We start from the raw sequence: 1,139,554 nt of genomic DNA, 5'->3' as shown, positions 1-1,139,554 counted from the left end.
GGTGATATTCTCCTTCTTTCCTGGCATGGCAGCAGGTTGGCTGTTCTCCAGACTTAGGCTGGATGAAGAAGGAACGCTGGTGGGCTGGCAGTCACACACATTTCAGAGTGAAAGGGAACAGAACCATGGAAGAAAGGAGCAGACTCTGCTCTCATTGTCCACGCTGTTATTTGTCAACTCTTTGCATACACACAAAAGAATCTCAGATGGTTTGCTGTAATTGTAATATGTGGCAAAGACCCCAGAAGCAAAAAAAACTGCTATTTCTTTAACCTGGAGACTAAGGCCTGACTTTTCTAATGCATCACTGATTTTCCTGTGTTGTCTGTCTACACAGCCATCTCTAAAATGATGGATTAGGTATGACAAACACAGGACTGATGTAGAACCATCCATTATAAACAGAGGCTCATGAGTTAAGTGTTCATTTAGTCTCCTAAACCAGATATGGGGATGAGAATGGTTAAAATGTTCTACTAGAATGGCAGAGGCCAGAGGCATATGTGTTTTCAACTGAGAACACTATAAAATCAGAGGCTATGTTGTGGTACCATAGAATAGAAAGATAGAAAGGGTTCATGTGTGTAATGGCAGCATTTGCAGGATGCAGCCCAATTTATAATGTGCTTTCATACACAGTGAAGTTTGAGATGGCAGAAGGGGGTCTGGGAGCATAAGACCTGAATCTAAGCTGCCAGCTGAAGAAGGGAGCTGTTGGGAGCAAAGGGGTGGGGGGAAGACCAGGAACAGAGTGGACAGACCCTGATTAAACAGAGTCCAACCAAGTCAAGCAGACAGAAAGGAGACTAGACCTGCTGTCTTTTGAAGCCTCAGGATTTGGATCAGGTGAGGTGATGTGTGATGAAAAGGCACATGAGAAATCCCATAAACTGGTAGGAGAGTGCATCCCGAGTCTGCCAGTTAGGCAGGACCAAGTGGTGGCTGATAACTAGAGCAATGATGGAGGATTGTGGGAATGTGAGACGCTCCGGCACTGTAGTAGCTTTAGGCAGGGAAGGGTGATGTGGCTCAGATGGGAGCTTGGGGTAATGAGGGGGGTTTTAGAGAGGATGGTGAGAACATACGAAGGTGCACTGGATGGTAGGCTGGAGAAGAAGGGAGCTAGGTGATCAAAAGCTTGGGGAACGGGTTCTGGTATCACTGCCTTCACGATGAGACAGGGAGCTCTCCATTCAGTCCTGGTGGAGGAGACGTCAGGATGGGCCTTTGAACTATGAGTAGGGCAAACACATTGGGCCCTTAATGTGACCATGTGTTTTCTTAAACCCTTACAGGTTTTGTGGAGTTATTCTATAAAATAGCTATGCAAAGGTTCAATGACTAAAATCTATGCTCTTCAACATTTTATTGCAATTTGGGATCTGCAAATGGTTCCTCTTACTCTGTTTTATTTTCTATAGGTAATAATGTTTTTATAGACCAGGGATGCAGAGATAGATACCTCTCGCTAGATTTCTTATCATAACAGTGCTACTTGATATCATGACACTTCTTTCTTTGGTAGCAAAAACTCTTTAATGGCTAAATATGTATTCGAAACCTCATTTAGTTGTCTCTCTCTTTTTCTCCTCAACCATAATAAACTCCCTTGCCATACTATTAATCTGTTTTTATTTCTTGCTTGGAACTATAACTGGAGACAGTTCTCCAGTGTCTCCTTCCGGCGATATTTTGCCCCGTACCCAACCCAGGATTCTTCTCCCAACCAGGAACGCTATTTATATCTCAGTTCTCAGAATCACTTGCTACTATGGGAATAGTAAAACTCCAACATAGTTCCAAAGTTCTAAAAGAAGGCGATGACTTGAGTAGAAAGCATCAAGGTCATTTGTCCACCTTGGGCTCGACAAAGAGCAAAGTGGATGGGACACATCTCCAAGCAACCTGTAACCACTGTTTTCACTTAGCTGCATCTCAAAACATTTCTCTATTACATTAATATTTCAATTTCCTGTCACATAAATAACATATCATTTTCAAGTGTGTCCAGTCATGTCTCTATTTTCAGTTCATGTCTCTATTTTCTGTGCAGTCACGTCTTTGCATTTTCCAACATCCTTGGTAAGGTCTTCCTGGATAGCCTCGCCATCACTGATTGCTCTGGTTTGGAACTTGTCATTGTCTTTAGTGGCCCTTAGTTTTCCCCTCAGGTTTTATGTGCTCCTCAGTGATTCTGTCGAGCTTTCATAGCTCCTTGATGGTCTTTCATTGTGTTGGGTACTTCTTGGGCATTTCTCCCAGGGCTAACATAACAAGGACCTGTGGGAGGTTGTTAGAAAACAATTGTTGAATTGGGTATTGATATCAATTTTTCTCTAAAAAGCTTCAGCAGCCTAGTTCCTTCTATATATTTCAAAAAGTTCTTTGCAAATGTGATTCCTCGGCACCATATAATAAGCATAGAACAACATGGCAGAATATAAGCCTCTTTTGCAAGATATTTCTGCAAATAAGTTCTATAGGTTTAACAGTTCTCATAATATGTACTGAAATTTTCAACTCAATATATTCTGAAATGTCAAAACTACCAGAATTTTCCCACAGGGAGACAAAAGGCATAGCTCGTGCTCTTTTCAAACTCCTTCAGTCCCACAATAGAACTCATCCGCTGTCCGTGCCAAGGGTTTGGGAGAGAACATAATGGAATGATTTTTCTCTCTGAATAACACAATTTAGAATATGATCTTATAGTATTTATAGGCAGCGTGCTTAGTCGCAGAGCATTAACTACAAACTCCCATGGGAATATTGAAGAGACGTGGTCTCTGTTAGCACAATTAGAGGAGTTCCATAGCTATGAAAGAGTCAAATATATGGCAGGATTTTTTTAGCCAGAACCACTATAGGCATCAAGGAATTCATCAATAATGTAATACTGACATGTGTTCAGAATCAAATGTGAGCATTTGTTATGAATAAAAAACAAAGCTTTGGTAAAGTTTAAGGGTGCTGAGTGGAGCCCCTTAGGGGGTCAGAAACGCAGAACAATGGAGAGTACGTGAGCTGCAGGAGCAGGTGGAGGATGGTGAGACACATGCCAGGTGATGACTGCAATCTCAAGCAGAAAGGCAAGCAGGATTTAGGTGGGGATAGGAAGTTAGCCTGATCAATACTGTGGGGTTTAAGTGGAATTCTGCACCTGTGAGCTTGGATTAAAGTGAATGAAATTTATGAGGAAATATGAGTGAAAGGGACAAATGAAAAAAGTAGAAAATGATCTAGCAGATTAAACTCATTGTCTGGATGGAAAAAAAATGTTCAAACTTGAAGGACTCTGTGGAAAGACTGAGATTTTCTGAATGGGTTCAGAAGTGAACTAAAGTATTCTTAGGAGGCTAATCTAAAAGGGGACACTTTTTCCTCTTTTCAGTAGTAGTCATATTGGAATTGAGTAACTGAAAAAAGAAAAAGAGAGGTAGAAATCCAAACCAATAAAATGACTAGGTGCATCGATTCACCACTGCTGACACTTGTAGTAACCCCCAAAGGTGTCTGGAAAGGTGAGCATGTGTGCATTTTTTAATTGAAATAACCACAGAAGGTGGGACAGAACCTACAGTTTGAACATAACCTGGTTGATTGCCTTCTAAAACAGAAATAACATCAATATTCTTCGGAGGCTTGTTAACAGGACCCAGAGTTTGCAATACACAACATTCACAACGTCATACCCTAGGACACACTCCAAAATCTCTCAACATGCAAATAAGCCGGAGAATGGGATCAAGTCTCAAGGGAAAAGACAACTGACAGATACCAATCTCAAAATGGCCCAGATGCTGGAATTATCAAAGACTTTAAAGCAGCTGATATAACTTCACAGTATCAGGTTACTTGAAATGAATGATATTATGGGGATTATGAGCAGAGAAATGAAAAATAGAAAAAGGAACAAAATGAAATTATTGAATTGAAAAAGAAAACATCTAAAATGGAAAAAAAAAATCACTGAATGGCCTCAATAGCAGAAAAGAAATGATGGAGGAAAGGGTCAGTAAACTTGTAAAGCAACAAAATTTAATTTACAAAATAGATAAAAGACTGGGAAAGGCTCTCTGCTTCTCCCCATGCAACAGACAGCTGCATCTCTTCATGCAGTGCCAGCTGCATCCCTGAGATATGATAGTGAAGATCAAAACAATGGAGTCGACCGTATTGGGTGCCTGCCCAGCAGAACTGCTGTAAACTCCAGCAAAGAGCAGGTTGTTGCCATCAGTGACCCCTTCATCGACCTCAAGTATATGGGCTACATGTTCCAGTATGATTCCACCTATGGCAAGTTCAAAGCCACCATCAAGACTGAGAATGGGAAGTTTGTCATCAGTGGGAATCCATCACTAGCTTCCAGGAGCAAGATCCTGCCAACATGAAACAGGGCAATGCTGGTGCTCAATATGTTGTGGGGTCCACTGGTGTCTTCATGACCCTGGAGGAGGCAGAGGTCACTTAAAGGGTGGAGCTAAGAGGGTCATCATTTCTGCCCCTTTGACCAATGCCCCCATGTTTGTGATGGGTGTGAACCATAAAAAGTATGACAACTCCCTGAAGATCGTCAGCAATGCTTCTGGCACCACCAACCAACCTTCTGGCCCCCCATGACAACTTCGGCATTGTGGAGAAACTCATGACCACCATCCACGCCATCACTGCCATCCAGAAGACTGTGGATGGCGCCTCTGGGAAAATGTGGCGTGAGAGCACTGGGGCCACCCAGACCATCATCCCTGCATCTAATAGCAAGGTCAAGGTGGTAGGGAAGATCATCCCTGAGCTGAAAGGGAAGCTCACTGGCACGGCCTCCCACGCCCCACCCCCACTGTGTCTGTCATGGATCTGACCTGCTGTCTGGAGAAATGGTCTAAAACAATGAAACAGGAGTCAGAGGTGGGCACCTAAAAGCCACCCTGGGTTACACTGAGGACCAGGTTGTCTCCTGTGACTTTTTGTTGTTCTTCTTTATTTAATCAAGTTGACATAAAAGTTTGAAAGTAAAAAGAGGAGTTAACATGATTTTAAAAAGACAATTTTTTTTAAGTGAGGAGGCACTGTCTCAAACAATAAGGAGATGGTCAACATACATATCAATAAGTATATTGGTCTGATAAGACAGAATCTTTGTCATCTAGGCAGATTACTCAGAGCGTTAAAAACCTTTTATAGCTTTTCACTAAGAGCAAACAAATAATCCAAGAAAGCACTGCCATTGTAACAGAATGAAAACCAAATTCTTGTTGTGCAGTAAGATACATCTGATAAAAAAAAACTACTAAAAACTATAAAATCTTAGCCAATCTTAACTGCAAGCAATAGGATCCACTTCCAACAAGACTTCTACAACGTACTATATCCATCCATTTTGTCCTATGCGTTCCTCTTTCTCATCCTGCAACAATCAGAATTATTTTACTTCAGGGGAAAAAGTACTCTCCTTCTCCTTAAGAAAAACATTTCCTGCTCACTTTACATATGTAAACTACAAAAAAAGATGTTGAAATCAATCTTCAAGTCAACATCCTACAAGGCACAATTCTTTTTTCGTGTGTGAAAAATATAATACATACGAAAAAGCAATACATCTTAAAGCACATCACAACAATTCGTTGTAGAACAGATTTCAGAGTTTGGTTTGGGTTACAATGCCACAATTTTAGGTTTTACTTGTAGCTACTCTAAGGTACTGGAGATAAAAGAAATTTCAATACAATGATTCAGCAAGCATACTCATTTGTTAAACCCTGTGTTTCCTGTGACTTTGACAGCGACACCCACTCTTCACTTTTGATGCTGGGGCTGATGTCACTTTGTCGGTTCCTTTCCTGGCCTGGCAGTGAGTTTGGCTGCAGCACCAGGGTGGCGCCCGTATGGTCTACATGGCCCCCAAGGAGTAAGAAGCCCTGGACCATCAGTCCCAGCAACAGCAAGAGAGGAAGAGAGAGACAGTCAGCTGCTGGAGAGTCCTTGCCCCAACTCGGTCCCTCAACTCTGAGAATCACCCATTCTCCAGAGCTTCCATCCCAGACCACCTGAAGAAGGGAAGGGGCTCAGAGAGCCCTACCTTGTCACATACCATCAATAAAGCTCACTTAGTCAGATTTTTTAAAAAGGCTGGGAAAAAATCTCAAGGCACTTGTGAGATAACATCTAAAGATCTAACATAATGTAGGTGGGGTCTCAGAAAAAGAGGAAAAAAGATTAGAATAGAAAAAAATATTTGCAGCAATGATGGCCAAAAAAACACCCCCAAATTTAGTGAAAGACACAAATTTATAGATTCAAGACATTTAGCAAACTCTGAACAAAACATACAAAGAAAACAGTGTTTAGACATGTAATAACCAAACTTTTAAAATCCAGAAATAATTTAAAATGTCTTAAGAGTAGCTAGAGAAAAAAATCATATGCAGGAGAACTATTATTTAAATATCAATTAATTTTTCAGCAGAAACTATGGAGGCCAGAAGACAGAACGACATCCTTGAAGTAGCAAAAGAAAAGAGCCTATCAACCCAGAATTCTATATTCAATGAAAAGCATGAAATAAAAATGTTCTCAGATGAAAGAAAACTAAAAGGATTCATTACCAGCAGTCCTGCCCTTATACTCAGAACATTACAAGATCTCATAATTTAACAATAAAAAGACAATCCAAAATAAGCAAAGATTTAAATAGCCATTTCATAAACGGCCAATAGCCAATGAAAAGATGCTCGACATCATTAGTCATTAGGGAAATGCAAATTAAAACTACAATGAGTTCCAACAACGTAACATACTCTTTCAAATGGTTCAAGTTAAAAAGACCACACGTTGATAAGGAGGTAGAATAACTGGAGCTCTTGTACATTACTGTGTATAGTACACATCACTATATATATGGGAATGTGAAATAGTACAATCACTTTGGAAAACAGGTAATTTCTTAAAACATTAAACACACATCTACAATACATCCCAGCTAGTCTACTCTTGAGTATTTATGGAAGAGAAATAAAAAGGTATGTCCACATAAGGACTTGAGATAAATGTTCTTAGGAGCTTTATTTGTAATAAACCAAAACTGGAAGCATTCCAGATTTCCATCAATAGATAAACTGTAGTATACCCATACAGTGGAAGAAGTATTTTAGCAGTAAAAAGGAATAAACCACTGCTACCTGCAAAAACATGGATGAATATCAGAAATCATATGCTAAATGAAAGAAGCTTTAACAAAAAAGAAATACTGTATCATTTCACTTATATAATATTCTAGAAATTGCCTGGAATCAGGGTGGAGGGAGAAACTTTTTATTATCTTGATTGTAGTAATGTTTTTTTATGTGTGTGCACATATATCAAAACCAATCATTTTGAACATCTGCTGTGTATTGTACTTCAATTACACCTCAAAAAGTTGTAAAAAAGAAAAAAATCAATTAAAAAATTTGCCTACCCCAAATCCTCTTTTTAGCCATTAAGAACAGGCCCAAATTAAATCCCCATGGGCTTCTGAAACTTAATGCCTCAAAGCTTGCCGATTATACTGCACGGTAAGTGTGGACATCCTGTCTTGGCTCTGAAGTGACATAATTAATTGACCAGGTGACATAATTGACCAGGGACCTGGGAGCTTCAGAGTTCTGTGGAACATACTGTGATCTGTGCTGCTAGAGTAGACGAAATTTCTGTGTTGGTCAGTATTAACTAGAAATTTCCATTTGATTCCGATGTCTGCAATTAACTTCCTGTCTACAAGGTGATGAGAAATTAATTTTTAATTGAATGAGGATCTGTCTAAGCCTCAGAGTAGGCATTTTAAACTGGTACAAATGGCAGGTAAGGTCAGCTCTTTCTTTTTTAAGAAAGCCTATGTGATTTGACTTAAAACATACTCGGAGGTGCACAGGTGGTTCAGCGGTACAACACTCCCCTTTGATGCGGGAGACCTGGGTTCGATTCCCGGACCACCCCCCCACCCCACCCCCAGGCCAATAAAACATACTCAGAAGGAAATTTTTAAAAAGAAGTACACTGTTTCCTAGACCTGCCTAAATATGCCCTAGCAGAAACCTGGAGACAATGCCATGGATCCTGAGTGTTTTGAATGGGGTGGGTCAAAGGCTGCCCAAGAGAGTATTTATTGTTCTGTGGACACTTTCCCATGGGAAAATAAAACACAGCTCAAAATTTTAGCTAGATTTTTTTCCCTCCTACTATCCTGATTGTAAATCATTTAAGAACTCTGATTATTTCAGTACAACACTACTACTACTCTTAATAAAAATTTTTTTTTCATCACGTTTAGAATACTTTAAATCTTAAAATTCCAGTTTTGCTCCAAATTAACACTCTGGAGACGTTCAGGCTCTATTTTTCTCTGACAAGTTTTAGTCTAAGCCTAAATATGGATGCTCCTATAATTTTTTATATTGACCTTGTTTTCTTTGCCTCTAACTTCAATCCCATGTACTTCCAGGCACAGATGATTCCCCAAAATTTTCAATATCCACAGCCCCCACTTCTCTTTCAAAATCCCATTCCTATTGTCTGTTAGGCATTCCCACTTCAGTAGGTCACCCCTCACCTCAAGTTCACCTTGTCTGAACATGCAACACTGTCCTGACCCGCAGGACAGTCAACGGGGTCCGCCACCTGCTGAGGGAAGAATGGCTATGGGACAGAGAGACGCAAGAAGGACAGCAAGACAGGATTCTGATCAAGCTGCAAATTTTATTAACCAAGCCAGGTGTATATATACTGGCTTGGGGAGGGAAGTAGGGTATGTGGGGCATTATGATAGGAGGGAGTTCGCGCCGGCGGGGAGGACTGGTTAGATAATTGGTGGGGAATTCGCGCCGGCGGGAAGGTCCCGGCGGGAACCTATTTCCGTGAAGAACCTTGTTGTACTATATAGATGCCATTGCATTAGCCGGGGTGGCCATGTTGGCTCAATCGCTATCTTAGGTTAGCCTCTGGTCCCCAACACAACACATCTGATCCCAAAACTGGCTTCATTCTGGATCTCTCTATGCTTTATTGGTGCCACTCCCTCTTGGTTAGAAATGCTAGGATGATAGTGATATTCACATCCAATAGTCATGCAGTTATACTCATTTTTCCTTCAATGTGTTTTTAGCAGTCCTGTTTCCATTTGCAGATGTATGGCTCTTTTTTTGTCTACTTGTTTAACAGAAAAGATGTGAAGCACCAGCTAGATGAGAAGCACCGTTCTTGGCCCTTGTGGGTAGAACAGTGGAGCAAAGCAGACCAAGTCCCTGAACTCTTGACTCCCTAATACTGCCAAAATACACCTTTGGTCCTATCGCTACCCCTCCTCCAACCTCTCGGGGGGTTGTAAGATCAATTCCACCATCCTGGAGCTCCAGCTCTCTAAAGCCTGGAGTGGGGTCTCTGGAACTCCTCACTTCCCTGGCCCCTCTGTCACAGTCAACTGGACTTTTTGCTGACCATAAATATGGCTTGGCCCATTTCCACTTTATTACTCTTGCCAATTTTATTTTTCCTTCTATAATTTCCTCCTGTCATTTCTCTGGCTTTACAATTCCGATTTACCCTTTACTAAAACTCAAAACTTCCCCACCCCAACTCTGTGAATTCTTCCAAGACCACTCCTACCCAAAGGCATCTCTCCTACTTCTGAAGTATTTCAATACCTACCCCTGGCAATTACTTCTGGACCTTAAGACATCCCTGGCATTTCTAAAAGCTCTCTATAATTGCATTATTGACCTTTACAAGTTTGTCTTTTTCCCCAACCCTAATAGTTGCAATATATCTGATTGCAAGAATTTGAATTGACTCCTGTTTTAAGGAATCATTTAGTTCTGGCACAACACTCTTCTGTTCTTTGTGTTTCTACTTTTCCTTTATCCAACTACATGGATAGGCAATCTGCTACAGCTTGGTAAACAGGAAACTGTTAGGATTGCCAAGTGACTTCCATACTCTATTATCTACCTCAAAGAAATAGCATCATTTGGATCACACTGGATTTATTATACATCAAGAATTCTTTTTTAGATTTTTTACTCCATTTGTAATTTGCACCCCGATGAGAGTTATTTTCTCACTACAAGATGTCTGAAGCATTGGCTTGTATATATTCAGGTTGTCGTGCCACATATTCTATCAGCTTTACAAAATATTGCTTTCTCTTTCATATGTTTCATAATCGTTTCATTATGTAATTCCAGAACACAAACACTCTGCCCCTCCACTGCTATAGTACAGCTCTTACAGCAGATTTGCCTTTCCTCACCATGGATACATGCTATGTTTGAAAAATAGCTATCAACATAAACATGTGGCAATTTACTGATTTTAAAATGCCACGTTAAAGACAGTCATTAGCACAAGGGTTAAGAAATTAATAATAGATTGGGATGAATATATAACTGCTTCTCTATGGTATACGTGGTTCCTTAGGAGTTTCACTTACTAGAAAATATGGGGAAATGGGAGAAATTTAGCACAATCTGCTACTTATTTTAATAGCCAAAACTTGTCAGCTATATAAAAAGATAAACAAAACACCCAAGGTGAAAATCTCCCTGGTGGCATGGGAGATGACTCCCAGTCTGACCTTGGCACTGTAGGATCAACAATGCCATCCTGACCAAAAAGGGGAAAAATGTAAAAAATAAGATATCAGTGGGTCAGAGAGTTCAAATAGAGTCAAGAGGCTACTCTGGAGGTTGCTCTTACTTAAATTTCAGTTAGACATTGCTACTTATCATAACTTCCCAAACTCCAATCAAAACCATTCCAGCCAATCCTAAAGAACACCTAGGGCAATATGTAAGATTTTACAAAGGTTCCATGCACTAGGGTAACTTTCAAGAAACCTGCAACCTCCAGATGGGTCCCTGGACCAAATAAAGCCTGAAACCTAGAAGGGCCAGCCTTTCCAGAACATCAGCTAGTTCCATTGCTTGACCCCTTATTATTGGCAGCCCTTCCAACATGAAAAAGGTGGAATGGGCATAGCCCAAATACCCCTAAACAGTCAGAGAAAGTTCAAAGGTGATGGTGGAGTTATACAGAGAATGTAGGGTTTAACAAACGAGTATGATTGCTGAATCATTGTCTTGATATTCCCTTTAGTCTCCAGTATCTTAGAGCAGCTAGAAGTAAAAACCTAAAATTGCGGAGCTGTAACCCATTTGAAATTCTGACATCTGTTCTATAGCTAATTGTTGTTCTGTGCTTTGAAATGTATTGCTTTATTGCATATGTCATTTTTCACAGAAAAAGAAAAAAGTGATGTTAAAAAATACATATTCCTTCTAGCCTCCAATGTTCTGAAACAGCTAGAAGAAAAAGTCTGAGATGGTGGAATGATAGCCGATGACAAACTCTGGAATCTCTTCTGTAACTACTTGTTGAAGAGTGCTTTGAAAACTATTGCTTTTTTTTTTCTTTGCTATGCATGTGTGTTATATGCAATAATAAAAAAAAAGGTAAAAAAAAGTCTTCAGAATTGTTCTTTAAGGTGATAGCAACAAGTTTAGTCTTGGCAAAGCTTACCCACACTCCATTCCACAAACTGGCTGCTGGAAAACTAAAAGGTTAGTGTGCAGACGTCGGACTTTAGAAACATGTAAGTAGAAATACAAGTTACATTTCCATTCTACAGCCAAAGGGACATGATAAAGACTACCTTCGTGTTACAACAGAAATTCTGGGTTGTTTAACATGCCCACATCGTAGAGCTTTGAGAAATTATATTCAAAACCAAGTCTTTCTTATGAACAGTCCGAGAGGCATGCCTTGCACTTTATTGAAACTGACCGTCCCTCTCAGACCTTCCCCTTCCAGCCACCCACATTAGACCTGCAAATGAAAACATGTTGAAGCTTTTAGCTTATTTAGGTGCCCACGGGCTCTTGGCCCACTAATAAAATGTTGTATTATTACAAACCTTAAGGATCTCTAAGAAGATGTTCTACTTTGCTACCTGCTGGAATGCAAAACACCAGAAATGGAATGGTTTTTAAAAGGGGGAGTTTATTAAGTTGCAAGTTTACAGTTCTGAGCTTGTGAAATGTCCAAATTAAAGCAAGGCTGTAGAAATGTCTAAATTAAGGCACCATCAAGAGGTTACCTTCACTCAAGAAAGGCCAATGAAGTTCAGTTTCTCTCCCAACTGGAAAGGCACATGGTGAACATGGCAACATTTGCTAGCTTTCTCTCCAGGCTTCTAGTTTCATGAAGCAATCCCAGGGGTGATTTCCTTCTTCATCTCCAAAGGTCTCTGGCTGCATAGGCTCTTATTGTTTTCTACCCTCTTGTGGCTCTGCTCTCTCCAAAATGCTTCCTCTTTTAAAGTATTTCAATAAATCAAGACCCTCCTAATCCAAGGCTAATACCCACAATTGGGTGAGTCACACCTCCGGAGAGAAAACCTAATCAAGTTTTCCACCTACATCATTGAACAGGGATTAAAAGAAATGGTTGCTCCCACAAGATTGGATCAGGATTAAAACATGATTTTTCTGGGGCACATATCCTTTCAAACCAGCACAGAAGGTAAAAAAAAAAAAAAGGGGGGGGGGGAGGTATCACAGCTCTAACCTGGAGTTCTGGGCAAGCAGTAAACTTTAAGGAAGCATTCTAAGTGCTGAGACCTGAAAGGTGAGTATGAAGTATAGCCCTGGAGTTGGGTGTATGAGGGATAGAGGACAGGGTTGCTAAGCGCAAACACAGATTGTGCAAAGCTTCTGAAATAGGGGAGTGGTTCTGAAGCACAGCACAACCTAAAAAACGTGCAAGTTGCTTCTGGTTGCAGTCTCCACTTCCTCTCCCTTTCTTTGTTCAAACTACTTGAATTGAGTCTCTATCTCTACCCCCCCTGAAACTGCTAAGGCTACCAGCTATGGCCACGCTGTCCATCTAATGGTCCCTTCCTTGTGACAATTCTGCCACGCTGGGGCACAAGTTGTCCGGCAAGCCCCCGGGGCTCTCCCACCGCCCTCTTCCTCGGTACCTGCGCTGGAAGGGACCCTCGGCCCCAGACAGACTCCCAACCTCGCCCGGAAACTCCAGGGCCGGGTGTCTGGTCTGTCTGTCGGGACCAGGGCCCCGCTGGGGTCTCTCCACACGACTCCCGCTCACGTGCAGGGGGGACAGGACAGTAAAGGCGCACAGTGCAGTGGGGCGGGCCTCGTGGCAGGGGTGGCGGCCTACGTCCCGGGAAGTGAACTCCCTCTCCCGCCCCATCTGTCCCCTGCCGCCCACCCCCCAACCCCGTGCCCACACCGGACAGATCAGCGCCCTCATTGTGACGCATCCGCCTGGTGATTCGGTGAACGGGTCTCGGGGTCACACAGCGGGGCTCATTTCTGCCATTTCCGTGCAAATGCGGGAACGACGAGGCGCGCCTTCGTCTGCCCCTGGCGCCGGCCCTGCCCGAGCTTCCCGGCGTCTTTAAGGACCTCCGCCCGCAGCTGCGCTCGGCAAGTGCCGCCTCCTCTTGGCGTGTTCCCTCTCCCCGGACAGGGCAAGAAGACGACGGCAAAGGCCGTCAGAGCCATGACATCCGGGCCAACGCGGCAGACCCGGACGCCGCGCCGGAGCAGGGAGAGGGGAAGAGGTGCCCGGGACCCCGCGAAGAACGCAGACCCCCGCCCAGGCCAGGGAGGGGAGGGCTGCGCACGCGCAGAGGCAGGGCTGGGGGTCGCGGGGGGGGGGGGTGAACGGGGGCAGGGCGGCCAGGGCAGGGGCGGGGTCGGCGGAGCGGGGCGGGGCGGGAGGAGGCGGGGCCTGCCTGGCGGCTGCCGAGGCTGTCGGGGGACGGTTGGGAGGACCGTTGGAGGGGCCGTAGGGTGCGGAAGCCGTCCGGTGGCCGTCGGGCGTCTGTTGAAGGGCGTCGTCGGGGCCGCGGGGAGCCGTCGGGGAGGTTGGGGGCCGTTGAGGAGGGCCGTCGAGGGTCTGTAGAGGGGGGGTCATCGCGGGGCCGTCAGGGCGGTTGGGGTCCGTTGAGGGGGCCCGTGGGGGAGGGGGGTCGTCGCGGGGCCGTCGGGGCGGTTGGGGTCCGTTGAGGGGGCCCGTGGGGGAGGGGGGTCGTCGCGGGGCCGTCGGGGCGGTTGGGGTCCGTTGAGGGGGCCCGTGGGGGAGGGAGGTCGTCGCGGGGCCGTCGGGGGTGTTGGGGTCCATTGAGGGGGGCCGTTGGGAGCCGTTGTCTGGGCCGCGGGTGGGCGGCCTCGGGCAGGGCTGGGTGAGATCCAGCCAGTGCCGGGCACGCCGGGCAGAAGCCCGCGGCCCCTCCGGCGGAGGTGAGCACCTGCTCGGTGGTGGTGGTGGTGGGGCCGGGCGAGAGGCCGGGGTCGGGGCTGCAGGGAGCCTGGCAGGCTGGCCGGGGAGCCGGGGCCTCCGTGCGGTTTCTCTCTGCGCGTCGACGGGGCGGGTCCGGTGTGGTTCGCGCGGTTACAGGGCGAGGGGGCGCGACCGGAAAGTGGGGTCCCGCCCGTGGGTGTGGGGACAGGCGAGCGCCGCTGGGGTCTACGGGCTCAGGCACCTCGGCCTCAGCGAGCTCTGCACGTGAGAAGTTTCTGGGCTTATTGGTCCTGGGCCGGTCATTTAAAGTCTCTAAGTCTGAATTTCTTCATTTCCAAAACAGTGAAAAGATTATCCTCCCTCCCACCTCAAAATTGTGGCGACAGCTGAATCTGATAGTGGCATTTCGAAAAGTGCTTGGCACACAAATGACAATATTAGAGCTAATAAGTATTGTTTACTCTCATCCTCGCACTGTTAAGGGGCTTTCCATATGCCATCTCGTTTCATCCTCCCAACTCGTTGAGGTGGGTGTTAGTGTTATTATTCTCATTTTTCAAATGAAGACACTGTGCCTCAGAGAAATTAAGTAACTTGCCCAAGGTCCTACAGCTGTGCAGTGGCGGAAGCAAGAACTAAACTCATGCAAGTCTCACTCTAGAGCCCATCAGTTCACACTGCCCTATAGAACCTAAATCCAATGCTTCTTTAGTTTTTTGTATAATTATAGAGCCAGTTGCCTAATTTTGACAAGATATTGAACTGTAATTCTTCTGAATTCAGCAGTGAGATTTGCTGAACCCTAATAATCATCACCACCATTATAGCTTAATTTCATTGAGCCTTAAATAACCTTTTTATCTCTGAGAGAATCCCAGCAACAGGTGTATGTAACCCTGGAGGTGGTCAAAGCTGGGGTAAGCGAGTAGTAACAAGCACAGAGAAGAAAACTTGACCCAGTAAAAGGAATGGAGAAGAGAGTTGTGTGAAAAGGCTAGATTACAGAAATTGCTTCTCAGATTGCTTAAGGACCAGTTTTAAATTTTCTACTCATTGTGTATTGATATTTTTGTAAAATATGATAAGGTGATTCTAGAAGAATGAAATGAAAAAACTAGACATATAATACTACAAACCCAAATTTTTATTATTAAATACAACACATTGAAACCACATCTTAATAACTAGCTAAAGTTTAATAACATTAAAATATACATGAAAAAGGAAAATAGTTTTAAAATTGGTGCGCATTTGTTGAGAGTATTAAGTGATTAATATGGAGAATCCCTGTTATACTTGTAATATTTTGTTACATTCCACAAGTCAACTCACTTGTTAACTTATCTAATATGGTTTGGGTTGATGACAGTGCTGCTCATGGAAGAGAACAGGTATTTTAAAACCTATGTTTTCTTTTAAAAAGCTAAAGAAATTAGTCTCAGAGAGGTATGTTGATTGTAATGTAAGAAGAGATTTTCAAGGTAGTTAAAGCAAGTTTAAGGTACTCGTTTTTAACTTTATTCCAAAATGAAACAAGTGATGCTATATTTTCAAAATTTATTTTCAATCCATCAATAGCCAGTTCTAACAATTTATCCTGTGAAGTTATAATTCAGTTATCTTTTTATCAAAATTATCTGTCAATGAAAGACAATAGTCATGATTTTCCTACATGTGACTCTTCTATTACTATTAATGGAAAATAAAATTCAAAACACTCTATCATATTCATGTTTATAACTTTTCATATGTCCAATATGAATAGCCTCATTTCAATGATGGCCATTGTTAAAAGTATGGAACATGTCAAAAATCCATAGGAACACCATTATTCCAAGCTTCTAACTTTTTTCACCCTTTGATTGTATTTTCTTTTGCAACAGATATTGCCCTGCTTCCATGCATGGCGCTTAAAAAAATCATTAAAAATATTGAAGATAGCAGGCAAGCCAGACTGAATATCCAATTCACACTTTTTAAATGGCTGGGACCAAACTAGTTTCTTATTTTATAGAAACACTAAGAATTTGTTCTGGAGTTTAGACATTTTTGATACCACGTTTTTGCTTCTAACTCAGCCTGCAGTAACAGCTGTTTATGATCACCTTCCATGTTATAAAAAGGAATCATCTCAAATTTGCTCCTTTAGGCTTTGTTGCATTACTCAGCACATTTTGTAGTTCAGTTGACATATTTCACAGCAAGGCTTTTCTCAAAGCAGGAAGTTGTGCCCTGATTACACTCAATTGCAGGCTTCTCAAGCTGGGTAACTCTTCCTAAATGTTTTTCTCTCACTGCAGTTGTACCATCTGGACACACCTACATAAAATTTAAACTCATAGTTTTGATGGTATAATCAATCATAGTTTTATTTAGTTCAGAGCTAGTTGTGTTTGCCAGCAATAAAACTAGGGGGAAATTTTCTATTTCCTCTCCATCATATTGAAGTTATATAATACTAAAATAATTATCATTTTAGCAATATATGTGCATTTGTCAAGTTGCAGTGAAAACATCCTTAGCTGGCTTTATTATGTGAGTTGATCTTATATCTCATCAGCCAGCTTCTGAATATGTCAGGTTGAAATGTGGCACTTGAGTCCTATTTTTTCTATCAATTTACACAATATTTCTAAGCAAGCATCTCTGATGACATTTTTTCTATCTCTCAGCAACTATAAATTTTTCTTTTAGATTTAGCAACCTGAAAAGCAATTCTATAAAAGCCTCCCAAAGCTTTAACATTTATATGTGAAATACTGAGCATCTATTTCTGCCAACCTTTTAACTCAATGCTCTCTTTCTCAAAGACTTTTGTTTTGTATTTGTTTGGAAAATAATGATCAGTTAAACTTTGATGCAATAATGGCTTCGTTAGTCAGCACTTTTTGATAAATTACATTGTGGTTTTAGTACTTTGCCATGTAGATTGACTTGCCTAATGTAGCTCTGTTTCCCCACCAAAAAAGAAATTTAAGATCTTAATTCTCACCCTGTCTGCACCAGAACTGCTCTCTATTCTGTTCAGTGAGACGAGTTCATGGATTATGTGCTTGCACTTCAGGGAAATGTCAGATCATTTATGTATAAATGCTCCCTCCTGTTCTTTCTGCTTATCTTGTATTAGACCAATAGCACTTGGCTAACGGGCACCAGCCCACAGACAGCGCTTTGAATAACATCGTTAATAGAACTCTAATAACTGGTACCTGTTCAGTATGCAAATACACACAGGGTGTTAATGCTTACCTGGTAGCGGATGAAATGATGTGCCAGTTCTTGCTCGCTTCTGACCTGTCCCAGCCGCTGCCTGTGTCTCTCTTAAAAACTCCGCTAGGTCTAAGCGCTGCGGGAGCCCAGGCTCGCAGGGTGAAATGCGTGCAGGTGGTGGGGGCGCTGCATCCCGAGGGAGAGCTGCTCCAGACAGTCGGCACCTGGGCCGGGAGCCGCCCGGCGCAGCCGCCACCCTGCCCGCAGCCGCCCCGGGAGCCGGACCCCTGATCGGCTCTGTCCTTTTGTTTTTTAGTGAGAGAAGGCTACAAAGTCCGATCAGATGTGAACATCACGCTCGCTCGAGTTTCGAACCTCTTCCTTGATCTCCTCCTGGGGATCAGCAGCGCCAAAGTGGACGCCATTGGATAAGAGATTGTAGGTGCTTAATATCTGTTTTTTTCCTCTACAGTGACAGCAACAGTGTAGTTAAGAAACACTAAAAATACCTAACATCACCTCCCGATTATCAGCTTTAATGGAGTGGGGGAGGAGGGAGATATTATTAAGGAACTGATAAGTAAACACCTTTTAGTTACTTTGACTTAAGGTTTAAGGGCACCATCCTTCCCCTGCTCTTGTCTTGGCAGCCCAGACCCTGGCTGGGGGGAGGTGGAAGGAGAATCCCAAGTTACCTGCCCTGGCAGAGCGGGCCTCCTAGAGTTCACGTTAGTGAATGTCCTTTCAATGAGTCAACATTCCACAAAGGAGAGGGACGCAGGCACACTAGACTAGACATGCCAGGCTCCCACAGGGGAGGGAGTAAGTTTCTCTAACTTGCTTTATACAGTGCCCTGCAAGACAATCATTAAATCTGTGAGGTCTCCAGACACAGAAGTGACCATTAAAAAAGTTTTCTAAAGCATCTTCATCTCCTTTTGACTTTCACCTGCTGATCTGTTAGGCTTGCCCTTCATCTAATATCATTTGCAGCTTTCACAGTTAAAGCACCTCACCTGTCCTCTCATGGAAAATCCTTTGCAAATGAAAATCCAGTTCTGTCCCTTGTAGCCTTTATGAAACTGAGGGCAGAATGGCCAGAGTTTAGATTTATCAGCCTAATGGTGGGAGGCCTGAACTCAGACCTAAGTTTCTTTTCTTTGGTTTTTGTTTCTTTGTTGCAAAGAGTATTTCTTCTTTTTAAAAAAAATACAGCATGCATGCAAAATAACAAAGGAAAGTAATTTATAGGATTGTTCTTTTCTGAAATCAGACAGAACATAAATGGAACATTGTAGTACCAGACAGATAAAATATTCACAGAAGGGGCGATATATTTAGTTCAGTGGTTCTCAGCCAGGGGAAATTTCCCTGCTCCCACTCTACCCCAAGGAACATTTGGCAGTGTGGAGAGACCTTTTTTGGTTGTCACAGTAGGCCGTACGGGGCCACGGAGGGTGGACTACTGCTGACACCTAGCAGGTACAGGCATCTTACAATGCACAGAAAACCCCTCACAACAAATAATTTTCTAGCCCCCAAAATCAATAGTGTTAAGGCCAAGAAACCCTTATTTAGTTGCATCTTTAAGTTTTCTTCTAAGGGAAAAAAATGTGAATTTATAGAAGTTGACCATCCCTGATATTTATTTACCCTTTGGGAGTCAGCTTTTCTATGGATGAAGACTTACCAAAATCAATAAAATTTTTTTCCCATTTCCTGTATAAAGTATATTTGTAAACTATGCATTTAAAAAACTAAATGATTACAGTAGAATTACCAATTTGAGTATGTTAATATTCTCACCTTTACTCATTTTTAAAGAAGTAGATTATAATGTTTGCCCTGCAATTTTTCAGGAGACCCATCTGCTAAAGAAGACTGCTTGGGGGGCAGATAATCCCTCTTCTTGTCAATTGGCAAGTCTTTGGATGCGGTGGCTGGCTGTATGGCTGGCCCTAGCTTCAGTCTCGTGTACTTCGTCCTCATATCACTCCTCAGTCAATTTCATGTTATCCTGAAGAGCTGCGCAGGGAGCACCAAACCCTAAGGAGCCACTTCTTTCACAAATCCTATTACCTCATCGCCAGACCAGCTTTAGGTCCTTTCACGGAGCCTTGTTTTCAGTGCACTGAGGTCAGGTCCAGTTGTTGAACTCAGAGCTTCAGTCCTCCTTGGCATTGGGATTTTCCTGACTTCCTACATTTGTCATTGGTAAAGACCACTGACAGTTTATTCAGAACTGGTGATGAGCTTGATGTAGCTGACACAAGCTGAAAAGAATTCCTGTAGTTGAGGTAAGAGTGAATGGAATTTCTGCAGCAAGGGCTCCAAGCGTGAGTTTGTGGAAAATAGTAGGGAGACCTTGGGTCTTTCGGAAAGCCTTTGCTCTCAGGCATGTCATTTCCTCATAAGGCCCTGTTTCTGCTCTGGCACTATGTACCTCCGCTCTGGAATGCTTAGTGGGGGAAGAGCAGCCATAAGGCAGAGGCTCCTGAGAACACTGGTTTAGTACTTGTTTTTTGATATGTCTTCTTTTGCCAATTTATTTTTGTCATTTTATCTTGAGAAGGTGACATTCCCTGCAGAGAGGTGGGTGCCATGTTTTTCCCCTTCAGAGGAGGCAGCGACCACGTCTTCTCTATGGAGGAATCCAAAAATGATCCATTTCGAAGGCGACGATCCTCACAGGTCTGCATGGCCTGCCAGAGCACCTCCTCCCCATGGCCAAGCCAACGAGCTTGGGCAGCTGCAGAGCTCTTTTCTGGCCCAGGTGAGTACCGGAGTTTCCCTGCAGTAGTTGGCCCAGAAATGCTGTTATCCTCCTTTCCAAATGGATGGCCAGGGTCTCTGTCCAGCAACTTCACACAAGTTACACATGTAGGAAAACACGAAACAGACTTCTTTCTTGATTTGGGGCCTTTTTTCTTACCTTAGGCTATAGTATGGATGCTGATTTTTGTCAGGGAAGCACTTTTTAGAAGCCTTTCCTACTGGGGGGCTGAAGTCTGTCCTTAAACCCAACCTGATTGTACCCGTGGTACTGCACTGAATATTTGAGTCACTTTGGAAGCAGAAGATGGTATTTTTGCTGTGCTATTTGTAATGGGAGCATTATTTCCTGGTGTTCGTAAGATGTTGATCAGTCAAGTTATCCTTCCCACTGCCAAAACACCTCAAGATTTATTCTTGAAGGAGTTAAATCTCTTCTCTGGCCATTGGCTATCATATAAACTATCTTTTTAGCATTCCCAATAGTTGCAGGCCAGATAAAGTTTCTTTTTGTCTGTTTCTTCATGTTTCATTTCTCCTTTACAATTGTTGCTTAAGGCTGGCTTTGATGGTTTCCTCTTAAAGAATGCCACAGATGCAATTTCGGATTGATTTAGAGTTCATATAGAGGAACAAACATTGGCCAAGATGACACATTCATCTGGAACCCCAGTGAAGCTGAAAGTAAAGAACTCTTTCCCTGTGTCCCAAAAGGCTGTGTGTCCAGGGAATCTACAAGCCTCCTAAAATCATTTCTGTTGTCACTGTCGTCCAGTTGTAACTGTAATCTGGCAACTGTAATCCCAACACCTGTAGTCATACGCCCTGAAGAAATACTGTGAAGGTAGTGTGGATTCTTTTCATACCAATTCTTAAGTTCTTAGTTGGAGCAATTTTAACTGAAACACTGAGTTACACTTACCAGTAATTGTCCCAATGGAAATTGTCATTTACATAGGAGATATATTTAATAAGACTGTCCTTATTAATATTCTCCAAATCTTAATGGTTTTTCCCATAGTAAACCTTTCTGGTGTTTCTTTCCTCTGGTCATGGCAATGGACTAAACAGGGTTCTCTCTCCAGGATCCAGTCAGCCCTGGGATTCAGGGCACCACTACTACATCTTAGAGGCAAAGCACAGAGCCTGGACCTTTCTGGCTTTTTTAAATTTCAACTTTATTGAAGCATAATTGACATACAATAAACTTCATATATTTAAAGTACAATTTGATGAGTTTTGTCGTACATATGTACCCCTGCAGCTGTCACCAAATGCAATGAATGCATCCACCACCCCAAAACTTTCCCCATGCCTCAGTATTCCCTTTCTTCCACTCCTCAGACACTTAACACACTGTTTCAAAGAAAACACAGAAGGAAGACAGCTACCCTACCAATTTAGCAAATCTGGTATAATCTTGATTCCAAAACAAGGAAATTATAGATGAGTTTTGCATATGCTTTTTATATAGCATGTGAAAAGTTTCAATAAAATACCAGTAAATTGAATTCATCTGTTATGGAAAAAATATATATGACCAATTACTATTGTACTCCATTGACTTAACTCTCCACTCCCCCCTCTCCCATTTTTCAAATGTGTTATATTTTTCACTAAATCTTTGCTCATCTTTCCAGTTTTTCTTCCAGTTTCCCTGCAGATTTAACTTTAGTTAATGTTCTCATTTTCTCCTTGCAATACAAGCAGGCTGCCTGTTTTCTAGAAAACTCCTGGAGGGAAATGTGTCCTGGGTGAAAAAAGAATGTTGATGGGTAAAAATCACCCACATTTTAAAATGAAAAAGGGGAGAGCAATGAAAGAAAGAAGCCCTATTAGTTTTCTTGGAGCCCTCTGTATTTCAACCCCTTGAATGGGCTGGAGAAATACTACAGGTATAACTTCATTTTTGTGTCAAATCTCCTGAAAACACAGCCTGTTTCTTTGGCCTGAAGGATAAGAGACCAATAAATAGCTGTTATATAGCATTGATTTTCCCATTTGATGTGCTTATGCAGTTCGCTCTATAATCAGTCATGATATTTAGAAACGATGCACACACGACTGAATGTTAAACATCTATTGATAAACACATGCTTACCAATTAGGTAACTCAGTGTAGATAGAGGTGGAGAAAATGCTCTGATTAAAATTGCTAGTATCGGGGGTATGTGTATTTTCAGCTTAAAACACTGAAGGGCTAAATTGTGCTCCAATGGAATAGAGAAGTCTGGGAAGGCTTTGAAAGTTCAGTAAGCTTTGCAGAATGTGTAATGGCAGCATAGGCGGGACACAGCTCAGTTTGTAAAGTGCTTTCTCACACACTGTGGTGATGGGACAGATGGGGGCGGGGTGATATGGGCATGACAGATGGGTCTAAGCTGCTTACCTGACGCAGAAGGACTGTGGTGTGGAACCACAGAGGGGAAATCATATAAAGTGGGTAGCCCAGCAAAATTACATTGTACTCATTTCATGGGAGCCCAGCGAAATTACATTGTGCTTATTTCAGGCCATCCTTTCTGGAAGAGGCAGCCACTTCCCTGGTCTATCACCATAGATCAATTTTGGCTATTGAATTTCATACAAATGCAATCACATGGTACGTATTTTTTGCATCTATTTTTTCTCACTCAACATTTAAAAAAATTATTTTGGTTACATAAACATAAAATTTGCCATTTTGACCATTTTTAAGTATACAGTCCAGTGATACTACTTTTAAAATGTTGTATCGCCATCTTCACCATCCACAGCCCTGTCTTTTCCATCAAGCTAAACAGAAACTCTGTACCCATTGAGCAATGACTCTCCATTTCCCCTCCCCACAGGTCCCTGGTAACCTCTTACTTTCTGTCTCTACGAATCTGTCTATCCTAGCTATTTCATGTAAGTGAAATCATACAATGTTTGTCTTTTCACTTAGCATTATGGTTGAAGGTTCAGCCATGTTGTAAAATGGATCAGAACTTCATTTTTACGGCTGAATCAACATGTTTTTGAAATATCATGGCATGCATTTGCAATTTGTTCCTTTTTATCTCTGAGCAATAGTCCATTGTATGAATAAACCGTATTTATCCTTTCTTCCGGTTTTGTCAATGGTGAATTAAATGGCTATGAACATTCTTAGCTACACTTTAACTAATTAGCTGTATTTTAACTTCTCTTGGGTAAAAATCTAGTAGTTGAGTTTCTAGGTTGTACAATAGGTGTACGATTCACTTTATATACTATCAACCAGTTTTCCAAAGTGTTATGCCAAGTTACACTCCCACAGGCAATGGATGAGAATGCCAGCTGCTCAACCTCTTTGCCAACACTTGGTATTGCAATTCTTTTTAATTTTGACTATTTTAAATATAGAGCATTCTTGTATTCAAGTAATGTTATCTTATAGTGGTTTAATTAGTATTTCCCTGTTGACTAGTGATGCTGAGGCCTCTATTCACGCACATTGAACATTTTCATGTTCTTCTGTGAGTTATCAGTTCAAGTCTTTTGCCCATTTAAAAAAAAAGTTCATATTATTGAGTTTATAGTTCTTTACATTTATGCATATGATATGCAAATAAATGCACATGCACAGTGTATAAACACACATATATATATCAAATATTTTCTCCTATTCTGTGGTTTGCTGCTCATTTTCTTAAAATATTTGCTGAGCAGAAGCTTTTAATTTAAGGAATGCAATTTCTAATTATTTCCTTTCATGGGTTAGGGTTTCTGATGTCTTGTTGTAGTGTGATCTAGAGAGGAAGGCCATGTGATAGCGAAGCTTCTTTCCAATCTGTCGTCTAAGGACATGGAGCTATTCTGCAGCAAGGTTCACAGCTGTGCAGTGACAAAAATGTTCTAAGACCGCAGAGTAACTGCTGAGAGTGAATTAGTACATAAAAGTTCCTAAGACTACAATTTGTAAGAGTATGCCCTGTGATCGCCTGCTGGTGGAATGCAGAGGAAACTTCAAGGACTTCCTTCCCAATTTCTGTCCAGAGACACTCAGGGAAGGAATACTTTAATGCTGGGAAGATAAGAGAAATGGTTCTTATGGGAAAACCCCAGCATCCATGAAACACCTGATTCTTTTCAATCTGCTTGAGTTTCTTTCCCTCATTGGGTTGCTTTGGCACCTTTCTTGAAAAATCAAATGACCACATAAATGAGTGCCTATTTCTGTGCTCTACCTTCTATTTCACTAGTGTACTTTTATTGATTCTTCTACATCATACTGTCTCAAAATGTGCAGTATTTTAGCAAGTCTTGATATCATGCAAGTCCTCCAACTGTATTCTAGTTCCTTTGCAATCCCATATAAATTTTAAAATTAGTTTGCCAATTTATAATAAAAAAAAAGAAACCCAATTGAGATTACATTGAATCTATAGATATATTTTGGAAAATTGATATCTTGCCGATATTGAGTTCAGAAACAGGGTATTTCTATGAATTTATTCAGGTATTCCTTTAAAACTACTCATAATATTTTCTAGTTTGCAGCATACATACCTTGCATGTTTTTTGTTGACTTTTTTCATAAGCATTTCATGTTTTTGATGTCATAGCAAATAAACTTTTTAAAAATTTATTTTCTAATAATTTGCTGTTGGTATATAACAATATAATTGATTTTTACATAATAAACGTGTATGCCATGACCTTGCTAAATTCTTTTTTACATTCTAACAATGGAAGATTCCTTAGGTGTTTTATATAAAAAATCTTGCCATTTGCACAGAGACAGTTTTATTACTTCCTTTCTAATTTGTGTGCTTTTTATTTCTTTGAAAATTGCCTTTTGCACAGGACATACAGTAAAAAGTTGAAAAAAAGTGATGAGAGTGGTGAGACCTGTTTCCTGGATAGAAGGGGGAAAACATTCCACATTTTATTGTCAAGTCTGAGTTTAGGTGTAGGTTTTTCATAGCTGCCCTTTATCAGATTAAAGAAACTACTTTCTGGTTTGCTGAGAGATTTCTTTTTTTAAAATCATGAATGTGCACTGAGTTCTGTCAAATGTTTTTTCTGTATCTACGGGAATTAGCTTTCCTTTTTATTTTTATTTTTTAGACGCACCTACCAAACCCCCACCCAGAAAAAAGCATGAACTCAAACAAACTTAAGAAATAATTTTTGCTTCTTACCATCCTCTACCCACAACTGTCCACAATTACCAGAGTGCCCAGCGGCTTTTGCACACAAACACTCTCTGGCTAATAAGTGCCGAGACTGGATTCGTACCCACAACTTCTCACTTCAAACCTCCTGCTTTTGTCTCCAGCACTGTGGTACCCTTAGACTAGAATCTAAGAATTTTCTTGACAATGGTTTTAGGGATTTTTTTTTCCTTTTTATTTTTACTGATAAAATGCAACATACACATTCTACTTAGCAATGGAAGCTGAAGGGATGAAAGAATCAACATTGATTTTTGACACAGGGAAGAAAACATACCAACATGGCTTTATCTAGAAGTATCATTTGATTTTTCAATCACATTACCCATTTTTACATAGTTTGAAAATGCCTGAAGGAGAAGACGTTATTTTAAAACCGTGTGTACACGCACAAAACTGTTAAAATGCGTGAAACATTTTAATCCCATGTCATGTTATTTTTTAAGTGACATATTTATGGGAAACAGTTGAAAAATGCCTGCCAGAAAGTAGGAACATTTAATTCCATTATTTATTCTTTTCAGTCATGTAGTACACTTGCGAAAAATAGTTGAAATATGTTGAAAAGAAAAGACATTTTTAATCTCATATCATTTTCAGTCAAGTACAGTATGTGGAAAACAACAGAAAAATGCCTGAAAGAAAAGATGACTGTTAATTCCCGCACTGGAAAACCTGTATCTGAACACGGTTAAAAACGCAAAACAGTGATTAAGGGACACAGATTCTCTCTGAGTACATCAAAGATCACAGTCACAGAGCATTTCGGTTTGAAATCTTTGGCTGAAACTATTTTACATCATTAAACGTGTATCATTAAATGTACATTGAAAGCTAAGTGAAGTGACAATAAGACTCAGGGACAGTTTGTAACAAAAATTGTTAAAGTCCATTAATTTTTTTCCCCAAAAAGGCAAGTGAGGTAGTTTTTACTGTATATACATTTTAAGGAACTTAGAATTCCAGTTTGTACAAAGATCACTGAGTCCAAAGATCATACCCCCAGGTGAGATGCTTAGCAAAAGGATCTATTTTTTTCCCCCAGAATGGAAGGAAAGAAAAAAAAATCCAGCGCCAAGATTTTTCTTTCTGAAAAAGTGTACCTAAAATGTTAACTTCCTTTAATACTTTCCTGGTTAGTACTGTTTTTCCTAACTTGTATTTAAGAGTACTTGGGTGGGAAGCTATTAAGAACAGAATTCAGAAACCCAGTATCTGGCCCCTCTGTTGTTTGCAAATATGCTACTCATTTTTACAGATTACTTAATGAACTATCTGTAGAACAACTATAGATGAGGCTAAGATAGTTCCTTCAATACTTAGATGACAGGCATTTTAAAGTTTTAACTGCAGGGGTTTGTTCATTCTTTGAGAGTAAAATTAGTCATATGATCTCTTTAATGATGCAAATATTAGTCTTTGTGTCTAGTAAAAAGTCCTCTCTAATCTGCTAGTTAACACAATGACTAAGAATGAAACTTAGATCCAACAATACTGGTATTGACAGGTTGTCTTCCATATAAGACATGGAAGACATGTCTTTATTTATTTGAATAAACTGAAGTGTTTAATTTAAAGTCATTGACTCAACTGAGTCTTTGACATAACTACACGAAGAAATAATTCAACAACATTGTAGTTGGCATGTCATTAAGTGCTCATTCATTTAAAACTGATGAGAACCTGGAGTAAATCTAAAAACTTTAGAACTTATGTATGGGCTCTAATGTGTTTCCGGCCAAAAAAAAGATTCCCAAATTAAAAAAAAAAAATAGAACAGATCTGTGAATTTTCTCTATAAAAACAACAGAATTTAATTATTCTAATGAGAGGAAAGGTAATGAGAACACTCGATCATTGTTTCTGAATATACATAGAAGTGTAAGGAAGTTATTTGAAGATTTTCTTCTATGTATGAACATAAATGAGCATATTATGTCCTGAATCTTAGACACTACATAAAATAAAACATTTTCTGCATTTGTGCCTGAAAACCACAAAAAAAAATAAAAGCATTTTTTCAGACTCTCCAAATTCATTATTTAAACTTCCACTCATCAGTTAGCCACACATTGAAAACTGATGAAATAGTAAGTATAAAACCAACAGAAAGTCTGTTCACCTTCCAATGGGTTTTCAGGCAAAGGAAATAAAAATTCTCACATAATCAAACCCAATGAACAGATCTTTGAGTTTTCTGTGCAAAGATAACAAAATCCTAATGGCCAATAATGTAATTATCTCCATGTTGAATATAAGTAATGTTTGCATAAACATTAAAGCATAATGTAGCATGGTAAAGATTTCTAGAATATATGGGCTTAAATTACTGAGACCTGATGTATCATTTGTTACATACATAAAAAAGCATTTTCTGCATTAGGACCAACTTTTTTCTCTGTTCTTTCAGTTGCAAGGGAGAGGGTCATTTGGGCCTTAAAGCTCAATAAAATTGATCAAAATCCATCAAAACCAGAATCTTTGCATTCCAATCCAAAGTACACATCTGCGATAAATGAGAATTCTGACTCCATTTCTAGATAACTCTAGAAAGACTATGCCTGCAGTCTCAGGACAAAGGGCAGAGTTGTCCAGTCCCCCAGCACATTTTAGATTTGCACTAGATTAGAATTGAGGATTTGTGTGTCCTGGCTAACTAAAGGTCTAGAAAATGGTTCCTCAGGATTTTGACAATGAGACAGTTTCCAGTTTACCAAATATGCATCTCTTTTTACAGTCTGATGCTAATCCATAGTGCTGGTTCACATCTGTGATTAATGAACAACACAAAATCTGCCTTTCATCAGACGTACTTTCCAGCATTCTTGGATAAGTGCATTCTTAAAATCGTGGCTGTAGAAGTGATTACCTACAGTCGTGAATTACAGAAAATGATATGTTTGATCAGAAATAGAAATCTGTGCCTGGTATATGGAAAAACAGTCGCTGAGCACCATAATAATGATAAGAAAATGGAGGGTGAGTGGCTGTTGACTGCAAAAAGTCACGAAAGTCTAAGATGATCCTTTGATGAACCTCACCATGGGGACCTGTGCTTACAAGAGAAGAAGCTTTAAACATATCAATGTTCAATAGTCAATGAAACAGAAATGTTCATTTGCACCAGGATGTGGCTAGTCATAATACAGTGCAACATAACCCAAACAACACAGTTTTCTTTAAACAGAAGTTCTTCCCCCTCCAAGGCAGGAGTAAGTCAGAGCATAAACATTGCATGTTTAACTTAGAAATAGATTCCTTTTGGACAGGAGATCTGGACTATTTTGGCGAGCAAAATTGGTATCTGGCTTCTTGCTCAAAAAGGTCAATATATCTATATAACACAAGTATACAAAGGGTCTGTTTACCTGTTGTGTTTGGTAGCACTAGCTACCTAAAAAAAAAGTATTCCTTATCCCTTGGAACAGGACCAAGTTCGTTTGTGCTATGAAGTCAAAATACTAAGAAATGATGAAAGTTCCAATTTTAGATTGGCCTTTCTTTCAGAAGGATCATGTCCTCTTTCCTTTACTTTTAAGGAACAACATGGGAAAGCTTCTGTCCTTGTTGACAATGCCAGGAGAAGCCACACTTTGGTGCGACAAACATCAAGAAGATTATAAGAACAAACATGTCAGAAGTCGTCATTTTATCTCCCCTACAAAATGTAGGATCTTCTTGGCAGATATGCATGATAGCAGTCATTTTGGGGTTTATATTTCAACAACTTGGTTGGGGTTTAATCACCCACTCAGCTTGAGGATTTACACGATATACATCCAGGATATAAGCATCTGGATCCAAGCAATGCTGCCCTAAAAGAAAAGAGAAAATCAGAAGATGTTTTCAACAGCGCATACTTTGAGAAAGGCAAATATTTTTCTCTCAGCCAAAAGCCTTATTTGGATATAAGGAGATATATGTTAAGATTTCTAAGCAAAGCCATCTGTTTTTGTGTATGTATGTATTTTAAGATTTACTTTAAGCAAATCTCATGAAATTGCGGGAAAACCAGACACATGAACCACAGGCAATTTTTTCTCTAGCTTTACCATATCAATAGACAGTTATGCAAGAATCTGATTCAGGAATAAACTAATCATTTATATGATAATACATGTTCTCTAATGATTTTATAGACAGTAACTTAGACCAGGACTAGAAAAGATTCAAGTCTAATCCGTATCAGGAATACCGATTTCTTTTCTTTACCATGGATGTAGGTACATAGGCAGGAGATCTTGAAATGATAACAAAAAGGTCATTCCACAGGGCAAGTACATTTGAAAAACTTTACGTATAGTGCATCTGAAATGCATACTCTAGTCTCACTGAAAACTGCCAAGATTTGCTTGCTTGCCTGATTAATTCATTCATCAACTATTTATTGAGAGTTTTTATGTACCAGGCACTATTCTATAGCAACGTATCAGATAGTCAAACGGGCTTGCCTTCATGGAGTTTGCATTCTTAAAGGGGCAAAAAACAATGAGCAAGTATACACGTACAACATAAGTCAGATGGGGGATAAGAGCATAAGAGAAAATCAAAACAGTGAAGACACATAGGGAGGGGACTTAAGAGTTCAAGTTCAAAGAGTGTTCGAGGAAGTTATCAGCAAATCTGAAAGATGCAGGCAACTGAAGACTTTCCAGGCAAAAATAAGAGCCAAAGAGCAAAGTCCCTGAGACAAACATGTGCCTGGGGACTGGATATACAAATTTGGTGTTCAAGGGTAGGTAAGAGATATAAATCTGAGAGTCATTAGCATACAGGTATATTTAAAGACCCAAGATTGGCTGAGTTCACCAAAGAAGTTAAGCGTAGATAGAAAGAGATCCAAAGACCGAGTTCTACAGCCCTCCAATGTTAAGAGGTTAAGAAGATAAGAAGGAGCCAGCAATAGAGTTGCAGCAGGAGGAATCAGTGCCACAGCCTGAAAGCCAGAAGCTCAGGCTGTCCTTAAAACCCAGTGAGGACAGAGTTTCATAAAGAAGGCAGAGATTCACCCAGTCAGTTAAGGAATATGAAACTGAGAATGACCCATTGGATCTCCAAATGTACAAGTTCTCTAGTGACCTCAACAGAGTGTAGAGCGTGTGTGGGTGTGTGTGTGTTAAAGGATTTGGAGAGGCTTCAGGAGAGAATGGAGGAAGTTTGGGGTGTAGAAAATCTTATATAAGGAGTGTCTCCTGGAAAGTGGAACAGCAAAACAGATTAGACTTGAAGGGGGTTGAGTTTTAACAGGATGAGAGACATTTCCAGAAGTTCTTAGGCAGAAGGTTATGATCCAACTGAGGGGGGAAAGCTGATTGATGCAGGATAAAGAAGGGGAACCCCTAGGGCAAGGCTCTGAGCAGGGAAGGCACACCATGGACATAGGTGAAAGGAGAGGGAGAGCACAAGAATTTCCTTTTCCTTTTGATCTCATTTTTTTTCTCAGACAGGGAAAATGAGCTTTGGCCAAAACTGAAAGTAGGGATGTTAAACAAAAAGAGGGTGGTATTTCTGAAATTCTCTCCTTTCCTTGTTTAGCATGAGTCTTTACAACTTTGAGTCACATTTAAAAGATCTAAAAGTCTAATTCATATGGACACTATTACATTCTCATTAAATTATAAAAAATATTCTTGAAAATTCATGCCACTTTTCTTACAAGCAATCAAAAAATCAGAAACTTACTGACTTTGAATTTTTATCTAAGAAGCCCATAAAATGTACTTTTACAATGATAGCAACCTATTTCTTTCATAGTAATAAGAGAATTTAAGAGTAAACCTTATTAAACAATGCTTACCTATATTTCCTCCAATTTCATATAACCTTTGGTTCTGGACCTTAATGCATTCTGATGAACCATGACTGAAAAAGAAGAAATCAATATAATTGTTAATGCCCTTTCATAATTAGAGTGGATTAAACTGGTGGATTAAATATCCATGGTGACAAAACAATTTTGTTTCCAGATATATATATCCCACAAACCTTTGTTGTGACTGTTATGATAAAAAAAATTCTGTTTGATACAGACAAGAAGCTGAGGTCCAGAGAAGGTAGGATTAGTCCAAGGCTCTACTGCAACAAGGCGTCCATTCTACTCACAACTCCCCGCTCCATTTTGGAGAATTGTGTTGCTGACACATAAGGCAGGCCAAGAAGCAGCTGGGATACTAATGTGACCTTGGCATTGGTCACATTACTCTCAGTTGAAAATGAAATCAGTTTTCATTTCTGAATTTTCCTAAAATTGAATGAAATTCTCCCCTCAGCCCATTTCACATTTCTGAGATTGCCTAATGTTCTGCAAGTGGTCTGAGTTTAACTTCATTGCATGTCTCTGTCCTATAATAAAAGCAAGTCAAAGAAATGAATTTCTCAATTTAATGTTTTCTCCCCAGATTAGAGTGCTGGGTAGGAGATTCTGAACTATACTGCTGATATCCATCCTGCTGCAAGAATATTTTTCAGCCTCAAAAAGAATGTCCTCAGCTCTCTATAATGCAAAAGAAGAATGTACCCCCCAATTTAAAATTTTGAAATCATTGTAGATTCACATGTAATTGTATGAAATAATAGAGATCCCCATTCCCTATAAGAAGTTTCCTTCTATAGTAACATCTTGCAAAACTGTAGTCTAAGAACTCAACCAGGATATGGACACGGAGTTCGTCAAGATAAAGAACATTTGTATCACCCTAAGAATCCCTCCTATTTCTCTGTTATAGCCACTCTCACCTCACCTTCCCCCAGCCCCACCCAACCCTTGTCCCCGGCAACCACTACTGCATTCCATATTTCTACAAATTTGGAATTTCAAAAATATTGTATAAATGTAGAATCTTTTGTATTGCCTCCCCCCACACACACTCTGCATCATTCCTTGGAGATTCCTCCAAGTTGTTGCATATAAGGATAGTTCATTTATTTTTACTGTTGAGTAGCATCCCATGTTATGGGCGGACCAAGTCTGTTCAACCATTCACTTGCTGAAGGACATCTGGGTTGTTTCCAGTTTTGGGCTATTAGAAATAAGGTTGTTATAAGCATTTGTATATAAGCTTTTTGTGAACATATTTGCTGGGCCACAGGGTAGTTGCATATTTAGTATTCAAGAAACTGTCAAACTGCTTTACAGAATTACTGTATGATTTTTATATTCTCACCAGCAATGTATGAGAGGCCTAATTTCACCATACCTTCGCCAGAATTTGGTGATGTCACTATTTTTTACTTTAACCATTCTGATAAGTGTGTAGTGCTAGCACATCATGGTCTTAATTTGCATTTTCCTAACGGCTAATGATATTACTCTTCACCTGCTTATTTGTCATCTGTACACTCCCCTCAGTGCAAAGTCTATTCATGCCAAATATTCATTCTCAATTGGATTTTTTTGTTTCTTTTACAGCTGAATTCCAAGCATTCTGTATATCTTCTAGATACTAGTCATTTGACAGATATGTGGTTTGCAAAGACTTTTTTTCCCAGTCTGTAGTTTATCTTTTTATTTTCTCCACAGGGTCTTTCAGAGTAAAACTTTTCAATTTTGATGAAAACTTTATCAGTTTTCCCCCTTTATGAATCATGTTTCTGGCATCAATTAAAAAAAATCTCCCCTAGCAGAAGATCATGATAATTTTTCTCATATTTTTTAAATAAAAGTTTTATAGTTTTATGTTTTTAAAACTGCGATATACTTCTAGTTATTTTTTTATATAAGGTGTGAGGTTGAGGTTGAGGCTCATTCATCTAATTGCTCCAACACAATCTGTTGGAAAGGCTTTCCTTTCTCCATTAAATTGCTTTTACACTTTTGTCAAAAATCATTTGGGCATATTTGTGTGAATCTATTTATGGGTTCTCTGTTCTGTTCTATTGATCTCTGTCTGTCCTTTCACCAATATCACAAAGTTTAAATTACTCTAGCTATAAAGTAGATAAAACTGTCCTTATTAGCAGATCAAGTAGAGTTGAGATCAAGTAGAGTTGAGTCCTCCCACTTCATTTTTCTTCTTTTTTCAAGATTGTTTTAGATATTCTGGGACCATGTTTTTCCATATAAAATTTTGCAGTAAGCTTGTATGTGTCTACCAAAAAATCTTTTGGGGATTTTGTTTGGAATTGCATTAAAGCTATAGAGTAATTTGGGGAAAACTGACAACTTTAGTAAGTTGAGCCTTCTAGTCTGTAAACACAGTATGTCTCTCTATTTATTTAGGTGTCCCTTGATTTCTTTTATCTGCATTTCAAAATTTCAGTATACAGATCCTGTACCTGCTTTCTCAAGTTGATACCAAAATATTTAATTTGGGGGGATGATTGTAAATGGTATTGTATTTTTACTTTTGATTTCCAAATGTTCATTGTTAATATATAGACATGCAATGGGTTCTTGTATATTGATCTAACAACCTGTGACCTTGCTGAAATCACTAGGTCTAGGCATTTTTTTAAGGTCCCTTGGGGTTTTGTATGTACACCTTCATGTCATCTGCTAATAAGGACAGTTTCATTTCTTCCTTTACAAGCTGTACACCATTTCTTCTCCTTGCCTTATTGCAGCAGCTTGAACTTCCAGTACTATGTTGAATAAAACTGATGAAAATGGATATTCTTGTTCTCAGTCTTGGAGGGAAAGCATTCATTCATTTACTGTTAAGTATGATATTAGCTGAAGATTTTTTGTAGATGCTCCTTATCAAATTGAAGAGGTTCTCTTCTATTCCTAATTTGCAGAGTTTTTATCACAAATATTTGGATTTTGTCAAACGTTTCTTCTGCATCAATCGATATGATCCTATGACTTTTCTCCTGCCGACATGGTGGATTACAATGATTTTTAAATAATGAATCAACCTTGTATACAAGGAATGAATAGCACTTGGTCATCACAGTGGGTTAAATTGTGTCCCATACCCTCCCCTCCCCACCCTCCCACATGTGTTCAAGTCCTGATACCTGTGAATGTGACCTTCTCTTACCTGGAAACAAGGTCTTTGCAGTGTAATCAAGGTAAGTGAGGTGATGCTGGATTAGGGTGGGTCCTAAACCCAATGACTGAGGTCTTTGTAAGAGAATGGAAAGGGAGATTGAGACACAGAGGCACACAGGAGACACAGAAGGAAGAAGGTCATGTGAAAATGGAGGCAGAAATTGGAGTGATGTAGCTACAAGCCAAAGAATGCTGGTAACCACCAGATGCTAAGAAGGCACAAAGAAGGATTCTTCCCTGGAGCCTTCAGAGGAAGAATGATCCTGCTTACACTTTGATTTCAGACTTCTAGCCCACAGAACTGAGAGAGAATAAATTTAGGCTGTTTTAAGCCATCCAACTTATGGTACTTTGTTATAGCAGATCCAGGAAACTAACACAATCATGGTGCAATATTTTTTTAATGCAGGTTTTGATTTGCCAATATTTTGTTGAGGAATTTTATGTCTGAGTTTATGTGTGATATTGGTCCGTAATTTTTCTCTTTTATATTGCCTTTATCTAGTTTTAGCATCAAGGTAATACTAGCTTCGTAAAATGAGTTGGGTGTATACCCTCCTCTTCTACTTTCTGAAAGAGATTATGTTAAACTGGCGTTAATTCTTTGTCAAATGTTTGCTGAAATTCTCTAGTGAAACCATCTGGGCTCAGAGATTTCTTTTTCAGAAACATTTACATTTCAAAATTTAGGGGCAGTAGTGCAGTTTTTTCTACTGTTATTTGGCTGGAATAAGGCAAGTACTGACAAAAAGATTTTCCATTTATAGGCCACCCTTTTCCCGGTCCTTTGGGGTGCAAGGTTGGAACTGGGATGCAGGGTTTCCTAAATGCCCCTTTTGGTCTGTCCTTTTGATGGTTCTGAGCTGGGGGCTTCCTCAGCACCCTGTCTGGGATACATGAGAGGTCACAAGGAAACCCAGGAACTCATGTCTGTTCTTGAGGCCCAAGGTCCCTCCATGGTCAGCCTCATCTCTCATCTTTTCAGAGCCTTTTGTGCTGCTTGCTGTGTTTGTCCAGGGTTTATTCATTGGAAGAAGGAGGACCTGGGAGAACGTGACTCTCTGCCACTCTGCCCCCCCCCCACCAGGTTTTATGTGGACAGGAGGGAGGTGAGTAGGCAGTCGGAAAAGAAGCTTCTGGTGAAATAGGCAAAAGTGGGGACAATTTACAACTCTAAAACTGAAATAGGCCCGAGTTCTAACTAGTTATGAGAATAGACAGGGCAAGAGCTTTTGAAGAAGTTAGCTCAAAGCATTTCAGTCTATCTGCAGTCATTGATTCTAATTTGTTTTAAGTAGAAACATTTTTCTTCCACAAAAATTCTACACAATAGTACCAAGTCAGTTTGTAATGCTTGTAACTAGGAATCTGTTAGATGTCCCAAGGAACTTTAAGTCTCTATGTTAATGCCTGGTTGCACTATTTACAGTATTTTAGGTGATCAGTCCTGTAAGAGAGATCAGTAAATGCATGGGGCATCTGTTGGCCTCTGTCTACTATTTTTTCTTTATTATTTAAGCTTTAGATAAAGGAAATATATATATATATATATATATGTATATATATATATATATATATATTTCATGATTAAGTGCATAAGTCCTAAGTATGTAATTATGAATTTTCACAAAGTGAATATTCCATGTAATCAATTTCTAATAGAAGTAAAACCCACTGGGTAAAGGAAGCCTTTACACAAATGGCATCTGATGAGAATCTCACTTGTAGAAATTCCTTTAAAAAAAAACAACCTCTGTTACAGACAAGTTTATTGTTAACTAATATATTCTCTGCTTTTGCATTTACTCCAATGGTACAATCTCCAAAGTAACAAGTTATAATTTTCAAAAAGGCCAAATTTGGAAATCTGAAAATTTACTCACTGGATAAGAAGTCATCTTTCTTGTGCAAAGACCTTCATTCACTTTGACTCACCTGTTCTCATACTGAAACTTAGCCAGTATGTCCTTGACTTTGGTTTGACTATTAAGTTGAATGGCCATGGACACCTTGGAAAGCAGTGGGGCATGGACCCGTATAACTCCTTCAGGTACGTCAGACTGCCAAGGAAGAACATTTCAGTATATTCTGTGAAACTAGGATGACAGTTCAATGGTTGAATTTTGAAATACCATGAAAATCAGTGGCATATGTATTAGGTAAACATGTAAACAAGCCAACATTTCACCAAAACGAGACACTGCTTTCTTTTACCCTGGGAGATTCATGAATGATTAAATAACCTGGATTTTACATTTGCTGTGTTGTAGGACGAACTGTGTCCCCTAAAATGATATGTTAGAGTCCTAACTCCTGGTACCTGTGAACATAACCTCATTAGAAAATTGAGTCTTTGAAGATGTAACCAGAGTTAGGATGAGGAGCACTGGATTATGGTGAGCCCTAATCCAATATGATTGGTGTCCTTAGAAGAAGAGACAGGGAGGTTAAACACATACACAGGGGGGAGAAGGCCACTTGAAGGTGGAGACAAAGAGTGAAGCTATGTAACCACAAATAAAGGAATGCCAGGTTTGCCAGTAACCACCAGAAGTCAAGTAGAGACAATGGAAGACCCTCCTTCCAAGTCTTTGAAGGGCTCATGGCCTTGATGTCAGCTTGATTTCAGGCTTCTAGCCTCAGAACTGTAAGAGAATGAATTTCTTCTGTTTTAAGCCACCAAGTTGGTTTGTTGGGGCGCTCCCAGGAAACTGCACATGCTTAGGTCTTGCTATGATGCCTTAAAACCAGGATGGAAGTAAATCTTGTTTATGAAAAAAATCTAACATTCCTATCAGTAAATTTCCTTGAACAATGTCCCAAACAAGCTTACTTTAAGTAGAATTCCATATTTCAATATATTTTAAGAAGACCTGCTGAAAATTTCAAGGATTAAACAGAAAACATGGCTTCTCAAATCTCCTCTCTCTGCGGTTAGCAAGCATCAGTGGTTGGCCCGAATGGATCTGCACACGGCCACTTGAAACGTGATGCCTGACAGTGTGCTGATGACACTGGGCAGGACAGATGTGGACAAGCTGTCCAGGAAGAAGGTGTCTCTCCTCTCTGATCCATGACTGACCGGGGCCTAAGGACCTCAGAGCTCTCATCCAAATACAATATTCCAAGAATGGTGCCATCTAATTAATAGAAACTTCTCTGGTGTCAGGATTAACTGGGAAATTCCTCTTGTTTCAAAATTTGAATGTTCTAAAACTTAATTTTCCATTTAGGAGATGACAGGAATAAATTGTTTGAGGACCTGGTTGGTCCTCAAGTAATTGTTTCAAACCTGTGCATTCTCAGAGGATGGTATTGTTGATGTAGGCTTATGTGAACTGACATAACGCATACCTGGAAGGACTACTTTAACAATAAGGTCAATTCTTCAGGTACTTTCCTAATATTACCAGTGAGAGTCAGGAGGGCATGCCAGGGAAAGGAGGCTGAGGGTTGCTAGACTTGGGAGTGGGCAGTCCTTGGCTCACTGCAGACAAGACTGCATGGCTAAAGCACTTCAAACTCCCCAGAAGCACTGTGAGACACCTTCCACACTCCTAACATTGTTGCACATGTTTCCCTAAACATCCTACAGCATTTACACTGTGGACCAGCTGCCTAACCACACATTTTGAATAAATGTTAATAGATGCCCTATGTCATTCCTTCAGGTCACACTGAAAATATCAAGTTTAAGGATGTGTCATGACCAAAATTATACATGCATATGGAGGATGTCACCAGGAAATACCATGTAAGTAGTCAATAGTTAGGGGAGAAGGAAAATATTTTTCTTACCATTCTCCTTGAAGAAGGTGTTTTTTGTAGTGCTTTTGAAGCTTTGGGGTTTATAGTCTACAAAGAAAAAGCATTTAGTCTTTAAGATTAATGTTGAGAAAAGAAGCGTATACCGTTTTTAGAAGTGTAAACTAGTACAATTTTTATGGAAAACAATTTGACAATATTCATCAAAGTGTAAAATGTACATGAACCCAAGCATTCCACTTGTGAATTCATCCTACAAACATGCTTTGTGACACAAATTTATTCACCCAGGCACAAACTGCAATGCAAAAGTTCAGATGCAATTTAATTGTTCACTAATATGACATGCTGGAATAAATAATGGCCTGTCTGGGGAATACCATGCAGTGATAAAGGAATAGGATTTTGCGGCTGGAATATAGACTACTCTCCATGATTTCTTAAACCAGTAAAGCAGATGCAGGAAAGTGTTCCTTACATCTCCCTATATGTGTAAAAACGAGAGGAGAACATGTGTTCAATGGATTCATATTTGCTTGCATGCGTGTCGAGCATCTCAGGAACTGGGTATACGACGTGTGGCTGGGCACACATGCCCCGCCTTCAGTAGCATCATTTGTTCCAGAGTGAGAAGTCAGAAGGTCCAGTTTTCATTCTACAGGTTTTTTTACGGCTTAAATTTTGCAGCCTGTTAGTGAGTTTTCAATTCAAATCAAAATGAAGAATTAAAGAAAAAAGATGTAGTCCAACAGAATTAAAGACTATTTCTTCATCTGTAAGTACCTGTTTTCATGGTACCTTTAAATTCCATCTTGGTTTTATTTACAATGACAGCTTTAAAATGACATTCATATAGTCTTAAATAGTTTACAAAGTGCTTTTTTTGCACACACATTATGAGAGTTGATCATACTGACAATTCTGTGATGTAGCTACTATTACTTTTTCCCAGTTCATAAGATAAGACATTGAGGCTCAGAGAGGGAGGGGATTTAACCTGCCTAGGCTCATATGGCCAGTACGTGGGAAACCCTGACCTAACTTCAGTTTTTTCAGCTTCAGCTCTACACATGCTATACTTACTCCATTTGAGTTCCAAAATAAAAGTGACAGTTCTACTTAATTAGGCTGTAATCAATAAGGGAGCACAGCCATTCATTAGGATTATGAGAAATCAATTAGCAGCACTTTCCGTCTCATTGCCTTGGCATCTACTATTTTCTGTAAATTCCTGGATGGACTTTCCCTCCTTCCTCCCTTCAGAATGCTATCCATCCTTCAAGGGTAGCTCAAGTGCTCCTTAACCATGAAGCACTCAGTTTCCCACACTGGAGCACACATCTTTCCCTTCTGTGTGGCTCCAGCACACGCTTTGCACAATGAGCTGTGCATTTATTGCATGCTGTTGGCATGCAATATATACAAGACTCCCACAATGGCTGTAAACTTCTGCAAAGGCACACAAACCTAATGCAATGCCTGACACTCAAGATCATTCCTCAAATTAAATGAATGCAACGAAGATAATTCTTCTAGAATTGGTTTCCGTTATGTGCTAAAGCAGAACTTCTTCAGAATTTAATGAACTTACACAAAACTATTTGAGAATTAGATGTTCTCTTATGACTTAATTGCTACAGAAATCTCTTTCTCAACTTATTAAAGCGGATACTGATACTTTTCATAAGTTCTAGTTCACATAGATTAAACTGTCCCTTTCGGTTTTGTATGAACCAGAAAGGTGATATAAACTATTTTAAGCTTTTTGATAAGTACTTACCAGAAAATTAAATAATCTTTATAATACTGCAATTTCAAGAACTTTAACCTAAAAGTACATAATTCATCAAAATAGAAAGTCTCCAGTACTTACTGTGGACATAGTAGTTACAATTTTGATATTTTCAAGCCTGTCCGCCACTTTATGAAAAAAAAAACATTTTGGGTTCTAAAATCGCAAGCTACGTTACGTTTCTCTTGGGAAATAAAAATCTAGGTACTAAACAACACTTGTGTGTTTATTTATTGTCATCACCTCTCGTTCTATGGTCTTCCGCCTCAGCAGCTTTTTTACGCTCGGGAGCTGCTTCTTTAACAGCATACTGGCTTCATTCATTCTTCTGACTTGAGTGATTAGGAAAGATGGAACCTGGAGAAGAAAAACGAAATGGGTAGGCAGAAAGCACTTGCATTAAACCTTGCAAATGAATCCTGTCTCCAGTGATAGGGACTCCTCCTGCCCACTCAGTGTCCTGGAACCAGGAACTGCGGCATCTGTCCTAGTAATGTTAAGAGAAAACCAGGAGGAATCCTGTTTAGAAGGAAGGTGTGAAAGAACAGCCTGAAACAAGCAATCTGGACTGATCTCCTCATGTCACCTCCCGATGTCTAAGGGGACTGCTGTGAACAAAACCTGCACGCTTCCTGGTAGGCTTGTTACGGACCTTCCACAGAATCTTCTGGTACTTAAGCATGAGGCGGATGATGTGGGCGGCAGTGTTTGTTAACACTAGTTCCTCATAATCAGAATGTTTGCTTCTACTGAAGAAAAGATTTGGCGCCATCACAGTAGAAATGTTCCATATACTCATCCGGTTTTTGGACTCATTGGCAATCACTTTATTGAAGAATGACATGAGGGCCTAATAAGAAACAGGATTGTGTCACACTCATAAAGTATCAAAAGGCACCATTCATAGCAATCACATCCATTTCCACACTACCTCCTGCGACTTTGTGGAGAGTAGTCAGAAGATAGAATAATGGCCACGTTTCTCCTTTAATTGCTTAAAGGTGCTCAAAATAAATGTGGGCAGTTTGTTCAATTGTCTGCTACACACAAAAGTGGCTCCATTTTTATGGACTTTAGTATATTGGAGTCTTTATAAATAATAGCTTGCAATTTCATAATTTGTTTTATCCTAAAAGAGTTTGACAAAGATTAAAATTAAACAGTCTATCAAGAGAAAACACTAAAGCTCAGATAAACATTGAAATGCAGCTCTGTTGTGAAGGAAGGAAAGTCATTCTAAAAAATATACCTTATTTAAAACATCACGACTGAAAAGCATTCACTTTGTCCTTGGGAAACCCCATTGAAACAACTCAAGTATCTCATTCCTCATCCAAATATAAACTCAATTGGAAAATTAAAAAGTGTTTATTTTTGGGGTGCCATTTTGCTTTTTGCTTTTCAATTTTGGAGTCTTCACCTGACCAAGAGGAGACGCTTACATGCAGCTTTTCTCAACATTTACAAAAAGATCTGAGAAAGCTTTGAAAACGTTCAGTGGAGTCACTAAAGTACAAATGCTTCTGAGACCCTCCTGAGATTCGCCAAGCAGACTGAAACCCCAAAGGGATGATGCTCTTTGGCTTACAATGTCTCTGATGAGGAAAGGTATAACAGATATTGATAACAGTTAACATTTATAGATATGGCGGGGGCAGGGCAGGAGGCACCGCATACCTGGGCCGTGTCTCTGTTCGCATCAGGCAAAGCCATGATCATGAGATGCAAAGCCTGAAACTGCACTTTGATGTGAGGACCTCCTAAAAAGAAAACAGGGACAGCGTCACACATTTTAAGCCACTGATGTACTCTGAAGTATTTCTCAGTAGCACCTGGTGGCACAGGAGGGTGGCTGACAGATTTCAGGGTGAGGACTCGGATTTTGTATCCAATCATGTGAATATTCCTACTCTGGACAAGAGCCTGACGTTGCCAATGTAGGGGAAAAGGTGGCCAGTGGGACAATACACTTGGAGCTGTAGGACATTTCCATTTTGAGAGTACTTTCACATACCTTGCCTTACTTTTATACTAAAAACAGAAGGCTTGAAGCTCAATTTAAGGAAAAATAAAACTTGCTTCTCAAATAGTAATCCAGGGAAGCGGGACTACAGTGGAGTCTTGGGAGATTTCTAAGCATTTCATTTCTTAGCACAAGATGGCACCAGAGGGCAGCCCTCTGCACTTGTGTCCTTCCTGTGGGCATCTTTCCCAGGACTCCTGGCCCCCTCCACGACGATATAATCCACAACCAGCTGTGTTGACAATTTAGAGTCCATCAGAGAATCCAGGCTTTCGTTTGTCTCCCTGTATTCTCCTCAAAATGATCTCTTAGTGAGGAGTTTCTGCAGGGAAGCTTCAAATTCTAGAATCCCTGAGGAGTTCTCAAGTTAAAGGAAAATCAATCTATTTATACTCACTGGCTGAAAGGCAGTCAGCTGCCCGTAAAGTCACTTTGTTTTCGAGCAATGGAAACCTTCTTGTGAAAGTTACTAGGTTACAGAAGGCTGTATGCACCAGAGTTAAGGAGCAGACGAACAGCACCAGCTTATAGAATCATGTAAAAAAAGAACAGATAAGAGAAGTATTTCTAGGCTCATATCACATTGTTTCAGCACAATCTTCAGATGGGTTATTAGGTGCTTATGTCAAATTTTTGCAAAAAAAAATGATGCAGGTGTGGGATGATACTGAAAATGTCTGAGGTATATTGACATGACCTTGCCTGTATAACAGGAACTATCAAGAACACATCTCGATGAAAAGCATTTATGGACAGATAAAGCATTATTTTAATGCATGAACTGAAAGCTAAGGGCTATGCATAATCTTCCAATGTGATGAAAAAACCACACATCTGGTTAAAAAATGAGAAGCACACAATAGACACAAATGAAAGCCTGGGATCTCTGCATTTCCTTCCACCAATTTCAGAGAAATTATTACATCCCCTTTAAAATTAAAAGTCTACATTGTAAATAATCCATTTTCATTTTACTCAGGAAACATGCCTTACATTGTTTCGTAGTGAATGGTTTTAGTTAATTCATTTATTGCGTCCTACTTGAGAGTCTTCTTTTTTTCCTGAGGTCATTATTTCCCTAGAAAGTTTTATTAAAGTTTACATGAGAGTCCCTAATATTGATGAACAATCAATCCTTTAATTTTACGGACAATTTTTGCACCATGTTTGAAAAAAAAAAGTAATTACGCTAGTGGAAAAGGCTCTCTACTCTGAATCCCATTTTACAGTATAAAGAGAGACAGCTTAAAACACACAATCCACATGCTCACAATTCTCCACTACAGAAAACCTTGTTCTATCTAGAGCATACTTTAGGTGGCAAAAAGGCCTTTTTTTTTTTAAACTGCTGGCAGCAGGCCAGAATTTTTGAGTTCCTGCAGTGTTGGCTAGTATCAAATCAATCACCCTGCAATTCAGTATTTTTCACTTTCAAAGTCATACAAAGAAATGTGAACTCCTTTGTCAACCTGTTCAGGATATTTTTCAGACTCTCTCTTCAATGAAACATGTTAGCTGCCATCAGATACGGAATGATGTTGTTAAGGAAAATTGATTCATTTTCTATCTCTCTTAAATATAATTCTATGAATAGGTCCGGTATGAGAGGTTTGAACCTTCCTTGAATATTCCATAATAATAAAAACAAAACAAACTCTGTGGCTACAGATTATCTGTGGAAATTTTTAACATATAAACTCCAGATCAAGGGTAAGTTAATAATCTTAGTCTGTCTTCCAGAAAAGCACATTTTACAGAAAAGCCCAGACTTTATGACTTTTAAAAATAAGGTTGGAGGGGAGGTCCGAGGATTAGTTCAGTGGTAGAATTCTCACCTGCCCGGTTTGATTCCTGGCCCATGCACTTCCCCAAACAAACAAAAGAAATCAACAGAAACTAGCAGGGACAAATTTTGAAGCAGTTATCATTACTATGTTCAATGACGCAAAGGAAAATATGCTTGAAATGAATGCAAATGGAGGCTATCTCAGCAAATAGAAAATATTTTTAAAGCACCAACTAGAAATACTAGAACTGAAAAATACAGCATCCGAAATAAAAAGAAGGAAAGGAACCAGCTTTTTCTTTCTCTGCAAGTTTCTCTCATAAAAGAAAAATGCTGATCTTACAAAGAAGAGATACTGGCCACAGATGGCATGTGAATTAAGGGTTAGGAAAGGCTTGCCTTGCCTATCATATTCTCTTCTTTGAAAACACAAAGGACTGTTTTCTGAACCTGGTATTGTTGAAAATTTTAAAGATTTGGGACCTACTAATTTTTAGGACAAATTATGTTATACAACTTAAGATCTGACTATTATTTTCTTTGCATTGAGGTTTTGATGGTTTTTATAGTTCTGATAAACCTACAGAAGGTTGTAAACTGGCAGATACAGATATTTGTCAGGCAAACACATGCAAAAAAAAAATGTGGCTGGCATTTTCAAATGAAGGGTTTTACCACAAAAGCCTGGATCTTGGCTCAGTCTTGCATGCCAACCATTTTCTACAGCTGGGCAGTTGCTGACTTCTTCAGATGGGGCAGGCCCTCTCTAGTGCACTTACCATGCTTGTACAAATTTAGGCTTGTGACCCCTGGACTCCTCATATGAGAAGTCCAAACCATACTATCTAGCCCCCTTTACTTCTCTTAATTTTTCTCTTTATCACACCCTCTACAGTATACATCTCTTATGCTCAAACCATGCCAAATTATTCTCTGACTGCTAAACACAACACACATTTTCCAGTTTCTACGGATTTACCCAAGAGCCTCACTTAAAGCTTGGTCTATGTGGCTTTGTAAATTTCGGAAACACAGTGATATTCTAATTTTCAGAGACAAAATATCTTCTTCATAGTATTCATTGCACATTGCATCATCATGTCAGATTCAAGGAAGGGAGGGATCTCATGTTTTTTGAAAGACTGTGATATACTAGGCATGGTTCTAGATGACTTCATTTATTTCAACACCCCTGACAAGTAATTATATTTGAAGCTCAGAGAGATTTGACTACATGGCTAATAGATAGGTGAGCCAGAATTCAAATCTCCAGAGCTTGGTCTTTCTGCAACCCCCCGCTGCCTTAAAATGATTATAAAGCCCTCTTAATCATATCTTCCAACTTAGATAATACAGAGGTGAGTGTTTATCATCAAACCCAGTACTTCACCAAGCACTGCCAAGAAACAGCAAATCTGTGCCATTATGATCACATTCGATTAGGCATCCCTCTTCTGCTCTGTGTCACTTTAGTGACATTTTATCTTAGTGCATTCGCACTTAATTTCTTCCACCTACTTTCCATTAGACTGATGAAGGCTGGTATATATTCCACAGGGAAGAGAGAGGTGGGTAGTTCTCTGAAAAACGCTTTCAACATTACTGCGGCTTCTCTATGGCACATTTTGTCCCATTTAAATTTGTCGGCATTAAACTTGGCATCCAGTTCCTCGCGGTATTGCTGAAAATCAAGGAAAAAATGTCAATATTCAGTAAGATTTTACCACATGGCCCCCCTTTCCTACTTTGAAATCTGTTATTACATAAACTATTTTTGTAAATGGACTGAATCCCTGAAAAAACAGTATCTAAAAAGCTTAACCTGTTTCAATATGATTCAGAATTAAAATAACTATTTCTATCTGAATTTTATAAAACTATTCTCTAAAATGATTCTAGAATAGTACTAAACTTGAAATCATTTGTTAATTCTACATAAATATATAGTTTCATTTCTGTGGTTTTGGCAGAAAACCATCTATTCCCACAAGATAAAAGTGCTGCTAGATTTTGATGAAGCCTCTATTTTCTTTTTTCCATGCACTATTCCTCCATCCCTCATCTATTTCCAAGTCAGATCAATAATGTATGCCTCTCAGCTTGTTCACATACAGAATGAAGAATACCCTAGAAAAAGGAACTCTGAACTCGCTGCAAAATGTAGACCAATGATATCTTCCTGGAGCAGCTACAGCAAAGCTTTATGTCAAGACCTACATGTCTTCCACATGGTGCAAGCCTTCCTAAAGTTCGCATCACTGCACGAATATTTAAGGAAAAAGTCACTATACCGCCACAGCTCTGCTCAGCTTACCAATTCTTCCCTGCTAATTCATCTAATTATCAATGCCACCCATTCCCCACAATTCTTTTTCAAAGTTGAACTCACTTTCTGCCGCTCTCTTGAATTACAAGATTTACCTATAGCTGGCAGTGTAGTTAGCTCCCTGAATGATACTAGCTGCCCTGAAAAGGGTACTTGGAGACGTAATTCTGAAAAGACTGTCTTTTTAAGGCCTCTGCTTTATTCTCATGAGAATCCTAATCCTTCCAGCCTTGAACATGCACAGCAAGTTCATTTTTACACCTGATCTTTTCTTTCCAAGGTTCAGCTCATTAACCAACCCACACATACATATTCCCATTGCTACCAGGACCTGCTGAACGGGGCAATGCCTGGCCAGTCACTTACACAAGCTTCTAAACACTCCTACCAGTCCCTACTGATGACATGGAAAGAAAATTTTCTTCTTGACCTGGCGAAGCTTTCAATCTAACAGGAATAATACAGTTGATGAATCTAACAGGAATAATACAGTTGATGAAGCAAACATGATACTGATAAACACACTTTAGAAAGCATGTAAAGTACACGTATAAAGCCCTTTGCAGAATAAGAGTTAGACAGAGGACAAGCTGGGCCTTGGTAACAGAAAACTGCATGCCTTTAGGTTCTTGCAGTGCAGTGGCAGGACTATTTCATGAACTAAGAAAGGTCATGGATGGGGCCTTAGGAGGCCATGAAAGAAGGGACTCAAGCTCTGCTGGGGCCAAGTCTCAGGAAACAGAAGAGTGTTCTGGGCAGAAGAAACTGCTCGAACAATGACACCAAAGCAGGAAACCTGTGCATCTGGGGAACTCCAATGAACTCAGCTGCCAGAGCACTGAAGGTCAGAAAGAGCAGAAAGAGGGATGAGGCACAGGAAACAGATCAGAGCCAGCCCTGAGGACTGCCTGCATTCTGCAGGCAATGAGGCAACACAGAAAGTTTCTAAGCCAAGAGACGACAAAGTCAGATTTATCTTTTCTGACAGCCAGATGGAAACAAGATTTGGGGGAGTGTGGGGCTTGGCGCTGATTGGGGAACAAGCAAGCGGCAAGGAAACCAGTTATAGCTGACGCCAGCACTCCTGGTGATGGATGATGAAGGACTGCCCGGGCTAAGTGGCTGTGGGATAGAAAGGAGACGAGGGATTTGAGAAATGCCTAGGAGGTAAAATTCTTAAGCATCTGTGATGTATTGAATGTAAGACTCAGAGGGAGAAATAATAGTTGAAGATGATTCTCAGATTTTTAGCTGGGGTACCAGGCAGGGGGAGGCATTGTTAACACAGACTAGGGACTATGGAAGGAGGGCAAACTTTTTCCATCCCCTGCATGGCATCCCTGCCATAAAGCCAAAGGGACACTGCTTTCAAGTGGGCAGGAGGTACTAGTGAGATCAGAATAATTCAAATTAATTTTCCACACACCTCAGCCAAAGGAATCCATCTGAAACCCTGATGGGCCATCCTTTACACCCGACACAGACACAGATTCCCTGCATCTGGGAGGTAAATGGCACCAAGGTCAAGGGCAGGCACTGCAGCCAGATTCTATGGAGTTTACTAAACCCCATAATGGCTGGTTGCATGGCCCGCACCTCACACGTCTCAGCTATGTGACGTGGCACTGAAGCTCCCTCACAGAGATTAGATCGGACACTACATGGAAGGCTCGTGAGCAGAACCTCCTTGCACAGTCAGTCCTCAGCAGAGGCCGGAGGGCTCCTGGCTCTGCAGCAGCTGTGATGAGTGAGTCCCAGGCCCAGCAAACACAAGCTCTTCATCAAAAATCTGCATCCCTGAGGGTGTGAACCCACTGTAAAGGATGTTTTGGAGATTTTTATTTTTAGTTAAGGAGTGACTCCTACTGAACTAGAGTGGGTCTTAATCCATATTGTCAGAGGTCTGATGAGGAGAAACTGGATGCAAGGGTTGAAGACAGCTATGGGGAGAAACTGGAAATCAGCAGAAACTGGAAGAGCAGGAGGAAGGAACAAACAGCACCATGTGACGGGAGGCAGAAATACAAGCCAAAGAACCCTGAGCATTGTAGCAAGGCAGCACTAGATGCCACACACTTCTGGGGGAAGCTCAGCCTCATGGATGCCTTGACTTTGGCCTTCTAGCCTCTGAAACCATGAGACCATAAATGCTTGTTCTTTAAGCCAGAAGCAGTTGTGGTATTTGTTACAGGAGCTCTGGGCACCTAAGATAGCAACCTTTAATTTTATCACTATGAGAAACCCTTACATATATAGGATGTTAATATTTGGGTCGTGCTCTCACTTCATTTTGTTTGGATGGCCAATGACAGACAAAACAGAAAAGAACATCATCTGTTTTGATCAGAACAGACTGTGGAGCAAATGTGCAGACCAGACATTTCTCTGGTGGCCCCAAACATGGAGCTGGGTATGCCAGGGTTGAAGTGACGTTGCCAAACAAAGGAATATTTAGAGGTGAAGGAAATCATGTTTTCTGTCTAGGGTTAATAAGAACTCTAGGCAAAGGTTGGAAGTCACAGACTTAAATATCTTCTCAGCAAAATTACAATCTGCTTCCCTTTCTAAGACAGTTTTATAAAAATGCAAATGGCCAGACTTTGGCTTCAAAAGTCAGCCCTGGAAAGGAAATTAACAAACCAGGTGATGCAACTATAAGACATTTAGACCAGCCTTAGAAGAATTGAAGCCAGTCAGAAAAAAAAAAAAAAAGCAAGCCTGCCTATCTCACAGTCCATCACCTTCTATAAAAAGTAATCTCTACTGCCTGGCTCAAGGGTCAAACATTTTTTTTTTTTTTTTAAGAAACTCAATGGAAATAATAAAGGATTAAATTAGTGCCAAACGATCAGAGGTACGATCTGGCTCTGCAGTTGTTCATGTCCTGTTTGGCTAAAACTAGAAGCTTCTCTCATGCTGCCTCCCTGCTGTTCTTAGCCCACTTTTGAAGCTCAAGCCCAGGTTGGGTTGTTTGCTAGGGCTCATTGGCAGGGCGATAGTGATCAGAACATCTACTTGGCACACTCTGAGTAAATTATCATGACTTTTTAACTGTCTTTCCCCAAGTGCATTACTAGAAAAAAATAGTTTAGCGGATGAAATATCACCAAAAAAAAAAAGTTAGTGTAAAGTATGAGCTAAGGAAAGAAAGGCCTTTTTAATGCGTCAAGTTACAACTCCTTTCTAAGGGCGACATATTCCTGTTTCTGTTAGCTGTATAAGATGTCTTTCACATTTGCTTTCCTGGAGCGCAAATAATGAAAACATCTGGACTGCATTTTTCTGACTAACAAGTGATGGAATACACACAGGCTGAAGCTACATAAAACTGATTAGGAAAGAAGAGGGACTTTTACTTAAACACGGGTCAGGAATGTGTGTGTGTAAGAACAGTATCTAACACTTGGAAGGAATTAGAGCCCTTGGCAAGCATTTTTCAGTCAAAGAATAGCCAAAGAAAAGCAGCTTCTGCTATGATGTTAAACTTTATGCATGCATGAAATATGTAATGTTTTCTCCTTGGGATTATTTAGAAAAAGAGAGTTTTAAATCACCTCCATCAGGCTTTTCTCACGCACACACATGCACATATGTCCTGGAACCAGTAAGAATGTGCTCAAATACAGCCTCTCAATTATGGAGGTAGGTTTAGAGGAATGGAGTCCGGTTCTGTTTAAGAACTTAGTTTCTTTAACTTCATTTTGGTTCTCTAATTCTACAGACACACCAAGAACTTAACCAAGAGTAAGGATAGCTTTCTTCCTCAAATTTAGAACACATTTGGTCAAAAGAATATCTAAGAGCCATACATATGTAGAACAAACAAAATGCAGATTTAATTTAGAAACTAGAAACCTTCAGATCTGTCAGGAATTTGCCTGCCTTCCAAACTTTTTTGTTGCAGGGGTTAGCAATTTCCAACTCTCAGGAAATTCACCGCCCCAACCTACTCTGGTCCCTTTATGTGGTGGGAAAGCCTTGGAACACTGCTCAGATCTTCAAAAAGTACCTTGCCATTCAGCAGTAAAAGCTGCAGAGCCAATGCTACCTGCTGCCAGCGCCTTCAGATGTGCCTCTGCTTGTGAGCCAGGCCATGACCTCCAGGTCCAAACCCCAGTGACCAGCATGATGGGCCTGCTGGGGCCCCTCTGCCCATTACAGGCTCCTCCGGGGGTGGGGAGTCACTCTGAGGCTCTCAGAGCCCAGCTCTGCCTCTCCCCTTTTTGTCTTCCACAAGCCCTATCCCCTAAGAATCCTGATCTACTCCTGATTCTGCCTCAGAATCTGCTTTCTAAAGGATCCACAGGACATAGTAATGAAACACCACGTCCTTCTAGGTAAAACGCTGAGAATTCTGATATAAATAGAATTTCCCAAAATATGTACCAATATGAATTAATAAGGAAATGCCTTTTTTTTTTATTTTATGCATTTCCTTTCAATAGTTCTCAAGGCAAACAGGTCCACATCTACCGTACCATGAGATCTTTTTCTCTGGTATTCACCATTTAAAACTCTACAAGACAGGGCCTTATCTGAGGGGAAGGGCAAGTTACTTGCTTTGTGTGCCTACAGGTAAAACACGGCGGGTATCTGAATTGGAGTTCAGGAGAAAAGCATTTCTTTTCTAATGATTCTTTTATTGAACTGCAGAGTGCCACCTTCTAGAAGTAAGAAAGCAAAGAAAAAAGGATTTTCATTGCACTGGTGGTTTCAGGTGTGGAACTTGACATTGCCTTAAAAAGAGTTGGGTTTTGGCACTGCTGAGTAAGTATTCTAGTGGCTATGGCCACTGCTACAAATTCTTACAAGGACTTTCATTAAGAGGAGACCCAGAGGATGTTTCCAAGGTTACTGCAATTGATAACAGAAATAAGGTCTCATACCATCACCTTAGTGCATTACATGACTGAGAAGAAAACTACAAACTAAAGCGTTTAACCCACAATGCAGTGATGGGACATTTTAACTTTTCTAAACTAAGGACAAGCAACAGCTTTTGAAGGTGACTGGATGTGTTGTCTCATTGCTGGTGGTTTCATTGAAAAGGATGCACACTTGGGATCATGCAACAACTGTTCAATCAGGTACAGAAGAATCCCAGGTGGGGACAAATGACAGTGGCAAATGAACAATGATGACAGTGATATCATTGTTCTTAGACACTTGACACCCATGTGCATGGGTTTGGTTGACTCTGGACTTTTAACTCGGAAGAGAGAAAATGTTTAGTACCTTGACTTTGGCAGTACACCCTGAGAGTCGAAAAATTCCTTCAGATTCCAGACCCGATTCTTCAACTTTCTCAAAAAACTAGAAAGCAATGATAGATTGAAAATATAAATACCTCATGGTGATAAAAAAAAACACATGGAATGATGATGATGATGATCAATAAATTACCACATGTCTATTCTGGTCCCAGAACACCTTAATAGATTCTCACAACCACCCAAGGGCGACAACACTTTGCATTGGAGGAAACAGAGGCATAGAACTATTTCAGGGCTTATGTAGTAGCTGCCCCTCATCACTTTAGGATCTGACTACTCCCTGTGCTGACTGCCCCAAAAGAAAAGACTCTAAACTTATTATCGTTAGTCGCACCTCCAACTAAAAGCTGAGGAAGGAGTTAGAAATTATAAATAAAGGTTAGCAACTCTCATGACCTGTCATGGTGACGGTGGTGAAAATAATCATAAATGTTAGCATTTATTATACACTTACTTGTGTCTCAGGTACTATTCTCAGTGCATTACATACATTAACTCATTTAATCTTTGGAACAATCCTATGATGGAGGTACCAATATTATCCCCATTCTACAGCTAAGGAGACTGAGGCACAAGAGGATAAGTAACTGCCCAAAGGTCACACACAGTAAGCTGGGGATCCAGAAGTGATGCTATTTTCCCTTCCTTCAAGAAGTGATGGTAAGCTGTAACTAAGGCAGTCCTTTTAGGAATGGAGAGAAATAGATATTTAGGAGGAAGAATCACATCCACAGAAAAGACTATTCCATAAAAATGGAACAGTAGCACCTCAAGTTATCTTAAATGAGGAACAACTAAAATTAGTTGTAATGAGAGTGAACATGTCTTACGTTGCTAATGTGAGATAAATCCAGATTTGATTTAAATAGCATTTACAGAACTTATATTTGTTAGGAGCACTAGATTTTTTTGCACCTACACAGAAAATATTAATTCTTCTATCAAAAATTCTCAACCTCAGATTTCATGGATTTTCACCAAACACTGTCCTTTACCTAAATAAGGAAGGGCATAATTCTGGTTTTAATTCAAGGTAGGAAAAAGATTCTTGGCATCTCCATGGGCTTTGGATCCACTGCCTACCAAGTTTCCAGCTAAGTTACTGGACCCTCCTGTGCCTCTGTGGCCTCATCAGTAAAAGAGAGATAACACCAACCTCCTGAGGCTGCTCAGTGCCGCCACTTGTGATATTACATGGACGGCACAGGTCCAGCCCTGTGCCAAGGAGGTGCTCCATGGAAGGCACCTGGGCACAAGGCATGGCACCAGCATCTCTGGCTCCTGGTTGTCACCCTCCCAGCTCCCACTGCCAGCCATCAGTCATCTGACTTGAGGAGTTGTTCAAGGGTACACAAAATAGGAAGGTAGAAGAGAGATATAGGGTTGTTAGTGTGAATGAGGTGCATGCTTCCTCAGGCAATATTTTCATACATTACTTAAAAACTCATTCTAAAATTCAACAAGATTGGTGTTTAGAGCTTGACATTTTAATTGTGCCATGCACTCTGATGTAATAAACCAGTGTAAACCGCTGGCTGTGAAAAAAAAACACGTGACTTGAAAGCAAATCAGTAACGATGACCAGGTAGATATGCACCTATCTTACTTTAGACAGTGTCGTTTTCCCAACTCCCTTCCAGCAGAATGTTTCCCTTATCTAAATGTGCCCTGCTTTCCCAGTCATGCCTGAAAAAACATTAAAATAAGCTGATTTTTAGACTTTATGAAGCTTTGTTTGGAAAATTCATAAATGATTACAAGTACACATTTTAAAGTCACCTAACCTATACTATATCTCAGTAGATATTTCTGTAAACAGTGAACCTATTGCCAATAACATAAGGTGATCTTTTATCCTCGTAAGTAATCAAATATACTCACACATACTTGCACACAAGTAAGACTTACTAAAATACTAAAAAATAAAAACAGCCAAAGGAAGCCATGTAACAGAGCTTTTACACCTATCACCCGATGCTTTTGTGGCCAATGTAAGAAGTTCTAAAAGGGCCTATGAGGGCCAACTGGTCCCAGTGCTTGTGGGGTCTATGGGATGCCTAAACAGGAGGCCTAAGTCTAACAGGGCTTTAGCATCTTTTTAACTAAAGAACATTCATTAGTGGGTTTACAAAGCACCAAATCACCAGCAGAGACTCTACTGAGTCTTCATTCATTTGCGCTCTACTCACTTTTTGCAATACAAGGGGAACTTTGGCTCCAGGGTCCTTCTTTCGATCATTCTCCAACAGGACTGTAAGTGGAACACCAAAAATGCCACTGTCTTCATTGTAAAATAGCAAAGGGAGAAAGAAGGAGAATCAGAACAAAGTGGCAGTATATCCCAATTTGTTTTGTGCTAAAATCAAAAGAAAGTGGTCTTTTTCATTACCTCTTCCTTTTACTTTTTCTGTTTTGTTTCTTTTCAGTTGAATTCCAAAGGCATCAAAAAAGGCAGTCAATTCAATCAGAGAGAGATGCCGGATCTTTTTCATGTCCTCAACAGACAGATCTCCTGCTTCGGTTAAGCCAAATCTGGTTTTCTGAACAATAAATTTCTAAAATACATATTTAAGATATTTATTTATTATAACAAAGGGAAAATTTCTAGACCTTTATTCAAGGGCCACTGGACATTCTAAATTTGTACAGCAAAAAAAAAAATTATTTGCAAAAAATATCTGAAGAGCATGCTGTAACACAGAAAGCTATCAAAATAAATATTTAAAACACTTGCAGATCGATAATGTAAGTACACTGAATGAAGCTGAATGTAAGAATGGTAGAGGGAGAAGGGCTGGGAGCACATATGAAACCAGAAGGAAAGATAGATGATAAAGACTGAGATGGTATAATCTAAGAATGCCTAGAGTGTCCAATGATAGTGACTAAATGTACAAATTAAAAAAATGTTCTTGCATGAGGAAGAACAAAGGAATGTCAATATTGCAGGGTGTTGAAAATAGATAGTAATTCATATTTCAAAATTTTAACTTATGCATGAAACTAAAGCAAAAAAATGTTTATTTGGTACAACATTTATATATTTGACTAGTGAATTTCTTAATGCACCTTATACGGACAGTTTAATTGAACACCATAAGTACATGGAACCTTTAATAGGGCATAAGATTTTGTAGGTTTGTCCAGAGTGATGCCCTGATAAATCCCAGAGTGATCTGAACAGTGAATAAAGAAATATTTGCAAAGTCCCCTTGGGGGAATGGCGAGAACAGGGAAAAATTCAACTTCCCCATTTGGAGAATTCCTGACATTCTCACAAGCAGTAGGGATAACCAAGTTAATAGGCCTAGCCCTTGATCTTGGGGTTTGCACATCTGAAACATATCCCTGCAAAGGATAGGCTAAGCTTACTTAAAATTAGACCTAAGAGTTGGCTGAGAGAGAGAGGTCACATCTGAGCAACAAAAGAGGTTCTGAGTGTACTTAAAATTAGACCTATGATACACCCAAAGAACCTCTTTTGTTGCTCAGATGTGACCTCTCTCTCTCAGCCAACATGGCAAGCAAACTCACTGCCCTCCCCCACTCTACATGGGACATGACTTCCAGGGGTGTAACTCTCCCTGGTAACATGGGACAGAAATCCTAAAATGAGCTGGGACTCGGCATTAAGGGATTGAGAAAACATTCTCAACCAAAAAGGAGAAGAGAGAAATGAGATAAAATGAAGTGTCAGAGGCTGAGAGAGTTCAGAGTTGAGAGTTTATCCAGCAGGTTATTCTTACACATTACATAGATATCTCTTTTTTTTTTTTTTAGTTTAAGGTATGTTAGAGAGGCTAGATGAAAGTGCCTGAAACTGTAGAGCTGTGTTCCAGTAGTCATGCTTCTTGACGAGATTTTGTATAATGATATAGCTTTCACAATGTGACTGTGTGATTGCAAAAACCTTATGTCTGGTTTTATCTACGGTATCTACAGTATAGACAGATGAGTAAAACATGTGGATTAAAAACAAATAAATAATGGGGGAACAAATCTTAAAATAAGTCAGATTGAAATACTAATGATCAATGAAAGGGAGTGGTAAGGGGGTATAGAAAAAAATTAGGGGGAATAAAGATAAAAATATATTGGGTAGACAGAAATACTAGTGGTCAATGAGAGGGAGGTAAGGAGTATGGAATGTATGAGTTTTTTTCTTTTATCTTTTTATTTCTTTTTCTGGAGTGATGCAAATGTTCTAAGAAATGATCATGGTGATGAATATACAACTATGTGATGATATCATGGGTCATTGATAATATACCCAAAATGGAATGTTCATATGTTAAGAAAGTTCAGGTTTAAAAAAAAAAAAGTAAAACAAAACCAAACCAAAAGACACTTGCAGATCAACACTGTGCTAAAATGGAAACAAGAGTGGCCTGAGACATATACTGTACCACTGCACATCACAACTGTGAAAACAGCCATCTCGGAAGGTCACTTCTGTGCTGCCATTGTGCTGCCTGACCAGGAACTACATGGAATGCACCTGCCTGGCACTTACTGCCTGGATTTCATATGATACACTCAGTCAGGGAAACAGCATGTCCATTAAAGCTTTAGAAATATGTTTGGTGTGTGTGTTTTTTTTTCAGGGGCGGGGGGAGGCAGGGAGCATCAGTCAAACCTTAACAGGCACCACCTATTCTGCATTGCATACTTTTAAAAGACTCTTGGTAACCTCCTAACTGAAACTGATCACTGAGTTATTCTACCCTTGGATTTAGGACATGGTAATTGCTCAAGAAATCACTGTGGTTCTTGTTTATATTGTTGTTAGGTATCATTGTGTCCTTGTTTTCCAGGCTGCCGAGATAAGTAACTCACAATGGGTTGAGTTAATGAGAGAAATCTATTGGTTCATAGTTTCAGAGGCGAGAAGCAGATGATGCAAAATATCCTTAAAAAAGCAAAAGCCACTGAAAGTTTCAAATAATGCTACTAGCATTTTGAAGACAATGATATCATTATATTCTCCATTTCCACACTTGGAAGAAAAAAAACCTTCAAGAACAGTAGCAACCACAAAAAAAATCTTAATAATTTAGAAATATTGTGAAGAATCTAATCAGCAAGACATTTTAAAAGCCAGATATTGTTCCTGTATAATATCCAGATATATTTTGCTATCATCAACCTGGTATTAAAAAATTCTTATACAGAATTTAAATCACAAAGCTTTAAATAAATATTATCTACTGAGTTTCTCTAAATTAGAGCCTCCTTGGAGTTTTTCAACTACTCATTCATTCAACAATTGTTGAATGTTGTTAAATACTTAGAGCCCTAAGTATTTAAAAGTAAATGTAAGATATAGTCTGTGGCATACGTGTGCTATTAAATTTTTAGCTATTTTATCTTTTTTCTAAGAGCAAGTAACAATGTGTAGCAGACTGACTGAGCTATGTATCCCAGGAAAACGCAAGCTTGTAATCTTAATCACATTACTGTGGGTGTGAACCCACTGGAAATAGGAACCTTTGAGTATGCTATTTTTAGTTAGGGAGCAGCTACCTGAATTGGGTCTTAATCCTGTTACTGGAGACCTCATAAAAAAAAAGCTATGAGGAGCTGGGAGCCAGAGGTCAGCAGGAACCCAAGAAGAAAGGGGTGAGGGCATTGACATGTGATGGGAAAGCCAAGGAACCCAAGGATTTGCAGCAAGTCAGCTATTACAGACAGGAGAGAAAGAATGCTTCTGGCCTCTGAAACTATGAGCCAATAAATTTCTCTCATTAACTCAACCCATTGTGAGTTACTTGTCTCACAAGTGGAAAACGAGGACACAATGATACCTAACAATGACAATATAAACAAGAACCACAATGACTTCTTGAGCAATTACCATGTCCTAAATCGAATGCAGAGTTTCTTGTGTGAGGCTGGCCTGCAACCCAACTGAGCCAAAGCCCAGGAGGAGATGATTCGGAGGAGCAGACCTGGGATTCACTGCCCACTTTTGAATGATTCTTCTCTAACGATTCAGAGGGACTTCCCCTGAATTCAGAACTCTCTCTCCGCCCTTCAGCACAGAGACTGTCTGCTTAAACACCAGCAGACAAAACCCGTAGGTTTGGAGTTTGCACACTTTCTGCCACCTGTTTCTTAGCCACTCTGGGCTTCAGTTTCCTCGGCTATAAAACAGTAGTCCTATGGATCCACTTCCCACTGGAACACCCAGTGCCTTTCAGGTAGGTGAGTCTTACAGGTCGCTCCTGCTCCCACCTCCTCTCCAACAAGCTGTGGGTGTGGGGTTCTCTGGAAATGACCCAGGCTGCCTGGTGCAAAAGCTCTCCCTGTATTTGGCAACTGATTCCTTTAACTGTGAGACAACCCAAGCCCATTGTGCCTCCAGCTCTGATCAACACAGAAAATTCAGGACTCCACATTACGAACACTTCAAAACTGCATTTACTGAGTAGCAAATAAATCAAAGCAACGTAAACGCTATGTTGAGTGTTCAAGACATAATTTCCTAGAAACACATAATGAGTCTTTCAGGACAATGAAATCTATAGCTCTACATGCCCCTCCAAGTACACTTCAACGAGTAGTTACAGAACAGATCCCAGCTTGTCATGGGCTACCATTCCATTATCTCAGTTATTTCTGTCTAATTGCTCCATAACACTGGCGACTAGAAGGAATATTAATATAGTGATTCAGCAGTCATATTCATCTGCTAAATCCCATCTTCTCTCTTATAACTCCTCCTCCTCCTTTAGTCCTTCTCCCACTCCACTGGGATCTTTGGGGAATGCCTGCTTTGTGACATCTTTAATGTTGAGAAAGGGTGTCCACACAGAAGGAGCTCTAGGCCTCAGGACCCATCTGACCCGGGAACCCTCTTGGAATTATATGTTCCAGGAAAGCAAACCTAGTGGATGAAACTTTTACAGCATTTCAGTTTGAGCCCTAGGTGTTCTTAAGAGAAGGAATGATGCTGATTGGGGTTTAGCAAGCCATGGCAATTAGCACCATCTAACTGAAGCTTGCATCAGAGCAGCAGCCAGAATAGCCTCTCACTCTATCTGATCTCTCTTGGCCACTGATGCCTTATTTTATTACACTTCTTTACCCTTTTCATCAGGAAGGCATAGTAGATACCACAGTGCCAGGGCCAGACTCATGCCCAGGAGTCATGCTCCAGGTTGTCAGGGAGATTTTCACCCCTGAATGGCTTGTACCACGTAAGGCGGAGGGCAACATTTTTTTTGCAGGGTTGGGCTTAGAGAGAGAGAGAGGCCACATCTGAGCATCAAAGAGGCTACTCAGAAGCATTTGTTTTTATGAAACTTATTACTATAAGGGAGAAGCTAACCACAAAGTCACACTGTAAATGTTTTATCTTTATACAATCTTCTTCAAGAATCAAGGTTACTGGAGCCATGTTTCTTAAAGCTGATTGTATAATGATACAGCTTTCACAAAGTGACTGTGTGGTTGTGAAAACCTTATTCTGGTGCTCGTTTTAATTATGGTATGGGCAGATGAGTAAAAAATATGGATTACAAATAAATAAATATTAGGGGAACAAATGTTAAAATAAATTGGGTAGAGGGAAATATTAGTGGTTAATGAGAGGGAGGGGTAAGGGGTATGGTATGTAGGAGTTTTTTCTTTTTTCTTTTTATTTCTTTTTCCAGAATGATGTAAATGTCCTGAGAAATGATCACAGTGATGAATATACAACTATGCGATGATATTGTGAGCCACTGATTGCACACCAAGTATGGAATGTTTGTATGTTAAGAATGTTTGCATTGTATGTTGATTGCTTTTACTAATAAAAAAAAAACCACAAAACAAAAAAATAATCAAAAAGAATCAAGGCTACTGGAGCACAGCTCAACGGTTTCAGGTACTTCCCTCCACCCACTACAATACACCATAAACTAAAAAGGGATATCTGTATAATGCACAAGAGTAACCTCCAGCATAACCTCTTAACTCTGTTTGAAATCTCTCAGCCACTGAAACTTTATTTTGTCTCATTTTCTCTTCCCCCTTGTGTAAAACCTGCTTTTGTCTTGTGGAGAAGTCACAGGAAACTAATGGAACAATATGAAAGATTTTACTTACGGTTAAAGAATAGTCTTCTTTCTTAAGATCTGACTTCTTAAATTTACTTATTTTGGGAGCCTCTGTAACCATTTCTGAATAAGATACATCAAAGGACAGTTCTTCAGCCTGCGGTGAAACACTCTTTTCCAGATAACCATCTGAAAAAAACACAAGATGTAGAGCATTTACTATGCCATTTAGTCAATCAATACTAGTACCTAGAAAATAAGCACAAAATATCCACAAATTAAGCTATAAGCACATTAGGAAGTTTAAATCCAAGGAAAAGCATCAGATTTCCCCAGTGGATTTCAGATAACAACAATACATTATGATCAGGCTTCATTTGATTGAATTTCTATCACATTATCCAAGCAAACTTTCTTTTAATCTCATTTTTTAATTTTAGATCTCTGTCATAAAAGTCAATGAGGATTAGTCTCATGATATTAAAATTAAGTCCATTTAGACCCAAATCTGCCTCTCTTAGGGAACAGAGGAGGAGAGGGGTTCCCACAAAAATTTCTCCCAAATTTAATTCCTCTTATCTTTTTTTCCGAACTGCAAAATATTTGCCTCTTAAGATTTGTTCAGATTCGATCTGGTTTTCCTACTAGATATGTTCAGGTGAATTAACCTGAATTCCTATAATTTGATATTGCTTACATGATCTTGTATGATATACATTAAAAATGAGCTCAGGTTAAGATGGCAAATTCTATGTTAAATATATGTTACTGCAATAAAAGAAAAAGAAAAAAAAAGAATGAGCTGAATAAATTACAAGGAATATCTATATAAATATTTTTCTTCATGGTAATTTGAAAGTTAAGACAATAGATTCTTTGACCAAAAACAAGTAAACTCAGAAGGCATTTGAGCAATCCAAATCTCTGCTTTCTGACAAAGATTTTGGTATATCATCTTGTTTCGTTGCCTGAAAAAATTGTTAATACTTAATGTACAGAATTATTTGATTAAATAAACAGAAGTCATTCTCTTTACCCCTCTCCTATAGACAATGATGAGAGGACAATCAAATACAACAAAAAAGGTTAAAAAGCAGAAATAATCAAAGACCTACTTAATCATGCACTAAAAGTTAAATGAAGATATTCATAAATCAGCAGATTAAAACAATTTAAAAATACCAATCAAGAACATAATAAATAGATATAGTAAGAGCTATAAAATGACAATGGGAGAGGAGGGACCCTGGTGGCTCAGTGGCAAAGTTCTCGCCTACCATGCCAGAGACCTGGGTTCCTTTCCTGGTGCTTGCCCATGCGAAAAAAAAAAAAGACAGTGGGAGAATTATGATTTTCGCCCTTTAAATCAAGTTGTCATCAAGGCAATGCTTTCAAAACAGAGGAAAATAGACTTTTAGGCAATCTCCTGACTTCCTAGGGATCTATGAACAGATTCTTTGGAGAGCATTTCCAGCAGCCTGATTTGAACAAAAATAGTAGGGGAGTATAGACCCCAGGGCTCACCCCCAGCCCTCCACCTTCATATTGAGAATGAGTTACTGCACACACCATCTACAATCACCAGAACTGAAGTTAAAGCTCTTTAGATCTCCCTGGGGGAGAGGGGGTGGCTGGTAGGAGAGGGAAGAATGTACAGATAGTATCATAAACAATGCCAGAGAATGCACAGATAGTATAATCAAATCATTAAAATTCCCTTGCCTTGATCACAGTTGATAACAAACCACAGATCCCTGTGTCACAAGACCCACCGGAAACTTTGTTCTCACACCTTGGGGAATGTGTTTATCCTAAACACTTGTAAGCCATAACCTTTGCACTCCCCGCCCTTTGCAGAATGCTGGCTTCCACTTTCCACGTGGCTGCCACCAGGAAAGATCTTCTCCTGTTGATAAGTCCCAATAAAATCCAGGCCTAACTCTCTGCCTAGTGTGTTGTTTGGTCTTAGGACTGCAACCAACCCAAGAGCTTCACAAAGTGGGCTGGAACAGGCAGTAAATAGAATGTCAAGGAATAATTCCTAGCAAATCCCTTCTCTTCTATACTTTTTAAATAACAGCTTTATTTAGATATAATTATATACCATATAATTAACCTATTTAAAGTAAACAATGCAAGAGTTTTTAGTTTATTCACAAAGTTGTATAACCAACATCACAAGCAATTCTGGAATATTTTCAACAGCTTAAATTCTTTGATTTTTAAAGCTCATGCTGAAAGCACAGGCTCTGTTGTTTAAGAGAAAGGTGTACATATTTAGGGAAAATCTCCAGAAATCACAAAGATATGGCCTGAAGAGGCCGATTTCCTATGACGACCTGAAATTCCACACAGAGCCCACCTAGACAGCCAGCAGTCTTGAGGAAGAGGCTCAGTTAAAAATCGAACCCTGCAAAGCTAGAGGGAGCAGCCATATGCTGAGAGTCAATGGAATCCAGAAGAGGAGGGAGAGGCAAGGAGAGGTCTCCACGTGCACTGTCAAGAGGCAGAGGAGCCCAGGACCGAGGTGTTCAGGTCTGAAAGTATTATGTCCCCCAGAAAAACTGTGTTTTAATCCTAATTCAATCTTGTGGGGGCAGCTGTTTATTTTAACCCTGATCCAATAATGTAAGGCAGAAACCTTTGATTAGATTATCTCCATGGAGCTATGACATGTTCAACTGTGGGTATGATCTTTTGATTAAATGGAGATGTGACTCCACCCATTCCAGCTGGTCTTAATTAGTTTACTGGGTTCCTTTAAAAGAGGAAACATTTTGGAGAAGAAGCCTCAGAGCCAATACAGCCCAGAGCTGACACAGATGCTGACACTTGGAGAATAGAGACACAGATGTTTGGAGATGCTTGAAGGCCAGCAGATGTCATCATGAGATGTTAAGCAAGCCAGAAACTAGAGAAAGCCAAGAGAAGCCGAGAGATGAAAGCCAGCCCTGGAGAAGCAAAGTGAGGAATCCCCACAGGAACAGAGGCTGAAAACAACAGAACCCAGGAGCAAGGGACCAGCAGGTGCCAGTCATGTGATTTCCCAGCTGACAGAGGTGTTCTAGACCTATTGGTCTTCCCTGAATTAAGGTATCTTTCCTGGACATTTGTTTGGACATTTTTATAGGCTTAGAACTGGAAACTTGTAACTTATCAAATTCCCTTTATAGAAATGATTCCCATTCTGGTATTTTGAAATCCAGCAGCTTATGGGCTAAAACACAAGAATGCTACAGGGAAGAAAGCATTGCCTTGATGACAACTTGATTTGGACTTTCCTTAGCTTCAAAATCATTAAAGATAGAAGCTCTTCAAAGTAACAGCGATTTTATGCAAGAGGCAAAGGCAACAATATTTATCTCAGAAAGATGGGAGCTAAAAAGAGCAGACAAAATACCAAGGTCAGAGAAAAAGCAAAGACAAGAAATGTGTCTTTGCTGGGGGGGATTAAGTACTAGCAAAATATAAGATCAAGTCCAGTGCAAGGCAATAGTTTTCTAGATGAATTTCCAACAGTTAAAAGAGGCAATTCAGTGGTTCTCAGGCAGAGTAGTAAACAAAGAAGTAATAGAGGACTGATAATATAAAGAGGTACAATGGAATCTGGACACCCACTTTTATAGGAAGCTAACAAGGCAGGAGATAGTAAGAGTTGGTTCTGGTGAGGCCAGCACTTACAGAAGAGCCATGAAGCTACATGAGGATAGCAACAGTTAGATTTGATTCAGTTGAACTTTAGCTTAACAGTATGTCCAGATTCCTGGGAAGCTATACAAATTGGACCTGATTTTTGAGGTAGAGTTAATTCCTGAAGTTCACAAAAGTGCAAAAACTGCCAAGATGCATTCTACTGTTTTTAACAATTATATTCCAAATTCGATTAAGATGCACAGAGCTAAAAATATATGATGGATGATATATTTGTATGCATGGGTAAAGGAGGACAAGGGCTGAAGAACAGTGAAGGATACTAAGAATTTCTGGACCTTTCCTAAGTCAAATGAATATAGGCATAAGCCAGTATGAGACTTAGGCATATTCAAGATAAAATTGATAGCATTTGTTTTCATCTTAATCTTTTAAAATAATTTCAGTATTCCTCTGAAAGAGAATATTTCCTTCAAATTCATAAAATTTCTATTGCACAGAGGTTTTCTGTTTTCCTTCTGCTTTTTGATTCATATTGACCAATCCTATTTTGTATTTCAAAGAAAGAATTGTGCTAAGAAAAAATAATACAAAAGAAGCCTCCTGCTAAGGTGCTATCACTGACAAAATGTGGCTTTAATAGCCTGCATGCTTGGCATTGTATTTTTAAAGGAACCTATAGACAAACAAGAAATAAATCTTTAAATACAGAAGTAAAACACCTTTCTTCTTTGAGTACGCTTCACATTATCAGTCTGTTAAACAGTATATGATCATTTGTTACCAGTCTTCAACAAGCTCTGTATTAAAAAGGTTAGAGGGGTGGAAAATAAACACATTTCACTGAAAAAAAAACAAACCAAATGCTATAAACTTGTATGCATGCCCCAAATTGCTTCAGTGCTGCACAAATCTGAGTAGTAATGAGGGATTCTTGGAGATGGCCTACTGCCTAGTTTTTAACTCTTAAGTAGATCCAGATTGCTTGTGAAAAAGGCCCCAGAGAAATCAAGGACACTACCCAAGTGAATGGTTTCTAAATGATATGGTGGTAGTGATGGAGGAAAATATTCTGCTTCCAATTTGGTACAATTAATCTTGTTTGTCTGTGACAGAATGGGGCATCTGGAGGTAGGTGGGAGGAAATGAGTGTTGGAAATGATAGAATCCTAACAGGGAGGAAAACACAACTACCTTATTGCTTTTAGAAATTCACTGCTAAGTGAACCGAGTGCCAAAGTCAAAAGAGAGAAGACACAACTTAAGTTCAATAGGAGGTCATCTCACTCACCTCTCACAGCATTCTGACCTGGCTTCTGTCTGGGGTCTGGTGATCCATTGGAATGAACTGGTATATCTGGAAGAGTCTCGAGTATGGACTGTGGGGCAAGGGAAGATGAGCAGAAAAATTTATCGTAAATACAAGCTACCCCACGTTTCAGTCTTACTTCTTTCCTGCAGTATACAAGTTCTTTTCACAAAAAGAAACTCGTGATTTAATAAAAGGCCTGTTTCTGGTTTCCTTTCTTTTCTTAGTCTGCATTCATTTCAGACCTGTACAGCTCACACATATTTCTCAAAAGGTAACTATGTTAAGGTCAAAATAACTGGACGCCTTGGGTCTTATGTATTTGTTGCCAGTACCTTTCCCTAAGGTAGAAATTTCAGTGCTTGATTGTCACATAATTTGATGATTATTATATTATCATTCATTATTCTGGTTACTGTATTATCATTCATTATTCTGGATGCAGTTGGTCACACATTTTGTTCTTAAACTCTGAGTGATGGCATAGCTAGACGAAGCTGGGCTGCTTGGGTTCTGATGCTGGCTCTACCACTGATTGAGCAAGTAAATGGAGTTCTCAGTTGCTTAGTGTCTTCCTCTGTAGACTGGAGATGATAACAGAACACATTTCAAGGGGCTGTTATGAAGACTGAATCATTTATTCTTTAAAAATCACATAGAACACTTACTGGCACACTGTAAATACTACATAAGAGTAAGACACCATTAATAATATTATTATAACATATTAACTTTATCACTGCCAAATACAGAATAATAATAACCACCAAAATATTAAGTATCTTTTCTAGTTCATTTTCCCCTTTCAATTAATTTGATATTTCCTTCATTGAGATCCTGTCAAAACAATGAACTGTCCTGTGATATTATCCAAATTGAGTGATCTATTTTTATAGAGCCCCGCACAGTAATTTACTACACAAGTTTGGATAAATACTAGTAAGAAGTTTATACACAAATCCTGCCATACCCACAAATGTAAATTTTAATGTGGGAGTTATTATCTGTGAAAATGTGTGAGGGTGAAACCTGCTATTCCATAAAAAACGTTTCACATGCTTTCACACTGAAATCTGGTTTGAGGCTAGAGATCTTTTCTCCCCATAGTCCACTGCTGTTTCTTTCTTTATTTGCATATTTATTTAGCAGTAACTGGATACCTGTTTTGTGAAAGATCCTTTATGTTTACCTAAATTGCACAAGGGAGTCTCAGATTCTGAGCCATATGCTTTCTTTCTACCTACTGGTTTTAAAGGACATGACATACTTCTAACAGTGTAAACAAGATGTGAATATACTGTCAATTCTGAAAACACCCAATTCTTATAATTGTTAAGAAAAAGAAAAAACAAAGGTGGTCTAGGACCATGTTGCTTATTGTCAGACAAATTTTTAGTGGCTCCAAATACTGCTACAGAGTAAAGGTTAACGGTGCACACAATTCCTAAATAGCTATTGATAACTTCTCAGTGGTTTCCTTAAGTTTTTCAACAGAGAAATGATTTGTCAATCCGTGAAATAAAACAACTATAGGAGAGAACATTTCTGAAAATTGGGATATTTTGCTTGCTCAGGGCTTGAAGCTGATGGTTTGGATACTAAGCTTACCGAATTTCACTTATTTTAATCTGCAAAATGGAGAAGTGTCCATGCGATGAGTTAACTGACCCACAGCCAGCCTATTGTACTTAATGAGTGCCTGGCTCTCTGTAATGTGAATTATTCTGGGACTTTTCAGAGTGAAGTTGAGGTTTGAGTTGTCCTCTGGTTACTTAGAATATAACAGAGAACACACAATGGAGCATTGTTAAAAGGCAATCATAGTTAAGAGTTAATTTCTCTAATGCAAATTTTAAGTGTTACAGGAAGAGCATTGGAGAGGACGGATATCACCAAGAAGGTTTCCACTGAAGAGGTGGGTGAACCTGAGCTGGAATCAGGAATGACGGAAGGACTTAGAAAGGTGGAAGAGATAGGCAAAAGTATTCAAACAAGAAATGAAAGTAGAAATTTTAGTTATGGAAATATCCGAAACATTTCAGCTCCAGCAGACCGTGGAGAGACTGGTTTGCCAGGAGAAGAACCAAGGTGTTAGAAAAATATGAGAAATAAATTAGTCAGGAGGGCTGGCTAAAATTATAGAAGGCTGTGGAAAACCAGACAGAGGAGCTGAAACACAGCACAAAAGGGGATGAAAAACAAAACAAAGCAAAACTGAAACCCAAACCAAAAGAACACTCATTTGTTAAAGCATGGGGGTGACAAAGCGAAAGTAGTCTGTAAATTGTCTCTTAGTTCGGAAGTACAGCATTTGAGAGAAAAGGCTAGATATTTGGCGTATGTGGTTTTAAAACATCTATTCACCCACTACAAAGCATATTAAGACTAGTGTCATTTTTTAAATTATTGGCTACTTTATTTCAAACATAAAGACCACCCTCATTTAAAACAATCTTTCCTGGCTTATCACAGCATTGTGCTGTTTCTCTGTATGTGCTAGACCCCAAGAGTTTCTCCCACTAGTGGCACAGAAAAGGCAGTGGTTTCCTTCCCCCAAAGCTTGCTCTACTACCCAAGTTACATCAAACTTAATTAGAAAGTAGAGTATGGGTAGCAAGGGATAAGATTTTAAAATCTAAACTGCAAAATTTTAGTCTATGTGCTTTAGTTTTTTCTTAAAACTAGACTTTGACTAGCGTTTGCTGGTATTTCTTTCATATCATGGACCACACTAAACACTTCCCAAGTTCTGTTCATTCCTTGCAGGAGATTTCATTGACACAGATGAGGTTTCTGATCTCTCTGACAGGCTGCTTGGTTTGTTCTCTGGCTTGATTGAGTCCATGTTATAATTCTGTGTCCTAAAGCTGTCTGGGCTAGAACTAATAGAAGGAATAAGGTCCCTGTCTTTCTCTCCTGCTCCTGAAATCTGAATCTTACAAGCACTCTGCTTCAAATTCCCCAAAATTGAACTTAAATAAGCCACATTCACTCACAAAAATAAAATACACTTTGGAATGAAAAAGACAATAATCATTAACATTTATTCAAATATAATATGCAATGAAATCTTGGGTTAAAAAATAAATCCCATATGAAATCATAAATTAAAAGTTAAAAGACAACAAGAGCATTAAATACCAAACATCCAAGAAAGTAGCTAAAGTAATATTCAGAGATGAACTCTTAACCTTAAATGACAGAATAAAATAAATGAAATGTTTATAATCCCGGACACTAGAAAGAATTATCCAAGTAGATCCAAGAAAGAACAAAAAATTTAAGACACTAGAGAAGAGTAGGCTTAATTAATAAAAGTTAGTTACTCTTCCAAACTTAAAACTGATGTAAGGAACTTTATAATTCTGATTACATTAAAATACACAAAGTGAGGGATAAACAGAATTAAAAAATTATACACATAAATAAGTGGATGTACATAAATGTCTCTCTCTATATATACACTTATTTATATAAATTTATAATAACATATTTTCAAATTCTAAATGAGCTGGATGTCTTACTGGAACAAATATACACTACCAAAATTCACACAAGCTAGAACAGAAAAGGATATAAGTCCTAAATTGTATCCACTGAAAAATTAACCAAAGCTTTATGCCTATGTAGATACCAGCCTTGAAGATTTCACAAATTATACCACAAATTTATACATTATACATTTTATATACTGTATTTACTCCACACCGCAATTTAATAAATAACTCCAGAATACTGAGTTCTCAATACATTTGCAGAAAGATGAGCATAACCCTACAAAAACAACTATACATATATATATATATACATGCACATGCAAAAAGAGCTATACACAAATGCGCACACACACATATGCCAATCCCAATCATTAGAATATTAGATTAGAGGTTAAAAAAACAAAAATGGCAATGAATCAAATTCTGCAGTGTAGTAAAAATAAAAAATGTAAAAAATTTTTTAAAAAAGTAGGATTTATTCAAGCAATGAGATTGTAGTTCAATGCTAGAAAAACCAATCAATTTAATTTCCTAAATTAACCTATTAGAGAAAATATTTCCATTTTCTGGCTGCAGAACAATCTTTTAATATAATTCAACCTCCATTCCTGGTAAAAAATAAAACAATTAAAAAGCTGAGAAACCTAAAATAAATATCATTCTTAATGATTTATCAAAAGATGTCCATAATTATTTAACATTACAAATGATTGTGGTCAGTCTCCTAAGACAAGGAAAATGAATAAGATGAATAATTATTTAAGTTACAGTATTTGCAGATGACATCTGCAAAAATTATAAAATCAAAAACTTCTTAGAAATAAAAAAGAAGTTTCAATAAGGAAACTATATGAGACACTGCTGCAACAAAAATACAAATTAATCTTCTTATATACAAGCTAGAAAATATCATAAAAAAACCTGCCATCTAAATACCAATCAAACCTATTAAGATTCTATGAATTAACTAATGAAAAATGTGTAAGACAAAGAAACTTGAAATTTTACTGAAGGATACAAGATATAAATAAATAAGACACAACCATTGTTTCTTAATGGCAAGATCCATTATTTAAGATGTCAATTTCTTCTCCTACATTAATCTTTAAATTCAATGAAATTATTAAAGTCCTAATAAGATTTTTTTATGGATGGCCATAGACTTATTTGAAGTTCATCCATAAGAAAAAAATTCTGAGAAAACAAAATTTTGATACAGAACAATGAGGAAGCGCTTACCCGGAAAGATTTCAAAAACAGTATAAAGACAAATTCTTGTTTGGGGATTTCAGTTCTACTAAAGACGGCATTTTAAATGTGTAGACAAGACAAAAGATTTAAAAAAATGAAAAATATTGGTCAAGCCAAAGTTACCTTTTGGAAAAGATGAAGTGATGGCCGAATAGAGTAGATTGAGATGAGCCCTGCTCCAAGGAAAAGTTAGAGAAGGGACGGGGGAGCGACTGAGGTGGCAATTCGGGAGTGCGGCTGACCTGGGAGAACCTTCTGCACCACAGATGGCAGCCATGGTTGCAGAGGCCGAGGAACTGAGAGGCAGAAAGCTGGAGCCTGGTGCAGAGGTGCTGAAGCGCAGAGACTCCAGGAGTACACGGACAGGAACACAGGACTAGGAAGTAAGCCAGTCCACATTCTTTGGGTGTGCTACCATCACCAGCACAGCCCCATGAGCAGCAACTCACCCCACACCCCATGCACCTGAACCCGGTCACCCACTCCATTCCCTGCGTTCCAGGCACCCCACCCCCACCCCAAGCACAGCTCAACCTCTCCTGCACACCTCCCGAGTACTACCTCCCCATCCCTCTTCTCTACGGACTGTTGCAAGCACATAAAGTTTGCAGGCACTAACCTCCATACCTCGGCTACCCCTGCCCCCCACCCACAGGGTCACACAACCTCACCCCACCCTCCCTGAGCTCAGCACATCTGTTTATGGTACTCCCAGGCCCACGCATGCGCATGGGCCCGCAATCACCATCATTCAACTCTGGGAACCGCACTTTACATCAGTCCTAGAACCCTGCATGTGCACAGTTCTCAGCCTCACTTCCAGGCCTTGAGAAAGTGCTAACCTGTGCAGCCGGGTCACATCTGCCCCCAGTCCATGAAGGCATAACGCTGACATGCTGCCACAGCTCCACGCATGCAAACAAAGGGCCCTGTGCCTTAGACCAGTGCACACGAGGGTTACGACACCCAGATCACTGCACCTGCACAGCTACATCCTCCCTGGCCGCTGGGCATCCACACTCACAAACATCAGCGTAACATCCCCAACCTGCACCCATACCTGCCCTGAAACAAATCACTGTACTGACTGCTCCACTCCATGCCCTGCTCCCTGCTGTACAACCACTCTGCAAACACAAGGCCTTAGACTACTAAAAGAAATCAACTCCCAAATTAAATCAATCAAGATACTTACATGCAACGAAGACAGAAAGTCATTAAGCATATCCCAATGCAGACAGCTATAGCCCTGCTTAATGAGATAAAGATGTTCATACAACTCTACTTAATAAAATAAGTGAGAGAGTAAATGACATAAAGGAGATCAAGAAGACAGTAGAAGCACACAAGGAGGAATTTTAAAGAATAAATAGAAAAATAGCAGAGATCATGGAGATTAAAGACTTTGTTGACCAAATAAAAAAACATACTAGAGGCGCCCAACAGCAGATTTGAAGAGACAGACGAAAGAATAAGTAATATAGAGGACAAGATAATTGACTTTGAAGACTCAAAACAACAGATGGCAAAAAATGATGGAAAAAGTTGAATGGGGATTCAGGGAAATGATAGGTAAAACAAAGTGCACAAATTTAAGAATCATTGGTATCCCAGAAGGAAAAGAGAGGAGTAAAGGGCTGGGAAACATAGTTGAGGATATAATGGGGGAAACATCCCAATCCTCATAAAGGACATAAATATACAAGTCTAAGTAGCCCAAAGAACTACAGACAGAATAAATCCAAATAGGCCTTCCCAAGGTACATACTAATCAATTTGTCAAATGCAGAAGAGAAGCAGAAAATCCTGAAAACAGCAAGAGAAAAACAATCTACTGTATACAAAGGAAATCAAATAAGACTGACTTCAGACTACTAAACTAGCACCTTGGAGGTAAGAAGGCAGTGGTATGATATATTCAAGGTCCTGAAAAACAAAGATTTCCTGCCAAGAATTCTGTACCCAGCCAAACTGACCTTCAAAATTGAGGGAAAGGTTAAAGTTTTCACTGAAAGAATTTGTCAACAAGAGACTGGCCCTACAAGAAATACTAAAAGGAGTTTTGCCAGCTGAAAAAAAAAGACAGGAGAGGGAGGTTTGGAAGAGGGCACAGAACTGAAGAGTACCACTAAGGGTACCTTAAAGAATACAAAAAGAAAGAGGGAAAAAAATACATAGATCTGGGAAATAAAATAAAAAAGATAAGATGGTGGAATCAAGAATGCCTTCTCAGTAATAACTTTGAATGTTAACAGACTAAATTTACCAATTAAAAGATATAGAATGGCACAATGGATTAAGAAACATAATCCAGCTATATGCTGTTTACGAGAGACTCATCTTAGACACAAGGATGCAAATACATTGAAAATGAAAGAATGGAAAAAGTTCTTCCACACAAGTTGTAACCAAAAGAAAGCAAGAGTAGCTATACTAATATCGGACAAAATAGACTTTAGATGTGAAGCCATCATAAGAGACAAAGAAGGACTCTATATACTAATTAAAAGGTCAATTCACCAAAAAGATATAACAATCATAAATGTTTATGCTCCCAGTAAAGGAGCTCCAAAGAACATGAGACGGACATTGGCAAAACTGAAGGGAGTGATAGATGTTTCAACAATAATAGTAGGAGAATTCAATGCACCACTCTCATCTATAGATAGAGCAAGCAGACAGAAGATCAACAAGGAAATAGAGAAGTTAAATAACTTGATAAATGAATTAGACCTAACAGACATGTATAGGTCATTGCACCCCAAAAACACAAGGTTATATATTCTTCTCTAGTGCTCGTAGAACATTCTCCAGGATACACAATATGCTGGAGCACAAAACAGGTCTTTACAAATTTAAAAATACTGAAATTATTCAAAGCACTTTCTCTGATCACAATGGGATGAAGCTGGATCTCAATAACCACCAAAAAAAGAGAACATTCACCAATATATGGAGATTAAATAACACACTCTTCAACAACCAGTGGGTCAAAGAAGAAACTGCTAGAGAAATCAGTAGCTATCTGGAGATGAAAGAAGATGAGAATACAACTTATCAGAACTTATGGGATGCGATAAAGAATGTGCTGAGAGGGAAATTTATTGCCTTAAATGTCTATGCTAAAAAACAAGAAAGAGCAAAAATCGAAGACTTAATAGCAAACCTGGAGAAATTTGAGAAAGAACAGCAAATCAACCCCAAAGTAAAAGGAGAAGAGAAATAACAAATATTAAAGCAGATATAAATGAATGGGAGAACAAAAGAACAATGGAAAGAATTAAAAAAACAAAAGTTGGGTCTTTGAGAAAATCAATAAAATTAATGGGCCATTAGCAAGACTGACAAAGAAAAAAAGAGAGAGGAAGCAAATAAACAAAATCAGAAATGAGAAGGGGTGCATTACCATAGACCCTGAAGAAATAAAAGAAATTATAAGAGTATACTATGAACAACTCTATGCGAACAGATTATACAACTTAGATGAAATGGACAAATTCCTGGAGACACACAAACAAGCTACACCGACTCAGGAAGAAATAGATCTCAACAAACCAATCACAAGTAAAGAGACTCAATCAGTCATCAAAAATCTTTCCACAAAGAAAAGCCCAGGACCAGATGGCATCACAGGGGAATTTTATCAAACATTCCAGAAAGAACTAACAATAATCCTACTCAAACTTTTCCAAAAAATTGAGGAAAAAGGAACTCTAACTCATTTTATGAAGCTATTATCATTTTAATACCAAAACTGGGTAAAGATGCTGTAAGAAAAAAACTACAGGCCAATCTCCCTAATGAACATAGATGCAAAAATTCCCAATAAAATATTAGCAAATCGAATCCAATAGCACAGTAAAAGAATTATACACCATGACCAAGTGGGGTTTATACCAGGAATGCAAGGATGTTTCAACACAAGAAGATCAATTAATGTAATACAGCACATTAACGAATTAAAAGGGGAAAATCACACCATTATCTTGATTGATGCTGAAATAGCATTCGACAAAATTCAGCATCCTTTTCTGAAAAAAAAACACTCTAAAAGATAGGAATCAAAGATAACTACCTCAATATGATAAAGGGAATATATGAAAAACCGATAATCAGCATCATACTCAATGGAGGGAGATTGAAAGCCTTCCCTCTAAGATCAGAAACAAGACAAAGATGCCCAGTGTCACCACTATATTCAACATTGTGTTAGCAGTTCTAGCTAGAGCAATCAGGCAGGACAAAGAATTAAAGGCATCCAAATTGGAAAGGGAAAAGTAAAACTCTCACTATTTGCAGATGATATGATACTATACTCGGAAGATCCTGAGAAATCTACAGCAAAGTTACTTGAGCTAATAAACAAATTCAGCAAGGTGGCAGGATATAAAATTAATGTGCAAAAATCAGTAACTTTCTATACACAAGCAATGACCTAGCTGAGGAGTCAGATAAGGAAAAAATTCCATTCGAAATAGCAACTCAAAGAATCAAATACTTAGGAATGAACTTAACTAGGCACGTAAAGGACTTGTACACAGAAAACTACATAACATTACTAAAAAAAATCAAAGGAGACCTAAATAGGTGGAAAGACATTCCCTGCTCATGGATAGGAAGGCTAAATATCCATGTCAATTCTCCCCAAATTGATCTACAGATTCAACACAGTACCAATCAAAATTCCAACAACCTACTTTGAAGATTTGGAGAAGCTAACATCGAAATTCATCTGAAAGGGAAACAGACCCCAAATAGCTCAAAGCATCCCAAAAAAGAAGAATAAAGTAGGAGGATTAATACTCCCTGACTTTAAAACCTATTATAAAACCACAGTGGTCAAGACAACATGGTACTGGCACAAAGACAGAAGCATTGACCAATGGAATTGAATCGAGGGTGTGGAAATAGACCACCAAATCTATGGTCAACTGATTTTTGACCAGGCCCCCAAATCCTCTGAACTGGGATAAAATAGTCTTTTCAATACCTGGACAAGGAAGCATTGGATATCAATAGCCAGAATGAATGAAAGAGGACCCCTATCTTACACCCTACACAAAAATTAACTCAAAGTGAATCAAACACCTAAATATAAGAACTAGTACCATGAAGCTTCCAGAAGAAAATGTAGGGAAACATCTTCAAGACCTAGTAATAGGCAGTAGTTTCCTAAACTTTACACCCAAAGTACAAGCAACAAAGTAAAAATAGATAAATAGGAATTCCTCAAAATCAAATGCTTCTGCACCTCAAAAGACTTTGTCAAATAGGTGAAGAGGTAGCCAACTCAATGGGAGAAAATATTTGGAAATCACATATCAGACAAAGGTTTGATTTCCTGTAAGTGCAAAGAAATCATACAACTCAACAACAAAAGAATAAACAATCCAATTATAAAATGGGTTAAGGATATGAATAGGCATTTTTCTGAAGAGCAAATACAGATGGCTCAAAAGCACATGAAGAGATGCTCATTTTCACTGGCTAAAAGGGAAATGCAGATCACAACTGCCATGAGATACCACCTCACATCTACAAGAATGGCTGCTATTAAACAAACTGGAAACTGTAAATGTTGGAGAGAATGTGGAGAAAATGGGACACTTATGCCCTGCTGGTAAGAATGTACAAAGGTGCAGCCACTATGGAAGACTGTCTGGTGGTTCCTTCGGAAACTAAATATCGAGTTACCTTATGACCCAGCCATAGCACTACTTAGTATATTTCCAGAAGATCTCAAAGCAATGACACGAACAGACATCTGCATACCAATGTTCATAGCGGCATTATTCACAATTGCCAAAAGTTGGAAACAAACCAAATACCCATCAACAAAATGTGGTATATACATACCAATGGAATATTATGCAGTGGTAAGACAAAATGATGTCCTGAAGCACATGACAAGATGGATGAGCCTTGAGGACATACTGTTGAGTGAAATTAGCCAGACACAAAAGGACAGTATGATTCCACTGATTATACCTTTATGACCAGCATAAAGGTATAATCAGAGGATTATAATACAGAATGTAGAGGATTTAGAGATACACAGAAGTTAGAGATGGGTGAATCGTTAGCTAATGAACTTGAACTCCAATGTAAAGGAAAAGATAGCAGCAAAGGTGGTTCTCTAGTGGGTCTATAAGTGATATTATTATACTGAAGATAAACAAGACTGAAAGAGGTTTTACAGACCTACGTGTCCCACTGACTCACACTAGATATATGAATGAGTTCTTGTAAGAATTACTTCAAAGATATGATTATTGTATAAAGAGTTTTTAAGTCCAGGGTAAATGGGGAAATCTGCTATTGCATGCTATGGCTATGTTCAAAAGGAAACCATCAGCACTACCACAGCAACAGCAGAGGTAAATAATGGGGTGAGGGACAAGAGTTAAGAGGAGGTTTAGATTTCCTATTTGGTGAGGGTGTGTTTATTGGTTTTCTGTCTCTTGGGAGGAATGAAATTATCTAAAATTGAGAATGTTGATGGACTATGGACTTTGGGCCCTCTACACGATGCCTGATGAATGCAGGTGGCTGCAGGATGCACTGATGGAGAAGTAGATTGGCGAATGGTGGTATATACTTATGAACGAAGGTTGTGCTTCTACAAAAAGAATGTCGTGAGGCATGCAATGATGTGAATGAACATGTGGGACATTTGGTGAGACAAAATAAGCCAGAAACAAAAAAACAACAATGGTATGGTCACCTTTAGAAAACGCTTATAAGAAAACAGGGGCCTAGATTGTAAGCTTTTAGAGCAGACACATTAAGTCTAGAATGGTGATTATTATTTCTGGATTTTGAGAGGCTGTTATATATATATATATATATATAACCTGATATTTAGAGACAAGAGTAAAGCCGAACAGGTTGAGGTTAAACTAATTCAGAACATGGGATGAGGAAGACATATGTCTATATTTTAGAACCACTCATACTCTTTGAGACCAATGGAAGAAAGGTTTATTTGACGTGGAACTGAAATTTTTTGTAGTGCATAATCTAATTTGACATATCTGTAGAGCTCATTTGAACAACTGAAACAGAGGAAACACAGAATAAGAAAGAGGTCCTTTAATCCTATATAGATTATTGTAATGCCTGGAAGCATCCTAGAGTATATTAAGCAGATAATCAAAAAGTATTGGCAAAGTTCCCTGAGGGAGGGGAGAAAGACTATGGAACTATTAAACCTTACCATCAGGGAATCCCCAATACTGTGTCAAACTTTAGGGACACCCAAATCAATAGGCCATGCCCTAGATCATGAGGCTTACTCTTGTGAAGCTTATGCAGGTAGTGGAGAAGCTTAGACTATCTATAGGTATGCCTAAGATTTACTTCTGGAAGAGTTCTGTTGTTGCCCAGATGTGGCCTCAGTCTCTCTAAGCCAAACTCTGCAAGTGAAATCATTGCCCTCTCCCCTATGTGGGACATGACATCCAGGGGTGAAAGTCTCCTTGGCGATGTGGGAGAGGACTCCTAGGGATGAATCCAGACCTGGCACTGTAATTAACAATTATATCCTGACAAAAAGGAGGTAAAGAAGTATAATTAATAAAGTATCAGTGGCAGAGAGAGTTCAAATAGACTTGAGGGGTTACTCTGGAGGTTACTCTTACACAACCTTCAGGTAGACATTGCTACCTATCATAACCTGCCAACTCCCAACCAGGACCATTCCAGCCAATCCTAAAGAACACCTAGGGTGATATATAAGATACCACAAGGATTCCAGGCACTAAAGCAATTTTCCAGAAACCTACAACCTCCAGATGGGCCCCTGGTCCAAATAAGTCCTGAAACCTAGCCCAGCATTTCCAGAACATGAGGTAGTTCCATCTTCCTACCCCATATTAGGGACAGACCCTTCCAATATAAAAAATTTAGAATAGCCATGCCCAAACAACCCCAAAGAGATGTATGGAAAGATCAAAGGTGATGGTGGAATTATAAATAGGAGATAGGGCTTAACAAATGAATACGAATGTTGAATCATTAAATTGGTATCTCTTCTAGTCTCTAGTATTTTAGAGCAGGTAGAAGTAAAAACCTAAAATTGTGAAGTTGTAACCCATGTCAAAGTCTGAAATATGTTCTACAACTAATTGTGATGCTGTGCTTTGAAATTTATAGCTTTTTTGTATACATGTTATTGTTCACAAAAAACGAAGGAAAAAAAAAGTTGGTTGTGATGATAAAGTATTGAAGCCCTCTAGCCTCTTATTTTAGAGCAACTAGAAGGAAAAATAAGAGAGGATTGTATGGTAACCCATGACAAACTCTGGGATCTATCCTGTAACCACTTTTTGAACAGTGCTCTGAAAACTATTGCTTTTCTATTTCTTTGCTTTGTATATATGTTATACTACGCAATAAAAAAGGTTAAAAAAAAAAAAAAGGTAAGGTTACCTACTTTACTCCACTCCACAACACTAACTCCTACAGGGCAAGTTCTTGGAGCCCTTGAAGTCTTGATGATGACAGTAGAGTGTGCCTAGACATTCACCCAGGTAGAGTAAACTTCACAGGCTTTGTGGCCAGGGTCCTTGTAGTTGAAGCCCTTGAGACCATTTTACTGAATTACTGAAAATCCTACCACCTAGAAGAGACTTGGGTAACAGACTGGGATGCCTGCGCTCCTAGTAGCCAAAGCATGGAACTCAAACTATACTGACCTCATGGCAAGAAGTTCTGGAACACTTTCAGATAATCTACAGGTGCAGTATTGGTTAAGCTGGCATCTGTGCATTATTTTAGCAAAGAACCATTCTGAGTAACGTTTCTAAGTAAAGACTTTCCGGGTAACAACTCAAATTAACTCAAGTTTGGGAGTGATGCCAATGAGATTCTTTCAGATCTAACAGTGCTAATAATCTTGTGTATGTAATTATTGGCATTTCAATCTGTTTCTCTCTCACACACACACACTACACACAAACAACTAATGAATGAAAGAGGTGGAGAGGCTAGTAGGAAAAAAAGGAAGTAATAGAAAAACATGACTAGCAGAGGTAAAATTGTGGACATAGAGCTGCTATGGAAAACTCTAGAAAACAAGGCTTTCCACCCTGCTCTTTTTCAGCAATCCAACCTTGCAACCACCGTGCTGCAAGATCTTTGTCTTACGTTCTGGGACCACACACAGCTCTCTGTGTTGGCTTGTACAGAGAGCTGAAGGTGTCAAAATCAGAGAGTAAGGCTAAAGAGGGGCCAGAGTTAAAAGTCCTTTGAGCCTGCCAGGTGCTTTCATGTTGACTAGAAGGTGCTGGGGAACCTGAAGGCTTAGGTAAAACTTTTAGATCAATAACTTACAGCTATGCAAAGGGTAGTTTTAGAGGAATAAGGATAAAATCTGGGAGGTAACTTAGGTGGCTACTTGAGCAATCCAGGAAGAGGAAGATAAGTCTCTGAATATGAAAAGAGGGGAGGAGAGATAGTCTAGAACCATCCACAGGATAAAATCCACAGGTCTTGGCGATAGGATATGAAAAGGGATAGGGTAGGTAAAGTTGAGGTTGACACTTAGAGATGAGTCTTGGGTGTATGGGTGCCACCAGCTAAAACAGAAAATAAAGGATCCTGGGCAAGCCCTTCAAGCTGGCGCCCTGAGCCACAGAGGCACAGCACAGCTATGTCAGGTCTGTTGTAGATAATTCTTGTTTGTGAATTATTTACCTCTTTTTGTTAATAAGCGGAGTGCATTTGAGAGTACCTCTAAAACAGAGACCATCTCACCCATTTGCATGCCAATACATGGTTTTCGATGGGAAAGAGCTGGATTTGCAGCCACAAGAAACTGTGTAACTTCAGTCTATCTATGCCATCATCTGTAGCTCTGTTGGTAAGTTACTCCTTGATAAAACTCACTCACATTACTTCATGCTTCTTATATAATCACTGCGCAACCAAACAAAACAAACATCTAGCCAAAAACACAATATAAAAGCTAATTTATCTGGGGCTAATAGTATTACCTCCCTGATTGATGGTGTATCTTCAGAGCACATCATGCATAGGAATGTCAGCTACCCTCTTCTTTGCAATGGACAAAGGTTGAGAAACTGCTGGTCTGGAGGGACATTTGGATGTGCCCCCTGCAACAGCCTGTCTGTTGCCTTCCATCAACTTGCCATCAGAGAATCACAACCCAATTCCCAGTGGGGAAGGGAGAGGGGAAATGACTAGAGTTTTTGAGAAGTACAAGTTCCATCACTCAAGGCCAAGTGAAGGTATTTGTCTGAATGTGAAGGGTTTGTATGGATGGACGAGTCCTGAGAGCTGAGGTTGGAAATGGTGGCAATAGTGGAGCAATTTCTATATTAGAATGAAGGTCTTTAATTTTTATTGTGCAGGTAAAAGGAAAGTTCTGGATTAAGATGGCAGAGTTAAGCCAGGTAATTAAACCCCTGGTACTTTTCTGAATAAGTTCAGCCCAAGAGGACTAAAGTTAACGAATCCCCACACACACTTGATGGAAGTAACATTCTTTGGTTTTCTGGCCTCAGCAGTTTCACTTCATGGATTTCTCTTTTAACCTGAGATTTTCTTCACTCCTGAATTGGGGTCTCCTTCTTCTTGATTGCTATATGGTTAGTGGCAGCTGTGATTTTCCTGCAACTTTAGTTAAGATAATTTTTGACTAAGTTTTATCTGTCAAGAAACAACTGCTTCCTCTCACCTTTCCACTGTCAGTTGCCCTATGATGACTTACCATGGAGCCGCTGCTGGAAACTGCAAATCTCCCTTCTTCATCCTGGGACCCATCGGACAGAGAGGTACTGTTGAGAGAAGCATCATCTGGCTAAATGGAGAAATAAAAGTACCATTCTTATTCAGGCAAGTATACTCTAAAGTGCTGTGCATTCCACGACGTGTACATAACTAGGTAGGCGTGGCAATAAACACAGTTATGACAGCCTGTGTACTCCACATTGCATTCCACCATTCAGGCATCATGGTTGTAAGCCAACTAAATGCCAGGCCCTTTAAGAGACACCCACCTCTGTGCAGACACTATCATCACCTACTGTAAACACCACTACCTTTTACAGTATCATAGCTTTGTTCCAGGGAATTAGGTGTTAAATAAAAAACCTTCATGTGCTAGGCTCATTTGCAGCCAAAAGTGACCACGCGAGAAGTTTATCTATGAGATCTAAATGTAATTTTACCAAAAGAGCTTTTCCTAATTCAAAAGCATAGAGTCAGCTGATAAATGTTCTCGATGTAGGGATGACAGCCTAGAGCTGTCCAAGCATCTCCTGAGAACAAGGATGATGCCCATGAGGAAAGGGGAGCCCAGCTGAAAGGTCAAACTTGGTTGGGTCCATGCCCAGGAGAACCCATGGTGTTCCTCGATCAGATTTGATCACTTAGCTTCAGCTTTTCCTGAGCTTAGCAATTTCTACTTTTCAGCCAAACACAATGGGTTTCAGCATGTTTTTCAGACATATTGTATGACTCTCTTTTGCACTGATTAGAATATACTTGCTACTGTACTAAAGTTTGTTTTCATTTACAAGGCTGGAACTAAATTATTTTACCCTCTGAAAATGTATCTTGCTCAGTTTTTACTTCACACCTACTCAGTGCTTAGAAACTGTTTTCACATATACAAAAATATATTTATAGATGAGGTTTCTCATCAGTATGAATTGACTTATAAACTTTGTGCATATGTGTCTAGAGACTTTTGCTTTAGTATACAATGGGTCCACTGAATTTAAGACATGAATATTCTTTTTTTTTACTGAAAGAACTTTATTGTGACATTGAATATATTGGATTACTCATGAAACCAGTGTGTCTTGTATAAAAACTGTCATTCTTCATCTTGTTTGATCATATTTTCTAAATTTTCTATAGACAGTATGCATTACTTTATAGTATGAATAAAGAATATTTAGTTTTTGAAAAGAGACAAATATAACAAAAGAACTAGTGCATGAAATTTAGGCCAAGATGGTTGACTGTGGATCATCTACCTCCCTTTCCACCCCAAATCACTCAAAATGACAGAAAACATATAAAGATTGTTTAATGGCACTGGAAACCAGCAAAGAATTCTGCAGTAGACCAAATGATAGAAACTTCTAGATTAAAAAAAAGAAACTTCTAGATAAAAAGCAAATAGGATTAGTTTGACCAGATAAAAAAACTCTACCTATAAAGCGGCTATAAAAATGTGATATAGCAGTATGTTTGCTGACATTTACAAAAAGGAAGAGAAAGACTAAATAATAAAACAATCACAACCAAGAAAAAAAATCACTAATCTGGAACATAAAGAAATTTAGAACACTGAGCAAACAGATTAATATGGGGAAAAAATAGGAGATTTTGAAGTTCAAGGAAAGCAAAGCAATAACCATCTAATACATGCTCTAGAAGATATAGAAAATAGAGTAAAAAATAATTTAAGAAATACTAGAAGAAAATATTCAGAAACTGAAGAGAAATTAATTGAAGTTCCACTGAGTGCTGACCAGAGTGAACGAGAAAAGAGCAGAACCTTGTAAAAGCTCAGAACTCCAGGGATAAAAAAATCCACAAGAGTTGCAGAGAAGTGTAAAAGAAACAAAACAAACAAAAGAACAAACAAAACCAAAGTTTACTCATACAGGAATGAGATTCAAGCAACTACAAAAAAGGAAAGAGAAGGGGAAAATAAAAACACCCCAAATCATGCTAAACGTGTAATAGTCTGTCAATGAAAAATAATTCCCCTGTGTAGGTCTTCAGTAGGGCTAAAGTTTTCTGTCAAAACTGGACAGCTGGCACATGTTCCTGTTGGGAACATCAACACGGTACCCAATGTTTACTAATCAGATTGTAAACCTAAGAATTAATTCTTCATGCTATGGATGGCAGCATGAAAAGGAAAAGTTTAGAAGACCATGTGAAGTCAGAATTGTTGCACCACCTTTGGTCTACCCACCATTAGCTTTTTGTCTTGTGATAATAGCAGGCTCTCAGTTTTAAGTCAAGATCCCTCACATTTTCTTTTTATATGAAGCCAACACAAATGTAGCTGATATAATGAAGTTTAACAGAAGACCATATTTGCAGTGAATTATGAATCAATAGCAAGATTTTAATAGCCTGGCAAACTAATCTCAAGAGTGCAATACAGGTAGCTTAAAGAGAAGTGAGTTTTATCGATACTGGTATCTATTACAACCCAGGGCAGACCCAGCATTTTCTCTCTGATGGTGTCACCCACTTATCTTTTAAGCCATTAGGGAACAAGCACCTGTAACAGGTTATAGTACCTTCGGGTGAGTGAGGCAAGTGCCGGAAAATCTGAAAACAATAAAAAAACCCACACAGTCTTGATTCAGCTTAAAGCAACAGTGCAATCCCCATTATACCCACATTTTCCAAAAACATCTTTTCCAAGGCAAGCAAAATTGCTGATGATGCATGTGGCTTTTATCACAGAGATGCATTAAGTCAGCAGGTATGTGTTGAGTACCAGAGGGCACTTCAAAAGATATCTTCATCATCTTCTACTTTTCCTCTCTTAGGTTCTGTCTGCCTTTGATGACAATGGTGGTTTTAGGCCTAAGAATGCACGACTGTGTTGCTTTCCTTTGATTAAAAAAAACCGTCATAATCTCCACAGCTTCGGTCATCTTATCTGAGGTGGCAGAGGGCTGTTCTGAGTAAGCTTCTTTCCTGGAGGATGTATTGGTACATCCATTGCCTCTGTTCTGAAACGGTGATATCCACCTCCTCAAATTCTATCTTGTTGACTTCCAGAAATCTAACCACATCCTGCTGTTTCTTCTTTATTGCCACAAAGCTAGAGGAAGAGGCAATGATCATGCAGTTGATCATCCTCTGCCCCAGGGTCTCTGGGCTGAAGTGGACACAGAGGGAGAACCCGGCTCTGAGCTGCCATCACCCAGCAGAGCTCGTGTCGGGGAAGATCTAGGGAATCTCAGTCCATTGCTTTGTATAGCTCAGTAGTATTTCATTGTATAGATTTAACAAGATGTGTTTATCAACTTACTCATAGATGGATTTAGGGGTTGTTTCCAGTTTTAAGCTATTGCCAACCAAGCTGCTATGAAAAAGTGTATGAAAGTCTTTGTATGGATCTAAATTACCTACAAGTGCAATTGGTCAGATCTAACGGTAGGAACACGCTTAACTTTTTTTAAAATTTTTCAACGTAATTTTATTAAGCTATATTCCCACACCATACAATCCATCCAAAGTATGCAATCAATGGTTCACAGTATCACACATGGGTGTGCATTCATCACCACAATTTATTTAACATTTTTAGACGCTACCAAATTATTTCTGAAGGTAGATGGACCCTTTTACATTCCCACTGGCAGTATTTAAAAGCTCTGGTCACTCCATATTCTCACAGGGTTAGTCTTTTGAATTTCAGCATCCGAGAGGGTATATAGAGATATCATATTGTGGCTTACAGTTGCATTTCTCTAATTGCAATATTGAGCTTCTTCGTGAGCTTATTTTCTGTCCATATACTCATGAAGTGTCTGTTTAAATCTTAGCACATTCTAAAAGCCAGGAAGAGACAAACAAAACTTTGACACTGAAAAGTTCCCCAGGGTATGTTCTTCCAAGGAGCAAATTTATTTGTTTTCAAAAGTAGAGGGTTTGAGTGGTGAAGTCAAGGGAAGTAAAGGTTGGAAATACCCGCAGGGAACAGATTATGAAAAATCTTGAATATTAAAATAAGAACTTTTTACATTATTTCTGTAAATAACAGGATATTCTGGGATAAAATGACCAAGCCTCTCTCATCGAAAATTAAATAAAAAGAACAAAAACATAACCAAAAAATAATCTCATGAGCATTCAAATGGGTCAGCGAGAGACAGATAATTCCAGGAGTTAAATGGATTATTTCCCAAAGTGCATCTCACTTTCCATCAAAGAAAAGAAATGAAAAAATACTAGGACTGACTACTAATAATCTCCTCCGAATTATGAAAAGAAGTGAGTGAAGGTATGAGTAGCCAAATCTGCATTTAAATATATGGTATTCCTTTCAATGCCAAAGTCTTTCACCAACACCATACCTTCTCAGCAGGGACAGAGAATCTTTTGAGATTCTCCATTTTGCATTTTCTCTCTGGGAGGAAGTTAGGAGAGGGAATACAAAGCTTGAAAATTAAAATGGTAATTAATTACAGAAAGATAGCTTAGGATATGATGCAGGTAGAAGCAGAGTTGAGAAAAAGCTTATGATAACCATAAATCAAGCTGCCTTTTCCTGCAAAATGGTTAGAGACTTTGCCTCTTTTGGGGAAAAGGGGAGTAGAAGTGGTAGCTGGGGAGAGGCAGGGGGTGGGGAAGAGGGAGAGAACTGGACACCTAGGGTTAAAAGTAAAAGTAAGGTGTCTCAGGTTCTCCCTACACGAGGAAACAGTAGAAAATCGGAGGGTGCCTGCTGTCACTCTGACAGGTAGACCCGTGACTGTGGAACTAACACTCTGTGGCCAGCCGAATCATGTACCCCAATAAAAGACATGTTCTTAATCATGCTCCTGTGGGTGTGAACCCATTTTTAAATAGGACCCCATTTGAGGATGCATTATTATTAGTTAAGGCACGGAGTCATGTGTGAATAGGATATTCTTTGATCCTGTAGAGATGTGGCTCAACTGAACAAGGGCAGGCTCCAATCCATGAGTGGAAGCCTTAAGAGAGGAAATTCAGAGGCAGCCAGAAGCCTCTGAGGAAACTAGGGGAGCAGACAGGGAGAGATAGATCGCCATGTGATGGACACAGAGATGCAAACTCACAAACCCCAAGGATTGCAGTAAGCCATCACCAGAACTACTAGACTTGGTTAGTGTTAAACATGGCCTTGTCGACACCATGATTTTGAACTTGTAGCCTCCAAAATTGTGAGATAATAATGTTGGTACGCCGACCCTATGTAATATATGTCATAGCAGCACAGGAAACTAAGACAGATTTTTATGATAATTTTTTTAAATTAGAGAAAAAACTTAAAGAAACGACATCTATCACAAAAGAAACGCCCACAGTAATTGCCTTTCTGGGTATATACCTAGTTTTATAGAGCATGTAGTTATTTTATAATACCTTTCTGGTATATAGCTAATTTTATAAAGCATGTAGTAGACCTCCTATTAAACTTGGACCCTATTTACCACTGAATAGTTTTCTTAAAAATTGATTAAAAGAAGACAGATATGTTGATGATCTTAATTATGTTGCTTTTTTTTTTTCTTTCAGGTTTTGCATAACTGCCTTGAAGAAAGGGTTTCTCTTCCATCCCTATTCCCAATTCCCTGCTATAACTCACCACAGGACCACGGGTTCTGATAACTGGAGGCAGTCCTTTCTTTTCCTGGGTGCTATCCAACTGAGCACAATGGTTGCCATCAGTGTCACCTGGCTAACGAGAGAAATGAATGTCATGTTTATTCAGACATATCTTTCCAAATGCAATTGCGTGCTCAGATACATGTGACATTACAACCCGTATATATGTGTAGCAGTGTAACAACAGCCTGTCAGTGACTATCTGTGCTTTGTTAACAGCATTTACCAATTCGTCCCCTTACATGGATCCTCACAAACGCCACTCCCTTTAATAGAAACGGGTCTCAGAGCAGACACTATGGGCTGCCTATCAAAATCCACTTTTCTTTTTATGAATATTCTGACTCTACTCCAAGACGCTGTGCATAATAATTAAAAATAATAAGTATGCTCAGGTGATTGTCACATCCAATGAGATAAAAGTAGAATTGAACTTGTTGGGGCATCCAGGAAAACTAATGCTTTCTTGTTAAAATGGATGGAATCAGCTGATTTATGCTTCTTCTCAGAATGTTGTATCTAACACCGACCCATCATAAAAGCACTCATCACTGAAGAGCAAGGTGGAAGGATGAAGAAGTTAGTGAATTTACGCTCCAGGCGTAAGCCAGCCAAGTTTGCTTACCTTCAGTGTCTTGTTTTGTAAGAAAAATAAACTCCTAATTGTATAACTCATTTAGTTTATTGATACACCATGCTGTTTTAAAATCAGACATTCTGGTTGTATTTTGTAATGACTTATAGAAATCATCAGCAAGAGGAGCCAGTTTTCATTCTATTATGAAATTGGAAATAAATTAGATTGATTACCTCATGAACACATATGCCTGCATCAAAATATTTCATTCTTTTCACTGAATACTGGGAAAGACTCTGCTTTATTTATTCGGGAAGTACATTTGGAGACCACGTTTCTGTGTGCGATGAACTGCATTGAAAAGCTTGTGGATATGATGCTGTAAGACTTAGCAGCATTTGTGACAAGTGAAAAGTAATACGCTAATAGTCTATCCTGTTACTGGAGGAACTTACTGAAAATTTTAACATACTGGATATTAATGAAATGATAAAAATGAGACCTCATAAACTATTATTTTTCACCTTGCTTTTTTCTTATTTTCTAGCTCTTCAATGAACAGTATAGGCTGTATTAATTTTAAAAATCACATTTCTTTTTCATTGGAAACTATGCTAAAGAGGTAGGACAAGAAAAACATAGGTCATCAGGAAGACTGAGCATCTATCACTGCATCTATTCCCACCTCAAATCACTTACAATAAGAGAAAATGTGTGTTTCTAAAAGAACAGATCTATAATAACACTGGAAACCAACAAAGCATTCTAATAATGGGTAAAAAAATTCTTGGAAATTCTGTAACAAATGAAATAATTTGTTAATTTGAGAGAAGTTCTTAGCCTATGAACAGAATACAACATTGCTGATAAGGAAGTAGATTCAGAAACAAACAAGTGGAGAATGAAAAGTTCAAAGGGCAGAAAGGGGTTCCACAGCAACGGCCAGGAGAATTCATTGTAAAACTTTTAGACTCAACAAAGGGGCCAGACAGAGCTCCCCCCAGAGTTCTTTACACAGAACAGCTGGCAGTGGCTGTGGGTGCATCCAAGAAAAGCAGGCTATTGCAATCATACATGAAGAACTAACTCTATCAACAAACGGGAAATTGGCAAAAAAAAAAAAAAAAAAAAGAGTTCTTATGAATTAACAAGTATGATCGCTGAATTAAAACTTGAATATGGGCAAAATTACAGCCACCTGTGGCAAAAATTAGAGTTAGGAATCTACAAAATGATGTGGACAAAATCTTCTAGAACACAAAGCAAATGGGAATAAAAAAAAAGGAAATATATGAGAGAGAAAAACATGGAGAATATATGATAATTTAAGAGACATGCGAATCTAATCTAAACAATGAAAGGAAGAATAGAGAAAATGGAGAGAAAAAAACATAATTAAAAGAAATAACGGGAAGAGAATGTCCAGAACTGAAAGAAAAGGAACAGTTTTCTGAAACGGAAAGCTGAGTGCTAACCGTGATGAGAGAAAAAAAAAAAGAAAAGAAAAGATTCGATCTATAGTGACAATTGAGGCTTCCAACAGTAAAACTACAAGGCTTCTTGAATTATACAAATGAAAGCAGCATACAAATAAAGGTATAAGCTATAGACTTTTCAATGTCAACACTGCATGAAAAAGCCAAAGGACTGAAACAAACAATAAAAGCAATAGACTGATATCTACAGATTCCAAAAGAACTGGCATTGGATGCTCACTGATTTAGGATTCAAATTTTCTGGATATGACAATTTAGTACACAGAGACATGTCTTGACAGCTTTACTCAAAGGATAAAAGGTACAATCTGCTAAGACGACGCTGTTAGCATTGTATATGTGTGATTAGGTGAATGAATATTTTTGCTCCTCCCTCTGGTCATTGTGTTCGGCTTGCCCTCATCTTGCTTTCTCATTCTGTAAACTGGTGTGGATGGAGTAAGACTTCAAAGTTCTGTTACGTCTCAAGGAAGTTTCTTCATGACGTGTTCGGTGTTCCACTTGCCCCTTGGTCGGCCTTTAAAAGGCAGTAAGATCTCCGAGGAATTGAAATGAAAGAGGACCGTGAAAACTGAGCTGGGAAAGAGAAAGGTTTGCCAGAGCCCTACCTCGATTTGGGCCCCAGCACGCCCATCCTGAGGGTGTCTTAGGAACATTGGGACTTCAGGTTTTCACTCCCTTGAATGGGACTGCACACGGAACCACTGCTCAGTCCATTATACTACAGCCAGTGGCTTAGCATGGGTTAGTCAGGTGGGGGTGGAGGGCTGCAGAAACAGACCAGTGCTGGGTGGGTTGGCATTTCCCCTGGGTTTATAAGAGACTTTTCGTAAACATTCCATTCAAAGGCCAACTGCTATCACTAACAGTGAACTACCTTGTCTTGCCTTCTAAACATTGTTGTCATTTTTGTCTGTGCATTAAATTCTCTTTCTTAAACTAATAAGTAAAAATCTTTTTGTGCAGGGCCACATCTCATTATTATGTTCCTGTCGTCTACAGGGCAAGGCTGATTTTTCATTCTGTAAAGCTGACCATGTAAAGCTGACCCTGGTCATTGGTTTTTAAGGGAAGAGGAGTAAAGGAAGGCAAATGAAGGAAATTCTACTCTCCCACACCGCAAATGAAGGAAATTCTACTCTCCCACACCCAGAAACATATTTATTAATAGGAGGAGCAGACCAGAATATATTAATATATTTAAAAGCCTAGTTTATAAATGTTTGGAGGCTAGCACTTGCCTAATCTATACATATATAAAAAATATGCCTTTTAGAATAATTTGCATTGCTGTCATCTATTTCAGAGGGTTGGATCTGAAAAAGCTAAGAACTGTATTTCCCAGACCATTTCTGGCCAGAAAGTCTACTCACAGAGGAAAAGACACACCTCGTCCCCTCTAGAGAGGAAGTCTCTCTTCAATTTGCACTGACCAAGAGAAGGAAAAACCTATAAGAATTCATCATTTTGTTTTTTCCAATGTGGAAACAGGTAGAAGGTGGAACTTGAGGACAGAAAAGACAAAGGAGCAAAAGGAATAAAATGAGGGTCTGTCTGTGGGGTGAGTGGGGATGGGGGTCAAGTAAGGTGAGAGAAAGGCTCACAGAAATCTGTTATTTGAAAATACTCCTCTGGCCTGCCCCTCCTCTGGTTGAGAGGAGAAATAGAGGCTGCTCTGAAGAGGTCTGGGGAAGGCAGAGAGGGGAAAACAGCTCGGGTCAGTGTCCTGGTCTGAAATACAATACTCTTGGGGACAACCTAAAACCTGAGGACCCCTGTTTCCCACCCAACAGAAAAGGTAAAGACTCCTGACCAGGGGCAGCTAAAACATATGCAAAATCATTTTAGAAAAAAACCTGAAGCCTAAACCTACCAAACAGAGTGGGTCACGGCCCCAGCCCCAGCTGACAGCCCTCCACCTCCAGCTTTCAGCTCTCCCTCAAGCAACAGAGAAGCAAGCAGAAGACAAACCGGTCATCAGAACCATTCAGGAGACACTGTGAAGCGGCCAAGAGCTAGCCTTCTTTAGGACAAGAGTAAGGTCCAGGTGGAGGGCCCCACCTAAAATGTGCCGGACAGAAATGAACTGTACAGAGAGTGGTCACCCTCACCATTCTCATCACCATTATCATCAACACCCTCATCAGCAGACCAAGGGTAGTACCAGGTCATCCTGGGAACAGCAAAGACTCTCTCTTCCCGACAGGGAGGAAAATGAGTATAGCTGAAGAGGAGGAAACATTGACGTATAAATGGAGGAAAGTCTCTGTAATGTGAACTGAAGCACTAGCAGAGGCCATCAAACCCACGTCCCTCCTACATCTCCTATCACAGCAGACACTGGAGGAGGAGGATCTACGCCTTCTGCCCAGCAGGAAAGATCACGGGATGAGCTTGGTCTCCTAAAAACAGTCTTCTGTAGAGACAGCTCCTGTGACAGTTAGGAACTCACGTTAGATTCTTTGAAAACATGCACTAAAATGGACAAGGTGGAATATAATGAAATAAATGCTTTTCTCACCAGCAAGATGCTGTAATTTTTCCCCACACAGCGCTACACATTTAGAATGATATAGTGCTTCTCCCCACCAGATATTTACATTTAGAAAATAACTGAAATGTCAACATTCTTCTTATGGTGAGAATTAAATTAATATTGAAAGATACCTAGATGATAGGGTAAGATTTTTCATTATGAGCTCAGTCAAGACAATAGAAGCTTAGCTGGTAACGTCTTCTGCATTTTGACTTTGGTTGTGGCTGTAACTGCAGTTATTGTCATACTTGCAGGTGCAGGTGAGACAAATAGTAATTTGTGGATTTAACTATTTATTCATTCCCGAGTTTGACTCTCCTTTTCCTTCATGGTTACAGGTAAGCATTTTTTTCAAGCTTTTCCAATTGCTCTGAAAAAAGTTACTTTTTCTAACTCCCCTACTCTCAACTCCCCTTGCTTTATCTTACCAGTTGACCATTTCTGCAAGGAATTGTTGATATTCCTTCTTCGTCCATGGTCTCATCCAAAAGAAGAGTTGGGATACAACAAAAATCATCTGGCTACTGAGAAAAATGAGAGTGTATTTTATTTATTCAAGCATAATCTCCCAAATGTAGTTGTGCATTCAGTCATAGGCTAGTGTAATATGTGTACATTTATAGAGATCTGTGAAAATATCCATAGCTATGACTGTGTGTGCACTGATAACTTGCACTTAGCCATTTATCACTCAATGTTGTGAGCCTGCCAAATGCCAAGAACTATAATAGATATTGGTCTTTGTGCCAGACACTGCCAGCTTCCTTCCAAATTCATTCTTCTTATTTTCCTTAATAATATACAGATTGTTTTTTCAGGAAGTTGTTTGCCCTATAAAAACAAATTGATTTCTCAGCCTCACTTGCAGCTAAGGACGATCGTACAACAGTTTTGGCCAATAAGAGGTGAGTGGATTTCTCCTGAGTAAGGTCAGAGGGACAATCAGTTGGTAGGAGTTCCTACCAGGAACACAAATTCAGTATCTGGAGCAGCACAGCCATTTTATGAGCAAAAGGATATTATACAAAATACGACTATACTTATATAATCAGTCATAAATTAGCCCCAACTTTAGCTGGTGGCTTATTGGTTATGAAATTAGAAATAAATTAGATTGATTATTTTGCCCATATTCACATTAAATATTTAGGCAATAGAATGCTGCAGAAGATAGATAGAACTGTATTAAGCTTTGTGTTGTGTATCCAGAGATTTAACATTTATGATTTCTTTAGAACAATACCTCTACTAAAACAAGGATTCCATAGTTTATTCCTTTATTGTAAGTTTGCCAGAAAAAATTAAATTTATTGGATATTTAATGAAATCATAAAGATTATGTATTATTTTCATAAATAGTTTTAAAAACATTTATTTTTAGGAAAGGAATAAATACTACTGAAGAATCAGCAACAAAAGAATTGGTTTAAGATAGCAAAATGTACACAGCACTCTCTTCTCTCCCTGCAAATCGCTCAAAGTGTCAAGAGAGATTTTTAGAAGAGTAGACCTAGAAACCAGTAAACATTTCCATTAGCAGACAGAAATTGCTGGGAATTCCTGGAAGATAAAAAGCAGTCAAAAATGTTTTGATAAGGGTAGAGAAAAACCTCAGCCTGGAAAAGGGCACGAGAGAAGAAATGTTTAGAAGGCCAATGAATCAGAATGAATGCTGATCCAGAAAAAATCTAGAGTGAAAATAAAAAGATAACGAACATGTCCCTGCGCCCAATTTAGAAGACAATGACCTGAGGAATTAAAGAAGGAATACTCAAAAGAAGGAATAGCAACAAACTATTTTTAATTCATTACAGTGGTAGATGTTAAATATTGGTACTATCCAATGGTAATATAGGTTTGGTGAAATATTAATCACATGCTTTTTTTGATGATGCAATTTGTATCTAATCTTTGTTGAAGATAACTTTGGCACTATCCTTCAGAATTCAAAATGTGAGTATTTCAGCATAATAATTCTACTTTAGATATTTCATTTAGCAAAATACGTGCACATATCTTAAAGAAACGTGAATTTGAATATTAATTAGTGCATTACCGTAGCATAAAGGTAGAAACATACTAAATGTCATACAATACAAATATTATTCAATAATTTATGCCACATCCATAATTTGGAATGACTTTGGAATATTATACAGCAGTTTAAAAATTGAGGTAGATTTATATTTAGCAGAAGGAAAGAATTCCAAACTATTTAAATGAATGCTACCAGATTCATAATAATGTATATATTCTCACATCTAGTAAAAAAGCAATTTATTTCTACAGGTACATAATGTGTAAAGGAAAAGAAAAGTTGCCACAAGGAGACAACAAACTGATCACTGTGCCTTCTCTAGAGAGTGGAATAGGAACTGCTGGGAATGTCAGAAAAAAGGGGCCTTTTTTGTACCATATACTTCTATAATTCACACACAGATATATATATATATATATATATATATATATATATATATACACTTGCAGTGCTAAGATATTCTAGCATTGTGAAAAATCTAGGAAAGAGCTAGGATCACCTGTCTATTGTTCAAATGGTTGAATTTCTACCCTCCCACGATAAGTGTACCAGATAGAATTCATACCTCCAAGGTTAATGCAAAATCTCCTTACAAAACTCTCTCCATAAGGAAAGTGAAAAGGAAAATGTATAGGTAATTAGTCTCTTAATTTAGGTAAATAATGTCAAAAGAAGAAAGAAAAGTGTAGGTTAAGAGAAGGAGATGGAAAGACAGGGAGAGATAGAAGAGAGAAATGGGAGAAGAAATCCACACAGAGATTCCTAGACCAAGGCAGAAAGACACACCAAGTGAGAGGACGGACAGAACAACTTATTCTTTCAAATTTGCATAGGAAACTGAAAAGTTCAGGTAAGCTTCTATGTTTCTTTACTTTACAGAAGCAAATATTCAAATTTTTAGGAAGAAATCCTGTGGAGATGTGTGTTTATATCGTATATATAAAAACATTTTACAAAGGTTAGATTTACGCAGCTTTAAAACTTCTGGACAAAGAACCATCTGAATTTTTAAGCAGGGTATACAAGTCCAGGCTTTCCTGGACTTCCAGATGCCCATTCACCAGGAAAGCACAAGACCTCTTTACTCCCTAGAATGTGTGGTCTTTCTTTAGCCTGTAACCACTGCCCCAATCTTATCCACAGCTTCAACCCACTCCAGACCTGAGTCTTCAGCAGCAAGACTGGAAAAGGCACAGGAAGGAGGAAGCAAGGTAGAAGGAAGAGCCCACAGGCCATTCCCCTCACGCCACCACAAACACTGCCTTCCTAGGCCCTCCCTGCCTTTCCTGGAATTAAACACTGAACAGTTATTGAATTTGCATGTCTCAGAAAGGTAAAAGACTGTTCAAATCTTTTAAAATTAATGACCCAGTTCATGTACGTGCCCATTTTAACTCCCCACCTTGTGATCTAAATGAAAGAATAGAGAAGGGTATAAAAAAAGACTCTCTCTCTCACTGTTTTTATGTTACAACAAGTCCAAAGTTTTGTTTCAGGAAATCTAAAGAAGCTTGAGACATATAGTCTCTTGAGTAATTGGAGGACCTGGGTGAAGCCTATAGACCCTTTTTTCTTTTTCTTTTTTGAATTTTGCTAGGGAACACAAAAAACTTGGAGTAGCTGCAATAGAAGTGGGAAACCAAGCAGGTAGGACAAGCTGTTACGACCCTCTGAAGAAGATCTTGAGGTAACTGAAAACGAGCCAGGCATTTAGACCACAGGGTAAAGGTTTTCTCTAATAGGTATCTAAGCCAGACTGCCTGTGGAGCTGGGGCTCTTGCCCCAAGCTATAGGAATCAATTTCCCTCAATTGTAGCTGTGGGAAAATCCCACCATCCAGAAGAAAACAGCTTTCAACCAGGCTGACAGTTCAAACAGCACAGAACTCAAGATGTACTTACCTTAATATGTATCATTATATACGGCAGAAGATTCTAGAACTGTGCAGGTTAGTACATCTAGCTACAAGCCACATGTGGCTATTAAGTTTACATCAATTTAAATTAAATAAAGTTAAACATTTAGTTCCTTAGTCACACTAGCCACATTTCAAGAGCTAGGGGCCATGAGCGGTTGCCACGTTAGACATCATTGTTCTAGAACATTCCCATCACTGTAGAGAGTTCCGAAGGACTATGCTCTCCTAGAAAACCACTTGCACAGATGCTTATTGGTTAAGTAGGCATCTGTTAGCTGCCCTGGCAACCATCCAATATGATCAGTATATATTAGGGAAGATAGGAGTTATGGATGACCTAAAATAACTCGAATTAGAGACCGTGCCCAAACATGTTTCCTACCCAACATCCCTGACAGTTTAATTTATGTCATTATTGACATTACAAATAAAGAGATGAAAAACCCAACTTGCCCCGGGGAACTCTGTATTATGTAACTATACCAGAATATCAGGTTTCTTTTTCTCTATATACTAATTACCCCAAAGTTCCAAGAATCCTATCTGCATATTGCCTCATGTAGTACTTCGCATAGAGGAAGTGTTCAATAAGGATTTGCTGCATGAAGGATTGGATGAATGACAAAACTGTAAGGAGGAGCTAGCAGTAAAACACAGAAATAGGAGGACATGACAATAGCCTCATTAGCAGTAAAATCAGGGCCATAAAACTGTTAAAGGTAAGCTGGGATTTCAGCCAACCATTTCTCTTGAAACATCTGATGCTTCTCTTATAATGCTGGGATCTTTCATTTCTGGCCCTTCTACTTTATATAAACATAGAGGCTACTCTCCTTACTCCACCATACTGTTCCCATTTAAAACAAATCACCAGGGCCTCTTAATAATAACATAGCCCCATGTCCCAGGAATAGTCTGCCTACTGCAGAGTTTCCCTCCATGTTTAAACTTAAGTAAAAGCTCTGTTATATCCCATCCATACAAATTTGTTCTACTGCCAAAGAAGCTACTCTCCAACTTCAACACAGGAGGGAATACATTTGAGATTGCTATATGGGAGATAAGGAATGGTCATTAAGTTCCAATTTATAGAATTTTGCACTGTCTGTCTCCCCCAGCTGTCTCTGAAAGCTAGATTGAGAATAGCCTTTTTGTACTTTTTTTCCCAGTCCCCCACTTCCCAACCCACCGCCCCACCCCCACAAACACACAAAATCAAACCAAACACCACTGAAGCCATATTCATTACTTACAGGAGATTCACTGACTCCAAAGATGTCTCTGACGTCTCTGACAGACTGCTTATTCTTTTTTCTCAATGTTTGAGTATAAGTATTATATCTCTTTTTTACTGCAGCTGCTTGGGTTCGAGTCAATGTAGAAAGCAAGGCTTTGCCATCCTCCTCTTCATCACCTGAGATCAGAGTTGATAAGCCCACATCTTGCAACCACTCTGCTTCAAGTTCTCCTTCTGAAAGATAACAGAACCAAGAGAAGGTCAGCAACTTTACTGCATGAAAATGCTTGTGTGCATCAGAAGGTCTGTGCGTATCACACGATAAGAAATATCAGTAGACAATATATTAGGTCTGTCTTTTTACCACAGTAATTACAGGAAAGACCTATTAGAATGAATGAAATGTCTTGATCGTATTTTTTTAAAACGAATCAAAATTTTGAATACTCTCTAGTAAAGTAATTTTGCTAATTTGCAGATTTGGTAAGGTAGATGAAAGATTTTCTTACTCTCAGAATTAAATATAAGCCATGTTTGAGCTATCAATTTTCATATTTAGAGTAAAACTATAATAGAAAAGGAGTGTCTGAATGGAACACAAACAGGTGTTTTAATTACTCAGGTGAGAGTTCAAATCCCACTGCCACCATTTACTAGCTGGGTGCCTTTGGTAGACTTTAAGACATCTTTAAGTCTCAGTGTCCTCTCTGCAAAGTGGAGGTAATAATAACTAAAGCATTAGGTGGCTATGAAGGTTAACTTAAAATTATATCACTTTAACAATGTATTTATGGCAAGGAAACTGGAACCAAGCAGACATCCAATTAAGTGTGAGTTCTTACTTCTCTCTTCATTTTGAACATTAGCTAATTTTTCACTTTTTCAGAAGGCAATTAAAAACCTTAAAATCCATCATATTGATAATCAATTGCTATTGTATATGAGATGTGCATAAATAATAAAGAATTCAGAATAACAATGTGCTGTAACAAGGTGCACATTTCTGGGAAGGAGGGTAAATGGGCATTAGCTGAATGAGGCTTGTTTAAAGAGCAGGCTGAACTGATTTGTAAAGTGCCCATGAAAGCATCAGCCCAGGAGTCCTGGACTCTGCATCACTGCAGCTCTCATTATAAACAGAGATTTTTAACAGTTTTCCAGATCCTACTTATTAGTTATGTAAATATTTTACTTGATATCTTGTTTTTATTGTTCCACTGACTGTTACTTTTACAGAAAATACAAAGATATACTCAAATAGCAGCCCTTGTCTAAAACAATAAACCCTTTAAATTAGTGAATTCTCCCTCCGAAGTCTTCTACTTATGCCTTAGGCAAGATTCATATTTCTGAAGGCAAAATTTACAAATACAGTTCACACATTAAATTTTGAAACCTGGATTCTTCTCCTTTACCTTTGTAAAGAGTAATTAAAAAGGAGGAAGAAAAAAGAAATTAGTCAGCCTAGATTTAAAACCCAGGTTTGCCTGACCCTGTAGCCCAGTTTCTTACTTACAATTGGGAGTTTGGATGGTCTAACTCCTTAGAGATTCAGACTGCAGAATATGCGGAATATATATTTATCATAGGAAAGAAATTCCACGATATCTATCAATGATATTCCTTTTTGCTGCATCATGGACAATACAATTCTATGCTCATTACTCCACTTGCCAAGTGTGCAACTTCAAAACAAGAACACTCCTTTGAACTTCATCTCCGTAAATCCAACCACTTACTCAATATCTACTTGGCTCAATCAATTATATGCCAAATTCAACATATTCAAGACTGAGCTCGTATTCTTCATTCTCAACTCTAATCCTCTCCCAATATTCCACATTTCAATGAATGAGATCTTTCAGTTCTGCTAAGGAAGAAATCCAGGAGTCTTCTTGACATCACCTTTTCTTGTACATGTCACCAAATAAAGTAATTTATTAACAATACCAAATTTTGGTAACAAAAGATATTACCTCTTTTTTACCTCTTAAACCTATCTACCTCTCTATCTCTCCTCCTATGATCTAAGACGCCACCATCTCTCATCCGCACTGCTGCAAGAGTCTCTCCAGAGTTCTGCCCACAGCCATTCTTGGACCCAATCTGTTTTCCATACTGTAACTTCATTAGCCCTTGAATGTGCACCATAAATCCACTACCCTTTTCTAAAATCCTGCTACTAGGTTTTTCCCTTGCTCTTAGGGTTAAGAACAAAATCCTTAATATGGCATACAAGGCAGGAAGCTGCTCACTTTCGTAGCCTCAGTTTGCACTCACTCTCTGTTATCTAGCAACATCGGTCTACGTTTGGCTCCTCAAAAGCTCCATGTTCCAGCTGATTATAAAGCCTTTGGACATCCAGATCCGTATCTTTTACAATCTCATCGGTGTTCATTCAATCTTTCAGATGTTGGTTAATACGTCCTTTCCTCAATAAAGTCATTTTTTCGTGAACCCCTAAGATCAGGTCAGATCCTACTGCTATTTCCGAATACTGCTGTGTTCCTTTTTCCTTAAGACAATTTTTCCCAAAAGATATGCTTATTTACAACATCCCTTTCTTTTCCACTAGATTATAAGCTCTATGAGGGATGGAAGCACATCTCCTTTTGCTTATAACTCTAACCTAGCGTAGTTCATGGCATATAGTAGGTACATAAAACTCATTGAATTAATCTTCAGTTGCAATACAAAGTCAGTGAAATTATACTAATAAGTCAGAACAATGATGAATAAAAAGACATACTTTTAAAACTGAGTATAGCTATTATACATACCACTGTGCACTGAAAGTCCACCAGCATAGCAGATTTGCTGGGGAAACATCAAAAAGGGAATACAAACTCCCAGTAAAGGTGGACCAAAATAACAGTCCTGTGTGTAGCAATTGTAACACATTCTGAACAAAATGTGTTAAATAACTATTTGAAGACACTAGAGAGACACAAAGCACAGGAAGGACCCAAATAAATAAATAAATAGACCTTCAAACTTTAGTAAAAGGTAACATATTGGGTAGGAGTCACATTTTATACAGCTTTCAGCTGAGGTCAATTTCCATTCCCTACAGGGCAGGGTGGCTAGACCTTTCAAACAGAAAGCCAAAGTCATACTTATTTGAGGAAGCAGAGAATAGAGCATGGGATTACCAGAATTGCAAAAAAGTGAAGGACATATTCCTGATAGGAGATAGCCATGCGGAGAGAGCCCCCAAATTATGCATTAACTCTCAATAGACCTGTGACTAAACTCTGAACTTAAAAGGTGTACAGGAGACTCCAAGCATCCCAGTGAAAAACAACAGCTGGAAGGCAAAAATAGCTGACCAAGATTAGAGATGTTCCTAAGTAGGTAAGACAGAGTTGGGATTACGAGTCCACCAAGTCAGCTCTGTGCTAGAACCAACGTTAACCCATTCAGAGGAAGGTAATGGAATACAGTATCTCAGAAACAAATCAATCATTGTAATATATACAGTTTGTGATAAAAAAAAAGGAAGCAGAGGGTGGACCACGGTGGCTCAGCAGGCAAGGATGCTTGCCTGCCATGCCAGAGGACCCGGGTTCGATTCCCGGTGCCTGCCCATGTAAAAAAAAAAAAAGAAAGCAGAAAAGAAAATGGAGCCGCTGATCAGGAGAAAAAGCAGCCAGTAGAAAATGTTTCTGAAACAACCCTGACAACCCTGACATTGGATGAGGACTTTAAAATAGCTACCATATTTGTGCTCAGCACTTAAAGTAAAAGATGCGTATTTTGAGTGAAAAGATGGAATCTCAGCAAAGAATCGAAAAGTATAAGAAATAACTAAAATGAAATTTGAGAACTGGAAAAGTATAATATCTTCAATGAAAATTTTTCTAAATAGAATTAACGGCACATTAGAATCTCCAAATAAAGGTCAGCAAACTTGAAGATAGATCCATGGAAAGTCTCCAATATGGAAAATAGAGAGAAAAACATTTTTAAATCAACAGAGCTTCAGTGACATGTAGGATGATGTTTAAATAACATAATATCTATATAACCGGAGTTCTAGAGAGAGAGAGAGAGAGAGAGAGAGAGAGAATATTGCAGAAAAAATAGTTAAAGAAATAATGTCCAAAAATTGCCAAAACTGGCTGAAAAACTAACACCATATAGGTTAAATACAAAAGGAGACCACATTTAGGCATCCTGAAGTCAACTGCTAAAAACAAAGAGAAATACATTACAAATCAGGGGAACAATGATAGGAATCACCATTGAACAATGGAAGTCAGAAGACAACAAAATGTCTTTTTTCAAATACTAGGAGAAACAAAATTAAAAAAAAAAAAACAAACAACAAACTGTCAACAAAGAATTATACATCCAGCAAAAATATCCTTCAAGAATGATGGTGAGGGCGGGCCATGGTGGCTCAGCAGGCAGAGTTCTCACCTGTGATGCCAGAGACCCGGGTTTGATTTCCGGTGCCTGCCCGTGCAAAAAAAAAAAAACAGAATGATGGTGAAATAAAGTCCTATTTTCAGATTAATGAAAACAGAAAGAACTTATCACCAGCAAACTTGCTCTGTAAGATATGATGAAGGACGCTCTTTAGGCCAAAGGAAAGGAACAGCAGATGGAGACTCAGATTTGCAAAAAAGAAGTAGAAATGTTAGTGTGGATATCATTTCTTTAAAAGACCTAAGGACACTGGCAGTTTCCCAAAAATTCAGTCTCAAAGCCAAGTGTTTAATGGGGTTGTAAACACAGGCACACCTATCATATAGTGCAGTTGGGAATGTAAAATGGTACAACCATTTTGGTAAATGCTGGCAGTTTCTCACAAAGTTAAACATACCTCATTAAGGATACACATGCCTACACATACACATACAACAAAATAAATACAAGACTGTAGCCGTATTTATAATAGCCTAGATTTTAAACAGCCCAAAATGTCATTAACGGGTAAATGGATAAACACACTCTTGTATATATATATATATATATGCAATGGAATACTACCCAGTAATACAAAGGAACAAACTACTAACACACTGGATGCATCTTAGAAACATGCTGTGTGAAAGAAACCAAACACAAAACTAATCTATGGCGTTAAAAAAAAAAAAAAATTCAAAACCATGTCTGCCTTTGGCAGGGGCGCATGTTGTGGGGAGTAATGAAATCGGATAAGGAACCTTCTGGGTTGGTTGAAATGTTTATGAGTTACAAGAGTGCATGCACATGTCAAAACTCACTGAATTGTACGCTTGAGATCCATGCACATAGTTCAGGAAAAAAAGTCTGTAAATACACATTAAACTTTAGTTAGCAGGCTTGCTTCCTGAAGCAGCATAGGCTAGCAAACTTAAAAAGGTGTGGTGGCAAGCTTGAGGAAAGGAGTAAATACACTGGGGATAATGGGAGCCAGGTTTCTAATTAATGGAAGAAGGAGTTATATATATGGAAAAATGGAAGACAACAACATACCCTGTGATGCTGGATTGGAATAAGAGGCTATCAGTATGAACTCACGGTTCTTTTTTTTCCTTTTAGAAGACCACGATTTGGTTTTTTTTTTTCATGGATGGTTACATAGCTACACAGATAAATGATGAATAAAAAATGCAGGGGGATAAGGCATACTTTCATTTATGTATCCAATTCTGTCTTTGTGGATCTGAAAAAGCAAAACGGAGGGGAGTAGGTGGAAAGAATAAGAATCCACTTCATGGACAGAGGACTGGTTCCCTTGAAATTGATTCTCATTAAATATGTTGTGGGACTGTTTTCTTTCTAATAGTATGCAAAGTATACTAACTTTTTTTTTTTTTTTACATCTGAACTATTATTTCTTTGTCTTAAGAAAGAATAGGGAATGGAAAATGAAAGGTTTTTCAAAGTTTCAGTTTATGCTGGCAGTTGATTTGAGGTTAGTCACTGGCTAAGGAAACATCTTAAGTGTATACACACTAAACTACCCTCAGTCTTTCTTGCATGTCATGGGACTCAGTCTTCTTTATTTTTTTCCTTTTACTCTGTTCAGCTTCACTGAAAACTAGTATGTTCGACATACATGTTTTTCACTCTGTGGTATATAAGACAACTGTTCTCTAAATACAATGATATCAGCAAATGCCTCAAAATTATTGTTTTCTCCCAAATTATACTGGCAAATTATTTTTCTGTCTCTCTTTTTTTGGTAATTCATATTGAAGTATACACACGTAAAAGCCATCAAAATTGGGATATTCAGTCTGTTTGATGATAATGAATCACATACACAAATAGAAATGGCATCCCTTAAGTAGCTCTTTGCAAGGGATCAATGGGTTTTGTTGGGAGTTAGAAAGGCCCAGCCCTCCTTCAGGTCATGTCACCTGAGATCAAAGCCACTCTCTGACTCAGCCCAGCAGATATAAATCAGTGGGAGCAGGTGGCCGCAGAATTCTACTGACTCATTCATGAAACTGCTAGTCGGATGACTTCAGACAGGACAGCACATTCAATGAAAGACATTCAGCTTAAGGGAAACAGACCAAGCTGCCTTACTTACCATCCAGTGGCTTGGCCTCCGTGGGTGTGTGCTCTTCCTGCCCTCCCATGCTGTCTTCTTTAATACCTTCTACTCCATGCCAGAAATCCTCCATGGAGGCGCTGTCTACGGAGGCTTGTGAGTTGGAACGGCTAAATGCAGGAGAATGGAGGGATTCATTGGAGAGCATCCTGTTAATCCTTCGGCAGCGAGGGACAGATTTTCTGAGGAAAGAGTAATAAAGTCAGGTAATTAAATTTAAATTGAAAATCACTGGAGAAATGGAGTGTGATGGACGGGGGCCTCTAAACTTCATCAGGACTCTGCTGCCACACTGCAATTGCCACGAGAAAAATTTTGTACCTTTCACACCCGCATAAAGTAGTAAGCTATTTGTATTAATCAAAATATCTGTGGTAAAAGTTTATATAGTATCTATAAAGTATCTGTGACGATAGAGAAGAGTCTGAAAAGTTGGCTGCTGAGATAGAGAGAGGAAATCATCTCTAATATTAGGTGGAAATACCTACATTAGGATGCAATAGTGGGACCGCGGCCCCACTGTGGGGGGTAGATTGTATTGCCACGAGGTTAAGGGTCCAATTGCTGAGAAGGAGAACAGAGGCTCCTATCATCCCTCCATCAATAGGACCAGAGCCAGGTCAGCTGGAGAATAACCAGAGTGAGGCACGGCCAGCTTCATGAGCACCCCCGCCCCCACCTCAGGTAGTCTCTGTGAAGACTAACTGAATTTACACATGTAAAACAATCGGAACATAAAAATATTGAGAAAGTGTTAGCTTTAAAAAGCGAGAGATGCAGTAGGGGAGCTAGATGCCAAAATACTGAAATATGAGAGATTTTTGTGATTCATATCAAAGCACTACTTCAGCCCCCCACTGTAAACAATATAACTGAGTTGTTTTATGCAGTAAAATCTGTTCCTGTTCTCATGAGATTTTTTTTTTAATTTTCAAATTCAGCATTGGCATGTATGTATGCAATGGAATACTACCCAGTAATACAAAGGAACAATAACCTTTCAAATAACCTCTTCCAAGTGTTCCTTTTTTTCCTTGAGCTCAGGTGGAATTGAGCCAAAAGGCTGAGGTGTCCTCTTAAAGTGTGGTCCTAAGCTGTTTCACACAAAACAAGAACTCCTAGATGGAGAGAGAGAGCCAGAATAAAGCATAGGAATGGCCAACTGTGGGTACTCTGGCCACTTAAGACAAATTAATTTTGATATGCAGAGAAGCAATGGGTTGTTGTCAAATTTAGCCACATTCTATAGCATATGTAAAGCATAATAATGTTTCCATTAATAAGAAAAAAATCAATATTCCTTTTGTACGCTATTCTCTAAATCATTTTTTATTTTGCATGGGCCGGCACTGGGAATCCAACCCTGGTCTCTGGCACAGCAGGCAAGAACTCTGCCACTGAGCCACTGTTGCCCGCCCTTCTCTAACTCACTTTTAGTAGAAATTTCTGGAATTTTATTGCACCGGACTCTAAGAATTTCTAGTTTTTAACATTAACTGGCAGTGAATTAATCAATTCATTTTAAAAAATAAAAGCCTTTCAAGAAAATGCAAAATATCCACTTTTTAATGTTATGCTATTTAAAAACTTTGGGGAGCTTTGTTAGATAACTGGTTCATAAAAGATTTTCAATGAATCCTTTATAATTGACTGCTGTAAAGTTTCTAGTGGTTGACACAGATACCAAGACAGTACTTTTAAATCTTCCTTTTCTGCAACAAGATCAATACTGAAACTACTAACAAATTCAGAGTACTACTATATAAACATCTACTTCTTATAAAACTATAATCAATCACCATTGCTTACTCAGTCTGCTGGATCCTCTACATACTGTGTTTAGAAAAAGTATATGGATTCCCAAACTTGCTCAATTTATAAATTTTTATCAGTTAATTTCTTCTTAAAGGAATTAGTAGGCATGACTTGCAGATTATTTGCAGTCCAAATAGCAGGAATGAACCGAGTTTTTTAAAAATTATAATGCAGTACCTTGTAAGGTATTACAGTAAATAATATCCAATTGTAAGAAGCCAAAACTAAAGATTTTCCCTTCCCATTTATGTCATAACAAGTATTTCTACAGTTTTCCTCATTTGAAAACACGTCAGAGACATTTTTCCATGTCAACCTAGAAATCCCAATTCAGTGGCTGCACGGAGCAGCATAATTTATTTTAGAAATTAAGCAAACATGCAGGTATGTACAAGCACTGAAAGTCTTTGAAGAGGTGAGAAATTTGAGAAATGATGACTGAATTTTAGAAGATAAGGAACGGATATACTTAAGGTTAATACTAATTTCAGTTAAGATATCTTGTTTTTAAGCAAAGATAGTCACAGAATCTGAGTAAAGATCTTCCTAAAATTCTGCCGGAGGACAGCATGAACAGCTGAGTGAAACATGGGTTTCCTCTGAGACTATCCACCCAAAGAATCCTTTAACTGCAAGATTCAACCTTTTTTTTTTTTTTTTTTTTTTGGCAAAGAAGGCAGATAGCAGTATTTGGGTCAGACATACTTGGAAAAGCTCTCATTTTCTTTAGTTAGGGATTCCAAATAATTCCCGGTTCACCCAGCATAGAGGATATGGACTCCACCTTGTGTCCTTGAAGCGTTACACAAGTAGGATGCGAAGGCGTGTCCTACGGTTTGAGGAACATTAGTCTGCATCTTTGGACTCTACCAGATGTGCCAGTTGGAAAGGATATATGCACCTTAGAAAAGCCATGCTTTAATTTTAATCAATCTTGTGAGAGCAACGGTTTCTTCTAATCCTTATTCAGTACCATAGGTTGGAAACTTGATTAGGTTCTCTCCACGGAGATATGACTCAATCAAGTGTGGGTATTAAACTTGATTAGATGGAGAAGTGTCTCCACCCATTCTACGTGGGTCTTGATTAGTCTACTGGAATCCTATAGAAGAAGAGACATTTCGGATGGAGCTCCTTTTGAGAACGAGGAGAGAGCCTCAGAATCATGACAGAATGATGAGAGAACCACAGAGTCCATCAGCCAGCGACCCTTGGAGATGAAGATGAAGGCTGCTGGGGAGCTTCACGAAGCAAGAGGACTGGAGAGGAAGCTAATGGCCGTCACCCTGTTCACCACATCTCCTTCCAGTGGAGAGAGAAACCCTGAACTTCATCAGCCTTTTGAACCAAGGTATCTTTCCCTGGATGCCTTAGATCAGACATTTCTATAGACTTGCTTTTGGACATCTTCTTGGCCTTAGAATTGTAAATTAGCAACTTATTAAATTCCCCTTTTTAAAAGCCATTCTGTTTTTGGTATATTGCATTCCGGCAGCTTGCAGACTAGAACACCAGATAAGGAAAACAAAGAGCTTGAGGGCTCATCAGCTGTTTGTATTTCTTTATGCCAAAAAAACAGGAGGAAAATGTTACTTGAAAAACAGAATGTAATTGTGCTACATAGCAACTCTTGTTGGGAAACACATGTTAGGTTTCTATTAGATTTTAAGTAGATAGTAATTAGTATACATTCAAAGCGACATTGAAAAGAAAGATTTTATTATTTCTTTTTTCATACTTTTTTTTTAGCTATAACTTGTATTATGTTTTAACGTTAACTTGAGATCTATAATTTATTGGAGACCACTGTGAATTAGTACTTTACGGGGTCACAACAATGTAAAAACTTTACAATAGTAAAATTCCGTTCCTCCCTTCCCTTCTACAAATATTACTGTCATAGCTGTTACTTATATACATTTTATATAACCCCATAGTAGTTGTTATTGTCGAAGCTTTAAAAGAGCCAATATTCGGTTTTACATTTCTTTTAAGTCTTTTATATGTATCCTTTCTCCGTCTCTTCATTTCTTCTTCCTGTATTTGTGTTTCCACACAGGATTGTTTTTCTTCAACCTTGGGAACTTTCTCTCTCAACAGTTTCCATCTTTGTATCTATTTGCCTATCTTTCCTTCTAATTTCTTTGCCAAATGTTTAACTGTTATTTAAAAGTTCTTGTCTGTTACTGTCAACATCTACACCATAGTGCAATTTAGCATAGCTACAATTGACTAAAAAGCAATCAACTGATTACGGGTCCATTTTACTTTTTCTTTTCATATCTCATAGTTTTTTACTGTGTTTAAAAGAACTCTAGAAAACTGTACTAAATAGTAACTCCCACCCACCCCCCCACACCCCCCAAAAGTATGCCTCTCCTCTGTCCTCTAGTGAGAGTGACAGGCATATTCAGTGAGGACTTACCTGGGTCTGCACTGGTTTCAAGGCTTCCAGGGGGTGGTATGTCCTGTATGTATTACAGATCTGTCATTATAGGTGGGCCTTGGGGGAAACACCAGGGGGTGAGAGAAAACTCTTCCTGCTTTTGAGTCCAGACCCCAGCTTTCTTTGTCACTGCACTCAGCAAAAATCCCAAGTGGGAGAATTGTCAGGTGGGAAGAACTAGCCCTGCATTTGGGATTTCCACAAAACCCAAACTATGGTGCCAGTCCACCCACCGCTAAAAATCTATTGGCATCTCGTACTCCATCAGAGCCCCTGCTTATAATGTCCCCCTCACCCCAGGTGAGCCCCTGCCCATGGTGTCTCCCTGCTGTTTTCTCATTCATCAAAAACTTGAACTTCATATTTATCTGGCTTACTTCATTTTGGCATCCGTTTCCTCACTCTATATAGAGGAGACATGCCTGTTTTATTCACAGTGTTTAATGAATAACAAGAGTTCAAAACTGTTGGTTGCGTGAATGGCTACATGGAAGTAGATCCAGGGTAGGAATTCAGACCTTCTCAGTTCTACAAGAAATGTTCTCCCTGCAGTCATCTTTCTTAATTTCAAAAGGTCTTGCCCGTATTTATGGTTCTGCATATTTTTATACTGAAGAGGGAATATTATGTAGTGGTTTAGAGAAAAACTCTGAAGCCAGCTTGCCCTGGTTTGAATGTGGGCTTTGCCGCTTTGTAGTTCTAGGACCCCGAGCAATTTCTTAGTCTGTAAATGAAGTTCTTAATCATATACACTTCATGAGTTCTTAGGATTAGATGAATCAATACATGTAAAATGCACAGTACTTAGTAAGTCCATGTGTTAATGATTACTGTAATTGAGCAAATATGTTACTCATACTCGGAGCTAGATTCAGAATCAGGCTATGACGGATGCTAGACTATCTCAGGGGCACTAAAATATAGCTGGAAATAAAATGAGATAGATAAAACTGTATTGATCAGAATTCCTCTGATCCAACCCCCATTCTCAAGTTTCATTTCCCTAACCTCCCTTAGGCTAGCAGTAAGTATCTGATACAATTCTGGCCAAAGTAACTTAAGTAAAAGTCCTCTCCCAAGTTTCTGTAAAGTTTTTGTTTTCCTTATATAAGTGCTATCTCTGTCTCTTCCACTTTCTCCCTTCCTGGAATTGGGCCAAGATGATCGGTGCTTCAGCAGCCATCTTGCAACCACTGCAATGCAGTGACCATACCTGATTTTATTGGGGCTCTGAAATAGCATTGGATGCTATCTCTGAATTCTCAGAAATGTGAGAAAATTAAATTCTTGTTTTAAAAAGAACCACTCTAGACTTTGCTGTTGTTGTCACCAGCAGTCAAAGGCATTCCTAACTGATATAATTGTAGGAATAATTTCAGAAGTCATCTGGGGTGACATATTCTCCCCATCTCCACTAAGGGGAGTATTCAAGAAACAATTGAAAATCAATAACCTATTTCCTTTAGAAGGTCTACCTTAACGATTTTCAATGATAAGGACTGTCAAATTATTAGCTTAACCACACATTTGGGTCTGGCCTTAATCAGTACACTGTGGAGTCAAACTTCATTCCTGCTAAAAACAGCCCTGCCTAAATGGACAGGGAACATATTCACTGTGCTCTCACATTGAACACATTCCAAGAGTTTCAGTAAGATTATGCTCAAATCAAAGATTTGGAAGTGGGCGGGCCGCGGTGGCTCAGCGGGCAAAGTGCTTGCCTGCTATGCCGGAGGACCTCGGTTCGATTCCCGGCCCCAGCCCATGTAACGAAAACGGAGAAACAAAATACAATAAAACAAGAAAATGTTTAAAAGATGTTTCCCTTTCTTCCTCTCTTCCTTCCTTCTATCCTTCCTTCCTTCTCTCTGTCTTTCCTTTAAAAAAAAAAAAAAAAAAAAAAAAAAAAAAAAAAAAAAAAAGATTTGGAAGAAGAGGAAACCTGAATTTCCTCAGTGGATTATCCTTGTCTTTGAATGGTGCTGGTAGCAGTAGGGAGTCTTGGACCCTGGCTGCAGTGGTCCTTTGCAGCTAGGCTCTTGCAAGAGAAAGCACTAACTCTCTGGGATAAACCATGGGCACAGGCCCATTTACTCAGCCATCTGCCCTCTTAGCTCTCTCGGGAGAACATTCAGATAAAGTAAAAGGACAGATCCTCATTTCTGATACTCTTGCTTCTCAGTAATCTTTGGACACTGAAATTTTTATGAACAAACTCAACTTGAATGTCTTACAGAAAGCATTTAAAAGGCAATGAAGATAAAAAATGAACTATACTTTCAGAGCAATGGAAGTTAAAAGCACAGAGGAGCCTCCCAATCTCTTTCTCGGGCTCCCTGATTCTCTCTTTTTCACTCTGGGATCCTCTTATTCCCGTACTGCCACCCCAGCTTTCTCTATTATTTCCATGGCCTGTCTCCCCCCTCTTAGGTGAAGAAGGAGAAAGCTGATGAAGCTATCCTGCCACAAGGTAAACAGGTCTGCCCAAACGTCTGTGCTGGCAGTAAGGGATACAGAAAAATTCGTTTGTAGATTAGTGGGAGGCTTAAAACAACAAACAAATCCTTCAGTCACTCAATAGGGAATATTTGAAATGGTCTTGAAAGCTGGTATTTTTCATTTTGCATCAGCAATTAAATTCTTAGTAAAGGTACTGTGATAGCAATGGGGAGAATGGCAATGAAAAAAGAACAAACTTTAAATCGTTATACATCGAGCCAGTGATTTACAAAGGTGCAGGCTCAAATGGGGCAACGATCACTTTCCTAAGAGAAGTGACAGCATCCTTTTCTGGGTTGGCAGCATGTTTTCCTTCATTTCTAACTATGACAGCAAAGCAACTCAATATGCTTGAATTTGAAAGTAATCCATGCTGTATTCTATCTCCCATTTTGCCGAAGATAGAAAAGGCCAGTAAACAGAATCACTGCATACACAGTGATCAGTAATTGAAATGCATAATTATATGTGTAACTATACGTAGGGCAGTGGTAAAATAAAAATATAATACTTTTCTTAAATTACCCCTACTTTAGCTAGGGTAGAGAGGGAGTGGGAAGTAGGGAGTGACTGCTAATGGGAGCAGGATTTCTTTTGGGGGTAATGAAAATGTTCTGGCATTAGATAGTGCTGGTGGTTGCACAACTTTGTGACTATACTAAAAACCAGTGAATTATACACTTTCAAAGGGTGGCTTTCATAGTACATAAACATCTCAATAAATTTTATGAGAAAAAAATTATCCCTAATTTGTGTTAGAATCTTGATACCGAACTTTCTAAAGTACAAGTAACTTTAGAAAAAGGCAAAAAAGAACCATCATTTTCAAACTGGCCATCAGTTTGAAAGACTGGGAGACATATGAAATGTTGCTGGTTGCTTTTAGCAAAAGACAGCAGTCACAGGCGAGAAACTGTCCTGCTATCAGCTCAGCTAATAACCACTTCAGTAATTAGTGACAGACTCAAGCTTCTGGTTTGCAAGCAAAATAAATTGCCAAATCTGAATATTTTATGCTCCATCTGTGTTAAAACTAATATGTAATTTATGAGCTTGATGTATATACTGATTTTGGTGAAGCTCAGTCAATCCTACAAGTGACTCAACACATGATCCTCAAAGACACATTAAAATTATAAAGCAGAAAACTATTTTGTTGACACACAATCACTGCCCAGAAGCTCTTAACTTTTTATTTAATTAGAAGGACCTAGAAAATAATCTATAAAACAGAATGTGGACCAAAAGAACCTTTCTCTTACTCTTTAACAGACTTCCAATCTTTATCCGTGATGAAGCATATGTCACTATAAGGTATGGGTAATCTATACATGTTTTCTGATTCTGTAAGTGCTCTTCATATTAGTTTAGAGATATATACTTTTTTTTAATTGGCTTTTTTTCTTTTTTTTTTTTACATGGGCAGGCACCGGGAATTGAACCCGGGTCCTCTGGCATGGCAGGCAAGCATTCTTGCCTGCTGAGCCACCGTGGCCCTTTTTTATTTAATTTTAATTGGCTTTTTATTTCAGAAGACAGTCACGTATTTTACCTATTGTTTAGTGCTAGGTTACAATGTTGTTTTTTATTGTGTGGTTTTGAAGGGCCTGCTGCAGCTGGCATAGTTATACAGTGCTTGACTTTCTAAGTGATTAAAAAGGTGAGATATCTCCCCATCTTCCTCCCAACTCTGGCCTTATCCAGGGTTTGCCTTGATTTTCCAGCCCCCTGTGCTTCTCCAGTGCTCTGATGCTTTTGCTGGAAGACAGCCACGCAACCTCTGCTTCTTCAAAACATCTGGCCTCTATTTATTACTGTTATTTCCCAGTCATTTGTGCCCAGCACACAATGTGAAAACACTGCTCTATTGTTTCCTGGCACTGTTTTTCAGTTTCTCTTGTATGTCACCCCCTTCAGCTCCAAAAAAACTTCAAGAATAGCAGGACAGAATCACAAAACAGGGATTATCAGATGGTTTTCCTGGTGTTCAATGTGGACATTCTCCTAAGGCTCACAGAACTCTTTGGTCCATTGGGAGGAAGCTGGGGAGATAGCTCATCTTTTTAATCACATTTTATACCTACTACAAGTTTCCTACGAATTCCAATGCTTTCCCGCCTGGATCCCTAGCATCAGCTCAGCTTTAAATCATTCATTATAAAACCCAAAGTGTCCAACTTAATAAATTCTGGGAAGGGCAAGTTGGTCACTTGAAATAAATAAATAAATGGTTGAAAGAATATATGTCAACTTTCCTTGATTTTTCTTTTTGTTTACAATCTATTTTTTCCAACACTCAGATTCATCATTCGATGGTTTTAAAAATTCTATAGGATCCTCTTAAGCAATAACCATCATGTATTAGCTAAATTTAACATAGTGGTTAAATAAACACCTTTGGATTGGAAAGCCGTAATTCAGATTTCCAATGAGGATTCTAGAATTGAAGAGCTGAAAAGAAATTTGAGAAGTGCCCAAATGAACCATCACATTTCATAGATAAGAAAAATGAAGCTTGGAGAGGTTAAGTAACTCCTGCAAGGTCACACAGCTAATTAATGAGAACCAGAACTACAAACCTGGTCTCCTGATACTTAATTCCAAGTGCTTTTCACATGACCACTAGTCCCTTGATCCATTTATACTTTATATTCTTCCCTCGCTCAATAAAAACAAAATTTAGCTTCATACTTCTACATTAGAGATGATTCTTTTTGCTCTTAATGTATTTCTGAAAAGCATTTAATACAATAACTGATCAAATGGATCCTATTTATATCTTGAAATGGACATATCTTGGGAGCTATGTCCCTGGTCAAAGTCATTAAAAACTTTAATGGGAGTTATATAAACTATATATAATGGGAGAGCCATATAACATTTTAATATTGCACAAGAGAAAGACACTAAAAATATGAAGTTCTCTAAAACTTTGAAAGGGAGCTAATAATACCACAAGTGTTACAGACAAATACACTGTCTGTGTAAGTTGTATATAAAATAGAGACAGATGCACTACATTAAAATACAACCAGTGCACATCTGATCTGAAAAGAAACACATTAACACACTAAATATTAATCAAATTTTAAAATTATCCTTTGGTTGGTTCCTGGAATTTATTACAGTGTCTTGAAGTCATGTCTTCTATCTTCTACTTTCCAAGGAAGTAAAAGCAAAGACTTCCCTTTTACTCATTATATTCTTGCAGCACATACAGATATTCTCAAAGTTTTCTTGGCAGTTAAAAATAAAATCCACATTTTATTATTAACGCTATCAATAATGATAACCTAATTAAAAGCATTTTAAATTTGTTCTTTGTTTCACCCTCTCCAGTTTCCTCCAAACGCTACTCATCACCAGACAAATTCCTGGAGCTAATGATAAGGGCCAGCATGACGAGCCTCACACTCTCTAAGAATGCCACAGGACAGCTGAGGGATTAACATTGTCAAAGTTCCTTCAACAGAAGGGAAAAGGTATAGACTAGTAACCTAAAGGCCACATTAAATGAAAACTTTTGAAAGAAAAGAGCTGTACATTCTGTCAAAAGAAAACCAAATAATTTCATCCTGGCTGACATCTGATGTGGCGAAGGGTCTGGTTGGCAAATATCTCTGGGGCTCCACCTCTGCAAAGTGAATGGCTTCAGTAGGGCCCTGTCTATCCCCGCAGCAGACAGGAAACTATAAATTCCTAATCAATAGCTTATGCCACGAGGATGGAGAGTGATTTCTGTTTCTGTCATCTAAAATGAGGTAAAGCATTTTCCTTTCTAAGAGGAGTAACCCCAATTCAGGAAGTTTTCTCTTCTCTGTGGCTTCCTTTTCACTCATTTTTCCAGTAACATTATCTTCTTTCTCTATAACTGGCCTGGATTAATTATGATAATCGGTAATTCCTTGAATGGACTCTGTTGTGAGCCAGTCTGTCTGACTTTCATCTATTTTTTCTACACCAATGATGCAAGGGAGTTAGGTGTTCCATTTCACTATATTTACTTTCATTTACTTAAAAAGAAAAGTGCCACTTACTACTTTGGCTTCTTTTTTTCTTTGATAAATAGGCAAGTGTCAGTTGAAGAGAGTTTCAATTTTTGCTTTCGTTTTACATGCCAAAAAGCTCCTTCTTTGAAACAAAACTTGCCAGATTCTCCTTGACAGAATGGCTCTATTTCAGTGGAGGGGTAAAGTGAAATTCTACCTGGGCTCTTACTACCCATATAACACCTTCCATAAAAGGTACTCTCTTTGGGAAATGTGGTTTTGCTCTGTGACGCAAAGCTGAATCTCAGCTTCCTGTTAACCCCTTGTCTGGGCACTCCTATTCAATAAACTTGTGCAACTAGATTCACTGATCTTATATTCTATTAGGTTTTTCATAGTTTCCATTCATTTCCCTAATAGGATAATTCTAGGAAAATGTAGCAAAACTTTTAGAATCATACACTGAAGAGGAAAATAATTGTCTTAAACTTTTGGTAAATGTGGTTTATAGTAATTCATTAAGAAAAGATGAATAATTATGGGAAAGTTTACAAATACTAGTTATGGCTATGTGAGAAACCTTTTGAGAAATGCACTCTTTCACAAAAGAGTTATTGGCTTTCATATACTAGAGAGAAAAAAACCCCCAAAAATAGAAGAATTCTTCTTTTTTCAAAAGAAGGGACAAAATGTATACCTCAGTAATAGGGAAAAAAAAATCTGTAATGTTAAAAATTCCAGGTAGAATGGGAAGTTAATCTTTCTGGGTGCCTCCTGTACACCTCTGCAATTCTGAACATAATAAAGCACTTATAGTTAAGGTCTATTGTAATCATGTTTATGCGCATTTAAGTACATGCAAATTTATGTGATGTACTATATAGTAAACCATTCAAAAAAGTTTGTTGGATGAAAATAGATTTTGCAAAGGAAGGGGGATTTGCTCCATTTCCAATTTTGAGGCATGAATGCCGGTTCAATGATGGTTTTTGTCCCCCTCTTTCTTCTATCTATCAAAGTAGTTATTGATAATATTCAGAATTTTTCATTTTTTCAGTGGATGAAAGATGAACTCATTCATTCAATGAACATTTGTATATTGTCATATCAATAAGTTTGGGATGGAAACTTAGTAAGATGTGACCCTAGTTGAGCATCAACAAGGTTCAGGATGCAGAATATTCTTTGAGAGGACAAATTCTGAAGCTATTTTTATAGTCTAATTAGACTAGGACTTTCTGCTGTATTTTGCATGCTGATGAGCCCTCTTTCTTGAAATTCTACTCCAGTGGCTCATGAAATTTATTTTGTGAAAAAATTTCCTAGAGAATTTTATTCAAAAGTCTGCTTTCGGGCCCTACTTACAAGGCTCAAGGGAAGAGACCTGTATATATGTAGTTTTACAAGCACCCCTCCTCACCATCATGCCCAACCTAATTAATTCAGTGACATTCATCTAACGGTCAGATTTTGAGAAACACAGATTTGTGTCCTAATTTTTGAGGCCACTTCTCCTGATATCAATGAACCTTTCTAACCAACACCTCTCCCTTTCCTCTCTCAATCCTTTTTTCCCCACCAATCCTCTATTGATGCCCCTCAAGGTTTCACTGTTAGCACACAGCTCTTCTTACTCCATAGACTCCCCAACAAAAGCTCTTCCAGGGTACACTTGTGTTCAGTGGTAGAGTGCTTGCCTGCCTTTCAGGAGACCCAGGTTCAATTCCTGGCCCACACACCACAATCCCCCCCAAAATTCTCCTCAAACCTCATACTTTAGCTACATGCTGATTAACTCCCAGCCTTTATCTCCATCCTTGACCATTCCCTTGGACTCATGTCCAACAGTCTTCTGGACTTGTCTATGTGGATGTTGCATTGAGACTTCAAGACAATGCCATGGAGACCCTTAATCACATATCCTACAGATCAATGGCTGGGTGGCTTTTCTCATGCTTTTCCTATACTAAGATTCTTTCCTACCCACTCTTACTTGACTAGATCCAAAACTTAATTGAAGACCCATTTTAGGTGACCTCTCCACAAGAAAAGAACTCTTCATGCCCATTCTGCACACCTCTGAACATGGACAGGTTTTTTAGCATACGTCTATCAATGCAATTACTACTATCCTCAAAAAAAAAAAAGAAAAGAAAGAAAAAGAAAATGTGTATGCAATGCCTTAGAATTCAGTCAGAGATAGAGGCCATTAAATTCAAACTCTTTCTTCTCAGTTCCAACTTTCTCAATATCAGCTGAAATTCTGGCTTGACAGCAGGAAAGAGAACACTACATGTCTGTAAAATATCTACAACTAACAATTTATTCTGATAGAGATTTACAGGTGAAGGAAACTTGTGGATAGAGGAGAATAAATGTTCATATCTGACAAAATTTACTGAATACAATAGGATGGTGATGATGAATTTAAAAAATATTTATTGAGTATCTACTAGTTATGAAGCACTAAGTTCAAGGTTCCAAGCCCTATTTTAGGTGTTGTGAATCTGGAAATGAACAAAAAGGCCCACCCTTCAATGAGCTTTCATTCCAATGATAGCAAATAGAACCAAAACAAATATTGCTCATGAGCAAGTGTGTATATTAAAAAAATATAACGGGAACTTCCACTTTCAGCCATGGCAGAGTAACAAGGCTCAGAATTATTCTCCTACTGTAATCAATGAGAAAACTGGAACACATAAGGGAGGCAACTCTTTTCCAGTTTCACAACAGGCAGAGAAAGACTGTGATGCCAGAGAGAAAGGAAACAAATGATGTGAGACCTTCAAACAAGGTGATTTTCTACTTGAAGGCAATTTCTAGACTACAGCATAGGGAAGGAGAGCCCAAACAGAGCTCACTAGTATCACTCAGGTGAAAAGGCAGAAATCAAAGCTCAGGGAAGTTGAGTTAGCTAGAATTTGCTGGTAAGAACCCCAGAGAGATGGAACTACAAAGAAACATAGCTCCAGAAATGAGTTTGAGGGTCCCCTTGACTATATGGTTGAATGCCTGGCAGGACCACATATGTGGAACCTTCATAAGAACAAGTTTAAAGAAAAAAAAACTTCTGGGAAAAGAACAGAGGACCTAAAATCTGAAAAATTCCTGGAGTTCACAAAAACCTATGTGCCTGTTTGAATCTATTGCGTACCCCAGGAAAGACACGTCCTATAGTGCACATTCAATATTGCTGGGTGGGAGCTTTTTTATTGTTCCCATGAGATGTGACCCAGTTATGCGTGGTAACTTTTGATTAGATGGTTTCCATGGTTGCGTCTCCACCCATTCAAAGTAGGGTTGCTTACTGGAGCCCTTTAAGAGGGAAACATTTTGGAAACAGATTTAGAGTGCATGCAGCCAGAGACCTTTGGAGATGAAGAAAAAAAGTAACTACCTCCCTGCCAAAATAAAATTAACACATTTTAAATAAATACAAAATACAGTACTCAGCAATAAAAAATTTGCATGTTTCATCAACCCAGGAAAATTACAAGATAATATATTAAAAAAGAGGAAAAAGTGACTAGTAATCACACAAAAAGTAAATCAATAGAAAGACACTAAGAGGTTGGCATCACCAGAAAAATAATATTCAAACAGCTATATAATAAAATACTCAAAAACACTTGAGAGAGACGAGAAACAAGCAAATTAAACCCTACAATCACCCCAGTTTAATGCTTAGACCACGTTGCAGGGACTGAGTCTCACTCTCTCTGAGTTTAGAAGATGGAGCCGGAAGTCAAGGAAGCTGTTGAGCTCTCAGGGCAGAGGACAGGAGAGAAAAGATCTGCAAAGAGAGAGCTTTCGAGATTCTCAGAGGGTCCCTCTCAAGTCTTCAGATCGGTACTGATCAGAAACACATGCATGAAAACTACCCTAAACCAAAGAAAAACCACTGGAAGGATTAGAGAAAACAGCCCCCTGTAACACACGGGACTGGGAATAGTTTGTGTTCTCACCAGTCAGGACACTGGACAGGAAACTCGATAGGGAAAAATTGTTCTTAAACAAAATGCTATTTTAGTCTCCACCTAAAAGCACAAGACACAGAGGGATCAGACTATGTTCAAGTCTTAGAATCAAGCTCAAAAATATTTATAAGAATTCAAAAATATCCAACACACAATAAACTAAAATTCACCATATGAATTCCAATAAAATAAATTACCTGGTATGCAAAGAAGCAGGAAAACATGACCTGTATTGAAGAAAAAGCTCAACATCAAGAAAAACAGATGCAAAAATGACAAAGATTATAGAATTAGCCACATGGACATTAAGACAATTATTAAAACATTATTCCGTATGCTCAAGAAGCTCACGGAAAAACTGAACGTCTTGAAATACAGGAAGATTTCAAAATGACCCAAATAGGACTTTAACTACTGAAAACTAAAAATGGCTAAAATAAAAAATAAACTGGCCCAAGATTACTGGCACATTAGACATTGCAAAAGAAAAGCTGAACAAACTTAAAGGCACAGCAAAGAACCCCAAATAAAACAGAAATCATAAAAAATAAACAGTGAGCTGCAGGACAGCTTCAAACAGCCCAATATTGTTGCATTTGAAGTCCTCAAAAGGCAGGAGTGGGGAGCAGAAAAATATTTTAAGAAATAATGGCAAGAACTTCTGGGAAGGTGGCAGAGTGGGGTAGGCTGGACTCACCCCAGCTCTAAAAACAAGATAAGGGACAAGGATAAAAGGACAGGGACTATAGTCCGGGGGGATGATGGTGGGGAGTGGAGGTGGGTGAGTGATTGAAGAGGGTCTTCGATATTTTATAGGTGGGGAGACCAGGATGGGGAGAGTAGGATGGTCTGATCAGCTGTGACCCCTACTGGGCACGGGCAGTGGCACAGTGCAGATCAGAGGGAAATTACCATGCCTCTGCTCCAACTGGCCCCACCTGCTCACTGGGGAGACATCCTCGCGCTGCTCCAAAGCTGGGGTTGTGCATGGGGAACCCACAGGCTTGCCTAGACATCTACCACAAAAAGCTATGCCCCGCATCTATGTGATGATGTTAAGAATTACTGATTGCATATGTAGAATGGAATGATTTCTAAATGTTGTGTTAATTTCTTTTTGTCTTTAATTAATTAAAAAAAAAAAAAAGCTATGCCCCCACGCAATGGAAGTAGGCCCCTGCCATGCATGCCATTTTCCTAGCCAGCTGCTGCACTCAGGGAGAACTGGCCTGAAGGGAGGAGGTAGGAGCATCGCCTGCTGGGAAGAAGCAGTAAGTGCAGTCTGGCAAACTCTCTATTGACCTAGGGTTTTGTTTTTTTAAAATAGATTTTTAAACTATTATTGTTACGATTAATTTTTATTTATATATTTATATTTTTATTCTTTTTAATTTTCTTCTATGGGCATCAGTCTGAGTTCATTCCCAATATATCTTGGAATGTCTCCTTCTGACTTTGGGGCCCACTATTGCTGGGGTCTCTATTTTTGGGTTTCTTTTATATTTTCCATTTTACTTAAATTTTATTTATTTATTTTGGGTGTGCAGGGGCAAGTATTCAGGCCCTGGTCTCCTGCGCAGCAGGTAAGCATTCTGCCACTGAACTACCTGTGCACCTCTGCCTAGCTTTTAATAGACCCTGAAGTAGAATTAAACCCCCGAAATGAGATCTGGGCCTGCGTTCGGGGGGAATTACTGACAAACCAAGTGTAAAAGGGAAGCTTGGATGCAAATTCAAGTAAATACAAAACTTTAGATGGTGAAGGAAACCCAGTTTTCAAAATTACCTTGTTGAAATAATCAAATATCACAGCAGAAAGTCACAAAGCATGGGAGCATCCAGGCAGAAATGGCCCAACCAAATGACCAAATCAAAACACTAGAGGGGACACAGAAAACAAAAGAACAATCCAAGGACGTTTATAGAGAAATAAAGGATATCAGGATGACAGGAGAAGAGCATAAAGAAGAATGCGATAGGTTAAATAGAAAAATGGGAGATTTCACAGAGATGAAAGATAGAGTGGACCAAATGAGAAATATACTAGAGACCCACGATAGCAAATTCGAAGAAGCAAAAGGTAGAAAAAGTGAGCTAGAAGACAGAACAACTGAACAAGAGCTCAAAAAAGAACAAATGGCAAGACAAACGGAATAAAACAGAACTGGATCGTAGGGAAATGATGGACACAATAAGCACACCAATATAAGAATCATTGGTGTCCAAAAAGGAGAAGATAAGAGTAAATGGCTGAGAAAGTTAGTTGACGATATAATCAGAAAAAAGCACCCAACCCTTATAAAAGACATAAGTATGCAAATCAAAGAGGCCCAATGAATGTGAAATACAGTAAGCCCAAATAGGCTCACTCCAAGATGCATGCTAATCAAAGGGTCAAATGTTGAAGAGAAGGAGAAACTCCTGAAAGCAGCTCAAGAGAAGTGATCTACTACATACTAGGGAAAATACATTAGACTGAGTTTGGACTACTAGGCACCATGGAAGCAAAAATGCAGAAGTATGATATATTTAAGATCATGAATAAGAAATGGTTTCCAGCCAAGAATTCTTTATCCAGCCAAGTTGTCCTTCAGAACTGAGGGAGAGATTAAAATCTTCAAAGATAAACAAAGACTGGAAGAACTAGTCAACAAGAGACGTGCCCTATAAGAAATACTCAAGGGAGTCCCGTCAGCTGAAAAAAAAGACAAAAGAGGGAGGTCTGGAGGAGGGCACAGAATTGAAGAGAATCAGTATGCTGGCTTGAAAATATTATGTACCCCCAGAAAAGCCACATTTTAATCCTGATTCAATCCTGTGGGGACAGCTGGTTCTTTTAATTCTAATGAGATGATCTCCATCCATTCCAGGTGGGTCTTAATTAGTTTTCCGAAGTCTTTTAAAAGATGAAACATTTTGGAGACAGCAGAGCTGACACAGATGGCAACACTTGGATAACAGACACAGATGTTTGGAAATGCTTGGAGCCCAGCAGACATCACCATGAGATGTTAAGCAAGCCAGAACCTGGAGCAAGCCATGGGAACAGCTCTGGATATACAAAGTGAGGAACCCCCACAGGAACAGAGGCTGAAAGCCACGGATCCTAGGAGTAAGATTCCAGCAGATGTCAGCCACGTGCCTTTCCAGCTGACAGAGGTGCTCTAAACCCATTCCCTAAATTAAGGTTCTTTCCCTGGATGCCTTGGTGTGGACATTTTTATAGGCTTAGAACTGTTAACTTGTAACTTATTAAATTCCCTTTTTAAAAGCTGTTCCACTGCTGGCTGTATATTGCATTCTGGCAGCTTGCAACCTAATACAAGTAAGGGTAATTTAAAGCTTAAAAAGAGAGAAAGGGAAAAGCATACATAGATCTGACAAATAAAAACTAAAGGATAAGATGGTAGATTCAAAAACTGCTTATATAATAATAACTTTGGACGTTAACAGACTAACCAATCAAGAGATATGATTAGAAGAATGGATTGAAAAATTTAATCCATCTATATGCTGTTCACAAGTGACACATCTTAGCCCCAAGGACACAAATAATTTCAAAATGAAAGGATGGAAAAAGATGTTCTATGCAAGCTGTAACCGAAAGAAAGCGGGAGTAGCTCTACTAACATCAGAAAAAAATACAGTTCAAATGCAAAGACATGTAACAGACAAAGAAGGAAACTACATATTAATAAAAGGGACAATTCACCAAGAAGAAATAACAATCATAAATGTTTATGCTCCCAATAAAGGAGCTCCAAAGTATATGAGGCAAACATTGGCAATATTGAAGGAAGACAGTTATAGATGTTTCAACAACAATACTGGGAGAATTCAATACACCACTCTGCACTATGACAGAAAAACTAGACAGGATAAACAAGGAAATAGAGAATCTAAACAATGTGATAAATGAATGAGACCTAATAGACATGTACAGATCATTACACCCCAAAACACCGGGATATATATTCTTCTCTAGTGCACATGGAATGTCCTCCAGGATAGACCATATGCTGGGACACAAAATAAGTCTTTATAAATATAAAAATATTGAAATTATCCAAAGCACTTTCTCTGACCACAATGGAACGAAGTTGGTAATTAACAATCAGCAAAGAATCAGAGTTTTCACAAGGATATGCAGATTAAACAACGTACTTTTAAATAATCAGTGGGTCAAAGAAGAAATTGCTAGAAAAACTGCTGAAGTTCTGGAGAAGAGTGATAATGAGAATACAACATATCAGAACTTAAGGGATGTGGCAAAGGCAGTGCAGTGAAATTTATTACTCTAAATACCTATATTAAAAAAATAACTAGCAAGAGATGGTTCCTTCTTCCTCCGCTGTTGCAGCCACCCCTTGACCACATGGCAGTCAGTCTCAGAAAAGTACTCACACTGAGGACCACAGGGTTGTGAGAGGGAAAAGATGGGTTCTTGAGATCGTGGGACTGTGACTGGAGATTGCCTTTTGCCTTTTCTCTGGACTTGTTATGTGAGGTAACAAATTTCCTTATTATTTAAAAATCGAGGACTCAACTGCTCACCTGGAGAAGTTAGAGAAGGAACAGCAAACAAACCCCAAAGCAAATGAAACGAGAAATAACAAAGATTAAAGCAGAAATGAACAAATTGTAGAACAACAACAACAACAACAAAAAACAACCAGAAAGAATCAACAAAACTAAAAGTTGGTTTTTGAGAAAATTAATAAAATCAGTGGACACCTAGCTAGACTGACAAAGAAAAAAAGAGGATGCAAATAAAATTAAAAATGAGAGGGGAGTGGTTATGATGGATCCTGAAAAATTTAAAAATCATAAGAAAACACCATGAACAACCATATGCCAACACATTAGGCAATGCAGATGAAATGGATAAATTCCTGGAAACAAACACACTACCTATACTGACTCCAGAAGAAACAGAATATCTTAACAAACCAATTGCAAATAGATTCAGTCATCAAAAATCTTCCAACAAAGAAAGGCCCAGGACCAGATGGCTTCATAGGGGAATTATATCAAACATTCCAAAAAGAACTAACATCATTTCCACTCAAACTCTTCCAAAAAATTGAGGAAAAAGAGAACACTACCTAACTCATTTCATGAAGCTAACATCACTCTAATAATAAAACAAGATAAAGATGCTACACAAAAGGGAAACTATAAACCAATCTTGGCACTCTAATAATAAAACAAGATAAAGATGCTACACAAAAGGGAAACTATAAACCAATCTCCTTAGTGAACATAGATGCAAAAATTCTCAATAAAATTGTAGCTAATTAATCCAATGACACATTAAAAGAATGATACATAACGACCAAGTGGGCCTTATATCAGGAATGCAAGGTGGTGAAACACACACACAAAAAAAAAATCAACAAAATACAGCATATTAGCAAAGAGTAAGAGAAAAATCATACGCTCATATCAATTGATGCTGAAAAGACATTTAAAAAAATCAGCATCCTTTCCTGATAAAAACACTTCAAACAGTCTAAAAAGAAGAACACTGAAGTTCTAAGTGTATTTCTAGATTCTGAGATGCTGAGCTATATGCATATCAGCTGGTATTTACCTGGAACCTAGAGTAACTCTATGATTCCTAAGACCCAGAAATGGAGTGCTGCAGCCCTGAAAGTTAGCATAGCTACATACAATAACAGTTAAAGTAACTGAAAAAGATAACAGGCCTCAATTAGAGAAAAAATGAAGCCAATCTGGCCAGGACTAAGGTAAATCAGAATACAGGGTAAAAGATGGTAGTGTATCTACTCTAGACCTCCACCTACTGCATGAGACTGAAGGTAGAGAGGTTTATTGTGTCTGGAGCCTAAGTTTTTGGTAACACACAATTTAAATCAACCTGTCTGGATAGCTCATTAAAATAGCCCAAACTCCTGGAGGTCAGAAAGGGAACAAGGCTGTGTAATTCTGTATAGCTTAATGTAATACTCAGCTACATCTCAGAATGTCATGGGCTGATAATTAAAAAGTATTGGTAGAGCCCCTTGAGGGTCCAAAAAATAGTAACTATTAAAATTTCCCATCTCGGAAACCCTGGGTACCCTCTCAACCATTGTGGACTCCCAGGAAAATGGGCTAAGCCCTTGATTTTGAAGCTAGTTCTATGAAACTTATTTCTGTAGTAGAGAAGCTAAGAGTACCTACAGAAACTTATTTCTGTAGTAGAGAAGTCTAAGAGTTGCTTTCAAGAAACCTCTTTTGTTGCTCAGATGTGGCCTTCCTCTCTCTAAGCCCAACTCTGCAAGGAAAATCGTTGCCCTCTCCCTTATATGGGGCATGACATTCAGGGCTGAAAACCTGAGAACACAGGACATGACTCCCAGGGATGAGTCTGGCCCTGGCACCTGGGATTGACAAAGCCTTTCTGACCAAAATGGGGGAAGGTGTAATAAAATAGGGCATCAGTGGCTAAGAGACATCAAATAGACTCCAGAGGCTACTCTGGAGGCTACTTTTATGCAGGCTTCAGTTAGATAGTGCTCATCGCCAAGGTTTACTAAACCCCAACCATTATCACTTCTGTTAACTCTTAAATCCTGAAACCCAGAGGGGCCAGTCTCTCCAAGAGTACCAACTAGTTGCATACCCTTAACCTTTAGTGTCAACACCTCTTCTCAACATGAAAAGAAAGTCAGAAGGGGCATTGCCTAACGATCCCTATAGATTGGGAGAAGAATCAAAGGAGAAAGAGGAGCTGCAACAGAGAAAATAGGGTTTAACAATGAGCTATAGAATCACTATATTGATATTTCTTTTAGCCTCCAGCATTTTGGAGCAGCTAGAAGGAAAAAATCTGAAACGGTGGAACGGTAATCCATAACAAACTCTGAAATCTGTTATTTGTTGAAGTGTACTTTGAAAATTACTGCTTTTTTTTTCTTTCCTTTGTATATATGTTGTATTTCACAATAAAAACGTTTAAAAAGAGAATTAGTGGCTGAAAAATCCCCAAATATGATGGAAACTCTGCAACTACAGATTTAATAAGTTCAATAAATTCAAAATATAAGAAACATAAAGAAAACTATATTATGGCTCATCATAAACAGTGACAAGGAGAAAAGAATTAAATCAGCAGTTAAAAAAAAACTACACACACTGTACAGAGGAACAGCCACAAAAATATCAGATTTCTTGTCAGAAACAATGCAATGTAAAAGATAGCAGAGTAACATCTTTGAAGCACTCAAAGAAAAAACTGTCAATGCAAATAAAGTTCTCTACCCCATCAAAAGTATCTTTCAAAAATGGAAGTGACCCCCAGAAAGCAAAGTATAGAAGTACCATATAACCTGACAATCCCACTTCTAGAAATGCACCCCAAAGAAATGAAAAGGCAGAGACTCAAACAGATATTTGCACATCGATGTCCAAAGAAGCATTATTCACAATTGTCAAAAGATGGAGGCAATCTAAGTGCCCATCAACTGGCTGTATGTTTTGGATAAATATGCTGTTTTTTATTTTGGATAAACATAATGCAGTATGCACATACAATGGAATATTATTCAGCAGTAAAAGAGAATGAAGTTCTGATGCATGCAAGAACACTGATGAATTTGAAGACATCATGTTGAGTGAGACAAGCCAGACACAACAGGACAAATACTGTATGATCTCACTGATTTGAAACAATTAGAATAAGCAAACTTATAGAGTAAGAAGAATCTAGAATACAGGTTTCTAGGGTCCAGGATGGGGATAAGGAATGGAAAGTTAAGGCTTACAATTAAAATGTACAGGGTTCCTGTTCGGAATGATGAAAATGTTTTGGTAATGGAAGGTGGTGACTGTAGCACAACACTGTGAATGTAATTAACAGCACCGACTGTCTATCTGCATGTGATTGAAAAGGGAAATGTTAGACTGTATATATGGTAACAGAAAAAGAAACTTTTAAAGAGAAAAAAGTAAGGTGGGCCACAGTGGCTCAGCAGGCAGATTCTTGCCTGTCATGCCAGCGACCCAGGTTTGATTCTCAGTGCCTGCCCATGGAAAAAAAAACAAAAGAAAGAAAAAAGAAAAAAAAATCCATGGAATTGTACCACATAAACAGTGAACCCTAAGTTAACCACTTTTATAGTTAATAGTACAATTATAAAAATCTGCTATCATCAATTGTAACAGATGTTCCACAACAATGCATGGGGTAGGTGGTGGAGTGGTATATGGGAATTCTATGTTTTATGCATGATTGTTCTGTAAACCCATAACTTCTCTAATTAAAAAAAAAAATTGAGTAAAGATTTTATCATACCTAAGACAATACAAGATTCATCACCACCACACCTGCCCTACAGGAAATGTTAAATGTAATCCTTTAAGCAGAAGGAAAATGATATTAGATGAAAATATGGATCTCTCCAAAGAAATGTAAAGAAAGCATCAGAAATGGTAACTACAAGTGTAAACATTAAACTTTTATTATTTAAATCTTCTTAAATATAATCGATTGTTTAGAACAAAAATCATAAAAATGTATGACAACAATAGTAGAAAGGCCTGGAGGGGAAATATGGAAGTATATTGTTGTAAGGTTCTTAAAATATTTGTGAGGTGGTATAATAATGTTTGAGGGTATAATGTAACAAATTAAATATTATGATGTGCAGCTTAAAACCATCACTAAAATAACACAACAGAGTTATCTCTATTAAGTAAAAAATACTCAATCCAAAGAAGCCCAAAAAAGGAAGAAAAAGAGAGCAACAAATAAAACCTACAGGAAAAATACAAAGCAAAAAGAGAAATAGTAGAGTTACACCCAACCATATCAGTAATCAGATAGAATATAAATGAGCCAAACCTCTCAATTAAATGGCAGAGATTGTCAGAATGGATAAAAAAGTAAGACACAACAATATGTACTGACAATAAAATCCTCTTTTAATATAAAGACAGAAATGGGTTAAAAGTAAAAGGACAGAAAAATATACATCATGCTAAAATGAATCAAAGGAAAGCTGGAGTGGTTGATTAATACAAAAAGTTTATTTCAGAGCAAAAAAATACTAGATATTAAGGAGGTAATTTTATATTAATAAAGGCAATTCATCAAGAAGAAAAAACAATCTTAAACCTTCATGCACCCATGAGCTGCTGCACAGTAATGAATTTGGCTTCCAAAGAGAAGTGTGGCATTTGTTCTGGCTCCTAAGGTGTTCCATCTACATCTCTGGAGTTTCCTGATACGAGTATCTTTTATTACTTACGGTGTGCCCCTGATCACATCTGATAGCTCATATACTAATGAGATATCAGGTGGGGCCAGGCACAGGTGGTCTTAAGGTGGGGTCTGGCTACACCAGAGAGAGCAACCATGTGATTCAAGGGTTGGGACTCTGAGCTGCTTCATGCCAACCTGTCCTCCTGATTCTGGGAGGAGCAGAGCCTGGAGACAGAGTTCATCACGTAGGTATTGATGCCGTCAATCACGCCTATCTAATTGATGCTGTCAATCATGCTTATCCAATGGAACTCCACAGACACTCTGGACACTGGAAGCTAAGGTGGGCTTCCATGATTGAGAAGATTCACTGATGTGCTAGATGGGTGACACTTTCTGACTCCATATGGAGTGGACAGGGAAGCTTCACATTTGAGGCCTCAGTCCATGCATCCCTATTCTGTTGGCTTCTTCTTATTTGCATCCTTTTCGCTATTATAAAACTGTAATTGTAAGTACATTGCTTTCCGTGCATTCTCTGTGGTTCCAGTGAATTATCTAACCCAAGGGGGTAGTGGGAAGCTCCAAATTTGTAGCCAGCTGGTCAGAAGTGTGGGAGGCAAGGAACCCCTGAACTTGAGACTGGTACCTAAAGGACCATCTGGTAGAGAATTGCCTTTACCCTGTGGAGTCTAGCCTAAATCTGGGTAGTGAGAGTCAGAATTAGATTGAAATTACTGGAGTCATTTGCAGTTGGTGTCAGAAGCTGTAGAAGTTGTTGAACTTTCTGTGTCCACAATGACTTCAAAACATATAAAGTAAGTAGAAATGCAAGGAAAAAATAGAGAAAAACACCATATCTAGGAGATTCCAACATCCACCTTTCAATAATTTATAACAAGTAGGCAGTACATGAATGAGGACATGAAAGGCAGCTTAATTGACATTTGTAGAAAGCTCCACCCATCAACAGCAGAATACTTTCTTTTCAAATGCCTTCAGAAAATACCCAGATAGATCATATTTGATGCATACAGCAAATGTCAATAAATTTTATAGGACTGAAGTCAGAGAGTATGTTTTTTTGACAACAATTAAATTAGATACCTATAAAAGAAGTATCTTAAATCCTGAAATACATTAAAACAAAATAGCATGCTTCTAAAAAAAACAATGGGTCAAAAAAATCAAACGAAATTATAAAGTTTGAAAGTATGAAAAACACAACATACAAAATCTGTGGGATATAGGGAAATTGATAGTACTAAACATCTATGTTAGAAAGAAAAAGAGCTATCAAACCAATGACTTAAGCTTCCAAGTCAAGAAACTAGAAAAAAACAAATGAAACCCACAGTGAGCAGAAGACAGGAAATAAATACCAGAACCAAAAGCGAAGAAATAGAAACTAGAAAACAAAACAACAAATCAATGAGAAACCAAAAGCTCATTCTTAGAAAAGATCAATAAAATTAAACTTCTATCCAGATGGATGAAAAAGGAGAAGAAACGCATTACCAATATTAGAAATGAGAGGGATGATATCATTACAAATTTTACAGATACAGAAAGGACATACAGGAATATTATGAACAACTTTATGCCACTAAATTCAACAACTTGGATGAAAACAACAAATTCCTTGTAAGACACAAACTACCAAACTCACTCAAGAATAAATAAATAATAAAAAAAGAAGAAATAGATGACCTGAATATTCCTGTATCTATTAAACAAATAGGATTTGTAGCTTATAACATTCCCTTGAAGAAAACTCCAGACGCAGACAGCTTCACCAGGGAATTCCATCAGACATTTAAGGAAGAAATAATACCAATTCTACAAAAACTCTATCATCAAATTGAAGAGGGAACAATTTACCAACTCATTCCATGAGGCCAACATTACCCAGAAACCAAAATGAGACAGGACATTACAAGAAAAGGAAATAATTGACCAGTGTGCCCCACCACCACTAATGAACATAGATGCAAATATTCTATATAAAATTGTAGCAAATCAAATCCAACAACATATAAAAAGGATAGCATATCATGACAAAGTGGGCTTTATCCTGGAACAGCAAAGGTTTATTATTTGAAAATTAATCAATGTAATTAATCATATTAACAGATTAAAAAATTAAAACCATATGATCATCACAATAGATGCAAAAAAATATTAAGCAAAAATGCTTAAAATATTAAGCATCCATTCTTGATATTCTCACATTCCTATAAAATACTTTTAGCAAATTAGGAATGGAGAACTACTTAACCTATAGGGACCCAAGGAAAATCCTGTAGTTAATATAGGTAATAGTGAAGGACTGAATGCTTTCCTAAGTCAGGCACAAGACTTGGAAATCTGCCGTCATCCACTCTATTTAACATTGTACCGGAGGTTCAAGCCAGTACAGTAAGGCAAGAAAAATACATAAAAGGTATCTAGATTGAAAAGAAAGAAGTAAAATGTCTTTACATGCAGATATCATGATTGTCTACCTAGAAAATTCTATGGAATGTAAAAAAACAAAAATGCTACTAAAACTAATAAGTTACGAGATAACAAGATCAATTTACTAAAATCACTTGTATTTCTATAGACTGAAAATAAGTGATTAAAATTAAAACAATATTATTTGCAATAGCATAAAATGTGAACTATTTAGGAGATAAATCTGACAAAAGATGTGCAAGACCTGTACACTAAAAACTACAAACAGTGCTGAGCAAAAGTAAATGGAGAGATGTAACTTTTTCATGGATTGGAAGAATCGATCTTTTTAAAAGGCCAATTCTCCCCAGACGGACTTGGAGATTCAACTCAGCCACCCATCAAAATACCAGCAGGCTTGTTTGTTTTGTTTTGTTTTTCTTTTCTTTGTAAAAATTGACAAGCTTTCTAAAAGTTCATCTGAAAATGCAAAGAACCAAGACTAAAACAACTGTGGAAAAAAACACCAAGCCTGGTGTGGCAGATTGAAGGTTGTCCAACAAAGACAGGTTCTGAAATCTGCATTCTAGTGGATGTGACCTTATTCTAAAGAGGACCTTTTGAAGATGCTATTTTTAGTTAAGGTGTGAACCAACTAATTGAAGGTGGGCCTAAATCTATTACTGCAGGCTTTATAAACAGAAGTAATCCAGATGCAGTCAGTTAGACAAGACCACACAGGAAGTGGTTGGCTGTCAGTGGGACCCAGAGGAACAGATACAAGGAGAGAGAGAGATCACCAGGTGATGGGAGGCAGAGATGAAAGCCAGGGGACCCCAAGCAGCACCTGATTGCTACAAACTTTGGGGAGAAAGTGTGGCCTTGCCAAAACCTTGATTTTAGACTTCTAATCTCTAAAACCATGAGCCAATAAATTCCTGTTAACCCAACCCACTGTACGGTATTTGTCATAGCAGCCTGGCCAATTTATGTTACTTGAATTAAAGACTTAAAGTGTGGAATTGCCATCAAAAGACAAATAGTCAATGTCTTACTGTCAACTAATTTTGACAAAGCTACAAAAGCAATTTATGGAGAAAAGACCATCTTTTTGAAGAATGATGCTGTACAATTTAGACATCCATTTGCAAAAACAAAGAAGAAGAAAGAAAGAAACCGAAAGCAAAGATAAAAAATGATTTCCATCCATACCCAATACCATATTAAAATATTCAAATATTAAACTAAAAATACACCATAGACTTAAATGTAAAAACCTAAAAACATTTATAAGAAAACAAAGGAGAAAATCTTTGTCTCCCTGAGTCAGGTAAAGATTTCAAAGACAGTACACCAAAAATATGATCCATAAAATAAAAGTCCATTTATAAAATGGACTTAAATCTTCTCCTCTTCAAAAGACACTTTTAAGTCATGCCGAATACTACAAAAAAGTATTTGCAAATCACAATCTAATCAAGTACTTGTACTCAGAATATGTAAAGAACTCTCATAACTCAATAATAAGAAAAAAACTGAATTTTTAAAATGGGGGTGGGAGACTCTAAAGATTTGAATAGACACTGAGAAAACTTTATATATGGTTAAGAGAAAAATAAGGAGGTGCAGTATAAACCAGGAATTAAAGTAAGTACTGCTTTCTCTAAGATATCATTCCTGATTTTACCAGATGAAAATAACCTGCCAACCTATGCCACTCACCACCATATTGTGTTTCACGGCCTTGAGGATATAATCATCTCAACTATTAGATTCTAAACTACTTGAAATTTAAAATGACACTAGATTTATTTTGACAACCCTAAGTTTGTCATGGGGTGTGGTCTTTCTATGATGCTTGCTTAATACAAGTAACATTTAAATGCATAAACATAGAAAGGAATTAGGTATTTATGGAATATATATGGAAATATATACTTATACTAAAATTATTATTAGCGGAAATGTTTTACAAATGAATTTTGTATTGAATAAATATGTTTCAGAGGAATTTTTTATAGGTTTAGTAATTTATCATTAGTTACTTTCGGTATGTGTTCTAGAAAAAGTTGTATTTTACTGAACAAAATAAATACCTAACTTCTTCCTCCTTCCAACATTAATGTTTTTCCTTTAAACTCAAGGTTTCAGTAAAAAAAAAAAAAAAAAACTTGTTTCTAAAGACCATTATCTAAAGTTAATCACTGTTCTCTAATTTCCCTTCTCCTATCAGACCCCCCCAAATAGTAGAAATCTGTTCCCAGCAGTGCCAGCTCCCAAAAGATAACAAAACTATGCTATTATGGGAGAGAAAAGGAAAGAGGGAGGGCTGGGAGGAGAAATACCACATAAACCTCATGGAAACCCAGAGTATTTAAGCTGTATGATTGCATGAGAACTAACTGCTGGAATGATTCTGGCTTCAGACAACAATCTGAAGCAAAGGCAGACACCTAAGCCAGGGAAACATCTGGGAGGCAGAGATCTTTGCATTTATGGTTACCTCTCATTTTCTAGTCTCTCAGTGACAGAGAATAAACTTGGAAAACATCAAAGTGATGTAGGTTTTTTGTTTCATTTCTGAAGTCTTGCTTCAGGTAGGGTATGCTGATCCCAAAGGAAAATAAAAGGCAGCCTGCACAAAGCAGAAGTCTGCAGTAGATCCTCCTAACCTCAGAATTACCCTTATCCAAACCTTATCCAAACCTAGATGACAATAAACAGGGAGGGAACAGAGCGGCCTTCAAAGTCTATTACGTTCAATAAATATTTATTGAGCAGATACATATAAAATGCCTTTTCCTTCTGGTGATCATTGATGTCTGCCTAGATTAAGCTCATTATTTTATAATAAGCAGTTTAGCAGTTTCCAGAACCTTCCACTGACCAACCACCCTGGCAAATGTTTCTCATTTTCCATTTGTTTGCTTATTTAGAATTGTTTTAAACTTTTTTTTTTTTTTTTTTTTTTTTTTTTTAAAGGAAAGACAGAGAGAAGGAAGGAAGGATAGAAGGAAGGAAGGAAGGAAGAAAGGGAAACATCTTTAAACATTTTCTTGTTTTATTGTATTTTGTTTTTCCGTTTTTTGTTACATGGGCTGGGGCCGGGAATCGAACCGAGGTCCTCCGGCATAGCAGGCAAGCACTTTGCCCGCTGAGCCACCGCGGCCCGCCCTGTTTTAAACTTTTAAATTATTTTTAAATGAGATACAAAACCATAGAAGTGGGCAGGCAATGGTGGCGCAGTAGCAGAGTTCTCACCTGCCATGCTGGAGACCCAGGTTCAATTCCGGTGCCTGCCCGTGCAGAAAAACAAAACAAAACAACCACAGAAGTATGAGCATGTGTGTCTGCATGTGCACAAAAGGGAAAAACTAACAGACAATTTTAGAGTGATCCGGGACTTTGCTTTCATATTGCTCCTTTTATTCAGTAACGGTCCAAAGGGACTTTGTCAAGTAACTTGTCAGTCTCATTATTTGAATGTGGGATGTTGTAATGGGTATTTCTGGAAGAAAAAAATAAAGTTGAACTTAACATAAATCAGAGAAAGTAAAGGGAAAGGGCGAGTTCAGTGAACTGACTAACACTGGATTTCTCAGTCTGCATGACAACCTACCATTTCTGAAGAAAGTAACCATCACATCATACAGAAAATGCCGCATTCCAATAAATGCATATTGATTCAGAAAGAGGAGGACCTTCACATCTCTGGAGGCAGAGGGCAGGAAGCTTCCAGAAAAGGAGAGATTACATATGTGACGGGGAAGGGGGCATGGTGAGATTGTGAGATGCAAAGGGGACAAGAAGGGATAGGTCAGGCTTACCAGAGAAAGTCTCATTTTCCTCAGTCAGGAAGAGGGAGAAGATGAAGATTTAGAATGACGAAATCCAAGTTGAAGGTCTCACATGACCTCAATAGTCTCTGAAAAAATGCATGTGTGTATTTATGTATATATGTGTATGTGTATATTTTTATATGCCCATATATACATATGTGTATGTGTGTTCCATGCTTCCATTTATTGAGAACTTTTTCAGTCAGTTGCTACCAGCACACCCTGCTGGTTCTTAGCAGCTAGGGTTTATGCCTTAGTAAGAGTTAAGAAATACACTGTGATTACCCTTGCATGTGATGTTTTGTTTGGTATGTCCATGCATCCATTCACCAGACTGCCCCTTAATGTACCAGAAGCCCATAGGCCTTAGCTATAATGGCCTTACTTTGAATTTTGGCTCTAAAGTTACCTCTGAAAGATAAGAGTATACATGTTATTTGGTTATAGGTTTAATAAGCTTTTTGGTAACATCTCAGGCTGTGGCCTGGATACTACAGCACTTAGGAAAGTCCACCCTCTCTGTATCTGGTTACTCTGTGCATGAAGAGGAACTCAGGTCCCCATTGCCTTCTTTCCCATTAAGGGTTGGGCATACTCAGCTAGCCCAGTAAGGTAGGATGCAGCTAAGAGCAGGGACAGCCAACTACATCCATGGGATGAAATCAGCCCACTGAAAATTTTTGAATACAGCTTGATTAATGCATAGCCTTCCCCATCTGTGGCTGCTTCCATGCTGCAATGGCAAAAGAAACTGAAATAGCCCACAAAGCCAAAAATATTTACTATCTGGCTTTTTACAGGAAAAGTATGCCAACTCCTGGCTTAGAGCAAAAGAATATATGCTAGGGGCCAGGCTGCTGCTGTGTGCCTGCCAAGCACACAATAGAGACCCTCTCCCTTCTCTGACCTCATATTGAGGAACTGCAGCTGTTTAAAAAACATCCTCCTAGAGAGCTGAGAAACTCTAAGACTTAATTCTCCTTTCTGGCAAAGATTCTTCCCATTTTCCTCCTCGCTGAATCTCAGGAAGGATGGGAGACTCAATCAAAACTTGTTTGTTCTTTGTTCCTACCCTGAATCTGTACTTTTGTGTGACGGTCCACTCATCTAGAGAGAAAAGAAAGCTGTACAATCCACTCTCGAATCTAGGAAATTCGTTTTTAATAAAACAAATATGCAGGAAAATAGTCTAATGGCAAACTGTGAAAATAAAAATTAAATGCTTCAGTTGATTTCTCCAGATAACCTGTTTAAATCTGCTTAATCGTTCTTCATGCGCCTAGGAAACTTGGAAGTGAAAAATTAAATTGGCTGTGTGCCTTTAGAATTCATAGTCTCAAGTTCTGTTGAGCTAGATCTGGAATAAAAGTGTGAGGTCGCTAAGCTCAACCTAAAGCATCTGTGATTAAAACTGAAAATGACTGATTTTTTAATATCACAAAGCTGAGGATAGCCAATGTACTTTAAAACCAAATTATCGAAGCATCGCTACGCTCTGTGAAAGAGGAGTAACATTCAAAATGACTTGCCAGCAGAGGCTCATGTTCCTAGTGGCAGGAACGATGGGGTCTTCCATTCAGAGCTCTAAATTTAGCTCTGTTCTTCACACTGTCTCTATCCATTCCAAATGTGTCCATTTCCCTTTGGGGCAGGAATATGGAATGAAGGAGAGAATGAAGTGGAATAGAAGGTATATATAAAAAAAGCATCTAGGGCCTTGAATAATTAAAATAACATTTCAAAGAAATATTAAAGGGGCCATTGTCCTTTGTCTTTATTTCAAGCTTAAGAGCTCATGTTGTGTGCCAAGGTCATCTCTGTTGGGATGGGTCCATAACATATGGATGGGTCCATAATATACGTACCTTATACCTGTATAACATTTCAGGTCTTATTATATGTTAATTATGAAGAAATGGAAGCTCCAGATGTTAAGTGACTTGCCTAACATCACAAGACTTAAAAAGTAAGAAGGTCTTTGAGGAAGAAATGCGGAAAGCTTTTGTTCCCAATACAGTATAAATGCCCCGGAAGAAGTAAGGTGTTTCTTTCAAAATTCTCATTTTGTTCTCCTTAATGTTTAAAATGAAAGTTGAAATCAGGTGTGTAAGCATCGGGCGGGGTGCTTCAGGAAGGAGATTTAGTGTGTAAGTGGGCCAGAAACAGGTTATATGGGAGCAGCTGCTAAGAAGAATTGCAACATCTGTGCTTCTGTTGGATTCACCTAAGAATATTTATATCAGAGAGGAAGTGGGAAGGGATAAGAGCAAAATAGGTAGAACCAGTGGAAAAACTCTACTATCAAGTAGGGAGGAAAAACAATACAACATTATGTTATTCATCCCCCATTTCCTGCTTAGCCAGTGTTCCTAAGAATTTAGGAGGGGCATTTGACATTGTGAACCCCAGCTTCTCACCTGGACAGTGTTACTCCACCAGTAGTGTTTTGAAATGCTGTGGGAGAGAGTTCTGATCATCACAATAACTAGGAACCTTCCAGCATTCAATAGGCTGAGCCCCCACATGCAGTGGACAGGAGGATGTCACACTTGCCTTTTGAAAATCCTGCTGGACTTAAACCAAAGGTAAAAAGCCTGTTTATATAATCACCTAGAGCCTCATTCAGTTTTACACACAAATGCAAAGTATTTTTTATACACTGAGTTTTCAAGCAATGCAACTAAAGTACATAGAGAGGGTAAGCTGTACTTTGTTTTGTTCAAATATTCACAATTCAGGTCATCTGCAGTCACACAGCATGCATGGTCCAGCCTCCATCTGTAGCTTTCCCACCCACGGTAATTGCACATATGAGGGCATATACCTCATATGACTGCTTCACTGTGGCGACTAGCTTATTTGGTCATTCCCCGATGCTTCTATATTGAAATACTTATTATTTTATTGCACATTCCTCTTATATTGTTGCATTATATTTCAGTTGGGGCACCATATGGATTTTTTTTAATTATACACATAGGGAGATTATGTTATCTGTAAATTTCATTTCAGGATGGTATAAGGGGACAAAGTGCTAGGGTTGAGAGCCAGGGCTGTAGACTATTTTTCCCTTTCTGGAAAATCTCTCATTCTTTGCTTCCACGACAGTGCCATCTCCTGGTTTTCCTAATCACTTTCTCTTAGTCTATTTCACTACTTCTTCTACTCAACCCTCAAAAGCAGAGGCATTCCCCAGGGTTTTATCCTCACTTCTCTATTCTTACTTTTTCAACTCTTCCACCCATTCATTGACTTTGATAAGTTAGATGACAAACTTCTCTCCAACCCAGGCCCTGAGTTTGCCACCTCTTTTGTTGAATTCCAGACTTTTTAAATCGCCAACTGTATACTACTTGAATTTTCTACCACTGCAATAGCAACAGTATGCACCAAGTCCAAAACAGAACTCATTATCTTCTCTGCAAAATCTGCTCTTCCTGTATTCTGTTTTCTTTGGTTAGTGATAATATACCATTTGTCAAGTCTGGAAATTAAAAAATTGGAAAACTGGAATCATTTTGAACTACCTCATTTCTGGCTCCCCCAAGGCAACTGTTTACCAAATCCAAAGTGTCCCATTATACTGAAGATTTCTAAAATTTAAAGCACATGCTTCTGTACTTTTTCTGAAAAACAACACACAGCATTAAAATACTTACCAACTACCTATCAAATCCAAACTATCCTACATCTTGAATACTTATAAAATCTAAGGTATATGTTTCTGTATTTTTCTGAAAAACAATATGGCAGTGTTAAAGTCTTAATGTTAAGTGTGGCTTAACTCTAATTCTACTTAAGGTATACAGCCTTTGGAAATAATTACAATTTTAGATCAAGTTTTACGTGCAAAGATGTTAAGCACAATGTTATTTATGAGAATTTGGAAGCAACCAATTAAGGCAATTGCTTCATATTGGTATCATGAATCCATACAAAGGTGATTTTGTGCCATTAAAAGTATTCTAATGGAGTGTCTTAATTATAGTAAGAAAATATTTTTCATAGAGTTAAATGAAAAACCAGGATGTAAAATTTTCTTAACTATATAAAATATACAAGGAAAAATGGAAAGAATTGTTAATGGTGGTATCTCTGATGAAAGAGTTATAGATTATTTTTATTTTCCTCTTAATATTGTTTCTGTTTTCTTCCAGATTTTCCATAATGACCATGCTCTTCCTATAAATCATCATTTTAAGTCCTTTTGAAGTCTTCTACCTTTTCATGCCGATAGTACTCGCACCACACTTGAGTCATCCATTGCAAAATCCTCTTAAAGCTCTTTCCTTGCTTCCTGGAGCTATTTTCCTTGGGTCCATCCTCCATGTGCTTCACCACTAATCTCTTCAAAGTATAGACTTGTTCTGCTGGTAGTTTCCCTTCTGCTGGCTCCCCACTGTGCAAAACTCAAGGTAAAAGTGCTTAAATCTGCCAAACGAAGGTCTTACACCCTGACTCCCAAGTCTTTTTTTTTTTTCCCAACCTCATCCCTGCAATTCCTCTTCAAAACACACAGCTTCCCCAGTTGGCTGAAGAAGTAAGGGACTGTAGCATGCTTTGCAAGGATGTTTTCCCCATTGCCAGATATTTTAGTTTCATAGGCCACTTAAGCAAATATCATTAAATGGGCCAGGTTAAATGATAGGAATTTGTTCACTCACAATTTTGAGGCCAGGGAATGTCCAAATCAAAGCATCATCAAGGTGATGCCTTCTTCCCAAAGACTGGCATTCTGAGGCAGGCCGCCACTGATCCATGGCTCCTCTCTCACATGGCATGCCACATAGCAGCTTCTCCTGGTCTCTTCCTTCTCTTCTGGGTTCCATTTCAGCTCCTTGCTCGCTGTGGTTTTCTCTCTCAGCCTGGATTTCATTCTTTTATAAAGGACTCCAGTAATAAGATTAAGACCCATCCTGATTGAGGTCAATCACAGCTTAACTGAAGTGACCTCATGTTTTCTGGGGTATGGCTCCAAACTATCACACCAGGTAACATATTTATCCCTTAAGACTCAGTTCAAATGTCATGATCTGGGTGAAGCCTTTCATGAAAGGGTTGCAGCCACTTACACTGTCCTCCAAATATTGCTGCACATACTTCATTTTCCAATTCATCTCTTGGTACAAAAGAGAAACTGACCTCAGGAATTCTTTTTCCAGGGAAAAGTCATCTTTATATCCCGAGCTCCTGAGACAAAGGCTGGCAAACCACAAGTAAGCAGAAGGTGTTCGATGAATCACCAAATTCATGTATATAATCAAATTATAAAATATCTGTAATAAATCAATAGACGCAGCAAGTAGATTGGAGGTTACCTGGAGCTGGGAGCATGGAAGAATGGGGAATTATTACTTAAGAGGTTTCTGTTTAGGGTCATGAAAACGTCTTGGTAAGGAATGGTGATTATAATATGGCTATAATTGAGTCCACACGTGAAGATGAGAAATTTTGGTACCACAATTAAAAAATAATAATAACAATAATAAGCTATAAGCTCTAGGAAGAAAATAAAGAAGAGCCTGGGATGTGCTGCTGCCCTAAGGCCTAGAAGAAACTGAAGTTAAACAACAGTTTCTGACTAGGCAAAAGGCAAGAAGAATCAGAATGTGTTGAAAGAAGCAGAACTCACAGAAGAAGAAATCACAATTGGATTGCATACCACTTAAAAAATCTTCTGGACCTATCTACTTAAAATACAAAAGTCTCTGAGCTGTGCCTAATATTTTTAATAATTAATTAAACTTTTAACAATGAATTAAAACTGCACACTTGAGTAGTAAAACAAAACACCCCAGAATGTATTGTCTTTCTACACCCAGAGGAAATGAGTCACCAGAGTTAAAATATTCAAGGCCCCACCATATGGGGTTCTCAACTTTAACTGCACAGGACAACTTTTAAAAATCTTGACATCTGGGTCAAAGAATCCCAGGGGTTGGGGCCCAGATACCTGAGGTTTTTTTAAAGCTCCCACTGTAGAGAACCACTGTGGTGTGTGATGACAGCTTTCCCCCGCTGTGGACCTGAAAGGAAACGAGTTGCATTGTTAAACTCATACCTAAAGAGTAAGAGCAAACAATATGCTCTTGGTTAAAAAGAAAGGCACGTAACAGAGATGAGGCCACAAGAACTTTCTTCACTCAGGGGACGTTGATTTTTATTTTGGTTGTCTGATTTTTTTTCCTTATTCTCAAAATACAATTTCAATACAAAATTCAAATCTGCACCAATAAGCCTATTGGAACATTTCAGAACAAAGGAAAAAGCCGGGAGAATACAAAGATTTCCAAAAGGAAAATCTGCTTTTTGGGGGGTTTTCTTTCCACAGTAAAATTTTAATAGCCGTGAATGGCAGATCTTGGTGTGGGAAGAATTTGGTTTAATACTGTTAATCAAATTTTAAAATGGCACAATCTTAGGTCATTTTAATGGGATTCATCTATCAATAACAAGGACATGAGAATAACAATTTTGAAGAATGAAGAGAACAGAACCAGTGATCTGTACACCCCAAGAAGGCGTCCTGATGGGAGTGTGGCAGGAAGGTCACAGTGGATAAGGGCAAGATGATGGGCTGAGTTCCACCTCTCCCTTTCCGAGGGTTGCTTTTCTCCTTTGCATTCTCGGATTTTTATCCTATCTTCCACTTTTCCTGATCAGATATGCACTTACAGGGCAATTTTTCCAAAATGTTCTTTACTGAAAGGTAAAGAAAGGAAGGCAGAAGAAAATGAAAGGGTAAAAAAACGGGAAATTTATAACGCATTTGACTCAATAGTGGATAATTTCTAGCTGCAGGTTAGATGGTATAAGTTAACTCTAGAAATCAGTATCTTGGGCAGGTGACCTCAAAAGTCTGTATTGTTTAACTAACTATTTTCTTCCATTTAGAGACAATAATGTTGCCTCTAACTCTTCTACCCATATAAAACTTCTCCTTAAACACCCCGTGTCTCCTAGAGGGAAGTTTTTCAACAAGTGCTTAACCTGTTGAAAAAATACCCATGTCAAAAAATACAATCTGTGTTTCTACCTAGTCCACATGTATATCATATATATAGAACAAATAAAACTTTAACAAAATGTCCTCATTATGTGAGGTGTTTCACAGATGTATTTTCTTTTCTATTTCATTTTTTAAATGCTGACAGTAATCAACTAAATTGATTTCCTGGGTAACCACCCACAGTATGAAAAGCACGAGTGATCACGTATAGAGGGAGGCTCATTTATAGATCACAGACACAATAATGCCCCTTTCTTGATTTCTCAACTCTACCCACTTCTTGGGAATTCTCAGAAGGTGCTGGTTGCTGCAGTCATTTCTCAGAAAATAAGAATGACACACCAGGGGTGGAAGAATCACAGGGCTGCAACAAGGAGAGGGCACTGTCTCCTACAAGTATACCCAGAAGTTGATCCAAGTCCCAGCTACTTACAAAAAGAAGAAGGAGAGAAATCAGCAACAAGTGCTAATCGGAGGAGTCACCAGGCCAAAGAAGGGAAAGACGGAGACAGAAATGAAGCTGGAGAAGCTGAATGTTAGAATGATCCTCTTTATTGCTCAGTATATCTCTAACCAGGTAGAGGTGGCAAAGATCTGGGTAGGGTAAGTTTTAAGTGACACCCCTAGTCCTCTTGAATGAATGAGAGGCAACATTGATGCTCAGAGACCTAAGCCAATATTTATTTTTCTTTGAGGGGGGGTTGGAGGGTGCATGGTCCAGGAATTGAACCCAGGTCTCCCGCATGGAAGGTGAGCATTCTACCACTGAACCACCCATGCACCTCAATAGTTCTTTTAAAAAGACATATATGGTATGACAATTTTTTCCCTTCCCCCATTTTGGCTGAGTAATTTGGAATCTGTGTCATTTCACATATGTGAATTATGCAGAGACTTGAAGGGGAGAGTGTTGCTTACAGGTGGCAAAGGACAGGGGCCTAATTAGGAACTCATATGAGAACCTTTCCAAAGGGGAATTGAGATTCTTTAGCAAGAGCTGAAATTCGTTCCAAAGACAGGTAGCAAGGGAATCATTTGCTTTTGTTTTTATTTTCCCCATGTACTTCCTTTTATAAAAAAAAATCAGCTCTTTAATTTCTGAGGAGCCCCAGCTGCTCAGAGGCATTTGCAGCTCAGCAGTTGCTCAAAACAGATAATTCTGATTCCCCAAATGGTTAGATATTCCCAGGAAAGATCCTGCTATTTGTCAAAAAGTGATATTTCAATAAAGTTTGAGAATAGAGGACTATTAATCAGATACCTTTACTCGAGATTTTTAAACGTGACCCCAATTAGAAAACACAAGGCTTTTCAAAGGATTCTACATAGAGTCTTCCTCACATTCATCAAACTATTTTAATTTAAATAACTATGGCATTTCTGTCCACATGATTTTATTCATATCCCTGTTACCGCATGTACCCTCCGCTGACTTGGCACTGGTTAAGAACATGTCTTCATTCTTTCAAACAAATTGATTTTGCTCATAGCAGGGCTAGGTTGCCTTATTTCTCTCTGTATTTCTAACACCTACTACGAGACCTGGAATTTACAACAGATTCAATAACAGTTTGAGTATTAACAAGGAAGGGCGTAAGAAGGATGTGAGCTCTGTAGCAGGGTAGAAGGTAGGCTGGAGACAAGGCAGAGGAAGCAAAGGAACTGTGGGCTTCCCCCAGAAATAAAAGAGGTCACATTCAGAGAGGAAGGCGACAACCCAACAGGGCTTCTGGCCACTCACTCTGAGCAGGGAGTTACTTCTAGATCAACACTTCTTCCTCTTTATTCAGAGATCACCTAGGAGTCTTTTCAAAGGACACAATCTGATTCAGGAGGTCTGGGGCAAAGCCTAGAGGTCTGAATTTCTAACAAGTTCTAGTTCAGACACACTAGAGTAGCAAGGCCTCACAGGGACCTGTGTTCTCAACTGTTTGGATTCCATGGGGGTCCTGGGAAGAAGCAGTCAGCAAACTCACACATGGCAATTGAACAGGTCTGAATAAGGAGCTGTTTCCAAAGATGTGAACAGCATTAAGTGAAGCCGAGGAAAAGCAAACGGGGGCCTTAAAGCTAGCAAACTGGGAGGAAGAGCCATCACTCACTAGAAGCCAGAGGGGTACGGGGAGGGAGTGGTTACCAGAAACAGAGAACTTTGAAGCTGGAACAGGAGCTGTAGGACACAGTCACAGAAAAAGATGTGGGCTTGGATATCTTGAGTAGAGCAACACAGTCACTTCCTGGGGAAGGGGAGGGACAAGGACAGACAATACCCCAGATTCTCACTACCTTCCCACTCTCCCTTCTTCTTCTAAGCCTCCCACTGGCCAAACCCAATTCAGAACAAGGGAGCAAAGGAGGCTTGTTGGCAGCCCCAAGAGACCTCCCAGAGCATGAGCAGGTGGAGATGAGTAGAAAATAGATCAGAGGACAAGAGGATCTACCCAGAGGGACTTTTAACCATATTAGCTATTTATTTCCCCCCTGTAGTTAACAGTAAATACCCTAAATCCCATGGTGACTGCAAAGAAAATATCAGAGGATATGCAAACTCATAGAGACAGAAACTCATAGGTGGGAGGGTACTGCGGTATTGGGAATACGATTAATCCCACCAAATGGTATGTTTAGGAGGGTTGGGAGGGGAAGATTTATGTTGTAAACATGCTTCCACAACTTAAAAAACAAACAAACTGAGGAGATAATGACAATTAAATGTAATACATCATACTGACAGAATCTAAGAATGAAGGAGAAAAGGCTCTTAAGTACATTAATGGAGCATAAAAAACAGAATATAGAGCGTAAGCTTTATATCAATGTTAAATTTCTAGAACTTCATAACTGCACATACAGTGATTACATAAGTAAATATCCTTGTTCACAGGAAATGTACATGGAAGTATTAGGTGTTCAAGGAGTATAATGTGTCCAACCTACTCTCCAATGTTCAGAAAACAGACAGAGAGACGATAGATACAGCAAAGGTGGCAAACCTAAAATTGTTGGATTTGGATATATGGTTGGGGTGAGAGTATGTGGAGTTCTCTGTATGGGTTTGTATTATTTTTGCAACTGTACTGTAAGTTTGAAATTATTTCAAAATAAAAACTAATAAATAAGTAAATACCTATAAAACAGAAAGGGTCTGATTACTAACTGGGCTACTTGAAAACAGACCACAACAAATCTCTGTTTATTTTGTGACAGGCAATCAATCTATAGAAACAAAAGATTTCCAGGGGCTTGGTAAGTAGGGACAGCCTTAAGATAAAAGAAAAACAAGCTGACTGCTTGAGGCAAAGGAATAAAGGACATTCTAGAAGTCATTAAAAGAGCAGCTCAGGGAATTAAGAAGACAATGGCATCAGTGTCCCTAGGAGAAAGAAGTCTTTAAGGTAGGAAAGGGTTGGGCAGTCAAGAAGACCTCAAGGGCTCAGTGCCTGTGGTAGTTAGATTCAGTTGTCAACTTGGCCAGGTGAAGGTGCCTAGTTCTGTTGCTGTGGCCATGAGCCAATGGTATGTGAACCTCATCCATTGCTGATTACATGATGAGGATTACATCTGCAGTCAGCAAAGAGGCGTGCCTTCTGCAATGAATGATGCTTGATTTAACTGGCTGGATGGTTAAATGAGAGAGCTCAATGTAGCACAGCCCTTGCAGCTTAGCCCAGGCCTTTGGAGATGAAGAAAGGGATCACCCCGGGGATAGCTATTGGAACCCAGAGGCCTGGAGAGAAGGCCAGCAGAGATCACCCTGTGCCTTCCCAAGTAAGAAAGAACCTCAGTTGAAAGTTAGCTGCCTTTCCTCTGAAGAACAAATGAAATAAATCCCCTTTTATTAAAAGCCAATCCGTCTCTGGTGTGTTGCATTCCAGCAGCTAGCAAACTAGAACAGTGCCTAAAACTTTCCAACTCCTTTTTTAGAATTTAGAGGCAATATCACAGGTGGATTTCTAAGTTTGGGGCAAAAAAGGAAACTGAAGGAAAATCAAAAGTGGTAAGCACCATGAGTTTCTAGAAAATCCAACCAAAATTCTGTTAGAGAAAGATAATTTTACACACACATACACACACGTCAAGGAATTTTTTACTAGAGCTCTAATCAACACTCTTAGGAATACATTTTTTAAAAAGAGCAACATCCTCAAATTTGGATTTCTAACATGTTAAACAGTGTCTTTCACCCTCTATGTCATCACAACACACCTTGGGGTTGTCACATTTTCCTCAGTCTTGGTGACTGCAGTGGCCAAGCACAGCAGTTGTTTTCAAGCATAGAGGGCAGCTAAAAAGGGCTGGAATCTTGAGAAAGTTAGCACCTGATCTGGGATTGAAGGACACTCAGATTTGAGCACTCTTTGCCAGAATAATAGGCTACAATGTTGACTAAGTGTCCCCCTCATCACCACTCTCTTCTCTAAGCCCTATATTCAAAGAGATATGGGGTGGCCTGTTCACCATGTGCCCCAGGGGGAATTACCAAAAGAAATAAAAAGAGCAAACAACAATCCCAAATTCTTGACTCTAGTTCAAGTGAGAGACAAAAATAGTTTTGCAGAGATATGAACTGGCAGAACAAGTTTTTCTACCACCTTACTCCAAACTAAGAAGGGAAAAATTTGGAGAGGAAGAGTGTTATAAGCAGTTGGAGGTTCTGTACTCAGAGTCTCATTCCCAGAATAAAAAGCCATAATGCATTGGGTATTGGCACCATCAAAGACTCCCCCCACCAAGAAGTCTTGGGGAATATGGGTGGTGACTTGCCTCTTCCTTCTCATCCTTCTTTAATTAGTAAGGGAGCAGCCTGGTGGCACCATCCAGGCCACAAGTACAGGAAGAATGCAGTGGAGATGGCAGCATGGTGGGTAGAAGTGATGGAGCCAGGAGTGCCCCGCATTGCCTAAGGGGTGCTGGGTTTAGCTAAGAGACAGAGAGAGAAGGAAACAGAGATTGCCCAATTCTGAGTCTGATGGCTGGAGATGAGGGTCCCGATAACAGAGGCTGCTGTATGCACAGATCCTACCAGAAAACAGGGGAGGACATAGGCTCAGCTCAAAGCAGAAAGCCATCAGAGAGTCATGTCTGTGCCCGCAGAACCACATTTCCATCCCAGGGAACATGATATCATTTAAGGGGCTCAGGGTGGCAGCTGAGGACCCAGAAGAGAAGTTCCAGGAAGGCTGAGTCAAGAACACCAATCCCTAAACTACCACAGGGGGAGGAGGAGGAAGGGATGAAAGGGGAAAATCCTGAATATTCCTCAATTTAACCAGATGTAACTAAGAAATCACTCTGTTGTGTAGAGCTGATAGGCCATGGCTGTGACAAGATAGAACATTCCTACTACCTGTGAGAAACGGCTGGTCAGAAGTAGAATATGAATTTCGTCATCAGAAATTTTTTAAATGTTATATTCGTGACTGTGAAATTCATGTGCATTGTAAAACTGATTGATTTTTAGCAGCTTCCGTTGCTCAAATATTATTTATGAATATTCAGAAAGGATCAAATTCCATCCACAAGCAGCAGCCTGGTCATCTAACCTGTGCATGTGATGAAAAAGTTGATTCTGTTCAGCTGTGGAGTCTTGTCATTAACTTCCACAAGCTCTGACCTAGAGCTGGGAAGGGCTTTGCAGGTCCAGCCCATTCTTAATAAGAGGCAGCCTTGACTGGACGGTCCATGCCTCTGATCATGTGCTGAGACATGAAATCTGGGGTCATGCCCTGAGCTGAATATGGCTGCCCCCTCTTCTTTCCTCTCCTTTCCAGTATCTTGGTCCAGCCTGGTATTTTCCCAGAAGTTTCCCATACTATTCCAATCCCATAAGGATCTGTCGTACTGTTGTAGCAGGATGGTTGAATTTCTACCAGAGGTTTGATGCAAAGTTAAGTGTAAACCAGGGTGATTTTGAAACAATTAAGGATTATCAGAGCCCAAACACGTCTTGATAAGTGGATGTTCATCATTATTTAGTACAGCTTTCCTTATTATGAGGGAGAGGTTTAAAATGCCCTACAAGCCATGTAGATGTTCTCTGTGAAAACTTGGCAGGCAATTGAATATAACCGCTGCCCTAGAACCACAGCATGCATTGCTCATGAAATGCCTGTTTAAGGAATCCTGGTATACCTAAATCCTGGGAGTCACATTCTGAAGCTTTTATTATAGAAACTCAATGAAAACAAAATAGAGATCTTGGAATATAAACACCTCACAAATATCCAGTTTGTGAAAGCCAACTGGGTAGACGGTAAGCCCTTTTGCAATCTTGCTTTACCCAAGAAAACAGGACAACCATATGCAATTACTGAAAATGTCTATTTTGCTAGCACTTTTGCTTTATTACTCATGTTCAAATAGTGCAAATTCCACAACCCTAATCAGCAGTCCGGTAAGGACAACACGGTTTGCCTTGAGCATTCAATATCTATCTTCATACTGAAGAGCTTGGGGAATTTCTCAGATAATGTGTTGCAGGATTGTTCAGTCCAATATCTGGACTGAAACTAAATTTGATATTTACAATGGCCTATGAAAAAGCCCAGGCTCTTATGACTGCAGGATTCTATGTCACAGACATTAAAGGAAAACCTTCTACTATAAATGTGATTTGTAATCTTAATGTTCTTAGTGACCTCGTTGGGAGAACAAAGGAAATGAACCTACCAGAATATCTGCGGATCACTTCAGATGTTCTGAGCCCTGCTAGGCTGCAGAGTTAAGCCAACGCTCTGCTTACTGATGTGAAGTGGTGACTCTGTAAGAGGAAGGGAGGGACACCCTGAACAAGGATAGTCTCCAAAATCCATTAGAATGAACTGCTGTGATAGTCCGATATCCCCGAATATCAGAGAATCGATCATTCCCAGTTCCATACTGTATTAGATTTCAGGAAAGTGGGAGGAAAGCACAATGCAGCATGCACCAAGGTATTTAAAACAGAAACAAGAGAGAAGTTGGCTCCATTCAAGGTGTATTAACACTCAGTAATTATATTTAACACTCACTAGTACCAAACACTGGATAAACTACCAGTTGAATATCCTCAACAATTCTATGGGAACTCATATAAATACACTTATAATTTCCATTTTTACAGAGGAGAAAATAAGGACTTGAGCCAGGATTCAAACTCAGGCAATCTGACCTGAGTACTCATCGCTCCCATGCCCCTGGTAGTTTCTCACAAGCTACTTGCCAGCGTGGTTGCTGCTCATGCAATGGCCATGGCTAGAGTATCCCTACGAATGTTCAACAGGACCGATTATTAGAGAAGCTTCTGCTCACTGCAGAAAATGAACACTAAAGCAGAATCAGGGAGCTTAAACATTTTAGGGCATAGGAAGTTGCCAGCAAAGTTTCCAAAACATTTAACAAGAAACACAGAGTTCAATCATTTCAAGCGGATTTCATTAAAACTAAAATAGCTGGAACATCTAATAAAATCAGCAATATAAAGGGCAAATTCTTTACCAAATGTGGAGTCAAGCCTCTGAGAGTGATACCAGTAAAAATCAGTGGCAAATAGCTTGGCCCCATCAAAGGAGCCATCTTAGAGGGTGTGACCATGTTGACAGAGACCTGGGAAACAGTCCACAGAGGAGCCAGTGATGAGAGCACTGCTAAGGAGAGGCTGCGCCTTCAGTGTTGGTGGTTTCCTGGGTTTGCCCGGAAACCACCTTCTACCATCCTCCTTCTACTTTGCATCTCCCCCAAGCTCTCCCCATGGTCTTATCCATTTCCACTGCTTCACTTACAGGTCAAGGATTTGCAAATCTTCAGGATCTCAAACTGCCTTCTGTAGGTTCTCCTTCAACTGAAATGCATCATGTCCAAAACTCACTCCTTCCCAAACTGCAATCATCCTTTTCCCCAATCTCCTCATTGGCTTCACTACACACCCTGCCATTTTTCACTCTCCCTCTTCCTTCCCTTCCCTCTTGGGCAGGTCCACAAATCTGGTGAGTCAACCTCATACACATCACTCAAATCCACCTTTTTCTATCTTGCCTTACACCACTGTCCAAATTTAACATATATTTAGGCCATTCTACAACCTGCCTGGTCTCCCAATCTCCTGTGCCCTCTCATTTTAATAACTTTATATGCCTTTGCAAGGATTATGTAACTAAACAAAAGCTTTATTACACCACTCAATTGTTTACAACCATTTGATGAGTTTTTCCCAATTGTTCGGCAGCTATTCCAAACTCATTTTGTTTGTATAAAAGTTTCTATATAACCTGCCTTAGCTTACCTTTTCAAACTCATCTCCTGCTACTCTTCTCTATCCCTAACTCCCACATTATAGGCTAAAATTCAACCAAAATGATGTAATCACAGATCCTTAAGTGAGCTGTGAATTTAGAATCCCTGCCTTTCCTCAGGCTATGACTTCTCCCTGGCTTTCTATTCCCCTGGATGAATTCATGCTTCATACAATCAACAGTGCCTTGCAAAGCAGTAAATTCAAAGACTCTCAGACTATGGGATCCCTTCCCTGAGTTCTTTCTTATCCCCTTGTCCTAGCACAATCATCCATCTACACACTTGTTTTCCAAACTCTTTAGATACTCCTTCAGTAATAGCATTTGTCTCACTGGTTAAAATGAGTTATTTGTCTTCCTGGCTAGACCACATGCTCCTGAAGGCAAAGTTTAGTTTAAGTAATTTTTTGTGGTTTTTACATTCATTCTCACCCAACAGAGCCCCCGACAATTCTAAGTGGTCAATCAATATCGATGGAATAAATATCAGCCAGACCTTACAGTAAATATAGCTAAACTATACAGACTCTTAATTACGCAGGCACTAAGGTGTGCAGTTTACATACAGTGTCCCATTTAATCCTTATAGCACTAACTGGTAGGTTAAAATATTAATGGATGAGGACACCAGGGTACAGAGAAATTAAATAACTCACCCAAGGTCTCATCACTTCTAGGGGGAGGCAGAGCTGTCAGGCATTGGAACTCAGGCTGACTAAAGGGCCTGGCTATGCTCACGCTACACTAGGATCACATCTTCTTGAAATAAATAGTCACCCTAAAGGAATGATGCAGACAGTAAGGCCCCAAAGGCAGCCGTTACAGAAAACTGAGTGAAGCTTGCTTGGCTCCCAATAGCTGGTTCCATCTATGACTAATAAAGGGACGCCCATATGGACGTTTTGCTGAGGACTGAACAAGGACCTCTCTGAGGTTCCAACGTTCCTCTATTATCTGCCTCTGCTTTGCTCTGAGACCTAGTCTTTACAAAAACAAACTAACAAACAAAAAAACCTGTGGGGCTGGAAAGAAATGAGCTCTCTGTATTAATTAATCCCTCTTCCAGATTGTCATGAGGATTAAAAAAATAGTATGTGAAAAGACCTAACAAAATATATAATCTCTGACCCAGTCATTTAGCTTTTCAGAATTTACCTTCAGAAAATACTCAAAAACATGGACAAAGGTTTATGTGTGGTTATGATCACTACAGAGTTATTTATAAAAGAGTGGGAAATTAGAAGCAATTTAAATGTCCACCATTGGGAAATAAGCGAAATAAATTGTGGTGCATTCATACAACAGTCTACCATATGGACACGAGCTAAATTTTCATGATTTGGGGTAATATGAGCAAATAATTTCAATATAGTATTAGTTGAAAAATAAGGATACAAAACTACTCTTGTAAGATGATAAGTATCATCTCTGCATGCCTTCTGACTATTGGCACATGTAAAAAAGGACTGGGACAAAATATATCAAAACTGCTAACATTATTTTTGGTTCATTTATGGTAAGATTCATGATATTTTTATGTTGTTAGTTTTATTTGGCTTTTGTTTTTTCTTCAAATTGGATTTTTCCAAAATTTCTATACCAAAATGTACTACTTTTATGGCACACTGATGTCCCAAAACCTGCACCTTGACACAGTCAGTACACTGACGCACTGCCTAAATGTAGGGGACAGAAATGGATCTGTGCAATGATGACACGGAAGGGCAAATGGACAAAAGGGGGCAGCCTCCTCCAACACCATCCGACATTGACTTTCCAGATCTGCCTCTTTACTAGCCAGCATGGCAGCCACTGAAACAGCAGAATAGGAATCAGTGGGGACAGAATATAATGGCAGTTAAGAAAGAGGGCTTAGCATTTAGTCTGATGTGAAGTGAATCACAGATCTACCACTCATCGATGAAATTAACCTATGAGACCTGTCAAACTTAATTTTCCCTTGTCTCAAAAATGAGATAGTAACCTAAGATTGTGATGGGGCTAAATGATAAGCTAGCTGTTACAATCCTCTTACAAGTCCAGCTGTGTCTACTGTTTATATAGAGACAAATTTTCAAAGAATAAATATTTTATACAAATATATTATTGCTACTTAACTAATAATGTCATCAAGTTTATATCTCTCAATCTCTAGAACTTCTTGAAGTGAAACTTTGGAAAGACAACTGAAATAGGTTTTTAGCAACTGAAGCTTTCATAGTACCTAATTTTTTATATCACTGACTTAATGAACTGAGTACAGAACCTCCTTGAAAAAAACCTTATGTTATTATTTCATTAGTCTGTGTTGTATCACCAAATAAGCTTTTGGGTACAGAAATTTCACCTTATAATTCTTAACACCGCTATACTACCTAGCCCAATACAAGATTCTTGGCAGACTTCAATGTTGAAGTCAAAGCTAGCCAACAAGCTAAAGATTGCTACTTCCCAGTGGTAAATATCAAAATTTAATTATATGAGTTTCTTATACTCCTTGATACTTTTTCAAGGGAAGCAGAATTAAGACTGCATGTTCCAAAGGTCAGTATTGCCACATACAACAACTGTCAAAGATATTGAAAAAGATATCAGGCTTCAATTAGAGATAAGCACAAAACTGATTGGGTGGAGACTAAGGTAAATCAGAATACACGGGTAAGGAAGACATTGTCCATATTTCAGAACTTCTCCTACTCTATGAGACCAAAGGAAGAGAGGTTTATTTTGTCCAGAACCTCAATTTTCTGTTGCACATAATCTAACTCAACTTGTCTGGATAGATCACTTAACCAATCAAAACACAGGGATCCCAGAATAATAATGAGGTCCTTTAATCCTGAATAGCTTAAAGTAATGCCCGGAAAAATTCCAGAGTATATTAAGCAGATAATCAAAAAGTATTGCCAAAGTCCCTTGAGGGATGGGAGAAAAAATATGGAACTATTAAACTTTACCACCAGGGAAACCCCTGACACTGTCTCAAACATTAAGGACACCCAAGTAAATAAGTCAAGCCCTTGATTTTAAGACTTGCTCTTGTGACACTTATGTAGTAGAGAAGCTTAACCTACCTATAATTATGCCTAAGAGTTACTTCCAGAGAACCTTTTTTGTTGCTCAGATGTGGCCTCTCTCTCTTTCTCTAAGGCCAGTTCTGTAAGTGAAATCATTATCCTCCCCCATACATGGGATATGATATCCAGAGGTGAAAGTCTCCCTGGCAAAGTGGGAGATGACTCCCATGGATGAGCCTGGCTCTGGCACCATGGGATAGATAATGTCTTCCTGACCAAAAGGAGGAAAAGAATCGTAACAAATAAGGTATCAGTGGCTGAGAGAGCTCAAACAGAGTTGAGAGGCAACTCTGGATGCTACTCTTATGAAAACTTCAGCTAGATATTGCTAGCTATCATGCTTTGACAAAACCATTCCTGCCAACCCTAAAGAAAACCTAGGGCTTAATCTGAGATTCTATAAAGGTTTCATGCACTAGGATTAGTTTCCAGAATAAGTTCCTAGACTAGATAAGTCCTGAAACTCAGAGGGCCAACCTCTCCAGGGCATCAGCTATTCCATCTTCCCATCCCATATTATTGACAGCCCTTTTCAACATGAAAAAGTTAGAATGGGCACAGGTCAAATACTCCTAAAGACTGGGGGAAAGATTAAAGGAAAAGGTGGAGTTATAACAGAAAAGACTGGATTTAACAAAGGAGTATGACTGCTGAATCATTATATTGATATTTATTTTAGTCTCTAGTGTCTTAGAGCAGCTAGAAGGAAAAACCTAAAATTGTAGACTTGGAACTCATACCAAACTCTGAAATCTGTTCTACAATGAATTGTTGTGGTGTGCTTTGAAATGTATTGCTTTTTTTGTATGTTATCTTTCACAATAAACCCCCCCCCCCAAAAAAAAAACAAAAAAAAGACTGCCTGAGAGGGAGGAAAAATTGTTTTGCATTTTCTTTTTTGTCATGCTGCACAAAGCAAAGCACAAATCAACATGAGCCCATAGGCACACCAGCTAAAATTAGGCTTTGAACAGTTAAGTATTCTAATTACAATGTTGATAAACACAGTTCATAACATTTCTCCTGGCTACCTGTAGTACTTGATAACAGCTGATATTCATAGTGCTTGTTAAAACATTACCCAGTATTTGACTTCCCAGCTCACTGCAGGTCAAAAAGTCGGTGAGTCTGCCCTCACGTTGGAGACCATCTCTGACAATGACTCTTTGTTCCTGTACAATATCTTATCTCTGTAAATTTGAAAATGTTTCCTCTGAAAGCCATGCTTGATGATTCAAAAAACTATGAATATGTTATTCTGAGCTTCTTCAGTTAAATTCATAATTGAGTACCTACAGAAAAAGCTAACAGTTTTCAGCAGTTACTATGTGTCAAGTGTCACTCCCAAAATGTAAACATTCGCATTTGTTTAGCCTCACATTGCCCCTGTAAGACAGGCACTACTACCTCCATTTTATAGATAGGAATAACAAAGGCTTGGAAGGAAAACGTAACTTGCCCACGGTTATTCCATTACTAAGGCGTGCAGCTGCATCTGCACACAGACATCTGCACAGACACAGAGCCTCTGCTCTCGACCACAATCCCATAATGGCTCCTGTAACGTAGAACACAGTGAGTGTGAAGCGTTTTAAACAATGCTTTGGAACTGCAGAGAGAAATTACCCCCAATGGAAAGTTCAGGAAAGACCTCAAGAGGAAGAATGGGCAAGATTCTGACTGGCAGAGCACGTGTGGCAATGATGTGCACTCTAGGAAGATCTGGATGGCGAAAGCCACCCAGCCAGGTTCAGAGAACGGGTAGAATGGATAAGGAATCTGGTTTGACTAATGGGGCAATACAAGCATGGTTGTAAAAGCTCTGCAGATGCCACAGGAAGAAAGTCTTAGATTTTAACCACAGGCTATAAAAAGCCTTTAAAGTTTTCTCAACAAGGTAACAAGATTAAAGACATTCTTTGGGAAAATTTTTCATAATATTTTTAAAGCTTAATTTGTTTTTTTAATTACAAGATTATCTTCCTTACTAGTTTAATAGGCAACTTTGGATGATAATCAGAAAATTTTAAAATTCTCATTTGGAAGTAATAATAGATCGAAACTAAAGAACAGATGAGATTTAAGAGGAACAAGAATAAAGTTCAGAAACTTCCTTTATTTGTGTGCAGGATGATTGTGTGCTGATTCACACAGGGTTCATGGGAAAAAGATGAACGGATTTTAGCCAACGGCAAGGTCAGAGCCAGCCTACAGTATTACATGAATGCCAATAAAACAAATTGGATCCCGGGAGGCATCGAAGTACATCATCAAGAAAGGGAAGAGATGGTCCTAAGTCCAGAAGAACTGGAATTCAGTTCTGGGCACCACACTTAAGAAAGAATGTTGACAGTTAAGATCGAATTCAGAGCAGGTAGTCAAAGAGAGACTTTCAGGAAAACATGCTACCTGTGAAAATGTTGAAAGCGCTGGAGAAACATAGAAAGCTCCAGGGCAGCGTGATCACTCTCTTCAAATGTTTCAAGAGCTGCCTTGGCAAAGAACGATCTGTATGCCTCACGGTACAAAATAGGGACACATGGGAGGATAGTGTATCAACGAATCAGCTAACACTGAAAACCAGCTCTACATTAGCTTTAGATGGGCGACAGGAGGGGAGGGAACTGCTGACTTAAAAGAAACTGTCAATATCCAAAGGGGGCCTATGGGCCTGCCAAGGAGACAAGCTAATGTGTGCAAAAAAAAAAGACAAAAAAACTCACCTTGCTGAGTATTTGGAGTGTATAAATAAAATGAAAAATATTGATAGCATGGCCTTCAGAAAGGAGGTCGGGTGAGACGGTGGTCAGACAGTGCTTTAAAGGGAAGAGTGGGACCTGCAACCTGAACCGGCCTTGAAAGATGAGTTACTTTGAAAACCCAAAGTGGTCAAATAACAACCCAAAAGCCAAATTTTCAGTAAACAGGATTGTAAGCAGATCACTGAAAATGCTCAACGAATCCACTTGGGGCTCAAGGAAGTACAAGAATTCTCTGTAAGGCATTTCTTCTCAAACTTTTGAAACTATTAAGGGGTAATGTGATTCCTTTCCTGTCTTTTGTCACAACAGTACAGTCCCCTCCCATACACACATGCACAGACAGACACATATGCAGCCATAAACCCAAGCGACAAGATTTACATGGTATTAGGGGAGAAGAATAGATACTGTCTATTAGAATAGATATTGTCTTCTTCAAGAAGACAGGTCTCAAAAGGAAGTAGAGAACTGTCTAGAATAGAGAACAAAGAGGCCCAGCTAATGAACAGCCTCCCAGAATTGCTCCCTACTTCCTCCCCAATCTCACAGAGCTTTTCCACTACCTTCAAACTAAAAAACACAGGCAGATAACACATTTCATCATTCATTCAGCATTGTGTGGGAACTCTGGTTCACATTCTAGCCCTGACTCTTAGTTGTATAAACATAGGTGAGATCTTTAACCTCCTTGTGCCTCAGTTTCCCTATCTGTAAACTGTGGATAACCGCTTCTGCACAGAGTTTCCGTGAAGATTAATGAAACAGAATCTATAAAGTGCCTGCACATAGAAGGGTCCTGAAGAGATAGTAGCACTCACAGTACACATCTAGAGAGACTTTATAATTATGAATTGGCCTAAAATGAGGGCCCTGCCTTGTGAGGAAGAGTTTCTTGTGAATGGATGTAAGCATGTAGAAACCAAGAGCTCAGCTCTCAGGAAGAATCACTGTTGCACAAGTGACTGCATTTGTTCAGTTGTTTGAAACTTTTTTGGATTATGCAATTCGTTCAAATAAAAATGTATATAGAAGCCCAGGATTTAAAAGAGATACAAGCAGACATGCTCTGGTTGATTCACGGAGGTTCAAAGCCCATATGGTTCTCCTTCTTCTCCCCCTCTACCACCCCTGCTTCCCACACCGCCACTCCCACCCTACAAAGCACCGTGCCTCCGATATTTGTAAAGTTACAGTAGATCTCCACAACATGCAGGAAACACTTGGTCAGCTGCTTCAGTCTCTCCTGCAGATGTTTCCCTACAGTAGACAGGGGTATCGTGTGGTTGCTGCTTCCCTGTATCTCCAGCATTCCTTTAGAAGTTTCTAGAAACACGATTTAAAATCAGCTCTGCATGTTGTGGAACAGAAGGGAAAACAGGATAAAAGTCTCTTTTATCATCTACTTATTCTGGAAGTTTTCAGATAGTTAGATCCATTTCAGAACACAAAGAACTGAAACAGAGTGCCTTTTATCTGTCCTTTGAAGCAAAACAATGGTGTTTGTGTTCCAAATAGAAGTACCAAATTGGTTTCCTGGGAAGTTACTACGTATATTCATGAGACAAAGTAGAAAAGGCTGAGTTAATTAATGACACCTGACAAGTGGAGACTTACCTTCAACAATCTTCACAGCTAACAGACAAGGCCTGTTTGTACTGTTGACAGTTTGTTTGGGATCCAAGTTTTGTGAACTTATCATTTATTCATCACTGAAGTCACCTAATGAATGTCCATCTAATCAGCATTTGCTTACACTGCTCAAACATTCCTCTCAATAGTTTTCTCCCCCCACCCTTAAGTAACCTACAGGCTTCTATATCACTAAGAAACAATTCCTTTCTTCTCAATCTTGCCTTCCTACTGTTTAAATAAGTACTTTGGGACCACTGCTGTTGCAGTCCTGTGAATGCTCTTATCTGCTGGGCAGTCACCAAGCATTGCTGCACCTTCAGAGATGGCTGCTCTTCTCTGTCTCCCAAGAGTATGGTGAATTGCTGCTCCATGCCTGTATTATAAAAATACCACGCAACTTGGCTGAACTGTTTTCACCCTCTACTTTTGGAAAGTTTCCAGGCAGTGTCCGTGTTTATGTCAGCAAGACTGATTCAAAACACCACCTCTGGGGGTTCTCACAGGCATTGAAATACATTCCTGCAGTTAGCTCAGCTGGAGTCAGTAGGAAGACGTCCAGTAAATCTGTTACTTGGCTTTCTCATTCTACTTATTATAGAGGCACTGCTTTCCTTTTAGCTCATCTCATAGTTGCTTTGTTATTTTTTTCCTGAAATTTCTGCCAGACCTTGACTAACAGAGCCTTGGATTAGCATACCCATTGTCTTCAAAACTCCTTATCTGCACAGATCCGGCTTGCTTAGGGAGGCTAAGTGTCTTTGTTCAGTTGTTCATTGGATCTTTTTTTCTTCTGCTTTAGATCATAAAAATAGAGTCCTCTGTTTACGCTTTCAAATCTCAACATAAGTCTTGTTAACCTTGCCTTTGATAGCACAACGGCTATTCCGTTAATGCCTTGGTTTAGAGCTTAACAAGGACCTTACAAAATCTGTCTGTAAAAAACAGGTCCTTGTAGAAAGGGGGAGTGATTATATTCAGAACTACAGGGCTATCAAAAAGCAATTGGAGAATGTGAAACTTAAAAATAATTTCTAAATGTAAGGCAAATTCCTTCTTACTTATGAGATTTAAAGTTAAAGAAAGTTCTCCTAACTTTGAATTTTGTGCATTATTTTTCTGTAAACTTATAACTTCTCTAAGTTAAAAAAAAACAAAACAAAACAGCCCATCTATAAACTTTCACTCACCAGTAGGCTTGTGTTATGGATTGAATCATGTTCCCCACAAATTCCTGATCAAATAATAATCCCTGGCCCCATGGACGTGAACCCATTTGTATATGAGATCATCAAAGACCCTATTAATTACAGTGAGGCCAAACTAAATCAGGCTGAGCCTTAATCCAATATGACTGGAGTCCTTAGAAGCAGAGGAAATTGGGACACAGTCAGTAGGAGACAGAAGAAAACTGGCCATGCGATAGACACAGAGATTGAGTTATGGATCGCCTGCAAGCCATCACAAGAACACTAGACTACAGAGAAAGAATGATCCTGCTGACAAACTGGTTCCAGACTTCTAGCCTCTAAACCTGTGAAACAATAAATTCCTGTTGTTTAGGAAAAAAAACTTTTTAAAGAAGGAAGGAAGGAAGGAAAGAAGGAAAGGAGGGAGGATAAGAGAAGAGAACAAAGAAAAAAACCCCACCCTATTTAGTCAAAGAACATAGTTGTTAAATTATTATTTTCACAGGCAAATGAGCATACCAAGCTAATGTCACTTTCTAGGCTTCATACTGGAAGTTTTCATCCAATCGTGGGCCTTGGTTTTGCTTACCACCATCTGAAATCAAAGATAAAACTAAAAAACGTTTTCACACACACACACACACACACACACACACACACACACACACACACACACGGCTCAATGGGATCAAAATAGACTCTACTTTTCTGTTTCAAAAAATACACTGGTAAAACAGTTTAAAAACAATAAAGAAGCTATAAACACAGTCGTGTAAACATAGGATGATCCTTAACTAACATGAACCCGAGCCGAATACTCTGAAACAGATATCTCTAATTTAATGTGATGGAAATGAAATCAACCCAAAAAACAACAAACAGCAAGAAAAAGAACATAAATGAAATAAAAGACTAAGAAGGAGACATTAACAAGGAGGGTGCATGGATAATGGTGCTCTAAAAATTAAACATGAAAAGAGGTTAATCAATAGTACGGAAACCCTCCTCAAAGAAGATGCTCTGCTTACTATACTAATCAGTCTAATTAAGTCCTTGACTTTAAGAATAAACTCACACACAGGTGTCCAAATCTCCAAGAAGGTGTATAAATAAAGAATAGAATAGGGAGAGGCCAGGCAAAGACCAGAGAAGAAATGGTGAGATGGCAGGCACACAGGCCTAGGTCCACACTGAGACTCAGCCAGGGCCAGGGGAATAGCCAATTCAGGTTTGCACTGAAAACTTATGCAAGGATGGTAGCCTATGTCAAAGACCAGAGAAATAGAATAAATCAATTAAAGAGTGAAATAGCTTGCTTGAGTTATAGAGAAGCATCAGTAGATGTTTCTAAAATAGGATTAACTATAAGGAAAAATTGTATATTTGAGAGTTAAAGCCTCCTGCATAAAAACAGGAGTTGGAATCAAAAGAAGGCCAAGCCATTCATTCGCTTTTATGTATCTGTTAAAATCCCATTTTAACTAGTCTTCTCAAATGAATACAAGGTTTATCTACTTTCCTTCTATAGTTCAGCTTTAGAGACTTACACTCATACCATAAAAACACTCTCTGGGGGTGCAAACGTGGCTCAGGGCTAGAATGCTTGCCTGCCATGTGAGAGACCCAGGTTCGATTCCCAGTCCATGCACTTCCCCAAAAACAAACAAACAAGTAAAACAAACAAAATACGAATTAACAACAAAAATGTTCAACAAATGGTGCTGCAATAACGCAATACTCACATGGAAAAATAATGAAATGCCACCCTGTCATACAACATACAAAAAAAAAAAACAATCTTCTGTGTCTTAGGAAAATATTTACTACCCACCTCTTTAAAAAGATAGAATTCCTCCTCTTTGAACGGTTAAAATATCACAGTTTACTATCACTTAACACCGTGTATCTATAAACTACTACTAATACAATCAGTCTCACCTATGCATTCACTTAAAAATGCAATTAAAGAGCCCGCAGGGTGGCTCAGCAGGCAGAGTCTCACCCTTCATGCCGGAGACCCGGGTTCGATTCTGGATGTCGGCCCATGTAAGAAAGTAAAAAATTAAAAAAAAAAAAAGCTCTCAACAAATACTTGCTCTCTTCCCTTCTCTTCTAAATATATGAATCAGTGTGCAGAAAGAAGTCTGTGGCCAAAGTTACTGATGTAGGAAGTGCTCTGAGACGTACCTTTTAGCAAGTTAAGAGTGTCACTGATGATCTTTCGGGAGAAGCTTGAAACATCTCTGCTGCCCCGTGTCCTCGTGGCCCAGAGGGTCATTGTGCAGCCGGCACTCACCGACGGCACCCGGCGGCCACGGACCCCACACTTGACAGTGTACGGACAGCGCCTGTGCTCCAGACCCGCCCGCCAGAGAGACCAAGGGAAGTGGTGCTCCTTATCCAAGCAGAAGACAAATTCCCACTGCACGGAATCTGCTTAAAGAGGTGGTGCCTGCGGGCGAACGCAGCCTCAGAGGCTTCCTGTTTGTGTCCGGGCTCAGACTTTCGTCCATTTCCTAAGGAAAGCTGAAATGTGTCATCAGCCTCAAGGGGATGGGCCCAGGCAGTGTGTGTGGATAATTCTTAGAAACCGTTTCCTCCTTCCTTAATTTCCCCCACTAAACAAATATGAGGCTTTCTTAAAAGTCCTTTAAAAAAGTCAGGAGCATAAATTGTAACTGCTTTGACGTGGTCAAAGTTTATCTATTCCTGAAAGAGTTGAACCTGAAATGTAGGAAGGAAGGCATTAGCAATGATTAATTCAATGTATGTCAACCAATAATCTACGGAAAGACCATTTGATTTGATTTGAAAAGCTTTTATTAGGTGCTTTGGGATCTTAAGAAATTTCTCTAGGCTCAGTTTCTTCATCTGAATAAATGGAACGAATACTAGTACTTTATCCGGCTATTGTTAAGAATTGCATAAAAACCAACCAACCATATTTTGCCCTACACAAATGTCAAATCATTCTATTTTTATGTCACTCTATCCTATTTCCCAGATGCTTTTAAGTAATATCAGAATCTCAATAGCTGGATAAAAGAAATTAATATATCTCCCCTCTTCTTTCCAATATTATGTTATGTATGTATCTGTTTGCTTGCACATTGTCTAACTTCCCCAGTGCACCTAGACTGCAGAAGGAACTGAGAATTTATTGGGCTGATTTAATAATTATTAAATTAATTATATTAATATATTAATGTGTAATAAATGTTTGTTAAATTAATGAACAACTTAATGAATAACAGATAAATGCATAATTTCCAACAAGCTCAAGCACAATGTTTTACACATCATAAGCCTGCAATAATTACTTAATGTATTAGTGGATGTATATACTTTTTTTCTATAGAGAGAACAATCCAGGAAAAATGCAATGGAATGTAATTTTAAGACTCATTAGAGCTCCTGAAAGCAGTTGAGATAAATATGATTGCATGCGTTGTTAGATCATGCTATTCAAACAAATTAGTAAAATGGTTCAAGGACAAACTTCTTAAGCATAGATTTTACATATGATATTAATATGAATTAAGTTTAGCTTACTTTAGAGTCTACCTAAAATCTTTCCTCAGGTCTGTTTCTGTTAAAAATGAAAACTCTTTTTCCTCCTTTGCCCTTTAAATCTGAAGCTGGTGACAAAGGGATTATCCAAGGAGTCACTGATTTTTTTTTTTAAGAGCATTATCCAGACAAGAAGAATAAAGATATGTGATCCCTTGTGGTTCTTATGATCAAACTACGAGTGTTTACTAGAACATTACATACTGGAAGATGGGATAGGCTTGGGGATTGAAACAACATATTTACTTTTTACCCTTCATAGTATTGCCTGAATCCAATTCAGGTCACTAGAAGCTAAAAACCAATGGATTGACGGTCGTTCATTAATCTGTTATGTGTAGGGAGGAAAGTAACTTTAGCGGGCATTTGTCCATTTTATAAAATTAATAAGAGAAGAAAGATCCTGCATCTTAAAAGATCATGTGAGGGTCACGGCAGCTCAGCAGGCAGGGCTCTCACTTGCCACGCTGCTGGAGACCAGGGTTCGTTCTCAGTGCCTGCCCATGTAAAAAATTCTTTTTTTCTTCCAATGAGCTCTTTTCCTTAGCTTGAGAAATAGTAACCTCCACTTCTCCCTTCTTTTCTGCTCTGCCATCTCTCTGCTACCATTTTTTGGAAGAAGAGCTATGCTATGACAGATCTTTTAAAAAACACTAATACTGGAAAATAGAGATTTAAGGTTGCTCACCCTGAAAGGAGTCATTTTAGTTCCAAACTATGGAGAAGACTTTCACAATTATTAACCTGAAAGTTCTATAGCTTTTGGTTTATGAGAAATAATCTCTGAACAGAGAGTGATGGTCAGATAAAAAAACAGAACTTAGTGCCTTTAACTATTATCTATTCTCTTCATGCTTTTCTTTACTTTTTTTTATTAGAGAAGTTGTGGGTAGACAGATCAATCATACATAATAATACAGAGTTCCCATATATAACCCTACATTTGTTACAACTGATGAAACACACTTTTATAACTGTACTAGCCAACTATAGTCCAGGGTTAATTTAGGATTCACTGTTGTTGTTGTGCAGCTCTTCATGTTTTTCCGAACGCAAACTTTCAGATTTTGTGATTTCCTTCCCAGCATCCCTCCTCCTGCCTCTTCCATGGCCTAACAATCTGAGGCGGCACAGACCTGGTGAGTCCCGCAGGAGGGTTATCAGATGTGGTTTCATAGGCCTCCCTTAACGTGTAAATCTGACCCTGGATATAGTCGAGTTTTCCCCTCATTCACTGTAAGGGAATTCTTCCCCTCTCATTCTTCCAAGTCCCCAAAACTCTTAAATACTCTCTCCAGGGGATGCTGATACACAGCCAGCTATTTCAATAAAAGCTTTACTGCCCTGGTTATTGACAGACTTAATCAAGGTATCACCATGTATTTGGTTAGCAAATAAAAAAGTTAACTTTTTCGTATGTATTTAATGTGCAGTTAACCTCCTCTAATATATATATATATATATGGCTTAATATTCAGCAACATACTCAAGGGTCTCCTATGGGGAGTTCTTGATCTTTTTGTTTGCATAGCTCCTTCCTCTGTGGTACTTTGCTTAGCACATTCCCTCTATTTAGCCTCCCTGGTCTCTGTTCTGAGTCCAGTGAGAGCCAGTATTCCAGAGTTTCCTCTAGCTATACTCTGGTCTGAAATGAGCCTCCAGGCAGAAAGCTGGGACAAGTGTCCATCCCACTCATTTGTTCCTCTTGTTTCAGAGATCTCATCTGTGCCTCCTGTTATCCGGTATTTGTAAGTAGTTGTTTCACATATTTTATCCAGTTTTCTAGTTGTTGATGATAGGCAGGGTCATTTAGTTTTTATGAATAATCTGGGTATTTTTCTCCTAGACACTAATTAGACTTTGAGACCATCCCTAGGGCTGGGAGGCAAGCAGATTTTTGATGGGAAGAGAAGAGATTCCAAGGTAATACTGTGAAAACAGACACAGGGGCTATGGTGGGACATTCCAGAAGGGAGGGAGCAGGGCAAGTGGAAGATAAGGGTACCAGAGTACCAGGTCCTCTGTCCTGAATTGTCTTTACACGATAGGGATAGAAGTCAGGAAATGCACATAGATTTGCACTTTTCCAAGAAAGCAGTTCCTTGGCTGGAAAACTCCACAGATCTTATTTTGTTTATAAACATGAATTTTCTTTCTCCTTTGAAGGTCCATGGCACATTAAGTAATTATTTTAATCTTTTTCTTCAGTATCAATGCTGGTTATTGTAGACTTCCAAAATCCAGGAACTGTGTTAAGGGATTTGCCTTCATAAATTCATTTACTTTTCACTGTAATTCTGTGAGGCAGGTACTAGTACTCTGTTTTACCCAGGAGGAAAGCGAATTTAGAGATTAAGAAATTTGCCTAAGATCTGATAGCTTGAGGTGGCAAAGCCAAGCTTTGAACCTGTATCTTTCTCTTCTCATGCTCTGCAAGACTTTTTTTTTTTTTAATTTTTATTGTAACATATATTACACAGAGTTTTCTCTCTTACCACTATCATGTGTACAATCTGTAGTCTTGATGATTAAGCTATGCTTCTTCTTTTCCTATGTACTACCTTCGTATTAGTTATTTCTGTACCTGTCTTACCAGTTTATGAGCTGATTGAGCATGGGAACCTTCCACCTTACGCATCTTGTGTTTTTATGTAAGGTAGGAAGGATAAAATCATCTTCTTTATTATTTATTTTAATAAATAATAAAAAATAGCCCTAAATTTAAGAATTAACTTACTATCAAAATCATGCCTTATCAAGGAGATTAATTTTTCAATGTAACTTTGTTTTGCTTCTTTTATTCCTGACAAATCATAGCTACTGGAGTCAGCTGGCAGGAAGTCAGCTCTTCTTTTATAAAACAACAGATGGCAGAAAAGAAAAACTCATTATTATTCTGTTTTGAAACATACATACCTAGTAATTCTGACTTTGGGATAATGTGGTCTGTGATATTTGCTCCTTTTAGTCGTGCCTGTAAATCCTATGAATTATCTCCATCTTTTTATGTTTTCTGTAGCATTAAGATAGATAAATGTTTATTAAAAGAAGATATAAGTGTAAGGTTTAGGAGGCGAAAGAGAGAAGAGGCAGACCAAAAGCGAGTTTATTCCCAGGCTCCCAGGCAGAGCTCACAGAACCCTTAGGGAGTTGTGAGCTCGCGCTGGGTCCTGGTGCGGGCAGTTTTTAAGCAAGGGGGTTAGGTGACGTCTAGAAGGGGTGGCACATTTTACACAGCTGGAGTCATAGTGACCTTCCCTGTTCCCCTGACCTAACAATAAGCGTTCAAATAATGACAAAAATAGCACAATACCTTATAATCAGTAATTAACCTTATAATCAGTAATAATCAAACCATGTAAACACTAACCGTAAGAAAGCTGGGATGGCCATATTAATTCAGACAAAGAAGACTTCTGTGTCCATTTGGGTTCTGCAGGAAGCAAATGTAAAATCTGAATCAGAGATTCTGGAGATTTGTTGCTAGACAAACCCAAGAAAGAGAAAGGTAAAAGTGAGCAAGGTTAAGCAGGGAAAAAAGCCTTCAGGCACAAATGCTGGTCTGACACCTAAGCAGGGAGAGGGGGAAGGCAAGAGATTTGGGCAGGAAGAGTCTCAGACTGAAAAAGCCTCCTGCAGACCAATGGGGAAACCCCAGCAGAGGCTGCCCGTTAGAGGTCCATTTTGAGCAGAAATGGCCCAGCACCAGGACCTCAGGTGTGCTGAGTCACTGGCTGGCAGCATCCAGGGAGAGCTTAGTCAAGGTGGGCATAATGCTGCAGATCCCAAAAGCACATGAGCTGAAGGCTGAAGGGGCAATTATACTGCAGTTTCGAAAGTAGGTCTGTGGAGCAAATGCTATGGCTACCACAACTACAGAATAAGGGATATGACCAAGGATAAAAAAGGATACTCCTTTAATGACAGAGAGCTAAATTCATAAAGAAAACCTAACAAACCTAAATAAATAGATGTGTATGGGCTTCAAAATACATGAAGCAAAAACAGACTGAAAGGAGAAACATAAAATACCACAATTATAGTTGGAGAATTCAGCACTTTTCTCTCAGTAACAGAACTAGTAGACAGAAAATCTGGAAGAAAGGTAGATAACTTGAACAACGGCATCAACCAATTCAGCTTAATTTATATTTATGGATTACTCCCATCCAAAGGAACAGAATAAACATTCATTCTTTTTAACTGCACAAGGATTGTCACCAAGACAGACCATAAACCAGACCATAAAAGTAGTCTAAATAAATGTTAAAGGACTTAACTCACAATAAGTATGTTCTCTGACCACAATGAAATGGAATTCGAAATTAATAAAACTAAGATACTTCCCAAAACCTCCAAATATTGTAAATTAAACAACACAATTTTAAATAACCCAAAGCCAAAAAAGAAATCACAAAAGAAATTAGAAAATGCTTTGAACTAAATGATAAGTAAATTACAACATATCAAAACTGGGGTGATGTAGCTAAAGGAATCCTTAGAGGGAATTTTATAGCATTAAATGAATAATGACTAAAATAGAAGTTAAAAATCAATGATCAGCCTGCCATGACAGAGACCCAGGTTTGATTCCTGGTGCCTGCCCAAGAAAAAAAGAAAAAAATCAATGATCAAAAATGAAAAATAAATAAAAACAAAAGAAATGCTCGAGCTTCTACCTTAGAATGCATTCAAAGTAAATTAGAAGCAAAGAAGCTAATGAAGGACAAAAACTGATGAAATAATAAACAGATGAATAGAGAAAATCAATTTTTAAGAATCTTGGTTCTGGAAAAGACAAACAAAATTGATAAATTTGTAGTTAGACTGACCAAGGAAGGAGGAAAAAAGACAGAAAGCACCCTTATCAGGAACGAAAAAGAGATTTGTTCCTAGAAATCCTACAAACAGGAAATAAATAATGAAATGGACTATTCCTTGAAAGCTATAAATTACTAAAACTGACACAAGAACTGGAATCTACCATATTTATTAAAGAAATTGAATTCATAATTTAAAACCCTGCCACAGATCGTCGACTGAGTTCCGAGCCTCTCATCCCTGCTGTATTATCAAGATGTCTCTTTCCAACAAGCTCACCCTGGACAAACGACGTGAAGGGGAAGCGGGTCATCATGAGAGTGGACTTCAACGTTCCTATGAAGAACAAACAGATAACAAACAACCAAAGGATCAAAGCTGCTGTCCCAAGCATCCAGTACTGCTTGGACAATGGAGCCAAGTCAGTTGTTCTTATGAGCCACCTGGGTCGGCCTGATGGTGTCCCCATGCCTGATAAGTACTCCTTGGAGCCAGTTGCTGAAGAACTCCAATCTCTGCTGGGCAAGGCTGTTCTGTTCTTGAAGAACTGTGTGGGCCCAGAAGTGGAGGAAGTTTGTGCAAACCCAGCTGCTGATTCTGTGATCCTACTGGAGAACCTCCGCTTTCATCTGGAGGAAGAAGGGAAGGGAAAGGACGCTTCTGGCAACAAGGTTAAAGCCGAACCAGCCAAAATAGAAGCTTTCCGGGCTTCACTTTCCAAGCTAGGGGATGTCTACGTCAACGATGCTTTTGGCACTGCTCACCGAGCCCACAGCTCCATGGTGGGAGTGAATCTGGCACAGAAGGTTGATGGTTTCTTGATGAAGAAGGAACTGAATTACTTTGCCAAGGCCTTAGAGAGTCCAGAGCGACCCTTCTTGGCCATCCTGGGTGGAGCTAAAGTTGCAGACAAGATTCAGCTGATCAATAATATGCTGGACAAAGTCAATGAGATGATTATTGGTGGTGGAATGGCTTTTACCTTCCTCAAGGTGCTCAACAACATGGAGATTGGCACTTCTCTGTTTGATGAAGAGGGAGCCAAGATTGTCAAAGATCTAATGTCTAAAGCTGAGAAGAATGGTGTGAAGATTACCTTGCCTGTTGACTCTGTCACTGCTGACAAATTTGATGAGAATGCCAAGACTGGCCAAGCAACTGTGGCCTCTGGCATACCTGCTGGCTGGATGGGCTTGGACTGTGGTCCTGAGAGCAGCAAGAAGTATGCTGAGGCTGTCACAAGGGCTAAGCAGATTGTGTGGAATGGACCTGTGGGGGTATTTGAATGGGAAGCTTTTGCCCGAGGAACCAAAGCCCTCATGGATGAGGTGGTGAAAGCTACTTCCAGGGGCTGCATCACCATCATAGGTGGTGGAGACACTGCCACTTGCTGTGCCAAATGGAACACAGAGGATAAAGTCAGCCATGTCAGCACTGAGGGTGGTGCCAGTCTAGAGCTCCTGGAAGGTAAAGTCCTTCCTGGGGTGGATGCTCTCAGCAGTATTTAGTGCTTTCCTGCCTTTTGCTTCCTGTGTGTTTCCCTAAAGTCAACTTAGTGTTTTCTGCTTTGCCACTTGGCATTAGCTAATATCTCCCCCCCACATCAAGGTTCAGCTTGTGGCCAAGAGATGCAACATCAGGAACCCTTAAACAGCTGCACAGCATCTCAGCTCATCTTTACTGCACCCTGGATTTGCCTACCTTCTTCACAATCCCATTTGAATTTCTTAGTGACTAAACCATTGTAGCTTTCTAGAGTGTATATATTTATATTTTGCCTGCTAAAAGAAAGTGAATTATGTTAGCTTAGTTCTCTTTTTGAAGTAGTTTATTCTGATTAGCTTTGTCACCGTTTCAGTGCTCCGCATGGAAACAAGATAAAATTCCAGTTGTAGGCAAAAAGGGGGACCAAGTTGATGATCTATAAGACAATAAAAGTATCCATTTGGATACTTTTGGATACATCCAAAAGTATCTATTGGATGCACAAAGAAGACTGCATGCCCAAATGACATCACTGATATGCTATCAACCATTTAAGAAAGAAACAATACCAAATCTACAGAAAATAGAGGTAGAGGGAAATTCCATCCCTCACCCCCAAGACTGACCCTGATAACCAGAGCAGACAAACATTACAAGAACAAAATCCTACAGACCAGTATCCTTTATGAGCACAGACACAAAAATCCTCAGCAAAACATTAGCAAATACTAGCTAGCATAGTAATAATTATTACTGTTATATTCTTCCTTGTGTCACTGTAAGCCTCCTGTCGGAGTAGAAGACAAATATTTATTGATTGTTTGGTGTCAACTAAACAGAACAAGACTTCCTGGCTAGCACATATAATACTGTCTAAGGTAAAACAATTCAATGGCCCAGCATCTGCCTACAATTTCTAGTTACCATTTTTCCAGCATATAACATGGAGGAAGCCCAATAATTGTTTGCAGGCTTTAATTGGTTAGGCATAGCTATTAGACTAGATTACATTTTTTATTTAGTACTGTTGATAATACAGAATCAACTGAGCAAATAGGATACAAACTGAATTCTAAGGCAAGGTGAAAAAGGAATCTAATGGTTTCAGCTTGTTTGCTGGCTTAAACATACAGTTCATATTCAATTGGCTGGAGCATGGATTACAGCCTCAGGGAGGCTGGCAGGCCTTTGAACTCCTAAGGATGGATTGTTAGGAAAATGCTAGGGCCCACTCAGACCTTGGCTGAATGCAGCCTTCCCAGATTCTAGATAGGAATCATCTTCCTCTGAACTCTATAGCACTTTCAGCCTCCCTTAAGACATATGGTGTATTGTCTTGAGCCATTCTTGTGATGATTAAGAATAGTCTGAAGACAAAGATTACTGCTTCTTCTTATATGAATACACAGCGGGAATTTTATTATTGTTTTCAATGTTCCCTTAACACGTTTATAAACACTGATATTGCAGTGAATTAAATTCACTTTATGACTGACAATCAACATTAACTTTACTTGTTTTCCTTTATAGCTGAAAAAGCAATGGGTGATTAAGTAATACTGACTCTCTCCTTAAGGTATATTCTGGAGATCACCCGAATCTCCAAATTTGCAAATACAAAAATGTTTTTACAGGCTGATGGCAATCTCACAATTTAGATTTCTTTCTTATCCTCACATCACAAATTAACAATCTTTTCAAGTTTTACTCAATGGTTCTTTTTAAGTGAATGGAAACGGCACTGAAACAACTGAACAGTATTACTCTGTTCATTTAAATAAAAATCAAGCATACACTGGGCTTACATCATATGTATATGTAAACCAACACAGAATTTCAATCTCTGGTTCTTTATTTATCCAAAACATATCCTGACTAAGAACAACCTCATTTCCTCTTCATTTTGATCATCAGCAGTGTCAATCATGAAAGTCTCTGCAAACTCAACACAGCAGAGGAAAATAAGCCCTGCTGAGGTTCAGATCCTGGCCAGTATTAAACGCACCCTCAGCTAAACAGTATCCCAACACACCCACGATGCGTGTACATGATGGGGTCACTGCAAAATGAAAAAATACTACACTTCGTAGAATGCTCAACAAGTAGTTGAAGCCAGAATACGTTAAAGCCCTAAGTGCCAATTTAGCTTTCTATACAATCAGGCACCATGTAATGGCAACAATTCCAGAAAGTAGCACTTTAAAGATCTACTTAAACTTTTAGATAATTGCCATATTATAGATTTTTATCTCAATATTAGGGTACTGTATTTGACATGTCTGACTTGATTTCCTTATTTTCTGGCTTTCCCTTTTTCTACTGAATGGTGATGATAGCAGCATTACTGATGACTAATGCAGTCACTCAGTAAGCTGGATGTGATGGGGGTAAGGATGGCAGTGGGGCAGAAGGAAGCATCCGGAGGACGCACTCATGCAGTATGAGTGCTCACGCAGCACTCATACTGCATGCTCCCAGCAGCTCTGCCCACGGATAATGGGATGCTTCATTCTGACTTAGGCTTGTGCTCACGTGTAATTCCTTCACTCAGTAAACGTTTTTGAGTACCTACCAGGCACCAGGCTCTGCACTGGAGGGAGAGGTGTGGGGGTGAACAAAGCAGACATGTTCTCTGCCCTTATCAAGATTACTATCTAAAGGGGCCACTAATCTTATAACTAGTTGTAATTAATAAATAGTGGCAAATGCAGTGAGGAAAAAAAGGGCAAGCTGATCTAGTCTGAAGGGGTCAGCAAAGACTTCCCTGAGGAAAATGACTGAGCTGGGTGCACCAGACGGACTAGGTGCAGAGGTGTGAAAAGAACACCAGCAGGCAGAACTGGAAGTGTCAAGGGCCCAGAGGCCCAGAGGCAAGAGGGAGAGCGCAGCTTTTGAGTGCCTCCACCAAAGTCTGCAGGGTGGGTACGCGGATGCAACTGGAGAGACAGAGCGCTCAGAAGATACTAAGCCTGGCAGCCATACTAAAGATAAATTCTTGATCCTTAAAAAATGGAAAGCCACCAAATATAGTTTGTTTCTGTTTTTGTTTTGCATAGGCAGGCACCAGGGATCGAACCCGGGTCTCTGGCATGGCAGGCGAGAACTCCACCTGCTGAGCCACCGTGGCCCGCCCTTTTCTTTTTTTTTTTTTCCAAATATAGTTTTAAGCAGAATTTTATTGTTGCCTCCTCAAAATTGTATTCGTACAAAGTATACTAAGAGAAGATATGGAAATCATAAAGAAAATAATTCCAGGTGGTTTTCCAATATGATATAGCATATAATATACTTCCTTTTACTATGCAATAGAAGTGACTTGATGTGATGCAAAGAGAAGACTTAGGCACAATTTCCATTCATTAAACTAACAATTTGAGTATTTTACTAAATGCTAGACACCATTCTAGGCACTTGAGATTCAGCAGAGAACAAGACAAAGACTGTTTATTATGTTAAGCTTAACTCTAGTGAGGATGAGATAATAAATAATAAACATAATAAATAGGTAAATTATATGGTATTTAAGAAGATAAGATGAGTCATGGAAATGAGAAATCACAAAGAGGGTTAGAGAGAGGGTGAGGGAGCTGGAAAGGCAGGCAGCAGATTACAATATTAAATAGGATGGTTAGGACCTCAGAAAGGGATTTGTACAATTGTGGCTGTTTGTAAAACTTTGGCAAGTTCTGATGAAATAAAGGAATTCTCCTAGTATCATTTCTAGACATACTTCAATTTAATGTCTGAAACAAAAAGAAGAAAAGGAAATATTAGCTGTTGCTCAACACACTGCTTCTGTCTTCCTGGAACAGTCTTTCTATTAACAAATATTTTGAATACTGATTGATGGATTTATGGTACTTCCCACGTGACCATAATTTATTCGTGAACAAAAGAAAACCAGTCTCCCAAGTGCTATAACTTTAGCTCTTTCAGCTGGAAAATACTGATCAGACAGACTTATTTTCAAAAGTCTTTATGTCACTAAAAACCTAGAAGACACCTCACAGTAACAGAGAAGAAAGGGAAAATGAACAGTGAACATATGTAACTGGAGTCACAGTACTTGCATAATTAGTACAAAATTATCATTAGTTATAAACAAGTTTTAAAACAGGTTTAACTTTAAGTATCAAGATTTGAACCCATGTTTTCCTCCACGTAAAAGAGTCTGTAAGTGAAACTACAGCATCCTTGTTGTCATGATCAGGTTCATGTGTCAACTTGGCCAAGTGGTGGTACCTGTTTGTCTAGTTGGGCAAGTGCTGGCCTGTCTGTTGCAATGAGGATATTTCATTAGAATTAAATCATGATCATGTCAGCTGCATTCACAGCTGATTCCACTTGTAATCAGCCAAAGGGGAGTGTCTTCTGCAATAAGTGATGCTTAATCTAATCACTGGAAGCCTTTTAAGGAGGATTCAGAAGAGACAGGCTCTTCCTGCTTCCGCCAGCGAGCCTCTCCTGTAGAGTTCATCCGGACCCTCCATCGGAATCGTCGGCTTCACAGCCTGCTCTCTGGAGTTTGGACTCTGCGTTCCCACGGTCACGTGAGACACTTTTATAAATTTTATATTTGCGAGTGTTCCCTGTTGATTCTGTTTCTCTAGAGAACCCTAACTAATACACTTGACAACACAAGCAGTTGCAAAATGATGGCTAGAAACAAAATTATTGTCAGGAGGAAATGTGTTCTGCATCCAGGATGGCAAATAGTTCTCATTTATAGTCAGCTGTAAATCTCTAGCTTTGACTATTAGTTGTTACATGCCAATGCTTATTAACTGACCTGCACACTGAAGGTATTAAATCACCGGGTGACTGCTGCTTTTATGCTGTCCTCCTACTAAAGTTACACACATACCCAATGAGAGAACAAATAACAAACAAAACCAGGCATGATTCTCCATGTAAAGTCAAACTGCCTTTTGTCACTCACAAAAGTAAGTGATCTGCCTTACTTAACACGTTAGGTCTTTAATTCTGATCATTAGTGATCAGAAATTAATGAAGCCATGTTTATTTTTCTCAAGTGTTTCTCTTTCTTATCTCAGGGAGCCAAACCTGCTTTGGCTTTTATGTCTTGGAGGTATATACCACCAAGACATAAAACTTAAAATAATGATGATAATAAAACACTGAGCTTTGGCTAGACACCAACTAGAGTTTTAAGTCTTTACATATACTAACTAATCTCATTGTACTATTACCATCATCATATCACAGATGAGGAAATTGAGGCACGGAGCAATTATATAATTTGCCCTGGATTACACAGCTAAACTTCTGACACCAAACAGGTTGGAGAGTAGCCCCCAAATGTGCCTGTTGCTATCTCTGCCTTCACATTGCAGGAATTTACATTTTTAGAAACCTTCTATTTCTATTGTTTTGGTTTTTTGGGTTGTTGGTTGGTTGGTTGGTTTTGTTCAGTTGGTTTGAGGAGTGTGTTTGTATGTGCATAATAAACCAAATCAAGACAAATATAACTTGAGGAAACAGTAACGTGGTCTTCTATGAGCTATTTTCAATGACAGAACAACTCATTAGGATGAAAATCCTCTGCAAGAATATAATAACGCACCCCAAGGCTGCAAGTGCATTTGCAAATAGAATAGTATAGCAAGTTAGAAGGTGTTATACTGAAAGGTACGCAGGGTAAAGCTGTGTTCAGCCTGGCCTCCACTGACCCAGAGGAAAAAGAAATCAGTTCAGCACAAAAAACAAAACTGTTAACTAACCCCCACATCATGGAATGAGAAAAAGATAATATACCTATTTACAGAAACTTGTCTTGTAAACCCTTTTCATACAAGAAAAGTTATACTTCCTCAACTATTCTATTTGAATAGAAAACTTAGAAGGGGAATGTAATCACTGGATGATGTTTCAAGTGACCTGCAGAAAGGGAAGGGGAAAAAACATATTTACTGAGTGTTTAAATGAGAAAGGCTGATGGCTTGACTTTTGGCTATAGGATGAAAGAAACCAATATACTCTGAGAAGCTAATCAGTGGGCTTGGAGATTATTTGATTGGCTGAAGGGGAAGAAGGCAGGAGAGAAGAGAATGATTCCCATCTTATGCGCAAATGGGTAGATAATGGAGAGGAAGACAAAATCTAACTTGGACCTGTTGAATTTGAGAACCCCACAGGGCTGCCAGTAGGCTACTGACTGCTGATAGGTTCCTTACTATACCCCACATAAGGTACCAAGAACATTCTACATATTATCATATGCTTTTGACAGATGAGGAGAACGAAGTTTAATGAGATTATAAAACTTGGCCAAAGGCTCACAGCTAGTAATTGGCAAAGCTAAAATGGGAACTATCTTTACAATTACAGAGTCTAAACTGAAAACTACCACTGCCTTGCTGTCGAAGTCAAGAAGGAGCTCATAAGGGCTCATTAGATCACATTAGATCTTGGGCCTAATGGCTTCACTCCCCTGCTCCCTCACCGTGCCCCCAGCCTGCATGATTCTGATCCTTGATCTCCCATTTACACCTGTTAGATGATGAGGAAGATGCTGGTTAAATTGGGGTGCAAGCCCAGAGCCTTGGAGCCCAGGTTCACACCTTGATACATAGCAACGGTGATCACTGTTCACGGATACTGCTCCCTTATTTCTGCACCCATTGGCCAGACTCCAGGATCTGGGTGGTATGTGACCCCAAGCAGCACCTCCAACTTGTAGCAGGGAGAGGATCCAAGACCCAAGCTGAGGCACCAAAGCATAATGCTTACCAAAACATATGCATATGCCTTAAAAAAAAAAGTTTTAATGTAGTATACATGTAGAAAAATGAAGATATCATAAGAAGATAGTTTGATGAAAGTTCACAGGCTGAAGAGACCTCTGGAACCACACAGAAATGTCGAAAAGAATAGTAACTCTGACTGCCAATACCATTGATTTGTTGTGCCTATTTTTGCACAGTGTATAAATAGGATTATATAATGCATGCACTGTTTGTGTTTGCCCATGTGCCTTTTTAAGTCTGCAAATTAATTTGGGAAAAAAGCAAAAGGACTTTGTAGACAGAGACGCAAGTATAATCCCATGAGCCATACTCGCACATTCTAAGCACCCCCAGATGTGGACACATGACACCTAAACATTTGTATACCTGATTACACCTAGGTAAATCAACAAAGTGAAATGAATTCAGGGGAGGACAAGGTCCATTTCAGTGTTGTATCTTTTGAAGAGATTGAGTCATTGACCCAGACTAACTGTAACAATCCCTTCTTATGAATTAAAGATTAGAATGTAAAGTAGTAGTAATGGTGACAGAGGTTTCAAAGGGAAAATACTATCATCACTACCTTAAAGTAAATGGAGATAAGCTTTAGATAATGATAAATTTGAAATCAATTCTTGTTATCGCTTTATCAAATTCATCCCTTTTTCTAGTTAGGAATCGTTCACAGTGTGAAAGAACTGAAAGTTTGTGACTTTAGGAAATGTTTTACATAAATTGTAAAAATAAAAGAATGTCCACAGAAAATAAACTTTTTTTACCAGTTTTTAAAATTATTTTCTAAACCCATTTCATGGATGCCCTGCATTGAACTTTCAGTGCTTTACTGTATTATATGTACATTTCACCATGTAATTTTACATTTTACTTGCTGAATTCTGTCTTCTCATCCTGACCAAAGAATTTCTTGGAGGAGTGGGGATTATTATTTTTAGAGCAAGAGGATCTTGACTGTAACAGTTCTTTTATGATTATGCTACTTTTGCTTTCAATCACAGCATAAGAAGCTGTAAAAAAAACAAAAAAAATTAAGTTGGAAAATGAAAACAATCATATTTGCAAATTTCCTGCCACCGATTTTTAAAGTTGCCAAAACAACTAACCCATTTACTTCAGTTTTCCAAAAAGGTTTTGTTTTGTTTTTTAACTTACCTGGGTATGCACAGTTAGTATATAATTCCACCTTGGAATTATATAAAGGTTCACTTGGTTTTGTAGCACAGCGAATTCTGTGTATAAACTCCTACTGCAATCTTTTGATCAAAGGCTTCTTTTATATCCCTAAAGTCCCTGATTATATTTTGATGTCTTTTTCCTACAAAATAGCCAACAATTAGCATAGCCTTCTTGTTGAACCAAACAAGGTTCTGATAACAATCTTAATCTTTTGAGAAATGAATCAACCACCTTGATCAAAACATTGACTGTGGGATACTTTGCCTTTAAAGTAAGTGGGTACCAGCAACTGCACGACTAAATTTAAAGTCAGGTTATTTTTCAGCAGGGGATCTCTGCCACTGGATGAGAGTCTAATTTCTCCGTTACTTATTTAATTTTCTTTCCAAATCAGAGAGAAATCTGTGAAAGTGTTCAAATTTTAGTGACTTTCTACTTTTTTTCTCTGTTCTATTTTCTGTAGATTTTCTTCCTTGACATATTTATAATTAATACTCATAAGCTTCTCTTGCTTATTTAAAATTCTCAAACTTGTTAGGTGCAGAATACAAGCTCTAAATATATATATATATATATATATATTTTGCACAGGCAGGCACCAGAAATCGAACCCAGGTCTCCAGTATGACAGGCGAGAACTCTGCCTGTTGAGCCACGGTAGCCTGCCCTAAATACATATTTTTTAACAACCATACTTTATGCAGGGTAACTCAGGGTAAAAATTAGTAACATTTTCAAAATAAACTGAAGAATCACAGAAATGAAGACGTTTTTGAAACTATATATATTTAATATAGAAAGCAAATAAAATGATTAAAACTGTAATACCCACACTGAGGCATTTGTTGATCACTATAGGATGTTCAAAATGAGAACTATAATTCCCTTATATATTTCTAAGCTTTTATTTTTGAAAAGCCCAATTCATCCCAAATTTGCCTCCCAACTTTTAAATACAACTTTCTGAAATTTGAGTAATTAGGTCTAAAAGGATTCAATATTAAGAACTAAATATCTGAATTTTTCTCCTTTCAAAGTATAGGTAAGACACCATTGGTGTAATAATGATTATAAGGATACACAACAAGCATTTAAAAGGAAAAACCCTGCATACATGCTGAGTATTACATTTAAATTTATTTTAACTATTTTATTCAAACTTACATTTTACTGTGCCTTATGTGAAATGAGTATGATTTTTTAAATCTCATTAATAAAACCTATTTAATATAGCAACAAGCTTTGGAACAAATTATTATTTTAGAATAAATCTAAAGCAGTATTTTGTCCTCACCTGACACTTACTTGCAATAAACAAGTCACAATTTCCTACTTTGCCTTTGGTCTTCCTTCACTGAAAAGTACACCTCATTTAAGTGAGATAATAAGTGGACAAATACAGAGTGACCAAAACTTCACAAATACTATAAAACCTCATTTTTAATTCTGTCTACCAACAACTTTTTTTTTAATTTAGACCAATCAACTAGGAGTAAAATTGAATAATTTGCATTTCACTTTCTTTCCCTTGCAGTTTTCTGGGGCAATGCTAAAAGATAAAACAGACGAAAGACTCTAAGAGCAGGATCTACTCCCTAAACTAGGAATCTTATTTATGCTCGGTGTATTTTAAACACCACCCCACAACAACCACCACCATCACATTTCTCAATTTCTTTGTTTTTTCTGTGTTTCCTACAGGTCCAAAGACCCTTGACATCAGCTTTTAAAGACTTCTCTACACTGCTGAAGCAGTGGATTTCCATTGACTGTTTCTGTGTCTCTGATGTCACTGGTCCAATTAATTTTGGATGATGTAAAGAAGAAAACAGGGAGGAGAGATCACTAGGTTTTGGAAAATTATTATACCTTTGACACTGCTTGATTCTAAATTCAATAGAATAGGTAGGTAGAACGCTGAGACTCCACTTAAAAGTTCTTTTACCAAATCTATACAAATTTTATTTCTCTAGGAGAGTAACATCATAATGATTGTAAAATCCAAGCTTTTTATTAATCATCGATATATCTAGAATTTCTCATTCAAATAATCCCTCCCAATATGTAATGGAATTATCAATGGCCAAGACTGAGCATATCTCTCTGTCTCTGGACAACAAAATATATAGTCTGCTTATGCACAAGCAGAGTAACTTGCAACGGTGTGGCTTACACAAGTCAAACTGAGTTAAGATTCAGGTCAGATCTTGTTATCATGTTATTTTTCAGATCATTCTCCAGGTCAACTCCACAAGCCACTGGTCTGTGCCAACAACACACAGACTCATTGATCAATGTCTGTTCACTGTTCTGAATACATCAGTTATCTTCATGTATATTTTTTCTTGTTGTGTGTTCCCATCTGCTACCTTTCTGGTTAGCAAGACTCTCAATTTTTTTCTACCTACAATATTCATTGGGACTACTGATTAACTCTAAAACTTTTAAAAGACAAAAATCAAAATAAAACAAGCATCCTCCTTCCCCACCCCTAAAAAATAAGTACTAAAAATGTTCTGTGTGCATCAACCCCTATAAACTTACCTCCATCTATGTTAGTTTATAATCATATAAACTGATAAAAGGGAGTGTTCTATTGACCTTTTCTTCTTTAAACATTTTATAGTATTTAATGCATCATCATGTGGATTTTTAAAAATATTTTTATTGAGAAATATTCACACATGTACAGTCCAACCATATTATACAATCAATGGCTCACTATTATCACGGTTGTATATTCATTACATGATCATTTTTAGAACAAACCATGTGAATTTTACATCATCTTTTACTAGTCTTCTTAGAATCACTAACTGTATAAAAATCTTCACAAGTACTGTACTTGGTTTTAATAATACTGCTCTTTTCATACCTCATCCTAAAATCAGTTGTTTTGACCAGAGTGAGTTCAGTGGTGCTTTTTTCCACTTCCCTCTTTATGCCTCTTCCTACCTTCCAGTACTTCATTTCCTGCTAGTACTTTTATCAAATCACTGCCTCTCGTCCTCCAATACTTTCTAATCTACCACCGTTAACAATCTCTATATCCTTAAGGATTCTACTGTCACCTTTTGGAAACGCTACTATTCAGTTTGTTTTTCAGTGGATCAGCAATTTTTTCAGTAATATAGATGGCATAGGGAAATGATCTGATAATCATTTGCTGTGCAATTCTGCCCATTAGTAATACTTAAGCCAAGAATTTGATATATGTTCCATTCAGTTGCATTACATGCTTCCATGTGATTTGATCAACAATAAAACATGTATACAATTTCAAGCTTTCTCCTTTCTCTCTCTCTCTCTTTTTGTTTTCAAGAGCAGCTCAGTGGTTTGGGGGTTGGTTAGTACTGTGCAGAGAACCTAAGGGGAAAAGTACAAAACGGCAATTAACACCAATGCCAGTCCTCATCTCGTATGGTTACAACTGAGGATAAATTAATTTTTGCATTACTCACTTTTCTTTAGAATGTAAACCCAAGCCACTAACGTCAACGCGAGGTAGAAACACAATACACACACCTTATGCAAAATACTTTTCATAAGTATCACTACACATTAAATACTGGAAATCTGAATTTCGGTGCCAATTTGTATTTTGACTTTATAGAACAAGAGAACATTCAACTAAGGAGGTTTATACTGATAATAAAGCTCTTGAAGTTAACAATGTCTTCCTCTGCCTTTATACTCACCACGGACTACACCCAATGTCCTGAGAGGGCTCATGACCAGAAAAATGTCAGTCCCAGCTTTGAGATCTCACTTGGGAAGGAACTCATGAGAAAGCAAATTGGAAGGGGAGACTTCATCTCTGTTTTCAAGTCAGCGATCTTAAATTTTCTTCTTATGGGAACAGTTTAATCGGCTTATTATAAATACATTTCTGTAGTTTTTAGGGAAAGTCCAACATTTGGTTTATACAGTCTAAGAGAAGAGGTCATAGAGACCATCTCATCGTAAATGGTCACATCACTCATTCAAGCCCCTGGCAGTCCCTCGCCTGTAGGGGCACAGGCCACTGCAGGTCCTCGATCGGAGTTCCATTCAAACACCGGCAGAGTCCTGCTACAGCTATCATTCTTTCATTACAGTTATCATTCTTTACCATTTCATTTCAGAGCAAAACCCAGCAATCCAGCTCTTCTTAGATGCTCGTGCATGGACATTTTACACAGTTCTCTAGTGACAGGAATCCTCTCTCTGCACCGCCCACAGCAACCAGTACAAACTCCGTGTGTACAGTCAGTGCTCCAGGAAGAACCAAGATTCCCGGCCGCCGGCATCCCACGTTAGGCAGCGTGTGTGATCCACGCCTACCTCCTATTGTAGGGGATATGGGTGCGGCCTCGTCACAGAAAACGGGTACGGACGGTGGTTTTCCCGGCGTTCCAGCCCTCCAACCATAACTGAGGGCCGCTGGTGAAGGAACCAGCCTCCACATCCCGGGGAAGACAACTCCCGTTCCCGGGCCGCCTGGTCTCCCCCGGGCGCAGGCTGAGGGGAGGAGAGACACAAGCCAGAGCTCCCGCCTTTGCCGCGGTCGCTCCCACGCCGGCCACCCCCGCGCTGGCCGCCGGCCGCTCGCCGGGAGCCCGAGGGAGTTCCGGCCGCTGCTGCCGCGGCCGCGCACTGCGAGGAGCCTCGCGGGCCACCGTCCTCCCGCTCCGGGCAGTGTCGCGCGCTCCCGTTACCCTTCCCATAATGCCCCTGGCCCGCCGTCCCCGCGCTCGGCTTCTGAGTGTTTCGTATCTCTTTATAATTCTTCTGAAAACTTTCTTTTACAACCCCCGTGACCTCTGTACTCTTGGATTAAACTCATCTAGACACGAAAATGTGGACTCTTCTCGGGATGCCCTCAGCAGAAGAAATGAAGCTTCCCAGCTGCTGAGCTTCATTTCACCACCTTGTTTATAAAGAGCCTTGGGAAGTGTGTGACCTGCGAAAGGAAGGGAGGCAACCCCCCATCCGCGTCTGTGCGAGATCAGTTTGTACGCCCTGAAGCGTTGGTTTAATTGCTTTGCCCTTCGTTTCGTCCACATAGAGACAGATATTGGAGAGTACAGTAGATGTCTAGTTGTGGGAAGCTGTTCTTGGTTAATGGTGAATTTATAAAGGAGGCAGCTGTCCATTATATCCTGTTTAGTGATTTGAAAAACGTGACAATTTCTTAGTCAACATGGATTCTTATATTCTAAGCAATTAAACTTAGCCTGATTATAATACCCAATACGGAAGTGCATTTATCTTTAATTTCCCTATCATTTACTTTCTATCACTGTGTAGCAACATGAGATGGTCTTGGTTATCCGAAGATAGGCCTAATCTCACTATAATAATGACGGATATCATTACGGGTTCTCTAGTCTACAAAAATTGCTTCGATGTGTGGCATCTTTTTGGCTGACACTGCCCTTAAGTCTGAGGATCGCATTTAATAGAAAGAGCTAGAGTTCATTAAAGATTTGAGGGAAGTAATTACAACTTCAGAGTCACATAGCCAAAAGTAAATTATATACTCCATCCTATAATAATGTTTAAAACAGTCATTTATGCCTAAGTACCTGTTACCTTCTGCCTTTCATGCAAATAGCCTTATTTGAAATAAGTCAACATCAAGAACGAAGATGATAACACATTGCAAACAGATTATCAATTGTATTATCTATTTTAGAGCCAGGAATGTGAAATTAAAAGAAGCAAAACTTTGCTAATGCCGACCAGAATTTGACCAAATCCTAATTATGAAACGTGAGCAAGGACCCTGTGTGTTAGCTTTACAATTAGACTCCTAGAAGAATTTCAGCAACCTCTTCATTTTTTACGGGGAGAGACCACATTTGCTAAGACAAATATTGGTGTGCTTGGGGTAAAACCTTTGAAGATGGAACAATCCACTGGAGAATCAGAAATAGGCAGTAGCCGTGCCTCCGAAAGACCATCAAAATCAAACTTAAAATCAGCAACAGGTGAGACACCTCAACTAATTTAATTCTATTTCTCCAAATATCTTTTCACTTGATTCAGAAAACATCCATTCTATCAATAATTTTTAAAAAGTCAAACATAAAGCATTGTTATGTTTTACAAACTGTGGCCTGCAGTTATACAATAAGCTGAAATTTTATTTTGTGATAGAGACAAATTCATAAGATTGCACTGACCCCATGAATCACAAAGACAGAGAGGGACAGAGAAGGAAAAAACATGTCTCTCAGTTTATTCTCACTGAAACACAATACTTGCTCTTATGTCCACTTTGTAATAGATAACAGGAATATCTAAAAGAACATTTTAAAAGACCAGTTTGAAGGAATTTATTATTAATTACACAACAGCAGTGACTCTCATTTGAAATTGGTTTTCTTACTTTAAATCATGAGGTCTTTTACAATAGCAATATTCTTCTGAAAGTAAGCAGAAAGATTTAGTAGTCTTTTCCAAGGCTTTTTCAAAAACTTTTTCCTTTAAAAAAACAAATCAAAACAAAAAACTTTAAAGTAAACTCCTGGTATCATCTCAAACTGGGCACCCAAATATTACACATCCCTGAGTTCTCAGTCCCCTCCCATTCAGTCAGACTTAGAATCATTTGACTAAGTGACATTTCTATAAGACACACAAGCAATTCATTTATTAGGAAACATTTAAGCTGCTCTGTTCACCTCATCTAAAACTCCCAAGTGTAGGATTTATAGCAACAACTGGGGAAAAAATATCACTATCAATCAATGGGTCAAAGACAAAAGCAAATAGCATGATTATGAGCATATCAAGAGAGAAAAAAATAAATTCATAACTTGGTGAAATGATACTGGCTTAATTTCTTAAAACTTATCTTCGACATTCCTGAATTGTGTCCAGGGATGGCCAGGAAATGGAGTGAGGAACAAGCAGCCTCATTGTTACCTAGCTAGGTTTCACAGATGAGAGGAGGCAAAGCCTGCTATGTCACCACATAGCAATTCCAGTCTAAGAACTGACCTTGCCCCAGGGGAGAAGATTCCAGAGCCCATTTCACAGCAGTCCTTTCCTTTTAGACATGGTCCTTTTTGTGGAGCTGCTGAAGCGGATCTAGCCAATGTCAGAATCAAAGATTCTGCTACTAGAATCTTTGTTGCCCTGCCTGAGTTTTGCATAAGCTGAGGAAACAAAGTCTCACATGTAGAAAGGAAAGACTGTGAGAAACCAAGGCAGAAGGAGAGGACCAAGAGAATGGCTCATAAGGAAAATTTCAAGGTAAACGCCTGACTAGGAATGCCGGTGATGCAACTGGCATAGGAAGGAAGGAAGGTCTGTTTTGCTTCGTTGTTTCAATTTGGATCTCAGGACCCAATGATTTATGATAATGCTCACATTCTTTTGAATCGACTCCAGATACTGTGGTTGTTGAAGTCAGTAGGGGACAGAATTCCATTTGGCCCCAATCATGTTCTTCCTTCAGGAGTGATAATGAGGATTAATAATGAGCATGGCTGAATAGAAATCTGATTAGAGTCTACCAGGGTTGACTGAACATCGGCCAATTTGTCAAAAGAGCTAAAATTAAATACTTAATATAATATAATGTCAATTAAATGCATATAATGAAGAATGACCACCCTGGAAAATCAATCTATCTAATAGTTAAAACATAATCAACTTGGTCTGTTCTACCAACATACCTCTCTTTCCTCTCTCATCAAACACTGTTTCATGAAGTTGCATTTTCCAGATGCTCCCTTATGAACATTATTAGGAAATTATTTAAAGTTTTGTAGGTATGCCTTCAAAATGGAAGAGACTTTATTGCTTCTTATAATAGAGAAATTGGCTTCTTGTCTTAGCAATTGCCAATTAAGCTCATCAACCTAGGAAATTTCAAGGGCAGAAAATCAAACTAAGATCAGAAAGGTAAATTATATGGCAGATGTTATGGTTTACACAATTACAGAGACACAGCCCGACTGTGTTTTAGAATGTATCCAGTGCTCTCACTGCCCTTGCTGGGACGAGTAGGGCAATGGGTCGACACCCAGTAAAGAACCAGTGTGTATGTGCCCACTAGTCTGGATGACATTTTCTTCTTGTTGACTCGTGACATAGCACACTTTGCCCTTCTATGCTCCAGTCCCAATAATCTCGGTGGCTGTGTATATCCCTTGTGGACATCATTCTCCTGTCTTTAAAATTACATTCTCTGTTCCCCTCTGATTCACCCCTAGAGTCACTGAGCCCTAAATTAGAGACTATACTTATAGAGGAGATATATTATCCCCAACAAGAGGGATAGCCTCGCCATGAGGTCATCGAAACTCCTGTTTTACAGTTTGAAAAAACACACGCATTTCCTTCTCTTTCACCTTCTGGGGAATTTTTTTTTTCTTTACACGAAATAAAATCTGAATACATTCTTCTGTGAAATTACAAGCAACTGCCATCACCGATTCTGGTCAAGTGGCCATTTCTCTGTTTCTTCAGTACATAAGTTTCTATTTCTCATTATAAGAAACTGTCTTCTGTGATCAGTTTTAACCAGGACAATTTTTTTTTTCCAACTCTGGAGTAAAAAATTCATACACTGCCTGCATCCCTCCCATCCATACACATTTATAAAGAGCATTGCTAGGTGCTGAGATCATAAAGACAGAGCATGACTCCTACTCTTAGGGAAGCTACAGCCCAGTGTAGGGACAGCTTTTAAAATCAGGGTAGAATTAAAATCACAATTAACTTTGGGAATACTAGATTTCAGGCTGCAAGAGGCCCAGGGTTCACTTCACTAGGAGCACAAAGGAGATAAATGAGTCAGACAAGAAGACAGACGGAAAAGGCACTAGGGAAGGCTTCCTAGACTATTAGCCTATGACCCAAACCCCAAGGACAAGAAGACGTCACCAGACGGAGACTAGAGCAAAAGCATGTCATCGAAGGGAGAAAATGGTAGCAAGGAATGGTTAAGAAGCATGGGTGCCAGAGCAAGTCTTCCCGGGTTCCATCCTTCGACTTGGGTAAATTACTTATCTTCTGGGTCTCACTTTCTAAACCTGCAAAAAAAGAATAAAAATAGCACCTGCCTCTTAGGAGTAGACTAGGGCAGATTAATGTGTTCATACATGTATAGTACTCAGAACTGTGCTTGCTGGAGAGCAAACTCTTAGTAAATGTCAGTGAAAAGGAACAGTCCAGTAGTCAGATGAAAGAAACCCAGAGGAAAACTGAGCTGGAAGAACCTGGAAATGAGAACTGAGCTGAAAGTGACATTTTGAAGATACTGCTTTTTCCGTCCTTGGAGCCCCACTGAACTTTAAATGTGCATTCGGGGTACATCCTGGAGGCTTTGATTACTTTGATTACTACATGAGATTAACCTGGCAGTGCAAAATAATTATGTTTTCCAGTGTTAAACACTCCTTTTCCAAGGGAAATCTGATGATACTACTCAAATGTATGAGTATGGCTTAAGAAAGAGTGAACATTCCCACAAAATCTGACTTGGGTTGCATAAAGACAAGTGAGTGGTTTAAGGAAGTCATATTGTATGCTACATGTTATTTGGGAAGGAATGACAAGAAGACAGTATGAGAAAATATGTGTTGATGAGACCTTCTCCTTTATGGTATCGAAAAGTTAGAATTGTGAAGACTTGAGTTGCCTAATGTCTTAGGCTGAAAGACAAAGAAGGGTCTCTAAGGACCCTTGAGACTCTAACGTCCTGTAAACTGATTGATGCACAGTCCATGTGCGTGATACAAACCTCTAGGAAGGGGGGAAATATCCAGCCAGGTCAACAAGTTGTCACAGTGCTACTAAAGCATTTCTGCAGGAGAGAGCAGGATTTGGCCTTTACATTTCTGAGTTCCCTATAAAGATATGCCACTAATTCGCTATTCATGACTTTAATTAACCTTTCTTGACTGTGAATTCTCATGGTACCAGGGCCTGCTGAATGTGTAAACAGATCAGATCAGTTGTTTGATCTGTCTGACTTTTAACTCACACACTTTCATCTCTTGGTATGATGATATCGATTAGAGATGGGCTAGAAGCTTTATCCTCAAGCTCAGAAATGCTTCATTTGCATAAACAAGCATTTTTCTCGAAGCCTTGGCACAAGCCCTCTTAGGGACAGGAGACTGCGTGTGCCGACAACCCATCTGCAGGGGAGAGACACCCTGCAGACACCGAGTTGGGAAACAGGCCATGGAATGTGAGCATGAGGGTCAAAAAGAAGAATTACTTTTCCTTATCTTCCCATGAGACAAATAGTGAATAATCCCCACTCCCCAGGTCTGAGCTACAAAAGGTTTTTATTTCCTCCACACCTTCCTTGAGGAATAGCTGCAACTCATTATGTTCTAGTGCCCAGACTGTGTTCAGTGGTGACTGCCAACATTTTCCACTGATGAGGATAGAAATAGCCTATTCACGTGGGTGTTATCTCTTGGACCCAGGACACTCCCAGCCTCTGCTCTGTCAGCTTTCTCACATCAGCCAGCAATGAGAAGCCACAAATTTGCACATCATGGCTCTGCTGCCCAGGGCGGGCCTGATTATGGGCAGGCAGCGCTGCACGGCAGTCTCCCAGCACCCCTATTTTAGCCATGTGCTATTTTTATATTGAACTTGCCTCACGCTTGTTCAAAGCCAGTCTCTAGGAACTCAAGAAACCATACTTAATGCTGTAAGGGCTCTCTCCAGGTATCTGATAGGTTCGTGAGACCCCAAAATGTAAAGATATCCTCAGCATGAAATATTTTCCTAGAATAGGTTTTGACCCAGTAACTGATTCATTTCATTGAAGACCAATGGCGTCTGAGAGCTAACCAACCTGGGAATGTGCAGAATTCCATCCCACAGACGGCGTCGTTCCAGGCAGGCCGAAGACCTGTAACTGAATCTCTTTCACCACTTTCCGAAAACAAATCGGGATACATTCCATGACACCGGTAGCCACGGGCTTAACAGCAGCTGGTCAAGTTTAAGATGACCTCTAAAATCTGGTCTGTTATTAGTAACATTCTTGCCTTCAGAGAGTTACTAAAATGCCTGCAGTGGTCAGGGTTTCATTATGGCTGAGGAAAGCCCTCCCCTCTGCCTGCCCTGGATCCCTTTGGTGTACAACAACAGGAAGATTCTGTCATCCACAATAACCAGCTGTGTCACCCAACCACAAGCCAAGTCAAACACAGAGAAAGCATGAGTCATTGGTGATGGGGGTGGGGGGACAGGAGCTCTGCATGTCTCCACTACATGTTATGCCTGAATACTGGGACTTGGACTCAACACCAGGGTTTCCAGCATGTGTTTATGATTACTATTGAGCTAGCTACTCCCAATGTATATATACGCCGGTTTGTATCCATCATTTGAGTTTTTATTTATTTATTTATTTATTTATTTGCCGTAAACTCTTTGAGAGTTCTAAAGAAGTGCGTTTTACTTGATTCTGATTCTTGGAAACATAATGCTTTACTTCAATGAACTCTATGCTATCAAGAATTGAAGGCACCCTCCCAAAGTGAGGCACTTTTATTACTTTACTCTGGAAAAATTGGCTTCTCTTTAATAACTCATCCACTGAGCTGACCCCATTCTGCAAATCAAATGGTAGCTACAGAATCTACTACTACCTCCCTCACCAATCCCTCAATACATATCCAAGCTGAAGTATTGGCCCCTTCTTACACCCGCTCCCTCTCCCACAATCCCTTACCACTAGCCACATATCTATCCCGTAGCATATCCAGGTATCCACTCAAATACCATTTCTCCCATGAAGCAAACCTTGTTTTCTCTCTTGAGGCTAAAAAGTTAAACAAGACATGCTTCCTGAGTCTCCTGAGCTCTACTACAAGCCCCTTACACACAGGAACTCTGTCTTCTTTAGCTTTGATCTTCAAAGTGCTTTCAAGAGAAGACACCTGATAGGTATCTATGAAAGAAAAAAAAAGAAAAAGAAAGAGAGAGAAGAAAGAGAGAGAGAAAGAAAAAAAGAAAAAAAAACAGGATGAATAAACTGAATGGCAGAATCTAGAAGTCTATCTTCTGAGTTTAAAAAATTACTTATTTTATTATTTATTCCTCTCATATACTTGTAATTTTAAATAAATTATTTGGACAGAGTGTTCAATATACTTTTTTCATCAATTTATTTCTTTGTTAAATGTATAACTCATCCTTCTTCTTCACTGTGAGAAATAACATATATACAAAAAAGCAATACATTTCAAAGCACACCACAACAATTAGTTATAGAACAGATTTCAGAGTTTTGGATTACAGTTCCACAATTTTAGATTTTTCCTTCTCACTGCTCCAAGACATTGGAGAGTAAAAGAAATATCAATATAATGATTCAGCAGTCATACTCCTTTGTTAAATCCTATCTTCTCTGCTATAACTCCAACCTTTTCCTTTGATCTTTCCCCCAATTTTTAGGGGGATGCCCATCCTAAATTTTTCATGTTGGAAAGGACTGTTGATAATAAGGGATGGGGGATGGAACTAGTTGATGCTCTGGAGAGCATCTGGGCTTAAGGACTTATCTAGCCTAGGAACCCATCTGAAGATTGTAAGTTTCTAGAAGGTAGTCACAGTGCATGGAACCGTTATAAAATTTCAGATAAAGCCGTAGGTGTTGTTAGGGGTTGGCAGGAATGGCTTTGATTAGGGTTTGGCAAACCATGATAACTAGTAATATCTAGCTAACGCTGGCCTAATAGTAGCCTCCAGAGTAGCCTCCCAACTCTATTTGAACTCTTTTGGCCACTGATACCTTATTTTGTTACATTTTCCCCCCTTTTGGTCTGTATAGCATTGTTGATCCCATGGTGCCAAGGCCAGGCTCATCCCTGGTAGTCCTTTCCCACGTCGTCAGGGAGACTTTTCCCCCTGGATGTCATGTCCCATGCAGCGGGGAGGGCAATGATTTCACTTGCAGAGTTGGGGTCACAAAGAATTCTCACCCTTTCTAAGCTGACTCTTGGTTAAATTTTCAGAATGTTGCCTTGTGAATGTCTTTTTCTGTTTCTTTCTCTTTCCCTCACTCTTATTCCTTTAAAATAAGCGATTTGAAACAGTCCATCCAAACATCAATCCAACGGTATGGTTGAGCTAACGTGGTTCATATTCACCACCAGCTGAGCAGGACAAAGGATCCTCCTCACAGACATGGGAATGCTGAAGGTCTGGGCGCTTCCACTGACTTGCTGTGACCTCGAAAGGCCACTACTGTGAAACTGAATCTCAATGACCTCTCTTCAGTTAAATTGAGAGGGTGTACCAAGTACGACCTCAGTCTCCTTCCAGCTTTAGGTTTCCGGGAGAACTAATTCTCTCTATTCTGTTCTGACAGATTTGCCATATGAGACTAACCTCATGAGTAGGCAAACAGGAAACTGTCTAAATCAGGGACAGGGAAATGATGACCCACAGGCCAAAATCAGCCCAGTGCCTGGTTTTGTAAATAAAGTTTTATTGGAACACAGTCACACTATTGTTTCAGTATTATTTATGGCTGTTTTTGCACTAACAATGGCAGAGTTGTAACAGAATTGGCCTGCAAACTCCCCAAATATCTGGCCCTTTGCTAAAAATATTTGCCAATCCCTGGTCTAAATGATGTGCGCCGAGGTGTGTGACTTCAAGCCTAAAGAATTTTCCTAAAAAGCTGGAATTTCACCATTAAAGGTTAAAAAAATGCATAGATGCTTTGCAAAGATGAAACTCCTTAAACATTAAGCTAACATGAGACCTTTTGTGGGAATCAAGTGATTGCTCTCTGGGGGCACTGAAGGGAAAGCGAGAGGTTTGGGGAAGTCAAAGCAAATTGGTCAGGTACCAAAAATAAACTTGCTTACACTCTGGCTTTGCCTGGGTTGACTTTGGACAGATGAGTTCCCAGATCTATAGTCCTGGGTTAGAATCCTAAAGTGCATTTCCTGACATCTTGATGGGTTTTAATCTATACACGTGTGATGGTCAGGCTCATGTGCCAATTTGGCCAGGTGATGGTGCCCAGCTGTCCGGTCAAGCAAGCACTGGCCTACCTGTTGCTGTGAGGACATTTCATGGGCTTAAATCATGGGCACGTTTGTCACATCCATGACTGATTACATCTGCAGTTGGCCAAGGGAAGCATCTCTGCAATGAGTGATGTTTAATCTAATCACCCGAAGGCTTTTAAGGAGAAGTTAGAAAAAAGAATCTCTTTCCGCTTCTGTCAGCCAGCCTCTCCTGGGGTGTTATAACTCATTGAGGACCTTCCTCAGAGCTGCCAGCTCACAGCCCGCCCTACAGCTTTTGGACTCCTTTTATCCCCACGACTGCATAAGACACTTTTATAAATCGCACATTTACAGGTATCTCCTGTTAGTTCTGTTTCCCTGAGAACCCTAACTAAGACAACGTGTTAATGTAAACATGCTGCCTTGCCTAGCCCCTCATATGCAACAGCCAACACACCTGTAAGATGGCTGGATGACAGGAGCAATAATAAAATAAAATCACTGAGGGTCTAGACCACTGGCTGGCAATGATAAAATGATGTGTTTGAATCTCAAAATCCATGACACTGAGAAACAGAAGCCAGACACACATGAAAACCATGCTGTATCATTCCATTTATATGAATTCCACAAACAGACAACATAATCTATGGCAATAGAAGTTAGAATAAGGCTGCTGGCAGGAAGTGGGTAACTGATCGGAAGAAGCATGAAGAAAATTTCTGGGGTGATGGAAATGTTCTATGCTTTGTTTTGAATGGCAGTTACAAGGGGCAAAATTCGTCAAAGTGAATATTTAAGAACTGTGCAGTTTACTGGATCACCTCAGCTTTTTTTTTAACTGACTGATACCACTAAATGCAGGTTTTGTTTTGTTTTTATTTGTTTGTGAGCACATCTTCTGAAATAATAAAGGTGTTTAGCATCACTACCAGAATAGAATTTTCACTCCATACTAAGAGTATATACAAGAAGGTGAATGGAAAGAAAAGGGAGAAAGGGGAGATTTCTTGGTAAGGGGAAAATGTCTATCAAGCTTTCTTCCCTCACAAGCACATTCTTGCAATATGTTATCAGCTATCTCAGTTTGGGGACCTTGTTGTTCCAGGGAAAAAAAAAACCTCAAAGGCAGAAAATGGGGAAAAAAATAAAATGGATTTTTTCTGCTTTAATTGGATTATTTTTTAAAAAAGAGAAAGTGTTTAATAACATACATGTTCCTTGAAAATCTCTACTTTGTTTAAATTGTATTCAGTTTATTCTAATTTTGTACCAAATACATCTTAAGTTCTTAAATCTGCATATATGATATTAGTAAATTTTATCTTGCAAAAACAAAAAAATTATCCCAGCAACACGGGAGAACTTTGAACACATTATGCTCAGTGAAATAAATAAGACACATAAGAACAAATATTGCATGATCAAATTGAGAGACAGAAAGTAGATTAGAGGGTACCGGGGGATGGCATGGGGGGAGGGGAGTATATGGTGGATATGAATGTTTTAAACAAACAAATTTTATTTTTCTAAAAAAGAAATCATTAATGAATGTTTTCTTTAATGTTGCACAAAAAATAAATAAAACAAAGCACTATGGCATTCTCAAACAGTTCCCAACAATCCTATAGTGTGGGCTACCAATTTCCAAGCCTCTGAAAAATAAAAATCAATTCTGCTGGATGGAAAAAAATCAACTCTTACTGTATAGGCCATATTTTTTCAAAGAAAAGTTTAAACAAGAATATCTTACATATATATTCTTCTGACCAAGGTAGCATGGTCGAAGTAAACCAAACTCTACCTAGAGGAATTGAATATACTAAAATCAGGCAACAGTTCACACTACGGCACAAGTATTCTAAGTTCCTGAAATAAATACACAGGGTGAAATGAGAGAGAGGAAAGGTGTTATTATAAAATTAGTACAGGTCAAAAACTATGTTTGAGTTATAATCTAATTACTCAATTTCCAACATAATAATAGAGAAAAATAGAATTTAAGTGGTACAGGAAGGCTTAGAGGTCAACTAATGGAACTCTTCATTGCCCAGATGGAGAAGTCAGGCAGGTAACTGACCCTAATTGTGTTAGTCTTACCCTAATCATGTTACCCAAGATGGACATTAAAGGTCTCTACCCTCCCTCTCTAATCTCACATTACATCAGCTCAGCTATTGAAACAAATGTTGCTGCAGGCTGCTGTGCCTTTTCCTCTCATCATTACTGCTAAGCACACTCTACTCACTCTCATTCCCACACCGGACTGTTCACACCTTAAGACTTCATTTAGTGATGAACTCCTCCAAGATGCTTGCCTGATCCCTTTTCTCACTGACCTGAGCCCCAAGCACAAGGTACACCTGCTTGCTCTCCCAGAGCATTCATGCATTCTTGCTAGTGGAGTCATTCATTCATTCAAATACGGAGTGCCCACTCTAGGCCAAGTTCTTGGCCAAATACCAGGGTTCTGAGATGAGAGATGCTCTGCAAGGAGCTCATGCTTTGGATGCAGATGAAATTGCTTGTTAAACTGTCCATCTATTCTTGCTCAAGGATTGATATGAACCATTCTTGTAACCCCAGTACCTGAGCGAGTGCATGTCATATGGGGGCTCGATAAATGTTTGTCCAGTTTCACTTTTTGTATGAGAATCTGAGTTTAAATTCCTCTTGTTTTTATGAGTGCAATGTTCATCAAGCAAAATGTAATCTTTAGAGCAATGGACGATATATTTACCTTCTCTTAATCATCTACCCATGCTTCTCTCAATTTTATGTCAAGGCACAATTGTTTATGACTGTTGCCAGTTTGGATTTTTATTAATTATCTTTCAGTTTATAGCTTATTATCAACAGTTTATTTTATCCTTTGGATAAATGTTAATTTATTGGGTTGGGGACACCAGGGAGTGTGGTGGATCAGAACACAGTCCACACTAAGAGAATAAATAGACCAAGATTTCTAATACTTCCAGGGTCAAAAATAATAATGAATTCTGAAAATATCATGTATTTGATGATTATTACCTTCAGTATTACTTCATGAGTTATTGTTCATTTACTCAAAACATAATATATATACCAGCATCGTATTAGATCAGGGATTCTGAGATGAACAAGACACGGTCTTGACCATCAACAAACCGGTGGTCTTTGGAGAAGTATGTTAGCTACATAAAATTCTAATAATCTGGAGTTGGATATGGTCAATATTGGAGGAATGATGGACAGTGCAATGAAGGCACAATGATGGAAGTGACCCACCCGACTTGAGTTGAGAAGCTGTCAGGGAGACTTCACAGAAGAAGTGATGCTCAGATTTTGCAAGATATTTCTCATGGCTTCCCACCCCCAAAAGAAATCCATTTCCACTTTTCCGCCTCCACTGTACACATCAGCAACCATTTGTTAAGATGCTACAAAGTACCAGATCCTCCCATGGGGGTGTGGGGAAGATAGGGAAGGAATTCAGAACTGAACAAAAGGGACAATGTTTTTGTCCTAACCATCCTGACATATTGTAATGAGGCTAAAGATAAGGTTCTATCCTACAAGCAAAAGTGTATTATCAAAGGATTTTAAGTAGGAGCTTGAATGTATTTGGATCCACATTTTAGAAATGCTAGGTTTATTTCTGGACTTTTACCAGATTTTCAGCTTTTTTCGGTAAATTTTAATTGCTACCCCTTTCAGTCCACCTTTTCTCTCTGTTGTCTTTCCCACAAGCTAAATTTTAGAAGGAATAGGTTCTACTCGCTGCCTCTTGTTTCCTTCCTCACGTTCATTCTTCAACCTGCAGAAAAATGGTTTCTGTGTCCAAAATTCCATTAAATTCTCTTTAGTCACAATCATCATTTAATCACTCAATTCAACATTAAATTCACTGGACGATTTTGAGTTTTTACCTTATTGGCTGCTCTTAAGAAGGATGGCCCTGGCTTTCAATGGTCCTATCCTTCCTGACTCTGTCACGGTCTTCCAGTTCTGTCTTTCCCTGTTTGGGAAGGCTCCCAGGTTCCCAGCTGTGTTCACTGCCCTCTCCATACTCTATCCTTTCCTGCTAGATCTCACACAGTCTCAGTGTAACTATCCCCCAAATGCTGGAATCCCCCACATATAAATAGCTGAGAACTCTTAGCCTCAATCATCCCCCCAGACTCCTAACTTGTATGGTCCACTGCCTTCTGGACACGCTCACCTTACTATCTCATAACAATGTAAAGCTCAAAAGTTTGCATGCCAAACATCCTCTCCCTACCCAATCTCCTCCAAATTCCCAGTTTCAGCTAATAACACCCCAGGCAGAAACCCAAGTCCTCTCCTCCTGGTCCTCAGTCTACATTCAACCACCAAAACACACTTACTCCATTCCTGGTTTTCCCCACAGAATCAGTTACTCCATCCCATCATCATTATTTACCTGCTGTATTTGCCTTCTGACTTATTTCTCTACTCCTGTCCTGGTCTCCTTAAAACCATCTGAAGCACCCAGGAAGAACAGATTGGAGGATCCTAGTACAGAGCAATCAAACAGCTATGAAATTACAAGTATGAGCTGTGATTTTATGGATTTTAATCCAGTAGATCTTAAATATGGATTAAAATAGTCATGAGCTGAATTCAGTATGGGCAGGGGGTAGGGTCAGGGCAGAGAAAAGACAGAAGAAAGAATGAACTGAAGAAAATACCTTTTCACAATATTAAAAGCCCTCTGTAAGAGCTGGTTTTGGGTGATGAAAAAGTTTGGGTGGTGACAATGGTAGCACAAAATTGCAAAATGCAATTAATGGCATTGAATTACACACTTAAAAAATTGTTAAAATGGGAAATATTATGGCATATACATCTGTATATATGCACGCATGTGTGTCTGTGTGTGTATATATATAGATAGATATAGTTATATATGTATGTTACCACCACCAAAAAAAAAAAGGCCTCTGAATAGCAAAGCACTTCCATGAAATGTAAAGAGCATTGATGTTAATTTTTTTAATTCCCACAATAAGGACTTTTTTAGAGTCTGTTTAAGAGAAGGATCATGTTTGTGTAGGACTGGTGTAATCAAACTAAGCTTCACTTGGGCTTCTCAGAAGCCCTGAATCACATTGTGCTGGCTGTTACTGACTCATGGCCTCACAAGGAATGACACAACTTTACGCACGCATAGCATGGCCTGCTTTTTCCAATTACATGGTCCCAGCAACTGGAGATGGTGGGAGTCCTCTAGGACACAGCTTCCTGCAACGATGCACAATTCTGATTTTTCTTTCAAAAACAGCTGCCAAATCGACCTTGTAGTCACTGAGCTTTATAAGAGAGGAGGTAGAGAACTTAGACTGTGGTATGCAAAAAATTGCTGGGGCCAGGCATCCTTCTATTTTGCAAAACAGAATCTGTGGAAACTTATAGTCAGCTTTTCCCCTCTTTAATTGCTTACTCGGTTGAGGTCAGCAAATGTTTTTCTTTAAGATGCCAATGAAAAGTCACAGCAAGTGTGTTTTCAGGATTCTCCAAGTTACACTCAGTAAGATAACCTACCTCGGTAGGTGTCATTCCGTTGGAAAGGAAGCGAAGGAAATGATATCCTCACAATGCACACCACCTTTTCTTTAGCGCTCTACCCTTGATGAGTTCCCAGTTAAAGAACCAATATTCCTCCCCTCTATATTTTCCTTGCCATGGACCTGGCTGCCCCTAAAGACCTAAGACTCTACCATGGGCCTAAGGGCATATGGTGCTGATTAGACCAGGTGGCCAGCAGCCAGCAGAACTAAATTTGGAATGGGGCTCAACAAGTTGGTTATTCCATACAAGACTCTCACAAAATACTCTTCCATACTTTGTTTTCCATTTGCACCACAGAGATCGTTCACTGCAACCCTCACTCACGACTGGTCCTTTCTGAAGCTTAATTCCTACTAGTATCACACTGTGAATTCCCTGGCTGGTTAAGGAGAGTGAGACAAGTCTCCTAAAAGCAGGGCCGTTAGCAAAGAAGCCCGGACTGCCCAATCTGCAGTTCTGGCATCCAAGAAGCAGAGTTTATCAAAGCGAATACCTAGAAAAGCAAACACAAGCACTCAGTTCCTGGAGACAAGTCTGGCTCTAATGTCTCTGGAAGAGTCAAGCCTTACCAAGAGGGGCCCGGGATTATTCGTTTTCTCCAACAAAATCCCTGGGGCCCAACCGATGTCGGCATCAGCCCCGGCTCCCAGGCCAACTGCCTACTCGGGCAAATGGGAGACAATGGATGCCTCTGAGCTTCCAGATTCCCGCAACCTCTCATACCTTATCTACATTTCTGAGTCTAGATTTAGAACAAGACCAGCCTCCCCAAAGGCATGGTCTAGGACCGGGCTGGGTTCCTGGACAGCTTCAAGTCAGGGTAAGGTGAAAACTTGGCTGAATTTTGGGGCCAACAAAGAAAGGTACCACTAATTCTCAGGAGCATTGCTTCTCAATTTGCATTAAGAATTCTTATTTTATAAATCATATTGCACTTAAATATGGGTTTAATTCCAACCACTGATGTGCTAACTTTGGCTATGTGTGAATTTTTTAATGATAGTAGGGAAAGTGAGGTGAAAAGTGAGAAGGGGAAAGATTAAGTGTCATATTAATAGTTCAAGTATAGTTTTCAGACATTTAACGTTTTTTTCTAAGCACTTGTCAGGGTTCTAGAGATGTGATTAAAGGCAAATGCATGAATGGGTGTTTTCACAATTGATTTTCATAATGAATACTGAAAAGGAAACTTCAAAGGGATTTCTCCCTATATGTTACAGATGTACAAAATACAGAATTTTTACCATAAAATGGAGGAGAAATGTAAAGATTTATCTCCGATACATAAAAGACAATCAGTACCACAATTGAGAATTACTGAAATAGGACAAAGAAATCTTAACTATTCGACAATTTAAAAAAATACTATATGCAACTTTGACTTTGGTTCCAATTTCCCCTTCCTTGTCATTTGTAATTTGTGTTTGTGTACAGTCATCCTCTATTCATCTAAGGGACCATAAATGGAATGCACTGATTTAATTAGTTTTGAAGGTAACATGAGACACCTTAGCTGGTTCTCTAAGTGAAGCTTAGTGCATGTCTCTCCCCTTGGAAATACATGGTAGTTAATGCCTTTCAAATGCATGGTTTTTCTGTAGTACTTATTATTTTCTGTAGTACTTATTTCGTTATGAAAGAGAATATAACACATCTTACACTTGAAGAATGTGTGTCATAAATGCCAGATATTTAAGAAAATGAATATATAGTAAAACAATCTACTTCTTTCTTTACTTCAAACTTCAAAGAGCAAAGCAACTTGAAGCTTTATTCTTTGTTGTATTGATTTTATGCACGTCTTCCAGTAATCGCCAAGAAATGGATATGTGAAACTTCACATGAAAAGAATAATATAATATACAAAACTCAAGAATACAAGTAACAAGAACCTGAAAGCAAGCAAACTAAAAAACTCTCAAACTGATCAAATTAAATGCTATCACAACCTTTCACAAAAAAATGACATATTTTATTCCTTTGAAGCATCTTTCTTCATATATATAGTTCTAGCATGCTTGATCACATAATCAAAAGTAAACTACCAAGCACGTTACAAGTAAAAATATTAGAAAGGAATATCGCTAGTCTGGGCTGTCTGAAAATAAGAGAAAGGATAACAATAAATAATCATTTAAATCCTTCATGAAATAAAACAATAAACCAGTATATGCTATTTACCATTAAGGCGAGCAAACTTATGCCATCTTAATAGACTCTTTTACTTTATTACAGCACAGTAAATCACACTGCACAATTGATGACAGTCATTAACAAAAGGTTAATTTCTGCTTGACTTTATAAATATTTTCATCCAAAGAGGCTTAAAACAAAACAAAATCTATTGCATAAATGGATAAAATTTATTTCCAAACTGTTCTTATGAGAAAACCTTTTATTCCCCTCTTTTGCTTTGCTATATGACATTTAACTCTTATTCTTGGCTGGAGCTGCTGTCTAGAGACCATGTGGTTGAGGAACAAGAGAACTGGAATTCAGAAATGAAGTTGTTTGGTTTGAGGAGGGAGTGAGAAGAAATTTGATTATATAGAAATCAGAAGTTCTGAGTGTGGACTTTATGGTATGTAAACTTTCTAAAGTAAGTTAAAATATACTTTCAGATATTCAAATAACATCTCAGGCACACTGGTAAGAGTGAAATGCTTTCCATCAGGTACAAAAATACTTTTAAGAAATTAGAAAGACAGGTTCAAGAATAGCCTTCAGGCAAAGCAGGCTTTAAGAAGATTTGTACATCAACTACACTCAGTGCAGAATTTCATTTAGCTATCTGCAACTTTTTGGTCATTGTTGTCTTCTTTTAAGCCTATACTAAAATTTTGCTCCCCAAAATCATAGAACTTTTAAGAGTTAGAGAATTTATCTTTATCGTTTTCATGAGCCCAGACTGGATGAAACCGAACCATTTTATTGTAGTTTGTGGTAAAACAGAGAAAAGAGCAATAGGTTAAGTGAGTTTCAATGCGTATTTATGTTTGGTGGACCTTATAAAGAAAAAGGAGATAAAAGAAATAGAATCAGTAAGAACACTGTGTGTGGATGTCAAGGGATGTAAAATAAGTCAAATATGAAAGGAATGAGAGAAATAGAATCACCATTACAGCGCCACTGTAATAAATTTTACCAGCAAAATCCATAGATGGACACTAAAACCAATATGGGAAAGTTTGAGGAGAAACATGATATCTGCATAAGATGTATCCACAACATATACCCCTTCCAGTACAGCAAGGAGGGCCCAACATCACTTCCACGTAATTCTCATCGAAAAATGCACAACCTCAAAGTAATCAAGCCAAAACCTCAGACCCAGCCATGTTGAGGGACTCTCTACAAAATAACCAGCCAGCATCCTTTAAAAGTTCCAAGGTCACGGAAGACAAAAAAGGACCGTCACAGGTCGGAAGGGACTCAGGTACCTGACATCTAAACTCAGTGCAGGATTATGGATTCAGTTCCAGCACAGAACAAGGACATTTACGGGAAAACTGGTGGAGTCAGAATGAAGTCTATAGTTTAGTGAATGGCCTTGTGCTAGATGAAGTTTTTACTTTTGATAACAGGTCCATGAAACCACGTTGGGTGAAGTTTACACAGGAATTCTTTGTCCGACTTTCACAAGTTTTCTACAAGTCTAAAATTATTTCAAAATAAAAAGTTGAACAAAAGTCTCCTTCATCCACATGGAGGTGATTTCACAACTCCCTAGGTCCCTTGAGTTTTTGTTTGTTTGTTTGTTTTGTTTTGGTTTTTATTCTAGGAAAAAATATATTTATACCCTTGAGTTTTTGTGGATACATTAGGGATTAATGGTCAGAGGGAACTGAACAGGTTAAAAATGGATGGACAACTGGCCGAACATTTAGCCAAATGGCACGTTCAAAGGAAATGGGCCAGATGTTTTCCACCAGCTCTCCACATGGAGGTATCAACGCTCAGCGGGGATCCCACTGTAAAAAGAAACCAGAGACACTAACTCTGGTTTCAGCCATAACATAAGGATGGCCTATAAATACCGTATAATCCCATAAGAATCCTATTGCCATGATGATTTTTAATTCCTCTAAAAAAATATGCCTACTTTTTCCCAGAATTTGGTATATGTGCGGATATGTACACAAGCTCACATAAGCCTACATAAAGGTTTAATTTCACAAGAGTTGATGCCTCGAAATAAAGGTGTTTTTATTTTTCAAATTAATTTCATGCCAGGAAAGAACCATAAACAGGAGTTGCTGAAGTTAATATTTTCCTCAAAATATTTACTCTCTAATCACAGCTAAATTCAATTTTAATCAAATTAGTCCCTTTAAAAGGAGTAAATACGACATTACGAAGCAATATCCTCTTTATAAAAGTTTTAATATTGCTGGAGAATTGAAATTTCTAGGATAACCTTGGTTAGCATCTATATTTGTTTTTGAGGAAGAGTTGGTTCTTTCCCTCTTCTATTTTTGTCCTCTCTCAGGAAGTTTATGGTACAATGAGAAAAACATCAGAAATACTCATGGTCATTTTATACTCCATCTTCAGAGAAAAAAGTCGACTATCAGACTTTGTATATTATTTGGCAAATCCTTGAAAAATAAGATATCGAGCTTTATCTTCTACCATCTTTTCTTTTATACATGAAATTCTTTTATATGTATGTCAACATTGTCTCTGGATTCTGAATAAGGGAATAGAAGCTTAAACTTTCTAAATATCACATGATTCTACAGACAATATCAACTATTTGTTTCAGTGGAATGGAGAATGTATCATTCTTCATTCTCTTTTATCCTTTACATAGAATGTAGATATAGGATGTTGGTGAAATACAAAATCACCTGCCCTCCTCCTAACAAATGCTTACTACTCTGAGGCTCTTTGTTGTCTGAATAAGTTCTGTCATGGTTTGAATTCCCCATGATCTTGAAATGCGTGGGCACAAGGACTCCTTCACGTTCATGGATATAAATTAGTTAAATGAAGGAGCAAACACAGAAGGAGATGTTTTGTTTTCCTAATTAGAAATATGCCCAAGCTTTCCATCAACCCAGAAATTCAAGCTGAAATTGATGTTTTTGTGCTGGCACATGAAATTAGTTAATTCAAATGAAAGATAAGTGACACTGAAATACTTAATTGTATTAGTTTCCAAGAAAACTTTAAAAGATAAAAATGTGAAAAAAAAACAGAATTAATTATGACAATTAACAATCAAGTCTATCCATCCTTGTGTCCTATTCAAATCAAGGAATATGGTGCTAGAAATTGTAGAAATTCTTAAAGGAACGCAGGCAGAGAAAAACCCCAAAGACTCAAAAGGAAATATAATAGTATTTTACATGCCAAGAGCAAATTTCCCCATGCCAATTCAAGGAGCCAAAACAGAACAACAAAGAAGCATCAACTATTCATATTTACAGGCCAACTGTAAATAGGTTCAACACAGTGAACCTCCAATAGTGTAAGAGATGGATGAAGGGTAATAAATATGTTAGAGATGAAAATATTAATTTACCAATGCTGAATACTGATTTTAAAAAGAATCAAAATCTGAGGTTGACTTACTGTCAATTTATCCCAACCAAGAAGCTTTTAGGGACACATAATTCCCTCTGAAGGTCAATGCACTTATTTGATTTGGAGTGGTTTCAATCATTACGTCCCATACATAGTTTTAACCAGTGGAATACACAGTTCTAATCCATCTATAATATGAGATTAGAACAAGTGATCGATCCCTTAAATCCTTCTGAATTCTGAGATGGGAGCTGCAATAGGAGATGTTTGAGTTTCCAATGTCCCCACTTTTCTTGAAATAGCTCCCTTTCTTTCCCTCATTTTTTAACAGTTTTGTTCCCACGGCATACAATCCAATCATAGCCTTCTTGACGCCAGTTTTGTTTTCCCCCTCTTGATAGAGATATGGGTACCAAAAAATGTTCCACTCCTTTTTACGTAAACAACAGCTGTGATTAAAAATGATAAAAGTAATATTACAGCTAACACGGATCTGGGGCTTCCTTTGTGTTGAACAATATTCTAAGCAGCTGAAGCAAGTTTACCCAATGCTACATTGTAAAAATTGGTGTAGGGAGGTTGGGTCTGGCAGTCTGACCCAGGCCTGAGTAGCTGACCATTATACTTTACTAGGCTAGTTACTTTATAAAATAAAAGGTTCAGGTCCAATAAAAAAATAGCAAGTGACATCAGCTTCAGCATTGATGAATAACAGGGAGCGGGGTAGAGTGTGGCATCCTGGAGCATCCACACCCCATCTAAATGCAACCGCATAATCCATCACCAGCCTACGGCTGGACCCTTTGAGATATATATATATATATATATATATATATATTTTTTTTTTTGCGGAAGCTGGAAATCCAGATTTCTAACTGAAACCTCCGATACAAATTTGTATCTGAGACCTTGGTTTTAAAATGTTGCAACATAATTTATCTTAAAGATAAATTAGTACAGCCTCTGTGTCACATGTATCTTTCAATCCCCAATGTCTAAAGTATTGTTGCAGATAGTAGGTGCAAATAGGCTGAGTTCTACTTTTAAAAATCCCCAGCATTGTATCTTGACCCTTGTATAAACTGGGAAGGAATTCATTAATTTATTCAACAGATACATAGTTATTAAACTACCTCAATGTGCCACACACTGCTTTAGGCATGTGGGATACAGTAGTGAAAAAAATGGGTGAAATACACAGAAAGGGAAGGAAATTATATTCCAGTGAAAGAAACAGGCCAAATAACTCAAAAAGTTTGGAAAATAAAGAAGGAGTTTGTTTTGAATTGAACCCATGTTACCCTGAGCTCTTGAATGATGATACTGAGAAAGTCATTCTTCCAATGTCAAACTGAGCATTGCAAATATGTTACAAATATGTAAGCAATTTAAAGAATAGGGTATGACTTCTAACTTGAAAGAGAGAGTGCTCTTTCAGAAGTAGCACAATAAGAGTTTGCTCCTTGGCTTGAAAGGAAGTATTGATCAGTAGTTAGCGAGTCAAAGGTTAATAACTTGGGTCTGATTATTTCTGTTATCAGACCCATGATTAATGGTGTCCTGAGGCTCCTTGGAAATACAGGACCCTCTTTTTGATTGCTGTTACTGGAAACCAAGGAAGTAAGCTACTCTCCCGTGATGCCACTGGGGGATTGGGGTAGTCTGCCTTCCACATCAGACTATGGGTGGCACAAAGATTCTTATAGAGAAGGTGCAGAGGTGTAACCAAAAATGTAAAGCTTGAGCAATAGAAATCTAGTTGGCAACCGCATGATAAAGCACTAGCTAAAACATGCAACTCTTTTGCTCTTTGGTGTTATCATTACACAAGACCACATGCTGAGTTAATGGAACTTCTCCCTTGAGTTTGCTTTAGGAACGGATGTAGTTTCTGATAGTCCAAATGGCAGAATCTGGCTATTGCTATGAGACAGCTGCTCCGAGTTGCAGACAGGACAGCTATGCCAGAACCACTTTCAAACTGCACAAATCCTGCCTCATCAAATCACTTCCATCTATCTAGTTACTCCACAATCTGGGTAATGATAGTTAATGATCATGTTTAGAGAGAAACAAATTCTAAATGAATATAAAATGTAAGTCTGCATCTTCAAGCTGCCTTTAAAGCAATATGTAGAACCTCTAAAGCTGGAAGAATATGCTATTTTCTTGCTGTCTTCATATAAAAATTAGATTCCGCTGGAGCTCCTCTTTTTGGAAGAAAGAATATTTTCTTTGTTTGCCAAGCCCAACAGAGATCTCATATTGAGACAGTCTGTTGTCTCATGGATACTAGCCCAAAACGTATTCCTTGAAATACAGTCATAATCTATCGAAACCATCACAAATCAATTAAATTAGGAAACAGAAGTAATCATTATCACATTACCAATGTAAAAAGTATGAAATAAAAGAAATGATCGCAAATAATGTGCTGAAAATAAAGCACACCACTCAAACTGCCCACTTGTAAAGAAAGAAACATATCCTTCCATGGATCCATAGCAGATAAATAGCCACTTTTAAACAAATAAAACTTCCCCTAAATATGTGCCAAATATGGAATCAACTCACCAATTATTGTAATATTTTTAATAGCCATAAAACTTAAGGGTCCAACACTTTAGTTTAATGAACTGAAGTTTCTTTGGTCTTTTTCTTGCAGTAAATAGATAAACACTGATACAGTAATTTAACAGACTAAATTTAATCTAAAATGCATAGGGAGAAAGCCATAGACCTATTTTGACCCAAAGGAAATTATGATTGCATTTACAGCATAAAGTCAACAATCGGTATTGATACCGATGTATTTTTATAACTGATACATCTAGAAATGAAATTGTTTTTGTAAAATCTACTGAGATTTACCTTTTGGAGAATCTCTCCATTTATGTCTCAGCTGAGGTGGCAAGCATTTACTAAAGAAGCTCTCAATAATATTCTGAGTATTTTAATTGATTTTTTTTTTCACTTTCTGCTTAGGATTCAGATAAAATGTCTTTTAAAAGACTTTGCAAAAGAAAAAAGACTTCGCAATGCTTTAATAGTTGAATTTAGCAGAAATGAAGTATATGTCCATTTATCAGGGTTCAGCTCTGCTGCTAACCTCCGCTAGCAAACTACTTAACCCTGAGACGAGGTCTAGTGCGTTTCCCGTTTCCAAATGAAGCCCCAAACAAAGAGCAGTAAACTCGCTCATCTAGTCCACCAAAACTTACAACAAACAACAAACAAGTGACGATATCAGGTGATACTGGCAGAACACACAGCTGCGAAGTGAAGCAAGCCAAGTGAAACTCTGCGCGCGCCTCGCACCCTCCGCGTTTACCTGCCGCCGGGCGGGCTGGCTGCGCCCTGGGGCGCGCGGCGCGGCTGCACCCCGGTGCCGGGGCTCTGGACGGGCGCGCGCGGGCGGGCCGAGTGGAAGGAGTGGTAGGCTGTCAGCACCACGCGGCCCGGGTCCCCGACCTCCATCGTCACGGGCGCATGCCTGCCCCCCGCCTAAGAACAAAGGCGGCGACCGGCATCTACGCGCGGGTCGGCTCAAGCCAGCCGGTCCCCGAAGTCGGGCATGGCAGGAGCCGGCTATAGCTGCTCTCCCCGCCGGCTGTCAGGAAGCCCGAGGGGAAAGCCGGCCCTTCCCAGCCCGACGGTTGCATTAACATATATTAGCATATAGTTTACGACACGCCCACAAACACCGCTTGAAGCGGGGAGGACTGGGGGGAGGAGTTGGGCTAGGGGGAGGATCCCTTCGTCTTGGAAACTGGAAACCGGTAGCGATCCTTCGGGTTCAGCAAAGCTGCCCTAGGAAAATTGTTCTTCCTTTGTTTCTTTTTCTTTTCCTTTTTTCCTCCCCCACCCCTGCTCTGCCCCAGTCGAACGCGAGGCTTATCCAATGGCTGGGAACATTTCCTGCCTGGCAGTAGAAGCGAGGGAAAGAAACCATTCCTCACTGAGCCGCGCTGAGAAAGAAAAGACGTCAGTTCTTTCTTTGCCCAGGTCTGGGGAAGAAAGCAAGAAAATGTGACGCTATCTCTCATTGAAAGCATGCACATCAAAAACGGAAGAACTGGATTACAAGTGCTTTTACTTGGTCAGATTGCAATAAACTTGATTTCCTTTAGGGCCAGGTAATTCCCTTTACAGCAAGCAAAACACTTCCCTGCCTCACCCTAATGCCCCAGCAACCAGACTCTTACCTCACTCCACATCCCCTTCCTCTCCCCAGTTCTGATCAAACTAACAGATACTATTTTCAACTTGTCTGAAAATTAGACTTGATTATTATGGGCTGCATGCATGTGATTTCCAGAGGTCTTTGGGAGGGATGGTAGGGAGGCAGGCTAAAAGCACTGTAATTTGAAATTTTGAGTCTGAAGTGTAAGTCTTTACCTATGTAAGACAAATAGCACAAATGGAAAAATAAGATTCTTATAATCAACCATCAGAAGTGTACTAGACAGAGGCACATGCTGAGGCTGTCTTGCCCGCAATGACATGTTTTGCCTCTTGTTTCAGACACACCAAAGAGTGTGGTGGATAGAAAGAGAAGTTAGCCCCTTACTAGCTGGGTGACCTGGGTCATCTCAGAACGTTTGTTTCTTTTTCCGTGAAATAGAGAAAATTCACTTTATGGGGTTAAAAACACAAGTACAAGCTAGTATCTTAAGGAAATAATGGTGTGCTCTACCACTTCCTGAAAGAAAAGAGAGATTATTTTCCCTGTACTTCCAGAAGATGGGAAAGCCTGTAAAGGACTGCATGCAGATTTTCCTCCAAAAATATTTGTTTTGTTGATTAAAGGGGTACAACAATGCTAACTGACATTTATTAAAATCCTTACATGACACACCCCTTGCATTAGCTCTTTAAACATGTTTATGAGATAGGTAGTACTATATTCTCAATTTTATGTGTGAAGAAACTTATCAAGAGGTAGTGTATGAAAAAGCACATATAAAGAATTCTTCAGTCTCCAAAACTTTTGGGCAAAAAGAGAGGCTAAATGCATCACAATTAAAACAATATTTTCTTAAAATGTGGTATAAATAGTAGAGGTATTGATTAGGTATCAATGAATGTCTGTAATGTCTCCAGGCCGTGAGGGCAGATATGTTTCAGAATTCATAATTTTTCCAATTTTTAAAAGGTAATTTGGTGCATGTACCACATAATATAAAACACACTCTGCGTAATACCATTTGGGGCCAGCATCCTGTATTCAGATATATTTCTAATTCTGTAGCAGAAAGAGTGAATATTGACCCTAAATGGTATAAAGTCTTTAAATAACCACATGTTTGCTCAGGTCAGGTTTTGGCAACAAAAGCTTTGGCAACAAACTTTTGAAAACTTATAGGTTTTATATCTCTTTGAATCTTGAGGTTGGCAGTAAGTATTGTAGTATTGGGATTTTTCGCAGACATGAAATTTCTTCCTGGCATTTCCTTTCTGAACCAAGAGTCACAATTGCAAACACCCGCAGGTATTTCCTTGTGGGTATTTGGCCATAACTCTGCCTTAAGTCGCCCATCCCCCATCATTGCATGTACCTCCTTGTATTTACCCCTTCAGACATTTTGGAGTCATTTTTTTTACTCCTTTTGCTCAACTTGAATAGCAATTCCTCCATCCTTTCTTCTTCCATGCATCTCTGCCAACGATTCCTTCCATCTTCGCCGTGAACTGTTTGATTCTCACCTTACCATTACCTGCCTGGATGATAGCAAATCCCTCCTCGACACGATACTGCTTTCAACCATTTGCCTCTTATAATCCCCCTTCAAGGTGTCCATAGAGCGATTTTTCCCAAAACATAGGATCTCCCCCTTTCAAGATCCTTCAGTTGTAACCCGCTCGCTACAAATAAAGTCCAAACTCCTTAGAATGGTCGCTCCTTGATCTATTTTTCTCACCTGTGAAGATCTTTGCTCCCATGACCACTGGCCACCCGCGCTGCACCCACGCTCTCTGTGCTCTTACTATACCTTTGCTCCAGCAGAACTTTACCCTCAGTGCCTTTGAGCTACCTTCACGGGTACTCATCATCCAAAGCAACCCTTCCTTCTGCCCTCTGTTGGAAATTGTTCCTACTTCTATGCTAGGAATAATTTCATCCTACCACGTAATCAAAGCTCAGGCAGCAAAAACTGGGTCCTGAGTACTTTTTCCGAAACGCTGTGGCCAGGTTGGACGTTGCTAATAGATCATCCTACTGGTGTCTTCTACTGAGCCCAGAGGTGGCCACGTATTTCTTTTCCAAAACCAACCCCTAACAGCAAGGCATCTTTGACACAAAATTCATTTGCTAGTCCAAGATTGTGTTACTGTTTTCCAACCAGTTAGAATCTCTTACTAAGCTGAAAGCCACTGGAAGGCTGGCGTCATATTTTTCTCTTTACACTCCAGAGGGCACCTGTTTTGCAGAAGAGACACTCAATAAGGAGTACCTGGCGAGTGAATGAACACACGAATCTGTGAATGTGTCAGTAAGTGAGGAAGACTGTATTCAGTGTACCAAGTCTATACTTCTTGGGATAGCTGTGGGGTAGTTATAAATAGATCAAAAAGTTATAGGAGGGTGCACGGGTGTTTCAGTGGTAGAATGCTCGCCTTCCATGCCAGAGACCAGCGTTCGATTCCCAGATCATGCACCCACCCCCTTTGCCTCCCTCTTATCTCCATCGCCTGCAAAAAAAATAATAATAATAAAAATTAAAAAAAAAACCCAAAAGGAGCTAAGAGCTAAAACCACAAACTGAGAAAAATAACCATGTTTCACATATATGTATTAACCTTTCAAATGGGTATATACGCTGTTGATATTAATAAAATGCAACTCAATCCTGAGTCTTCAGGCTTCCAAAAGATAGTCATGTGAATACTACAGAATACTCTTCGCAGACTCTTTTCTTTTCCCCTTCCAGATTTACGAGCAATCCTCCCTGGCTTTCTTGGTGGCCTGGAAAGCTGACTTTAGGGTCTGCATCTGTGAGCTCCCTTCTCACTGCCTGCAAGTGGGCGGGAGGCACCCATAGGAGAGAGAGCAGAGACTGGGCCTTGGCATATGTCCCGCTGGTTTCTTCCCTGCCTGGTTGCTACAGGCTGGTTCCCTCTTCCGAATATCTCCTCCCCTATATTGCCTGTCCGGGTTCTGGAACTACTACCTCTGTTGGCCCTTACAAACCTGCTGAAACACGGTGCATCAAAGCATTCCTTTCTCTGCCAAATAAATTCAGCTCTGAACAAGTTTTGCAGTCTAATGAGTTACAGCAAAGCCTGCAGTTTTAAGAGCTTTCTGGATTGTGAACCTTGTAGGGTCTGTTAACATTTCTGACATTCCAAAAAATGTTGGGTGCCCCTGGGCTAGGATGGAAGAGAGCACAAGGCTGGACAGCTGGTTAGCATCTGAGCTTCTGAAGCCCTGGGAAAGCTTCCCCTATCTGTAAAACAGGGTTGACAGCCTTGCTGAACACCGGACATTTAGAGTACAGAAAATAGTGTTTTCAGTTTATTCGGAGTAGGGGTAAAGGCAGAGGGAGAGTTCTGGTTTCCTATACTGCTGTGCTGCTCTGGATGTCCCTGAATGCACAGTGCTGGACTCAGAGTTGGAGACTCGGGTGCCAGCCCGAAGTTAGTCTCAGCTCAGAGAATCTGAGCAGGTGGCTGCGCTCACACCTGCTCCTTCACATCTAAAGTAAGCCAAGCTCTCCCACGTACTGAGGACACCAACTCACGAAATGCTCACAGCAGCCTTACCATTTGAGGCATGACAATCAGCATCTTCATCTTCCAGCTGAAAAAACTAATTCTAGTTATTTGCCCAAGGTTTTCCGGGCAGGCAGGGGTTGGTAGAGCTGGGGTTCAGACCCAGAGAGACTGACTCCAGACTCCAGGCTCTCAGCGATCATACCTCTCTTTCAAAAAAGGTCTGCTGAGAGTCAAATGACATTCTCCTTATATAATGAAATGGGAAAATGCGATTTGATTTATGTTTCTTTGTGGCCTATCCACATAAATCCATCTAGCATATTGGAAGATAGTTCTCACTAGCGTAAAATAGTAGTAATGAAAATAACAATAAACAAAGAAGGAATTTTATGCATTTTTAATATACAATGTTAAGGAAGTACAAAATTATTTTTCTTTCTTTATAAAAATATTTTAATTAACCTCTCTTAGGATGCGGCTAAGGGTAATTCAGTATTTGTTGGTAGGTATATATGGATAAGGCATCAGAGAACAGAAACATTAGTAACCACAAATATACAAAGATTGCACTTTCCAAATAAACGGAGGCAGAGTAATGAGGCAAAATAGCAGGGTTTAGAGAGTCAGACAAGGTTAAATTTGAGTTGAAATCATGAATTTGCTACTTACTGACTGTGCCACCTTGATGTCTCTCTGTTCCAATTTCCTAATTTGCGAAACAGGGATTAAATATACCTCCTCAAATTGTTGATGGGAAGATTAAATGAAAAAGCATCTTTAAAATATGCAACACGGGACCAAGTTCAGGTGGATACTCAAGAGATGGGTCCTGTTTTGGTTTGGTAAATGCTGCCGGAATGCAATATACTGGAAATGGAACAGCTTTTATAAAGGGAACTTATTAAGTTGCAAGTTTACACTGCTAAGGCCATAAAAATTGTCCAACTTGAGGCATCCAAAGAAAGATACCTTAATTCAAAAAAGGACCAATGATGTTCGGGGTTTCTCTGTCAGCTGGGAAGGCACATGGCATCCACTAGCTTTCTCTCCTGGCTTCTCCTTTCAAAAGGCTTCCCTGGGAGTATTTTCTTTCTGCATCTCCAAAGATTTCTTGTCTGTGCCAGCTCTGAAGCTTTTTCCAAAATGGTTCCCTCTTAAAGGATTCCAGTAAGCAACCCCACCTTGAATGGGTGGAGACGCATCTCCACGGAAACAATCTAATCAAAAGGTTGCATCTCCATGGAAGTAACTTAATCAAAAAGATCCCATCCAGCAGTATTGAATGAGGATTAAAGAACATGGCTTTCTGGGATACACAGCAGTTTCAAACCAGCATAGTTTCCCTTCTCCCTTTCCACTCTCCCTGCCATCCATTCTCTACCTCAACCTTTAAGTTCAGTCCTTAAAAACAAAGAACCTGGGTGGTGAAATTCCAAAGGTATTTCACACCTTGTAGTGAGCAACCGCTCAAGCTCGATCGTATAATAAAGTCTACTGGGAAATTTACACCTGCCCCCAGGTGATACCAGCAGTAAATATTGTGAAGTATGGGGGATATTCTAACATCTTCAACCCCACCAGGAAAGTCAAGAAAACAGCATTTATGCAAACCCTTAATGTGGATAAGAGAACGATGCCTTTTGTGGCCTTGGCTGCTTATCTGGTGCAACTGCTGCAGAAGAATCATTTAATAACCAACAGGAAAAAAGCTGCAACTGCAGTCTTTGCAGAGCTGCCCACCGTTCTCTTGTAGCAAGAAGGTTTGAAATAGCATGGTCATTGTCTCCATACTGCAGGACATGCAGGCACAGTTCTTGCTACCTGTGGGTCTGTGTTAATTCTCCCAAATCCCCACTTTACATGCACTCTCACTGCCTCAAAATCCTCAGGAAATTTTGGGTAAAATTAACAGGAATGAAAATATACAATATTACATATAATAATATATATTAGATGAAATAGTATAGAGAGGATTGGGGTATGCATCGGAAACACTTTAATTAGACAATATTAAAAAAAAAAAATAGTAGCTGATAAATCTTGATGGTGGCCCTGAAATATTTTTGTAACTTTTTGCATTACTTAAATTATGCAACTCAATTTTCTGACTGTTCTCATGATGACACAGAATTGTGAGACTTCCTTGGTTTTCTCTACTGCTTTCTTACCTCTATTTTTAAAAGAGAAATCAGGGCCTATTTTTCTCCAGGAGCCATTTTTGGATCTATGGTCAATTTGGTAATCAGGTTAAGCAGACTGTCACTGGAGCCTGGCAGCCAGGTCAAGACTTGTGTTATTTATAAGGTGGACACTGAATCACTTAAGTGCCCTTTACAAATAAACTGAATCACTATCGATTGGGCATGAATCATTACTAATGGACCCAGGAGGGAGTGAGGGAAGCAAACAGACAAGCCAAATGCATGAAGCTTGAGTCTAAAAAGACTTGAATTGTGGACTACTTTCTACCATGCCACACTTTGTGATTACACAAGGGTTTAGTTCTTTTGTTCATTTTTCCATCCATCCATCCGTCCGTCCATCCATCCATCCATTCATCCACTCCAGGAATTTACAATCATTTATTAGTTCCTAAAATGCTAAGCACTGGGGATACAAAGATGAATTCGAATTTGAAAGCACAGTCTTTGTAAGGGTGAAGGGGCTGGGGGTGAGGAGAAGGAGTCATAAGGTGACCACAGAAGGCTTCCCAGAGATGGGACTAAAAAGATGAATAATCAGTGGCTGACTCAGCTGTAGATGTGAGAAGTGGGGGAGTAGGGCATGAGAAGAAGGGCGTTCCAGAGAGATGTAATAGAGTGGAAAAAGACACAGAGGAAAGAAAGAAAATGGTAGCTACAGGGAAGTACCTTATGCTTAACTTTGCTGGAGTAGTCAGCAAAAAGAGGGGACAATGGAGATGAAACTAGAGAGACAGTTTAAGGTCATGCCCTGAGCAGATCTGAATGTCACGTGAGGAACTTACATTTTACTGGAGTTCCCATCTGGAAGGTGCTGGTGAAGGTTGCAAGCAGGGTTGTGCCAGGACCCACTTGTGCTTTTAGATCATTTTCTCTGGGTCTTCGCTCATCTCTTCTGACTTATATCTCCTAGGCCTGCTAACCTCCTGGAGCACAGGACATAAGGAAGCCAAATCCAAATGGCTACACTGCAAATAGAATCCTAAGACCAAGTCCAAAGTGGATTTTAAATAGCTGATGAAAAGAATCTCAGCAGAGTCTAGGAAGAGATGCTGGGCAAATAATCTTCTCTCTGCTGTTAGCTCCTAACTACAGCTTGGTTACCTGCTGAGCTGACACTCATCCTGGCCAGTATGGACTGGCTGATCTGGGAATAAGTGGGCTTCTATGGAGTCGATGATGGTAGAACATGGCATATGATGTTCAGGAGAGAGGCAGCCTGTGGTACTGCCAATTGAGGAGTAGGGGGAAGATGTATTAGGAAGGTTCTTGAGTTGTAAGCCAGAGAGGCACTTCTAACTAATGAAAACAAGGAAAAATATTTTAGAAAGATGAGGAACATCACAGGATTGAAGGTAAGGCAGAAGAAGAAGAGGCTTGAAGGAGGAAGCAGCACAAGATCTTGTCGGGTGCTTCCTTTCCCGTGAACAACCTGTAACTTTTCCTTCCATCCTTGCTCCATTCTTCTCAGGATACAGAGTACCCGAAAGGTGCCCCAGCTGGGCTGTGTTTAGGTATCTGCATCTCCCCTGTACCGCTGGCCCTGGGCTTGAAATGGTCTGGTCCACTTGGCCTTTAGGAACCTCTTCCCTTGAGCAGGGTAAGGCAGGACCCAAGCAGAGGGTAGATGCCTTAAATTGGCCTCTGGAGGGCTGGTAGGTGACAAGATAGATGCCCAGTGGCTGACAAACAATGTTCATGAGCACAAGATTCAATGAAGCTGCAAGAAGACAGGGAGAGCCTGAAAGTTCTGGGCCACGAGGGACATGCTATAAGGACCTCTGAACTCTGGGAAGAGAAGGGGTGTTGGCAGAGAGTGAGGAAGAACTGATGCCCAGAGGAAAGATACACTTACCCATGGAACAGCTCTGCCTAGATGTGGCCCTGAATAAGGAAAGGGTTACTTCCTGATGTCATTTACAAATCAAATGGACCTGTGATTTTGTGAAGGAAATAGGAAGATTTGAGTCCAGATTGGCTCCCACAGTCCTCAGACATGGCTCAGAGGGCATTGTCCGAACAAACTCAGATGATCTGAACTGAATTACGTGGGCCTGAAAAGGGAAAAGCATGCATTTAAAGTAAGTCTGTGCAATGGATGTTTAGCATGGTATGGCAAAAGGAAGACTGGGCTTGGAGCGGGACAGACATAAGAGTAAACCCAACTTCTCTCACCTAGAGCTGTGTCACTCTGAGCCATTACTGAATCTCCCCAGGACGTGATCATTCCTCTCTGTAAACTCAGATGATAATATCTACCGCGTAGAGTTTTTGGCCAAGATTTTTTAAAGGCTGACTTGCAGAATTGCTACGCACATGGTGCTCCAAAAATGTAGGCGTCTTTCAATATACTATGCCTTTAAGAAAGTATTGTACCTCCTATTATTAGCTGAAACCTACGTGAGGATCCAGAGGAATTTGGTAAACCCCAGCTCCAAGTCATTCGGCTGATCAAGCCATTCCCATACACACTCTGAAGACTATAAATATTTCCCAGAAAGGGTCATGCTTTGTGTTAACAGAAGCCATGCTTTGAAACTGAGCAGGAAGAGGGAGATAGCAGGAAATTGATATTTGTTTGTCAACTGAAACATTATTCAGTAATGTACCTAGTCATCACTGATTATGATCCAGCTCAAAATAAATCCTGAGAGCCTGAGCACTTCAGCATAGCTAGGCAGGATCCTACAGGGAATTCTCAGTTTGGTGCACCCCTGAATGGTGTGTGTGTGGGGGGGGTCTTAGAAATTTTTTTAAATAAATTAAAGTATAATCTCCATACAGGAAAGCACAGAAATAAGAAATGTTTAGTCCAGTGATTATTCACATAGTGAATGTATCCATGTAACCAAATAAAAACACTCACCAATCCTCCATATGACCCCCCCATTCACATCGATTGAGGTTTGCCTGTCTTTGAATTTTATGTATATAGAATCATACAGTAATGATTTTTTTTTCTTGCATGAGCAGCCACCGGGCATCAGACTCGGGTCTCTGGTATGGCAGTACAGTAATGACCTTCTGTTCATCATTATGTTTGTGTGCTTCATCCATGCTGTTGGGTGCAGCCGAGTTCATTCATTTTCACGGCTGTGGAGTATTTCATTGTACAAAAGTACATTTATCATTTCTTTTCCCAATGCCTGCCCATGCAAAAAAAGAAAGAAAAGCACACTTATCTATTCTACTATTGATTCCAATTTTTGCTTATTCTGGATGTGCTGTTCATATGTTCTGGAATGCAAGCACGCATATTTCTGTTCACTATTGTTTTAGTTTGTAAAGGCTGCCAGAATGCAATATACCAGAAACGGAACGGCTTGTAAAAAGGGAGTTTATTGAGTTGCAAGTTTACAGTTCTAAAGCCATGTGCCCTTCCAACTGAGAGAAATCTTGAGCTTCATCAGCCTTTTCTGAGTGAAGGTAACCTCTTGTTGGTACCCTAATTTGGACATTTTAATAGGCTTACCTTAATTTGGACGTTTTCACGTACTTAAAACTGTAAATTTGCAACTTAATAAACTCCCCTTTTTAGAAGCTGTTCTGTTTCTGGTATGTTGCATTCTGGCAACTTGCAAAATAAAACACCAGGTTTATACAACAACGTAGTAAGTTAAAGAACCCCTTGCACTCAACCCTCAGTTTCTATATCTGCAAATGTAAGATGTGGCTACAATTCTGTAGTTACCATAAAATGAAGCTACAATGCTAATACCTTTGTGGCTTTCTCAGAGTGAGAGAACAGTGCCGGTGGGTCTCTAACTAGACAACACAATGCCCTGTGACTTATGCCGCTGGAGTTGTGCAATGCAGCCTTCTTAGAATGGCTTTGAAGACAGGTGGGTAAGGCTAAACTAACCTGTTGGAGGAAGAGTATAATTCTGATTCCCTGCTCTGCCGTTTACAAGCCAGGAGACCATGTTGAACTTCTTTTGTCTGTTCAGGATCAATTCCTTCCTTTGGGGAATCCACTCTCAGGCACTTTTAAACCTCTGGCTGAGTAGGAGTAATGTCATATTGGGAAATATAAAAAGAAAGCACATGAATAAATTCCATGATGCTAATGCCAAAGCATTGCTGCTAGCTATGTTTCTTTCCCCCGAACCCAGAGTGGTGCCTGGCATGTGTACTACCAATGCATTTACAAATTTATAAATGTATGCATAATAAATGAATCAAAAAATAATAATAAATACATGAGTGGGTAGAACAACCAGAACTGTATATAACATTCCCCACCACCCCTGGTAATGTAGTACTATAGTTAGGGAGATGATTAGATAGTTTTTCTGTTCAATAGCTACAGCCAGTGACTCAGTGCAGGCAGAGCTGAGGGCAGGGCTGTTCACCAGGGTGGGGTTGAAGGAAAGCAAACCAGCCAAGAAGAGTGTCCTGTGTCTGCAGAGAAGAGATCCAAACAAGCATGGCACAGCTGCAAGAAAAAAAAAATCGCAAAAAGACTGCGGTTGTCTGGAGGTAAATTGCTACTAATCAAATTACTTTTAGAATTATATTTCGCTTAGATGAGATTTGTGAAGTGTAGATAACAGGAATTCATCTAATTTAGGAAATGTACTCCTTTTCCACCACTGGCAGTTAAAATGAACTCAGAACAAAGGGAGTCTAGATGATGTGAAGCACTGTGATTGAGGGTATCACAATTCTTAAGTATCTCATCATCTTTAGCCTCTTTTCAGTCTTTTTGAAAGGATTTTTAAAAAACGGCTAAGTCTCAAATGACCAATTTTCCCTCCACGTGTTAGGAACAGGGACAGACATAATCAAAGTTTCCAGGTCCAAATGTGGTTCATTCCTTCTCTGTGGAAAGGAACAAAACCGCTGCTTGTTTTTAGGGTTCAAACTCTCATGATTCTTAGAATCCAGCTTTCGTTCAGAAGCCTCAAAGCCATTTGTAATCATGAACTGGTTTATTCCAACGAAGCACCACTCATAATGGAGGAAATGGAAAGGAGTTATACGATAATTGCAATATTGCAATCACTACCAGGGTACATTGTTGTATCATTTACTCCTTACGTTGGAAGCTCCAAAGGGTTAAATCCCATGCCTGGTTCAAGGCATTGGCCTGGACTCTTCAAAGGCAGCGGGAGAAGTGATTCAGGACTCCCAGGTGGAATGCCACCTCCTCACTCCCTAGGTCTGAGACTGTGGGCAACTCAACTTTTCTGGAGCCCTATTTCCTTCTCTGCAAAGTGCAGATGACTGTAGGAAAGGCACTTCCTCCATGGGGTGTTTGTGACAATAGAGTCAAGCAATTGCGACATTGTTCGCATGGTGGCTGCTAGTAGTAAGAAAACCAATACACACTAACTTAAGCAGAAAAAGAAGAATTTATCAGCACATGTAACTGGGAAGTCTAAGGAGTGGTACTGGCTTCAGACACATCTTAAAACAGAGGTTCAGCTGATGCCAGTAGGAACTTGCCCTACCTCAGCTGGCTCTTTGGCTTCACTATCAGCCAGATTTGGGGGTAACAGGTTGACTGCTTGCAACCCCAAAGCTGCATCCTTCTTACAGAGAAAGGAAAAGTACATTTTATGAAGGGCTGGCAGAGGTCCCAGGGAAGTGGCCCAGCCTTGGTCAAATGCCCATTCCTGATCCCAGGAGATGCTGCAGGTCAGGGTCATGGGACAAGCCCTGGGGCTGTGTGTGTGTCCCATCCAAACCGCATGTCCTAACTCCATACCCAGAATGGTTCCAGGGATGATTCCCCAAAGAAGGGGATCATGAAGGAATATACACCATGTATCTATATGGTCTCACAGCTGGCAGAGGTGAGAATTACCCTCCTCTCCAAAAACAGCTTTGTTACTACAACTACCAGTTCATTTAGTCTTACCCTTCAGTCTTCAACGCTGTCCTAAGAAGGCTGCATTGCACAACTGCAGGGACAAATGTCACATGGTACCACACTCCCCAGTTTTTATAATAATTAGTATGGTCATTACATTTTGCATTTACAGATGTGGAAACTGACAGCCGCTATTAGAGCTGGGATGGAGCAATGGCTATGGCTTAATGTTCTGCTTTTGACTTCCAAGATTGGCTCTTGAAGGTCATTCTGGATACATGGGTTGAGAAATGCAGGCTTTCAATGACATGATGTTGGCACTGGAGAGTTTTCTAGATGCTAAAAACTTTCCATTAATATCTGTTGGAAGAACAGATGCAGAAGTTCTAAACCATAACTGGACAGATGCACACTGTGATAGAGGTAAGGGAAGTGTTGCTACCACACAGAGGGGACTTGAAAACTATCAAGATGCTGAGTGGAAAGTTTGGGACAGAAGGCAAAAAGTGAAGAGAATTATACTTGAGTATAATGAAGTGGGTCTTTGCTGGTTTGAAAATATGATGTACCCCAGAAAAGCCATGTTTTAATCCTGACCCAATCTGGTGGGAGCAGTCATTTCTCTTAATCCCTATTCAGCTAGGTAGGTTGAAAAACTTGATTAGATGATCTCTGGAGAGGTGTGATGCATCCAATTGTGTGTGTAATCTTTGACCCATTACAGGTGGGTCTTGAGGAAACATTTTTGAGAAATGACAGAAACAACATAAGCCTCAGAACTGACAGAAACTCCACAGTGGAACCAACGCAGATGAGGACACGTGGAGAACAGAGACATGGATGGTTGGAGATTCTTGGAGCCCAGCAGACATCGCCATGAGATGTTAAGCGAGCCAGAACCTGGAGAGAGCCAAAGGAAGCCAAGAGATGAAAGCAGGCCCTGGAGAACCAACGTGAGGAACCTCCACATGAACTGAGACTGAAAGCGACAGGGCCCAAGAGCAAGGGACCTACAGATGCCAGCCATGTGACTTCCCAGCTGACAGAGGTGTTCTAGACCAATCGGCCATCTTTGAGTGAAGGTAACCCCTTGTTGGTGCCTTAATTTGGACACTTTCACTTCCTCAGAGCAGTAAATTTGCAACTTAAAAAAATTCCCCATTTAAAAAGCCATTCTGTTTCTGGTCTATCACATTCCAGCAGTTTTACTAACTAAAACAGGGTCCTTCCGAGAGGGAGTGGGTACATCAAATCTGTGCTGTCCTGGGTTAAATCTCTGGGATGCTAGTAAGATTCTAGATGGAGAAACATCTGTGTGATCCCCTCCCAGAATTTGGAGATGAGGCCATTCTGCAGAGAACCTAACAGCCTGTACTGCCCAGAATCCCTCATGGAGGACATGGAGTGGATCCAGAATTTGTCCTGCCTCCAATGAGAACTGACCAACAAAGCCTCCTGAGCAATCACCCTGGTGAGAGATGAGATGACCTGTGGCTGAAGACCTCATCGTGATTGCCCAAAATGGGGTCAAGAAGTAGATCCAGGCTTTCAGGGGTTAGCTCTGGGGAAGGAGAGGCAGGTCCCAGGCCCAGCCACAATGAAGAAGCTCCTGAAGCAGCCCAAGAAGCAGGCTAAGGAAATGGATGAGGTTTTTAAGTAGGAACAAAAAGAAAATCAAAAGAAACTCGAGGAGCTGAAAGCATTGGCGCAGGGTAGGGCCCCTTGGCCACTAGTGTAAATAAGAAATCTGGGAAAAAGTAAGGTGTTCCTTGTCCCTGAGGCCAGCCTTGGTGACCTTTCATTCCATTCTTGTTTAAACATCTGGACTCACTGCTTTAACACCTGTTGCCACCTATAGCTAGAATGAAGTTTTGTCTTGGAGCCTATTATTGATTTAAGAATAAACTTTTGTAGAAAAAATAATCACCCAACAACTCATCTTTTCTTTGGTTCTTCTCACTCAGCTATTGCTACTTTAACTGTGAGCTCAGAGTAAGCCCAGTTCAGAATCCTTCCAGAGTCTGCTCTTTGGTGTTTGTTCTGCCCCCACTTTTTTTACCACCTGGAGTGAAACCAACTCAGTAGGGTAAAAAAAAAAACAGAAGAAGAAATGAGTCAGGTCAGACCCCCAGAATTCTACTGCCCCCTGCCTCACTTCCCCCACCACCACCAGGTCAGTGAGATCTGAGTTGGGAGCCTGATCAAGGGGGGAAGTATCAATTTTCCCTAGGACAAGGCCTTCACCAGGAGTGGGACGATGTGGACCGTGGCCACCCCCAAAGACTAACACAGGTGAGCGAAATCTGAAGGCCAGCACCATCCCATGATGTCATATGAGCTCCCTTGTGCCCAGAAACAATCTCAGGTGATCAAGCAGAAGACAAGGGAAGCCATAGGGAAGCCCAACTGTGATAAGAAGTTGGAACATCGATTGACTGGGTTTAAATCCTGAATTGAGTGATGTCCTGGAAAAGATTGCTTTACATCAGGAGATACTACATAACTTTTGAAGTTGTAGAAGCTAAGCTGAATTCAGGAACTGATTAATAGAGTTACACTTTTTATGCATCTGACTTAGGACTGTGTTAGGGATGTAAAATCCGCTGTGTGAAGATGAATCAGATAAAGTTCTTGCTTTAAAAGGTTTATCATCTCCTAGGGGTATGTTATAAAGCAAGGCATTGGAGTCTGGAGTTTCTACCTTGCAACTTTCATATGACTGGTCTTGGAATCTTATGAATAAGTACATTGCACACTTGTAAGTTGAACCTGTTAAGTCTAAAGTGAGAATAGAAAAAGCCTAGGGCCAGAAGAACTAATGTTCTAAGGCAGAAAGATGATGCCAGTTGAGAAAAACCTAATAGAGCTGGAAGATAGCCCAGGAAAGGGCAATTTAAATATCATCAAGTTGAAGAAGATGCCTTATGAAGAGAGATGTTAAGATGATAAATCACTCGAGAAATACAAATGTTGAACAGGAACAGATTAAAGTCAACCATTAAAAAATATATATTGAGGTTTTCAGAAGTCATTACTTGATCCCATTCCAAAAATTAATTGTGTTGTATGTCTCAGAAGTTTGATTCACCTGTGGCAATTCTTTTGACTCCCGTAAAGTTCACGGGATGTTAGAAGCGGCATATTCCCAGGTAATGGTGGTGCATGTGGTAGGGAAGTAGGAAAGGCTCAGATACCATATTTATTGGTGTTGCCCAGAAAGTGTCCCAGCCAGTGGAGAATCTGTTTTCAGAACAGACACCTAAGAGGAAAAGGCTTTTCTTCAAAATCCTTTGGAACCAGATACTGAGAAAAGTCAGATGCATTGATAAGAGAATGCATATTCCCCAGTGAAATCAAAGGCACAAAGACACTATAGATATGGAGCACCAAGGAAAATGGGTTACAGAGTTGCAGACTTGCAAGGTTACTCCTTGCAAGACAAGACATGGCTCAGGACTCACGGGCTGTGCTTTAGGCAGATGCACAAGAAATGTGCTGACTCTGGAACTAGGATTTTGAAGCAGGAAGCAGACATCTCAGGACAGATGAGACTTCCAGTTACGGCAGCACGGAGACGTGGCAGAAGTGGTTGGGGCCAGCAGGGGCATTCGATCACAGTAAATAAAGCATCATTGATTACTCAGCAAGGAAGAACCTGACACTTATAAAAAAAAATGCACTCTGCTTCCTTTATAATGAATTTTATGTGTAGTAAATCACATAGCGATATTATTACAGAGTATGGGCTTAGTCATTCTCTGCTAATGTTTCTGATGTTCCTATAAAAATCTAAGATAAATATCTGCCTGTGGATAGATCCTGACTGGTTATTAAAATCAAGAGTCTGCTCAAGAGTTGCAAGAAGCACTTACAATTTTTTTTTTTGAATGCGCCAGATGAGCTGGGCTTAATTATGTTTTTTTTTTTTTTTGCATGGGCAGGTACCAGGAATTGAACCTGGGTCTCTGGCATGGCAGGCGAGAATTCTGCCACTGAGCCACCGTCACAACACCCTTAATTATGCTTTTAAAGCTCCTGTCCCCTATCATCTTTCCAAGCTGCACAAAATCATGGCGGTATTGAATCTCTTGTCTAACTGGGCTGGGGTGTGATTAACTCCATGCTCTCTTTTATAAGACGGCATATAAGCTCTCTATGCTTGTGCCGTACATGTGCACTGAAGCCAGTTTGCATGTTTGCATGAAGGCTGGTTGGGAAATTTTCAGGAAATTTCAGCAGCTATTAAAAAATAACTCATATAAACTTACAATTAAATTATATTAAAAACTAAGATAGGAAATACTTCCTAATTATTTTATTATATTTAACTCTTTTTTATGTATTTCAAGTCATTGTCATCTATTGCACCTGTATGGTGGAAGTATTATAGAATGGTGGCTACTGGTGCTATGTAATAGAGCATCTCTTCCCAAATCTGCATTCAGGGATGTCAGTCTTGGTGAGAGGATTGACACCACAGCAAACACTAAAGATGAGGGCTTGCTTTATGGGTTTGTTGATTTTATAGACTTTAAAAACTGATGGGAAAAAAATCTTCATAGTGCATAAGAGACATAAAAGTGCATTGTTTCTGTAACTGCTGTGTTGTGAATAGCACAAATAAATGAGGAGATTACTCTTTCAGAATCTGAAAACTTTTTTCTGATTCAGCAAAGTGGCTCGTGTCATTTACAAAAGAGCGGTGCCCTGACACACCTTCATTGTTTCACTTTTGTCTTACTCGTCAGCGTAAGCACAGATATTAATCACCGTTTGTGCTGTAACTGCACCCCTCCATCAGCTGCTACTATAGGTTAGCTATGAATACAAGGGTTTGGAAAAAAAATCAACAAAAGCATTCTCTGAGTGTCAAATTGGCCCTGTAGAATTTACAAAACATTGCATATTTTATTATTATTTGCCATTTGTGTGGTATATGTCCTTTATATCAGAAAAATTTAGAATTGACTTATATATACATCACATAATTATTTTCCAGCAAGCCCGTTCTTAAACATTTACCAGCATACCACTGCCTGTACCTCATTGTCACACAGGCAAGGGGGAAGTTGATCCAGTTTGGGTTGTTTGTTTATTTATTTTGTTTTTATTCTTAGGGAGAACATATGCCTCTCACTATTGGAGAAATATCTACTTTCGGGTCAATAGCTATTGGCCCTTTGTTGTGGTTGACAACTGTCAAAGAGAGCTTGGTGTAAGGGTTACTACAAGGGAAGGGAAGTCAGCAATGCCCTTCTATTTTCTTCATAACTAAGACTCGTTTTTAAAGATGGGCAGGCACCCCCTGCATTACCTGTGCTGATGGAGAGAGTGTCAATCCAAGACTTATTAGCTGTGGCTTTGACATTATTTTCATATTTTTGAAAATGATTTATTTTAAATTTGTGACATGGGACAGAAAATAGCTTCATTTTTTACCCTTTCACAAAACAGAGTGATTTTTAATTTTTATTTATTTATTAATATTTATTTTAAATATTTTTATAATAAATCTTAACATACAAACACATGAACACTCTTAACATACAAATATTCCATACATGGTGTACAATCAATGGCTCACAATATCATCACATAGTCGTATGTTCATCGCCATGATCATTTTTCAGAACATTTGCATCACTCCAAAAAAAGAAATAGAAACAGAAAAGAAAAAACTCGAATATACCATACCCCTTGCCCTTCCCTCTCTGACCAGTAGTATTTCCATCTACCCAATTTATTTTAACCTTTATCCCCCTATTATTTGTTTATTTTTTAATCCATATTTTTTAATCATCTGTCCATACCCTAGATAAAAGGAGCATCAGACACAAGAAAACAGTGCAATTTAATGCATGGCCCCTAAAACCAGAGTTTTTATTCAGATTTGAAATTCAAATCTGGATCCTAGCAGCTCTGTTAGCAGTTTACTAACCTCTCTGAACTTCAGTTTCCTCATCCGTATAAGGACAGTGACAATATGGCCACTAAGTGCTAGCTAAGGTCTGACATTCTCGTTACATGCTATTGCTTATGTTCGCAATGTGGTCAATTGATTAACTTAAAGGTATCAGAAAGTAGCGTGACAAAAAGAGTTTGGACCTTAGATTCGCTCTGGTGCAGACATGACATTAAATGACCTAACAAGAGATCACACAGGGGAGATGTCACATCTAACCATCAGTCCACTACTCTCTCATGACACCTAATTTCTCAGCTGCACTTTAGCATTTATTTTAATTAGTTAATTAGTTCATCTCCAGGAACTATATGGTTCTTTTAGGGAAAAGAATGTGTTTCTCAGGAGACTACAGCTGCATCGTCCAATACAGAAATGTGTTATAAGTGTAAAACACACATTGGATTTCGAAGACTTCATAAGAAAAGATAAGAGTGATATATCTCAGTAATGTTTATATCGATCATACATTTAAGTGATAACATTTAGGATGTATAGTGTCCAACACAATATATTATTTTCATCTGTTTCCTTGTACTTATTTTAACATGGCTACTGGAAAACTGAAAATTACATGTGACTCATATATGTGGTGTGCATTGTATTTCCACGGATAGAGCTGCTTTTTTTTTTTTTTTTTTTTTTACCACTTACTTCTCTCATTCTCCCTTTCACAGTGATTTCTTCTCGTTCGTTATCCTTCTTTCACTTAGTCACAGCCTTATGCAAATTTTTGGGGTTGACTGAGCGTCTTTAATCTCTTCACTCATGCATTTAGACTCTGTTTTTCTTTTAACTGCCATGCACACTGCTAGTGCCCAAAACATACCCATAAGCTGCACACATTCAAACTACCATTTATCAGATCACAGGAAAATCTCCTTCTAATATTATCCCTTCATTCAAAATTACCTTTACTTTCCCTCCAAATCTGAAATGTTTTCTTTCTTTCAGCTTGATTATAGGAAAACAACCTGATTGTATTCCTTCACGACTTTTCACCATATTGACAATTTCAGGTTTTATTTATTTATTTATTTTTTTATTAATTAAAAAAATTAACTAACAACATTTAGAAATCATTCCATTCTACATATACAATCAGTAATTCTTAATATCATCACATAGATGCATATTCATTGTTTCTTAGTACATTTGCATCGATTTAGAAAAAGAAATAGAAAGACAACAGAAAAAGAAATAAAATGATAATAGAGAGAAAAAAATTAAAAAAAGAAAAAAGAAAAAAGAAAAAAAAACTATACCTCAGATGCAGCTTCATTCAGTGTTTTAACCTAATTACATTACAATTAGGTAGTATTGTGCTGTCCATTTCTGAGTTTTTGTATCCAGTCCTGTTGCACAGTCTGTATCCCTTCAGCTCCAATTACCCATTATCTTACCCTATTTCTATCTCCTGATGGACTCTGTTACCAGTGACATATTCCAAGTTTATTCTCTAACGTCGGTTCACATCAGTGGGACCATACAGTATTTGTCCTTTAGTTTTTGGCTAGTCTCACTCAGCATAGAGCTGCTTTTTAAGGATTAATCTTTGTGTTCAACTTTGAAAGCTGAAAAATATTGCTTTTTCAAGAAGAGTTTTGTTTTTTTTTAAACCTTGGTTAAGGGTACTATCATTCATTCGCCTGGTCATCCAAGTCAGGAAACTGAAAAGTATTGTTGACTCTTCTCTCTTCCTCAATCCCAACTCCACTAATGGGGCAGGGTTTTTCCCCTACCCCTGTCTCTGTCCCTTCCACCAGCACTTTTGTTCATGCCTCACCATCCCCAAATCATGGATGGTTCAAGTGATAATCACTTTTTTAAAAAGTATTTATCTTTATTGAAATACATTATCTATTCACAAACCATGTAATCATCCAAAGTGTGCAATCTGTGGCTCACAGTATCATCATGTAGCTGTGCATTTATCATCCCCATCAACTATTTTTTCTTTTTTTGTAAAAAATCACTGTATTAGTTAGGGTTCTCTAGCGAAACAGAATCAACAGGGAACACTTGCAAATATAAAATTTATAAAAGTGTCTCACGTGACCGCTGGAACGCAGAGTCCAAAATCCACAGGGCAGGCTGTGAAGTCGACGACTCCAATGGATGGTCTGGATGAACTCCACAGGAGAGGCTCACCAGCCAAAGCAGGAATGGGACCTGTCTCCTTTGAATCCTCCTTAAAAAGCTTTCCGTGATTAGATTAAGCATCGCTCATTGTAGAAGACACTCCCCTTTGGCTGATTACAAATGAAATCAGCTGTGGATGCAGCTGATGTGATCATGATCTAATTCTATCAAATGTCCTCATTGCAACAGACAGGCCAGCACTTGCCCAGTCAGATAAACAGGTACCACCACTTGGCCAAGTTGACACATGTCCCTGACCATGACAATAACATATGCATAAAAAAGCAATATATTTCAAAGCACATCAAAACAGTTAGTTGCAGATCAGATTTCAGAGTTTGGTATGAGTTACAATTCCACATTTTTAGATTTTTACTTCTATCTGCTCTAAGACACTAGAGACTAAAAGAAATATCAATATAGTGGTTCAGCAAGCATACTCATTTGTTAAACCCGACCTTCTCTGTATTGCTCCACCTACACCTTTGATCTTTCTCCCACTCTTTAGGGGTATTTGGGCTATGCCCATTCTAACTCGAGAAATCACTTTCAAAGTCTTTATTCCTGGTCACTAGTTTTGGCTCCTGAAATCCATCCTCCACGCCCTGCCAGAACAATATATGTAAAGCACAAGCCGGGTCATGCCCCTCCTGTCAACAGACCCTTTCCAGAATATCAGTCCCTATTACACCAAGTATGCGGGCATGGAGCACTAGTCCCTCCCAGACACTGTTTACTTGGCCAGCCTCACCTCCTTTTTCATGCTACCTCTAGAAATGACATGAAGAAATCCTCAATTATGCACATTGTGCTAAGTACTAAAGGTGGGTGTAAAAGTAGGAAAGAATGGAAAGGCAGATTTGGACAGTGGTATGACCTAGTTACTTTTTATATTTTAGACTCAATAGTAAGTATTTCTTGCATGAAAAAAAAAAAAGGTTTGGATTCCATCTGACTGAACGTCCCAGCCAATGCATTAAAGCAAAGGGAAACAACTATTTATATGGTCGTATCAGACACACCTTAGTAGGACTCTTAGGATTTCCTCCCACACCTCTGCAATGGGGACAGTTAGACCTAACTTATAAAGTTGCTTAAGAAAAAAGCTTAACTTGGTGTCTGAGATATACATACTTAATTCATCATCATAAATTTCTTTTTTTTTAATTTTTTAAATTTAAGAAAACAGACAATACACTTAGAACCACCAAAAATGGATATCTTAGTTAGCTTAACCATAGGCATATCTAAATAAAGCATCCATATAATCATTATAAAGCCTATGCATCATTGTAAATTTCTCTCCCTTTGCCTCCGTTCCCCAACCTCATCATCATGTGTTTTAAGTTGCTGCTCAGGAGGTGAAATTCAAACTTTCCAAACTAATGGATGGTTCAACTAAGGCATTGCTTTCATTCTTTAGCCAGGTCACAGGCCACTGATTTCTGAGTAGCGTAAACATGTGCTAGAGCACGGAATACCTCATTGTTGAGAAAAGTGAATAGGGAAAAGGGCAAAAGAGCCCAGAAAGCAAAGTGAGCACTAATTGCAAGAAAAGTGAAAACAAGATCAATGCTTGCTTCTTTTCTGACAAATTAAACAAACAAGGGGGGAAAAAGAACAAGAATGACCAAGTTATTTATCTCTATATTTAAAAAATCATATACCATAATGTATGGGAACATATTGGAGAATTTCATTTAGTATTAAGATGAAACTTTCCTCTTTTAAAAAAGGTAATTTGCTTTCTGGCTTGCATTCTCAATAACTCTCCTGTTAAACAACTATCTTCACCACCTCTAGTGAATTCCAAAATTAAAAAAATAAACATATACTGCCTGACTTCACCATTCACTTGAAAACTAATAATTAGGAAACATCATTATCTCCTTAGGGAAGATTTTCACTTTGCTTTAACAATTCTGACATTTATTGTCCTTTGGAGATGTAGACTAAACATTTTTCTTCCTTTAAGATTACATGATTTGTTTGAACAAACATAACCCTTACAACTGAATGAGATTTTTAGTCAGCCTGATGGATTATTTGCAATACATAATCAACGATTATTAGTACTGTTTCCAAAATGAAGGCACTCTTACACAATTGTTAGCCAGTCAAAAACAAACATTCTGAAAAACTTGGTTATTAGGTTGTTGATATTTATGAAACCAGCAAATCTGAACAACCCTCACAACACATCTAATCTAACTTTGGACCTAATTTAGGCATCCAATTGATTTAATTCATCCAGAGATTCCCTCTTTTGTTCTCAACCCCAATCCATCGACTTTAATAAAATGCTTGAATAGTTTTATATGCTTTCTGTAAACTCAATGGTCAAAATGATACTGCTGGCTGATTACCACACTAAAAGGCGAATTTCCAAAATCACAATTCCTGGTTGAAAAGTTCTGGGACAGGGTGATACTTACTTGTAATAAGATTGAAATTTCCCAGCTTTCTGGAAAATTTAGCTCTTACCGCTCCCACTTGGGCAAGGCGAAAATGAGATCATCATTCCAATGACAACAACTCATGTTTTTTTTGCATCGAAGGTTAAGAGGATTCCACTTCAAAATGTGCATATTATTTCTATAAAATTAGATAGTGGCAGTAACCACACTAGAAATCCTAGCTTGTTCAGAGTCCTAGAATAAAGAAAAAAGATGTCACTTTGCCTACACTTCCTAGTGTCTGCTTTGTGCACTCATGCCCCATATCCCTACATGCCTTCCCACCCCAACCTTTATTCCAGGGTGGTAAATCAGGCCTGTGCAGCAAATCCAGACTACCACTTGCTTTTATAAAGAAAGTTTTATGGGAACACGGCCCATGTTCATTTGTTCACGTATTGTCTGTACTGCTTTCATGCTACAAGAGCAGAACTAAATAATTTTGACTGAGACTGCATGATCTCCAAACCTAAAGTATTATAATCTGGCCCTTTATGAAAAAGTATGCTGCCCCCTGGTTTTAGTGGGATCTCTGAGCCCTCTTTCATCCCAACACATGTGCTCTGGATGTTCCAGTCGAGGGAATGCTTCCACTTTTTCCAAGAACAGGGCAAGTATTCTCAAGCTATGCAAATGCTCCCTTTGCTAAGGATACCCTCTTTCTTTCCCCATGGCTTTTTTGAACTCTTATTGATCCTTTAAAACCCAGCTCTACTGAGATGCTTTTCTTTTTTTTCTCACTATTTTTATTGACACCTTTTCACATACATACCGCCCATACATGATGTGCAATCAGTGACTCACAGTATCATCATATAATTATGTATTCATCACCATGATCATTTTTTAGAACATTTATATCACTCCAGAAAAAGAAATAAAAAGAAAAAACTCATGCATCCTATATCCCTTGCCCCTCTCTCATTGACCGCTAGTATTTTCATCTCCCCAGCTTATTTTACCCCTTATCCCCCTTATTATTTATTTATTTTTTAATCCATACTTTTTACTCCTCTGTCCATACCTGGATAAAAGGAGTATCAGACACAAGGTTTTCACAAGCACACAGTCACATTGTAAAAGGTATATCTTTAAACAATCGTCTTCAGGAATGAGATGCTTTTCTTGACTATCCCCCCAAATAACTCTTTATCATCTTAGTGTGTAACTGCATTTATCAGAATTTATCTTGTTAACTTATAATTATATATATATATGTGTGTGTGTGTGCATATATATATATATATATATAACTCCGCTTAGCTGTGTCACTTGAAAGCTTGGGGTTAATTTCATTCAATTTTGTGTCTTCCAGTAAACAGCAAAGCTGTTTGGAGGGACTGATCTTATTATCTATAGGCTCATGATATTCATTTACTCAATTCTTCTTGAGAACTCTTTTGGTTCTTCTTCTAGCAGCAACTCTTTGATGTAGAGATGGTGGTTTTTACAGTTTTGTATCTCATTGCCCCCAGGTCCTCATCCCAGCCCAATACTGCTGTTCCCTCGCCAGGCCAAATGACAGCATCTGGTGTAAGCTGTACAACAAATTTCCAAAGGATCAGAGATTTACATATGAAAAATCAAGCCGCGCACACATACACAAAATGACAATTAAAAAAATAATAAATAAATCAAGAATTCAAAAAGAAAGCCCTGGTGAATTGCTCTAAAATTTGGTAGGAGTAAAAACTTTTCCTAACTATAACTCAAAATTCAGAAGCAATAAGAAAAAACATTGATAAATTTGCTTGCAAACATTTTTTTTAATTAAAATGTTTACATAGGAAAAGCACCACGACCAAAGTACAAAGACAAATGACAAACCTAAGGAAAAATAACTGCAATTTTTATCATGGAAAAAAAAAAGAAAATATATAGAATCATAAAAAGTTTCTAAACATGGAGAAGAAGCCAACTCCCTACTGAAAAACGGGCTAAAGATCTTTTCAAAAAAATGGGCTAACAATTGCCATAACACATAAATTTTAAAAAACCTTTTGTTTGTAGACTTAAAATTGCTAAAGCTGAGTTTTTAAATCATGGGAGAATGTCATAAGTTTTTTGAATAGTTATGCGTAGAATGAAAAAGGAAATAGATGGGAGGTACATGGATAGACTCTAGACTTCTCTGAATATATCTTTTATGGTATATATAAAGATTTTGCATAATTATAGATCAAAATTAACTTTTTAAAAGCAATACCTAATCATTTAAGGTAAAATAAAACAAATTAACCTAAATGTATCCATTTGAGCACAGTAATTTAATTATATATTTGGGATAGACTACTAGGACAAAATAATGCAAAAAAAATTGTTTCAGCAATAATTTGGCTGATGGTAGTGTTGACACACCAGAAGCTCTGAATAAATAGTGGGTCTCATCAGAAAACTGACTGAGGAGCCAAATTGAATAATGCCCCACTTGCCAAAGATGAAACAGTATTATGCCAATAAGGAAACAGCTACAATGCATTGACACATATCAAATATCTTTAAATCAATTAATTCTAGAAAAACAATCATTATTTTGAGAAGTGATAAGGGAAAATAATTTCATATTCATCCTGCCTTTATTATAAGAACTGTACCTCAAGGATGGATAAGGGAAAGTTTTTCCAACAGAAGCATTCTAGCTAATAATTGAAGAATGAATAAAAGAATTAGATCTTCACCACTTTGGAATGAAGAATGAAATCACGAATCTAAGACAACGATCATCATTGACTACTGACATCAGACAAAGAGAGAAACTAAACTTCTGTATTTCCTGATGCAGATAAACAATACTACCTATGAGGCTTTCTTTAAAGACAGCAAACAAACAAGCACATATAACCTAAATCTGATCACTCTAAATCCAACCACCAATGGAAGAGACAGAGTTCCATGTTCTAGAATGAGTATATGCAATTAAGATTTGCCAAGCAAAGTGACCTGAAGTGAATTTCCATATGCAGTGGAAACTGTATTTATGGAATTGGTGCTACCTTACTGATGAGACAAGCGGATGCAATCTTCAGCCTTTATGGGCATCACAGACTCTGGAGCTGCACATCCCCAGACATCCAGCCTCCTTACTCTGTTCAGCTCAGCAGGGTAGAAGGATCTTTGCTAAAATGACACCTGATCAGAACCGCAACTTACTATAAAAATAAGCATTCATTGTTTTCTGAGTCTCTCTGGCCCCAAACCTATTGATTTCTTTATAACTAAACATGGAATGTGCTGCATCTGCTAGCTATTTTTTTTAGGAATGGTGGTTTTCCTTGTATCCAACTCCCCTGCTCCTCACATCCTCCCCCTGCCTCACACCTACCCCCCCCCCCAATTCACATACTAACAGCAGCACGTGACTTCAGAGGAAGTTTGGCTAGGCATCTCAACTCGCTCGGAGTCACAAGGTCAGAAATGCAGTGCTATCACGTTACTGCTCCTTATTCAGAGTTTTCCTAATGATACACAGAAGTTTCTCAGGCACAAAGGGTCTGTGGTGCTCAACCACTGGGGGCCTCACTGGGGATCTTACTTGGGGACCGTAAACAGCTTTGCAGACCAAACATGGTCATGACTTTTCATACTCTCCAACTGCTCAGGCCCCAGAACAAGGTCCAGGGTTTTTCTTTATAATGAGGACCCAAATAATGATGCAATTATTTAACACATATGCAAAGAAACTGGATTCAGCTGAAATCCCATTGAAAATATTTTTATTGCTAATTAAGGGAAGAGTTTTACTTAGCATTTATTTTGCATGTACCATGTACCAGGTGCTGTTCTCATTACTTTATACATATTAACAAATTCATTCTAATAAGCCTTTGAGGTGGCTTCTTTTATCACAGTTTTATTAAATGAAAATCTGAAGCGCAGGAAGCTTAAAGAACTTATCCAGTGTTACACAGCTAGCAAGTGGGGTAGCTGAAATTTTTACCCAGGCATGGGTTTAACCAAAGTTTATGTGTTATACTAGAGTCTGCTGCTTCTCTATTAATCTGCTCTGACATTTCAACTATGCTACAGCTCACGGCGTAGACTCCATTTCTGGCTGCAGCCAGATGCCATATATGAAATATATCTATCAGCATAAACATATGGCAATTTAAAAATTATCTTTGAACATGTTATTAAAAATCTACCCAAAAGACGAGAGTCTGAAGACGTACTGAAGTGGCTTAAAGGAAAGTTAAGAATAATAAATAAATTGCATTAAATACTAACTCTTACCAATAGTTCACAGACAGTCCCTTAAATATTCATTTACTAAACAAAAATATAGGGAAGAAAGGAGACACTTTTCTCAATCTAATGGCAAAAAAATTGTCAGCTAAAAAAACCCTGCAGGGTTATTGCTTTTTTACTTTGTTCAAGGTGATTGTGTTTCATTTTGTTTGGCAAAAACTCACCTATCCTCAATACAACCCAAAAACTGGCTCCTGGAAGATTAAAGGAGGATTGCTCACAGATGGAATTTTGGAAGCACATAGGTGGAAACAGAAACCACATTTCCAGGGGTTTACAGGAGACACGTGAAAGCTAACGAATATGCCACAGCAGAAATTTGGTAACGTGTGCCAAGGCTGAAGTCTACACATTTGAAGATAGATTATGTTGAAAAAGTTAGTATTGCTATATTATTCATTTTTATGTCACACCATTTTACAACTAATTTGAAAACATGGCCCAATGACAAGAGCAGTCTCTTGTACTCTCCCTTTGAACAACTAGCACCATCTAATAATAAACATCTATTGAAATTCATTTGGATATCAGAGATTAGTGATAAAATTGTTCTTGAGCTAAATGGGAGTATCCAATGGAAAAATGTCTTCCCCAAACCTGTTCAATTAGTCATTCTAAGAACAATGAAAGAGGTGAGCCAAAACTCTTAAGTCTTTAAGACAGGAACAGGATATCCCCAAGAAAAGAAGAAATGTTCTTGATCTTGGGCAATAATAATAAAGACTAATTTTAATGGTCCTATGAGAAGAGTCTTAGAACTAGGGTGGAAACTTCAAACAAAGTGGGAAAAAAATCCATCAGGGATTATAGACAACCAATAATCACGCTGAGATGTTATAAGAAAGAGAAATATAATATCAATTCAACTGCTCTTAACACAAAAACCTTATAGTAAAAATGTACTTCACTGGTCTATATAGTTAATAGTACAATTATAAAGATGCTCTTTCTTCAATTGTAACAAGTGTTTCACACCAAGACAACGTTTTACTAATAGAGTAGTATATGGGAATCTTTTATTTTATGCATGGTTATTGTGTAACTCACAACTTCTCTAATAAAATAAAAATATATGTTTAAAAGAAAAAAGTATTCAACTTCAGTATTTAGGCTTGATAAGGGGGAAAGATGACAGAAGCTAAGAGAAAGAAAAGAAAAGAGATATCCCAAGGATCTTTTCTATGACTATAGCAACCATATATGATATGTTTTCTTGGGCCATTCCAATTACAAATAGTCTGTATTATTGTTCAGATTAATTCATTTGTCTCTATCCACATGCTCTCACTTTTGGTTTGGAAAATGTCATCATGTAATGATGACATTTATTAGGCCTCAGGCACATTCCTGCTGTCCTTCCAATTCCACCTTCCTGACCAGTCGCTGGATAAAAATGACCCTTTGGCTCCTTTTTCCATCTTTTCCACTTATCTTCCACCACACCAAACACCCCCAGCCCTAACCTGCTTCAGAAGGTCACGTAACTCCTGACCTTCCTTCTCTCTGTAACAGGCAGCACTCCTAACCTGCCCAACCTTTCTACTTCCAAAGCCAAATTGCAGTCCCAAGCCTGACAAAATCAGTTTGCTTGGCCCTGTACACTGAACTTCCTAAATCTACAGGCTGCTTTTTGGATTGGCCACAAGTTCCCTTTCTACAAACCTCAACAACGAAATGATTTTGTGGGTACTTACCTTTGGCTATCCCCAATTCATTTTTGTTCCTCCCTTTCTGAAAGGGTTCTTTCACAGTGAGGTTAAGATGAGGAAACATGGATGGGAAAATAAGTTCAATTTCTCGACCTGTTACTGAGCAGTCTGTTGCATGCAAGGCACTACATCTGCATTAGTTGGTTGGGGGTGGAAAAGGCACACCCCAAATGAAGGCGATGTTTCTGGCTCTCCAAACCCTTAAAACCAAAAGGGTTGGTGTCATGGTTAGGGACAGGTGTCAACTTGGCCAAGTTGTGGTACCTGTTCATCTGATTGGGCAAGCGCTGGCCTGTCTGTTGCAATGAGGACATTTCATAGGATTAGGTCATGATCACATCAGTTACATCCACAGCTGATTCCATTTGTAATCAGCCAAGGGGGAGTGTCTTCTGCAATTAGTGATGCTAAATGCAATCATGGGAAGCCTTTTAAGGAGGACTCAGAGGAGACAGGTTCCATTCCTGCTTTGGCTGGTGAGCCTCTCCTGTGGAGTTCATCCAGGCCATCCATCGGAGTCATCGGCTTCACAGCCTGCCCTGTGGATTTTGGACTCTGCGTTCCTAAGGTCACATGAGACACTTTCATAAATTTTATATTTGCAAGTGTTCCCTGTTGATTCTGTTTCTTTAGAGAACCCTAACTAATGCATCTTGGTACCAGGAGTGGTTCTTAAGGAACAGAATCTTAAAAATGGGTTTTTATGAATGGTTTTCTACTCTGACTGGACTCAGAGACACTAAGGACTCTGATTCCCATAATCAGAATGACACTCCCAATCCATGGACTGAGTTGGCAAAGGGGATAGTCAAAATATCATCATTCGTTGTTATACTCCAAAAGAACTGTCTATATTCCAATTTATATAGACAGAAATCAGGGGAATATGTGTGGCAATGGATTTTAAGAGTGTGGGATAATGGTGGGAGGAATATAAGGCTGGATCAGGCTGAATTTATTGATATGGGCCCACTAAGCAGAGATTCTGCATTCAATGCTATAGCTCGAGCAGTTAGAAAAGGTGTTAACAGCTTGTTTGGGTGGTTGGTTGAAACATGGATCAAAAGGTGGCCAACATTACCTGAGGTTGAAATGCCAGCACTGCCCTGGTATAATGTAGATGAGGGGATCCAGAGGCTTAGAGAGATTGGGATGTTAGAGTGGATTTATCATGCAAAGCCTGCTCTTACACCCCAGGAATGTCCAGAGGATGCACCTTTTACCAGAACAGTGAGAAATAAGTTTGTGAGACTAGCACCATCATCCCTAAAGAGCTCTGTGGTTGCACTTCTCTGTAGGTCAGATATTACTGTAGGAACTGCTGTCACTGAGCTGGAATCCTTAAACACAATGGGGATGACAGGATCCCGAGTTGGCAGAAGCCAGGTGGCAGCACTTAATCACCAAAGACAGGGTAGACGCGGCTATTATAATAGACAACAAACTCAAAGGAGGCATCAAAATTGTATGACACGCAGAGATTTGTGGCATTGGCTAGTAAATCATGGGGTGCCTAGAAATACAATAGAAGGGCAGCCTACTAAATTCTTGTTGGAGCTGTATAAACAAAAGAGTTCTAGGTCAAGGGAACAGAAGTCTAACCTGAATTACAAAAACACAGAGTCACGGCCCCTTAATCAATTTCCAGACTTGAAACAGTTTACAGACCCTGAGCCCCTCGAATGAAGGGGAGGCCAGGTCCCTATGGGGGAGAAACCTCTTACACTGCCAGAAATTTATACTGTTAACCTTCCTCTAAGTCTTCCCCAAGGAGACCGACGGCCTTTTACCAGGGTAACTGTGCATTGGGGAAAAGGAAATGATCAAATATTTCAGGGATTATTAGACACTGGTTCAGAAGTGACATTAATTCCAGGGGACCCAAAACGTCACTCTGGACCACCAGTCAGAGTGGGGGCTTATGGAGGCCAGGTGATCAATGGAGTTTTAGCTCAGGTCCATCTCACAGTGGGTCCAGTGGGCCCCCGGACCCATCCTATAGTTATTTCCCCAGTTCCGGAATGTATAATTGGCATAGACATACTGAGCAACTGGCAGAATCCCCATGTTGGTTCTCTAACTCGTGCAGTGAGGGCTATTATGGTGGGAAAGGCCAAGTGGAAGCCACTAGGCTTGCCCTTACCAAGCAAAATAGTAAATCAAAAGCAATACCGTATTCCTGGAGGGATTGCAGAGATTACTGCCACTCTTAAGGACTTGAAAGATGCAGGGGTGGTGATTCCCACCACATCCCCATTCAACTCTCCTATTTGGCCTGTGCAGAAAATAGATGGGTCTTGGAGAATGACAGTGGATTATCGTAAACTCAACCAGGTGGTAACTCCAATTGCAGCTGCTGTTCCAGATGTAGTATCATTGCTTGAGCAAATCAATACATCCCCTGGTACCTGGTATGCAGCTATTGATCTGGCAAATGCTTTTTTCTCAATAGCTATTAGTAAGGACCACCAGAAACAGTTTGCTTTCAGCTGGCAAGGTCAGCAATATACTTTCACTGTCCTACCTCAGGGGTATATCAACTCTCCAGCCCTATGTCATAATCTTGTTCGCAGAGACCTTGATCGTCTCTCCCTCCTGAAAGATATCACACTCGTCCATTATATTGATGATATCATGTTGATTGGACCTAGTGAGCAAGAAGTAGCAACTACTCTAGATTTACTGGTAAGGCATTTGCGTGTCAGAGGATGGGAGATAAATCCAACAAAAATACAGGGGCCTTCCATCTCAGTAAAATTTCTAGGTGTCCAGTGGTGTGGAGCATGTCGAGATATCCCTTCTAAGGTGAAGGATAAATTGCTGCATCTGGCCCCTCCCACAACCAAAAAAGAGGCACAACGCCTAGTTGGTCTTTTTGGATTTTGGCGACAACATATTCCTCATTTGGGTGTGCTACTCAGGCCCATTTATCGAGTGACCAGAAGAGCTGCTAATTTTGAGTGGGGACCTGAACAAGAGGAGGCTCTGCGACAAGTCCAGGCTGCTGTGCAAGCTGCTCTGCCACTTGGGCCGTATGATCCAGCAGATCCAATGGTGCTGGAAGTGTCAGTGGCAAATAGAGATGCTGTCTGGAGCCTTTGGCAGGCCCCTGTAGGAGAATCACAATGCAGACCCTTAGGATTTTGGAGCAAAGCCTTACCATCTGCTGCAGATAACTACTCTCCTTTTAAGAAACAGCTTTTGGTTTGCTACTGGGCCTTAGTAGAGACTGAACACTTAACCATGGGCCACCAAGTTACCATGAGACCTGAGTTGCCTATCATGAGTTGGGTGTTGTCTGACCCACCAAGCCATAAAGTTGGGCGTGCACAGCAGCACTCTATTGTAAAGTGGAAATGGTATATACGAGATAGAGCCAGAGCAGGTCCTGAAGGCACAAGTAAGTTACATGAAGAAGTGGCACAAATGCCCATGGTTTCTACTCCTGCTGCCACATTACCTTCTCTTTCCCAGAACAGAGCTATGGCCTCTTGGGGAGTTCCTTACAGTGAATTGACTGAGGAAGAGAAAACTCGGGCCTGGTTTACAGATGGTTCAGCACGATATGCAGGTACCACCCGAAAGTGGACAGCTGCAGCATTACAACCCCTTTCTGGGGTGTCCTTGAAGGACAGTGGTGAGGGGAAATCCTCCCAGTGGGCAGAACTTCGAGCAGTGCACCTGGTTGTTCATTTTGCTTGGAAGGAAAACTGGCCAGAGGTGCGTTTGTATACTGACTCATGGGCTGTTGCTAATGGTTTGGCTGGATGGTCAGGGACTTGGAAAGACCATAATTGGAAAATTGGTGACAAAGAGGTCTGGGGAAGAAGTATGTGGATAGACCTTTCTGAGTGGGCCAAAAACATGAAGATATTTGTTTCCCATGTGAATGCACACCAGAGGGTGACTTCAGCAGAGGAAGATTTTAATAATCAAGTGGATAAGATGACCCATTCTATGGATACCAGTCAGCCTCTTTCCCCAGCAACTCCTGTTATTGCCCAATGGGCTCATGAACAAAGTGGTCATGGTGGTAGGGATGGAGGTTATGCATGGGCTCAGCAACATGGACTTCCACCCACCAAGGCTGACCTGGCTACAGCCACTGCTGAGTGCCCAATCTGCCAGCAGCAGAGATCCACACTCAGCCCCCGATATGGCACCATTCCCTGAGGTGACCAGCCAGCTACATGGTGGCAGGTTGATTACATTGGACCACTCCCTTCATGGAAGGGGCAGCGATTTGTTCTAACTGGAATAGACACATATTCTGGATATGGGTTTGCTTTCCCTGCACGCAATGCTTCTGCCAAAACTACTATCCGTGGGCTTACAGAATGCCTTATCCATCATCATGGTATTCCACATAGCATTGCTTCGGATCAAGGAACACACTTCACAGCAAATGAAGTGCGGGAATGGGCACATGCTCATGGAATTCTCTGGTCTTACCATGTTCCCCATCATCCAGAAGCAGCTGGATTGATAGAACGGTGGAATGGCCTTTTGAAAACTCAATTATGGTGCCAACTAGGCGGCAAAAACTTGAATGGCTGGGGTAATGTTCTCCAGGAAGCTGTGTATGCTCTGAATCAGCGTCTACTGTATGGTGCTGTTTCTCCCATAGCCAGGATCCATGGGTCCAGGAACCAAGAGGTGGAAATGGGTGTGGTGCCACTCACTATTACTCCTAGTGATCCACTAGGAAAATTTTTGCTTCCTGTCCCTGCTACCCTGAGTTCTGCTGGTCTACAGGTTTTAGTTCCAAAATGGGGTGTGTTTTCTCCAGGAGAAACAACAGTGATAGCACTGAACTGGAAGTTAAGATTGCCACCTGGCCACTTTGGGCTACTTATGCCTCTGGATCAACACACCAAGAAGGGGATTACATTATTGTCTAGGGTAATTGACCCTGACTATCAGAAGGAAGTAGGACTGCAACTACATAATGGAGGTAAAGAAGAGTTTTCTTGGAATATAGGAGATCCCCTGGGGCGTCTATTAGTACTACCATGCCCTGTGATTAAAATCAATGGAAAACTGCAACAACACAATCCAGGCAGGACCACTAATGGCTCTGAGACTTCAGGAATGAGGGTTTGGGTCACCCCACCAGGCAAAGAACCACGGCCAGCTGAAGTGCTTGCTGAGGGGAAAGGGAACATGGAATGGGTAGTGGAAGAAGGTAGTGATAAATATGAACTTCGACCACGTGATCAGTTACAGAAACGAGGACTGTAATGCTGTTTTGTTCGTGTTATACTATTTAAGTTGTACGATATCAAGTTTAAGAATGAATGTTGCCCAAGGATTTGCACCCTATTCTGGAGAGATTTAATGTGTTTCCAGTTGTATGCGGGACGGTTGAGTATTGTCAGGTAAAAGAAAAAATGTGTGCTTATTTGTTTTCATTTGGAGATGAGTATGGTCTAAGGTGATATATATATATATATATATATATAGGTGCCAAGTTGACAAGGGGTGGGCTGTCATGGTTAGGGACAGGTGTCAACTTGGCCAAGTTGTGGTACCTGTTCATCTGATTGGGCAAGCGCTGGCCTGTCTGTTGCAATGAGGACATTTCATAGGATTAGGTCATGATCACATCAGCTACATCCACAGCTGATTCCATTTGTAATCAGCCAAGGGGGAGTGTCTTCTGCAATTAGTGATGCTAAATGCAATCATGGGAAGCCTTTTAAGGAGAACTCAGAGGAGACAGGTTCCATTCCTGCTTTGGCTGGTGAGCCTCTCCTGTGGAGTTCATCCAGGCCATCCATCGGAGTCATCGGCTTCGCAGCCTGCCCTGTGGATTTTGGACTCTGCGTTCCTACGGTCACGTGAGACACTTTCTTTTATAAAATATAAAAATTTTATATTTGCAAGTGTTCCCTGTTGATTCTGTTTCTCTAGAGAACCCTAACTAATACAGTTGGGGACAGTGGTGAAAGATTAAGATGGCTATTAGGGTAGTTTCTAAATCAGATTAATCTATTTCAATAGCAGTATAGACTCTAAAGGAAAAGGATGAGCTTGGAAAGTCAGCTTGCCTTTCTATGTTGTGGAGCCATCACTAGAAGCTGGGGAAAGTCTGGGGGTGGTGGAAATGGTTTTTGGACTAGACTGAAGGACAAGTAGGATTTCAGTAGTAGTCAAGGAGTATGGTGAATGGTCTTGGTGTGTCTACCTGTGCTGTTTCCCCCTAAAATCTACCTGGCCATTCTCACCTGGGGAAGATGCTGAAATGTTTAACAATGTATTAATATATAGTACTAACACTAAAATACAATAATATAATTATATTTGTTCTAACTAAAATATACTTTATTAACATTTTTATAATGACACATTATATAGATATATTATATATTGATATATCTAATCATGTGTTTCACCGTGAATCATATTAATATACATACACATTTACAAATGGGTAGCTGTAAAGTAATGTAGTGGATTCTTCTCTATGGTTTGTGAATATCACTTTATGTACATTTCAGATGGATAGACTAGAAAGATTTCTGTAACACAGTTAAAGGCATTTTCATATGTGCAGCTTATTGTTGGGTGAAACAGAATTCTCTCTCCCCTTCCTCACCAGCGCCTTGAAGACACACCTCCAGTTTCACATTCTGTAGATTCTCCATTTCTGAATAGCAAGAATGGCATATTTTAAGCCTACAGATTTCAAGTCCACAACTGACTTGTTTTCTTCCCACAAGGATTAAGAGGACAAAGGGGATAGATGATGCAAGACGAGCCAGACAGGATTCAAAGAAAACATTAGAGAGTCTGGCTCCTGAGCAAATGATAAAAGATTTTGGGTCACCTATTCTAATTGTAAGCATCGTTAAGAGGATGCCAGGTTTAAAAGGGAAGGAAGCAGGGGAGGGCATTTTCCAATGCTCATTTGAGAATAGGATTTATAAACCAATCTGCAAATGTCAGGCTGGATTAACATAGCAAGGGGGAATCAATCACAATGGCTACAACACATTAGATTTTCTTAATGCTTTAGAATTTCCAACGTGCTCTCAAATATTTTATCATTGGACTGTAACAGTCTTAATCATGAGGCAATCTAAGGGTAATGGCCCCCATTGTACAGATAAGGACACTGAGGCCTGAAGAGTTCAATGTCTCCCAATGTCACACAGCTAAATAAATAAGGAGAAACACAGATCATCTCTTCAGAACAGCCCTGGAAGGCTAGCCTTTGGAAATATTGTGTGGCTCCTCAGTGTCAACACTGAATTGACCCATGTGGCTTTTTACCAATTTGTTGCAAAAGATGCAGAGTTGTTTTTCAGGCCAACATGTTTTTTAATGTTCGGATAGAGCTTTATAGTCTTTGATGGATGGCTGCCAGGTATCACAGTGAAACGACAAGCAGCGGTACAAATGAAAGAGCACAGGGCCATACCACCCCTCCAGGTTCCCACGGGATACCGTTTATGGATTCATTCATTCAACACATGAATGGACACTGAGTGTCTACTACATGCTGGACACTGGACCATATGCTAGGGAGATACTAATGAGCTAAACCGAAACCATCCCCATCTTCACGGGGCTGCCTGCCTGGGATATGTGTCTCGTGTATATGGGGAGGTGAGTTTGGGCGGATGCCTAAACTATATCATTATAAAACCCAAAGGTCTATGGAAGAAAACTGTGACAGGAAGTTCTCTGATAGATGGGGACATGGGAAAGTCCTTTCTTCCCCACTCCCCCGACCCCCACTGGAAATAACTTATTTTCTTTGGAAGTGATGCTGCCAATGTGATCCAGTTAAATTATTCATTCTACTTTGCTTTCCGTTTTTGGGGATTGATTTTAAACTTCTTATTATACTTAAATTTTTTGGATATGTAAAACATTTCTATGTTTCCAAAGTTTAAACTATATAACAAAACTCATTCAGAGAATTCACTTCTTGCTGTCCATACACTCTGTTACACCCCCTCCCTCATAGGTCACTATTTTTATCAGTTATTTTTTAAAAGCAGTTTTATTGTGAGAAATTCGCATACCAAACAATCCAGCTAAAGTGCACAATCTTTATTGTAATAAATATATTCTAATAGATTCACAGAGTTATGCACCACACTCAATTCTAGAATATTTTCACCCGAAAGATGGTTCACGACGTTATACAGTCCCATGTCTCATCCTCTGGCTTTCCTTCTAGTGATGTAAATGACTCTAAACTGGGAAACCTTTTCCAAGGAAGACATGTAAGCACTGAGGTTCAGAGGAGGAGTGGAGTGTGATGAGGGGGGAAGTAGTAAAGGGGAAAGACACACCAAGCAGAGGGCACAGTGTGCAAAGACCTGAAATTGGAATGAAGCACTGCACTCCTAAAATATACAAGTGTCTACAACAGCTCGCTCCACTTCTTTCTTTCTCTGCACTTTTCAGACAGGTTTTCATCTCCATCACCACACCAAGGACTCCATGTTGTAAATCCAACAGTCACTTCTCTGTCATCTTATTCACCCTCTCACTGTCATTTAAATAGCTGATCATTTGTCCCCCTCTCCTTGCTGGAAACAATCTCTTCTCTTGGCTCACCCCCTCAAGGTCTTCTGTGCTGGCTCTTCTTCTCTTGCTTGACATGTTAACATCGGAACCCTAAAGCTCAATCCTTGCCCCTTTAATTTTCTCTATCTGCACATCTGAGGGGTCACCCAGTCCCATGACATTAATTCCACTTATATGCTGTTGACTCTCAAATAGGTATCTCAAGGCCAGACCTTTCTACTGAGACTCAGACTCATCTGTCCAGTTGCCTTCTTGACATCACCACTTGAATGCCAAATGAGCAACTCAAAGTGAACATGCCCCAAAAGTCTCACACTTGCTCATCTTCCAACTTTATCCATCCTTAATTACATCTTCCTTTTATTCCATCCCCATGTGACGTATTACTCAGTCTCTAGCTCTAAAATACATCCCATAATCACTCATTTCTCTCCACTGCTACCATCCCAATCTAACTAACAAGGTCCAGTAAAGCTCCCACATTCTTTAACTCGTTTCCCTGCTGCCAGCCTTGTCCTCTTACAACCATTCCCACACGGCAAACAACGTGTTCCTTTCAAAATGTAATCCTGATCACTTTTACTTCCCTGCTCAAAGCCCTACCTATAATGGCCCTCCATTTCACTAGGAATAAAATGCAAACTCCCTAACCTGGCCTACAGGCCTTTCATAACTTGATTGAAGACCACCTGTCTGACTTCATCTCCTTCCACATTTTTCTATCTGGGGTGGACAAGATAATGTTTCCTCCTGTGATTATTTACCATGTCTGGCAAAGGGGAATTAATGCTGCTAATCAGTTGGCCACAAAATGGGGATATTATCTTGGATTATCCAGGTGGGCCCAATGTAATCAAAAGAGTCTTTGAAAGTAGAAAGAGGCAGAAGAGTCAGAGAAGGAGATGCAATGACAGAAGCAATGGCATCAAAGTGATGCCAAGTGACAAGGACTCAATCCACTGCTGCTGGCTTTGAGGACTTTTGTGCCGTAGCTTCTAGGAGCTGGAAAAGGTGAGGAAATGATCCTGTCCTAGATCATCCAGACCGGAGAACAGCCTGCCAACACCCACTAAGAGCTATGTCAGCTTCTGGCATCCAGAACTGTAACATAATACATTTGTGCTGTTTTAAGCCACCAAGTTTGTGAATATGTGTTGCAACAGCAATAAAAAACGAATACATTATCTCAACGCGGTCACACCACACTGTTCTGTTTCATGAACAAAGTTTCCTCTGCCTCTGAGCTTTTATCCTTGTTGTCACCACTACATTAACAAGGCTGACCTGGCACCTTCTTGTCATTCTGAGCTCAGTTTCACAGAGAGGACCTTCTTGACCACCCAGTTTAAAGCAGCTCACCATCACATTCTGTTGCATTACTCTTTATCTTCTCATAGCACTTTCACCATCTGAAATTATCTCGGACATTTATTGGCATGGCTGCTTGTAGCCCAATTTTCTGTCTAGAACATACGTTACATCAGTAGGATCCTGTTGGCCTTGGTCACCCTGTACACTGAGGGCCTGGACAGTGTCTGGCACAAGGCCATGCTCACTGCATCTGTCACCCACCAAATGAATGAAAGCCGCTGTGGGTGGGAGGTGTTCAGTCATGGGGAGGGTGGTGGGAGAAGAAAGGTAGACGGGGCCAGATCATGTGGTTTCTTAGAGCCCTGGATAAGAGCTTTGAGCTTTATTTCCACCCCATTGAGAAGCCTCAGAAAAACTATAGGAAGGGTAATGATGTATTCATGTTTCTAATTATAAAAGATTAGTTGGAAACAGAATGGAGAGGGAGCAATGGTGTAGGTGAATCTAAGGAGAATATTAGAATGCTGTTTGGGGCATAAGAGGAAGAAATTGGACCAGGGTGATAGCAATGAAAAAAACTAATTATTAGAGATATAATTTGGAACTAAAATCAACAGGACTAGGTGACAGGTTAGAATGTAAGGGATCCAGATGAGTCAATCTCATGAATGACTCCCAGATTTATAGTCTGAGCAACTTAGAAGGTGTGATGCCAATATCTGGAAGAACTGAAACAGAAATAGGTCTGAGGAGAAAGGTAGGGAGTTTAGTTTGGGCTTTGTTAAATATGATTTGTCTTTGAGACCTAAAAGAGAACACATCATGTGGACAAATTTTGAATCTAGACCTCAGGTTAGAGGCAATAGTAGCAGATACTGAGTTGCGAAGAGATAAGCAATGGAGAGCCATGGGATTGCATGAGTCATTTAAGGAGAGAGCAGAAAGAGAGAAGAGGGCACTACAGCATCACTGCAGGGATGCCGCACAGTCTCCTGCACTGAGAAGGAGTCTTCCTCCTTGCAACCGAGAAAGCTGTCCATGGTCCAGCCGAAAAGATACCTGCTTGTACTTTGAAACTTTGCTCAGCCCATCCAGACCACCTTATGCGACACTGCCTCCTTTTTCTAACCCCTCGGGACCATTTAGGTCCAGCAGAAGAACCGGCTACAAGGAGACTGGAAGAGAGCAAAGACGTGAAGGGAAGCAAGGAGGATATCATTTCACAGAATCTATAATAAGGCCACAATTAAAATGAACAGATAAGGAAATAGCAACCTGTATGGGATAAATGGCTCTTCCCATATTGCAGCATTATGAAACCAAGGACTAAATGCTAACTAGTCTCTCCCCCCATCTTAAATTCTTGCACTGAAAGAAAATCTAGGGATCATGTACTTCAAGAGGACAACATTCTTGAAACTTGTTTCCTTACAATTTTGGGGCGGGGGGATTTTTCCTTACAAAATTTGTTTCCTTACAATGAGATTATTTGTCATCGTCTGGGTAGGCTGTGATCACAAATACCACAAAATGGCTTGGACTTAAACAGCAGAAACTTACTGGCTCACGGTTTTGTGACTATGTGTTGCAACAGCAATAAAAAACTGATACTTTATCTCAATGCGGTCACGCCACACTGGTGTGTTTCATGAACAAAGTTTCCTCTGCCTCTGAGCGTTTATCCTTGTTGTCACCACTATATTAACAAGGCTGACCTGGCCCCTTCTTGTCATTCTGAGCTCAGTTTCACAGAGAGGTCCTCCTTGACCACCCAGTTTAAAGCAGGTTTGCATTCTGAGGTGGCTGGCATTCTGGGTGGTGGGCAATCCTTGGTTTCCTTGGGTTTCCTGCCACATAGGGACGTCTCCTCCTCTGTCTTCTGGTTCTGTTGACTTCTGGCTTTTGTCTCTTTCCTGTGGCCTTTTCTCTATAAAGCCTGCAGAGATAGGATTAAGACCCATCCTGGTTCAGTTGGAGAACATCTTAACCGAAAACCACCGTGTCAAGAGGTGGGTTTACGATGAGTTCACACTGCAGGGACACGGATGAAGCGTATGTGCTTGCTAGGGTACAGAACTTGACCTACCACATTTTTGAAAGGAGGGTTTCTCAGAAAACCTCTGTTTGTGTGCTACAAGCAGCCCCCAGATTCAAGAACTCTGACCTGCCCGCTGTGGAGTTGGGCTCGTATCTACCACCCTCCTAATTCAAATTCACCCAGTCTGTGAAACCAAAACTATTGTTCATAATAATACCAAGATGTCATTTGTCTCATTCCCCCTCCTTCTCTCTGAGTTGTGTGGTCAAGTTTTTCTGAGGCTATAGGACCCGCGATAATTACAATTAGCCTGAATGCCCAAAGAGATGTGAGATCCATTAAAGAGATTTGGAAAAATGTTAAGCTAGACTTCTCTTCTTCTGTTTCAGAAAGTAGCTATTTTTTCATTATAAAATATTTAATGTTAACAAGAGGTTCATTGTTGCGAGTTTTGAATAAATTATTTTATATTTTCCTGTTTAAATTTCTAAGCCGGTAAATAGTGACAGATAGAACCCATGTGAACAGAAGCATTCTGACACATTAAAATCAAAGTCCTGGGGGCAGTGCTATGGTGGTTCAGCAGGCAGAGTTCTCGCCTGCCATGCTGGAGACCTGGATTTGATTCCCGGTGCCTGCTCATGCAAAAAAAAAAAAGAAAAAAAAAAATTGGGTCCTTGATAATTTTTTAAGAGCTTCAAGAGGTGCTCAGACCAAAATTTGAGAAGCCTGTCCTAAATGGTAATGGAAAGGTTCTGAAGGCAGAGATGAAGGCCAGCAGTCACCCCTTCCTAGCAGAGGGGCCCTCCGCCCCCCACCGTGGCTGGTGAAGACTCATCTATACTGAAACTCGGGGAGCACTCTCCCATCTCGCGGTGAGACCCTCTGCTCGTCTGACTCCTGGACTCTGGAAGGGCCCAGGGTCAGCCAACTGGGTCTAGTCTAGCACCAATGAGCTTTAACTGATAAGAACTGGGAGTATATTTGTGTTTGGTTTTTATTTTTAGAGGATGGGAAAATGTTTAAAGAATTAAAGACAAATTCTCTAAGGACCAGAGTGTGTAATCTACTGTACTATAAACAGTTATTATGAAAGAGAACGCAGTCAGACCACACCCCAGTGGGCTGCCTCGGAGGAGGGTTCCCAAGCAGAGTGGCTGCCTTTGTCCCAGCTGGTGACGTGCCTGAGACTGGGTGACTGCACCTTTTTCTGTCCTAAGAAGCCACAAAGCAGCTGTGGTCTCAGCCCCTGGGCCCACCGTGACGGGAAATACCTCCTTTTTCAGGTTCCGCATGACACCAGGTGACGGGGGTGCTGCAAGGAAAACTCAAGACTTCATTTCACCCTCTCTCTACCTGCAACACAAGCCTGAAGTATGGCAAAAAAAACCCTCCATTCGATGGAAAGGAGCTTGAGCTCAGAAGGTTATGACAGATAGGACTTGATCAGAGGGCAATGAAAGTTGCTTCAATTACAAAGAGCTAGGCAGGGAGAGTTGTGGGAAGATGGCAGATCCTCTGGCCAGAACAACTGTTAAACAGGTAGGAACTATCTGAAACAGCTATTTCAAAACTCTGGAACCCAGGAGAACACTGTACAACATTCAGAGGAGAGAGGGAGGTAGAAGCTGGTAAATTCTGGTTAAGAGCAGTAAATAGCTTTGTCTGCTCAGCAGTGATAGAAGCCCATTCCCCACTTCCTCTGCAGGCCACTATGGGCTCTGGACCTTGATAGCTCACTCCTAACAGAAAGGGACACAAAAATCCCCAAACCCAAGATCAAGGGTGAACACAACCCGTCTCTGTTCATAGCTTTGAAACAGCAAATTCTGGTCACTGAGAACCAGCTCTGAGGCTGGTCATTGTTTCAACCTGTCCCCTTCAAAGATGGGGGTGGAGGAGACTTAAAGCTGGTACACTTCCTTAGGCTGAGGGGGAGCTAGTTGAAGGGCTGCATTTGCTGGGCAGATCAAGAAGGCACAGGTTTGGGGAGCTGTTGTGAGAAGCCCTGACCTCCTTCTAGGTCTCCCATGCTGGGCAGTTTGGAACTGGTCTATGCCCCCTTTCTGGGTCCCTGGCCTTGTTCTAGTAAGGAAAGGCTGATTTGGAGAATTCAGCGTGCCTTCCTTCCTCCCAGATCTGCCCTCAAGGTGAAAGCAGCTTGAGACAATGAAAGGAGTGTATGACACTGTTGAGGTGGACAGCCTGAGGCAAAGCTTACCAGCTTTATACACCTAGGAGAGAGAGGGCTGACTCCTGGGAAATAAAGGGGACATTCAAATGCCTATGAATAGGGGAACTCCAAAACAGCCAACAGGCACAAGCCAAGGACCAGACAGAGGCACAGGAAAGACAGAAGGATATTGCACTCTATATTACCTTGGGCAGACCTTCCTGAGAGGAGGCTGAAGCTCAAGAAACGCTTGTCTTTTCACCAGCTGGTTGCAAAATCAAGAAACAGACCTCTAAAAGGATAAGTCCCACTGTTAACATTTTAAAATATGAAAATGTACATTCTGCAACCAAAGAGTATGAGAGAAAAAAAGAAATAGGAAATGATGGGTCATTCAAAGGAAGAGGATAAAAATACAGAAAACAGCAAAAAGAAAAACAGAATGTGTACATATCAAACAAAGACTCAAAAGAAAAGATTTTTAAAATGCTCAGGAGGGCGGTACAATGGTGGCTCAGAGGCAGAATTCTCACCTGCCATACCTGACACTCGGGGTCGGTTCCCAGAGCCTGCAAGTGCCAAAAAAAAAAAAAATTGCTCAGGAGATGAAGGAAAATACAGAGAAAGAATTAAGGAATATCAGGAAAGCAATGAATGAGCAATATGGGAATCTTAGTAAAGAGAAAGAAATACTAAAAAAAAACCAGTTACTGGAGTTGAAGGCCACAACAACTGAAATGAAAAATTTCCAGGAGGGTTTCAACAGCAGATTGGAGCTGGCAAAAGAAAGAATACGTGAATTCAAAGACAATACATATTGAAGTGAGTCAGTCTGAGGAGCAGAAAAGAACAAGACTTATAAAAAGTAATAATAAGCCTAGGAGACCTCTGGAACTTTTGAACTAATAAATGTGCTGTGGAAGTTCCAAAAGGAGAAGAGAAAAAGAGGCAGAAGGAATATTCTGAAGAAATCGCAACAGAGAACTTCCCAAACTTAGCAAAAGTTCTGAATACACATATCCAAGAAGCCCAGAGAACACTAAATAAAATAAACATGAAGAGAAATAAACCCCATCATATACTGATCACACTGTTGAATGCAAAGGACAAGGAGAGAGTTCTGAAAGCTGTAAGAGAAAAGCAACATGAACGTACGAGGGAGTCCCAATTATACGGAGTGCTAATTTCTCATTGGAGATCAGAAAGGCAAGACAGAGGGTTGAAATATTTTAAAAGTGCTGAAAGAAAACAACTGCCAACCAAGAATTTTATAACTAGCAAGCCTGTCTTCATGACCAGCAAGACATTCCCAGATGAATGAAAGCTGAAGTGGTTCATCACCACTAGACCTGCCTTATAAGCAAAATGAAAGGGAGTTTCTCAGACTGAAAGGAAAGGTCACTAGACACTGATTCAAAGTGACATAAAGAAATAAAGACCCTTGGTAAAGGTAACCATTTAGCTAATTATAAATGCCAATATTATTGTAGTGTATTTTTTTTGGGGGGGGTATATAACTTCACCTCTTCCTACAGGTGCTAAAACACTAAGATGCAATTGTGTAAAAAGTAATGATAAATCTATGGTTCTTGGATATACAATGTACAAAGACATAATTGGTAACATGTACAAAAAAAGGTGGGGAGACAAGGATATAAGGAAAGTATACATAAATTCTATTAAAGTTAATTTGGAATCAAACCAAATATGTTTGTTATATTATACATATCAAACCAAATATGATTGTTAAATTTCCATGGTAACCACAAGGAAAATACAGGAAAAATACAGCCAGACAGAAATGAGAAGGCATTCAATATGGTACAACACAAAAAAATCAAATCAATATAAAAGGAGACCTTAAACGGAATAATTGAAGGACAAAAATGGTTTAAGCTTACAAAGACTAAATAACAAAATGGCAGAAGAAAGTCCCGCATTATCAATAATGACTTAGAATGTAAATGGATTCAACTTCCCAGTCAAAAGGCAGAGATTGGCAGAAGGGATGAAAAAAGCCTAAACCAGCTATATGCTACTTTCAAGATAGTGGCCTTCAATTCAAAGGCACAAATAGATTGAAAATGGAAGTATGGAAAAATTATATAATGTGCAATAGTGACAAAAAGAGAGTTGGGGTAGCTATACTAATATCAAATAAAATAGACTCTAAGTCAAAACCAGTTACAAGGGATAAATATGGTCATTACATACTAATAAAGGGGTCAACTCAAGAAGAAGATGTAACAATTATAAATTTATATTTATACCTAAAAGCAGAGCCCCCAAATATATGAAGCAACTACTACAGATTTGAAGGGAGAAATGAACAGTTCTACATTAATAGTAAGAGATTTTAATATGCTACTTTCAATAATGGATAGACTGTCTAGGCAAAAGATCAATAAGGTAATATAAGACTTTATATTAAACTAACTAGACCTAACAGACATAAATAGGATACTTCATCCAACAACAGCTACACATTCTTCTCAAGTACATATGGATCATTCCCCAGAATAGGACATAATTTAAGTCACAAAACGAGTCTCACTAAATTAAAGAATATTGAAATCATACAATGCGTACTATCCAACCACAATGGAATGAAGCTAGAAATCAATAACAGAGAGGGAAATGGAAAATTCACAAATATGTGGAAATTAAGCAACATACTCTTAAACAACCAGTGGTTTAAAGGGGAAACCACAAGGGAAATTAAGAACTATTAAGGGAATAAAAATGAAAACAAAATATACAAAAACTTATGGGATGCAGCAAAGGCTGTGCTGAGAAGGAAATTTATAGTTCTAACGTTTACATTAAAAAAGAAGAAAGATTTCAAGTCCGAGACTTAAACTCAAAACTGGAAGAACTGGAAAAAGAAGAGCAAGCTAAACTCAAAGTGAGCAGAAGGAAGGATATAAGAAAGATTAGAGTAGCAATAAGTCAAACAGAGAGGGAAAAAACAATGCAATTAACAAAATGAAAAGTTCTGGGTGGTGCGACATTGGTTCAGTGGCAGAATTCTCACCTGCCATGCCAGAGACCCAGATTCGATTCCTGATGCCTGCCCATGCAAAAAAAAGTTCTTTGAAAAGATCAATAAAATTGACAAACCTTTAGTTAGACTTTTGACAGACAAAAAGAGAGAGGAAACAATTAAAATCAGAAATGAAAAGGGAAACATTACTACAGACTCCACCAAAATAAAAATAAGTATAAGAAGATACTATGAAAAACTGTATGCCAATAAATACACAGCCTTGGTGAAATGGACAAATTCTTGGAAACACACAAACTACCTACACTGACTCAAGAACAAATAGAAGATCTCAACAAACCAGTTCCTAGTAAAGAGCTTGAATCAGTCTTCAAAACCCTCCTAAAAAAGAAAAGTCCAGGTCCAGGTGGCTTCACAGGGAGATTTTACCCAACATTTCAAGAAGACTTAACTCAAATTCTACTCACATTCTTCCAAAAAATTGAAGAGAAGGGAACACTCCCTAATTCATTCTATGAGGCCAACATCACCCTCCTATCAAACGAGGTAAAGATACCACAAGAAAAGAAAATTATAGATCAATATCTTTTATGACTATAGATGCAGAAGTCCCCCCCAAAATACTAGCAAACCAAATCCAAAGCACATTAAAAGAATTGCACCTTGCTCAAGAGGCATTTATCCCTGTAATGCAAGGGTGGTTCAACATAAAATCAATTCATGTAAATCACCATGTTAACACAATGAAGGAAAAAAACCTCACACGATGGTCTCAATTGATGCAGAAAGGGCATTTGACAAAACCCAGCACCCCTTCTTCATAAAAATACTTCAGACACTAGAAATAGAAGGAAACTTTCTCAACATGATTGTATTAGTCAGGGTTTTCTAGAGAAACAGAACCAATAGGAGATATCTATGAATACATGTGTCTCATGCAACCGTGGGAATGCAAGAGTCCAAAATCCAAAGGGCAGTCTGTGAAGCTGGCAACTCCAATGGAGGGTCTCAAGGAGCACCGCAAGAGAGACTTGCTGGCTGAAGAAATGAAATTTCTCTCTTTGCCTTTAGAAGTCTTCAATCAACTGGATCAGATCCAGCTGCTGGATTATATCGCTTGCGGTAGACATGCCCTTTGTTGATTGTAGAGGTAATCAGCCACAGCTGCAATAAACAGACTGATGACTTAATAAACCAGACTTTCAGTTTATCAACCAGTTACAAAATATCCTTGCAGCAATGGTTAGGCCAGTGCTTGTCTAACCAGACAACTGGGCATCACCACCTGGCTAAGTTGATACAAGAATCTACACATCACAGTCCACCCTTTGTCAATCTGGCAGCTATACGCATCACCTTGAAACATGCTTGATTTCTAAATGGAACACAATAACAGACATCTGTTTTGCCTAACAATACACAACTGCCTGTGTATAACCAGAAACACAAAAAATCTCTCCAGAATAGGATGCAAGTCCTTAGGTGACATTCACTCTTACACTTGACACCCTATAACTTAAATACTATAACATGAACAATACAACCTATGTATAAGGAGAAAACAAGATATTTGCTTTATATACAAATACAAACATACTTATAACAAAACAGGGATGAAATAGTCACATCATCACAATTCTTGTTTCTGTAACTGGTCACGTGGTCAGAGTTCATACTGATCACTACCCTCTTCCACTACTCATCCCATGTTCCCTTTACCCTCAGCAAGCACTTCAGCTGGCTGTGGTTCTTTGCCTGATGGGGTGATACAAACCTTCATTCTTGAAGTTTCTGGGCCATCAGTAGGCCTGCTTGGATTGGGTTGTTGGCAGTTTTCGTTGATTTCAATTACAGGGCATGTTAGTACTAAGAGACGCCTCAGGGGATCTCCTGTATTACAGGATAACACTTCTTTACCTCCACTGTGTAGTTTCAGTCTTATTTCCTCTTGATAGCCAGGATCAATTACACCAGCCAAAACAGTAATCCCCTTCCTTGCCTGTTGATTCGAAGGCATGAGAAGCCCAAAGTGGTCAGGTGGCAATCTTAACTTCCAGTTCAATGGTATCATTGTTGGATTTCCTTGTAGGAGCACTTGTTTTGGAGCCAAGACCTATAAACCACCAGTGCTTGAGGTTTCAGGGACAGGAAGCAAAATTTTGTTTTAGTGGATCACTAGGGGTGATAGTGAGTGGTACTACTCCCATTTCCACCCTTGAATCTTGAGCTTGTGAATCCTGGCTGTGGGAGAAAGACCAACATAGAGTGGATGCTGATTCGGAGCATACAGCCTCCTGGAAAACACTGCCCCAGTCCTGCAAGGTATTGACACCTGGTTGACACCATAATTGGGTTTTCAAAAGGCCATTCCACCATTCCATCAACCCAGATGCCTCTGAATGATGGAGAACACGGTAAGACCAGAGAATTCCATGAGTATGTGCCCATTCCCGCACTTCATTTGCTGTGAAGTGGGTTCCTTGATCAGAAGCAATGCTGTGTGGAATACCACGATGATGTATTAGGCATTCCATAAGCCCATGGATGGTAGCTTTGGCGGAAGCATTGTGTGCAGGGAAGGCATTCCCATATCCAAAGTATTTGTCCATCCCACTTAGAACAAATTGCTGCCCATTCCATGATGGAAGTGGTTCAATGTAATCAACCTGCCACCAGATAGCAGGGTGATCACATCGGGGAATGGTGCCATATCAGGGACTAAGCATGGGTTTCTGTTCCTGGCAGATTGGGCACTCAGCAGTGGCCATAGCCATGTCGGCCTTGGTGACTGGAAGTTCATGTTGCTGTGTGCATGGATAACCTCCGTCCCTACCACCATGCCCATTTTGTTCATGAGCATATTGGGAGTGCCTGGGAAAGAGGATGACTTGTATTCACAGAAGGGGTCATCTTATCCACTTGATTATTAAAACCTTCCTCTGCTGAAGTCACTCTCTGGTGAGCATTTACATGGGACACAAATATCTTCATGTTCTTTGCCCACTCAGAAAGGTCTGTCCACATATCTCTTCCCCAGACCCCTTTGTCATCAATTTTCCAATCAAGCTCCTCCCAAGTCCCTGACCATCCAGCCAAGCCATTAGCAACAACTAATGAATCAGTATACACATGTGCCTCTAGCCAGTTCTCCTTCCAAGCAAAGTGAATAACTAGGTGCACAGCTCCAAGTTCTACCCGTTGAGAGTATTTCCCCTTACACTATCCTTTAAGGATATCCTAGAAAGGGGTTGTGGTACTGCAGTTTTCTATTTTCAGGTGGTATTTGCATATTGGGAGAAGCATCTACAAACCAGTTCTGAGTTTTCTCTTCCTCAGTCAACTGACTATAAGGAACTCCCCAAGAGGCCATAGCTCTGGGCTGGGAAAGAGAAAATAATGTGGCAGGAGTGGAGGCCATGGGCACTTTGGCCACTTCCTCATGTAACTTACTTATGCTTTCAGGACCTGCTCAACCCTTATCTCTTATATGTCATTTATATTTGATGATGGAGTGCTGCTGTGCACGCCCAGCTTTATGGCCTGGTGGGTCAGACAACACCCAGACATGACAGGGAACTCAGGTCTCATGGTAACTTGGTGGCCCATGGCTAAGCGTTCAGTCTCTACTAAGGCCCAGTAGCAGGCCAAAAGCTGTTTCTCAAAAGGAGAGTAGTTATCTGCAGCAGATGGTAAGGCTTTGCTCCAAAATCCTAAGGGTCTGCATTGTGATTTGGAACCTGCCAAAGGTCCAGACAGCATCTCTATCTGCCACTGACACTTCCAGCACCATTGGAACCACTGGATCATATGGCTGAAGTGGCAGAGCAGCTTGCAAAGCAGCTTGGAACTGTCGCAGAGTCTCCTCTTGTTCTGGTCCCTATTCAAAGCTACTAGCTTTTCTGGTCACTTGGTAAATGTGTCAGAGTAGCACAGCCAAATGAGGAACATGTTTGTCTCCAAAATCCCCAGAGGCCAACTAGGCATTGCACCTCTTTTTTGGTCATAGGAGGGGTCAGATGCAACAGCTTATCCTTAACCTTAGAAAGGATATCTTGACATGCTCCACACCACTGGACACTTAGAAATCTCACTGAGGTGGATTGCCCTGTATTTTTGTTGGATTTATCTTCCATCCCCTGACATGCAAATGTCTTACCAATAAGTGTAGGGTAGTTGCTGGTTCTTGCTCACTAGGTCCAATAAACATGATATTATCAATATAATGGACCAGTGTGATGTCTTGTGGAAGGGAGATATGACAAAGTTTCCTATGGACAAGATTATAACACATAGCAGGAGAGTTGATATGCTCTGAGGTCGGACAGTAAAGGTGAACTACTTGCCTTGCCAGTTGAACGCAAACTGTTTATAGTGGTCCTTACTGACAAAAGGTGGTCTTTTCTCTTATTGAGAAAAAAGCATCTGCCAGATCAGTAGCTGCATATCAGGTACCAGAGGATGTGCTGATTTGCTCAAGCAATGATACCACATCTGGAACAGCAACTGCAATTAAGTATAAGTTTACAATAATCCTCTGTCATCCTCCAAGACCCATCTGTTTTCTGCACAGGCCAAACAGGAGAGTTGAATGGGGTTGTGGTGGGAATTACCACCCTTGCAACCTTCAAGTCCTTGAGAAGGTTGCAATCCCTCCAGGAATCCTGTATTGCTTCTGATTGACTATTTTGCTAGGTTGGGGCAGTTCTGGGGCTTCCACTTGGCCTTTCCTACCATAAGTTCCCTTACTCCATGCATGTGAGGATTCTGCCAGTTGCTGAGTATGTCAATTCCAATTATGCATTCTGGAACTAGGGAAATGATCACAGAATGCATTCTGGGACCCACTGGATGCGCTGTGAGATGGACCTCAGCTAAAACTCCATCGATCACCTGACCTCCAAAGGCACCTACTCTGACTGGTAGAAAAATAAAAGGCATCCAAATTGGAAAGAAAGAATTATGACTTTCCCTATTTCCAGATGATGTGATTCTATATACAGAAAATTCTGAAAACTCCACAACACATCTCTTAGAGTTAATAAATTAATTCAACAAAGTGGTAGAATACAAGATCAATACCCTATAATGAGTAGTGTTTCTATGCATAAGCAATGAACAAATGGAAGATAAATTCAAGAAAAAGTTCCATTTGTCATAGCAACTAAAAGAATTAAATATCTTGTAATTGATCTAATCAAGGTTGTAAAGGATTTGTATACAGAAAAGTACAAAACATTACTAAAGAAATGAAAGAAGATCTAAATAAATGGAAAGTCATTCCATAGTCATAGATTGGAAGACTAAATATTGTTAAGATTTCAGCTCTTCCCTAAGGATTTTCATATTCAATGCAATGCCAATCAAAATTCCATCGGTCTTCTTGCAGAAATGGAAAATCCAATCATCAAATTTATATGATGATTAAGGGGTCCTGAATAGCCAAAGCCATCTTGAAAAAGAAACATGAAGTTGGAGGACTGACTCTTCCCAATCTTAAAACAGATTACAAATCCACAGTACTCAAAAGAGCATGGTTCTGGGACAAGGACAGATTCTAGACCAATGGAATTTAATTCAGAGCTCAGAAATCAATCCTCACATTAATGGCCAACTGATTTTGACAAGTGAGCAAAAACAAATGGTGCTAGGAAAACTGGATCTCCTCATGCAAAAGAATGAAAGAGGACCCTTATCTCACACCTTCAACAAAAAGGACCTAATTATGAGAGTCAGAACTATCAAAATCCTAAAAGAAAATATAGGAGAGCATCTTCAGGACTTTTTTCCTAGGTAATGGTTTCCTAGACTATAACCAAAGCTCAAACAACAACAGGAAAAAATAGATAAATGGGACCTCATCAAAATAAAAAATGTTTATGCCTCAGAGGACATTATTGTGAAAATAAAACAACAACCTACACAAATGAAAGAAAATATTTTTGAACCACATATCTGCTGAAGGTTTAATATCCAGAATATATACAGAAATCCTTCAACTAAACAAAAAGACAACCCTGTCAAAAACTAGACAACTTGAATAGACATCACTCAAGAGAAGATAAACAAATGGTCAAAAAGCACACGAAAAGATGTTCAGCATCATCAGATATCAGGGAATGCAAATCAAAACTTCAAGATACCATATCAACCCACTGGAATGGCTACTATTTAAAAAAAGAAAAGACTATTACAAGTATTGGGGAGAATGCAGAGAAATAAGAACACTTATTCATTGCTTGTGGCAATGTAAAATGGTGCATCTGTTGTGGAAGACAGTTTGACAGTTCCTCAGAAGTTAAATATGGAATTACCATATGACCTGCTAATCCCACTTCTAGGTATATACTCAAAGGAATTGAAAGCAGGGACTGGAACAGATATTTTCACACTGATGTTCTAGCAGCATTATTCACAATTGCCAAAAAGATGAAAGCAATCCAAGGGCCCATCAACTGATGAGTGGGTAAACAAAATGTTGTATATACAATCAATGAAATATTATTCAGCAATAAAATGAGTGAAGTTCTGATGCATGCGACAAAACGGATTCAACTTGAAGACATCAAGTTGAGTGAAATAAGCCAGATGCAAAAGCACAAATGTTGTATGAACTCACTGCTATGAAATGATTAGAATAAGCAAACTCATAGAATAAAATGTACATTACTAGAGGGCAGAGTGGGGATAGATAATATGGAGCTAATGTTTAACATGTGCAGAGTTCCTGTTGGGAAAGATGGAGATGTTTTGGTAATGGATGGTAGTGATGGTAGCATAATATTGTGAATGTAATTAAAAGTGCTGAATTATATATCTGAGTCTGGTTAAGAGGGAAAATGTTAGGTTGCATATATGGTAATAGAATAAAACTTAAAAAAAAATCCATGGAACTGCACTACACAAACAATGAGCTCTTAGTTAAACCATGGACATTAGTTAATAGTAACAATCATAAAAATATGCTTTTATCAGTAGTAACAAATGTATTGCACCAATGAAAGGTGTTAATAATAAGGTGGTATATGGGCACCCTGTATTTTATGCATGATTGTTCTTATCCTCATACCTTCTCTAATAAAACAAACAAAAAGAAGAAAAAAAAACACAAACAATAGCTCACTGACATTAAAAAAAAAAGAAAAAGAAGAAGACGAGCTAGTCAGGCAGCATGGGCTCCAATAAGGAGTTTAAAAGGCATGAGGAACCTTCAGTGACTGACAGAGCAAAAGGCACAGCCTCCCACAAACGCCAAACAACTCTGTCAGCTTTTCTATCCTCAGCCTTGACACTTTCTCATAGACATTTCCTGTACATACTCTGGATCTTCTAAGAAATAAGTCTTTTTTCTTGCAACTTGGCTTATCTAGATTGTCTAACCATTGTCATTTTGTTTACATAACTTTTGATGTCAAATTAGGGTAGCCTCCGAAACCACGCCAAATTTGGAAGAAAAGTTAGCATTACCAAATTGCATTTCTGAACCTTCTATGTGAAGTCTAATGATTTTTTTGGTTTTTTTTTTTAAATTTTTATTAATAAAACCAATCCACATACAATATGAAGTCTTCTTTTTATCATATAGTTGTATATTCATCATCATGATCATTTCCTAGAACATTTGCATCAATTCAGAAAAGGAAATAGAAAGAAAACAGAAAAAAATTCATACATACCATAAAAATTTAGTAGATTGAAATGCTAGTGATCAGTGAAAGAGAGGGGTAAAGTCTAATGATTTTTGAGTAAGCACGGCGATTTGGCAGATACATATCCATTAAAATTCCTTCAATTTCTGGTTCCCCAGCACGACATTCAAGCTTGTGGAAATTCAAATTTTCATGTACTTGTTGCCGCTTTAATGCTCATCAATGCCTGCCATCTTGTTTACATTAAACAAAATATTAGCCATCTCGAAAAATACCCTTCACATTGAAACCACAACTCCTAGTCAGGAATTCCTGGTGTAAGTAATGAAAAGCCTTATGAATCAGCAATTCCCCAAGCATGGGTGTGTTTAAGATCAAGGTACAGTACAATGCATATAATTTTTACTGCATAGGAAATGTGAGGGAAATAGTATAAGAATTTCTAAAGCCCATTCCTAGATCTCCTAAAAGCATGTGGCAAACAGGAGGAGAACTGCATCCTGGTAACTTTTCGGTAAGTCTGGTAACTCTGAAACATTCACAAATACCCGACACTCAACACAAAAGAAATGAAATCAGCCAGTATGTTATGTTCAGTCCTGTCCTGCTTTTTCTAGCTGATTGTGTTTGAAGATGCCCCACGTGACTTGGAAAGACTCTACCACCTTAACAGAGTACAAACAATCTGAGACTTCATTGACAACGACACAGAAATAGTTGAACGTAGACAGATGACTGTGCTTTTTCTTTTTGGCACAGAAGCTCAAAGAGCAGGCAATTTATCACACACAGCTTTCCAGAGTTTGCAGGCACAAGGGGCTGACAGTGAGCCTCCAGGAGCGGGAGATCAAATAGCAATTTACACAAGGGAAATATTGTAGCCAGTCCATGATGTTACTTAGAAAAATGACAACTGTCTCTGGGTTCTGCCTCTTAGGTTAAACGTTATCCAGTGATGATTGATGCAGGAGGGAACTAAATTGAGAGGGAGTGAAACAGGTGAGTTAGAAGTCCACCAGAAGAGAAAGCAGTATTCTTATTATTTAGAGTGACAAAAGTGACAAGCTCATGGTTTCAAATGGAGACTAAAAGAAAGGGTATGATAGTTAACAATTAGGATTCAATAGTCAAACTGCCAGCTTTGTAGACCTGTCAATTGCCACCTTTATAAATTGGGCAAGTTAATTTCAACCCATTAAATAGGAATGATAATGATTGTAATAAGAGGATTAAATAAGGAGATGCCTTTTGTGCTGGTTTGAAGCTGTTATATACATAACATAAAAAATATGTTATGTACATATTCTTTTGATCCATTCTTCTAAGTGCAGACTTATTGTGGGTGGGACTTTTGGGTTAGGTTGTTTCCATGGAGATGCGACCCACTGAATTCAAGGTGGGTCTTAATCCTTTACTGGAGCCTTTATGAGAAAATAAGGCGCAGAAAAAGCTAAGAGAGCTCAGAGAGAAATACTCGGCCAGAGCTTATAGAAAAAAGCCCTGGAGAAGCTCGGAGAGGACCCACAGACACCCAGAGAGAGAACCACTGGAACCAGAAGCTGAAAGCAAGGGAACCTGAGAGCAAAGGACCATCAGATGCCAGCACATGCCTTCCCACGTGACAGAGGTGTCCCAGATGCTAGTGGCCTTTCTTCAGAGTCCAGGTATCAACCTGTTGATGCCTTAATTGGGACATTTTCACAAAGAACTGTAAATTTTAACTTAATAAATTGCCATTGTTAAAAGGTAGTTTATTGCATTCTGGCAGCTTTAGCAAACTGAAACACCTATAAAGTACTTATATAGTACCCGGGACACAGTGAAAGCTACAAAATGTATTTACATGGAGTGGTATGATGAGACCATCAGACAAGAAGTTCTAAACTTAACCCCTGCACAAGAATTAAACTATGAACATCTCTGCCCCATGATGGGCAGACATGAAAGGCATACAGTCAATATGACTGCTTCTGTCGTAGTGGAAGGAGAAAGCATCATCACAAATGGGAAGAGTATTAGAAACTAAAGGAGGATTCCTGGAAACCTGGACTCAAACACAAGTCCATGTCACAGATCATAAGAGATTATTTGAACTCTGGTTAATTTCATATGTCAACTTGGCTAGGTTATGGGTGTCCAGTTTACTGATTAAGTGCTGGCCTGCTTGTTACTGTGAGAGTATTCTATAGATGGAATTTTTCACTTTATTCAGTTGATTGCATCTATAATTGGTTGACTGCATCTACAATCAACAAAGGAACTTGCCCTTAGCAATGTGAGGGGATCTTTTTGTCCAGTCAGTGGGAGGTCTTACAAGCCAGAATTGAGAATTTCACCTCTACCTCAGCATTGCCTTTTGCTCAGTAGTGGCTCTAACCAGCCAGCTTCCCATGGTGCATTTGGACTAAAGGTTTTAGCATTTCCTTTACTGGAGTTTTCAGCTTGTGGCCTGCCTTATGGAGTTCAAACTTGCCAGACACCATGGTCATGTGAGCCAATTCCTTATAATAAATCTCTCTCTTGCTCTCTCTCTCTCTATATATATATAACTATATATATGTGTCAGGGTTGGTTATATTTCTCTTGGAAATATTGACTAATACATATGGATAGACAAGTATATATGCTTATGTCACCAGGACTACAGACTTAGAATCAGAGGCCCTGGGTTCAAATCCCAGTTCTGACACTAACCAACTTTGTGGCTTTAAACAAATACGTCAATCCTTCTTCTGAGTAGTTTTTCTCAACTGAAAACAAAGACAATAAATTCCTAATGCACAGGCTTATTTTTTTTAATCTAAGGCACATGAATGGACAGCTTATATTGTCCTCTAAAATATGCAAATGTCAGTAATTGGTGTAAGTATTGTTCTAGCTTGCTAGCTGCCAGAATGTGACGTACCAGAAACAGAATGGCTTTTGCAAAGGGGAATTTAATAAGTTACAAGTTGACAGTTCTAAGGCTGTGATATTGTCCCAGTTAAAGCAAGTCTATAGAAGTGTCCAATCTCAGGCATCCAGGGAAAGATATCTTGATTCAAGAAGGCCAATGACATTCAGGGTTTCTCTCCCTGCTGGAAGGGCATGTGGCAAACATGGCAACGTCTGCTAGCTTTCTCTTCTGGCTTCTTGTTCCATGAAGCTCCCTGGGGGCATTTCCTTCTTCATCTCCAAAGGTCTCTAGCTGCACGGATTTTCTTCCTTGCTCTTATCATTCTGTTATGGGTTCTGTGGCTCTCTCCTCATTCTTAAAAAAGGCACTCTCTCCAAAATGTCTCCTTTTTTTATAGGATTCCAGTAAACTAATCAAGACTCACAGGAGACACGTCTCCCTTTAATCAGTTTAATACCCACAATTGGTTGAGTCACATCTCCGTGGAGATAACCTAGTCACGTTTCGAACCTACTGTACTGAATAGGGATTAGAAAAAACCGTTGCCCCCATGAGATTGATTAGGATTAAAACATGGCTTTTCTAGGGTATATAAATCCTTTCAAACTGGCACAGTAATTATTAGATATTAATTTGAAGAATTTTCCTTCTTTTTTTGATGCTTGTTATTTGGTAACTCATTTTCCACCCGCTAGAGATATTTCGAGCCTCATCTACCAACTTTAATATGTTTAAATATAATTCCTTTGTCACAACGAGTCTGGCTAAATTTATTCCTTGTACATCAAATGCCTCTCTGCTTTCCTTGAGAACATCTGGTTTTCTTTTAAAAAATGAGGAGCATGACTGGAACTATAATAGCTTAATGCCATACTGATCTGACATAAAAAAACATTTCAACAGATTCAATGTGATGGATGAGAGAGTCTCAATTTAGCAGTGGAGAGAGATATTGCAATAACTTGGTCTCTGTCACTGTCTTCAAAGGACATTTTTTTACAAGAGCCACCATGCCTGTTATTATAATTGGTAATGTGGTCTAATACTAAAGTTTAATGTGCCTAAATTAGAAATCATATGTTTTATGTGATTTTTTGCAACTGCTTATTAAAGTAAAATTATCTGAACATGCATGCATGTGTAGCTTTTATAGAATACAGGATGCCATAGAAATTATTTACTGTTCTATTTCCAGAGTTTTTAAAAATATATTTATCCTATTTTCCCCCTTTGTTAGTGAAAACATTTTTATGTAGATTTCTATTTTACTGCACAGAGAAATTTTTAAAGTTGACCTTCAATCTTTCAAAACCACTTCTAAGAATTGTCTAATTTTTCATTCATTCCAAGAGAAATCACTGGCCTGAGTCAATGGTGCTTTCTCAATCTTTTAGTCAGCTGGTATGAATGTTGCAAAACATGGCATCAACCGCAGCCTGCAAGATTTCTGCCCCTGCAGAGCTCACCTTCTATGTGAGATGATAAGGTCCTCAGCTCAGAACACTTAGGGAACATTTCTCTCTGGGCTCAATCTGGTAATTGCAACAGCTTAGCTGCGCACACCCTACTGGCTACTGTATTTTGTTGTTGTTGTTTTAATATTTTTATTGAGAAAACTTCACACACGTACATTCCATACATGGTATACAATCAATGGCTCACAATATCATCACATAGTTGGGTATTCATCACCATGATCATTTTTTAGAACATTTGCATCACTCCAGAAAAAGAAATAAAAAATAAAAAGAGGGCGGGCCACGGTGGCTCAGCAGTTGGAGTTCTCGCCTGCCATGCTGGAGACCCAGGTTCAATTCCTGATTTCTGCCCATGCGAAAAAAAAAAAACAACACTCACACACACCATACACCTTACCCCTCCCTCTCATTGACCGCTAGTATTTCCATCTACCCAATTTATTTTACCCTTTACCCCTTATTATTTATTTAATTTATCCATATTTTTTACTCATCTGTCCATACCCTGGATAAAAGGAGTATCAGACACAAGATTTTCACAGTCACACAGTCACGTTGTAAAAGTTATATCTTTATACAATTGTCTTCAAGAATCAAGCCTGCTGGAAAACAGCTCAACAGTTTCAGGAACTCCCCCCTCTGCCCATTTCAATATACCATAAACTAAAAAGGGATCTCTATATAATGCATAAGAATAACCTCCAGGAGAACCCATCGACTGTTTGAAATCTCTCAGCCACTGTAACTTTATTTTGTCTCATTTCTCTCTTTCCCCTTTTGGTCGAGAAGGCTCTCTTCATTCTGTGATGCCAGGTACTGCCTCATCCCAAGATTTCTGTCTGACATTGCCAGGGTGATTTACACCCCTGAAAGTCATGCCCCACCTGGGGAGTGGGGAGAGCAGTGAGTTCACATCTAGGGGTGACTCTTAGGCCTAATTTTAAGTAGGCTTAGCCTGTCCTTTGCAGAAATAAGTTTCATAGGGGTGAACCTCAAGATCGAGGGCTCAGCCTATAGATTTGTTTGTCTGCACTGCTTGCAAGAATATCAGAAATTCTCCAAGCGGGGAAGTTGCATATTTCCTCCACTGCTTTGTTTTGAGGTCACACCTATAAAAGGCTTCTCTTTTCAAGCATGATTTATCTACTGCACCATGTTATTCCTCCAGAGAAGGCAAATACCTGTCTCAGTGGGAGAACAGCAGTGGTATTCCCCCTGAGAATCTCCCCATGGCAGAAACAATCATTGGCATCATGCTTTCAAGGAAAATTTTCCTCAACCCACCACCTTCCTGCTTCCAGAAAATGGAAGATGGCTTAGACAGCCAGCCTGGGTTATGCTCCAGGCTGTTTCATGAGGGCAGGCTTGTACCTGGCCAGTGATGCTTGTTGTAAAGGTGACACAGTTTACTTCCAAAAACCTGCTGGTGATAGCAGACACTCTGCAGGCATTTTGGACCAAATCCTGACATTGGGGTAATAACTTTTTAATGTAACTTAATTTTTGTCTGATTATCAAAGTAACACGTCCCAGGGGAAAATATCTGATATGGGGTTGAGTTATATATTTACGTACAACTTTGTCCATCACCTCATTATTTATAATATCCCCAAAGTGCAAGTAACCTTCCCATCTAACAGTGGGTGGATGTGACGTAATATCCTGCCTTCATTAAAAATGGTGTTTTTGAAACTTAAGGATGTGTACAAAAGCCCATATCATGTTCAGTGAAAAAAAAAAAAGAAAAGCAGGATACGTGACCGAATGCCAGTACCTACTTAAATTTAATATATATGCATTCATATCTGGGTGCCTAGAAACAGCGGAAATGAAATATACCAACGTGCTAACAGTCAGTTGTTTTCTCCAGGAGCTGTGGTGATCTTTCTATTTTTCCATACCCTTGTGTTTTCTAGTTTCTCTGCAACGGTCATGTGTTGCTTTCATTATCAGAAAACAAAATGCTTTTTAAAAAGCATGCCTGTTACGGAAAATTTAGAAGGTACTGAAAAGTGTAATAAAAATAAAATTTGAAAATTGCCCATATTCTCACAATCCAAACCTAAAAACCTTAGCCCCCCCCCCCCCCACACACAAAGAAAGGTGGTGTATTTTCTTTCAGTCTTTTTTCCACATAAACATCGAATTCATAGGACGCACTTTTCTGGCATGTGTATTTGAATGGAGATACAGATAGCTGACTCTGCCTGCCATTACTGAGCACATGCCCCAGTAAACGTGAGCTGGGAGCTAGGAAGGTGGCAGCTGTGATTGCTTCAGGCAGCTGTGATTCTCGGGGATCACTCAGTGCAATGCTGAATGCCACTCTAGAGTTTAAAGACAGAGTTAGGTTTGTTGTTGTTTGAATACAAAATACCCTCTAACCTGAAGCCAGCTGAATTCACTGCTATTCAACCAAGAAACATCAGTCTGTTCTACCGCAGGACTTATGGACAGATGGTGTGATTCTTACTTTATAAATGTTTTAAATAAGAAAGATTTTCAAAACTTGTTTTGCTTTTAAGCATTTTTCAATTGGGGCACTGACACTGATGTAGAAGCTCCCCGTGATGGGGCAACTTCAACGCATGCGGCAAGGTCCCTTGGCCAAGGACTAGAAAAGACAGGGATGTGGGCTTAGGCAGCATTTTCTTCCAGTGACTTCTGAGCTCTGAGCAGACATGGAATGCTCAGGGGGGCTCCTCGACCTTCGCTGTATGTTTGATACTTAAACAGTGCTGTAGTTATAACCTTTAAATTTCTCGAAGCTTAAAAACTCCATGGGAAAAAAGCCACAAAACTGAACCCCATTCAGGACTCAAGATGCCTGGTGGGCTGGACAGAATTGGTGACAGTTGGACATAAGGGAGAGACAAGAGGCAGCCTGAGAAAGCTGCACAGAAGGAAAACGGAGCAGGGTCGTCCAGACTCTTGTGGCAAGGCATTGGTACTGGAGGGAACCAGTGTTCTAGGTAAAAATAGGTTTTGCTTTTTCAATTAATTGAATCAGGACTTTTTCCTTTTTGTCAGAATGTCTTGAGGTCTGCAAAGAAGGATCTGATAAAAATGAATCATGCTACAAGGAAGAGAGAAGAGTGCTGTGGGACTCTTCTGTTGAAGAGCGAGAGTGAGAGAGGAAAGATGGTCCAGCACTGACTCGGGAGAGAGAGCACTGAAGATCCAGAGGAAGGGATCAGGGAGTCAGAGAGGCCAGGAAGTCCAGAGCAGGGGAGGCCCACCATGTGAGCACGCAGGGAGCAAGGGCTGGTGACCCTAGCACTGTGAGAGTGGTGGTAGCATCGTGGGAAGCAGTGTGGGAACCGTGGAGATTGGCCCAACAGATAAGGCAGTGCAAGGGTGAAGAGAGAAGCTGCCAGTGTTCCAGAAGGTTCGCAGAGGGCAGCTGGAGTAGGGGATTCCTGATCATTAGACAACATTTCTTTTACATGCACCACACACATTTGTGAACTCCGGAAAAGACATGGGAGAAGGGAGGTACTGAGTTTCTATACCTTGGGAGGGTGGGTAGGCAGTTACTAGTCCATTAAATGACCTTACTAGGATTAAAAAATTTAAAAAGTACATGAAATTCAGGTTATAGATTTGAATATGCCCAAGCACTCTGGAAAGTGTTAGAAGGAAAAAACTTAAAAATTTTACTGACTGTATTTGCAGATGGGGCTTATGACATCTTTGTGAGAAATCACTGTAAATATAAATATGTGTGCTTCCTCGCTGATAAAGCCAAGGGCATACTTAATGTCTCTACCCACATCTGAATCTATACACATGGATGCACATGTATACATGCATACTTATGGCAGTACATACAGTGGAGCCCTGCCTTGATCTCAGGGACCGTCAGCACTGGACCGTAGGTCTCAGCTGAGTCCCTCTATGGGCACTGCCTTTCGGCCGAAGAGAGCCACTCAGACAAGGCCACTTGCCCTTCCCAAGGCGGCCCCAATCCCTGGCTGGAGAGAGACCAGGACTTGGCATTCTTAGGATAGTACTAATGGACCACCCCAGCAGACGAGCTCTGTGACTGTCTTTTTGCTTTTGCTGTGACTGTGTCACAGTTCAGCTTCTCTTCATCCATTCCTCCTTCCTTGGCTTCCCATAATTATTAATCCCAGGGCCTCTCCCCATTATATCTTGTGCACACAAATCTCTGCTCCAAGAGTCTCTTTCTTGAAGTACCTGACCAGCAGCAGTGAGTCCCAGGAGTGATCCAGGGAAGCGGGCTCCAAAGTGGGCTTGGGGAGCTGGACCGTGTGCAGACCAGCTGGCAGCAGGGCTATCACAGATGGTTGCCACACTGGTATGGGGTAGCGGTATAATTGTTGAAGCTTTCACTGGGGGCACACTTGGATAGAATATTGGTGGAAGGGAATGCATAGCAGGTACAAGGTATTAGGCATTTGCGAGGCCTGGGGAAGTACTAATTATAAGGACTGTAGAAGTAGATGGCTGTTGTTGGGGGCAATTGAAGCTAAATTTGGAGAAAGACAATGAAAGGCCAAAGGTGATTGTATAGTTTCCTGTTGCTACTAGAACAAATGACCACAACTGTGGTAATTTGAAATAAGGCAACTTTCTTATCTTGTAGTTCTGGATATTAGCAGTGTGCAATGCGTTTCACTGGGATAAAATCAAGGTGTCAGCAAGGCCAGGTTTCTTCTGGAGGTTCTAAGGGAGAATCTGTTTTCTTGCCTTTTCTAGGTTCTAGAGGCCACCTGCATTCCTTGGTAGGAGACCCAGCCTATAGTCACATCTGCTTCCGTCATCACATCTCCTTCCTTGACTCTGACCTTCCTGCCGCCCTCCTGTGATTACTTAGGGCCCACCCAGATAATCCAAACTAATCTGCCATCTCCAAACTCCTTGGGGCAGGCTGAGAGCTGGAAACTCTGATAGAAGCAATGCTTAAGTCATTAGACCAAATTCCCCAGGCGAAGCTGGTTGGCAGAAGCCAATGTTGAAGTAGAAGCAGACATGCTCCTTCTGCCTCAGTCCTGGTTTTTAACAATCCAACTGACTGGAGGAGAAGACTCTCCACATTGCTGAAGACCATCTCCTTTGTTGGTTGGAGATGCAACCAACTGATGACAGACGCAAATCCCACCTACGGATTACCCTCACAGTCACAAGCACACCTGTGATTGACCAACCGACTGGACACCACAACTTAGCTAAGACGACACATGAAATGAATCATCACAGCCTCTTTGGGGTTTGGAGGCGTCATGTTCCACACTTGGGAATTCTGCTGTGACCCATCTAGCAGGTGACATTCTCTTTACTTCTTTGTATAGTGTCTCTTCCATGGTGGATGCTGTTGGTGGCTTTTAACAAGCGATCCAAAGACTTTCTGAGGTTATTCCCAAAGTTCATCCACATCACTCTGGATCCTTTTCACCCTGGAAGGGCAATGGTTTAAGAAAAACAAATACACAAACATAGTTAAGAAAAATTATCCTGTAACTGGTCTCCACGCTTCTTGTGAACTCTGCATCTATTCTTTCTTTAAATTTAGTAAGGAATTTATATATATATATAAATATGTATTTATATATATATATGAATTTTATGTATATAAATTTTTCTTACCTTAAATCTGTTTTTAATAAACAGTGTTTTTTTTTTTTTTGCATAGGCAGGCACTGATAATGGAACTGACCAATCAAATTATTTGCCTCAGAGGATTTCTTAGAGGAGTGAATGAACTGCTGTTTGTAAGCTCTTTGCAAAGTCTGGTTCATTGTACTTGTTCCCTAGTGGTTAGCTAGGCTTGGTGAGGCAACTCTGATGATGGCAATGACTCTTCAAAAAGAGGTTAATAGCTTCTACCCCAAATGCAGGAAATCAAACTTTTGATGGCAATAGTAAAAGCTCCATTGTTACTTTTAGATTTTCCAGGAAAATTTCACAAAGTAAAACTCCTTGTTGAAGGATTTAAAGCAGTTATGTGGGAGGAGTTCTTTGCTAAAACAAAATTGTGGTAGAAGAAACGTCAGAAGTTATTTCTCTTATGAATGATTCTATTTGGCCACCTCATAAACTTAATGCTTTAGATAAAAATGTCAGGAAAATCAATATTTTCAGCTTGGCTCCTTTCCAGTATTTATATGAGATCACTAAAGTTGTTAGGAAATGGGATTTGAGGAAGTATTGTTTAGGTCCTAAAAGAAGATAATATTTCTGTTCTTGGAGAATGAAAACATGTCTTGAGTAGATAAAACCCATCTGCCTAAAGACTGAGGGTTGGATTAGGTCATTAAAAATGTTTTCATTGTGACATATAATGTATACACAGAACAATGCATTAAATACATAAACACTGCTTAGTCACTGCCACCCAAATCGGAAGATGTAGCTATTACCAAGGAAAACTCAGGTCAGGAAGGGAACTGAACCAGCACCGGGAAGCCTCTGTATTTCCTTCCCAATCGTAGCACTTTTTCATTTTCTCCCAAAGAAAATGAATATTCAGGTTTTCATTGCTTTCAGCAGGAAAGTTGATCTGAATAATCTAGCCGGCCATTTCCAGAGATGGAAGATCTGCGTGGCTTCTAGAGATTCCTCTTCACCTTGTCACTCAGTACAGAGCTCAAAGCTGAGGTTAGTGTAAGCACGCTCTTGCACATTTTGTTTAGGTCTCGAGTGCAGTAAGAGGGGGCACTAAACTGAAGACGCAACTCAGGTGACTGGAAAAAGAGAAAAAATCTTGGAAAATGATGATACTGTGGGAGACAAATGTCACCCCTGATAAAGTTTAGTGCTTGGAGTATTGCTTATGGCTTCCTCTTTCCTTGAAGCTCTCTGATCTTAATTACAGCTCCTCCCTTCTCTCTCCTTTCCTTTGCCTCCCCAAATCTCACTCACTCACTCACTTACTCAGCAATTCTCCTGGGAGCTCTAGAGACTAACTGAATTTTACTCCTGAATTTCCAATCTCCTTATAAACAAAGACCCCTTTTCCTATTGATTGTGTCCTAGTTTTCTGGAAGTTCTAAATGATTCTTGGCTTCTCTACATCAATCTCAGAGTAAACTCTTTTCTTTTTGGATTTCTTAAAATCAACATAATTATTTTTCCCTACTCCTTGAGCATAAAGCCTTCATTCTAGTCTTAAAACCACTCAGTTGTCTTAGATAAGTTTTGCACATTTTTGGTGACTATTTTCGAAGCAAGTAAAAGCAAACAATCCAACTATTTAATTTATTTTTGTTAACAACAAGAACTCTCAAACAAAACAAAACAATCAAACAAATTCCCTTTCTTCCTGAGAGGTAAAGATGAATTCTGGCAATAGCATATTGTTTCACATCATAATTTCTTTAAAAGATAAGATTGTCCTTTTATGCTTTCTTAGGAACAAGCACAATCAAAGGCATCGTTATTCAGCTGAATTATGTCGGATGAAATGCCCCTCTTTTCCTCTCTCCAAGATCAATATAATACCATACACAAAAGGAAAAGAATATCCATTTACACCAGAAAGGATTTTTCACAGAGACGTTTGAAACATTAAATGTTCTGTTTCCTAGTTTTAAAAATATATTCTTTGCTCTGGAAAGAGGCATACAGATCTTTTCAATGCGTTGATTCAGATCACAGACAATGGTCAATTCTGTCAATTCCATTTTCAAGGAGAAAAGAAAAGTCCTTGCTTGAATATGTCCAAGGGTTCCTGGTCCATGAAAGGAACTTCCTGAGAGTTTCCTATAACAGATAAGTAACCAGATTCGCAAAAGTACAAAGGATGTTCATTACAACATGATTAAAAAACAAAAACAAACCTGGAACCAATCCTTTAGTAAATAATTGATTAAATAAACTATGGTCTATTCATATAATAGACTACTATGCAATCCTTTGACATATGATATATATCTATATTCATAGGGAAAGATCTATAAGACACATTGAGTTAAAAGCACATTATTAAATAATAGGTATAATTCTGTGGGTTTGAATTTTTTTTTGCACACTTCTCTATGCCTATATGTGCATAGAGAGATATTTAGAAGGATGTTCCCAAAATGGTCAGAATGCCTACTTCTGACTGGAATAAAGAGTAACATTTACTTTCTTTATAAATGTTTGAACTGCCACAAGGTTACAATGAGCTGATTGCTTTGTGGCATGGAGCTTACCAAAATTAAAATCCATAAAGGAATGCCTATGTCATTTGAATTTTCTCCATGAATATATATTTTAAATCAGAAAAAAAAAATAGTCACATTACCTTTATTTTGCAAAAGAGCTCTCTGTTAATTGATTTAGTTCATTTCAAACCAATAGTGCCAAATTGACTAGGCAGTATGGAACTTAGAAAAGCAAGCTAGTATGCCTCAGTTTGCTCAAGGATATTTTACAGCAATTTTGACTTTGATGTTTCTACCAAAAGTCTTTAAAGGTTATGTTAAATGTAAGGGATGAAGTGACACTGAGATAGCTGAAAGTTACTTGAAGTTTCTGTAACTTTATTGTTTTTATGTGGTAGTCTTAGCAGAAGCATAGGACAGAAAATACGAAAAACTCCTTGACGCTTTTGTCTTGATTTTTCTATGAAACCATTTTGGAAGACTGCCAAGCATATGCTCAACAAATGTTTTATGCTAGAAATACTTTGCCATAATCACAAACCAATTGACTAAGCATGATAATTTAAGCGTTCTTTTGTTCGAATGCTTCAGTGTTTTGTTCATTTGCTTAAAATACGTGCTTTGTGTTTAGCTCAAATCAGGTTCGTATGTGTTGAAAAATAAAGAACTGTGTATTTCCAGAGCCATACTCTTATAATAAGAGCTCTGTAAAAGATTATAGACATAAGTTAATAATCACTTGGCACCAAGTGAAAGGAAAGCTGTATATGGCCTATGCTTTCATAGAGAGAACATTTGATTTTGGTCAAATTCATGTCAGAGAAGAATTAGAATTAATTTTAGCCGTAGTATGCCTAAAACGTGATCCGCCAGATTATCTTCATTGGAAACATATGTTCACATTCAGAATTGCTTATGCTCAGACGCCAAGTTTCCATTTTCCATCTGACTGCAAAGTCCTCATTTATCTGGAAACTTCAACTATGCAGGTTAGGGACCAAAGCAAACCAGGGCTCCTGAGCAGGCAAACCAGCCATGGACCCTCTGCACACCAGCCCCGCTCTGCGAAGAATACAATAGATTGAGAGCGTCAAATTCAGAGGGGACTCCAAAGTCAAGCTGAAACGGTGCAAAGCGGGGACAGCTGACATCGAAGGCAGACGGAGAGGAAACAGCAATGCGATCATGCAGGAATCAGAACAAGAAAGCTGGGGTCTGGGGCTGGTTAGTGCAGACTCCTCAGGCTCTAAGGGGGGCAGTGGTGAGTACAAAGTACCCCAATGGATGTCTCAATGATACCAAGTATCTGCTCCCTAAATGCACATCGTACAACCCTGTTGCTAGGATCAGATCACCTTTGGCTCTTGGAACCATGGGCTATGACGTGCTAACTTCCCACTCCCATCCTGCTATGCAATTGGTCCTGAGCTGCAGTTTATGTGAATCACCTTTTGAGAGCCGTTCCTGGCACATTTTATGGCCAGCAGTTCTAAAGGTGTTCAGAGGAGGGAAGGATGCTCCAGTTAACTAACCTTGCCAGATATCCAGCGTCTATCCTCCTGGCTTGTATTTATATAAACTAATGGGATGGAGATATCCAGAGCATAATTTTAGTTTCCAGTGCCTTACAAGTGAAAATACAGTTTTTTCAAAAATTTATTTTGACCTGGAGCATTTTCATATTTATAGAGTGAGGCTTCCGTATGGAAAAAAAAATGGCCAAATAGAATGTAGCCAGGTTTTAAAATATAGTTCACTGTGATTTTTGCAAGTGCCTTTTCAGCCATAGTCCTCTGACCTGTTGCATTAACCACAAAAAACTAAGAAGGTGGTGGTGAAGATAACTTGAAAGTGTTAGGTAGCGTTAACAAGGGATACTCTTTCTTTGAAGGATTTTTAAGAGGCACAAGTCCTGTTTTGCAAAAATAAAAGCAAATTTTAACCTAAAAATTCAATCTGTGGGTTTTGAAATTTGATAATGGAAATGGCTTATCATTTGTAGGGGGAGGGAATGGTGACATTTTTCTTCTTAGAGCAGATGGGAGTTTATAGCCAGTGCTGATAAAAGCAATATCTTCCTCATTTTGCTTTCATGTGGATTGTGTAACCTGCATTAAGTAGAACAGCCTATATTTTTTGCTAAGAGGTGAAACATGGCCTTGACATGCCTGGGTTTTTGCATCTGGAAACATCAGACTGGAGCTCTTAACAGCCTTGACTGACATCGTTAATCACTTTATTTTGGATGAAAGTACGATATTCTGAGTATTTTTGCAGAAGGTAGTAAGCAAAGAGCAGCCTCTATTCTGCGGAGCCTGCAGGAGTGCTGAATAAGTCTTATGAACACGAGAATGTGCTGGAGAAAAACTAGAGAGTTATGCATTTTTCCAAATACAGCTTCTTGCCTCCTGCTTTCTATTACTTAAGATGTCTTTTCTCCCCAGTGGGACGTCATTAAGGCTGTTATACACACACAGAGATGACAAAGGGCTTGGTAGTCGGTGCTTTTACTTAATACGCGTGCTGTGGCGGGGGGTGGGGGCGGGGGGAAGGCAGTGGAGGGCAGGCAGGAAAGAGGCACGGGAGGAGAAAGATTAGGCAGCCACAAGAAAAGAATGAGCGAGTTAACCTTTCTGTGTGTGTTCTAACATGTAACTATTTAGATCAATAGTGCTGACTATCAGTCAGCAGTTATCCACAGCATTGTTAAAATTCTTGGTGTTTAAAATGCTAATTCTCGATTTCGTAAGCATGTATTTGTAAATACTATTTACACTATAGATGTCAAGCGCAATTTTTCCTGCTTCAACGGTCATAGATTTGCAGTAATCTCTTGAGTAGATTAAAAAATGAAAAAAACCTATGATTTCTCAGAAACAAATCACCCTTCCCTGAGCACACGCCCCAGCTCTCTAAGCCCACGGTCAACTTGTTCTTACTCCATTTTTGGGTCTTTCCACTTAGATGCCACTTCGTCCAGGAAATGCTCTCTGGGCCTCCAGATCTGGGTTTGGGACTGGGACACCCCCTGTTCATTCCCGTGACGCTGCACTCCTGCCTGAGCCCTTTACACAATTGTACTCTAACAGGCTGCTCGCTTCTCTCTGGACTCTAAGCTTCATGAGGACAGGAAAGCTATCGTTTTGAGCAAGGGCTTTGGAATAATAAAAAACAAAAATTTGGAGCCCATACAATGTGCAAAGTGCTATTACATGATGTAACACATTTAATCTTCCTAACGGCCTCAAAAGAATTCGAGGCAGAGGTAAGTCATCTTCCCCCAGCTCACACAGCTACTAAGATCCAGAATTCAAACTGTGGCCGTTGTTTCCAGAAGCTGTGCTTTTTACCATATGCGCTCTCTCTTCAATCAGACAATCCTGGGTTCTACGATGTGGTCAAACACTTACTAGCCTTATGACTTTGGGCAATTATTTACCCTCAGTGAACCTCTGTTTTCTTCTCTGAAAAATGGGAATCAATAACAGCATTGAGAGAATGCAATGAGATGATGTGGATGGGGGATGCAGGATAGTACCTGGCATAAAACAATAAAATTATGTAGTTGCTTGCTGCCATTCTACCCTTTTATCCTATTCTTTTTGTCCTTCTCTTCCTCTGTGTCCTTCTCTTTTCTTACCTTGAGAACTGTGTCAGCAGCACCTAACTGAGGATGGGCATATATTGGACATCAATGAAGAAAGGGTGAGTGAATGAACGAATGAAATAGGAGGCACACTTTCTTCCAATCTGATTTGCATTAACTTTCTGTGGGTCTTAGCCTTATATTTTCTTCGTCGGCAGACTGAGGTGGCCATGGATGGCCAGGGATGGTTCTGAAAGCCCCATGGTGGACTGTCAGGCAAGTGTGCCAATTCTTCCTCCCAGCAGCACACTCTGTCGAAGAGCGAAACTTTCTTAGACTAAGAAACTTGTATCTTAGTGGAGATAGAGAAGTGGCCAAGCTGCCCAGCTAGAAGCATGAAATTGGTGCTCAAGGTCCCTTTGTAAGGGCTTTGGAGATGCCTGTGACACCAAGAAGTACTGTTCAATGAATACTTCTAAATTTTGAAGAGTGCAAATATTTTCAAACAACCTCAAGAATTTAAAGTTGACACAACAAACATATCAAAATTTTGCTGAGTTAAGCTAACAGGATCCTGCAAAGTCATTTCGTGTTATTGAATATTCATATTAGCAATAATAATGAAAATAGTCTTTGTGACGATTGCTTGAATTCATTCCACATCTTCATTCTAGGACTTCGTAGCTCTAAAACAGTGCGGACTCTTTTTCGCTGTCAGATTTTATTGGGCTAACTGTGATTAGCAGACATTCTTCGCTTAACAAACCCAGAGGTTAAACATAAGCCAGAAACCAACCCCAAACACGGTTCAAACATTCCTGAATTGAATACCTCAGTGAAGTAAAATGATAAAATCTCAGGTCTGCTCAATCTTGGCAAGTTCTTCTACATTTTCTTTTCCAGTGTCTGTTTTTAGGGAGAATTCTCCTATAGGAGGAATTGTCTATAAAGTGGAATTTCACTACTGTATATTTTCTAGTCCTGCTATTCTATAATAGGTGGGTGAGACTCCTGTCTCATTCATACCTGTGTTTGGGTTTCCATATGTGAGCTGGAGGTAAGACTTAGTGCAGAGGAGAGCATAAGCCACATTCCCACAGGAAATACAGCACAGGGAAACCAGGTTAACTCACTTGTTTACAACTAGTGTCTTGCCAGTTTCTTCTTGTCTCTTAGTTTCTTCCTTTGGCCTTTTTTTTGTTTGTTTCTGTTCATTTACTTTACTTTATAAACAATTGATAGAAATATATATATATACCCCTATACCTAAATGATAGGCCAGAATTTAGTATTTGTATCAACCTTCTGGCTATTGCAATTACACATAAAAAAGAATTACATAGAAGACATTTATTTATGATTCATGCACATTAAATATTCAGTACAATGTTCTTTTTGAAAATTAGTTTTTGTTGTTGTAGGTTTTTTTTTTTCTTGGCATGGGCAGGCAGCGGGAATTGAACCCAGGTCTCCAGCACAACAGGTGAAAATTCTGCCACTGAGCCACTGTCACATCACCACAAATTAGTTATTTTTAAAAGCTTTAATTTTTTTAAATTTAGGTATTGCCCAGGTTCAACTTTTTAATAGTAATGTTGATTTGTTAGATTTGTCCATCTTTTCTCTAGTCACCTTAAATACCGAATGCAAACAATGAAGAATTTGAGTCTTTTAATATATTTAAGTACCTGTAGTGATACCTTGAATCACTTGGCTCTCAAAAATATTGCTTAACAAATCAAGATCAGCTTGATTGTAGGTAAGTGTAAGGCTGGAATATTTTATTCTGCCTTTGACTGCAGGTTATATTTTTTTGTGGCTGGAAAAAAAATGGTCTTCAACAGCTCTGATTAGATCATTCCGTTCGTTCTTCGCCTGCTCAGGCTCAGTATTTCCAGGTGGGGCACACAGCTCCACTAGCACTTTATTTTGGATTCTGTTCCATGGGTCCATATGGTAGCCATGCCAGTTCATGATTTCTCAAAATGAAAACCCTCCTATAAGTCAACAGCCTGTAAGATTTTGGAGGAGACACTGCTGGATGACATGTATGTGTCTGCAAGGACATCGGATATTGGTTCTTTTCTTTCCAGAGGTAAAGAGTCACCAGCCTGAAAACACTCTCCATTCACTGCTGCTTTGCTTTTTTGCTACAACAAGTCTATCAACATCTGAACCATTCACCAAAAACAATTTTAGCTTTAGTTTTGTTGACCAAACCAAGAGACAAAATTAAGACTCCTTTACCCTCTTCGGGATTTGGGTATTTCACAGTTGGAAACTCGGGATCAGGAGCTCTCTGCTCAGGAACAGCCTTGGGAAGAGCAAAGTCAGAGGCTTTGAAAGCTGACTGCACAAGGTAGTGAGCTCCACCTTGCACGCAAGTGTGCACAAACTTCGCCATGGTCTCCCTGTTGGCACTGCTTTGAAAACAATATTTCCTAAGGTTTAGAAACATTTGGGTCATGAAGAAGTGAACTGCCATCAACTAAAAAATCACCCCAAGCTTTAGGCCATGGCTCAGAGTTTTCTTCAATAGCATGAGAAACCTGTTAATCATGAGGAGAGATGATCTGAGCTCCAGTAGACCCTATCACCATTTTCCTGTTTGGGAATATGGAAGGCAGTTATCATGGTTGCAGCAGGAAGCTTCAAGTGTGATACTGTGGAGGGCACGGATGGAGCTAGGGGTTATATTACTCTTTTTTTTCTCTTTTGCATGGGCAGTGTTCTAGTTTGCTAGCTGCTAGAATGCAACACACCAGAGACAGATTAGTTTTCAATAAAAGGGGATTTATGAGGGGACAGTGCCAAGATGGTGGCTAAGCGAGGTGTAGGATTTAGTTCGTCTTCCAGAACAGCTACTAAATCGCCAGAAACAGTACAGAACAACTGCTGGGGCCATGTCAGTGACTGGACACACAGCATACCCCAGTCTGGACCAGGTGGACTGGCTGCGAGCCCCCCCAGAACCGTGAGTTCCCCAAGCTGAGGCAGCCAGTGCCCCTCCCCCACAGGCTGCTTCCCAGAGGGGAAAGGAAAGAGACTTTACCAGCAGAAGGGGCTGAGCCCAACCAAGCTCCAATCGTGGAATTAATTCACAAATTCTGACTACTAAAAACAGGCTCCCAGCTCAGCTGAACCCCAAGTCAAAGCAAAGGTTGCTGGTTTTTGCACTGGTGCTGAGGGGGCAGGGCTAACGGAAAAAGAAAAAAAAAAAAAAGAAACAGAGAGGTTTTTTGATCAGATACCAGCTAATACTTGAAAGGGTCTGGGCCTTGAAGGAAAGGAGGAGGCACATAGAATCTGAAGGCACACAACGCAACATGCTAACTTATGCTCTTGCTTGGCAAATCTGAGGAATGGGGGTCCCGCTCTGAGAAGGATTTTTCTCTTTCTTTTTTATGGCTGTGTTTCTATGGCTTGACTACCTTTGGATATAGTGGCAGGGCTTCTCAGGTTGCAATTGCCCCAGGCATAGGCAGAAACAAGCTTGTTTGAGAGTTTGTCTGGAGTCTATGCCTTCCCCAGGAGAGGGGTGGGGCCCAGCTCAGGTGGAATCCCTCCCTCAAGGAATTCAGACCCTTCGAAAATTGAAGTGATTAAAGCCAGCCTGCAACTGCTCCTCTATCTCTACCATGCCCCCGGCAGGGAGAGTCTGCCTAAGTTAAAGGTACCACATCACCTTGTGCTGGTGGGACCCAGAGGCAGAAAAGCACCACACACTGGGCAAGACAGGAAAAACACAGAGGCCAGAGGCTTCACAAGAAAGTCTTTCAACCTCCTGGGTCTCACCCTCAGGGAAAACTGATGCAGGTGACTCTTTCCTCCTGATGGGAGGCCAGTTTGGTCTGGGAAAATCTGACTGGGGTCTATAATACCTAAGTAGACCCTCCTAAGGGTCGGGGGTAGGGGGGGAAGGCACCATACAGACAGGGCAAGAAACAAGAAGACAAGAACGGAAAAATTCTGCTCTGTTAAACAAAACCTTAGCTAGTGGTCTAGAATAAGCTGAACTGAATTTCAAGAACAGATAGACAACAAAGTCATCTATCAAGAAAATCCTAGGTAAAAGAAGTGAAAACAATCTCCAGAATAAACTAATTAAGGTAACTAAATGCCTAGATGCCAGCAAAAAAATAAAGAATCTCACTAGGAAAATTGAGGATATGGCCCAGTCAAAGGAGCAAACCAATAATTCAAATGAGATACAGGAGTTGAAACAATTAATTCGGAATGTTCAAACAGACATGGAAAACCTCATCAAAAATCAAATCAATGAATTGAGGGAGGATATAAAGAAGGCAAAGAATGAACCAAGAGAAGAAATTGAAAGTCTGAAAAAACAAATCACAGAACTTATGCGAATGAAAGGTAGAGTAGAAGAAATGAAAAGAACAATGTAAACCTACAATGGTAGATTTCAAGAGGCAGAAGATAAGATTAGTGAATTGGAGGATGGAACATCTGAAATCCAACAAACAAAAGAAAATATAGGGAAAAGAATGGAAAAATATGAGTAGGGACTCAGGGAATTGAATGACAACATGAAGCCCATGAATATACATGTGTCCCAGAAGGAGAAGAGAAGGGAAAAGGAGGAGAAAAACTAATGGAGGAAGTTATCACTGAAAATTTCCCAACTCTTATGAAAGACTTAAAATTAAGGATCCAAGAAGTGCAACGTACCTCCAAGAGAATAGATCAAAATAGATGTTCTCCAAGATATTTACTAATCAGAATGTCAGATATCAAAGAGAAAGAGAAAATCTTGAAAGCAGCAAGAGAAAAGCAATCCATCACATACAAGGGAAACCCAATAACACTACGCATAGATTTCTCAGAAGAAACCATGGAGGCGAGAAGATAGTGGACGATATATTTAAATTACTAAAAAAGAAAAACTTCCAACCAAGAATTCTATATCCAGCAAAATTGTCCTTCAAAAATGAGGGAGAAATTAAAACACTTTCAGACAAAAAATCACTGAGAGAATTTGTGACCAAGAGACTGGCTCTGCAAGAAATACTAAAGGGAGCACTAGAGGCAGATACAAAAAGACAGGAGAGAGAGTTGTTGAGAAGAGTGTAGAAATGAAGACTATCAGTTAAAGGTAAAAAGAAAAAAAAATTAGATATGACATATAAAATCTAAAAGGCAAAATGGTAGAAGAAAGTACTACCCGTACAGTAATAACACTAAATGTTAATGGATTAAACTCCCTAATCAAAAGACATAGACTGGCAGAATGGATTGTAAAACAGGACCCATCTATATGCTGTCTACAGGAAACACATCTTAGACCCAAGGATAAACATTGGTTGAAAGTGAAAGATTGAGAAAAGATATTTCATGCAAATAACAATCAGAAAAGAGCAGGAGTAGCTATACTAATATCCAACAAATTAGACTTCAAATGTAAAACAGTTAAAAGAGACAAAGAAGGGCACTATATATTAATAAAAGGAACAATTCAACAATCATAAATATTTATGCACAGAGCCAGAATGCTCCAAAATACATGATGCAAACACTGAAAACACTGAAAAGAGAAATAGACACATCTACCATAATAGTTGGAGACTTCAATTCCCCACTCTCATCAATGGACAGAACATCTAGACAGAGGATCAATAAAGAAACAGAGAATTTGAATAATACAATAAATGAGCTGGACTTAACAGACATTTATAGAACCCCCCAACAACTTAGATACACCTTTTTCTCAAGTGCTCATAGATCATTCTCAAGGATAGACCATATGCTGGGTCAGAAAACAAGTCTCAATAAATTTAAAAAGATTGAAATTATATAAAACACTTTCTCAGATCTTAAAGGAATGAAGTTGGAAATCACTAATAGGCAGAGTGCCAGAAAATTCACAAATATGTGGAGGCTCAACAACACACTCTTAAACAACAAGTGGGTCAAGGAAGAAATTACAAGAGAAATCAGTAAATATCTCGAGGTAAAATTAAAACACAACATATCAAAATTTATGGGATGCAGCAAAGGTAGTGCTAAGAGGGAAATTTATTGCCCTAAATGTCTATATCAAAAAAGAACAAAGGGCAAAAATCGAGGAATTAACTGTCCACTTGGAAGAACTAGAGAAAGAACAGCAAACTAACCCCAAAGCAAGGAAAAGGAAAGAAATAATGAAGATTAGAGCAAAAATAAATGAAATTGAGAACATGAAAACAATTTAGAAAATCAACAAACCCAGAAGTTGGTTTTATGAGAAAATCAATAAGATTGATGGACCCTTAGCAAGGTTGACAAAAAGAAGAAGAGAGAGGATGCAAATAAATAAAATCAGAAATGGAAGAGAAGACATAACCACTGACCCCACAGAAATAAAGGAAGTAATGAGAGGCTACTATGACCAACTTTATGCTAAAAAACTCAACAATGTAGATGAAATGGACAACTTCCTAGAAAGGCATGAACAACAACCAACATTGATTTGAGAAGGAATAGATGACCTCAACAAACCAATCACAAGTAAAGAAATTGAATCAGTCATTAAGAAGCTCCCCCAAAAGAAAAGTCCAGGACCAGATGGCTTCTCATGTGAATTCTACCAAACATTCCAGAAAGAATTAGTACCAATCCTGCTCAAACTCTTCAAAAAAATTGAAGAGGAGGGAAAGCTACTTAACTCACTCTAAGAAGCCAACATTACCTTCATTCCAAAGCCAGACAAAGATATTACAAAAAAAGAAAACTACAGAACAATCTCTCTGATGAATATAGATGCAAAAATCCTCAACAAAATTCTAGCAAATTAATTCCAGCAGCACATTAAAAGAATTATACATCATGACCAAGAAGAATTCATCCCAGGTATGCAAGAGTGGTTCAACATAAGAAAATCAATTAATGTGATACACCATATCAACAAATCAACGCAGAAAAACCACACAATCATCTCAATTGATGCAGAAAAGGCATTTGACAAAGTTCAACATCCTTTCCTGTTGAAAACACTTCAAAGGATAAGAATAGAAGGGAACTTCCTCAAAATATTAAGGGTAATATATGAAAAACCCACAGCTAACATCATCCTCAATGGGGAAAAACTGAAAACTTTCCCCCTAAGATCAGGAACAAGACAAGGATGTCCACTATCACCATTATTAGTCAACATTGTGTTGGAAGTTCTAGCCAGAGCAATTAGACAAGAAAAAGAAATACAAGGCATCGAAATTGAAAAGGAAGAAGTAAAACTCACTGTTTGCAGATGATATGATACTGTATGTCAAAACCCCTGAAAAATCCACAGTAAAACTACTAGAGCTAATAAATGTGTACAACAAAGTGGCTGGTTACAAGATTAACACTCAAAAATTTGTAGTGTTTCTATACACTAATAATGAACAATCTGAGGGGGAAATCAAGAAAAAAATTCCATTTACAATTGCAACCAAAAGAATAAAATATTTAAGAATAAATTTAACTAAAGAGACAAAAGACCTATACAAAGAAAACTATAAGAATTTGTTAAAAGAAATCACAGAAGACCTAAATAGATGTAAGGGCACACCGTGTTCATGGATTGGAAGACTTAATATAGTTACAATGTCAATTTTACCTAAATTAATTTATAGATTCAATGCAATACCAATTAAAATCCAAAAAACTTACTTTTCAGAAGTAGAAAAACCAATAACCAAATTTGTCTGGAAGGGTAAGGTGTCCCAAATAGCTAAAAGTATCCTGAGAAAGAAAAATGAAGTCGGAGGTCTGGTACTGGCATAAAGATAGACATACTGACCAATGGAATAGAATAGAGTTTTCAGATATAGACCCTCACATCTGTGGACAGTTGATCTTTGATAAGGCAGTCAAGCCAACTCACCTGGGACAGAACAGTCTTTTCAATAAATAGTGCCGAGAGAACGGGATATCCATATGCAAAAGAATGAAAGAGGACCCATATCTCACACCCTATATAAAAATTAACTCAAAATGAGTCAAAGACCTAAACATTAGATCTAAGACCATAAAACTGTTAGAAGAAAATGCAGGAAATATCTTATAAATCTTATAATAGGAGGAGGTGGTTTCCTAGACCTTACACCCAAAGCACGAGCATTGAAGAAATAAATAAATAAATGGGAACTCCTCAAAATTAAAAACTTTCGTGCATCAAAGAACTTCATCAAGAAGGTAAAAAGACAGCCTACACAATGGGAGACAATATTTGGAAATGATACATCAGATAAAGGTCTAGTATCCAGAATATATATAAAGAGATTGTTCAACTCAACAACAAAAAGTCAGACAACCCAATTACAAACTGGGCAAAAGACTTGAATAGATACTTCTCAGAAGACAAAATACAAATGGCCAAAAGGCACATGAAAAGACGCTCAACTTCCCTGGCTATTAGGGAATGCAAATCAAAACCACAATGAGATATCGTCTCATGCCCACCAGAATGGCCATTATCAATAAAACAGAAAATGACAAGTGCTGGAGAGGATGTGGAGAAAGAGGCACACTTATCTACTGTTGATAGGAATGTCAAATGGTGCAACCACTGTGGAAGGCCGTTTGGTGGTTCCTCAGGAAGCTAAATATAGAATTGCCATATGACCCAGTGATATCATTGCTAGGTATCTACTCAGAGGACATGAGGGCAAGGAAACAAATGGACACTTGCACACCAGTGTTTATAGCAGCATTATTTACAATTGCAAAGAGATGGAAACAGCCAAAATGTCCATCAACAGACAAGTGGCTAAACAAACTGTGGTATACACACATGATGGAATATTATACAGCTGTAAGACAGAATAAAGTTATGAAGTATGTATCAGCATGGATGGACCTTAAGGACATTATGCTGAGTGAGATTATCCAGAAACAAAAGGACAAATACTTTGTGGTCTCACTGATATGAACTGACATTAGTGAATAAACTTGGAGAATTTTATTGGTAACAGAGAACATCAGGAGATAGAAATAGGGTAAGATTTTGGGTAATTGGAGCTGAAGGGATACAGACTGTGCAGCAGGACTGATTGTAAAAACTCATAAATGGATAGCGGAATACTATCTAACTGCAATACGATTATGTTAGAACATTGAATGTGAGAATGATAGAGGGAGGAGGGCTGCAGTCACAAATGAAATCAGAAAGAAAGATAGATGATAAAGACTGAGATGGTATAATCTAGGAATGCCTAGAGTGTATAATGATAGTGAATAAATGTACAAATTTAAGAATGTTTTTGCATGAGGAAGAACAAAAAAAAGTCTTTACTGCACGGTGTTGAAAATAGATGGTAACTAATATTTTAAAATTTTAACTTATGTGTGAGACTAAAGCAAAAAATGTTTATTTGGTATAAAATTTATATTTCAACTAGTGCAGTTCCTAATATAACTTGGGTGGACAGCTTAATTGAACACCATAAGTACATGGAACCTTGAGTAGGGCATAAGATTTTGTAAGTTTGTCCAGAGTGATGCCCCAATAAATCCCAGAGTGATTTGAACAGTGAGTAAAAAAGTACTTGCAATGTCCCCTTGGGGGAATGGTGAGAAAGGGGGAAAATTCAACTTCCCCAAGTGGAGAATTCTTGATATTCTCACAAGCAGTGGGGACAACCAAAGCAATAGACTAAGCCCCCAATCTTGAGGTTTGTTCATATGAAACTTAGCCCCACAAAGGATAGGTCAAGTCTACTTAAAATTAGGCCTACGAGTCGCCCCCGAGAATCTCTTTTGTTGCTCAGATGTGGCCCCTCTCTCCAGCCAACATAACAAACAAACTCACCACCCTCTCCTTTCTATGTGGGACATGGCTCCCACGGGTGTGGATCTTCCTGGCAACATGGGACAGAAATCTTAGAATGAGCTGAGACTCAGCATTAAGGGATTGAGAAAACCTCGACCAAAAGGGGAAGAGTGAAATGAGACAAAATAAAGTGTCAATGGCTGAGTGATTCCAAACAGAGTCGAGAGGTTATCCTGGAGGTTATTCTTATGCATTAAATAGATATCACTTTTTTAGTCAAGATGTAATGGAGAGAATGGAGAGAACTGCCTGAAAATGTAGAGCTGTGTTCCAGTAGTCATATTTCTTGAAGATGATTGTATAATGATATAGCTTTCACAAAGTGACTGTGTGATTGTGAAAATCTTGTGTTTGCTTCTTTTATCTACTTTATCATCAGACGAGTAAAACATATGGAATAAAAATAAATAATAGGGGAAACAAATGTTAAAACAAACATAGCAGATTGAAATGCTAATGATCAGTGAAAGGGAGAAGTAAGGAGTATGGGATGTATGATTTTTTCCCCTGTTATCTTTTTGTTTTTCTGAGTTGATGTAAATGTTCTAAGAAATGATCATAATGGTGAATATGCAAATATGTGATGATGTTGTGAATTACTGATTATATATGTAGAATGGAATGATCATATGTTAAGAATGTTTTTGTTTGTTAGTTGTTATATTTAAAAAATATTAATAAAATTTTTTTTTAAAAAAAGGGGATTTATTTAGTTAATGTATAGTTCTTCAGAGGAAAGGCAGCTAACTTTCAACTGAGGTTCTTTCTTACGTGGGAAGGCACAGGGCAATCTCGGCTGGCCTTCTCTCCAGGCCTCTGGGTTCCAACGACTTTCCCCAGGGTGATTCCTTTCTGTATCTTCAAAGGCCTGGGCTGAGCTGCAAGTGCTGAGATGAGGTATGCTGAGCTGGTGGGCTGTGCTTTGTTGAGCTCTCTCATTTAAGCACCAGCCAATTAAATCAAACCTGGCCAACTGCAGATGTAATCAGTGACAGACGAGGTTCACATGCTATTGTCTCATGTCCACAGTAACAGAACTAGGCACCTTCACCTGGCCAAGTTGACACCTGAACCTAAGTACCACAGGCAGGAACCAGGAATTGAACCCAGGTCTCTGGCAGGTGAGAATTCTGCCACTGAGCCACCATCAACTGCCCAAGACTGGGGTTATATTAGAAAAGATGTACACAGGAATATCCTGATTGGTTAACATACTTGCAGCAAGCGGGAGAACCTTCTGCTGCTACCTCCACTTGCTGAATGGAGCATAAACGTCAATGCTCATCACTGCGTTTCATTGCTTCAGGTCACTGAATTGTTTTTCCAGGTTTCTGCAAAATCCCTATGTTATCTGGATGATGATGAAGTTGTTCATGTAAGAACTTCCAAATGGCTCCAAGCTCAGCCATCCCAAACTCCATTTGGGTTCCAAAACATTCTTCTTCTTTCTTACCTTCTGTAACTTGTTGTTTTGCTGACTCTAAAGTCAGAGGATTCTTGTCCCATTGCAGGCCACCAGCCAATCTCCTGATCCAGCCAGGCATCATGCCAGGGCTGCTGCCTCTAGGAGCCACTGCCACCACCATCCCCACGCCACCACTATCAAGGCTAGGAGATTGCTGACCCTCCTTTGGTATGGATTTATTGTTGCTTTGTTGCTATTTGTAGTAGCTTGTTTTTTTGGAATATGCAATTCCTGATTTCTTTTTAATTCTAAATGACATTGAAACAGGAATCTAAATTGGATTGGGGACCACAGGTATCTAAAGAGAATCCATGCCCAAATTTTTTTGTTTGTTTTTGTCCAAGTAGGACATTTAGAACCCTAAGTGGAGACCCACCCCTGGCATAAGCTGCATTTGTTCTTGTCAATGAAGTTAATGGGTCAAGAGAAGTGAATCCTTGATTTCAACTCAATTTTGGCACTTTACATTTGTCTATTTCTTTCAAAAGAGTTCATTTGCCTTAATCAAATTTGGTCTATTACTAAAGGAATTTAAGATTTGCCTTAGAGTTTAGTTTGTCTTTAATATTTTGACTCATTGCAGTGCCTTCAAAAAATGAAGACTGTAGAAGTTTCTGGAAATAAAAGAAGGTCACTGGAACTCAGACTGAACACATCAGGTTCACGGAATTTCTGTGTTTCCTTTTTTACTGGCATTGGGTTTTAGCATAAATACGTCTGCCATTATTAGGTTCTTTTATAAAAATCAGAAAGTTCATTATCTAATAAAATTAAGTAATTTCCAAAGTCCCCACAAAGATAAAGAGATTCAAGATATTTAGACCTTTATGTACAGAACTTAAAACTTGGTTTGTTAAAATTTAAATTAATGAAATAAACCACAACTTTGACTTATATTTTAATTCTTGGTGGTTCATGCCACCATGTGCCAGGTCCATGCTAAATATCAAAGTATGGTTTCAAAAAAATGAAACATAGCTAAAAATAATAAGGTTGGAAATTGAAAATGCCAGTTTACCATCTCTAAAGACTTACCCAGGAAAGAGCCTACTTATACAGTGAACGATTTTACTGGTCTATCTTTGAATGCAGACCAAAATCACGATACACGGCAGGGAAGAATATTTACAGAATGAAACCGCTTCCCAGTAGGTAAAAAATGGGTAAAACTTCTGCTTATGATAAATGATATTTAAAAGAAAGTGAGGGGAAAAAAGAAGAATTTTAAGCAAAGTCATTCAAATAATACTGCCTCTGTTACTGAATGCTTACAGTATTCTTAGATTGGAAACCTGATCTCTAAACAATATGTAAGGATAACAGATGTGGTGTCTGAGCAAGAGGAGATATGACTGGAAAATGCACAAAGGTCAGACCTCCAGTGAAGTCTGTTAAATAGCATGAACAATCCCCCTGTGCACACACACACACACATGCACACATATACTACACACAAACGCGTTTTCTTTTCCTCTTAAGCCTTTCCAGCATTTGTTTTCCCTTCATCTCAAGTTCCTATTAATTCACATCTGTTGCTTTCCCTCTCTTAATTCATATCCTTCCTATTAAGAGTTTATTTATTTTTTTGACTGTTTTTCTGGGTCCTTTTAATTGGGGCTTTGCATTTGAAATAACTTGACCTTTTCTCCCTGCAAATTCCATCCAGGTGGTCCTGGCATCTCATCCTGTGTAACCTCCTGCTCAGGAAGGGATTCCTGACTTCTTCACCCCTAAGGACGATGATTGGGGTTGAACTCCACTGTTTAGGGAAGTGAGAACTCAGTCCCCTGCCCACCTACCTATGCTCACGGTGTGTGATCCTGAGAGCATATGCCCATAGCTCCCGTTTTCACTTCTCCTCCTATTGATCCTGTTCATGGTCCACTAAGGGGATCCCTTAGGTGATGTTTTCACTGTCCTGCTGAGCCTGTCCCTTTGTTTCTCCATCCCACTCGCCTCTCACTCTTCACCACCTCTTAAACAAAGATTTAAAAACCAAATACAAAACACTATGAAATTATGCCCTTTTACCAAATCTGTCTAAAAGTATGCCACCTTATATTGGGATTGCTTTGATGAAATCCCTATAGACAACTTCTACGGATAAGATGTATATGTGAACATATATGTGGAAATATCTACAAAATCTATCTAGTCATATCTATATCTATACCTATACCTATATTTTTATCTATACTAACCAGTTTCCTGCTGACGATTGATTTATCAAAGCTCGTTTCAGTCATTCCTTTTTTTTTTTGTCCATGAAAAAGGAACTTGGATTTTTGCAAATACATCAGGCATTTGTAACATTCTCAAAGAAGTTACAGGGGAGTTCAGCATGTAGGGTTCTGGGTCTTAACTACATTAGTGGAGACCCATGCCCAGGGCAAGGTCTATAGGCAGCAGGCTCTTCCACCTTTCCTCTGTGTGTAGGGCAGGGGTGCAATCCCTGCTTTCACTCAGGAGGGCAGAAATGCTAAGGCGGTGGCTGCAGAATGACAGTTTCCCAGCTGAGACTGGCTCTCAGAGGTGTCTTGAATAGCTTGCCAACATTTAGAAATAAGGAAATTTTATTTAAAAATCAGGATTTCTGTATCTTTTTAGTAAGTGGACACTCATCTATGCATGGTAGGGGCTGCACAGCAGCTCCCTCCTTGGGACATGACCTGTGTTCCCACTTCTATGAGAGCCTGGGCAAGTCACTCTTTCTTACAGCCATCCCACTCTATTCTGGTGCCTTCCCTACCTGACTCCAAGAGCCATGTGTGTTCTATTCTTGATGCAGATACCTGATACTTTGAGCCGGGTTGTGAATTGGTTTGAGTGGGGAAACAAACAAACAAACAAGTGCCCTAAGTGAATCTCAATGGTGGTAGGCACTGATGGGGGAGGTAGAGACTTTGGAAACACAGGTTAAATACTTCAGAGATCAAAACTGGACAGCTTACTTCTTACCCAGATAAATTCCTTAAAAGTAGCCTGTTTACCCAAAATTGTTAATATAATGAAGATGAAAATTTGGGGGCAGCAAAATATAAGGAGAGAAGGCTGCTGTGTTCTCTCTATGCTCCAATTCCTTTCTGGCTCGACATGCAGCCAGATTCCTTTTTGCAGCCTTGCTGCAGCTGGATGCGCACATATGACTGAGCTCTGGCCTAGAGAGCTTGGACAGGATGAAGGGAATCGCCTCCAGGCCCAGCCCATATAGCCTCCCACACAATCTGCTGTGCTCTGTGGTGGTCCTCCACCTCCAAACAAATGAAGAGGGCTCCTAGGACCTAGAAGAGGCTGGAACCACAAGACAGAAGGGTCAGCGAAAGAGATGAACGGCCCGGCACGAGCCTCCCCACCCCCCAAACCCCACTCCACATTGGCCTGCACTTGAGCAAGAAGTGAAAACTTGTGTGCTAGCTTGAAAAGTGTGCACACACTTTAAACGACATTAAAGCCATGTCATTGAATACTGATTCAGTATTGTAGGGTGGAAATAGTTTGATTAGATAATCTCCACAGAGTTGTGGCACTCCCAGTTTTATGTGACCTTTGAATTAGATTATCCCCATAGAAACGTGACACCTTCAGTTGTGGGGGTGACCTTTTGGTTAGATGGAGCTGTGACTCCACCCATTCAAGGTAGGTCTTGATTAGTTTACTGGAGTCCTTTAAATGGGGAAACATTTTGGAGAAAACTGAGAGTGGGCAGAGACACTTTGAGACCAGTAGCTTCAGGGCCAACACCAGACCCAGACATTTGGAGATGCAGAAAGAAAATGCCCCCAGGCAAGCTGCTTGAAACCAGAAACCAAAAACCCAGTAGATGCCAGCTGTGTAACTTCCCAGCTAACAGAGTTGCTCTGGACCCATCAACATTTCTTGAGTGAAGGTATCTTTCTCTGGATGCCTGATTTTGGACATTTGTATGGCCTTTGAACTATGTAAGTTTGCAACGTAATAAATTCCCTTTTTAAAGTCCATTCCATTACTGGTATGTTTTAGTTTTTAAGAAACTAAACCAACTCGTATCATATTGAGGTATAAGATTGAGGGTTGGTTATTCCAATAGTGAGCCTACCCCAACTAACTCAGAAGACTACAGAAAGCCAGCTAGCAAACGGATGAGGCAAAATGTTCCTGAAGATCATAATGATGGCTAATAAGCATTTCCGTGCCACAAAAGAAATAAGGATCCAAATAGGAGTACTTAGCTCTTAATGGGTAGGAAGCCTGCTGCTTCCAGCTCCCTGCTGAAGAGCAGATGGAAAGCTGCGGAGGTATTCAGGAAATCTCTTACACAAAATTGCTCAGTGCAGCTGTGTTTTTCCTGCCCAAGTAGAGGGGAACACATAAAGGGAAAACCCATCTGTTTGGGGACTGGTAATGTGCCTCTAGGGCCCTAGGTAGCACATACCTGAAGAGGGGAATGGAGAGACTATTAAGAAGAGACCCAATTCTCCTTTCTCTAGAATAGAGTCTGAAATTCATGGCTCCCTCATGGGACACACAATCACAAGTCAGAACTCTTTTTATTAGTTCTGTTAGCTGAAATGATAGGAACTTTAAAATTCTGCTTTACATTAGCCTTAGGCTAGCGATAAGTTGTTCTAACCACACGTTTTCTCTTTTCTGTAAATACTTAAAGTTTTGTTTTGCTTTGTTTTACTTTCCTGGTGATGCTAACTGGAAGTAACCAAGGTGAGGATTTCTAAGCATTTAATAATCTGTTGAAGTAATTAGGAATAAAGGAAGAAATGTCATAACAACTAGCTCACTACTTTTGACTCTTTGCTGTACTTGTTATGGGTTGTTTTTAATATAGCAATTTAATATAGATCATTTTAATGTTACTAGTCTTATTTCCTGGGGACATGCCCAGAATGAGGAAGTTGGTTCCTAAGTGGTTCTGGCTTCCATAATGAGACTTGACATGGTAGGGAATTGAGCCCTGCAAGCTTGGTGGGTTTTGGTCCTAATGAGGCTGAATGTGTCACTGGGTGTCCAGCTCTATCCCAATGAATCCATGATTTGGAGAAGTGTTGTGCATACACACCTATTCTGAAGAAGTCCCTGGAGTAAGTCATTTAAAAACGTATACTCTGGGGCAGTGCAACGTGGCTCAGTGGTAAGAATTCTCACCTGCCAACCTGTAGATCCAGGTTGGATTCCCAGAGCTGCCCATGCAAAAAAAAAAAAGTATACTCTGTCTCTCTGGGAAAAAAAATGGGACAGTTTAAAACAAATACATACATAATATAATTAATAAAAGATAAATAGATAATCAAAGCCAAAGAAATGTTTTCCGTAAAGGAGAGTGTAATGGCTTCATAATGGTTGCTATGACTGAGCCAAATCTGGCTCTGACCTTCTGGCAGTGGAAACAAAGAGGTCATGTTCCCACTCAGTGAAGACTAAGTCTTCTCTAGCCTCAACTTGTAAAAGAAATTCTGGATGTGAAACTTCACATGAACCTCACTGGGCAACATGATAATATTCTTAAAAAGTTTATTAAAAAATAAAGAAGTGCTCAATGTAAACATAATTATGACTAAGTGAAGGCCATTTGGAGAGGATATATTCTGGTGAGCCCTCAACTTAAGGCTTTTCCCAAGACAAGTCCATTCAGATATGTCAGAACCATATCCATTGTCTTCCTTTATGGTATTTGAAGCAGAGATAGGCATGTTAAAGAGCTGCTTCTTAGAATATAATAGGACAAGTAAAATTTTCAATGACCCAAGGATGCTTGAAAATGTTAATAAAGCATATGCTATGTTTAATTGTTCAGGCAGTGTCTAGAGAGAAATGAAAAGAGCCTCACTGGAAATGACATTTGAGTGAACACTGTGTCTGAAAGCATTTACCATCTAACTCATCTGGCAAAACCCCACAGGATGCATGCAGCTCCTGCCCGTGCAGGATACACAGCTGAGTCTTAATCACACAGTCTCCTGAACACTGTGAAGAAGCACTATGATCTTTTAGCCCAAAGCATCAAACGGCTGTTTTAAAGTACATATATATAGTTTTCCTGGAGATTGAGCAGCTGTTTCCCATGTATTTTTTTTCTTCTTTTCTTCCTTTTTAAAAAATTTTTGGCATGGGTAGGCACCAGGAATCGAACCCGGGTCTCTGGCATGGCAGGCGAGAACTCTGCCTGCTGAGCCACTGAGGCCCACCCATTTCCCATACTTTGAAGCATGAAAAAAAAAAGAATAATAAAAGTAGCTTCCATTTATTGGGTTCTTACTATAAACCAGGAACCAAGCACTCTGCACATAGTATTTCACAGAGTCTCTCAACAGCCCTGTGGGTTCAATATCACTAGCATGAGAATTCTGATGCTTATAGAGGTTAAGCATCTTGTTCAGAATTCACCATCGCTGACAAACAGATGTGGAAATTGAGACAGAGAGGTGCTAAGTCCAGGGTCACTCAGGTCCAGAGTAGTGGAGTGGCAGAATCAACATAAATAGTCTAATGCTCTTATTGTACTCCCATATTACACTCCATAATACTAAACTAAATACATTCCTATGGGTGTGAACCCCTTGTAAGTAGGACCTTTTGATGAGGTTACTTCATTTCAGGTGTGTCCCACCTCAGCCAGGGTGGGTCTTTATCCACTTCCTGGAATCCTTTATCAGAGAAAGAAATTCAAACAGAGAGAGAGCCAAGGAAGCAAGAAGCTACATCAACAGAACCTGGAAGAGAAGGGAGAGACCAGGAGATGCCACAGTGTGCCGTGACATGTGTCAGAAGAGTCCAGAATCACCAGCAGCCAGCCCCAGGACACTTACCTGTCTTGAGGAAGAAATCATCACCTTGTTGATGCCTTGATTTGGCCTTTCTCCCAGCCTTACTGGGAGCAAATAAATTTCTGTTTTTAGCTCAGTCCATTTTCATGGTATTGGTTTGTGCAGCCTAAGAAATTAAAACACTTCCAAAATAGTCTTAAGTTATCAGAAAATGAAATGGATTTAACTTAGAAGTCTACCTACCTTGGTTCAGAGTAGCAGTCACACTTCTGAGTAGCCAGTTGGGGAAAAGTTTAGGGGGAAAGAAGCAAGGTCCAAAAGAAATCAGAGGATAAGTAAAGGAATGAAGGAAAATACCAAAGCCTTTGTTTTCCCTTCTTGTCCTCTAAATTGAATGAGTTTCTGTTGGGCTCAGCACTGTAGCAGGGTTCGCATTCTCCTACGAATCCCACTCCTCTCTCTCCTCCTGGGAAAAGTGCCTCTTTGGCCTTAGAAAGATACTGGGAAAAACCTTTAAAGTTCCGCAGTCAGAGATGAACTTTCAAGTCACACATTTGATTATACATATGGAGCAATTAAAAAATCTGCCCATAAGCTTGTTTGATAAATGAACGCGAGTCTAAGAGATACAACATTCCTTGGTCCTCTGCAAACAAAGCTTCATTTTTTTTTAAGTAAGATTTTTTTTTTCATTTTAATTGTAGTAACTACATACAACTCAAAAATCCCCATTTTTACCACTGTTAGTTGCACAATTCAGTGGTATTAATTACATTCACAATATTGTGCTGCCATATCCAGTACTCATTACCCTAATTTTTTCATCGCCTCAAACAGAAACTCTGTATTAAGCTATAATTCCCTCTTCCCCTCTCCTGGCTGCACACCCCCATCCTACCCCCAGTCCCTAGCAGCCTATAACCCACTCTCTGTCTCTATGAAGTTTGCTTCTTCTAGGGATTTCATGTAAGCAAAAATCAAAATAGGGTTTTTATTGTCTGCAAATTCAGAATTTCTGGGAATCTCAGGTTAAAACAAATTACCTGAAAGTTGGCAGGGATGAATTGAAAATTAAAGAATGGAGTGCGCTCTAAAATTAGAAATGTTTCTTCCTGGCTTATACGTCATTAGCATATTCATTTCTTTATTCAGCAAACTCTTCTGAGAACCTACAGTGTACCCCAGATGGCCTGTGGGTGGTCTTGGGAGGGGAAGTCTCCTGGGCACAACCTCAGGTAAGGATGAGGGAAAATGTGGCAAGCTCATAAGACAATGAAACGAGAGTCATTCTAGTGAACCAAACCAGAGAACATGGTATTACCAGTTTGCCAGTCCATATTGATTCTTTGGTGGAGGGGAGGATGAAGCCCAAATATAATAAAAGATGACTGAGCTCCTAAAGACAGAACAAATGGGCATTAGCCTTGAGGAAGACACGAGGGGTGGGTTGGAGATGGGAAGATCAGAAATGCAATAAGATACCACCAAATCGAAGGGCAGGCGAAGACCAAATTCAGAGGATACCATCCACCCTCTGCCATGTCCCTCTTACTACAGAATGGTTCTTGTAGGCTCCTGAGGCTGGAGATGCACTTGCAAAGATCAAACCTGTGCCAGACAGAGAGACCGTGGTGACCAAGTGGGATGCATGGAGTGGACGAGAAGGAGGAGTCGTGGGTGATACCTTAGTTTCTGACTCAGGTCAATGCTGATGTACACGTGCAGGGTAAATGTAGGTGATGCTGATTTCTGCCTGAGGCATGTATGTCTGGGAAGTCCACGGTACATCTGGGAACACCTGTGGTGCACCAGGTAGGGTGTCCAGAGGGCACTTACAAAGGTGTATCTGGTGATCAGAAGATACAGGTACAGATCACCTTCTACAAAATGCTGTTCTAGTAGGTTCCATCTTGACAAAAGCTGCCAGTTCCATTGTAGATCCCATCTTATTTATATACATTTAGTAGGTTCCATCCTGTTTATATTCTGGTGAAACTCCAATTCAGACAAGGTCACTACATTTACATTTCTTCCAGGATTGTGATTCTGAGATGCTATGTTTCAGTTTTCCTTTAGATCTTCACATCGTAGAAAAGAGAAGTGGTGAAAACATTTCCTTTATATGCTTGGATTTCTTATCTGCTTCCAGAGAATTATGCACAGTGTTTTAGTAGAAATGCCCTCTTATGAAAGGCCTATAAAAAAATCACATAAAACAAATAAGTAGTCCACGTCGTTGCCTCAACGCATTTTCAGAATTTTGTCCAGACCCAGCCAATGTAAGTTCACATGAAGAAATCTGACTCTTCACCCCCTAGTATTACTCCTTTCGTGATTTTGGGGTCCCTATAGTCTTCTGATGAAAACAGAAATAAAACACTGACAAAAGGGAAGTTCTGCATTTTCCATAATGTATAGGAGTGCAGAAATCTGATTTACAGTTGCTGAAAAGCAACACATAGGATGTGTTTACGACTAATTTATATGTCAAACGTTCCCAGCTTTTGCTGCAAAAAAGAATAACATTTAAATCAATGAAGTGGGGAATAAAGAATTTCTGTTTGACATACCTGCTGACTTTATTTTACTTTAGTTTATTTCACTAAACCTGTGCTTTTATTCTGTGAATTTCATTCCCCTTCTGCAAGCAAGCATGTTGTAGAGAAGGACTGCTTGACACCGTCAAGATATGTCTGACAGAGAGTGGCCGAGGAAGCAGTCACTGAATAACATCTGGGCAGGTGCTCTGGCAATGGGCCCCGCTCCCTTCTGTCCCTCTCCAGACCCAGGGCTCCCACCAGCAGGGGCTGGCGAGGTCTGGAGCCCTTGGTCCCATCTCTCCACCATCCAGTTGGAGTTCCAGTGCAGCTGCTGCTCTGCTGGTGACCAGCCCCTGCTTCTGACCCAGTGCCCACAGCCTAGTCCTGAACTGAGCCTTCCCTGGCTCTCATCCTATGATCAAACCTCTACATCCAGACTCTCAGGCGGAATCAGCTCAGAAGCTGCCTCTGCATGAGCCTCCTGCTCTAGAGGTGAGCTTGGGCTCTCTAAAGAATTCTGACCTAGTAACGTTACTTCTTAATCAAAAGCTTATTGAAGAAAAATAACAGAGGTGTCCTTTACCACCACAAACCTCAATATGTAAGGTTTGAAGGATGTATGGATTCCAAAGGCCACATTTGCTATTTCTCAATAGATAAAACTGATTAGAAACATGTAGTTCGAGGCACTTTTAAATCCTGAAGTGCCATGCTGGGCACCAGAGTCCACATCAGTTTCTCTCTAAGCAATGAAGGTAGGCCCACAAATATGGGAATGCATGAGCTGTCACAAAATCTCCTTGGCAAGGTAGCATACGATTTCGCACCCTCGCCACAGCAAAATTCCATCATCCTGAAGGAATGAGTCTCAACTCTCTGCTAAGTCGCATCTTTGCCATCACAGGCTCAACAAAGAAGTTCTTAAGCTTCAGTGTGATTGGTTCCTTCTGACAGTTTCACTTGGCAATCTGCTCCCCATGTTTATACTCCTTGGTTCACCTGACCTGCCTTTGTGTACTGCATATTTCTTCTCTATTCCATCAGCAGTGAGATTCTAGAAATAACCTGCTCTAACTACTCTCCTGCTTGCTGGTCTTTGCATGGGAAAATGGCATTCTAATTCTTGGCTGCCCTGCCTTACCTGACATCTCTCAGCCTTCTTTCACCCAAGCCACTTGAAGCCAAAGACTCTCTGCTCTTGAGCTCAACTCCGGACCAACTCTGGACATCAGCTCAGAACAAAAATCCATGCAATTACCAGTTGTGTCCTCCTGTTTCAGACAGCCATTCTTCAGTATATGCTATAGAGATCTTTTCTAAGAATTTTATTTTATTTTTAAAAAGAGGGCCAAAGGAGCTAATTGAGAAATGAAAATGACTAAAATAACTATAGGGAATAAAGTACACATGGTTCAAATATTCACTTATTTCCAAACAAAAACCGCAACTGTTTTCTGATGTGGGTCTGGTGGGCCTGTTGCTGAAACATTTGGTGAGGTGTTGCAAAGGACAAGTTGCCTTGTTTTCCTTCCCAGACTTTCCCCATGTTTATGATTTTGTTCCACACGGGTTCCTATTCTCTCTGCTGATCAGTGCAGTGTAGAAGCCTCAGGCTGCAGTTTCTTATCATTCTCAGCTACTTCATCAACCTTTCGTATGGTTTTAGCTATGTAAGACCCTACATGCTGTTACACAAATCCCTGCAAATCTCAAACTTAATTGCACTCTTTGCTACCAATTTACTCTCAGCGAAACATTAGCAGGAGCTGTGCATCACCTAAGGTAATTCAAGCTTTCAGGTTGAATTCAGTTATACAAACCCTTAGGTCCTCCCACCTTCTAAATCTCACTACCGGAAATAATCCCTGGGCCAGACCACCCGAGGTTATGCTACTTATCATTTCACATCCAGAATTTTCATGTCTCCCTAAAGTTCTGTTTACTCTGCTATGCAGATCAGGAAATTTTCTCCTTGGTGCATTTTGAGATTTCCTCGTAGCCCTGCAGCAACTCACATGGTTCCCACGCTCCAAAAATCCCAGGTGCTGTGGGCATTGCCTCATCTTCTCTTCTACCTTAAAAAAAAACATTTCTAAAAGCATAACAGCGGCTTCAAAAATTGCAATGAATCAGAATGTAAATACCCAAAAGTTACATTTTCCGAAATGTAAATCATTGGAGCAGGAAACTTTTAGACCATATCTGTATCAGTCAGGGCTCTCCAGGGAGACAGAGCCAAATATACATATATAAATGGTGGGGGGTGGGGAGGGTATATATATATATAAAGAGAGAGACAGAGAGAGAAGGAGTCATTATAAAGAACTGACTCACCATATTGGGGCAAGCCTGAATCCGAGGGCAGGCTGGAGGCAGTGAAAGTGATGTTAAATTCTTGATCTGGAATTCCTTAGGCTGGAAACTCAGAAGGATTGGAGGGTGAATCTTGAGGTAGAATTCCTTGTGATCCCCGGAACCCTGAGTTCTTACTGTTAAGACCCACCCACTAGCTGCTCATCCCATCTACAAAATATCTCCACATCCTCCACATCACAGCTAGGCCACAGTGATTGACCAAGCAACTGGGCACCGTGACCCAGCCAAGTGTGACATAAATCTCACATGCCTCTATGGTGTGCTTTATCCAATTCAATTGCCACTCTAAGTAGCATGGCAAACATATGCATGTTTTGTGGTTTAAGTGCTATCATTTCATTGCAAAATATCATGATTTTTTAACACATTTTTATTGTAAAATACAACATATATACAAAACAAAAAAAAGAAAAAAGGAATAATTTTCAAAGCACACTTCAACAAAGAGAGAACAGATTCCAGACATTGTCATGGGCTATTATTCCACCATCTCAGATTTTTCTTTCTAGCTGCTGCTAAACACTGGAGACAAGATGGAATATCAATATAATGATTCAGCAGTCGTTCTTGTTTGTAAATCCTATTTACTCTCTTATATCTCCTCCTTCTCCCCTGCTTCCTCTCCCAATCTATTGGGATCCCTGGGCAACACCCACTCTGACTTTTTCATGTTGAGAAAGGATGCCAACACTAAAGGACAGGGAAGATGTAATTAATTGATGACCTTAGAGAGGCTGGTCTTTCTGTGTTTCAGGATTTATCTGACCTAGGAACCTTGTGGGAATCGTAGGTTCCGGGAAAGCAAACTTCAGTGCATAAATCTTTCATAGTTTCAGTTCAAGCCCTAGGTGTTCTTAAGAGTCAACCAGAGTGATGCTGGTTGGAGTTTAGCAAACCATGGTAATCAACACTATGTAATTGAAGCTTGCACAAGAATTGCTTCCAGAATAGCCTCTTGACTCTGCTTGATCTCTCTTGGCCATTGATACCTTATTTTTGTTATTTATTTATTTATTTTGGCATGGGTAGGCTCCAGGAATCGAACCTGGGTCTCTGGCATGGCAGGTGAGAATTCTGCCACTGGGCCACCATTGCACTGCCTGACTGATGCTTATTTTATTAGGCATCTTTTAATGTCTCTTTTCCTCCCCTTGGTCCAGAAGGCATTGTCGATCCCTCATGCCAGGACTAGTTCATCCCCGAGAGCCATGACCCATGCTGCCAGGGGGAACTTCACCCCTGAATGTCATGTCTCATGCAATGGGGGAGGGCAATGACTTTCTTTGTAGAGTTGGGCCGAGAGAGAGAGAGAGAGAGAGAGAGAGAGAGAGAGAGAGAGAGAGAGAGAGAAAGAGAGAGAGGCCACATCTGGGCAACAAAGAAGTTACCTGGGAAGAACTCCCAGGCCTCACCATGGGCTGTCTTAGCTTCTCCCTAGCAGAAACAAGTCTCATAAGGCAAGCCTCAAAATCAAAGGCTTGGCACATTTTCTTAGGAGTCCCCAATAATTGAGTGGGTACCTGGGGCATCCTAGATGGGACAGTTCAATAATTTCATATAAATATATATATACATATATATTACACGCCCCCCCCCCCCCCCCACTTTGGATTCTCAGGGGACTCCACCAACACCTCTCAATCATCAGCCCACCGCAGTCTGAAATGTGCCCTGGTGTACACCAATCTATTTAGAACTAAAAGACCTCTTTCCCACTCTGGACCCCCAGAATTCAGGTCATTCAAATGAGCTAACCAGACAGGTTGATTTAGATTGTGTGTTATAGAAAATCTAGGTTGTGGACACAATAAACCTTTCTGGCTTTGGTCTCATACCGTAGGTGAAGGTCTAGACTTACCTGTGTTCTGATTTACCTTAGCCCCAGCCAGATCGGCTTCGTTTTTAACTCTAATTGAGGCCTGACCTTCCCTTTGGTTACTTTAACTGCTATTGTACATAGCTATACCAGCCTTCAGGGCTGCAGCACTCCATCCCTGGGTCCCAGGTGTCACCGAGCTACTCAAAGTCCCAGGCAAGTACCAGCTAATACACATTTAGCTTAGCATCCCAACATCCAGAATTATATTTACAACTTCAGTTTAAGTGTAGCTGCTAAAAGGGCCTACAATCTAGGCTTCAATTTTCTTAAAGAGACCTTAGCATATTTGTTCTTTTGTTTCTGGGTTACTTTGCATGACACATGGTTCCCAAGTTTCATGATATGAAACCCACTCGGGTAGGGGTGGGGGTGGCCATTTTTACACCCGACAATACAACACATGCTAAATGATGATTTGGAGTCACAGTCATGCATCTAGTACTTGCTGAGCATTTTAAATGACTTCTGCTCCTGTTTTTTAGAATTGTTTCTTAAAACTGCTCCCTAATCTTGGCTCTCCCTGTCAGAACTGTGTACACACGGAAACCTCCTTGGTCGTGACAGTCCAGTTTTCCTAATAAGTTTGTTAGATGCTGGGAAAGAGTGGAAATGTATGTGGTGTGTATGATATTTAAGTGTGAATAAACGGGACTTAACGATGCAACGGCTTATCAGCATTGGAAGATAGTGGTACTTGATAATCTTCGTAGGGAAAATGTGCCTCCAAATTTTAAGCTGGAAAGTCACTGGAATAACTTTTGAAAAGAATTACAGCTACCTGGATTTCCAGTACATACATTGAAAATTGTGTAAAAATTGTTCGTAACGTCTGTGTGCTCATCGTCAGAACAAACAGTAAAATCTAATCTGAAAGAAAAAATGTAATTATAGATCAGTGGTTTTGGACTCATGTATAAACATGCATTTTATGACAAGAACTACAGAAGGTGGAGGTTGGAGGAATATAGGCACATGGTTTGTGTCTGCTATTGAAGTGAAGTTGGCGTCAAAGAAAACAAAATTGTTAAAGATTTAGGGTGTTAAACTTAAGCCTCATGGTAACTACAAAGAAAATATTAGAGAATCTGCACGCTCACAGACACAGGTTGCCAAGGACAAGGGTAAGGGGGAGTTAATATATAAATGGCTCCATCACAAGAGACCCAGCCAGAGAGGCTGTTTGTAGCCCCTGCGTCCCCTGGGGACAAGAAGGGCAGACATTGCCCTGGCTGGCTTTTTCCCAGTCCCATGTGAGCTTAACTCCTCTGCATGTCTGGGCTGTGTGACTCAGACCCTCCACGGGTCCCGGCAATGCAGGGCTGGGTGGTACTGGTCTCCCACTGTGGTGGATATAAGAGGGGTCGCACTTAAGCTAGGCTCCTGAGTCCCAGAGGGTCTGAAGCAGTGGCAGAGTGGCACCAGGGGTTTGGGGGCTGTGGGAACAGCATGAGATGCTGCGAGGCCATACATGGCTGGCCCAGGAGGAAAACCCAGCCCAGCAGATCCGAGAAGGGGCAGGGACCCAGTCTGATCCAGGCGCTGAGCTGGGAAAGTGAATTACTCTGGATGATGAACTTGAGCAGGTCTCCTCACCTGCTCTGTGCCTCCGTGATTGCAACTGTGAACTCTTCAGAGGAAGAGACGGAATCACCTTAATATTGTCCTTGCGTAAAAGAACAGAGCTGGAAGGATCTGGAAGAATCTGGTCCAATGCTTTCATTTTCCCTCCCCCAGAAGGCAGTCACGGAGGAGGGTTAGGTGTTTCAGTTACTCCCTGATTCATACTCAGGTTCCCAAAAAACTTCCACACTCATTCGTTTGACACTTTCAACAACCCTTCAAGTTAAACTTGTTAGATATCATTGCCTGCATTTGACAGTACTAGAAATGGAATCTTTGTGTCTTGTCTTCAGTAGCAAGAGTTTTTCTGTTATACTCTATGTCCTTTTCTCTTGAAGCTCTTTTCGGGTCAATGTGGCCAGGCTAAGCTTCCTAGCCTAGATGAAACTATATTTGTTGTTACAAGGAGCCCAGTGAGATCCTTTCTGTTAAATCACCTAGTTCTCAGGGGATAATGAATTCTAAATACTTCAGGTATTTTGGTCAATGTGTTTGATTTATATTCCTGGGCAGGGAGACAGGATGGGTTGGTCCAGATGGTGTTAATTCCATGGGCCAGAATGACATAGAAGGTGTTTTCGTTTTTCTGACTACTGAAGCAAATACCATGCCATGAGTTGGCTTAAACAACAGAAATTTACTGGCTTATAGTTTTGAGGGTAGGAGAAGTCCAAAATCAAGCTGTCATCAAGGTGAGGCTTTCTCTTAGAAGATCTGGTGTTTGTAGACTGGTTTCCAGTGATCCTTGGTCCTTGGCTTTTTTACCATGTGGCAACACACACAGTTGCCTCTCCCAGTTTCTTCTTTCTCTCTGGTTCTGTTGGTTTTCACCTTCCCTGTCAGGAAAAAGCCCATCCTGACTCAGCTGGACCACACCTTAACTGAATAACCTCATCAGAAGGTTCTACTTTTAAGAGTTTGCAACCACAGTAATGGATTGAGTTTAAGGTCATGTTTTTCTGGGGTATATAGCTCCAGGCCACCACAGTGGGAATACCTAAAATTATTGGCACACTTCATAAGATGTTTTATATCGATTGCATCCAAGGCAGAATGTCAAGTATCAGAATCAGATAATCAAATTTGAAGATCAAATGTGCCATCATCCCCAAGAAGGCCAGAGGTGGGCTGTGTTTGACTGAAGCTGTTATTTACCCCAGAAAAGGCCATGTTCTTTAATCCATTCCTGTGGGGGCAGACCTATTGTAGGTGGGATATTTTGATCAGGTTATTTTAACTGAGGTGTGACCCATCCAATATAAGGTGGATTTTAATCCCCTCACTGGAGTCCTTTATAAGAGGATAAAGAACACACAGAAAAACTTCCGAGAGCCCAGAGAAAAGCCCTAAGAAGCCAAGAAAGTATCTGTAGGACACAAAGAGGAAGCCACTGGAACCTGGAGCTGAAAGGAATGAAACCCGGGAGCAAAGGACCAACAGATGCCAGCCATGAACCTTCCCATGTGACACAGGTGTCCGAGATGCCAGCAGCCTGTCTTCAGAGTCCAGGTATCATCCTGTTGATGCCTTGAGTTGGATATTTTCATGACCTAAGAACTGGAAATTGTAACCTAATAAATCCCTATTGTAAAAACCAGTCCATTTTTGCTATACTGCATTTTGGTAGCTTTCGCAAAATAAACACAAGCCTTGGTGGCTGGAGGGCAGAAACAAGGGATCAGGGGAAGAAGCATGCAAAGAATAAGGGGTTGAAATAAGGCAGAGGGAGATGTGGGTAAATCAAGATGCGACGGTGGTGAGGTTTTTAGGTGTTCTGGGAATATACAAAATGAGCAAGCTGAGCTCTCTGAAGAACTAACCACAGAACAAAACTAATGCATTTTGTTCTGCCTGGTGGAAAATTCTTAATTCGATAATGATTTATCGAGTGTTTACTTTGGCTAAATATTTAAAGTCTCAACCTTCAACCGCTCACATTCCATGAAGAAATATAAATTGTGTGCATGCTGCTAAACCACAAGAGAGGATAAGCTGAGTATCAGAGGGTTAGTCTAAATAAGCTGTTAGTAATATTCAGAGTGAGAAGAGAGCTGAACTTTGAGTTTTGTAGCCCAGGTTTTGAAGAGGAGTGCAACATGCTTAGTGAAGTTTTACCAGGAGGTGAACACAAAACAGTCAAGACAGACTGAGACACAGACGTCACCTAGAGGATTATGGTTACTAGTCCAGGCAAGAGGAAAGAAGAGTTTGGTGTATGTTTTAGCAATGCATTTATTTTAGATATAGCCATGTAAGTTCATCTCTTTGGATGTTTTTCTTTATGGGCTAGTATCAGACATAAAGTACATTTAGCACACCAAAATCAGACCCAACTGACTATCTTTGGAACTAATTTTTTTCTATACACTGATCCAGCATTGCTCAGAAGAGCTGGAAATTGGTAGGTAGGTGCTAAATAAAAAGAACAACTATTATTAGAAGAATTTTAAAGTTCTGTCAATCACAGTTTTCTTCATTTATAATATGGGAATAATAATATCGACGTAGTGGTGTTAAGGTAGGCATTAAATGAGACGACCTAGTAACTTTCTCTCTAGGCAGCCAACACTCTAGAAAAATAGTCTATCATTATGACACAACCATTTAAAGTCGCATCTCTGTTTCTCAGATGAGTTGATAATGATACCGCAGGAAAATTCTCTGCAACCATGGAGCTTTTGGAGCTACCCTAAACAGGTCTGTGTCTTGTTCCTGTTATGCACAATTGAATTTGTTATATAAGCAAATACTGCCTTCCATGCTGTGACTATGAGTTTTAAAACATGGTATGTTCTTTGTTTTAACACTTGAAGTGAAGGCTTAAGAACTCAATTTAACTTCTATTTCAATGCAATGTTTAAATCCACATTATATTTCCTAGTAGAAAGCCTTACCACTCAAAAAAAAAGTTTTGAAAGGCTTAAATCAAAATACCAGGCAGAGGGTGGGCTACGGTGGCTCATCAGAGTTCTCGCCCGCCATGCTGGAAACCCAGGTTCGATTCCTGGTGCCTGGCCATGCAGAAAAGAAAAATACCAGGTAGAAAAGTGTACACTGGCATTAGTATCCAATTTGAGGCAATTTCTTCTACATCTGACTGTACGTGCCCATGAGAATTACATCTAAGTTGTGTTTGAAAAGAATTAGACCTCAGAGAATGTGAAAGAGGATTACCTGCTTTCCTGTGGTTTCATGTGACTAAGCCCAGTGAAGAAGATAATAACCATGAAAACACTTTAATGCAGAATTTAGGCTTTCAGATAGGACTAGGGAGAAGGGAGGGGAGGGAAAGAACATAAAGTCCCCAGGAGCAGAGGCTCTGAAATAGAGAATCACTGGTCCCTCTTGGGAGTTCTAGTCTCTCACCATCTGAAAACTGAACATCAGGGTAGCTAAGAGAGTCCACGGTCACATTTTGTGTTCCAGTTCCCTTCATCAGGGAATATTTTCTCATACTTCCTCTTTTCCCCTACCCCAAAACCTGGCTCCCAGTCAGCTCCTGTATAAATACAAAGACAAGCATCCTCAGATGATTATCAATCTGAGATTGGACTACCAAATTATTTATTTGTATCATGCAGTGTTAGAATCCAACCGGAAAACAAAAAAGAAATAACTACAAGAACCTAAGGTTTCTTAACCAATGTTGTCACACATCTCCTCTTTTACAGAACAATTGAGGAAAAACTCCAACACATAAAAGTAAGTTGGGCCAAGTCAAGAGAAACTTCAAGTAGGGTATAAAACATGTTGGTTTCCAGCACTCATCAGGCCAAGTATAATTCAGATCATTGAGCTCAACTTTTAGGGACCAGTATAGCGGACAACAAAAAAAGGGGCTAGCTGAACCACCTGGCTGATTACCCAGCTCACTGAATTCAAAGGATCAAGTTTAATGATCTGTGACTCCCCCAGGCCCAGGCCACCCAGCCAGCATCATCGAATGCCTTTGATTAGCTCCGCTGGGAGAAATAACCTACTGAACTCCGAGTAGATGTAGCAGACAGAAAGCTAAACATCACCCAAATGCAGCCCAATCACCAGGCATTGACCTTCAACAAATGTTTATTGACTATCTGGCAGCTTAGCCACTCTCATTGCAGAAAGAGCTGGCAAAGTAAAAGAGGGGGAGAGAGCGACACGCATGCAACCAAGCAGAGTTTATTTTCACAAGCAGTGTGTGGAAGAACAAAGACCTAGGAGAACACATCAAAAAAGAGCAATAGATTGGCTAGGGGCTGGAATCATCTGAAAAATCTCGTAGAGGTGAGGATATTCAAAGAGGACTTCAGGGGGTGAAGAAATTCGCCAAGCAGAAGAAGAGGGAGGACATTCCGGGGCATTGTATATGAATGTAGCAACAGCGTGAGCAAATCATGGAGGTGTCTAAAACATCACTTGTATGGATGGAATATGAGATGGGGAGGAAAGTGGCAGAAGAGATTGGAAACGGAAGTTGCAGTCATCTTCTGAAGGAGTTTGAATGCCATGTTAAGAAATTTTGACTTCATATGTAGTATGTAATCATTGTACCATTCATTCATTTAAGCAATATTTTCAGAGAACCTATTATATGCTAATACTGAGATAAGTTCTTAAGATTGAAAGAAAAAGACAGGACTGCCTTCTCTCAAAGGGGCTCACAGTCAAGTAGAGAGAAAGACAGGTAAACAATCTCAGCAGAGTAAGTTAAATGCAAGACAGAGATGGGTATAATGAGGGGAATTCAGGAGACAAGACTAGGTGTGCCTGAAAAATCAGAAACAAATAACATCAACAACTTCTACTTATGTAGGTTTCTTTTAAATGTTAGAGACTATTGAGCTACATATATATGCCTGTATGCATTTAATCTCCCAACAAGCACATGTGGGAGATTCCCTGGCATTATCATTCCTGTTTTATGGATGCTGAAATGGTACAGAATTTCAGTAAGTGGCTCAGTTCACAGGGCCACTAGGCAGCACAGATAGGATTTGAACCCGGTAGTCTGGCTTCACTATACTGTCTCCTAAGGGAAAATAAATTTGACACTTGTAAGATGAAAAAGATGAGACAGGTAGGAGGAACAGAAATGGGCCAGGCAAATAAGAGTAAGAGGCATGACATATAGAACATGGAGATAAGGGGAAGGTATGCTACAAAGCAGTTCAGCCACACTGGGGCATGGCCTTTGGGAGCTGAGCATGGGGGAGCCATGGAATACTCATAGGCAGGGGTTCTAGATTCCAAACACTAGAATCAGCATCTATCAATACATTCAAACCTATAGAACATTGTCTGGGACCCGTAACCATTATCTAACTTGATATTAATAGATGTTCATGGTACAAATTGCTATTTTGTTTGTACCCTACTGTGCTGATTTGAAGCTATTATGCACCCCAGAAAAGCCATGTCCCTTAATCCTCATTCAATATTGCTGGTGGGATTTTTTTTATTGTTTCCATGAAGAAGTGACCCACCCAATTGTGGGTGGTAACTTTTGATTAGATGGTTTCCATGGAGATGTGTCTCCACCCATTCAAGGTGGGGTTACTTACTGGAACCATTTTGGAAAAAGCTTTAGAGCCACCAGAGCCACCAGAACCAACAGCACCCATGCAGCCAGAGACCATTGGAAATGAAGAAAGAAAATGCTCCCAGGGGAGCTTCGTGAAACAAGAAGCCTGGAGAGAAAGCTAGCAGACATCACCATATGCCCTCCCAGCTGAGAGAGAAACCCCAAACTTCATCGGTCTTTTTTAAGTGAAGGTAACCTCTTGTTGGTTTCTTAATTCAGACATTTTTATGGCCTTAGAATTGTAAACTTGCAACTTAATAAATTCTTCTTTTTTGAAGCTGCTCTGTTTCTGGTGTATCATATTCTGGCAGCTTTCAAACTGAAACAGACTTTTTTTTCTCAAACTAAAACAGTTTTTGGTACCAGAGAAATGGGGTGCTACTGTGGTTTGCAACTATCAAATGTGTTGAAACAGCTTTTTAAATGGATAAGGGGAAGATTTTGGAAGAATTGTGAGGGACTTGATAGAGAAGGCCTAGAGTGCTTTGAAGAGACTGTTAGTAGAAACGTGGACTCTAGAGATACTTCTGCTAAGGCTGTAGATAGAAATGAGGAATGTGTCATTGAAAACTGGAAGGAAGACGACCCTTGTTTTCAAATGGCAAATAATTTGGTTAAACTGAGTACTGCTGTCAGATGAAGTCAGAATTTAAAGGAGACAACCAGGATACTTAGCTGAGGAAATTCCAAACTAAATGTGGAAAAGGCAGCCTGGCTTCTCCTTGCAGCTTATAGTGAAATGCAACCGAAAAGAGATAAGCTGAGAACTGAACTCTTCAGTATAAAGAAACCAGAAACTGATGGTCTGAAAAATTCTGCGCTTCCAGAAAGGGAGATCCCAGAGAATAGTGCCCCATGTGAGGATTTTTTTTTTTACATGGTACCAGTCAGCTATTTCAGAAAAAGCTGGAACTGGAGATGGCGTTATCCAGGAAGGATTTGTGGAAAGTCCTTTTGTCTGAAGGGCATGATCCCAGCCTATTGCATAGGAAGCCAACAAGAGTGTTGTGGGATCTGTATAAATGGAACAACTGCTAGTCTGGACTATAAAGGGCAGAATAGGGACACATTAGAGGAAAAATAACTTCAGAGGCAGAACTATGGAAGCTAAGGTCTGAAGTCAAGACCATGGGCCAGGAGAGTGGGCCCACCCAAGCACTTGGAGGTGAGTTTGCCCTGAAAGCAGAGGGTGGGCCTTCCACCTCCCTGCAGTGGAAGATTTGTGCCATCTCAGGCCTTGGATAAGGTGGAGCACATTTCTTGCGGATTGGGGAGAGCCTGGTTGCCACTACATTTTTCTGGAGGGGTTGAGCATTTGCCTGGAGGTGGCAGAGAGCCCAGGTGCCTCCTGATGCTTAGACAGGGTGGAGCTGAGAAAAAGTGGTCTCCTCAATGTCTCCCAAGGTTGCATTCAGAGAGAGATGGGCCACTGCATAGGCCCTTGGAATGGGTGGGCCTGCCACTTTCTAAAGCCCTGAAGATAAATGACTCTCAGACTTTGAAATCTAATGGGGTTTGCCCTGCAGGTTTTCAGAACTGTATGGGTCCAGTGACCCCTATGTTCCTTCCAATTCCTCTGTATAGAAATGGTTATATGTATCCTGTGAGTGTTCTTCCTTTGTATATTGGCAGCAGATAATGCGCTCTGAGTTTTACAGGTCCAGAGCCAGAGGAGAACTTTGCCTTAAGATAGACCATGCCGGTAGCTGACTTTGATGAGATTTTATACCATTTATGACTCTGTACTGTATTTATATTGTCACTAAAATTCTTTAAGGCTTTGTGATATTGTGATGAAATGAATGTTTTTTGCATTTGGAAAGAACATGTCTTTTCACCATCCAAAGGGTAGAATATGCTGGTTTGAAGCTATTACATATCCCAGAAAAGCCATATCCTTTAGTCCTCATTCAATATTGCTGGGTGGGATTTTTTTTATTGTTTCCATGGAGATATGATGCATTCAACTGTAGGTGGTAACTTTTGATTAGATGGTTTCCATGGAGATGTGTCTCCACCCATTCAATGTGGGGTTGGTTACCGGAGCCCTCTAAGAGGGAACAATTCTGGAAAAAGCTTTAGAGCCATGAGAGTCACAACAGAGTCCACACAGCCAGAGACCTTGGGAGATGAAGAAGGAAAACACCACTGGGGGAGCTTTGAGAAACAACAAGTTGGGAGAGAAACTTAGCAGACGTCACCACGTGCCCTCTTAGCTGAGAGCGAAACCCTGAACTTCACCGGCCTTTCTTGAGTGAAGGTAACCTCTTGCTGATGTCTTGATTTGGACATTTTTATGGCCTTAGAACTATAAACTTGCAACTTAATAAATTTCCCATTTTAAAAGCCATTCTGTTTCTAGTATATTGCATTCCCACAGCTTTCAAACTAAATTACCTACCAATTATAAAAACTTTATTAAAAAAAAAAACCTTGGCATTTTAAAAAATAAAAAGCCTGTCTGTGTTTTTCTTATGAAGGAAGGAACCAGGGAGTTAGGGTCTTGCCTGAGGCCTGGCTCTAGGTAAGGCTGTGAGGGGTTGTCCTTATCCCAGGATAAGATATTGATGCCTCAATCTGTGTCACCTCAGCTCAAAGTCAATTCCACCTGCGTTGTGGCAGATAGTTCTGGGTGCATTTCAAGCACTGGCTGCAGAACTCTCTGCTTCCTCCAAAGCCTTGGTGCTCGTACAACCTGAGCATAGGCACAAACTAAAAGTGTGTGTGTGTATGTAAGTGTGTAGAGGTTGAAGGCTCATGCCTCTGGGGTCAATTGTCAATCTGTGGAAGGAGGGCTGGGATGTATAAATACCCAGCTCTCAGTCTTGGGGTGGGATGGGGAATTTTGAGGTGCATCCTGCATGGGTCCTCAGTGGTTCCCACCAGCGCTGAGTCTCACTTGCTCACAGTAGTTCCCAGTTGTTTGTTGTTTTTTCCCTTCTTTAACATATTATTCAGGTCCCTTACTCTCATCACCTCTGAATTAACTACATGGACCCAAGTTCTTCTCATAGGAGGCCCAAACTAAGACAATTTCTTTATGTCCTTGTGGATTCCTCCTCTCAGAGTTTCCTCCATTACCCAGCCAAGGGTCACAAGGCTGGCACAGTAACAAACAAAGTGGGCTGAGTGTGTTCAAGACTTGGTATCATCCTACTTATTAAAAGAAGACAGTGGATCTGAAAAATTTTGGTGTTGCCAGAAGTCCTGGGGAAAAAAGTGCTGCTGAGTGATGGTGGCAGAGACTAAGGTACAAGTAAACAGAACTGAGAAGGAGCAGCTTCTCATGTTGACTGAGGAGTTGGCTGCCCAGAAATGTGAAAAGATTCCATGAGCTGAACCTGAAGTGGGGACATTATTAAAGGTGTTAGAATTTTAGTACCTGAGACTTTTCCTCAACCTAATCAAGATTAAGATAAGTGATCCCTGGCTGTTCAAGATGGTGGAGCTTCAGGCTTAGTCCACCCATAGAAGCATTGAACAACAATCAGGAAGTTGTAGAAATATCTTTCTCAAAGCTCCAGAAAAGTTAAAGGACTGTAGTAACAGGGCAAACACCAAACCAAGAAAAAGGCTACTTAAAAGTAGTAGGATCTCATGGCACCCTGGATGATCTGTCCTATCCCTCACCAACTCAAAATGGAGCCACTTGTGCTCCAGTGCGGCTTGGATCTCCTGGTTCTGGAGGGAACAAGAAAATCCAATTGCATGTACTGGGAGCATATGTGTCAGGCCCACAGTGTAGTACTGTGTAGTACTACACAGGCTACATTCTGTGTAGTAGTGGCCTGAGGAACTTGCCATCTTATAACTTGCCCTGTGTGTGGAAGGCAGCTCATGGGACTCTTCTGTAGAATGGCTGTCAGAGAGCCATCAACTCACGTTGCCCAGGGCAAAGGATTGCTGGCTGTAGGACATAGTGCAGTTCCCCAGGGATGTGAGAAAACTGTTTCCTAGGAAAGAAGGGAACAGTAAATGGGGAACTTCTAGAGTCACATGCACATGCCCAGAATAAACTACATGGGCAGAAAGGATCAGGGAGGCCCCGAAGCTTTGGCCTGGAGCTATTCTGTCATGGCTTGGATGAACACTTTGCATAGGTCAATTTCAAAGACTGGGAAATTGATTCTTTTTCTATTTTTTTCAGCTCCTGGCAATCAAGAAAGCTCTTTCATGGTACTAGCTGGATACAAGTTTAAGGAACAGACACTTAAAAGTCAAATTCCAATAATAACACATTAAAATATCAAAATGTCCAGGTTTAAGATTATGAAACATACAAAAAACAGGGATCAATGGCACAGGCAAAGGAAGAGATTAAAGCATTAGAAACCATCAGTGAGGAGGACCAGACCTGGGACGTACCAGAGAAAGACTTTTAAATATGGTCCTAAATATGGTGAAAGAGCTAAAGGAAAATGTGGATAAAAACTAAGGGAAAATGACAGCTAAACACAGAACTTATCAACAGAGAATGGAAACTATGAAAAGGAACCAAGCAGAGCTGAAGATCACAGTAACAGAAATAAAAAATTCCCTAGAGGGCTTCAACAGCAGATTGGAGCTGGCAAGAAAAAAGAGTCAGAGAACTTGAAGATAAGACAATATCATTCAGATGAGGAGCAGACAGAAGAAGGAGGTAAAGTGAACAGAGCCTCAGGAACCTGTGCGTCACCATCATACTTACCAATATATGCATTGCAGGAGTCCCAGAAGGAGAAGAAAAAAGAATATTCAAAGAAATAGTGGCTGAAAACTTCCTAAATTTGACAAAAAAAAAAAAAACATGAAAATACATATCTTAGATCCTCAACAAACTCCAAACAGGATAAACCCATGTGAAACTGTCAAATTCCAGAGACAAAGAGAGAATTCTGAAAATCACAAGAAAGAAGTAACAGGTCACAACCAAGGAAGCCTCAATAAGATTAAGCGTTGATTTCTCATTGGAAACCATGAAGCAAGAAGGCAGTGGGAAGACATATGTTTGCATTTCAAGAAAAAATTTTCCAACAAAGAATTCTATATCTGGTAAAACTGTCTTTCAAAAATGAAGAAGTAGATGGTGCAATGGTGGCTCAATGGCAAGAATTCTTGCCTGATGAGCTGGAGACCCAGGTTTGATTTCTGGAGGCTGCCCATGCCAAAAAAAAAAGAAGAAGCATGCACTGAACTGGGACAGAAGAATCTTTTCAATAAATAGGTGGGGGGAGGGGAGGGACTGAATATCAATAGCCAAAAGAATGAAAGAGGACCCCTACCTTACACCCTACACAAAAATTAATTCAAAATAGATTAAAGGCCTAACTATTAGAGCTAGTACCATAGAACTACTAGGAAAAAATACATGACAACATCTTCAAGACATAGTAATAGGAATAGCTTCTTAAACTTTACACCCAAGCATAAGCAACAAAATTAGAAACTGATAAATGGGAAGTCCTTAAAATAGAAAGCTTCTGTGCATCAAAGAAATGATGTCAAAAAGACAAAGAGGCAGCCAACTCAGTGGGAGAATATATTTGGAAACCACATGTCAGATAAAGGTTTGATGTCCTGTTACATAAAGCATGCTACTCAAAAACAAAAAAACGAACAATCCAATTATAAAATGGGCAAAGGATAGGATTAGACATTTTTCTGAGGAGCAAATACAAATGGCTAAAAGACACATGAAGAGATGCTCATCTTCATTAGCTATAAGGGAAAGGCAGATCAAACCTATAATGAGATATCACCTCACACCTATAAGAATGGCTGCTATTAAACAGAAAACTACAAATATTGTAGAGGATGTGGAGAAATTGGAGCACTTATTCACTGCTGTTAGGAATGTGTAATGGTACAGCCACTATGGAAGATAATTTGGTGGTTCCTCAGAAAACTAAATATCGAGTTGCCCCACAACCCCACAATACCAATACTAGGTATATATTCAGAAGAGCTGAAGGCAGTGACACGAACAGACATTTGCCCATCGATATCCATAGTGGCACTTTACACAATTGCCAAAAGATGGAAACAATCCATGTACACATCAACACACGAGTGTGGTATATACATACAATGGAATATTATGTGCCAGTAAGACAAAATGAGGTCCCGAAGCATATAACAACATGGATGAAACTTGAGGACCTAATGCTGAGTGAAGTAACTCAGACACAAAAGTCTAGGTACTGTATGATTTCTCTATTATGACTCCTATTAAAAGTAATCTCAAAGATTTGCACTGTAGAATATAGGGGACCCTAGAGGTACAGAGAAGCTAGAGTCAGGGAAAAGTTACCCACTGAGATTGAGCTTAAATGTGAGAGAACAAATAGAAGTAACGGTAGCAAATTAGTGGGGTTATAAGTAACATTGCCATATTGAAGGTGAATATGATTACAAAGGGATGTATAGTACCCTGTATCCCATTGATTAACTTTGCCGTTATAAATAAATTATTGCATGAAAAAAAAAATGAAGGCACGATTGAGACATTCTGAGATAAATGAAAGCTGACTGAGTTTGTCACAAGACCGGCCCTACCAGACATGCTAAAGAGAGTTTTTCAGGTTGAAAGTAAAGGACACTAGACAATAGAGCGAAGCCACATGAAGAGATATCTCCAGTGAGGATGAAGACACGGGTAAATATAAACGTCAGTACTATTGTATTTTTGGTTTGTAACTCTATTTCTAAATTCCTTTAGAATCTAAAAAGCAAATGCATAAAATGTAAGGATAGAGCTTTGCGAAGGCTCTCATGCCTGGTGGCTTGCAGTACCCGACAGACTCCAGGACCGCTGCCAGAATGCCCAAGAGGAAGGTCAGCTCGGTTAAAGGCGCAGGGAAGGAGGAGCCCAAGAGGAGGTCGGCGAGACTGACAGCTAAACCTGCTCCAGCGAAAGTGAAAATGAAGCCAAAAAAGGCGGCAGGGAAAGATAAGTCTTCAGACAAAAAAGTGCAACCTGAAGGGAAAAAGGGACCGAGGGGAAACAAGCTGAAGTGACTAACCAAGAAGCTAAAGATGTGCCTGCAGAAAATGGAGAAACCAAAAACGAGGAGAGTCTAGCCTCTGATGAAGCAGGAGAGAAAGAATTCAAGTCTGATTAATATCCTATACCACGTCTTATCAGTGGTCCCTGTTTCTCCCTTCTTGTACAATTCAGAGGAATATTTTTATCAACTATTTTGTAAATGCAAGCTTTTTAGTAGCTCTAGAAGAAATATTTTTAAGGATGAGATTGAAATCTCACCTCATCCCATTTTTTTTAAAGTGTAAATGCTTTTTTTTTAAGAGGAGAAATAATTTGCTGGTTGTTTATTTTTTGATACAACCAGAAAATAGTGGGATATTGTCTTACGGGAGGTTTTAACTGTCTTGGATGTCAACTTAATATTCCATAGGATGTGGGGGGGTGGCCGTTTTTATACCCTATAATACAACACGTACTAAATCATGATTTGGAGTCACAGTCACGCATCTAGTACATGCTGAGCATTTTAAATGACTTCTGTTCCTGTGGTCTTTAGAATTGTTTCTTAAAACTGCTCCCTAATCTTGGCTCTCCCTGTCAGAACTGTGTACACACAGAAACTTCCTTGGTCGTGGCAGTCCAGTTTTCCTAATAACTTTGTTAGATGCTGGGAAAGAGTGGATATGTCTGTGGCATGTATGATATTAAAGTGTGAATGCGTACTTATGATGCCACGGCTTATCAACATTGGAAGATAGTGGTACTTGATAATCTTCGTAGGGAAAACGTGCCTCCAAATTTTAAGCTGGAAAGTCACTGGAATAACTTTAGAAAAGAATTACAACTACATAGCTTTTTGGATTTTCAGTACATACTGATCCAATCTTGTGGAGGCAGCTTCTTTTAATTCCTATTCAGCATTGTAGTCTGGAAACTTGATTATTATTTCCAGGGAGATTATTTCAACTTGCCCAATTGTGGGTATTAATTAGAAGGAGATGTGACTCCACCCATTCCAGGTGCGTCTTGATTACTTTACTGGAATCATTTAAAAGAGGAAGCATTTTGGAGAGAGTCTCTCTTTTAGAGCCACAACAGAGCCACAGAGAGCGACGAGATAGCCATGAGAGCTGAGAGCCCACACAGCCAGAGACCTTTGGAGATGAAGAAGGAAAATACCCCCAGGAAAGCTTCAGGAAACAAGGAGAATGGAGAGAAAGCTAGTATGTGTCACTATGTTCGCCATGTGCCTTTCCAATTGAGAGAGAAACCCTGGACTCCATCGGCCTTTCTTGAGTGAAGGTAGCCTCTTGTTGGTGCCTTAATTTGGACATTTCTATAGATTTGTTTTAATTTGGACATTTTCTCAGCCTAGAACTGTAAACTTGCAACTGAATAAACCGCCCCCCCCCCCTTATAAAAGCTGTTCTGTTTCTGGTATATTGCATTCTGACAGCTAGCAAATTAGAACAGCTCCTTTCTTGTTTCTGTTTCAAATATGGGGAAGGAAACACGATATGAAAGGAAAAATAGTTACAAATATGCACAGGAATCCACATCGGTCAGCTGTGCCTGGATAGCAACCCTCCCCCAAACTTAGTGACTTAGAACAACAACCATTTTTTTTAGCTCGTGCCTCTGTGGGTCAGAGATTTGGACACAGTCGGGTGATTCGGCTGGGCTCACTCATGTGTCTGAGCAGTGTGTCCTGTCTGCTTCTCGGGGCTGAGTGCTTGTCGGTGGGGCTGACAAGCTTCTCATCCTGCAGCAGGACAGCCTTGGGGACACCCGTAGGAAAGGTGGGGGTTGTGGCCACTTGCGCATTTATCACAGATGCTATGCTGTACCTCTGTAGGACACAGAAGAAAAGTATTGAAGGTGAAATTAAGAAGGGAATCCTGATATTAGGACCACTACAAATTGCATGGGACATCCTCCACAACATGCTGCATAAAATGAAAAGTTGATCTAATTGCTGACTTTGAACTCCACAGCTCCCTGGTGGGTCGGTGCCACTCATATGAAATGACATGCTGAGATGTGTATGAAGTCAGTACTTCATGTCCATGACAGTGAGATAAGGATGTACAGCCAAATAAAAAAAAATCTGGATTCTACATTTAGGGCTAATTTTATACTGCACACATTCCTGATTTATTTTCATAATTTGTCCATTTGCAGATGAAAATTTGGACCCAAAATGATCGAGTAGAAAAGCAGTCTGATAACATAAGCTCCTATAGTACAGCTAGCCATCTGACATTCAATAAATGTAGTTGACTAACAAGCTGGCTTCCAAGTGGAAGCTGAAACCGTTTATTTTTGGAGGATATTTTTGTAGGCATAATTTGAAGGGCAGAAATAGGAATATTAGAAGAATATCTGAAATCTCTCAACTGGGTACCACTCTGAAATAATTTCTTAATGGCTAACATAATTTTTTTTTTTTTTTTTATCTAAGCCATTTTTAAAGCTTTTGAAAGCACAGGGCAGTGCAACAGTGGCTCAGTGGCAGAGTTCTTGCCTGTCATGCCCAAGACCCGGGTTCGATTCCTGGAAACTGCCCATGCTTGCACACACACACACACACACACACAAAGTACAAACAACACACTTCCTGTACATGGTTTATCACATAATTTTGTTTTGTTTTATTTTTTACAAAAGAATATCCGTTTTCTCCTTATTAACTTGAAAGGTAAATATTCAATCTTATCAAAAGTTACTTAAATGTAATTCCATGATTTCTTCTTATGTCAAGATCTTTAATTTTACTACCAGGGAGATCATTACTATCATAATTCACTCCTTCTAGCAGCTTTGGAAAATATGCACATACGTCATGTCCATAGAGGAACTGGGCTGGGATTACTTGAATATGAATATTTAACATAAGCTTAAGTGTAAACTTCTTAGTGTGTTTTTCTTCCTTGGATCTGGATATGTTCATATTTACATAACCAAAATAAAAATGGCTGACGTTGGCTTTTCAGAGTCACAGGCAACTGGACATGTCCCTTGGTGGCATTTGGAGTCCCAGCTGCCTGGGAAGCATCCAGTATAATCTTGTATTTGATAGAGTTTTTAAATGAATGGTTGGAAGTATCGACATCAATAAAATGGACTATTTGATCGTGAATAAGTCCAGGCAATCCCACACATTTCCCACCACTCAGCCCTGCGAGAAACAGTGTAACCAGGAAAGGGTAGACAAGACCAGTGGCAGGATTCCATTTCCCTGACTATACAACTCCCTCTTCTGTGTACAGAAATAGTGTTGCTCCTATTCAGTGCATGTGAGAATACAGAGGGATTAACTTGTGTTTGCACGAAGACATAACAGGCAGAAAAGCCATTTCAAAAATTATGGACATTTCTTCTTCATCAGAATTACTGGGAAAACCATATAATTTTAGATTCTGCCAAAGGAAGAAAAAATGCAAAGAACTGACAAATGGGACATCATGCCAGTTATAACAAGGATTTTCCAAGGGGCTGATTAATTTTTTAAAATGCTTTCAACAGTGCCCCTGATGAAATTTGCGCATCATGACTCAATATTTTGCAGTTGCAGTGGGTCTTTTAAAATGTTTTGTTAGATAAGCTGTAGGTATACAGAAAAAATCATGTTTAAAACACAGAGTTCCATACACCACCCTATTATTATGTTATTAACACCTTGCATTAGTGTAGTGGATGTATTACAATTGATGAAAGAGCATTTTCTTAATTGTACTATTAGCTATAGTCAATGGTTTTCATTAAGGTTTGTTGTGTTGTACAAGCCTACGTTTTTTCTTTTTAAAATCTTCATTCTAGTAACAAGCTAAATTTTCCTTTTAAACCACATGCAAATATACCCTGCAGTGCTGTGAATTCCATTCCCGATGCTGCATGTAATATGCTTTACTACGAACCTTATGGACCTTATTGTTGCCTAAAACAGTCATTTTCTCCCCTGAGGGCTCCTTAGAATGACCCAAGTTGCTTTTAAAGAATACTGAGGGCAACCCTAGGATAATTAAAGCAGAACCTCCAAAAGTAGGCTCAGCCCTCCCATTATGAAAGAATCCCCAGATACTGCTGGGTTTAGTGGGATATAGAACCACTGGACTGCAACTGCCAACTGCTGTAATCTCATAAATTCTAAATAATTACATACGTCTCATAAATTCTAAATAATTATATTTATGTCTATTTGAGAGACTTCTTATTAGAACAAATGAATACACATTAAAGAATAAATGGTGCGCTTGGGGTGATCACAGGGAACAATCTTAAAATATTCCAGTAATTATCTTCATCAGTTTGCACTAGATCAATTGAAAAAAAAAAAAAAAAGAAATATGTATGCTAATGTGACATAAAGCTATGTAAATTATATAGCCATATAATTAGCACCTTGAGCTTCATTTGGTAAATTTCTCCTAAACTGTAGCAAGTTCAGTTCTAAAACTGGCAGTGAAGGAGGGAGCTTTCCAATTAGGGTGCTATCTCTTAACTAAATAATTAAGTAGCTCAGTTGATTGTAAAAACCTGCAGGTTAGAAACAAGAAAAATGTTAATGTCCTCATTAGGGAATAATATGTTCATGTAGAGGAGGAATTCATAAAGCTGAAAGAAGGAGAAATGGAAATGATTCTGGAAGTGTGACAGCTATTTCGTGGAATTCTGCGGTAAACCATCACTTAAAGCTGTGCAGTTTTGGCATCTTTATGTATGTGACAGTCGTCCAAAACAGTTCATTCCAATTCAAAATTGATTGCCTCATTTAGATCTATGGAGATCTAAGAAAATATATATATGTACACACCCTACAAAGAAAGTTTTTTTTGTGTGTTAAATCAACAAGTGTTCAAACATATTTGTAGAATGAGTTTATCCAACTTTTCCTTTGAGTCTTTAAATGGCATAGAATTTTACCAAATATTGTTTATCAAACTTTGACCTTTTCTACTTTCTGGCTGCTTGTTTTCGATTGAAGATTATAAAACTTATATATCCAACTGCAGGTTTAATAAATTTGGAATGTTACTTATCTACTGAAAACACTGTAGACCCAAAACTTGACACCAAAAATCTCTTTGATTCTGTTGCAATTTCTGGGATGATTTATTCATTCACATTATTCTAGAAAAATGTAGGTTAATGAAGTAGATCATCTAGTAGAAAAATTGGTTTAGGAGACACAGTTAATGTAAGCTTCAAAGAATATAAAAAGATAAACACAAAGAAATAGAAAATAAATAAACATAAAACTATGGCGTGCTTTCTTCTGTAAACCATTCACAGTTCTCTTTAGATGTCACTTGGTGTTTTTCCATATTTAAGATGAAAAGATAAGGTGAAAGCAGAAACACTCAAGTCTTTAAAATGTAAAAGTTTCAATGATGTTTAAAAGCAGAAGGCTGATTGGATTGACTGTAAGATGTGTGAAGATATCTCAATAAACATTTAAAAGAAAAAACCGATTGCCCCACATTGCTGGCACTCTCACCTCTCACCTCTCACCTCTGTCTTTGTAACAGTGCCCACTTGTCCTCTCATATGTGTTCTCAATAATTTTTTTCTTGCTTCCTCTAAACACACACACAAAAAGTAGAAGGCTGAACTCATAGATGCTGAAGGGCCGTTTACAAAATGTTCCTCAAGACAGATGTTCAATTAAAAGTTTTCCTTTGCTGTTTTTTTTTTAATTTTCTGCTTCTTCTAGAAATCTCAGGAAAGGAGACAAGAATACTTATGAAAGGATACATATTCTTCCCAAGAATCCCTAAAGGGAATTTATTACATTAGAATATTCTTTATTAAAAGGCCCAGTAGGCAAAACTGAGGCATAAAGAATAAGAATGTTTCTCAAATTGATTGTGGTGGTGAATGCATAACTATGTGATTATACCGGGGGCCATTGACTATACACTTAGGATGGATTGCATGGTTGTTTAGGAAAAAAATGCAAGGACAAAGCAAAAATGCAAAGACAAAACAGAGAACCCTGTACCTAACTCCACCCCCCACCCCAATATCAGTTAAATCCCACCTGGGTCTATTAACTTCATTATAGAAGAGTTATGATATTAAAAAAAGAGAATATATTGATTAGAACAGAAAATTTCATGGGACGCTTCCTATTCCAGATGGTGGGGGGACCTACACCTCTGTCCACCCAAGTTACCTCTGAAATTACTGCAAAGATCTTTGGAAAAGTATGAAACCATAAATGTGTTATCAGTGGCCCAACAGAGAGGATGAAATTAATGGAGAGGAAACTGTAGCTGAAGCAATGACACATTACCAAGAAACATCAGATCTTTGAGGAAAATTGAGAGCAAGTAATAGGTGGACCAGGTGAATTGTCAGAATAACTGACCTCAGAGAAAATAGAGCTACTTCAATAATCAGAATAGGATCTTAAAAGTTGCCCTCGTATCACAGAGGGGTTCTAATCTAGAGGATATTGTGGTAAATAATTGAGAATTTATTTGTACTGGTCTGAAACTGTTGTGTACCCCAGAGAGTTCTGCTCTTTGATCTTTATACAATATTTCTGGGTGGGATCTTTTAAATTGTTTCTATGAATATGTGACACACCCAATTGTGGGTGGTAACTTTCATTTAGATGGTTTCCATGGAGATGTTTCTTCATCCATTCAAGGTGGAGTTGCTTACTGGAGCCCTTTAGAAGGAACCTTTTTGGAAAAAACTTGAGGTTTTTGGAGATGCAGAAAGAAAATGCCCCCGGGGAAACTGTTTGAAGAAGCGACAGAGTCACCATGTGCTTTCCCAGCTGAGAGAGAAACACCGAATTTCATGAGCCTTTCCTTTGGAGTTATCTTTCTCTGAATGCCTGAGTTTCTCTAAACTTGCAACTTAATAAATTCCCTTTTTAAAAGCTGTTTCATTTTTGGTATATTGCATTCCGGCAACTTTAACAAACTAAAACACTATTACTCACTCATTCATTCATATGCCAACTTGCATATATGTATTAAGTACCTACATGTGCCAGGTACTTTCCTAGGTGCTGTTGCCAGACAAAAATAACTGCCCTATTGAAGTTTATATATGGAACATAGGCAATCAACCAATTAATAAAATGTAATATTTCATAGTTAATTAAAATAATACAGAAAAAATAAAACAGAGAGTGAGGTAAAGCAGTGAAGGGTAGAGTTGGAATTTTAAATAGGGGGATCAGGAAAGATTTACTGAAATTTGAATGACTTAAGAAAGTGAGTCAAGCAGCTACTAGGAAGAGTGTCCCAGGCATTAGGATGAACAAGTCAAAGGTCCTGGGGAAATAATGTATTTGGAATAGAATGAGGGAAAGGAAATGTTATAAATGATGTGACACAAAGAGTAGAGGTATAAATGAAATAAGACTATAAATCATGGCAAAGGTGTTAATACTATTCTGGAACATTTTAAGCAGAGAAATGAAATGAGTTGACTTACATTTTAAAGAAATCACTGTGGGTCCTCTGCAGAGAATAAACTCTGGGAGAGGAAGAGCGAGGGATACAACTTAGGAGGTTATATTGGTGGGCTACTTTTGGGATGACCGTGTTGTAGGTCCTGATGTTAGGGATAAATGGGGTGAGAACTAATTGGATTCTGGTTAGGTAGAGGTTTGAATAAAATATGCTTGAAAGATTTTTTTTTAAACTTTTTTTATTAATTGAAAAAAATTAACAAACAAAACATTTAGATATCATTCCATTCTACATATACAATCAATAATTCTTAATATCATCACATAGTTGCATATTCATCATTTATTAGTACATTTGCATCGATTTAGAAAAAGAAATAAAAAGACAACAGAAAAAGAAATAAAATGATAATAGAGAAAAAAAAGACTATACATACCATACCCCTTACCCCTCGCTTTCATTTACCACTATTTCAAACTGAATTTATTTTAACATTTGTTCCCCCTATTATTTATTTTTATTCCATATGTTCTACTCTTCTGTTGATACAGTAGCTAAAGGGAGCATCAGACACAAGGTTTTTACATTCACAGAGTCACATTGTGAAAGCTATATCATTGTTCAATCATCATCAAGAAACATGGCTACTGGAACACAGTACTACATTTTCAGGCAATTCCCTCCAGCCTCTCCACTACATCTTGAACAACAAGGTGATATCTACTTAATGTGTAAGAATAACCTCCAGGATAACCTCTCGACTCTATTTGGAATCTCTCAGCCATTGACACTTTGTCTCATTTTACTCTTCCCCCTTTTGGTTGAGAAGGTTCTCTCAGTCCCTTGATGTTAATTTTCAGCTCATCCTAGGGTTTTTCTCAGTCCCTTGATGCTGAGTCTCAGCTCATTCCAGGATCTCTGTCCCACATTGCCAGGAAGGTCCACACCCCTGGGAGTCATGTCCCACGCAGAGAGGGGTAGGGTGGTGAGACTGCTCATTGAGTTGGCTGGAGAGAGAGGCCACATCTGAGCAACAAAAGAGGCTCTCTTGGGGGTGACTCTTAGGCCTAAATTTTAAGTAGACTTGACCTATCCTTTGTGGGGTTAAGTTTCATGTGAACAAACCCCAAGACTGGGGGCTCAGCCTATAGCTTTGGTTGTCCACACTGCTTGTGAGAATATCAAGAATTCAACTTGGGGAAGTTGAATTTCTCTCCACTCTCACCATTCCCCGAAGGGGGCTTGCACATATTTTTCCAGTCACTGATCAAATCATTCTGGGATTCATCAGGGGATCACAGTGGACAAACCAACAAAATCTCATGTCCTACCTGAGATTCCAAGTACTTATGATATTCAATCAAACTATCTACATGAGTTGTATTAGGAAATGCTCTAGTCAAAATCTAAATTTTGTAACAAATAAACATTTTTTGCTTTAGTCTCACACATAAGGTGACATTTTAAAGTATTAATTATCATCTATTTTCAGCACCCTGCAATAATGATATGCCTTTGTTCTTCCTCATGCCAAAACATTTTTAAAATTTGTACATTGTACATTTGAAATATTTTTAACATGATTATCTAAAATGCATATATCAGAGGATGTGCTGCATATAAAAATTGAACAAATTGAGGAGTAAATTATTAATTATGAAACTTAAGGAAATATCCCATAATATTGACCAAAAGGTAAAGAGATTTAAAAGTAAAACTAAAATGCAAAAGCCATGCAAGATACATGCATGGGGTCTAAACTCTTTCCAAAGAGTTTCAGCTAGGAAAAATAGAGAAAATGAGAGAGAAAAAAACAAAGAAACAGTAGGAAAAAATTGTTGGAAATTAAAACAGAGAGGAATCTTCAGATTGGAATCACCAAACACCAAGCAAGATTAATGAAACAACAATAAAAATATTCTTGGATAGAGATTCTAGAGGAAATATTAATTCTCTTACAAAGGAAAGAGAAAAGACTAGCATCAATCTTCTAATGAGAAACACACTAGATGTTAGACATAAATGGAGCAATTCATACAAAGTTCTGAGAAAATAATATCTTGATTCTATAATTCTTCACCCAGCCCAAATAACCACCCAATGTGAAGACCAAACAAAATATCTTCAGGTGTCAAGTTTAATATATTTGTTACACACTTGAAAAGAAAATTGCCTAGGGGTACTTATTAAGAACTGTGAATGGTATAAGATTGTATTGTACTTGCATGCTGATGAGTTAGCCTACCAATTTCATAGGGACTGGCAGAAGACATAACACTCATGGATCAGAGACAAATGATGTTATTACTCATTGCACAGCAGGCAGCACAAGCCTCCTCTTTGCAATGGTACCTTTTGTCCTCCAAGTCCCAGTGAGGTGATGCAGAGCAGCCCGGGTAGGTGCTGTACACATAGTGGGTTTGTGTCATAGCCAAGGAACCAGGAGTGTAAGTGAGGTAACCCCCAGTCTTATAAAGGGCTGTTAATAAATCTGCCCTTGCTTTTCAAGGGAGGAAAATATTATCTTTCTCATTGTGGTCAGGAAATAAATCTGTTCTACAGCCTGGAGGAAGACACTAATCTTACCGTATAATAAATGTCCTTGGAAAGATATCTGGGGTCAAAGCTATCACAAGACATGTAGAAATGCCATGGGTAATTGCTACCCAAAAGTATTCCAGAAAGATAAAGGAAAGATTTCAAAGAGGAGGACAGCATGTAATGCACTTATATAAAAATTAGCTATAGCTAAGTTTGATGGGGAGAAACATATAATACAAAAAAGAAATGAAAATATAGTCACTGTAAGGTGCTTGGAAGGTTCTACCTTGACAGACAAAGTTTAAGTTGTATGGCATTATATTTACATTTCATTTTGTATGGCCCAGAGATCGAATCATATTCTAATTCTATAGTGAATTATGTTGATACAACTTTTTAATATGATAATATTGTTGGGTATTAAATTACTTTAGATTCAACCTCAAGGCAAAGGGTGGAAGATACAACTATAATTATAATACAAAAAGAAACTTCAACGTTACGAACATATTTTAAATTTCCATAGTCTTCTGTGATGGAATAGCAAGGACCGAACTTAACCTCTTGCTGTGAACAAATGAAAAACTGGACAAAATATATGGACCAATTGTTTTCAGAACTTGGTACACAGCCAGTGTAAGACCTCTGAGAGAAAGCAAACAAAGCGTGCCCTAGAATAGCCCCATATTTCTTCCTGGAATCAATTTCCTAAGTGCAGGTGCAGACAGGGGAACTCCAAAGGGCCCAGGGGCTTCACTGAATTGAGGAGATGGAGGTCAGAGCTAGGAAAGGCCAAGGAAGCTGGAGGTTGAAGTGTGGAGCCCAGGAAGGATGGAGCTACATAGAAGTAGAGTTTCAGAAATCTGCATTGGTGGGTTCTTGGCTGAGTCCTAGCCCATGCCATATACAATGATATCTAGAAAGCTAGGGGTGCGGTGGGGGGAACTACCACCAACCAAAAAGTGGTAAGTCAGATGCCTCCTAGATCTCTCACAGGGTAGAGAGAAGTTCCAGCTCTGAATAGGCAGAGTGGAAAGCGCTCAAGACGTTCAGTCAAGATGAGTCACACCTTGGTAGTAATACTAAGGCTGAATTATCCCTAGAGTAAAGACGTCTCTAAACTCCTGTTAACCAAGCGTGAAAATAGTCCTTAAGGGATCAAATTTCTATGCAAGGAATTTAACTGCTTGCCCAAACAAGGCCTAACCCTCTTTAAAAAGATGACAAAATTATGACACTTAACAACATAGTAATCAAAATGTTCTATACACACCCAAACTTACTAGACAAGCCAAAAAGGGCAAGCATGTAAAGCATTACTAGAAGAAAAATCAGAAAATATAAATAGACCCAGTGTGCTGGTTTAAAAGGATGTATGCCCCCTAGAAAAGCCATATTTTAATCAAAATCCCATTTCATAAAGATAGAATAACCCCTAATCAATACTGTATGTTTGAAATTGTAATCAGATCATCTCCCTGGATGATGTGATTTAGTCAAGAGTGGCTGTTAAACGGATTAGGTGATGACATGTCTCCACCTATTTGGGTGGGTCTTGATTGGTTTACTGAAGTCCTATAAAAGAGGAAACACTTTGGAGAAAGAGATTCAGAGAGAGCAGCTCCACAAAGCAGAGTCCACGAGCCAGTGACCTTTGGAGATGAAGAAGGAAAATGTCTTCCGGGAAGCTTCATGAAACAGGAAGCCAGGAGAAGAAGCTAGCAGATGACGCCGTGTTCACCATGTGCCCTTCCAGCTGAGAGAGAAACTCTGACTGTGTTCGCCATGTGCCTTCTCACTTGAGAAAGAAACCGTGAACTTCATTGGCCTTCTTGAACCAAGGTATCTTTCCCTGGATGCCTTAGATTGGACATTTCTATAGTTTTAATTGGGACATTTTCTCAGCCTTAGAACTGTAAACTAGGAATTCATTAAATTCCCCCTTTTAAAAGCCATTCTGAAACCAGGTTCGATTCCTAGTGCCTGCCCATGTAAAAAAAAAAACAAAAAACAAAAAACAAATAAAAGCCATTCTGTTTCTGGTATATTGCATTCTGGCAGCTAGTAAACCAGAACACCCAGAAATGGTAAAAATGATAAAATTAACGGACACTAAGGACATTAAGACAGCTTTTATAACTATGTACAACTATTTAAGAGAAAAATATTCATATTGAGGAAAGAAATGAGAGATATAAAACAGAAAACATTGGAACTTCTAGAGATGAATATTACAATATCTGAAATGATATAATAACTAAGTAGATTAATAGCGGACAAGACACTGAAGAAGAAAAGAGCAATGAACTTGAAGAAACACCAATAGAATCTACTCAAAATGAAACCTGTGGGGAGGGAATGGGGAAGTCTGAAAGAAAATGAGCAGTACTTCAGTGATCTATGGGGCATATCATATAGTCTAACACTTGTACCTAGAGTCCCAAAAGGAGACAAAAAAGGAGAGGCAGAGAAATTTTTTGAGATAACCATAGCTGGTAACTTTCCTGATTTGATGAAAACTCTAAATGCACAGATCCAAGAAGCGCAATATGTCTCAAGCAGAATAAGCACAGAGAGCTCTCATACATATGTGTAAGTCATTTCATAAGGCTGAACACTGGCCATAAAGAGAAAAATCTTAAAAGCAGCCACATAAGAAGTGGCTAAAAGCTCTAAAAGGAAACGTGGAAGAATTTCTTAGAATCTTAGAATATAGACAGCCTTTCTAAGAGTGACACCAAACCCAGAAACCATAAAAGAAAAGGTTGGTAAATTTGAAAATGCTCAGATCAGCAAAAACAATTCTGTAAGTTCAAACGGTTTCATTTTTCTCCTGGATATGTTGCAAGACTCTATTTCCCAGATTTCCTTTGTCTTGAACCATGAAAAGTGGACTGAACTGACACCTGCCACTTCCAGGACTGGCCCATAAAAATCTCCGATTTGTCATCGTGACTCTCTTCTGCTTCAGTGACAAACCCAGAGGTTTCATGTTGAATATGGCAGTGTTGGCAGTGTCAGAAGGATGGACGGGTCTGGTTTCTGAATGACTATAAGGTTCAAAGCCTCCACCAGTGCCTTCCTCCATTCCAAGAGAACAATACTGGTTATAATGAGAGTAGACAGAAAACTTTCATTGCATTAAGCTAATGAAATATTCAGATTGTGTGTTATAGCAACTAGCGTTACTTACCCTGACTAAGACACCTAATATTTTAAAACTTTTGCATGGGAAAAAAATCCATAAGCAAAGACAAGATACAAATTTTTAAGCTAGACGGCCATGGTGGCTCAGCAGGCAAGAACGCTTGCCTGCCGTGCCTGAGGACCTGGGTTCGATTCCCGGTGCCTGCCCATGTTAAAAAAAAAAATTTTTAAGCTAGAGAGAAATATTTGCAATATATCTTAAACAAATAGCTGAAACACCAATAAGTGAAAAGCTAACAGCACAATAGAAAAATGGGTACAAGTTATAAATAGAAAGTTATGCAAATGGCATAACACCTCAAAAAATTCTCAACCTCACTCATAATAAGAGAAATGCAAATTACAATTAAAATGAGATACTATCCCTCCCTCTCATCTGCTAAACACAGAGTAGAATTTTATTGAACAGTAAATTGGCAAAAGCAGGGGTACGTGAGAATTCCCTTTCATTTCTGTTAGGAGTATAAACTGGTACAACTGTTACAGAGAATCTGGCACTATCTATCAAAAGTTTCGATGCAATATTTTAAATGCCTTTTGGTACGGAAATTCCAATTCTAGGATTTTATCTAGCTCCTTATGCATATAAAATGAAGTATGCGCTAAGTTATTTTGTGAAGCATTTTAAAAATTGAAAATGATTGGAAGCAAGAGTCCAGTCAACTCCATTATGGTTTCAGAAGAGCTGACATGGAACTATCTGAAGTTTAAGTGAAAACAAACAAGGTTTTAAACATTGTTTATAGCTGGTTACCATTGTCAAATGTGCATAGTCTGTTTCTGGAAGCTCACCAAATGGTAGTTCAATCATGGTGGTCTCTGGGCAGGGAATCTTAGTGACCAGAGTCCAGGGCTGGGGAAAAACGTATTTGTCTCCAAGCGTCCCTTAGTGTGTTTGGAATTTTGTACCATGTGCTTCTACTGCCTATTCACAGATACACAAATTGATACCTAATTTTTTTTTTGCATGGGAAGTCTTGGGCATCGAACCCGGGTCTCTAGCACAGCAGATGAGAACTCTGCCACTGAGCCAACATTGCCTGCCCAGTATCTAAATATTCATTTATTTATTTATTTTTGAGTGAGTGGTCTGGGAATTGAACCCGGGTCTCCAGCATACTAAATATTTTTAAAGCAGGGGAAATCTTAGGAATTTTTTTCTTCCATGATATTGAATACCATCTCTAGCTCTGACTGCATTTTAGAAATGGGAACTCGGTCCTCAGAAAGAAGCCAACATTCTTGCTGTGGCATAGAATTCAGCAAAACAAAGAGAAATGATGGCATTACCTACGCATCCATAATGACTTCAGATTTATTTGAACTCACTTGGAGCGAGGATAAGTCAAATGAAAGCCTAAAATTCAGCAAATTGTTATGAAGGAAGAAAATTCTGAATCTCTGGTTGTCTTATAAACTTGTATATTTAAACAAAAACAAAGAGACAAAACTCAATTCTGGAGTAAAAAAAAAAGACCTAAGTGATTATCCAAAGGGAAATGAAACGCTCATTGAATTTTAGAAATTTGAGTACCTTTGTTTGGTGAAAAGTGTCAAGGGCGGTGTATACAAATATTGTTGAAAGGAAGCAGATTTAATGAAAAGAAATGTGTATTTTGTCTGGATACTCTCTTACTGGTGGTGACTGTGTGCTTAGGATAAAATCCACACCAGATTATATGGAACACTTTATAAACTAGTAGTTCAAAGAGCTAGGTTTTTGGATAATATTTATAGTTGTATGGCCTTAAGATTTTTGACAGTTTTACCCTTTATTGAATTTGGTTAAACTGTTGAATGAACTGTCAAAAAATAATTTTAAAACAAAGTGATGATTAGAAAAGGACAAAAAACAAAACAAAACCCCAGAGTGATGATTGAATATATGAGACCAGAATGGTTAGCTGCACATAAAATTAGCCTAATGGTTTCTTTTACCCTCTATACTTCTCATTTTTCTCTGTAAAAGTTGCTTTTTGCTGTGTGATGAACATCACCCAAACATGGCATTAGATATTAACCCTGGCACCTCCTGACAGTGAATCCACCTTTGGAGAACAAAGATCTTTGAGAAAATGCTTTAACTCTGTCACAGGAAGGCCTGCTGATGAATTATTTGAAAATGAGTGTAATACATGTATATACTATTGATAGGTTATGGAAACTCATTCATGCTTTGGTTTGAAAATATGTATATATTTTAATCTACCAGGATAAATTCCTTGCTCCTTACACTGAGTTTTGTCTGTTTAGTATGGGCAGTGTTGTCATGTAAGCAAAAGGCCAAGATTTCAAATCTGGCAGATCCAAAATGCAGGACAGAAATCATCCTTCCTTCCCATGGGGTTGCTGCTAAAGTAAGCAGGAGACAGCTGGACAGGAACCAGGCTGGTGTGGATGAATTTGTCTGCCTTGCGGACTGGCCCTGCCTTCTAAACCCAAAGCTCAGGTTTAGCCAGCACCCCCTACCAGGTCAAGGTCAAGTGGGACAGCTTAAGGCCATATAGTGAAGCAACAGAATAGATGTTCTCTCCCTTCCTACAGGATGCTAATGATAAACCTGGTGTTTAAAACCATAGGCTGTTTATATTTCAAGGAAATTTTCCTTTTATGAAAGACTGATTTTTGTATCATCCTCATAATCAAAGATCCCTTGGAAAGGAGTCAAAATTTCTTGTAATAATAAGTTCCCTGTGTTTGTTTCTAAGCCACTAAAACAAATACCACACAATGGGTCAGCTTAAGCAATGGGAATTCATTGTCTCAAGATTTCAGAGGCTAGAAGGCTTGCTTCCTCCTTGAGTTGGGAGTGAGCTAGATGACGGGCAGTCCTTGGGCTCCTCAGCTTTCCTCTCCCATAGTGATGTCCTCTCCTTTCTCTTCTGGCTTCCATTCACTTCCAGCTTCCTGTTTCCCCTTATGCCTTTTTCTTTTATAAGGCCTCCAGCGATAGGGCTAGAACTCATCCTTCTTCATGTAGCCTTGGCCACACCTTAACTAAAAACAACTTCTTCTAAAGGTCTTATTGACATTGGGTTCACACCCACAGGAATGGGATTAAAATTAATAAGATATTTTTCTGGGGTGCATAATTCAGCCTAACCAGAGGAACTACTCAGGGGAATATGTAGTGATGAGAAATATAGCACCACAACAATTCAAATAACTTGATACCATTTGCCCACTTCCTTGAAAGAAAAATTTTAAGATCCTGAACTAGATGTTCTCAAAGTATTTACTTGATTTCAAAAATTTAAATCAAAATGCATTCCCTGAACACCTACGAAGTTCCAGGGACAGGAAGGACACAGTGTGTGCTGGAGGGTACCCACAATTTGAAGCCCTCAAGATATGAGCCCAGGGAAGCCTGGGAGGCCAGCAAGAGAGAAAAGCATCTTATAACTTGGGAGGGTTCCATAAGTGGTTCTTTTTTTAATTTAAGTTTTAATTGTTTTGTTGTGAAAAATAACATATACACAAAAAAAAGTAATAAATTTCAGCACATACCACAATTAGTTATAGAACAGATTTCAGAGTTTAGTATGGGTTACCATTCCACAATTTTAGGTTTTTACTTTGAGCTGCTCCAAGACAATGGAGACTAAAAGAAATATCAATATAATGTTTCAGGAGTCATAATCATTTGTTAAATCCTATCTTCTCTTTTAAAACTCCACCTTCTCCTTTGATCTTTTTTCAAAAAGTATTTATTTTATTGATATATATTATATACTCACATACCAGTAATCATCTAAAGTATACAATGAATGGTTGACAATATCATCATATAGTTGTGCATTTATCATCACAATCAACTTTTTTTTTCTTTTTTGGGAAAAAATAACATATATACAAAAAAGCAATAAATTTCAAAGCATATCACAATAATTACTTGTAGAACAGATTTCAGAGTTTGGTATGGGTTAGAATTCCACAATTTTAGGTTTTTACTTCTAGCTGCTCTAAGATACTGGAAACTAAAAGAAATATCAATTTTATGATTTGGTAATCATATTCGTTTGTTAAACCCTACTTTCTCTGTATAACTCCACCATCAACTTTGGTCTTTCTCCCACTATTTGGGGGTATTTGGGCTATGCTGATTCTAAATTTTTCATGTTAGAGGGGCTGTCAATAATATGGGATGGGGGATGGAACAAGCTGATGTTCTGGAAGGGCTGGCCCCTCCAAATTTTAGGACTTATTTGGTTCGGGGACCCATCCGAAGGTTGTAGGTTTCTGGAAAGTCACCTTCATGCATGGAAACTTTGTAGAATCTTATATATTGCCTCAGGTATCTTTTAAGATTGGCAGGAATGGTTTTGGTTGGAGTTTGGCAAGTCACGATAGTAGCAATGTCTAACTGAAGTGAGCATAAGAGTGACTTCCAGAGTAGCCTCTCAACTTTTCCCCCTCCCAAAAGGGTTCTTTAAAGTCTAGGTAGGATGCAGGAAATAAGAAACAGTTCAGAACTCAGGTCCAGTAGCAGTTAGGCTGAAGGGACAAAGTGAGGGAGAGTGACCAGAACTCAGGAAAACCTGGAGGTGTTGGGGCCCTTGACCACAGGTCATGGCAGCTTATAGCACTCCTGCAGAGAGGGTCCCAGGGGAGTAACCATCTCAACTTGACTCTTCTTCTTTCATCTCCTGCCAGGATCCCATGTCCTGCAACTGGAAGATATGCAACCTCTTAGGGGAAATGGCAGGATGGAAAGGAGGTGGAAAATGAATCTGGAGGAGCAAACAGAAGAAACCTGGCCCAGAGGCCCATGTAGGTGATCAGACATCCTGGCTCGCCCCGGCCTGTCCTGATTTACTTCTGCTGCACTAACTGGCCTGCTCAAAAACAGACCCTCCTTCACAAAAAGCTTGTCCTGGTTTAGACAATAAATCAAGGGGTCACCCTAGCTGCTAGGAAAATCACACGAGCAAAGGCAGGTGGGAGAGAATTTCTCTGGCGGCGTCCATTAGAATTCAATATGGAGAAAAACGAAACCAGATCTTCATTTCACACCTTATAACCACATGGACTCCAGATGGATTAAAAGATGATCTTGACTTGAAATAATATTTTTAAGTCTATTAGAATGAAAAATTCATGAGCTTCATGTGCCTTTAACAAGACACAAAAACACAAACCACGGAAGAAGATCTATCCTTCTCCTGAATTCATTCCAATGAGTAGTGTATCCTATCAGCAGCAAGTGTGTAAATGGGGCACAGTACTCTAGGGAAACTTGCCACCTAAAGAAAGTAAAATGTCTTTGTGAGGGCAGTACTGATAATTCAACAAGTGTAATTTAAAACCAGATATAAAATAACCCCAGGTTATTTCAATTACAATTGAAAATAAATCAAGGTGATCGCTTTAAAAGTATCTCTGCAATATCTGTGTTCTGTATGTGTGAATAAGAATCAAAGCATGATTGGGCCAAAACAGACCTTTCACTGCCAATGGAAAACGAATCACAGAAAACTGATAAATGACTTTTACATTGGGAAACACATCTGACTTTGATATGAAGCTTTACGTCTTTGACTGTTATGCCTGTTTTCCTTCCAATGTGACAAGACATATTAACTTCTTCACCATGAGGCTTTCTTGGTATTTCAAATCCACATCAGTCTTGTCATGCTCTCTCTTCTGAACCTAACTAAGTACATGCTTATTAGATCCCACGCAGTTTTTTTTTGAAACTATAGAAACATTTATTTTGCATTTGATCTCACTGGTTCTACACACAGGAGCAAGTCCATTCGCCTCTCTTCAGTGTTGTGACTCTGAAGCTGCTCGCCCAACCAGGTATGGCTCTGTCCCGCTGCCAAGCTCATTCCTCCAGGGTCTCAGAGGCTCATGCCCTCGACAGTGGCATGACACACAGGAAGCACACACACAGGAAGGGCCACAGGTACAGCTTCAGATGACACCAGACTCCCGTGGCTTACAATCCTCTCCGACAGCAGGAACGCCTTGGTCCCCAGCTGGCCTGCGATGCCAGCTCCCTCCCAGCAGCATGTGCTATAGGGCTCCCTATTTTTTTTTTTTTTTTTTTACCATTCAGATCTGGCTTCAAAGAGTCCCAGCATTGCCACATCTGGACCTAAAAGTAAGAGCTCTGATTTTTAGGAGCTAGATTTTTCTCACATTTGGGCAGAATGAATACTTGGGCTTCCATATCTTCTTTGTATTTCTTTTCACTAGTTGCTTGACCCAACATCTGTCTGTCTGCTCGATACAATGAAAATACAAACTAAATGAGAATAGAAAAAAAAATAATTAAAGCATGAAGTTGTACAAATTACCAATCTGTTCCAAAATATACTTACATTGAATAAAATACACATTTCAGTGAGAGATATACAGTGATGATCCTAAGCATTCCGGCAAGCTTCAGGGCATCTGAGTAGGGCCAACATTTCTGGAAGAAGCTAAGAGAACTTGCATCCGATGCCCATTTGCAGCAAGTTTCTCTTTGCCAATGTGTGGTTACACCCAACACATCATTAGCATCACCTGTGTGGGAAATGCACTGGTTTGGGAAAAGGGTAAGCAAGCTTCAGCCTCAGTTCTGAGTTCATTAAAACTTTCAAGAATATCATCAGCAGTCTATACAGTACAGTTTTGAAAAAAATAAACATGTCAAGTTAAGCAGACAACTCTCTAGAACCCAAAACACATTATCTGGCTGTATTTAAGATGAATTCCTCCCATCACACACTGGGCAGTTGGGCAGCGTTTCTTCTTCCAGATAACATGGCCATGAACTACTAGTGCAATCCAGGGGAACTGAGAGGGCACGTGCAGTCAGGAGGGTGGACTAACCTTGTGCTTTCAGTGAGAGAGATGCATTTATAACGCTCAATCCGTGGTCCCACGATCTTTTCCTCGTATCATCTGGCCTAACGTTTAATGTCATCTTCCACTTTATTTTGGAAGTCCACCTTGTCCTACAAATGATGTTCTGTGGCTTCAATATTCAGGAGGTCATCAGAATTCAAAAGGTCAGTAAATAAAGAGTTTAGTACCCAAACCACATCCTTTAGCATCCTGAGAGCAGTCAATCGAATGATCTCGCAGTAAACTTAGATATATCTCCCCTGCCTCCACGTTGGGGTGCCAGACTCTGCTCACGCATTTTACTTTGGGAGGCACCTTGTCGTGTGCATCAGGAGCTTTAGTTTCAGACTGAGATTTTCCACCCTGCTAGTAACCCTCATCTGGAGTTACCATGAGCTGAAAGCTATGAAGCTTGTTTGGATCAGGAAAATGCACTTGACGTGTACAAGGTCAATTGATGCAATGCAATTTTTGCAAGTCACCAGGGAGAATGACAATGAGAGTCAGTTAAATGAAGCCTTAACTCACTTCATATTTTGATTGCTTTACATTTGGACTTTTTTTGATAGAAGAACGGGAGGTTGAGCTCAAAGTTTCTACCTACCCTTCGGGAAAGTGAACCCAATGGCTCCTAGAATAGAAGCCTTGGTTTTAAAATACAGACAATCTGACGTTTGCTGTTTCTGTGGGCCTGGCATGAGCAGCACTCCAGTGGCTCCCAGACTGGAGGGCTACATGGATTTCTTTAAGCATGTACGAAAGAGGAAGAAACAGTACCACTGCAAAATAAACAAGGCCACTGAAGACACTGGGATTTCTCTCAAGAATAGCTGAAGCTTCTTGGTGTTCCTCCCCTGATTGAATTAATTGCAAATTTCCTCTTTACAAAATTTAATTCATGCAACCAGTGCTTATTGGTGTCCTGCTCTGTGGCTGGGTATGTTGTGAAGCTCTGAAGATGATACTAGAAGAGAGATGCTGGCTTCCCTTTTGGGAAAAACACAAGATGCAGGTGTTTGTCATGGCCTGGACATTTAAAGACAGAATTCCATGGCTGCAGCTGCCCGTCTGATTGGGAACAGGCTGCCCTGGGGTTTTTCCTTCTTAATTGCACCAGATGGAGAGAAAGCTGGCTTAGAGCTAGCCTGGAAAGGGGCCTGCCCCAAAGAGCTGCCTGCATGCTTCATGGGGCCCCAACAGGGACAGGGTCAGCGTGGGGTGGGGGTGGGGTGCCTGAGGCTGGGAGGACGAGCCCTGAGCAGCCAGCCTGAGGAAAGTCTTCACCCACATAAGGCATGAAGTGCTCCTTTCCTCCCCCTCTGTGCCCTATTTCTCTCCATTATCAACGTCTAACATATTTAGTTTACTCAATTTGTTTATTTTCTGTTTCTTCCAACATGAGGTTGGGGATTTTATGTTTTGTCCTGTTATTTATTTCCCAGCGCCTTGCAGGCCCTCAACAAATGCTTGTCAAATGGAGGCATGGATCAAATGACCCCAGCAGATGAGTCTTCAAGAATCCCCAAATGGGCTTTTAGAGTAGGGAGGCCACGTGTCCAGTCCAGGGTTCCCCAGTTACTCATCTCTGCTTCTTCCAGCACATTCATCTCAGGGGGAGCCAGAGCAGCACTCTACATGAGAGGGGGTCTGAGATAGGGCACTGCCAGGCACTATTTGTGCCTGCTTCTCTACAGCAGGCTTCTTACCTGAAGTGAAAAGAGATGAGCAAGGGCAGATGTTTTAGCTTAAATGCAATCTGAGGTTTTTAAGATTAAACTGGATTAGACAGGGAAACTTCCAAACTGAGACTCCTCTAGGAAAATGACAGAGAACTATTTACTGTCTGGGAGTAGTTGAAGAAGTTTCTGCCCCTGAGTTCTGACTGCCCCCTCTTCACTAGTTGGTGAGGGAAGGATGCCAGCATTTTTTGGTTTGGGGGACAGTCAGACACAGCACCAAACACTGGACAGATGAGAGGGGCAGCAGTTATCAGTCACATATATGCACATACCAGGGGAGCAGGACATCACGTGCCACGCGGTGCCCTCGGGGGCTGCACTCGGGAACACGTTAGACCAGTAGGGGCCGTGGGAGGCAGCTTTGTAGAAACAAGAGGGTACGGTGTCCCTGATTCCCACAGGAGGATGTGATTGACTTGTCAGGATAAAACCACTGGCTGGCAGAGAATTAAAACCAGCTACTCAGGGGTTAGCAGGCACACTCCCAATGCCCTTGAGAAGGATGGTTGCTTAGCTGGGGATCCTTACCCGCAGGAGCAGAGGGGGAGTACATTTTGTGGTTAGGCAACTTGAGGCCCTTTGTTGTTTCCCCCAGGCATCAAGGTACACATCATATTGGGCTTTAATTTCAGGCCTTACACGACAACCTGCTTGAGATTTCATTGAGGCCATCCAAAGGGTTAGCCCACTGGGCTGGCTTAAAGGGACAGGGTAAATAAGAATAAAGTTCTTTTCTGGTATTCCCCCTAGGAATCCTGCCTTGTCTGCACACGGGTTACAGGAGACTGGTGACAACTGAGTGTCACAAGAAAAAATCTCCTGCTGGAAATAAATAGACTACTTTGGAAAAAATGCGTCATCGGTGTTGATGCATAGAAGGGTGAAAGCAGAAGTCAGACTGCAGGAAATTAGGGGGAGAGATTGGGATACAAAACAGAGGCAGCAGGAAGTGATCCCTGATGTCCAAAGCCTTAGCCTTACTTGAATGAAACTCCAGGCCTATCAGGGCTGTGCAAGTGTGGCTCGGTTTCCAGGAAGAGAAAGCTAGACCTTTGGAGACAAGAGAAAGTGGCTGTTGGAGAGGGAGTGGGTGAGATGATGAGAAGAGAGTAGAAGAGATGAGCAATAGACCTCAGGAGGTGAGAAGAGAAGAAATCAGAGGTATAAGAGGGTTTGGCCTGGTCTGCTGAATTAAGTAAAACCTTTCTCAGTGAATGGTCTGTGATGGCCGAGCTAGGAGGAAGTGGGACCATTTAAACCCACTTCTCCCGCTCCTAACTCTGTGACCTTAGGCAGGCCTGAGACTCATCTTGGGGGCTTTATGTCTGGGACAGTGAACACTGGTATTGGGTCCTCTCATTCCAAAATGCTAGTGTTTTGATTTTTTCCTAAAGACGGAGTAAAGCTCATTTTTAAAAAGTGAAACTAAAACTTTAATATATTTAAAACAATAATATATGAAGTTTACAAAGTAAGTAAAAATGTGGCTATAAAAATGAAAATGTTAGACATGTTATTCTGCTATAGTGCATTATAGGTAAAATTAGTAGAAACAACGTACTGTAAGAAACAAATGGGGGGCAGTGTGATGGTGGTGGCTCAGCGGGCAGAGTTCTCACCTGCCATGCCACAGACCTGGGTCTGATTCCCAGTGCCTGCCCAAGCAAAAAAAAATTTAAATAAATAAATAAGTGGTACTTAACATGAAAATCAGAAACATGACATTAATGTTGAAAAATTTTAAGTGCAATAATATTATTGAGTCTTTTAAAGTACAATCTTAATAAGGTGCATCAAAGCATCATTGCAGAGTGGCAAGCGGACTATTGAGCAAATCTTTTCAGTTGTTGAAAAAGTACTTTCTGACCCTATAGCAGTCCATGGGAATGGTGAGGAGATAGTATGTCAAATATCTTCTATGAACTCCATCACCCTCAAACAATTCTATCTTATATTTGTTAACTTAGAGAAGAGATGTTTCAACATTTTTTTTTGTAGTTGAGCCTGCAGTATTTCCATCAATAGGAATGTAAACCATCACTGATTCATCTTTTTTTTTTTGTAACCAGTCATTTCTCTTTTTTTATACTTATTATTGTGAAATAATTTCAAACTTAAAGGACAGTTGCAAAAATAATAAAAACCCCATAAAGAGAACTCCAACATCCCACCCCACCCCCATCGGAAATCCAGATCCATCTTTTTAACATTTTGACACCTTAGTGTTACACTCTATCTATGTATCTCTCTGTCTGTCTGTCTGTCTGCCTGTCTATCTCATCACCTATCTATTTTCTGAACACTTGAGAGTAGTTTGAACATATCGAATGCTTTTGACACATAACAGTGCCATGTACATCTCCTTTGAACAAAGATATTCACTTATGTAATTACCTTAAGAGCAGGTGTCAAGTTCAAGAAATGCAATGTTGATTCTCTATTCCAATTTTTCTTTTGCCTCAATAATGTTCTCTTCTCCTCCATTCTTAGATCTCATCAAGTATCATATATTGCATTTAATTGTCATTATCTCTTTAGTTTCTCTTTACTTATTTTTTTAGTTGTGGGAACATATAAACATAAGTCTTCCCATCCCAATCTCTCTCGAGCATACTATTCATCAAGAAAAATCAGAGTCAGTGTTGCAGTTCTCACACCACCATCCATCAATGCAACTTTCCCTTCACCCCAAACAGATCATTTTGCATTAACTATACTCATTTTGCATTAACTCCCCATTTCCCCTGACCCCCCTCACCCTTGGTAACCTGTGCTCTACTTGATGTCTCTATGAGCTTACATGTTCTCTGATATTGTCTTTGTGATTATTACCATGGGACTTAAATTTGACACCCTGCATCTATAACAAGCTCATTTACTTTGATACCAACTTAACTTCAATAGTATACACACACTATATTCCTATACCCCTCTGTGCTCACCACAATTATATAGCTCTTGTCACAAATTATATATATATGCATTGAGTCCAAAAACTACTGGTTTCTCATTGCACTTATGCATTTGCCTTTTTGATCCTATAGGAAGTATAAAGTGGCATTACAAGCCAAAAATACAATAGCACTGGCATTCGTACTTACCCGTGCCGTTATCTTTACTGGAGATCCTTGTTTCTTCAGGTAGGTCCAGCTACTTGACTAGCGTCCATCCCCTCCTATTAACCTATAGAGCTCTCTTTAGCAATTTTTATTGGGCCAACTTATCAGTGAAGAACTTCCCCAGCTTTTGTTAGTCTGGCCAAGGTCTCAATCTTGCCCTCATTTTGGAAAGAGAATCCTCGGTTAGTAATTTTTGCTTACTGCACTTTAAAGATGTCATGCCATTGCTCTCTTGCCCCCATAGTTTCTGATGAGAAATCGGCACTTAATCTTATTGAGGGGTCCCATGTATGTTAAACACTGCTTGTCTCTTATGGCTTTCAGAATTCTCTCTTTATTTCTGGCATTAGATAGTTTGGTTATAATATGCCACAGCATGGGTCAATTTGGCTGTATCCTGTTTGGAGGTTGCTGAGCATCTTGGATTTATATATTCATGTCTTTCATTAAATTTGGGAATTTTTTAGCCCTTATTTGTTTGAATGTTCTCTCTGCCCTTTTCTCTCTTTCTTTTCCTTTTGGGACTTCCACAATGCGTGTACTGAAATGCCTGATGGTTTCCCATGGATTCCGAAGGCTCTTTTCACTTTTCTTCATTCTTTTCTGTCTGTTCCCCAGTACTGAGTGATTTGAATGGTTTTATTTTCCTGTTCACTGATTTTTTCTTCTGCCCACTCCAATCTGCTGTTGAACCCCTCTGGGAAATTTTTCATTTGTTACGGTGGTCTTCATCTCTGTTTGGTACCTTTCATATTTTCCATTGCTCTCTAGCTATTCTCTTTGCATTCATCTTTCATTATCCTGATTTCCTTTAGTTCCTTGTCCGTATTTCTCCTTAAGCTCTTTGAACATATTTAGGACCATTTTTTTTTAAGTCTTTGTCTTAAAAGAAGAAGGAGGACCAGGCCTGATCCTCCCCATTGATGGTTTCTGATGCTTTACTTTCCTCCTTTGCCTGGTCCATCACTTCCTGTTTGTCTCTTTATTCAATAGCATTTTGTAACCTTTTGTTGAAACCTGAACATTTTAATGTGTTATCACTGGAATTTAACTCTGGGGCATCTGTTCCTTAAGCTAGTATTAATCTAGGGTTATGACAGAGCTTTCCTCAAATGCCAGGAACTAACAAAATAATAACAATAGAAAGGAAAACAGAAAACACCTTTCCCAGTCTTTGCAGACTGACCTGTACAAGTGCTCTCCTTCAGAGTTTATGCATAAAATGAGTTTAGAAAACAGGTCCAGACTGCAGCATAAGGCCTCTTTGATTCCTTCTGTGTATGTGTCTTGTCTTGGGCATGTAATATCAGCCCTAGGAATTCCCCTGTTTACTTGGATACACCGATGTCCTCTCTTCTCTAGGAAATAGTTTCCTCATAGCCAACAACCTATTGCCCCAGGCATCCACTTGCCACTCTCCCACAGTATCTTGTAGGAAAACTCTGTGAGCTGCCTTCTCTATGCAGGGCAAGTTCTGGGATAATGGGTCCCTCAGGCCACCACCAGACTGACCTGGCTAGACATACGTGTTCCCAGTATGTGCACAAGGGTCATTCTGCTGTCTTTGGAACCGGGACCAGGAATCCATACTGGAACACAGACTCTTTCTGAGGGCTGGGGGAAGGGCCAGCCAGGTTGCCAAAACATCCTTCCACTTTCAAGTAGACTTTTTCTTGATTTGGCGCTTGCCCAGTTCCTGCAATCCTTTAACTGTTTTCTGGAGCTTTGTGAAAGATGTTGCCACCCATTCCTGCTGTTTGTTCAAAGTTTCTATGGGTGGATGGAGCACTGAAGCTTTTTTCTGATTTATCTTTGACTTATTTAATTTCTAAATATAGAGTTTACAATGCAGCATTACCTGTAGCATTTTCAACATCATCAGGTAGGTGATTCAATACTTTGAACTAGAAGTTCTTTGAACTAGAGTGAGGCTTGCACTTATGATGGAAGCTTTGCAACTTGCAACAGAGTGCCTTAGCGTGGCTCATACACTTGCAGGCCTATCTCAACCCACAGACCACACACCCTTCTCTGGCATTAATTGCAAAATTAACTCTTCAGTTTTTATCTCAAGACATACATGATTTTGAATTCAGAATGATTCACAAAAACCACTTTCCCCAAATACCATGTTTTACTTTTTAAAAAGCATAATATGCCAGAAAACAAGATTGCTAAAACAACTGGCATTATAACCTTTCTAATTTTCGTAGTCTATGAAACAGCAGTAATGATAACTCATAGACTTTGTGGGAAGATTACAGAGACCTTGAATATAAACTCTCTGGTGCATAAGGCACCCAGCGAATGCTAATTTGGTTTGGTTTTCTATCTTTTTTTAGTGGACATTTCTATAGAGAAAAACTGGAGATCATAGAAAAGAAAGTTGTGATTTGAATTACATGGGATGAATACTCTGTAGTGCTCAGAGGTGCCACTGGAAAGGATATTCTTTTTGCTGCTCCTTGTGGATGCCATTGTGGGGCTTTCTCCAACCATGTACGCTGTCAATACAACTGCCCCAATAGCAGAGAAAAGCCAGGCAGTAAGTGGGAACTTAGTGATACTTAAGACAGAAGGGCTGAGTTTTCATTACAACTTCATACAATCAGACTAATTTGGGTCTGGCAGTCACTGTTAAAATGACATTGAGAATTCTGCCTGTCAAATCTTTTATTTATTTTTTCTTTTGCTCTCATCTAATGACAAATGGGATAAATCTGTTGAAAGATTTTAAGAAAAATTGAGACATGCACACCGTCCTTAATATTGCATGTTTAAGGCATTATTTCCCAAAAAATAAAAAACAATTTACTGCCCAGTTCACAGCCTGGTTCAGGATAGACTGGACAAGAATTTGATGGAAAGGAGTGGCAAAACAGCAAATAGAATTTGTCCTTAAGACCAAAGTAGTTCCAACAATTGGCTGACTAGAATGACCACAGTTTAAAAGCTCGTGCTCACACAGGGATCCCCCCACCTCCTTTTTTTCATTCCACAACAGGTCAAAAAAACAGCACTCCCACCATCTGTCAGAAACCCCCACGCTGTTAGCAGAGAACATCCCAGCCCGTCAGAGTGACAACAAACACTGTGTGCTCTTCCCAACAGAGCAGGGACGGACAAGTGCTCTCAAGGTCAGTCCTCACTAATAATTCAAGATAGGAAATATTTTAAAAGAAGTTTCTTCCCACAATCTGCCAAAGAATGGTCCCAAGCAGGCTGACAACCAAGGCAGCCGTGGGACGCAGTCCAGAACTTCCAAAGGGCTCACCCGGTCACGGTGAGGTAAAATACTCAAAGCTGAAGGAGTGTTTCATTTCAAACTGTTGAACTTTGACAGGTGGAACTCGGAAGAGAGGCTGTGGACCCCTGTCCCTCTGTTATAGGGCAGGCCTCAGGACTGACTCCCCACCACCTTCCCATCTCTTTGTCCAGCTGTACTCAGCAAATCCTTTGCTGTCTTTGCCACACCCGTCTCCTGGCAGTTGAAAGCTTCTGGAAGGGAGAAGCTAAGGTCAATTGGATTATCTGCTGACAATAGGCCTCTTGTTGCTGGATTCTAAACCTCTCCATCAACCAGTCAGAGAAAGGCGTCTTAGGGCAACACCGTGATTTTCAATTCTCTCGTCAATATTTGACCTACAGTAACTCTCCACAAGTGTCTTTAGGAATTAGAAGGATTAAGAGCAGATGTATTCCCCGAAGAAGTGAGAACTGGCACCTGTTTGGAAGGGTGTATCTGTAGATCTGCTCCACTTGGGTGCAAATTTCTCTTCCCTTCCTTTTTCATTACTTTTATTGTTGTTGTTGTGTCCAAGCCTGCTGGTCTCTCTTGTGTGGGGTACAGTTATATAGAAGGTATGCTTTTCATTTTTCAAATATAAAATCATACTACTGGAACATTGGATGCAGGTTCAATGCTATAATTTTATATTATTTTTGTATAAATTCCAGAATATGTAGCACTGAATTTTTCTTGATGGATGGAAGAGATGGGTAGCAGATAGTGATTTATACATTTGTCAAAAGAAAGCATTTTTTAAAATAAGAAATGTGGGTGTTATCCAATATCTTCATTTCACTGGTGACTAATAAAGCTTGTCATCTGAGAAAGGTAGGGGTGTCCAAGGAAAAGAGCACTGGCCAGGGTTTGAGCCCCAACATAATGACACCTACTTCGCAAGGTGATAAATGAGGGTGTTGAGTACCTAGCACAGTAGGTACTCAACATACATGTCTTTCCATAGTTCTCCCTCACACGTTCTTGTTTGTTACCCAGCATGACACAAAGATAGAGAGGGGAGCATTAATTAAGACCCAGTTTAAGTTAGAAGACCAGAAGATAACTTGAACGTTCCTCAAGCCTAAAACCTGAGCTAGGGATGTTCTTCTGACTATATCTCAAATTCTTGGCCTTGGCTTTTTGCTCCATAAGCAGAAAAATGTCCAGTTATTTGAAGCTTCTCGTTACTTTGACTGTAGGTAATTTTTTAATGCATACAACTGGCAAAATGGATGTCAGGCACACTGTTGACCCATTGCGTTATTTGATGGCTCTGTGATTAGGAACATAAAAGTACGTTTATAGGCAGGGAAGGGAGGGGGTAGATTGGTGGTGTGGTCAGACACAGCCTTTCCTATCTCTTTACAAGGGTGTGGTAGTTTAAGTGGAATTCATAGAATCCCTGGAATTCGGAGACTGAATTAAAGTAATGAGCATGTCGGGATTGAAATTTAGACTGAAGATAGAGATTTGTGTGAGAAACTTGAGCATCCCATGTTATTTTCAATGGTGCCATTTGATATCATTCCCTTTTTTTTTTAATTTAATAAGAAATATAGGAAAATTCAGTCTCAAGCCAAATTTAAAAAGCAAAAACAAAGCAAAACAAACAAAAAACAATACTCCCTCAAAACTGTCCTTGAACTTTATCAGATCTGCTGGTTCCAAATATCATAGCTGAAGTTCTGTCTGACTTTCTGTTGTTCTCTTCCATTGTTAGGTTTACAGTTTTATCCTAGAAATGCTCTCTGGCCCAAACCTGACAAGCAGATTTCCACTTCTGCCTAAAGAGAAGACTCTTTACCCAGGAAACAGCCAACCACGACTTCGTACACATTTCAGGCTAAAATGGTGGGCCAGTTTGCAATGTTTCTGTGCTTCTATCTAGAAATGCTGGAATGTCGCATTTGCAACTAGGGTTCCCCACTCCCTGCCCATATTCAGAGAAACTGTAGTAAGGACTATTCTATCAGTCAGAGATTCAAGAAATTGAATATGCCTCTCAGAGCACTTTTGCTGATTTTACGTATTGGTACTACATTTTTCTCCAGCGAAACATCAGCTATACTGCAGTTCAGGAATTTGGGACAGTAATATTCTGATATGACTATTGTGTCAAATTTTCTATGTATCTTATCACTAACAGCAGTGATTCTATGATATTAAACTCTCTCATAATTCCTTTACTTGGAATTTAAAATAAGGACTTCATTTTAGAATACTTTCTGGACAAGTTATTTTCCTTCACGTTTCTCTGGCTTCTCCCTCCCGTTTTATTGAAGCCCGAAAGGAATTAGCTTGGAATGTTTATTTTTGTTTCAGCCTCTGCCCCATTTATGCAAACTTGCCCTCCCAGCTTTTTCTTTTTCTAATTTTTTCCTAAGAAAAATGAAGTGCATAGTGCCAAGAAAAATGTTTTCTTGCCAAGCATCTTACAAGAACTGAGTTTTTGCTCCAAGTTTCAAAATTATGTTTCAGACTTTTGAGAAGCCTCCATGTTTTATCTAGACCTTACATTTGGAAACCTTTATCTTTGCCAGAGCAGCAGTTTCAAAATGTCAGGTACAGTTTAAGTAAAGGATTTTAAGTGATTTTTTTTCCAAATCTTTATATCTCTTGGCCAAAACTAAATCTCTCTCTTGAATGATGCCTGTATGTGTGTCTCTTCCCGGGCTGTCATGTAATTATTGACGCAAAAGACACCTCCTTTTACTTCCATCTCCTTCCCTCTCAGTTCCTTCTTATTTGTCAGAGTTGAAATACTCTATTAACTAGAATTCCACTGGGTTGCTAACATTTTTCTATGGGTGTGTGTTTACCATATGATGATCAAATATTACTATTATTGCCAACAGAACTTCACAACCTTGGAACGATTCACAGATCTGCTGTAGCAGCATTGTTGAAATTGCCAAATGAGGCTAAATTCCTGGTTCCTTCCAAAAGAGCATGACTTTCTCTACCTCCATCTTGTTCTCTGTTTGACTAGCCTTGGCATGAACCCCCAGAGGAGACTGGGGAGAGGGGTAGGGAGAGAGTAAGGCAAGGAAGATTGAAAAACAACAACCAAAAAAAAACAGGGACAGAGGCCAAATAGGCAAGTGTCCAAGAAATGAGACAACTGCTAGAAAAAGGCAGAACTCAAACTTTCAGAACTAATAATTCCTTGTCATCTTTTATATATAATTCATTCTTTATTTGGATCCCTGGAGAGGCAAGGATAAAAAAGAGAAACAAGACAGAGAGGCAAAATCCTTCTTAGGGAATTCTGCAATTTTGATGATTTTTCCCAGCCTTTGTTCGTGGAGCCTGTACTCTACATGCTCTCTTATATTAACATTATTGGTACAAAAGGAGCACTCGTTTTCCTACACCTTTTCCTTTGACCTGAACAGGACCTGCGCGTTTATATGTGACGTCATTGCAGGCATCATATCTAAACGACACCCATTTATATTTACCCCTTTTAAAGTAAACTCGTACATTTTAAGTGAACTGCTAGACAACTGCCAAAGGATAGAATTCTCTGCTGGCTGGCATTCCTGAGTTCACTGCCTCTTGTCCTGTTTTCATTTCTTCTCATGTGTGTTTTGCAAATTTAGTTAAATGTTCCTATGGGATGTGAAGCAATGCCATGAGATAAACATGGCATCATTTTTCCTCACAAATGTGGGAGGGTGGGAAGAGAAATTGAAGTAACACAATTTTTAAATTAAAATGTTTGTGTAATAAAAACGGAATGGCTGTATGTTCAAGTGGAATGCAAAATTCCCATTTTATATAGTGAAACACAAAGCTGAGCAGATTTTAATGTTTTAGGGAGCTCACTCTGGTCTTGGGGACCCCAAAAGGGTTGGTTTTCTTCTGCTGTTTCATGGGTGACTTCAGAGACAATATTTCAGAGACACTGAATTAAATTAGAACTCCTTAATGCATACATTTGGTTACACTTACCTATGAATGATATGCAGGCTAAATAACTTAAAAAATAGGTTGTAATTCTAAAATGGGAACAATTCTAGTGAGGAATCAAACTCCCTTAAATAAGGGAAGAGAGAAAAGAAACATATTCCTAGATTCCTGCAAAAGAATGGAGATAGATCCCTACTTCACTCCATACCCAAAAAATTAACTCAAAATAGATCAAAGATCTAATTGTAAGAGCTTGAACTATCAAACTCCTAGAAAAAAGCATTAGGGAAGCTTCTTCAGGACCTTGTGTTAGGAAGTGGTTTTGTAGACTTTGCTCCAAAAGCACAAGCAACAAATGAAACAATAGATAAATGGGACTTCTGCAAAATTTAAAGTTTCAGAGCATCAAAGGACTTCATCATCTGAGTGAAAAGGTAACCTACAGCATGGGAGAACATATTTGGAAACCACATATCCAGTAAAGAAATCCTGCAACTCGATAACAAAACAGGCACACAATCCAGTTTTAAAATGGGCACAAATTTGAATAGCCATATCCTCAAAGGAGATATACAAGTGGCCCCTAAGCACTTGAAATAATGCTTAACCTCATCAGCCATTAGGGAAATGCAAATCAAAACCACAATGAGATACCATCTCACACCCTACTATCAAAATGACCACTATCAAAAGTACAAAAATCACAAGCATTGGAGAGGATGTGATGCAATAGAAACACTTGTTCATTGTTAGTGAGAATATAAAATGGTACAGCTACTGTGGAAAACAGTTTGGCAGTTCCTCAAAATTAAAGTATAGCATTACCATTGGGCCCAGAAACTCCACTTTTTGGTATATACCCCAAGGAATTGAAAGCAGGGACTCGAACAGATATTTGCACACCAATGTTCATAGTGGTGTTATTCACAATTGCCAAAAGATGGAAACAGCCCAAGAGTCCACCAACCAATGAATGGATAAACAAAATGTGGTTTATACATTAAAATGGACTGCTACCCAACCATAAAAAAGAATGAAGTTTTGATGCACATGACAACATGGATGAACCTTGAAGACATCATGTTGAGTGAAAAAAGACAGATACAAAAGGGCATATATTGGATGAGTTCACTGACGTGAAATAATTAGAATAAGCAAATTTGTAGAGGTGGAAGTTATAATATAGGTTAACAGGGGCAGGGAATGGGGAGTTTATGCTTCATTGGTACAGAGTTTCTGATTGGGGTGATGGAAAAGCTTTGGTTATTGATGGTGATGAGTTAGCATAGCATTGTGAATATAATGAACATTATTGAGTTATAAATCTGAATTTGGTTAAAAGGGGGGAAATTCTAGGTTGTACATATGTTACAATATGTACATATGCTGGTATGAAAGGATTATATACCCTAGAAAAACCATGTTTTAATCCTGATCCATCTTGGGAGACAGCCTTTCTTTTAATCCCTATTCAGCACTGTAGGTTGGAAACTTGATTAGATTATCTCCACGAAGATGTGACACACCCAATCGTGGGTATTAACCTTTGATTAGAGGGAACTGTGACTCCACCCATTCCAGGTGGGTCTTGATTAGTGTACTGGAACCTTTTAAAAGATGAAACATTTTGGAAAGTCCAGAGAGCCATGAGAACCACGAGAACCCATGCAGCCAGAGACCATTGGAGATGAGGCAGGAAAACACTCCTGGGGGAGCTTCACGAAGCAATAAGTCTGGAGAGGAAGCTAGCAGATGTTGCCATGTTTGCCATGTACTCTTCCAGTTGAGAGAGAAACCCTAACTGTCATCAGCCTTATTGAACCAAGGTATCTTTCCCTGGATGACTTACATTGGACATTTCTATAGATTTGCTTTAATTTGGACATTTTCATGGCTTTAGAACTGTAAATGTGAAACGTAATAAATTCCTCTTTTTAAAAGCCATTCGATTTCTGGTATATCACATTCCAACAGCTAGCAAAGTAGAACAGTTACTAAAGCAAAAATTTTAAAAAGCCATTAAGACTGTACAACACAAACAGCAAACTATGGACTTTAGTTAATAATATATTTATAATCCTATTGTCTCCTCAATTACAACAAAGGTACATCACTGATACAAAATGTAGATAATAGGGAAAACAATGTGTGAGTTAGGTTATATGGGAAATCTGTATTTCTGCATGTCTTTTCTGTAAACTTCCATCTTCTCTAACCAAAAAATGTCAAGGACAGTTTAGTTTCAGTCATGCTTGGATCTGGAGGATGAAACACTGTACAATAACACCATTTCCTCTCATAAACTCTCCATGTCTTTGATTTGCTTTCTTCAAATGTTAACTTCATTCACAGTTAGGGCTTTCTCGTTGGTGGCCCCTGGTAGCTTCAACCTCTTATCAAATCAACCTCTATATCAAATAACTTCTGTTCCCAGCGGCTCCACAAAAGACATCCCTGAACCCACGCTTATGTCCAGGGGCCTGGATTAAGATGGCTGACCATGTCTGGATTCTTTGTCTGTTTTTGGAGATGTGGAGGGGCCAGTCTTCTGTAAACCACAATGGGCTGTGAGTGTGAGTCTGTGGAAAAGCATAAGGAGGGCTATAGGGATGGTTGGGGTGGGATTCAGAAATTGTCAGGTAAAAACTGCACAGATGAAGTAAGATTATTTTTAAACATCATGCTTCTCCTAAGAGCCCATATGGTAAAGGTAATTCCTCAACTCCCTAACACTGGATTTGCTGGAGAATGGATCTAATATTTATCCACCATTTACTTCAATCTTCACAATCATCTTTGGTAGATATTCTCAAATTCTGTTTTATGGATGAAGAAACTGAGGGCTGTGGAGATGACAGGTGATCAAGACAATATAATCCCACAACAGCAGCCCTTCCCACTGACACGAGAACCAGGTTGTAGGATAACCTGGAGTTCGGGAATAAGCTGTGGACTCAAAAGTGAAGGAAGGAAAGAAGAGAAGAGAAAGAGTTTGAGATATTTTGGCAGTCAGAGCTGATCTCTTAGTGACTTAGCTCCTTAAGAAAAAATTTCCTCTCCCTTTCCACACCAATAAGCTCTCATGGATCAGTAATCAATCTATCTAAAAATGTTCATGGTCTTTGAAGAGTTAAGATATTGTCCTTCATTTGAACATTAGGATAAATTGAGTTAATTGACTGTTTTTCTCCTTATATCTGGATGACTCTAGTGGACCCAGAGAAATGGATCATTCAAGTAGGGTTGGGGTTGGGGTAGCCTGGCCCCCTGGGAGATAGAGCAGGGCTTGGTGAGGGCTGCTCTGCAGGACATGATGTGACCTGTAGGCTCTGGAGAACTTGAGCAAGAACAGAAGCAGGTAGAGGATACCAAAGATGAACTCCAGTTACTTTTCCATTTTGATCAGAGTTGGTCCAGATTCAGGAATTCACATGTGAATGGAGGAGAGCCCAGACTCTGCAATATTGCCTGTTGGAAATTCCTCCCTTCCATCCTTTCTTCACGGGTCAAAGAACTTGAGTTACAGATCTATTTCCTAGAAAATTAAGGTCAACTAATCTATCCAGGCCCTGACTACATGTATAGAGTAATTCATGGAAAATGGCATAAATGTTTTGAGTGCAACCTCTTTATGTGATGGCTTTTTCTGATTTTCTTAACTGTGGTCCCATTTGCAGAAAGTGTTACTGCCTCCAGCATGACCAGTGCAAAGTGGGAAACCAAAGGTTCAAAGGTGAAGTAATCAATTGAAGGTTCATGGAGAGAGGAAAGGTGGAAGAAAACATGAACCATTTCCTTTGGTCCCAGCTGATGTCCCATTAGTCTAGAACCTTGCCAAGTCCACCTTGAGTCAATCACTTCTTTCCCATTCAAACAGTTTACTAAAATAAACTTACTCCCAAGGACATGTTTTCTATAACATGGTATTTGCTAGGATTGGGCCACACACAGCATCCCAGGAGGCCAGAAAAGGGCCTTCATCTTGGAAAGACATTGTTTTTAAAGAGGCCAATAAATGAGAGAGCCACAGAGAACTATGGGGGGAAGAGGTGTTCAGAGACTAGATCTCTGAGAGTAATTTTGGGTAAAAACAATAAATATATACCTGCAAATCCCAAGAGCTGCTCCTATGAAATGGAGCTTTTCCCTCTTTGTAACACAGTTCTGGTGTTCTCTGCTCTATTTTTATCATATTATTTTACTTAATTGCATGTTTCTAAACATTACGTAATGCTTTTGGACTAACTTTATGATTGTAAATGGTTTCCTACATTCTTTTGTGGTCTCAGGACAATTTTTTTTTTCAACAATGTGTTTCATTGCTGAACTTAAATGTCAATTGGAAATACCACCCAATTTGCAAAGATTTGTACTAAAATTCTTAGGGAATCTCCTTCGTGTAAAGCAAGGTGGCCAAGAGGTGATTGGGTTTTCCTTTCTGCCCTCCCCCTCTCACAAAGGGCAGTGTGGGGAGTACCACCTCCTACCTTGGAATTAAGCAGGTGAGGCAAGGCCATACGATGTAGGGGATTCCATTCCTAAGCAGCCACAGAGGCCTTTTAGGTGGTGTGGTTCGAAAGACACTGGGATTTGGGGACAAATGTTGTGACCGTAATTCCTCCCCTATTGATATCCAACCCTTTTTTTTAGAGCTTAATGTAACCCTCTTTAACAGAAAAGAAAAGATTGTTTAAAAAGAATTAAAAATACATGTTCAGAGTATATGTGGATTTTGGTGTCTCCAGACAAGGGTGGTGTGTATCTCAGATCCAGCACTTGGTAGTAAAGATGTTGGGGGCAAGTTGCCTAATACCTGTGAGCCTCATGGGGTGAGAATATATATTTAGATTTAGATAAGACCCAAAACGTAAACATACAGAAAGTCCAGAACATATATCTGGCATTCAATAGGCTCTTGACAAATCTTGGTGCCTTTCTCTAGATATTAAAATATATCGGCTTATCAGGATCATTTTTTTTAACATTATAGACTCACATAAGGTATAGGAGCAGTGGGGGCAGAGCTGTGTGAAAGAGAAGGTAAAGTTGAAACTACTTTAAAGGCTAAAAAATGATTCAGAAAGGTGTTACTGAAAATCTTGAGCTGAAACTTCCATTAAAAGGTGGTTATAGCGGCTAATTTTCATTGGGTACTGATCATGTTAATATTATACATCGTAGTTCACAGACTCTTCACAGGACCTAAAAGATAGTTATTGTCATTATCATCCCAACCTTGCAGATGGGGAAACTGAGATTTAACAAGTTGAAGAGACATTCCAAATATCACTCAGCTGATAAGTGGTGAAGTTGTGAACTCAATCTGACCATCAGATGTCCATGTTCACCTGCACTGCCATTGGGCTGGACCACCACCAGCCACCATAAATGGCCCTGGAACCCCTCTGCAGCTGCCTGGTCACTGTGCTGGTTTGAAAGGATGTATGTCCCCTAGAAAAGCCATGTTTTAATCTAAATCCCATTTCGTAAAGGCAGAATAATCCCTATTCAATACCGTATGTTTGAAACTGTAATGAGGTCATCTCCCTAAGCATGGTTGTTAAGCTGGATTAGGTGACGACATGTCTCCACCCATTCGGGTGGGTCTTGAGAAGTTTCTGGAGTCCTATAAAAGAGGAAACATTTGGAGAATGAAAGCAATTCAGAGAGAGCAGAGCAAAACGACATAGCCACGAGAAGCAGAGAGCCCATCAGTGGCGACCTTTGGAGATGAAGAAGGAAAATACCTCCTGGGGAACTTCAAGAAACCAGAAGCCAGGAGAGAAAGCTAGCAGATGACACCATGTTCACCATGTGCCCTTCCGGATGAGAGAGAAGCCCTGACTGTGTTTGCCATGTGCCTTCTCACTTGAGAGAGAGACCCTGAACTTCATCAGCCTTCTTGAATCAGGATATCTTTCCCTGGATGCCTGTAATTGGACATTTCTATAGACTTGTTTAATTGGGACATTTTCTCAGCCTTAGAACTGTAAACTAGCAACTTATTAAATTCCCCCTTTTAAAAGTCATTCTGTTTCTGGTACATTGCTTTACGGCAGCTAGCAAACTAGAACAGTCACATTGGCAGTGTCCTGTGATGCCCAGGAATTGACCTACTGATGGTCAATGAAGAGGAGCAGAGAGGAGAGGGGAAGGGAGGGGGGAGAGGTGGAGAGGGAAGGATAGAAGAAGAAAGGGAGAAGAGTAAAGGATAAAAGAAGAGAGAAGAGGGAAAGAGAGTTTAGAAGAGGAGAGGAGAAGATGGTCGAGGAGAGGTTTAGGGAGATGGAAATTGGACAGAGGATAGAGGAGGAGAGTTGAGGAGAGGAGAGGACAGGAGAATCAAGAAGGGGAGAATTGAGGAAAGGCAAAGAGAGAAGGCAAGAACAGCAGACTTGAGAACCTGCCAAAATTTTGGGACCAGATGGTGCCTTCCCTAAGCGTAAGGGGCAAGTTCTGCCAAATGGTCTAGGTATCAGAGAAAAGAGGGCGTGAGTGAATCCGTCAGCATGTTGGCCCCTTAGTAAGGCATAACCCCAGCAGTCTTGAAAGAGGGGAAAGAGAGGAAGCTTCCATCTCTCAGGAATGCCTCCACAGTGGAAATGTAAGCAACCTCAAATTTCCTCCTGGCTTCTTCAATGTTTTCTCAGCACAGACAGCCAATTTTAGCGGTTAAGAGATATTTATTTTTTTTATGGAAGTTCCTAGATTCTTTCTAAGGGTTTTTATTCATTGTATGTGATGTTTCTGAGCACGCTTAGTCTTTTACTTCACACAATATGTCTTGCATACACATGAAATTAAAATTATTAAAATAGGTATATATGGGTACTTTGTTTTATGTGTATTATGTGTAGAAAGCATTGGGATGGTGCAATATTTTATTATACTATATAAAAGTAATCAAATGCTATAAAAGTGCTGGAAAATAAAAGAAAAACGCACTCATAATTTCGTAATCTAAGGATTGATAATCTTAATTGTTTCCTTCCAGTCTGTTTTTTCACATGCATGCCATCCAAGTATTTGCACAATTTTATGTCCCTCCTTTTTCACTTATTACTTTGAAGGTATTTTTCTACATTGACATATAATCCTTATGTCATCATTTTAAATTACTTAATATATCATTAAGTAATGGACATATTTTCTCAACTATTTTACTACTGGAAATTTAAGTGGAAAAGCAAATTTTCATTAATTAGGAGTTGTGGCATTTAAGAAAAAGACAACTTTAAGGCAGAAGACAAGAAAAACCTCTGTTAGCTATAGTATACTACTAGTACCGAAATGTTTTTGAAAATAAAACCGTGGACTATTTCTACATAATCATTGTTTCTCATTAGTGTGCCACTAGAAATGATAATGGCTCTACAGTGTGCCAGGCAGCTGTCTGAATGTTTTACAGTATTAGCATTTATTCCTGACCCTCACCCTAGGTGAAGAGGCACTATTGGTAGCCCCATTTTATGGATGGTATCATGGAACACAAAAGGAGGAAGCTATTTGTCCAAATAACAGCTAGAAAATGTCAGGATGGGGGTTCAAACCCTCCCTCTCTGACTCCGTGGTTTGTATTCTTAACACAATCTTTCAAATGAGCATAGAAATCACACACCTTGGAGGAAAGTACGTGTCTGGGTGTGTTGAGCAGATCTGAGCTCCATTTCGACTTCGCCCCTCACCAGCTGTGTGAGCTTTAGGCAGTAACTTAACCTCTCTGAATTTGAGTTTAATGAAGTACATGGCATCCATTGCTGGCTTTTTCTATTCCTTCTCAGTTGGCTTTACCTCGGCGCCCTGGGTCTTTCTGGAGACCTGACCCCTGCTTCTCAGCTCCCTTCACTGGACCTGCAGGCTCGTTCGTCATCTTGAATCCCCCGAGGCTCCGAGCGGGACTGCCCTGCCTCTTCAGGGCTTACTGCCCGGTGATTGCTGGAGGCCACCGTGACGTGGACCGTCCCCTAGAAGATCCTGAGGGTAATGAGATGAAGAAGCAGAACTATAGTTTCCCCTTCATAGCCTCTAAAAATGGACACACACATTTTGCTCCAGCAGTGAGTTTTCTTACTTTCATGCATAAAACCGTATATTTTGATGTTCAAGTTGGAGAAGACCCACCTTGCCTTTTGAGTGAGAACCACGTCAGTGCTCCTACCTCGATGAAGTCTGCTGTGTTTTAATTCACGAAGCTCTGAAGTCTGTCACCGACGATCAGACTCAAGGCTGAGACGCTCAAGGCTGAAGTGGGGCCGACCGTCTAAATCCAAGTGTGGCCCTGCTGGTCAGTAGGAGATGTCCTCACTCTTCTAGTCACGAGCCTAGGGCAGGCGTTTCATCTAAACAGCTTTTTTCTCAGATAAAAGAACCATCACGACTCATGTTGGATCATAACTACATTTTGAGGGTTGATGCACCATTGTGCTGTAATATTGCTGTCCTCTGATTTTAGGTACAAGAACTTAAATCAGCAACATCTTAAAGACCTTACTCACACTTAGGGGTGGGGGGGCATACAACGCATAGCCCCAAACTGTGCAAAGGATGCCTTTTTTTTTAGGTAAAAAAGGTGGACAAACTTTGGAAACTTATTTTGGGGTATTCGTGTTAAATGTTCGCCAGCAATGATCTACTCTTTTCCTGGTTGTGTCTACTCTTTGCACACTGAGCTTTGGTATCGTGATTCCTTTTGACCATTTAAAAGTCCTTTTCTTACAGGTAGTTGATATTTTAAAACTAGATTTAAGCCCTACCTATGCTGTGGAGGAAGAAAATTACCTTTTGATTGTTTATAGTGAATAGAATTTTGTTTTTTATGAAAAAACAGCAGATGATATATTAGATGGGGCTCGACTGATGCTAGTTTCTACCCATCTCTGCTTTCCAGACTGATAAGGAACACGAGAAGGAGCAAGGGGTCATTTCCCCATCATTTAGGTAGGAAGCAGAACTGATAACAGACACTAAACAAGCCCAAGCTTTTAATATGATGTTTCGTTTTAACCTCAATCTTCAAAAAAATATGGGGACTTCAGAACTGGCTCAGACAACAGAGACATAGGAACATGGTTGAAAGAATGGGAAACCAAAATGGTGAAAGGAAAGGCATGGCAAAAACTGATTTTGATAAATTAGAAATATTCAAAATGGCAGGTCCTCAAAATGCTGTGCGAACCACCCCTTGCTCTGCAGAGGCCGTGACTGTATGCGAAATGGCAGGTGAGCCAGGCAGTGAAGCCAAAACGAAGTTGCATCTCAGACTTGATGAGGGAAGTTTCTACTTCTTGCAGGCTGGCTGTGAAGGAGATGAAGTTTGTCTCCGCTCTGTAAAAAGTCCTTCCCGAATTCTGTTTCCTTTTTGGCTACTTGCCTTAGGTTTTTACAGCCTTCATGCCTCCCAAATGCCCCATTTTGCTGGTCTTCCTAGACCTGCCCCCCACCCACCCCCAGCACCACCCCAGGTCTATTTGAGACGTCGAAGCCTCCTTTTCCATTCCTTTTCCTTTCTTAACTCCCCTCTGTGTGTTCTCCAATCAAAATTTACCAGTCTTTAGCTCACTACCTTAATCCACCATGGTCCAAGTGGATCATTTGATTACCAGAATCAATCTACAGTGCTTATGGCTGGTAATGGCCTCATGCATCATTCCTCCTAAATGGTATTTCCATTGACAGGGAAGACATTTCTGAGGCACTACCTTTTCGATGCCTTTTCTCATCCAATTGGAAAGTCAGTCCAATGACTTACCTCTGTTGATCTGAAGCTTTCAGCAACTGTTGCTGCTCTCCATCGCTAAAGAAGTTATGGAGAACATAAAGACAGTGAAACAATTTCATGGAAGGGCATAAAAATGAGAGAAAGAGCAAACATTTAACGAGAAAGTGAGGGTGATTTTAATATGCATGTCCACACTGTTTCCACTGAGAACAGTCCAAGAGGAGGCTTGTTTGGTTCATCCATGCCTTCGTCCTTTTGCAAGTCCATCCTAACCCCTTGCCCTGTGGGAGCAAACTCATGGATAAATAAGATCTTTGAAGAACCCATGAAGATACATCCAAATGGAATCAGGATGGGCCTTAGTCCAATATGACTGGAGTGTTTAGCAGCCAAGGAAATTGGACATGAAGTAGAAGCCAGAAGAGAAGATTCCAGACTGAGCAAAGAATCCCAGGCATAGCTTTCCCAAACAATTCAAAAGAACATCTGCACACCCCTACGCTTTAACCAAGTACTGAATGGTGAGGACTTCTCATGGGGAGAGGGGACCCGGCCTTGACATAGCTCTCCAGGAAGGACTTTCACCTTGTTTGTATCCAGACCCTCCGTGCCTTTTAAGGGTAACGTTGACCTCAGAATGAACCAGACTCTTCACTTTTCTCTGGAACCTTGCACTAATCAGTGCGCATACTTCCATCAAGTCATGGACTAATTTCTATTGCCAGGGGAGAAATAAACAATGTACAAAAAATCATCATCTCTCTCTGTCACATGTAAACAAGCCTAGGAGAAAACAAGCAGCTTGCCCGAAGGTCTTCTGCACTTGCCCTCATGATTTCCCCAGTTCTTCAAATGGCTGCTTCTCAGCCCCCACGGGTTGGTTTGCTTTTTGGTCCTCAGAGAGGACATTCTGTCTTCATCATCCCTTTACTGATTTGTAATAGCACCCCATTGGTTGTCTTTTTACTACTCACTGCAACTTAAAACCAATGAAGCAACTTTCTATATGTACATGTACATTTACATGCCTTTACATTTACCCTTTGTATATATTTGTTTATGGAATGTTGATTTGCTGTACTAAAATCTAAGGTCCATAAAAGCAAGAACCACATGTATTTTGTTCTTATCCAGAGATAAGCAGTGCCTTGCACAAAGCAGGAGCCCTCCATATAGCCATCAAATGAATGGATGAGTATTCATAAACATCTCATCCTGGAATTGCCAAACCACCTTTGTCTAGACTGTCTACTGGAATAGCCACCAGCCACAGGTAGCTATTGAGCAACTGGACATGTGGCTGGTCTGAAATGAAATGTATTATGAGTGTAAAATACCCACAGATTTTGAAGACTTCCTGCAGAAAAAAAAATGCAAAAGATCTTATTAACAATTTTCTATCAATTATATCCTTAAATGATAATATCTTAGATATAATGTATTAAATATAATTATAGGGAAGTATAATATTATAATTATAGCTAATTATAATATCATAATTTATTTCACCTGTTTCTTTCACTTTCCTTAGTGTAGCTACTACAAAGTTTTAAATGATCATATTTCTATTAGGCAGTGCTGGTCTAGACCTTTGGGAGACCAATGCGAGATCAGGGTTTTAAAACTGCTTTGCTATTCCACTAGGAATGATGATTTTAGAGATAACTGTGTTTAATCAATGAAAAGAGTAACTTCTTCCTGATATTTAGGCAATTTGGTTTCCAGTCTTGGATCTGCCAATAATTTGCAAAATGATCCAAACTAAGTCACAACCGTTCCCCCGAGCCCTAGACCCCTCCGCTGTGAGAGTGAGGGTACTGAAATAGACCATGTTAAAGCATCCTTTCAGCTCCACGAGCATATAATTCTAATGGCCTGTTTGGGATTAGGACAGCAGAAGAAACTGTGCCATGGGGTTGATGTATTTATAACTGCCTGCCGCCTTTTTCTCACCTAGTCCTTCAAAATTCCCCTGCCCGCTGTGTTACAGAAACAAAGTCAACCATACATTTTTAACACTTCTGTCTTTCTGGGCTGCACATTTGCAGAGTTGGCCAGAAACAATAACTTCTTAATCAGACTCAAAGATGTGGGTTTAGCTGGATTTCCAGAGCTGCTTTCAGGAAAGCTGATGGTTTTTTAATGTGTGGTCACAGACAAAAATGTCTGGAGTTAGTAGGAAGCATTTTTTTTTTTCAATTTTTACTCATAAATCTTCACACACATATATTCCATGCATAGTGTACAATCAATGGCCCACAATATCATCACATAGTTGTGTGCTCGTCACCATGATCATTTTTCAGAACATTTGCATCACTCCAGAAAAAGAAATAAAAACAAAAAGATAAAACTCCTACACCCCCTCCCCCTTCCCGCTCCCCCCATTGACCGCTAGTGTTTCCGTCTGGTGGGAAGCGTTTGGATGGGTGAGTCTGGGGATCTCCCAGAAGGGTTCCCAGAGAGCCTGAGGTACTACAAGGATGGGTGCCAGCGTGGATGCTGCATGGATTCGAATTGGGTTAAACCGCTTAGGAAATCCAAATTGGCATGACCTTTTTGATGGATTGAGTGTTCATTTTGTAAACATGGAGACGAAGGGGGGAGGGAATACATAGCAACACATATGCACTCACAGTTTCTTTTGCCAGTGTTATATTTTTAAAATACAGGTTCTTTTATAAGTGTTTACAGACTGTTTTCATTTTTACAAACACACGCTCTCCCTACCCTCCTCCCCCACTGCCTTGGTAACCTCTAATCTACTTTCTATCTCTGTGAATCTGTTACTTCTATCATCTCTTGTAAGTGACTATCAGACAACACTAGTCATCAAGGGCCTTGCTTATTTCACTGATCATAATGTTTCCAAGGTTCTCCCATTTGGCAGCATGTCTCAGAACCTCATCCTTTCTTCAGTTTGATGATGTCTGTCTCTCAGCAGAAAATGTCTTTTCCCTATCTACTGAATAAAAAAGAAAATGTGGCATTCATTCCTTCTGTATGTGACAGATAGTGGACCTGCTCCCTCTCCCCCCCACACACTTTGCCCTTGACTTTCTTTTTGCCTGGAGGCACCTTCCTCTCCTTTTCCATTTGGTGAGCTCCTATTCAACCATCAGTGTCCAGTTCAGACATCACCTCCTCTGTGTGTGATCTTCCAGGTAAGAAATGATATACTTCCTAATCTGTGCTCTCATGAGAAAACTGAAGCACATTGACTATGCTTCAAGCACTATTATAATTTGCATGTAGTAACATGTATAATTATCTGTTAAAAATTTTCATGAGGCAAGCACCAGTGAAGAAACTGATGCACAAAGACATTAAGTCAATGTCTCTAGGTCATCTAGGTAGTAAGTGGCAGGTGCAGGGTTGGCTCCCAGAGTCTGTGCCTTTACCTACCACACTGCCTCAGGATGCCTTGTTAGGGGATAGCCCCTTCCCCTACATTATGGAACTTTTGAGGGCCTGAACATACCTTATTCATCTTTATATTTCCCATGAGCATATAATAAACTAGCCTATAACAAATGCTCACTACGTGCTTCTTAAACAAATGGCTGCATTCATTAATATTCAGCCGAGGAAAGACATAGGGTTTCAACTTTTAAACAACCACCCAAACATTAAATCTTCATCTAAAACATGCCAAACTCAGTCTACTTCACCCGCTTTCACCCCTAGTAAGCTTTGGTAAGCTTTCCCAGTTCTGTCCAGAAGAGATATCTGTAAGCCCATGTGATGTCAGGACACTTGATGAAAATATGACTGAAACTGAGACGAAGCTATCAGGAGTATTCTTTGGCGTCTTTAACAGCAGGGTCTGTGACTTGAGGGGTTTGGGGGCAGGGTTCTACTCACATCCACTTTTCCCTCAGCATTTTCATTTTGCTGTGTTGTCATACCAGGAATCAGAATAGCAAACATCTGGCAAGATATCACCAGTCTTCATCAAACTCTGTCCTGGCAGAGATCTCTAATTAACCACAGGTATTCTCTCCTTCAACGTAAGGTCAGTCAGACTCTTCAACATAGCGTTCTAGCAATCCACCAGTAATCCATTGGAGTTAACTCTCTAAATGAAGGCTATTTGCCATCCTTAGCTGGGCTTAAGCCCACAGGCTTAGGAGGAAACTGCTCACATGGAGTAAGTACCATACTGGCTGTACCAGACACTACCTGATACCCTGTCCACCTCTCCCTGTCCTTGCAATTTCAGTGCACACACGTGCTGGGCTTCCAACCCCAAGCATCTGGATTTCTTTGCCTAAGGGTTTTCTCTACTTAAAGGAACCCACTTTACTGCCTCCACACAAGAAGCTAGAAATGCTGGAGAATTAACAGCAAATAGCTTCAGGGTTGGTGTGTAAATACCCCAGCTCTCTCACCCTTCAAAAGTGATGACTCTCTAATGGGTCTCCCAGAGTCTCCCAAAGAAATAAAGTTCCAATTACTTACAATGGCAGTATACCTAGTAATTAACCTTTACTTGCTGCTTTTCTTTCCCTGCTCACTCCTCCACTCCCCTACTGGATCCCTGCCTGGGATCAGCTCCCAAATAAACTTGAATTTGAATATTTGTTTCATGGTCTACTCTTCGATGAGCCAAAACTAAGGCAATGGCTGTATCAGGAGTGTGAGGAATGAGATCACTGCCATGGCCTGAGGATGTCCCACATTTATGGAGAGTAAAAGGTGCTTCTGATGGGAATTCATGAATGGGGTAGGGTGACTTGAGACGGCTAGAACAGAGTGGGGCTGAATTAAAGGACAGGTAAAAAGGAAGGGGTTTGTTCAAAAAGCTAGTTCTGCTAGAGGTTCAGGAACATAGAAGAGCAGTTTGAGCTATAAAAGGAGAAATGCATGGGGAGAACAGGAAGCCTGCCTGTGCACCATTGCCTCCTGGGAATTCATGAAATCTGATTGAAACAGATGTCACAAGAACTCTTTTTTGTTCTATGTCCTTTCTTCTGAGGGAAGTGGCATATTCCCTGACTTAAAAGATAGATATAAAGTGTCTTGAAAAACATTAAGAAATAAACCATTGTGCAATGCCTTTAGGTTTGAATAGTAAGAATCCTGTTTTCTCATTTCTTTGGAAATCTAATTGAATATTCTTTATGAAAAACTGCTCGAGGACAAGCACTTAAAATACATTGCTGTCAGCTATACTCCTAATGTTTTCTTGCCATTATTTATTTACATGAAAAAAATATATATGCAAATCTATCATGATGATGACCCTGTAGCTGCCAAGTGAAATCGTATTAAGATTATTTTGATTCACAGCACTGAATGTGCTATCATCTTTTCTGGAAGAGAAATGATCTTGGCTCAAATAATTACCTAAAAGTCACTAAATCTTTTGACATAAAATGGTAAAATCTTTTAAAAATAGATGATAGGGTAAGACCAAGGATAAAGTAATTGAGTTCAACAAAAATCATTAGCCTTGAGATTTAGATGGTCTCATTGGAATTTCCTTGTCTTTTTGGCTAAAAAAAAAAGAGCTGGTTTTGTACTGAAACTGAGGATGGGGAAACTCTCAGAGAAGTTGTTCTTTTGTCTTCTTCATGCAAGTCTCTACTGGGATCACCTTCTGCATATATCTGAGATCAGTTTGGGGCATGGGTTACCGCACCTGTCCTTAAGGGAAGGACAACTCTGGATACATCCCAGGGGGTGGGGGGACAGGCAGCCATGGGGAGTTGAGAAGACATATATTGGTCATATCAGTTAGTGAACATGAGTGGGGAGTGGGCAAGACCAGGGTTAATAACATGGGATGATTTGTTTCAGCTTGGAATCATAAGAGAACATGCAGCTCAGCAAGAGTATGTGCCATGCTGATGGGTGGTGTGCTTCAGTTATAGTATCTTAAAGAACTAAAAGGGGATGAGTGCTGTGAGCAAAATGGCAAGGTAGGTGACTCCAAACTCCTGTCCCTCCCGGAAACATGGAAAAAATAATTATAAGTTGTCAGAAACAATTTTGTAAGAACTCTGGAAACCAGTTGAAAGTTTGCAGCAACCAAGTAAATTAAACCAAGTAAAGTAAACCAAGTAAATGCTAAATTAAGAAAAGGCAACTTAAAAAACTGTAGGGAAGGGGGTACAAGGGTAGTTCAGTGGTAGAAGTTTTGCCTACCATGTAGGAGATATGAGTTCGATTCCTAGTCCATGTACTTCTCAAAAAACAAACAAGCAAAAACAAACAAACAAAAATTCAACGAAATGCAGTAACCGGATACTCACGTGGAAAAATAATGAAATATGACTCTGCCATACAGCATACAAAAAATAAACAAACAAACAAAAACTGAGAAAGCTTTGTGGCAGTTTTACTCGTCCTTGTCCCATCCGTTCCCTGGTTTGGTGTTCTTGAAGATGGTAGCCTGCATTCCACTGTGGGTTCCTGGTCCCTGGTTCAGAGGCAGCAGAGCAGATCTTACTTGTACATCAACATGTTTTTCTGTTTTAACCTGTCTGGAGGTTACCCAAAGGTCTGACACAAGATGCTCATCTCTGGTTCACCTAAATCTGTACTCATTAGAGCAGAAAAGGAGTAGGCATTGCTTAAAACCATTGTAAGGCAATCAAAACACATGCAGCCACTAAAACGTGAAAGAAAAAATCCAGGGAGAGAATTTCTTTGGAAAATTGTAATATTCAAAAGTGCTTGTGCATATCGCCTTCCATGCAAGAGACCCGGGTTCGATTCCCAGACCATGCAACCCCCCCAAAAAAAACTGCTTATGCATAGTGAAGAATTTAGAAAGCCATGCACATGCCCAGGACAGCATGTACACTCAGAGGAATCCTGAGAAGTTTCACAGCTGTCTGACCTCTAGGCTCAAGGCAAGCAGGAAGCGAAGGCTGAAACAGAATTGTAGACTGCATGGTTAAGGGTCAAAGGAGTTGTCAAAACAGGCCGAATACAAGCTAATCCTTCACCAATCAAAAACAGCAAATCCAAGAAAGGGGAAGATTCTTGTTTTCAGATTTACCATATTATAATATTCAAATGTCCAGTTTTCAACAAGAACAACAACAAAAATCACAAAACATACAAAGAAACAGGAAAGTATGGCCCATCCAAAGAAAATAAATACATTTCAGGAACTTGTCCCTGAAGAAGCTCAGGCATTGGACTTATGAGACAAATACTTTAAAGATTGTCAAATATGCTTAATGAGCTAAAGGAAATCATGGACAGAGAACAAAGGATAACAAGAAAATGACACATGAACAAAAATGAGACTACCACTAAGAGCTCAAAGAAAAGGAACCAAGCAAAAATCCTAGAGCTGAAAAGAACAATAACAGGGATGAAAAATTCTTGAAAGAGGTTCAATAGCAGATTTGGGCAGGCAGAAGAAAGAATCAGCAACTTGAAGAAAGGACAATTAAAATTATCCAGTGTGATAAGGGGATTTGTGGAGCCTATAGAAAAATGAATGAAGAAAAGTGAACAGAGCCTAAGTAGACTAGAATCTGTGTTATAAAAGGGGATCCTGTTTAGAGGAGAAAGAAAGGGGAAGAAAATATTTGAAGAAATAATGGCTGAAACTTCCCAAATTTCCTGAAAGATATGAATCACACATCCAAGAAGTTCAACTAATTCCATGTAGGTTAAACTCAATGTGATCTAATATAAGCAAACTGTCAAAATCCAAAGACAGAATCTTGAAAGCTGCAAGAGAGAAGTGACATGTAATATACAACGGATCCTCAATAAAATTAACAGCAAATTTTTCCTTAGAATCCATGGAGGCCAGAAATGAGTGGGATAACATTTTTAGAGAGAAAAAATGTCAACCAAGAACTCTATATCCAGCAAAACTGCCCTTCAAAATAAGGGAGAAATGAAAACATTCCTAGACAAAAGTTGATGGAGTTCGTTACTACTAGACCAGCCCTATAAGAAATGCTAAAGGGGGCTCTTTCGGCTGAAATGAAAGGACACTAGTTTTTATGTGGCAACTGAGACTCTGAGTTAGAGCACTGAAGCTATGAAAATCAGCAGTTACTCCATACAGCAACTGCTGGAAAAGTTGGAAAAGTGATCAGACTTTGAATGACACTGCACTGGATAGGACTAAGGTAAATCAGAATACAGGGTAAAGGGTGATATGGTTCATATTTTAAAATCTCAACTTCTGTGTGAGACTGAAGGGAGAGATATCTATTTGGTGCAAAATTTATATCTTGGGTAGCATATTATCTAATTTAACTTGTATGGTCAGTTTAGTTGAACACCATAATTACATGGAATCGAATAGGGCATGAGATCTTGTTGGTTTGTACAAGTTAGTATGGTGCCATCATATATCGTAGAGTAATTTGGCCAGAGGATAAAAAAGTATTTGCAAAGTTCCCTTGGGGGACTGGAGAAAAAGGAGAAATTTTTCAACTTCTCCACCTGGGAAATTCCTAATATTCTCACAAGCAGTGGGGTCAACCAATTCAATAGACTGAGCCCTCGATCTTGGGTTTTGTCCCTATGAAACTCAGTCCTGCAAAAGAGAAGCTAAGCTACTTATAATTATGCTGAAGAGTTACCTCCAGAGAACCTCTTTTGTTTCTCAGATATGGCCTCTCTCTAAGCCAACTCGGCAGGTGAACTCACTGCCCTTCCTCCTACATAGGACATGATTCCCATGGGTATAAATCTCCCTGGCAATATGGGACAGCACTCCTTGGATGTGCTGGGATCCAGCATCATGAGATTGAGAAAACCGTGACCAAAAGGGGGAAGAGAGAAATGAGACAAAATAAAGTTTCAGTGACTGAGAGATTTCAAGCAGAGTGGAGAGATTATCCTGGAGGTTATTCTTATGCATTACATAGCTGTCCCTTTTTAGTTTATGGTGTATTGAAGTGGCTGGGGGAAGTACCTGAAACTGTTGAACTGTGTTCCAGTAGCCTAGATTCTTTTTTTTTTAATTTTTTTTTATTGTATAATAAAAACATATATACAAAGCAAAGAAAGAAAAAAGCAATAGTTTCCAAAGCATGCTTCGACAAGTGGTTACAGGACAGATCCCAGAGTTTGTCATGGGCTACCATACCATCGTCTCAGGTTTTTCCTTCTAGCTGCTCCAGAACATAGGAGTAGCCTAGGTTTTTGAAGATGATTGTATAACTATATAGCTTTTAAAATGTGACTGTGTGATTGTGAAAAACTTGTGTCTGATGCTCTTTTTATCTGGGGTATGGACAGATGAGTAAAAAAATATATGAATAAAAATAAATAAATAATAGGGGGCATAAGGGATAAAATAAATTGGGTAGATTGAAATTCTCATGGTCAATGAGAGGAAAGGGTAAGGAGTATAGGATGCATGATTTTTTTTTCTTTCTATTTCTTTTTTCTGGAGTGCTGCAAATGCTATAAAAATGATCATGGTGATGAATACACAACTATGTGATGATAATGTAAGCCATTGATTGTACATCGTACATGGACTTGTGTGTATGAAGTTTTCTCAATAAAAATATTTTAAAAAAGAAACCAAAATTATAAGTGTTGACAAGGATATGGAGGAATTAGAACCCTTATACATTTTTAATGGGGACATAAAATGGTGCAGCTGCTGTGGAAAAAGTTTGTTAGCTCTTTTAAAAATTAAACATAAAATTACCACAGGACTTAGCAAAAAGAATTAAAAACTGTTGCCCAAACAAATACCTGTAAGCCATTATTATAGCAGCATTATTCACATTAGCCAAAAAGTGGCAACAAACTGTCCGTCAACTGATGGATGGATAATCAAAATGTGGTGTGTATATATATATACATGTATATACATATATACATATACTTATGTGATGGTTAGATTCATGTGTCGACTAGGATAAGTGATGGTGCCCAGTTGTCTGGTTGACCAAGCACTGGCCTATCTGTTGCCGTGAGGACATTTCATGGGCTTAAATCATGAGCACGTTGTTTGTATCCAGGGCTGATTACATCTGCAGTTGACTAAGGGGAGTGTCTTCTGCAATGAGTCACACTTAATCTAATCATCGGAAGGCTTTTAAGGAGAATTCAGAAGGGAGAATCTCTTTCCACTTCAGCAGGTCTCTCCTGGGGAGTTTGTTGAAGACCTTCATTGGAGCTGCCAGCTTGCGGCCTGTCCTACAGATTTTGAACTCTTATGTCCCCATGTTTATGTGAGACACATTTATAAATCTTATATTTACATATATCTCCTGTTGGTTCTGTTTCTCTAGAGAACTCTGTCTAATACAACATATGAGGAAACATTATTCAGTTGTAAACAGAAATGAAATCTTGATACATGGTACAATATGGGTGAAACTTGAAAACATTATGCTAAGTGAAATAATCCAGGTAAAAACAACCACATAATGTATAATTCCATTTATATGAAATATCTAGAATAAAGAAATTCATGAAGACAGGAAGAATAGAAGTTACCATGGGCTGGGAGAAACAGGGAGTTATTGCTTTACGGGTGCAGAGTTTCTGCTTAGGGTGATGGAAAATTTTGAAAAAGCAGTGAAGGTTGCACCACATTGTGAAAGCTAGTCATCTCGCCGAATTGCACACTTAAAATGGTGGAAATGATAAATCCACAGTAGATGTTTTTACCACAATTGTCAACAAAAGAAGAACTTGAGGGCGACCACTGTCTGGAAAGAATGAATCACTTTGGATGGCCTCTGAGAGGGTCAAGTTGAAGGAGGGGCACCCTTAGGTCTGCCAATATTTAATGGCCCAATTTCAGTGGGAATTTTTAAGTTAAAATATGGAAAAACTAAACCAAAATCTTTACTTCCATAATGAATGGTCATCTTAGAAAAATTTGTGGCTTGAAGAGAAGTCACAAGATGCAAAGGGATGGAAATTTCAGAGTTGCCGAGTACCCTTAAGAAGCATTCTGCTCAGTCAGAATCTTAGCACCAACATTTATGGATGAAGAAATCAGTTCCTGGTCACACAACTCACAAGTGGTGGAAGAGACATTCCAACTCGGAAATTCTGGCCCAAATTTTGCCTTTTCAACTCCAGGAAGGTACCTCTTAGGAAATGATAGAAAACTATATAAAACCCACACTGTATACTTCCAGTTCAGAGTGGGCTTGGTCACAAGCATGCTTGACCCTGCAGTATTCTGTATCCTCAGAGCTGGCTACCACTTGTGCAGCTCACACCATGGATGATGAGTATCAAGGAAAGGCAAAGAGAAAAGGACATGCTCAGAAGGCGCAGTCTTTAGAAGCCTGTGGGGGACGGTTGGTTGAAGAGAGTATCCAGCTTGTACTATGTTTTCTGGTCCTTGTTTTCCACACAAATAAATTATCCAGTAATAGCATGTATATGGTAGATCAGGGCAGCCTGTTAGGGCTTCTGAATACAACTACAAGCTCTTTCTCATGACTTTCCCTGTTGATGTTCCTACTACATTCCCTGCTCTCCACCTGACATGCTCTTCCTCCAAAGCCTAACTCAGGCATCTCCTCCTTCTAGAAGCCTTCCATAAAGCCCAGCCTTGAATACCATTAAGCACTAGGGGGCTGTTATTTAAGTGTCTGTCACTTCAGCTCCTCTAGGCAAAGACAGTGTCTTATTTATGTTTTTTTACCCCAATGCTTTTATTACATAGCAAGTACTCAAAAAATGTTTGCTTTGGACTAAATCTAACTATGTTGAAATTTTCTTTATTCATTCCTTGATTAGTGGAAGAAAATCACGCTTCAAAATGCTGCTTTTCTCCATCATTTTCTTAAATAACATGGTCAACAATGATTATGATCTCCATGAGTATTGACGAAGGGGATCTCTGCAGAACACTTCAACTTAGAGACTTCTTTTGCCAGTCTCACGGACTGATCTATTGCCACAAACGTTTGCCTTGAGAAGATGTTACAGACATGATAACTTGCTAAGTGCACAGTTATAGATGGAGCTCTTTGTGGGCACATGGCAAATTGCTCAACCATCCCAGATCAACTTAATTTAGGCATCAATATTGTTTAAAGCTTCTCAGGTTATTCTAATGTGCAGACAAGGTTAAGAGTTTCTACTTAGACCTCCTCCGTTTGGTTTTCCCAATACTGTCTACCAGACGGTGCAGATGAGATTGCTTTTTCTTTACCGAAGTATTGGGACCATTTCAGAAAGGAATGACAGTCTGGTAAGAGAAAGATTAACGTTCTCATCAATTATGTTCTTTCAGCTAAGTGTCTCAGGAAAGACACAAGGGAGAAATTACCAACTCCTAACTTTACTACTGGAGCCATCATGTTCAAAGGGACATCCTTCCTGTAGATCTCCACCAAAGCTATAATTAACTCCCCAGGAGAAACCCCACCCCTATACACAAGGAGACCCCACTCCCTGCACCCATTCTGATGCCTCCACCCACCTCCTTTCCCCCTCTTTATTCTAGAGTAACTCTCCTCCTGCTTCAGCTGAAGGCAGTAGATGTGTCCCAGGGTCATGTCACATCTTAAAGCAAAAGGGAGCTTCCAAGTCCCACTATCTTTCCATCCATGAGAACTAGCAGCTGGTTCCTTTGACTGAGATCTATTAAAATCAGCTTATTGTATCCCAAATAGGAGTCAGTATTTGGAGGCAAGTGAACTTAATCTCATAATGACACAGTGATCCCAATTCTTGTGAGATTTCTTTTATCTTATTTGGCTATTTATTTATATTTTTTGCTGTATCTGGGAATGCCTGCCAGAACTTGGTTGAATTCTTACATTTCCCTGGGGTAGTGGTGGGCAGTTCTTCTAACTTCACTGGGACCTTGAGAAAGCTTAGTTTATCCCACATTTATTTTCCTCCTCTATGGAATGAGAATGAGTATTCAGACCTCAGAGGCTTATTTTGGGGGTTAAATGACATGCCCGAAGTGTCTGATGCAGAAGAGTTGCTCGATAGGTAGCAGTGATGATAATTCACTTTATGATAGAGAATGAGTCAAACTAAATCCTGCTCCTTCTGAGGCCTCATTTCACATTTCACACAGGAAAAAATGACATATGTGGAGCCACCTGTGACAGTGCCTGGTCTATGTTAGGTTTGCAGCAAATGTTTATTAGCTTTAAATTGAATTGTAGCAAAACATTATCCACGTCACGCCAGAAGTCTCACTAACTTCTCAGAGCAGTCAAAGTTGCTTAAAGCTGTTAGTGACATTGGATGTTCTTGCTCAGTTTATAAGTATGTTAGAGAATGCTATGTACAGATTTACATCTTACTCTTGACTTTCATATCATATAGTGACTGTGGTAGATTGAATTATGTATTCCAATTTAAATATGTTCTTAATCTTAATTCTCATTCCTCTGAGTGTGAACCCAGGGTAGATAGGACTCCTTGAAAATGTTATTTTAGATTAAGCTGTGGCCCAACCAAATGAGGTTGGGTCTTATCCATTTTCTGGATGTTCTAGTTTGCTAGCTGCTGGAATGCAATACACCAGAAATGGAGTGGCTTTTAAAAAGGGGAATTTAATAAGCTGTGAGTTTACAGCTCTAAGGCAATGAAAATGTCCCAATTAAAGCAAGTCAATAAAAATGTCCAAATTAAGACACCAACAAGAGGTTACTTTCACTTGAGAAAGGCCGATGAAGTTCAGGGTTTCTCTCTCAACCAGAAAGGCACATGGTGAACATGGTGACCTCTGCTGGTTTTCTCTCCAGGCTTCTTGTTTCATGAAGCTTTCTGGAGATGCATTCCTTTTTCATCTCCAGAGTTCTCTGGTGGTGTGGGCTCATGCTTTCATCATTTTCATGGCTTAAAAAGCTACCCTTTCCAAAATGTTCCCTCTTTTAAAGGACTCCAGTCAAGGCCCGCATGGATTAGGTAGAGTCCCATCTCCTTCCAATCAAAAATTAATACCCAGAGTCGAGTGAGTCACAGCTTCATGGGAACAATCAAAAAGCTCCCAGCCAGCAGTATTGAATGAAGATCGAAGGACATGGCTTTTCTGGGGTCCAACACAGATTCAAACCAGCACACTGGAGGAAGAAGAGACAGAAACTGAAAGCCAGCATTAGAGAAAGCCACAGGGAGAAGCTGGAAACTAAATCAAGAGAACAGACGAAAGAAAGAAGAGGACTTTGCCACGTGATCTGAGGAACATAGCCAAGGAACCTCAAGGATGGTGGCAAGCCATTTCCAGAACACTGTAGTCTTTGGGGAGAATGCAAGGCTTGCTGATATCTCGATTTTGGCCCTCTGGCCTCTGAAGCCTTGAGCCAATGGATGCTTGTTGTTTAAGCCAGCCCATAGGATAGTGCTTGTGAAAACAGCTAAAACACGACTAAGACAGCTACCAAGTTGGCTGTTCCAAACCCAGATGGGAAGCCAAACTGCAGTTCCATGCCTGCTCTTCTGATCCTCTTTCCTAAAAATACCATCTGCATTTTAATACTCTTCCAATCTCCTGCCTCAATATTTCTTTAGTTTCTTATATCAGCTTCTACAAAGGGAACCTAGTAGATAACTTTCTTCCTATGTCCCCACATCAGTGTTTCCAAGTGACGTTTCCCACTGGCCTGCATCTTGGCAGTGAACCACCACTATCTGGCCAGGGCTAGTTAAGGCGAACTTGGGGAAGCTGTGCAAAGTAACGGGATCAGTCTCACCCTCATCCCAGCTCTGCTACTTGGCAGCCATGACCCTGGGCAAGTCTGTTGGCCTCTCAGGTGTCTGCCTCTTCAGCTGCAAGTTGAAGATGACAGTGACAATGCCTTTCTCATAAGTTCTTTGGAGGGCTGCAGGGCATTCAGGTACGTAAAGCACTAAGAACAGTTTCTATCTTATAGCAAGACTTCAATATTGACAGAAAGGTAAGGAAAGGGCTTCTCAGTGGCACCATGACCCTTGCAGACCCATGCCCAGGCCAGCCACGCAACTGTCACTGTCATTTGTATGTACCAGATAGACCTGTTTTAAGAAAACCTAACTTTATAGCTGGTTGGGATTTGAGGATTGTCATACCCAGTGCTTCTGTGATGGAAGAGCCCAGGCTAAGCTTTTGAGTGTCCTGTCCAAAGTCCCAAGAGACATGTGGGGATGAGGACTCAGGCTGTCTGAGCATTCACAGATAGCCCAGCTGACCTAATGCCCCACCAGGAAGGCCAACGGCCACACAGCAGGCTTGCAGCCTCCGGCCTCCCCACCACAGTGTCTCAAGCCCTTGGAGTGCAGTGAACACCCTGCCTGTGATCCTAAGCATTTCCTACTTGCCTCCATTAGCACGTCACTGTATTTCATTACTGGCTTGTGGTGTCTCTTTCACCCACCAGAATCTTCTTCAGGACAAGGACCGTTTCTCATCCCTCTCTGTCACTAGCCCAGTACGGGGACTGGCATAAAGACAAGCCATAACAAACATTTGTTCAATGAATGGCGCACACATACCCCAAAGTTACTTGAAATTTGTCAGGTGTCAGTAGGGGGGTAAGACAAGAATCCATGACTCTGACAAATACCAAAAATAGCAAAGCAGAAGAGGCCACATGCCACTCCGGAGGAGCCGAGAGAGGCCACGAGTCGTCTTGGGAAGACTTTGCTTGCAGCTCTGATTCTCTCTGGGTCGTTTCTGCTTTGGTGCTGGGCCCTGGGCACTGCTGGCCTTGTCACCTCTGCGTGTAGCGGAAACACATGGTCACTGGTTAAGCCCTCAACTGTCAGGTGGCAGAGCAGCTGCAGGGCAGGAGGGCTTCCAGGAGGCCGGTGCCCGGGCAGGTGCGGGGGCAGAACGGGGGAGCGTGGCCTTCAGGAATTGGGTGTGATTGAGTGGCCTCTCATTCCCAGCCTTTCTCATTAGATACGGAAAAATATTACTGGTTCTCTTGGTGAGTATTTCTGGGGTTTCGTGACATCGCAGTCATCAACCCTGCCAGGGAGTGGAGTCTTCTAGTACGGACATTCCTCAGCTAACAGAAGAGTTGCTGGGTGCAGAAGTTCTATTCTGGCCAGGTGGCCCCTTCCCGCAGGCACAGCTGTTCTGGTTAATGTTTCAATTTTATAGTCACTTCGCTTTCCCAACCACATATCTTCAGTCTTTGGGTCAGAGGGAACCATTGCTACAATATCAAAATACTTTTAAAGACCTCATAAAAAGGCAACTTTGGTTTTCCCTTGTTGACTTTGAAGTAACAGAATCTTCTTGAGAAAACCAAGATCTTTTTTCAGTAGATGGGAAAAGAAAACAATCCTGGAAGGGGGAATAATAAAAGATTAAAAAAGAAGCAGTTGCGGTAGTTTTGGAAAACAATGGGGAAATTGTTAGCATAATGAGCAGTTAAAATGTAAATGTCAAGTTCCCTACTAATCCCTTCACCTAGCCTGGCTGAATAAACAAGATTACCAAGGTGAAATTATTTCTCCCCTTGAAATCAGAGCTTGAAAGTTAGCCTGCAGAAAACTCCAGAAATCATTGAGAAGTATCTTTTACCAACTGTATCTCTTGCCCAAAACAGAGATGGAGCCATATTTACAGTAACTTCAGAAGCTGTTTTCTTTTCTCTATGTCCAATGTACTGTGGACGAGTAGCTTTTTATGGGGCCGCCTTTTAGGTCTGGCCATTTCCCAGCTTCTGCACTGGACAAAAGTCAGGTTGTGATGGTGGAAATCCTTGAGGATATTGATTGTCTGGATGCTGCATATTTGGGCATGAGGGAGGTTACCATACTCTCATTGAAAAAAATAAATTCTCTATTATATTGTAGCAAATTTCCAATGGTCCTGTGGGTGGCCTTTGAGTATATTTGTTCTTTCAAGTTCTTGTTGCTTTGGATTCTCTACAGAACCAACAATAGTTGGCGCTACCTAAGTACTCAATAAACGGCATCCATTTTTCTATTATTTCAGATGCCTTTGGACTACGGTTGTTCCTAGTCCACAAGGAAGAAGTTCCTGGCTGTGGAAGGGGAAACTTGGTGCATCTCATGACCTCTTCAGGGACTGAGCCTCGTCTGATGCCCTAACACATATATCCACGGACCCAAAAGTATGCAGAGATGAGTCAATGTGCTACATTCTTGACTGATCGATAAGATGTAAATTCTGAGATCTAGGGCTAACATCAGGTATGTAAGTGACCTTGGGCAACTCCTGGAACCCTTCCTAGTCTGTAAATTGAAAAGAATAAAACCTACAGCCTTAGTTTGCCAGGGTTGCCACGAGAAATGCCACGCTGGTTGGCTTAAACAACAGAAATGAATCATCTCACAGCTTTGGAGGCTAGAGGTCTTGGCAGGTCATGTTTTCTCCAAAGTCTGTAGCCTTCTGGTGTGGCTTGCTGGCAATCGGTGTCCATCTCCTTCACACAGCACTGTCTCCTTGTGCCTCCTCCTCTGGTTTCCTTCCCTGTCCAATGTCCACTACTTGCAAGGATCAAGGTCCTCCCTGATTCATTTTGGCAGCATCTTCATAGGCTCTCCAAAGATCCTGTTAACAAATGAGTTCACACCCACAGGACAGAGCTGTAGACTTGAACATGTCTTTTGGACCCCACACTTAGCATATAGCGTTCCTGGGAAGGATAAGCGAGTCAACGTCCATAAAGCCCCTGGCACATAGTACGTGCTCAGTAAGTGCTCGTCCTCCCCCTTTTTATTCTGTGTTGGTGACTGCTTTCCATCCTTGATTCTATGTGCCCTCTCATGGAAATGGGGTTTTAATAACCTTAGCTTTTCTTATTAAGGCTTTAAAACTGCAGCTGCTCCAAATGTCTCTGACTCATCTACAGCTCACAGATTAATAAGGCATTGGATGATTTAAAGAGAAGTTTCTCTACTTTGCAGACAGCCAAGAGATCCAGTTACCCAGATTTTAGTGCAGCATGTTTACCCAGTGTTGTACATTTTTATGGTAGCTTGTATTTCAGAAACTTTTCTTTTTTAATCAGAAGGCAAGACTCCAGCCAACCCAAACTTCCATATTATGGTTGACACAGCCAAAATCTGTTTTCTAGACCAACTACAGTTCTGATAATTTAAAAATAAATCTTGCCTTCAGGAAATTTACAGATATTTTGTAGATTTCAGAGGACTCAATAATTCAGATGGAGTGAAGGTAAGTATTCACCTACAGCTGTTCCAGGGATGTTTCCACTGACGCATCCAGTGCCTGAGCCTGTCCTGCTGCTGCTCTGAAATGTCACGGTGACCCGTTCCAAAGGCACTTCTTTACTTTCAAACCTTTGGCTGGAAAGCATAATGAACAGTTTCTGCTGACTCTTCATTCTGTTTTATAAATTTCTCTCACCATTATTCAGTTATTTAAAAACTTCTTGGTAACTTCAACTAGTGGAATATGACCATCCAATTACTCTCCTCCTCCTCCTCTTCTCCCTCCTCATTGTTCCCCTTCCTTCTCCTTCTCCCTCTCCCTGTCCCCTTCTCTTTTCCTCTCCTCCTCATTCTCCTCTTTCTTCCCCAGAACAGAAAAGTTCATGGGTTGGAAAATAATTACTGAATCTCTTTTGCCTAAAAGAAGTGTTGACCTAGAGCTGCAAAGAGGGGAAAGCTTTGTGTCAGCCTATCCAGGGTGTCCTTTTCTAGTACCTTCTGCAGCAAGCAAACCAAGGAAATGTTTGAGTGGAGAAGAAAGCTACTAATAGGATATGCATATTAGCCGTCTCCAACTGTAGAGACTGGAAAATGTCTTGTCCTCTGAATGTGCTCCCAAGGGACATGTCATTTGTCTGTAGGTATTTCTCTATGCTATAATATATGTTTGACATATTGAAGTTTGGAATGCCATTTTGTTCAACTTTTTTTTTTCTTCAAAGAACCGTCATTACTCTTACAATATTATCTGATGATTACCAGCTCTCTAAATAAATGTAAATCCTTGTCGGATTTTTCTTCAGTGGCATTGACAAACTGACGTTTGGAAAGTTTTCAGGATTGTCCCAGTATTTCAGCTGCAAGGTATTTCATAGCCGGAGTTGGAAAAACTATTTACCTTCAGCTGTCACACAGTACATATGACAGCTATATTTTTTCTACTATATCAGATGTTGATAAAAAGATGGAGTTCTCACAGACTGTATGTCAAACTTTATGTGTCGTGTAATAGGGTGCTGCATTATCACTATGGAGGTGAATGTAAAATGTTACTCATGAGTCCAATAGACTTTGCTTTATGGGGTACTCACATATATCTTAGGTTCATTGTTCTTGAGAGCTTATCAGTACACATTGTAAAACGTTCCCTAGTGGGCACTAATGCCAGTCTAATGGTGCCTAAGATGTACCACATGGTGATGTTCATAGTTCAATATTAGCGTGAAACTCAGTGAACAGTTCTACGCTTAAAGTTCAATTAGTCAAGAAGAAACCTTTCAAGCTTTAAACGACTTAATTATTTGCTGGCTATCAGGGTAAAAACTGCTTCCCAAGAAATACCACTGTGAAGAAAGGATGAACAGGTAGTGATAATGACAACGAAAAAAGCCTGGCAGAATTTCTCACACTGAGCAATAATTCCGTGCACTCCCCCCTGCCCTAACCACTGCTCTCAAACTTTCCTCTACTGTGGCCTGCAGAAGTCAGTCCTTCTCTTTGGGGACTATTTGTAAGCCACTCCAGTTATTGCTCACTCATGCATTCACTCACATAAAAAAATGTCTCTTGAGCATCTCTCAGGTGACAACTCTTTGGCCTCAGACCTCATGGAGTTCACAAGGCAATGCTTATTCTTTCATGTCATCTGGCCTGCTCAGCTTCTCCTTCCCACATCCATCACCCAGTCTCTGGCCTACCGATTGGTATTCAGTGATCAAGTGGAGAATGGATGGCCTTGAGGTGCTGCTTCGAACCCGATTGGCCTCACTCTGCAGGTTGGGTCCCTCTCCAGCTCTCTATTTTCTGGACTCAGTGCTGAGGACCAAGTGGGATGCAAAAAAGTATGGCGCAGCCTCCAATGCCAAGGAGCTCTACTTCCATTGCGGCTCTAAACTCTACCCTGCTGTGGAGATGGAGCCCCCAGTCCAAGACTGAGTAGGCTCATTGGCCTAGCTTGGTGTTTCCTTTCTGCAGTCCTCGGTAAAACTCTTTGCCTCTCTTAGAGGAAATACTCTGAAGTGCACTGAAAGTTGTCTCTCCCAGCCTATAAGACAACTTACAACCACTTAATTAGAAGAAGCAAAAGTTTGCCCTCCAGGTGGACAATTAGAAAGACGAGTTGATTCGGGGCTTCCACAACCTCATGGATATGGAGCCAGGCCAGCGTACCCGTGTGCTGGACTTAGGCCTCCCAACTCCCCTGATGCATTTTGCACCCCCATGGTAGGGGCTTTTCTCACTTTAGGGGGACATAACTCCAGTGGACAGACTGAGTCCTTAAGTACTGAGCATCTTCAACCTCAGCCAGTCCCTCTTCCTGGGAAGTGATTTACACCCCCAGGGCCAATATCTTCAGTCTCAACTCCAGAGTTACCTCTCTGGGGACATGGGCCATTCTGGCTTCAGCTGGCCTCCTGTGGGTCCACAGAGTGTCAGAGTTTGCCTCTACGTCACCTCTCATCACAACCGATTACAACATTAGTCCATGTGTAGGTCTGTCTAATGCCTGTCATGGGATTCATTTGGTTTAACATCGGTCCTATCTGCTGGCTGTAACTCACTATCTGTTGTTTTCTATTTTAATGAAAAAGTAGAAAAGTTTAGAATTTCTGCATGTTTCCACAACCAAATCCATCTGTAGGCATGCACTTCACCTTCTCTCTTGAGATTATGAAGGAATGGTCCATGAGTTTCTCCATGGTCAGGCACTCCTATCTACTCCAGGGATCATTTCCAAAACCGTCTCAGCAACCCTTCCACACACACACACTTTATGCATTCTCAGTTTTTCTATACATACTGGATTATTTCAATCAGAACAACAGCATGCTGTAACACTTTGGCTTCTGTTGGGGATTGAATCATTCACCCACAAAAACATATTCAAGTCCATACTCCTGGTCCTGTGGGTATAGACTCATTTGTACATAGATCTTCAAAGATCCTACATAGATGAGGCCAGGGCAGGCTGGGCCTTCATCCATATGACTGAAGAGCTTATAAGCGAGGAAATCTAGACAGAGACACAGACAACGAGTAGGAGGAGCAGAAGGAACAATGGAGACAGATCACCATTTAGATGTAGGCAAAAATTGACTGTCAGCAAGCCACCACCAGGATGCTTTGGAGAAGGCATGGCTTTCTGATACCTTGATTTTGGACTTCTTGCCTCCAAAACTGCAAGACAATAAGTTCCTGTTGTTGATATCTGGCAAACTAACATGCTCTAATTAAAAAAAAAATTCTCTCCAACTACTGTCCAATTTCTCTTTACACTTTGTAGCAAATTTGTGCAAGGAATTATTTACACTCTTTCTATACTTCTCTTCCCATTCTCTCTTGAACCCACCCCTACCACTCCACTGAAACTATTTTTACCAAGATCACTAATGACTTCAAATCTCATAGTCAATTTTCAGTCCATCTTATTTGCTAGACAACAGCATTGCTTGTGGTTGAGCAGTCTCCTCCTCGAAACACTTTATGCACTTGACTTCCAAACGCCATTCTCTTTTCTTTTCCTCCCACACTGAATGCTACTTCTCAGACTCCTGCTGCTGCCTCTTCATCTCCCCAGGTTCCAAATCCTCAGTGCACCACTCCATAGTCTGCACTCACTCGCTCTGTGATCCTGCTCTTCTCCAAGGCTTTAAATAGAAACGACAAACTGATAACTCTCAGATGTGTATGTTAAGCCCAGGCCTCCCCTCTTGAATTCTGGAATTAAATTTCTCAATTCTTTCTCAATACCTTCACTGGAATTTCTAACAGGCACCTCTAACTTAACATATCCAGAATGAAACTCTTGATTGATTTGTCCTCAAGCTGGTTCTTTCCAAGGTCTCTCCATTTCCACAACTGGTGCATCTGACTTTCCAGTTTTTCAGTCCAAAAACATCATTGAATCCTCTCATACCTGATTTCCAGTTCATCAGCCATTCTGCTTCTTTCAAAGCATTTCCAGAATCCTATGTTTTCTAATTAATTCCATCAACACCTGTCCCCAGCCTCTATTCTACATTACTTAGACCCTTAGTACACAAGGTGTTGCCTTTGTACCAACAACATCAGCTCACCTGGGTGCTGGTTAGAAAGGTAAGATCTCTGGTCTCATTGCAGATTAATCAGAATTGCATTTTATCTAGATCTATTGGTGATTCATTTGCGCATTAAAGTTTGGGAAGCTCCAACCTACTGCAATAGCTTACTAGTTGTTCCTCTTCTTCTACCTTGCCCCTCTGAATTATTTTTTGCACAAATATTGTAAAAAAAAAAAAGTCAGAGGATATCACTTTTTTCCCTAAATCCCGAAATGACTTTTCATCTTATTCAGGGTAAAAGCTAATGATATCACTGTGGCCTAGAAGCTTTACTTTTTTATGATCTGAACCCCTCCCCTTCTGCTTTCATCTCCTACTATTTCCCCCCTGGATCACTTGATCACTTCAGTTACAGTGGCCTCCATGCTGTTCCACCCACATGCAAATATGCACGTGCCTCAGGGCCTTTGCACATGTTGCCTGGAACTCCTTCCCAGATGTGGGGAGCTTGTTTCTTCACTTTATCCAGACTGCTAAAATGTCACCTCATCAGAGAGACCCTCCATGGCATCCTAAATACATAGCACATCCCCAGCACCATCAGTCCTTTTCCTTGCTTTGTTTTCTTGCATATTTCCTCACAGTTATTTGTTTATTGCTTGTCTCTCCCATGACAGTGTAAGTTCTCTGAGGTCAGGGATTTTTCTATTGTATTACCTATTGTTAAAATAGTGCATGGCACATAGTAAGTGCTCTTTAAAGATGTAATGAATGCATGGGATAAAATGATATAGAACAATATAAACACTTGTACCAATGTCAGTTTTCCTGGCATCAATATTGTCCTACAATTATGTAAGATTTAACTTTCGGGGGAAACTGGGTGAAGGGTATATGAGACCTTGTGTACTAGCTTTGCAATTTCTTGTGAATCTTTAAGTATTTCAAAATTTTAAAATAGTAAAAGAAAGATAAAATTTTTAAAAATCTAAAAAAAAAAATGTAGTGAATGAATGAATGAATGAATGAATCCCAAGTTTTTTGTTGTGCATTGTGTTTGCTTTATAAGACTAATGCCATTTGGTAAGTGCCTTGGGATTCTTGGATAAGGTGCCCTAAGTAGGCTGTGTCTTGAGAAAGGACTTCAAAAAGTCAGGATTCCTTCAGAGCTTACAGTTAACTGATAAATGCTTTTAAGGCACATCTTTCCGCCATGGGCCAAGACATCTTGGAGTCAGGAAATGGAGAGTCAAAGGCTGATGGCTGGAACGTAAGCTATGTGCCCCTGGCTCAGCCTGGCTGGAGGGTTTATGCCAAGAAATGTGGTTTAAAGCCCTGCATGTATCCAGTGCTGGCTTTCTCAAGCACTGACCTGCCTTCTTTTTAATTTCAAACTTGGTGATGGTTTCAAGTTCAGCCTCCCGCTGAGCTTTTGTAAATGAAGGTGAAAAGTCTGAACACACGTTGAGAGGAAAGCCAGGCTCAAGGCATCTGGCTCTCCAGCTGGAGGTGAGGAGTAACCAGAAGAGACCCCCAGGCTTTTCCTATCCATTTTCCCTATCTCAGCTCACACCAGGTAACAATGACAAAGATGTCCTTAAAAATCTTAGCAATGACTTGTGTAACAGCAGCATCACAAACTAGATAGTTAAGGACAGGGAAAATCAAATTCTTAGGACTGCAATTTCGCCAGTCAGCGATATTTGACAGATTTACCTACATCCAAGTGGTACTGCTCTTTGGATGGAACTTGCTTTGATTCATTTTTCTTTTTCCCTCTTGTTGGTTACAAGCTGGCTTCCACTTGTACTCTCCTGTTCTCAATGACCAGCGGAGTTTCTTAGAGTAAAACACAGCTAGAGCCAGAAATGACCTCAGAAGCCCAGAACCCAGTTCCATAGATAAAGTAACGAAAGTTCAGTCACATGCAGACACTTGCCATGCAGCTTGGAAGCAGCAATGCTGGACATGGAGCTTGTTTTTTCTTTTTCTGATGCATTCTCTTTGCCATCTGCCATCCCGCGATAAAGCCACACCTAGATATGAGCTCTTTAGATCCTTGCTCAAAAGTTAAGACCAGACTCAACGTCTTCAGCACCCACCACCCTCCCCCATCAGGCTTCACCAGCCTGTCCCAGGTCCCGGGACACTGGGGATGGGCCTTGGCCAGGCCCCCACAGCCATCCTATACTGACTTCTTGTCTGAGCACAAAGACCGAGGACAATTCCTGCCTCTCCAACCTCACCCTGGGATAATTACTTAATCTCTCAGTTTCCTCCTCTGAAAAAAATGGAGGCCGAGGCCGCCAGCCTTGTAGGGTTGTTGTGAAGACTACAAGAAATGAAGTGAGAGAATTTCCTATAACCTTGTAGATAAATACCCGAGTAGCTACTGTCCTCCCCCACTGAATCCCACATCTTCATTGTCTTGCCTTCAGCCTTTATTAAGTAGGAAATGGCTCTGATAAAAGAACTCACAGCCCCCTTCTGACCTTGAGCAAGGTGCAAATAAGTGATAAAGCTTCCTGTGTTTGAATAGCCAGAGGCTGTTTGGACCCTTGAACAGGAAGAGTTGGCACTTGAAGCTTAAAGCCCTAAAACAAGAGGTCCTGAGCTATCCCTGGACCCTGCTGGCAACCTTAGGCTGGACGTCCAGGAAAACGCCAGGTCGGTGAGTCCCGTCTCCCTGAATCTCCATTCTCCCCTGACGTCATGACGACAGAATATGTGTGCTCTCCTCCCCTCCACACTGTCCTCGCAGTATCTCTACAGTCAGGAAAAATTGTAAAAGTCCTTAACGTGGACATAAAAGATTAACTTTGCCTCCTTTCAATGGGACGCCAGGCACAGGCTTTGGAGTATCTGATTCTGCGTGGGTCTCTGCCTTTCATGAACCTTGAACTCATTTCAAACTTTAAGTTGTAGGAAGCTGAGAGTAACACCAGTGATTCTTGTCCATAGAGATGATGCAAATGAGTTTTTTTCAGGTGGAGATGCAATTGATTTCCCACCTGTGGAAGAGGCCAGTTTCAGAACATTTATTTATGTTCTCTGGAGCCTCTTCTGGACCAATGGTGTTTTTTGGTTTTGGTTTTGGCTTTACATTTTAATAATGTAACCCAGAAATCAGGATTTAACGGATGGTTTTGATTGCTGAATCATTACATAGATTTTTCTTTTTGCTTTCTGGTATGTTGGAATAGACACAGGGAAATACCCGAAATCTTTCATTGTAACCCAGCTGCCTTGATCTCTGATGATGATTGTATAGCCTTTATCTTCTGCCCTGTGATTGCAGACGCCTTGCAACTAACCTTCACTTGCATCCATTTATCTAGTTTTTCAAATTTAGAGGCTTGTGACCACTTAGAGAGCCCCTAATGTTTATTAATGAAGGGTCTTGGGTCAGTCCAGAACTAACCCACCCCAACTCCAAAGTTATCTTGATAATCGAGACTGGATCATACCAAAGTGGGCCCACCTGACATGCGCAGTAGCTTAGACTTGAACCGACAAGTCACCTAGAGCTTGTTCTTCCGTTCACTTACACACGTTCTGTGACTAAGCATGTCATCAGTCCGTGCATGCTCAATCATCAGATCCCCTCTAACGACATTATCTGGGGCCACTGTGCTCCTTATCCTAACTCTTGCCCATCCTTTTCTCTAATAAACCTATCAGAATTACTGCACTTCCGGGAGACAGCTTTTGGGCTGCTAGACCACCTGCTCTCCTACTCCACCCCTGGTAATAAACTCTTTCTCTCTTTGAAATCCCGGTGTCTCAGGAATTGGTTATTGAGTGCATCGAGGAAAGGAATCCATGGCCTTTGTGCACATTAGCTGACAAATTATTCCCTCATTAATTAATGGGCAAAATAAAATCTCAGACACGTGCTCATCATATATTTGTAAGAGAGCCATGATTTTACCCTTTAAAAAAAAATGATCCTTTTAATAGGGACCTACCTCCTGCCTTGTGCACATCTCCCATGAAATCCTCCTTGGCTCCTTGCTCCCGGCGCCCTGCAGCATCTTTGGTCCCCGCATCGTGTTTGCGCCTGGCTTTCTTTCCACGTGTCTTTGTTGTCACATCATTTTCTCTGATAGACTGTGCGTTCCTTGAGAGCAGAGACCAAGTGGTGGGGTTTAACGCTCTGGTGCCCTGCACAGGGTAGAGATTTATCAGCATTTCTTGCCTCAGACATCTTGAAATCCTTCAATTAGTTCTTGATGGCTAAACCTTGACTGGGCATCCAAGCGTTACTTCAGTTGAAAGAAAATATTAACTAAAAAATTAAAAATACAACGTGGTCGTGGGATTGTAAAAACCAAGTGTCTGATGCTCCTTTCTTTCTTCTTTATCAACAGACAAGTAAAACATATGGATTAAAAATAAATAAATAATAGGGGGAACAAATGTTAAAATAAATTTAGTAGATTGAAATGCTAGTGATCAATGAAAGGAAGGGGTAAGGTATGTATGTATTTTTTCTCTGTTCTCTTTTTCTTTTTTCTGAATTCATGCAAATGTTCTAAGAAGTGATTATGATGATGAATACACACACAAAAAAATAATAACAAATACAAAGAAGTGCCATTTTCTATGCACCAGGAACTTTTCTAAGAATTTTCACGCATTTACTTAATGAAAAGCTCTTATAAGGCTGTCCTGCGCTAATTTGTCATGTTGGAAACGGGGAACTGAGGTGGAGAGAACTAAAGTCATACGTTTGTATATAAACCTAAATGCAGGCTCCCTGAGCCCCCGCCTTCAGTGGCACTGCTTGCCTTCCGGCCTCAGCCCTTCCATCATGTCTCCACACTTGGGACTACTTCGGGGGCTCGTTCCATCTCCCCATCCTGAGCATCCTCTCCCACCTGTCCCCCAGCCTCCTGAGCCCACGCACCATTGAGAGCTGTCACGGGCTGCAGCAGCCCTGTCCCTTTCGGTGAGTCCCGGGTAGTTCCTGCTGCACTCCTTAGGCCGCCCATGGATTGAGAAATTCGTAAAAACAAGCTCCATGTCCACGCGTTCATTCATTCCATCATTCACCCCACCAATACCTATTAAACATTTATTACATTTTATTTTTAAATGTTTATCATGAATCTAATATGCACCAGGATCTGATGAAGAAGTGATTGAACAGACGTACTCCCCTCTACATGAGCCCTCCCTAACTTGGGAGAGAGTCACAGACGACAGACACATCCAGGATACAAGCAAGGGGACTTCAGATGGTTCTCAGGCCCTGAGAAGAGGGGGTACGCTCCTGGATTGTTGTGGGGGGGCATGCTGGGGAATAGACAGGGAAGGCTCTCGAGGGAGGAGGCATTTGAACACAGGAGCCAGCTAGGAAGATGGCGCAAACAGGGAACATCTAGTGGAAATGATCTTGGGATGGGACAGAAAGGAGGTGAGCGACTGAGGGTGAGGAGGGGGCTGGCAGAGGCGGCTGGGGGCCAGGATTTATAGGGTCTCTCAAGCATGGGAAGGGGTTGGGATTTTTTTTTCGCTAATCCTAATAAGCAGACAGCTGAGGATTTTACGTTGGAGTTTGGAGAGATTCAGTTTTTACTCAGAGTCCCTTCCCAGTGTGCAAAAGAAGCATCCCGGGCTGGGGGAAGAGACTGAGAGGGTGGACCCAGAGCATGTCCCCCAAAGATGGAAACTTCATGGCAGCCAGGTCCAGCCTCGGAGCTGACTCTGGTGCTCAGAAGGGCCCCAAGTGAAGGGAGTGAGGCTGTATGGTCGCCACCCTGAAATTGTTATGGATTTTATTTATGAACTTGCATTTTCTAAGGAAGTCTGCATGGTGTGGGGGTGCGGTGAGTGCCTACTCATCCTCCCCCGGGACCGCCGCCCCCCACCCAGACCTGCATTTCACCAGGTGTCTACCCCGGTGGGTGTCTGCGTGCAGAGGCAGAGGGCGCCCGAGTTGGGAGCATCTAAGGAAGGACCCACTGGGAGTGTCTCAGTACACTCCACAGACCAGCTGACCTCGTGGTCTCCTAACCAGTCCACACCCACGCACAGAGGTTGCAGTCCCTCGGGGCCACCAGTTTGCTGAGGGTTGGACAAGGGACCGGTGGAAGAGGAGATAGGCTTTGGAACCCCAGAAGGGGCACAGTGCGTGTGTCCAGTGGCTAGCAGGGGCAGGGGGAGCCTTTCCAGGCAGGACCCCTGGGAATCAGGAGAATCTGCACTAGCTCTGATGTCCCCATGCCACGAAGGGATAAGAGAAGACCCAAAAGTGCAAATAAAAAGCAGCATGGTCTATCTGGAGAAACCACAGGGGAAAGCAAACATTTTGTAGTCTTTATTTAAATAACATTTTGTTCCTGCTTTTCGAACAAGTTGCCCCCTGTTTTCATTTACAAAATGGGAGCGCTGGTGCTGAAACGTAGGTTTCTTATTGGTGTTTCAGGTTCCGAAACAAATAAACTCTTGCATCCCCGTATGCACACGTGCAGTTTTCAGACATTTCTAAAATGGTGATTGATAAGTAGGTATAACTGGGGCTTGTACAGGGATTCCCCAGTTTGAATATGAAAACATTTCATAAAGTGCAAAGGGGTGTGCCACTGGCTGTTTAGTATGCTATGATGTTGGTTAGGGATATAAGCCCTGGGTTTGTATCTGAGGCTCTGCCACCTGCTATCTGGGTGATAACGGCTATTGTGTTAGGCTTTCTCTATACAATAGAAGGGAAGTAAAATAGGACTTACTTCCCCAGGCTGTGCCTGCAGCATAGCAAGCCCTGGATAAATGTTAGCCCCTTTTATTCATTTATTGAACATTTATTAAGTGTGGGGGCCAGAGAGTTAAGAGAAATGTATGAATCTGCAAGGACCGAAGTAATGGCCAGTGGGGAAGCCCTTGCCCGAATGGAGCAAAAACAACTCTTGTGCCTCCAAAACACAAATCTCGCAGGCTTTGTATGGCTTGTCCACAGGCCATCATGTAAATGCACAGGATTTTTTTTTAAAAGATAGGTATCCTAAGTTTGTTTTTCTTAGCCTATCCTACCAATATAATTAACACATGAAGGTATAGCCCCTGAATTTATCATTCTGGACAGTAGGGAAGGCAATTCGTCCACTAGCCTGCTGTGCAGTTTCTCCAGGGCTTGAAAGGAAAATGAATCTACAATGTTTTAAATCTTCAATAATGCGTAAGCATATTTTTGTATTTCAACCACGGCTACTTTTTTTTTCTGGAGGGGTGGCTGGTTGTGAAACTAGTGGTCTCTAGTGAATGATATTGTTTAGCTGACACCAGCAGGCACAAGACAGAGTAAAATAATCCACATCCAGATTTTTCTGGACTCTTCCTCTGTCTCTGTAAAATCCCATCCCCAATCCCGCTCCTGCCGGGGAAACGTTCCCGAACTGCACTTTCTTCTCTGGACAACTCCAGATTGTCTCTGTTTTTGACTCACGATCCTAATTCGGCCCTGACTTTGCAGCCACTTACGGCCACAGTTTATGGGCTGCTCTTTTCTGTCTGCTGCAAGTCAATGCCTGGTTTACAAACATTGATAATCTCCATATCAACAGTTCCTAACCCATATTTCTGACACATACACATGTCAGGGCAAAGTGGCATAATTCAGATATACACATTATTGGGGAGTTCTATTCTTCACCCTGAAACATCACAGACTCGCCAGCCATTACATTCTGGAGCTAGCCATGTAGTAATCACATACTTTAACCCTTATGAATCAGAAATCGAAGTAGGTATTATGAAAATTAGGATTTGGGGGGTTACAATTATTCAGGTGAGAGGGTATGGCAACTGATGCCAGCTGCTGAGTTCCAAACAATGCCATTCTCAATACAGAGTCCTTCCTTGATATGACATAGGCATAAAGAGCGTATAGTAGATAAGGGGATGGCACTTGCAGCAAATTATCTTTGAAGGACATTTAAATCCCCACAGGAAATAATGGAAATTCCTGAAACTTTTAGAGAAAGAGATAAAATATGTATTCTCCACTTTGATGAATAGGATGCTAATGTTTTCTCTTCCGGAACACACATTCCTTAGGAAACAGAAGCACACGGTAACACGGAATTTTTAACAAAGTTGCTGCCTTTCACTCATGGCATATACAATTCTGGAAGTTCAGATTTATTTTGGTTGCCTACTTGCGAAGGAAATCCACTTCCCTGAAGATAGGAGTTTATATGACCTTGAGAACTCTCTTTAATTGCCCCAAGATTGTATTAGCATACCCCTGTTTTTTTGTGAACACGTGCATACACACAACACACACACACACACACAGAAGTCCATGTTACCTTCAACTTTATGCCAGACGATTTGTAAAGGGCATGTAGTGCCTGGACCCAGTGCATGTTTGTGAAATAGTTGAAGGAATGCCTGGTTGAATTATGCAAACTGTTCGGCATGGAAACAACAGAAAGAAGGAAGCAAATAAAACACAAGTGTGAGCAACTGGGATTTCAAGAAGGTGGTGGTCTCCAGGCAGAAGGGAATAAAGTTAATTTGTTTTTATTTATTTATTTGTTTTGTTTAGTTGTAGGACTCCTACCAGAGTACGCAAGTCCCATCAGTGGGTAAGCCACCCATATAAACTTCTCAGCAAGGGACAAATGAGTATTCTCCATCCATTGCCTTCTTGCCCTTGGCACTCGTGGCTTCCACATTCAATGACCATGAGGGCACAGTGAGAGAAACTGGATTTTCCAGAAGTTTTCCGAGGTCACTTCTCTGTTAGGCATCCACCCCACAGTCCGTGGAGCGACCAGTTCTCAGCAGCATGCAGGACGGGGAGCTTTGCACACTGATGGCATCTAGAAAATGCAAACAAAGAGGAGCCAGGTCACTTTGTTGGCAAATGATCTGTGGGTATTAACCGCTCTCCCCACACCTCCTTCAAAATGGGGGCCGAGGGAGAGATTCCCGCAAATTTAACAGTAGAGGTTTAAAATAAAGAACAGTCACAGTAAGCATCCAATTACGTTTTGATAATATAGTCCACTTTTATACATATGTGTATATATGTATCTATAAATGCCTACAGTGTAAATAATCTTCTGTGACAAAAGAATTAGCCTACAGTATTTTATTTCAATTTGGTCTATTTGAACTCCTCAGTTTTAAAAATCAGAGCTCCATTGCATGTTAAAGAACAAAGCACAGCATACATTCTTACAACTTACATGATACATTACCAGCCAAAATGACGTGTAGAAAATGCTAGAGAATCCCTATCTATTGTTAATAGCTTCTCATGTACGTACAATTATAGCTGTTTTTCTTTTTCTTCTGGCTCATGAGAATTCCCTTTGTAAGAAACAGCAGTTTACTCTACAGAAAAAAATGTCGATAGTTCCAAAAACATTCCAGGGTTTCCATACCATAAATTCTCTTCTTTATGTTCAAGACCAAAATGGCTCTTATGAATTCACTTGCACACACCCCATCTGCGGAAAAGTGAGGGCATCTCCAGGGCACAACTATTCACAACTACTTATCCGGAGAGTGACTAGCGGACTATCAATGCTTCCTCACTTTGAGACGTATTCCTTCTGATTTTTTCACCAAATTCTCATGGGTCTCAAGGCTACTTAAATCTATGCAATAAACCTGCAATAAATAAATAAATAAATAAAAGAGAAAAAAGCTAAGAAAAGAAGGAAAAGATTGGGTGATTGAGAAGGGTAATAAAAAGAAAAAATGTTTCATGTCACTCAAAATTGTTTTTTAAGGAAAGACATTGAATGTGCATTTTCTGTAGGGAATGCAAAAAATCGAAACGCATCCTTTGACTCTAGTCAGGCAGAAAATTGGTAGCTGGAAGGGAGCAGTTCTGTGAAGGGGTGTGCACAGGTGTATGGTTCCAGAGGTCAGATTTTCGGCTCTGTCAGGTGCCAGCTTCTTGCCTTAAAGCAAACTCCTCAACTTCTCCACACCTCAGAGGTCTCTGCTGCAGGAGGGAAATATGTCATCAACCTCAAAGAGTTATCAGGAGGATTAACGAGAAGACGCAGCAGGGTGCCTCATCTGGAGCCGGCACACAGTAGGTTCCGACTCTTCTAGATCATGGTGGAAAGAAAAAAAGAAAGAAAGAAATTGAAATAAAGTACTGCAGGCTAATTCTTTTGTCACAAAAGATTATTTACACTGTAGGCATTTCCCTTGCAAGCACCTGACTGAACAGTCGACGGGAAGACAGAAGGATAGTTGGAGCTCAGTTACTCCAGAGTCCAGGGACAAACCCAAATCCCCAAATCACCAAAGACTGATTAACTTACATAACAGAAAAAAAAACTTGATTATTTAGAAAATTACTTTGCTTCCCACCATTGTTTAGCTGAGGTTATTTTCTATTCTGTTTCCGTAGGAAGACAGAGCCACTGTCTCTTGGATAATTAACATGGACAGCTGATTGCCTGGTGCCCTAACCTTTCTCCAGCATCTGCTCCAATGGCCTAAGAATATCATGAATAGCTGCAGTCTGTTCCTCTCCAATAATAGATGGGTTTTTTTTTTTCACTTCTTATTTGTCATGTTTCTCATTTTGCAGTTTCTGAGTTTTTATAGTCTCTTTCAGACCCTAATTATTTGTGTGTACCATGTAGCACACGAACAACTCAAGTTCAGTCCACCTACCCTTCTACTGTAGCTAATACTCTTCTTGTATCTTCAACTCAAGGAGTGGATAAAATATAGACCTTTGCAGTCTATTGAGGCAGTGTGGTCTAAACCCCTGTAAAGTTCCCATTCTCTGGTTGGTTGTCACTTAATCACTCCTTATATTGTCAATGAGCTACTAGAGGATTCTACCAGTAAAAAAATTTTAAAAAGATTCTAGGGTACAGATGGAAACTAGGTGGAAAGTACTACAGTAGAAGATATTAGTGTTACATGAAATTGCAATTAACTGAATCAATATGGTGTTAAGTATATTTCAGAATAAAATTATTTTAACCTAAATAGAGACAGAATAGAGCATAGACGATTAAGATGGGTTCTGATCACATTTTAAACTTTTAAATGTCCTTCAAGCTGTGTGACCTATAGCAAATTACTTAACCTCTCTGTGCCTTGGTATTATCTTCCGTAAATGGTATTATACCAACCTCACAGGGTTGTTTTGGAGAGCAGATGAGCTAATGTATATAAATTGCTATGCCCCAAGAAAATGGTGATTTACTATGAACATTATTTGTATAAGCTCAAAAGAAATTCATAATTAGTATCAGTACTCTATAACATGATAATTGATCATAAGTTCAACTGGAAGCCAATTTTGTACTTTATCTCTTTGTTAGGTCGAATAGGAGGGGTTAAAATTGGGAAATGATTATAACCGCCAAGAATGACTTTTTTATGAAAGGACATCTGTGTATTTTTGCTGAAATGCTTAAAGTACTCCCCAAAATCAAGTGAGCTGGCCAGTGATGAGACAGACCCAGCGAAAAATGAAAACTAAACAGCACACATGGCAAAAGGTTAAGCTCTACAAAGTCCCTGCAGCCGAGAGAACCAAAGAGGGTGAAGCTGGAGAAAGAGGCAAAAGGACCAAAGGATCAGCCTGATAAACAGGAACTGGGAGGTCTGCAGAAGCCAAAGGGACAAGCCACAAAGCTTGTAGTTGAGGGAAGCGCCTAAAACCCGAGGAAACATCCCCTCACCCACAACTGGGAACGAAGAAATGTTAGCTTTAGAATCCCATGCACATAGACAGATGACACTGTCAGGTACTCACTTGGGGCCAGGCGCTACGCCAGCCCTTTGCACAAAGGATGTGTTTCTGCAACAACCCCAGGAGGTTTGCATTATTACGTCTATTTCCGTTTGCAGGTGAGCGGACTGGTGCTTGGAGAGTTGAAGCGCCTTGCCCCGCTCCCGACCACAACATGCTTCTGCCAGGCTGGTCTGCAAGAAACAACATCCTCTTACCCAAAACAAACAGACAAGCAGTGCTGAGGTCCCGCAGAGGGCAGCAGGACATCTGGGGCCCTTTACCCTGCCTCTGAGAGCCCTCGATACAAAAGTCTCCCCTCCTGGTGTGGGGCTGGGGGCAGCCAGTTCACACCAGTTCCCTGTCTCCCACTGCTCAGGACTCCCCTCAACCCTGGTGGGAGAGTTTACACTTACAGAAACTGGCCAATGCCACAAATCAGGCTTTGCTTTGTTTTTACGCTGTTGCTGTTTTCTGGAGAGCTGATTGTGTAAATGTTCACCAGCAAACCACACACCGCTGCCCAGAGGCCCGGGTGTGAAGGCAACCAAGAAACAGCTTGAGAGTCTGGTCAAGAACTCACCCCTCTTCTATTCATCATTTTACTTCTACTCTGGGGAGAGCCAACATCTCAAGTGCAATTACTTCCCATGCCATCATTTGTCCTTTGTTGTTTTTTTTTTTAACTGATTGAAGATAGACTACCATTTGCCATTACAGTCTACTCACTGGGAAGTACTGTCCTATCTTTTCAGGACATAGGACATTCATTTGTTCTATTCTGCAATGCCACACTCCCCCTTAGTTATTGTGCAAGGGTGGATCTATCAAACAAAAAAAGGAACTGTATCTTTTCAAGTGGGGGTTATTACGAAAACAGCAAAGTGATTTGTCCGAGTTTTGCCTCTTTGCTTGGCGTGCTGGAACATTTCTTTACCAGGCCAGCATACACCCAACACCCCTCCATCATCAGCTGGTTATGGAAAGTTTTTGGTCTTGAATACCTCCCAGGCTGGTGGGAGAGAAAGAAAAATGCAAACCGGCATGACCACTGTGCTCGTGGCTGCAGAACCAAGGATTCTAGGACACCAGATGTGACGCACATCAACTCAGGGTCAACTCGAGTCCCCAGACAGCCTTTCTGATGAGGTAAGGTTGGAATTTCCAGAGTGGGGATCAGAAAAGAGAAAAGCATGGAGACAGGAAAAATAGAATGTGATGAAAGAACAGCTAAGCGGCAATGTGAGCTGAGAGGAGTCCTAGCTACTCCTGGAATGATAAATTGGGCTCTATTAGAGAGAAACAAGGGAACCAGAAAATAAATGACTTCCTCAGTTCTGTGCTGAGGCTGGATTGTTTTAGCAGTCGTGTGCAGGGCAGACAAAAGGGAAGAGAGGGAGCGAGTCGAGGTTGAAAGTCTGAAATCTTACAGGGGATCAATAATGAGCTACTGAAGTATAGATAGACTGGCATGGGGGAGAGAATGGATTTGAGGGAGATTTAGGACACATGGATAGGTGATCTCTGTGGCCTGCCTCAGTGGGAGGTGGGAGTGAAGTAGGAAGTGTGGGGAGAAAGAGCACAGGTTCCTCACCACGTCTCTGCTGTGTGACTAGTGACTTGGCCGTGACGGTGTCCTCCCATGGAAATGAACACATCCCCATGCCACTTGGTGGGCTTGGGGCTCCAATGAGAACACAGATGAAAATAACTGTGGACTGACTGTGCAATGCTCCTGGGTCATGTGGAATTAGGACATTTTGATTTTCTCACAGCTGGCACATTGCTTGGCACACGATAGCCTCTCAATAAATCTGTGTTTGGTGAAGGAGAAAGAGGAATCAACACTGGCTCTGAGACCTTGAACAGAAAGGTTAAGTCAAATGCACAGCTAGGTCCCTTACCTCATCAGCAGGGAGGCTGTGCTTGTGTCAAGGCTGAATGAGGTAGGAAATGGTGATCACAGCTCTTGCAATGTGGTCCCAGCTGGTGCTTTGTTCTGTTAGGCTTGCTGCACCTATGCCATCGGGATTCAGAGAGGGCCATTCCATCAGAGCACCTGCCCCTGGAACGGCATGCCTATTTACAGCTAGGAGGAGAACAAAGCACCCTTCTCTGGGCACCGCAGAGTGACTTAGCTTCTTGATGCTTCCAACCAATGACGTGGAAAGAGGCCTGGTAGTTTTAAACATGCTTTGGGGCTCTGAAATTGCCCAGGTGTTCTGAAAACAGGGTGAGTTAAAACTTGTACGGTCTCTACAGCCCTCTTCCCGCTGACAGTTCCATTTTATTCAGGTATTACATGTTGACCTCCCAATGCACAGGGCCGTTCCTGCTGGAAGCTGTTCTCATTGCCAGGGCCCTAAGCCAGTGGGTTTCTGTAGCTGTATGTCGAAAGGCGGCAGCTATTCCCCAGCACAGACTAAAAGCTTATCAGAAGGTGGGAGGAAGGATGGAAGCCTTCAGAAATGGAGACACGGAAATGGGAATTGTCTCTTGGTAAGACTCTAAAGCCTGAGGCATCTGATTTCATCATTTTAGCCAAGGCTCCGTGCAGCCTCCATGCTGCAAAGATGATCAGACCCTCCCTGCCCTCTTAAAGGCAGAATATTTCACCTGAAAGTTTAAACAGACTGTATTTGTCTCCTTCTCTTCCTGTTGTACCAAATCATGTGCATCTGGGCTTCTGTTTTTGAATTTTAATATTTCTCAAGCTTGAGAAAATAAATAGATAAAATAGAAAATTTCCCCAGCGCCTTTCAAAAGCATTCCTTGGAAACTTAGCACTAAATCTTAGTTGTTTGTTGTGCTGTTGAGTCATCATCACCCTTCCAAAGCAAAGTTTGTCTTGAGCAGAAGGTTAAATGAACCTACACAATAAATTTGTAGCCATGTTTTTTTCCATATTAACATTTTCCTCTTCTTCCATTCATAAAATGCAAACGTAATGGTTTTGGAATGCTGACAGTTTTTCCAAATTTTTCTCTGCATGATATTAGAGCAAGACTGATTTATTCATGTCCTAAACTATAATGCAATTTTCCTGGCAGTGAATCTCTAATTACGATCAGATGCCTAACCATTTCATGTTAAATGGTTTTGGTCCATAATGATCAGAAATTGTCTTCCATCTATTTTACCCCCCTTGTCTCCCTCTCCTTCATTTGGAATTTTTTCGATGAGGATCAAGTAAGTGTTTCTATGGTTTATAATACATACTATCTTAGCCCTACCCTCAGCCAAGCTATCCTGAACCCAATGCAAAACCTCTAAGACTACCTAACCTCACTCCCACTCAGGGTTAAACTGCAGATTTCCTTCCTGCTTGGAACCGGAAACTAGGTTCAAAATATCTGGCCTTGGCACACTGCACCATCCTTTATAAAAATATATCTTAAAGTAAAAGGCCAGTTTCATATAACTAGGATACTTTCACTTTGGACACCAAAAAATGTCTTCAGTTTTTCTTACTGAATGATAAAAGCTTATTTTACTGAAAAATAGAGATCAAATAAGGATCTTTATTCCGTTAATTTACTCGGGCAATTCTATTGCCTTAAGGAATAGAATTTCAGGCATGGGAAGTAACTACATCAAAGGAAGAAAAAGCACAAGTGGTCAAGAGTCTAAGACTTAGAGAAAAATAACTGATATGCCAGTTGTCCACCTGTGCTGGTTTGAAAGGATGTATGTCCCCTAGAAAAGCCATGTTTTAAGCAAAATCCCATTTCGTAGAGGCAGAATAATCCCTATTCAATACTGTATGTTTGAATCTGTAATTAGATAATCTCCCTGGAGATGTGATTTAATCAACAGTGGTTGTTATGCTGGATTAGGTGATGACATGTCTCCACCTATTTGAGTGGGTCTTGAGAAGTTTCTGGAATCCTATAAAAGAGGAAACATTTTGGAGAATGAGAGAGATTCAGAGAGAGCAGAGCAGAACAACATAGCCACAGGAGGCAGAGTCCACCAGCCGGTGTCCTTTGGAGATGAAGAAGGAAAATGTCTCCCAGGGAGCTTCATGAAACCGGAAGCCAGAAGGAGAAGCTAGCAGATGACACTGTATCCCACCATGTGCCCTTCCAGATGAGATAGAAACTCTGACTGTGTTCACCACGTGCCTTCTCAATTGAAAGAGAAACCCTGAACTTCATCGGCCTTCTTGAACCAAGGTATCTTTCCCTGGATGCTTTTGATTGGACATTTCTACAGACTTGTTGTAATTGGAACATTTTCTTGGCCTTAAAATTGTAAACTAGCAACTTATTAAGTTCCTCTTTTTAAAATCATCCCAGGTTCTCTCCCCCAACTATGCAGGTATGACTTGAGAAATGCATCTCTAGGTACATACGGTCCTCAGGCATAACCTGAAAATAACCCGTGGGCTTTTATCTCCCACGGACCTTCTTAGGAGGGGTCACCACCCCATCCTGAGAATCAGACAGAGACAAAGAGCCTCGGAATAATGATTGCAAAAGGATTTGGTTTTTCATGTCCACTACTTCCCTTCGCCCGCATGTTCTATAGTATCATGGCAATATGAGAGATTTCCTTGAAAGATTAAGTGTGGGAATTTGAGCCATTTCAGAATTTTTGCACCGAGAAAGTACTTAAAAACAGAGCTCTACTCTTTCCACAGATGACTGCAATAATTTTCCAAGGAAGCCTTTCTTTATCTTTTCAAGGAAATTAAATTAAAGAGCGTTACCTTTTGGAACGACAGAAATCCGATGGGTCGCCATTTGTCTAGCCTCGGTAATCTCCTTATTGTCAAAGCGCCTGTTCGCTAGGGCATACCCTGCTTCCGCTCCTTGCAGGATCCAATAGCTGTGACAGCCCACAGTTGCTTCCATTTGTCAGAGACTCATGCCCTGCCAGAGCCTGCGGAGAAAAAAAAATGATACACATCACATCTAGCCAATAAAAATTCTGGCTCTCTGGCTGATCACTAGCTTCTCATACATCTTTTATGGCTACAAACCAGTTTTGCTTTTTTTTTTTTAATTGGGAAGCTGAGTCATTTCCAGCATGGTGCACCCTAGCAGAAAAATGTTTTGGGTGTCTCCAGTACGTGTATATGCATTTATAACCCAGGGATGCAGCGTACTCACTGAACATATTGTGTATATTTTTAAATATACTCAAAATGGAACTTAAAAATGTATTAAAGTAAACATAAACAGATGTCCTAATATTTTCTTTCTTGCATTCCCTTTGGGATCTTTTGCAGGTCACCTCGCAGACACAGAACCAGACTGTGACTCCAGAGCTTGGAGGGGACATAGCCAAGGCAGGCATGAGCTGTGCTGCAGATAGATGCAAGCAAGCGTGCTCTCATTGAGATTGGGTTTGTGACTTGCCTGCGTCAGACTCACTCTGAGTCATTTTCTAGCACCCCAACTTCCCCATGGACCTCATGGTTTCCTTGCATTGGGATGACTAATAGTTGAACTAATAATAAATCCATCAAGTTATGCACACCCCAGAATTGTTCCAACAAAATGGAAAGAAGTTGGGAGAATATGGCAGTACTCAGCTCTGTCTGCTAGGAACATACAGTTCCCTAGGCTTTTTAAAGATATGGTATAAAATTAGACTATTAGAACCTAAAAAAGTTATTATTGGACACTGAAAATTGCATAAAACCCTTACCCTGATCCCGAACAGATGAAAATTATGAACATTTTGGAAATTTATCCATATGTATTTTAGACAAAATGTTTGAACAGATATCTTATTTTCATTAATATCATCAAAAAGCATTCATTAAAATAGCAGTTTGGTTTTTAAACCAATGAAAAACCTACAGTGCTCCACTGTAAATGTTGAGGAGTTTGTAGTTGGTGAGGGGAAAAAACCTCAATGTCATCACAGATCTCTAAATCTTTATCACCTCTAACTCACCTCGGCTCCTCACCAGATGGCAGCGGAGAAATGCTCAGATGGGAGGATGACTTCAAAGAGAAATTTGGAGGAAACCACCCACTGCACAGAAGAGAGTAAAGGGAAGGAACCGTGTCATTGATCCAGGTATTCACCTGTGCCTTACTCATCTGGTTTCTACTGAATTTCTAAACTGTGAGCATAGTCAAGGTGCAAGGGGGAGAGAGGCTGTCAAGATGCTCCATGGGCTTAGGGCTTAGGGAGAGACAGGGGAACTAGATACAGGCGAGCCTGCTCATTGGGACACTTAGGGCAACCCTGAAGAGAGGCGTGGAGCTCAGGCAATAGCATTTGGGGCTTGCTACCTGGCTTGAATTTTACCAAACATGATAAAATTATGAAAGAAGAAGATCATGAGAACTAATGAACGTTTGCTGAGCACGGACTCCGCTACAAACGTAATGCACTTACTGAAAAGAGGGCCAGCCTGGGGGCCGGCCTTCCCAGTTCATATCCCAGTGGCAGCACGGGGTGCCTTTGGATACATTAGCTAACCTCCCTGTGTCGAGATTTTCACATGTGTTAAATGGGATGACGACGGCATTCATCTCAGAGGGAATAAGCTGGAATAAACTAGCTATCTATATAAAGCAGCTAGTCCCATGCCTGGCACCACAGGCATTCGGTAGAGGTGAATTATGATTTATGTGTTCATTCTGACAACCCCCTGAACTAGGTGTTGTTGTTACTGTTATCCATTTCATAGATGAAAGAATAGGGCCTAAAGAGGTTTATTGATATGCTAATGTTCCCACTCACTGGTGGACTCCAAGGCTGTCTGGAACTTCCAAGCAGAGACAGTGGCCCAGGCAAGGGAGCTCAGGTATATATATATTAAAAAAAAGGCATGCTGACTCAAGGAAGGGGGAGAAGGCATGCTTCAAAAGGAATGGCTGCCCTAGATCATTTGACAAAGAGAGTGGACGTTATTGAGTGCCAGAAAGAAGTAGTTCAAGGGATCATTTTCATTTATGAAGATACTGATGGATGCGAGGTGCTATCCTGAAATTTAAGAAGTGTGTGTGAATTTTGGCCTTGTCCCAGAAGTCAGCTGGAGAGAGAGATAGAGAGAGAAAGGGAGGTATAGCAACTACAGTAAAAAAAATTCAGCTGTGTAATTGTGAAGGTGTGAGGAAGAGACCAAAGAAAAAGCTGAAATATGTCAGGGTTAAAAAGTTAATGCACTTTTTATATGCTGAGGTTTTATTTTGTTTTGCTTTGCCCATTGGTTCCATATTTTGCAGTTATTTGACATTTAATCGTAAAGCATGGATTACGCACCTCTTTGTTTTGTCATAACAAAACATTTTCCTTTTGCGTTTACGTAACACAGGTGCACTGTGTCCTTAGAATTTTTCTGTCCTGTCCTAAGCCTCCAGTTTACAAATCCCTGTGCCAACTCCTAAGTCACAGTTCCAACTCAGCCCTGGGAATGGTGACGAGGAAAAGAACAAAATCCTGAGAAGGCCTAGCAAAGTCCTTTCACAAGGTGCCGCTGACAAGCATGGAACCACCCAGCTGTGTCTAGCAGAGCTGCTTCCGAAATGAGTCCCACATTCTCTGTAAGGCCTCATCGCATTGCACTGCAAAGCCCCATGCTGGTGGAGACACTCCGGCTTACTCTTCCAGTCCTCTCCAGATTTCATTCTTCAAACAGAACAAGTAAAAGCAAAAGCCAAAAAGAAAAGTATCAGATGAAACACTAAATGCCAGAATGTCTTTGTTTTCCATGATCAAAATAGCAACACTGAATCATTACTTCCCTTCATGTAGGCACCAGCTCCCATTTCCTACAAAAACTCAAGAATGAGAAAACCAAGTTTTGGCTAATAATGCCTTTCTGCGTGGCTCAGGATTAATTTTTTAAAGAAGCCAGACTTTTCGACACTGGACTCCATCTACAACCCCTCTTCTTAAAATCAGTGAGCTTTTCCATGTGCCCAAGATCATCCTTTCCTCACTCAGAAACCTGAGAAAGGCTTTGAAAGCAACTGAGTGGCTTCTAAGCCCCCTCAGGCATAGCCGCAAAGTAATTTCCAATAAAGAGAAAACTTTCCCCACAATTTTTCTTATACAGGCAAAACCGAATGCGTCTTTCTTGGATTTGTAATAGCCAATGCTCAAACTTTGCAGGCAATTTCTGCCAGATTTTGGAGGCCTTCAGAGAATTGCTACTACTTGATAAGAAGCATATATATCATTTATTTCTATAAATACTATAAACAAAATCCCGAAACATAACAGTTAGTGGAACAGGAAATGCGTGTAGGTTGACTGGAAGTTAAGCTAATGGAAAACACATCTCTAGGTTTTAAGAAGATATTTATTCTTAAATATATGTTTGCGTAGATACAGATTCATTATATGCTACCTTATATAATTATTTTACATAAATATGTGTATGATGATACATTTCATAAATATCTATTTACATACTATTTACTATAAAAGTAAATAGAGGGCAAGGTCAGCTGAAGTCCTTTCTGCCTTCAGTACGAAAGACCCGAAACGGAGGCAAAGTTGTTGCTGAAAACATCTCTGGACCCTCACTGTGCTCACTGTGGTATCTTTCCCACACTTGATGTTTTAGTTTCTTGGCTGCTAAAATAAATAGCACACAATGGGTTGGTTTAACAATAGGAATTTATTGGCTCAGGCAGTCCCAGGCTAGAAGGTTTGCTTCCTGTGGGCAGTCAGTACCTTCTCTCTGCCCATAATCTTTGGGGTTCCTTGGCCCTTTTGTCACATGGCAATGTACCCGGGGGCAATCTTCTCCTTTCTCTTCCAGGTTCTGTTGACTTCCAGCTTCTGGCTGCTTCCCTTGGCTTCCCTCTGGGTCCAATTTCCTTTGCTTATAAGGACCTCAGCCATATTGCATGAAGGTCCACCATCCTTCCATTTGGGTGCACCTTAACTAATAACATCTTCAAAGGTCCTGTTTACAAAGGCGCTCACACCCACAGGCCTAGGGCTTGGGAACCTGAACATGACTTTTTTGGGTGACACGATTTAATCCCCAACACTTGCCTCTGGGGGGAACTATTTGTAGTATGTGGGGTTCTTCTACCCCATTGTATAGCAGACTGCTTTGAAGACAGGAATTGAAGGCTTTGGGAAAAATCACAGAAAGATTTTAGAATGACTGGCAAACACAGTGAATGTTGTCTCTACAATTCTTACCTGAACAAGTCTTCTGGCTGCAGGGAGTGTTTTTATCTGCCCTTTCTGTCCCCCCTTCTCTCTCTCTCTTTCACCACCCTGGCAAGGCTGCATGCTCAAGAAGTATTTGTGCTTCTTTGAACTATTCTTGGATGAAAGAAGGGAGAGAAATTAGCTTGCTGTTCTCGCTCAGCTTCTGGTCACTGTAGATATTGGTCCAGCTTCATGTGAAGTGCTGTCATTCCATGTAAGATTGCAGGGAGATTATAAAGGAGATGCTTTAAACTCTTTGTGAAGCAAGGAGAACATAAGTAAGAAAATACTCATAAGTAGTTATAGAGCGACTTCTCTGTAAGCACTCTGGACTTGTCACATTTTCTTAACCTCCCTTCCTATCTTAGGGAGCAGGGGATTGGAGCAGAGATAGGTGTTAGCCTTGACTGAATCTGGAATGGATTCTACCAAACCTTCTAGCTGGTGTCTGTTCCTGTGTGATTCATTCCTGCCTTAGTCTTATCTTTTCAGTTCTTCTACTTTTGTTGTTCAGTCGATGTTGCTTCATCCTTACCTCCACTTCAACCTTGTCCTAAGTCACAAGAATGTACATAAAAAGGGTTACCCATTGGCAAGAAATGATCAAGCAGCTACTGTTTAGGGGAGAGAGATGGTGGGATGTGTATTTATTGCCCAAGGACAATAAGTAGGGAATCCTTTTTGTACACAAAACCCAGTAGCTAAATTTACTATAGATGTTTGGGAGCTCATGTTTTTATTTTCAACGTTGTGTTGATCCGTTGACATAGTCACATCCAACAAATCAATTGTCTACCAAATCGCTGTGCTCTTTTGCCTGGGCACCTGGAAGACAGAGCCTGACCCTGAGCTTAAGGCAAGGGTTTTATTTGGCAAATGATCGCAGGGAGCTGAAGTGAAGGGCAGAGGGCATGAGAGAAAGGAAGAGGAAAGCTTGTGGTACCCAATCAGACGGGGTCTTCTGAGAAGCTCCAGGAACTCTGTGCCCAGGGGACAAAGGGACAGGTGTTTTTCCATCAGCTTCCACTCCCCATAGGGGTTCACTCCTGACACTGCTGGCAGGTTCCCTAGGCAGCCATAGAGAAACCCCAAGGGAGGAAGCGAGAGGCAGAGGGGGTGGTCCCATAGCAAGATGCTGTCAGCATCCATCTGCTGGCGGCTGGCCCTTACCCTGTTGGAGCAGATCACGGAAGCATTGACCGGAGCCGATGGAGGGCCAGGAGAGGCACATGGGAGTGTCCCATAAGGCAGGATCGTCAATGGTCACAGTGCACAAAAAGGGGTGGCGCAGGAGATGGAGAGAGCTCCTATCCTTGTTTAACACCTAAGGTTCCTGATAACTCTGTCTTGCCTGAAGTGAGTTTCTCTGAAAATCCTTCACATCATATCTATTTATAGACACACACGCACATATATAGTGGTATTTAATGTTCTTAGGTGTTGATTGAGAGGTGAGATTTTGAGTAAGATTTTGTGAGCACAGATGGAGTTCATGAGTGTCTCTCCAACACCCGCTCCTGTCCCTCTCCCTTGTGCAGGGCCTGGACTGAGGGCAGACAGACTCCACCCTCCAACTCCAGAAGTGATGACCTGACTATTTGTTTTTATTTATTTCTTTCTTTCTTCTGCATGGGCAGGCGCCGGGAGTCGAACCCGGGTCTCTGGCATGGCAGGCCGGAACTCTGCCACTGCGCCACTGTCGCACTGCCTGCCCTGACTATTAAACTCAATCAAGATCATCCAGACAACTCTTCTCAAAGATTGGTTCAAGTAATTGTGATGGAAGCCGGTCGCTCTGCGGCATTCACACTGCATGGAATCTATGGGGTACCAGAGTTTCCAGAAGCCTCCTCTCCTGGGTATTGCAGTTTGAATGAACATGAGGCCTGAGATTCCTACACCCATTTCCCCTATTTCTGCCTCCAGCCCCCTCCCCGCAATGAAGTCAGCCTAGGGGCGAGGTGACATTGCAAGGAGGACGCCTAAACAAAACACAAATATGGACACATAGCCTCCAGGTGAAGCCAACCTTGGAGCCACCCCATTTTGGACTTCCAATTGAATGAATACTTTTCCTCATTGTTGACGCCATCTAGAGTCAGGTTTGCAGCCAAAGGAATCTTTTTTTTTTTTTTCAGTGTTACAGAATTTATTCAAATAATTCTGGGAGACAGCTTGATGTTTATTTGTCTCACAATAAATAACAGTGTGAACATCTTTTTAAAAAACAGAGGAGACAGAAACTAAAAATGTTCTGTGGAGGTGTTTAAGGGGATAAGGAAAATTGTACTAGAAGTTACTTGAAAAGATAAAAAAAAACAATAATGTCTGTGCCGTTGTGTTGTACCCCAGAAAAGGCGTTTTTTAAATTTCCTAATTCAATCTTGTGGGGCAGACCTATTGTTAGGGTGGAAATTTTGATTGGATTGTTTCGTAGAGAAGTGACGCACATAATTGTGGGTGTGATTTTTTTTTTTTTTTTGCATGGGCAGGCACCAGGAATTGAACCCTGGTCTCTGGCATGGCAGGTGACACATCTGTAACCTTTTGATTAGATGGAGATGTGACTCCCAAATTCGAGGTGGGTCTTGATTAGTTTACTGGAGCCTTGTTTTTTTTTTTTACTGGAGTCTTTTAAAAGGGTAAACATTTTGAAGAAAGCTCACAGGCTTAAAGGATAGTTACTTCAGAGATGCAGACACGTGAAGAGGCTTGGAGTGCCGTCAGAGAGCACAGACACCTAAATGGACGTCTGGAGATGTAGAGTCTAGCAGATGTCACCAAGTAGCTTCCCATGAGATGCTAAGCAAGTCAGAACCCAAAGTTTTGTCTGGAGGAGTTAAGTGAAGGCCAACAGATGCATAGAGAAGAATCCACTAGCATCAGAAGCTGGAACCAGGAACAAAAGACCAGCAGATGTCAGTCATACACCTTCCCATGTGACAGACATCAGCTTTCCTGAGTCAAGGTATCTTTCTCTGGATACCTTAGTGTGGACATTTTAATGGCCTTAGAACTATAAACTTGTAACTTAGTAAAGTTCCTTATTAATCTATTTTTTAAATGATTTTTTTTAAATGAGAGATATTTATATTCACATACCATATAATCAAATGTATGGTATCATCGTATAGCTGTGACTTCATCATCACAATTGATTTTTGAACGTTTTTATTACTCCAAAAAAAAATAATAAAATAAACATAAAAGTAAAAAAGAACACCCAAAACATCTCATCCTGCCTATCCCCCATTGTTTATTTTTGTCTTTTTTTTTCCTTACTCATCTGTCTAGACACTGGATAAAGGGAGTGTCAGTCACAAGGTTTTCACAATCACATGGTCATACCTTAAAGCTTTATAGTTATTTAATCATCTTCAAGAATCAAGGCTATTGGATTACAGTTCAACAGTTTCAGGTATTTCCTGCTAGCTACTCCAGTATACCAAAACCTGAAAAAGGATCTCTCTCTCTCTATGTATATGCATAAGAATAACCTCCAAGGTAACCTCTTGATTCTGTTTGAAATCCCTCAGCCACTGAAACTTTATTTTGTTTCATTTCTCTTCCCCGTTTTGGTCAAGAAGGCTTTCTTATTTCCACAATGCCAGGGCCAGGCTCATCCCCTGGAGTCATGTCCCACATGGCCAGGGACATTTACACCCCTGGAAGTCATGTCCCACATAGGGGGACACAAAGGACTCTTAACTGATGCTTTGGATAGTTTAATTCCTCCAACTCTTAATCAATGCTTGAATCCTATAGGAAAATTTAAATCCGTAGGAGGAAAATTCACCCTTCTCTTAGGCAAGGGTAGAATTTTTACCTTAGATAGAGGATATGAACTTGCTGCATTGGTTTGCTAAGTGAGGAATAACTGTTTAAAGTTAGCCCACCCAGAACTTATTAAAATCATAATTTTTCTCTTCTGAAGCAATTTATCTATAGTGCTACAATTTGCCTTGAAGATGTGCTTCTCCTATAACCCTGTAATTAGACAGAGTAGATAGGAAAGAATTTAGGGCATTTTGCAAGGTGAGGCAGAAGGCTGGAAGGCAAAGTTATTAGTAAAAAAAAAAAAGTCTAGTTTATCTAGTACGGGAAATATTAATTTCTCTCTTAGTCCATCAAGTCCCATCACGTTTCTATCTCTAACCCCAAGGATGTAGTTTGTTGGTCTTATTCTGTAGCAGTTTCTTAAAGGTGCTGCTCTTAATTATGGAGTATTCTCTATGATGTCTGGACAGTGGAGGGAAGGTGGAGTAACAGTTAAACTGCAGGTTTCTGGGGAAACGCAGAACTTTCTCTATATCGGGGACCGTGTGGAAACCTGTTCTGTGAGCTCCTGACCCTGTGATTATGCCTGTCCACAGCCTTCGCAGAATATCCATTTCGAAGTGGAGTGAGGGATTGATTCTGTGTGGCACGTACTAGGACAATGAACCTGGTATAGGTTTAAATGTTCGTGGCAAGGTAAAATTCGTATCTGTCAAACATTTGGACAAGGCTGTTCACCGGTGTTCCTGCTGTTACTGTTTTGGTGAAATGTGACGTTTGACTTCACAGTGTTGTATAATTACCTGCCAGGTAACTCAAGGTATTTTTGCCTTCTTAAAAGGCTAATGAATCAGGAAGCATTCCTGTCAATGATGCTTCTGAAACACACGAAAGCGTGGTTATAAATAATCACTTTCCACTTTCGCTCAACTCACATCTAACGTTTCTCATCCAAATTAAAGCCAATTTATTATAAGAGCTTGAGAACTCTTTCGAAGTATGATTTCTGTATCGAATCTTCTTATGACTGTGGCATGTATGAATTTGACCATCAAAAACTCAGAGGTTCTTTTCATTTAAGAATGATACTACGTTTAAGGCAAATGTGTAAGGCTCCAAAAACCTCCCACAGCATTAAGACATAATTTTATGTTCTTTTTGGACTAAGGACAAAGGGGTAACTTACTAATGATCCAGCCATTTAGTAGAGATTTTAGGTTGTTGTTTTTTCCCCTAATGGAATCAGGACAATTATTATGCTGAAATTCCTTAAGTAATAATTCATTAAGATCTTTTAAGGTTTCCAATAAACATGCATATTTTAAAGACCATTTGATTCTCCCGGCAATCTCTGGGTCATAGGAGAACAAGGACTGGATTTGGAGGCAAACTCAGTCAGTATAATCCTGACCCTCAAATCACAGGGTCACTTGGGCCAATGAAACATCTTCTTTGAGACCATTCTTTTCCTGGGAAATGGAGATCATAACACGTTTATGCTTGTGAAGGGATTAAAATGAGATAATAGTAAACGTGGACTTCCTTTCCCTCTTTTCATTTCTTTATGACACTTCAAGAGAAAGAAAATAGAAGTTCCTTGATTTTCTTACTGTGTTTACATCATGCCTTCCTTTATGCTTCTCTGGTTGGTTGTGATACACAAACAGGATTATTGTGGGACTATAAATAAGCAGTCAGGACAGACAGATTTGAAGATGTTTCCTGACACAATCAACTGGCTCCCCATATTAGCTGTGTACAGATTGAAGTTTGTGTTTTACAAACAAGTGTGCTAGAGACAAACAGGCACGGAAGCTTAACCTCTCTCTGACTTGAATAAATTTCTTTTAAAACTTTACTATCCCAAGAATTTTAAAAGGTGTTTTGTCACTAAACAACTACATAACTTGTAAATTTAAAAGTTTTCTTGAAAAATAAAACCCTGTTTTTCGTGAAGAAGACCAAAATATGTTGCTTGAATAATGATCAGAGGTCTTACCAGAACCATCTTTTATATGTTCTCTCCTCTTTACAGACACCCAGCTCATGGTCTTGAGTTCTGTTTGAGTTTCATTTTGGATGCTTTTGTGAGTTTGTCTGGGAACTGCATGAAGCAAGCACACCAGGAGAAAGAGTCAGAGTCTTCTTTTAGGTTAAAGGAGTTAGAATACTCTTAGTTACCTATCAGGGGACTGGGACCTCAGTACAGATGACAATGTATTCAGCAGTTAAGACTGAAGGGATTGGAATCAGATTGTAAAGGTCCAAGTGATCTTTGGCACGTTTACCCAACCTCTCTAGAAAATGAGGAAAATCGTATTGCCTCATTCACCATGGTGTTATGAGATTCAACAAGGTATATACTCTGTATATGAAGTGCTTGGTAAGAGACCCAGACTATGAAAGATTTTAGTACATACCAGTCTACTGTCCATATTGCCTCTCTTTCTGGGTGCCCAGGATGGATTTACTACAATCAGGCTTTGGTTGAGGCTATGGAACATTCCAGGCAGATTCCTTTGACACCTTATATCTTCCATTGTCAATGCCCCTCAGGGATAGACCATTCAGAAGCCTGTTGGGAAAATGTTTTTTCTGGCTGACCCCAGCTTTGCTCAGGGATCATTTGGGAGTCTTAGAAGCTGAGAAGAATCTCAGTAAAACAAAAAGATTAAGAACAATATGGTGCAATGTGCTAGTTTGCAAGCTGCCAGAATGTGATATACCAGGAATGGCTTTTAAAAGGGGAATTTAATAAGTTACAGGTTTACTGTTCTAAGGAAATGAAAGTATCCAAACTAAGGCATCCAGGGAAAGGTATCTTAATTCAAGGAAGGCCAATGCGTTTGCAACACCCCTGTCAGCTCGTAAGGTACACTGGTCCGTTGCTGCTGGGCACCATTGCTTTCAGCCTCTGTTCCTGTGGGGGTTCTTCACTTTGCTTCTCCAGGGCTGCCTTTCATCTCTTAGCTTTCCTTGGCTCTCTCCAGGTCTGGCTTGCTTAACATCTCATGGCATTGTCTGCTGGGCTCCATGCATCTCCAACGACAGTCTCTGTTCTCCATGTGTCCACATCTGTGTCAGCTCTGCTGTGAATTTTCTTTCAGTCTGAGGCTTCTGTCATTTCTATAGGCTCTGTTGTTTCTCTCATTTTTCTAGAAAGGAGAGCTGTCTGCTCTGAGCTCTCTCCAAAATGTTTTCCTCTTTTAAAGGATTCCAGTCAGCTAATCAAGACCCACCTGAAATGAGTGGAGTCACATCTCCATCTAATCAAAAGTGAATACCCAGATTGGATGTGTCACATCTCCATGGGGATAATTTAATCAACAGTACCAACCTTCAGTGCTGAATAAGGATTAAAAAAACTGTTGCTCGCACAAGATTGGATCAGGATTAAAGCATGGCTTTTCTGGGGTACCTGATAATATCAAACCAGCACAGGTGATTTGGGGTGTGTGGGTGTGGGCTTCTCCAAAAATGGGCAGAGCAAGTCAGCTATGACTAATGCTGGATCTATTCATCCTGGGCTGAGAGCACAGTGTTCAGTCAAAGTTGAGTTTATAATGAAAGGGGATAAATTCGTGTAAAACATTATAAAGGAAGGTTTTATTTGTTTGTTTGTTTGCAAGGGCAGGCTCCAGGAATCGAACCCTGGTCTCTGCATGACAGTTGAGAATTCTTTCACTGAGCCACCATTGCATGGCCCAAGGAGATTTTTTTTTTTTAAAAAGGTTAACTTTTCATCTTAAATTCATTACTAGCTGTATGCCTTCAGTGAAACATGCAAAAACTTTCACCCCAACCAGTTGAAAATGTTATAAAGAGGCAATGAAAACAAATCACTTCTATCTTACCAAAGTCCTTTTCCTTGTAACCTTCATTGCCTGGATTGTAGATTTCAATAAATACAAAAGTATTCCTAAATGGAGAAATTGATCAGAATGGATGCTGGCCTTTTTAGAGTTGACAAAACTTGGAGAATTCTGCAGCTCAATGTATTCTACATTTTGATTTTGCAAATGAGGAAACTAAACCATGGAGGAAATATGAGTAGTATAAGGGATTAAAAATATTCTGTGGCCAAGATTCAATGAAATTTGGGCTCACCTGTACCCCAATTCATAGCTTTGTCATTCAGAAAACGGGCAGCTCACTAAACTTTCTCATTTTGTGAAGGGAATTTTGTCACATGAAATAGTTGCTTTTGAACAAGGGAAGTTCCTTGAATTCAGTACAAATTAATTTTCTTTGGACATAGCAAATCCTTCCAGAGATAGGTGACTTGAAAGTATTTTTCATTGTTCAGTCAGGTCTGAACTCTCTCATTAACACCTTCTGCCAAGTGGTGGTACTAAAGGTGAGCCTTTTCATTACAGACTAGAGCTCATGAGGCTCTGGCTTACTTACCCTTGGTATCACTGGTAAGAAGAAAGAAATTAGAGGTGGCACAGTGGAATGTGAAAGGAAATGAAAGGGACTTCCCCTTACTCCACAGGCAGAGTAGAGTATTGATATTTCATGGCATCATTATGGTCATATTTGGCACAAAGAAAACCAACAACTGTACCTTATTGGTCTTTCTGTTTATGAAATGAGAACCACGGAACTTGTACTTACCTGCTCCACAGAGGTTACAATAATGGCACTTTTTCAGATCTTATCATGAAGTTAGTCTTATCTTATTTGGGATCCCTATTGTTTTTGAATGAAGGAAAGGCTCCTTGGTAGTGAAAGTATGGGCCTCGTCCACACTGTTCAATGTTGAAATGTCTCATAAAAACGTCAAAATCTGGTGGATCTGAAGACTTTTGTAAAAGTCTGGTTCAAAGGAACTTTGGGCTCTTAAGTCTCATTAAGAATCCTTTGATAGCATACACACACACACACACACACACACACACAAGCAAAAGGCACTAGCCCTTGCCTCTGAGTTAGGATGCTAACTTCAAGATAACTCCTATCTGTACAATTTTAAAATGGGCAAAGCATGGTGCAGCCACTGTGGAGGACAGTTTGGTGGTTCCTCAGGAAGCTAAGTAAAGAGTTGCCTTACAACCCTGGCAATCCTGCTACTTGGGATATACCCAGAAGATCTGAAAGCAGGGATGCAAACAGCATATACACACCCATGTTCATAGCACTATTATTCACAATTGCCAAAAGATGGGAAACAACCAAGTGTCCATAACAGATGAATGGATAAACAAAATGTGGTCTATATATTCGATGAAATATTATTCAGTGGTAAGAAGGAATAAAATTCTGAAGCATGTGACAGCATGGACGAACCTTGAGGACATTATGTTAAGTACAAAATGGACAAAGCAGCAAGCCCAGTTTTAGCTATATACCCCTGTGTTAATTTGAAGCTGTTATGGACCTGAGAATAGGACATGTTTTTTAAATACATTCCTGTGGGTACAGATCTATTGTGGGTAGGATATTATGATTAGGTTATTTCAATTGAGATGTGACTCCTCCTCTCCATTCATTAATCTCCTTACTGGAGTCCTGTATAAGAGGATAAAATCCATACAGAAAAAGCCTGGAGAGCTCAGAGAAGCCCCAGGAAAGCTGAGAGACAAGGACACACCGAAAGAAACTGAGAGAGGAAGCCACTGGAAGCCAGAAGCTGAAAGCAATGAAGCCTGGGAGAGGACTAATAGCACACGTCATATGTGCCTGGCCAGGTGACAGAGGCACCCCCAAAGTCAGCTTGTCTTCAGAGTCTGGGGATCATCCTGTTGATGCCTTGAGCTGGACATTTAGAACTGTATTAACTAACAAATGTAAGTTAATAAATTCCCATTGTTAAAAGCCAAAAAAAAAAAAAATGATAACTCCTGTCTTCATTTTTCACCACCTGAATTTCAGCTGGCTCAACTTTTTCTTTGTTTCCCCTGCTAGAAAGTTGTCGAGCAATGATGATGACTTTAGGTCACAATAAAAAAGCCTGTGTATCTCTAATTTCAAACATTTTGAAGCTTTTCATTGCATCAGGGAAGATGATTCCATTCCCTAAGAATGTATTTCCAAAACGTAGCATAACCCTAAGTATCTCTGTGGGCAGGTCTCCTGTGGCTTCTCTGTGTAATCTTGCTCAATCTGCTATCTCCTTTTGGATCTAATGACTAAAATGGTAAGATACCAGGAACATGAAGCAATATATTAGTTGTTTAAAGCACAAAACAACTCTGTTTCTTGTACACAGCTACTGCTAAGCTTTGTAGCTGTTTAAACCAAAGAATCCTTTCTGCTGCATTAACATTTATTCTCTCTGGGGCTGCTTTTTCTTTTGTTAAAGGTTTTTGCCTTGTATGGAAGATAGATTATAACCAACCTAAATTGCCCAACAGACTGAAGCGTTTTGCTTGTGTTGTTTGTTTACATGACTGAATTGAATTTTGAACTTTGCATAATATTGTTGGGATCCAAAGAAAAGAGTTTAATTGGTTGCATTACCTGTCAATGTAATTTGTTGATTAATAGTGAAAAAAGCTTTTAAAAATAAATCTTTAAAACAGTTTCATTTGGCATTGCCATTTTCTTCTAACTCACATTTATGCAGTTAAGAAATAGACTCCCACTCAACATTGTTTGACAATTAAGATGCCTCCTGATTTGCTTATCAAATGGGACAAGACATTCTTCAGGGTTTGGGGAAATCTCATTTCATCTTTTACTTTTGGAATTGGACAAACAACAACCATAACTGCCAGGAAAGATATAAGCCATACGTAGTGTTTGCAGAACCTTGTGTAGGAAGAAGGGCGCTGATGACATCAGTTGGCAAGAGACTGGAATCTCTAACATGAATGAAATAACACCAGCCTGGTACTGACATCTATGACCCTCACTTTTGCTGGTTTGTTAGTCTCAATTCAGAAGTGAGGATTGCTGCAGAGTACTGTTTTCATTTTCACTTTTCCCCTCAAAATCTAAGCTTGAGAGGTCCTTCAAAGTCTTCAACCTCCCCCCCACCTCGTTTTCTGTTCCTGTAAGAATTGCCATCCTTTTGCTTACCTTTGTAGGAAAGGAGGTTAAGACATTTTCTTCCTAGACACATTAAATTCTGTGGTTTCCATATGGTCTTCACTGTTCCATTTACATAATTATGTAAATGTTGTAGCATTTGCAACCATAGGGAACACAGAAATCCAATTATACTAAAATTCCCGTCAAGGCACGATGTGATAAGCTAATGATTTTTCTATTGCTTTTTGCTTGTTAGTATAATAATTGTCAGGAAAAGCAATCAATGAACATGCTATAAAATTGTCACAACTTCAATGCCTAATAAATATAATTTCTTATCTTTTAATTTAATTATCCAAAGTTATAGTATCTTGATGAGTTTATGGGTGATATTTTAAAAGGCTTCTTTAAACCTACAGATACCAGAGATTGTGACTTTAAGCACACAAAACCTTTGGAAACTCCTTTTCTATACAGCCATGTGTCTCTCATCATGTTTTACAAAAGATCTACCTTTGCTTAATTCCTCAGGAAACATTCTCTGAGATTTGTGTAATAAGACTGTGTACTGGAAGTTTATGGGGGGAGGGGGGATCTCAGGATGACCACTGTGGAAAAGAGAAGAATTTAAATTTTGGCAGATGAAGGAGTTAAACTGTGATGCCATTACAGAAAAAGGCAGAAAACCTCAGCCTATCCCACAGGAAACTCTGGGACTAAGGTAAGAGCTGTCATCACTTGAAGAAAGTACATCATACCTTCACATCCTCTCCCCCTCTCTCCCATCCCTCTGCCTCTCCATTCCCAGCCCCCTTTGTCCCTCAGACCTAAGAAAGGTGTGTCCTTGGGCAAAAGGGTTCTGCTGATCCTTAGACAACTCCTGGAGAGGAACTCAGGCAGGCCTTCAGCTGCCAACACTTCCAGTAGCTGTGGAAATGGGTATCTTAGCACTGAAGGTGGATCTGGCTGGGGCATCCCAACTTCTCCTCTAGGGTCCAGAAGGAACCACAGGGTAGATGAGTGATTTGGGCAATAAGCCAAAATTGATCTGAATTAATCTTTTTTCTTCCTCTGCTCCAAGAGGAGATCATCTCTGTAGGCTCCATCATCTCTCTTACCCCCATTTTCAAATCTGGCCCCTTTAAGCATCATGAAATAGTGTGTAAGAGCACAGATATTATGCTCAGGCACACATGAGTTCAAATTTCTCCTCTGCTCTTTCCTGGGCTGTACATGATATTTCTGGACCTAAGTTTACTTGTCTATATGATGGAGGTAATAGACCTATTAAGCACTATCAAAAGTCTTGGATTTTACCCTACTAACAAATCAGCCTGCTATAGTTTCATGAATAATGGTAGAAAACACAAGACTCCTGGGTCAGAGACAAAAGACAGTTTGTTTTTCACAGCAATCCAGTAGCCAGAGTACCAGTATTTGCACTGGTCCCCCAAGCCCTGATTCCCACAGGGTAATGCAAAATGGGCCAGATGCCACCTGCACATACAGTCTGTATTAGTTAGGGTTCTCTAGAGAAACAGAATCAACAGAGAACAGTCGCAAATATAAAATTTATAAAAATGTCTCCCGTGACCACTGGAACGCAGAGGCCAAAATCCGCAGAGCAGGCTGTGAAGATGGAGGGTCTGGACGAACTCCAGAGGAGAGGTTCAACGCCCGAGACGGGAAGAGACTGTCCCTTCTGAATCCTCCTTAAAAGGCTTCGAGTGATTAGGTTAAGCATCACTCATTAAAGAAGACACTCCCCTTGGCTGATTATAAATGGAATCAGTTGTGGATGTAGCCAACATGATCATGATGTAATTCTATGAAATGTCCTCATAGCAAAAGACGGGCCAGCATTTGCCCAACTAGACCAACAGTTACCACCATTTGGCCAAGTTAGACAAATGAACCTGACCATGACACAGTCAATCGTGATTCAGTAGAGTAACCTTGAACTCAAGGGATTTGTCTCTTTCATGTGCAGTAAACAAGTCTGCTCTTTGTTCCATATGGAGATGCCTATATCTGCCTTCCAAGACTTTTTGCTATTTAAACTTTCCTGGAAATCTAATCTGGAATAGAGGCAGTTAGCACCTCTGTTAGCAAGATATACAGAAACATGAGAATATTATGGAGAAATGTTGCCCAGCAAGGCCCACCTTATTAGCTGATGAGTATGGAGGATAGAATGATGCAGTGGTTAAGAACGTAAGGTCTAAGTCAGACTGCTTGAGTTTAAATCCTCCTACTGCTTAAAAGAAGGTGACTTGACAGAGATCTTGGAATGAACAGAGACTCAGCATCAAGGGATTGAGAAAAACCCTAGAATGAGCTGAGACTTAGCATCGAGGGATTGAGAAAACCTTCTCCACCAAAAGGGGGAAGAGGGAAATGAGACAAAGTGTCAAAGGCTGAGAGATTCCAAACAGAGTCAAGAGGTTATCCTGGAGGTTATTCTTATGCATCGAGTAGATATCATCTTGTTATTCAAGATGTAATGGAGAGGTTGGAGGGAACTGCCTGAAAATGTAGAGCTGTGTTCCAGTAGCCATGTTTCTTGAGGATGATTGAATAATGATACATCTGTCACAATGTGACTGTGTGATTGTGAAAACTTTGTGTCTGATGCTCCTTTTACCTACCTTGTCAACAAAGGAGTAGAACATATGGAATAAAAATAAATAATAGGGGGAACAAATGCTAAAATAAATTTAGTTTGAAATGCTAGTGATCAATGAAAGCAAGGGGTAAGGGGTATGGTAGGTATAATCTTTTTTTTCTTTCCTGTGTTCGTTTTATTTCTTTTTCTATTGTCTTTTTATTTCTTTTTCTGAATTAATGCAAATGTTCTAAAAATGATGAATATGCAACTAACTGATGATATTGTGAATTACTGATTATGTATGTTGTTTTATTTTCTTTATTTTTTAAATTAATGAATAAATTAAAAAAAAAGAAAGACTCCAAAAAAAAAAAAAAAAGAAGGAGGTGACTTGAGGCAAGTTCCCCAACCTCTGCAAACTTCAGTTTACTCATCTGTGAAATAGAACTAATAATATTACCTATGTCACAGGGTTGTTGTAGGGATAACTTGAGATAAGCCACATAAAATGGCTGCCATGTGACACACAGGTGCTCAGTAAATGGCTCTGCCTTGTCTTGCTTGGTTCCAGTCCTATTCCTGTACTGTAGAGCTGTGTGTCTTTACTCAGGCTCTTACCCGAACAAAGCAGACAAACATTTGCCCTCTACAAAATGTGACTTGAGCTGTCATGCAGAAGGGTTGCTCTCAACAGCCAGCCGTTTGGTGGCCTGTCAAAGCCTTGCTCAGCATTCATTTAACTATCTAACCCTAGAAGCCAAGCCTACATAATTCTCATCTGTGGGAGTCTCAGGCTAGTCCTAACCTGGTAAAAGGAACACAAAGATCTCTGTAGTAGTTGCCCATAGACTCAGAATCACCTGTGCACCTCATCTATAAGATGGGGACTAGCAGGGTTCCAGCCAACCCAAGGTTGTGCTTCACTAAGAGACTGGTCTGAGGCAGCAGAGAGGACAGAAGTAGAAGCGTGTAAGGGGAAGCAATGCTGGTCAAAACCATTGGGCCACAGCTCCCTTTGCCTCCTAAACACCGAATGTATAAACCCACCCCATGTCTTCCTTCTCCTGTCTGGTTATAGCATCCTTCCTTCTACCCAAGGCTAGCCTTCCCATAGATGTTTGGGGACTCATCCCTTCTCAGTCTCTTGGGGTCCTCTTTCTGGGTCCTTCTCTTCTGGATCACTCCCATGCTCTTTTATGTGTGCTATAGGTCCATAGTCAAGCAACATCAGCATAGTCAGGGGCCTGATTAGAAATTCAAAACCCTGGGCTCCACTCCAGATCTACTGCACCAGAACCTGCATTTTTAAAAGCTCCTTAGATGATTTAAAAGCAAATTTAAAAAGTATGCTGGTTCTCAAACCTGCCTATACAGTGGACTTACTTGGATGGCTTATAATAAATATAGATGCTTGGGTTCCACTTGCAAAGATTCTGATTTAATTGTATTGGGTGAAGACTGAGCATCCAGATTTAAAAAATTCCCCCAGAGAATTCTAATGTGCAGCCAATGTTAGGAACCACTGCTCTAGTATGTCTTATCTTCTTACCTAAAAGAAAAAGAAGGAAAAGCTTCACTTGAAACTATATCTTCTTCGTTATTTATTTTGCTGTTCGCTATTCCTCTGCACTCGTCATTTCACAAGCAACCTTCTCAAGAGTGTTCTATAGACACTTTCTTCGCTCGCTCACCTCCAGCGCAATCTGTAACACCAGTTTGGCTTCCCCTGCAGACCAACAAAGTTAAACGGGAGCTTGCTTATTCCACAGCTCACACAGTTGACCTACTCTCTCCCAAGTTTCCACTGCTGATTTAGAGTTTTCTTCTGACTTCCCTTCCAACCGGGTCCTGATATTTCTACTGGACTATCTCATAGGCATCTCAAACTCAGCATGTCCAAAGCAAAGCTCTTGCTCTTCCTACCAAAATTGGTATCTCCTTTTTTCTTTCTCTCAGTAAATACTACCTCCTTTTTCCCCCTTATCTCAATGAATCCATTCAGTCATTCACAACAGAAGTCCAGAGACATTTTTGACTTGCCCTCTACCAATCAATAACCAAATCTAGTAGATTTGACTAAGAAATTTTGTCCTAAAACTGTCTACCCCCCCCATCTCCATTGGCATTAGTTCAGTCCAGGAACCATCTCTCACCTTGGACCACTTTCCAAATGATCTCCTTGTTTATTCTTTTGCACCTTTCAATCCATTGTAGCCGGTATAATCTTTATAAACATAGTCCAGAATGTTTCATCATCCACTGCTTAAAACCCATCAAACTTTACCACTGCACGGAAAGGAGCCCCTTGTTACCTCTCTGAAGTTACCACTCTCCCTCTTACATATGTTCCTTCCACTCCATGCTGTTGAGTACCAACTCCATCCTTTCTAAGGAAGTCATGCTGTCACAGGGATGGCTGTCATGGTCTGAATCTGCTTCTTGGTCAGTCTAATTTGAACGAGAAGGAAATGAGACCCCATCTCCTGGTCTGAGCATTTCTCAGGGAAGTTCCTTTTCTTTCAACACTGTAACTTTTTCCGAACATTGCAAAATAATACACCAAAACTAAATCTCAAGTTCAGGTTATCTGTAGCTTTGTTGTATTGTAGTAGGGTTTTTATTTATTCTCAGGGAGTTTGACAGTAAGGAATACATTATCTTTCAAAGAGAATGTAATTATACCTTTCCTATAAAGTCTGGTCTGTGGAAGTTTTGTTACAAATGATTGGTCTCTCAATGTTAAGTACGTCAGAAAACATTTAAAGCAATTTGTTTTTTTCTGCCATTATGATCTGTGGTTATTTGTAAAAAGAAAGAGGGAAAGGACAAGCCATAGGTATGAAAGAAAGGAAGAAGGGGGAAATAATCCTATGAGCCTAAAAAAAAATAGAAGCAAACTATAGAAATAGTTCTTTGCAGGGAATAGGGAGGATTTTTTGGAAAGCACAGTAGTAGCTAATTGACCATTAATTTGACAACTATTACACCATAATTTATTTGCTTTGGAATCCATCCTCTTCCCTGAATAAGGTCAGTGGATTATGTCAATGTTAATTATTTGTTTGGACTACTGTACTGTAGTTATGTAAAATGTTACCACTGGGGAAGCCAGGTGGATGGTACACTGCATGTAAATCTACAATCAATTCAAAATAAAAAGTTTAAAAATGTATCATCTACATCAATAAAGAGCTTGTTATATACATATCTGTGTATTTTGTTCATTAACCTCTTCATCCACTGCAACAGCCAACAAGATTAGTCAAACATACACTGTTGTCTTTTCATCTCAAGATGAAGCATTAACAGTTTTTTAGAGTTCTCTCTTTCTCATCCTGAGATAAATGTGCTCATGCTCTTTGTGCTGGCAAAGACCTGTATTATAGCCATTAAAGTTAATGGATTTCTCAAACCCACCATTTTTTCCAAGCAGCTATGAAAGTTTCCGTGCTACCTGGAGGCTGCCAGGGTGAATGCATTTATTCGTTTCCCAGCTGCTAAAGCAAATAGCACACAATGGGCTGACTTAACAACAGGAATTTATTGGCTCACAGTTTTAAAGGCTGGAAGACTTGCTTATTTCCAGGGTCAGTATCTTGTGTCTGTAGGGTTCCTTGGCTTTTCTGTCATATGGCAGTGCATGTGGTGGCATCTTCTCCTTTGGGATCCATTGACTTCCAGCTTCTTGTCTTCTCAGTGCCCCATTTCCCTGCTTATAAGGACCTCAGCCATATTGGATGAAGGCCCACTCTCATTCAGTTTAGCCACACCTTAGCTAATAACATCTTCAAAGGACTTATTTACAAATGGGTTCCCACCCACAGGATCGGGCTGGGACCTAGACATGACTTTTTTGGGAGACTGATTCCTCTAACATGTATCATCAATATAAATTGCACATACATAGGTAAACAATAACTTCATATTTACTATTGTAATTTTGGTTTAATCCACCTAAAATAGCCTCTGGATTTGCAAACTGAAGTGTAATGCATCTGGGTTTTTAAAAAATTTTTGGCTGCTGTGACAACAGATCAATAATTTATGAGGAATTAGCAGTAAAAGCCATTTTTTTCTTTTTAGAAATCATCCCATTCTACATATGCAATCACTAATTCTTAATATCATCACATAGATGTATGATCATCATTTCTTAGTACATTTGCATCGATTTAGGAAAAGAACTAGCAAAACAACCAAAAAAAGATATAGAATGTTAATATAGAGAAGAGAATTAAAATAATAATACTAATAAAATATATATATATAAAAAAGGAAAAAGAAAAAAAACAAAAACAAAAGATACAAACAAACAAACAAAAAACTATATTTCAGGTGCAGCTTCATTCAGTGTTCCAACATAGTTACATTACACTTAGGTATTATTGTGCTGTCCATTTTTGAGTTTTTGTATCTAGTCCTGTTGCACAGTCAGTATCCCTTCAGCGTTTTTTCTTTTAAATGCTTTTAATGAAATTATTTTCAAAATACAAATATTTATTTTCTACAAGTAAGAGATAGTTTTTTTTCTCTTGTTACTTTTCTCAATTTTTAAAAGACATTAAATTTTGTTTTATTTTGAGATCCATTCTAAATTCACATACATTTGTTAAGAAATAATACAGAGCTCCATGGACTTGTTACCTGATTTCCCCCAATGGTAACATTATGCGAAGCCTGAGAACAGTTTAGGTCCAGGAAATTGTCACAGATACAATTCAATCTTAGATTTCCCCAGTTCTACTTGGACTCAATTGTTTGTGTGCATGTTTTTAGCCTATCCACAAATGATACATTCTGTTCTTCTATTCAGTTTTCAACCAAAAGGACATTGTACTTCATTTGTGTTTCTGCTTCTGGAAATGTGAGATAGAGGGTTCAGCCACAGAAATCAGAACCCTCCCTGGAGCGAGCTGCTTCTCCACGAGAATGTTCCATTCAAAAACCGCCCCACGAGGGACAATCAGCAGCTGCAGAGACCATGAAGGGTTTGGTGGGTTTTCTGTCTGCCTTAGTCTTTTATTTCAGAATTCTACATGTCAAGGGCAGGCTGCTCTCACCTCCCGCTCTCTCTTCCTTTTTGTCATCTAGTTGTTTTTAACAGATAAACTGAAAACAGCTTCTGGGAGAGTCCATTTAATACAAGCAAATCTACTCCAGACAGTTGTAAGCAGATGATTAGCTTAAGAGAAAATGGTTTATTTAATGGCAACCACGAAATAGATCTGATCTTGCTAATAAATAAATCTAGAAAAAAATTGAGAATAGGAGGTTTTTATATTTTCCTGCAAAAGGAAAACCACAAAATTATGAAGAATTCAGGAAGTCAAAATGAGTGCAGTCTCTGTAAACAGTCGTGATGATTTCTTGCACTTCTGATCTTATTCTCACCTTAAATTGACCACATATATGCATACACCCACATACATACACATACGCATAGAACTCACATGCCAACAACCAAATCAAACACACACCCAGGTTGGGTAGTGGTTTTCCCAAATTGCACATATTGTAGCTCCTGCAATAAGAGGGAAAATTTTTTTTTAAATTTTTTTAAATAACAATATAAAAAGGATTGTTATTGGCAAAGCATGGAGGACAGTAATTGTTTTCTCAGGAAAAAAGGGTTAGATGTCAGATCACCCCCCTTCCCTGTTTTAACACAAATGAAACAGTATTTAGAAAAACAAGATGCATCAGTCTTGCTGGGATAGGTAATCTTATGTTAGCTTAACAGCATAACCCAAATTCTGTTTGCCCCAGAATTTTTTCCATACATGTCATTATCACTTGATAATTTTTTCCCACCAGGCTCATTTCTCTCTGTACTTCCTGACATAGATATGCTTGAGAGGAAAAAATTAGGAAAAATACTGAAAAAAGAAATGGTCTAGAATAAAATATTCGCATGCAGCTGGCCCACTCGAGCTTTTCAATCATCTTCGAATCATCCGGAAATTTGTGTAGCATAATCTCTGGACAGTAATCTGAGAAAACAACCCAGATGGACCTTCAAAGACCGACTGAGTTATGGAGTTTCCCAAGGAATTCATCTCCCATAGCTGCTCACGAGCTGATTTTTAGCAGTGGGGGGCACTGGATGTGGAGGTTTTAGCAGAATGAAGTATAAACTTAGACTCTGAGCTCTTGGTATCTGTGTGAAGTGAGACTGGGAGCTTTTACCCTCCCACGGCGAATGTTCTCCTAGTCAGACAAGGCTTGACCCAGGCACTCTAAACCCTGCGGAGACATTCCAAGGATGCAAGCAAACGCGTTCAGTGGACTTTTCAGTTCATACTCAGAAAAGAACACCGAGCCGGCAGCTCGGTCACAAAGGGCCAGCCGATGAATGGATCCTCTCCACATGAGAGCACGGGTGGCTGAGAAGTCCTAAAACAGCAAAGAGATTGAGTCAAAATCAGAATTTGTCAGCAGGAAGCCATTTGGCATTAATAATGCAACAGACGAAACTTGAAAAGCCGCCCGCTTCTTCTGAGTCAGAATCATATTCCAGAGACAGCAGTTTTTAAGCCCACACAGCCTTTTCCCAATGATGCAGGCACCGAGGCCTTTCCTGGGCACGGCAGAGCCACACGTGCTCTGTCATTTGCCTGCAGCGTGGGGGGAGCTGAGGCCGGGGAGACAGGCCTGTTTCCCATTAGCCCAGTTCCCTCAGCTCCAAAGAGGAGCCTGGCTCTTCTTAAATCCTGGAACGCAATTCATTCGAAACATGGACATTGGACAGCATCCCAGAGCAGCCAGGAGAAGGAAGGACTTCAACGGTGAAGGTGTCCTCAGGGGAAAACAGAAGAGCCAAAACACCCCCTTTCTGCACACAGGGCACCCCCAGACTGGGAGACACAGATGTGTGGCTCCCCTCTCAGTTAGCAAGTACCTTCGGTTTTACTCTCCTTTTCCTGACCACTAACAAATAGGTGTAAGAGCCTCTCATTTCCCGAGTCACTCCAGCTGAACACTGCTGGGCTCTGCACCGAGGGAAGCCCCGGCTAGCGGCCAGAAAAGGTCAGTGTGAGACTTATCTGGGCCCTGCAGGCTGGACACAGCCCCTGATGCCTGGCCAGGGGGCGGTGCTCCCCAATGCGCGGGATTTTTCATGTCAGCGTGGGGTGTGGAGGGCAGCACCCCGAGCCCATGGCAGGCTGAACCTCTGCTCTCTCCCGGTTTTCATAAAACCGTAAAAACAGACCTTTATCGCTGCCGGGGAGCTGGCAGTCTCTGAAGCTGCAGACCAGCCTCCTGCTGTAGGGCAGACACACAAACACACACACACACACAAAACATTACTTGTGCTTCAGAAGCCCTCTGCTAATCTGCAGGCTTCGAAGCGGATAGCGGAGCATTTTTTTGATGACAACAATTTTGTTTTTACAAAAAAGCATGGAAAAGATACATTGTCTCTTCACTGTTTGTTTATCCTTAAATAGCATTTTATTTGCAAAAAAATTTAATGATGTAAAAATTTTGTAAATGCTCTGACACACTAACAAAAATTCAGAGAGCTGCCCTGGTTAAATATTCAAGGAATATAGATTTGGTTTTCAAGCTCAAGAACCAGACTCTCTGGGCTCGAGCTTCATCCTGGCACATACTAGCCATGGAATTTTAGCCGAGTTACTTGTTACCAAGCTCCTCTGCACCTTGGTTTTCTCATTGGTCAAAAGGCACCAACATTAGTAGTACTTTCCCCCTAGGGCTGTTGTGAAGATGAAATGAGTTAACACAGGCAAATGGTTTGGCACAACACTTGCTGGACACACAGTAGGAGCCCAAGAAATGCTCTTGTTCTGACTGTTATTATTTATTGACTAGTGTCAACTGTTTAATGCTCCACAAGCAGGCTCGTGTGCAAATACTTAGGTAACAAGAGACAGGATACAATATTTCACTGCTTTCAAACTGCGGTCACTAATTCATTACCCAATTCAAATCCTCATCACAACTTCTTCGAGGAGGTGAGCTGGGCAGCTACTATTATGTCTATTTGCTGGCTGCAGAAACAAATCAGAGAAGTTAAGGTGAAGCAAGTTTCCACATCAGAATTAACCCTGGCTTTAACTGTTGAACCAGCTTTTTATCACAATACTGTTGACTTCTTCAGCCTACTAATACTTGACTGATAATGTAAATGATAGTTTTGAAATGCTTACCGTTATTGTAAGATGTCTCCCATTACATTTAAAATATATATATTTTTATTAACAAATCTTCCCACATATACAGTCCATGCATGGTGTACAATCAGTGGCTCATAATGTCATCACATAGTTGTGTATTCATCACCATGATCATTTTTTAGAGCATTTGCATCATTGCTAAGAAGGAATAAAAAGAAAAAAGGAAAAAACTCATACATCCCATTCCCCTTATCCCTCCTTTTCATTGACCACTAGTATTTCCATTTACCCAATTTATTTCACCCCTTCCCCCCCCCCCCCATTATTTATTTATCCATTCCCATTACATTTTTCATGTAAATCTTAAGGGCTCCTAGAAGAATCTTTGCATCCAAATAGAGCTGTGCTTTTCAAACAGTGGGCCATGACTCTTCAGCAGATGGTGAAACCAGCTAGTGTGTCACAATCAGCGATAAAACAAATAATGGATAGAATGGAGTAGGACAGAATAGAAACCATCCAAGTGCAATATTATTTTTGAAGCTTTTAATTCAGTTTGTTTGTGAGTGTCTATTGAGTTGCAATGTAAAATGTATTTCTCTTACAAAAAAAAACGTATTTCTTCCTATGAGTCCCAGTTAAAAAAACCAAAATAAAACGAGCATCACGTTTGGTCAGGAAACCCTCAGAGGTGCCATCCTCCTGGCTCAGAACCTGGGCCTATCCATCCGCTTTGAGCAGATGTGAGAGAAGCAGAGAACCTTCCTTCTTGAGCTTCCATGCAATCCTTCTTCTTCCTGATTAAGACAGGGAATCGGATTTTGAGGAAGAGGCTGCCACCTATCTTGGATTTTCTCTGCGGGAAGAGGAATCAAGGGCCCCCTCCACCTTCAGCAGCATGGAGGAGAGGCTTCTGTTTGGCAGAGAGAAAGGACAGCATGATTTACAGTTCTAGAGTAAAATCCCAGCTCAACCACATACTTACTCCATGATCTTGAGTAAATGATGCAGCTTCAGCTTCTTCATGTCCTCACTTTGCATTGTTGTGAGGACTGAATGAAATAATCAAGGTAAACCTTGTCGAACATGGTAGGTGCTTAATAAATAATAGCTGCTATCATTATAATCAATGTCATTCCATTATTTCATCAGTTCTAAGAGCCACGCTTTTCCATATTTTAACGTCCCCCAAATCAGGAGGTAGCTTGCAAACGAAAGCAAGTTAGAGTTTAATTGGCAGCATTTTCTTTCTTTCTTAGTGGCACCCCTGACAATAGATAACATCTTTGTTTTTTAATTAAAAAGTTACTGTTAGAAAAGTTGTAAGTTTACAGAAATATCATACATAAAATACAGAGTTCCCTTCTACCACCCTATTATTTACATGCATCAGTGTGGTAATTTGTTATAATTCATGAAAGAACATCTTCACAATTGTATTACTAATTATAGTCTAGCCTCCATCATTTACAATAGGGTTTGCTGTATTGTACTGCTCTATTTTTTTTTTTAATTTAATCTAGTACTATGTATACAACCTAAAATTCCCCATTTTAGCCACATTCAAATACATAATTCAGTGTTGTTATTTACATTCATGACGTAGTACTACCATCAGCACCATCCATTATGAAACACAGTATTATGGACCCCAGGCACCCTAGAAGAGTCAGTCTCAACCCTCTAGGACCAAATGTCCCTATACTAACCTGAAGTTAAATTGATAGTTAATGTAACTATTGTGCATGCATAATTTAAAAGCCATCAATATACTGCCCTAAAAGTCATAAGCTAACAAGTTAAAAATGAATTTATGATTACGAACATCTTTTCATATGTTTATTTGCCATCTGTAAATCTTCCTTGGTGAGGTGACTGTTCAGATACTTTTCCCATTTATTAATTGGAAACAATTTATTAATTGTCTGTTTCCTTACTATTGAGTTTTTAGAGTTCTTTGTATATTCTGGAAACAAGTGCTTTATCAAACATGTGTTTTGCAAACATTTACTCCCAGTCTGTGACTTGTCTTTGTTTTCTTCTAGCAGTTTTACAATATCATGTTTTATATTTAGGTTCATGATCCATTTTGAGTAAATTTTTGTGAAAGATGTAAAATCTGTGTTGAGATTCTTTTTTTTTCTCTAACATACAAACATCCAATTTTTCAAGCACCATTTTTTGTAAAACTATCCTTTCTCTATTGAATTGCCTTTGTCCTTTGTCAAAGGTCTGTTGACTATATTTTTGTGGATCTGATTCTGGATTTTCTACTCTGCTCCATTGATTTAATGTATCTATTATTTCTTTAATACCATTCTGTTTAGATTGCTATAGCTTTATATAAAGTCTTTTTAGCACAGGAAAGTTTTCCAACTTTGTTCTTTGGCATTTTGTACTACTCCAGGCATTTTGCTTTTCCATATATCCTTTAGAATCAGTTGTTGATAGCTATAAAATAGAAGATTTTTATTGGAATTGCTTTGAATCTATAGATCAAATTGGACAAACTGATATCTTAATATTGAGTCTTCCAATCCATGAACATGGAATATCACTCCATTTATTTAGGTCTTCTTTATATTCTTTCATCAGAGTTTTATAGCATTTTTTAATGTAGATCCTATACATATTTTGTTAGATTTATGCACATATTTCCTTTTTCAGTGCTATTGTAAATGGTATTGCATTTTTTTTTTTTAACATGGGCAGGCACCGGGAATCGAACCCGGGTCCTCTGGCATGGCAGGCGAGCACTCTGTCTGCTGAGCCACTGTGGCCCGCCCAGTATTGAATTTTTAATTTCAAATTTTGATTGTTCTTTGCTGATATATAGGAAAACACTTTAGTTTTGGATATTAACCTTGAATCTTGTGCTCTTACTATAATCACTTACTAGTTCCAGCAATTTTTTGTTGTTGATTCTTTTGAATTTTCTACATCTTTCAATCATGTTATCCATTAAAAAAACAGTTTTATTTCTTTCTTCCCAACCTGTATATTTTTTACATGCTTTTCTTGTCTTACCACACTAGCTAGGACATCCATTATGATATTGATGTGAGGGAACAAACTTGTGTTGTTTCTGATCATAGGGGAACTCTTCCAATTTTTCAAGGTTAGGTATGTTGTTAGGTATAGTTTTTGTTTTTTTTTTTTTGTAGATATTCTATATCAAGTTGAGATAGCTCCTCTCTATTCTTAGTTTGATAAGAGTTTCTTTTTTTAAGTCATGAGAAAGTGTTATATTTTGTTGAATGCTTCTTAATCTCTAAATCTATTGGAATTTCCCAGCTATCTTTCTGCTAATGTTTTCTAGTTTAATTTTGTGATAGTCTGAAAGCATACTTTGTATGATTTCTGTTCTTTTAAATTTGTTAGGGTATGTTTTATGGCCAGAATGTCATCTATTTTGTGAGTGTTCCATGTGAATCATTATACTGATATTTCTTTTAGTCTCCAGTGTCTTGCCGCAGCCAGAAGGAAAAACCTAAAATTGTGAAACTGTAACCCATATCAAACTCTGAAGTCTGTCCTATAACTAATTGTTGCAGTATGCTTTGAAAGTTACCCCTTTTTTTATATGTATTTTTCACAAATAAAAAAATTAAAATGAAAATAGTAGGTTTGTCTATTTCTCTTTGAATAGAGAATTTCTATTTGAAATATTCTATTCAAATGTTTGAAGCTTTGAATTTGTATGTTCTGTTATTAGGTGCATGCACACTAAGGATAGTTCCATCTTCTTGGAGAGTTATCCATCTATCGTTACCATTTTCTCTCTTATTTTAGCATACCAATTATATTTCTTTTTAAAAGCTATTATTGGTTGCCGTAGAATTTGTAATATGCATTTACAACTAATCTAAGTTCACAGTCAGATAACATTACATTGCTCTATAGTATAGTATAGTGTTCCTAATTCCTCCAACTCATGCCTTACAGCATTGCTTCATTTTTTATCCCTACATTATAACCAATCAATAAATTGTTACTACTATTACTTTAAACAATGCTATTGAGAATCCCTTGCTATGTGGCATGTTGCATCTCTCTCGAGGTTTTCAGAATTCTCTCTTTATCATTGCATTTGACTATAATATGATATTGTATGGATCTATTTGGTTTATCCTGTTTGGAGTCTGCTGAGGATCTTGGATGTGTATATAGACATCTTTCATTAAATTTGAGGAATTTCCAGCCATTATTTCTATGAATATTCTCTCTTCCCCTTTCTCACTTTCGCTTCTGTGACTTCCATAATGCAGATGTTGAAATGCCCAATGGCGTCTCACAGGCTCCTCAGGCTCTGTTCACTTTTCTTCATTCTCACTTCTTTCTACTCCTCAGAATATTCAATTGACGTATCTTCAAGTTTACTGATTCTTTCTTCTGCCAGATCCAATCTGCGGTTGAACCCCTTAAGGAATTTGTAATTCCTGTTACTGTGGTCTTCAGTGCTGTTTGGCTCCTTTTCATAATTTCTATCTCTCTTTTGACCTTCTCTTTGTGGTTAGCTATCATTTTCCTGATTTCCTTCAGTTCTTTGCCCATGTTTTCTTTAGCACTTTCAGTGTGTTTAGGGCGTTTGTTTGCTTGTTTTTTCAGTTTTTGTCTGGAATGCTCCAAGTCTTATCTTCCTCATTGACTCTTCAAAGCTTCAGTCTTCCCCTTTGCCTGGGCCATCATTTCCTGTTTCTTCGTATGTTTTGTAATCTTTTGTGGAATCTGTATGTTTTGATATTTTACGGTGTTATCGCTAGAGTTTTGACTCTGAAACTTCTGTTCCTTAAACTGGTATCCAGCTAATGTTTTACTTGAGCTTTCCTTGAATGCCAGGTGCTAAAAAAGAATAAAAGAGGGAAACAAAAGAGAACAACTTTCCTAGTCTTTACAAATTGACCTATGTTAGTGTTCTTCAAAGCTTATCCATCCACTGAATTTAGAGAATAGCTCCAGGCCAAAGCATAAGGACCTGCTGGGTCCTTCCTGTGCATGATTCTTCTCTTAGGACATGCACATTTGCCCCTAGGAATTGCCTTATTTAAACGGTTCTGAGTGTCCCCTCTTCCTTAGGAAACAATTTTCTCATGGTCCTGGGTACTGCAGTTTTCTTACAGCCAGCCATCCCTTATCCCAGGCATCTACTTGACAGCTCTCCCACAGTGTTCTATAGAAGAGCTCCGTGAGCTGCCTTCTACATGCAGGGAAAGTTATAGAACAGCAAGTTCTTCAGATCACTACCATACAGATTAGGACACACTTATGTGCTCCCAGTTTTTCGCTGGTACATTAGCCTCTAGCAATTCATCAAGGTTCCCATTAAGTGTGCCTACCAGTTTACAATTTCATCAACTTTACCTTTTCAGAAAATGATGTCACTAGTGTCCCTCACAATAGTTAAGCCCATGAGTCATCAATGCAATACTCCTATTCAGTCTGAATTCACACTTGTCACATTCACAGTGATTTTTTTTTCTTGGGGAGGCACCAGGAATTGAACCCGGATCTCTGGCATGGCAGGTAAGAACTCTGCCACTGAGCCACCATTGCACCACATTCATAGTGATTTTATATTTAGTTGTAACAGTCTGTATATTTCATTATATCTTCTGGTGTGACTATGCTTAACATTTTACATATTGACCAATGTAAAGTGTAATCATAATATATCATAAAACTTTAGAACCACTGGGCAGGTACAGAATGGGGAAAGTACATGAACAACAGAATAAGTTTTCTGATTTCTTTAGAGGTATTAAATTGTAACAAAAAGTTTACTTGGAAAAGGATGCTTATGGAGACATGGAAGAGGGTAAATAAGAGGTTACTTGCTGATTTTAATACTGGTTATGGTAGGGATCCAGATAGTAATAGCAAAAATAAAGAAAACACTAAAATATTAATATGAAAATTTAAAAAATGCATGACTTCCTAAATATCAAAAGATACATCAAAGACAGAGAGAACAAATAGAACATGAAGACATATATTTATATTTGACATAAAAATGAAAATATATAAATATTGTTTGCTTATATAAATAGTTTTTTTTAACTTTTTTATTGCTTAATATAACATACACAAAGCAAAGGAAGAAAAAAGCTATAGTTTTCAAAGTACTCTTCAACAAGTAGTTGTAGGACAGATCCCAGAGTATGTCATGGCCAATGATTGCTTGCTTATATTTTTAAAATATTGAAAGAATGAACAAAGAAAAAGTTAAATGGTTACCTGTAAGAATAGGGAGGGGATAAGATAGAAGGGACAGAGATAGACGCGAGACTTTGAATATGTCTTGGAACCACGCTAAGATTTTATATAGTATAAAATGAAAGTTAACTCAATAAAAGCAAAGAAAGTAAATCCTAAAAATAAAATACAATGCTAAGCAAATGAACTTAATTGAGAATTTGGTTGGTGGTATAACCATGTACAGAACTATTTCAAGTAACTGTGAGTAACTTTTGTAGGCTATACCTTAAAAAAAAGTTCATAATAATATTTAAAAAGTGTTTTTCTAGTAATCAAATTATTGGAAGAGCATTGGTATTGTTTTTCTGAGACTGTTGTGTATGTATGTGGGATAAGGGATGTGATTAATTCTATTTCTGCCTTTGAATACAGAAATTGTTGGTGTGGGAGAAAGGAGATAAAGATATAAGACTGATTAATGACTGAACTTAAAATGGAACTATTAGTGTGAACTGCTGGTATATTTCATCTTTACAAAGCAATACATATTTTTTAGTTCTGTCACTGGAAAGACCTAGAAACAATGGTCAATCTAGTAAAGAACACGTGACCACAGAATTTTGATTGTGGTCTCTTTAATACCATATCTCACTTTAAAAAGTGGGGCTTGGAATATCTTTTTAAGCCAGGTCTGAAAGGATCTATCAGTATTACTAGGATCATAACAAAAGGACTTGAGATTCAAGCTAAATAGGCTCACATTGGCTAAAGAGAGCATCATTTAAAAAAAATATATTTTTATTGATAAATAACGTACAAACACAAGCATTCTTAACATACAAACATTCCATACATGGTATACAATCAATGGCTCACAATATCATCACATAGTTGTGTATTCATCACCATGATAATTTCTTAGAACATCTGCATCACTACAGAAAGAGAAACAAAAAGAAAAAAGAAAAAAACATACCATACCCCTTACCTCTCCCTCTCATTGACTGCTAGTATTTCCATTTACCCAATTTATTTTAACATTTGTTCCTCTTATTATTTATTTATTTTTAATTCATATTTTTAACTCATCTGTCCATACCGTAGATAAAAGGAGCATCAGAAACAAGGTTTTCACAATAACACTGTCACATTGCGAAAGCTATATCAGTATACAATTATCTTCAAGAAACATGGCCACTGGAACACATCTCTACAGTTTCAGGCACTTCCCTCTAGCCTCTCTAACACACCTTAAACTAAAAAGGGGATATCTACATAATGTGTAAGAATAAACTTCCAGGATAACCTCTCGACTCTGTTTGAAATCTTTTAGCCACTGACACTTTATTTTGTCTCATTTTTCTCTTCCCCCTTTTGGTAGATAAGTTTTTTTCAGTACCTCGATGCTGAGTCCCAGCTCATTCTAGGATTTCTGTCCCACATTGCCAGGAAGGTTTACACCCCTGGGAGTCATGTCCAGGTAGAGAGGGGGAAAGTGGTGAGTTTGCTTGTCATATTGGCTGAGAGAGAGATAGGTCACATCTGAGCAACAAAAGAAGTTCTCTGGGGGTGACTCTTAGGCTTAATTTTAAGTAGGCTTAGGCTATCTAAAGAGAACATCATTTGAGTATCAATAAGAATAATGACTGTAAAGGATTGAAACTTATCAACTCTGTTTAAATCTAAAAGATTTTTTTTTAAATGCTCCTTTTGGTAATATTATGGATGTTCTAGTTTGCTAGCTGCCAGAATGCAATATACCAGAAACAGAATGGTTTTTAAAAAAGGGAATTTAAACAGATGCTAGTTTACAGTTCCAAGGCCAAGAAAATGTCCCAGTTAAAACAAGTCTATAGGAATGTCCAATCTAAGGCAACCAGGGAAAGATACCTTGGTTCAAGAAGGCCAATGAAATTCAGGGTTTCTCTCTCAAGTGAGAAGGCACATGGCGAACACAGTCAGAGTTTCTCATTTAGCTGGAAGGGCGCATGGTGAACACAGCATCATCTGCTAGCTTCTCCTGGCTTCCTGTTTCATCTGCTGGCTTTCTCATGGCTCTACAAAAGGGGCTCTCTCCAAAATGTTTCCTCTTTTAAAAGATTCCAGCAAGCAACTCCACCTTCAATGGGTGGAGACACACCTCCATGGAAATCATCTAATCAAAAGTTACCACCCACAGTTGGGTGGGTCACATCTGCATGGGAACAATCAAATGATCCCACCCAGCAATATTGAATGAGAACTAAGAGACATGGCTTTCTGGGGTCCCCCATAGATTCAAACTGACACATTGGATCACCAAATTATGTTTTTTATTATTTTGAAAGCTTGTGATTAATTATTTTGAAAACTAGCAATTAAAGAGAATTACACATTTATTTTACCTTTCCAATGTAAACTTTACCTGAAGGAATCAAATATATATAGAGAGAGAGGAAATTTCTCTTTGTAGAATAATTCCACCTGATAAATTGAGATGGAATGATAGAATATTGTCAATATTGTTATTACAAACCCTAATAACTTAATGGATCCAGGTAATGATCATCAATGTAGCGAATATTATATCAAAGAGAGTCACCCCGACATTATCTACCTCATGTTGGAAGTAAATAATATTGCCTATGAAGAGCTTTTGGATACAGTAAAAGAAGAAACTGGACTCTAATCAAACCTGTAAATATAAAAGTCATTTTACAGGAAATTGTTCTAGTTTGCTAGCTGCCAGAATGCAATATACCAGAAATGGAATGGCTTTTAAAAAGGGGAACTAAATAAGTTGCTAGTTTACAGTTCTAAGATTGAGAAAATAGTCCAATTAAAACAAGTCTATAAAAATGCCCAATCAAAGGCATCCATCCAGGGAAAGATACCTTGGTTCAAGAAGGCCGATGAAGTTCAGAGTTTCTCTCTCAAGTGAGAAAGCACATAGCGAACACAGTCAGGGTTCCTCTCTCATCTGGAAGGGCACATGGCGAACACAATGTAATTTGCTAACTTCTTCTCTCCTGGCTTCTGGTTTCACGAAGCTCCCCAGAAGGCGTTTTCCTTTATCTCCAAAGGTCGCTGGCTCGTGGACTCTTGGCTTTGTGGTGCTGCAGCATTCTCTGTTCTCTCCAAATCTCCTTCATTCTCCAAAATGTTTCCTCTTTTATAGGACTCCAATAAACCAGTCAAGACCCACCCAAATGGGTGGAGGCATGTCATCACCTAATCCAGCTTAACAACCATTCTTGACTAAATCACATCATCCAAGGAGATGATCTGATACAGTTTCAAACATACAGTATTGAATAGGGATTATTCTACCTTTATGAAACGGGATTTGGATTAAAACATGGCTTTTCTAGGGGGCATACTTCCTTTCAAACCAGCACAGAAATACAGGGGACAGAGGAACAAACACATGAAATGACAGCACAGGGATGGAATCAGCAAATCCACAATGTGAGAAAACTGCACGGGACAAATAACCCCACTGATGGCAGAAGGGATCAGGTGAGGACAGGTAAGAGAGTGAAAGTTTATAAATAAAAGGAGACTCTTCTGACTCTTAAGTCAATCACTATGTATGACCTTTGCTTGAATCCTGATTCAAACAAACTAAAACATAAAATGTAGTACAACTAGGGAACTGTCAATACTGACAGTATTTGATAATATTGTGGAATTACTCTGGGGAGTGGTTATTTATATAGTGGTATGTTGAAAAAGAGAAGCATTTGTTATTTTAAAGATGTGTAGGGAAATATTCACAGATGATATGATATCTGAAATTTGCTTCAAAATACTTCAGTGGGGGAAGAGGTCGTGGGGTGGGAAAACAGAGGAAACAAAATCGGCCATCAGCTGATAATTATCGGTTTATTCTTCTTCTCTCTACTTTTGAACAAATTTAGACTTTCCCATAATAACAAAATGTAAGTGCATAAAAAAATTGTAAAGAAAGGGTTTTGAAAACTACAGTTAAATAAAAGAGTAAATCCTGGAATAACCACAGGAAAACATTATGGATTTTCAGGATAGCAGTTTCGAGATTAGCAAACCATATGGTGAACAGAATTTATCACCTAGGAAAGACAACGCTGCCTTTGTTTATACTAACTGTGTCTGTTAGCTGAGGTTTTGAAGTCATCTAGAAAACTCCTCACAAAATAACTAAAGTATTGAATATGCCAAAAATTGAGACTAACTGCAAAGCTGGACTTTTACCAAGTTGCCTGGCCATGCTCATGCTGGAAAATTAACCAGAGTCCCTCAAACGCATGAAAAATGTGCTGTTGGGTGGTATGTCTGCACGATCAAAAAAATTTAAGAGGTGTATTTATTTGTACAGTCTCCTACCAAATTAATGTGGAAAACACAAAAGAACTTAAATACGAGCCCCTGACATAAATATGTTCTCAGAGTCAAGAGAAATTGTTCCGTTTCTGCAGATATGAGGAAGACGTTGATGCACTCATCCTAGGTCAGTCTGTCAATCTCTTGTTCTTGAAAAATGATCGTTAGAACTGCATGAAGCTTATAAAGCAAAACCCCTGAAACAGTTTCTTCCCTATTCTCACTTACAGTTAGCAAGCGAAACTTCCTTTAACTGTTCTTCCATATGCCTTAATAATTCTCCCTGGGATTTAACATCACCCAGTTAAGAAAAAGAAGAACAGACCAAATCTTGAATTCCATCCAGAGGGCCACTTAGAAAATCATTATGGGGTACCACGTGGGGGCACTGACACTTCAGATGGAAGTGGCCTTTATGCCTTTTCATTTGCAGGAGGTGGCGCTCTGGAAAGCATGCTGGATCGGCTTTTTGATACTTCATATGGAGCCAAGATTCTACTATTTATTAGCTGTGCAACCTTGAGAGCTGTCCTCTCGCTTCCTCAGTGGTAAACGAGAAGAGCAGGGCAGCAAGGGGAGAGTCTGGTTACTTCTCTTTAAATATCCACTACAGATTTTAAGCCAGTGAGTCAGACCATGCCTGACTCCACTTTTCATCAATAACAGCAAGCACTAATTAAATACCCATGAATATCCACGTGCATTCAGGGCTGGCATGCCAAGGGAAGAATGCTTCCCACAAACCCATCAGGGTCCATGAATGAGTAGATAAAAAATGCAGAACATTTCAGATCTTCCCTGTAGAATGGCAACTCAGAGAGTCTTCCGGGGATGGTGTTGACTTGCGCTGGGACTTGAAGAATGAGTAGGAGGCTACTAGGAGAGATGTGAGGAGCAGAAAGAGGTGGGGAGGAAAGAATATTCCGGAGGAAGGAAAGGCTTGGAGACATTCAAGTCTAAGAACGTCTAAGGACATTGAGCAAGCTCCCCAAAGCGTCTTATAGAAAAGGGGAGATTGAGAACAGATTGCCAAGAGCTGTGGCTGCCCTGATAAGGAAACTGTGGCTCTTGGGGGACCAGCTGAGATTTTAAACTAGGGAAGCCCAAGATCAATTTGATCTTCCATTCAACATTGTCAACTCCTCTGAGTGCGCTTCTACTCGTCTATCGGTCATAGCAACGATATGACCTTATTCTCCTTATTCAGCAACATCACAGGCAAATTTTTGCACAATGCTGTGGACATGGTTTTCCCCATGCTACTAATTAGTTTAAACTTCTTTATTGTATAATATAACATATATACAAAATGAAGAAAAAAGAAATAATTTTCAAAGCACTCTTCGACGAGTAGTTACAAGACTGATCCCAGAGTTTGTCACGGGCTACCGTTCCATCATCTCAGATTTTTCTTTCTAGCTGCTCCAGAACACTAGAGGTTAGAAGAAATAAATATTTTTTTATCCTTACAATCGATGTTTTTTTATGAAAATTAACGTATATACAAAAAAGCAACAAATTTCAAAGCACAGTGCAACAATTAATTGTAGAACAGATTTCAGAGTTTGGTATGGGTTACAATTCCACAATCTTAGGTTTTTACTTCTAGCTGCTCTAAAATACTGGAGACTAAAAGATATATCAATATAATGATTCAGCAATCATACTCATTTGTTAAACCCGAACTTCTCTCTATAACTTCACCATCATCTTTGGTCTTTCTCCTACTTTTTAGGGGCTGTGCCTATTCTAACTTTTTCACGTTGGAAGGGGCTGTTGATAATATGGGTAAGGGAATGGAACTAGCCGATATGCTGGAGAGGCTGGCCCCTCTAGGTTTGAGGACTTTTCTGTTCCAGGGACCCACCTGAAGGTTGTAGGTTTCTGGAAATTTATTCTAGTGCATGGAATCTTTGTAGAATCTTATATATTGCCCTGGATGTTCTTTAGGATTGGCTGGAATGGTTTTGGTTGGGGTTTGATAAATTAAGATAGGGAGCAAGGTCCAACTGAAGCTTGCATAAGAGAGACCTCCAGAGTAACCTCTCAATTCTATTTGAACTGGAAAAATCATGCAAAAAAATATATTTTCCCATATACCACCCTATTATTAACACCTTGCGTTAGTGTGGGACATTCATTATAACTCATGAAAGAACATTTAGATAATTGTACTATTAACTATAGTCAACTATTTATAATAGGGTTCGTTGGTTGTGTTGTACAGTCTGCTATGGTTTTAAAAATTTTTATACTAGTAACATATCTACAACCCATAATTTTCCCCTTCTAACCAAAATCTCATGTATAATTCAGTGCTGTTAATTGCATTCACAATGTTGTGCTACTATTATCACCATCCATCACCAAAACTTTATAATCAACCCAAATAGAATCAGCTTTTATTTTAGATCTTCTGTGCATAGAAATCCTCCTCCAGATTATATTTAAATGGATTTTCTCCTTGTGCAAACTCTGCCTACAGTTCTTTCAAACCATTAGCATAAATTTATTGTCCTGGGCAGTATATAATGTATTTGTTTTCTGAAAGCTTTAATGCAGCTTCCAAATTGCTCACTTTATTCCCTGAGAACATCTTAACTAGCATGGAAGATTCTTTTTTATTTAGAGCTAAGAAAGCCAGCATTTATCTAAATCTTCTTGGAACAGAATGCCATACAAGTTATAAGCTTCCTGGAGATTGCAAAGAAAGAAAAACAGCAGAAAGGCTGGTTTCTGTCCTTTGGGGTGGGCAACCTAGCAGGACAGCTTCATAAGCACAAAGAAATGATTGAAAACACTGCTAAAATACACACAGAAGAGAAATTTGAGTGTGGCATCCTTAGAATAAGCCAGTTCTCAGAAACAAGATTTCAATATCTTTTCAGTGAGATCTTTCTCTAGAACATGATATTTGATGTCTATCAATGATTTTAAAATAAAGTTGGCCAGGAAAAAAAATTTTTTAATGTAACTGCACATGGTAAATCCAACTATTCTAATTTTAAGCTCGCAATGCCTGCTCTAATATGTCTTTTTCTTTCTCAAAAGCTCTCAGGCTTGGGTACAGAAAATTATCCTTTCCTGCTTTTTATGTAGTCATTTTGTCAGGGGTAAGTTTTGGGAAAAAAAATATTTCTTTTAGAAAATACTCAGCATAATAGTTTGCTCCAGATGGTGGTGCTGGCGAGGGGGTGTGAAAGTAAAAGGGACCAGCTCAGCATCCTTGGCTGGCTTTCCCTCAGACATTTGTGCTAGCAGGGTCTGTAAGGTACGTATAAGGCTATGGAAAAATGGTTTATAAAGGACAACTCCAGCCCACACCCTCTCATCTGCAACTCCAAAACTCACAAAACTGCAAAAACCAAGAGTCCTTCTAACTCATTTGGTGACAGACTCTGATCTGGTTCAGGTATTTACTTTATGCCATTTAGAATGAATATGCTTTGCTAGAGAAATATAAATGTGTTTGATGACAAAGGGCTGCCCCAGCGCCCAAGTAGCATAATTTACGCTCTACATTACGACTAAAAATTTTGAAAAATTCTGAATTCTGTGACAAATCTGGCTCCAATGGCTTCAGATCATAAATCTGTGATAGCAACAAGTAAGCACCTACTGCGTTCACGGTAGCTCTGCACATGTCATCCCATTTGAGCTTCACCAGGCCCTGTGATAGAGGTATTACTTTTTCTGTGTTAATGATGGAGAAACTGAGGCTCAGAAAAGTTAAGTAATTCATCCATGACCACAAACTCAGCAAGTGGTGGAGCCAAGACGCAAAGTCAGGTCTGTCTGATTGCAAAACTCATTCTCATTTCATTTGCCTGGGGGACTTTCTTTTGCTCACTGTACCTGGTCACCAGCCCCCCAGAGCCACTGTTAATATCCTTTAGGCCTACAGAGGTGAGAAGGGGAAAGAAGGTCTTCAGCGTCTGTGCAAAGCTAGGTTGTGTTGTTGCCCCTTTGGACATCTGGTGGGTGTCTTCTCGCCAGACCTACATTTTTAATGCCGATTCACTGCCATCTAGTGGTTATTTTAAGGTCAATTTTGCATTAACTATTAGCATGAAATACCATCATTTATTTCTAAGAGGCGGAGAATTTGGTCCTACATGTTGTTGAAAAAATAACAGCATTTGCAGTAAAAAAGAGACTAACCTAGGCGAATATTTATAAAAGGAAATAAATTTTATGTTCACATTCTTCGAATAAAGAACTAGTGAGATGGACGGGTTTTGCAAAGGGTTTATAAAATCTCAGTAAGAACTGACCTAAATTTTCAGATTAAATCTCTATGTAGGCTGCTTAGGAAAATAAAAGCATTCACTGACGAGGTTTTCCAAGCCTTTCTCCCTTTATTGCCAGAGACTGTTTCTGCTCTAATGATAATATTTACAACGCAAATTCTCGTTTGCAATGTACATTTTCTACATGAAATTAATAATATTCATTCTTCTCCTCATTTACATAACTTTCCTCTCCAAGACAGATAACCTCTCGCTCATCTTTGGCAAGCATAATGTGATTTATAAATTTCAAGTGGGACAAAAGCAATATTCCCATTCAAATAAAAGTTTATAGGCATTATAAATACATATTCAGTCTGTTTCAATCTAATAATATTTATTGAGCTGCTGGAAAGTCCTGGAATAGGTTCAAATATAGCTCCAGCAGCTTCTTGGTCTCAAGTTGTTCAGCATGCAGAGAAGGGAGATTGGCAAATATATAATGAAGGTGAAATAGAGAATATCTACCAAATTGGAAAACTGGAATAGTAGATGGTTAAAATCCTGAAGCAGCTCATTGCCTTGCTACTTTCAAACATCAGAGCCTGGGAATTCTTAACACCGAAGTGATCTCTCGGATACTCTGGCTTTCCATTAACCTTAGGTACCTATTGGGGGACCAGTTAAAAAATTAAGGTTGTTTTGGGGTTAAAATTTTATACCCATAAAATCCTAGAGGAGAAATAACATGATGTCAGAATCATGTGATGGCCATTGCATTTAAGCAGCGAATCTTGTGTGAAGGGAACACACTAAAATGAAGCAGATACCAAAAATTCACTTTAACACTATGTAGTTGGAAAAAAAAAAAAACATGATTCCTTTTACTTGCTTTAAGTTTTACTGATATAATGAGAGGCCAATGGCCTGGGGGAACCTAAGGTATTTTCTCTGTGGAAATGTAACCATCCTTGTCACAATTTGGTAGTAGTCCTGCCCCACTCCTCTCAGCAACCCATCCCTCCACAATTTTAGGTTTTTCATTCCAGCTGTTCCAAGACAACGCAGACTAAGAGAAATATCAATATAATGATTCAGGAGTCATGCTCATTTGTTATATCTTATCTTCTCTTTTAGAACTCCATGCTCTTCTTTGATCTTTTTTTTTTTCATCTATTATATATGCATATGCCATGTCATCATCTTAGGTGTATAATCAGTGGTTCACAATATCATACAGCTGTGCATTTATCATCACAATCGAGTTTTTTTCTTTTTTTTGTGAAAAATAACAGAGAATAAAGCAATAAATTTCAAAGCACATTGCAACAATTAGTTGCATGTTCCTCTCCTTCGCGGTCACTTCTTCATTCTGAATTGTGACAGTGCCTTGCTAGGGTGGAACCGTTTGTTCATGGGGCTGCTCTCAGATTTCATCCCACCCAAACCCAAGCAAAACTGCAGTAATGTGCTGTCCCCATTTCTGCCTCTAGGTGTGTGTTGACTCAAGGGGAGCTAAGCAGCAAAAAGGGCAGGACTCTGCAACGAGCAAGAAAAAAGAGTGGTCTGCAAAACGCTAAAGGGAAGGTCCGCCCTGCCGGGAGCACGTGTGCTGCGGGAGGGGGCGCGGCTGCGTCCACAACGGTCCGCATGGGACCCAGGATGCCCTGCAGTCCGCCTCCCACCCCCACCCCCAGCCCCGCCGAGTGGAGACTGACCCCGTGCGTGATTCAGTCCTGGCACCGACCCAATGCCTCATGCGAGAAACTAGAGGTCCTCGTGTAAGATGGTCAGCGCTGAAAGCATGTCTTTGCTGAGTTGGAAAATCAAAGTAACAAAAACTGGTAAAACGATCACTTGAGTTCCTAAGATATGTATAAACTTGATCTGAGCCTTTAAAAAGACGGAGGCCTGTTTCGGGTCAATATGGCGGCTTAACAATGAGCGCGTTTTAGTTCGTCCTCCAGAACAACTACTAAATAACCAGAAACAGTACAGAACAGCTGCTGGGGCCATGTCAGTGACCAGACACACAGCGTACCCCAGTCTGGACCAGCTGGACCGGCTGCAAGCACCCCCCTGAACCGTGAGTTCCTAAAGCTGCGGCGGCCATCACCCCTCCCCCATAGGCCACTTCCCAGAGGCTAAAGGAAAGGACTTTACCAGCAGCAGGGACTGGGCACAATCAAATGCCAATTGTGGAACTAATTAACAAATTCTGACTACTAAAAATAGGCCCCCAGCTTAGGTGAACCTGATCAAGGCAGAGGTTGCTCATTTTTGCCCCGGCGCCAAGGGGGCAGGACTAACAGAAAAAGGGGGAAAAAAAAAGAAGGAAACAGAGGTTTTTGTGGCTGTGTATCTACAAAGGCTTGACTACCTCTGGATATAGCGGCAGGACTTTTCAGGCTGCAACTGCCCCAGGCATAGGCAGAAGTGAGCTCTTTTGGGGGCTTGTCTGGAGCCTGTGCCTTCCCCATGGAAGGGGTGAAGCCCAACTCAGGTGGAATCCCTCATCAAAGAATTCAGACACCAGGGCTTGGTAATTTGAAGCCATTAAAACCAGCCTATAACCTCTCCTCTGTCTCCACCATGCCCCCAGCAGGGAGAGTCTGCCAAAGTTAAAGGTACCACATCATCTTATGCTGGTGGGACCTGCAGTCAGACAAGCGCCACATACTGGACAGGATAAGAAAAACAGAGTCCAGAGACTTCACAGAAAAGTCTTTCAACCTGCTGGGTCTCACCCTCAGGGAAACCTGACGCAGGTGACTCCTCCTGATAGCAGGCCAGTTCGGTCTGGGAAAATCTGGCTGGGGTATATAATATCCAAGTAGACCCTCCTAAGTGTGGGGGGAAAAAGGCACCACACAAGCAGGGCAAGAAACAAGAAAACAAGAACGGAAAAATTCTCCTCTGTTAAACAAAACTTAAGCTAAAGGTCCAGATAAAGCTGAATGGAATGTCAAAGAACAGATAGACAACAAATTCATCCAGCAAGAAAACCCTAGATAAAAGAAGTGAAAGCAATCTCCAGAATAAACTAATTAAGGTAATTAAATGCCTAGACACCAGCAAAAAATAACAAATCACACTAGGAAAATTGAAGAGATGGCCCAGACAAAGGAACAAACCAACAATTCAAATGATATACAGGAACTGAAACAATTAATTCAGAATGTATGAACAGACATGGAAAACCTCATCAAAAACCAAATCAATGAATTGAGGGAGGATATAAAGAAGGCAAGGAAAGAACAAAAAGGAGAAACTAAAAGTCTGAAAAAACAAATCACAGAACTTATGGGAATGAAAGACACAGTAGAAGAGATGAAAAAACAATGGAAACCTATAATGGTAGATTTCGAGAGACAGAACATAGGATTTTTGAACTGGAGGACGGAACATCTGAAATCCAACAAGAAATAGTAACTATAGGAAAAAAAATGGAAAAATATGAGCAGGGACTCAGGGAATTGAAAGACAATATGAAGTGCACGAATATACGTGTTGTGGGTGTCCCAGAAGGAGAAGAGAAGGGAAAAGGAGGAGAAAAACTAATGGAGGAAATTATCACTGAAAATTTCCCAACTCTTATGAAAGACTTAAAATTACAGATCCAAGAAGTGCAGCATACCCCAAAGAGAATAGATCCAAAGAGACATACTCCAAGACATTTAATAATCAGAATGTCAGAGGTCAAAGAGAAAGAGAGGATCTTGAAAGCAGCAAGAGAAAAGCAATCCATCACATACAAGGGAAGCCCAATAAGACTATGCGCAGATCTCTCAGCAGAAACCATGGAGGTGAGAAGACAGTGGGATAATATATTTAAATTATTAAAAGAGAAAAACTGCCAACCAAGAATTTCATATCCAGCAAAATTGTCCTTCAAAAATGAGGGAGAAATTAAAACATTTTCGGACAAAAAATCACTGAGAGAATTTGTGACCAAGAGACCAGCTCTGCAAGAAATACTAAAAGGAACACTAGAGACAGATACGAAGATAGAAGAGAGAGGTGTGGAGAAGAGTGTAGAAAGGAAGACTATGAGTAAAGGTAAAAAGAAGGAAAATTAGATATGACATATAAAATCCAGAAGGCAAAATAGCAGAAGAAAGTACTACCCATGCAGTACTAACACTGAATGTTAATGGATTAAACTCTCCAATCAAAAAACACAGTCTGGCAGAATGGATTAAAAAACAGGACCCATCTATATGCTGTTTCTACTCAAAGGACATGAGGCCAAGGACACAAATGGACATTTACACACCAATGTTTATAGCAGCATTATTAACAATTACCAAGAGATGGAAACAGCCAAAATGTCCATCAATAGACAGTTGACTAAACAAACTGTAACATTTACATAAGATGGAATATTATGCAGCTGTAAGACAGAATAAAGTTATGAAGTATGTAACAACATGAATGGACCTTAAGGACATTATGCTGAGTGTGATTAGCCAGAAACAAAAGGACAAATACTGTATGGTCTCACTGATATGAACTGACATTAGTGAATAAACTTGGAATATTTCCTTGGTAACAGAGCCCATCAGGAGATAGAATTAGGGTGAGATATTGGGTAATTGGAACTGAAGGGATACAAATTGTACAACAGGACTGAATATAAAAACTCAGAAATGGACAGCACAATACTACCTAACTGTAATGTAATTATGTTAAAACACTGAATGAACCTGCATGTGAGAATGATAGAGGGAGGAGGGCTGGGGACATAAATGAAATCAGAAAGAAAGATAGATGGTAAAGATAGAGATGGTATAATCCAGGAATGCCTAGAGTGTATAATAATAGTGAAATGTACAATGTACAAATTTTAAAAATGTTTTTGCACGAGGAAGAACAAAGGAATGTCATTATTGCAGGGTGCTGAAAATAGATAATTAATACTTTAAAATGTCACCTTATGTGTGAGACTAAAGCAAAAAATGTTTATTTGTTACAAAAATTATATTTTGACTAGAGCATTTCCTAATATAACTCATGTAGATAGTTTGATTGAATGTCATAAGTACTTGGAATCTCAGGTAGGACATGAGATTTTGTTGGTTTGTCCAGAGTGATGCCCTGATGAATCCCAGAGTGATTTGATCAGTGACTAGAAAAGTATTTGCAAGCCCTCTTTGGGGAACGGTGAGAGTGGGGAAAAATTCAACTTCCCCAAGTTGAATTCTTGATATTCTCAAAAGCAGTGTGGACAACCAAAGCTATAGGCTGAACCCCCAGTCTTGGGGTTTGTTCATATGAAACTTAACCCCACAAAGGATAGGTCAAGTCTACTTAAATTTAGGCCTAAGAGTCACCCCCAGGAGAGCCTCTTTTGTTGCTCAGATGTGGCCTCTCTCTCCAGCCAACATGATGAGCAGTCTCACCACCCTCCCCCTCTCTGCGTGGGACATGACCCCCAGGGGTGTGGACCTTCCTGGCAATGTGGGACAGAGATCCTGGAATGAGCTGAGACTCAGCATCAAGGGACTGAGAAAAACCCTAGAATGAGCTGAGAATTAATATCAAGGGATTGAGAGAACCTTCTCGACCGAAGCGGGAAGAGTGAAATGAGACTAAGTGTCAATGGCTGAGAGATTCCAAACAGAGTTGAGAGGTTATCCTGGAGGTTATTCTTATGCATTAAGTAGATACCACCTTGTTGTTCAAGATGTAGCGGAGAGGCTGGAGGGAAAGCCTGAAAATGTAGAGCTGTGTTCCAGTAGCCATGTTCCATGATGATGATTGAACAATGATATAGCTTTCACAATGAGACTCTGTGAATGTGAAAACCTTGTGTCTGGTGCTCCTTTTAGCTACTATATCAACAGAAGAGTAGAACGTATGGAATAAAAATAAATAATAGGGGGAACAAATGTTAAAATAAATTTAATTTGAAATGCTAGTGGTAAATGAAAGCGAGGGGTAAGGGGTATGGTATGTATAATCTTTTTTTTTCTTGTTATCGTTTTATTTCTTTTTCTGTTGTCTTTTTATTTCTTTTTCTAAATCGACACAAATGTTCTAAGAAATGATGAATATGCAACTATGTGATGATATTAAGAATTATTGATGGTATATGTAGAATGGAATGATATCTTAATGTTTTGTTTGTTAATTTTTTTTAATTAATAAAAAAAGTTAAAAAAAAAAGACGGAGGCCTTATTATTATTGTTGTTATGAAGAATAACGTACATACAAAAAAGCAATAAGCTTCAAAGCATGCCACAGCAGTTAGTTATAGAACAGATTTCAGAGTTTCGGACGTGTTCCACAATTTTAGGTTTTCCATTCCAGCTGTTTCAAGACAACACAGACTAAGAGAAATATCAATATAATGATTCAGGAGTCATGCTCATTTGTTATATCTTCTCTTTTAGAACTCCATGCTCTTCTTTGATCTTTTTTTTTTTTTGTATCTATTATATATGCATATGCCATGTCATCATCTTAGGTGTATAATCAGTGGTTCACAATATCATATAGCTGTGCATTTATCATCACAATTGAGTTTTTTTCTTTTTTTGTGAAAAACAACAGAGAATAAAGCAATAAATTTCAAAGCACATCGCAACAATTAGTTGTAGAACAGATTTCAGAGTCTGGTATGGATTACGTTCCACAATTTTAGGAAAAAATGGAGGCTTTTGATGAGGTGTAAGCATCACAATGTGTTTATTCTTGACAAGTACAGCAAATGTAAAAGACCCTTATTAACGGCCAGGACCCTCCAAGTTCCTCAACTATTCTGTATCTGGATTCCTTTATCTGTGAAAGTGGGAGAGTAACAGACCTACCTCTGAGGGTATTACAAGGATTTAATGAGTAAATAAATGTAAGCCACTTGCACAGGCAAATCCTTCCATAAATGTTAACTTTTATTATTACTTGTTTACAATAATATTTGTTAACAATTTACTGGGCTAGCATAAACACGATGCAAATTTTCCCATTTTATCCACTATCGTGTGTATTCTTCAGTGACATTAGTTACATTCACAATATTGTGCTACCAACACACCCATCCATTACCAAAACTTTACCATCACCCCAAAGAGAAACTCTGTACTGCATAACTGTTATTTCCCCGTTTCCACCCCACCACCCTAATCCCTGTTAACCTATAATTCCCTCGCTGTTTCTATGCATGTGTATATTCTAGCTATCTCATATAAGTGAAATCATGCAATGTTTGTCCTTTTCTGTCTAACTTATTGCATTTAACACGGTGCTTTTACAAGTCATCCAGGTTGAAGCATACATCAGAACTTCTGCATTCCTTTTAACGGCTGAGTAATATATCGTATACACATACCACATTTTGTTTATTCCTCTTTTGATGGACACATGGGTTGCTTCCACTTTTTAGTTATTGTAATCATGTTGCTATGAACATTGGCTTACAGATATCTGTTTGGGTCCCTGTCTTCAATTCTTTGGGTGTATACCCAGATCATATGGTATCTCTTTTTTTTGTTTAACTTTCTTAGGAACTGCCAAATTGTTTTCCACAGCATCTGCTCCTTTTTACAACTCCATTAGTAATGCATGAAGGTTCCTATTTCTCTGCATCCTTGCCAACTTATTTTCTACTTTTTTGTTTTAATAATTGCCATTCTGGTGGACATGGTATCTCATTGTGGAGTCTGCATTTCCTTAATGTCTAACGATGTAGAACATCTTTTCGTATATGTATAAGCCATTTGTATATCTTTCGAGAAGTGTCTATTCCATTCCTTTGTCCATTTTTAAATTGTGTTTTTTTGACGTTTTGACGTTATTATACATATAAAAAGTGAACTTAGCAATAACTTGTCAGGCTCTACGTGAGATTATTTATAAATTTTAACTGATTTAATATCCCTTGGGGAGTTACTTTACCCCATTTTACAAGTAAGAAAGCAGATGCTTAGAAAAATTAAATAGCATGTCACACAATAAATAAACAGTGGAATGGCATTAAAAACCAAGCGTGTCTGATTCCAAAGCTTGGATTCTTTCTATTACATCTAAAAGTCATGTTTAATTATTAAAATACAATTGGGCTGTATTTTTCCTCTTAGATTACTGGAATCCAAGATAAAAAGAGAAACAGGATTGATAGATGTGTTTCTTTGTAGGACTCAATTGCTCCATCAAGAAAAGAGTAAAAACTGGGGGCCACAATCTAAGAGAAATTTGTAAGTATATATTGAAAATTACAAATGGGCACCATTATTAAGTGCAGTATTATGAAAATAAACAAAAAGTGTCTTCAGGTAATTGATATTTAAAAATGTCCCTTGATGAAATCCATCTCATTGAAGATATTTCCGCAGGCAGTGCTATATAATGATACAGAAATATATATTTTTCAGGTGATCTAACATGTTTCAAGGTGACAGTTTGGAAACCCTAAAGAATGTCAAATATGTCCCTTGGGAAAATGCGCCTCATGTTTCAGTTTCTTGATTGGAGTTCCTTCAGGATCAGGCCAGTGATCAATTTAGCACTGAGTTCTCAGAAGATTCCAGTCCGAGAGAACTAGGACACAACTCTATTCAGGATTCTAAGGATCACTTCTTCAATTTTTTTTATTAAAAATAAGTTTAAATGCCAGTACTCACCTACCATGAAAAAAATAAACTCTCCAACCTCCAGTAGGTACAGGAAATGAAGAGACAAAAATTCAATAGAAAAAAAATCAATAAAAAACCCATTTAAGGTTTTGGCTTCCATGGAGTTCCATACAGCACACGTATTTGAAAATCTTTTAAAATGATAAAATCAGCAGTGTGTGAGAGGTTCCTAATGATTCCCTGGCTTCTTGGAAATTTGGGCAGTGCACCCAGTAGCAGATTAATTGTCACAAATGGAGAATGGAGTGGTAGTTAATACTCTAAGTTTAGAACTTTGGCGAGCTCTAAGAAAACAATGGAAGCATTAGGGTTGTGTTGGGACTTTTTCTTTTTAACCCCTCTCCAACTTTGGAGAAAAGCACATGCACATGTGTGCGTGCACACACACACACACACACACACACACCACTCCCATGCAGGTAAGAAACCGCATTTCCTATCTGCAGCTTGCACAGCTTGTTGTATTCTGTTTTGCTTTGCTTATGTAGTGGTTGTTGAGTCAGTGTTTATTTTGTACTGAGAGTACAGCATTAAGATTCATTATTTTTCATGTCATGAAAGTTATCAGGATTGTTGTCTAATCTGGAAAAACCTTCTATTAGATTTCTTTCATGTAGCACTCTAAGAATTCAGGATATTTCAAGTTCCTTGTGCAGTGATCAATCTTAAGTACCATTTAAACAGATGACACTCAACAGTTTGTCATTTATGTCCTCATTGTGAAAGAGAATAGCTTCATGTTATCTTTATCAATGTCAGTATTTCATGAGGATGCATACAACTTTGCACCTTTACACAGTTTTCAGTATGTAGATCTGTGCCCTAGAAAAATGAAATCTAATTCCCATCAAAAGGAGAAAAAAGGGTGGGCCATGGTGGCTCAGCAGGCAGAGTTCTTGCCTGCCGTGCCTGAGACCTGGGTTCAATTCCTGGTGCCTGCCCATGTTAAAAAAAAAAGTGCCCGAGATGTTTGTGTAATTGTTTATGTTGTATTATGGGATATATTCCCGACTAAAGAGAACTGCTGTCTTGACCAAAAGTCAACAAGAGTTGGATTTTCTACCTTCTGTTTTCTGTGACTGGTGAATGAAGGGATTTTTCAAAGACTAGCTCTGGGACGTGTCTCCTCCACTGTCCACATACATACAGCATCCAGCTCTGTAGGGTCCGTTCATGGAACAGTGTGACCTGTGGCCCTACACATTCACGCCAGGATCCAGGGTGCACTGACACCGTGGTCTGGAAGGGTTCCTGCAAATCATTCTTACCCCAGGATGGTTAGCAGCAGCAAACGACATGTGGAAGCAACTGTGAACCACATACATATATCTCATGAAACCCAACTAAAGGCCACCTTGCCTCAGCTTTCCCTTAGCCAGACCCCCCCAAAATGCCTGCAACTCCTGATTGTCAGCAAACACAAAAGGAAGGGTGACAGAGAGGAAGCCAGGATGGAAAGAGGCAGTGATCTTAATTGATTACAGTGAAAATATCTCATTATTACAAATTTTACAAAAACATGTGATCAAATGAACACATTGGTAGCACCAGTCCCAAGGTTTTAAAGGGGACATGTGCAGCTGGGGAATCCTGAAGGTTAAGATTTTATTAGCTTCATAATGAATTAGCTTTTAACACTCCATGAATATTTGTTGAATAAAGTAAGGAAGGAATAAGCAATCTTCAAGGTTCAAACCCAGATCTCCAAAATCCAAGTACCAAGCTATTTCAATCACACCATTGATTACAGTACATCTTATGTGCTGGTGATATCCAGCTGAAAACCCATAGATCATTGGAAATGTTCTCAACATCTCTATATGTTAACAGGCCATGGTGTAAGTGTTGTCTGGTGATCAAGAAACAGCAGAGAAGAAAACACTGGAGAAATGGTGGGAATGGTATTTTAAAACTGAGAAGCATTCAGTTCTCATCCCTGGCAATGGCAAGGAGTGACTCTGCTGGGCAAGTGGCTTTTCCCCTTGAAACCACTGTCCTTGTATAAGAGCCTGGCCCATGAACAGTAGGCAATAAATGGCAGCCAAGCCATCATCATCGTTGTTTTGGGAAGCCTGCTCAGATACATGACTTGACAACTCACCTCAATGTCTTCTGACCCTTTGCCAGATCCTGCCATTCTCTCTTCTTTATACCAGGTTCTCAAAGCATGGGAAGGAAGCCTAGCAGTGCCTGGTGCCCTGAGCCTTGACAGTGTGACGTCAACTGTCCTTAGATGAGAAGACACGGAGAGAGAAGAAGACCATGTGAAGACAGAGGCAGAGTGTGGAGTGATCCATCTACAAGCCTGGGGCCACCAGACTGGAAGAGGCCAGGAAGGATTCTCCTTAAGAGACTTCAGAGGAAATGCAGCCCCTTCTGACATCTTGATTTTGAATATCTGACCTCTAACACTAAGAGAGAATACATTTCTGTTGTTTTAAGCCAAGTTAAACAGAACTTGTTTAACAAAACAAAGCAAAAAAAATTTGTGACATTTTTGTCATGTCTTCTGCTGTATGTTTCCAAACACAATCCTGATATGATTATACTTATCAGTTTTGCTTTTTTACATTTTTATAAACAAATGATAAAAACAAATCAGGTACTAACAAATAGACTTAGATTAATAAAATAAATAGAAGATGCAATGTAGTGTAGTATTGTTTATCATTTGGTGAAAATAGTTTATTATATATTTCTAATTATATACTTTCCAAAATTCTCTCCCTTTTCAATACCCCATCTTCTATATGCAAGCGTGTGTATGCAAATGGCTAGTCTTTAGTTAAAAATACATATAAATTCTTAAAATATATCTCATCTTTTATAGGCATAAGCACAAAAATAAAGACATTCATGAAAATTTGAAACTTTCATTTTTAAATCACAGTTAAAGAAGTCCTGCCTTTAAAATACGGGCACCATCATTAGAAAAAGAATTGCTAGCTTCCTTATATTTTCAACAGTGCAGGTATTATTAAAATGAATTTTAATTCCACCTGCATTGGTCTTAAATGACAAGGTGAAAGAGATGGTAACCTAAGGCTTTAGAGTTTTTGCCCTGTTTTAGAGAATTCTAGAAACCCGTATCACTAAGAAAAGAAGGATCATCACAACAGTGAGTAGAGTGTTTTGGATTTAGGGACAGCCATGCCGTGGGTTCAGACAATGGGCAGGACTGGGGGAGAATACCGCAAATTAATTTAGACAGTGGGTGTTTTGGTTTGCTGAAACTGATGAAATGCAATGTACCAAAATGGATTGGCTTTTGCAATGGGATTTATTAACTTACAAGTTTACAATTCTGAGGCCATAAAAACATTGAAACCAGGCTGTTGGTGATCTTTCCTTCGGGGCTCCCCACCCACACATGTCCCTTTTAAAGCCTTGGGACTGGTGCTACCTCTGTCACATGGAAAGGCACAAAGCAATGTCATCTGGTCTCTCCCTTCTCTCCTGGGTTTCATTGCCTCCAGCTTCTGGCTTCTGTGGCTTGGCCTCAGAGCTTCTCTGGGGCTTTTTTCTGTGAGCTTTTCTGAATTTTCTCTCTTTCAAAGGACTCCAATAAAAGGATTAAGACCCACCTGGGGCATGCCTTGACTGAAATAACCTAGTCAAAAGTTCCCACCCCATAGGAATAGATTAGATGATTTTTTCCAGGGTCCCCTGGAAGAGTCTCCTGGGAGATTCTCCCATATAGCCAAGGCTGAGACCACTGATCCAGATTGAGGGGTGGCAGACTCCTGACATCTTCGGTGGAAGGTGAGCTCATGAACACAGAGGTAAGCCTAACAGCCCACCATTACCACCGGAAGTGAGCCAAGTGGTGTCCTCGTGCTCCCAGGGTTCATTTGCTCTTGTGACAATCACATGAGGTGCATGCTACTTTCACTTTACATTCAGGACAACTGAGGGTTAGGCATATTAAGTTCCTTGATCAAGTCCACATTCCTAAAAATAGTAGATGTGGATAGGACTAAAGCTCCATCTTCCTCAAAAGCCCATGCATTTTCCACTATGTTTCCTTATAAGTGCTCTATGGCTGTTGCTGCAGAAAAGATGTAAAATTATAGTTCATGAGCCAATACTAACCTTCATGAAATGTGTGGAGCTGGTTGCATACTGTTTGTAGCAAATAAGTATTTCTCATTCCAAGTGTACTTCATTCTTAAAAACCAAAGTGGTTGAATGTCATAAAGGTCTGTGATGGTTCTTCTGTGGGGTCAACTCAGCTAGTCAACTATAGTCCCAATTATCCGTGAAGCCTACTCTAGGTGCTGCTGTGGAGGTATTTTGCAATTGTGATTAAAGGCCTTAATCAGTTGACCTTAATTTAGTCAAAAGGGTCTGTGATGGTTGGATTCATGTGTCATCTTGGCCAAGTGATGGTGCCCAGTTGTCTTGTCAAGCAAGCACTGGTCTAACTATTACTGCAAGGACATTTCATGGACTTAAATCATCAGTCAGTTGATTGCATCTATGGCTGATTACTTTTATGATCAACTAAGAGGAGTCCCCCTCCTCTTAATCCAATCAGTTGGAGACTTAAGGTAGTGGGGGGTTTGGCTTTAGCAGACAGAAGAAAGAACTTTTGTCTCTACTTCAGCTAGGCAGTTTCTTCTGGAGAACTCTTTGAAAACCTTCATTGGGGTTGCCAGTGTGCAACCTGACTTATGAAATTTAGACTGGTACATCCCCACAGTTGCATAAGATACTTTTATAAAATCTCATATTATGTATATAAATCTTATACATATGTATGTTTCATATATATTTACATATCTTCTTTGGTTCTGTTTCCCTAGAAAACACTGACTAATACAGCTTTAGTAATGAGAGTGGTTCCTGAGAAACAGGATCTAAAAATGGCTTTTTGCTATCGGTTTTTTATTCTGATTAGACTCAGAGGTACTAATGACTTTATTTCCAATAAGCAAAATGGCATTGACAAACCACAGAGTGAGTTAGCAATATAGGTATGCAAAATACCACTATTTGATTCTCCTAATCATACTCTTATAAGAGTCAAGGCTCTGAGTGACAGTGATTTTGACACCTTAACAGAGTTTTGTGGGGTTTAGAGGTACAATGATGTTGGCTGGTTGTTCTTAGATAATGCTAGATTCAGTTATCAAAGAAAGGGATGAACTGAAGACTTTAAATCTGCAACTTAAATGCCATTTGAAAGATAAAAAAGTTTCTATGTGTGCCCTGAAAGAAAATCTTATGTCCTTTGGTTGCAGACTTGAGATCTCTGAAAATCAGACCCAGACTCTCACTATGTAAGTAGCAGATTTACAATGTAAACTAAATTTTCAAATTTACGGGTTATCTTTTTTCAAGTAAATGCATTGATTGGTAAAGAATGGGGTCCTGAAAATTGGATTGGGGACTATTTTAGGTTGTAAGCTGCCAGAATGCAATATACCAGAAACGGAACAACTTTTAAAAAGAGAATTTATTAAGTTGCAAGTTTACTGTCCTGAGGATGTGAAAATGTCCAAGTTAAGGTATCTAGAGAAAGATACCTTAATTCCAAAGAAAGGGCCAATGGAGTTTGGGGTTTCTTTCTCAGCTGGAAGGGCACATGGTGTCTGTTAGCTTTACCTCCTCATTTCATAAGGCTTCCTGGGGGGAAGGAAGCATCTCCTTCTGCATCTCCAAAGGCTATGTAGGCTCTGGTGGCTCTAAAGCTTTTTCCAAAATGGTTCCTTCTTAAACGACTCCAGTTAAGCAACCCCACCTTGAATGGGTGGAGACACATCTCCATGGAAACCACTTAGTCAGAAGTTACCATCCATAATTGGGTGAGTCACATTTCCAAGGAAATGATAAAAAAAAAGATCTCATCTAGCAATATCAAATGAGGATTAAAAAGCATGGCTTTTCTAGGGTACAAGACAGTTTCAAACTGGCACAGGGACATATGGGTTGATAAAGGTGGCAGTGGGAACATTGAAACCCTGGATTCTGCTGAGTCTTTGCTAGATGGACCTATAATGATTTGCCGTGAGGAAACAGTCACCCCACTTCCAGCCTGCCCTGAGGGGATGGCCCGGAACTGTGAGGTGCAAAGTGTGACCCATGAGAAGATCACATGCAGTACACCATACTTCAAAAGAACTTTATGAGTTTTACAATTTATATAAATAGAAAACAGGAAAATGGGCAGGGGGATGGATATTAAGGGTGTGGGATAATGGTGGAAAGAATATAAAGTTGGATCAGGCTGAAATTATTGATATGGGCTGTGCTGGTTTGAAAGGAAGTATGCCCCCTAAGAAAAGTCATGTTTTAATATAAATCCCATTTCATAAAGGTAGAATAATCCCTATTCAATACTGTATATTTGAAACTGTAATGAGATCATCTCCCTGGTTGATGTGATTTAGTCAAGAGTGGTTGTTAACTGGATTAAGGGATGACATGTCTCCACCCATTTGAGTGGGTCTTGATTAGTTTCTGAAATCCTATAAAAGAGGAAACATTTTGGAGAATAAGAGATTCAGAGAGAGCAGAGCAGAACGACATGGCCACAAGAAGCAGAGTCCACCAGCCAGTGACCTTTGGAGATGAAGAAGGAAAATGCCTCCCGGGGAGCTTCATGAACCCGGAAGCCAGGAGAAGACGCTAGTAGATGATGCTGTGTTTGCCATGTGCCCTTCCAGCTGAGAGAGAAACCCTGAACTTCATCGGCCGTCTTGAACCAAGGTATCTTTCCCTGGATGCCTTAAATTGGACATTTCTATAGACTTGTTTTAATTGGGACATTTTCTCAGCCTTAAAACTGTAAACTTGCAATTCATTAAATTCTCCCTTTTAAAAGTCATTCCGTTTTTGGTATATTGCATTCCAGCAGCTAGCAAACTAGAACATGGGCCCACGAAGCAGAGATTCTAAATTCAATATTGTAGCTTGAGGGGTTAAAAAGGGCATTAACAGTTTGTTTGGATGGCTGGCTGAAACATGGATCAAAAGGTAAACGACATTACCTGAGGTTGAAATGCCGGAACTGCCCTGGTATAACGTAGATGAGGGGATCCAGAGGTTTAGAGAGACTTGAGAGTTAGAGTTGGATTTATCGTGGAAGACCTGCTCACACAATGGAGGAATGTTCAGAGGACATTTTTTCCTTTTACCAGAACTGTGAGAAATAAATAGTAAGACAGCTCCATCTTCCCTTAAGAGTTCTGTTGTGACCCTTTTCTAAAGGTAAGAAATTACTGTGGGAACTGCTTTTGAAGAAGATGGAGAATCCTTAAACACAATGGGGATAATCAGATCTCAAATTGGCAGAAGTCATGTGGAAACAATTAATTGTCAAAGACTAGGGGACATGGTTACCATAATGTCCAGCAGACTCAATGCATCAGTCAAAACAATCTGACTTGCAGAGATTTATGGCATTTCCTAGTAGATTATAGATACCTAGAAGTAAAATAGATAAGCAGTTTACTAAATTCTTCTTTGACCTGTATAAGCAGAAGAGTTCTAGGTCAACGGAGCAGAGATCTAACTTGAATTACAAAAACAGAGAGTCATGGTCCCTTAATCAATTCCCAGGCATGAGACAGTTTACAGACCCAGAATTCCTTGAATGAGGGGAGGGCTGTGTACCCTTGGGGAAGGACCCTGTTACACTGCCAAAAACATATGTTGATAATCTTCCTCTCAGCCTCCCCCAAGGAGACTTATGGCCTTTTACCAGGGTAACTGTGCATTGGGGAAAGGAAATGATCAGATGCTGTCAGGGATTATTAGATACTGGCTCAGAAGTGACATTAATTCCAGGTGACCCAAATTGTCACTCTGGTCCAACAGTCACAGTATACCAGAAATGGAATGACTTTTAAAAGGGGGAATTTATGAAGTTGCAAGTTTACAGTTCTAAGCCTGTGACAATGTTCAAATTAAAAAAGGCTGTAGAAATGTCCAATCTAAGGCATCAAGGGAAAGGTACCTTGATTCAAGAAGGCCAATGATGTTCAGGCATGTGGCAAACATGGCAACATCTGCTAGCTTTCTCTCCAGACTTTTTGTTTCATAGAGCTCCTCTGGGGGCGTTTTCCTTCTTCATCTGCAAAGTTCTCTGGCTGTGTGGGCTCTCATGGCTCTGAAGCTTTTTCCAAAATGCTTCCTCTTTTAAAGGATTCCAGTAAACTAATGAAGACCCACCTGGAATGGGTAGAATCACATCTCTCTCTAATCAAAGGTTAATATGCACAATTGGGCATGTCATATCTCTGTGAAGATAATCGAATCAAGTTTCCAACCTATAGTCCTGAATAGGGATAGGGATTATAGAAATAGCTGCCTCCACAGGATAGATCAGGATTTAAAAATGGCTTATCTAGGATGCATTATCCTTTCAAACTGACACACCACTGTTTGGTGCTCAATCTGCCAGCAGCAGAGACCCACACACAGTCCTCAATATGGCAGCATTCCCCAATGTGATCAGCCTGCTGCCTGGTGGCAGATTAATTGCATTGAACCTTTTCCAGTGGCAGTGATTTGTTGTAACTAGAATAGACACATATTCCAGGTATGGGTTTGCCTTCCCTGCACGCAATGCTTCCACCAAAACTACCATTTGTGGATTTATGGAACGCCTTACCCACTGTCATGGTATTCCACACAGCACTGCTTCTGATCAAGGAATCCATTTCACAGCAAAAGAATTGTGACAATGGGCATATATATATATACTCATGGGAATTTTCTGATTTTACCATGTTCCCCATAATCCAAAGACAGCTAGGTTAATAGAACAGTGGAATGGCCATTTGAAGGCTCAATTATGCCACCAATTATCTGCAGGGCTGGGGCAGTGTTTTACAGGAGGCTGTGTATTTTCTGAATCAGCATCCACTCTGTGGTGCTGTTTTTCCCATAGCCAGAATTCACGGGTCCGAGAATCAAGGGATAGAAATGGGAGTGGCACCACTCACACCCCTAGTGATCCACTAAAAACGTTTTTGCTTCTTGTCCCTGAAACCTTAAGCTCTGCTTGTCTACAGGTCTTAATTCCAAAAGGAGGAGTGCTGCCACCAGGAGACACAACAATGATTCCACTGAACTGGATATTAAGACTGCCATCTGGACACTTTGGGATTCTCATGCCTCTGAATCAACAGCAAGGATGGGGATCACTGTTCTGGCTGGGGTGATTGATCCTGACTATCAAGGAGAAATAAACCATCAGCTATACAATAGAGGTAAGGAAGTATTTCCCTGGAATATAGGAATCCCTTAGGGCATCTCTTAGTACTACCATGCCCTATGATTAAATTCAATGGAAAAGTGCAACAACCCAGTCCAGGTAGGACTACCAATGGTTCAAAAACTTCAGGAATGAAGGTTTAGGTCACCCTACCAGGCAAAGAACCAAGGCCAGCTGAGGTGCATGCTGAGGTTAAAGGAATAGGTAGTGGAAGAAAATAGTGATAAAGATGAACTATGACCATTTGACCATTTACAAAAATGAGGACTGTGATGGTATGAATACTTCTTCCTTGTTTTTCTATAGGTATGTTTGTATCTGTACATAAAACAAATATCTTTGTTTTCTTTTCTATCTTATCACCTTACCATATGACATAATTTATATTGTTCACGTCATAATATTTAAGCTGTAGGATATCAAGTTTAAGAATGAACGTTACCCAAGGACTTGCACTCTATTCTGGAGCAATTTTGTGCATTTCCAGGTGTATGCAGGATAGTTGAGGATTGTTAAGTAAAAAATATGTCTGTTGTTGTGTTCTATTTAGAGATTAAATAGTTTAAGGTGATGTGTATAGCTGCCAAGTTGACAAGGGATGGACTGTGATGGTTAGGCTCATGTGTCAACTTGGCTAGTTGATGGTGCCCAGTTGTCTGGTCAAGCAAGCACTGACCTAACCATTGCTGCGAGGGCATTTCATGGACTTAAATCATCAGTCAGTTGATTGCATCTATGGCTGATTACTTCTGCGATCAGCTAAAGGAAGTGTCTTCCACAGTGAGAGAATCCAATCAACTGGATGTAATCCAATCCATTGAAGACATTTAAAGGAGAGGTGATGATTTCAGCAGTCAGAAAAGAGAATGTTCATCTCTACTTCAGCCAGCCAGTCTCTCCTGGAGAATTCATCTAAACCCTTCATCAGAATTGCCAGTTTGAAGTTTGCCCAATGGAGTTTGGACCCATGCACCCCCACCTTTGATTGAGACAGTTTTATAAAATCTCACATTTACAGATATCTCCTTTTGGTTCTGTTTCCCTAGATAATCCTGACTAATACAGGGATATCATGCTAGGTGAGCCTGACCTAATCAAGTGGTCCCTTTAAAGAAGGTGTAGGCATGTTGGACCTCTCTGTGTGGAGTTTGTATTATTTTGCAACTTTCCTATAAGTTTTAAATTATTTCAAATAAAAAGTTAAAGAAAAAAACAGCTGCTTTTCTATTTTACATTTCTTATAGCTCTTTGCTCTAAGACAGCCTGTCAGAGAGAAATTCTCGTTTTCTCTCTCTTTAGCCCAGCGGTCCTTAAAGTATGGTCACCCTGACCCATAGCAACGTGTCAATGGGGAACAAGTTATCAATACAAATTCCTCGGTCCCTACCTTTGATTCAGAAACTCTGTGGGTGGGGTCCAGCAACTGTCTTTTTAAAATTCTGCCTTGGGCTCCTATGTCTGCTAAAGTTTGAGAACTAGTTTTGACAATGATGCAAGTTAACAGAAATTTATAAAAGTTTCTTAAATCATATAACATGTGATGTAACAAAACAAAAGAGGCCCTAAGTCTATAAAACTCTTGTTTCATTGGCTTCTTTTAGCGACTGCTGCATATTTGCCTTGAAAAGGGGTTCTCCTGGATGGAGGACATACTTTGCTTAGAAAATCGCAGCCAAGGCTGAATGATATCAACATCATGTCAGCTTTACATCACGCATCCTTGCTTACCATCCACCTCTTGGTGGTAACTGAAAAGTTGTCTCTTGGGCCCATTTAGGTAAGAGAATGGTTGTCTCCAACCAGAATCTTCCCATCCTCCTGCTTCCCATCCCTGCATTCCAATCTGCAAGGCTTGGCCTTCACCCCAGCCAACATTCCTATAGCCTTAACAAGAAATAAAATTAGCTTAGGTGATGACAGGTTAGAGCATACAAAGCTTATTTGGCTTTCCAGTTAGTTCCTTTTGTTTAACTCTGCTCCATACCCATAGACTGGCCTCCTTCCTCCAGCCAATCATGTCAGAAATACACGTATTTTGGTCCCAAGTGAAACTGGTCAAAACAGGCCATTGTAAAGGCATCATTCCTTGGAAAATTAACTCAAAGTGCACAACAATGGGTTATCGGCATCAGCCTACCTTCTCCTTAAACACAGGAAACAAGTTCAATTGGCAAGTCTTAGCATCCTGGCATTCTCACAGGGAGTGAAACATTTTGGGTGCATATTTGCAAATTTAGTTTTCTGTTCTGAAATCACATCATCTCTACGTCTCAGTATAAGGAGGAATGAGACCCAAGATGACAGTGTTGATGCAAATTTGAATAACCCAATTTACTCAAGTTTAACATCTTTGCATTTCCAAATTCAGCCCTATTGAAATAAGAATATTTCATTTCTTCTCTAAGATAGGAATTTATCTCATATTGCTCTTATCACAAACCAACCTTAATCTTCCCAGATAAGTTGTAGTGGATGGTTTAGGGGCAAGCAGATAGCATTATCATTGTAAAAATGCCTTATCCTTTTCAAAATTCATGGTAATTTTTCTAATGTATACCCACGTTACACTCCCATTGAAATTGGTAAAAAATTGTTTTCTCTAAATAGATTCAGGGGGGAAAATAAACAAAGCTGAAAAAGCTAAGTGAAACTTCATGCCTGAGAAAGTTAAGTAGGTTTCCTTCTGCAAATATATGTTGAGAGCCTCTAATATATGTGCCAAGCTTCTGTTATAAGACAATTTGTTCGGAGGGTGTGTGCAGTGTACTCCAAAAATGCTTTTAATTATTAATATATTTGTTATTTTATAGTTTCTTGTGTATAATTCTTCATCGTTTCACCATTAGGAACAATTAATTAAACATTTCCACATACAAGAGCTCAAGTAGATCTCAATCCTTTAGAAAAGAAGCTTCACCCAACAACTCATTTAAAAAATGACAGCTTAGTGTTTTAAAATGCCAAAATAAATATGAGGGAGAAAGCAAATATCCAGGCTATATAAAACAAAGTGTTATCAGATAGATGAATATTTAATCAATTCTTTTTTTTCTTCTTCTTTTAAACAATGTTGATGCCTGTTCGTGTAGCTGACTTTGGTTTAATGGAATAAATAGAGGCAATGTTTGTGCTTTAGTCAACTGAAAACTCCTACTTGAATGACCTTTAGACTCCTTGTCTTCGGTGATTGGAACAGTGAGTCTGTAAGGCAAAATGTTCTTAAGTTTTTCAGGTGTTTGCAAACTGTTCCAGCCTGACTTTTCTGAGCAAAGGCTTTTCCACAGTAAGTATTCTAAAAAAAAAAAGACAAGAGGAGGGAACTTAAATGGTAGAATACGGAGTTTTTTCCCAAGCCTTGAGTTGTTCAATCAAGTATGGCATGGCCGGCACAGAATGCAATAGAACAGAATTGATTAACTGCAAAAGAAAAGAAAATATCAGAATGCATCTCACTTCATAAAGGTAAGTATCATTGGGGGAAAACCTTTTTCTTAATATATAATCTCTTGCATTATCTATTTCCCTCTGTCTACTGAATCTTTCTCTTATTATAAACATGTAATTATTTTGTCAAAAGCTTTAAGCCCTCTAGCCACCTATATTCTGGAGCAGCTAGAAGGAAAAATCTGAGAGGATCGTATGGTAGCCCATGACAAACTCTGGGATCTTATCCTGTAACTATTTGTTGAGGGGTACTTTGGAAACTATTGCTTATTTATTTCTTTGCCTTGTATATATGTTATATTATACAATAAAAAAGTTATTAAAAATGGTTTGCACTTTGAACCCACGTGGACCTGGGTTCAAGAATAAACACTAAGTGCAATCCTGTGATTACGTTCTCTGTGCTCTGTGTAAAGAGAAAGCTTTCCCTCTGCCCCACACCTACTACATGGCAGAATGCATCTCCTTCAAAAGACAATTCATCAATAAAATATGATGTCATGAAAAATGACCTTATGGAAAAATATTTAATGCCATGGAACGACAGTCATGATACAGCATTAAATGTAGCGCCATTCTGGAAAAAAAAATAGTGCGTATATTGCTTTATGATTCTTGACGAACTCTGAATTTTCCAAATAATTGTTCTGTAAATGTACAACTACCCAATTTAATATATATACATATTTTTTTCTTGAATCCATCATCTTATCCTTTGGATTTTGTTTGTCAGATCTATATATTCTTTTCCCTCTAACTCTTTTTATCCTTTTAGTCACCTTTACTGGTACTCTTCAATTCTGTGCCCGCCTCCAGACCTCCCTTCTCCTGTCCTTTTTTTTTTCAATTGGCAGAATTCCCTTTAGTATTTCTTGTAGGGCCAGTCTCTTGTTGACAAATTCTTTTAGGATTTGATTGTGAAAATTTTAATATCTCCCTCAGTTTTGAAGGATAATTTGGCTGGGTACAGAATTTTTGGCTGGAAGTCTTTTTCTTTCAGGATCTTAAATATATCATAGCACTGCTTTCTTATCTCCATAGTGCCAGTTGAGTTGTCTGAACTCAATCTTATGTGGTTTCCCTTGTACGTAGTACATTGTTTTTCTCTTGCTGCTTTCAAGATTTTCTGCTTCTCTTCAACACTTGACAGACTGATTAGTATGTGTCTTGGGGAAGTCCTATTTGGATTTATTCTATTTGGAGTTCTTTGGGCTTCTTTGATTTGCATATTTATGCCCTTTATGAGGGTTGGGAAGTTTCCCCCGATTATATCCTCAACTACTCTTCCTATCCCTTTACTCCTCTCTTCTCCTTCTGGGAAACCAATGATTCTTATATTTGTGCAACTTTGTTTTGTTCATCATTTCCCTGAGATCCAATTCAAATTTTTCCATCTTTTTTTGCCATTTGCTGTTTTGAGTGTTCAAAACTGTTGCCATTTGCTGTTTTGAGTGTTCAAAATCACTATCCTCTAGTTTGCTTATTCTTTCTTCTGCCTCTTCAAATCTGCCATTGTGTATCTTTAGTATATTTTTATGTGGTTTACAGCATCTTTACTCTGTGATACCTGCTGTTTTCTGTTTATTCTTTCAAATTCCTCCATATGCTCTTCTAGTACCTTCTTGATCTCCTTTATGTCATTAGCCATCCCATTGCTTTTATTTTGTAGAGTTATATGAACATCTCTGATTATTTGCTCCAAAGTCTGTGTCTTCTTTGGTGTTTTAATTTGGTCATTAGGCTGGGCTTTATCTGTCTGCATCTTGATGTGCTTAGTGATCTTCTATTGTCTTCATGGCATTTAAATATCTTGACTGGTTTGCTTTGTAAGTTGATTTCCTTCAGTAGTCTAAAGCTATGCATTTGTGGGATGGAGCAGGATACAGGGCGAGGGGCACAGGGAGGGGCACAACAGTGCACTGATGCATTGCAGCACAGGTATAGGCACAAGTTGGGGATGCTATGCTGGTGCCTTTGAGCATGGGGTGTATGTCACAAGGTTGTAGAGGTGGGGTATAGAGGCCATGGGTGTGTGATGCAGCTCAGGCAGACCTTGGATTACAGGAGCACAGTACAGCATAGGGGACAGAGTAGAGTGCTCCTGTCCCAGTCTCCCCATCCGTGCACTGTTTTTTAAAAAAAAAAAAATTATTTTTTATTATCAAACCAGAACAACATAAAAACATGAACATTCTTAACATACAAACATTCTGTGCATGGTGTACAATCAATGGCTCACAATAACATCACATAGTAGTATATTCATCACCATGATCATTTTTTAGAACATCTACATAACTCCAGAAAAAGAAATAAAAAGAAAAAAGAAAAACTCACACATACCATGCCCCTTACCCCTCCCTCTCACTGACAGCTAGTATTGCCATCTACTCAATATATTTTAACCTTTGTTCCCCTCATTTTTTTTCTATACCCCTTACCACTCCCTTTCATTGTTCACTAGTATTTCAATCTATTTAATTTATTTTAACATTTGTTCCCCCATTATTTATTTATTTTTATCCATATTTTTTACTCATCTGTCAATATCATAGATAAAAGGAGCATCAGACACAAGGTTTTCACAATCACACAGTCACATTGTAAAAGCTGTATCATTATACAATCATCTTCAAGAAACATGGCAACTGGAACACAGCTCTACAGTTTCAGGCACTTCCCTCTAGATTCTCTAATATACCTTAGACTAAAAGGGGATCTCTATAAAATGCATAAGAATAACCTCCAGGACCTTTCAATTCTGTTTGTAATCTCTCAGCCACTGATACTTTAATTTGTTTCATTTCTCTCTTCCCCCTTTCAGTTGAAAAGTTTTTCTCAGTCCCTTGATGCTGAGTCCCAGCTCATTCTAGAATTCTGTCCCAAGTTGGCAGAGAGATTTACACCCCTGAGAGTCATGTCCCACGTAGAGAGGGGGAGGGCATTGAGTTTACTCGTTGTGTTAGCTGAGAGAGAGATAGGCCACATCTGAGCAACATAAGAGGTTCTCTGGGGGGGCTTTTAGGCCTAATTTTAAGTAGGCCTAGTCTATCCTTCATGAATATAAGTTTCATATGAACAAACCTCAAGATTGAGGGCTTGGCCTATTGATTTGATTGTCCCCACTGCTTGCAAGAATATCAGGAATTCTTCAAACGGGGAAGTTGAATTTTCCCCCTTTCTTGCTGTTCCCGCAAAGGGGCTTTGCAAATACCATTTTATTCACGGTTCAAATCACTCGGGGATATATAGTGGCATCACTCTGGACAAACCTCCAAAATCTCATGCCCTATTCAAGGTTCCATGTACTTATGGTGTTCAATTAAACTGTCCATATAAGTTACATTAGGAAATGCACTAGTCAAAATATAAATGTTGTACCAAATAAATATTTTTTTTTGTTTCAGTCTTATGCATAAGTTAAAGTTTTAAAATATGAATTACCATCTGTTTTCCACACCCTGCAATATTGATATTCCTTTGTTCTTCCTCAAGCAAAAACATTTTTTAATTTGTACATTTAGTCACTATCATTATACACTCTAGGCATTCCTAGATTATACCATCTCAGTCTTTATTGTCTATCTTTCTTTCTGGTTTCATTTGTGCCCCCAGCCCTGCTCCCTCTATCATTCTCACGTTCAGCTTTATTCAGTGTACTAACGTTATTGTGCTACAATTAGGTAGTATTGTACTATCCATTTCTGAATTTTTACAATCAGTCCTGTTGCACAATCTGTATCCCTTCAGCCCCAATTACCCAATATCTATGTTATTACTATCTCTCGATGGCCTCTGTTCTTAACTGAGATTCTCCAAGTTCATTCATTAATGTTAGTTAATATCAGTGAGAGACCATACAGTATTTGTCCTTTTATTTCTGGATAATCTCACTCAGCATAAAGTCCTCAAGGTCCATCCATGTCGTTACATGCTTCATGACTTTATTCTGTCTTACAGCTGCATAATATTCCATTGTATGTATTAAACATCGCTTGTTTAGCCACTTATCTATTGATGGACATTTGGGCTGTTTCCATCTCTTGGCAATTCTAAATAATGCTGCTATAAACATTGGTGTGCAAATGTCCATTTTTGTCCTTTCCCTCATGTTCTCTGAGCAGATACCTAGCAATGGTATTGCCGGATCATATGGCAATTCTATACTTAGCTTTCTGAGGAACTGCAAACTCCCTTCCACAGCAGTTGTACCATTTTATATTCCCACCAACAGTGGATAAGTGTGCCTCTTTCTCCACATCCTCTCCAGGACTTGTTGTTTTCTGTTTTATTGATAATGACCATTCTGGTGGGTGTAAGATAATATCTCATGAGGTTTTGATTTGCATTTCCGTAGTAGCCAGGGAAGTTGAGTGTCTTTCCATGTGCCATTTAGCCGTTTGTGTTTCCTCTTCTGAGAAGTGTCTATTCATGTCTTTTGCCCATTTTGTAATTGGGTTCTTTGTCTTTTTGTGGTTGAGGTGAATAATCTCTTTATATATTCTGGATACTAGACTCTTATCTGATATATTATTTTCAAATATTGTCTTCCATTGTGTAGGCTGTCTTTATTTTCTTGACAAAGTTCTTTGATGCACAAAAGTGTTTAATTTTGTGGAATTCCCATTTATCTATTTCTTTCTTCAATGCTTGTACTTTGGGTGTAAGATCTAGGAAACCACCTCCTACTATAAGTTTTATAAGATATTTTCCTACATTTTCTTCTAAAAGTTTTATGGTCTTAGATCTAATGTTTAGGTCTTTGATCCATTTTGAGTTAATTTTTGTATAAGGTGTGAGATATGGATCCTCTCTCATTCATCTGCATGTGGATATCCAGTTCTCCGGGCACCATTTATTGAATAGACTGTTCTGTCCCAAATGAGTTGTCTTGACTACTGTGGAAGTTAGATTCAGTTGTCAACTCGGCCAGTTGAAGATGCCTAGTTATATTGCTGTGTACCAGAGCCGATGGCACGTGAACCTCATCTATTCCTGATTACATCTGCAGTCAGCTAGGAGGCATGCCTGCTGCAATGAATGATGCTTGACTTAATTGGCTGGTGCTTAAATGAAAGAGCTCAACGTAGCACAGCCCAAGCAGCTCAGTATATCTCATCTCAGCACTCGCAGCTCAACCCAGGCCTTTGGAGATGCAAAAAGAAATCACCCCAGGGAAAGTTGTTGGAACCCAGAGGGCTGGAGAGAAGGGCCGCAGAGATCACCCTGTGACTTCCCACATGAGAAAGGACCTCAGTTGAAAGTTAGCTACCTTTCCTCTGAAGAACTGACGAAATAAATCCCCTCTTATTAAAAGCCAATCCATCCCTGGTGTGTTGCATTCTGGCAGCTAGAAAACTAGAACAACTGCCTTATCAAAGATCAATGGTCCATACAGAGTCTATATCTGAACACTCTATTCAATTCCATTGGTCAGTATATCTACCTTTATGCCAGTACCATGCTGTTTTGACCACTGTATCTTTATTATATGCCTTAAAGTCAGGTAGCATGAGACCTCCAACTTCATTTTTCTTTCTCAGGATATTTTTAGCTATTTGGAGCACCCTGCCCTTCCAGATAAATTTGGTTATTAGTTTTTCTATTTCTGAAAAGTAGGTTTTTGGGATATTAATTGGTATTGCATTGAATCTATAAATCAGTTTAGGTAGAATTGACATCATAACTATATTTAGTCTCCAATCCATGAACACAGTATAACCTTCCATTTATTTAGGTCTTCTGTGATTTCTTTTAGCAATTTCTTGTAGTTTAGGTCTTTTGTATCCTTAATTAAATTTATTCCTAAATATTTTATTCTTTTGGTTGCAATTGTAAATGGAATTTTTTTCTTGATTTCGCCCTCAGATTGCTCATTACTAGTATAGAAACACTGCAGATTTTTGAGTGTTGACCTTGTAACCTGCCACTTTGCTGTACTCACTTATCATCTCTAGAGTTTTGCTGTGGATTTTGGGGGGTCTTCGACATATAATATCATATCATCTGCAAACAATGAGAGTTCTACTTCTTCCTTTCCAATTTTGATGCCTCTATTTCTTTTCTTTTTTTTATAATTGCTCTGACTAGAACTTCCAACACAATGTTGAATAGCAGTGGTGATAGTGGACATCCTTGCCTTGTTCCTGATCTTAGAGGGAAAGTTTTCAGTTTTTCCCCATTGAGGATAATGTTAGCTGTAGGTTTTTCATATATTCCTTTTATCATGTTGAGGAAGTTCCCTTCTATTCCTATCCTTTGAAGTGTTTTCAACAAGAAAGGATACTGAATTTTGTCAAATGACTTTTCTGCATCAATCGAGATGATCATATTGTTTTTCTGCTTTGATTTGTTGATATGGTGTATTACATTAATTGATTTTCTTGTGTTGAACCAACTTTGCATAACTGGGATGAATCCTACTTGGTCATGGTGTATAATTCTTTTAATGTGCTGCTGTATTCAATTTTCAGGAATTTTGTTGAGGATTTTTGCATCTATATGCATTAGAGAGATTGGTCTGTAATTTTCTTTTCTTGGAGTATCTTTGTCTGACTTTGGTATGAGGTTGATGCTGGCTTCATAGAATGAGTTAGGTAGACTTCCCTCCTCTTCAATTTTTTTGAAGAGTTTGAGCAGGATTGGTACTAAGTCTTTCTTGAATGTTTGATAGAATTCACATGTGAAGCCATCTGATCCTGGACTTTCCTTTTTGGGGAGCTTCTTAATGACTAATTCAATTTCTTTATCTGTGATTGGTTTGTTGAGGTCATCTATTTCTTCTCAAGTCAATGTTGTTTGTTCATGCCTTTCTAGGAAGTTGTCCATTTCATCTACATTGTCTAGTTCATTAGCATAAAGTTGTTAATAGTATCCTCTCATTACTTCCTTTATTTCGGCGGGGTCAGTGGTTATGTCTCCTCTTCCATTTCTGATTTTATTTATTTGCATCCTCTCTCTCTCTCTCTTTTTTTTTTTTTTTGTCAATCTTGCTAAGGGTCCATTTTCTCATAGAACCAACTTCTGGTTTTGCTGATTTTCTCAATTGTTTTCATGTTCTCAATTTCACTTATTTCTGCTATAATCTTCATTATATATTTTTCCTTTTGCTTGCTTTGGGGTTAATTTGCTGCTCTTTCTCTAGTTCTTCCAAGTGAACAGTTAATTCCTCAATTTTTTTCTTCTTCTTCTTCTTCTTTTTTTTTAATGTAGATGGTAATATTGGACTTGGCATATAAGATGGTGACTGTATTAGTTAGGGTTCTCTAGAGAAACAGAATCAACAGGGAACACTTGCAAATATAAAATTTATGAAAGTGTCTCACGTGACCATAGGAATGCAGAGTCCAAAATCCATAGGGCAGGCTGCGAAGCCGATGACTCCAATGGATGGCCTGGATGAACTCCACAGGAGAGGCTCACCAGCCAAAGCAGGAATGGAACCTGTCTCCTCTGAGTCCTCCTTAAAAGGCTTCCCATGATTGGATTTAGCATCACTAATTGCAGAAGACACTCCCCTTTGGCTGATTACAAATGGAATCAGCTGTGGATGTAGCTGATGTGATCATGACCTAATCCTATGATATGTCCTCATTGCAACAGACAGGCCAGTGCTTGCCCAATCAGATGAACAGGTACCACAACTTGGCCAAGTTGACACCTGTCCCTAATCATGACATGTAGATGGTAATATTGGACTTGGAATATAAGATGGTGACTTTTTAAACTAAGAGTGGTTTTCAAGTCTAGTATAATTTGTTAGAGCAGAGCGCATTTTCCAAACAAAGTTTTGCCTGAATTGTAATATGTAACTGATAAAAGCAGAGCTGCCCTGGTTAAAGAGTAGAGGGGGTGGGAAGTCACCCCTAATCAGCTCTCCCTGCCGCCCCTGCCTTGCTCTATGATGGCAGTCTGTGAGGGGCTCTGCACAACTCTGGGCTTCACTGAGCACAGGTTTTCTTCTTTTTTATATAAGTATTTAAGGCAATAAATTTCCCTCTTAGCACTGCCTTTGCTGCATCCCATACATTTTGATATGGTGTGTTTTCATTTTCATTTGCCTTGAGATATTTACTGATTTCTCTTGCAATTTCTTCCTTGACCCACTGGTTGTTTAAGAGTGTGTTGTTGAGTCTCCATATATTTGTGAATTTTCTGGCCCTCTGCCTATTATTGATTTCTAACTTCATTCTTTTATGATCTGAGAAAACGTTTTGTATGATTTAAATCTTTTTAAATTTATTGAGACTTGCTTTGTGATCCAGCATATGAGATATCTTTGAGAATGATCCATGAGCCTTTGGAAAAAAATGTAACCTGCTGTTGTGGGGTGTAATATTCTATAAATATCTATTAGTCTTGTTTGTTTATTGTATTATTCAGATTCTCTGTTTCTTTTCTTTTCTTTTTTTTTCATGGGAATTGAACCTGGGTCTCCAGCATGGCAGGTGAGAACTCTGCCTGCAGAGCCACTGTGGCCTGCCCTCTCTGTTTCTTTATTGATCCTGTGTCTAGATGTTCTGTCCACTGATGAGAGCAAGCAATTGAAGTCTCCATCTATTATCATAGATGTGTTTATTTCTCTTTTCAGTGTTCTCATTGTTTGCCTTATGTATTTTGGAATACTCAGGTTTGTTTAAACATTCATGATTGTAATATCTTCTTGTTGGATTGTTCCTTTTATTAATACATATTGTCTTTCTTTGTGTCTTTTAATTGCTTTACATTTGAAGCCTAATTTTTTGGATATTAGTATAGCTACTCCTGCTCTTTTCTGATTGATTTGTATGAAATATGTTTTCCCAACCCTTCATTTTCAACCTATATTTACCTTTGGGTCTAAAATGCATCTCTTGTAGACAGCATATACATGGGTCCTGCTTTTTAATCCATTCTGCCAGTCTATATCTTTTGATTGGGGAATTTAATCCATTGACATTTAGTATTATTACTGTAAGGGCAGTACTTTCTTCTACCATTTTACCTTTTGGGTTTTATATGTCATATCTAATTTTTCTTCTTTTTACTTTTACTGATAGTCTTCATTTCTACACTCTTCTTCATACTTCTCTCTCCTGCCATTTCCTATCTGTCTTGAGTTCTCCCTTTAGTATTTCTGGCAGAGCCAATCTCTTGGTCACAAATTCTCTCAGTGATTTTTTGTCTGAAAATGTTTTAATTTCCTCCGATTTTTTAAGGACAATTTTACTGGATATAGCATTGTTGGTTGGCAGTTTTTTTCTTTTAGTGTCTTAAATATATCACACCACCGTCTTCTCACCTCCATGGTTTCTGCTGAGAAATCTAAACATAGTCATGTTGGGTTTCCCTTATATGTAATGGATTGCTTTTCTCTTGCTGCTTTCAAAATGCTCTCTTTCTCTTTGACATTGGACATTCTGACTAGAACTCCAAGTGTCTTGGAGTATGTCTTTTGGATCTATTCCAATAGTTTGGGGTACACTGAACTTCTTGGATGTGTAATTTTAAGTCTTTCATAAGAGTTGGGAAATTTTCAGTGATAATTTCCTCTATTAGTTTTTCTCCTCCTTTTCTGATCTCTTCTCCTTCTGGGACACCTGCAACATATATATTAGTGTTCTTCATGTTGTCATTCATTTTCCTGAGTCCCTGCTCATATTTTTCCATTCTTTTCCCTATATTTTCTTTTGCTTGTCAGATTTCAGATGTCCCACCCTCCAGTTCACTAATCCTATCTTCTGCCTCTTGAAATCTAACATGTAGGTTTCCATCTTTTTTTCATCTCTTCTGCTGTTCCTTTAATTCCTATAAGTTCTGTGATTTATTTTTTTCAGATTTTCAATTTCTTCTTTTTGTTCATTGCTTTGCCTTCTTTATATTCTCCCTCAGTTTATTGATTTGTTTTTTGATGAAGTTTTCCATGTCTGTTCAAACATCCTGAATTAACTGTTTCAACTCCTGTATCTCACTTGAATTGTTTATTTGTTTCTTTTACTGGGCCATATCTTCAATTTTCCTAGTATGATTCATTATTTTTTGCTGGCATCTAAACATTTGATTTCCTTAATTAATTTATTCTGGAGATTATTTTAACTTTTTTACCTAGGATTTTCTGGCTGGGTGACTTTGTTTTCTATCTGTTCTTTGACATTCAGTTCAGCTTTTCTAAACCTCTAGCCTAGATTTTGTTTAACTGATCAGATTTTTTCAGTTTTTGTTTTCTTGCTTCTTGCCCTGCTTGTACAGTGCTTTCTTTTTCCTTAAGAAAGTCTACTTAGGTATTATAGACCCCAGTTAGATTTTCCCAGACAAGACTGGCATCCTCTCAGGAGGAAAGAGTCACCTGCATTAGTTTTCCCTGAGGGTGAGGCCCAGCAGGTTTAAAGACTTTCCTATGAGATCTCTAGATGCTGTTTTTCTTTTCCTGCCCAGTATGTGGCACTTGTCTGCCTGTGGGTCCCACCAACACGAAGTGACGCGGTACTTTTAACTTCAGCAGACTCTCCCTGCTGGGGTTGTGGTTGAGCAGAGGAGAGGTTGTAGGCCGGCTTTAATTGCTTCAGTTTTCCAGACCCTAGTGTCTGAATTCCTTGAGAAAGGGATTCCACTTGAGCTGGGCCCTACCGCTCTCCTGGGAAAAGCAGAGCCTCCAGGGAATTACTTCCTTTCACCTGACCAGATTCTTTGCCTCTCAGACAAGCTTAATTCCACCCTTGCCTGGGGCAGGTGGAGCCTGAGAATGCTTGCAGTTGTATCCAAAGAGTAGTCAAGCCTTAGAAACACAGCCACAAAAAAGAAAAGAAAAAAACATTTTTCAGAGCAGGACCCCCATTCATTGGGTTTGCCAATCAAGAGCTTAAGTTGGTACATTGCTCTGTGTATCTCCAGTATCTGTGTGCCCCCTCCTTTCCTTCAGGGCCCAGACCCTTTCAAGTATTTTGTGCTGTCCAGTCCAAGAAAGCTCTGCATTTTTTTTTCTTTTCTGTCAGCCCTGCCCGCTCTGTGCTGGGGCAAAAACAGCAACCTCAGCTTTTACTGGAGGTTCATCTGAGCTGGGGGTCTACCTTTAGTAGTTAGGATTTGTTACTTAATTCCACAATTGGAGCTTGGTTGAGTTAATCCCCTTGCTGTTAGTAAAGTCCCTGTCCTTTCCCCTCTGGGAAGCAGCCTGTACGGTAGGGGTGCCTGATGCCAGGGTTTGGGGCACTCACAGTGCAGCTGGTCCAGCCGGTCCAGACTGGTGTATGCTGTGTGTATGGACACTGATGTGGCCCCAGCAGTTGTTCTGTCCTATTCCTGGCTATTTACTAGCTGCTCTGGAGGATGAACTAAATCCCACACACCTCATTAAGCCACCATCTTGCCCCATCCTATATATATTAGAAACATACATAATTCCTTTTTTCTGAATTAAACTATACTTAGCTCCAGGCCTCTGCTTACCAAGGGGAGGGAAAAATAGAATGCCAGTTTCATTTTTGTGACTCCCTTTCTGTTCCTTTTGTGGTCCCAGGGAAGGGATCTCACACGATCTGGGAAAATGGCAGCTGCCCAGCAGTCCTGGTCGGTATGGGAACTCCTGGTCAACCCCAGGTAGCTTATCAGGCAGGAGCTGGCAGTATTGTGGCCAGAAGCACCCAAGGACACGCTGGCTCCAGCCCCAAGTGTTCAGAATTGCCCGCCTCATGACCCCCCACCCCCGACCAGCATCCCAGCCCATCATGCATGAGTGGCCAGCACGCTGGCACTCCTGGGTCTGCAGATTCAGCCTCCCCCATCTCTTCATCCAACAACCTTCTGAGAGGAGGTCACAACCTCTGACAACAGACTTCAACCCTACCCCATCCCCAACCACAATCCAGCCCTGGAGTAAAGGGTGGCCACCCTCCCACACCCACCTATCAAAAACACAGCAAAATGATGAACTGTCCTGAGTCTACAAAGAATAGAAACCAAGAAAGACAAGACCATGCTGTCCTGCTGTGAGAAGCCCGGCGAAAACCACTCATTCAATATTTTGTTGATGCGAGTCTCTAGCAGGAAATAAAAGATACCTCCTGTCATTGTTCTGCATGTAAATAGACTATATACCTCGTCCCTTACCCAGCCAGCGATGGACTCAAATAATCATATTGTTTCTTTTCCCATCCTGCATGTGTGTATGGAACTTGTCAGGATGAGGTCAGACCTGAAGAAGAAAGGGGTACATTGAGGCAGGGAGCCCACAACGCTGAGGGGCTATCCCCTCCCTGGGTCTGTGTGTTCAGGGAGATGGACCAGCAGAGCTGCTCCTCATAGATCCTTCCAGAGTGAAGGAGGCAATGGCTTTGTTTGGAAAATTCTATGGCTGCTTAAATGCAGGGTTAAAAAGATCCCAAAGAAACTATATATGTGCAAGAAACTAACTCAGCTTTATAGTTCCTATTACTGAAGGGTGCACACGTGGCTTAGCAGTCGAATGCTTGCCTTCCGTGCAGGAGAATTGGGTTCACTTCCCAAACCATGCACCCCAAAAAGAAAAAAAGAAAACCAAGCATTGCTGAAGAGAAGCAGGTGTTCTCTGAAACAGCGATGCTTCTAATTCTAGCACATCTACTCTTGAGTGCCTTTGTGCAGTTTCTACGCCTCTTGAGGACCCATCAACTTGCACAATCCAGTTTCCCACCTCGGCCACTTTGTGTTACATGTCATGTCCTGAGAGAGTAGGCAAAGGCATCTGGTTAATTCTGACTGCTGGGTGTACACAAAGAAAATCTGAGGGGCTGTTACCTTGGAAGGACCTAGGATAACTCCGGGGTCCACCCAGTTTGCAGGGACAGTTTACACAGGACCACGGAGGACCCTGATGGTTAGGAGTCGGGTGGAGTACAATCGGTGTCTCTGCAACAGTTCCTCCAGCTTGTCAAAAGGGTGGTTGCCTACAGCCTGCTGTCACTTTTCTCCACAGTCACCTTCTCTGTAAATCTGACAGCCACTCACCAGCTCTAGAGAAGCCAATGAAAACATCAAGCCCTTTGCCAAACTCATGAAATGGACCCGTTCATTTTGATGGCTCAGCCTGTAGACTTTCACCTGCGGTGGATAGGTTTGTGTACCTGCTGTAAAGTGCTGTTTAATTCACTTTTTCTCCTCTGGGGAAAGGGATGCTTTGCCAAGAAGGCTAAATTCTGAGATTAAATTAGTTTGCACTAAAGGCAGTCAATTTCTGGGTAATTTGTTCAGGCACCAGCGTGGGCCACTCAGATTCGTTTCCCCAATTATGCAGGGCAGTCTTATTCGTCTTTAGGGGATTGCGTTTCATTATCCTTACTTCTCTAATGATACCAACCTGGCAATTATGTGCCCCTTCCAGGGGAAATGCTGCTTTAGCGGATTTTGGAATGCGCTCATGCTGGTTAGAAAGTTTTAAGTGTTGAGCAAACTCTTCCTTATTATGAAGACATATCAAACATTCCCTCTGTAGGATCTAACAACCACAGATTTGTGTGGTTTTCTGCTACTTTCAGATGATGCTTACAGAATGTTTTCACCTCGTAACTCTTTATCCCCTCTGTTCACCATTTACCTTTCCAACTCCACTAAAATACACTAAAACAAAACAAGCCGTTGATCTTGTAGTTAACTGCTGCCACTTATCAAATGACTGTAACAGTAATTGGTTTCATGAGCTGGTATATTTCAGTTGAGATGTGAATGTACATAAGACAATAATGGAACTAGTGTACGGAGGCGGGCCCTCCAGTAGAAAGTTGAAATACAGGGTCCTTTGCACTATTTTGTCTTTTTCCCGACTCATCCTCTTGGTTTTCCCCAACTCTTCTCCTAGCAAAGAAAGAAGATGTGTGAAGTGAGTGAGAGAATTGGTTAAATAACACACACACCCAGAGTGATGCCCCGATGAATCCCAGAGTGATCTGATCAGTGAGTGGAAAAGTATTTGCAAAGTCCTCTTTGGGGAATGGTGAGAACGGGGGAAAATTCAACCCGAGAATTCTTGATATTCTCACAAGCAGTGTGGACAACCAAAGCTATAGGCTGAGCCCCCAGTCTTAGGGTTTGTTCATATGAAACTTAACTCCACAAAGGATAGGTCAAGCCTACTTAAAATTAGGCCTAAGAGTCACCCCCAGGAGAGCCTCTTTTGTTGCTCAGACGTGGCTTCTCTCTCCAGCCAACACAACAAGCAAACTCACCACCCTCCTCCTGTCTATGTGGGACATGACTCCAGGGGTGTGGACCTTCCTGGCAACATGAGACAGAAATCTTAGAATGAGCTAAGACTCAGCATCAAGGGATTGAGAGAAACCCAAGAATGAGCTGAGACTCAGCATCAAGGGATTGAGAAGGTCTCGATCAAAAGGGGGAAGAGTGAAATGAGACAAAGTATCAATGGCTGAGAGATTCCAGAGTCGAGAGGTTATCCTGGAGGTTATTCTTATACATTAAGTATACATCACCTTATTAGTCAAGATGTAATGGAGAGGCTAGAGGAAATTGCCTGAAAATGTAGAGCTATGTTCCAGTAGCCATGTTTCTTGATGATGATTGTATAATGATATAGTTTTCACAATGTGACTGTGTGATTGTGAAAACCTTGTGTCTGATGCTCCTTTCATCTACCTTGTCAACAGACAAGTAGAACATATGGAATAAAAATAAATAATAGGGGGAACAAATGTTAAAATAAAAAAATAAAATAAAATAACACACACCCCCGCGCATCATAGATTGCCAGGAGTCTGCACTGCGACGGAAACATGCAAACCCAGGTTCCTGCATAGTCAGGCAGGAAGCCGAGTCAGTGAGGAACTGAGCTCATGCTCACCATGGGGAGCAGAGAATTGTGGCAGCTTAAAGCCGCCTGCCCTGCCTAAGGAGAGCCTGTGCTAACCAAACAGTTTTGGGCAAGATGTGTCTCAGGATGGCTTGTCTTCAGACCCTATGTAGTCAAGTGTCTCCATAGTATTCCCCAAGCCACCAGTATGCAGGGGACAAGACACTGAGAATGCTTCCCATTCCACTAACAGCACCCCCAGGGCAGCCTCCCCGTGCTGAATGCTGAAATCAGCATGCAGACCCCAAAGCCGACAAACACACGTCAGGTTCCAGTGCAGATCTGCACAGGATCCGAAGCACCACCTAGGAGCAGTTCTCTGGGTGCAGGTCGAATCCCCCTAGACACCTCATTACATGCCCTACACTTCGGTGTGGGCAACGCGGATCTGTCATGGCCCACGGAGCGTTACATCCTGTTATTGAACCAGGTTTCCCAAACCTTCCAGAAGCGAGGCCCAGCTTGTGCTGCCTGGGTTGCCTGCAGAGGGAGGAGTGATCAAAGCAGAAGACTTTGCCCACCCCAAGACCCAGGAGAGCTCTGAAAAATCTTTGCGGGAGCAGGTGGGCAGGGCTGAAGTGAGTCATGGAAGCATCCAGAAATCATGCATGGAAAACAAGGGAGGAATCGAAGAGCCAAAGCTCAGTTGCCTCTGCTTATGTCAATGTCAATTCTTTCATTCATTCATTTGTCCAGTAACTTGGTTTGAACCCCGAAGAGCTGAGCGTGGTCTTTGTGCTCAAGACCATGGGTTAGGTGTTAAAAATATACATATGGGGGTGGGTGGGTGAAGGGAAACTGAGGCACACAGTCTGGTCGGTGGGTCAGTGACTCACTGCATGCACACGGGAACCACATACAGCAGCGGCGGTGCTGCCTTCCTCAGCTCTGTCCCTCTGTCCAGCAGAGGCTGCTCACTGCAGGCGCCCATGGCCCTGCCCTTGGGGTCACTGGTTGCTGGGCACCCATGGGCGTTATGGATTAAACTGCATCTCTCCAAAAGATACGTTGAGGTCTTAATTCTCAGTATCTCAGACTGTGATCTCATTTGGAAATAGGGTCATTGCAGATGGAATCAGGCAAGTTAAAATGAGGTCACTCTGCAAGAGGGTGGGCCCTTAATCCAATATAACTGGGGTCTTTTAAGAAAAGGAAATTCAGACACAGACAGAGGGGAGAAGGCCATGTGATAACTGAAGCGGAGAACACCGTGCCTTGCCTCTGTTCACCATCAAGTCACTACCAGAAGCCAGGAGAGAAGCGTGGAGACAGGTCCTTCCGTGTAGACATGAGGGGAGCATGGCCTTGTGGACACTTTGATTGCGAGATAATAAATATGTATGGTTCTCAGTCACCCAATCTGTGGTGTTTTGTTATGGTAGTCCTAGGAAAATAAGACACAGGGCCAGCCAGAAGTGCTGGGAAGATAACACTAAGGGAAGCAGCCTTTAACCAGCGGTGGGTGGGGATCCGGTGGACAAATATCCCATTCCCAGGATGCTCATCTGGGACAGCTCTGAGGCCTGTTCTATGCTGCTTCCCAGAGATCCCCACGGCTGGATAACTCCATTGGCTTCCTTCCCTTCCCTTTCTTGTATTCCCACTCCCCTATCAGGGTTTCCTTGGGTCTCATCCCAAATAAACTATTTATACTTAAACCCTTGTTTCAGAGTCTGCCTCTGAGGGAACCTGAGAGTTTCAGTTTTAAAACTCCCGTCCCACCACTATATGTCACTATTCCACCAACACGTCATCTGGGTTAGAAAATTTGTTTGCCTCATTTATAGGCCACATAAGATATCCATCAAAGAATGATCTTGGTTGGTTTTAAACTCATAAAAATGCCTCTCACCCTTGCCATCCCATCTGCACTTATGGATGCAAAAGAAAGAAAATATGATAAAAAATGGAAGACTGTTTAAAATTTTCTTTTTATTAAGACCTCTTCTTTTTATTTGAATTTCTAAAAATAAAGTCTGATTTATTTTGCTTGATACCTAGGTTTGTAGGGAATTCTCCGATATGAATTTCAAGGCTCACCCCAAGCCGTGGGGAAGAGAGGTGACTTAATAAGTCCCTCAGCTCTTGTCGGTGACCTCTGTTCTCCTGGGTAGCTGTAGCCACAAGCGTCATGCCCACAGACTCTTCTGGAAGGCAAAACCAGCCTCAACCTGATTCCAGACAGCCTAGGAAAAGAGTACACATATGGGATCTAAAATAGAAAAGAAGATAAACAATGAGCTTCAGAATTCGTTTAGTGCCATGTTACCTGTCTTCCCAAACTTTTGATTTTAGCCAGACTTCCCCCAGGCCAGTTTGAAATAAGGACATTTTGAACTGTTGAATCAACCAAGATGCATGAAAAAGCTGCTGATGTGCTATTTCTGTGTTTTATGTAAAGGATAGTGAGGGAAACAAAAGCATTTTATAACAGCTCTATGCAACTGTAGTTCTAAGTCACAAAATATGAAAACTTGCTAAAAATTTTTGAGTAAGTGCCTTTTCCTGTAAGAGTTTTACATACCAAAGAATTACACCTATAATGGTACAGACATACACACTATTTCACCTTGCTTGACAATTTTTTCAGATGCATGAATCAAAATGCACATTGTGTATCCAACTCACAAAAAAAAAACAAAACCTATCTATCCCTAAATTTACTGGCATATCTAAATTGGCTTGGGCTTTCACAGGTAATCCTGAGGACCTGTCTCTCAGGGTTCCCCTGGGAAGTGGCAGAACCCAGACAGTTTTAAGAACAGTGAGCTGGTCTAGCAATCTCAGCCCCTGGGAAAAGGGAAAGGAAGAAGAGAGTACCGAGAAAAGACTAATGTCTTTTGTTTAAATACAGTTATCATCTGACAGAAGATGGAATTTGCTTAAAAATATGGAATTTCATTATCAATTATATAAAACAAAACCATTAGAGAGATACTGAAACATTAGAAATAGAGAAATTCATTAGCAGTACAGGAGTTCTAGTTCATACTCTTATGAAATCATCACGTGCCAGCCTTCAGATAAACATTGTGGAAGACACCCTGAATCGATTTCTGAAACAGCAAAAAATCAAAATAAGAATATATTTGTTATGTATGTCAAAATCAGATTAAGGCTTTAATCACTGAACCTATTTCAAATAAGCACAACACAATTCAATTTAGCAAATAGTGACCAAAATCCTACCAGGTGCTGGATACTGTATATAACCTTTCTGTGCCTCAGCTTCCTCATCTTTAAAAATGGGGTAATGATAGTGTCCACCTTATAAGGCTATTCTCAGGATTAAATGAGTTCATAAACAAGCAGTGCATGGAACAGTGCCTGGAAATAGTACTGTTAGCTGTCATCATCATCATCATCATCATCATCATCATCATCATCATCATCATCATCATCATCACTGTCAGCATGATCACCAGCATGATCACCACACATCATCACTGCCATCATCATCATCACTGCCATCATCAGTCATCACTATCATCATCATCATCCCCATCATCATCACTGCCATCATACCAGTCATCACCATCATCATCATCCCTACCATCATCACTGCCATCATCATCATCATCACCGATCATCACCGTCATCACCATCATCATCATCATCATCATCCCCACCATCATCACAGCCATCATCATCATCACCACCACCATCGTCATCTCCACTCTTAGTGTAATGAGCACTGCAGTAGATAGAAAATTGAGTTGGGAACAGTCCTGCGACATAGAACTTGACATTTGTCGGGGGAAATATGCTAAGTACACAAATAACTACAACACAAGGCGACATGTGGACAGGTCCCTTGAAAGTGACCACAGCGTGCTCAGATGCTTTCCTGGTGTGACTCTGATCATCAGAAAGTTGATTCTAATATTCAAGGAGGGTCCATCCAGTTCAGGTGTCTAACACTCAGAAATGTTCTTGATATGTGGGACTTCATGAGAATGATAAAGAAGCTGTTTAGAATAAATGAACGTGCATCTGGAATGCACTGGTGTAATACAGGGTATGCTGGTATCGTCTCCAAGCCATTATCACTCAAACTGGGGTGGGGGAGTCCTTCTCCAGGATGTCGACAGTCAGCTTGCATCTCTTCTGTGATGTTCAGACAGGTGGGCTCTCTGCATCTTACTTCAGGGCACTCATAATTGTCCACAGATGGTTTTCAGCTCTTGCTTTTTAACCCATAAATGGCTGCATAATGCATGCTGTAGCTCTGCCAATCTTTCTACCCTGAGCATAAACTAATCCATCGGGTTGCTCGTCTGTTTCATCTGTGTGATGAGCAGTCTGCCATCCTAATCACTGGGTCTTCTGCCTGCTATGACTATAGGAAAGGTATTTCAGTCCCTTGAGGGAAGGCCTGCTTCTAACTTGGAGTTAGAATGCAACATCGATCCCTCATTCGTGCCATGCCACAAAACTTCCTATGTTAAGTAATGCTTCTAAAATACCTTCCAAGCACCAGTAACTCAGGGTACTACTATCAATCATTTTAATCTGCAGTCAGGTGGGGTGTGATATGAGAGCTTTACCTAATGCTATAGGGTTTCAGAGGTGAAGGAAACCACAGTGGTTGAATCGATAGATGGAGGTAGAGGTTGGGACATAGGCCAGGAAAGCTGAGGCAGAGACATTTGATAAGATCATGAGGGTGGAGAAGGGGTGGACTGGAAAGGAGAGAAACATCCTGGGCACTTGGCTGCTTCATGACAGCAGTGACCTCTTCTCCCTGTTCCCCACCATTGACCTTGTGCCTTGTAGAGTAGCTGGCACATCACAGGTGCTCAATCATATTTAGCGAACAAACAAGTGAATGAATGAAGCCAAGGAAAGAGCAAATGCAGGGGGCAATGGCTAATAATGATAAGGCAGACTCAGAATATTTTATTTCACTTTGTCTCCAAGTTGGGGAGTTATAGGAAAGAAAAAGTCTCTGTGTAATGTTTCATACTGATGTACCAATAAGCAAAAGCCATTTACTATTTTATAGTTTAGGCTTCAGCAGCTGTTAATCTAATCAGAATCTCTTCCTTGCCTTTCAATTTCTCAGTTTCCTTCCTTCTTTATTTCTTTTTATAATTTTTTATTTATTATTATTATTTTTTAACATGGGCAGGCACCGGGAATCAAACCCAGGTCTCCAGCATGGCAGGTGAGAACTTTGCCACTGAGCCATGGTGGCCCACCCTTCTTCTTTCTTTCCCCTCCCTTTCAGCTTGTCTTCCTTTACCACTTCTCTTTCTCCTTTCTATTCTTCAAATGCCTACTGTATTTATTATTTCATTTTTGAACCAATATAATGTAGACATGACAAATTAAAAACAACAAATTAAAAATAGGATCTATGCAGTAATATATTCATTGTCATAATTTCCTAACAGATGTGAATGGCTGTTCCAAACACTGACAAAGATGACTGTTGGCCTTCAAATCTCTGTCTTAAAAGCAGCCAAATGGAACGTTGAACCTAGGATAGATGATCTTGAAGGTTAGAAACCCTCTATTGTGGTTACAAATTCATGTGTCATAAATAATATTGAATTACAAATAGACGCAGAAAAGGTCAGAGCATTGTCTCTGCTCTTTTTAAACTTTTTTCTATTTACTGAAGTGCTTGGATTACAGATTAGTTTTCTACTTTTATTAATAGCTTGCCTGTCTTTACATCAAAACTGTACTTTGAAAGAAACAACGAATGACTGGCTAATTTCATTGCATTTTTAAGTATCTTTAAAAATCATTTCATTGGTGAATTTGATTACTGTTGTGGGGGAAAACGTTTACCAGCCAAGGACATATATCAGGAAGAATCAGAATCTCATGTTCAGGAAGAAGTGCAATCTTATCATAGGCAAACAGGAGATAAAATGTTCACCTTTCTTTTAGAAAAATAGAATTCATCTTTTTAAGGACTCAGCATCCTGAAAATATTACCATATGAATAATTAATACTGGAAGTTGAAGTTTCCACTATTTCTTTTTAAGCCATAGCACTTACTAGCATATTTTTTTAAGAAACACCTTGAAAACAAGAAAGAGGTCTCCTGAGAAGCTGGGTGCATTGTCAGTTTTTCCTTTCTCTAGACCACCTGACTCACCCAGCATCTGAGTCACCTGATTCTGCTTCCTCCAGAAGTGGAGAAGGTCAGACACAGCATGGGGGACTCGAGCTCCCTCCCTCAGGGGAGCCACAGGGGAGCAGAGCTCTGTCATAACTCCAATTCTCACATACATGTGGGGATATTTCTGGCCTTGATGGTTTGTTCCATTTTTTGCTTTTTCCTGTGCCAATACCACTCAGTCTTAACTGCTATAAAATGATATTCAATCCTGATATTTGGTATGAAAAACCCTCTACCTTGTTCTTCTTTCTCAGGAATGTTTTATAGTTTTGTTCACTCTCCATTCCGTATACATTTTAGAATCATCTTGTCAAGTTCCAACAAAAAAACCTGTTGGCATTTTGATTAGAATACATTGAACCCATTGGGGAGAAGGGATGAAAGTATGATATTCACTATATTAATTTATGGACATGTTATATATCCATTTATTTTGGCCTGCTTTAGCACCTCTCAATAAAGTTTTATGATTTCTTTATAATGTTCTTTCACATCTTTTGTTAGATTTATTTCTATGTAGTTTGTATTTAAGGCTTTATCAATGGTACTTTTATTCTATTTTCTATGTGTCTCTAAAGTGTAGAAATATAGTTGATTTTTTTTTTGTATGCTGTATGGTGGGGGTCACATGTCATTCCTTTTCCATGTGGCTATCCCATTATTGCAGCATCATTTGATGAATCTTTTTTGGGAGGGTTCTGGGAGAATGCATCAGCCGTGAATCAAAGCCAGGTCTCCTGCGTGGTTGGCAAGAATTCTACCACTGAACTGCCCTTGCAGCCCCTACAGTTGATTTTTACATTGATTTTTTGTGCTACTAATCCACTAAATTGTAAAATGTATTTGTTGTTGTTTTTTTCTTAGTTCTTGATGTAGACAACCATGTCATTTTCAAATCATGAGAATTTTCTTTCTCTTTTTATAAGTCTGTAAACTTTATTTCTCTTTCTGGTCTTACTATATCAGCTAGGACTTCTGGGAACAATGTTGTATAAAATGGTGATAGATAACCCTGTCTTGTTCATGGTTTTAAATAAAATGAGTTCATGTTACCTTTATTACAGGTAATATTTGCCTTAGGGTATCTGTAGAGAGACTTTGTAAATAGACGTTATCAGATTAAAAACACCGTCCTTACATTAACCAAGGATGGATTTCGAATTTTATCAAATAATTTTAATAGATGATCATATGATTTTTCTCCTTCATTCGTTCAAGTTATGAATTACATTAATTGATTTCTACTGTTAGACCAATGGCTCATTCCTATCATAAATAAACTTCAGCACTGGACATGACATGACATATTATCTTTTTTTCACATATTACTGTTTGGTTTGTAAATATTTTATTTATGATTTTTGCATTTATTTTCATGAGATTGTATTTTCTCATTCTATCCTTTTCAGATTTTGGTTTTAAACGTATGCCACTGTCATGACATGAATTGGCAAGTGTTTTCCCTTCAACATCCTGGAATAGTTTGTATAAGATTGGAATATTTGTTCTTTGAGTATTTAGTAGAACTTGTTATTAAAACCAGTTGTGACTGGTGTTTTGTTAGTAGGAAAATTTTAAACTGCTAATTCCATCCCACTATTTCTTCAGTAGTTTTATAAATTATATTCTTCTAGTAATTTGTGGATTTTAACTAAATTTCCAAGTTTTGGTACGTAGCTTTTAAATGTGTTTTTTTTTCTGTTATCGTGTCTGCTTCTATTGTTTCCTTGTACATACCTGGATTAGAATTAACAGAGCATTTTTTCAACTTTATTGTTCTTTTAATAGTTTCAACAAACTTTGGTTTCATTATTCCTTTCTGTTGTATGTTTATTTTTTATTTCATTAATTTTTCCTTTTCTTTCATTATTTCTTTTCCTTTTTTGGGGTTTGATATTTTTCTTTCATTTCGAATTTTAAATTTTCTTCTATTTTCCATTTCCAATAGAATGATTTAGAACTATAAATCCCTTCAGTTGCTTTAGCTGCCCCCCAAATTGTGGTTGGTGGTACTTTTACTTCTGTTGAGTTATAAATATATTCTAATTCCCATTATCATTTATTCTTTAATATATGAATTTATGCATTTCTTAATTCTCAAATATAGGAAATATTTCTAGTTATTTATTTCTACTGTCTGTTATCAATTCCTAACTTAAATGCACTATGTCAGTTCAAGATTTCTTAAAACTTTCCTGATAAATCAGTATTTGACCAATTTTTCTAAATATTCCACGTTTGTTTAAAAACAATATGCAGGGGGGTGCAATGGTGGCTCAGTGGCAGAGTTTTTGCCTGCCATGCTGGAGACTAGGGTTCGATTTCCGGTGCCTGTCCATGCAAAAAACAAACAAGTAAACAAAACCAATATACATTGTCCCTAATCAAAATACCATCAAGCTTTTTTATTTACTTAAAAAAAATTGATACTAAAGTTCCATGGGAAAAAAAACCCATGCAAAAAATAGCCAGGAAAAAATCTATAAACAAAACAAAACACCCAAACACCAGCCATAAAGGACTTAAACACACAATCATAAAACACCTTTAATGAAAGCAGTGTAGTACTGACAACAAGAATAAAAAACAAACCACAACAAAAAACAGACCTGTGGAATGACCAATAAAATCTAAGAGAGAAAAGTCTTTACCAAAAAGATGCGGCCCCTTGAGGGAATGCCAGATTATTCATGCTAGAGATGTTATGTATCTCTGATTTTGTGTGATTTGTGTGAAAAATCACACAAAATCATTTATTCAAGCAGAAACATTTGTAGAGCAGGTGAGAATGTGCTCTGTATAAAACTTCATTCATGGTGTCATGAATGAAGAAATGTCTTCAGTAAGCAGTCATTTCTTAGCATTAATATTCTTACGCTGAGGAGACACTCAAGTCAATTTCGGGAGCTCTACAACTGGGCTTCACATCAGAAAACTCACAGGGAAAAATAAAATGGTTTATATGGACCCTTGAGCATACAGTTCAACAAAGAATCAAGAATTTTTGAACAAGATGTATTGTAGAAATCATGTAGGATAACAATGTAGGATAGTGAAGTGACCTGGGTATATTGAATGATGAATTATGTAAGAAGTAATAAGAAGTGACATTAACACAATAATTTAATACCTGTGTATGAGAATAACACGTTGTTGCTGAAAATCTAATATGCTGGCTTCATTCCAGTTTTTTGTGCAGTTCTAAATACGAATATTTGGATCAATTAGAAAGTAACTTTGAGTGCTAACAAATATTTAGAAGACAAAATTATGATTTTTAACTATAATGTTAGTGTTATATATATTCATGGAAAGGATGAAAACAAACGTGAATAAATAAATGCATATTAGAAGTAGAGTCTAATGGTATATAAATACGCCTCTTTTAAACTACCATTTAATATTGCCATGAGAACTTAGAAAGGCATTGGAAATGAAATTATTTAAACAAAATAAGCCTCTCTTGGGGGGGGGGAGGTTTAATTAGATCCATACTCACATCATTGTGTAACAAAATAAACTCCAAATGGATCAGGGATCCAAATGAAAAAAAAATGAAACCATAAATTACTTAACTAGAAGAAAACATTGGTGAATTTCTCTTCAATCTATGCTAGGGAAATGCTTACTCTGACTTCCAATCTATCAATAATTAAATAAAAGACATTAAAATAATATTTTGCCTGGAAAAATTCCATAAACAAAGTGAAAACACAACTGACAAATGGAGGGAAGTAAGTGCAAACTGTATCATAAAGGGCTATTATTCCTAATACACAAAGGACTCTTAAAATTGAAAGAGTTCAGTCATCAAGATGATATAACAATAAAAAGCATAGACATCAAGATATATATATATACATACAGCAACATTGATAAGATTTGAAGGGAGAAATAAACAGTTCTAAATTTATAATAAGAGGCTTCTATATACCACTTTCAATAATGTACAGAACATCTGACGGAAGATGAGTATGGAAAAAGACAACTTGAACAATGCAGTAATGAACTAGACATTACAGACATGTGAGAACACTATCCAACAACAGTCGAATACACATTCTTCTCAATTGCATATAGATCATTCTCTAGGAGAGACCATCCGTTAGGTCACAAAACAAGTCTGAATGAATTTTAAAAGATGGAAATCTTGCAAAGTATCTTTTCTGAAAACAATGGGATAAAATGAAAAACCATTAACAGAGGGAGAAGTGAAAAATTCACAAATATGTTGAAATGAAACTATATACTCTTGACAAAAAACTGAAAGAAGAAATCACAATGGAAATTAGGAAATATTTTGAGTTGGATGAGAATGAAAATACGTCATACTAAAACTTACGGGAGGCAGCAAATGAACAGAGGGAAATTCATAGCTGCAGATGCTTACATTAAGGAAGAAGAAAGATCTCAAAGCAGAGACCTCTCCTCACACCTGGAGGAACTATAAAAAGAAGTACAAACTAAATGCACAATGAGAGGAAGAAAGGTTATAACAGAGATTAAAGTGAAGACACGTGAAATCAGGAATAGAGAAATAAAGGACAGGATCAACAAAACCAAATGGTAGCTCCTTGAAAAGAACTTGTCCATAAAATGGACAAGTCTTTAGCTAGATTAGGGGGAAAAAAAAAAAAAAGAAAGAAAATGGACACAACTGACTAAAATCAGAAGAGAAAAGTGAAAAGGGAATCATGACTGTGCTGATTTGAAAGGAAGTATGCCCCCTAAGAAAAGCCATGTTTTAATATAAATCCCATTTCATAAAGGTAGAATAATCTCTATTCAAAACTGTAATCAGATCATCTCCCTGGATGATGGGATTTAGTCAAGAGTGGTTGTTAAACTGGTTTAGGGGACAACATGTCTCCACCCATTTGGGTGGGTCTTGATTGGTTTATTGGAGTCCTATAAAAAAGGAAACGTTTTGGAGAATAAGAGATTCGGAGAGAGCAGAGAATGCTGCAGTACCACGAAGCAGAGAGTCCACCAGCCAGTGACCTTTGGAGATGAAGAAGGAAAACGCCTCCTGGGGAGCTTCATGAAATTGGAAGCCAGGAGAGAAAGCTAGCAGATGATGCTGTGTTCGCCATGTGCCCTTCCAGCTGAGAGAGAAGCCCTGACTGTGTTCGCCAAGTGCCGTCTCCCTTGAGAGAGAAACCCTGAACTTCATCGGCCTTCTTGAACCAAGATATCTTTCCCTGAATGCCTTTGATTGGACATTTCTATAGACTTGTTTTAATTGGGACATTTTCTCGGCCTTAGAACTGTAAACTAGAAACTCATTAAATTACCCCTTTTAAAAGCCAGTCCGTTTTGGTGTATTGCATTGCAGCAGCTAGCAAACTAGAACAATGACTAACAGGCTTATAGAAATAAAAAGGATTATAAAATGATAATGCATACCACAGCACTACCAGGGGCAACTAACTGGGGGTGCAGGGTGGAGGGACAAGTGATAAAGGGCAGTTTTGATTTGACAGATGGTGACGTTATGGACCAATGAAAATTGTCTCAAAACTGAGAGTACTGCTGATTGTACAACCAAACGAAGATACTGTAAGACAGTTTGTTTATTTGGACATTATCCAAGATGCCCAATAAATAGAAGGAGGGAGCTGAAGACTCCAATGACTAAAAAGTACAGGGGCAAATGGTGATACATTTATAAGATGGAATTTGATGCAGCTACAAAAAGGAGGGACGTTGAGGGGGACATGATTAACTAAATATACCTTGTGGACAATGGGCTGTGCAAAAGAAGCCAGAAACAGAAGAACAAATATGCTAAGCTCTCCCAGAAAATACTTATGAAAAAATGGGAGTCTAGGTTGTGGGTCCTTATAGCAACCACACTTGCTTTGAAATTGTGGATATATTTCTGGATTCTGAGACACTAAGCTATATGTAGATCAACTGGTATTTCCCTGGAACTCTGAGTAGCTCTGTGTATTAGTTAGGGTTCTCTAGAGAAACAGAATCAACAGGGAACACTCGCAAATATAAAATTTATAAAAGTGTCTCACATGACCGTGGGAATGCAGAGTCCAAAATCCTCAGAGTAGGCTGTGAAGCCAACGATTCCGATGGAGGGTCTGGATGAACTCCACAGGAGAGGCTCACCAGCTGAAACAGGAAGAGCCTGTCTCTTCTGAATCCTCCTTATAAGGCTTTTAGTTATTAGATTAAGCATTATTCATTGCAGAAGACATGCCCCTTTGGCTGATTACAAATGGAATCAGCTGTGGATGCAGCTGACGTGATCATGATTTAATTCTATGAAATGTCCTCTTCGCAACAGACAAGCCAGCACTTGCCCAACCACCACTTGGCCAAGTTGACACATGAACCTGACCATGACACTCTGACACCTGGGTCCCTGAAATGAAGCGTTGCAGACCTGAAAGTTAGCATAGCTATATATAATAATAATTAAAATAACCAAAAAAGAGATCAAGCTTCAGAGTTTAAAACAAAACCAGCTTGGCTGGGTCTAAGGCAAATTAGAATGCAGGGTAAAAGATGATACTGGACCTTCAGCTACTGTGTGAGATTGAAGGCAGAGAGGTTTATTATGTCTAGAACCTAAATTTTCTGTAACATATAATCTAAATCAACCTGTCTGAATAGCTCATTTAAACAACTCAAACTCCTGTACTCCAGAATGGAAAGGGGGTCTCATCATTCTCTATAGCTAAGTATTGGTAGAATGTTCTACAACTAATTGTGGTGCTGTGCTTTGAAATTCATTGCTTTTTTGTATATAGGTTATTTTTCACAAAAAAGAAAAAAAGTCAATTGTGATGATAAAAAAAAATATTTATGCCTTCTAGCCTCTGGAGCTAGAAGGAAAAATCTTAGAGAATCGTATGGTAGCCCATGACAAACTCTGGGATCTGTCCCATAAAACTTGTTGAAGAGTGCTTTAAAAACTATTGCTTTTTTATATTTTTGCTTTGTATAATGTTATATTATACAATAAAAATGTTTAAAAAAAAGTATTGGTAGAGTCCTTTTAGGATTTGAAAGGGAAATATATAAATAGAACTATTAAACTCTCCTATCTGGGAAACCCCGGGTACCCTCTCAACCACTGGGGACTCCCAAGAAAATAGGCTCTGGATTTTGAGGCTTGCTCTTATGAAACTTATTTCTGTAGGGGAGAAGCTAAGACTACCCATAATGAAATCTGTGAGTTGCTTCCAGAAAGCCTCTTTATTACTCAGATGTGGCCTTTCTCTCCGTAAGCCCAACTCTGCAAGGAAAGTGGTTGCCAATCCCTGCCCCCTACGTGGTACAAGCCATTCAGGGGTGAAACTCTCCTTGACAATGAGATATATTAGGGATGAGTCTGACCCTGGCACTGTGGAATTGACAATGCCTTCCCGGCCAAAAGCAGGAAATGACGTGCGCTAAAATAAGGCATCAGTGGCCAAGAGAGATCAAATGGAGTCAAGAAACTATTCTGGAGGCTGCTCTTATGCAAGCTTCAGTTAGATAATGTTAATTGCCTTGGTGTACTAAAACCCCAATCAATATCATTTCTCTTGACTCTTAAGAACACTTAAGGCTTGCACTGAGACCCTATAAAGGTTTCATGTACCAGGTTTGCCTTCTTGGAACACATAATTCCCAGAGGGTTCCTAGGTCAGATAAATCCTGAAACTCATTGGGACCAGCCTTTCCAGGATTATGAATTAATTACATCCCCCAACTCCTTAGTGTGGACACCCCTTCTCAATGAAAAAGTCAGAAAAGGCATTCCCAAAAGATCCCTATAGATTGGGAAAGGATTAAAGGAGAAGGGAGGAAGAATAATAGAGAAAATCGGTTTTACTGAATCACTGTATTAATATTCCTTCTAGCCTCCAGTGTTTTGGAGCAGCCAGTAGGTGAAATCTTTGATGATGGACTAGTAACCCAAGACTAACTCTGGGAACTGTTCTCTAACTACTTGCTGAAGTCTGCTTTGAAAGTTGTTACTTTTTTCTTTCTTGTTTTGTATATATGTTATAATATACAATAAAAAATGTTTTAAAAAATGATACTGTGAACAATGTTTACCCAAACAAATAAGATAATGTGACGGAATGGAAAAATTTCCAGCAATGCACAAATTACCTGAACTGAATCAATACAAAATAGAAGATCTCAAGAGACTGATGAAAAGTAAGACACTGAATCAGTAATTGCAAAAAACTTCCCAGTTAGGGCGGACCAGGGTGGCTCAGTGGCAGAGTTCTTGCCTGCCATGCTGTTTCGATTCCCGGTGCCTGCCCATGCAAACAAAGCAAAACAAACAAACAAAAGCACTCTGGGAACAGATGGCACCACTGCTGATTTTCCCAAACATTCCAAGAAGAGTTGACACCAATGTTTCTCAAACTTTTCCAAAAAATTAAAGAGGAGGACGCACTTCCTGACTCTTTCTTTAAGACCTACATCACCCTAATAATAAAGTCAGATTAAGATAGAACACTCTCACATCTCTCCAAAGCCTTTTTAAGAAGTACTGCTTTATGCATCATTTGCATCACTTTAAATGGGAACAATGATGCTTGAACTTTTAAATTTTACTTATGTTTAGTATTATGGAAACGTATGAGCTAAGCATGTTATTCACCTCAGTTTAATTCAAATGATTAGCTCTTCCAGGACGCTTTCTCTGATCCTCAAATCCGGTATCAGTAATTTCTCACTATGCTTTGCCAGCTTCCTGTGCATATCTTTATTGCACATTCTTACCCCACTGTATTACTCTGTCTTCTAAGGGGAGCTTAATCTTATTCCCAAACCCTAGATAGTGATTGACACATAGTAACTACTCAGTGTTTTGTACCATTAAAGACTTGTAAAGAATAAATGTTATTGATAAAGTAATTAAATGACAACAAAAAAACCAAAAAACAAAACAAACAAACAAACGAAGATAGAACACTCTTTGCTGCATCCTTCAAATTTTGGTATGTTGTGTTTTCATTTTATTCACCTCGAGATATTTCCTAACTTCCCTTGTGGTTTCTTCTTTGACTTGACTCATGGTTGTTCAAAAGGGCATTTTAAAATTCCACATTTGTCCATTTTCCACTTCTCCTCTATTATTGATTTCTAGCTTTATTCCATTGTGGTCAGAGAAGACACATTGCATGATTTCAATATTCTTTAACTTGTTAAGATGTGTTTCGTGACGTAAGGTATCTTGGAGAACAATCTATACGCACTAGAGAAGAATGTATATTCTGCTGCTGTTCGATGAAGGGTTCTATGTGTTTGTTATGTCTAATTGGTTTATGATATTGTTCATGTCTTCTTTTTCCTGATTGATCTTCTGGCTAGATGTTGAGGTTCTCCTACTATTAATGTAGAACCATCTATTTCTCTTTTCGTATCAATTAATATTTACATCATATATTTGGGGGACTCTATCATTTGGTTCACATATGTTTATAATGGCTATTTCTTCTTATTGAATTGACCCCTTTATCAGCATATACTGAACTTTTTTTTCCCCCCTCACAATATATTTTTTAATCTAAGGCTATTTCACCCGCTATTTATATAGGTACCCCAGCTCTTTTAGGTTACATATTTTCATGGTATATTTTTGTCCATCCTTTCACCTTGAATCTACTTATATCTTTGAATTTAAGGTGAATCTCTTGTAAATAACATATAGCTGGATCATACTTTCTTATCCATTCTGACTGGCCAATTGATTTTTGATGAAGGTGCTGAGTCCATTCAATGGCAAAAAAATAGTCTCTTCCACAAATGATGCTGGGAAAACTAGATCTACACATGCAAAAGAGTGAAAGTGGACCCCTAATTCATACTACATACAAAAATAATTCAAAATGGATCAACAATTTAAATACACATGCTCAAATAATTTAACTCAGAAGAAAACATAGGGAAATAACTTCAGTACCTATATTAGGCAATGGATTCTTAGATGAAAGGCATGAACAACAAAAGAAAAAATAAATACATTGGCCTTCACCAAAATAAAAAACTATTATGCATCAAAGGATATTATCAATAAAGTATTGGAGAGGATATGGAGAAATAGAAACTTTCTTGCATTATTAATGGGAATGTAAAATTGTGTAGCAGTAGTGAAAAGCAACTTTGCAGTTCCTCAAAAAGTAAACATAGAATTACCACATGATCCAGAAATCCCAATTCAAGGTATATACATGACAGAACTGAAAGCAGTGACTCGGATATTTGTTCAGCGATGTTCATAGCAGCATTATTCACAATAGCCAAAAGGCAGAAGCAACCTAAATTATCTGTTAACACATGAATGCATAAACAAATTGTGGTGTGTGTATGTATGATATATTATATGTATATATACAATGGAATCTTATACAGACATAAAAAAAGGATAAAGTTCTAATATATGCTACAACATACAGGAATCTTAGGGCATGTTAAGTGACATAAGTCAGATACAAAAAGACAGAGATTGTATGATTTCACTTATCTTAAATAACTAGAATATGCAAAATCATAGAGATAAAGTAGATTACAGGTTACCAGGGGCAAAGGGGAAGGGAGAATGAGGCATCACTGCTTAATGGGTACAGACTTTTCTGTATGGGGTAAGGAAAAAATTTTGATAATAAATGGTGGTGATGATAACATAACGCTATGAATGTAATTAATACCACTGAATTGTATAACTAAAAGTGGTTAAAAAGGAAAACTTCATGTGGTGAATGTTCTACAGTAAAAGAAAATATTGAACAGGGACTTTTTATATCATTGATTTTTTTTGTAAGAATCAAAAATGAAAAACATCTTATCAACCCATTATTTAAAGTAGTGGATGTGATTCTTGGATTGAAATATAAAACACATTATAATTAAATCCTACAAAATAAGTTGAATATGTTTTGTGCATTAAGTCATACACACTGGTGTGATTTGAAAAGGAAAGAAGCTCTCCCTCTTCGTCCGCCGGCCTGGTGCGCGGCGCCCACGCCCCGCCAGCCAGCCAGCCCGCCCGCCCTCCTCTTCCTCTTTGTCCGCTGGCCCGGCGCGCGGCGCCCACGCCCCGCCAGACAGCCAGCCCGCCCGCCCTCCTCTCCCTCTTCGTCCGCCGGCCTGGCGCACGGCGCCCACGCCCCGCCAGCCAGCCAGCCTGCCCGCCCTCCTCTCCCTCTTCCCCCTTCTGCTCCAGCGGTGCTCCATCCGCCATCTTATCCTTCCCTTTCTCCTCCTGCTCCGGCGGCTCTCCAACCACCACAGTGCCCTCTTCCGCCTTCACCGGCTCCTCCGCCACCGGCCCCGACAGCCTTGCCACCCTCACCTTTCCTCCTCCAGAACAGCTACTGGGGGAGTGGAGACAATACAGAGCAGCTCCCAGAGCCACGACGGAGATCAAAGGGATGGCGTACCCGATCCTGGAACGGCTGACTGTCTGGGAGAACCAACTCCGGTGAGATCGCCGAGGGGCGCGGGCTTTCCCGGGCGGGACAGCAAGCGGCCGGAGTCCCTCCCTTCCTCCTTCCCAGGCCAGCTGGCAGAATTGGGCAGGCAGTCCCCTTGGGCCACGGCGGCTGGCGCCCCCACCACGCGAGGCCCCCTGGACCAACTGAGAGAGTTGGGTCGGAAATCCCCAGACTGCGGAGAACGGTGACCGGGGGGTTCCTTCCAAACACGTGACTCCCCGGTCCAGCTGGGAATAGTGCACTCTCCCGGGCTGCAGCAGTTGGCGCCCTCCTGCCACGCTTGGCGCCCCGGGCCGACTAGGAAATTCGGTCGGGCGCTCTCCCGTGCTGCGGTGGCTGGCGACCCTCCCCGCGTTCGGACCCCCTGGCCGGCTGGCACTCTTCCAAGACACTTCGGCTGCCGAACCTCCCCTACGGCAAGAGTTTTCCAAAGTTAAAGGACCCACAGCAACTTTCACTGGTGGAACCCGTAGACAAACGTGTGCCACGAGCTCCACCTACTGGGCAGGATAAGAAAAACAGAACCCAGAGATTTCACAGAAAAATCTTTCAACCTGTGGGGTCCAACACCCAGGGAAATCTGACTAAATGTCCAGACGCCAGCAGAAGATAACGGATCACGCTCAGAAAATTGAAAATATGGCACAGTCAAAGGAACAAACCAATAGTTCAAATGAGATACAGGAGCTGAAACAACTAATGCTGAATATACGAACAGAAATGGAAAACCTCTTTAAAAACGAAATCGATAAATTGAGGGAGTACATAAAGAAGACATGGACTGAACAAAAAGAAGAAATAGAAAAACTGAAAAAACAAATCACAGAGCTTGTGGAAGTGAAGGATAAAGTAGAAAAGATGGAAAAAACAATGGATACCTACAATGATAGATTTAAAAAGACAGAAGATAGAATTAGTGATTTGGAGGATGGAACATCTGAATTCCAAAAAGAAACAGAAACTATCGGGAAAAGAATGGAAAAATTTGAACAGGGTATCAGGGAACTCAAGGACAATATGAACCGCACAAATATACATGTTGTGGGTGTTCCAGAAGGAGAAGAGAAGGGAAAAGGAGGAGAAAAACTAATGGAAGAAATTATCATTGAAAATTTCCCAACTCTTACGAAAGACCTAATATTACAGATCCAAGAAGTGCAGTGCACCCCAAAGAGATTAGACCCAAATAGGCATTCCCCAAGACACTTACTAGTTAGAATGTCAGAGGTCAAAGAGAAAGAGAGGATCTTGAAAGCAGCAAGAGAAAAACAATCCATCACAGACAAGGGAAACCCAATAAGACTATGTGTAGATTTTTCAGCAGAAACCATGGAAGCTAGAAGACAGTGGGATGATATATTTAAATTACTAAAAGAGAAAAACTGCCAACCAAGACTCCTATATCCAGCAAAATTATCCTTCAAAAGTGAGGGAGAAATTAAAACATTCTCAGACAAAAAGTCACTGAGAGAATTTGTGACCAAGAGACCAGCTCTGCAAGAAATACTAAAGGGAGTACTAGAGTCAGATACAAAAAGACAGAAGAGAGAGGTATGGAGAAGAGTGTAGAAAGAAGGAAAGTCAGATATGATATATATAATACAAAAGGCAAAATGGTAGAAGAAAATATTATCCAAACAGTAATAACTCTAAATGTTAATGGACTGAATTCCCCAATCAAAAGACATAGACTGGCAGAATGGATTAAAAAACAGGATCCTTCGATATGCTGTCTACAGGAAACAAATCTTAGACCCAAAGATAAATATAGGTTGAAAGTAAAAGGTTGGGAAAAGATATTTCATACAAATAACAACCAGAAAAGAGCAGGAGTGGCTATACTAATATCCAACAAATTAGACTTCAAATGTAAAACAGTTAAAAGAGACAAAGAAGGACACTATATACTAATAAAAGGAACAATTAAACAAGAAGACATAACAATCATAAATATTTACGCACCGAACCAGAATGCCCCAAAATACATGAGGAATACACTGCAAACACTGAAAAGGGAAATAGACTCATATACCATAATAGTTGGAGACTTCAATTCACCACTCTCATCAATGGACAGAACATCTAGACAGAGGATCAATAAAGAAATAGAGAATCTGAATATTACTATAAAGGAGCTAGACTTAACAGACATTTATAGGACATTACATCCCACAACAGCAGGATACACCTTTTTTTCAAGTGCTCATGGATCATTCTCAAAGATAGACCATATGCTGGGTCACAAAGCAAGTCTTAACAAATTTAAAAAGATTGAAATCATACACAACACTTTCTCGGATCATAAAGGAATGAAGTTGGAAATCAATAATAAGCGGAGTGCCAGAAAATTCACAAATACATGGAGGCTCAACAACACACTCTTAAACAACAAGTGGGTCAAAGAAGAAATTACAACAGAAATTAGTAAATACCTAGAGGCAAATGAAAATGAAAACACAACATATCAAAACTTATGGAACGCAGCAAAGGCAGTGCTAAGAGGGAAATTTATTGCCCTAAATACCTTTATCAGAAAAGAAGGAAAGGCAAAAATGCAGGAATTAACTGTCCACTTGGAAGAACTGGAGAAAGAACAGCAAACTAATCCCAAAGCAAGCAAAAGGAAAGAAATAACAAAGATCAGAGCAGAAATAAATGAAGTTGAAAACATGAAAACAATAGAGAAAATCAATAAGACCAGAAGTTGGTTCTATGAGAAAATCAATAAGATTGATGGGCCCTTAGCAAGATTGACAAAAAGAAGAAGAAAGAGGATGCAAATAAATAAGATCAGAAATGGAAGAGGAGACATAACTACTGACCTCACAGAAATAAAGGAGGTAATAACAGGATACTATGAACAACTTTATGCTAATAAATACAACAATTTAGATGAAATGAACGGGTTCCTGGAAAGATATGAACAACCAACTTTGACTCAGGAAGAAATAGATGACCTCAACAAACCAATCACAAGTAAAGAGATTGAATTAGTCATTCAAAAGCTCCCTAAAAAGAAAAGTCCAGGACCAGACGGCTTCACATGTGAATTCTATCAAACATTCCAGAAAGAATTAGTACCAACTCTCCTCAAACTCTTCAAAATAATCGAAGTGAAGGGAAAACTACCTAATTCATTCTATGAAGCCAACATCACCCTCATACCAAAACCAGGCAAAACTATTACAAAAAAAGAAAACTACAGACCAATCTCTCTAATGAATATAGATGCAAAAATCCTCAATAAAATTCTAGCAAATCGTATCCAACAACACATTAAGAGAATTATACATCATGACCAAGTAGGATTCATCCCAGGTATGCAAGGATGGTTCAACATAAGAAAATCAATTAATGTAATACACCATATCAACAAATCAAAGCAGAAAAATCACATGATCATCTCAATTGATGCAGAGAAGGCATTTGACAAGATTCAACATCCTTTCCTGTTGAAAACACTTCAAAAGATAGGAATACAAGGGAACTTCCTTAAAATGATAGAGGGAATATATGAAAAACCCACAGCTAATATCATCCTCAATGGGAAAAAATTGAAAACGTTCCCCCTAAGATCAGGAACAAGACAAGGATGTCCACTATCACCACTATTATTCAACATTGTGTTGGAAGTTCTAGCCAAAGCAATTAGACAAGAAAAAGAAATACAAGGCATCAAAATTGGAAAGGAAGAAGTAAAACTATCACTGTTTGCAGACAATATGATACTATACGTTCAAAACCCGGAAAAATCCACAACAAAATTACTAAAGCTAATAAATGAGTACAGCAAAGTAGCAGGATACAAGATCAACATTCAAAAATCTGTAGCATTTCTATACACTAGTAATGAACAAGCTGAGGGGGAAATCAAGAAACGAATCCCATTTACAACCGCAACTAAAAGAATAAAATACCTAGGAATAAATTTAACCAAAGAGACAAAAAACCTATATAAAGAAAACTACAAAAAACTGCTAAAAGAAATCACAGAAGACCTAAATAGATGGAAGGGCATACCGTGTTCATGGGTTGGAAGACTAAATATAATTAAGATGTCAATCCTACCTAAACTGATCTACAGATTCAATGCAATACCAATCAAAATCCCAACAACTTATTTTTCAGAATTAGAAAAACCAATAAGCAAATTTATCTGGAAGGGCAGGGTGCCCCGAATTGCTAAAAACATCTTGAGGAAAAAAAACGAAGCTGGAGGTCTCGCGATGCTGGACTTTAAGGCATATTATGAAGCCACAGTGGTCAAAACAGCATGGTATTGGCATAAAGATAGATATATCGACCAATGGAATCAAATAGAGTGCTCAGATATAGACCCTCTCATCTATGGACATTTGATCTTTGATAAGGCAGTCAAGCCAACTCACCTGGGACAGAACAGTCTCTTCAATAAATGGTGCCTAGAGAACTGGATATCCATATGTAAAAGAATGAAAGAAGACCCGTATCTCACACCTTATACAAAAGTTAACTCAAAATGGATCAAAGATCTAAACATTAGGTCTAAGACCATAAAACAGTTAGAGGAAAACGTTGGGAGATATCTTATGAATCTTACAACTGGAGGCGGTTTTATGGACCTTAAACCTAAAGCAAAAGCACTGAAGAAAGAAATAAATAAATGGGAGCTCCTCAAAATTAAACACTTTTGTGCATCAAAGAACTTTATCAAGAAAGTAGAAAGACAGCCTACACAATGGGAGACAATATTTGGAAATGACATATCAGATAAAGGTCTAGTATCCAGAATTTATAAAGAGATTGTTCAACTCAACAACAAAAAGACAGCCAACCCAATTACAAAATGGGAAAAAAACTTGGACACCTACCAGAAGAGGAAATACGGATGGCCAAGAGGCACATGAAGAGATGCTCAATGTCCCTGGCCATTAGAGAAATGCAAATCAAAACCACAATGAGATATCATCTCACACCCACCAGAATGGCCATTATCAACAAAACAGAAAATGACAAGTGCTGGAGAGGATGCGGAGAAAGAGGCACACTTATCCACTGTTGGTGGAAATGTCAAATGGTGCAACCACTGTGGAAGGCAGTTTGGTGGTTCCTCAAAAAGCTGAATATAGAATTGCCATACGACCCAGCAATACCATTGCTAGGTATCTACTCAAAGGACTTAAGGGCAAAGACACAAACGGACATTTGCACACCAATGTTTATAGCAGCGTTATTTACAATTGCAAAGAGATGGAAACAGCCAAAATGTCCATCAACAGAAGAATGGCTAAACAAACTGTGGTATACACATATGATGGAATATCATGCAGCTTTAAGACAAGATAAACTTATGAAGCATGTAATAACATGGATGGACCTAGAGAATATTATGCTCAGTGAGTCCAGCCAAAAACTAAAGGACAAATACTGTATGGTCCCACTGATGTGAATGGACATTCGAGAATAAACTTGAAATATGTCATTGGTAACAGAGTCCAGCAGGAGTTAGAAACAGGGTAAGATAATGGGTAATTGGAGCTGAAGGGATACAGACTGTGCAACAGGACTAGATACAAAAACTCAAAAATGGACAGCACAATAATACCTAATTGTAAAGTAATCATGTTAAAACACTGAATGAAGCTGCATCTGAGCTATAGGGTTTTTTTTGTTTTTTTTTACTATTATTACTACTTTTATTTCTTTTCTCTATGTTGACATTCTATATCTTTTTCTGTTGTGTTGCTAGTTCCTCTAAACCGATGCAAATGTGCTGGGAAACGATGATCATGCATCTATGTGATGATGTTGAGAATTACTGATTGCATATGTAGAATGGTATGATTTCTAAATGTTTTGTTAATTTCTTTTTTTTTTCCGTTAATAAAAGAAAAAAAAAAAAGAAAAAGAAAAGGAAAGAAATTGGGCATCATATTAATTGGTATTTACTTTGAAATGCGTTTTGGTTTCTGTTCAATAGTGTGTACTTTATTTGAACTAATTCAATTCATGCTTATTTCAAATAAAAATGAAGGGGGGTAGGAAAATGGCAATAAGTTGTTTTTAAATGAGAGACAAAGGACTAAAAACTAAGAGAAAATGAGAAAAGACATAAACAGAAGTCGTTTAAAAGATGTATAAATGGCCCTTAATTATATCAATTTGTTTAATCTCACTCATAATATGAGAAATGTAAACAAAAATAACACTAGATACCATTTTTCATTTATCAGATGGATAAAAACAAAACATAGAACAGCACATTATGTTGGTGAGACTGTGACGAAAGAGGCACTTTAAGATATTGCTGTAAGATGCAAACTGGTACAACCCTACTGGAGATGAATTTGATAATACCTAACAAAACTGTGCATGTACTCACCTTTTAACCCAATAATCCCATTTCTAGGAATTTATTCTGAAGACACACCTCCAACAATACAAAGATATGGATGCATGAGATTATGAATTGCAGCAAAATATTAGTGCAAAATATTAGAAACAACCTAAATTCCCATATATAGGACAGTATGATGACATAGCACTGTGTGTGTGTATATATGTGTGTGTGTGTATATATATATATATATGACAAGAACTCTGTGAAGCAATTTGGAGATGAGTACAGTTTAGTCAAAAGAGCAAAGCGTAAAGTTATGAGGAAATACATATGTATTTGCTCATTCGTGGTGGAAAATGTACAGGAAAGATCACCCAGAATTTAATAAGGTCCACCTACAGAGATTGGGTGGGATGGGCTGGAATGCAGAGGGGACTGGAAATGGGATGAGCAAGCACCACTTCTCTAAGGATGCCTTTTTGTACGGCTCTGATTCTCCGAACCAGATAACGCTTCACACACCCCAAAATAAATAATTAGAATAAGCCAGGATGTGAGGGGTGCTCAAACTGAACACAAACTGGTGATTGAGCCTGACCCGATACAAGTGAACAACATTACCATGTGAAAAGGAGCAGGGAAGACAAGAAATTACCTGAGAACCTTGGAAAGCAGTATGTTCATTTTTGGCACAGGCAGGCTCCAGGAATCGAACCTGGGGCTCCAGTAGGGCAGGCGAGAATTCTGTCACTGAGCTACCATTGCACCACCTGGAAAGCAGTATCTTGACCATTATAAGGTTAAAACCAAAATAACCTTATATTTTACTCTATGTAATTTTTTTTTCCCACAAGGGTACGGGTTAGAGAATCTGAAACCATTTTTAGCAGGATTGAGAAAACAAGCAAGTATAACGTGGATTGTGAGAACGAGCTTTCTCATTTTCAGAGAAAGGAGTTACACATAAGGAAAGGGATAAGAAGGCTAGAATGAACCCTACGGTATTGAATTGGGATCAGAAGTATCAGCATGAACTCGAGTTTTTAAATATTTAAACAGTTGCAAATATGGGAAGGTCAACATGGCTTAATTTTTTATCATAGCAAACCCTCATATCATTTCATTCCAATATCTGAAATCTTCACAGACTTTGATTGTGTTGATCATTTCTGTGGCCCTTCCTCAAGTTGTCTTTTTCTTATATATGTTGTGACTATTCAAAATTGTGAGCTTGCATTTTTTTAAAAGTTTATGCGTGGAAATTCTCTGAAGACCGGGTTGAAGGTGGCTCCTTTGGAGGGTTTATTTTTGTCCATGCTGGTTGCCTTGGTCCCTTCCCAATCCTGCGACACTTAAATTTACATTCCCGAGTTGAGGCTTCATGAACCAACCAGATAGTAATAATTTATTTTTTCCCAAAATATATATATTTTAATTTTAACATTTGTTCCCCCTATTATTTATTTATTTTTAATCCGTATGTTTTACTCATCTGTCCATACCGTAGATAAAAGGAGCATCAGACACAAGGTTTTCACAATCACATAGTCACATTAAGAAAGCTGTATCATTATACAATCATCTTCAAGAGACATGGCTACTGGAACACAGCTCTACAGTTTCAGGCAGTTCCCTCTAACCTAATACACCTTAATCTAAAAAGGGGTTATCTATATAAAGTGGAAGAATAACCTCCAGGATAACCTCTCTACTCCATTTGGAATCTCTCAGCCACTGATACTTTATTTTATCTCATTTCTCTCTTCTCGCTTTTGGTGATAGTATTAATTTAGACTGGAAAAGTGTGGGGTCCAGTTTATGGCTACAAGATATCAGGGGGCAGGGAGAGTTTTTTTTCTTGCCACTAAGTACCAAAATTTAAGACAGACAATCTTCTTTCCTGGGGTGGGGGAGCGGGGGATAATATATTTCTGGTTGACCTTTATATTGAAGATTTAGCCCTTTCGAATGCCTGATTTAGGCAGGTGACTTATTTTTTTATTCTCCAGCTATCCCCTAGGGTAAGTCCTGTGTTTTGACTCTGTGTCTATCGGCTTCCACAAAAAAATAAAAAGAAATTAAAAACAAAACAACCCCACACACAAAAAGACAAACAATGAAAAAGGGAAAATCAAATACCTTTAATGCAAGTCAAATTCCCTTGGTCTGCTTACGTCTCTGAGTTCCCACATTCACTTAATCTTTGGCTCAGGAATCCTTCGCCCTGGCCAGCTTATCAAGACAATATAAAAGATGTTTTAAACTGTTTTATGCAGAAGCTGTAGTTGTTCTCAACAGGATTGGTACCGTGTTGCCTCTAGCAATACTCACCGACCCTAACATTTGTTCATCACTTAATCTTGCCAGGTCCTGGGTTCAGTGGATTATCTCATATTACCCTCACGATAACCCTATGGGCAGAGATTATTAATTTTGCTCTTTTATGATTAGTTTATAAGTACTCATACTAAAGGCTCGCATCATAATGTAATTTAACTATAAAACAAATCCAGGCAGCATGGTTTGGGGGATACTGGAGCACTGTTTCTCCAATTAACTCCAAATAAGAACCCATATCAGGAAAGCAGCTTAAAGATGAGTTAAAATTCTCGTGGACTATTACCTCTGAGTGATTAGGTACTGCACAGTAGCCTGTCAAAACAAGAATTATTTGAATAAATGCAAAAGGAAGGCTCTCCCTGAATAAGTGGTAAGAACTCATTGTAGAAAGGAGAACTTCGATGCCCTATAGCAGCCACATTGCGAAAGGCCTTAGCATACTGTTATATTAAAAGCCCAGTAGAGCCTTGATTGTTGGGATGTTTTTCCAGGTAAGGTTTGATAGAAAGCTCACCATAAATATCTTTTATGCAAGACATTAGATTTTACCTCATTTAAAATTGGTCACTTGAAAAATATCTCCCCAGAAAATAAAACAAAACAAACATATCCCTAAAAAATCCATAAAATGTTATGATTAAATAATCGTTTCAGCACATCCACTAAGGTGAATGGTGTAGCAGATGTAGCACCTTAATTGTCATTGTTTAGAGCTGCTCTCCATGGAATCTTATTCTAAGAACAAAAATTTCAAGCAGAATTGAATGTTGGCTCTGTTTACTCTTCCTTATGGCATTTTGAGTCCAGCTGTGATTTGACAGATTTTTAGACTTTACAGATACACTTGCTTGTAAGACCCTGAGGATTTCAACATGTTCAAAAGCTTCACTGGGATAAAGTTGTTCTTAATTTCTCTGAACTGTGTCACAGGGGCGCAACATCGCCTGCTGCACAGGCTGTGATTTATGTTTAGTAGAAGTTGTATTTAGTACATACAGCTTGGTGGTGAAGTTTACATTGCTGTGACTTTACAGTATTTCCATGTTGGGATTGGTTTATTTTGGCTCAACATATAAAACAGCACTTTTACTTCAATCTCCTCCCTATTTTATTTTATTTCACTGTTACAGTCAATATAACCTAGACGCTCTTTCTCACAAGGAAAATTATTCATCCATGGAATTTATAAGGGGAGACAAGAAATACATAGGCAATTGGAACCAATCCTGTCTGAAGTTGTAAGGTGACTGATTACTTTAGTGTATACATCCTAAAATGTGCATTTCCCTACATTTCTTGGCTTTGAATAAAAATTGGCCATCTAGAAGAAGTTATGACTATACCTAGTGAACTATTTCCCTTTACAAAGATACAGAGCATCAGAAATTTGAGCCAGCAAGTCCACGATATATATAGGTTTGCTGGGTTGAAAGGAAGGATGTCCCCTAGAAAAGCCATATTTTAATCCAAATCCCATTTCATAAAGGTAGAATAATCCCTATTCAATACTGTATGTTTGAAACTGTAATCAGATCATCTCCCTGGCTGATGTGATTTAGTCAAGAGTGGTTGTCAAACTGGATTAGGTGAACGGCACCATCTTCAAGATTCTGTCCAGAAAAAGAGTCTTCAGAAGGGACAACCTTGTCATCATTTATTGGCCTTGGTAAAATTAGCGGTTTTGCACCTTAATTCTTTAAAGAGTATGGAATGAAACCAAACGTACATTCAGAAAGCCTTGTGTAAAGGTGGTTTGTTTATTCTCATGGGATGAGCTGCAGCCCTTCTCAGAAACCTCTTTGAGGGGCTCCAGGCCAGGGTGACAGGAGAAGCTGCAGGGAGTAGCAGCCATTGCTCAGGAGAGGCTAAGGGGAGTCTGGACAGTCCAAACCAGTGGGGACTCTCCCAAAAGGGCAGAGGGGAAGTAAGGCAGGAATGCAAATTCCATTTGGGGTGGGGAATGTGTTTAGCCCAGAGACTGACTGACTGGTTGTCATCTGCTTCACACAAGAGGCGATTCAAGAAAGAGCAGAGAGCCAATAGGTTGACAGTGCTAGCACAGCTGGGTTTTCTGAGTAGCTTAGGGGCAGTCATTTAAAAGAGAAAAGAGAAAGCTGGAGAGACACTGGATCTTTTAGTAATGGAGGCTAATTCCCTCCCACAGCAGCGGGAAGACAAGGAAAGCACTAGGGGGTTGATGCAACACAAAATCACAGGGCTTAGAGCTAAACAGAAGGCTGGGGGTGGGGGTGGGGGCTGTCCCTAGGGTCTGGGAATGCTGCTAAGGAGTTCCCTTTCTGAAGTCATAAAGACGGAATGCAGGAATCATAATATGTAGAGATTGGGAAAATAGGTGACAGGTTCCGCTTTAGACCAGAGGTTCTCAAGTAGGGGTGTGCACTCTTCCCATTGATCACAGACTCTCCCATCACATAGCTCATGGAGTGACTTAAAAACCCTTCAAGGATCTCCTATTGTTTTTTCAGTAAAACCCAAACTCTCCAGGGCTGGTTCTAATCTTCCTCTCAGCCTCACACCACACCCTTCTCTCCACAGAAACCCCCTGGTCTGCTTTTCCTCCTGCAGCCCTGTAGCCCACCTCTCTCTGCTGACTCTGGCTGGGACCCTCCCCTGTCCTTCGAGCACCCTCTCCCCCTTTACGATTTACCAGTGAACAAGACAGACGAAGATCCTTGCCCTTGGGGGACCTTACATAACAGAGAGGGGAGACAAATAATAAATAAATAAAGCATTAGTGTCCAATGGCGATTTGTGTTGTGAAGATGCAAACCAGGGAAGGCAAGTGCAGATGGCTTCATGATGTTTACCCCTCTGAGGTGGGACCCAGCCCAGCGTGGGTACCCTGGAGCTATTCAACAAATATTGATGGAAGAAAGGGAGGGAGGGAGCACACACTCAATTTGGGGATCTTTTAAAATTTAGACCACAACTTTGATCATGCTCAGACCCTCCAGGTGAGCTGGAAAGGGGGAGAAAGATAAGAATCACTACCTTAAGCTTCATTTTCCAAAAACTCACCCTATGCATCCTCCTATAATACAAGTTGTGTGCTGATTTTCTCTGCTTTAGGACATTTCCTTGACTGTGTGATGGAATTGATTGCCAACACTCACCAGCTATAATGCTGTGAAATAGTCACATCCAAACCAAGATGCATCTTCATAATTACTGATTGCATATGTAGAATGGAATGATTTCTAAATGTTCTGTTAATTTCTTTTTTTTATTTAATTAATAAAAAAAAAAACCATAAAAAAAAAGATGCATCTTCATTGAAGAACATGGTAAAGTGTTGGAAAACATCCATCTTTGAATCAAGTAACTATTTTTACTTGATTTTACAGGAGCCCGATGGAGAAAACATGATTTTAATTTGGATTTCAGCCTAACCACTTGCCTTGTAATTCAATCTACTGGAAACTAATGTTGCCTGCAGGCATTGAACAGTCATTACAGGAAAAAGTGCGGGGGCGGGGGGGGGAGCCTTAGACATTCACTATGAAAAACCACAAGATGTTAATAGCACGTGCTGAAGAGTCCCAGGATGCTGGCTGTCTTGGGCTGCCAGAGCTGCTATCACAAATACCCCACAATGGATTGGCTTATTTATTAACTCCCAGTTTTGGGAACTGGAGGCCTGGCTCCCTCCTGGGGTGTTCTGGTTCTGGTTTGCCTCAATCTTTGGGGTTCCTTAGCTTGTATTTCTGCCCCCCCTTAAATGGCAATGCCCTCTCCTTTCTGGTATTTTTGACTTCCAGGTCCACTTTATAAAGCCTCCAGTATTGTGGATGAAGTTCTACTCTTAATTCAGTTGGGCCACACCTAACTAAAAACAGCATCTTCAAATGGTCCTATTTACACCGGGTTCACACCACAGAACTTTTAATTAAAATTAACAGCATCTGTTTGTGGGGGCACCGAATTCGATCTCCCACCCTGTAAAACAGTCCGGTAGGGTTAGACAGGAATCCCACTATTACACTGTAGTTTTCTTCCGGAAGGTAGTTTTAAATACTAAACTGCAGAAGGGAAGCTGTCCGGGGAAGTGCTTCTCATTACAGAGAAATCACAGTGTATTTTGCATTTAAAATATCCTATTTGCATTTAAAACCCGGGTGATAATCCCCAGAAGTGTGTGTGATAAATAAGCCAATAACTAGGACTCTCCCTCCGTACCAAATGTCACCCTAATAATGAACTGATTGATTTGTTCCTGGAATAACAGGACATATCAATTGGACCAGAAAGAACAGGCCATCAACTGTCTCCTTGCATGATGATGTAGAAATAGCCAATGATGCTTGCTCAGGGTCAAAACTTATTCTCTAAGAAAGTGTTCACATATTTTCAGGGGCTACAATTTGGTTGTATTGAATATGCCATTGGTATTGGCCTAGAAACTTTTTGTTGTAATGGGACTTGGCCTGTACTTCCTTTGGACTCTTTAATTATTCATGCTAGATGGAGAAAGCTATTAATTATTCAATTAATCCCCTCTGCTCTTTGGATCCTATTGTGCATTTTAGCTACCTGGTTAGACATAATTAGGCAAATAAGCAATAACTCTGTTTTTTTAGGAGCCATTCATGCATAGCCTCAGTTTCAAGAAAGGAGTCTTCAGTGTAATAATATTATTTGCTGAAAATCTGCTTAAAGTCAGAGCCTGGGAGCACACGGTTTGTGAAAATTTACTGAAGATATGCCTTCGAATTCTGCTGAGAGGTTGCCCACACTTATTCCCAGCTTCTGGAGAAGCATCCACATTTTTCTACCTATCCAATCAATCAGTGATGTTATAACAATTCAAGTGATGGCTATAAATCTTCTATGACATGCCCCAAACATTCTATCCCTGAGTATATACTTGGCCGAAACAGGATAGCACTTGAGCAAGGCATTTCCTGTGCACCAGTTAAAAGTCCTTGAGGGCCTGCCTCCTTCCTGGGCTCTGGCTGGTTGTGTCCAAGTGCCGTCTCCCTGGCTTTGTGCCATGCAATCTCTGCAGCTCCCATTTGGGCTGCGGTTCTTCCTTCCTGCGCTGGGACTTTACCGAGGCTGCCCAGGCCTTTGGAACCCTCTCTGCATTCACCAATGTACAACCTAGGAGGTGGGTGGCCAGTGGTCCCTATCTCCTGGGGAAGCATTTCATCAGGCTTTTCAGAAAATCTCAGCTGCACAGCGCATTACTGGCCCACAGTGGTAGGCAGTAGCCTTCCCTCCTTGCCTGCTTTATCCTCCCCCTCTTACCACCTGAAATAAACACACTGCACATAAACCTTTATCCCCAGCTCCACTCTGGGGAGGAGGTGGGTGCGTCACTATTTAATTGATATCTCTTTGGCCAGAACAAAAGATTTCATTTTCCTTGCCAAGCCAAAATGGATACAATCTTGGTGGAAAAATCACCAACCAAAAGATAGCCTGGCAAAGTGCTAATGACAGGCTTAAGAATCAGGAAAGAGGGGCCCTGGGGCAGACCTGGCCCTGCATTTGTCTCCTGAATATGTCTCGGGCATCCATCAACCCTGGGCACTCTGGCTTGGCAGGTGCATGGACCGATAGGTTCCGATCTGGCCCCAGGCATCTCTCCCTGCAGGAACCACGTTTAGGAGGAGAAATCCAAAGGCTGAGGCCTGGGTTTCATGTGTCATTTAAGTGACCCTATTATTGCTATCTATTCTAGCTATCAGGCTCACAGCAAAATAACGAAGACCATGCCCTAATCCTTAAAGCAATCATTTGATTTTCCTGAGTGTGGTCCTGCTAGGCTGCGAAGCCGAGTGCCAAATGGCAGTGATTACACACCTGGGTCTCACTTTCCAACTCTGTTTCTCACCCCACCACGACCTGTTTCTGCCCGGCCAGGCAGGTCCACCTCTGCACTCTCATCCCCCCGGGGCCAGCAGGTGGTGCTGAGGCAGCATGGAGCCCGGGCTCAGGCAGCGCTCAGCCCTTCCCCTGCAGCATAAATTAAATGGGACCCTAAGCGGTTTTTGGAATCCTTGGTGTATTGCACTTAAAATCTTCAGGCAATTTGTCTTGAACTCATTTCCAGCTTTATTCATCCCCAGAGATCAAAACAGTTTCAAGGCCCTTTGGTACCCATTTGAGAACCGAATAAGCCTCGGCTTATTTATCTTTGTAAGGCCGAGACTTATCCGAACATAGAACGCATCCGTGCATCTGCACATTACTCATAGATAGAGAAGCCGAGGTTTACAGAGACGAAGTGGCAATGGAGGCAGAGACGATGCGTTCCAGGCCACACCAGCAGCCTCCTGGCCTCCTAATTGTATTATTGTTTTTGAAACTTGCTGGTTGCGTATCCAGTTTTTATAGTTCTGCAGCATTCTTCAACCACATGCAAGTTTCACATTTAAATCAGTGAAAAATGGTGACTCCATGCGCAGAGAAATTCGCCCTACAGGCATGTCTGTTTATTAATACATTGATGCCCTATTTAATTAAAAAGGAAATCGTCATGTCAAGGTTCAAAAACTTCAATTTCCTTTTGTTGCAAGTTATTTGGTCTGTCATCATCGTACACAGCAGGGGAATTGTAAGATTGTACAACTTCATTTATGCAATGTTAGCGGGGGTACAGTAAGCTAATATAATATTTGGAATTGTCAAATTCTGTTTTCGCACGCCCCAAAATATTTTTTGGAAAGTGTTAACTCTTTGGGATGGATAGCCATATATGCTTTCTTTTATTTAGCATCTTTATTACCTTTTTTTTCCTACGTGGGCAGGCACCGGGAATCGAACCCGGGTCCTTGGGCATGGCAGGCAAGCACTCTTACCTGCTGAGCCATCGTGGCCCACCCCATATATGCTTTCTTGACAGGAGAAATATGGCTATGACCTAAGTGATTCTTTATGGCTTTAACTTGAATTTTGACCTGTGCTCTGATATCTTCTGCTATGGACGTCCTGCTTGACAATCTTGTTTGATATGACTATAAATGAGTCTGGGCTTGATTAAGTGCCTCTCTTCTCTTCATTCTCACGCCATCTGCTCGTCCTGCCCTCTCCCTCTTCCTGCCTGTGCATCTCTGAAGGCCTTCTCCACCCCTTCTACCTGCAGCCACCCACAAATACACACAAGCAGCTGCTTCTGATTTATTGTGCCTTGAGAAATCATCATCAGTAAAATAAGAAATGAAAACAAGCAAAAACTGGACGCCTCCCCTTAGAACACAGTTAAAGAGAAATTGATTGGCTTGCTGACATGCATGAGTTTGGGGGGCCTCAGTATTTTGGAGCCCAGAGGGCGCTTTGACTGACCGTGTTCTAAGTCGTCAGTTTGCTTGATGGACAACGTCGAAGTCTGTGAGGTTTTCACTTGTATTATTTTTGTTTAATGTGCTTTACTTCTTTGTTTAGCTGATTTTTAACTCTTATTTTTAAAGAGCTCCTAACTATTTTTAAAGTTCAGCATACCAGTGATAGAGACGATTTGAACACCAGAAATGACTGTGTGGGTTTTGAGACCTTAAAAGAAATAAAACCTTGCAATTTTAATGTAACCAAGGATATTTACTTGCCCCAGTCCTGGAGAAAAGCCAGTCTTTGGGGGTAGCTATCTCTGGGAGCTGTAATTTTAGGGAAGGGGCTGGAAGTCAAGGGAATTGGCTGAGAACAGACTGTTCTAAAAGTATACATACTTTCAGGAATGATGGCAAAGGGATGGCCGGCCTCCAAACACCTTCTTTCTGAAGCAGGACTCATGTTTGCCTGAAGACCTATTTGGCTGTTCTGTAATTACTGGTCTTTTTATCTTAATTTTGGAACCACTTCTAGTCTTTCTTTTTATAGGACGTGTCACATACTGGCTTAATTGCAAAAATTTCCATTAAAAAAAAAGCCCTATTATTAATGATATTGTTCAACCAAACACACTAAGTTGAATATGATCTATACTGCCCTTAATTTTAAATATGCTGGAGAATATGAAAATCTTTGAAATAAGATGACTTTCCTATGGTACCCTTAGCTTCTCTGGTCCTCTCCTTTCTTGGTTCCCCTCTAATCTTGGGCTCTTTGTTTTTCATTGTATCTTAGTTCTTCTTCACCCGTCCCTTATAAGGAGGGAATCTCTCCAAAGCATGGGCTTTGGCTTCCAGCCTTCTCTTCCCTCAGTCCCTGTGAAAGTACTCCCCCACATTTGTAACCAAACTCCCAAATGTACTTCTAGCCCCTGTCTTCTCTCCATGCTTGATTTCAGTCCCAACATCCCCTGACAGCCACCATTTCTCAAGGTCAACCCAGCTCCCCCAGTCACCCAACCTTGAAGTCTGGAATGCATTCTGACCCTGTTAGCTACTGCAATAGCCCCAGCATGTCAGTCGAAACATTCACATCAGTTTCCTCTTCAAAATTTCTCCAAATCCAGCCCCTTTCTCTCCATTCTCTGCTATACTCCCCTTCCCACATAAGCCTCTGGATAATTGCACTAGCCTTCTGTGCCGGTTTGAAACTGTTCTACACCCCCAGAAAAACCAGGTTCTTTTAATCCTAATCCAATTTTGTGGTGGGAGACCTGTTGTTTGGGTGAGTTCTTTTAATTAGGTTAGTTCCATGGAGATGTGACCCTACCCATTCAAGGTGAGTCTTAATTAGTTTACTAGAGTCCTTAAAGGAGCCAACACAGAGAGCAGAGAGTTCAGATGCTTGGGAGACAGACAGAAGCAGCTCAGAGAGGAGGCCACTGGAACCAGGAGCTGAAAGCGACAAAACCCAAGAGCAAAAGACCAGCAGACATTGCCATGTGCATTCTCATTTGACAAAGAAACCCCACATGTGATTGGCCTTTCTTGAATGAAGATATCCTCTTGTTGATGCCTTAATCTGGACATTTTCATGGTCTTAGAACTATCAACTTGTAACTTAATAAATCCCCTTTGGAAAGTCCATTTCTGGTATATAGCGTGCAGGCAGCATTAGCAAACTGAAACATCTTCTAAACAATTTTGTCTTTCTCCTTCTTTAATCCCACCTGAATATCACCAACAAACTAATTTTTATAATATACCACTTTATTATGTTACTTTCCTACTTAGATCTCCCCGTCTGTTCCTTTCTTCTTTATGCCTTGAGTATAAATCCCTCTGCCTGCCTTGCCAGGCTGAGTCAACAAGCAAAGGCAACAGACACGGTTTCGTACCCAGTCTGCCACTTACTACCTATGAAATAGGAATAATAATACCTGCCTCAGAGGATTTTATAGAAATTAATAAGATTTACATCAAAATGGAATCATTTTTTTCTCATTTATTCATCTTTTTTTTCACAAACATTCCCTCCCCCCCCTTTCTCTTTTCCCCTGGTAACCTCTAATCTGCTCTCTATCTCTGCAGATTTCTAGTCTTCTCCTATTAGTGATATCACACAACTTTTGTCCTTATGTGCCTTGCTTATTTCACTGAGCATATTGTTTTCAAGGCTCTCCCATGTTGCAGCATATCTCATTATGTCATTCTTTCTTTTGGCCAAATAATATTACATTTTGTGTATGTACCACATTTTGTTTATCCATTCATTTATTGATGGACTCTTGGGTTGTTTCCAGCTTTGGGCTGTTGTGAACAGTAATGCTGCTATAAACATTGGTGCTCAAGTAGCTGTTTGCAACCCTCTTTTCACTTTGTTTGGATAAATACCTAGAAGTGAAATTGCCAGGTCATATGGTATGCTGGTAGAAAAGGCCATGTCTTTTAATCCATTCCCTTGGGAGCAGATCTATTGTGGATAGAACCTTTTGATTAGGTTGTTTCAATTGAGATGCAACCCAGTCCATCCAAGGTGGGTCTTAATCCTTTACTGGAGTCCTTTATAAGGATAAAGAAGAGAAATACAGGGAGAAAGAACATCAATAGAGATGTCTGGAGAGAGTTCGGAGACAAAAAGGACCTGCAGACATCACCTTGTGGTTTCCTATGTGAGAGAGGAACCCAGTTGTCAGCAGCCTTTCTTCAGAATAGGTATCTTCCTCTTGATGCCTTATTTGGACATTTTCATGGACTCAGAACTATAAATTTGTAAACTAACAAATTCCCATTGTAAAAGCCAACCTATTTGTGGTATATTGCATTCTGGCAGCTTTAGCAAGCTGAAAGAAAAAAACAGTAGTTTTCAAAACACTTTTCTTCAACTAGTTACAGGACAGATCCCAGAGTTTGTCATGAGCTACCATACCATCATCTCAGATTTTTCCTTCTAGCTGCTCCAGAACATTGGAGACTAGAAGGAATAAATCTTTTTTTATCATCAGAATCAACTTTTTTGTGAAAAATAATGTGTATACAAAAAAACAATAAATTTCAAAACACATGCCACATTAGCTGTAGAACAGATCATTCTGGGTAATTCTTGCAGATGTGTCTATGTACAATTGGGTAAGTGCATGTATTCACTTTGACATAATTCATCAATATAATTTGTGCACTTCTCTGGATGCATGCTGTATTAGTTAGGGTTCTCTAGAGAAACAGAATCAACAGGGAACACTTGCAAATATAAAATTTATAAAAGTGTCTCACGTGACCACAGAAACGCAGAGGCCAAAATCCACAGGGCAGGCTGTGAAGCCGACGACTCCAATGGATGGTCTGGATGAACTCCACAGGAGAGGCTCACCAGCCGAAGCAGGAATGGAACCTGTCTCCTCTGAGTCCTCCTTAAAAGGCTTCCCATGATTAGATTAAGCATCACTCATTGTAGAAGACACTCCCCCTTGGCTGATTACAAATGGAATCAACTGTGGATGCAGCTGATGTGATCATAATCTAATCCTATGAAATGTCCTCATTGCAACAGACAGGCCAGCACTTGCCCAATCAGATAAACAGGTACCACAACTTGGCCAAGTTGACACATGTCCCTAACCATGACATATGTGATGCTTCAAAAAAGTTCATTGATAAAATAAAAATGTGAATAACATGTTCTGGTTTTATAAAAAAACAAGCATGCCTGTGAGTGTATGCATGTGAATGGTGTTCATGTGTGTCTCCAAGTGTGCATGTGTTTGTGTAAAAGTGCACATATGTGTCAACTTGTGCATGTGTATATACACGGGCACACATGTACATGTACTTATGCAGGCACACACATACATACATGCAGGTGGATGGCTGGGAGTGGTTCTAGGGAAGAAAGGATATTGACTTTCCAATGCACAATCTATTTAAAATTTTGCCCAAGTGTTTTTATCCCTTTTTTCCCTTAAAATTAAATTTCATAGTGTGGGCCATGGTGGCTCAGCAGGCAGAATTGTCACCTGCCATGCCAGAGACCCAGGTTCATTTCCCGGTGCCTGCCCATGCCAAAAAAAAAAAAAAAAAAAAAAAACCAAAAATTAAATTTTATTAACCTGAAAGGGTGAGAAAATAGGAGTTGGAAAGTAACCTGGGGCAATAAGGAGGGGCATTGACTCTGACTCCCAACCTTGAAAAATAAAGAGTTTGAGAGTATAAACAGCCTGTAATTGAGAAGATCTAAAGGGATTACTGCCTCCAGAAGATAGAAGGGTTTCAGTGAAAGCAAAGTGATAGAGGGAATGTTTAAAGAAGGATTGGAGGAATTTGCTGATCTCAGAGAGAGAGTTCCAGAAAGCATGTTGGGAGGGACAGGTGTGGGTTGGGGAGTGGTGAAATGGCATACTCACATAGCAGAAAGGACAGACATAGGAGCACAGAAATGAGAGTGCTGGAAAAAGTAGATGCTCCACAAACGAGGATTATGCTTTGAGAAGTAAACAGAATAATCTGATAGAGGGTGTTTAATTCTGATAGACACTTGGAGGAGGTGTAGAAGTGGGCCTGAGGCCTGGAGAGAGGGTCCCCTGTGCATTGTGCTGTCCTCGGGAGCAAGCATGCAATTGCTTTTGATAGCGTGGAGCAAAGCAAGTGTGAACGAAGTCCTCTCTGGGGCTTGTAGAGATGTGGTATGGGTGTGGGTGTAATAGCAGTGACCTGTGCAAATCCCAGTCTCTGTTGAGTCAATACCCCTCTAGTGATGGGATCAGTCTTCCCTGCAACCTCATGTTTGTTTTTGCTCTAGGGATGGGTAGGAGTGGGTGGGAGGTGGTGGCAGTGCTCCAGCAGGCACAGCATAATGATTTAGGATGGGAAAGTCAGGAAGCAGCACAGGGGCCTGATGATGGGAAGATGACCACAAACGGCCAGGAAGGTACTGGGAGGTCTGGATCACACAGGACATTTTAGGCCATTGTAAAGGCTTTGGCCCCTGTTCTGTGAGTGATGGGAACTGACGTATTTTTAAAGGAGCATTCTAGTTGTGGCATCAAGAATTGACAAAGACAGAGGTAGAGAAGTGGAGAAATCATTTAGGTGTCTGTTGCAGGATTGCAATATATATAGTGGCTTTAACCAAGGTGGGAGCAGTGTAGGTTGTGGTCAATGTCGGGATTTTATTTTTGTAGATAGAGATAACAGGATTTCCTGACGAATTGTCATTCAGCTAATTTGGCCTGAACAAGTACAAGGGCAGAGTTGCCATCAAGTGATGGGGAAAGTTCTGGAGCTGCAGGGTTGGAGAGAAAATAGGAGTTCAACATAAGACAGGCTAAATTTGAGAAGTCAATTAGAACTTTCAATGTCCAGAAGCATTTAAGAGAGAGTTCTGGCTGGAGATACATACTTGGGAGTTACTGGCATATGGAAAATGCTTAAAGTCATGTAAGTAAATGAGATGCTCAAACAAGTGACTACAGTCAGAGAAGAGGATGGGGTAATGAGTTCTGGATTGTGGCTGTTTCCGTTTGCCGTGGCTGCCAGAATGCAATATACCAGAAATGGATTGGTTTTTAAAAGGGAGATTAGTTTATTTATTTAACTCTTTCATTGTATAACATATATAGAAAGAAAAGAAATTAAAAAGTAATCGTTTTCAAAGCACTCTTCAACAAGTAGTTGCAGGACAGATCCCAGAGTTTGTCGTGGGCTATCATACGATCCTCTAAGATTTTTCCTTCTAGCTGCTCCAGAATATAGGAGACTAGAAGGTTTAAATATATTTTTATCATCACAATCGACTTTTCTTCTTTCTTTTTTTTTTTGTGAGAACTGACATATATACAAAAAAAGCAATAAATTTCAAAGTACAGCACCACAATTAGCTGTAGAACATATTTCAGAGTTTGAAATGGGTTACAATTCCACAATTTTAGGTTTTTACTTCTAGCTGCTCTAAGATACTGGAGACTAACAGAGATATCAATTTAATGATTCAGTATTCATATTCATTTGTTAAATCCTAACTTCTCTGTATAACTCCAACATCACCTTTGATCTTTCTATCCCTCTCCTTATGGGTATTTGGGCTATGGCCACTCTAACTTTTTCATGTTGGAAGGGTCTATCACTAATATGGGGTGGGGAGATGGAACCATCTGACATTCTGGAGAGGCTGGGCCCTCTAAGGCTTCAGGATTTATCTGGTCTGGGGACCCATTGGAGGTTGTAGGTTTCTGGAAAGTTACTCTAGTGCATGGAACCCTTGTGGAATCTTATATATTGCCCTAGGTATTCTTTAGGATTGGCTGGAATGGTCCTGGTTGGGAGTTGGCAGGCTATGATAGGTAGCAAGGTCTACCTGAAGCTTGCATAAGAGCAACCTCCAGAGTAGCCTATCGACTCTATTTGAACTCTCCCTGCCACTGATACTTTATTAATTACACTTCTTTTCCCCCTTTTGGTCAGGATGGAATTATTGATCTCATGGTGCCAGGACCAGATTCATCCCTGGGAGTCACTTCTCATGTGGTCAGGGAGATTTTTCACCCCTGGATGTCATGCCCCACATAGAGGGGAGGGCAATGATTTCATTTGCAGAGTTGGGCTTAGAGAAAGTGAGGCAGATCTGGGCAACAAAAGAGCCCCTTCAGAAGTAACTTTTAGGCATGCCTATAGGTAGTCTAAGCTTTTCCACTACCTACATAAACTTCACATGAGTAAACCTCAGGATCAAGGACATGGTTTATTGATTTGGATGTCCCTAAAGTTTGACACAGTACCAGGGGATTCTCTTATGGTAAAGTTTAATAGTTCCATATTCTTTCTCCCATCCCTCAAGGGACTTTGCCAATACTTTTTGATTATTTGCTTAATATAATCTAGTATGTATCCAGGCATTACATTAATCTATAAAGGATTAAAGGACCTCTTTCTTATTCTGGCTTCCTGTGTTTCAATTATTTAAATGAGCTATACGGATAGGTTGAGTTAGATTATGCACCACAGAAAATTTCAGTTCCAGACCAAATAAATCTTCCTTTGATCTCAAAGAGTACTTGTGGTTCTAAAATATAGACACTGTCTTTCTTACCCCTGTGTTCTGAATTATTTTAACCCCAACCTGATCGGCAGGTAACCTGATATTTAGAGATATTTACACATATATAAAACAGCCTCTTGAAATCCAGAAATAATAATTATCACTCCAGACTTAATGTGTCTAATATAAAAGCTTACAATCTAGGCCCCTGTTTTCTTGTAAGCGTTTTCTAAAGGAGACTATGCCATTGTTGTTCTTTTGTTTCTGGCTTATTTTACCTCACCAAATGTCCTGCATGTTCATTCACATCATTGAATGCCTCATGACTTCGTTCCTTTTTGTTACTTAGCACAACCTTCATTCATAAGTATACACCATCGTTCGCCAATCTACTTCCCAGTCAGTGCATCCTTTGGCCACCTGCATTCATCAGGCATCATGTGTAGTGCCCAAAGTCCACAGTCCATCAACATTCTCAATTTTAGATAATTTCATTGTTTAAAAGGCGGATTTGTTAAGTTACAAGTTACAGTTCTAAGGCCATGAAAATGTCCAAATTAAGACATCCACAAAAGGATACCTTCACTCAAGAAAGGCCAATTCCCCTCCAGGGTCTCTCTGTCACATAGGAAGGCACATGGCAATATGTGCTGGTCCTTTGCTCCCACGTTTCATTGTTTTCAGCTCTTGGTTCCAGTGGCCTCCTCTCTGAGTTTCTGTCTGTCTCCAAGCATCTCCCGGTGTGTGTGCCTGTGATGGCTCTCCAAGCATCTCCAAATGTCTGCGTCTGAGCTTTCTCCCTCTGTGAGCTCCCTTAAAGACTCTAGTAAACTAATTAAGATTTGAATGGGCAGAGTCACATCTCCATCTAATGAATTGAGTGGGTCACATCTCCATGGGAATAACCTAATTAAGAGGTCCCAACCTACAATACCGGATCAGAATTAAAAGAAAATGGCTGCCCAATAAAATTGGATTAGGATTAAAAGAGCATGGCTCTTTTGTGGTACACAGCAGGTTCAGACCAGCACAGTGACTGACTGTTCCAATGGGCTCCCACGACGTGGGATTTTTTATTTGTAAAACTGGGAAATTCCTGAGCAAAGTAGGACAAGTTAATCACCATAGTTTTAGAACACTCTAGGTTAATTAAGAGGAGAGAAATAAGCAAAGGAAGTGAAAAAAAAAACAAGAGTAGAGGCAGGAGAAACAACAGAGCAGGTTCTGGAATTAAGAAATTGAAAAATTTTGAATGCCGCTGATAGTTAAAGTAAGGTGAGGATTGAGAACTGAAAATTAGTTTTATAAATGAGGGGGTCACCGGTGACCTAAAAAACTCAGTCTTGGTGCAGTGAGTGGTGTGGGTGAAACCTGACTGTAGTGGGCTTAAAGTATGTACTTTAAAAGAGAATAAGCAAGTGGGCATCAGCAAAAATGGCAGAGTGGGTAGTTCTAAGGACCTATTTCTACAAAGAAACAGTGAAAATTTAAGCAAAAACAGTCAGAAGCAATTTCTTCAGACCTCTGAAAACAGTCAAAGGCTTGTAGCAATCAAGCAAATGCTGAATCAAGAAAATGGTAACTTAAAATGGTAGGAAACTTCTGTCATGTTCTTATTTGCCTTTGCCCACCCTCCTCCCCAGAGTAGCAACAGTCTTGGAGATGGGAGACCATGTTCCCAGTGTGGGACCCTTGCCCTTGGTTCCAGAGGGAGCAGAGCAGACGTCACTCACAAAGAATTGTGCTTGATTTTCTAACCAGTCTAGGGGCTACCTGAACTCATGTAGGACAGAAAAGCAGCAGACATTCCTTTGAAACATTATAAAGCAAATGAACAACCCACAGCTGCACTGGGCAAAAGATTGCAAGTGAGGCCAACAATAGAGCCCTGAAAATACAGGAGGAAGAGTGGAGAAGAGATTTCTTTTAGAAATTAGAGTATTCAAAAGCTCCTGTGCATACTAAGGATTTTAGAAAGTCACATGCATTTCCAGGACAAGATGCAAGCTCAGAAAAGAACTTAGAAGACTCGATGCTTTTGCCTCATATTGTTCATTTTATTGAGGTTCTTTTATATATGGCAAGTTCTTCTCTCCTTTTGCTTTCAAGATTCTTTTTTTTTCAATAATTTGATTGTGAAGTGACTTGGTGTGGATCTTTTTCTGTTTATCCTTCCTGAAGTTTTTTGAGCATCTGAATGTGTGTACATTTGTGTCTGTTATGAAATTTAAGACATTTTCAGCCACTGTTTCTTCAAATGTTTTTCCTGCCCTTTTCTCTCTCCCCCTCTTCTTCTAGGATATCCATTATGCACACGCTGGTGTGCTTGGAGGTGTCTCACAGGACTCTTAGGCTTTTTTCATTTTTCTTCATTTTATTTTCTTTATGCTCCTCAGACTGGATAATTTCAATTGACCTAACTTCAAGTTCACTGATTCATTCTTCTGCCTGCTTAAATCTGCTCTTGAAACCATCTAGAGAATATTCCACTTCAGTTATTATATCTTTCAGCTCCAGAATTTGGTTCCTTTATATAACTTCTACATCTTTATTAAAACTCTTTTCTTGTTCATATATCACTCTTTTGAGTTCCTTTAGCTTTTGCCCATGGTATCTTTTAGCTTTTGTGCATATTTACGACAGTTGTTTTAATGTCTGTCTATTAAGTGCAATGTCTATACTCTCTACAGGACCGTTTCTGTTCATTTCTTTTGTGAATGGGCCACACGCTCTCATTTCTCTGATTGCTTAATAATATTTTTCTTGAAAACTGGACATTTTGTGTAATATAATTTGGTAACTCTGGAAATTAGATTATTTTTCTCTCTAGCTATATGTTTAGTGACTTTTCTAAACTATTTTTGCAAAGTTAATATTCCTTGTCCTGTGTTGTTTCTGAAGTCTGTTCATTTTGCTTGCGTTCTGCTATGATTTTGACAGAGATTTCCATGAATGTCCAGAGAAAGAGAGAAAAAGAGAGAGAGATTGAAAAGAAAAATACTCCCAGTCTGCAGACTGGCTCTGTGCCAAGGCATTCCTTCAAACCTTAACCAGTCTGCTAACAATTCTGGCTAACAATTCACTTCCTGCTGTCTCTGAGCCTAGAGGTGAAGAAAACTAAATCCAGAAATATATTAAGGATGATATACCACAGTGAAGTGGTATTTTTTCCAGAAATGCAAGAGTGGTTCAGCAAAAGAAAATCAATTAATGTCATATACCACATTTAAAGAATGAAAACAAAATAAATAAATAAACAAAAACATAATCATCTCTATCGGCACAGAGAAAACAGTTGACAAAATCCAGCATCTATTCTTGGTAGTAACACTCAAAAAACTAGAGATAGAAGGAAACATTCTTAACCTTGTAAAGGGCATATATGAAAACCCACAGCTAACATCATACTCAATGGTAAAAGACTGAAAATTTTCCCTATAAGATCAAGACAAGACAAGGATGGCCACTGTCACCATCACTATCCAATACGGTACGGGGAATTCCGTCCAGACCAATTAGGCAAGAAAAAGAAATAAAAAACATACAAATTTGAAAGGGAGATATAAAAAAGGGAGGAGTATTCTCTACTCACAGAATATGTGTTTTTATATGTAGAAAAGTCTGAAAAATCTATAGGAAGGTTACACGAGCTAATAAATGGATTCAACAAAGTGGCAGAGATCAAGATCAACTATCTGTAAAGGAATCAAGAAAACAATTTCATTTACAATGGCAACTAAAAGAATCAAATGTAAGAGTAAACTGAATCAAGAATTAAAGGACTTGTATACAAAAAAACTACAAAACATTGCTAAAAGAAATTACAGGAGACCTAAATAAATGGAAAGACATTCCCTGTTCATGGATTGGAAGGCCAAATATTGTTGAGGTCAATTCTACTCAAAGATATTTACAGATTTCACACACTCTCAAACAAAATTCCAACAGCTCTCTTCAGAGAAATGAAAAAGCCTGTCATCAAATTTATATGGAAGGGTAAGGGGTCCCAAATATCCAAAATCAACCTGAAAAAGTAGAGTAATGTCGGAAGACTCAACACTTTGCAGTTTCAGAACTTACTACAAAGCTTCAATAATCAAAATAGTGTGCTATTGATACAAAGACAGGCATATAGATAAACGGAATGGAATTAAGAGTTCAGAAATAAACCCACACATCTATGGTCAATTGATTTTTTTTTTTTTGAGCACACTTTATTAACATCCTTAAAGATTCTACTTACAAATGGGCTAACACCCATAGTACCAGGGGCTCAGACCTGAGCATACATTTTGTGAGCCACATGATTCAATCTCAACATAAACCCAGGATGGGGTAAGCAGAATGAAAGGCACATGACCCTACCCTCAAGCAATTCACAGTCTAGGTGAGGCCAGCATATAAAGGATCCCAGTATGTGGTATCCATCCACTCATGTACTCATTTCTCTGCTCAGTTAATACATGTTTATTGCACATGACCTGTGTGCCAGGCACTTGCCATATGCTGGGATGCAGTGGGAAAAGACAGATATGGCATGTCCAATTGATTTTTAACAAGGATACCAAAATCATTCAATGGAGTAAGAATAGTCTCTTCAGTAAATGGTGTTGTAAAAACTGGACGCGCATATACAAATGAATGAAAGTGGACCCCTCTCATGTCATGTGCAAAAATGAACTCAAAATCATCAGTGACTTAAATACAAGAGTTAAGACTACACAACTTTTAAAAGAGAACATAGGGAGTAAATCTTTATAAACTTGGATTTGAAAATAGTTTATTTGATATGAACCCAAAACTCAAGCAACAAAAGAAAAAACAGATAAATTGGACATCAAAATTTTAAAGTTTGTGCCTCAAAAGACATCATGAAAGTAAAAAGACAACCTACAGAATGTGAGGAAATATTTGCAAATCATTTGTCTTAGTTTCCAGGATGCTATAGCAAATATCACATAATGGTAGGCTCAGACAACAGAAATGCATTGTCTCACACTTTTGGAAGCTGGGAGTCTTGTTTCCTCTTAGGGATGGCAGCCCTCTGGATAAGCTGGCAATCCTTGGTTTCTTTGGCTTTCCCATCAATGGCAATGTTCTTTCCTTTCTCTTCCAAGTCCATTGACTTCCAGCTCTTGTATCTTCCCTGTGATTTTAACTTTTATCCTTGTGATTTTCTCTTTCTGTGTCTATATATGTTTTTCTGAATTTTCTTTGCTTCTAAAGGACTCAGTAGTCCAGATCGGGTCACATCTTAACTAAAACAACATTTTCAAGAGATATTTATAATGGGTTCACACCTTAAGATCAAGATAACTGGTCTAAATGGGGGTTCATAATTCAACTTACATCATATAGCTGAGGAGGGTGTTGTATCGAGAATATGTAATGAACATTTAAGATTCAAGAACAAAAATACAAACAATCCAATTTAAGAGGACTTGAATAGACATTTCACCAAAGAAGATATACCAACGGCCATTAAATCCATGAAAATATGCTCAACATCATTAGCTTCAAGGAAATGCATATCAAAACTATGAGATTCTGTGCTGGTTTGAAAGAATGATGTGCCCTAGAACAGCCATGTTTTAATCCTGATCCATTCTGTGGAAGCAGCCCTTTCTTTTAATCCCTATTCAGCACAGCCAGTTAGACACTTAATTAGATGATCTGCAAGGAGATGTGACAAACCTTTTGATTAGAGGGAGACGTGACTCCATGCATTTCAAGTGGATCTTGATTAGTTTACTGGAATTCTTTAAAGGAGGAAACATTTTGGAGAAAGCCACAGATCCAAGAGAACCATGAGAGCCCATGCAGCCAGAGACCTTTGGAGAAGAAGAAAAACACCCCTGGGAGAGCTTCATGAAAGAAGAAGCCTGGAGAGGAAGCTAGCAGACATCGCCATGTTTGCCATGTGCCTTTCCAGTTGAGAGAGAAACCTTGAACTTCATCATCCTTTCTTGAGTGAAGGTAACCTCTTGATGGTGCCTTAATTTGGACATTTTTATAGACTTGCTTTAATTTGAACATTTTCATGGCTTTAGAATGTAAACTTGCAACTTAATAAATTCCCTCTTTTAAAAGCCTTTCTGCTTCTGGTGTATTGCATTCCAGCGGCTAACAAACTAGAACAGATACCATTTAACCCACTAGAATGGTTACTGCTTACAAAAAAAAGTAGAAAATGCACTTCAAAACCTTAATGAGGGCAGGCCATGGTGGCTCGGCAGGCAGAGTTCTTGCCTGCCATGCCAGAAACCCGAGTTCAATTCCCAGTACCTGCCCATGCAAAAAACAAAACAAAACAGAAACAACAACAACAACAAAAACAACCACACACAAAAAAAAACCTTAATGAGAGGAATGGAGCATGAGCTGGAGGAAGTGACTGACATTGTGTGTACAGGCTGTTGGAGGCTCCACCAGATGGGGAGGAGAAGGGCATGTTTTGATTCCCTCCACATTCATTACACATCCCTGTTATTGAAAATTTATTCTTGCCTAGCAACGGTATTCTCATTTCTAAGGTGATTAATATGCATATCTGGCAAAGGATGGAAATTAAATGGAGATCAGATACTTTGCCAACTACAGTTGATTACTCATCAGTTCTTAAGCAGACAGATGTTGAAGAGAGGACTTCCTGGGATGAAGATGCATCTGCAAATGTAAGGACAGAAAGAGGAAATGGAAATGTGGCAATCCAACAGAATGCTTTGGAAGATGACATGACATGACAAGGATATGATACCAGTCATAAGGAAGACTCATAAAATTATTATTAAAAAGAAAGAACCATTATTAAGAATTACTGATTGCATATGTAGAATGGTATGATTTCTAAATGTTGGGTTAATTTCTTTTTTTCCGTTAATTAATAAAACAAATAATAAATAAAAAAAAAAAAGAAAGAACCATTAAATTTTGGAATCCCAAATGGTAGACAGTTTTCTTTACACAAGATACACCCTTTAGTCAACAGTCTCCTGAATTGGACGTCTTAGATAAATGGCAAAAACATTACAAATGCACTGGAAGAAGCTGCGACCTGGCAAGCAGAAGAAATCCTGAGGCAGCAAAAAATAGTAGAAAGAGAAAAGTGAGCAGCAGAACAACAAAGTAAGGAAATGGAAATGGAATCACAGAGGTTAATGAAGAAGGAACAAAACAAAATTGGTGTGGAAGTTTTACACAATTTTTTTTCAGTGTCATAGTGTTAGTAGGAGAAATCTGAGTGTTTTCAGAATATAAACATGCTGTTTACTTTTAAGGCGTCCATTAGGTTATTCAAGACCCTAAGATTCTCCCAAAGTAACTTGAACTCTTAGTGGTTGAGACTTAAAAAAAATAAAAAAGACTTACGAGACAATATTTTCTTAAGGCGTTCCAAATATGACAGTTGTTTGCTGTAGAGAAACAATTACAAGTGGAATATTCTAGAATCTCTTCATCTAGTGTTTCTAGCTAAATAAATAACTGTAAATAATTTTGTGGTGGAAAAAGAATTCTGTCTATTGTGCTTCAGTGTGTATAATGATAAATAATTTTAATCATTTTTCTTCCATGATTACTTGATCTGAATCAGACAAACTATAGCATTTTAATTTCCTTATGTTAATTGTCAGTAACTGGTGTTTGCATAAATATCCTCTAATTTGAAAAGGTATTGTTTGTGTTTGATGCAACATTAAGCAATTTGATGAATTTTGTTTTTGTTCAAGGAAACAACTTTAAATGCAGTAATGTTATTATAAAAGAGTACAATGAAACACCACTTCCCCTCCAGCAGCATGGCTATAACTTAAAAATAGAAACTAAAACATTTAGCTGAAGCTTTGGAGAAATTGGAACTCTTGTACATTGCTGATGGGAAAGCAAAATGGTGCAACAACTATGGAAAGCAGTTTGGCAATTCCTCAGAAGTTAAACACAGAATTTCCATATGACCCAGCAATTCTTATTCTAGGTATATACCCCCAAAGAACTGAAAACAGGTGATCAAACAAAAATTTGTACATGAATGTTCATAGCAGCACTATTCACAGTAGCCAAAAGGTGAGAAAAAAACACAAATGTCCATGAATGAATGAACATAGAAACAAAATGTGATACAACCATACAATGGTGTATTATTTGGTCATAAAAAATAATAAAGTACAGATCTACTACACTGTAGATGAATCATGGAAATATTATGCTGAGTGAAAGAAGCTAGAGACAAAAGGTCCTATATTGTATGATTCTGTTTATGAAATTTCCAAACTATGCAAATCCCCAGAAAGAGGCAGAAAGCAAATTGGTGGTGTTCAGGACCTGGGGGAAAAGAGGGATGGGGTGTGACTTTTTAATGGGCACCAGGTTTTGTTTTGGGAGTGATGAAAATGTTTTAGGACTAATAAGAGATGGTGGCTGCACCACATTGATGATGTACTAAATGCCACTGAATTGTATACTTCAAAATGATTAATTTTATTTACTTGAATTTCTTCTCGATTAAAAAGAGAAAGAATAGGAGGAGACACTGGAGGCAGTGATTTTGGACAATTTTTTAGGGAGTTTTACTGTAAACAGGAATGAAAAATGGAACAGAAGATGGTGGAAGAGGAGCCAAGAGAAGTTCTTGGTTTGTTTTGTCTTATGATGAGAGAAAAAAATTAAAGTATGTTATTTATTCATGAAAATTATCCATAAGAGAACTGATGCCAAAGACAGAAATATAAAAACTGCTGAAAAGATATATTTCAGTGAGTGAAAGGGGGTATCTTTATCTTCTACAGAGATTTACCCTTAACAATACTCAAAAGGGCATCCCTAAAGTGAGACAACCAAGGACACACTCAATGGTGAACTGAGTGAGAGCTGAGTTTACTCACCTAAACTCAATGGTGAACCCTGAGAGTTGAATACCAGAAAGGATACCCACTGTACAAATAGACAGAGTGGTTCTGGGGTTACCCATCCCTCCTGACTAGGGTGCTGCTAACCCCCTCAGCATGACATGGATGGGGAAATACCTATAAAAAACGCTTCTCCCTCTTTCCTTGTTTTGCAGATTTTATTGGTCTATTCTCTATCTTGTACTGGTTGACATCGATCTCAAGTTAGTCCACAATCGAATGGCTACTACCTCTTAGGAGAATTGGTGAACTGTGTTCATCTTTATGTCCCCCACTTTATGTTCCAGCTACATGCAGATTTTATCACAGTATTTCTATTACTGCAGTTTTCAGTTCTCAGGGCATTTCGCATGTCATGAGATATATTTGGTGCAAGAGATATGACTTTATCTAAATAAAATGCCCTCTGCAGATGCCTTCTGCAAAATGCTTGCTGACAATGAATTATGTCTTCATCATTTTCAGAATAAACCAGTCAGATCGCGATGTGGGGAGTAGAGAGCTCTCTGCAGTGAAAAAGTTATCACCCTCTACATTCAGGGCCATCTTGAAGACTTCCCTGCTGCTTTAGTTTGCTAGCTGCCAGAATGCAAAATACCAGAAACAGAATGGCTTTCAAAAGGGGGGAATTTATTAAGGTGCAATTTTACAGTTCTAAGGCCAAAAAAATGTCCCAACTAAAGCATATAAAGTCTATAAAAACATCCAAATTAAGGCACTAATAAGAAGTTTCGTTCACTCAAGAATGGCTGATGAAGTTCAGGGTTTCTCTCTCAACTGGAAATGCACATGGCAAACATGGTGATGCCTGCTAGCTTTCTTTCCAGGCTTCTTCTTTCATGAAGCTACCCCAGGGGTGTTTTTCTTCATCTCCAAAGGTCTCTGGCTGCATGGGCTCTTGTGGTTCTCGTGGTTCTCTTGAGACTCTGTCAATCTCTCCAAAATGCTTCCTCTTTTAAAGGATTCCAGTAAACTAATCAAGACCCACCTGGAACGGGTGGAGTCACATCTCCATCTAACCCAAGGTTAATACCCACAACTGAGTGAGTCACATCTCTGTGGAGATAATCTAATCGAGTTTCCAACCTATAGTCCTGAAGAGGGATTAAAAGAAACTGCTGCCTCCATGATAAATTAGGATTACAACACGGCTTTTCTAGGGCACACAATCCTTTCAAATCAGCACACCTGTCTTCAATATGTTCTTTCATTGTCTATTTCCCTTTATCTCTCTAACATACACTTTTTAACTATAGCAATTAAGTTTTCAAGTTTCCTGCTTACAGTTTCGTGAGGATTTGCTGGGTGGTGCCTTTACATGGTGGGAAGGGGAACTGCCCACACACTGCCTGAAGAGGCTGCCCTGGAGCAGATGACAGGCTCTGTCATTTTCTAGCAGTATGTCTGTATGTGCTGTCTCCCTCCAGATCCAAGAGGGCGTTTGATTACTGTCTTCTTTTTTTTTTTTTTTTTTACATGGGCAGGCACTGGGAATCGAACCCGGGTCCTTGGGCTTGGCAGGCAAGCATTCTTACCTGCTGAGCCACCGTGGCCCGCCCTGGTTACTGTCTCCTTAAACAATGAGAGATACTGGAATTTGACTAGAGTCTAATGATTCCCAACTATTTATTGCAATAATATCTACTTTGAAACCAAAAGTACTTTCGGTTTTCTTATACACCATATAGATTAGCCATGTAAGCAATAAAGATAGCACAGAAAGCAGCTTTTTAATTGGGAGCGGGGAATAGTCACATAGAGAAAAAGCTACAACTCGTAGTGCATACTTTTAATATAGACTATCTACTCAGAATTCAGTTTTTTTTATTGTTTGAAAGCTATTTCAAGAGCATACCTTGTGTTCCTAGTTTTAACAAAGGTGAGTATAGTGACTGAATTACACTAAGAACATGGATATCATTTTTTTCTCATTTATTTTGTCATTAACATTTTTCCTGGGATGCAAAAAATAAAAAAATATCCTACACTTTATATGGCTCACAAGGAAACTCCATTGGACCTTACAAGAGTACAGAAATTAAATCAAAATGATCTTCATCATTTTGATTCACATTTCATCGGCCAGAATTAAGTTGCATGGGCACATAGAGCTACAAGGACCTTAGTAAATTCCCCCATTTTAAAACTCACTGAGAGCTGAGTTTACTCACCTAAACTGAATGGTGAACCCTGAGAGCTGAATACCAGAAAGGATACCCAATGTACAAGTAGATGGGTAGGCAGGAGCTCAACCACCCATGTCGCTGAGTGAATCCCATTAAGTGGTTGCCTCTGAGCGCGCTGTGATGATCTTCAGTGGTCACAAAATTAACTCTGAAACATCTCCTTTTAACTTTAGCATTCATCACTTTCAGGGGGTGATTCCACTTTTGACCTTAGCTCATTTTCTTTTCTCTTGCCCAAACATCTTGATAATCTAAATTTCTACCTTTCTATCTTTTGCCCACTGCTTACCTTTAGTTGGAATAACCTTCTGACTATTGTAACAAAGTTCAGAATAACAGTGGCTTCAACAAGATAGGAAGATATTCTGATTTCACATAACAGTATGAGTGTGAACAATGCAGAGCTGTCATGGTGGCTCTGTAGTATTGGGGGCCCGGGTTCCTTGATTTTTTCTCTGATATTCTTAACACCTGGCTGCCCTGTTTTGCTCTACAATAGTGCTCCTTCCTTCCACTTCTGTCCACATTCCAGACTGTGGAAAGGGGAGAAGAGAAAGTAGAAGACACCTTTCCTTCCCTTCAAGCACACCACAGGGAAGTTCTGTGCATCATTTTGATTCACATTTCATTGGCCAGAATTAAGTTGCATGGGCACATAGAGCTGGAAAGAGACTGGGAAATAAGAGTCTCAACCACAGATTTCATTTCTTGGTTTCACTAATAACTATTCTTTTGGAATGGTTTCTCCATGGATGAATATCTCAATTTTAAGTTTCCTGTTAAGACCAGGTTACACATTTCCTACCCTGGGTACTGTCCCCACATATAGCTTGTAACAGGTATGGCCAGTCCAACAAGTATAGCTTGGACTCAGAATTCAGTGGTAAATCTCTGATATGAAAGCATAGCTTAATCATGCAGAATGTCCTAACATATGCTCTGACATCTCTATCTTGGACATTCAGATTCTGCTTCAGGATTTGCTAGTGGGAAGGCAGCCAAGCAAACGTCTTTTGGCAACATGCTTTGCCAGGAAGTTACATCGTGAGCTCTTTGGGGCCAACAGAACAGAGAAAGGAGTCAAGACCTCACAGAGTGAGGTCACTGAATTCAAATGGATGAATAGTTGTTTAGGACCGCTTTGGGGCTTTTAGCCACTTGGACTGCCCATAGAGCAGGAAGACAGTTACCCATTTAATTTTAGTTTGAGGGGGAATGTTTGCTGTTTCCAAAAGGTTAAGAAGCCCTTTCTTGAGGGTTATCAGCTCCCTTAATTTCAAAAGTGCATGGGTTTTGCCTAGTAGTAAATCTTGAACAGTTTCAGAAAATGTAGGTATGACAAGCCAACGACCTTTTAAAAAAATTAAAACATTAACATATACATTTTTTTCCCAAGCCATAATCACCAGGTTACAATCAAACTTATTTAACTCCTGAGGGACTTTCTTGAGAATCACAATGTGGTCAATCTTTTTCTTCTTGGAGATGTCTTGATGTATACTGTGTAAGGAACATGACTGGAAATAAAGAGGCTCCAAAGTCCTTTTCATGGGACTAATCATAAAGCTAAGAGCCCTCATGTAAAAAATAGCGGTTCCAGAATATTTCATAAAATGAAGAATTCTAACTGTACCTTTGGTCCAAGACCACCCTCATGTGCATGAAGATTGGGGGTCTTCTTCAAGAGTTACCTAACCATAATCAACTGGGTCCCCTGATCCAAACCCAACACAATTCTTAAACCATCAACTAATAAATAATTTTAGTGTTTAATAGCCCACTTAATGAATTGAAATATAATAATAGTCCAAAAATGTGTGGGCATGGTAAGAATGAATTGACTTTTTAAAAAGAATAAGTCCAGGAGCTCTTATAAAGCTAAAATAAAAAATTCACTTAATTTCAATCATGAAAGAAAGGATAGCAATTAAAAATTGAGGATAAAAATGTGGTCTCAAGAAGCAGATAGCAGCTTTAGTTAAGAATATCTAGTCTGATTTAAAGTAACAAAATCAAAAGGAGGCCTAATAAAAATAAGTTGTGTACTTGCATATGATATTAACCTGTATATTGAGACTGTCACTGCCATATTCTTTTGTCCCAGCAAATTGTTTCAGATATGAGCTAGCTAGGCAGGAGAACAATCCTTTTAAACCATACGTTTATTTTTAAAACTAAAGGTAATAGTCCACACTATAAAAAGTTTTGAAAATGAAAGAAAAATAAATACCCATAATATCATCACCATATGTTCTAGTTTACTAGCTGCCAGAATGCAACACACCAGAGACGGATTCACTTTTAATAGAAGGGGATTTATTTAGTTATAGTTCTTCAAAGGAAAGGCAGCTAACTTTCAGCTGAGGTTCTTTCTTACATGGGAAGGCACAGGGTGATCTCTGCTGGCCTTCTCTCCAGGCCTCTGGGTTCCAACAAATTTCCCCAGGGTGTTTCCTTTCTGCATCTCCAAAGGCCTGGGCTGAGCTGCGACTGCCAAGATGAGGTATGCTGAGCTGCTTGGCTGTGCTACATTGAGTCTCTCATTGAGCACCCAGCCAATTAAGTCAAACATTATTCATTGTAGCAGGCATGCCTCCTAGCCGACTGCAGATGTAATCAGCAACAGATGAGGTTCACATACCATTGGCTCATGTCCACAGCAACAGAACTAGGCACCTTCACCTGGCCAAGTTGACACCTGAATCTAACTACCACACCACAGTACATTTACTGTTTTCTTTTTAGTGTTGCTCCTTCTATCTTTTTTATATGCATGTTTTGTTACATTCATTCATTCAGTGATGAACCTGAAAGACTAAAAAAAAAATCCCTGTCCTCATGGAGCATACATTCCATTTGAGAGACATAGTGAACAAATGAATCAGTGAAGTAGTATTTATGAAGGTGATTAAGTGCTTGGAGAAAAATAAGACAGGTTAAAGGTGGTGGGTTGGTTACAGGGAGTTTTGTGATTTTAATAGAATGTTCAGAGTGAGGCTCAGTGAGAAGGTGACTTTTGAGCAAAGACAGGCAGCAGGTAGAGAAATGAATCCTGAGGATATCAGGGGAGAAACAGTGCAGACAGATGACCCAGGGACTGCCAAGGTCTGGAGGTCAGCTTACCTGACATGTCTGGGGCCAGTCTTCTTGGGTGGCTCAGCCTGTCCTGACACTGTCTGGGTGGTAATCTCCCAATGCCTCCAGACTCACGCAGTGACTTGGAAGTGCCAATATTTTTATCTCTTAATTTATTCTAACCTCTAACTCTCAATGCTTTGCTTTTTTTTTTTATATAAATCATTTAGGCCATAATAATTGTCTTTTTTTTAATTAGAGAAGTTGCAGGTTCACAGAAAAATTATGCAAAAATACCAAGTTCCCTTATACTGCCCTATTATTAACATCTTACATTAGTGTAGTCTATTTGTTACAATTCTTGAAAGAACATTTTTATAATTGTATTGTTACTTATACTCCATGGTTTCCAAAAGGAATTCACTGTCTGTATTGTACAATCCTGTGTTTTTGTTCGTTTTTCCAATTTTGCTCTAACATACAGAGAGAAAGAGATGCAAAATCTAAACTTTCCCCTCCAACCACACACAAATATAGAATTCATTGCTGCTAATTACGTTCACAATGTTGTGCTACCATCACCTCCATCCATTAAAAAACTTTTGCATCAGCTCAGATAGAAACTCTATAAAATCAAGCATTAATTCCCCATTCCCTACCCCAACTCTGGGCCCTGGGAAACTATAGTATAGTTTCTGACTCTATGAATTTGCTTATTCTAATTACTTCATATCAGTGAAATCATACAATATTTGTCCTTTGTGTCTGGCTTCTTTCATGCAACATGAATGAAGTTCCGTCACGTGTAACAGAACTTCATTCCTTTTTAGTGCTGAACAATATTCCATCGTATTTATGTACCACATTTCATTTATCCATTTATTGGGATAAATAAGGGGATAAATTTATTTTATAAATGATTGGGATGCTGCCATCTCTGGAAATTGTGCATAATGAAACTATGAAAAGCAAATACCTGTTCAAATATGTATTCAAGTCCCTGCTCCCAATTCTTTTGGGTTTGGAAGTGGGATTGCTGGGTCATATGATAATTCTTGCCAGGTCATAAGGTAATTCTATACTTAACTTTCTGAGGAACCTCCAAACTGCCTTCTGAGGGACCTCCAAACTGTCTTCTATTTCTACCAACAGTGAATGTTCCTATCTCTCTACCTTTTCTTCAACATTTATAATTTTTCATTTTTTTTTAACAGTAGCCGTTAGTGGATATGAAATGGTATCTCATTGTGGTTTTGATTTGCATTTCCCTGATGGCTTATGATGTTAAGTGTCTTTTCACATGCTTTTGGCCATTTTCATTTATTTTTTGAGAAATGTCTATTCAAGTCCTTTGCGCATTTAAAAAATTGAGTTGTTAATCTTTTTATTGCTGAGCTGTAGGATTTCTTTATATAATTTGTGTACTAAACTCTTAGCAGCTTTGTGGTTGCCAAATATTTTCTCCCATCCTTCAGGTTGTTATTTTGCTTTCATGATAAAGACCTTTGATGCACAAAAGCTTTTTATTTTGATGATGTCCCACTTATCCACTTTTTTTGGAGGGTGGTGGTGGTGGTGCATGGTCCAGGAATCAAACCTGGGTCTCCCGCATGGAAGGCGAGCATTCTACCACTGAACCACCCATGTGTCCCACCCCTCCCATCTACTTTTTGCTGCTGCTACGAAACCATTTCTTTACACAAGGTTCTGAAGATGCTGCCTTATGTTTTTTTTCTGGGAATTTTATTGTTCTGGTTCTCATATTTAGGATTTTGATCCATTCTGAGTTGATTTTTGTCTATGGTTTGAGGTGGGGGTCCACCTTCATTCTTTTATAAATAGGCATCCAGTTTTCCCAGCACCATTTGTTGAGGAGATTTTTTTTTTCCCAATTGAGCAGACTTGGCGTCCTTGTGAAATATTGTTTGGCCATGAATGTGAGTATTCATTTCTGAACTCTCAGTTTGCTTCCATTGGTCTACATGTCTGTCCTGGTGCCAGTACCATGCTGTTGAACACTGTAGCTTTGTATTAAGTTTTAAGAACAGAAAATGTGAGTCCTCCAACTTGGTTCTTCCTTTCTCAAGATGGCTTTGGTTTGGGGCTCTTATACATTTTGTGACTGGCTTTTCCACTTCTGCAAAGGCTGTTGGAAATTTGATTGGATTGTACTGAATCTATGGATTGCTTTGGATAAAATTGACATCTTAACAATATTCAGTCTTCTAATCTATGAACATGGCATGTCCTTTGATTTATTTAGATTGTCTCTGATTTCTTTGAGTAATATTTTCTAGTTTTTCATGTTAAAGCCCTTTACATTCCTGATTAAATTTATTCTTAGATATTTGATTACTTTAGTTGCTATCATAAATAGAATGCTTTTCTTAATTGCATTGTTCACTGTTAGTGCATAAAAAAACTGTTTTATTGATTTATGCTTATTGATCTTGTAACCCACCTTTTTGCTGAATTGTGGTTCATCAGCTCTAGTAGATTTTTTACATCGGATCATCTGAAAATAGGGAAAGCTTTAGTTTTCCTTTCCAACTTGGGGCCTTTTCTTTCTTTTTTTTTTCTTTTTTGACTTATTGCTCTGGATAGAACTACCAGTATTGATGTTGAATTACAGTGATGAAAGTGGGATCCTTGTCTTGTTCCTGATCTTAGAGGGAAAGTGTTCTATCTTCACACTGAGTATGATGTTAGCTGTGGTTTTATCATATACATCTTTCATCCTTTTGAGGATATTTCCTTCCATTGTTGGTTTTCTAAGTGTTTTATCAGAAGCAGTGCTGGATTTTGTCAAATGCCTTCTCTGCATCAACTGAGATGATATTTTGCTTGTGTTTTCTCTTTGACTCCTTGTTTAAGAGTATGTTGTTTAATTTCCACATATTTGTGAATTTTCCATTTCTCCTTCTGTTATTAATTTCTAGCTTCAATGTATTGTGGTCAGAGAAAATTCACTGTATGCTTTCAATATTTTTTAATTTATTGAGATTTGTTTTGTGACAATATATGGTCTATTCTGGAGAACGAGCCATGTGCACTAGAGAAGTATGGGAACGTGTATTCTGCTGCTGTTGGATGAAGCGTTCTATATATCTTAGGTCTAGCTGAGTTTTAATATTATTCAAGCCTTCTATTTCTTTACTGGTCTTCTGTCTAGAGAGTCCATTCATTATTTTTGCTTTTTTCTTTATTATAAAAATTGTGGGTTTGCATAAAATACAGGATTCTCATAACCCAACCCCACCACCTACACCTTGCATTGGTGTAGAACATTTGTTACAACTGATGACAGCATATTTTTAAATTGTACTATTTATTGAAATCCATAGTTTAACTTGGGGGTCACAGTTTATGTAGTTTAATTCTATGGATTTTCCATTCATTACTGAAAGTGGTATATTGAAGTCTCCTACTATTAATGTAAATTTTTTCTCTCCAAATATTTTAATATTTGCCCCATATATTTTGGAGCTTTGGCATTAGGTGCATACATATTTACAATTGTTATGCCTTCTCATTGAATTAACCCCTTTATCAATATATAATGAGCTTCTTTGTACCTCATAGCAGTTTCTTTCCTTACAATGCATTTTATCTTATATTAGTTGAGCTGCCCCAGATCTCTTTTGGCTATTATTTTCATGTTTTATATTTTTCCTCCTTTCTCTTTCAACTTACTTGTGTGCTTGAATCCATGGTGAGTCTCATATAGTAGGGTAATACTTTTTCAATTTTTATCCATTCTGCCGGTCTCTGCCATTTGACAGAAAGTTTAATTCATTTACATTTAAAGTAACTGCTGATAATGCAGGATTTCCTCCTGTAATTTCATTTTTTGGCCTTCTTAAATCTTATACCTTTTTTTTTGTCCTTTAATTCTTTCATTAATGTCTACTTTCATATTTCTTTGATTTTTTTGTAGTGTACTATTTTAAGTCCCTTCTCATTTTTCCTGCATTCATTTTTCAAATATTTTCTTTGTGATTAGCATGGGCTTAAATTTAGCATCCTAAATCTATAAAAACCATGTTTGATTTAATACCAAGTTAACTTCAATAGCATATACATGCACTGTTCCTGTAGCTCTTCATTCCCCCACCTTTGGGTTGTACTTGTTACAAATTATATACTTCTACATTATATATCCTAAACCATATATTTATCATTATATTTTATACATTTGCATTTTAGATTCTGTAAGAAGTAAAAAGTGGAGTTATATACCCCAAATACAGTACAATAATAATGGCATTTATAATTACCCAAATGGTTACTTTTACCATATGTCTTTATTTCTCTTTTCCACTTCAATCCACTATCTAGTGTTCTTCCCTTTCAGTGTGAGAACTCTCTTTAACATTACTTTACAGTAAGTTGGTGGTGATGAACTCCCTCAACTTTTCTTTATCTGGGAATGTCTTCATCTCTCCCTCATTTCTGAAAGACAGTCTCACCAGACATAAAACTCTTTTTTGGTAACATTTTTGTTCCAGAACTTTAAATATTTCATCTGACTGCCTTCTTGCCTCCATGAATTCTGATGAGAAATCCACACTTAATCTTCGGTATCCCCTTGTACATAATATGTTGCCTTTCTCTTGTAGCATTCAGAACTCTCTCCTTGGCCTTGGCATTCAACAGTTTGACTACTATGTATCTGGCATGGTTCACTTTTTTTCTTTTTTCTTTTTTGTTTTTTGCATGGGTACGCACTGGGAAGTGAACCCAGGTCTCTGGCATGGCAGGTGAGAACTCTGCCTGCTGAGTCACTGTGGCCCTGAGCATGGTTCACTTTAAGTTTATCTTGTTTGAGGTTCATTGAGATACTCAAATGTGTTCCTTAAATTTGTATCCATTTAGTTATATAACAGCGATTTCCTTGAGTGCCAGGAACTAACAAAAACAAACCAACCAACACAAAATCACCTTTCACAATCTTTGCAAATTGGCTCTGCATTGGCTCATGTCCCTTCAGAGTTTAGCTCTCCTGTCAAGAAGAACAGCTCCTAGCGAAAGTGAAGCGTGGCGTCCTCTCATCTTTTTTGAGCCTGTGTCTTGTCCTGGGCTTGTGCTTGCTTGTGGCTTTAAGATTCCTTATTCATAGGGACTGAAATGCCCCTTCTACTTCCTATAAAATAGATGTTCTCCCCTTCTTAGGTATTTCGTTGTATGTCTTAAAGCCAAATAGTTCTTTGCCTAGGCAGCTTGGCCATAGTCTTTCTCATGCTGCTGTAGATGTCCACAAGCTGCTTCTGGGTACAGGGCATGTTCTGGGTGGGTGAACTATTGGTAAGTTTCCCGGTTCAGTTTTGCAGGGGGCTTCTTAATAGACTGGCACTGACATATGAGGCACCCCAGTATGCAGGGATATTTATTCCCTCCAGATCAGGGCCAAGGAAACGCAATGAGAGTGCAGGCTGGCTGCACACTGCACCGGGGAGGAGGTGAGGGAGGGGCCAGCAAACGCACCCCAGCTTCTCCTACCATTTTTACAGCTGCATTTTCTTGATTTCAGCAGCCACCCAGTTCCTTCAACCTTCAACCTTTTTCTGGAGTTCTGAGTAAGATGGTTTTGCTAGTTTTTGCTAATTGTTCAAAGAATCTGTAGGGAAACAGCACCCTGAAGTACCCTATGTCACCATCTTGGTTGACTGAATTCTTATCCTTACCTTTTTGCCAGATCTCTTTCACCATGGGAGGAGCTTGTATATGGTGTTGGATTACATTCGTTTAGACCAGGGGTAAGATGTGCCTATCCACATCAGTGCTGTAATTTTCTTTGGAAAGCCAATATTCATGCAGCATAATTAATAGGTAGGATTTTTATAAGATACCAACCTGTTCAACCTAAGACAGAAACAGCATAAATGAAGCACATATTCACTGCATCGAAGCAAGAACCAACAGAGTCAGAGAAGCCCCCGGAGAAAGAAATGTGAAAGGCAAGTGTCTGGCACTTTCCTAGAGACAGGGCCAGAGCTCAGGCATATGGCTCCGTCACACTCTACTGAAGCAGAAGTATTTGAGGACAGTGAAACAGGAAGACAAAATCCTGTCCATTTGCTTGTGGAGTCAAAGTATTAGACCTACTCAATGACCAGTTTTTGGGTCTTTGATAAACAAAGCTGATTCTTACTCTCAGTTTCTGCTGTCCCAGACACGCATTGTGGTTATCCATCACTGCCTGGTATTGTGCAGCTTTTGAACACTTAACTTTGAAGTGCTGCATTCTACACACACATTGGAACATGCATCATCTATATCTAGGGTGTTTTGTGGAAGGAATCAGACAGATGCTGGACTGTGAGTTATGATTCTTTTAGCAATAACTCAACAGTTTCCCACAATGGCTTGGAAAAGACTGCTCTGGGGAAAGTGAACGGGAAGCTCCCTTCAAGGTACTCCCTCCAGTGATACATTGAATTCATTCTGTGGCCATTTAATAGGTTTTAAAAGGTAACTTACTGAGAGAGAGGTTACATAGATGGTGAGAGGGCAAATCGGATGAATCCAATTCAAAGACTATTCATTGACCATCTAACACATTACCAGGCACCATGCTAGACTTGGAGGTACAAGCCTAGACTTCCTCAATGAAGAGCACAGTGTTCTTTCGGGAGTCCATGCCCCATTGTACTCTCTTTCTCCTTATCCTTTCCCCTTCTTCCCTACCATGGGCTGTCTGCAAATCACTACATTTTAAGTTTCTTGGGAATACACTGTATCTGATAGGTACTAGCAGTAATATTGTCAACAGCAACAGAAATCGTAATTAGTATTTATTGAACATGTACTATATCCCAGCCACTGTTCTAAAGCCTTCCTATGTATTCATGCATTTACAGCCTGGGAGTATTATTATTGCACAGCAGAAAGTCACTTGCCAAGCTCAAACAGATAAGAAGTAGCAGGGCCAGGGTTTGAAATCGACTGCTTTTTCTAGGGAGGGGCCCCGAGGTCAGGTCCCAGCCTCAGGTTGCTGTAAGCACCTGGTAGGATGTTTTATGGAAGGAACCAGAGCAAAGGGTAAATAAACAAGACAGTCAAGGTTCTGGTTTCATATCTGAGCTCTGCATTTTAAACAGAACATGAAGAAATTTGGCTGAAACCAGAGAAAAAAATGACAGGCAAATTATAAAGTAATAAAAAAATGAGTTTTGTAAAAAACTGTGAAAGTGTGGATTATTTGATCCATGGGAAACCAGGCAGGGGAAGACTCGAATGTTTTCAAGTATTCAGAGAGCTATATCAAAGGGTTCTGACGAGGGATAAATCATTTCTACAGAAGGCGTATTAAAAGAAGACGTAGATAGATTTAAACAGAAGCATTAGATAAGATATAAGGTAATACTTACTTACAGTTAAGGGAGAACCACTGGAACCATCTGTAAAGGACATGGAAGAATTCGTGTGATTTAGAGACAAGGGAATGAATTCTGGATGCTTAAAGTGTCATGCTGTCAGAGTATTGGACAAATGAGTGGTTTTCAACATATTCTCTGTGCAGCCCTAGCAGTTAGTTAATTTATTTCCCCACTGTACTGAGTACCTACCACTTGCCAGTTACAGTGTGAGCTACTGGGTTACAATGGTGAAAGGAAATAGTTGTGGTCCCAGCTTTCATGAGATTTACAGTTTAATGGGGCAGTCAGGTGAAAATGTCAAATGGTTGCCGAATACATAGGAAACTGCTTGACTAGATATCTTGATAGGTTGCCTCTCACTGCTCCTTGTATGCTCCCTTTCTAATCAGCCAAACTTGGTAGCCCACTCGGGCTCAAGGCCTTAGGGGAGGCGTGGCAGGGCTGAAAACCAGCAGCAGGTTCCAAGTCAGGCTGCTTTTGTAAAACAATAGTATAAGCCTTCAAGGGATGAAGATTCCCTAGGGTAAAGAAAGTAGCTAGAGCAGATGGTGCAGAAACCAGAAAGTGATTTCCCTAGGCTTAAGTGGGGGAGGAAGGGGGAGAGTGATGGAAGGAGGAAAAGACAGAAAGAGAAGAGAGAAGCAATAGTTCCTGGCAAAAGAACACAGAGGTAGCAAGATTCTCAAAAGTGTGGGTATTCCAGAGCGGAGGGGCCCTGGGAACTGTGCCCCACTTCAGGGCACCACAGCGGGATGGTGAGAACACAAGGGAAAAATAACTTCAGGCAGAACAGTCTGCTTTTTTTTTTCTGTTTGTTTCTTTCTCTTTTTTTTGGGGGGGGGGGGGGGGGCGTGCCTGGTCCAGGAATCGAACCCAGGTCTCCCACATGGAAGGCGAGCATTCTACCGCTGAACCACCCTTGCACCCACAACAGTCTGCTTTTTATAAATGTTTTGTGCAATGGATTTTGAAGACAGAGTTTTGTGGCTCAAGTTGTAAAACCGCTGCACAGAATTATTCCTCAGATTGCTTTACTCTGGGCAATTTATACTTTGAATAGGAGGGGCCTCTATTTTTCACCATGTGAACACTCACACCACCAGCTCCGCTCCCTGCTTCCCTCCCTCCCCGGTCCCTCACCCTGGGGCTTCTTTGCTGAGTTCTTCCCTCCCTGAGCTCACAGGCAGGATACTGTGGCAACCAAGCCGTGGCTCTGCACTCACTCTGCCTCTTGCAAAGGCTATTACTTCCAGGGTGTCCTCTTCCTGTTCGCTTTTCAGTCTTTTGCCTCTTTGTTTTGCTTCCACTTATTTGTCCACGTGGCTTCGCCGACCGCTCCAGTTAGGAATACATCAACAAAGTTTTGGTTAACGCGGTATTTGTCGCCAAGTAATTTACATTTTAAGAATAGTGGTTTTCTGAGACAGCCAGTAGAGTAATAATAGCTAATATTTATTCCATGCTTATTATTTGCCAGGTGTTAAGTGTCTTAAAAAGATAACGTCATTTAAGGCTCATAATAAACGACATGGGGGGAAGTCGCTTTTATTAGCCTCCTCCGCAGAGGGGACAGTTGAAGTACAGAAATGCTAAATTCATGTCACTTATAAGACGGCTGGAGGTGGAATTTTAACGCCAGCAACTTGACTCCAGAGTTTAAACTCTTAAGCATGTTGCTACACCGCCTCCAACAGAACTTATTCACTGGTATTTGTTGATGTCCTTACATGGTTATACCACTGTTCCAGGCACAGTCATAGCAAAATGGTTTAAATATTAGGCACCATTACATCAATGGATCATTTAGTAAAGCCCTGCAATTTGTAAAACATGCAAATAATATGACAGCTGTTCATTGTACATCTTTCTTAAGAATGACGTGAATCTAAAGGATTTAAATTGTCCATTTAAAATGCAAAATATTTTATCATTTTTGCCTAGCTCAGGTTCTATATGCTGATCATGTAGCGTAATAATTTATAACCACTAACACACAGGATAGATAAATCGGAATATATTTGTGGAGCTCTGGACTTAAACTTATTTGGGAATTCTTTCTTCTTTTTTAGTTTCCCTTGAGAATAATTAAAATTCTGGCCTAATTTTGACATTTGGCCAGAAGAATCTTAGTTTTAATAATAGTTCATAAGCTGGTAGGTATTTTTTTAGGTTGATGTGAATGTGTATGAGTGATTACCCAGGAAAACAAAATTTTAATTATATCAGAGCAAGAATTAGGGTACATAAGGGTCACTCACATTTTTTATTAGAGAAATTGTGGGCTTATAGATAAATTGTGCATAAAATACAGGGTACCCTTATATCACCTTATTAACACCTTGCATTAGTACAGTACATTTGTTACAACTGATGAAAGCATATTTTTATAATTGTATTATTAACTATGGTCATGGTTTACCTTAGGTTCACTGTTTATGTTGTACACATTTTAATGCATTTCTAGTACACCAAAAGCCACAAGAACAGAGTCAAGTGGAGAATTAGTTCAATTACTTGGTTAATTCTAAATCCCAGGCATCAATTTCACATCAAGCCTGTGCCTACTGCAGAGAAACAATTTTTTTTTTTTTAAATATATACTACTGGGACTGACTTTCAGCCAACCAGTTCCTTTCATTGTTAACCAGAAGCAACACTTGTCTGTGTGTCACTTCTTGGTGATGTAGCTGGAAACCAGTTAAATAAAATGCTTCAACTTGTATAATGTTGCACAATTCACAAAACTTTTTCCTCATATACAATTTCATTTGGGTGGAAAACCAGGGTTAAGTGATTTGCATGAGAGCCAGAGAATGAATAAGCACAGAGCCTCATTTTCACCTTTCAGTCCTCTAAATCCAGGACTCTTTCAAATATTCTACCACCGTTCATCGAGTGTTATGACCCATTGTTCAAAAATGCATTTTGCTTTGGATTGATTGTAGAGTTTTGGAAATGGATGGTGTTGACGGTAGCTCAACCTTGTGAAAGTAATTAACAGCACTGAATCATATATGTGAATGAGTTTAAAAGGGGGAAATTTCAGGTTGCATATATGTTACTAGAATAAAAACAAAACAAAACATAGAACTGTCCAACACACACACAGTGAACCCTATTGGAAACCATGGAGTATCATTAATAGTACAATTACTAAAATATTCTTTCATGAATTGTAACAAATATGCCACACTAATGCAAGGTGTTAATAATAGGGTGGTATATGGGAACTCTGCGTTTTATGTATTTTTGTGCATGATTTACCTGTAAACCTACAACTTCTCTACTAATACAATAACCCCCCAAAAGTATTTTATTTTGTAGATTCATAATTTGTTAAAACTTCACCTCATCTGTAGAGGCTTAAGACCCAAGTTTCTTACCATGGCATTTGCAGAGCTGTGGGAAATCCAAACAGGGAGGGCTTCAGATTTCTGCGGCTCTCCAACATTGGATACAAAATATGCTATATATAAACTGGCAAAAGCACCTATTAGAGCAAACAGTGGTTTTCAAAACATTCTTATAGAAAACTGTGGACCTCCGCTCCCAATTGATAGAAAGAGTTAGATAGCCCTGACTCATTCTCTACTTTTGTAACTCTGTGAGGTGCTTCATAATTAAATGTTAAATATGACATGATCACATCATAAAAAGACTATCTCTTGAAGCCAAAGGGCCTAGAGGTCTTTATTTTGTTTCCCACGTCATGCGTTGGTTGGGGGATCCCATTTTGATTCTTCTTTTCATAGAGGAAGAGATTCTCTCCATCCACCTATTTTGAAATTCCACTACTCAATATTTTTCAAAAGGGAAATTTAGAAGATAGTTTTTTTTCTCATAATCTGGTTCAAAAGTACAATTTAGAAATTCCGAGCACAGATTCTGAATTTACCTCTAGAACTTTTAAACTACGTATGTTCTAGAACTTTTAAACTATGTGTGTTTTTCTTTAACCGTTCAATGTCACTATGTCCAGCTTCCCTTTTGTACGCGAAGATGCTATTAGTCCTTATTTCATTGGTGTGTTATTGTAACTAGTGGCCATAAACTTAGTGACTTCAAACAAGAGGAATGTGTTCTCTCATGGCTGTGGAACCCAGAAATCTGGGCCCCGGGGCCGTGGGTGGTGGGTGCGGTGTTGGGACAGGTCTGCAGGCGGCGGCTCGGCTCCTCGCGCACACGGCGTTCTTGCGTCCTGGCGGCTGGACAGGAGACGGGATCCTTGTCGCTTACAAAATAAACTCTGAAGACAGTCCCCGGTGGGTCTCGGCAGGGTGCGGGTGCCCGGGGCAACGTCGGTGTCCCCAGTGAGGCCACAGGCTGGGTGTTGAGCGTGGTGGGCTTTGAAAAGTCAGCCGTTAAAAAAAAGTGTTGGTTTGTCTGGATATTGTCTCTTTATTGGTTTTAAATAGCTTATAACAAAAGTGTAAATGTGAAAACATTCCAGCGAGCCCAGGGACGGCCAAAGCCCGTTGTAGTCCGGATGTAACAAGGGTGTGGTTTGACAGGTAGGGGAACATCCAGTCTAGCCTCCTACTTTCCCCACAGGAAGGTGTTGCATATCAAGAGCAAAGGACTGGAGGAGACAAGGCAGTTCATCAGTTTTAACCACTAAAATCTATTCTCGTGTACAGACAAAGCTAATATCAGTGAGCAAACAAATGCGATACTTAAGACGATTCTGCTCAATTCAAATCAGCCTGTCCTAGCCCAGCCCTCCCCCCAGCCGTCTCCACTCCACAACTGAGGCAGCTTGGCAGGAAAATCTCCAATGTGGCTTGCTTTTCTGCCTTTCCTGAGCTTCACAAGTTGTCTCTACCCTGGTGTGCTGGCTTGAAACTGTTATGTACCCCAGAAGAGACATATTCTTTTAATTCTGTCCCAATATTGTAGGGTGGGATCACTTTAGGTTATTTCCATGGAGATGTGACACATCCAATTGTGGGTGTGACCTTTTGATTAGATGGAGATGTGAGTCTACCCATTCAAGGTGGGTGTGGATTAGGTTACTGGAGTCCTTAAAAATGCCTACACAGAGAGCAGATGCAGGAATTTTGAGATGCAGAGGAAAATGCCAGAAGGACCAACAGGATCTGTAAGAACCATCTGAAACTAGAAACTGGAAGAGGAGCCCAGTAGATGTTGCCATCTGCCTTCCCATGAGATGCTAAGCAAGCCAGAATCCAGTGTCTTGCCCTGGAGAGGCTAAGTGAAGGACCACAGACACTTGAAGAGGCAGCTACTAGAATCAGAAGCACAAAGCAAGGAAATCAGGAGCAAGCAAGGACCTCAGACGCCAGCCACATGTCTTCCCATGTGACAGAGAAATCCCGGACCCCGTTTGGCCTCTCTTCGGAGTCAAGGTATCTTTCTCTGGATGCCTTAGTTTGGAAAATTTTAAGGCCTTAGAACTATAAACTTGTAACTTAATAAATCCCCTTTATAAAAGCCATTCCATTTCAGGTATATTGCATTTTGGCAGCATCAGCAAACCAAAACACATGGGTTCTCCAAATTTTCTGGTGCTTTATCATTAAACCCACTCACTGTACACAGTAGAGGGAAGAAAAGCACAGGCTCCCTTCTCAAGGGGCCCAACAGGGCCAGCCTGGGAACATTTCTCTCTGCTGTGGGCGATGTCTTGCTCACAATCTGTTCTTTCATTTAAACAGGACCAAGTGTTTTGTTTGTTTTTCCACCTTCCTAAGAACTGAGTTTTGATGTTTCTGTTCTCTGGAATGCAAAAGACCCAGGTCTAGCAGTTGAAAGGGAAGGTCCAAGGAATGTAAGACAAAAAAATCTAATGAAGCTCCAAGGGAGTGTTCTAGTTTGAAAGATGCCAGAATGCGATATACCAGAAACAGAATGGCTTTTAAAAAGGGAGATTTATTAAGTTGCTAGTTTACAGTTTTAAGATTATGAAAATGTCCAAACTGAAGCAAGGCTACAGAAATTTCCAATCTAAGGCATCCAGGGAAAGATACGTGGGTTCAAGAAGGTCGATGACTTTCAGGGTTTCTCTCTCAACTGGAAAGGTACATGGTGACCATGGCGATGTCTGCTAGCTTTCTCTCCAGGCTTCTTGTTTCATGAAGCTACCCCAGGACGCGGGGGGGCGTGGGGGGGAGGGAAGCCCTTCTTCATCTCTAAAGGTCTCTGGTTGCATGGGCTCTTGTGGTTCTCATGGCTCTCTTGCTCTCTCCAAAATGCTTCCTCTTTTAAAGGATTCCAGTGAACTAATCAGGACCCATCTGGAATGGGTGGAGTGATATCTCCCTCTAATCAAAGATTAATACCCAAAATTGGGTGAGTCACATCTCTATGGAGGTAATCTAAGTTTCCAACCTATAGTACTGAATAGGGATTGAAAGAAATGACTGTCTCCACAGGATGGATCAAGATTAAAACATGGCTTTTCTAGGATACATAATCGTTTCAAACCAACACAGGGAGTCAATATACCAAACATTTTCCTGCCACATGTTTCATTTTGTTATGGTTGGTTACAGATATTTTCTGCTATTTTGTTACAGATCTCTTTCTACCAATGGGGTTGGGTGGGTCTACTTTTGTATAATATGTACGTTGGTGACAAACCTTTATTCTACCCTGCTTCCGCATCATATACTAGACTAGCTGGGTGTTTGGGGATGCTTTTTCAATTGCATGTGTAAAAAAATTACAATGGCCCTGCTTACCTTTCATTGAAAGATATATTTACAAAAGAAAGCATATGGTTCAGTATATTCAGCATGGAGTATTTTCATATTAACAAAGGTACCATTTCAACTCCCTTATGTTGTGTGAGTTGAAAAGCAGTGAAAGCATCCAGGAAAACATGGTTAATAAGAAAGTAATCTTTACTTTCTCCTTGCACTACTTCTCTTCTCATTCTTTAAAAATGTATTTTTTTAGTCTTCCTTTAATAAAGTTAACAAGGTTAGTTTTTTTTACACACTGAATCAAATAGAGAGTAGGACGGGGCCTTCGAAAGTTTAAAGCTTTAGTTTTAATCTTCCAAAATCACAGGAGAAATTGAGGATCAGGGAATTCAAATGGCTTACCCAAGCTTGTTCATAAATCAAGGTCTTCTTTGCCCCAAGTTAATTCTGTTTTTACTATACTACACTGTCGCCTCTTATAACAGGTTTAGAATTTTAGTTATGAGGAAGTGTTGTTTAAGGGATCTCTGAGTATATGTGCTAAAACAGTAGAGGGGGAGAAAAGCTTAAAACAAGAACAGAATCCACTTTGTCAGTATATTTGCCTGCCACATATTGTGCTACTGACATAAAAATTCCTCAGAAATGTAGTTTCCAGCTATTTTGAAACATAGTCCAGGGCTGTATAAGTTATAAAAATATATGATCAGCAGTTAATGGCATTTTTTAAACACAGCCTATAGTAAAATGAAATTGAGTCATTTTTTCCATACATAAAACTAAACTAGATCAAGCTATTTGATGTTTTCATCCACTTTGAAAAATGATCAGTGATGCAGGCCTGAAGATTGAGGTGTGGACTATATATCACAGTGCCAGGATTTCTGGGAGAATTGCTAGCACATCAGATAATGGAACACGGGGATCTTAAATCAACTAGTAAAAAAACAGGACCTCTATTTAAGGTCCTGTTACCTCTATTACACAAAGGGGAGAAGCTTTAAGGAGCCTGGGATGGTGATGGATAGTATGTTTCTGAAATGATAATTATACTTCCAAAAGATTCTTGTTTTTTTAAAAAAAAATGTTTTGTTTTGAAGCAATTTCAGACCTACAGGAGATGTGCAAAAATAAAAGCCATACAGAGAACTTCAACATACTTCCTCACCCAAATATTCAGATCCACAAACTTTTAACATTTTGCCCCATTTGCCATATTCTGTGTGTCTATCTATTTATCTACCTAATTATCTCTTCATCTATTTTCTAAACATTGAGAGTACTTTTTTTGTATACTGTATAGTGGGGGTCACATTTCATTCTTTTTCCATGTGAGTATCCCCTTATTGCAGCATCACTTATTGAATTTTTTTTTTTTTTTGGAAGTGCACGGGCTGGGAATCAAACCTGGGTTTCCTGCATGGCAGGCGAGAATTCTAGCACTGAACTACCCTTACACCCCCTGGGAGTATTTTTTATACCTTGTGCTCCTTGAATACTTAACAGTTCCATGTACATTTCCTAAGAACAAGGACATTCACTTATGTAACCACTTTAATGCAGTTCTCAAGTTCAAGAAACTTAACATTGATATAAAGTTTACAGTCTGTATTCCAAGTTTTGGTGTGCCAGTTTGAAGCTATTATGTACCCCAGAAGAGCCATGTCTTTTAATCCTCCTGGGGTCATTACTTTCTGGTTGGCTGGCAATCTTTGGGGTTCCATGGCCTTTCTGTCACATGGCAATGCACATGGTGGTGTCTTCTTTCTCTTCTGAGCTCCACTGACTGACAGCTTCTGGCTGCAAATTGTGGCTTCTCTTCTCTGTGGCCTTCTCTGTAATGCCGCCAGTAAAAGGATTAAGACCCACCCTGATTCATTTGGGTCTACCTTAACTGAAGTAACCGTATCAAAATGTCCTATTTATAATGGATTCATATCCACAGAAATGGATTAAGATTAAGAGCATGTTTTCTATGGTACTCTAAGCCCCCACAAGTCCTATTCTACTGCTTTTGAGATAATTGTTGAAAAATAATAATTTAAACAATTTCTAGTGCTCTGACCTTGGCTCACCAGGCCTGGAAGTCTTGTATCTACCACCTGAGAGTTTTATTCAAAACATTTTTTATTGCAAAATAAAACATATATATATATACAGAAAAGTGATTAAATTTCAAAGTTCAGCTCAAGAAGTTATAGAGCAAATTTCAAAGTGTGGTATGGGTTACAGTTCCACAACTTCAGGTATTTTCTTATAGCTGTTCTAATACACTATGGACTAACATGAAATATAGTAATATAGTAATTCAGTAGTCACAATCATTTGTTAGATCCTTTCTTCTCTGTTACAAGCCCTCCCTCTCATTTGATCCTTCTTTATCTCCAAGGATGGTTGGGCAATGACCATTCTAACTTCCTCATGTTGAGAAGAGGTATTGACATTATGGGGAAGGGGCATGCAACTAATTGATGTTCTTGGAGAGACTTATATTTCTGGGTTTCAGGGCTTAACTGGCATAAGAACAATCTGGAAGTTTTAAGTTTCTGAAAAATAAACTTAGTGAGTGAAACTTATAGAGCCCAGGATATTCTTTAGGGTTTTCAGGAATACTGTTGGTTAGGAGTTGGCATACCGTGGCACCTAGCAATATCTAGATGAAGCATGCATAAGAGTAACCTCCAGAATAGCCTCTCAACTCTATTTAAAATATTTTAGTCACTGATACATTATTTTGCTACATTTATTTTTCCTCTTTTGGTCAGGAAAGCATTGGCAATCCCATGATGCCAGGGCCAGGCTCATCCCTGGGAGGAGTCATGTCCCACGTTGCCAGGGAGACTCATACCTCTGGATGTCTTGTCTCACATAGTGGGGAGTATAGTCAGTTTAGTTGCAGAGTTGGGCTTAAAGACAGAGAGAGGCCACATCTGAGCAACAAAAGAGGGTCTCTGGAAGTGACTCATAGCATAATGATAGGTTGACTTGGCTTCTCCATTACAGAAATGTTTCATAAGAGCAAACCTTGGGATCAAAGGAACGGCCTACTAACTTGGGAGTCCCTAATATTAGAGAGAGTATCAAGGGTTTCCCAGATGGGGAAGTTTAATAGTTCCATATATTTTCTCCAGTCCCTCATACCACCTGAGAGTTTTATGTTAAAACTTAAATTCTTAATCTGTGTCTTAATCTTTAAATGGGGACAATAATCTCACTAAAGGGCTGTTGTGAAGATGAAACAGGGCATCTTCATGAAATTGTGTCCGCAGGAGGAAGTCAAGGAATAGTCTCTCTCTTTTTTAAGCACACAAGCAAGCTTGAGTGCAATCTATTGATTATTGTCACCCAATTGGTGCTTAGGCAGAGAATGCATTTTATTACTTAGGCCATCAGTTAACAATGACATCAGTTATAAAGAATTGCTCAAACATAGACATCTGTGGTTTGGACCTGTTAGCTGGAACCCAAGTGGCCCTCTCAGCCCATGTAGTGAGTACAACAGAGTAACGTGACAGAAGAAGCCTGGTCCCTGATAACTGTGGATCTGTCATACAAACTTGGACACTGCAGTCCAGTTCTCAATTACATGGGATAGTGCAATTCCCCCAAATTCAGATCTACCCAGAACTACAGCATGTGACCTAATTTGGAAATAGGGTCTTAGTGTATGCAATGAGTTAAGTTAAAATTAGATCATACTAGATTAGGGTGGACCCTCAGTCCAATAACTGGAGTCCATAGAAGAAGGGAGAAAAAACACAGAAACAAATAGAAAGTAGGGAGCTCTGTGAAGATGGAGGCAGTGACTGGAGTGATGTAACTACATGCCAAGAAACACAAAGATTGCCAGAAACCACCAGAAGCTAGGAAGAGGCAAGGGAAAATTCTTCTCTAGAGCCATTTGAGGGAGTGTGACTCTGCTGAAACCTTGATTTTGGACTTCTCACATTCAGAACTGTGACAGGATACATTTCTGTGGCTTTAAACCACCTACTTTTTTTTTTTTCAGTAATTTCTTATGGCAACCTAAGGAAGCTAATACACATGGGGGAAAAATAAATTTCTCTCTTGTTCATACCAATATCCTTTTGAATTTCTGGCATCTGCAGTTGAACCTAATCCTAATTGAAATAGTTTTCTTTTCTGAATAATAAAGAGTTTATCCATACAATCCTAGGGCAGCTTCTGTACATCGTTAGAGTTCAATAAATAGAAGCTATCATTATCATGACATGAATACAGACTTAAACACGTCAAAAAACATGCATCGTCAACAAAGTTATGGAGATACAAATATAAAAATCTATTGTCTTTCTCCATATAAGAGACACAGAGCTAGAAAATAAAAGGGAATTCATTCATAGTAATGGCAAACATTTAATTATTGGAAATCATTTCAATTTGGAACATAAGATTTTACTTAAAAAAAATTAAACACTTGTAAGCTAAAGAAAGGGATAGAAGAACCAAAAGAGGCAAATGCCATACTCCTGATTCAAAAGATGAAATTAACAGAACAAGTCAGTTAGCTGTAACAGTAATAAAACATTTCGAGAACTGAGGAGGTACCTAGGAGTGTGTCAGGGTTTCACACGCACTAACTCCTTCACACACATTAACCCAACAACTGTATATGAAGCAGACATCATTATTGTTCTCCATTTTACAGAAAAGGCAATGGAAGTATAGAGAAACAAAGTAGCTTGTCTGAGGTCACAGATACACTAGAACTTTCTCTTTACTAACACACACATACACTCCCACTCATAAATACATCTAAATCCTCCAATAAACTAGACAAAAATTGAGTTATGTGTTTCTTTTACTTCTGGTATGCAACACATGACTATTGAAAAAGTAGTGCTTAACATCAAAGGGGAATAGTCCTATTGAATAAGTTCAATTTTAAAGCAAAATATAATAGCATAAGAAGGAAATTGGTATTTTCATATGACAATTCAAACTTAAAAATGTATTATTCATCAGGAACAAGACAAGGATGTCCATTATCACCACTATTATTCAACATCATGTTGAAGGTTCTAGCCAGAGCAATTAGACAAGAAAAAAAATACAATGCATCAAAATTGGAAAGGAAGAAGTAAAACTATCACTGTTTGCAGATGATACGATACTATACGTCGAAAACCCAGAAAAATCCACAACAAAACTACTAGAGCTAATAAATGAGTACAGCAAAGTAGCAGGTTACAAGATCAACATTCAAAAATCTGTAGCATTTCTATACACTAGTAATGAACAAGCTGAGGGGGAAATCAAGAAACGAATCCCATTTACAATTGCAACTAAAAGAATAAAATACCTAGGAATAAATTTAACTAAAGAGACAAAAGACCTATACAAAGAAAACTACAAAAACCTGTTAAAAGAAATCACAGAAGACGTAAATAGATGGAAGGGCATACCGTGTTCATGGATTGGAAGACTAAATATAGTTAAGATGTCAATCCTACCTAAATTGATTTACAGATTCAACGCAATACCAATCAAAATCCCAACAACTTACTTTTCAGAAATAGAAAAACCAATAAGCAAATTTATCTGGAAGGCCAGGGTGCCCCGAATTGCTAAAAGTATCTTGAGGTAAAAAAACAAAGCTGGAGGTCTCACGCTGCCGGACTTTAAGGCATATTATGAAGCCACAGTGGTCAAAACAGCATGGTATTGGCATAAAGATAGATATATCGACCAATGGAATCGAATAGAGTGCTCAGATATAGACCCTCTCATCTATGGACATTTGATCTTTGATAAGGCAGTCAAGCCAACTCACCTGGGACAGAACAGTCTCTTCAATAAATGGTGCCTAGAGAACTGGATATCCATATGCAAAAGAATGAAAGAAGACCTGTATCTCACACCCTATACAAAAGTTAACTCAAAATGGATCAAAGATCTAAACATTAGGTCTAAGACCATAAAACAGTTAGAGGAAAATGTAGGGAGATATCTTATGAAACTTACAATTGGAGGCGATTTTATGGACCTTAAACCTAAAGCAAGAGCACTGAAGAAAGAAATAAATAAATGGGAGCTCCTCAAAATTAAACACTTTTGTGCATCAAAGAACTTCTCAAGAAAGTAGAAAGACAGCTTACACAATGGGAGACAATATTTGGAAACGATACATCAGATAAAGGTCTAGTATCCAGAATTTATAAAGAGATTGTCCAACTCAACAACAAAAAGACAGCCAACCCAATTACAAAATGGGAAAAAGACTTGAACAGACACCTCTCAGAAGAGGAAATACAAATGGCCAAAAGGCACATGAAGAGATGCTCAATGTCCCTGGCCATTAGAGAAATGCAAATCAAAACCACAATGAGATATCATCTCACACCCACCAGAATGGCCATTATCAACAAAATAGAAAATGACAAGTGCTGGAGAGGATGCGGAGAAAGAGGCACACTTATTCACTGTTGGTGGGAGTGTCAAATGGTGCAACCACTGTGGAAGGCAGTTTGGCGGTTCCTCAAAAAACTGAATATAGAATTGCCATACGACCCAGCAATACCATTGCTAGGTATCTACTCAAAGGACTTAAGGGCAAAGACACAAACGGACATTTGCACACCAATGTTTATAGCAGCGTTATTTACAATTGCAAAGAGATGGAAACAGCCAAAATCTCCATCAACAGACGAGTGGCTAAACAAACTGTGGTTTATACATATGATGGAATATTATGCAGCTTTAAGACAGAATAAACTTATGAAGCATGTAATAACATGGATGTTACCTAGAGAACATTATGCTGAGTGAGTCTAGTCAAAAACTAAAGGACAAATACTGTATGGTCCCACTGATGTGAACCGACATTCGAGAATAAACTTGGAATATGTCATTGGTAACAGAGACCAGCAGGAATTAGAAACAGGGTAAGTTAATGGGTAATTGGAGCTGAAGGGATACAGACTGTGCAACAGGACTAGATACAAAAACTCAAAAATGGACAGCACAATAATACCTAATTGTAAAGTAATCATGTTAAAACACTGAATGAAGCTGCATCTGAGCTATAGGTTTTTTTTGTTTGTTTGTCTGTTTGTTTGTGTCTTTTTTTTTTACTATTATTATTTTTATTTTTTTCTCTATATTAACATTCTATATCTTTTTCTGTTGTTTTGCTAGTTCATTTCCTAAATCGATGCAAATGTACTAAGAAATGATGAGCATGCATCTATGTGATGATGTTAAGAATTACTGATTGCACATGTAGAATGGAATGATTTCTAAATGTTGTGTTAATTTCTTTTCTTTAATTAATAAAAAAAAATATATTATTCATTTCCAATCCCAATGGCACACCGAGTTCATCCTTTGAAACACCCTCTTGGCTTCAAACACTTAGCTACATACAGATGAAGACTAAAAATATATAATATAAAACTAAAAAGAAAATCTTAGAGTCTATAAACAAGAAAATGTCAGTGGATCACAACTTTAAGGGAAACTCGGAGAGTGAGCAGGGATGAAGACCGCCAGTCACTTTGTTCCAGGTCTGGAACCAGGAAGGGGCGGCCGAGGAGCTCCATTTCAAATGCTCACAGAAGCCAGGGCCCAGAGCAGTCCTCCTCTCCATACTTTGGAAAGGAGGCAGAAGGAAATGGGTGCTGTCTTCCATCTTAACGTGTGAATTTTAGCAAGGTACAGGGCTGGACAGGTGGGGGCCACGCCTCCCAGTAGGTTTCAGGACTGGACACTGCGACAACTCAATACTGTAAAGCCAGTCAATCTCTTCAAACTGAACCATTAAATAAATGCAATTATTATTTTTTTCTGGAATTTGATAAACTGATCCAACAATATATGTGGGAGAGCAATGGACTAAGAACTGTCATTAAACTTTTAACAAAGGGGAGTGTTCATATCAGATATCGGACTTGTGATAAAGCTAACTTCACTAATACACCAATGAGCCAGAAGAACCACGAAGCACAAACACATATATGGAAATCAGATATAGGACAGAAATAACCAACTAGTGGGGAGAGAAAGGATTCAGAAAATGGTATGAGGACAACTGGTGTCCCATTTTGGAAAAAAATAAAATAAAATAGCTCTTGACTACATGTATCTGGACAAAAGTCAATCTCCAGGTGGATTAAACATCTAAATGTCAAAATTAAAATATAAGAAAATATATTATGCCATCAAGCTGGGCATGCATTCATAGAGAAGATGCTCAAAACACGAAATACATTTAGGAAAAAATGGATGTATGTAACTATACGAATAAAAAATTCTGTGCATAAAAGAACACCATAAACTGAAAATTTAAGCCATAGATTAGAATAATATATGTGAGATGTACCTAATTTGTAAAGGATTTACGTTCAAAGTATATAAAGATCAACATGCATGCAGAAAAATGACCTCAAAATGACCACACACCCACACCCATACTCAGAAAAATGTTCAAAGTACATGACAGACAAGTGACAGAGGAGGAAAATGGAAAAATGTAGATGTTGCACTTCACTCATAATTGAGGAAATGTAAATTTCACAGATTAGCAGAAAAAACATAGAAGCCTGCTGTTTTAGTGTCTTAAGCTGCTTAAAGCAGATACCATGAAATGGATTGGTTTAAACAATGGGAAATTATTAGCTTACAGTTTCAGGCCAAGAAAAAGTGCAAATCATGCCATCAACAAGATGTTGCTGTTTTCCCCCAAGGCCAGCTGCTGGCAATCCTCCTCTTCTCTGCCACATGGCAAGGAACATGGCAACATCTGCACACCTCTCCCTTTTCTTCTGGGTTTCCTTGCTTTCAGCTTCTTGCTTCGATGGCTTTCTCCTTGCGTATTCATCCCGTTTGCAAACTCCTAAGACGGTTAAGATCATTTCTGATGGCGGTGGGCCACACCTTTGCTGAAGTAGCTTCATCAAAAGGTTCTACTTACAACAGGTCTACACCCACCAGAACAGGTTAAACGTAAGAACGCGTCTTTCTAGGGTACATACCAGAAACCCACACACCTGCCAATTTCAATGTTGGTGAGGAAGTTGAAGCAGACTCCTGGTTGGCTGGCCTGGCGTCCATTCCCAGACCCCTACCTTCTGGCTAACCGCCCCCATCCCACCCCCACTGGAAGCTGGCGTCCTCTCTGGCTACAGCAGCCACATGACTCAGCTCTGACCCAAGAGGAATTTTGGTTGGTGGTCACCTGATGGGCTCTGGGAAAGCTTTGCCTTTTCAGGCATCTCCTTCTTTCTCACTTGAGCAGAAACATGAGATTTCCCAGGGTTGTCAACACTTTATGACCTTGGGATACAAACGTAAAGGTAAAGTGAAGATATTAACTGACATAGATCCTGACCTCTTTAATCTGCTCGAAGAACACCAGACTCTGCTCATCTCCCAACTTTTTTTATGGGAGAAAGGTAAATCCTTATTTAAATAAGTCCCTGTTAGTAAGGTATTGTTCTGGAAGTGCAGCCAAGTACATCCTTAACTGAAACAGATGTTGGGAAAACAGAACTCTCCTGTACTGCTGGTGGGAAAACAGATAAATGTAACCATTTTGTAAAACAATTTGGCAATAAAGACTCTGTCATGCTATTTTTATGTGTATATAAAAGGTTTCTTTACATATATATGTACACAAAATGTAAATATTTGTATATACATATGTGTCTGTTTGAATCTGTGGTGGCCCCCAGAAACGCCATGTCCTTTGCTCCTCATTCAATATTGCTGGCTGGGAACTTTTTGATTGTTCCCATAGAGATGTAACCAACCCGACTGTGAGTATTAACTTGCTTTTTTTCATGAGTGGAATCGAACCCGGGTCTCTGGCATGGCAGGCAAAATCTCTGCCGCTGAGCCACCATCACACCTCCTGGTATTAACTTTTGATTAGAGAGAGATGTGACTCCAGCCATTGCAGGTGGGCCTCGACTGGAATCCTTTAAAAGAGGAAACATTTTGGAGAGAGACCCTTTTAAGAGCCACAGGAAAACAGCAGCAGAGCCAAGCAGAGCCAAGAGGCTGAGGGCTGATGGTCAGAGACCTTTGGAGATGAAGGATTACATTCCTGAGGGAGCTTCATGAAAGAAGAAGTTTGGAAAGAAAGCTAGCAGATGTCATCATCTTCACCATGTGCCTTTCCAATTGAGAGAGAAACTCTGAACACCATTGGCCTTTCTTGAGTGAAGGTAACCTCTTGTTGGTGCCTTGATTTGGACGATTTTAAGGACTTGCTTTAATTGGGCCATTTTCTCAGCCTTAAAACTGTAAACTTGCAACTTAATTATTCCCCTTTTAAAAAGCCATTCCATTTCTGGTCTATTGCATTCTGGCAGCTGGCAAACTAGAATAATATTATATATTGCATACAAATATATATGTTGTATCAGAAAAAGATATATACTAGAATGTTCACTGAACTATGGCTTGTAATCTCAAATAATTAGAAACTGACATGACCCTCCACCAGAAAAAGAAATAATTTGGAATAAACTATTCCAATAAATGCAACTAGGTCTACATATTTCAAAATGAATGAAATTTAAATAGCATACCTTTCATATAAAAAGTAAATTAAAGAATGATATGTATAGAAAATACCATTTAAATAAAATTTAAAAAAAAACTTTTTTCATTATGAAATATAACATATATACAAAAAGGCAATAAGTTTTCAAGTACATTTTAATAAGCAGTTATAGAACAGATTTTAAAGTTTGGTATGGGTCACAGTTTCATTATTTTTTTTTTCTTCTAGCTGCTCCAAGACACTGGAGACCAACAGAAATATCAATATAATGATTCAGCAGTCATACTTATTTGTTAAATCCTGTCTTCTCTGTTGTACTCCTCCCTCTTTTTAAATAACGTATAAACATTAAAGCAATAAATTTCAAAGCACAGTACAACAATTAGTTGTAGAATGGATTTCAGAGTTTGGCATAGGATACAATTCCACAAATTTAGGTTTTTATTTCTAGCTGCTCTAAGGTACTGGAGGCTAAAAGAAATACAAGTATATTGACTTAGCACTCTTACTCATTTGTTAAATCCAACCTTCTCTGTACAACTCCACCATCACTTTTGATCTTTCTCCCACTCTTTAGGGGTATTTGGGCTATGCCCACTACAACTTTTTCAAGTTGGAAGGGGCTGTCAATAATATAGGGTAGGGAGATGGAACTAGCTGATGTTCTGGAAAGGCTGGCCCCTCTAGGTTTCAGGACTTATCTGTTCGCGGGACCCATCTGGAGGTTGTAGGTTTATGAAAAGTTACCCTAGTGCATGGAACCTTGGTAAAATCTTATATTATGCCCTAGGTATTCTTTAGCATTGGCAGAAACGGTTTTGGTTGGGGTTTGGCAAGTTATACTAGGTAGCAATGTTTAACTGAAGCATGAGTGAGAGTGACCTCCAGAGTAGCCTCTCGACTCTATTTGAACTCTCTCAGCCACTGGTACCTTATTTGTTACACTTCTTTTTTCCCTTTTGGTCAAGATAGCATTGTTGATCCCACAGTGCCAGGGCCAGGGTCATCCCTGGGAGTCATCTCCCATGCTGCCAGGGAGACTCTCATCCCTGGATGTCCTATCCCACATAATGGGGAGGACAATGATTTCACTTGCAGAGTTGGGCTTAGAGAGAGGCCACATCTGAGCAACAGAAAAGGTCCTCCAGAAGTAACTCTAAGGCATCCTTATAGGTAGGCTAAGCTTCTCCACTACACATATAAGCTTCACAAGAGCAAGCCTCAAGATCAAGGGCTTGGCCTATTGATTTGGGTGTCCCTAATGCTTGGCATAGTGTCTGGGGTTTCCCTGATGGTAAAGTTTAATAGTTCCATAATTTTTCTCCCATCCCTCAAGATATGTTGCCAATACTTTTTGATTATCTGCTTAATATACTCTGGGATGTATCCAGGCATTACATTAAGCTATACAGGATTAAAGGCTCTCATTCTTATTCTGGACTCCCTGTGTTTGGATTGTTTAAATGAATTATCTAGACAGGTTGAGTTGAATTATGTGCTAAAGAAAACCTAGGTTTTGGACATAGTAAAACTTTCTTCCTTTGGTCTCAGAGAGTAGGTCAAATTTTCTAAATGAGATCATACAATATTTGCTCTTTTGTTTCTGGCTTATTTTGCCTCAATTCATGTTCCACAGGTTCATTCATATTGTTGCATGCCTCACAACTTCATTCCTTTTTTAGCAGCACCATCTTCGATCATATGTTTACAGCATTGTTCGCCAACCTCCTTCTCAGTCAGTGCATCTTTCAGCTCTCTCTATCTACTGGGCCTCATATATAATGCCCAAAGCCAACAGTCCATTAACCACTCAGTTGAAACACAGTTTTAGATAACTTCATTTTCCCAAGAGAATGATAGCCAATAAACACGCCTTCATGAAATAGAAAATCCAAACATCCCCCTAACTCTGGTCTCTCCCCGTACTATATACCCCTAGTATTGCTGTGGTACTGTTGATGTTTTCCTGTCAACATAGCCCAAAGCATGCAATATCATTTTCCACCCTATAACCCAAAATTATACACTCTTTGTACAAGATTCATACTTTTGCAGTAGTTAGTTCAGGCTAGAACTTATTTATATTTGTAGTATTAATTGGTGGGACACAGGAGTCTATACAACCCCTTTCAATCATGCTCACCTTCAATACAGTAATATTACTTATAGACCCACTAGTGAACCATCTACACTTCTGTCTATTCCCTTACATTTGAGCCTGGCTGCCACTACATCGAGGGGTTGAACATGTGCCCCCAGAAATGGCAGAGAGCCTGGGTGCAGCCCCAGTGCTTGGAGAGGGGTGGAGCTAAGAAAAAGGTGGTCTCCCCAATTTCCCCCAAGATTGCATTCAGAGAGAGGAGGGCTACTGCAAAGGTTCTTGGAAAGGGTGAGACTGCCACTTTCTAAAGTCCTGAGGATAAATGACTCTCAGACTTTGAAATCTAATAGAGTGTGCCTTGCAGGTTTTTAAAATTGCTTGGGTCCAGAGACCCCTGTGTTCCTTCCAATTTCTCCCTATGGAAATGAGAATATGTATCCTTTAACTCTCTTTCCTTTTATATGTTGGCAGCAGAGAACTCGTTCTGAGTTTTATAGGTCCAGAGCCAGAGGAGAATTTTGCCTTAGGATAGACTATACCTGTAGCTGACTTTGATGAGATTTTGTACTGTTTCTGACTTTGTACTGCATTTGTATTGTTACTGAAATGATTTAAAGCTTTCTGATATTGTGATGGAATGAACGCATTTTGTATATGGGAAAAACATGTCTTTTTTAGGGTCCAGAGACTGGAAGGTGCCAGTTTGAAAGAATTATGTACCCTAGGAAACCCATGTTTTAATCCTGATCCATCTTGTGGAGGCAGCCATTTCTTTTAATCCCTATTCAGTACTGTAGGCTGGAAACTTGATTAGATTATCTCCACAGAAATGTGATATTCCCAATTGTGGGTATTAACGTTTGATCACAGGGAGATGTGACTCCACCCATTCCAGATGGGTCTTGATTAGTTTACTGGAATCCTTTAAAAGAGGAAACATTTTGGAAAAAGCCATGAGAATCAGGAGAACCTATGCAGCCAGAGACCTCTGGAGATGAAGAAGGAAATCACCCCTGGGGGAACTTCCTGAAACAGGCAGAGAAAGCTAGCGGACTTCGCCATGTGCCCTTCTAGCAGAGAAACCCTGAATTTCCTCAGCCTTTCTTGAATGAAGGTAATCTCTTGTTGGTGCCTTAATTTGGACATTTTCATGGCATTGCAATGGCAAACTTGCAACTTAATGAATTCTTTTTTTTAAAAGCTGTAATGTTCCTGGGCTATTGCATTCCAGGAGCTTACAAACCAGAACAGTTATAATAAGTGATGATTAGCTCTAAAGACAGAGGGAAGGGGATTGGACTAGGGAGGGATGCACAGCAGACTTCAAGTGTGTTTGGTTTCTTCCTATCCCCTCACAAAAAAAAGACACAAAACAAAAAAAAAATGCAAAATACTAAATCCACAGAACTGTGTAGTGTTTTCAGAGTACATTTTATATTATTTCCTACACATTTATGAATATTCGATACAGTTGACACTTTTTAAAAGAACGCGCTCTCTAAAGTAGGCAGATAAATGATACAAGTTTATAAAGATTAATAGTCAACTCATGCTTGATACCTGGTTAAAGGGAATGAGGTGAGCATTCAATAATAGGGAAATACAAATAAGAAATCATCATACAAATTAATCCAGATCTTATCACTTCATTAATAAATATAAATTTTAGCGGAATTAAGATACTATTATACCTATTACACTAAATAAATTATAAAATATCAATGCTGTTGGACCTGAGGATGACATGAATTTTAAAAGTTTCTCATCACACAGTCAACTGCTTTAGCTTTTCTAGGAAAAGACATATAATGAGTTATGAAACTATTAAATGTCTTTTAGCACAATAATCTTAGGCTATGGAATATTCTTCAAGGAAATAAAATGGTTAGAAAGTTATTACTTTAAAAATATTTATAGTAGGGCTATTTATGATTGTAAAAACAAAAACACAGCAGGGAAAACCCAAATGCCTAATAATAGGAGTTGGCCGAGCAAAATACGGCAAATTACAATTGAAGATCACCAGACAGATCTAAAAATGTCAGCTGGGTGGATCATGCTGATCCATGCAAATCTGAAGTAAGATTAATTTTATGAAGCAGTTATAAATAAAAATGTCAACTCTGAAAACCATGCCGAAACACAGACATATAAACTAAAATTAGTTTAAGAAGGCAGAGCATAGCATTCTAAGTGCATCTTGATTTCTACTATGTAAAAGCCACCATATTTGGCAAAGAAAAGAAGATAATTTGGGGGGAAATACATTGCACTGGGTTTATTGGCTTATTATTCTTTCCCTTAAAGTTGCCTAAGCTGACCTATGCTCTTTATTCAAACAAGGCCGCAGTGATTTTATCGGCAGCCTAGTGATTTTATGAATAGACAAGCTTGTGCCATTGCTGGGATAATTGGAAAGCAGCTGCCCCTGTCCTCTGATATTGCTCTTCCTCTATGCAGATACTCACGTAATCAACTGGGGAACAATGCTTTTCCTAACAGTTAGGCCCACACTACATTTTTTACGATGGTAACAGTTGTCTATTAGTTTCTTATGCAGGGGAAAAGAGTATAGCTGCTGCACAATGCATTGTCAAATCCATTTATTTAATGCTGATGAGTAGTTTCTAACAATCATGTCACATGAGCTACTACAAATCTATATTTCATGTACAACTCAATAGGTCATTCTGCACCTTAGCAGATGCTAATCTTCTGCCTCGATCAACATACATATGAGTCAAAGGAATAAATAGCCCACAACAATCTGGCACAGTCTTCCAGTTAAGAATGTATTAGTATAAATGAATGCATGAAGGTAATTACAGAGGAGGTAAAATGCTAACAAAAAGGCCCTCTTAGAATCATAACACTAGCTTTCTAGGGATAGAGAAGACATAAAAAAATCTTTCCAGAGGAACAAAATTATTTTTGAAGTCTCTTGTTTTATTTCATAAATTCAGGCACATTTTGCCCTCTGCACCATAATATGCCCATGATTGTTTTCATATAAAAATGTGCTTTAAATCATCAGTTAAACCATCTAATTCTCCCTCCTGCCAAATGTTAGAGAAAAAGGGATGTTCCAGGAAGATGCCTGTGGGTTTACATACTTTCAGCTCTTCAGAGCCCAGATCCATTTGGGAAGCATGGCCCTGTGTGTTAGTCAGGGTCCTCTGGAGAAACAGAACCAACAGGAGATATCTGTAAACATGAGAGTTAAAAACATTTTTCATGCGACCGTGCGAGTGTAAAAGACCAAGATCTGTAGGCAGGCCACGAGCTGGCAACCCCAATGATGGTCCTCAATGAACTCCCCCCAAGAGAGGCTGGCTGGCTGAAGCAGAAAGAGGCATTCTCTCTTCTGAACTCTTCTTTAAAGGCTTTGGGTGATCAGATTAAGCATCACTCATTGCAGAAGACACTCCCCTTAGCCGACTGCAGTTGTAATTAGCTGTGGATGCAACCAACGTGCTCATAATTTAAGTCCGAAAAATGTCCTCACGGCAACAGACAGACCAGTGCTTGTTTGACCAGATGACTGGACACCATCACCTGGCCAAGTTGACACATGAACCTGACAATCACACCCTGGGTGTGGGTGGGTTTGAAGAAGAGCATTAAGGCATCAAAGGTGGATGAAAGCTATGTCACTTTGCTCCTGAGATTGTTCTCCAAGATGAAGGATGTTTCTATTTATTACTGATTAGCATTTGTACATAGTCTTATAAAGTGCTTCTAAACATTAAATTAGGCTTCCACTTGGTAAGAAATACGTGGTATTAACTTTCACTTCATCTCTTTCTTTATTAACTTACAAAAATTACAGTTTTGCTATTAAATATTTGTTTAAGAGAGGATGTTCTGAAAGTTGCATTCCCAGAAATCAGTGAAACAAAATTAATAACATTGTAGAAAAAAAGGTAGCCCATAGAAGTAATAATAATTTTTCTATCTATAGAAACAAGAGAAATGATGCTAACAACTCAATGTGGTGAAATCTGATGTTGAGTCTGAGTGAAGCACTTAGAAAAAAGCACTAAAGGGGTGTTGATAATATGACAAAAGCCTAATATGGTACAGTTGTAATTTGCAAAATTTGCTACTTAAGAATTTCCGTCAGAGCTGAAAATGGAATGGAAAGAGGATAAAGAAGAAACACTTAAATAAATGCTGACAGAATCAACTATGAAGAAGATTATTGTGCAAAAATTTTGAAAATACTATTGGAATATAGTGTAAGTATAGAGTATGTATGGTCTAATATAAAACCTTGTTTATAAAAAATATGGAGCTATTAAACTTTCCCATTTGGGAAACCCTAGATATCCCCTCAAACATTGGGGATTCCCAAGAAAATAGGCCATGCCCTTGATTTTAAGGCTTACCCTTATGAGATTTATTTCTGTAGTTGAGAAGTTAAGACTACCTATAATGAGGCCTAAGAGTTGCTTCCATGCTCCAGCATACATGGGAAATGACACCAGGTAAAAGTCTCCTGGCAATGTGGGACATGATTCCCAGGGATGAACAACATCAAATTTCAACACATGGGATTGAATGGGATCGACGCATCCCTGACAAAAAGAGGGAAAAGAAAAGTAATGAAATATGGTATTAGTGGCTAAGAGAGTTCAAATAGAGTCAAGAAGCCATTCTGGAGGCTACTCTTACACAAGTTTTAGCTAGATATTAATAATTACCATTTGCCAACCCCCAACCAAAACCATTCCTGTTAACCCTAAAGAACACATAGGTTCTGTCTGAGATGCTACAAAAGTTTCACATACTAAGATTACTTTTCAGAAACCTACAACCTCCAGATGGGTTCCTAGTCCAGAGAAGTCCTGAACAGAGGGGCCAGCCTCTCTAAGAACATCAGATAGTTCCATCCCCTTATCCCATATTATCAATACCGCTTTCAAAAATGAAAAAGTTAGAAAAGGCAGTGTCCAAATACCACTAAAGATTGGGAGAGGATCAAATGAGATGGAGGAGTTATAATAGAGAAGATAGGATTTAACAAACGAGCTTGACTACTGAGTCATTACATTGAAATTTCTTTTAGTCTCCAGTGTATTGGAGGACCTAGTGGGAAAAGTCTAAAATTCTGGAGTAGTAACCCACATGAAACTCTGAAATCTGTTTTATAATGACTTGTTACACTGCATTTTGAAATGTATTGCTTTTTTAAATGTATATTTCACAATTTAAAAAAATGATTTTTTTTTAAAGAGTTGCTTCCAGAAAACTTTTTTTTTTTTTTATTGCTCAGATGTGGCTTCTCTCTTTTTCTCCAAGCCCAACCTTGCAAGGAATATTATTACTCTCCTCCCCCGCCCCTCTCCCCTCCCCATGTGAGACATGACATTCTGGGGTGAAAGTGACCCTGACAACCTGGCATATGACTCCCAGGGATGAGTGTGGCCCTGGCACCATGAGATTGACAATGTCCTCCTGACCAAAAGGGAGAAAAGAAATGTAATAAAATAGGACATCAGAGACCAAATAGAGTTGAGAGGCTATTCTGGAGGCTACTCTTATGCAAGCTGCAGGTAGATATTGCTAATTGCCATGGTTTGCCAAACCCCAACCACCATCATTCCTGTTAACTCTTAAGAGCACCGAGGGGTCTATCTGAGACTTTATAAAGGTTTCATACACTAAGTTTACTTTCCTGGAACCTATAACTTCCAGAAGTTTCCTAAGCCAGATAAATCTTGAAATGCAGAGGGACCAGTCTCTCCAAGAATATCAACTAATTACATCACCTTATTCTTTACTGTTGATACCCCTTCTGAACATGAAAGGTCATAATGGCCATTGTCCAAAGATGCCTATAGATTGGGAGAAGGATCAAAGGAGAAGGAGGAATTATAACAGAGAAAATAGGATTTAACAAATGAGTATGACTGCTGAATCATTATATTTATATACTTTTTTGGCCTCCAATTTTTGGAACAGCTAGAAGGAAAAACCCAAAATAGTGGAATGGTAACACAAAACAAACTCTGAAATCTGTTCTGTAACTGCTTGTTGAAATAAATGTACTTTGAAAAATCATTGTTTTTTTAAAAATTTTCTTTGTGTATATATAATATATATATACATATATTACACAATAGATGATAAATAATGTTAAAAAAAAAACCCAAACAATTTAATGAGCACAAATCCAATGCATGGTACTCTGGCTTATTTGGTACTTGTACACATGAAAAAATTTACTTTGATTATTAAGACTTGTGCTGTTTTGAAGCTTTTATGTCCCCCTCCAGAAAAGGCCATGTTCTTTTAATCTATTCCTGTGAGTGCAAACCTATTATGGGTGGGATGTTTGGGTTGGGTTGTTTCAATTGAGGTGTGACCCACCCAATTCAAGGTGGGTCTTAATCCTTTACTGGAGTCATTTAAGAGGATAAAAGAGAGAGAAATACCCAGAGAAGTTTGGAGAGAGCTCAGAGAGAAAAAGGATCAGTAGGTGCCAGCCATTTACCTTCCCAAGTGACAGAGGAACTCCAAAAAGAAAGAAGCAACCTTTCTTCAGAGAAGGTATCGTCCTCTTAATGCCTTAATTTGGACATTTTCATGGCCTTAGAATGGTAAATTTGTCAACTAATAAATACCCACTGTAAAAGCAAACTCATTTCTGGTAGATTGCATTCCTGTAGCTTTAGCAAACTGAAACAAGACTGTTAGTAATAAAGAAAGAGTCTGGAATTTGACACATGATAGCTGTTCATTTGTCTTGGTGGTGGTTTATTTTCAGGCCTAAACTGGAGCATGTGGAAGAAAGGTGAGAGAGCAGTGGCTCACCTGGAAATTAGGACTCTATAATAGAAAATCAGCGTGAGCAGCAAGATTTATGAATTGAGTTGGAACCCAAGGCAAGCTCATTTAAGATTCAAAAAAGGTACTCAGATTTTTCTTGTAGATGGAGGTTATCAAGTTGTCTGTATAGAACTCTATTTAATAGCTTCTGGAGATATTCCATATACTAGAGACCAGAGTCTTCAGTCAGAGACAGGAACTCAAAGATAAGGGAATAAAAGGTAGAAGAGAGGAGAACTTAATTTACCAACCTGAAACATGAAAGTTTGCAGCCTGTGGAAAGAAGCTTGAAAAATGAACTTGTGATTAAAGAATAGACTATAACCTCAGACTATCAGGCTAATTGCTTCATATGTTTCACCATAACAATGACTAGTTAAGGCAGACAGAGGAAGAAAAACTTAAAGGTGCAATAATAACAATACAAACAAGAAATATTAAACACATTCCTTAGGGTTGGGTTGTAAATGTAGTGACTCTTCTTTTGTCATCATCAAGTTATTTATTGAGCCCCTGATAACTGCCTGCCCTGGCAATTATTTGAATGCACCTATCTTTCTTAAGAGCCACTTAATTCATGAAAACAAGTACAGAATCTTGAAACTGTAGATGCAGAAAGGACTAAAGTACTTTGAGTTCAAGCCTGTTCTGATGAATGAATTTATCCCACAGTGATTCTTGATGAGCATTCAATTAATGTCTGATTGAACATAATGAAGCGGTAGATGTTCAATTCCAGGAGCTTTTGTTGTGAGCTGATGTGCAAAGAACTGTGCAAGGTACTGAGAGGGTAATGAAGTCAAATTAGAAATGAAAACTTCTGGACAAAAAGCCACTGAATTCATCTTTAAAATAAAGAACCCGATCCAAAGAAAACCTTTAAAATAAATTTAAATGATAAGGCAGTCATCTCCATATTTTAGAAATAAACAAACAAAAAACACACTGTGGAATGCAGGGGCTATGACTGTGCTCCTAGTTGTCTCTGGGTCCTGAAATATCACGAATGAATGGCAGCTCCGTTCCTGCCAAAACGTATTCCGTGCATGATGGAGGACTGGAGCCAAACTCTGTATTTCAAACGAAGGTTCAGGCACTGCTCACTTAGTCCTAAAAGGAGCCTGGAAATAGCTATAATCTCTACCAGAGCTACAATTTCCCTAAAGCTGCATTCCTGCAGTGCAGCAAGAAAAAGTTGCAGAATGTGGTGGGCCAAGTTTCTCTTGGTCTCAGTGACTAGATCGGCAGCACCCCCAATTTTACTGCAGAAAGGAAGGTCAGCGCTGAAAATAAAAGACTTGAATCCGGACAAGAAGATGAGTGCCAGGTAGAGACAAAAGAGGAAGGGGAGAGAGGGGAGAGTGAGCAGAAAAGACGCCCTCTCCAAGGCGCTAATGATAATTGACACTAAGAAAAACAGTCGACAATTCAAAATTGAAAGATGAATGTACTTGCAATAAAGTATCACTTAGAGAACAGTATCCAAATGACTTAAAATAAGTACAATTAAGATCCCTTCAGAAATAAAAGAAGAAAATCTATGAAATAAAAAAGCATTATGCTCTCACACCCCTTTTCAACATGAAGAAGTTAGAATGGGCATAGCCCAAATATCCCTACAGAGTGGGAGAATGATCAAAGGAGGAGTTGTATCAGAGAAGATAGGATCTAACAAACGAGTATGACTACTGAATCATTACATTGATATTTCTTTTTAGTCTCCAGTGTCTTACAGTAGCTAGGAGGAAACATCTGAAATGGTAGAGCTGTAACCCACATCATACTTTGAAATTTGTTCTAAAATTCACTTGTTCAAATGTACTTTGCAGTTTATCACTTTTTTGTATATATGTTATATTTCACAATAAAAATGTTTAAAAAGGCATTATGCAAATACTGTATGATTGCACAGATATACACCATGATATGTAAACTCAAAGACATAAAATATAGAACATAAGATATCAGGATATAGAATATAGGAGACCAGGATAAAGAATGGAGAGCGGTCGCTTAATATGTGTAGAATGTTTAACTAAGTTGAATTTAAATGTTTGGAAATGGACAGAGGTGACTGCAGCACATTATTGTAAGAATAATTAACGGTGCACAATGGTAGGTGAATGTGATGGAAAGGGAAAATTTACAATCATGTATGTACCAAAAGGAAAGCTGGAGGTTAAACATGGGAACGTATAACACAGTGAATCTTGCAGCTGATAATGCTCCTATTTAACTGTACAAATATTAAAAAATCCTTTCACAAACTAGAACAAATGTATGATACTATTACAAGGAGTGAATAATAAAGGGCTATATGGGCAAAATGTACCTATTGCAAACTATGGACTAATATTTTAATACCCTTTCATCAATAGGAGCAAATGTACTACAACAATACTATGGGTCAATAATGGGGGAGGGATAAGGGTTATGGGAGGATTTTCTTTCTTCTTTTTATTTCTTTCCTGGAATAATGAAAATACTCTAAAATTTATCTTGGGGGTATATGCACAAATATGTGATGATACTGTGAGCCAGTGATTGTATGCTTTGGATGGTTTATGTGGTATGTGATTATATCTCAATAAACTGCATTTAAAAAGTCATTATGGAAGGAAAAGAAAAAGGTGATTATCTCCATAGAGTTGAATGAGCACCTGATAATATTCGAACTTGTCACTTAATACTTAACAAAAGCTAATGAAACTTCCTTACCCTGAAAAAGGGTCTCTACAAAAGTCTATAGTATACAAGGCGTAACTTTAGAAATATCCCTTTAAAGCCAGGAGCAAAATAAACTGTCCACCAACCTTTGCTGTTCAGTATGTGCTGTCAGTCCTGGCTAATGCACTAGATTAGAAAAAAAAGAGAGTGGCATGAGATGGGAAATGAAAGGGAAAATTGTGAATTGCAGATAACAATTGCATCCAAACTATTAGATACGATGAGAGCTCCACAGGTTGGACATAAATTCGGCAGACAAATCGGTAGGATTTCTAAACACCAGCAGTAAACAATTTAAAAATGCAATACAGAGAATATAATTGCAACTAAACCTAGAAAATATGAAGTAATAAGAACTATCCAAAGATGCTTAAGGTCTTCATGGAAAAATTGTAAAATGTGATTTAAGAACATTCTAGAGCAACAGTGGCCTAGGGGCAGAATTCTTACCTGCCATGCCGGAGACCCAGGTTTGATTCCTGGAGGTTGCCCATGCAAAAACGAAAACAAAAACAAAAAAGAATATTCTAAAAGTGAGACCTGAATAAAAGGTGGAATAGGCCATGTTCCTAGATGGGAATACTCCACACGGAAAAGGTGGCAATCTCTAATTTAATGAAATGTCAGTCTAAATCTGTGTGACTCTTAGTATTGATTATAAAATGCATATGGAATGGCTAATACCAAAGACTAGCCAAGATAATACTTAACAGGGAAAATTAGTTAGGAGGACTTGCTAACCTTCAAGATTTATAGTGATGAAACAGTTTGGTAATGACCCAGGGAACAAAATGGGTCAATGGAACAAACTAGTCCAGAATTTTACTCAACTGTATAGAATATGATAGAGTACATGGAAAATAAGTTGATACATGAGAGAAATAGTGTATGTCAGATCAGAAATAATTCAATAGTTAATAAATGGTGCCAGGACAATTAAGAAAAAAATTAAACCAGATTGTACCTCATATCATTTACTAAATTAGTTCCAGATTAGCTGAAGTCCTAATTTTGAAAGCAAAATTTAGAAATGAGTAAAATAAAACATGCGACATTATCTTTTATGAGACTGCATAAAGGAAGGATTGCTTAAAAAGATACTGAACTCAGAAATCCTATGTGTATCATGTGATACCGATATAGAAAACTGAGGGTATAGATTCAAAACTGTGGGTCATGGACAGCCGGGGAAGGTTTCTGTGGAGAATGACAATAATTTGGCTTGAGAATCAAGAAGATCCTCTGAGGGACAGCGATGAGGGGAACTGGGTCTCAGAAAGCATTGAGAGAGGGTGTGATTGAATTCCAGCTCTGTCCTTTACTTCCTGAAGCACCAGTCTTAAGCTACCTTTTGATTCAGCGTCCTCATTTGTAAAATCAGGGAACTATTTCTGAGTCATTTCAACTTCACAAGGCTCTTGGAAGGTTCAAGAAAGTTACTGATTGAGAACGTGCTTTGAAAACTTTAAGAGCCAGACATCTGAGATGGATCAAATATTTAACGGGTAAGAGCTTTAGTTCTCACACTCTCTCCTGCCTGAAGGACTCCACCAGCCCACAAACCTATTTCCTGCCCTGCTCTACCTACCAGGGAGGGGAGGTTCTGCTTTTGACATTCCTGTTCTATGAGTTTTTGTAGTAGAGGATCAGGAGAACGAAAGGTATTCTGGAAGGCGGGTGGTAAAAAGGAAAGGCTGGGATTTCTTAAGGAATAAACAGACTTCCATATAAGATAAAGTCTCCAAAGCGTGGGAAGAAGAGAGGACTTATCAGCAGGTTTAAGGGACTAGCACAGATAAAATATTTGGAATTTCTCTATGATCTTCCAGAGATAGTTAAAAGGAATGGAATTTCCTTTCATTACTTCTACCAGGTGAATTTATCTCCAATCTAAACCGTTCTCCAAACAATTACGTGGCTACCTAAGGCAAACATGTCCACACAAAACTATATATCAGGAGTTCCTACCTCAGTTCAGTTCTGGAGACAGATGAGTAGAGCTGAACTTTGGGAGAGGGGAAAACACCCAAACAAAAGCAAGCCACAACAACAACAACAAAACAGGGGGTGAGTGGGGAGAAACCAATAATGCAGAAAAATGTCAATAACAGTTGGCAACAGAGAGGGCTCTGGAGACATCAGGAAGAAAGGAAATAGCTGGGAGGATGGTGGTTCCAAATAACAGAGAAAAGCAAGCAGAGAAGAGAAGGGTCAGAGGGCAAAGAGGGAGGGAGGGTTTGAATGTCAGTGGCAGTGAAAAATCCACATGGACTTAATAGGCGAGAGGCTGGAAATTCGAGTGTGTGACTCAGGGGAAATGTCAGGGTGAGATATCTATACATGCCGATTTTGGAATAAGAGAAGAAATCACCAATGCCACAGAAATGGACTTGAAAGCTCAGGAAAAGAGTCCAGTTTTAGAACTAATCAGCCAATTATTAAGAATTAACAAAAGAGGAGGGGACAGTGGAAGAGACTGAGAAGAGGTGGTCTGAAAGGTAGGTGGGAAATCAAGGCTTCTGCTGGAGAAGGCTTCTGCTGGAGATGGCTTCTGGGGAACATGTCCAGACTGTTCTCATGGTGCTGATGACTGTCCCCTCCAGGGAGGGGCATCTGCAACATTTTCAGTGTATCTTGCCCATTTATGGATTAAGTGTAGACATGTGAGGCACACTGGGCTAATTAATCCTTCTCTTCCAGGAAGGAAGAACTGGAATTCAGTGTAACTCCTCGATCCTGCTAGGCGTTTGAATCGGAAGTGATATAAAGTTGGGCCTGCGTGGTTGTTTTTGGCCATCTATCTCTTCTGAGACAGAAGGGAAAGACAGGGCACAAAGAAACACAAAGAACAGAATGAGAAGGACTTGAGAGATGACAGGTCCTGGAGGATTGAGAGTGGCCTTGATTCCAGCCCCTCATAAGGCCATGCTATATATATACCTGTGAGTTTAAGTTCCCTGAGATACCCCTGAGAGTGCCTGAGAATGTTGCCATTTTTTAAGTGACTTCAAAGGGGTGTGTGTCTGATCCTTGAAATCTAAAGAGAGCCCTGACTGACCTAAGCCAAAGGAGAGAATTTGAAGGTGATCAGAATCAATGTCAAATGTTACAGAATAGATAATAGGGATGATGAAATGACTTTGGTCAATGGTGGGAAGGGGGGATCTTTGATGACTTTTAAGAGAGCTGTCTCAACAGAGTGGTGGGGCAGACACCAGTTTTCAAGGACTCAAAGAAGAATTCATACATGGATTTTTACAGGAATTTTGTAATTACTTAAAGAGAAGGGTAGGGCAGAAAAGTCAAAAGAAGGCTTTTGTGCAAGTGAAATAATTGCCCTCCCCAAAGTCAAAAGAAGGCTTTTGTGCAAGTGAAATAATTGCCCTCCCCACATCTACATGGGACATGACATCCAGGGGTGAAACTCTCCCTGGCCACATGGGAGATGACTCTCAGGGATGAGTCTGGCCTTGGCACCATAGGATCAACAGTCCCATCCTGACCAAAAGAGAGAAAAGAAGCATAACAAATAAGGTTATCAGTGACTGCAAGGGGTTTGAGTAGAGAGGCTACTCTGGAAGTCACTCTTATGCATGCTTCAGTTAGACATTATCTACCTATCATAACTTGTCAAACCCCAACCAAAACCATTCCAGCCAATCCTAAAGAACGCCTAGGGCAATATGTAAGATTTCCATAAAGGTTCCATGCACTAGGGTAACTTTCCCAAAACCTATAAACTCCAGATGGGTCCCTGGACCAGATAAGTCCTGAAGCCTAAAGGCCCAACCTCTCCAGAACATCAGCTAGTTCCATCTTTCTACCCCATATTATTGACAGCCCCTTCCAACATGAAAAGTTAGAATGGTTACAGCCCAAATACCACTAAACAGTGGAAGAAAGATCAAAGGTGATGGTGGAGTTATACAGAGAAGGTAGGATTTAACAAATGAGTATGTTTTATGATTGCTTAATCATTGTATCAATATTTCTTTTAGTCTCTAGTATCTTAGAGCAACTAGAAGTTAAAACCCAAAACCGTGGATTTGTAACCCATACCAAACTCTGAACTCTGTTCTATAACTAATTGTTGCACTGTTTTGAAATTCATTGCTTTTTTGTATATATGTTATTTCTCACAAAAAAGAAAAAAAAAGTCAATTGTGATGGTAAAAATATATTCCTTATAGCCTCCAATGTTCTGGAGCAGTCAGAAAAAAAAATCTGAGATGATGGTATGATAGCCCATGACAAACTCTGAGATCTGTCCTGTAACTACATGTGAAAGAGTGCTTTGAAAACTATTGGGTTTTTCTTTATTTGTTTTGTATATATGTTATATTATACAATAAAAAAGTTAAAAAAAAAGATTTTTGTTGCTGTCACTCAGGATGCAAAACACTGTGGTATCTGAGTAATCTGAGTTGGAAGAATTAATAGGGAGTAGAGAATGGGTACAAAGAGGAAAACACCAACGAGAAGTGATGATAAAATATACTGTCCCACATTTGTGCAAAACTCAACATCACTGGTTTTTCATGACTTTGTCTCTGAAATTCAGCAATGCTGAACTTAAAACAATATTCAGTTTTCAGGAACTAGTTCATTATTGATTTTATTCCAAGAAAAGAGAAATAATAATACTCTGATGTTACAATAAAAAACCTACTGGTACATACTTATTGATACATAGGAAACCGCCCTGATCCTTAGAGGTTGAATGCTCATTGATTGTTTCTGGCAGGCCCATGGGTTGGTAGTATGGTGTGCCTGTTTGAAGGTATTACGAACCCCAGAAAAGCCATGTCCTTTAATCATCATTCAATATTGCTGGGTGGGATCTTTTTGATTGTTTCCATGGAGATGTGGGATCTTTTTGATTGTTTCCATGGAGATGTGATCCATCCAATTGCGGGTGGTAACTTTTGATTAGATGGTTTCCATGGAGATGTATCTCTACCCATTCAAGGTAGAGTTGCTTACTGATGGAGCCCTTTAAGAAGGAACCATTTTGGAAAAAGCTTTAGTGCCACCAGAGCTGATGGAGCCCAAACAACTAGAGACCTAGGAAATGCATAAAGAAAATGCTCCCAGAGAACCACTGAAGGAGTCTGGAGAGAAAGCTAGCAGACATCGCCATATGCCTTCCCAGCTGAGAGAGAAACCCCAAACGTCATCGATCTTCTTGAATTAAGGTATCTTTTCCTGGATGCTTTGGTTTGGAAATTTTTATAGCCTTGCCTCAATCTGAATATTTTCATGGCCTTAGAACTGTAAACTTGCAATGTAATAAATTCCATTTTTTAAAGTCATTCCATGTCTGGTATATTGCATCCTGGCAACTTTTACAAACTAAAGCGTATTTGTTCTCCTGATCTGGACCGGGCTCAGATGAGTTTGCTGCAGGCCAATTGGGTGCTTGGGCTCTCCCACATCCAGGGCCTGACTGGGACTACTGGGCTGAATTTCATCCTCCAGTAGGCTAGCTTATTCTCACAGGGAATACACAGAGGAAGAGCAGATGAATACAAGGCCTTTTGAGATCTATGCTTGGACCCAGCACAGTGTGACCTCAAGTCACAAGACCACCCTTGGTTCAAGGGCTGGGGAAACAGACTTTACCTGCTGATGGGGGGATGAGAAAAGTTACCTTGTAAGGGGTGGGGGTAAAGGGAGGCCATTGATTGTGGCCATTAATCCAATCAATTCAACACACCAAGACATGTCCATTTTTTTCCTTCCTGTTTAGATCAAATAGGGAAATGTCAGAAATGTCAATGAAGAGTTTTTCAAGGAGTTACTAGCAGCACAGAAGTTTAGTGCTGGAATGGAATTTGGAAGAACTTCCTAACCTCTTACATTTTATGTTGTTGATTCAATTAATTTAAGTTGACAAGCTTTATTTCATTTAGGGATATATATCTTATTTTCAGGGTCATAGCAATAGCTTAATAATCTAAAGTAATTCATTGTATTCAATATAGAAATTTCATTCATAGAAATATTTTTCAATGCAGGTACCCATTGTACACTTGGGAATCTAAGCGTCTCAAAAAACAGCTTATTTTCTTATGAAGATGAAAGGAGTTTTTTTTTTTTCCAAACAAAATGTCCCTTTGGCTCTTTTAGATCAACTCACATTTCTAAAATTAGAAATGAGTTTTGTAAGAATTCATACTTGGGGCAAATGCATAATCAACCCAGGAAAACTGGGCTCTATATTTTCAAATGGAATATAAAGTGTTAAGAGAACATACTCAATAACATACTGGTTTTTAAATTTTGATGAAAGGTTTAATTAAATAGGGAAAATTAAATTTAAAGTGGAAAGATTCAAACAGGTTTGACTGACAGTGTTCTCAGATCTGGGTCAAGAAAAAGTTAAGGAAAAATCATTTTCCAAGAGAATCAAAGGAAGAAAGGGGAAGAAAAAAAAAAAATGAATGAGCTTATCATTCTGCAGAAATAGCCCTTTCCTAGAGATGGCTTGTAAATACATACCTAACAGAATTTTTTAAAGCACCTAAATCCAATCCAGGTGGCCAAAGATCGAATGCAAAGAGATGGAACACTGAATTCCTATTGTCCCATGCAGCAGTCACAGCCTGTGGGTGTCTCGGCTGTTGGCACTGCTCTTCTGAGAAGGGTGGTACCACTGTCCTCTGTGCCTATTTGGAACAGCCAGCTCTCCTTGTTCTGATTCCAAGGCCCCTTGGCAACCTCTCAACATAATTTGTTTCCTTTGTAGACTCTAGTGGTGGGAATGTGCTTACCAGAAAAAGTGTTCTTTTTTCGTAATTTTGCTGTGGGCTGATTCCCTTTGCCCGGTCACTCCTGGTGGCATTAACAAAATCAAACTTCTGGACCCACAATGTGAGAACCAGATCTCAACCTTGAACTTGGCGCGTCTTAAAGTAAGTGTTGGGCTGGAGACACATCCTGCGGAGTCGGCTGGTTTCTTCTGACAGTGGCAGAGCTGGGAATAGCCACCACCTTTCCTGATTCCTTGCATGTGCTCTCTATATTTTTAAAATAATGTGTGTCTAGCTTCAGTTATTTTGGGCACATTGCTATTCAAGAAAATATGAATTGCCTACTGCTGTCACTTTGCAACGTTAGTTGCATTTTCCAATTTTCTTTTTGTAGATCACTTGCTTTAGAGATAGCCTGGTTGTGTCTGCAATCCTATCAAACCAAGATTAAAGAGATTGGCCTATCATCATCGATAGCTTTCCTCCTGGCATTTTCATGGCCTTCTCCAAATCCCATTAGTTTATGCAGGAGTGGTGGTGGACAGTGAAGTTTACTTATTGATGTGAGGATCTTTACCTTGTTCAATTTACAAAGACTCTAAGCACCATCAAAAATACTTTGTATAAGTTGTATTTTAAATATTCAATGCTGTATACCTGGAGGTGGTATTTTTATGCTATTTGAGCCACTGAAATAAGTACAAGTGCAAAAATAGATTGCTATACAGATTTTAAATCTTTTATTCAAAATAGCATAATGAATACCTTATCTTGTTTATGAAGTTTTGGTATCATCTACTTACAATTATTTTTAGATTGTTCAATACAATTTTCACAAATGCTTTCTGAAAGAATACTTAGATTTAAATGGAACCTGTGCAATTATTTATATCTGTACACATAAAGGAAGTTTAATATTGGGCAGTCCATTTACGAAAACACCATTGAAACAGAAAAAATATTTTGCTAATACTGGTGTGGCTATAACTATTAACAGTGGTATTGATATGAAAATAAGCGATGATAATAGTTGGTGAAGATAAATGATGATGGATGGATTTTACCTATTATGGATAATTTGCTTGTGCAGCAGGCATAGAACCCTGTTAAGATAACTTCCCCTTCATTATACCAAAGGGCCCAAAATATATTCTAGAAATAATCGTGACCCTTACAAACCATCTGTATCAACTGCCAATCCTGCTATGGATCTCAGACTAAAGAAGTAATTTAATCCTAATTAGAAACAAACCGAAAACACCTAGCCAGAAAAAAGTAAACAAGTTTAGCAACAAAGTTAAAGACAAATAAAAAGGGCAGACTTCTTGCATAATGCCAGTCTCCTTATCAGAGGGGAAGGACTAATTTCATCCCTCACGGAAGCACATACAGAAGTGCTGAAACTCTGCTGTGTTTTGATGACCCTCAGAAAAAGGTTCTTCTGTTTTACCATGCCTCCGGGGGTTTACCATGCCTCCCAACAATAAACCAGTGTCATATCTGGTCAACATCAACCTGGCTACTTAGAGTTGGTCAGGTTCTATCGAATTACAAAAATTAAGTGGCTAGTAACCATCAGTGTTTTAAATCTCTTTGTGCGTGATGGACCATTGACAAAGTTCTAAAAACCCACAATGTGGCTATTTCATTTTAATCTGCAGCTGTTCAAATACAAGGGATTTACTAAAACAGCTTTTTAAAATTTTTTCTGAGACGTGTATTAATGCATTCCTGCTTACATTTCCATGTGATTTGAATAACAGTAGTTTAAAACAGATGTCAGCTTCTCTGAGTATGATCATATGTCCTTATCAGCACAACACACCCATGCATTTACATTTAAGAAACCCTGGATGAGCTTCTCTGCCTGTGTCACCTGCTTGATTGGAGCATCATTTTTCTTATTTAAAGGAAAATAGGATGTTTCTGCTTTCATAAACTTAAGCCAAGTATATTCAATAAACATGTTATAATAATAATTCTGTTTAACAAAAAACAGTGAAGACAAGGTGATGAAAATTCACTATTTCAGATTTCAGTCCGGTGTTTTTAGTTTTGTATAATATTAACATTGGTTTCTCTGAGGGGTCGGTGGAACCGGTGTCCCTTCTGGGCTGGGAGCAATTAGTGTGTACATCATTAAGAGTTTAGAGTCTTTAATGATAACACACCGCTGGAAATGACTGGATTGCACTGCAGTAATGGAAGCCCTTGTACGTCACCAAAAATGCTCTCTGCTCCAGTGGGTAGCAGGGATGGGACCTCTCGTCATTGACTGAGTCCTAATTTCACCCAGCCAGATGAGCCAGTGTCCAAAGGGGGTCCCCTCAGGTGTGCCCGTGGTTACAAGAATGCATCACAATTTTGTGAGGGCTCAGCACAGGCATGTTAAAATAGGGTGAAAATAAGTCCACCACTTATGTTTTTCTCTCTTTACGCTGCCTTCTGTTTCCCTTCATTTCTTGCTCTCTTTGCTCAAAATCTCTTAACTGATCTTAGCAAAGAACAGTTTGTGTGTGTACTAATTTATACATTTCTGCGATCGTGTTTCCTAATGTAAAAACTATTTTGGTAAAGAAGTTTATATTTCTCTCTTCAGTAACACCACTAAATCATGTTTCTACCAAAGGACCAGGGAAGCCTGAAAAGCAAAACGGTTTACAGTAGTAAACAGCAAACCAAAAGGATCACTTTGGATACGAACGTTAATCATGTTGAATTATTCAATTTCTTGCTGAAAGTACCAAGCTAATATTTTATCTGCACCCGCCAGCCATCATTTGCATACTCGTTCATATACAGCACAACCCCCATGAAAGAAAAATTACGTTGAAAAGTGGCAAAACAGTCTTCAACTCTCAGCTTCTAGTTAGAGACCAAAATAAAGGATTTAATAAATTCGCCCCCAAAGCGGGGACAATGCTTTGCTAAAGGTAAGGTTAGCTAGGAGACTAAGTACCACCAAGGCGAGGACCCCTTAGCTTCTATTTTCTGCGCAGCCCAAGCAGCCAGAACAGGGTCAATAAACATTTGTTCTCGCCACTTGAGGAGAGTATTCTTTCATTTTGAAACGGTATCCGGCTACGCGTGTGCAGCGAAGTCAAGAGCGGGAAAAGGGCACCAGACAGGAGGTTGCAAAATCGGACAAGCCGGCAGGAAAGACAGGGATCAAGAGAAGAGAGAAGGCGTATGGAGGGCGAACCCCGAGAGCCGGGCTGAAGCAGGGGGTGAGCACCCCGGGACGCCGTGGGGGGTGGTCGGGCAGCAAGCAGCCCAATTTGGGGGAATCCCTGCCAGGGAGCAGATGAGGAGAAGGGGCCTTTTAAAAACAAAGACGCGGCCAACTCCCTGCAACTTGAACCCCCCAAACTCGGCCGACTCCCGGCCCACCGGGTCCCTGGGGAGTGGCGACCTGGCGCGTGTCAGGTGCGGCCGGGATGGGGGCGGCGGGAGCGCGGAGCATGCGCGTCGGCAGGGCGGGGGAGAGGGTGGCTCCGCGCGCCCCCCACCCCCACCCCCGCTCCCGGCACCCTCGCCGTCCCGCCCCTCCCCCTTCCCTCTCGGTGTCCTCCCCCCCCCCCCCCCCCCGACCCTCTCCGGCTGGCGCGTGCGGTGAGTGCCGCAGCAGGCTCGCCGCGCTCCGTTGGCCCCGTGGGCCTGGGATAGAGCCGGGTGCTGCGGACGGCGCGGGGCTCCGGTAAGCAGGACGCCGCCGCCCGGGCCCCGGTGGGACCGCGTGGGCCGGGGCCGGTTGAGCCGAGCCGGGGGGGGTGAGGTGGGGGGTGCGACGCGCAGGTCCCGGGGGCGACAGGGGCAGTTCCCGGCGGCGGCGGTTATGAATCCCCTCCCTCCCTTGCAGCTTCTTTCTCTTTCTCTTTCGTCGCCGGGCGCGCCGGGCTCCGCTCCCTGCCCACTTGCCGCCCCACGCGGGACGCGGTGGCCCCTGAACCCGCGGGGTGCTCGGGGCGGGGGGACCTGAGAGCCAGCGCCACCAGGCGGCCGGGGAGGGCGCAGGGTCGAGGAATGAGGAGATGGGGTCGTCTAAGGACGGACAGGAGGCCGGACGTGGGGCCTGGGACCCTGGCCGGGGGTGGGAGGGCGGGCCCTTGGGTCCCTTCGGGCCGAAGTCCCGTCTTCTCCCCGCCTCCGCCCGTCCCCCGACGACGCCGAGGGCCGCCGTCTGGGCCTGGAGGGAACCCCCTGCGGACGCTCGGCCACACCTCCCCTCTCTTCCCGCTTCCTTCCCTCCAGGCGCGGCCCGACTCGCGGGTCGGAGCCCCGAGGTGTGAGGCGCGCCGGGGCGGGGGCCGCGGAGACCCCCCGACGGGTCCCAACTAGTTCATCCCGCCCCACCCCCAACACCGCCACCGCGACCCTCGCCGTGTGTCCTGATTTCCGGGAACGGGGACCTCGGGGCGGGGGTGAGCGCCCGGGCGAGGTGTGCGGAGCTCGGGTGAGGTCCTTAAGTCCTTGGGGTCCTGGTGGGAAGCTCCCAGACCGCGCTTGACCTCAGGTACCCTCTTCTCCGCGCAGAAGGACTGTGCGTGTCAATGCCGAGGGAAGAAAGGCCTGGGACTGCTGTGAGGGTGCCAGACCAGGGGACCAGCTCGCGACCCCCGCCCCTTGCCTCACCTTCTCCCTGCCGGACCCAGCGCCCCCGACCGGGTCCTGCTCCTGGAGTCGTTCTAGAAGATTCTCACAGCAGGCCCGGGTGGGGTCCTCGGCGCAAATATAAGCGTCCTGGGGTCACTCCCGAAAGGCTCAAATGGCAAACAGGTGGTGGTGGGGAGGGGCCGGAGCTCGGTCTTAATGCTTGAGCAATTAAAAAAGACTGAAGTGTTTAGCTTTTCGCGAGATGCAAACTTCAGTCACTCTTCCTGGTACCCTAGAAATGTGAGAAAGGGTCGAAGAGGGGTTGGGTATTTGGAGCATCCAAGCGGTTTGGGTTCTGCTAGAGTCACGGTTTTGAGTAGGAAGATGAGTTGTTAATTACGCTCAGGTTGTGAGGCGCGTTTGTGAGTTTTTGTATTTCACGCGGACTTGACTGTGGGATTATTTAGTTAGCACTTTGCCAGGCAGTAGTTTAGAGCCGATTAGCTGGGTCTCCTTCACGATGAGCATTCAGTCAGTTCCTTTTCTAAGTGGAACGGTTGGCTGGTGAAACAGAGTTAAGAGACTGCCTTAATTCTCACCGTAAGGAGGAGAAAGTTTATTTGTTAAGTTCATTAGAAGAAACGGTGAACTGTGCCCATCTGTTACCTCATTGCAGTACTCTGTGATTTGTGTCTTACACTGCACTTCAAATTCACCTTTATGTTGTTTTTTTAAAATTATCATTCCTGCTGTAATTTATCTACCGTGTAGGTGTAAAGCTTGAGCTTTTAGTGTGTTCAGGAGGTAAGACTTGCAAACCAAACCACTTGGGAATGAAAAATGGCAAGGTACTAAACTGGATTTGAGACTGAAACAGGCTACAGTAAAATCCCAGCAGTGTGTGACAGACAGTGGTCAAAGGGTTTGGCAAGAAGGGGTCTTTGCTGGTGTGATAAGAAAAGCTGGGCTTTGCAGAGGCTTGAAGAATGAATGTTTTATAGATTGGCTGAGAGAGGGAAGAAAAGTTTGGGGGTGTAGGAGGAAGAAGGGGGTATCATGCCCCAAGATGAGTGATTGGGGTTTCTTTGGGCAGTAGAGGACATTATTATCAGTGCCCAGAATGGGCAGTGTGGTCATACCTGCTCTCCTCTGTCCCTCCCAGGTAGGAAACTTCTCTTCCTTCTTCACTACCCAGTATAATTCCTTCTCACTGGGCATCCCCGATTCTCAGTCTCTGTTCTCACAAGTTTCTTCCTTTGACCTCCACCTTTTGTGATTCATCTATCAGCTTACATAAAAAACAAACAAAAAACGAAATAAGAACAGTTTTATAATATCTATTTTTGTTCTACAATTTAGTTTTATCTTATATCTATTAAGGGCAGGAACAAGTCCTTAGTTCTCTTTATTCAGAATGCCCTTCTCTATAGTCCTAGCTTTTCAGCTTACAGTGGAATACCCCTGCAGTGCCTGGGTGGAACCTGACGTGTGCTAAGTGCGTATGCAGCAGAAATCCATGAGCGGAGCCCAGTATGGGCGAGAAAGGGCTCAGTCGGGACCAGCTGGCTTATGGAAGAGGCATGGAAGAGGCCGTGCAGGCAGAGAGACCTGGGGTTCTCAGTGAGAAAGAAAGATCCTGGAGACACTGTGGGGAAGGCTGTGTAGGAGGGTCCTGGCCTCTCGTCCTAACCAAGGAAGCAGAAAGATGGCCAGCTCCAGCCCCAGCCCCAGCCTCCTGAATGCCTGCTCCCCAGACCCCCAGCCCGTTAGTCGAGGCTTCCTTTCTCTAGAGTTGAAAGAGAAATTGAAAATCACCGCTAGAGAAGTGTTCATTCTTTTAGTCGATTCTTTTAATTAAGAAAGGATGCTGCTGCTGTTCACATGGGGAGGTTGGCAGGGGAGCCTGGGTTGGGGGGCTTGGGTGGGGCGGAGCAGGTGGGGTTCAGCTTTTAAAACAGCAAACTGAAAAGGGCCGTAAAATGGGGAGTCTGGAAGGAGGAACTCTGATGTAGGACTTTGATGTAGGTGAATAACCGCATGCTAAAAGAAAAGCGCAGGTCCAGAGGTGTGCGCCATGTCCAGTGGTGGGACATGCCCATGGGAAGTTGGGTATCACAGCCATCGGGAACCACAGAGGATGAAGCACCAACCGAAAAGATGTCGCTGGACTTGTCTGGAAAGAGGTGTGAGCCCTTGGTCCTGTTCTCCTTTCTGTTCTAGTTATAGAGATGTGTACAAAGCACTTTCAGCTGGGAGCACTGGTAAAAATACTTTGAGTATAGTTTATGATAGGGATATACTGCCAAATGAAGAAAACCATATAGGTGTACGAAAGCCAGTGAACTGTTCACATACTTCAAAAGGGAGCTTACAACAAGGAATAGAAATGCCGATATTATATTTAAGCAAAATAAAGCAAAACAGTAAAGTAAAACTACCTGGGAGACAGGACGACCCAGTATAATTCCTTCTCACTGCGCATCCCCGATTCTCAGTCTCTGTTCTCACAAAGTCTTCCTTTGACCTCCACCTTTTGTGAGTCATCTATCAGCTTACATAAAAAACAAACAAAAAACGAAATAAAAACAGTTTTATAATATCTATTTTTGTTCTACAATTTAGTTTTATCTTATATCTATTAAGGGCAGGAACAAGTCCTTAGTTCTCTTTATTCAGAATGCCCTTCTCTATAGTCCTAGCTTTTCAGCTTACAGTGGAATACCCCTGCAGTGCAGACAGGACTACCTTCCATTCACACACCTAAGGAAATCATCTTCTGCTTAAATATTGCATTGCCTTTATTTTAGAATAGTGCCTTAGAGGAATGTATCCCTATTTAATTTTGCAAATTCAAATGATTTTCTCTAACAGCAGTGGGAAATGAAACCTTTGCCTTGAGCCCACCCCTCACTGGTCACTGCTCTGCTCAGCTGGTCTGTGTATGCCTTTTGGGGACAAGTCACTTCAGTAGGGCCTTGCTCATTGTTACCTGCTGAGTCTTGCTTCATTTTTGTTGATTTGAGCTCACTTGTTAGGAATTCTCTTAATGAGACTAGACATTTTGAGGAATGTTGACGCATCCCTCACGAAGATGGATCCAAAATGATAAAAGTATGGTCACCATCACAATTAATAATTGATTAAAAATTTGTTTGGAAAAGTATCTGATGGTGGACGTGGAGATAGAGCAGCAGGACCTGCATTTCTTTGTCACCAAATCTAGCAAGGGAGAGAATCTGCTTAACTAGAGGGCAGACAGGCGGTAAGGCACTTTTACACATGGTGTTATGGCGTATAAGCTATTTCTGATAGGTTTTAAGATTATTTTAATAACATAGTATTAGATTTAGTCATTATTGCACTATTCCCTGTTTTTTTTTTTTTTTTTTTTTTTTTTTTTATCTGAATGGGGATAAGATGTTTTGCTGGGCATCTACTCCCTATCAGTTGTGTGCTGTGTGCTTGGGGGTGAGTAATACAGGCACGATTGCTCTTTCATGGACTGCATGGCCTAATGAGGGGACAGTGAGAGTAGGGAAATCCCACCAGTGCTGTGCAGGCAGTAGGGAGTGGTGGTGACTGTGGCAGACCACAATATTTTATGGTCTAAAGTGGGTGGCTGTTATTTAAAAAAAATTCTCAAGCTGGAAATCTGAACTATATTTTTTAATGTGCAGTGTCCCTATTTAGAAATGCTAGCTCAAATTTTTTTTTTTTTTTTTTTTTTTTTTAGGATACTGCTAGGGTAAATAAAACATGTCAGCCGGCCAGATACAGTTTGTGGGCTGCCATTCTCCAGCCTCTCACTTGTGTGTGTGGGGGGGCCCAGCCAGCTCTGTAATTAGTTGACTGTACTTTCTTTGAATCACATTGTTTTTCTTGTTTAGTACTAATGCCTCTCTCACTCATTGTGATGTAGACTATCAGCACACATACTTGCTTCTTATCTCACTGATCCTGTCTGTCTATATAGGACTTTATTCCATCTAGGAGTGGGAGGGGAAAGCTGGACCAAACCCTGCGACCCTAGTGAGTCCTCTCTGTAAGGCACATATGTCACTAGGGTGGGAGAATGAACAAAATTTGACTATAGCTTAGACTTTTTAAAGCTTTCCTTCATGGTTCTGTTTGTTTTTTTTCACATATTTCCATTGTTAAAATATTTTTTCCACCAATTTTATAACGGTTTGTCCAACCTCTGGCCCCTCTATGTTTTAGATAAGGGGATGGGAAGGGTGCTGTCTCCTCTCGCTCGCCTGTGGGCACCTGCCTCCTTTCTTGTTGTGGGGAGTCATCACCCTGCCCTTCCATCTCTTTGCCATTCTTTAGATGTCAGTGTAAATATCACTTCCTCCAAGAAGCCTTCCAGATGCCCTAAAACTGGGTTATGCCCCCTTCCCCTTGTGTTGTCACATCTTGTGTACTGTGGTATTGGGTTTCAGATCTTTCCTTTTCCGTTTTCCCTTGGAAACGTTTGGGGTTAAGTAAGGGCTTGTTCAACACCTATTTCCAAAGCCTAGTAATTGTCTGACATGTGTTAGACACTCAGTAAATAAAGATTGAGTGGATTTTAGTCAATTAGCGACAGGCTTATGCAGTAAAGAAGGTCCACACAATTCCTAGCATTTTGAGATTCTGTAAGTAACCAGTCAAGACTCTGGTTTTGATTGAAAATGTCAGCACTGACCTTTCAGCAGGTCATTTTATTATTATTATGGTCACATAGCAAGGAAAATAGAAAGTCTCTCTTCTGTTTACTTTGTGGCAAAAGAACATCCTTTAATTCACTATCATTATACCCTTTTGTCCTCGTCTTGAATATCATAAAGGTGAATGATTAGAGATGCCAGCATAGCACTTCCAAATCTATTTTATGCACCCAATATCTGAAAATGTTTGGAGCAAAGTTGTCCCTCCTCACCTCCCTTCTCTTCCCAAACTCAGTTTGCTGAGATTTTATTCCCAGAGGATACGTGAATATTTTCTGGACAGCTTAACACAGACCATTGAGCTTAAAATGGGAAACCGTTAAAGGTTAACAGAGCAAGTATTTGAAGTGATGTGGACCAGTGTAAGGAGATTATCTTTTTTTTTTAAATGAGGGTGTTAAAAATCCCACACTTGCAGGTGGTTTCCACGTTGGGAAGATTCTGTTTCAGAGCAGGAGGGTTTTTCCTTGTCTTGGGAGCCAGATTGCTGGGGCCTGAGTCTCTTGTGAGTTGCCATCCATCCCGAGGACGGGTGACCCCTCTGCAGCCCTGCCCGCATCCTTGTGTGCTGTGTGCTGTGTGGTGATGCTTGTCTGTTTTTATTGTAGTTATTCCTCAGGAATCTGTAGGTCCACTCTCCTTCTAGTGTGAGGACAAGGAGAACATCATTGTCAGTCTCTCCAGAACTGGCTTGCATCTGTGTCCAGAGCAAACACTGCCCATTGCTGCAGAGTAAATGGTGAGAAAAAGGCAAGGCAGCCACGAATGGTATGGCTATATACATTAATCACTGATGTGATTGGTAAAGTGTAAGGCTGGTAGGCAATGTCTTAAGTTGGATTTGTGTCCAAATAAGTTGGCTTTGGAGTTTCTAGAACTTTCAGCTCATGGTACCCGGAACTTTTATCATAGGCTGGCTGTAGTTTATGAAGAAGCGTCTGCTGTTCCATATTTAACAACTTTGCAAGGTATTTTTGTTACATATTTAGACTTAGTATTTTTTTTGAAATTTAAAGAAATTTAGAAATATGAATTCAGTGTTTCTTAACATTTGCTCTATTGACATTTTGGGCCAGATAATTTTTTCTTGTGGGGACTGTCCTGCACATTGTAGGATGTTTAGTGCATCTCTGGCCTCTACTTGCCCGACGCCTGTAGCATTCCACCCCTACCCTTCAGTTGTGACAACCAAAAATGTCTCCAGTCATTGCTAAAGGTCCTGGGATGGGGTAGGAGAGGCAAAATTTCTCCTGGTCAAGAACCACTGATCTGATTCAACCTATCATTTTGCAGATGACAAAACAGAAGCAATATGTCCAAGGTTAAAAGTCATTAGGTCAGCATATGAATTAAGAAACAAATTTTCTAGCTTGGGAGAGCTTCTTATCAGTTCAAAACTCATTTTCTCTTGTAAAAACAGTAGTTCTTATAGTAATGAGTGGTCTTTGTTTGCTCTGTGTGGCCATGAGTAGCCAAATAGAACTGCCATTGGCTGGTACTCAAACTGTGGCAGAGGCATAAATTATTAATAAGATGTTGAAAGCTATGGCATGATATAAAGTAATTGAAATTTTACCACCTTGGTAAGAAAAGTAAGCCATATAGGCAAAATTATTTGGTTCTCAGCTTTATATTTTTATTGTTTTATGCTCTTTACTCCCTCATGCTTTATATACATTTCTTCTACTAGTAGGGAAAAACAAATCTAGTCACATATACTTCTATGTACTTACTGCAGAAGTGATAATTTGAAGGTGCAGTAAAGGAACTGATTTGTCCTCATTCATACGTATCAATAATGCAGAGTTGAAACTATGACTAAGCTTTCCTAAGGCTTGTTCAAGGTTTTTTCTGTTACATCATATTGACCTTTGTTTTTATAACCAAGTTGGACAGTAAAGTTGTGTTCAATAACTTGGCAAATATTATTCTAGAATGATAATTCCTTGGGTGTTTGCATAATTAGGAATTATGAAACTAGAGATATAAATATTTGTTAGGCAGGAGTTCATTCATTTCTGAAATGCTTATTCAGTGCTTGTGTTGCCCAAGGATTGTGCCAGGCCATGGGTGTAAGGGAGACGACAGTGAACCAGATAGACTTTCGGACACTGGTCCTGCCCTCAGGAAGCTCACCACTGGAGATACAAAGTCTCATTTAAGCCTTCTTTATCTAGTGCTGCAAAAGATTCATTTACTTATTCCTTTATTTATTCATTCAACAGTATTTTTGGTGGTCTAGAAAACGACCTTGCTAAGGAGGTGATGGAAGTGTACTATTTAGTAGGCCCTTAGAAAGCTCAAGAGAGGCAGGATAAGTGTCATCGTCTGTGCTGACCAGGCAGAGAATGTGCTTTCTGAGTTAGGGAGGATATCTTTTTCAAGTCCGTAGGTGACAAGCATCTTTGCCTGTTCCACAGATGGTATGTTAGAAGCGGACTCTCCAAGATTGCGGGGCAGGTCAGCGGCAGGGCTCCAAGTTACCTTCTTGCCAGCTCTGGTCTTTGCAGCTAGAGCCTAAGGCTCCCTCTAGAGACCATGTATTACAGACAGAGGGGAAATTCCAGTTTTTAATCAGCCCCTTCTAGGGATGAGCGATGTCTCTAGGGGTTGTATTATCTCGACGTTGCTTATGTGATCGCCGTTGGCATACGGCGCAGAGGAAGAAAGGTGCCTTTCACTTTTGGACAGTTGAAAAACCTCTGTCCTCATCTTTGAATGGTCTTATTGAGTGGTACATATAGCTAAGTTCTCTCAACTTTTCCCAGCCTAAGTAACTAAAAATGTTAGTCAAAACCCAAAATACAAAGAATTTGCTTATAAACTATTTTATTATTTTAAACTTTTTAATTTGAAATACTTTCAAATTTGCAGGACAGTTACAAAATAATACAAACTCCATACCGAGAACTGCAACATACTGTTACTACTCCAGATACCCAGATCCACCAATTTTAACTTTTTGCCACATTTTCTGTATTATTCTACCTAGCCATCTATCAGTCAATCTGTCTGTCTATCTATCTATCTGTCTATCTGTATATCGATCAATCTATCGGTTTTCTGAGCACTTGAGTACATGTCGTATATATCATGTTTTTTCACACTTAATACTGACATGTGTATTTCTTAAGAACAAGAATATTCACTTATTTGACCACCTTAAGTGCAGTTTTCAAGTTCAAGAAATTTAACATTGAAAACTTACAGTTTTTTTATATGTCCCAATAATATGCCTTTGAGCTTTTTCTTCTCCCTTATTAGATCCTGTCCAGGATCATTTATTGCATTTAAGCATCAATGTCTCTTCAGGTGTTCTTATTTTTTTAATTGTGGGAACATATATACAACATAAACTTTCCTGTCTTATCCACTCCCAAGCATACCATTCAGTGAGATTAGTCATATTCACAATATTGTGCTGTCCTGTCCTCACCACCTTCCATTACTAACGTTTCCCATCTCCACAAACAGAAAGCTACGCTCAATGTGCATTAACTACCCATTCCCCCTGCCCTGACCCTTGGAAACCTGTATTCTAATTTCAGTCTCTATGAGCTTGCATAGTCTCTGATGTTTTCTCTGATAAGTCATGGAGCTTAAATTTAATATCCTAAATCTACGACAATCTTAATTGCTTTGGCATCAACTTAACTTCAGTCGTATACACACACCACATTCCTATACCCTGTGTCCCCCGACCTTTATGTAGCCCTCATCACAGGTAGCATCTTTATACTTTGGCATTCGACAGTTAGATTATAATTGCCATAGGGTGGGTCTGTTTAAGTTTATCCCTGTTTGAAGTTAATCATTGAGTGCTGTGGATGTCTGTTCATGATTTTTGTTAAATTTGGGAAGTTTTCAGCCACTGTTTCTTAGAATATCCTCTCACTTCCCCTTTCTCTCTCATTTTCTCCTGTGTATATTGGTACATTTGATGGTATCTTACAGGTTTCTTAAGCTCAGTTCACTTTTCTTCATTTTTTTCCCCTGCTCTTCAGACTGCATGATTTTAATGGTCCTGTCTTAAAGTTCACTGATTCTTCTGTCAGCTCCAAACTACTGTTGAAATCCTCTAAGAAATTTAAAATTTCTGTTACTATAGTCTTCAGTTCTGCTTGGTTCCTTTTCATAGTTTCCGTTTTTCTATTGATACTCTCTATCTTTATCTTTAATTTTCCTCATTTCCTTTAGTTCTTTTGTCCATGTTTTCTCCTAACTTTTTGAGCATGTGTAGGACCATTAAAAAAAATGTCTTTGCAAACTCACTGCCCTCCCCCTCTCTACATGGGACATGACTCCCACGGGTGTGGACTTCCCTGGCAACGTGGGACAGAGATCCTAGAATGAGCTGGGACTCAGTATGAAGGGATTGAGAAAATCTTCTCGACCAAAAGGGAAAGAACGAAATGAGACAAAATAGAGCATCAATGGCTGAGAGATTCCAAACAGAGCTGAGAGGTTATCTCGGTTATTCTCATGCATTAAGTAGATATCACCTTGTTATTTAAGATGTAGTGGAGAGGCTGGAGGGAACTGCCTGAAAATGTAGAGCTGTGTTCCAGTAGCCATGTTTCTTGAAGATGATTGTATAAGGATATAGCTTTCGCAATGTAACTGTGTGATTGTGAAAACCTTGTGACTGATGCTTCTTTTATCTACCTTATGGATAGATGAGTAAAACATATGGATTAAAAATAAATAAATAGGCAGAACAAATGTTAAAATAATTTTAGTCGATTGAAATGCTGGTGATCAGTGAAAGGGAGGGATAAGGGGTATGGTAGGTATGATTTTTTTTCTGTTTTCTTTTTATTTCTTTTTCTGAATTGATGCAAATGTTCTAAGAAATGATCATGATGATGAATATACAACTATGTGATGAAAGCAAAATGTTCATATTGTATGTTGATTGGTTTTATTAATAAAAATTTTAAAAAGGAAAAAAAGGGGCATAAGGAGACTTTTGGAGTGATAAAAAAAAAAAGTCTTTGTCTGGTATATCCCAGGTCTGATCCTCCTCATTGCTGGTTTCTGATGTTTTAATCTTCTCCCTTGCCTGGGCCCTCACTTCCTGTTTTTTTGAATGTTTTTCAATCTTTTTTGAAACCTGAACATTTTGATATTTAAATGTGTTATTTCTGGAATTTAGACTCTAACACATCTGTTCCTTAAGGTTGTACCCAGCTAGTGCTATGACAGAGCTTATCTTGAATGTCAGGAGCTAATCAAAATAAAAGAAAGAAAACACCTTACCCAATCTTTGCTGACTGACCTTTGTAGTACTTTCCTTTAGGGCTTATCTATATGATAAGTTTAGCTTGAGGCAAAAGCATAGGACCTTCATAATGCTTTCTGTGTATGTGTCTTGTCTTGGGCATGTGTGTGTTGCCCTAGGAATTCCCCCCCCCCCCCCCCCCCCCCACCGTATCAAATGCCCCTTCTTCCCTAGGAAACAGTTTCCTGGTAGTTCTGGGCACTGCACTGTGTGTCCTCTAGCCATCAATCCATTGTCCTAGGAAGCCAGTGGACTGCTCTCTCACAGTGTTTCTTAGGGGAGCTCTGTAGCTTCCTTCTACTCACAGGGCAGGTTGTGGAGTGGTCAGCCTGCTAGGAGTATTCTGGTTCTATCCCTGGTGGATTGGGTCAAACATATACCTTCCAAGGTATGTGCAGGAGGGTTACTCTGTCTACTACAAAACTGGGACCAAGGAACCGCACTGGGAGTGCAGGCAGCTCCTTGGTGAGCCAGTGAAGGGATGGGGAAGCAGCCAGCCAGGGCACCATGAGAGCCTACCACTTTTAAATTGCTTTTTTCTTGATTTGGCATGTGCTCTATTACTGCACTGCTTTAGCTTTTTGTTGTTATTGTTGCTTTTTTTAGAGCACTGATAAAGATGTTCCTGCCATTTCTTGCTGGTTGTTTATAGTTTCTGTGTGGAAGTGGAGCCCTGAGTGTTTCACTTCGCTGTTTTAATTGGGCTTATAAATTATTTTGAGAGATGATTTAACTCACCTTCTTTAAATTTTTGTGGTTTTTATCCAGTTGCTTTCAAAGTCTCCAAAATGATGGTCCCCATACTTAAAATAAATGTACAGTTCTCTTATATTCCTATTTAGGATCAAACTTTCCTATAGGCAATCGGCGTCTTTTTTTTTCTGGGACTAAGAGTGGGAAAACACTATTAAAGAGTGGACAGGGAATTGAGTTTTCATCTTTCTTCTGTTCCTAGAGCTTGAACTTTTCTCCTTGTCCTGCTGGGCATCCATAAATTAAAGCTTAAGTGAATGGCTCGGGTACACCTCACACCGGTGCTTCCTTTTCACTGGTTTGTTGGACCTAATGTAGAAAGACCCAAGGTAGAAGAGTGCCTGTGAATGTTTATGGTCAGAGTTTCCAGCTCTCTTTGACAGTGTGTATTTGTGACAGCCACCACCACCACCACTTAAGATCTTGAACTGAAATTAATAGTAATTGTTTTCGCGTGCTAAATAACTGCTGAAATGTAAAATAAGAGAAATCGACCAGCTTTTATAAAGGAAATTTATTAGGTTACAAGTTTATAGTTCTAAGGCCTTAAAAATATCCAAACCAAGGAATCCAGAGAAAGGTGCCTTGACTCAGAAGCGAGGATAATGTCTGTCATAAGGGAAGGCACGTGGCTGGTGTCTGCTGGTCCTCATTCCAGCTCTTCATTCCAATGGTTTCTTCTCTAAGCATTTATGGCCCTTGACTTAGCTTCTCCAGGGCAAAACTCAGGTTCTGGCTTGCTTAGCATCTCATGGGAAGGCACATTGTGACATCTGATGAACTCTGCATCTTCAAATATCTGTGTCTAGGCCTCTGCTCTCTCTGTTGACCCTCTAAGCATGTCCAAGTGCCTGCATCTATATTGGCTCTAAATTATTTACCTCTTCATGAGCTCTTTTAACTAAGACAGACCCACCTGGAATGGGTGGAGTCACATTTCCATCTATTCAAAAGGTCACACCCACAATTGGGTGGGTCACATCTCCATGGAAACAATCTAATCAAGACATCTCACTCTACAGGATGAGACATGGATTAAAGGAACATGGCTGCCCCTGCAAGATTGAATCAGGATTAGAGGACCATGGCTTTTCTGGGGTACATAATAATTTCAAATCAGCACAAAAATATAGCAGTTAACAAAGTCAATGTAATGTCCATATGTAATAAACTGGAGAAATAAAAGGAAGGTAATGGAAGGTAAATTCATAAAACAATGATAATATGCTTCAAAATGTTTGGGCACAGTTATTCCAGAAAATAAAATGAAGCAGCTGGATGCTCGTACCTGTCTGCAGATTCACTGTGAAAGTGAACACCAAACATGCTGATCAGGAGGAAGGGGATGGTTTTCCATAGCACTGTGCTCAATGATGCCATCTTCTGAGATGATGAATCATTCAAGTTCTGAAGGAAGCAGTGTAAAACCTTTCCTCAGTTTACACAGAGCTCCAGGAAGTATTAAAACCATGCAAAAGTAACGCTTTGGTTTTATGTTAAAATCATGGAGTGTCTTTTTAAAATTAGCTAAATAAAAGACATGGAGGGTTTTTGAAAAATTAGCTACATAAAATTTACCCAGTTAATTCTGTTAGCTACATTATCTAAAAGAATTAGGATTTAATTTCTCAAATGTGTGTATGGTAAAACAACAGTTTGCTAGTTTTTGGAAAGGTGACAACTGCTGAGCTTTTTTATTGCTAAATGACATCCAGTCAATTGGGATAAAAATGAATTGGAAATAAATGGCTGTGGCTGACAATTAATATGCATTAAGACACCATCTCAACAACAAAGCCACTTATGCTGTTAGGTGGCACTGTTTCCATTTTCTTTTCAAAGGTTTGGCTTTGTATAATTAAAATATAAAGAGGCTTGATGTGGCCTTATTTGGATTTAGCAGATTAATGACAAACAGGAAATGTAAATTAGAAGCCAGTTTGAGGTACAGAGCCAGCCCCCATGAGTTACTGAAGCTTGCTTTCCAGCCCTCGAGCAGGAAGCACTGGGTATTTTAGGGTCGCTGCACAAACGTCTGGTGCTCGCCAGGCTGCCGGGGCAGGGTGCCAGGGCCTCAGCTCCAGGCTCTGCAGGCCAGGCAGGAGAGGTGGGGTCTCGGGAGCCCTGCTCCTGTTGGAATGGACTTTGCGAGGGATTTGTGCCCTGCAGGAGTCCTTGCTGCCAAGCTGTGTGCTCATTTTATTTATTTTAAAAGTTTCCACATTAGAAGTAAAAAAAAAAAAAGTCTTTTTTTAAGACGTGTGTGTAATTTCCTGGGCACGAACAGAAGACACTTGCGGCTGCCGGGGTTCCTGCTGGCCAGCTGAGCCTGTGTCCTCAGCATTCAGGGAGTAGGAGGGTCGGGCACACAAAGAGGAGGGCAGTGGCAGGGGGACGCCTGTCTTTTATTTGCCTGTTTGACGCAGACAGAGGCTGCCACTGGCTTCTAGTTCTGGCCACGAGCACTCTGACCCTAGAGCCATCCATGAAGCAGTGCGTTGTTCTTTGCCCACCTGTGCTGCACTTTTCTTTGGCTCACAGTTCTGCTTTCTTTCTCTTACCTTTCTCAGACCATTTACTTACAGCCCCATCTCCCCCTTTTCTGTCCTCGGAACCTATAACACAGTGTGAAGCAGAGGTTCCCAGATTTTGGTATAAATTTCAATGAAATATCTAAAGTGAGCTTAGAGAGAGTTACCAGCTTCTTACTTTCCCTGAATTACACCAAAACGAACATGCAAGCAAGCTTCCTTTTATGAAGATCTCCTTAACACCAAAAAAAACTGTAGGAAGGCGGGCATCTTAGAATAATGGATTTTTCTTTCCAAAAAAGGACAGGGGGCAATCTGTAGAAAACTGGTGCAGGGAAGGAAAGGATTTATTTTGGAACTTTCCGGATATAAAACTTTTTAATGTACATTTTCATGATATCATCCTGTGAACAATTGTTTTCGTGATATGGAGTTTTCAATTTGGGGCTCTTTGAACAGTGATATTCGGAATAAACATTAAATGTCCAGTTGTGGTATTTTAATTTTTTAAATAGAGCTGTTGAGAACAACCCAGGACACTTTGGGTATTGACAGAAAGGAGAAGCAGTCAGTGTTAGTGTGCCCAGCTTGTTGTACTTGCTGCAGAGTTGGCTGCTTGCAGGCCTTCTAGGTTTTGGTCTTTCCTTGGTTCTGTGATCAGTCCTTCCCCTTGCTGCACTGCTGTCCCAGTCTTTCCGTTCTTTCTCTGGTTTCTAGGTCCATCTGAGAGCTTCATCTAAGTCTATTTGGTTTCTCTGCTCAGGCTTGATCAGCATTTTTCGTTGAGTGTTTCACGATTCCTGAACAACCATTTTTTCCATTTAAAACATTAACGTCTTTGAGTGAGCACATGTTCAAAAGTGACTTGGTGGCGTTGACTCTTCGCTCAGCCTTTTCCTAGCACAGTGCAATGTGCTTCAGTTTCCTCAGCTATAAAGTGGGGACGACAGTAGGGGGCTATGAAGATTCAATGCCTTTCCAGACATAGAGCATTTAGGACTCTGCATAGGTAGCTATTGTTAAGTAACTGTCAGAAACTGAGTGTCAGTTATTGTAAGCACTTCTGTGTACTGGAACGTCGGCCCAAATGGGTCGTACATTTGGTTACACACTGCAGAACTTGCAAGTTTCTTCTCCAAAAGAATAAGTTAATGATGTGGAGAAGTGCCACCGTGGTATGCCACGCCACCATAGGTTGCTTCCGTACTAGCAGGCTGTGGCAGGTTCATGAAGTCCACACCTGCTGAGCCTTGGTTGTAGAGAGAACAATTTGGCTTCTTCTGGGCAGTGTGAGAGGGACCTAGCAGAAGCACACCAGGGGCTGGTGGGCTGCATCTGAGGTGCTACCTTGGGGTACCTGCACCGCTTGGTAGCTGGAGAACTGAGTCATTGATCTCAACTGGTGTTAGGGTTTGACTGGAGGGTGTGGCAGGCCAAACTGGTCCCCCACAGTGGGTCTTCGGAGGCTTTGTGTTACCCACTTAGGTGCAGGGTAAGTGTTTACAGAACGTTTGAATGATTTTGAAAGGATTGTTTCATCTTAAAAAGGAAAGAGGGTCTGTTTGAATCTTTTGGGAGCTTTCTCATGCCTAAATGCTTAACTACCAAAATTTCAGCTTTTGAATGTGAGCTATCTTCATTTATTACAATAAGGTCAAAAGTATATTCTTGCTTTTCAATTCATATGGATTAGATTGTGTTTTAACCTCAGAGAGAAAAATCATTGATTAATATGCCTTGTTAATATGTCAGCTTTAGTATGAGAAGTACTTAAGTTCAAGGCATGGTCTTGCTCATTACTTATGAGTAAGACCCTGGGAAAGAAATAATTTTACATGTACTGTCTTTTCTGCTTCTTCTTGAAGAAAATACCCCTGAGGGTTAAATTATAAAAATAATCAAAAACAAAACTGAATATAGAATACACATGTGATATGGTAATGTAATTAGCTGTTGTGGAGCAAAAGTGATAGTCCTTTTTTTAACATTGTTTGATTATGATTTCACTCTTCTTGAAGCGAAAGTGACCTCAGCTTTTCAAACACTGCTACTACTAATCACATTTTTGAGAGCCGTGATTAAAATTAACACACCGAACATATTGCAGTGCATATTTTTAGCACTGAGAACAGTAAATTGGAATTTCAAGCACATATGTCATAGGTTTTGTGTCAGACACATCATTTTTCAAATTGTAAACTTTTTAAAATAAGAGAGAAATTTTCCTGACTCTGGGCTGAATTGACCTTTTTGTTTTCTGTATATCGTCACGCTGTGCAAACATTTTCCGTTTTTTTTTTCCTGCTCCTTATATGTCAGTAAGAGTGGGGCCACTGTTTTGGCAGTTGTTGCCGAAAGAAATAAGAAGGCTATTTGGTAAAACATGTGGAAGGCAGAGTCTGCTGGACAGTAGTAAGACAGACGGTCAGCTAACCTCCTGAATCAGATGACAAAAGAAATGAGGCTGCTGGTTCCTGAATAACGATCATTTATCAATTTGGAAGGTGATCCTGCAAGTAGCAGTCTCACAGTAATATTTTATAAAGTAATGGATTAGTCAGGGAAAGAAATCTACATGGATCTCAGGGTATTGGGAATCATTGATTTTGTGAAGAATGAGCTAAATTTTCCTGTGTATTGAAGGGAGTACTCACTTAGGTTCATAAAATTACATTTATGAAATGCTGTAAGCAAATGATCTCTCTAAAGAATCTTGAAAGTAGTGTACCCTCTCTGAGTGAGGGTGAGGTGGGAACACACGCTCTCTCTCTGTCTCTCCCCAGCTGTTTTTTTTTTTGTCGATTTACATGATTTATGGGTTAGGCAAATATAGTGACATTATTTCATATGGAAGCACCGAGTATTTGGTGTATAATACTGGGTTTGTTTATTCCACAAATAATTATTGGGTGCCTGCGTGGGTCACACACTCTTCCAGGCATTTGGGTGTACCAGTATAGAGAAGAGAGAGAAAATAAGAAGGCTACCATCGCTTCAAAGTTTGGGACTTAAGCAAGTGGCGTGAGCAAGCTGCCATCTGAGATGGAGAAGGTCTTGGAGACAAGTGGTTGCTTGTGGGAATAACATGAGTCAACATGTTTTTATTGAACATGGACACCAGGGCTGTATCTCTGAGCTCAGTGGTCTGTTTGGGAGAAGTCAGGATCTCCGAACATGGGGGGTGTCCACCTGTCCTGGGCCTCGTCCCTGCAGTGCCACCTTTCAGAGATCACCTGGCTCTACACAAAACCACAAAAATCCCCCAATGTTTTATTAATCATACGAATAAACCCGTATATACGATTTTGTATAACCATTTTGATTGTGTACATGCCTTTTTAATGCCCTTTTATTTTCTTTTCCATTTTAGCTTGTCTCCTTCCTCTTCCTCAACTTCCTTTTGATCCACATCATTGGCCTCCAGTTCCTGAAAGGTAACCCACTGGTGACTTAATTTGCATCATTCCCTTCTTTCCCTGTCTTTCTTCATGCTCCCTAAATCATACATTTGTGCATTCGTATGAAGGTTTTTTTGGGTAAATGTTTTACAGAACGGAATCATTTTTCATTTTTCTGCTTCTTCCTTTTCTCACCCCACAACCTTCCCAAGTCAATTTATAATAGTCCGTGGTATTCATAATTTATTTTGAAATTCCCATATTGTTAGGCATCAACTTTTTTCTTCCAAAGTCTGTATTTAATTTAAAAAATATCAGCGGATGTATTTTATTTAGCCATTCCCATATTGTTGAGAATTAACTTTTTCTCTTCTCAAATAAGGCTGAAATAAATGCCCTTAATACATTTATTTTATATGCTGGTCCTTTTATTTCTATGAGGAGTGGATTCCTGGAATGATGGGTATATGTATTTTTTTATATTAATAAATCTTTTCACATTGCCTTTAAAAATGATACCGCATTCTCACCAGCAATCTAAAAAAAAGTACCTCCCACCATTTCTAGTCATCATTTTTTAAATTTATTGTCAGCTTGATGAGTATAAAAGGATATCTTAATTATTACTTTCATGTGCATTTCCCTGATAGATAAAGAGAATTTGAGTAACCCTTTATCTAGCTGTTGGCTTTTTGATTTGCTTTTCTATTCCTCTGTAAATCCAGATAATGCATGTAACTCTATCTTGTTTTATCAATTTTCATATACTTTCTGTAATGAAAAGGATGAGAATTATCCTTTTTTATCCTACTACTTCTCTTCTACCAGTTTAATTAATTGTCTGCTTCTTTTTCTATCAACTTTGGACAGTATCTCTTTCCTCCCTACTTTTCAGGATTAAGCTCTTTGCACCCCTGCTTTTTCTTCCACCTCTGCATGCTCACATTCCATCTTCTTCACATATACTGGGCCACTGTGAAGGATGTTGAGAATTATATTTTTAAAAAATTTTTTATTAATTAAAAAAAAATTACAAGAAAGAAATGCCAACATTCTTAACATTTGCTCATTCCGTTCTACATATATAATCAGTAATTCACAATATCATCACATAGTTGCACATTCATCATCATGATCATTTCTTGGAACGTTTGCATCAATTCAGAAAAAGAAATAAGAAGACAACAGAAAAATAAAACAAAAACAAAAAAAAATTATGCATACCATACCCCTTTGAGTATTGAATTTTATTTTGTAATCACAGCCACATCTTCTGAGTTTTGCCCATTATGCTACTGTAAGGGTTGAAAACCAGTAAAAATATGTATAAAACATAGAATGTTAAAGCAGAAGTGCCCAGAGATACAGTTTAAACCAGAACTTCTTAAATTCTTCAATCAAAATGTGCCAAGGCTGGTCAGCAAACCCATTTCTGCTCCCATTCATTCAGATGTTTATGTACATAATCAGGCAGTGTTTTCTCTTCCACTCCATAACATGTCAGTTTTTTGTTTTAATAAATATAATTAATAAATAGAGTTTGTACCCTAAGCCTGTTAATATTATTAGCTTTCTGGGAAGGTTTATAAATTCATATTATGGCTTGGGTACTCCTATGACTTTCCTTGTTTGAGAAGCACAAATCTCACTGTTTATGTCGTTTGATATTAGGGAATGGTAGCCCAGAGACATGATTCATGATTTGCCGTACTCTCTTTAGGTGAGAACGTCTTGTTTCACTGTCTCATTGTCGCTTCCAAGACTTTGTTTTGGTAGATGATCTATGATTAGGCTTAACTTGCATTTTCAACCTTATTTTCCCTTGAGTATGCTCAGGCCCAAAACCTTGGAATTGTCCTTGACTCTTCTCTTTCCATGTACTCCAGTCTGTACCAGATCCTGTCAGCTCTACCTCTGAAATTGACCCGGAATCTGGCCCCTTCTCCTGACCTCTGTTGCTATTGCCTCAACCTATGTCGCCACCACCTTTCCTCTGGACCACTGCTACAGCCTTTTAATTAGCTCCCCTGTTTCTACCCTTGGTCCACTAGGATCTCTTCTCTGCTCAGACTCTTCAAGCTTATTCATGTTTCACCCATAGTAAAACAAAAGTCCTTTTCATGACCTACAGGGTCTTTCATGAGCTGACCCTCTCCTATCTCCCTGACTTCATCTCCTTCCATCCTCCCTTACCCACTGCTACATTACACTGGCTTCCTTGTTATTCCTTGAATAGGCTGACAAGCAACTCCCTCAAGACTTTTGTACGTCCCTTTGCTAGGAATACTCTGCACACAGATATATCAGTTTTCACTCCCTTGTTCCTTCAAATCTGTGCGAAAATTCTGCCTCATCAGAGAGGCCTCCTGACCTTCTTAGCACTTAACACTGCCTGATAGATATATGTTTATTTGTTCATGGTCTCTCTCCATGATTGGAGTGTAAGCTCCATGAAGACAGGACTTTGTTTTTTCACTGCTGAATCCTCCGTGCATAGGACAGTGTCTAGTACATGTATGTGCCCAATAAATATTTGTGGAATGAATGAACCTTGCTATATTGCTCCCAGCCCTTGATATTTGACTCTAGTCACACAGAAGTGTTTGTAGTCAGCATTACTGCCCCACACATTTATCTCATGCCACCCATGCCAAGACTGGAGGTGCATGGCATGACTACAGGAAACATGACTGTTTCTTGCTGTGCCTTCGCTCGCTCACAAGCGTTCACATTTTCTCAAATGTCTTTTTGCCTTTCTCTACTTGTTGAAATCTTTTCCGTTTTTCAAGCTTAATTCAAATACAATTTCTTCACTGAAACCTTGGATTCCCCAAGCTGTGGTTAAGTGCTTTCTCTTCCTCCATGTGTGCTCTTTGTAGTTCATGTATTGCATTCTGCTTTGTATTATAGCTATTTATATATCTGATTTATGGCTCCTACTGGACTGAAAACACCCTCAGGAAATGCTTGTCCTGGTGTCCTGGCATGCCAGGTCCTGATGGTTGAGGTCACTTGCACTTGGCACTTAAACCTTTACCTCCTGGAGCATTGGTTCCAGTTTAGAGACAGGTTCAAATTCTAACTGACTTCAGGAAGATGGGAGAATTGGGTGATTTCTTAAAGATAATGTTAGTAATTAAAAGACTAACAGAAAGACCACATGGGAATTGAATTCATCTAGTCTTTTGGAGAAAGATTTAAGAATAAGGAAGGACGTTCCAAAAGGCATGCTAGATGGCCTCTTGCCTTTCTACACCATAAAGAATGAATTTTTATCATAATAAAGACTTAAAGCTTAACATGTGAAAGGATGTTCATAGTTTTAAAGTTGTGAAGTATTTTCTGGGAAATTTGGAAGCGTGCTTAAACATCTGCTTTTTGAAATGAAAGTGGCAGTTTGAGGGGTGAATTCTATGACCTTTTTTTTTTCACATTTGCACACCGATGTTTATAGCATTATTCGCGATTGCCAATTGTGGGAAACAGTCCAAATGTCCATCAGCTAGTGAGTGGATAACCAAACAGTGCTATATATGTTGGAATGTATGATGGTACATATGATGGAATATTATGCAGCTGTAAGAATGGCTGAAGTCATGAATCATGCAAGAAATTGGATGAACCTTGAGGACATTATGTTGAATGAAATTAGCTGGACACAAAAGGACAAATGCTGTATGGTTAGAACCTTCTTGAACATGGTGCTTCTTCTACATGCAGTCTAGTGAGCTCTATTTCCCTTTTAGGGATTGTTGTGAATTTTTACCTCTTCTTGAAGCTTATGTTCCTCTAACTCAACAGGACAAGTGGGATCTTTTGCCTTGAGCTTATCAGTGTGCCTCCTCCCCACCCCAGGTATCTGTGTATCTCATCTCACTTCCTTCTCTTTCTCCCTGAGCGACTGCCCCTCCTCCCTCCCAGGGCTAAGGGTCTGGATAGCCTACCTTATCCTTCTCACTGTCTCCTGTGATGTCTCCATCCTTTACTCTTTCTGACATGGGATCCCTCCTGTTCCTCTCCACAAATGGCCCAGCCTGCTGAGGGTCACCCTCCCATGCTGGCTGCCTCCCCCGAGGCAGAGACCATCTGACAGGGAGCAAGAAGGTGGGCTTGGAAGTGTATTCGCTGGGTGTCACTAGACTCAGCCTGCATTCATCAGGTGGGAAGTTCACCTTTTAGTGCCAGGAGCTGTCAAAGCATTTGCAGACGTATTTGAAAACCACCACAGTGTTGGAAATAGTGTCTCAGATTCAGTGCAGGAAGAAAGAGTTTTATAACTCTGCTTTTAACTAGGCCACCCATGTACCTGGTACAAAATTCAAAGGGAAAGTAAGTGTCCCTTCTACCCCACACTCTGGCTACCCACTGCTACTCCCAGAAGACAGCCACTATTAACACTGCATACATTTCTCTCAGAGAGATCCCATGAGAGTGCAAGAATATGTATACACGTGTCTATATTTACATAAATATATGTATGCATGTATACATATACACAAACATATACAGTCTTCTTAAATATGTTTATATATTCAAGAAGAGAAATCGTATGAACAAATCCTGGGAACAGAGTTCTGGCTGTCCTAGTAAACAGGCCTGCATGCCAGAACAGCAGTGACTGCCTCTGTCTGAGCAGTGACCACTGTTCCTTTCTGAGGGAGGACAGTAGTTCCCAAATCTGACTGATGATCACAATTACAAGGGGACCTACTTTGAAAAAGTCAGCTCTTTGGCTTCCATCCTTAGAGAGTCTGATCTGGTAGGTTTGGTGTGGGGTCTGGGAGGGAATTTTAATTTAAATATTTTCCGAGGATAAAATGGTCCACCCTCTATGGAGGCAATTTGATATTTTTCTCAAACTTATACCTGATTCTAAAGTCTTATCAAATGTTTTTGTTCTATAGTCATAGCAGCCAGAATGCAAAAGAAACTAACGAAAGGGACACAGTTAGAAAACTTACCAGTAAAGGGTGTGTGTGAGCATGTGTGTGTATATGCATGTGACTCTGTGCATGTGAGGGTGTGCACGTGTGTGTGTACTCATGTGCATATGAAGTGTATGCATGAGTATATGGCATGTGTGTGTGTATGTAGGGTAGCTGGAGAATGGAGTGAGTGGTATCTCTTAATATTGGTTTGATCTTTGAAGCAGGTGGACAAATCACTTCAATAAATGAATGAATGAATACCCAATGAAGTGAATAAACTCCACACACACTGTGGGGCAGTTGCTTAGCGAGGGTTGGACCATTGAGTTCAGGATGTGCAGGCGCTGGGACCATCACCTGCTTTTCCCCTCTCTCCAGTTATTGTTTCTTTATTTGCCTTTGGTTAGTGGAACATCTTCCTGGAGTTTGGAGATAACTGGTTGGTATTTCCAGTCTCCTTGTATAGTTGGCATTTTGGGTCACTTTTTGTATTTTCACAACCATTTCAGTGGGAAGGTGGGAGGGCACAGCAGGCTTCTCCCTTTATTTGTCCGTTCACCTACTCAGTCTATACAGGCCTGTTGAACTGTTAAGGCCAGATGCAACTCCAGGTGTTGGGGCTTTGGTGGCGAAGGGGATGGATAGGCAGGCAGTAAACAGGCAAAACTAACAATGGATTTCAGCTAGTACTTAGTGATGGACCTAAAGCAGACCCATGGAATGGAGATTCAGTCACGGGCTACTTCAGGTTTCTTTTGGGATGGGCAGGGAAGGCTTCCTCTAGGGGGTGGTACTTGAAATAAGTTGCATGATGAGAAGCATGAAGCTGTGAGTGGTTGGAAGGCTGAGGGGGCCCTGGCTGGGCCTGTTGAGGGACACAGGCATCCACTGTGGCTGGAGGGAAGTGAGCGAGGGAGGAACAGAACTGTAGAGCCTGAGGTCAGAGGGTTCGAAAGTGGAGGGCAGAGGGGAGAGAAAGATGCTGGATTTCGCAGGGTCTGGCGGGTGTGTGAGAGATCGTGGAGTTTCAGTGCAGCAGGATGCCACTGGCGACTCCAGCACTCCAGCATGGGCTGTTTTGTTCTTGGCAAGGCCTTCTAGACAGATGTCCTTGGGCTTCTCAAATTCAAATATACGTCTAAGGCTAAACTCATCACCCTAGCCACCAGATTTGCACTCTGTCCACTTCTTGGAAAACAGTGCTGCTCATGTTACTGCCCAAGGTGGAATTTGAGACCCCCAGACCCTCTGCCTTTATTGTTGGTCATGTCTCTTCTGTTACCAAGTTCTCCTGAATACCATCAAGTTCTCCTTGCATTCTTCTCTACTTCCTTGTCTTCCCTGTTGAGGTTAAACTGTCCTAATCTCACTCATTGGACAGATATTTATTGTTTGTCTCTGATGTACCAGACATTGTTCCAGAGTAGAGAGGCGCAGTGATAAAGAAGGTTGAAAAGGCCTCTGACCTCCAGGAGCTTGCGGTCTATTGAACCAGACAGACAAATTAAAAAAAAAAAAATTGCAGGGAGTGGAATATTAAAGAAGCCCACAGCAAGGATGTTGCAGAGCTTAGGGTGGGCCTCGGTGGTCAAGGAAGGCATGCTAGGAAGTAACACTTAAACAGAAACCTGAAGGGCATGTAGGAGCCAGCTACCCAGTGGAAGGGTAGCAGGTGGGAAGAGAACGTGCAAAGTTTGCAGCACAGTCTGGCTGGGATGTAGACAGAGGCTTGATGGGTTAGGCAGGGGCTCTGGTCCTACACACCTGTGCATGGAGTGAGGAAGCTGGACTTGACTCTTTGCAGTAGGAAACCATAAAGGTTGTAAGCCATAAAGGTTGCAAGACAATCTTATATAGGCATATTAGGGGCACTTAGGAAGGGTGGATTTTGAGGGCAGTGACAGGGGCAGCCTCGGCGACTCCCATTGCATGTGCTAGTGAGTCCGTATTTGAATTTCCTTTGTGGACATCTGAATTAATCTGTCAGATCAGATTTGAACTGTGTACAGTTGCAACCCAAATTTCTCAAGTACGATAAAGTAGAATCTTTTTGGAAACCTGTTGTAAAATATTACTGGGAATGACTTCAGAATATGAAGGCTTTATTGAATTGGGTTTGAAATGAATTTCATTTAAATATTGAATTAACTGAATGCTTTGCATCTGAATATTTTTCCATAGATTTCATGCTCCTCTAGACAATTCATTTTACCTCATGTTTCAGTATTGGCAGGAGACACCTGTGATAGGAGAGGCAGTGTGGAAGGAAATGACAGTGGGGAGGGGTTCGTGATGGTCTAAGCGGGAACCTATTGACTTTATGATGTGAAAAGTGTGTGGTAGGGAAGGTGAGTAGTGAGTAAGTCTCTGGGGTTTTCACTGGAACCCACACCTGCCATGGAAGGGGTGAGAACTGTGCTCCACCTCTGATTTACCCCTTGGTGGCTTGTTGGTATAGATAGTTAAGCTGTTCGGAAATTTAAACATAACCACGGAAGAGGGCATTTGTTTCTTCGTTTGTACAGCTTTCTGAATCCATCTGCCCCACAAATATTTGCTGACACTGACTGTGGATTAAGCTCTATGCTACATGTTGAGTTTGCAAATGAGGAAAGAGTCAGCCCAGCCTTGCAGAGGCTCCCAGCCCGGAAAGGAGATAAAACTGAATAGCGGTTAATGCAGAAGGCAGACACCAAAGGGGGATGCAGCTGCTTTAGGAGTGCAGAGAAGAGTGAAATCAAGGAGACCATGCCCTGAAGTCTACAGAAGACTTAGATGATTTTAGAGAGAAACAGGCCTAGAACTTGAACAGTTAACATATGTATTCACGGGACAGTAAATCGTTTGGTTTCTCTCAATGGAGGCTGAATTGTAGTACACTCTCAGGACGCAGCTGAGGTCTTTGAACATACTGTAGCTAATGATACCTATCCTTACTGGCTCCCGAAACTTGATTCAGCCAATAAAATGGGACATATCAATTTGCAACACAAGACGTGAGTAGTTGAGTACTGGCGATGAAATAGAGACACAATGGCAGAGACTGAGGGGTAGCCTCCTGTTTGTATGAGTGATGTGTTTATATATAGACATGCTGGGGAAGCGGTTTGATGAAGGGAGGATCTGCAGAGGCTCTGGAGGGGTGTTCTGTGGGCCCTATCACAGGGCTACTTCACTGGTAGCAGAGGAAGGACTGCTGCCCTGAGCCCTCCTGTGTTGGGACCCTGGCTGTGGCACTCTGCACCCTGGCCATGTCCATGTGGCCACCTCCCTGCAAAATGGGCGTGACGACTCCCACCTCGTGTGAGGGGGGTGAAGGCAGCACAGTGGAGTGGCAGTGGGGCTGCTGTAACAGGGTCCCCTGAACTGGGTGGCTTTCAGCAGTAAGATGTATTCTCTCACAAGTCTGGAGGCTGGGTGTTTCAAATCCAGGTATGGGCAGAGCTGTCCTCCCTCTAGTGGCTCTAGGGGAGACTCCGTCCTCACCTCTTCCAGCTTCTGCAAGTTCCAGGCTGTCTCGAACTGTGACAGCACAGCTCTCATCTCCTTCAGTCTTCATGTGCTTCTCCATGGCTTCTGGCTGCGTCTTTCTGTTCTCTGCCTCCATCTTCGCTGGCTTTCTGCCCTGTGTGTCAGTCCTCTCCTCTCTCTTACGAGGACACTAGGCATTGTTTTTAGGGGCCATCTGGATAATCTAAGATGTCTCATCTCAGGGTCCTTGGTTTAATTAGATTTTCAAAGACTTTTTTTTTTTCCAAATAAAGTCCTATTAACATTTTCTAGGGATTAAGAGGTGGTCGTATCTTTTGGAGGGCCACCACCTAACCCACTACATTGGCACAAAGTATAGGTCCTTGATAAATACTGATTTTCTTCACCTTTTTGAGAAGTATATTCATCAAAGGAGAAGGGAGGGGATAAGGAATGGAAGGACCAGGAGATTTATCTTAGGTAGTAAGCTGGGCAAGAATTGTAAGAGAGAGAGAAATTAATATAGATGGATGGATGGATGGATACATGATAGCTAGCCAGCAAGCTAGATGATAGATAGATGACAGATATGTAGACAGATGAGAGAGGATAGAGAGATAGGTAATAGGCAGAGGTAGTTCTCACACACATAGCAGGCATGGCAGAGACCATTGAAATAGAACTTGCTTATCTGTGTGATGGTGAAGAAATACCCACCAAGGGGCTGGGCTGTTGGGTACAGTGCGGGCATACCTAGCTTTGGGTAAGTGCCTCACAGCTGGTTCTCCCTCTTTTATGTCTTAGTCTTTCAGAGGATATACACCTCATTATTTTACATCAACACCATTACATCTCCATTCATTTGATAGATGCAAATTTTTCTAAATTAGGTGGCCAGTCAGCAATTTGAACTCTCTCTTAGCTTGCTGGCAGCCAGCTAGCAGTTTAATCTTATGGTGCTATTAAGTTCTTTAAATAGCAGTATGCGTACTTGCAAGTTTCCTTGTAGTTATTGTATTTGACTTATTTTATAAAATTACATGAAAAATGGAAAAATGAACATGCTGATGCCAGTAATACAAGTACGAGTCTAATAAATATGATACCATTGAAAGAGAAGAGGGAAATCATTAAACACACTGAAAGAGATGAATCTTCAGTCCAATTGGAAGGTCACTGGACCTGGGTTCAGGTTTTAGGAAGAGAGTAAAAATAAGAACTTGACAAGTATAAAGTTATTGTTTCCTTGGCTGATCAAGCAAATACCATGCAGTGGGCTGGCTTGAGCAATGGGAATTTGTTGGCTTATGGTTTTGAAGCTAGGAGGAGTCCAGGACAAGGCATCATTAGGGTGGTGCTTTCTTCCTGAAGACTGCATTTGGGGCTGGCTGCCTGTGCTTCTCGGTCCTGGGCTCCTCTACCGCGTAGCAGGGCACACGGTGACCTCTCCCAGCCTCTCCCTTCTGTCCTGCATTCTGTTGAGTTTAGTTTTTGGTTGCTTCTTCTGTGGACCTTTCTTTCTCTCTGTCTGAGGTGGGCCACGTCTTGATGAAGTAACTCATTTAAAGATCTTACGGTGGGTCCACACCTTCCAGAATGGGTTAAGTTTAAGAACATGTTTTTCTGTGGAACTTACTTCCAAACCACCATACATAGTCATTGATATGGTTGGGTTTGTCTCTTCCTTGTTATTTTAATTTTTTTTTTTTTTTTTTTTTTTTTTTTTTTTTAAAGAGAGAGGGAGGAAGGGAAGGAAAGACAGAGAGAAGGAAGGAAGGATGGAAGAAAGGGAAACATCTTTAAACATTTTCTTGTTTTTATTGTATTTTGTTTGTTTGTTTGTTTTTTTACATGGGCTGGGGCCGGGAATCGAACCGAGGTCCTCCGGCATGGCAGGCAAGCACTTTGCCCGCTGAGCCACCGCGGCCCGCCCTCTTCCTTGTTATTTTAATTTTTAATCCCTCTCACCAGTCTTTGTTTCTCTTTTCCTCTTTTGTGACTTCTCTTGTCTTAATTTGCTGTACTTTTACTCTTCTGTATTTTCTATTGGTTTATTAGTTATTTAAATTTTTAGTTGTTGCTATAGAATTTGCAATATTCTTTGTTTCAGTTTGCTAAAGCTGCTGAAATGCAATATACCAGAAGTGGATTAGTTTTACAAAGGGGGATTTATTAGGCTAAAAATGTACCGTATAAAGTCATGTAAATGTCTAAATTAAGGCATGAAGAACATGTTTTTCTAGGGTACATACAGCTCCAAACCATCACAGGTATGGAAGTCTATCACTGGCAATTATGTGCCAAAGAGGAGAGCAGAGTGATTTTATTTTGTGGCCATCTTTATAACAGGCATTTTTAATGAGAACGTGTTAGCAACCCCCTGTGTGCCAGGCTGTGTTGCAGCACTCTGCCACGGTCAGCCCATCGGGTTGCCACGAGGGTGCTCCGTGGTGGGTGTTGTCATTATCAGTGTGTGGCACCTGCGGGAGCTCAGGCACACAGGATGGGTGACTTGCCCAGGTCCCAGAGCTGGATGAAGAGGCAGAGCTGGGTTTGTGCCCCGCTGAGTTCAGGCTCCCGAGTTGGATTTGGGGAGGGATGGAGTAGGGAGAAGGATGTGCAAGTCGGGCGGCCACAGCTGGTTGCTTCTGTGTTAAGTGTGTGGGGACCAGAGCAGGGTTTCCATTCTGCTCTGATGCTTCTGGAGACAACCGATACACACGGAACACAGACAATTAGAAAAACTGAAAACACAAAATAAAACAAGCCTTCTGTTTTTAAACATTTCATTTCTGCTATGGTTTTGGAGGTCATTCTTTAAAAGAAAATAGTAGTTTGGTTTTGTGTGTCTCTTAGAAAAAAAATGTTTCCACTTTGAGGAGTGTGCTCCTTTCAGACTTATTAATTATTATCATTATCATTATTTTTTTCTGAGCATTATTGATTATTTTTTAACAGTTTAGTTTTAGAAATGATAGAGTGGGGTTTATTCCTTTTTATGGGTTGTTTTCACATGTGGGCCGATCTCGAGCAGGTTGTGATTTGAGGCTTGCACTATAGCTCTCATTTTCTCTGGGATTATCTTCCTGAAGGCGTAGTTTGTACAGCACCTAATCTAATGAATTTAGTCTGCTTTGTTGATGTTTGGTCTGCTTCCTTGTTTATGACAGGGGTCACCATAATTTGGGGTAAAGTAGATTTCTTTCTTTGCTTTTCTCAAAACTCTGAGATGTTGGAGCAGGGCAGGCAGGAGTGGGAGTTTGTTGGGGAGCTTGTGCTTGGCTGAACCTGACTCGTGTAAGCCAGAGGGACTGTCGTGTCAAGGACAAGGAGGAGAGTGAGTGTCTGCCTGCGTTTTTGTGGCAATAGGGATGACAGGGACCTCTTGGAGAGGATGCATGAAGTTGTTGAAAGCCACAGCGTTCAGGCTGCGCTTTGGGAAGGTTTGAAGAAGGACTGCTCCGCTTAGGTGGTTTCTTGGCTGCCTCTGAGACAAACTGTCCGATTCCCAGCATGGAAGGGGCTGCAGAGGCAAGGATGTGGAAACTGGATGGCTTCCCAGACTCTGCAGAGTCACAGCGTCCCGGCGTGCCTGCACTATTTTCCTTGGAGATGCTTCCCCTCTGCCCAGAACGGTGTTGGGGGAGGGAACCGTTTAAGTATTAATTTAAAAATTAAAGAAATATCTAATCCTATGATTTTTGCATCATTCTCAGTTTTGGATAATGATTTCCTAAAAGAAAAAATGAAAATAGTTCCTGTCTAAATATGCTTTGCAACAGTACAGCACTTAACAAGTATTCATCATCGTATTGTGTCAAGGGAATATAGAATAAAACTCTCTGTTATTTGCCAAATGTAGTTATAGAGGGTTAAATTCTTGGAGGGAAATGTGTTTTAGATGGAAGAATTAAAGTTGTTTCTGAGTTTTTTAGAGACCATATCTTTTTTTAATTTTTATTTTTTTAAGAAAAATGTCATGAAGAAAAATTTAAAGCAATCATGTATTTGCAAAACTCTTACATGTGTGCATTAGGTTATAACGAAGTAATCATGTAATTTAATGTACAAACCAGAGCACTTTGGTGGGTGAAAGGAGGCACTTACTTGATGGGAAACAGAAGGTCAGCAGTTAGGGACAAATTGGGATTATTTTTTGCACACTGGGTGCTTTGATCACTCTTGATATACACTTGGCTAAAGAATGGTTATTAAAAAAAGGAAAATACAATAAAGAGTTGCACACTTTTATTAATATTAAAGAGAATTATTATTGGGTCTTGGATTTGATTTTGTCCTACTTACAAACTAATAAGTTAGCCTGTAACTCTTTCCTGGATGGTGGCAAGAGACAGGAGTCAAGAGGCAGCCACCATTCCCCTCCCTTCCTTGGCTCTCCTTCTATTTCCCTCCCCTCCCTCCTACTTCCCCCCTCCTCCTCTAATCCCTCCTTTCCCTCCCTCCACTGCACAGACCCCATGCATTATATGCAGATTTAACCTATGTGATTTCACCTCTTTTGTGCCTTGGAATTGTCTAAGACTGGAGGTGGGACAGCCACCTGTGTCCCCCTCCTGCAGGTCCCCTGGTCCCTGCAGGCCTCCAGAGCATGTCACATTGAGCTGTATGGCGCTGTGCTGGAGGTGCTCCAAGCACTGGCGGGCGATTACATCTGGTGGTCAGTGGAAGCAGCTGCAGTGCCATCCATTGCTAGAGGGAAAACCAGTTCTCTTGTGCTTATGTAGAGACAGTTGGTCACTTTCCAAGTGTAAGTTTGACTACACAATTTTTCCTTCACTTGCTGAAAGAAACTGCATTCTCTGTGCCATTTGAGCTCCCTGTGCTATCATCCCTCCACCACTGCCCTGCGTCATGAATGCACACATACGTGGGGGCAACAAAATCCTCAGCTGATCCCTTCCTTTACCTCTGTAGCCAATATTAAACTGTATCTCTTCTTTCTTTGTAACATGTCATGCTACTCTGTCTTCTCTACTCGCATGCCTCTGGTTGCTTTCTACTTGATTCTAGCCAATCTAGCCAGACTGGAGCTTCCTGGCTCTTGGTTCTCATCAAGTGAAATTCACTGCAGATTGATTATGTGACCCTGTTTCCCTCCACATCCAGCCACCAGTCCTCTGCTTGGCGTCAGGACTCTCTGTGAGGCCTCCCAAGCCACAGTATTTCTCTTCATTCCCCATCGTGAATCGGCTTCCTGTGGAGCTGAGCCCTTGTCTGTTTCTCTGCAGTGCTTATGTTATTTCCCTCGTCCAGAGTGACCCCTTCTAAATACTGTTCATTCATCCAGCTCAAGGATTTTCAATCTTGGCACAATTGGCATTTGTGCACCTGATAATTCTTTGTTGTGGGGGGGGAGGGGTTGTTGTGTGCCTTGAAGGATGTTTAGCAGCATCCCTGGCCTCTCCCCACTAGATGCCAGCAGCTACCTTCTCCCCACAGTGCCCTGGGGTACAAAACTACCATTGTCGAGAACCATTGCTCTCGTCAAAGCCTCAGCACACCTCCTCCAGGAAGCCGTGCTCCATCCACTCCTCTTCTTTAGACAGCTGGAGGGTTTGCCTTGAACCTTTAGGTACACGGTGGTTTTAAGTGAATTCATCCTCTTACCTTAATTATGTTGTAAGTTTGTAAAGTTAGGGACCATGTCCTTTTTATGAGACTTTGGAGAAGTTATGTAATTCTCTAGGCTTCAGTTTTCTCATCTGCAAAGTGGAGATGCTAATAATACCCAACTCAGGGTTGTTTAGAAGTTCAACAAATTAATACATGTAAAGTGCTTAGAAAGATCCTTGGCTGATGGCAAGCACACCATAATTGTTAGCCTTCCTTATTCTTTAATACCCAGTGTTGGTAGCAAAGTACTTGTACCCAAAGCAGAATCAAATTCCAGCTTTCACTTCTTTAAGGAGATGAATGGCTGGGAGTGTGAGGACACTGGCCTTAGCAGGAGTGACCTTGTGTTCCCTCCACCGTTCTTGCACTCCATGTGTTCTTAGCTGTTGGCATCTGTTAAAAAATACGTTCCAAAGGCTGCTTCATTCATGAAAGAGCAACATAAAGCCGAGTGTTTGTGGAGATGGGTGGGTGAAGGAAGCTGAGAAGGTGGAAGGGAGATAACACCCGTTTGCCCCCATTGAGATGGGCCTCTAGTTTTTGTGCGTTTGTGTATTTGCTTTCCTTCAAGCAACCTTCCTGTGACTTCCAGGGATGTTTTGCTGGAGGGACATCCAGGGGCCACTTAGAGCTGAAGTTTTGTTCAGCCAAATCTTTCTTCTACATTTCTCCCAGAAGTTGATTTTGAATTGCAGTTTCGCCACTGAGTGATGAGCTCAGTAACTTGCAAAGCCTCCGCTTCTTTGTAAAATGGGAAGATGTTCATGTCTCCTCCATAGAGTTGTGGCAGGGATAAAATGGGACATTGTTGTGTCATGTGTTCTGAGGAAAGCTCTTGGCAATTCTTTTTTTTCTGCATGGGCAGGCACCGGGTCTCCGGCATGGCAGGCAAGAACTCTGCCTGCTGAGCCACCATGGCCTGTCCCTTGGCAATTCTTAAAAGGCAAGTAAAGGTCCTTTGTGAGCAGTGATGCTGTGTGTGTTGTACCTTCCTAGAGGCGCAAGATCTGGATATAGAGAGCCATTCTGGCTGCAGTGTTGCCCTTGGGCACTCTGCCTAGAGACCTTCTGCCTGTAGGTCAGGCTGCTTCTGATGCTCACGCACAGATTGCTGCAACTGTTTGGCAAGGAGAGGGTGATGAGGGAGGTGTGAGCATCCGGGAAGGCTCAGTACAGTAGGAAGAGGAGTGTGAGGTCTGTGCCATAGGAGGTCTCCTCTTAGGTAGGGTCCTAGAGCCCTGGGAGGAATAGTGCCTATGTTACCTGGTCCTCCACCTTAGAACTGGAGGAAGCTGTTCTCAACAGGAGGTGCTTGTTTTCCAGGGAGGGCAGATTACCCAATAGCTTAGACCTTCAGTAAGGGAGCTTGATGTGAACTGAGCTAACTTGGCCTGCCTGCAGGGGTGGGTGGGAGCATGTTTTCTCTAGGTAAGTTTTGAAATTAGAACACCGAGTTCTACATTTTACGAAGAGATGGAGGAATGTTCTGGGTGCATTTATCAGGAAGACGCACAGTGTTCTGACTACTCAGAAAAGCATTTTAGGTCATCAGTAAGACCTTTCCAGAAAGAGTAAACTCCAGAGGGGGTTGGGGTTTTGAATATTCTGGGCTGTCTGGGAAATGTCCCTTTTAGTTTTGCTTTGGGGGACCTCCGCCAGCGGCTGTGTCAGCTCCTGTGTTCAGTGCCTCATTTAGGGGTTCAGTTAGTCACATCACTGTCACTTACTGATGGTTCTGGTTCTTCTCTTTGTAGTGCAGATATATCTGTTCCACACAGAAGGGTTTCTTTGGCCAGAGTAATATATGATTTTCCTGTGGTTGAACGCATGCAATAAATTCATGTCTTTCCTTTAAAAGCAATGCTTTGCATCCTTGATCTTTTAGAAAAAGGCAGGCAGATGATAAGGGAGAATCTAGCATTTGATGGCTTTCCAGTCTCTTTGGGCTTAAAACACACATCTGTGCTCAGGAGAATAATAGTCACAACATTGTCAATTAGCTAGAATCTTTCTGTGAATATTCTGTTTGGGGACATATGAAATGAAGCATCCATTTTAAGTTGACTTTGTGGCTTTGCTTTCAACATTAATAAAGGTATGCAGAACCCATGAATATCAATTATTTTGCATCATGAGCTTATAAGCTGTATGTTTTATGTGGAAAGACTCATAAGCCTTTCCCAGTTTCTATCTCTACACTTCTTTTCTTTGTTTCTGGTAGAGCTATTCCTAGATAATGTCATTATTTGAAACATTAACTTTTCTATCTTAGGAATTCAGTGATACTGTAGCTTTTTCAGAAGTTGGAAGATGACCTTAAAAATAGGCATTTATGATTTTGTGAGCCATTCTCTAGACATAGTAACAACCAGTCACCCTCTGATAAGAGAGCCTTTATCTGTGTCATCTCCATAGCCACATACTGGGAGTTTCAGTACATTTCAGAATTGTATAATGAGGAATATTCTAATCATCGGTGGAGAGGAAATTTCATGTTGATACCTGGTCAGAAAATACACATTAAAATATGTAGTCTGTCCTCTTCCTATAAGTGGCCTGAGGTGATCTCTGAAAATGTTTCCCTATTCACTTGACCCAGAAAACCCTACAAAATAATGCAAATCAAGAGGTTGACTTTAAGAACACCTGCAAAACTGCTTCGGCCATCAAGGGAATGCATATTCAAATAGCCACCAAGTGTCTGCAAGTGTCACTGTACAGAAGCAGTGAGTGCCATTTTGTCATTACAATGGTGTGGGTAGGTTGCCCAGGCCAGAGAGTGGGGCTGGGCGCAGGGCCGTGGCCCAAAGTGATTGCTGAATTTTGGTTGCACATGCTTTTAAAATGCAGAGGGTAATGCTGAACTTAAGGGTTTAGGTGTAGATTCTCCATCATTGAGCTCATCCAAGTGAACAAAACTCCTAAGATGCACTGCCCGACTTGTGCAGAGCGTGCAGTTGAATTAACCTATCCAGGAGCTCCTGTTGCCACATTATGATCCTTACTGAAAGAGAACAGATTCTTCCTAAACCAGAAGAGGAGGTTGCATGGAAGAAAAAGATATCGTAGAAGAAACTGAAAAAACAAAAACTTATGCCTTTGGAATAAATTCATCATAAAATAAATGCAAATTAAAGTTAAAGCAGAAAAAAATATGTAGTCTGTTCTATATGGGGAATTTATCAAGCCTTATTATTAAGTTTGTGAAGTTTATCCATCATTACTAAGTTTGTGTTTATGCACTGAGAGAAGGAAAAGATTGTAGAATTAAAAGGTTGGCAGTTACTTTCCTCGGTCTATTACATGTCAGGATGCCATGTTGGGCCTTTGCTGAGTGCATTTAGCCTGGGTTGTTACTTTCCCAGAGCTTATCCATCGATAGTCTCCTCTTTGTGTGATCAGGAGAGTAACCTGGTTTGAGTTATTGCTGCCCAGGTGATTATTGTTAAAAATATAGGTGACTTAAGGCCAAATCTGTGGTCCCTTGAAGAGCTAGTGAGAATTTGAAGATTGTTTTATTAGCAAACAGTGTAGTGTGCCGAGTAACTTTTTAAAAGCTGGCATGTTTGCAGAAGGTGAAAGGGGCTGAGGATCCAGTTTATATAGGAGATAGTGGCCCAGATTTTGTTCTTTCCTTGGCTTTGCAAGCATTTCCTGCTCTGTGGGTATGGTTTTCTTTATCTGAAATGTTGATAAAGCATCATGGCTGAAAATTCCCTTTGTTTAGACGGCTGCAATGTCTGTTTTCAAATAGAAAGGTGACAGTAGTAGAAACACTCCATTTCTTTCTTTTTCTGAAGTGGAAGCAGACAGAATAATTTAGAGTCCATCGAAATTAGCCTAAATATTTATTATTGTGTGCATTTATGATTAACTTACTGGTTTCTTTTTTACTTTGTGTTTCAGTTTGCTAAAGCTGTGAAATGCAGTATACTAGAAGTGGGTTAACTTTTTCCATGGGGCTTTATTAGTTTACAAATTTACAGTTCTAAGTCCATGAAGATGTCCAAATTAAGGCATCAAGAGGAAGATACCTTCTCTGAGGAAAGGCTCCTGGCATCCATGGTTCCTCTGTCACATGAGAAGGCACTTGGCAACATCTGCTTTTCCTTCTCTCCTGGGTTCTGGTTTCAATGGCTGTTTCCAAGTGTATCTGGATGTTTCTCTCTCTGAACTCTTTTTCTTGGTGCTACTGCCTTTTATTCTTCATAAAGGGGTGCAATAAAGGATTGAGACTGACCTTGAATGGGCTAGGTCACATCTGAATTGAAATAACCTTACTAAAAGGTCCCACCCACAATAGGTCTGCCCCAATAGGAATGAATGAAAAGAGCATGACCTTTTCTGGGGTACATAACAGCTCCAAGCTACCGTTCTTCAGAACCTGTGTCTTTATTTCACAGAGCTGGAAGGAAAATGCAGCTCTTCAAACATCCCCATGGACGGTGTATTTGTTTTCTCTCTCTCTCTCTCATTTTCACTTTTACTTTTGCTTTCTGTCTCTTTTTGTTTTGCCTGTATAAAACATGTTTGTACATTCTGTGTTTGTTCATTTTGTGACCTTTGTCACAAAAAAATGTTTTACAATATTTTGTCTGGAAGGAAACATTTCTGTTGCGTCAGATACATATATATATGTACTTTATATCGTGATATAATTTCAGCATTTGGTATACATTTTTAATGATTATATGATGATTTTTGCATTTATTGCAAATGTAAATAGGCAGACCTAAGTTTAGAAAGACATGTAAATTTATCTTGGTAACTGCAGCATGAATAAACATTTTATTTCATTTCTCTTATAGCCATGATTTTTCTTATCATTATATATTTAAAAAGTAAAACCAAACTCAAAATATTTGTCCTCACACTAGGTTATAGAGTTTCTTTAGGTGTGAAAGTTGCAGCTGCATTTGAAATGTACCTTCAAGTTTGTTTACAAATATAACTCATTGAGCTGAATTTCTTAGATGTTCAAGAACATCTTTGATAACTTATATGATGTTAGAAAGCATAAATGACAGTTATAAACTTTGCATGTTATATTTATAATTATTCATCTTAATTTTAAATAAGATTAGCTGGTTACAGAGATGTATTCTTTTGATTACATTTGAGAAGGGAATTGGTTAAATGCAAATTTATGGGCTAGTAAAATTTTGTCAGTTTTAAAGTTTAGTAGTTTACTTAATCCTGAAAAATCTGGTTAAAAAGAAAAAGTCCCCAGCGGCCCTTATCTTTACTTAGTATGTAATACAGAAGCTTTTAGACTTGAACTGTGAACTCTTTGTCTTGCTAAAAGTAAAGAATCAACTCAGTTTGTATATGTTTTGTTTTTGTTTACAGTTTAGAATATTGCTTTAGAAAAATATCTATCCATGTCTTTTGTCCATTTTTAAATTGGGTTGTTTGTTTTTTTGTTGTTGAGATGTAGGATCTCTTAATATATTCTAGATAGTATACCCTTATCAGGTAAAATGTTTCCAAATATTGTTTCCCATTGAGTAAGCTGCCTTTTTACTTCCTTAACGAAGTCCTTTGAGACACAAAATTAATCAGTTTTGCAGAGATCCCATTTATCTACTTCCTGCTTCATTGTTTGCACTTTGGGTGCATATATTTTCTTTTAAACTTTTTATTGTAGCAACTTATATACAACTCAGAATTTTCAATTTTAACCACTTCCAAGTGTACAGTTCAGTGGTATTAATTATATTTACAATATTGTGCTGCCATCATAAACATCTATTACCCTCTTTTTCATCATCTCAAACAGAGCACCTGCACCCGTTAAACAACAACTCCTCCTCACCCCCAGCCCTGGTAACCTGTAATCTATCATCTGTCTCGATGAAATTTGCTTCTTCTAGGTATTTCATGTAAGTAAGATCCTAAAATATTTGCCTTTTTGTGTCTGGCTTATTTCATTCAACCTGATGTATTCAGGATTCATTCATGTACCATGTATTAGAATTTCATTCCTTTTTATGGCTGAATAATATTCCATTTTGGGTATATAACACATTTTGTTTACTTGTTCAATTTGGTAGTTTTTTAGAAAGTTGAAAATAAAATTACTATATGGCCTGACAATTCCACATCTTGGTATAAACCCAAAAGAATTGAAAGCAGGAACCTGAGCAAATATTCATACACCAGTGTTTATAGCAAGCAGCGCTATTCACAATAGCCAAAGGGCGGAAGCCACCCGAGTGTCCATTGACAAAGTCAGTATATTTTAAGATAAACAGTTCTTAAACTTTTTTGGCTTATGACTCTGTTATACTCTTAAAAATTATTGAGCCACTAAAGATACTTTTAGATACTTTAGTATCTTTACTAAAAGTAAAAAAAGTACTAAATGTGGGTTTATATATCAATATTTATTGCATTAGAAATAAAAACTGAAAAAATTAAAAATGTTCAATTTTTAAAATAACCAATTATTAAACTACATATTATCTTTTTATGAAAAGTAACTATTTTCTAAAATGAAAATATTTGGTGACAAAAATAACATTGCTATACATGTTTTCAAATCTCTTTAAATCCTGGCTTACTAGAAGACAGCTGGATTTGCGTATCTGCTTCTGCACTCAGTCTGTTGGCAATATGTTGTGCTGGTTGATACACAGAAAGACACTCCATCCTGCGTACATACTGAGGGTGGAGAAGGGAGGATCTTGGGGGATCCTTGAAAGTATCATGGAAAACCCCGAGGGCCCTGGAGCCATACTTTGAGAACACCTATGTTAAGAGGTTACTTGTGAGGTTTTAAAGACAACCCCTCCCCTTTTTTTTTCCTATCATCAAATGTTAGTAATTAAAGGAGTTTGGTCATAATGAGAAGTCATCTAAACTACTTGAAGTGGGGTTTAATTATTTAGTTATGTGGGTGACTATACAACAGTTTTGAGACTCAGTGTATAATTATAAGTTGGCAGTGTGGTTCAGGATATCCTAGCAGTTAAGTGGGTGTGGGTGTCCACATTTGAATAGTCTGGGTTCAAAACAGGACTGCTCCACCCCTGGCTCTAACCTTGGGCAAGCTACTTAATCACTCAAAGTCTTAATTTGCTTGTCTGTAAAATGGGAATGTAAGGCACTTGCTTGCTATAGTATGTTGAGGCTTTAGCAGGATCAATTATAAAGTGTTTGAGAATCCTGGCACATAGCAAGCACTCAGCAAGTTAGCTGTTATAATTTCTGTTGTTATATCTGAATTTTCAAAAGTAGCTTAAGGTGGTAAACACCATTTTCTTTATCTTTGTAGCTTTTAATTGACCATGCTTTCCTTTTATTTGTAATGCATGCACCTTAGTATACTTTGCCCAATTATCAGCTTGCTTTGTTAATATTGCAGTTGGGAAGTACCCTAGGGTCCAGTGTTATAAAGTGATATGAGAAGGCCTCTGGGCTCCCGGAGGTGCCTGGGGCCAGCTGTGCAGCCTGGGTACGTGTGTGGGTGGGTTGGGCTGGGGCCAGGTGGGGTATGTCGGTGGTGAGTGGAAGCCTGTGCTGTTAGATATTTATACCTGGGTCTTCCATCTTCCAGGTAAGAGTTTGTTTGAGGAAAGCCTTCCAAGGCTAAACAACGTATGAAACCCACTTAGTGCTAACTGCTGTAATTTGCCAGCTGAGAAAATAGAGAGTGGACATATTTGGTGACATTACTCTTATTTATTATTTTGCTATGGATGAAATGTGTATTCCTTCTTGACCACTATCTTTGTAAAATTACGTAGAAAACAACCTCTTCCTTTTCATGGGGATCTTGGGGAGACACTTCAGAACAGAGATTTTTTTCTGCCATAGTTCACAGCAGCTGAAGACCTTAGTTTGCAATGTGACTTGTCTGGGCTTCCAGAAAGAGAACACACATATCCAAAAAATGACAAAAAGCCAGAAGAGCTTGGACAGTGTGATTTTTTTTTTTTTTTTTTTTTAAAGAGAGAGGGAGGAAGGGAAGGAAAGACAGAGAGAAGGAAGGAAGGATGGAAGAAAGGGAAACATCTTTAAACATTTTCTTGTTTTATTGTATTTTGTTTGTTTGTTTGTTTTTTACATGGGCTGGGGCCGGGAATCGAACCGAGGTCCTCCGGCATGGCAGGCAAGCACTTTGCCCGCTGAGCCACCGCGGCCCGCCCCCTGGACAGTGTGATTTTAACATTTCCAGTCAAAGGTGGTATTGTTTCCCCATGGTTTGCTTGGCTTTTCTTTTCTCTTCCTTTCTAATAGTATGTGCTCCAGGCAGTCAGTACATATAGGCTCATAGGCTGATGCTAAGATGTTAACAGGCCACATTGTAACAGGAAAGTAAGGAATTAAGGGATGATTATGATTACTGAATCATTATATAGATTTTTTTTTCTTTCTGGTATATTAGAAGCAAATACCTGAAATTTCTGAACTATAATCCAGCAGCCTTGATATTTGATAATGATTGTATAGCCTTTATCTTCTGCCTTTGTGGTTGTAAAAACCTTGTGACTGACCCTCACTTGTACCCAATTCATCCAGTTTTTCAACATTGGAGTCTCGCGATCACTGAAGACAGCCCCTAATATTTAATAATAAAGGGACTTGAGTCAGCCCAGAACTAACCCACTCTAATTCCATAGTCATCTTGATAACTGAAGCTGGATCTAACCAAAATAGGCCCACTTGACAAGCACAGTAGCTTAGACTTTAACCTGTAAATCACTATTAGCATTATAATGCCAAAACTCACACCTATCATCATATTAAGGCTGCCATTCTCTTACATATGTTCTGTGATTAGCATGTAAATAATCTGCACATGCTCAATAATCAGATCACCTCTAATTACATCATCTGGAGCCATTGTGCTCATTATCCTAAAGCCTGCCCATCTCTAATGCTATAAAGCTATCAGAATTACTGCGGTTTGGGGAGACAGATTTTTGGGCTGATAGGCCATCTGATCTCCTGCTTAACTCTTTTTTCTCTTTGAAATCCCCATGCCTCAGGAATTGGTCCTTGAGTGCATCAGGCTGAGAACTCACCACTTTTGTCCAGTAACAACATGAGAAGAGAAATGGTATCTTGAGAGAAGTACCCAATTTAAAGACATGGAGTGTTGGATAAGAATCTTGACTGTGTCATTTATTGTTGTTGCTATTTGGGGCAAGATATTTAATTTCATTTTAAAAAATTGATGGTGGTACTCCCCAAGGATGTCGTAAAGTCTGTGGGTTATGTTGCTGAATCAGAGCCTGGCTTGGGAGGTGTTTTTGGCATCTTCCACTAGAACCATGTGGCTGGTGGTGGAGAAGAAAAAGTTTTCCAACCAACAGAGGTACTGCTATCAGAAGGGGAGAGGGCTACTGTGCAGGAGCAAAATTAGAGAAGCATACACCAGGGTCCTAGGAGAGGGCCTGAGCATTTCACAGGCTTGCTGTCATAACAGCTGTTTCTAAGGGTTGGATTCCTGGTTTGCCCAAAACAGACTCACTTCAGGCAGTGAAAGGAAGGGGAAGCAATTTGAAAGATCCTTAGATTGTTCATGAAATTCACGGTCTGAGAAATAGAACCAGGGGTGGTGCACTGTTGAGCACTCGGCTTAAAGTCTCCTCCATTCACCTTTCTGCCTGCAGTTGGGTTTTCTCTGTTTCCATATGATGAAAATGCGTTCTGCCAATTCCCAAGTCTGACATTACATTCCAGCTACCCAGAGAAAGATTTCCTGGGTAGAACTCTGGTCTGCCCAGTGTGGGTTTGGAGGTCATCTGGACAGCCCAGAGAGACCATCCCTGGGCGGGGCCAAGACCATTGTGCTATACTCGGGACTATGCCTGGTGTGGGAGTGGTAGATGATGGGCAATGAGGAAAAACAGATGTTGAGAGGAGCGTCTAGAAGACTGGTTACTATTTATACTGGAAAGAGTTAGATTTAGGGTGAGAAGATCTGTGTTTGAAATTTGACTGTGCTCCTTTAGGCTCAGAGGTCCTGAGCAGTTCTCTTGGTGATGTAAGTCTCAGGGTCCTCCTCAGCATAGTACGTTTTGTAGTTGCCTGGTTCATGGCTGAAGATCAGTGGGGTTGTTGCTGATCATTGCTGCTACTGTTAATTATTATTATAGGTGTTATCATCATCAACAATGCCTGTTCTACTTGACCAGTACTATTCCTGGGAACATCACAGCTGATGTGTGTGAAAGCAGTTCACTACACGTGTGCACACGCGTTTTATTATTTAATCATTATCTCAGTCTAGTGTCATTCTTCACACTCTAATCCAACTGTTCACTCTCAGGTTGTCACTGTATAACGTTAAGGTAATAAATCCTCTTTCAGGATTGATTAGCTATTTGAGTGTTTGATATTATAAGATCCTAGAGAAATGAAAACCTGAGTGAATAGAGTGAGTGATTTAGTCTCCTACGTTGTCCAACTTTCTTGACATAGTTGCTATAGAGTTGTATTTTTGTGTTAACTATTGTTATAATAACAAGTTGGTAAATAAAAGATAATTCTCTGTCTCGTTTATGAGACAATGCTTCTGAATTATCAACTTATGCTTAAGTAATTATGAAACATAAAGAAAGGGGGAAAAAAGACCCCAATTTCCCAATTCATACCCGCCTTAACCTGCTAGGTTTGCCGTCAACTGTTTGCCACATATGTGGAGAAACATTAGCAGTGAGATTCAGAAAAGGCTCAGCCTCTAATTGAAAAACTAATCTGTGAGACACTCACAGGATCTCTTTTTCCCGAGAATCTTCTTTGGTCACCTAGTGCTTTGACATAGAGGATTAGAGATCTCAATCTGTCCAACTTTCTGGGAATTTCTCCAGAGATTAAAATTGATTCTTTAAATAAAATTAGACAAGTTTATACTTTAAAATAGTTTGAGTGTCTTAAATGATTAAATGAGCTTTTTATGTTATAGGATGGAACTATGTAACTCACTGGCACATAATGGCAACATTAGATTTTGATATGGAAAGACCAGAATGCCTTTCTTTTCAAGGCATTTTCATAACCTGAATTCCTACCAGACTATCAAATGAAATATCTTAACAACCTAGAAATGAAAATTTCAAGTAAATCCATGCAGCTTACCATCATCCTGCCTCTCTTGTCCTTTAGCATAGAGTCTCTCCTTGTAGACACCCCCTGGAACACATTTTAACACCCTCTTTCCCCTCTGGTCATGTTCCTTCCAGGGACAATCCTTTCTTCTGCTTTCTGTAAGGAAAGGGCAGCTCATGCATTTGAAAAGTCAGGTCTGGTAAGTACAGGAATTGTAGACTATGCTACCAAAATATGTTTTGAAAACTGTCCCAGGTGAGATCTTACCGGTCTTGAATTTGGTTTGCGGAGAACGGGAAGGATGGGTGTGGAAACTGAAGGAGCTGTCGTTTTGTTTAAGCGGTGATTGTTTAAGTGGTGGCTACTTTCTTTCCATAAAGCCTTAGGATTTTTTTTCCCCTTGCCTGGGCGGGCACTGGGAATCAAACCCGGGTCTCTGCATGGCACGTGAGAACTCTGCCACTGAGCCGCCATCACACCGCCCAAAGCCTTAGACTTTGGCTATAGCTTTCCTGAGTAATCATCTTTTGGTGCTCAAGTCTAATACTTTGTTGGTTTTGGAGGAATGTGCTTTGGAAGTGTGGTAATATTAATACTTTCTTACCTGTCTAAAGGGTACTTTTAAGTAGGCGGGGGGATGATTCTGGAGTGGACTCGGGTCACAGTGCCGAGCCTTTGCCCGCTATCTGTGTGACCCTGAATTTGTTTGGGCTTCAATTTTCTTTTTGTAAAATAAGGAAGTTAGATTGATCTGAATGAACATTTCAAAAACAGTGCTCCGATCAAACACATGCATTTAATGTTGGGGGTAAAATATCTCTTGTCCACTAAAGGTAGAACTAAAATTTGGATTAAAGTTTAAACTTTTAATTGTAAATCTCACCATCTTTAATTTGTTAAGATTCATCATGACACTCAAGGGCAGAGATTTAGTGTTTTCCAGCTGTACGTGACGAACTCTAAGGTCATATAGTGTAAGGATTAAGAGTGCAGGCTTTGGAGATGGTTAAAATCTGGCTCTGCCCTTTACTGCTGTAACCTCAGGCAAGTTACTTAAACATCTGTAAAGTAGGAACCCTGAGGATTAGATAGTGTTATGCTGTATTCATCTCCTGAGTTTGCTGTAATGCATCACCGCAGACGTGGTGGCTTAAAACCGCAAAAATGGATTCTCTCACAGTTCTGGAAGCCAGAAATTCAAACTCCGTTTCACTGTGAGATCACGACGTTGGCCCAGCCGCACTCCCACCGGAAGCTCCAGGGGAGGCATTCCTCCCTGGCTCTTCCTGCCTCTGGGATTGCTGTCTTCTGGTCTCTAATCTCTTTGCACCATCTTCTCCTGGCCTTCTCCTCCGTCTGTCTGCATCCTCCGCCTCTGTCTTAAAGGAGGCCTCACCCAATGGTCAAGAACCTTTGCTTCTTCCCATCTGCAAAGGCCCTTTTTACAGATAAAGTAACAGAAGTTCCAGCAGTTAGGAGGTGATAGCTTTGGTGGCCATCTTTCCACCTACTGCGTACGTAAAGCATTTAGTAAGTGCCTTGCAGAAAGAAAGGGCTCAGTGAATGTTAGAAAGTCTGAGAAACAGCAGAGTGTGTTTCTGTAACCGCCAGACTTCTCACTTGGTTCTTCGTTTTCCTTTGGTGGTAGTAGGTGAAGAATTGCTTCCATTTTGTAGAAACCAAGATTAAAATTTAGAGAGTTTGAGTGTCTTGCTGAAGGTCACGATATTAGTAAGTGGGAAAACGGAGACCTGCACAGGGCTCCTGAGGCTGCCTCTGGCCCTCCTCCCTCCACACGGCACTACTTTCTGGAACGTATGTGGAAATAAGCCCAGTATTTCTCGGGTAGGGATTCCACTTCTGGAGGGTTGTCAGCATTGTAAACCACCTTTAACACAGCTGGCTGGGGCAGAAGATTGAAGGACATTGTCTAAAATGGGTTTATAAAAGGGTAGGTTAGACCTGGTAGAGGAGTCAGAGGTCATCTTCTGGGGTCTTCCAGCTCAGTCTGCTGATAAGTGAGCTTGTGAACACCCAGCGCAGTGAAGTCACTGGCTCAGCCGCAGGGTTTGGAGTGAGATTGTTTTCTCCGCCTTGGTGTCTGGGAAAGGTGAGACTTGAGAGAGGACAAGCCCTTTTTGCGAAGTCTGTCTTGTCTTATCTGCCCAGGCTTAGTTAAGGACATTTTTTTTTAGTGGCTCCAGTTGTGTGAAAGTCTTCACATGGAAGGAACTGAAAGAGAACCATGAGATAATGAGATTATTATCTCATTTTTTCAAGTTCTGAACTTGAAAGCATCAAATGAAGTCAGCCTAAAGATAATGCTCTTACTGGATGGATGCATAAGTAATTCCATTTTGATGATTTTCTCACAATTTATGCCTATTACATAATTCCCCATGCTTAGGCAACTGGTTTATCCAAGTGAGTAAAGAACCCTGCCTTTCTCTGTCTTTGATGCATGGGGTTTGACTGTTCTCTAATGATTTTTTCAAAGGTCTTGATTGTGATAATTGGGGGCTCAGCAGTCAAAAAGAATTTTCACAATTGCCTCTGTGTGTAGCACCCTGATAAGGGCAATTTCAAACCAGGCAATCACCATCAGAGGACTCCTGTGTTCACAGGAAGAAGGGCAATCTTCTCCTGAGGCTTCATACCTGGAATTAGAACAGGTCATTGGTTGCCGGGTGGTAAGTGGTCGGGGCTTGATAGGAAAGATAATAAAATTAAATGAGTCACTGACTGGAAAGAAGAATCAACCGCCTCACTGTTCACAATTTTGTTTGGCAGTTTTACACCAAATTTTCTTTTATAAAGTTTCCCTCAATAAAAACTTAGGACTTTTGCATAATGTTCCATGGTTTGATAAGAAAGTAACCAAGAAAATATACACTATTGCCAAAGACTGCAGACTGCCACCCTCATTCTTGTTTCAGATAAATGGGGCTTCTTCATTACAGTTTGGGAATAGATTAAAGCAGGTTGAAATTTCAAGTGGGAATAAATTTGATAAGATTATCACCACTTTGAATCAGGTAGAACAAAGTTGAATACGCTTATATTGATCCGAATTCAGGAAAGAAAATACCATATATAAGGAGGCTGCATTACGAATATTTAAGTTGTAGTGTATCTAATAAATCCTTCCGCGCTCTCCTCTGAGGTTTGGTCTGTGGCTTGCCCAGGATTGGGTGCGGTGTCCTCTGCTTCTTACAGGAGGGGCTTCAGTGTCCCACGTCTCTTCAGGAGCAGGTGCAGTGTCCCACACTTCCCCCAGGAGTGTTTGCAGTGTCCCGTGCTTCTCCAGGAGTGGTGCAGTGTCTTATGCCTCTCCCAAGAGTGAGTGCAGTGTCCTAGGCTTCCCTGAAGAGTGGGTGCGATGTCACATACTTCCCTTAGGAGTGGGTGCAGTGTCCCATGCTTCTCCAGGAGTGAGTATGTTGTCCTGTGTCTCCCCAGGAGTGGGTGTGGTGTCCCATACCTCCCCCAGGAATGAGTGTGATGTCCCACGCCTATCCCAGGAGCAGGTGCAGTGTCCCACACCTCCCTAGGAGCAGGTGTGTGTGTCCCACACTTCTCCCAGGAATGTTTACAGTGTCTCATGCTGCCCAGGAGTGTGTGCAGTGTCCCATGCTTCTGCCAGGAGTGTTTGCTGTGTCCCACACTTCCCCTAGGAGTGCCTGCTGTATCCCATGCTTCTCCAGGAGTGGGTGTGTTGTCCCACGTCGCCCCCAGGAGTAGGTTCAGTGTCCCACGCTTCTCCAAGAGTGGGTATGGTGTCCTCACCTCTTCCAGGAGTGGTTGCACTGTCCCACGTTTCTTTGAGAGTAGGTGTGGTGTCCATGCCTCCCCCAGGAGTGACTGCTGTGTCCCATGCTTCTCCAGGAGTGGGTGTGGTGTCCATACCTCCCCCAGGTGTGACTGCAGTGCCCTTTGCTTCTCCAGGAGTGGGTGTGGTGCCCTAGACTTCTCCCAGAAGTGGGTGCAGGGTCCTACACCTCTCCCAGGAGTGGATGCTGTGTCCCACGCTTCCCCTAGGAGTGGGTGCAGTGTCTCATGCTTGCCCCAGGAGGGTTTGCAGTGTCCCACACTTCCCTCAAGAGTGTTTGCAGTGTCCCACAGTTTTCTCAGGAGTGGGCCATGCCCTCCCCCAGGAGTAGATGTAGTGTCCCACACTTCCCCCAGGAGAGGATGCGGTGTCCCACACTTCCCCCAGGAATGGGTGCAGTGCTGTAGCCTCCTCCAGGAGTGGGTGCCGTGTCCCACACTTCCCCAGGAGTGGGTGCAATGTCCCATGCTTCCTTCAGGCACTCTTTGAAGTCTAAATGACATCTTGCACCAGGTCCTCATACAAATACAGGGAATGTTCCAGAACTATTTTGAATCTTAAAATGTGTAGACACCAAAAGTTCCGATGACTCCTATCGCTTTTATTAGTAAGTAGAAAGCTTGGAGAAGATGGCTTGGAGGGTGAAGGGAAAAGAAGGGAACTTGAGGGCTTTGGAGGGCAGAGATCCAGGGACGCAGCAGAGAGGAGCCGTGGGGGTCCTGAGCCTGCCCCTGTTGTTGCCTTTGACTGCCACCCATAGAGTGGGGGTGGCCAGCCCCATGGGCATGGGTCCTGCACATGCAGGCAGTTCTGGGAAGCTCCCGCTGCTTTAATCTCTATAAATATGGATTGAGAGAAGTAGTTCAAATGTGAATGAAGGGGATGGTGCTACTGATCTTTACCTCACACACACTTAGTCAGGAATCATGTAAGATAGTGGAGTTTTAACACTGGGTAGGTTGACTGACTTACACTTGATGGCCTGTAAATCACTTTGATGGCTTTATTTAAGCTAGGTCTTTGTTCTCCAGTGTCAGCAGATGATAATGCTTCAGAACTATTCCCATATTTGTTTCCTCCTGGATTGGGAGCTTCTTTACAATTGTCATCTATTTAACCTTAGTTCTGAGGCTCTCTAGACAAAATGGAAGGTGCTTACTATTATCTAGCAATTTGAATGGCTTTCAACTTTTCATCCTTGAAAATAAAATAAAAACAGGAAATATCTTTGCCTTATCATAGTGTATTGGAAACATCTTGACTGAATAAAGCATTGATTTATTAAATATGTTTTAAGGAACTTAGTGTATTTTTAATAGAATTCATTTAAAAAATCATCACACTCGTATTTGTGTATTTTATTTCAACATACCTGCCTAATAAAATCTGTAGAATTCTCGCTTTATCATGCTTAATATTAAAATTCTGAAGAATGCTTATTGAAAGTAATAAGTAGAACACGTAGTGATTGGTAGCAAACAAATGTGCATAGATTTTTTGCTTTAATCGTGGTTTCTTGAATGTTGATATTTTAGAGTTAACAGTCAGTTTTGTTGCTCTGTGCCATGCCATGAGGTATGTCAGTGGCCGTGAGGCAGTCTATTTCCATCATAGTTTTTTAAACATGAATTGAATAGAGAAGAAATATGTGGAAAGCTTATGAAACAAAACGGACCTACTAAAAAGAATACTAGATTAGGTTGCATTTATTTGTAGTAAGCTATAACTTACCTGTGTTTTGTTCAGTTTATTGATAAACTATGACTTTGTTTATTTAGTTCATTTTAGAAGGCTACAGGAGGTGTTTGACTTTTAAAGTAACGCTTTATACAAACTCTATATGATACTCAATTATTCTGTAGGAGGATATGGAGAACAATTTAAGAGAATATGGAGCCAGAGAAGAAAGATACTTTTGACAGCTTAAAGTGCTGCAAGTATGCTGTTCTCAGTTTCTTTCAGTTGTGAGGTTACCAGGTTTGTCTCCTGTTCTTTTGGTTCTCTGCACTTGGGAAAAGAAATGAATGGATGGAGACATCGTGTCAGCCATGGTGTCGCTCCCCTGTGTGTTTCACTGGTGGAACCAAGATCATCACTGCCTCAACAGCCTCCCTTCATGGAGTCTGTGGTTGCCAGGTTTTCTGTCCTCTCCCTTGGGTAAAGCAGGGAGCATCATGTGGGAAATTACCAAGATGTCCGGGAGCTGCAAATGACAAATGCTCACAGCTGAGCAGATTAGTCTCATCAGTTCCTTCTCTGTTTTCTTCCTGAACAGAAGAGAGAGCATGTGACAAGGAAGTTTTCTAAGTCAGCTGTGGTAATGTGTACTTTCTCCCTTTAACATAGCAGGCCGTCAATAAACTTTGAATGATTACTAATAAACAGTGAAAAGTTACTGAGCACCTACCATGTGATTGTATTAATTAGGTATTAATTAATTCTTTTTAAGAAAATATATTAATTAATAGATCTAGGCTGAACCAAAGATGAGAATATGTGACTTGATAAGAGCAGGATTACTTAGAAGTGGAATAGTCTTGGTTTTGCTGCAGTTATGAGCTATAGGTAGGTTTGTGCTCCAGAGTGTAAGAAAATTCTCAGGGTGATCCACCTTTGAGTAATTATTAGGGATGAGAAAGGAGATAAGCAGAAAAATTTAAGCCTTTTTTTTGGAGGGGGTGTTGAGGATTCACTTAAAGCCTCAGTGTTACTACAGTGACAATAAATATAACAGGTAAAAATATAACAGGAAATATACAGAAATATAACAGTATAAGAATACAGCTCCGTGGATTTTTACAAAGTAAATATATCTGGAAACTGGCAACCAGATCAGGAAATAGAATGTTGCCAGAACATCAGAAGTCCCCTCAGGACCCTTCCACACCCTCCCCACTCTCCTGGTCCCATCTGGCGCCTCTCTATCCGCAGTTATGCCAGCCCTTAAACTTATACCAGTCACACAACATGCACTCTTTTATATCTGGCTTCTTTTTCTTAGCTTGATGATTATGATGTTCATCCATGTTATTCTTTATAGCAGCAGATTTAGAAACAAATTGCTGTATTGTATTTTATTATCTGATTATACATGATTTATTTATTCATTTTTTTGTAAATGGACACGTGGCTTGTGTCCAGGAAAGTGCTGCTGTGGACGTTGTTGTACATGTCTTTGGGTGAATATATTCATTTCTGTTGGCTATATACCCAAGAGCAAAATTCGTAGGTCATAGGATGTGTATACAGACAGCCTTAGTAGTTACTTCCAAATGGATTTCCAGAGATCAGTTTGGAGTGAATTGCCATCTTTGTAATATTGAAACTTCTAATCCATATGTATATATATATATGGATAAAAATACATATATATATATATATTTTTAGTAAATTGCTTGGATGTTTAAAAGTTTTTCTCAATAATGTTTTATACTTTTCAGTAAAAGGTTAAATTCGTCTCTTGGTACATTAAAAAAAATATTGTGGTAACATATATGCAACATAGCATTTACCATTTTAATCACGTTCAGGTGTACAATTCAGTGGTATTAATTACATTCACAGTGTTATGCTACCTTCACCACCATCCATTAACAAAATTTCCTATCACCCCATACAGAATCTCTGTACCCATTAAGCATTAACTTCGCATTCCCCACTCTGCCGCCACCGCTGTCACTCTGTAATCTACTTTCTGTTAAAATTGCATATTCTAATTTTATTTCATGTAAATGAAATCATATAATTTTTTTCCTTATGTGTTTGGCTTATTGCATTCAACATGATATCTTCAAGGCTCATTCATATCATGGCATTATCTGAACTTCATTCCTTTTTACATAGTAATATCCCATTGTTTGGATGTACCACATTTTGTTTATACGTTCATCTGCTGATGGACACTTGGGTTGCTTTCATCTTTTAACTATTGTTAATAATGTTACTATAAACCTTGGTGTACAAATATTTGAATCCCTGCTTTTAATTCTTTGGGGTATTGTTTTGGTTTGCTGAAGCTGCCAAAATGCCATATACCAGAGATGGATTGCCTTTTACAAAGAGGTTTTATTAGGTTACAAAGTTACAATTTTTAAGGCTGAGAAAATGTCTGAATTAAGGCATAAACAGGATGATATCTGGACTCTTAAGAAAGGCTCCTGGCATCTGGAAAAGCTCTGTCAGCTGGGAAGACATGTGGCTGGGGTCTGCTGGTCCTTGCTCCTGGTTTGTTGCTTGCAGCTTCTGATTCCAGTGGCTTCCTCTCAGTGTCTTGTGGGTCTTCCTTTAGTGTCTTCAGGGCATTTCTCTGTCTAGGCATCTGTGGGTCCTCTCTCAAGTTCTCAGGGGCAAACTCTGGATTTCATCTCTTAGGTGGTCCTTGGCTCTCTCCAGCTTCTGGCTCTTTGAGTTTCTGTGGGCCATTGCTTAGCATCTCCTGGGCTTTTCTGTCTCTAAATGTCTGTGGGTCTTCTCTTAGCTTCTCTGGGGCAAACTCTGGATTTCATTTCTTAGTTTAACCTCTCCTGGGTGTTTTCTGTCTTCAAATGCCAGTTCTTTCTCCAAAAATTCTCTCTCTTAAAGGACTCCAGTAAGAATTAAGACCTACCTTGAATGGGTGGGTTCACATCTCCATGGAAACAACCAACTCAAAAGGTCTCACCCAACAATGGGTCTGCTCCACAGGAATGGATTAAAAGAACATAGCGCTTCTGGGGTTCATAACAGTTTCAAACCATCACAGGTGTATCCCTCTAAGTAGGTTGTCAGGTCATATTGTAATTCATTACATAATGTTCTAAAAAACTGTCAAATTGTTTTGCACAGTGGCTGCATCATTTGCATTCCCATCAACAATGCACAAGTGTTCCTGTTTATCTGTAACTTCAACAAGACTTGTTAGTTTCTATTTAAAAAATAAATAAATAACCCATTCTAGTGGACATGAAGTGGTATATCATTATGGCTTTGATTTGCAATTCCCTAATGGCTAATGCTTTTAAGCATTTTTCATGTGTTTATTGGCTCTTTATTTTGGAGAAATATTTGTCTTCTTGTTATTGAGTTGTAGGAGTTCTTTGTATATTCTGTAAATTAAGCCTTTATCAGATATATGGCCTCAGTATATTTTCTCCCAATCTGTATGTTGTCTTTTCACTTTTGTGATAAAGTGTTATGCACAAAAGTTTTTAATTTTGATGAAGTCCAGTTTATCTAGTTTTTCCTTTGTTGCCTGTGCTTTTTTTAGGGTCATGTTTAAGAGATATGGTCATGAAGATTGTACAATTGCTAAGTACAAGGTCATGAAGATTTTCTCTTTTATTTTGTTTAAAGAATTTTAAGTTTTTTAGCTCTGATATTAAGTCATTGATACATTTGGTGTTCATTTTTCTATGTTTATGTGTGGTAAGGGTCCGCTTTCATTCTTTTGCATGTGGATATCCATTTTCCCAGCACCCTCTGTTGAAGAATGTATTCTTTTCCCATTGAGTGGACTTGGCCCTTTTTTTATTTTCTTTTGTGGACTTGGCACGTTTTTACTCATACATATGTGGGTTTATTTCTGAGCTCTAAAATCTATTCCATTGGTCTATATGTCTGTTCCTGTGCCAATAACACACTGTTTTGATTACTGTAGCTTTGTAATAAGTTTTGAAATAGGAAACAGTGAGTTGTCCAACTTTATCTTTTTCTAATTGTTTTCTAATTGTTTTGGAGACCTTTGCCCTTCTGTATGAATTTGAAAATTGACTTTTCCATTTCTGTGAAGAAAACTTTTAGAATTTTGATTGGGATTGTCTTGAATCTGTGGATTGCTTTGGGTTGTACTGACATCTTAACAGTATTTAGTCTAATCTAAGAACACAGAATGTCTGTATACTTTTAGACCTTAGACCTTCTTTAATTTCTTTCAGCACTGTTTTGTAGGTTTCCATCTACAGGTCCTTTACATCCTTGGTTAAATTTATTACTGAATATTTTATTATTTTAGTTGTCATTGTAAATGGAATTGTCTTCTTTTTTTTTTGATCATTTGATCATTCCATTCTACATAAATAATCAGTAATTCACAATATCATCACATAGTTGCATGTTCATCATCATAATCATTTCTTGGAACATTTGCATCTATTCAGAAAAAGAAATAAAATGAAAACAGAAAAAAAAATTTATACATACCATACCCCTTACCCCTCCCTTTCATTGATCACTAGCATTTCAAACTAAATTTATTTTAACATTTGTTCCCTCTGTTATTTATTTTTATTCCATATGTTCTACTTGTCTGCTGACAAGATTAAAAGGAGCATTAGACGCAAGGTTTTCACCATCACACTGTCACATTGTGAGAGCTATATCATTATTCAATCATCATCAAGAAGCATGGCTACTGGAACACAGCTCTACATTTTCAGGCAGTTCCCTCCAGCCTCTCCATTACATCTTGAATAATGAAATTGTCTTCTTGATTTCCTTTTTGTATTGTTCATTGATGGTGTGTAGCAACACCACTGATATTTATGTTGAATCTTGTAACCTGCTATTTTGCAGAATTCATTTATTAGCTCTAATAGCTTTGGTGTGGATTTTTCCAGATTTTCTATATATATCATGCCATCTGTGAATAGGGAACATTTTACTTCTTAATTCCAACTTGGATGCCCATTATCTCTTTTTCTCGCCTGATTGCTCTGCCTAGAACTTCCAGTACAATGTTGAATAACAGTGTGAAAGTAGGCATCCTTGTCTTGTTCCTAATATTAAAAGGAACACTTTCAGTCTTTCACCTTTGAGTATGATGTTAGCAGTGAGTTTTTCATATATGCCCTTTATCCTGTTGAAGAAGTTTCCTTCTGCTCCTAGTTTTCTGAATGTTTTTTCATCAGGAAATGGTGCTGGATTTTGTCAAAAGTCATTTCTGCTTTAGTTGAAATTGTCATGCTGATTTTTGCTATATTATATTTATTGATTTTCTTATGTTGAACCACTCTTGCATTCCTGGGGTAAATCCTAGTTGCTTGTCCTGTATAATTCTTTTAATATTTGGTTTGCTAGTATTTTGTTGAGGATTGTTGCATCTATATTCGTAAGAGATATTGGTCTGTAATTTTCTTTTCTTGTGATATATTTATCTGCTTAGATATTACAGTGTTGCTGACCTCATAGAATGAATTGTTCCTTCCTCTTCAATTTTCTGGAAGAGATTGAACAGTGTTGCTGCTAATTCTTCTTTGAATGCTTGATAGATTTCATCAATGAAATCTGAACCTTACTTCTGGGAGAGGCTTTTGATTACTGATCCCATCTTTTTACTTGTTCTGTTGGGGTCTACTGTTTATTCTTAGGTCAGTTTGGGTAATTTGTGTGTTTCTAAGAAATGAGTTCATTCCATCTGGTTTATCTAATTTGTTGGCAGACATTGTTCATAGCGTTCTCTTAACTCCTTTTTATTTCAGTGGTGTCAGGGGTATTACCCCCATTTCCTCTGTGATTTTTGTTATTTGTGTCTTCTCTCTTTTTTCTTTGTCCTTCTAGGTTTGTCAAATTTATTGACCTTTTTAAAAAGCTAGATTTTGCTTTTGTTGATTTTTTCTTTTGTTTTTATATTCCCTGTTTCACTTATCTTTACTGTTATCTTTAGTATTTCTTTCTTTCTGTCACTTTGATTTTATTTTGTCCTTCTTTTTCTAGTTCTTCCAGGTTGAGGTTAGTTTACTGATTTGAGATCTCTTTTTTAATGTAAGTATATAGAGCTAGAAATTTCCTTCTCAAATCTGCCATAAATTTTAGTATGTTTGGCTTTCATTTTCAGTAGTCTCAAGGTATTTCCTAATTTCTTCTTTAACTTATTGGCTTTTTAAAAGTGTGTTTTTTAATTTACACATTTGTGAATTTTACAGTTCTTTCTTATTGATTTCTGACTTAATTCCATTGTGGGTGGAGAAATTTTCTATGATTTCAATCTTGTAAAATTTATTGAGGTTTATTTTATGACTTAACATATGGTCTATCATAGAGGATAATCTGTGCACTTGAGAAGAATATGTATCTATACACATTCTATATATGTCTTTTAGGTCTACTTATTGAACTTTTTATAAATGGAATTATATGGTATGTGTTCCTTTGTTTCTGGCTTCTTTCAGTCAGTATTAGGTCTATGATGCATGTAATTTCATTTGTTCATTCTCCATGCTATACACGACTTGCCCATTTTATTGGACGAGTATACCATAATTTATCAGTTTTACTACTGATAAACATTAAGATATTAGAAGAAGTGTACTATGACCTTTTATACATATTTTTGTTTAGTATTTGTATGCATTTGTGTTCTAGGAGTGTTGTCGGTAGATCATAGGATATGCCTATGGCTCACTCTTCTCCTTCTGGTATTGTTACATTTGTTTAATGTATTTTCACTGTGTCCTACACATTTTTATGTCCCTCTTCTGTATTTTCCTTTCTTCTACTCTGTGCTTCAATTTGGATATTTCCTGTTGTATTATCATCCAAGTTACCATAGTGTCTCTATGCTGTCAAACCTATCTGTCATTGGGTTTCAGTTAGTGCATTGTCTGGTTCTTGAAGTTCCATTTTTTTCTTTTTACAAATTCCAAATACGTGTTGAAATTATTTTCACATATTTTCCTGAATTTTCTTGAATTTATTAATCATAGTTATTATTATTTTTTTAAATATGGAACGCATCATGAATTTGCATGTCATCCTTGGGCAGGGGCCATGCTAATCTTCTCTGCATCATTCCAATTTTAGTATATGTGCTGACGAAGCAAGCACTAATCAAAATTATTTTAAACCCCCTGTCTGCTGACTCCAATATCTGTGTCACCTGTGGACCTGTTTCTGTGATGGTTTTCAGGCATATTATCTTATCCCTTATCATGCCTAGAAATTTTGATTGATGTTGGACATTGTGTACACAATGCTGTAGACACAAATTGCTATTACCTCCCACTACAAAGGGTTCACTCTTCTACAAGGCAGATTCATTGAAAGTTTGGCCACCTCAATCTAACTGGGTTGAGGATGGGTTACAATTTTGGTAAGTGTCTATTTCTGATTGGTCTCTATTCCTAAAACATACCCTTCCAGACTTTCAGCTGAGAATCTGTGTCTGCCTCCTCTTCTTGCTGAGTCCTCAAATCTGATATTTGTCTTCCCAGTGCTGTGAGACTTTGGAAAACTCTGCTTGTGTTTAGATGTTTATGGCTTAGCTTTTTAGCTTCTCACTTTGCTAAATATCAGAGTGAAACTGGTCATATGTTTTAAGGACCTTCGGGTCTCCAGTTTTGGCCCTGTGGCTTCATAAAACCACCTAAACTCCATTATGGTTCTTTTGACAAATATAGCTAGGAGAGTGTTGCTGCAGATGAATAACTCACCTATCTGAGGTTTTGCTTTTTTTTTTTTTTTTTAATCCTAGTCTTAACCTTTCTAGTTCTCATTATTTTCAATGCTTTCTACTGCCTTTATCAGTTTAGTATTTTTTTTTTTTTTTTGCTTTCCTTGCTGTTGTTGGAGGAAGCCTGGTCTGCCTGCAACCATTTCATCCTTATGCAGATTTTCTAAATAAATGTTTATTTGCAAAACTGAATGTATTTTAGAAATACATGCCATCACAGGTCTGACCTGTGATTTTGATTTAAGCCTTTAACGACTAGATTTTATTTAATAAGTGAATGTAAAGTGGCAGTAATTAAAGAATGAGAAGCTATGGTCTGTAGAAAAATAACTCAAATTTGATAGAAAATCTTTAAAGCATAATGTTAGAGCAGAGAAGCATACATTATTTTGAGGTTATATAAACTCCTATTGATTTTGTAGCAGTCATGAACTCTAATACTTACATAATTTGTGTGCTGTGATAGCACATTATTTTAATCTCTAAAAGAGCAATTGGTTAGTGCGGGCCTTGATACTTGAGATAAATTTCAGAGAGACAAAGATTTAACTTTGACAGTTCAGGAGAGGTCTTAATACATACTTCTTGAGCCTTACCATGTTATATTTTCCTTTCAGTGACTTTGGCCACATAAAAAGAGAACACTTCAGAAATAAGTTAAACCTCTTCTTTAGCTGCAAACACAGATTTATATTAGGACAAATATTTAAAAATGATTGTCAGGCGGTGTGACGGTGGCTCAGTGGCAGAATTCTTGCCTCCCGTGCCAGAGAAAAAAAAGATTGTCAATAGATAGTTAAAATTACATAGATAATATTATAAGGAAACCAGCTTATATTTTGGAAATAAAAAAGAAATTTTCTTACCTGCAAACAAAGCATACCTTACACAAAGTAGAAGGTGGGTTTGCTTTGTATGAGTTCCTGTGGAAATTACTGCATTTCATTTCCTATGACACACTATTGATTGTAAGGTGCTTCATTATTTTAAGCACCATTAATAAGAAAAGTGATGGCAATTAAACTATTATGTAATTTTTTATCACTAAGAGTTTTCATTTTATTGAGAGAGGTCTTCTATATTTTTAACATATATTTTTATTACTTATTACTCTTGTACATAGTGATAAAGGAATGTATTAGCTAAATAAATTGTATACAGTTTTTCTAAAACTTGATCACCTTCAAAGTCTAACTACTGAATCCCTTTTGGCTCTGAGTCATCAGTGCCTCTGCTTTTCCACCCAGTTATAAGACTCTGTGCCATCAGGAGTGTTAAATGTTGAATCATTTCTTAAAAGAGTGTCTCAGTATTGTTTCTGGCATTTTATTCTAAGCTGTTGGCATACATTCTTCACATTTGTGATCAGATGGCTTACTGACAACAACTATGACTCCTACCCTTTTTTCAAATGGTCTGGGCTGGACAGGCTGTGATAATTGCATAAGAACTGTCACCTTGCTGGCACTGATTTAAGACCATCCTGATTCCAGAGGTGCTGAAATGTACAAGGTGTGTTTTGTTATCAGTCAAATTTGGTATACATTGGAAAATATTATGGTCACTTATTATCTGACTACATCGTACATGACATGTTCTGTATTTCTGGCCGCAGATCTGTGTGTCTTTTGTTAGATAGAATGGAGAGAAAGGATGAGTTCAGTGTACTGCTTAACATTAATATTTGATATGCAGGGGTTATGGGGAAGATCATTTTAACATTATTGAGTAACTGGGAACACAGAGAGGCACAAGAAACCTTAGAAGTGGATGACAGAAAAAAGATGAATAGTTTCCATAGATTTATCTGGGAGAATTTTCTCATCCCATATAGCTGGAGCTAGGCTTAAAGTTATACAAACATGTAAATGGGCGTCTGTTCCCCCATTCCACCTGCATCCTCCCCTTTGTGCTATTTTCTTATTTTGTGCTTTTCTTCCCCTCCTAATATCATGCTCTTTTGCTTCTACATCTTTCCAAATTGATTTATTATCATTATTATTGCTTCTTACGTTTCTAAAGCTTAATTGATACTTGGTACTTTTATTTTTAGATATTTACTAATTTCTCTATACTTCTAAATGTCACATTTTCTTAAATTTCAATTAATTAAGATCATTTTGTTTTGAAATTTTTGTTTTATAATTTTGTGAGTTCTTTTCAGGCAATTGGAAGAACTCTAAGACCTTAGAAAACCTAGGTTAGATTCTCAATTAGAACATGGTTAATGCATTAGAGTAGTGGTGGAATTACAGTCCAAATCTCTTTCAGTGTTTTAAATTGGGAGACTATTTGGAGAACAGCTTTCTTCTTGCTATTGCCGTTTCTTTGCTTCTAAATTTTAATTAATTTGGACATTCCTAGCTTAGTTTTGCCTCCTTTTATGTTGACTTAGGTCTCGGTGAAACTCTCTTCACTTGGTGGCCTCTGAAGCTCCAGTCTTAAATTCTACTTGTTTAACCATCCTGGAAGAAAGCTTCCTTTGTTCAGTATTTCCAGTCACAATCCTAGCATTGAATCTCTTTGGTTTTGCCTAGGTTGTGTATCTGTCCCTGAACCAATTCCTGTTGCTGATAGGGTAGATTTTGCATCATTGGCCCTTTCTGGGGTTACCTGTCTGCTACTGCAACCATGAGGAGTCCCTAAGTAAAGTAGCTGGATATAGGAGGAGGTTGTTGGGTTGGCTAAAGCACTGGCTTCTCTTTTCAACCCCATGCAAACTCTTTGGCCCTTCTGAACAACAGGGGGAAAGTAAAAACTACAGTATTGTATCTGGAACTAGATACAAGGAAGTAGATCCCTCATCCCAGCTCCAGTTCTCTCAGGTCTGCAGGGTAACATTACTTCTGTAGTTCAAAATTACAGCAATTCAAATCTGAAGGGCAAGAAGCTAATCACACAAGAGGGAGGATGAGAGTCAAACTAGGAAGAGTCCTTCCCTGGGAGTCAGGAGACCCACATGCTCCTTTCAGCATAGAGCACGTAAGCTATTTAATGTTCTGCTGGATTGTGAGCTTCTGGGGGGATTGTGTTTGAACCTTCTTGTTAAACTTTTCGTCTCTTTCATTCCCCTACCCTAGTCTCTGTCTGCTTGTAGATCCCCAGTTAGATGAATGTCGGATCCTCTTAATTCATCCTTCTTGCTCCTCTTCCATGGTTTTAGCATGTGATCTTCCTGTGCTTTAACTGGGGTTTTCTCAGCCCTGGATTCTAGTTTACAATTTTTTACTTCTAAAACATATATTTATTTAACATATCTACAGAGATTTTCATACCTTATATGTATTTCATTCCTAGATTTTTATATTGGTTTGCTTCTTTTTCATATATGTTTTTTTTGGAACAATGTTCTGTTCTTATGTCTTTTTTTCTTTAGTTTGACCATTTAAACACACCTGTGTTAAAGTCCCTTTAGGCTTTTTCTGATAACACTTTTGGGTTGTTAATTCTTCTATATCCTGCTTCGCTGACTCTCATGTTGGTGAGTTTCCTTTGTATTTTGTGATTTTTAGTGTTGATTCGTGCTTTCTATATTGCTGGGTAGGGGACCTGGAGTCTCTACCAATGTGCAGTCAGGTTTGGGTTTCTGGTTTCTTGGTGATTCTTTTCTCACCAATATTTTAGTGAAAGTGTTTTCTTGTGTGCTATATTCTGACTCAGTGAGTGAAGGTATACTAATCCTAAAAGATGGGTCAAACCTTTCTTTACTGTGTAGAGGGAGGCAATTTCTAACTTGAACTCTGCCTTTTAGGGCAGTAGGCAGAGGCTGGAAGAATTTTGAGGAGCATGATAAAAAAGTCTCTATTACCTTGAACAGATAGTTCTATATATGGATGTGAGCAGCTCTGTTAGTGAGGGCTCAGAAGGAAATGAGGAATGCAGTAGAGTCAAACTTCAATCTCCTTAGAGGAGCTGAGATTAAAATATCTAAATCACCATGAACAGACTTTTAGTAGAAATATGGATATAAAGATATTGCCAGTGAGGGTTCAGGTGAAATGAGGAATGTGTTATTGGAAACCAGAGAAAAGGGGATCCTCATTATACAGTGGTAGGAAGCTTAGCGAAATTATGTCCTGTAGTTATGTGGAAATCAAAACTTGTAAGTGATGTAACTGAGGAGATTTTTCGATCAAGGTGTTGAAGATGTGGTCTTGTTTCTTCTTGATATTTACAGTACAATATGAGAAAAAACAGATAGATTGAGGAAAGTGCTATTAAGCAAAAGGATGGCCTGATTGGGGAAATTTTCAGTGTATTCAAATTGCAAAAGGCACTGAAAGCAGAAGATTTTGTTTTCTCTGGAGAGAAAACCAAGGGTGTAGCTAAACAATCTTTAGCCAGCGTCTAGGAAAGATCCTCATGTCCCAACATCAGTCGCACAGAGGGCTCTTTGGAGAGATTAGGTGTGTGACTCTGGAGTCCCCTCAGCCATCCCAGCTAAAGCCAGGACTAGAAATGGAATTACCTGGGAGACCTCTGTGGAGAAGTCTCTTATCTGATAGAGTGAATGCTCAGAACATACATGTGACAACCATAGGTTCTTTAGAATTTTATATCAGCAGAAACACTGCCAATTAGAAAGGGATGAAAGGGGCAGAGAAAGGATGAAATGAAAGAAGGCTGTTGGACCCCATAGTTTTGTAGGCAAGAAATAGACTGATAAAACTACTCAGATGTAGACATGTGCTACCTTTCATGAAAAAGGAAGGAGGACTCAAGATGGGGCTGTGAGCCCAGAGGGTAGAGGATGAGCCACAGAGGATTTTTCCCAGGTATTGAATCCAAATGGCTTTTGCTTGGCCGGATTTCAGAATTGCTTCAGACCTGTGAATTTTCTTTTCCTTCTATTTTCTCCCCTTTTGAACCAGTATTCCTATAATTACTATTGTATGTATGCCTGTGCCATCATTGTATTTTAGAGCTAATAACCTGCTTTGTTTTGAGTTTTAAAGGTCCACAGATGGAGAGGGAATTATCTTTCAGAATGAATTGTACCCAGGACTTTGTCCATAACTGATTTAGATGATGAGATATGGGGGACTTTTGACCTGATGAGACTTAGGTGAGATATTATATGTGAATTGATGCTGTGTTAGGTTGGGATCTTTGGGGACTTTGGGATGGGGTGAATTTATTTTGTAGGAGAGATAGATGTGAATCTTTAGGAGGCAGAGGCAGAATAATAGCCCCAAAGATGTCTCTATCCTAGCTCCAGAACATGTGCATATGTTACGTTACCCAGCAAGGGGTAATTAAGATTGTTAATCAAGGGATTTAATGATAAAGAGAGTATCCTGGACTTCTCCCCCTTGGTCCCCATTTGAAACTGTTGTACACCCCAGAAGAGCCATGTTCTTTAATCCTCATTCGGTATTGCTGGGTGGGATCTTTTTTATTGCTTCCATGGAGGTATGACCTATGCAAGTGTGGATGGTACCTTTTGATTAGGTAGTTTCCGTGGAGATGTCTCCACCCGTTCAAGGTGGGGTTGTTTCCTGGAGCCCTTTAAGAGGGAACCATTTTGGAAAAAGCTTCAGTGCTGGCAGAGCCCACAGCCAGACACCTTTGGAGATGCAGAAAGAAAACGCCCCCCGGGGAAGCCTTTGAAGAAGCAGGTAGAGAAAGTTACCAGACATCACCATGTGCCTTCCCAGCTGAGAGGGAAACCTCAAACTTCCTTGGCCCCTTCTTTGGAGTTAAGATATCTTTCTCTTGATGCCTTAGTTTGGACATTTCCATGACCTTAAGTTTACAGTTGCAATTTATTAAATTAAAAAAACACAGATAAATTCCCTTTTAAAAAGCTGTTCCATTTCTGGTATATTGTATTCTAGCAGCTTTAGCAAACTAAAACACCCTTAAATGTGGAAGAGGGAGGCAGAGATGTCACATTGATGGGCTGGTGAGAAAGTCTCCATTGGCCATTGCTGGCTTTGAAGATACAGGGGTGGGAGTGGGGAGGGGGATAAAGCCAAGGAATGCCGGCAGCCTCTCGGAGCTGGAGAAGGCAAGAACACGGATTCGCCCCAAGAGCTTCCAGAAGCCTTGTGGACACTTAGGTATTATTCCAGCAAGATCTGTTTAGAAATTTTGATCACCTTAACACCAAGAAAATAATTTTGTGTTCTTTTAAGCCACTATGTTTGGGTCATTTGTTACAGCAGTATTAGGAAACTAATACACATTAGGAAACTAAGCAATTCCACTATTAGGTATGACCTAACAGAAATATACTGAATGTACCTTTTAACAAAGACATGGAGTGGGATGTTTAAGTGGCACTATTTGTAATATCCCAGATGTGGAAGTTATCCAAATCCCCATCAACTGCAGAATGGATAACATATATGTGTGGTATAGTAATATACCATAATAGGAATGAACAATCCACATATATGTGCAGACATGAGGCCAGCAAGAGAAACTCAACCCCAAACCAGTGCCCACTGTGTAATTCCATTTATAGAGAGAGAAGAAAAGCTGGCAGAGTATCCTATTGTGTGAGAAGTTGGAGTAGAAGTTCTGTTTCTTGGTTGGGTGTTGGATACATATGCTCAATTTGTGAACATTTATCAAGCTGTACCCTTCCATGGATTTTTCTATGTGAATGTCATATTTTACGTAAAGAAAGGACACAAGCATTGTATCATTTCTCCCCAAGAGCTTGTCAGTCTATTCAGTATGAGTGAGGCTTGCTGACGCTGTGGTCTGCTTTGGGCATGTTGCTGGTCAGTGGGGACAGCAAGGGCAGTTCTGACACTTAGATTGGATATCTTTCCTGCTACTCCAGCATGTCTACTTGCATGTTATTGTATCATAGTAAAGAAAGTTTGCATATACTAGTTTTTTATTTGCTTGGAAGAAATTCTAATTAGGATTCACAAATATCTATCTAATGCTATTTCAAAATGTTTATAATAGCAAAACCGTTTCATTTTATTTCTGCACAGAATGTATTTTCAGGTAACGCAATGTGGTATGTCATTTTAGGCAGCTGTACCAGTTGTCATGATTCAAATGCCAATGTGTTAAAGATATTCCTGGAAGGAGATTTATTTGAGCAGTGCTTGGTGGTGTGATATTAGGGACATTTAATTTTGGCAAGGGTTTAGAGTGTCATTTGTTGGGAAAATCTGTTGTAACGGGCATAGTCTGTCCTCCTCAATAAGACATGAAGTGGTCTATTGTTTAAATCTTAGATTCTAGTTTTCACTCTGCTATCGGCCAGCCACGTGAACTTAATCATGTAACTTATTCATACATTTTCCCACTCAATGACCATCAAGACTATATGTTAATATTATTCCTGTGAATTAAACACACACTTTCCCTTCATGCTGTTGTTGGAAAGAGCAACAATATGGTTTTAGAAATGGAGCCAGTAATTAAGGTGTAAAATTTTGGAGGCAGACAAATCTGGGTATAATTCTGGCTCTGCCCCTTCTTGCTATGTCTCTGGGGCTCATTAAATCGAGTAAGGTGACTTGAGGCTGTCAGTGTGCTTGTCACATAGCAGGAGCATGCCTAGTGAATGGGAGTTGCAGGGATGGTAATGTTTATGATTTATTAAGTGCCCCAGTTTATTTAAAAATTTTGAGCAAATGATTGATATTGAGGAAGTGCATGCTTTCTTTACTTAATGACAGTATTAATGGGCAAATGAAACTGTTAAAGTAAATATGAGGATATATAAAATCCCACTTATAAAATTACCCCTGAGTCTTGAATGTTTATCATAAATATCTCAAATATGCTGTGAAATACTGAGAATAAGAAATAAATAGTGCCATGCTGGCCACACAGATTTGCTAATCTCAATATTTTGCCATATTTGCCTCCATTTTTAAAAGAAACAAGAATATTGAAGTCTCTTGTCTTTAAGCCTATTTTTCACTCCATCCTGAAATGTAACTATTGTGCTAAATTGAAAAAAGAAAATAAGTGAAAAAAGTGAATAATTTGCTACTATGTATTTGTATATTATTCTCAGCCATGTTTTATATTTTGACTAGATACATATGTAACTGTAAACAAACATATAAATGGTTTATTGCATGTACCATCTTGCAACTTGCTTTTTTCATTCAGATGTATTTTCGAGATATATCATCATGGCATATATATCACTGTAGTTCATTTATTTCAAATGCTGCACAGAGTTCCATTTTTGAATATATTTAAAAAATTTTTATTTATATATTTTTTCATTTTTGAATATATTTTTAATCCAATTTCCTATTGATATGTGTTTGGGGTGTTTCCAATTTTTTCCTAGTATAAAAATGCCTCAGTAAACGTTGTCCTTGTGCACATGTTCACAAGTTTCTCTACATATCTAGAAACAGATGGGTTCTAGAGATACATAGCTTCAACTTGATTCAATTTATTAGATATTTCCAAATACTTCCTAAAGTAGCTGTACCTATGTGTACTTCCTCAGCCAGTGTGAGTTTGCTGCACAGTTCACTATTTAAAGTTCACACACTGAGGTGATGGCTTTTTAGAGCCTGGGGTGGAAATTAGTCTATTTTCTCCTCCTCCATATCCACCCCTCTTGCAAATAGCAGCTTGCTTTCCTTTCGGGGAAACATGAGAGAGTATTTTAGGTCCTTCAGGGGCCAGATCCTCATTTCCCCATTGCTTGGTCCAATAGCGCAGTAGGGACCTAGGCTTGGCCAACGGGCTTCTCTTTCCCAGGACTTAATTTGAGAGAGGAATTCTGGCAGGCAGAGAACCGAAGGAGCAGTTAGTTGATGTACTAAAGGGGTCGGGGCCGCAGCTGTAGCAGAATGACAGACAGACGTACTGACCAGGCTGTCTCAGCCCTGAGGTGTGTGCTTGTTGCACTTCCTCCTTCCTTGATCCCTTTGTTTCTGTCTGATCCTGCCATAGATGTTAAATCTGTGAGTCCTGGATATTCTTCCAGCAAATACCTTTATGCTTAAGAGAACCAAAGTTACCCTGGAAGGAAACATAGGAAAGCATCCTCAGGACCTTGTGTTAGGCAGTGGTTTCTTAGACTTGATACCCAAAGCACAATCACAAAAGAAAAAATAGATAAATGAGACCTCATCAAAATAAAAAAACTTTGTTCCTCCGAGGATTTTATCATTAAAGTAGAAAGACAGCCTGTACAATGAGAGAAAATATTTGGAAACCACATATCTGATAAATGATTAATATCCAGTATTTATAAAGAAATCCTTCAACTTAACAACAGAAACACAAACAACCCAGTTAAAGAAATGGTCAAAAGACTTGAATAGATATCTCTCCAAAGAAGATATAGAAATGGTCAAAAAGAAGATGAAAAGATGCTGAACATCATTAACCATCAGGAAAATGCAAATCAAAACCACAATGAGATGCCATTTCACATCTATTTGAATGGCAGTTATTTAAAAAAAAACAAAACAGAAACTAACACATGTTGGAGAGAATGTGGAGAAATAGGAACACTGTTCACTGCTGGTGGGAACATAAAATGATGTAACTGCTGTGGAAAACAGCTTGGCAGTTCTTCAGAAAGCTAAGTGTAGAAGTACCAGATGACCTGGCAATGCCACTACTAGTTATATAGCTGTAAGAATTGAAAGCAAGGACTCCACCACATATTTGTATATCCGTGTTCCTAGCGGCATTATTCACAATTGCCAAAAGATGGAAGTCACCCAAGTGCCCATCAACCGATGAATGGATAAATAAAATGTGGTACATACATACGAGGGGTTATTATTCAGCTGTAAAAAGAAATGATGTTTTGATACATGTAACAACATGGGTGGACCTTAAAGACATTGTGTTAAGTGAAATAGGCCAGACATAAAAGGAAAATCTCACTGATTCGAAATACTTAAAATAAGCAAACTCGTAGAGTCAGAATCTAGAATATAGGTTACCAGGGAGTGGGGCAGAGATAGTGGGAATGGGAAGTTAAGGCTTAAAATGTACAGTGTTCCTAACTGGAATGAAGGAAATGTTTTGGTAGTGGATGATGGTGAAGGTAGCACAACATTGAAAATGCAGCTAACAGCATGGAGATATATATGAATATGATTAAAAGGAGAAATGTTGGATTGTATATATGATAACAGAATAAAAATGTTTAAAAAATCCATGACAGTACACTACACACTGAACGTCAAGTTAAACTATGGACTATAGTTAATAGCACGATTATAAAAATGTGCCATCATCAGTTGTAACAAATGTCCCACACCAATGCAGGGTGTTAGTGGTGGTGCGGTATATGGGAATCCTGCATTTTATGCATGATTGTTCTGTAAATCCACAGCTTCTCTGATAAAGAAAAAAAGAAAGATATTAAAAAAAAGACAGAACCAGAGTTAGCTTCTGTTTCTTGTGGCTGACATTTCCATCTTTTGCCCCTGATCCAGTTCCCGCGGTGGAACCGGCAGTATCAGGGGTGGGCAGGTGATGTGGGTGTATGTTGGGTGGCACCGGGCTTGTGCCCCAGGCCCACCAGGGAGGAGCAGCACACCAGGGGCCGATGCCTTGGCTCATTTGTGGATCCTGCTTCCTAGAGGGTAGTGTGGATGTGACGTAACGTGTGTATGGGAGCTGTGCCTGCTCCCTGTCTGTCCACCTCTTGCTACTTGCCCATGGTACTGGTGAAATATATTTTTTTCAATTACAAGAGAAAAGGAGCAAGTTTTGCTGAGAAAAGAGGGTTAGAAACAGGAAAAATGGACTGTTCAGTTAGAGGAGAAAGTGCTGTGTCTATTCCTGATCAGTTTCAACTTTTTTCTTTCTTTTTATATTGGATGACTAGGGTGCACCGTTTCAGATGACTGAAAAAAAAATACTAGAATATTTTATACATAGGAAAGAGTATATTTTCTATGTAAGCATATAAATGCTTATATAATTAAAAAAGGATAAAACATCATTAAATTAAGAAATACACATGAACCCACCATCTGACCTAAGAATCAGAACATTATTGATAATTTTAATTTTCCTATGCTTTTCTCCCTGACTGCTATGCAGAATTTTATGTATATCATGTCCTTGCTGTTTAAAAGTAATTTGCCATGTAAGAATATATCTCCAAGCTACATATTGTGTACTTTTGCTTGGTTTTGTGCTTAAAAAGTGGTATTTAATCTTCCAGCTTGCTTTGTTCATCAATCTTACTATTGATACTCCAGTCCTCAATGTGTGTGTTTGGAGTTGATTCATTTTCACTTTGTAAGGTTATGTGGTATGAATTTACCCTACATTTTATTTTTCAAATTCCTATTGGTGCTTCCAGTTTTTGTTTTTTGTTTTTTTTTTTTGTTCATTACTATGAACAAAACTCATAATGGAGTGTAATTGCCAGAGTCCTGGGTTCTTAGCATTTCTGGAATGTCTTCAACTTTCAGGCTCATAACCAAGTTGCTTTCCAGTGGTTGAACCAATTAATCTTCCACCAACAGAATGTGAGTTCCTGTTGCTCCTTCACTTTGCCAACAAGTAGTCCTAAGTTCTTAATTTTTAGTATAAAATCATATCTAATTGTGGTTTTATTTATTTTCCTGCTAACTAATGGGATGGAACAACTTTTTATAAATTTCTCTGAAATACCTATTCATGTTTTTGCTCTGTTTGTCTATAGGGACTGCTGTTACCTGTCTGCTGTTGTTACCCCCCAAAATATTGCATCATAAGTCACTCCAAAACTCAGAGTCTTAGAACAGCACACATTTATGACTGTGTTCACAGATCTTGAGCTCAGTCGTGAATGGGCCCATCTAGGCGCGGGGCTGCTCCAGGCTGTTGGTCTTTGGGGCTTGGCTGCAGGCTGAGTCAGGTGTTCTCTTCCGAAGAAGAAAAAGGCGTACCCGAGGCGCACTCTTTCAATGGTGTATGATGGCAGGGCAGTGAGCCCATGCAAACTGCACAAGCCTCAACTGAAATTGTGTCTGTCCTTGGCTGATGCAGTCATGGGGCAAGTCCAGAGCTGAGTTCACTTCATACTCCATGGAGCAGTGGGAGTGAAGAATTCAGATAAAAAATTCAGTCCTTCTATGAAAATACATTCTGGATACCACTCTTTTTTTCAAAAAGGTCTTCTTTTCCTACTGATTCTGTCAAGCATGTCCCTAGCTGGGTTTAGCCTGAGAGTCATTAGGAACAGTTCATATATTCATGTGAATCACAGATTAGATGGCGAGGCCTTGTCTTCTGTAGTTCACCATCTCTGTTGTTGTAGCTATCTTCCTCATGTTGTCATTTTTTAAAAATTCTTATTTATAAAACCAACCAACATACAATATGAGCATACTGTTTATTTCATCACATAGTTGTAGTCACTATTGTTGTGACTATCTTCTTCATATTGTCTTTTTATAAATTTTTGTTAAACCAATCCACATACAATATGGACATTTTTTTTCATCACATGGTTGTATTCATGTTGTCTTTTGATTAAGAGAAGTTCATCTTAATATAGTTGAATTCATGAGGACTTTATTTTCATATTTGCCCCTTTTTATGCCTTGTTTAAGAATTTCTTCTCAACCCTAAATCATAAAGATTCTTCTTCATTTCTCTTGAAAGTTTTAATGGGCCAGATATAAAATCAATGCAAAAAAGGCTTCTCTTTTCATTTAATTATTTAATTCATCTGTATTGATTTGTGTGTATGATGATGAGGTAGGAATCTAATTTTAGTGTTTTCTCTTGTGGATAATCAGTTGTCCTTGTAGCATTAATAAGTGCATCCTTCATTGATCTACAGTGTCTCTTCTATAGAATCTCAGGTTTCCATATCTGTTTTGGTGTATGTTTTAGTTTGCTCAGTACTGCCAGGATGCAGTATGCCAGAAATGGGTTGGGTTTTATAAAGAGAATTTATTAAATTACGAGCTTACAGTTTTAAGTCCTTAAAATTTCCAAATTAAGGCATCCAGAGACAGATACCTTGACTCAAGAAAGGTCCAATGACATTAGGGGTTTCTCTGTCAACTGGGAAGGTTCATGGTAGTGTCTGCTAGCTTTCTCTCCTGGCTTCCCATTTCAGATGGCTTCTTTGGGGGTGTTTACTTTCTGCATTTTCAAATGTCTTGTTTTGTGTCAGCTCTGAAGCTTTTTCCAAAAATAGTTCCCTTTTAAAGGACTCCAGTATGTGACCCACCTTGAGTAGGTGGAGAAACATTTCCATGGAAACCACCTAATCAAAAGGTCCCATCCACAATTGGGTGTGTCACATCTCCAAGGAAACAACTTAAAAAAGATCCCACCCAACAAAATTGAGTCAAGATTAAAGAACATGAATTTTGTGGGGTACACATCAGTTTCAAACTGGCACATTCTATCCTGTGGATCTCCAAAAGACATGTTCTTTCCATATAAAAAAATATATTAATTCCATTACAGTATTCTTTGTAGATCAACAAATCCTCTTCTAATAATGACCACTTTGTTTACCTTTTTCCAGTGTTTATGTCTTTTATTTATTTTACCTGTGTCTAGCTTCTATTCATTAGAAGTGGTGAGAGGGGACATCCTTATGCTGTTCCTGATCTTAGGGGGAAAGCTTTTAGTTTTTCTCCATTGCCTGTGATGTTAGCTTGAGTTTTCAGTAATTGCCCTTTGGAGTTTGCTTCTATTCTTAGTTGAGTTTCTTATTTTTTTTTTTAATTTTTAAATATATCATTAAAGAGTATTAGCTTTTGTCAAATTTTTTTTTCTTTCTGAATCTACTTTGATGACCGTATGGTTTTTGTCCTTAATAGTCTTGTTACAGTGTATTATACGAATTTATTTTGGGGTGTTAACGCTTCATTCCTGCCATGATGTGTAATCCTTGTATATGCTGCTGGGTTTAGTTTTCTGGTGTTTTGTTGAGGACTTTTAATTCTATATATATAAGCAATATTGATCCGTAGTTTTCTATTCTTGTGATTACTGTCAGGTTTGGGTTTTGGCCCTCACAGGATGAGTTGGGAAGTATTTACCCCTTTTGTTTTTTTGGAAGAGTTTGTGAAGGATTGGTATTAGTTTCTTTAATATTTGGTAGAAGGTATCTGGGCCTGGGCTTTTCTTTTTGGAAAGTTAAAAAAATTACTATTGTATCTCTTTACTTGTTACAGGTCTTTTCAGATTTTCCATTTATTCTTGAGTCAGTTTCAGTAATTTGTCCATTTCAACTACGTTGCCTAATTTGTTTTCATTATATTCCCTTATATTCCTTTTTAATTCTTTAAGATTGGTACTGATGTCTCCTGTTTCATTGCTGACTTTAGTAATTTTGAAGTCTTTTCTCCTTTTTCATTTGTCTGTCTAGCTAAATATATGTCAGTTTTATTTCTCTTTTCAGCTGCATTTTCAATCTCCAAAGTTTCTAACTTTTTTCACATCCAAATCATCTTGCTTTCTTTATTTGTAATTATTATTCATAAGTTCTCATTCATATGTTTTTCCTTCATTTATTTCTTTAAGCATCCTAAACTTATTTGGTATATTTATCAGTATTTCCTGTCATTTTAATTTCATCAGTACTGAATTCGTCCCCCAGTGGTTGATTCTATTTATTATATTTCTTAGCATTAGTTTTCTTTGTATATTTTTGAGTTTTGGTTTGCAAGCACATTTTGAGTAGGAAGGTTGTTTTCTCTTGTCTTCTCACTCAAACTGAAAAAATACCCATTTTCAACTGCAATTTTGTTTCTGTGGTTGCCTTCCCCTGGTTCTCTGGAGCCCACTACTGGCCAGTAGTTTAAATTTACTTTTTCTGCTTTCTTAGACTCATAGCTAGAACCCATAGCTTCATGCATTTGAGACAGAAATTCTGTTTGGCCCTCTTTCACGATTGGTGCAGCCTTGCACTCTTGGCTTCAAGGGGTAAATCTGACTCCAGTACCCTGCCTTGCATGGACTACTTCCAGTTCTCATCACCTCCTGGGAACTGGGTTCCTTGCTTGTTTTGCCTCTTTCTTCATCTGGAACCCAACAGGCTCAAGGCTATATCCTCATTTCCCACTTTGTTGATGAGTTTCTGTTGGTTTGAGAGCGAGGCTTATGTTTTAATGGCCTTGTTCTTTGTTTAGAGCAGAGGGAGTGTCTCAAAGCAAGGATATACAATGACAGCTGAGTTTGAAGTTTTTAACAATGAATGTTCAGAAACACAGCTAAGTCTCAGATTTGGAGGCTTCATTATGCAACAAATCTCCAAGAGATTTTGTCTTATAAAAAAGGGGGTTAGGATGTGTACGTGTATTAACTGCTATATACCCTTGCATGGAGTGCAAAGTGTTAAGAAAATGTTCTAGAAAGAATTCACACTGGTAGGCCTTAAAATAGGCATACCAGACTTATTGGTGTATTAATGTTCCCTGTCCCCATGCTGGGACATGCATCTGTGGTACTGCTTGTGCTGGTGTGCGTGTGTGTGAGAGAGACAGAGAGAGAGAGAGAGGTGTGTGGAAAGAGAGAAGAAGGGAAGGGAAGGGATTATATTCCTGATGTATCTGATTTTACTATAGCTGCACTAGAGAGAGTAATTTTTTTGAAAAACAATATTGTACATGAGTGTTAAATTCTTAGGGCAGCCTAAAGAGCCATAAAAACCAGAAGTCAGACAGTGTGTGTGAGTAAATGCATGATACAGTGAGGGCAAGGCCTTTCAGGGACATCTGGTAAACCAACAGCAAGGCTGAGTTTCGTATATCCCTGTGTGGTACACTTTGGACCCTGAATGTTTGGGATTCTTTTGGACTTATCATAAGGCATTTGTGTAAGTTGTATAAGTACCCTGTTAATACATGACCAACTGTTAATTTGCTAAGATTCCAAAATAAGTAATAAAGGCAAAATTAAAAAAATATGTATGAGTAGGCAACTTCCTTGATTTAAGTAAAGTGATGATATAAAGCACAGGTACAGATACGCTCTGAATGAGGGCTGGAGGTTCCCCCATCAACTTTAGTGTCACTTTCATACTTAACTCCTCCTGTGCGGAGAGGATTTGGCTAATGTGCCTGGATGACTAAGTTTTAGATGATTACATTTATAAGACAGTCTAAAAGTCTAAAAGCTACAGCATAGTGTGGTATTAAAAATGGAGATGATAATGGTGTTTGTTGTAAGCACTGAGATTCTACTTGTAGAGAGGGTGTGGCTACGCCTGGCACATGTGAGTACTTAGGTTATGTTAACTATGATTATTAACATTATTTGCATTTAAAACAGATGAGTAATTCACATCAGGGCTGTCATTGCGCACTCTATTGTAATTGTTTCCTTGTTTATTCAAACACCAGCTACCATGTTATTACCAACATTGAGTATTGACTAGATATGTACATTTTAGCCTGGTGCTCTCTTTTTTTTTTTTTTCAAGTTTTACATTTTTTCTTTTATATCTTCCCTGAGATACACACACATGCACACATTATCTTACAATTGTATATTGCTGAACAGTTCACAAAGAATTTTCAAATGTACTCTCCAAGCTGGAGATTACCCCCATTCCATGGGTGTGGCCAGAAACTCAGAGAAGCGCAGTGATTTCCCCCTCCACTCCTGAATGATGCTGAGAACGTGAACGCCCCCGAGCCCCCCACCCCACCCCGCTCTGTTTAGCAGGCCTCTCCTCTTTTTCACTGGTGCTCTCTTTTAAAGAATGAAAAGTCATTGCAGTAATCAGATACTTGTGCTTGACTTGTACTTGACTTTTTCCTGTTAAATTCCCTTTCAATTTTCTGGGCTACCCTAGAAGTAGCTGAGATGACTCATCCACAGTGCATTTTGTATTCTCCCTCCTAGAAATGTCCATGTCACACTGTAATTCTTTAATGGTATATTCCTTATCTTTACAGTGACCATATAATTTATTATTTAAACTGGGACATTTTTGAAAGCGAAAGAGGGGCTATTAATAATGACGCCAGTGTGGGAAGCATAAATGAGGTCTCTGGGGCATAGAGCTGCTTTACCTGTCCCAGTAGATGTCATGAATCACTCTGAAAGTTCACAAGATTCCAGTAACTGTCTTGGTCACTGTAGGTGACCAGTAAGTATGTTTTTGAAAGATAATTCTTTTATCAAATAGGAGCTGGGCACAGGCAGGCAGTGCATGGTGTTTGTTGTTTATAGACTTCTCTAATTTGAGGAATTGAAGCATTCATACACTGTCTAAAGTCTCAGAAACAGTCTTATTTGTTTATTTAATTAGGAGGTCAGTAAGACAAATGCTTGGCAATGCGCAGTCAGAAAATTCCACTATTGGAAGGGAAAGCAAACTGATTAAGAGGATTAATTTGAAAAATCATTACACTATTTCCAAGTTTTACAGAAATACACATCATTTACATAACATAATCTGTCTTGCTTTAAAAATATAAAATGATATTTAGAAGCTCCTCTAATTAAGATAACTTAAAATATCCTTGTCTAATATGATTAGTACTTGAATGTTGTTACAAATCCAAAATATACTGGGGCATGTCTACTCTGTCACTGTTCACCTTTACTTCCCCTAGATAATATGTTTCTTTATTGTATTTCACAATTTGAGGCTTTTCTTTTTTTGGCTGAAAATTTTGTATTTCTTCAAGACCTAGCAAGAAGGCCTGTGGCTGATGCAGCATTGGCACCCCTGTGCGGGGGTGTGTATCATGGGTGACTGGAAGAACCCATATGTTTGATGCTGTGCCAAGCATATTAGGTTAAGTTTATGTCAAAAGAAGTATTCCATTTGGTTAGTTAGAATACCTTCTGTGAAATGGCACTTGAAGGGATTATATGAAACCTGTCTATCTATCCATTTATCTATCATCTATGTCTTATCTATTGTATTTGATGCCTTTTTTGTCTGGCAGCACATATTATCTTATTGGGCTTTTAGACACCTTTTATATTTTTGCTTTATTTTAACTCTGAAGGGAATACAGGTGTTGCTAAATTGTATTTTGAAACGTCTCTATAGTGTACAAAATTTTCTTTTTTTCCCTGATACATAATAATATAAGTTCAGGCTTTCTTGTTTTAAACAAGCTGAGGTTACTGAGATGACTTCCAGGGATTAATAAGACAGATCATTTTGATGGTGAGGAGAAGAGCCTCAGTAGCCAGACAATTTCAGTTTGCCAAGCCAAGGCGTATTATTAATTTTAGAAGGCAAGCCAGCCTAAGGAGTACCTATGTCTGTGCAATAATACTTTGCTACAGGCATCAAGTCTAAGCTGTTCATTTGCATAGATGTTTGGAATATTACCGGGAGCTCAGCATGATGAATTGTATTTACATCCATCAAATGAATGTAGTGTTATTGAATTTAGTAGGTAAGCGCCTGTCTTAAGGACATAAATATCATCCAACTGGAAACAAACAGATATGAAGAAGCATTAAATATCATTTTAGTAGAAGCAAACAAAGATGAAGAAGTGTATTTTGTTGTTGTCGTTAAAGTAAAAGGAAAAGGAATTGTTAAGCTTGAGAACTATGCTACTCTAGGCATACAACTTTCTGTAAAGATTTGTAATGTGTGGATCAAAAACTAATATCCATTGGACTTAAAGTCTTTGAGGCTTCTCTGTCATTATAGAGGTGTGTTTATGCAGTTCAGGTCAGCAAACACATATTGAGTGCAGCTGTGAACCAGGTACTATATAGACAATGGTAAGTAAGGATCAGTAATTCGCAGTCCTTGTCATCAGAATGTGCACTGCCTCATGGGGGAGACACAGCTGTGAGTAGCAGCATATGGTATAGCATGCTAAGTGCTGTGGCAGAGACATGCATAGGTATCATAAGAGTGAAGGTAAGACCAGTGGTGCAGTGGGAACATGGAGTAGGCAAGGAAGGCTGTTCTGAAGGACATGAAGTCTCTTTGAGTTGAGCCATAACGGTGAAAAATAATTGGATAGGTGGGGGAAGGAGGGGCAGGTAGTAGGGAAGGTGTTCAGAGGTAGAGGGACTAACTAAAATATGGGGCTGAGAAGCAGAAGGCATGTTGTGTCCAAAGAGCTGCAAGTGGTTTGGTTTGGCCAGAGTTTAAAATCAGAGGTGGTCAGAGTTAATTGGAGTAGAGGGCAAAGATGAAACCAAGAAATGTTTAGTAGATTAGAAATCAGCAAAGCTGGGGGCAGTGTGTGGGGGCATGATGAGAAGGCTCACATGATGCTAATCTTAGGTCTCTGGCTCAGGCAAAGCCTGGGTCACTGTTAGCCTTAAAGGTGTCTTTTTTTGTATTAGAAAAAAGATGCATCTTCTTCTTAGCAGATGCAGCCTGGTGGCAGGAGATGGTGTATGAGCAGAGCCCAGGGTGATTTCAGCCTCCACCTGCCTGTGGGCTTGGTACTCTTGTCATGCACAGTGTGGAAAATTTGAGGGTTTGCTCTGGGCACATGGGTGGCTGCTTGTGCCATTCGTGAAAACAAGGAGAGAGAGTAGAGCTGGGAGGCAGTGAGGGAGTAGGAGGGGATGACGAGTTCAGGTGTGAAAGTGTTAAGTTTGTAGATTTGGGGAGCGTTGTTCAGGTGGAAATATTAAGGAAGGAAGAAGTCGGAGATATGAAGGGCTTGGACAGATGATTCTAAAGCACTGGGGATATAGATGATTTGGTTTTGTTAATTTATTTTTTAATACAAAGTCAGTTGTAGCTAAATTATTCCAAGTGAATGATCCTTTGAATTCTGGGTCCATGGGTCTGCATATGGTCATGGTTAGTCTCCACAGCAGCTGCTCTGCTCTTCCAAAGAACTCAGTCCAACTAACTGTCTAAATAATGCTTATTTTTGTTTATTAATATACTGATGCATTGTGATTTCCTTATTTTCTTTGTTCTAGATTGCTGTGATATGCCTTGTATGACTAAGACCTCTTACAAAGAATATCTTTGCCTTGACACGTGTGGATAGTCAAAACCTGTGAGTATTGGGAGAAGCTGTATTGGAGGAATGCACTGAATCTTAGTTGGTTGTGTCAGCTAAGGAAAAAAACACAAATATTGTGACACATATGACCAAAAGCAATTATATGCACTTACTTCATAATATAAATTCTAGCTGAGGTAGAAAGCCCAACTCTTTTCTTCATTATTTATTGATATTTTAGGGACTATAAAAATCAACAAGTAAATTATGTCAGCTTGTTCATCAGATTGTTTACAACAACTAATTGTAATTGAAAACATCTTTTTTGTTTGTTTGTTTGTATGGTTTGTAACTGAGGGGCCAAACACCTTAACCTTTTATTTGGCACTGTTTTGCAGAAAAGCACCGCTAAGAAGTGGTGAAGTGGCAATGAAGCAGCCAAATAGAAAGAGGAAGCTCAGCATGGATTCTAAACAGCATTTGAATCAGGGTGAATGCTTGGTAAGATGTCCAGGCCTGAACCTTTCTCACAGTGTATATTCACTGTTGAAATACACAGTGTAATTGCATAGCTCATATAACCATAACTGGTGTGTTTTCAACCACTTGACACTGATTTCTTCTGGTTGAGCTTTATGAATAGTGGCATAGATTGCAAGGATCATTAAAGTCTGCTACGTTTTAAAAGACAATCTGAAACGAGACCATTTATCTTAGTTTCGTATCTGCTAAAACAAGTACCGTACTGTGGCTTGGCTTGGCAACAGAAATTTTTTGGCCCATGGTTTTGAGGCTAGGAGATGACCCAAATCCTTGAAGACTGTTGCATTTTGGGGCTGGCTGCCAATGATAACTTGAGTGCCTGACCTGTACATCACAAATGCGTATGGCGGCATCTTCTCCTTTCTCTTGTGGTTCCATGACTTCCAGCTACTGGCTGCTAACTGTGCTTCTCCTTTCCATATCCAATTTCATTTTCTTGTAAGGACTTTGGCAATATTGGATTAAGGCCCACCTTCCTTCAGTTTAGGCACATCTCAGCTAATAACATCTTCAAAGGCTTGTTTACAGATGGGTTCACACCCATAGGACCAGGGATTGGGACCTGAGCTTGCTTTTTGTGGGGGACATGATTTAATCTCCAACACATTTATATAGAAAGATGGAAGTGATTGATCATTCCTTCTGTGTGACTGTTTTAGGGAGATGGTCCACTATTGCCTTCTCTTCAGTGGCCCTCTCATGGGTCTCATCATTTATTTGGATGTAGGTTTTAGTGCCTTTGTGTGGCTTGTGGCTAGGCATTTATGTGTTTCAGTTAGTGGAGTGACACATCATAATACATTCTTTGGCTTGATACCAGGTTAGGTGTGGTTTGACGAATTCCTGTCATTAATCAAGATTTCTCAAGGGACAGCCTGGTCTGAGGTTGGTTTCAAGAAGTTAAATATAGCTTTTGAGCTGTTTCCTCAGGACAGGACTCACTGGGAAATGGGGTGTTTGACATGTGGGCAGGACTCACTTCCCTGGGTCCAAATTAGTTTCATCTCTTAGATAAGTTCCAGGAGTGCTTCAAGCTCCGTGTGTACCCCAAAGATGAACTTCCTTTCTGAGAGGTTGTTTGGACCAGACTTGGGCAGCCCTGCCCCAATTTGGTTATGTGAGAATGCTGTTTTTCTTAGTGGTTTGGTTGCTGTCTCTGTGTCTCTGAGGAGACAATTAAGAGGAATAACCCTGTCTTCATGGTTATTCTTGGGTAGTGGTTCTTCAGGTGTGGTCCCCGGATCAGTGACCTCAGAGTCACCTGGGAATTTGTTAGAGATGCAAATTCTTGGCCCCTTCCCCATACTACTGAATCACGAACTCTAGGGGTGGGGCCCAGTGATCTGTATTTTCAGAAGCTCCCCAGGTGATTCTGTTGTGCAGTAAGTTTGAGAACCTTTGTACCAGGGAAATAACTAAAAGCAGCTTACTTACTAATGGAGCTATAGTAATCAATATTGGCTGCTGCATTTCTCCTTAATTTTTCTAGTTTAATATTTAAGATGACCTCCTTGCCATCTAAACACATTTCCTACCTTTTATCAGTATTTCCCTTTTAGCTGCTAAAATGGTCATCACCTCTCTCAGTACATCAGTCATCTTGGACACCTCTTCTGCATTAACCCAAATCCAGTTTTCTCTTAAAGCCCAACTCAGTTTCTGACTTATTCCTGTTACCTTAATTCCCATGTTTCTACCGCACATTCAGCTTTTCGTTTTTCTGGACTCCAGAAGCGCTTAACACTCAGGTAGGAGCTGTTTTAGTGCGGGGCCTTGCGGGGTTTCTGAAAATATTTGTTGAATAATGTTCTTAGTGTTCAGTGGTATCTCTATACAAACAGATTTATTTGATTGATAGTAAGGAAGTGATGTTTCAGAGGGCAATATTACTAATGTAAGATTTGAGGTTTTTGGGATATCTCTTTGTTTATAGGATGTCCTTGTGGGGTAATCGAAAATATGTGCATTTAGAATGAATTCCAAATTGCACTGTCAGTTTGGGGCTTGTTGCCAGTTCAATGTCTATTTTCATTAGTTGGATTGAACAGTTTAATACAGTGAACAGGTTTACATCTGTGACTACAGTCACTGGAGTAAAGAGGAGTTCAATTGTGTTTGAAGTTTGCTAGATTTGCCTGAAATATTGATAACTTCCTTTATTTTGTGTTTTTATGTTACTATTCTTAGTTTATAGGTGAGATTTTCAATCAGCCAGTTAAAATGCAAACAGGTTGGGTGCTTTCTAAACATCTGCTTTGAGATAGATGAAAAAACTTTCAAGTAATTTTGTATCTTGGATATCTAATAATTTTTAGATGCTAATGGATATCTGTCAGTGAATACCTTCCTAGACTAATGCTTTATATTTAAAGATGGTGTAGAATTTTAAAAACGTTTACTTATATCTCTCAAAATATAGGCACATGGATAAAAAAATAAAATAGGATAGATAGGTATTATAATAAGAAGTAAATCTTCCCCATACTTTTTCACTATACCCGCAGACCTTTTTTCTACATGTCTGATCACTAAATACAGTTTCTTGTGTATCTATACAGAAAACACAAGTGAAAAAGAAGGCAAACAACCTCAAATCCTTTGTATACAAACACAAATATGCACACATACATATACACACACGCGCGCATACACACACATGCATTCCAAGCTGGCACATACTCTACTTGTACTTCTGTACCTTGCTTTTTTTGCACTTAGTGATGTTTTTCTTGGAGATGCAGGTTTTCTTAATTTTTTTTTTTAATGGTGTATGGTATACCATTCTGTGTATGTACCGTACTTTATTTAGACAGAGCTGTATTGTAAACATTTAGGCTATTTTAATTTTTGTGGTTATGTTTCATGTTACAACTAATATTTTTATTCATGTATCTTGGTATACTTTGGCAGTTGATTAGTATGGTAAAAATCTTATTCATGGAACTGTTGTATTAAAAGGTCTATGCATTTAAAGTTTTTTTTTTTTTTTTTTTTTTTTTTAACATGGGTAGGCACCGGGAATCGAACCCGGGTCCTCGGGCATGGCAGGCAAGCATTCTTACCTGCTGAGCCACCGTGGCCCACCTGCATTTAAAGTTTTGATAAGCCTTTCATCGTCCTCCGAAGGAGCCACCCCACTTCACACTCTCTCCCTTGCAACATCTGTGAGAGTGCTTCTTTTCCTCAGGTTTTATTGACACAGCTGACATCTTTGTTTACTAAATTCTGCTTGCTTATGGACTTTGGTTTGTGGTGCTGCATCCATAGTGCTGCTGCAGATTTAAAGAGAAATGTTGTTCCCATTTTTATGATGTAATATGCCTATTCACGACACTGAGCACAATGACAAAATCTAGATCTAATTAATGAGTTATGAACTTTGGGAGATAGAAATATGAGACATTGTTTTTTCTCTAAAGGATATTAGAGTCTTGCTGAATAAAGAGAACTCATGGAATAGTGGGACACAACTAAATGTTTTTTAAATCCAACCTGGTAAAGTATATTTTGGCAGGGTACAACTTACTTACCTATCAATATCTCGATGCTCTCTAAGCAGAGAGAAAGAAGGAAGTTGAAGATCAAGTCAGGGATAGTCTTGGCCGAGGAGGTAGCATGAGGAAAGAAATGGGATGGGAAGTGCACACGGCATGCATGATGTATGGCAGGATTTTGATGACTTGTTTGACGGAAGCAGATGTTGCTCTTGGCAGTGTTGTAGGATGAGATTGAACTGAGAGTCAGAAAATTGGATTTTAATCCTTGATATTCTGCCACTAACTAGCTCTATGACCCTTAACCAGGCTGGGGCTCAGTTTCCTTGTCCATAGAACAAGAGTCTTAACTAGAAGATTTTTAGGGGTCTGTCACCATCAATGAGTCTATGAGTTGGTGAGAAATGAGATTGTGAAATGGCAAGAGTAAGTCTAGTGGCTAAGCTCAGAGGTTCTGGTGGCAAAGCAGAGGGTATATTGTGCCTGATGTGGTGTCTTCTGGGCTTGATGGAATGACAGCGACGTAAACTCTGGCACAGAATGATGAAATAATTTTGTAATATCCTTAAATAGATATTGAGAAAGTGTTTAGTTAGGATTATTTTTATTTCTGATTTTTGTAGCGGTACTTTATCGTTTATCATTTTGCCACCCCATTCATGACCAATGTCCATTTGCAGCAGCCAGAAGAATTCCTTATATAGAGAGGAGCTCTAAGAAGGAGATACTTTGAAGGATATTTTAGATAGCTTTCCCTTTATTTTTTATATAAGTCTTAGCAAATCCTATTGGGAAACTTCATTCAGAGACTCAAGCTCTGTTATCAAGTATTTGAATAAAATGAGAGCATTTCCTTCTCCCTGTGTCTGAATTCCAGTAGAACAATGGAAAAATTCCCACTGACTCCTACATTTTCATGTGAAGGGTTAATTCCACTTATCTTTAGCTTATTTCCCACATTGGATCAGAGCAACAAATAATTTAAAACAGCAGGTGAAATGCAAATAGGAATTTGTTACTAGAGTTATCAAAGAGGATTCCATTCTTTCTACTGGAAACACTGTTGAGGAGACCAATATGTGTTGCTATTGGGGGCTCAGATGTCAAGTTCTTATGGAAGAAAAATAGCATGGAACTTGGAATTCTTTTAGGGCTCAAGGGCTTGATGGGGAAGGCATGGGAGGGGACATTATCTGATGGTTCCAAGGTAAAGTTTTGAAATTGCCAAACCAAATCAGTAGTTAAAAATTCTTTATATCATTCCCTTGATTGGAATTCATCTACAGGGAAAAGTAGACACTGGGTGATTAGAAAACGTTACTGTAACCTGTAGTCAAAGTATCAGTCGTCTGTCCATCTGGTACCTGTGCAAGGGAACTGGAATTGAGTTTTCTTGGTTGTTCTCCCATCTTGTGATGCTCTCTTCCAAAATTACGGATTTTTAGTTGGTGAATAGAAACATACCACAGCAAAGACTTATTTTTAAAATGTTCCTTAAACCATTATCTTCCCTTTTTTCGGAGAACTATATTATTTTTTCCTAAAGCTTTATTTTCAGTTTTTATGACTAAAATTTGAAACCTGAGAAATCACAGAAATGGTTTTATTTTTCTCAATTCCTATTGAGCTCCTTAAGTGTTCTGTCTAGAAGGATAAGAGAGAGTGCTAATTTTTCCTTTTGTTTTTAAAGTACATCCTCTATTCATTAGAAACAGAGTATATTTATTACCTTTATGAAATAATTAATTGGCCCAGACAGAATTAAAGACTATTAAAGCTAGCAGAAACCTTGGAAAACACTTAGCCCTTTACTTTACAGATGAGCAAAATTGGGTAGAGAGAATATAAGTCCTTTTTTTCAAAGTTAAATAGCTCTTCATGGGTGGGGTTGGAATTTGACTGTAGGCTACCCAACTCCAAATTCAACATTTTGCCTTCTGTTACATACGATATTAAATCTTTTCTCGATTTGTAAAATTGTTCAAAAGATGAGGTTAGTGTAGCATATATGTAAATTTATTCCAAAATGCAAAATCATAATCTTCTGTGTGTACATGTGTGTGTCTTCATATATATATATTTAGCATTTATCCATCTAAAGAACATATGGACTGAGGAAGCATGGATAATTTAACTCTGAAGTGAGGGGTAATGTCAGTTCTGTGAGAATGATTTTTTTCTATCTAGGCAGAATTTCAGTAGCAAATGAAGGAGTGTGAAGGAGATAGCCTAATCTAACTGAGTGACAGATAGCATGCATGCCATACATTTCTATTATTTTTGAATGATACTGTGATTATAAAAATGCTTCCGTAACTGTTGTGCTCATGTAATAAGCGCTTGAATCCTGTTTCTGGTTACCCTTTCAGATTTTGCAGTAGAACATTTATGAGAAGAGACTTGTTTTGAATTATGTGAATTTCTCATGTATGTGAGTTGGTAAAGAAGAATGAACTTGGCGTTCAGGGTTGTCATTGACAATTAGATCAGATTCAGGACTTCATCATCTACTTTGAGGAGAGCAGGGGTAGATCTGGTTGCTGTGCCGTCGTTCCCACTCCCACCCCTTGCCCTGTCACCCATGGTGCCGCCCACAGACCCAGGCCGTGGTTTCCTTGGGAGCTTGTTGGAAATCCGTAATCTCAGGCTCCCCCCCCAGACCTACTGAATCAAAATGTGCATTTTAACAAGATTCTTGTGTAATTTGTATGCATGTTACAGTTTGAGGGGTACTAGGTTACAGTACATTTTGTCAATATATTGCTTATTAATTGCATACAGATATCTGTGATAGCTTTGGATGTGAAATCTGCCAGGCGAAAAAATACTATTCTTAAACCTTGTATTCATGCCTTTGTCTAGCAAAAATTGTTTGAGCTAGACTCAGTGCTAAGCTATGTTTTCAGGAATGAAAGATTGTTAAGACACTAACTCCCTTCAGTAAGCTCCCTACAGCAGGAGGGACCAGTAGAACAGATGATGCTAGTGCTGTGTGGTAGGTGCAGTAACAGAGGTTAACCTAGGATATTGTCAGCCTTCCGAAGGTAACTCAGGCCAATGCAGTGGAGGAGGAGGAGAAAGAGGATCAGAGGAAGCTTCTAGAGTTGACAGTTGATTCAACAGGATAAGAAGGAGGGGATTCAGTGATTTCTATTGCTGCAAAACAAATGACCACACAAACTTAGTGGCATGAAACACCCATTTATTCTCAGCTCACAGCTGACAGAGATCAGAAGTCCAGGGAAAGCTCACCTGGGCTCTCTGCTCTGGTTTCACAGGCTGAAATGATGGTACTGGCCTCGCTTGGCTCCCTCCCTTGGCGTCCTTTCCCAGGCTCACGTAGTTGCTGGCAGAACTCAGTTCCCTGTGCATGCAGGACCGAGGTTCTGGTGCCTTGCTGACTGTCAGGCAGGGACTGCTCCTCAGGGCTGCCCACACTTCCCAGCCATGGGGCCCCTCAGAGTCCTCTTGCAGGCCCGTTACAGTGCAGCTGCTCACTTCCTCAAAGCCAGCGGGACAATCTCTCTCCATTCAGCTACAGTGAATCTTATGTGTCAAAACACAAACAAGAAAGTGACCATCCTACCACCTTTGCTATATTCTGTTGTCAAGAAACAAGTCTTTGGTTCCACCTGCACTCACCAGAGGCGGTTGTTCAAGAGTATGTCTCATTGGGAGTCATCTTAGGATTCTGCCTACTTCAGGAGGTTAGCTGGTAAAAGAAGTAGTAGCAGGACACGACGGCAGAGGGGGCAGCATCACTGAGGGTGAACACAAGAAGCTGCTGGGCGTGTTCAGTGAACATATGCAAGTGGGTTAAGAAGAGGCTTCCCAGTATAAAGTGATGAATTCGCCTTTGGGTATACTGTTTTAGGAGCTTATAGGACATCCAGAAGTCGGACTTGGTTCTGCACATTTGAACATTGGTGGATGAAGGTGTAGATTCTCTAGTCATCCTGTTTCCAAAGCTGAGCGTGGCCTTGATCATGTAGAGGTGTAGGTGAGACAAGTGGTGGGGAAGATGGGATCTCTGGGAAGAAAGCAGTAGTAAGTGGCTCAGCTGGGAACACAGGGGTGCCCAGGGTGGCATCAGGCCAACTGAGCATGCAGTGTTAGAACCTAGCTAAGGAGAGGGTGAATGCAGAGAAAGCCCAGCCTTTGCTTGTCAGTCAACCCCCTTTCAACACACAATAAGCACCTATCATGCAAAGGGTAGAGAGTGCGCAGAAATTGCCACTGAGCCATCGTGGCCCACCCGAGAATTAGGATCTTCTTAACTCTCCCTTCATAGTTCTTCCATTGAGATGTTATTCATTTGAGATACGTTTCTTCAATTGGTAAACAGAAGCAGGTAGGCTAACGAGTTTTACTAGGTCTCCAGATGTATTATTAGCCCTTTGGCACTGGAAAAATACCATGAATTGGGAGTCTGACCTGTGCCATATGGCTGTAACAGGACTCACCAGATATCTAATCCTTAAAACAATCCCGTGAAGAGTTATAGTTCTTTCCAAGTTCCAGATTGAGGCTCTAGGAGGTTAAGCCATGGTACTCAGTGTCACACAGCTAGTGAGGGTGGACCTGGGACTTGAGCCTCAGTTGTCTGACTCTAAAACTTGTACAGAAACCAAGCTCTCTTCCTGTGTGTAAAACACTAAATGGACTAAAAAGCATATTCAAACAAATGTTCTAGTATTTGAAACTGTGGTATGGGCACATGGTAGAAATATTAAAGAAACAGAATAGAAAGGTTGGAAACAAGGTAAAATGCACATGGGAATTTAATATATAGTATATTTATCTTTAGCCTTATGGGGAGAATAACGACTATTCAGTACATGGGATTGGAACAAATGAATAGCCACCTGGGCAAAAATGTTGTCTCCGTATTTCACACCATCCCCAGCACAAATTCCAGATTTATAAAAAAGATTTAAATAAAAAAACTGAACCATCTGTATAATAGAAGCAAACAAGGGAGAAGTCTTTTATAATCTGGGACTGAGAAAGTGTTTTCTAACTATTATTCAAAATCTAGGAGGCATAAAATAAAAGTTTGATTTCTTAAAGCAAACAAAAAAATCTAAAAATTAAAAAATACCATGAGGAAAGTGAAAAGAGAAATGAAAAACTGGTAAGAAAGAAATAATTGGCACCTCATTTCACAGACAAAGGATTAATCTTCCTAATTTATCAAGACCAAATGATGAATAATCATTGGAACAGAAAAATGGACTGAGAATATAACCAGACATTTCATAAAACAGGCACTACAGATGGCTTTTAGATATACAAAAAAGATCTTCAACCTCTTCATAATGAAATAAATGCAAATTAAAACCACATTGAGGTACTTTTTTTTTTTCACTTGTCATTTTGGCAAAAGTCCGAAAATAAAGCGCACCCTATTAGCAAGGCTGTGGGGAACCAGCCTGATGATGGATGCACAGGGTTTGGGGCTGTACACTGGAGCAGGTCCTAAGAGGGGTCAGTTTGGCAGTATCTCCCAGCATGACCAGTGCAGCCTCCTTTGACCCAGCAGTTCCACCTCTGAAAAGTCATTCTGTAGATCCTTGTCCTTGTGCAAAATGACATCTGTACAAGGTTTTCACTGCAGCATTGCATGTAGTAGGAAAAGGCTGGAAACAATAAAAACATCCATAAATTAGCAACCGGGTAGATAAATTGTGACATTGCAATTCTGCATAGCTGCTGTGCAGCTATGAAAAGAATGATAGACTCTTTAACATATGACAAAGATCTCTGAGGGCTTTTGTCAAGTGAAAAGAGAGGTGAAAAACTACTAAACTGTGCTTTTTTTTGCATACAAAAATGAGAAAATAAAAATATATTCATGTTTATTTGTATTTTTATAAAGAAAACTTGGCAAGGATATATTAGAAACTAATGACAGTGATTAGCTGGTGGGGGCAGGTATTAGTCAGTGTTCTCTAGGGAAACAGAACCTATAGGAGATATCTATAAATATTATGAAATTTTATAGAATTATCTCACACAACTGTGGAATTGTGCGAGTCCATATTCTGTAGGGCAGACTGCAAATTGGGAACTCTGATACAGATTTTCTACAAATTCCCCAGGAGAAGCTGCTGGCTGAAATAGAGATGAAAATTCTCTCTTCTGACTGCTGAAGCAATCACGTCTTTTAAAGTCTTCAACTGATTGTATGAAACATCTCTCATTGCTGAAGACACACTCTTTAGTTGATTGTAGATACAATCAGTTGTAGATGCAATTAACTTAATGATGATTTAGATCCGTGAAATGTCCTTGCAGTAACAAGCAGGCCAGTGCTTGCTTGACCATACAACTGGGCATTGTTATCTGGTCGAATTGACACATGAACCCAACCATCAGAGGATATTATGAATTGAGCAAATGAGAGAGAAGAATGGGAGAGAAAATGTTTACTCTAGTAACTGTTTATATGTATTTATTTATTTATCTTGAAACATCTGAATTCCAAAAATAAATTATATTTATATAAAGAAATGGGCTAAGGCATCACAAGGATTCTGTTAAAGTTCATTATATACAGTTATGAAGCAATTGATAGCCTCACGCAATTATCTTCAAACTCAATAGATAATCACTCCACTAATTAGCACTAATGTATGGGTATTTTTCTATTTGAAAATGATATGATAAAAATTGTCTTCTATGCCATAAAACAAAAACTAAAAATTTAAAAAGTATTTTTTATTAAAATGAAATCAATTTTTAAAATTTTATTTTTAATATATGGCAGTTTACTTTCTTAACAGTTAAAAACCATTTTGCTCTCATTAGAATATTAATATGCATGATTCTTTTTTAAAAATTTGTTTTAAAACTCTGTAATACCATAACCTGAAGTCTTTTTTTTTTTCAAGTTTGGTTCTAGTGGTTGGTTTTCTTGGCCTGCCTAGGACTGAGGGGTTTCCCAAATATGAGTCTTTTCTGTGCTAAAACCATGTCAGCCTTGGCAAACTGATCTGATCAGTCAGCCTAATCATAGCTTTAAAAGGTGCACCCCAATGATGTATAAGAACAACGATGTGAAGAAATGATTTGTTGGCCCCACTTACTAAATCATGATGCTCATTTTTCAGCGTCATCCATCAATTATGCAGAGGTTGCATTTGTATCTTTTCTTATGGCAATTAGTTGTTCTTGGAAACTAATCAAAATTATTGTGCATTTGTATTTCTGAAAATGAGTGAAACCCTGAAACCCTTCACTCGAAAAATTTTTAAGCAGGTTAGAAAAAAAAAATTCCCTAGTTCTTTAAGTATGCTGTCATTATGCATATTTATAGATAACATACATTGTGGCCACAAAATTATGTAAAGACATATCTGGACACCCATTTTCAAAATGCTTTTTCCTACTGTATGTCTTTCTTTTTTGAAAAGTTCCTTTTTTAGTCTTTGTTAAATGGTCATCTTGACTTGCCTTGCGGTAAGAGTGCCTGATGAGCAGCTTGCCCTATGAAGAGAAGAAACCTCTGCCATCACCTTGTTTGTTGTTTGTGCTTGAACTGCTTGCCATTCCACCTGCATTTTGTTTACAGGAGTCTTTGAAGTAATTTGTCTGTTCTCCGATGGTCAGTTTGGTTGAATTTATACACATATCTTACCTGAGCCCTTCTAGTCCTAGGAGACCCCAGTGGGCTGGAAGCAAAGACAGAGGCAGGTGGGAGGTGACTCTGTGATTTGGAGCACACTTGGGTCCTCAGCCTGCCTCTCGCTGATCTTCGTCCTCTGACCCAGCTCGGGAGGGTACTGGCATCGGCTTCAATATTTACTATCATGGGAAGTTTACTTCCTATGTATTTTAGCCCACAGAAAATAAAGACAGTAAAAAATGTGTCTTCTGCATTCTAATGAATCACTGTGTGCTGTCATGGGGCTCAGGTCATGGGGGCCTTGTTTGGCCCCTCCAGGGACAGTGCTTTTCATGGCCTTACTTCTTGCAAACAGAAAAAGTAGTTTTCAGTGTTTCCAGCACAACCAGGGCATACTGTCTAATACATGTTTTCTGTGTTCTAGGAGCAAACTGACAAAGAAAAGAAGGCCAGAAATGGTGCAACTGCTTTGAACCAGGGTAATTATCCCCATCCTTTACAGTTTTAGTTCACAATGGATGTCTCGGTGACATTTTTATTAGATAGCTTTGGTTGTTTCAGGTTTATCACTTTATAAATGTAATAGTATCTTCCATCTATACACTGTGTGAGGCAGACCGCTTAAGTACTTAGGTAGGTGGGTATTCTTCTGCAGACTTCTTCAGTGTCTTCCAAGATTTTCAAATAGGTATATCAAGAAAAAGCCCAAATTTCTCATTAATTTGCCTTTTAAAAGTTTTGAGTAAAACAACCTCTGATTTTCAAATTTTTCCTGTGAACAAGAGAGTGAGGTGCTACTTAGTTTACTTATAAGTCTCTGCTTAAGCTTCTTCCAAGTTGGTTTAATTTAATGATTCCGTTCTTGATTTTTTATTAGAGTAATGTTCTAGAGGAAAATGTACATTTGCTTTAAAATTAGTATCCATTATTATTGTTACTACAACAATAAGCTTTAGGTAACAGCTTTTAAACATTCAACTAATTCTCTGATGTTTTAAATTGAAATAAACAAATGAAGATGCTATTTCCTTGGAGTATATATTCCATATATTTTGTGATTATTGTTGCTCAAGCAGATGGCTGTTAAATTTTCTGTGGAGTATAGTTGAAGGCCCACCCCCATTTGTATTATTATCAGCGGGAAGGAAGAATGTACATTTGATAGCTCTCCTCTAATACACTTTTAAAATTCCTTCAATATTAGTTGAGCAAGCAATTCTTTAAAAATAGGATAAACTACTGAAAATACCTTTTAAAAAAAAAGACAAACAAGAATTGATTTAAAGGACCATTTTATATTGCTTAGTCTTGGAATACAATGTGGAAAATTTGTGATACTCAAATGATTTTTAAGATAAAGGAAAAGTTGTTCTCTATTCTAAGCAAAATATGCTGCTATAAGTTTCTTTTTTTCTTTTGCTGCCATCCAGATTCATCCATCGTGTTTTCTGCTGAAAAAGTAAAGTAGAATGCAGTAATTTGATAATTATGTAACTTGATGTTCAGCTTCGTTTGAGACACATTTCAGTTATGCAACAGTGGAATTTTAGAAATAAATTTGGGCTCTACCTGGTGCTAACAGCAGGTTTTTCTTTTTTTGAGCAACTTTTCTTCTCAAACAGTAGTTGTGATTTATGATGATGATGTTTCTCTGCAGCTATATTTCCACACTAATGTATGTAAATTGCTTTAGTTTCACTTATTCCATAGTTGAAGCATTTATTCCTGAAAAAGAAAGGCAGACTTATACCAACAGTTTTAAATGTCCAGTCTCCAAAACTAAGATTCTCTAGCAATTTAGTATGATAATTTAAGTATGTCTGAGGATATGTTTATCTTAAATAGTTTTCCAGTCTTAAGTAGTTTGTGTACATGCTTATCTTAAATAGAGCTTTTGGCTGTTTTTCTTCCTTTGTAAGTCTTATTTTATAGTTTATGGCTCAGTCTCAAAAATTTTATGCTATCGTTTGTTATTCCCCTACTCTGGAATTGTTATTGTTCTTGTTTTCCCAACAGTAGAACATAACTAAATATTTAGAGAAAGGGTGAGATCTGGTTTGTGTATATAGGATAGTGTACGCTGCTCATTGAAATGCAGATTGCATTATCTTAGCGCCTTTTCAAATTATTTATGTTTTTAACATTTTTAGTAGGTTACAGGAAACTATTCCCCGAATTGTCTATTATCTTAGTGTTATCATAGGGGTTTTCCCACTATAGTTTGTGGAAATAACTGTTTTTTCTTTAGGCTGCTTGCAAAACAAAAAAGATTTGATCATACTCTTATTGTAAAATAACAATAAAAACCCCAAACTGCGTGTACACCTATAAATATATGTGAATAGAAAACTTGTGTTAAAAATAAATATTTAGTTATTAATATTGATTATATAACAAGCAGGAAATCATTTAAAAATAATTTATTGGATGTCCAGTCAGTGCCACTAACCTTCTTACGTGCTTCCCACTTATTTAAATGACCTGGTCCTTTAAACATTACAATAACCTTGTAAAAGAGACTATTTAACTTTATGTTACAGAAGTTGAAGCTCAGAGGGGGCATTTGACTTATTTAGGGTACATGTAAGTAATTAACGGTAAATCTAGGATTCCAGCCCACATCTAACAAGTTCTAAGAATTATGTTCTTTCTACTTCATTGTTCTCCCTTCTTTATGATTATTAAGACCAAGGTAGAGAAAACTGGAATCTTGCAAAAAGTGGGATAGGAAGACAAACTACTAAAATTTAAAATGTCAGTTGTATCTAACATAGCTTTCTGTGTCCTTGGGTCTGGGCTGAGCTAGTTTTTCCCTCAGTTAAATCCCGAGATTAAGTGATAGAATCAGTGTTGTCAATCAGAGTACAATTCCAGACCTATAAATTTGCATTTAAAAAAAAAATTTTTAATTGAGGGATCTTTGCACACATACAGTCCATGCTTGGTGTACAATCATTGGCTCACAGTATCATCCCATAGTTATGTATTCATCCCCATGATTATTTTTAGAACATTAGCATCACTCCAAGAAAAAGAAATAAAAAGAAAAAAGAAAATAAACCATATATCCCATACCCTTTACCCGCCCATTAACCACTAGTATTGCAGTCTACCCAATATTTTTCCACTCCTTATCCCCCCATTATTTATTTATATTTATTGTCAAACCTTAACAAACATACCAACATTCCTGACATGCGAGCATTCTATACATGGTGTGCAATCAGTGGCTCACAATATCATCACATAGTAGTGCATTCATCACCATGATAATTTGCATCACTTCAGCAAAAGAAATAAAAAAGAAAAAACTCATACATACCATACCCCTTACCCCTCCCTCTCATTGACAACTAGTAAGCTTGCATTTTTGAAGTCACCAAAATAAAAACAACTGATTTCTTTAGTTGGACAAATGATTTGCCTTTTCCTCTTATAAATTTGTAAGTGCTCTTCTTAACTAATACTAATATTTGCTTGAGTGGCTGGTGGAATGGTGAGGACTTTGTAAACACAAGAGTAGAAGAATTTATAAAGGAAAATTATATTTGTGCACATTCTAATTCAGTTTTGTATACAAAAGAATATTATAATAAACAAAATTAAAAAGGAAATAACAAACCAGTGAATACTTGCCACAATTACAACTGACAAAGGGCCCATAAGATGTAAAGCAATTAGAGAAGATGATCGAGTACACTAAGATCTCAGTGCAAAAGGAGGCAAAGGGCAAGAAACAGATAATTTGTGGAAGAGGAAATAAAAGTGGCTAATAATAATATATTAAAATATTCAGTCTCACTAGAGAGCAAAGAAATACAAATGTAAAAATAGTAATGGCAGTTTTTAACCTATCAAATGAACAAGAATTTTTAAAATCCTAATACCCCTTGCTGGTGGGTTGGAGGAAGACTGCCACTCTGATACCCTGCTATGCCCCAGGAGAAACCAGAAGAACCCAAGGGAGCTGAGAGAGCTATTGAAACCAGAACCCATAAGAGAAGGCCCAGCAAACATTGCCATGTGCCTTCTCATGTGGTAGAGGAACCCCAGATTCCAGCAACCTTCCCTTGGAGAAAGTATCTTCCTCTTGATCCTTTAATTTGGACATTTTCATGGTCTTAGAACTGTAAATTTATAAACTAATAAGCCCAATTTGCAAAAGCCATTTCATTTTTGATATATTGTATTCTGGAAGTTTTAGCAAACCAAAACATACTTTGGTACTAGAGAAGTGGAGTGCTGCGATTTGCAAATACCAAAATGCTGCAGTGGCTTTATAAATAGATAAGGGAACGATTCTGTAAGAATTGTGAGATGTTTGATAGAAAAGATGTATATTGCTTTGAAGAGACTGTTGATAGAAATATGGATGCTAAAGGTACTTCTGTTGAGGCCTTAGAAAGAAATGATGAATGTGTTATTGCCAACTGGAAGGAAGGCAATCCTTGTTTTAAACTGGCAGAGAATTCAGTAAAATTGAGTGCTGGTATTGCGTGAAAGGGAGAATGTGAAAGCAATGAGCTGTGTTAAAGCTGAAGAGATTTCCAAATTAAATGTGGAAAGTGTGGCCAGGCTTCTTGCAGCTTATAGTAAAATGTGAGAGGAAAGGAATAAGCTGAGAGTCGAACTCTTGGGGACAAAGAATCAAGAAATTGATGGTTTGGAAAATTCTAAGTTTCTGGAAAGCGAATCCCCAGAAAATATAACCCCATGTGAAGATTTAACCAAACATGGAACCAGTCAGCCATTTCAGTGCAAGCCAGGCGTGGAGATGGAGTTATGCAGAAAGGATATGTGGAAAGTCCTACCATCCATCTGATGGTTGGGACCCCTGTGTGCTGCCTGCTAAATTGACAAGTTTGTTGTCAGATCTGTATAAACAAAACTATTGACAGCCTGGAGTAAAAGGGACAGAAACAGGACAGATTGAAGGAAAAATTACTTCAAAAGCAAAATGATGGAAGCTGAGGTCTAGAGTCAAGAAACCTTGGTCCAGGAGAGCAGACTCAGTCATGCCCACCGAGAGGGTGACTTTTTTCCCTGGAGTTTTCAGGAGGCAGGCCTTCCTCACCATTGTTCATAAAGAGTTTACTACCCCAGGGCTCCCAGCTGCTCGAAGAATCGAGGGGAGTTTGGCTGCCCCTTTATTCAGGAAGGGTGTTACTGCCCCAGGCTTCAGAGAGGGTGGAGCACGTTCCCTGGGGCTTGGGGAGAGCCTGGCCACTGCCCCACTGTTCTGAGGGGATTGAGCATGTGCCCCATAGATGGCCAGGAGTCCAAGTGCCACTCAGATGTTTGAGGATGGTGGGGCCAAAAACATGGTGGTTTCCCCAGGGCTTGGATATATTAGAGCCCTCACTCTAGTGTTTGGAGAGTGCAGGGCTGCTGTGCAACCCCTTGGAAAGGGTGGGACTGCTACTCTCCCAAATCCCGAGGATAAAATGTCATTCTATGGATGACTTTCAGACCTGGGAATCTAATGAATTAGACCCTGCAGGTTTTTGGAACTGTTCAAGACCTTTGATCCCTCTTTTCCTTCCAGTTTCTTCCTATGGCAATGGGAGTGTTTATCCTGACTGTCCCTCCTTTGTATATTGGAAGCAAATGATTTGTTTTAACTTTCACAGTTCCATAGCCAGAGAATAATTTTGCCTTAGAGTAGATCATGCCTGTAACAGGTTTTGATAAGACTTTGTACTTAACATTGTTATTGAAATGATTTAAGGCTTTTGTGATATCATGATGGAATGGATGTATTTTGCATATGGAAAGAATATGTCTCTTGTGGGGCCAGAGGATGGAGTGGGGTAGTTTGGTGCTGTTATGTACCTCAGAAAAGACCACAGACCTATTGTGGTAGGACTTTTTGGTTAGGTTGTTTCAGTTGAGATGTGACCCACCCAATTCAAGTGTGTCTTAATCCTTTACTGGAGCCCTTTAAGAGAGGATAAAAGATGGAAACAGAGAGAGAAAGTAAGCTTAGGAGATATCCTGAAAGAAGTGAGAAGGACCCACAGAAGCTGAGAGAGCCTTTGAAACTAGAACCCAGGAGAGAAGCACCAGCAGATGTTGGCTATATGCTTTCTTAAATGTCAGAGGAACCCAGAAACCTTTCTTCAGAGAAGGTATCTTCCTCTTGATGTCTTAATTTGACATTTTTATGATCTAAGCACTGTAAGTTTTTAAATTAACAAATTCCCATTGTAAAAGCCAATCCATTTCTGGTATATTACATTCCAGCAGCTTTAGCAAACTGAAACAGAGGTTATTGTTGTAATATATGCTCTTAGATTTCTCTGTTTTTTTAAATAAACTTTTAATCTTGGAATAATGTTAGATTTAGAGAAAATTTGCACAGGTAGTGCAGAGTCTCAGTCTACCTTTTTCCCAGTTTCTCCTAACATTGGCACTTTATATGACCATGGAACATTTGCCAGAACTAAGAAATTAATATTGATATATCACCATTAACCAAACTATAGAATATATTTGGATTTCACCTACTTTTCTATTAATATCCCTTTTCTGTTCCAAGATATAGTCCAGAATATTGCTTTGCATTTAACATTGCTTGTGGTTTTCTTTTACTGAGTAGCCTCTTATTCCTTTCTTTTAGAACCAGAAGTCATCAAAAGCATCTGAGTTTCTTGGAAATGCCAGTGTTTGTGCCCCAATCTGCCCCCGACTCCTCATGTCTCTGCCTTCTGGCATCTACATACTCCCTTCAGTGTATTCTTGCTTTGCTCCCCAGGGCCTCTCAGGTAGTCCTTAAAAGTTTGTTGATTGAATGAACCAGGGCCAACCCAAATCAAAGGGACCTTCCCTGTGATTTCTCTTACTCTCTAGACTTCACTTAGATGTTAACTGTGCCCTCATCTGTATTACCTGACATACAGTCCACTTCATCTTTATTCCTTTTCTCAGTGAAGGACTCTACCATTGGCCCATAATCCTTCTAGCATCCTGAGATACGCTTCCCACTGCATCTCATTTACCCTGGCCCAGCCAAACAACTTGTCCTTCTTGATCTCTCAAATAATGTCTTCCTGGCTCTGGTTAGCCCCTACTCACTTTTCAGTTGTTGCAGTAGATTTTTTATACTCTCCTGCCTCCAGCATAGATACATCTCAGATACTTTTCATATCCTCCCATTGCTGGGCCTTCCCTGTCACCTCTCCACCCCAAGCCTTGCTGCAGCCCCAGGGCGTGTGCAGTCTGGAGACTTACTTCTGTTGTCCCCAAATAGCTGTCTCCTTCAAAACCTCCTTAGCTGCTCTACTTTCCTTGTTTTGTATTTTTCTCTCTACTCATTTTCTCTCAGCATAACCTAGGGCACTTGGTTTTATAAAAAACTCAGTTACATAATATTCCATGCTCTCCCATGAAGTTAAGCATTATTTAAAAAGGTATATTATCAAGTCCCATCAGGCCAGTAGGATCTATTATTTAGTATACTGAAGTAATAATTTACTGAAGCTCTGAAGTATTAATTAGCTAAATGGCCTGAAGAAAAATGAGCATAGCTTCCAAAAGTGCTTAACTTACTTTCAGAGAGTAGTTTCGACACTGGGAGTTAGGGCTCATTAAGTGATTTGAAAAGTTGTGAAGCTGGCCCTTTGAACATTATCCCTGGAGTCTTTTACTAGTTCACTTCCTGGGTGTAATGACAGGAGTACTTTTTGCAAAATAAATATGTGTCAGTGGAATTAATGTTTGCATTTTCTGAACTTTTTGAGATAGCTGTTCATTCCCACCAAGGTAATTCCTTACCTCAGAATGGATATAAACAGGAAAGAAAAATCAAATCCGTTTTACTTGATTCAATTTTTGATCTTCTAGATAGTTCAATATTTAGGCATTTGTGTACTTTAAACCCAAAGATGCAGTTTACCAAGCTGTAAAGCTGTCGGTGGATGATAATCAGGGGGTGAGTCTTTCAAAGTGATTAACTCTTTGGGGGGACACTTCAGTAATTGAACCACCCACATGCAAATTACCAAATATACAATGCTGTGAAAAATAGTTTTTCTGGGCATATTGTTTTCAGATAATTGATTTTATCTTGCTACTGGTTTATAGGTGGGCTTTGAACTCTAGCCATTTGGCACCCTGCTGCTTCTGGGTGAACGGGGCTTCTGGGTTGAGGCTCTCACCAGAGGGAAGGAGAGAGAAGCTCCCTTGTTCTCCCCTGGAGTCAGTCCATAGAGAACATCACTGAATAAACTGTAAAGCACAAAGACAGGGCTAGAGCCTACATCCATTAAGCCTACGTTGTAAAGACAGTCTTTCTGGGTCATGTTGAATTCTTTACTTCCTCGTTAAGGGCTTTCCCGAGAAGTCTTCAGATGACTCTGATCCCATGGTGCCCTGTAGAGGACTGACCGCCTTCAAGGCTGCACTGAGTCTCTCTCCCATATGTGGGAAACGGGGCTGGGGACCGGCATCATTAGCTTGGTCTGGCCAGAGGTGTCACTGAGCCGTCCTTGGTTCCAGAGGAGGTGTTTGTGAAGCCTTCAGGCTGGGCCGGCATCTCTGAGGGGCAGAGAGGGACGGGTGCTGCCGGCATCATTTCCTGCCCAAGGAAAGCAGCCCAGCTTCCCTCCTTCCGTCTTGCTCATTGTTAGCCTGAGACCAGATGTTTTTCCATTTTGGAATTTAACTAAAAAACTACTCTTCAGTGATGGACTTTGCTCTTTTAAAGCATATTTGAATTTTTGTTCAATATAACTACCTTTGGTACTGAGATTAAGGTGGCTACTTTAGGAGCACTTTTGATGCTCTTTTGATCTTAAACTGTTTCATGTCAAATATTTGGACTGTGGGCTTATTTGCTGACATGCTTGTTTTAAATGACTGTCTCCTTTCCTTGTGGTCTCTTAGTGAAAGTGTTGTTTTTTTGCAAATACAGTACAAAGAAGTTTCTTTTCCTGAATTATCTGAGAGTAAGTAGCAGGTCTTACTCATCACCCAGAAATAATGTGTATTTCTTACAAACACAAACGTGGTCCTCCACAACCACAGCACAACCACAAGAAGCAGGAGTTACTGCCATCCACTCTGCAGACCCCATCAGGGTTGCCCAGTTATCCCAGTGATGCGCTTTACAGGCAGAGGATCCAGTTTAGAATCACATGTTGCGTTTATTTATCCTATCTCTTTAGTCAATTTGTAACTCTTCCTTGGCCTTTCCTGTACTTTCATAACCTTGCTATGTTTGAAGACATGAGTCAGTTATTTTGCAAAGTAGCCCTCGTTTTGAGTTTGCCTGGTATTTCCTCATGATTAGATGTGGGTTATGCATCACAGAAGGATGTTGAGTTCTTCTCATTGCGTCTTCTCAGATGGCGTGTGATTTTGATTGTGCCATTTCTGATGATAACTTTGTTCTCTTGATTAAGGTGGTGTCTGCCAGATTTCTTCACTGTAAAGTTCTTTTTTCCTTTGGAAAATAATAGGAATTCACAGGGAGATCATTTGAAAATGTAAATATCCTGTTTTTCACCAAACTTTCTATTTATTTCATCAATCAATATGGTAGAATAGCTGCTTATTATATTGAAGGGGCTGAAATCCATTTCTGTCATTGTTTTGATGCTCAAATTGTCTCCAGTTTGACTAGTGGGAGCCACTTCAAGGTGATTTCAGTATTCTTTTTTTTTTTAAATTTTATTGAAGTATACTCACACACCACACTAGCCATCCCAGGTATACAGTTACTGGCCCACAGTAGCATCTCATAGTTGTGCATGCGTCCTCATGATTGATTTTAGAACATTTTCATTACTCCAGGACAGAAACAAGAATTTAAAAACCCCAAATCTCCCTCTACACCTTATTCCCCTGTGTTGTTGACTTATAGTACTGGTGTAGTACATTTGTTACTGTTGATGAAAGAATATTAAAATATTACTGTTACCTATAGTCCATAGTTAGCAGTAGCTATGTTTTTCCCATAAGCCCTTTATTATTATTTTTTTACATCTGTAGTGGTTTATGGAAGAACTTATTTACATACATGACTTTAAACAACCATTACCAATCAAATTCACCTGTTACTATTTCTTTACAATCCCAAGAATGAGCTACCATCTCCTCTATTCATTCCCAAGCATTTAAGTTCAACTTAATAATTCTGTACATATTAGGTAACCATTCTCCCTTCTCTAGCTTTTATCTCTCTCTAGATATCCTATCTTCTACATTTTTCTCCACGCACGTCTTTATTGTATTACTCATCTAACCATAGACTAGATAAAAGGGATATTTATTAATCACAAGATTTTTATAATCGCATGGGCATAAGATAAAAGCTATACAGTCATTTTCCGAGATCAAGGCTACTGGATTACAGTTCAGCAATTTCAGGTTATTTGGGTTATTCTAGCCATTCTAATACTTTAGAAACTAAAAAGAAATATCTTTATAATGATTCAGTAGTGATAACCATTTGTTAAATACTAACTTCTCTGTTAGAATTCCTCCTTCACATTTGATCTGTCTTTCAATCTTCAGAGGTATTTAGGCAATGACCATTCTAACTTCTTCATGCTGAAAAGGGGAGTCAACATTATGGGATAGAGGAATGTAACTGGTTAATGCTCTTGAAGAGACCGGTACCTCTGGATTTCAGATCTTATCTGGGACAGGGATAATCTGAATATTTTAAATTTTTGAAAAAATAAACATAATGCGTAGAACTTTTATAGAGTCTTAAATAGAGCCCTCAGTACTCTTTAGTGTTTTCAGGAATACTGTTGATTGGGGCTTGGTGTACCAATGTGATTTGCAATATCTGGCTGAAGCTTGCATAAGAGTAACCTCCAGAATGACTTCTCAACTCTATTTGAAATCTCTTAGACACTGAAACTTTGTTTTGTTTCAGTTTTTCCTCCTTTTGGTCAAGAAAGCATGTTAATTCCATGGTGCCAGGGCCAGGCTCATCCCTAAGAGTTATGTCCCATTTGGCCAGGGAAACTTAAACCCCTGGAAGTCATGTCCCATGTAGGGGTGAGGGTAGTAAGTTTATTTGCAGACTTCGGTTTAGAGAAAGAGGCCACATCTGAGCAACCAAAGAGGTTTACTGGGGTTGACCCCAGCATAATTATAGGATGACTTAGCTTTGCCATTACAGAAATAAATTTCATAAGGGCAAGCCTCAAGATTGAGGGCTTAGTTTACTAAATTGGGAGTCCCTAAGTCAGTGTTCTTTTGATATACCTCTTTTTTTCTCTGAGCACTTACTTTCTTTCTGAGAGAAGATGTTTCAGGCTTATCTTGTATTTTCCCTGCCCCAAACACTGAATCAGTTTTTCTTCAAAGAGCTTGGGTTCTTTCTCTTGTAGAGTGGTGGGGCTAAGTGTATTCATTATTGTTAGCATGCCATTGCTCCCAGACCCTCTCAATGGACAGAGCTATGTGAATATATAATTATATATATATATATGTTTGTATGTTTATACGTATGTGTTTACATACAGGTGTATAAATGCAGATCTCCACACACTTTCCATCACTATTTTTTATATTTATATCTGTTTTCTCTATATATTGAAATCCATGGATTCATAGTGACACCTCCAATTCCACTTCAATCCCACAGGATTCAATCCAGTTTTCTCCCTTTATTTATGTATTTGAATTCTGATGTTTGCCAATGACATACTTGATTCTTGTTATCTTTCCTATATTTGGGTGGTTGATCAACTCCCCCATTTGACCATTCTCTCCTTCTTGTCACTGACTCTTCTCAGCAAGGTACCCTTCTCTCCTTATCCCGCTCAAGCTCTAACATCCTGGGCTACCTCCCCCATTTGATGCCATTCTCAAGCTCTTTTGGTCTGACACCTCACACCATGCTAGCCTTCTATAGACACCTTTGTTGCCCTAAATGGGCTTCGGTGCTCTACGCTAAGCTGCCCAATCTGAGCTACCCTCCTTATCCCATTTGGGCACTGAGTCCTCATTTCAAGCCACCCTCCCAGGTGATGTCTTCAATAATCCTTATTTAGAATTAAACCCCCATTCTGGTGCATCCTTTGGAGCCATTCCCCCCATGCTGGTCCACTCCTCCATAGTTAAACTTGCTCACCTTGCCAGGGGTGTGCAAGGATGTGTGACCTAGTGCTTCATGGCCCTCTGTCTGGTAGTTTTCCTTACCTCTCTTGCTGAATCCCCATGCTGGACAGACACCTTCGAAGATGCCCTCCTTACCTGCTTGCCTTCCTCTAGCGCATACTGGGCCCAGGTGGACCCCACTTCCAGTAACTTTACCCCGTTTCTCCTGGTGAGCAGGAAAGAATGAGAAAGGGAAGGAGAAGGTCAAGAGGATAAGGAAGAAGAACATGGTATATTAATCTTGAGGAGGGAGAGCAGAAGATGAGGAGGCCCTCAAGTGGTGAGAAATTGACAGCGGGTGATGGTTTAGGCACCTGTGGAAATCCCGTCCCCTAAAAGGCATTCCGTTGAGTCAGGATAGGGGTGATTGGTTGTAGCTAAGTTTTGTGACAGGGCTGTCTCCCTGTTCAGATAGTCCTTTCTCATCTCATGGCCCACTTCAGACCTGAATTCAACCTGAGTCCTTTTCTTTTCTCTGATCAGCCCAATATTGTGAATCTCAGGGGAATAGTCCAGTGTGACCATGGTGCTGTGAGTCTCTTCGCCAGAGCAAAGTGGTCAGACATTGGGATGTACAGAGAGCATGTGTGGGCTTCCTTCAGAAAACAGAAAGGGAGGAATTGGCGATGCATTCTTACTCTTCTGCTAACATTATTTTATGACTTATGTAGCTCACTTTAAGGAATTGGTGAATTCCTTAGATGTTCACCTGGAGGTGGTTGTTCAGGACTAAGATCCCTGTTTCCTACTGATTTCCATATACACAATCACTACTAAAAAAAGAAGCTGTCCTCTAAGGCAACATCTAATTCACAATCAAGATATTACTAATCATTTTAATTTACGTATTTAAAGGGACTATGACTTTTGCTTTTAAGCTATTGGAGAAAATCCTAAGTACAAACATTCTAATGCAGTAAATGGATGATACCTTACTGTTCAGTCCAGATGTATGGCAGGCAGGTGGATGGATAGATGGGAGGATGGATGGATGGATGGCTTGGACCTTGGATATTCAGCCATGATCTTCGTTTTAGCCCAGCTTAAATGTTATCTTTAGAAGTCCAAACTTATGAAAGAAGTAGAGAGTGTGCTTAGGATCAAACAGAGCTCATTTGAATTTTGGTTTTGCCATTTGTCTTGCTGTGTGATTTCCATCAAGTTATACGGCTTCCCTAAGCCTCAACTTTCTTGCTTATGAAATGGAAATAATGGATAATACCTCCTACCTCATAAAGGATTAAATGAGAAAATATTTATTACATGTTTGGCTCCTGATAAATACTCAAAAAGTTTAATTTACTTTTTTGAAAACAGTTTATAAGGACATTTTATTTATTTTCTGTGATTTTCAGGTTTTGGTTTAGGCTCTCATGTTTTGCTTAAGAGATAGATTCCTTGGACTGTTTTAAAATTTATTCTAAAGACTGAACGTTAATGAAGTATTTCTTGTTTTTAGTGTTTTTCCCCCCTACTTAAGAAATAATTTATTTTTCTTTGAGTAATAGACATATAAGAAGTTTAAACCTTTAAAAGCTCATTTGGTTTCTCTTTCCTTACTTAACTGGAAGTATCTTTTTCACACACTTTTCCTGAAAAGCCTCTTGTTTGCAGAAAATAATTTTATTGAAATGTACTTTAAGTGAAAATAGAAGATTATTGCTAATATTTTGCATTGAGTGTTCTAATGCAAATGACGAGCATGAGAAAATGATAGTGGCATGGGCTTTTGGCCCTAAGTAAGTTGAACAGGTTCTCAAAGGTATATAGCATTATAAAAATATGCAAACTTTTGGAAAACTCAATTAATATATTAGTGATTTTGGCAAAAATGTATCTTACGTGCTCAATTTAAAGTCATTCTCATTTCAGAAAAGCCTGTACCCAACAGTCCTAGAGAGGAAGGCTTCCTAACTCAGGAAGTGACTGTGTCCATCAGGTTGTGCAAGCCGGAACCCTGATGCCATCTGGACATCTCATTTTTTTTCACTTCCCGTGGGCAGTCTGTCACCAAGGGCTGTGGTTTTCTTCTAAAATATTCTCAAATCTGTCTGCTTCTTTTTATCCTTCTGCTACCACCCCAGTCCAAGCTGTCATGCTTTCTTGGGCTTCCCAACTGATCTCCATAGACCAACTTTTGAGATGACCTAATCTAGTCTCTACAATGCAGCCTCATTATTCTTTTCAAAACACAAGTCTGATCCTACCATCGATCTTAGTTTTCGTTTGCTGAAAGCCTTTCCATTACCTGTGGGATAGACTATGGATAGAATGCTTTCTGAAGTCTCTGAGCACTCTAGGTTCTTCAGCCACATGCTTTCTTGGCCTTCCTGCTTTGACCATGCCTGCCTTCAGCTCCTTGCATGCTGTCCCTGCCACAGAGTACTTGTGTGTGCTGTTCTTTTTGTCTTGACCTCGGGAACTCCTCCACCTCTCTCTCCCATTATTACTTCTATTGCTCCATTAGAATACAAGTGTGTTGTTAATGCTGATGGAGCCTTCAGATTCATCATCAGTGCCACCTGTTCAGGAAAGTGTCTCCTGGTCTCCCAGACTAGGCTGAGCCCTGTTCTGTGTGTTCATGGACATCCAAATCTGAAAGGAGTCCCACTAGGCTAGAGCCTGGGTGTCAGGAGGGCTGCATTCCCTCTGGAAGCTCTAGGGGAGATTCCATTTTCTTTCATTCCAGCTTCTAGATAACCCATATTCCTTGGCTTGTGGCCCTCTCCTCCATCTTCAAGGCCAACAAGTTCTCATCCCTCTGACCCTTCTGTCAAAGTCATTTCTCCCTTTAAGAACAGCTGAGAAAGGGTCTCTACTTTTAAGAAAAGTAAAAGTAAAAGTCTCTACTTTTAACACCTGTGTGATTGATTGGGCCCTCCTAGATAATCCAAAAGAATCTCTCCATCTCAGCATCCTTAACTGAATCACATTTGTAAAATCCTTTTCACCTTGTCAGCAGCTCACAGGTTCTGGGGATGAGGACATGGGCCTCTTTGGGGAGTTACTGTGCTACTTCCCACAGGTTCTAAACTGCAGAGTCACTCCAGGCTTCCTTGCATGAACTGGCAATTATTTTGTAGCTGTTGCCAGTGCATTTGGCTCTTTTAGCACATAGATTTGGGTTTTTATTCATTAGGCCTAACAGTTATTGCACTCTTTTAAAAATATTTTTATTGAGAAGTCTTCATACATAGACAATCCAATGTATACAATCAGTGGCTCACAATATCATCACATAGATGTGTATTCATCACCATGACCAGTTTTAGAACATTTGCATCATTCCAGAAAAAGAAATAAGAAAAAAAGAAAAGACTCATACATCCCATACCTCTTACCCCTCCCTCTCATTGACCACTAGTGTTTCAGTCTACCCATTTTTTTATCCCTTATCCTCCCTGTTATTTATTTATTTACTTTTAAATTTATTTATTTATTTATTTTCATTTTTTTTCACATGGGCAGGCACCAGGAGTCGAACCCAGGTCCTCTGGCATGGCAGGCAAGCATTCTTGCCTGCTGACCCACCATGGCCCGCCCTTTTAAATTTATTTTTATCCATATTTTTTACTCATCCCCATACCATAGATAAAAGAAGCATCAGACACAAGGTTTTCACTATCACACAGTCACATTGTAAAAATTATATCATTACACTATCATCTTCAAGAAACAAGGCTACTGGAACACAGCTCTGCAGTTTCAGTTACTTCCCTCTAGCCACTCCAATACACCATAAACTAAAAAGGTATATCTATATAATTCATAAGAATAACCTCCAGGATAACCTTTTGACTCTGTTTAAAATTTGTCAGCCATTGAAACTTTATTTTGCCTAATTTCTCTCTTCTTGATGCATTTATACAACATTCTAGTTCAAATCGATACTCAGGGCTTTTGCCCCAGAAGAGCTGCAAAGAGCTCAGTGGAAAAAATATGGGTGTAGCCAATGGACCTCTTCTAGGGCTGCTTTGCGTGTGTTTTCCAGGAATTTAACTTCACAGAACGGTTTTAGATCTTGTTATATTAAAATTTCCCTTAAATAGTGCTAATTAATCTCTCAACTAATAAAGACACCCTTCTTTGCACAGCAAATGATCTGCTAGTGAGCATAAATTCAGTGTGCCTTCATGGATTTTAAATTTATATTCATTGAGAATGACTCGTGTTTTGATAGGTTAGCAAGCTGTGAAGTTAAGATATGATTTTGAAAAGAATTTATTTTAAACAGTTTTAATGTCAGGAGAAAAAATAATCTGAAACTATATTTTAAGTATGTCTTTTAATTAAAGCCCAGCAGGGGATGTTTTGAATAGAGGTAAGTAGACTTTAATTGACAGAATTAATTACATTGATGAAAGTGTCCATAACAATTGGAGCTGTATTTTTTTTAATAGATTGTATTAGATAGCTCTAGAAAACATAGCAGGCGAAGGTTGAGGGAAGTTTGTAACCATAGATATGGTTTTTGATGACTTATACAGTCGCATCCACAGGAGAGTATTTTAATATTAACTTAATAATTATATTGAGTACTTTTTGTGGAGTCTTAAGGATGAGAATTCTTTTCATACACCTACTTGCCTGCTCCATATCTGCTGCATGTCAAAGGGGACATCTTAACATTTATGTGTTCCTTCTGCAAATTCCACCATCACTTGAATATTGCAATGACAACTCTGAGATTCCTTAGGTTTTTTTCTCCTGTGGTGACACAGTGGGCTGTTTGGGAATCCCCATCAGACTCAGCCCTGCTGCTTAAGTGACCCTCCATCTGCCTGACAATTTCTTCTCATCTTCATGCCGTGCTCCACATTTTCCCTTATGACCTGACTCTTCACTCCAGGTGTTGCCGTTTTCTTCCTCTTCTCTGCCTCCCCACCCTCTGTTTTTTTCCTTCTCCTCTTTCTTCCTTGCTATTCTCTCATGTACTGGTCTGTTCTGGTTGTTATGCCTCAATGTTTTCTCTTCTAGCGATTCCTCTACCTTCCATTAAGTGTTGGGATTCCCGTTTCATCTGTGATCCTCTTCTTTCTCATTTTCCTCCTTTTCTCTGGGTGACTTCTGTTATCATCTTGAGGCTTCCCTAGTTATTTCTACCTACCTGCAGACTCATGTCTCCACTCTGCCCCAAATCTTTTTCTCTGTGTTCTTCGTCTTTTTGTAATGGTGTCATCACTTACCCGATCTCCTAAGCCAGAAACCACGAGACTCCATGTGCACCTTTAAGCTCAAATTACTAAGTGAGAAGGGGAAAATAACCAAAAATGTTCAAGAAGTTAGAAAAAGGGTGAGCAAGGGATAATACATGCATCTTTATAGCAACCTGTAAGAATGAGATGATTTCCTTGCAAAATAAAGGTTATCAGAATGCACTCAAGGAAGATTTGAACAAGGAAAATTTGAACATTTGAATAGATCATACCATAAGAGATACTGGAAATGTTAAGACTAGCAGTATTTTTTTTTAACCTTTAAAAGAACAGATAATTTCAATGATCTTCAGATTCTTTCTGGTTGTAGAAAAAGATGAAAATTAGTTTATGAAGTCAGCATATTTTTTAAAACTAAGACCTATGATGTATATCACATGGATATAGATGTGAAATTCTGTATGATTATTGATAACTAAAATCCAGCAATGTATTAAAAAAATGATTTCCATTACCAAGGAAGGTATCCTTTAGTAATGAAACAATTCAATATTGTATAGTCTGCCTGCCTAATCCATACATCAAGACATTAAAAGGGAAAAGTCATAAAATGATGGTTAGATACTGAAAGGCTTTGATAAAATTTAACTTCCATTCCTCGTAAAAACACCTATGTTAAAATGGAATTGAATGTAATGAAAATTATTTGCCAGAATATATTATTAAATATATTAAATGGCAAAACGTAACATTGTTTCAACTCAAATAAAAAAATTAGAGAAGCCCACGAACACCATTAATATTTAGTATTGACTTGGAGTTTTTACTGAATCAAATAATGAGTGATATAAACACTTATACACCTATTTTTTTGCAGATGATTTGATTTTTTTAAAACATTTTTTATTGTGAAACATAACATATATACAGCCAAAAGAAAGAAAAAGCAATAATTTTCAAAGTACATTTTAGCAATGTACAGAATAGATTTCAGAAATTTGTTATGGTTCCACTATTCAGATATTTCCTTCTAGCTACTCCAAAATATAGTGATTCAGCAGTCATACTCATTTGTTATATCCTATTTTCTCTGTTACATCTCCTTCTCCTTTGATCCTTCTCCCAATCTATAGTGATTTGGGGGTATGCCCATTCTAACTTTTTCATGTTGAGAAGGGGTGTGACAGTAAAGAATTGGGGGATATAATTGGATGATAGGCTTGGAGAGGCTGACCCATCTGTGTTTCATGATTTGTCTGGCCTAGGAACCCTCTCGAGGTTATAGATTTCAAGAGTTAAACTTAGTGGATGAAACTTTTATAGTGTCTCAGTTTGCGCTCTAAGTGTTCACAAGAGTTAACAGGAATGATGATAGGTGGGGTTTGGCAAACCAGGGCACTGAGCAATATCTAGTTGAAGCGTGCATAAGAGTAGCCTCCAGAATTGCCTCTTGACTTCTTTTGAACTCTCTTAGCCACTGAATCCTTATTTTGTTATAGATCTTCCCCCTTTTTCGTCAAGAAGGCATTGTCAATACACCAGCACTAGGGACAGACTCATTCCTGGGTGTAATGTCCCCTATTGTAGGGAGATTTTGACGTCATGTCTCATGTAGGTGGAAAGGTATCAGATTTGAATATCTGATTTTCTCACAGAATTGGCTTAGAGAGAGAGAGATGACATCTGAACAATAAAAGAATTTTCCCGGAAGCAACTCATAGCCTCATTATACGAGTCTTACCTTCTCCACTACAGATATAAGTTTCATAAGGGCAAGCCTCAAAATCAAGGACTTGGCTTATATTCTTGGAAGTCCCCAGTGTTTGAGAGGTGTAAGGGGTTTCCCAGATGGGAAAGTTTAATAGTTCCATGTAGTTTTCTTCAGACCCTCAGGGGACTCGACCAGTACTTATCAGTCCACTGCAGTCTGGAATGTATCCAGGTGTCACATTAAGCTAATCAGAATTATAAAGCCTTATTCTTTTTCTGGGTTGCATGTGTTTGGGTTGTTTAAATGAGCTATCCAGGTTGATTTAGTTTGTGTGTTATAGAAAATGTAGATTCTAAATACAATAAACCTCTCTGCCTTTAATTATACAGTAGGTACATATACTATCATCTTTTACCCTGTATTCTGATTTACCTTAGTTCCAGCAAGATCAACTTCATTTTTATCTCTAGTTGAAGCCTAATCTCTTTTGCAGTTAGTTTTACTGTGTTATTTGTAGCAATGCTGATTTTCAGAGCTGCAGAATGCCAACTCTGATCTTATATGTTATAGAGATAGCCAAAGTTTCAGGGAAATGCTAACTTATATACCATATGGCTCAGTGTCTCAGAGTCTAGAAAAATACAACCTCTAACTACGTGTGGCTGCCAAAAGAGCTTACAATCTAGTTCCAATTTTCTTTTAAGTATTTTGTGAAAGAGACCATAGCATAATTGTTCTTTTGTTTCTGGCTTATTTTGCACAACATATTGCCCCCAAGATTCATTTAGTTCATTCTGTGCCTCATGACAGCATTCCTTTTTATAGCCGCACAGTATTCCATCAAATATATGCATCATAGTTCGCCTTTCAGCTTCTCAGTCATTGTACCCTTTGGCCCCCCACATCCCTTGATCATCATAGATAATGTGCAAAATGAATAAGCTGTTTCTTACAGTGTCCTTACTTGGTTGTACCATCAGCAGCACTCTTCATTTCAGACAATTTCCGTTGGTCCAGTGAGACAAAGAACCAGTAAATACAGCCTCTCCAAATATCAAATAAAAACTTTCCCTAATCTCTTGTCCCTCTCCCCCATTATTTACCCCTCGTATTGCTGTGATATTGTTGCTGTCTTCCTGTTAACTATAAGTCACAGTATGCTATTTTAGTTTTTCCCCTAAACCCTTCTGTTATTAATGCTTTGTGTAAGATCAAACCTTTGAAGTGTTATGTGAGAACTTATTTATAATTGTAGAGTCAATTGGTAGGATATATGGCACTATACATCCCCTTTCAATCATGTCCACCTTGAATATGGAAATGTTACTTATATCCCCACTAATTCTCTACCATCACTTCTATCCATTCCTTTTTTAAGTTCAGCGTCACTGGGTAGCCTTTCTCTTGTCTCTAGCTTCTGTGTACATGTATATCTGCTATATTCTACAGTGTAACCTCTGAGATTACCTTTACCAGTGTCATAATAGCAAAATCATACCATTTATCTGTCTTTTATGTCTGACTTGTTTCATTCAGCATTCTATCCTCAAGGGTTCGTCCATGTTGTCACAAGCTTTGGGACCTCATTTCATCTTATTGCTGTATAATATTCCATTGTATGTATATGCTACATTTTATTTATTCATTCATCTATTGGGTGGGCACTTGGATTGTGTCTGTTTTTGGCAACTGTGAATAGCTTTTCCAGATCTTCAAAGTAAGTTGTTGGAATTTTTATTGGTATTGCTATGAACATCGGTGAGCAAATGTCTGTTCATATCACTACTTTCAGCTCTTCTGGGTGTATATGAACTATCAGTATTGCCATGTCATACAGCAACTCAATATTTAGTTTAATGAGAAACTGCCAAACTGTTTTCCACAGCGGCTGTACTATTATATGTTCCCACTAACAGTGAATAAGTATTCCAGTTTCTCCACATCCTCTCCAACATTTGTAGTTTTTTTGTTTTTTTAATAGCAGCCATTCTTATAGATGTGAGGTGATATTTTATTGTAGTCTTGATTTGTATTTCCCTTTTAGCTCATGAAGATGAGCATCTCTTCATGTGCTTTTTAGCCATTTGCATTTGCTCTTTGGAAAAATGTCAATTTATATTCTTTGCCCATTTTATAATTGGGTTGTTCATTCTTTGTTGTTGAGTTGTATAATTTCTTTTTGTACACAGGGATATCAAACATTTATCTGATATGTGGTTTCCAAATATTTTCTCCCGCTGGGTTGGCTGCTTCTTCACCTTTTTGACAACTATTTTGATACTCAGAAGCTTTTGATATTAAGGAATTTCCACTTATTTTTTCTTTTGTTGCTTGTGCTTTGGGTGTAAAGAAGCTACCTCCTATTACTAAGTCTTGAAGATGTTTCACTACATTTTCTTCTAGGAGTTTTGTGGTATTAGCTCTTATATTTAGGTCTTTGTTCCATTTTAAGTTAATTTTTGTATAGGATGTAAGTTAAGAATCCTTTTTCATTATTTTGGCTCTTGATATCCACCTCTTTCATGCCTATTTATGGAAAAGACTCTTCTGTCCCAGTTCAGTGGATTTGGGGGCCTTGTTGAAGATCAGTTGACCATGGATTTGGTTGTCTGTCTATACACTCTGGATTTGATTCCAGTGGTCAATGCTTCTGTCTTTACACCAGTACCATACTGTCTTGACCACTGTGGCTTAGTAGAAGGTTTAGAGTCAGGAAGTGTTTATCCTCTCACTGCACTCTTATTTGTTAGGGTATCTTTAGGATCTCTTTCCCTTCCAGGTAAATTTGATAGCCAGCTTTTCCAAATCTTCAAAGTAAGTTGTTGAAATTTTTATTGGTATTGATTGAATTTGTATATTAGTTTGGGTAGAAATGACATCTTAACAACATACAACCTTCTTATCCATGAGCACAGAATGTCTTTTTATCTATTCAATTCATTTAATTTCTTTTATCAGTGCTTTATATAGTGTTGTATGTACTAGTTCTTGACATCCTGGTTAAGTTTATTCCTAGATGCTTGATTCTTTTAGTTGCTATTTTGAACAGAATGTTTTCTTTAGTTGTCTCCTCAGTTAGGTCATTACTGTATACAGGCACATTACTGAATTTTGTATATTAATCTTATATCCCACCACTTTGCTGAATTTGTTTATTAGGTCAGGTAGCTTTGCCATAAATTTCTCAGGGTTTTCCAAGTATAGGATCATGACATCTGCAAATAATGAATGTTTTACTTCTTCCTTGTCAATTTGATGCATTTTATTTCTTTCTCTTACTTAGTTATTCTAGCTAGGATTTCTAGTATGATGTTGAATAATAGTGGTGACAATGGGCATCCTTGTCTCATTCCTAATCTTAGAAGAAATACATTCAATCTCTCATCATTAATAATGATGCTGGCTATAAGTTTTTCATATATACCCCTTATGATATTGAGGAAGTTTCCTTAGTTCCTACTTTTTGAAGGTTTCAGGAAAGAATGCTCAATTTTGTTGAATGCTTTTTCAGCATCAACTGATATGATCATGTGATTTTTCCCTTTTGGTTTGTTATGTGCTATATTATGTTGATTGATTTGCTTGTGTTGAATCACCCTTGCATTCCTGGTGTGAACTCCACTTGGTTGTGATGTATAATTCTTTTTAATGTGTTGTTGGATTCTATTTGCTTGTATTTTGTTGAAAATTTTTGCATCTATGTTCATTAGGGAAATGGTCTATAGTTTTTCTTTCTTGTATCACCTTTATCTGGTTTTTGTATTAAAGTGATGTTAGCTTCATAAAATGAGTTAGGTAGCATTTCTCAATATTCTGGAACAGTATGAACAGGATTGGTGTTAGCTCTTTTTGGAATGTTTGATAAAATTCCCCTGTGAAAGCAGTGTGGACAACCAAAGCTATAGGCTGAGCCCCCAATCTTGGGGTTTGTTCATATGAAACTTAACCCCACAAAGGATAGGTCAAGCCTACTTGAAATTATGCCTCAGAGTCACCCCCAAGAGAACCTCTTTAGCTGCTCAGATATGGCCTCTCTCTCCAGCCAACACAACAAACAAACTCACCATTCTCCCCCTCTCTATGTGGGACATGACTCCCAGGGGTGTGGACCCTCCTGGCAACATGGAGCAGAAATCCTTGAATGAGCTGAGACTCAGCATCAAGGGATTGAGAAAACCTTCTTGACCAAAAAGGGGAAGAGTGAAATGAGACAAAATAAAGTATTAATGGCTGAGAGATTCCAAACAGAGTTGAGAGGTTATCCTGGAGGTTATTTTTACGCATTAAATAGATATCACCTTGTTAGTCAAGATATAATGGAGAGGCTGGAGGGAACTGCCTGAAAATGTAGAGCTGTGTTCCAGTAGCCACATTTCTTGAAGATGATTGCATAATGATATAGCTTTCACGATGTGACTATGTGATTGTGAAAACTTTGTGTCTGATGCTCCTTTAATCTACCTTGTCAACAGATGAGTAGAACATATGGAATAAAAATAAATAATAGGCGGAACAAATGTTAAAATAAATTTAGTTTGAAATGCTAATGATCAATAAAAGGGAGGGGTATGGAGTATGGTATATATGAATTTTTTTCTGTTTTCTTTTTATTTCTTTTTCTGAATAGATGCAAATGTTCTAAGAAATGGTCATGATGATGAATATGCAACTATGTGATGATATTGTGAATTGCTGATTATATATGTAGAATGGAATGATCAAAAGTTAAGAATGTTTGCGTTTGGTGTTTTTTGGTATTTAAAAAAAAAAACAGAAAAATTAAAAAAAAATTCCCCTGTGAAGTCATCTCTTCCTGGGTTTTTCTTTTTAGAAAGATTTTTGATAACTGATTGAATCTCTTTACTTGTTATTGGTTTGTTGAGATCTTCTATTTCTTCTCAAGTCAGTATCGGTAGTTCACGTGTTTCTAGGAATTTGTCCATTTCATCTAAGCTGTCTAGTTTGTTGGTGAATATATCCTCTTATGATTTTTTTTCAATTTCTTTAGGATCCATGGTAACAACCCCCTCTCATTTTTGATTTTGTGTTCTCGTCTCTTTTTTACTTTGTCAGCCTAGCTAAGGGTTAATCAATTTTATTGATTATCTCAAAGAACCAACTTTTGGTTCTGTTTTTCTTTCTGTTGTTTTGTTGTTGTTGTTCTCTGGTTCATTGATTTTTGCTCTAATTTTGTTATTTCTCTTCATCTGTTTGCTTTGGGGTTAATTTAGTGTACTTTTTCTAATTTTTTCAGGTGGACAGTTAAGTACTCGATTTTTGCTCATTTTTCTTTTTTGATATAGGCATTTAGGGCAATAAATTTTCTTCTCAGCACTGCCTTTGACACATCCCATAAGTTCTGATATGTTGTATTCTCATTTTCATTCGTCTCCAAATATTTACTGATTTCTCTAACAATTTCTTCTTTGACCCACTGATTATTTAAGAGTGTATTGTTTAATCTCCATATATTTGTGAAAATTCTGCCTCTTTGGTGTTATTAACTTCAGCTTCATTCTGTTGTGGTGAGAGAAAGTGCTTTGGATAATTTCATTCTTAGTAAATTTATGAAGCCCTGTTTTGTGTCCCAGCATATGATCTATGCTGGAGAACATTCCACGGGCACCAAAGAAGAATGTATAGCCTAGTGTTTTAGGTATAACAATCTATATATGTCTGTTAGGTCTAACTCATTTATCACATTGTTTAAATTCTCTCTTTCCTTGTTAATGCTCTGTCTGGTTGTTCTGTCTATAGAGAGGAAAGTGGTATATTGAAGTCTGCCACTCTTATTGTTGAAACGTCTAAAACTCCCTTCAGTTTTTTTTTTTTATTAATTAAAAAAAGAATTAACAAAGCAATTAGAAATCATTCCATTCTACATGTACAATCAGTAATTCTTAATAACATCACATAGTTGCATATTCATCATTTCTTAGTACATTTGCATCGATTTAGAAAAAGAAATAAAAAGACAACAGAATAAGAATTAAAACAATAATAGAAAGAAAAAAAAAAAAAAACCTATACCTCACATGCAGCTTCATTCAGTGTTTTAACATAATTGCATTACAATTGGGTAGTATTGTGCTGTCCATTTCTGAGTTTTTATATCCAGTCCCGTTGTACAGTCTGTATCCCTTCAGCTCCAATTACCCCTTCTCTTTTTTTTTTTTTTTTAATTAACGGAAAAAAGAAATTAACCCAACATTTAGAAATCATACCATTCTACATATGCAATCAGTAATTCTTAACATCATCACATAGATGCATGATCCCTTCAGTTTTGCCAAAGTTTGTCTCATGCACTTTGGAGCTCTGTGATTGGGAGCATAAACATACATGATATTTCTTCTTGGTGAACTGTCCCTTTTATTAATATGTAGTGTTCTTCCTTGTCTCATGACGTCTTTACATTTAAAACCTATTTTATCTCATCTTAGTATAGCTACTCCTGCTTTCTTTTGGTTACATCTTGCATAGAAGATCTTTTTCCGTCTTTTTACTTTCGATCTATTTGCATCCTTGGATCTGAGATGAGTCTCTTGTAAACAACATACAGATGGATAGATGATATTTTTAAATCGATTCTGCCAATCTGTGTCTTTTGATTGATGAGTTTAGTCTGTTAATATTCAAAAGTTATTACTGCAAAAATGGTTCTTGATCTCCCATCTTATCCTTTAGTTTTTATTTGTCAGATCTATATGTACTTTTCCCTTTTTCTCTTTTAATCCTTTAAATTACCCTTACTAGCACTCTTCAATTCTGTGCCCTCCTCCAGACATCCCTTTCCTGTCTTTTTTCTTTTTTTGTTTCAGCTGACAAGACTTCCTTTAGGATTCCTTGTAGGGCAGATCTCTTGTTGACAAATTCTTTTAGCCTTTGCTTTTCTGAGATGATTTGATGTTATATCGAGAAAACCCAAGAGAATCTAATTGTCAACTATTAGAATTAATAAAACAAGAATGTTAAAGTGGTTGGATATACAATAAACGTGAAGAGTCATTAGCTTTCATCCACCAGCACTTTGAAATTAAAAAGAAAGAAAGATTCTGTTCACAATAGCAATTAAGTATTAAATATCTAGAATAAATTGAACAAGATATATGAGGGGGTTATATGAAGAAAACTAGAAAATCTTATTGAAGGATCTAAGTTAATATCTTATCAAATGGAAAGAGATACCACAAAAGTCAATTCTCCCCAAATTAATATTTAATTAAATTTCAAAATAGAATCCCAACTGTTTTATTTTTTCCTGGGTAGATATTCTTCTTTTTTTTATATATGTTTTTATTGTGAAATATTTATATATGTGTGTGTGTGTGTGTATATATATGTATATATATGTGTGTGTATATATATATATATACACAAAGAAAAATTTAAAAAACAATAATTTTCAAAGCACATTTCAGCAAGCAGTTACAGAACAGATGTTAGAGTTTCTTATGGATTACCATTCCACTATTTCAGATTTTTCCCTCTAACTGCTCCAGAACACTGGAGGCTAGAAAAAACTATCAATTCAGTAGTCATAGTCATTTGTTAAATCATATCTTCTATAATTCCTCCTTCTCCTTTTTAAAAATATTTTTCTTGAGAAATATCCACATGTGTACCATATTACATATCATATTTCACAATCATATTATACAATCACTGGCTCACAATATCATCATATAGTTGTGTAAAATCCCAACTGTTTTAATTTAAATTGTACAAGATGATTTTATACTTAAATCCCCAACATTGTGGTGGTGTAGTGATAGACAAAGAATTTAAGGAACAGAATAAAGAAACTAAAAATAGATATGTGAAAATGTAATATATGAGAAAGATGGTAAATTAATTCAGGGGGTTATTTAATGATTATTTGATGAATTATGCCTAACCAATTGGTGATATACATATATGAATTCCAAATATATAAAGCCTTAAATGCTTGTAACTAAAAAGAAAAAAAAAAAGGTTACAAGAACATCTTTAGAAGAACAATGAATACCCTAGTGGTAAGGATGAACTTAATTAAAAGTGGGAGCGTGTACTTTATAAAATACATGTTAGACATATCAAATCACTTTTTATTTAATGTGAAATTTTCCTTAGTTCCCCCTTCAGTTCTTTCTCTTATTGAATATAATTAAGCATAAAACACAGAAGATAGTTACTGTGCACCAGTCGTTGCATGAAAGGGCAGTTCCCTTGCAGCAGAGTATTTTTTAAAAAGTTTTCTTTGCAGTTTTATTCACATACCATGCAATCCATCCAAAGGGCACAATCAGTGGCTCTGGGTATAATCACAGGGTTACACATTCACCACCATGGTCAATTTGAAAACATTGCCATTGCTACAAAAAAAAAATCCCTTCCCCTTATATCCCCCTATTATTGATGCTTAGTTTTGATATAGTACCTTTGTTATAGTTGATGGAAGAATACTACAATGTTGCTGCTAACTATAATACTTAGTTTTAATTAGTTGCATTTTTTTCCCTGTGTTACCCCACTATTAACACCTTGTAATTGTGACATGTATTTGTTCTAGTTCATGAAAGAACTTTCTTATATTTGAACAGTTAACCACAGTCATCATCCACAACTGGTTTCACTATGCTGTACATTCTGCATTCCCATGGTGTACTCTAGTTTTTCTTCTAGTGACATACACAATCCTAGACTTCCCCTTTCAACCACAGTCACATTCAGCACTGTTAATTACAGTGACAGTATTGTGCTACCATCACCGCCACCTCTATCCATTCTGAACATTTATCAACATTTATAATCAACCTTATTAAACATTCTGTACGCCTTAAGCATCATTTGCCCATTTTCTACCCTCTTTGTATCTCGTTAAAAAAATAATTTTATTTTTAATGCATTTTATTGCAGTTTTATTGAGGTATTTTCACACACCATACAATCCATTCAAAGTGTACAGTTATTGGCTCATAGTATTGTCACATAGTTGTGCATTCATCACCACAATCAATTTTAATTTTAGAGCATTTTCACCCTCACTTTTGAAGGATATTTTCATTGTATATAAAAGTCTTACTTGACTGTTTTATTGCTCTCACTTGTTTAGAAATGACATTTCACTGTCTTCTTGCCTCCATTGTTTCTGAGTAGTTGCCACATCTCAGAACTATGGAACCCTCCCTACTAACATTTCAATCCCTTAGTCTGCTTTATTTTCTCCTTAACATTTATTGCCATCCAACATATGCTGTATTTTACTTATTTGTCTTGTTTATGATCTGTCTTTACCCACTGCACCTTCTGGTGGATAAAAGCAAGGATTTTTGTTTGTTTCGCGCTGTGTTTTACACTCCAGACCCTATGTTGGGAGCTAACAATTCAAGGAAGAATGAGACCTAGTTCTTGCCTGTAAGAGCCTGCAGCTTGGGGGGGGGGGAGGGGGGGGGGAGGGGTGGAAGGGCTGGGGGGATGGGGAGTGGGAGGGTCTGGTAAACAATAAATAGTTATTGAATGAAGCGTAAAAATAATAAATAGCATCTATGTATTAGTTTCCGAGGGTTACCTTTACAAAGTCCCACAAACTTGTTGACTTAAACAACAGAACTTGATCTTCTCACAGTTCTGGAGGCCAGGATCCCAATCCAAGGTTGGTAGGCCGTGCTCTCTCTGATGGCTACAGAGAAGAACCCTTCTTCCAGCTTCTGGTGGCTCCTGGTATTCCTTGGTTTGGGGCAGCATAACTCCAGTCCCTGTCTCTGTCTTCATGTGTCACCTTATTGGGACAGAGTCATTTGATTAAGGGCCCACTCTAGTCCAATAAGACTGCATCTTAGTTAAGTAAATTTGCAAAGACCTTATTTCCAGTGAGGCAGCATTTTGAGGTTCTGGGTGACCATGAATTTTGGGGGTTACTTATAACCCAATGTAATCCCCAAGACAAAGTTGATTGCAATGTCCACCCTGTTCTCATAGCCCTTAGCTCATGTCTGTAATTGCATTTTCCTTGTTGTGTAATAATCATAAGGTCCTTCCCTCCATTCCACCTCCCATCCCCCCAGCCCCTCCCCCCCCCACCCCCCACCCCCAAGCTGCAGGCTTCTTACAGGCAAGAACTATGTTCATTCCTCCTTGAGTTGTCAGCTCCCAACATAGGGTCCTGCTCATGGAAGGTTCCTTGTAAATGTTCAACCAGTGATTACCTGGCATGGTTTTCCTTCTGTGCTGCTATTCATGAGTGAACACACCCATGACTCCTCCCTTCATGGCATATCAAGGCTACTTGAGCCTGTCACTTCTGACAGTGACCATTTCCAGGATACTTTTGACCCTGGCCCTCATTTTCCACACTATTCTCCCACCCTTCCCCTCTTTATCTTCAGCCCTCCTTGTGCCAGCACGGTCTCTGCTTTCCTCTGGAGAGACTTGCCTGAGGCCAGTCTCACCCCTGTGCTTGATCCCGTCCTTTTCTCCAGCTTCAGAACCCCGCTTTTTGCTGAATCTTCAGTCAGTCCTTGTTCTCAGTCTCAGGTATTGTCCTCACACGTCCTTCCAGTTATGAAATTCACTTTTTCTTTTTTTTTCTTGTTCTCATTTTGCTAGTGGCTACTCTCTACTTCCTGAAAGCATTTCTTTCCTCCTTCCTACAATTTTCAGGCTGCCTTTCTCAATTTTCTTTACCATTCTTTTTCTTCTGCCCACATCTTTGCCGCTGCTGCTCTCTTGGCTATTATTCTTGGCCCTCCCTGCTTCTTGCTTTGAATGTGCTCCCTGAGAACCCTTGCATTAGCCGGTGCACTGATGGCCACTATATCCAACTCTCCAAGTCTGAACATTCTCCTGAAAGATCTGTGATTATAATTGTCTCCTGGATAGGTTATCCTCAATATCCTTTAGATTTCAGAGGTTCAGCTTCTCTGAAAAGGCATTCCTCTATCCTCTAAGTCTCCTCTTCTAGTTTTGTCCTAATTAGCAGCAGGAATGACCACAGACCCAATCTTTTACACTACAAATGTCGAGGTTCTCTTTTTCCAGGTCACTCATTGTCCTGTCTTATCCCCAGTCTCATTTAGATCTCTCTCTCTGCATTTGTCCACCTCCCTCCACCCTCAGCACAGCTATCTGAACTCAAGGGCTCACCCTCCCAGGCCTGCACTTGACAATAGCCCCTCCTGAGGGCGCCATCACAGTCTTCTCCTATTCTGTTCCACCATCTCTCAGCCACCACCAGATGTAGCGTAAACAAAAAAATCAAAACACAGAATAACAATTGACAGGGCAGAGAAGAAACAAGTCTGATGTTTACCATGACATTCCTTTCTTAAAAATTACCTACTGTCTTCGCAGTACATAGAACTTAAAGTGTGACATTCTTAGCATGATGTTTTAATTAGACTCTTTCTCCTGCAGGGGAGAGAGACCACTCAATTGTGTGCAAATAATGATGTCTAGAAATTCCACAACAGGCAGTGCAATCACAGATATATTTAGGGATTTGTCAGCAGGAATCAGGCCTCCCTCCAGCAGGGAGGCTGTCTAAGGTTAGCTGTGCTGAGTCCTGGAGGGCTTGTTAGGACACACATCTCTGGGCCATCCAGAGTTTCTGATTCACCAGAATCAGGTCTGGCTGGGGTCCGAATGGCTGGTCTGGGTACCACACTTTGAGAACTTCATCTTTCATAACATACCTCTGATATCCCATCATTTGGGAAGTTTTCTTTGATAAATTCATTCAGAATTAGTTCTTTCTTTACACCGTAGGTCTGTTCACATTATATTAGGACAGTGGTTCTCAAACTTTAGCATGCATCAGAATTATTTGGAGAACATGTTAAAATACAGATTGCTGGGCCCCATCTCCAGAATTTCTGACTCATTGCAGTGGGTCCAAGAGTTTGCATTGTGGGCAATTTCTCAGGAGACGGTCACACTTTGAAAATCACTGTAGTATAAATAACATGCCTGCACACCTCTCTTCTTTGCCCATCAGCCATTGTTTGCATATTCTGTCAATTTTATTTCTGCATTTTTTCCTGCATTGATGTTTTTTGTTTAGCTTACACCCACATAGCTCTTGTTGAGACCATTAGGTTTTCATTCTCAGAATTCGTCTCTCCATTTCATCTTTACTTAACACTGATTCATAAAGTAAGTTCTGATGGTCTCCTAACCCCCAGAAGTCTCTAAGGGTTCTCTACATCAGAATGAAGATCAGGCTACTTCATTAGATATTCAAGCACTTTCATGACCTTGTTTTTGCCCCCTCCTACCAGCACTCCAGCTTCCTGTTCTACCGCGTGTCTACAAGCTTTGTCCTGAGTGCTTACTGATTCCGTGGTGTTTGCACAACGAGCTCTACTCCCCAGCCTCTCTAGCTGTGCTCACACTGCTAAATTTTTACCTGTATCAGAAAACTTTCTCTGTTCAGAATGAATCCTCCTTTTTTTTTGTTCCCAGGCACACTGCTTGAGTTTCTTAACTAGTGCATATTAACACTGGCGTCTGCTTGTTCATTCATCAAAAACAGAATCCTGTGTCGGTCAGCTGTAGTTGCTCATCTGCCTACATATGTCTGCCCTGTGAGGCCAGGGGTCAAGGTTGGGGCTCTCGCCCAGCACGCCGTACCTGCTGTGTCTAGGGAGAGGATAAGCATGTGACTTTTTTAATTCTGTTGCACTGAAATGAAAAGCAGCCTGCATGTGCAATTGGAAACTGTTTTAGGTGGAGCATGGAAAAGTCCTTGCTATAGTGACATGCAGAGTTATTAAAGTGTGAGAGCCTGAGAAGTGAAGTCAGGTGCTGGGGGTTGCTGCACCGAGAAGTATTACCCGGCAGTGGTAACTTGTTAACATTAGGAAAATGGTATCATTTCCAGTTGGCCCTGCAAAAGAAGGCCTTGTTTATAACAGTGTGCTATAAAATTGTTGGTTGCTACTGACAGTGTCTGTCTCACATCTTACAAGACAGTAGCTGATGGAGCTGTGTGCTGTGTAAATTTTGAAGTGAAGTTGAAATATTGGTGTGAGGGGTTGTGTTTACAGCCCACAGAGTTGGAGAGGCGACTGTTCTGAGTTATGAGCCTTAAAGTTTACAAGGTTTTTTCCTCAAGAATAATACTTATTCATTCTCTTGCCCTCTGCCATTTTTAATTTTAGTTCAGAAATTTACCAGTAAATATTGTGCATTTTGCTGGAACTGACCTTTTTTTATGCCAAAGTGGGGACTAGTCCATCAGAGATTTCCTCCATCTATGTTCTCTGGGAGGGGATGGTGGGGGATTGCATGAGCAGTCTGGACCAAGCAGAGGAATCCACTCTTTTGGATTCCTAAGATTGGGCCTCCTAAGAAGATGTTTTTGGAAGTAGAAAGGGGGTCATGCTAGAGGGAAATCTTTAAAGTTCAAAAGGATCACAGGACTAGATGACCTGTGGTTTCTTTCCATATTTAATAGCAAGGGATGCTTTCTTTGCATAAGAAGAATTGAGAACACAAGCATTGGTTCCCATGTGTGGAAGAGTGTTCAAGCAGAGTCGAAATTCAGGGTAAAGGTTTTTATTACACTGAGTGAACTTAATTATTCAGGACTTCAGATCTGCTGAAATGATAAAGTAGGATGCAGTGGCAGTTCATATAAACCAAAAAAATCCCTCAAGATTAAGATGTATCTGGTCTCAGATATCTCACACTCTGTGTGTTAACCTCTTTCACAGGTGTGTAATATTGCTGCCCAATCCTGCTAGACATTGGGAGCACATTGTAAAGGACTATTCTGAGACCTGGAGCTTTGTGTATCTCATCATTCTGCTCTTGACCAGGACATGATCTGGCCCAGGGGTGTGTGCCTTTCCATTCATAGAGTGATACCACAGTGCACACACTGTTAGGACAGGCAGCCACTGCACCCACCTTTAGCCCATCCAAGCATGGACCCCCTTTTTCCTTCGTTGCCTTCTGTTTGGTCTCTGTATTTTGCTATAGCCATAGGTTTGCTTTTCTCAGCAGTTGACCTTCCTGCTCCACTGCCTTATCCACAGTTGGATTGTTCCCAGCACTGCCCTTTCTTGGACCATCGTTTCTGTAATTGACCCCTACCATGGATGGTCTGGTGGGTAGCCCTGACTGGGTCCAGCATGCTTCCTTTCATTTCCCCCCCCACTTCTGTTGATAGTTCCTATGGACCTGTACCTGGGGTTGCAGAAAAGGAAAATAATTATGGTCAGTGGAGGACACTGTTTCATGTCCAGGGTTAAAAATAAAAAAAGCATGCCACAGGAATATTACCTGTACATGGCGACTCTAACTCCTGGTGGTAGTAACAGGCAGCCTAATATGAAGCTAAGCACTTAGAAATAATTTGTTCTCATCTAATAGCATTGTTCTGGTCAGCAAGCTTGGACTGCTCTCTTGCTTTCTTTCTTGACATATTCCTTTGGACTGTCTTATGTTCATTTCTGTGTTCTTTGCTTTGTATTTCTTGTCTTGTTCTTGTTAATCTGATGAATAATCTGAAAAACTTCAAGGTATGTCCAGAAGAACAGAGCAAAATCCACCGGATGGCCAGCCCCCAGCCAGGACCATTCCAGCCAATCCTAAAGCACACCCAGGGCAATATAGAAGATTCCACAAGGGTTCCATGCACGAGAGTAACAAAATCTACAACCTCCAGATGGGTCCCTGGTCCAGATAAGTCATGAAACCTAGCCCAGTCTCTTCTGAACATCAGGTAGTTCCATCTCCCTACCCCATATTAGTGGCAGGCCCTTCCAGTATCAAAAATTTAGAATTGCCATAACCCAAACACCCTTAAAGAGGGGGATGGAAAGATCAAAGGTGATGGTGGAGTTATACAGAGAAGATAGGACTTAACAAATGAATATGAATGCTGAATCATTAAATTGATGTCTCTTTTAGTCTCCAGTATTATAGAGCAGCTAGAAGTGAAAACCTAAAATTGTGGAATTGTAACGTGTGTCAAAGTCTGAAATATGTTCTACAACTAATTGTGGTGCTGTGCTTTGAAATTTATAGCTTTTTGGTATATATGTTATTTTTCATAAAAAAATAAGGAAAAAAGTTGATTGTGATGATAAAAAAATATTTAAGCCCTCTAGCCTCCTATATTCTGGAGCAGCTAGAAGGAAAAATACAAGAGGATCGTATGGTAGTCCATGACAAACTCTGACATCTGTCTTGTAACTACTTGTTGAAGAGTGCTTTGAAAACTATTACTTTTTTATTTCTCTGCTTCGTATATATGTTATACTATGCAATACGTAAAGTTAAAAAGAAAACCAACAGATGGGAAAGGGCACACGTGCCATCTTGACATGCACAAGTCACCTTTGTGAAAGAAACTGCTGTGGTTTTGCCAATCTGCAAATTTGGCTCAGGCCAAACAACTCAAACACTTTGAGCTTGTGGATGAAGTTGAGGAGATGTCCTTGCTTGTTGTGCTGGTTTGAAACGATGTCAAAGAAAAGCCATGTTTTAATCCTAATCCCATTTTGTAAAGGCAGCATTTCTTCTAATACCTATTCATTATTGTATGTTTGAAACTGTAATCAGATCATCTCCCTGGAGATGTGATTTAATCAAGAGTGGTTGTTAAACTGGATTAGCTGGAAGCGTGGCTCCACCCATTTGGGTGGATCTTGATTAGTTTCTGGAGTCCTATAAAAGAGGAAACATTTTGGAGCAGGAGAGCGATTCAGAGAGAAATTCAGAGAGAGCAGAGCAAAACGACATGGCCACGAGAAGCAGAGTCCACCAGCCAGCGACCTTTGGAGATGAAGAAGGAAAATGCCTTCCGGGGAGCTTCATGAAACAGGAAGCCAGGAGAAGAAGCTAGCAGATGACACCGTGTTCACCATGTGCCTTTCCAGATGAGAGAGAAACTCTGACTGTGTTTGCCATATACCCTTTCACTTGAGAGAGAAACCCTGAACTTCCTCGGCCTTCTTGAACCAAGGTGTCTTTCCCTGGATGCCTTTGATTGGACATTTTTATAGATTTGTTGTAATTGGGACATTTTATCAGCCTTATAACTGTAAACTAGCAACTTATTAAATTCCCCTTTTTAAAAGCCATTCTGTTTCTGGTATATTGCATTCCGGCAGCTAGCAAACTAGAACACTTGTAGAGGAAAGGAAGCACACGTGCCACCTAATAGTGTTCAAAACGGAAAGTGATAGCCTTATGTATGGCTCACAAGGGTGTAATATTACATTTCTTTCTTTTTTCTCCTTGTCCATTATTTATTTTTTGTTTCCAGGTACTTTTCTTTTATAACATTGAGAATTTCATTCAATTAGAGCCGTTTGAAGTGTGCTACAGGACAGTTATGTTGAATGAACTTCTTGGTATAAGTGAGCTGTCTTCATTCTGGTATTGATCCTTCTTTGCAGGTTTCCTTTATTGTCAGCCTTTCCCCAAAATCTTCCTCAGTAAGTATTCTACTAAAGTACTGAGACTTCCTTAGGAAACACTCATCTCTTTGAGTAAAGTTTAGACATCAGTTAAATGTTATCCTATCAGAAACTACTTACCAGGCCTGGAACTATCAGAAAAAGTATATTGGGCAAGATTCATGTCCGTATTTTTAACACAAATTTAATTGTTGTTTGCTTTGGTAAACATATTATTATTAGAAATTCTAGAGATGAATAATCAGTTGTTTGTAGATTATTTGAGCAATCATCTAAAAAAAAAAATTGAGTTCGTTAAGCAGTGGAGAATTATTCCCAGAGAAGTGAATGTTCTACTTAAGGTTTTCTCTTTATTTTTATTTTTCAAAGCACACACACTCCTCCTTACTCCTTCATCCTATACCCTGGTACCATCTAATGTTCTTTTTGCCTCATAACTTCATTCTTTCTTATGGCCAAATAATGTTCCATTGTGTGAGTATGCCACATTTTGTTTATTTGTCGATGATTTTGTTGTTTCCACCTTTTGGCTGCTGTTAATAATGCTGCTATGAACATTGGTGTACAAATATCTGTCCTTGAAAACCTGTTTGCACTTTCTTTGGGTGTATACCTAGAAATGGAATTGCCAGGTCATATGGTAATTCTATATTTAATTTTTTGATGAACTGTCTCGTTGCTTGCCATAGCGGCTGCACCAGTTTATATTACCACCGACAATTGCATTCTACTTTTCTGAAGCCAAATCTACCCTTCCTATTGTAGTAGAATGGCCCTGCCATGGAGCCCTGGGAACCTTTGTATATGTCCGTAGAGGCCAGGTAGGCAAGTCTTCTGTGCTGGTGATCTAAATCTGGCAGAGAGCCCTGTGGTCCTCCCAGAATATAAGAACATAGGAGGCTTATTTTTCACTCACCTCTTGACATCATTTCCCATTGCCACCCAGATTCTGACTGTTTTTGAGGCTCTTTGCCGTGTCTCTTCTTAGGGTGCAGCTGCAGACTATGAGGCCACTTCTTTGCAGTGGGAAGTTGTCTTCTCAGCAGCTAGATGTCCCACTGTCAGTGTTGCAGGATCTGGCCCCTTTTCGTTTTGGTGTCGCCCTGGGCAACTGGCACCTTTAGCTGCTTTGGTCTCACTGTCTACATAAGTAATGAACTGTCTGAATCTAAAAAAGGGCTTTTTTTTCTTTACGGACCACATCTATCTGCCTTCATCTTGCTTTGCTTGACGAATGCCATCACCTTAACACATGGTCTTCATTTCTTTCTCTCTCATGTTTTTTATACATACGTAGTCAGGTACAGTTCTATTGCTGATGTATATAGAAACCATGCTCTAACTATTGTGCTTAATTAATATTTACAAAATAACATTAGGTAATCTTCATAACCATGACTTCTCTGACCTCTGTTGTTGGATATTTGGATATTTTCTAACTTTATGCTGTTGCAATGGCTGTATTTATGAACAATTTACTCATGCATTATTTTTCAGTATAAAACATCAAAGTTGGGATAAATAGATCAGTGAGTATTAATGCCTTATATTTTGGCCCTAGATATATTTTGTCAACATGACTTTCAAGAGTTTTAATCAAATTTACAAAAATGTCATAAATAAGTGAGTTTATTCATTTCTCTAGACTTAATTTTATGGTGCTTTTAAAATTGAAAGGTGATAATTTAATAAATATTTCTGCTACAACTTTGCTGTAGGAATTCACTAAATCTAAACCATCCCAACTGTGTGACCTCAATCAGCTTCCGTTTTTTTGATATATTCAATAGCTACTAATTTAATTTTCAGTGTTGTGAAGAATAAATAGAAATAAACCCTCTAACACACATGTGCATACACACACACACACACACACACACACACACACACCAACCACTTAATTCAGTGCCTGACAGACAATAGGCACATCATAAGTGACAAATAATATAAAATCAAATACATTTGTATATTAGATATTTTTTGTCAGGAAAGCAGTAATTGAAGGATTTTGTTGTTGCCAGTGAAAAGAAATGGATTTTAGGTTTTACAAGCCTGTATGTGTATTTAATATCCTATAAAAAGAATGTGATGCCTGTAGTGTGTCAGAAAAACTGAGTAAAAATAGTCAACTTAGTGCCTGGAGCCGTGCTGTCTCATAATTGGTTCCTTTCCTCCAGGAAACTGAGAAGTAAGTTGGTCAATGCAGATAGCTTTGAATTCATTTTTCAGGCTGCAAGAGCTATTCTGCTTGCCTGCTTTTCTTTTCTTTTCTTTTAATTCCATTGAGAAATATTTATGACCAGGCATGATTATAACTCCAAGGTTCTGCAGTCCACAAGCCCAACACGGTCCCTTCTATCTGTGGGCCTGCATTCTAAATCTCATTCTAAATCTAAATAGGCAAACTGGTTAATTTCAGCTAATGTTAATTCCAGCTATTGCAAATCCCGTGGAAAAAAATGAAGCTAGGTGATGGGAGACAGGGGTGTGTCCCCATTTCACTTGCAGGCACCATGTTTAATTTATTGAAAGTTGTATTGGTAATATATATTCCTTTTCTGATAAATTTTTGAAAATTCATTGCACACTTATATGATCATTAAAGGAGTTCTTAGGGTGCACGGGTGGTCCAGTGATAGAATGCTTCCCTTCCATGCTGGAGACCTGGGTTCAATTCCAGGACCATTCATCTAAAAAAAAGGAGTTCTTAGATATGATTTCCTTCTGATGGAATGATAATATACAGCAATTGGAAATATGATTAAATTGAGAAATTACACACTTTTTTTGAAGAACACAGCTGTTGTAGAAAATGAGGTGCTTATATTTGCTTTAGAGCCAACACTGCTGTAATGTTTTCATAAAGCATGTATCCATAACGTAGTAAAATGCTTGTGTGAAATAGAGAAGTTGAGTAATCTTACCAGTATCTTCAGGGTTTCTCAAATTGCTTTCTGTGTTTAGCAAAACAAATATCATGTTGTGGCAGAAAAAGGCAGTAAACCTTTAACTGCTGTAAAGGGTAAAAAGACCATAAGCCCTGATGGAAATCACCCATGATGCCCCAGCGTTTACAAACCAAGCAAGACAATCCATTCATGACGATTTTGGTGGTATTATTTGATGATTAAAACGCTTTCCCAAATTCTCATACTTCAGTAAATGTACTTAGCACTAACCAGTGTGTTGTGACTGTTAAACCTAAATCTAATGCCCATGTGTCCACTCTTTAACTGTCAATTGAGACACATTCTCTTTATTACCTGAGTTTAAATTATTCCCTTTTGTTGTCAATGTGAATATCAAAGGAAAAAGAATATATATTGTTTATTCATTATTTTAATCTGCTAGAGCAGGGACTGAGCTATGTTTTTTTATGCCATAGGATTGCACACTTCTTGGCACATTAACAGGGGCTCAGAAAATATTTTTCCAAGTGATCAAGAATCTGTATAAATTCTTCCTCTGTAACTTGGGTTTTTTATTTTGTTATTCCATCAGGTTGCTTTATTGGCCAGGGAGCTTCCAAATGTTTGAAATGTCTACGTATATCTTACCACCTGTCATCCTTGATGCTGCTGAAATTCTGACCTTTTACCGTCTGTACCTTCCCGTGGGACATTTTGAGGCAAAATAAATGTTAAAATTAATACTCACATAGCACTTTTTGGCCAGTCTTCTCCAAGGATGTGCATGTGTGTAACAATAACGATATATAGTGATATATATTTGTAGAGAATTTATAAATGTAGAAAGAAATAAGGAATAATATTTACATTAATCAGCTGCTGTTAGTATTTTGGTGTTTCTTTCCCATTTCTTTTCTGTTCATATATGTGCAGCTAGCTATAAGGTGCTCAATAAATATGTTGACTAAATGAATGTTTTAATATATGTATTAATTTATATTTTAAGTTTTAGGGTCATACAATCTATGCTGTCTTATATTTTTACCTAATTTTTTGCTTAACCCAGAAAATTCTCAAAATATTTTATTAAATTTTTTAAAAACAGATTTTGATAACTTCATAATCATATATATGTGTGAATTTGTGTGTGTGTGTACTATCATTGGCTTTTTTCCCATATTAATGTTATTTTGCACCTTTGCACCAATAACGTTGTGCTATAGACTTTCATTGTCAACTTTTATCAGTGCTTGACTGCTTCCATATTGTGTGATCCTAGAGCAGAATTACCAGGACATAGATTATAAAATAAAAACAATTATTAATTCTTTGGCCAGATTGTTATTATTTTAAAAGGATATTTTAATCGAAGTATAAAGAATAGTTATTCATTCTAGAAAATGTAGAAAATGAAAACATAAAGCACAAAGAACATTTGGAGGAAATGACCTATAATCCCAGTGCTTTAAGATGATTTCATTCAAGATTCTGATTTACATAATTTCAGTCTTTTTAAATGATTATGCATTTTACCAAAAAGAATCTTTTTTCTAAACTGCTTTTTTTCCCCACTTAAGATTATTATATCATTAACATAGTTTCTGTGTGCCATTAGACATTCTTCTCCAGTGTACTTTTACTGCCTATTATTAAGATGGCACATCTGTGCAGTGCATTTAAGTACTCCCTCTTCAGTTTGTTTCTGATCGTTTATTACTATGAGGAGTTATAGGATAAGACCTTTGTTTTGTGCATGGGCCACATCCACTGTGATTGCATTAAGACAGAGTCCTAGGTGGACTATTGCTGATTCAAAGTGTGTGAATATTTTTTTTAAGCCTTTGGACGTATGTTTTTGGCACATTGCCTTCTGGCAAGCTGTACCAATTCCCAGCAGAAAGAGGTATGAAAGTGAAAGGAAATTATAAGACACTTGAAGGCCATTCTCTTTACAATTAACCAAATCACCTTTCTGAAAACCATTGCCTGGTTGCCATTTGTTGGTAGGGGGTCTTCTTGAGGGCAGAGTATATTCATAAGCTTATTCCAGAACAGGAAAAGCTGAATATGAAATATTCATAGAAAATGAGAGAAAATGCTTTCGTTAGGTGCAAGAAGGTCTTCTTATCATTAGTTTAATGAATTAGTCTGCTTCTTGGATGAATCTTCGATTGAATTTTATTATTTTCTGCCACTGTGTGCTCTTTCCAGCAACCTCAGTGGCCATTCAGGACATGTGGTCTTGGGAACAGTACCTGATAGAACAGCAGGCCATAGCAGCACCAGTGGAGCTGTTTTCCAAGGTGAGTCCCTGAAATTCTTGTATTTTACAATGAAGCAACATTTGGGAAATTTAGTGAAAATGAAATGATTTGCCAGATAGCACACCAAGTTACTGGATTTTATGGGATTTGCTGGAAAATGGTGTGGCAAGATGCTCAAAGCTTTAGTGTTTAAGAGTGCGCGCTCTGGAGCAGCCAGTCTGGGTGTGAAAGCCAGTGCTACTCCTTACCTGCCATGTGACCTTGGATAAATTACTCAGCCTGTCTGGGAGGAGAGAAAATACTATTAATCACCTCCATAGATTTTTGGGGGACTAAGTATGGTATACATATAAAGAGTTTAGAATGTAACATAGGCATAATACATCATGAACGTTAGACTTTACTTTTATTACCTGAAGTTATTCAAATATATCTGTCCAAGGACTGAGTTAGAGGGGTCTGTTTTGACGTGTAGCCTGGAAGTGGTAGGTCAAGCAAGATGTTAGAGAAGACACAACACCAAGTACTCTAAATCATGTGTTGTATCTCTGACCATAGATGCTCTGAGCAGCCCACGTAGACTCACCTGGCCCAGTGGCCATGGGTGCAAGGGATTAAGAGCCACTGTGGGTCATCTCTGCCCAGGCGCCAAACCTCTTGCTGCCCTTTCTATTCTCCTTGTCTATGTTTCCAGTATTTGAGAGGGAATTTTTGTGAAAAACAAGCATCCGTATTACATCATTATACTGCATTTTAACCAGCAGTGAGAAGCTAAAATTTATTTTTCTTTTTCATGATGTCTCTTTAGTGTTATATCTAGCATTTTTATTAAGAGGCCAGAAACATAGCTCTTAAAACATGGAAATAGAAGAGGGAGAAGAGGAGTAGCAAAGAGGGGGCAAAAGCATCACGGAATATTGGTACCTCATGTTTAAGAAATACTGAATATCCTTGTATTGTCTGGCCCATGTGCGTCACTAACAAAGCAGCATGGAGGCCATGCCATGGAAAACATTTAGAGCATGGGCTTTAACCCAGGCTTCATATCAGAAGCTTTTGATCGGCTTTGGAAAACTTGATGCGGGCGTGTTCCCAACTAAATTGGAGTCTCACGGGAGAGGTCTGGAACCCCCAAGGGCATTCTGGTGCACTGAGCAGGAGATCTGCTATGGTAATGGGCTCTAGGGCCAGACAGGTCCTGCTTGGGCGTCAGGTCCCTGCTGGCCCATGTAGCTGCCACCTGGCAAGACTTAGGGTGTTTTTTCTGCCCAAAGCATACGAGTTTGTTCGTGTAGAAGCTGTTTTCTTCCTTATCATTTGCTCTTCCTTGCATCAACTACTGCATTGAGCCTGCTCCCATGACCAGTCAATGCCAAGTGACTTCTGAAAAATGGCTTCTTCTGACTGTAGAAGGCCTCTGAAAGGGGAAAGCCTGAACAGGGCACCGGTAGGTTAGGGGGGTACAGTAGGCTAGGGGGGGTGCAGGGGTGTCCTAGTGGACTAGGAGCTGGTGGAGGCCCTTTAGACACTGCAGCACCCGAGGGCAGGTGCAGCCTGGCTTGGGCCCAGGCTACAAGGCCTGACTGAATGATACATGCAAAGATGGCATCCCAGTGCTGAGTTTGGATGGGGTCTGGGGTCTCAGTGCAGAGGGAGCCTCAAAGATACAGGAATAGTCGACCAAGGAAATTAGAACTCACCTGTGACAAAATTGGCCCTGACTAGGACAGTGACTTGGGATGCAGGGCTGGCCTTGTTCTCTGATCTGGATCTCAGGCAAGGACCCTCCCATGCCTCTACCCAGGACTGAATCAGCTGTTTGGGTGTTAAGGGTGAAGTGTTGGCTCCTTTCCAGAGCAAGGCAATTTTTGGCTAATGACAGCATACCTTCTCACCTCAGCTGGTCAACATTTAACAGTATTTCTCAGCGTTTGTCCTTTAAGGCCCTTTCAGGTCCTTTAGGCAGTGTGAGACACTTACAGAGTAGAGAATCACCCCCCAGCCCCCGATTTCCCTTTGTGACCAGGAGGAACTAAAACAAACACCAAAGTACAAATGTAGGATTTCTGTCCCTGAAATGAATCCTTGCTACAAGCTCAGAAGTCTATAATGATAGAGCATGGGTCATGTACCTTGACCCTTCTGGCTTTATAGAGGTGTTATAGAAGGAGTATTCTCAGGCATTAATGACAGGAAGAAAATCTTGTGGTATGTAAAGAAAGGAGCAGGTTTCCCTCTGGAGGGTGTGGACAGAATCTGAAACACAGTTCGGTGTTTGGTGGAGAGGAACAGTGAGCATCTCTCTGATGATGCCTTGGCCAACACGACTTTAAAATATAGCTTTCTCCAATTGTCGAACTTTAATATTTGTCAACTCTGTAGGTGACGATAGAATGCCTTGTGATAAAACAGATGCATTTAATGTGTTGATATGTCTTTCTCTTCACTTGCAATGTTATATCAAGTGACCTATGCCTTTAAGGACTTCATATGTACAGCTATCATGTGAGATCTGGGCTGAAACACTAAGGAGTTCAAGACAGTGTTTCTTAAAGTCTTGCCATCTCTTTGGAATATCGGATATGTCCATTAAAAATCCAGGGAAGGGCGGGCCGCGGTGGCTCAGCGGGCAAGGTGCTTGCCTGCTATGCCGGAGGACCTCGGTTCGATTCCCGGCCCCAGCCCATGTAACAAAAACGGAGAAACAGAATACAATAAAACAAGAAAATGTTTAAAAGATGTTTCCCTTTCTTCCTTCCTTCCTTCCTTCTATCCTTCCTTCCTTCTCTCTGTCTTTCCTTTAAAAAAAAAAAAAAAATCCAGGGAAAACATGAGGTGGAATGGTAATTGCCAGTGGCATGTACACATAATAAATTTATATTGACCATTATATGCATGAGAGGAAAGCACACCTGACCCTCAGCTATGAGATGAATTAAGCCAACCATTTATTATGTCTGATTTGTTCTGATAACTGAGATGCATTTGTTCACTCTAACTTGACATTTGTATTTTAAAGTGAAATAAGCATGGTTTATAGCTGAAAATAGTTTGCAACATCATAAAAAAGGCAGACAGTTCATATCAGCCTTTGAAGATGGAGCGTTCAACTGAACTCATCAATCTTATGTTGACACTGTGCTGTTGACTATTAAGGCTCATTTTCATTGTGCAAATGATATAATGACCAGCAGAGAGGGAACTCTCTGCTTTGACACTGAAGTGTTGAAAAGTAAAACTTAAAATCGTTTGCATATCTTGAATGGATAAGTTTTCAAAAGGTGTTAAAATATTTTTTTACCTTCAATGAAAAATTTCCACCCTACTATATGATATTCAAATACTAAAAGATATGCCACATATCATATATATATTATCTATTCCGTCATGCAAATCAAATAAATATTCTACCAAGAGGATGTGCATTTTTTTTTGATGGAGAGTATGCCTATTCTAGTTGCACATAAAGTTTTTCCATATCTACAGGTGTATTTTAAGTTTCTATATGTTCAAGACAAAGTAAAATGTTTTGTATTTTGTAATTTATCTTAGTGTCTGGGGTAATGAGTTTACAAGGGTATAAATACCTTCTGTTGGCATAGCAAATTTTAAAACATTTTCTCTTCATTACTGGTGAAATGTACCTTTCTTGATTTGATTTCAATAAATTTTTTTTCTTTTGTTTGGAGATTGGTTGTGGTGGGTTGATTGACATATTCTAAAAGCTACATACAAGTCCTATTCCCAGTCCTTACTTGGAAATAAGGTCTTAGCAGAAGTAATCAAGTTAAGATAGGGTCACTCTCTATTAGAATGGACTCTAAGTCCAATGGCTGGTGTTTTTATAAGAGAAATGAAGGGTATTTAGATAGAGAGAAGCAGATCTCAGAGGAAAGAGGGCCATGTGTCAGCAGAGGCAGAGATTGGAGTGATGTAGCTGTAAGCCAAGGACTCCAAGGATTGTTGGCCACTGTCAGGCTAGGAAGAAGCTGTGGAGGTTTCAGAGGGAGCACGGCACTGCCAGCACCTTGATTTCAGATGTCTGGCCTCCAGACCCGAGACAAGACATTTCTGTTGCTTTTAGGCACCAAATTTATGGTAGTTTGTTAATGTTGGCTTAAGAAACAAAGACCTGGCACTGAAGACTTTTCTTTCTTCTTCATGTTTCCTAGTCACCTAGTCATCAGATGTCTCTTCCTAGAGCAATATTTTCCCTTGTTGCCTATCGTATCAGTGCACATTTTTCTTGGATGTTTAAGGCCCATAGGCTGACCCACCAGCGGGGCTGCTTCACAGCTGCTGAGGCTGCTCCATGCCTTTGAGGGTACTCCATGCCTATGGGGCTGCTCCATGCCTGATGGGGCTGCTCCACACCTGTAGTCCTACTCCATGCCCTCTTCCTGCTTGCTGCTGCCCTCTCATCCGTGACAATGCAGAGTCTTGTCTAAGTGTGAAGGACTTTGTACCCCTCATTTGTCTCTAACCCTCATAAGTCTGTGCTCCACCTCAAGATCCCCCCTTTCCTGAAGCTGCCTCAGCCCACCACTCTCACTAGATACATGGACTCACTCAATTTACGTCCCTAAGGGAGTGAGGGTTGGGTTGATACAGTAGTGACATAGAGATGGCTGCCAGCTTCCAGTGTTACCTGGCCATTAGCAGTGCCCCAGATCTCTGCCTGCATCAACCATGGCACTTGGTGTCTAAGTCATATTTGCAGCATCAGCAGACCTCTGATTCTAGGGAGGCAGACCTCTGATCCTGGGGAGGAAGACCTGTGATCATGGGGAGGCAGACCTCTGACCCTAAAGAGAAAGATATCTGACACTGGGGGCGCAGACCTCTTATTCTAAGGAGGAAGACCTCTGACCGGAGGAAAGTTGACTGCTGACTCTAGGGAGGAAGACCTCTGATCTTGAGGAGTATACCCTGCCCCAATTCTAAGTGTGGCCCTTTCTGTGGAAGTGACTCCCACCAAACTGCATGCTTCTGTTCTCTTTAGTTGCTGGTCCAATGACAAGCTCTTTGTTTCATCCTCAGGCAGTAGGTTCATTCTCTACCCAGCCACTGCTTAAATGCTGAATAGATGGACAAGCTCAGGACCCTTGCTAAGCAAGGCCATGTTTGGATTCAGTGTTTCAGGAGAAAATGAAAGCAATTGTAAGAAAAGTTAGAACTCTCTTGGACTTGATACATCTTGTATACTTGAGTAATATGGTTTTCATTTGAATTCTGTCTGGTGAAGGCACTGTATTAGTTTTCTGTTGCCACTACAACAACTTACCACAAATTCAGTGGCTTAAACCAACACATATTTGCTAACTTGATGTTCAGAAGGTCAGCAGCCTACAGTAGGTCGTCAGACTGCATTCCTTCCTCGAGCAGGGATCCACGTCCTGGCCTCTTTTAGCATCTGAGGCCACCTGCATTCCTTGGTGTGTGGCCCCACCTTGCTCTAGCCTCAGCTCTCCCAATGTCTTCTGATTCTCACTCTCCTTCCCCTCTCTTCTAAGGACTCCTGCAGTTGTGCTACTCCCACCTGGAGAATTTGGGAAAATCTCCTTATCTCAAGGCTTTTCACTGAATCACATCCTCTAAGTCCCTTTGCCGTGTAAGGTGCAATCTCCACAGGTTCTGGGCACCAGGACATGCTCTCTGGGGCTGCTTTTCTGATGAATTTGCATTGCCCAGGTCCAAATTGGTTCCTACCCCTGTCTGGATGGACTACTCCCTGGTTGATTCCTTCCCAGATTTCTCTTGGATGACCTCTACACCCCTGTTCTATGGCAAAATAAATTAATGCATCTTCCTCAGTATCTCAGTGTACTCTTTCTTCTCTGCCCCAGATGCACAGCTGCTTCTCGCCTGTGGCCACTGTTGCTGAGGGCGTGAGAACTTGTGGCCAGGCTCTCCCCAATCCCTAAGGAATGTGCCTCACCCTCTCTTAGGCCTGGGGCACCAGAACTTTTCTTGATCATCTAGGCAGAAGGCCCATTCTCTGCCTTCGGGGAAAACTCACATTTTTCTCATGCATGGATTTTATCTGCCTTCTGGCCCAAGCCTAAGATCTCTTGGCTTCAGACCTTAGTTTCCATGTTTATGCCTTTGAAGTAATTTTTGCTTCAATCTGTCCCTTTTTCTGTCCCCCTTAGTCCAACTGGCAGTAGTTCCATTTATACAGATCTCGCAAAAAAAGTTTGTTGTTTTACCATGTAGCATACAGGGATCAAAGTCATCAGACAGTAGGGCTTTCCACAAATCCTTGCTGGTTAACTCCATTTCCTGCTGGCTTTTTATGAAATGGCTGACTGTTTCCATGTTTGGTTAAATCCTCACATGGATCCCTATTCACTGGGGTATCCTTTCTGGAAGCCCAGAATTTTCCAGATCATCAGTTTCTAATTTCTTCCTACCCAAGTGTTCAATTCTCAGTTTATCTCTTTCTTGTTGCATTTCACTATAAGCTGCAAGGAGAAAAACAGATTTAATTTGGAAATCTCTCCTGCTAAATTCTCAACTTCAGCACTCTCAAATTCTGCCTTCCATACAATACCAGTACTTAATTTTGCCAAATTATCTGCTATTTTAATGCAAGGATTGCCTTTCTTCTAGTTTGCAATGACATGCTCATCATTCCTGTCCAAAACCTCCTCACAGGTATCTTTAGAGTCCACATTTCTACCTTCCATCTCCTTTAAAGCAATTCAGGGCTTTTCTGTCAAGCTTTTTCCCTTTGTCCATGTAAGAAGCTATTCTAACATGTTTGGTATTTGCAAACCACAGCACCCACTTCTCTGGTACTAAAATCTGTTTTGGTTTGCTAATAATGCTGCCTGAATACAGTATACCAGAAATGGAATACTTTTGTAAAATGGAATACTTCTTTTGTGAAGGGGATTTATTAAGTTACAGTTTTGCAGTTCTAAGGCCTTAAAAATGTCCAAATTAAGACATCGAGAGAAAGATACTTTGATTCTGAAGAAAGGCCAAATGGCATCCTGGATTTCTCTGCCAGCTGGAAAGACACATGGTTGGCATCTGAGATCCTTGCTCTGGTTTGTTGCTTTGTTCTTCTAATTTCAGTGGCTTCTTCTCTAAGCATCTGTAGGCTCTCACTTAGCTTCTCTGGGGCAAAAGTCTGGATTCTTGCTTGCTTAGCATCTCATGGAAAGGCACCTGGCAACATCTGCTGGGCTCTGCATTTCCAAACGTCCATGTCTAGGCTTTCTCTGTATTGTCTGTCCAAGCATCTCTGTTGGTACTCGAAGCATCTCCAAAAGTCTGTGTCTGAGTCAGCTCTCTTAAGGACTCTAGTAAACTAATCAAGATTTACCTTAAATGGGCAGAGTCACATCTCCATGTAATTAAAAGTTCACGCCCATAATTGGGTATGTCACATCTTCTTGGAAACCATCTAATCAAGAGTTCCACCTTAAACAGTAGGTTTGCTTCCACGAGATTGGATTAGGATTAGAAGAGCATGGCTTTTCTGGGGTACATAGCAGTTTCAAACCTGCACACTTTAATTCAGAATTGGGGTTATTATATTCCACCATTTTTTCTCTTTGGCACCATGTTTTCCTTTAGCCGGGTCAGGTCATGTCAGCTATTCTCTTGCCAGGGTCCTCAACTTCTGTGCCCCCTTGTCATCCTTTCCTCATGCTTGCCTGCCCAGGTACCTGCCTTCTACCCCTGAGCTGCTGAGCAGTGTTGTAGTATAACCACAGAGTCTTGCAAGCTGGTGTCCAGCCTGAGCGTAGTGCTGTCTGTCCATCCTCTGGGATGACAGTCTGGGAGCTCTCTATTCTCCAAGAAGACAGTTCTCTGGCCTCCTCCCTCCATCCATCCAGTAGCTTGATCACTCATCACAGGGATTCTTACCCCTTGCCCCATGTTTTATGGAAGAAGCCTTCATGCTTTCACCTGAGCTCTGGTCCTTACCATTTCTGCTCTGTTAGAGATCTCACTCACTGATTAACCAGTTTTGACTTCTCTTCTGAACCTTTCCCTTTAGAATACAAATACATTTATATCTATTCCATCTTTTTTTTAATACTACTACCCATTTTTTCTTCATTTTACTCTCTATCTCATCTCCTTCTAATCTAGCTTCTTGTGATGTTAGGCATTTCTCCCTTCTTGAGTTTTCTAACGTCCTCTTCTACCTCCAACCTCTGCTTTTATTCCCAGTGGTGCTGGAAACTGATTTTGCAGAAATGACCTCTAGGATTTCAGTACCTGATAAATTAGTTTTCATCTTATGCTCTCTCCAGCCCAGAATTCTATCGCTTCTGGCTTTTGAAGCTTTGTGTGCATTCCTGGCCAGTCCTTATCAGGCTCTTTGCAGATTCTTTTTCTTCCTTAGTCATAGGACCCTAGCTGCCTGGGATCCCTGGGCCACTACCTGCTGATTCTTTTGATTTCCATTTTGCTAAGACATGATATGGTACCTGATTTTCCTCTCTGCCCTCTCTCTTGTGCTGCAGTTCCTGCCTGCTGCAGGGTGTGGGCCCAGACACCACTCCGTGCTCTTACATGCAGTAGGTCTCTACTGACCTCACCTTCTTAGGCCCCCTCCTTGTTGCCAACTGCCTGGGTTCCATGTCTCTGTGTCTAGCATTTGCCCCACATTACCTGCTTTGCTTCCTCTCTTTTTGGCTCTGAGTGTGTCTGTCTGTCAGTCTAGTCTCCTCCAGTTTGGCCTCTTAATCCTTTAGCTCTTCCTTTGTCTCTACCACTATTGCCTTACTTTAGAAATAAGTCCTGGGTTTTCCCCCCTGCATAAATTGTAGCAAACATCTCCTGTCCAGGCTGACCCACTTTTCACCTTACCTACACACTATTGCCGGATGTTCATTGTAAAATTTAAAGTCTTTGGATCCTTCTTATAATGCTCTTTGTGGTCATAGGCAGGTGAGTTTGTCCAATGGAACTGTACTCTCCTTGAAGACTTGGTGGCTTTCTGTCTGTTTGTTTTTAATAATTCTCCTTCTGCCTTATGGCTCTCTGGGAGAAAGGCATTTTTGAGAAACTTTTCCTTCCCAGGCCCTCTTTCTCTGCTGTCCTTCCAGCTCTTTTCCTCTCTTGTAGATGAAGGCCTCTGGGATGCACTCCTCTGTCTCAGTGATAAAATAGGATCATCCCACCTCATTCCCAGGGACTTTTGAAGAATTACACATAATGTATATGAAGTGATTAAGGTCAAGCTATTGTTGAGTTCCTCACCTCAGATCATAGGCTATTTTTGCCTCCAGAACCTTCTCTCTGTCTGCCTCTTGCTAGTGCTGAATAAATAATAATAACAATAAAAAATACCGTGCATTTAAAAATTAAAAAAAAAGAAGTATTCACTTCTTTATTTACCTGTTTGTTTTTGTATTCTGTATATATTTTATTGCCCCTTCACTACCAGTTTTCATGGCTGTTTAACAATTTTCGCAGAAAAAAAAACACTGTTTTTGAAAAAACACAGTGTATGTTATACCCAGATGTTTGGTTGGGGTTTAAATTGCATATGGAGGGCAAGCAGGAAGTGTGTTTTAAAACTAGTGTACCTTTATGCAGCATGACTTCCTTTTTGGTGAAGTCATTTAAGTGGGATCATTGTCGAGGCTCTGAAGAGAATTCCCATTCACGTCCATTTCTCATAGACTCTAAAGCTCTCGGCCGGGGGCGAAGTGGAAGATACCTCCTGATTGGTGGCTCAGATACTTTCCTCTACTTAGAATCCACTTCTCCGAAATGCTAGGATTCACAGTATCAGTGGTGCTGTGAAATAGTTTAGCAGAACGGAAGTGGTGGAGCCAAACAGCCAGATGAAGGCTGCTTTTAGTCTGTTTGTTTTCGGGAGGGGGTTGAAGCCCCTGTAAAGGCTGCTTGTCTGTGGTTCCAGCTGGAAGCCGAGTGTCGTGTTCAGAGCTGTTCAAAAGGGAGGGAAATTAAAGGAAGAAAATGGCGGCATGCAGAATCAAGGAAGATGGTTTCCATGGCTCTCCTCTCTTAGTCAAAGGAAATTTATATTAAGAGTAGCCTTGATTTTTTCTTGGGAAAAATAAATAAATAAATATATAGTTTTAGGCACTGTACTCAGAGGTTTCTTGGAATCCCCTCAGTGATGACCAGTAAATTATCAGATTGCTTTAGAAGCTTTAGAAGCCTTTTAAAAAAGTTCTCTGTATGCATCCCTTTATAATATGTGTGCTGCGTGAGTTCCTTTTCTTTTTCATGAAGATCTTTGTTGGTCTAAATCCAACAGGATTTCGCCCACTTCAGTATACGCTTTCTTTTTGTTTCAGTCAGTGGTTAGGGTGATTGGCACAATATATGTGTTTGCATATAAAAATGTTTATTGTGCGGCCAAATTTCTTATTTATCAATAGGTTTGGGGGAAATGAGAATTTTTGCATCTGAGATTATAGCAGAATGAATTCACAAAACCCACTAAGAAATGCATTCACAAACTCATTAAAATATACTTTTGTTGTACCATAAATTCTGTGTTCTATGTTTGTGGAATGCCTCTTGGTGTAATCTTGGCAGTAGTTTGGGATTTTAAGTTCAGAATTAATCTATGAAACATGTTCAGAATACCCAGGAAGTAGTTTTTAAAATGAGAGTTTAAAAATACACAATCAGCCATCCTTCACAACTGCAGCTTTGTAGCAAGTTATGTTTAATTATGTAGGTGATGATTTTTTCCCATTAGCTTAACAAATAAATGCAAAAATAGGAGTCACTTTGCAAAGGCAGATTTTGAGGCATGCCTTGCTGCCTGGCCTGTAAATCCATGATGGAACAGCCTTAGTGAACTGCTGCATTCTGCTTAGTGAAGCCTCCTAAATATCTTTGTTTAGGAGTGGATTGATTAATGACAGATCTTCTTGAAGGACAGCCAAATGGCTCTTAATCTTATTCTGGGTCTCTAGACCCCTTTGAACATCTAATGACAGCTAGCAATAATTTTTTTAGAGAAATGTTTGTGTTCGTTTGCCCATAAAATTTTATATATGGTTTGGGAGGTTTCTAGAATCCCTGAAGACTTCATGGATCTGCCCTTAATCTACCATTAAAACTTCTATGTTATTGTGCAGTTTGAACAAGAATGGGAAAAAATATGCATGTATATATATGTGTGTGTATGATATATATATATATAGACATGTATATTTATATTTTTCAAGTTTTTTTGTGATTAAAACAATAGACAGTATTAGTTCAGATGAAAATCATAAAAGCTATTTGAAGAAAAAGCCAAGGATGGTGATTCATAACCTCTCATAGGCTGCCAAGCATCTTGCAGTAAGTAGACTTTTGCAATGAAAAGATTTATTGCCAGGTACCTGGCAGACCACTGAAGCTATAGGAATGTACCAGAAAGTTGGAAGTGACAGGTAGGTACAAAACTGCGGTTGTTCATGAGCTGTCTATGAAGTATTTGACATTATCAGTAGATACTGGTAACAGTGTAAAAGTGAAAGTGGCCACATTATGTAAAATCTGGGAATTTCTTCCAAGCCTGAATCCCAGGTGTCAGTTTAAAATTCTCTGCTTCTTTCATACTCTCCCTCTAGCCAGTCATCAGTCAAGGCCTGTTTTCTTTCCCAAAGAGTTCTTGAATTGGAGCCCTTCTCTGCATCCCCAGCTCCAGCTTAGCCATGGCTGAGGCTCTCATTTATTGCTTGTGAAAAAGCTCTTACAACAATTGGGAACTGATGTAGCTTTGTAGTTAAGGGCACAGATCAGAATTCCAGGTTATCTCTTGACTAGCTGTGCAAACAGAGCATTTGTGAATTTCTCTGAAGCTCAGTTTCCTCATATGTGAAGTGGGAATTATTACAGTTCTGACTACTCTGTATTTTAAGGTTTAAATAAGTAAATGTTGTACATGGCACCTGCCAAATTCTCAGTTGCTTTTAGGTATTAAGAACCTACTTAACCATCTTTCCTACTTCTAGGAAAGTTATCTTGTTACCTCTCTAATTAATTCTCCACACTGCCACTAATGAGATCTTCCTAAAATATAAGAATGGTTCTTTCTCCTGCTGCCTTAAGCCTTTTTGCTGGTGCTTCATCATCTAAGAATAGAGTAAGATTCTTTGACAAAGCACACAAGCTTCTCATCACCTGGTCATATATATGTGTGTGAACTGATTTTTTAAATAAAATTATAATGCTATTTAAAAATGTTAACAAGACAGAAGAGTATGAATTAAAGGCTTTCTCCCTTCTAGTTCCCCTTGTAGTTGAACCATTCAAAATAACTTGATGTGTATATATGTAGATCTATGTAAATGTAGTTAATTGAAATGTAGCTAATACAGAAGTTCATACAGTTTTTTGGTACTATAAAAGTGAAAGCACATTTTATACTCTTCTCCTCCTTGCTTTATATTTATCTGTATATCAGGACTGTTGGGCTACTTCCTGGGGTCCCAATCCTGTCCTGCATTTTAAAGTATCTGTTTTGTATTCCACAATATAATTTCTGTTTCCTCTCCATCTAAAATTGTCTCTGCAGATGGTGTTGTGTTAGGGATCTAGTTTAATTTTTTTCCCCAAATGGATAGTTTCATGTTCTACTGCCATTTTTCTTTGTTCTACTGATTGAAAATGCCGTCTTGATTTGATATTCATTCCCATAGATAGGGACCCCTTTTCAGCTTTCCATGCCACTGGTTTCAATCTTTCAGCCTCAGAGGATTGTTTAATGACCAACTAACACATACACAGACTACCAACTTTAGGTATGTGTAAAGCTTATTATAATTTTTAATTGTAAAATAAAAGTTTAGGACTTCAGATAGACATGGATCTGTAGTGGTGGCCCAGCCCTGTGAGTACTGCTGGCTGGCAGCAGGCACCTCTCTGCACCCCATTTCCGTCTCCACCCAGGGTGATGATCACACTGACTTCACGGGGGTTTTGGAGATCCCGTCTCCCTATCTGTAGGGTGCGTCTGGCGTGTAGCTCGGGCTCCATCAGTGTGTGTGGGATGAAAGGCATCAACTTTCGGCTCCATGATGATTCTTCCTCATTCTTTATTCTGTGTTTCCATTTGATGAGAAAACTGCATCCTCACATTGTAGATGTGTGAGCTGTGATGGCAAGTGCTTGGTGGCACTTCAGATAGTTTTGCATCATCCTGGGTTTTCAGACCAAACAAAAACTCACATTTTGAATCAACAGCTCCTTTTATTCCATCAAATGCTAAATCAACAAGAATATCACACTCACCACCTTGTAAGTTGATTCTCTCTACTGAAGATAGAGTACAGATGGATTCCCAACTTTCTCTTTGGTTCTGTTTATCTCAGGAAGATTTTTTTTTATGTTCCCTTCTGCAGTATTTGAACTGTTTTGTAAACTACCAAAAAGATTTTTTTTTCACTGTTGTTGTTGAGTAAAGAATATCATCAGTATTGAGAAAGAGAATAATTCTCTGTGGTTAAGACGTTTATATCACCATTTAACTATATAAGACATGCCCTTAACATTTAAAATCATGACATTTCAGCTCTGGTGATACATACTGTAAAATATGGAAGATGCTGAAATGAGCCATTTACACAGCCCACTGAACTCAACGAATTGCTCTTTAAAGAAATTATTAGTATTATAAGGGATTTTTATTTTTGCATATAAAATCTCCTTTGAATACCTTTCCCTTTGACAGCCGTTTGCGTGTAAGTTTGGGACTCTTGCCCCAAATGCAGACTTTGGGACTCTGAAGCCCTTGCCCTGTCCTTCGTGCTCAGTGGTTCTGATTTGATTGCATGCTAAATCTCTCCCATTTCTTTCAACGTTGAATGACTGTAGGATGGTATTGTCGGCTGCCACCTCTTGCCTGTGAATTAAATGGAATGCTGGTGGGCACTGAGATGTAATCTTCCTTTCAGGTTATCAGCCCTCTTCTGTAGCACACTGCTAGCTGAAGCCCTGCTCCTACTGATAAGCACCCACGTTCCCAGTCTTTATAGTGGGTCACAAAATAAACATTGCAAAGCATAATCTCTCTGCCATGAACGTGTGGGTTTTCAATGATGCACACAGCCAAGTGTTGTCCGGCATTTCTCATCTGGATCTTTAACTGTCCAGGAGCTGTCCGCTCTGCCCACTAAGGACGTGGGCCATCCACGGAGCCGAGGCTGCTCACGCACGCTTGGGATGAGAATTGCTTTCACACATTGTATTTCATGGAGGAATTTTGCCAGTAACCTGTCTGCTATTTCTCTAAGCATAGTGTTAGTTTTGATTTTTCTTTCTAAAGCTGTGGCTCACTTTACAAGCTTTTTAGCAACTTGTATCAGCTTTTGCCCTGTGGTGTGGACCTTTGAATAATGCTTCTTCTCCATCATTGATGACGAAATTAATCAGTTTCATGCTAGATATTATACCTGTCTGGGAAAAGAAGATGAAAAAACAGAACAACTTCTGTACCCAAGAGTACATTGTGCCTCTTTGGGAATGCCCTTGAATAGGCTTCGTGTCTGAAGCCTATTACCTATTTTGTTGTGACCTCTGTCCCTTTGTGTGAAACAAACAACTGGCAGGTTCCCAGGAAATCTAGGTCCTTAGTTACATTCTGCCACTAAACTGGCTGTGTGATTTGGAGAGAGTCTGTTACTCTTTCTGGGCTTCAATTTACTTCTCTGTAAAAGTATTTTTCAGGTCTCTGTGAAAAGACCTGAAAAAGATTTTCAGGTCTCTGCAAGCCTTATGATTTTTAAATGACTTTAATTTACTGAGCTTCTTGATTGCTTTAGGTATATGATTTTAGTTCCTTTTCTCAACATAAAATATAATTTTTTAAACAATACTAATCAATTGTGTTCACAAAATGGAAGAAATTTAGAAAGGAAAAACTTTTTAAAATCTGTTACGTATAAACCATTAGAGGCATAGTTAGATAAAGGACCGATCAAAGGCAGTGATATTTTTCATTGATACCTTTTAAATCATTAGAATGAACACTTTATTTTTTACATGAAGCCCTCGGGGAATTGCTGTGACTTTACAGCAGTTGATGCTACTTGAAGCATTATATAAAGCACCTAGATGTTCAAATGGGAAATGTCATTAATTGTAACTCTTGCCTGGGAACTATTGCCCATGCCTTGAATTTACTGTTCATGTGCTCAAGGGAATGCTGTTTTGTCCTTATCCCCAATTTTGCATTTTTCAGTTTTGTTGACACATTGGAAAGTGGTCTCTCAGTTTCTCTAGCTTCTTAAATTTCCTTTCAGCATTATTAATAAATTCCTTCTATGTTTTTACATGTGAATATGTGTGTAGTGATTCAAAGTTATCGAGAGATTTCAAAGCAGCGAACAGGAAGTAGTCACGCTGAACACGTTAAATGTAATCTGCTGGAAAATAGAGTGGATATGAGAAGAAGGCTGAGAGAGTTCAATGTACACATTTAGTTTCATAGAAATAAAATATTCCTGAGAAATCATTCATCCTTGCTGTTTTGCTTTTGGGTTTTGTCATCTTTCATGTTTTGCTCTGAAAGCTCCTAAAATGATCTCTGAAGATAAGAAAATTCTTATCTATGTTTTACAAGCCAGTTCATAAAGGGTTGAAAGCAATTTCATGTTCATATTTTAAAATGCATTTATCCAGGTATATAAGAACATTGAATAAACTATGGCACCCATAGGCCGAGGAATACAATGCAGCTGTTAAAAAAAAAATGTGGATAGTGTCCATGGTTTCCAGTAGATATTATTAAATGGAAAGAAGGGAAAATAAGAAAAAAAAACCATGTAACTTATCATTACAAGAAGAAATTTGCAATAGAAAAGGTAGAAAACAATGAAGTTGGTGGCCTACAAGAATTGAAAGCAGACTGAAACAATTGAATGCAATTGTATTTCCAGCGAACATGGTAATCAGATTGAAAAGGAAAATGAAAGAATGAGTTGATCCAGGTATTTCATTGTGCTAGTTTGGAAAGCCATGCCCTTTAATCCTGATTCAGTATTTTAGGGTGGAAACCATTTTGATTAGATTGTCTCCACGAAGACATGGCATGCCTAATTGTGGGTGTGGCCATTTGGTTAGAAGGTGTTGTGATTCCGTCCATTTAAGGTGGATCTTGATTAGTTTGCTGGTGTCCTTTAAAAGGGGAAACATTTTGAAGAAATATCAGATGCAGGTGCTTGGAGGACAGTTGCTTCAGAGCTGACAGAGACACTGATGTTTGGAGATGCTTGGAGTGCTGACAGAAAGAACAGATGCCTAGACCCAGGCAGAGCCCAGCAGGTATCACCATGTGCCTTCCCATGAGTTACTAAGCAAGCCACAACCCACAGTTGTGTTCTGGAGGAGCTAAGTAAAGGTCCACAGATGCTTAGAGAGGAAACCACAGGAAACAGAGGCTGAAAGGAATGGAGCCCAGGAACACAGGATCAGCACATGTGAGCAACGTGCCTTCCCAGTTGGCAAGACGTATTCCAAATGGCATCAACCTTTCCTGAGTGAAGGTAACCTCCTGTTGGTACCTTAATTTGGACATTTTACCAGAATGGAGGCAGGAGCACAGAAAAACCATGGGAAGTGTTGGAATTAGAGGTGCCTGTTTGAACCTATGATTTATATGTTTATATGTATATCACTTATATACATATATAATTTAAATTTCCTAGCCAATTTGTGTTATAACATCACTGGTGAGGGACAGATGAACAGCCATGTGCATCCAGATGTGGTATCCTAACAACACCCGTGCAGTATTCTGACAAAAAATACATAACCTGAATTTTTTTTAACTTTTTTTTACTTAACATATACAAAGAAAAAAAAAAGTTCTCAAAGCACTCCCCAACAAGTAGTTACAAGACAGATTCCAAAGTCTGTCTTGAGCTACCATGCTGTCATCTCAGATTTTTCCTTCTAGCTGCTCCAGAACATTGGAGGTTAGAAGGAATGTATATTTTTTATCATCCCTTTTTTTTCTTTTTTGTGAAAAATAATATATATATACAAAAAAGCAGTAAACTTCAAAGCACAGTACAACAATTGGTTGTAGAACAGATTTCAGAGTCTGATATGGGTTACAATTCCACAATTGTAGGTTTTTGCTCCTAGCTGCTCAAAGATACTGGAGAACAAAAGAAATATCAAAGCAATGATCCAGCAGTCATACTTGTTTGTTAAACACTACCTTCTCTGCATAGCTCCACCATCGCCCTTGATCCTTTTCCCACTCCCTAGGGGTATTTAGGCTATGCCCACTCTACCTTTCCCCCATAGGAAGTGCTGTGAATAATATGGGGTAGAGAGTCGGAGCTAATTGATGTTCTGGAAAGGCTGGCCCCTCTAGGTTTCACATAACCTGTATCTTATGATGAGGAAACATCAGACAAATCCAAAATGAGGCGTATTCTATTAAATTAAAAAAAAGAAAAAAAGGAAAGGGAACAAGTCTGTGCTTAAAGAACAGTCATTGTCATAAAAGACAAATGCTATGGGGAATGTTTCAGATGAAAGGTGACTAGTGAGACATGTCAACTAAATGCAAACCTGACCCTAGCCTTTATCCTCTTCTGGAGGAGGAAGACATTATAAGTACATTGTTGGATAAACTGACACCATTGGAATATGATTGGAAGATTTGTTAAAATTGTTATATAAGAGCTGATAACTGAACTGTGGTTCTGTTAGGAGAATGTTTATGTTTTAAGATAAACTCACAGAGGTGTTTAGGGGAATGGGCCCTCAGAAAAACTTCGTATACACACATACAGGGTGGAGGCAAAGAAGTGCTACTGATAAAGCAAGAGGTATAAAATGTTAATAATAATTGAATCTCAGTGAAGGTTATACAGATGTTCTCCATATTGTTTTGTTCTTCCAATTTTTCTTTGACATTGCCATATGACAAGATTTTAAAAAAATACTAGATATTAACCTAAAAAAGCATTCAGATGTTAAGCAGTAAAAAATAGTAATATAATATGATTAAATAGCAGTCTAGAGCTACTGAAGTAAATTTTAGTCATCATTTTCTGTAAGTTTTATTTGCAATTAAGAATATGTTGACTAGTAATGCTGAATCTGCTCAAAACAGTGTGCTCAGAACTAATGAAAATTCAGCAGTGCTGTGGGAAGTAGGACCACCATTAAAAAAATAATGATTGGGAACAAATTAGAAAATGTATCATGAAAAAGATTCCATTTATTATAATAAATGTTGAGGTGCCCATAAATGACATTATGTTGGAAGTCTGTAGGAAAATGTGAAAAACGTCTTTTGAACAGAAAAATAATCAAATTAAATGGAGACAGAGAGTTCTTGAATTAAAAGATTCAATATGGTAAAAATTACTCTCCAGAGAAGAAAGACTGATTAGGACCAAATCAGACCATATACTATAGGTGAACAAATCTATGAAACGGAATGAGGATGCCAGAAATAGATCCACAAATAAATGTTATATGACAGAGGTAATTTTGCAGATCAATGGAAATGTGGGCTGTTCAAAAATATGTTTTATATATTTCTATATGAAAAAAATTAGACCCCTACCTCATTCCATAGAACAGTCAATTCCAGATATTCCATAGATTTAAATAGAAAAAACAAAATTTTAAAATTTTTAGAAGAATACTAGAATATCTGTATAACTTGAGGGTTTGTGAGAATTTCATAGGCCAGAGGCACGAATCAGACAGGAAGTAATTGATATATTCACTACATTTAAATAAAAATATCTACAATGAAGTTACCATTAAAAAATGAAGCGCCAAGTTACAGATTGGGAATGGATAATCAATACAGTCAACAAGGATTGCTATTGAGAATACATAAAGAGCTTGCTCAAATCATTAAGGGAAAAGATAATCTACTTAGAAAAATGAGCAAAGAGAATGTATGGGGGATTTATAGATCATAAAGCTTCTCAGATAAATTGTTCCAAAACAGATTAAAATGACCAAATCATCTTTGAAGGCCAAAGTTATAAGAGCAGCTTTCTCACTTTTTTCTCTACTACTGCGCTTTCAAACTAGTAGGGTAAATCCTTGGTTGTGTGTATAGACACACCAATATTAGACTGTGAGGACATTTCAATGGCTAATATTACATTATGAAATTTCATAGGACCAATCCTTTCCGGAGCATGAAAATGGTTTTCAGGTTGGAATGAAACTCGAAGGCATCGACCCCCGCCACCCATCTATGTTCTGTGTGCTTTCTGTGGCCGAGGTAAGAGATGGTGTGTTGGCATGGCTAAGTGCATGGTGACTGAATTCTCTAGAGAATGATGAAGTGAGCACTTTCTATAATAAACTCCAGTGCCTGTGGATTTATATCAGTCAGTGATGGGTGAAAGTATGTTCCTTAATGAATTTTTTCCATCCTCTGGATGAAATTTCATCGGCTAACAATTACTTTTAACTTAATTGGTAAATAATTTTCACCTGAGGTTGGTAACAATCCGTGAATACCACCATGTTGCTTTTGTCTGTGAAAAGAGATGATTATTCACGTTTTAGCTGAACTAATGAGAAATGCATATGAAAAACAGGCATGCATGTGAATAAATCTATATACACATAAAATATATAAATTCATGCCTTTTATGAAAATTAAATGGAGTGAAGAGCCATTGATAAAAGTTAATGACTTAGAAAATGTAATATTTACTAAAATTTTATATTATTAGATTAATAAAAGACCTCTATATGTTTTTAATAACAGTGCTTGTAGAAGACATATTCGTTTACTGACTGATTACAGCTATTAAGCTTGTAAGGCATGTCTGAGGATGTATTTCTCAGACTATTTTATTACTTACTTTACTGAATATGCTGGTTCCATTTGTTAGAGTTGAAATAAGACCATACCCACTTTGGTTTGGCTTCCACTCCCTCGGGATAAGAATCCAAACCAGAAAGCAGGGGATAGGGCTTTTGAAAGCACTATTTGTCAGGTATTGACTTCATAAATAAACTAGTTAATTAGTAAATTTATAAATTGATCTTAGATTCGTAGATTGGGTGAAAGGTTCATTTTTTTCTTTGCCAAATTAGATACCCAAAAGACAGAGTCTGTTTTGTCAGCGTTTTATCTCATTCAGATATCATTTATAAATTTGTCCTCTATTTAAAACACATTTGGATGGAAGGATTGGCTCTTATATGTTGTTGTCATGGATAAATTATATGGAAATTCTGTGAATTCTGTGTCACTTCAAACACATGACACTTATGGATGGTTGCAAACATTCCATCTTGCAGGTGTGTGGTTACCGCCTCAGGCTCCATTTTGATGGCTATTTAAGCAGCTATGATTTTTGGACCAATGCAGGCTCCCCTGACATCCGGCCAGTCGGGTGGTGTGAAAAGACCAAACATGAGTTGCACATCCCCAAGGGTAAGCCAGGGTGCATTTACCAATGGAAAGCCTACTTGTTATTTCAGTTTTATTTTACAACATTTCATGATACGTTAACAAGAGACCCTGGTGTAAATTGATTTCCAAGTGACAGTTTGTTTCACAAAGATCATCCTTACACATGAATAAGTATTTCTAAACCAAAATCATCCAGGATTGTTTAGATCAAATACTGTGTAAGGTGCCCAAGGCAGAAATGGAATATAATGAGAGCATTTTATTTTGCATAATGTTTACTAAACCTTACAAAGGAGTGAAAAAAACCGACGTTCAAATAATGGTTGAAGTGAAATATCTCCTTTAATCAGTGATGCCACACCGTGAGGGAACTTGATTCACTGCAATTTTTTTCTCTGTTACTGAGAAATTTGAAAATTAGGAATCACGGAAGACAAGGGAGCTTATGAGAGCAGAAAAGAAAATTCGCCATCTGACTCGATGAGAATTAAAAATCTTATCTTTGTCTTTTGCTAAATGTCACAGGGACCTGGGACAGGCAAATGTGACTGAAACCCTTTTCACTTGCTGAGTACTAGTGAGGTGAGGGTTTGCTCATGTAAGATGCTCTGGCCCGCTTCTTTGCTCAGCAGACTTCTGCATCAGGTTTGCTTGGGTGTGTGGAAACTCCCAGAGTCAATTTTAAAAAGTCATTTTCTTCTCAGTAATCAACCCAGGAGGTCCCTTGGGCTCTCTCCCTGAGGCTGAACATGAGTCCCTTAAGGTCTCTGGGTTTTATGGAACCTGGTAGCAGGTCTTGGGTCATTGATTCCATGCTATTTGTGGAGTCCTTTCTATGAGCATGCACTGGGGATGCAACAATGAATAAAAGAGACAAGCCTCCACCTTCATGGGGCTTTCATTCTAGAGGGGAGATAGTAGCCATGCTGAGTTTGCAGTGTCTGCCAGCAGCCGGTAAGGGGTCGAGAGCAGTTGAAGGGACCCTCCTCCAGATAGGGGGAATAAGTGATGAAGCCTCCTGACCTCAGGGCAAGAGTGCCAGGCAGAGGGGAGCAGAAGGAGAGCCTGGGCCGGAGCATGCCTCGCATGGAGAGGTGGCAAGGGGAGAAACAAGGGCTTCTGGCAGGAGAGGTGGTTGGAGAGGTGGCTGTGGTCTGGCAGGTTGTGAGGGAAGGGTAGCTTTCTTTCCAAGCGTGAGGCCCATGGGATTCAGGCTAGCACTGTGTGAGCCACGTCAGACATAAGGATGGAGGATAAGGCACATTTTAATAGGACATGTGAGGTTAGGAACCAGAAAGCTGGAGCTGGCCAAGGGTGCTTGAACTGTGTGGGAATTACGCATTTCCCACATGGGTGGAACCCTAGGTAGGCACATCATGGGGACCACTGAGGCCTCAGGGCCATGATTTCTTTAGGAGCGGGGACAAACCCAGGGACTTTGGTCTCTGCCTCTTGCCCATTTTGGAAAGCCCTGTTGGGAGACAGGTCTGCCATCAATCCACAAGGTTACCCATTCCATGTCTGTTTGAATACCAAACACTCGTAGGGAGTGGCATACATGGAGAAGCACACTCGAGAATTCTGAATTTCATCCATTTAAAAAGCATGAAAACAATTCGGAGATTTTATTTTAAGTCTTTTGTGGTTTACTAAGGACATTGAGAATTGGGCAAAAGATTAATAATAATAACAATAATAAATTTACTATGTATGTAATTACATCTTGTGGGTATTTTGAGTAATCTGTACTTTTGTTAGGTTATAGAAAAGATAAACTTGTTTGGACGGATTACTTGAAGGCCAGCAAATTGCACAATGCTCCCAAGAAATTATTCAGAAACAGAAGTTCTGTAAGTATTTTCTTCCTCAGTATAAGTAGATTTTCCCTGAGCTTAAATTCCTTAAAATTCAATGTACATTCTGTTGTATTTTAATCCTTAAAGGAGTTAAAGGAGTTTTCAGTTTCCTATGACTTTTCTCACTTAGTTTGTCAGAATTTACTATGGACATATCTATATTTTTCTTTAAAAGTATAATTAAATACTTCAATTAGATGGGGAAAGTTGAAAACTTTGTATTCAAAGCCTGTTAAAATTTAACATCTTTTAAAAATATTTTGCTTATAGTGAGTTAGTCTTTTAACATTAATTTTGTATTTTGAAACCATTGCTTCTCTGGGCAAATTTTGAATGTACCCAGCCTAAACATATTTAAGGATGCTGCCCTTGAGAATAGATTTGCATTTGAGTTTAGTGGTGTCTTCAGGAAGATCCGGCATCCCCTCCCTGCCATCTGGGTTCCCTGCAGCCTAAGGAACCTTCTATAGAGAGAACTGAGTCCCCAGCCACCTCCATTAATCTCTCCGGGCTTTGCAATGCTGCTGGGACAGGAGGTAGGCAGGGGACGTACAGAAGCACAGACAGGCAGCTCTGTCCCAGGGCTATGTCACTGTGTGCACCACTTCCAACTTCGCTTCAGTTTCCTGAGCTGTGAAATAAACGTAACAATTGCTAAATCTCTTTCATAGAATGGTACCAAGGAAAGGGAGGTATAGAAATGTGAAATTGCATAAAAATGTATATAATATGCTAAAGGAAAACAATAAGCAGGGTTCAGTATAAGTAATTAAGAGTAGAGTAAATACCCTCTTTTGTCCCCTGGTTTTCTATGTATACCTTCTAAATCTCAGAATCAACTAGTCATAACTATACGAATTGGGGGCGGGGGGGGGGGTAATTGTCATGATAAAGTGATGTGCAGTGTTTTAAAAAGCATTTATACATTTTTAACTATAATTCTATCCATGGTTCAGTGCAGGTATTCCTTAAGTATTGAGAAAGCCACTATTTTCAGGTCAAGTAATCAAATTATCATTTTGGTGATAAAGAGCGTATCTTTACCACTTTTCCAAATCATAGTATTTAGATACTATTCAGAAGCCTATGGAGAGCAAAGGAATTTATTTGATATTACTTTATTCAGTAAACATCACATTTTAAAATTAAACTATCCTGAGAACTGAAGAGGGAAAATGAAGATAATAAGGGAACTGAAACCTTCCTGCACCGCCAAAGAGAAAAGCACAAAGAGAAAAACTAAATACTAGTTTCCCGGGTCTTTGCTGTGAAGGGGAACTACCTATGCTGGTCTGCTGGCATATTTCTTCCCTGCCTTTGCCGGCTCCCTTCCCGGGGTGCGTGCTGAGATGCCTGTAGACTCTTCTCATGCTGACCGCTACAGAAGCCTGGGCAGTGCTCAGAGTCATCTGGTGTCCTCTTTCTCTTTTGTGCCTCTTCCTCTCTGTCCGGTGTTAGAGTGGGCCAGCCCTTAAAGGACTTCAGGCTGGAATGAAGCTGGAGGCCGTGGACAGGAAGAACCCCTCCCTGGTGTGTGTGGCGACCGTAGCAGACATTGTGGAGGACCGCTTACTGGTGCATTTTGACAACTGGGATGATAGTTACGATTACTGGTGAGACCCTGGCGTGCCGCTTTATCTTCGCATGTTCATGTGCTTGCAGTTAAAGATGTGTTTCCAGTCCGGTTACTGCCACTGTACTTGCTGTTCTTATGCTGATGAACGTCAGGAATTGAGCGGTTGATTTTTCACTACCTTCTCTCCTGCGTGCATTGCTGAATTCAAGGGTGGGAGAAACATTTCCCCCAACGTGGGAGGTTACCTAATGAGGCCTCATTTGAAATAATATGACCCCATCAGGTCACCTCACTATGCATTATTGTCTAGTTTGTAAGAGAAGCATTTCTCTGAAGGGGGCGTAGAAGTTTGCAATATATATATATATTCTTTTACCCTGAAAAAATGTTGAATCTAGACTACCGCTTTTTAAAAGGGAAGATTCAGAGAATGGGAATGAATAATTCGAAAGTCTGCAGGGAGCAGAGAAAATATGTGCTACAATGCCATTAAACCAACATTGCCTGAGTTAGAAGGTTTTTCCAGTTAAAAACCTGAAACGTGGAAGCATTCATGGCAAAAATAATTTTTATGACATTTCTTCAAGGTATGTCCTGAACAATCAACAAGGCTGTGACTCTTGTTGTGTGTGAAGGGGATGCTGTTTTCTCCTTTGGATTGAGGAGCAAAGAAGGGATTAATTTTATGTGTCCTAGGTAGAAATATTCTGGGCTTTGTAAAGGAAAGTAAGGAAATATGCAGTCTTCTGAAGTCAGATAGGGCTGTCCTATTAAAATTTGGACTGGTCCATTAATATTTGTATTCACTGCCAGCAAGAAGTAGTAGAAGAGTTTTATTAAAATGTTCACTCTTGGGGATATCACTGGCAGTTCCTTGTCAAACACTTTTTTTTTTTTAAATACTGTTAAATTTCAAGAAGGCTATGTAAAAGATCATTTTGGTCCCCCATTTACAATATATAGTACTAAAAGTTACTTCTAATTCTGTTTGGCTGTAGAATAATATTGTAGCTATAACGCCATATTTTCCATAGTATCTCCTAATATCCAAAAAAGATCATTAGTCGTGAATTCTTTCTCTGGCATTGTGTAATGTGGAATCTAAAATAGAGCTCTGTTTTGGCAGGTGTGATGTTAATAGTCCCTATATCCAGCCTGTGGGTTGGTGTCAGGAGCATGGAAGGACTCTGATAGCACCCCAAGGTGAGTGGTCTGCCTGGGTTGTCTCTGAGCTTGTCCCTGTGTGAATGGCGATGCTCATTTTCACTTGTGTTAATGCAAACCACGTTCCAATACAGGACATATGATAAAAATATTGTGCAGGATTCTCTTGACCAACAACCAGGTGACCCAAATGCCTGAAATCTGTACTTCCACCCCCATGATGACAATGGAATATATTTATAAAGATGTATTAGACAGCCATTAAAAACAGTTGCTATTTAGGGATTTTATCCAACTAAGTGAGTACCAATACTGGGGGCTGACATGTAAAGCCAGCTATTTTCAGTTATGTATTTCATCTTATAGCATAAGCTAACTCATTAATTGAATCATAAGACTATTAAGTATTCCTAAACTTAGAGTAAAATGTACAAATGTAGAAATCTCAGGGTGAGGATTAACTTAACGGTGGGTCTTCAGACTTACCGGACTTCCTCCACCAAGCGCACTTAATGACTTCTCTAAATATGTAAATAAGAACTCTTTCTAGCTATTTTTTTATTATTTTGTCAACACAGAAATGTTAACAAATGGTTAGAGACTACCAAGCCTCTGTACTTTTTAATTTAAAAATCAATTAGGGGGCGGGCCACGGTGGCTCAGCAGGCAAAGTTCTCACCTGCCATGCCTCGAAACCTGGGTTCAACTCTCGGTGCCTGCCCACGCAAAAAAAATCAACTAAATCAATCAATTAGATAGATTCAGAACATCAACTAGTTCCAGCCCCCTATCCCATATTATCAACAGCCCCTTCCAACATGAAAAAGGTAGACTGGGCATAGTCCAAATACCCCTAAGGAGTAGGGGAAAGATCAAAGGTGATGGTGGAGCTATAAAGAGAAGGTCGGGTTTCACAAAGGAGTATGAACGCTGAATCACTATATTGATTTTTTTTTTTAGTCTCCAGTACCTTAGAGCAGCTAGAAGTAAAACCTAAAATTGTGGAATTATAACCCATACCTAATTCTAAAATCTATACTACATTATTTGTTGTGATGCACTTTGAAATTTATTGCTTTTTTTGTATAGCTGTTATTTTTCACAAAAAATAAAAAAAAAGGAGGATTATAACAGAGAAGATAGGATTTAACAAATGAGTATGACTGCTGAACCATTATATTGATATTTCTTTTGGTCTCCAGTGTCTTTGAGCAGCTGGAAGAAAAAAAAAATCGTGGAACTATAACCCATATCAAATTTCAAAATCTGTTCTATAACTACATGTTAAAATGTACTTGGAAATTTACTGGTTTTTTGTATATATGTTATATTTCACAAGAAGAAAATTAAAAAAATCAATTAGATATAGTGGTTATGTTCGAAACCTGGGTTCAACTCTCGGTGCCTGCCCACGCAAAAAAAATCAACTAAATCAATCAATTAGATAGATTCAGAACATCAACTAGTTCCAGCCCCCTATCCCATATTATCAACAGCCCCTTCCAACATGAAAAAGGTAGACTGGGCATAGTCCAAATACCCCTAAGGAGTAGGGGAAAGATCAAAGGTGATGGTGGAGCTATAAAGAGAAGGTCGGGTTTCACAAAGGAGTATGAACGCTGAATCACTATATTGATTTTTTTTTTTAGTCTCCAGTACCTTAGAGCAGCTAGAAGTAAAACCTAAAATTGTGGAATTATAACCCATACCTAATTCTAAAATCTATACTACATTATTTGTTGTGATGCACTTTGAAATTTATTGCTTTTTTTGTATAGCTGTTATTTTTCACAAAAAATAAAAAAAAAGGAGGATTATAACAGAGAAGATAGGATTTAACAAATGAGTATGACTGCTGAACCATTATATTGATATTTCTTTTGGTCTCCAGTGTCTTTGAGCAGCTGGAAGAAAAAAAAAATCGTGGAACTATAACCCATATCAAATTTCAAAATCTGTTCTATAACTACATGTTAAAATGTACTTGGAAATTTACTGGTTTTTTGTATATATGTTATATTTCACAAGAAGAAAATTAAAAAAATCAATTAGATATAGTGGTTATGTAATCTTAGCATTTTTACAGCACATGTTCAATGAAAAATCTATTTTCTTTATAAAATGTAGAGGAAGAAATGTTGAATAAGGGATATGCTGTTCTAGAGCAGAACAGAGATTTACCTATTAATTTGAATGATCCTGGAATTTTTTTCCCTCCTAAAATAGAAAAAGATTATGTTTCCTCATTAAATTCTTGAGTTGAATTCAGTGAAAAAAATTAGGAATTAAACACAACCAACAAGGTGGTTCAGTGGTAAAATGCTCACCTTCCCTGCAGGAGACCCAGGTTCGATTCCTGGACCCCCCCCAAAAAATATATATTTTTAAAAATTAAGAAAATAAAAACAAACAAACAAAAAACACCAACAAGCCAGAATAAAACAAAACAAAAACTTCACAGTCCATTAAAAATACCCAATTAGTCTTAAGGGTTTCATGACATATGTGTCAGTTAAAATTCGGATTTTGACACACAGAGACAGATTTGGAGGCTTTTGTCCTATTTCTCTGTAAAAATGGCTACGGTTGACTTTTATGTTCTTTAAGATGAGGTGATGTCCAGTCTCCAAATATGGACTTTGAGTCGGTGTGCCTGGAGATGCAGCAGCTTCCCTTCCCACCTGTCCTTGGGTGAAATGACCTGCCTGTATTCTGTGCCGCACCTTAGGAATTAATGTCCAGAATCCTGCTGCCATTGACAAGGATTCCAGATGGGGCCAAGGTCCTAAGGCCCTGCAGAGATTGCAGAGGAGATGTTTTAATAGCTCATAAAATCAATAAAGTAGAAATAACACTCAATCCTGATTCATAGTTTTTAGTGTAGAATTGATAATGTATATAATCAACATGCCAAAATCTGCAAATTGTTTTATACCCTGAAACTCTACTCCTGAAGTCCAAGTTGGTTATAAGTAGTTTATCTCTCTTATAAATAGTAAATTCTTCATTCTTTTTAAAATTGACGTATATTTCGCATACCATAAAAGTCACCTGTATTGGTTAGGGTTCTCTGGAGAAACAGAAACAACAGGGAACACTCGCAAATATAAAATTTATAAGTGTCTTACGTGACCGCAGGAACGCAGAGTCCAAAATCTGCAGGGCAGGCTGTGAAGCCAACAACTCCGATGGAGGGTCTGGACGAACTCCACAGGAGAGGCTCACCAGCCAAAACAGGAAGAACCTGTCTCTTCCGAATCCTCCTTAAAAGGCTTCCCATGATTAGATTAAGCATCACACATTGCAGAAGACACTCCCCTTTGGCTGATTACAAATGGAATCAGCTGTGGATGCAGCTGACTTGATCATGATTTAATTCTATGAAATGTCCTCATTGCCACAGACAAGCCAGCACTCGCCCAACCAGACAAACAGGTACCACAACTTGGCCAAGTTGACACATGAACCTGACCATGACATCACCTTTTACAATGTATATTTCAGGGCAGGCAACAGTGGCTCAGTGGCAGCGTTCTCGACTGCCATGCCAGAGACTGAGGTTCGATTCCTGGGGCCTGCCCATGTCAAAAAAAAGGAAATGTGTACTTCAGTAGGTATTCTCACAACTTTGTGCAACCATCACCACTACTAACAAGTTCCCTACCAATTAAGTAGTTACTCCCCATTCTCCTGTCATCCTCTCCCCCCATCGCCATCCATTCTCCTGTCGTCCTCTCCGCCCATCGCCATCCCTGGCAACAACTGATCTACTTGCTGTCTCTTAGGAGTTGCCTATTCTGAACATTTCATATAAATAGTATCATACAGTATGTGGCCTTTTACGTCTGGCTTCTTTCACTTAGCATGATGTTTTCAGGCTTCATACTGTAGATGTATTAGCACTCCAGTCCTTTATTTCTGAATAATATTTGGGTTGTTTCAAAACTTTGGGGTTCCATGAATATTACTGCTTTGAACATTCATGTCCAACTTTGTGTGAACTTAGGTTTTTACTTCTCAAGTATATACTAGGAGTCGAACTGATTATATGGAACTCAATGTTTAGCATTTTGAGGAACTGCCAAATTGTTTGCAAAGCCACTGCACCATTTTACACTCCCTCCAGCAATGTATGAGTGTTCCATTTTCTCCACATCCTTATCAACAAGTTACTGTCTGTCTTTTTATTATGGCCATCGTAGTGAGTGTGAAGTGATTGATATCTCACTGTGGTTTTGATGTGCATTTCCCTAGTGACCAGTGGTGTTGACCATTTTTCTGTGTGCTTGTTGACCATTTGTATATCTTCTTTTGAGAAATATCTATTCAAATCCTTTGCCCATGTTAAAAATTGGTTTGTCTTTTTTATTATGGGTTGTAAGAGTTCTTTATGTATTCTGTGTATTAGTCCCTATCAGATATATGATTTGTAAATATTTTCTCCTGTGTAGTGGGTTGTCTTTTCACTTTCTGAAAGCACAGAGGTTTTTAATTTGATGAAGTCCAATTTATCTATTTTTTTCTTTTGTTGCTTGGGTTTTTGGTGTCTAAGAAAACATTGAGAAATTCAAAGGCACAAAGATTTACACCTTTGTTTTTGTCTAAGAGTTTTATATTTTTAGTTCTTACATTTAGTTCCTTTCTCCATGTTGTGTAAATTTTTGCATAGGGTATAAGGCAAAGGTCCAGTGTCATTCTTTTGCATGTGGATATCCAATTGTCCCAGCACCATATGTTGAAAAAGCTTTTCTTTCCCCATTGAATGTGATTAGCACTCTTGTCAAAACCAACTGACCATAGAAATATGGGTTCATTTCTGGTGTCTCAATTCGATTCCATTTATCATTATGTCTCTTTTTATGTCCATACCATACCGTCTTGATTGCCATAGCTTTGCAGTAAGTTTTGAAATCAGGAAGTGTGAGTCCTCCACCTGTGTTTTTCAAGATTGTTTTGCCTATTTTGAGTCACATGAATCTGATGAGTTTTAGGATCAGCTTGTCAATTTCTGCACAAAAGCCAGTTGGAATTTTGATAAGGATTATACTGAGTTTGTAGATCAAACTGGGGAGTATTGCCATCTTAACAATATGAAGTATTCTAATCACTGAATGTGGGGTATCTTTCCATTTATTTAGATTGTCTTTTAATTTTTTTCAGTGATATTTTCTACGTTTCAGTGTACATGTGTTTCACTTCTTTTATTAAGTTTATTCCTTAGTATTTTATTCTTGTTTAAGCTATTATAAGTGTTTCTTAATTTCATTTTTGGATTGTTCATTGAAGACACACAACTGATTTTTTGTATATTGATGTCATATCCTGCAATCATGCTGAACTTGTTTATTAGCTCTAATGATTTTTTTGATTCCTTAGCATTTTCTAGATAGAATATCATGTCATCTGCAATAAAGTTAGTTTTACTTCTTCTTTGCCATTTTGGATGCCTTTTATTTCTTGTCTAATTGTCCAGGGTAAACCCTCCAGAATAATGTTGAAAGGTAGTCGTAAGAGCAGAATTTCTTGTTCCTGATTTTAGGAGGAAAACTTTCAGTTTTTCATCATTAAGTGTAATATTACCTGTGGGTTTTTGTAAATGCCCTTCATCAGGTTGAGGAATTCCCCACTGATTCATAGTTTAAGTTTTTTTTTAATTGTGAAAGGGTGATCCTTTATTCTATTAATATTGTGTTATTAATACAATTGGATTGATTTTCATATGGTGAGACAATTTGCATTTCTGGGATAAATACCATTTGGTCTTTGTGTATAATCTTTGTTACATGTTGTTGTATTTGGTTGTTAGTATTTTGTTGAGGATTTTTGTTTCTAAATTGAAGGCCGAGGAAAAACAGGAGGGTCAATAAGTAGAAAAGTTTAGTTATATACTGTGTGCGCAGTATGATTTCTTCTCATTAGGAAGTGTCATAAAAGGTTTTCTTCTTAGGGGACTGCAGGAGGTTTGCTTTTCACAGTGGCCATCCCTGACCCTCAGGCAGCTCCCCATTTGGTATGACGATATATAAAATGAGACTTGAATTGATCAGCCATTTAATCAAGGCACGAGCAACAGAGAGGAGTAGAATCAACATATTTGCAAAGGACCGCTGAGCAAAAAGTAGAGAAGTCAATTAAACCTTCACCTTAACAAAAGTCACTTAACACCAGTGCTGATTAAAGATCAGAATAGCCTGATCTTTGGCATGAAAACCTGAGTGCAGCAGAGATGAGCATGGTCCCTGCTATCTGCATGGAGGGAAGGGGGAGCCATGGGTCGTGGAGGGTTCTAGAAGCTGGACCACAGAATGCTGTGCATCTCAGGTAGTTCACAGATGGCAGTTCAAACTTCTCATCTTTAAAGGAAAACCAACCAACTGCCCCCTAAAATAAGCCCAGGTTAGGACTGCAGTAAGTACATATGTATACATTTTTCTCAGAGTTTAAGTATAGTAAAGGAGAAAGAGAAGTTAATCACTGTCAGTTTGAATAATGGGATAATTTGTTTTAGCTAGTAATTTGGCTCCACCATTTGTTAGCTGTAATTATTTTACTTAAAAAGAATTTATGTTTCAAACAATTGTTTTATGCCTATGGATTTTTACTTCAAATTTTATTTTATGATTGTGATTACATTGTTGTCAGAAAAATGTATTTGCTCTAGCTTTAACAGCATGTGTGTGAGTGTGTGTGCAAATGTGTGTGTGCATGAGAGAGATGGCACTTCCACAGCAGTTAGTGCCTGCAGGTCGAGCAGCATGAGCTCATCTCTGTGGCTGCCCCTGGGCTACACTCACATTCTCTTAGATTCCAAATAAAAGAGCCTCGTCAGAGAAAAACATACAGGTTAAGTCTTTAAACACCCAATATAAAAATGTAAAGTTGCTTTACCCCAATATAAACCCTATTCAGTATCTCTCTCAGTGAAAATTTTAAGAAAATATGGCAGGGGCCATCTGTTCCTTCAGGAGAAGTGGTCTCCTGGGGTTTTAGGTGAAGTTATAAAATAAGAAGGAGATGTTGGATGGATCTGTAAAAACCCGAATAACACAGTGCCTGGCATTTGAAGAAGAAAAGCCCTTCTCCAGAAGGCTCCTTTGGCTCACAGTGAGGGTTGATCTTCATTCAGAGAGGGCCACCGACGTCCTGTCGAGAACCACTTTCTTACACACAAGAGTCACTCTGATCCTTTGGTGGAGATAGAGTCACCTGAGGGCAGAGCCTTAGATGGTGCTTCATGTAGTGAGCTCTGAAGAGTTGCAAATGAAGTTACTCTTCTTGCTTTTTCAGTTAGCTTGAATAGCATTGCTACTTCAAAAGTAATTCTGATTCCTTTGCGTATACATGGAATTTCCAGTCCTCCACGCTGCCTTGAGTGTCTTGTTGACCAGCTAAAGCAGTGCTGAGGAGACTGGGGCTTTTCTGTGGGTGAACATCTGTTTTGATATTGAAGTCGGGACCCTCCCGCTCAGCCCTCCTACCTCACAACCCGGCAGGTGACCAGGGGCCCAGCACCACTGTGATGGTTATCTAGGGACATGCGAATGGCTGCCTTCCCCGGAGGAACCATTCTGCTCATGGCACCTCTCCAAAGGCAGAAGAGTCCTTTGTGCCTTCGGAGCAGGCTGCCACAAACCTCGCATTCAGTGCAGTGGACGTTTCTTTGATACTAGATTTCCGTGTTAACAGAATAAGGAGGAGAATCAAGCAAGAAGAAAACGTGATTCTTGTCCTGAAGGAAGAGATCTATTTGTTTCTATTGGTAGCAGCTTTACTGAGATATTATTCACATGCCTTGGAATCCACCCATTCAGAGTATACAGTATGAGGGTGTTGAGCATATTTACAGAGATGTGTTTCCATCACTGCAGATAATTTTAGAACATTTCCATCACCCCATGAAGAAAACGGATACGTGTTAGCGATCACAAATCCTCAGTGCCTCTTCCCCTCCTCCTTTTGCAGCCCCTGGCAACCTTTAGTCCCTTTTCTGTCTTTATAGATTTGCCTATAAAGGACATTGCATACAAATAGAGTAATACTGTAGGTAGCCTTTTGTGTCTGGCTTCTTTGATTTAGCATGCTTTTGGAGTTCATCTTATAGTATGTACCAGAGTTCTTCTTATAGAATGTACTGGAACTTCATTCCTTTTTTTTGTCTGAACAATTTTCCGTTGTATGGATTTACATTTGTTTATCCATTCATTTGTGGGGGGCCATTTGGGTTGTTTCCATTTGAGGGCTATTGTGATAATGTTGCTATGAACATTCACGTACAAATTTTGGTATGAACTTATGCTTTCACTTCTGCATATCTATAGCTTATGTTTTTATTTGTTTCTCCTGCATATATACCTGTCAGTGGAATTCCTGGGTCATAAGGTTAGTCTTTGTTTAACTTTTTGAGGAACTGACTGACTTCTCCATAGCAGCTGCACTGTTTTACACCCCCTCCAGCAGAGTACGAGGGTTCCAGTTTCTCCACAGCCTCTAACACATGTTACTGTCTGTCTTTTTTTAATGTAGTGAGTGTGAAATGGTATCTTATCATTGGATCTAATTTTCCTTGAATGTCCAATCTGTTAGATGACTTTACACCCCTACTTTATTTTCATGGCTACTCTGTGAAGTTTGGTCAATTATTTCAGTTTTATGGTTGAAGGACTGGCACCAGAGAGGTCATGTCACTTGGCCCAGGCCTCTCAGGTGGTATGCTGGAGATCTGGTATCAGGACTCCTGTTCATTGACTTCAAGAACTCCTTTGCCTTTTCCTTTCCACCACACTGCTTGAAGTCACATACATGCACTTCTGACTCACAGAAGGGAAACTTGCAGGTGAAGCATTGGGAAAACAGGGGAGAGAGAAGTTAATTCCAGTTTCATATGTGGATGGTTTCACGTTGGAAGTGGTGCTCGAATTAGTCTTTGAAGGGTCTGTAAACTTTTAATTGAGAAATGGGGTGGATGAGAATAATAGGTAGAAGAAGTCATAGGCTCAAGAGCAAGATGATAGGGAGGGCCTGGCAGAACTAAGAATTAGGAGCACGAAAATGAATGCATGGGGAGGCAAGGTCAGCATGGGAGGGGAGGGGAGGGTACGGCAGGTGCGTAGTGACTTAGCACATTAGGACCAGGCTGATTGAGGATTAGCCTTGAATGCCTTGTAATTTTTTTTTAACAAAATTTGAAAGAAAGATGGCGTGCCACAGTGGCTCAGCAGGCAGAGTTCTCGCCTGCCATGCCGGAGACCTGGGTTAGATTCCCAGTGCCTGCCCATGCAAAAAAAAAAAACCGAAATTTTTTAAGATTCAGAAGAATTTCAAGAATAGTAAAAAGCCCTCCTCCCTGCTGAACCATTTGAGATTGGTAGATGGAAGTTTTGCCAGTTACCTGATTCCATCATTCCTTCCATATTTATTAGTTGGTTTTTCCTCCCTTGCCTATCATTTGTCTGTTACTATTTCTTATTTATAGTATCTGGTGCTGTAGATTCCTGCTATTCAGCAGGATATAATCTGTTGTTGTCCCTGTGCAGGATCTCAGTGCAGGTAGGCAGGATGTAAAGATTGGTGCACAGACTCCCTTGTCCTCAGGGAGCTTACATTCTACCAGGGGCTGTTTGTAACTAAATAAATAAATAACTGTTCTAGAGGAATAGCAGGGGCCAGAAAGAATGAGTGTTTCATGGAAAAGATTCTGTGATGGCATCATGCTCTGTAACAAATTGCCACAAATTCAATGGCTTAAAACAGCACACATTTACTGTCTTAAAATTCTCTGCAGATCGATAGTCTGACATAAGTTGTCCTTCTGTTTTTGGAGTATTAATAAGGAGTTAATGTGGTGGGTAGATTGAGGCCATTTGGTGAATGATGGTAGAAAACCAGCTGTGATGCTTCTTAGTGTGAGAAGGATTTATGTGACAACTGTAGGCCCACTAAGAAAGGACTTGTAGAGACACTCTGGGGAGATTCACAGAATGTGAAAATAAGGAGAGTGGGCTTTAATCCAGGTTGGAGGAACTGTGCTAGGAAGAAAGAAGACAATTTGGCATTGCTACTTTCCTGATTTGGCAAGTCACTGACTAAGGAAGAAATTTTGGAGCTCTTTATTCAGCGTTTCTTGTCATCTGGGGTCTCTGGGCATTAATGAATCAGGAGAATAAATTTGGGCCCCTGACCTTGCAGGGCTTTCTTTTCTTGTAACTACATATTGTTCTACATGTTCTCAATGTGGTAGCAAAATGTCACCGAAAGGAAAACAATATTAGACTCACATGGTTTGCTAAGAGTGGGACAATTTTCTGTGGCCACTAATGTAATGGGAAGTGTTTTGTATTATTGCATCTGTGTCTCAGGTAGTGTCTTGTATCAGAAGTCCTTCGAGACAGCTTTACCATGATTCCACCAATACAGTACTTGCCACTGCTAGCACATGACATCACTACCCTCTCTCTAGTTCTGTAACTTGATTGCAAATCAGTGCTGCTAGGCTGGGATATAAACAGTCTCCTCAAGGCATGTTATGGGAAGTGAATTTCCTGCACATTTTACAAAAACACTGTAAGACGATAGTATATACTTTCCCTGTAAAGAGTACTCAGTCAGCCGAGTTCTGCTCTTTACAAATCAAAAAGTTTATTTTGCCATTAGATCCTTACACATAAATGCTGAAGAAGTAAAACTATGGACTTCTTATAAGTCAAATTTCTTTGAAATGAAAGTTATTAAACTGTGTAAAGTTTGTAAAATATGAAATGTAGTAATGAAAAAATTACAAATATGATTCTAACTAGTAGAGTTTGCCATTTTATTTTGTTATTTACTTTTCCAATTATCTTGTCTTTTCATTTGACCAATATAGGTAATTTTAAAAGTTAGAATTGTTATCTTATCATTTATACTGCTTATACAACCTTTTTTTTCTTCCATGTGAAAATACGATTAGAACATATTCCCTCATCTTTAAATACTCTTTGAGAACCTGACTCCTCATGACTGCATAAATATTTACATTTTGAGTAAGCTATAATTTATTTAGATCTTTACTGTGTATTGGTCATTAGCTTTTTATAGATTTTGTAAATACTAAGGTGGAGGACATCCTTTTAAAGAAATTATTGTATACCCTTATCAGTTCTTGGGTGGTTGAAGGGGAATTATTAGATTAAAGAAATAGACATAAGAAGATTGTGGGAAAATGTCTGAGTAGTTAGGTCCAGAAATCAATCCTTCTACCAGAAAGAACTGTTGAACAAATAGAAACTGACTGAATCAACTATTATTAAATTCTGAAGTCTAGTAGAACACAGTGCTGCTTCAAGGGAAAAGCGCGAGGAATAGGCTGGTAAATTGTGGTAAACACTGGTGAATTGAATTGCCCTCTCTGTAACATGGTGGCTGACATCACCCATCTTCCCAACAGTCCTCAGTGAGGTGCTCAACTCTGGTCCCGGCACAGCTGGTTGCTGCTAGGATGAGATATAAACATCTTGCTCCCCGGATTGCTGGGGCCTCATGACCATTGTTCCAACTAGCCTGGGCAAAAGCGGCAGAGGATACTTAAAAATTGTACTTTCCTCAAAATTACAGATAATAGTAAAAGGCCATATTTACTGGGCAAGTGCCAGATCAAGAAGATGCAGCTTCTAAGAGCCATAGGAGAAGATCTTGGCTCCTTTCTGACTCACACCCCTATCCTCCAGAATTTGTCTTGTAGGCAAAGGCAGCCTGAGACAACCAAAGCACTGAAAGAAACAATTGAGTTGGTTGGCTTGAGACAAAAGATTACCTTGTTTAAGTCCTATTGTGGAAGATATGGGAGAGGGAGAAGGTCTGTTCCCTAGGAAGTGGAGTGAGCATTCGTATTCCTTAGGGGAATGCCTTAGGCTACTAGCAAGCACATGCCCAGGACAAGACACAGGCTAGGAAAGAACAGGGAGGACGATGCAGTTTGCATTCATCTTGGACTGACCTACATGATAAAAGAGCTGAACTCTAAAAGAGAGTAGCAGCCAATGCAAAGCCAATTTGCAAACACTGTGAAAGGTGCTTTATGCACTGATTTGTTTAGTTTTGTTAGCTCTTGGCATTGTAGAAAATTTCTGTTATATCACTAGCTAGATATAATTCAAGAAATTGACAGCTCAGAGACTAAATCCTAGAATTATGATTTTAAATATGAAAATGTATAGCGTGCAACAAAAGATTACTGGATAAAGACATAGTAAATGATGGCCCATCAGTAAGAGGATGAAAACCCAGAAAACATCAACAAAGAAGATGAGACTGTGGACATACTGGAACTGGACAAAGGTTTTAAATAAAAAGGATCTTCATTATGCTCAAAGAAATGAAGGAAAATATAAAGAACTGAAGGATATCAGGAAAAAAGTGAATGAACAATATGAGAATCTCAATGCATGATATGTGTACTACTTTGTTTAGTAATACATGCTGAAATATTGTAGTTAATGTGGATGTATGTAACCATGTACTATCATATATGGGAGTTGTTCTTTATCAGTTCATTTATGTTGATTTATTTAAGATATGTTTGAAACACTATGTTTAATAGTGTTAGGTGTGTGTGAAATTGTGTAGATTTCTCTGTCAAACACCTAATTGAGCATTGTGTAGTGGAGGCACTACTTTTGTAAAATGATATTTGCTGAATCACTGGGTATAATAGTAGTTGATGCATTTGTAACTATAGAGACAGAAACTTTCAAAAGGAATCAAACAGAACTATTGGACTTTAAGACCACAATCAGAGAAATGAATAGTTTCCAAGATAAATTTCAAAAAGAAACAAAACAGAACTACTGGAGATGAAGACCACAGTAACTGAAATGAACAATTCCAAGGAGAATTTCAATAACAGATTGGAGCTGGCAAAAGAAAGAATCAGTAACCTTGAAGACAAAACAACTGAAATGGGTCAGGCCAAGGACTAGAAAGAAAAGAGAATCAGAAAAAGTGAGAATAGCCCAAGAGACCTGAGGGACATCATCAAGGGCACCAGTATACGCGGTACGGAAATCCTAGAGGGAGAAGGAGGAGAAAAAAGGAATATTAGAAAAAATAATGACAGAAGACGTCCCCAAATTGGCAAAAGACATGAATATGCACATCTAAGAAGCCCATTGGACACCAAGCAGGGTAAACTTGAAGAGAATATACCCAGACACATGGTGATCAAAGTGTCAAATGCAAAAGATAAGGTGAGAGTTCTGACAGCTGCGAGAAAAAAAACCAACATGTTATGGTCAAGGGTGCCCCTATAAGATTAAGTACTGATTTATTATCAGGAATCATGGAGACAAGTAGACAGTGGTTAAAGTAATTAAAGTGTGACAGAAAACAATTGTCAACCAAGAATTCTATATCTGGAGAGACTTTCTTTCAAAAATGGAGAGAGTAAAACTTCCCAGATAAACAAAAGCTGAGGGAGTTCATCACCAGTAGACCTTTTCTATAAGAAATTCCAAGGGGAGTTCTTAAGTTTGAAAGAAAAGTGCACTAGACAGTGGATTAAAGTGTCATTAAGAAATAAAGACTTCAGTCCAGGTAACAATTTGGGTAATTGTAAATGCCTGTACTATTGTATTGGACTTTTTGTTATGCAACTGTACTTCTTACTTTTTAAAGGTCTTAGAATGCAAATGCATAGAAGTAATGCTAAATTATTATTTTTTGGACATACAATGTACAAAGATACAATTTGTAACAAGTACAAGAAAGGTGGGGGATAGAGAGGTAAAGGAATACTGTATATGTGTCTATTGCAGTTAAGTTAATATCTAATCAAATGTGATTGCTATGTATTTAGAATCTAAGTTTTGACTCCATGGTAACCACAAAGAAAATTATGAAAAAACATCCAGAAAGAAATGAAAAGGTACTCAATATGGTTCAATATGAAAAATCAAACAAATATGATAGTAGACATTAACAGAAGAATTGAGGGCCAAAATGACTTAACAAAAACTAAATAGCAAAATGGCAGAAGAAAGTCCGGCATTATCATGTGATTTTAAATGTAAATGGATTAAATTCTCCAGTCGAAAGGCAGCAATTGGCAGAACTGATTTAAAAAATGCATGACTCAGCTATATGCTGTTTACAAAAGACTGACCTTAAATTCAAAGGCATAAGCAGTGAAAGTGAAAGGATGAGAAAAAATATGTACCATTCAAGTAGCAACCAAGAAAAGAGCTGGGGTAGCTATAATAAAATCAGATGAAATGGACTTTAAATTTAAAAGGTGCTATAAGGGACAAAGAAGGTCATTATATACTAAAAAGTTGTCAATTCAATAAGAAAACAATAATTCTAAATATATATGCACCTAACTGCAGACCCTCAAAATATACGAAGCAAATATTGACAGACTGGAAGGGAGAAATAGATGGTTCAGCATTAATAATGGGAGATTTCAGTGTACCACTTTCAATAATGGTTAGAACATCTAGACAGAAAATCAATAAGGAAATAGAAAATATGGATAATACTCTAAACAAACTGGATCTGACAGACATATAGAGAACATGTCAAGTGTAGTACAAGTATCAGTAAATTCTAAAATATTGAAATCATACAATGTAACTTTTCCACTCAGTGGAATGAAATCAGAAATCAATAAAATATGGAGAAATGGAAAATTCATAAATATGTGGAAATTAAACAATGTATCTTAACAACCAAGGGATCAAAGAAGAAATCATAAGGGAACTCAGGAAGTATCTTTAGGTGAATGAAATGAAAACACAGCATACCAAGCTTACAGGATGCAGCAAGGAAGTGCCACAAGGGAAATTTATAGCTCTAAAAGCTTGCATTAAAAAAGAAGAAAAAGCTCAAATCAAAGGCCAAATCTCAAAACTGGAGGATCTAAAAAAGGAAGATAACAAACCAAAGTGAGCAAAAGAGAGGAAATAAAGATTGGAGTGGCATTAAATGGACTAAAGAATTTTAAAAAAGAAAGAAGTAACAAAATCAAAAGTTGGTTCATTGAAAGGATCAATAAAATTGATAAAACTTTAGCTAAACTGACAAAAACAGAGAGGAAAATAACAAAAATGAAAAAGGGGGACCTTACTGCTAACCCCACAGAAATAAAAAGGATAGAAGAGTATACTATGAACAATTGTACAGCTAATTAAATAACCTGGATGAAATGGACACATTTGTAGAAACCCACTTACTGCCTACAGTGATTCAGGAAGAAATAGAAGCTCTCAACAAATCATTAACTAGTAAAAAGATTGAGTGAATAATTTAAGACCTCCCAACAAAGAAAAGCCCTGGATCAGATGGCTTCACCTCTGAATTTTGCCAGTTATTCCAAGAAGGATCAATACCAGTCCTGTTCAAATTGTTCCAAAATATGAAGAAGTAGAAACTCCCTAATTCATTATGAGGTGACCATCACCCTCATACCAAAGCCAAATAAAGATGCCACAATAAAAGAAAATTACAGACCCTACCTCTTATGAGTTTAGATGCAAAAATCCTCAACAAAATATTAAAAAACCTAATTCAACACCACATTAAAATAATTGTACACCATGATCAAATGAGATTTATCTCCGTTATGCAAGGATGGTTCACACAAGAAAATCAATCGATGTAATACACAAATTGAGGGGAAAATGAACACATGATCATCTCAATTCACAGAAAAGGCATTTGGCAAAATCCAGCATCCCTTATCAATAAAAATACTCAGAAAATTTGGAATAGAAGGGAACATCCTAAACATGATAAAGGACACATAGGAAAGATCCACAGCTAATATCATATTTAGTGGTGAAAGACCAAAAGCTTTCTGTCTAAGATCAGGAACAAGACAAGGATGCACCACTGTTTTCAATGTTATATTCAAGTTCTAACCAAAGCAGTTAGGTAAGAAACTGAAATAAAAGGCATCTAGATTGGAAAGGAAGAGATGAAATTTTCCCCACATGCCAGTAATCTGATCCTTTATTCAGAAAATCCTGAAAATTCTCAACAAAGTTATTAGAGCTAATAAATGAAATTAATCAAAGTGGTGAGGTACAATAACAATACCCAAAAGTCAATAGTATTTCTAAACACTAGTAATGAACAATCCAATCTGAAGAGTAAATTAAAAAATTCCATTTCAATAGTGACTAAAAGAATCAAATATTTAGGATAAAATTTAACCAAGGGAAAAAAAAAAACAAGGCGGTGCAATGGTGGCTCAGTGGCAGAATTCTCGCCTGCCATGCCGGAGGCCTGGGTTCGATTCCTGGTGCCTACCCATGCAAAAAGTAATAATAATAATACAAAAAAAATTTAACCAAGGATATAAAGAACTTGGACACATAAAACTATAAAAAGTTGCTTAAAGAAATAAAACCTAAATAAACAGAGTTACATTCCATGTTCTCATGAGTTGCATTAATAAATGTTAAGATGTCAATTCTACCCAAAGAAATTTACGGATTCAGCACAATCCCTATCAAAATTCCATCAGTCTTCTTGGCAGAAATGGAAAAGCCAGTCATCAAATTTATATTCAAGAGCCAAGGGCTCCAAATAGCCAAAGCCATCTTATAAAAGAAGAATGAAATTGGAAAATTCATACATACATTCTTAAGTTTTTAAAAACCCAAATAATCAAAACAATATGGTACAGACAAAAGGACAGACATAAAGATCAATGGAGTCAAATCACATATTCAGAAATCAACCCTCACACTGATGGCCAACTGACTTTTGACAAGGAATCCAAATCTGCTTAATAAGGAAAGAATAATCTCTTTTAACAAATGGTGCTGGGGAAACTGTATCTCCACATTCAAAATAATATATACAGAAATCATCATATACAAATAATCAACTCAAAATGGCTCAAAGATGTAGATATACGAACCAGAATTTTAATATTCCTAGAATAAAACATAACAAAACATTATTAGGACTTTTCGTAGGCAAGCATTCTTGCCTGCTAAGCCACTGTGGCCTGGATTTTAACTTTTGAATACAATGTATATAGTTCTTTTTCCTGAATATATTTGCCCCTTTTGTAGAAAATCGAGTGTACTGAAGTGTAATTTATATAACATAAAATTCTTAATTTTTAGATATACAAACCAATGAGTTTTGATAAATGTGTAGTTACCTGTAAACAGCTTACCAATTAAGATACAGAGTATTTTGAATACCTACAAGAATTCCATCTAGTTACCCTGTAAGTCCATCCTCCTCTCCTCCCTCAGTTCCTGGAGACCACTGTTCTGCTCTGTGTCCCTATAATTTAACCTTTTCCAGATGGTCATATAACGGAATAGCACAGTATGTGGCTTTTCATGTTTGGCTTCTTTCATTTAACATAATGCCATAAAATACATTTCATTGTTTAATATACTAGGTGTTCTAGTTTGCTAGCTGCCGGAATGCAACACACCAGAGACGGATTGGCGTTTAATAAAAGGGGATTTATTTTGTTGGTTCTTCAGAGGAAAGGCAGCTAACTTTCCACTGAGGTTCTTTCTTACGTGGAAGGCACAGGATGGTCTCTGCTGGTCTTCTCTCCAGGCCGCTGGGTTCCAACAACTTTCCCCGGGGTGACTTCTTTCTGCATCTCCAAAGGCCTGGGCTGACCTGTAGTGCTGAGATGAGGAATGCTGAGCTGCTAGGCTGTGCTACGTTGTGATCTCTCATTTAAGCACCAGCCAATTAAGTCAGACGCCACTCACTGCAGCAGACACGCCTCCTAGCTGACTGCAGATGTTAATTAGCAACAGATGAGGTTCGCATACCATTGGCTTGTGTCCGCAGCAACAGAACTAGGTATGCTAACCTGGCCAAGTTGACAACTGAATCTAACTAACACACTAGGAGTTTATTACTGATTAATATTCCATTTTATAGCTGTGCTGTAGTTTTTCATTCATTCCATTATAGGTATTTGGGGCATTCGCAGATTTTAGCTATTATGAATAAAGCTGTTGTAAACATTTGTGTTCAAATAAACATAACTTGAGTAAACATAACGGATTAGGATTTGTGGACCTTAGGTTTATTTTTGAAAGAATCTGCCAAACTGTTCCCAATAGTCGATGTCCATTTTGCCCTCCCGTCAGGAATACATGAGAATTTTAGTTGCTCTGCATCCTTATCAGTCTTTATTATCAGTTTTTAAATGGTTAGCCTATCTGTAAGTTTGCAGGGGTTTTTTTGTGATTTTAATTTATATTTCCTTAATGATTAATGATCATAATCATCATTTCATATGCTTGTTTGCTATCCTTGAGTGAAATGTTGATTCAGATATTTTTATTCAACTTTAAATTTGGTTGCTTGTTTTCTAATTTTTTATTTTTGAGAGTTATTTTTGGATATCAGTCATTTACCAGAAATATGTTTTTCAAGTATGTTCTCTCAGTATATGGCTTGTCTTTTAATCCCCTGGACAGTGTCATTTGAAGGGCAGAATTTTAAATTTTTGATGAAGTCCAGCTAACCATTTCTTTCTTTTATGATTCCTTATTTTTGTGTCACGAAATAACAAAGATTTTCAACTCACTTTTCTTTGAGAAATTTTATACTTTTAAGTTTTACATTTAGTTATTTTTATATATGGTACAATGTAGGGGCTGAAGTTATTTGTTTCTTGTTTAGCATATAGATGTCTAAATTTTCCAGCAACATTTTTCAAAATTTTCAGCAACATTTGTTCTCCTTTGATTTATCTTGGTACCTTTATGGAAAACCTTTTGTGGTGCTACTTCTGGTCTCTCTATTAGGTTCCATTGATTTATCTTTCTGTCCTTACACTGACATCTCATTGCCACGTTTCTGCAACTTTATAAGGTTTTAATGATAATTTTAATCCTCCAAATCTATTCTTTTGTTTTAAAATTACTTTGAATATTTTATTCCTTTACTTTTCATATAAATTTTAAATTGCCATTTTTTTTTTTGGTCAATTTCTAGGAAGAACCTGTTGAATTCTGACTGGGATTGCTTTGTACCTATAGATCAGTTTGAAAATAATTATTGAGTCTTTCAGTCCATAAAAACTGCTATATTTCTTCATTTGTTTAAGAATACTTTAATTTCTCAAATCATTATTTTGTAGTTTTCAGCATACAGGTTTTGCACTTTATTAGATCTGTCTCTAAGTACTTAGTGTTTTTGATGCTATTTTATTTCCTTTTTTGAAATGTTAATATTCATTTGTTGAATGCTAGCATATAGAAACAAAACTGATTTCTGTATATTGCAATTTTCCTCAACATATTTGTAGTTTTTAAAAATAATTCTTTGGTTTGATCTACATAGATAGTCATATCACTTGAAAATAAATACGGTTTTATTTCTTTCCAGTTTTCATGTCTTGTACATGTTTCTTGTCTTATTGCACTGACGAGGATCTTCTGTACAGTATTGAATAGGAATGGGGAGAATGCAGAATTTCCCCTCTCAATCTTAAAGAGAAAATACTTAGTCTTTCTCCATTAAGTATGATGTTAGCTGTAAGTTTTTATAGATTTCCTTTTCAGATTGAAGTTCTCCTTTCTTACTAGTTTGTTGAAGCTTTCGATGAACGAATATTGAATTTTGTCAAATGCTTTCTTTGCATGTATCCAGACAACCATATGTTGTTTTTATCTATTGATATTGTGAATTAGATTAACTGATTTTGAATATGGAACAAAACTTGAATTTCCTGGAATGCAGTTCCTTTTTTACGTTACAAGATTTGATTTTCTAGTAGTTTGTTGACTAGTTTTTGAAGGATATTGGCCTGCAGTTTTCTTTTCTTGCAATTTCTCTGTTTGGTTTTGGTATAAGGATAATGGTGACCTCATAAATGAGTTGGGAAATTATTCTTCTCTTATATTTTTTTCTGGAAAATTAGGTATAAAATTAGTATTATTTATTAATGAAATATTTGGTAGAATTCACCAATGAAGTTTTGTGGGCCTGAAGTTTTATTTGTGGGAAGGTTTTTACAAACTATGGATTCAATTTCCTTTCATTGATAAAAGACTATTCAGATTATTTTTGTCTTATTGAGTGAGCTTTGGTAACCAGTTGTCTTTATTTTTTTAGTGAAAGTTTTTTCTTTATTAGAGTAGTTATAGGTTTATATAATGATAACTAATAGTCTTTTAAAGAATGTGTCCAGTTTATCAATACCATTAAATTTATTGGTATAATGTTCATAATAGTTCTTCATTACATTTTTAATACCTGTGAGATCTGTAGTCATGTCTCATCCTCTTCCATTCCTGATGTTGGCAAATTATGTCATCCCTGCTCTTTTCCTTCTCTACATTGATAGAAGTTCATCAGTTTTGTTAATGTTTTCTAAAAACCAGCTTTTGGATTCCATTGATTTTCTTTCCTGTTTGCTATATTCAATTTTAGTTATTTATTATCCTAACTTATTTTTACCTTCTTTCTATTTGCCTTGGGTTTAATTTTTTCTTTTTCTAGTTTTCAAGATTGAGGTTTAGGTGATTTATTTTCAATCTTTTTTGTTTTATAATATTCACGTTTAATACAATAAATTTCTGTCTACCCATTTTTTCAGCTATTTACCACTAATTTTGAAATGTTCAGATTTTATTTTCATTAAGTAAAAAATAATTTTAAATTCCCCTTGTGATTTTCTCTTTGGCTTGCAAGTTTTTAGAAATCAGTTGTGTGGTAGTTAGATTCAGTTGTCAACTTGGCCAGGTGAAGGCACCTAGTTCTGTTGCTGCGGACATGAGCCAATGGTACGGGAACCTCATCTGTTGCTAATTACATCTGCAGTCGCCTAGGAGGCATGCCTGCTGCAATGAATGATGTTTGATTTAATTGGCTGGTGCTTAAATGAGAGAGCACAACATAGCACAGCTTAAGCAGCTCGGCATTCCTCATCTTGGTACTCGCAACTCAGGCCAGGCCTTTGGAGATACAGAAAGAAGTCACTCCAAGGAAAGTTTTTGGAACTCAGGGGCCTGGAGAGAAGGCCAGCAGAGACCATCCTGTGCCTTTCCACGTTAAGAAAGAACCTCAGTGGAAAGTTAGCTGCCTTTCCTCTGAAGAGCTAACAAAATAAATCCCCTTTTATTAAAAGCTAATCTGTCTCTGGTGTTTTGCATTCCAGCAGCTAGCAAACTAGAACAAGTTGTTTAAGTTCAAAATATATGGTGGATATTTTTGTATATCTTTTGGTCATTTATTTTTAATTTCATTTTGTTGTTGCCTAGTTTGACCATCTGGTTTTTAATTGGGTTGTTTAGACCATTCACATTTATTGTCTTTATTTAATAAGTAGGCTTGAACTTAAATCCTCCACCTTGTTAATGGTTTTCTATTAATCCCATCTGTTTTGGGTTCCTTTTCATCCTCATACCTTTTTAAGTTCATTGAGTATTTTTTTAAGTGATTCCATTGTATCTTCCCTATTGACTTTTTAATTATACTTCTCTAAAAATATTTATCAAGTGCTCTAGGGTTTACGATATATATACTTATCATAGTTTACTTTCAAATAATAATATACCACTTACCTTATAGTGTAAGGATATTACAACTGTTTGCTGTTATTTCATCTCTCCTTTCCTTTCTGCTCTTGTCTTTACTTCTAGATGATTTTTTGCTCATGTTAAAAAAAAAAATGAAACGGTAAGAGAAATAAAAGCAATTTTATTTCTTCACATATTCTACGCCTCATAAGAGTACTGCCATAATATTGGTTTTAGACCTTTTAAATTGATTACAAATAAGGAAATAGATCCTTTCTTATGTTTTCCTTAACGTTTTATATTTCCAGAACTCATCATTTCTTTGTGTATATCCAACGTCCCTCTGATATCATGTGCTTGTTCCCTAAAAAACTTTCATTAGGATTTCTTATAGCGCAAGTGTGCTAGAAATGCATCACCCCAGCTTTCATTTGTCCAGACAGTGTCTTTATTTTCCTCTGTTTTTAAAAATATATTTTGTTGGATATAGAATTCTAGTTTGAAAGGGTTTTTGTTAGCTTCTTTCTTTTAAAGATATCATTGTGCTGTTTCTGGTTTGCATAGTTTCTGAGTAGAAGTCTACTTAATTTTATCTCTGTTCCCCTTAATACAATTTATATTCTCCTTGTAGCTCCCTTAAAGTTTTTCTTTTTATCTTAGGTGCCCTAGAGTGGAGCTCTCCATAGAAAAGAGTCCTCTGCTCAGACTGGGGTGTATGTATGTGTGTGTGTGTTGCGGGGCAGGGTAGAGGGCTAGGGAGGAGTCTGCCAGCTTCTGAGATCCCGTGATTTAGTCATTGTTCTGTGACCAACTTAGCCAATGTCCGAGATCTCAGCCTAACTTCTCTGTTTCATTCTTCCCACAGATCAAAACCTCTAATCTTTTGCCTTAAGGTGGGAGGGGTAGAGGTTGTGTGGGCCAAGGTCAGGGATCTATGGGTTTCATGGTTTGTATCATGACTTGGAAACAGTCATCTGTTTCCAGACCGCACTGTTGTCCACGTTCAGAAGTAGCTGGGGTCTGCAGTCCCTGAAGCTTTCCAGGATTCTGTAATATACACCAGCCAGCTCCTTGCTGGTGCTTTCCATTAACAGGTTTATGTTGTGGCTTTCTCAGGTCTACATTGGTTTTCATTCATTTACTTGCCTTTCAAGCTTCTAGGAATTCTTGACATTTCTCATTTGCTTTTGGCGTCTATCCTGTTCTTATGGTGGCTTTTTACTTCCTCTTATTAGTTATTTTAAATTTATTTTTATTTGTTTTTTGCATAAACAAGATTTATTTACAGTTTTTCAGTGCCTCCTTCCGTCCTGGCTAGCTCTACCCCAGGGTAATCCGTGGTGGCCAGCAGGCAGTGCTGACCCTCCATGTGGTCACCAGGAGCCGGCTGCTGGGTCAGAGTGCCCTGAAGAGCTGCACCTTAACATGCGAGGATGAGGGCACGGCCTCTCTTGATTGGTGGGTCCTTTTGCTCCAGGTGCTCATTTTGAGACTTAAGCCCCTCCAGGCCCTTGGAAATCTTGCTCTATCCTGAGAATGGAAAATGAACTAATGACAGCCTAGAGGAGGGTTTTAGGGCCAAACTCGCAAGTACATCATTTCTATGCACACCCATCGGCCAAACTCAGTCATGTGATTGCATCTAATTGTGTAGAAATCCGGGAGAGGTAGGAGGAAGAGGAGAACAGTTTGAACCTTTAGTTATTCGGTGCTATACATGTTTTTCTAATGCTCATATAATTATACACACACACACACACACACACACAAACACAAACACTGATGCACACCTACCCTTAACCCATATCGTTTTTTATTATTCTTCATGCTATAAAACTGAGATGATATTATGTACATATTTCTACATCTTTTTATCATGTTCAAATCTCTTCCAACTCGTTTTGTGTAGTTCTGATCCTTTCTTTTAAATGGCTTCATAATATTCCATGGTTTTTGTATCAAAATTTAGTCAGCATTTTCGCTGATAAGCATTCATTTCTGAAATTTCCTTTGTTAATATTTTGGTGGTATTTAGAACAGAGCAGATGAAAATGATATGTTCCTTGCTGTATTTTAAAATTGAAAGTGTACCTTCAAACCCGTTGTGAATGAATCCTGAATGAAAACTTATTTTCAGAGAATAAAATTATAATGATTGATATGTTTAGAGGCAATGAAACATACTTTTAGGAATAGAACAGCTGCTTTTTCTAGATTCTGTAGAGTCACCAACTGGCTGCACATACTTAATGTTCTAGATGTTTGATGAACCCATAGAAATATTTATTTTAGTAAATTAATGTTTTGATATCCAATAACCACTTTATTTTACTTTTTAATCTCCTTGCAAAACTAGAATTTCAATAGTAAGGTTTACTGTATAAATTACATTTATTTAACTGCAACACTATCCATTAACTTTTTTGTTTTTTTGGGGGGTGCATGGTCTGGGAATCAAACCCAGGTCTCCCACATGAAAGGCAGGCATTCTAACCACTGAGCTACCTGTGTACCCTTTCAATATGTTTTTAAAAAACAAAAAAGGTTGAACCCAGATTATGCTTAACAATGATTGAGATGTCTGGCTGTCTGCATGTCTCTTATTTCTTCATTCTTGCAGTAAATAGTATACCACTATCTAACATAAGGTAATTAGTGGTCAATGGATGCCATGGATCTTCTCATAGAGAGTCCCTTTTCATATGCAGAACCTACTGAGAGTCTGGAATCTGGATATTTGGATCAGTCACTGCTCTGCCTTGTGAAAGAACTGCCTGAAACACAGACATCAATAAGTGGTCTCTGAGGAGCTTTCTTAGAAAATTCAAGCTCTTATGATGACAGCAAAACTCCAATCAGGGCTCGACTGGTAGTAGCATGGACTCCTCGTGCCTCCCTTGATACTTCAACTTAAGGCCCTCATAGAGTCTTTAGCAAACCTCAGAGCAGCTATTTAGAAGTTTTGGTTTCTCTAAATTTCAGGTCAGGCCTGGGCTCTAGCTTTGACTTCATTGTTAACTGTTCTGTCTTAGACGATCCTTAAAATGCCAGGTCTTATTTTTCTCACCAATAATATTAGAGTTTAGATGAATTGGCCTTTTTATTCCATCCAGCATGTGTGTTTATGATCAACACTCTATTCTGGTTGACCTTTTCCGTGGTAAGACTCTCAACAGATCCCTTATTGTTGACTTTTAAATTGGACTAATAATCATTATTTAACAGCTGTAACACCTATAATTCTTGGTTCTGGAATTGGCCACTGATATAGTTATGGTTGTGCTTCTCTAGGTTCCATGGGACCGATTACATTGCCCAGGGAGAAGTCAGAGTCTTAAGGACTTCTGCTATTTGTTGATGAACCACTTGTCCTTTAGAAAGAATATTCCAGTGGTGAAATTATGTTTTTGCTTAGGCTATTGTGCCAGGAAGCAAAATAATCAAGGGTACCATTATAAGAATAGTCTGTGATAAAGCTCACACTTATGTTGGCCTTTCCTGTCTTATATGGAGCAAATAATTAATGCGAATTTCAACCCTGGCCTTGTGCAGCTGGCACGGGTCAGATGACCCTCTCTTGGCGTCATCTAATCTACAGGGCTCCTGGGAGCCTCAGCCAGGACACATAGCATCCTCGGGCACCAATGGCACCAGCAGGCAGATAACTTTATATCAGAATTCTGGTCAGTGTTTTGAGGTTAGACCAATGTCATTTTGGTTCCTATCCCTATCATTTTTGGCCACCACAATATTAAATACTAGCTCCTCAGGGAGAAAATTTAATTCATCCAATAAATATTCACCAGATCTTTAATGAGTGCTAGATGCTATTCTAGGCTCTGAGGATATAGCGGGGGTTAAGTGTATGGGTAATGGAGGCAGACTTGGATTGTCCCATTTTTTCCACTTTGGTTTGTTTCCCACCACTCCACTGAAACTGTGGTCAGGCCCAGGGTGAGAAACCTGTGTTCCACCATAGAGGGAGGAACAAGGATACACATAGTTCAGAAACCAGGTAGAAATGCAGAGGTGCAAGATACAAGGAAAGGAAAGAGTTTAGATAATTTTTAAAAGTAAGCTCTGTAAAAGTAAAATGCGAGTATCTGAACTAATTATTGGGTGGTGTCAGAACTAATTATTAAGAATCGAAAATTATTATTGGAAGATAAAATATGCAGCAGCCCATTAGGAAAGGACAGAAAGCCAAGGAACCCCTAAGTGTGCTTTTTAAAAAAATCCAGCTTAAAACATATTTACGGAATTTAGGGGTAACATACCAGTTATGAAAGTAAATGTAAATCATTTAAAAAATCCATTTAGAAGGCATTTAAAGTAAATACATCTGAAACAAAATAAAATGAAAGTTAAAAAGATGGGCAAAATTTTATCTGCCAGAAACAAATAGTAAATGACGGTGGCTGTATATATTTTAGTAAAAGAAGAAATGCAATAAATTTATGTCAAAATGCAATAAATGTGCCTGGAAGGGAAATTTTCTCTATATTAAATTAAGAGGACAATTCATAGTGAAAATTATGTGTGCTTTTATGTGATGAGCAATACAACATCAAAATACGAAGCAAAATATCCCATGGTCCAACAGTTCTCCTGAATATCCAACGGAGATGTATACTTCTGGTCAACAAAAAGGATGGACTAGAATGTTCATAGCTGCACTTTTGATAATGGCTTCAAAATGGAAACTATCCAGATGCTCATCATTAGTTGATTGGAAAACTATGAATTAGTCACATAATGTAATACTATGCAGCACAGAAAACAAATACCCCACACGCAGTGGTCCGTGGGAACCTTGTCGTCATAATGCTGAGCAAAAGGCACCCGGGACCAGTGAGCTCAGCTGCACAATTCCATTTATGTAAAAACAAATCCACAGGCTAAACGGGTCTCATCTCTTAGAAGCCCTGTCAAGTAAGCTTGACAGGGAGGTGTTCTGGCGATCTGGGAATGTTCTGGTTTTGATGTTGGGTTCTGATTACATAGGTATTCTAATTTCGTGAACATTTCTAAGCTGTCTGCTAGATTTGTGTACTTTTCTTTAAGCATATTTTATTTTAGCGAAAAGTTTAAATATGAAGCAAAAATTATCAGAAATGCTGGAGAACTGCACAGAAATAATCACTTTAGAGTCTTTAGCATACTGTTTCTACATTTTACTTGAATAAAAAAAAAGCAGATTTTGAGTAAGCTATTTAGACTGAAAGAATGCATACTGATATTGTACCTTAAAACCAGGATAAATATTTATATATGTTTTATATGTTGAATTGTTGATCCTACTCTGCACCAAAAAGAAATCTTGAAGTTCCAAAAGGAGGACTCGTACAGACTACCTGACTTTCTAAAACCATGTGATAACTGCAAAAATTAACTACTTGAAATAACTCTTAAATAATTGGCCAACAATTCAGTCAAGAAAACAAATTACAGATAATAATCATAAATATTTCTTGGAAAATAGAAGCGAGCAAAGTAAAAATATTTTGTAAAAGTTTGTCCAGATGTCTAAAGCTGCATTCAGTGGCAACAATAGCGATGTCTTGGTCTTAAATGCTTTTATTATTTAAAATGAAAAATTAGCTATGTTTATAATTCAGGTTGGAAAAACCAAATAACCTACCTAAGGGAATTAGGATGAAGGAAATAATAAGAATAAAGACGAGAAACAAATAAGGAGAAAAGAAAGAAGAAATTAGTAGAGCTGATGAATAAATCTAAGTATTTGTTCCTTGAAATAAAAAAAAAACTGCACAATAATGTAGACAAACCTCTAACAAAGGTAAATGGGAACAAAAGAACACAAACATAAAGAGAAGCAAGAAATCCACTGAGAAGGAAATTTTTTAAAAAAAGTTAGTACAGGGCAGGCCACGGTGGCTCAGCAGGCAAGAATGCTCGCCTGCCATGCCAGAGGACCCGGGTTCGATTCCCGGTGCCTGCCCATGTGGAAAAAAAAAAAATAGTTAGTACAATGCCATAGTTTTATATATATATATATATATAAATTGCTATGATAAATGGCAATTATGGAAATTTATAATAAGATTTAATAATGAGAACAAAACCCTAATAAACCTAGAATTATTGAAAGGTTTGGAAAGATTATCAGAGTGTTTTTTCAGTTCCTGGTTGGAGGTCAGACTGTTGCCTGTGTGTTCTGTGCTTCTAAGAAAGCCTCCTGGAGCTGGTGAGCACTCAGGTGACTCGGACCTAGGTCAGCTTACTTGCCCTTGTGGAGTGAATGAGTGAACTGGCGAATGAATGCTTGCATGCACAAATGTCATAGCGGGGATAACAATAGCCAACTCAGAGGTTATCAAGAAATTTAAGTGAGATTATGTATGTGATGTTCTTAGCACAGGGCCTATTAAATAGTGAGCATTCAATTAACGCTAGTTATTTTTGTCAAATGTCTTGTAGTTTATGGGAATCAGAATGTCTATCACCGAATAATCTTTTGATATTTATATGTATTTTTTCAGGCTATCCTGATCCAGAAACCTTTTCTTGGACAGAATATCTGAAAGCCACTCAAACAAATGCAGTGCCTGCCCAAGTTTTTGCAATGGTAAGTCTTGTATAGGTCTTCACTCTTAGCTTGTAATAATGTCAATTTGGAGTTGTGTCTTCATCTGGCAATTTAAATTTTTTCGGGTGTTTTTTTAAGTGGTATCTTCATAATCAATTTGTTTTGATTTTGTTAAAAAAAGAAAAAAAAGTAGGGGCTATTGTTCCTGTATAAAAATGTAGATGATGGTTTCCCTCATTGAAAAACATATTAATGTCTGCACCGCACCTTCTCAAAGCACCTAATCAGCTACTTGATGACTGGATCCTTGCGTTTCTGGTGCCCTTGATTAGCCTGGTGAGTGGGTGCTTGGAACTTTTACAAGATTGATTTTTCAGGGACAACAATTCTGTAATGAAAGGTTAAATGTAGCTAGTCTGTGTGTATAGTTTTATCCGTTTTGAGGGAAAATTTAAATTTGATTAGAATACCAATTTCTACAGTTCAAATATCTACTTATTTATTCCAAGATTCAACTAAATGTAAGTGAATTTATAAGAGAAAGTACATGCCTATATTTGAGATGTTTATGATCTAAGCCAGTGATTTTGAAGCTCTGTTCCCTCTCATCTTCAGCTGTGGACTCCAGACTCTCTGACTCACCTTTAATCAGAATTCTACATAGTGGTTTTCTGTAGTACAATTTCATTAATGAATGTTTTCTAAGGCCAAAAAAGGATTTAAAATAAAATCCTATTGAAAAAAATTTTGACTATAGTAGGCTAGATTTGGGGAACGAAGTCTGATCAAATTAAGATTGCTGAAAGAATGGAGTGCTAAAAGGGTTTTAAGAATTGTAAAATTCAGTAAGCAAAAATACCACCCACTTATATTCTCTTGTTTTCCTTCAAAATTTCATTTCACATTTCCAAGAGGAAAATTACAAGAAAATTTTTTTTTTAATTCTTAAATTTTCTTAATTACAAAAACATTTAGCTAAAAAAGTAATTTTTCTAAAACTCTGTCATAGGGTTATTATGGATTCAGTCCCAGCCACATGTCTGTGGCATCTACAGCACTAATCCAGAGCCTTCGTTGTTTAGGACTGTCATCCTGGGGAGAGTGGAAAGATTCTCGGGCATCAAAAATCTAATTACAGTTAGTGTATCCACTCAGTAGAACAAAATAGTGTAATAATGCATTTTAGAAAAAAATGCATCAACCTTTGTGGCATTTACTGGAGAAAGATTTGACTGTTTATTACTCACATATTATGAGGGCTTTTTTTTTCCTATTTAATTTCTTGAGTTGAGAAATTCAATACAGTTTCATTTCTAGTGAAGTCAGTTGAACACTTTTAGGTATAATAGCTTTCTAAGGGAAATGTCTTGCCAACCTATGAACATTATCACAATTGCCTTTTGCCTTTGATTTTTTATATTCGACTCTCTTTAGTTTCAAGATTTGGTGAGCCACAACTTAATTTTTCCCTCTCTATTTTCTTTATTGTTGGCTATTTGTCAGTCATTATAGACTCTTGGATCCTAGCATTTTAAGAGTTGGAAGAAACTTCACATTAATATAATTCAACACTCATAATACAAATGAAATGGCAAAAACATGGGTTATAGATTTTTTTTACTATTGTGGCTTAATTTTAAAACATTTTAAATATTTTACATCTTAACAGTTGAAATTATGCAGCTTTTATCTATGTATATCTTAAAGCTTAGATATTATAAAGGATCATGTTGATCCTTTCTAATTATTTGTTAAATAATTTTGCTTTCTCAGTCATATACATACTCCAAAACTGGGCAGTGAGAATAGTCAAGTTTCTGAATTTATAAGATTAACTTAAGAAAAAAATTTTTAAAAGCACAACTTAATAGATAAACTATAATAATATCTTTTTTTGGATCTTGTGATAATTAATGAATTTATTATTTAATCTGTCTTCGTCTTTTCAGTTCCCTTTAAAATGATGAAAAATTCTTTCTTCTCTCACAGGTTTTTTGAAACCGGATAAAGTAATATACATATAATCGTATGCACTCTTGAAATTAAATTCTAGTTATATTAAAGATGTAAATGTTAAAACTAAGACAATAATATTCTAGAAGAAATTTAGAAGAATGTCTGAGTTGTTGAGTTTTGCCTGAATATCATGCTTGTAATGTTACAGCGGCTGCCTCATGGTTTCCTGCCAAATATGAAACTTGAAGTCGTGGATAAACGAAACCCCAGGTTAATTCGTGTTACTACCATTGTAGATGCTGATGACCAAAGAGTAAAGGTACCTGTCTTAGATTATTCATGATTATTATTGACATTTCCACCCCCATATTTCCTGATTCCCCCATCCTTGGCTCTTTTACCTTCTTCCATTTTGCACAGTAGCTTTTGGGGGGCAGGGGGAGACAACCGTTTCAGATCTGAACTTGGAGACTGATGGGACTAGGAACAGTTGAATCCCTAAGGTGGATGGTGCAGCCCTCATCTAAGGCTGGCTACTTCTTAGCACAATAGAAAATAAAAACCCATCTGACTTCATTTCTAGCCCTATATCTTTAGGCCGAGAGATATCCAGCTTATTTATATGTGAAGTGGGAAATCTATAGATTAGGCGCATATTGAATTTGAGAGGGATTCTGTTTAGACATTCTTTCTACTTAGACTTTCACTGTTACTTTTTTTTTTTTACATGGGCAGGCACTGGGTATTGAACCCGGGTCCTCGGGCATGGCAGGCAAGCATTCTTGCCTGCTGAGCCACCATGGCCCGCCCTACTTTTTTTTTAAAGCTCTTATTTTTTGGTTGACATTACCAGATTTTTCTTGAAACTGTTGTTATTAAGCACCTTACCAAGAACAGGTCAGTCTTTTTTTCTAATTTTCTTTGAATTTTCATTTATATACACATCTTCAAAATGAAATTTCCTAAAATGAAACTTTTTTTTTCTTGGTACTGAGAGTCCAACATATCTGTGAAATTCGTTAAATCATCTGTGGCTTAATACAGTTCAAAAATTATTTCTACCCAAGCATCTTATTTTCATATGATCAAATAATTGAAGTCAACTTAATTTTAATAGACGCTATACAGAGAGATGTATTTATGTTTGATTTAAAGTTTGATATGACTTAAAGGAATCTTATTTGCTATAATTTGAAAACAAGTAATAGCTCACCTCATCAAGAATAATCAGTATATACATTTTAATAAAGTTTAAGGATGAGTGTCTGGCTGGTTGCAGATTATCAGAAGCAAATATTGGAAATGTCCTTTTGTTTTTCCTACAAAGGAAAACAGTAATTGCTCCATACTACTCAGGAATAATATGTTATAGGTATTTTCTTTCTTTTACTTTGCTATTGATGTTTTATTTTAAATTTAATTTTTAGTGTATTACCTAAATTCTTATTTGTTGCTTTTTACTGTTTACTTTCATGGCATTTATTATGGAAGTGTTGTTTAGGTATCAAATTTGCTTTGTAAATTCAGTCGTATTTTGCCATTAACTTTCAGTATACAATTATTATTGCATTTCTAGGAAAAGCTCAATCATAATAGTATTTCAAAGCTTAATTAGAATTTTAATTGAGAGACTATTTTCTTGTAATTCATAAGGTACATATTATAATATCCAATTGAATATTTGTTGTCAGCTTACTTTAACAGATTAGCCTATTCCCTTAAAATATCATTGGAAAAACTTGAGTTCCTAAGGTGAATCTATTACATTTATTGCTATTTCAGCATTAATTTTTTTGAATCTCCAAACATCTGGCTGATCCTTCCAGACAGTTATTCCCATGTCTTCTCTTTATTCCTTTTTGTCCATTGTAGTGGCTTTGTCCTTTAAGAGTTGCAAACTATCTGGCACCTTTGAAAGGATTGCACCATGATGGTTATTTCCATGGTTATGGGCAAAGTAGTTGTATAAAATTGGAAAGTACACACACTCTTCAGGGTTTTAGTGCTAAATTAACACATGTTTATGTAAGTGACACTTTGTACCCTGTAAAATGATGCTTAATAAAAAGTAAAATGTATTTTTTCTGCATCTCATTCACTCCAGCAAATTCTATCCATCTTGAAATGGACGTATCTGTCCGTCAGGGCTCGTGGAAACAGTGAGGTCTTGCAAGCAGCCTCTGTTCTTTGTATCCCACTCCTGGGAGATCTGCTGAGGGCTCGCTGCTCTCCATCCTCTTTCAATCGGGTCCTCAATTGGAGAAACCATTTTCTTGTCCCATGTGGTGGAGAGAATGTTCTAGTTTGCTAGCTGCCAGAATGCAATATACCAGAAACGGAATGGCTTTTAACAAGGGGAATTTAATGAGTTGCTAGTTTACAGTTCTAAGGCTGAGAAAATGTCCCAATCAAAACAAGTCTATAGAAATGTCCAATTTAAGGCATCCGGGGAAAGATACCTTGGTTCAAGAAGGCTGATAAAGTTCAGTGTTTCTCTCTCATCTGGAAAGGCACATGGCGAACACAGTCACAGTTTCTCTCTTGGTTGCAAGGGCACATGGCAAGCAAGGCATCATCTGCTACTTTCTCTCCTGGCTCCCTGTTTCAGAAGCTCCCCGGGAGGAGAGCTTCTTCATCTCCAAAGGTCGCTGGCTGGTGGACTTCAGCTTCTCGTGGTTATGTCATTCTGCTCTGCTCTCTCTGAACCTCTCATTCTCCAAAATATTTCCTCTTTTATAGGACTCCAATAAACCAATCAAGACCCACCTAAACAGGTGGAGACATGTCGTCCCCTAATCCAGTTTAACAATCATTCTTGACTAAATCACATCATCCAGGGAGATGATCTCATTACATACAGTTTCAAACATACAGTATTGAATAGGGATTATTCTACCTTTATGAAATGGGATTTTGGTTAAAACATGGATTTTCTAGGGGGCATACTTTCTTTCAAACCAGCACAGAGAAAAAGACTGTAGGCCAGCAGTTTTCTGAATAGAAACTAACTAGAAAAGAGTCCGAAGTAATAGCTTAAAATTCCATTCATCAGAGTCCTAAGGAAAATAGGACAGTAGAAATATGCTGGTGTTTCTATGAGTTCTTTTTCAAGGAGTTTGAATGCAGTGGAGGGGGCAAACTTCACCAATAGAGGAAATAGTTATGAATTTCCTGACTCCCTGTTTTCCAGCACATCCTCCCTTCTTCAATTCCTCACTGTGTTCTGTAATGTTCTCTTTTGAAATTTCCAGCCTTCCAAGACTATCCTTCTCACTGACTCAAGGTAGAGGCTTACTATATGTGAAAATAAGTAGATGAATGAATGGAGTGAGTGAATAAAGACGTGAATGGCATTGCCTGGACTTTGGGGTCCTAGTATTTGAATGTGTATGAAATTAATGTGTTGGTCAAAAGGTGCAGTCTCCCTTCATTTTGAATTTCTTTCCTGATTACTCTTCCATTGGAAATCTAATTCAGTGTAATGTACTGAAAAGTACCATGAGATAAGACTGATTTGGCTTTGAATCCCAGCTCTGACTCTTATTAACCTTTGTGACATTGGGTAAGTTCTGCAATTTATCTGAACTTTCTCTTGCTGTAAGGTAATAGGGTTGATAATAACACCTACCTGGTAGGCTCATGCCTGGCTCTTCCTAGGAGCATAAGCAGTAGCTGCTGCTGTGTTTGGTGGGTGCAGACACCCCACGCTGGTCCCATTGGTGGTTTAAATTTTCTGTGTTCACAAAGAGGCCTCATGGAAGTAATTGTCAGTGGTAGGTGGACAAGGAACAAGACCACACTCCTTGGTGAAAATGGAAATATGCGTGGAATTCCCATGGGGAAACTAAGGTGCGAAGTTAAGATTGTGCTGCATGCTGTGTTTTTCCCTGCTAGGTGGAGTTGGCCTGTTCTAACAGCAGTGATGACATGACAGTGGTGATGACAATAGCACTTAGCCTTTGTCAGATGCTGTTTTAAGGACTTTATACTGCTAATTTATCCTCACTGCAGCCATGTGGGATAGGCATTTTACTAGACCCATTTTACAGATGAGGGCACCTTTTGGTCTGAGCCCAAGTTCCCTGCCCTTTCTGGAGGTCTGTGTATAGTTTTGGCTGGCATTCCCCTCTGGGGCCCAGCAGATCCAGAGAAGACTGAGTTTATTTCCTCCTGCTACTTCCCACATAGGCAATTGCCTTATGTGCTTTATTCATTCTTTTTTTAATACCAGCCTTTTGCAATATAATTCACACCATAAAATTCAGTGGTTTTGAGAATATTCACAGAGTTGTGCAGCCATCATCACTATCTAAGTTTAGAACATTTTCATTACCCCAAAAAAGAAACCTCATACCCATTAGCAGTCACTCTCCATTCCCTCCACCCACCCCCTACCATCCCTGGTAACCACGAAACTACTTTCTGCCTCTGTGGATTTGCCTATTCTGGACATTTCATAATAATGGAATTATACAAAACGTGGTCTTTTGTGTCTGGCTTCTTTCATTTAGCTTAACGTTTTCAAAGTTAATCGATGTTGCAGTGTGTATCAGAACTACATTCCTTTTAATTTCCACATAGTATTTCATTGTATGTATATACCATATTTTGTTTTTTCATTCACCCGTTAGTGGGCACTTAGATTGTTTCCACGTTTTGGCTATTGTGAATAATGTTGCTATGAACAGTTGTGCACAAGATTTCACTTCTCTTGGGCATGTATTTAGGAGTGGAATTGCTGGATCATATGGTAACTCTAGGTTTAATCATTTGAGGAACAGCCAAACTGTTTTCCAAAACGGCTGCACCATTTTACATCCTGATAGACTGTGTGTGAAGGTTCTAATTTCTCCATATCCTTGTCAACACTTGTTATTATCTGTCTTTTAAAATTTTAGCTGTCCTAGTGGGGACTGTGTGCTGTAAATCCACTGGATCTGGGTTATGTTCTCTATATGTGACCATTACTGTGACACTGGCCAAGAGACGTGTGAAGGAAAACTTGCTCAGAGACGACAGGAGTGGATGTGGCTTAAGTAGTTCAAGTGAAAATGGCAGAATGAGAAGACCCGGTTGTGGAACATGTGCTTGTTCCGGGCATTTAACTAGGTTTGTCACATATCACACCTTTATCTTCACAGCTCTTCTAGGTGGGCGCTATTTCTGTTTACAGCTGACATGGAGAATTTAAGTAGTTTGAGCAAGGTTTCACAATTAGTAGCGGAGAGCTGGGTTCTTACCAAATATTTCTAACTCCAAAGCTAATACTCTACGTTTTTACAATTACTCTTTAGCTGTGATAAACAATTGAAATTGGAGACCATAAACCCTGAGCATGGGGTGGTGGTGGTGAAGGAAACAGTGGGTGGCCTGGCTCAAAATACTCTTATACTCTTGCTCTCGTAAGTCTGCTTATTCTAGTCAGAACATATTCTGATTTTCATAGTGGAAATATTAATTTGTCCATGTATTGCTCATTCATTGGTAGGTGAGTTTGTGAAGTCTTTCATCCCATGACAGGGTTTTAAGATGTTTTTATCCCCTTGTGTTGATTACTAGGTTTATTAAGCACCATGGTTACTCTCTAATTAGTATTTATGATGTATTCAGTATCTTGTTCGATTTATAGACTGCTATTGTGGTTAATAATTATTCTTTCATTTGGTTGCACAATGATCTGTTATATCTGAAAGCCATTACTATCACATTATCAGAAAATGCACATTAAATTACAATAGACTGATGGATTCTCTTAGGAAGTTTAGCCTTTATTTGGAAAAATTTATAATCCCTTACAAATAAATATAAAGAGAAGACTTAAAACAGAGTAATAGTTGATAAATATTTGTCCTGTGGGAAGTATAATTAAACTGTGAGATGAATTAATAGATGAATTCCAGATAGATGTTTTTGGAAGTTCTACTGAGTCATTAATAAATTGTGTCTCTTCTACAAGCCTTTTCATATGTAATGCATTACTGGGTGTGTTTGTGGCATTTCTAAATGAAACAAGGACATCGTGATGAAGTTTTCAGGGTACATTGTCTATATACATGGCTAGAAACCATTTTAATTTTAGGTCAGACCAATAAGTACAAAAGATTTCGATCGGAAAAAAAAACAACCTGCAGGTGGAGAAGTGCAAAGGCAAAGTCCAAGCTCACGTAAACAAATGTGCACTTTAATCAAGGGTTGCCTATGCTTTGAGAAGATCACTTGGCCCCTAAGATGCCTAGTCTAATTATCTGTCAAAAAAGAAGCAGATGGTAGAATGCTCGCTTTGCATGCAGAGACCCAGGTTCAATTCCCGGACATGCACCCACCCCACAACAACAAAAAAAGGGAGCAGAGCCTGGAGTAAGATCCCTGCACTTTTGTCCAAGTTTCTAATGGAAGTGCATTTTTGAAACATAAACATAGAATAAGATACTGATGTTGAATAATGACTGTCTTTCTAGCTAAACTCCTAACTAATGTCTTTTATAGGGTCACAGTGGTTGATGACTGCCTTCATTTGGGGAGTAGAGTGGGGCGATTGTCAAAAGTAGCAGGACCGGTGAATGAAAAGGTAGTTTTTAGAGCAAGTGAAATTGTACATTAGCATCAGCTGTGATTTCCACGAACACTGAGGAAGGAGAGTCCTCCAGTGATGGGACAGTGACACCACAGCAGCCTCCCTGATGGCACCCAGGGTGGCTCTGAGCTTCACAGGGAGTTCCTCTGCAGTCCTTGCAGCTGCCCTTTGGGGCAGGTCAAGGGGCAGAAACAGGGAGGTTAAGCAACTTACTCAAGGTCACACAGCTAGTAATGGTAGAGTTGGCAGGGAACTAGGGCACCCGGTGCCTGCAGCCCAGGGTCAGCACATTTCCCTCTGAAGGGCCAGATGGTAGATACTCCAGCTTTGCAGGCAGCATGGGTGCAGTCTATACTGAGCTCCATGGCTCTGCCATTGGACACCAAAACAGCCATAAGCAACATGTAAATGAATGAGGATGCCTGTGTTCTGACAAAATTTTATTTATGGACACTGAAATTTGAATTTCATATCATTTTCACATGTCATAAAATATTCTTCTTTTGATTATTCTCAAACATTTTAAAATGTAAAAACCATTTTTAGCTTGTGGGACATACAGAAACAGTTGGTCACGTCCTGACTGGCCCACGGGCTGTGGTTTTCCATCCTGTCTCAATACATACCCTATAATGAGAAACAATGAGGTGGACTTGATCAGTTGTTTCCTTTAGTATAAATAGTTCTGTATCCTGGACTTATTTTTTTCTAATATTTGATTTTTGAATCGAATCACTTCTATATTTGATTTTTAATCTAAGTGCTCAGCTTAAAAGAAATATGTTTTTCTCAAGTATCAATTGATTACCATCCGCTACATTTGGTTTTCAGTGTGAATGTGGCCAAGTCTGTACATGACACATAATCTCAAACATAGAAGACTTATCTACCACTGGTCTTGTATTCTCCAATATCTGCCAGTAGAGACTCTCCTCACTTTTATTAAAGTCACTAAAATTGGGAACAGAAGCACACACCCATCAGCCTGGCAGCGAGGACTTGCCTTGGCTGTCAGTCGGGAAACCCACTCCTGGGGCACTGCCGGCACTCCTCAGATAACTTGTCGCGCTCACATGACACCGCCATGAGCTGTGAGATCTGCTGAGATCCTGATGTGGCATTGCTTGGCAAGAAACTTCAACTTCGTCATGGGCCGGATGGCATGGCAGCAGAGCATTTCACAGTTTTCTATGCAGAACATTGCTGTGTAGGAACCACTTAAAGATGATGCTATCGTAGCACTAGCTGCTCTCAGCCCCCTGCACTTCTCTGAAAGTCTGAGGCGCTATGGATTCCTCTGCTACCAAAAGCACATATGTGTGTATCCAAATAATGGATGGAGCTTGCGTTGCAGGCATTCTTGGACCGTTGAGCAACCACCTGGTTTTAGACGAGCAAGTCTTGAGTTAATAAAACAAGACTCTCTTTTCTCGGTACCCTTGTCACTTCATTCAAGGTTGTATATTTACTCAAAAGCGTTGAGACCCCGACCTGCTGTGATAAGGAAGCCTGTCAGAGGTGCATGGGTGGTTCAGAGGTAGAGGCTCACCTGCCATGCAAGACAGTGATGTTCGATTTCTGGCCCATGCACCTGCTGCCTGACCCACCCCCCCACCTCCCCCACCCCAAAAAAGAAACCTTTCATGTCCCAGATCATTGGCCAGAGCCTGTGATTTCAACTCACTGTGTTCCTTCAGAGCAAATGAGGGTGTCTGTTGGATTTTTTTTTTTTTTTTTTTTGTGCTCTGGAGGAGACTGACAGATCTTCCACTGTTTTTCTAAACAGAAGTGTTCTATTTCTGACCAGCTGCCGTTTTGACATTCCAAATGCCCTTACTAATACTGATACTTAGCTGATTATGCTGAACAACATCTCCTATTCTTGCATCCTGCTTTTCAGGCCTTTTTTTTTTAAACCACTGGAAGAATATCTATCAAAAATAAATAAGTGAACAAAATGCCCAAAAACATGGCAAGATAGTGAACATGTTTTTCCTCCTTGTTCCAAAATCTGTGCTATTCCTTGTGATGGAAGAGAGGATGGTAGACTTAGGGAAAGAAGATTCTTCTTTGGGGAGGTAATGAGTAAATTCAGATGCCAGATTAATTTATTTCCCAAATGTAATTATATTATTTTCCTATTGCTACTGTAATAAATTACCACAGACTTAGTGGCGTTATATTACCTTATAATTCTGGTAGTCAGAGGTCCAAAATGGCTGTCAGTGGGCTAGAGTCCAGGTGTCAACAGGGCTACATTCCTTCTGGAGGCTCCAGGGGAGAATCGTGTCCTTGCCTTTTCCAGCTGCTAGAGGTAGCCTGCAGTCCTTGGTTTGTGGCCCCTTCCACTAACTTCAAAGCCAGCAGCATAGCGTCTTCGAACCTCTCTCTCACCCACCTGTCTCCCTCTCCAAGGACCCTGGAATTATCTTGGGTCATCAGATAATCCAAGGTCACCTGCCAACCTCCAGATCCTCAATCACCACTGAAAAGTTCTTTTGCCACCTAAGGTAACATTCACAGGTTCCGGAATTAGGGCAGGGGCATCTTTGCCTACCACAGTAGTTTTCAATAAAAAAACAGATTCAGTAAAAAGAGGGAGAAGAGATGAGGCCTATGCTATAATCAACAGGTCTTGTTTGTTTGGTACACCTACAGTGGAAGGGACCATTCCCAGAGCGTGCTCCCCATGGAGGAAGCTAAGACCTGGAAACCGCCCTCTTCCTCGATTTGGGGAGACAGGATAGAATCCCATTTAAATATATAGGTGTGGCACAAGCCATCGAGTGCTGTAAGGGTTCCTTGCAAATGCAGTGAGCATTGTGAAAAGATGCAGACGGGCAGATGCTACCCAAGAATAGTTTTCTCCTCTTAGGAAATATATGTAGCATGCCTTGTTTTATTTGCACTTGCAAACACCAAATGCCTTTATTTACTATTTCATGGAGACAAAGGAGACTTGGAATTTGATTATTTTAATGTATGTTATGTGTGTGCATGTATGTATACACACACACACACATGCATATACACATATATTTATGTATATTTTAATTGAAAATCCCCTGTGCAGGCGGTCTAAAAAGTTATCATCATTATGCCTCTGTGGATGCAGACAGCTGAGGAACCTTGGTCTCCACCCCTGCAGTGGGTGTGGCATCCAGTTGGACCTTGAGCAGAGGGAAGAAGCTGTCAGGTCTCGGCTGTGGGAGTCAGGAACGGGTAGAGAGGCACAGCCCAAGCAGTTGCTGCGGACCTTCTTTTTCTACTTTGATTTCTTCGGGACTTATTCCCAGCAATTCCAATGCCAGGATCCCTCAGGGTGTGCTTGCTTCAGTGGCAGGACCAGCACTGGATGTTGTGCGAATAGTTGGACTGGGCAGCATGCACAGCAGTTGTCTTCCCCAGTCCAAGAAGACAGAGAATGGAATTGAATTTCAGAGTCATTAAACCAAATCGAAAGGGACAAATCAAAGCTGAACTGAGAATGGGGTCCAGAGGTTAAGAGGCAGGATTGGTTACTCGAGAGGTGGGCCAGGCATAAGGATGTAATTATTGTAGGTTCCTCTCATCTTCCTCTACCATTTGCTCCTTTTGAAGCTTCTTGGTTGCTTCTTCCCCTCTTCTTGTCCTCTTAATTTTGGTATTGCCCAAGGTCTTGGTTCTGGACCTTTGGTTATTTCTCTCTAGGCTGGTGGATTTCAAGCCCAACTGCATATTTAAATTAACCAGTAAGCCTTGATAGTTTGTGGAGCTCTTTCAGGTGCATTTAATGCACTTCCTGGCTTGAGAACCTCTGCTTTGTTCTCTATCCCCAAGTGAACTCATCCATTTCCTTGGCTTTCAGTACCTTATATTGCTAGTAACCTTTAAATTTGTATCTGTTGCCATCGCCTCTCCCTGGAGCTCCTAAGTCATATACTTAACTGTTACTTGACGTCTTTCGTATGCTTCACAGGCTACACAATATGTTCCAAACTGAACTCCTCAATACCATGTACCCTTGGCATCCTGGGCTTAGTAAATGGCAGTCTTATCTACCATGTTGCTTGAACCACAGACCTGGGAACCATTCTTCAAATCTGCTTGCTCTCAAAATTACCATGTATACTCACCTTCCGTATCTCCAAATAACATATTGCTAGTCTCTAACTCTGGACTGCCACAGTTCCCTCCTTCCTGATCTCCCTGTGTCCCTCCACAGGGCTCTGTTGAATGCATTTGACACCGAGATGCCAATGTGCTCTTAAAAATGTGAACTGCCCCCTAAATCCTTCAGTGTCCTCCCATTGCCTTGCATTTCTTTCCAGGATCCAATCCTGCTTGATCTGATCCCCATTTGCTCATCCAGCCTGTCTTCTTCCTCATGATGGACAGAACAGTAACATTTGGAGAAAAATGGAAGAATAAGGGACTTTTGACTTAGTTTTAACAGCTTCTCTTCTCATAAAGTGAATGGGTCATAACCCACTCTTCCGCTTGTGAAAATTCCATGATCTTTTCTTTGAGAGCTGGCTACATTCAACATCTGCCTGGTCAGTGACAACCATTTCATGGCATGCTTCCCTAAGGGGCAGCTCTTCAGAATTAATTGTAAGGTGTATCTTGATTTTAGAATTACTGACATTTGGTTCAGGGGTGAAATGGAGGGTGGCCTGACAGAATCAGGGAAACAGAATGATTTTTCTTTTGTGTTCTTTCAACAAAGTCTTGTTCTGTGAGGTTATAACATAGGTATGTGTTTGCTAATATGTGGAAAGGAGCTCAATTTCATATGAACATATTGAATTCGTAAACGGACAGTGAGTTCCATAGCAAATATGGAGCTACATATAGATGCTTTTAGGGCCATTTAAAATCAGATGCCTTTAGGCTGACCTCAAAGGTGATTGCATAAAGACCTTCCATGAAGCAGATGGTGTCTTGCTTAGCCCACGCTCAGCAAAGTGGACAGTTGCATTGCAGGTAAACCTTTTTCCAGGTATATTGTCTTTGTTCTATTTTTGGGTGCTGCTTGTACTCCCTCTCATTGTTGGCAGTGTCATTTGGTCCATTCTCACATAGTTGCCTATTTATAAATTTCCAAGTGAGCCACACTTAATCCTGTGGCCAAAGGAAAACAAAAGCTATTCTGTGAGGTCTGAACAAAAGCTGGTCTGTGAGGTCTGATTTTAAGTTTATCTGCACGAATGTCCAAGTGAATCCTAAACCCATTCTTTTAATCCTACTCTGTTTCCCTAATCAATTCATGTACCCTTCTCTAAGAGGGCTGTGTCACACATCCTCTCTCCTCACGCACTTCTCTGATGGCCATGATTCTCAGTCACTAAGAAAACAGAAGAAAGTCAAAGTGAATTTGGGTTCATCTTCCTAGGGCCAAATTTACTTTTCTTGTCATATGTGAACTTACACGTGCTGACTTGATGCTTATTGCAATAGGAGAATTATCCCTGTTCTCTCTAAAGCAATTGACTAATCCTCTTACATGAATTCAACTTTCATCAAATAGGATTTAAGACTGTCATTAGATAACAGATTTTTTTGTTTTGTTCATCTTGTGGTGGTTTGTTTTACCACTAGAGTCTGAGCTAGTAGAGGAAACACTTTTCTTACTTGATTATTATATGCTGTCTTCGTATCTCCTGTGCCTATAAAAACAGTACCCATTTCATGGATGCTCCATCAATATTTGCTGAATGAAAGAATGCATGTTGAGTTGTAAATAAAAATGTACTGATAGGTTGTTGACTGGCAGTAAATTATTATCTATTAAGGGTTACTTATTACTTATGTAAAACAAATGTGCATTAGCCCTTGACATTAATGGGATGCTTGCTACATCTTCCTTCACAAAAGAGTAGTTATTTATAAAACCACACAGAAAATTGAATTAATTGATGCTTCTGTATCATTAAAATAATTTTGATAAGCAATATGCTTATGCGAAGCATGGCTAAGAATTATATATAATTATATAATTATAATTGTATAATGTTTGAATTATTTCATCATGCAGGATGCCTTCTCCCTGGGAGTATTGACATAGTGAATCATGGCAGAGTTACAGTGATGCCACAGAACTATAGCCCTTTATGAGGCCATTATACAAATAACTTATGACAAACAGTACAGCTGTGGAGCAGTAATGGATGCATAATGTGTAATAAATGGCTGGAATTCTGAACACTAATGGCTGCTAGTGATTTTCTGATAATAAGAACCTCCTCTTAATATAATGTCAAAAACTGCCGGCAGCATGAAAGTCCAGATTGCCTTGTGAGAGTGGCCTACTTCACTTGGCTTGAGTCTCTCTATCCAGAAACCTAAGTTAATCTCCCTGCTACCCAACCAACGAGACAAGTTCTTTCTATAGCTCATGCCCAGAGCAAGCCAGGCTCTCTCCCAGGGTGTGTTAGAACGGGGTATGTTAATCAGTAGAAAGCCCAAAACCCCAGAAACAGTTGCACTACAGTGTTTTGTTGCCGCCTTCAGCAAACCTGCAGCACAGACCTCTATGGGTGTGCCCCCCATGTGCCTGTCCACACCTTGCTGTCATTGAGGTTTCCTTCCCCCTGCCAGGGGCTTATCCACTGCTCTTCTGCCACCTTGCTGGCACCTTCCAGCCTGGGAGCCCTTCGAAGCCCTTCAGCTGCCCTTGAGTCTTTGAGTGTTGCTATGAGAGCCCAAAGGCATGTGCTTCTTTATCATCGGTTATAATCGTCTGTCACTGCTCGCATTCCACCTGGGTGCTAGAATAGTGCCACCCCCCTGTTCAAGTCATTTTAATGTTTCCATTTCACTTGCCTCCAAAGAGTATATTACTCCAGAATAAGGTCTTAGAACTCGCCCTGTGGACCCCAGGGCCCACCCTTGTACTTCAGTTTGTCCTTTGCTTGGGCATTGAATAGTGTGCCTGTGGTCCAGCCAGACCTCCGGTCTCCAATCTCAGGACCAAACTGCTCATATTTGGTGAATCATGCCCCTGTTTACTACCAGTGGGCTCTGCACAGCAAGCAGATCATCTAGTTGTGCTGTCCAGTAGAACTTTCTGTGAGCTTTGACATGTTGTTTCTGCTCTCTCCAGTGTGTACCACACATGGCTGTTGAGTACATGAAATGTGGTTGGTGCTACTGAGGAACTGCATTTTTAGTGTCAAAATTTTAATTCATTGAAATTGAAATGGCCTCATGTGGCAGCTGCTGTCATACTGGATGGTGCAGCTCTGTGGCATTTGGTGGCAGGTGGATATGGCCCATGAGCTACCAGTGGAAGGCTCATTGTTGGAAGTGGGGTCGTCTCCGCTAAACCTTAGTCTTCTCTGTCCACTGTTGTCTAAGGTCAGTGTCTGCTGTTTCTTTAGCAGGACTATGGATATCACGAGTGTAAGAGGTGGGACAGATTTTTTTTCTACCTTTGGGAATCAAAATATAATTTGGATGAAATGAGGAAAAGCAGTTAAACACTGGCTACAGTTGATAATTACTCAGTGATTCATTTTCAAGCTTGAATAATGTCTAAATATTTAAATTGGCCTTTCTATTCCTACTCTAAAACATATTTTTGGAATTGTGAACATCATAATAAATAGATGCTGCTTCAATAGACTAAGAGAATATGTCTGCAGCTCAGCAACTTAATAATTATTTTCCGGTTCTACATGTGGCCAGCCTAACTATTGCTGCCGAAATTTAAATTCCTGGTCAGTTAGACAGTAGGTAGAGTGTTTTGAAAAGGCTGAGACACCTTCTTAGAATACTTCTTATAAAACATGGCCATTTCTTTTCAATATGTGATTTGTAGAATTTTGGAATGTAGCTTTTTGGAGTGGGATTGATTTTGCTAGCGCTCAAAACAAGTGAGCTGGAAGGAAGAAACAAAACAAGGAAAATGTAAGAAAAAGACTCAATAGGAACAACCATTTTTAGACCCATGGTTATTCATTTCTTTAAAAATATTCTACAGCCTGTATTCACAGTATGACACAAGATGCAGAAATAAAGCAGAAAACTATTAGATAGGAAATCTCAATGAAGAGAATAATTGAGGTATATTGAGAATAGTGCAGAATTTCTGGGTTTTTGAAGTAGTGTTTTATCCTTCCTTGATAAACATCAGAAATCTTATTGTAAACAGGGAATAAATCAGATTAGCATTTGAAGAAATAAAACAGACAAATGGAGCTAAATTTCACCACTTTATGAATCTTGGTCTGAGTGGTTGCAACCAATGTGAGCTTTGGAACAGGTTTATGTTGTTCTTAAGTTGTGTTTTTCACATTTTCGTTGGAAATGTGTCTACTAAGAATAACATGATTTTTCATTAGCAAGAAAATACCCGCAAAGAGGGACTGAAGAGAAAGGAAAGCAAAATTTAGATTAGCGTGAGGCATCACACTGGCATCAAGAGAGCTGGGATGAAAAAAAAACAGGTGGAAGTAAGAGGCAAGTAAAGATTGACAAGTAAAGAAGATGAAAAGAGGTGCTGTCTCCCATAACTGCTCAACCCACCTGTGCCCGGTTATACCTGCCTTAGGGCTCCCACCACCAGCATCTGGGTTACTTGCTTCGAACCTGGCTGAAGGTGACCACGTGAGCAAACAGATTTAAATCCCGTGGAGGTCCGGGTCTCCAGGGTGAGATGGAAGACTGTCTGCAGCTGCAGCAGCAAGTAGTGGGCACAAGGAGCCAAGGCCATGCTTGGAACCAGGCCTGGGACCTGGTTAACATAGTTAAGGTGGTTCCAGCACGGGGGGCTTTGGTGCAGACGATGACAACCATCACAGCTGCTTCACCTGTAAGCTGTGCAGGTCCCTGCTTGGCTTTGCCTTCTGTATAGAACTTAGACTTTGAATAGATTGCTCAAGGAATAATTCTTTATCAAGCCTCTTCTGTTGCAAATGAGGGATATTCAAGACTAATCCAGCATACATAGGGGAAAAAAAAGGGAGGAAAACTTACTGCTTCACTTAAATGAGAGGGCTTGTTTAGACCTGGCTGCAAGCATAACTGACACTACGGCCTCATGCAGCATTATCACATCTTTCTCCTGCTTCCTTGCTGTTTTGGGCTGTCACTTCTTTCATCCCTTTCCCTCCAGATCTTGCTCCCTATCTTGGTGTCTCTAATTAGCTTCAGATCTTTCCTTGTCTCTGTCTCTCAAGTGCACCTTCACGTGGTCCCAACACTGTGACCCCAGGGGTAGAAGTCCAGCAGTAAGAACGTGGAGAGAAGCAGATGGGGCCAAGAGCCAATCCCTAGACCAAAGGCCTGTGCCCAGGCTTTGGGATATTGACTGGCCAGCTCATCCAGATGGCAACTTGGAGTAGGGTGGAGAGGGCTCAGTGTAGGTGTGGAGGTCTGGCTCCTCCAAAGAAAGGTGCTGACTGACCAGACAGAATGTTAACAGCCACTGTAGTCTCTCACAACCCTGCAGCTAGCAGTGGTCTTCATCAGTCTCTAAGTCTTCAGGATGAAGATTTGAAGTCAGAGCCACTTCTTTATCCCAGCTGGGGCACCAGGGCAAGTAGATGCCCAGGAAATTCAGGTTATACACCCGTGTCTCTCAGCTCCTCCTTGAGCTTTTTACATCTTGTGAAGCTGAGCAGGGTTTTAAGCTTAAAAGACTTTGGACTTAGAAGGGTAACACTAGGCATTCTTTTTTATTTTATTTTCTTTGCACCATAGTAGGAAATAGTTTTCATAAATGATGTGACTTTTCTAGTGAACTCTAGTGGGTTCGGGATTTGACCACTCGAGTCAGGAGGAAGCAAATGTCTGTTTGTGTGTGTGTGCACTGGGTGCTGTAGTGAGTTGCTGGGTGCTCCGTGGCATGTCAGTATGAGAGAAATGGGTGAACCAGAAGATAGGAGAACAGAATGGAGTGAGGAAGTAGAGAACAGGGGGTGTTGAATAAGGAAGTCTGAAATGGTTGTCCACAGTAGGGAAAATGGTGTGGCAGCACACTGCTACAGCTTCTCATCTGCTCATCAGAAGTGCCCATTGAATATTGAATTCCATCATCTGTTGTGGGTTGGTTCACAAAGAGTTCTGAAACAGTCTGTTGTGTTACTCCAGGAGAAGAAATCCAGGCTTTACAGAATGGCTCATAAAGCCAATCAGGAAGCAAGAGGCATCTGCCCAAATTAAACTCACCAGGGGCAGGATTTGCAAGGAATTTTTTTGGGGGGAGAGGGGTGTTTTTCTTTTCTTTCCTTTATTTATTTAACGTAGTTTTATTGAGATATATATTGACACATCATACAAACCATCCAAAGCATACCTTCACTGATTCCCAGTATCAGCACTTGGTTGTGCGTGCATCCCCATGATCATTGTTAGATCATTTTCATCACTCCAGAAAAGAAACAAAAATTAAAAAGGAAACTCAAATCCTCCCATACCCCTTATCCCCCTATTCTAATCTGCAAGCTGCCGAATGTGATATACCAGACATGGAATGGTTTTTAAAAAGGGGAATTTAATAAGTTGCAAGTTTACAGTTCTAGGCTGTGAAAATGTCCAAATTAAAGCAAGTCTATAGAAATATTCAATCTGAGGCATCCAGGAAAATATACCTTGGTTCAAGAAGTCTAATGGCATTCAGTGTTTCTTTCTCAACTCGAAAGGCACATGGCAAACATGATGACATCTGCTAGATTTCTCTCCAAGCTTCTTGTTTCATGAAGCTCCCCTGGAGGTGTTTTCCTTCTTCATCTCCAGAGGTCTCTGGCTGCCTGGGCTCTGCTGTTCTCATGGCTCTGAAGCTTTCTCCGAAATGCTTCCTTTTTGAAAGGTTACCAGTAAACTATTTGAGACCCACCTGGAATGGGTGGAGTCAAAGGTTAATACCTGCAATTGAGTGAGCCACATCCTCTGTGGAGACAACCTAATCAAATTTCCAACCTACAGTACTGACTAGGGATTAAAAGAAACGCTGCCTCCACAAGGTGGAGAGGATTAAAACATGGCTGTTCTAGGATACATAATCCTTTCAAACTGGCACACTCCCCCTATTATTGATCCATGGTATTGGTATAGTTCATTTGTTACTGTTGATAAAGAATATTAAAATGTTGCTATTAACTGTAGTCCATAGTTTGTGTTAGGTGTATTTTCCCCATACACCCCACTATTATTAACTCCTTGCAATAGCGTAGCACATTTGTTCCAGTTCATAAAAGGACTTTTTAATATTTGTAAAGCTAACCATGGACATTGTCCACCGCCAGATTCACTGTGTTAAGACATTCCCATGTTTTAACCTCCAACTTTCCTTCTGGTGACAAATATGACTGTAAACTTCCCCTTTCTGCCACACTCACACACCATTCAGCACTGTTAATTGTTCCCTCAATAACATGCTACCATCACCTCGGTCCACTTCCAAATATTTAAGTTCAACATTTTACACATATTAAGCAACCGCTCCCCATTCTTTAGCCTCATTCTATATCCTGGCAACCTATATTCAATATTTTATGTGTTTGAGTTTACATATTAAAATTATGTAATCAGTGAGATCCTGCAATGTTTGTCCTTTTGTGTCTGATTTATTTCACTTAACATAATGTCCTCAAACTTCATCTATGTTGTCACATGCTTCCGAACTTCATTCCCTCTTATTGGTGAGCAATATTCCACTATATGAATATACCACATTTTGTTTATCCATTCATCAGTTGATAGGCACTTCAGTTTCCATCTTTTGGCAATCATGACTAACGCTGCTGTGTACATCAGTGTGCAGATGTCTGTTCACATCCCTGCTTTCAGATCTTCTGGGTATATTCCTAGTGGTGGGACTGAAGATGATATGGTTAATTCTATGCTTAGCTTCCTAAGGAACCGCTAATTAGTCTTCCACACCATTTTTCATCCCCACCAGCAGTAGAAAGAGTGTTCCTGTTTCTCCACATCTTCTCCAACACTTGTAGCTTCCTGTTTGCTCAGCTCATTAATTAGGCAAGTAGCTTTGCTGTCAGTTTTTTTCAGGATTTTGTAAATAATATAAGATAAATGTCATCTGAAAATAGTGACAGTTTTACTTCTTCCTTTCCAATTTGAATACCTTTTATTTCTCTTTCTTGCCTAATTGCTCTAGCTAGAATTTCAGTCCAGGGTTGAATAGCAATGGTGATCATGGGCATCCTTGCCTTGTTCCCAATCCTAGAGGAAAAGTTTTCAGCCTCTTACCATTGAGTATGATGTCAACTGTGTGTTTCTCATATGTACCCTATATCATGTTGATGAAATTTCCTTTGGTTCCTACTTGAAGTGTTTTTATCATGAAAGGATGCTGAATTTTGTGCAATGCCTTTTCTGCATCAGTCGAGATGTTTGTGTGATTTTCCATATGAGCATGTATTTTACCTTTTGATCTGTTAATATTGTGTGTTACATCAATTGATTTTCTTGTGTTGAATCACCCTTGCATACCTGGAATAAAACCCACTTGGTCATGATGTATAACTGTTTTAATATGCTGTTGAATTTGATTTGCAAGTATTTTGTTGAGGGTTTTTTGCATCTATATTCATTATAGATACTGGTCTGAAATTTTCTTTTCTTGTGGTACCTTTATCTGGCTTTGGTATTAAGGTAATATTGGCTTCATAGGATGAGATAGGTAGTGCTCCCTCTTCAATTTTTTTGAAGAGTTTGCACAGGAGAGATATTAATCCTTCTTGGAAAGTTTGTTAAAATTCACCTGTGCAGCCATCCAGTCCTGGCCTTTTCTTGGTAGGTGTGCTGATTAGGTTCTGGTGTCTACTTGGCCAAGTGATGATGCCCAGTTGTCTGGTCAGGCAAGTACTGGCCTGACCATTGCTGCATGGCTATTTTGTGGCTGGTTGATAAACCTGAAGGCTGGTGTATTAAATCATCAGTTGATTGCATCTGCGGCTGATTACATCTGGATTCAACCAAGGCCTGTCTCCCACCAACGAGATAATCCAATCACCCAAAGAGTTTTTAGGAGAGAGGAGAGACTTTTGGCTGTTTCTTCAGTCAGCAAGCTTCTCCTGTGGAGTTCGTTCAGATCCCCCATCAGAGCTGCCAGTCTCATAGCCTGCACTGTGGATTCTGGATTCTTCCATGTTGTGAGACACGTTTATAAATCTGTTTATGGATATCTCTTGTTGGTTCTGTTTCTCTAGAGAACACTGATTAATGCAGTAGGTTTTTGATGAGTGATTGAATCTCTTTATTTGTGACTGGTTTGCTGAGGTTTTCTGTTTCGTCTGAAATTGGTGTAGGTTGCATGCATCTAAGAAGCTGTCCGTTTTATTTAACTTGTCTACAGTATTAGCATATAGTTGTTCATATGATTTTTTATATTTCTTTGGGGTCTACAGTAATTCCCACCCCCCATTTCTGATTTATATGTTTGCAGCTTCTCTTTTTTTTTTTACGTGGGCAGGCATCGGGAAACAAACCCGGGTCTCTGGCATGGCAGGCAAGATCTCTGCCTGCTGAGCTACCATGGCCCGCCCTGCAGCTTCTCTCTTTTTGTCTTTGTCAGTCTAGCTAAGGGTTTGTAGATTTTATTGATCTTCTCGAAGAACCGGCTTTTGGTTTTATTGATTTTTCTATTGTATTATTCTTCATTAATTTCTGCTCTTATCTGCTTTTCTCCTGCTTACTTTGTAATCAGTTTGTTGTTATTTCTCCAGTTGTTCGGTTGGGTTGTTGGTTTTAGCTCTTTCTTCCTTTTTAATGTGTACATTTAGGGCTATAAATTTCCTCTCAGAACTGCCTTCACTGCATCTCATAAGTTTTGATACATTGTATTCTCATTTTCATTTGTCTCAAGATATTTAATGATTTTTCTCGCAATTTCTTCTTTGACCCACTGGTTGTTTAAGAGCATGTTCTTTAACCTCCACGTATTTGTTTAGTTTCTGGTTCTCTGTTTGTTATTCATTTCTAGCTTCATTCCATTATGGTCAGATAAAGTGCTTTGTATAATATCAGTCTTTTAAAACTTATTGAGCCCTGTTTTGTGCCTCAGCATATAGTTTCTCCTGGAGTGTGTTCTTTGGGCAGAATGTAGATCCTGCTGGTTTGGGATGCAATGTTGTATATGTCTGTTATGTATGTTTATTGCATTATCATTTAGGATCTTTGTTGATCCTCTGATTAGATGTTCTAACTATTGGAGAGAGGGATGTGTTGAAATCTCCCACTATTATGTTAGAATCATCTATAATTCCCTTCATTTTGCCAGTGTTTGCCTTAGGTACTCTGGAGCTTCTTGATTAGGAAAATAACTATTTATTATTTCTTTTTGGTGAATTGCTCACTTTGTTACTATGTTGTGTCTTTCTTTATCTCTTATAACATTTTTGCATTTAAAGTCTGTTTTGTCTGGTATTAGTATAGCTATCCCAGATTTTTTTTTTTTTTTTGGTTACTACTTGCATGGAATATCTTTTATCAGCCTTTCATCTTCAGCCTATTTATATCTTTGTGTCTAAGATTTGTCTCTTGTAGATGGCATTTAGATGGACTGTATTCATTAGTCCACTCTGCGAATCTGTGTCTTTTTACTGGGGAGTTTAATCCATTAACAAAGTTATTACTGTAAAAGCAGTTCTAACTTAATTCAACTATCTTATCATTTGATTTTATTTGTCAGATCTAATTTTTTCTCTCTTTTTTATCCTTTAAGTTACCTTAACTAATACTCTTCAATTCTGTACCCTCCTCCAGCCCTCTCCTGTCTTTTCTTTTCATCTGGCAGGACTCCCTTCAGTTCTCGTAGGGCTGGTCTCTTATTAATGAACTCTCTCAGCTCTGTTTATCTGTTAATTGAACCTGGGTCTCCAGCATGGCAGGCAAGAATTCTGCCACTAAGCTATCATTGTACCAACCTCTCCTGTATATTTTTTTTCTTTTTTTTTTTTTTTATTACATGGGCAGGCACTGGGAATCGAACCCCGGTCCTCGGGCTTGGCAGGCAAGCATTCTTACCTGCTGAGCCACCGTGACCTGCCCTCCTGTATATTTTTTATTTCATCTACAACGTCTTTTATTTCCATAGTGTCTTCTATTTTTATGTGTTTTCAAATTCTTCCTTATGCCCTTCTGGTGTCTTCTTAATATCCTTTATCTCTTTAAATACATTTTCCTTCAGTTCTTTGAATTGATTCAGGAGGTTCACTTGTACATCTTTGATTAGCTGTTTGAGACTCTGTGTCTCTGTTCTAGTTTACTAGCTGTCAGAATGCAATATACCAGAAATGGAAGGGGAATTTAATAAGTTTAATAAGTTGCAAGTCTACAGTTCTAAGGCCATGAAAATGTCCCAATTAAAGCAAGTCTATAAAAATGTCTAAATTAAGGCACCATCAAGAGGTTACCTTCACTCAAGAAAGGCCAGTGAAGTTCAAGGTTTCTCTCTTAACTGGGAAGGCACATGGTGAACATGGTGATGTCTATCAGCTTCCTCTCCAGGCCTCTTCCTTCATGAAGCTCCCCCATGGGATTTTGTAGGAGCAAGGGTTAATACAAAACCTGCGGAATTTATTGGGAGCAACTAGCTTCAGAGTGGCGGTAAACTGTGGAGATTGTTATCTGCTTAATGGAGAACAGTCTGGGAGGGAGAGAAGGTTTTTTCTTAACCCCAAGTTCTTTATGGCTATCTTTAGTATGTAGGGAGTAAACACTGAAAAGTAAGCACTCTGTTTCTCACGAAATGCATGCATGCTTTTTGTCACATAAACCCTGCAGAATATAAACAGGAACTAGTTAAGAATAAAGTTGTCTGTTGTCACTAATCTTCACACCCCCTGATCCCGTCTCTTCTGTCTGTCTCTTCTGTCTCTCTCATTATTCCTTAATATCCTTCACACCCCGGTCCCATGGAAGCAACAGCGTTTTCCTTTTTCATCTCCAAGGGTCATTGGCTGGTGGGCTCCGGTTCTCTCGTCATTCTCTCATGGTTCTATGACTCTCTCCTCATTCTCAAAAGGCACTCTCTCCAAAATGTCTCCTCTTTTATAGGACTCCTATAAACTAATCAAGACCCACTTAGAATGGGTGGGGACATGTCTCCATCTAATCAAGTTTAATACCCACAATTGATTGATTCACATCTCTATGGAAATAACCTAATCAAGTTTCCAACCTATAGTACTGAATAGAGATTTGAAAACCATTGCTCCCACAAGATTGATTAGGATTAAAACACGGTTTTTCTAGGACACATAAATCCTTTTGAACTGGCACAGTCTCCTCTCACTTTTTGATCTATTCCTTTGACTGGGCCATTTCTGGCTTGAGTTTCAATGTGCCTTGTGATTTTTTGGTGATATCTGGTCATCTGATTATCTTGTTGGGTCTGTTTTGAAGGCTGGTTTCTCTCTCTTAACAACTAGGGTTTAGTTGTTGCCAGGGTTTGTTTTAGGGCACTGCTTTGATAGCTGGATTGTTGGTGTTTCTCAGCTAAAACAAGGTCGGGTTCCTGTGCAGGGGTGTAGATGAGCTCCGATAGGCCTGGAATAGGGTCTGAAAAGCCCTGCAGTTCCCCTATGCTTTCTGTACTGCCCAGCAGATGGCCCTGCTGGGTGACTTCATCTTCCTCAGAAACTGTTTACCTCCTGGAACCCAGGTTGCATCTAAGCAGGTGGGGCTGAAACTATGGGTTACTGTGTCCTCACTTGTCCAGCCAAAATCTGGCTTAATGTGGGACTGTGTCCCCCCTTTACTTGCATGAAGACTTCCCGACATGCCCCAGTCCTCAGCTGTCCCCTAGGCAAATATTGGGCTGCCCACTACTGTTACTCTCAAAGGGGAACAAAGGGCTGAAAAAACAGTTTCTGTCCATGTTTTCACAGACTCTTCATCCCTCACCGACCTGGGCTTTGAAATGTCCTCCCCTGTCCTCCAGGTCCCCAAACAGTTGATTTGGGTAGTTTCTGCCTGGCTATTGGCTGCTTTGGGGGAAAATTCTGCAAGTCCTTCCTGGATCCTCCATTTTGGAAGCTCATTCTTGCTTCCCTTCTGTAGTCTTCCCTCCCCAGCCGCTTAAGTTCTGCCATGGGTTCTTGTGGGCTTGGGTCTATGTGTCTGGATATAGGTGGATATATGTGTCACTCCTGGTGGGCGTGAGAGGGGTCCTGGCTGCTGCTTCTGTGTTCTTCCCAAGGTATGTGAGACTGAGTGGGGGCGGGGAGGGTACCAGCCAGTCCAGGATGGAAGTTCCTACCTGATATTTTTCTCTTTCTCTGATTCAGTGTTTTGTGATTGTTCTCTAGTCTGTACCTTCCTCCAGAGTTCTGAACAAGTGAGAATTGTCCTTCTTTTTGCTGAATCTCTGGGGAGAGGTTTTCAGTAGCTGTTTACGTTACCCATGTTGATGACATTTTTCTTGCCTGGCATTTTAAAAGTCTTTTCCCCTCAGCAACAAAACATTTTGACCTTAATAAACTTAATAAACTCCTCCCATTTTCAACTGCACAGATTTGGGGGGAAGCTTTTTCTGAATTTGCTGTTTACATACATCTGTGTGTTTGTTCCTCAGACAGTCTGAGGCTTGGGAGACATTGACTGAACTCGGACTGTCTGCCCCAAGTGGAATTTGTGCCATGCATGATTTGAAAACTGTTCTAGTTTGCTAGTTGCCGGAATGCAATATACCAGAAATGGAATGGCTTTTAAAAAGGGGAATTTAATAAGTTGTTAGTTTACAGTTCTAAGGCTGAGAAACTATCCTATAGAAGTGTCCAATCTAAGGCATTCAGGGAAGGATACCTTGGTTCAAGAAGGCCGATGACATTCAGGGTTTCTCTCTCAAGTGAGAAGGCACATGGCAAACAGTCAGGGCTTCTCTCTCGGCTGGAAGGGCGCATGGTGAGCATGGCATCATCTGCTAGCTTTCTCTCCTGGCTTCCTGTTTCATGAAGCTCCCCAGGAGGCATTTTCCTTCTTCATTTCCAAAGAGCTGGCTGGTAGACTCTTCTTCGTGGTGCCACAGCATTCCTGCTCTCTCTGAATCTCCCACATTTTCCAAAATTTTTCTCTTTTATAGGATTCCAGTAAACTAATCAAGACCCCACCCACATGGGTGGAGACACGTCTCCACCTAATCCAGTTTAACTGCTCTTGATTGAGTCACTTCTCCAGGGAGGTGATCTAATTACAGATTCAAACATATAGTACTGAATAGGGATTAGAAGAAATGGCTGCAAAATGGGATTAGGATTAAAACATGGCTTTTCTAGGGTACATACATCCTTTCAAACCAGCACAAAAACTGAACAGAAAGTCCTGAGAAATCAGTTATCTTAGCTTTCCCAAATAGTAACACAAGTAAACAGTCAAGTTTGATGCGAGGCACTCAATTGCCTCACCTCTGAGACGTGGGATGCAGTGGAGGCTTGCACAGAGGGCACCCAGATGATGGGCAGTTCTGAGGCAGGATGGAGACCTGCCTCCCATCTGCGACTCCCCACTGCTAAAGGCCTGGGTTTTCCTAGCTCAGCTCATTTGAGTCTGCACTCCGTGCTAAAACAAGGCATTGCCACGTCAATGGGTCAGTCATGCCGATTGTGGCCTCTTGGGAAGTTGTAGTGCTGTTCCCACCTAATATCACTCTGAAGGTTTTTCCCCATCTTTGCATAACAGCATGATCAGTGATGACTCCTTATGATGTCCCGACTGTGTCAGGTACTACGTGCACACTACCTAGAGGTTAGGATGAACCTGCTCCATTCCCTAGGCGGGGTTAGTATCTCACTCAGTGAACGGGATGCAGAACCTGGACTCCATCTGTTCTGAGCAGACAGGGTGCTTCTTCCGTGCCCTGCTGGGATGCGCTTCCCCTTCATCCTTCCGCAGTGGTGTTGAGGTCTCCCGTCTAACTTGCACACTAAGCCTAGGCTCCTAATGTAGGCGGGGACCAGGGGTTCCTAATCACCTACATCCCAAAGCATTTTTGCTGTCTCATTTCCTGTCTCTACCCCCAGGAAACATCAAGTGCTAGGGGCTTGCAGTTCAGGGTTCAGGACCACAGCTCACACAGAGGAGGAAATGGTTCTGGTTCTGCTGGCAGCACTGGGAATTAAGCCATCATTTAGGCTACACAATGCATGGGCTATAATGAATTAAGTAGGCCACTTCCCACTGTGCTTACTTTTTTGTTGTTGTTTTTTTTGTTTGTTTGTTTTTTGCGTGGGCAAGCATCAGGAATCGAACCCGGGTCTCCACCATGGCAGACGAGAACTCTGCCTGCTAAGCCACCGTGGCCCACCCTGTGCTTACTTTTAAACTGGTAATAATGTGATGCTTCAGTTGTCGCTTTATTAAAAAAAGTTTTTTTAAAGAAACGGCAACAATGACTACTCTGGTGGTATTTAACAGCCTACACGGGCCATTCATTCCAAATGTGGTGTTCAGATCGGTTCCCAGAGCCCGCCAGGCTGCCGGGACCATCACCCGCCCCCTCAGGAAAGTGGGCTCATTCAGATGCCCTTTCTGAGTCACTTTACTTACTTATATTATGGGATATTTACTTATTTCATGTCAATATGGGCAGGTGTGTTGCTGAATTTCAATAAAGCATGAAGTTGATCACTATGTATTGGGAATTTGACATTCTCTCATGCCTAAAATCCTTAAAAGTTTAAACTGCAGATTTTTTTTTGACTTTCCTTTTCCATTGAAGAAGGATTTAAATAGACTTAAGTCTTTTTTTTCTCCTAATCTGAATTTGGAAAGCTTGACTGGAGACTATTTAGTTGGCTGTACTTCTTCTCTCCTCCATCCCACAAAATGTGCAGCAAGCCCTGCAAGCTCCAGCTGAGGTTTGTTATTTATTAGCCAGGGTTGGAGGACTTATTTGTCCTTATTATTCTCTGGTGTGCTTTTGGACACCTGCCAGGAGGTAGGTGCTGTACAGTGAGTTTGTACTGATCAAAGAGTATTTTAAAAATTTTCAAGAGGGTGGTCTCGTGCTTGTATCATTCAGTGTCCCCAGTCGGCCTCTCCTTCACCTACCAAAGCTAGAAAGAAGACCCAGGAACCCACTGCTTATCCCACCCCCAAGCCTCCTGCCTTGCACTGCTTGCTCTCTTGACCCCACCAGGAGTGGGGTAGTCAGTGTACCCTCTGTCTCTGTTTATATCACCTTGACCAAGAAGCCAGGCCACCTTTCAACTCTGTCCTTCCAGTTCCCAGCTCTTTACCCCATGCACCCTGGAATTCAGTCTATCATCAGAAAAATCCCCTTAGTCCTTTTCTGGACATTTTCTCTTTCTGCCCTGAACCAGGCCTGGCTCTGTCACAGGGGCCTGCAGGATCTGGAGGCAAGGGGATCGTCCTCTTTGCTTCTCATCATTATTTCCAGTCCTGCTCCCTCTTCCTCCCTAAAACACTCTTGCTTCGAACTTCATACCATTAAACCCATTAGCCACTCCTCCTCCCAGTTCGTTCGTCAGCTGAGACCCCTTAGTTCCTTGAGCTGCTGGCTGTCACTGTCCCCACCTCTCCTCTGCCTTCATTCTTGGTGCTATCCATATACTTCCCCCACCTTGGCTTCTACAGCCCTGGAACTGCTGCTCTTTGGGTTAGCTGCCCACTCAGCCATTAGAACTATTGTTATACCTTAGACCATATCATTAACAAGAATGAAAACGTTTTATAATTGCATTTTCTTGCACCCTACTGTCTGGTCACCACTACCTTCTTCCTAGGCCATTCCCTTGAAAACCCCAGCTCTATCCATCCTTCACCCCTCAGGGCCTCAGGTGCATTGATCCCACCATGTTTCCCCTGTCCCTCACCTTCTTGATTTCTCCTTTTTCCTCTTTCCACAGCATTAAGTCCATGGCTGATCAATATAATCAGGTCATTTCAGATACCTTCAACTTCCTTACCCTTTGGTTCATGTTACTTTTCTGTCAAACCACAACCCTGGAGAAATGTGGCTCTCTGCCTCCTCTTTACCTGCCTCATGAAGCTAAATAAAGCTGGAAAAAACACGCAATCTGCTGGCTAGCTGGTCTCCCTTTACAACCGCAAAACTAAGATGCTACCTGACTGGGAATTATATTGCCTTTTCCCTAACCCCTTTACTCTCTCATTTTCTTTAATCACTGCTATACTTTTCCCCTCTCCTAAAATTTCCCTAGTCTCTTGCCCCTTCTTCCTGCATAGCTTGCTTTCTGTCTCACCCCAGAAATGAACGCAGTCAAAATAGAAGTTCCACACGTTCCCAGCACCACATATCCCCACCCACCTGCCTCTGAAGTGGGTTAAATGGTGGCCCCCAAAAGATATATCTACCCCTTAACTCCTGGAACATGTGAATGTGCCCTCATTTGGAAAAAAAGTGTTTACAAACGTAAGCAAGTTAAGGATCTTGAGATGAGATCATTCTGGATTGTCCAAGTGAGCCCTATATCCAATGACGAGCCTCCTTATAAGAGACAGAAAAGCAGAAGACAGAGAGGAGAAGGCCATGCAAGACAGAGGCAGAGATGGGAAGGATGAAGCCCCAAGCTAAGCAATGGCTGAAACTATAGGAAGCTGGAAGAGGCAAGGAAGGATCCTCCTCCAGAACCTTCAAAGGAAGCGTGACCCTGTCAACACCTTGATTTCAGACTTCTGGCCCCCAAAACTATGAAAGAATACATTTCTGTTGTTTTTAGCCACCAGTATGTGGAAATTTCTTAACGCATCCCCAGGAGACAAGCAGAGACTGGTCAGTTAGGAATTGAGAAGAGTCTGGTACATGTTGCAGATTTCATTGGTTTGTACCGATCTCTGGTTTCAAATGTGTTGAGAGAAAAGACTTTCCTGCGTGTACTGCAGCCCTGCCTTCAGGGGTCTAAGGTCCACCAGGCTGCAGGAGGCGTCTCTGAGATTTGCAGAGACATATCTCTCCATGGCTCCTGTGCCACCACACCCTCAGCAAACGAATATCAGAACCAGCACTTCTGGATTCCTCCAGGCCCCAGTGCAGTCAGCCCACACAGCTACTAAATCTCCACCAGCGGCTGCTTTCCCTGACAGAATCCTTCCACCTATGCCAGATTTAATGATCTGCTTTTCCACATCCAAACTCAGCAAATGCCCCTGGTGTGGAGGGAGTAGTGAATGATCTCTGCTCACTTAAGAAAGGGCCTTTCATTCTTTGGAATTCAGATTATTTAGACTTCTTTGCAACCACATCTCTTCCATTAGTTAAGAAAAAAAAAAGAAAAGGTTTGATAGCTTTTTCTTGAGTTTCTAGATTTTATTAGTTATTAGTGGTGGTGGTGGCAATTTATTAAATAAGACGTTTGCTGCCTCTATTGACTCTTCTTTTAATGAAAGATTTCTCTGCAGCATATGTTGCTGTTTTATAGCATTTTACCCACAGTGAAACTTCTTTCAGAATTGGAGTCAATCCTCTCAAACTGTTTTATCAACTAAGTTGATGTAATAATCCTTTGTTGTCAGTGAACAGTGTTCACAGAATCTTCACCCAGAATAGGTTCTATCTCAAGAAACCACTTTCTTTGCTCATCCATAAGAAGCAACTCTTCATCCATTCAAGTTTTATAATGAGATTGCAGCAATTCAGTTACATCTTCAGGCTGTTTCTAATTCTAGTTCTTTTGCTATTCTACCACATCTGCAGTTACTTCTTCCACTGAAGTCTTGAACCATGAGGTCATCCATAAGGGTGGGAATCAACTTCTTCCAAACTGCTATTAATGTTGTTATTTTGACCTCCTCCCATGAACCATGAATGTTCTTCATGACATCTAGAATGATGAATCCAGAGGGTTTCAACTGAATTTTCCCTGATCACCAGAGGAATAACTATCTGTGCAGCTAAAGCCTTACACAGTGTATTTCCTAAATAATACGACTTTAAAAGTTGAAATGACTTCTTGATCTATGGACTGCAGAATGGATGTTATGTAGCAGGCATGAAAACAACACTTACCTCATTGAACATCTCAATCAAAGCTCTTGGGTGACTCGGTGCATTGTCAATGAGCAGTCATATTTTGAAAGGGATCTTTTTTCAGAGCAGTAGATCTGAATAATGGGTTTAAAATATTTAGTAAGCCATGTCATAAACAGATGTGCTATCATCCAGGTTTTGTTCATAATTCTTAAGGATCCTAGGATTTTTTTAACGGTATATAAGTGTTGGCTTCAATTGCAAGTTACCAGCTGCATTAGCCCTTAATAAGATAGTGTGCCTGTCCTTTGAAGCTTTGAAGCCAGGCATTGTATTCTCCTCTCTATCTTTGAAAGTCCTGGATGGCATCTTCTTCCAACAGAAGGCTATTTTAATCTGTATTGAAAATCTGTTGTTTAGTGTAGCCACCTTCATCAATTATCTTAACTAGATCTTCTGGATAACTTGCTGCAGCTTCTACATCAGCACTTGCTGCTTCCCTTTTTACTTATACGTTATGGAAGTGGCTACTTGCCTTAAACCTCATGAACCAAACTCTCCTAGCTCCAAACTTTTCTCAGCCTTCACAGAACTGAAGAGAGTTAAGGCTTGCTCTGGATTAGGCTTTGGCTTAAGGGAATGTTGTGGTTTTATCCAAACCACTAAAATTTTTTCCATATCAGCAATAAGGCTATTTCATTTTCTTATCATTCATGAGTTCACTGGGGTAGTATTTTCAATTTCCTTCAAGAAAACTTTTCCTTTGCATTCATAGCTAGGCTGACTGTTTGGCACAAGAGACCTAGTTTTTGGCCTATCTTGGTTTTCTACAGGCCTTCCTCACTAAGTTTGATCATTTCTAGCTTTTGATTTAAAGTGAGAGACATGCAACTCTTCCTTTCACTTGAATACTTAGAAGCCATGATAGAATTATTAATTGGCCTAATTTCAATATTGTTGTGTCTCAGGGAATAGGGTGACCTGGGGAAAGGCAGCAAAGGGGAGGGGGAAGGGAGACATGACCAGCCAGTGAAACAGTCAGAATGCACAAACATTTATTAATTAAGTTGGCTTTCTTATATGGGTATGGTTTGTGGTGCCCCCAAACAGTTACCATAGTAACATCAAAGATCATTGATCACAGAGCACCATAACAGATATAATAATAGTGAGGAACTTTGAAATATTGTGAGAACTTCCAAAATGTAACACAGAGGCAATGAAGTAAACATAGGCTGTAGGAAAAATGGTGCCGATGAACTTGCTCAATGTAAGGGTTGCCAAAAGCCTTCAGTTTGTAAAAAATTGCAGTAAAGCAAATTGCCAGAAAATGAGGTATGCCTGGTCTGACACTGAACATCCTAACCAGAAGCAGAACTCCCTATGATATTTATTTCATTTTTTAATTATTAAAAATATCATCTTGGGTGGGCCACGGTGGCTTAGCAGGCAAGAATGCTCGCCTGCCATGCCAGAGGACCCGGGTTCAATTCCCGGTGCCTGCTCATGTAAAAAAAAATATATATATCATCTTGCCTGATTTCTGTGTAGAGACCAATAGTTTCTGATTTCAGATTCAAAGCCCTGTATATCCAAAGAAGTGAAGTAGGAAGAAGACAGGGCATGAATAAGCATAAATATTCAGGAATGTATATTTTGAAATATTAAAATAGTTCCCACTAAACAACAATGAGTTTTCTGGCTTCTGTCTAAAATAAACTAATAGGAAACTAGCTCTACATGATTAGATCTTTATATAACAGTTTTAATGAGTGTTATGTTTAGCTGTCGTTGCATGTCAAATTTTAGAGGGCAGAAGGCAGGTTGCAAATATCCCTTTTTCTTTCAGTACCAAGAGCCCTGCAGGCATTAAGTATATTTTCAGTGGAAATAGTTTAGACCTTTGATATGGAATAATGAACAAAAATGTAGGGAAACATGGAGAAGCATGTTAATTTATAAATACTCATTCATTCTCTGTTGCTTGAGACTTATTCATTGGCTTGAACATTGTTAATTTTCTCCAGAAATTTAATCTATTCTCAGGGTGTATTGTTCTAGTTGTGCCGATTATTCAGTTATACATGGAAAAGAAGGGAAGGCTTCTGCAGTCAGCTGGATAAATTTGCTATTACACAGAAGTACAGTGCATGCAAATGTGAGCAGTTTATATGGAATTTTAAATTCACAGATAGTTTTATCTCCTTGTTCCAAGCAACATAAATTTTTTTTAATGACCCAGTGTACTTCAGAGGACCTGAATACAATCAGTTTGTAAATGAAACCTAATAAACATAGATATTATTGTTGAAATATAGCCATGATCTACATCTATTATGATTTGACTTTTTAGGTAAAAATCTTTGAATTTGAATGATATTGGAGTAAAATACAATTTTCTTTTATAAAAGGAGACTAAACAAACCATTTTAAAAAAAAGGAGACACTTCACATATATCTGCTGTAAACAAGCATCTATCTTCTGCAAGTATTTACTCTGTATGAATGGAACGAAATGTCAGCATTCCAAATGGACTTCTGTCTTCACCCCCACCTTATCTGTTACCCAGTTTGGAGTAAAGAAGGCAAAGAATGGTGTCACAAAGATCCATCATCCCATTTCTGCTGCCTTTCCCCAGCCCCGCATTTTGAGCCTTAGCATCACACATAACAGCTCCTTCTTGAAGATTTAAACTCTGAAATCCTAGCCTTCTAATTGTCTAGCTTTCCCTGGTGCTTCTCTTGTTCTCTCCCCTCACCCAGACCCCCAGACTCCTTAACCCCCACACCCCCTCCCCAGGAATATCAGCCCACAGGACTTCCCTGTCCAGAGCAAACCGAAATATTGCAAACCAACGAGCCCTTTTAACTCCCTCAAGGGGTCTCTATGCACCCACCCTTCCTCACTTCATCACCCTAGTAAACACCATTTACTGAAAAAATAGTGCTATTGCCAACTTATAGTTTGTTATCCCAACCCACCTTGTGGTCTTATATCGCCTCCATGGCAAAAGATTGCCTTGCTTCCCACTGGGCTTGAAAGCTAATCCCTTGGCTTCTCATCCCCCCAGCTTTTGCCATATGTGCTTTGTCTTACACACGTCTGAGAAAGTTAGCCCTTCTCCTTTCTGAGTTTCGCTTATTTATCCCATTTATAAATTTCTTCAGTACCTTTCTCAGTCTCCCTCTTCAGGGTTTCCCCCTAACTTACATGATGTTTCTGCACCTTTTCTTAGGAAGCCACAGCAGTTCTTGCCATTGTCTCCAGGATTATTACAAGTGCGTTTTATGCTCCTTTCTGTTCCTACCACCTAGTTAGTCCTCTTTGGGTCGAATTGCCCCCATTACTGCTAGTTTTGCTGAATACAGATAATTTTAATCTCTCCTCTGTCTTCCCTGGGGCCACTGCACAGCTGATCACACCTTCACATTTGAGAGAGCCCTCCCTTGGCTTCCTCTTTACCAGTCTGTTTCGGTTCTCCACCTCTTTTTCTTAGAGTTCTTAAATTGCTCTTATTCCCCTGCCAACTTTTTAATAGAAGTCTGCAAGATTTCTTTGTAGATACTTTTATCAGTCAGGATCTTGCAAGAAACAGATGGCATACTGTATAGGCTTTCATAAAGGACTGACTATATAGGTTGAGGCAAAATTGAGAGAAATCAACAAGGAATGGGGCTAGGCAAATGTGAAGAGAACTGAAGCTGTAGGAGAAAGGTGCAGGACAAGAGCTGGGGCCCTTGGTAGGGGACTCTGCCACTCCCACCAAGCAGGGAAGGAACCTGGGGAATATCAACCCTGGCCTCTCTTACCTACTGTCCTCCTCAGGCCAGGCCAAAACCCAAGCAAAACCAGAGGCAAGGGAGCCCATTAATGCTATGCATTAAAGTCAGCTTCCCTCAGCATAGCATGGCTCCCGAGGAAGAAGAGAGTCTATCCTGTCCAGCAAAATTTACTCTTTCCCTAGATCTCCTTTATGTTCTTTGTCAGTAGACACATGCCCATGGCTGGCATTGTCCCCTGTGGGTTTACAACTCCTAGGTCTATGCCTGATCTTTCTCAAGAGATGTCCAAGGAACTGACTTCCCTTTGTCTGCTGTACATTTTCACTTGAACATTCTGTAAGCACTTCAAATTTAGTATTATCAAAACGGAATTCATTCCAGTAACGAACAATCTGAAATGGAAATCAAGAAAACAATTCCACTTAGAGTAACATCTAAAAAATAAAATATCTAAGGAATAAATTTAACCAAGGAGGTGAAAGACTTGTACACTGAAAACTATAAAACATTGCTGAAAGAAAGCAAAAGAGTTAAATAAAGAGAAAGCCATCCTGTATTCATTGGATTGGAAGACTTAATATTGTTAAGATGTCAGTACTGCCAAAAGTGGTCTGCAGATTCAGTACCATCCCTGTTAAAATTCCAGCAGCCTTTTTTTTTTTTTTTTTTGCTGAAATGGAAAAACTGATTCTCAAATTCATATGGAATGCAAGGAGTCCAAAATAGCTAAAACAACTTTGAAAAGGAAGAACTTAACTGGAGGACTCACAACTTCCTGATTTACTACAAAGGTACAGTAATTAAAACAGTGTAGTACTGACATAAGGACAGATGTATAGACGAAGGAATTGAATTGAGAGTCCAGAGAAAGATCCATACATCTATGGCCAGCTAATTTTTGACAAGGATGGGGAAAGAATGGTCTCTTCAACAAATGGTGCCTGAGACATTTGGAAATCCACATGCAAAAAAATGAATGTGGTCCCCCACTTCTCACCATATACAAAAATTAACTCAAAATGGATCAACAACCTAAATGTAAAGAGCTATTATTATGAAACTTTTACAAGAAAATATAAGGAAATATATGCAGGTACTTGTAGTCGGCAATGGATTTTTAGATTTTATACCAAAATCACAAGCAACAACAAGAAGAAAAGATAAAATGGATTTTATCAAAATTCAAGTTAGGTCAAAATTCTTGTTTACCCACAACACATGAATCCTGGGAAGGAGGTGTCCAGGGGCAATCTGATGCTAACGATAAAAGAAGCGACCTTTAAATTAACAGTAAAATGTGTAATGTTTGTCATTGTTGTTCGATTTGCTGCTTCAGTGCTTAAAACCTTATGAATTTTATGAAAGGGCTGATGAAAATATTTATTTTAGATGTACTCATAAATTTATTCTGAAACTGTTTGTGTTTACATTGTTTATGAAAGAGATTTTCTTCCTAAGGTAATTACCCACAGAAATGTAGTCACAGAGCCCAGTTGTGACTGCTGGTATACCAAACTACTGATGAGCTACTTGACGATTCCTTAATAAGAATGAAAACTCTGAGGTTTCTATTCAAAATCTGGCATTTTATTTCTTCTGGGCATCTTATGGGAAAAAAGTATATCTTATAGGGAAAGTATTTGTTGAATTGAAACATTTACAGTCCTGTTTCCTCTGCCTCAGGCATTCCATCAGGTTACTCTTGGGCTCATTGTCTTTGGAAGGTAAAAAAGGTCTATGTTTTTTTAAAGCTGTTATTTTTTCTTGTTTTAGATAGAGCTATGGGGTTTGATGGCAAGTTGATCAACATTTCTGTCATCAATGTGATAACCATTGAAACATCATAAGAAGTTTTATCAAAAAAAAACAAGAACAAAAACAAAACACCCTACAGCAGAATAATCTAGTACATGTAGTTGAAAAATACAAATTTCCAGGGAATTGTGGGAGGATGACAGTAGGAAGCTCCAGGACTCAGTCTTTCCACCAGAGCAGCTATTAAACAGGTAGAAACTGTCTGAAACAACTATTTTGAAAATCCAGAGTTGAGAAGAACACTGTATGGCAACCAGGGAAGAAGAGGAAGAAGAGGCTGATAAATTAAGGTTAAGAACAGTAAATTGTTCTCTCCGCATGGCAGCTACCATCCCTATCCCCTACTCTCATGGCAGTGGTATGGGGTCCAGCCCCTGGCTAGCTGCTGGTGATAGAAAAGGTCATGAAAAACTTCTTCCTCATGACCAGGGATGGGCATGGCCAGCCATTGATCATAGCTGTTGATAATCAATGCTCATCAGAAGTTGATTAGCAACTTCATGCACTGAGCAAGTGGCTCTGAGGGCAGCCATTGCTTCAATTTGCACTGGACAAAGGAAGCAGTGGAAGTGACTTAAAGATACTGTGCTTCTTCAGGGCTGTAGGGGACAGTTAATTGAACAGCTGTGTTTGCTGGTTAGGCCGAGAAACTTCAGCTTTGTGAGGTCGTTTGAGAAGTTTTTGATGCCCTTCTTCATTGCCTCCCCAGGGCACTTTGGAGCCAGTCTTTGTCCCCTTTGTGGGTCCCTGGCCCTGCCTCAGCTGGGAAAGCCTGACTTAAGAAAGTCCTCTCCAGCTTGTCCCCCTTCCAAGAATTTGCCTTCCAGGCAAAAGCAGCTTGAGCGAACAAAAGGAGTGAAAGAATATATAGAGGCACACAGGCTGAGGCAAAGTCTAGCCAGCTTGACATACCCAGCAGAGGGAGGTCTTTCTCCTGGGAAACAGAGGAGACAACTACACTCCTGAGAATAGGGTAATTCCAAATCAGTTAACAAGCACAAGCTCAGGAACCAACACAGACCCAGGACGAGAGAAAAACCTGTACAATGCATTCACCTTGGGTGAAAATCTTGGTGGTTACAAAATTAAGAAACAGACATCTCGGGGAATAAATCCCAGAGTTAATATTTTCAAAAATTAAAATGCACAGTGTGTGACAAAAAAAATCTAAGACAGAAACAGGAAATGATGCCCCATACACAAGAAGTGGATAAAATTTTAAAAAATACACCAATGAAGAAGACCAGAAACTGAACAAAGCCTTTAAAAAAATGATCTTAAAAATACTCAAGGAGTTGAAGGAAAATACAGAGAAAGAATTAAAGGATGACAGGAAAACAAGGAATGAACCATGTGAGAATCTTAGTAAAGAGATAGAAATTTTAAAAGGAAACCAAACAGAACTACTGGAGTTGAAGATCACAGTAACTGAAATGAAAAATTCTCAGGAGTGTTTCAGGAGCAGATTGGAGCTGGCAAAAGAAAAGATCAGTGAACTTGAAGATAAGATGCTTGAAATGAGTTAGGCTGAGGAACAGAAAGAAAAAAGAAATACTTAAAGAGAGACTAGCCTAAGACAGTTATGGGACACCATCAACTGCACAAATGCATGCATTATCAGAGTCCTAGAAGGAAAAAAAAGAAAGGGGCAAAAGGAATAGTCAAATAATGTCATAGAACTTCCCAAATTTAGCAGATGTGAATGCACATCCAAGAAGCACAGAGAACACTAAACAGGAAAATATGAGAAAAAATGTACCCTGTCATATGTTGATCAACTATTGAATGGAAAGAACAAGGAGAGAGTTCTGAAAGCTTCAAGAGAACAGCAATGAGCTATATACAAGGAAGTCCCAATTAGAATTAGTACCAGCTTCTCATCAGAAACCATGGAGGCATGAAGGCAGCAGGTTGAAACACTTAAAGTGCTGAAAGAAAACAATTCCAAACAAGAATTTTGTACCCAACAAGACTTTCTTTCAGAAATGAGGGAAAGATTAAGACATCCCCAGATAAATGAAAGGCGAAAGAGTACATCACCAGTAGCCCTGCTGTACACACAGTATTAAAGGAAGTTTTTCAGACTCAAAGAAGCAGGCACTAGACAGTGTTTCAAAGCGGCATAAGAAATTAAAGACCTTGACAAAGGTAACCATTTTGGTAATTATTAATTCCAGTATTATGTATTCATTTTTTAATGTGCAATATAACAGATATACAAAAAAGCAAAAAAATTCAAAGCACATTTTAACAAATAGTTATAGAAAAGATTTCAAAGTTTGATATGAGTTACAATTCCACAATTTCAGATTTTTCCTACTAGCTGCTCCAAGACAGTGGAGGCTAAAAGAAATATCAATATAATGATTCAATAGTTATACTAATTTGTTAAGTCCTATCTTCTCTGTTATAACCCCTTCTTCTCCATTGATCCCTCTCCAAATCTTTACAGATATTTGGGATATGCCCATTCTAACTTTTTTTGTGTTGAAAACAATATAGGATCAGGGGATGGAATTAGTTGATAGTCTTAGAGAGGCTGGCTCCTCTGGGTTTCAGGACTTATTTGGCCTAGGAACCATCTGGATATTATAGGTTTTTGAAAAGTAAATTAGTGCATGAAACTTTTGTAGAATCACAGTTAGAGTGATAGGTTCTTTAAGGTTAATAGGAATGATGTTGGTTGGGGTTTGGCAAACCTTTACAACTGGCAGCATCTATCTGAAGCTTGCAGAAAATGTAGCCTCCAGGATAGCCTCCCGTGTTTTAACCACTGAGAACTTATTTTGTTACATTTCTTTTTCCCTTTTAATCAGGAAGGTATTGTCGATCCCAGGGTATCAAGGCCAGGTTCATCCCTGGAAGCCATGTTCCACATTATCAGGAAGACTTTCCCCCTAAATGTCATGTCCCATGTAGGAGGGAAGGGTAATTATTTTGCTTGTGGAGCTGGAATGCCAGTGGTATTATGATGTATTGTTCAGTATGTAACACCGTTTCTTACTTCCTACATGTGCTAAAATGCAAATGACTAAAAAGTCCTGAAAATCTATGGTTTTAGATATATAATGTACAGAGATATAAGTGGTAACACACACACAAAAAGATTTGGGGAGCAGAAGGATATAGAAAAAGTATATGTGAGCGTTATTGAACTTAATTAGGTATCAAACCAAATATAACTGTCATATATTTAGGATGTTAAATATTTGACCCCATGATAACCACAAGGATAATATGTGAAAAATATATCCAGATAGAAGTGAGAAGGCACTCACTATGATAAAACACACAAAAAACAAATGAATATAAAGGTAGGCATTAAGGAAAGAATTAAGGGACCTAAAAGGTATAAGACAAAGGCTAAATAACAAAATGACAGAAGAAAGTCCTGTATTATCACTAGTGACTTTAAATGTAAATGTATTAAATTCTGTAGTCAAAAGGCAGAGATTGGCAAAATGGATAATAAAAGCATGACCCAACTATATACTATCTGTAAGAGACTTGCCTTAAATTCAAAGATACAAGTAGGTTTAAAATGAAAGGATGGAAAAAATATGTATATACCACACAACTAGAAAACAAAGAGAGCTTGGATAGCTATACTAATATCAAATAAAATAGACTCTAAGTAAAAAAACCGTTATGAGGGACAAAGACAGTTATTATATACTGATAAAGGGGACAGTTCAATAAAAAGATGTAACAATTTAAATATATGTATACCTAACAACAGAGCCCCAAAATTTATGAAGGAAATACTTACAGATTTGAAGGAGAAAATGACAGTTCTACATTAATATTAGGAGAGTTTACTACAACACTTTCAGTAATAGATAGAACATATAATTAGATGATCGATAAGGAACTACAAGACTTGAATGAAACTCTAAACCAATTATACCTAACAGACATATATAGAACATTTCACCCATCAAACACGGAATGCACTTCTTCCCTAGTGCACATGAATCTTTCTCCAGGATAGACCAAATGTTAGGTCATAGAATAAGACTCAGTACATTCACAAATATTGAAATCATATAAGTTATATTCTCTGACCACAACAGAATTAAGCTAGAAGTCATTAACAAGGGGAAAATGGAAAATTCACAAACATGGAAATTAAACAACATACTCTTTACAACCAAAGGGTTAAAGAAGAAATCAGAGGCAAAAGTAGGAAACAACTTGAGGTAAACGACAATGAAAACACAAAACTTACGGCATGCAGCAAAGGCAGTACTGAGAGGGAAATTTATAGCTCTAAATGATTATATGAAAAAGACGAAAGATTTAAAATCAGAGTCCTAACCTCAAAACTGAGAGAACTAGAAGAAGAACAAACTAAACCTGAAGCAATCCGAGAGAAAGGAATAATAAAGATTAAAGTGGACATAAATGAATAGAAAACAAACAAACAAAAACAATAGAGAGAATCAACAAAACCAAAAGTTGGTTCTTTGAAAAGATCAATAAAATTGGCAAACCTTTGGCTAGACTAACAAAAAGCAAAAGAGAGAGGATACAATAACGAAAATCAGAAATAAAAATGAGGGCATTACTACTCACCCCACTGAAATAAAAAGTACTCTGAGGATACTAGGAACAACTATATATACACTGTATATATAATTATATAACCTACATGAAATGGACAAATTATTTTCAGAAATGAAAAAGCCAACCATCAAGTTTATATGGAAAGGTTAAGGGCCCCAAATAGCTAAAACCAAATAGCTAAAACCATCTTTAAAAAGAAGAATAAAGTTGGAGGGCTCACACTTCCTGATCTTAAAACTTATTACATAGCCACAGTAATAAAAACAGCATGATACAGGTGCAAAGATGGACATATAGACCAATGGAATAGAATTGAGAGGTCAGAAATCAGCTCTCACAGTTACAACCAAAGGTTTTTGACACAGTTGCTAAGTCTATTTAATTGGGGAAGAACAGTCTCTTTCTGCTGGTTTGAAACTGTTGTTTCAAAACCCATGTTCTTTAATCTCGATTCAATATTGTTGGGTGGGATCCTTTTGAGTAAATTGTTTTCCATGGAGGCGTGACCCGCCCCCTTACGTGGTTTCCGTGGACCTGTATCTCCATCCATTCAAGGTGGGTTGCTTAGTGGAATCCTTTAAGAGGGAATCGTTTTGGAAAAAGCTTCAGAGCTGACAGAAACAGAGACTTTGGAGATGCAGAAGGAAAACACCCCCAGAGAAACTGTTTGAAACTAGAAGCCAAAGGACCAGCAGATGCCAGCCACGTGCCTTCCCAGATTGGCCTTTGTTTAGTCAACGTATCTTTCTCTGAAGGCCTTAGTTTGGACATTTTTATGGCCTTAGGACTATAAACTTGTAACTTAATAAATTCCCTTTATAAAAGCCAACCCATTTCTGGTGTATTGCATTTCTGGCAACATTAACAAAATAAAACACTCCTCAACAAATGTTGCTGGGAAAACCGGTCTTCATTTGCAAAAGAGAACTTATACAAAAATGACCTCATTCAATAGTATCTCATAGCTTTAATTTGCATGTCCTTAATAGTTAATGGTATTGATTATTGGTCATTTGTATCCTTTCTTTGGAGAAATGTTTAATTAAATTCTTTGCCATTTAAAAAAAAAAATGACCTCATTCAAAAACCAACTCAAAATGGATCAAAGACCTAAGTATAAGAGCCAGAACTATCCCCTAAGAAAACATAAGGAAGCACCTTCAGGACCTAGCGCTGGGCAGCAGTGTCTTACACTTTATGCTCAAGGCACAGGCAACAAGAGAAAATACAGATAAATGTTTTTCTGATTAAAAATGTTTACACCTGTAATAGTTTGCTAGCTGCCAGAATGCAAAATGCCAGAAATGTCTCCAAAATGTTTCCTCTTTTGGGTAGGCCACGGTGGCTCAGCAGGCAAGAATGCTTGCCTGCCATGCCAGAGGACCCAGGTTCAATTCCCGGTGCCTGCCCATATAAAAAAATATATATATTTCCTCTTTTAAAGGATTAATGGGTGGAGTCACAATGGAAACTATCTGATCAAAAGTTACCACCCACAGTTGGGTGGGTCACATCTCCATGGGAAGAATCGAAATGCTCCCAGTCAGCAATATTGAATGAGGATTAAAGGACATGGCTTTTCTGGGATCCACCACAGATTTAAACCAGCACAATGCCTCAAAGGATTGTATATGAAAATAAAGTGACAGCCTACACAGTGGGAGAAAATATTTGAAAATCACATATCCAATAAAGGTTTATTATCCAGAACAAATAAAGAAACCCTACAACTTAACAAGAAGACAAACAGCCCAATTTAAAGATAGAGATCTCGACAAAGAAGTTATACAAATGGCCAGAAAGCACATGAAATAATACTCAACATTATTAGCCATTAGGGAAATGTAAATCAAAACCACAGTGAGATGCTGTTTCACACCCATTAGAATGGTTGCTATTTTTTTTTTAAAAGGAAGGTATCAAGTATTGGGGAGGACGCTGAGAAATAGGAACACTCATCCATTGCTGTTGAGAATGTAGAATGGTGCAGCTACTGGGGAAGACAGTTTGGTGGTTCCTCAGAAAGCTAAGTATAGAGCTACCATATGACCTGGCAATTCCACTACTAGGTATATACTCAAAAGAATTGAAATCAGGGACTCGAACCGACATTTGCACACCAGTGTTCATAACAGAATTATTCACAATTGCCAAAAGATGTAAGCAACCCAAGTGCCCATCAACCAATGAATGGATAAACAAAATGTAGTATCTATATCCAATGTAATATTATTCAGCTGTAAAAAGGAGTGAAGTTCTGATACATGTGACAACATGGATGAACCTGGAAGACATTATGTTGAGTGAAATAAGCCAGATACATAAGGACAAATACTGCATGTCTCACTTATTTGAAATAATTAGAATAAGCCAAGTCATAGTATCAGAATCTATAATATAGGTTGCTAGGGAACAGGATGTAAGAATAGGGAATGGGAAGGTAAGGCCTGAACTGAACAGATATTCTCAAAATCAGAAAGGGTGAGTTCTCCAATTTTGCTCTTTGTTTTTCAATTTTTTTCTGGCTATTTTAGGTCATTTTTATTTTTATTTAAATGGTAGAATCAGTGTGTTAATGAACATCCCTCCAGCCCACATAAAAACTTTGGTTTGAGCAGGGCTGTTTTGAAGTAGAGAACAGAGAACAGACTGAGGAGAAATTAAATCTTAATACTATTGAGTCTTCTAATAATTCTTCATATATTTGGATAATCTTTAATTTCTCTCAGAAACATCTTGAGCTTTCAGTATATAGACCTTGTATATATCTTCTTATGTGTTTTTCTAAGAACTTCATTTTGTTATAGTAAATGGGAATTTTTGAAAGTCAATTTTGTTTTCCAGTTGATTGGTGTCAGTATATACAAATACAATTGACTATTTTATGTTGACCATGAATCCTACAACCTTGCTAAATTCTAAAAGTATATATCTATTTTATTTTTTAGGATTTTCTTTTAAATCTTATTATATCCAACATGGCAACCATGTCATCTGAGAATAAAGGCTGTTTATCTCTTATTTTACAACTTTTATGCCTTTTATTTCTTTCTCTTGCTTTATTGCACTGCACTGCAATGCTGAAAAGATAAACTTGCCTCATTCCTGATTTGTAGGGGAAAGCTCAATATATCCTCACTTAATATGATATTAACTGTAAGTTTTTCATAGATGTCCTTTATCAAATTGAGGGAATATCTTCTATTTCTAGTTTGTTCATATTTTCTATCATTTTGTTTATCATTATATATTGAAATTGGTCACTTTTTCTGTAGCCACTGAAATGACCACAGTATTTTTCTTCTTTTATTCTGTAATGTGATAAATTAATTGTTACCAATTAGAATGTGAACTAACCTTGCTCATTTGCCCACATATTTGCTGTTTCTGGTGCTGTTCATTTCTGTAGATTCAAGTTTCTCCTGGTATCACCTTCAGCCTGAAACAATTCCTTTAATATTTCTTGTAGTGCACATCTGAGGTGATGACTTTTCTCAGTTTTTGTTTATCTGGAAATTATTTCCTCATTTCACTCCCTTTTTGAAGGATATTTTTACAGAATATAAAATTATGGATTATCTTTCTTTCTTTCTTTTTTTTGCTCTCAGCTCTTTAAAGATGTAATTTGACTGTGTTCTTGTCTTCATCGTTTCTGCTGAGAAGTTGGCAACCTTTCCTGTCATGGTTTCTCTGTATTCCTTGTGTTTCTCTGGCTGCATTCTAGATTTGCTTTTTATCTTTCATTATCAATAGTTTTACTAAGATTTACTTAGGTTTGGTTTCTTTGGTATTTGTTATGTTTTGGTTCTGCTGTCCTTCTTAAGCTTGTTAATAGCATTTGGGGCCGAATTAGGGAGATTTTGACCACAATTGCTTCAACTGTTGTTTTAGTTTTTACTTTATTCCATTTCCTCCTTCTAGACTCTAAATACATGTATGTTAGATCAGTTTGATATTATCCCAGAATTATCTGAAGCTCTGTTTATTTTTAAAACTTCTTTTGTCACTTCTTCAGATTAATAATTTCTGTGAATCTGCTTTCATGTTCATTTCCCCATTTTTCTACCATCTTCACTCTAGTAAACCCAGCCAGTGGATTTTTTTCTTTAATTTTAGAGATTTTGTTTTTCAGTTTTAGAATTTCTATTTGGCTCTCTTTTATAATTTCCGTTTCTCTGCTGAGATTCCCTATATGTGCATCATTAAGATCATTTTCTTTGAGGTCCTTGAATGTATTTTAATTACTGCTTTAATACCTTTGTCTGCTCATTCCAACATCTTCGTCATCTCAGGGTCTATCGACTACATTCTTTCGAGTGTGGCTTGCCTTTACTTGCTTGTTTCATATCTAATAAATGTGTATTGTATTCTGGACATAATGGATGATAGTGTACAGAATTGGGAGTATTTGTCTTCCTTTAAAAAGGGTTAAGTTTGTTCTATCAGACAGTTAATTTACTGATGATTGCCCTTAAACATGTTGAGGCTCAGTGTGAACCTTTTTTTTAGGGCTGGGCTAGAGTAGCCTGTTTTCTAGGAAATGATTCTTACTCCAAAGGTAGTCCTTGGTATCTCAGTCAAATTCTCAAAGTTTTACTGAGGCTTCTTTCTGGTTTCTCTAAGTAACATATATATTCTCTAGTATCTTTGTTTCACTCTCAGTTCCTTATCAGCTGCTCTCTGCTTGGCTTCATGAAGTCTCACTTTGCACGTCTGTAGTAGAGCTTTTGATCAAGGGCTTGTAAATAGGTCCCCACAGACTTCTTTTGCAGCCCTCTTCCCTCGTACCTTGACCTCTAAACCCTGCTGCTGCAGCAGCTTTCAGGGATAATCCTTGTCTCAGCACAGTGTCACTGCTCTGTTTGCATTTCTCCCTGGGCTGCAACTGTATCTTGTCTGGGGGCTGACATTAAGAGTGCACATGGGGCTCACCAGGGGAGTTTTCCTTTTCTTAGGGATTGCATTGCTGCCTATTGTGCCATGACTGAAACAGTTACTTCATATACTTTGTCCAGTTTTCTGGATTTTAATGTGCAAGGGCATTTTGTCATGGCCAGAAGCCCAAGAAGTCTGGCAGAAATAATCTTTCAAAAGCTATTCCTAAGACTGAATGATTCTCAAACTTTAGCCTGTATCAGGTTCATCTGAGGAGCTTGTTAAAACAGATTGTCAGGCCCTACCTCTTAAAGTAAATAATTGAGTAGGAATGAAATGGGGCCCAAGAATTTGTATTTCTAACCTTTGTTCAAGGGTGTTGGTGCTGTTGTTTTGAGGACCACATTTTGAGAACTAGCTTATAAGGGTGGATCTTGAAAAGAAACTATTGGGACTTTATTTAGAACTTCATTCTTAAAATTTGCTTTTCTTTGTCCTTTGTCCTGCATACGAGATTTATATTTCAGTTGATTTAATATACTGCAAGGTATTTTGCTCCTTTCATTCAAAATATGAGTTTCAAAAAATTATTAGGCTTTTTTTTACATTGAAAAGATAACTTGCCCATTTAATTGATAGAAACAAATAGGAAGGAGAATAAGTAGAGTTATATAATGCCGAACTGTTCTTATTCTTATTTTTTTTGTTCTGTATAAATAAAATTGGCTCTTTCATTCAGATATGAAATTTCTAAGATGGAGAGAGGGAAGAGTAATGAGGTTTGATATATGTTTCAAAAAATCAGACTTTTGTTTCAGAAATTAGACTTTATTTTAGGCATTCCTAGACTCTCTCTCTCTCTCTCTATGTATATATGTCTATACTTGTGTCACACATGTCATACGTTTGTGTGTGTTTTGCAGGTAGGATAGAAAACAAGGATAAATTAGCCTCATTCTAAGCCCCCACCACTTAGGATCGCTGGTTCCAGGACTTACCTCTCTTTGGAAGACTCCCTGATAGCTTACATCTTGTCCTTTAGTAACTTTAAGATAGATCTTTAAATCTGTCTGCTCCAATAGCACGTTTTGTCTCCTCTCTTGCCTCCATTTTCCAGTGGATGCGCCTCTCCTCTTCTGTGTGGGTTTTGGAATTCATTGTTTCCTCATGCTTTGATCCATGCATTTCCCATCGGCATGTGGCTCCACTGATGTCGACTTGGTGGCTCCTGTATTGGTGCCAGCATGGGCAGTGCCTGCCACCGGGAGAGGCGTGTCCCTCCGCAGTACTCCAGTGTTCATGCATCTCAGCTGGGACAGTGGGTTGCTCTTGCCCTTCCAACTTCTAACAAATCCCTGACAAATTTTTCCTGTTTCTGCTCTTAAGTTCCTTGAAGAATTGGTATAGTAGCCACTGATGGTTAGATGAGAAGGCTGTATGATCACACCTTTTTAATATTTTTTTAGCTGTAATAAGTTATTTCAGTTATTCAGCTGTAGTAAGTTATTCAGTATTCAGCTGTAATAAGTTTTGATACAGGGATATTGATATATGAATTATTCAAAGTGCATGTTTTAACAGGTTCATTTTGATGGTTGGGACCACAAATATGACTACTGGATGGATGCAGACAGCCCTGACCTGCACCCCATTGGCTGGTGCGATGTCACCGGGCATCCCCTGGAAACGCCCTATCGTGAGTATCATGTTCTGGGTTCCTGTTCTTTAAGTACTTAGACTGAATTCCAGCCTGCGTGTTGCTTATTCATGTTATTGTAGGTATTTGAAAGCTAAATATCAGGTAGGTGAATTAATCAATCATAACTACACCTACGCTGAGCACCAATTATTAATGGTTGAGTCACAAAGGGTATGCTGTATATAAATGAAAAGTAATACTCACTAGGAAACTGTTTTAATAGCGTGGTGTAAAACTATTTTGATGGTGTTTCTATATTTTATTTGAAAAACTGTGCCAGTAGGTCCAAGTCCATCTAATTTGGGCCCTTTTTTTTTTTTTTTAGCTGAAAGCAAATTTGTTTTTTATACATCTTATTCTAATTAATTTTTTAAAGAATAGGCTAAATTTTGTTTAGAAAAGCTAAATATTTTAAATTTCAACAACTTTTTGATTTTTTTAGTCGTAAAAGGTTTTTCAAAAGCCTCTATTGTTATTGGTATCTTATCATTTCTGTCTTTCTAGCTATTTAAATTTGAGGAAATCACTCCTCAAATTCTAATGAAGCTTGAATTGAAATATCTTATTCTTTTTTGCCTAAAGGATTCCTCTGATCTGATTAGGCTGACATGACTCATAGCTAGTTGTAGACCCATGTGCAAGTGTTCTCCACTCTTCTGTGTTTCTCCTTCACTGCTTCTGCTGCCTCCTTTTTGCTTCTTGCGATATAGCTAACATGGCATTCTGTTCATTAGAATGCCTTACCTCAGGCCCCACTAATGATGCTTGAACCTTAGACTTAAATGAACTAATTCTATCTTTGAAAGAATTCTTTAGGTTCTTATGAAAGTGGGAAGAAACTCTGACTTCTTAATTTTTATTTTTTTTATTTTGCAATACTTTCAAACTTACAGGACAGTTACAAAAATAATACAAATCCCAAAGAAGAGAGCACCAGCATGCCTCTACATACCCATTGTTTACCCAGATCCACCAATTTTAACATTTTGCCACATTTGTTGTATCATTGTTTCTATCTGTCTGTCTGTCATCTGTCTTATTTATCAGTCCATTTTCTGAACATTTGAATGAGGGTTGTACATATTCTGCTCCTTGAACAGTTAATACTGCCATGTACTTTTCCTCAGAACAAGAATATTCACTTCCGTAGCCACCTCAAGTGCAGTTATCAAGTTCAAGAAATTTAACATAAAACTACAGTCTATATTCCAATTTTTTCATATGTCTCAATAATGTTCCTTTGAGCCTTTTCTCTTCCTTTGCTCAGCCTCATCCAGGTTCATGTATGACACTAATTGTCACTGTCTCTTTAGTTGTACAACATAAACTTTCCCATTTCAACCATTTCTAAGCATACCATTCCATGGGATTAATCACATTTACAATATTGAAATACCTTCATTGCCTTCCATTGCCAAAATTTTCCATCTTCCCAAACAAACTCTACATCTATTATGCATTAAATCCCCATCTCCCCAGTCCCCCTCTCCCTAGCAACCTGTATTCTACTTTCTGTCTCTATGAGTTTGCACGTTCTCCAATATTTTCTTTGTAGTTGTCATGTGGTTTAAATTCAACATTTTATAACAATCTCATTTGCTTTGATGCCAACTTAAGTTCGATAGTATACGCAAACTATGTCCTAAACCCCTCTGTCCCCTTATGTTTATGTAGTTCTTTTCACAAATTATGGGTTACACATTATGAGATCCAGAGCACAGTTTTCGTTTTATATACTATAGGAAGTAAAAAGTTGAATTACAAATAGAAGTACTGGCATTTGTATTTACTCATGTCCTCACCCTTACTGGAGATCTTTATTTCTTCATGCAACTTCAATCTTTTGTCTACTGTCCTTTCCTTTCCACCTCCAGAACTATCTCTAGCCTCTTTTATAGGGCCAGTCTAGTGGTGTTGAACTTCCTCCTCTTTTGTTATCTGGTTATGTCTTAATCCTGCCCCCAATTTTTTGAAAGACAGTTTTGCTAGACATAGTATTCTTGAGTTGGGACGGTTTTTTTTTTTTTTTTTTTTTTTTTTTTTTGCTTCTAACTGTTATGTGGCAATTGCTTCTGTCTTGTGGCTTTCATAATTTTCTCTTTATCTTTGGCATTTGACATAATATGCTGCAGTGGGTCTACTTGGAGTTCAACGAGCATCTTAAAAGTGTATATTCTTGTCCTTTGTGAAATTTGGGAAGTTTTCATCCTTTATTTCTTTGAATATTCTCTCTGTCCCTTTCTCTCTTTCTCCTCCCCCTGGGACTCCCACAGTGTGTGTATTGGTATGTTCGTGGTGTCCCACAGGTTCCTCTGGCTGTTTCACTTTTCTCCATTCTTTCTTCTTTCTCTTCCTCAGACTGGATGATTTCAATTCTTACCTTCAAGTTCACAGATTCTCTCTTCTGCCAGTTCCAATCTGCTGTTGAACCTTACCTAGGGAATTTTGAGTTCTGTTACTGTGATCTTCTGCTCTGTTTGGTTCCTTTCATAATTTCCATCTCTTTATAGATAGTCTTTTTGTGATTCTCTATCATTTTCCACATTTCCTTTGGTGCATTAACCATGTATTCCTTTAGCCCCTTGAGCATATTTAGGGCTATATTTTTAAAAGTCTTTGTCTGGTATATTCCCAGGTCTGGATATCCTCAGCAATGGTTTCCAATGCTTTAATCTTTTCTTTTGCCTGGCAATGACTTCATAATAAGCAAACATTTGTACATTGTGCTAGGTTCTTCAGATATGACATCAATAAGATCCACGTCCTTCTCTTATGAACTTGCAATACATTAACAAGCGTGGGATTTGTACACAAAGGATGCAAGGCAAGCAAACCTTGTTCAGGACCACATGGGCTTTCCAGGAGGGGAAGGTGCCGGCACTTCTGCTTTGTGGTTTTCTTCTTTCACGCTTTTTGTTCTCCCGCATTTCACTGCCCAGCCCCCCTTCTCCCCCATCTCTGACCCTAATAACTTTCTTGTTTAGAAACAGTTTCTCCTGGGGTAGGGATGGATCAGCATTTGGGGCATAGGGAAGCTCTCTTTGTTCCGCTTTCTTCATTGCCTGCTCCTTGGTTAAGCTGTCTCTCTGGCTTCTTCTCTAAACTTCTCATAAGCATCCCCAAGTCCATGCATCAAACCTGAACTCTAGCACAGGCCAAATCTGCTGTTCTTATCATAGTTCCTATTTGCTTCGTAGTCCTTACTTCTTGCTTTAAGATCATCCTCACCTCCCCGACCCCTATCCCCTTGCTCCTTTCTCACTTCACACATCTGAACCAGTCACCATGCCCTGCTGGTTTTCTTCCTTAATTTCTCCAGAATCCATCTCCGATCTACCCACCTCCCATCCCAAAGACGTTGCCTTATTTTGGGCCCTCATCATAGTTATAGATGATTCTCATAATGTGGTCTCCAACCTGCTCGTGTGTTGCATGTAGTTAATGTATCTAATGAATGGATCTAAATATGTAGATGGTTAGAATATGAAATCCTGAGTTAGACTGCTTGGGTATAAATCCCAGTTTTACTTCCTGCTCACCCGCATGACTCATTGTTCCTTAGTTTCCTCAGCTATAAAACGGAGAGAGTGTTAGCATCTATCTCATAAATTTATAACTATGAACTGACTTAAATATGTGCATAACATTTCTAAAGCTACCAGGCTCATAGTATATGCTCAATTAATATTAGCTGCTCTTATCAGGAAATGATGGAATATTTCATAGCTTTTCATTTTTACATAAAACATGTGAATTAGTAAGAATTATAAAACTTGAAATTGAGCTAACATTAGTATGAGACTGGATTTTTCAAAATATTTTAATTAAGTTTTTCCTTTTAAGAAGTTTGGCTCCCATGTTTTGTTGGCAATGTCACAAGATTCTTCTATTGCTCACACTCAGGTCATTGAAATCCCTACAATTTGAGGGAAAGATAATTTGTAATTGTGGTGATTTTCTGTTGCTGCTATGCTTGCTTTTAAATGAATTTGTGGTTGATTAGATTAATAATTACTAGTGTGCCTTACTGTAGTTCGGTTAACCCTATGGTTTATAGTTATGCTTATCTGTCTCATTTGAATTTATGACTTACTAGTTTTTAAAAACTTCAATTTTAATGCATGCATATAATATGGTTTAATATAAATCATCTGTGGCCCTATTTTTAGGGCTAAAAAATGAGAAAGAAAAATAACACATGTATTTATTTATCACTGAATTATTTTACCACTAGAAAGTGGAAACAAATGGGTTAGGAGCTCAAACAAAGCAGAGTTTGTGAGTCTACAGTAAACTATTGCCATAGTTTTCTTGACTCTCCTTTTTGGGTTCCTTCCTATGTAAAACTAATCATGTTATCTTATTCTTGAAGCTCTTCTTTGGCACCCAGCATCCTACAGAATGCAGATTCTTTTCCACATACACAAGGCACCCCTGTGTGTGTACTTTGCTCATCTCCATGCTTTAATCCACCATTTTCCACCAAAGACCCTTCTTTTGCACTGTACATGTTACTCAGCATGCCTTGAATGTTGTCCTAAATATTTTGAAGACAGTGCATCACCTTTCTGTAGCTTTCCTCTAACTTTGCAGAAAAGTCACACCCCGTTTGGAGAAAAATGCCCATGTAGTGAGGAGTTGCTGGGAATGCTTACTCTGCAGTATGAATTACTGGTAGTATGTTGGCTTGTGGCCTCTGTTTTATGGATGCTGTTTGTGCAGTCATTTTAGATCATTGTTTATGGCTGAGTTCTATTTCAAGTCAACGGGTTGCTCTTATCTACTTATATAATTCAAACTGAAATTTCTTCATTAAGATGTCCAGTGTCTTTGACATCAGATCAAAGTAATTACATTTTTGTATGTAGAACTATAAAACCACAGAGAGTATCTTATCACATACAAACAGATAAAGTCATCAGACCAACATTAATTTTCAGATATTTGTCACATATTTTCAGATATTTTAATTTGCAGATTTTTTTCCCACTCTATAGTTTTACTTTTAGTATAATTGTATGACTCAACAAATGCCATCAGTACTTTATTTTATATAATATAATCATTTTATTGATAAAATATTGCAAAGACTATTAAAATTTAGGCCTCAGTAAAATTTAAGAGATCATCTAATCTCTATTCTCATTTTATGGAGAGAGAACTTGACTTAAATTTTATCTATTTTATTGATTTAGTCTTGTAATTTTCTTTTACACAAGACATCATAGTAGCTTGCCAACTATGTAATCTGTGAAAATAAGAACAATCAAAAAAAAAAATGAAGTAGACATTTTTAAATCTGTTTTTCCTTATGAATATTTTAACCTTGACCTTTTGTCAACATATTTGCAGCTCTTCATTGTAATATATGAAGCAAGGGAAGAAAAATGTACTTATTTATGATATTTTTCCTCTTTTCAGTGAACTGCCTGTTTTTGTTTCAGGCATAATAGTATACACAAATCTATGAAATAGAATAAAATTCTATTCACCAGCTATGAGCAAGTGAAAACCAAATGCAGACTGCTAATGAGACTGTATAAAGAGTGAGAGGTACTTAGGATTTTTCTGGAGAGCCTCTGAGAAGGGCCTTTGAGCTGATTTCAGAAGAGCAAATTGGGCTGGAGAAGAGGAGGGAGAGAGATGGCTACTCTAGGAGGTGGGGAATGTGCCAGTGTAACTGTAATTAAAGCTCGTTGGTCTTTATATGCATTTCATTAGGTAAAATTTTACCTAAGATTTTTTTCTGAATAAATGGCAGCACTTTAGTTTGCTTTTATTTTTCTAATGCTATTTAATCAAGTATATTTATGCAGAAATTGAGCCTATATGCTATGACACCAAGCTTCTGTAGAAATACTCATGTGCAATATATTTTGGCCAAAACAATAACACTCAGTTATCTCTAAGGTCTAATATTAGTTCTTGAAAAGGTGACTATGGAAAGCCTCTTGACAGTGATAATTTGAATGTTCCACCTCAACTGGGAACAGCCTCAGATTGTATGACCTGATGATGACTTTTTCCTCTTAGCTGCCTTCCCCAACTCTGGATGTTCACCTATAGGTCGGCCTTGGACCCCCTACCTGATTCAGCTCTGCTTTTCTCAGGTCATGGAGGACACAGCTTGTCCATTTTGTCTTGACGTATATTCTTTTATGGTAGTTTTTTCCGCACTTAAAAGTAAATAGTTAGAACTTAGCAACTTTTACATTGGCCAAGATTTCTCGTGTCCTTAAAAAGGTATCAAAGTATCAGAAGCTGAAAGCCATCCTGCCTTGGTCATCTACTGGGTTGCCATTTGGCAGTCTTCTAAGTCATAGCATTTGGAAACTATCATTCCAGTCATATTTGTTGTTAAATTTCTTTAAATAGAGAGCTCATTAATTTATTTTATTGCTCATTATTTACCCACAGATGGTCTGCATTGGGCAATGGGATCTCCAGTATTTCTTGATTTGAACATTGACCAAGCTTTTAAGACAGAAGATAAGAGATTTTGGAGTTAGGAAAACTTAAGATTTAAATTCCCATTCTCCTCTAACCTATGTTATAGTTTGGGGTCAGTTACTTTACTTCCAGGACTTGCAGGCTTGTGAGATTACACAGGATGCTGCTGCCTTCCTGTGGTCTGGTGCAGAGAGGCCTTCAAGTGCCCAGCAGGGCGATGAGAGAGGACAGACCCACTCTTTTCCATGTCCCTGTGCCACTTCCTTAACCCAGGAAGTTGGACACCATTGAGACACAAGCAGTACACAACCAATACACAACCCTATATACAACTGATTCACAACTGATATGCTTTTTGTTGCTGATCTCTGAGTGAATATTGAGCAACATTTAGGGCAGTCCAAAACATTTGGATTTGTTAATTTTGACTTAAGAAAGTCCTAGTAGCCCCTATTCAACTGACAGGTGGTTTTGCTGTCCATTAAAAAAAATCTGGATACATCATAAACATATCACCTGTTTTGATTTGCTCCAGCTGCTGGAATGCAATATACCAGAAATGAGGGGCTTTTTTTTCAAAGGCGATGTATTAGGTTGCAAATTTACAGTTCTAAGGCCATAAAAATTTCCAAACTAAGGCACCAACAAATGGAGACCTTTACTGAAGAAAGGCTGATGGCTTTTGGAGTTCCTCTGTCACATGGGAACCACATGGTGACATCTGCTGGGCTTTCTCTCCTGGGTTGGTTTCAGAATTTCTCTCTCAGCTCCTGTTGGTCCTTCTGACTTGTCCTAGGGTGTTTTCTCTCTCTCTTAGCTTTTCTTGGCTCTGAGTGCTCTCCAAAATGTCTCTCCCTTAAAAGACTCCAGCAAACGGGTTAAGACCCACTTTAAATGGATGGGGTCATAACTCCATGGAAACAACCTAATCAAAAGGTCCCACCCAACAATAGGTCTGCCCCACAGACTGGATTAAAGGAACATGGGCTCTTCTGAGGTATGTAACAGATTCAAACCAGCACACCCCCAAAGAAATAAAATCATTCTCGTGGAGTTATGCAATAGCTTCCTAGTTGTCAAATCAAATGGGCATAGTCGTTTTCTGAGTCTTCTCCGGTGGTCAGCACATGTGCCATTGCTTTATTCCTGGTATGGGCAATGACGCTGTGTCCAATTCTCTTATTGCCTCTCTGGCCCCTTCTTAGTCTCCACTAATGGCTTCTGTTCCTCTGGGGAAGATCTGTATTCCTTTTTAGAATTCGGGCAGAAATGACTAGGCCCTTGGCCATCAAGGGTCAACTCCTCTCTGAAACTTTTATGTCTGGGGGAAGATTAACTGTCCCTTCCACTTGTATGTTTCCCTCACTTCTGTCATATTAGGAGTGTATTTATCATGCCTCCCTCCTGCCCAAAACCCTACGATGACTTGCCACCTCACACAGAGTCAATTTCAGAGTGCTTGCTCCCTGCCAAGACTCTCCCTCCATAGCCTGGCCTTGGCCCCCTGACCCCCAGCTTTGGGCTAGGCCTCCTTCCCGCCACCCTGTGTGCTGCTCCCATGGCTGGAAGCTTTGTACTGACGCATATTCTCAGGGCTTTGCTTACATGTCACCCCTCAGATGCCTTCTCCAACCAAGCCCATCCCCAAACAATGAGACCTACTGTTCTCCTCCCCTCGTCTGCCTGCCTTTTCCTTAATGGCTATTATATCATATGCTTGTTTATGTTCTCACCACCACTCACCACACTAAAATCTCCATAGCACAGGGCATTCTTGGAGCCAGGGGATGCTTCTTTTACACCGAAACCCTCTAGGGCAGGGCCTTTGTGGTTTTCACCACTGCTCCCTGGAATGTTCACACCTCATGCATGCAATACAGGGTTGCCCTTTGGTCCAGAGGGAGCGGCCAGTCCAGACAATCTGATTCTCCCTGTGGGCTGTGGCTCCACCCTCCTGTCTCGGCTTTGGGTGTCATGGCCCCCGCAATGAAGATTTGTTCAGTTTCCCCAAAACTTCCCAAACTCGTTACACTTTATAAACACCATTCTTCTATTCTACCTCCCGTCACCCTTCAGCCTCTGTTCTTAACATTGGTTTATTCAGAAATCAGGGTTAAACAGAATAAAGCATATGATTACATGGAAAGACTTTGTTCATGTTTTTAGGTGGGAATAAAAACAATAAAATGAAAAACATAGCAGTTCCCAATGCCTCTGATAAGGTAATGTGAGCTGCAGACAGCTGAACTATTTTCTGAATTAAATGCAGATTTGGATGCCGCACTTGGTCGCCTGTATCTGCTCACCCCATGTGGGTGAAGGGCTTGTCCTCAGCTGACAGAGCTGTCCTGTGGTTGCCCAGGCTGGTAGGGTGCGTGGCATGGTGCAGAGCTGACCTGGCCTCATCCTATCTGACGAGACTCCTCACAACCCAACACAGTTGTCTGTCACTGTTTCCCCAGGGTCTGGCTTCCAGTAAGCCTTTGTCCATCCATTCTCTCTCTAGCCAAGACATCAGCAAGCACCTTCAGAGGCCTCCTCAGGCCCTCATCTGCAAACTCTGTGGAGTGGATTCCTGAGTGGTGGTAATGGAATTAGTCTAGTCAGGCATAGCAGGGGACACACTGGCCAAAGCAATAACCCACTGCTAGCAGGCAGAAACATTCAGGAACATGAAGCTGACAGGCAGAAAAAGGAAGTTTCCTGATGGGCTTCTGTGGCTAAATAATTTTGCCATTATTCTTCCTTTAGCTTTGTTTGATTTATATTTAGAAGTAATTCTGTTGGCTTGATTACAAAGTAAATGAAGTACAGCATTATTATAAAGTAAAACTGTATATTGATATAATAACTGTATACATTACAATATCATGTATAGTCTCCATAATTTATATTAAAGACCCTGAGAATATTGCTCATTTATTTAACTGTTAAGCATAAAGAAGCACAATAACTTGATAAAAGATATAGTTCATTTTTGTCCTATTTGTTGCATTACACAGAAGTTATATAAAAACAGTAAAATGACTTATAAACACACCATATGACCATGTATATTGCTTATTCTGTTAAGTGAGATAAAACACTTCATCTACATTAAGAATACTCTTTTTGATGGCCGTTTGGGGCCCTTTGGAATTAGGAAAGTTTTGTTCAGTAAGAGATGGAAAATTCGTTTAGACTATAAAATAAAAATTAATGCAATTATAGTCCAGAACTGGAATGATAATGATGATGTTGAATTTGTGTTTTCGAATGAAAAATAAAGATTATTAATATTGCTATGTAAAAGTGTATTTTCAGTTGCATTCTATTTTAAAGAGAATTTATAAGGAATTTTTAGTACCTGTTCTTCCAAAATACAACAAGTAATCAGCAGTTTTAAGAGTCCCTAAGTACTCATTGACTTAATAGACAATTACAGTGTATTGTGGTTAGAAAAAAGTTAGCTGTTTTAGAAGTCCCTAATTACAGATTTACGTGATAGACTTATCAAGAAAAAATAATACGTTTCAAAATGTACTTACAGACTTAATGATAATATCTACTTTTTTAAAAAAGCAGTTTTATTGAGAGGTAGTCAAGCACCATGCAATCCATCCAAGGTGTACAATCAGTAGCTCTTGATATAATCACGTGGTTGTACATTCATCACCATAATCAATTTTAGAACATTTTCATTACTCCAAAAAGAAAAACCCCATACTCTTTATGTTCCCTTATTATTGACACTTAGCATTTTTGGTACATTTGTTACAACCAATGAAAGAATATTTAAAAATTACTGTTAAACTATAGTACATAGTTTGCATTAGGTGTATTTTCTCTCCTATACCACCCTATTATTAACACCTTGTGGTAGTAGTATATATTTGTTCTAGTTTATGGAAGAATATTCTTGTATTTTTGCTATTAACCACCTTCATCATCCAAAACAGGGTTCACTATGATATATAGTCCTATGTTTTTCCTTCAAGCTTTCTTTCTAGTGATATACACTACCTAAATTTCCACTTTCAATCACAGTCACACTCAGACTTTATCACTGTTAATTATACTTGCAGTAATGTACTAATATCATCTTCATCCATCTCCAAACATTTACAATCAACCTAATTAAAAATTCTGCCCAAATTAGGCGTCAGTAATCACCATTCTCTTCCCTTATTCTATCTCCTGATAGCCTATATTTTAGATTTTTAATTTTGAGAGTATGCTTCTTATAATTAGATTATATTGGTAGATCATACAAAATTTGTCCTTTTGTGTCCGGCTTATTTCACTGAACATAATGTCTTCAAGATTCATCCATGTTGTCCCATGCATTAGGACTTAATTCCTCTCATGGCTAAATAATATTCTATTGTATATAGATACCGCATCTAGTTTATCCATTTATTAGTTGCTGGTAACTTGGGTTGCTTCCACCTTTTGGCATTTGTGAACAATACCATTATGAACATCGGTGTGAAAATGTCTAAGTCCCGGTTTTCAGTTCTGAGTATATACCTACTGGAAGGATTGCTGTATCATATGGCAATTCAACACTTAGCTTCCTGAGGAGCCGCTAAGTTGTCTTCCACAATGACTGCACCATTTTCTGACCAGCAGTGAGTAAGTGTTCCTATTTTTCCACATCCTCTCAAACATTTGTAGTTTTTTATTAGTGGCAGTTCTAATGGGAGTGAAATGGTATCTCCTGGTTTTGATTTGCATTTTTCTAATCGTTAGTGACATTGAGCATCTTTTCTTGTGCATTTTAGCCATCTCTATTTCCTTTTGGGAAAAATGGCCATTCAAGTCTTTTGCTCATTTTTTAATGGCTGTTTGTCTTTTTATTGTTGAGTTGTAGGATTTCTTTATATATTCTTGATATTAATCTATATCAAATATGTGGTTTCCAAATAATTTCTCCAGTTGAGTAGGCTGTGTTTTCACTTTCTTGACAAAGTCCCTGAAACACAAAAAGCATATAATTCTGAGGAGATCCCTTTACCTATTTTTTTTTCCCTTCCTTGCTTGTGCTTTGGGTATAAAGTCTAAGAAACCATGACCTACCACAAGACATTTCCCTACATTTTCTTCTAGGAATTTTATAGCCCTGGCTCTGATATTTAGTCTTTGATCTATTCTGAGTATGTTTTCGCATCAGGTGTGAGATAGGAGTCCTCTTTCATTCTTGAAGGTATCGACATCCAGTTCTGTCAACCTTATTTGTTGAAGACACTGTTCTTTTCTAGTTGAAAAGGACTTGGTAGTTTTGTGAAAAATCAGTTGGCCGTATATATAAGGGTCGCATTATGAATTGTCAGTTAAATTCTATTGGTAAATATATCTATATTTATGCTAGTACCATTTGTGCTAGTACACACTGTTTAACCACTGTAACTTTGTGATATACTTTAAAGTCAGGAAGTGTGGGTCCTCCAACTTCTTTCTTCTTTTTCGAAGATGTTTTTGGTTATTTGGGCTATTTGGGGCCCCTCACTCCTCCAAATAAATTTGATAATTGGCTTTTCCACTTATGCAAACTAGGCTGTTGGAATTTTTAGTGTGATTGCATTGAATCTAAATCAATTTGGGTAAAATTGACATCTTAATGATATTTAGTCTTCCAAACCATGAACAGGGAGTGTCCTTTGATTTCTTTTAGTAATGTTTTTAAAAGTAATGTTTAGCACTTTTAGTTGCTGTTGTAAATGGAATTTTTCTTGATTTCCTCCTCATATTGCTCATTACTAGTATATAAAAACACTCCTGATTTTTGCATGTTGATCTTTGTGATGGTTAGTTTCATCCATCAACTTGGCCAAGTGTTTGTGCCCCAGTGCTCTGGTTAGGCAAGAACTGGCCTGTTACTGTTAGAACATTTCCTGGACTTACATCATCAGTCAGTTGACTGCATCTGTGATCAACTAAGGGGAATGTCCTCTGCAATGAGAGATTCAATCAGTTGGAGTTAATCCCATTGGCTGGATTTAATCCAATCAGTTGGAAGTTGGATGTGGGCCAATCAGTTGAAGACTTTTAAGGGAGTGGTGACAATTTCAGCAGTCAGAAGAGAGAGATTTTGTCTCTACTTTGGCCAGCCACCCTCTCCTGGGAATTCATCAAATACCTTTGTGGGCATTTGAAAATATTATGTACCCCAGAAAAGCCATGTTTTATTCTAATTGTTTAGGATGGGAAACTTTGATTGGATTGTTTGCATGTAGATGTGACACACCCAGTTGTGAGGGTAGCCTTTTGGTTAGTTTGCTTCCATGGAGATATGACACACCCAGTTGTGGGTTTGGCCCTTTGACTAGATGGTGATGGGACTCCATCTTTTGAAAATAGGTCTTAATTAGTTACTAGAGTCCTTTAAAAGGGGGAATGTTTTAGAGAAACCACAGATGCAGATGCTTGGAGCAGAGTGGTTTCACAGACAGCAGAGAGATCTGAATGCAGACACAAACATTTGGAAATGCAGAAAACCCAGGAGACTCAGTTGCTTGAGAGACCAGCAGATATCACTATGTGTTTTCCCATGAGAGGCTAAGCAAGCCAGAAGCCAGAGTTGTGTCCCTGATAAGCTAAGTGAAGCCCCACAGACACTTAGAAAACAGCTGGCATCAGAAGCTGAAAGCAGTGAAACCAGGAACAAGGACCAGCAGATGCCAGCCATGTGCCTTCCTATGTGACAGACATCCTGACTGTCTTGAATCAAGGTATCTTTTCCTGGATGCCTTAGTTTGGACATTTTTATAACCTTAGAACTTTAAACTTGTAATGTTGTAAATTCCCTTTTTAAAAGCTGTTCCATTTCTGGTATGTTGCATTCTGGCAACTTTAGCAAACTAATACAACCTTCGTTATTGCTGGCAGGTCACGGCTTGCCCTGTGGAATTTGGACTTGTGCATCTCCACAGTTGCAAGAGAGACACTTTTATAAAATCTCCTATTACAAATATCTCCTGTTGGTTCTGTTCCCTAGAGAATCCTTACTAAAACAGCTTTGGTAACAAGAGTGGTTCTTGAGAAATAGAATCTTAAAAATGGCTTTTTATTTGGTATGTTTGGATTTTGGAGACAACATATTCCTCATTGGGGGGTAGTACTCAGGCCCATTTACTGAGTAACAAGAAAAGCTGAAAGTTTTTTTTTTTTAGGGGAGGTGGGGTTAGTGCATGGTTTTGGAGTAGAACCCAGGTCTCTCACTCAGCAAGTGAGCATTCTGTCACTGAACCAGCATTCTATCACTGAACCACCCATGTACCCCTAATTGCAAGTTTTAAGTAGGTACCAGAACAAGTGGAGGCTCCACGATGGGTTCAGGCTGCTACACAAGCTGCTCTACCACTTGGACTGTTTGATCCAGTATATCCAAAGGTACTGGAAGTGTCAGTGACAAATAGAGATGCTGTCTGGAGTCTTTGGCAGTCTCCTATAGGAGACTCACAGCACAAACCCTTAGGATTTTGGAGTAAAGCTTTAACATCCCCTGCAGATAACTGCTCTCCTTTTGAAAAATTGCTTTTGACCTTCTAATGGGCCTTCGTAGAGACTGGATACTTCATCATGGGCCACCAAGTAAGCATGAGACCTGAGTTTCCTATCATGAGCTGGCTATTGTCTGATCCACCAAGCCATAAAGTTAGGCATGTACAGCTGCTTTCCATCATAAAATGGAAATGGTATATACAAGATAGGGCTCCAGAAGGTCCTTAAGGCACAAGTAAGTTACATGGGGAAATGGCCCAAATACCATTTATATGTATGCTTACAGATAGTTCTCCACGATATGCAGGTGCCACCTGAAAGTGGACAGGTGTAGCACTGCTGCCCCTTTCTGAAGGACAGTGGTGAGGGGAAACCCTTCTAGTGGGTGGAACTTTAAGCAGTTCACCTGTTTGGACATTTTGCTTGGAAGGAGAACTGGCCCTATGTGTATTTATATACTGACTCATAGACTGCTGCTAAGGGTGTGGCCAGATGGTCAGGGACTTGGAAGGAACATGATTAGAAAATTGGTAACAAAAAAGTCTGGAGAAGAGGTATGGGGATAGACATTTCTGAGTGGGCAAAAAACATGAAGATATTTTTGTCCCATGTAAATGCTCACTAGAGGGTGACTTCAGCAGAGGAAGGTTTTAACAATCAAGTGGATACAATAACTCATTCTGTGGATACCAGGCAGCCTCTTTCCCTATCACTCCTATCATTGTCCAATGGGCTTATGAACAAAGTGGTCATGGTGGTAGGAATGGAGGCTATGCATGGGCTCAGCAACATGGACTGCCACTTACCAAGGCTGACCTGGCTGTGGCCACTGCTGAGTGTCCAGTGTGCCAGCAGCAGAGACCCAAACTCAGTCCCCAATATGGCACTATTCCCTGAGCTGATAAGCCTGCCACCTGGCGGCAGGTTGATTACATTGGACCACTTCCATCATGGAAGGGCAGTGATTTGTTCTAATTATAATGGATGCATACTCTGGATATCGATTTGCCTTCCCTATGCATTATTTCCACCCAAACTACTAGCTGTGGACTTACGGAATGCCTTACCCACCATCATGGTATTCTACACAGCATTGCTTCTCATCAAAGAACCCACTTCCCAGCAAATGAAGTGTGGGAATGGGTACACACTCATGGAATTCTCTGATATTGCCATGTTTCCCATCATCCAGAGGCAGCTGGCTTGATAGAACAGGGGAACGGCCATTTGAAGATTCACTTATGGCACCAACTAAGTGACAGTATGTTGCAGGTCTGGGGCAGTACTCTTTAGGAAGCTGTGTATGCTCTGAATTAGTGTCTACTTTATGGTGTTCTTTCTCCCATAGCCAGGATTCACAAGTCCAGAAATCAAGGGGTAGAAATGGGAGTGGCACCACTCATTATTACCCCTAGTGATCCACTAGAAATATTTTTGCTTCTTATGGAAAACTCTGTGGTTAAAGTCAGTCAAAAACTGCGACAACCCAATCCAGGCAGGATTAACAATGGCAGAAACGTGAGGAGTGAAGATTTGAGTCACCCCACGGGGCAAAAACTGGAATGAATAGTGGAAGAAGTTGGTGATACATATGAACCATGACCACTTGACTAGTTATAGAAAGGAGGACTGTAATGGTATGAATATTTCTTCCCCCTTTGTTGTATGTTTGTACATAAAGCAGGTATCTTGTTTTCTTCTCTATCCTATGCCTTTATCATAATACATAAGTTGTTTTGTTCATGTTATAGTATTTAAGTTATATGTTATCAAGTTTAAGAGTGAATGTTACCCAAGAATTTATGCCCTATTCTGAAGCGATTTAGTGCGTTTCTGGTTGTATGCAGGACAATTGAGTACTGTTCAGTGAAAAATATGCTTATTATTGTATTCTATTTAGAGATTAAATATGGTTTAAGTTAAGGGATATAGCTGCCAGGTTAACAAGGGGTGGACTGTGATGGTTAGGTTGATGTGTCAACTTTGCTAAGTAATTGTGCCCAGTTGTCTGGCCAGGCAAACACTAACCTAATCATTACTGTGAGAACATTTTGTGGACTTGTATCATCAGTCAGTTGATTGCATCTATGGCTTTTTACATCTATGATCAACTAAGGAGAGTGTCTTCACAATGAGAGAATTGAATCAGTTGGATTTGATCCAATCAGTTAGGTGTAATCTAATCCATTGAAGATTTTTAAGGTAGAGGTGTAATTTCAGCAGTCAAAAGGGAGAACTGCTGTCTCTACTTCAGCCAGCTACCGTCTCCTGGAAATTAATCGAAGACCTTTGTGGTTGTTGCCAACTTGCTGCCTCCTCCATGGAATTTGCACTCATACATCCCCACAGTTGCATGAGTCACTTTGATTTCAAAAATTACAGATCTTTCTTCTTGGTTCTGCTTCCCTAGAGAACCCTAACACAATCTTGTAGTCCACCACTTTGCTGAACTTGCTTATTAGCTCTAATAGCCTTGTTGTAGATTTTTCGGGACTTCCTGTATATAGAATTATGTCATCTCCACAAAGTGAAAGTTTTACTTCTTCCTTTCCAAATTGGCTGCCTTTTATTTCTTTTTCTTGCCTTTCTGCTATAGCAGAACTTCTAACACAGTGTTGAATATCAGTGGTGACAGTGGACATCCTTGTCTTGTTCTGTATCTTTGAAGGAAAGTTTTCAGTCTCTCATCATTGAGTACAATGTTAGCTGTGGGTTTTTTCATATATGCCCTTTATCATAGTGAGTAAGTTTCCTTATATTCCTATCTTTAAAAAGTGTTTTTATGGCTGACTTCTGGGTGGGTGGCCAACTAGAGCAGCTTGAGATAAGCTGTACTCCATGGAAAAGTTAGAGAAGGGACAGGAGGGCGACTGAGGCAGCAATTTGGGAGTGAAGATGCCCTGGGAGAGTCTTCTGCACCACATGTCGCAGCCCTGCTTGCAGAGGCCAAGAAACTGAGAGGCAGAATGCTGGAGCCTGGCCTGGAGCCACAGAGCCCACATGAGTGCACGGACGGGTACGTGGAACTAGGAAGTAAGCCATACTGCGTTCCTTGGGTACACTACGCTCACCGGCGCAGTCCCGTGACCGGCAACTCACCCCACACCCCATGCACCTGAACCCTTTCACCCACCCCCATTCCCTGCACTCCAGGCGCTCCCACTCCATCAGCCCCCAGTGTATGTACCTGCCCCACAGCCCCACCCCAAGTGCAGCCCAACCCATCTCTCCTGCACCCTTCCTAAGCACTACCTCCCCCTCCCTGTTCCCTGGAGGCTGTTGCCAGCCTCCGCATAAAGATTGCGGGCACTAACCTCCATACCTAGGCTACCCCCACCCATTGTGTCGCACAGCCTCACCCCGCCCCAGGCCCACACATATGCACAGGCCCCTAATCACGCCATTCAGCTCTGGGAACTGCACATTACAGCAGTCCTAGAACCATGCATGCACACAGCCCTCACCCTCACTTCCCAGCTCTGAGAAAGTACCGACCTGCACATCTGGGTCACCCATCAAGGCATAATGCCAACCTGCTGCCACAGCTCTACACATGCGCACAAAGGGCCCCGTACCTTAGACCAGCACAGACCAGGATTTTGTCTCCCTGACTAATGTACCTGCACAGCTACATCTTCCGTGGCCCCTGGGCAACCACGTTCACAAGCACCAGCGTAACATCCCCAACCTGTGCCCATACCTGCCCTGAAACAAATCACTGTACTGAGTGCTTCTGTGCCCTGCTCCCTGCTGTACAACCATCCCACAAATATAAGGTCTTAGACTACTAAAAGAAATCAACCAAGATATCTACATGCAACGAAGACAGCAGAAGATCACTAAGCATTTCACAGATAGATATAGCCCTGCCTAATGACTAAATTAAAACACCTGAGGAGACACAGACATTGGAACAACTAATCAAAGATGTTCATACAACTCTACTTAATCAAATAAGTGGGATAGCGAATGACATAAAGGAGATCAAAAAGACAGTAGAAGAGCACAAAGAGAAATTTGAAAGAATATATAGAAAAATAGTGGAAATCATAGAGATTGAAGACTCTGTTGACCAAATAAAAAAAATACTAGAAGCACACAACACAGATTTGAAGAGACAGAAGAAAGAATAAGTGATATAGAGGACAGGATAATTGACTTTGAAGACTCAAAACAGCAAATGGCAAAAGAGATGGAAAAAATTGAATGGGAACTCAGGGAAATGATAGACAAAACAAAGTGCACAAATATAAGAATCATTGGTGTCCAAGAAGGAGAAGAGAGGAGTAAAGGGCTAGGAAAAGTAGTTGAGGATATAATGGCGGAAAACTTCCCAACCCTCATAAAGCACATAAATATACAAGTCAAAGAAACCCAAAGAATTCCAAACAGAATAAATCCAAATAGGCCTTCCCCAAGGCACATACTAATCAGGCTGTCAAATATTGAAGAGAAGCAGAAAATTCTGCAAGTGGCAAGAGAAAACCAATCTACTACATACAAGGGAAATCAAAGAAGACTGAGTTGAGACTACTCAACTAGCGCCCTGGAGGTGAGAAAGCCGTGGTATGATATATTCAAGATCCTGAAAGAGAAACACTTCTAGCCAAGAATTCTGTACCCAGCCAAATTTTCCTTTAAAATTGAGGGAGAGATTAAAGCTTTCACAGACAAAGAATTCCTGTAAGAATTTATCAATGAGATTGGCCCTACAAGAAATACTAAAAGAAGTTCTGCCAACTGAAAAAAAAAAGACAGGAAAGGGAGGTCTGGAGGAGGGCACAGAATTGAAGAGTACCACTAAGGGTAATTTAAAGAATACGAAGAGAAAGAGGAAAAAGAATATATAGATCTGACAAATAAAATTAAAAAGATAAGAGGGTGGATCAAGAAATGCCTAATGGGCTAAACTTACCAATTAAAAGATACAGATTAGCAGAATGGATTAAGAAACATCATCCAGCTATAAACTGTTTACTAGAGACTGATCTTAGATACATATGATGGAATATTATGCAGCAGTAAGACAAAATGATGACCTGAAGCACATGACTAGATGGATGAGCCTTGAGGACATAATGCTCAGCGAAATTAGCCAGACACAAAAAGAAAGATACTGTATGATTCCACTTTTATGACCAGCATAAAAGTATAATCAGAGACTTATAATACAAAACATAGGGAACTTAGATATACATAGAAGCTAGAGATGGGTGAACTATTAGCCAGTGAGGTTGAACTCCCATGTGAGGGAATAGGTAAGAGCAGGTCTAGAAGTAATATTGCCATATTGAAGATGAACAAGATTAAAAGGAGTTGTATAGACCTACGTATCCGACTGACTCACACTAGAAATATGAATGAGTTCTTGTAAGAATTACTTCCAAGACATGATTCTTATATAAGGAGTGTTTAAGTTCAGGGTACAGGGGGAGAACTGCTATTGCATGCTATGAGCTATGTTCAACAGGAAACCATCATTATTACCACAGCAACAGCAGAGGTAAATAATGGGGGGAGGGACAATAGTTAAGAGGAGGTTTAGATCTCTTATTTGGTGAGGATGTGTTTATTGGTTATTCTGTCTGTTAGAAATGATGAACCTATCTAAAATTGAGAATGTTGATGGTCTGTGGACTTTCGGCCCTCTACATAATGTCGGATGAGTGCAGGTGACTGAAGGATGCACTGATGGAGAAGTATAATGCGAATGATGGTGTATACTTATGAACAAAGACTATGCTGCTACAAAAAGGAGCAATGTCGTGAGGCATGCAACAATGTGAATGAACATGTGGGACGTTTGGTGAGACAAAATAAGTGAGAAACAAACAACAATGGTATGGTCACCTTTAGAAGATGCTTGTAAGAAAACAGGGACCTAGATTGTAAGCTTTCAGAGCAGACACATTAAGTCTGAAGTGGTGATTATTATTTCTGGATTTTGCGTTGCTATTTTGTATATATAACCTGATATTTAGAGATAAGAACGAAGCTGAACAGGTTGGGATTAAAGTAATCCAGAACATATGGGTAAGGAAAACCCATATGTGGGTTATACTTTAGTGTCTGTATTTTAGAACCACACGTACTCTTTGAGACCAATGGAAGAAATGTTTATTTGGTCTGGAACTGAAATTTTCTGTAGTGCATAATCTAATTCAACCTATCTGTTTAGCTCATTTGAACAACTGAAACAGAGAGCACAGAATGAGAAAGAGGTCCTTTAATCCTGTATAGGTTATTGTAATGCCTGGAAACTTCCTAGAGTATATTAAGCAGATAATCAAAAAGTATTGGCAAAATCCCCTGAGGGAGGGGAGAAAGACTATGGAACTACTAAACTTTACTGTCAGGGAATCCCCTGATACTGTGTCCAACTTTAGGGACACCCAAATTAATAGGCCATGCCCTCGATCATGAAGCTTACTCTTGTGAAGCTTATGTAGGTAACACAGAAGCTTAGAATACCTATAGGCATGCCTAAGAGTTACTTCTGGAGAACCTCTGTTGCTCAGATGTGGCCTCAGTCTCTCTAAGCCCAACTCTGCAAGTGAAATCATTGCCCTCCTCCCTATGTGGGACACAGCCAGGGGTAAAAGTCTCCCTGGTGACATGGGAGAGGACTCCCAGGGATGAACAATTCCATCCTGACCAAATGGGTGAAAAGAATAACTATAAAGTATCAGTGGCAGAGAGAGTTCAAATAGAGTCAAGAGGCTGCTCTGGAGGTTGCTGTTAGGCAGATAGTTCCATCTCCCTACCCCATATTAGTGACAGACCCTTCCAATAACAAAAATTTAGAATTGCCATAGCCCAAACAACCTGAAAGAGAGGTATGGAAAGATCAAAGGTGATGGTGGAATCATACATAGAAGATAGGACTTAAATGAATATGAATGCTGAATCATTAAATTGATATCTCTTTCAGTCTCCAGTATTTTAGAGCAACTAGAAGTAAAATCCTAAAATTGTGAAACTGTAACCCATGTAAATGTCTGAAATATATTCTACAACTAATTTTGGTGTTGTGCTTTGAAATTTATAGCTTTTTTGTATATATGTTATTGTTCACAAAAAAAGAAGGAAAAAAGAAGTCAATTGTGATGATAAAAAAGTATTTAAGCCCTCTACCCTCCTATATTCTGGAGCAGCTAGAAGGAAAAGTATGAGAGGATCATATGGTAGTCCATAACAAGCTCTGGGATCTATCCTGTAGCCACTTTTTGAAGAGTGCTTTGAAAACTATTGCTTTTTTATTTCTTTGCTTTGTATATTTGTTACATTATACAATAAAAAAATTTTTTTGAAAAGTATTTTTGTAAACAAAAAATGGATGCTGGATTTTGTCAAATACCTCTTCTGCATTGATTGTGATTGTTCTATTTTGCAAGTGCCAGGAATGTGAAATACCAGAAATGAAATGACTTTTAAAAGGGAGAATTTATTAAGTTGCAGATTTACAGTTGTAAGGCCATGAAAATCTCCAAATTAAAGCAAGGCTACAGAAGTGTCCAGGGACATCCTGGCAAAGGCATCCAGGGAAAGACATCTAGGTTCAAGAAGGCCAGTGACATTCAGGCTTTCTCTCTTAGCTGGAAAGGCACATAGGGAGATCTGCTAGCTTTCTCTTTAACAGCTTCCCCGGGACTGTCTGTTCTGCTGTTTCTTTTGGTTCTGGTGGCTCTAGTTGTCGTAAAGCTTTTTCCAAAGTCGGTCCCTCTTAAAGAAAGCCCTAAGATTGAGGTCTCAGCCTATTGATTTGGTTGTCCCCACTGCTTGCAAGAACATTAGGAATTCTCCACATGGGGAAGTTGAATATTCCTCCTTTCTCCCCAGTCTTTGCAAGTATCTCTTTATTCACGTCCCAGATTACCCTGGGATATATCGGGGCATCACACTAACCTGGACAAACCAACAAAATCTCATGCCCTATTCAAGATTCCATGTACTTTAAAGTGTTCAACTAAACTGACCATACAAGTTAAATTAGATAATGTGCTACCCAAAATATAAATTTTACACCAATAAACATCTCTTCCTTTGGTCTCACACAGAAGTTAAGGTTTTAAAATATGGACGATATCATCCTTTACCCTATATTCTAATCTACCCCAGTCCTATCCAGATCAGCTTCATTCATATCTCTAGTTGAAGTTTGACCCCATTTTCAACTTTTTAAACAGTTCCTGTATGGAGTAGTGCTGACTTTCACAGCTTCAGAGCTCTAACTCTGAGTCTCAGGTATCATATAAAGTCTCTGGGAATGACTATACACAAACAGTTCAGTATCTCAGAATTTAGAAATAACAGATTACAACTCCTGAATATATGTGACTGCTGGAAGAGCTTACAATCCAGGCCCCTTTAACAGACCCCAACCTGATAATCCATGCTCTCGACTTCACCGAGTTTTTATATTATTATAGTTAGTCCATATGAGTGAGGCATGATAATATTGTTATTTTTGTTTCTGACGTTTCATTCAACAGTCCTTAAGGTGCATTCGCCTAGTTGCATGCCTCACAACTTCATTCCTTCTTGTAGCTGCTCAGTCGTCTCTTGTATGTATACACCACAGTTCTCCCTTCCATTCCTCAGTCCTTGTACCATTAGGCCACCTCCATGCATTATGAATCTGAACACTGCCATCATAAACTCCAGTGTGCAAATGTCCATTCATATCCCCATACTTAGTTCCTCCAGGTATATGCTGAGTGACCCGGTTGCAAGATCATATGGCAACCCCACCCCTATCCTCCTATGGAACCACCACACTGCTCTCCAAGGGGCTGCACCTCTCAATTTCCCTACTGACAGGGAATAGATACATCTCTTTCTCTGCATTTTCTCTAGCACTTATTTCTCTCTGTTCATTTATAAATAGTTTTAGTCTCACTTCATACAATCCAGCCTAAGTAGACATGCCTTCACCATCATAAAATCTATGAAGATATTTCCTTTTCTGCACAAAGAATCCATACCCCTCCCTCATACCCTGCACTTGTTGACATTCAGTTTTGGCATAATGCCTTTGTTGCATTCAGTGGGAACACTACAGTGACACTGTTGACTGTAGACCCTAACTTGCATTGATTGTACTTTTTCCTTTATGCTATCCATTTTCAACACTTTGCATTGCTGAAAGTCATTTGTTCTCCCTCATGCAAAAGTTTTATTTGTACATTTACTCACCATCATTGTCCACTCTAGGCATTACTAAGTTACACCATTTCATTCCTCATCCTCCATCCTTCCTTCCTGTTTTATACATGCCTCCAGCCCTTCTCCCTAGTCCTTCTCAGATTCAGCTTAATTCTGTGTATTTATATTATTGTGCTACAATCAGGCAGTATTGTGCTATCCATTTCTGAATGTTTAGACAGTTCTGTTGCACAGTCTATATTCCTTCAGCACCAAATGCCCTATTTCCGTCTCCTGATAATCTGTGTTAACTTCAACTCTCAAAGTTCAGCCATTAATGTTAGTTCATATTAGTGAGACCATACAGTATTTGTCCTTTTGTTTCTGGCTAATCTCACTCAGCATAATGTCACCAAGGTTCAGCCACGTTGTTACCAGCTTCATGACTTTATTCTATCTTAAAGCTATGTAATATTCCATCGTGTGCCTATACCACAGCTTGTTTAACCACTTGTCCATTGATGGACATTTGGGCTGTTTCCATTCTTTGACAGTTGTAAATAATCCTGCTATAAACATCAGTGAACAAATGTCCATTTGTGTACTTGCCTTCAGTTCCCTGACTATATAGCTAACAGTGGGGTTGTTGGATTATGTGGCAGTTCAATACTTAGCTTCCCGAGAAACTGCTTTCCAGAGCGCTTGTACCATTTTACATTACCACCAACAGGGATAAGTGTTTCTCCACATCCTCTCCAGCACTTGTTTTCTGTTTTTTTTTTTTTAAATAATAACCATTCTAGTGGGTGTCAGATGATATCTTATTGTGATTCTGACTTACATTTCCCTAATAGCCAGTGAAGTTGAGCATGTTTTCATGTGCCTTTTAGCCATTTGTATTTCATTTTCTGACAAGTGTCTGTCCATGCCTTTTGCCCATTTTTTAATAGGGTTGTTTGTCTTTTTGTTGTTGAGTTGAAGAATCTCTTTATATTCTGGATGCTAAACATGTACTGATATGTGGTTTCCAACATTGACTCTCATTGTGTAGGCTGTCCCCCTATTTCCTGACAAAGTTCTTTGATGCAAAAAAGTGTTTAATTTTGAGGAGATCCCATTTATCTATTTTTTTTTCAATGCTCATGCTTTGGGTGAAAGGTGTAAGGAAACTGCCTCTTATTTCCCTACATTTTCTTCTAAAAGTTTTATGATCTTAGCTCTAATTTATAGGTCTTTGATCCATTTTGAGTAAATTTGTGTATAGGGTGTGAGATATGGATCCTCTTTAATTCTTTTACATATAGATATCCATTTACATAAGAGGCTGCTCTGTCCCAGGTGGGTTGGCTTGACTGCCTTATCAAAGATAAGCCTCCAAGGGGGACAAGAGAGTTTATTTCTGAACACTCAATTCGATTCCATTGGTCAGTATAGCTTTATTTATGCCAGTACCATACTGTGTTTTTTGGGGGGTGGGGGTAGGGGAGTCTAAAATGGTGTTTGCTTCAAAGATGATACTCAAGAATGTTATTTAAGATAATATGCCTAATAGTATCTGTTTCTGTCTGTATCTATCAAGAAGTAAACACTGCTGTCTAACTTTTAATATCTTCTATATCCACCACTGCCTCGCCACCTCCTCCATATGGGTCTCCATAACGTCTTCCACCATAGCCTCCTCTTCCACCATAATCTCCCCTGTCTTGGACACCCCTCCTCTACCACCACCTCCTGCTCCCTATTCTCCTTCACCTCTTCCACCTCCCCACCCCATCCAGCTCCCCAGCCACCCCTTCCACCCCCACCAGCTCCTCTACCACCACCACCACTACCACCCCAACCACCCCTTCCATGCCTTTTTATCTGTTTTGTCAAGGGGCATTTCAGAGGGTGGAGGTTCAATTTCATTCAGCCTTCCTCCCCTATCAGGCCCCCTTTACATCAGCACTTTGTTAATGGCACAAGCTCTCTTCTCTCAACCAGTGCCACTACTTATTCTAATGACATTGGATAGATCTTCACATGCAGTAAGTAGATGTGCTAATGTAATAGTTGTGTTGGGTGACAAAGCATAACGTGTAGGCTGGTAAATTCTTGCCATGTAATTTTTTTTGTCTTTCCTCTGTCAGACCATCCAAAGGACTGCACTGTTACATCTAATCATTTCATTAACATACGCCAGTGATGTTGATATTCACTGGAAAGAGCATAATTGATTCTTTCCAGTTGTTCCACTTGTTTCAGATTTAAGTCAGTTTTCAGCAGTGGTTTACCCACATGATTTTTCTGGACTTTTGAGAGGTTATCTTTCACCTTTAATTCCACTTGGTTTAGCATAAGTGAAATGTCAGAATTTGTTGATTTGGGTATACCAAGGATATCACAGGCAGCTTGAATTTCCTGATAAATTTTCCTATTTTTATCTAACTGAGAATTTTTACATTTCTTGCTCTATAAGATCTTTAAAACCTCAAGCTCTGTACTTAAAAATAACAGGAGTTTCAAACAGTCATCTTTCTTTTTTCAAACAGTCTTTAATATCTCCTGATATTAGTACAGAATATGGACATGCCATTTCTTTTTAAAAAACCACATATCTCAAGCTGGAAACTTTCTAGATCCTCTTTCCCAGATGAAGTGATACTTTCTTCAAGTCGCACGGTGATTTTATTTGAGAGTCTAACCAAATACAGAGCTCTGAAAATTCAGGTGAAGATAGTCCACCCTCTGCTGCCTTGATAAGGGCTTGCTCATTTAAAAGTGGACCCTTATACCCTAGAGCCTCTAGTGTACCCAACAGGTCTCCCTCCTTTGTAGGTTTGGGACCTGGCTCCAACCCTCTCACAGTACTTCGGTCCTAAGTTGTTCAGCACTCTCAGTACCATGCTGTTTTGACCACTGTATCTGCATAATATGCTTTATAGTCGGGTAATGTGAGCCTCCCATGTTATTTTTCTTTTACAAGATATTTTTAGCTATTTGGGGCACCTTGCCCTTCCTAATAAATTTGGTTATTGGTTTTTCTATTTCTGAAAAATAAGTTGTTGGGATTTTAATTGGTATTGCATTGAATCTCTAAATCCATTTGGGAAGAATTGACGTCTTTACTATATTTAGTCTTTCAGTCCATGAACATGCTATACCCTTCCATTTATTTAGATTTTCCATGATTTCTTTTAGCAATTTCGTATAGTTTTTTGTGTATAGGTCTTTTGTATCCTTAGTTAAATTTATTCCTAAATATTTTATCCTTTTGGTTGCTATTGTAAATGGAATTTTTCTTGTTTTCCTCCTCAGGAAACACTACTGATTTTTGGGTGTTGCTCTTGTACTGTGCCACTTTACTGTACTTATTTATTAGCTCTAGAAGCTTTGTTGTTGATTTTTCAAGGTTTTTGACATATAGTATTATATCATCTATAAACAGTGAGAGTTTCACTTCTTCCTTTCCAGTGTGGATGCCTTTTATATCTTTTTTTTTTTTTTTTTTTTTTGTCTAATTGCTCTAGCTAGAACTTCCAGCACAATATTGAATAACAATGGTGACAGTGGGCATCCTTGTCTTGTTCCTGATCTTAGAGGGAAAGCTTTCAGTCTTTCCCTATTGAGGGTAATGTTACTTTATCATGTTGAGAAAGTTCCCTTCTATTCCTATCCTTTGAAGTATATTCATCAAGAAAAGATGTTGAGGTGCCTGCCCATGTGCCAAAAAAAAAAAAAAAGGAAAGAAAAGAAAAGAAAAGATGTTGAAAAGGTTAAAATAAATTGAGTAGATTGAAATACAAAGTGATCAGTGAAAGAGAGTGGTAAGGTGTATGGCATGTATGCATTTTTCTTTTTACTTTCTTTTGCTGGAGACATGCAGATGTCCAAAAAAGTGATCATGATGATGAATACAAACTATGTGAGGCTTCTGTGAGCCATTGATTGTAACCATGTCAAGAATGATTGTATGTCAAGAATGTTGGTATGTCGGTTCTTTGTTCATAAAAAAAATTAAAATAAAAAAAAAGAAAAGATGTTGAATTTTGTCAAATGCCTTTTCTGCATCAATCGAGATGATCATGAGGTTTTTCCACTTAAATTTGTTGATAGGGTGTATTACATTAATTGGTTTTCTTATGTTGAACCAGCCTTGCATACCTGGATTAATCCCACTTGGTCATGATATGTGATTCTTTTAATATGCTGCTGGATTCAATTTGCAAGTATTTTGTTGAGGATTTTTGCATCTATGTTCATTAGAGAGATTGGTCTGTAATTTTCTTTTCTTGTAGTATCTTTTCTAACTTTGGTGTGAGGATGATGTTGGCTTCATAGAAAGAGTTAGATAGCTTTCCCTCCTCTTCAGTTTTTTTTTAAAGAATTTGAGCAGGATTGGCACTAATTCTTTCTTGAATGCTTGGTAGAATTCACATGTGAAACCATCTAGTCCTGGACTTCTTTTGGGGGAACTTTTTGATGGCTGATTCAATCTCTTACTTGTGATTGGGTTTTTTTGAGGTTGTCACTTCTCAAGTTAATGTTAGTAGTTCATGCTTTTCTAGAATGTTATCCATTTCATCCACAATGTCTAGTTTATTAGCATATAGTTGCTCACAGTGTCCTCTCATTAACTCCTTTATTTCTATGGGATCAGTAGTTATGTTTCCTCTTTCATTTCTGATGTTAACTTTTTTTTGTCAACCTAGCTAAGGGTCCTTTGATTTTATTGGTTTTGTCAAAGAACCAACTTCTGCTTTTGTTGATTTTCTCCATTGTTTTCATATTTCCAATTTCATTTATTTCTGCTCTAATCTTCGTTATTTCTTTCCTTTTGTTTGCTTGGGGTTAGTTTGTTGTTCTATCACTAGTTCTTCAAAGTGAACTGTTAATTCCTCAATTTTTGCTCTTTCCTCTCTTTAATATATGCATTAAAGGCAGTAAATTTCCCTTTCAGCACTGCCTTTGCTGCTTCTTTAAATTTTGATATGTTGTGTTTTCATTTTCATTTGCTTCAAGATATTTAGTGATTTCTCTTTTAATTTCTTCCTCTAACACACTGCTTGTTTCGGAGTATGTTGGTTATCCTCCATATATTTGAGAATTTTCTGGCCCTCTGCCTGTTATTCGTTTCCAACTTCATTCCATTATGATCTGGGAAAGTGTTTTGTATGACTTCAATCTTTTTTAATTTATTGAGACTTGCTTTGTGTCTCAGTATGTGGTTTATCTTTGAGAATGATCCATAAGCACTTGAGAAAAATATGTATCCTGCTGATGTGGGGTGTAATGTTCTGTAAATGTTAAGTCTAGTTCATTTATCATATTATTCAAAATCTCTGTTTCCTTATTGGTCCTCTGTTTAGATGCTCTATCCATTGATAAGAGTGGGAAATTGAAGTCTCCATCTATTATGGTAGAGGTGACTACTTCTCCCGTCAGTGTTGTCAGCGTTTGCATCATGTATATTTACTGTAAAGGCAATACTTTCTTCTACCATTTTGTCTTTTGGATTTTATATGTCATATCTAATTTTTTTTTCTCTTTTTGCCTTTGCTGATAGTCTTCATTTCTCCGCTCTTCTTCAGACCTCTATCTCCTGCCCCTTCCCATTCACCTACATTGCACCCCTCAGCCAAGTATTTCTTGTTGAGTCAGAAACTCTCTCAGTGATTGTTTGTCTAAAAACATCCAATCTCCCCCTCATTCTTGAAGAACAATTTTACTGGGTATAGAACTCCTGGTTGGCAGTTTTCTCTTTCAGAATCTTAAAAATATTATACCACTGCCTTCTCACCTCCAGATTTTCTGCTGAGAAGTCCACGTATAGTCATATTGAGCTTCCCTTGTATGTGATGGATTTCTTTTCTCTTGCTGCTTTCAAAATACAGTCTGTCTTTAACATTTGGCAATCTAATTAGTAAGGATCTTGGAGTATGTCTATTTGGGGTATACTGCACTTCTTGGATCTGAAATTGTATGTCTTTCATAAAAGATGGGAAATTTTCAGTGATTATTTCCTCCACTAGTCTTACTTCTCCTTCTCCCTTCTCTTTTCCTTCTGGGATACCCACAACACATATACTCATGCCCTTCATGTTGTCATTCAGTGCCCTGAGACTCTGCTCATATTTTTTTTCATTCTTTTCCCTATCTTTTCTTTTGTTTTTCAGATTTCAGATGTTCTGTCTCTAGTTCACTAATCCTTTCTTCTGCCTCTTCAAATCTTTAGTAGGTTTCCATTGATTTTTTTCATCTCTTCTATTATGCCTTGAATTCCCTTAAGTTCTGTAATTTGTTTTTTTAAACTTTTGAGTTCTTTTTGTTTGCCCATTAATTTGATTTTTTATGCGATTTCTCATGTCCATTTGAACATCCTGTATTAGTTGTTTCAACTCCTGAATCTCATTTGAAGTGTTAGTTTGTTCCTTTGACTGGGCCATATATTTTATTTTCCTAGTATGACTCGTTTTTGTTTGTTTGTTTTTTTCCTAGCGTCTAGGCATTTGATTACCTTAATTAATTTATTCTTAAGGTTGTTTTCACTCTTTTACCTAGGGTTTTCTTGCTGGATGGCTTTGTTCTCTATCTGTTCTTTGACATCCAATTCAACTTATTTTAGACTGCTACTGTAAGTTCTGTTTAACTGATCAGAATTTTTCAGTTTTTGTTTTCTCATTTCTTGGCCTGCCTATATGGAGCCTTTTATGTGAGGAGGGTGTGATAGTTAGGTTCAGATGTCAACTTGGCCAGGTGAAAGTGCCTAGTTCTATTGTTGTGGACATGATCCAATGGCATGTGAACCTCATCTGTTGCTGATTACATCTGCAGTCGGCTAAGAGGCATGCCTGCTACAATGAATGATGTTTGATTTAATTGGCAGGTACTTAAATGAGAGAGCTCAGTGTAGCAGTGTAGCACAGTCCAAACAGCTCAGCATACCTCATCTCAGTACTCGCAGCTCAGTCCAGGCCTTTGGAGGTACAGAAAGGAATCAAACCCCAGGGAAAGTTGTTGGAACCCAGAGACCTGGAGAGAAGGCCAGCAGAGATCACCCTGTGCCTTCCCATGTAAGAAAGAACCTCAGTTGAAAGTTAGTTGCCTTTCCTCTGAAGAACTATACATTAACTAAATAAATCCCCTTTTACTGAAAGCCAATCTCTCTCTGGTGTGTTACATTCCAGCAGTTAGCAAACTAGAACAGAGGGTCTCCTCTGTTTTATTTTTCCCAGACCAGGCAGGCTCATGTCTCAGGAGAAAAGAGTAGCCAGCATCAGTTTTCCCTGAAGGTGAGATTCAGCAGGTTGTCAGACTTTCCTACGAAGTCTATAGACTCTTTTAATATCCTGCCCATCATGTAGCACTTGTCTTCCTGTGGCTTCCCACCAACTTGAAGTGATGCAATGCCTTTAATTTCAGCAGACTTTCCCTGCCAAAGGCATGGATGAGACAGAGATGCGGTAGTAGGATGACTTTGATTACTTCTGTTTTCTAGTCCCTGGAACTTGAATTCCTTGAAGGAAGGATTCTACTGGAATGGGTCTCCATTCCCATTTCTTAGGGAAGATAACACTCTTTAGGGACTTTAGCCCCTTCACCTGACCAGCTACTCTGTTTCCCACACATGCCCAATTCTGGAGGAGAGTCGTCCCAGACAGGACTTTCCCAAGTTAGTATTTCCCAGACAAAATAGGGTCAGAGACCCACAAGGAGGACATGGTCTGGTTCCAAAGTGCCCTGGGGAGGAGACCAGGAAGAATACAAAACATCTCTTTGCTGGCTGTTTACTAACTGTCCTGGAGGACAAACTGAGTTGAGTCTTGAAGCTCCCTACTCCACCATCTTACTTGGGAAAGTTCTGGTATTATTTACTTGTAATGCTCCTTTTTGAAGTGCTCATCCTATGTGCTCTACCTTCTGGAGGTGTGAGGACAGAATTCATTTACTTTGTTCTAAAACCTGGTCTTTGGGTCCATAGTTCTGGCTCAGAACAATTTTGTAGGTTATTTTTTCATCAAAAGTAGATGACTTCATTTGCTACCAGTCTCTGTTACCATTAAGATATAGAGGAAAAGAATGGTTGTAGTCATCCCAGTTCACAGGCACTGATGGAGTGTATCTAAACAGACACAGCTGTGTACAAATTTACAGTCATGTAAAATAAATACAATACTTACTAATTTCTCAAAGTTAGTGGTTTGATAGTAAGGCTAAACAGATTCGCAACTACTTCCTTCAAATTTTCATAATCCTTGATAACTTTTGTCTCTTCCAGTCTATCCAGGAACCTCCAGAAGGATTTGGATACTGGTTTATGATATCTAGGGGTATTCCAGTCTATCTTGATTTATGACTCATATCTGGCCATGCATTTTATGGAAGTCAGCATATAGATGCTCAATGAAGGGCCTTGAATGGGCAGGAGAACTTTCAGAATATCTCTGAAATAGTTTTAAACCTATTCAGAAGTCTGTACTCCTTCGTGGAAGGGGGCTTGGAATGCAGACATCTCCCTACAGTGCCTAATTAATGAAAATCTTGAGCAATTAACTGATGGCCTGAAAATATTTCTAGAAGAAGGGCTTTGTCCTCTCAGATCTTAGAGTTATGGTTGCAGATCTGTTTGGTATCTCGAATGTGCTCTGCTGGGACTTGGAAGTCCTAGGGGGGTACAGGTCTGTCCTGGTGACCACCAGCAATAAGGCAGAGGGCAAACTTGTCCTGCAAGCACACCCTGCAAACACAGTGTGCCAGTGCTGTGTTCAGTGAAGAGGTACCGGAGTGAGGGGTGAGCAGGGGTTTTGATGACCTCATGTTCTAATATTCAGTATTAAGAGAGTAAACTTCTCCCTCACAAATATGCTTTCTCGTTCTCTCATCTTCTTCTTCCAAAATTGGAGATAGAAGTGGGGTAGAGAGTGAGGACAATTCCAGGTGTGCTTTTAAAGACCAGTTTTAGCGATATCAACATCTTAGATGTTTTGTTCATTTGTCTTTTATGGTATTAGGAGGATGGAAAAATATTTGCCAGTGTTTTTTTTTTTTACATTTAAGTAGATGTATCCTTAAATGACTGAGGAATGAGGATAGAATCAAATGTTTCTGTGTGTGTGTAAAATATATATATTAATGTAAAGGAAATATGTATTACATCATGAAGGAGAGCTGTATAAAGATTATTATTTTTTCATTTCATTCTGCATTCTTAAGCAATCAAGAATCAAGAAATTGGAAATATACACAAACCTAAATTCAGTGAACACTGCAAATGACCAATGTAGGGAGCTGAAAATTTTATAGCATATTTGGGGCTAAGAAGATTCTTTGGCTTATATGTTATTTTTCGAATATGCTCTGATACTCATTACAAACCAGTTAGTAAAAATTAGAAACATTTTTCCTTAGCAAAACAGTAAATTTCATTTCAATACATAAGATTATTGTAATTACAACAGCTGGCAGAATATTTTCCACTGGTATCTGGGTTAACAGCTCTCAGCACCTATACCTCCTGCTAGTGTAACAATACTCTTTTCTCCCATGACCTGTTCACAAGAGAGACATAACTAGGAGCTTGTCATCCTAGGTACTGCAGATGCCAAGTTCAAACTTCTATGACCAGCCAGGTGTCTCCTTACTGTATCTGACATGCTTGCTGGGCTCAATACCTGGCAGTCCCATCTTCTGCTACATCTCATCTCCCTAGAGCATCCTTTAGAAAACTTCTAATTTTACTTCCATTTGTTCCTTCACAAAACTTTCCACATATAATGTTGTTTCTTTGATCACCAAATAGTTGAAAGTCATTAAGTGTAAGTTTATGGCTTCTGGTAGCATATTTTTTTTCTTCTACATTTCTGACCAGCTCCTTCAATATAATCTTCTCCTTGAATAACCTCAAATTCTCCTTGCAGCTGCTTTGCTTGACTATTTCCCTGAACTAAAAGCTTTTATTGTCCTAAGAAATTGTGAAGCAGAATAAAAAATACGGTTATGGAAATTTTCATTCTTTAAGGTGCAGTTTGTCTTTTTTCAGTTGACAAGAACACCCTCCATCATTTTCTTTGAAGTCATCATTCTCTTTTTTTCATAACAATGGACCTGTTTTCTAATGGAAGTCATTAGAATAGGAGAGGGATCTTTTTATGCAATACCTCTGACCAAATTTTATACAGTGAAAATTCAGTAACAAAGTGGAGTCACATCTTATTCTAGGGTTAGGTTCTAAATGCAGCAAGTAGGGCAAAAAACAAAAAAACCAAACAACCAAAAACAAAAGCATGTTCAGTCAAAATTATTGAAAGGTATATCTATCTCTTGGTTAGCCAGGTACGATGGGCTCTTCCTCCATCCAGTCACACAGTTGGCTTGCATTGTGCATTGGGTGGAATTGTTGGCTTGAGTTGAGTGTCATGCCTTTGAAAGACATACTGCATTTTTCAATTCCAGAACCATAGCAAGTCCAGGAAGCTGCTCTCATTGGAAGGCATTGCAGTAGAACTGAGGTGTATGAACCTCAGGCTCATTCCTAGATTCCATCATTGAGGAGCATAATCGGATCACCTGTAATCGCAGTGACTTTATTCTTTCCCCATATTTCTTCCCTAGTATATATACTTGAATTTGTTTATATACAGGAACTCAACTCTTCATTTCAGGTATTTGGCCATACCTGAAATGTGAGTGGCTGCCCTTGCTATCTTTGAATGCTAGGAATAGTTGAGGATAGAAAGTGGTATAATATAAACATATGAACATTTTGATTGTATCAATTGCTTATTGGGCAACACAGTAGAGTGGAAAGACACAGGCTTGTAAGTTAGCAACCTTACATTCTTGTCCTGAGTGCCATAAAATGATTTATGAGCTGGCATAAATTATTTGACCTTTTAAAATTTTATTTCCTTTTTGGTAAAAATATGTGGATGGACTAGGTCATTGGTTCCCAACCCAGTTGAACTGGATAAACTTAAGAAATAAGATTCATAAACTTATCTCTGGAATTCTGGTTTTGTGAGACTTGAAAGCCCTTCTAGCTCTGTTGCCAGTAATGAATCTCTCTTTCCCCTAGTGGACTGCCAGGTTCTCTTGGTCCTGCTGCACCCAGGGTCTCCCACTTTGCAGAGCCTGGTGCCCTCCTGTCTTGCTGCTTTCTACCACACTAAGATGGCAGCCTGTGTAACCCGTTGCACTGTGGATGCTCACCCAGCCAGAGGAAGGTGGAACTTAAATGGTCGAGCCAGACCTTATGACAGGAATTTTCTCTCCTTCTCTTAATAGAGTCCTTTTGTCCCTAGAATGAAAGTGAGTGTTGTGCTGTTTCGATGAGGCAGTCTTGCACGTAAAAAGCCTGGTCTATTGCTCATCTCTTTGCAGGGAGCTCCCTTGGGAACAGCACCAACACTTACATGCAGTAAGGACTTGTCCTTTCTCTCTGCATTCTGTAATGCAAACAACTCAGTGCCACCAGTGAATGAAACAGAGCCCAGGTTCTGGAGCTGCTCCTGCTGTGCACCAAGCACCTAGTGCAGACCTAGACAGGGCAGAGGATTTCCTTCTTATTTTAAACATGGCATGTCCTCCCAGTGTATCCACAAGTAATCCGGTGTGAGAGTGTCAGTAATTTTACAGTCAGGTTTAGAGTAGAAGCCACCGGGAGAAAATGTACTTAGAATGATATGAATAAAATAAAGAGCTACTCAAATCAGCACTTTCTATTAAGAATGGCCAAAAATGTACTGAGGATGAAAGCTCCAAATTAACCATGTGAAGTCCAGGCTGGCCTAAGGAGGGGCTGTGGATGCCAGGGTGGCTGCTCCTGGGGCACCTGTCAGGTTATGACAAAGGTATCACAGTCACTTGAGTTGTAGTCCTGGGTTATAAAGCACGTTTAACCTTCTAAATCACTTTCACATTTATATCTGTATGGTTATGAGACCAGATGATGTTTCTATCAGTAACTAGTCAGTTTGACTTTCAGTCAGCAAACTATGTATCTTGCTTTCAGTAGAAATAGCTTAATAGCTACTTTTTTTCTTTTTGGTAAAAAGAGGAAAAGCAGTTGAAGGATTGGGCAAAACTCAAAAGCAACTCACAAGCAAACATGATGTATTTTTGGTTGTAGGTTGTCCCAGAGCTCCTTTCATAAGAAGCATCCTAAGAACTAAGAAGAATCCTAGGAATAAGGAAGGCAGACATTACCATCCTTTTGGTTTGAGCTTAGTATCACTTTGAATGAGGCAATATGGAAGCAGAGAGAGAGAGAGAGAGAGAGAGAGAGAGGAGAGAGCAAATAAGAAAGAGAATGAATGAATGAGAAAGAGGAGTTTGAAGCATTTCCATTTCCATTACATTGGAACAATCCATTTACATGACCCAAGTACCAAATTAGTTAATTTTTTAAAAAGCCAATTTCATAAAAAAAGATGAGCTAAAGAAGGTTCAAGGTAAAAGAATATAATTTTAGTTTTTTATGAAGTTTTTAGAGAATTTGTATAAAAGGTAAGGTTTAGAAGACAAGTGCTTCTGGGATCTTTGTGTAATTACATGGTTATCTGCTGTATTATTTAAGACTCAACATATGATCTTTTTTTTATTATATTTTGCCAAAAATATCTTGCCTTAATTGAAGAACTTGTCTGCAGCTTCCTTATAAATAATAAGCAAAGCCTAATATTAACACATTCTTTTGACTTTACCTGCCATGAAGCTCAAGCTCCACTGAACATTAAGCAACTATATTAGCCCTAACTTAACATATTCTTTTCTTCCTTTTCGCTCTGCTTTGATTATCTGGTTATTTTGCTTGCTAGTTTATTACCTGTCTTTTATTATAAATTGCCAAGACCCTTATTGGAGAGAGGTGATATATGAATTAATTGAGTAATGAAAATAAGAGTCTCCACTTCTGGTTCTCCTTCCTGGAAGGAACTGTTCTGCTACTCCTTCTGAAGAATTAACAAAGCCTAATAGAACAGTTTCTCTTTTTACCTTAACTTCCAGGAAGCTCTGCAGATCTATGGAAAGAACTTCTAGAAAACTGCTTTTTGATGGTGCACTCTTTTCCTAGTGTATCATTTTTCTAGGTGGTTGAATAAAATATTATTATTGTTATTGTTATATTCGTTGGTCTCCTTCAAGACTCGCCCACACTTCTGTTCTCCTGTGTTAGGTAGATAATTAGTTTATCTTCCTCTACTAATATTGCCATTGTTACGCTTTAGTGTTTTTTTTCTAGAGTATCAAGTAAGGATAACATTCATATTTTAAGGAACTTAGAAAATTCTTTTGTTGCATTGCTATGTCCCAAATTTATTTTTCTATTATACTTATATATCATGAAAACTAATAGCCTGAAACCTGCGTACAAGGAATCACAGCTTTTGCTTTACTTCCTTCTTCTTCCATTGGAGAAGCTCATTATGATAACACAACGGGGATTTATTGTCTCTAATTTCATTAGATAGTGAATAGGTAGGCTTAACCTATAATTTCATTTTGAAAGATATGCTTATTATTTGCTTTCTCCAACTTTCAAAGGTAATTATTTCATTAAATCTTCTTAGCAAGCTATAATATAAATTTCCTGAGGGGTGGGATGGAAAAACCAGGACATTAACCTGAAAGTTTCCCGTCCCAGATAAAGAATAATGAAAACGTAATCATTTGGAATGAGAAGATGTGCATATTTGAGCAGTCTGCTTTCCTTTCTTTAGTTTTAGTTTTAATACTGCTGCTCCCCTCTCCTTGCTCTCAGTCTCAACTGGTGACCTTGCTGCCTGTTTTGCTGAAGATAAATGCATCATTCTACCACAAAAAGTCAGCCAGTGTACCTTTGTTTCCACATAGGCCTTGCTTCCCTTTCCTTTGAGCTGATAAGCAGTCCCTGTTATCAAGAGTCAGCCCTCTCTTGGGTGCTGGCCCCCTGCTTGGTGCTCACTCAAGGTCTTTTTCCTAAAACTATGCCTTCTCTCTCACACCGTCAGTGGTTCCCTCTGTTGAAACAGTCTCATCATTACTCAAACAAAGACAATAATCAGCTTCTTTCTGATGTAGTTTCCACTTTAGCTACCACCGCTTAGAACAAAACTCCTCAACAAACTATAGTTTCCTCTTTCTTCTCTGCCGTCCTCACTGTATTCACTGAAAGCATTCTGATTGCAGTCTTCACCACCTTGCCCCCTGCAGTTACCTGTGGCAGCGCTTGGGGCCTCACCTCCAGTATCACTGTCCCCAGCCCCTGTCACGTTCTGGGCACATTCCCTTCAAGTGCCTTCTCAGCTGTTCTCTCCTGGTCTTCCTCTTGCCTTCCTGGTCACTCCTCCTCATCTTCCTTTCTGGGGGTTCCCAGAGCTTCATCCCCAGACCTCTTCTCTTCTCTTCTCCACTGACGCTGACTCACCATGTGAAATACCAGGATGATAACTTCATACTGCGGACACCCAGACATGCCACAGGGCAGAGCCCAGCTCAGGTCCTTCCCAAGTGTCCAGTAGATGCACTGAAACACTTCCCAAGGAACAAGGGTCAGTAAGGGTGTTCTCAGGGATTGTGTCTCAAATGACTCAGTGCTCTCCAGAGTCTCTGCCACACTCAGAGTGAAGGGGAGGCTCTCCCACGTCGGCTCTCAGTCCCAGATTGTCTTGTGCTCTTACTTCATGCACAAGGGTGTCTGCTCCAATGTCAGGACTTTCCCTTGCTCACCTGCCTTCAAGAGCACCCTTACTCACACTCCATCTCTTCCCCTTCCTTCCCCTGCTTTCTGGTCTTCATAGCACCATCACCGTCTGGACATTATGTTTATGTTTCCTATTTGATTGTTTGGTCTCTGTCTTTGGTGCCAAAAGGTCAACTCCAAGAGGACAGAGGCTTCCTATTTGGTTGGCTGCCAAATCCTTAGTATTTGTGGTGCTGTCTGGCATGTAACAGATACTCAGTTTACATGAATGCATCGTTCTTAGTGGTGACTTTGATTTAAAACTTAAGAAATAAGGTATATTACCTCTCTGCTATCAATGACATTTAAATCTGTTCCTCTTTCAAACAAAATAGTGTTTGAATATTCTCTAGTGGCTATCGCCAGCCAACACTACTGTCAATTCTCCATAAAAATTTTGCTAAATGAATCAAGTTTAATTGAATACTGTTTTGGTAGTTAGTAATTGGTATTGAAATAAACCTAAGAGTGCTACCTCTTGATCCTTCTTTCCTGTACTGGTCAACATAAATCTGGGACTCTTATAGATTTATTTAAATGAATTGATCCCTCACCTGCTTCAGTGTCAGTTTTGTCATTCTGCTCTGGGACTTCTCTGTGCCAAATAAAATAGCAATTCTCAGAGTACATTGCTTCTTACTCAGAAGGAGGGAGATGAGCTCAGCTTTGAACCCATTTTGAGTGGAATAAAAGTCTTTTAACTTATATCACTCATGGCCACCAATTTGGGCCATTTTTTAAATAAGAAGGGACAGTTTCCTTTCTAATTTCCTGGAGATGAGTATAATTTTTTATTTCCTGATTTTTCCTTGATATCATACTTTGTCTTTGCATGACAATAGGTCTAATGCCCACATGCAATTCAAGTCTTTTTTTTAGGACAATTGCTTGATTCCACAAAAGGCAAAACATGAAATTGCTGTTTTATCCTAGAAATTTTTCAGCTGCAGTCTCTTTACAATGGCTTAATCAAAAAGAGGGCTATTTTCCCACATGAAAGAATCACTGAGGTAACAGGTCCAAGGACGACATGGTCCTGGGCCCAGGCTTTGCCTCTGTTTTTTGCCTTCTTGAACACAGTTGCTTTTGTCCTTGTGCCTGTCACTCCTTGAACTTTTGCATCTGCATTTCAGAAGTTCAAGGAAAGGGAAAGTGCAAAGCAGTGCCAGACTCATCTTCACCCTTCCAATGGGAAAGAAAAGGCTTTTGGAATGCTCTTGGAATGCCATTATCTTGTCCAAGAGTGCCAGTGACCATGCCCACTTGTAAGAGAGGCTGAGAAAGCAAACATCTTCACTGGACACATTGGTGCCCTGAAGAAAATAAGGGTTACTAAGCAAGGAATGAAGGAGTGGATATTGGCAGGGGCAGGTGACAAACAGTGTCTGACACAACTGCTTACAGTAGCTGGGTATTTCCTTCTGCATAGGGATCCCACAAGGACATCTTAGTATTCGACATTATTTGTTAGTCATATAATTTCAGTTTACAAGGGTATTTTCCAATCCTCTTTTGTCCTTGCAAAAAGAACTTGCCATTGGGTTTACTCTTGCCTGAGCAAAATTTTCTTTAAAAACTGGGAATAAATTAGGGGTTATTCATGCTGCTTGATATAGCAGATAGTGTATAGTATTCAGAAATAGAAGATCAGAGAATGATTTTTAACATGCTTTAAAATAAGAATAAAGTAGTGACTATAAAACAGCTTTGTGGTGAAGATCTACCAAAATAATATATACACAAATGCTTTGCTTCCCAGTGTTAATTGCTATTGTCATTATATATTTATATATTAAATATTTACTGAGTATTATCTGCCAATCACTGTTGTAGTAGGTGCTGGGATACAATGGCAAGCAAGTTAGTTAACAAGAATGCCTTTATACTAGTGAAGGGAGATGGGTGATATGAAAATAAAGTAGGGAGATAATTTCAGGTTGAATTTGGTACAAAGAAGGTCAAAAAGGGTATTTTGGCCAAATATGGTTTCTCTTAAGAAGAGCGCTTTGAGTTTAAAACATATTTTCTTGAGACTTAATTCTCTTAATGTCCAAATTGCAAGTGAGATATTCTTGGCAAAAACTCAATTATTTTCTAGAGAAAACTTCTAATTTAATCACAGGTCCTTTGATCCTAGTACAATAATATGAACCGTGATAGAATTTACAGGTTTCTTTTCTCCAGGGGCTGGCTCTCTATCTTAATTCACCATTGAACCAACCCATTACGCTTCATCACAGAAAACTTAATGAGGAAATTGTTAGGTTTAGTACATTTTCTCACACGTTCTTCTTGATTCCTTCTTTGTTATGACTTTTGCTATGGTTCTTAATGTAATAATAAGCCTTCTCCTGAGTTGAGGTCATTCCTCTCCTTACAGTTCTAACAAGGAAAGAATGAAAATATATTTGAAGATTGAATATTTCTATTGATGTCAGCACACTTTGGAACCTAGTCTCAACACTATTTTCATGCAACAATAATCACACAGTAGTGCAATTTTTTGGTTTATGCATTGGCCTATTTTCTAGACTATGAGTATCTCAAGGGATGAACCATGGAATACTTATGTATTCATTCAATAAGCATTTACTGATCACCAACTATGTGTTAGGCTAGGTACATAATGACATAATGGTGAAATGACGTAGGCCTGCAACTTACAGAGCTAGACATTTAACAATTAATTTGTAGTCAACGTAAGTGCTATATAGAATGGAGACCTTACCTCCTCTTTAGAGTTAGTCTGAGGAAGTAAAATAAAAGTGGTGACCTGAAAGCTAAGTAGGACTTATCCAGGCTAACTGATGGGAAACTTACTCCAGCATATGCAAATGCTTTGAGTTGAGAAAGAACCCCACAGGTTCAAGGAACAGGAAAAGGCCAGTATGGACAAAGAGTATTGTATAAGGAAGAAAATCAAGTGAGATATGCCTGAAAAGGTATACCAGAGCCAGATCACAGTAGGCCCGACTAAAGATATTGGACTTAGTTCTAAAAGTAATGAGAAACAATTGAGGGATGTTAAGCAGAAAAGTGATATGATTAGATTTACATTTTGAAACTATCACTATGGTTGCAGGATGGAGGATAGACTCTATGAAAAAAGAATGGCCCTTGCAATTTTCCAAGCAAGAGATGATTATGACTTGGATTAGGCTGGCCAAAGTGGTGATGAAGAGAAATCGGCAGGTTAAAGAAGTTTTTGAGAGTATGCAGATTGATTTGGAAGAGGGGTGGAGAGAAATGAAGGAGGAGGATGTCAAGGATGACATCAAGGTTTCTGGCATAGAGAGTGATGCAGTTTCTTAAGATGAGCAGTTCTAGAGGAAGAAAAAGTTAGGGGGACAAGATGAGTTCAATTTTGAACATATTGAGTTTGAAATACCTTTAAGACATTCCAGTTGAGGTGTTGAGTGGAAAGTTGGATGTATTGGTCTAGAACATAAAGAAAATCTGGGCTATGCTCTCTGAGCATCTATAGCATATAGTCGGCAAATTAAGCTATAAAAGTAGAAGTCTTAGATCTTGAGGTTCTCTGATATTTTGAGGTTGGCTGGAGGAGAATCTAGCAAGGGACTACTACAAAAGAATGACAGTGTGCAGAAGGGAAACTATAAGAATGTGGTGTCACCAATCCACTGGACGAGGGCAATTTCAGATGGAAATAACCAACTGTGATTATTATTACCAAAACACAGTGTGATTCATGTTGCACTTAATATGTAGAATTCACTAGTGACCTGAGAAGATAGACTGAAGTGGTTTGAGAAGTGGGGAAGTATAGATACCTTCCTTGAGAAGCTTCACAATGAAGAATAGAAGAGCAGACCACGGCTAAAGGGAATGTGGGTTCCAAGGAGTGGTTTTGATTTGGTTTTGCTTTTGTTTATTTCTTTTTATGATGGGGGAAACAGAGTATATTTGAATGTTCTTAGGATGAATTCAATAGTCAGGCAATGATTAGACTGACAGCCTAAAGATTCTGGAGAGTAGGAAATGAATGAGATACACACTCTATGTGGTGGTAGAAGGCTTGCTTTGGAGAGGGGAGAATGCTCACTAGGCTGATATGGCAAATAATGAGAGGAGCGAGGCATGAGGGAGGGTGGCAGGGTAGGTGAGGACCAGGCAGCTGGCAGAGTTCCTGTCCACTGGCACATGTTTCATCTGCGGAGGTGTGGTCAACTGCTGAAAGCCCAAGGGTTGGGGGACAGTGGAGTTTTGGGAGTATAGAAGGGATCAGGTGATGTTGAAGACAGGCATTTTGGTAATACTAAGATTGTACTCTCATGTGATGGTTTTTCTCCAGCAGTACCTTGTTGTGCAAAACACTGAGAAGCCAGTCTGATAAAAAGTCAGACAACTAAGGAAGTTTAGGTCATTTGCAATAGAGGATCAAATAAAGGTTGATAGAATCTAAGTTAGATGAAGGAAGGGCATCTTAATGAGAAGGGGCTGAAGATGGGAACAGAAGGGGAATTTGTCTCAGGAGTTCCATTGATGTTGGAGACCACTGCATTGGGTACCTGATTGAAGAGTCCGAAAGGTCATGAATTTGGGGTCAGATGGGGCACTTGATGAGTGATTTTTGAAGCAGTGCCATTTGGGGTAGTGAAAAGATCCAGAGAGTATCCTTTGGGTGTATGGCCAAGACAGTCTGGGGAAAGGGGCCGCTGGAGGTGAGGTGGTTTCTGATCTGCGGGGCATTGTATGGGATGGGCTGACTGTACAGGTGCTGCCCTGGGGGTAGTGGGGTCAGGAGGAACCCAATGAAGGGCAGTGTGCTGGGGCCAAAGCCGTGGATGAATGATACGGTGATAACAGGCAGATGGATTGGAGCCCAGTACCATTAGCTTGAGAAGAGCAGGGCTTCTAAAAGAGTGTGAAAGAGGTATGGGCTAAAAGAGTGCTGGGAAGAAACAAGGGCACTGACCTCTCTCCCGATCTTGAGGGCATGCAGTGTGAGAAGACGAACCATTTCTCCTTAAGAGGACTTGCAAGAGGCATGTCTTCAACCAGCAGCCAGATTTAGATTAGAGCCAGGAGATGGAGAAAATTCTGAAACGAAGAGGACATAGGGAGTTTGTTGAGCCAGAAATGGAGATCTGAGAGTTGAGGAGAAAGAAGGAAGTTGCAGGATTGTCAGGGAAACAAGATCCACAGGAGTACAAGATCCACAAGCACTTTAGTAGCTTTTCTCTGCTTGTGGTGAAGGTGGGGGAGACCTGAGGAAATCTCAGAATGGGGCCTGGGAGTTTCAGTCCTGACCATTTTTGCCTCTTAGGACTGATAGAACTCATCTCTGGCATGAAGTTGTCAGGACAGAGCACAGTATAGTGTAGTGTAGTATAATGTAGTGTAGTAATAGTATGGTATGGTATAGCATAACATTGCACAGCACAGCACAGAATAGAATATTTAGTGTAGAGTAGTATGTATGACATGATATAGTATAGTGCAGTATTCTATAGGGCAGAATAGTGCAGTGCAGTATGGTACAGCATAAAAGAACCTAGCACAGCATATATGCTACGGTATGGCATATGGTATCATGTAGCACAGGAAAGTAGAGCATATAGTATAGCCCGGTGTGATGTGGCTTAGTTGAGCACAGCACAGCATGCTACAGCCTGGCATGGGCCAGGTCATTCTTTATACTCCTTGGGTAAGCTTTGGGCAGACAGTGCCCACTGTCCACAGCAGACCCTGTTTGCTGGCTCAGCTTCTTTCCAGCATTTTGAGAAGCCTTGCTCTGGATGGGTGGGGCTTCCCTGGGGAGCCACCACTCAGACCTCCAGGACTCATGGACTCAGCGCCCACTGTGTTCCCTTTGCACCTATTAGTCTCTGAGAAAACTAAGTAAATGGTCTCGTATCTGCTTTTTATTTTTAATGTCTTCAATGCCTGTTGTTTTGGGTTGCTAAAGCTGCCAGAATGCAATATACCAGAAATAGATTGGCTTTTACAAAGGAGATTTATCAGAAAATTTAAAAGAATTTAAAAGAATTTAAATTTTTAAGAATTTTAAATTCTTAGAAATTTACAGTTCTAAGGCCATGAAAATGTCCCAATTAAGGCATCAACAACAACCTTCACTCAAGAAAGACTGATGGCCTCTGGAGTTTTACATGAAAGGCACATAGTGATGTCTGCTAACCTTCTCTCCTGGCTTCTGGTTTCGATTTCTGATTCCAGGGTTCTCTCTTAGCTTCTCCAGCGCAAACTCTGGATTTCACCTCTTAGCTCAGCATCTCCCAAGGACCCTTTTCTGTCTCTAAGTGTCTGTTGCTTGGTTTCATCTCTCTGCTCTCTGTATCAGCTCTCCAAGCATCTGAGCTTTCTCCAAAATCCCTCCCTCTTAAAGGACTCCAGTAAACAGATTAAAACTCAGCCTGATTGGGCAATCTCCAAAAAGTTCAAAAGTTCTGACCCAACAACAGGTCTGCCCCCACAAGATTGGATTAGAAAAACATGGCTTTTCTGGAGTACAGAACAGATTCATCCCAGCACAACTGCCCATTTCCCTTTGACTCTGATATTAGGTGCTGCTAGTGTTATATGCCATAGTGCTGATATTTTCTGTCCAAATCATTTTATATAACATCGCAAGGACTCAGTAAATGATTTTTGGTGGTAGTTTGTTTTTAATTTGTCAAGTTTCAAATCATTGACTTATTTCAGTCTTTCCAGTTCTTTTTTCCTGAGGGTGTTTTCAAGTCTCTTCTTTTTTACTTCTAAAGGAGCACATGATGAGAAAACCCTTCCTGGTCAAGCTGTTTGTCCTACCCCAGGGTGCCGAGGAATAGGCCATATCCGTGGCCCACGTTACTCAGGACACCACAGGTAAAGTTTTATCTTATTAAAATTACTTCAGGTATGAGTTAGAGCAGCGTGCAGGGTAGCAGCTGTGCATGGCATCATCAGTGACTCTCTTGGAGCCTGTCTCCTCCTGGTCACTCTCCCTTTTCTGGCCCCTGTGTCCCTCCTCAGCATCCCTGCTGCCTGCCTGCCTCTGTCCTTCCCAGGGCCTTGGACTCCCACAGCATCTCCAGACCCGCACACTGCCCAGCATCTCTGTACATCCTCATCTACACCAACCATCTGACGTCCGCCTCCAGTCCCCAAATTTTCTTCTCACAACTGCCAAGTCTTGCTTTCTTGTAGAGAAATTCTAGAGCCTCTTGCTTTTGCCCCTCTTGTTTCCACATTGCCCTTCTTTTTCTTTTTCGCTTACTAATTTTGAGGGAAGGTAATTCTGTGAAAGAATAGAAAAGAAAAAGTGTGACATATTGCAGAATACTGCTTTTTCTACCCCAGTCAATTGCTAAAATAATGTAGAAATGAATTATTCACATTGGTGATCGAGTAATAGAATACGTAAATTAAAACTGAGTGCAATTGATGTTGAGTTGGTCAGAATGCATAAATATATAAAACATGCATCTTATCTATATAAATGTAAGTATAAAGAAAAATAATAAGTCATATATGATCTAAAGTAAGAAAATGTTTGTTTGAATAAGGTAGGACCCAAGGCAGGTCCTTGTTTGATCCGGTGGTTGCAATCCTAGAAACCAGTGGTTAAAGCCACTCTGAATGAATCAATGCACATTACTATAAGAATAATGTTGAGCACTCACAGATAGCATATGTGAATATAATGTTATATGTCTAAATATAATATCAACACTTAAAATAATATACCAGTGGATCTATTAAAAAAAGGAAATAAATACATTCAGGCACATAGGTTCCTTTTGCAAATCTGCAGGACTCGTGGGTGATGTAGGTAGAGCTGGACCCAGCAGAGATACCCTGGTGTTGTGCAGGGAGGGAGATGGGGGTGGCAGTCGGACTCAGGGTGGCCTGCACTAGCGAAGATTCTGCTGGATTGTTGGAGCCACGTCCAGACATCACTAGGGCTACTGATGACTGAGAATCTGCCTAGGACTTTTCCTGTGATGTTTAAAAAAAATTCAGAGCTGCTGTGTCTGGTATATAGCCACTTGTCCCATGGGTCTGTTCAAATTCACATTCATTAAAATTACATAAAAGTAAAATTTCAGTTCCTCCGTCTCACTAGCTGCATCTCACGTGCTCGTGGCTGCATTGGACAGCGCGGGCGCAGGACGCCCCGGCGGCTCAGCAAGGCCTCTGGGGTGGGCTCAGGGCCCGCAGGATGCTTGGCCTTCTCACTGTCAGTTTTCAAGTGGCAGCTACTTCGGGGTAAAAGAACTAGATCAGAGTTTGGAAAGAAAGTTGGATTGTTATCCTTCTGGTTAGCCAGACCAGCTTCTTCCAGGCCTCGCATTTGGGTTCATCTGTTGCTTGGATGGCATTCACCATCCCGCCTGCGGGGCGGCTCTGAAGTAGCACACGCCACCCCGGGGCAGCACCCTAAGGCCTGAGGAAGTGGAGACCCTTCCTCACGGTGGACTGGCTTCCCCACCTTCAGTATTTCACAGCAGTGAAGGGAGGAGAGGCAAACAGCAATATTAAATAAAAGGAAAAATGGAGTCGACACAGTGCTTGGTTCAACACATACCCAGATACCTTTTCCTGGGGGTTCCCGAGAGGGTTGTGAAGAGGGTCACAACAGGAAGGACCCGCAGTTCCTGCAGCTTCCCTGAACTCTGCTGTCCAGTGTGGTAGAGGTGCTGTCTGGTTGTTGTTTTCCTTTGTATTATGTAATTATGAATAATGTGAAGAATATTTGACATAATTCTAACCAAGTAGCCTTTAAAAAAATGTTAGCGTCAGAACTTCTGAGGGAACTAGAAGTTTGTAAAAAGAGAAAGACGGGTTTAAGGAAAGGCAGTTTATGAAGTTAGAAAAAACACCGGAATTGAAAGGCGTGAGACGACACCCTGTCTCCAGACCTCACACGTTTCCATGTGCTCGGGTGACGCCTTTGCACCTGCCTCCTGGCTCTTGACGAGGCTGGACGCGGTCGGGCAAGGATTCCCACATCTCAGAAATGGAAGAAAAGAAAAGAGTATCTGCAGTTAGCATCTCTCTAGAAAGTTTCTGAAACCTGGTTTTTTACATGATTTATCAGGCATTTAAACCATCAGGTAAACAAGTCCTCACTCACCAGTGGAGGGAAGTGTGGCAGATGAGAACAGATTTCTGGGTGGGCCAGTGTAGACTGTAGGCAGCTGTTCGAGAGTGGGAATCCTAGACAATAGCAAGTTAGCCCTGGTAGGCCCTGAACATTCCTCTCTCTTGCTTTAGTTGTTTAATCATTTCCAGAGATAGGTCTGTCTTTACAAAGTTTAGTATTAAGTTGCTGGAGTCGCTGATTCAATGACTGTATTCATTTACATTTACTATATTACTTTCTCTGTAAACCGTTATTTGATTCACTCTCAGTCATCTCATTCTGAATACCACTTACTAAGTTAGTAAGTTTACTAATATGATTGTGTGTATGACTTAAGAAATTATTTAAATTCTCTTATAATTAACTGTATGAAAGTTGTTCCATTATCATCCTTAATCTCTGGGGTTTGTTTTCTTCTTTCTCTTATTGTAGTCTAAATTTACACAGCTCTGAAATATTGTTCTTCAGTACTTTTCTTTGGTAGTATCTGTTGAGAATACTATATACACACACACAGACACACAGACATGCCTGCTAGAAATTTGCCAGAACACATCCCAGGTTGTCATTACACATTTATTCTTAGGTGTCAAGAAGATGGTAAGCATGAAATTAGGATTTTAAATGTCATTCCATTCTCCCAGAACCCTAGATGTACTATTATAATCATCTCTAGCCTGAGTTTCTTGAAGAACTTAAATTTGTAATAATCACATATTCCATAAGAAAAGTATATTTTTTCTCTTTTTCCTAGATATGTACCTTTACTAAAGAGGCATCATTCTCTAGGATGATTTTTGGAGTCTCTAGTCCAGAAGATTTTTAGGCAAATATTCCTACATTTAAAAACAAAACAAAAATGGAAAATCCTCCAGTTTCACTAAGCCTTTATAAAACAACACAATCAACTTCTGTTTTCAAAAGCCTTCGGGAAAACATATAATTCTCTGCTGTAACGAAGGTAGTTGTTCCTGCAGATTTTCTGTTAAATGCTCTCAGGCAGTGAAGTGTTTACAAGTAATGAAGGGTATTCTTACCATTTTAATGTCAGAATTTCTGATTCTGATATTGAAAGGAAGACGCAGCCTTCCTAAAATAAATTCTCAGCTTCTTATTTTGGACAGCTGACAAGGAGAATTATGACATCAGAATAAGGCTGGAGACATTTGAAAATAATACATTGTTTCAATAGATCAGTCCCAATATTGTCATATTTAAATATTTCTTAGTGTCCTTTTGGGATACTTTCAGACAGATTTACATTAGTTCTCATTTAAATAGTCAAGAAGCTAACAATAATAATCAAAACTCTTTGGAGTTCGTAGAGAATCATCATAAACCACCATTATTTGAAAGGAATTGCATCAGTTCCTATTTGTATGAAAAGAGGGCATTTGGCACACAATAATCACAATTTACATTTTATTTGAATGAATTTACATAGTTACTAAAATGCGGTAGGTATATTTGTTAACATGGAAATCTTTAAACGTGACAATATTGGAACTACAAGATGGAAACTTACTGTTGAGCGAGAGTTCAGGTTCAGACATGAAGTTGTTTGTTTTGAGTAGAACAGACTCCACAAGTTGTCATCTGCCATCTTTGTTTTATAATGCATCCAAAGGTGATTTATTTAGGAGCTAATTATTACAATTACATTTTTTACATAGAAAACCAGGTCCTGTTACAGCCTCAGGACTTCTGGTCCTGTTGCTCAGGCAAGGAGGGGGTGGGAGCCACTCGTTTGGAGCATAGTGAAAAGGGGAAATCACGGTTCAGAAGTGGGGTGACAGACGCATCTGAGATGTTTTGGGGTGCGCTTCATGGATGCTTATAGCATTGCCTTCAGTCTCGATTCATGACTCTTTGGAAATCATTTTGTCATCCCCAAAATACTGAAGGAAATTATTTCAAATGTCTTTCTTTTCAGGTCTGTGCACCTATTTGTGTGTGTGTCTGTCTATTCATGTGCAAGACTTCAGAATGTCCCAAGTTGGACTTCCAGACATGCCCCTATGTAATTCTCATCTGGGTGCCTCACCATTCTTTTTTTTTTTTTTATTAATTAAAAAAAAAAAGAAATTAACACAACATTTAGAAATCATTCCATTCTACATATGCAATCAGTAATTCTTAATATCATCACATAGATGTATGATCATCATTTCTTAGTACATTTGCATCAATTTAGGAAAAGAACTAGCAAAACAACAGAAAAAGATATAGAATGTTAATATAGAGAAAAAAATAAAAAATAATAATAATAATAAATAAATATATATATATATATATAAAAAGGAAAAAGAAAAAAACAAAAGACACAAACAAACAAACAAAAAACTATAGCTCAGATGCAGCTTCATTCAGTGTTTTAACGTAATTACATTACAATTAGGTATTATTGTGCTGTCCATTTTTGAGTTTTTGTATCTAGTCCTGTTGCACAGTCTGTATCCCTTCAGCTCTGATTACCCATTATCTTACCCTGTTTCTAACTCCTGCTGGTCTCTGTTACCAATGACATATTCCAAGTTTATTCTCGAATGTCGGTTCACATCAGTGGGCCCATACAGTATTTGTCCTTTAGTTTTTGGCTAGACTCACTCAGCATAATGTGCCTCACCATTCTTAACTTTAGTGTCCTCATCTATAAATGGGAGCTCTTTGATGTAGAAAAGAGTAAATTCTCTGATGAGATTTAAATAGGCACAAATCTTTATTGACTCCTGAAACCGTAACTGCAAGAAATAGGAAGGGAATCAATAATGTTAGGAGACTAACTCATCCATGTCAGACATCATAGCAAAACAGAAGTAAGGATGTAGAGAATCTGAATAATATGATTTGAAAGAAAATTGACTGAAAGATATAGTGTATATATCATGCTGAAAACAGAATATCCCTACTTAAAAGCCCTTTTCAAAACTTGACCCTTAGGCTACAAACTGCTTAATAAATATTCAAAACCAAAACAGTTCAGACCCATTCTCTGATCAAAATGCACCAAACAAGAAATTTTGAAGGAAGTAACCATTCACAAATATAACTTAAATAGTGCTAAGGTTAAGGGAGAACTCAAACCTGAATCTCAGAAAACCTAGACTTAGATATAATGAGATGTTATTTTACATATAAACTTACGGGATATCACTCTGTACATGTTCAGAGGTAAATACTGCACAGAAAGAATGAAAACAAGCTAATTCAACTCAAAATGTAAAAAAGATTTTTTAAAAGTGAGTAGGAAAAAGAAGAAAATATCAGAAAAAAGCTAAATGAACTCCAACACAAAAAAACAGTAAACTGTTAAGAGTATCCAAGTGTTGGTTCTTTATAAATAGCATTACTGCTTATGTACCACCAGCTTGTCTAATCATGTGAGCAAAAAGGGAGAAATTACAAATACCTGAAATTAGTGATAAACTGAAAAAAATCAAAAGAATGATATAAACAGGCAATTTGGAAAACTGTGAATTAATTTGAAACTGTTTTTAGGATATACTGTAAGTTCCTCATATGGCCATTATTGAAGACAAAACAAAATCGTTTACCGCTGATTGTCACGAAAGAAAGAGAGAGCTGCTGCGTATCATTGCATTCCAGTCTCTCCCTCCAGTTCCCCCATCACCAGCCAAAAGAGTTCTGAGTCCAGACAGTTTCACAGTGAAGTATTTTAAAACTTCATTTAAGACACAGTAGATATAATGTCATTCAGACATTGTCAAGGAAAAGAAAAACTTCTAAATAGAGGCAATGTGCGTGAGCATTTATTATTGAGAAATATCTTATTTTCTTAAAGAAAGATGTACTGATATAATAGCGTGTGCTTCATTCTCCTTCCCACCCCTCCCTTTCCCTCCCCCCTCTCCTCTCCCTCTCCCTCCCCTTCCCTCTTGTCCTTCTTCTTTTTTCTGTAAGGATGACAGTAGCTTCCTTTGGTAGAGGGGCTAAGGTTGAGGAAGGATAGCCTTTTACTTTTCTTTTTTACTTCTATGTATTTTTTGCATTATTTTACCATATGTGAATATTAAAAATTTTTAATAGTAGGGGATTGTCTGAGAGATGCAATTATTGGTTGTTTTTCTTTTCTTCATTGTCCTTTTCTATACTTTAAAAAGTTTTCTATCAATTTATACAAGATGGCACATAAGTAATTTTACTGAACTCTGCAACAACCCTTCCTGGGTTTTTTTTTGGGGGGGGGGTTGGGTTTTTTTTAATCTTTTCTCTTGACATCCTCAGAAGTAACCTTTCCTCTTCTAGGAACGTATTTCCTCCAGTCATCCTGCTGCCTGTTGGGTTGATTTTTAATCAACACTCCCTGGTTGCATTACATTGGGACCTAGGAAAACAAACTCTTCTATCTGGTCTTTAACTTCTCTTAGCATCTGCAGTAGGCTAAGACTGCCTTTGCTAAGGTCTCTCTGTCTAAAGACCTTTTCAGTGCTGTCAGAAGAGGCCCATCAATGAACCACTCCCACCCCACCTGAGCCATCTTAGGTCCTCTTCCCCCAACCTGAACTGGTTTCTCTCCTGACCTGCTGTGCTGTGCCTTCCTGGGATTTACCAGCCTCCTGGGAATTCCCTTTGCCTCCTTTCTGTTAGATCCCCTGTTTCCTAGACTCTAGTGTTCTCTTCTCTGGTTTATTTCTCCTTTTGATAGAGTTCATGGAAGGTAGTCTCTTGGGTATATCTAAAATATCCCTGAGCAGGCCATGGTGACTCAGCAAGCAGAGTTCTCGTCTGCCATGCCAGAGACCCGGGTTCGATTTCCGGGGCCTGCCCATGTGAAAACAACAACAACAACAACAAAAACTAAATAAAATATCCCTAATCTCTCCTCAACCTTAAAAGTAAATTTAGTCATGGGTGGAATTCCACTTGGAAAGGTTTTTGCTACAAAATATTGCAGGTCTTGCTCCATGTTCCTTAAATTTACTTTTTTCTTGTTGAAAAGTCTGTTGCCATTCAAATTCCAAGCCGTAAAACGATTGTTCTCCTCCCCCCTCCTTTCCCCTGCCAAGAATTGTAACCCTTTCTCCCTTGCCCCCAGAAATGTTTAGAAGTATCTAGATTCCTGGTGTTCTGAAATTCCATAACCCATAACCGTGGGCCTTGAGTCAGCCCCTTTTTTCATTCGTTTCTCCAGACTCTTGATGGGCTTTTAAAATCTACAAACACATCTCTCATTCCTGGGAAATGTTCTCACATTATTTCTTTAATAATATCCTCTGCTCTGTTCATTCTCTTTGCTTTCCTGGATCAAGGCTTTGGTTTTCTCTCCTAGCTTCAAAATCTTCATCGTTTTGCTCTATTGTTTGGGAAATAGCCTCAAGTTTGTCTTCCAATCCTTTCATTGAAGTTTTTAATTGTGCTATGATTTTTCCCACTTCTGAAAACATGTCCTTATGTTCTGATTTTTAAACTGCATCCTGTTCTTTTTAGAATGATTATGTATCTTTTCATAGCTTTATTAAAGTTAAAGCTTTGTGTTGTTTTGTGCTCACTGCCTGAGTTGGCTCTGTTTATCCCAAGAACTTCGTGTTTGTTTTGGTATTTGGTTCAGTTGGTTGATTTCTTTCCATCATAGTAAAAGAATGTCTGAAGTCCTGGGAGTCTTTCCCTCTGTTCATTTTTGAGAGGCAGGTACCAAAAAACTGATAGGAACCTTTATGTGCATGCTTTGAGCTTGTGAATTCATGGGCCTCTTGGAAAGGTGATCAGGCAGGAACCAGCCATACATTAAGGACTGACCCATCTGCTGTCCTTAGTAGATTTCTCTGCTGGTTAGGTCACATCCAGCTGGGAAGACCCTTCCAAGCTTTTCCTGACACTTTTTGTTGGCAGTTTCCTCTCTGCAGACTCTTAGAGCTCAGCTTATTCATTTCCCATATCCAAAAATGTGTTGACTTCTCTCATCCGTTATGTCTTTCTTTGTGCTTTGTCTTTGTAAAATCATACCCTTTTACTCATTTTTTTATTTTAGTAGAGAGAAAAAATTTATTATCACAGAGAAAGAATAAATTGTTTTCCAATCAACCATGCTTTTCTAACATATTTTAAAAACTTTTCTGTCTCCCTCAAATAGTAATTCAAGTAATAGGATGTAATTTATTTGAGTTAGGTACCAAAATAAATAAAATTAGTGAAGTTAATATTTTTAAGATGACTTTTTGGTTCTGAAAGTTTTATTAATTTATAATGGCTGGCTCTAGTACTCTATTCAAAAGGATTCCTAAAAACATGGTTTTAATTTTATTTTGTGCAGCACTTCTTAATTCATTGTCACCTGTGATTAAAACTTCTCTTGTGCCAGGAGAGTACCTCAATGACAGGTGTTCACATTTGTCTGACGCCTTCCTTCATCTTTTGGCCTGTCATTCTGCTTGACTTAATGTTACCATATAGTAAAATTGAACTGGGTGCAAATTTAAAAATAAACTTGGAAGCGTGTTTTTACTTTAATAAGTAAAAGAAAAAAGATCGAGCATCTGACTTTAAAGAGCACTTTTGATTCTCAAAATGACATGACTAATTACACAATTTAGTAAAAGCATCAATCAGTCCCAAGTCTATAAAGCACTTTTAATCCATTACTATAAAATTCTTGAAGGTTAATGTGCAGGTGTGATTTTACTGAACTAGGGAATAATGATATATGAGAATTCAGGTTTTTCTCCGAATTCTTATTTAAGGAAGAAAATTGCATCTGGTGTGCTTAACTTTATAGAGACTATAGATACTGTATTCTTTGACACATTCTAAGGATGTTCCAAATTGCATAAATTGCCAAGGTCATAGGAACTATTTCCTTGTTATGATAAAAGCAGAAAGGTTTTGGTTTATTTCTGCATGAGAATAAGATTATAGCTATTAAGGGGAGGACAAGATATCTGGTCATTTAAAAGTCACCCTGAAAACCAAAATGGAGGTGAAATATAGACAAAGAAAATCCATTCTTTTCAAAAACAGAAATATTATCATGTATCTTGTAAGTTAATACCATTTGATTATCAAATTAATCCATACTCCATATTAAAAATTTGAAAAATATAGAGAAGCATTTAAAATATATATTAAAAGCATTCATAATCCCATCACAAAGTGATATACATGAAATCTGTCTCATTTTTTCCAGGTTTTTTCCATGTGTCTTTACATACATATTTTTCCATGAATGTCTGACTTGTTTTTCTCTAAAATATTATAAGCAATTTCTCATGTTGTTAAAATTCTTCAAAAATATTAACCTGATATTAAATTATTCGATGCAGGTTTGTGACCGTTATGCGTTTATGTAACAGGTTCTTTAGTTAGAGAACACTTTGTCCTTTATTTTCCCTTGGCTTCTGCCTTGTCTCATATTAAGTGCTGAACTAAAATTCTTTTTCTTTTTGAATAGTAATAAAATATTATTGCCTAGTCTATTATCTTTAGCCTTTCATGTCATTTTATTTAGGTATGCTTTTTGTGAGAAGAATATCATTGTCTTAAAAATAAACTCCTATCTAGTCTAAGAGGTTTTTCCCACCTGATAACAGTTTAATTGACATGCATTATTGTTATAATTATTATATGAATTGTACATAGGCCAACTGTTTTCTGCCTTTAATATTTTGTTTCTTTTTTGTTCTTTTTCTTTTTCTCTTTCTTTCTTTCTTTCTCTCTCTCTCTCTCTCTCTCTCCCCCTCTCCTGCCCCGCACCCCCCCCAACACACACACATACACACACTCTCTTCTTCTTTCTTGTAGAGGGGAAAGAATCTTTCTGTCTTTCTTTTTTCTGAGAACATTTTGTTTGCCGATAACTTCTGGCTTAGAAGGAGCATTTTGAATTATTCTAGTAGTCATCCTGAAGTTTTTCAGATGCATTCCTAAACCTACATTTACCCAACTCCCAAGTCATTGAAGCATTTTACTTTTTGTCTTTTGTTTCGGGAAAGATGAAATACTAATTGCTTTTATCTTTTGTTTCCTAAGTTAACATATGCGGTTGGTTTTGTTAATTGAATCTGAGGTTATAAACTTTATTCTGTCTTTCCTTTCCATTTCATTTTAAGCAATATAGATTAACTCTTGGAAAGAAGAAAAACATAGGCAAACAATTCTGCAACCATATTTAGAACAATCATATATATTTGCTTCTATATATTTTAGTGGTTTCAATGGAAACCTCCAGTCCTTTCCAGCCATAATTTACTCTGTATTTCAGGATTGGCACAGTTGTTTCCAAGCTTTGTTTTGATTTCCTATAGTACCTGCATGTTATATTTAAAATTTTTGTTTCTCAGAGAATGCATTTCACTCCTGAAAGTCATCTGATGGAAGATAGATGTTTTGAGCCTAGACCTTTCCTTTCACAGTTTTGTGGATGTTGCTTTATACCATCTTGTTTTTATTATGATAATGGCAAATTCTAATGCTGCTCTTTTATCAAGGTTTCCTACAGAATACCTTTTAAAATATATATTAAAGGGTTAAAATCCCCCAGATATGTCTAGGTAAGATTTCTCTTCATTAAATTTGCTTGTAATGCTTTGCTTTTTCACAATTTATAGGCCAGAATCTCCTTTATAGCAGATAATTTGTTCTTCAATTTTTTTTTTTTTAGTTTTCTTTCTATTCCAGTTGTATTTTTAGAAACTATATTTTCTTAATTTTTAGATAATGTCATTATTAAAAAGTGACATGGCTAAAAAACAAGGAGATAACATAACCAGGGCCAGTCTACCTGTAGTGAATGAGTATAATGCTGATAGTACAGCTTTTATGGGGAAGTTATTTGCAGTGCCCAAGTGTGGAGATAGCATGGACTAGTTTTGATTCAGTGTTTGTTGATGTTTTCCCTTTGGGAAGAGTCTTCTATACAAGATAATGATAACAGTCCTAATAACACCTTACATGTCTGTCCATTTACCCACTTTCCCATGTGTCATTTTATTGAATGCAGAGTAGTCCTAGGACACAAGTGTTATTATCCTTACTTTATAAATGAAAACAGTGGATCTTGGACAAGCTGTGTGTTCTTGTCATTGCACACCAGTAAGTGGTAGAGCCGATTTAAGCTAAACATCTTTTATCTACTGGTCTGGGGCTTTTTTTCCTCCTTCCAAATGCATATATGGGATTGGAGTGGGTGAAATCAGGCTCTCACTTAGAGATTAGGAAACCTACACACAAACCTGCTGCATTACTACTGGATGATCAGCTGTTAAAGGTAGTGTTAAAAGAAATGTTCTCAGTTGAGGCAACGGCAATCAATAGGAAATTATCTCCAAGGTTTTTTATAAAATGTTTGATTCCCAGCTCTAAAATCCACGTGTGCTCCCATGCACACACACACACATATGATCTTTGAGACAACTGTAATTGTTAATCATGATTTGCCATAAAAATAAAAAAGAATATAAGCTACTTGAATCTCTACCCCAACTTTGGTTACAGAGCTGTTAAATTACTCCTTGTAAAATATGAAGTGTCAAGAAGAAGGCTACAGATCTATAATAAAATCTGTAGTTATGGAAATATTAAGTTAGTTATGAGGATTTTAATTTTCCCTCTTAATCAATTATTCTCATTTTGATGATACAGTAAATCAGGTATCATTGTCCAATTTCTATTATTGCAATTCACGGCCTAGAATTGTCAGATGTAATATTCATTAGCCTGCAGTAATGTGGGGCCAGATGGAAAAGGTGTGCTGCCTATTTATAATCACTAGCTGTTATTATTGCATCTCCCAGATCCCTTTAGTGGTAACAGTGGGTGAGGTTGAGGGTGATTTAAGATTTGCATTAGAAATGCCCACACAATAATCCAAAGTAAATAATGTAGTGCTATGTATCTGAAAATTATCATACTAACTACTAAAATAGACAAAAGGCATGACCGTAGTTGTAGTCATACATGCTGAAGAAAACTCAGGTGTGAACAGAGGAGATAATTCAGCATGTGATAAATGGAGAGGCTCTCATCTTAGGGGTCTTTTTTTCAATGCAATATTATTGAGATATGTTTACACAGCATAGAAACCATCTGAAGTATACAATCACTGGTTCACAGTATCATAACAGTTGTGCATACTGCCCCATGATCAAATTTAGAACAATTTCATTACTACAGAAAATAAATAAAAGAAAAGAAAACCCCAATCCTCCCATATTTCTTTTCTCCCCATATTACTGACCCATATTGTTGGTGTGGTACATTTGTTACTGCTAATGAAAGAATATTAAAATATTACTGTTAATTATAGTCTTAGAAGCCTTTTATAGAATGTTGTAAACATCAATTATGCTATGAAATACCAAAAGTAGCCTCAAAAATATAGTGACCCAAGGTGGGTCATAATCCTAAGCCCTTTATAAGAGGATGAAATTCAGGCGGAGAGAAATCCACATAAACAAGAAATCAAAAGCAGCAGAAACCAGAAGAAAAGGAAGAGACCAGCAGATGCCATGATGTATGTGCCTTGCCATGTGGCAGACCAGTCCAGAATCACCAGCAGCCAGTCTTTGAGAAGAAAGCATCATCTTGATGGTGCCTTGATTTGGACATTTTCATGGCCTCAGAAGTATAAGCTAATAAATCTCCATTGTTAAAAGCCAACCCACTTCGTGGTATATTACTCTCAGAAGCCTAGCCAACCAAAATCCTAGTTATATGCCTCACAGAAATTAGTTCACTGAAAGATGTATTCCAAAATGCTCATGGCAGCATTATTCATAGCAGCCAAAACTGAAGTCTTCCCAGATGCCCATCAACAGTGGATGGGCCAGTCATGGCCTATTTGCCCAGTGGATGGTATACACTAGCAAGAAAGAACAGCAACACCAATGAGGCTCACAATGTGACATTGATGGAAAGAAGCCATGCGCAAATGGTAGTGCTGAATGATCCCTATTCTAGTTTGCTAGCTGCTGGAATGCAACATACCTGAAATGGAATGGCTTTTAAAAAGGGGAATTTAATAAATTGCTGGTTTACAGTTCCAAGGCTGAGAAAATGTCCCAATCACAACAAGTCTATAGAAATGTCCAATCAAAGGCATCCAGGAAAAGATACCTTGGTTCAAGAAGGCTGATGAAGTTCAGGGTTTCTCTCTCAAGTGAGAAGGCATATGGCAAACACAGTCAGGGAGGGAGGGTCCAAGATGGCGGCTTAGTAAGGTACGTGTGTCTTAATTCCTCCTCCTCCAAAGCAACTACTAGGTGAACTGAAACAGTGAAGAACAGCTCCCGGGGCTACGGCAGGGAATGGACACACAGCGTACCCCAGTCTGGAATGGCTAGTCTGATTGCGAGACTCGGCTGCGGTGAGATCCCCGAGCGGCGCGCGATTTCCCGAGCAGTGGCAGCTGCGGCGGTCGGAGCTCCTCCCTCCCTCCTTCCCGGGCCGGCTGAGAGTCTCGGAGAGGCAAGTTTCCCAAGCCAAGGCGGCCGGCGCCCCTCTTTTGTGGGCGGCTCCGAGTCTCGGCTTCGAGTCCGCGGCTACGAGTCTCGGATCAGAGGGCTATCCAAGCTGCGGTGCCCCCGCCCCGCGGGCGGATTCCTGGTCCGGTGGGGATTTCCCCAGGCCGCAGCGGCCGGTGACCAACGCCCCTCCCCCATGGGTGACATCCTGGTCCGGTGGTGAATTCCCCGGGCCCGCTGCAGCCAGCGACCAGCCACAGGGTCCCCTCAAGCTGCGGCGGCTGACGCCCCCACCACGCGCGGCCCCTGAACCAATGGAGAGAATTTGATCGGAAATCCCCAGGCCGCGGAGATCGGTGACCGGGGGGGATCCATTCCAAACACTTGAGACAAACGGGTGCCACGAGCGCCACCTACTGGGCAGGATAAGAAAAACAGAACCCAGAGATTTCACAGAAAAATCTTACAACCTTGTTGGGTCCGACACCCAGGGAAATCTGACTAAATGCCCAGACGCCAGCAGCAGAAGATAACTGTCCACGCTCAGAAGATTGAGAATATGGCCCAGTCAAAGGAACAAACCAATAGTTCAAATGAGATACAAGAGCTGAGACAACTAATGCTGAATATACGAACAGAAATGGAAAACCTCATGAACAGAAATGGAAAACCTCTTCAAAAATGAAATCGATAAATTGAGGGAGGACATGAAGAGGACATGGGCTGAACATAAAGAAGAAATAGAAAAACTGAAAAAACAAATCACAGAACTTATGGAAGTGAAGGATAAAGTAGAAAAGATGGAAAAAACAATGGATACCTACAATGATAGATTTAAAGAGACAGAAGATAGAATTAGTGATTTGGAGGATGGAACATCTGAATTCCAAAAAGAAACAGAATCTATCGGGAAAAGAATGGAAAAATTTGAACAGGGTATCAGGGAACTCAAGGACAATATGAACCGCACAAATATACGTGTTGTGGGTGTCCCAGAAGGAGAAGAGAAGGGAAAAGGAGGAGAAAAACTAATGGAAGAAATTATCACTGAAAATTTCGCAACTCTTATGAAAGACCTAAAATTACAGATCCAAGAAGTGCAGCGCATCCCAAAGAGATGAGACCCAAATAGGCGTTCTCCAAGACACTTACTAGTTAGAATGTCAGAGGTCAAAGAGAAAGAGAGGATCTTGAAAGCAGCAAGAGAAAAACAATCCATCACATACAAGGGAAACCCAATAAGACTATGTGTAGATTTCTCAGCAGAAACCATGGAAGCTAGAAGACAGTGGGATGATATATTTAAATTACTAAAAGAGAAAAACTGCCAACCAAGACTCCTATATCCAGCAAAATTATCCTTCAAAAGTGAGGGAGAAATTAAAACATTCTCAGACAAAAAGTCACTGAGAGAATTTGTGACCAAGAGACCAGCTCTGCAAGAAATACTAAAGGAAGCACTAGAGTCAGATACAAAAAGACAGAAGAGAGAGGTAGAAAGAAGGAAAATCAGATATGATATATATAATACAAAAGGCAAAATGGTAGAGGAAAATATTATCCAAACAGTAATAACACTCAATTGTCAATGGACTGAATTCCCCAATCAAAAGACATAGATTGGCAGAATGGATTAAAAAACAGGATCCTTCTGTATGCTGTCTACAGGAAACACATCTTAGACCCAAAGATAAACATAGGTTGAAAGTGAAAGGTTGGGAAAAGATATTTCATGCAAATAACAACCAGAAAAGAGCAGGAGTGGCTATACTAATATCCAACAAATTAGACTTCAAATGTAAAACAGTTAAAAGAGACAAAGAAGGACACTATATACTAATAAAAGGAACAATTAAACAAGAAGACATAACAATCATAAATATTTACGCACCAAACCAAAATGCCCCAAAATACGTGAGGAATACACTGCAAACACTGAAAAGGGAAATAGACTCATATACCATAATAGTTGGAGACTTCAATTCATCACTCTCATCAATGGACAGAACATCTAGACAGAGGATCAGTAAAGAAATAGGGAATCTGAATATTACTATAAATGACCTAGACTTTTAACAGACATTTATAGGACATTACATCCCACAACAGCAGGATACACCTTTTTCTCAAGTGCTCATGGATCATTCTCAAAGGTAGACCATATGCTGGGTCACAAAGCAAGTCTTAACAAATTTAAAAAGATTGAAATCATACACAACACTTTCTCGGATCATAAAGGAATGAAGTTGGAAATCAATAATAGGCGGAGTGCCAGAAAATTCACAAATACGTGGAGGCTCAACAACACACTCCTAAACAACGAGTGGGTCAAAGAAGAAATTGCTAGAGAAATTAGCAAATACCTCGAGGCGAATGAAAAGGAAAATACAACATATCAAAACTTATGGGACGCAGCAAAGGCAGTGCTAAGAGGGAAATTTATTGCCCTAAATGCCTATATCAGAAAAGAAGAAAAGGCAAAAATTCAGGAATTAACTATCCATTTGGAAGATCTGGAGAAAGAACAGCAAACTAACCCCAAAGCAAGCAAAAGGAAAGAAATAACAAAGATTAGAGCAGAAATAAATGAAATTGAAAACATGAAAACAATAGAGAAAATCAATAAGGCCAGAAGTTGGTTCTATGAGAAAATCAATAAGATTGATGGGCCTTTAGCAAGATTGACAAAAAGAAGAAGAGAGAGGATGCAAATAAATAAGATCAGAAATGGAAGAGGAGACATAACTACTGACCTCACAGAAATAAAGGAGGTAATAACAGGATACTATGAACAACTTTACGCTAATAAATACAACAATTTAGAGGAAATGGACGGGTTCCTGGAAAGACATGAACAACCAACTTTGACTCAAGAAGACATAGATGACCTCAACAAACCAATCACAAGTAAAGAAATTGAATCAGTCATTCAAAAGCTTCCTAAAAAGAAAAGTCCAGGACCAGACAGCTTCACATCTGAATTCTATCAAACATTCCAGAAAGAATTAGTACCAACTCTCCTCAAACTCTTCAAAAAAATCGAAGCGGAGGGAAAACTACTTAATTCATTCTATGAAGCCAACATCACCCTCATACCAAAACCAGGCAAAGATATTACAAAAAAAGAAAACTACAGACCAATCTCTCTAATGAATATAGATGCAAAAATCCTCAATAAAATTCTAGCAAATCATATCCAACAACACATTAAAAGAATTATACATCATGACCAAGTAGGATTCATCCCAGGTATGCAAGGATGGTTCAACATAAAATCAGTTAATGTAATACACCATATCAACAAATCAAAGCAGAAAAATCACATGATCATCTCAATTGATGCAGAGAAGGCATTTGACAAGATTCAACATCCTTTCCTGTTGAAAACACTTCAAAGGATAGGAATACAAGGGAACTTCCTTAAAATGATAGAGGGAATATATGAAAAACCCACAGCTAATATCATCCTCAATGGGGAAAAATTGAAAACTTTCCCCCTAAGATCAGGAACAAGACAAGGATGTCCACTATCACCACTATTATTCAACATTGTGTTGGAGGTTCTAGCCAGAGCAATTAGACAAGAAAAAGAAATACAAGGCATCAAAATTGGAAAGGAAGAAGTAAAACTATCACTGTTTGCAGACGATATGATACTATACGTCGAAAACCCGGAAAAATCCACAACAAAACTACTAGAGCTAATAAATGAGTACAGCGAAGTAGCAGGTTACAAGATCAACATTCAAAAATCTGTAGCATTTCTATATACTAGCAATGAACAAGCGGAGGGGGAAATCAAGAAACGAATCCCATTTACAATTGCAACTAAAAGAATAAAATACCTAGGAATAAATTTAACTAAAGAGACAGAAAACCTATATAAAGAAAACTACAAAAAACTGCTAAAGGAAATCACAGAAGACCTAAATAGATGGAAGGGCATACCGTGTTCATGGATTGGAAGACTAAATATAGTTAAGATGTCAATCCTACCTAAATTGATTTACAGATTCAATGCAATACCAATCAAAATCCCAACAACTTATTTTTCAGAAATAGAAAAACCAATAAGCAAATTTATCTGGAAGGGCAGGGTGCCCCGAATTGCTAAAAACATCTTGAGGAAAAAAAACGAAGCTGGAGGTCTTGCACTGCCTGACTTTAAGGCATATTATGAAGCCACAGTGGTCAAAACAGCATGGTATTGGCATAAAGATAGATATATCGACCAATGGAATCGAATGGAGTGCTCAGATATAGACCCTCTCATCTATGGACATTTGATCTTTGATAAGGCAGTCAAGCCAACTCACCTGGGACAGAACAGTCTCTTCAATAAATGGTGCCTAGAGAACTGGATATCCATATGCAAAAGAATGAAAGAAGACCCATATCTCACACCCTACACGAAAGTTAACTCAAAATGGATCAAAGATCTAAATATTAGGTCTAAGACCATAAAACAGTTAGAGGAAAATGTAGGGAGATATCTTATGAATCTTAAAATTGGAGGCAGTTTTATGGACCTTAAACCTAAAGCAAGAGCACTGAAAAAGGAAATAAATAAATGGGAACTCCTCAAAATTAAACATTTTTGTGCATCAAAGAACTTCATCAAGAAAGTAGAAAGACAGCCTACACAATGGGAATCAATATTTGGAAACGACATATCAGATAAAGGTCTAGTATCCAGAATTTATAATGAGATTGTTCAACTCAACAACAAAAAGACAGCCAACCCAATTACAAAATGGGAAAAAGACTTGAATAGACACCTCTCAGAGGAGGAAATACAAATGGCCAAGAGGCACATGAAGAGATGCTCGATGTCCCTGGCCATTAGAGAAATGCAAATCAAAACCACAATGAGATATCATCTCACACCCACCAGAATGGCCATTATCAACAAAACAGAAAATGACAAGTGCTGGAGAGGATGCGGTGAAAGAGGCACACTTATCCACTGTTGGTGGAAATGTCAAATGGTGCAACCACTGTGGAAGGCAGTTTGGCGGTTCCTCAAAAAGCTGAATATAGAATTGCCATACGACCCAGCAATACCATTGCTGGGAATCTACTCAAAGGAATTAAGGGCAAAAACTCAAACGGACATTTGCACACCAATGTTTATAGCAGCGTTATTTACAATTGCAAAGAGATGGAAACAGCCAAAATGTCCATCAACAGACGAGTGGCTAAACAAACTGTGGTATATACATACGATGGAATATTATGCAGCTTTAAGTCAGGATAAACTTATGAAGCATGTAATAACATGGATGGACCTAGAGAACATTATTCTGAGTGAGTCTAGCCAAAAACTAAAAGACAAATACTGTATGGTCCCAATGATGTGAATTGACACTCAGGAATAAACTTGGAATATGTCATTGGTAACAGAGTTCAGCAGGAGTTAGAAACAGGGTAAGATAATGGGTAATTGGAGCTGATGGGATACAGACTGTGCAACAGGACTAGATACAAAAACTCAAAAATGGACAGCACAATAATACCTAATTGTAAAGTAATCATGTTAAAACACTGAATGAAGCTGCATCCGAGCTATAGGTTTTTGTTTTGTTTTGTTTTGTTTTGTTCTTACTATTATTACTTTTATTTTTTTTCTCTATATTAACATTCTATATCTTTTTCGGTTATATTGCTAGTTCTTCTAAACCGATGCAAATGTACTAAGAAACGATGATCATGCATCTATGTGATGATGTTAAGAATTACTGATTGCATATGTAGAATGGTATGATTTCTAAAAAAACAAAAATGGACAGCACAATACTACCTAATTGTAATGTAATTATGTTAAAACACTGAATGAAGCTACATCTGAGCTATAGTTTTTTTCTTATATATTTTTGTATTTTTTATTTTTATTTTTATTTTTTCTCTATATTATCATTTTATTTCTTTTTCTGTTGTCTTGCTATTTCTTTTTCTAAATCGATGCATATGTACTAAGAAATGATGATCATACATCTATGTGATGATATTAAGAATTACTGATTGCATATGTAGAATGGAATGATTTCTAAATGTTGTGTTAGTTTATTTTTTTAATTAATAAAAAAAATTTAGATTTAAAATAGAATCTATGGTTGATCTTTTTTTTTGGCTGGACAACAGTAAATAAATACTGATTTTTAACAACAACAACAAAAAAAACACAGTCAGGGTTTCTCTCTCAGCTGGAAGGGCACATGGCAAACATGGTGTCATCTGCTAGCTTTCTCTCCTGGGAGGCATTTTCCTTCTTCATCTCTAAAGGTCGCTGGCTTGCAGACTCTCTGCTTTGTGGTGCTGCAGCATTCTCTGCTCTCTACGAATCACTTTCATTCTCCAAAATGTTCCTCTTTTCTAGGACTCCAGAAACTTATCAAGGCCCATTCAAATGGGTGGAGACGTGTCATCACCTAATCCAGTTCAACAACTACTCATGATTAAATCACATCATCCAGGGAGATGATCTGATTATAATTTCAAACATACAGTATTGAGTAGGGATTATTCTGCCTATATGAAATGGGATTTTGATTAAAACTTGACTTTTCTAGGGGACATACATCATTTCAAACCAGCACAATCCCATTAATAGAAAGTACAGAAATCGGCAAAGCTGATCTACCTTATAAAAGTCCATGGTTGCCCTTGTGGGGAGCATTGCAGAGGGGCCTGGAGGGCTCAGGCTCATTCTCTGCCCCTTGATCCTGGTGGTCACTACAGGCATTGGTTCAGTTTGTGGAAGCAGTGGACAATTTGTTCAGTCAAAAAAACCCCACATAATTACCTGAAAAATACCGAGGTGGCCTTCCCAGCTAACATTACTGTGGTGGTTTGAAGCTGTGTGTACCCCAGAGAACATGTTCTTAAACCTAATCCATTCTTGTGGGTATAACCCCATCATAAGTAAGACCTTTCCATGATGCTATTTCAGTTAAGGCATGGCCCAGGGTGGGTCTTTAGCCTCTTCCTGTAGTCCTTTATAAACTGAGTGAATTCATTGAGAGAACAAAGCCATGGGAGCGAGAAACTGAATGTGACAAAACCAGAAGAGGGGGGGATATCAGCAGACACTGCCATGTACCTTGCCATGTGGTAGAACCAAGGGTTGTTGGCAGCCAGAAGAAAGTATCACCCTGATGATGCCTTGATTTGGTCATTTTTCTCAGCCTCGAAACTAAGCTAAAACATTTCCATTGGTTAAGCCAACCCATTTCATGGTATTTGCTGGAGCAACCAGGAAACTAAAACAATTACTCATAAGCTCCTTCAAGTGAACCCTCTACGTTTGCTAGATCTGAAATGTAAGTTAGTAACCCCATGCTAGAAGATGCTGTGCAGTCCTTCTCACTCCCCACGATAACCTAATAACTACCCAGGGAACAGCAGCACAGCCCCTTGTGAAGTACCCAGGCTGCTGGCTGCGGGCCACCCACCAGCTCCCAGGCTAGCCCTTGGCACAGCTTAGTGAGGTGGAAAATTCTCTCCTTTAAGCTCTCGCTGGAGTTTTACAGTCCACAGTGCTTCATCCCATGTTTTATTCAGCTTTACATGCCTGCATCACACATTAAGATGAATTAACAGAACAGAGTGAAGTGTTTAAATTACCCCAAGGCAGGAATCAGGAGACCTTGCTTTTCAGCCCCGTGATCCAGATTTCCCAGTTGTTAGCCTATTTTTGCTACCTTTTGACTTAGCCTTTGGGAGGACAGGGGGTGTGAGAGTGGGGTAGAAACGTCATTTCCTGCTGGGAGACAAGACAATTTTTGTACTTGTCAGGACAATGAAAGTTGACTTTAAGCTCCTTCAGGTAACACTGAAATTCCAGGTCAACCCATGGTCCTTATATTGTGATTAAGCCGGGGACACAAGGGCTCCCCAGACACAAAAGGGGCTTGGAGTCTCCTGTGGAATGGCTTCTCTTAGTCTGGGTTTCTATGCTATTTAAACTAGATGATAAAATAGATGATAAAACCTTGGGAAGATAAAATAGCATATCTCACTATTTTGAGTATTTCCTGAGCAGTGATCCAAAAGCGCGCGAGCCTGACACCCTGCCTTTTGCTCATCCCGGCCACCCACACGCGCATCTAAGAATTCTCTGCTGGTAATTCAAAAACAACTGAAAAATCTTTATAAAAAGAACTAAAAATCATGTTTTGTTAAGCATTATAAATGAAGTTGTGTATCTTGAGCATAAGGAAAACCTCCATGGAAGGGTTCTCTCAGCATTTTTTTGTGCCATTCACAGCCAGTCAGTCATTTTCAGGAAATCATGGTTTTCAGCAAATCATGGTTCCTTTGGACAGTAGCTCCAAACAGTCCTGCTCTTTGTCCATAGTTCAGCACAGTTTCCCTCATTATCATATTTCCAAAAACTCAAGTCAGTATCTTGTGGTAAAATAAACCAGTGCTCTCTCTTTCACTGATTATGACTTTGTATAATTAATATGGGAAATTCAGTGATTAGCTGGCTGCGTAGCTGCCCAGTAATGGTTTATATCAGCCTTGTAAGGGAGGCTCTTTGAAGGGAAGGATAACGTGCTGATAACAAAACAAAGCATACCAAATTCATTAGGGCATAGCATAAATTTTAATATGTAATCACATCTTGAGGTAAACGTTTGTGCCAAATGATTGAGCACTGCTCTTCTATAAAACCTGCGAACAAACTGCAAGCTCCTACAAGAAGGAAAAACTCGATGTTCATTTGTTCAGTCACTTCCGGTGTTATTTAACAGCATTTAAAGATAAGGTCACATCAGTAGTCAATGGAATTTTATGTTGCCTTTCAAGGGTTTGTTCTGAATTCCCAGAATAGTTGGGTATTTCTGAGTAAAACGTTGTTGAAATTCATGACTTATAAAGAAGTAAAATGTTTGCATTGTAAAAAGCAAAAATTTGCATATATGTATTCAATAAATATAATGATTTAAGCCTTTAACAAAAGTATTTCATCTGAAAATGTCTTATATTCCTATTTCCTCATACAATTTTCATCTGTTTATTGAATAAGCTTTTACTTTGTTTATTGAATAAACTTTTATTGACAGTCTTATAGGTCCAGCACTATACTTAAACACTCCCACTTCAGACTGTTAACAGTAAGGTATATCTATCTATATCTTGAGGCTCACCATCTAGGAAAATAAATAAATAAATAATACCTATAAAGCTAACTAACTGATGTGAGAAAGGCAAGTATGGGGAGACATGGGGGGTGATGCAAAGTGTTCTTGAGCCGATGTTCTGCAAGCTTCAAGAGAAATTTTCCAGAAGAGGTGTTATCTTCACTGAGTTATGAGTAAAATTTAACCCAGCAAAGGGAAGGACAAAAGATATTCCAGCAGAGGAAGTGTCCTAGACAGAGAAAACTTGCATGCACACACACATGATTTCACATACCCTGTGCTTGGAGTCGGCGGTGGTTTGGAGGTGGAGGGTGGGGCAGACGACTCCATGTTCAGGGAGTGCCCCAAGCCCTGGTGGCCACTGCCCTACCTCCTCCAGGAAGAGAGGTGAAGAGTATGGGGCTGCGTCCTGCATTTAGGGCGGCTGTTGTCTTTTCCCCAAGAGCCTGTAGTTGTGGTTGCCCTTTGCTACTACCTCTGTTAATGATGAGTTTAAGGGACAGCTTTTCCTTCTTATGTTTTTAATGCAGAGCATTAGACATCCTTTCCATGAATCTGCTCAGCATCTTTGCTCGTCCAGGATGGGGAACGTGACAAATGCATATTTTCTAACACTGCCATTGTGGCTTTATCATTAATAATCCACTTTAAAAGTTTTATGACTGTATTTTCTAATAATACTTTATTGAGCTTCTACAATGTGTCAGGATTTTTCTTAGTGTTTTTTTTTTTTTAATCTAACATATATACAAAGCAAAGAAGGAAAAAAGCAATACTTTTCAAAGGACACTTCAACAAGTAGTTACAGAACAGATCACCAGAGTTTGTCATGGGCTGTCATTCCACCACCTCAGACTTTCCTTTCTAGCTGTTCCAAGACACTGGAGGCTGGAAGGAATATTAATGTGGGGCATGACTCCTGGGGATGTGTGCCAGGATTTTGACATGGTGGTGTATTTAATTATCCTAGCAAACATTTTACAGGGAAAATTATCTCTGTCCTATAGATGAGGAAACTGAGATTCAGAAAGATTAGTGATCTTGTTTGTTTTCGGTATCAGACTCAGAATTTCGAATGCAGGTTGTTTGACTCAACCCAGGTCACTGCTCTGCCATCACAATAGGTGGCCCACCTCTCCTCCTTTGCCGCCAGAGCTCGGGTGCCCGTCGCTGCTGGGGAGGTGGTGCAACCGGGTGCCTGCGCTCTGCAGCCTCTGCCCAGTCCTCAGCACTGGCAGGGAGGTCTTTCCACTTTCCTGACTGAAGCTTTTTCACAGAAGTCTGGATTTTTCCCTTCTCTGTCTCACCACCTCTTCTGCCCACTCCCACAGACTGGCCTCCATTCCTACTGCCCTTGGAAAGTCATGACCTCCCAGTCCTCTCCTCTGGCAGACAGAAGTCGCCTTCCTCCTGCTCATTGCCATCTCTGTATCCCACCTCTGCGTCTCATCAGCCATCCATCTATAAACTAGTCCCTCTCATTCACCCCAGTCCCTTACTTTCTAATGGAATTATCCCACAGGGTTAATTGTGCTCTTGGCTTTTTTATTCAAAAGAAAACTCTACACCAGTGAAAATGAATAAACTACAGCACAATATTATGCACAGATCTCACAAACATCCCACTAAGTGAAGAAGGCAGTGCTCAAATAATACAGACTATAAGAAGCAAATTATGTGACATCCAGGAACAGCAACATTAAGCAGCATCCGACAGGTATTGATGTGGACGGAAGTGGGGAAATGATGGTGGGAAGTGACATTGAGATTGAGGAGGGGCACGCAGGGACTTTTGTGATGCTGGCACTATTTTGTTTCTTGACTACAGTGGTGGTTACACAGGTGTTGGATTTATTATTCTTTTTAAAACAACATGTGTGTGTGTTATGCCTTTTTATGTGTAGGATATATCCAACAAAAAGAATAGTAAAATGTAAACATGCCCAAATCTCTTATATTTAATAATAAAACTTTTCCCACTTAGGTCCCTCTTTCTCCATGCCCCCCCCCCGACACCCACCACAGCGCCAGAGACCCCACAGATGTGGTGTTTCCTCTTTACCCACAGCCTCCACTCCTCTTCACTTCAGCACCCGTGAATGAGACCCTCACCTGGCCACCTCCTGTACCGTCGTTGCTGAATGCTGTGGTCATTCTCCAGCCCTTCTAGTTCCCACTTTTCTGCAGAACCGTCAGTGTCCATTCCTTCCTAGATTCGCTACTCTTCTCATTCTGCTGACCTCCCTTGCTTTCATTTCAACATGGTTCTCCCCTCTAGTTCCTTCTCTTTTCCCTTAGTTTTCTTTTAAGTCTCTCTTACTCAACCTACTGCCAATCCATCCCAGAACTCCCTCACTTGTCCCTCCACTCCTGTGATTCTTAACACTGGCAGCAGGGCTGCGTCACCTGGAAAGCTTTCAACAGATCCTGATGCCTGGGCCCCACCTTCCAGAGTCTGACTCGATTGGCTGGGGGTGGGACCCAGGTATCAGGGTTGCTTTACATTCTCCAGGTGTTTCCTGGAACCACTCCTCCACTAGCTGAGGCAGCATACTGTGCTGGTTTGACTCATTGCTGCTCCTTGAGTTACATCTCAGTGCTCATGGTTTCCAATTGGTAGCTCCCAGCCAAGTCACTCTCTTGAGCAGAGTCATATTTATCCACCTTCCCAAGGGGCATTTCCTTTCAGATGGTTAATTGGCCCCTCAGTCGCATCGTGTTCACAGCTGACTCATCTCACCACCAAAACCCACTCACTCTTTTCTGCTCCCATTTCCAGGGGTGACATGATTGTCTTTCTAGTTACCCAACCAATATGGTGGATAATCCTTCTTAACCCACTCCCCTCCCTTACCCTGATATTTAGTCAGCCACCTAATTCTGTCAACAATCTGCTACATAAATTGTTATCAAAGTCTTCTGTTTCTCTCCAGTTTCACTACCTCTGTTGAATCACTCAACATCCTTCTACTTGGGCCACCAGTTTGTTCTTCTCACTATAGTCAGGTTGGTGTTTCCAGAATGTAAATCTGACCGTCTCTGTTTTAAAACATTAAAGTGGCTTGACAAGGCCCATCTACCCTCTAGCCTCGGACAGATTCCGGAATGTCTTCTACTGCACCTTGCCCCCGGTGTATAGACACACCTCTCTTACTACTAGCAACCCTCTCACCATCCTTCTCCCACATGCACCTCATTGGTAACCCCCTCGTGGAAACACAGTCGGACATCTCTTCTTAGAAAATCCCCCAGCTGCCCCACGTCTGTGTTGGGTGACATGCTGTGTGCTCTCGGCTCATGTCCCTGTCCCCTGAGTGTACTTGTAATAGGCCTGCAGGTGTCCTCAGGGTGCCCACGTCCTAGACACCACCACACAGGTGTCATAGAAAGTAGTAAGACAGCTTTAATAAGTTATTTTTTAAAAAGATTTTAACAACAATGATATTTAAAGAAAGAAATAATAGAGGAAATTCCCTGAGTAAATCAAATGGCAAATATTTATTAAGCAAGGAAGGATGCAATTTCAGTTCATCGATATTCTCAATTAATTATTTACCCCAAAAGCATTGGTTGTGCTGGTACTTTGTCCAAGGCATGATGACAGAAGCTGCTAGAAGAAAGAAAAGAAAAGGAAATGTGCAGATGCTCAAGGAGTTTCTAGTTTAGTAACGTTTTAAAAATGTATGAATACAGATGATTTAATACAAAATAGAAGATGATGAGCACTTTAGGAGAAGCACAGTTAAAAACTTAGGGTTTTAATTGAGGAAGAGATTAATTTGAGGAAGAGCAACCACAGAAAACTGCCTAAAGAAGGTGATGCCTAAAAAGCACTCTGAAGTTGAGTGGAGTTAGCCAAATACACCCACTGGAGGGGGTAGAGGTGGTTTCTTGGCAGAGAGAGATGTGACTCAATCCCTCACCTCCTTCAAGTCTTCACTCCTCTCTCCCTCGTGGAGGTCCCACACCCAGTGTGCACAGGCATCATCTCTCCCTCCTCTGCTTTATTACCACTGACTGAAATGCTTTTTTTTTTTTTTTTTGGCATCAGCAGGCACTAGGAAATGAACCCAGGTCTCTGGCATGGCAGGCAAGAACTCTGCCACTGAGCCACTATGGCCTGCCCTGAAATGCATTTTAAATATATTTATCTTGATATGCATGCATATGTGTATATGTAGGTCCCCTAAGTTATAAGCTCCCTGAGCAAAACCTTATGGTTTCTTTGCTTTACTACTGTGTCTCCAGTGACCAGGACAGCACCTGACATATAAGTAGATTTTCAGTTAATATTTTTGCAAGGCAAGAGGATAGAGAAGAAAAGAGGAAACAAGAAAGACTTCTTGAGGAGTTGTGTTTGGATTTGCTCTTAACCTATCCTTGTCTATCTTTACCAAATAAGGAAAAATAAAACATAGAGACCTCCAAGGAGCCTAATTGAGGCTATTATCAGTGAATTTAATTTAATTCTTTCACAAATTTGGAAGAGAAGTGTTACATAATTATAAATTGTTACTCATTGTTTTTTCATTTTTTTGTTGTTTTCACACCTCTCAATGAAATACATGTCATATTTTCACTTTAAATGGAATAGACTTTACCTCTATCTTCTTCTGGTTATACATGGTAGCATTTTAAAAGAATAGTTTGGATATTCTTTCGTTTTAAGTCTTTGTTCTCTTCTATCACAGTTTCTAAGAACAAAGTAAACAATTCCCATTTCGGTGTATGTATATGCTAACCTTTCATACTCAGACACACACAAAACATGAGCGACTAATGAGAGCAATTGTTTTTCTCCAAAGACTCCTGCCCATCTCCTTTTGTTTGTATCAGTATGCCCGATTCTGTAAAATATCTTCTCATAATTTTATATTTCCGGAAATTGGTTTATGGGAAACATTGAGAGAAAGATGCAGTATACAAACAAATTGAATTTAAATATGAAAGGTAGATGGTTTGGACTCTGCTCCTCTGCTGATGTGCTGGGTGGTTAACCATGCACGACTCATTTACACTCATGGAAAGCCTGATCATGTTCCATAAGCATTCTTTCTCCCCACCCCCATTGGCTGTGTAACTTGATTACTTCTAATTGTACTAAAATTCAAAAGGGACTGTTTTATCAATCACGTACTTAAAGGTTACCATTCATTAATTTGCACTTGAATTCCATTGAGAAAAGCCCTGCTCTCCAAATCCCAGTGTCTTTTTTCATTAATATATCTAAAACATCCTATCCCTTCCCTTTCTAAATTTCCAAATAATGAGCATTACATACTGTTCTGGTTTGCTAGCTGCCAAAATGTGATATACCAAAAATGGAATAGCTTTTAAAAGGGGGGAATTATATTAAGTTGCAAGTTTACAGTTCTAAGGCCATGAAAATGCCCCAATTAAAGCAAGTCCATAAAAATGTCCAAATTAAGGCACCAACAAGAGGTTACCTTCACTCAAGAAAGGCTGAAGAAGTTCAGCTTTCTCTCTGCTATCTTTCTCTCCAGGTTTCTTGTTTCTTGAAGCTACGTGGGGACATTTCCTTTTCATTTCCAAAGGTCTTTGGCTACATGGGCTTTGCTTGGTCTCTTGATTCTCTTGTGGTTCTCATGGCTCAGAAGCTTTCCCCAAAATGTTTCCTCTTTTAAAGGATTCCAATGAACTAATCAGGACCCACCTGGAATGGGTAGAGTCACATCTCCCTCTCATCAATGGTTGATACCCACAATTGGGTGGGTCACATCTCTGTGGAGCTAATCTAATTAAATTTCCAAACTATAGTACTGAAGAGGATTTAAAAGAAACTGCCCCCATCAGTGGATCAGGATTAAAACAAGGCTTTTCTAAGGTACATAAACCTTTCAACCAGCACACGTGCCTGTTATATTTTAAATGTAATTGACATTTTTATTGTATTTTAAGTACTGTGCAAAATTCAGGGAAAAAAAAACCTATTTCTCTCAATTTGATTCAGAAATCTATATGGAACAGCAATTTCAAAATATGGACATTCCTCTCTTATCTGGAAATAAGTCATTCAACAGATTCATCTATGTGGAATAAAGTTGAGACGTAGGAATTAAGCAGAAAAACTCTATGGACTTAAGTACAGGTTACAGAATGCAATCCACTTCATTTGAACACTTCTGAAAGACATGGTTGTCTGCTTTCCTAGGCCAGTGAGAAGTGCCAAAGCAGAAAAAGAGAAAGAAATTTTTATTGAAAATACACCATGAGAAAAGGAGAGATCTTCAATTATCAAAAGCTTTAAATTAGGACCAGTCCATTTTTTAATAAGTATATATTTTTATTTTAGAAATAGAACGAAGTCTTTTCACCCAGACATGTGTGCATTGTGGCACGGTGGCATGAAGCAGAGACAGCAAAGTCTCTTCCATAGGTTGAGGTGGATTTAGCACAGAGATGCTCCATTCTGAGGACCAACAAATACAGGCTGTGCTTATCATAATCAAATTGTCACCATCATTGTTCTTAATATATCAATCATCACCTGTACAGAAAAGGTTCTGGATAAACAAGTTGGAAAGGGAAACAAAAACGTGTGTGTGTGTGTGCTTGCACATGCATGCACCTTAGCCAGGGGCTTAAGATAATCCAATCAGTTGGATTTGATTCAATCGGTTGAATACTTTTAAGGGAGAAGAGATTTTTTTCACTGCTTCTTCAGCCAGCAAACCTCTCCTGTGGAGATCATCAAGACCCTCATCAGAGCTGCCAGCTGTACAACCAGTCCTATGGATTTTGGACTCTTGCATTCCCATGGTTGTATGAGACACTTTTATAAATCTCATATTTACAGATAATCTCTTGTTGGTTCTGTTTCTCTAGAGAATTCTGACTAATATATCCAGTAAATAGAACTGTGGAAAATTCATCATTGCATCTTGAGGACTGATATGACAGTGACACATGGTCATTAGTTCAGTTGCATACTTTCTTAGTCTGCCTGCTGCTGTCACAAACACCACAGATGGGTTTTGGCTTAAACAATGGAAATTTATTAGCTTGCAGTTTCATAGGCTGGAAAGCTTGCTTCCTCCCAGCATCAGCATCAATAGAGTTATAGCTGGCTGGCAATGTTTGGAGCTCATTAGCTTACCCATCATATGATGTCGTCCTTTTCTTTCCCACTTCTGTGACTTCTCAGGTCTCTTTATGAGGCATCCAGTAACCCAGGTTAAAGCCCACCCTCATTCAGTTGGGCCATACTCAAATACCATGCGTAGGAGGTCTTATTTACAGTGGGGCCACACCCCCAGGAATAAGGGGTAAGATTAATGGCACATCTAATTCAAGGCATTTAATTCAATATATCACCCGTAATAGTGATATTGTATGTGTGCGTGTTTGCAGTATTCAGGGAGTTTGAGTTCAGCATTGTGAGCAAATAGGCATCTCTATTAGTTAACTACCTTTTCTAAACTTAAACATGAGTTCAGGCACTCAGAGGAAAAGGATGTACTATTACTCATCTCTAGGAATACTAGAGACGCAGAGCCTGGGGAGCCTTGCAGCAGACTGGCTCCCTCCTTTTGGTAGGAACGTCCGCTCATGGAGTCTCCCCTTGCGGTGCAGTGCCAGGCCATCTGCCTCGAGCCTTGGTGCAGCTGAAGAGGGCTCAGCAGGAGAGTGTCCCTGTGCACCATCTTGGCCCAGAACTCGGGGGCTTCCAAGTTATGATAAATTATTTTAGAAACTCTACATCACTTAAAAAAAAAAAATAGACCCTGTCTTTTTTATCATCTCTAAGTGGTAAATGCAAACAGATGAGTGACATGGACACATTCCTTCTTCAGCCTCAGCCTCTTTCCCATGTGCACAAAAGAGACTCACAGAAGTGGGCCTCGTTGGTGTGCATGTCCACACTCACATGTCTAAGTGTGCTGATGGGGCATAGCAAGATGCTGGCTAGCAGCAACATCCGTGTGCTCCATTACCAGATTAGATTGTGAAACCTGATAGCATGTCAGATAAATGCATTAGAGAATTGTTCCCTCTGGAAATGGAGACCTTCCCATCCTGTGCAGGGTTACTGTGTGCTCACTGCATTTCACCACAGCTTTCATTTCACAGCAGCTCTTCACATTTTTCGTAATTATCATCTTTATAATGATGTGTAATAATAAGTAGCTGTGACATTAAAGCTCTGCAGACCAATGTCCCCTCCCTCCAGTGTGTGCCATCCCCCAAGCTGTCCTTGCCCTGGATATGGGTTCTATTTGCAATGACAGATGTGAGGCAGGAAGTGAATGAGGGCCAGGAAGGATCTCCAACCCTCACCTTCTCAAAAAAATGAAGAGTCAGAAAGATCACAGTTGTTGGAGACTGTCCGTGTCGGAGCTCACTGGTCCAAGTGTGTTTCTGGGGTCCCTGGGTAGCTCTGTGAGGTCTGGGAACCCTGCAAAAGAATCTGCCATGTTGTGTGTGTGTTTGGGGGGTGTTGCATGGTGCGGGAATCGAACCCGGGTCTCCTGCATGGATCCAAGGCATGCATTCTACCACTGAACCACCCGTGCACCCCATTGTGTGTGTGTGTATTTGCACGTGTGTCTTTTCAGGGAGATCTACAATGTTTATCAGATTCCCAAAAGGGGTTTTGATCCAAAACAAGCTGTGGCATGATATTTGTAAGTTGTTAAGGAAAGACCCAAAGGGACCTAAAGTGTGACGTCCAGATAGTCCACAGTCACCCCTGGGAAGCTGCTCTGTCACCCGCAGGGATGTGGTTGATTCTGAAGAATTTGGAATCGATTATTCTAGCAGTGAGAGAGACAGAGCTCATGGCAGTGATTATGACAGCACCTGAGAGCTTCCTGCACGCACACCTGCACAATCCAAGCCCAGGGCACAAGCATGAAATGAGGAAAATTTGGAGAAAAGTTGACAGTTTGCAGTAAAAGCAGACGGCTTTTATTGCTAGAAAGTTTGTAATGCCAAAATGATGTAATTTTTATAAATTTAAAATAATTTTAACTTCAGTATGCAGTTTATCAGTGAGGAGTTAAACCCTGTGCAGGTCCTAAGATAGTAAAATTCTTACTAATTGCCATGGATTAAATCAATAAGAAAACTTAGCAGATGTGTGGGTGGAACAGATGGAGTCTCAACTGAAGTCCATAAAGGGTCGGCGCATTCTTGTAAAGACATCACTGATGAACTGATAAAATTTAAAGCTCTACTTAAACAAATTTGTATTTTTTAATCAAGCAAAGTGAAAATTGAGAGTCCCTGATGTTCCAAAGAAATTTTCAAAGAAAACCACAGTGAGGGTATAATCATGGGTTAATTTTATGTCATGTTACATAGAAAAGCTGCCCACCACTGGTCTGAAAGAAAGTGGCCGGTTTTCAGAGAGAAGACAACTTACACTATTGTTGGAAATCAAATTTCATGTTTTAAAACTAAAAAACAAATCCTGATTTCACATTCACCAGCTTCCTTCCTCCATAACATCCCCCTGTTAACCCCTGTCCCTGCACACACGTCTGCATAGATTCACAATACCAAAAAGGAAAAATTCTTTATCAGAATACTTACATAAGGAAGAAGCAAAATAGCATGTCAGTGCTTCCCAGTTCAAGAAAGTCCATCTTCTTTGAGACTGATTCTGCTTTAATTCTCTTGAAGGAAGAATTCCCAGTCAGTGGTTCTAGCTATGAAATCCTGTTCTCTAAAATCACACTGTTGGCAACTCATGGACCTGAATAATCTATACAACTGCAAATTAAAACTAGTTTCAGTTTTCCTACATCGTAAAACTCATATATCTGGGGGCTTAAAATGCCAGCTCTTCTAGACAGATTTGCCAATTAAAAACATACAACTGAGGCATTTCTATTGAAAAACTATTTTCTTTTTATTAAACTTTTTTAAAAAGATGGCAATTGGGGCAGGCCCTGGTGGCTCAGGAGGCAGCGTTCTCACCTGCCATGCCAGAGACCCAGCTTCGCTCCCTGGTGTCTGCCCATGCGAAAGAAAGATGGTAATTGACAAAATTCAAGACAAAACAAAACCTTCTCTGCGTTTTCAAATGTTATTTACCTTCATTACCAAACACAAGTCCCACCTCACCTTAGTGTTTTCCATGGCTATTCCGTGATATCTTTCTTGTTTGAAAAGTAGTTACTTTTTAGCACTAAAGCCTACATCCTTACATCAGAATTATATTGAGTTTTAGAAAGAAAGTACCTCACTTCACCTGGCAGATCAGCACGCCTCCCTTACTCATCTTTATCGTCACAACATGAATTTGTACTTCATTGTTTTCTTAAACAACTTCTGAATTTAGCAAGGTGACGCATCCTGCTGACTGTGTTTTAAAATGCAGGTCAGAATCAGCTTTCCCTTCTGTTCCCGCACGCTTTCATGTAGGGGCCAGAGCCTGCCTCGCCAACTTCAGGCAGGCCCTCTAGGCTGGGGTGCTGAGGGTGACCTTCCAAACCATTGGCCACTTTCCCAAGTTAATAATTTTGCCGCCTCTCTGATCGATTGAAAATATTTAGCCAGATTGCGAGGGTCCCGAACCTCTGGGCCCCCATATGATAAGGAAATCTCCTCCACAGCCCACCTCTGGCCCGTTTGATCTCCTCTCATGATCTTGCACCTGTGTCCACCTTTGAACTTCCTGAGGCCAGTCCTATGTCAAGAACTTGCCCCCGGACCCTCCTCTGCCCCCATTTAAAAAGCAACTGCAGCAGCAGCAAAAACAATTTTATGAAAACCTTTTCCTAGATTTTATTTATTTGATGAGTTGTGTATAATATAAGGCTCTCATGGTAATGCCCAATGGCATGTTAAATGTTTAGTGAGTATTGTTAGGATTATATCATTGTTAATCACATAAGATGCCATATTTAATAATAATAAGTGACTATATACACTGCTTCTGCTTTATGGATTTTTAATTTACGATTTTGACTCCCTATGTCAAAGGCCCTGGAGGTGGGATCTCTGTCATACTTTGGGTTTTCATAATGCCTAATACAGAGCTGAGCATACAATGGGCATTTTGTAAATGTTTGTTGAGTGAACAAAATGGCAGAGGTTTTTGCCTTTCATTTCTGGCCTCAACTGGAACAGGATACTATTTGGATGCTTTCATATCTATGTTAGATAAAACTTTGTATTTGATGGTGTAAGTGCAATATTTGTATGCATATGTGTGATTTTTTTTTAAATTTTCATTTAAAAATGAATTGAGAGTGAAATCAGTGAAAGTGGTGGAGTATGGAGCTTCCACAGCTTTTCCCTCCATGGAAACACTGAAAAATCTAACAAAAGCTGCTAGGATAAACTTTGTCAGAACTCTGGAATTTAATCAGTGGTTTACAGCAATTAAGTGAATGCTAAGTCAAGAAAAAGGCAACTTAGAAGTTGTAGAAAAGCTTTGTGGTGTTTTTACTTGCCCTTGCCTGATACTTTCCCCGGTTCAAGCTACTCTTGGAGACAGCAGCCCATATTCCCGATGTGGGGCCCTGGTGCCTGGATCCAGAGAGAGCAGAGCAGAGCACGCCTTATTCTCAAAAAATTGTACTTGTCTGTTTTGACCTTTATGAGGCTACCTGAAGGACTGTCACAGGTGTTTGCTTGTCTTTCCCTGAACTCCACTCTCTCAGGCAGAAAAAGGCTCTGCAGAGGGCATTCCTCAAAAACGGTGAAGGCAAGTCCACTGGCAAAGGTTACAATTGAGGCAAACAATAGAGGTATTGAAAGCCTGGGCAGAAAAACTAGGGAGAGAGTTTCTTTGGGAAATTGGGACATTGATAAGTGTACGCATAGATGGGGTAAACTTAGAAATCCCTGCCCATGGAAGGACAGATGCTCTGAAAAGATCTAAGAAGACCCGAAGCTTTCACCCTCTCGCTGATTTCTAGGTTCGGTGCAAGCAGGAACTGAAAAGTAAAGCAGAGTTGTCCATGGCCTGGCTACATATTGAGGAGTGCCTTAACAGAGCTGAACTGCAAAGACTGGAAGACAGGTTTTTGTCTTCCTCCCTCCCTTCCTTCCTTCTTTTTTTTGAAGGGGGCATCAGGGAGGTTCCAGGTGCCAAGTGAATCTCTGTGATAACACTAGCCAGCTGAAAGCTAAAGGAAAAGATTTGTCAGAGACCTCAAATGATAAAGGCTGTAAACTTTACAAAAATAGTTTAGAAAAATAAGCAAACAAACAGCTACAGCCCAAAGTAGGCATTAAACTAGGAAGGGAAGGAATTTGATTCCCAAAGTTACCACATTATAATGTTCATAATGTCCAGTTTTCAACAACAACAACAAAAAAACAAGAAACATTCAAAGAAACAAAAAAGTATGTCCCATTCAAAGGAAAGGTGAGCAGAAACTATCCCTGACAAACAGCAGACATTTAACTTACTAAACAAAGGCTTAAAATCAATTGTCTTAAGTATGTTCAAAGAACTGAAGGAGATCCTGGACACAGAGCTAGAGGCAAACAACAGAATGGGGTCTCAACACATAGATATGTTCAGTAAAGAGCTAGAAATTATAAAGAGGAATCAAACAAATTTTAGAGGTGAAAAGTACAATAACTAAAATGAAAAATTCACTGGAGTGTTTCCACAGCAGATTTGAGCAGGCAGATAAAGAATGTATGAACTTGAAGATGGCACAATTAAAAGTATCCATTCTGAGGAGCAGAAAGGAAATTGGTAGAGGTAACTACACAGATAAATACAAAATTCTATATTATTGTATTTTTTATTTTAATTTCTTTCTTCCCTGCATTATTTAAGAGACAAATGCATAAGACAATAATGATAAATCTATTTTAATGGATGCACAATGTAGAAGGATTTAGTTTGTGATAACAGAAACATAAAAAGATAGGGACAGATGTGTATAGGAACAGATTTTTTCTTTTTTTTCTTCATGGTACCATATATGTACTGTACCATTCAGTGGCATTAATAACATTTGCAGTGTTCCATATCATCACTATCATCCATTACCAAAACATTTTCATCACTCCAAAGAGAAACTCTGTACGCTTTAAATAATAACTCCTCATTTCCCCATGCTGCCAGTTCTTGGTACCCTCTAATCTACTTTTGGTTTCTATGAATTTGCTTATCCTAGCTATTTCTTATAAGTAGAATCATAATCATACAGTACACACCCCCTTGTGTCTAGCTTATTGCACTTAGCATGTTTTTAGGGTTTGTTCATGTTGTACCATTCATAAGAACTTCATTCCTTTTTATGGCTGAACAGCATCCTGTTATATTTATGTATCACATTTTATTTATCCATCATCTGTTGATGGACACTTGGATAGTTTCCATCTTTTGGCAATTGTGAATAATGCCACTATGAATGCTGCTGTGCAAGTATCGAGTCTTTGTTTTCAATTTGTTTGGCTGTAGACCTAGGAAATTCTGTTTAATTTATTGAGAAACTGCAAAACTGATCTCCACTGCGTTTTACATTCCCAACAAAATGCATGAGGGTTCCAATTTCTCCATGTCCTTGCCACACTTTTTTTTTTTCAATAATAGCCAAACCAGTGGGGATGAAGTGGTATCTCTTTGTGATTTTGACTTGAATTTTTCTGATGGCTAATGTGGCTGAGCATCTTTTCATGTACTTATTTGGCTATTTGTATATCTTCTTTGAGAAAATGTTTGTTCAAGTCCTTGCCATTTTTTAACATGGTTCTTTTTCTTGTAGGGGAGAGGATTTTTAGGAGTTGATGAAATATCCTGGATACTAAACCCTTATCCAATGTAGCTTGCAACTATTTTCTCCCATTGGTTGACTTCTTACTTTCTTGACAATGTGCTTTGATGCATAAAAGATTCTATGCAACAACAAAAATAGGTAAATTGAAATGCATCAAATTTAAATACTTTTTTTTATATCAAAAGACATTATCAAGAAAGTGGGAAGAACATTTACAGAATGGAAGGATATATTTGCAAATCCTATATCTGATAAGAGTCTAGTATTCAGAATATATAAATAAAATCTTACAACTAAATAATAAAAAAGAAAAACTTGATTAAAAATAGACAAAGGAATTGAATAGACTTTTTTTCCAAAAAAGGTATACAAATGGCCAATGAATGACATTCAAATCATTGGTCATCCAGGAAATGCAAATTAAAAACACAAGAGATACCACTCCAGAGGCACCATGAGAAATTACAGCTCATACATTGCTAGTGGGAATTTTAAATGGTTTAACTGCTTTGGCATACAATCTTCAGTTCCTGAAACAGTTAAATTCCAGATTATTTTATTGCCTAACGATTCCACCCCTGGGTATATATCCAAAGAACTGATAACAATTACTCCAAGAAATACTTATACATGGATGTTCATAGCAGTACTATTCACAGTGGCTAAAGGGTGTAAACGCTCAAATGTCCATCAACAGATGCATGGATAAGAGGTGGTATACACATTCAATGAAATAATATTCACCCATAAATAGGAATGCGGTACTGATGCATGCTACAACATGGATGAATCTACAAGCATTATGCTATGTGAAAGATCCTGAAACAAAAGGTTGCACAGCATCTGATTCCATTTTTATGAAATGTCCAGAATAGGTAAATCCATAGACATAGAAGGCAGATTTTGTCAGGGGCTGAAGGAGCAGTAATAGAGAGTTAATATTTGATAAGTATAGGACTTTCTTTTGGCATGATAAATATGTTTAGAACTATCTATAGGTGGTGATTGCACAATGATGTGAATGTACCAAATGGCACTGAATTGTACACTTTAAAATTATTAAATTTATATTATGTAGATTTCACTCTCATTTTAATAAAACAAGTGTTAAGACTGGGCTTTAAACCCTTTTTCTGGCAAAAGTTCAGGGTTGTCTTGGCTTCTCTATTTTCTTCTCCTTTCTCACAGTTTTATAAATTACGGATTGTCCCAATAAAAAATTTTCCAGATGGCCAGTTACTCACATCACCTTTCATTCTATACAGAGAATGTGCCTTTGTTTATTAAAAAAAAAAAAATCCCTTCTTTATCACCTATTCCAACCTTGTGACAACTCAGTAAATTTGGGAATGAAATTTTTAAAAGACTAAACAGTTTACATTTCCTTAACATATTCTGATTTCTCTACTTGTTCTCCTTCATATATAATCAACAATACTAAATATGTTATAAATTATGTTAATATCATCAACCTCCATTTGGCAGCACACCTGTTACGTGCAAGGTGTTATGCCAGATATTTTATCATTTTTATTTTCTCTAATGTATTCAGAAAAAATCTAGCCTCAGAGTCAGTTTGGCATGGTGGTTAAAAACCCAAACTCTGGCATCAGGCTACCCGGGTATTTCTTAGCTGGGTGACTTTTAATGGCTTATTTAACCACTCTCTCCCTCAGTTTCTTCATCAGTAAAATACAGATAATAATAGCAGTACATAGGGATATTATGAGGATTGAATGAGCTAATATAGAAGGAAATCCTAAATCAGGGTATAGTGCAAAGTAAGAATTATAGTATTAGAACCTGTAATTGATGTTATTAATATTAGACTATTTAAGTTGTGTCTTGATGACATCTTTCTCTAATTTTGCTGTGATTTTACTATCTAAATTTAATTATAAATGAAATATCCATCTACTTATTTTAGGTCAACCTGGTAGTATTTTGAAATATTTTTCCTGTTGATTCTCAATAATAGTTAAAAACATAAATTATTTGAACAAAATTTTAGGATGATTTATGATTTAAAACTAGTTTTGATCATATTCTCTTGAAAGAAGTTAATCCTTATCAGCAATTATATTGATGCCCCAATCTTTACTATCTCAGCTGTTTTTGAATAGCTCCCTTCAAAAAGATCTAATGAAAGATCACTAATGTCAGTTCTTCTTTCTAATTAGGACAATATAGCTTTATACACACTAAATTACAGTGCAGATTTGCCTTTGGCCTGCTACCTTAACTAATTTAAATGGAATAGAATTGGCAATCAACTTCTTTAATACAGAACCTGCCTATACATATTTTAAACTACAAATTAGTTTTCATTTGTAGATTGTAGAATGATAAAAGGTCAACTCTTGAATAGAGACACAACATGTATGATTATCTAATCCTATAACAGACCATAATGGAACATGTAAGAGGCATAGAAAGCAGAAGACTTCTGTAAATCCTCGTGTGAATGTTGGGGATCACTGAGCTTAGTCAGCTAAAGGATGCTTTGTTCTCCAAATGTGGGCTGGTTTGTTTTCCCTTTTTCCAGGACACAGACTGCATTCCTAATCATAGCTTGGAGGCTTGTCACGTTGACCGCAAATGTATCACTGAGAAAGAATGTCCCCCAAGAACATTTGAGTGCCTGGTTGACACTGGGTCATATAAGCTTTTAACACCTGTGTTAGATGGTTGGGGGAAGATATGCAAATATATATATATATATATATATATATATATATATATATACGGAAATCCAAATAACTTTTTACAGTTTCATATAAATTCAGTATGTTGAATTTAAAACGTTCCAAAAAGGAGAATTATGAAATAATTCCATGACCAAAATGTGCATCAGTAACTTACGGATATATACATTTTTATTGTTCTTGAAGATTTGGGGCTGAGCCGTTTTCCAGGTGCCTTTGGACAACTGTCCTAGTAAAAAAGCTTTCACTTCTGAGTGATATTTTGTTTAAAACCAATGCATGCTTAAAAGAGGAAAAACCTGTATTAAAGACCTTTGCAGAAATTAAATATTTCAAATTAGGGTATTTCAATTAAAAATGTTTTTGACAAAATAAGGTCCCCGAATAACATTCACGTGTTCCCACCACTTCACCAAAATAGTGTAGTTAAAAGGTTTAAAAAGTAACTTTTATATAGTAACCAGATTGTCCATTGTAATAATAGAAACTAGACTTGTCACTCTAATTGTCTTGACTGAATTGATAATGTAGCTTGTAATTTTGTTTAATTTACTGCCTAATGTTAACTGTGTAGATAATATTCTGGTAGAAACTTTTAAACTGTAGATTTTACTCATCAGATCTTCTCCATGCCTAAATGCTTACTTAGTACATTAAGCTGGCTTCAAATTTTTTAAAGGTCTTTAGAGTGCTATTGAGTATTGCATAACATTTCTTGAGAGTAATTTATACCTTGGAAGTTTCTAGTAACCATACATTAAAATACTTTAGAGGAAAGGAAGTGGACCCACTCATACACACACACACACACACACACACACACATATGCACGCACGCACACTTTAACCTTCACTCTTGAGGCATTTTTCCTCCCCTGTCTAGTTTACTGAAAATATGATTTATACCAGAACAGCTCAGGTAACATTTTATGCAAGCTCAATTAAAGAATATCTCCTAATACATACCAATTAAATGTCACATCTTAGATTTGGCTTTTTACTATTAAAACAGACGTTAATGAAATGACTGACTTCATGGCTCCAGTGAAACAAAAAGAAAAGAAAATTGAATGTGATATTCATCTATTTCTGTGCACCAGCTGCAGGGTTTCATATTCTTGGCATGTGCTCTCATCTTCATCAGTTTCAATCTTGTGAATATTTCCAAAACCAGATCAGGAATCCAGAGGGCTAAGTCGTGATAGGCGCTAACTCTTCTCCAGGAAAGGTGCTGGTTCTCCAGCTCTGCATTTGGGCCTTTATTATTTTATCTGGCTAATGGGTAGACATGCAAGTAAGGCTAGGTTGATTCTCCTAGAAATGGCAAACATAGCTCCTAAGAAGAAGGAATCATTCTAGATGGCTGCAGGGGACAGAAAAGAAAATCCTGACATGGGTTAAGTGCCAGAATGCTATTTACAGGGGTGAGGAAGAAATCGAAAGCAAATTCTGGGCTGATTGAGCTGTTTGAAATCTCTCTCCTGGGTGCTACGTTTGAAATCCTGCTTGGCATCAATTTAAGTGACATCCATAAATAAGTGTATTTCCATCTTCCCTCCCTTCTTTCCTTTTACCCCCCCCCCTCCCATTTCCCTGTCCCCACAATCCATCCTATCTTTTTTGTATCTAATTGATATTCCTTTACAAAATGACATGCTGCTGAAAGCACAGAGTGGCCCAGTTTTTCTCAGTTCACCATAATAAAAACACTTACGGTTGTGTGAACTTCCACCATGGCATATCGTGGCCAGGGCCAGAAAGTGCAGAAGGTGATGGTCCAGCCCATCGTATCCTATGCGGAATGTCAGGTCTAGAAGGTTCAAGCTGGGATGGGGGCTAAGGAACAGGCAGATGGGGGGCTTAAGGGATCAGAGTGCGGCCCCACATCCCATCAGCCCGTGGGGCTAGCGACACTGTCAGAAAGTGCGGGTAGTTGAAGAACCCATAGTACATGGGCAGTGGGGTTAGGTGGACCCCTACTACTGGGAATGCAGGAAGGCTGGGCGTGAGCAGAGGGAAGACAACTTATTGGTTAGTGAGTGTGTGGGGGGGGCCAGTGTTGGAGGAGGAAGAAGTTGTCAGTGCCAAGGAAACTCCTGGAGAATAAGGGAGTCGAAGAGAATTTCTTTAGGAACTCGCTGTTGAGTGCTTTGTTGGGCACTCTTCATAGCGTAGGTACCAGACCTTGCTTTCAGAAAACAAAAGAAGAACCTCATCTTCAGATATTTGCAAAATAGATCCCAGATTCAGGTGTGGCTCTATGAGCAAGTAAATATGCGGATAGAGGGCTGTATTATTGGTTTTGATGAGTACATGAACCTCGTTTTAGATGATGCAGAAGAGATTCATTCTAAAACAAAGTCAAGAAAACAACTGGGTTGTATCATGCTAAAAGGAGATAATATTACCCTGCTACAAAGTGTTTCCAACTAGAAATGATTAATAAAATGAGAAATTGTTGAGAAGACAAAAAAAAAAAAAAAACACTTATGGCCTCGTTCTAAGAAACTTACTTATAGTACAAAAGACAGATGTGTACAAATAACGGGATAACATGGAAAATAATCACACAAGTTGGAAAGTATGTGTAAAATCTGGGAAGTAGTGATTATTCTGCTGTAGCCAGAGCTCAGGTTTGGTGGTGGTGAAAATGGAGATGGGCTTGGGAAGGCAGCCTGGCTCAGGTTATGGCGGTCTTGAACATGAAGCAAAGGACTCTCAGCCTGTGCCACTCTCATGGCAAGTGAGAGGAGGAGAGGAAGAAGCAATGGCTCTTCTGCAGTGCTTCTGTACTGTGAGAACTGCACTCCTGTAAACAACAGTCATATGAATTCTAGAAGGAACATGAGTGCTGGAAAAGAAGAGTATTTATTGGGTGCACACATACCAGGGATTTCACTGAGCACTCAGCACCCAGTACAGCCCTGCACTGGTGCATGGAGGGGAACATTCTCCATGCCCTGTTGGAGGACACCAGGATGCAGAGAGGGCAGGGGTGGTATTTTAGAAGCAGGATTGAAACTCAGGGTGGCCTATATGAGAAGCAGAGTTCCCCGGTGCTTTAGTTGAGCAAAATATCACTTTCCTTTAAAAAAGTGAAATACAGAGAGGGCTGTTGAATAAAAAGACTCTGAACTGTAGAGAACAGATGGCAGACTGTCTAAAGGCTTTGGGACCCATGGAACGACACAGTGGTGAGTTGCCTGAGTTTTCTTTCTCGTCGAATATCTTGGACTTGTCAGAGAAGCCAACAACCTAGAAAAGTCAATGGAAGAGGCAAAAATAGCCCCAAGAAAAGCCTGGTCTCTCTAGTCACAGGACCAGGAGAGGGGGAGCTTAGCAGCACACAAAACTTTCAGGCATCACTGCTCTGTTCCAGCCAAACATGGCAGAAAAAGCTACGGCCCATCCCCTCCAGTAAAAATTGTGTGGGTATCTGGACTTCTACCCTCACACAGGCTGTATGTAATGAGGGCCCCAAACCCCTGCCAAGGTGGTGTCAGGGAGGTCCCCCATTCTCCTAACGTGACAGCAGACCCTGTGGGGAGCCTCAGCATACATCCCACCCAGCAATTGGAGGTGCCCCTCTATGTCCCCAATAGTAGCTGAGGAAGCCTAGCAGGGAGTTAGGACTGTCACCAAGGGCCAACATCAACTAAGCCACTGCGTCCCCCAAACCCTCCAGGTTGGCATTGCTAGACACTAGAGGGAACCCGGACTTCTACCTCCACTTGGCAATAATGAAGCGACACCCCCTTCTCCTGCTGGAGCAGTGTCAGATGTCAAAAGAGCCCTGCTAAAACCAAAGAGTTAATAAGATCCAGTCTTACAACACAGTACCCAAGAGGTCCAGGCTTCAATAAAAAACTACTCATAGCAAGAACCAGGACAATCTCAACTAGAATGAGAAGACAATCAACATATGCCAACATCGAGATGACACAGCTGTTTGAATGATCTGACAAGAATTTTTATGTAGCCATCATAAAAACACTTCCACAAGCTATTATGGACACAATTGGAACAAATGATAAAATAGAAGGTCTCAGCAAAGAAGTAGAACATCTTGGCAAAGAAATAGAAGATTTGAAGAGGAACCAAAAGAAAATTTTGAACTGCAAAATCCATTAGCCATAGAAAGGACGATCATTAATACTGTATTTTGCATTATAATTGGCTTTTTTTTTAATTAAAAAGTCATAATTTGTGAGGTCACTGTACTGAGGTCTTTATGGATTGTCTCATTTAGTTTCACAAAAACCCCTATTGAGGAAGATATTACTAACATTTTCCTAGATGAGGAAATGACAAATGGAGAGATTGAGTAACTGGCCCAAATTTATAGAGCCAGTACCTTTAATCCAGTTTTCTCCAATTCTTTAGTGCATGCCTTTAACTGCTACACTAAACTGATTACAGTGCTCAATTTCAGTAGGCCATTCTCTTCCAATTTCCTAATTGGCTATTTTAGAGAGTTCATAATATCTAATAAGCTTTCACAGGTTGAATTACCCGAGAGAAATGTATTTCCAGGACCAAATTTATTTTATTCAACTCTTTGAATTCTATGAGTTCTATAGTTATAGATTTATTTTAGCTCACTTATAACTTTTGTTTTTAATATTCGTGCTAGTTTCTTACTCTGTGCGCACTCAATTTCTGAGTACTCAAAATGACAATTAAGTGAAGACATCATCTAGTTTATGAGCAAAGGTTAGTCAGAGTTAGATATAATATATCCTTGCATCCTGGGTAGCCTCATTTAAATCACAGGGATTTGAAGATTTACCATGAGAACTTAGAATCATTTATCTATTGATTGTTTTTTGCCCATCTCTGTGTTTGAGAGCAGAACAATGGGAATTGTGTCACATCCTTAGTAGAAAATAGTAGCTATTGTGATTCCTCCTTTTTTATATATATTCTAGAATTTATTATGTGTACTCACTCTTAGCCCTCAAAGAAGTGAAATCAACAATGATCTAAGTCGTGTATTAGCTTTGTGAGGTGAGGACTATTTTATTAAACTCATGTTATCAAGAAATATTGCCTCTCCTCATTTTTTACATATAATACTCCTTTCAAGTTCCACTTCCTATCTTGCCGAAAGTCAAGAAACCCAGATAAGTTCCTCTAATACCTGTTCCCTTCACTTGCATCTGTGGCAGTTCTTGATCTGTCCAGATGTGCTGACGGCATGATTAGTACAGAGAGGAGAGCATATTTGTCATGAAAATATTTTCACATCAAGGATTCAGCAAATGGATCCATTACCTGGTGCTTGTGATGCTTCCAGTGGCAGGATGGAGCTTCCAACAAATCCCTTACTCCAGGAAGTGAATACAGAAGATAACCACTATCCAGAAGACAGAGCAGAAGTGTCCATTTGGTACCAAGGTGAATTATTCTTCTTCCTGAATTAGTCTTGTTCCTGAGCATGATGTCCTCATTGTTCATCGTTCTTTAAATCACTCAGATTCTACAACAAAGGAAAAGAGTACTGGCCCAAGGTCCTGGGAAGGCTAACTTCTCCTAAAGTTGGGCCTCTGGTGTGCTTGGTAGCATGTGGAACAGTATTGAAATTCTTCCTCACTGAGGGTGGTTGGGGTCCTGAGGGATCCTCTCCCTGAGTGCCTGAATTCAGAAGGGATTGTACCTCTCACTGAAGATCTGTAGATGACAGTTCATCCCAGAGCCTTGAGCTGTTTCCATACTGCTGGTGTGGCTGGTCAAGCAGATGATATGACTACTGCACTGACTGGGCTATAGGTCCACATCAATGTGTCCAGCCTACTCCACTGACCCTTTGGGAGGTTCCCATTCTGCAATCAGTGCCAGTGCCCCTCATCCCACATGTAAGATATGCCAGAGTCCTGGACTTTTTCAGGCTCAGGATAAGCCTGAGAAGAGTTCTTTAACTGCAGTACTTCCCTGCTCATTGTGATCCTGGCATTTTCCTTGGTATTGGGGCCAGAAAGGAGTCTGCAAGGCTGAGATGTCCCTGCCCAGAGTTGATGGAACTGTCAAGTGATTCATAGGGGTCAGGGGGTGTTCGAGCTCCCTCCTCCCTGTACAGCCTGGGTGGGTTGAACCATTATGATACATGGTTCCCAGCTCCCACAGACCCCACATGGGTGCCAAGTAACGAAGGACACAAGGGTTGCAGTAATGAGAAATAGTAATGAGAAATGTTTTGTTCTTGCAGAAGGAATTCAGGGGGAGAAAATGATGAGACTCACTTGGAAAAGTAGACAGGTCCAGTTGGTGCTGCTGAAGAGTCCAATCTGGCCTCCCACTTGGGCTGTCTCCCAAGGAATTTATGGATTCTCTTTTGTTCTCCCTCTGAGTGCTGATCTCTTTGGTTCAGAAAACATTTTTGAATTCTTGCCTGTGGAGTGCCTGTTGGTTTAGCCAGTTCTTTTTTTCTTCTCTGATAGAAATATCAGGGATTTGCTTCCTCTCAAAGATTTGACCTAGGATACTTTGAGATCTCATGATGAGTGTCTGGGGTTTTCTGGCTTCCTTTGGTAGGTATTGTTGCATGCAAGGCTGCAGCTTGCTCTGACTCTGGTTTTGACCTTTTCATAAGGAGCTTCCAAACCTCAGTCTTCTTTGTTTCAATCTGTAGTTTTTAAACCGAATCTTTCTTGCCAGACTTGGGCTCCCAGGTTTTTGGTCATGCCAAGACAGAATTCAAGGCACAGCACAGTATAGAGTAAGCAGGCAGAAAATGTATTACATACACATGTCAGAGGACATGAGGGTATTTTGCAAGGACAGAGGTGGGGGAGGCGAGAGGCCATGTGTTAGCTTTTAAAAATCTATCATGGAAAGAATGAAAGCAATTCTGTTGTTTCAGTAATCTGCATTACGTTATTTATCATGCCTTTTGGCACCATTTGACCAAGAAACCATTGCTTTCTTAAGAATAAAAGATGTTCATTTAGCATTCTTCTACTATGTAAGTTTAGACTACCCACATATTAAAGACAATGACATTCTGAAAAGGCGTGGGTTATCTACACAAAGGAAAACAGCAGTGAGGACAAACAGTATTCAGCTTTTCCTGGGAAACAACATGGGGAGAGGGCGCCACTTTTCTTGTGATGATTGTGATGTGCATACTTTAGCTGTCCTCCGCAGTCAGGGCCACCTGCCACAGGACAGGGCCCAGATGACCAAATGGTGAGGCAGACCACACTGATTTACCTTATTCCTTCCCATTTCCGTTGCTAAACCGCTTTCTCTGCTTAGTCTCAAGGCCCTCCCTCGCTATCTGAGAGCAGCCATCCTGTACTTGCTCCCTGCCTTTTGTTGGGTAAGGCAACCCCCCACTTCCATATTAAGTTTGTTAATGTGTTTGTTTTGTTTTTCTACTCAAACAAATAATGTTTTGTCTCTTTTGAGGGTAGACAGACTTTTAGAATCTAAGCCCCCATCTAAATTGTGACTCTTCTGTGTCTTCTTGTCTAGGTCTTAAAAAGGAAAGGAGGATGATTGGCTAGTTAAATAAAAAGTCCAGTAGCCTTTATCTAGGTATGGATTACATGCATTTCTAAAGGAGCCTTTTAAAATCTAAATGTATCTCTAATTCCGGCCTATAGGAGAGCACATTCCTAGAAGGGTGCCCCTGGGATCTGCTTTTCTATTTTGGGCAACTTCACCTTTCAGCATCAGAAGAAAGGTTGTCATCAATTTGATACTCTTCCTGAAATACTGCTGAACCCTGGTTTTTCTTTATGCTTTGAAGTACAGCACTCAAGAGGCTATTTCTTCTTAGACATTTTTCTTAAATTTGCAGTGCTTCCCAACCTCTTCAAGGTCATGTCATAGGGGGGAAAGAATGATTAGTGTTTGGAAGTGAGAGGGGATTTGGACCCCCATGGGAGGCTGCTCAGACTGGAAGGACCAGTCTGAAACTTCAGCACCCCAGGCCCTCCTGGAAGCCCTGAAGGTGTGGGGAGTTCCCACGGGGTAGGTGGTGACAATTCAGTTATAACTTCATGGTCCAAACTGTCCATCTTCCAGGATTTGACCGCATGGCCCATTATTTTCAGCAGAACAGAGTAGTCAGGGAGAGCCAGAAACTAAACTTGTGGCTTGAGAAAATGTGCACATTGTTGGTATAAGAAGATAATATAGTGGGATGAGCAGAAACTGGTATTCTAGGGATTTGGCCAACACTAGTTGGGAATGGGTGTGAGAAATCCAGTATGAAGAAGGTACAGCATCCAATAATTAGGCAAAAGACAATAATTGGTGGAACAAAGGTTAAAATAAATTGAGTAGATTGAAATACTAGTGATCAGTGAGAGGGAGGGGTAGGGGATATGGTATGTATGAGTCTTTCCTGTTTTTTTTTTATTCCTTTAGTTGGAGAGATGCAAATGTTCAAAAAAATTATCATGGTGATGAATACACAACTATGTGATGATGTTGTGAGCCATTGATTGTACACCATGTATAGAATGTATGTCAAGAATGTATGTTTGTTAAGGTTTACAATAAAAATGTATATATAAAAAAAGACAATAATAGGGGATTCACAGTGGGAAACATGTAGACGACTGGCCAGCTGGTTCCTGGGAAATGGATCTTCTGTCCGGAAGGCAGAGATCTTGACATGGGAAGGGGTTTTGCAAGAACAAATTAGAAATGTGGGGCTTCTGTACTGGTAAGGCACCTGGATCTAGCCGTGTCAGCAGATGAGGCATTATTAACAAGGACCCTGGCCAAGGCAAAGTTAGAGAACCTGAGTTAGAAACAGGGTAAGATAATGGGTAATTGGAGCTGAAGGGATACAGACGGTGTAACAGGACTAGATACAAAAACTCAAAAGTGGACAGCACAATAATACCTAATTGTAAAGTAATCATGTTAAAACACTGAATGAAGCTGCATCCGAGCTATAGGTTTTTGTTTTGTTTTGTTTTGTTTTGTTCTTACTATTATTACTTTTATTTTTTTTTCTCTATATTAACATTCTATATCTTTTTCGGTTATATTGCTAGTTCTTCTAAACCGATGCAAATGTACTAAGAAACGATGATCATGCATCTATGTGATGATGTTAAGAATTACTGAGTGCATATGTAGAATGGTATGATTTCTAAAAAAAAAATGGTCAGCACAATACTACCTAATTGTAATGTAATTATGTTAAAACACTGAATGAAGCTGCATCTGAGCTATAGTTTCTTTTTCTTATATATTTTTGTACTTTTTATTTTTATTTTTATTTTCTCTCTATATTATCATTTTATTTCTTTTTCTGTTGTCTTGCTATTTCTTTCTCTAAATCGATGCATATGTACTGAGAAATGATGACCATACACCTATGTGATGATATTAAGAATTACTGATTGCATATGTAGAATGGAATGATTTCTAAATGTTGTGTTAGTTAATTTTTTTTAATTAATAATAAAAAAAAAGTTAGAGAACCTGGAGCCCATAAAACGAGGCAGGGGCTCAGGTATGGAAACTGGTATACTTCAGGTTCGAAGGTTTGGGCTCTGGAATGAGTGCCTGGGATTGGTAAATTATATCCTGCCTCCAATCAGGACTGGGCATGGAATGTGGGAAACTGACAAGTGGAATCCATCACCCCTTGTGATGAAAGGAAGGAAGGAAAATTCAGGGGTTGAGAACTCTCCTAGGCTTAACACAAAATGCTAGAACCCAGCATCTGCAACTGTGAATTGGTACATCCCAACCTCTGTCCCCATTAAAACTAAAAGGCAGAACAATCTTGAGGAATAGCTGCTCTTAAAAGGAGAAAAGGACAGGTTTTTTAAAGAAACAAAATGTACTAATACAGTTAACCTTCTCATTTACCCTCAGACACTAAATTATAGTTAGATATTCTGAAAAACAAAACTAGTATTTTTGATTAAAATCTTTTTCATGTTTCCCTCTATCTTATGGTAAGAGAGTACTACCAGATCCTTTTAGATTAAAAAAAAAATCTCCTTTAAAAGTTTGTAACCATCTAGCAGCTTTTTACTTACTTAATGCACACTATCTGTACATTCTACTTGGCTGTTGATATGTTTGGGGCTGATTTTTTGGTAAATTATTTAGTTGAGCTATGTGAAAATGCAGATATCCTGCTGTCTTTGACTTTTAAAAAACTGCAGTTTCATATGGCTCAACCTACTGATTCCTGTTGTCTCCTCCTTCTTTTCCTGCAAACAACAAACACAAAATTGAATTTATGAACAACAGGGAAACAGTTTGCTCAATCAGAAGAACCAAGCTTCCTATAAAGTCACTGCTGCTAGGTACTTCCCTCTCAGCCTGCTGTTTTTAAGCTTGCTTACTAGGTCCATAATGAACTGAATTTTGAATATAATACTTCTCTATCAATCAGAAACTGACATTTTACCTCAACCAACAGAGCTTTAAGTCATAGAAATTTCAGCTTATGTCAGACATTTTTAAAAGAGACTGTGTTTCAGAACCATTTTATCCCCAACATTTGGCTAAATCCAAAGCTTGAAAAGTGAGTTTAAAATGGTTTTATCACACCTAGGACATGCACTTCAATAGTTGTTGTTTTTTCTGTGCATCTAGATTTATATTGAGCTATGTACGTTCTCTCATACATGCACCCGTGCATCATGTACATACAGGTAAGGGTCTGAGTGTTGAAGAAGACAGAGCACAGTTTGAGGTGCCATCTCTTTAACATAATGATTCCACTGCAAAGAAGGCGAGTAAGCACAGTGTTAGACACAGAAACTTGTTCACGACAGGAACTCCAAACGCAGCTTGAAAACAGTACAGGCAATCATATCTGAAAATCCCCTTTCCCCCACTCTTTTGCACTTTCTTTTTTCTCCCATCATTATCTTCTCTCACATTCTTCACCAGCATCATCTATGTTTTTGTCATTTCCTATATTCTTTTCAACTTCAAGCTGTATTCACATCTGCATTATCTAAAACAATGTCCTCACAAGCACTGCCCGGCAGAATTGGGGATGGCTCTGTCTTAATGACACTCTGGGGTATTGCATTTAGTTTTGCATGCCTTACTACTAGAGAGTAATGAGGAGCTAGGATGAAATTAGGAAATAGGAAAATGATTCAGTGACTAGAAGGATTGATTTTGAGTGAGGATTGAGGGAAACAAAATTTTGCAAGAAAGTTGTATTAGTTGGGGTTCTCTAGAGAAACAGAATCAACAGGGAACACACGCAAATATACAATTTATAAAAGTGTCTCACGTGACTGCAGGAATGCAGAGTCCAAAATCCGCAGAGCAGGCTGTGAAGCGGACGATTCTGATGGAGGGTCTGGATGAACTCCACAGGAGAGGCTCACCAGCTTAAACAGGAAGAGCCTGTCTCTTCTGAATCCTCCTTAAAAGGCTTCCAGTGATTAGATTAAGCATCACTCAGTGCAGAAGACACTCCCCTTTGGCTGATAACAAATGGAATTAGCTGTGGATGCAGCTGACATGATCATGATTTAATTCTATGAAATGTCCTCATTGCAACAGACAAGTAGCACTTGCCCAACCACCACTTGGCCAAGTTGACACATGAACCTGACCATGACAAGAGTCTACGGTAACTATATAAAAATGGTGCACAAGTAAGCCTTAGGAATAGATAATGTTAATCTTACAGCATGAATCATATAGGAGAGCTGATAGGGAATTAAGAAAAAGAAAACTTCTGGGCGGGCCACGGTGGCTCAGCAGGCAAGAATGCTTGCCTGCCATGCCAGAGGACCTGGGTTCAATTCCCGGTTCCTGCCCATGTTAAAGAAGAAAAAGAAAACTTCTGACCAGAATGATCATTTAAAAATCTCCAGTGAGGAGTATGTATTAGAGAGATAGGTTCTTCTAGCCAAAATGCTCAGAAATAATATCTTACTGAAAACTCAACCATACTAGGAACATTTCTCTACCTCCCTTAGGTTAGCCAAAGACCTTTCAGTGTTAGTCTTCAGAAAATCCTTTCTGTTGTCTCCCTTAAAACTTTCATGCTGCAGTTTAAACAAGCTCCCGCCTTTTCTGTTAGAGTTGTTGGAAGCAGTACTTCTCATATCATAACTCCGTGCAAAGTAATCTAGCATATGCCAACATATCTAGTCCCTGCCATTAAACCAAGATAAACCAAATACTGTTTTATCTTGTAAATACTTGCTTCTGGTTCTCTTTGCACACGAGTTATAACATAGTTTTCTTCTTGTTTCTTTTTTTGACAGTGTTAGAAATCTTGTCCCACTTCTGTCCACCTGATCAGTGCTAATAATTGACTGATCTATTTCGGGGCTTCCTAAGAAAATGCCATGTGATCTTGGGTAAAAAAGTTTCTTTTCTTGGGTGAGCCTGTCTTCTTACCTGTAAAACAAATATGTTAATACCATAAGTGGTTTTTAGTGATAAATATTAGAAATAATATTTCTTGTGTGATTATAATACAAGAAACATCTTGTATTGCAGTGGGCCTATAGTATATACTCAATAAGTGGTGGCTTTTGTATTTATTATAAATTGTATTTATAGATAGATATGTCATATTTTCTTTACTAGATTTATATTCTCTGAAATGCCTAGCAATTAGCAGATGCTTAGTTATTAGATTGTTAAATCAATACCTGGATAAATAAGCAAACCGGTGAATCAATAGTCATTATAAATTACAGGACAGCCAGGGGGTCCCTCCTAGCTGTGGCAGGGGCAGGGGGAAGTGTCATCCCAACTATCCGTTCCCATTCGAGAAGGTCCATTCCAGATGGAGACTAGTACTGAAGTGGTGCTGGGCTTGGATTGCTTATAGGCCCTCCCTGAATAACTTAGTTGACTTTAAAATAGAGGAAAAACTGCACCAGTCCCCAATTTCATCAGAGCTTTAAAATAACAAAATGAAACTGTTATTTATTCAGAAAGAATTTCTTATTCATTGTGTATCACCAAATTTACAGTAAATGAAAATTGAGTTCCTAAAAAGGAACCACCTGCCTGGCTGTTGATGCTTTTGACCAGAGCTCCCCTGGATGTAGGTGCTACAGTGGGGCCGTGCTAGGCACTGCCATTTAATGTAGTGTCTGCGTGTGTGAGAGAGAGAGAGGGTGCTGCTCAGGTTCACAGCGCCCCTGGCTTAGGGCTCGTTCTGTGTTACACTGGGGACACTGGGGACAGCCATCAAGCTCCCCAGGATTGTGCACTTGGATCCAGGCGTGTGTGAGAGAGAGAGAGGGTGCTGCTCGGGTTCACAGCGCCCCCGGCTTAGGGCTCGTTCTGTGTTACACTGGGGACAGCCATCCAGCTCCCCAGGATTGTGCACTTGGACCCAGGCGCGTGGGCACAGGCGGTTAATGCAGACAGTGCGTCAGCTTGGGGCAGGAACTAGGTGGTTTGCCGGGGCAGGCCCCTCTGCCTGCAGCCTGCCATTGCAGGAACACTTCGGGCCAGGACTCAGAAGCTGAGACTGGCAGGAGGGGCAGGACCCGCAGTTGGCCTGGGTTTAGGAATCCTCCTTCCCACCTGCAAGCTGACCCTGCACATCCCAGCCTGAAACCTCCCAGCAGGCTCGGGGGGTGAAGCAGTGCTCTCTTCACTCCCTCTACAAGTGAAACACAGACAATGTTTATTTCTGACTACATAAAGATTAAGCAACAAAAGCATAGTATACTCTTAGTTATCCAGAGTATTTTGTGGTACAGGTAGTCAAACCGGGACAGAAATATTTGAGGAAATAAACTTTGAGTCGGGTATTATGTGATATATTTTCATGACTCCACTGGAAGCACATCTTTATGCTGTCCTAGGTTTTCAAGTTTTCAAATTTCTGAAAGCTTTGTATGCTGATAAAGCTACCTTTGCTGATATCTATAGTCTAGAACCTGATGTTGTCTCAGACAAAGGGCAGAATGAAAAGAAACTTATTTGAGTGCATTCATTGAGAGAATTCAACTTTTAAATATTGGATGTAAGTCTGTTCCAATGACAATAGATCCCTGATTTATCACTATAAACTGACAGTTGTGCTCTCCTTTTAATATAAACCAGTGCTTTTGGCTGCCCGTATTCGGACATGAACTTGAGAAAGGAGGCAACGCTTCATGATCGTATGAGAAAACAACCTCAGGCAAATTTGGAATCATACTCTTCACATTTAAAATCAAAAAACCTCTGTAGTTTGAATTTCAGCGGAAAACATGAAAAGGTGAACAGCCAGCCCAGGTAAGAAACTTTTTGAAAATATAAACCAGAAAGTAAACCACATGGAATAGTAAAAGGACAAATTTGTTAATAGTAATAGTTCCTTAGATGTCTTCAAAATAATTCTCTTTATTTCTGGATATTATGTTCACTGGGACATAGAGTTCATTTAAGCCTCGATCTTCATTTTAAAAATATTTCTATTGGGCGGGCCGCGGTGGCTCAGCGGGCAAAGTGCTTGCCTGCTATGCCGGAGGACCTCGGTTCGATTCCCGGCCCCAGCCCATGTAACAAAAACGGAGAAACAGAATACAATAAAAACAAGAAAATGTTTAAAGATGTTTCCCTTTCTTCCTTCCTTCCTTCCTTCTATCCTTCCTTCCTTCTCTCTGTCTTTCCTTTAAAAAAAAAAAAAAAAAAAATATTTCTATTGCTTCATCCTCAAAAATTTGAATTTTCCTCTCTCTGATTGTTCATATTATATCTAAGAAATAGAAAGCTTATCTCATCCATAAGATTATGTGAGATTCCCTTTTGTCTTTAAAACATTTTTAGTCTTTGGAATTGTTTTAAAAATCATCTCTCTGTTGACACATGGTCTCATATTTATATCTACTTAGTCACATTGAGATTTCTTCTCTTACCTGTCACTTGTCTTTGTCATCTTTAATCCAAACATACCTCAGATATTATTTCTTCTGACTCTGAATAATTTCCCTTTTGATTTATTGATAGCACATCATCTATTTTTTCCCAAATGTATCAGTTTTCAATTTTTTTTCACATATAATTATTTTCTAAGGAACTGTAAATATAGACTAATTTGACATTTTAAAATTTAAATGCCTAAACATTCTAAAAAAACATCTTTTTTCTCCAAGGAGCTCCAGACGCCAGGCTGGGAATTACAAACATGGGAAAACCTAACATTAAGTAACTAGTTGGAGTCAAGGCGGAGTCTGAGCCGAGGAGGTAGACAGTGAGAAGTAGGTGTCCTTCAACCCAGCTGCAGGTGGAAGGCGAGCACCTCCAAGCCCCTGAGGGATGCTAGACCCGCACTGTAGGAGCTCTGAAGGAACTGCCCTTTCTGCAGCCCCTCCAAAGCCTTCTCTTCATTCAGCACGCACAAAGTGACCAGGAGGTGCCAGAGAGCAACTTTCTGTCTGTTCACACCTTCTCTCCAGCCAGTGTTCTCCTTCACTCCCAAGGAGCCAGCTGCTCATGGGAGAGATTGGCTCATAGCATACATTTATCATGTGGGTTGTTGGGGTTTTTTTTTTTTTCCTTTTCTTTTTTCCATGCAAATGCTGTTCCCAGCATAGGGTGACCTCTCATTTTTGTCAAATAGCTTGTCTTTCTCTTGAAGGCTGCACACACACAGCCATTCAGATCAGCTCCCTCTCTGTTTGCATCCTCCATTTCCTATGGATACGCATGCCTCTCTATTTTTGTAGCTGCATCTTGCATTTGTATTATTTGCTATACACCCACTCCTCTTGTTGAAAACTTCACAGGGTCTAATTGTTCTTTACTGCTTTTTCACACCCACACTGTTTACAACTTCAAGTAGTTAAAAGCTTCAACATCTTTTCCATTTGTTGGTAGAGGGAATTTTTTTTTCTTTTTTTTTAAACTATTTCCCAAGGAACAGTGGTTATTTACTTATCCCAGAATTGTAGAAACCAGTATATCCATTTTCTTTTTTGTTCTTTTTTTTACAAATAAAAATCCATTTTCTCTTGGTACATATTTTAGACATTGGTCCTCGTTGTCAAAAGACATTGGTCAGAGAGACTAAACAGATCTATCAACTGCTTTTAAAAAATTATTATACCATCGTGTTCACTCAGAGACTAGCTAAACCTTTCTTTCTAAGAAACAGAGTTTGTCCCCTACCCACTTCTTGAACTCCTTTTAGGAATTTACCTTTTCAATATATCATGGTGCATTTTACCATTTTGAAAGGGTTTTGCACCTTCAAATATATCAGATAAGTATGATCAATTTGCTTGAAAGAAGATGTAGACAGTGTTAGTTGATGATCGAGCAGGCAAATCAGAGATGACCCTATTCTCCAAGCGTGCCATCCCCTTCATGTTGAATTGAAGGGGCGTGAGGGTGGGGTGCATCTTTGAATCCTGAACTTGCTTTCCTATCTCAAGGCCAAAGTCAACCCTTGCACTCCACTCCGCATGTGCTCTTTTATGGTTGTTGTTAAACGATTCGTAGTATTTGGATCAATATCATTGGCAGAAGAGCTCACGTTGATTCTGCCCACATCTCTGTGACATCCTGTTCAGGAGCTTGAATTGCAGGGTGAGAAAAAAAGAGAAAAGGGAAATCAATAAAGGAATAATATGCAGCCAATTATGAATAGGCAGAAGATATTTTAACTCTCCTCGCAGTTTATCAGTAGTAATTTCCCAAGGCTGCCTTTTCTCTAACCCAAACCTTTGCCCTTGAAAGCACAATGTAGCCAATGTAGGTGGAAGAGAATATACAAATCCCATCTCCTCTCTTCTCCATATTGAGGAGAAATAATTTTACTTGGTTCATGTTCAAGGACAGCGTGAGGTTTGAATTAGAGCCCATGCCCACTGAGCTCCATGGCTCCAGCCCCAGGTGCCCTACGCGGGCCAGCTCTCATCGCCTGTGCAGTCACCTAGACTCTCCAGGCTCCTTACAATTCAAATGCAAGATACAAAACCTGCTTTCCTTGACATTCTTCCAATTTATTGTTTATTGAACACTGCCCAGCAATTTGGGGAATTTTTATATTTTCCTTTACTGCATCCCAGCTTTGTGATTATTTTTTAAGAAGTATGTTTGCTCTCATATTAATCTTGGTAGAAGGGTTATTATTAGTAAATTTTGTCTGCACTACATGATTTAATGGTGAAATAGTCTGTTTATGTTCACATTTTTTTGTAACAGGCCAAGTTGTAAATTTGAATAGATTCTATGCGACTAATCGTTGGCAAGATTCACCATCATAACAGAACGATACGTTAGATTAGCTTTAGAGTCAGACTCACAATAGGTCACCGTTACTGAAGAGCTGTGTATTTCCCTTTTATCCTTGCCCTGATAGTGTGTTGAATTATATTCATTATGTGCTTCAATGGAAGCAAACGGCCTTATGCTTGAGTTGCCTTTCAGGTGGTATGTTCTCAAGGAGAGAAAACACCTTGCATTTGTTTTAACAGTTTACAGTTTTTGCACATACATTGTCTTTTGAGCTTCCCATATTCTCATGATTTAGACAGAACAGGCATTCCTGCCATCACAGTCGTGGCATTTTTATAGGGGAGGAAATAAAGAGTCTTAGTAAGTAGCTGATTTGGGACCCAAACCTGGGTCTTCTGATTAAATCCAATGTATTTCAATGACAGTAAACTAATAATAGTAGCACCAGAAATGTCAACAATAATAACTGTCTAGTATAAATTTCAAGCACTTATTTTGGGCTGTCAGGCATGGTACTAAGCACTCTGTGCATATCAACTAGTTTATTTTTATTTCTCCTCATGACAATGCTGTATGTAGTTTGTCTTATTATTCTTACTTTTTCATTTAGGCCTCTGAAGTCTGAGAGAGGTTAGGCAAATTGTCTGACTTCAGAGACCTAAACAATAAAAGCTGAGATTTGAATACAGACCTTCCAACTCCAAATCCTGTCCATGTTTCAACTGTGTTAGTCTAACGAAAGAATGACAGTTCAAGACTTTGAAGGTGCCTGGCTGGGTAATGCTTACTCTGCTTTCTACTTCTATTTAGAATTCTTGAAGGTATCTTGTTTTCTTATTTTGTGATAACAGAACTATTGAAGGGAAAGAATCTTTTTTTTTTAACTTTTTTATTAATTAAAAAAAAATTAACAAAAAAACATTAAGATATCATTCCATTCTGCATATAAATCAGTAATTCTTAATATCATCATATAGTTGCATATTCATCATTTCTTAGAACATTTGCATCGATTTAGAAAAAGAAATAAAAAGACAACAGAAAAAGAAATAAAACGATACTAGAAAAAAAAAAAGATTATACATACCATACCCCTTACCCCTCGCTTTCATTTACCACTAGCATTTCAAATTAAATTTATTTTAACATTTGTTCCCCCTATTATTTATTTTTATTCCATATGTTCTACTCTTCTGTTGATATAGTAGCTAAAAGGAGCATCAGACACAAGGTTTTCACATTCACAGAGTCTCATTGTGAAAGCTGTATCATTGTTCAGTCATCATCAAGAAACATGGCTAGTGGAACACAGCTCTACATTTTCAGGCAGTTCCCTCCAGCCTCTCCGCTACATCTTGAACAACAAGGTGATATCTACTTAATGCGTAAGAATAACCTCCAGGATAACCTTTCGACTCTGTTTGGAATGTCTCAGCCATTGACACTTAGTCTCATTTCACTCTTCCCCGAAGGGAAAGAATCTTACCTTGTTTTCCCCAAACTGTATATTCTTGTTTCTTATATGTATAATACAAAATTTTCTATCGTCCACACATTTCAGTGTAATATATTAAAAGTTTCTATCTGCAACAAGAGGATGCAATTATAATCATTAAAACAGTTTCATCCTAAAGAAAATTAGTTTGGAATGCAGCTGGCCACCTTAGATGATCTGTTAGCTGGTTTCCCCAGGCATGAGTTGAACCATTTTCAGGCATTCCCACCCACCTAGGTATTCTTTAATAACTTCTTTACCTCCCAAAAGCAGTCTTAATATATTTTAATTCACACATGTGTTAGAGTGACCATTAGTTAAAAGGTTATATTCAGTTGTCACTACTAAGAAAATGCCTAACAAAGCTTACTTTGTTTGTCCTAATACTAGCTATGTTATAAATTTTATGCATTTCTCTGAGGACTACATTGGTATAAAACTGGATGGGGAAAATTATGGTAATCAGAGGGAGTGACATGCAATGGAATAGTTCCTTAATGATCCTGATAATAAATTGTACTGCCAGGGGCCGACTAGTTTATTTCCACTACTTAGCTGCAACTAAATACCTCCTCTGAGGTTCTTCCCCAGAATTATAACTGTTATTTGATTATTCCACATATTAAACTTCCAAGTCAGTAGCAAGATTTTTGTTATCCATCATCCTTTTTGCTTGCTCCTTCCAACATGATTTCTCTGCTTTGGAAATGAAATCTTTTCCACATACCCTCAGTATCCCAGCCGTCCCCATCATTATCGGCAATATTGTTTCTAGTCTCCACCCAGTGACTTCATTCCCACTCTCTATCCCTTGTTTACTCCTGCCTGGATAGTCTCCTTTATTCAAAGCTCATCTTCTCTTGACGTGCTCTATCGCACTTCCAGCCATGGGGGCTCCTTGTGGTGAAGAGCATCGTACATACATGCACCTGTGTTTCTAATACCCGGTACAACGCTTTACACTTAGTGGGCACTCAACGCCTTAAAATATTTTGAACAACCACTATGTGCCATGACATGCTGGACCTCAAGATACAGAAATAAATGAGAGACTTCCTCATTCCTAGCAATCCTCTGTCCTTTCAGTCTATACCCTACCATCAGTTGCTTGTTTGTGTGTGTATGTGTGTGTGCCTTTTTAATGCCTGTTCTGTGTGTGTGCCTTGCTTTCTCAATAGGACTTAAGGCTGCTAAAGAGCAAGAACAAATTTTCTTGATGTTTTTGTTTTTTCTTCATTACCATTCACATTATAGTTTTTTGGTAAAGCCAAGTTGATTGATTCAGATAAATATAGGAGTTTTCCCCTAAAGCCTCAATTTCTTCACCTGTAAAATGGATGTAAATATAAAGCTTAGAGAAAATTTTGAATATAGGTTTAAAGGTGTAGATGTAGATAGAGACAGATATATGAATGGGTCAAGCACATAGTGGAGGCTAATGAAATAATTTATAAAAATTATTTTAAAAATTTTAATTATAAAAATTAATGTTTAAAGCCTTGCAATTGGAACAGTCTAGTTGTGTACATACCACACATCTCTGCACAAAATAAAGAAATGTAGACCTTTATTGATTTAGTTTTGAGGCACTATTCAGCATCAGGAACTAAATTAGACCCCTTAATCAAATAAGCAGTGATCAAAGGACCAGGAAAGGCTGGATTCTTCCTGAGCCTGCAAAGGGTGGTGACCAGACAGGAACCCTGAGGCCATTCTGAGAAGCTCTTTCCCCTCCCCACTTCCAGTTGAATTTAAGGGCCCTCTAACCAAGTTCATGAGCTTTATACTGGAAAGAACGCCAGAGATTACCTAGTCCAATTTCTTCAATGTACAGATAAGGAAACCAAAACCAAGGAAATTCTGTGACCTTGTTAACACTCTGTAGGGGTAACTGCAAGCTCTGCCGCCTACCCCAGCTCCAGGCATCTGATCAGGACAGAATTGGTGCACAGCATATGAACAGCCAAAGACCATTTACCTTGTAGAATTCAGGACCATCCAGTAGCCAGGTCCTGAAATTAGACTCATTCATTCAAACATTCATTAATTGAACAAATATCTAAAACACATTTCACTCTAAACTCTATAGCTGCAGCAGTGAACAAATCAGATAAAAATCCTTATCCTTACCAAGCTCAGATCTAGTGATCCACAAAATCACGCAAGTTAGGGAGTGGCACAACAAGGGCTTTCACTCAGGCTGGCCGTCCCTGGTTCCTGCACACTTGGCAGTGGCATGGTGATTTGCTTATTCTGCATGTATTCGTTCAGCATATCTCTGTGGGGCTTCTGCTGTTGCCAAGTACTGCATTAGGTGCTAGGGACATGGAAGTGAACAAAACAATTCCACTCCTGCCTGGAGCATGTTTTCAGGTAGAAGGCCTGGAGGAAAAAAAGTAAAAACATAAATGAAGAGAAAATGCCAGATTGGAATCTGGCCATGAAAGCAGTAACAAGGATTTTTCTGCAGTCACCTATCTTAAAGTCCTAGGAACTCTAAGCAGATCAAAGCCATTAAGAAAAGGCAAACAAGGTTCTGTTGAATATTTTGGAAATGGAAAATTGGTGCCCAGATCAACTCAGGATGCACAACTATGTGATGATATTGTGAGCCATTAATTGTATGCTTTGTATGGGCTGTACATGCAGTGACTATGTCTCAATAAAAAATATTTTTTAAAAAATCAGCTCAGAAGTGTAGACAGAAACAGAGATGAGATAAAAGGACTCAGCCCTCCCCATTGGATTCCACCCACAGTGGTTCCTTGGACACCTTCATTCTAAACACGTGTGTCCTAAATAAATTTGTCATTTTGCTGTAATTCATGAAATAGCCATTGTATCCCTTCAAAAGGGCTTAAGAAATTATTTTTCTGAGCTTATGCTCAGAAGATATTTTGTCATTTATTATGAATCTCTGGATTTCTGGAATCTTGCCCTGGCCCAGGCTCTGGGTAATTAAATGCTGCAGAACAGTGTGTGCTAAAATGTCCAGGGTTCCTTGCATAAAGGAGATATTGGTGTTCCCAGACCCCAGAAGCACAAGACTGGGCTGCCTGAGCATCAGGTGGATATTTTTTCCTCATCTGCATACTTGATCTGGCTTTAATGTAATTATTTCCCAATTGATTACCAACAGCAAAGTTTGGACATAAAACATGACCATTTTCCTCATCACTAAAGCAAAGCTTGTTATTATAGGGAATTACAAAATACAGATTAGTAAAAGAAGACATTAAAAATCAAAAATATCCAGAACTTTTTTAATCAAACAGCACAACTTATTGGCTTATTGAAAATAACAAGTATAAATAATAAATGCCCACCATAATTGAGTAATGGATAGGTATGGATAGTGAATAACTTGTCATTCCCCACTCCTTAGCTCTGATCCTGAGGGTACCTGTGTGAATAAATTAGATACATTCTGCCACACCTCTTCTGCATTTATGTATACTTACATATTTAGATAAACATTCACTCTCTTAAAAATATTTACTTTTTCTTGATCTGCAATAGGCTTTCTTTTATTTAACTGTTTGCCAGAGACAATTTGATATATCAACACAAATTGATCCAGTGCATTATTTTTAATAATTATACCATATTCCACAGAGCCGATATACCTTCACTTATTCAACTTATTCTCCTATTGATGGACATTCAGTTGGTTTCCAATATTTTTGCTCTTATAAGCAGTGCTGCAATAAATATTCTTATGTGTGTATCATTATTTACTAGTGTTTTATAATGTAGTATTTTTAAAGGTTACTTTTAATTGCAAGCTAAATATATTACGTGAACAGTTCTTTAGATTGATAGATTCTTTACTGTAAATAAATAAATTCATATATACAAACATACATATATACATACGTAGAAAGCTTTTGGAGTCTTCTTGATTTGCCCCCTGCCTGCTTTTCTCACCGCATCACACGTCACACTCCATTACTAATTCTTCTCACCCTCTACCCTTCCACGTGACCACAACTTTGCTTTATCACCTCCTCTGCCTGCAACAAACTTTTTCTGTAAAGGGCCACACAGTAAGTCTTTTGAACTTTACTGGCCTCTGATCTCTATCACAGTTACTCAGCTCTGCCCATATGGTACAAAAGCAAGCACATACAATAATTGACCAAAGGGTCATGGTTGTGTTCTAGTGAAACTTCATTTACAAAAACAGGTACAGGCAGGATTTGACTTATAGACTATACTTTACCAACTCCTGTTCTAGAAAGTTTCTAGGTACAATTAGACTAACCTGGGTTCAATTCCAGTTTTGGCTCTTCTGCTTATTGTGTGACTTGGACAAGTTACTTAATCTCTTTGTTTCTCACCACATCAATATAAGATTGATATTACAACCTTCATGTCAATAGAGGCCTAGCACTTAATAAACAAATAAATGATACTGTCCTGTTAAGAAGAGGGGCAGAGAGGGAACATGCAGTCCTTGCTTTTGATGGGAAGTAGCAGCATCCTCATGCAAAGGCCAGTTGAAAGAAAACAGACAGCAGAGACTATGGATGGCAGTGGCAGATGCTACAATGGAATACAGTAATCCTGTTTCTTTACAGGATGAGTCAGGTAGAGACAGACAGAAAGGTGTCTTTACCCTTGCTGCAGCAGCAGCAACGCTATTAATAAAAGCTTTGGAAGTCTCTTTAGGGTGCTGGGATCTATGAAGACCATGTAAAAGATATGGGCCTGGCTGCGGGGAGAATTATGAATACCCGGAGATTCAGAGAGAATTACCTTTTTAGCTAAAATACAAACTAAATACAAATCTTCGGAAAACGACTGATGTAGTCATCACCAAACATTTTAGTCAGCTATATGCAAGCACTTCACTTGCTTTCTGCTGCCAATAAGATAGTCCAAACACCTGAGAGTCACATGCAGGGTCCTTTCCACTTTGGCTTTACATCTTTGGTCTCATCTTTGACTCTTCTTTTCCTTGCACAGTGCAGATGCTTCAGCCAAATAAATTGATTAGCTTGATATTCTTGTCCCCCAAATACTTCTCCTCTCCTGTTTGACCTGTACTCATTCCATCCCAGTTTCTGGGTGCTTTTCTCCCACCCTGATTCTCTAGGCCTTACAAATCCATCATTTATCATCATTTCCACCCTCAGTAGAGCCCCCTGTCTAGCCCAGTACCAACAACCCCCTCCCTCTGCAGGCCTCCAGCCTCCAGCAGCATCACTGGCCCTTTTTGTTCTGCCTATGACATCTTCTTAGCAATGCCTTTGGGAAATGCTCACTATACCTACCTTTATTGGAAGATGATATGAAGCTAAGGCAGGAAACCTGAATTAGGAGTACAAAAGGACTGGGTCTGAATCCTGGCTTCACTTTTGACCACTGTATACCTAAGTTGGGGCAAGTTACTTAATATCACTGAGCTTCAGCTTCTTTGTTTATAAAACCTGGCTGTAAGTCTACCCATTAGAGTTTTTGTGAGCATGTAATGAGGTTCAACTAAATGAAGAGTCTGAGAGTCTTTAGACAGTACCCAGCTTGCTAGAGATTCTCAAGAAATGGTGACTGAATCTCAGCTGTTTACAGGGTCTGATATGGCATATCTCTCCAGTGATGTAATAATCTTGAAAACAGGAAGTATACCAAAATTAGGTGGGCCACAATAGCCCAGCAGGCTGAATTTTCGTCTGCCATGCTGGAGACCCAGGTTCAATTCCCAGTGCCTGCCCATGCAAAAAAAAAACAAACAGGAACTATACCAAAATACACCTGTGTGTAATTGCATGCCTGGCATTAAAAATGTCAATAAATTGATTTGATTTCTTTTTTAAATCACTTGGAAAAATTCTCATCAAAGTTATATAAGGCAGACCATCTTTTTTTAATCTTGTGAGAAAGGAATGAAGATTTTTGTAGCATATATTGCATGGGATATGGTAAGATAGTTTGAAAATCAATCCAAAGTTCCATAACATTTGTAAACTTAGCGGGGAAATACTGAAAGATTTGGCAGAAATATGTACACGGAGCTAGAATTGTTCGTTTTGCCATGTTATTCTTTGCAGGATGGCTGCACCAGGCATTTAGCGCAGGCGCAGTGCCTCCTGCCCCTCCACATCACCAGCCACGCCCAGAGACTCGCTGCTAGAGCCAAACCCTCGTTTTATAGGTTATGATCTTTTCTACGAGAATGCAATAAATTCTGATATATTTATCAAATATCTAGAAAACCATGTGCATTGAACTCATGAAAATGTTCCATGCATTTTTGTACTTCACACGTCTGTGATGCACACAAGTGTGCAAACGTTTGTTTTTTTAATATAATTTCACTCATTGTTCGAAACAACCTTGTGAGGCAGGAACCGTCTCCATTTCACAGCTGGGCAAGCTGAGTCTCCAAATTTAAACACCAGCCTGAGCACAAGCTCTCTCCCCACAGCTTCTCTGCACCAGCTGCAGGCAGCCAGCCCAGTCCATTCAACTCGTAGGACCTACTTCCAAAGTGCCCAGGATGAGATTTCAAGAGAAGTTCTTCCCCAATTTCTTGACTTTTTGCTCGGAAGTCTTAATTGTTACAGAGATACTTAACTGATAAGCAAAATGTGTTTCCTCCATGACATGTGTGTATAGAACCTATAGATAAAATTACCTAAAAATATGTACAGATTACTTAGGTGTTCTACGTAGGATTTGGTACCAGAGTCATTTTCCTCATCCAAAACTGAAAGTGAAACCGTACTTGCATGCCTCACTGAAAGGCCTGCTAGTGAGGATTAAAGAAGAGAGATGTTGTCCAAGTGCATTAAGAAAATACATTTGCAAAGTAATATATTATAACTATCATTAAAATAAAAAATATACACAGATAAACTAAAGTTAATCAACTAGCTTGAATTCCACCTACCTAAAATTAATCACTAGGCAATTAGCAATACTGGAAAAATTTCATTTTAGAAGCTTCCATATTCATTACAAAGTCTGAGCCTTGAGTTTTAATAAAGTTCCAGGATGAAAGAGTTACAAAATTAGGCCTTCCTGCATACTGGAGCATTTTAAAAGTTAATTAATTCTCTGACATTCAGCAGTGTAACTAAATTACTTTGTACAGTTGTTTGAGCACAGTCTATAATCTTTTGATTAAAATAATAAGCACTAAAACCATCAGTAGCAGTATTATTTACCTATCACACCGTCACCCACCATCCCTGAATGCTTCTCCTTGGAATCTGAAGAAAAAGTATTCCCCAGAGACTTTGGGAAACTTTTCTGTTATAACAGAATGAGGACAAAAAAAAAACTTTCAGATTTCATAGTGAGACACCTGAAAAATTCTGAGATTTGGTACAGCAGAATATCTGCTAATTCACTATTGTTTACCTGTGGTTTATGTTTTAATTTGTATACTATCATGATCTATTCTTACCTCATAGGATAATGAATCTAGATATTTCTGTTCTCTGCCCAGACTTGTACAGCAGACAAAGTGTTTGAAAATCAAAGGAAAAGAAGAAGAAAATGATACTGACTTGGATCATTTCCTCAAAGGTAATAACAAGCAAAAAAACCTAGCAAAAAATGTAGAATATATTTTTCATTGTGAAGTCTGTCTTATGTGCTTTATTGCTTGGTTTTATCACCTTCCAATAGGGAATGGTGGAAAGAACCTGAAGGGAAATCAAGAGACTTGTGTTCTAGGCCCATCTCTCCAACATAATGTGATGTCACTTCACCACTGTAAACCTTAATTTTTTTACATTTTTAAAATAAAGGGTTTATGCTCTATCATCTCTGTGGTTCCCACTCATGATAAAACAAATCTAAACCTATTTAAGTAGAGGACTGGGTGGGGAAGAGCCAGAAATGCTTAATGGTATTTTTATAAGTTGAGTGATGGGGAAATGAACCTCATTAATTAAATAAGAGAGAAGGTTATTTGCAAAAAAAAAGTTTAACCATCAAAAGCTGAGAGATTTGTTAGGGTATAAAAAAAGTATTGAATGCTTTCACTTAATTATATTTCTTTCAATTTGAAGCTCAATGTAGGTAGAGTTTCATCTGTAACCTTTGTGATTGTATTGTATAGCAAGTTAAGGAATACATTTTTCCTTGATTGTGTTAGAGTGCAAAAATTTTTAATTTAGTCAAATGAAAACATTGGTGATTTGTACTTAGTATCCTTATGTCTTCAGCCTTCATAGTTCGATATAACATGCATGTCACCTGGAACACTGTAGGAGATCTGTTTGTCTTCTAGAGAAAGAGAAAATTAGACAGTGAGTTTTCTGCTGATTTGAGAAGTACAACAAATTAGCACAAGTTGGTGGCACTGCATTTCACCTCCAGTGCAATTATACTTTAGGCTTTTCTTAAGAGAGAAAAATATTCTTGGCAGTCATTGAACAAAAGGGCTGTGATTTCTATTAGCAAAGCTAACCTATTTTTGCTCATTTCCATGAAGGATGAGGCTAAGTTTCTGGTTAGAAGAATCTCGATTTTGTCTGAGCCACAAAAAGGGGAAGTTTAGTCTTCAGAAAATGGAGGGCAACTGATTTACTTTGGTTTTGTTGTGCATCTGCACCTTTCTCCCTAACCAGAAAAATTTCTGTGTAATATAATCAAAGCTGAACCTCACTTTAAATAAAATGAAATAAATAACTTTGATATTTCAGAAGTTGCCCTGTACGAGTGTTCTAATCCATTTTCCCATGCCTTCATTCTGCTAGCAGCATGTTTTGGAATCATATAAGAAACCCTAAAAAATGTCTGGCTGTTTTAATTCATATTTTAACATCTTTGAACAAATCTCCACTTAGGTATATGTTGTTGAGTTTTGTGGTCCACATAGTTAAAGTAGTAATGAGGGGGGTGCAAGAGTAGGTCAGTGCTAGAATTCTTGCCTGTCATGTGGGAGACCCAGGTTCGATTCCCTGACCGTGCACTTCCCAAAAAACAAAAAAGCAAACAAGCAAAAATTCAACAAATGGTGCTGCAATGACAGGATACTCACATGGAAAAATAATGAAATATGACCCCACTATACAGCACACACAAAAAAGTAATAATGAGCGTCATCCTTATAAACATAGAAAATATGCATGTGCATGTGAATAAATGCGTGTGTATAATGTGAAAGGTAAAATCATTTTAAAATATTCAATGTTCACTTGTTCCCTTTATACTACATTTATAACCATATGTTTTTCTTCATCCATGCATTTACAGCACTCTTGTATTTTAAATATTTGTTTCCTCACAGTGAAGGTTAATGTTAACAGATATGAAAGTCATTTTGGAAGAGTGTGGGGTGAAGTACCCCATCTTATCCAGAGGGCATGCTGCCTCTGCAGCCCCTAAAGATCTCTTGTTCAGGAAATGCCTTTGGGAACCCATCTATTCTATCTGAATTTAAAGGATCTATTTAGCAGATGCTATTGCAGGCTTTTATCATTCAGAGTGGTTCTTACAATTTAAGTTTGTTTTCTCTGGTTCCAATCTTAATGAGACCAAAATAACCAGAATACTATGAACTACTTACTATGATGTTAAATTGTTATTTAATATATCCCTTTAATTTTTCTTAAGCCCATGAAGCTGAGCTAAATTTCCAAGTCCTTACCTTTTGTTTTTGTTTTAAATCTAGGCATAGATTTGAATACTTTCTTCATTTATTATAAGTCTTTAAAAAGAAAAAGGAAGGCAAGCTAAATTTTGCCCTCCATTTCTCCTATGAGGTGAAATCGAATTCTCTTTATTTTTAGCCAGTGTGTATACACATGAACACATGCATACACAACTTCTGTTTTTCATATCTTGGGCATGTTTTCAATTTTTACTTGGAAACATCTTTACTTTCTAGAGCAGTTTTTCCCCACAATGATCTGTTTAGAGGTAGACATAGTAAGTAGGTATAATAAAAAATGTTTTAAATGCTCCTATTATTTTCAAGTATGGTTCATAGATTCGACATTCTCTCCTTTCCCATAATAATTGTGATGGTTTGGAAGGATGTATGTCCCCTAGAAAAGCCGTGTTTTAATCTAAATCCCATTTCATAAAGGCAGAATAATTCCTATTCAACACTGTATGTTTGAAGCTGTAATCAGATCATCTCCCTGGAGATGTGATTCAATCAAGAGTGGTTGTTAAACTGAATTAGGTGGGTCTTGATTGGTTTACGGGAGTCCTATAAAAGAGGAAACATTCTGGAGAATGGGAGATTCAGAGAGAACAGAGAATGCTGCAGCACCACAAAGCAGAGAGTTCATCAGCCAGCGCTTTGGAGATGAAGAAGGAAAACACCTCCTGTGGAGCTTCATGAAACAGGAAGCCAGGAGAAGAAGCTAACAGATGGTGCTGTGTTTTCCATGTGCCTTTCCAGATGAGAGAGGAACCCTGACTGTGTTCACCATGTGCCTTTCCACTTGAGAGAGAAACCCTGAACTACATCAGCCTTCTTGAACCAAGGTATCTTTCCCTGGATGCCTTTGATTGGACATTTCTATACACTGTTTTAATTGAGACATTTTCTCGGCCTTAAAACTATAAACTAGCAATTTATTTAATTCCCCTTTTTAAAAGCCATTCTGTTTCTGGTATATTGCATTCTGGCAGCTAGCAAACTAGAGCAATAATATATCAGATATATATTAAAACTAAAATTTTAGTTTTAATTATATAAATTTGTTGAAGAAAGGATGCTTATCGGAAAGGATGTTTGGTAGTAAAATTGACAGAAATAAGTTAGGGTTGTTCTTACTGAGTGGTCTTACTCATTGAGTATAAGCTTATTTAGTGTTACACCTAAGATATAACCAATGGTAATTATTCTTTGTGCTTTCTGTTAAGTAAAATAATATGTTAACATGTAGTTGATGTTCGGCTATACCATGCATCCCTTCTCAGGATGCAGGAAGACTTCTGTTTTCATATTTTCTCAGTGAGAGTTCCACAGAGAATGGTACCAAGTCTGCTCCTGTGAGCACAAGCTGTGTGAGGCTAATTAAAGTCATCTGATTAATCATAAAGGATCTGCTCATCGAAGTGAAATGTCCTTCTGCTGTTAAGGCTGTCCTAGACAGCCTTAAAACTAGAGCAGCTAAAATTTAGCCACTTGGTGCTACAAATAGTTATCAATGTCAGGGCACAACTCTAGAGGATGCCCTTGGACTTGTGAAATGTACAGCTAGAGAATTACATGTTTTTTCACTCTTGGTTAGTTTTTACCCATAAGTGTAACTAGTGCTAATTGTTAAAAACAAAAAATCCTCCAAAACGTTCATAGACCAAAAAAATCAAAATTGAAAGAGGTAAATATTGTTAATACCACCATAGATTTAATTTGGTTATCAAATTTGCCTTCTTCATCTTCACTACCATGAAATCAGATTTTATTTGATGATCTAAAATTAGCTCTTTTTTTCAACCACTAATATGCCATGCTTACTGAGTCAGTACATATTCATTTAATAGGTTCTCTTTTTTGAGTAAAATTTTTACCCAAGAATAGAAGAGATCGCACTCATTCAATTAGCACTTAGGTAAAAAAGTAGAATATGATCAGAAGCCCATCTCAGGCCTTTTCCATTCCTATCTCCTGCCATATTAAATCCTGATTCTAAGCTTTCTATCACTATCAATAGGTATTGATCCATTTTGAACATTTTGTAAATGAAATCATATTGTGTGCACTTTTTTATGTGTAACTTCTTTTACTAGCATTGTTTGTGAGTTACATACAAGTAATGGTTTGCTAATTCCCATTGTTGCATATTATTCCATTTTATGAAGAAATCACTGTTTATCTATCCATTCTAATTTTAGTTATTTCCAGTTCTGCAATCTTACAAATGGTGCCACTAGGAATATGCTAGTATGTTATTTGGTGGATACACAAATGTGTTTCTGTAGGATATATACCTTAGAGTAGAATTTCTGGATAAATTGATTTGTATAAGCTCAACTTCATGAGTAGTGTTCAAATGTTTTTATAAAGTGGTTGTTCCAGTGCTTTCTTACCAGCAATATCTGAAAATTCCAGGTAGTCCCACACTTTGCCAGCACTTAGTATATGCCAGTATTTTTAATGTTAGTCATTCTTTTGGTTTTACAGTGATATTTAATCATGCTTTTAGTTTTACCTTTTTCTGAGGTCTAATAAGCTTGAGTCATTTTTTCATGTTTATTGGCCATTTGAATACCCTCTTTTGTGAAGCATCTTTTTCCCATTTATCTTTCAGATTGTCTTTTTCTTATTAAGGTGAAGTATTTATATCTGTATATAAGTCCATTGTCAGATAGATGCATTGCAAATATCTTCTGCAGTCTATGATTTGCCTTTTTAATTCTTAATCATGCTGGTGATGAACAAAAGTTCCAAATTTATACAGCCCATCAATCTTTTCTATCTGTTAGTGTTTTTAGTATCTTTTAGTATCCTACTCTGAATTCATGAAGATATTCTGCTGTATTTTATTCTAGATTGTTTACTCATTTATCTTTGACGTTTAGAACAATAGTATACTGGGATTGGTTTTTTATGTTTTGGGAATTGAACCTGGGTCTCTGGCATGACAGGTGAGAACTCTGCCCACTGAGCCACTGTGGCCGACCCCTAGGATTGATTTTTACACATGGGCCAAGGTTCATTGTTATATGAATATTCAGTTGACAAGGAACCATTTATTAAAAAGAAATTCCTTTCCCTTACTACTCTGTAGAGTCAACATGTCATCAAGTGACCATATTTGTGGGTCTGTTTCTAGACTCTTTTCTGTTCCATTGGCTTATTTGTCTATTCTTATGCCGATACCACCCTGCCTTAATTACTCTAACTTTAAATAATAAGTTCCAGGAGTTGAGACTATTGCTCCTCAATTTTTTTTCTTCTCTGAGATTACTCTGATTTGTCCTTATCCTTTTGCATTTCCAATCAGCTTGTCCATTTACACATATAGACATACATACACTATACAGCCAACTAACCTACTGTGGCTTTCATTGGAATTGCAATGAACCTACAAATCAATTTCAGGTGAATTGGCATCTTTCAATTCATGAGAATAGTCTATCCTTCTAATCAATTAAGTATTCTTTAATAGTTTTCAATAATATTCAGTACTTTTTCTGAGCTAAGACCTCTGGTATAATATTGAATAAAGGGGATGCTAGCAAGAAATCTTTGTCGCATTCTTAAAATCAGGTTGATAGCAAAGTTTACTATTGAAAGTTCCAGGAAGATGACTGAATGGGGTAGACCAACTTCAGCTCTACTCCAAAGAAAAGTTAGAGAAGGGACAGGAGGGCGATTGAGATGGTGATTCAAGAGTGCACCTGACCTGGGAGAGCCTTCTGCACCACATAGGGTGGCCCTGGTTCCAAAAGCTGAAGAACTGAGAAGCAGAAAACTGAAGCTTAACATGAAAGTGCAGAGCCCACAGGAGTGCATGGACGTGGAGACAGGGACTAGAAGTAAGCTAAGCCATGTTCCTTGAACATGATACCCTCATCAGCACAGCCCCATGATTGTGACTCACCACACAACCAACATCCCTGAACCCCCTCATCTGCCCCCATTCTCCACACTCCAGGCACCCCTGCCCCACCCCAAGTGCAGCCCAACCCACCTTTCTTGCACCCCTCCCAAGCACTACCTCCTCTTCCTTGCTCCCTGTAAGTTGACGCCAGTGCATAAAGGCTGTAGGCGCAAACATCCATATCCGGGTTGCACCCACGCCCCCACCCATAGTGTCACACAGCCTCACCCTGCCCCCCTGAGCTCTGCACATCAGTTTACAGCCCTCCTAGATGCGCGCATGCACACAGCTCCCAATCACGTCTTTCAGCTCTGGGAACATCAGTTTACAGCACTCCTAGATCTGCGCATATGCACGGCCCTCAGTCACACTTCCTAGCTCTGGGAACATCAGCCCATGGCACTCCTAGACTTGCACATACACAATGCCCCCAATCACGTCTTTCAGCTCTGGGAGCGTTAGCTTATGGCACTCCTAGACCGGTGCATGTATACGGCTCTCAGTCACGCCTCCCAGCTCTGAGAAAGCGCTGACCTGTGCAGCTGGGTCACATCCACCCCCAGCCCATGAAGAGATAATGCCAACCCGCTGCCATAGCTCAGCGCATACACGCGAAGGGTCCACACCCAAATCAGTGCACACCAGGGTTACACCCCCAGACCTGTGCATCCACACAACTTCATCCTCCCTGGCCCCTGGGCGTCCTCATTCACAAGCACCAGTGTAACATCCCCAACTTCAGCCTACACCCGCACTGCAATGCATCACTGCACTGTTGTACCCCACCCTGTACCTTGCATCCTACTGAAGGAAATCAACTCCCAGAGTAAATCAATCAAGATATTTACATGCAGTGAAAACAACAGAAGCTCACTAAGCATTTCACAATGGAGACTGGCACAGCCCAGCCTAATGACCAAATTGAGACACTGGAGGAGACACAGATGTTGGAGAAAGAGGTTTAGATTTCCTATTTGGTGAGAGTGTGTTTATTGGTTTTCTTTCTCTTGGAAACAATGAAATTATCTAAAATGGAAACTCTTAATGGACTGTGGACTTTGGGCACTATACATGATCCCTGATGAATGCAGGTGGCTGAAGGATGCTCTGACTGTGAAGTAGATTGGTGAATGATGGTGTATATTTATGAACAAATGTTGTGCTGCTACAAAAAAGGAACAAAGTTGTGAGGCATGCAATGATGTGAATGAACGTGTGGGACATTTGGTGAGGCAAAATAAGCCAGAAACAAATGAACAGCAATGGTATGGTCTCCTTTAGAAAATGCTTACAAGAAAACATGGGCCTAGATTGTAAGTTTTTAAAACAGACACATTTAGTCTGTAATGGTAATTATTTCTGGATTTCGAAAGGCTGCTATCTATATTTATATATACTGATATTTAGAGATAAGGGCGAAACTAATCAGGCTGAGGTTAAAGTAATTCAGAACACAGGATAAGGAAGACAATGTCTATATCTTAGAACCACCCTTTGAGACCAAAGGAAGAAAGGTTTATTTAATCTGGAACCGAAATTTTCTGTAGCACATAATCTAACTCAGTCTATCTGTATATCTCATTTGAACAATTGAAACACAGGGAGCCCAGAGTAAGAAGAGGTCCTTTAATCCTGTATAGCCTAATGTAATGCCTGGATATATCCTAGAGTATATTAAGCAGATAATCAAAAAGTTCTGGCAAAGTTCCTTGAGGGTTGGGAGAAAAAATATGAAGCTATTAAACTTCACTGTCAGGAAATCCCGATACTGTGTCAAACTTTCAGGACACCCAAATCAATAACCCATGCCCTGTATCTTGAAGCTTTCTCTTGTGAAGATTATGAAGGTATTGGAGAAATGTAGCCTACCTATACGTATGCCTAAGAGTTACTTCTGAAGGACCTCTTTTATTGCTCAGATGTGACCTCACTCTAAGCCCAACTCTGCAAGTGAAATCATTGCCCTCCCCTGACATGGGATATGACATCCAGGGGTGAAAGTGGATGGTGGGCTTGCAATGTGGGCGATGACTCCCAGGGATGAATCCAACCCTGGCACCATGGGATCAACAATTCCATCCTGACCAAAAGGGGGGAAAGAAGTGTAACTAATGAAGTATCAGTGGCAGAGAGAGTTCAAATAGAGTCAAGAGGCTACTCTGGAGGTTGTACTTATGCAAGCTTCAGTTAGACATTGCTACCTATCATAACCTGCCAAGCCCCAGTCAGGACCATTCCAGCCAATCCTAAAGAAAACCTAGGGTAATATATAAGATTCCTCAAGGATTCCATGCACTAGTGTAACTTTCCAGAAACCTACAACCTCCAGATGGGTCCCTGGACCAGATAAGTCTGGAACCTAGAGGGCCCAGGCTCTCCAGAACGTCAGCTATTTCCATATCCCCACCCCATATGTGACAGACCCTTCCACTATGAAAAAGTTAAAATGGCCACAACTCAAACACCCTAAAGAGAGGGACAGAAAGATCAAAAGTGATGGTGGAGTTATACAGAGAAAGTAGGGTTTAACAAATGAATATGATTGCTGAATCATTAAAATCTCTCTTTTAGTCCCCAATATCTTAGTGCAGTTAGAAGTAAAAATTTTAAATTGTGGAATTGTAACCCATGTCAAACTCTGAAATATGTTCTATAACTAAAAAACAAAAGGTTTCTATTAAGTAGTTTTTTATAGTGCCATTAGTAGATGGAGAAGATTTCCTCCTTTTCTTACTTGTTAATTTTTTATTTTTTATGAACGGGCATTGAATTTTATCAAATGCCTTTTTTTCATCTGTTAACATAACATCTGTTAACATATTCATCTCTTAACATAAGCATATGATTTTTCTCCTTGTTCTGTTAATGTGATGAATTCAATTATAATGATTTTTAAGGAAGCCTAGTATTGAAGAATACCATAAATATGGAAAAGTGTGCAAGTTACATGTGTAGTACTCAATGAATTTTTAAAAAATGAACATACCATATGCTAAGTCCCCAAATCAAGGAATAAAACCATTATATCTTTACTTATATAGGTAGAATGTGCTTTGTATAGTTCCAATATGCATGAATTTGAGCTACCACATTTTAGATACGTAAAAACAGTCCCCGAGCAATACAGTTAAGATGTTGGTTACCATGGTATGGTAAATGTGAGTATTTACACTGAGCGCACGTGGGCTATTCAGTTCACACACTGGCTTCAAAGCATGTAGTTGTGTTACCTCCCTGTCTCCCAGTGATCAGCTCTCACGACATTTTACATAACTGGGTAATACAAAAAGGGAATTGTCCAAAAAATATGAAAGTACAGAGGGAAAAAAATGGTGATGCTGGAAGTGAAATTCTAATTTAAAGTAAACAGATTTAGGGGGTGCACGGGTGGTTCAGTGATAGAATGCTCGCCTTCCATGAGGGAGACCCAGGTTCGATTCCTAGACCATGCACCCCCCACCCCACACCACCCCCCAAAAAAATAAAGTAAACAGATTTATAAAAGAAATAGCTGACCATGGAAATTATGGCACTGCCAGTGAAACTTAGTGAAGACAAACTCATTGGCACAGATAAGGAAAATGGTTGTAACAAGCAGGATGAATGTGTCCCAAAGGAAGTGATACTGGTAAAAAGAACCTAGCACTAAAAGGACTCTCAGAGATATTTCACAACATTGAGAGTGCAAAGAATGAAATATTGGAAGCTGATCCAAACTTAGAGGGGAGCACAACACCTCACCAAGGCCCAGACAAGATGCTCACTTTGTATAGTAAAATTATAGGATAAGGAGAAGAAAATAAGAACTGTTCAAACTACTCTTTACAAAGAAATAAAATGCTTTATCTCAGTATTTCAAATTTTAGATTACAGTGTAGTAAATAAATACTACTTTTACTATGTTTTAAATTTCCCTGTACATTAATAATCAACAGTAAGAGAGTTTTAAAGTTTTGACATAAATTTGTAAAGGTTGTGGAAGTATCATAATTTTTCCTGTTGATTTTTCTTTTTGGCTTTTATAAAGGGAATTTATTAAGTTCCATGTTTACAGTTCTAAGAACATGAATAAGTCCAAATTAAGACATCAAAAAAGAGGATACCTTCACTCAAGAAAGACCGATCTTGTCAAGGGGGTTCTCTGTCACATGGGAAGGCACATGACATTGTCTGCTGTCTGCTGTACTTCTCTCCCGGCTTCTGTTTTCAAACACCTCTCTCAGCTCAAATTTCCAGTGGCTTTCACTCATCTGTGTCTCCTTACTTAATTCTGCATTTCATCTCTTAGCTTAACATCTCCAAACATCTAAGTCTTGGTTTTATCTCTCTGCTCTCTATGTCCATTCTCATAAGGACTGTAGTAAATTAATTAAGGCCCACTTTAAGTGGGTGGGATCACATCTCCATGGAAACAGTCTAGTCAAAAGGTCCCACCCAACAATAGGTCTCCCCCCAAAGACTGGATTAAAAGAACATGGTGGACAGTGCAGTGGTGGCTCAGTGCCAGAATTCTCACCTGCCACGCCAGAGACCAGGGTTTGATTCCATCCATGCACTTCCCACAAAACAAACAAACAAACAAGAATCCAACAAATGGTGTTGCTGCCTTCACAGCCTCTTTGACTTTACCTGGAGGAGACTTCCAGGTGCCGAGTCCACAATGGGCACCGTGGCTTTGATACAGAGTTCCACTAAGGTGGCTATGGTTGGTGCAGTAACAGTTCTGCGCAAGCCCCCATTAATTTTTTTTTTTTTTTACATGGGCAGGCACCGGAAATTGAACCCAGGTCTCCAGCATGGCAGGCAAGAACTCTGCCAGTGAGCCACCATGGCCCACCCTGATTTTTAAGATTACTTTGAATGTTTTAGCTTGCAGTCATTTTTTAGGTATTTTTCCTAACATTTTTAATTATGAAATGTAACATATATATGCAGAAAAGTGAGAGATTTCAAAGTACAGTTTAACAAGTAGTTATAGAGCAAATTTCAAAGTATAGTATAGCATATAATTTAAAAAGGTCAACAATTTCAGGTATTTCCTTCTGGCTGTTCTAATATATCGGACACCAAAAAGAAATAACTATATTATTATTCAGTAGTTATAACCATTTATTAAATCCTTACTTCTCATTTCTTCAGGCCATAAATGGGTGATGACATTATGGAGTAGGGGAATGCAACTGGTTAATGTTCTTGGAGAGACTGATACCTCTGGGTTTCGGGACTTATCTGGTATAGGAACAATCTGGAGGCTTTAAGTTTCTGAAAAAACAAACTTACTTAATAAAACTTTTATAGAGTCTTATGTGAGCCCTTAGTACTCTTTAGGCTTTTAAGGAGTGCTGTTGGTTGGGGCTCGACATACTATGACAATTTGCAATATCTGGCTGAAACTTGCATAAGAATAACCTCCAGAACAACCTCTCAACTCCGTTTGAAATCTTTTAGCCACTGAAACTTTATTTTGTCTCATTTCCTGCCTGCCCCCCCTCTCTTTTGGTCAAGAAAGCATTTTTAATCCCATGATGCCATGGCCAGGTTCATCCCTGGAGTCATGTCCAGGGAGACTTAAACCCCTGGAAGTCTTATCCAGGAGACTTAAACCCCTGGAAGTTATATCCCATGTAGGGGGAAGGGTAATGAGTTTATAAGCATGGTGTGACTTAGAGATAGAGAGAAGCCACATCTGAGCAACAAAAGAGGTTCTCTAGGGGTAACTTTTAGCCAGAATTATAAATAAGCTTAGCTTTGCCATTACAGAAATAAGTTTCATAAGGGCAAGCCTCAAGATTGAAGTCTTGGCTTGTTAAATTTGGAGTCCCTAATGTTTGAAAGAATATCAGGAGTTTCCCATGTGGGGAACTTTAATAATTCCATCTTTATTCTCCAGTCCCTCAAGGGACTTTGAAAATACTTTTTGTCTATTTTCTGCACAAAATACTCTGGAATGTATTAGGGTATTACATTAAGCGATACAGAACTGCAAGACTTCATTCCCTATTCTAAGCTCCATGTAATTAGATTGTTTAAATAAATTTGCAAAACATGTGAAGTTAGATATTGTGCTACTGAAAATTTAAATTTTGAACAAAATAAACATCTCTAGAGTCCTTTGGTCTCAAACAGAAGTTAAAGTTTTAAAATACAGACAAAATCATCCTTTACTCTGTATTCTGATTTACTTAGTCCCAACCAAATCAGCTTCATTCATATCTATAATCGAAGTCTGATCTCTTTTTCACCTTCTTTAACAGTTGTTGTATAGAGTAATGCTAAGTTTCAGAACTGCAGAACCCTAACTCTGAGTCTTAAGTGACACACAAGTACCCAAAGTTCCAGGAAACTACCAGGTTACATACAAAGAACACAGCCTCTCAGAATTTAGAAAATAACACTTAAAACTCAGGAATAAATGTGGCTGCTGTAAGAGCTTACAATCTAGGCCCTAATTTTCTTATTAGAATTTTCTAAATGAGGAAATACAATATTTGTCCTTTTGTTTCTGGTTTATTTGGCTCAACATAGTATCTTCAAGGCAAGCCTCACAACATCATTTCTTTCTGTAGCCACGCAAAAGTCCAATGTATGTATACACCAAAGTTTGCCATTATGTTCATCAGTAAGTGGACCCTTCAAACACCTCCATCCCTTGATAATCATGAAAAATGCTGCCATAAATCTCAGTGTGCACATGTCTATTGATATCCCTGATTTCAGTTCTTCTGAGTGTTATTCCTAGTATCTGGTTTGCATGGTCATATGATAACCCTATATTTAACCTTCTGTGGATCTGCCATGCTATCATCCAGAGGGGTTGCGCCATTTTACTTCTCTGCCAACATTGAATAAGTATGCCTCTCTCTCCAACTCTTCTCTAGCACTTGTATCTTTCTATTTTTTTTTCTTTATTTATTTAAAGCTGGAGATTTTATTGATATATATTCACTATATATATACTATCCAAAGTATACAATCAATGTCTACAGTATCCTCACTTACTTGTGCAATCATCATCAGTCTCAATTTTAGACAATTTTCATTGCTCCAAAGACAAAATTAACAGATAGACACACACACTCACAGAGAAGTAAACCCCAAACACCCCATCCCCACCAGTTATTTACCTCTAGTATAGCTGTGGTACTAGTAAGGGATTACAGTTAACTATAATCCATAGCATACAATAGGTAATTTTTCCATATACCACTCTATTATTTACATTTTGTAATAGTATCACACATTTGAAGTTATTCATGCAAGAACTTACTTATATAGTGTTAATCAGTGACCTACATGTCTTTAAGCAACCCCTTTCAATCATTTTCATCTTCAATATGGCACTATTACATATAATCCCAGTAATGAGCTACTGTCCCCTCTATCCATTCCCAAACATCTATGTTCAACCTTGTTAACAATTCTGTACATATTTAGGTAGTAACTCCCCTTCTCTAGCTTCTGTCTATCTCTTGGTTCCCTATAGTCTACATTTTAAGACTCTTTGCTTAAATTTTCTGGGTGGGTCATATTAGTGAAATCATATCATGTCTATGCTTTTGTGTCTGACTTATTTCACTCAGCATTACGTCTTCAAGGTTTATCCATGTTGTTGCATGCTTCAGGACCTCATTGCTTCTTACTGCTACATACTATTCCATCATATGTATATACTACATTTTGTTCATCCATTTATCTGTTGATGGATACTTGAATTGTTTCTGTCTTTTGGCAATTGTGAATAATGTCGCTGTGAACATCAGTGTGCAAATGTCTGTTTGTGTCACTGCTTTCAGATCTTCTGGTTATACCAAGTGGTGGAATTACCGTGTCATAGGGCAACTCATTATGTAGTTTTCTGAGGAACCAGTAAACTCTTCCACAGTGGCTGTACCATTTTACATTCCCACCAACAGTGAGTAAGTGTTCCAATTTCTCCACATCCTCACTGACATTTGTAGTTTCCTGTTTAACAGCAGCTAATCTTATAGGTGTGAGATGGTATCTCATTGTGGTTTTGATTTATATTTTCTAATTGATAATGAAGATGAACATCTTTTCATGTCCTTTATAGCCATTTGTATTTCCTCTTTGGAACAATATCTACTCATATCTTTTGCCCATTTTATAGTTAGAATTCCTTATCCTTTTGTTGTTGAGTTGCAGGATTTCTTTATATATACTGGTGATCAATCCCTTATCAGATATATGGCGTACTAGTTTGAAACTATTATTTACCTCAGAAACAACATTTTCTTTCAATCCTGATTCAGTCTTGTGGGGCCAGACCTATTGTTTAGGATAGGACCTTTGATTTGATTGTTTTCATGGAGATTGACCTATCAATTATGAGTGTGACCTTTTGATTAGATTAGTTCCATGGAGATGTGACACACTCAATTGTGGGTGTGGCCTTTCGATTAGATGGAGATGTGACTCTGCCCATTCAAGGTGGATCTTGATTAGTTTACCGGAGTCCTTTAGAAGGGGAGACATTTTGGCAGAAGCTTCAGAATCAACAGAGATGCAAACACAGGCACAGATATTTGGGAATGCAAAAGCCTAGGGACATGCCAGGAGCTGAGAGAGATGACAGAATCTAGACAGGAACCAGAGCCAACAGAGTCACAGACAGTTTGTAGATTCTGGTGTGCCAACAGACATGGACGTTTGTAGATGCAGAGCCCAGCAGACATTGCAAAGTGCCCACCCATGAGATGCTAGGCAAGCCAGAACCCACAGTTTTGCCTCAGAGGAGTTAAGTGAAAGCCCACAGATGCCTAGAGAGGAAACCACCAGAATCAGAAGCTAGACGAAAAGGACCTGGGAAAAAGGACCAGTGGACACCAGCCACATGTCTTCCCATGTGACAGACATCAGCCTTTCTTGAGTCAAGATATCTTTATCTGGATGACTTTGTTTGGTTATTTTTATGGCTTTAGAACTATAAACCTGTAACTTAATAAATTCTTTTTATAAAATTCAACCCATTTCTCATACATGACATTTCTGGCAGCATTAACCAGCTGAAACACATGGATTCTGAATATTCTCTACCATTGAGTTGGTTGTCTCTCCACCTTTTTGACAAAGCCCTTTGAAGCACAGAAGTGTTCATCCTTGAGGAGTTCCCATTTGTTTTCTCTTTTTCTTTCATTGCTTGTGTTTTGGGTAGGGTCCAAGAAGCTACCTCTTATCACTAGCTCTTGGAGATGTTTCCCTATATTTTCTTCTAGGAGCTTTATGGTACTGGCTCTTATATGTAGGTCTTGATTCACTTTAAGTTAATCTCTTATAGGGTGTGAGGTAGGGGTCCTCTTTCATTCCTTTAGATATGGAGATCCATATCTAAAGTTCTGCCAGCCCCATTTATTGAAGTGACTATTCTGTCCCAGATCAGTGAATTTGGTGACCTTGTCAAAAATAAATTGACCATATGTCTGAGCATCTATTCATGAACTTTCAACTTTATTCCATTGATCAATATTTCTACTTTTGTGCCAATACCATGCTGTTTTGTACACTGTGGCTTTATAATAAGCTTTAGAGTCAGGAAGTGTAAGTCCTCCCATTTCATTCTTCTTGAGGATGTTTTTGGCTATTCAAGGCCCCTTTCCCTTCCAAATAAATTTGATAACTAGCTCTGTAAAGTCAGTTGCTGGAATTTTGATTGCTATTGCATTGAATCTGTAAATCAATTTGGGTAGAATTGACATCTTAATAACATTTAGCCTTCCTAACCATGAGCATGGAATGTCTTTCCACATATTTAATTTTTTTTTAATTCCTTATATCAGTGTTGGGTAGCTTTCTGTGTACAGATCCTTTACATCCTTGGTTAAGTTTATTCCTAGATACATGATTCTTTTAGTTGCTATTGTGAATGAAACTTTTTCTTAATGCCTCCTCAGTTAGATCATTATTAGCTTTATTAGTGTATAGAAACAGTACTGATTTTTGTTCATTAGTCTTGTATCCCACCACTTTGCTGAATTTATTAGCTCAAGTAGTTTTGTTGTAGATTTCTCAGGATTTTCCAAATATAGGATTATGTCATCTGCAAATAATGAGAGTTTACTTCTTCCTTTCTAATTTAGATGTCTTTTATTTATTTTTCTTGTTTAATTGCTCTAGTTAAAACTTCCAGTACAATGTGGAATAGCAGTTGTGACAGTAGCCATCTTTGTCTTGTTCCTGATCTTAGGGGGAAGGCTTTTAATCTCTCACCATTTAGTACAGTACTGGCTATGGGTTTTTTTATGTATGCTTTTTATCATATTGAAGAAATTTCCTTTGATTCTTGCCTTCTGATGTGCCAGAAAAGGATAGTGAATTTTGTTGAATGCCTTTTTAGTGTCAAGGGGGATGATCATATGATTTTTCCATTTGATTTGTTAATGTGTTGTATTACATTAATTGATTTTCTTGTGTTGACTTTCAGGGTGATGGTATATAACTCTTTTATTTTTCTGTTGAATTCAATGTACAAGTATTTTGTTGAGAATTTTTACATTGATATTCATAAGGAAGATTGGCCTGTAGTTTTCCTTTCTTGCAATATCTTTATCAGATTTTGGTATTTGAGTGATGTTCGCTTCATAGAATGAGTTAGATAGTGTTCTAGTTTGCTTAGTTGCCAGAATGCAATATACCAGATTTGGAATGGCTTTTAAATAGGGGAATTTAATAAGTTGCAAGTTTATAGTTCTAAGACCATGAAAATATCCCAATTAAAGCAAGTTTATAAAAATGTCCAAATGAAGGCACCAACAAGAGGTTACCTTCAGTCAAGAAAAGCTGATGAAGTTCAGGGTTTCTCTCTCAACCAGAAAGGCACATGGCAAACAGGGTGACATCTGCTAGCTTTCTCTCTGGGCTTCTTCTTTCATGAAGCTCCCCTGGGGGCATTTTCCTTCTTCATCTCCATAGGTCTGGCTGCATGAGCTCTCACGGTTCTCGTGGCTCTCTCCCTCCAAAATTCTTCCCCTTTTAGAAGATTCCAGTAAGCTAATCAAGACCCACCTGGTAGGCGGGCCATGGTGGCTCAGCAGGCAGAGTTCTCGCCTGCCATGCCAGAGACCCGGGTTCGATTCCCGGTGCTTGCCCATGTGAAAAAAAAGACCCACCTGGAATGGGTGAAGTCACATCTCCATCTAAAAAAGTTAATACCCACAATTGGGCGAGACACCTCTCTGTGGAGATAATGTAATCAAGTCTCCAACCTATAGTACTGAATAGGGATTTTAAAAAATGGCTGCCTTCACATGATAGATTGAGATTAAAACATGGGTTTTCTAGGGTACATAACCCTTTCAAACCAGGACAGCTAGTGTTCTTTTTTTTTTTTTTCTGTTTTTTGAAAGAGTTAGAGCAGAAAGATATTAGTTCTTATTGGATTTCATTCAACATTTTCATGTGCTGCCTCTAGCTTCTCTAGTACACCAAAAACTGAAAGAGGATGCTTATATACTACATAAGAATAACCTCCAGAATAACCTCTTGGCTCTATTTGAAATCTCTCAGCCACCAAAACCTTATTTTGTTTCGTTTCTCTTCCCCCTTTTGGTCAAGAAGGCTTTCTCCTTTCCATGATGTCAAGGTCAGGCTCACCCCCTGGAGTCATGTCCCATGTTGCCAGGAAGATTTACACTCCTGGGAATCATGTCTCATGTAAGGAAGAGGGCAATGAGCTTACCTGTAGAGTTTGTTTAGAGAGAGAGGCCACATCTGAGCATCAAAAGAGGTTTTCTGGGGGTGACTTTTAGACATAATCATAAGTAAGCATGGCTTCTCCTTTGCAGGAATAAGTTTCATAAGGGCAAACCCCAAGATCAAGGGCCTGGCCTGTTAAATTTGCAGTCCCCAGTGCTTGCAAGAATATCAAGTCTCCCTCAGGTGGGGAGGTTTAATATTTCCACCTTTTCCCCCTGTCCTTCAAGGGAACATTGCCAGTACTTTTTAATCTTCTGCCCAGATTACTCTTGAATATATCAGGGCATCCCACCAACCTGTACAAAATCTTACTTCCTATTCAAGGTTCCATGTCATGGTGTTCGAGTAAGCTGAACATACAAGTTAGATTAAATAGTGTGCTCTGAAAATATAAATTTTGCACCAAATAAACTGCTCTTTCTTTGGTCTCACATAGAAGTTGAAGTTTTAAAATGTAGTCAGTATCATCCTTGATGTATTCAATATCATCCTTGATCCTGGTGTCAAACAAATACTCGATGTTCCAGGCAACAACTGGGTTATACACAAAGAGCTCAGCATTCAGAATTTAGAAATAGTAGTTAGAACTCCAGAATAGGTTTGACTGCTGTAAGAGCTTACAGTAGAGAAAACTTTACTATAGGCCTTTACCTAATAACATATGCTCCCAAATTCAATTCTCAGTTTGCACATTATAGTTAGTCCATATTAGTGAGACATAGTAATATTTACCTTTTCGTTTCTGGCTTATTTCATTCAACATACTGTCCTCAAGTTTCATTCACCTAATTGCATGCCCCATGACTTCATTCCTTCTTGCAGCCACTCAATATTCTATTGTAGGTATACACCACAGTTCCCCCTTCCATTCTTCAGTCAATGCACCCGTAGGTCACCTCCATCCATTGCAAATCTCAAACACTGCCCCATAAACACCAAATGTCCATTCATGTCCCCACTCTATGTTCCTCCAAGTTCATTTATTCTTACTTCTGCCTCTTCAAATCTGCTGTTGAGTGCCTCTAATATATTTTCAGTTGATCTTCAGTATCTTTCATTTTCACCAGATCTGCTATTTTTCTATTCTTCTTTATGTTCTTCTAGTGTCTTCTTGATATCCTTTATATCTTTAACCAACCCACTGAAGTTATTTAGAATATTTGTGTGAACATCTTTGATTACTTGTTCCAAATTCTGTGTCCCCTCCTGCTTTTTAATTTTACCATTAGGTTTGCCCATATCTTTCTGCATCTTCATATGCTTTGTGATTTTTTTTGCTGGTTTCTATGTATTTGATTATCTTAATAAGGTTATTTTAAAGTTGATTTCCCTGGTCATCTAAGATTTTGTAGTTGCTTGGGTTTTCATTGAAGCTCTCCTTTGGCACTTCATTTGTCAGTAATTCTCAGCCAAACCAGGGCCAGGGCCTCCTGCAGACCTCACTGCCCAACCACGGGAGCCCACTGGGCAACAACCAGTCAACAGTCTGGTCAAGGCTGCATGTCTCCATGCATGCTGGAAGCCACCATCCCCGGGGATGGGGGATAGGCACTGTGCATCTTGCAGAGAATCCACTTATGGTGACGATGGGTCTGGTGATTCCCAGGCTCCCGTGTGGAATGACCTTGGACTTTGGGACTGAGAGATTTAACTTGCCAGCCCTCAGACATTTTGGGATTGTTCTGCTTTTCACCTGCCCATGAGACCCAGACTGGTATGCACCTGCAGCCCTCTGGGGTGGGTAAAGAGCTCCTGGTGCTGCAATGTGGCTCCTTCCCTTGTCCCCACCTCTGCCTGTGCACACCATGAGTCCTCTGGACCTCCATGGAGAAAGGATAGAGGCAGTGGTACCCAAAGTATCTCTCTCACTGGACAGTTGTCAGATTGGCTCTGCCCCACAATGTTCCCCAAAACCATCCACCCTGCAGCAATCTACCTCAGGAATGGGGAGTAGGCACTGAGCAGCAAAGTGTCTGTGTGTGGGTAAAACAAGCCTGCTGGCTCCCAGGAGTGCTTTGCTTTTCACTGGCCAGCAAGACCTGGGTTTCTTTTAGGGCACTCTGCTTCGACAGTTGGATCATTTGTATTTCTCCACCATAACAGGGCCAGATTCCCTTTGCGCAGTCATTTTTATAGTTTCATACTGCTGTGCAAAACAAGGACTGCCTATATTTTCTTAGTATTTTTTCAAGTATGTTCATAAAAGAAACTGTTCTGTAATTTTCTTTTCTTGTAATGGCCTCATTGTGTTTTGATATTAAGGATATGATGTCCTCATCAAAGAATTGAGAAGCATTCACTCTTTTTCTGCTCCCACAAAGAGTTTGTCAGATTGGAATTTGTTTTTTAATTATTTAGATTAGTTCTCTAGCAAAGTTATCTGAGCCTGGAAATTTTCTTATGGGAAGAGTTTCAATTACAGATTCAATTTGCTAATTTGGAATTTTTAGAAGTTCATTTTGCAACTTCTAGGAAGTTACATTTTTCTAGGAATTTTTCTATTTCACTTGACTTTTCAAATTTATTACTGTAAAATTGTTCATAATATCTTCTGATGAGCTTTTCAGTGTCTATATACTCTATGGTAACGTTTGCTTCTTCATTACTGAAATTGGTTATTTGTCTTTTTAGTCTCTCTCAGTCTTGCTAGAGGTTTATACATCTTTTAAGTGGAACAACTTTTGGCTGTGTTGATTTTCTCTACTGTGCATTTATACATTAGTTTTCTCTTTTATTAATTTATGCTTTTATGTTTATTCATTTCTGCCTTTCACATTCTTTGGGTTTAATTTGATATTTTCTGATTTTTAAATGAACTCTTAGATAATTTATTTTTATCTATATTTTCAATGTACTAGTTTTCTTTTAAGCATAACTTTACTGATATTCCATGAGGTTTTTTCTTTTTGTTTTTGTTTTTTGGGGGGGTTACATGGTCCAGGAATCAAACCTGGGTCTCCTGCATGAAAGGCAAGCATTCTATCACTGAACCACCCATACACCCCGTTCCACGAGTTTTGAGATATCAAATTTCATAATCATTCAATTAAAAATATTTTCTAATTTATATTGTGAATTCTTCTTTTACCTATAGGTTGAAGTATATTGCTTTATTTCCACATAGTTGAGGATTTTTATCTCCTATATCCTGAATGATTATTTTTCTTTTTTGTCTGCTTGATCTGTTAGTTCCTGAGACAAGTGTGTTAAAATCCTTTATCATGATTGTGGCATTATCTGTTTAACCTTAAATATATATATAGTTATTTTATTAGGTTCATATAAAGTTAGAATTGTTATGCATTCTAATGAATTGATCCTTTCATCATTTGAAATGTTCCTTTTTATTTTCCTTAATGCTTCTTGCCTTGAAGTCTGCTTTGTCTGATATTACTATTACTCCACCAATTTTCTTTCAGTTCATATTTGAATGATATATCTCTCTCCATCCTTTTGTATTCTCCTTCACTATCCTTATATTTATGTCTCTTTTAAGCAGCATATGATTTTTATTGTTAAATCCAGTTTAATCATCTTAGTCTTTTAATTGAATTATTTAAAACATTTACATTTAATGTTATTACTGTAAAATTGGATTATATCTGTCATCTTAATAATTGTTTTCTATTTTTCTCAATAGTTATGTGTTCACTTTTCTCTTTCTTGCTTTAATTTTTATTAACTAAGAATTTATTTTACTCTACCTTTTCCCCTCTATTAGCTTATTGGTTTTGCATTTTTAATATTCTTTTATTAGTCATCTTAGCTATTACAATATGTATCTTTGTGTAGAGTCATTTTCCTTCTGTCTGTAAAACTTCTTTTTGTATTTAAATTTGGGTGTTCTGAATATATTTTTTCATAGAAAACTAAATTCTTTTTTTGTCCAGAATTGTCTTTACTTTGCCTTTGACTTTCCATGTTTTTCTGTTTTTATTAGCTATTTTTTTATTTTGTTTTGCCTTCATTTTTTTTTTTTTTAACATGGGCAGGCACCAGGAATCGAACCCAGGTCTCTAGCATGGCAAGCGAGAACTCTGCCTCCTGAGCCACCATGGCTCACCCTGTTCTGCCTTCATTTTTGAAGAATATTTTTCCTCTTGGAGAATTCTGAATTGGCAGTTACTTTTTTTTCAGGCTTGAAAGATGTCATTCTATTGTCTTCTAACTTCCATTGCTTCTCTTGAGAATTCAGCTATAACTTTATTGTGTCTCTCCTGAAGGGAGTGTGCCTTATTTTCTCTAGCTGCTTATAAGATGTTCCCATTGTCATTGTTTTCAGCTGTGTTACCATGAAGTGCCAAGATGAAGTTCCTTTTATTATGTTATTTTGGGAATCATAGTTGTGGTGGTTTGAAACTGTTATGTTACCCCAGAAAAGCCGAGTTCTTTTCATCGTAATCCAGTTTTATGAGGGCAGATGTATTGTTGGGTGGGACCTTTTGGTTAGATTGTTTCCATGAAGATATGATCCACCCAGTTGTGGGTAAGACCTTTTGTTTAGATGGCGATGTGAACCCACCCATTCGAGGTGGGTTTTGATCCTTTTACTGGTGTCCTGTATGAAGAGAATAAAAGGCAGAAAACAGAAAGACCTCAGAGCCAACACAAAGAGCAGAGAGATGAAACCAAGAGATACAATGGTTTGGAGATGCTAAGCTAAGAGATAGAACCCAGAGTTTGCCCCAGAGAGACTAAGTGAGGATCCCCAAATGTTTGAAAACAGAAGCTAGGAGAGAAGGACAGCAGACATTGTCATGTGCTCTCCCATGTTACAGTGATACCTGAGACCTGATCACCCTTTCTTGAGTGAAGGTATCCTCTTGTTGATGCCTTAATTTGGACATTTTCATGGCCTTAGAACTGTAAATTTGCAATCTAATAAATCCCCTTTGTAAAGGCCAATCCATTTCTGGTACAATTGCATTCTGACAACTAGCAAACCAAAATAATAGCGCTTCCTAATTCTGCGTGTAGACATCTTTGAAAAATTTCTTGGCCATTATCTCTTCAAATATTGCCCATGCTGTATTTTTCCCTCTTTCCCTTTGGGAATCCATCTAAATGTGTATTAGCCTTTTTCTTATTAATATGTCTTTTATTCTTTTTCTATATTTTCCTTCCTTTTTGCACAGCAGGCTTCAATGTGGATTTTTTTCCTTGTTAATCTATGTTCTAGTTTGCTAGCTGCTGGAATGTTATATACCAGAAACCAAATGGCTGTTAAAAAGGAGAATTTAGTAAGTTCCAAGTTTACAGTTCCAAGGCCAAGAAAATGTCCCAATTAAAACAAGTCCATAGAAATGTCCAATTTAAGGCATCCAGGGAAAGATATCTTGGTTCAGAAAGGCCGATGAAGTTCAGGGTTTCTCTCTCAAGTGAGAAGGCGCATGGAAAACACACTCAGGGTTTCTCTGTCATCTGGAAAGGCCCATGGCAAACACAGCATCATCTGCTAGCTTTCTCTTCTGGCTTCCTGTTTCATGAAGCTCCCCAGGAGGCATTTTCCTCCTTCATCTCCAAAGGTTGCTGGTTGGTAGACTCTCTGCTTCTCATGGCTGTCATTCTCCTCTGCTTACTCTGAATCTCCTGACTTTCTCTCTTGTTGTTCTCTAACTTTTTCCAACATGCTTCTTCTTTTAAAGTATTCCAGTAAAACCAATCAAGACGCACCTGGAATGGGTGGAGACATGTCTCCACCTAATCAGGTTTAATATCCACACTGATTGAGTCACATCTCCATGGAGATAAGCTTATTAAAGTTTCCAACATACAATACTGAAGAAATGGCTGCCTTTATAAAATGGGATTAGTATTAAAACACAGCTCTTCTAAGGTGCATACATCCTTTACCGCGTACTATCATCTATTACGCCTATTGAATCATCTATTGAATTTGTAATTCAATCTTTGTGTTTTTCATTTCTAATGTTTACATACACATGATTTCTTATACATTTCAGCTCATTACCCTCTATTAACTCAAGTGTAATATTCTGACAATTAAGTAAAAGCAAACTGAGGGAGAACTGGTGTACATAATGAATATTCTCCATTTTAGTTTAGAAAAATTTAAACAGTGGTTATAAATGTCTGCAGTGCTATAAAGCAATGTAAATGATGTACTCTTTCCTACAAGGATGGATATTGGATGTATCCTTGAAAATACCTGCCCATAGACAATCTGCTACTTTATTTAGATGTGAACTAAAATATTAATAAGAACTTTCAGGATAGAATAGAATGTAGTAAAAGTTTCTTGTTAAAAAGGATAGTTATTTGCCCTACTTTGCTTTAAAAAAAATAGATAACGGGAGTTTTTCCCTAAGTTAGAGACCAGCTGAAATGAAAGGTGCCAAGGTTAGAGATTTTGGAGGTACCAAGGTGTGAACGATTGATTTGTTTCCCTGCCAGTTGCCCCAGGGTGCGACCTCCTGAAGGAAGGCTGCAGAAAGCTGTCACACTAGGTGGCCAGTACAGCTCTAAGCAAGAAGAAAGTTCTTCGAAGTGAGTTGAGGGTCTGGATGCACATAGTCTCCATTCTAGGATATCTTGGGCTTTTTTTCCCCTAGGTTTTCAGTATATTCAATATTATCTTTCCAAACAGTTCCCTTCATTCTTCCTTTATTCAGACTCCTTTCTTGTCAAGTTCCAGGAGTAAATATGAGAAAGCCAGCTTTCCTGCTGGAATCTAAACATAGTTTTATAGTTTATGGATTTTGGAGAATTGCAAACAGTATTGATGCAATACTTTGAAAATGTAAATGTAGCAAAAAGTTATAGTGCAAGGATTTTTAAAAAGTCTGAATAAAAATAAATCTGCTTTAATAAGTAGGTACTTATTTTTAGTCATAAGGCTTGAGGGACTGACAAGTCTGAAAACTGAATTCCACACCCCCAAGCCTGGTGCGATGTGGGCAGCCGTGCCATAAACTCCCTCTGAGGATTGCAAAAATAACCTCTCGAACTGGAATCCAGCTCTGACACATCCTCCTCTCTGCACTGACACCGTCCCTGGTCACGTTAAGATGCAACTTTACCTCTCTGGATCATCAGACTGGAATATAAATTGGCCCCCAGCCATTACTGTGGATCAATGGCCTGTCTCCATTTGTCTGGGTTGAGGGTCTCGACTTGCTTGCTGGGCAGAGGGGTGGGAGAGCTAAGAAGCCAGAGATGACAGGAGTGGACCTTCTTTCTAGAATGCTCCTCACTGCATGGTGTTCTTTCTCCAATGCCAAAAGGAGGTTCCTAGATTACTAGAGCCGAGGAACATCATTTCCAGGCACAGCAATAAAGAATTCCAATAACCACGCCTTCTTCCCAGTGTCAGACCCACGGGCGTGTAACAGTTGAGGAATATGAATGTTTCCTTGCTTGGAGTCTATGAAAGCACAGGAGTTGTGTAGGTGTATGTGGGAGCAGTGGGTGATGTCAGAGCAAAGCAGGTCTCTCCTTTATTCATCATTTCTCCCACAACATTGCCAGGTTTTGTCTTTCTGGTCTCTAATTTCAATGCTTCTAGGAAATATCCACAGGCTAAAGCTACCTGCAAGGACCTGCACCTTCAAATATATCTAGAATCTAAGAGGAGAAGCCTCTGCCTGTCTCCAGCAGGTTGCTAATGCAAGGCTCTTCCTGGCCTGTGTTCTATGGAGTTAAAAAACCACTGCCCTGAAACAGTCTCCTTGGGGGGCAATGTACCTGTTTATTTAAAAAAAGCTTTCTTAACTTGGGATTTATGCTCTCCCTGTTTAGCATGTAGTCAGTGTGGAAGTGTTCAGGGCTCATTTTAAAAGACACAGCAGAAATGTTAGATAAGAGAGAACGTCTGGATGCTGGAGTAATTTATAGGATAAGACAGAGACAGTAGGAGTCCTTTTCGTAAAAGCCCTTTTAGTCACAAGGAGATTAGCCTCGGTTTCTCCAGACAGCACTGTTATTTTGGCATTCTATTAAATTGCTGAGGGATGACATTTTTAAATGGTAATGCTAGCACCTTATGTTTAAATAGAGGAGATGATCAAGATTGAGGTCTTGAAAACATGTAAATGATTCTTAGCTGTATCATTGGGCAGTCATCATGAAAGCTTTCTGAATTGAAATTCCTCAGACCTAAAAATCGTTACTGAGAAGTGGAAAATAAGAGTTGTTTCTGGTCCTGATACACTTCAGCTGTTATTTTAAAAATAACGTGCTGATCTATTACATAAGTTGAGAGGCACAGGCAATTTTTATCTCTTGATAAATGGAAAGAGTATCTATTAAGATAAGTAATTTTACATAAATAAGAGGCGTAAAATGTTTCAGTGCCATATGCACATTGGCATGTGGCTATACCTGAAATCTGCATAGTACGTCAACTAGGTGTTTGAGTCACTGGGAGAGCCTTGCCTCTCTTCTTGTTGCCATAGTTACCACTGCTTACAGGGCACATTGTGTGTCATTTGTGTCTTAGGCTTTGTTTATTAGCGAAGACAATAGTTTCTTCTATTAGTTAATCATTCTGCCTCATTCACTATTTTTGTGTGCTTTTCCTTGCTTCTTTTTATGATTAATTTTAGGGGATGCAGTTTTTCCTGCAAATTTTGATTGCCAAGGCTTTGGTGGTTTTCATGTGCAGAATATTAGATTACAACATACTAAAACATCCTCATAAATGATATTCCTCATAGTGGAATTTTTAATTGTCTTAACAGTTGTAGCAACAAATGTACAAATGTAGGATAGGTGTTAATTTATAGCAAAATAATCATAAAACAAATAACAAGTAACAAGTATTTGAGGAAACTAGACACTATTTTTAAAAAAGGAAGTTTCTGAGTTATTCTAGATACAGCTGTTTTTTTTTTTTTCATCACATAGTTGTATATTCATCATCATGATCATTTCTTGGAACATTTGTATCAATTCAGAAAAAGAAATAAAAAGAAAACAGAAAAAAATTCATACATATCAGACCCCTTGCCCCTTCCTTTCATTGATCACTAGCATTTCAATCTACTAAATTTATTTTAACATTTGTTTAACATTTTTTGTAAAAAATAAATATATTTATTTATAAATTTATAAATAGGATTTGTTATTTATTTATTTTTAATCATATGTTTTACTCATCTGTCCATAAGGTAGATAAAGGAAGCATCAGACACAAGGTTTTCACAAGCACATAGTCACATTTTAGAAAGCTATATCATCATTCAATCATATTTAAGAAACATGGCTACTGGAACACAGCTCTACATTTTCAGGCAGTTCCCTCCAGCCTCTCCATTACACCTTAACTAAAAAGGTGATATCTATATAATGCGTAAGAATAACCTCCAGGATAACCTCTCGACTCTGTTTGGAATCTCTCAGCCATTGACATTTTATTTTGTCTCATTTCTCTCTTCCTCCTTTTGGTCAAGAAGGTTTTCTCAATCCCTTCGTGATGAGTCCCAACTCATTCTAGGATTTCTGTCCCACGTTGCCAGGTAGGTCCACACTCCTGGGAGTCGTGTCCCACATAGAGGGGGGAGAGCAGTGAGTTTGCTTGTCGTGTTGGCCGAGAGAGGCCACATCTGAGCAACAGAAGAGGTTCTCTTCGGGGTGACTCTTAGGCCTAATTTTAATTTCATATGACCAACCCCCAAGATCAGGGGCTCAGCCTACTGCTTTGGTTGTCCCCACTGCTTGTGAAAATAGCTATAGCTATTTTATGACATTTTTCCGTTATTTGCATTTAGAAAGGTGAGGCTTTTTAAGATATTTTTTTCTGTGGTGATGGATGTCATTCCTACACTTTTGTCAACTTTTTGTTCCACAACTATGAAGGAGGCGTCTCTTTTTTTAAAAAAGTTTCTTAACCATGGTATCAAATAATAGCTGTTTTCTTAATATAATTCCTGGGCTTGTTTAAAATTGCTCTGTACCCCCAAAAAAGCCATGTCCTTCTAATCCAATCTTATGGGGGCAGACCTATTGTTGGATAGGACCTTTCAATCAGGTTGTTTTCATAGAGATGTGACCCACCCAATTGTGGGAGGGACCTTTTGGTTAGATAGAGATGTGACCCTGCCCATTTAAGTGAGTCTTAATCTTTTTACTGGAGCCCTGTATGAAGAGAATAAAAGGCAGGAAAATATGAAGAGAGCTCAGAGCTGACACAGAGGGCAGAGAGATGAAACCAAAAGACATAGACACTTGAACATACTGAGAGAGCCGTTTGAAACTAGAAGCCTGGAGAGAAGGACAGTAGACATCACCATGTGTCTTCCTATGTGACAGAAAATCCAGACTCAGTCGGCCTTTTTTGAGTGAAGGTATCATCTTGTTGTTGCCTTAATGGACATTCATACAGCCTTAAAATCTTAACTTGTAATTTAATAAATCTCCTTTGTAAAAACAAATCCAATTCTGGTATATTGCATTCCGGTAACATTAGCAAACAGTAGCACTTACTATGACAATAATAGTGATAATGATGTCTTCATCTAATACTTCCAATATTAAAAAGCAGTTTCATGTTCATTTTTCCATTTATCCTCTGTAGGATTGTGATTCCATTTTACTGTTGAGTCAATTAAGTCTCCGGGTGAATGACTTGATCCCCAGTCTCACAGCTAGTGACTGCCAGAAGTATGACTTAGATTTTTATCTGCAAATCTGAAGCTCTTTCACTGCATCACACTGTTTCATCATGACACACTCACCAAGCTAACTGTGTGGTTTAGTGGAAAGTGACATTAGAAAGGAACTTAAAAGACTGCCTTTGAGTCCTAGCCCAGTCACAGACTCGCTGCCCTTAGAGACTGTGCTCAACCGTGTAGACTGTAATTCTGTTTCCTCACTTATCAGATGGGCATCATTCTCTACCTCCCAATGCAGTTGAGTGATCAAAAGAGAGAATTGACATGAAAGGCATTAAAAATAAAGCACTGTATATACGATGCGCATGTATGAGGAATAGTCAAACATTTCTCTTTAATAGATTAATGATATTTTGGTTTTAACCTCCTGACTGGGGCATCTCCTGTCAAGCTGGGCCCCAGTGAGGGCGTGTATTTTAGAAACTGGGGGAGCTACTGATGCCTCTTGGCTCACTGAAGGTCTGGGACCAGCCTTTGTGGTGCTGAGGGTCTTCTCCTGAAGTCTTTCCTGGAGATGATCTCCTTTTTATTCTCTGGAACTATTGAAGCGGTTAGAAGAGAAATACATGCCCTAGTCTGAGCTCAGAAACCGGGGTGAAAAATGTTGAAAACTTATGACAGTTTGTTTCCTCTGACCATGGCAAAGTTCTTACTTTAACATAAAAGTAAACTTCTTCCACAGGAACTTTGGAATTTTGTTGGATGTTGAATAGATTGGCATTGAAGTTGGAAGTCAAAAAACATTTCAATGTCTCTGACATTCTTGTTCTCTTGATGACAGTCTTTCTTTTTTTCAGAAGAATGCTTTTCTGCTTGGCCAGAAAATTTCTCCTTGGACATGACAGAATTGCTGTCTTACTGTTAATGAATTTTACAGCCCAAGACCTTTTTATTTTAAAGAAATACAGACGTATCTACCTCCAGCCATGCTTTAAAACAAAATAGAGGAAACCACCACTATCCAGAAACACTGTGGTGTTTTCAGCCTTGCTAGTAAATGCAAGAAAGCCTTCTAGTGCTTTGTAGAAGCAATTACTTTCACAATTGATATTGGTGGATTTTAAAAAGAAATAAAGTCCCTTATACAGCTAAAAGACTGAGACTGAAAGTTTAATCATCAGATTCCTACATGGTGAATTGTAGTGGAAAGATCCCTTTCCTGGGAATCTAAGAATCTGGGTTCCACCTTAGACCCTAACTGTCGCCATGGAATTGGACAGTCCTCCCCTGGGACACTGGTCAAATGATGGGTTGGACTTGCTAAATTGCAAGGTATTTTTTTAAAAATTGTTTTTTTTTTGATTATAGCTTTATATCAAAAGATTATTTCTTTGTCACATATGTAAACACATGGGGGTTAGGGAATAATAAGTTTTCTAGGTAATCCTCATTTCCTGTATTGTTTTACTGTTTAGCCTTAAAATTAAGAACATTTAATGACCAATTTGTCTACATCACTATTCCTTCAAAAAAAAGATATATCTTGAGCATATTATCAAAGAATATAATATGTGACAGAACCTTAAGCAGACCTTCTCTAATAATAGTTCTTGTCTCCGTGGCCATGGCAATCTGCATTGAGCTGCTTGGAATCCTACACCTTGGTCAGGTCCTTAGCAGCTTTCTAACCTAGTTGTTTGAAGGTAATGAGGTATGGATATAGTGAACATGAAACCAGACATCATCAAAAACCATACATTAATCTTGGAATGGAAGTCATCAAAGTTAGTTGTCATTGTCATTTTTTTGTGTGTGGGTTCCATTCTACCAAAGGGTAGAAGTATTTTAAATAGCATGAACCTCTAGAAAATGATCAGTTCCTGAAAATGGGTAAAATGGTTTCTCTTGCATACATATCTTGGGTGATTTGGCTATTCCCTGGAAACAGGAGGGATGGACAATTTGATTTTCTTTTCCAAGAGCTGAGGTATTTATTCACTCTGTCTCACAGGTACCTGAAGTAAAGGATGTAAGTCCTTAGAGTTCTGAAAACAAGTAGTTTTCAAACTGCATTTTGGTATTTACTTGTGCAACCCTGTAGAGTAACTGTGAGTGAAACAGATACCACAGGAGCTGCTAGGGTGGGGAAAAGCTGACACAGCTCACCTCGAAGTTGCCTCCCTGGGCATTGGGGGCCTGAAGCCTTCTCCACAGAGCCATTTCAGTGGTACCATTCATTTGATCATCAGTTCCTTCCACACATATTTACTGCATGTCCAGTACCATGCTATGCATGGGGTGCCATGGTGAACCAAAGCAGAGCTAGTCTTAGCCATCATGGCACTCACGGCCTAGGGAGAGTGACTAATGGGGATCCATCCATAAGGCTGCCCCTGAGACAAGGGCCAAGAAGGAGCAGTGGTCAGGGAAGGCTGCTTCTATGAACTGACACTGGGGCCCCAGTTCTAAAGAGTGAGCAAAGCAAATAGGGTGTCAGGAAGGGCATGGGAGAGGGATGTTTACTGAACACTTCCATCAGCTGGCAGTCTAAGTGCTGTGCATGCTAAATGCTTATGGGATGGCCTGATAGAAAACTCTAAGCAGTCCTGGGTTGGGCACAGCTTTTCACACCATTTTACAGGTGAGGAGAAACTCAAATACACAAATTAAATCACATGCCCTGGGTCTACAAGTCATGGAACCAGGGTTGGAGTTCAGATTTTGCTATAAAGCCTGCAGGCTGGGCTGCATACAGCCCTACCCCCATCTGAGCTATACTCAGTGGGTGTTGGGTGACAATGATGCCAAATTCATGCAGGACAAGTCAGGGGCTCAACCCAACTTCTTGCACTAAGATCCATGGTTCTGTAAAGAGGGAGCTTCCTGAGCCTTTAATGGGAAAAAAATTACTAAGAACAGACAAGTGCCTGAGAGCATGATGAACTTTTGACCAGCATGGGTAGAGAAACAGGAGGACTTGAAGGGCTTCCGGAGGGACCCACAGCCTCAGAGGAGAGGCCGTGAGGCACAGCACCTCAGCCACGGAAGGCAAGGATGTTCCAAGAGCAGTTTAACCAGACATGCAAGTAAGACTTTGTAAGAGCATTTGCATGCCTTGAATTCTCTTTACAATCACTTCTCACATAGAGTGACTCTAGACTACTTCATTGTACATATCATACAATATGTATGTGTGCCCACAAAAGGTTAAGAAATCTTTGCTCTTTTTTGCATCCTCTGGGCTTCATCTCAAGCCAGCATATAGTGGACACTTAATAATGTCCACTGAAATAATTTTGTAGTATTTTTAATTCACCCCCCTTGCCTCTCTCTCTCTACTGAGTTTTTACTGCCTTATCAAATTTATATTTCAGCTATGCAAGTAGATTCTTTATTAATATATTAAAATAGATTACATGTTGTCTGAACTATGTTATCATAGTATATTTTTAAAGAGCCAACACTAGCTGAAAAAACATACAAAACCTTCTTAAATATTTAAAAAATAGGGTGATGCGATGGTGGCTCAGTGGCAGAATTCTCGCCTGCCGAGCCAGAGACCCAGGTTTGCTTCCCAGTGCCTGCCCATGCAAAAAATATATATATGTATGTATTTAAAAAATAGGAAAGCATAAAGACAGGATGAGGATAATTGCATGTTTATGTTTTGAACTTGTTCTTCCAAATAATAAATTTGTCTTGGGGAGTATAAATTGACTAAACATTCTATTGGAATTCCCTAGATTTAAAATGATTTCTTCCTTGTCATCTAACATGCAGTATAGTTTAGGGATTTATAGCATTTAATTTGCATAGCACAATTTTGGGCCATGGTGTACATTTTCCAGTTTGTTGACTTGTTCTTTCCCTGAAAACTAACAATGTCAGAATTCTGTTATGTCCATTAGCCTACTTACTCACTGAATCTTGAAACAGAAAATTGTTCACTATTGGCAAAAAAAAGAGAATTGGCTGCTTGCAAAACTTAAATTGAGATTTGTTCTTTTACCTGAGACACTTAAATGCAAAAACTACGTACTCTTTTGTCTTACTGTCCTTTCAGCTGCAAAGGTCAAGTAAGGATATTTGATATTTTGGGCATTTGGTTAAATGTCTGAAAACTTATGTCTATTAATTTCACAAGAGGCTTATAAAGTAAAACAAGCCCTACTGTTCATTGTGGCCAGCATCTGGCAGGAAGTAGACACTGATTCAAATTGATTGTAATCTAATACTGTTCTAGTTTGCTAGCTGCCAGAACACAATATACCAGAAATGGAATGGCTTTTTAAAAGGGGAATTTAATAAGTTGCTAGTTTACAGTTCTAAAGCCAAGAAAATGTCCCAATTAAAACAAGTCTTAAGAAATGTCCAATCTAAGGCATCCAGGGAAAAATACCTTGGTTCAAGAAGGCCGATGAAGTTCAGGGTTTCTCTCTCAAGTAAGAAGGCACATGGTGAACATGCTCAGGGTTCCTCTCTCATCTGGAAGGGCACATGGCAAATACAACGTCATCTGCTAACCTCTTCTCTCCTGGCTTCTGGTTTCGTAAAGCTCCCTGGAAGGCGTTTTCCTTTATCTCCAAAGGTCACTGGCTCGTGGACTCTTGGCTTTGTGGTGCTGCAGCATTCTCTGTTCTCTCCGAATCTCCTTCATTCTCCAAAATGTTTCCTCTTTTATAGAACTCCAGAAACTTATCAAGACCTGCCCAAATGGGTGGAGACATGTCGTCACCTAATCCAGTTTAATAACCACTCTTGATTAAATCACATCTCCAGGGAGATGATCTGATTATCTGATGATCTGTAGTTTCAAACATACAGTATTGAATAGGGATTATTCTGCCTTATGAAATGGGATTTTGATTAAAACATGGCTTTTCTAGAGGACATACATCCTTTCAATCCAGCACAAATACATTGATTAATTGCAAGTTAGCTATATGTCAACTGCCATATTCTAAAAATTCTGATTGATACTGAAAGCATTCCGAACATAGTTCATTGTTTTATGATTCAGAAAGCATTCCACAGACTTACTACAGCATCAGGACCATTGTTTTAACTTCACTTTAATTTATATTGATTGATGTGCAAGTACCAGTAAATAAGAATTTCCCATCAGTAGCATGCTCTCAGTACCTATCTATGCTCACAATTTTAAAACCAAATCATTATGCTTATGAAGTTGACTTAAAGGCAATTTTTATTCATTGCTAGGTGTTTCTCTAAGTTCTCCATAAGACTTTGGATTTACCTACAACGGTTTCCAAAAAACTCCCAAATAGACATTTTATCATTGAATGATGTGGTCTTAGAGAAACGTGGAGGGAAGGCCATCAGTACTCAGGAATAGGGCACAGTAGCCCAATGTGTCCCCTCAATATTTAATGAGACAGAGTAGCTAACTGATTGGAAATATCACAAGACCCTTCCAGTGTTTCTGCAGTTTCTGCTCTGGCAGTCATCACTGCCACTTTCAGTTGTCCCTGCTATTAACACTCTTCCTGCAAAGTCAGGAGTTTTTTTATGTAATACAGTAAAAGCCACTGCTGACAAATAGGGCACTTGTGATTCCAGGGTCTGTTAAAATACAACACAGTGCCCCTCGGAACCCCTTCCCATCAGCACAGGTTCTGCGTACTTCAGATGTCCAAGCAAATGCAGGAAGGAAGGCTCCTCCCCAGGACCAGGCTCAGTGTCTTCATAAAAGCCACAAAAGGTGTTCAGTCTGCTGCAGAAATTCCAAGAAAGGGCTGAATTTATCCACTGCATATGTCCTACAGGGAAATGAATGCACCAGGATTTTGCTTCCCTCTTCTTGAATGCAAATGTTAGTGCAGACTGTCATGTCGGGGGCCAACAAGAGTTTAGATTGGCAACCAAATCAGATTGGCAGCACATGCTCCAGTGAGTAGTGCCTGCCAAAGATGTGTGTGGATGAGGTTGCAAGGAGCAACACAAAAGGCACCTCTGGCAATGGGATTCTTGTCTAGCGACAAGAATCAGCATCAATGTTCCTCGCAGCCCCCTACTGACCCCTCAAAGCAGCTGTTAACAACAGTTTGTGCATTTCATCTCCCAGAGACCTAAAGCAGCATTGAAAGAGACTAAATACAGTATGCTCATGACTCTTCTATATGCACTCTATGAAGAAAACCTCCAAGAATCCAAGAGCAAATCAATTCATATTCTGTAACAAAACTTGCTTAATAAAAAGTTGTTTTCATATCTTGGGCAGATTACCTACTGGGAGGGAAAACAAAATCCTCCCCGTTGCTTTCTCTCCCTCTTTCCAGAGCTCATTTGCAGAGCCATGTTATTGCCCTAAGAGGAAAATGAAAAATCTCCATTAAAAGCCAAAAGTCATATAATTCACCACAGAAGCCCCATGAAACTATTGGGGAGTGAGGTGGATTTTATTCAGATGGCAAATCTGAGAACTTTTGTGCACACTGGAGTCAGATTATATTTGCATTTTGGAAAATATTATTAGACATTAATTTTATTGAGTTGCTTAAAATTAGATACTTTAGAAATTAATGTGAATAGGTATTATAATAGAGGGTATCACAGTTTATAAAGACTGAAGAACTTTGCTCTTAAGTTGTAAAAATTGCACAGTGAAGTTATTCATATTTTTAGTATTGTGAAGACTACAAGGTTAATTGCTTTTCATAATGGTGAGACCAACTAGTTTTCACATAGTTTCTACCCAAAGGAAAAGGTTGAGATTTGATTAGCCAGGATTTCATAGAGTCCTAAAGAATTTTTCTCACATATTATATAGAAATATATGGAAAAATAGGATTTGATGAGATGTCAGGTTGCAGCTGTTCTTTATCACCAGGAAAAGGAATACTGAGAGTGAATTTTAAGGCCTTCTGTTGATCTAGTGTCCTCCAAATGGTGTGGCACTTATTATAGCATTTATTGAAGAGTCCTGTTCAGGCACTTGGCACAAATTTTTTTTTTTAAGTTTTATCTCTTAGTACTTATTGAGCAGCATGAGTGCCATTTATAATTACTTTTAATACTCAGAATATTGTATTTACTGCCTTCCTGACCTCATCCCTGTGGTTTTGTGATGGCACTTTGCTAGCTCATCTGTTGGTTAGGTAAAAGTGTAATTAACATGTGCTCTGTACAATTACAAATCTGGCCTTTTGTGCCCAGGAACTTTTCTGACACTGCACTTGTGGAGCAAGCTGCTGCAGCAGTGCATCATGGGAACACAGATTTAGGGCCCAAGAAGAACTTTCAGCCAATTATCCCTTTATTACTTGCACTGTATAAAGAGTCCTGAGAGGACAAGTAATACCTTTGTCACTTACACAGCACAAAAAGTCTAAAAGAGCAGGGTAAGAAGTCCCGTCACAGGGTGGCCAAAAACTGACCCAAGTCAGTTTCAGTAGATGGCAGCTCTGCCCACAGGCCCCACTCCACACCAGAGAAGAGAGACAAAAGCCTATGCTGTTTGACTGGTTTTTATCCATGATGGTGAGAAGGGACCCTGCCACTGAGGATTCCTGTTCTGATAACCGTCTGGGGCTGCTTGTTCCCAGTTTCCAGGTTTAAAGCCTAGCTGGGCCTTTTCATTAGACTTAATATCTCTCCCAGGTCCTGGAACAGCACTCAGTAGAAAGGGGGGCAGGTAGTGGAAGGCCTGGAGGATGTGACTTAGGGTGTTCATGACTTCCCCAGAGAAGGAGGCAGAGGAAGGGGTGGGTAGGTGAGGCCTGGACAGCAGCCACTTAATGGGCATCTGTGATTTCAAGTTGTAGTTTTTCTCTCTTTTCCAAGTAGTATCAAAATAGCACATAATGGAAGGATGTGAGACTTGCTGAGCAGAAGTTCAGGCTGTTGGATAGACCTGTTATTAACCAGCAGGTGGTTTGGGGTCTTACTAAGGCCCTCAGGTCTTCTGTGGGTGGTGGGGAGATTAAGTCCAGCTTACAAGCAAAACTACTCTAGAGACAGAAATTGAAAAAAGAATAATTTGAGTAACTGTAAACAAAGCTAGTTCTGTATTCTTTGTGGGCAGAAGTTACTCTTCTCACCAACCGCTTGAGAATGGAAAGAAGACTGAGGGAAGGTAAAGACACCCACCATGGCCAGGCTCAAGTAGCACTTGCTCACTTACTCCTTATGACCTTAAAGTTAATTGCAGCGTCTTTTCTTCATTTTTTTTAAACTGGAAAAATTGCAGTGCACAGAGCATAGTTGGCCTTCCTAGAACACAGCTAATAAATGGCTGATGGCACCAAGCCTGATAAGAAGTTTGACAGCTGAGGTTTTGGAATCCAACACGTGTTAAAGCTGCATGAGAAACACCTGCCCAAGTGCTAATTGGAGATCCACTGAGAGATGGATTGGCTGCTCCCCTTCATATTTCTTTGTGGTCATGGCATGAAGACAGACTCAAATGAAAGACTTGTGTACTGTCACCAAAGGGTAATTAATCAGCGGTGTTTTCACTCTTCTCTAACGTCTTGTGTCAACATTAATATTCCTTCCATGCATTCTTACAGAGGTTTTTCTTAAAGCAGTCATCTGAGCCCTTACATCCCAATCCAAAATCATGCCACCTCCAAGGATTGCCCAAAATGAAAGCAGATATCCCTTACAGGTGCCCTTGAGAAAACATCCATGTGTAGCTTTGATTCAATAGCAAGTGAAAGGGAATTTGATGTAGTTGAGGAAATAAGATGAAGTTTCTGAGGAAGTGCTATTTGTGATATGAGTAAAGGATGATCAGCAGGTAATGAGATGAAGGGCGGAAAGAAGGAACCTAGCAGCAGAAGGTGGTATGTGCACAGCCCTGTGGATGGGGCAAGAGAGAGTTTCAGGAACTGAAAGTCAGTACAGTGTGAGTGAAGAGAGAAGATGGTTTTGAAGAAAGCATGGTTTGAGATGAGTCTAGAGAGGTAGGCTGAGACCATGGGTTAGAGGTTAGTGGCAAGGCATTGAGGAATTTAAATCCAAGAGGTAGATGTACATGTATTTCTCTTAAATTTTAAAGCTGAGAGAATGAAAAGAGTGTAATATGTGAAAATTATCTTTTAAAACTTTTAATTAAATTTTTCCTGAGATCTTTATGTTCTAATAATCTCATAGATTTAAGCCATTAATAATAATGTAAATTTTAACTATCTAACTTGTCAGGTAACTACAATTACTTTGAGTATTCCAACCAGCAGTGCCATAATTTAATATTAATTCCAGCCCTAGATGTTGACATAAATTCATTCTTCAGCAAGCACTGGAATTCAGTTTCAGAGACATTTAACCATTTTCTGAAATGCAGGAGTTTGTCAGCATCAAGTGACTATGGAATAACCATGCTTATCACGTATCACTCTTAGAGTCCCAGAGCCGAGGAAATACAAAGAGGACGTGTGTGAGCATGTGTATGTGTAATCTATTAATAAATAAGCAGTCAAACTTAATTTTTAGGAAAATTAGTCAACTAAGAGCTTCTGCAAAATCACAAAGCAGAAAGATAAAAAAAAAAAGAATCTGGGGCACCTTATCTTCACCCCTTAATTTGGGGGAGGAAGAACCAAAAACTGAAGGCGTTATTTTTTAGCACAAACATTCAGAAAGAAAAGAAGAAAGGGATTAGACAATATCTGAGAAGATAAAGAGCTAACTCTGGCATTAAAGTGTGGGTGGAAAAGAGCATTTTTGAAGATGCTTTTTCTTTCCTTTAGCATTTTGATCACAGGTAATCTTAGATCCCCACTTAAAGATAACATGCAAAACTGGTAATAGAGTTGCAAATTAGTTATGAAGGACTAACTGTTTTGTCCAAAGCTCTATCTCGAATAATATCAGCTTGTTCAGTGGAAGTCATTGTCAGTATTTTTCTGTTGGGTGCTTCTTCAAGTCAGTGCACCACTGCCCCTTCCTTCGCTTACCAGCCGCGTCCCATTCCTCACCAAGCTGGGCTGTCGGTCAAAGCGATGCTAGAAATTGATTCCTAAGATCTTCTACCATTGTTTTCTAGAATCTCTGCTAGAAACAGATTTAAGAAACTTATTTTTATCTATACTGATATTGGTTAAATCTCATTGTGACAAATATTCAACACAGCAAAATTTCATTACAATGAAAATTCTTTGCTAACCCGTTGGTTCGATTGTAAGGGGATTTAAAAAAACAGTATGTAATGCTGAAGAATTTACCTTTGTATCATATGTAGCTTTGCACAATGCTTCCTACCCTTTGCACTCTGCATATCATTCATTTAATAAGGCAAAAGTAGTATACGATTGAAATATAAATAACTTGAATCAGCAAAATACTACTGGGGGGGAGAGAAAGCAGCATGATTATAACATGTAGGTGGATGAGTTTTATATTCATTGTTGAGAAATGAGGCAGAGGCAATTAAAAAAAATGAAGTATTTTGTATCATTTCAAAAGTAAATTTTCTGCTCTGAAAAATCCCATTTTTCCTTCATGTGCAGGTGAGTTTCTTCCTCTGGAGAAGCTACCCTGAATACTAAACTTGTTCTATCTTCCTTATACAGAAACTTACTTTTTCTAGATAGCCGAGCTGTAAAGTTTCTTGTTCTATCCTGATTTCTTTTTTTCCGCAAAATCCAAGATGATATTTGAAGTGGGTCTGAGACAGAGCTTGTAGTCTACTTTTCCAGCTGTGGGGTCAGACCCAGTTTTTTCTCTAAGAATGCATTTGTGTCAACATCTAGAACTGGAATTAATATTAAATTATGGTTCTGCTGGTTGGAATACTCAAAGTAATTAAGGTGTATTTTGCATCAGTCCCCAACCTAAGGCAAGTGAAGCCTAGTTAGGTCCAAGAGACTGCATCTATGGAGTCCGTATCCTCATTCTTTTTACAAGTCACTGAACCAGAACATTCCACAGATTCCTCCAACTCTTTCTTTATCCACATAGGCTAACCTGTTCTAAAGAATTATTCTTCCTTTCTTTGGATACATGAGTTATTTCGGCCCTTATCCTTCTTTCAGTTTCTCCTCCCAGCTTCCTTCTACCTGACCCCAATGACTCTTCAGAAGCCTGCTTTTCTATTGTTTCCGTATCAGAGGAGCTGGCACTTTATACATCAATTAAACTTTTGTCTGTCCTCACTTGAGAGACTGGAAGATGTAGAGTTAGAGGGATGGAGTGAGAAGCACCCTAGGGATCTCTGGAGAGCCAAAAATTCCCTAACAATTAGCATTAAGCCTCCCCTATATGATCTTAAATGTCATCGATTTTTTTCTAACCCATAATCCTTTATACCTGTTAATGTAGAGGCTAAAATTGGCTGTGCAATTGCAAGGGCTGTGATGACAGTGCTGTGTTCTACCAATTTCCATTTCCATTTTGAAAACAAAGTAATGTACCCTGTTAATATATATCTAGCCAATTTAACCTGGGATTTGTAGAAATCAAGTTTCCAGTCTTGCCTTACTCGTCCAAGGGAAGCACCCTGCACAGATTTCCATTGTGGATCATGGTAACTTTGTACCATGTAACTGCAAGAATGAGATGCTTCTGGTCTCTGGGAATTGCAGAAGTGGCAAAGGATGGTCCTTCCCAGCAGTTCTAAATAGCTCAAAAGCTAGATGTACACTAAGAATTAGCAGTTCATGTATATTCATGCTTATTTGAAATGAGGTGAAGAAAAGAGTTTATCTTCTCTGCAACAAGACAACCTGCAACCCAAATGCACGTGAACGCTCTGCTCATCATCCCATTGTGCTTGTTAGCAGCAGGTTCAGCTGCAAAATAAAAATATATTTTTTGAAATAAAAGCTAAAATAATGCTGAATGATCAGTCTACTCCCATGGGGGGAAAACATAAATTAGGAAAAGAGCTGGGTTTGGAACTTGGATTACATGAGGCTTTTTTCAATGACCACAAACCCCGGCCTCCTAACAAGTAACAATTGGCTTTCGTAAGTGTTTTATGGGGCAGTCTAGCCAAAGAGGAGCTATAATAGGAAACACATGAGCCAGGTAGGTGAGGCCAAGATGAGATTGTAGAAATAATATTTATTAGCATACTGAATATTTCACAACAAAAAATGTATTGGATTTATAAAGGAAAAATCAATGGGTTTAATTTAGCTGTCTGGCTGTTTATACCTTATATGGTATAGTTTTAGTATGCTGTTTGTTCATATGCCTGTTTTAAAGTGTTTTCCTTCATTATTACAAGAAGGTTTCAAATGCAAGGAAATTTCTAGCTGGAAATTCTTAGAAAATTAGTGGAATAGACAGAAATCGAGATAGCAGTAAATAAAAACAAAATTTGGAAACAATTTTTAACTTGGTAAAATCCAAAGCAAGGAGGTGGATGCAAATCAAATGCATTGGGTCTGTTTGAATAAGACTTTGAAAGCTAAAAGGTCATTTTTCTTCCTTTTCTCTTTCTTCTTAACAATGAACTTACAGTACTACCAGCTGATGTTAAAATAATCACTTCCAAGTCTGAAAAGGAAACTCACAAAAACATAAACTGAATTGTGTCATCCTTTCCCATATAAAAGCTTCTTCTTTATTAAAACAAACCTGACACTGCATCTTTTTGGTAAAACAAAGAAAATTTATACATAATACTAAGCCGTCAGCACATGTGTGTGTTTCTGTTCTCTTTCGTTTAACAATCTAATTTTCCCAGACTTAACTTTTTCTAACTCCCTGTCCAGTCACCCAGAATTTTTAGAAGCTATTTGTGTACTTGGTACAAAATTTAAAAGGTCCAAAGCAGGGGTATACAGTGGAAAGTAAGTGCCTCCCTGCCCTGCCCCTCAACCCCATTCCTTCCTTAGGGTCATCGCTCATCCCTTTTCCTGTGTACCTCCCCTGAGATATTCTCTCCTCATTCAAGTGCATGTGTGTGCAGTGAATACGTGCGTAGATGATGGCATACTGTACAAGTTGTTGAAACATTAGTAAACCCCTCGCTTCATTTGGCGAGCGACCTTGACAAATGGTTCATCCAATACACATGGAGTTGTCTCACTCCTTTTTACCTTATAGATGTGCTATAATCTACTTAGACCCTCAGGCCTTTTTCAGTATTTGTTGTTTTCGATATTCACGTGTAAAGGATGTTTTCTATATTCATCATTGCACACTTGTAAGAGTCTATCTATGGATAAATTCTGGAAGTGGAATAACTGGTCAATGGGTATGTGCATTTTACATTTTGATAGGTGATGCCGGATTTCTCTCCAAAAAACTTGTAACAATATATTCCCATCAACAATGCATAAAAGGGACACTCTTTCCACATATGTATTGGGAAACTTTTTTATCTACCCCAATCAAATAGTTTAAAATGGTATTAAAAGTATATGTTTAAGAGCCACTTGTATTCATTTTTTCTATAAACACTTGGTTCAATCCTTTACCCAATTTTCTATGAGTGTTGCTCTATCCGTGTGTAGTTACATAAGTAAATTACCCATTTTCTGTAATGCAAATTCTAGGTATTTTTTCTCATCATTTGCCTGTGGACTTGCTGGTAGCATTTTTATGGCTTTTTATTTATTTATTTATTTATTTTTTGTATTTAAGTATATCAGTCTTTCCTTTTGTGGTATCTAATTCATCTCACACTTAGGAAGGGCTTTTGTTTCCTTAAAAAGAAATCCACCAGTCTCTTCTGATGCCTTTATTATTTTATTTGTTAGGTTTATGTTTCTGTGAGGTGTAAGGTAGGGTTTCGGTGTCCTTTTTTCTGGGTACGTCCTAGTGTCCTTATGCTATTAATTGCTATTAGTCTCTTTTCTACCCTAATCTAAAGTCTAAACTTCATCGTATATTAAATTCCCATATTATTTATTAATCTGCCTGTTTATTCATTAGTTAGTGCACATTGTTTTAATTGCTATAATTTTATGTTATGTTTTAAAATATTAACAGCGTCTATTCCTCTCTTATTAGCTTTCCTTAGAATCTTCCTTGACATTCTATTCTTCCTTATTCATTTTCCTAAATGAACTTGAGAATCAGTTTTTCTGGTAGTGAAAGGAAAAAAGGAAAAGTCCTGTTGGTACTTTCACTGGGATTGCATTAAATTATGGTTTAATTGTGTTTGCACCTTTATAAAGTATGGCCTATAGACTTTTCCCATCACTGCAGTCTTTCTTGTTTCTTCAAAGCATTTTAAGTTTTCTTTTGTAGAGCCTGCATCTTTCTTATGAAGTTTATTCCCAAGCCTTTTATCATTTTGTTGCTACAATAAATGAAATAGTTTTTCCCTGATATCCTCTAGCTTGTGTTGTTTGTATATAAAGACTGTTAACTTATATAAATTAATTTTGTTACCCAGTCACTGGGTCAAATGATCTTTTTACTTGTACTTTTTTTCATGTAATTATTTTGGGATTTCCAGCCAGATTGACATCTGATGTGAAAATAAATTATCATTTTCCCTTTTGAAAGTTGTTTTATTCTAAGTTGCCCTTGACTGAAATAGCTTAAGCTAAAGATTTGAGGTCAGTATATTTAAGCATTCTTCCTGGCAGGTAGGATGGGAGTGCTCTCAGATGCAGGGAAATATGTCAAAGAACACTAGAGCCCTTTACTACTTTCTCTTAATTCTATCTTTACTTTTATTTGTTGGCTCTTTTTTTGTTTGTTTTTTTTACTTAAAAAAATTACAATAATGAATTTCTCTTCTTTGCTTAGTGCTTTTAAACAATAAGGTAGGAGGTGATCATGGCTTTAGTGATTTAAACATTGACCTCATATGTTTCCTTACAAGTTCACTTAATAGAGAGAAAAAATGTTCAAATGCAGAAGAGAATTGTTGCCCAGTTAAAATTAAATGAAATATGATTTTAATATTGAGTATGTTTTGTCATCTCATTGTTTGAAAATTGGTAATCTTGTGAGGAACCAAATTAATTTTTTTTCTTGTTCTATAACTTAACTCAGAGGCCTCCGCTCTGATAATGCTCCTAAGTCTCATCAGTGCAAGCAGTAGTTATCTTACTGGTGGGTGTGAAAGTTAATTAAGATACTCGGTTGAAAGAATATGAATAATTTTAGTTTTATTGCAGTTAAATTCAACATAGGGTGAGGAAAATTAGTGCAAGGAGTCAGGAGTTTAATCTTACTTCAGAAACCAATTTGTTGTGCGACCCTTGGCAAATTATTTGACCTCTGTACTTTGATATTTTCAATTTGTGAGTATAAATGTTACTGAATATGCACAGAACTTTTTATAGTAATCATCCTCTGCAGTCACTATTCGGAGTCCTCAGGAGCAGTCGTGTGCATTGACATCATTACTCACCATTGTCATTCTGATCCCAGCATGGCATTTTGGTTGAGGACACTGGAGAGGTCTGCTGTAGGCCTGCAGTCAAGGGTAGGGCAGGGATAAGAACCCACACTATAGGTTTGCAATCAGCAGCTGCCTTTAGCTTCCCTGCAATGTGTACAGTCTCCCTACTTCTCAGAAATTTACTAAGGATGAACTCTGACCTCTTTGATAGAACTCTTGCAAATTGAATATGTTAAATAATGTTCATACCAATAGACCTTTCAGGCATAAGGCACTGGCACTGTCCAGCATTGGGAAGGCTTAAAAATATTTTTAATTAAGGAAAATAAATCCTATTTGATAAGGAGTCAAAAGGGCCACCAAACAATGTTCTCTTTAAATTATGTATACCAAGCCTTTTTCCTTTCCTCTGACCTAGCGCACTACTCTGTCTTGTTCCAACCCTGCTTTTTTATGATTTCCTGTTTCAACACCCTTTCTAAGGCTAGAAAAAATCCACAGCAGAAAGCCACATGAAAGAAGTCAGTAATATTATGATGAATCTGTGCACCTACCAAGTTCTTAATTTAAGACATAATATAAGGGTTACTATAAAACTTACAGTTACTATCCCCATAGAACACCAGATAGCTGAGATGCTCAGGAGATGAGATAGGTTGAAGCAAAATGTCTACCAGCCCTTAAAAACCTGAAGCCCTGCTCAAAGGTAATGAGCAATGTGAAACTACAAATAGTAAAGATTTGGAATAGTAATCAGAGTGAATGTTTTCAGAAACAGGAAAAACTGGAATATACAAATGGTTTCATTAGACTTTGTTTTGACTGCATGAAAAGATTTAGGCTTATCTTGAGCTTAGGATTCATTTTGAGAAGGACAGATGAATCTTGGGTTTTATTAGATGGGGGAGTGGGTGGGGAGTGTGGGTATCAGGAGAGGGGGGTTATCAGGAATCACTGAGACCCTTCAGAGGAGAGGCAAAGAAGAACTCTTCTCTTCTTAATCAGGGAGTAGTGGCTCTAAAATATATTTGATTGTCATGTTTACTGGAAGGTAACTGCTTTGGATATCCAGTGGATGATTAGCTAATAATTTCTCTTCTGAAACTTCATTTCTCAGAATTTTGGTTTGCTTGGTTTTTACCAGAACCAAAACAGAACTCTCACTTTTCGAATATCCTCAGCAAAATTGTACCTCTCTTGAGGCTTTCAGATGAGGAAAAGACTTGGTATTGATGGGCAGTCCTGAGTAAACAGAAGAAAGAAAAAGAGCTGCTTGGAACAGAGGAACAGAAATTATTTTTAAACACCCTCTGTGCTTATTTAGCTAAATGCAGGAGGCGTACCAAACTTTATTTTCAAGTATATGACCTTTTCACAATCATAAACTGTGTGCCAGAATGTACCAGAATGTGCAGTAGTTTTAATTAGCCACACTGTTGTGTAAAACCCACAGCCAAACTGAATATGGGGATGGGTGTTTTTTTTAATACCCCTTTATTTGAGTAATTAGGAAAAAAGGACCATTGTAAGCAGCATTCTTCAGCCGAGTTTATCCTGGCCTTTTAAATTTTAACGAGGGTAGGGCAAGAACAGTAGTATAAATTACACTATTTGGTTTCATTTCTTAATTTACAAAAATGAATATGACCAGCATTAATTAATTAGCAGACACTATTAAGTAATGGTGTCTTTCAGATAGGTGACCTGAAAGGGGAAAAGGGAGGTAGATGCTTGGACTATACTTTGTCTCTGTGGGCGTCAGTGACTATGATTTTGGAAGGCAATATTCTGGAATATGTTAGGGAATGACAATGACAGATTTATTTTGTATTTTGTGCTGTAAAAGCATTTATGTAAATTTAATTGCTAGATTTACAATATAAAAATCTTTTGAAAATGGGAACTTCTCAGTCGGATTTTATGAGATGACAGTAAGAGAGGGGCGAATAGCAGCCCCCAGCTGTGTGGTAATTATGACCGCTGCATTAAAAAACAATGCTTGTAGGGGCCCCCATTTGGTGACATTCCAATAGATAGTCATCCAAACTGCAAAATACACAAATTTTAAAGTTGTGAAAATTGCAAGAGAACGCTATCAAGAAATATAGAGGCACTTACAGCCAAGTAATAACAATGATCGATTTTATATAAATGATAAATTGAGAGTTTATCTCTGAAAAATCTATATACAGCAATAAAAATAGTGCCCTATTTAGAAAATGTTGATTTATGGACAACTTTTCAGGGATACATCTGTTGTGTAGTGTGGGTACATGCATTTTATTCTTAAAGTAACTTTTTTCAGTGTGGTATATGATGTAAATAATACCACACTGGTAAGTTTTTTAAATGAGAGAGGAGGTTTGTGAGACATGAAATAACGAGGTATCTGCATAGACATTGTGCTGGGATGAAAAATGCATTGAGTTCACATCATAAGCCTCCTGCTTTTAAACTACACATGCTTGAGCAAGCTTCTTGACATCACTGAGCCTCGGTTTCCACACACATAAATTGGGGATGATCCTACTCACCCTTTCTATGTGGCTCTGAGGATAGGATGAGGTGATCTGTGCAAGGGGCGGCCCAGAAATTAGTGTGCAGTTTACTATGATGATCATTTTATATGAAAATGGTTTTCATTTGAAATGACTTTAAAAACTTCATCCAAGCAATTTTAAGAGATTTTAAAAATCCCCCTTTTTTTTTATGCTGTATGGAGGGGGTCACATTTTTTTTCCATGTGAGTATCCCCTTTCTTGCAGCACCATTTGTTGAATTTTTATTTGTTTGTCTAGGAAGTGCATGGTCCGGGAATTGAACCCGGGTCTCCAGCATGGCAAGCGAGAATTCTGCCACTGAACTACCCTTGCACTCCCACGCCCCCTCCTTTTTAAATTTTCCCACAATGCTCTGCATAATGCTTGGCAAAAATGGTACTGAATAAATGCTCATAGCATGTTGAACTATTTAATCCTAATCAATTTACATTCTCATTTTTTAGAATGCTAAATTCTTCCAGAGGAAATTAGCCATTTATTTCTGCATTTTCCATTGGAATCTTCACCATTCTATCAAAGGGAAAGAGAAGCTGGCTCACCTTCCTTCGATTTTCACTTTCTTTCCCTTTGAGGTTTAGAGACTATTAAAAAAAAATAGAGCTTTCTTATATCTTTCTACATAGCTTGAAACAGGACATTCAGATGCATTTATCTTTTCCAGTTTTTATTGTCATCCCCATAGCTAGTAAGAACAACCATTCCCCATGCATTCTCTCCCACAGAAGTTAGCATGTGTAGCCATATGAGTGATTTATCTTAAACTTTCAGTATTGCTACAACATAATTGGAGATGAGCAGGAGCCGTCTCACAGGGGAGAGGAAATTCTGTGCACCTGCCAGGCACATTTTCACGTTGCATGTTTAGTCTCACTCAGTGCTTACTGTCTCCCACATGCCTTGACCTTTCAGGGAGGAATCCGGGCCCAGGGAGATGGAGACGGTGATCAGACTAGAAAGGGAGGGTGGCGAGCATGGGGTCTGGCTCGGGGCTCAGCTCTCCCAGCAGAAGATACAGGTCGGCGTTCAGTAATAGTGGCTGATTTTTTGAAAGTGAAAAAAAAAGTAAAATATTTTTAAACATTGCAATTCTGGTTGTGACTTCTAAGTCCCACCCTAGCGGAACAGGGGGAACCTGGGCCTAATCATTCCTCTCTGTACTTTAATTTTTTCAAAATGATGGAGAATTGCAGTGCCCACCTCTCAGAGCTGCTGCCGGGGTTGGATGCGCTCATTCAGATACAGCGAGTGCAGCGGGCCTGGCACGCAGGCAAGTGATGAAGCTGGAAAGGCTTATTTTGAAAGACCTTTAAGCAGTGCTAAAGAATTTAGACTATAGTTTGATGGCAGTGGAGAATCACTGAAAGCTTGCAAACTAAACTTATCCAGCAGGCACATGATTAGATTAAGGTTCTGAAAAACGCAATTAAAAGCACTGTGGAGGATGTAACGGGTGGCGCCAAGCCCAGAAACAAGGAGACGGGATAGGAGGTTTCACCTGTGCTCCAGCCAAGAAACAGTGGGTTTTGCAGCAGGAAAGTGGTGGCAGACATGGAAGAGTGATTCCCTAGGTTCCTTAGTGGAAGAATCGAAGGGACTTAGTTGCCAGTTTAACATGGGCATAAGGAAACAAGTAACTCTACGTGACTTTGAGGATGCTAGCAGCCAGGTGTGCGGTGAGGTTCCCAGAATAGGAAATATTAGATAAGAAACAGGTTTTATGGTGAGGATAATGAGCCTAATTTAAGACATGCTGAATTTCTTTCCTACAGAACACCTTTCTTCCTACAAAACATCTTTGAGAAAATATGTATTAGAAATTGGCTCTGGGGTTCAGAAGCTAAGTGCGGGATAAAGATCAAGGTGTGGGTTTTATCCAGAAAAGTGGCAGGTGAGAACCTGGGACTAAACGGCCACCAGCGACAGTCCTTATTTAGCTTAACCTCATCAGCAGTATCACCACACCACACGCTCATGGTGGGTGCACAGTCAATATTTGTAAAGGACAGAGTGGGGGAAGAAGAGAATGGTGAGAGAGTCTAATGCCAGAAGAGAAAATGCCAAGAAGAGGAGGGAGACACGGGCAGGGAAAGAAGCACTAACAAAAGAGATTGAAAAATAAAACTCACAGGAGAAGCAGGCACAAAGGACGGTCATAGTGTGGCTTTGCTTGTAACTTACCTTTATTTGTTCGTATTGAATAAAATTTCACAGATACTCTAAAGATCAGTGTTTCCTCCCTTTTCCACTCTGAGGAAAGAGTCTGAATACTGCTATTTAGTCACTTCGTTGCAGGGAGCCGCATGAAAGGCCGGGGCTCCCGCTGGAGAGCAGGTCCTGTTGCAGGTAACAAAAGGGAACGAAAGCACTGCTGGAATGTTCCTTCCAAGCTCCTAGAATAAAACCTGACGACAGTGGAAGGCATTGTGCTTTCCAACAGACTGTATCTTTGAAAATAAATGGCTCATGATCTTAGCTTTTTGTCTCCTTCAGTCCATTTTTCCATTATCCCTTTCTGAATTTGTTCACCAAGCTATATCCTATCCTGCAGATTCACCTGTTGCCAGTATCTCCCATAGTGACATGGAAATACATTGAAAAAAGAAAAAAAAAAGGGGGGGTTTCCTCCTGCTCTGGATTTCCATGAGGTGACCTGGGTCAGGCATGCCTTTGCTGCTGAAATGCTCTTTCCACTAAGTCCTCAGCCCACTACAAGTTGCCTGCTGTCCTCTACTCCCCCGCCCTGCTCACCTCGAGGGGGCAAAACCCCTCAAACTTGTCCAGGACTTCATTTACTTGACCTTGAAAATGCATTTGGTCCTGTAAGACTAGTCCCACCTTCTCGAAAAATTCTACTTCGGCTTCCTAGACATCACCCTCTGCTGCTTTTCTTCTTCCGGCCTTCCTCAGTCTCCTTTGCTGGCTCCTCTTTCTCCATCTGACTTTAAATGTTATTCCATGGGGCTCTCTTCTCCACCAATCTCTGAGTAATCTCATTTAGTCTTCTGGCTAATGACTTCCAAAGTTCTGTCTCCAGCTCATATCCCACTGTTGGATGTACCCCAGATACAGTAAACTGGTTCAAAACTAAACTCATTATCTTCTCTTCTATACCTACTCCTACTGAGGTGTTTCCTACATCAGAAAATGACACCATCATCTATCCATTTGCCCAAGCCAAAAATGAGGGTCATCCTTGACTCTCCCCCACTGATCACCCATCTCCAGTTAACGCCAGACCTACCTCCAAAGTGCCCTCTCCATCTGTACTGCCTCTGCCTTAAACCAAGCCACCCTCTCACCTTACTCAGGCACCTTCTCCTCTAATCCTTCCCATCACCATTAGCTCCCATCCTCCAACCAATTGGATAAGGACCCATTTTCTGTAGTTCCAAGGCCCTGTAATCACTAAACTTCTCCTATCATAACATGCATCAGACTCTATTTTAGTTGCTTGTTTAGCTGTCCAGTTCTCCTGCAGAATGTTAGCTCTAAAGGGACAGAACCCATATCTGTTTTGTTAAAACACATATCTGCATGCAATAGGCATTAAAGAAACTTTTACTGAATAAAAAGTGCTCCTGGGGAATGCAAAGATGAACAAGAAAACATGTGTCCTACCTCTAAGGAACTTCTAATCTCATAAAGAGGAAGACATAATTATCATGTAATTGGTATAGTCATAGAAACTTGTACATAATCCAGATTAGAAAAGGAAATGGCTGACTTTGGGAGACTTGAGTTGGTCTTTAAAAGGTGAAAGAAGGCAACCTAAGGCGATCACCATAGAAAGCACTCCTGCTTTGGATTTGGCTCTGCCACTAATTAGTTTTTTGGGATCTTGGGCAAATTACCTAACTCTTCTCAACCTTAACTTCTTTCTCCAGAAAAGTGAGATAATAATAATGTGCTCCACAAGGCTGTTGGTAGGATGAGATTGAGTCATTTAAATGACACATACAAAGCATGGCATTTCATAGGTTCTCCCTCCATACCAGCTGTTTTATATTTGAATGAATTTAAATACATTTACTCTGTTTCTTGAAGGAACGCACTTTAGGACTAATAAGAAAACAAAAATCTGCTTTTCGAATGTGACTAAAATTACAATTTTGTCTACCTGAGGGAAATTTCTGAACTATAGTCTGATACATAATTTGTGGTTGCCTCCATCAAACTGTAATGAACTGTAGAGAACCAATGGACAGCCTTTATGCTAGAAAACTCCTCTTAATACAACCTGTGGTAATTACTTGCACTATTCTCTTTGTGTTTCGAGTGATTTATGAGGTAGTAACCTCTCTTCCCAGAACCTTGCCCTCGACAACATGGTCTGCTCAGGGAAGTTCTTTTTTTTTTGGCTTTTAAAAAGGGAAATTTATTAAGTTGCAAGTTTACAGTTCTAAGACCATGAAAACATCCAAACTAAGGCATCCAGGAAAAGACAGCTTGATTCAGGAAAGACCCATGGGTCCAGAACACCTCTGTCAGCTGGGAAGGCACATGGTGACATCTGCTAGCTTTCTCTTATCATTTCATAAGGCTTCCCTGAGGGTGTTCTCCTTCTGCATCTCCAAAGATCTCTGGCTGTGTGGGCTCTAAAGCTTTTTCCAGAATTATCGCCTCTTAAAGGGTTCCATTGAGCAACCCCACCTGAATGGGTAGAGACACAACTCCATGGAAACCATCTAATCAAAAGTTACTACATGCAATTGAGTGGGTCACATCTCCATGGAAACAAAAAAGATGCCACCTAGCAATATTGAATGAGGATTAAAGGGCCTGGCTTTTCTGGGGTACATAATAGCTTCAAACCGGCACACCAATATTATTACAGTCCCATTTTTGTTAATAATATAGAAAAAGACCTATGAGCAACAGTTGTTTTTGTTTGCTTGTTTTTTTATTTATTAAATATACCAACATACAAACACAAACATTCTTACCATATGATCATTCCATTCTACGTATATAATCAGTAATTCACAGTATCATCACATAGTTGTATAATCATCATGATGATCATTTCTTAGAACATTTGTATCAATTCAGAAAAAGAAATAAAAAGAAAACAGAAAAAAGTTCATACATACCAGACCCCTTGCCCCTTCCTTTCATTGGTCACTAACATTTCAAGCTACTAAATTTATTTTAACATTTGTTCCCCCTATTATTTATTTATTTTTAATCCATATGTTTCACTCATCTGTCCATAAGGTAGATAAAAGAAGCATCAGACACAAGGTGTTCACAATCACACAGTCACATTGTGAAAGCTGTATCCTTATACAATCATCTTCAAAAAACCTGGCTACTGGAACACAGCTCTACATTTTTAGGCAGTTCCCTCCAGCTATACCATAACTAAAAAGGTGATGTCTATTTAATGCATAAGAATAACCTCCAGGATAACCTCTCGACTCTGTTTGGAATCTCTCAGTCATTGACACTTTATTTTGTCTCCTTTCTCTCTTCCTCCTTTCGGCTGAGAAGGTTTTCTCAATCTCTTGATGCTGAGTCCCAGCTCATTGTAGGATTTCTGTCCCACATTGCCAGGGAGGTCCACACCCCTGGGAGTCATGTCCCACGTAAGAGGGGGAGGACAGTGAGGTTGCTTGTCATGTTGGCTGAGAGATAGGCCACATCTGCTCAGGGAGGTTTTACTTTAAAAGTAAAAATCTGTGACTGTCTGCAATAGCAGAGATGCCTTTGAAGACATTTACTATGAATTATAATTCTGATCAAAAGCCACTGGTAGTATCAATGCATTGCATTTCATTTCCTTGAGGAAAGAGCTGTGTCCTCTAACCCTATTCCTTATGATGTTGGTAATCTAAAATATCTGAGTATCTTAATCCAAAGAAATAAGATCATGAAATTTCTACCACTACTTCCACGTCCCTATCAGAATGCCAGCGAGTTCATTTCAGTAGTTAATTCACTTACACAGCTGAAGAAGATTCTGCTGGAACCTTTGCTTCTCCCTCTCTTTAGTGTGTGGATCAGAATCTTTGTTCTTAGATTGTTTCCAAACCTTAACTCTTTTAGAGCCCAGGCATGTCCGTGTCTGTTTTGAAGTTCTCTAAAGATTGACAGTCCAGATTATCTAAAAACCAATGTGCTTATTTAGATGCTCAGAGGTGGTTGGTTTACATTTTGGAAGAACAAATTCCAGTTTGCCCTCAGAATTCAGGGTAGGGGAAAAAATGGTTGGGCTTTTTTTTTTATTTTTATGGCATTTCTTAGGAATTACATTGACATTGTGTGGTGATTTGAAACTGTCTGCAATCCAGAAAATCGTGTTCTTAAAACTAATCCATTCCCGTGGGTGTAAACCCATTGTAAGTAGGGTATTTTGATAAGGCTACTTCAGTTAAGGTGCCACCCACCCCTTTCAGGATGGGTCTTAATCATCTTACTGGAGTTCTTTGTAAGAGAATGAAGTTCAGAGAGAGAGAAAGCCACAAAAGTAAAAAGCTGAAGTCAGTGAAACCAGGAAGAGACCAGCAGACACCACCATGTGTCTTGCCATGTGACAAAGGAGCCAAGGATCACTGGCAGCCAGTCTTCAGAAAGAAAGCATCACCTTGGTGATGCCTTAATTTGGACATTCTCATGGCCTTCAACTGTAAGCTAATAAATTCCTGTTGTTAAAGGCCAACCCGTTTCATGGAATCTGTTTTGAACAGCCTAGGCAACTAAAACATGTTGCAAGCTCACAACACATGAATTCTCTCATATTTCTGGATGTGTTAGATGGTGCTGAAATCTCTAGTAAGTAGTCAGTGGTAATTGCCATTCTAGAATTTCCTAATATTCTCTGTAAAGACTTAAATTTAACTTTCAGTGGCTAGCCAAAGGACCTCGGTGTGATCCTTTGCCTCAAAACCTCCCAAAGTTCTCCATAGCCTTTGTAGTGGGTCTCCACCCTGTTGTACATTAGAATCACCTGCATAGCCTCTTGTTAAGGATACATATTCAGGCCCCAACCAAAAGGTTATAATTTGGAAATGCTGTAGAGAAGGTCAGGCACAGGTATGCTTTTATTTTACTTCTGGGTGATATGGGAATGCAGTGAGGACTGAGAATCACTCCTCTGTAGATGCCTTCCCAGATCTTTGTAGCCAGCCTCAGTCAGACTTTGTCGCATCCTCGCTCTCTCTCTCTGCCTTCAGGACCTGACCCACATCTCCATGCTCATCATATCACCTCTTCCTCAGTTTTCACCCACCACTTGCCTTCTTTTGAAATCCTCGTTCTTTCTTCTGAAATCCAGTGCATCTCTTCAAATAGTCCCTCCTAAATCTTAATAGGCAGAAGTAGAAACCTGGAACATCTGAAAAAGTCTTATCACCACCACCACCCATCCCAGAGATTCAGATCAGTAGGTCTGAGTGGGGTCCAGGAAGGGGTATTTTATCAGTACCCAAGTCGACTCAGTTTCCCACACAGGGAAACTTTAAGCTTTCCCCTGCACAGCCTTCCCAACTCAGCACTCAGAATGCACCGCTGCCTCCTCTGCTCCTGCAGCTTTGTTCGTCCCACGAGGGAAACACGCCCTATGTGGTATGATGGGTCGTTTCTCAGGGTCTACATCCTGCATTTTCCTGGCAGTCCCCAAGGGCAGGGAACCGCCGTCTTCATTGTTGTCCTCGGCCCTTAATTCAGTGCTGGCATAATTCAGAAAATGTGTGTTGAATAGACAGTGGTGTTTTGTGACATAACATGTATTTATAATTTAAAATTACAGTGTACAATCTAGAAAAAGTAAATAAGACTCGGCAGCTGCTGCCTCGTGACTCAGTGTCGGCATCAGGAGTGAGATGTTTTCCTGCCTTCCTGGGGCTGCCGAGCTTCAGGCTCCCCAATCCTGTCACTTCTCGACGCGCATTTCTGATCACCAGCAGGTCCGAACCTGCCAGTTTTAATCTAAGCTGCATTTAAAGCCATTTTACATGTTTCGATCAGCTTTTGAAGTGCTTTTCCATGGGGGTAAAAATACAGGCCCCTATTTGGAGTATCAGTGAACGTGGTTGTTTTCTCTTTTCCTGTTGCCAAATTTCTGTAACTATCAGGGCAGGAGCCTGCTGGGGATATTTATGTTCCCTTCATGCCTGTGAACCCCAGGGAGACCTTGGGCCTCACTCCCAGACACAAGCCACCCCCTCCTTTGCTGGAGAAAGCAGGAGGCCTTGAACACCCTGGAGCTCCGCTTACCTTCCCAGCGTCTCAGGGCCACCGAGACCCCCGGCGTGCAGCTGCCCACACTGGGCTCTTCCCTCGGTCTGCAGCCCCGCTTCCCTGATCTCCCTAAATTGGATTTGGGGCCCCCCAGGTTCTCCTTTTGTACTGATCTTCGGGGTACTGTAGACTTAGCGCCATGTGCTAAAATGGCCTGTCTACTTGCTGGTGACCCCCCCACTCCAGCCATTCCCCTGCTGCCCCCCTAGCAGACTCCTCTCCTGACCAAACTGGTCTGGTTTTTTGCTCTCCAGGCAAACCCTGCTTCATCCCCCTCCACACCTTCCCATGCTGTGGCCGTCCCAAGAGTGCCACTTGACTGTGTTCTCCCAAGCCACGCCCTGCCCCGGAAGGCTCCCTGCAGGCCACTGGTGTGTGGGTTTGCCCTGACCCCACCCCACGCCGTCCCACCCCGGCTGGCAGCCAGTCCTCACCTGAACGGCTAGAGCCCTCAGTATAGGCTGCACTTAGTTGTGACTTATTTTTATACAGATGCTCTTTCTTCTCATACTTTCTGACTTTGTAAATTCCCATTGGACTTTGTGGGGAGTCGCGGCTCAATAAATATTTGCAGATGGTGATGGCTTCTTGCTGGAGAGGTCAACAAAGACTCCCACGGGTAGGGACAAAGCGTTAAGGGTGGCCCTGCTCCCATCCCTGTCCCCTTGGTTGCTCATTCTGGGCACTGTGCTCAGAAGGGCGTCTGGCTTAATGCCTCAGCTCTGGGCAGCTCTGACATGGTTACCCACTCCTCCTCCTCGGCAGCCTCAGATCTCCTGACTCTCCATATCTCTGGCCCCTCCTTCCTAGACTTCTTTAGAGATCCTTCTTCTGCCAGTTACTACAGTTTGAGTTCCTCAGGGACCTTTCCTTTCTCAGAACCTCACCTCTTTTCTCTTTACACATTCCCTCTGTTGGGATATCATCTACTCCCTGGCTTCAGTTAGCAGTCTATGTGCCGAGCACTTCGCAGTCTGCCAGTAGCTCCAGCCCCCAGCTCTTTCCTGAGCTCCAGCCCCTTACGTTCTGCTGCTTGCTGGACATCTCCATCTGGATGGCCCCAAGTACCTACCTCATCTTCTGTCCTCCCTACAAGCCTTCCCTTCCTCCACGGCCCTGAAGCCAGAAGCCAGAATAACCCCAATGACCTTGCTCCCCTTTACCAGTGCAATCCTGCCCATTCCTCATAGTATTCCTCATATCCATACACTTCTCTCCTCCTGTGACACCAAGTCCAGCCCCGGGGTTTCTTGCCTTGATTACTCCCCTGGCCAGCCCACTTGTTCATCCCATTTCTACCTGTTGCCCTCTCTCAGCCATTCTTCATGCAGCAAGCCAGCACGATAGTTCTGAAAGTCGAATGTAATCACATAATGGTTCTGCTGGAGGCTCTTCAAAGTTTCATCATTGCTCTTTGGAGAGAGTCAAGTTTTCTTACCCATCCATCGTCTGTTCCTATCTAACCTCTCCTTCCCTCTTGCATCTGTCCTGCTCCCCTGGCCCTGTGCTAGGCTCCCACCTCAATGAGCTTCTCCCTGCTGGATTCTTCTGTGCCCTTCTCACCTCCCAGCCTCCACCCTCTGCGGTCACCTGCACACTCTTCACCTGTCTCCTTCTTCCTCCGTGAATTGTGATCACGGATTTTACTTACCCACAGTCTTCTCTGACCTCGCATGCTGGGCGGAAATCCCTTTGTTTAATCACAATCTTTGTCCAACACCTTTAAAAATCGATTTTGCCACACTAAGCTTACAACAGCAGGCAAAAGGAGCAGAAAACACTAAGCTTCATTTCCAAAGAGAAAATTAAGGCACAGAGTAAGGAAGTCTCTGGCATAATATCACCCTGTATTTGCAGAGCTGGGACTAGAAGTCTCCTTCGCTGCCTCCTAGACCATTGCCCCAGGCTCCCTGCCCTTAGGCTAGTTGTTAGAAAACAGGGTAACCCTTCTCTCTACCCAGAAAGTCTTATGTAAAGAGAAGATGGTTGAGAAAGCATATCATGAGAAAAAAGTGACTATTTTATTCATTCAGTCCCTCAGCAATGCTTTGCCTTGCCTAAATATGTCAAGCTGCATCTGCCTTTGTGTGCTTGCACCCAAAACATGGGAAATAATGTGCAATTACAATTGCAAGAAGAGCTACTGAGGTCAGGCATAAATAGAGGGCCAGGGCCACTGACCAGAAAGGGGAGCCCCCTGGACTACTGGGAACAAAAGGCATTTCCTTGTCAAGCCTGGGACTGGAGCTGGGCGAGGCTGTGAGCAGAGGAAAGAGACTGGGCAAGAGCCTGAGCAGAAATCTAGTAATTGAGAGTTATGGACCAGAAGAAGAGTACAGATTCTCATCACCATGTAATAGTGAAGAAGAGAAAATATTCACCTTAAAGTTTTTTTATCACCTTCCAATGCCAGCCCAAGACTGGCATTCAGCCAATTATAGCTGAAAAGTTAGGGGAAGGGCAAGCCAGCACAAGAAGCTAAAAGAGAGAAAACTGGCACACAGAAGGAGCCAATGAATTTTCCCTTGACTTTTGTGATCACATGTTTAAAAAGCCCCTTCCTTTGCCAGTGGGAATGTGTTTGCCTGCCAGTGCCTGCCCCTCTACTCGTTGAAAGTCATTCCAAAGTAGGACATTTCTCTTGGCAACAGAACTGAACCTTCAGGGGCCCTGTGGGCAGTGATGCTCTGGGTTTGCTGATCTGATTCCTCTTAGAAGAGTGAAAGTGTGTGGGGTAGTAGATCTGGTCACTCTGATGACCAGATCAGAGAAAGAACCCAGAGCTAAGGGAGCGAGGGAGATTTCTGGCTACCCCAGTGGAAAGGGAAGGCAGCAGTAGAGAAGAAGAGCTCAGTGCTGGGAAAGTAGATTCAAGATGAAAGGGAGAGTAAAGCACAGCATACAAGTATGTCAACCTATAAGAAATCACACATGGTCACACTCATTCTTACCTAGAGTTCAAGATGAAAAATGTCAGGACAGTGAGTGTTTGCCTATTTGGAAAATATTTTTTATGTCTTTGCCACTGATCAAAAGAGAAAAATGGTCAATCCTGTTGATTTCAGGCAAAACTGACACTAAAATCATATGCATGTATATATTTCCAAGACTTGTTTTCTACAGCTTGAAACCTGCACTCTTTCCTTATCATATTTATGACAACTTGCCTTGTTTCATGAGGTTACTTTACTTCTCCCTCATTTTTATTTCATCTACAAGCAAATAGGACTCTACTGTATCGTTGCACTTTCTGTGTCCCTTCTAGACAGCTCCTCAGGATAGCTGCTCCCCGGCTGCTGCTTTTCCTGTCATTGGCATTTAATATGTAGATACAGTTACGCTGTCCTGCAGCAGGTACCCGGACTGACACTGGAAATGTCCGTTCCTGCTGTGGTTATTGTCATGTAGCTGCGCATTCAGGTAATTATTATATATATATTCTGTTTTTAAGGAAAACTTGTTCTTAATGTGCTTCAGGTCACAGCACAAAAGGAAAGGTTTCTACCCAGAAGCAAAGTTTACTCCTTATGGGAATTGGAAAGGCAACCTAATTCATTGTTTAAACAAGCAGTGATGGTTTTTCTTAAAAATATCACTTTAACAGTTGTCCTTCTGCCAGTAATTCTGTTACTTTGGGCTATAAGCTTGTGGCTTGTGTTGTAATGAGAAATTTTTATGAACACAGGGAAAATGGTTTTTCTAGCTGGGTCACTGTCCAGTGTGTCTAAGAGGTCAGTTGTACTCCTTAAAGCTACTGTGTTTACACTGAGCAGGTAGTTGATGAATGCCTGCTCGTTGAAGATAGGGACATGGCAGGGCACTCAAAATTATTGGTATAAGTGCTAGAAACACATAAGGATGCGGCGGGCCGGGGTGAGTGGTGATGCTTCATTCTGTTTAGGCTAAGAGGGAAGTAAAATGAAAAGCATTGGTGACCAGGACGTATAAGAATGGGCAAATGAAAATTAAGACCTAGATCAATCAAAATACAAGCAATTAACACTTTGTGCATGGAGGTTGTTACCTGTCCCCTAATATTCATGTGAAACCTATAGAACCCTCATTATCAACTATCCATCCGCAGAAACTTTGACCCTACCAATGAATAGTGCAGTTATTTTGAGATTTCAGAGGACATCTCCTTTCCCCTTTTGGTCTTTTTTATTTTTTGTATATTTCTAAATATGTTATTATGCCTGACAGACTAAATGAGGCCTTGTCACATGCCACTTTAGCTTGTCTTCTTGTGTATTTTCAGCCTACATTAAAAACACATATAGTAGTAATTAAGCCTTCTTTAGAAATCATTTCTTACTAGTAATGTGCTTTTCACTTCGCCCAGTGAGACACCATAACTCGATAAATTATTCTGTTGGCAGAAGTAATGATAACACAGTCTGCATAATTGTAAACCCTTCCCATGCTGCTACTTAGCAGAGTAATTATCCAGTATGATTTCCTCACTTTGGAAGAAGGAGGTCAACATTAGCAGGTTATCAAAAGTGTTCTTCCCTGCTTCTTTTGGGAGGGATCTGAGTCACTTGACAAATGAGATGTGAGTCTACAGTGATGAGCACCCTGTAGAGAGGGTCTTGCTGCTTGACAGCCTCATCTTAGACCTCAACTTTCACTGAATTTGGACTGGAGGTAAGTGAGATCAGGTTGGATATAAATCCAGAGGGAAGATCCTGGTCCACTTTGTGATGAAAATTTTCCCATTTCTTTTACTGCCATTTTGCCTTTAAAAATACCTAGAATTATTCCGGGAAAAAGATATTACATTATGCAAATAAAGAGAGACAGATGGGTTAAAGGGGGGAAGGAATATTTTCATTTTAGCTCAGCTTTGGAAATCTAGGCCAACACTGATAAAAACTGAAGAAACACAGATCGAAACCAAATCTTTCTTAAAAGGAAAATGCTGCAGTATTAAGACTCCCAACACAAATGGCTTTGACTTGAAGTCATTTACACCGGCTTGAGAGAGGTTGCTTCCCAAATGGACTTGTTCAGGTTTGATTTTTCATTTAATCATTTGAGTCCTTTCTGATCAAAAGGAATCATAAATGTTGTTTTATGTGAAATTTGGAGGACATTTCAAAGTCATAGAACATCATGTCACAGCTGCTAGACCCTCACATTCATCTTGTATTTCTTATGAGGTTAGTAACATTTTAAAATCTAAACTCTCACTTGGTGACATTTTCATTAGCACTTCTTATACCATGTTCTGGCTTTTAAATTTTAATGCCTGTCTTATAAGGAAGAGAAAGTGGAGGCTTCCTAATCAAAAATGCATTACTTTCAATTTGCCATCTTAAAAAAAACACATGCACATACCTTGTTGAATATCTAGCCATAAACAGAATTTTAAAAAGCAAAGCAAGACAAGACCAGGGAAGGCAAACATCAATTCTAAAGAGCCAAAAATAAGAACTGTTATGGAAGGCTAAAGTATTTTGTTGTTGTTGTTTTGAACAAGAAATGATAAAGAATAACTGAAATATGATTTTAAGTCCATGCCTGACTCATTTAAGAGACGCTGGGCAACTTTATTCTCAGTCACAACTAAGATGAGGACTAAATTAAATAAATTTAGGATGGAGGATGCACTAGGAATACTTGCAAACATGTGCATAAATTGGCTTCGAGGATGTTGACTTGTCCAAGTTCAAGTCTTTGGAAACAGAAAGTACAAGTGGCTTTGGAAACACAAGAATTGTCAAGTGGTGAGTGACAGCACTTGGGACCCCTGGTGGAATGTGGGTGTGGGGAAGCCCTCCTGGGCCCTGACCCCAAGGTCTTCATGCAGCCCACCTGCTTCTGAGTGGGGATCAGGGAGCTAGTGACAGCTCCTCTCCAAGGCCTACCCTGCTCCTGCCGTTTACCTGTGCCAACAGCCTGGGGCCCAGACTCCTGAATTCCCCCTCCTGCCCCTCCTTTTAGTGCCGCAAACCCCTAGGCTCTGCCTGCACGGCTGCCTCTTTGTGGCCAGAGCATATCTGTCTTCTGGGCTACTCACCTAACTATACTCCTGAGCCGATTCATGACCACCTCATTTTGTGGTGTGCACACCCCACCCCACCCCCCCACGGCCCAGCTCACCGTTTTGTGCTCTCCCAGGTCTGCACATCACCTCTATACCTTCAGTACTCCAGGACTGGGGCTGATAGAGAATCACAAATATTTATGCCTGTAGAGAAGACTTCCCAGCCTGCCGAGAGCTTGTTAAGCTCTGAAATGGGCTCTTAAGGGAGGTCTCCAGAAATAGGAAAGATTCTTATTTGTCTGAAATGGTTCATGTGCAGCCTGTCAGACCACAGGGTGCCAAGACCTTAGATTTAGTAAACTTCAGGTGTTATGAGTACATTCTAGCAGAAGAGAAAAGCCAAATCATAACAAACAGCACCCAGTTTAACAACCTAAACAAAATCCTTAACATCTTCTGTCCTCTCATTATCAAGGACCCGAACTATCTCCATTTCAGAGACACCTAGACCCTCCTCGAGCTGCCAGATACAATGTCTGGAGCAGTGGGAGATGGGGGGCGGGGGGAGTGGGCAGAGGTCCCCGCAACCCAAGAGAGGCCCCCCTGCACACTGTGCGCCTGTGTCCCCCCTCTCTCTTGCAAGAAAACTCCCCATGAGCACTCGCCCACTGAGCTGGAAGATGGATCGTGTTTCATTACATTTTTTCTTAAAGCAAGAAATAGGATTAGGAATGAACCATATTTTAAAGATCCTATGGGAAAGCGAGACACAAAACATTACTATTGTAGCTGTTTAATTGTTGAATAAGTAGCATATTTGCATGGTATGAAAATCTTACGTACGTAAAAAGGTACAGGGTGAAAAGTCTCCCACCCAGTCTCTTGTGTAACCTTCTATAGTTTATGTGCAAGCAAGCAAATAGAAATCTATTTTTTATCCCTCCTGCTTTATTTAACCCAAGTCATAAACTATTTACACTGTTGTCACTTGAGTTCTTTTCACTTAACCGTATACCTAGGGATTTCCCCCATTTGTGCACAGGGGACTCTGTAGGGTCCCTAGAGTAGTTGTATAGCTGTGGCGTAGGATCCCCTTAAATGGACGTACCATTACATAACCAGTCCTCTAATTTGGACAGTTCGGCTATTTCTCATCTTTTGGTGTCGTAAAAAATGCTATGACATTACTATGTACTATGTAGTAATGATTGACTGCGTGCATATGTCATTTTGTGCTGTGATTCCAAAGTGGAATGGCTGAATCAAAGGAAATCTTTGTTGCTTGAATGACGAATTGCCCTGTGTACTCCATATACTTATTTACATTCCTCCCAGCAATGCTGAAGAATACCTGGCGCTCCATACCAACAAGCACATTAGCAAAGACTTGGCGTTTTTACCAACATGGTAATTGAAAAATGCTATCTCATAATTTTAGTTTGCATTTTTTACTTATGAATGAGATCGAGCGTCTTTTCATATATTTAAGGTCACTTGTGTATCCTTTCTCGTGAACTTCGCCAGTTTTTCTCTTGCATGGTTAGACATTTTCTTACCAATATCCAACAGTTCTTTACATAGTAGGGAGATGAGCCCTTTCTCTGGGATGCAAGCTGCAAATGTTTGTTCCTGTTTTGTTTGGCTCTTGATTTTGTTTATGGATGTTTTGTTTGGATGTTTATTTGGTGAGTGAATTTAGATTTACCTTACCCTTATTTATCAATATTTGTCTTCTTTTCTTTTGGTTTTAATAACATAGTTAGAAAGGTCTTTCCCATGTCGTTCTTATGAAAGTATCCTTCTCTGTTTTCTTCTAGTCCTTTTAAGTATTTTTTTAATTGTTATTTATACTGCAGCTTGTGTTCATTTGGGTTTTATCCAGGAGTGTCATGGCAGGTATGGATCCAATTTTATTTTACTTTACTTGTTTTTTCTGTCCATAAGGCTACTCACTGGATTCAAAACTATTTAGTGACTAGTCCCATTTCTCCTCACTCCTATGAGATGCCACCTTAGCATTCCCTAAATTTCCGTAAGTACTTGGTTTATTTATGACCTTTGCACTTTGTACCATTGGTCCGGTTCATGTACCTGTGCCACATTGTTTTAATTACTGAAGTTTGTTATATGTTTTAATATCTGATAAATCAATTATATCTCATTGTTGTTCTGGTTTGGTTGTTAGTTTTTGTTTTCCATGTACCTCAGAATCTGCTTAGAGATATTTTTATTGGGGTCATGTTAAATGTATGAACGTCACTGGGGGAGAAGTGAAGCCTTTTGGTGATGTTGGTTTTTGTTCTAAAAAACATGCTGTGCTTTTTAGTTTGTTTGAACCCTCTTTTGTGTCCCTCATTAGTGTTTCAAAGTTTTCTTCACATTAATCTTGCTCATTTATTAAGTGTCTTCCTAGGTGTTTATTTTTTTATGGTGACTATTGTAAATGGGCTCTTCCATTATACGTTCTAACTGCTAATTAGATCTATCAACATTTTAATTTTGTACCCTGCTAATTTACTAAGTTTTATTTTTTGCCAGAGTTTTTCAATGATTCACATGGTTTACTGGAATTACAGTGATACTATCAATAATGATGATATTTGGTCATCTCCTTTCTAAATATTCTGCCTCTTGTCTCTCTCTCCTGCCCCAATGGGACAAGGATGCCCATGATAAATAGGTTGATAATGAGCATTCTTCCTGTTCACAGATCTGTTTAAATGACTCTAGTGCTCTGTTGAGTAGGAAGCTAATTTGGGGACTATGGAGATATTTATTTTCTTAAGGAACTATACCAATCTGCTTATTGAGTGTTTAAGGATAATGGTTATCGAATATTGATAAATGCCTTTTAATCATCTATGGAGATCATCATACAGTTTTTCTCCTTAGACTTTTTAATATGAATAAATTTCCTGTTAGTGTCTTTGTCATTCTTGAAATAAATGGTTCCTTGTCTTGATATATACTTTCATATCCTAGTAATTTTTTTTTATTTTGTCATTGATATTGAATTAAAAAAAAAAGACTGATCTTTAGTTTTCTTTTATATGAGAGTGCAGCTTTGTCAGATTTGGCACTTCATAAAATGAATTTGTAAGTTTTCCTTTGTTCCTGGGCTTTGGAACAATTTTAGATAGCACTGTGATCTTTTACTATTTAAAAATATGATAGGCCTAGAGCTTTGGGGGGATTGTAAAGAGAGAGAGAAGGATAGAGAGTAGATTTTTTTATGTGATTTGTCTGTTTCTTCTATGAAAAAAGTATATATCTATTTAAGTTTTCTATTTTCTTTAGGGTCAGTTTTGGTAAATTATGTTTAACTGGGAGATTATTCATTTCATCTCCTTTGTTCATATATTTACCTAGAATTGAGCCTAAGTTGTTTTTTTTAATTTCCTCTTTTTCTGTGATTATTTTCCCCATACCAGCCATTGTTTTCTGTTTCTATCATTTTAAGTCTTCTACATACAGTGATTGCTCTGACTTTTTGTGTGTTAGTCAAAATTAAAGATTTGTGTTTTTGTTCAAATGGTCACCATTATCATTTTAATCTTATATAAAAGTTTTAGCTTTCTTTCATTCTTGCTTGTCTACTTGCTCCTACTATAAACAATGATAAAATTAATATTCTCCTCTTTCTCTGTACTAGATTTTAGCCAATAATGTTGTCTTAACTATGTCTTAATTCTGTACTTTTAAATATATATGTACTTCTATTACTTTATTTGTTGGCTTTAAATGATATCTTTTGGCTGACCGTTATATACATCAAGCAGTCGTGAACTTATTCTGCCTCTTGCTTTATTCTCACTTCCTTTTTAGTGTTCTTCATCCTCAGAGGATATATTGTCATACTTTTCTGCACCCTTATCTTCTTTTTTTCTTAAATCTATGGGCAAACACAGTCAAGGCCCAGCACCAGTCCTTGTAGTGCAGTTTTCTTCTCCGTGTGATATCTTCAAGAAGGAAAATGGGAAAAGTATTCCTTGAGTTCCTGCATGTTCAAAACTGTCTGTAGTCTGGATATTTGGAGGACAAGTTAGCCAGACATAAAATCCTTACCTCATACTTTCTTTCCTTGAATTTCCTGTGGTCTTCTGTGTTTGAAGGTTTGTGGAGATACTTGAGGCTTGCCTGGCTACCCAAATGAGTCATTTATCTTTAAATTCCAAAAACTGCAAAAATATGTCTTGTTTTATTGAACTCGGATTCACCTTACGTAAGCATATAGTATTTACCTTTTCAGTATTTAGGTTCAAGTACATTCAAGCATATTGATTCAAAACATTCTTGGAAGACGTTTTATATATATATATATACATATATGTATGCAGAACAAATATATATGTATTGTTTTGAGTTTTCCTCAGACTAGATATACATTTGCTAGATCTCCTTATCTAATTTTTTATAGTTCTTTTCTTATTTCAATTACATTTTGTTTGCTTTTCTCATTTCCATCCTTCATGTTCTTTACTGGGTATTATGAAAAATAAACAGTGTCTTTCTTCTCCTTTCTCCTCCTTCCAGTTTCGTCTTCCTTCTTGGGGTGGTTTTATTTTTTTCCTTCTACTTCTTTCCTGGGTTCTTCTAGCTCATCTTGTTAACTTGCTATCTTTTCCTTGAATTTTTGCATTTCTTCTTTGTGTTCTTCCTTCAAGATATGATCATTTCACTGAGCTATGTTTTATTTTATAAAAACATGTCAAAAATGTTTGATGACTCTTTTCATCTCCTCAGTGGTAACAATTTCCTTGGGGCATTCTTAATCAATAGTGGGTGCAGCCAGTCTCTTGCACATTTACCTTGTGGTATCTTTGTGACAATGCCATACCAATTCCATTTTTTTCCTTAGATCACTCATTATTGAATGGACAGGTTTTCCCTGAACTAGACATATTTCCAGAGTGAGAACGGTCAGGGGCAGGCTTCACAACTAAAGGTTTTCTCCCTCTCACCGGACAATGAGACAGAATGCTTCCTGCAAATATGGCTCATCAGAATGATTGTTTGTGTAGCCTGGCTTCCCCAAATCAGAATAGCAAAGCAGTAGAACCCCATGTACACCTTCAGGCACTATGTGCATCCAGCCGCCTGGGGGTCCAGGGCACATAGGAGATGGGAGCTCTGGTTAGGCCAGCAGAGGGGCTGTGAGGGACGAGGGCTGGAGCACCTGCTAAGGGGTGTCTGCTCTCTGGGCTTCATGGGGGAGAGTCTGGAGTGGTTTTAACTCTGTGTGGTTTGTTTTCATTTTGTCTTGATTTGGGGGGTGACATGGTAAGATGTGTGATGGAGAAAAAATATGGTGGCCAGCTGGAGGAGAATGAGAAATGCAGAGGCTGAAGGTGGGGCCATCACAGCTGCTGAGGGCAGACAAGGCTGGGATACCCCCAGGGAGGCTGGGCAGAGGCAGGTCCCAAGGCACGATGGACAAGGGATGGGTGCCAGCCGAGCTGGCCCCTGCCCGGATGAGGGGAGTCTAGGGCTGGGAGAGAAATGGGGAGCCAAGCAGGACTGTGATAGGGAACCAGGAAGATCACCGAAGGGAGGAGACACGCAGTGGTTTGCAGCCGTGGTTTTAGTTTGGGTTCTTCTTTTTCTTTTGTGGGGAGGAGTGAATTCTTCTATTTTCACTTCTGGAAGGAAAGCACAACTACAGGAGAAAATCTTCGTGGTCTTTTTATACATCTAAAAGTCATCACAGCTGAGTTATTTTTATTTCCTCTTTTAAGTTGAGATCAGGAGAGAAAGTAAAAGTTTCAATCATTTTTTATATTGGCAATTTTCGCCTTACTTCCTTTTACCCATTTGAAGGACCCATGCGTTTAGGATATATATAATGTCTAATTCCTATTCCTGGTAAAGACGTTCCTGCTGCCCAAAAGCCCCCCCCCCCAACCTCCTCCTTACCCCCCCCCCCCACTCTGGTGCTCCCACTGTACTTTCTGCTGCTTTCCCAGTTCTCAGGCAACTAACTGTAAATGCTTTGCTCTCAGCGTTTTCTGTGCGCCACGTGTGGGCGTGACCAGGCCCAGCCCAGCCCACAGGAAAGCTTCCTCTCAAAGTGTCCTTTTCAGGGATGGTGAAATAGAAAGCGAATGCCTGGGGGCTCAATCCCCACCCCTCACCTTCCACCTTGGGGCTCACCACCTTTTCCTGAGCCGAGCTGCTCAGGTTGTTTTGACCCAGACCCCTGTTTGATAACCAAAACTGTCCTCCCTCCTTTAGTGGAAATTGAAAATGCAAAATAACTACAAGAGTGTTGCTCAAAGGAAATGAACCAGGGATGTGCCACCTCAATCCACCCTCCCGCTCAGGCCTTCTCTAGCTTCCCTGCCATCAGAGCCTCACTTTCCCCCTCCTCAGCCTCTCTGCTCCTGTCATGACACCTTAAAAATCTGCCTTTTGGAAATGCGCTCAGCCCTCTCAGAACAGTTCTGTGTGTACAGAAGCTGAGGGCGCACCCCCACGAGCTGAACGAGATGAGTACACAGACATCACTTTCATTTTCCTTAATATCTTTCATTTTCCTTAATCTTGACTGAATCCTGAGTTTCCATTTTCCTTCTTTTCAGAGATGATATTTTCATAAATAAGAAAGGCCATCTGGTAAACAACTTTTCAGAAATAGCCCATCTGTATAATGTGGAATTTAAAAGTTTCAGACTTTGGCCTCCAGCATTCTCTCCCCAGGAGAAGAAAGACTCAGTCCAATGTCAGGAAGCCCTGGAGCACGCAATGGTGGTACAGCTCGGATTTCATCCAGCCCCGCGTATCAGCTGCTGCTTCACTGTATAAGGCCCTGACTGCATCTTTACCTGCAGTGTCCCTGCCTCGGAAGCACAGATGGTAGCTGTCATACCCATGCCTCAAACCATATCCCTCCTGGACAGAGCCGTCTTCTCTAGCTGGTTTTCCGAATGTAGCTATTCTCCAGCCATCTTGAAAATGACTTTGGGGTCCCTCGATATAATTTTGAAAGATCACATTTCAGGGTGCACCCTCCTTTAGTAACAGCAAAGCCTTACCAAATCGGAATGATAAAAGGGAGGTTTATCTCAGTCTGAGAAAAGAAAAACTTGAATGGTGGTGTGTTTATAAAGACAAATAAATGGTTACATCTAAATGTACAATAAGATCATTATTTTTTTTATTTTGAAAAGGAAAAAAGGGCTATTTCAAGGCTATTCCAAGGCTATTCCAAAGGACAGGACTAGAGCTAACAGGCCGACATTTAAGCTTGACCTTCCCACAGCTTAACCAGAATAGCTGGAGTTGGAACCCAGCTCTCTCTTGCTCCAAAGCCCATACCTGTTCTTTCCACAAAAACATGCCTTCAGCAAAATAAAATGATTGCTAAGGTAGAATGATGCACCATTATGGGAAGGCAGGAAGGGGTGCTTTGCTCCAGCCCCAAAAGAACAGGGACATCATTACAGAGCCATCATTATAAGGGAAGGAGTAGGTCAGACCACATGTAAATTAGCTCCTTCCACCCCCAAACTGCTGTGGTCCTCAGGAAGTCCCCTGCCCCTGCCAGTGGAAAGGACTCGGGCTTTTATTGTTCAAAGCTCTACTGTAGCTCATTTTTATTTAATAAAAGTGATGAATTATTACCGACGCACATAAGCAAAATCGATAATGGCAAGATGTGGAGAGTAGACCATGTTCATTCTCTTAATAGCTGCCCTTTTTCATAGAGAAATAGGTAATTCTGGGTCAGAACAAATTCCATTTGCTTGGAGATGAAGTTGTTCAGTTTTACTAAAGGTAGACCTCTTTCTTGCCTGTGAGATGGTTTCCCTGTATCCTGAAGTCTCCTTGTTGTACTCTTTTCTTCAGGTTTATTCCTCATAAGGAGACGTCACTTCTTTAGGAAAAGGCTTCTCAGGAATCTATAACTGGGCACTTAAGTGAGCCTTCCATCACAACACTGCCAAAGTCATCTTGGTAAAATCCTTCTTTGACTGTCTTGCTTCCCTGTTCAGAAGCCTTTCCTGGCTCTGCATAGCCACAAGGATGAAGCCTGAAGCTCTGACTGACATTGGAAGTCCTCACTCTTGATCTTCTCTTTGTCTTTTGGGTGCCATCTCTTAGGGAGCCCCAGATAGAAACCAGAAGCTGAGCTACTGCCACCCGTTTAGATGGTGTAGCTCTTCTCCCAACCGGACTGAAAGATCCTCTTCCCCTGCCTCTTCTCCTCATCCTGCCACCCCCACCTTCCAGCACATGCTTGTCTGCAGCAGGCGTACTCCAAGTTGATTCTTCTGTGCAGTTGCTCAGCCAGCGTTTACCAGACAGAGAGAAAAAAAGACAGGGCACACCCACAGGGAGCAAATGACCTTCCTGTTTGATAGGTCAAGTGGTTCCGGCCATCCTGTGTGATTTAAGACTTTGCTACTCATTATGATCCTTGGAGTAGCAACATTAACATCCCCTGAGCTCACATAAGAACCATAGAATCTCAGCAATCCCCGTGACCCAATTCTCATTTTAGCCAGACATCCAAGTGGTCAGTGTGCACGGGCAAAGGGCTGACAGGAGAGTTAAGCTGAGTGGGTGGCTTGCTTGATTTGTGTGATTTTATTTGTATGGTTGCTCAACACACCTGTGGGCTTAAATCATCCTTCACCTAGCAAACATTTTTAGTGCCTGTTACTATAAGATGCACGGTTAACTTCTGGAGAGCACAACTAAATTACAAAAGCTAGCAAATAACAGATTTATTCATATAGTTTAATCAAAGAAAACTTACCAGATATTGCTTGTGTTACATGCTGCAAGTATTTATAGAGTTATTCTTATGTTCAGGATATTTTGCTAGTTTGAAGATTGTAAATTGGCCTTTCATTGGCCGTTTTAGATCATACATCCGTTTGCTTGACCAACACAGAATTTTCATAAATGTTTAATTCATTGCAAGCATTTAAAAATCAAGAGGTTTTCCCATGAAAAGCCAGATTTCTGGCTACTCTTGAAATTGGGTGGTCCCTGGATGCACGTTTCCTGATGGTAGGAATTGGCTGTGGCCAGAGGGGGCATCTCCTTTGTGCGGGGTGCTTTCCGGTCCACCAGTCCCCACCCCTGCTTGTCTCCTCTACTGCACTTGCTTGGCCCTTTTGACAGCTGAGTTTGAGAACCCTGTCCTAGGAACTGGAAGATTTAGAGGTGAGCCATTATGTGATTCTGCCTCGTGGAATTTGCCCCTTTACAGTTACTTTCAAAGTCTTTCACAGAGGTTGCCCCCATGGGAGCAGAGAAGGGACATGGCTCTCCTCTAGTGATTTTCAACCCAGGTCATAGAAATTTTTAAACAATTCCAGTGCCCATTCTGCATCCCATCCCTCAGAAATTCTGCTAAAATTGATGTAAACATCACTAGATTTTAAAATCTTTTCAGATGATTCCAATCATGATGGAGAACTGCTGATCTAACCCATCCACATTGCTTGCTATGAAGCGAAATATACCAAAATAAAAATACACATGGGGGTGGGCCGCGGTGGCTCAGCGGGCAAAGTGCTTGCCTGCTATGCCGGAGGACCTCGGTTCGATTCCCGGCCCCAGCCCATGTAACAAAAACGGAGAAACAGAATACAATAAAACAAGAAAATGTTTAAAAGATGTTTCCCTTTCTTCCTTCCTTCCTTCCTTCTATCCTTCCTTCCTTCTCTCTGTCTTTAAAAAAAAAAAAAAAAAAAAAAAAAAAAAAAAAAAAAAATACACATGGACGTACATATACGTATATTGACAGGATTTACACTGAGGTGTCATTACTGTCGACATTGGTAATTCAAGATGTATGATAGTTTTGTCTTGTGACCTAACATTTGCCTTTCTTATATGGAAAAAGAAGAGTTGGCTAAGCAAATAAGTATTATAACGAAAATTGCTCTAAAACGCTGTATTAAAACTAGATATTTTAAGGATTCATATTCAAATGCTGACTTGAGCTAAATATAATTTGCATCCCCTATTACAAAAATAATAATTTAGAAGATACCAGTAAGAGCTATGAGTATGTCATACACAGCCCATCTGACAATCATAGAAGTGCTTTTATTTGTGTATTATCACGCAGCCTAAAATTGTATTCATATTTTAATTACTTCAGAATAATGTTTATGACTGTTGGAATTCAGCTGTTTATACCCTGGAAATATTCTTCCAAGGATGTCCGTTTTTTTCCTAATGGTGCAGCTTTAATGGAAATCACTTTTTCCTCCAAAATCCAACACTTCGCTGACCAGCTGCAGTGTGCTGGCACATTAGATCTCAGCCATTTCTGGCAAATTTTCTTGATTAGGAGTCTGACAATCACCAGAGTAATTCATGTGATGACTTTATACAGAAATTTCATTATTGCTAATAGCTTACAGTGTTTTAATATTTTAACATAATTATGCTTAATTATATATTATAATGTGCATTGGCTAGGCTTTGTATTCGGGTCTAAGTGAAACTACAGCTGATGGAAAATTTTCCTCCAGTTTTTTTTCAAACAAGGAATTAAGTCCTGAAGTGAAACTGAATGCAAATCCAGCAAGCAATCTCTTCCCAGAGAAGATATTAGTGTAATATATTTGAGTGTCCTAGTTTACCAGTTCACTTGGGTCAATCTTCAAATCATACACTGGTTTAAAATTATTTCAGAAATTCTATTTCTAACCTGTCCACTAACAGAGTTTTAATAACCTGTGTTTGTTTTTTAAACTTTTACCAAAAGCTGACGATCCAAGTGAGGGAGGTGTTGGGAAAGCATCTATCAAGTGGTGTTATTTATTACCATCCCTGTTAAAGCTGTGGAGGGAGTTGGAACAAATGGCCAAAATGAGGTTTGGGGACTTCATTTAGCTGCATTGTCCTTTGTGGGTTGACTCTAAAGATAGACATAAATAGCGAGAACTAAAATATCATACGCTCCTATTTAGCATGTCCACTTGCTGCTAAGCATCCCCGCGCTGTTTCTGGTTGCATTCCGCTCTCCTGGGGGTTAGCCCCACAAGGGGCGTGATTGAGGGAGGGTATCTGAAGTTCCATTCTACTTTTCAGAAACAAACCACCTCCTTTATGCCCCCTCCTTCCTCTCTCATGTCCCACGCCTTTTCTCTCCCCCAGGGGAGTAAAGAAAGGCTGAAAGAAGGGAGCAAAGGAGACCCACTCAGTACCTTCCCCAGGCTAAGCCTTTTGGGAAGCACTGAGACAGCTACTTGTGTAGCTAACTGCGCCCCTTGAGCACGAGTTACCTGGAGGTTCCTCAGACGGTTCCAGCCTCCCATGCTCACAGCAGGAGGAGCCAGCTTGCTTTTGCGTGCAGGAGTTACTTACTGCCGGATTTGGAAGGGAAGTGAAAAATACACAGACAAAAAGGATAATTCCTAACATTTGCATAGTGCTTAATAATATCTGAAATGCTATCCCTTTCAAGTGTTTTAGTCCTTTCATGGTCACATATTGGCAACTCCATTTTCCAGATGAAAAGACTGAATCTCAAAGAAGTTTCCCAGCTAAAGCCCACGGCCCCATCCTTTCCACTGCACAGGCCAGGGAAGAGCTGGGCCACTGGCATAAATAGCAGCCAGTTGCTGGCATTCATCTAGCCACCCAGGAGAGAAAAGGTCCTCTCATGCACAGAACCATTTGGCTTGCTTTTAGCAGAATTTAATTGTACCTATTTTGAAATCTTTGCTTAAGGGCACATTTTAAAGTTTAAGAAAGGAAAGAAGTTTTTTAACAGCCATCAGGAACAAGGTAAAGAGATGAAACCTGAGAGCTCCCAGCAAATGTTTCATTAAAGGGCACCTCATCTTGTGATACTGCACACCAGCTCTGACATGTAAACTCCGCAGAGATGAGAAAACTGAGCTTCAGTTTAATGGAATTTGCAGAGAGAAGGAAGGTCGGGGATGGGATTTGGGCTCCACTTCTGCCTTTGCCAGCCAGGACAGTGGGCAGTGAGGGTGCAGCTTGTGCTCCCATTTCCTCCTCCCAAAACGGGAACTGTGGCATCTCTCAGGGTTGTTAGGAACTCAGTACCATAATATATGAAATGCTGTTTGAAACCTGTAAAAGGCTACAGGTGTGCTGGTTTGAAATTGTTGTGTACCAAAAAAAAGCCATGTTCTTTTAATCTAATCTTGTGGGGTCAGACCTATTGTAGGGTGGGACCTTTTGATTAGGTTGTTTCCATGGAGATATGACCCCACCCATTCCAAGTGGTTCTTAATCCTTTTACTTGAGTCCTACATGAAGCAAATAAATGACAGAAAACATGCAAAGCCGATACAGCGAGTAGAGAGATGAAACTAAGTGAAGGATGCTTGAAGAAAGAAAATGCCCCAGCAGAAGTCAGAAGGACCCACAGTTGCTGAGAGTGCCATTTGGAAACCAGCCCAGGAGAGGACAGCAGATGTCACCATGTGCCTTCCCATGTGACAGAGACCCCAGATGTGACTGCCCTTTCTTAAGTGATGGTATCCTCTTGTTGATGCCTTAATTTGGACATTTTCATGGCTTTCGAACTGTAAATTTGTAACCTAAAAAATCCCCTTTGTAAAAGCCAATCCATTTCTTGTATGTCGCATCTCAGTAGTTTTAGCAAACTAAAACAGATTTTGGTACCAGAGAAGGGGGTTAGTGTGATGTGCAAATACCAGAAATGCTAGAATAGCTTTATAATGGCTAAAGGGAAGATACTGGAAGAATTGTGAGGTGTTTGATAGATTAGACCCATGCTTTGAAGAGACGTTGGTAGAATTATGGACTCTAAAGATACTTCTAATGAAGCCTTAGACAGAAGTGATGAATGTGTCATTGCCAGCTATAAGGAAGGTGACCCTTATTTTAAAGTGGCAGATAATTTGGCAAAATAAAGTATTGGTGTTGGATTGAAGGCAGAATTTGAAAATGCTGTGCTGGGATATCTATTTGAGGAAATTTCTAAACTAAAAGTGGAAATTGCAGCCTGGCTTCTCCTCACAGCTTCTAGTAAAATGTGATGGGAAAGGGATAAGCTGAGAACTGAACTCTTGGGTACAAAGAAACCAGAAATTGATGGTCTAGAAAATTCTGGGCTTCTAGAAAGTGAGACCCCAGAGAATAGTGCCCCATGTGAGGATTTAACCAAATGTGGAACCAATCAGCCCTTTCAGAAAAAGCCAGGATTGGAAATTCATTTATCCGGAAAGGATTTCTGGAAAGTCCTATTGCCCGACAGTAGTGACCTCAGTCAACAAGTTTCTTGTGAGATCTGTATGAACAGAACTTCTGACAGTATGGACTAGCAGGGACAGAGTGAAAGAAAAATTACTTCAAAGGCAGGACAATGGAAACAAGGTCTGTAGTTAAGACACCTTGGGTCAGGAGAGTGGACCCACCCATGCAGTGGAAAGGGTGAGTTTGCCCCGGGGTTAACAGAGGGTGGACCTTCCATCCCATTTTTCGGGAAGAATGCTGCCACCTCTGACCTCAGAGAGAGTGGGAGCACATTCCCCAGGGATTAGATAGAGCCTGGCCACCACCCCATTGTTATGAAGGGGATGAGTGTGTGTGCTGGAGATCAACTAGATGCTTAAGGAGGGTAGAGCTGAAAACAAGGTGGTCTCCTCCATGTTCCCCAATGTTGCAACCCTCACCCTAGTGTTTGCAAAGAGCAGGACCCCTGCATAAGCCCTTGGAAAGGGTGAGACTGCGAATCTCTCAAGCCCCAAGGATAAAACATTTTTTCCCTGTGGAAATGGAAATGTTATCCTACGACTATCCCTCCTTTCTATATTGACAGCAGACAACTTGTTCCGTAACCTAATAAATCCTCTTTGTACAAGCCAATCCATTTCTGGCATACCGCATTGCAGCAGCGTTAGCAAAAAGGTCAAAGGTATTACCATGCACATGTCTTTACTGGTCCATATTCTGAGCACAACAGATTAAAGTATACATCTCTTTCAGCCTTCTGCAAGCCTTCTTTTTTTTTTTTATTAATTAAAAAAAAAATTAACTAACACAACATTTAGAAATCATTCCATTCTACATATGCAATCAGTAATTCTTAATATCATCACATAGATGTATGATCATCGTTTCTTAGTACATTTGCATTGATTTAGAAAAAGAAATAGCAAGACAACAGAAAAAGAAAATGATAATATAGAGAAAAAAATAAAAATAAAAAATACAAAAAATATATATAAAAACAAACAAACAAAAAAAACTACAGCTCAGATGCAGCTTCATTCAGTATTTTAACACAATTACATTACAATTAGGTAGTATTGTGCTGTCCATTTTTGAGTTTTTGTATCTAGTCCTGTTGCACAGTCTGTATCCCTTCAGCTCCAATTACCCATTATCTTACCCTGTTTCTAACTCCTGCTGGTCTCTGTTACCAATGACATATTCCAAGTTTATTCTCGAATGTCGGTTCACATCAGTGGGACCATATAGTATTTGTCCTTTAGTTTTTGGCTAGTCTCACTCAGCATAATGTTCTCTAGGTCCATCCATGTTATTACATGCTTCATAAGTTTATTCTGTCTTAAAGCTGCATAATATTCCATCGTATGTATATACCACAGTTTGTTTAGCCACTCGTCTGTTGATGGACATTTTGGCTGTTTCCATCTCTTTGCAATTGTAAATAATGCTGCTATAAACATTGGTGTGCAAATGTCCATTTGTGTCTTTGCCCTTTGTCCATTTGTGCAAATGTCCGTTTGTGTCTTTGCCCTTAAGTCCTTTGAGTAGATACCTAGCAATGGTATTGCTGGGTTGTATGGCAATTCTATATTCAGTTTTTTGAGGAACCGCCAAACTGCCTTCCACAGTGGTTGCACCATTTGACATTCCCACCAACAGTGGATAAGTGTGCCTCTTTCTCCGCATCCTCTCCAGCACTTGTCATTTTTTGTTTTGTTGATAATGGCTATTCTGGTGGGTGTGAGATGATATCTCATTGTGGTTTTGATTTGCATTTCTCTAATGGCCAGGGACATTGAGCATCTCTTCATGTGCCCTTTGGCCATTTGTATTTTCTCTTCTGAGAGGTGTCTGTTCAAGTCTTTTTCCCATTTTGTAATTGAGTTGGCTGTCTTTTGTTGTTGAGTTGAATAATCTCTTTATAAATTCTGGATACTAGACCTTTATCTGATATGTCGTTTCCAAATATTGTCTCCTATTGTGTAGGCTGTCTTTCTACTTTCTTGATGAAGTTCTTTGATGCACAAAAGTGTTTAATTTTGAGGAGCTCCCATTTATTTCTTTCTTTCTTCAGTGCTCTTGCTTTAGGTTTAAGGTCCATAAAACCGCCTCCAATTGTAAGTTTCATAAGATATCTCCCTACATTTTCCTCTAACTGTTTTATGGTCTTAGACCTAATGTTTAGATCTTTGATCCATTTTGAGTTAACTTTTGTATAGGGTGTGAGATACGGGTCCTCTTTCATTCTTTTGCATATGGATATCCAGTTCTCTAGGCACCATTTATTGAAGAGACTGTTCTGTCCCAGGTGAGTTGGCTTGACTGCCTTATCAAAGATCAAATGTCCATAGATGAGAGGGTCTATATCTGAGCACTCTATTCGATTCCATTGGTCGATATATCTATCTTTATGCCAATACCATGCTGTTTTGACCACTGTGGCTTCATAATATGCCTTAAAGTCCGGCAGCGTGAGACCTCCAGCTTCGTTTTTTTTCCTCAAGATACTTTTAGCAATTTGGGGCACCCTGCCCTTCCAGATAAATTTGCTTATTGGCTTTTCTATTTCCGAAAAATAAGTTGTTGGGATTTTGATTGGTATTGCATTGAATCTGTAGATCAATTTAGGTAGGATTGACATCTTCCAATCCATGAACACGGTATGCCCTTCCATCTATTTAGGTCTTCTGTGATTTCTTTTAACAGTTTTTTGTAGTTTTCTTTGTATAGGTCTTTTGTCTCTTTAGTTAAATTTATTCCTAAGTACTTTATTCTTTTAGTTGCAATTGTAAATGGAATTCGTTTCTTGATTTCCCCCTCAGCTTGTTCATTGCTAGTGTATAGAAATGCTACAGATTTTTGAATGTTGATCTTGTAACCTGCTACTTTGCCGTACTCATTTATTAGCTCTAGTAGTTTTGTTGTGGATTTTTCCGGGTTTTCGACGTATAGTATCATATCATCTGCAAAGAGTGATAGTTTTATTCTGCAAGCCTTCTTATTTCATTCTTAGATGAACCAGCTGCTCCACCAATCCAATTTGTGTAGACTGGCTGCTGACTTTGATCAGTCACTCTGTGCATTGCTCAGCACCCCTGGCTGCTGGAGGATCCCAGACCCTCACTACCAGCCACACCTGCACCGTGTCCCTCACAGGCACTCAACACCATCCACTTCTGGACCCCAGCCAGAAAATATGTCTGTCGAATTGGCCTCTCCTGCTGCACATTTGTAGCCCTTGCCCCCTTGCTCAGGAATCTGCTGTCTGAACCATCTTCTGAAACCCCACCCTCCATGGGTACACACCTCAGGGCTTCAGCTCCCTACTACCAGCTAGGTAAGTAACTCCCTCCGTCATCTCCAGATCAGTTTTTGCCTGTTTCTTGATAACATTTCCTTGCAACTTAAATACCTTTCTGTCCCTTAACCAAAGCAATGGAGCCTAGTGGCCAAGAGCCCAGACTCCGAAGCCAGACAGCTTAATTATAAATCCCGGTTCTGCCACTTTCCAGCCATGTGACCTTTAGTAAATTTCACTCCCTCTCGGTGCCTCATTTTCCTCACCTAAAAGGCTTGGAAGAAAGCCTGGCATGTTGTAAGTGCATGGGTTCAACCTGTAGCTGGGGAGGCAAAGGGAAAGAGGACAGACATTCAGAAGGAGGGATAGAATGAACAGAGAATTTTACCCTGTTATCTAGTAACAAAGTCTTCACCTCCAGACCCCACACCCTCCACACCCCTGCCTGGGTATGTTTTTTCCACCTACTTGGAAATCTTATTATCATACCTGCAGGGCTGCTTCAGGTCAGCCTTAGCTAAGATCTGTCTTCTGGTTTCCCTCCTTTGGGCCTTCCCTCTCTTGCCCAGCTCTCTCATTTGATCTTTGAGTAGGTAAGAACTTTTTACTTGTATTTCAGAGTGGTTTATAAATAGGCTGCTTGCTTTCAGCCAGCGGGTAAAAGCTTTCCTTAACAGTCCCTCCTTCCCTAGTGCTGTGATCAGAAGCTCGCACCACGACTGAGAATATGGAGAATTATGTTTTCCTAATTAGGAAGAAAGCAAAGTTTGAGGCCCAAGCAGAACTTTTCCTTTTCCCCACCTAGAATTGATTTGGTCCAATAATCTATTCCTATTTTTCCCTGCTCTGAGAGAAAAAAAAAAATGCCCTAAAGAGACCTGGATCATTATCTGTGATTCAAGAAAGCCAAATTCAAAAAATAATTAAGAAACAAACTTCAGGTTCACTCTGAATGCAAATTATTCTAACATGTCAATTAATTTTCTCACCTAGAAAGAAACGGGAGCATGAGCAGCAATAACTGTCTGTGATAGAATAATATATTAAGAAAGGTTAAGGGAGGGAACTACGCTGAAGTCTGTCTTTTCTGTTCGAAATCTGAAGTGAATTTGCCAATTCACTTTTTGAAAAGCATTTTTTAAAACATTGCATTCTATGAAGGACTGTTAGAGTTGTATTAGTAAGTATGCTTAACCTTTCCTGTAGAATTTTGTCCATCTGTCACCGTCTTCAGTCTTGAGTGTTGTAGTAGAAACTACTAGAAAGAGAGAACCATGAAAATTACAGAAGAGCAACCATTTTTTTCTGTGATACATAACAGTTGTAACAGTAGTTTGAAGTGTGGAATATTCTAGCTGAATAATGGGATTCAGTAGACTTATCATACTTTAGAAATGTGGCCAAAATGATTTATCCTTGAATCCCCCAAAGAATTACACTGGTATGTCCCAATAAATTTATATAGTCCTTAAAAATTTCAAGTGATTTTGCTATTCCCAGGTTAAAAGGAAATCTGACTGGGGAAGTGTCACTGCGTCAGTGAGGAATATTTATTTTGTATAAGGATATAGACTTGAGGAAAACTGAGAAATATATGAGGAGCAGTTTTATTCCCAGAAGATTCACAAGTTACTTGGGAAGCAGGAGGAGTCACCTGGCCTCCGAAGCTTGCTATCTCTCATTTAGCTTGCGCATATTTTCTGTCACTGCCATTGTGTTTTGTCACCAAATTCAATCTTGCCCTCCATGCTTTTCTCTTTCAAATGATGTATGAGAAGCTCTGCTGAACAGGTCTTAACAGGACCCGCTCCCACAAACAGGATGGGCGTGTGCGCTGGCAGCTTTCCTGGATCCCTCTTCCTCCAACACCAGTGTCATATAAAGTCTCGTCTTTTCTAACACTGTTTTTTTTTTTAATCCTTACCCACCCACTCAAACATGCAAATATTAGCAGCTTGCTTTTTATACTTGGTCATTAAGAAAAGGGCTTTGTTTTTGTTTTAGGTGTTGGTGCCTCCTCTTTACTTCTCTGATTCATTAACAGTGATCAGTTATCATCTGAGTAATCCTTAAATTTTTAGTAATCTTAAAACGTAACCTCCTTCTCGTGACACCCCTGTCTTGCAGAGAAAGGAGCTGGTTCTAAATGCAGTTATTTTCAACAGCAGTACGAGCAGGGATCTGAAGACAAGTGTCATTTCCTTGGGAAGGAGGCTTACCACATCATCCCAGGGAAGGAGTCCCGTTCACACTGGATGTGAAGCCTCAGTGTATGAGAAAGCAGGGCCCCCACGACAGGGTGACATCAATTTTGCCACAGTATCATCCGCGTATAGAAGTAAAAGGCCAAAGGAATTGTCAGCTTTCTGCTGAGGCAATGAAGCCTTCGACCTCAGAGCCTCTTGGTTATTACTTCAATTTCTGGTAATGTGGGTTTGAACTCCTTATGTAGAAGTAGAGAGCATTTATGAACACTCTAAAGAATACAGTTTTCAAATTCTGTATCTCTTTTGCTGTGTTCTCATGGGTAAGAAGCACTTCTCAGTCAGTTAATTCCAGGACATCATCTATTATCCCACCTCATCCCCTCCCCCCAGCATGCCTGTGATAAATGCAGTGGCTTTGATAAAATCTCTGGTACTTGTTTTTTAATAGAAATGAGATAGACTGTCAGTTTTGCAAGAGATTTCGCATGTGTAAAATTAGCATTTGAAATAAATTAAAATGTAAATACAGTAAGGTCAAAAACATAATTATCCTGAGCTCTACTGTATCCTGGTTTTTTGAATTGCAGAGAGCATTCTTCTCCAGCTGCCCTTTCTAAAAAGACCTACTGTGTGCTGGGCATTTCCCATAGCTTCTGGTAGACTTTGTGAGACCTCAACCTTCTGAGTGGCTTACTTGTGTTCCTCTCACTCCGTGCTTCCACCTGGAATTCTGCTTGAAGGGTGTGGATTTCATGTGGGAGAGACGTGCTTCAGGCTAACTGAACATTCTTGCTCATGTGAGAACATACCACCGAAAGATGGCCTCTGACTGTATCCTCAGCTCCGCAGATCTGGGATTCGGGTCTGCGCAGGTCACAGAAACCTCCCAGGCTAAGGAAAGAGACTAGATTGCCTTGTCACGCTACCACAGGGCATGTGAGAAAACGAGAAAAGGGCAGGGAGCCGGGGCCCCGGCGGGGGCGAAGGAGGGAGGTGGTGGCCCTGGTGGGAAGAGGGTCCGCATACATCTTGTTCAGGTTGAAGTCGCGATGCTTCCATCTGCCAGACGACTGCTTTCAAATCTAGGGCTGAAATGCAGCGTGCAGTTGGCTGCACTGACTCCTTCTTTATCCGTTTGCCCTGTAATTTGTTCGTAACTTCTGCCAGGTACTTGCTCTTGCCATTTAAACATCTGGAGGTTTTCTTTTCTTTTCCTTTTTTTCCTTTCCCATTTTTATTCAAAACACAAAAATAAAAAAAACAACTGAGAGCAGTAAAAGCTTTCTGTTTTCTTGAATGCTCACAAATTGGGAAAAGTCAGATATATTATCTGTGCATATTGGCATCGGGTGATATTTACTTTCAGAGAGGAAATAGATTACGGAACATAATAGCTTTGGTACAGCTTGGAACCAAGTTTCTGACAAGACCTAAATCATGTAATGAAGAGTAGGGAGTCTTTTGAATATTTTATCTAACTACAGAACAAATCAATTTTCTGAAATGTTGGAAGAAGTTAGTGTTTTTTTTTATAATAATTCCAATCATTTTTAAAGAAAAGGCTGAGGTCTATAAAATGCTAAAAAAATACTAATTTCTTCTTTTGCTGATAGAAAAAGGTGACTAGCCTTAATTTTATTTTCTGTATTGCCCATATATCTTCCATTCTTTCCAATCCACTGTGCTGTCTGCAGTTAACCAAAAGGTAAGACCAGGTCAAGGAACCCAAAGGACATTAAAAAGGAAGAGGGTAGGAGAAGGGCTCATGCCAAAATGTGTGAATGGTGCACATTTAGATTCTATGCGCAGAGAAGACCCTGGAAGCCAGAAGGAAGTCCCCAGGAAGCTGAGTAGTAGAGAAGCATGGCATGGCCTACCATCTGCCTGGGCTCCTGTTCTTTTCTCTCTCTCTCCATGGTGTGCAGCAAGGGACCAGGATCCACCAGCTCACAGGTCACATGAGAAGCAGCCTCTGCGGTGTTCACCACTGTGCCTTGCTTCTTTGAAAAGCAGGGAAAACACTGGATATATCTGCAACTCCTGAGAAAATGTCCCATAAACTACTTCCTAACTGAATTTGACCAGAAATGGAATGTGGAAAGAAGTTTTAAATTTATATGTTCTCAACAAAAGGAAAAAAGATGTGATAAACACATAAGGGGCCTGGGGACTTGGTTTTAATTCATCCAAAAGTCAACATTCTTACTTCTGGTAAGTCCCTTCTCTCCCTGAGTGGGAGGAAGGGCACATTCAGGTGGCCTTCTGGGGACAGGCTTGGCTGGAAGGTAATCTCCTGAGGACCAGTGACAGGACCTCAGAGCGCCCCACCAGTGTGGACTGCTTTTCTCATTTGCATCTTGGACACATCAGCACTTCAGCTGAGGGAGAAAGCGAGGACCCGTGCTGAGCTCTCTACCAAGGAGCCCCATACCGGGCTGAGAGCTGGAGGCACTGCTGCCCGCAAATGCGGGCATCTGTCATTCCCGTGACAGAGTTGGGCCAGACGATGTGGATCCCAGGTAGAATCCTGGAAACATGTTAATTCTGAGACAAATCTGACAAGGCTATAAAAGATCCATCTGGAGACTCACGTGCTTAGTATTGCATCCTGGAGGTTCTCCTTGTGAAAGAACAGGCATCCTTGAGTTTCTCAGAATGATCGGATTACCCCATTACTCCCGCACGCGCGCGCACACGCGCACTTAAAAAAAATTCACGACAAAAGGACTGGAGGAAAGAGGGGAGAGGAACAGAGAAAGGAATGATCCCTGGGTGGAAAGACGGCTGGGATTTGCCTCTGCCTTTGCCGTTTTGCCAAATGACTTCATGTCTCTAAGACTGTAGCATTTTCTGTAAAAGAGAGCTAATGGTACTACCCCTCATGAAGTCACATGGGCTAAATAAAGTGAACAGTAAGAGATACTCAGCGAATGTTTGGTCCCTTGATTTCCAGCTCCCCGGCGAACATGCCGCGTGGCCAGGTGGTACTGCCATTCTCGGCCTCATTCCCTGGGTTCTGTCCACGCGATTCTGCCCAGGCACTTCAGAATGAGAGGTGTGGGCAGCACCCAGAGCAGGCTGTGCTTCCACACGTGCGTGAAAAACGTGGAGGCCTGATGGACCTGGGGGGCCTCTGACCTGCAGGTCTCTGATCAGTTTGAACCCCCAAGGACTTCATGCTTAAATGGTGGACTCGGGACTGGAATTAGGACAATCCAGAGAAAAAGGAGGCAGAGGCCATTGAGACGTTCACTCAGGGCACGAGACTAGTAGGGGGTCAGGCTCTCCATTTTGCACTTCCTGCCCCATCCCATGTATTTTAGTTTGCAAGCTGCCAAAATGGGATACACCAGAAACGGAATGGCTTTTTAAAAATGGAATTTATTGAGTTACAAGTTTACACTTCTAAGGCCATGAAAATGTCCAAATTAAAGTAAAATGTACAATCTAAGGCATCCAGGGAAAGATGCCATGGTTCAGGAAGGCTAATGATGTTCAGAGTTTCTCTCTCAGCTGGAAAGGCACATGGCAAGATATGGTAGCTGTCGCTTCAGCAGCCTTCCAGGGCTCTGTCTGTTCTGTTGGTTCTGGTGGCTGTTGTGGCTCTGAAGCTTTTTCCAGAATGGTTCTCAATCATGGGCCCCAGCAAGGAACCCCACTTTAAATTAGTGGAGACACATCACCATGGAAGCCATCTAATCAAAAGTTACCACCCACAATTGGGTGGGACACAGTAAAAAAGATACCACCCAGCAATATTGAATGAGGATTAAATATTGGCTTTTGTGGGGTACACAATGGATTCAAACCAGCACACAGTGCCATTTATCAACAGGTAGCTATTGAATGCCTGCTCTCTGCCATGTGCTCTGCTAGGTGGGGTGGAGGAGAAGGGATACAAAGATGAATAAATACGGCTCCTGCCTTCCCAGAGGTAGAGTGTGTGAAGATTTTAAGTTTAATGACTTGCAGTAGTTCACTTGCCCCACGTAACTGCTTTGATTGTTGGAGCTAAGAAGCCAGCTGCATGGGTAACGAGGCTGGCACGAACTCTTACATGACGCTGCCACCCAAGGGATGGCCCCTAAGCTGCTGCAGACTCGAAGGGTTTAACTTTCCAATCCATTTGCCATGAGTTCTTTCTTCTTTTGGTCAACACTACCATCCCCTGCTGGAGTGAAAATGCAAGTAAATTTGTTTCTTCGTTCACTGTCATGTTTTCTGTCGTGTCATACCCATACCTGTGTAAAGAAGAGGCCTTCTCAGATTTGTGAATTCCAAGGTGAAGGAGTCACACCTATCCTAGGATGGCTTGTTGCCCCTCTAAGTGTGTGTAGAACCAGGAGTTACACGCCAGGAGGGTGTCGGCTTTGAGGGTAGCACCCTCAGCTCCCTGATGCCATTGCTCATTTAATTATGGCCTTCCTTTTGCAAGAGAATAAAAATGCCCTTGCAGAGAATGAAAAGATGCATGCTGGGTGATTCAGTCAGAGTATTCAATCAAAAAAAGTTAATTAATGGTGTCTCCAACAGTGTGAACTAGATATTAAACTAAAAGGTCATCCTTTAACCACCAAAAACCATGTGCACTCAAGTCTTCTATTGGATGACTAATCTATCAAAAGTTAGTATGGATATTTCTTTGTTTTTGTTCAAATGATACCAGGAGATAGCTGCTTCTTGGGCATCAAATTAAGAAACTAGTTGGGTTCCCAGTTGTAAACAATTCCCAGCCTTTTCAGTAATGAGCATATTTGGCAAAGGGAAGACCACAGGATGGAAACTCATTGTTTTCACTGGCAGACACTAAGACAGCATTTGCCATTGCTTATGTGTGTCTCCAGTAAAATTCTTCACATGGCTTAACAGTGACAACATGTATTAAGCACCTGTCCTATGTTGTACCACGTGCCAGATCTGGGCTATGCCATGGGGATATAGGGATGGATTGGAAATGATTGCCCTTGAATTTGCACTCTACTAATAGACAGTAAAAGTAAACAGACACTTTCAGTGTAAGGTAGCAAGTGGTGTGGTTCTGAAAGGAGTGTCCAAGTTGGGCTGACTTACCCACTTAATGAGCATGGGGAGGGCAGGACAGGGTGAAGAGGCCCGAGGATGGGCAGGAAGAAGGGGATTCCATGAGAGTGCTGCTGGAATATGGCCTCTACCAGCGGGCCCTGAGCCTCTGGGTTTCGGGAAACTTAGGATGGACGTCCTGGGATCGGAGACACCGCAAATAGGGTGTTTGCTCAAACAGGACCAAAAAAAGGGACTAGAATCCTACTCTCAGGAAGAAGAACTGAAGACCCATCCAAATCATGGAGTAGGAGACCTGTTTCTACTCCAGAAAGTATGCAATGTCTGTCCCCACCCCTGCCTACTAAAAGTCTGATTCCATCGGATCTGGTGGTATCGAGCAGCAAGACCCTTTAAGAGATTTCTTTTCTGAGGGAGCAGCAAGACAGGAGAAGTCAAGGAGACTGAATCATGGGTCATCCAGGCCTGGGGCAGGAGAAGGTAGAGACAATTTAGATGCTGCTGAGCAAACTACAAGCAGCCATGGAGGCCCATCCATACAGAGAAGCTTGGCCTGCAGGGGAGGCAGCTCCATCCAAGATGGCAGAACAGCAGGCAGTGGCCGATGGAGGACCATGCACCAGTGTGAGCTAGTGCCTGCCTGTAAGGAGATATGCTTCACATCTTCAGACCCAACCTGGGGAAACATGAAGAGGGGACTAAGGGAAAGGGCCAGCAGGGAAGTCACATGCCCCAGAGTGAAGGCAGGATGGCAAGGAGGTGCTCACTGAATGAAGAAACAGGACTTAATGTGGGAGGTCATTTGGGTAGGAGCAGAGATGAACTACAAAGCCCAACAGAAGAGCCTCCCAGCTTTACTCGATAGCAGAGGAGGAATGCTTTGGAAATGCCAGTGGGACACTGGAAACCCTAATGTCCTCACTCTCTAACTCTCCCCTTGCCAATCCCCAGGTCCTGGGAAGGAATGGGAAGAGCTGAGTTACCAGTCTTCTATAGTATTTAGTGATTTGGGATCTGCAGTGACGCCATTTAAATTTTAATGGTTTCCCATCCAGCTTTGAAAGTCATGTTTTGCTTTTTAGTAAGTGAAAACAATTTCTGCTGTTTCCTGATTCATTCATTCAGTCATCCATTCAACAGATATTCACTGAGCATTGACTGTGTGCCAGACAAATATATTAGTGGTAGAGCCAAGACAAGAGCTCAAATGGTCTGTCTCCAGATAGAAGTAACTAGTGCCATAGACTGTCCATCTCAGGTCTTCATGCCTTCTGTCATTTTCGACATTGCTGGACCTGGTCAGAAAACTATCTTTAGTTAAACAAGAATAACGCTTATTGGTTCAGCCGCCTCGAGTCTTCCTGTCATAGGGCAGGTCCTGAGAGAGGCAGTGGGCCCAGCACTTGCCCAGCCCAGTACTGGTCAACAGAAATATAATACTAGCCATATATATAACTTTGAATTTTCTAATAGCCACATTTAAAAACAAAAAAAAGTAAAATTAATTTTGATGACATATCTGATTTAACCCAATATATCCAAAATATCATTTCAACATATAATCAAGATAAAAAAGTATGGGGATACTTTACTCTTTTTGTTGTTGTTGTTCTAAGCTATTAAAATGTAGCATATACTTTATGCTCCAGCTTTGTTCCAGCCACTTTTCAAGTGTTCAACAGCCACCTGTGGCCAGTGGCTATTATGTTGGAAGCCTAGAACTAGAACATCCCAGGCTCTCATCCAACTTCTGATGCCCTCGATGGCCCACCGAGCAGTCACTTACAACCCCTGACTTTTCTCTGCTTCATCCTCCACATCTATGTAACATCAGTTGAGGGAAGACAGTCTTGTTGTGAGAGAGGACTAATAGCTACAATTAAAGCACTCTGGAGATATAACCATATAAGTTCTAAATAATAAGGGTATGAGAAAAGTAGAACCTATTGCAGCAAGCCAAGCTTGCCATGTTTTGGTTGTAGTGTAATCTGGCAAAAAAGAACCAGCAGTGTGCTGAGCGCCCACCGCCAATTAAATGCCTGTTCTTGAGGAACTCAAGTTGCCGAGCTGGCATAAGAAGTTATCCTGCTGATCGTTTTTGGGTTTCTCTTGTTCTAGTTTTTCAGTTTTTGTTTTTTCTTTTAAGGGAGGCAGTCAGTACATAAGGAGTAAAAGGGGATGGAAATGAGGAGGGCTTGAGTGGTGCCAAAAGTGTGAAAATCAAGAGAAGATGGTACAAGACTGTTTTAGTTTGTTAAATGCTGCCAGAATGCAATATGTCAGAAATGGGTTGACTTTTATAAAGAAAATTTATTAAGTTACAGGTTTATGGTTCTAAGGCCATAAAAATGTCCAAACTAAGGCAACAAGAGAAAGATACTGTGGCTCAAAAGAGGCTAATGTCTGTCACATGGGAAATCACGTGGCTGGTATCTGTGGTCCTTTTCCAGGTTCCACTGTTTCCAGCTTCTGATTCCAGTGTTTTCCTCTCTAAGCATCTGTGGGGCTTCACTTAGCTCCTCCAGGACACAGATCTGTGTTCTGGCTTGCTTGATATCTCATGGCAAGGCTCACGGTGATGTCTACCGGGCTCTGCATCTCAAACATGCATGGCTAGGCATCTGCTTTCTCTATTGGCACTCCAAGCATCTCCCCATATCTGTGTCTCTGTCAGCTCTGAGACTTCTCCAAAATGTTTTGTCTCCAATAAACTAAATCAAGACCCACCTTGGATGGGTAGAGTCACATCTCCATCTAATCAAAAGGTCACACCCACATTTGGGTATGTCCCATCTCCATGGAAATAACCCCAAATTTCCACCTCAAAGTATGGAATCAGGATTAAAAGAAACATAACTGCCCCCACAAGATTGGCTCAGGAAAAAGGACATGGCTTTTCTGGGGTACCTGACAGCTTCAAACTGGAACAAAGAAGCAATGATGGCTCCAAGCATTTTAAGTATACAGACTTTGAAAATAGGCGAGCATGGGAAGAAAAGATATCACCAATGAGAAACACATTTTGAACCTTTCCTTGCTTGCTTCTTGGGCAGAAGTCAGTTGTAGAGCACAGTGCTTTAACAGAGGGGAACGACTCACTAAGTGTTTGATAAATTGAGAAAATTCAGTTGGTGGCTATCACAGATTATACAGTAGGTGAGTGAAATTACATAATTGTATATCGAGACTGATTGCAATTTTCTGTTTTCATTTCCTGCTTTTCTGGAGCAGAGAACACATGGTATCCCTCCTCCTTCCATTGAAAAGATTACTTGTGAAATGGGCCTCCGTTTTTAGTGGGATTAAAAATAACCGGAGGCCCAATCATACAAGGCTCTAGTTTGTCATTTATGACTCACTTGCTTTAGTTTGCTCATGTGAGTCTTTTGTGAAGAAACAGTCACATTTTTAAAGACCATTTCCATAAAGGACTCTTTTTTCCTTTGTGGGGATAGAAGTGAGAAGGATGAACGAAGGGGCAGAGAAAAAATCCGAGACCTACTTTCATGTCCTTTCAAATGAACTAAAATCCTTTAGTTTCTAAATACTTTTATTTTAATCTGCGGAATTGGGAAGCTGACAGCACTGCACACACCACTGTGCATATGCGGTCCTAAGCCCTGCAGAACCCCCAGCTGGCTTCAGCTGTCTCCGTGGACTTCTAAGAGGATGTGCCTTCCCCTGTCTGGGCTTTCCCACTGTTGAAGGAAAGTAGTACCTACCATTGAGACCTGGTGACATTCCTTTATGTCTCATTAGGGATAGAAATTCCAGCATGTCATGATCGCTGTGCAAGAAAGAAAGTGACCTGAAGATTTTGGAGATGGAATTCTTTATTTCCTTCTCTCTTAGTGTTGCTGGAGAGATGGAGATGTGTTGCCAATCCTTCCAGGGCTTTAGTTCAGGACCTCCGGAGACCTGGGGTTTGAAGTTTACCTGGGGTTGAGTAGAGCGCTTGACACACTGGCCTTGGGAGGTTGAGAGTGCTCCAGATCTCTGAGTATCTTGACTGAGATCATTAAACACATCCTTACAATTTTGTTTTTTACATGGGCAGGCACCGGGAATCGAACCTGGGTCTCTGGCATGGCAGGTGAGAACTCTGCCACTGAGCCACCATGGCCCGCCCCTTATAATTTTTAATAAAGACATAAACTTCTGAAAAAAATGCAGATAAGAGAAAAATAGCAACAACAGAAAATTTTTCTGACCAAATTGTTTCACAAATGACAAACCACTGAGGTGACGAGCATGAGATGCTCTGTTTTCTGTAGGGGTAGCTTGATTTATTGTCACTTACGGTGCTGGGGGAAAGCACAGGATTACTTCTATATTTCATTTTTAATTTTCTGGGCAGAAAGCATTCTGATTAATTAAACTGCTCAAAGTCTGCACTAGAGGGGTCTGCTTTTACCAGCAGAGTGTCTGTGACTGCCTATAGGGGTGCCAAGTAGGAATCTGTACTGCAGAGAGGCAGGGTGGGAAGCATGCAGCATCCCCCAGCCACGTGAGGTGGAAGCAGAGCTGGGATGCAGGGCCTATGGGTGAGGCATGTACATCACCCATTTAGGAAGACTCTTTCTGCCTCTGTTCACAGGGACATACTTTTCTGGCCCGGAAGCCTCTGTTTGGCCCTAGACCAAATAACCTGATCCTTTTGTTGAATGTGACTGGCTTCTGAGGACAGAATGCACCTTCATCACAGGCTCCTGTTCTTACATTGATTTACAACTATTTAGTGTGCATCTAACAGGATATGCACCAGGCTGAGCTTGGTGAAAAATTAAACTCAGTGTGTTCACATTTTATAAAAATTTAAAGTATGCTAATTTTAAGTGGACATTTTTAAAAGTCTAATTTTATGCGCATAATTTTTAATAATGCAAATCATCCCCAATTTTAAAAGTCTGTCATGAGTCACACAATGTCAAAACTGGCAGGTCCGGTGAATTTTAAGTGTTGACATAATTGTCACAACTTGGCACCCCTTTGACTGGGAAACAGACTTCCTGGGTCCACTTTGACAGAGTCCTGTGACTCCCGCTCTCATTTCCTTCCAGTAGAACTTCTGCAAATGATTTTGGTGACCCTTTAACTGTCATTCCAGGTCCACTGGGGTGTGAAACCTGAGCAGAGCTTGGAAGAAGGTGAATTGGTCAGAATTTCAGCTTTCATAGGTTTTAGGCACATCTAACGCCCCACTAGCTTTGGAAACTTCATTTATGTCCTCACATTCATTATTGATACTACTGAAAATGCCTTGTAACAGTAGTGTAACCTCTAAATCATATTAAACACTTTATTGTGTCCTAGGTGCTGTTCTAATCATAACTCAATGGGGTATAAGGACTATTGTGATCCTATTTTAATGATGAAAAGCCTTGATACATAGAAATTAGGGATCTTACCAGTGGTCACTTAGCCAGTATATGGGGTACCAAGACTCAAAGCCAGGAAGTCTGGGGCCAGAACCTGGCCTTTCCCCAGGCCACTGTGGGGAAAGCTTGTCCAAGCATTCCTTCAGCTGGACCTGACTATCCCAGCCCAAAGTCTCCTGCTTTTGAAGAAACTGGACCTGGCAGATTGTACAAGGAAGGCAAAATATCCACCATGATCCATTCCCCAAAATGAATTCCCTCTGTTTTGCTACTGTTGAAACCTAATCTTGCACATGTAAATTTCAAAGTGCATGCCTTTCCTTTATAAAGCATCAATTCTAGTTTCGTGGAGTCTGCCATCAAATTTAGAGTAGTGTCTTCCTTTGTTGAGTGGCTACTACAAGCTGGGGGGTGGGATGGTCTTTGCTAAGTGCTCTGCACACATCATCTTTTCCCTTCACACCAGCTCTGCAAATATCTGCAGACATCTTCTATGCCACTCTTGTTCTAGGGATGGTGGGCTGGTCATTCCCAGCTCCCTACTCAGGGACTGCCTCTTGAACCTACCTCATGTCTTGCTGAGCAGGAAAATTTGCTTTCTAGCTTTCCGTGTCATGTCGTAAAATTGACTTAGTTTAAAATGTTATCTGTACTGAAGATGTAGCTGATTCATGCAAGTGTTCCTAGAACCTGAGATTGCAGATAAACAGACTCAGCCTTTACCCCCATGAAATCTCCACACACCACATATGGGCTTTCCAACCTAGCAAGAGGCCTCAGACATTCTCCTCTCAGTCCAAGGTTGGACTTGACTTTGGCCTATAGAGCCTATTCCCCACAGTTTCCATGGGTTTCCAAACTGAGCTTTGTTCAGCCTTCAAGAAATCTAGATTTCCCTTCTCTTCAAACAAATGGTTGGATTTAATAGAGACATGATTAACCACATTAAGAAATCATAAATAGCATAAAACCAGCCTGAATTCAAGTGTGCATTATGGAGTTGGGACTCCCTCTCTTTATTGCAACTAAAGGCCATTGTGCCATTTGAACTAGCGAAAGTTCCCTTTGCCACCTTCCAGAGCCTAGAACTAGCCTACACAATGGCAAGCAGTGGACAAGGAACTCTAGTACTTTCCAGTTGCTAGCAGGCACACATCAGGTGTATTTCTAAATGAAATTCTTTATTGCCTCAGCACCCAGGCAGACAGTTTTCTTCTAAAATTATGGTGTGGAAAATTTTCTCCCTTGAAAAACCACTGGTTTTGTTGCTTGTTTTTTATATCTGTAATGCCTTCAGCCTTTATTGTGAATCACAGGCATCTCATCACCATTGCTCAACATCATTGTACCTCCAAGTTAATTGTGTTTTTTCAGAGTCCTGTATGTTTTGAAACCTATACATGATTGATTTACCCAGGGCTTGGGTGTGAGATGCAGGGTAATTTTTCTTTAATAAACCCATGCAATTTCAGCAAAAACAACCAACTGATGGGTGCAGTGATTCTTTTCCAGAATCCAGCCTGGCTCTGGCTCAGATCTTGATCCCTGAGAGTGCATGCCTTTAACTCTTGGTTTCCTGGGAAGCCCTCAATCATTTCTACACAATGGTCGCTGCAAACTTATTTTCATGATGCTTCTACCTTGAGTTTCAGGCACTTGTTTCATACATGCTCCTTGTCCAACCTGACAACTTCATTAATGAACATTCACAGTTGTAAACACACTGGATTTTCGGAGATGTGAGGTTTCCCTTCAGAACCCACAGCCTTACACACTGTTGGCTGAACTACATGGAGAGAGATAACCCATTTACATACTAAAAAGGTCAGTGTTGGACAATCAGCATTTAGAGATGAATTTGCTGCTGCTTGCAGCTGGAGCATAAGAATTGGGGAGAAGCTGGCGATTTTGCTGTCTCTTTATCTGTGTAGGCATCAAGCATCAGTACGTCTGTAGGGTGACCATGCCGAACCACAATCGCTGTATTTTACACACATGCTCAATGGCCGGCAGCCCTTTCTTGGTCTAAACCTTCCTGATTACTAAGAGGTATGTGAGTGTGCATGACTGTGCAAAGTGCAGGGCAGCCTCAGCTACTAAACACTGTAATTAATTTGAGGTGGAAATATTTGCATAATAGCTACTTCATCTTTTCAAGCCTCCATCAGTAAAACAGAAACCATCATAATAGATTTTAAATTATGTGGCTACTGCTTACTTAACCTGCCATTTGCATTAGGAAAAGCACACTTTTAGAGGGCTTAAAATATTTCCTTTTGTGGTCTTTCTTTACAAAAGTCTCTTTAAATGCCAATGTGCATTGAAAGTATCTTTTTTAAATGTCTTATTATAAAGACATCAGTTTTCTCTGAAATTTCTGTAATGTTCTTGCTCCTTATCCATTTGTAGATTCTAAGAAAAATAATGGGGAATTGAGACTCATGACTCTAAATGTCAGGAAATAACCTGAGTGAAGGTGGAATACTCCTGAGCGTGGAAAACCGGTATCATGAGGCTGTTGACAGATGTGAAGTCTGAAGAGCGTGCCTCAAGATCCACTTGAAGTTTCGCCCCCTGCTATTAAACCGCCACCAGTCTTGGCCCTGTGGTTTTAGACTGGGGGACAGTGGGGAAGAGCCCCATCTAAGCCTCACATCTCACGGCTACTCTTTCCAGAAGTCCCCTGCTGGTACACAGTGTCTCCCAGGTGTGGGCATCAGGCATTGCCAGGGATGACAGCAGAAGCTGACGTCACCCCAGGTCCTCCCTGGGGACCCAGCGTCACATTTTATAGTCAGGATCCCCCAGGGGACTTGTGAAGCCAGATGGGAACCGTGGCTCATGCTGCCTTTGGAGCTGCATAAATCAGCTTCCAGGAAGAAATGGTCTCTGTGCCCATATACATCCCAGGTGGTTCTGGATCCCAGGCAGCTTGATCGTCACATTCTGTGGTTCTGTGACCCCCTGACTCCTGAGGGGACAGAGAAGCCAAGGGCCGTGACGAGCTAGTTTTTCTTTGGCAAGTAAACGGTATCTTACACCGATCGTTTGAATTTGATTAGCTGATAGCACAGGCTTTGGGATCCAATCTGTCCTTAAGGACCGTTGTTGGGGAACAGACCAGCAGGGCGGGCTGTGCATGGGGTCTCCTCCCTGCAGTGATGTGACAGAAACTGCAGGACAGGAGGGGAAGGTGTGGCTGTGCCAGCGCTTTACTTGACTTGGCCTCTGGAGCTCAGTTTTCTCCCTGGCTTCACTCTCCTCTGCCTCTTTTTCAGAGTACTCAGCTGAGCAGACGCACCAAGCACTGCACCAGTCTGTCTTCATGTCAGCCCTGTCGACCAACCCTTTCCGAGACCTTCCACTCGGCAGAGAGCAGCACTGCAAGCTGCTTCCAGGCGTGGCTGATATTCAGGCAGGCGAAGTGGCCCGATGGACCGTGGATGAGGTGAGGGTGCTGCCCGAGTCCCTGCAGGCAGGTCCTCGGAGGCCTGGCTGGCCTTAGCCCTGCTAGCTCTGGAGGTTCTCGAACACCTGAGAAAATGTCTTTTTTCTCCTAAGCACTGCATCTGTGTTTCAAGTTGAAGCCCTACACTTGGGGAGAAAGCAGGCCTAATTTTAATGAAATTAGACAAGGGTGTCAGGGGACAGCTGGTTCTGGGCTCCAACCCCAACCTTAGCGCAGCCTAGCCCCCACCTAGTTGCCCTCCTCCACTAGTCTGATTTAGGCCCCAAATCCTGCACCCATGTAACTCGGGAAAGCACACATGTGTGAGCACCTTGGACTTCCAGTCCCGGCAGCACCTCATCATGACCAGGGTGGCAGTTGGCACTTCTCAGGAACGACTGTCCCCTGCCCCCAGACGTCCTGTTCCCCAAGAGAACCTATTAGCCTGAAGCCCACAGAGCCCTGAGCGCCCGTGTGTGCTCACGACTGAGCAGTTCTCTTCCACCTATTTATTCATCCTGAGCCACAAGGAGAGCCGGCCAATCATTGGTTTATTTTTAAAGTACATTTGATCACAACATTGCACAGATGCTGTACAGAGGGGAAAAAACCAATAAGATCGGATTTTAATGTAAGCGTGCCTTATAATGCTGGTTTTTAATAAGGAATATTTAAGTCCGTTGCTTACTCTAATGCTGTAGAAATGGTTCGTCTTTGTAGCAGTTTTCTTCGAAGGAATGGAGGCTCTTTGAATGAAATTCCTTTTGATAAAGGTATTGTTTTCACTAGTCAGCCTTTGATAAACTTTGTAAAAATGAAGGAAAACCTCGGGTCATTCTGAGGACAGGATTTGTGCTAGAGCTGGAGTTAATTTAATCACACAGTGCTTGTTGAGTACTTACTGCATTAATCTTAGTCGGTATTGATTTAAGTCTTCCTTTCCTGCCTTGGGGCAGAGGGGGTAGGCAGGGAAGGGAGGGGCTGGGGCCCCACACAAGCTGGAGGTGTGGAGCCTGCCCTGCACCCCCACTGGAGCAGGGTGGGCAGACACCCTTTGCCCAGTACCCTTTCCTGGAGAGGAGAGGGCTAATGACCCTACCCAGTACCCGGACACGCAGCAGGGTGTGTTTAGATATTTGCCCAGCAGATTCTAAGGGCCCTTCTCCTTGCATTCTTCTCAAAGGGCCTCCCCAGCATCCTGGGAAAGGAGAGGTGACCGCATATGCCAGCGCTGGCTGGGTATTTGGGGGGAATGACTAAAATGTGATCTTGGCCCTTAAAAATTGTTCAGAGTCTGCCTCTAGTTTATGAAATTTCACGAGTTTACAAAGCACATGTGTCTGTCGCCTTCAGGACCAAGCAGACACATTCAGTCTACAGTCGGGTTATGTGTGGTCCTGCCCTTGAAACAACACTGAGCCTAATGGGAGTTCGGTTGAGGGCCCAGGGAGAAGTCATTTGTTGATTTTCAAGCCACTCGTTTGAAGTCCTGCCATGGTTTGCGTTAGGAGAGGACTCTGGCATGTCACTGGGTAATAGCACTTCATGGCCTGTCATGGGGAGAGCAGCGGCTGGGGCCCAGCCCCAGCTGCTTTCCTGCCCGCTACCGGGGTGGGGGAGAAACCAGCTCGAGGCCCCTCCAGCCCCGTAAGAGAGCCCAGTAAGTGGAGAGCCTAGTGACGAAGTGTGGTAGAGAAGGGAGCTGGGCGCATCTCTGCCCTGCTGAAAACACCCCCAGCTCCCCCAACATGACATGACTTTAGGACCTCTGTCCTTGCCTGCCTTTCCGGTCTTACCTTCTGCCTTTGCGCACGAACCCTCACACAGGAGCGTACCATCCCCAGTCCCTCCTTGTGCCGCATGTGCCCAGTTGTTGCCCCTGCCTAGAATCCTTTCTCTCACCTCCCTGCCACAGTCATCAGGCAATTGCTGCCGGCCTCGTGCTGCCCTCTTCCAGGAGTCTGCCATGCCACCCGGGCTGCCCTCTGCTGGGCTCCCGACTCATCTTGAGAATCTTCTCACTCTGCATTCATACTCATTTGCTGAGCCCAGTGAGGAGAGATCTTCCTGTACCTGCCTGGTGCCTGAGGACCTCTCCCTGTAGCTCGAGCTACTAAGCACGAGCTTCTGAGTATTTGCTGAATGACAAGGGGCTGAGAGCTGTATTTTGAAGCCAAGGGGGAATATATTTAAGCAGAGAGAAGACGCAGAGCCATTCTATTTGAAGAAAAAATGAAGAGGGGTCATGGAGTGAGAGTGTGTGGCATAAGCAAGGATGGCAGGTGGGCAGAGCATCCCCTCCTGACGCCAGCAGTGATACAGGCAATATTCACCTAAGGATAAGGCACGTACTCTTACTTCCCCATTTTATAGACAGAAATTGAGGCCCCGAGAAGCCAAGTAAGTTGCTTAAGGCCATGTGGTCAGAGCTGGGACCTAAGCCTGCCTTCTTAATCCCTATGTACCCTGTAGTCTTGGGGTCCTGGGGTGAGGATCGCCCAAGGAGGGGGCCTCCGAGCCATCCAGGGGCCTGTGTCAGCAGTAGGGGCCATTCCAAGTTCTTAGGCAGAAAACCACTTTGTGAAGCATTTAGATGAGATGGCAAAGGTGTGCCAGAAGAGTGCAAGTGGGGAGGGGTCAGAAAAGAGGGGCAAGTGGGAAGTCACTACAGCTTCCCGATAGCCAGGGCCTGGACAAGGCGGTGCAAAAGAAGAAACCTCAACTCCTGGATCTTTTAATGGGAGAAGCCATAGTCCTGGGACATGGCTTAGATGTGGAAGATGAAGAAGTGAACAAGCCAATGTGATCCCATTTATTCTTAGCATTACAGTTTGGTGCTTAATTAGGATGATGCCGTATGTGATCTAAAGGTCCAGAGAGTTCATGTGAGGGTGGAAGAGTAGTGGTGCCATGGAAAGAATGGAACTTTGGGGAAAAGGAACAAGTTTTGGGGGTGAATGTATCATTAGATGTGTTTCTGTGGTTTGTACCAGTGGAGGTAGAAGCGTGACACCAGGTTTCATTGAAATGTGGAGGCCTGAGGCCCAGAGCCAGACTGCCCAGGGAAGGAGGAGCCACCCCCCACCCCCCACCCCTGGCAGGCTCGCGGTCATGGGGAGGGGGCCCCCAAGCAGAGCCCCCTGGAATGGAGGTCTGGGCACCACAGAAGAGTGGAGGCAGAGAGGAGGCAGCATTGAGCATATGGGCGTAGATGCTCAGTGGCCAAGGACAGAGCGCATTGGGAGTGAACTTCTGCATCCTTGCGTAAGGTGCCATCTGGTGAGGGTCAGCACGGTGTCTCTGCAGAAGAGGAAGTGAAAGCTGGGTCTCTTTTGTCCGGCTGGGATGAAGGCTCTGCTCTGCATTGAGTTACCTGGAGGGAAGCCAGGCACAGAGCCTTCCTGACTCTTCCCAGAGGGTACTAGCTAGCTTTTTAATTCCTTGTTACTATAGCTGCTTCTGCTACAGCAGAGCCTGTCACACTGCAGGTAGGCTGCAAAGCCCATTAAGTGGTTATAAAATGAAAGACAGGAATAGATGAGATTATATAATATGCACTGAAGTTTATTGTTTCGTGAAACTTTTGTTTTGGTGATTAGAGGTGTGTGTGGGTATGTGCATACATTCAAATGAGTGTCAGGGTAAAGTAGATTTTTTACTTTGGGTCATGGTCAACTAAGAATTTGTACAGAATTTATATTCTTGTGCAAAAGTATATTTTAAGAGTAGGGGCTAAAATATTGTCATTATTACAGATTGATAGCTTGCACAGAGTATGTTTTTGTCCAATGTCTGAGTAAATGAATGAGTGGATGGATGGATGGATGGATGGATGGATGGATGGATAGGTAGATGAATTTTATGTAGTCTGTTCCTGCCAGGTATCTGTCCAGATAAATCTGTATGCAAATTGGCAGTCAAAGAAATAACTCAGTTATGCTCAGTGCACATAGAGATACTTCAATTTCTTATATTTAAAAAAGCTTTTAAAAGCACATATATAGGGTAGGCCACGGTGGCTCAGTGGCAGAGTTCTCGCCTGCCATGCCAGAGACCTGGGTTCAATTCCTGGTGCCTGCCCATGTAGAAAAAAAAAAAAAAATCATAAAAGCACATATATAAATTGTCCTAACCTCAAACAAGTGCTCCCTAAATGTTCACTAACTTTAAAAGACGTCAGGCGCTTTAAAAGCAACCTTTACAGAACAGGGAAAGGCTTGAAAATTCAGGGTACTGATAATTAGCAGGGCTGCCTAATACAATTACGCCCTTTAAAAGCAGGCAAATTACAAACTCCGCTGTTAAAAAAAAAAAAAAAAAAAAAAAGAGCCAGACTGGAAACAGGGTCCCAGTGGACTTCTGGCCTGTACAGTCAGGCACATGGCTACAGGCTCAGCAAGATGGAGAGCACCCCCATTCAGAAAGATTTAAGGCAGCCCCATTGGTGAAAATGAGGCTTGCTGAACTCCAGAGAGGATGCCAAAAATAGTAGCTTGTGGGCAAGCAGAGCTCGTCTGAAAGCCCAGGAACATCAGCTTTCTCCGTCTTCCTGGAGTACGGTCTCCTACCTAGAATTCATTCATTCCCTGTCCTTCCAGATCAGACCAAGGACTGGCCGTTGGGCACCGGGCTCCAGGGAGGTGGGGAAGCACCCGTGGGTCAGCCCTGTGCAGCTTCCCTGAGGTTGGAAGCCAGGGTCCAGGCACCCGCCAGGGTCTTGAAAGCATAAGCTCACTCTGTCTGGGGCTCATGCCCACCTCATGAGTTCTCCAGAGTTAAATGGCATCTTGGGAAAAAAAAAGGCCTTCTTCTAAGGGGAGCATGAGAAGGAAACTTTTTCATATTACTCTACCATGCTTTAAAGCTTGCCATTTTACATTTGGAAAATTTGTAGTGAAATCGTTTTTTAAGCTTCAAACTATAATTTATTCTTACAGGAAATAAATTATAGTTTATAATGCTCAAGACATTGGCATTTTTTTACGTTTCTGTCCAGAAGAGTCTCCCTCAGTAGATTTCACGGGACGCATTCTTTACTTTGGAGAAAGACTGAGTAAACTCAGAATCTCTTTCCAGAAAGACAAAGAATTTCAGATAAGTGATTTAAGCAAGCTTGATGGAGGGGCGGCCTTGGCCAAGGAGAGCCGAGGGGGGCCAAGGTGGGGCAAGCGTGAGGCCGCTTACTCGGCAGCCCAGGTTCTGTGTACTCTCTGGGTTGGTTTAACACATTGTTTATTCCCATTTAAAAATCCAATTTACCTTTGACATGGAGAGTGATTTCTTGGCTAACAGTACTAAGGAGGGGGAAATGTGATCCTTTTTTCATTTGCCCAGAAAAGATCGGTTTAACATATGCAAACCATCAAAGTAACTCAGCACCTTCGCCACCGGGAGTAGAAGTTCTCTGCATATGTTCTTAAAAGAGACCACTTTCCTTTCCTGATGGGGAAACCAGGATCTCTGTTGCTCCCACTGGACTGAGTGACTGAAATAGAACAAAACTAGTGTCTTGTGCTCATTACTAGTTCCATTTTTCCATTTCCAAATTATTTTTTTTTTCCTACTATGCTATTCAGCTCCTCTTCCCTCTTCAGAGAAATGGGGAAGAGCGATCCCCGAAGATTTTCAAGTAGGGGCATTTGGCATTGTCTAGAGACATTTCTGGCTGTTCCAACTGAGGAAGGGAGTTGCTGCTGACATCTAGAGCGTTGAGACCAGAGACGCTGCTTAACACTCTGCAATGCACAGGACAACCCGAACCACAAAGAATTCTCTAGCCCAAAATGTCAGCCGTGCTGAGGCTGAGAAACTCTGCTGCAGAGGCTTTTTCCTGGACTCCACTTTGATTCCTTTTGCCCCACACCCAGCCTGTCACCGGCTCCTAAATGTCCTAACACTGCAGCCCCTCCCGCCCTCAGCTCTTCGTTCGCCCGGTGTGAAGCGTCAAGTCCCAAATTCTCCCACCCAGCCCGGCCTCCAGCATGGACCTGTCCACACACCGCTAGGTTGTCTCTCAAGCCTTCTTGGGTGCAGCGGTCCCCAACACTAATTAGGAAGCTTTGAAATATATGGCCAGAGCCTGGGCCCCACCCAGCTCCATTCATTTGGACCCTCTGGGGGCCTCTGCCTCTAGCATGAAAACTCGGGGAGACCCCCAGCTCAAGTACAGCCCCCCACCAGGAATTCACAGCCCCCTTCACTTCCCTTCCTGGCTCTCCATTTCTTGGTCTCATCTCAGCCTAAGCAAGCCCCCAATGCCTTGTGCTTCCACTCAAGATTTGCTCCTTTGATTCCCTCCCCTTCTCCACCCATCCCCTCAGCAAGGCCGTGGTGGAGATGCTGCTTGTCACCCATATATATTGGAGATGCCATTTGCCCCATGAAACCTGTACTGTGTGCCCACCCGAGTTATAATCTACCCCCACCCCTGCCAACCCCTAGCCTTTCATGGGTTTTGACATATCTGACCATGTAGTGTAGTGATTTATAAGCTTTTATTTACTCACCATTTCCCCTTATCGTCCCACCACTAATCAAACAGTAAACTCATTGGAAGTCCAGACTCCATCTGCTCGCATGTGGCCTTCCCAGCACCTCACAAGGTGGGGCAGGTCATGGAGACTGGGCTGACATGCTGGCCAGAGAGCATTCTGGAGAATGATGGTGGCACCATCCTCTCCACTCCCTGCAGTCCCTTGTCCCCATGAAGCAGGGCTGTGGCCACACTTCAGACATCCGAGCCACCAGCACCTGCCCACAGCAATCAGGTCTCTGCAGGTTTCACCAGCAGCATTTCCAAGGCTTTAATAAGCTCCCTGCAAATACCAGACACACCGCTGCAGGCTCGCTGCCCACCTGGAAAAGAGAGGACCTTATTAGCTTAGCAAGCAGCTTCAGATTCCTTGGCGCATGAACAGCCGGAGCACCAGGGTCTCACCTGAAACGACTCGTGACCTCAAAGGGACAAAGGCAGAATTGAGGCACGCTGGCACCTCCTGGTGCTCCTGGGACTTGAAGCTTTCTTTCCATGGCAGCATGCGGATTGATGTCTATGGGTTTTTCACATATTTATCATATCATCCCACACTTTAAAAGGAGGATTGTGAAATGACTTACGATAAAATATACTTGCTGTGTCATAGGTGAGTAAAGCAGACACCAGCAGGCTGACTGCCTCTAAAAAGAAGATAATCTGAGCTCTTCATATCAGCACAGACTGAATGTGGTTGTGAGACAGCAGGCGGAGCAGAGCCCCAGGGGTGCCTGCCCACAGGTGTTAAGACCCAGCACTCGCCCTCTGGGTATTGGCCCCAATGACCAACTGCAGATGGAGTCAGTGGATCTCCTAGAAGGCTCTCGAAGGGAGCTGGTGGCCAGAGAGCTTTGATTGTTGAGCATGTTAGCAGAAGGCCCTGGGCTCCCTGGCCCGGTTATGAGCCACCCCTCTCAGAGAAGGGAGAGTGGACACAATCCCACCGATGCGGGAAGCAAAGAGCCAACAAGAAAAAAAAAAAACAGAACAAAAATGCAATTCCACGTGTAAATATCACCTCCCAAGATCCCATGTACTGTTGCTTTCCAGCCGCCTTTCATCCACTCCTACAACAGCCCCAAGCCCAACCAGAAGCAACCAGATCCCATCCTCGTGGGGGTGTTTGGGAATCCACCCTACATCGCATTTGTTCAGTCAGCTCTCCAAAAGTATCCAAGGGAACACTCCCTAGCATCCTGAGCTTAGTCAGGTCTTTGTCCAAATTCTCTCTTATTAGAAAGAACCAGGGGCATGTGCCAGCAAAGGGGTAAACAAAGGAAAGGGCAGGAAATCAAGTTGGGAACGGATTCTCCAGAACTCTGGATCTGAAGTCAGAACAATTTGGAGTTCTAAAATTGTCTCAGCCACTTGCTGGCTCTGGATACATGACTTCATCATGTAAGTTATCAAATGCCCTGGACATCACATTCATCATCATTTACATTGGAGTTCAACTCAGGGGGTGTTGTCAGTTTCATTGTTGGCTGGGCCCTGTAAGGTGCTGGAGCTTCGGAGATGAGCAAGGCACAGGGGAGGTGGGTCAACCCTTACCTGCTGGCATCTTCGTGAAGAGTGCTAAGCCTTGCCTCCCTGACCTCATGGGGCGCTCAAGGCTTGAGATGAGAAGACAGACAGAGGCTACCATTGTCAGAATCACAGCCATAGCTTGATGTAGGTCATACTGGTAATAGAGGACAGAAAAGATACTAGAGGCTCATCTAATTTCTGAGCTGGCCAGTGCTAATGTGACATGATAGCTACCATTTAAATCCCAAATGTTTGAGGGAGTTGAAGTATATTTTACTTGAACGTTGAATTACTACAACCCAAGAAATAATTTCAGGTGTGTGTCTTAAATTAGGCTTTTCATCTTGCGCTGTAGGTGGCTGAGTTTGTACAGTCTCTTCTGAGCTGCGAAGAGTATGCCAAGTGCTTCAAGAAAGAGGTAAGCAATGTACAAATTATAATGTATGTTTTATACTTTTAGACCCAGAAGCACTTTGTTTCCATTTACTTAAGTGTGAGTAAGAGAATTTGAAGGAGGCAGGAAAAAGGAAGCTCCTGGCAGGGAAAGAGCCCAGCAGGGTGGTTTGAAACAAAGCAAGTCCAACCTCCCTCATGGGTTTTCTATCTTTAGCTGTGTGTGCTTTGTCACATAAGAATAGGAATTTTAATGCTTATGGTGCTCGGCTCACACAGCATGCTCAATAAATTTGGGTGAAGAATAAATGAACAAGTTAATTAATTAATACCTATGGATGCCACGAAGCCTCTGCATCGGCCGTGATAAGCGTCACTGTGGGGGAGGGAGGAGACCTCCAGGGGACTGCCCCCTGGGGGACAGGGAAGTTGTTTGCTCCCAAGTGGCAATGGCGCCGTCCTGCCTGTCCCTGCCGTACAATGGCTGTAAGACGGAAGCGGAGAAGCTCTAAAACCTGTAGTTTTCCTCCTCTCCATTTGGCGAATGTGCAAAACTGCTTAGCGTGTGTCCTGAAACTAGTGTCCATCAGCTATGGAGCCCCAGAAGAGACCAGAGCTGCCATGGAATAATAATGCAAATAATAATGGTAGTTATTGTTTCATGGGGGCTTGCCACGGGCCAGGAATCCTGCTAAGCATCTCACCTATGGTGCCCTGGGATCCTCCCACAACCTACAGTGGCAGTTGATCCAGGAAGAAGCAGGTTCAGGAAGGCTCAGCAGAGTGGATTCCATAGTCGAATTGCAATCCTCATCTGATAACAGAGCCTCAATCATTGCTCTAGCAAGTGCAAGAAAATGACAGTCCTAGGGACTCTAGAAAGCAGCACACAGAGCTCTAGAGCTCAGAAGCATGGTGCAGGGTAAACTTTTTTTCAGTTTGGGACCCTGGACCCCTCAGGGCCCAGCAAACTCTAGCATCAGGGCCAGTCTGATGTCCCAGGTAGCTGGCAGTGGAAAGGTGGGCTTGCCTGGCTCAGTCCAACATGGTTGGAGGACTGAGCCTCACACATCAAGTCCACCCTCTGCATTTGGCCAAAACCCAGCTTGAGTCTGCCTGTACAGTGAGGTGGGAAGTATTTCTGTCAGGCCACCCAGATCAGGCTGAGCACCCGGCAGCGTCACCTTGGGTAAGTCACCAGCCTCTCTTAGTCCTCCTTTACAAAACCAGTCACATTGCAGGGGATCCCTTCATGGGTAGGATGAGTGTGTTTACAGGACCTCGCCCAGGTATTATCTCATAGCAGAGACTGAATCAACAGCAGCAAAATAGAGCAGTAAGTCTCCACTGAGGTCCAACAAACTTGGACTCAAGTCCCAACTCAGCCACTTGTTAGCTGTGTGACCTTGGACAAGTCACTAAGCCTGGCATTCAGGGGGGTTCTTTATCTTATGGAGTTAATGGGAGGATGCTGTATTTAAGAGCTTGGGTGGCCCCATAAACACTGTTCGTTACTGTCGCCAGCATCACCACCATCGTATCAACTGGCTATTTGGTCAGAGGCTTTTGCCTGAAACTACCGGAGCTAAGCCTGGGTTAGGATGGGAAAGCAGGAGATCCTCTCCTCTGCTGCTGGAAATATGCTCTTTTCCCACGGGAAAGGTCCTCTACCGGACGCCACGTCATAAACACACAGGAAGCTTTGGAAACTTTTTTTTTTTAGGTCTTAAACTTTTTAAAACTTAAAACTCTAAAACCCCAGCCTAAGGGTTCCAGGGGTGGAGCCCTCCTTCACTCATGGCAATCCCTGTCAGCAAGATGTTGACACTGAGAGATTTGTTAAGTGTCAAAGGTTTAGAACCACAGGGTCAGGTTCACGGAAGAGTCTTGCTATAGAAAACCCTCAGATTTCCTGTCTTCTTGGTTATGAAGCAGAAACCATGCCAGCACAGTCTATTTAATTAAGTGATGGGGGTATGGGACACGCCAGCTGGATGCAGACGTAAGCTCTGAGGTTACACTGGGAACTCCAGAAGCTGTGGAGGCAGCATGTGGTGGCCAGGTGTCATCACGTGACTCTTAGAAGAGCTATGAGGTTTCAGAGCACAGAAGTTTCTAGAAGTGAATGAAACATTTACTTTATTTGTATTATGCTTACAGTGGTATTCATTATTAAAAACTCTTTTAAATGCAAGAGCATTAAAAGGAGAAAATAAAACTGACCACTGTTCCACCAGCCCAAGATAATTTCTGTGAACTTTTGGTGTAAATACTTCAAACACTTTATCTATATAATATGCATACATGCATATTTAATTTTACAAATTGAAATTGAGATCATTCTAAATTATCATATCACATTTGGTGGCTTAACAATTCATCAGAAAGTTCCCATGTTTTACTAAAACACGAGTTTTGGTGACTGCCTCGTAGTGCATCCCATGCTTATGCCATAATTTATTTACTTACGCTGTTACTGGAAAGCTGGGTTTTTGTTTTTTTTTTCAGTATTTCGCTATTATCCGTAACACCAGAGTGTACACATTGCACGTTATTCTCTTGATAAAAATCCCTGGCTATTTACTTGGTGGATGAAAGGTGTTGTTTTTAAGGGCCTTGATAAAAAATTCAGGGCAAGATTTAAATACATAGAAATTTATCTAATAAACAGAAACTTAGCATGGGAATAATGTGCATATATTGCATTCTTAGTTATCAGAGGGAGCATCTCTCTCACTTAACTTGACTTCAAACTCCTGAAAACAAAAAGGCGTTGGGCATTGATCCCATTGGCCCTGGTGGCGCTAGGAGCAGGCGGCCCTCATCCGGTACCATTCCTGAGCTCATCAGGGACACTGAGCCTGGCAGAAGTCACACGGCTAAGTCACTGTGGGCAGGCGGGCTTTACATTTGGGTTTATCTATTCACAGCAGATAGATGGCAAAGCCTTCCTGCTTCTGACCCAGACGGATATTGTCAAGGTGATGAAGATAAAACTCGGTCCCGCCCTGAAGATCTATAACTCCATCCTGATGATCAGGACCTCCCAGGACCTCACCGAGGAGATGCCATCTCAGGGACAGACAGTAGGGGATAGGCGGGCTCACTCAGCCCCTCCCGGCCCCAGGACCGGGCTTCTTCAGCAATAAGACTAGCCTATGTGAATTTGATTTGAATCTCCACGCAGTCATGTCCATCCTTAACCTGGACCTTGTGCAGGCCTCTGCTTTAGAGTGTTCTGATGACTGCTCAGGCATCAGCAGTGCAGAGGCCTGTGGATAGGTTCATAAACATCTCTATGTTTGGTGGGGTCCTTTCAACTTTGTTGAGTTGCAACAAACAGACCAAAGAAGCCTTTACACCTTCATTTGTTTCCCTCTCCATAAAGGAAGCCACTTCCCATTTTGCAAGCATAAAACTCTCAAGTGGTGAAATATTAGAAACACAGTATTCACAAATATGCTGTTAGTGTTTTCACCAGAACAGTGTCTGAGCCTGGCTCAGATTTGCCATCTGGATGGCCGTGAGTCTGGGAGATGGCGGCCTGGTGCTTTAAAAAAGATTTTATGTGAGATTTTTGTGTACTTTACTCAGGAAAGTGTGACTCTTTAAAATAATAATAAGCACATATATCCGAAATTCATGAATTCTCCTTTCTGATCTGTTAACCATTTCTTAGCTGTGCTCCAGAGGTCTCCTGGAGCTACCAAAAGGCATGTGCCCAGGTGAACTGAGAGCAGTCAGGCTGCACACTGACCAGCGCTGGTGGGACCTCAATGCACCCCGTAGCAGGGCTCCATGCACCTTCTGGAGACTGCAGGGGAGCTCATGAGAACACTGGTATCTGCTCGTGTGCCAGATGTCCACCTGCATCTACTCCTGCCAGCACCTGTTCAGAAGTGACATCAGGACACAAGGAACCATATTACACCCGGGTCCTTTTGTATGTCTTACAGAGGCCCACTGCTAAAAAGGAAGATCTCTGAGGTAGATCTCTGATCTACTGTCAGATCTCTATTATCTGTTTGAAAAACCCTGATTTGCTATCAGACCTCATTTATGTTTTTTACGTGATTGTATTTGAGACTTAACTTGTGTGGAGACCCACAGTTTTGAAAGACAAGTACCTCTTTTCTTACCTGCACCCATAGTAAGAGCTACCAGTTCCCTTCCCGGAAATGGAGAGCTGTCATTTTTGGATGGGAAGAGAAATGGAATAGATAAAACAAAGACTCAGGCTTGATTGTAACAATTGCCGAATTAAGAATGTTATGGTTTTAGAAAGTTGTTCTGCTTGGCAATTTTCTCAAACTTTAGGTCACATCAGAAAAGACATTCTTCTCTAAGGGGTGTGCATATATAACATTTCTTTAGATTCCTTACTTATATGCAATTTTAATATATTGTTGGTTGATTCTATATTTTTGTTTGTGTTAAGTTTTGTTTTGTTTTGTTTTTTTGTAGACTGCCATCCTCAACAAAAAAAATTCCTGCTCTGCTATGTTAAAAATATAATATATTTTAAATGATAATAAACAGATAAAACAGAGCCCATGTCTCATGGCTTTAATGAATATATTAGTATGACCTGTACCCACAGCACAGCCTGGAGGTTTCTTTCATCCACAAAAAGAAAAGGCAAAGGCGATTCTGCACCCATTTGCCAACAAAGAGGTCAGCCACTTTAGAAAACTGTGTTCCTGGGAATGCGTTTCCCTTGGGAAGTAAGTTTAGGTGTTAATAATTTGAGAGATTAAATTAGAGTTTTTTAAAATAAAAAGAACCTCAAAATTCCTCATTTTATGGGCTCCATAGAAGACATGAGATTTGCAGTTCGTATATTTAATACATGTTATTTCAACAGAAGGTTCTAGACCCAAACAGATAGTAGCAAATCAAACTGGCACTGAACCATTGTGTTCGTGGAAGGTGGTATGATCAGGTAGGAAGAATTTGACCCAGGTATCTAGCCATCTGTTGGACAGCGCTGCCTTGTCACCCATGTACCTCAAACCTGACATATTCCAAAGGGAATGCAAAACAACCCACCGTAGTCTTCCTCGCCTGATGGGTGGTGCAGTCATCAGAGCAGCTGCCAAGTCTAGGGAAAAGCATCCTTGACTCTTTCTTCAAGCATCCTTGACTCCCCTCCCAGTCCAAACAATACACAAATCCTATGGCATCTGCCTATGCCAAATAGCTTTCAAAGGGACCACTTGCGCCCTTCTCCATTACCTCCTCCTTAATTGAGTCTACAATGGTCTATTGCCACAACTTCAGCAACAACACGCTAACAAGTCTCTCTTCCTCCAGCATTATTCCTCTCAATCTTTTGTCCATACTGCGACCAGGGGGAAATTACAAAATTACAATTCTGAGCATGTCCCTTCCCTGCTTAATATAATGGCTTCCTCTTGGCCTCAGGATAAAGTCCAAGCATGACTTACAAACCTTGGTGGTATGCATATTTAACAGGCTCTCCAAGGGGGGTGGGGAGGGGAAACCCTGATTTATAGTGTTTGCCAGTTGCTGTGGTATAAATTCTTCCTCCATGGCCAACTTCAAGCTACCAACATGACATCATTGAACATGGAGTCGGAAAGAGATGTGGTTAATCAACTCTCGGAGCTGGTCCAGGCTTGCTCTAGCACACTGCTGCTGCGTTCCATGGTCTAGCCCTGCCCACCTCTTCAGCTTTATTTTTTGTTCATCTTCTATGCTGATTTATGTTGTGCTTCTTTTATTTCTCTAAACTCACCCTGCTCTCGTGCTTTCCATCCTTCACATATGTTGATTCTTCTGCTGAGATGTCCTCCCCACTCCCCTTCCATTTTCCCAGTAGAGTCTTTCTTGACACTAAACTCTTAACTTCCCAACTTACTATAGGGACTCTCGGTAGCCTATACCTGCCCACCATGCTGCTACTGTTATTACTCATTTGTCTTTCCCACCAGTGTAGAAGATCCATGCAGACAAGGAACTTTTCCTCATGTTCCTCATTTATTCCCATAGTATCTGGAAGTTAATTGGCACCCAAGTTATTTGTTGCATCAACGAATGAAGCAAGCCAATCAAATGCAAAATCCAAATCCCTTCTCTGCCACTTCCCAGATAGGTATAAATTCTCTGTTAAATGGGAAAACAGTACCTTCACCAAGAGTTTTTGTTTTGATTTGATTTTGAGGATAGGTGCATATATGTGAATTTAACCAACATAATATATATAAGGCACCTGATGCATGATAGTAACCATTAAATATGTTAGAACCAGGAAAACAACAATAACAATCAATTCTTTGCATTGCCAGTGGACCAAGCTTCTGGGAATCGTCCATGTGCCAACCCCTTAATTTTGCATCAACAACCCCAAGGGGCCTGCTCTTCTGAAAATGGCTACATATTGGGAGGCACAGGAGCAAATGAGGCAGACTGTAAGGTGGGAGACTCTTAGGGATCCTTCATTGACCTGAACACAACTCTGCCCACATCCAGCTCCCACTTCAATGGCTTTTCCTTTCTCCTCTTCCATAAAAATATCTTCTCAGGGCACTGCAATGGTGGCCCAGTGGCAGAGTTCTCACCTGCCATGCCAGAGACCCAGATTCAGTGACTGATGCATGCCCATGCGAAAAAAAAACAAAAAACATATATATCTATTGTCATGGTCAGGTTCACGTATCAACTTGGCCAAGTGGTGGTTGGGCAAGTGCTGGCCTGTCTGTTGCAATGAGGACATTTCACAGAATTAAATCATGATCATGTCAGCTGCATCCACAGCTGATTCCATTTGTAATCGGCCAAAAAGGCATGTCTTCTACAATGAGTGATGCTTAATCTAATCACTGAAAGCCTTTTAAGGAGGATTCAGAAGAGACAGGCTCTGCCTGTTTCAGCTGGTGAGCCTCTCCTGTGGAGTTCGTCCAGACCCTCCATCAGAATCGTCGGCTTCACAGCCTACTCTGCGGATTTTGGACTCTGAGTTCCCGCGGTCACGTGAGACACTTTTATAAATTTTATATTTTTGAGTGTTCCCTGTTGATTCTGTTTCTCTAGAGAACCCTGACTAAATACATCTATGTTCTCAGCAAAGACCTGAAACATGAGGAGTCATAACCACTGACCTGTTCCAGGAGGACCCCGCCACCAGCTGGGATGAAGGAGCATCCAGAAGTGACATGGTATGAAGGTCACTGCTGCCCCTGGACACAAGCCTCAGCTTCTTATTTTCTTCCTGTTTTCCCTAATTCTACCTGGAATGTGAGTTGAGTTAAGTGATGAAGCCAAAAAATGCCATCAGGGCTTCAAGAAATACAAAATTCTGCATTATTAGAAAGAGTCCTCCCAAAGGACCATTTGTACAAAGCATCATAAGTACACATCATGGGGCTGGAAATTAAGTCGTTAGCAAAAATCCTGTAGGAGCTCGGGACTTCTGAGACTATAGTTTTTAAATGTCTTACTTCAGAGAAGTTTTGCAAAAATAAAATTCTCTCACTTCCGGTAGTCCTCAGACATTCCAAAAAAACACATCTGAACAATTCTGAACATTTCTTTCCCTCTCTGTGATTAGAAATCTGACCTTGTATAATCTCCATACTAAGGAGATTCCAAGAGTGACAATGCTAAGAGATTCAGGACTCTGAGTAATAGCTTGTCATCTTTCTCCTGCTGAGTGTTGACTTTCAAATATATCTGCACATTTCTTGGTTGAGTCATCTTTGGCTCTGGGATCTCCATCTGTGGAATAAGAGTTGGAGGTAATGAAATATAGTGGGAAGTTCTTGGGCTTCAGCGCAAGAGCCAGGTTTCAATTAGCCCTCTACCTTAACGGTTTCATCACCCAGAATATGACCAATTTGCCAAATCCACTCTTTTTTAAAAAAAAAATTGAATTTTAATTGATTGCATTAAATTTTGCTTCATGCCATTTTAAGGGGTATTCAATTTATTCTTGAATGTAAAATACTCCTATGAATATATTCTTAATATTCAAGAATATATATTTCTCTATAAATATATTCTTCTTACAAACTTATTCTTATAAATATATTCCCAAAGAATATATTTGTTAATAGATTCTTGAATATTCAGAATTCTTATAAATATATCCTTCCTAGGAGTAAATATATTAAGAATAAAATGTTCATAATGAATATTTCTTCAAATATAGGTTTCTTATACACTTAATCTCCAGCTCTCTGGCCCCCATTTTCTACCTGAAGCAGGAAGCTGGGACAGAGGTACACAGTCCTCAAAATGCTGCAACGAAGACAAACGCAACGTGGTCAGTTAAAAATCAAGCATTAAGTGAATTGGCTGGCTGAGTCATTGGTGAATTGGTGGTCAGCAATCTGATTTCAGGGAAATTGCCTGCTTCCAGGTCTTGGCAGCGTGCATCCCTGTCAGGACAACAATAGGTCTTGCATCCCATGGTCACTGTAGACACCCCTGCTGCCACTGCCAACTGTGGGGCTGGAATGGGCAGGGATGACAGAGCGTGGTAAAGAAGGCTGCACCTTGCCTGGTGGTAGACATGTCAGCTGTAGAGAGCCACAGAGATGGCAGCAGAGGGCACTGTCCCTCCCTTTGGGAGGGCAGCACATTCAGGACAAAACTGCATCATCCAGATGGTGGTTCGCAGAATGACATGGAGATGGAGAAGAGCCAAGGAGAAGAGCCATGGGGTACGAAGGTTTAATCCCCACCATTAAAAACTGAATGACAAGCAAAAGGCGGGAGAAATGAGACTTTCGCATTTAAAAAGTTAGAGTTAATTAGAAAACAAGTCTTAAAAGAGCTGCTTTATTCTTCTGCAAATGGTTCTCCTTCATGGGATCAGGTTAGTTGTTTTGTGCTGTTTTGCCTACAAGGCAATGCCCACTAATTTCCCATTTACTTCAATTTGAAATGAGATTGTGTTCCCTTTGATTTAGGAATTTAGGTATCAGAGGAAATTGATGCATGAAGAACATGAGGTGTTGAGAAGTCCCAGGTTGAAACCAGCTGTTCCCACAATGGATTTTCCACAATCATTGAACTGCCACTGATAGTTATATTAAATACTCACAGGGACTGTTTAGAAATACAGGAGCCTGTATTTTACTGTGAAATGCTGTGCCTCAAGGTCTTTCAGTAGAAAAAAAAAAATATCAAGAACTGCTGGTTAATATTAGCTCAATTTCATTTAAAGAGCCAGTAAGTAAAAGCTGCTTTTACAGGACCAATAACCTAAATGAAGCATGTACTTCATTCCAGCAGTTGTTTCTCTATGAATTGTTCCATGACTTGAGGTTAGTATCTCTTCTGACAATTTGCTTCAGAAGGTAGTGGAGCTTTGATTTTGATTTTGTTTTTCCATGAAGAAGCAATTCGAATTTCATTTGGCCTGGCCTGTCCAACAAAAAGTCAAGCCAGTCAAAAATTAGCTTCTTAAAAAGAAATTCAGGGGGTGCAAGGGTAGTTCAGTGGTAGACGTCTCATCTACCACGTGGGAGACCCGGATTCCATTCCCGGTCCATGCACTTACCAAAAACAAACAAGCAAAACAAACAAAAATTCAACAAAATGGTGCTGTAATAACGGGATGCTCAAATGGAAAAATAGTGAAATGTGGCCCCACCATATGGCATACACACACAAAACGAGGAAATTCAGTCAGACAGTTTAGTTTTGGTGATTGGATTTTTTCTTCCATTTTTCAACCGTTTATGTCAACATCACCAACAGTCCTGAGTTTGACGCAAAATTATTCTCCAGAACTGCCAGATCTTTTTTTTCCTTATAGATTTGTCTTTTATGGACCCTTTTACCAAGAGTTTGAAACTGAGGATATCCTTCCTGAACCTTCAAGAAGATTTACCCAAGGGCCTTTTAGGCTGGAAAGGTTAAGTCTAGAAGATTGGAAGGAACAATATCACAGGTATAACTCCATACTGATTCTCAGCTGAATCAGTAAATTCACCAGACAGTTGTCCCTGTCTTTGCACACTGTGGCAACAGTTACATTCCTTTATCCAGCAAATATTTACTAAGAGCCCACTCTGTCCCAGTCACTTTCTCTGCACTTGGGAGTATCAGTGGACAAGTCTTGGGTCTTACGTAATGGAAATAAGACCTTCCTGGTTCTGGTTCATGTTACAGATGCCATGGCCACGTGGTGCTCTCTGGGAGACCCCTTGGCATTTTGGTATGCAGGTCACACAACACACCTGCTCATACCCAGGTGTGGTTGTGAGTCTGTCATTGAAAACTGCTGAGATGTTCTCCCACCTCCCTAGGGGCCCTAGAGCAAGCCCCCGCACAGGGTGCCTCTCCGTACTCATTGCTAATTGAATGGTTCAAAGGGGTGAAAACTGCTCCAAGTTCCAGTGTGATGCTAGCAATGAGGCAGTCTGTTACCTGGAAATCTCCAGACCTTTTTTTTTCCCTCTTCTTCAGTCGCAATTAACAAGAAGTAATCAGAGATACTTCTAATGGGATTAAGTAAAACTGCCATGAGGCAGGTAATTTTAAATACTGCCTTGCTTTAAATACAGACTCATTAATTTTAGCTCAGTGGTGTTCTCACATGTATTATGCGTATGTAAGATTTTTGAATGTGAATATTGTTGCCACTTAGCTACGCTTTGTAATCCTGCCATCCAGAGAAATTCCCCAACTAACAATTCTCCCAGTGTTTCAGAAGAACAGCCAAAAATTAATAATGTTATTTGACAGTGTGATTCTGAATTAAAAAGGATAACATCTTCATGCAAAATGTCCGGTAAGAAGGTGACAAGACTTGACTTCCTGAGTCTATATTTACTGCTACACTAGGCTCCATTACACTGTTGTCATTGTCCCGACGATGACAAATGACAATTGTTCAGTAGTTATTTTAGTGCATGTTAGTTTGAGACTTAATGAGTCTTAGAGGATACTTTTGTGATTGTTATTGCCTAGACTTGAAAATTTATAAATAATAGTATAGCAAGCACTGACTGTAGTTGGCCACTGTTCGTGAACCTTTTTGGGGGAAAAAATACTTTTCCACATCAGGGCGATTGTTTGAAACTTTGAAAAGCCGTTTAAAACTGGTGACCTTTCCTAGCAGACTAGAGTTGAGAGACACTTATTTTACAATTCAATCTAAACTATGTGCAGACAATTGGAATATCTGTCTTCAGTGGGAAAAGGTAAAGAAATAAAGAACTTGCTGATCTTAAAATGTTAAGCTCAAAATGATGCTCTCCATTTTTTCCTAGTCTGAAGTTGTTGAAAGAATTAGTTACCATGAAGACATTTTACCCTCTTTTTTCCATTTTCCCGTAGACAATAAATCATCACACACATCCATCCTCAGAAGCATATTACATTGCCTTCTCGACCTTGATGAGGATCTGAAAACAAAGTAATAGATAAAAAGAGCGTGACTTGAATAGTTGGGTTATGGGGTTGTAGTCATTTTCGCTATCCCATTTCCAAAGCCCCCAGTCAGAGCAATTCTACAAGCTTCTTCAGAGCTTCATCCAAGGGAGCCCCACGAGGAGGATTGTGACTTGTGAAATGCCTTCCTCCCTCAGCACAAGCACAGGGAGTTGTATATCCTGGGTAAAGAGAATGTAATATTTAACAACTGTATGGTGCATAAGAGGCACTCCGTAAATATTTATTGCATAAATAAAGAAGAAATAAAGATGTGCTTTTTGAGATCTGTCTTAAATCATCCAAGCTACCGTTGAACATGGAAAACAGCTCAACATTTCCTGCTCCTAAAAACCATCTTTCATATGATTTGGAAGCCCCTCAGGAAGTCATCTCTTAGTGTTCTCTTTTCCAGACTACTCCCCCCATTGCTTTAGAGTATTTCAGGTTTTTAATGCCAAAGTTTTCAAGTTTTGCCTTATGATTAATTTTCTATTTTTTCCAGTTTTATCCCATCACAGCTACTTGCTCTGACAGAAAGCCCCCTCGCTGTCTCTGAATGGTCCTTTAGGAGCCAACTGTTGTTACTCTGACCTTTGGTTTGTTTCTGCTAAAAATTAATCTCCTGGGTGGGCCACGGTGGCTCAGCAGGCAGAGTTCTCGCCCGCCATGCCGGAGACCCGGGTTCGATTCCCAGTGCCTGCCCATGCAAAAAAAAAAAAATAACTAAATAAGTTTAATCTCCTCAGTTGAAATATTGGTGCCTTGTATTTTTCTCTTATGTATTCCCATCGACTAGTACTTCCAGATGAATGGCTTTTAATTTGTTTACAGAAAGTAACTCCTATCAAACAAATGAGTTATGCTATGAATTATATATTTAATATTAAAAGGTATGTTAAGACTGAGAAAAAAATTACAGAAGAATTTTGTAAACAACACTTTCAATAATTTTCTTCAATGAGTTTTTTCTTTAAAAGTCTGTTGATTTTCAAGGGGATCCAAGGGTGGTTCAGTGGTAGAATTCTCGCCCACCATGCAGGAGACCCTGGTTTGATTCCCGGCCCATGCTCTTCCCCAAAACAAGACAAACAAACAAAAAACAAATAAACAAATATTCAACAAATGGTGCTGCAATAATGGGATATTCACATGGAAAATTATGAAACGTGATCCCGCCATACAACTTAGCAAAAAAACAGTCTGTTGATTTTCAAGAAAAATATCACTTCCCCATATTTGCTATTAACATAGTTAAGATTTCATCATGGATATTCAAAGGGGGCATGGATGGTTCCGTGGTAGATGCTCATCTTCCGTATGGGAGACCTGGGTTCGATCCTGGACCATGCACTCAAAAAAAAACAAGATTTTTATCATGGATATTCATAACGGTTTACCTACAGTTTTCTTTTTACTATTATTGTCAGGTTTCATTTCAGTGTTTCACAACTTAAAATAAAGATCATTTAGAAGCTATTCTTTTTTATGCTTTGGAATACCATAAATAGAATTGAAAATATCTGTCCCTTGAGTTTTTAATACAATTCATCTGAAAATATCTGATCCTGCTGTTTTTTTAGTCTTCCATAATTACTTTATGTTCTCCATAATAATTTATTGTTGAGGCTGCCAGATAAAATGCAGGTTGTCCAGCTAAATTTGAATTTCAGAAAAATGAATGGAACATACTCATACTAAAACATATATATATATTCCTTATGTACCTGAAATTCAAATTTGACCAAGCGTCCTGTATTTCTAATTACTAAACCTTATTTTAGGTTCTTTTGTGGTGTCGACTTTGGTGTTATTTCCCCAGAGAATTTAGGATATCAAAAGTGTCAACTAACATCGAGCAAAATGGTCTCCTGAAATATTTCCTCATTTCTAATTTTTGTCTTTTCTCCCATTTTCTTTATTGAATTAGTTAGCATTTTATCTATATTATTGGTTAAATTAAATGCAGCTCTTGGAATCATCATTCATTCTGTTTTTCTGATCTAATTAGTTTATCTGTTACTGTCTATGTTTTCTTTCCATCCGTGTTCTTTAGGTTATTTTTGCCATTCCTTGGCTAGGAGAGATTCAGACTTAAAGCTGACATTTTGGAATTCCAAGATGGTAGTTGACTCTGCGTTGAGTAAGTAGAGGTTGAGAAGTAAAGGGCTCTCAGGGGCCATTCTTAAAAAATTCCAATGTTTAAAGACCTGGCAGAGAAGAATGAGCTCACAAGGAAGCCTGCTGGTGAAACCCAGAGGGGCCAGCTCCTCCAGGAATACCAACAAATTTCATCCCCCTTATCCTATATTGTCGATACTCCTTTTCAACATGAAAATGTTAGAATGGGCAAAGCCCAAAGACCCATATAGATTGGGAGTAGGATCAAAGGAGGAGGAGTTATAATAGAGAAGATAGGATTTACCAAACAAGTATGACTGTTGAATCACTAAAATGATATTTCTTTTAGCTTCCAGTGTTTTGGAGCAACTAGAAGGAAAAACCTGAAAATGTGGAATAGTAACCCATACCAAACTCTGAAATCTGTTCTGTAACTACTTGTTAGATTGTATTTTGAAAAGTATTGCTTTTTTAATATATATGTGATATTTCACATAAAGATATTTCTTTAAAAAAAAAAACAGGAAGCTTGGATTGGAGTGGCCAGAGAAGTCAGAGGAAGTAGATTATGAAATTACTCAATCACTCTAAATCTCAGCTCATTCATTCCTAAAATGGGAATAATATTACCTACCTTAAAGTCCTAACAACAATGCATACAAGATCTCCAGTACACAGTAGGTGTTCAGATATTTCATTAGCAGCCAATCCCTCCACCTGAGGCATGTTTTCTGCGGCTGCTTACTCCCAAGCTTGCATCTTGCTCGCTGACATCATGCCGTCTCCTCACTCTTCTGGAGTCTGGCCCTGTGCTTGCTTGTGGGTCTTGGGTCTCTGGCTCCACTCTGCATTTATGTGATGCTCCGTGTGATGGTTAATTTTATGTGTCACCTTGGCTCAGTCATGGCCTCCAGGTGTTTGGTCAAACACTGGCCTACTTGTCACAGTGAATGTTTTCCATAGATGGGATTAGCATCGACCCGAAGGTGACCTTAATTAAAGGAGATTCTCCTCCTTAACGTGGGTGCACCCCAGACAATCAACGGAGGCCTTAATGGCAAGAGTTGAGGGTTCCAGCGATCTGAAGGGATCCTGCCTCAAGGCTACACCCTCCACTCCCTCCTGGCCTCTGCCCTGGACTTAAGACTTAAGTGTCACTCCTCCCAAAATTTCCAGCTTCCCTCCTGCCATATGGAATTCAGACAGGCCAGCTACCACAATCGCGGGAGCCAATTCCTCACAATAAATCCCATGCATACATGTATTCTGCTGTTTCCCTTTCTCTGGAGATCCCTGACTGATACTCTCCATCCTACATTATGAGGTTGCTACCCGGGACTTTGGAAACATAATTGTCCCCGCCGCTGTCCCTGCTGTGCTTACTGCCCTTCTGTCTCCACCTGCACAGTTTTGTAAGGACTTGGTTTCTTCCTTCAGGCTCATTTTCATCTGCTGTCCTCTCATCTCTCCTAAAGCTTCCCCCTTCTTCCTCTCCCCTCCCCCACCCCACCCAGGTCTTTTGACCCCGGGACAATGTCCAAGCCTCCTGCTCCTCCAAAGCACCCTGGAACCCAGTCCACACAGCCCGGGTGTGTCTCCTTGGTGTCACTTTTTCTGGGCCACACTGATGAGCAGCCCCCAGAAGCAGCCAGGCCAAGGGCAGCCCCACCTCCACTCCCCTCCTCTCCCTCACTCAAGGCTCAAGGGCCCCTGCCTTCTCCCCAGTCTGAGATCTGAACCAACCCCACAGTAATCACTTCAGGTTCCTGGAATAATTATTTATCCAGCCCCCCGTGATTCTGGACCTGAAGGAACAGCTTCTAGGAAGAATTATTTCCTTGGGAACTTAACAGAGACTCTCTGTCATGTGGTCTTGACCACATTCCTCTTTCAGAAAATAAACTTCTCATCCCACAGCTGAAAGATGACGCAAAAGTGGCCATAGCCAAATATCCAAAAAGGAGAGTCACCGGGTTGAAGGAGAAACATTCCTCTCAGCGTTTGCAGACCCTCGCCTCTGTCCTTTCCCTCCAGGTGAGTGATGCACTCAGCTGAGGTCTGTGGGTGCTGCTGCCAGCTTGTTTCGATGTCGCACCCCAGCACCAACCACCAACCACATGTGGCTATTTTAAGTTTAAATTTCATCTAATTGAATGAAAATAATTCCATTCCTGAGTCCTGCTGGCCACACTTGTAATGCTCAACCAACCTTCACGGCTAGTGGCTGCCGTGTCAACAGCAGGCACCACGGAAGATGCCCATCACGGAACATCCTATTGGACCACTGCTGCCACTTTGGATCTAGAGCCGAAGGACTTTACACAGTGACCCCTGGAAAGGCAAAATCAGGCAGCTTAACCCCTGGGCCCTGCCGTGCTTATCTGCGGGATGACCGCGGCTCACTGCTACTGGTGACTGGAAAAGCCCGACATTGGAGATTGGGAAGACGGAGGCCAACACTGAAAGCAGATGCTTTGTTTAAAAATTTTCCAAGTGCAAGGAAGGAATCACATGCTGCTGTCTGGACTTCGGTTTCTGGATTCCTTTTATAACGTTAAAGAGAACCAAAGGAGGTAGTAACTTCTTTCCTTCCCATTTTTTTCCTCCTCCGTCTTTAATCTGTGAGGCAGGTTTAAGGACAAGGCTTTTCCCTTGAATCCAAACAAAGGACAAAGTCACCTTCCTCCTTCCTAGTTACTTTTTAAAGTCACATGGGTCAAAATTGCAGCCGGATTCTGCGCACAGCTGGAGCACTCACCACAGGCACCGTCCGGAGCGCCCCGCGGGCTGCAGTGGTAGAAAGGGAAAGCACCAGGAGCCCATGGGCCCTCTCCCCTCATCCTTCTTCAGTGCTCTGTTTCTCATGCAAACGGAAAGCAGGCCGAGAGCTCCAGCACCTTCTCCTCCTCTGGACGCTGAGCTCAGCACACGGTTCCTTCCTCTCTTGGCAGGAGCATCCTGAGTTCATAAAAACAAAAATAGCACAAGTCCTGCCTCTCCCTGAAACAGAGTCTCCACCTGCCCCATACCCAGGATGGGTTCCTGTCCCCAAAGGGGGCACGTCATGGCAGGAGAGAAGGAGCTGTGGAAAGGTTTGGCCATGTCGAGGCACAGTGGGGACTTCATAGTGACAGCCACAGGCTCCCCTCCCCACCTCGGCAAGGAAATCCTAAGAAGAGGGAAAAGCCAGGAACAGTGAATTTGGTGCAGTGCAAACCCTCGCTGCTCTGAGTGCAACAAAAAAGTACATAGCCTGTTAATAGTAGAGTATTTGGTTACACGAAAATTTCTAGGTTCTATTCATTAACTCTACAAATGATGGCTGAGCAGTGGTGCTTGGCTCGACAGGGCGCTGAGGTCAGCATTATGTGAACAGGCACTAAGACCAGCCTTATTGGGTTTTATTCTAATCGGACCACGATTAGATGGTTCATTCTATCTCAGATGGTTCCTTCTTGGGTCAGTCTCTTCCAATTACTCCCCCAGATTAAACTGCTTCAAGCACAGCAGCAGCCACAGTGAATTATACAGTCAGTGCTAGAATCCTAAGTGGCTGAATGACCAAGTGAACAGAGCAGCCTTGGATGCCTCCATCATGGACCGTCATGTCCCAGGATTTTCTAGCGACCCTCTACCAGCTCCTCACAGCCATCTGTTCCTGTGCGACAAGATTGTGTAGCCGAGCCTCTGAGATCCTGGCTTCAAAGATGGCACTGCAGAGCTTCTCACCGCAGGCTGCTTCCCCCAGGCCACAGAACAAAAGCGAGTCAGGACACCCAAGTCAGTCCTTTAAGGTTCCAAGCAGCTAGCGAACCGCCCCCTGCCTTTGTCAACACTGTGGTGTCTGCACCCTGCAACCTGCTGCTTTGGGCGCCACCATATCTGTCCTGCCTCTCCAACAGGCTCTCTCTTTCCTCCTCCCTGCAGGCATCGGTTAGCAGTAGATGCCCCTAAACCCCAACCTGGGATGGTTTTCAGCCGTGGGGTCACAGGGAGGCTCTCTCCTCACCAGGGGAAGGCTTCGTGGTCTTGCCTGCTAAGACCCCCTACAGATCATGTTCTTGTAAACCAAGTGGGCAAGCAGAAATCATGCTTGCTGCCTGGGTGTCCCACCTTGCTGAGGCTGCTGCCATTCACTTTTCTGCTAAACCCCAACAATCCACTGGGAGACCCACGAATAGAACAGAAAGCATTTCTATAGGTTAAAAACTGTGACAAGGCTAACAATAGGAAAACGTATGTGCCTCAAATAGAAGTGTGAAGAGGTTACAGTATATAAATATGCATCTTCAAAATGCATAAGATGATGACTAATGTAGGATGGAATATTGGGTAAAGGACATAAATAACAAAAGTAAAAGTACGGGGGGGGTGGGGGGGGGCGTGTTTCACCCTGTGAAAGCTGCCAAAATGCAATAGACCAGAAATCAGTTGTCTTTTACAATGGAAATTATTAACTTAGGCCATGAAAATGTCCACCTCAAGGCATCAACAGCATGATACCTGGACCCTGAGACAGGCTGCTGGCAGCTGGGACACCTCGGTCACATGGCCCGCATCTGCTGGTCCTTCACCCCCAGAATTCATTGCATTCAGCTTCTGGCTTCAGTGGCTTCCTCTCTGAGCTTCTGTGAGTTCGCCAATAGCTTCTGCAGGGCTTTTCTCTAGGAGCTTCTCTTTCTCAATATCATCTCTCAGCTTCCCTGGGGTTTCTCCGAGTTCTCAGGGCATTTTCTGTGTGCCTTTTATCCTCTTCGAAAGGACTCCAGTAAGGGGATTAAGACCCATCTTGAATTGGGTGGGTCACATCTCAATTGAAATAACCTATTCAAAAGGTCCCACCCAACAAGAGTTAAGAGGAGGTTTAGATTTCTTATTTGGTGAGGGTGTGTTTATTGGTAATCTTTCTCTTGGGACCAATGAAATTATCTAAAACTGAGAGTGTTGATGGACTGTGGACTTTGGGCATTATACATGATGCCTAATGAATGCAGATGGCTGAAGGATGCACTGACTGAGAAATAGATTGGCGAATAATGGTGTAAACATATGATCGAATACTGTGCTGCCACAAAAAAGAACAAAGTCGTGAGGCATGCAACAATATGAATGGATGTGTGGGACATTTGGTGAGGAAATATAAGCCAGAGACAAAAGAACAATTATTGAATGGCCTCCTTTAGAAAATCCTTTAAGAAAACAGGGACCTAGATTGTAAACTCTTATAGCAATCACATTTAGTCTGGAGTGGTAATTATAATTTATGGATTTTGAGAACCTGATATTTAGAGATAAGAATGAAGCCAATCAACTCAGGATTAAGGTAATTCAGAACACAGGGGTAAAGAAAATATTGTCTATATTTTAGAACTGCACCTACTCTTCGAGACCAAAGGAAGAAGAGTTTATTTTGTCCAGAACCTAAATTTTCGGTAGTACATAATCTAACTCAACCTGTCTAGACAGCTCAGTTGAGCAATTGAAACACAGGGAGCCCAGAATAAGAATGGAGGCCTTTAATCCTTAATATAGTTATTATAATATAATATAATTCCTGGATATACCTTAGAATATATTAAGCAGATAATCAAGAAATATTGGCAAAGTCTCTTGAGGGATGAGAGGGAAAAATATAGAACTATTAAACTTTACCATCAGGGAATCCCCTGATACTGTGTCAAACATTAGGGACATCCAAATCAATAGGATAAGCCCTTGATCTTGAGGCTTACTCTTGTGAAACTTATGTACACAGTGAGAAGCTTAGCCTACCTATAGGTACGCCTAAAAGTTACTTCTGGAGGACCTCTTTCGTTGCTCAGATGTGGCCTCACTTTCTTTAAGCCCAACTCTGCAAGTGAAATTATTGCCCTCCCCTTACATGGGATACGACACCCAGGGGTGAAAGTCCCCTGGTGGCATGGGATCAACAATGCCATCCTAACCAAAAGGAGGAAAAGAAGTGTAACTAATAAAGTATCAGTAGCAGAGAGAGTTCAAATAGAGTTGAGAGGCTACTCTGGAGATTGCTCTTTTGCAAATTTCAATTAGACATTGCTACTTATCATAACTTGCCAACCCCCAACCCAAACCATTCCAACCAGTCCCAAAGAACACCTAGGGCAATATATAAGATTCTACAAAAGTTCCACGCACTACGGTAATTTTCCAGAAACCTCCAACTTACAGATGGGACCCTGGAACAGATAAGTCCTGAACCTAGAGGGCCCAGCCTCTCCAGAACATCAGCTAGTTCCATTTCCCTACTCCATATTATTGACAGACCCTTCCAGCATGAAAAAGTTAGAATGGCCATAGCCCAAATACCCCTAGAGAGAGGGATAGAAATATCAAAGGTGATGGTGGAGTTATACAGAGAAGGAAGGGTTCAATAAATTAGTATGATTGCTGAATCACTAAATTGATATTTCTTTTAGACTCCAGTATCTTAGAGCAGCTAGAACTAAAAACCTAAAATTGTGGAATTATAACCCATACCAAACTCTGAAATCTGTTCTACAACTAATTGTTTTGCTTTGCTTTGAAATTTATTGCTTTTTTGTATATATGCTATTTTTCACACACACACAAAAATCGATTGTGATGATAAAAAAATATTTATTCCTTCCAGCCTCTATATTCTGGAGGAGCTAGAAGGAAAAATCTGAGATGATGGTATGGTAGTATGATAGCCCATGACAAACTCTGGGATCTGTCCTGAAACTACTTGTTGAGTGCTTTGAAAACTATTGCTTTATCTTTTTCTTTGCTTTGTATGTATGTTATATTATACATTTTAAAAAGTTAAAGAAAAAAGAAGTTCCCACCCATAATAAGTCTATACCCACAGGAATGGATTAAAAGAACAGGACCTTTCCTGGTTTACATAATAGCTTCAAACCACTACAGGAGGCATAAGAGAACTCAGAACTTCCTGCATGATGTTTCTATAAACCTACCACTGCAGTGAAAAAGAAAAAGAAAGGAAAAGTTTAGAAGTGTGGAATGCAAAGACAGCACTCAAGAGAACAACATAATCTCTACAGATGAGAAAGTAGACTATTTCACCTTCTATGATTTTCTCCTAGGGTTTAAATAGAATACAGAATAGAGAATATAGTTGTATCATGTTACTTGTTTTGACAAGAAATATTCCTGAATTCATACATGGTTGCCACTGATCAGACACTAAGATCTGATCTGATTTATCTGTTTATCATTTGAATCTTTTTTGGTTTGTCCTGCGGAATTTCAAGGAATTTAGAAGTTAATGTCTAAAGCATTGGCCAACAGTTTAGTTTCTTCAAAAGGAATTTGGTAGTCAATATAAATAGCTTTTGTTAGTATTGTCTAATTTGTCTTTGTACTTTTAAAACTCTTAGAGCTAACCAAATTTCATTTGATTACCTAACTAAAATTGTCATTGATTTGCATATGTATATTTAAAGAACATGTGTATGAGAAACACTTACAGGTCACTAAATTCATTTCTGCAGAACATTGGAAAGAATTCAGTAGGGAAGCAAAAAACTAAAAAAAAAGAAAGAAAGAAAAGGAAAGCAAAACTACACCTTACTATAAGAGAAAATATTTAATATTGCCATTAATCAAATATCAAACATTCCAACAATGAAATACCATCTTGTGACCCTGAAAGATTTATAAAATGATCAATAAGCAATATGGCCAGGGGACTAATTTTAAGATGAGCCTCTCACACACTGTTCTCTTCCCCAATGGAAGATCCCTACTGCTCTGACTATATAATTTCACTGGGCCATCTGGTCAAACTTGAGTAGTAAGGCATGCCTAAGTCATGTGCTAAAGGAAAGCCATTTATTTGGCTTCCTTCAGACCAAATAGACTTTAAATAATTGCTAATTGCTGGATGTTTATTTAAAGGCACAATTTGCATAGCCCATGCTGAAAGACCAAAAACCCTACAGTTAATCAGAAAGCACATCATCTGTGAACCCTTGATGATCTCAGAACGCAGATTAAGTGTGGACCCTTGACTATCTCACCTTCCTACCTAATGAATTCTCCATCCAATTAGCGATAGTTAGCCCCCATTCTAGGTTGGGGTCCCAGGTCCCTAACTGTCTGGCCTGCTCCTCATTTCATCTCTATTGATCAACGACAACTGATTCTGTTGTTTTCCGCCCATCGAGGCTTCCCCCAGCTCCAGAACTATAGATGGGAGAGCTTTCTTAGTATTTACTTGTATTTCCTCTTCAAATTTGGTGTGTTCAAAAGTAAGTTCATCCCACCCTCTTCAGAACGTACCCCTCCAAACCAACATCTTTGCCTTCTCCCCTTTCTGCACACCTGGCACCCCCACCCACCTGGCTGTCCAGTTCAGACAAACTCTAGAGTCCTCAGTCTACACACCCAACCACATCCCCATATCTAAACAGCAATTGAATCTTTTTGGTTTAGATCCCTAAATAACTTGAGAATGGTCCCCCATTCTCTCTGTTATTTCCCTGTTTAATGTTGGTTTTGCCTACCTAGCTTCTGCTATTACCTTCCAATGGCCGCTTTGCTCTACACTCAGCAGCCAAAGGGCCTCGATACAATGCAGATGCCATCACTTCTCTCTCCCATGGGTCTATCTCCATGGTCTTTAACCTACGTTTCCTTTAAATTATCTGTCTAAATTTTTTTAAGAACTGAAACTTTAACATGCTAAGACTTGTGGAGCGCTTGCACTGATGTTACATTTTACCAAGATAATCATCATAAAAGAAATTAATAGGAAGGCAGAAACCATGCAGACAGAATCATTCAGGGGTCCCAGCCCCTCCCAGATCTGCCAAATTTGTCCTGGACATTCCCAGTCAGTTCTGTAGGCTGCTCTAGGGCTTCAGTCAATTTCCTCCCGTCGGCTCCAGCATCTGTCTAGGTTGACCCTAAAACCATCAGTTTTGCTTTCGGTGCTCCCATAGTTGCAGGCTGCCAACGGCAGCTGGGACCCCCTGGGGTATGCACCACACCCTCAGGTGTCTAGTGTGGAAGATCAACCTCCCAGCAATGAGGATGCAGTTTCCCGTCACAAGCAGAATGTACCTGCACAAGCCCTAGTGCTTCCATTTTCATCCATCCTTTTATTGTAAGCTGCTTTCCCCAGGTTTCCATGTGTGGCCATGGATCCTGGGCTGGGGGACTATGCAGATGCAGGTATCCTGCCATGTGCAGGATCATCCACCCCTCCAATCCCGCCTACTGCCATCGATCAGTGATTCCTGCTTAGTGATTCCATCACTCTTGCTGCCTTCTTCCGTGGGTGCTCCTTGTTCCTCACACGAATAGACCCTTAGCAAGTCTACCGGGACTCCAGACATACTCAAACCTGTCCTAATCCTGATGGCATTCAAGCAAGAGTTTTTGGTGCATCTATTAATTAATGCACCTGTTGTGAGTCCAAAATTATGAAAAGTTTAGTATCCCCAGCATCCCCTCACTCCCAGTGAGGCTTCTCACTTGGTCCCCTCCCAGTTCCCCAAACTCACCCTTTCCTCCTGCCTCTAAGTAGAGTTCTGCTTCTGCCAGCTTGGCTTGTGTAAGGCAGAATCAGGATAAAGGGATAGTCAGAATTGGTAAAAAAAAAAAAAAAATTGAGTGAAAAAGAGTCTTAGGAAGACCTGATGCCAGCAACAATTTGGGCTTTTTTTTTTTTCTCATGATGTGTTTCATTTTTCTGGGTATTCTCACTTATACTGAGTCAGGTTTAGATCATGAGGACCCCTGACTTCAGTAGGGCTGCATGTTATTTGTTGAAAAAAAATCCTTGTGAGTATGGGGAGTGTTTTTCCCCTGTCTTTTTTCCCAGAAAGTATCTGTCAAAGAAAATATTAGCTAATGTGGATGCTCAGAGCAGCTTGGTAGGACATGGCATGTATTATTACCTTGATTTGGAGATAATAAAACTGAAGTTCAGGAAGGTGGTAAGGAAAATTGCTCAAGAAGGAGCTGCTGCTGATGATAGAAAATTTGTGGCCAGAAGGAGCTGCTGCTGATGATAGAAAATTTGGCAAGAATCCAGAGGAGCCAAATGTCACTGAGCCCTAATGAGCTTCAGTTGAATGACTCAAGTGCCTCTGATACAGTCAGAGAGTGGGAGTACTTGCAGGCTGACTGTTAAGGGAAAAGAAGCTATTAGAGTAAGATAGATTCCCAGGCCTGAAAAAGAGGGAAATCACCTTGCTGGTAACTTAACTATTTTACATAAAAATTCCATAATTCTTTGAGTCCCCATGCCCCACATTGACAGCTATATTATCACAAAGACATGGGAAACTGTGAGAAGAACTGATGCAATCTTGGTTCCTGATAAAGATTAATAACGGTGGAGAGAGATTTCTGAACCTCTCAACCAGGCTGGAAGAGAAAGTTGCAAATTCTCCAGTCAGGAACAATGCAAAATTGCTGACCACAGACTTTACTGCCCATGTGTTTCTGTCAGCCAGTCAGTTAAGTCTACATTGACAATGAGAGGGGGCAACTATTCTAAAACTTTTTCTACTTGATTAATAGAAAAAAAATGTTAGTAAGTGTGATAGCCATTGGTGTGGAGCCCGCAGAGCATGGAGGGGCCACTCTCCAGTCAGTTATTGGGGCTCCTGGGTAAAGCTGTGTAGCAAGGGAGCGCCACATATATCTCTCCTCTGAATCCATTGTCACCTTACAATGATTTGAAAAGCTCTGCCATTAAATATGTTAACAGAGCCCTGGTTATGGTCCAAACATCTAAGATATGACCCTTCTTTATACCACCCTGCAGCATGACCATGGAGCTAGAACAATCTCTCTGGGCTTCACTCAGCCTTCCCAAAACACAGACTCTTCCTCCTCTTTGGGGAGAGGACAAGAAGGCCATGGGTTAAGGGTCTTCTTGAAGATGAGCGTACCTAATAAGATCAAAAGCAAGAATTGATGTCTGTACACACCTGGGACCTTGGATCTTTTCATTGGGTGACCATGAGACTTCCTCGATGACATTCTGGGTAATGACAAATATAGGAGAAGTGCTAAACTGGTTACTCAACTTCCCCTCTTTTTATTCTGGCACCTCTACTCATCTCCCACTCTCTCTCCTTTTGGTTTTTTTTTTTTTTTTTTTTTTTTGGCCAGCCCCCAAATGATCTTTTCATTTCTCCATAAGAATTTAAAACTCTTCTTGTCTTTACCTCTAGTTCAGGGTATTCTTTATAATACTTCTTGGATTATTATCTTTCATTTGTTACAGAAACACGTGGAACCATATGGATTCACAGACTCTTCCTCCCTTACCTTCTAAAGAGGATCTGTCCTTCCAGAGGTCTGGTTTTACCTAACTCTTAAGAATATCTAAAGAAATGGGAGAATAGCAGCCAAGAGCATGGCCTAAAGGGTAGGATAAAGAAAGGCAGGAAGGAAAGGAGGAGGGCAGACCTGAGATGGCTGCTCTAGGAGTAATCATTTGGGGAAAAGAGAAAACTTTAAATAGGATTCTTAGAAAGTTTTGATTTTGATGTGAGATGAAACTCCTACCTTTGTCTTTTCACACTCACCCTTCAGAATCCTTTAATAAGAACCTTCAGTGAGGTTCTGTTTTGTGTGTGTGTGTGTGTGTATTTTTATGGAACCATGTGCTGAGACTATAGTCAAACAGTCAGATGTATAGTGTTATAGAAATTCTCCTAGATAACTTGTCAGATGTGCATGTCTTACCTCTCTCTATACAGTACACTCTTCTTGAAGATAATCATTTGATTCTAGAGAGTTATTCTCTGTACCAGCCATCTTGCCTACCAAGATGCTTCCATGGCATTACATATGAAAAGTGCTCATTGAAGATTTTATTCCCTGATTGTCAGAAAAAGCATTTGGGCAACAATTATTTATAATTTGGTACAGTAAGAGGCCAATATTTTATAATACAGGAGAATCAAGCACTTTTAAAACTAATAGATTTGTATCCCATTGACATAGTTTTATAAATGCTAATCATGCTAAAATTTTGTTAAGACTTTTTGAAAAGGTACGCTAATGGCTCAGCAGGCCTAATTGCGCTCATGTTACCCTCAGAAGAAAAGGTTTAGAACTTAAATTTATGCCAAGGGAAACACAAATGCCTATAAGCCACTGTATGCAACCAGCATCATTACTCTGCAGGCAAACTGTATACAGCCAGCAGCTAAGCTTCTGAGATAGCCATTTGGAAGGTTGTCTTAAGGGAAATAACCTGTGGACTAAAAGGATGCTGAGCAGTGGTGTGCTGGTAAATCTGTAACAACTGGCTTCCCAGGAGAAAAAAAAAAAAAGAAAGAAAGAAAAGAAAAGCCCTGGTCTGAGGCATTTGCCAGTTCTTGCAGTGTAAATATTTTCATCATGACTGATTTCAAGCTACCAACATGCCATCACCCAAGGCCAGAGAGCAAGTCTGCGAACTGTGGAGGAAGGTGCTATTTTGTTTGTTACTTTGTTTTCCTAGAAACATTTGGCTAAGACTCAGAAAAGTTCTATGAGGCACCAAAATTTTTCCTTATTACAGAAAGGATAAAAATATGGATTAAAAGATAAGGCCAGTCAATCAGCTAATAAAATATGCCCACTTACCTTACATGTCTGCAAAGGCTCCTGGAATTTCATTAGCCCACTTGGCTAATGTAAGTTTACCAGGAGAGGCAGAACACCAGAATTTATAGACTGTTAAGACTTTAAAAGTCATTCAAATCGTCCCGGGAAAGCATGAGATGTTATTCTGGTAAGGACAGATCACGGAATGTGCCAGCATCTGAATTTAAGCTAATCATCTGACAGTTTCCCGTCATCTGTATCTGCTTGGCCCAAATCCTTCTGCATCTGATATTCCACGAGGACTTTTTCTGCTCCTTGTTTCCTCCAGGGCCTAAGATATGGTAAGCTGCACGGGTTCTTTGATCCACAAATCTGGGAATAAGCTTAAAACAATTGAGAGCTTTTTGCAAGTCAACATGGTTTGTCTTTTAAATCAAACCATTTCTGGAGTATGAATTGCAAGTGCTATAGGGCTGTGTGGGTGCATGCGGGCATGCATCTGCTCACTGGCCGCCATCACCAATGCCCTGCCGCTGCCCCCTTCCCGACCCCCAAGCCCATAAGCCTATCTTTGTACCTGTCTCTGGGTCAGGGGACTCACGAAGTGTTCCTGTTCTTCCTGGGCAGGCTGACACTCTTCAAATTAATTCATAGAAACACTTATTCTAAAGGGTTATAAATGCCCCATTGCTAAAACAGATGCACAATAATAATTCCGGTAAGGACCACAAAGAGACTTCCAGGTTGGAATGTATAAGCCTGGAAAGAAAGCTGCAGAACAATGATGCATTCCTTTAGGGCTGAAGAGGTCATGGACTGAGCTGCATGAGGCGAGATAGCGGTACTTCCCATGGTCATATTAATCCATATTTCCAATGACCTTTGTTTCCCCTTGGTCTGACCTTGACCAAGCACTTGTTGGGTTTTTGTAATTCAACCTCTCCAAAGAGCCGGGTTTGTGGAGCTCTGAATGAAGTATTAGTCACAGCAAATAGACTTCTACAAAAGCACTTAATAGCTCATTGAATGATGTAAAAAATGCCAATATTGCATCCATAAAATGATCTGGAGCCTTCTACCTCTGACACTGGAACAAATAGATATTCAATGGAAAAACTTGGTGGTTCTCTTTAATTCTAACCCTGAAAAGTTAAAGATGTATATGGTATATGTAATTGTAATTCTTTAATAAACAAGTTGGTTCTGTATTTCATCTATCTGACAAAACTTTTTTGACCATTTTTTTTTCAGCCAAAATGGACCATATCAACCAAATTTTAACACTGTCTGCATAAAACAGAATTTCCTTTCCTAAGTCTACTGTTTAAAACTTCAAGGGAGTGCTTAGCTAAATTTAGTAAAATTTAATGAATTGACTAAAAATAAAGCCCATGGACATAGTTTTATAAATGCTAATCGTGACTTTCTTTCAACCCTAATCCCAATATCAAAAAGTTTACAATCCCATAGCTTCTTACCTGATTATTTATTTTATTGCTCTTTTTGCCTTAAACTCTGTGTTACCTGATTTTAATATTGTATGCCAGGTATCTTTTTAAATTTGGATAATAAATATTACCTGGTGTAACTTTTTTCATTTCTTTATTCTCTACACATCTGTATCATTTTGTTTTAGATGTATCACTTTTAAACAGCATGTGATTGGATTTTTTATTCATCCAAACAGCCTCTCTCTTAACTTAATAGGTAGATGTAATCTATAATGGTAGTTACTCATATATTTGAACTAATATCTACCTCTTAGATGGTGTTTTCTTTTATCATCCCTTTTTGCTGCATCTTTATTTCCCCCTTCCTGTCTTCTGTTGAATTGATAAGATTTTCTAGATCCACAACTTTTGTCTTCACTGGAAAGTTTGGAAACTAGAGGTTATATTATTGTTTTAGTAATTACACTTAAAAATATAAAGTTCTCACAAACTATAAATTCAATATATTTAGTATATATATATATATATATATATATATATATATATATAGGGTTTCTTAATAATTAAAATCATATTCCTTTGTCAGTTACATATATTTTATAGTCTATTGTTAATTACATTTACTAATATATTTTATTAATTCCAGTATATATATTTTTCTAAACCATAACTTTCCTTCAGGTTTTCTTTCTTCTTGATGAGATACAACCTTTAACAGTGAATGTCTGTGCTTGGTAAACTCTCTCTGTCTTTAGATGTCTAAAAATGTCTCTATTTTGTATTCAATCTTGAATGATAATCTAGATGGTTGCAAAATATTTCCATCAGTATTCTGAAGCTTTTAATCTTTCATTTTCTAGCTTCTTTTGTTGGTGAGATGTCTCTTATTGTCGTGCTTTTGTCAGCAATCTGTCTTTTCTCCCTGGTAATTTCCGTGGTTTTCTTTTTCTTCCTGATATTTCACATTTTCACTCTGATGTGTCAAACCAGAGATGTATTTTTACTTCTCTTTCTTGGTTACTTGATAGGTATCTTCAATCTAAGTATGCATCTTTCTCCAATTCTGGAAAGCTTTTCACTATTATCTCTTCTAATATTGTTTCTTCTGCTATCCCTGTTAATTTATTCTTTTGAAACTCCAACTGACATTTGTTGGAATCTGTCAGCTTGTTCACCGTGTATCTGAAATTCTCCTCCATGTTTTCACTCTGGTCTTTCAATGCTGTATTCCGAGATCATTCTTCAGTTCTATGCTGCCGCTCATTGATTCGCTCTTAGTGTCCATTCTATAGTTTATTAAACTTTCAATTCCAATAGCAGGTTCTATTTCCAAGGTTTCAATTTGATTCTTTAAAAAAAAAACATCTACACAATCTTCTTTTATTTCCACCTGTTTTTGTTCCACCATTTCTTGTTCTTTTATGAACATTATTCCTGTATTTATCTCTTTGACCATTATAAACTTACTTAAGCTAAGGTGTATTTTTCGGACCAATATAATACTCTACTTCCTGTTCTTAATTATTGATTTTGCTGTCTTTCTTAGTATCAAATGCCTTTGTATATTTTAGAAATCAAAAAAAGCTTTTAAAACCAATACGATTTGCAGGATCATTTTGAGATGCTCAGTTGGGTTTTGGTCTTTCCTTTTTTTTTTTACTTCTCTCCTTGCTCTGTGCTCCAGATTTCCTGTCAAGCACTTTGGGACTGCCATCATCCACAGGCCTGGGCCATAGCTGGGGTTAGGATTTGTGTTATTATTCCGCTCTCCTCTTATCTCAGTTTCAGTCTCCCAGCCAACAAGAGATTCCTGTGAAGTTCCTCCCAGCTCTAGTGTTTCTGAATTCTCCCACATCCCTTGATCTCCAACTTTCTTAAAGCTGTAGCCTGCTCCCAGCAGTTTTTCACAGTTTCTCTCTTAAGGGACGGGTAAGCTCCTCCCCTGCATCTGGCTTGCAGCCCTGCACCTGGCACTCTTCCCCCTCCTGGGGTGCAAGGCTTTAGCCTCTTTGCCTTGCAGGAGCCAAACCAGCCCTACCCCTACCTGCTCTCTGTCCCAGGGATCAGCAGACCCAAGTCAGTCGGTAGCCAAATCACTGTTTCACACTTGGGTTCCACTTCCAGCCTAGGGGAAGGTTTAATGTTAAATCTGAAGCCAGCTCTAGTTATTTGCTTTCTTCTTTCACTATTTTTTCAATCTTTATTATGTGCTTGGAGAACAGAGAGTACTTGAAAGTTGCATTTAATGCACCATCCTGTCCATTTACACTAATAATTAGCATTCGGTAAACACTTACGTCCGGGCGTTGTGCTAAGTCTTTTCATAATGTACCTAATTTACCCTAAAGATACTTCAATAAAGTCGGGTGCAATTCTGGGTCTTCATTTTATGTCAAGAGGAAGTCAACACTCTTTAGAGTTCAAATAACTTGTTCGGTGACAGGTATTCCGTTAAGTGACAAAATGAGTTAAAAATCCAAGAATGTCAGACTCCAAAGCCTGAGCTCTTGGCTTTGATGAAGTAGGATAAGTTAGTCTCCTGACAATGACCTGCCACTGCTGGCTTTGGGGCCCTGTGAAAGGGCCTCAGGCAGAGGTAGAGCTTGAGCTTGCATTCTGGGTACTGCTTTCTAGTTAAGGTTATTCTACTGACCAGAGTGACCCTGAGAAACACTAAAGCAACTCGCCCTTATTTCTTCTACACAAGATAGCATTATTAATACTCAATTAGTAGATTCAAAACCATCTTTAAAAATATGGAATATTATATACAGTTATGATATTTTTATGATAATTTCAAGTTCCTTTTCCTCTTCAAACCGAGAGGTGTCACAAGCAAAGTTTATTTTATTTTCCCTGAATCTATTGTCTGACACTTGCCTACGCCAGAGCTCCTTTGCCATTTCTCTACCCACTCATGAAACCTCATGAGACCTTACCATGGCTTATCCCTGTCAGTTTGACATTTCACTTCCATCTTTAATTTTGGAGCTCTCACTGTGATTCCTCCAATCCTAATCATTTATAAAACTATAAAATAAATTCTTAGCATTTTCCCATCTGGAGAAGCAACTATTTTCCTCAACCTTTCGAGTCTTATAAAGTCACTTCTTTATCTACAGCAGATCAAATACTATTCCCACTTCAACCCTAAGCCGTGGCAAAGGTTTAACTATTCCACAGTTTTCACCAGCATTCCTTTTCTTATCAGGGAGGAAACACCCACTCAAAGCAAGTCCCAGATTATGGAGTCAAATCCAGCTTCTCTGGCATCCACCAGTGACAGGATCCTTGGCCAGTTTTTTAGCATCCCTAAACTGCAGTTTTCTCATCTATAAAGTGAAGATAATATCTCAATCCCGAAGGATGAATGCGACCATTTTTAAAATCAGAATAGCAAGTGGCAAGTAGAGAACCTGGTACACAGTAGGCTGTCCATAAATACACATTATCCTTATCAGAATCTGAAACCCCAAGGCGTTTATTTGCAGCAAAATTGTGGAAAAGCACATGTTGACTACATTAACTCTACTCCAATGATGCAAATGATTCACTTCTCTTTTTGTTGTTTATTGAGCTGTCAGGTTCAATAAAGCAGCAACAAGCTCCAATTTTTGATGTCAATAGATAACAATGACTCATTTCAAACTCCAGCAAACTTGAAGGCTTTGTTTGTCACATAAACATGGTCCTTTTAAAGCTACATTGAAGTTTTTGAAAGGAAAGAAATGTAGGATCCAAGTAATTATGGTGAGTGACAACGAAGCCTGCCAAAGTGCCCATCCCAAGCCCTGAGGGCACCAGCGGTTTCTTTGTAGGCCATTTGGGTGATTCTTTGGTGTCTGGAATGTGCTGTCCAGCTGAATGCAAATCTATCCCTGAGAAGTCACATTCTATGAGGATTTACATTCATTTGCAATCGTTTTCCATAATCTGTGACTCCAGGAATACTACGCAGATGGAGTTTTAACTTGAACAGAACTTCTGGGAAATTTCTGGCCTGAGATTTCCTAAACTTGAATAAATTTAGTGTTTTGCTGTTCAATTCATGAGGGAAAGCAGAAATAACCCAGAGAGGCGGCAGGGAGGAGTGTGTGGGATGTGGGGGAGACAGTGGGGGAAGAAAAACAGTGGTGAGGGAAGCAGCAGGTGAGTCACTAACCTTACTCTTCTAGAAAGTTCTCCATCACCATGTAGGTGTGCTACCTTACTAACTGCATATTCCAGCAAGTTGCATTGTTGTCATTGGATAATATAGGAAGTAGAATAATTTCTTACGAGAGGAAAGGAGATATAACTGCAGCCTGTTCTTTCCTATCTGTATTTGTTCTCTCACTAGATTTCCTTTCAAATTACTGAGTCATATCTTCCCAGTACACAAACCTTAAACCTTCTTTTCTTTTCTATCAGGAAGTTGACATATTCTTGGTATAACATTTCCTAATAATGTGTTCAAAGGGCACATTTAAAAATATATGAAATGTATATGAGGTAAAGTCATTGAAAGCTAGAAATATGACAAGACTCAAGCTAGCAGGCTGGTTTAATAAAGAACTGCAATTGCTCATGGAATGGAAAGTTCGACTGAAATTGTGGACAAATTCCATCTCCCATTTCTCATACACCTGAGTTCCATAATTTTCCGGCACTGCCCCAGGGAACAATATTCAGCCAGACTGCTTCAAAGCTATTTTTTCCCATTTAAATAAAAATGTGCTGTATGAAATAAATAGCACCATTTCAAAATATGACTCCCTACCTGATCTAGCTACCTTTATGCCTCTTTGAACTTGGCTTAGTACAAAAATTTCTAGTAACTTCTTGAAAAGCTATCTCTGTGCTCTGCATACTGTTGTTTTTCAAATGTTGTGAAACCATCCTATCACACTGTAGGGAATTTCCTTCAAGTGAAAAGAAATTTATTTTTCTAGAATCCCTGAACACAGGCACAGGTCGTGATTTTGTAAAAATCTAATGAAAAGTGTTCCGGTACTGGTATGCAACAGTGACAACAGTCTGTCCTCCAAATAAAGACATGTACTGATACCAATCAAAAACAGGGGATTCTCTGCCCAATGCACTCAAATGACCAACTCCTGAGACACCGGATTTCAAAGAGAAAGAGAGTTTATTGCTAAGTACAGAGCAGATCACATGGCCAATTGGCCTAAAATCTGTCTCTCCAAATTACAGTAACTCTGATAGTTGTATATACCACAAGATGGGCAGGTTTTAGGATAATGACACAATGGCCCATGATAATGAAGTTAAAGGTGATCTAATTATTGAGCCTGGGCTGATTGATTATATGCTTAGTCACAGAACGTACTTAATATGATGGCAAGCATGATTTTTAATACTATAATGAGGCATAGGTCACTTATAACTGAAAATTTAAGTTACTGCACATGTCAGATGGACCCATTTTGGTTAGATTCAGTTCTGTCTAGCAAGATAGTTTGGGAGTTGGGGCAGGTTAGTTCTGAGCTGACTCAAAGCCTTTCATGAATAGATATTAGGGACTATCTTTAGTGATCATAAGACTCTAACATTGAAAAACAGATAGGGGGGTACAAGTGGGGCCAGTCACAAGGTTTTCACAATCACAAGGTAAAGGCCACACAGTTCTACATCATTATCAAACGTCAGGAGAGCTGGGCCGCAGCTCAGCAAGTTCAGGTATTTCCCTCTGACTATTCTAATACACTAGAAAGTAAAAAGGAAACATCTGTATAATGATTCAGTTGTCAGAATCTTTGTTAAATCTTAACTTCTTGGTTACCGTATAACAATAAGATAAAAGCCAGGGCTTCCCAGTTAAATATCGCCCTTGGCTAAGCAACCATGACTTCCCTTACAGAATGCAGCCCCCTGGAAGCGACTGAGGAGTCATCACCAGATGTCACTGTGGCCTGCCCTCGCCTCTAACAGCTGTATCAGACCAGAGGAAGCCCCTGTGGGAGCCTAAAGCCATGGTGGGACACCTGTGAACTCCTGGAAGGCGTAGGTTCTCATGGCCACGTTTTAACTTGTCTCAGCTGTGCAGATTTGCAATGCAGCTCCTCCCTCAGCACACACATGCACACACACCATGTCCAAAGCACACCTAACTGGAGATTGGGGTGCTCGATCATGAGGAAAGGTCACATCCGTGTATTTTGAATGACTTATCATCCCTTGTTACATGTCCCTGCTGGTAAATAGCCTCTTGGCCACCCTTCAACTGCACTCTGGTCACCTCCTGTTTTAAGAATGTTGTTCACTGACACCGTCCCCATGCAGGACCAGCCTCCAACGCTCATTCCCATTCCCTGTGCTGCCTCGAATGCCCTTCGAGTTGGAATTTGCCCCTCCTGCTTGTTTGCAGAGTGGCTCGACCCTCTCCGAGTCTCTCTCCAAACCCCAGAGGTGCCTCACTGAGACCAGCACCACCGAGTCACAGGGACCCACCTCTTAAAGAGTGCATTATGGTTCTAAATATCATTGCATCATTACACCGTCCACATGGCTCCCAAGGGTTTTTATCATTTTTTAAAAACATTGTACATCTTTTTCACTGTTTCTCCAAGACCATCACATATTTTTACAACTTCTGTGGCTTCAATCTCACACTTTATTTTTTTTTTTTTTTATTAACGGAAAGAAAAAAAAGAAATTAACACAACATTTAGAAATCATACCATTCTACATATGCACTCAGTAATTCTTAACATCATCACATAGATGCATGATCATTGTTTCTTAGTACATTTGCATCAGTTTAGAGGAACTAGCAACACAACAGAAAAAGATATAAAATGTCAATATAAAGAAAAGAAATAAAAGTAGTAGTAATGTAAAAAACAACAACAACAAACAAACCAACAAGCAAACAAAAAAAAAAAAAAACCCTATAGCTCAGATGCAGCTTCATTCAGTATTTTAACATGATTACTTTACAATTAGGTATTATTGTGCTGTCCATTTTTGAGTTTTTGTATCTAGTCCTGTTGCACAATCTGTATCCCTTCAGCTTCAATTACCCATTGTCTTACCCTGTTTCTAACTCCTGCTGAACTCTGTTACCAATGACATATTTCAAGTTTATTCTCGAATGTCCGTTCACAACAGTGGGACCATACAGTATTTGTCCTTTAGTTTTTGGCTGGATTCACTCAGCATAATATTCTCTAGGTCCATCCATGTTATTACATGGTTCATAAGTTTATCTTGTCTTAAAGGTGCATAATATTCCATCGTATGTATATACCACAGTTTGTTTAGCCACTCTTCTGTTGATGGAGATTTTGGCTGTTTCCATCTCTTTGCAATTGTAAATAACGCTGCTATAAACATTGGTGTGCAAATGTCCGTTTGTGTCTTTGCCCTTAAGTCTTTTGAGTAGATACCTAGCAATGGTATTGCTGGGTCGTATGGCAATTCTATATTCAGCTTTTTGAGGAACCGCCAAACTGCCTTCCACAGTGGTTGCACCCTTTGACATTCCCACCAACAGTGGATAAGTGTGCCTCTTTCTCCGCATCCTCTCCAGCACTTGTCATTTTCTGTTTTGTTGATAATGGCCATTCTGGTGGGTGTGAGATGATATCTCATTGTGGTTTTGATTTGCATTTCTCTAATGGCCAGGGACATTGAGCATCTCTTCATGTGCCTCTTGGCCATCCGTATTTCTTCTTCTGGTAGGTGTCTGTTTAAGTCTTTTTCCCATTTTGTAATTGGGTTGGCTGTCTTTTTGTTGTTGAGTTGAATAATCTCTTTATAAATTCTGGATACTAGACCCTTATCTGATATTTCATTTCCAAATATTGTCTCCCATTGTGTAGGCTGTCTTTCTACTTTCTTGATGAAGTTCTCTGATGCACAAAAGTGTTTAATTTTGAGGAGCTCCCATTTATTTATTTCCTTCTTCAGTGTTCTTGCTTTAGGTTTAAGGTCCATAAAAACACCTCCAGTTGTAAGATCCATAAGATATCTCCCAACATTTTCCTCTAACTGTTTTATGGTCTTAGACCTAATGTTTAGATCTATGATCCATTTTGAGTTAACTTTTGTATAGGGTGTGAGAGATGGGTCTTCTTTCATTCTTTTGCATATGGATATCCAGTTCTCTAGGCACCATTTATTGAAGAGACTGTTCTGTCCCAGGTGAGTTGGCTTGACTGCCTTATCAAAGATCAAATGTCCATAGATGAGAGGGTCTATATCTGAGCACTCTATTCGATTCCATTGGTCGATATATCTATCTTTATGCCAATACCATGCTGTTTTGACCACTGTGGCTTCATAATATGCCTTAAAGTCAGGCATCGCGAGACCTCCAGCTTCGTTTTTTTTCCTCAAGATGTTTTTAGCAATTCGGGGTACCCTGCCCTTCCAGATAAATTTGCTTATTGGTTTTTCTATTTCTGAAAAATATGTTGGGATTTTGATTGGTATTGCATTGAATCTGTAAATCAATTTAGGTAGGATTGACATCTTAACTATATTTAGTCTTCCAATCCATGAACACGGTACGCCCTTCCATCTATTTAGGTCTTCTGTGATTTCTTTTAACAGTTTTTTGTAGTTTTCTTTATATAGGTTTTTTGTCTCTTTGGTTAAATTTATTCCTAGGTATTTTATTCTTTTAGTTGCGATTGTAAATGGGATTCGTTTCTTGATTTCTACCTCAGCTTGTTCATTACTAGTGTATAGAAAAGCTACAGATTTTTGAATGTTGATCTTGTAGCCTGCTACTTTGCTGTACTCATTTATTAGCTCTAGTAATTTTGTTGTGGATTTTTCTGGGTTTTCTACATATAGTATCATATCGTCAAAACAGTGATAGTTTTACTTCTTCCTTTCCAATTTTGATGCCTTGTATTTCTTTTTCTTGCCTAATTGCTCTGGCTAGAACTTCCAACACAATGTTGAATAATAGTGGTGATAGTGGACATCCTTGTCTTGTTCCTGATCTTAGGGGAAAGTTTTCAATTTTTCCCCATTGAGGATGATATTAGCTGTGGGTTTTTCATATATTCCCTCTATCATTTTAAGGAAGTTCCCTTGTATTCCTATCTTTTGAAGTGTTTTCAGCAGGAAAGGATGTTGAATCTTGTCAAATGCCTTCTCTGCATCAATTGAGATGATCATGTGATTTTTCTGCTTTGATTTGTTGATATGGTGTATTACATTAATTGATTTTCTTATGTTGAACCATCCTTGCATACCTGGGATGAATCCTACTTGGTCATGATGTATAATTCTTTTAATGTGTTGCTGGATACGATTTGCTAGAATTTTATTGAGGATTTTTGCATCTGTATTCATTAGAGAGATTGGTCTGTAGTTTTCTTTTTTTGTAATATCTTTGCCTGGTTTTGGTATGAGGGTGATGTTGGCTTCATAGAATGAATTAGGTAGTTTTCCCTCCACTTCGATTATGTTGAAGAGTTTGAGGAGAGTAGGTACTAATTCTTTCTGGAATGTTTGATAGAATTCACATGTGAAGCCGTCTGGTCCTGGACTTTTCTTTTTAGGGAGGTTTTGAATAACTAATTCAATCTCTTTACTTGTGATTGGTTTGTTGAGGTCGTCTATTTCTTCTTGAGTCAAAGTTGGTTGTTCATGTCTTTCCAGGAACCTGTCCATTTCTTCTAAATTGTTGTATTTATTAGCGTAAAGTTGTTCATAGTATCCTGTTATTACCTCCTTTATTTCTGTGAGGTCAGTAGTTATGTCTCCTCTTTCATTTCTAATCTTATTTATTTGCATCCTCTCTCTTCTTCTTTTTGTCAATCTTGCTAAGGGCCCATCAATCTTGTTGATTTTCTCATAGAACCAACTTCTGGTCTTATTGATTTTCTCTATTGTTTTCATGTTTTCAATTTCATTTATTTCTGCTCTAATCTTTGTTATTTCTTTCCTTTTGCTTGCTTTGGGATTAGTTTGCTGTTCTTTCTCCAGTTCTTCCAAGTGGACAGTTAATTCCTGCATTTTTGCCTTTTCTTCTTTTCTGATAAAGGCATTTAGGGCAATAAATTTCCCTCTTAGCACTGCCTTTGCTGCATCCCATAAGTTTTGATATGTTGTGTCTTCATTTTCATTTGCCTCTAGGTATTTACTAATTTCTCTTGCAATTTCTTCTTTGACCCACTTGTTGTTTAAGAGTGTGTTGTTGAGCCTCCATGTATTTATGAATTTTCTGGCACTCCGCCTATTATTGATTTCCAACTTCATTCCTTTATGATCCGAGAAAGTGTTGTGTATGATTTCAATCTTTTTAAATTTGTTAAGACTTGCTTTGTGACCCAGCATATGGTCTATCTTTGAGAATGATCCATGAGCACTTGAAAAAAAGGTGTATCCTGCTGTTGTGGGATGTAATGTCCTATAAATGTCTGTTAAGTCAAGTTCATTTATAGTAATATTCAGGTTCTCTATTTCTTTATTGATCCTCTGTGTAGATGTTCTGTCCATTGATGAGAGTGGTGAATTGAAGTCTCCAACTATTATGGTATATGTGTCTATTTCCCTTTTCAGTGTTTGTAGTGTATTCCTCACGTATTTTGGGGCATTCTGGTTCGGTGCGTAAATATTTATGATTGTTATGTCTTCTTGTTAATTGTTCCTTTTATTAGTATATAGTGTCCTTCTTTGTCTCTTTTAACTGTTTTACATTTGAAGTCTAATTTGTTGGATATTAGTATAGCCACTCCTGCTCTTTTCTGGTTGTTGTTTGCATGAAATATCTTTTCCCAACCTTTCACTTTCAACCTATATTTATCTTTGGGTCTAAGATGTGTTTCCTGTAGACAGCATATAGAAGGATCCTGTTTTTTAATCCATTCTGCCAGTCTATGTCTTTTAATTGGGGAATTCAGTCCATTGACATTTAGAGTTATTACTGTTTGGATAATATTTTCCTCTACCATTTTGCCTTTTGTATTATATATATCATATCTGTCTTTCCTTCTTTCTACACTTTTCTCCATGTCTCTCTCTTCTGTCTTTTTGTATCTGACTCTAGTGCTTCCTTTAGTATTTCTTGCAAAGCTGGTCTCTTGGTCACAAATTCTCTTAGTGACTTTTTGTCTGAGAATGTTTTAAATTCTCCCTCATTTTTGAAGGACAATTTTGCTGGATATAGGAGTCTTGGCTGGCAGTTTTTCTCTTTTAGTAACTTAAATATATCATCCCACTGTCTTCTAGCTTCCATGGTTTCTGCTGAGAAATCTACACATAGTCTTATTGGGTTTCCCTTGTATGTGACGGATTGTTTTTCTCTCGCTGCCTTCAAGATCCTCTCTTTCTCTTTGACCTCTGACATTCTAACTAGTAAGTGTCTTGGGGAACGCCTATTTGTGTCTAATCTCTTTGGGGTGCGCTGCACTTCTTGGATCTGTAATTTTAGGTCTTTCATAAGAGTTGGGAAATTTTCAGTGATAATTTCTTCCATTAGTTTTTCTCCTCCTTTTCCCTTCTCTTCTCCTTCTGGGATACCCACTACACGTATATTTGTACGGTTCACATTGTCCTTGAGTTCCCTGATACCTTGTTCAAATTTTTCCATTCTTTTCCGGATAGTTTCTGTTTCTTTTTGGAGTTCAGATGTTTCATCCTCCAAATCACTAATTCTATCTTCTGTTTCTTTAAATCTGTCATTGTAGGTATCCATTGTTTTTTCCATCTTTTCTACTTTATCTTTCACTTCCATAAGTTCTGTGATTTGTTTTTTCAGTTTTTCTATTTCTTCTTTATGTTCAGCCCATGTCTTCTTCATGTCCTCCCTCAATTTATCGATTTCGTTTTTGAAGAGGTTTTCCATTTCTGTTCGTATATTCAGCATTAGTTGTTTCAGCTCCTGTATCTCATTTGAACTATTGGTTTCTTCGTTTGACTGGGCCATATGTTCAATTTTCTGAGCGTGATCCGTTATCTTCTGCTGGCGTCTGGGCATTTAGTCAGATTTCCCGGGTGTTCGACCCCACAGGTTGAAAGATTTTTCTGCGCAGTCTCTGGGTTCTGTTCTTCCTATCCTGCCCAGTAGGTGGCACACGTGGCACACGCCTGTCTGTGGGTTCCACCAGCGAAAGTTGCTGTGGGTCCCTCAACTCTGGAAAACTCTCGCCGTAGGGGAGGCGGCAACCGAAGCGTCCGGAAGAATGCCAGCCGGCCCGGGGTTCCAAACGCGGGGAGGGTCGCCGGCTGTCGCAGCACAGGAGAGCGTCCGGCCAAATAGCTAGTCGGCCCGGGGCACCAAGCGTGGCGGGAGGGCGCCAGCTGTCGCAGCCCGGGAGAGTGCACTGCTCCCAGCCGACGGGGGAGTCACGTGTTTGGAAGGGATCCCCCGGTCACTGTTCTCCACAGTCTGGGGATTTCCGACCCAACTATCTCAGTTGTTCCGGGGGGCCTCGTGTGGTGGGGGCACCAGCCGCCGCGGCCTAAGGGGACCGCCTGTCCAATTCTACCAGCTGGCCTGGGAAGGTGGAAGGGAGGGACTCCGGTCGCTTGCTGTCCCACCCAGGAAAGCCCGTGCCCCTTGGTGATCTCACCGGAGCTGGTTCTCCCAGATAGTCAGCCGTTCCAGGATGGGGTACGCTGTCCCTTTGATTTCCCTCGTGGCTCCGGGAGCTGCTCTGTATTATCTCCACTCCCCCAGTAGTTGTTCTGGAGGAGGAAAGGTGAGGGCGGCAAGGCTGTCGAGGCTGGTGGCGGAGGAGCACGGTGAAGGCGGGGGAAGAGGGCACCGTGTTGGTTGGAGAGCAGCCGGAGCAGGAGGGGGAGGAGGGGAGAGAGGGGGGGTAGGGAGGTCGGGCGGCTCGGCTGCTGCGGGGCGCGTGCGCCGCGCGGCGGTCCGGCGAGCGAGCGGGGGGTAGGGAGGTCGGGCGGCTCGGCTGCTGCGGGGCGCGTGCGCCGCGCGGCGGTCCGGCGGAGAGAGAGGGGGGGTAGGGAGGTCGGGCGGCTCGGCTGCTGCGGGGCGCGTGCGCCGCGCGGCGGGGGGAGAGAGAGGGGGGGGGGGGGGGGCTGCTGCGGGGGCGCGTGCGCCGCGCGGCGGTCCGGCGGAGAGAGAGGGGGGTAGGGAGGTCGGGGCTCGGCTGCTGCGGGGCGCGTGTCTCACACTTTATTGACATGACAAACAAAGATATTTGCTCCCCAAATGGAAATTTTAGAGAATGGTGCATTCACTCTCTCACAACTTGACTGGTCGTTAAGTGTGCTACAACAAAACCGAGAGTAATTTTCTGTCCTGTTTGTGTTGCATTAAAGCTTTCTTAAGTCCTCTGAATAAATGCACGGTCTCCTGTGGCTTTGAGAAGCTTCGAAAAACAATTTGTCCCATATGTGAGAGGCAGGGAACTGCTGTTAATTAACGCCTGCATCTGCACTGGCTTTTAACATCTATTGGTGTTAAAGCCAGTATGTTTTTAGTTCTGAGAAATTTCAGAAATATAAATTCAATACCTAGTCAGGATACACTTGCAGGCGTAATTTTTTTGTGTGCTGATTAGCTTTTAAAAACTAGAGTGCTCCACACTTAATGGTTATTTTCCTTTCATTCTGGAATTCACCCTTTATGCAGCTTTTTGAGGATCAAGACCAATGTTTAATATCAAACACTTATCCCACCCCCCCATAATTCTCAAATAGACTAATTACAACAACAACAAAAGAAATACAAAACACTTTCATGGACCACTGTTCACTGAGGGGGGAAAAAGCCGAGTGGCCCAAACCTCCGTGGCTCTAGCAACATTTGCAAATAATTGTGTATTTTACTAATGGCCCTGGTACTTGGGCTAGTGACCCAGTCTCTGTGACCTAGACGTCAGCAAAAGTTTCCCTGTAGATATGCTAAGCTGTCGTGGGAAGATCAGAGGAAGCGTGATTGCAAAGGTCTCAAGGTAAGAATGGAACCAGAGGGTTCAAAGGACACAGGACACCAGCCTGGCTGAATCGTAATGAGCAGGGTTGATGCTCAAAGGGCTGGCAGGGATGAGGTGCTGCAGGGTTTTGAAGTCAAGGCAAGAAGGCTGGCCTTTATTGTAAGTATAATGGGGAATCACGAGAGTCGGAACCAGAGGAGGGCCGCGGATCTCATTTAGGCTTTTAGAAGATCACTCTAGCTGTCAGGAGGATAGAGAGCATCAGAGGCAGGGGAGAAAGCAAGCGGTTATCAGAAGGTGAGAACTGATGCAGCTTGGAACAGAGGACAGAACTGGGATGTATGTGATACATGTGCACTGCACGGCTGTAACAAATGCACACATGTGCAAAAGCCAGCTGTTGCCCCTGTGTTCGGTTGCATGTGTGCATGCGTAAGCGCCTTTCAGTGACTCCGGGCTCCTCTTGGGAAACACATGGCAGGAGACATGTTTCCTCCTTCACACTTTGGGGAACTTTGGGAAATATCACATGAACAATTTTCATCTGCAAACTGCTGGAGGTAATTCTTTGGCCTCAGTGCTTGATGAGGTTTAATTAGTTAATGCTTGCAGGGTGGTTAAAAATGAAAATTGAAAAATGTTTAAATGTCAGCTATGACTCTGTCTAATGGTTTTGTAAGCACTGAGCTCTGAAGCTTGCTGAGAATTCCTCTTTCAACAGACAGGTGTTCTCAGGGGATAGTAGGAAAGCAGGAGTAGCTTCTTCTAGTTGCAATCAACAATCCATCTATCACTTCACACCATTATCCAGGAAGGATAGAGGAATCAATTCCCAGAGAGAGCTTTGGCTGTCTTCTAGTAAATCACATCAAATGGACATTTACACGAAAAGATATAGACGCCTACAGAAATACCACACTATTTGGTATAAAACCAAAGAATTAACTTTCACAGGTAGCTATCTACCTTTAGGTACCAAATCATTTTTTATTCTAATTCTGATGGATGGCTCTCTAAAATGAGAGCATGCTCCCTCCATACAAGGAGATTTATTAGGTACGATTTAACGTTTCCCCCATATCTCAAGGTCACGATCAAGCAACGAGTAATGTGTCGTGTTATAATGAGTGATAGCCCCAGGAACTGTCCCAGCTCAGCTTTGGGCACACTGAGTGGCATGCCTCTTGAGATCTTCCTGTGTTTTATCTAAAGGCGTTTCTTTCACCGTCAAACTAACAGTTGTCACATATTGTGACTGCCATTATTTTCACTCCATTAATTCCCCATTTGTTAACTTTTAGTCTGCTGTAGGCTGGATGACTAGTTAGCAAAGATGGTGAGAATTTGTGTGTAAAATAAAGAATAAGGGGTTTCTAAGTGAGGAGATGAGCCAGCTCTGTCTCCAGTAAAATGCCTTGACTTTGTACCATTACTAGTAGGACTTTGCAGAAGAAGTTAGAAATAGGCATTACTCTACAAATGAAAAAGAAAACGACCAAGGGCTTTATCTTTAGCACCCACATTCAGTATATTAGTTTCCTTTGGCTGCTGCAACCAATTACTATTAACTTGGTGGCTTCAGGCAACTCAAGCTTATTATTTTACAGTTCTGGAAGGAGAAGTCCAAAATGAGTCTCACTATGCTAAAGCCAGGATGTTGTTAGGGCTGTGTTCCCTTTGGAGACTCTAGGGAAGAATCCACTTCCTTGTCCTTTCCACCTTCTAGAAGCTGCCCACCTTCCTTGGCTCATGGCCTCTCTCCATTTTTAAAGCCAGCAGCATCTTCACATCTCTCTCTGGCTCTAATACTCTGCTTTCCTCTTTCTGACTCTTTTAAGGACCCTGAGATTACCTTGGCCAATCCCAATAATCCAGATCCATTGCCCCATCTCAAGGTCCTTCACTTGATCACCTCTACAGAATCCCTTTTGCCATACAAGGTAGCATAGTCATAGGTTTCAAGGAGTGGTGGGGGCATGGATGTCTTTGGGGGACACTATCGCATTCACCACACTCACCAATGTGATCTTTTTTAGTACTGTCTTGGACTGTTTGAAAGCAAGTAGCTGTTTATAGCTTTTAAAAATTACCAAATTCCTTAGAGCTCAATGGGACCGAACACAATTCAAACCAACTAAGAGCCGGAGTGTTGGTTTCTTCTGTGCTTACATTAGGATGGAGGAATTCACCCATGCCCCCTATTGCATGTAGGGAATTTGCTTACACCTCCTGTCAGCATGCAAGGCTTCAGAGGACCTCACCTCTATTCCACCCTCAGAGGTCCATCAGGGAGGCTCCCCTGACACCCAAGGGGCATCAGACTGTCTGGAGGGATCCTGGGAGCAAAGCCTTGACTACTTCACAGGGAGAAGTGGGTGCTGGGCTGGGGTCCTCCCTCAGCACCCCTCAAATGTTCTGCTGCTTGTCCACATCTAAGGTTCGAGTCTGGAGTTCAATGACAGAAAGAGAACCAAATCCGAGAGACAGATTCTTTGAGATCTAGAGATGGAGTCAAGAGCCATATAAAATCAGATCGTGAGGCAGCCTTGCTCAGGTTTATTATAGACAGGTGAAACCAAGAGCATAACTCAGAACTGTGTTTGGGCAGAAAACAATAATGAAAAGAAATATAAATCTGAAATTGAGATGAATGATAAACAAAGTTATTGCTTATCCTCACATGATATTTTGTTTGTTTGTCCCAACAAGAAGATTCTGGTGAGCCAGGTAACAGAGGAAAGTTAAGCTCAGACTCAGCTGCTTCCTTTCTGGAGATTTAACTTTTCCATTCTTTGCCTTTTTGATAGACCAATGATCATGGCACAATTTCCTGTAATAGAACTATACCTTGTGCAATATCCAGTGGCATCTAAATTTAATGTGTACAAACCCACTGGGGGCATGTTGCCTAGCTCATGATGGGATCTCCAGCAAAGTCTACCTAGGAAGGAGTGGGAGGTAATTGAGGAAAATATTATTTATAGGGATTATGATTTCTCATGGAGAGGAGTGTGTCAAATACCTCTAAACACTCAAGTGACCACACTGCTGCCTGGAGTAGATCCTCAGAGCAAACTTTTGACTTCACTTCAGGGAAAAGTAGGCACTGGGCATGGCTTCTCCCTCAGATGGTCAACTAGCTAGAGCCTCCTGGTTTAAAATATATCTACTCCTTGTTAGACTACTACAGTACAGAAACAGCATATGTACAGGATTTGCCTATACTTTCTGTCAGGAGGTAGGGATTCAGAGGCCCTTTTGCTCTATTCTACCCCTAAAGATTCATCAGGAAGGCTCAGCTTAAACCCAACACCACCGTGTTGTCTGGAGGTATCCTAGGGTCATTAGCTGCATAGTGGGATTCTGCTAAAAGTTGGATAGTCAAATAAGGAGTTATTTCAAAGGGGAAAAAATTCAAGTCACACAAAACTAAAGATACCCCCCTCATTCATTCACACATCTGTATGAAACCCCAAGTGTGCTGGGGAGTTGGTGATGAATAAGAAGATGAGATCTCTTCTCTCATGGAGTCTGTATTCCTGGTTGGAGGGGCAGACTCAAAGAAGCCAAACAAATAAATAAAAAATATTATTGGAGACTATCATTAGGACCATGACACAAATGAATAGGGCTGGGCTTGCTGACCAGCAGGATTTCAGGAAAAGACTCTCTAAGGTCATGACAGCTAATCTAAGCTTTGAAAAATCAAGAGGCAACCGAGTAGAGAACCTGGCAGATTGCACTAAGCAGGAGGAGTAAAGGCAGAGGTCATGAGGCAGTTTTCTGTCTAGAACATTAGGAAAATGACCAAAGGACAGTTTGACTATAGCATAATAGGCAAGGTGGAGAGGAGAAAGGACAACAGAACCAGATCAAACAGCACCTGATGCTTCAGTTTTATTCGAAGATCAATAAGAGCTCATTAAAGAGTCTCAGGGAGAAGAATGATATGAAGAGACATTTTTTTCTAAGACCATTCTGGCTTGTATGAATATTAGATTTGTCAAGAACCAGTATGGAAGCAGGAAAACCACTTCAACAATCAGCATTGACACCGAGGCAAGATGGCGGGTGGTATTGAAGGGGGCGAACATGGAAACTATCAAAGATCATGCCTGAAGGCGGGATGCACAACAAATCTTCATGGATGGGTTGGAGTAGGCGAGGAAAATTGAAGAGTTTGCAATGACTCCTGTTTTCCTTTGGTTTATTAACTGAGTGGATAGTAGTCTTGATTTTTAAGAAATAGAAGATTAGGAGAAAAAGAGGTTTTGGGAAGAAGATTCAAATTTTTCTTTTGGATTTTTAATATTAAGAAGCCTGTTAGATGGAGGTAATTCCCCCTAGACAAGACATTGCTGGAGCAGCATATTAACTAGAAAAGTGTCTTTGTTAAAAACAATCAGAAAGAAAATTCTTCAAATCCATAAGCCTCTTTTATAAGTCATTTTTCTAGTGCTTTGGGAGAATGGATGCTGGAGCTGTCTGCCTGGGTTCAGATCTCAACTTGGTCAACTTACAAGATGTGTGATACTGGGCAGTTTATTTAACCTCTTTGTACCGCATGTCCCTCACTGTAAAATGAGGATAGTCATAGTAGTTGGTTTTTAGGATAGTTGTGATGATTAAATAAGTTAATATATGTAAAAATGTCTAGGGTATAAAAAGTGTTCAATAATAGCGATTGATCCAAAGTCTCAAATTGAGTATTACTGTGTCTTAGTTTGTTAGCTCTTTTTTTTTTTTTTTAACTTTCTGTTATGGAAACTTGCAAACATATTCAGAAATAGAGACAGACGTATGCTGACAAACTCCCTTGGACTGACAGGCAATGATTCATTTATATGTAATCTTGCTTTTCTGAAACCTCCATCTACTTCCTCTACTCTTACTTGATTATTTTGGTGCAAATCTCATACAGCATGTTATTTCATTCATAAATATTTCAGTGTGCATCTTTAAAAGAGGGTGTCACCCTACAATCTGTTTTGTAAATAAAGTTTTATTGGAACATAAAAAAACGAAGCAGTCTGTTAGACACACAAGTTGAAATGGCATGCAGGCAGTTGGATGTAGAAAGCTCTTAAAATGGTAGGAAAACCGAATGCAAAATTATGTTGGCTATCATCCTGACTCTTGTGTTGTAGTTCCCCCTTCCCCTAGATCACCCTCTGCCCACAGGGTTTCTGACAAACTCATCCCACTTCTTGGGCCACCCCAGGTTTGCTAGTTGATGTGGGTGAAGAATCTCTTCGACTCCTAAACTTCAGAGTCTTTGGCAGTGACCAGAACACCCAACTCTGTGTTTGGTTCTTGTATGTACTCGAGGTGGAACGGGCAAAGCTACGCACAGTAGGCACATAAAGGCTTGTTAGAAAAAAAAAAAACGGTTTATCTTCATTAGCTTTTTTTTTAATAGGTGAGAATGGGGTGGGGTGGGAGGGATAATTAGCAAGCATGAGTCTAATTTCCCTCCATGTAAAGAAAAGTGATTTATAGATCTGCAGGCTAGGCTTGAATGTTCCCATGAATCATTGGGGGATCTTGTTAAAATGCAGATTCTGATTCAGAAAGTCTGGAGTAGTGCTTGAGAGTCTACGTTTCTAACAAGCTCCCAGATGCTGCCCTAACTGCTGATTCTCAAATCACACTTCGAGTGCTGCGGGAATATGCTTTACATACAGTCCTTCCATAAGTGGGCAACCTTTTAAGTAAAAGGGCAAAGTTAAGTGAGCACAATGAAGTATGATCATAGGAACTGTGGGTTAGTGCCACTTGACATTTATTGCCTTATGTTGTTAATTATCATTTCTCACCCCTGCATCTTATTTTCAAACAAAATTGTATCTGCCTGGAAATAAAGGACAAAGTTCTGTTGTTTTTTATATATCCAACTCCATTCTCACGCTTTGAGAAAGTAACTAACTGTCTGTCTTGGTTTTCCTGAGCTTCCATGCAAATACCTCACAACGGGTTGGCTGAAACAATGGGAATTCATTGGTTTATAGGCTCAGAGGCTAGAAGGCCTCCTTCTTCTCAGGATCAGCAGTATGCTGGTTCCTTGGCAGTCCTTGGGTTCCTTGGCTTTCCCATCACATGTTGATGTCTCCTCCTTCTTCTTCTAGTTTCCTGCTGACTTTCAGGGTCTGAACACCTCTGACTCTGGCTTCTGGTTTCTTTATCTTTCTAAAGCTTCCAGAAATCCAGATTAAGACACAACCTGATTCATTTGGGCTATACCTCAATTTAAAATAACATCTTCCATAGGTCCTCCTTACAATAGGCTGATACCCACAGGGATATGGATTAGGATTAAGAATGCATCTGTTTTGAGTTACATAATTCAATACACCACACTGCCCAAGAAATATTTTTTTTGCCTGACTACTAAAGGAGTCCCCTGTAAGTACTATGGACAAAGATCTATTAGCATTAGTTAGGCTTAGGCAGAGATGGCAATGTGGTTTTAGCTAGGAGGCTTAAAATTGAAATCAGATAGCTTTACAGTCATATCTACATGCAATAAAGAGAGAGAACGTGTATGTCTGTATTAATAATCTGGGTTAATTGCATAGCAGGATTCTTCTGAAAGTTGGGTAATTAAATAGAAATATTTCAAAGCACCTGGCCCTCTAACTGTTTCTCAGTTACAAAAGGATTACATGAAACTGTACATCTGTATTAAAAACAAATTAAACGATAATCATGAATATGCTGGATGTGAATTATCTGGAACATTTTCATGATTGTTCTTTAATTAATTGCTCCATAATCTGAAAGCTTCTCTGCCTTTCAGTATGTGTGGCAGCATGATATTGTATATTGCTTCCTCACTAACAGCTGAACGGTATACCATGGCAATGAAAAGAACATTTAGTGATGTAGGAAAGCAATCTGTGCATGGCTGCCATTTGGAATTTAGTACTGAATTACACGCTGTAATTACTATGAAGACCATTGTCTGAATGATCGTCATCTCTCCGGGGGCCATCACTTTCCCTCTGTGCTCGAGGGGAAGAGAGTTCTTGGCATGGCAGCCAAAGCACAACCATCTCAGGGCTCTGCGGATGACTGATACTGGCCTCTGTCCAGCAACACATCTCAGCATATCTGCTCCAAATGGTGGGCCAACCCCAGGAACAGCAGGGAGGAAGTGAAACCACAGCTGTCTTCTCATTTTTCAGAACTATCAATTGCTCCATCTTTAATAAACCCTTTCTAAGCATCTAATTGAGTGAAGTTCTGGGCTGGGCTGTAGATAGGAAAATAGGGGCAGGGTTTCCGTCTTTAGGAAGTTTATCGTCTTCTAAATGTAGTTCTGAGAGGGCAGGGGCTTCATCTGCCTGGCTTATACTGTACCCCCAAATCAAGGGGGTGGTTGGCTTATAGTAGGCTTTTTAAAAATATTTTTATTGACAAATCTTCACACACATACAGTCCATGCATGGTGTACAACCAATGGCTCACAATATCATCACATAGCTGTCTATTCATCACCCATGATCAGTTTCAGAACATTTGCATCACTCCAGAAAAAGAAATAAGATGAAAAAAGAAAAATCTCATACCCCCATACCCCTTACCCCCCCTTTTATTGACCACTAGTATTTCAAGCTACCCAATTTATTTTAACCCTTATCCCACCTATTATTTGCTTATTTTTTAATCCATATTTTTTTTACTCATCTGACTATACCCTGGATAAAAAGAGCATCAGACACAAGGTTTTCACAATCACACAGTCACATTGTAAAAGCTATATAGTTAGCAATCATTTTCAATAATCAAGGCTACCGGAATACAGCTCGACAGCTTCAGGTACCTTCCCCCAGCCACTCCAATACACCATAAACTAAAAAGGAATATCTGTATAATGAATAAGAATAGCCTCCAGGATAAACTTGTGACTCTGTTTGAAATCTCTCGGCCATTGAAACCTTATTTTGTCTCATTTCTCTCTTCCCTCTTTTGGTCAAGAAGGCTTTCTCAATCTCGTGATGCCAGGTCCTGGCAAATCCCAGGAGTTCTGTCCCATGTTGCCAAGGTGATTTATACCCCTGGGAGTCAAGTCTCATGTATGTAAGCAGGAGATCAGTGAGTTCGCCAGCCAAGTTGTCTTAGAGAGAGAGAGGCCACATCTGAGCAACAAAGAGGTTCTCTGGGGGTGATCCTTAGGCATAATTATAAGTAAGCTTAGCCTATCCTTTGCAGGAATAAGTTTCAAAGGGATGAACCCCAAGATAGAAGGCCCAGCCTATCGATTTGTTTGTCCCCACTGCTTGAGAGAATATCAGAAATTCTCCAAATAGGGAAATTGAATATTTCTTCCTTTCTCCCTATTCCCCAAGGGGGCTTTGCAAAGGCTTCTTTATTCACTGCCCAAATTACTCTGGTATATATTGGGATATCACACTAACCTGGACAAACCAACAAGATCTCATGCCCTATTCAAGATCCCATGCACTTATGTTGTTCAACTAAACTGACCATGCAAGTTAAATTAGATAATTCACTACCCAAAATATAAAGTTTGCACCAAATAAACATCTCTTCCTTTAGTCTCATACAGAAGTTGAAGTTTTAAAATACGAATGATATCATCCTTCACCCTGTATTCTGAACTGCCCCAGTCCTATCCAGATGAGATTTGTTCATATCGAGTCAAAGTTATAGTAGGTTTTTAACAAATATTTCTCAAGTGAATGGATGGATGGATGGATGTTTGGATGGATGAATGGATAGATGGAAGGTTGGATGGTTTGAGTGAAAAACACAAATACACAATGATGATTAATAGAAGACTATTTCAGTTTTCCAGCTGCTATGACAAATATCACACAATGGGTTGACCTAAACAATGGGAATCCTCTGGCTCACAGTTTCAGGAACTAGAAGGCTTGCTTCTTCCTAGGATCACAGCATTTTGGTGGCCAGCAACCCTTAGCTTCTTAGCCTTTCTTTCTGGGTTCCCACTGGCTTTCTGTTTCTCTCTGTGGCCTTCTCTTTCTGGGTTCATTTTCCTTTGCTTGTAAGGGCTTCAGCTGTATTGGATTAAGGCCCTCCCTCATTCAGTTGGGAACACCTTAATGAATAATGACACCTTCAAAGGCACATTCCTTTTGCGGGGGACTTAAGTCAATCCTGGGCAAAGACTATACAAAATAAAGCAATCACCACGATTTCTAGAACTCCCACTAAATCAGTGCCAGGTGCTGTCCTGGGGACTCTGTACGTTATCTGTTTTAATCTTTTCTACAACCTAGAAGCAGCTGTGATTACGACACCACTGCGCATGTTAGGGGGTGTTATGAAGGGAGGACATACATTGTGCCCAAGCCCTCATAATCCGTTAGTGATAAAGTTGGTAGGGCTACCAACTCTGGAACTCAACCATTGGGCATACTGCTCTCTCTCCCAACTTTCATAACAGCTAGGAACTTCCAAATTGTGGGTCCAAATTAAAAGAGAAAAAGCAGTGAGTAATTTTCTGTCATGGGATATACTAAACCACGATGGCAAAGCAATCTTTGTCTTGTTGGTTAATGTTCTGTAGTCCCCAGGATTTTCATACAGTCTGAGCCCAAGGAAGAGTAGGGCTCTTCCAGTTCACCCACTGGAAAGAAAAGTCAAGAGGAGAGACTTTACCTTGGAAAGAATTCTACATTTCACTAGTAGGCAGAAGCAGATGACATTTCTTCTTCAAGATAAACTACTATAGAAAACTTTACCTCAAGCAGTTTTTAATATTCAGAATCTGTTACTGACAGCAGAACTGAAGAGTGAAGGCAAAAAAATTGCCAAGATCTTCTTTCAAAGTGATATTTCCAGTGCAATCATTTAAAAATAATATTACAACAAACAAGTCTATAGTTTAATTAAAAAGGAAGCAAGCATTGCGCTGGTTTGAAAGGAAGTATGCCCCCTAAGAAAAACCATGTTTTAATATAAATCCCATTTCATAAAGGTAGAATAATCCCTATTCAATACTGTATGTTTGAAACTGTAGTCAGATCATCTCCCTGGTTGATGTGATTTAGTCAAGAGTGGTTGTTAAATGGGATTAGGTGATGACATGTCTCCACCCATTTGGGTGGCTCTTGATTGGTTTATTGGAGTCCTATAAAAGGGGAAACGTTTTGGAGAAAGAGATTCAGAGAGAGCAGAGCAGAACAATACAGCCACGAGAAGTCGAAGTCCACCAGCCAGCAACCTTTGGAGATGAAGAAGGGAAATGCATCCTGGGGAGCTTCATGAAACAGGAAGCCAGGAGAAGCTAGCAGATGATGCCCTGTTTGCCATGTGCCCTTCCAGCTGAGAAAGAAACGTTGGACGTCGCTGGCCTTTGTGAACTAAGGTACCATTCCCCGGATACCTTAAATTGGACATTACTATAGACTTGTTTAATTGGGACATCTCCTCAGCCTTAGAACTATAAACTAGCAACTCATTAAATTACGCCTTTTAAAAGCCGTTCCGTTCTGGTGTATTGCATTTCGGCAGCTAGCAAACTAGAACAAGCATGAACACTGTGAATATTTGAAATGGATCACAGGCATAAAAGCTGAGGGTTTACTCCTCAAATTATTCAATCAACACTTAGCATGGACGCATTATAAAGCCTCAGACCAATAATGGAAGATCAGTAGAGAGCAGAGGTTAGGAATATGGCAAAGTCAGAGAACTCCCATAGTACTAAGCACTGGGATGCCGGGGACATGTTTATAAAGGAAGGTGAAGGACATCCCAAACAAATTTCACTTTCCTTCAACATTTTGCTGTGGGTTAGCCACCGTATTGTTTCCTGTATTAGTCAGGGTTCTCTAGGGAAACAGAACCAACAGGAGATATGTGTAAAAACTATGAGATTTTGTCAAATTGTCTCCGCAACTGTGGGCATGAATGAGTCCAAATTCCATAGGGCAGACTGCAAGCTGGCAACTCTGATGAAGGTTTTTGATGAATTTCCCAGGAGAAGCTGGCTGGCTAAAGTAGAGATGAAAATTCTCTCTTCTGACTGCTGAAATCATCACATCTTTTAAAGCTTTCAACTGATATTATGAAACATCTCTCATTGCTGAAGACACTTTCTTTAGTTGAGTGTAGATGTAATCAGCCATAAATTCAATCAACTTAATGATGAAGTAAGTCCCTGAAATGTCCTCATAGCAAAAGTTAGGCAGGTGCTTGCTTAACTACAAAACTGGGCACCATTATCTGGCCAAACTGACACATGAACTCAACCATGACAGCCCACCCATTGTCTACTTGATAGCTATACACATCACTTAAACCACACTTAATCTCTAAATAATAAACAAAAACTGTCATACTTTTGCCTAGCAATACTCAATAGTCCTGCCTACAACCAAAAATGTACTAAATCTCCCCAGAATAGGGTACAAGTCCTTGGGTAACATTCACTCTTAATCTTGATATCCTATAACTTAAATACTATGACATGAACAATACAATCTATGTTGTGTGATAAGGGGATAAGATAGAGAAGAAAACAAAAGATATTTGCTTTATGTACAGATACAAATATATTCAAAACCAGGAATAAAATATCTGTATCAATACAGTCCTTATTTCTGCAACCGGTCATGTGGTCATAGTTCATATAACAACTACTTCTTCCACTATCCTTTCCATGTTCCTTTTATTCTCAGCAAACACTTCAGCTGGCTGTGGTTCTTTGCCTTTTAGGGTGACCCAAACCTTCATTCCTGAAGTTTCTGGACCATTGGTAGTCCTACCTGGATTGGGTTGTTTCAGTTTTCCATTGACTTTAATCACAGGGCATGGTAGTACTAAGAGACCCCCTTGAGGATCTCCTGTGTTCAAGAAAAACTCTTCTTTACCTCCATTGTGCAGTTGCAATCCTATTTCCCCTTGATAGTCAGGATCAATCACCCCAGCAAGTACAGTAATCTCCCAGAGGCATAAGAAGCCCAGGGTGGCCAGGTGGCAGTTTTAACTTCCAGTTCAATCGAATCATTGTTGTGTTTCCTGGTGGACGCACTCTTCCTTTTGGAACTAAGACCTGTAGACCAGCAGAGCTTGAGGTTGCAGGGAAAGGAAGCAAAAAATTTTCTAATGTATCAGTATGGGTAATAGTGAGTGGTGCCACTCTCATTTCCACCTCTTGATTCCTAGATCTGTGAATCCTGGCTATGGGAGAAACAGCACCATAGAATGGATGCTGATTCAGAACATATCCAGCCTCCTCGAGAGAACATTGCTCCAGCCCTGAAAGGTATTGCCACTTAATTGGTGCCGTTACTGAGTCTTCAAAAGGCTGTTCCATGGTTCTGTCAATACATCTGCTTCAGGAAGATTGGGATCATGGAAAGACCAAGCAATCCCAAAAGTACGTGCCCATTCCCAGTTCATGTGCTGTGAAGTAGGTTCCTTGATCAGAAACAATACCATGCAGTAACGTGACAGTAGATAAAGCATTCTGTATGTCCATGGATGGTAGTTTTGCCAGAAGCGTTGTCCACAGGGAAAGCAAACCTGTATATGGAATGTATGTCTATTCCAGTTAGAACAAGTCATTACCCTTTCCATGATGGAAGTGGTACACTGTAATCAACCTGCCACCAGGTAGCAGGGTGATCAGCTCAGGGAACGGTGCTGTGCCTATCACTTCCCTTTGGCATCAGTGGAGACCATGGTCAGCCTGGGATTGCTAGAGACACCAGACACTTTGAAAGACACCATTTTGCTCCTTCTGGCTTTCATTTTTCTGATGGAAATTAGTGGATGGGTAACACACACTTTATCTATTTTCAAGTTTTGTGGACCTCACTTTGAAAGGCACTCATCTAGAGACTGGATGCAGCAAGTTGTCTCAGGCCATAGCTGAGGAAAACATACAGATATACTTCAGGAATATACACTAAGAAGATCGATATGGATTATTCATTTGTGATATGTGGATATCTAAACCAAATGTGGAACTTGAAGGGATATTTAAGTTCACTGCAATGGTCACATTTCCCATCCCCTTTCGCTGCATTTCTAAACAAATGTTAAGGAAAATGTCACATTTTAAACTCTATAGATTCCCTGCCAAGGGTGGAACAACAGACACTAGGAAGGAGTGGCGTCTCTCTTGACACTAGTAATTGGACAGAATGAACTATGCCAGCGAACACATGGAGTGGGGAGGGGATGGGTTAATAAAAGCAGTTTACAGCAGTTGTCTTCAGTGTGACGGCCAGATTGGCAGCATCAGCTAGGCCAAGGAAGTGCAGCCTTTTTCTGTAAGGGGCAAGGAATAAAATATTCTAGGTCCTGTGGGCCAACAGGCAAAATTGAGGATATAAGGTAGGTGTCTATACAACAAGGGAGAAAACAAAATCCCACAAAGTGTTTATTGATGAAATTCACAATATGGTAATATCAAGTACACTTTCTTGTAATACAGGGCTACTAATGAGAAAAATGTAATTGGGGAGGGTAGCATTTCACTTAATTGAGGTTCAAAGCTAGTATTTACAACCATCAAGTCAATTGCAAAGAGTCATCTGTAAATGACCTTTTTTTGTTGCTCAGAAGTGATCTCTCTCTCTGTCTAAGCCCAATTCTGCAATGAAAATCATTATCCTCCACCCTAAGTGGAATATGACACCCAGGAGTGAAAGTCTCCCTGGCAACATAGGACATAACTCCCAGGGATGAGCTTGGTCCTGGCATCGTGGGATCGACAATGCCATCCTGACCAAAAGAGGGGAATAAGAATAACAAATAAGGTATCAGTGGCTGAGAGAGTTCAAATAGAGTTGAGAGACTACTCTGGGGGTCACTCTTATGTGAACTTCAGCTAGACACTGCTACCTATCATGGTTTGCCAAACCCCACCCAAAACTATTCCTGCCAACCCTAAAGAAGACCTAGGGCTTTATCTGAGATTCTACAAAGGTCCCATGCACTATTATTACTTTCCAGAAACCTACAACCTCCAAATAAGTTTCCAGATAACATAAGTCCTGAAATGTAGAGAAGTTAGCTTCTCCAGAACTTCAACTATCTCTATATCCCAATCCCATATTATTGACAGCTCTTTCCAACATGAAAAAGACAAGAATGGGCACAGCTGAAATAACTCCAAAGGTTGGGAGAATTCCACAGGAGATGCTGGAGTTGTACAGAGAAGGTAGGGTTTAACAAAGAAGTATGATCACGGAATCATTATATTGATATTTCCTTAGGTCTCCAGTGTCTTGGAGTAAGCTAGAAATAAAAAGCTAAAATTGTGGAAGTGTAAAACAAAAACATTATTAGCTTGCAGGTCTTACAAAAGCAGGTGTCAAGCCATGCTTGGGTTTTGAGCTGTATGGTAGTTTGCTGACCCCTGAGATCAACCAGGGAACTTGCTAGAAACTCTTCTGAATCAAAAACTCTGAGAGTGGGCCCAGCAATCGGTGTCTTCACAAGCCCTCCAAGTGATTCTGAGACTAAGGTTTGAGAATGGCCAGTTTTGCATTTTCTGCATGATTGCTCAATAAACCCACAATTTGTCTACTAAAGGGGGAAAAAGAAAATGTTGAAGGGCCAGAATTTGTCCCGCCTACCCTGTTGTTACCAAGGCAACAGCCAGTTCTCACTCATTGTCTCAGCCCCACTTTCCCATCCCCATTACTTTAATGAGAAGGGGTATGTATTTTTACTTTTAAAATAACTTTTTAGCTCTTAGGCAGCACATTTTAAAAACACCCTCAGGACATCTCTTGGAAGAGGCTCAAAGCCTGAGAGGAGAAGGCTCATGGAAACAGTGCTGGAAGGGTACCCAGACAGTCCTCAGTAGGTAGTCCAAAAGATCGGTAAGGGAAGTTGTGACTTCTTACCTTTTCAATTGCTACCTCTAGCAAGTGAAAAATAAATGGATCTACAACACAAGCTCTTGATTGAATTGATGGTCTTGGTACTATAATCCTTTCACAGAACTCATAAATAATATTTTTGTAGCAAACTCAGAAGGAAGGAATATAGAGACTGTCCCCTTGGACAGTAGAGTCAATTGCCTCTCTGACTCATCTCTGTCTTTCATTTACTGCCTCAATTTCTCCATGTATATAATGGAAAGAACCAATCAAACTCCACTGACAGTTGTCTTGAGAATAAACTTAAGTTTGTGAAGGTCTCTGCAGTTGACAAATGCTGAGAATTATTATTGGCTGCTGTTGACTTGACCAACTGGCACGATGATATTTATGCTGACAAAAACAGTCCTGGAAAGCTATATGCACACAGACTCCTTCTTTGGGCTAAAGAGACCATTCATTGATCATTTGGTACTTTTTTGGGCACACTGAATATTTTGCTTAAAGTTCAAATAACTCTTCAGCTCCACTGGGCAAGATGTCTCTGCCACCACTCTGTCAGGGATATTGATCACACCTCTACTCATTTTATTAAATTCAGGTCAGTTGAATCACTTGAGGATTCAACAACAAAAGGAAGAGGGGAAGGACAGAGTCTCTCAGGGGAGACCTTGGCAAGTCTTCCGGGGAGCAGTGTCCAAATGCAGATGTTTCCTATTAATATCACTTGATTGGTCGAATTGGCTGGCTGATGCCTAGGAAGTCACTAGGAGCCACAGCCAAGTGGATTTGGAGGTAAGACCAGAAAGGTCATAGATGTTGGAAGACCACTTCTTATTGCCCTCTTTGTCAAATTTCGCCTAAGACAGGCATAGAACTCCATGTATTTTCCCCATTGGGGGAGTTCAAAATCCCGTTCCTTCTCTCTTTAATTATTTTCATAGAAAGGGAGGGTATATAGTTTAGTGGTTAACCGCATATTCTCTGGAGCTAGACTGCTTGTGTTCAAATCCCACCTCAACCAATTATCACAAGGGTGACCTTGGGTAAGTTATTGACCTGCAGTGTTCTCATCTGTAAAACGTACTTCAGGACTGTTGTGAGCATGTATAGTGCTCAGAAAAATGCCTGGCACAGAGTAAACACTACATGTCTTAATATTGTTGCTAATGCTTTTGTCATTGTTAATAGCACTAGTAGGTGAAATCCCTAAAACTGAAATTGCTCAGAGTATATAGATTTTAAAATGTAAATATTACATTGTTGCATGCAACTGTGTTTTCCTAATTTCTGAGTAACAGAAATATTATCTTTTGGAAAAAGTGGGGTTTTTTGGTCTTTTTGACAGGTGACTAATTACGTTTCATTGTTGTCTTAAATTTGCATTGCTTTCCATACTAGTGAAATTCATCATTTTCATGTCTATTCAATATTTGAATTTCTTTTCTTATGAATTGCTCACTTATTCCTGCTATCCATTTTTCTAATTAAGACCTTTATTTTTCTCAGATATTGGAAAAAAAATGTATCATTATATTTTCATATATTAGAATTCTATGTTGTTGAATTATTGTTATGATTTTGATTAGCTAAAGCATTAAAAAATTTAATGTAATGCAATCAAATTTTTTCCTTTACGACTTCATTCTTTGCCTCCTGGTTGGAAAGATTCTCACCTTCCTGAGGTCCGATATATATTCACTTGTATTTTCTTTAAATTATTATTATTATTTTTTTGCATAGGCAGGCACCGGGGAGCAAACCCGGGTCTCTGGCACAGCAGGCGAGAAGTCTGCCTGCTGAGCCACCATGGCCCACCCTATTTTCTTTAAATCTTTAATGGTCTTAAGTTTTTTTATTTTTTAAATTTTTTATTTTTAAAATTCATATGAAATTCACTCTGGTGTGTAAGGACAAGCAGGGATCTTTTATTTTTTTCTAACTAAAAACTAACAATTCTCCTAACAAGAGTTATTTTAAAAATCTTCACCTGCTGACAAAAAATTTCTCCTCTAAAATAAAGTATTTTTATTGATTAGTCTATTTTTTAAAATTGTCTGCCCACTTTACTATAATTTTAATAATATGTACTATTAATTATTATAATTTCATGATACATTTCTCTCTGCATATCTTTTTCTATAACAAATTTTTTAACTTTTATTTTTAAATAGTTATAGAATAACAGGAATTGTAGAGATAGTACAGAGGTTCCTTATACCTTTTACCTAGTTTCTCCCAGTGGTTACATCTTACAATAACTATGATATACCATCAAAACCAGGAAAATGAGCAGTGCAATAGTGGCTTAGAGGCAGAATTCTTGCCTGCCATGCTGGAGACCTGGGTTTGATTCCCATGGCAAAAAAAAAGAAAGGAAAATGACATTGATAAAATGCATGTGTGTGTAGCTCTGTCATTTAATCGCATCTGCAAATTTAGCTAATGACCACTGCAATCAAGACACAGAACTGTCCTATCACCATAAACATCTCCCTCATGCTACTCCATCTGTAAACCCTGACAATCATGACTCTGTTCTCCATTTTTATGCTTTTAGCATTAGAGATAGTTATATAAATGGAAGTATACAATATAAACTTTTCGAGATTGGTTTTGTTCACACAGCATAATGTTCTTGTGGTTTATCCAAGTTGTTGCTCATATCTATAGTCCATTCCTTTTTTATTGCTGAATAATGGTCCATGACATGAATGTACCACAGTTTGTTTAACTGTTCATTTATTGAGGGACGATTTTATTGTTTTCAGTTTTTGGCTATTACATTTAAAGCTGCTATGAATAATCATGTGCATTTGTGTGACCAGGAGTTTTCATTTCTGGAATAAACGTCTAGGAATATGATTTCTGGATCATATGGTAAGTATATGTTCAGTTTTGCAAAAGTCAACAAACTACTTTTAGAGGGAGTGTATATTCCTACCAACAATGAATAAGAGATCTGGTTTCTCCTCATCATCACCAGCATTTGGTATTCTTGCTGTTTTTTGTTTTTTGTTTTGTTTGTTTTAGCTGTTCTGATAGATTTATAGTTTTATGTTTTACATTTAAATCTGTAATCCATTTTGTGTTAATTATTGTGTGAAATATCAGGTTTTTGTCCAGGTTTGTTTATTATCAATATGGACTCCTGGCCTCCTCCTTTATTTGATTACTGTTAGTATTCGTTTTGTGTATACACTTTAACCCAGAAATTCCACTTCTAAGACTTTTCTCAAAGGAAAGAATTAGTGTACTATCACTCTTTTGTACTTTTTCAAAAAAGTGTCTTGGCTACTTGTATCTTTCTGTTGTTACATATAAACTTTAAAACTTTTTTTTTTCTTTATTGAGATAGAATTCACATGGCATACAATTCAGTGGTTTCTGGTATGCTTACAGAGTTGTCAAATTATTACCACAATCGCATTTCAGAACATTTTTATTATCCCATTTGCAATCAGACCTCTATCCCAACCCTCAATCCCAGGCAACCACTAATCTTTCTATCTCTGCAGATTTGTCTTTTCCGCACTTCTCATTTAAGTGGAATTACACATCCCAACATGTGGTCTTTTGTTTTCTGGGTTCTTTCACTGTTATAATGTTTTGAGCTTCATCCATGTTGTAATCTGAATCAGTACTATATTTCTCTTTATTGCTAAACATTATTCTATTTTAAGGAGACACCACATTTTGTTTTTCCATTCACCAGTTGATGGACATTTGAGTGCTATCCACTTCTCTTTTAGCTGTTATGACTAATGCTGTGATGAATATTTGCGTACAAGATTTTATGTGGATGTATGTTTTCATTTCTCTTGTGTAGATACCGAGAATAATATTGATTAATTAAAAGAGAAACCCAGTGAGATTATGATTAGAATTCCATTAAGCTAAGGCAATAGTTGGCATCTTTACAATATTGAATCTTTACATCTAGAAATATGGCATGGTCCTATACTTATTCAAGGGTTCTTAGAACCTCCTCCCAATTCTTTTACTTATATAGGCTCATTGATTAATGGGATGCTGTCTATTATTTATAATGCATTTTTGTTTCCTTCCCTTTGCTCACCCATCCACTCACTGTCATGCACATGGAAGCTGTGTAATAGGTACTTGCCAGTCACTTTCTGAGGTGTTACCGATATAGCAGTGAACTAAGCAAAGTAGCTGCTCTTACCCAGCTTACTTTCTGGTTGAATAAGAGGACAGTTTGCCTGAAATCACGAAACAGCTGATTGAGTGGTGGAACAGTGACTGGGTTAGTGACTGAGAATGAGAAATGGAGGAGTCCCTGCTCCACATAGTGGCCGGGCCACCATCTTCTCCATAACATCTCTGAGACGCAAAGGAGCCACATGTCTCAGACCAGCCTGCACCCAAGCTTCTGTCTCATCTGTCCAGGCCCATAGTGCAAGAAAGAGGGGCCCTAGCGGACAGTGGCCCTGTGCAGTCTTGTTAATTGTAGGACAAGAGGAGAATGGGTAAGCCACAGTCTCAGAAATTAAATAATTTGCAACCAAGCCAATGAGATTTCTATTTATGGTCTCACACATTTGCAAAAGACTGTAATCCCTGTCAATTCCTCAGGCAGGTTATTCATAGTTTGCAGACGACTGGCCCATGTCAGCAATGCTCTGAAAAATGTTTCCACATTTGTTTGGAGGGTGTGAGAAAGGTGGTAGCCAAGAAGAAGCATCTCATATTGAGAAGGGCTTGGGGAGAGAACCATCCCAAGGAGTAGAGTGGGTAGTGGTGGCTACTTAGAGGAGAAGCCAAGCTGGTCCAAGGAACTGCCGAGAAGACAAGGAGAGCCAGGAAGAGGTAGCTGAGATGAGGACAGGCCTCTGGCATAGGAATAAAAACTTTCTTCTGAACTACAGGGCTGGCGGCTTTTCTCCTTAAGAACTCCACAGGCAGTGGAGGATGGGGGAAGCGCCTAGCTAGAAGGAAAACTAGAGAATTTTGCAAGCAACTAGTTCATCTTTTTTGAAAAAGAAAATGCAGTAAGAAAGAAAACCAGCCTCTTGCAGAGATACTGTGATGAGAAAGTACTAGATAACCTATAGAATGAATGCCACTGACAAAATACCGGGGACAGAAACACAAATTAGAACTATTCCATGAAGCGTTTCTTCAAAAATGGAACTGACGTGGGTTGACTGCTTTCTCTGTCTTAAAACAATACAAGACCCTAGGTACTTGTTCCTCTGAGGATAGGGAGGTCTTGAATACAAATAACCAGAAAACAAATTCCCCTGGTGATCTCCAGCCTTCTGCAAATTCACTAATGATCAGGAAAAGGCAGTAAACAGTACCCTAATGAATGGTGAGACAATGAAGGCAGTGTCACGGCACCTTTTTATATAAAGAAAAAGAAATGATAGCAAAAGGATTTGCTTGGATGAGGAAAATGCAGTAAGAAAAAAAAATGAGATTCAATTGGGGAAAAGTGCCATTTAATACCTCTGGGATGGTGTTCATAGGAGTGAGTAGGTAATGTTCTAGAGAAAGCTGAAAAAGCAACGTGGCTGAAAGAGCCCAGGAAAGATAGAGAATAAGCAAACAGGCAGGCGTTGGCAGTGTGATCTCGAAGGCTAATATGTTCAGTGGCAAGAGCAAAATAATGACCCAAGATGGAGATTGTGAGTTACCTAACCATCATGATAGCTGAGCCCATGTGTTTAAAATTATATTCTTGAAGAATCCTAGTGTTCCCTAAGTAGGTCAGATTGTCCCATGGCTTAACTAGAATGACTCTGTTCTTTTTCAATTTTTAGGGAAAAAAAATTATCAGACAAAAGCGTTATAATTTTAAGGTTTTCTTTAATAAGCGTTGCTTAAGTATTTGGTGCTTACTTCACTGTTTTGTTAAAATTTAGTGTTAGTTTGTGATTTAATCCGAAATCACATATTAATTTAAATTCGGTAGCTCACAGTGTTTCAGAGGAAGGAAGAGCTTTGAGATTTCCAGAGGTTTCTCTCATCTCCTGAAGAAATTGGGGAATCACTGACTCAAATAAGGACCAGGTCTGAGCCCAAACCCAGCAGCTCGTTGCATTCGGGGACATTGTAATTATACTATGTTTTGAATCAATCTTTATTTCTAGTTGCAAGAGAAAAGTAGAAAACAAAGTGGCCTTACGAACGTTATATAAATACCTTCCCCACAGTTTCACCAGCTTTAAGTGAAAATTATAAGGACTCAAAGGAGAGGGAGGAACCTTTAAAAACCACCTAGAACTTTCTTCTAATCATATCATTCAATACCAAATATTCAACATTATGCCTCATTTAAATCGGTGCATTAATATGTATTGTGTGTAAGAGGTTATGCAATACGCCCTTGAGATTTTTATGGCTGCATAAGCAAAGAGGAAATCAAATGATCTTGTTTGACTTTCTACATTCTTTAAATTCGCAGGATATTTTCAGATGTCCTCCTCACCATGTGAGGTGAAGATACCACCCAGGAAAAGGGTAGAAAAGCAACTGTTTTGTGGTTTAGAACTCACCTTGCTAGGGATGGAGAGAAGTGACTTTTGGATGTCTCTGCTTACCAGTGTAAGCAGAAACAGAAAACCAGCACGCTCGTTCCACCTATTAAGTTGTGGGGTACTGGTCGGAGTTTGGGAGCATTCCTCCCAGTTTGGGAGCAGGAGCTCCATGCCGGCTACCACCCTTTGCTTGTTCCGGTCAACTCTGGCAAGCTGCTGGAGCAATTCTTTTACTGCTTGCACATCAGAAGCTGCAGAGCTTCTCTGAGTTCTCCACTGCCTCAGTGAGCCATTAAACATTTGTGCGTTCTGACGAGTAGGCTCTCAAAGGGATGACTGCAAATTACTCTTTTCTCTGTCTCCTCTCTTGACCTGGAGTTTCCTGGTCTTGATTGTATATGTATTTATCTCTGTGAATGAGGAAAACATCATTTCCTTGACAAAATAAAAAAAATGAGTGGAGCTGCAACACTGATTGGTATCAGATTTCCAGAAAGTATACTTTTTAATCATTGCGTTAACATTAATGTCATCAAAACCAAAAGCTATAAGGGATTGGGAGAAAACCTGTGGCACAATTCCCTTTTGTGAAGTGAGTATATTAGCCTTAAATTCTTAGGGCTCTACGGATCTTTTCATAGCCAAACCCTGATCCTTGAGAGGAGGGATTCTGGAAAATAATAAAAAATCAGAAATATTTTGAAATACCATTTTTGCTTCTTCTGCATATCATTTTCCAATATACCATACCAATATTTTGCCCCTATAGAAAACTGTGGAATCACTTAACTTTGCCTGTCAAGAATTGATGCTGGCATCTTTCTTGCTAGAAAAGGAATCTTTGCATTGCTCTTCTGAAGTAACCATATCTCAATCTTCTCCTATATAAAGAAGTCAGCTCAGATGGTTGTCAATCGGATTTTATGGAAATTTAAAACTAAATTTACTGTGGAAATGTGTGCTCTTCCCCTTCTGAAAAAAAAATTATATATAAAGTCAGATCATTTTAATCATTCAACACATCTTTTATGGTTCAAATAAAATCAGAAGAGTTGCAGTGGGCAAAAAATATACTGTCTGTGCTGATTTATCGGTTTTATGTACTAGAATATAGATGCAGTATGATGGTAAGTTGAAGGAGGCAGTCTTTTCTTTTAATGACTGTATGTATTACAGATGTTACCATTTGATCATCTCAAAGACATGTATAATAAAAAAAACCTTGGGTGACACATCTTCCAACGTGAAATGTAATTCCTCACTGTAGCCCTTTGTTCTCCCAACCATCTGGAACCCAACACATTCTATCGTTCTATGGATTCCATGGTGACCTTCTATAACCACATGCTCAGTAACTCAGCAGTGAGGATTCCACAGCACTACAAGGCCACTAGAGACGCTTGAATAGTTGAGAGGATGGAGGACCCTGCATGGGGGCCCGATGGCATGGATGTGGCATGTAAAGACACTGAAACCTACTTCAAAACACAATTCCTCTCAGAAGCAGAGACCAGAAAGCTGCTGCAGCCCAGTTCAGACTCTTTCTAAACTACAGAGCAAATTTAAGAAACTTTCCCAGTCTTTTGATTTGACCCAAACTTTATAGATAGCTTTTGCCCACTATCCACATCTCCAAGACTGAGTGCAGAGCCAGACACACAATGAGCACTCTAAAAATACTCATTATCATCATCGTCATCTTGACAACCAGCACCCCAATCCTTTGTTGACCTCCATGCCTGTATCCCATATCCCTAAGCCATATCTACAGGGGCAGCTTCATCATTTCTGTATAGAATGTGCATGGGGACAGTGGTAGAGTTGGACAGGATGCCTATGGACCTTGTCTTTGCAAAACTATTACACAGTTCTTTCTTAGCTATAGTCATCTGGGTACGTTGTAGGCGTGGTGGAAGTTATGGAAGACCAGAGGGGACCCCACAGCTCTCAATAGTGCCACGTTGATGATCTCAGTCCTTCCTCATAATCACTCTAGGGAATTGAATCCCCACAAGGACATGTACCACCCCTGGTCCTATGGGTGTGAACTCATTTGTAAATAGAACCTTGAAAGATGTTATTATTATTATGGGGTAGACTCATTTGTGAATAGGATCTTCAAAGATCCTATTTAGAAGGGGCTAAATTGAATCAGGCTGGGCCTTCATCCATAAGGCTGAAGACCATATAAGGCAAAGAAATTGGGTATGGAAGTAGAAGGAGGGAGAGAGATTGCCACATGATGGAGGAATGCCAGCCCCAGAACATCATCCAGGAGAAAGCATGCACTGCCAGTACTGTGACATTGGACTTCTAGCCTCCTAAACTATGAGCCAACAAATTCCTGTGGCTTAAGCCAACCAAAGTGTGGGGTTTTTGTCATAGCAGACCTGGCAAACTAAGATGACCACTTGAAAGGAGAGGAGTTCTCAATCACCCTTTACAGATACTTTAGTTTGCTAATGCTGCTGGAAATGCAATATATCAGAAACGGGTTGGGTTTTATAAAGGGAATGTATTAAGTTACAGCTTTACAGTCCTAAGGCCATAAAAATATCCAAAATAAGTCATGGAAAGAAAGATACCTTGATTCAAGAAGGGACCGAGAATGTTGGGGTTTCTCTGTCGGCAGGGAAGGCACATGGCAATGTCTGATAGCTTTCTTTCCCAGCGTCTCATTTCAGACCTCTTTCCCAGAGGCATTTTCTTTCTGCATCCCCAAACAGCTCTATCTGTATCAGCTCTGAAGTTTTTACCAAAATGGTTCACTCTTAAAGGACTCCAGTAAGCTACTCACCTTGAATGGGTGGAGACACATCTCCATGGAAACCACCTAATCAAAAGGTCCCACCCACAATTGGGGGTTCACATTTCCATGGAAACAATTAATCAAAAAGATCGCATCCAACAATATTGAATCACGATTAGAGAACTTGACTTTTCTGGGGTACACACCCATTTCAAACCGGCACAACAGATAATATAGCTGTACTCAGAGACTTTACATAACTTGCTCAATCTTACATGGCTAGAAACATTGGAGTTATTTGAATACAATCAGGCACCCAATGAGAAATCCAAGAGTGGAGTACATTTGCTCTTTTAGAAGGCTAGACTCAGACCCTGAGTCCACCAGGTCTGTTCCCTAGACAGATGCAAAAGCCACTATGTTTTGACATTCCCCTTCCATTTAAGCTAAAACAAAAACACAAAACACAAAAAGCAGGCTGCTGCCCTCTGTAAGAGACACACATTAAGTCACAGATGTCATGTTTCTCCATTTGCACTATTTATGATACACACATAAGAGCAAAATTCTCCCCTTTATACACAGACACACACATATACACACACATGCACACACACACTCCCCAAGTCTCAGAGAGCAGAATCAGGTAAATTCTCTTGCCCTAAAACTGAGATGATTGGACTAGAACAGTGGTGCTCACACCTTAATGTGCAGACACAGCAGCTGAGCATCTTGTTTAAATGCAGATTCTGAGTCAGCGGGTTCGGGTTGGCACCCATGATTTTGCACATCTAGCCAGCGATAAGGCAATGCTGCTGCTGCTGGTCCTTGCTCGACACTTTTGGAGCAGAGGATGAGAGCACAGCATCTCTGAGCTGATGTTCTGGGCTCCCTGATATCTGGGCCATCTCTGCTACTGCAGGTGGCCCCTTCCCCCATCAGAGGGTCATGACGAGACGAGCACTGCTGATGTGTCCCATCCTAACCCTTCAGCCACTCATCCCAATCTGTTCCAGGGTGACGGTTGAGACCCATATCCATGAAGCATTCCTTTACCAACCCCCTCCCCACCAAATTATCTTTCTTTGAAGGCCTGTAGCACTTACCATTTTAACCCTTGTTTCAGTGGGCTAAAGTTGCTGAAATGTAATATACCAGAAATGGACTGGCTTTTAACAATGGGGGATTTATTAGCTTTCAAATTTACAGGTCTGAGGCCGTAAAAATGTCCAAATCAAGATAGCAACAGGACGATGCCTTCTTCCTGAAGAAAGGCTGCTGGCAATCCAGCACTCTTCTGTCATGGGGGAAAGTAGATGGTAGAGTCTGCTGGTCTCTGCCCTCTCTTCCAAGTTTCATTTACTTTCAGCTTCTGGCTGCTCCATCTGTGGGTTTCCTTCTGAGCTTCCATGTGTCTTTCTCTTTCAGCTTCATTTGTCTTAGCTTCTGTCTTTCTTTCTTTCGTACTCTTATAAAGGGCTTCAGAAAGAGGCTTAAGATCCACCTGGGGCAAACCTCAACTGGAATAACAATCAAACGATCCCCCCATAATAGATAGAGCTACACTTACAGCTTTAAGAACATGATCTTCTGGGGTGCATAAAGCCTCCGAAGCATCACAGCCCTCTTACTTGGCATTGGCCACTAAGCGTGTTGTGACAAATCTAACTCAAGGCTAATAAGACAAAGTCACCTTATTATTTTCTATCCCCAAGAACACTTTCAAATGTCTGGCTCCTCTTCAGTCTTCAGTCACGTCACACTCCTTGGCGAGGCCTTCCCTGAACATTGTGTCTGAATTATTCCTTTTGCTGACCACTCCAACCAGCCACAATACCCTCTTGTAATTTCTTCAAACACTTATTAAGATTTAAAATGTCCTTGTTTGTCCCCAGTAACTACAATACAGTATGTGCTCAGTAAACATCTGTCGAGTGAATAAATGCAGGAATTCCAGTGCTGGAAACTCTTAAGAAAATGTTTATTGGATGATAAGTAGTAACCCTGGTTTCATGTACTAATAACCTTGGAATCATAATATTTCTTTACTTTGGAAAACTGGTTCCCTGGCTGTGGTTTTCTCTTTCCCACTGTGTGCTCACAGCAGTTCACATCACGATTAATTCTGAGATGAGATCAGACAGGTGAGTTACTATTAGCTTTCGGTAGGACAAGTCATATATCTGCAGTGCTTGTGGATTATAAGAAATAATACGAATAGTATTTGTTTGGACACTTAGGATATGTTTTGGGAACAGGGGGCAGCTTTAGCAGTGGGTGTCTTCTTGGCAACCCCATTGATGGAATCATTCCTGCGAAGCTCTCATCAAGCTCAGCTTTGACCTGCTTTCAGGCCTGCCAATATCACACTCTGATTTCTCATCCCAGACCTCAATTATTTTGTAAGGCACACAATCCAGCTCTGATGGTACATGGAAGATGGTTTTAAAAAAAAAAAAAATCCAGGCTATAGGGGAAAACCGAATGTACAAAAATGAACCCGCTTATTAGAGAAAATAAGACCTGGTAGGTCTCTAATTGAGAGCTTGGCTATTTGCAATATTAAGAATGAATGGGGCGGGCCGCGGTGGCTCAGCGGGCAAAGTGCTTGCCTGCTATGCCGGAGGACCTCGGTTCGATTCCCGGCCCCAGCCCATGTAACAAAAACGGAGAAACAGAATACAATAAAACAAGAAAATGTTTAAAAATGTTTCCCTTTCTTCCTTCCTTCCTTCCTTCTATCCTTCCTTCCTTCTCTCTGTCTTTAAAAAAAAAAAAAAAAAAAAAAGAATGAATGGGGCGGGCCGCGGTGGCTCAGCGGGCAAGAGTGCTTGCCTGCCATGCCGGAGGACCCCGGTTCGATTCCCGGCCCCAGCCCATGTAAAAAACAAACAAACAAACAAAATATAATAAAACAAGAAAATGTTTAAAGATGTTTCCCTTTCTTCCTCCCTTCCTTCCTTCCATCCTTCCTTCCTTCTCTGTCTTTCCTTCCCTTCCTCCCTCTCTCTAAAAAAAAATAAAAAAAAAAAAAAAAAAAAAAGAAGAATGAATGGGACTGAAAGCAATAAAGAAGGCTGTCATTGCCACATGGCATTTATCCGAAATGGAAGCAGAGCCCGTTGTCTGCTGTATGCTAAAGAAGGCCTTTAGACTTTGCATCATTCATTCCCTTCCCTTATACTTTGTAATGGAGGTGTTTGGGCTAAAACTCTTTGGTACCTCTCTGATTGCAACTTCACATTAGCATTAGTTTACCCTTGGTTTCAAAACTGAAGTTCTTGAAAATGATGCTGCATTCCTTCTCTTCAGAGGTTCATTGTGGGGCCCCAGGGAGTGGAGGCGGAGGCAAGCACCCACCCTGGGGCACTGCAGTGTTCCTTGCAGAAGGGCTAGGAACACAAACCACATTAACTTTCGAACTATAAGAAACCCCAAGGCCCAACTCAGCACAGCTATGGAAATGTCATCCTCAGGCTTCTAGGTTCTATTTTTCTGTTTGGACTTTGCTTTTCTACCTACTCTTATTAGAAATCTAATGATGTTAAATTCAGTGCTACATTCCAGAATTTCTGTTTTATCAGGCTCTTTTGTCTTAACGTGCGCCATGAAACAATTGAGGCCACCAAGGTATGTTGTGATGAGGCTGCAGAAAAAAATACAGACGCTCAGTTAAATTTGAATTTCAGATAAAACGATAGACTTTTAGTGTATATATACTATGCAGTATTTTTATTTATTAAATCTGCCATCTCTAGCTGTATGCTTAGTTTCTTTGTTTTGTTTTGTCATGCTTTTGTTTGTTATTTAGTCACCTGGTTTTTTACTGGGGGCAGGGGCAGTGCTGAAGAGAGTGAAGAGGAAACAAGAGGAGGACAGAGACATTTTGTGTCATTTCAATCTTGGGGTAATGGTTTCTTTCTTCTTCTGTAGGGATGTAACATTAAGCCTTTAGAGTCCCTTCTACGAACGCCTCAATTTTCCAGACAGACGTTCCCTTTGGCTGTATTTTTGCTGGAGGGCCAGTCTTTTGACTATCGAGTGACAAAAGTCTGAAATCTGGGTTCTAGAGCAAACTGAAATTAAGAAGCCCCTGGTTAACTGCAAAACAAGCAAAGTATGGTGGCAGCGTCTCACTACAGAGTAGGCTTTTTTGAGCTGCACTAGGCCTGGGCTCCATGGGTAGGTCTATTTCAATCACAAGGGCTGATTCTGTAACCCCAGCTGCTGCAAACTGGATCCCACCCCCACAGAGACATGTTCAAGTCCTACCCCTGGTCCCCCTGGTCTTGTGGATGTAAGCTCATTTGTAACTAGGGCCTTTGAAGATGTTACTAGTGAAGATGAAGGCAAATGGAATCAGGTTGGGCCTTCATCCAATATGATTAGAGTCCTTAGAAGGAGGAAATTTGGGCACAATCAGTAGAAGACAGAAGGCCATGTGACGGAGGCAGAGACCAGTACATCACCTACTTCAGAGAAAGCATGGCCCTGCTGACACCTCAGTTTTGAGCTTCTTTCAAAACCGTGTGACAATATATTCCTATTGTTTAAGCAAGGTGGCTATGGTAGTCTAGGGTGCTATTTCCAGCAGCCCTGGCCAACTAAGACACCGTTCCAGAGAGATTAAGCTTAGATACTGTCCCCTGTTGGTCCTGGAGCATTGAATGGAATGGAGAGGGGGTAATACGTTGCAAGAAGATGTCAGGACTCAAAGGATGACAGCTATGTTTAACGAGTGTTGGCCATGCCCTAAGCATTAATTTTACATGGATGAACTCACGGAATCCTCGTGACAATGCTGAGAGGTAGTCATTTGTGTCATTATCTCCATTAGAAGTGGGAAAACTGAGGCAAGCAAGATTAAGTAACTTGGTTGCTTAACTAGGTTAGGTAGTTAATTAGTGGAGGAGATAAACTGGTCCCAGAGCTCACTATACTAAACTGCCCCTCTAGGTTACTGTTTCCGCAGCGTGAAAAATCTGTGAGCACAGTGAGTTGGGAAGACTGGCAAGCCAAAGGGAGCCTGTGACAGGTCACCGCTTCCCTCAGCCCACTCCCCAGCCGGCCCCACTCCTCAGGGCAGCCAGGCCAGGTTGATGAAATGATCACAGGAAGTAAATGGGTTGTGAGTACATTATGAAATGGAGTAACTCATATAAGGATTCTTTTTTTAAGGAAAACTAAATGAAAGGTTGCAGGTCAGAGCTTAATCCAACTAAACAAACTTAATCTATTTTCTCTCCTCTTTTAACCAAGAGCTCAGTACTGCCTCTGCTACAGCACGTTCGGAACACCGTGCTCATCTCCTTTGCCCTCCAGATCCAAGTGAATTATTACGATCGGGTAGCCTTAGCCCTTCAGTCCTCAGCAGGGTGCAAGGTGGAACCCCACGATCTCAGAACTCACCCTAAATGAAAAGACCAGTGAAAGGAGAATGACTCCAGAAGGGCCCACGGTATCACTGTTGCTTGGAAGGCAACTTGACATAATTCAAAAAGCCCTGGGAATGTGTACTGATTATTATATGACAGAGGGGATAAAGGACTCCGCTGAAAACAGCTGTGATGTGTTTGATTTCCTCTGATACCCAGAGCAGAAAACAAAGAAAATGACTGCCCATGCTAACAGGTGAAACAGAACAGTTCAAAGTTCCACAGGGCTCAGTTTAGAAGGAAGCCTTTGCATAACAAACCATAAATTTTATTATAGTCATCAGCATAAGAAAAAGCTAGCTATGTCCCAAGACCTGCTGTCTAGAAAAGGAGGCTTTTCTTCTCCAAATCCCTCCAATGAGTTTTAAATGTGCAGATGATGGATATAATTTATGCCGAAATTTGAAACTGTTAACGGTTTAATCAACCTAACAACCTAATAAGTTCCGGGATCTTATTGCTGGGTAAACAGCTCAACACCCAGAGGCTGGCAAAGTAGAGGCGTTGCCACCCATGGATCCCGGCAGCAACTTGTGTAATGAAATGAGATCCCAGATCCGATCTTTATACAGAACACCAGATTATTATTTGGATTCCAGCAATCTGGAAGCTCGGAGCCCAAAAGTCTTTGGAGAATGATAATTAGACCCAACTGAGTTATTTGTCCTTTGCAATGATTTCCTAAAAGAAAATGATCCAATGTGGGATTTAAAACATTCTCTGTTTTATGGCTTCTCTTTTTTTTAGCTCTCTGAATCTGAGCGGGAATAAAGAGAAAGGTTGAAGGAGGTGGGTTCTGAACACTGATCAGAATCCAGATTCATTATTGGCTTGAGAAGGCTGACAAAGGGTAGCTTTCAAAAAGGCAGGTGTTTCCTTTTAGGTCCCATTTCTCCTCCATTCCCTCCTGTCTCCCCACCATCTCATTCTCACCTCATATATCCTTGCCCACATTCATATCTTTAAACAAGTAAATTCTGTATCTTGTTTGTTTGTTTTTTTAATTGTATGCTCTAGATTTAAAGTTTTGAGGTACAATACATAACTGGGACTATGGGAGAAGAGCCCCCTGTGTGGATTCTGTTGACCCCTAAAGAGAAAACTCAAAGTATACAATAGCCCCTCCCCAATCACAATATATGTCTGGATCCCACATTTCAGAAAACACTTCTTTATCTGCTCCTCTGTTGCTTTCTTCTTGAATCCTGGCTGCCTCATTTCAATAGATAATTGAAATCTTTCTTACTTTCCCAGCACTTCAGGAGGAAATTCCACTTCGAAATCCTCTTTTCCTTGTCATTTTTACTTTACAGTTGAGAGGACAGCGACAACCTAGGAAGCAGGATCTCTCTCTCTCTCTCTCTCTCTCTCTCTCTCTCTCTCTCTCGCTCTCTCGCTCTCTCGCTCTCTCGCTCTCTCACTCGCTCTCCTTTTATATGACGTAGGGAGTTTGGGCATCCTCCCTGCCGCCACCTCCTCTCCTGGATACTGACCCCGATTCCGGGGTAATTCGTTCTCCTTTTAATAATTGACGATTACCGCACAGGGCAGGAGCAGGAGGGGCTGCCCAAGGAAGCGCCTCGGGGCCAATTCTGTTCTGTGACGCTCCTCAGCTGCCGGCGCCCAGGGGAGACGTCGCGGTCCGGAGCAGGCGGCTCCCCACGCGCTGGCTTCGCGGAGGCGGCGACAGCCCCGCGGCAGCCTCTCCACCAGGTGCCTGATGCGCCCGGACCCGCGGCCGCAGCTCCGCTGAGCCGGGGCCCGAGTTCGCCCAGGGACAACTTACTGTGTCCCTCGTGCATCCTCACGGCAAACTCCCGAGTGGGAGAAGGAAGAAAGAAAAAAAAAAAAAGCTGCGTCGTGTGCAAGAGTGGAAGCAACAAAAGAGGAGAGAGAGGAGGGGAGGGAGGGACCGAGGGGGGAGCCGTGGGGCGCAGCTTCGGTCTCCCCAAAGAGCGTACTCGGAGATCGATGGGGAGGCCCCCCACCCCACCCCACCCGCGAGCTGCGAGTCTCTTCTTTGGGCTCCCTCTGGCCCCTGCTCAGACAGGTAGTTGGAAGCAAAAGAACAAAGCTCCCAGCTAGGGGAGGACGCGGTCCCGGCGCGCCCGAGGAGGTGGGGTCCCGGCGAGGCCGAGGGGTACCCGGCGCCCTTTCCCGGCGCCCCCGCCTTCCCCCTCATCCTCCCGCGGGCGGGAGAGACGGTTCTCCAGCAGGGACCCGGCGGCGAGGAAGTGGGGGGAGCGAAGGAAGGGGGGGGGGCCGGCGGGAGGAGGCGGGGCGGAGGGCGGGGCGGGGGCGCCCCGAGTCGCCTCGTCGGGCCGGGGACCGACTGCCATCCTGCAGCATTTCCCTGTGTCATGGCTCCGGTATCTTAGCAACCCGCGAGTCCGGCCGCCCCGCGCCGCCGCCGCCGCCGCCGCCACCGCCGCCGCGGGCTCCACTCCACCCGGCGGAACCCGGCGCGCCGCAGCCGGCACCCCGCACCCCGCACCCCGCACCGCGTCGGAGCCCGAGCGCCGCTCCCGGGGGCAGAAGGCCAAGCCCCGCGGCGGGATGCGGCACGCGGGCAGCCTGACACTTCGGGGAAACTGTTGGAGATGGCTCCCGCCCCGGGGCCGGAGGGGGCTGCGAATATTGCGCGGGCACTTGCCCCCGCGGGGCTGCTGAGCCGCAGCCCGAGCGCGGCCCCCCAGGCGCCGTCCCTGCGCCCCGCCGTCGGCTCGGGCTGAAAAAGTTTCTCCATGCTGCTTTTGTGTCGCCGGAGCGCCCGTTCGCCGGCCCCGAGCCGCCCTTGGTCTTCCCGGGTAAGTGAGCGCGGTTGTTTGCCGAGAGTGCTGCCATTTTGAGCCAATCTGTCAGTCCTCGGGCCCCCGGGCTTCCCCTCCCCCGCCATCACCCAAGCCCGGGTCCCTGATCTGAGCTGCGGGGAGAGTGGTTTTCCTTGTGCGGTCTACGCGCAGCGCGCTGCCCAGAAACAAGCGAGTTCGGGACGGCCCTCACTTCGCTCCTGCCGGTCTTGTGTCCAGAGGCGGACGGACGCCCGGCTGCAGCGCTCAGGCGACCCCAACAGGAATAAGCCCACCAAAAAGAGGGGCCGGGGGCCACCGCCCTGCAAATCAAGGACCCAGGCGGGGTCCCCGGCACGGCGGGGCGCTCCCGGCCGGTGGGTCTGAGCCTCAGGCGCCGAGGGGGCTTCATCCATCCTGAGCCGAGAACTTGAATGTCTCTCTCCTGGAAGCCCTTTTATTTTTAGGCATCGCTCCTTTGCCTTCCCCATCCTCCATTCCTGAACCACCGAGAGACCCGCACCGGGCAGCGAATTGTTTGTTGGCTGCAAGGGCGACCACACATCCCCGGCCAAGTTTGTTTTCCTTCCTTGTATGAAGAAAGCCTCAGAGGTGGGTCGTCCGTGGCTTCTGACCTTTGTCAGAATTTCATGTCAAGTGGTGATAAATTTAAAAGGAGTTCAGCCTTCTGCCGGCAAAGCTGAAGGAATAATCAACCGGGGAGTTAATTGCTAGCTATTCCACTAATTTTAAAGATCTTCTATAAACGACGGTTGGAATTCATTCCAGCCTTCCTTATGCGCTACCCAGAGCTAAAGCTGCTTCGCTGAAAAGAAACACATGTGGGCGCCTCCCTCCCCGGAGATGCCCAGCATCCTGGCGCACCTTCTCGGAACCAAGCAGAGGGCTAGCCCTTCCCTTCTCTGCGGAGAGCCGCCCTGTCAGCTGACTCTGGGTTCATCTCTAAAATATCCGGCTCCTAAACCCTACTCAAGTGAACCACAGATTTCCAGATTACTTCATTAAAGACGCTGAAGTTTAGGGACCACTTTAGAAAGCAGTCTCAGCTGTCACAACCAAATACTAAGCGTGCCTGTTTTGGAGGTGATGATGGACAGTACTGTTTTGTTGTTGTTATTGTTTTTACAATCTGCTTTTACTAAATGGTGAAGCACGTCCTTAAAATTAAAAAGGTTTATGGACCTATCCTCTCTGCTAATCCCTCTCTAACCTATCTGGTGTTTCTCTTTATTGAAAGCCAACTAAGTTCCAAGGAGATATTGATTTGCAAACACCTTTAAAAGCTGATTACTATTTACTTTTCCGTCTATGGAGAACAGATCCTGGCTCTATTGATGTAATGGAGAGAATGAAGGGCCCAAACAGCTCAACCAAGCACCAATTAAAAGCAGAATTCTACCTAAGTAATCCCACATCTTCAAAGCGTAATCTATTCTAATCATGTGTTATTTTATAAAGGAGAAAATACCAAATGTCTAAAGAGTGATTAGCTAAGACTTTCAAGTTCATACAATGCTCTTAATTTAGCATCTCTATCATAGTATAGAACAGAAACATGGAATAGAAAATGTTTTACTCCCAGAATCCAGCAGGATTGAAATCTTTAGAAGCCCACTGATAACCACAAAATGCATTTAGACATTTACTTATCCAGGCTTTATTATGAACAAACAAACTTGCTATGGGAGGGTTCAATGATTGTTGCCACCCTCCCTTCCTAAAGATGACCTCATGGGAAAAAAGATGAAGATAGCTTTTTCACTTGGGGAAATGTCATTCTACAAATCATAACTATTATGGAGAGAGCTGTGCCTAGTTAATCGCCTACTCATTTGAATACTAGGATTCTGAGGATGGCCCATTCATAAGGGATCAAGAAAGCTATTATGGCAGATGGGTTGTAGTTGTTTTTTTGTTTTGTTTTGTTTTTGCATGGGCAGGCACTGGGAATCGAACAGGGTCTCTGGCCAGGCAGGCGAGAACTCTGCCTGATGAGCCACTGTGGCCCACCCATGTTGTTTTTAATGTCAGTTTCCCACAAGAGAGAAAGGTCTTTCTCTTGGAGATACAGGAGACTCCGCAAATTCCCTGATGAGACCTAGCACATGGTTCCTTTAAGGAGTTCCTCTGAGGGAAGAGAGAGCTCAGTTACATAACCGGTCACCTAAAACTAAATATTCCACCCCAAGAAGCTGTCCAGATGTTGCAGGACAGAGGTGAAGAAGAGGCTGTAAGGGAATCTGCTTGCCTTTAGCTAGAGGAACAAACTGGTGGGAGGCAACATGGTGAAGGGATTTATTGTCAGAATACTGAAATATCTCTCCTGGTGTCTTCCCAGCGATGAACTCTCTATTAATTATTTGAAGTAAATAAGCCATCTGCTTGCCTGGCAGCACATGATTTTTACTGTTCATCCAGTGAAATAACTTCCCTTTGTCTTTATAACTTCTGTTGTCCCACCTTGACAAATTCCTTGGCTTGGTTTAGGGACTTCTTAACTCTTGCTCAGGTCCTCTGTAGCAGCTGTCTTGAGAAGTGTTCAGATTCCAGTAGGGCAAAGGGCCAAAGGTTCTTGCCTGGGAAGTTTTCCACCACTAGTTTGAGTCCCCACGTTTAGTTTTTACTTATGGTCAGGAGAACTCCACTGATTGCCAGCCAGGTGGGTTGGGATGAAGGCAGCTGGAATCTTGCTCCTGTGTTGTGTGTGGGAGGGATGAGGCTGAAAGGAAGGCCCTCTCTCAAATTGTTGTATCCCCTGTCATCAGGTACTGCAAAAACCCTTCCCCTCCTTAATCCACCTACCCCATCCCTGGGTCTCTCCGCATTCTACCCTCGGGTGAGTGGGTAAAGGCCCTGGGGAAGGGGGCCCACGTGGGGTGGGACCCGGGAGTCGGGCACTTGCAGCGCGTGGGACGTGGCTGCAGCCAAGCCTGCCCCTCTGACTGTCTTCTCTGCTTTGCAGCAGGAGGAGGTGGCGGAGCAGCTAGTGGGCAGCTGGCGTCCCCCCCCACCCCCACCCCTGCACAAGCCTCCGCCCCTGGGACTAGCCCCGCACTCCGCGGCTCGCCATGATCGCCACCGGGGGCCTGCTGAGGATTTCCGCCCGCAAGCAGGATCCCCTCCGCCCCCCGAGCCAGGTCCCCAGGCGCAAGCGGAAAGCCAAGAGGAGGCGCAAGAACGACGTGGTGGTGGTGAAAGGGAAGCTGAAGCTCTGCTCCGTCTCGGGACTCATCGCCCTCTGCGGGATCCTGGTGCTGTTGGTGGGCATAGCCATGGCGGTGGTGGGTTACTGGCCCAAGGCCAACGCGGCCACCAGGGAGGGGGGCAGGCAGCCGCCCGCGGGCAGCGGCCACCGCGCCCCGCCCATGGCCAGTAGCAGCGGCGGGGGCGGCAGAAACCGGTCCCGGCCCCACCCGGGGGCTCAGGGGGGCGTCAACGCGAGTTCGGTGGGCGCGCCCAGCAGCACGCCTCCCGCGCGGGCCGCCGCCCCCGCCGCGTCCTCCTCCACGTCGGTGGGCTTCTTCTTCCGCGTCTTCTCCGGCTACCTGCACTCCGACAAGCTCAAGGTCCTCGGGCCGCTCATCATGGGCATCGGCATCTTCCTCTTCATCTGCGCCAACGCGGTGCTCCACGAGAACCGGGACAAGAAGACCAAGATCATCAACCTGCGCGACCTCTACTCCACCGTCATCGACGTGCACAGCCTCCGCGCCAAGGACCTGGCGGCGCCCGGGGCTTCGCCGCTTAACGGCTTCCTCAGCTACGTGCACTCGCGGGGTCTGGAGCTGAAGCCCGGGGGCGGCGGCGGCGGCTCCGGGGACGCCTTCGGGGGGGCGGCGGCGCTGCTGGCGCGGGGCTCGTGGGCGCCCCACGCGGCTCTGGGCGGGGACCGCCCGTCCCCGCCTGACCTGGCCTCGTCCCCGCGCCGCCCGCGGGAGTCCCCCAGCCCGGCCCAGGCCGTGTACAGCATCTCCCGCGAGCGCTCGGCCGGGACCGCGGCCGCCAGCCGCAGCGGCAGCCCCGCGCCCTGCAGCCCCCGCGGGAGCACCGCCAGCTCGCTCGTGGGTTCCTCGCTGAGCGCCTTCGCGCTGCTGCCCTTGCAAGGGGACCGCGACGGGGACGCGGAGGGCGCGAGCAGCGGCTGGCAGAGACCGCCCGGAGAACGGGGCTCCCGGGAGATCCCGCGGGGCGAGCTGGACCTGAGCCTGAGCGACCTCCGCGGAGCCCCGAGCGGCGCGCGCGGGCCGCGGGGCGCGCTGGAGGAGGCCGGGGGTCCGGGCGGCCGCCTGCCCAGGACCGGCAGGGACGCGGCCCTGCGGCGCCGCAGCACCAGCGGGCTCCCGGACTACCGGGCGCCGCCGTCTCCCGAGCCCCCACCCTCCCCACGGAGCACCGACCTGGACTCTAGCCTTCGGGCCAAAGCCGCCACCCCGGTGCCCCCCTCGGGCCCGGAGGACTCGCCCCGGGCTAGGCGGGGCTCGCGGAGCTCCCAGGAGAAGGAGGAGGAGGAGCCACCCAACAGCAATAAGGGCTACACCCCCCTGTGGGAGGCCGGCACCTCCCTGGAGTCCGTGGTGGACGCCGGGGCTCAGGAGAACCAGGGGTGTGCAGCAACCCCCTCCCCGGACGCGGACCAGAGTCCCCCCGAGGACCCCGGGCAGGAGCCTCCAGCGGCAGAGCCCCCTCAGCAGGTTCAGAGACAGTTTACAAACAAGGAGAAACTCTTGATGATTTCCCGATCTCATGCTTTAGGGGCAGAAGACCGAGAGCTGGAGAGTACTGGCATTTAGGAAAAGGAGTGAGAAAAATGGGAGAAACGCCCACCTGTGCATTTAACAGTTCCCTCTTTCCTTCGTGGACTCATCTGAGGAAATCATTCAATACCCAAAGAGCTGCAGGATGTTTCCTTGAATTGTTTCACAAGATTCCTGTAGATGACTCCAAGCAATTTTCTTAAAAAAAGGAAACTAGTCTTTTATGTCCGATGGTGATTGTATGTTCCATGAAAACCAAATGTATTAAAAGGTCAGCAATTTAGTTCATTCGATAAAATTCTCTTAATTTTCTTAGCATCAAAATAATATATTTTTGACAGTAACTGCACTTTACTCCAACTTTTTTTTCTTTTTTTAAGCCCTAATTCCCCTACACCCCTGTACTTTGCTGCTGGTTGTGAATGACAAGCTTTTCTCTCCCTTTGTGGAGTATTGAAGGGTTTGTCTCAGTTCTTTTAGAACTGATCGTGATACATGGAGTCAGGCCAAAAGCATGAGTTTGTCAGGAAAGAACACTTTCCCTGCCCCACCCTACTCTGCTCTCACAACTGCCCAAAGGCCTCTTTATTTTTTAAAAGGGTATTTGCATTTTGCTACTAGGTTGCCCTGTGGAGACTGGAGGGGACCAGAATGGACTGTTATATTCCTAAATTCACAATATTGCGTACATGATGCTTTATTGAGTATTATCACAGCTGTATTGAAAATAGCATTAATATTAAAAATCTTTTTTAATAAAAGAAGTTTCCAAACAAACAGCTAAACATAATATTGCTTCATTTTGCCTTGGAACTAATGCATCTGAAAAATTCAACAGTTCAGCTGGTAAATCCAAAACATTTTGCTGTGACCGCTGCCGCTAGGACTTGTAGTCATTTCTCCCCAAACCTAAGTGTCAGTTCCCCGTATGTTTTTAACTTTTAAATAAAGGACAGTGTTTAACATTTGGGAGTTTCTCCTTCAAACAGGATAAAAACCCTTAGATAATAACTAATAACTTTCTATAAAATGTCTAGGTTTAATTTGTAGAGCACCAGATTTCAAGTCCTTTTCCCATCCTCTGTAATTTGCCTTTGATTTTAAGTTCATGAGCTCGAATCCACAGTCTACATATGCTAAAAGGTAATGTTTTAATAATTTGCTCGATTGCTGGCATTTGATTTTATTAAAAGTCAATGAGTTAATTTACAAGAGCAGCATACAGATAACTAATTTACAATCAGGATGGCCTGTTCCTTTGAATGAGAGCTGGGAGACCTGAGAGTGACAATATCAGTCAGCCATTTGATACACATCCTGGCTGAGACTATCGTTGCAGGAGGTTAAAAATACTGATTTTAAAGGGAAAATCCAGTCAATTATGTGGTTGTATTGCTCCCCCTGGATGAAGCAGTGGGTAGAGTGGAAATAGCACAGATTCAGAACTGAGATTGCGCCCCCGCTCTTGGCATTTACTAGCAGGGTGGGTTCGAGCAAGCCACAAACTGAGTCTCAGTCATCCTATCTGTAAACTGGAGAGAATTATACGTACTCCTAGGGTTAAGAGGGGAACAGAGCAGAGTAGTGGAATGGGAGAAGAGATTATATGTTCAGAGCCTAGCAAAATGCCCAGAATAGGCATTCAATAAATTATAGTTATTATCATTATTAATACTGTTATAATATGTTGTCTGAAAGCATGCCCTGGAGAAAAAGGCCTTTCCTTGACTTGAGCTCCAGAATGCCTAGGCTAAAATATCTTCTTACTGTTTGCAGAACCTTAGACAAATCACTTTATCCCGCTGGTGGATGATATAATTCTGTTATCCCCTTCAGCCTTAAAAGCTTTACTTAAATTCAGGGTATTTGTTTTGTCCCTGAAATAATCATATCGTATAAATGTGTGCACAAACTTTGAATAGAGTGAATGAGTACACTTTGTAAACTGCCATTTAGTCTAAAAATCTGCAATCAATTAAAGAAAAAAGTACCTAATTTATTCCCAGCCTGGCTCTCTGCATTAATCTAAAACTTCATTTTAAGGCTGTGATTGGTTTACTTGGTTAATTTACACAGCAAAAGGGAGTGTCCATGAGGAAGAGTGACAAGCATGTTTAAGGCTACCACCAGTTAGTGTTAAATTGCAACAGTCCCAATTGCTTTCTCCTACTTTCTCAAACTTTCCAATGCCCTCAGTTTCTCTTCTCCATTCTCTTGCACACTGGGTAATTTATGTACTAAGAGAGTTTGATGAATTATTTAAAAGGAAGGACAGGTTCTGGTATCTAAAATGCTGTTTGACATTTAGCAAATAACAAAACCACTATCTCTTGGTTAAACTAAAGGTAGGCGGGCAGAATATTTATCCCTCACAAACTTCAGAAAATTCACCCAATCCAACTGGTTAAACTGTATTGCCTAGTTATATTAATCAGAGTAAATAAAACCTTCCAGTTCCCACTTATCTTTTAGACACAGGCACTCTGCAATTAACTTCAGCAAACCAATTACATCATTATTAAATAGTATCTGTCTTCACCACTGAGCAATTGAGCTGGATCATTTTCTTATTTTTTTTTTTTCTGAAGATACAAAAACATTGAGCTCAATATTGCAAATCTAGGGAGGAACCCCAGCTTTCATCAGATCTCAGAGACCCCTCCTCTATGACTGCAGTGCTGTTTACAGAGTACTTAGCATGGGACAAGTATTCTCCATGCTTGATTGTATATATATATTATCTCAATTAATCCTCACAAGCACTCAATGGCAGGGTTATTGCTATCCCCATTTACAGAAGATGCTGAGGTCAGAGAGATGGACAGCTTCCCAGGCTTACATAGCTGGTAAATGGCAGGGCCAGGATTTATACAGAGTTTGGAGGATTACCCAGACTTGTTGGCAGATGCCAAGCTGAAATGGGCATTTCTGGAGACCATCAAAATATTCTCTACCATCTTCACTTCCTACACGATCCATTTCCCAAAATCATTCTTAGAAGTACGTAAAGTGTTAGAATGCACAGCCGTGTGGAAAGCTGGAATCTGTGTTTCCATCTTTGAACTGGGCGTAAGCAAGTTTTATTTTGTTTTTTTTTCCTATGTGACTTTGCAATGTTTGTTATAGTCAATTAATGGGACTATTTGAAGGGGACTTTGCAATTATGGAAACCCCTTTCCCCCTTTGATTCATAGATGAGGTTGCTAAGACTTAGAAAGATGGAGCCATTTGTTCAAACGCACAGCATGGGCCAATTGCAACAATTGGCATGAGTGGTTTGTTTTTATATTTCCCCTGAATTTCTATCATGTACCAGCTGGGTTAACCTTAGCCAAGTTGCTTAGCCTCTCTGGTCTCATGTTCCTCTAGAAATGGGAATAAAAATGGTACCTACTTTACAGGTCTAGAAAGAAGATCAAATTAATTAATATATGTATAAAGTGCTTAAAACAGACTTCGCACAGAAAGAATGCTATAAAAATGCCTGTTCATTTCATATGAAGGAGAATAGACAGCAAAGTAGAATTATTTCATATGGTCTTCCTTTTTATTAACAATAATTTTTAGCTTAAGAATCTAAAGTGTAAAACAACATAGCATAGTGGTTCAAGTGAAGGGCCTTTTATTACTGTATCACTTAACGAAACTTGGGTTTCCGTGTCTGTAAAATGGAGAAAATAAATAGCATCTGACTGGTAGGATTAATTATTAGAATGAAGGCTAAATGAACTAATATACCTAAAGAACTTTGAACAATTCCTGGCACATGTAAACATTTAGTAAATGTTAACCACTATTATTGAGGCAAAATACAGAAATGTAATTAGTAGGCTAAATTTACTACTCAGTTGTTAGGGACAACCAGGAACTTACAGCACTGAAACGTCTTTATAATTTAGATACATGAGAAAGAAAAAAATCAACGTTAAAAAATGAGGCCACGGGGCGGGCCACAGTGGCTCAGCAGGCAAGAATGCTCGCCTGCCATGCCAGAGGACCCGGGTTCGATTCCGGGTGCCTGCCCATGTGAAAAAAAATTTTTTTTAATTAAAAATGAGGCCACTACAATGCCTCCTGATGGAAAATAGATATGCGCAGATCATGGTCCCATTGAAATATTATAGATCGATGAATTAATACCCAAACTGACTTACATGGCTGTATCAGCCACAGTTCTTTTTCCATCTGTGGAAGCTAGCTGCATTCAAAGGCTTCTCTGTGAGAGGAGTGGGCTGGGAGAAAGACTTAGTAAGACCCCAAGTGAAGATCTGGTGCCATTTTGATTATTTAAATGGTCTAAAGAAAAGTTTCATCTGTACTAATTCTCTCTTTAGTCATTTCAAATTATTTTTTCTTAAAAAAATGCAATTCCGAATTTGTTTTGAACTAGAGAACTTAGGAAAAAGATCGCCAACAAAATTAAATTGGCACAAACTAAGCATATTAATATATATTTTGATTAGAATAATATTTTTATCAAGATATAAAAACATATTTTACAGTCAAGCAATTTATAAATAAGATCTTGTTAGAGTTTAAAATGCTGGTATTTTACTCATGAATAACAAATAAAGAATAGGATTGATATGTTTGAAGTTCGTTTTACATAGCCCTATACTAATTTTTTTATTTTTGTTTTTTTGTGTTTAGAATCATTGGGTGAAAGTTTAGACTAAAGTTCAGAATGATTAACTCTGAAAAGCATTCTAAGACTTTTTTTTTTCCTTTCCAGGGAAATCATCTTTGAGGGTTTTTCTTCAAAAAGGAAAGTTTCTTGAAATGGATATGAAAATTATAAGCCTTTTATATTAAGCCACCGCACGCCTGGGGAGTCCATTTGCATTGACAGCTTTAGTCAAGCAGTTCTCTGCCATTCTCCAAAGACGTGATGAGCTGCATATTTGGTGGGTTCCATCTGTTATCTAGGATGAAAATAAAACATTGGGGTAGGCTTGGGTTCATAGGGTTGGAACCGGAGTAGAGGTTATCAGTACCTACCTTCCTGGGGGTTTAGCCTTCACTCCAGAGCCAGGGACACTGCAGGGTTTCTACTGAGCTACTGCCACCTGAAAAATACTGTTATTCAACAATAAACTAGCCCCCAACCCTATACCTTCAGTAATACCAGCCTGTGATATGACTCTGCATGACATACAGGATGTTTGGCTGATTCACTCCTAATATAATATTATTTCCTGTCCCTGGTCTAAAGACCAAAAAAGCTTATGCAGATTCACCCAGAGTGTCACAAAGTCTGTGCCTGTCTCAAAAGCCTGTGCTGCTCATGCCACATTGTGACGGAGCCCCACTAAAGTAGAGAAGGCTGATGTCAGTAACAAGGAAAGGAAATAAATGGGCACGAGAACAGGGGGTGGGAGAAAAACGAAATCCTTCCAGGAGAGCAAATGCTGGTTAGGCTAGATACCCTAGGAAAGCTGTTTGTTTCACAAATGAGCAATTCGTTAATATTGTTTGTTGTCCGTCTTGCCTATAGACAAAGTGTCTTAAGATGAAAAATTACCGTTAACTTTTATTCCTTAGAAAATATTCTTTCAGTAAATGCATGAGTAGACATTAATTTGTGCATTTTCAATACTTAAGAAATCCAGCATAATGTATTATTGGACACAAACCCACTTGATAGTAATGATTTCTAAACATCTAATAATGTTTAATAATGTAAAAGAAACAGGCAAATTTGCAAAGAATTGCTTTTAAGTTGAGAAACTTAAATTTCTTTAAACTCTGTCTACACTTTTAAAAGAAGGAAATCGGAAACTAATTAGTTCCTAGTGTAACTAGGTCAATCAAAGCAACATAGACCAAAAAACTATTTAGTCTCAGTGTGGGACTTCAGCCACTGCTCTGTTCTATGTGGATAATTGCCTTTATCACTCCATTGTGTCTAGACATAACCTAGAAGAAAATTACTCCTGTAGGAATAAACAGCTGTGGTTCAAGAATTATTGTACTTTGGTAAAATACAATAGTTTTCAGATCAGTTCAAGAGATATTTTTTAACTTCCTATCATGAGGCAGGTGGGAACTCTGCTAGTGGAGAGGGATTAAAAAATAAATAAGCACAAGATCTTGCCATATTACTGGTTTTGAGATGGGCACATAGCCAATAATTTCAATATAATGCAAATATTACTAGAGAGTTATGATAGAGACACTGAAGCTGAGTTTCTAAGTTGGAGAGTGAAATCAGCCTGAGTAATTATATGGAGGCAAAACACAATTTCCAAAAGCTAGATTTGCATAGACAACTCGTATTTGACTCTTCCCTAATATCCCCACAACAGCAGGAACTCATTCTGGGGTAGGATGGAGAGGATAAGCATGTATTTCTTTCTTTCTTTCTATAAATAATAGGAACATATGTGAAATTAAAATTAAAGTGTATTGGGCATTAAAATACTCAAAAGATATATTCCCTGCCAGTCAATATTGAATTATTACTCATTTATCCCTGACCTCTACTAGCAGGACTTCTTGACTGAGAAATATCAGGAGTGCTTGGAACAAACAAATCATATTCTTATTGAACCTGAGCTATCTTTATTAGCAATAATAATTTTTGCTGAATTATATATTTCTTTGAATTATTCATCTTAAAATAGCCTGTTTAATTAAAAATTTCAAGTTCTGAAAATCATTCTTCTAGACGTGTGTTCAAAGGGATAAAACTGGGAGATCAACCTGTACTGGGAGAAAACTGTTTGTATCATTCCCCAGCACGGTAGAGGATGCTGGGCCGATACGTGTCTTATGAAGACTGCAAACAGCATAAACTTGGGGGCTATTTATCAGGCCGCAGGTCATCTTTACAGAATGTAGACGTGGTAACCAGATGCATTTTTGCAGATTCTACATCAGTTTTCAGTGTCATCTATATCAGAGCAAAACTAATTTGTCTTTGTTAATAACAAGCATCTCATTCCTAGTTTTCTTCCCGTAAGTGTTCCTGGCAAAAGGAAAGATAATTTAAAGCCCAGACATCCTGTTGCAAATATGTATGAATATTCTTAATCGCTTGGTACCAAAAGACTGTGCCTTTTGATTTCTAAATAGCCAGTCATTTCAGGACTGTTACTGAAAACAGATTCAGCCTGAATAAGGCATGGGCTCTCTGTAATGCAGTCCCCCACTTTATTCATGCACATACCTGCAAACTGAAAAATACAGGCAAAAATAAAACCCACTTTCCAATTCAAATGTTCTCCTAAAGGAAAAATTAGAAGGTAATATTTGTTTGAACTCCCCACATAATTTAAGAAATTTTTGTAAGTTCTTCAAAAAAATTTTAGTGCATAAACACAGGGCAAAAAAATATATGGAATGTGTTTATTCTTTTTTTTTCCCTCCACGAAAGTGAAAATTTGGCAATAGCACTTTCCATTACAGATTAAGTTCAACAGGCATTATCAATTGAGGTTTTATTGTCAGAGCTACTAAATAAATCGTTCATAGATATATATTTATGGGTAAGAAGTTTACAATGTGGAAATACTGGTAGCTAACGTTCTCAGGTTAATGTGGCATGGTAAATGATGTCAGGAAGCAAAGAGAATTACTGATAAAGACCAAGAAAATTCAGATGATTCATTTGGTCATCTAAGAGGTAATCCTTCAGCTTCTGTAACCACACCTCGGAATGTTTGGGACACTAAGTATGACTTCAGTGTGTACACATTTGATTTTTTTTTTCCACATTTGATTTTACAGTTTGTTTCACTTGTATTCCAAATTTCATTTCAGCTTCATGCCTGAGAGCATTTCCTGATATATTGCTTGGAATAATAATAAAAAACAATATCATTATTGTTTCTAGTGATAATAATAAAAAGGACGCACAAAACTAATTTGAGAGGTTCATTAATAATATAGTAATGGTTTGCTCCTCAACTTTTTATATCTGCTCCATAAGAGAGTAAATTGAATGAATATCTTTTTGAAAATGTACTGCTTAAAAGCCAAAACATGGAGTGCGTGTTTGAACCTCCTCATTCCTCAATTCCCATGGATATTGGACGCCAGAAATGTCTTTTATTTTCAGAGTATATCCTGACTAAGTCGGTGATACTGGGTGAATGTTTTCTGTGTTTTCTTTTATAATAAAGTGAATGAAAAGTAAATTTAATAATGTTATAACTGCCTGAAAAAACATGCCAGCTTTGATTAACTCAATGCAATTAAACACAGTTAAAAATAAATTGAACAGAGCATCTGGTTAGTATGAATCACTTCAATGGAAATACCAAATCATAATAAAAAATAATAATAAACAAAAGTGATTTGAAAAGAAAAAACTTATTTCAGGCACAATTAGGGTACTGAGTAAGAATAATCCAAGTTGATATGTGGCAATTTCCAATGCAACATAATTTTAGCAGATTATTTAGTGATTGTATAAATGTGACATGCCTGGAAAATGTTAATTAAACTGGTTTACACAGTGGTTGCAATGAATACTTATTCAGCCAGACTCACGCAGTCGTTTGGAAGAAAATTGTTAAGTTCCAGGTTCCAAAAGCCTCTTTAGGTCCATGGCCCCCACAGCTGCTGGTTGAATGCATAACCTCTTCTGTACCCTGGAAATGAGGAGACACAGAGGTTCAAAAGGCTACCTATATGCTATTCGGCTGGGTCTCCAAATGAATCACCCAACTGTTGGATTTTTTGATTTTATAAGCACCCTTTACAATCTTAAAGGAGGAAGAAGAGGGAAATGGTCCCAAAGATGAACCATAGGGCTTCTTTCAGACCTGAACATTTTTACCTTAGCGTCCTAAACCTGATAGAGTACCCAGGATTGATTACAGGGTCTTGGTCTGGTTTTGCAGATTTCTGAATCAGGCTGTTGAAATGGAGATTAGGAGTGATGCAGGACTATTCATGGAAGGAGGTCTGGAATTTTGAATTGCATAAATTAGGTGGAGAAGGAGATCCCAGAGGTGTGACTGGTGATCCCAGAAGCTGTGTTTCTATGGGCATGCACATAAGCATCAGTGAACCCACTGAAATATCAAGCAATGCCATCTTTGTAACCTCACCACTTTATCTTGAGACCTGAAAATGAAAATAAATACCTCTGAGGATAAATCATGTATTATGCACCCTCTGAGCAGATAATAGGACTGACAAATCATGGGCTCCACAGTCCTTAGGATAAGGACTGTAACTTAAGACAGATCTGCAAATAGAGAAAAACCCAAAGAACTCTGTCAAAGCCAAGACTTAGAAATGAATTTGCCCCTATGTATACTAGTACAACAGTTACGGAATGCTTAATGGAGGATTTCATGGTTAGTGTTCATCCTGTATTTTGCTTTCATTACCAAATATTTATATTCTTGTTATGTCTACCGTAGTTTATATTCTGAGGATTAGTTGAAGACCTGAGTATTTTTGACACTCTGGACCTTGCCAATTGGGCTAAAAGAGTCTAGAAGAAAACCTGAAAGGGAAGTGGACCAAATAAATGTCAATTTTCCAGGCATTGGAATTGATTTCAAGCAAAACTTGCATAAGTAAATTGAATAGGAATAACTCATTATGCCATCAAGTTGCTGAATTTGAAAGCACAGAGTTTTATTCTGCTCAACTCTAACTAAGAAACTCGAGATGGTCAAAATAATTTTGCAGGAGTTTATGCTGGTTCTGATCCCAGGTGGGGCTGCTTTTAGCGGAAGGCCTGCTATGGAAAACGTTCAAAGAACTGTCTTGAGTGTAACACCATAAACATTCACTTGTCGAGATGTTATACCCTTGAAGTTTTACCCACTAGTTTAATCTTCATAGAACTAATCAATGAATTTCTTCTTGATCTGCACAAAGAATATAATCTTTGTTCACAAAGCACAGCAAGAGGGATGCAAAATTTTTATCTCATTGTGCTATACTTTATTATGCCTAGGGAAGTTGATTTAAATAGCATCGCTAATTTTCACTTCAGTGTTGGTTTTCCTTAGACCACATAAAGGGTTCAAGCCTGGGTCTAATTAGCATAAACTTGGTGGAAATCGGTTAATTAAGGTTAAAAACAATCTATCCTTTTTTATCCTTACTGAATACCTACATCGACCACTGCCAGATCTTCCCTTAACTCTGTGCCAGAATGCTTGAACTCTAGTGCGTAAGCAATCTCAAAACCCTTTTAAATCGAAGAGTCAGTGTTTAAACTTATCAACAGCCCTTTTTCAGACTACTTTGTATAAAATCACTTTCCCATGCTTTTATCCCTAGATGACTCAGATAGCGTCACTTTTTTTGCTTTAAAATTTTAGATTTCCCTGCATCTTGCTCCCCCTGCTGCTGAATGGGTGGATGTTCTCCTTAGCACAAAAATCAACGCCATGTTTCAACCAATTACATACCTTTTCTATAAAATAAATGCCCTCCCCTGTCCCCTGCCAAAACGTGAGGCGATGTAGATAATTAACTATTCTTTTTATCACCATTTTTCCATCAACAGTATAAGTTGACACTATTCCTTCTAAATTCTGTTTCTCCTATGGCCAGGATCACATCTAGGAAATGTGAACAAATGCCCAGAGCACAAGGCTCAGTGATGCATTTTCTTAATGAGAAGAATGGGACGTACTAATGCCAGCCATACCTTTCAATCCTGCTTCTTCCATTGGCCCATCCAGCCAGCCAACGTTAATAATAAATCTTCCCTTTTACAGACTAGTGCTTAACAATGAAGATATTAAGATAAAAGAGATGTACTTTTGGACCTTGAAATGCCATAGTCTAGTGGAGGACATTGATATGTAAATAAATAATTTTAATATTTGACAAGATATTATATATATCATAGATGTTAGGAATATTCATATCTGGCTCTGAGCTAACCCTAAAAATCTTATCACCTGCAAAATAGGATGTTAATTGTACCTACCCCAGAAGTTTCTTGCGAGGAATAAATGCTATAAGATATGTAAGACTTTCTGCCTACAATATGGTAGGTGCTCAATAAATGGCAACTATCGCTAGTCCCTATGGGGTTATATTCATCAGCAGTTATCTAGGCTTCCTGGAGAATGCACTCTTCTCTCAATCACTTACTACTCAGAAATCCCTTCACTTGGTTTGAATCAGTCAAAGCAAAAGTACTGTGGGTTATGGGACAAGGTACTTAGTATAGGAATTAGACCTTGCAATTCATAGAGGAGGAAGGGGAGGAACTGACGGTCCAGGAAGGAATATGGACTATCAGAGAAGAGGTCACCAACCTGAGAAGACTCATGGGGAAGTTATCTGAAGCTGTGCTTCTGTGAAGCTACTTCCTGGGGATCCACCCCCTGCTGCCCTGGTCGTTGGTTGGGAAGAAGAGCTGGGCATGGGAATGGAGACCACTGGTATGTCTTTGACCACTACCGGGTTGGTTCTCATCCAACCCAACAACCTTGCAGGACTAATGGCTGCTCTTTTGCTTCCACCTTCTGCATTTGGCCATTGCATTGGTCATTTGTCCAATTCTAACTCAGAATCATAGAAGAAAGTATATTCTAAGAAACTTAAGTCCAGCCTGACCAAGGTGACAGAGTTTGAGAAAGAAAAAACAAAACATGAGCATGGAGCAAAGTGAAGTCTAAGGTGGTACATTGTAAGATCAGAGAAGTTTCCAACCAGCCAGTCTGAGAAAGCCCAGCTGCCAAGAATGGGGCTCAGAAGGCTTTTAGGGAAATCTTGGGGAAGCTGTGCCTCTGTGTAGGTTCTACCTCCTGTGGGTCCATCACCAACCATGTGGAACCACTGTTGGACAGCGTGATCAGCAGCTGGGGAGAAAAGCTGGATGTGGAAAGGAGGAAATCGGCGCTTCTGCATCACTGTGTCCCCACTGCTTTGATACCTTCCACGAGTGATGGTGAATGCTTCACTTCCACCTCCTGCAACTTGGTCTTTTGGCCTATTCTCACTTGGAGCCTTCTATACATAGAAGGGGCTTCTAGAGTTCCCATTGTGCAAAAGCAACAGAATACTAATATTTGTGACCATGAAATTAGTGCTTACTTCAGACCAACTAAAACTGAATTTTAGAGTTTGTCCCTAGTGATTTGAGCAGATAAGAATTACCTGGTAAGGAAGATGTGATGTAATCTAAGACGGAAATTGTAAATTGTTCAATGAACGTTCTATCAAGATGTCTTCATTTGTTTTAATCCTTTTTCCCATTGTACAGTAATGGTGATACAAAGCAAATCCAGTGACAATAAGAAACTGTGTTACCTTGTATTTTGGCAGCTGAACAGTATAGAAACAAGTATATGTAGAATCCCGGATCAGAACAGATGGAATACATGGTGGGTGGCATAATTTGGCAGGGTGAATGTTTAAATTCCCTCATCTCTTCCCGAAATTTGTCTGAGATTTCCTGGCTAGATCTTATTTTCTTTGACTTATTGGCATGGCACATTTAAAAACTATATTAAGCAAAGGGTCATTCACTGCTCAGTATGAATCGATTAAGTCAGATGCGTTCCTATAAATACTTGAGCTTTAGGAAAGGAAGCTGTGCTGGAATATGGGAAAACAGGGGTTGTAAATCTGAAGCTCGGGACCCTGTCCCTAGAGGAGTGGTGTATGAGGGCTGATGAGGGGGAACAGGCTATTTTATTCCTTAAAGATTACCCTGGGATTCTTGGGGAGTGGCATGAAAAGAGTGTAGTGAATACCACACAGGACAGCTGCCTGGCTCCCCACGTAAAACACCCTTCCTCCGGGGCCACCAGGGCACATATTCACGGAACATGGCTTTGGTCTCCTGCCACAGCCCATTGGCCTGGGGTAGACCCGCGACCCCAAGCTTGGCTGGTCATGTTTTTGCTCCTGTGGCTGTGTAACTGAGGAATCAGGATTTAAGGGATGATTTTGATTACTGAATCAATATATAAATATTCCTTTTCCTTTATGGTATATTGGAGTAGACAGAGAAATTCCTGAAATCTCTGAATTGTAATCCAGCTGCCTTGATCTCTGCTAATGATGGTATAGCCCTTATCTTCTACCCCTGTGATTGTAAAAACCCTGTGACTAACCTTCATTTGTGCCCAGTTATCCAATTTATCAACTTTAGAGTCTCGTCATCACTAAAGACAGCCCCTAATGTTTATTAACGAAGGGTCTTGGGCCAGCCCAGAACTAACCCACCCCAAGTCCAAAGTTATGTGGATGTCCGAGACTAGAGCATACCAAAGTGGGCCTGACAGGTGCAGTAGCTCAGACTTTAACCTACAAGTCACCTGTACCTCATTCCGCCATTTTCTTACACACATTCTGTGATTAAGCTTGTAATCAATTTGTGCATACTCAATAATTAGATCACCGGTGATTATATAATCTGGGGCCACTGTGCTCATTATCCTAAACTGTGTCCATCCTTTTCTCTAATAAAACTATTCAAATTACTGCAGTTCGGGAAGACAGGTTTTGGGCCACTAGACCATCTGCTCACCTACTATGTGCCTAGTAATAAACTCCTTCTCCCTTTGAAACCCCAGTATCTCCGGAATTGGTTATTGAGCACGTTGGACAAAAGAATCCATGGCTTCTGTCCAATAATAGCTGGTCACTTCAAAGTCAGCAGTGTTCCCAACAGAGGGTCCCCAAAGTTTTGTCACTGGGGTTCCTAGAGTTGCTTGTTTGCTAGTGCTTATGACCCAAACACCTTAAAATCATACAGGGAGGCACACGTGATTCTTGACAACCGGAGTTGAGTAACCACCTCACTCCTGTCCCATTGACCTCAGTGTTTCAGTTGCAGGAGCTGAGAAAGCAAATAAGCTCCACTCCCAATTAATGAGAATTTTTGACACATTGATACCATTCATTCTTACAACCAAGATTTTACTAATACATCGAATTCTCCAAATATCGCACACAGAAACTTCACTGTTAGCAACTGATATAATCAGACTCTTATAGAATAAAATAATTTGAACAGTCTCTTCAATTTCATTGAAACAGGATTCAACCTTTACTTGTCCTTTCTTTGTCTCGGTGGCTCATTATAAGTTAAATGTTTCTAATTGAGTAGATACCCTTTGTAAATTTAATTATCATCATTAGCTTGTGGATCACTGTATTAGGTACATACTTTCTTTCCCTTAGAGGATTTTTAGGGATATGCTCATACATAAAAAGAAAGAAAATTTAAATAGCATATTGGTTGCTGATTTACATCAAAGAGAAGCTCTTGCTGAATGGAATTTTCTAGAATGTCTTCCTGTTGGGTAGGCCTGGCCTCATCAGAAACTTCATTTGAGGAAAAACTGAATCACTGCAAGGCATCCTCTAAGATATTGGTTATTGTCAACTTCAATGGGAGCCTAATTTAAAAATACAGATACGACATTAGAAAAAACAAAACTGTCTTACCTGCTGTGGTGAGGAAAGGGGGTCAGGGATGGAACCAGAGAAATGAGAACTGATGATCTGTTTTCCTTTTGTTCTAGAACTCTAGATTAACGGTTCTGAAAATATTGGGCCTGGACCGGTAGCATCAGCCTTACCTGGGAATTTGTTAGAAATGCCAGTTTTGGGCCCCTACCCCAGAACCTCTGAATCAAAAACTCTGGAGGTGGGGCCCAGTGGTCTGGATGATGATAAATGTTGAACAAGCCCTCCTGGTGATTCTGATGCATGTTCAAATTTGAGAACCACTAGCCTTGGGCCTACCGTTAATTATGGCTACCATCTTTCAAATACGCCATCCTTTGGTCCCAAGGCCTCAGACAAGACAATGTGCAGGGATGAGGAAAGAGGCCACTCTGAGTGGGGGTTCATCCACAACAGAACTAAACGCATATACCTTCTCGGGCGTCTGAAGACCCAATGTGCTGGGTCTAGCGAAATGGCTTAGCTGGCAATAGGGGAGGCTTCTTAACCATTCTAAAAGCAAAGGACACAAAACTGAAGCCCATGCTTTGCTTAAAAATAAGATCCCTCTGTCTGCCAGGAGTTTTTTAAGTGTCTGGATCAGCCTATTTTCATTGTCATTAGGTCCTTGGGTTCTCCAAGTTGTTTAAGAGGTAGGTGGCCTGAGAAGCCAGTGTCAACCCCTTCATCATGATATGAACAGAATGCTCACAGAACACCCTGATATGGCCGAGGCTTCAGGGCTCACGGCTGGGGTGAATAATATGGACACAATTTGCAACCCCTGTGAAGGTCAAGAACTTCTGATTGGCAAGTTCAATACCTGAGGATGCTCCTGTCCAACAGACCTTAAGAGCCTAAACCAATATGTGATTGAAAATCCCATTCTAAACCACATACTCCAGCTCTGTCAAACGAACATCAAGGCAGATACCATCATGGCCGAATTTTGAAGAAAAATAGAAGTGAGCCGATATCACATGGGCACAATTAAAGACCTAGTTTAAGAAATAACTCCGGGCACAAGGAAGCAAGGTTCTGAACCCACAGGAAGAGTTGTTGGGGGATGGAGAGTAAAGAGAATCAAGGGAGAAAGAAAAGAAAAAGGGCTTTACAGGCCTCAGAGAGAAGTTCTCATTTGCTGTAACTATATCTCGAAGCTGCTACATTTCCGCTGTGTTGTGATTATTTATAGACAGTCAAAAGAGAGCCTCTTTTCTTCATGTGTAGGTTCCAATTAAAATCTGGCAGCAATTCATCAGACCTGCGAAGGCAATGCTGTAACTGTGTTTGCATCACAGTTAACTCATGCAACCTGGCTCCAGCTTAAAACTCAGTTTCTTGTTCAATGAAACATAAATACCCAGAGCCCCTTATTCAAAAGGTAAGCAGTGAAGAGGCTTAGCCATGGGGCAAAATATCTTGGCAGAGGTTTGCAACGCAGACCCCTCCGTTTGTCCCATTCTGCGAGCAGATAGTCCTACTCCAATGTCATATTCCTCCTTTGTGGAGCGAATACATATTTCCCGTGGAATATGAACTTGCTCAACTTTCTGCAGTTCAATGATTCTGGCAACATCAAAGAACTGAGATAACAAAATGGGATGCTTTCAGCACATGAAGATGTGGGGTCCTTCCATCTCTTTTAAGAAATAATGGTGTCAGCAACACCTCTCAGCTAAGATTATCATCATCACAAATAGCCTGATGAGCTGGAGACACTGGATGCCGTATCCAAGGCAGACACATGCCTAGCATTTGGAGATACTGGGATTTCCAGTTATTCTGTAATTATTACTGCATTTTAGGTATCTGGGGAAAGAAGACAGTGAAGGACAAGAAAAACCTGAATATTAATCATTGCCTGGGAAGAAGTGACTGTTCAGATGATGAAGATGGCAAGGGGTAGACCCAGATTTAGCTGGGCGGGGGTGGGGCGTGGGGAGGGGTCTTATTAATGAAGAAGTGTAGAGACCAGCCAGCCTCGAACAGATGCTTGCAGTACTGCCCTCCGCTCTCACCTTTTTCTTTTTTTCCCTGCTTTTTTCCTCCCTTCCGTCCTGCGTGGCATATGGAGTCAGGTCCGTTTCAGTGTCCTCAGGGATTAGGAATTCTCAACCCTGGCTGTGCATTCAAATCATTTGAGAAGTTTGAAGAAAAGAGGCGAGGTCTGGACCACTACCAGGCCTGAGGGGGGGTTCTAACGTGGGTCACTTTTAAGTGCCCTCCACCCCCCCTCGATTCTAATGTGCAGGCTTTTGCTTGTTTGGTTTTGGTGGAAAAACACTATTCTCTTCCTTCTGCCTTCAGGGCGGAGGCTCCCGCCTTCTCGGCGCCCTGCAAGGCCACTCTGGGGGCGGGGTTGGGGGGGGGCACCAGCTCCTGCAGCCGCTCCCCGAGGCCTCCTGCGCCCTCTAGCGTCGGCCGAGGTACTCCGCCGCTCCCGGGAGCACACTTTACTACCCGACACAGCCAGGGGAGAAAAAGGGGAAAAAATTAAAATCGTCTGCAAGCCTCACTGCTCAACGTTGCAGAACCTCTTGATAAATTTTGTTCTTTGCAAAAATAGAAGCAGGCTGGATACGCTGCTGCCTTGTAAGCCTCTCACTCAGTATAGCATGAATGCATTTCCAACTAAAAACATTTAATTCTATCTCATTTTAATTGCCTGTACAATCGAATGCGATCCCCCACAATGTTAATAAAAATATCTAACATTTAAGCAGCACCTACCATATGTCACAGACTATGCTAAGAATTTGACATGGATAATCTCATTTTATACTTACAACACCCTTTACAGTGGGTACTTTGCTTATTGCCATTCACAGATGAGAATATTAAGGTTAGAGTAGTTTAATAGTTTCCCTAAGTGGTGGAAACAGAATCAGCCTTAGACATTGCGTTCCATATTGCCAGATAGAAGATATTAGGTCGGTCCCTTGTGGTCATATTTGTTGTTTCTTTGTGGGATGGGGTGTGTGTGTCTGTTTTGTAAATTGTATTATACATCTCACGCATAGATTTGCGGTCAAGTTGTTTCCTTGTTCCTTATGATAGGTCCCTGAAATAACTCATAGATTAAAAGGGATGCATTTTACTGGCTTTATACTTACTGCAGAACTTTTCTCTAAATATATTATACTGTACCCAAAGTAGGCCATGTGCTTTTGTAGTCTTCTAATTAAAAAATTTCTCAGTCTTAATTTTTGACATAGTAAATGTTGATATTTATAACCCACGTGAACAAAAGCTCCTTAGTAGGATTTGCGCGTGTAAAGGATTCCTGGGACCAAAACCCAGATGACAGCTCCCCAGAAGAAGCCTGAGTCGGTCTCTTTCTCCTGCCCCCGTCCAGTCCACCAGCTCTCTCCTAGCTGCAGCAGCTTTTCCCTTCTCTCCTGTTAGGTGTTTTGCCTTTTCATGCTTGACCCTCCCTCCTGGCAACACGCCTGGCGATTCTCTTGGTAACTGGGCTAAAATCCATATGTTCCTCCAAAGCCAGTGCAAGGGTACAACCAGGAATCTTCAGGACAAACCTGGATGCCAGTTTATTCCGTGCCTCACCCCAGGAGCACTGAGAGGGTTGGAAGCGGCGGTGTGGTGGGGTGGAAAGAGAACTGGCTTTTTTTCCCAGCGGGGAATTAGGAGTAAGTGTTATATAACCTCTAGAATTTTAGTTTACTTATGTTCAAAATGAGAACATGACGTACAGTTTTAGCGTTGTGAAAATTACATGAAATTAGGTGAAGTCTCTAGCACCAAACTTGCCAGAGAATAGGAATTCAACGATGTTTCCTATCTGTTTGATGTCTCTTCATTCATCCCTTTATTTTCAGCTTTCTCATGCCTTTGTTTCCTATATGACCCTTGTAAACAGCGTCTACCTGGGTTTTTAAGAAACCAACCTCACAATCTAAGTCTAACTTAAGACTATACTAAAATTTATCTGTCCCTTGGGTTGATGGGTGCTGGATTACCTTCAATACTTATTTATTATGTATTGTGCATTCATTCACCCATTCATTCATTCATTCATCATGTAAGTTATGACTCCGCCCCTGCGAGCATTTCCCTAGTGCACACAGGAAAGACTTTCCAGAACTGGAATGCAGACCCTTGGATGTGTTGATGTTCTATTTTACCAGACAATGCCACACTGTTTTCCAAAATGGTTACACAAATTTATACTCCCATCACAATTTGTAAAAGTTCCTTTTGCTCCAAATCATTATCAATTCTTACTGTTTGGCTTTTGCTTTTTTTTTTGGCCAGTCTGCTAGATGAGAAATACTATACTCTTGCGATATTAATTCCAATTTTCCTGATTAATAATAAGATTGAGTATCTTGTCATTTGTCTTTGGTCTGTTTGTGTTTCCTTTTGGTGAAATGCTTATTCATGTCTTTAGCCCTTTTGAGGCAGGAGGTGAGCATTCTGGATAATATTTGTTTGCCTATGTGTTGCAGATTTCTTTTTTGCAACTTATGGTTGGTATTTTTACTCACTTTTTTATATTTTTCCATAAACAGTTCTTAATTTTAATACAGTCAAATGCATCAATCTTTTCTTTCCTGTTCGTGTTTTGTATAAGACCTTCTGATAAAACCTTCCCTACCTAAAACCACAAAGAGATAATTTTCTATATCTTTTCACAACATTGTATAATCTCCTCTCTCACATTTTAGTCTTCAATCCATGTGGAAATTATTTTGTGGTCGGTGAGGTAGGGATACAATTTCATCTTCCAACAATGTGGATAATCAGTTATCCTAACATCATTTATCAAATCTTTTGCCCGTTGGTTTGAAAAAAGTCCTTCCTTCATTCAGATTGTTTATTTAACATTTTTCAATAAAGTTTTATGACTTTCTCCATATATTGCTTCCACATAGTTTATTAGATTTAAAGCAAAATATTTTAGTTTTACTATTATAAATGGCATAGTTTTTAAAATTCTATTTTCCGATTGATTTTCGCTTATGTATAGAAATGCGATTAACTTTTATATATTGATTTTACATCTAGCAAAATTCTTATTAGTCTCAACCATTTCTACAGATTATTTTGGATTTTCTTTGATAATTACATCACCTGTAAATAATGTCTGGTACTTTTCTTTCTAAACATATCCATGTTTTTATTATTTTTACCTGCCTCCCTGTATTTGCTGGACTTTCCTGTATAATATGGCATCTATGATGGAGGCCATCTTTATCTGGTTACTGATTGATTGCAAAGAGAATCTTGTCAATATGTTATTATTAAATATGATGCTTGCTATAGCTTTTTTGGTAAATGCCCTTTATAAGTTATTGAACATTTGAAGAACTTTTTGTCCTGAGAAAGAGTCTTATTGAATGTTTTTCCCCCGTCTATTGAGATGGTGAATGATTTCCCCTCTTTAAATTCTTAGTATGATGTTGTCTTTGACTCCTAATGCTAAACTAATCTTGTATTCCAGGCCATGATTCTTTTCAAACACTGCTTGATTTAATTTGTTGATATTTTGCTTAGTAATTTTTATTTTGATCTTTTATTTTCCTTTCTTGTACTGTTATCAGATTTTGGTATCAAGATTATACAGTCTTTTATCCCTTGGAAAAGTTTGTGTAAGTGTGTAATTAATTGTTCCTTGGATTAGCCGTCATGTCAAATGGGCCTGGAGGTTTCTTTGTGTGAAAGTGTCTGTCTTTCAATCTCGTTAATATTATAAAAATATTCCAATGGATATTTCTTCTAGAGTTAGGATGGGAAGTAACATTCGAAAATTAATCCATTGCATCTAAATTTTCAAATCAGCGACTGTAAAATAGGACATTCTTACCTATTATGTCTCAGAAGTATCTATAGGTAAGTCCGCCTCCATCCTACTATTTCTTGTTTGTCTTTTCTTTCTCACCCTGACTAACCTTGCAGAGGGTTTGGCAGTTTTATTTGTCTACTTCAAAGAACCAATGTTTGGCATTGATGAGTCTCTCCTTTCTGTTTGTTTTCTATTTATTAACCGTGGCTTTTATCTTTATGATTATCTGCCTTCCTTCTGCTTCCTTTGAGATTTGTCTGCTGGGATTTTTTTCTAGCTTCTTACGATGGATGCTTGGTGCCTTATTTCTCTCTCTCTCTCTCTCTCTCTCTCTCTCTCTCTCTCTCTCTCTCTCTCTCTCATTTTCTGCACTGACTCATATGCAGGATAAATGGGCTATGGAGGAGAGTGGCCAAGCTTTCATATTCCCAGTTGGCTGGTAATTCCAATGGACCTCCACTAACAACCTATGGTATGGAGGTCACAAAATGGCAAAAGAATCTGAACAGACATGTAGGAAAAGTGTTGTACAAAGTACTATGAGTACAGGTTCTAGACTCTGTCATTCATATTCAATAAGATCACTGGGGATTATTTCTCCTCTCTGAAGTCTTAATTTCCTCACGTGAAAAGTTAACAAGTTGCTCAAACAGTTTCTAGTTCTCTCTAGCTCTCTCATCCAATAATGTTTTATTTCCACTAGTATAGTTCTGTGAAGGTAGTGCCCTTCAAAGGTTTATTATTCTTTCCCATGCTACAAATTAACAATGATGCATAAGATGGAAATGAAGACAGGCTATCTGAACTCCATGATCTATAGGCCACCTACATTCCCAACATTAGCCTATATAACCTCCACCTTAAACTTTCATTACTTTCTCCTTCCCTCCTTTCCTCTATTTCTTTTTTCTTTCTTCTTTATTTTACATGTGTGGTGCATGCATGTGGTGTGTGTGTGCATGCATGCACACGTGTTTGCATGCATGCAGGAAGTATGTGTGCGTGTGTGCAAAAGCTAGACCATATGGCGATTCTATACTTAGCTTCCTGAGAAACCACCAAACTGTCTTCCACAGGGGCTGTACCATTATGTATTCCTACCAGCAGTAATGAGTGTTCAAATTTCTCCACATCCTCTCCAACGTTTGCAGTTTTTTGCTTGTTTGATAGCAGCTACTCTTACAGGTGTGAGATGATATCTCATTATAGTTTTGATTTGCATTTCCCTTATGGCTAATGAAGATGAGCATCTTTTCACGTGCTTTTTTTGCCATTTCTATATGCTCTTCCGAAAAATGTCTATTCCCATTTTATAAGGGGGTTGTTTGTTTTGATGTTAAGTTGTATAATTTCTTTATATACACATGATATCAAACCTTTATCTGATTTACGGTTACCAAATATTTTCATCCGTTGAGTTGGTTACCTTTTCGTTTTTTTTGACAAACTCCTTTGAGGCACAGAAGCTTTTAGTTCTGAGGAGGACCCAATTATCTATTATTCTTTCATAGCTTGTGCTTTGGGTGTAAAGCTCAAGAAGCTACCTCTTATCACTAAGTCTTGAAGATGTTTCCCTATATTTTCTTCTAGGAGTTTTATGGTACTAGCTTCTATATTAGGTCTTTGATCCATTTTGAGTTAATTTTTGTATAGAGTGTAAGATAGGGGTCCTCTTTCATTCTTTTGGCTATTGACATCCAGTTTTCCCAAATCCTTTTATTGAAAAGACTATTCTGTCCTAATTCAATGGATTTGGGGGACTTGTTGAAGATTAATTGACCAGAGATTTGATGGTCAATCTCTGTGCTCTTGATTTGGTTCCATTGGTCAATATTTCTATTTTTGTGCCAGTACCATGCTGTTTCGACCACTTTGGCTTTAGTGTAAGCTTTAAAGTCAGGAAGTGTTAAGCCTCCCACTTGGCTCTCCTTTTTTTTTAGAATATCTTTAGCTATTCAAGTTTTCTTTCCCTTCTAAGTAAATTTGATAACTAGTGTTTCCAAGTCTTCAAAATAGGTTTTGAGAATTTTAATTGGTATCACATTGAATCTGTAGATCAATTTGGGTAGAATTGACACCTTAACGACATTCAACCTTTCTGTGCATGAGCATGGACTGTCTTTTCATCTACTAAGTTATTCTTTGATTTCTTTAAGCAAAGTTTTGCAGTTCTCTGTGTACAGGTCCTTTGCATCCCTGGTTAAGTTTATTCCTAAATACTTGATCCTTTCAGTAGTTATTTTGAATGGCATTTTTTTCTTGTCTCCTCAGATAGGTCTTTGCTTGTATATAGAAACAATACTGATTTTTGTATATTACAATCTTGAATCCCGCTGCTGTACTGAATTTGTTTACTAGCTCAAGTAGCTTTATTGTAGAATTCTCAGGATTTTCAATATATAGGATCATGGCATCTGCAAATAATGAAAGTTTAACTTCTTCTTTTCCTATTTGGATGCCTCTTATTACTTTTTCCTGCCTATTGACTCTAGCTAAAACTTCTAGTACAGTGTTGAATAATAGTAGTGACAATGGGCATCCTTGTTTCATTCCTTATCTTAGGGGGAATGCTTTCGATCTCTCACTGTTGAGAATGATGTTGGCTATGGGCTTTTCATATATGCTCTTTATCATAGTGAGGTAGTTTCCTTCTATTCCTATCTTTTGAGATGTTTTTATTAGGAGAGGATGCTGAATTTTGTCAAATGCTTTTTTAGCATCAATCAATATGATCATGTGATTTTTCTCTCTCGATTTACTAATGTACTATATTACATTGGTTTTCTTATGCTGAACCTTGCATTTACACTTGCATCCCTGGTGTAAACCCCACCTGGTCGTGATGTATAATTCTTTTAATGTGTTGTTGGATTTTGTTTGCTAAACTTTTGTTGAGAATTTTTGCATTTATATTCATTAGAGAGATTGGTCTGTAATTTCCTTTTACTGTAGTATCTCTATCCTGTTTTGTTACTAGAGTGATGGTGGCTTCATAAAATGAGTTAGGTAGTGTTCCTTTTTTCTCAATTTTTTGGAAGAGTTTGAGTAAAATTGGTGTTAGTTCTTTTTGAAATATCTGGTAAAATCCCCCTATGAAACCGTCTGACCCTTGGCTTTTCTTTGTAGAAAGATTTTTGATGATTAATTAAATCTCTTCACTTGTAATTGGTTTGTTAAGATCCTCTATTTCTTCCGAAGTCAGTGTTGGTAGTTTGTATGTTTCTGGAAATTTGTCCATTTCATTATCAGTTTGTTAGCATGTAGTTATTCATAGTATCCTCTTATGATTTTTTAAATTTCTTCAGGATCCATGATAAGGACCCCCTCTATCATTTCTGATTTTATTTATTTGCCCCCTGTCTTTTTTTCTTCTTTGCCAGTCTGTTAGGGATCCATCAATTTTATTGACTTTCTCAAAGAACCAATTTTTGAATCTTGATTCTTTCTATTGTTTTTTGTTCTCCAGTTCATTTATTTCTGTTTTCATCTTAATTATTTCTTTTCTTCTATTTGCTTTGGGGTTAGTTTACTGTTCTTTCTCTAGTTCATCCAGCTGGGCATATTTTTCTTATAAATAAAAGCACTAAAAATTATACAATTCCCTGTAAGTACCATAGCACACCATAAGTTTTAACAGTGCTTTTGCTCCTTCTTTCATCCATGAGCTATTTGGAAGTTTTTTTTTTTAAGTTTTAAAAAGTCTTTTTTTTTTTTTTACTTGTGTTTTGGTCATTTTTTAACTCAGTTGCATTTTAGTTAGAAAATATGGTTTCTGTTATACCAGTCCTTTGCTTCTATTGAGTCTAGCTTTATGGTTCTGCAGGTGATCACTTATTCAAAATATTCCTATGTGTTTGGAAAAATGTGCATTTTTAAAGTATGTGTAATATTGCATGGCATCTAAACTTCTTAATTGTGCTATTTAAACCTTCTATAAACGTACTCATGTTTTGTATACTTGGACTATTAATTTCTGGTAGGGATATGATAAAATCTTCTGTTGTGTATTTGTTAATTTATTCTTATAGTTCTGTGAATTAAAAAAATGAAATTATGCTATTTGTCATGTGCCATTTTTAAATTGCATATCTTGCTGAAGAAATGGACTTTTATTATTTTGGAGTAAATCTATCACTAGTAATGTTTTTTGCTTTACTCTTTTATTGGATATTGATATGGCTATGCCAACTGTCTAGTGTTTATTACTTATATTTTTGGTTAATAATGACCTGGTGCATCTTTTTCATTTTTTGACTACCTCTGAGTTCTTATGTGCTTGGTGTAAACAGTATATATTTTAATATTTTTAAATCCACTTGGAAACTCTTTGCCTTTTAGTGAACACTCAATCCATTTACATTTATTGAGATTACTAATACATTTTACTTTATTTTTCCTGTTTCATTTTATTTCCATTTGGCCCATTTTGTCCCAGTTTCTTTCTTTTGCACCACCTTTTTCCTTCTTCATGTTTTTTTTTTTTTATACCATCCATCTTTCTTTTTTCTTTTTTTTTTTTTTTAATTTTTTTATTAACGGAAAGAGAAAAAAAAAAGAAATTAACACAACATTTAGAAATCATACCATTCTACATATGCACTCAGTAATTCTTAACATCATCACATAGATGCATGATCATTGTTTCTTAGTACATTTGCATCGGTTTAGAGGAACTAGCAACACAACAGAAAAAGATATAAAATGTTAATATAAAGAAAAGAAATAAAAGTAGTAGTAATAGTAAAAAACAACAGCAACAAACAAACCAACAAGCAAACAAAAACAAAAAAAACCCTATAGCTCAGATGCAGCTTCATTCAGTATTTTAACATGATTATTTTACAATTAGGTATTATTGTGCTGTCCATTTTTGAGTTTTTGTATCTAGTCCTGTTGCACAGTCTGTATTCCTTCAGCTTCAATTACCCATTGTCTTACCATGTTTCTAACTCCTGCTGAACTCTGTTACCAATGACATATTTCAAGTTTATTCTCGAATGTCCGTTCACATCAGTGGGACCATACAGTATTTGTCCTTTAGTTTTTGGCTGGATTCACTCAGCATAATATTCTCTAGGTCCATCCATGTTATTACATGGTTCATAAGTTTATCTTGTCTTAAAGCTGCATAATATTCCATCGTATGTATATACCACAGTTTGTTTAGCCACTCTTCTGTTGATGGAGATTTTGGCTGTTTCCATCTCTTTGCAATTGTAAATAACGCTGCTATAAACATTGGTGTGCAAATGTCCGTTTGTGCCTTTGCCCTTAAGTCCTTTGAGTAGATACCTAGCAATGGTATTGCTGGGTCGTATGGCAATTCTATATTCAGCTTTTTGAGGAACCGCCAAACTGCCTTCCACAGTGGTTGCACCCTTTGACATTCCCACCAACAGTGGATAAGTGTGCCTCTTTCTCCGCATCCTCTCCAGCACTTGTCATTTTCTGTTTTGTTGATAATGGCCATTCTGGTGGGTGTGAGATGATATCTCATTGTGGTTTTGATTTGCATTTCTCTAATGGCCAGGGACATTGAGCATCTCTTCATGTGCCTCTTGGCCATCCGTATTTCTTCTTCTGGTAGGTGTCTGTCTAAGTCTTTTTCCCATTTTGTAATTGGGTTGGCTGTGTTTTTGTTGTTGAGTTGAACAATTTTTTTATAAAATCTGGATACTAGACCTTTATCTGATATGTCGTTTCCAAATATTGTCTCCCATTGTGTAGGCTGTCTTTCTACTTTCTTGATGAAGTTCTCTGATGCACAAAAGTGTTTAATTTTGAGGAGCTCCCATTTATTTATTTCCTTCTTCAGTGTTCTTGCTTTAGGTTTAAGGTCCATAAAACCACCTCCAGTTGTAAGATCCATAAGATATCTCCCAACATTTTCCTCTAACTGTTTTATGGTCTTAGACCTAATGTTTAGATCTTTGATCCATTTTGAGTTAACTTTTGTATAGGGTGTGAGAGATGAGTCTTCTTTCATTCTTTTGCATATGGATATCCAGTTCTCTAGGCACCATTTATTGAAGAGACTGTTCTGTCCCAGGTGAGTTGGCTTGACTGCCTTATCAAAGATCAAATGTCCATAGATGAGAGGGTCTATATCTGAGCACTCTATTCGATTCCATTGGTCGATATATCTATCTTTATGCCAATACCATGCTGTTTTGACCACTGTGGCTTCATAATATACCTTAAAGTCAGGCAGCGCGAGACCTCCAGCTTCGTTTTTTTTCCTCAAGATGTTTTTAGCAATTCGGGGTACCCTGCCCTTCCAGATAAATTTGCTTATTGGTTTTTCTATTTCTGAAAAATAAGTTGTTGGGATTTTGATTGGTATTGCATTGAATCTGTAAATCAATTTAGGTAGGATTGACATCTTAACTATATTTAGTCTTCCAATCCATGAACACGGTATGCCCTTCCATCTATTTAGGTCTTCTGTGATTTCTTTTAACAGTTTTTTGTAGTTTTCTTTATATAGGTTTTTTGTCTCTTTGGTTAAATTTATTCCTAGGTATTTTATTCTTTTAGTTGTGATTGTAAATGGGATTCGTTTCTTGATTTCCGCCTCAGCTTGTTCATTACTAGTGTATAGAAAAGCTACAGATTTTTGAATGTTGATCTTGTAGCCTGCTACTTTGCTGTACTCATTTATTAGCTCTAGTAATTTTGTTGTGGATTTTTCTGGGTTTTCTACATATAGTATCATATCGTCTGCAAACAGTGATAGTTTTACTTCTTCCTTTCCAATTTTGATGCCTTGTATTTCTTTTTCTTGCCTAATTGCTCTGGCTAGAACTTCCAACACAATGTTGAATAATAGTGGTGATAGTGGACATCCTTGTCTTGTTCCTGATCTTAGGGGGAAAGTTTTCAATTTTTCCCCATTGAGGATGATATTAGCTGTGGGTTTTTCATATATTCCCTCTATCATTTTAAGGAAGTTCCCTTGTATTCCTATCTTTTGAAGTGTTTTCAGCAGGAAAGGATGTTGAATCTTGTCAAATGCCTTCTCTGCATCAATTGAGATGATCATGTGATTTTTCTGCTTTGATTTGTTGATATGGTGTATTACATTAATTGATTTTCTTATGTTGAACCATCCTTGCATACCTGGGATGAATCCTACTTGGTCATGATGTATAATTCTTTTAATGTGTTGTTGGATACGATTTGCTAGAATTTTATTGAGGATTTTTGCATCTGTATTCATTAGAGAGATTGGTCTGTAGTTTTCTTTTTTTGTAATATCTTTGCCTGGTTTTGGTATGAGGGTGATGTTGGCTTCATAGAATGAATTAGGTAGTTTTCCCTCCACTTCGATTATGTTGAAGAGTTTGAGGAGAGTAGGTACTAATTCTTTCTGGAACGTTTGGTAGAATTCACATGTGAAGCCGTCTGGTCCTGGACTTTTCTTTTTAGGGAGCTTTTGAATAACTAATTCAATCTCTTTACTTGTGATTGGTTTGTTGAGGTCGTCTATTTCTTCTTGAGTCAAAGTTGGTTGTTCATGTCTTTCCAGGAACCTGTCCATTTCTTCTAAATTATTGTATTTATTAGCATAAAGTTGTTCATAGTATCCTGTTATTACCTCCTTTATTTCTGTGAGGTCAGTAGTTATGTCTCCTCTTTCATTTCTAATCTTATTTATTTGCATCCTCTCTCTTCTTCTTTTTGTCAATCTTGCTAAGGGCCCATCAATCTTGTTGATTTTCTCACAGAACCAACCTCTGGTCTTATTGATTTTCCCTATTGTTTTCATGTTTTCAATTTCATTTATTTCTGCTCTAATCTTTGTTATTTCTTTCCTTTTGCTTGCTTTGGGATTAGTTTTTGTTCTTTCTCCAGTTCTTCCAAGTGGACAATTAATTCCTGCATTTTTGCCTTTTCTTCTTTTCTGATAAAGGCATTTAGGGCAATAAATTTCCCTCTTAGCACTGCCTTTGCTGCGTCCCATAAGTTTTGATATGTTGTGTCTTCATTTTCATTTGCCTCTAGGTATTTACTAATTTCTCTTGCAATTTCTTCTTTGACCCACTTGTTGTTTGAGAGTGTGTTGTTGAGCCTCCATGTATTTATGAATTTTCTGGCACTCTGCCTATTATTGATTTCCAACTTCATTCCTTTATGATCCGAGAAAGTGTTGTGTATGATTTCAATATTTTTAAATTTGTTAAGACTTGCTTTGTGACCCAGCATATGGTCTATCTTTGAGAATGATCCATGAGCACTTGAAAAAAAGGTGTATCCTGCTGTTGTGGGATGTAATGTCCTATAAATGTCTGTTAAGTCAAGTTCATTTATAGTAATATTCAGGTTCTCTATTTCTTTATTGATCCTCTGTGTAGATGATCTGTCCATTGATGAGAGTGGTGAATTGAAGTCTCCAACTATTATGGTAGATGTGTCTATTTCCCTCTTCAGTGTTTGCAGTGTATTCCTCACGTATTTTGGGGCATTCTGGTTCAGTGCGTAAATATTTATGATTGTTATGTCTTCTTGCTTAATTGTTCCTTTTAATAGTATATAGTGTCCTTCTTTGTCTCTTTTAACTGTTTTACATTTGAAGTCTAATTTGTTGGATATTAGTATAGCCACTCCTGCTCTTTTCTGGTTGTTGTTTGCATGAAATATCTTTTCCCAACCTTTCACTTTCAACCTATATTTATCTTTGGGTCTAAGATGTGTTTCCTGTAGACAGCATATAGAAGGATCCTGTTTTTTAATCCATTCTGCCAGTCTATGTCTTTTAATTGGGGAATTCAGTCCATTGACATTTAGAGTTATTACTGTTTGGATAATATTTTCCTCTACCATTTTGCCTTTTGTATTATATATATCATATTTGACTTTCCTTCTTTCTACACTTTTCTCCATGTCTCTCTCTTCTGTCTTTTTGTATCTGACTCTAGTGCTCCCTTTAGTATTTCTTGCAGAGCTGGTCTCTTGGTCACAAATTCTCTTAGTGACTTTTTGTCTGAGAATGTTTTAATTTCTCCCTCATTTTTGAAGGACAATTTTGCTGGATATAGGAGTCTTGGCTGGCAGTTTTTCTCTTTTAGTAACTTAAATATATCATCCCACTGTCTTCTAGCTTCCATGGTTTCTGCTGAGAAATCTACACATAGTCTTATTGGGTTTCCCTTGTATGTGACGGATTGTTTTTCTCTCGCTGCCTTCAAGATCCTCTCTTTCTCTTTGACCTCTGACATTCTAACTAGTAAGTGTCTTGGGGAATGCCTATTTGTGTCTAATCTCTTTGGGGTGCGCTGCACTTCTTGGATCTGTAATTTTAGGTCTTTCATAAGAGTTGGGAAATTTTCAGTGATAATTTCTTCCATTAGTTTTTCTCCTCCTTTTCCCTTCTCTTCTCCTTCTGGGATACCCACTACACATATATTTGTATGGTTCACATTGTCCTTGAGTTCCCTGATACCTTGTTCAAATTTTTCCATTCTTTTCCGGATAGTTTCTGTTTCTTTTTGGAATTCAGATGTTTCATCCTCCAAATCACTAATTCTATCTTCTGTTTCTTTAAATCTGTCGTTGTAGGTATCCATTGTTTTTTCCATCTTTTCTACTTTATCTTTCACTTCCATAAGTTCTGTGATTTGTTTTTTCAGTTTTTCTATTTCTTCTTTATGTTCAGCCCATGTCTTCTTCATGTCCTCCCTCAATTTATCGATTTCGTTTTTGAAGAGGTTTTCCATTTCTGTTCGTATATTCAGCAGTAGTTGTTTCAGCTCCTGTATCTCATTTGAACTATTGGTTTCTTCGTTTGACTGGGCCATGTGTTCAATTTTCTGAGCGTGATCCGTTATCTTCTGCTGGCGTCTGGGCATTTAGTCAGATTTCCCCGGGTGTTCGACCCCACAGGTTGAAAGATTTTTCTGTGCAATCTCTGGGTTCTGTTCTTCCTATCCTGCCCAGTAGGTGGCGCTCGTGGCACACGCCTGTCTGTGGGTTCCACCAGCGAAAGTTGCTGTGGGTCCCTCAACTCTGGAAAACTCTCGCCGTAGGGGAGGTTCGGCAGCCGAAGCGTCTTGGAAGAATGCCAGCCGGCCCGGGGTTCCAAACACGGGGAGGGTCGCCGGCCGTCGCAGCACAGGAGAGCGTCCGGCCAAATTAGCCAGTCGGCCCGGGGCACCAAGTGTGGCGGGAGGGCGCCAGCTGTCGCAGCCCGGGAGAGTGCACTGTTCCCAGCCGACGGGGGAGTCACGTGTTTGGAAGGGATCCCCCGGTCACTGTTCTCCACAGTCTGGGGATTTCCGACCCAGCTATCTCAGTTGTTCCGGGGGGCCTCGTGTGGTGGGGGCACCAGCCGCCGCGGCCTAAGGGGACCGCCTGTCCAATTCTACCAGCTGGCCCGGGAAGGTGGAAGGGAGGGACTCCGGTCGCTTGCCGTCCCACCCAGGAAAGCCCGTGCCCCTTGGTGATCTCACCGGAGCTGGTTCTCCCAGATAGTCAGCCGTTCCAGGATGGGGTACGCTGTCCCTTTGATCTCCCTCGTGGCTCTGGGAGCTGCTCTGTATTATCTCCACTCCCCCAGTAGCTGTTCTGGAGGAGGAAAGGTGAGGGCGGCAAGGCTGTCGAGGCTGGTGGCGGAGGAGCACAGTGAAGGTGGGGGAAGAGGGCACCGTGGTGGTTGGAGAGCAGCCGGAGCAGGAGGGGGAGGAGGGGGGAGAAGGAGGGCGGGCGGCTCGGCTGCTGCGGGGCGTGGGCGCCGCGCGGCGGGCCGGCGGAGAAAGAGAGGGGAGAAGGAGGGCGGGCGGCTCGGCTGCTGCGGGGCGTGGGCGCCGCGCGGCGGGCCGGCGGAGAAAGAGAGCGGAGAAGGAGGGCGGGTGGCTCGGCTGCTGCGGGGCGTGGGCGCCGCGCGGCGGGCCGGCGGAGAAAGAGAGCGGAGAAGGAGGGCGGGCGGCTCGGCTGCTGCGGGGCGTGGGCGCCGCGCGGCGGGCCGGCAGAGAAAGAGAGCGGAGAAGGAGGGTGGGCGGCTCGGCTGCTGCGGGGCGTCCATGTTGTTTTTAATTTTAACCTGTTTCCTGCTTCTTCCTTTCTATTTCCCTGCAAATTTGACATTATTATGGCTTTATAAGTCAATACGTGTTTAGTTTTACTAATATATTTTTCCATACCTCTTCACAACTTTTGTTTTTGCAACTTTAACTTTTTATTTAGGATCACTTTTTTTCTGCCTTAAGCGGATGATTTAGGATTTCTTTCATGAGAGCTTTGGCAGATAAATCAGGAAAACTATTCATTTTGCGTATTTTGTCTTTATTCTTGAAAATATTTTCTGAGTATAAAACTCCAGGCTGTGAGTTCTTCCTGCCTCAAAGCTTTTGCCCATGCACTTCTGGGCTCCATTGCTATGCTCAGGAAGTCAGATTTTAGTCTTCTTGCCAGTTCTTTGTAGGTCTTAGCTTCATCTTTTCCCTCTGGCTTCTCTCTTTGGCATTCTACGGTGTCATTATATGTCTAGATGCATTCTGTTATGGTTATTATGTTTTAAATCATTTATCCTATTTGAAGTTTATAGGGTTTCTTGGATCTGAAGACTGGTCCCTCAACGATTCTGAAAAAGTCTTATCATCTCAGCCTGATTTTCTCTCTTTGTGTAACTTCAATTAAAAATGTTAAATTTCATTTAGCTCTCCAAGTCACTTAACCTCACTCATATTTTTCATCTCTGTCTCTTTACCACATTCAGGATAATGTTTTAAATCCATTTGTTCACTAATTTTCTCAGTTGTGTAATCAGTTTAACATGTCAAAAATTGACATTTCTAGTCTGTATACTTTTCATTTCTAGAATTTCTGTTTGAATCTCTTTCATTCCAAATCTCAATTGATTCTGTTTCTTCTTCATATTTCCATTTTCTTTTTATTTGTCTTAACATATTAAAGTTACAATATAATCTGGGTATGGTAGCTCCGATATCTGAAGTCTCTGTTGGTCTTTTTCTGATGTCTGTTGGTTCTGTTGGTTCTTATTCCTTGGTATTGCCTTTGATTGCAAGCTGCTCACTTGATCAATAAGAAGTCTTTGAGGCTTGAGTTGAAGTTGACTTTTTTCCCAAGAGAATGTGTTTGCTACTGTGTTAGTTAGAGTCAGTTGTCATCTTGACCAGGCGAGCATACCTAGTCTTGTTGCTGCGGACATAAGCCAATGGGTATGTGAACCTCATCTGATGCTAATTATATCTGCAGTCGGCTAGGAGGCGTGTCTGCTGCAATGAGTGACATTTGACTTAATTGGCTGGTGCTTAAATGAGAGAGCGCAAAGTAGCACAGCCTAAGCAGCTCGACATTCCTCATCTCAGCACTTGCAACTCAGCCCAGGCCTTGGAAAAGGAGAAAGAAGTCATCCCGGGGAAAATTGTTGGAACCCAGGGGCCTGGAGAGAGGACCAGCAGAGACCATCCTGTGCCTTCCACGTAAGAAAGAACCTCAGTGGAAAGTTAGCTTCCTTTCCTCTGAAGAACTAACAAAATAAATCCCCTTTTATTAAAAGCCAATCCGTCTCTGGTGTGTTGCATTCCAGCAGCTAGCAAACTAGAACAGCAACCATCAGCTAATTAAGGATATTGCACACATAAATTAAGTTAGCTGTCTGAAGTCTGTTTGGATCACATTAGAGATGGGAATTTGAGTGAAAAGCATTTAAGAAGGCCAGCTCACAGGCGTGAATCACCAGGGGAGTTGCTCTTCACCCAGGGACGAGACAGCATGTTTTACCACAGGCGTCTTTTGTGAGGTTGTTTATTTCACACTGACCTTGACAGTGAAAGTTTAGCTCTAAGGAATCACAAACCTATGCAGAGGTCTCCCCTTACATTTTCTCACCTGGGACAGGCCCTGGGATCCCATGGATAACTGCTGGGCAGTGGCCCAAGGAGAGGCACAGGTTCTCAGGGGCCAGAAGAAACCCTTGGGGTGAAAATTGGCTTTGGCATCTTCTTACCTTTCTGGGTTCCTGCTTTCACTTTTGGGATCTGTGGACTTCTTACTCTTATATAATCTCCTATTCCATATCTCATGCACATAAAAACATTTCATTTCACCTTATCCAAAATTTTACTTCATTTTAAGAAGATCATCTCTGGTATCAAATTGGATACAGCTAGAAATGGAAATCCTACACCGTGTCTCAACCTTCTTGTTCTCTTCCATTGTCCTACTTTTTCTCTGATCCTTTTTTACCTGCTTCCACTTTTTTCTTCTTTTGATTTGTTTTGCTTATATTTTTCCATTTCTCCTTATACTGACTTGTAAGTGATGCATTGTTTCTACTCTTTTAGTAGTTACCCTCAAAATGTTCTCATGCCTTATGATATTAGCCTTTCTCCTTGAGTAATAACAGAACATTTGAAACCTAAATTTAACTATTCCTTTCCAATGTATATGGTACTTTGAAATCAGTATTTTAGCAATTTATATATTTTTACCTTATACAAAAAATATTTGTTGAGGTTTACCTATATATTTACCAATTCCTTTACTCACCATTTCTTCTTGAATGTCAGAGCTCTTTCTGAGATAATTTTCTTTCACCTTAAAGTACATCTTTTAGGAATCCCTTTGATAAACTTCTGCTGGTAATAAGCTCTATTTTTTAGTTGTGTGAAAACATGTCTTTACTTCATCCTAGTATTTGAAAGAAAATTTTGCAGAGTGTAAGTTCTGAGTTGGAAGGTTTTTTTTTCCTCAGCACTTGGAAGATATTATTCTATCTTTGAGCGTCAGTTATTCCTGGTGATATCTCTGCAGTCAAGTCACTTTTTAAACTGTGTGCTCTCTGTTCTACTGTGTTTACTTTGCAAACACTGACTGCATTTATGTTGGACCTTCTTATTCTCCTTCTTATAGGTTAATCTCTCTCTCTCTTTCCTAAATCTTTATTTCACTGAAGCATTCCAGGTAACTTAGATTTATCTTACTGTTTTTCCTCTATTTCTAAAGAAGTGCAGGGCTTACTTTTTTTTTTAATATTTAGAAATATTTAGATGCTGTTTGATTAAGTAAGGACCAAGAATATTATAGAAGGGTTTTATAGTTTGGCGATGGGATGATTTCTCCCTAAATTTCCAGGAAAAATGCCATAAAATGAAAGCATGTGATATTTTAATTGGGAGGAATTATTATACAATTATACAAATTAAACAAATAAATAAAAAATATGTAAAGTATAACACATAATGCCTGACTCTTAGCAACTACTCAATAAATGTTGTGGACTATATGTATATATATTATTATTTTTTTATTTTTTAGCTTTTTTATTATATGATATAACATACATACAAAGCAAAGAAAGAAAAAAAGCAATAGTTTTCAAAGCACTCTTCAACAAGTAGTTACGGGGCAGCTCCCAGAATTTATCATGGACTACCATACCATCATCTCCGGTTTTTCCTTCCAGCTGCTCCAGAACATTGGAGGCTAGAAAGAATAAAAACTTCTTTATCATCACAATCAACTTTTTTCTTCTTTTTTGTAAAAAATGACATATATACAAAAAAGCAAGAAATTTCAAAGCACAGCACAATAATTAGTTGTAGAACAGATTTCAGAGTTTGATATGGGTTACAATTTCACATTTTTAAGTTTTTACTTCTAACTGGTCTAAGACACTGGAGACTAAAAGAAATATCAGTATAATGATTCAGCAATCACACTTGTTTGTTGAACCCGACCTTCTCTATATAATTCCACCATCACCTGGAATCTTTCTCCCACTCTTTAGGGGTATTTGGGATATGCCCATTCTAACTTTTTCATGTTGGAAGGCACTGTCAATAATATGGGATAGGGGAATGGAACTAGCTGATGTTCTGGAGAAGCTGGCCCCTCTAGGTTTCAGGACTTATGTGGCCCCCAGGACCCATCTGGAGGTTGTAGATTTCTGGAAAATTATCCTAGTACATGAAACATTTCTAGAATCTTATATATTGCCCTAGGTATTCTTTAGGATTGGCTGGAATGGTTTTGACTAGGGTTTGGCAAGTTATGATGGGTAGTAATGTCTAACTGAAATTTGCGTAAGAGTGACCTCCAGAGTAGCCTCTTGACTCTATTTGAACTTTCTCAGCCACTGATACCTAATTTGTTACACTTTCCCCCCCTTTTGATCAGGATGGCATTGTTGATCCCACAGTGTCAAGGCTGGACTCATCCCTGAAAGTCATCTTTCACGTTGCCAGAGAGACTTTCACCCCTGGATGTCATGTCCCACGTAGGGGGGAAGGCCATGATTTCACTTGCAGAGTTGGGCTTAGAGAGAGTGTAGCTACATCTGAGCAACAAAAGAGGTCCTCCAGAAGTAACTCTTAGGCATACCTATAGGTAGGCTAAGATTCTCTGCTACAAACATAAGCTTCACAAGACTAAGGCAGGGCTTGCTTTTTTTTAAATTGAAGTATAATACTAATTCTCCCTTCTTCTACAGAAGAAATCTGTTGTATACCTAACTATAATTGTATAATATATATTTAGATTAAGATTATTTCAACAATTATATTTTTCATTTCATCTGCATGTTTTTTAAACAATATTTCCTTGTTCCTACCTTTTTAAAAAAAACATGTTTCATTCAAAGTTGTTTTCTATTATAAACTTAACTCTTTCAATAACTTGAAGTTTTTGTGCAGGAGGTGAGGTGGCCTACATTGGTTAATTGTTTGCTACCTCTTGCTCATGGGGGTTGTTTCCTTGGGCATATGATGACTACATTTAGCTTGACAATTTCGGATGTAAAGTAACCCATGAAAGTTCTGAGTCTTTGGGTTGCTTTCTTCTACATTGCATTGCCTAGGGGTGCTCCTAACAGAGAACTGTTTTAGCTTCTTTCATCTCCAAGTTTGGCCATTCCATCTGCAGGTTTAGACCTGAAATCTACTGTTGGTGCTAGCATTTGCTCGCAGGACAAACCCAGTTTTGGGATTTTTCCATGCTCAAGCCTATTCTCTGCTCGCTGTTATTTTGTTCGTTTGTTTGTTTGGGATTTTTGTTTCTGTTTGGCTGTTTTGGCTACTGAAAATTCCCCTTGCTTGCAAATGAGCCCAACAGTGCTTGAAAAAGTATGCTCATTATAGTCTATTACAAACCTAGATGGACTTTTGCTAACAATCCTTCACCATGTCTGGTCTGCCATATTATTGGATGTTGTAAGTCTGGTAAATGGTAGGTGCTGGTTTGCAAGGATTAAGTACCCTAGAAAATTCTGATCTGATCTGGTGGGAGCAAGATTGGATTTTGCTCCATATTCAATAATGTAGGTTGGAATCTTATGATTAGATAATCTCCATGAAGATGTGACACGCCCAATTGTAGACATTAGCTTCTTGATTAGATGGTGATGTGACTCCACCCATTCCAGGTGGGTCTTGATTAGCATATTGGAATCCTTTACAAGAGGAAGCATTTTGGAGAGAACAACACACAAGAGACACCAGAACCATGAGAGCCCACACAGCCAGAGACCTTTGGAGATGAAGAAGGAATATGTCCCCGGGGGGAGCTTCATGAAATAAGAAGCCTGGAGAGAAAGCTAGGAGACATCGCCATGTTCGCCACGTTCCTTTTCAGTTGAGAGAGAAACCCTGAACTTCATCAGTCTTTCTTGAGTGAAGGTAACCTCTTGTTGGTTCCTTAATTTGGACATTTTCACAGCCTTAGAACAGTAAACTTGCAACTTACTAAATTCTCCCTTTTTAAAGCCATTTCATTTCTAGCATATCGCATTCTGGCAGCTGCCAAACTAGAACAGGAAGTTACTATACTGACCCAGAAAATGTGGTTCTCCACCGTGGAGCTGCATGGATTCCAGTCCTTGAGTGGTGAGAAATTCGTAAACAGTTATTCAAAGAAACAGACCAATATAATTGTTGCTGAGTTACGTCGATTTCTGAATCAGCCTTTTTAAAATGGGAATTAGGCTACAGAATGCAAACTTGTTTTGACACAGCTGCCATTTCAAATTGGAATGACAGAATTTGGTACAAAGGAAGCAGTGCACACGTTAAAACTGTCCCATCATGCTGTCCTGATGGCATGTAACACTCTCCCCAGGGCACTGGTCTGTCTGTCAGCTCACATCAAAACGCAGTTAGGACTAAGGGGAAGATGACCTTTTGATTCTTCAAATTTATTTCCTTCTTCCCTCCTTCCCCTTTTTCTCTTTTTATAGCTGAAAAATATTTAGTGCTCAAGTTTAGATTCCAAAGAACAAACCACTAGGAATCGAAGGGGATCTTGATCCAAGAGTCTTAGGTCCTCTAACATCAGAAATTTCCAAAGATGGAAAAGAATGTGTCTTTTCAGAAGCATCTAGGATGTTTGAAGTATTTTTTGAATGCTAGAATAAGTAATTTATTTGATGTCTTCATAATAATATGTGGCCCTCTGTTTTCACTCCTCTCAGATACGAATATTTAAAAACTCTCTTACTGTCCCTCAGTAAGGCCTGTATATAATGTAGAATTCATCTACAATAAAAGAAAATAAACTGAAAGCAGCAAAGATTACTGCATCTGAAGCTTATGATTCCAGTCCATAGTAGAACCGTCCCTTGTACTTTTGTGCAAAAATGGTTTTCCCGATTTCACTTCCGTCTTGTGCACAAGGTCACTGCCCTTCAGACCCACAAACCGGGAGAGGCTCTGAGAACACCTGATCATTTTGAAGGCATCTGCCTTTACGTTTTCCTTTCAGCATTCTACTAACTGGGAGCAGTTCTGCCTTGAAAAATCAGTAGATGAGGCTTCATTAAATATTAAACACTGTTTTCTGCCTTTGCAATTGTCTACCCTTTACAGAATCCTCAACTGTTGAGAACATACAAGAGAGCAACAAAAATCTTTATGAACCACAAACTGCTATTTGCAAAACCCAGCTCATTGACATGCTGTTGGCTTCTTATTAGCAGTTCAGCACCTGCTGCTCTTCTGATTGGAGCAATTGGTATGATGGCACCACTAAAGGATTGTTTTAATGGAAATTGGAAACGATGTATTTATTGATTACAGTCAATACTTCAAGATGAAAGAAAACGGATACAAAATAAGCCTTCTATTGCCTCTTCCATGATCTATTCCTTTGCCTTTACATATGTAATTGGAAGTATAGATTTTTAACCTGTTTTATATTCTTTTGAACATATTCCCCTTCTGTAATTTTCAGCCCTTAAAAAATCTCAGGGACAGTTGGTTTTCCTATTAGGGCCATCTGCTGGTCTAGATACACTGACTGGGTTCTGCTTTGTAAGTTTCAATGCTCTAAGAACCAGGAATAGACTTTTAAAGGAATGAAAAATCTTCACTCAGAAATGTTGTGAAAATAATTTTATTCACATGTACATGATATTTTGTTACATTTCAATTCACACATCCTTTTTACTCATCCACAAAAGCTATTAGCATCATCACTACAAGTCATGAATATGTATATACACATATTATTTTATACTATGTGCTATTTTATATATTAAGGCTGACAGTGGCATTTTCAGTTTCCCTTGATGGTTACAAACTTTTGGAAAGTTAACATTAATGTTTAAGTACATAATTTTGAGAAACAAATTTCAAGGCTTCTTGAAATTAATTATTAGAACATTTCATATGTGGCTTAAAGTAACTCTTTCCAGTCTCAGAAAAGAGCATTTATACTTATCTCATATATTATTAAACAAATGGATTTTGAACTAGTGACTCTTAGATACTTTCTTCGTTGTCATATTTTGTTATCAGCACTTTTTCTTGGTTTTCTGTAATCTATGACTGACACCTTCCAGAATCCCAGATGTGCACCATTTTTTTTATTATACTGTTATAAATAGATTGCTACCAACGATTTGTAATCAAGATGGCTTTCAGATTAAGGGGTATCTGTCAACCTTTCTACGTGTAGTGAGCTCCATGAGATACCCAGTGATTTGTTTGCTGGACCTTTGGCTTGCTCGCTATCAAAAGTGGATAGCTGAACACTGGAACACAAGCTCGCTTTCCTCTGCTCACTGATGAGATAATTTATGTTGATTCAACTCTTCACAAATTGCCATCTGTCAGCTTTGCTTTTTCAAATCCCTCATCTCCTTCTTTCATTGCATTCGGTTGAACTGGCAGGAACTCAGATGCTGGCTGGAGCAGTCTCTCAATCAGTCGTGCACATCTCGCTTACGAGTTGCCTAGCTTCCAATCTCAACTGTGGCAATATTTTCATGTGACTTTTCGTCGCTTTCTGCCCTGCAGGATATCCAGAGGCAGCACCTCGTGACATCTGTGGCCCCCACAACTGGATAGAGAAGTACTTTGGCATCTGCATCTTCCAAATAATGTACCTTTGTTGATATTCTCTGGTCTTGTTTCATGCTCACAGGAATTAGATACATCAAACATTCAAGCTGATAGTACCTGCTGCTTTTTGTGCCTGGAGCAGAGACCAAGAGTACCAAACATTTCCAACCCAAAGGGCCTGGCTTTACATTCTTTATATAGATCTGAATGACTCTTTCCATAGCCCTGGAATATAGGAAAAGTTATCTGATGCTAATTAGAAAGTAGACACACCTCATTTAATTATAAGAACATGATTGCATGATGAAAATCTCTATGTAGGCAGACTAAAATTAAACATAAGAAAATCTGAGTTTCTTTATAAGTGCTATTCCTAAGCCAAAGTTTCTCAAGCTCAGCTCTGTTGGCTTTGGGTCAAATAATTCTTGTCAAGGGATCTGTCCTGTGCAGTGTGGGATGTTTAGCAGCATCCTTGGTCTCTATCCTTTAGATTCCCATACGCACACACCCTTCTTCAAAGATATGACAACCAACAGGGTCTCCAGTCATTGCCATGTGCCTGCCCTGTTGAGAACCATTGCTCTAAGCAGCCATTATCTAGGAACATGAGTGCTATTTCAGGGAAAGACAAAACTACAACATGAGCCAAGAGCCAGAAGTCCATGTGGCTTCAGTCAGTTTTCAGAGGGTATCACTGTAAGGAAAATGTCAAAGCACTTCAAACATGATGTGGTAGTGAGATTCAGGTGTCAACTTGGCTAGGTGAAAGCACCTAGTTCTGTTGCTGTGGACATGAGCCAATGGCATGTGAACCTCATCTGTTGCTGATTACATCTGCAGTCGGCTAGGAGGTGTGCCTGCTGCAGTGAATGATGTTTGACTTAGTTGGCTGGTGCTTAAATGAGAGAGTGCAATGTAGCACAGCCCAAGCAGCTCAGCATTCCTCATCTCAGCACTCGCAGCTCAGCGCAGGCCTTTGGAGATGCAGAAAGGAATCACCCCGGGGAAAGTTGTTGGAACCCAGAGGCCTGGAGGGAAGGCCAGCTGAGATTACCCTGAGCCTTCCCACGTAAGAAAGAACCTCAGTTGAAAGTTAGCTGCCTTTCCTCTGAAGAACTAATGAAATAAATCCCCTTTTATTAAAAGCCAATCCGCCTCTGGTGTGTTGCATTCTGGCAGCTAGCAAACTAGAACACACGATATGAAAACAGCACTGAAAACTGGAGAGGAATGTGAAAATATTCCTCCTGGAAACGGCTTGTTCCCACTGACCCTGCACATTCTCCCAGCACGATCTGGGGTCTGGACGTAGCCCACGTGTTCTAACAGAAATGGACCTGAATTCTGGGTTTCACAGACTAGTGCCACTTGGAAAACAAACTCACCTACTTTCTGTTGGGACAGGTATTTATTCATTTTATGTAACATGGCTTGGAACCACTGCTGCATGTTAAAAAGGAATTTTTAATACCCAAAATTAAGAGTATAATTTCAAACTAAAGAATGTTCTTTGTATGCAATAAATTTAGCTTAAAATTATTTATTTCTTATTTCTGTCATATCACCAGGGACCTGTGAAAACGTTGAAGTAGAGTGATGGTAGGGCCTAACCTGCTTTTGGAATTGCTGATCTAATGGATTCTGAGTGATAAAAGGAGGAAAAGACTGTCCATTGGACTGGGTCAATAGCATGGTTCTTGACCATGAATGAGCCTGCTTAATACACCCTCACAGAGAGCCTGTCTGTAACTGAAGATTAGGCACTTCTGGGAAACAGCATCCCAGTGCTCAAAGCAACCATCAAACAGTAGCATATAGGAACTCTATTATGATCATCTCCTTTGGCCCAGGTCAAAAATGGGGTTTATAAATTCTTTTTTTAGTTCTGAGAAAGCTTTTTCAATGGGCATGTTGATAACATCAAGTGGTTTCCTTACTTCGTGGAGTTGGATATACCATGAGCTAAAGCATACTCCTGAGAAATGGAAACCCAAACAATAAAGACCTGATATAACATGGTAAATTCTGAAACTGAAATGTTGAAGTCCAACCCACAGTCTTGTGACATAGAGGGATGGCATTTTACATAACCATGTAGACGCTATGCCAGGTTCACCCCTTAAAGTAGCGCCTTGCTCTGTAATTGTGGCTTGTCGATTTGATCATGCCCTTCATGGATGGTAGAGACGATATGTTAGAGCAGTCAGACACATGGCAAGCCAGATGACCCTAAACTGCAAGCTTCTACATCTGTAAAATGGGGATGATAATAGTTCCCATGCCTTTCGGGTTTGTTGTGAGGGTTAAATGAGATACTACATAGGAAACTATGATCGGGTGCCTGGCATGTGGCAGCAAGCGCTCAGTAGCTCTAAGCTGCTAGCACTTTATTGCATAGTTGCAAAGGAAATAGAGTTGGTAAAGGGGCTACCAGATGAGAGTAATGTCCTCTCTTCCTCCAAAACCTTTAATAAGGCTACCTTAAAAGAATGAATGGTAAAATCCACAGGTAAGAAATGGGGCTAGCCTTCCCAGAAGTGACGCAAGAAATTCTAGATGCTTGATAGAAGAGGTTGGGAAACTCTAAATTAGGTATTTTTTTCAAAAATCACTATGGTTTTGTAGAGAAATGTGATTTTTTAAAAAAAGAATCAATATATTATATCCTAGTTTAAAAGACAAGAGGACCCACAAAGGCACCGTGGACTATAAAAAAACGAGAATTTCAATTTCTTTCTGGCAGGGGTCACAGGGTTTTAAGAAGCAGACATGCAATTTCACACCCATCTGGGGGCAGACGATGGAAAGGGCTGCAGCAGACGGCCGCGGCTCCATCACTGGACAGCTCAGACTCCAATGCTCGGATTCCCGCCAGCCATGCCACCTTCTGAGCACAATGTGGCTTCCCCTGCAGACGTCCCACTGGGAGACTATGCACAGGCACAGCCAACTGAGATGCCAGGGCCCACCTGGAAGTCCAGGGCTCACTGTAAATCACACATTTGCTGGCTTTGAGGGTTTGGAAAGTATGGGATGGTTTGGGCAATGCCTCCAGAGCGAGAAGATGCATGAGACATCCACCGCTGGGCCTTGAAAGATTGTAATTCTGCCTCCCTGGTAGCACCTTCCCTATAGGGCCACAGAATTTAAATCCTCTTTATATCAGTAATCTCTGCATTTCTTCAATGCCCAAGTAGTGTGCTCTTTGTCACTTAGAGTGGAACCTCCTATGTTAGTCTGACTTACTGATAAATACACTCACTCACGAGCCAAATTAGGATTGTAGGTTCCTGAACGTGATCATCCCTCTCCCTTAAACAATAAGGCACTCAGTAAAATTCAATTATTAAAAATGTATAAATCTGCATATAAATTCAATGCATGGAGAATTTTTCTCAGAGGGTAAAGGGTAATCAAAGGCCCTAGGAGGAATAAATTAAAGATATCTGAAATGTGTCTGTAAAGTAGAATTTTCCCCTGCAGTGGATAGCTCTCAAAAGGAATTAAAATGCTAAACTTTTAATTAATTAAAAAAAAAAAACTTACCACCACGAAAGGTAGCAGAGAGAGCATCAGAAATAGTAACATCTCCACAGTTAGAAAGGTAATACAAAATAGAAATTTAGGAACTACTAGCTTTTGATCCAGAAGAAAACTCCAAATGGCACCACAGAGTGCACCATCATTAGAAAATTCCATGGAGTTTTGTTGTTGTTGTTTTAAATAAGAAAAGTTGTAGGTTTGCAGAAAAATCATGGAATACAGAAAACGCAATTCCCATATACCTTCTATTAACACTTTTCAGTAGTATGATGCATTTGCTATCACTGATGAAAGAATATTATTATTATTATTATACTAGTAACTATAGTCCATGGTTCACATTAGGGTTTCCTGTAAGTGTTGTACAGCCCTATGGTGGTTTAAAAAAAATTTTTATTCTAGTAACAGATATGAATTGGCGTCCTTTCTTGTCACTTAATGGGAATGACTTTCAGAAGCTTATGCCACATAGTGAAGTCTGCCAAGTCTTAATAGTAAAGAAATTACTGGAAATAAACCCACATACTCCCCCCAGAACTGTGTGTTGGCTGGTGGTCTCTAATAGGGTCAAAATTGCCTACTTTACAGGTCAAAGAACATTGTCTCGAGCCTTTTGGTAAGGTGAGAGGAGTGGGTGGCTGGGCCCTAATGCTCTTCAAAGGTGACCCAGTGACTTGATTTTTGGGAAAATGTAGGGCCTGATGGCTGGAGAAGGTCTAGCCACAGTGTTCCCATCCTAGGTGCACATCAGCACTTTAAAAAAACACTGATGTTTGGAGGCTTCCACATCCAATGCGAGCAAGTCACAAGACTCTGTGGTTTTCATTCTAACAACCCAAACACACTGTATATGTTACAAAATTAGACTGAAAAACATAGAGAGCTGAAGACATGAAAAACTTAAATGAGCTACATTTCAGAAACTGTCCCAAAACTCAGACCCAGCTCAATCTCAGATCACACTGAATCAATCTCCCCCACCACCCCCAGCAACCAGACACAGGTAAGGTCATGCCTTATTATAGAGTAAAATGTATCTACTTCAGTCTCTACTTTTCCTTTATACAAAATTCTGACATGCAAACAAATGATAAGGCATTACAAAGGAGCAAGAAAATGCAACCAATGATCAAAAACAGAAAAGCATCAATAAAAACAGATGCAGAGGGTCCAGACATTGGAATGACCAGATAGGGTCTTTAGTTTCCCAGCTGCTAAAACAAATATCTACAATGGGTTGACTTAAGCAATGGGAATTCACTGGCTCAGGATTTTGAGGCTAGGAGAGCTTCAAAATTGAGGTGTCAGCAAGGCAATGCTCTCTCCCTGAAGACTGTGACATTCTGGGGCTAACTGCTGTTGATCCTTGGTCCTTGGTGTTTCTGTCACTTGGCGACGCACTGGGAAGCTTCTCCTGGCTTCTGTCTCCATTTGACTTTCATTACCTATAAAGGATTCTAGTGATTTGGACTCCTGATCGAGTGGGGCCACACTTTAACTGAAATAACATCTTAAAGAGAGCTTACTTACAACGGGTCCACACCCACCAGAATATGGGCCAAGACCAAAGCCATGTCCCAGTGGGGTCCACAATTAAGCTCACCATGACAACCGATAACGATACTGAAGGATAAAGAGATAAAGAATGGTACACAAGCAGTACACTCGAGCTAGAAAAGTTCCTCACAGGAGCATGGGTTAGTAGCCCTGAAGCTACTTTTTATGTATGGCTGAACATACAAGGAAATGTATTGTAGATAATGAGAGCCAGGTTTCTCACTATCAGAGAAAGACACTTTTGATTAAGAGAGGGGAAAGGGAAGAATGAACCCTGAGGTGCTGGATTGGAATTGCAGGCATCAGTATGAACTCATATGTTTTATTAATCCATGTTCAGATAGATATAGAAATGTGTTAGATATGGTAAGTATACATTCATGTATTTCTGAACTCTGCTCATTGAGAGGGTCTGGCAGCATCGCTATCCCTCAGTAGCAATGAGCACCCTCAGAACCCAGATCTTGGCTTCTAAATTCCATTCCCCAATAAAAGGAACAAGGGCTCCATGGGAAATAAAGTTTGACTCTACGGCTTGGGTAGGGAAAAATACAAAATAAAATTGGAGCATCTTATGGTGCCAGAAAGTAAGGAAGTACTCAGAAAAAAAAAAAAAAAAAGAATGGAAGTGTGCCAAAGCCACGGTGCCAACCTTGTAGAGTTCCCAATGGCTAAAGCTGGAACAATCTGAGTAATCAAATAGGGATCATATTGGATTTATAACCCACAGAATAAAATAAATATTTGTAAGCTTATACTGGTATAAGTAAATAATTGAATACATAGAACAATGGGGCGGGGGGAGAGACAGCTCTTTTTTTAGAGGAGAATTACAACTAAGAAATGTGGAAGGAATAGGAGAGTTAGAAAATTATCCTTAGACCACCGCGGTAAGAATTATCGCAGCAAGATCCACCCATGGATGCTAAAATTGATGGGCAAAATTTTCCAGGGAAACAAGATACTTGAACTTCCCAAGTACCTCCCCAAGAAACTCATTAACTAAAAAGAGAAGAATAGTAACTTTGCAGCAGGGAAACCCAGAAGACAAGACCTTTACCAAGTGGTGAAGGTCACACTTTATCACCACAAATTATACACGTCAACATCACGTGTCACCTGTTATGAGACACTAAAGGAAGCACATCACTTCAGCAGTATTTGCCAAAAAAGTACACCCTCAATCTTACAATGATAAAGCATCCGACAAGTCGAGGGACAGTCAACAAAACCAGTACTCTTCAAAAGTGTTGAGGTCAAAGACAAGGAAAGGCTGAAGAACTGTCCCAAGATCGAAGAAGACAAAGGAATCCAGACAAGCAAATGGTTTGTGGGATCCTGGATTGGGTCCGGGAACAGAAAGAGGACATTACTGAGAAAAACTGGTGCTATCCACGTAAAGTCTCTAGTTAAGTTAATGCTAATGCGCCAATGTTAATTTCTCGATTTTGATAATCGCGTTATTTTTACGTGAGATGTTGGTGTTTGGGGAAGCAGGGCGAAAAGTATACGGGGTCTTGCTGTATTATTCTTGCAGCTTTTCTGTGAATCTAAAATCATTTGAAAGGAAAATTAAGAAGGGAGGAGAAAAAAAAGATGCTAAATGATCTAGTGGAAAAGGCTGACAACGTGCCTGATGAGAATTTCCACAAAGACACAGAAACTACATATATAAAAAAGAACCAAACGGATATGTCAGAACTAAAAAATACTGATACCTGGGTATTACAACCAAAATCCTGATGGAACTGTTCTGAAGCAGGGCACAGAAATTCCCAGGTAATTCTAATGACAGCTGAGGCTGGAAACTGCCGGGCTAGCCTAATCAAATGAGCAGTAACATAGGAAGAAGTTATCCATATCCGTCGGTGGTCCCTATGACCAGCCCCACGCCGGGAGGCAAGCTGGCACTCCAGGCATCAGCCCCTGGGTTGTCCTCCTGGCTGAGATCTATTTTAGCAATGTAGGAAAGCTCCCCATCCAGCTCAGGGCTGGCTCCCTCAGGCCCCCTCCCTCCTACGAGGTGGGGGTGGGCTGGGGCCCACGTGGATACACTCTTTTTTTTCCAGCAACAACAGAAACAAAACCTCTGTGAGAGGGTTATGTTTTTCAACAGCGAAGCCCGTTAGAGGATCAGAGTAGGAGGTTTTCATTGGGGGTTGGTCACGTTGACATTACCTCCTTAACACGTACCAAAATTCCAGACTCCGGACAGAAAGCAGGCGTTGAGCCTAACCCACAGGGTTTGTACAGTGTAAGCACGGTCAGCTGCTACCCGCATCATTTCCGGAAAGTGTTATATCAGGGTGGGCGCTGTTTACCAGCCAAGTTCCCAAACGCCAGCCTTGCAAAGAGGCCTGTCTAAGGAGAGCAGTCTCAGGCTGGCTACGTTAGCTCTTTTTTTGCACATGTCCGAACTCACCACCATTGCTACCGTTTTACTGGGCACTTAGGAGAGGCCGGCTGCTTCACATGCGTGATCTTGTGCCATCCTTACGACAATTCCGTGAGGTGGGTGTTATCTTCCTTTTATAGCTGAGAACATTTGAGGCTTAGAGAAGTTAAATAATATACCCAACACCGCAGGGCCAATTGTTAAATCTTCTCCAAACTCCCAGCTCAATTCTGACACATTGTATTCTGAGTCTTCAGCTTTTTTTTTCCCCATCAAAATTGGAGATAAATAATAGCTTTCCCTCTCTTTATCATAGAGCTTTTGTTTGAAGACTAATAATGATGTCTCTGAAAATACCTGGATAGAAGTTATAGAAATCCTGTTTTTCCATTGTTCTCACCACAGTGGATAGTTATAACTAAAGAAGCATCTCAAAGTGTATCAATAAAAATGGCATTTGAAAAATCACCTGTAAGGGTTTCCTGAATCTCTTTTATACATTTCAATAGCATAAGAAAAGATACTTTCCCAACTTATTGTCAATTGGCCTATTTTGCCTTTTTTTTTTTTTTTTTTTCTTTAAAGGTAAGGATCTAGGCTTTGGCTTTTTATGTATTTCTGACTTCTTTCCCACTTTTCGGTGCCCCTCTTCTTGGGCCTTGTGAAGTGTTTTGCATGCAGTTATGCTGTATACAACTCGAAGCTGCTGACACTTCACCATCCCATTATAAAACTGGTGCCCAGCACATCCTCTCTAGTAGTTTCAATTTATCAACTTTAAGCTCATTTCTATTACTAGCCCTCGTGCGTGTATTTCAACAATTGGAAACCAAAACCTGAAAGAGAGATAGATGGTCTCTGCTCTGGGCAGGAATAAACAGCCCTTTGCATTGTGCCCTAGAAAGTCTGGCCTTTCTCCATCAGCCCCAGAGCAGGAAATCGGCAGACAGTCCTGGACTGACTGTGCCTTGTGGAAACTTCCAGAGAGGAGTGGCCTTTGCCAGTCTGCTCCTTTGGTGGAATCGTCAAGCCACGGCTGCTGCAAAATTTATGCCAATGAAGCAAAGATGCCGACTGAGGATTTTAACTAAAAGATAACCTTAGTGAAATTAAGAGTCTAAGGTTCCAGAACAGGGGCTGGCAAACTTTTTTTCGTAAAGGACCAGATATTAATAGTTTAGACTCCCTGGGCTGTGCCGATTCTGCCTCAACGACTCAGTTCTGCTGCTGTAGCATGTACACAGCCTTAGACAATGTGTAAGCAAATGGGCATGGCTGTGTTCCAATAAAACTTTATTTTCAAAAACAGGCAGTGGGTTGGATTTGGCTTGCGGGCTGTAGTTTGCCAACACCTGTTCTAGAGCATTAGCAGAATTTGCTGTAATTTTTTCCTCTAATTTAAGATGCCCAGGGAATAATTAACTGCTGTACTCATAATGTGCCATATTAGTCCTACCTAGAGCACAGGCACAGTCCTCATACCCAAATGCTAGAATTTACAGATGTGAAATGTGTTCAGTTTCCTTTATGATGGATAGCAGTGCCAATCATTCTTAAATATAGAAATGCAGATAGAGCCGGCATGTGTTAATCAATTGCACACGAGCCTTCTTATTTGGTACCCTGCCAGATCCTATATGGAGAACAGCTGGGATCTCACTGCTTTTGCAAAATGTATTAAAGGTACGATGACAAAAGAACTATATCCAGATGCCTGTACACTGTAGCACATCTGGAAAGAAGCTAAGTTGCAAAATAAATTACATTCACACTGGTCCCACCGCACAGGTATTCTTTGGATACCATACTCTACAAATACAAGTAAAATCTAAGCAAAGCTTTATGTTTGCAAAAGTTTTTTCCTAAATGCAGTCTGAATTTCCAAATGTAACCGTGCTTACTCTGTGATTGATTTGCACAAAATAACTCCATGCATGCCACGAAACACCATTTGAATTTTAATCATAGATATCTTGAGTTTTCTCCCTCTGTGTTAAAACGATGGTCAGTGGTAGCAAACAATTGTTACAACCAGTAGATGGCATTATAACAGCTAGCATAATATTTAAAACCTATTTTTTTTGACATCAGACTAGCTGATTTATGAGGGCTCACCCTCTCACATAATTTTAATCATTTTCATTTTTAGCCCTACTCTTCAGAGTAGAATTTCAAAACTTTCACCCAAAAAATTGTTAGAAAGAGTTAAAAAGAAAAGAAATCCCCTAACTTGAACTTCATAGTTCTCCACTTCCACAGAAGAAGCAAACTAATGGTCTGACTTCTTAAAACGGTTATCATTGAAAAACATTAAACACTGAACGTGGGCATTTCAGCTACAATTTGTTCTTTATGATTGAATAAAGCCAAGTTGCTAATTGCTGGGCCAGGACTAACAAATATAATATGTGTAATTCCAACCACCCTCCAACTTGGATAAATTCCATGAGCATCAACTGAGTTTAAAAGTTTCATAAATAATTAAATTACTGGGTAGGAAAGACCAGAAGGAGAAAAACCAATAGATTGAATTCTACTTCTTTGAGCTCAGTTTGCTTTTTAGCCAACTCTATCAGCTATCTGCAACTGCAACAAACTAAAATCATTCAAAACGCATCCATTTTCTTAGAGAACCTCATGGAACTTCAGTGTACACCACATTTCAGAGGGAGGTAGAATTGGTATGTCTCAACTCTTTCTTTTAGCTGCTGTGCTTATCAAAGCCAATATCTTAGATCCTAAATGATCTGGGGACAAAAATTAAAAGAATTTTTTTATTAAGCCTTTTCTAGATTGTGTTTGAATTCAATTGATGGCATAAATAAAGTAGCATTCTTGGAAATGTGAAGGCCAGGGGTCTGCAGGGGAAAAGAATAATATAATCAGAGACTTGTTCCTTACTTTAATCATGAGCCATAAAAACAGTCAAATCCCATGTCATGCTGCAGGAAAGGTTACATCAGCATTTCATATAATATTTATAGTGTAAAAGAAACCCTGCGTCTGACTCCAGTATGACATTAATCTTCCTTTCTCTTTATCCTTTACGCCATCCTCTGCCCACACTCCCAACCCCAACTCAGCTAAACGTGTCCCTTGGTGCCGTTCTGATAATGGAGAAATCCGGCTGGAGAGTCCTGGCAGAACAAGAACTCTAGACTGCAGAACAAGTAAGAGAATCCCACTGCACCCTAGGGGAGCGTCATTGTGCCTTTTAAGTAGGGGAACCAGCCGGACCAAGTATGTCCAGGCTTGAGGGGTTTCCAGACAAGGGGCTTTCAATGCTGAGGCCGGGAAAGAACAGGACAAGTCGGAAACGAATAAGAAAAGACTCCTATTTTTAAGGGACCTGCGACTTCAGAATATGAAAGCTTCACTTGAAATATTTATTTAACCCTAGCTATATGAGAAATCAACATGGGCAAGTCACAATATTGGGCTCTCCTCATTAAAGCTACAGGTACCAAGACAAAGTCAGGGATCGATTGTCATGAGAGCCAGAGAGCTTTTTCTAGGTTCCCAGACATCTCCCTTAACCCCAACCACTAGACTCCCTGGGCTTGGGAGGGTGGAACAAGGGCTTTAGAGAGCTAATGATGCAAGGAACTCAACGGCCAGATTTGGAACAGCAAATGGATCCGACTGGCAATGTTCTCCTGTGGCACTGCCCTTCTGTAATACTCAATGAAAACTCATTTGTACTCAAAAGAATAAATCAAAGCAACTGTAAAAGAGCTCAGTCATAACGATTCACTCAATGCAATCATGGTTACTTCTCAGCGAAGCGGCTGTGGATAGAATGCCAGGTGGGGTTCAGTTTTTGTGCCTGCCTGTGTGTGCTCATCTCAGGGCTTCTGGTAAACAAGCAATTTACGAGCAGTTCCCTCAAGGGGGGCTGTTTCATCACCTCTATTCCAAAATCCAGGCAAGGGCGACGTCTGATTGAGCAGTTGAATAGGCAGAATTTTCAAAAGGTCCCTTCTGTTATCGTACACTGAAAACTCAAAATGAGCCTAATTCTATTTGGTGTGAATTGTGCCCCATAAAAGGATTTCTTTATAACGACTCCTCCCTCAGATTAATGTAGCCTCACCTTAGGCCAC

The 1,139,554-nt window shown here is 39.7% G+C and overlaps 3 protein-coding genes, 7 long non-coding RNA genes, 1 other non-coding gene and 9 pseudogenes across 44 annotated transcripts; 11 read left to right on the top strand and 9 right to left on the bottom strand.

Moving 5' to 3' along the window:
* The first annotated feature begins 17,783 nt into the window (after positions 1–17,783).
* LOC143662315 (uncharacterized) lies at positions 17,784–24,986 on the top strand. 5 transcript variants are annotated; one of them, XR_013165285.1, is made up of 7 exons: positions 17,784–17,943; positions 19,365–19,802; positions 20,078–20,278; positions 20,836–21,121; positions 21,988–22,172; positions 22,790–22,879; positions 24,002–24,986. It is a non-coding gene; the product is annotated as an uncharacterized LOC143662315 (long non-coding RNA). The 5 variants fall into 5 exon arrangements; XR_013165286.1 differs by having other exon boundaries at positions 21,985–22,172; XR_013165287.1 differs by lacking the exons at positions 21,988–22,172; positions 22,790–22,879; positions 24,002–24,986 and having other exon boundaries at positions 17,786–17,943; positions 20,124–20,278; positions 20,836–21,505.
* Positions 24,987–28,553: 3,567 nt separating this feature from the next.
* On the bottom strand, positions 28,554–202,568 carry ARHGAP28 (Rho GTPase activating protein 28). 7 transcript variants are annotated; one of them, XM_077135940.1, is made up of 20 exons: positions 202,266–202,284; positions 145,766–145,856; positions 138,041–138,113; positions 101,855–102,057; positions 95,342–95,559; positions 85,504–85,596; positions 79,897–79,986; positions 64,399–64,486; positions 59,506–59,645; positions 53,804–53,969; positions 53,604–53,695; positions 51,377–51,454; positions 45,334–45,496; positions 41,684–41,766; positions 40,659–40,856; positions 40,250–40,363; positions 38,248–38,304; positions 36,385–36,509; positions 31,255–31,319; positions 28,554–29,272 (listed from the first exon to the last, which is right to left on the bottom strand). In XM_077135940.1, exons 4-20 carry the CDS (start codon positions 102,021–102,023, stop codon positions 29,178–29,180), a joined length of 2,034 nt encoding a protein of 677 aa, XP_076992055.1. In that variant the 5' UTR covers positions 102,024–102,057; positions 138,041–138,113; positions 145,766–145,856; positions 202,266–202,284; the 3' UTR covers positions 28,554–29,177. The 7 variants fall into 7 exon arrangements, with proteins under 7 accessions (XP_076992055.1, XP_076992053.1, XP_076992054.1 ...); XM_077135938.1 differs by lacking the exon at positions 202,266–202,284 and adding an exon at positions 177,542–178,450; XM_077135939.1 differs by lacking the exon at positions 202,266–202,284 and adding an exon at positions 158,212–158,786.
* LOC143662317 (uncharacterized) lies at positions 38,120–51,516 on the top strand. The gene is made up of 3 exons (XR_013165290.1): positions 38,120–38,203; positions 50,795–50,908; positions 51,126–51,516. It is a non-coding gene; the product is annotated as an uncharacterized LOC143662317 (long non-coding RNA).
* On the bottom strand, positions 81,561–85,497 carry LOC143662314 (SH3 domain-binding glutamic acid-rich-like protein 2 pseudogene; annotated as a pseudogene).
* Positions 94,262–137,380, top strand: LOC143662316 (uncharacterized). Of its 2 annotated transcripts, XR_013165289.1 has the most exons (7): positions 94,262–94,807; positions 95,446–95,585; positions 109,908–109,949; positions 111,975–112,117; positions 133,976–134,123; positions 136,245–136,502; positions 137,250–137,380. It is a non-coding gene; the product is annotated as an uncharacterized LOC143662316 (long non-coding RNA). The 2 variants fall into 2 exon arrangements; XR_013165288.1 differs by lacking the exon at positions 109,908–109,949 and having other exon boundaries at positions 94,265–94,807.
* LOC143662313 (phosphoglycerate kinase 1 pseudogene) lies at positions 164,634–166,132 on the top strand (annotated as a pseudogene).
* Positions 202,569–273,883: 71,315 nt separating the features above from the next.
* On the bottom strand, positions 273,884–283,361 carry LOC143662452 (phosphopentomutase pseudogene; annotated as a pseudogene).
* Positions 283,362–310,771: 27,410 nt separating this feature from the next.
* LOC143662696 (non-histone chromosomal protein HMG-14 pseudogene) lies at positions 310,772–311,073 on the top strand (annotated as a pseudogene).
* Positions 311,074–331,008: 19,935 nt separating this feature from the next.
* On the bottom strand, positions 331,009–338,312 carry LOC143662451 (NEDD8-conjugating enzyme UBE2F pseudogene; annotated as a pseudogene).
* LOC143662450 (transmembrane emp24 domain-containing protein 7 pseudogene) lies at positions 338,311–351,405 on the top strand (annotated as a pseudogene).
* A 31,983-nt stretch (positions 351,406–383,388) lies between these two features.
* LOC143662310 (uncharacterized) lies at positions 383,389–391,362 on the bottom strand. The gene is made up of 3 exons (XR_013165282.1): positions 391,266–391,362; positions 386,579–386,748; positions 383,389–383,657 (listed from the first exon to the last, which is right to left on the bottom strand). It is a non-coding gene; the product is annotated as an uncharacterized LOC143662310 (long non-coding RNA).
* On the top strand, positions 387,300–405,912 carry LOC143662309 (uncharacterized). Of its 3 annotated transcripts, none has more exons than XR_013165281.1 (6): positions 387,300–387,703; positions 388,561–388,787; positions 390,391–390,729; positions 391,788–391,904; positions 392,478–392,587; positions 401,505–405,912. It is a non-coding gene; the product is annotated as an uncharacterized LOC143662309 (long non-coding RNA). The 3 variants fall into 3 exon arrangements; XR_013165279.1 differs by having other exon boundaries at positions 397,330–405,912; XR_013165280.1 differs by lacking the exon at positions 401,505–405,912 and adding an exon at positions 397,231–397,285.
* A 16,710-nt stretch (positions 405,913–422,622) lies between these two features.
* On the top strand, positions 422,623–443,111 carry LOC143662695 (uncharacterized). 2 transcript variants are annotated; one of them, XR_013165547.1, is made up of 3 exons: positions 422,623–422,713; positions 440,092–440,151; positions 442,746–443,111. It is a non-coding gene; the product is annotated as an uncharacterized LOC143662695 (long non-coding RNA). The 2 variants fall into 2 exon arrangements; XR_013165546.1 differs by lacking the exon at positions 442,746–443,111 and adding an exon at positions 440,329–440,622.
* Positions 443,112–464,777: 21,666 nt separating this feature from the next.
* LOC143662449 (receptor-binding cancer antigen expressed on SiSo cells-like) lies at positions 464,778–515,865 on the top strand (annotated as a pseudogene).
* Positions 515,866–565,934: 50,069 nt separating this feature from the next.
* L3MBTL4 (L3MBTL histone methyl-lysine binding protein 4) lies at positions 565,935–1,063,776 on the top strand. 20 transcript variants are annotated; one of them, XR_013165276.1, is made up of 22 exons: positions 569,385–569,489; positions 587,030–587,093; positions 606,870–606,972; positions 645,202–645,281; positions 645,626–645,728; positions 657,316–657,370; positions 697,405–697,496; positions 716,560–716,664; positions 717,699–717,834; positions 719,572–719,663; positions 721,128–721,282; positions 722,372–722,448; positions 750,404–750,489; positions 752,615–752,725; positions 798,495–798,609; positions 843,130–843,232; positions 896,494–896,667; positions 908,562–908,641; positions 1,001,369–1,001,538; positions 1,009,953–1,010,015; positions 1,019,775–1,019,909; positions 1,021,301–1,021,659. XR_013165276.1 is itself a non-coding variant. In XM_077135929.1 (22 exons), the coding sequence occupies exons 5-21, from the start codon at positions 645,657–645,659 to the stop codon at positions 1,043,492–1,043,494; spliced, it is 1,794 nt and encodes a 597-aa protein (XP_076992044.1). In that variant the 5' UTR covers positions 569,385–569,489; positions 587,030–587,093; positions 606,870–606,972; positions 645,202–645,281; positions 645,626–645,656; the 3' UTR covers positions 1,043,495–1,043,529; positions 1,063,548–1,063,776. The 20 variants fall into 20 exon arrangements, 19 of the variants coding, with proteins under 19 accessions (XP_076992042.1, XP_076992034.1, XP_076992035.1 ...); XM_077135929.1 differs by lacking the exons at positions 1,019,775–1,019,909; positions 1,021,301–1,021,659 and adding exons at positions 1,043,387–1,043,529; positions 1,063,548–1,063,776; XM_077135919.1 differs by lacking the exons at positions 569,385–569,489; positions 1,019,775–1,019,909; positions 1,021,301–1,021,659 and adding exons at positions 568,887–569,019; positions 1,012,921–1,013,166.
* LOC143662308 (uncharacterized) lies at positions 571,531–612,761 on the bottom strand. The gene is made up of 3 exons (XR_013165278.1): positions 612,416–612,761; positions 612,179–612,304; positions 571,531–571,673 (listed from the first exon to the last, which is right to left on the bottom strand). It is a non-coding gene; the product is annotated as an uncharacterized LOC143662308 (long non-coding RNA).
* On the bottom strand, positions 624,670–624,776 carry LOC143662882 (U6 spliceosomal RNA). Its single transcript, XR_013165649.1, has one exon. It is a non-coding gene; the product is annotated as a U6 spliceosomal RNA (small nuclear RNA).
* On the bottom strand, positions 823,291–837,016 carry LOC143662776 (protein FAM98B pseudogene; annotated as a pseudogene).
* LOC143662775 (double homeobox protein B-like) lies at positions 888,232–889,011 on the bottom strand (annotated as a pseudogene).
* Positions 1,063,777–1,086,774: 22,998 nt separating the features above from the next.
* On the top strand, positions 1,086,775–1,089,416 carry TMEM200C (transmembrane protein 200C). Its single transcript, XM_077136140.1, has one exon. The coding sequence runs from the start codon at positions 1,086,785–1,086,787 to the stop codon at positions 1,088,504–1,088,506; it is 1,722 nt and encodes a 573-aa protein (XP_076992255.1). The 5' UTR covers positions 1,086,775–1,086,784; the 3' UTR covers positions 1,088,507–1,089,416.
* Positions 1,089,417–1,139,554: the final 50,138 nt, after the last annotated feature.

The sequence above is a fragment of the Tamandua tetradactyla genome, chromosome 18 (genome assembly GCF_023851605.1).
Source record: "Tamandua tetradactyla isolate mTamTet1 chromosome 18, mTamTet1.pri, whole genome shotgun sequence".
Classification (NCBI taxonomy): Eukaryota; Metazoa; Chordata; class Mammalia; order Pilosa; family Myrmecophagidae; genus Tamandua; species Tamandua tetradactyla.
The sequence above is the reverse complement of the archived record's forward strand: the minus strand, read 5'-3'. Positions and strand labels throughout refer to the sequence as shown.

Coding starts and splice junctions, on each gene's coding strand:
- ARHGAP28 (XM_077135936.1), bottom strand. CDS start 202,411: ATGGAGGTCGGGGACCCGGGCCGCGTGGTGCTGACAGCCTACCACTCC. Junction 79,987..85,503: donor TCAGAACCCGTGGTCCTGTG/GTGAGTTATAGC, acceptor TTCTCCATTTAG/CCAGATGATGCTTCTCTCAA. Junction 59,646..64,398: donor AGGTCAGAATGCTGTGAGAG/GTGAGTGAGATG, acceptor TGTTTTTTTCAG/ATGGTTATCTGGAAAAGAGT.
- L3MBTL4 (XM_077135927.1), top strand. CDS start 645,657: ATGAAGCAGCCAAATAGAAAGAGGAAGCTCAGCATGGATTCTAAACAG. Junction 716,665..717,698: donor GTGTGCTTTCTGTGGCCGAG/GTAAGAGATGGT, acceptor TCCATCTTGCAG/GTGTGTGGTTACCGCCTCAG. Junction 908,642..1,001,368: donor CTTGGATCATTTCCTCAAAG/GTAATAACAAGC, acceptor CCTCTTTTTCAG/AGTACTCAGCTGAGCAGACG.
- TMEM200C (XM_077136140.1), top strand. CDS start 1,086,785: ATGATCGCCACCGGGGGCCTGCTGAGGATTTCCGCCCGCAAGCAGGAT.